Source organism: Ambystoma mexicanum, chromosome 2q (genome assembly GCF_040938575.1).
Source record: "Ambystoma mexicanum isolate Mex_15411 chromosome 2q, UKY_AmexF1_1, whole genome shotgun sequence".
NCBI lineage: Eukaryota > Metazoa > Chordata > Amphibia > Caudata > Ambystomatidae > Ambystoma > Ambystoma mexicanum.
Genome location: NC_090924.1, coordinates 960,201,808 through 961,355,240, shown reverse-complemented (window position 1 = coordinate 961,355,240; position 1,153,433 = coordinate 960,201,808). Strand labels below are relative to the sequence as shown.

The following is a 1,153,433-nucleotide window of genomic DNA, read 5'->3' as shown; positions in this document are numbered from 1 at the left end:
ACAGACTTAAAAACTTATTTATCTACACACAAGGAACAGTTTCCTTTTCTTAACATACAAACATATAAGTACAAAAGTCCATGTTGACATTATATTTTGTCATCATATAATGTAGCTGTTTCATCGACATAAGCAATGTGAGGATTAGTACATAATGACTGAGAGTGCAATGTTCCTAGACATGCACCTATCGACTCGACACTCAAAGTTGTGTTTCCAGCTATGAACAAAAACAGATGTTGATGCAGTAATGTCCCATAGCTTTCCTCAGGACTAGTTAGACAGAAAATTGTAGATTAATCTTCCACATGTCGTTCATGGGGCCAGAGAAGCTGTGGGAACATGAAAGTGTGTTTTTAAAACGTCTACATGGGGAGGGTTGATTAATAAAACATGTAGTTGTGCCTTAACATACCTGTTTCAAGATATTTGGTGTCTCAGGGCAGGATTAATTGTCAAAATGGCGGATTGGCATCTCTCAGTGCGCCAAAACGAATGGATTCAAAAGGCTCCGGTTGCACACATAGGGCCTCATTACACGGTAGGCGGTAAGGGTTTACCGGTACCGGTATTTTACTGGTACCGGTAAACCCTTACCGCCTTACTACGAGGTCCCTTTGCAGGTTGGAGAATTTAACGCCTGCTTTTTGCAGGCATTAAAAACCAACCCGCAAAGGGACCAGGGAGCTAATTACGGTACCGCAATTTGCGGTTCCGTAATTAGCACCTTCCCCATTCCCATTATGCCCTATGTGGCAAAAATGGGAATGGGGAAGGGCAATGGGAGAAGGGGGAATTACTGCCCCACCAACCTTGGAATAGGGCGGTAATTCCCCTTTCCACCAAGGCGGTGTCAGTATTTTACCGGCATGGACCAAGGTGCTAATAGCCGTCCGTGTAATGAGGCCCATAGTGTTTGGCTGCAACAAAGAACAAAAACATTTTTTGTTCACTGATCTGTCATTAAATGTAACAGAAAAAGTGCATGACGTGCATTGAGGCCCGTGGAGTATTTGTAAGGGGCGATTGCACCACCTTGATGTGGAGAAACATACTAACTATAGGTGCGGGGGCGGTAAGTGCCCGTAAAGAAAATTGTGACACTTAAATGCGTGACATGGACTATAAAATGGGCTGTGGAGAGGTGGGAAAATGCCCCGTATTGCCCAACACCCAAGTGCTTGTTCGAGCGTGGGTACAGGCGTCTCTCGTTACCTGGTCGATGTGCGGGTAGTGCAGAATGAGCTGTGTCTCCCGTGGATCTCCGGACGTCCTCTGCACATGCGCGATGGTGTGCAGGGGAACGTGAGGGACCTAAAGGCGAAGAGGTGTGCTGGTTCCTGCGCAGTAGAGTAGTGTTACAACTACTGCGCGTGCGCGTCAGTGTATATGGCAAATGAGAAAGTGGCCGTCATTTTGTAACGGACTGACGCCAAAATGCGCATGCCCTAATGCTGTAATACAATGGGTAAAAGTGTTACTTAGAAGCATTGTACATGTTGCTTGTAAAAAATTGATGTTTCATTACATACAAAGCATATTGATGACAGGTATCTTGAAATGCTTGAAAACCTTTTGACCAATTCTGATGAAACACTCTTTACTGGAGAAGGCTGATTTGGAAAACCACATTTTAGAGAAAACCACAGTTTAGACATTGCTTAGAAAAGAAACCATTTGTGACACAGTATTTTTAGGCATGTCTATATGTGTTGGTCCTGTTAGGTGTCTAAAGGGAACTACATATATGCATAGTGTATAGGTGATGTTTGCAAAACTGGCTATCATGTAGAAGGTTCTACCAAGCTGTATGCATATGTCATATTACACTGTGATGCCGAGAAAAACAGGGAAGTTACTGATAGGGTCTATTTCAAAAGAAAAGATTCCACTTTGTGCAAATATTGAGTCCATTTCTCACTGTGTCCAATCTATGGATCCCTTTTTGTTCCAATTTCCTGAGTGCCAGGTCTCTGTCTCCTCCACGTTCCTTTTCACTGATGGCCTGGATGATTGACCACTGGAAATCTGTGTGTTTGTGTTTCAATTTACTGAAATGTGCTACCATTGGCTTATCCTCTACTGCATTTCTTAGACACGATCTATGTTCACATATGCGTTGTCTCACTTCTTTTTTGCTCTTACCTACATAGAGTAAGTTACAGGGGCACCTTATAACATATATGCTCCATTTTGTCCGGCAGTTAGAGAAGGATTTGTATTTCCACTCAAAATCGTTTAGTGAGATTTCTTTTTGATCTTTGGTTAAGCTGCACACTGAGCATTTGCCGCATCTGAAATGTCCGATAACAGGGGGTAGATCCCATAGATTTGCTTGTCTGGGTTTCTGAGGAGTGACTGGGTATGTGTGGACTAGCCGATCTCTCAAATTTTGGCTCCGTTTAAATGCGAATCTGGGTTTTACTGGACTGAAGTCATCTGTTTGAAGGAGGCTCCAATTGGCTAAGATAGTTGTTGCTTATTGGTGAAAAAGTAGTAACACATCTCATTTTGTCCGTATGTTCCACTCTTGATCTTTTTGTGAGACACATTTCCCTGCTGGTGTTCCTAGCTGTTCTCCGTTCTCTTCCCAACTAAAATCATAAGAAGAGCCTACCATGACTGACACCAGCATTTCATGCTATTATGCGACAACCCCACAATCTGATCTCTCACCCCTTCATCCTAAAACATAGTACTTCCTCCACTATCTGGTCCTATATCATGCTCTACTGTCCTTGTCCCTTGTTCATGTTTCTTCCTCCCTGCATCATCTGATCTTACATCCACATTCTCTCACCCATTGTTAAGGACTCTAGTCCTCCTCTCTGTAAATCAATGTTAACACATTTTGTAAGCATAATTCTGCCAAAAATGCATTTTCCCTGTCATTTTCATTAAATAAACAAAACAAAGCAGTGAAAGATATCAATCACAAAGCAAAATTCTGAAGACATTTGCCAACTTAGAAAGGTTTGTAAGGAAACTAGCCATTCCCGGTGTGACATACACCGTTCTAGCTTATTTTAAAGGTCAATATTGGTCGGTAATTCATAGGGTCACTTCTGTCCCCCTTCTAAAATATCAGAATTACCACTGGCTGCTTCCAGGTAGGTTACCTGTGACTTATTAATGGTCATTGAAAAGGCTATACGTATAGGTAACTGTATTCTTTTGAATTTAAAAGGCAGATTTGTATCAGATGGAATGAGAGGTATGCACGGTATAAGAACAGTATCTAAGTTCCATCGATTGCACGGGCCTCTATGATGTGTATTTTTAGATGCATAATTGTCAACTTTGTCCCATTGCAGAGTCCATGTGATTGCATAAAATTGTGTAGTAGCATAATTACAGCACCTACTATCAGTTTTAGCTTGTGAGGAGGCATTCCTCCTACGGTGTTTCGCTCTTTAGAGACTGCAACATTGAGCCAGTAAATAACTGTTAATTGACACTGGAACCGCCAGGCCCTGTATGAAGTGAAAGAGAAGTGGGGGTGGAAAGAAGTAACTTAAAATTATTCTGAATTTTTACGATAGTGGAGGGGGAAGGTGACCACGTAGAACCGTGCTCATTCTGCTTGTTAAAATTATAGCTGTTGTCAAAGTTGAAGGGCACACAGAGGTGCAGTTTGCCATTTGGAAAGCAGAGGGCAACCTAACACTGATGATCAGCTGAGTACGGAAACCGAACTATGCGTTTTATATATACAGATACTTGCTTTTAAAAAGAAAACAGTAACAATGCAAAAATGTGATGAACTACAGAAGGCAGGTGGTGAACATAACCAAAGCACTTTCTGGACAATTGTAGCACATGGGAATTCCAAAACCTCTCTGGCACCTATAATGGCAATTCCATAACATATGATCATTTTTATAGTTTATATAATGGTCTGGATTGGAGAGATTGCAACAACCTGATAACACTCCCCTCCCCCCCAATTGGATGAATAATAAATCATCTGTAATGGAAGTGGTAATCTGCTGGCAACAAATTGCCACGCATGAAAAGCCACTGCCGTTGTCACCAGTGACTCAGCCCCAAAAATGAAACTCCAGAATTGGTCCGAAGTAGCAAGTGCAAATTTACTCTACACTTTACCATAGGCCATACTAAGTGCCTCACACTGTGTCAAAAAATGTTGTGCGGTTTCAACCCCCTTGGCATACATTAAAAGCTTTAATGTATCTCTATAAATATAACACAGCAACAGTCATATAGGGGCAGGGTGGTGAGAGGACAGATAATTTTCCAGTTTCTAGAGGAGTACATCAAGGATGCATGATGGCTCCTATTCTTTTTTCTTCTTCTTTAAATGATCTAACCCATCTCTTGCTTCAGGTAGTCGCAGATGTAGCACCTTTGAACTAGGTAAAACCTAATATACTTCTTTTTGAGAATGATGCTGACCTTGTATCCACTAATGAAATGGGTCTATAGAAAAAATGTGATGCATTGGTGGACTTGTGTAGGCCAAAGTGGTTTATGCTTCAAAGACAAAAATACTTACTGACTTACTGAATGACTTACTGAAATTATTACTGACATCTAGTAGGAACCCAGTGCCCTCGGTTATCTTTGAACTACATGTCTTCAAATAGAAAATGTTGAACACATTGTTTACAAGGGCTTACATTTTAACAAGAAGGGCACCTGGCAATACATTATGTGAAGATCTTATTATGAGGAGGAAAGCCAGTGTGACATTACATTTTTCAAAGAGGCATGATGGATGTATAGCTAAGCCCAACATTTCTGTTTTTAACTCACAGGTCCAATCCACAGTCCTCTATGGTGCAGAATTGTGGGGGCCTGGCCATTTAGATGTCCTGAATATTGGGAGAATACATTTTACAAAAACATATTGGGCCTCATTGCGATTTTGGCGTTAGCCATGCTGCTATTGGCAGCATGGATGCCTCCAAAATCGGGTCCTGGTTCCCAGAATGGGGAATTACCGGGCCATTCTGAGTTCAGAGGGCCCGGTAGTTCCTCCCTCCAGGAACCCGGGCCCGGACCTTCCCCATTCCCATTTCAGCCCCAATAGGGCTGAATGGGAACGGGGGAGGGAGCAAACAATGGGCCGATTTCGAGCGGCCCGTTGTTTGCTCCCTCTTCCCCTCGCGGGACCCGGTAAGCACGCCTGGTTTGACCAGGCGTTAATTACCGGGTCCCGCGAGGGGAGCTTGTAATGAGGTGGAACAGGTTTAACGGGTCCGCCTCCTTTAGCGGGTCCCGTTAACCCGTTCCGCCTCACTTGTAATGAGGCCCATTGACTTTGACATCAGGGAACCTCAAATATTTCAATGAATCTGGAGTTGGGTCATTTAGGGATAGACCACTTGAGTCAAATTAGACATGTCCTCTTTTGTATAATACTATGGTCCACTCCAGAGTTAAAATAATATAGAGATGCAATGAAGGATGTTTTAGGAGGGAATTCTGTAAAGCCTTGGGGATTGTTTTCTCACATAAAGAACATTCTTGCTAAGATTAACCTTGGGTATCTCTTGGTTAATCTTTACCTCAATTAACATTTGTCCCTAAATATAGTCAACACGTTATTTTGGGAGTGAGTTTTGGTTGACTTGCTGCATACAAGAGAGGTACAAACACTAGTTTGTAAATATTTGTTGACAACATCAGAGTTTGAACTTTCACTGTGACTGGATTTGTTGTCCTAGTGTGAGGAATGTGTTTTTTTTAAATGTTGCCTAGAGTGTATTCCACTGAGATGTAGTACTAACTCATGGAACACGTCAAATTCAATTATTTGCTCAATGTGTGCACATTATAAGGAAGATGAATTCAATTTCACGTGTATTTCCCCTTATCTAAATGATCGCAGACTCAGATGGTTGATCTCACTTTTTAGCTTCCACAATGTAACTACTTTGGTTTAAGCTTTAATGTTTTACAAATAATCAGTAAATCTGTTTAGGACATCTGTTAATTCAGGGTTCCTAATTAGTGCCTGGAATAGAAGTAAATATCTAACATTAACTCTCACCTGATACAATTGTGTAATAACGTGCAGTGTGTGCCTTATAGTATTTCTGACTTTTATATCACCCCTTTTGATCAGTCGATTAAAGGATTATTACCTCATGGAATTGTACGTTATTGATCTATGTGTTTTATACTATATACGTTTTTAAATACAGTTTTGATGAATACAATAATTTTTATTTTTGTAATTGTCCTATTTTGTACTGCTTGTATGGTTATTCCGAAATAAAGTGACCTGAACTGAACGGAATTTATTAAGGCATCACCCTTCTGCCAATTCTGGATCAACGATTTATATGTATACCTTGCTTGTCGGTGTGAGCAGTGCATGATGGGATCATGAGTTATTGTTGTGTACCTTACCATAACTTGCCAACTTCCATGTTTTTTAGATTTGTCACCGCAATTCATAACGTCCCTTCAACTAAAGATGTTTTCATTAAATCTGTATGGTTTAAACTGTGATGATAACCATTATGTCCTCTTAACATTTTTTTCACTGTACATATGACATATATGCACAACCTAATTCTTGCAATTCATCAGACTACCTGAGAGGAGAAATATAGGGTAATCGTAAAATATGTGTTATAATATGATGAATCAAACACAAATACACATGCACTTTCGGATAATTAGAAAATCTGGTTTAAGACGCACACTCGATATCTGTGCCTTTTAATGCGTGTGTTTGACAGATCACATTTTAACTATACTATCAGTAGCCCACTGTTTATAGTGAGTACTGAATGTGAAGGGCATGTTTCCCTATCCTTTAAGTTAAAACATAGCTAGATGCATAAACTTAGAACATCATTGGTCTATGTGTCACTTTGATTTGAGCAGTTGATCAAGTATTGTATCTATGAGAGATGCTGATTTAACAGCATGATAGCGTGTGTTCAGTGGCACTTATGATGTGTAATATGGTAAAAGGAGAGTAACATATTTCACATATACATTTAGATAATCATTTGATATGTAATACACACTACATACGTATCTGTGTGATATTTTAACAACATTTTAGTTTTGTGATAAACTTAAGCAACAAGTGCTTGAATTTAAATGGATCTGAAAGCTCGACATCATTCTGTGGCACCTTCAGTTAAACGTACACCAAATCAGCCGACCTGAATTAGGAGCTGCGGAATGATCCACTTCAGATAGAAGTTGGGGGTTCTCAACGGTGCTGCTTTTCGGGACTGTTGGCAAGCAATGGATACTGTGCCTCCAGTCATACCTTTATAAGTAGAGGTCAGGTAAGTTAGAAACAAATGTTTGGAGACCAAGAGACATGCACTGACACAATATCACACTGTGCCTTATGTTTTTCACATCCCCTCTGTCTGGTTTTGCTCATTTTTCTCTGATGAGCCCTCATCACAGGGTTCTTCATTGGTTGGGCCCCTGGTCCTCCTGAAAATGCCGAAAATGCCCTGGATACTTTTTTAGTCAAGACTGAAGGTGGTGGGCACCTGCTGATTACACATATCCTTCAGGGCAGATCAGGCCTGACATTTTCCTCTGGGCTGCCATATCATCCTCTGCCTACAGTAGTGCTACCATTTAGAGTATTGACATTATCTTAAGGGCAACACACTTAAAACTTCGGCATCTACGCTGCAGTGAGGAATGTGTTAGTGGACAATTTGGCCTTTAGTAATCGTCAAGCTCCAGTTGGCAAATATGTGTAGGTGTTCCCTCCTGTTTTTGAGTGGTGTTGTCCAGTACTACGAATATGCATATGTGTGTGTTCTATACATTTGTGGTATTTCTCCATGTGAGTATGCAACAACACTTCAAACTAAAATGACATGCTCTTAAACAAATGGTAGTAGAAACAGTCCTTACAGAGCCATTTTCAGAAGGCAATTTCAGTTGCCCCCCTAGAATGAACAAAAGAAAGAGGAGGACATTGGTATGGATATATTTTGGATTATTGTGCGAGCCCACAACAGCTGTGGGGATTTCTGCTCATCTCAGTGAGTGCACAAATTACCAGCACATACTGTATGGGCTTAGCTCAGAGCATAGCCACTAATTCTCTGTAGCGAATAATACGCCATTCACTTAGTTCCCTTCAACACCCCATTCGCAGACACTGAGTGTCTGGTAAATACACTAACTAGTGGAATCTTGGGGATTATTTATTTTCTTGTATTTGGATTTTTGTATACGGCTCAGTGCCATAGGTTGGTATCAGTGGAGCTCTTGGCATTTAGTAAATGATGTACTAAGATGAAAGGTAGCAAAGAAAAAACGGAAGGACTAGTCCAAGGACAATATGCAGTCAGGAACAGGTGTTTTTAGTGCTCTTCTGACCTTCTGGCTTTCAGTTTATGGATGGAGATTCAGTGGAAATGACTTTCAGATGGAAGAACTTTGATGAAAGAGACCACCGCAATGAGCACATGTTGTCGGATGCGAATCCAAGAGGTTACAGGAGGCCCATGTTCTCCACCTGGACAATTAATAGATTGACAGAAATATGTTAATGTATTAAGGAATCTAAAGAGGAAAAGCTTTATGGATCTATTTTTAATTCAATGCATCATTTAACCTGTGGGCAGTGAAGTTACATTAAAGTGAATTCTCTTTAGACAAAGGATGAGGCTGGATGCATAGTTCTGCGTAGTTCACAGTTTCTGTAATATTTTGTTGATTCCATCGTAGATATTAAACCTGGACAGAATGACTGCAATGACTAACAGGTGAAGCCATGTTGTGTTACCTGATCTCTGAAGACCTTGTGCAGTGCTACAGCCCTTGGACTAGGGAGCCCAACTAGTATTGACACCTTCTCGAGGCACCAGCAGCCCTGATCCTTCAGAAGTTTCCCTGGACCAAATGTGGATTGATCAGCTCTCTTGTGGGCTGCCACCCTAGAACAGTTGCCTTTCTGTACTTGCAAATCACCTTTCTGCCGGATTTTAGCATCCCAGCATCAAGAGCTCCTGTGCTAGGGAGGCTTCTGAAACTGCAAGTGGAAGGAAGCCTGCCATCCATTGTATGCAGACACCATTAATGGAACTCACTGTCCCCCAACATTTTAAGTGTCTGGAAGAGGCCTGAATTGGTGAATTTGTATCTTGCCAGGGGTTGCATCAGGACCTGACCAGAAGAATCCTTGCACCCGCAGCTCCTGCGCACCTCTCACTGGAACCAACAGCAGGAAATTCAACCTCCAGTGACCCCCAGCAGACCCACAAAGTCATCTGGAAAAATAAGAGCCATGGCGGTAAGTATACATAGTACATCTGTTCCCCACTGTCCTCCATAGGACAACATTGGGGACAAGTCCCTTTGTCTCGTAATCTTCCATTCCACTGCCTTTTGTTTGTCGAACATGGTTAGTGTTTCCTGAAAAAAAAATCTTGTTAACTTCCTTCTTTGAACGATCACCAACACAAGTAAATTAGAACTTACATTCAGAGATTCCATTATGGGGATTAGAACTAAGGCTTCTGTGACCGTTTGTGCACAAGTCTCCATTCTTCTCTGGGATTGGATTGCTTAAAATAAGGAACTCACATATGAACTGATTCCATCATTTATTGAATTATTTTACTTACCTCTTTTTGTTGAATAAGTCATTTGAATGCATTTATGAACCTGTGGTTAATTCTATATGTTTATGGTTGAGCATTGTGCGATAATATCACCTCCTAGTTTCATTTTTCAGTGTGTATAGAAGCCCTGCAATAAAAAATATTGTATTGTGTATGATATTGTGTGGACCCATTGGGGGCCCCTGACCACACTGCAACTCGGCTGAGAATAGCCTTGACTGCTCTCCACATTTACCTTGATTGGGTTTTGGCTAACATCTCAGAGTAGCCTGTTCGTTACAACTAGGGCTACCTCGTAAAATCTGTCCTGATGCTTTATTGGACATCCCTTTCTTTTAAACTGCTGTACTATTGCTGTTTGGGTTGCTACTCAATAATATTCACACTCCTCAAAAGTATAGCCTTCCCTCAGCTATGATACCACAAAAGGAAAAGGAGGGATATCTCTTAACTTTGCATGTTTATCTTTATGATTGGGATCACTGGTGTGTAGCAGTTTGAAGACAAAGTAGGTACTTTAACCATTACACACCCTTTTATTCTTGCAAAGCAGAAGGCATTTCATCAGAATATTCCTGTTATCAGGGCACGGAGGTGAGATAGAAAATGGTGACTGGCATCATCATCATCACCGTCCACTCCAGAAAGCGTGAATAGTGAGGAATGGCCACCCTTGGCCTTTCCCTCACTTTCACCCCCATTCACACATTTGTCTGAAGGAATTGCCGTGGCTGCAATCACAGCTAAACCTTCTTGCTTCACTTCTAGTGCTTTCTCCTCCTATGACAGTGCTCAGCACTGAAGATTGTTACCAGCAGTATAGAGCCAGTTACCTTCTTTTGTCCTTTATTTAAACCGTTTGATGGCTTGAGGCCAGGGTCAACATGACCTCCTTGTTGACTAGCATTTTGGTGTTAGTGGATTCCCCTTCTGCAGTTTGTTTTCTGAACAATTGGGTTGGTTTTTATCTCAGATTGAGCTATACTGCTGGCTGGAGGTGGTGAGTGCTTGCTTCTTTGGTGGTGTTTTGTTGATGGGGGGACCTCCCAGGAAAATGAGTCTCTTGATTGATTGATTGATTGATTGATTGATTAATCGATTGATTGATCTAGCTGATTGGAATAAAAACAAAATCTTTAAGTGCACATTCACTCTATGCTTGAATGTGTGTCATGAATGCATGTTTTAGCATTAGCTTTATTCAAGGTTTGGTAGGAAAAATGCAAAGGATATGGAAAATATATTATTTATATTGGAATTGGAAAAAGTGTTTTTAAATGTATTGCACGTTCTGCCTGTTAATCAGACTAAAGTGCTGAACCTGGCTGGAGCAATCATTGTTTGAAAGCTGAAATTGACAAATTACTGATTACACCAATGTCATGAAAGTATATGTACAGTGTCCTCTGATTTCAATTTGACATATAATGACTCTCTAAATTTGTTTCTTCTGTCTCTCTTTTTATCTGGCAATCATTGTATAATCTTGTGCAATTTTCCATTTTCCCCTTTACCACACTCACCTTAGTTATTCAGTCCAGTTCACAAATGTACCCATTCAATTTAGAAAAGACTGTGCAACCCCAAAGAAATCATAAATAGCACAGACAAGATCAAAATAAATGAACATTGTTGTTGACCAAAAACGCCCACCATCTGAGCTGTGTTTTAGTACATAATACATGCAAGAATCCCACAGCAGAAAGTAGTCATGAGAATGAAGTGGCACCTTGTGGACTTTAATGAGGAACAGTTAGAGAGTCGACTCTCGAGTAACTTCACAGATAATAATAGTTTTTGAGGACAAGCATGGACCCAGTTTATCTTGCTAGTTAATATTGGTGAGAAAATAGGTAAATCTTGTTAGCGCTCTGCCATTGGTATCCATGGAGTCCATCATATGTTGTAGTACAATTGTATGGAAAACCACATCGGATGTTTCAAATAAGTCTAGGAGGATTAATACCCAGGCGAAACCCTAGCCTCTGATCTGTAGCAGAACCCTCCAGATGACCACATGGGTGATTTCGGTGCCACAGCAGGTTTGTAAGCTTAAGTGGACGTTCCTGAGTAGCCCACCAGACTCAATGTATGCTCAGATTTGCTCTCTCATGAGAGTTTGAATGGTTTTAGGCACAAACAGATGGTCCAACTCAAGCCTACATTTTGATATGATGCGAAGATATTTAGTAGAATTCTATAGAAATAGGGTAATCACGGGATGTCTGAGCTTTTGGGTAACATCACCATATGAGGTGTTGATGAAGTGTGTGATAAACTGAGCCTAGTTTATCTTGGACTAGTTTGTTCACTCTTAGATTGCACATATCAAAGCTGGGAGATGATTAAACCAATGGATTTACCATTTAGATGACTGTATCATTGAAACTGGTGTCGACATAGAAAGAGTTGGAGGCATAGTTAGGTATGCAAGAGTTGTTTGGAAGTGGAGGGAGCAGGCAATAGTGCAAATGCAATTTGTTTTTATTTTGGATTTCTCTATTTAAATACAATATCAGTAACATTTCTTCAACGCTAATCCTTGCTTAGAACCTTCATAATAAATATTATTTTCATTAGAAAAAAAAGGTCAGCTCCTTACAGAAATTCATCCAAATTATACACAAAGTCCAACTGTTCACAATTCATTATGTAGCACATTGCTGATTGGCATGTCCTAATTCCAATTGTCTTAATAAATGCCTCAGCCAAATTCTACGAAGATCTATAAAAAAAGGACAAATTAAAAGAAAATGGGACCCAATCTTTTCATTTTGTGCATTTGTTTAGTGGCAGTAAATGTAATCTTACAATTAGCAGCCACCTTCTACAGGTGGGTGAGACAAGCCTGGGGTTGTCCCCTTGCTTATAGAGCCAATGTTCTATCTGAGGAAAGATTTGAAATGTTTTGTCTTTCTAATTTCCTTCCCCAATCATCTGCCTTCATTTTTATTTCCTTTTTCAAACTGTTTTGATTAGAAAATCAGTTTATCTCATAAAGATACTTAATTGGCCAGGTCCTGGACAGACTAATTGCTGCATTGTACCACTTGTATTTTGTACCTGAGCTAACACTATTTCCAATATTCCAATTTTCACATTCACATTTTTGGGGGCAAGTTGTTCTTCAAAAAGTAAGCTAGAAATCTTGAATTTGACTCTTGGTCCGATGGTCGAGTTCCCTACTTCGTCTTAATGCGTTGTTCAGGGTTCTTGGCAGTAGGCCGACTTACTGTCTTAAAAATCTATTTTGCACAATGTCCAGTTCAGGGCATTATGTATAACCATAGATTTCGTTACCATAAAGTGTCATGGTTCTGACATTTGCTTTGTATACCTCCAGGTATTTGTCAAGCCGTCTGGCTCCATATTTATAATACAATCTCAGGAGATCTTTGGCTTTGAGGGCGGTTTTCGCTGCTGCTGTATTTTTTATATGTCTAGACCCCTCCCTTTGCATGTGAACATTAACCCTAAATATGTGTATTCTTTCACTATCTCTATGCTAGTTTTGTCGAACAACCAATTATTTGTTGGGTCTTTCCTCACAAAAACCATGTGTTTTGTTTTAAGGTTGTTTATTTTCGACTTGTGCTGATTCAGATTTTTTTCAAAATAGCTGAAGCCCTGTTGGAGACCATCTGCAGTTGCATCCAAAATTACAGTGTCATCAGCATACAGAGGAACACTGTATGGGGCAGATTTCAATTGGGGCAGTCACACTTTCATCCCCGGTCTATTCGGGCCGAAGTGGATTACAAACAAAATGATCAGCAGAGGGGCCGGTGAGCAACTCTGCTTTACTCCTGTGATTGTGGTGAAGGACGCTGTGCAGCTGCCATCTCTCTTTTAACAGACTGAGGCTGAGGTGTCTTTCTAACACAGTTGTACCAGATCCAAGAGCCTATTTGTAGTGTTGGGCCCTCCTCCCACATGATGTTTTGAAAATGTCCAAGTAGGTCTTCAAAGAAACTGACACAGTCATATGTATTGCCTGCATTATTTAGCACATTCCAGGCCCCTTGCTTTATACCACTTCTGTTCGCTAATGTCATAATTTCCACATTACTGGGTTTATACCTGGACTCTCTTCCTTACATAGCATCATCTTTGACTAGGTTGCTTTTATTACCCTGGAAGCCTATTCATAGTTGGAGTGGGAAGTGGTCACTCTACAGTCTATTTGAAATCTCAAACTTTCAGATGTTGTTAAATAAAAACAATCTACTAAAACATAATCAATTACTGAGTGCCCTCCCACCCCCCCGCTCCTGAAAGTACTTTTTGCTGGCCTTTCGTCCGTGAACCTTCCTTTTAGCTTGACCTCATTGGATCCCAGTCGTAGCTTGACATTTAAATCACCCAGTAAGATTATACCTAGCACCCTTCCATTCAATTGACAATGATGTGATTTTGATGTGTTATTTATATAGCACTTTCATAATTGTTCTGTATTTACCTACAATTGAGGGGTACCCAGAATATCTTTTAACAAGGTTATACATTGACATGCAGATTGGGGAGGATTATAAATATTACAAATATTCAACTTCCTATGGGTCTCCTCATCATACACTGAAAGTGCTATTAAGTCCTTTGAATTATGAGGAATTATTTCATCCTTAAATGCTACAGACTTGTTTTCCAGAGTTATCAAACAACCCTTGCTATGTCGCCTCTTACTTTTGGTAGCATTTACAGAGCAAGTATAATATACCGGCAGTGTGAAATCATCATTGAGCCATGTTTCTTCTAGATTCATAATATCAAATTTGCTCAATTACATCAGCCAGTCCTCGTCCCAGGCCTTGTTTTTGATACCCGCTACATACCACGATAATGGTCAATCTGCTTAACTCTTACCTGCTCTTCCCGACCACCATAGTTTGACAAACGGTGTTGTGGTTTAAGGAAATGTTGAAGACACTTCTGTTTAGATGGGGAGAGTTCCCCCTTTACAGAATTCCTTAATAAAAAGGCATCATGCTGTGTAAAAATCAAATGTTATGTTCCCATGTTTTACAGAAACATTACTCTCAAATGCCGGTGGTTACCAATGCCTACTTGGCATGAAATGTGTGGCTATTACAAGCTGCCTAAATGGCACATGGATACACATTTGTGGGACACTGGGAATCTAACCGCCATATTAGGGATTGTTGTTCTACTCAGTAGAAAGGCTTAAATAAGAAGGATGCATAATTTAGTTAGAGATGGCTTCCCACTGCCATTTAAACATCTTGTTAGAAGATTTGATTTGCCCTGTTTAGACACTCTTTGGAGTTGTTACAGTTCAGTCCTTTTCCTTCTAAAATGTTGGAATCAGCTGGATTCACTGTTGGATCTAGAGGAGGCCTGGTAAGTCTTGTTTTTCAATATAGTCCTGGGCAAAGGTGCCATCTGATTCATCAGGCCTACTATAGAGGTAGGAAGTGGCTTAAGCAATCACTAAATGGTAGCCCTGTCAAAATGAGGCAGATTCTTCCAGTTTGATCACAGAGAGATTGCGTACAACCCAAAGTTCTATGCTTCCGATCAGCCATCTGTTGCCCCAGCTGAAGATCTTGTGCATGTGGTACTACAGTCCAACAAGACAGAATATATGGAGTGCTTCTAAGATGTACCTGATTAACATGCTTGAGGATGGTGCAACAACCCAGGCACAAAAGCAGGGTATTTCTCGTACACTTTTGGATGTTTTACCAGTTCAGCAATTAAAACAGGAAATTCAAACACTGGTCAGAAATGTTGGGTTGGAGACTAGAGGTTTCTAGACTTTGTGAGATCAAGGACCCCCTGTCCTCCAAGCACCAGCACCATGAATTTATGAATGCATTCCATGCGGAAAATATCATTCCTTTGGCAAGGATGTTTCAAACACTTTAATGGAGCCAGGGACATAATGGCTTGGAACATTTTAGACAAGGTTATTTAAGGAGAGGGGATTATATATATACAGTGTGTATTGTTGGCACCTTAGGACTATTGAATTTTTGATAATTTTCTGATTGCACATGGGTTGATGATGGTGGCTTTCCAGAGAGGTATCAAATAAATGGTGTTGCCTTGGCTGGTAGGCATTATAGCAATTTAGATCTACACTGTACAATCAATCAGAAGTGTGCATGGTGTATACATAATCTGTGTTCATTAAATGATAAATGTGTAACTTTGTTAATATTTGTTCATATGTCTGAGTTTTTAAACTGAAATTCATCACTCTATATTATGAATGAAATGTAATTACCAAACGGGAAATCCTGTAGCACTTGATAGATATGGTTAGTCAGTTGATGGTGATGGAATAGAGTTTTGAAGGTGGAAAAAATAAAGGATGCATTTTCTTTGGGGTACAGATGAAAACGGTCTGGAAGGGGATCTGGCTGATGAATCAATTAGTAACTGGTGCTGAAGATGATGGGATGAAGCAGTTAAGCAAATCAGGCTGGTTTATCACAGATACATCAGCTTTGAGGACATAAAATATATGATCTTATGTTAACACATTTCAGTGGCTTCCTTTAAACATCACCTTTCTATTTTGGGACAGGGTGATGGCAACAGTAAGGCTATCATATACTCATATACTAAAATGTGCACAGTGATCATGAATGACAATAATTGTCTCTGGTTGTTTGAACAAAAGGTTATTTTAAAAAGTCTTCTCTTACTCTTTTTGGATCTGTGGAGCTAGGATAGAGTGGAGCATTCATTGCTTTGATCATTTCGGTTGGTTGCTCAAGGGCATTATGTGAACTCCAGAAAGTTGATAAGACAGCCTGAGGGAACTCAATATTACAAAGAGGAGGAGGAGACAGAAAACATTAGACTCAATAATGGAGATAGTCAAAGTGAAAGTCAAAACCCAGCTTTATTAATACACAAAATAAAGCAGGGATAACATACGAGCAACAGGGTTGCAGCTCTCAGTGCTTTCATACAAAACAACACTTTTTATATCCAAAAAACATCATAATGATGACATCCCAATACAAAACCAATGGGATGAGGGGATTGGTTAGGGGAATTTACTATGTACATGTTCTATATGGGTTAAACTTCTAATTGGATAATGCTTATTTGATGGCTCCTCCTAAGACCACCTCTAAATTGATAACAACAAAAATACATAATTATTATGATATTCTATTGGTTGGTGCAGTACATAATGGGAGGATTGTCATCAAGAGTTTTGAATGTCTGGCTTTGACCTGACCGACCTTGAACAACTGGCAGGTCATCAATACATGAACCAAATGGGAGTGAGGGGAGAGAAGTCCACTGGCTGCCTGTATTCAATTCAAGAAAACACAATCCCTCAACTTCCAGGCCATGAGCCAGAGTGATCGCCTTTGTAGTTAACCATGTGCAATATCTTATGTCTGGGAATATGCCCATGGAGTGAGTCAGGTGCCCTATCTGTGTTTCTTGCTAATGAATAGACAGTATTCTTCAATTATGGGTCATGTGTGAGAGAACCACATTTGTATTTGTTTCACCCTGCAGTTATCTAATATCCATACAAGTGTTATGGTCTCCTCTACCTCTAGCGACTCCCTTGAGCTTATTCTTCATGGGGTCTTCTGACTTATAATTACCCTGTTCCTTGATCATAATGGATGGGTGTGCTTTTCCATTTGGTAGTATTCCATTTGCATCCTGGGAACACTTATCTCCTGCCTTCTCTGTGGCTCACGGGCCCTCCCTAATTTATTAGTAACCTTGGCTCAGGCTACGATCTTCATTTTGTTATTTCAGCATTTTGAATTCTCTTGAATCCTTGAGGCCTTTCATTTATTTAGAAGCATGATGCAGCTTCCATTTTTAGAAAAGATGGCTGTCCATTACTGTTGCATTTCTGTGTTAGTGAGTTATACTCACGTGTCGTTCATGTTGCATTCAGCTTATAAATTATTTATCTTAGTATTCGTCAGGTAAAAATGCATATTTGACCTAGAGCGTTTTCTTCATGGTGCGTGCATATGTGCTTCATGTCTAATGGATGCATATCGGTCATTCTATGACCAGTTTTTAGGTATCCTTGCTTACATCATATTCATCCCTTGCTGTGCCTGCCTGGGATAAGGAGGTATGGTTGCCTTAAGGAATAACGTTTTTCACCTTTACGATATTGGTCTGGGGGAGGGCCCGTAGTTATGGATGACGTATTCATCTGTCTCTCAACATTTCCCCCTTTGGTTGAGTACTTGACCACGTCCTCCTTTTTTTCCTCCTCCACATAAGGTATTTTGGGGATCCATATCTTAGTCACCTCCCTCAAGGTCCCTGCACGTCGTATGTGTATGTCCACACTCCAGGCCAGCACTCCTCATTGGCATCACAATATAACCATCATCAAATGTAGTTAGGAGTGTCTTGTGGATAACTACATTTTGATCCTGGAGGAGCAATGGGGATTTTACTTACGTGGATATGAGCTAGATTAGTTTGTGTGTGCTCATGTCCATGAGCATCCAGGTTTATCACTATTTCCATTCCAACTGCTCCTTTGACAGCCTTTTTGCAACCATTTATTGATATTCTCAGAACACATAAGGCTGGTAGTATGAATACTGCTATGGATATTAGTATATTGAATACATTAGCCAGCCAGGAGGGTAACCAGGAAAATAAGGTAATGATACCAGTCATCATTTCCACGTTCATCCACCTCCTCCACAGTGTTTATGGCCTCTCTAAGGGTTCTGTCTGTTTTCTTCAACATGGGAAGGTATGTACGTGCAACAAGATGTTGTTGTTCGGGTAACTCGAAATCAACTCGATCTGGAGCAGGAGCTCCTTATCACTGCTGGGGCAGTGATTCACTGCCGGATTACCTGTGCAGGACTGCACTAAGGTATGTGCGCCACAGCAAGCCTTTCTGGGTTACTCTTACCGCTCTAGGCGCGGTAACCACCCACGCTAACTTTCGCTCTGAAAATATTGTTTTTTAATCTGCACGCGCTTACTGCACTGCCTATCTGCAGTAAGGCTGTGGCTGACCCCCTGTCTGAGCCACAACCATTTCAGAACCACTGCACAACACGAGGCTGAAGCCATTCCAAGATGGCCACCCGTGCCATCTGAAGCCTCCCTCCTTTGTGAATATTCTCCCGACTAGAGGCGCCGGATGATTGGTTGTTGCAGCGTGCCTCTGCACCAATCAGGCGGCAAGAAATGAGCCCTGCCCCTTGCAAGGCTCTGTGAAGCTAAAGCCCAATGTTGTTGTTCCGGGCACTCGAAATCAACTCGATCTGGAGCAGGAGCTCCTTATCACTGCTGGAGCAGTGATTCACTGCCGGATTACCTGTGTAGGACTGCACTAAGGTATGTGCGCCACAGCAAGCCTTTCTGGGTTACTCTTAGCGCTCTAGGCGCGGTAACCACCCACGCTAACTTTCGCTCTGAAAATATTGTTTTTTAATCTGCACGCGCTTACTGCACTGCCTATCTGCAGTAAAGCTGTGGCTGACCCCCTGTCTGAGCCACAACCATTTGAGAACCACTGCACAACACGAGGCTGAAGCCATTCCAAGATGGCCGCCCGTGCCATCTGAAGCCTCCCCTCCTTTGTGAATATTCTCCCGACTAGAGGTGCTGGATGATTGGTTGTTGCAGCGTGCCTCTGCACCAATCAGGTGGCAAGAAATGAGCCCTGCCCCTTGCAAGGCTCCGTGAAGCTAAAGCCCAATGTTGTTGTTCCGGGCACTCGAAATCAACTCGATCTGGAGCAGGAGCTCCTTATCACTGCTGGAGCAGTGATTCACTGCCGGATTACCTGTGCAGGACTGCACTAAGGTATGTGCGCCACAGCAAGCCTTTCTGGGTTACTCTTAGCGCTCTAGGCGCGGTAACCACCCACGCTAACTTTCGCTCTGAAAATATTGTTTTTTAATCTGCACGCGCTTACTGCACTGCCTATCTGCAGTAAAGCTGTGGCTGACCCCCTGTCTGAGCCACAACCATTTGAGAACCACTGCACAACACGAGGCTGAAGCCATTCCAAGATGGCCGCCCGTGCCATCTGAAGGCTCCCCTCCTTTGTGAATATTCTCCCGACGAGAGGCGCCGGATGATTGGTTGCTCCACCCTACTTCTCCACCGATCAGGCACCAGGAGGCGCTAGCCGGCCCTTTCAGGAAAGGCCCTGAGGGCAAGGTCAACAACTGTCCAGAGACTGTCCTGAGCTGGCCAGAGCCAAGGGCCATACCCCCTGCTTGTTTTGAGGCTGTGAGTGACTTATATTTGCCTTACGCCATACTACCTATCCCCTTGCACCCTATCCTCTTAAACAGCTCTCCTCATTGCTTTGCTAGCACCTGCCTTTCGCTGTAGTCACTGTACTGGACGCTAAGGGTGCTTAAACTTCCATAACAGTGTGCCACCCTAGTCAGCCCTATGTTTTCCACACACTGTTGGGCATCCCTACTATGCTCACTATGCCCTCTCATCCTTTGGTAAAACTACATTGCTGTGTTTTCTGTTCATACATTTTGTTCTTGTGTTCCATTACATTTTAAGTTAGTGCCTTTTTGGCTCCTCCTGCTAATTTCGAATCTAGGTACCCCTGATTCATGCGTTTATTGATGTCCCATTGCATTTAAGTTAGTGCCTTTTTGGCTCCTCCTGCTAATTTCGAATCTAGGTACCCCTGATTCATGCGTTTATATATGTCCCATGGCATTTTAAGTTAGTGCCTTTTTGGCTCCTCCTGCTAATTTCGAATCTAGGTACCCCTGATTCATGCGTTTATTGATGTCCCATTGCATTTTAAGTTAGTGCCTTTTTGGCTCCTCCTGCTAATTTCGAATCTAGGTACCCCTCATTCATGCGTTTATTGATGTCCCATTGCATTTTAAGTTAGTGCCTTTTTGGCTCCTCCTGCTAATTTCGAATCTAGGTACCCCTGATTCATGCGTATTTGTGTCCCATTACATTTGTGCCTTATGGTTGCTAACAGACCACATTGATTCTTGTGTTGTGCCTTATGGTCGCCTACAGACCACATTAATTGTTGTGTTGTGCCTTATGGTCGCCTACAGACCACATTGATTCTTGCGTTGTGCCTTATTGTCGTCTACAGACCACATTGATTCTTGTGTTGTGCCTTATGGTCGCCTACAGACCACATTAATTGTTGTGTTGTGCCTTATGGTCGCCTACAGACCACATTGATTCTTGCGTTGTCCCTTATGGTCGTCTACAGACCACATTGATTCTTGTGTTGTGCCTTATGGTCGCCTACAGACCACATTAAATGTTGTGTTGTGCCTTATGGTCGCCTACAGACCACATTGATTCTTGCGTTGTGCCTTATGGTCGTCTACAGACCACATTGATTCTTGTGTTGTGCCTTATGGTCATCTACAAACCACATTGATTGTTGTGTTGTGCCTTATGGTCGCCTACAGACCACATTAATTGTTGCGTTGTGCCTTAAGGTTACCCTTTGACCACATTGAATTGATCTGTGTTGTGCTTCTAGTTGCTGACAGACCACACCTGCTACCCTGTGTAGTAGCGACGCCACCCACATCATGTATTGGTACCTATCGACTCTCATCCACCTACTGTATACCTACAGTAGACACTGGTCTAGTCAACCCAACCCACATTTTAATCAAGACACATCCACTAGCTCCTCGTTGCCCAGCACCATGACACCCGCAAATCCGTACCTGGATGATCCAGCACTCTGGATACGCCACTTTGCTACTAGACCAACACCGAACCAACCTTGCATCATTGCTATCAGAAACACTAGACTGAATTCTAGAACTAGACTACCTACTTATCCATGCTCTCACCACCCTAGCCTATTGAATAGAAACGCTAGATTGAATTCTAGAACCGGCCCACCCACCTCTCCTTACTCTCACCACGCTAGCATCTTATCCAGAAATTCTAGACTAAGAGCCTGTAGCACGAAACATTCGCATATGGACTATAACCTTGGCAATTCCTCTATTGACTCAGACAATCTAGCTCACAGCCTTCGGCATAGTCGACCGATACCATCTGAAAAATCTCCCAAAAAAGACATATTAATTAAAGCAGCTTTGGTGAATGCTATGTCTCTTCCTGCCCATGCTCTCAACATCGCTGACTTTATAACTTATGAAAATCTTGATCTCCTCGCAGTCACAGAAACCTGGCTCAATGCTGCATCCGGCCCATCTCTGGCCCTCGCCATACCTAAGGATTATGCTATCATTAGATCCGATAGAAACACCACTCAAACGAAGGGAGGCGGTCCCGCCCTCATATTCAGAAATACCTTCGAAGTTAAAGTCATCCAAGACGCTCAAATCCCTTCTGCTGAATCCCTATCAATTAAACTACCTCTTTCACCCAACCACACGGCAACTGTGCACCTTATTTACCGTCCTCCAGGACACATCTCCTCTTTTATAGAGGATATTGCATCACTTATAACCATAAATACCAAACCTAATTCCCAAACCATCTTACTTGGGGACTTTAATCTGGGTTTCAACGACCCTAAGGACTCTAACGCCCATGACCTAGCCAACACCTTATCTGAACTGGGTCACACACACATTATCCATGAACCCACTCATATCAAAGGCAGAACACTAGACTGGCTCTCCCACCTCAACTGCTCCATTGACCTACTATCCAATGACCCTTGCATCTGGTCGGATCATTATAAATTAACCTTTGCTATCAAAGCCAACACACCCCTCACGGTGCCTATCATCGCCCCTGCCACCTGCACAAGAAACAAGAAAGATATTACTCCTGACAATCTCATACCTATACTACTCCCTATCTTGAATAATATTGATTCAGACGCCGACCCCACAGTCTTAGTGGATACCTACAACCAGGCTATACTCAAAGCACTGAACTCCATTGCCCCTCTATAATTGCAGAAACCTAAACCACAGCGACACCTTAACACCTGGTTCACGCCACAGTTAAGAGAATTACGCAAAACTAAAAGAACCACTGAGGCTCATTGGAAGAAACACCCCACAATATCTAATAAAACTGAGCTAACCCTAGCCTCCTCTAGCTACAAAGAAGCCATACTTCTTGCCAAAAAAGATACCTATAATAAAAGGATTACACGAGCGGTTTCCAACACAAAGGAACTCTTTAAGATTCTGAAAGAACTAGAATCCCCCATCGCCCCCATAGACAAATGTGTTACTGACACACTATGGTGTAGCAATATTCAGAAGGCATTATTAGATAAAATAGCTCACCTACAATCCAAAATCAATGCTAAAAAATCCTTACTACTAGCTGACCCGGACTATAAACAACTACCGAACAAACCATCTACCTTTAAATCAACCTGTAAACCTTTCAGCTTTTCACCCCTCTCAACCTGGGAAGTAGAAAACATCATCAGGAAACTTAAACCCTCAAACTGCCAAGGTGATGCCTGCCCTGCCCCAATCATCAAAGCGGCAGCTCACGACCTGGCACCATTCATTACCAACCTCATCAATGCCTCCTTCAAATCTGGAATAGTACCTGACAACCTTAAAGACGCTTGGGTCATTCCACTTCTCAAAAAACCTACTCTTGACCCAACCAACCCGTCTAACTATAGGCCGATAACGACTGTACCATTCTTATTAAAAATATTGGACAGAGCAGCCTATTTACAAATACAGGCCTACTTAGAATCAAACAACCTCCTAGGAGTCAGGGAATCAGGCTTCCGACCGAGACACGGTACGGAAACTGCATTAATAGACCTTACTACCCAGATCCAAATCCTGAAAGACAATGGCAAACTCGCACTCCTCTTACTGCTTGACCTGTCAGCTGCTTTCGACCTGGTCAATCACCAAACACTCTGTCACCATTTGAAATCTGCAGCACACTTTTCAGACGCAGCCACGGCTTGGTCAGTTCCTTCATGGTGAACAGAACCATGAGGGTCTTCTCTCCAACGGATTCTGCCGAACCTTCACCTGTACCCTGTGGAGTCCCGCAAGGCTCCTGCGTGTCCCTGACACTTTATAATGTATTCACAAAACCCCTCTTCGATATCCTTGATTATCTGGGTGTGACGTATACCAATTACGCTGATGACACTCAGATGCTCATTCCTATCACGGGTGATTACGAAACTGACAGCACCACCCTTAATGAAATCTACTCTGTAATACAAACATGGATGGCACACCATGGACTGTATCTCAATGACGAAAAAAACGAGTTGATCATCCTGGGCACTCATGCCAAACTCAAAAATCTTAACCCCTCATTCAAAGCCTTTACCATTGATGGTAATCTTATCCCTGTGTCAAATAAAACGAAAACCCTTGGTATCTACATCGATGCCACCTTATCATTCTCCCAAAAAACCAATGCAGTAGCATCATCAGCCGCATACACCTGTAAGCTGATCACTGCATGTAGACCGCTCATCTCGGCACCCAATTGCATTACTCTTGCCCGAGCATTAGTCCTATCCAAAATATACTACTGTAACGCTCTTTACTTGGGCACTAGTCACAAAAATATCAACAAATTGCAAGTTGTCCAAAACAATGCCATCAGGGCTGCCCTCAACATTCCCAAAAAGGCACATATATCTGAGACCAGACGTAAACTACGCTGGCTCCCTGTCGAACATAGAATATCCCTTAAAACGCTGGCCCTTATACACAAAGCCAGGTCCAACCTTGCGCCAGCATACCATATGAACCAACTTACACCCCACACCTCTTTAAGACCACTCAGAGCAGCACAAACTAACACCATGACCATACCGAGATTCAAACTTCATAACTCGGGTGGAGCTAGCTTCCCTGTACAAGCTTCCAAATTATGGAACACTATCCCTGCACCCTTGCGAGCAGAATCCTCATTCAACCTGTTCAAACACAACACTAAGTGCTGGCTTCATAATTTGGACTCTATGACAGCCTAACCTCCTGACTGCCGCCGACACACCTTGTAATTTAATGTATATTTATACGCACTTGCAATACTATGTTTGTACCTATTTGTAACTGTAATGTAACCATTGTTGACTGTTTTAATTGTAACTGTAATCAGATCTAACTTACGCGCCCTTATGCCCCCGGGCCTGGCTGCGCGTTTTAAATAAATAAATACAAATACAAGAAGGCCAATTTATGTGCACACGCCACCCTCCATAGCAGTTTATCGAGGACATACCTATTCTGGAGGGCCATGAGCCATAATGCTCTCAGCTCCTCCCTTATAGCATTAAAATAATTCACAGTTGAATAGGCCACTTGCAACAACTCCCATCTGGTTACTTGTAACCATTTTGCATTTGTGGATGCTTGCAAACTGGGAGTGACGAAGGTTGTAAAGAACACTGTCATCCTCCCTAACAACTTATGCTCATTAGGTATGTCATCATAGGCTCCTATTGATTTTGCTGAAAAATATTGTCCCTTTTCCTGCGTTTTAGGGTAGAGAACCTTTTGCTCCTTAGGTGTGCATTGATTTGGGGGAAGTCGCCAATTTGTACTTCACTCTGGGGTACTACTAGACCTGGTGTACTTATGACCACTAAGGAATATTGAACTCCCCAATTCGGGGGCAATTACATATAAGCCGTGGAACCACAAGCCCAATACTGGCCCATCAGTACTGCTGTTCCTACTTTCATGACTGGTACATAAAAAATGCATCTGCACAGAATTTTCTTTCCAACTTGTGTCATTTTCTCGTAAGCATAGGGTAGAATTTCACAGTGGTATTATCTGTACTAGTCTCCCCTCATCATTGACCCATATAATTTTGTAATTTTAGGCCACTTGTTGAGGCATTCCTTATTTAGCACAACCTCCTCAAACTGCTCCAGCAGTGCTAGTGCTTTGCACACCACCATTTCGTCAGACTACCACCCAGGTGTAAGTACAGTTCCTTTTATTTGTAACTTGCCCCTGTCCCAACATCCAGGTATTTATTTCCCTTTCTTATCGTTGCACTGCAACATTTTGTTTTCTTCTATTCTAATCCCTGCTCCACTTATGTCAAATGACACTCTTGTATGTAATTATCCTCCCATGTGGACTTTACTTTGATCAATCATACTAGTGATGTTATCTCATCCTGAAATTGTCCTCTAGTCATACAAAGTGCAAGATGTGTCCGGCACTGCTCTGTGTCTGTGGGTACTTCTGTCGCTATACAAACTCTGTAAGTGCTCATGGCATGAGATAAGAGAGGACACATAACATCTCTCATCAGACATCTCTCCCGCCACTCGACTCAGGTGCTTATACCACAAACTTTTAGTGACATGAGCGGAATTTGTAATAGAGATATGCATGTGCTCAAAGTTATTAATCAAACTTATTTTTAGTCTCTTCATCATAATAGGAGTTATATTGCTGTTTACTGGTCTGGCAACATTATAAAGGACCAATTATCTCAGAACCACAAGGATAGTAAAATAAAGGCTACAAAATGTAACACAATTTTACTATAAGCATTATTGCCAAGGTGTCTACCTTTTGCAAATAACTAGGAGTGTTATTCCTTATACTTGCCAAAAGCGAATATGTAACAATATTGAAAAATCCCATTCTTTCCACCTCAAATTGATCTTTTCAGTCTTTTCAAAAGGTTAAAATTCACAGGAAGAATTGTGTTTATATGGCAAGAAAACCTCTTTAAAAAATAAAACAGACCTTGATGTCAAAAAGTAACACAGCAATGTTAATGTTCCAAACTCCTAAAAAAAGGATATGCATTCATCAAATAGGATACAACTATAAACAAATATGATTGTCAAAGGAAACATGTGTTACTCTTTTTTTCAAAATTTGAATGTCACTTTCTATTTTGTGCAAGCATCCCCATAAGAATGTGTATACAAATATGTATGTGTCTCTAAAGGGAGTAATGTCTTATTCATCTTGCTGCTGATTAGCCCTGGCCATGGACCTTGTCTGGACTCTTATCGTTTCTTCTTCGCCTTCAGGTTCAGGATGGTCTGGCAGGGGGGGTCTCTCCTTTGTAGAGCTTGATGTCACCTTGGCCCTTCTTCCATGACCTTCACCGCTCTTGGGGTATCCGCTTCTATGATGCAGGGGCCATCCACTGTGGCTTGTGCCAGCGACGTATCAAATTACTACAATGATCAGTGTCCCCTGGGAACAGAGTTAGGTGTTTAAGTGCATCTGATGGATCAACTTGTTTGTTTTCTTCATCAGTCTTCTTCGACTCCCCAGCTATGCTGAAAGCTGGCAAGACATATATTTAATAGACTCCATCATAGCAACCAAGTAATCATGAATTTCAGTTCCCAATATATTAGCAACATTATGAGCATCAGTTTGAGCTTGAGTGGGAGGGGTAAGAGGTATGTGCCTACATCATCCAGTCACCAGTTTATGGTGGAGTCAAGCGACAGTCAGAGCCAGGCTGATTTCCTAATGCAAATAGGGCTAGAGGAAGGCAATGGAGCCAGCTCCTTTTCAGGGTCACTTTTAGCTTGGTAATTCATTCTTTTGTTTGCATGTGGGTGATAATTGAAGGTAAATGTGTGTCTAATACCCAGCAAGTGTTCAAATACATCATTTACAAAACGTGGCCCATTATCAGATCTGAGAACTTCACACACTCCCCAACTTGGAATAACCTCACATACAAGGAACTTTGCAGCACATGTGACATCTGGATGTCTGCATGGACCTGCTTCGATTCATCGAGAAACATATGACTACTAACATGTATCTGTAGCTGTTACAAATTTGGAACATATCTACACAGTCAGTATGCAAATGCTGAAATGGTCCAGTAGGACAGGGTATTGCTCCTCTCACTATTTGCAAAGAAATCCAAGCAGTGAACGGCTGACATGTTAAACAGTTTATAATAAATTCTGTGATGTGCTCAGCCAGGTTTGGAATTAACCAGTCTTTCATTTATTTATTTATTTTATTTGCAAAGCACTGGAACTAGGCACTTAGGCATGGAAGCGCGGGACTGGGCAGACACACAAGAAAACAGAAAGAAGTGAACTGTCTGAGGGGAAAAGCCAAGGGGAAAATCATTCAACTAGGAGAGTTTTCACCATACATTTGAACGATTATCAGGGAGGACCAAGATCTCAAATCTGCCGGAAGTGCATTCCAAAGGCGAGGGACTGCCATAGGGAAGCAGCCTTCCGAGACCATAGTCAGTTTGGCTCTTGGGGTCATAAGGAAACCCAAATTGTTCGGATCGTAATGTGCGTCTGGCAGGGAGCCATGCCAGCAGAGATGAAAGGTAGGCTGTTCTCTTGCCAAACAAACAAGAGTGAGCAATGCAGAGCGTGCAAAAGTCAACATGCTTCCTAATAGGAAACCAATGCAGGGATTATCTTGTTACAGACACATAGGCCCTCATTACGAGTTTGGCGGTAACCATGCCACTACTGGTGGCATGCCTGCTGCCGAAATCGCGTCGGGGTCCGGGTCCTCGAAATGAGGACTTACCGGGCCATTCCGAGTTTGGAAGGCCCGGTAATTCCTCCCTCCAAAGACCCGGACACGGTCCTTCCCCATTCCCATTTCAGCCCCCATAGGGCTGAATGGGAATGGGAAAGGGAGCAAACAACGGGCCATTACGAGATGGCCCGTTGTTTGCTCCCTCTTCCCCTCGTGGGACCCGGTAAGCATGCCTGGTTTTCCCAGGCGTGCTTACCGTGCCCCGCAAGGGGAACTCGTAATGCGGTGGTACGGGTTGAACGGCACCGGCACCTTTTACGGCCCTGTTCACTCCGTACCGCCAGGGTCATAATGAGACACAGAGTCTGATTTGTGCAGGCCAGAGTGGCACAGCTGTTTGCATCTAGGAAAGGGCACCAGGAGTTTGATATAATAAGAGGAGCAGGAAACAAGATGACTAACATGAACGTTCATGCTCAGTTCTTGGTCCAAAACAACTCCTTGGCTCTTGACCTTTGCAAGAGTTTTGAGAGAGCATTCGCCCCTTTGAAGGTTTGGAATGCAGGGTCCAGTTTGCAGACTTTCTAGGCAGTGCCAACAATCATGATTTCCGTCTTTGAGTTCTTAAGTGCCAGGCCAATGAGCAGCATCCACCTATGAATAAGATGATAAGTAGTGTTGATTTTCACGGTGTCAGCCACATGATTGCCAGAGAGGGGGATAAGACACTGGGTGTCATCAGCATAGTTTGCATAAATAACATGATTGGAGTCCCACAGGTCAAAAAGAGGCAGGGTAAAAATATTAAAAAGCATGAGAGTCCGACATGAACAGAACAAAACCCTTCATAGCAGCATTGTCATTGTAGACTCTTGCTGTTTGCTCTTTCAGAAAAGAGAGAACCCATCTAGCCATTTCAAGAAAAAAGACGGACAATTTTTGGAGTCTTGTGACTAGCATGGCATGATCCACCAGGCCAAAAGCCACGGTCAGGTCAAGAAGCATCAAGATTGCTGTTTTTCCTTTATCAAGATATTGCATGATATTAGTTTTCAGATCAAACAATGTGGATTCCATGCTGTGATGACTTCTGAATCCTGACTGTTTTGGGCTTAGTATATTATGATGGCCAAGAAAATGTTGAATTTGTTGGTGAGCGATCTTATCTAACATTTTCGAAAGAAAAGGTCTATTAGTTATGGGGCGATAATGGCCTGCCATGGATGGATCTAGAGATGCATTTTTTTAGCAAAGGGGTGATCCAGTTTTGTTTGATAGAGATTGGTGCATATTTTTCCACAAAAGATAGATTAACAAGTTTGGTAATTAGAGGGGCAAGAAAGTGGGGAAAGGATTTTACAACAACTGCTGGCCAAATTTCCCCTTTGCAGTTTGTTGCGTCAGTTTGTCCAACATGTGCAGGATAACCACATCAGTCACTTTAGAGAAGACAAAACGAGGTATCTGGTCTAATGGACTACCAGTACTTGGTGCAAACTTGCCAAATTATGGAACTTTACTGTTGGCCCCAATGTCGCTTTTGATGTTCACAATTTTTGTTTCCATGGAGTTCTGGATGTCTGGCCACCATTTCACATCCTTTGTGACTTAGGCAGATGGTGGACAAGGGTTCTCGCATTCCTTTAGGATTTTGAAAAATTCCCTGGAATCGGAGGAGGCCCCCTTCATTCTTGTCCCATTAAACACTTTCTTGGCATAACAAATGGCCTGTTTATGGGTGTTCACTGCCATGGTATAGCATTCCTATCATCAGAGGAGTTGGGCTTTCACAATCTCTTGAGGGCCCAGTCTTTCAGGGATTTTCATTTCTGGATATCTGGGACTACCATTGTTTTGATGGCTGTGTCTTTACCAGTCTCTGTTTCAATGGCACAAGATTGTTCACTGCCAGGGACATCATTTTGTCTTAGGCTGATGCAATTTTAGAGGCAGTGTCAAAACAGGCAATATTATATATTACAGGGGCGAAGTAGGGGGGCATAGCTGAGGGAGTCAATTTACATCGGTTGCGAGAACCAGACTTTACTCGAGAATTCCTCTTTTTTTTCGGGATGGCAGTCTCTTTGGTTGCTGAAAGGTGGTGAAAGAGTGGTCTGACCATGGGCAGGGGTTTACATGAACGCTCTCTAACACCAACCCATGGAAGCCACCCAATCCAGAGTTCGGTCACACCTATGTGATGGTTGTTTATCATGCTGAGTAAAGTTTAAACTTTCCAATGTATCCTGTGTAGACTTCACCAGGGTAGCATCAGGGTAATTATAGCCTAGATTCAGATCATTCAGGACAGGCACCTTTTAGAGCGATTTCAATGAAGTTGTAATCCAACCACTGAATTGCAGTATACAATCTGCCATGCTCTGGGGAGGCTGATAAATCAGAAGTATGTTAAGCTTGGTAGTATAGTTAACTAGCATTTTGGTGTGCAGGGATTCACTGCCTGCAATGCTTAGCGTGCTAATCACATAAATATTCAGTGACACACGAAAAATGAGTGCAACACCCCCACCTTTCCCTACAGGATGATTGTCTCTTAAGATCCAATATTCCTGAGGTATAGCCAGTGACAGAGACGGCCCTGCTGCTTTGTGAAGCCTGGACTCTGGTATGGCGCAAATATCAATTCAATGCTACGTAATTAAGTCAGCAAATTCCATTGAATGTCTATGAATTGGGGTCTTTCAGCCCTTTAAGATGAGGTAAGAATAATCTTGAGATGCATGGGGATGCAGAAGTTACTCAAACATCAAAATCAATAATCAAAAATGACTCAGGTAGTTGGCAAAAGGATAACTGTTTTAATATCAATTAAATAAAACAGGGAGTACAACTGACATCTCAGCGTAAGAACTCTCAATGCATCTTGAAAAAAGCATTCTTTTCTAACAAAAGATCTCCATAGGTGACGTCATCCTAAGTATTACTAATGTCCTATGTAGCAAACTACACAAACCTAATGGCAAGTGTAATATGGTCTCAGGGAATCTATAAGTATACGATCCATACTCATTTAAGGCAGTGAAGAAATGTGATAGGTTTCTGAATATCAGGTGGGGCAACTAAGCCCTCCCCTAAAACAGTTCCTTAACGTCACTAAATCCACAACATCTCGTTGGCTACACAAACTATAGGACCCTTAATCATGCGATCCTCTACCATTGGTTGGCACTCTAACCCCCGTCAGTACTTTTCCACATACGTTAGCAGCACACAGACTGAGTTTCCAGGTGCTGGTGAGCTCGTCTTTGACCATAGATTCCCACCAATTAGCATATTCATCCATCATCAACTCAGTGGTCTGCTGTCAATTAGGGCTTTGAACTTGTCCTTGGGAGTGTTCTTTGCTCTGGAGAATTCAGGGGAGTGAAGGCACACTCTGTCCTCATGCCTAGGTGTGACCATCTTATTCGTCCAACTTCATCCCTCCACGTGACTGAAGACTACAAAATCGAGCCTCTCGCTTATTAAAAATGCTGTTTTCTAATAGACCTCTGATGTCTTCCTTGTTTTGTTCATGCCTCCTGAAGAGGAGCTTCGTTCCTTCACACGATTTGTATCCAACGTCTGCTCACTCCAGCATGATAAGACCTTGGCTTCTTGGCTCATCCAGTCTCACCTTTCTGAGATTCACTTTGTAATTCACTTGTTTTCTAACTGTGACACACTGGAAAGGAGGCCTTCCTTCTTTAGCCCAGCTGTGCTGTAACACATAATGGAAACATCCATTCTTTCTTTGCTTCTATATATATATGTATATGTTGGCACATGCCACAATCTATTCACTACCTAGCTAGCCTCAAAAATACTTTGTCTGCTTGCGTTTCTTTGCATCTGTACACGTGTAAAATGACTTCACATCTTCATTATTTCTATAGCATATGTTTCTTCATCTTGATGCCAAGATGCCACTTATTTTCAAAATGGAATATGTGCATACTCTAGTCTCTGCATCTCTTCTATGTATGTCAGCTCAACTCTGTATGACGTCGCCATTCATCTTCATCATTCATTTGCTGCTTCTGGGATTTCATTCAAACGGCCATCATACTGTCTCGTATGCAGGTATGGACTTCTCAATGGGGACATTACCTCCAGGATTCTCCTTGGTATCAGTATTTTCACTGGTAACGCACTTCTCACACTCTCTGGTTCCCAACATATAGGCAAGATGGACGAGGTAATTGAGGTGGGGGTACTTAACGCCTTCTCTACATCTTATCAAAGATTTAGTATTTAAAAGCATGAACTTCAAATCTTTTTTTTTAATTTTCTACCCTTAGCCCATCATCATGGATCGTGGGATAGATAGCAGAAGGGTGAGGATCATTTGGGTTCCATACTGGAACCACTGTACTTTTTGCATGAGGGCTTTGAGCCGGTGCATTATTATTCATGCTATGTAATGGGCAGTCAGTAATCACAGGATCATTTCCTTCTTTTGCAGACATTTTGGGAGTTTCAATGACTTGAGATCATGTGTAGTTAATATATGGGCCCAATGTGTTAGTCTGGACCTGCCCAGACAAGTTAAGGGTGTCTGCTTTTAAGGAGGGGGGCATTGTGTGCTTGTCAATTTTGTCCAAAAGGTGGTACTGCACCCTAAGTGCTCTCCATATGCCAGCTCAACAATAATTAAAAAGGTGCTCTGTTAAACAGTACCCCATGTGTAGAGAATCAGATGAATGTATATTTGAAACTATTTCAGCTTTAATACAGCAGGGAATATTGGTACCATCAGAATCCACAGGTAACACGGCTGTGTAACCAGTTAAGAAATCAACACAGGGATTGCTGAGATTTATTCAGGATCTATGCCCCTCAAAAATATTGTCGAAGAAGAATTTTCGCTGGTTCCCAATCCAGCTACGATATTATGTAACATCTCACTACAGCTAAATATTCTACAGTAGTATATTTAAAGAATGCTTTCTTTTCAATTCCCGTCATGAGGATTCCCAAGATTTGATTAATTTTAGAATTCGGAGGTGGAAACATACAAGATCAACACAGGAGTACTGTGAGTCCCCATCGATCTTTAATAGGGTCCTTCAGATGGAATTACGTAACATACAACTAACATACAATAATTCAGTGTGTAGATCACTTATTACTGTGCAGTGAGACAGAACAAAAATGCAGAGAATATTCCATCCCATTAATAATAGTATTGGCAGAAAAGGGATACAAAGTGGACAAAGAGAAACTACAGTATTGCCAGAAAGAGGTCCTGTATATATGGCCGCTAATCTCTCAAGGGGGGGGGTGACACCTGAGTGAGCAGAAGCAACCATGAAAACTCTAAGACTTAAGACAGTGTAGGAAATGTAGCAATCTTTAGGCCTACGTAATTATTGTGGGGTCTGGGTTTTTGATTAAAGTACATATATTAGACTACTTTTAAAAGGATTCAAGGAAGCACAGACAGGTAAAGGCGAGATAATATGGACAGACAAGATGACAGAAGGATTTGAAGTGTTAAAAGGGTGATTTGTAAAGCCCGTTGTTAGGGATTTCAGACTATAATGAGGAGTTTTACTTCTTTTTGCATTCAAATGGAGTGGTGATGACAGCAGTTCTTACACAGAAGACAACATTAGGACATGGACATAAACCATTGGCTTATTACAGTGGGATTTTAGACCCAGTAATGAGAGGGCATTACCCCTGTGAACAATCATTAGCTGCTGCTGCTTTCTCAAAAGCTGCCAGTATTGCAATTGGGTGCTCAATGACGTCATAGGTCGAGCATGCCTTATTCACCATTTTGGAGAAACCGAAAAGCACATTGACTACACAAAGAGCATCAGGATATGAAGTAATTATTTCAAACCCAGTGATCAAAATCGTTAGATGTATAGAAGTGACTCCAGCAACTTTCAGAGCAGAACCAGCAGAGAAGGTAGATATTGTACATGATTGCACAACGTCTACTGAGTTTTATAAGGATATTCCCTATGTTAGAAAATCGCTTTAGGGGAGGGGAAATTCTATTGTTGATGGTTCATCAAAAATTTATCAAACTACAGGAGAAAGACATATAGTATTAGCAGTAGTAAAGTTAAACATGATTATGAATTTGAAGTAGTGACAAGTGCAAGATTGCATTCACATTGTTCAGCACAAGATGCAGAATTAGTGACACTTATTGCTGTACTCGAGAGATATGAGGATGAGGAAGTGAAAGTGTACTCTGGCTCTACCTATGTGACATCAACCGTACAATGGATTATAATGTGGAAAAGGAGGGGTTTCTGCTGCGCAGATGGCACACCAGTGCAACATGCGTCGCTATTGGAAAAACTTATTAAGATATTAATGCTCCCATTGGCTAGCACCATGGTGAAGTGTGCAACCCATACTAAGAGGGCAGACATGATTTCTTGCGGTAAGGAAGTCACAGACATTGAAGGAAAAAGAGCAACATATTTTCCCAATATTTCTAGTTTTTAAGTAGAAACGGTTAAGCAAATGCCTAGATGATGCATGGTGATGAAAGAAGGTTTTAATATGCTATCCATTGTACAGTCGGTGTGTTTGTTATCCCCCTCCGAGGTTTTATGGAGGCAAGTTAGTACTGCAAAGCCAGTTATGTCTCTAGCATTATTGAAAGTTGTGCTGGATCAACTTCACTATCCTGTGCATATAAACAGAGAGAGTTTTGCTGCTATGATTGCAGAAATATGGTTTTCACCAAATTTGTTAGAACACATTGTACAGTTTATTGTATACGGTATTATTTGTCAGAATTTCACAGCAGGGCATACCTTGCAAACATTGAAAGGAGCAATACCCCTTCCCATTGGTCCCTTTCAGCATCTACATATAGATTATGTGGATATGCTGCAAACATGCAATGGCTACAGATATACAGATATATGTTATTAGTAGCATGTCCCTTTTCTCGATGGATTGAGGCAGGTCCATGCACACAACCCAATGCCACATGTACTGCCAAGTTTCTTGTACATGAGGTATTTCCTAGATGGGGTGTATGCAAAGTCTTACAGTCTGATAATGGGATGCATTTTGTAAATGAAATGTTTGAGCAAATAACTGTTCTATTAGGCATAAAGCACATGTTTTCATCTGCTTATGATCCACAAGTGAATGGTATTTGCGAGTGTTTAAACAGACTCCTCAAAGAGAGGATAGCAGCGATAAAGATGACTTTCTAAAAAGCAATGGCAATATTGCCTAAACCCCACCTTATTTGCATTAAGAAACCACCTGGCTAAGATCACCACCTGACTCCTCATGAGTTGGTGACAGGACGCTGCATGAGAGTACCCCTTGCCCCTCCCACTCGACTAAAAACGGAGGCCTATAGTATAGCAATAACATTAGTAAATTAGATGCATGATTATTTGACAAATATGACCACTGGTGTCAAAGAAAATTGAAGAATACAGCCAAACGATCAACCTTACTTAATTGTTGAAACCATGTAGTTTGTATACTGGAGACCAAGTGCTCATTAAATGTTTTTCTTGCACTTGGCATGAGTCCCGCTTTGAAGGACTGCATCTGCTAGAGGAGGTCACCCCCACAGCTGTGAAGATTCAAGGAAGATGTGCCTGGTTGCACCCGAACAACGTAAAGCTTCAAAAAGGAGAGAGCCCTACCCCTCTGACAACCATTGACAGTGAAACAAGGGAATAAGTTCTGCATATGCAGACCAGTTCGGCTACAAGAGCCAACAAGAGCTGACAAGATAAAGCAATTCAGACTGCCGATCATTCCCAAAGTTTCAGTGTTCACAGAACTATCTCTGTTAGGTTAAAGAGACAATGGGGGTCATTACGAGGTTGGAGGTAACCATGCGCAATTTGAGGCATGGTTACCTCCTTACGGAGTACTGGGTCCGGGTTCCTCAAATGAGGACTTACCGGGCCATTCCAACCTTGGAGGACCCAGTAATTCACCATTCAAGGAACCCGGACTCGGTACATTCCCATTCCCAATCGAGCCCCCATTGGGCTCAATGGGAATGGGGAGGGAGCTAACAACGGGCCCGTTAATAACGTTGCCCGTTGTTAGCTCCCTGGTCTGCTAGCAGGACCTGCTAAGGGCGCCTGGTTTTACCAGGCACCCTTTGCAGGTCCCGCGTGCAGACTCGTAATAGGGCGGTAAGGGGTTAACGGCGCCGGCACCATTACCGGTGCTGTTAACCCCTTACCGCCCAGCTCATAATGACCCCCAATGTTTTAAAGAAAAGAAGGGCACTTTATGGTGTCTATATTGCTGCACACATTTCTGTATGCTGTTTTTACATATATACCTCAAATCTATCCAGCTCTAGTGAGACGAAACATTGATATTGTCAAAATGTTTCTAAATCCTAAAACAGCCCCCATTGATCGCAGGATCATCATTGCAATACGTTTACAATATCTGTTATAAAAACATCTATAAAAAAATAGCAGGAACTAAATGTTGATGAAAAAAGAATGGGGATTTCCCATTTTGTGAAATACACATTGCTAACAAGAAGACCGATTAATGTGCAAAACACAGTACGGCCTGTGAATTATTTTACAATATTTCTTGTAGCTATGTTTTGTACAATGTGTTGTCTTTATTTCCTTATTCTTATAGCATTCTGTAAAATTATGTTTTATAATAAAGATGGAGTGTCCAACAATGAGACAGATGTTTCTATCACTAACAAAAGCATGAGTGACATGTTTCCTGATATTTCCCCAAAAATGAACCGCCTTAAGAGGGATGCTGGAGAAGATTATCAGGATATAAACACATGCGTGATAAGTCAGCCCATTTAAAAAATAACATGTGGTATCAGCACATGAGTGAGTTGGGGAGAGGAGTGTCAGAGCTGCTATGTAGGTTCTTTCACCCCTTTGCCATGAGCAAAGCCAGACTATGTCTAGCAAGAGAAATACCTACACACAATGCAAAGTGCCTCAGCCATCTATCAGCAGGCTTGACAAGACAACAATTTGAAGAGAAGCAGGCAACCCTACGATGGATGTCGAAAAGAACATTCCTATGTGAAGATGCTTACATAAAACCACAGAAGAGGATAAAAGACACGAACTCGAAGAGCAAAATGTTCCAGTACACGTTGAATGGTCCAAATAGAGGAGAGTTGAAAATTGTTGAACACAAGAGACTGGACTGTACAGATACATACGAAACACCAGAATCAGGATGCTGGAAAAGACCTCAGCTATTGGTATATCAACGTGCCAGATTACAGAAACGTTGCACCGGTGCAAGTGCCAAATTGCATGGTGGTAGCATTAGGGCAAAGTTTGCCCTACTTTTAAAAACACTGCAACATATTCGAAAAAACACTGCACCATGACAAGTGCAGTTTGTCATGGTATAAGCACCAAGACAAAAATTACACTAGGGTAAAAAAGATACATTTTCAATGCATTATTGCACCAGGACAAAATGTGCCCTAGTGCTAATACCATTCTGTATTAGCACTAGGGCAAACTGTGCCCTGATGCAAAAATGCAGCAAACATTTTTCTCTTTTGCAATAGGGCATTGTTTTCCCCTGTGCTTATAACATACCATACCGCATTTGTCATGGTGCAATGGTTTCCAAATATGCCCCAGTGTTTTTAAAAGTAGGGCAAACTTTGCCCTAGTGCTAATACCATGCAATTTTACACTTGCACCGGATCAAAGTTTCTGTAATCTGGCCCCAGGCTGGTGTAGGTATGTATATGAAAGCAAGTATGCAGATATGAATAATCCGTATGACCAAATGCTGTTGGATATAATGCTGTAATAATCCACAATGTGCGGTAGTGTTTTATTTGACGGCAGCCACTACTATAATGGGAACACATGAATATGGAAAGAAATCGTGAAAATGTCTGTCCTGCATTTGTTCTCTGCATCTGCAGCAAACAAAATGAGCCAGTGAGAAGGGAAATGCCCTTTCATAATATATCATGCCCTGACTCAACTTGGGTCCATGTTTGCACAAAATACTCTAGGTGTCGTTACAGCCAATAGTTTACAAAAATATTGCCCTATAACTTATACATATGGACTATGGTCCTGCATGCTTGGCTACAAAGGCGGTTTAAAAAACAAGAACATTTCACAAGCTGTATCTTTTCAAAATGTGTTACTTTTATAAAAAAACACTTTTATCCGTCCGAGTACTCTTTTCTGCGAGCACTGAGAAAACTTCAACACTTGCAAGCAATACTTTTAAAGTATATAGCAAATAAAATAAATAGCGGAACGCGCAAAGCTGTCAGAAATCTAATAACTGTCCAAATGGATGGCAGTACATTGTAGCCGTTAACTCTTATGTCAGGGACTTTTGGATCGTTTTTATTTCTGTGAGCCATATTTATTGATACACGAAAACGCACGGTATACACAACTACTGACTCCAAAAATGAAGACAACAAAAACTCGCCATAAACTATTAAAACAGAACATTACTTTGTGTTGCATATTTAAGATGTAAATCGTACTGTTGAATTATTCTTTATTATATTCAACAGAAGATTCTCATATGCATCGTGTCTTTAATCTTGCAGTGTCCCCCCCACCATGAACCAATGCCGAGAGCCCTCCCCAAGCTCCCCAGCAATAACTCATTTTGTGAAGTGTCAGTTCATCACGCCATAAGTTCTAAGCTCCATCACTGGTTTGCACCCTCTGTAGTTTTGACTGATTTCCTGCCTGATACACACCTTTTCCCTCAATGGCTTCGTTGGAGACACATCTCTGTGTTTCCCGATGAGCAGTTCAGCATCTAACAGGATTTAGGGGTTCCAACGTGTGAGTTGCCTTGCACAGGTGACCATGTGGACTTCACTGGTTGGTGGAAGTTCTCTGTGTGTGGTTCTAATGGGGAACAGCGTACTGTACTACGCCTGGAATGTCCTTACAAGAAACTTTCTTTAGATCCAGTAATGAGCCATCATCTACCATGAGCTGAAAAGATCCTCTTTTTAGGGGCTGTGTGGGTGAGGATCGTGGAGCAAAAAATCTAAAGAATCCCACAGAACAGCTTCCTTCCCTTTCTGCTAAGAGTGAGTTATTCTAGATGCATGTAACCCATGTAATTATCAAAAATCCACATTTTTTAATATTTATGGTGGTGTATGGTATAAGGTGTCCATGCGGTTTGTTGTACATCGGCAAAACCCGAATTTTCCTGTATGAATTAAGAAGGGTATCATTAATAATAGTGGAGGGTTAAATAGAGATACACCCTCTAGTTAGGCACAAAAAAGGATTTGAAATGTTTGCTTGTTTGCCATTTGTAGAATATGTACACACACTGATATGTGTTCCAGCGTAGCGTGTGTTTTAAACATATTGTTGTGTTGTTTTATAGAGATATATTGTAATGTGTAAAGTGTTTTGATAAATATAAAAAATGTGTCATTTTGATAATTACATAGTTATTCGCCCTTTTTTTGGTTAAAGGGTGAACATGACTAGGGTTTTATGCATCTAGGATAACTCACTCTTAGCAGAAAGGGAAGGAAGCTGTTCTGTGGGATTCTTTAGATTTTGTGATCCAGTAATGAGTACAACAGCCTAACTCATGTATCATCATGCACTTTGACTGCCTCATAGAACGAGGGTTGCAGAATCAGATGTGTTTAGATGCTTGATTGGTGGTTGTCTCCATGCAATACACAGGGGCGATGACAGGATTGAAAGCACTGATGGAGGCATTGAGAGGTGTGGCTGTGTTAGAGTTGAGATCAAATGTCAAGCTCCTGTGAAATATCATGTCCAGTGCTGGGGCCAGGGCATTGCTGATATTGGGAAGAATTTAAGATTAACACTGAGCTGACAGCATATTTGTAAAAAGTGAAATGGACTGGTTGGCAAGTGCTGTGGTAAAACAGATCAGGGTGAACACAGAGAGTGGGTGTCAGTGGGTCACATCTACCAACAGGGAGAAATGAAGTTGCACACAACAAGGCTAGATCCACAAGCTAAGATAACCCTGTTGCATATAAGTACCCGGCAGGGGGTGGGTGGATGGCAGTCTTCCAGCCAATGAGGAGGCTCGGAATGGGGGCATTACAAATCTGCGAAAGGCCACCATGAAAAGGAAGAAGAGACTATGGCCCTCATTACGACCCAGGCGGTAAGTTACCGCCTGGGCCGTGACTTTACCACCATGGCGTAAACTATGTTTACGCCATGGTGGTTGGCGGACTTACCGCCCCATTCCGACCTTGGCGGGGCGGTAAGTCCCCAATCCCCATTTACCCTTCCCCATTCCCATTTTTGCCCCATAGGGCATAATGGGAGTGGGGAAGGCGTTAATTACGCCACCGTAAATTACGGTGGCGTAATTAACTCCATGGTCCCTTAGCGCCATGGATTTTAACACCTGCTAAAAGCAGGTGTTAAGTCCGCCATGGCGCTAAGGGACCTCGTACTCAGGCGGTAAGGGTCGGCGCTGTTTACGGCGCCGTAAACCCCTTACCGCCTGAGTTGTAATGAGGGCCCATGTTTAGTCCCTTATCCCTTTCCTTGGTATCATTTTTTTTGTTTACTTTTTTCTTATTGTGTTCAATGACTGCCATTGAAAGGGAAAAGGGACTTTGTTTTCCCTTCCCTGATGGCAATTTTTTAAATCTTTTTATTCTCATGCGAAACACTGGAGTGTTTTCCAACAGAAAAAAAATGCTTTTAATACCTCGCTCTTACGGGCTGGGGTACTAATAGCATTAAGCCCTTCTCAGGGAGGGCATTACCATTTCAGGTAATGCCCCCCTGCTTGGAGCTTATTGCTTAAATAGCACCATGTCATCGCGATTCTCAGGAGTCAAAGAAGAAAGAGCTCTTATTGGATGCAAGTTCCTATTCTTGAGCCATTGCTTCTAAATGAGTGACCTTCTTCTATGTGTCAATTGTTTGCGTCATTTCTATAAGGTGGAGCTTAATAGTAGGAACATCTGTTTTGATCCGAACCTAAATGACAGGCCATGCCCTCTTTACTCAGAAACACATGCATGTCTTTTTCGCTTCAATCGAGCAGGATTTTCTAGGCGCAGTTCTCTAGTGATCAACCGCAAAGCGTGCCTGTACTCTTAGGGCAGCCCATAGCGAAAACCCAAAAAATAGATGGGTGGATATAATTGATGAAAGCCAATGGGAGTCATTACAAGTTTGCAGTAGGCTTGCAGGTACCCTAGTTCCCGGACCGGCAAACTACAAGTTCTGCTTGCGGGTGCCATTACTCCGCCAGGTCTGTACTGGTGGCCGTACGGCCACCCCGAGCAGAGCATGTCGGATGCACCGGCACCATTATCAATGGTGCCGTTGCATCCAACCTCTCCATCCCATTGAGCCCTGTCGAGCTGAAATGGGGATGGGGAACATTTCATTCCGGCACCCGTGAGTGGGCAATTACCGGGTCCGGCAGGGCTGTAATGACCCGGTAATTGCCCATTTGCGGGCGCCAAAGTTTGGGGGCAGCCTGCCGGTTTTACCGGCAAGGCTACCGACAAACTTGTAATGAGGCCCAATGTTTCCTATCTTCCCATGAAAAATGGGCCAGTCTGGAGGAGTAAGAGTAGCATTCTATATTAGATGGACACAGTAGCCTGAAGCGAGGATCTCGGTTCTAGAGTTATACCTATGCTCAAGATATTGCTATGGTACAAATGTAGCCACTTATTGGTCATGAAGAGATAAATACGCAATGCAGTGGAATGGATGCGGTGCGGCGGAGCTCCCCGGCATCAAGACATCCATTCATTAAGCCACACTCTTTTGGTTTTGATTGATTTATCTTTAATGACTCAATTAGTTGCTTTTCGGTAGATAGTAGGGACACGGGGTTGCCTTGGTAACTTACCTTTATGTATTGTTGGCTTAATGAGCAATGACCATGTCCCACTTGTTTTCATATTCATGTACTAATGCAATCTGTTTGAAGTAAAACATAAGCATCTGCAAATTAAAGCATTATCTACATCTCTTTTCAAATCTTGTTAAAATCATACCAACAACATGGCACAGCTGTCAAAGTCAAATAAAATGAACACGTATGCAAACCGTGCTATTGATGCTGTTTACATGGTCGTTCTTTCTTTTCAAAACAGATGAAGAAAGTACAAAGAAGAGAAGTGCCAGCAGAAAGCCAGCTTCGAGAGGGGGCATTCGCGGTGGCAGACATGCCAGTAAAAATGCCAGTGATGATGAGAGTGACGATGAAGCACCGAGGCGGACAAGAAACGCGAACAGGAGACCCAAAGTAAAAGACAGCGACGAGGATGAAAGCGAGCTGGATGAAGGAACGAGGACTAAAAGAATCAGGCAGAACAACCGAGGCAAACAAGCGGCCAATAAGAAGCAAAAGGACGAAGAAAATACGGAAAAGCAATCCGAGAAAGATGTTCACAACAAGGACAAGAAGAATAGCAGGTACAATTGCACACTGATCTAACCAGCAGCAGCACGTGCATGAACAGGTCATGCAAAGGTCAGATGTCAAGGCAAGCTTGAAGTCATTGAAAAGGTTCTTAACTGGAGGTGAAGGGGTGTAAAAGACAGAACAGTCATGTACTTAATGTCTGACACCTGTGTGTTTCTTTGGCATCAAATGGTGCTAAACAAAGCCAAGATGGTAGACCTCCAGCCAAGCCATCAGATCATACCAGAACCTGAGAGTTTCAGGCTCCTCTTTTTTGCGGAGGCAATCAGAGTTCACTGAGAAAAGTAAAACGGAGTTTCAGAAACACACTAGTGATGGAAATTACAACCTGCGAGGTGAAGCTCATTTGCATAGCCTATCTTTGGCCAATCCTTTAACAACCTCATTTTGCAAATTGTGATGCAGTGATTTTTATCTTCGGGTCTTCATCTTTCCACTTTCATGTGGCCACTACCACTTTGCAGCAGAAGTCATGAATAGGCGGTGCAAATGCATCTCCCACCTTTCCCCTTTGTAAATCATTCACATTTTAATCATGACATGATGTGCATTTTCATGCGGCCAAATGCTTCCCCAACATGGATTCGTTTTGTCAATTGGACCTTAATGGTCATCTTTACCAGAAATAACAGATAATGAACAAAGAAACTCTCATGCTTTGCATAGATGCTCCTAATTTGTACACAGCGCTGTCTGAAACGTGCCTGTGTGCCCTGTGCTTTCCCGCTGAACATGTTCGGGTGAGTCTATGCACTGGGAAAACTGCAGAAGGGACCTACACCTCTTGGCGTGCGTCCCTTAATGGTTGTCAACATGGCACACGTTAGTAGGTGAGCAAAGAGGTTCACGAATGCAGTTTGTCATTTCAAAATCCCCAGCCCATCCGCAAAGTGTGGTTATTTTTTCAACTTCATTACACACTTGCAACATGTAAATGGAAAACTATCTTATGATCCAAATCCTGCATGCGTTCTTTCCATTGAGCTGTTACATGGTGAAAGTAATGAGGAGAACAGTCACAAAGGTGTGTGGAACATTTGTAAATAACAAATTAAAGTGTACAGCTGTACTAACACATGAGATTTGCATGCATGCTAATCCATTTGCTTTAAATGCAGACAAGGTTGAATACAACATTATGAGTATTTCTTTAAATATCTAAAAGATATTTCTTGTGATTTACAGAAAAACATTATAAAATATTGAGGTGTGAGGCCAGTATATTTTCCAGCATGCAAAATGTGCTACAAAGCTGGAAAACAATACCGAATTATTGAAAGTTAGCAGGCTCATTTCCAATTTGGCATTTTGGCACAGTGCCATACTTTAGTAATAATAATAATAATTATTATAAAATATGTTTTATATAGCGCCTCACGCCCTTGGGCATCTGAAGCACTGAAATAGTGGTTCATATCATCATCCGACAGCGTGGCACTAGCGTGTGGTCCTCAATTTATCGACCTCGGAAGGATGAAAAGCTGAGTTGGCCCTGCTGGGATTTCGAAACCTGCGTCAGCTGGCTGTGCACAGATGTCAGAAACAAGCGCTCAGCTCGCAGTGCGATCTGGCCAGCATATTGATTGTAATTGGTTATTTATAACGCGCTAAATACCCACATGTTTCTAAGTGCGGACCCGGGGATCAAACCTGTGTTGCTCTGCGTCTTGCTTCCAAGATGAGCGTGTTGCACCTGAGCTATCCTCCGGAGATGAGTGTTGTACCATGTAGTACTAACACTACTTGCCCCATATCTTAAATTGAGCCATCTTTAATGTTGGAGATAGTAGAATCAAGACCGCCAGAAGGATGTTTGCTGCCCTCAACGAAAGATCATTTTCCATCCCGACCCACCTCATACCCCAAGTGCCTCCGACCATAGCAGGCCCTAAACCAAAGGTGCAACCACCAGGCGGTGAAGGCTGTGCTGACGCCCTCAACATTACAAATAAGTCCTTTGTCGCCCCCAAATATTCCCCCATTCCTTTTCCCTCTCCACTCTGATGCATTCAAAGGCAGTGACAGCACTCATGCACTGTTATTATTAGGGTGAGTGTTGTGACAAACGGAATGAACACTAGTGTGCATTACATACTCATTGCGTTACATCAATATCACTCAAATACAACCATGTTTGGCATTCTCATGCGTCCCAACTGTTCTATGATTTGACGCAAAGTAGCCAGGTGCCATTTGTTGGGAAGCAGGAGCAGAAATGTGTTTCCTCCTCCTAATTTCTGTTCAGCCTGATAAAACCACCTCATGCTGTGCCGGCATGAGATTTACACGATTGTGTACAAAGTAATGATTTACTATGTTATCCACTTACTGAATTCAGGGGGGTTTCATAGGAATCCATTCTAAATGCCTTCTGTCCCATTTTTCAGCGGTGACAAGACGGAAGAGGTGCAGAGAGTGGAGATGAGATATTTGCCTTGCAGTCCTCCTCTGTCTCCTCAGTCTGCCTGGGTGTATGCCTGCTTGCATGTGTACAATTTGCAGCTGATCAAACATGAGCTCCTGAGACCATGCATAGTGACCCAAAATACATGATTGAATGGTCACATGATTTAGTGTTTGAGGTATATAGTTCCCCTTTTAGGCATTGTCCATCATTCTTTAGGCCTTGTAAACGCCCCTCTATGTTGCATGTACTGTTTTCTATCATTTTTCCCTGTAAAAGGCACCATTAAAACACATTATTTTAAAAACCTTATAATGGGGAGAACGCCCCACCTCCTAAATTACTTAGGGCTCCCTCGCTGGATTCTGGCACTCCCACTAATTCATAGGAGATGTTAATAGCCATCCACTAAAAATATTCCACTGCTGCCACGGACCTTCAACTGTTTACAATGCCAGTGCAGCCTCAGGAGCTGCCTGCCGCTCTCGCACCAAAATGTGCCTCTATCACTGGCATACACATAATGATGTCAATGGCTGTGCACAGTAGTGATTGGAATGTTTGAGTTACATTAAGTCTTAACACATGGAAAAGTCAAAGCAAAAGATGTATTCCTCATGAATGGTGTTGTTACTCTTCCCAGGGTCGAAATGGTGGGGTCCTTCCACTATGCCATTCCTTAACCAGGGTTGTAAACGTTCTTCTGCCAAGAACCCATGACTCTTTGACATCCAGAAGTTTGCAGGCTCCTTCTGCTTTCTCCTTCTTAAATGGTTTTGGTAGGGCAGTTCTCTGAAAGACCAGTCAAGTTGGGGTTAGGTGGAGAAGCATGTTACTAGTTTCCCCTTTGATCCCCTGCTTCTCTCTAGATTCACCGTGGTTCCTCATCCTTCCCCATCTACTCTTCAGTCATCTTTCCAGACCACAGAATAATCGAGATGTCTTGTTCCTCCACTTGTCAGTTCAATCTTAATTGATTAAATGTGGTTCTCCTAGAAACCCCTGTTCCTCTGTGTCAGTAGCTGCTCTCTTCATCACTGGCTGTGCCTCTCCCCTCTCTAGGCTTTCAACTCTTTAGTGCATCTATAGATGATACCTCTCTTCTAACTCCGAACACTCTTCCAACATCCTGTCATCCTCTTTTGCCTCCTCAAAACAACCCTATTCTCTATCATTAGCTTGTATTTTCTTCTGCAAGATGGTTTCCTTATCTCTAGCCTCTGTTCTACTTGCTGGGCCTCATTACGAGGTTGGAAGTAAGGGGTTAATGGCGCCGGTAAAGGTGCCGGTGCCGTTAACCCCTTACCATCGCATTACGAAGTCCTTTAGCGGGTCCCGCTAAAGGCAGCTGGTTTTAGCAGGCACCCTTAGTGGGAGCCGCTAAAGAACCAGCATGCTAATAACGGGCCTGTTATAAACGGGAATGGGGAGCATGCTAATAACAGGCTCCGTTATAAACGGGCCTGTTATTAGCATGCTCCCCATTCCCATTGAGCCGTATGGGGGCTCGAATGGGAATGGGGATGGGTTCCCTGAATGGGGAAATACCGGGTCCTCCAAGGTTGGAATGGCCCGGTAATTCCCCATTCAGGGAACCCGGACCCGGTATGCGGTAAGAGGGTAGCCATGGTGCTAATAGCACCATGGATACCTCCAACCTCGTAAAGAGGCCCTTTTGTCTCTGTCCACTAGTATCTACCTCTGCCTCCTCTTTAACAATATCGCTAGCCTCCCTCTCCAAGCTGTTAGCTTCCTTTTTTTCAAAACAACCATGCTCTGCCACACTTACAATAGTCTCTTCTTCCTGTACTCCTGTACTCTCATCCTCTTTCCAGGTAACTCCCCTGATCTCGCTCTTACAGGTAGTATTTGTCTCTTGCTGTAGTAATCAAAACTCTCTATCCTTGAATCTAACCCCTCTTGACTTACCAACTCTTCAAGACCAGATCTATTCCTCCCTGTTTGCACATTCCCCCCTCCTCAAAAGCCTGTAAACCCCTTCCTGTAGGGGTTGCGTATCTTGGGGTTCCTTTCAACCGCAATCTGTTTCTAAAGGACTTTCTATCCCTAACTCACATTTTTCTTTTGCCACTTCAACACATTTCTTCCAAACCAAGCTTATCTTCACATGGCTCTCCCCTCCTCACAATCCAATACACCTCCCTTTAAACGTTTAAACCTTCCCCATGCTTCTCTTACTCAGCCGGACACCTGTACCTATTGCAAAGGCTCTTTCGTTGGCCTTTTTTCTGCCAAGCCTCCAAAACCGGTGGTCTCTCAGGATCTGCTGTATTTTTGTAGGCATGGACTGACAACTCTTGGGGTGGCTGCTTTTAAAGTCCAGTTGATCCTCCCCTTGACTGTTGTCGTCAGCATTGTTTGCACCTGGGCTGCAGGGACTGGTCTGTTTTCTCATTGAGCTATATACACAGGGAGATGTAGTGTGTCAGCATGACTAAGGCTAAATAGAAGATGGTTGCCGTTTTAGATTCTTCTTTGGCTTCAGTGACTGCTTGTCCTACTTGTGAGCGGTTTATAATATGGTGGCCTTTCTTCTCATTTTTCAGTACTCCTGCAAATGTGTAGATCTTTGGTGCAGACGTTCAGGCCCAACCAATGTGGAAACCAATGATCTGGATCCAGGACCCTTGTGAACAAATACAAATTCATGTTATATGTGCTCTGCCGCTTGGCACTGTTGTGCTTGGGTTGCACCATGTGGTGTTCCTAGGCCTTTATGAACTATTAACTCTCCACACCAGGCTGGCTTGGAAGCTTTTGGTGCAGCATACACTTATAAAAGGTACTTGGAGGTCTCTCTCAGCAGGGCTCACGGGGGAGGCCCCACATTTTACATTTTGTAACTTACACATATATCGGCCTCATTATAAGCTGGCCGGTGCAGAATTAATGTGCTGGAGGTAAGACAGGCCCCTTACTGGCAAAAATCACTGGTATTACCAGTACCAGTATTACTGGTGCTGGTAATACTGGCAAAATTGCCCATGGAATACTATTTGACTCCATGAATGGGGATTAACACCATTACCCCGGCACTCGAGCAGATTCAAGTGCCGGTAACGGTATTACCTTTTGCTGGTGTTGTAAGTGGCTTCAATTCAGCACTCCAACTAAGTCAATGCCTAGTCTGGGATGCCCAATGGAAGCCCTTATTTATATATTTTTATGACAAGTTCATAAATCTGGATGATTAACCCTTATATAACACCCCTCTCGTTGAATCCCCCTGACCTCACTGAGCCAAGAAGTAGGTTTGTTTTGCAAATTAAAAGGTTTATTGGAAAAATTAAACAATATATATATCACACTTTTATGAATACATTAATATTTGATAGCACACTTATGAATATAACAGTGATCAGCAATGGATAATATTACACTAGCACACTTCTTTAATTACTTAGGAGTTGGTATAGAAAGGATAATGTAGCAGAGACTACTTTGTATGGTTTCAAAGAAAAGCAATGATGGAAAGAATGCAGCACAGAATAAACCGGATATGGTTTCAACAAGAGATAATCTGATCACTTTTTCCTCACTCCCCCCTATGCAATATGAAGAGATGTAAGTGAGGGCACACAGGTTTTCCGGAATACAATCAGAAGCAGTTCAGTTCCCGTTTTCCCCAGCAAGCTTAGAGAAACAGGTATGCTTTTAAACAGTCAAAAATACTTTTAAATGTGATTTGCAATGAAGTGAAAAATATGCTAAAAAGGAATGATTCAGGAATGATTATAAGAGTGAAAACGAATTTCAGCAGTGGGAAGCAAGAAGCAGCTATTTTTACAAGTGGTGAAATTTAGCTAGTTTGCAATTCGCTGCACTTTTTCCGAGTACGTCGATCGCGATTACGGAACAACTATAAGGAGATGGGATGTCTCTAGGTTCATTGGAAAGCTTAGGTTCTTAGCTTTAAAAAGAAATCTTGCTTCTAGGGCATACTGTTCAAAAGATATGGACGTAATTGTGGAGGTAGATTTTCAGAAATAATGTCAAGTTTTCAGAATGACATGTGGCGTTTTTTACAGGTTTGGAATCACAGAATGGACACACGATTTCTATGCAGTTCTAGACAGGTTGAAAGGGGTTGAATAAGATTACTTTAAACTAAGAGATGGGTTCTGTACAGTTCTGGCTGGATACTCACTCCGAATTTTGGACAGGAAGGGGCCTCGGACTGCACTCTCGCCACGGGGCGGTCTCTGCCACTGGTTCTGCTCACAGCGTCTGGTCTGGGTCTGCTATCGGCACTGCACAGCGGTCTGGTCTGGGTCTGCTGTCGGCAATGCACAGCAATCTGGTCTGGTCCTTCTGAATAGTGTCTGGTCCGGCAAAGTGCTGTGCAAGAAAGTGGAAAGAGCAGTCCCTATCTGGCTTTCAGTGGTTCTTTTTATGTCTTTTGAAAGTGGGTGGGAAGGCTGACTTTCTATGCCCAACACACTGGGTTCTCATAGGTTAAAAGATTTACTGTCCTCTGACTGGAGAACGGAGTAGTGAGTCATCCTGTGTCATCAGGTATCATTTTTATGGCTTTAAGGAAAGAACACTCCCCTTTGGTTTCTTATAGAAAATCAATTTTACCCAAAACACATATTTCCCAGATACACAAGTTGTTGAAATTACATGTACACACCATAGATTAATTAAGAAAGGTCCCTGTTCAACCCTGATCTTTCTAAGAGCTTGGGTTCAGAAATGACATTTTGCGCTTTTAGTGGGTTTCGCCATATTGGTTTTTCATCAAATCTTCCACGGAGGTACACCCCCTCTCTGCGCATATTACTGTAAGTTTGCATTGTCCTAGCATAAACACAGTGTCTACAATATATTTTATTTATTTAATATTAATAAATCTAGGGTTTTGCCTCAGAACATCCCACAACGTCCAAACTTCGTCTTCAACTGTGAGTGAATTTTTCATATTAAGAATCCCCAAATTGTACATTTCTGTCAGCTTGATACAATATTTTATAAGCAATTTAATAAAACATACATTTGCTCTCAATTCAGTACACCCATTTGTTTGCCCCCGCCCCCGGGAACTTGGCTTGACTCAGAGATCATGTGTCTTGCCTTCCCCAGAGCAGTGTTGACAGTTTACACCCAAAATTAGCATATTCTATTCAGCTGAAGGCATCCATTGTCTCTTTCCTCCAGGCTGCAGGGAAACTCTCCTCCCCTTTTAATCAACAGGACCCTGTGATATCCTGTGCTGTTGGTGTAGGGCCTGGGAAGAGTAGGTGTTAAGAATTCTCATTGATCAGTAAGCCTTTTGAAGTCTCAGCTAATTTAGGATGCAGTTTAGCTTCTGAAATGCAGGTCTCCTGTCAGAATTTAGATCGCTAGCGCCGGTTAGTGTCAAGCACCGGTATTGCAGCCATTTTTGACAACTGCCTTACCAGTAAGCAGTCCTCAAATTATACTTTGTTCAAATATAGATGCACTTCTGTGGGCCTCAGATTCATGTAGATTCTTGTGGGAGAATGATGTTGACCCCCCAACAATGAGGTGGGACCTTTTTAGTGGTTCTGTGATTCATGATTTTGGCAATTTTTGACATCAATTAAAATGGATTTTGACCAGCACTATATTCCTTTGCACTGATTTTGCTCTGTGTGCAGCCAAATGATAGGGTCTGGCAATGGTCTCCTGGATTAACACTAACAGAGGCAAAAGTGGGTGGAGGCCTATCTGTTAGGTATTCACTGCGCATTATTGGATGATCTCTGGCGAGCAGGATGCTTTCCGGCAGCCATTATGATGTTTCCCATGTCAGTAATGTACAATGATGTGGTAAGGCTTGGATGCGTGGATGAAAACATCCCACAAGCCCCCGTCTTGCGATGGCATTGATTTTCCATCAATGGAACGCGCAAGACTGGGATGTTCGCCTCATCTTCTTCTGATTCCGCCAATGGCAAAGTTCAGCATCTTTTCCTCCATCAGGGTGGATCAATCGGTTCTCCTCGCCGGTCCTGATGGGAGTATTGGGTGGTACCCTGGGCCCCTCGGATCTTTGCTCCCGGTCCCCGGGTCGTCCTCCTTGGTCCATCTCCATGGTTTATCTCTCCTAGGATGACAAAACAAAAGTGGCAGAAACATATTCGTGGACATTTCCCCACCACTATTAATGTAGTGGGGTGAACATATACATTTTATAAATCAGGAGACATTTGCATTCATATCATATATTTTATAGACTATAGGTGGGATATTTTAGGGTTGGAAATTTATTGATCTGGAGCAGCCCCCACTGAGATTGCAGATGACTCCTCCAGTTGCTGCAGAGTGTGCCTGGGATGGCAACACTTTAGCTGATTAATATGGAGCCACTTGTCTTCCCCTTCCGCCAAACTGCCTTTGGGGATGCAGATCTTGTGGGCCACTGGTGAGATCTTGTCTACAATTTCAAAAGGTCTCTTCCATGTAGGCAGAAATTTACGCTGTTTAGCCTGGTTCCTTTGGAAATTGTATAGATAGACCCGGTCTCCTACATTGTATTCTTTCGTGGTAGTCTTCAAGTCATAGTGGGTCTTCATGCTATCGGCTGATCTTTCTAGATTTCGCTGAGCATAGGCAAAAGCATGTTGAAGTTGTTTCCTTAAATTTTCAACATACTCATGAGTTGTGGAGGCATTGATCAATGTCTTCTCTTGGGTCCTGTAGAGCAAATGCTGGGGAAGCACCATCCTGCGACCAGTCATCAGCTCAAACAGTGACATTTTGTTGCAGATGAAGGGGTAGATCTGATGGCCATTAGGACAAAAGATAATCGAATATCCCAACTTGGCCCAGAATCTGCCACAAACTTTTTTAAGATGCTCACAATGGTTTGGTTGTAACGTTCTACTGCACCAGAAGAAGCTGGCCGGTAAGCAATGTGTAGCTTCCTTTTAACCCCCAGTATCTCCCACATCTTAGTCATTACTTCGCTGGTAAAATGGCTACCTCTCTCTGACTCAATACTTTGGGGTAGACCAAAACGCAAAAAGATGTGGTTGATCATCAGGGCAGCTGCTGTTTCTGCCTTGCAGTTTGGGGCCGAGAGACATTCCACCCATTTAGTAAATAATCATGTCACTGTCAACATGTACTTATTTCCTCTCGAGGAGCGAATCACGGACCCTATTTAGTCGACTTGCAAATCTGACCATGGCAGTGTCATCGCCCTCTTTTGGAGAGGCGCATGGTGTGTGAGGGATGTTGGCTGAAATTGTGCACACACAAGACACCCCTTCAAGTATTGGTCGAGGTCCTGCCCCATGTGTGGCCAGTATGCAACCTCTCTTAAGCTCTCAAGTGTTGTATGAAACCCCCTATGACTGGCGGTGGCTGCATCATGGGCGTGACTTAACATCAGGCTTCGAGTGAGTTAGGGACAACCCACTGATCATGGCCAACTTGGGATTTCCTTACCAACAAACCATCTTGGATTCGGAACATTTTTGGACATTTCATCAACACTCTAAGGTCCTCTTTCCCAATGTAATCGGTATCCGTCAGGGGAAAGTTCTCAGGGTCCTCAATGTGTTGGTAAAACTTTTGAGTTTTGGGGAATCCAAAACTATTGGATCCCCCTTCTGAGCCGTAATCAAATCCGCATCTGGGGTCTCCTTACTCCATTGTGCAGTTGAAAGATCATTGTGAGCATTTGTCTGGGGCCTAGTGATAGCAGTGACCTGGATTCCCCCCAACAGGGACTCAATCTCTATTAAATTCCCTTGGATGGCCCCGGATTTGGCCAGCTGATCAGCTAAATCATTTCCAGTGTTGTCTGGTCCCTCTACTTTGGAATGACCCTTGATCTTTTTCCAGTAGATGGTCATCCCATTCGAGGTGACCAGATCATCAATATTTTGGATTAACTTCCCATGTTTCAAGGGTTTGTTATTAGCGCATAACATGCCTCTGGTTTTCCAATTAACCAGGTGCTCTAGGAACCCGTTCCATACATAATCCGAATCTGTGATTATGACCAGTTTGTGGAGTTGATGTTGGACAGCAGTGAGGATGGCTTTATGCACAGCCCTCAACTCTGCCACTTGACTACTTCGGGGACCAATCTTCTACCCAGCAGAGGGTCCTGGGGACTCATTCACCCATGCAGTCCCTATGCCGGCCACAAGTTCATTCTCCCCGTTGTTGTCAACATGGTAAGAGCATCCATCCACATAGACAGTGGGCATTCCCACACACTTATCTTCTTCAAAGACTTTGTGTGGCCAATTAAGGTATGCCTTCCTGTTGTCCTTCATTTTTAGACTTTCGTCCTCGAGACAGTTTTTTCTGGCACAATCATGCAAGTCAGCCAGACCTTGTGCGAGGGGACACTTCTTGTTTTAGCCATATCTGACCTCCACAGGAAAGCCTTGCATTGACAGAATCCAGGAGTGCCTCCTCACAATCGTTGAATTTTTCCTCAATGGAGGATAAAGTGTTGCTCGCTTAGGAAATTACTTTATTGACCTTGTCATGCTTTTGAAATAGTACTGCAGTCAAGCATGTATTAGAGAACCCTGTCTCCAAGAAAAACTCCTTGTTTCTGACATGGTAAGCTATGCAAGGCGCTTCTGAGAGGCTTATTTTGAACTGTCTTACTGCCTCGGATTGTTCGAGACCACATTCCCACTTGACCCCCCTTCAAGAGATGAATCAGGGGTCTGGTTATCTCTGCGTAGCCCTCAATGAACTTTCTGCTGTAATTAGTCAGTGCAAGGAGGCTCCTTAGTTCCCGCAGAGCTGTAGGGTCTTTCTGTTTCTGAAGTGCTTCCACTTTCTTTTCCTAGGGACAGAGACCCTGAGGAGTAATCTCATGCCCCAAGAAATTAACACAGGTTCTACACCACTGTGCTTTCTGAAAGGAAAGTTTTGCTCCGGCAGCCCTCAACTATGTCAGAACATAACGGATCTCCGCTATGTGTTCCTCCACAGATGAACTTTTGATGAGGACATCATCTACATAAGCCAGGTTACCCCTCGCATCCAGGTCGGGCATGGCCCTGTGTAGGAAAATGTTGAATTCATTGCCGGAGTTGAGATATCCGAAGGGAGTCCGGGTCCATGTGTACTGCTGGCCCCCAAAGGTAAGAGCCAGTTTGTATTGGTCCTCCCTACTGACAGGCACAGTCCAGTATCCATTGGTCAGGTCTATTGCAGTGAATACCTGTGACCCCTGCATCTGGGCCAGCCCTTGGTCAATGTAGGGCAGAGGCCATCGGGAAGTATGGACCCATTTGTTAAGCTCCCTAAGGTTGGCGCAGAGTCTCCACTGGCCGTTTGGCTTCAATATTCCCAGCACCGGATTATTGAAGGTGCTGTGTACTGGACGGATTATCCCCCTGGACTCAAGGTTCTAATCATCTCAGTAAGGGACTCCATGGATGCAAGAGGCAAATGATATTGCTTCACAAACACAGGAGTCATGCCCGGGTCCATTGGAATTGTTGTTGTGTGGATGTCGGTGCGACCACAGTCATATGAGTCCACCACAAAGAGATCTTGAAAATTCAAGAACACTTGTTTCAATTTTTGCTTCTGCTCCAGAGTCACACAGGCATCAGCTAGGTTGACTCTCTCTTCAACCATCTGCCTGAAGCCTGGAAAGACTTCTGGTTTTGCTATCTCAGCGGCCTCCTCCAGCTGGGTGGAGAAGTCCCTGGTCAGAGTGCTGATTTGGACTGGTGGCTGCAGGTGGGAGAGGCAGCCCTCATGGACTTGGAAAATCACCTCATCCCTCCTGAAGTCACAAGTCACATCTTCCTTACCATAAGGGCAGGAAGTGTACACAGGAAGTTCCCCCGATGCCAGGTAAAGATCCTGTCTGGTGTTGTATTGTTATCACTGTCACTGTCAAAACAGTCCTTGTGGATTGGTCCTAACAGTTCATTTCCTAAATCGATGGAGAAATGTCGGTCATCAACCGCCATTCCACTAATGGTGCCTGCGGCTAGAGTGATACTCTTTAAGTCGCTGTTCTCCACCTCTATTGGAATGGTGTCATGTTCTATATTGACTAATGGTGTTGGGTTTAACCCCAACCCTTGCTGTTGGAGAGAAGCATTAAGATGAATATAAGCATCAGGGTTTTTCAATTTTTTTCCTCTTTTAACTTTCACTTCCCGGGAGAATTATCGGGTCCTTTCTGGGATGGTGACTTCCTCTTTAATCTGAATTTCAACTGCATAAGGGAGCAATTGAGCTGACCTAAATGCTTTTTCTGGATCATCAAAGCCCATGGGATTATCCGCTAATTGGGACCAAGCTTTGAAGTTTATTAGGTCCAAACTAATGACAAAGTGATTGAGAATGTCACTGCCTAAGTAAAAGGTGGCAGTGACGTCTCGCACGACTCAACAATTATGGACTATGCTCTTGTTGCCAATGGAGATTTTGAGTATACACCTGCTTGGCAGGAGATGTTTGGAGTTGGGTGCTTCCAGGTCCATTTCCCATTTGTCTATCAGTTTGAATGTGGGAATGGCAGGATCTTTTGGGAGTTGGCGGAACATGGCTTCGCTGATGAAGCTCTTACCGTTGTTCACATACACTCAGGCGTTAACAGAGTCCTTCCCTTCATTTAACTGAACAGGGATGAACAACTGCTCTCCACTTTGCTGAATATCAGCCAGGCTCTGAGCTGATTTCACATCTTTCTGGACTATTGGAGTGGGAATGTCTGATTGTGGATAGGTAAAGAATTTCAGAGTGTTTCTTTCCAGTGTGGAATACCACCTTAAACTGGAAGGAAGGTTGATTTTCAGAAATAGAGAGGACCCCCCATCACCAATCTGTTGTCCTACTGCTATTACTGTCACGTCTTGAATTTGGTTGTTCTGGAAGTGAAATTCTACTTGGTCAGATTTTTGTTCAACCATGTGGCATGTGCCGTTTAAACTAACATGGTTGACACTCTGTTTTAATTTTATTGGTCGGCTAGTCTTGGTCCAGAGGACCTTGTTTACGCAATCTATTAGGCGTGACAACCTTCTCAGGAGGTCATTCCCTAGTAAACAAGGGGTGCCCTCCGGAGTCACTACTATGACCGGGTGTTTCACCTTGTGTCACCCAATTTTAATGTCCAAATCCGCAGTCCCCTCAACGGGAATTTCCTTCCCGTCAAAGTTCTGAAGTTGTCCAGGAAGGGAGGTGAGAGGAATTTGGTAATTCTCTTCCCTTTCTGCATTTAGTTCATCAAAGGCCCTTCTGGACAGAAGGGTAGCTTGGGATCCAGTGTCCACCAGTGCCAAAATTGTACCCTGCCCATGTACTTGTACCGGGGCATAGTATCTTCCCTCCTTCTCCTCAAGGGGACACAGATAATGCACATTTTTGGACAACTGGTGGGCCAGTTTTTTAGTTTTGGACATTGCGAGAGAAGAGATTTGGGCAGAATTCTGTGGAGAGTCATGGGAATCTGCAAGAAAAAGTTGGCAACTGGAAATGGGAGACATTGTTGGTTTCCCCTGGTTCCGGGCCGCCCCCCCCCTTTTGGAGGCAGTCACCAGAAAGGGTTTGAACCAAGGGATTTTGATGCTGTTGTTTATGGGATGAGATGATGGGTGGCGCTAGCTCAGTCTCCACATCTACCCAGTCTGGATTTGAATCCCTTGGGACACATTTTTCTTTGGGAGGAGTTCCCCCATCTCTGAAGGAGAAAATCTTTTTTCCCAGGATGCTCTGAGGATCCCTCTCCCTCAAATTGGAAGATCTGAACCTCCTCCACAAACTGGGTCTGTTTGGGTCCTTTGTTTCTCCTACCTCCTCGCTGCTCCTTGGGTGGCAGACTTTCAGGGGGTAGGAGATTTTGTTTCCGATTCCTGGGTTTCCAGGGGCTGTTTACAAGTGGGGAAGGATGCTTCCTCCAAGGCTTTACACCACCATTCCCCTTGTGCCTCCTCCCTGGGAACCGGTGGGTAATCGTGGTGCTGCCCCCGTCATTGTTCTGGAGCACCAGGCCCAGAGTTTGGGGCATTCTGCACCGGCATGCTCATCTGGGGGTTCTACTGAGCCCTCAGCATGCGACCCAGATCCTGTGCCATATTTTGGACCTGGCGCTCTAACTGTGAAACCCGCTCAGGCTGATACGGGGTTCTGTTTTCTCCCCTGGGCTGATCCCGGGAAGGGTAGCTATCCCTTCTCTGGTAGTACCCCAGGTTGGGAAGATTTGGGTACCCCTCCACCCTTGGCCTCCGCGCTCTGGGATTAGGTGTTCTGGGCTCAGGGAAGTGGGGAAAGAAGGATGGATGATTTTGGGGTAGGAAACTTTGTGGATACCTGGGGAAAAAGTTCTGCCCAGGGTTTGGTGAATTTCTGCCCTCCTGGGGGAAGCTAGGAGGGAAGTTCCCCGGGTTAGGCGCTTGCCTGGATCCCCCCCATGGGCTGGAGGAGTCCACACATAACCCAGTATGGGTCGGTTTCCCATTTAGCGGGAACTTACATAGTCACGGAGTGAGGGACCCCATTTGTGGGACTACCTCCTTGACTCCCTGTCTGTGACTGGCATGAGGGCCTTCTCGGCTAGGAATTATTCTGTGCAAGCAAGTTTTTGGGCCCCCCCATCTCCAAATCTAAAATGGGGGCAACCTTTACCTCTGCCGCCTTGGCAGCAGCAGGGGTGCTGGTCGGTTTGTGGCTTTTCTGCGCATTACTTTTATTTTCTATGGGCTTCTGCACCTCATAGATTTGGGTGGCCTGTTCAATGACCCAGTCTAGCGAAATTTTCTCATGAAAATCTCCCACTAGCTGGGTCATGATGTATTTGGGCAAGGCATGGAAAAAAGTGTTAACAAATTCTCTGCTGTCAGTGCGCACCCTTTTGGTAGTCTGCGCAAAAGGCACTCTTCAACTCCTGCACAAATTCTTGTGGGGCCTGATCCTCCCCACATTGCAAATTGTAGGCTGCCTTGCGAGCCTCTTGGGGGTTCCGGTGAACAGAAAAATGTTTCAAGATGTGGACCATCTTGAATGGTTTTGGTCCTCCAGCCCTGCAAAGAAACTGGAGTATTCTGGGGAGAATGTCCATTTGACGTACTGCATGCAGCTACAGCTGTCTTTCACACAGAATACTTGGCGTTCTTGTGATAAGGCGTGATGACACTCCTTATTGCCTTAATTTGTTATAAGGGGTCCTTAAGCAAGGCCCTTTTTGCCTTATTGGCCTTCTTGGTTCGGGTAACCCTGGTCCATTCATCCTCTGACTCAGAAGCACTGCTCCCAGAGGTGTCTGTCTGATCTTCCAGGTTTTCCCGAATTCTGCAAGCCTGGAAATGGCCGGCAGAATGTGGGGACCTAGTCTCTTGTGACTTGGGAAGCACGGAGGAGTCTTCAGATTCCTCCTTGCTGCCCGGATTTGATGGGTACCCCCCACTGACCTAACTTGGCAGAGGTTTTCAGAATGCCCTTAGAGGGACTACTCTCCCGGGGTTCCCCACTAAATTGCGATGTACTTGAGTGCCCATACCCGGATGCCCACCCATCCATTCCTGGGAGGTACTGGCCAATGCCCCATACTTCTGGCTGGATAGTAATCTGCCATCCCTGTGGCCCTGGGCTCATGTGCGCCATGGGACATGGGGGTGGCCGAGTCCAAGGACTGGGAGAGATGAAGGCCTCTGGTACTAGGGCTCCTGAGGTTATGCTCAGGTGTTTCCCTTTCCCAGTGAACCTCATCTCTGTCAGCCCCTGCTCCCTGTTGCCACGCCAGTGCCTGTGCTTTCAGTTCCTCAATCAAGGCCTTACTAGACTCTATAAGTCTCTCCTGCATGGCTACCTGTTGCTGGAGCCTATCATTATGCTGGCAAAGAGCCTCATTCTCTCTCTGTGCTTCCTGGTTAGTCTTGGAGTACTGGGCCAGTCTTTGCTGCAGGAGGGTTACCCCCTGAGTACCGTCCCTACTGGCCTGCTCCTTTCTTGCCAGAGCATCTTCCACCATCCTGGTATGCTCCAACAAGTTCTGGTACTCTTTTGGAGTTCACCCAGTCCCTGGAGGGCCAGGTGATTTTCCTCCAACTTCCCTTTTAATTGGCAGACTTCCTGGCCTAAGGTATCCCTTTCCTGAGTAAGAGCCTGTCTCTGTGCCGCCAGGTCGTCCTTCTGCCTTTGAAGGGCACCCGCTCTCTGGCGCTCCTCATCCAACTCTGCCTGGGTATCCAGGTCTTTCAAAATCAATGTATTGCTCTCTGCCTTTTCCCTATCTAGGTGGCTTTGCAGGGTGACTACCTGCTCTGCGCACGCCCTGTTGAAGTCCAGTTGTTGCTCCAGCTTTTTCTGGCTCTGCAGTAGGGATTCCAAACCTTCTTGGTACTCCTTCTGCAAGGCCAGAAATCTGGTATCCTGGTCTGCCTTTTCCTGTTGCAGGATACCCATATCCTCTTTTATTTTAATGAGATACTGTCTACTATCATTTTCTGACTCCTGGCTCCTGTGCAGCCTCTGCTCAGAAGAGTTCAGGTCAGATTGGGCCTTCTCTAATGCCATCAGTTGCCTATTTGCCAGATCTTGGCCTTCAGCACATTTGTCCTGTATGGCTTCCATATATAAATATAAATATGACGCTATCCTGGCAATCTTGTTGTGCTCTTCTTTGGCTTTAGGGGCCATGTATAGTTCACTCAGGGCCACATGTAAGGGACCCTGATCTCTCCATATATCTGACCCTGTTGCAGTGATCTGGGGTGTGATTGCCTGCAACCACACCGTCTGATCCTGTTCCGTCCATTCACCTCTCACAAATAGCTTATGTAAGAGGTGCTCTCTCACTAGAGGTCTACCAGTGTCGTCGTTCTGGAAATTGATTTCCTTCCTGATTTACAGAAGTTAGTATTTTATTTTGCAAAACAGACCGTTTCCTCAGAGTGTTCCTTTGAGAAGTGCTTTTACAGCGTAACACAGCGTGGTGATCGAACAGGGTTTATGTATCCTGTCAGTTAGCACACTGTATTAAGCTGCACAAGTGCTATTTCTAATCCAGACATCCCGGACGAGCCCCCACCTTGTAAGTGACTTCAATTCAGCACTCCAACTAAGTCAAAGCCTAGTCTGGGATGCCCAATGGAAGCCCTTATTTATATATTTTTATGACAAGTTCATAAATGTGGATGATGAACCCTTATATAACGCCCCTCTCTTTGAATCCCCCTGACCTCATTGAGCCAAGAAGTAGGTTTGTTTTGCAAATTAAAAGGTTTATTGGAAAAATTAAACAATATATATATATATCACACTTTTATGAATAAAGTAATATTTGATAGCACACTTATGAATATAACAGTGATCAACAAAGGATAATATCACACTAGCACACTTATTTAATTACTTAGGAGTTGGTATAGAAAGGATAAGGTAGCAGAACATACTTTGTATGGTTTCAAGGAAAAGCAATGAAGGAAGAATGCAGCACAGAATAAACTGGATATGGTTTCAACAAGAGATAATCTGATCACTTTTTCCTCAGTCCCCTACTATGTAATATGAAGAGATGGAAGTGAAAGCACACAGGTTTTCAGTAATACAATCATAGAAGCAGTTCAGTTCCCGTTTCCCCCATCAAGTTTAGAGAAACAGGTATGCTTTTAAACGGTCAACAATACTTTTACATGTGATTTGCAATGAAGTGAAAAAAATGCTAAAAATTATTTTAATTTCCTATAGGAGATTCAGGGTAGGTGATAGCTACTTTGAATTAGTTCAGGTCAACACTAGCAATGATTCAGGAATGATTATCAGAGTGAAAACAAATTTCAGCAGTGGAAAGCAAGAAGCAGCTATTTTTACAAGTGGTGAAATTGAGCCAGTTTGCAATTCGCAGCACTTCTTCTGAGTGCGTCTATCGCGATTACAGAAAAACTATATGGGATGTATTAGGTTCCTTGGAAAGCTTAGGTTCTTAGCTTTAAAATGGAAGTTAAATCTTGCTTCTAGGGCATATGGCTCAAATGATACAGATGTTTTTTGTGGAGGTAGATTTTCAGAAATAATGTCATGTTTTCAGAATGACATGTGGTGTTTTTACAGGTTTGAAATCACAGAATGGACACACAATTTCTATGCAGTTCTAGACAGGTTGAAAGGGGTTGAATAATATCACTTTAAACTAAGAGATGGGTTCTGTACAGTTCTGGCTGGATACTCACTCCTAATTTTGGAAAGGAAGGGGCCTCAGACTGAACTCTCGCCACGGGACGGTCTCTGCCACTGGTTCTGCTCACAGCATCTGGTCTCGGTCTGCTATCGGCACTGCACAGCGGTCTGGTCTCGGTCTGCTGTCGTCACTGCACAGCGATCTGGTCTGGTTCTGGCACAGGGTTCTGGATACAGATCTGCTTTCTGGGTCTGGATATGGTTCTAGCCAGAATCAAACAGCTTGCCCGGCTGTTGAATAGTTTAGTTAGGTTGCTGGATTCTGAGGCCTGCTGAGAAGGATTCAGCTTTTGGTTCAGGCCTCTCTGCTTAAAGTTCTGGAGTCTATCTGGAGTCTAAGTTCTGGATCTGGTCCTTCTGAATATTGTCTGGTCCGGCAAAGTGTTGTGCAAGAAAGTGGAAAGAGCAGTCCCTATCTGGCTTTCAGTGGTTCTTTTTATGTCTTTTGAAAGTGGGTGGGAAGGCTGACTTTCTATGCCCAACCCACTAAGGGGTCTGATAGGTTAAAAGATTTACTGTCCTCTGACTGGAGAACGGAGTAGTGAGTCATCCTGTGTCATCAGGTATCATTTTTATGGCTTTAAGGAAAAAACACTCCCCTTTGGTTTCTTATAGAAAATCAATTTTACCCAAAACACATATTTCCCAGATACACAAGTTGTTGAAATTACATGTACACACCATAGATTAATTAAGACAGGTCTCTGTTCAACCCTGATCTTTCTAAGAGCTTGGGTTCAGAAATGAGAACATTTTGTGCTTTTAGTGGGTTTCGCCATATTGGTTTTTCATCAAATCTTCCACGGAGATACACCCCCTCTCTGCGCATTTTACTGTAAATTTGCATTGTCCTTGCATAAACACAGTGTCTACAATATTAATAAATCCAGGGTTTTACCTCAGAACATCCCACAACGTCCAACTTCGTCTTCAACTGTGAGTGAATTTTTCATATTAAGAATCCCCAAATTGTACATTTCTGTCAGCTTGATACAATATTTTATAAGCAATTTAATAAAACATTTAAAAAAAAACATTTGCTCTCAATTCAGTACACCCATTTGTTTGCCCCCGCCCGTGGGAACTTGGCTTGACTCAGAGAGCATGTGTCTTGCCTTCCCCAGAGCAGTGTTCACAGTTTGCACCCAAAATCAGCATATTCTATTCAGCTGAAGGCATCCATTGTCTCTTTCCTCCAGGCTGCAGGGAAACTTTCCTCCCCTTTTCATCAACAGGACCCTGTGATATCCTGTGCTGTTGGTGTAGGGCCTGGGAAGAGTAGGTGTTAAGAATTCTCATTGACCAGCAAGCCTTTTGAAGTCTCAGCTATGTTAGGATGCTGTTTAGCTTCTGAAATACAGGTCTCCTGTCAGAATTTAGATCGCTAGTGCCGGTTAGTGTCAAGCACCGGTATTGCAGCCATTTTTGACAACTGCCTTTCCAGTAAGCAGTCCTCAAATTATATTTCATTTAAATATAGATGTACTTCTGTGGACCTCAGATTCATGTAGATTCTTGCGAGAGAATGATGTTGACCCCCCAACAAGGAGGTGGGACCTCTTTAGTGGTTCTGTGAGCCATGATTTTGGCAATTTTTGACATCAATTAAAATGGATTTTGACCAGAACTATATTCCTTTGCACTGATTTTGCTCTGTGTGCAGCCAAAGGATAGGGTCTGGCAATGGTCTCCTGTATTAACACTGACAGAGGCAAAAGTGGATGGTGGCCTATCTGTCAGGTTTTCACTGCACATTATTGGATGATCTCTGGCGAGCAGCATGCTTTCCGGCGCCCATTATGATGTTTCCCATGTCAGTAATGAACAATGATGTGGTAGGGCTTGGATGCGTGGATGAAAACATCCCACAGTGTATGGGCAGATTTACCACCAGGATACCAGCATAATGAACCCCAAAGGGCCCTGATTTATGGAATATTTTGCAAGGTTCAAAGGGACTTTGCATTGCTGACACAAACTCTGATCCATGAAACTGTGGAAAGTGTATTTTTGCAGTGCAAAGTCATTGTGTACTGCAAAATGACTTGGTATGACTTTGCACTGACTTTGTACTGCAAAAAGACACTTTGCACAGTTCCATGAATCAGAGTTTGTGTCGGCAGTGCAAAGTCACTTCGGACTGTGCAAAAAATTCCATGAATCGGGCCCATAGACTTAAATCTTCATGGAGTCCTGTGATGGCTGGCGGATAACACTGTTATAATGATGAGATCATCCAAATCTGTTCATCTTCCTTTCAAAGAACTGCTGTATATATTTCAATCATGATGACTGTTCCATTTCTCGGACCTTGATTGCTGGAGCTGACTGTGACCTTACAAACTCAATACACAGCATGCTGTGCAGGGATCTGCCATGATGCCAGCCTGGCCCAAGCACAGTTGTTAAACATGTTTCTGAGCTGGGCTGGTGCATGCAACAGTGTCTGCTGCCATGCATGTGCGAGCTGCTGGCCCACATGCAAGGCTCCTAAGCCAGATACACAGAAGTAGTATTGAATATTATATTGAGGAGGAAGAGAGCCAAGCCAATCATGCCCCCAGCCCACCCAACATCAACTCATAATCAATGATGGCAAATTTTGAACCCTACAAAGCACTGCATGTGCCAAGCATCCCTTCCACTCAGTAAGGGTCTGGGGAGAAATGATGGGAAAAAATGTAATGCTTTGGAGCTTTTCCTGAAACCACATTTTTTCTCAGCAGTAAAATTCTCATTGTTTTCACTTCACATGTACTTCTCCAGGGGACTCATTACTCCCAGTGCTTGTAAACTGCTCACAGTTTCATTGAGACCTGAGCTCAAAAAGCAGGCCTATTAGGATAATCAAGTGCTTCAGTAATAAGACTATAACCACTCAGGTAGATTGGACCGGGGTAAGTGCTTGATAAGTGAAGAGGGCAAAGCAGAGCAAATACCAGAGCGAGTGAATGTGTGGAGGCAAGCGCCCTAATGGTGGGATGTGGCTCTATTCAAGGGGGTATATGAGGAAAATGAGCGTGTATCTCGTCTTTAGTTGAGATCCCTCCAAAGAGAGGACAATGGCTGAATGGAAATGAATACAGAACACCTCAACTCTAGAGGTGTGTTTTGCTGTAATATGCCAGGTATCGGATTGGCCTAGCATTCAAAGTGTTATATAGAAGCCAAAGAATGGATGCAACAACCTCGTTGCAAGGCTTCCAAAAAGAGACCAAGAAGCACATGATTGGTCAATCCCTGTCTTGTACATTTCAAAGGGTGTGGTGTTCAGTTAGGTATCCCCATGCAAATCCTTTACATGCATTAAGTCTTAATTAATGGTGATGCTGATATGGATCCCAATCCCTCTGGCAATTCCTAAACCCTATGTTAGTGGGAACCACGTTAAATCCACCAAAGATAATTGCATTGTTGAGGAGGAAGATGGGCGAAGAAGAAAGGCATGTGGAGTGTGTGAGTGCTGCCAAGAGAGGATGCAGCTGTGCTAATAATTAGTGTGGCTTGATAAATGTATACATTGAAGAGGCTTCTGATCTTATGTCATTGAAAGAGTGTGGATGTTATCTCAGATCCTTGTATGGCAGTTGAAAAATATCCACGGGCTAACTAATTTGATGTGAACTCAAACCACATGAACTTTATATGCTTTGACGTTACTTAAACCTTTATTCTGGGCAATTCAGCTGAAAATGACTAATGGTCTAGAAAGAGGGCAGTGGTGGTGAATGGTGTTTCCTTACTCCATGTAGTGACAAGGTGGGCGCTTTCTGTAATATCATTTCTTTGAAGGGTGGATGCGTAATGGGTCAGCAGTTGGTGAGATCATCTGTGTTTACGTTGTGTTTTTCACACAAAGATGATGTCCAGCCTTGAATGCAAATAGAATATAAGGCTTTGATTATGTTGAGGTATGGTGTTAAACTTTATCTGGAGACCATTTTAATGATGGAGACTCAGAGGATATCATTACGCATGAAGGAGGCAAGGATATCGGCATGGTCTCTGTTTGAGAGTAGATGGAAACTAAACCATCTGCTAGTATTATAAATAAAGCTGGTGGTATGGAGTTATATATATGGGGTAAAGAGGTGACTTGCACATGTACCAAATTATCATTCAATACTATTACATGTTTGGTAACTGGGTTATTCATCCGCATTATTCCATTACTTGGTATATGTTTCAGTGACAGTGTGAAGTCTTTAGCGAAGACCCATATAAATAGAGCATATCACCAAAATAAATATTGCTACTTGGGGCATGGAAGTGAACTGCCACCCCTAATTGGTTGGTCATCCACTTTTATGCTTGGTATGTGGGCCCTTACTGAATTTTGTCAGTCAATGCATGCAGAGGAAGCCTGATCTGTCTGGGCTAGAGGTGGGAGGTAAGGTGAGGGCACCATAGTGGGTTGACACTTTAAAAAAAATGGAAGCCCCCTGTGGTCTGGTTTTGCCGTCTCCTCTTAGCAAATGCTGCCTTCTCTAAGGTTAGGTCAGTATACTTGTGTACAGAATAAGACTGTTCTACCTGACACTTGCACTTATAAGTGACGGGTATGATGCTAAATCCTCTTGGGTCCAGAAGCATAACATTTGGCTGATCATCATCAGACTTAGCTTTGTACCAAGGAGAAAGTGTGTTGTTTTGGAGGGTAGTAATTGCTTATGGTACCTACATACAATAACACAATATCATCTCCTGGGACATATATATTTTATAGGGTGAAGTTCATGATATTTACATCATAATCTGATATCTTGACCTGGTGTATTAGCCATACAAAGTATTCACCACCTCTTTAGACAGCTCGGGTGGCTATCACGAGCTCTCAAACATCTGACTTTTGGAAATATGAAACACTCATTGATTTACTGTATATAGTTTTTATGAAAACTTGTATTGTGTGCTAAAATGCCACAAGTTCCTAAAAGTTCTTAAACCATATTACAAGGTCCTAAAAAACATCACAGAAACATACTTTACACACTCCTGTCACTAGCCCTCTCAGCTTCTAGGATTGATACATTTAATTCACATCTGTGCTTCCATATAAAAAATGGTATTGATAGGTTAAAAAATACAAGGCTCCTCTCTTCCTTAGTATATAATATTTAAATTGTCAGCTATTGCCACGATTTATTGTATTTGACTGATATTGTAAGGTATGGTTTTCTGTTTTAACTTGAATGTATCTTCTATTCCAAACAGCATAGTAACAATCGTACTAGCATATTATGATGCTTTATTCTCTTCTAATTGAGTCACGCACAATCTAAGGGTGCATTCAATACAATTCTTACAGCAGTTCCTACAAGCTTCCATCAGTCCAACCCATATGTCCCTGGCTGTGCTCTTCACTGTACAGAATTCTTGCATATTCAAGTTGCATGGCTCAGACTTTCACGTATGGGAGGTCGAGCCTTCTCAGTCGCTGCAGCCAAATTATGGAATGCCCTTCCATACACTTTAGGCGCCACGGTGGGTGAACCATTCTACGTTTCATAAACTGTTGAAACCCTGTTGTTTCCAAATTTCCTTGACGGCAGCTGTCTTATTCTGTGAGGCCGATAAACACAAAAGTGAGAAATTAGTTACCCCTCTTTACGCCAGTAGCAGCTAGATTGGTGGTGCTTTCATACAGTGGTCATATTTACATGTATACAAATATGGTTTGGGGATTCATAACAACCTCAATAACAACCAAGACAATTAAATTGTAGGGCCAAACATATAACTCATTTCTCGGGTAATATGATAACAGAAAGTACAGTCCTAAAACTATAAATGGAAAGTAAGTTCCAAGTCGATGAAGATTCTTTGAAACTGTACCCCCAGATATGGAAAACCTCTATTGCAAGTGGATTAGCAGAAATAAGGGCCTCATTACGGGTATGCTGGTCTGGCAAAGGTGCCGGTAACAAGGGTTACAAGGGTTACCGGCACTTTTTCCAGACCGACATACTGTAAGTCTGCCGATAGGGGCAGTGAACAACCAGCTGGCCTGACCTGCCGGTAGTTCAGGTCCCTACTGGCAAATTATTCACTGAAGCACGGCACAGCTAGCTTTGGTGCTGGTACTTCAGTGTTCCCATTCCCATGGTAAAGGGAACTAACTGTACCACCACCGCCCGCAATATCCCAGTAATACCGGGATATCGGGCAGCAGAAACAGTAATCGACTTGCGGGTTCAGTAAACAACATTTCAAATGACTAGTCATGCAGACTCAATTTAGTTAAGCCTGTGTCAAGCTGTGGCAGAAGTATAGTGAGACTGAATGATTTCCAAGCCCTGTCTTCCAACCAGCTTCTCTGAGATTGAATGGCCCTGAACAATCTCTACTGCTATTAAAACCAACCTGCACGGATGTTTGGTAAATCTCACTGTGCATCAGTGTTGAAATTCCCAATTAAAATATCATATTCTTTCATAAAGAACCTCACTTAATGTAACATGTCGGTCTGAATACTCTTGGTTACCTATGTTCCAGTAAGCTGTATGTTGCCCAATGCACATATAAACATCTGTCTTTTTGGCTGCCTAAACAAAGTGCTCTAAGAAAGGCTAGTCTAGGCACTAGGCTGCTTCACTGCCTGGCATTGAATCTGTGTTTGAAATCACACAATGTAATAGCTGCTCTGTTTCAAGAGGTCACTTTTGTTTGCACTACATTATTAAATTTGTGTTTGGTTGAATTAATGCATTGTTATGAATTCTCACCGGAGATGAATGACTAAAGCAGGTGAGTCTCTTCATAATAAAATAGGCTGTAATCAGGCCCAGCACGACAAGGAGTTCATCAAAGTTCAACCGAGCGCATATGTCCAACAAAGCAAGCTGTTCACTTTACACTCATGAAATAACTTCTTGCCCATTTTATAAGTAGGCTCCTTGTCCACTACATGTTTTTCTCATAATGTACATACAGTCTGTATGTAAAGTTAACCAACTGGGTGTACAGAGAGCAACCTTCCTGTTTGCGCTATCTCTGTGTCCTGGTACACCCCACATTCTTTCAGCATTGGGCTGAGAGTGGGCCTTATCACAAGTTCAGTGGTAACACATGCACAGTGCAAAGACACAGCAACACGACAGCCACCATATCTGCTGCACATGTTACTGACAGACACTGTACGTAGCATATGCTGCAAGGGAACAGAGTGCATGTGAAGCATAGAAAATGCATGGTATTAGTGACACTGCATGCACAGACATAGAATAGACACATGCCATAAAATGAAAGCCCATCTGCATGCACAAGTACTCAATTGACCTGATATTGTGTAAGTTCACCCCCACACCTTACACCGTGACTAATACCTGTGCCTCCACCCATAGAGGTGACTCCAGATACCCACAGCTGCCCTGGCTAATGACCCCTGTGCGTGACCCACAAACACCAGAAGAGAATGGCTACAACCATGCTCACAGCCTGACCCGTGTGTGCATCGGGCGTACCTTTGGCCTCCTGAACGCATGTTTCCGCTGCCTCAGCAGTATCAGTGGAGCTCTGATGTATGCTGCAGAGAAAGCTGTTAAAATTGTGCTTGTGTGTGCAATTCTGCACAATATCTGCTTGAAGAGAAATGTTCTGCTACCCCTTGATGTGGACATGCCACCCCCAGAGGATGATGATTTGGTGCCTGTGGCTGAGGCAAATGCACGCATTGTCAGAGATGACGTGAGGGATGGGAGAATGGCATGCAAGGGACTGATAGATCATTTCTTTTGACACTTTTACATGGCACAAGCCATTAACCACTGTGTGACACCAACCTAATCAATAAACACGACAAAGACAAAATCATGAATGTCTTTGCATTGAAGAATTTTCACAGTTTTTATGTGTGCATCATACCCACAGGAGCATTTGAGACAACTGGCCTTGGTCCAGCAGGGTTCTGCAGAGCAGAAGACTGTCCCATCATAAGTTGATTTCTATTGTGCTCTGGAAAATAAACTACTTGGACACATGCAGGATTTGACATTGGGACAGCTCCACTAACTGGCGCTGTAGTTCTAGATTGTTTACCAGTATAAGTCTTGGCAGCTAAACTCATCTGCTTTGAAGATCCCATTTTTCGAATGGGTGCGTTAGAGAATTCAGAAATGAGAGTTCGAAGCTCAAATTCCAGATCCCGATGTTTTTCAGATGTGAGAATGTGATAAATCAGAGGTTCTGGACACGTAGCAGGTGTGTGGCATTTTTTACAGTAGTATTTGTTTGGAAGTCTTCTCTTCTCCTCGCTGGTAAGTCCTGCATACTGATGCAGCTCACCGAAGTTTGGTCCTGCTATTTCCCCAAAATAGGCTGCAACAATATTCTAAAAATGGGTCTCCAACACATGTTTCTTTATGCTGTAATATAAAATGTCAGTAAAAGAACATTTTTGACAGGAAAATTGGGTGTCCGGTCAAATGTTCGAATGCAAAGGGTCGAATGACCTTTTGATCGAAAGTAAAATGACCGAAAAAAAGGATTGAAATCTTTTTACATTTATTTTTTTTTTTTTTTTTAGTTTAGCATATATAAAAAACTTTTTTATAAAAAGAAAACGGGGGTCGGTCATTTTACTGTTGAAAAAAAAGGCATTCAAGCCTTTTGTTTTTGAACTTTTAACCTAGAACCGGAAAATTGGACATCCTTCTTGGAATAGCTCTGGGCTGAACTACTCGAATCATTATTCACTCCAAAATTGTTGACTTTCCGAACAGAGGTATGGAACATCCGCATGTGTTTCACAGCGGTTTTGGACTGAGTTGAAAATGCACAACTTGGGCAAGGAACTACAAGTTCCTGGTCTATTTCTTCTTCATGATTACGATGCAAGTGCTTCTTCAATGAAGAAGGCCGTTTGGATGAAAAGTTGCACAAGCTGCAGCAAAACGGCCTGGTCCTGTATCTCTTTCGCTTTCCTGTAGTTTCCCAAAGAGTTAAATCTGCACACGACGTCCTGGAAAAATTGTTATCTCCTGGACCACAACTGAATTTCCTGCAGCAAGTCCCTGCAGATTTCTAATCCAAGATCCAGAAGAATCCCTTTCACTTTTTTTACAAGCTCTCCGGATTCTCTCAAGATTATTCACCGGAACTTGAAACATGTTGGCAAGTCACTCGCTCCCCCCCCCCCCGGTCTTGCACCCAGCAGCAACAAATGCCTCCCCCCCTCCACTCAGCCGCTAACTCACTGCTTTTATGGAATGAAGTGCCCCAACTACCCGCCTCCCACCAACAGCTCTCCAGCACACTATGCCCCCCTCTCCCACCACCACTTCCCCAGTACACTACCCCACTACCCCCTCCCACCACCACCTCCCCAGCATGCCCACTTATGGCAGCCAGTGTCCCAAAGTCATTCCCAGTCGGGCTTCCCCGCCACCCTCGCCTGCCCTTGGTGACTTTGTGCAAAGAAGGTGCTGGGAATGTCATTGCGGCGTGCCCTGCTGTAACCCCTCTGTGGGTGTTGTCGAGGTGGATGGGACGGAGCCTGTCACCAGGTTCCGCTGCCATTGCAACTCTTTACCCTGCTGGATGGCTTCCGCTAGGGCAGAGACACTTCCTGCCTTTTCTCTGACAGGATGTGCGTATAGTGTCAGGGCAGACGTGTTGGCACTCATTTCAGCCTTGTTCCACATAATTTGCAGCACAACCCTGCAGGTGTCCCCATGGATACTCTCCCTGATGGCCTGCAGGTGTGCGGAGTGAGTGTGTCCAACCTCCTTCATCTACTGCTGTCTGCACTCCATGTCATCCAGCCTTTGCAGCAGCATGCTGCGAGAAAGAGTATGCAGTCTGGGTGGGGGCTCTGCTCTGGATCAGGGCTGAATGCGGGTGAGCCATAAGATGGTGTGTCCTCCTCTGGCTCTGGTGTTGATTTGCGCTAGCGGTGTGGATGGCTTCCTGGGGAGTGAAGGCCTTCAGTTGGTGTTGACTCCGGGCTGGTGGTCCCCTGTGACTCCTCAGTGGCACTGGCAACAGGTGTTGCCTCGGTTTACGTGCATACGGCTGCAGGTGTGGGTGCAGCTTGGCCTGCACTGATACCGATGGCTATTGGTGTTGGTAAAGGGCCAGAGGTACCACCGGTATGCTTGGCCTTGCTGGCTGCCAGCGTAGCACGGTGATTCATGCACCTAGGTGAAGATAGTGTGCTCCTTTATCGGGTGGTGGTGGCAGATCCTGAGGGCCTTCAAGAGCCACTCCCTGATGGGCCTGCTATCTCCCCCTCCTCCTTTGAGGCCGCTGGTGATACGTGAGTGCCTGTATGGTTCCTCCACATTTGTAGACATGCAAGACACAATTGCAATGGTACAGAGTGTGACCCCACACATATGGGCAAATTGGCATGGTTGGCCATTGGAGGATGCATGTGGGACCACCATCATGGGCTTGCTTGTGGCAAAGGGTGTGCAACCGATGGTCTATTGGTCATTGACCTTTGTTTGGGTAGGGCAGGGTGTCCATGCTGGGCCTGCTTATGACTCCCATGCATGCTTGTTGTCCTTCATGGCCCCACATCCCCTGTCCGGGTGGCAATCAAATGGTGGGATGGGGGTGGCATGATCTGTGGCACTGTTATGGCACTATGGGACAATGTTGGGCAGCCAGCAGAGCTGTACTGTGGGGCACAGTGATTGGCAGGCTGGGCACATGTCTGTGTGCGGGATATGTACTTCCCTGTGGCTTGTCTGCCATGCCCTCAAGGCAGGCCTACTGTGACAGCTTATTGCTGGGGTGACTGTTGCACAGTGTCAAAGTCGCTCATGCACACCAATCACATTGGCACAGTGTGCGCCAGTAGGGTGTTGTGCGCATGGTATTTGTGTGTTTCACTTGCCTGCCCTTCCCGCTGCTGTGATGCTCAGGGGTGCCCTTGGTGCCATGCCACATGGCTGCTTTGGAGGGTGGCTGATGTGCCACCCTGTCTCTCTGCCCTGTTGGCATGTCCAGCTTTGGGTTATGCTGACTTGTGGCCCTGTCCAATGGGGCATCTTATGCTGGGTTGTCATGTGTGCATTCATTTGTTGGGGGGGATCACTCACCTCCAGCTTCCTGGCTGCTGGCTCATTCCTCTGAACTGCTGACTCCCTCTATCCCCCCGAGGTCCAACACTGTGCTACATTTCTCCTCACAGGCAGTGAGGGTCAGTGGCTCGACAGTTCTGTTGCGCCTCCTGTTGGCAGGGACTTACAACAGTGTTTGGACAGCAGTCCCTGCACCCTTACCCTCAGGTCATTCTTCCTCTTGCAGCAGTCCTCATCATCATGGGGTACAAGGAAACTGATGTAACCTTCTGGGGGATGGTGTTCCAGATTGCTGTCTGCCGCTTGCCACTGATCTTCCTTTGCCTGCTTCTGTACAGCTCCTCAAAGTGGCCCACTACCTCATCTGTGAGGACCACATGCTCCCCTTCACTAAATGTATGCTTTCTCAGGCAATGTTCAGCCCCCTTGCCTCGTAGCCTCTCCTGGGGCATATGTGTAGCTTTACAGCACCGAATGACTGCAGGAACTGGAGATATTCAATGGATTGTGTTTTTAAAAATGGCCACTGTGATGTTTCCCGTTCTGGCACCGACGCATTTTCCGCTGGCACTAATAGCACTGTGTTTTCCCAGCAGTAGCGCTATTAATGCCACTTCCTTGGCAGTAGCCCTTATTCTGGCACAATTGCCACCAGGCGCAAGTAGCATTACCGTTGGTGGTGGGGGCGATTTCACACCAGGTTGTGATACGGCATTGATTACGGCATACAACCCAACAGTAACGCTATTTGTGCCCAGCGGTAATTGCAGCAATTTACCACCGATCTTGTGATGAAGCCCACAGAAACCTCTTTGTCTAGTCTTACTAGATTGAAGACCAGTTACTGAACATTTGCCAGGAGTAGTTCAGTGGCGTTCGGGTGATGACCAGAAAAGTTATCCTCTGCAAGTTTAATAAGGGCATGTTCAATCCATAGGCATGCACCGGATGTAATCGTGTTGGAACCATTACCTGCCGGGCCCTAGCAACTCCCTGTGGTGTCCGTGACATAATCACATTCATCCCTTAATAGCAGTGTTTGGTAGGTGATTTTTGCCGTTGTTAGAGGCCCTCAATTTTAACTAATCCCTAACTTGGGGAGTGATCACCAACCACACCATAGAGTCTGTTGCTGTAGGCTCTCCTGATTCAATGTACAAGATTCAGAAAAACAGTTACATTTCTGAGCAGGTATACGTCTTCTCTATGGACATTCAATTGTTTTGCCTATGTCACACCATGTTTTTAACACAATATTCTACCCCATCATGTAGAATGTTGTAGGTGTATGTTATGTTATGTTATGAAAAATATATGGTATATGAAAAATGTTTAGTAACGGGACTGATTAAAACATCTCATGTATTTAATGCCATATATTAATCTGTGATTTTGTATGTGCTGGTTTAAAGTGTTGTTTTAAGTGTACTTTCATGGATTTTGCCAAAATAAAGATATATGATGATCATGATGGTTATGTTATGTTGAGGTTTTTATCATTAAGTCCAACAACTACTGAGAAGCTTCTTGACACCAGTATTGGTATGTGTGAGGTAAGCAGAAATGTCATGGAGGAAGCAAGCTGGATAGAGATGATTTTTCAGGTGTTTCCAAAATATGAAGTAGTCAGGTGTGGTTTTATGAGTTAGAGGGAGGCAATTCCAAAGTAAGGTGGCTTGAGTTGCAAAGCCACTGTCATTTATTCTGGTGTTCTTGACCTTTATAGGTTCTAGTAGATTCCATGTTGTGTTATTCCTTTTCCATGTTATAGGCTGAGTTACATGTACAGGATGGGTAAGGCAGCAAGTTACATGAAAGGCAGCAACCACCGGACACACCATGTTATGTTATGTTATACACTTTTATAAAGCGCATGTTCGCCATGGGTATCATGGCGTTGAGGGATAACCAGATTAGGGATGCCTAAAACAGAAGGCAACAAAATCCACGTTAATCTTCCGTGAGAGAGAGGGGGAGAGCATTCCACAGATTGGCTGCTACAATGGAAAACTACAGGCCACCCATCCGAGTAAGTCGGCATCAGGGAACAGCAAGAAGACAGGCATCTGCAGAGCAGAGGGAGTGACTAGGCATGTAAAGTTGAAACTTATCCTGTAGGTACTCTGCTCTGAGCCCATAGTGCGTCCGGTGGACTATAATAAGAGATTAAAAGGAAATTAGTTTTTTTAACCAGCAACCAATGAAGTGCCCAGAGTACAGGAGAGATGTGAACACCATCGGGGGTCACTGTGGTGACACAGGCGGCAAGATTTTGCAATAGCTGTAATCACTGCAAAAAGTAAAGAGGTTGAGCCTGAAAGAGGGAATTACAATAGTCTAGGTGACTAAGAATAAGAGAGGAAACCACCAGGGTGCGAAGATGAGCAGGAAGGAAAGGCAGAACCTTTACACAGCATCCTTAGTTGATAATGACCAGTTTTGCAGATGGCACCGACCTGGGATAAGGCAGACAAAGAATCAGAGAACATACATCTGAGATTCTTCACCTGAGATACAGGTGAAGGGCAGGTGTCAGGTTCCACATGCCAACAGTCAGAAGGCTAAAACGAAGAAGGAGAGAGAGGGAGCCAGAGGAGGGACGAGAAGAGGGACCCACCACCAGCACCCCCATCTTGTGTCCATTCAACATAAGTCAAGCCGGATGATGATTTGTGTGTCATCAGTATAGGAGTAGCAGCGGAAGTCACAGGAGCGAATGAGCAGCAAAAGAGGCTGGATGTAAATGTTGTAAAGAGCAGGAGACAAGGCGGAACCCTGTGGGACACCACAAAAGAGCATGTAAGTTTATCACAGGAATGAAGAAAGAGCAAGAGCCTGTGTTCTATCCATCAGGAAGTAAGAGAATCAGGAGAGAACCTGCCCAGAGAGGCCAGCAAGGGAGAGACGGTGCAGCAGCACATGGTGATCCACTGTAATGAAAGCTAAAGTGAGATCTAAAAGAATCAATGCACCCACCCCGACCCTCCCACAGTCACCAGTCATGTCTTCCAGAAAGGATACAAAGACACTCTCCGTGCCTCGACCAGGCTGAAATCCTGACTGGAAGGGATCTAGAAATGTAGAGTTTTCAAGAAAAGAAGTGAGAAGAGGAGAGACCAGAGATTCCAAAGGTTTCATAGGAAAAGGGAGGAGAGATGGGGCTGAAATTGGCAGACACAATGGGGTCAAGAGATGGTTTCTTGAGGAGAGGAATAATGAAAGACTGCTTTAGCTCTGCAGAGATAAGGCCAGATGAACAGGACAAGTTAACTGCCTGGGACACCCAGGGTGCCATATGAGGTACAATTTCCTCGAGAATCATCAAAGGAATAGCATCCAAAGGGGAGGCCAGTTTAAGATGCTTAGTTCAACTTCTAATGCCATCAGAAGAAAATGAAGAGAAGACGGACCAAGATTCCACCTGCACCCCTGGCGAGACCGATAGATCAAGAGTATCGGTACGCAGCCCTAATGACACAATCAGGTTGCGATTGTCATTGACCTTTTTTTATAAAGAAGTCTGACATAGAGTCGCTTAGTGTTAGCTTGGGAGTTATGCCGGCAGAGAGCACCAAGGAGAAGAGCTCCTTAGGCTGCTTAAGTGTACATTCCGCAAAAGTATTCCACAATACTGATTTTGCAAGATGAATTGCCTGATGGTATTTATTCGAGCTACTCTGGTATTCAGGAGAGTAGGATGAGCATCATTTGCGCTCCTTTATATGTTTTTTTCAAACCAAGAAGTCTCAGCAGGCAAAGTACCTGAAGTACCTCTTTGCCGCTTACGCTGCTCTGGACGCTTTGGATTCGTGCAACAAGTTGTGCTTCAATATCATTGAACGTGTGTAAATTGCCGTTACACGGCTTTAACTACTGAGGCCCTGCCCCTTAGGCCAACAAGCAGTTAAATACACCATCACACGTGCACCTGCCCGCGTGCACCAGGCGAAGTACCTGAAGTACCTCTTTGCCTCTTACGCTGCTCTGGACGCTTTGGATTCGTGCAACAAGTTGTGCTTCAATATCATTGAACGGTATTTCTACAAGGCGAACTGTGTGACCGGAGACTTGTGTTATTCCCCTTGTATCCATAATCAATCATAGCTTTATTTATTTCTTTTCTAGTGTGTAAATTGCCGTTATACGGCTTTAACTACTGAGGCCTGGCCCTTTGGCCAACAAGCAGTTAAATACACCATCACACGCGCACCAGGCGAAGTACCTAAAGTACCTCTTTGCGTTTTAGCTGCTGCGTCGTGGGGGCACGGCATTGAGGTGCTTCGGGTGCCGCGGTCTCGTGCATCTGGCGTGTTATGCGGTTGCGATCCTCTAGAACCGGTCTGTTACAGCCGCTTAGCAGCCCCCATTTTGTTCGAGGGGGAGGCATGTCAGCCTCCAGTGGAAGCACGTGTACAGCCAGCCCCTCATGTTCCACTCCAGCTGCACGCATGTTCTGTAGACTGCTGAAATCAGCCGTCAAAGTATTTAAGAACTCTGACATTCGTGCTTTTTGCAAAGACATCACAGGAAGTCTGCACGGATCTGCCAGAGTAGTGTCAAACTCGTTAACTCCAAAAGCGGCGGCAGGTGCATCAAAGACTTTCTCTGCAAAACCAACGGCTACAGATTCTCTCATGGACACTAAACTTGTACACAAAGAAGAGGTGGAGATTCGTAAATTGTCTGCTCCTCTAGTATCTGTTGTGGGTAATATCGGTGATTCTGTTGTTTCTATTGATGTTAAAATGACAGCAAAAAATAGTTCTTTAAGTGACAGTATCATGTTGAAAGCTCTTCCCCTAACCGCAAAAGTAAATATAACTAAGGAACTTGCAGAAATGTCCATGCATGATGTGCCAGTAATTGATTTGGATGATGAAGGGTCTGGGTTTTCAGGGCACACTCTACCTGACAATTTGTCAGCGTTACCTGTTCTTTTTGAAACGCCTGAAGTCAATTATCCCAGCTCTGCTATAAGTGTATCCTTTATTACCCTACCCCAAGGAGACCTGCATCTCTGTCAGGCAATAGGAGTCTATTTAAACCAGGCTCACAAAATGAGCAGCTACCTGAAGCGACATTGCAAGCCATTAATTTTGCATCCAAACATTAAGAGAATTGAGACACTAGATATCAAATTAGCCAAACAGGCTGATTTGTTAGATCGTATGCACATTTAACAGGACACCATCGGGCTGGCGATTGGTGCCAAACTGCATACGACATGTACAGCTAACATTAAAAAGGCAGCTACATCGTCAGTTGCTGCTCAAACCTCTGTAATTATGCAGAAAGTAGATTCTGTCATTCCCATTATTGATGGGATCATTGTTGAAACTCTACCAAGTGTGGGAACACCATCTCGCACTGAAGCCCCGAGCACTTCAAAAGTCTAGCGCCAGCCACATGTTCAAAAAAAGTGTACACCATATTCACTCCTGGTAACCTGAAAGCAAATAAAAACATTCCCAGTGGGAGATTAAAAAAAAACCAGAGTGCATCTAAACCGGTGTCCAATTCGAGTTCTAAGCAATTCTTTAAGGCACTCACGCTTCCCAAAAAAAGTATGATAGCGGCATCACAGGCAATAAAAAAATATATATAAACAACAGATGCATGCAAGAGGCATTGGGTGTAATTCACTTCATGATTATCAGACAACAGATTACGCCCCTTTGGATGCACTAGTAAATGAAGTGAATCAACATAACGTATTGCAACAACAAAAAACAAGGGGTGAGGTTCCAACAGGGTCTCTTAATCCATCTAGAACTACTCTGACATCCATGAGAAATCAGGAAGCCCTTGAGGCACATAGACATGAAACATGAAAGGCAGTGGATGCTTACATGTCTGACCATTGCTTGCCATTCGCACCAACTTCGGGTGATCGAAACAAGCCCTCGACAGCACCATTCACAGCCAGTACAATTCTGGCTCGAGAGGCAAGGTCAGAGCTTGCCTGAAAACTGACCCTTTCAAGGTCGGAGCGGCCTGAAAACTGCTCAAACAATATGGGGTCTCTGCACAAGAGTGTGGGAGGGATACAGATGAACATACCCCAAGCTGCAGCACCCTCAATAGTTATTCCCTTGTCAGCAGTAGCTGGTACAGAGCCAATGGAAAGTTCGAGTAAGAAATCAGAATGTCGAGATCTTCATCGGCAGGGCATGGATATTTCACCCGAAATGCTGTGCTTAGGGCAAAAGTTAAATTGATCAACCTAGAGAGAACGATAACAGCAATCAAACCACCGGGGCTGCCACACTAAAGCCACAATGGCAAAAAAGACTGGAACTTTACTCCCTAATTCTGGGTAGTAGACCAGTTCCTTGTAAGCAATATGACCTCAACAGAAGATCTGTAATGGACATATTCTCTGAATTCGTGCAGTTGGAGGACATCAACTCTGCCGACATTGAGTATGTTGAGTGTATGAGGGACGATAACCTCAACACAGTGAGATTGTGGTTAAACTCCCAGGTTGTGCAAAATCTCATTTGGTCACTAAAGTCCATCTTCATGATTCAGGCTTTGACCTCATAGCAGAGTCACTCATCCCAGTATGCTCGACTGGAGGTTCACAAGTATACCCACTGAAAAAAACAGTGGGGACACTTAACCCAGAGGGAAATGTGGCAAAGTCAAATTTTTGCAAATGCCAGTGCAAATGCTCCCATGATCAGCATTAACTACAATGTGAACACGCAGGGGCTGCTCTCTTTGTTGTGCTTGAACAACAGAGGCCATACCCACCTGCTCAACAAAAAACCAGATTGGATCGTTTGACCTGATTCTATTACAAGAGACCTGGCTCACAGATCCTCCGGTGTGGAACAGATTTCATATTCATTTGAATCCTGCTTCTAAGCCATCCTCTGGAAGACCAGCTTCTGGCCTACTAACCGCCATAAAAATCCAAAAGGGAATGTCATCTGAATTATGGGCCCGTCCAAATAACCACATGCTTTTGGTAAAGGTAACGACTGAGAAAACTGGGTACGCTTTATTTAATATATATTGGAATCCGGTTGTTAATGTGTTCTTTGAGGATTTAACAACTTTACTTGACTTGGTTGTCATTTACAATACAGTGTCTCATTTAATATTAGCTGCGGATTTCAATATTAATGCCCTGTATAAAAACAACTCAGCTAGCGGGGGAAGAGTATGCCGATGGAGCATGTTTATTAAATCTCGTAATTTGTACATGTTGAACGGCTTGGTCACAGAGGATACTCCCCCCAGGGCGACTTGGCACAGTGGTCAAAGGGAATCAGTCATTGATTACATTTACCTGAGTAACACCTTGTTGTCTCTGGTGAAGAGCTTTATGGTCATTGACTCCAATCAAAGTGACCACAATATCTTGGCAATGAAATGGTGGCATGGGGACCAAAAACTCACTGGGGGTAACATCCTTCGAGAAGTTTGTTTACTTGTCAATCCTGGGCTGAATAGACTCTGATGGTCGGAGGATGCACTACAACATTTCAATCAATATCTGGCACACTCTTCCAAGCAAGATCACACTGATGCGAGTAATATGGGTATTCAATATAGTAACACAATGCAACTGTTTCAGCACTCAAGAATAAACAGTCAAACTAAATCAAAACATCGGCATAGTTACAACCTGGTGGTTAAAATAAGGAAAGCTTTATATCGTTCCGAATGGAGGCAAGTTTCTAGGCATCCTCCTGACCTCAGGGTCTTTCTCTCATGAAAAATCAAAACAAAATATGTAAACTGGGTAAAAAGCTATCGTTCACAGTTAAATCAGAATGATGGCGCTGTTATGCTGAGTACTTTGGCAACAAAGTACACTGCCAAAATGTGGAACATCATCAAGCAAGTTTCTGGGGCCTCTCAAATTGCGTTACAATCCAATGCGGTCACTGAACAGTCCTGGGTACAGTACTTCTCTGAGTTATACTAGGTTCCCCAAGGTAGTAAAAGTCTGGAGACTTTGGAATTGGACCCCCATTTTCATCTCACTTTTGATTATGAAGACATATTATTATTAATCAAAACAGCATCCAACTCCAAAGCGGCTGGACCAAATGGTCTCTCACACTCTAAAATCTCATCCCCATTTATGGGCAACCATATTAATTACTATTTTCTTAGCAATCAATGTAGCACAAGCATTACCAAAAACATGGACTCACTCCATCACTGTACCAATATACAAGAAGAGGGATCGGCAAGCCCCAAGTAGCTACCAACCGATCTCGCTCTTGGATGCCCAGGTACAATCTTGGGTAGACTGCTTTTAAAGGAATTCAATTTATGGATCACACAAGAACAGCTAAGAGATCGTTATCAATCCAGTTTTGTTTCTGGTTTGGGGACAATTGCAAATACAGTATGTTTAAACTTGATTAATGCAATACGCTGCCCGTGGCCAGTCGCTTTACTTAGTGTTCATTGACTTTCGGGCGGCGTTCGATTCTATTGATCGTGCATTACTCTACAACAAACTCAAAAAGCATAATTGTCCACACTCCTTATTAACACTACTTATGCTACTGCATTCGGGGACAACAATGCAGGTGCGTCTAACCTTTGAGGGTCTCCTTTCTGCACCTATTGTTAGTAAAAGAGGACTAAAACAGGGGTGTACGTTGGCCTCATGGTTATTTAACTTCTTTATACTTGACATGGGAGAGATTTTTTCTAACATCCGGTGTGATCCTCCAAAATTGGGAAATAATAAAATCAAATATCTACTCTATGCAGACAACCTGGTTTTGTTGTCCCAAACGCCATTTGGTTTACAACGAAAGTTACACAAACTGGATCAGTACACCCAAGCCAATAATTTGAAAATAAATGCAAGAAAATCGCAAATCGTAGTTTGTAATAACACCCTCAAGCGCAGGAAAAATAGTTATTCCTGGTTACTTCAGGAAAAGGTACTTGGAGTGGTGGAGCAATACAAATATCTAGGTCTCATTTTCACAAATTGCACCACCCCAAAAGTTCAGAACTGGGAATTGAAATGTAAATTGCAAGCTCTCACTTCACAGACCAAGATACTTGCTTTCAGATTTGGCAAATTTTCGTTCAAGCACATATTATCTTTCTTTCAAATGAAAGTAGCGCCCATACTCTTGTATGGGGTCGAGGCCAGATGCCCACGAAATCGAGAATATTGGGATAAAGTAGAGTCCAAATTTTGGAAACAGGTTTTGCAATTACCCAACTACCCCCCGCTTCCAATGATACGTTTTGAGTTGGGCTCATTGTCTCTGCATTCGCAAGCATTGTGCAAAATGTGTATTTTGTTGCGTAAATGTTTGCTGGTCCTAAGTACTGAGTATAGTAGCGCAGTATTTGCTGTCAACGACAAGTGGGTTTTCCATTAAGTGGTGTACATTTCTATTTAGTCCAATGGCCAATGCTTCTATAAGCATTGAGATGTTGGTGTCCAATCCAGAGCAATAAAAAAAAAAAGATCTTTGAATATGATTGGATAACTAATCTAGCTGCTTGTGAAATCTACACAGACTTCGATGTCTCATTATTTGGAACTAAAAGACATAGAGTCATGGCGGAATATTTAATCAAATGCCCCACATTCGACGCCAATACATGCAGTTTTGATTTAACTTATGGCATAGCCGAGGGGTTTTACAGAGGAGAAAACAAATTCTGCCAAACCAAATTTTCTGTTGTTACTGCCTAAATAAGCAACAAAAAGAATCTTTACAACATCTGATAGTTGTATGTCCTGGTTTGAGTTTGCTTCGTACGAAATGTTTTCAACATGTCTTCACACTATATACCGATATGGATGAGGTGGTAATCTGGAAGTTAATCTTTACAAGCCCAAGACTGGCTGTAAAAGCTGCTATTGTACACTTCCTTGAAGCCACTGTCCCTGACTTTGAGTCCGGCAAAGACAAGTATTAAAAAGAAAATCCACAATAAGTAAAGAAAACAAAATGTAAAGGGGATAACAAGTGATCATTGAGTTGAAAGGAGTGACATACAGTTATATGGATCTGTGTTCTGATTGTAACGAAGAGGTTGAGTCACCCTAAATGGTATGATTCATTACTAATGATTTTATTTGAATTCTAGGGATTATAATTTATAACTTAGTTGTGTGTTAACCCTTTGTTGATTTGTTTGGATTTGTAATGTATACTTGGATAATGTATATGTTACCTTCCTTTTTTTTCTGTAAAAATGTTAAAGATTTGAAAAGTTGTTTTGAACAACTAACCAAATAAAAAAAAAATTAAAAAGCAAAAAAAGAAGTCTCAACTCATCACTAAACCAAGGTTTCGGGGAGCAAAATGAGGCTCTATGCAATTTAAGAGGAGCCAAGAGATCGGCAACTGCGAAGAAAGTAAGTCTGTGTTAGAAAGCTGAAGTCTCCCAAACGGCCAGCATTACAGTCCACTTGGATTTGTGCTATAATGTCCTCTTTGCTACCCTATGCCAGGTGTGCTTCAAGTCCTCATGGGGACCAGCAGCCACTTGGAAAATCTGAACCTGAACAGAAAACAGGACCACAAAGTGGTGGGACCATAAGATTGGGAAGGGATGGAAGGTGGTAGCCAGGGTGTTGTCTGCAAAAACCAAGTCCAGTGTGTTGCCCAAGGAATGATTTGGGCTGATGACCAGCTGTTCCAGGTCCAAATTAGCCATAGCTTCAAATAACTGGGCTGTCACAAGTGACACAGGGGGGTACATTTAAAGTTAAAGTCACCCATAATTATGAGGTTGGAGAACTTCAGATACAGATTTGCTGCTAAATCAAGTAATTAATTGCAAAATTGAGAATCAAGCACAGGGGTCCTATAAGCAATTAATATGTGAAGGGTAAGCACATAGGAGACCATTAAACGAGCAAGAATGGATTCCAATTTCATATCGTGTGACAAAGGCACAGGTGTAGCTTTGACCCAGGCTCTGTAGATTAAAGCGATGCCCCCACCTGAATGGGTAGCTACCTGATCCAGATGAAGAATATTATAAGAGTTGGGAAGAGCTTGGACTATGGAAGGTCCAGAAGAGTCGCTAAACCAGAACTCGGTAAAGCCTATGAGATCTGAGTAGAGCTCTGAGATAAGATCATGAGAGGAGGCTGTGTGTAACCGAGCGGCCATTCACCAGCAGCCCTTTAAGCCAATCATGTTTAATGGTAACGATGGAGGACAAAGTGCCAAGCCAGAAGGCATAACTGTACAGTTTGGTGCTAAGAGCAGCAGGTCCTCGCATGACCATGTCTGACTAAAAATCAGTTATTGAACTAGGAGGGGAGGCCCATGCTGCGCCTGGACAAGGACAGATGGGCTTGCCTTTTGCACGCCTTCGGTGTGCATTAGGCGCCCCCACTGCGCTCCCATGGTGCACTGTCTTGTCCGCTGGCACATTAATGCCATGCAAGCAAGTCACGTGACCGCTGTTAGAGGGGCAAGTGAAGAGAGACTCTTGCCAGCCGAGGTAGAGTAAGATAAATGAATTGAAAGCCCCCACAGACCAAATCACAACATACACAACATACGGAAGATTTGGGAAGAAAAGATTTAAAAATGAACAATTTAGAAAAATACAAATATAATTAAAACCGTGGTATGCAGCCGACTAGCGGCAACTACCTTCACTTGTTGAAGACACGCCCCTCCCACTCGGGACAGATTAATGCTGTGCAAGGAAGTCATGTGAACGCTGTAAGGGCGGCAAGTGAAGAGAGACTCTTGCCAGCCGAGGCAGAGTAACATAAATTAATTATTTGCCCCCACGGACCAAGTCACAACATACACAACATAAGAGAGATTTGGGGAGAGGAGATTTTAAAACACACAATTTATCAAAATACAAATACAATTAGAATAGAGTCGTGCAGCTGGCACGTGGCAGCTACCTTTACTGGTTGAACCATCACACTCCTCTGCCATACTTCAATGGACTCTCACAGAACAACACATGGCACTCTCCCAACATTCCACCAAGCATCACACAGCCATGCCACTCACGTGTTGCATCAGTCTTTTACAGGATGCAACAATTGCCAGTATAGCAAATCAAGGGCTTTTAAAGTTGATGGCTGACAACCAAACGAGGTAATCAGTCCAGCTGTGTTTTTCTACAGCTTAAGTAGTTGTTTAATTTAATTAACCTGGAAGAACAAAATAGGTACATATTGCAAAATCAATCCATTAAATTAGAAGTGGCAGCCCTGCCTCACATTTGTGTTCAAATGTTTGAGCGTGGCTTATCCATTTTACCTGCCTCCCCTGTTGTGGCAATTTGGTGGTATAAAGTTAATTTATTTATTTACTTTATTTCTAAAGCGCTGGAGCAGTGGCCTGGAGGCATAAGAGTGCTGAGATCGATACACAACACAAAACATACAATGCAGTAAATCAAAAGGAGAACCAATGGAAAAGTAAAGCAAGGCAGGGGTCACTCTTTATCAAAAAAGAAGGTTTTCAAGTTGCGTTTGAAACTAGAAAGACTGGAGCACAACCTCAGGTCGAGCAGAAGGGTGTTCCACAGACATGAGGTCGAAATTGGAAAACATTAATTGTGTACCTGTGCCAAATTGTGCCTTGGTTATATGGAGTAGACCAGTTTTGTTGGATTTAAGGCTGTGTCTGTCCAGCAGCCATTTAAGCTGTGCTGCCAAGTAGGCCAGACTCTTGCCATGCAGGCAGGAGTGTACAATGCAGAGAGTACGAAACATGACTCTCTTTGTTATGGGGAGCCAGTGTAGCGCTCTTCGGGCTGTTGACACGTAATCCGTTTTACGCAGACCTACTACAACCCTCACTGCGTTGTTCTGAACAACTTGCAGACAGTTTATTTCTCCTTTTCCCATGCCCAGTAAACTACTAGCACAATAGTGAGTGCAAAGTATATGCTATATTTTCCACCTGAGCAACTGGGTGGAGGTAGAGACCCGAGATGAGTTGATCAGATATATGAGGGCCAATCAGCATCTGGAGAGTCAACATTAGGATCTTAAACTTGGAGGCATTGAACCTTAATTATTAGTTTCCATCAATGTCTGTCAGGCAAAGAGTGAAATCTTTAACAACATGTGGGCATCACCATCACAGTCTGGGCATTGTAGTACAAAAAATGCAAACAATTTTTCCAGGGGAAAATGTGAATGTTAACTAGTAGGGGAGGGGAAGCCCACCCCTGTGAAACACTCTGCATGATAGTCAAAATATCAAAAAATAGTCCATAGGCGTCCCTCTGTGAGAATGAACACTGCCCATTGACCTGTTCTTTGGGAAGGTACCCACTCCCGAGTCCACAGCCACATTTTAGCTCAATGTACCTTTCACAGATGGCAAATACCCATTTGCATATTAGTCTTTGTCCCGCCCACATGGGCAGTCCAGCACCGAAATGCTATGGCAATTCCCTTCTGTACAAGAGTACCAACAGCAACCCCATACATGTGTTTCAGCCTTGTTGGGCCTCATCAGTGAGGTGGAGCTGTGCCTCTCTAAGCACAGTGAGCAAGAGATCCATGTCCGGCTGACCGTAGGAAACTTAGGGTGACTAAACCTAAGTCCCTTAAATAATAAAATAAATAGTCCAAAGGCGCCCCTCTGCGAGAAAAAACATGGCCCATTGACCGGTTCTCTGGGAAGGTACCCATTTAGCTCACTGTGCCTTTCACAGATAGGAAATATCTATTTGCACATCAGTCTTTGTCCCGCCCACATGGGCAGTCCAGCACCGAAATGCTATGGCAATTCCCTTCTGATAGATTCTTCATAATAGTGTCCCACATTTGGAGGGGGATAGCAGTCACCTGCACCTGATCATTCATGCAGGACTCAATCCAACCAAAGTGACAGTTTGTCACCCCCACTCATTTGAGGCTATTCAGAAGGATGCCCTGATCTGCCGCATTCAATGCCAGTGACAGATCCAACATGATGCCAGTGCCTGGTTAGGGAGTGGAGCCCTTTGCAGGGGTCCAGCTGATTTGAATGCAGTTTCTACTGGCTTTTTATTCAGTGCTTTCGGTGGGCCTGCTCACCTACCTGTGTCCCTGGCCTCATTATTTATAGCTGGCTGGCCCATTGGAGGAGCAGGGATCTCATTACTCACCACCTGATCAGAAATCACCTTGAAGTCGGGTTTAGCATTTTGTATCAGATCATTATTGTATATGCAGAGGGAAAGGAGAAGATTTGAGGGGATTTGTCGATTCGTGCTTCCAGTCGAGTCCCAGTTTCCTCTTGCTTTATTCTGACTGTTTTCAATGGACCTGCTCACCATCTTGGATCTCACTGGCCACATTAATTACAGCTTTCTAGCCGTTGGACGAGCAGGAGCTGAGAGACTTCTCACGTGACCAGAAGTTGCACATTGTTATTCAATGCCTGATGGAGCAGAGTGCTTTGGAGGGGAATGGCTGATTCATCTGCCTTGTCATTGAATGTCATTGGATGTGCAGGAGTCAAGTGACTTCTAACTTTGTTTCCTGCTTCATAATCGAGGCGCCCAGGGTGTCCTTCAAACAATAGGCTTTTCACACTGTAGCAGTGGTTGTTATTGGGTGCTGGAACCTTTTCAGTTTCTGGACTATTTAGGTATGTGCTAACATTTTTAAAACGTATTCCTGTTGTTCTATACCCTCATTCTCATACAAGACCAGTAAAAGGGGACAACACTTGAAGATTTAATTCAATCTTCTTCTGTATCCTTACAACTTACGCACCTTTGTTAAATACATATATTCCCTTCTTTCAGCTGCACTTATAAATGTACAATGTGCTGTATGATTGCATACCTCTGATTACGATCACCACGTTGCTACGGCCACCTGCAAGCGCATGCAATAATGTGCCTATACCTAGTCTGCTAAAGCATGCCTCTCAACATGGAGAATTAGCATCCTCTTATTTTCTTTTATTCTGGTCCTCTCTGGTTACAATTGCCATACGTAAAGTAGGGTTAGGCACTCTAATTTTACCGCAGACGGTATATTGGGTTGCCTAATAAACGGACGGATTACATCTATTAGACCACACAAACAATGGACCAGCACACGTACTTGCGTTATCATGGATTTTTATATGCAGATGGAAAATCTCAGCTTAGTACACAATGTTGGAAGCAAAAAAATGACCGCAATGTATCAAGATCGATCTGACATTTACAATCATAGGAAATAGAAAACCACAACCTGTCATTTCACATTTTACACTAGAAAGAAAACACTCTGGGCCTCATTACGGGTCGGGCGGTCTGGAAATAACAGTGGCGGCCCTGTTATTTCCGGACTGCCCGATCTCGAGTCCTGCAGGCGGCAGGTGTCGTTCCCGCCAGGTCTGACCTGGCAGGTTTAACACCGCCCGCCTGCAGGCGGACGCGGAAACACCAGCACCATCACGAGATGGTGTCAGTGTTTCCATGGTCCCCATTCCCATTGAGTCGTCAATGGGAATGGGGATTTACCGAATTCTGACTCCGGAATTCCCGGGACACCGGGTCGTAATGCCCCAGTAATTCCGGGAATCAAGAAGGCAAAATGGTAAGACGAGTCTGGCGGTAACTGAGCCGGAAAAACCAGCAGGTTACCGCCGGACTCGTAATGAGGCCCTCTGTATTTTTAACGAGGCCAAGACAGTGGTGCAAATACACTTCAAAGTTTCTTTTATCTCTTAGCAAAGTTACTTTACAGGTCAACATTTTGGCAGGAGAATATCTATAGCCTTGGCAGACAACTTGGCAGACCTTAGTTTTTCTGTGAGATCTGCCCCTTCTCATGGAGGAGAAACACATTGAAAATTAATATGTGCATGCCCCCTGATTATTTTTATCCCAATTTCACACACCCTTTCACAGACCCAAGGCCAGGCTAGGGAACACACCTTTGTTCATTATAATTACTTTGAGACACATGTTCAACTACTTCACTGAGGAAACTTAGCTTGAAACTCAGCTTGCATGGGATGTACCTGGGATGTGCCTTCAATGACACCAGCAGTCTCTCTCTCCCTCCGACCTGCAGCTGTCTACCCAGCTCCAGCAGAACCCCCCCTTCCTCCACTGACATCGGCTAATCTCCAAGTAGTCAGTTCAGCACACAGACGGCCAGCATCCAGCACCCCTTCAATGTTCCCCTTTTTCCCATTCTTTCTTCTTTCATCCAACCTCGCTTTGTCAACCCCTGGCACTTCTCCTTCTCAGCCTTTTAAGTCCACTTCTATGCTGTTCCCTTTACTCCTATATCCAATATGGATTATTTAACTCTTTTCCCTCATTCCTGCATAAATGGTGATGTCATGAATAATGTTTCTACAAATGTGCTGCCCATCTTTAGCACACACCCTAGTAATTTTCCAAGCCTTTCTGATTCTCCACAGTTCAGTGGCCCCGGATGAATATTTGAAACACTTGCATTCTAATTTCCTGCTCTGAATGCTCACTCAATGGACTGTTTAAGGCTGAATGATTCTTCAAATTCATTGCGCAGCCTTCCCTCCACACACTCGGGATGGATTTGCAATTTGAGCATTTTATTTTTCAAATCCTGCCACAGTTCCTGAGCCTTACCACCCAAAGTACTAACAGCATTTGTGTTTATCTGTAGACACTGTCGTCCCCACAATAGCACTAATTATAGTCATGACAAGCGCTGTAACCAGAAATCCAGCCATCCTTCGCCCGCCTTTGTTTTCATAAGGGGTGTTCTCTAACTGTTACAGGATTTCTTTAACTGCCCTTTGAGCCCCTTCCTTATGGACCTGCACCCTTTCTTTCACTTGGGCAGATTTGAACTCAGGTGTATTAAGACATCTCTCCAAAACCAGCTCTGGATTCACGCTGGTATATACATTCTGGTATAGCAATCTCCAGTTTGTGGAATGAACCCTGGGGCTTCTTCAACTACCACCCCAGAAACAGGCCCTGGTTCTATCAGGACCTGACAATACATTGGCTCACCCCACCCCTATGTTAACAGCAATAACACTGTTAAAATGTTTGGGAATAACAGGACACAATGGGCCTCATTACACAGTAGGCGGTAAACCATTGTGCTATTAGCACCATGGTTGCCACCGGTACCATACCGGTACCACCATGGAGGAAAGGGGAATTACCACCCTCTTCCCTGTGATGGTTTCACATGCTTTTTAAATAAGGCCTAGAAAGGACAAAAAGGGAGACCAGCGGCAGGCCTATTGACATTAATAAAAAAACAACATGTGAGGCAATGATGAGCGTGTGATAACACCATTGCCACTTATATAGATAACTATAATTCAGAAAGCACAACAGGGTCTCCCAGCTAACAGAACTCGAATAGTCTTTAATTTGTATTGGAACTCTAAAGCAAAAGATGGCGACAGATTTGTGGAGCAAGTAACAAAGTGCATTGATAATCTGAGAGCGGTATACATCGCGCCCCTCATAATTTTATGCAGTGATTTGAATATTGATTGCTGCATGAATGGAAGAGCAGAAAACTTACCATTGCATAAGAAACAACACAGGAACAGAACAAAGAGGCGGATGACAGAGATGAAATCCAGCGATCTTCATGTACTAAACAGCACTGTGCGGGCGATCTGGAAGGAACCAAAACAAGGGGGGTCATTCCGAGCTTGGAGGTAAGGGAAAAAGGATGCCGGTAAGTGATTAACGGCATCCTTTACCGCTACGGCCTATTCCGACCAACCAGACCGCTATTTACGGCACAGTAAAGTACGATGCAGTAAATAGCGATCTTGGGTCGCGCGCGTGACACACCATGCTGGAATTAGTGTCATGGCGTAAACCGGAGCTGATCACAAGGAACGCGCACACGTAAATAACGGCCTCCTCAAGCCCGTTAAGTACCTTACCAGCATGGAGTACATATAGGCATCTCAGAGAAGGTGTAAAGAACCCTGAGCAGTAGTTCCCAGAGCCACAGGTCCAAACAATCAGCACAGGTGTAGCCAATGGAGTCTGCCACAGCAGAAAAGGTCGACACTCACACACCACACCCACTCCCACATCAAGATGACAACAATAGTGGTAGCAGTACATGAAGCAGGAGGCCCTGCTTGCAAGGGCACAACTACAAAAACAACACCAGGCCCCACCACAGAGGAGACACAGGAGGAGGAGGGTGAGACAGGTCCGGCATGCAGCAGCAGTGCAGCCACCGTCACCACCCCAGCAGCCCCCATTCCCACGCATCAGGTCAGGTCCCTCAAGCTACCCCTGAGCAGATCCACACCCTGTACCAGCTTGAATGTGACACCATCACCACCATAGTTGGCCTGAGAAATGATGATATAGTGAGCATCAATGAAATGCACACTGCTATCCCCCCTCAACTGAAGGCGGTGCCTGTGCCCCACCACCATGCCATAGCCACCTACCAGCACACAGTGGGGCCCAAGCATGACATATCACAACCGTTAATTTCACAGACACAGAACCAAGTGCTAGATCACCTCCTCAAGCACACAAGGGACTACAAATCCCTACCATGGACTACCCAGGAGATATGCAACACAAAAGTTGCCTCCCATGCATTGGCAGGCATGCCAAATTGCATAGGTGCCCTTGACTGCACCCACCCGGAGTAGGTGACCTGCATGGCATGGAGGTGGCGTATCGCAACCGCAAGCAATACCACTCCACCAATGTGCAGACAGTATACAACGAAAGCAAGATCATCGCACATGGGTGGGCCCGACATCCAGGACCAACTCATGACTCAATGGCCCAGCTGAACCCCACGCTACCCAGCCACATGGGGTGACATGCAGGACGACGTGCCTGGCTGCTTTGTGAGTTGTCTGACTGTATCATGCCAGTGCATCGGTGTCATGAGGTGGGTGCCTGCATAAGCAAACCGGGATGAAATGTCGACGCCAGTGCACGATGTGCACCCCACCAAACACCGTGCCACAGAGCCAGTGTAACAGCACATGAGTACAGATACCCACATTGATGTAGTAAGGCACACACCTAACACTACATGACCAACATGTGACAATGCCACAACCCACAACACATGCACCACTCATTGGCGGCCATCGCACACCGTAAGGGCAGATAGGAAGACACACTGCATATGCACTATTTAGCTGCCTCCAGCATATCACCACACTGGAGAGTCATCCCTGGGAGTGGATTGAACTGAGGCCAGCAGGAATACCAGACTGCATCACCGGTTCGGCACACCCATAGGAGTGGTGGCAGTCTCCATGGTACGGATCAGTGCTGTATGATGAATATGCTACTGACTACAGCCAACACGCCCAACTACCGAATCTCACAGTACACAGCACTTCAAGGATCTTACCCCAAGACTGCTGCATGTATAAACGATGCTTGTTCTACAAGATGTGCATACCGTAGTTCATAGACCATGTCGAAGATGCTCCCCCCTGCATCATTCCATTGGACAGGACACATATTGGAGCCATTAATGGGGTAAATGCATCCAAGGACATGTGCGTATGGCCATTAACAACCTGCTGCCATGTAAGACAAGTTCACTTCTCCACCATGACAGTCCAAACAATTACCTTCATTGCCTACACATGCAGGTGATGGTGGCTATCCCTTGACACCATGGTACAGGACCCCAGTCAGGAACCCGCAGAACAGGCCCGAGGAGGCCTACAATACTGCCCATACCCGTGCATGTGTGGAGATGAAGATGGCACATGGCTTGTAGTAGGCACATATGAGTTGCCTAAGCAGGTCGGGTGGGGCACCCATCTACTGCAATGCGCCGGTGTGCAAGACCGCCATGTGATGTGTAATGCTGAACAAAATGTGCATCCCTTGGAACGTGACCCTGTCCCCTGACATGAGACTGCTGACACCAGATGAAGATGGAGTGTCGGAGGAGGAGGAAAGGGCAGGACAGCATCATGGTGCCGGTGCACAGGAGGGACATGTCGTGTGGCAAACATTGATTGGACATAAAAACCGAACCACAAGTCAGCAGAGGGTGGCATGACATGGGCACATAGGTCACTGGGTGTGGGAATACTTGTACACCATGCACTGTCAGATATCATGATGCACATCATGATGCACATGCTCAATGATGAATGTCCACACAGGTGTAACTTTGCGACACAAACGGTGTATTGAAGATTTAACTGCATAAGTGTAAACATACCCTCCACCAACCTCACCCACCACCCCCTTCCCCCAACTCCCAAAACACCCTCACCCACCACCCCCCTGCCCCCAACTCCCCAAAACACCCTCACCGACCACCCCCCTGCCCCCCAACTCCCCAACAGTAGTCCCATTGTGTCCATCAAGGCCACATGTGGCAGCTATGCTGACTACTCCATGCTCCCGGGGCCCGGGGGAGGCATGTCCCGGCGGCGCTCTGTGCGTAGAGAATGTAGCAGTGCGCTTGCCGGGGTTGAGGGACCGGATGAGGGGGTGTCCTCGTGCTGAGGTGGCTGAGTGGGATGCACAGCCTCAAGGGCATCTGCAATGCGTCCAAGGACTTCGCAAAGGCGGTTTGTACTTTACGTTACCACCTGGCGCATTGCCCTTAGTTCGTCAATCCACTCCACCCTGCTCTGGAGGTTGTCTTCCATCAGCTCAGTAATGATTGCAGTGAGCTGTGCTGCACGCCGTGCATCATTTGACGTGGTGTCATCCCTGCAGGGGATTGGGCTTACATGCCCTGACAGGGCTTCGACTGGGGGACTGGGCACGGGATTGGCATCTCCCTGTGCTTCACCATGTGCACATCTGCCATGTGTGTCAGGCTCCCCTGAGTCGCTGCACGACACCTGGGGGTAATTGCAGGGCTCTGGAGTGTGGACGGTGGGGTCTGATTCCTCCTCTGACGCTCCACCGATGGACAAGGGGCTGTCCACGGTTTCAAGGGGGGCCGTGGCTGCCACCTCCACAGCGATGCTGGCCTCCTCTGACCTTGGGCTGGTCGATGTACCTTGCACCGATGCAGGGAGGGATGGGGATGGTGCACCCTCCATAGGCCTTTGAGGAGCCGGGGTGGGTGTATCCTTCCGTGCTGGTATGCGGCGGACCCTGCCTTTGCCTCTGGTCTCGGGCTCCCCGCTCTCATGGTCACTGCCTATGGGGGTAGAAGAGAGGGACGGCATGAGTGATTGTTTGAGACGCTAATGACATTAATGGCTAAATTCACATTTCAATCGTTTGGGGTTTGTGGCCTTTTGGGTATGCAACAGAACTACTTTATAATCATGTGTATGATATGTACGTAGGTGTCGGAGTCACTCATCCAGGCCTGGTACTCTGCAGTCTGACTCGCACACTGGCCACCCAGCTGCACAGTGTCCATCATGGGATGTGCCAGTTTGTGCACTGTGTGAGATGTGCGTTATGTCTTGCACTTGGGCGTAGCTTGGGTGGCAGTAAATTCAGCATGATTTGGATGGGGAGGTGGGCGCCATGACAAGGTGCCTTGGATGGCCCTTGGGAGTGTATATATCATGTAATTGGCATTGGCAGTGTAGACTATGGACACTCACCTCCATCGGCAGAAGATGGTGCCCCACACTCCATTTCGCCGACGCTCTCTATGCAATCCATTCCAATCAGTGCAGCACATGTCTCCTCCCATGCCATCAACTTCATTGGGGAACTTGGGCCCCCTCCGGTCTGCAATGCCTGCCTGCAGTTGGCGGAGATGATGCTCCGCACCCTCAACCGCAGGTCATCCCACCGCTTGCGGCAGTCCTTGGGTGTGCGGGGGGTGGTGCCAACTGCGCTCACCCTCTGGGTGACTAGTGCCCAGATGTTCTTTTTGCGGAGCACCGGCTCTCAGCGCATGTCCCCGCTGAACACGATGTCAGCGTGCTCCTGCAGTGTGTCTACCAAGGCCTGCAACTCATCTGGGCTAAATTCACTGCTTGCTGAGCCGGTCTGCTGTCTTCTTTGGAGCTTTTGGCATTCCTGCAGGGTGTGATTGCCTTTTCCAGTGGTCAGAATGCTCCCAAGGGTGCTGCCTGATGAGGATGGCAATGGATTGTGTTTTTAAAGATGGCCGCCGCGCTCCTTCCCGTTCTGTGCGATGACGATATTTCCGGTTCCGTTATTTAACGGTGGCCATAATTTACGGTAGCCGTAATTTACGGCCATTGTTATTTACGGACATCGCTGATTCCATGGCGGTATTGTTAAGTACGGCATGCATCATGCCGGTGGGGGTTTTATGGGCCCTTTTGCGTTATGCCACTATGTACTTTACCTGCATGGCGCAAAGCTCGTGCCCGCGATGTCGTAATGCGCCACAATTAGCGGTCTCTGACCAGATCAGACTCGTTCTTTACTCCATGCCGGTAAAGCCCTGTACTTGCCTCCAAGCTCGGAATGACCCCCATGGTCCTCACATAATGCTAGTGCAACTCTGGACTACTTCTTTGTGGATTCGGCAACACACAAATTAATAATGTCACTGAAAATAGTACCTTCATCAAAGAGTGATCATAGCATACTATTTCTCAAATGTAGAGAAACAAATACCCAACAGCAAGGCACTAAAATCAAAAAAATATGCCCACACAATATTGTCAGAAATAATGGTCTAAATCGTCTAAAATTGACTTCACAAATTGTTCCTTTACTATCGAATGCATAACTAAGTGGCAGCTGTCAGCAGATGCTTGTCGAACTTAGAGAGTCAAGATCTAAGACCGGGATGACCAAAGTGACAAGATTACATTACATTATGAGAGAATCAAGAGAATGAAGACTCCTGAATCAATAGTGCAGAGAAAGAAACTAAAAAGAAACTATTAACACTGGGTAAAGTCACACCGAGAAAATGTATACCAAAAAGACTCTGAGCAAATGCTCATGGCACTTAACAACAAAAACCCTAACTTATTTTGGTGACTAATAAACAAAAACCTAAGTCTGCAAGGTTCGGAACAAATAAACCCGATCCATGAAACCCAATGGCTAGAGTACTTGAGTAACATCTGGGAGCAGCCTAATGATGTTGAGAGCAATTTGAAATCAGAAGGGGAAGAAAAATCATGGAAAATACCTTTTGGAAAACAGGAAATATTGGCCTTAATTAACAGGGCTAGCACATCTCAAGCGCCGGGCCCTGACGGCCTGACAAACTTGATGCTAAAACAAGCGCCAGAATTGTGGCAGATATGTTTTTCTCCTTGTTCACAAAAATAAACAACAATATGCAGATTCCAGAATCTTGGAAAAGGGCAATAACAATAACAGTTTACAAGAGGGGAGACAGAAAAAAACCCAGAAAACTATCACCCCCATATTGCTGATAGATGTGCTGGGGAAACTTAATGCTGGCATTCTACTCAAAAGGCTAAAAGAGTGGCTGACTAAGAGTGGAAACATCGACATAAGGCAAGCTGGTTTTGTTGGGAGAGTGGACTGTGGTTTGAATCTGCTACTTATAAATCTACTCAAGACGAAAACCGTATATGAGAATCAAAAGCTATATTTAGCCTGCATAGATAGGGCAGCAGCTTTTGATAAAGTAGATCGTCAAATCCTATGGGCAAAAATGAAAGATAAAGGCTGCCCTACAGGTCTTGTAGTTGCCATTAAGGCACTTTACACTGGGATGAGTATGCAGGTTTTAACAACATTGTCAAAGTCTATTTCTTCTACTTTCTTCATGAGAGCTGTAGAGAAGAGCACTTGTATGGCTTAGCTTTTCACTTCTTCTTCTTTACTTTGTTCTATCAAGATGAAAGCCTGTTGCAAAATCTTTGCAGTGGCAATTGCCCAGGATGTTTTTTGTCCACTAATTAGCCTTCTCCACCAAGTCTCCTCTTCCCGCAAGATTGAAAGGGCACCTTTAATGAGCCGATAACTACGACCAAAGGTCTGAAGCAAGGGTGCCCCTTGGCAGCCATATTGTACAACTTCTATATATTAGATATAGGAGACAATTTAGAACCGCCCAGAGCCTGTTCCCCAAGACTAGCTGGCAATCCCATTGGTCATCTGTTGTATGCAGATGACCTGATTCTGCTAGATTCAACGGCAGTAGGATTGCAGAGAAAACTTAATGAATTGGAAATATGTTAACATCAACAAACAAAAAATAAATGCTGAGAAATCAGAAATTCTGGTCATCCAAAAATCACAAGCAAAAGTGAAAAAAACCTTTCAAATGGTGTTTGGGAAAAAAAACCTATACCGATAACAGAAAACACCAAATATCTGGGAGCTATAATCAGTGCCGATTGGGGGGACAATCGATGGATCGAGCACTTACAATCAAAAATGCACCAGCGATAGCCCAAGCTTTGTTATTGAAGAAGAAATTCTGTAAATTTAAGGCAAAACCATTAGTGGAATTTTATAACGCAAAAGTGACGCTGTCAATAACATATGTAGGGGGTACCGGTCTGAGAATACTCTGGGAAACCTGGGACAGACTTGAGGCAGGATTTTGGAGGCGAGTATTTAGCCGATCAAATGCGGTACCAATAAGGGTGAGCAGACAGGAGCTGGGCCTTCACTCTCTGCATGCAAATGTTGTATGAAAAGCTCTTTCAACATATTGGAAAATAGAGCTACAAGATTGCACCCCCCAATACAAAATCTTGAAGGCAGAAAGGGAAAAAGTTCCATTCTGGCCTTTAAACAAATGGAGAAAGAAATGTTTGGAGATCTTGTCTAATATAGGGTCCACCATGGACTGCCTGTGTGAGAATTCAAAGAGAGCAAAGAGGCTACTACTAGCAGTAGACTGGATGCAATCAGAGTCTGCTCGAGCAATGTCCAAAACACACAATCTGGTAACAAAATTAACAAATTGTGCTGGAATCTTGCCAATGTATCTGAAAAAGAGCGTCAATCCCCGGCATAGGGACTTGATAATGTGTTTTAGACTTAACATCCTACACACAAAGGAAATTCTACTAAAATACGGGATGGTCAAAGATAGCATCTGTCGCCTATGCCACCATGAAGAGGAAACATTGTGCCATCTAACTTTGTTCTGTAAAGAACTAACGCCAGACAGAATAAAGTTATTACATGATGCGTTAATCCCGACGTGTGGATTTGACTCCAACCTATGGTGGGAAGCCCTGTATGATCATCCAAATCAGAAGATAACCAGACTTTTTGGCAGTTTTTTAGAATTAATGCTAAAAAAATTTGAAGCTACTTAGGAAAGTGACAAGGGAAAAATGTGGCTAACATTATGCATTAAGGACTATAGTCATAGCCAAGCCCAGGTGCTAAAATAAGTGACATTTAAATAATTTACCAACAAAGGTGGCTTGGCTGTGAATAGTAATGCAGATAATTGTAAAGCAAAAGTTTGTATGTATTTACACTATATGCCAAATAAGAAAATACAGAAATAATGTGTTTTAATCTACCTGTGTTTGCCATTTTTTCTTGGGGTAAATCTGCAAAGATTGCTTTTCTTTTGCTCCTTGCATTTCACTCTGACATATGAGAATGACAGTGGCACTAGGCACATAGCCATTCTGAAGATACACTTCCACTGCACTCTCTGATCTAGCAATGCTGTGGCATTCCTTTGCACTGTCACTCTGGCTCACTACCTTTTTAGGTTTACGTTTTCTTTGGCCAAAGACCACAGCACCCTTTTTACCCCATCAATGAGGGGTCACAGCCTCTTAAGGCAATTTGTTCTTATATGAAATGGTATCTCTTCGAATGGTTTGACCACTACCTCATATCTCATTCTATGCTTCCCTATCTTGATGTCAACTTCAGTGACACCCTCCGCTGTATTGCTTCCCCATTGAAATTATTCATTGGACCTTCACTTTGCCACAGCATGAGAATGTCTTGTGGGGATCTTCCTTCATTTATGCTTTTGCATAAGTTGTTCTATACCCTCATTCGTATACACGACCAGTAAAAGGACATAACACTTGAAGAATTTCATTATATCTTCTTCTGTTCCTTTTCAAAGTATGTATCATTTGTTAAATCCACATGTTCTCTTCTTTCAGCTGCACTTATACATGTTCAATCTGCTACTAGCAGGACAAGGTAAATTCAGAATGTGTTTGTGTTTGCTCATCAACATTTATTATTTTTAACTGAAAGTTGGTTAATTGTTAGATCAACTGTTCATTTTGATAAACGCATACCTGGAGTTAATGTTGCATACATGGGGACATCCCTGCAGTTCTAGATACATTGTGTATGTGTAGAATATTAAATATCACTTATTTTACTTAATTTGAATTGATGGCTATCTATTGTTTGCAGGTCAGTTAAGATTTCCTTTGTTATTCAATTGTTTTTTTGCCCACCAATATATTGCTCTGAGATTCTAGAACAATGTTCTGATTTATTTTCTCAAATCCTTACAGATTATAACACTAATATTGTTCTTGGAGACTTTGACATGACAAATACTCCTAGATCTGTAGGAATGCTACATTTTAGCACTGTACTTCCTACTTCTGAGTTAGTTCAACTCTAAACTCTTCTATGGATAAGTCATATTCTAGACTTCATTATTTTTCTTTTTTAGTTATGTTTAAACACATTTTGCTATTGATTGGTCAGACAATTTTATCATCCCTTTTAAATGTCCAATTTCTGCTAATATTAGAGAAATCAATAATATCAGAAAGTTCTGAAACCTTCCTCATCACAGTTATCTTTAACGCTGCAAGAAATGTTTGTTTCCGCAGCAGCTTCTACTAATCATGAGGAAGATATTACTACCATTGAAACATTTTCAAGATATGACTTCAACTTTAATTAATAAAGTTGCCTCACTTACACTAAAAACATTAAGAATTGAATAATGTCGCCCTGCTGTTCACATGATCTACAACTGAAAAAGTAGATATGATTTGGTGTCGTCATCCTTCAACTCAATTTCTTTCAAATTTAAAATCTTTTTGATGCCAAAAAAGGCACTGGATTTCGAGGGTAAATCCATTTACTATAATGCTAAAATAACTATTGCAACCATACAATTGAAAAACTCCCTTTGATGTTGTTCTACATTGTATCCAGCCTTGTCCTTCCTTTTTAACTATTTCATCTGCAGAGAAAAGTAGCTCATTACTCTTTTTTTCATTGCTCAAAAGGAAATTGTGACTAAGACACAGTCTATTTCCATTCCACTCTTTTGGCCGAGACATATCGCAGCATGGTAATATTGTCTTTATAGTAAGGTCTCCAAGAGTGTAGATGTAGTAAACTAACCACACACAACCTTGTGGCAAATTTCTCTGTTGACGTTTACAAAACATTAATTCCATCTGAAATTGTTGGGTTTGTAATGCATGCTTTAGATTTGACCACTATTGAAGGGTGAAATGCTCTCTTTTTGGTAGTTTCGAAATGTATTCTACGACCTTTTTCATTGATCATTCCACTATGCACGATTGGGAGTAGGTGCTAGTAAATGTGATCATATGTTGCCTGTTCGTTCCTTGCTTCACTGACTTACTTTCAAATCCCCTGTGCATATTGGGGTGTGTTGTTTTGCCTTCAAGGCTATTCTGTTTTGGCAAGCTTCATACATTGCAACCAGAAATATATCCTCTGGTGGCTCTCTGGAAACACAAAGTACACCTGTTGCTTTCGTAAGGAAGGCATACACTCCCAAACAAGCTTTCTCTGCCACTGCTCCCAGGATTTAAAATGTGCTTCCTGTATATTTGTGCACGGCACCTAATCACCTTGCTGTTTACAAGGAATTAAAAACATATCTTTTCTGGATATGTTGACTAAAAATCTTGTTGCTTTCATATTTTAGCAGCAATTTTATTGACGCATGTTTCCTTATGCTGCATTGTTTTTTGTATTTACTTTATATTCAGTTTTTGCATTGTATTATTGCTTTGGTTGGTTGCTTCCGATAAGGTTCATGCAATATCAAATGTGGTAAACAAAATTATAAAATAAACATTCAAATAACCACAAATTCTGTTCTGTATAGTGGCCAGAAACCTGCGTGATGTAAGCATTGAATGTTACAAATGATAATTTAGTTTGTTCAATTGATCTAGAACAACCTTTTAAATTAGATTTGCAAGTTAAAGAATCTTTGTGGTCTGTCTATAAATTTCCCAAATATCTGGATTGGTTTGTTTAGTATCAGAGTAACCCCAGCATGCTGAACGACCTTAGTGATGAATGCTGTCAGCCCAGAGACAGTTCAAATCTCTAGATAAGGTTCAGCGATTGCAGAGTCAGAAGCACCTTATTTAAAGAACAGTGGTGTGTTCAGATCATGAAAGAATCCTGAATGTTTGCTTCTCTGTATTAACCAAAGGATTTCCTGTACTGTTCAAGTGTCAAATGCATCCAATTTCAAGAAGTAATATATAGAAGTTCATGAGCTGGCGATAGTAGTAGGGATAATTTCTGTGTAAATATTGCATATTTTTGTATGAATAATTATGCAAGATGTTTACATAGTGTTTCTAATGGCATAATGATAGTCAAATTTAAATGGGTTCCTGATTTTGTATTAAATTGTAAAAAGTGTTTTGGTGGGGTGAAATTTGTAATTCAAGTGCCAAAGTATATTTATCATCTTTAATTAATTTATTATTGTTCTCCTAATGGCTTGGATTGGGTAGGGTTCTATTTATGATCGTAAATTTGTCTTCATATTCGTAAGAAATGTAGTTTATGTGATGTCATTATTACACCATGTGCGTGTTTTCTTTAGAGGTATAAGAAGATAAGGGCCCACCAGAATCATCTTACTTTGGTGGTGAGGTTTTTGGTCTAAAGGTGTTTCAATTCAGCAATATTGGTATTCAGAGTGTCTTTGAAAGACTTTAAATCTAGAGATTTCCAGAATCTGGGTAGTTGAAGTGAGTACCTATAGAAGATTTGGGGCCTCCTGATTCATGGACTGTTTTCCTATGGGATTCGACCATTATTAAACACTTGGATGAATCAGGCCCTTAATGGGATAATACAATGATCGAACCAGCCCAAATTAGCTTCTAGTGTATTTGAAGTTCAGGTTTAGCAATATTATAGCTTTATAGACCTGCAGCGAGGGCCGTTTCGGGTGTTATGGGCCCTGAAGACCGAGTTAATGGCCCGAGCAAAGATAGGGCCTTTAACGAGGTATGAGGGACCATAACGCCTGGTATGGCCCGAGCTGCAGGTCTACAAAGCTATTAGAACACCCTCCATTTTTAATTCAGTGTGAATTGCATGAAAGATACCACCACTTACGTGCACGGCAGGCTCTTCTTTGTAATTTTTGCTGTTTCGCTACAAAGTGCAATGCATGGGCATACATCTAGATGAACCCACATTTACGTTCTTTTTTGCACTTCATGCTGCAAATAAGTATTGCTGCCTCACACATGCATGAATGGAGGGCTTCATCTAAGATGTATTTCTCTAGAATTTGCTAGCATTTAGCAACGGCTACAAGCTGAGACATTCCATAGGAATCCAATGCTTTAAAACCAGCAACAAAATCAGATGGTCGCGTTAATGCATGTGTTTTTGGGAGGCAGAGAGAATATGGGGAATCGGAAACACTTATTTCCTTCCGTGCCCTCCCTCATATTGCCAAAAACACCCCAGGTTTTTCAATCAGGTATAAAATTGTGCAGAAAGCTTTAATTCATGCTTTTTAGAGCTGCTGCATGAGTTTGGCGACTTACAAAATGACCCAGGCTCTGGCAATAGGGCAACGCCTGAACCAAAAACGAAACATGCAAGTGGGGGCCAGTTTTCATGGTCAAAGTGAGCCACTTTTTGACCATTGTTGATGAATAAATATTCTTTAAATTGCACAATTTGCATTACATTTTATCAAAAATCTCCCGCTTGGATACTATTCAATCTGTCACAAAAGGAATGAATGACCATTTACAACATTGTGCCACTTTTTTATTTGTGCCTGAGACAATGTTATGCCCCAATCCGACTCTGACCCTCAATGTATTAATGGCTGATGTGTAAGCTTGCTCCTTATTGGGGGTGAGTGTTTTCAACTGGATCAGTGAAGGTAAGCACATTCAATTACTTTCTGGGTTTTATTCAATCTGCAGACTATACCAGTTCATATAGCCCACAGATTGACCTATCACATCACTGAAAACACCACTACGGTGTTCTAATTAGGATTAGGACCTCATTATGAGTTGTTTGTATTTAGGAAAAAATACTGCTGGTGGTAAATACCATTGCTGGTAGTATTTTTACAAGCCCGTCCAGTTCAGTGGTTGCCACTGGATAAGGCAATCTTTCTCCAATACAAGTGTAATATTCCAGCAATACTACCTCTGCCATTGATAACTTGAAAGGTCATTATTTTGTACTTTTGTTAACCCATTCCCACCTTCAATATGAAGCTAGACGTGGCATGAACAATGTACAGTAGTGGTTCATATGACTGCTGTAAATATTTTTAATGTAGACAATTGCCAATAATGTAGACCCTTTAATGCATTAGATGGGTAAGGTGGTGCCAGTGATCTTCAGAGATGCCCGTCTTTTCACCCACTTACTATGGTCAAATCAAACAATGGGTCTGCCATTTTCAGTTTTTCGAAAGCTGCAGGATTTCCATTCCATTCATCAGGCTGGGCCTCTTTCCAAATATTAAAATACTGAGAATAGTAAAAGATGGCCAACTAACAAACAAGAGGGCAGTGTGCTCAAGTATGGCACCAATTGAGGGACTAGAAGCACCCAGATATGTTTAAGTTAACAAAAAAGAGTACACTTCACTATTAATGTCTCTATTACTGTAATGGCCGGGGCAGGCAGCAATAAGTGGTGCAGATCTTGGTGTAGATGTAAGTCATCCTTCCTCCTTTAGCATCCTGCTTGTTCTAATGATTTTAAAATGATTGGACATATGATGAGAAGGAAGCAGGGTGCAATCCTTTTGCACATAAGAGTCTGTTTTCAAAGAAAATCAAGATTGAGTGACTCAATTAGATCTTAGAAATTGAATCTGGTTGGGGTGACTGAACTGGAGTGATCAGAGGGCTCTGATTCAGTTTTTGTTGGAAACATTAGTGGAAAATAGTTTATCTTGCACTAGTAATATAGATTCAGAATATTGCATGATCAAATGAAGTAGAATTGATGGTGTGCATGCACTTGCACGTTCTCAATGTCACTGGGCCTAGTAAGATCATTGTTTCGTTCTCCCCGTTCCCCTCCCTTGCCTTGTCGCGCTCCGAAACACCTGTGTATGAGCGCAATATAAATAAAATATCATATCATATCATACTGTACATTATAAATATCAGAGGGATAACTTCAATTGACATGTTAAATGGAATTGGTGAAGATTAGCTTCCTGTTGTCTTACTGTCCACATATATCCACATATATTAGTGTTCTTCTGCAGTATGTTTCAAGGTAGCAGGTACTGGCATGTGGCTCTTCCAGCATGTACAGGTGCAGCTGGATCGGTGCCCACGTCCTCTGTTCACCATGTCACGCTTTGGTTTAAATGTCTTCTCCACCAAATGAAATTGAGGAAGGACTCACAAAAACTGGTTGATGTTCTCCATAGAGTGAAACAAAACAAGCTATCCCATCACAATTGTAATTGTTCTGCCCCACAACTGAAGTGCCGATGCTAGAAGTACACTATTAACACAAGTGATGCTAGTTAAAGGTTTCTCCACCTTGCAAATGCCTGTGAACCTTCTCCGCTCAAGAGTGTTTAAAATCTGGGATTCAGTGCCTGTGTCATGATGGTTTAAATGTTTTCTCCTTCAAATGGAAGGTTGGAAATGATTCTTGCACACAGTTGTTAGGTTTGTGAGGGGAAACAAACAAGCTATTCCTATTTAATTGTAATTGTTCTATGCCTCAACACTTTGATGGAATAAGTAAATACATAACAAGAGCAATCATGATCAAACGTTTATAATGTTCTGTGTAGCAATGCCAATTTTAATTTAATATATTTGTTTTTGTTCATAAATGAACTTTTACAAATACATATGATAACATATTTAAAACACAATAATACAGTACTATACAAAAGAAAAGATTATTATAATAATAGTAGTAATAATAACATAAACATAAAATAATCATTATCACTTCACTTTGAAAATCCTAATTGCTTAATTCCATTCCAGATCATTTCATTCCATTTCATGTCGATTGGTTGATAAATTAATTAATTTGTTTCTATTTCACTACAATGGGCCTCATTCCGAGTATGGAGGTAGCCATGCCGCTTTTAGCAGCATGGCTACCCCCATACCGGGTACCAGGTCGGGGTTCCTTGAATGGGGAAATATCGGGCCATTCCGACCTTGGAGGGCCTGGTATTTACCCATTCCGGGAACTCGGACCCGGTACATTCCCATTCCCATTTGAGCCCCCATAGGGCTCAATGGGAATGGGGAGGATGCTAACAACGGGGCCGCTAATGACGGGCCCGTTGTTAGAATCCTGGTCTTCTCGCGGGACCCGCTAAGGACGCCTGCTTTACCAGGCGTCCTTAGCGGGTCCCGCGAGCAGACCTCATAATGAGGCGGTAGGGGGTTAACTACCGGCGCCGTTAACCCCCTATCGTCTGGGTCATAAGGAGGCCCAATGCATTTCACAATTCACAATTCACTGGCTTTACAAACTCACCTCTAAAACCAAACAGTCAAAGCAATCAATCAGGCTTTATAATACTCGGTAGGTCGGTCCTATGCCCTAGATGTTTCCCAGTTTTAAGAAAGATTATCACATGCATTCATACGTAGGTCGATGTTTTACAGTGTTGTACAATGACTGGTCTTTTATTTCGATAATTAATCAATGGCGAGCCTCATCGATTGAGAGAGTATTTAGGGCCAATCATGTCTGTGGCCATAGCCAATCCAGTATTTAGGTGGGAAAATACAATTTAATCTGTGACCATAGCGCAAACAACACTACACATACTAGTCAGTCAATAGTGCTAATAAATGGTTCATTTTAATAGCATCGTAATGGCTAACAAACTGTCCTAACGAGCACAGGTAGTTTGGCCCCAGTTTCACACACTGTGTAAAGACATGGTGGGGGGTTTCCAACCTTGCAGGCTCTTGAAATATACGGCAGGTTCACATCTCTCTTTGGGATTTTTAAATAGTCCCCCTGCATCACCAGGAGAGGTTGTTGGTTTACCCTCAATCATGGTATAAAGCTTCAAACCCATGGACTAGGACATTTAATAGATAACGCTGGGTTTGCAGGTAGTTATTTATAACCCCCAGCACATATGTGTAATTCTTCAACTTTTCCAGATGGTTATAATTGCATATCCATTCATGCCATTTTACTTCTTTGGTTAAACTGGTGCCACGCTCAAAGTCACGCTTCCAATCAATAGAGAGCAAACTCTCAACATTAAGTGATTGGTAATCCCTGGTTCTTGTTTTAACAAGAGGCATGGTTTCAGTACACTGTGCCAGTATCCCTAATAGGGGGCATTTGGGCTTAGATCTTGGTTGTATGTACAGGAGGCCCCTATGTGTCATTAACTGGGATCTCAGGGAAAGCAATCCCAACTCAAGCCTCAAGTAAGCCAGGAGAGTTAATCGGGGTAGGCTTAAAATATACCTCCAGAAACCCTTTCAGGTCCCTTCGATTGAAAATTATGTGGTATGTTTGTTAAACTGGTTTTTGGTGTAGGTCAGCTGTCGCGCCTTACACTTTTTTAGCCCAATGAAATTGTCATAGCGGACCGTAGCTGACAGATTCACACCCAGATAGGTGTAGGTCAGAACATAAGCAATGGGTCCTAAATCTGACTCCAGTGTTACCCAATGTCACTTTCCCCTGGAGATTACCATCATTTGTGTCTTCTTCACATTTATGGCGAGATCATTCTTCCACACATATTTCATCAATGCCTTGAATTTACCCCTAACACCCGCTATTGTACGTTTCACAAGGACCAGGTCGTCTGTGTACAGATGCTGGGTACATGGGTATCTCATATCTTGATTGAACAACCCCTCTTTGAGGGTACAGCATGTGGGAGGTCCCATAGAAACAGGTTAAACAACAGGGTGGCCAGGTTACAGCCCTGCTTGAGCCCCCTGTTGACATTTACCCTAGGTGATAATGAGCCAGACTCGTCCAATTGTACTTGTGCCCTGTGTTACTGTATAATGTGACAAGGATAGACAGGATCCAGTCAGGGCATCCCAGGGTTATCAGTTTTTGCCACAGGGTCGCTCGTTGAACCAAGTTTAAGGCCATGCTGAAATCTACGAAAATTAGGTACAGCCTGGATTTTCCCTCACTGCGGCCGCCTGCATAAATGTATCAAAAGTCTGGATGTTATGTGTGGTACAGGACCCTGGTCTGTAGCCAGTCTGTCTGTGTCGGATGAAAGATGATACAACTCGTGACCCACTTTTGCATGGCAGTCAGGACAAAAGTGACAAATAACTTCCCTGCCACATCCAGGAGAGAGAGGACCTGTAATTTTTTGGCCTCTCTCTATCCCCTTTCTTGTACACAGGGAGACAAATTGCCTGCTGCCATGTATAGGCCACCATACTATCGCTACAGACTCTGCTGTACAACATCTCCAGAATCTTAGACAATGCTGCAGAGATTCCCTTTAGGACTGTGTTCCACAAACCATTTTGCCCAGGGGCAATAGAACCCTTTAGTTTACCGATAGCTGTGTATATTTCCTCTGAACTGATTTTCAGGGGACAACGACCTCCCCCCTTCATTACCCACTGTAGATCGGTGGTTAAATTTGGTCCTAAGGAGGTCTACCCATTTATCTGCGGGAATAGGGTTAATAGTCCTCCATGGCTGTTGCCAGCAACTGCCAAATTTGTTGGGAATCCCTACTACATAAGGTAGTAAACATCTGGTGTGGATGTCTCAAAGGTCCTCCGTCTAATGAGCCAGTTCCTGTAGGTGGTTTTGATCCTCCGTAGCCTAGCATCCACCTCTCCCTGCGTGCCCCCTATGAGTTTAGCTTCTCGGATATTACATTGCATCTGTCTATTTGTATATTGATTTCAATATTGAACACGTGACCAGGTTGGGCATATTGGGTATCTATATGCCTGTGGGGGAGTACCCCAGCTTCCCACCAAGTACTTGCAGCCTCTCCCTATACTATTTACATCCACTGGCCCAAAGGACTGAGACTCATACTTTATAAGGCCGTGGGCCACTCTAGATGATTTATCAACATTCCTAGAAGTCCAACCTAGTCTGCTCCTTATTGGATTTACGTTGACCCTTCCACCACCAACCATGCACTCGCTTAGGTTCAAACACAATGTAAGTATCAACAGGGAATGATTGCTAAAATCTGTACAGCGTATCTCAAGGGATTTAACTCTTTCCGCACAGATGTTACTGGCAAAAAAATAATTCTAAATGGATGATTTTTTAATTCATATGCCAGGTACACTGCCAAGGTTTGTCGCCATATGTATGGCCATTTAAAATTATTAGGCCCCATTGTTTTAAGAAGGACACACATTTTGTCCCCTTAGTATTCTCTCATTTCTTAGTCATGTTACTAACAGGGTTTACATATCTACAGGCATCCCCACTGGCAGTGTCTCTACAGCCGGCATTCAGATCTCCACCCAAAAGTACAAACTCATGTCCTGCAGACATTAGCCACCCTACACATATGGAATCTATACTTTCATGGATAACGTCTAGGGCCATTATAGTTGGGGGCACATAGATGTTAATCAGCAACATTTCCGTAGGTATTTTCCTAGACATTCCACCTCACACCTAGTCAGACAAACCTCAATTGCCAGTACATTGGGCGTCTTCATTATCTCTGTCACACTCACCCCTGGGAAGTTCTGCTTAACTCCAATTAGTAGTCCACCAAATGGACAACCACTTTGACCCTTCTTTGCCACTGACTGGAACAACACATAGCCCTCTAGATTTATCGGTTTTATAAGCCACATCTTCTGCAGCAAGATTAGATCACATTCCTGCAGGCTTGAAATAGATCCTTTATTACCCGTAAAGTGGCTGTTGCCACATGTGGTCCAGAAGGCAACCTTCAACAATCAATCTGGTTGCACCAGATGTCTTAACAAAAACTTCCTGAACCATTCCCACCCCATTGCATCTTCAGACTGAGGAGGTGTTACATGTCCTAAACTCGGGATGCCAGGTAGTGTTGTCATTACTGCTCCCCTAGCCAACTGGATAGCTTCTAGAGCTACTGCTTGTTCGTTAAGGCCAACATGCGATGGGCGATCAATTTCCTGCCCTGCTTTCTCTATTTCTCCCTGAGAGGATCTCACCAGTGAAGTTACCCTGGGGGTAACGCAGTTACCCCACATAAAGTTACCCCCTGAATTTGGACAGGTTCAACAAAGCTAAATTCCGATGAGGACAGAACACGCAAAGCCAGGACTATTTTACAGACATAAACCATACCAGATCTTTTAACACATTTGTCCGAAAAAGTCTGAGGGCCTCGGCCAAGTGTGAATATCTTTGGTTCAAGGATAACAGGTGGGTTGGGCCGCGTGTCAGACTTTGATGATACTGAGCTCGTAGCTGACACCACTTGTCTAGTTTGGCCGGTCCTCATCTGGGCCTGCAGGTTTCCCACTTGCTGGACCTCCCATGCAGATGCCGGAAAGGCAACCAGCATCGAAGGGATAGATGTTATGTCATTTCCTAGGTCTTGTGCTTGGGGGGCTACCGCCTCACCAATTAGCCAACTTGTCAGAGTCCCAGCAGATTTTTGTCTCTGTCCTTTCTGGGCCACCTTCTTTCTGTCCTTCTTTCTTTTGGTCTGTGAGCGAGATGGCAGTGGAGTTTAATTGATCGAGAGATAGGTGAACAACCCCTGTAGGTGGCTGAGTCATGACGATGACCTGCTGCCTGGCCTTTGCCCGCTTTGCCAAATGCCTTTCTTTCCTGGTCATGAACAGGTTGGTATTAGGATTTGTATCACCAGTCAAACTTATTACACAAGGCAAGCTGGTAGGCCCTCCTTTTCCAGCCGATAAGTCTACATTTCCATTGTGGATCACAGCCAGACTTGTTGTCCAGGTGACCCCTTCTGGCTGCCAAGGGCTGAAAGTCTATATATAGTCTAAAGAGGCAGAGAGCTTGTTCAGTTTTTGTATTTCGCCCAGTGTGAGCCCACAGAGTTTAAGAATTTCTATGGCGAAGTATAGGACCTCAGTAGAGGTGTTTCTGGTCTCTGTTTGGTTGGTGAAACTACTATTTTGCATAGCACGATGACTTTCATTGGCCCTTGTTGTATTTTGGAACAGGTTCGGTGATGCCGAAAGCCGCTGGGACGGTGCCACGCTTACGGGGAGTTGTGTACCTGTGCATCTATAACCCCCTGGTTAGTTACCAGACTAGCCATCTTGACCGGTGGCTACAGGTGTGTGCTACAAGACCCTATGGCACTTTACAGTGTGTAAAATAGGCCCAGCAAGGAATTGTTATCAATATCACCGTAATCAGATTTTGTGTTATTGCTGTACTTAGGCTTTTCTTCCCCAGATTCAAACTGTCTCCCTTTGTTGACCGGTAGTAGTTGGTTATTTTCCACAGCCCTGGTGGGGAGGTGGGTATGGATCCAAACGGCCCTGACCTCCCTCACAGGGCACAACCATAGGTACAAGGGTGGTCCTTTTCCGTGTGTCCACTCTTGTCGCCACCCTTGTCCCTGCTTTGCAGTAAGGTTTGCCTGTGTGGGATTTGGGGTTTCTTGATGATGGTAGAGCCTTTCTAGGCATATTACCCCCTCACGGATTTCCAACAGGGGGCACAAGAGGAAACATTGGTTTGGAGGACAATAGAAGGTGGAAACCGTAAACCAGTTTCAGATATGTTTAAAGCAGTTATCATGCAAGTAGGGTAATACCAACAGTTAGATATCAACAGGTCACAATGTGTCTGTGTATAGAATGATTTGGTGATTTTACCTTGTTTTTATCCGGTTTTGGGGCAGTATTTGATCTCCTTGTGAAGATAGGGCCGGCAGCCAACAGCCCCGCACCCTGAACACCAAACACTTGGCTTACGTACTCCGTGCCAAAGTCAATACCAATTCCAGCAGAAACAGGGTACTTTCAGAGCAGAGCCTCGGGCCGCTGGCTGTTAGCTGCCATTAGTACTGTACTGTCTGTACCAGTGGGCCAAGCAGGCTCTGTTGCTGATCGGGACCAAGGCTCAGCACGTTTAGCTCAGTAATACCAAAAGCTTCTCCTTCCTCCCTTCCTCTCTGCCGAGTAGACTTGCAGACTTGCAGACTTTCGGACGCATAAACCCTCCAGAAAAAAGCAAGTGAGGCAGCTGCGTTCACTGCATTCAGCTGAACGTTCTCATTTGTGTTCCTCAGTCATTCCTCCAATGCCTCCTCAACTAATGTGCAAATACAAGAAGTAAATAAATAACACAAGTAATCCGGATTAATATTTCTGCAATTCTACCTATCAATGCTGGAGAGCCGTCAGTTCTATTGTTGAGTATTCAATAGGTCTAACTGCATCATAGCCCTTCTCCCTCAGCTATAGTGGCCTTAAATGTCAGCTGTATGTGGAGACATTAACGTTTGTAAAACTCTGGTCTGTGGGCTATACATATCACAGGTTCAGAGAAATTGTTACTTTTCTGAGCACGGAAGTTGATAACTAGAAGACACCTGCATCTGCGCCTTCCTTGCAGTCAGTGTTTGGCAAGATTGTATGCAGTAACCCTTTGGGAGACTATACCAGACTTGTCCTCTTGGTACTAGATACCCCACCTACTGGTATTGGTCTGTATTACACAAGTTGGTAGAGTGACAGAGCAGCCCGACTTATCTCAAGAGGGTTAAATGTGAGCTATAGAGCTGTAGCATCTAAATCCACACATACAAGTATCCAAATAACACTTACACTCAAGGGTTTCTAGTAAAATAATTATTTATTTATTTAACCATCAGTTTTAAATAAGCATTCTTTAAAAAGGGCAATGTGCAACAATACAATACACTTTATAACACATTCTCAGAATCAAGATAAAGCAAGTAGATACTGTCATGATGCCTACCTCCAAGGAGCCAGGTCCGACCCAGCAACCCCAGAGGCAGGCATCATTTCCCCCAGGGAAGTTCCAGCGGGCCCAAGCTGGGGCCCTTTGGACACAGTCCTGGCGCCTTAGGCGCCAGGCTCATGTTGAACCCCTGTCCTGGCGCCTTAGGCGCCAGGCTCATAAAGCTAGACATGTGTTCAAGTGTTTTAAGGTGCACTTACCTGATGCAGACCATGCTGCTACATCCAGGCCCTCTTGAGGCCTGAATGGAACTACTTTACCTGTAGACCTACTTTCCCCTGGGTGTGGTCGGGGAAGGATACATACCTGATCGGTGGAAGGATACATACCTGGAACTTCTTCCAAAGCTATTTAAACCACGCCCGATCAGCAACTCACGCTTCGCGTTGTTCTGCTCCTCGCAGCTGGATGCTCACCGTGTCAGCTCCTGCATCTGGACTTCAGCCACGCCTGTCAGCATCCTGGGTCACCTGCTAAGAGAGAATTGGGGAGAGAAAGAAGACCTTACCTGCTAAAGCTGCATCACGGAGACTTCACACCGACGATCCTGAAAGGGAAGACATAATTTTAAAAGCATTTCGCTCCGATCGCTGCAGCGCTGCATTTCACTCACCTTTCCTGGGCACCTCCATCTTCAGCAGCGATCACCCGGATCCGCAGCCACTTCCCTGAGCCTAGAGAGAAAAAGACAAGAACACAAGGTGAGAGAAGGAAGGGAATAGGAAAAGCTCAGTTTCCTTCTAAGACTTACCTGTTGGGTCATTCCCATTTCATTTCGGGTCCTGCCGCTTCCTGGCATTCCGGACCCCGGCCCCTATTGGGAAAAAAGACAAAGACATTGAATGAGCGAATGCAAAGACATTACCCGAACGCTCATCCAGAACTTACCTGTCATTTACTGGAACTGCACGTTTCACTTCGGGTCGGCGCCATATCTCCGGCATTCCGAACCCCGGAACCTAAGGGGAAAAAGACATAAGCGTTAGCGCTTGCTGCAATAAGACAATGAACATTATTATTAAGCTTGAACTTTTGAACTTGCTACAGAACTCTTACAGCGCCTCACCTGAATAGTCAAGCTTATTTGAACTCCCATCAAACCTCAATCCAGTGAAGTAACTGGGTTTCAACGCGCCCCTGCATCAGAAGCAGGATGGAGAACTCATCCTTCCAGACCCTAAGGTGAGACTTCACGGGGAATCGAGGAAGGGTATCGTGGAGGGTTGGAAGGGAGTGGGAGGCTTGAGCATTATTCCGTCAGTAGGTAATACTCCCTTTTCACGCACAGGGGAATATTCCTGCGAGCCAGTAAGTCCATCTTCAGAGTCCTGCGCTTCACCATAGAAGAAGCATCAGCACTCGAAGCCAGACCTGCGCCTCCGTGGGAATCAGGTGAGCGTGACAGATACTCATTAGAGATGCTTCCTACACAATTCCTACACTCTGAGGTGACTTAAATTACTAGGACAATATTGGCAATTATATATCACTTTTACACTTGGTAGAATTCTGAGGTTGTGGAAAAGGAATAGGTTTGAGAAAGAAAAAGGTTAACAGGTACTCAAAGCATGTGAGCACTTTACAATCCCGCAATGAAGTCTAGATAGAACCTTTCCCAGCAATACTTAGTTGGCTTCTCTAGTCGATTCGGAAAAGCAGTTTCAGCACAGCACAGCAGCAGGGCTTCACCAGACAGTTCAACAGTCCAGGAGGATGCAGCAAGCTTCTCTTCACTATTCCTTTGTCTGATGTTTCGTCCAGTGGTCGACTCTGTCTTCAGTTCAAGAATCCTGGCCTTTTATGCATGCAGGTTTCTCCCATTCATGCACAGCCTAGCGGTCACTCACACAGCAGGGTGGCTGTCCTGCAAGGACATCCAGCCAGCCAATCAGCACTGGGTGCATTCAGGTAACCAAGGAGACTAAGGTCATGGAGTTCCGGGCATCTCTCTCACTTCCTGCCCTGCCAGACACATTGGAGCCAGAGACGGGCTACAGTACTGAAGCCCGCCAAGGGCAAAATGAATAAAATGGTTAAATCTGGGTTGGTGCATAGAGTAAAACCAAAGAAAGACCTCCCTAACAAGTAAAGGTGAAAAAAAAGACCAGGCCATTTTGACACAATGGTCCCCCAAGTGTGCTATACTGCAGCTAAGGATTCAGCCTGCAGTAGAAACGCACAATGGTAGGAAAATTAAACCACTGCCACCAGCCATTAAAGGTAGTGAGAGTAACATAAAAAATGTTACATGAGTAAGTAGGAAAAGGGGCTACTAAGTAACCCCCAGCTCTCCCCATAAGATGGTGTGTGCTGGACCTACATATAAAAAGGTAAGTAAAGTCAATTTCACTTTACTACTCTTGGGAACAGTAGTTCACCCAAGAGAAGATATTCAAACCTTATGAGAAATTCAAAGGACTTTTCTGATAACACTGTCACCATACAAAAAGTATATGCCTATGGAGTTTGTCAGACTCCAAAAACAAAGGAAAAACAGAATTCAAATCAGATCAAAATACATGAGAAAGTGAGAAAAAGGTCTCACTCACTCCAGGATAAAAATGAAAAGTCCTAAAGTCTCGCAAAAGAACTGGGGGTCTCTAAAGTTGAAAAGAATTAGCACAGAAATGAGAATTCTCCCCAACAGTCAGTAAATGGTTTTATTGAGCTGAATTTTAAAATAGTATATTTGAACATTATCTCAAAGAACTCATACCCAATCTAGGTGCAACAAATATTCTCCTATCAGAAAATCATACTGCCAGATATTATAGAGTAAAGGTACCGCTGGCCGGAATACTCTGGCAAGTCTCCCCCTCTTCAGGATTAGTTCCATGCAATGGAAAAAAGATTTAATAGGTGGTAATAAACTGGGCTATAATGATAAAATATTCATGTGAGAAACCGTTAAACCTTTACAACCTATATACAACGAGGAAGCACCTCAGAGTGTCACAATACAGAGCCCAGCAAGAGCTGCAGTGATCTGCATCATACACATCTGATTGCAGTTATGGAAGAGACATCAAAGGATTGAGCTACAATAACCAACCCTCCAGAGGACATCTAAGATATCAATGCATCCCACATGTGAAAATATAAATGCATTAGAGAAACACAGCTCAGCTGCATAGGTGCCCAAATTATTGAATACTGTCCAATAAAGAAATATGCAACATGTATATTCAACCCACAGTTAACGGAGTGTAACCCAAAAAAGGTGTCAAATAGCTAAAGCATTGTCTAAATCCAGAAATCAATGATCACATAAAAGTAATCATTAAATTGAGTGATACTAAATTATAGGGTGCAAATACAAACTCAAACAACACAAATATGCAACTACTTGAAGATGCATAAATCGATCCAATCACAAACATGAAACTCAAGCATAGTGAAAACATGTTCACTGTTTCCCAACCATACCTGCTAGAGATTGCCATAAAACATGACAGCAGGCACAGTACAGACAACATGATTATTTGCTGACATGCAACCACAACATCACACTAAACCTGTAAGTAGCAAACAGAAAGAAACATGTAACCCCCATGCATGATCCCTCTGCCCACTAATGCCCAGTTACCTCAGGGTTCGGTGTGCCTTATAAATGAATAAACAAACAAACAAAACAAACAAACACACCTTATGCATGGTCCTTTACCCAGCCCACTAATTCAGAGAAACACCCACAACCAAATTCAGGGATGGACCACAATGACAAAGAAACAAAACGCCACATAAACCAATGAAGGAGCACACATAAAAGTTCTTGTGCTGAATTATTTGGAAATTGTCATGCATACATGAAGAAACAAGCTAGACCATGCATTAGTCTATGATAAACACATGGAAATCAACATCAGTTAGAGTCAGACATAGACTTTTATTAAAATGTGATAATGGTGCAGGAGGTCAATGTCTCCAATATCTATGGGGAATATTTCATAATGACAAGAATATCAATGTGATGCATTACATGGTGCATTTATGTGATATGATTATTAATATATTTAATGAGATTTATTATTGAATTTTGATTCAGGTGTTATGTTATATGGTTTTATAATTTATTGGATGAATTACTGTTTATTCTGTGTATAAGGCCTTTTTTCTAAAAGCTAAAGATGCAATAAAAAAAGAAATCAATTGATGTGGAGACAAAGGAATGAAGGTAGAAATAGAACAGAGGAATGGATGGGCATCCAAATGACTACAGTACACATGCTCATTAATGTCCTGTGTCTAACCCAAACAAATGCAGGTAAATAATACATAACTAAAATGCCTAGTTGTTCATGGGCATGAATCAGACACTCAAATATGACATACATTTCGAAAGCCAACAGTATTGACTCTTAGAAGGCCACATAGAAAGCGCAGGGGCACACCGCCCAGGGAACGTAGGGTAATACACAGTAAAAGCTTTACTGTCTAGCATAGAGGTATTTTTACTATGTCTAATTGTATTGTTTCAGATGCCTTTAGATTGCGATTCGGCAGTGGAAGTTCATACAGGTGACACAATAATGTAATATTGGGCAGCCCTGGAATATGTTGTTCTGTGGATGGTGATGTGGCTGTGGATGGTAGCGATTGGAAGATGGGGAGGCCATCTTTGGGATCCACTGTTAACCACTGCTAGTCATGGGCTCCCCATGACCCATATGAGACTATACCAGTGGTCCACCCATCCAAGAGCAGTGCTCAAGTTCCTTTCAGGCACCATTTGACAAAATATAGACACTCATTGGCCAATTAGTTTAAAGCAATAACAGGTAATTATGTGCTGCAAAAGAGAATTCACATTTGGCTCCCATTGAACATGTCCCACAAACACTCAATTACAATTAGAATATGTCTCATAAATCAGGTGCAGAAGGGACAGGTCTATATCCATGATACAGTCCATCTTGAGGCATGGTTAACTATCTAAACCCAGGCTCAGGAAGCCAGATGGTCTGAGCTAAATGACTCCTACTGTGCAAGTGGAGGGCCAGCAGCTGCGGATAGACTTTTTAGGACGTGGGCCTGCCAACTGGAGTTACGATAATGGGAGAGACTGGGCTAGCAGACAGATGTTTTCCTTGAGCAAAATAAACCCCTCTCAGGCAACACACATGCACATCTATGCATACACAGCCAACAGCCTAAACCCCTTCCTCCTGCCCATGGTGCCTAAACCCCCCCATTGTCATTGTGTTTTCTTAATAGTCACTCCCCCCAACGTGCATTCAGTTTATACGAGATGGGAGGAAATCACTGACAAAAAGCAACAAAAAGTGGCTAATGTTTTGAATGAACCTGAGTAGTGTGAAGAAGTGTGGTGTGGGAGGAGTATCCAGACATAAATCACAATAGCCAATGCCAGGACAGTATTCTTGCACGTTTCTTTTCCATATATTTCCTGTAAGCAGGGCCCAAGCTAAGGCATCTTACTATTGGGTTAAAATAGCACATGTGCTCCACTTTTGTATAGTGAAATAGTATTGAAAGCATTTATTGAGTGCAAACAAATTTCGAGCAGAAACATTGTCATGCTGTTGTCCAGCGTCATCACACAAAGTCATAACAATACAAAACCTGACACAAAATAACAATCACAACATACTGAGTGCAAAATTGACAGATCGAAAAGATCATTTTAGTACCCCAATATCAGAAATCAGCTATAGTTAGCCATACATAGTTAACTTCCCTTTGGGCATTAACATTGTAACATTCAGACCCGCGCACACACGCGGCCTCTGACTGGATCTGCCAGTGAAATGCTGCCTACTGTTAATGTAACAGCAATATTCAATTAACAACATGAAATTCACACATCATGGTTTGTACTAAAATTGCATTTTATGACAAAACCACTTTTTAATGTTTCACAGCTGAAACCTTGCTCATGCAGTAGAATTAAGTCACAATAAGTAACATACACAATTCAGAAAGACGAAAACAAACTCTGATGAAGTACAACTTGTTGAATCAACTGTATGTTTTCGCATTGCACAAGGCCACTAAATAATATCTTGTTCAAAGTTGAAAGATATATATATATATTTATAATGTAAACATTAGCTGAAGAAGCAGAATGACTCATTCTCGTAGAGAATCGTTGTCACTTGTAATGGTACAGCAGACGGCATAATGCAAACTGAATCAGGTGTTGTAGTGAATGAACGTGGGAGGCGATTTAGCTCTGAACCTGAACTCATGAAACAAGATGTAAAGTGGTACTACTTTACATAAGTAATCTGAAAAAGGTACAAACAGTACTCCACAGAAGAGTGACACAGTGCAGGAAAAAACACACATTTATTAACGTCCCACAGCTGGGAGAAAGCAATTCAGGCAGTCATGCAAGCTGAACTTGTTGAAAAGTTCTCAGCTCCAACCACTAAAGTTGCAATTTTTGTAAGGAAAAACACAAAATGTCCATGACACATTAGTTACAACTTCGGACAGGTCAAACGAAATGGTGAAACATCCTGAGGCCCTATAGTGCTACATACATTGGTTATCTTTGATTGGGAAAACACATTTCCTGTAACAAAACCCTTAAACACCCATTTCATGATGTCATAATATTCACATATCACACCCCTCAATCACATCACATTAATAAACTCACCAGCAAAAAAATCTGAATTATGGTTGGCTGGCATAGTTGTGCGTTTGAAGATAACGCAAGCCCACAACATCACAGTGCAATGGGTGAACACCATATCCCAGTCTCCTGATTGGTTCTTTATCCATTCTGCCCTCCTAATCGTATGAGTTTCCAGGTTACTAGCACCACAGCCTTCGATGTATCGCATGAAAAGGTTCCAGCTGGATTGTATTTTTCCTAAGAAAATCCTTCCCTTACAACATTAATTTGGCATCATGTGTCCTCCTGGCCTTCACTGCTCATTTTGCAAAAAATAAAACACAGGAGAGTTCAGGTCTGCAGCCTTTTAATATGGGATGGTTAGGAGACTGCTTTTCCCAACTATTGCTTACAATAACATGGCTGATACTTGGACTCCTATTTTACTGCTACCACTACCTATTTCTATAGAATAATATAAATATGCTCAACATCATGTGTTTCAAAAAACAATCTAAAACCTCAAAGCAACAATTATGTTACACCTATACTTATAAAAATAAACAATAAGTAAAAATAAACAATAAGCAAAACCCTATGTACATATGTGCCAAAGAAAGCCCTGCACACATGTGAACTAAACAATAAAACAAAACACAAACACATATACTATTATTATTGCTACACGTGTGATTATTCTTCACACTCACTGTGCGCTCACCTCCCTATTTATCTTTACCTTGGAACCACATCTACATTGTGTTCTGTCGCATGTGTATTCTCCTGCGCAGAGCCCTGTTCCCTGACATGTGACACTCTAGGTATATTGTACATTCAGCATGACATAATCCTACATGTCACTCTTACGTCACTGTGTCATTTTCATAGCGGGTACATGCGCCCCCCTCTTGTGGACACTACATTTACCTCTCTTCACTACCCAATCCGATCACAAAAGTGGTCATCACTTCCATTATGTTTCCTGTTGTCCTTTCTTTTTTCTTTCACAATCTATACCCATAATACCCCATGCATGCTGCCCCCCTCCATAGATTTCAGTGTGCAGTTTATTATTAATATTTATTTTTGAACTCTGAAGTGAAATAGAGTGCATTCTTGAAGTACCAATAGCCTCTCCAACCATGTGATATTCTGATGTTGTTTGTGTATGTATCTCCCTTGTCATACTTGTGGCATTATTGACCTTCTTTTCTTTTCTCCAGAAAGTGTCATTATTTACTTCCTTCTTGCTCCCAACACCTTACATAATGAAATCCCAGCCACTGCCACCACGTTTATCTGTACTGCCTTTCAATGATATTTAGACAATTTTGTGGGGACCCAACAACCCATTATGAAATCAACTCTTGGCAACCACCTTTCGTTTTTCTTCCATCATACTCACATCCATTTTAGAGAGTGGTTAACCTGAAATGAAATGGCCTTTTTACCCTACCCCAAAAGACTATGCCATCTATCGGTACCATTCACCCAAATCGGTGGCCACCTTGCTGAAACTCTGTTGCACTATCTTCATTTTGTGTCAATCAACTGTTCATCCCTCTCGGCATCCGATTCAGGGACCTTCAATCATTCCACTGCTCTTTCTTCACTCAGCTGCTTTGAAGGACCTCTTAGTTTATGTGAAGATCCCACTTCGAAAAGCTGGATCCTGAGGATCAGGATAGTCAGTCAAGGGGGCACGAACGTGGGAGTACAGAGGGCATTGCATGCCCCATTTGGGTGAGGACTGGGTTGATGCTTGGGCCCCACAGGCCTGATGAGACTTCTTTTAGGGCCACCATCCCTTCTCTCAGGATCGGGTGCATAGTCTTTCGCTGTGCATGCTCTCTTGCTGTCCAGGTGGACAGTCCCCTTCCATTTAAAAAATAAAGAAAATTGGGTGAGTTTCTTGAAGTGTAAGTGTACCTTTTTATCATCTCTCCAGGCCAGGGTCTGGACATCGTTACTCCCACATTTTTTCTCTTTGTTCATGAGCACTGCTACCTCCTGAGCAAACCCTACAAGCACCATTTCTTCTCCTCCAATCACCCCTTGCAGCCACTCTTTGTTTTAATCACTGAGCCTTCAATTCACCTTTGTGGCCTCTTTGTTCATCATGGCAATGTGTGCTCTTCCTTTCATACACATAGCACCATGTACCCTGTGGCGAATAACTGCTCCTCTCTTCTGGCCCCATTGTGTTACCTATTTTAGTATCACGTTTTCACCTGTACTGTGCTTGTGTTTTCTGTGATATTTGGGACAAGAGAGCACACTCAACATGTGTCATGTTTCCCTCTCTTGCCCCACCTTCTTCACATACTCACACCACACTTGTTTATACTCTGCACTGTGCTGACCTCGAATGCCATCTCCAAACAATCTTTGTTACACTATTAATACTATTGTACTAACTGTCTACTTTTTTCATTGAACAAAAGAGAAGGAAAACAAAGAACAAAACAAAAAATAACAAAAACAAACATATTTCTCCTTCTGCAACATTCCCTCTATTTCTTCCTGGTGCATCCATGGACGATTACTTGCTGGTCCCCTCAGAGGTAAAATGAGGACAAAAAGTAATGGTATAATGGTATAATGGCCTGTACATCCCCGTAGTAGGCCCTTCTTTCTTCTTGTGCATGGAGGGCGCTTGTCTTGTCGTGGCATACTTCTTTAAGGTAACGGGGCTGGTAACATCTGTGGACTTGTCCATTACTGGGTGGAGCATCCTTCATTTGCTTGGAGTGGTGGCTGTGATGCTATGTCCTTTATCTCTTATGAAGCTGAGCTGTCGGTGTCTGCAGAAGGGAAACAGAAAAATTGATATGAGGCCGGGAAGCCCAAAGGAAACACACCAACACAGGTTACAAAGAACATACAAAGCGCTTTATTCAAAGTTACAACAATTACCAAAAGTCAATTGACATACGGATAGCTATTCGGCCCTCAGAGTAACAGAACGAACCATCAACGGTAGTTCGCCGTGTTAGTGTGAGAGACCTAACATCGGGATACTTGGGTTTTTATACTTTTTATCCAGCCTTGGCCAACCCCCTCGCGGGTTAACCATTCTTTGGACCAGGTCTAGGGTTCGTAGCCAGGTCAATCCCATAATATATGCAATTCGATCAGTTCCGCTGATACAGTTGTTCATTTACATATAGGTCAGGGAGAGGACAAGGTCTCAGTTTGCGACCCCAACAAGTGGCCTCCGGGCATAATACTTATTCATGTGTGCGGAGGTCACAACGGCCAGAATCCCACTCGAAATGTCATTCGGCTTCCATTTTGTTGTTCAGGGTGACTTCCACACTGCAAGAGTACCTAAAATGGTGGCTTAATCCAAGATGGCGATTTGCACAATACATTAAGGTCAAGACCCTGCCGCGGAATCTATGTACACAATGTTTTTATACAACTTGGCGTAGGCCAACATACATTCAAACAATGCGATAGGAGGTACAATATTATTTCGATTTCCACATGACGACCTTCTATCTTGCTGAAAAATCTTCTCTGTGCTTTTCTATTTAGCTCTTCTACAGAAGATGTTGGACCGCGATCTGTTCTGTTCCTGCTGTGTTTGTCCTGGTAAAATATAACTAACAATTTCTGTTACTTCCCAAAAATATCCCTACTTCTGCATTTACCACTGAAGGTGTGCTCTGTGCATATATTGTTTGCGTGCATACAGGCATACAAATATGTTTACTTGTGTTTGCCTATCACTTATTGTATTGTAAGGCTTTATTTCAACTTTATGTCCTAAAAGCAACAGCACATCGCACAATAATATAAAACAGACATAACACCAATAGAATCTAAAACATGAAAATACTTTGTTCCAGTTCAGATAAAACGTCAGTTCATCAAATCATCAATTCATCGTAAAATCTGCTATATATGACACATGCCTCCTTCTGAGACCAAAACAACACAATGGGCCTCATTACAAGTGTGCCTGTTCGGTAACAACGGTGCCGGTAAGCCTACCGGCACCGCTGTTACCGGACCGGCACACTCCGAGTCTGCGGGCGGGTGCTGTCCTGCCCGCCAGGTCTGACCTGTCTAAGAGCTCTTCCAGTCGTTGCTGTGTCATTGTGTGTGTTTAACATTATTGTGCAAGGCACCTCCTCTTTTTTAAATTATTGTCCAGCAATGTACCTGAACTCCAAAAATGTATTCCCTTCCTTCATCAGGTATGTATCTCTGTTTTACTGCTACCACTACCTATCTCTATTCAATAATATAAATGTGCTCACCATAATGTGTTTTAAAAATCAATATAAAACCTCAAAGCAACAATTATGTTCCACCTATACTTATAAAAATGTACAATAAGCAAAACCTATGTACATATGTGCCAAAAATTAAACCTGCACTCATGTTCTCTAAAAATTTCAAACACAAACACATATATTATTATTGCTACATGTGTGATTATTCTTCACACTCACTGTGCTCTCATCTCCCTATTTATCTATACCTCAGGACCACATCTACATTGTGTGTTGTCACGCATATATTATCTTGCACAACACCCTGTTACCTGACATGTGACACACTAGGTATATTGTAAGTTTGTCATGACATCCACTTACACATCACTCTTTTGTCACTGTGTCAGTTTCATAGCTGGCACATGCACCCCCCTCTTGTGGACACTTCTCTTCAAAAACACTATGGACAATTTGAGTCATGAACTGCCCTATGTCCTATGATTTTTGAGAAAAGGGAACTCATCATGTGCTGCTAGGTATTGTGTCATTGGATGAAGATTGATTGAATATAGAAAGGTCTCCGAGGGAGTGGTGTGACAGATGTTCCTGGGAACCGTTGAACCAAGAGCAGGGAACAGGGAAGTCATATCAGAGATGACTGAATAGATGAGCAGATGGAGTCAGAATCTATGCAGATACATTGTTCAGGGAAAAGTTGCACCAAGCTTCTTAATTATTGCCATTTTGCGAAATGTTCCAAATTCTATTTTGATTTTTATTCCTACATTTTGTGGCATAATGTAGACTTCTAATACCACGATGGGATATTTTTCCATTTGATATGTACGTGAACTGAATATTAGAGAGAACATACTGATTTTAGTGAGGCGAACTTCGTGACTTTTCACTGATGTTTCAGGAAGCGCTCAGCAGAGTTGTGGTTCATGTTTTGGTCGAGCCCGTTCCCAAACCTTTTCTACCACTTGCACATGTGGCCAGGATTAGTAGTCCCACAACTGCATTCACAGATGGATTCGAGACTAAACATGTTGATTGTTATTAACCTGTATTTCTATGTGCGGCTTTCCATTGATTTGAGTATATTGCTATTAATAGCCTTGGCATTTTAACTGGTTTTCAGTCATTTAAATGTCATGGTTTTAAAGTGGATGAAATAAGCTCAAATGACTACTGGCACTACTATGAGTATATTTTTAACTGTACTGTGCCATCCTTTTGAAGGATATACACATTGTTGATTGGCTGTAGGCATTAGATTCCTATAAGTAAATAGGAGATGATGAGGGTGCTAGGACTATATGGAAGTTCATTTTTGCTTAAATGGGAAATTGCTCATTGTTTGACTATACTATTTTTTAATGCTCATATATTTTCTCTACAAGGGACTCCGTATATACATATATGTTGTTTTATGAGTATAATGAGGCACTATTTTGCAAGTGTAAATGCTGGCTCATTTAGTGATGAAACCATGTCTGGTAGTTTGAGGACATTTAATGTTGATCATTTATAACAGGGAATGCCAATTTGCTCCTACATGATCGGGGTGTAGACCTGAGACAATTTAGCTATCAGTAAATTGGTCAAGTGCTTAGGGCAACAAATAAGATCTTGCCAATTGCTGATCCGTCCACTTAACCATACATCTCCCCTTCAGACACCCCCCACTCAATTGCTCCCTCTAGCCATCAAACCTCCTCTGCTTCTTATGTTCCCTACTTGTAACACATTTGGCACATCCCCTAAAGACAGCATCTCAATTGCTACCCACTATCCACCATTTGGCACTGAACCTGATAATATCTAAGCATAGAATTATAAAAGAATAATTTTTGTAGCATGAGGCAAATGTCATTTACATGGAAAGGTGATAAATAGAACCTCCATATTGTCTCTAGTAGGGTCACACACAGGAAACATCTTCAATAGTTCCCCTTAACTCTTTGAGATAATAAGTTAGAGAAAGCAAAGTATTACTTACCCATCTACCGACATGTAAACATGCTGACAGCAAAACCTTTATATTCCGATCAGACAAATACCACAGCCACAGAAAGTTGAAGATTCAATATGGGACAATGTAGCAACAATTCAAGATGCTTGGGGCACTGATAAGTCTACATGTTCTACTAAATGAAAAGTCTTGTTTATCCATAAGATGCACTTACTCACTTTAAATGACATTGCTTAGACTTATCCACTCAGTTTTAATGGGAATACAGTGCACATGCAATTAAAACATGACAAATGTGCATCCCAGCGTGAGGAGACATTCTTAGTGTCACTGAAGGAGCTCAAAGTGGACGGAATACGACTCCCAAGAAGGAGCTGTTGTATCCTCAGAGGGAGTGAGGGAAACTGTTAGGGCAGGTTATAATGTATCAATTTTGAAATATTTACTGTCAGAAAACAGGTTGAAAACAATCATCTAGAGACTGATGGACTGAAGAACAAAAAGAAACAAAACGTATAATAAAGAAACAGCAAACAAATTATGAAATTTGATGTGTGTCCTAATAGCCATTTTGTACATAAAACCAGATATCATAGATAGTTAGATGGCATATCAATGGATTAAGGAACACAGAAAGAAAGATGATGCCTTAATGTGAGGCTTAGTTAGCAAAAGTATTGGTGAATGATGCTCAAGGGAACATAGCGGTAAAACAAGAGAAAATTAAAGGAATAGCAGATTGGTGAAAAATACTTTTCACACCAGGAAGCAAGAATTAGTGTGTGTATTTGTTTTAGTGGCATAATATATTGGAATCATTGGTGTAGTTGATATCACAAGAGGAAGGGCCGATGGATTTTTCAACAGAATTGTAGGGTACAACTATTCTCTCGCTGTTCTATTAATTGTACCATATCAAGCCATGCGGCATGCTTTCATGAGATTCCACAGATAATTTCGGAACGTGCAGCTTCAATGTTCATAGCTGGGAATTTAAATAAAAAGTTCATAGCGCATGAGGATATGAAACATGCCAAACTTGGCCTCAATAGCTAAATGAAGGGTTGAATGCAGTAGTTTTGAGGTGTGCATTTTGCACATGAAAATGCATCAGAGCATGGTGAGGGAGACAGAACCAACCATAAAAACGTGTTTAAAATAATGGGTTAAAATGGTGCATTTTCATTTGCAACTGGTTTTGTGGTCTGCCTCATGAAAAGAATACAATAGATGCAAGTCACCAGCATTACACAGAAGCATTTTGCAACACATGCCTTTTCCCACAATATATTCCAGGATAAAAAAAAATGTTTTTGCTGGCTGTGCCCATCCATGTGCATGATGGCTGCAACATTACATGTGACTATTCCCATATAAGAACATACTCGTGTTTGCTTTGCACATGATTTCAGTAATGGTACAATAGGTAAACATGCCCTTGCTAATTCTTCCAATGTATGCTAGTTTCTCCATTTTAGAACATAGACATGTTGGCTTTGCCAGTAAGGATTCCATGCCACAATAAAACAAATTCCAGACTGGCTGCACCAATATAGAACAGTACAGACACATAAGAACACTCATCATGCTGGCGTTACCCTAAAAAATGTCAAGACACAGTAAATAAATATATCCAGGCTGGCTACACTAATGTATGCCAGTTTAGCCAAGTAATAACAATGAGCATGTTTCCTTTACCCTTGAGGCAAATTAAAAAATGCCATGCAATAGTAGGAAAAGTATGTTGAGCATGGCTACACCAATGTAGGCCAAAATAGCCATGTAAGAACACTCATCATTCTGGATTTATGCTTGACGCTAGTAAAGCAAGCATTGACAATGCCAAAGGTTTTGACATTTGCTGAGGGTCTTTGCATTTTGCATTTATATGCACCAGTGTGCAAGGAGGAGAGTGCAGCATTTCAAAGGAGGATGTGATAAGGGGTACAGGTGTGCAATAGAATGATAAGGGGAATAGAGCAAGGAAGGAATCCATTGATAGAGAGTGTCATTGAAGATTAGGAAGAGGGCACATGTGTGAGAAAGGATTAGAGTGAGAGGGTAAGAAATAAAGCAAGAGTGTGATAGGAAGGATCAGAGGATATAGGGAGAGGTGGTGATGATGGGTGGGTATGTTAATAGAAGGGGTAGGGTGAGATGTGGTAGGGTGAGTGTGGGAATAAAGGGTGTAGGTTGGATGCAGCTACATAGACTACATAGAGAGGGGCTAGGGTGTGTGGTGGGGTAGAGAGAGAGAGAGAGTAGAGTTGAGTAGAAAAAAGACTATGTACGATGAGTGGAAGTAGAGAGATGTGGTAGGGTGTGTGGGAGTAGAGAGAGAAGGGATAGGATGGGTAGATGGGTTAGGGAGAGGGGGCTAGTGGGTAGGGGTAGAGAGACAGGTGGTAGGGTGGGTAAGGGTAGAGAGAGATGGCGCTGGGAGGGTTGGTGGGGCTAGAGAGGCTGAGGGTAGGGTGGGTGTGGTTAGAGAGAGTCAGTATGGTGGGTGGGCATAGATAGAGATAGTTGGTAGGGTGGGTGTATGTGGGTAGAGGGAGCTGGTTGGGTGGCTAGGGTGAAGAGAGTTGGGTAAGGAGGGTGGGGTTAGAACGAGATGGGTTTTTAGAGAGAGTTGGGTGTGGTATAGAAGTAGTTTTGCTTTTATATAGCACCTTTATCCCATTAATATGGCCTCACTGTGCTTGCAGTGGGAATGCCCTTGGGTGACCGAAATCCAAGGTATGGGACAATTGTCTGATGGATTATAATGTGTGTGTGCATTTTGGCCAAGCTAGGGCATTAGGTGGGCTGGCTGAGCTCCAGAAAGCTACCCATGAAGGTCAGGCATTCATCTGCATTCTGATGGTAGAGATGTTGTGCTTTTGTGTTTTAGTCTGGTGTATGGAGGTGATGAGTCCAGCTAGACTACATTTTTTGAAGCATGTTGCCGCAGCATTCTGATGCATGCATGTGGGTAGCCGTGCCTTTGGCAGATGCCCACTGAAGTGGTACGTGAATATGTACTTTGAGGGTCCAATGGGGCTTTGTCTTTGATGTAGCTGTGCGATCAGAACACCATTATAATCCCTCATAAGTCTTCTAAGTGCAATAGACAGGCTATCCAAATACATAGTCTAAGCACAATAGACATGCTTCCAAGAAATATCTTCTGCATCCAATATCAGTATCTTCTATGTGCAATTCATTGGTTATCCTCATAGATCTTCTAAGCACAGTGGACAGGCTAACATCATGAATCATCTAGGTGCAATACCAGGCTGAATGCAATAGAAAAGGTATCCTTATACATCTAAGCGGCATAGACGGGCTATCGGAAAACATCTTCTTATGCAATAGGCAAGATACCCTCATAAATCATCAAGTGCTATCTACAGTCTGGCTTGATATACCTTCTAGACTCAATAGATAGGATGTCCCTGAAGCTCTTTTAGTAGAAGAAGTAGTTTGTCATCAATACAGAGCCCCTGTCCCACTAAACGGCCTCAAAGCATTTGTGGGTGATCTCCCACAGAGACCAGGTGTTTGTCTATGTGCCTTGGTGCTCTGCTTGGTGCTTTGCATTCGGTGTTGCTTAGTGAATTCGAGTCATATCGACTGTTCTGAGAGTTGTACTTCACCATGCCTTTGATGCTGTGAGGAGAGGCGGAGGGGAAAACTTCAGGTTGCTGCATGGAATAGCCAAGTTTTGAGGGCATTCCTGAAGGAGAGGTAGTCTTCATTGTGGTGGATGTGTACTAGAAGGGAGTTCCAGATGGTGGGGGCTTGGATGGAGAAGGTAGATCCTCCCATGAGGGTGGAGTTATAAGGGGGATCACAAGGAGGAGTGCAGAGCCTTAAAAGCCACCTGCCGGCTAATAGGGAGTCAGTGTAGGATTCTAAGGGCAGGGGTGATGTGTTCTATGCGTGAGAAGGCAGGGATGACTCTGGCAGCTGAATTGTGCATTTTTTGGACTTTTCTGAGCTGATAAACTGGAGTGCCTAGGTAGAGGGATTTGCACAGTCTAATTGGGAGAGGAGGATGGCAACAATTGTGGATTCTCAGTGTGGGCAGGAACAATAAGGGAAGATTTGCCTGAGGATGCTTAGGTGGAAGTGGCAAGTTCTAGACACAGTGTTGATGTGGTGAGAGAGTGATAAGTCTGAGTCCAGAGTGTATCCAATATTCTTTCCCGAGGTACATGCTGCATGTGGGTCTTCTAGGGAGTGTGGCCAAGGGATCAGTTTGGGAAGGAGAGCTGATCTACTGCATATTAGGATTTCAGTTTTGCCAGTTATGTGGAGGAGGTAGTTAGCCGTCATCCAGTGGTTGATTTCAGAGTGGCAAGAGGCAAGGCCAGGTCGGGGGAAGGATGGCGACTTGGGAATCTTGAAAACGATTTGGGTGCAATTTGCATCGTTATAGCAGGTAAGCTTATGAGCATGGAAGAGTGCCGGGAGTGGAGTAAGGTAGAGGTTGAAGAGGAGTGGGAACAGGGCAGGAGGACGAGGAGAAATTGTGAAGGAACATGATTTGCAAGCAGTTTGAAAGGGAGGAGGTGATCCATTTTAGAGTGGAGTCTCTGATGCCTAGAGAGTGGAGTCTGTTGTGAGTATGGAGTGGTCAATAGTTTCAAAGGCAACAGGAGGATGAGTGTGGTGCAGCCTTTAGAGTCTGCTGTTATTTTTAAATCATCACAAATGGACACCGGGAAGGATTCTGAGCCTCTAGGGGGTCTGAATCCAGATTGGGAGGGGTCAAGAAGACGTTGGATTCTGTGAAGAGGCAGAGCTGCTTGTGTGCTGTGCAGTCTAAGAGTTTGGAAATGAAGCAGGTGTTTTAGATAGGGTGGTGGTTGGGGGGAACAAGGGAGTCGAGAGAGGATTTTTTTAAGGTGGGACTTCACATATGAAGTTTTTAATGCCACTGGGAATATGCCAGAAGAAAAATGGTTAATTATGGACTGTGCAACGCTGCCTGCGCAGGTGGTATCTAGGATGTTTTTAAGGTGCAAAGTGGGAGAGGGATCTCCAGGGAGCCAGAGGAGCAGCTTTGTGCTAGAGGTTTCGGGAACTCAGGGTAGGAAATAGGGGTGAAAGAGGAGAGTACAGGCAGAGAGGGGCAAGGAGGGGTGGGGCTAAGTAGGGGAGGAAAAAGGTTGGGTGTTGCTGAGGCATGTTTGGAGATGATGGAGTGATGTCTATCAGTGGTGATGTTGTGGAAGTCATCAGACAGTCGGCCGCAGAGTGATTGGGAATGAGGGGAGGGAGGAGATGAACAGTGAGGGGTCTTCAATTCTGCAATGATCAGGTGGAGTTCCCTGCTATGGTTACGGGAGTTGGAAATTTGGTTTCCAAAGATGTTTCTTTTGCTTTTCGAATTTTGACCCGGTAGGCCCTGGTCAGTCTTGCAACAGCGATTATGTTTTGCAGTGTGGGGTTGCTCCTCCATGTCCACTCCAAGTGATGCTCAAGGGTTTTAAGATATTTGAGGGAGGGTGTGCACCACCTGGGATTGGGGCATGGTCTCTGAGAGGCACGCTTTGTCGGTGTGAGAGGGATGATGGCCATGGAAATCCAAAGATCAAAAAGGTCCATGGAGGGGGGTCCTTAATGGAGTGACAGCGCTGGGAAGGAGTTTAGAAGGGAATTTGCCAGATCAAGGTTAATCATGGCTTGATTCCAGTTATAGACTGGGGAAGGAGAGCTTTAAAGGAAGGAGCTGTTGGGACAGGAAGGGGAGAAGAGGTCAGAAGGTAGAAGAAGATAGCAGAGTGATAGATCCAGATTAGAGGATTGGGTGGCAGGAGGGAGAGCAGGTGTGTGGAGCTGTATACAGCATTGAGGGTGTGTCCTTCCATGTGAGTGGGTTGATATATCAGTTGGGTCAGGTTGAGGGCTTCCATGTTGCCAGTCAGATAACGGGCCAGCGGGTTAGAGGGAACATCAAACCAGATGTTGAAATCTCCTGATATGGCGAGGGATGGGTGCCGAATTAGGGTGGCTGATGAGGAGTCGCTGAGCGAGTCTTCAAAATTCCTATTGTAGCAAGGGGGCCTGTAAAGGAGTAAGAAACTATGGGTGAAGGAGGGGGAGAGTTGTATGTTTACTAGCAATGATTCACATTCAGTGTTGCAGTGTATTCTCAGTGAGCAAGACCAAAAGGTGATGTTCGAAGAAGATGGCTGGATGACAATCAGGGAGTAGCCGGCGGGAAAGCCTTGTGTGCGATGGGTTTGTAATTATCAGAGAACCAGGTCTCCATGATGAAGAGAATGGCTGGGTTTTCATCAGAGTTTTTTTTTTTAATTGTTTATTTGTATAGCGCCTATACACAATGTGTTTCAAAGCGCTTCAAGGAGGGAGGGAACATGGGAGAAAAACAAATTACATTCTTTCAAGTCCTTGATACAATTCAGAATGTGAAATAACTATCATAATAGGCCTGGCGACATTTCTGATAGTGCAAGTGCTGAAACAATTAGGGAGGGGAGGGAGAGGGAAAGAAAAATGGGAACAAAACAAGCAGGAACATTACTATGTCTGACGACAATTGATGTAGTGCATGAGTAAAACAAGGGGAAAGGGAGGGTAGGTGAGGGGAAAAGGGGAGGGACAAACAAATGACTATCCTGTAAGGTCCGGTGACGGGCATAGATCAGGAAGGGGAAAAGGTGGGGCGAAGACAAGGAGGGCAGGGGGGACAGACAAGGTCCTAACAAAGGTCGAGAGACAAGTGGTAGGACTAAGTGCCAACGGCTAAAAGGACAGAGGGAGGGGGGGAAGGGAGAGGGAGGGTGGCTGCGAAGACAGGCAGGGGGACATGGAGACACTTGCGGGGGGCAAGGGGGACATGGAGACACTGGCAGGGGGCAGGGGGGACATGGAGACACTGGCAGGGGGCAGGGGGGACATGGAGACAGTTAAAGTTAAAGATGATGTATTTATTTTTTTAGACAGATCTAGCATTGATGGGGATGCAGGAGAGCAGGTAAGGTTTATGGAGTACGTTTGGGTTCAGGGAGAGAGAGGCAGTCAGCGTGTGGGATGGCAGAAAGGGGTGATGGGGAGGGTGGTCTAGGTGGGACTCTGCAGCAAGATGTGCTAGTGTAGGAATGGTGGGTTAAGGGTGCAGTAGAGGAGATGAGGGGGTGCAGAGGAAGGCAAGAAGAGGCTTTCAAAGCGGGGAAGGGTAGGTTGGAATTCGTTTTTTTGACAGGGTGTTGAAGAGGGCTTGAACAGGGCTGGGAGTAGGAGGGGAGGGCTGGGTGCTGTAAAGGGGGTGCAAGGTGGGATCTTGGACAGAGCTGAGGAAAGCTTTGACGGTGCAAAGTCCTGTGGTGGATGAGACCAGTGCATTTTGAGGGTTGTCTGCGGACCAAAGGAGTGTGAGTGTGCATGGGCGGGGCTGTTGAAAGCCATCTGTTGGCTGGTGAGGCCTGTGTTGCGCTTACGGAAGGGAATTGTAAAAATGTGAGGTTGGGAGAAGGTTGTAAGGATTAGATGGGAGGATTGGAGGTCGAGGAGGGGTGCAGGGAATTCGTGTGTAGGTAAATTAGGTGGTAGAGTGTAGGGGTGATGAGACAAGAAATGGGAGGGTGGCAGATAGGGCTGATGTTCTGGATTGAAGAGCACCAGAGTGCAGCTTTGAACTGGTGTATGTGAGGCACACATGCAGAGGCGGTGGAGAGGGATTAGGGAGAGGACAAGGGAAGTGGGGTGTTGAGTAGGGTGAGTTGGAAGGGGAGTATGCGTATGAAGGGGGAGGGGAGAGGAGACAGTGAAATGGGAGATAGAGCGGTAGACAGTTAGGTTTCTGAAATGCCATTGTGCGGCTCTAATCTGTGGGCAGATGTAAGGTTAATTCAGTGGCTCCAACATACATTATCACTGAGTTTACAACAGATTCATGGTATTCTGACCTTTATTTTCCAGAGTGCTGTAGAGGTCACTCAGTGTGAGGCTTGCTGTCCTGTAGAATTTCTTGCACATACAAAAGTGAGCGGCTCTGGACAGCGTGCACCTATTTGTCAATACAAATGTGTTTGACATGTTTGCTGTGGAAATGTGTATATATGCATTGTACATATGTCCAGAAAGCTGCTTCACACAGCTAGACTTGTAGGTCACAACTTGTTCTTATCTCCATGGCCACCCACGGCACTGCACTGAAACCTTAGGCAATAGCAACTGTTGACTCTTCTTTTGAGAACCTGCCAAGCAGGAAGGGCAGGCCAGGCAGTTTTGAAAATAATATGTGCGGGTTCTGGTGTGTTTTTGTGGAGCGGTTCAGAGAGATTGGGGAATGCATAGTTCTCTTCTAGGATGTCAAAGAGACCTGAACCGTGATTGTAGAACCACTTGCATGGACAGCACCAAATAGAACAGGTTGTTGGGGCCTGGTCATTCTCAGTAGAGGGGTTCTAACAATGTTGGCGCATGTTAAAATGTTTGAGGGTTTATGCTAACTTATTGAGGGCAATCCATGCACGGGTGATGTGCTCTCTTTACCAAGAGGGGTGTTTCATTTTAACCATACCTCACTAATGATGCCCAATGGGGAAGCCATACGTGTTTGAGTTTGCTGTTGGTTACTCTTGTCCATATGAGAAATGCCTCGTATTTCAGTACTGGCCGGTCCGTGTGGGCAAACCAAGACTGATACGCAAATACCCTCCAGTATGGCACAGAGAGTGAAACCCGATTGTAGAATCGCGAGTCGGCACCAACCAATAGAAAAGTTTATTGGGCCTTGCTTGTTCTCAGTAGAGAGCCGCTCCCAGTTTTAGCAGTTGTGCAATACCTTTGAGTGACAGCGCACTGTAGTGGGAGTGGTCCAGGTGTGTACCCCTTCATCTCTGTAGCTATGGAAGTAAAGCACCTCAGCCTTACATCATCGATTTTTATATAAATAGGGAGGAAACTTGATTATGGGCTTACTGAGGGGAATGTTCTGCTATTTCGGTGGTGGGCTGTCTCTTTCCTGTGAATGGTCTGAGAGTGATATGGAAGTATATTTCTCTTTTGGTATATATATAGCGTAGAGAGATACAGCGTGATTATAGACCTTTCTGGGTGGGCACCATCCCACAGAAAAAAAATATTGTGCCTTGTTCATTGTCAGTAGAGAGGTTCTCACACGTTTGGTTAAGGCATGAAAAATATACTATTAGCAATCCCTTAACTTGTTGAAGAATCCTGGGTTTTAAATTAATTTATTATGTGCACACCAAGTCAATAAGGCATTTTTTACAGCATCTCAGTCTGACCTGACTCGCAGTCCCATGAATATATATATTCTGTTATTGAACCACAGACAATTCTTTTTCAGGGTACATCATTTTAGACTGTAACATGTACAGTGACAGACGGCCTTCGCTCTAAGCAATACCGCGTAGATAGAATCATAGTATCCCTCATGTCAGAGTGCTCAGACTTTTAACTGGGGCAATTTCTGATGTGTGTAACTCTGTTGTTCTAAATTGCACTATGAAGACCCAACCCTGAGTTTTGAAAATCTCTCTACACAAATGATGTATTGTTTCTTTCTATCCTGGAGCAGTTAACATCAAAATATAAAAATGCCTTAAATGAAGCCTTGGAATAAAATGAATCTTGATTGATGGCACAAGCTGGTACTGTTTTATTCATGCATAGCCGCCATCCTCTTTTACTAACCTCAAGCCCCTGCACTTTGCATCATGATGTGCAAATAAATAATCCTTTGGATGAACATATGTAAGAGTGTTTTCATTTAATATTGAAAGTTGTGTAGTTCTCCTAAAACGTGTTTTTTTCCCTGATGGCACTAATAAACTAAAACATCCCTAACCTCAACTTAAACTATTGATTTCTTCATGGTGATTATTTAAAAAAATACCAGCCAAAGTTTTTAATCCAAATGTGTTATTTACTGATATGTTTCAGACTTTACTATTTACTAAAGAAATGATGTGTGTATTGTAGGCTGTTCATTCTGGAATTACTTTGCTGCCAAATTCTCAAAGCAAGACAAACAAGGTCTGTCTATCACCAAAGTGGTTACTTTTAGTCACTTGTTTCTCACATTGCTTCTTACACAGCGCCTCGAATTCATTGACTTCGCTACCTGTGAGGGTCTCATTAAAATAAGGTGTTCCTTCTCAACTCCAACCTTCATGAGACCTGGCCACCTCTGCGACTAATCTCTCCTTAGAGGAAGGGTTTCAGTCAGAGGCGACTTTATGGGTGGGCAAAAGGGGCACTTACCGAACGCCCCCACCTTGGAAGGGTGCCCCAAAAGACTAATCTAAATAAGTCGGTTTCCATTCTTTATGGTATTTAAATAGCATATGTCAAACTATTTTATTTTATGGCATACTGCTGAGGATTTAATCCTATTGCCTGTCTGTTGTTGACATGTACGTTCTGCTCTGATCAATGAATCCTGTAATGCTCTGTGTTAACTGTGGTATTTATAGTGTGTTCACTAAAACACAATTCCTGCAGAATTATCACCTTTCTGTGGGGATTACTGATCATGTGCAATAGCCGAAAGTTAAATGTGTTTTGATACGTTTGAGTGTGGCAATGATTCAGAAGATGGCTCAGTGTGTTAAGCACACCTTGCAGAGATCTGAGTTCATATGGAAGATTACAATACCACATTCCGGCAAGGTCTACTCAGCATTTCCTATTTGAAGCTGATAACATCCGTGTATAAGTACTGTGTTTTGGAGCACAAATGGTGCTATTATCAGCAATGTATCTCCACCAGATAGTGGTTGCTATGAAAACAAAGCATCAATCTGGTGAAGGTCTAGAAATTGGTTTGTTCAGATGAGAACTTGTAAAACCTAGGCAGCCACCCTCAATGATGAGCATAAAGTATTAGTCCAAGAGGTGCTTAGGTATTCATATTCAAGAATGTGCAACACAAGCATTCATGCTTGTAGCCTGGCTTTGCCAGCAGACAATACAGTTACCTTGGACAAATAATCTTGTATCACTGACTCAGTGCTTAATTTGTGGGGGTGGTTGCCGGTGCCCAACACTGGCACTCTTTTTTGGGCACCAGAACTCATATGGGACCAGCGCACGTGCCATTGCTTTGTTTGTTCTTCCACTTCACTTTGCTTTGATTATAAATCATTGGGATTTGTCATTCTGATCTCGATCTCTCTCGTGCTTGCAGGTTGCAGGCCAGGGCTGGCTGGGCCTGGAAGGTCCAGCAATAGCAATGAACAATAAACTGTTACAAACAGCCAATAAAAACTACCATTCTGTTATTACTATGCAGTATTTGATACATTCTGTTTAGTAAACAAGAATGTGCAGTTTTCATTGGCTGTTCTTCTGAGCCAGTGAAATTACATGGTGACGTGTTGTTGTTGCAACAGAAGGCAGCGCAGTGCCACCTTCATTTCACAAGTTACTGTGAAGTGAAGGTGTCGAGGCGTTGCGTCGTCGGTCCTGACTTGCGAGAGAGAGAGCCTTCCCTGCTGCACTGCGTGGTGCCGCCTAGTTGCTTCCTTGGGCCCCCTCTGCCTGCTTTTTCATTTGTGCGGGTGCCAGTGTGCGCACCTGCCTCCTGCCCCCCACCCTGAGGTCCCGACAGGAGACCAAGTCCCAGCCGGCAAAGCAGGTAAATCACTTGTTGGGTGCGGTGCAGCCTGAGCCTGTCACAGTTAAGTGATCAGGCAAGGAAGGCCCAGGTCGGGGCCCGGGTGGCGGCACGGTCCCCTTGTGGTGTCCTGACTGGCCAGGAGTCAGAACCCCACCAGGGGCCCGTCCGCTCCAGGGCTTCTGTCTGTGTGACCTGTGTCCAGTGAGCTGCTGACTGCAGTCAGTGCCAGGCCCAGGCCAATTTCTGTGACCAGGGGCTGCCGCATACTGAGTCGCATGACTCTGCTGCGGGCAGCCTGGCCCGTGGATTGTGCCCAAAAGTATGTTTTTTACTTTTTTCTTTGAAAACCTGACCTTCCGTGGGGCTGGTGGCTGGGACCCCGCCCCACGGAAGGTAGGTTTTAAAAGAAATAACTTATTTTGAGCGGCAGCTGTGGGCCATAACTTCGAACGTGATGGGCCCCATCTGCCCAAATACACGTTCTTTCTTTTAAAATCTTACCTTCCGTGGGGCTGCTGCGCTATGCACCTATTTTTGATGTGGTTCATCATCAGGCTCAGCATGGCGATGGCGGTGGTGGCCCCATGGAAGGTAGCCTAAGTGATTGAGGCAAGGCAGGGCAAAGCCCAGGACCGGTTGGGGCACGGGCGGCAGCGTGGTCCCACTAGTGTCTGTCACAAAACGAATGAATTGTCGTTTGCAACTTTGCCCACTTTTTCATTGGTGCTGAGCCCGACTCCAGACAATTGTATGCCCCAGTCCGACCCTGGATAGCATTCATCTAAGCGAAACATCAACTGTGAATTTTTGACTTGGTGTTTCCGTTCTTCCTTTTAATGTTATCGGCTTCATTAGTTCACAAACGAGCTTCAGTGAGGGGACCCAGAACGGTGCACGTATTGGGCCGAAACTGAACCGGCTGCACTTCGTGAGAAAAGCCCATGCAAAGACGAACTCCTGAAATGCCATTTCAGGCTTAAAGATACACACATGGAAACTAGACGGGGATAAACATGGTGCACGTGCCCACTAATCTGTTGTCATTAATAAAAGCACTAGTTGAGTTTTCGTGTATAATTCTGAACCGTCTTTTGCTGTCATTTTCTTTACATAATTCCAGTGCATGTTTTCTATCCTGGTGTGTGGTTTATACACCAGATGTGGCCCCTTAACCTGGGTACAATACGCTCCGAGTATGTGCTCTGAATGAGAGCACATGCAGGAATCCTCAGATAGGGAGGTGGGTGTCTGTTACACCCCGCAGTTTAGTGAAGTATGTCAAGAACATGTCAGTGGAAAGGAAATATCCGAATATGCATTCTCCTCTGGTCCTGAATGTTGGGTGACAAAACATATTTAGTTTTTTAATATGTTTTAAGGTGGAAAGAGGCCCTAAAGCAGAAGTAGCACAGGCCGTTGATTTCACAACAATGTCTTGAAGAAATGACTTTTTCCAAGTTATACAACACCATGCTCATGCTTCAAGGAAGGGTGAAGTGGCATGCATTTATCAGATGTGGTGACTGATAAGGGCTTGAGTGTAAATTGATTAAACAAAACACCTAGATGAGGTGACTGAAGAACGGGCTGAGGTGAGGGTGCTCTTCCTGGAGGTAACCGATTAAAAATACTTGGTGTACTTTAACAGACTGTCAGATAGGGCAGAAGGGGTAGAGACAAATATAGTGCAACAGTGACTGAAACAGAAAGCTTTTTTATTTATTAACATTTTTAAAGCGCTTAAACAGCCCGGGGGCATCGAGGCGCAGTTACAGAAGGAGCATGTCTTGTTTGTTTGTTTATTTATAGGGCGCCCGAAAACCCTTGGGTAGCTGGGCGCGCAGAATAACAAGAATGCTTAGAACTTGGTTACAGGTTGCATATTACAGGTTGTTGGTAACATAAATTGTATACAGTAATTACATTATGTACATTCTTTACATGTAATTGTGGAAAGGTAACAAATTATATACAGTAAATACATTATGTACATTTTACATGTAAGAGTGGAGGGGTATGTGTGTCATCAGGTCACAATGCTCAGGGTCACTGGTTTCAGAGGTCATTGCGTCGAAGCCAGGTGCGGGTATGGTGCCTGAAGCTGTTGTAGGGCTGGTCCCTTCTTAGTTCAACTGGTAGGGCGTTCCAGTAGTGGGCTGCTTGCACAGGGAAGCTGTTACCTCCTGTTTTCTTTAGTCTGAATCTAGGGGTTTGGAGGCAGAAAGAGTTGGCTGTTCTGGTTGGTCGTGCAGTGGTTTTTCTTATTATTCTATCCCTAAGGTATGGGGGGGCTGCATTGTTCAGACATTTGAATGTTAGTGTGACAATTTTGAAGGTGATCCTATCGCTAATTTTTAGCCAGTTGTATTTTCTCCGCACATTCGAGATGTGCTCTCTAGCTGGGAGGTTCAGGGCCGTTCTGAGCACGTTGTTTTGTAGGGTTTGAAGTTTATTGATGATGTATTTATTTGTGCCTGCATAAAGTGCATTGCAGTAATCCAGTTTTGAGAGGATTAGTGCATTGGCTAAGATAATGCACCTAGCTGGTGAGAGGAAGAGTCTGCATGCTTTAATAAGTTTACCGGTATAGGCTGTGGATGAGGCCAGGGAGTTCACTTGTTTCCTTAGGGACAAAGTGGAGTCCAAGTGGAAACCGAGGGTTTTCACCTCTTTGGCGATGGGGAGTATATTGCCATCGATATTGAAGGAGCTGTAGTTGGAATCAAGCTTTTTTAGGTTGTTGGGTGAGCCTAGAATGAGGATCTCTGTTTTTTCATCATTCAGGCAGAGGCCATGGGTTGCCATCCATGCCTGAACGAGGGTGTACATTTTGTTTACTAAAGCTGTATCCGTAGTGAAATTGCCAGAAAGGGGGATGAGGATCTGGGTGTCGTCTGCATAATTTGTGCAGGTGACACACAGTCTGTCCAATTTGTCGAATAGAGGTTTAGTAAAGATATTATACATCGTTGGCGTGACACAAGAGCCCTGTGGGACTCCACATTTTGTCTGGATAGGGTCTGCAGAGGCTAAGATGGAGAAGACTCGCATGCTTCTGTTGTCGAGAAAGGATTGGATCCAGGCTATAGCTTCACTTGAGAAGTGGGTGGCTGACGCTAGGTTTTTGCAGAGTACTGCGTGGTCCACTAGGTCAAAAGCCGCCGACAGATCAAGGAGGAGTAGCATAGATGTGTTTCCTTTATCGTTGAGCTCGTCAATTTGGGCTTTGAGATCTAGAAGGGCAGTCTCAGTGCTGTGTTGCGGTCTGAAGCCCGATTGACGAGTGCCGAGGAGTTGGTTGGTCTCTAGGTATTTGTGGATTTGGAGATAGGCCACTCTGTCAATTATCTTCAGGAGGAAAGGGACAGTGGTGATGGGCGTATAGTTGGTGGGGATGGAGGGGTCTAAGGTTTGTTTTTTAAGTAGGGGGAGAACCCAGGACTCTTTTAAGCTACTTGGGACGGTGCTAGATGAGAAGGAGGCATTGATGAGTTTAGTGATGAAGGGGGCAAGGTCTTTAGTGGCATCCTTGATTATCTGGGCTGGGCAGTAATTGCCTTTGCAATTGGATGGTTTTAGTGAGACAATGATTTTTTCAGTTTCATGTGTGGAAACTTTAGAGAATTTGAAGGGTGTTAGGCTAGGTTTGAGCATGGGCGTGGGCGTGCTGGGAATTTCACTAAGAGGGAGCAAGGCTTTTTTATAGCAATTTTTGTTTGTAGTGTTTTTAGTTTATTAGCGAGGGCATTTTGGATATTTGTACACCATTGCTTGTCTTTGGGTACGTTATCAGGTGGTGGTATGGGGGATTCGAGTTCTTGCAAGATTGCGAATAGTTCCTTTGTATTGGAGCATGCTTTGGAAATTCGGTCGTTATAGACTTCTTTTTTAGCTTGGATGATTGCTTTCTTATAATGTGTAGCACACAATTTCAGTTTAAGTTTATTTTCAAGCTGTAGGGGAGTGTTGTCATACAGTTTCAAGCTTCCCAGTTCTTTTAGATGGGGGTTGAACCAAGTATTAAGGTGGGATTGTTGTTTACTTTTACAGTTTTTCAGTGGGGCGATGGTGTCCATGGCTATGGCCATGGTTTCGTTGTATATTTTAACCATGATGTCTGGGTCAGAATGAAATGGCAAGGTATTGATGGTTGGGAGGAGCAGGGGTAGGATATTGTCTGGTGTGATGTTTTTTCTGGATCTACTGGGAACAGATGGTGCCATTGTTTTTTCAATTCTGGACATCTTGTTAAGTGTTAAGTAGAAATTGATGAGGAAGTGGTCAGTCCAAGGCTGGGGTGTAATTTTAGTGATAGTAGTAGGGCAGTTGTAGGTGGCTACCCAGTCTAGTATTCTCCCTTTGTCGTGGGTGGGGGTGAGGACTTTTTGGGTGAGTCCATGCCCTTCAAGCATGGTAGCGATTGTTTGCGCTTGTTTGTCATTTGGGTCGTTAAGACCTAGGTTAAGGTCACCAAGGATCATTGTCTGGGATGACTTTTTTGTGTTGCCTGCTAAGAGGCTGGATAATTCCTCTTCGGAAGGGCCTAAGGGCCCTAGTGGCCTGTAAATGAGATAAATAGTTAGGGTTTGGCATGGGGATATTGGTAATTTAGCGGTCAGGAGTTCACAGGATTTTAAGGTGGGCAGTGTTGTTAACCTTACATTCAGGTTGGATTTGGCAATGATGGCTAAGACACCACCTCTGGCGTTAGGGCCGTCTAGTCTTAGTAGTTAGTACTCTTTGGGTATTGCTAGGGAGAGGGCTGGACCTGCTGCGTCATGTAGCCAGGTTTCTGTGACTGCTAGGAGGTCAAGTTTATCTAAGGTAAGGAGGTCAGCTATTTCAGTGGCGTGGGCCACGACTGATCTAGCATTGATCAGTGCTCCTGTTATGGAGATTGTTTTAGGTAGACAGTTGGTGTTAGAGGTAACCGGGATGGGTTCTTTCATTAAGGTGCTGGCAGGTAATTGTGGTTTAGGTTGCGATTCAAATAGGGGTTGCTAGGTAACTGCGGTTCGTAGAGGGTGGAGAGTCTAGCGCGAAGCCTAGGGTTTCTGTGGAGAGTAGGGCAGGGTGCATGTTTAAATTGGTCCATAGTTGCCAGTATAAGCTGTAATAACAGCAGTGGGGCGTATGTTAATAGGGTTGTGCTAAAATGTATTCTGCTAGCGTTGAGGATGTATTACTATTATAATATGTCATTAAGATAAGTGGGTTGAGAGCACAAGATCCTAAGGCTGGCACAGTAGGCGGTCACTCAATTAGGGCACAGTGGACTAGGATAAGGATAAAGCAACTATTCAGAGGTTCTAACTTCGCTACTGGGCTAGTCAATAGTTTAGGCAATAGTCAGAGTCAAGTGCTGTAGTCACAGATCGTAGTGGGCAATACAATATACTAACACGCATATGTTCACAGTGGTAAGTAAGCCTGGTAAGGAGCATGGTAAAATGTGGCCTACGAACAGCAAGAGGCACAGTCAAGAGGGCAAATGTGGCCTATAAGCGACCATAGGTACGCTCAAAATGGCAGATGTGGCCTAGGACAGAGCAACAAAGGCCTATCATATAGTTCAGCAGTGTGAGTGCAAAAAAAACGTTCTGGCAGGGCGGCTAGATGCGGTTTGCCAAAAGTACTACAGGATACAGCAGTTTCAGCACAATAGGCAAGTCATACAGTTTGGCTAGCAGAATACTGGGAGCTACAAAATACAGTTTTATCACGTGTATACAAGCTAGGCATGCTATGCAATAAGGGTAAGGTGAATATTAGGATGAGAAACCTTAATCGGATAGGCTAGATGGGAGGCAGTGCTAGGCTAGATGCAGATTATACTAGAGAGGCATTGCGCTTTGCTCAAGCTACAATCATGGTGGGCAATATTGTGGCTTGCAGGCAACAAGTTACACCTTTACAGTTCTTTGCAATGAACGGTTATGAGGACAAGCATAAGGTGCAGAGTGAACCTAAACTCTACTGCAGCATAGGTACTACTAATATACTAATAGATAGCACAGGTAGATACTGGAGCATAGGTAAAACAAGGCAGTGTAGCGCAAGTAATCAATAATAGAATTGCTAGACTTACGGTGACATGTTTGTATCAAAGAGTCAGTGGCAGTTAGTCTTTGCGAGGGCTCAGTACCCGGTGCTGATGGTCACAGGGATAGTGGACCAGAAAAAGGGCAGAGGTTCTGGGCGAACGGCGAGGAAGGCTGAGGACAGGCTAGGACAGGTATTGGCCTTGTTTCCCTGGGCCTTGGTAGGAGTGGGCCGGCTTCGCCTACCGGCTCACAATAGGTGGCTAAGATCAGATCAATAGCCAATCGATGCTCAGCATACTCTGCTGGGCTCAGTTAAGCACTGGAGGTCTGTGAAAGATTGCGGGCGGCCATCTTTGAAGGTGCAGAACTCCTCATGGTGGGTAATGGTGGCAATGGGTCTCAGGCAGCTGTTGGCATCTAGATCACGGCATAGAGGCTGCAAATATTTTCTTGCAGCAGGGCATCTCAATAGGCAGAATTAGCAGTGAAACATGCGATTCTCGCTCGCTCGTTTTAGTTGCGTATTTACTACTAGCCTGTGCCAGCAGTTGCTGCAGCTCCAAACATGTGACATGGAGCAGCAGCAGTGTGATGGGCTGGTGGTGGGCCGATCTAGGTAGGTCTAGCACTGAACTGCCGAGGCCGGCGCGCCCGCGCTGTGGGCGGAGCGGCGCCCGGCATTATGGGGCCAATATTTTTTGGGCACTGCCACTTATTTTTTTACAAATTAAGCACTGATGATACTGCTGTGCTTTCTTCTGTGAAAAAGGATTGCCTTCTCACATGCTGGTGGCATCGTTTAGCTCATTACCTAATCATCCTTTTATGTAGGCCATTTGTCTAGAAGGGGTTCTAGACAGAAGAGAGGGGAACAAATATTGCATATTTTAAGGTCTCCTCGTTTGACACAAAAAAAGTTAGCATTTATGAATAACAATTTCACAAGCCTGTGTTTTGAGTCTATTTAAAGCTTTAAAATACAAAAGAGAAACTCATATGATGTTTTTTAAAATCACATTAATTTTGCTGGTACCTATATACTTCCGTTGATGATGACAATAAATCTAAAATCATTTCCATTTTGCATAAAACGGTTCCATAACATTTTGTTTTAAAAAATGTCCAATTCCGTTCTATAAAATGGGATTATATTATTTCATTGTAAGTGCTAGAAAAGCAACTGGTAAATTGCAGAAATTGCAGAGTGGGTGCAAAGCCCAGCTTCACCTCTGCACCATCCTGGGCATCTCATTTAATCTTGTATTGCCAAACCTATCAAAATTGCCAGTCTCTAAACATTTCAAAATTGTCACCCTTCAGAGTGATTTCGTTCTCAGGGTCTGATCTTCAAAACAGCCTCAATCATGCTTATCAGTGGCTATAGTGTTGCTTCAAGCAAAAAATGCTCTACTCTTGTTCAATGATGCCCTGACTCCACTGGGCATGAGACTCAGTCAGGAGATGGATTCTCTCTGATCTGGTCCAGCATGTAGTCATGGAAATGGCACCCAAACACAACTGCAAGGAACTGAAAAGATAGACAAGCTCTGGAATGCTGAGTTTAGGACCTTAATGGAACATTTCTCTTTGGGATTACAGGATTTTCTAGTCAGAAAAGTGTCCAAGGTGACCGACCTTCTTCGATTACAACAGTGAACAATGGGTAACTCTCCCTGGACGTCATGACCTCCTACTACAGATTTAAGCCTTTAGGGTTGCTCCAGTGCTGGTTGTTCCTGTCCAGAACCCGAATTCAATTGACATTTGGGCCCGAGCTCAGAGACAGGTGATATTCTGTGGAGAAGGCTATAAATCATGTCCTGTGGACCTTTGATGAAGGCCCATATCCATGGAAGGCCCCACCCTTGTCTGGATCACGGTATGAATTGCTGACACGTTCTAGATAAAAGAACTCTGGGGGCTGAAGAAATATATTACAGTATATTGACTATGCACAACTCCATATGTACTACTGTAAATTGGATGTTTAAATGCCTAATTAAAGTTATTGGTTGTGTAAGGAAAATCTGGATGTGTAGCAGGCAGGTAACATGAAAGGGGACACATAAACTTTTTTACGTCGGGGTGTCCTAGAGCTGTAAAGAGGTATTCTTTTCCTGTTGAGGTGCTGCAAGAACATGTTATTGTAATGGTGATTTAAAATAATTCATGCAACTTTATACATATCCAGGAAGGTGGGAGGCAACATGTTGTGCAACAATACCTTCTTGACTGTTTTCCTGCTGTCTACTCAGGGATTAAAGGCTGCCACCTTACTGCACTAGCACATACAGGGTAGCTTTCTCTGGCGTGTCATGCAACTTGAAAACCTCTGTGCGATAGATGCAAGGAAAAAGACACAGGTCCCTGCTCCTGTGAATAGTTCAACAATTAGGATGATGATAAAAAAAAACGTTCTGGGAGTTAAGCATTGTTCATATGTGCATGCTATGCACAGCTGGTGAACTAACTTGATAAAGAGTCTTCGGTGGGAAGGGTATACTTACAAATTGATAAAAGAGAACATGTTTTATTTTACGTGTTTGCATTCAGCAGGAATGGCTCACGTATTTTCCGGAGGTTGATCTCCCATCATTCATTCTTTTTAAATAAACAAAAATCAAAAAGCTGAGGCGAGCGCACTCTCCCTGTGCGGATGGTTGAATTTCTCACAAAGTGATAATTCATTTGATCAACTATTGACGTTTAGGTGATAAGAATGGAAGTAGGCAATTTGTATTCCAAAAGCACTAGTTAGTTACCCAAATCTATGCCTTCTTTCTAGACAAATAAAATATCCCACAGAAAAACTCTATCGCCTCTTCTTTCATCTTTGCTTGTTTGACACCAAAGAGCTTTTTTGTATCGAATATCATATATTCCTAACATCATATATGAAGCATGACTTTGTCAAACAGTGAAAAAACAGGTTAGCCTATCGCTTTGTTGTGATTCTCTAGTCTTGAGAGTTAATTTCCAAATTTCACAGGACTTTTTGTTAGCGCCCTGCTGAATTACATTCTTCTATTTAAGAAGGGAGGGCAGTGCTACAAGCATACCCTTTTTGTTTACAATATTGCTCTAAGGATGCAAACAACTGTCTTAGGGGTTTATTTAGATGTGTGCACTTTTCACCTCATCTGGACAAAATAGAATACTGTTGAAAGAAAATACATGGAGGTGAGGGCTGGAAAGGAGGAAACCGCGAATTAGGTTATTTGCCAGGTCCAGGATGTGAGAAGAGAGTTTTCTGGCGTGGAGACTGCAGATGTTGCTTTCCTGGTTACACCCTTTGCTGATTTTGCTAACATTTGAAGGCCTTCATAATTGCTTAATCGCTACATCAAGACCTTCCAAGTAAATAGGCTCTGCCTCAATCACAATACAAGGCAATTCTGCAGTAGGGGCACTTTGCCTTTTTTGCTCCAGACCATTCCATGCCCTGATGTCCCTGTAACCTGCAGTCACAGCAGGTGACGTTCTTTAGGTATGTAGCTCACCTTATGTTTAAAAGAACGTTGACAGTCAAATTAATATGCATCTTCAGCTTCCTATTAACATGAGTTCCGCCCACTCTTTGACAACACAATCGCACTCCTGCAATGTATTACTACTGATCTCTGCAAGTGTTCAAAACAACCCAGCGAGTTTCACAAATGACTATCCCTTACAACAATGAGCTCTCCTGTTTATCAGAGATCATGTATTCCCTTCGCCCTCCAGCACTTGAGCCATCTGCAAACTGACAACAGCCACCCTGTTGACCAACTAGCAAAACCTGTTCTCGGACTGCTGACAGGCCTTTGCCACGATTGCGAAAATACCCTTCTAATTAATCCACAATACGAAGACCCATGATACACAGAGCAACCACACCTAATATATTTCATATCTTTTACTAAATTTGAAAAATACTTCCCATGCATGTATACCATTATGTGTGCATTTTTTCTACCTATTATGATCTCCCCTCATTGCTGCCATTCATACAGCTAAACTCCACGTGCATATATTGATCGCCTGCTTCACCTGAGTGGGGAGGGGTCCTCTCTGTGACAATTTTTCATTGTTATATTTCTCCGCGCATGTAAATCTACAAATGTATCACCTCCACACAAAATAACACAAAGGGCCTCATTACACGGTAGGCGGTGGACCAAGGTGCTATTACCACCTTGGTCCATACCGGTAAAATACCGGTACCGCCTTGGAGGAAAGGGGAATTACCGCCCTATTCCAAGGTTGGCGGGGCGGTAATTCACCCTTCCCCCATTGCCCTTCCCCATTCCCATTTTTGCCCCATAGGGCTCTATGGGAATGGGGAAGGCGCTAATTACGGTGCCGCAAATTGCGGGTTGGTTTTTAATGCCTACTAAAAAGCAGGCGTTAAAGTACCAACCCGCAAAGGGACATCGTAGTAAGGCGGTAAGGGTTTACCGGCTCCGGTGCCCTTACCGGTACCGGTAAACCCTTACCGCACTACGTGTAATGAGGCCCAAAGAAACCTAAATGTAACACTTATCCCATTTACCATAACTATTGTAATATTTGTAGCAATTTGCAAAAGTGACAGAAATGACACATCCCCCAGTCAGTGATATGGCGTGTGAAGTTCAAACTTTTACAATTTCCCAATAAGTCCCCCAGCTAAGTCTCTGCCCACACTGAGAGTCTCCTTCTCTGTCATTCGACTGATGAAGCAAGTGTCAGATGTTGCTTTTGCTGCCACTTTCATTTCCCCTCCCACTCCTGCCACTGACTCCCACACTGACTCTGCCCTTGCTAATCTTCATCTAGCACCAGCACACTGGACATCCTTGCCCCTATCATTAGGATCCCCATGAAACCTGCCTCCAAGTGCAACACCTGGTATGACTCTGATCTAGCCTCTCTGAAACACAAGTGCAGAGTTGCTGAGCAAAAGTGGTGGGCATCAGGCACATCCTCTGACAGACTGGCCTTCCGCCTGCTCAAAAGGAATTACAGACTCTACATCCGCTTGAAGAAGAGGGTCCATATCCAAGCCTGCATCTCTGGTGACTCTAACAGTATGGGTGAACTGTTTACAATCTTCAAGGAACTTGGCAATCCTACTGCAGTTTTCACTTCTCCCCTGCCATCCATGACCCTCTGTACTTCACTTGCCTACCACTTCTTAATCAGAATTAAGGACATCCTGTCCTCACTCTCCTCTACTACCCTCCTTCCTCCCTTCCCAGCTCACAAACCTACCTTGGTTGCCCTCCCTCCCTCCCTTCTACTCTCCTCTTTCTCATCCATATCACTGAATGAGGTCTCTAGACAAGTTTGCTCTATGAAAGTCTCCTCCAAACAGGTGCTCCCCTACTCCTCCAGAACTATCAAGGACAACATTGATGCCCTAGCACCAGCCTTGGTTGACTTCTGTAATCACTCATTTGCCACTGGCTGCATCTCTCTACGCCTCAACCACTCCTTTATGCATCCTATCCTCAAAAAGCCCTTTGCAGACCCCTGCTGCCCTGCTAACTACTGCCCTATCTCCAATCTTCCAACTCTTCATCCGTTCTTATCTTTCTGGATCTTTCCTCTGCCCTTGACATAGTCAATCATGCCACCTTGATTGTAATTGTAATTGGTTATTTATAACGAGTTTTCTAAGCGCGGACCCAGAGATCGAACCTGTGTTGCTCCGTGTTGTCTTGAATCGACTATGTGACAACCTTGGCATTGCAGCCCTGGCACTGGACTGGTTGACCTATTTGCTCTCCGATAAACCTTCCCAGGTTCAACTGGGCCCTTTTCTCTCCCCTATCACACTCTCCACCTGTGGCATCCCTCAAGGCTCTAACTTCTTGCCGTAGCTCTTCAACATCTACCTTGCCCCTCTGGCTCTTCTGATCTCCTTCTCTCCACACTTCCAGTGTTATGCAGATGACACACAACTCTCCTTGAAGCTTCCATCTACTTCCTCCTCTTCCTCTTCTCTCATCCGTGACTTCTATTCAGGCATGGTGTGCTGCCAGTGATCGCTGCCTTAATTCTAGTAAAACCAAAATCCTTCTCATTGGTACCCAGCTCCCTCCTTCACTCGTACCTTCTGGCCATCTTCTATTGGTCCCCTCCCCTGACCCTCTTGAGAGGCAAAAACCTTGGTGTCATCTTTGTCTCCTCTCTCCCCTTCTCTCCTCACAACACGAACCGTGTCAAGAAGGCACACTATCAGCTGCACTTCCTCAGAGGCATTCTCCCTTTCTTCCTTTCCTCACCTTCCCCAGAAACTCAAGACCTCTGACCCTCTGTAGACTTGACTACTGCAACAGCCTCTTCCTCAATCTTCCTCTATCCTCCCTTCGTCCCCTTCAACTAAATCAGAATAGGATAGCAAGACTTATCTTTGGTCTGAAGCCCAGAGACCACATCTCTCCAGCCCTAAAATCTCTCCACTGGCTCCTGGTTGCAAGTTCAAGACCCTCTGCATCATCCACAAGGCTTTCTGGGGCCTGGGACTACGCTGAATCCAACTCTCCCACTAAATACTTCCCTGCTAGAGCCCTCCGGTCTTCTAGCTTCAACTCTCTGCAGATCAGATGCTTCCCTAAGCAGAGAGTGGGAGGTAGATATCTCTCCTGCTCAGGAGCCTCCTTCAGGAATGGTCTCCTTGCCCCTCTCAGGCTTGAGCTGGACCTCCCTAAGTTCCAGAAGCTCCTCAAGACCCTCCTTTTCTCTTTCTCCTTCCCACTCCCCCACCCCTGCTGACATCCACATCTGCAGTGACTAGCTACCTGTTTCCCTATGAGTTCTACAGGGCACCTGCCCCTCCGCCCAGTCACCCCGCCCTAGCACTTAGCATGTCGACCCTCTTCCCCTGCACCCCATGCAATACCAGGCACTTGCCCTCCTGGCATCCCTTTATACTGGTTACCTGAAATGAGAGCTTGCTGGGATCTGGGGTGCCAAACAAAACCATGCCCATTTTTGTGGCATTGAGATGGAGATTCTTCAAAGTCAATGACCTATGTATTCCTAGAATTTGTAATGAGCTTCCAAAATCAATCAGAACAGAACCCAACTACAAATGAATTAAGAAAACCCCCCAAATCATTACATCAATGTTGTTTAAATTAGTATTTCCAGAAGGGTTGAGTAAATTCAAGAGGTAACCTTTTCCCAACCTCCAAAGACCACCTTGAGATTGTAGACTGTAGCCTTTGGCTGCTGGTGTGTATGAAGGGCACACACCCTAGGTTAACTCCAGGCTCGAGTATGATCTGTAAAATTGCACTTGTATTGATCCTTCTGGATCCCAGTATGTTCAGCGAGTTTGTTCCTCATTTTTAATGATTTGCTGTGTTGTAAATAGGAACCCAATGTATTCTGAATTTTGCTGTGATTGTTGGAATGCACTTCCCTTGTCTTCCCTTCCTTTCATTCTGTGTCTAACCCATGATGTTGTGAAACTATTATCAAACAGCAATGAAATAAAGATCAAATACATTTATAAAGTATATTGTTGTGTTTTACATTTTAAATTGATTGTCTCTTTTTTCTTACCTCTGCACAAACTATTCATCTATAATGTATTCTAGTGAACCATACCCCTGCAGTCGAGGTATGGTTCAGTAGGTAAAACACTTTCCCTTGAAACCTGACTCTTCAAATAGAAGCACAGAAACATTAAACGTTCCCTTTGTACAAATGCTACTTAGGTTGTGCAAGTGCCTAAAAGCAGGTATTTCCCCCCATGTTTGACTCCACTTCAGAATTACCCTACATCACTTTCGTACAATTCATCCACATTTTACATTGTCAGTTTATGATGTATAAAATTAAAATTCAACTTATTACTTCTCTAATCATACATCTTAAAGGAAAAGGAAAACAAATTAAAACAAGGAAATTCCAAGATAATCCAGAGTAAAATTATCTCAATCAACATCTGTCTTCATTTCTCAATTAGCTCTTATTTACTACAACAATGTCTTCATCACCAGGTTCCAATTTTACTGCCTTCAAGTAATTCAAAATCAGTCTTGATTTTATATTAAATGGATAGCACCATAGCTTCTAATCATCTAATGTTCGATATTCTTCCAAATATTTTCCAAAGTGGATAGTTTTGATGTGGGCCAACTTGGGACAGTGCACCATGATATACTCAAAAGTTTCTTTCATTTTTTGAGAATAGCAGCACAACTTGTTTACACAGGCAGTTGGATACCACCTCATCAAAATCTCTCTGGTACGCCAAATGTTTAATCTAAAGCGAAGGAGTCCAGAGCGATGATACATATTTGGTGATTTAACCAAATAGGGTTCAATAGTCCCATATTGTTTAGCTATGAATGGATTTTCTTCAGTCTTTATACTTCGAACACTGGTTCCTGTTTGTAATCCAGTCAAATTCCCATAGTTTGACCTTTGCTTTATTAGGATTTGTAAGCAGTAATTCTTTAGTAATATCTGCATCAAGCAGGAACGCCTCCGCCTTAGATTTTCAGCATTTGACACAATTGTCATTCGAATTTCCAACATAATCTGCTAGTGTGCCTAACAAACCATTATGTATCGCAATGTCCAGACATTTCCTATACAAGGAACATATCTTCCATTTGTAATGCCATTGTATAGAAATTAGGCCTAGTTTGTGCCTTATCAGGGCTATTGGGACTGAGGGAGGAAGATTAAGCACTGATTTGCAGTACTTTTCCTCAATCCTGTCCCAATACAGTTGGCTTTTCCAATTTTCGTTTCAGACCCATATAGTAATATAGGCATGGCTTTTTGTTTGTAGTAAATTACAACTGGAAGAATTAAAAATGTACAGTATTGGGCCTTAATTATACACGCCTGAGAAATAATTGTTAGCAATTTGCCTTTTAGGCTTCAGTCATAAGGTAGGTCAGCATGATGTTTATTAATGCTTACTCCCAAGTAAGTATAGTTTGTAACACAAAACAACTTTGTATCATACGATTTCCAGGCATTAGCTGCTATTTTTTGTTTATGACCTCCAAACTTCATTATTTGTTTTTTTCTGGTGTTAACTTCATTCATATTTGTTTGTGCATATCCCTCCAGTACTTTTAACATATTACACAGACCACAAGGTGTTTTAGCAATTAAAAGAAGGTCATCCGCGAATAGGAGCCATCTTATAATATGCGTCCCCAGTTTTGGTGAATCTGAGGCACATTCTTTCAGCCCAACTCCAATATCCGAAATGAAAAAATTGAAGAGGGCCGCTGCGAAGATACATCCTTGCTTTAGCTCTCTTGCAGTAGGTATTGGAGTAGATAACAAGCCATCCTGGCTCAATCTAACCTGAATTGAGCTCTCAGCATGAAAATCGATGAGCCACTTTAGAATATGCCAGGGCAATTGTGGTCCATCAACTTTTTAAATAACAACTCTCTCGGGCCGAATCAAATGCAGTCCTAAAGTCTACAAAGGCTACATACAAGGGTTGTTTTTTTCTGTTGACTGATAACGATGAGAGCATTTAAAACAAACAAGTTAATGCTGGTACCCAAAACTGGAATAAAACCTGTTTGGTTGGGATCTCAAGAATTTTGGTCCGTCTGCCACTCATTAAATTCGTTAAGGATCATACAAGCAAAGATTTTGCCTGGACAGTCCAGGAGGGCTATTGGTCTATAAGCTCCCGGATTTTGTCTGTTTCCCTTTTTAAACAAGGGCATTACAACTTATTTCCTCCAGGAATCAGGAATTGATCCCTTCCGCATCATGTCCCTGAAAATTTGTGCCAGTATAGATGCCCACAGAATCGGGTTTCTTTTCAGAATACTATTATTCAGGCCATCTGGGCCAGATGCTTTAGGTATACTGAGTTTAGAAATAAAATGCAAAAGATCATCCCTATCAAATTGTATATCATGTGACCAATTATAGTGACATAATTGTAAATGACCTTAGGGAAGTGGGGAGACATACATTTTATGATAGTGTTCCGTCCAGATCACTTCTGAAACAGGATTTACCTGAACTGAGTCCTGTGATTTATATGTTGATTTATTTAGGAGTATCCATATATTCGCTGTTGATCAAGTTGCGATATTGGACAGCATTTGTTCGCTATCATGCTGTAATTGAATAGCTTTCCTCCCACAAACCCAGGTTTTGTATGTTAATTTAAGACGTTTAGATTTTATAACCCTTATTGATAATGCAAGATGGCTCAACTCACGAAGTACTTGTCTCTAGATGATTTTCTTATCTTTTATAGCACGGTTTAAAAGATTGGGCCTCATTACGAGGAGGGCGGTAAGGGATTACTGGCACCGGTAAGGGCACCGGTAACCACTTACTGCCCTACCATGAGGTCCCTTTGCGGGTCCTCCCTTAATGCCTAGTTTTTCCAGGTGTTAAGGACGGGACCTGCAAAGGGACTCTGGAGCTAAGAACAGTACCTCAATTTGCGGCACTGTTATTAGCGCCTTCCCCATTCCCATTAAGCCCTATGGGGGCTCAAATGGGAATGGGGAAGGGTCCTGGTGAATGGGGAATTACCAGTCCCGCCAACCTTGGAATGGACTGGTAATTGCTCCATTCACCAGGGCGGAGTCGGAACGAGTTTTGAGGCAGCCGTGGCGCTAATAGCGCCATGGCTACCTCCAACCTCGTAATGAGGCCAATTGTCTCTTAAAATTAGGCACAACCTCCACAAATGTTTGCATAGATGTCGTTAGCATTCACCCCTCTGGATTTTTAGAAGATTCTTAAATTCCATTAAAGTTGATTCACACCACCTCAAGCAATTCCTAGAGTTATTGGCCACAACAGTTCCACTTTAGAGGTCCCTTGTTTCTTCATTATTTGAGCATTTCCAGTTCCAAGTCAAGCATAATTGATTATGCTCACTTAAATCTGACTCCTTAATAGTCATTGATGTGATTATATTGAAAAACTGTACATTAGTGTAGATATTATCAATTATTGCCTGGCCAGAATTTCGGTGCCAGGGATATCTCCATAAGTGGAGCCATTTAGCATTTTTAGTTGCCTGTCCTTTATCACACTGGCCCAAATACCTTCCTCCTGACTCCATTGTTCATTCCCTTTGGGCAATAAATGAAGATTTAAATCTCCAACAATAATTATGAAATCAACATCTTTTTTAGTCATAGTGACGTCCACATTATACAATAAGTGGCTGAAAAAATCATGAGGCTGTAAATGAGATCTGCCCCAATAAACATTGACAATCACTAGTTTGTAAATATCTCTTGTCAATTTTACAATTTGGATAAATGAAGTAGAAGATGGATATAGTTCCATGGTGAAGTTACTGCTAATTTTTGTGGCAACTAATAAACCTGCCATCAGGCGGCCTTTCGGTTGAGTTAGCGCAGTTGTCATGGTTATATCATACCCATCCCAAATCGGGGTCTGCGGTCAGCCAATTTTCCTGCAAAATCACAATGTCATATTCATTCAAGGTTGATGCACTAGAGTTAACAAAATGTTTGAAGCCACGAGTATTCCATGAGATTAGCTTAACAGTTGCTTGCCTCACACATTGTTATGCCTGGTGCTAGCCCGTTATTAGCTTTGACTGACTTGTAGCCAACTGACTGGATTGAAAGGAGACATTTTTGCTTTTTTCTGCTCCATATATTTTTAGCGACCTGTTGGATGATATTTGGTTGGTAAAGCTTTCCAACCCTTGGTGCTCCTGCAACATTGTCGCTTGTTCATCCCAGATAATATTTGTTGGTCGAGGCTGCAGAGTCAAGGCAGTCCGTGGCAGTCTCTCTACAGTTGCTGCTACAGCAAGGCGTGTCTACAAGACATCAACCCTACCGCGGAGCGGGCCGCGGAGTCGAGGCTGCAGAGTCAAGGCAGTCCGTGGCAGTCTCTCTACAGTTGGTGCTACAGCAAGGCGTGTCTACAAGACATCAACCCTACCGCGGAGCGGGCCGCGGAGTCGAGGCTGCAGAGTCAAGGCAGTCCGTGGCAGTCCGAGCCAGGACCGCCAGGGGCGGCTCTTACACTCAGACAAGATGAATCGAGCGGCACACGTTTCAGAATTTGAAACACACTGGCTAAGAAGCCAGAGAACCCGTAGTGAAGATAGCGGGCTTGAGCATCGTAGCCCTCATAAACACTTCTCAAGAAGCAAGAAAACACAAGACGCGCGGCCGCCTATCCCGCCCCAACAGAAGCCCGAACCCTCGACAAGCCTACTAAGTCAAGGGTCTCGAGGGCTGCTGGAGGCCTTCAGCTTGCCTGCCACTCCGCAGGCGCACCCGCAAGCAGCAGAGTTCCACTTGGAAAGACCGGCTCACAACATAGCGACGGCGCTGCAGGGGATCGCCCTGACGGAGAATGACAGGCAGTCCTGGGCCGCCCCCCAACTCCTGGGGGGTCTGGGAGTGTCTGCTCGTCCGCCAGGTCTGGAGGAACAGGGGGGGTCACAGGATGCTGCTTGCAATTCTCGCACAGCCCTCCCACAAGCCTCAATGGGCCAGGAGTTAGCGACTCGAGCGCTAAGCACGGAGGATCAAAACAGAGTCGTGGAGGGCGTGAACTCCACAGCACCAGTACACAGCCCGTCCCGGGACGGCCTGGATGCGGGCCCTGCCCGACCGACAGAAGATAATGAGCGGGACAAGGAGACCGCGGATACAACCCAGCCACACCAAGACGCCACAATAACGAAGGACGGTTTGGGAGCGTTGGCTCGACCGCCAACTGCAGCGTCTGGTAAAAGGGAAGATAGAGTGGATCGCCCACCTAGAAAGTCCGACCTGCATCTTTCCAATGGCTCGGACACGCCGGACCGACCTTCATCGATCTCTGCAGGGGCGGACACGTTGGCCCTACCGGCAAGATGTGAACAGACTTCCCCGCTGCAGGAAAGCCTCGGAGGCGTTACACTTTCCAATGAGACAGCGGCAGATGGCGAAGTCTCTCCAGTTGGGGTGAACAGTGCAATAGGCGGCCACCCTGATTCAGGAGACGCCAGCGAAGGGGCAGCGGGCGTGAGCTCCCCGGTGCGGTCCGGACCCATAGGAGCGGGCCTGAGAACGCAGAGCCCCAGACACGAGGAAGGACGCGCTGTGTCAGATCTAGCGGCGCCATTAGATTCATCCAAGACCTATGAGCATCCGATTACACCGGAGACTGTCAAGAGATCTGACCTCAAAAACGTGCTCAACAAAAACGCTCCTCAGGACGGACCCAATAAAATCACAATCGAACTGGAGATCCACCCTATAATAGCAAGAGAGGACTTAGCTAGCCCTCCCTCCAGCTTGGGATACTTGGAAACAGTTTGGTCGGACGACTGCTCCTGCTCATTAATAGAGGACTCAGAAAACGACCCTACGTTAAACCAAAACTCAGCGCTTTTACCTGATACCTCAAAGACAGCGCCAATGGAGTTCCCCGAGAAGGTCCCTTCACTTATTACCGTCAAAAAGCCGCTTAAAGACCCAATTCCAAAGGAGAACAAACAAGCGCTGGAAAAGGAAGACAGACATACCTCAGGAAACACAAACAAAACAAACCCTTTTTTACCAAAGACAATTAAGAATTACCAGCAGTTAGATACCACTAAGCGGAGTAAAGATGTCACGAAGCCCTTAGTGGGCACTCTGGACAAATTCTTCAGTAAACAAGGAAAAAGAAATCAGATTGAGAAAAGTGAGATTTCAGACGCAGACCTTCTGGAGGGGTCCCTTGAAGAATCACTTTACCTCAATTCTCCCGCTATCCCAATGAGACTTACTCTCAATGCACACCACCCTAACCCTAATACCTCGAGTCCTCAGCAGTGTATCAACAAAAGATGGCACTTTGGGAAACCACCAGCGAAGCCCATGGAACCTACATCAACAGAGACTCCCGCACAGCCTTCTGTCCCATTCTACAACTCCAACAAGGTAAATTTACCCAAAGAAAACCCTTTACAAGGGGGTGTGGCTGATGCCACTCCCTTAGTGGCCAAATCAGACAGTCTCAGTTCGCCACCCAGGAACTCAGACTCAACAAACTCTAATCCAACGAGACCAACAATGCAACCCTTGCCATGTAAGCAAACACAAGCTATAGCTTACCCAGAGCACTCGATAACGCTCAAAACGCCTACGATTAGGCGACAATCGGAAGCTCAAACCTTTAAACCATGCATGTCCAGCCCACAGCCAAAGAATAGGAGACAAAGCGACACTGTGGGAAACTCAACAAGAGATACACCAAACAAAAAACCAGACTTAATGACGATAATGTCAGCTATCACTATAGCTTTAGCCCCATTCACAAAACTATATGAATCATTGAATGACTCTGTAAAGGATCAAGCATCACTGGCGGCATTGACACAGACTAAACTCACGTTTCTAGAGGGATTCATCACTTCAAAAACTGAAAACAGGAAGACTGGAAAACATGCCTGCACTCAAACAAAGGACCAACATCACCGAGAAATGAAAGCAGCTCAGTCGCAGACGGACTTCTTGTCGGAGAAAACATTCTATTTTAAAGCAGGTACTGGTGAAAAGATGGTCAACTCTAGTTCGGAGGATCACGTCAACACCCCAGTAGTGTTGACGGCCCCGGGCAAATGGAGCATAAAAACACCCCTCCTAAGCCTCAATCTCGAGCCCACAAAGAAACCACAGGAAGGCCACAGCAACGGAAACCAAAGCACTCTTAAATTTTCCAAATTTCAATCGAGCAAGAGCATAACAAAAAAAACTAATGGTTGCATCGTCAACGAGAAAGAACAAGACCTCAGTGCTTTCTCAGAAGACCCATCAACGCTTCTGGCTCCAACAAAGAAAGTTAAAAGCGGTCCACCCACCCTTCCTAAAGCGGCCACGGCCAAATCTCAGACCTCGAAAAAATCCTCACCATCGTCAGATAGAAAATACATCAAAATTTGCACCAAATCACTGACCTCAAAATCCAGTCAGCAAAATAGTGACAGCCATAAAATCAACAGATCTCCCACCTCCACTGAAAGCGATCTAATGGAAGAAGCTTTGGAACTTGTGTCGCAATGGCGGGACAAAGATCCAAACCTAGACAACAATCGGGGAGCCAAAAGAAAAATGGTGTCTTTTAAACGAAGCCAGGATAAAGACACACCTCCAAAGAAAATCAGACAGTGGGAGCCTAAACCCTCAGAACCACACAGGGTGGAAGACGCGTCTTCGGCAGAGACCAAACAAAAACATCCATCAAGCCGCAAAAAATGGGAGGAAGACTCCACCGGGAAACACAAGCCCTCTCCCAACAGGTGGAAAACTAGAGTGCACTTGACACAAAAAAGAGACTACAGAGAACGCAGCCAAAAAAGGGAAAGCACTAAGTGGACCCCACGGAAAACCCGTGAAAGAGAATGGAAACGCTCCTGCTTAACGAGAAATAACAGAACAACGGCAACTCGCTCCTTCTTCCTGCAGCCGAATTGTAAAGCTAAGCACAACCAGGTTCTAAACAGAACCGCTATATTGGACTTATTTCATCAAGTCCCGGCTCTTAGATCAGTAACATCAGACTGTCTAGACGTCATCGAATTCTCGAGCCCCCACAGCATAGACAGCGTGTACATCCACATATCTTCCGCTAGCACGAGACTTAAACTCAAGGAAGAGATCAGAGCCCTTAAAGAACTAGGCTACTACATGGAAGATTTACATAGCGACAGGGAGATCCTTAGCAATACACAGAGAGGACCAAAGGACAGAGACCCTACAATCACCAGAGACCGTATGTTCCGATACAAGATAGTCTCTCCTCCAAGAGATCGAGCCTCACGTCGTGCTTCTCCCAATTTCCACTCAGGAACAAAAACTATAGTCTGGAGCGAAAGGAAGTCATTTGATGCTAATCAAGACGAACCCACACCACATCGGGCCTCACATTATAGACCTTACAATAAACTCGAGGAAATCAGAACAGGGGGCCACGAAGAGCTGAGCCCACTCAGTAAACAGCAAGGAAGGGCACCCAAGACGAGAAGAACCCGCATCTCCAGAGATAGTTGGGAATCACAGCGTACTCCAACTAATACCCAACAATGGCACAAAAGTGCTCTGAGTAGCACCAGGAGCAAACACAATGAAAAACAGAGTAATACGGGCTCAGATCGAGCCCCGAAGAGTGCACCGGAGCACTGGAATTCCCCAAAGGACCTAGCTCACCCCAGAAACCGGTCAAGCGATCTACACACTCATTCACGACTCTATCGGCAAGATCTGGAAAAAAAAAGAAGGTCCTGGACGCCGGAAAGACTCTTCACAGAAACAAGAAGATAGCCACAAGCGTCCACAACGGGAGTCAAGGAAGAAACCGGTAACCTTCACCAGACTGCAAGCAAATTTAAAATGGGGTCGTGGAACACAAGAGGATTCGCTCACTTGACGCTCAACTCAGATGTACAACTGGGGACCTTCGACCTTCTCTGTTTACAGGAGACGTGGCTCCTCAGGAAGCCAACAATAGACGGCTTCGAAATCGACTTCTCCCCAGCCACACAAGGAGCGTTGGGTAGGCCCTCCTCAGGCCTCTTAACAGCAGTCAGAATTTGCAGTGGCCTACAACTTAAACAAACAATTACAGCTAACATGTCAATTCTGGCGTCCTTGGTATCAGAGCAGAAGCCAGGAGAGTGGGAGAACAGGGAAAAACCAGTATCGTACCTAGTGATAAACACATACTGGAACCCAAAAGTCGTGAAAGCAACAGTCCTTCTTGAAATTATCGGCCAAACGATAGAAACATGCCTAAACACGATGACAATAGACCACATCATAGTATGCGGTGATTTAAATTTGACATTACCTAACATTGGCCCAACTACATTGAATCGCGACTCACAATCCGCATTGGCACCTACTGGCTACTCGACAACTCGAGAATCAGACTTGAGAGGTAAAAGATGGGAATCGCTCATGGACGCACTAGACCTCCATAACCTCCATTATTTGACCTCTCATACACCAAACTATATTCCAACTTGGGAACAAGGCTCCCGCAAGGCCTCTCTGGACCACATATATGTATCCAGAAATCTGCTTGCAATGATAGCTGCATACGAAGTCATAAGAACTCAAAACAGTGATCACAACCTCCTGACTGCCTCATGGTCAGCTCCAGAACGGAATGCGGAGGCAAACCGACAGGAAATGATCCCCTCAATTCTTATTAATGGTGCAGGGACCAGACTAAGACTCTCTGATGAAGCAATAAGAACTATTACAAGGACCTACGAAAGAACAATTGCTGTGCCAGGGGAAGCAAACACACCTGACTATTACCCTCTGTTGATCCCTTACCAACATCAAAAGAAAGTTCAATCTTCAGTCAAAAAGACAAATCATACATATAATAAACCATTGGTGGAGAAAAGAAGGGAAATGAGAAGAATCTTACGTAAAGCGAAATCCTGCCCCTCAAAACAAACAGAGGAGGCTGCAGCATCTGCGAAAAAGTCTTACAAAAATTGGCTTAAGTCTCATCGTGCCATTTTGTACCAGGAAGACTCTGAGACCATGCTAAAGACTCTAAGTGGGAAACAATCTAAAACTTTCTGGGCCTTGATCAACCCGAAAGGAACTAACTCAAACGAGGCCTTAACAAACTCAATTGGAGAGAATCACTGGAGATCCTTTTTCTCGGACATGTTCGCCCCACCAAAGGGTAACACCCAAGAATTAATACGGCCCCAAAAAAATCGATGGGACATTGGAACAGATGAAAAGGAAATCTGTGAAAAAATAAGGAAATTGAACAACTCCCGGGCACCTGGACCAGATGGAATCTCCAACGTGGATCTCAAAATGAACACCGAAGTATGGGGCGCTCTCATATCCCGAATATTCCAAAAATGCGCGGACACCCAATCCATCCCGAAATCTTGGAAATCAGCAAATGTGGTCCCAATCTTCATGAAAGGCGACAAAGGCAATCCAGCAAACTACCGCCCAATAGCCTTACTGGACACCATTGGGAAATTGTTCGGAGCGTTTCTTCTAGACAAATTTAAGAACTGGGCTGCCTCTTCCGAATTACACGACGACTTTCAGACAGGATTTGTAAAAAATATCGGAACACTGGCTAATATAATGCTACTCAGTGCATTGAAAGCCAAGGTGCTAGAGGGACGACCAAAGATACACCTGGCATTCATAGACCTCTCTCATGCATTTGACACGGTCAATAGAGAGTGTCTATGGACAAAACTGAGGAAAGGGAACTGCCCGCCAGCAATCCTGAACCCAATCATGGAGCTGTACTCCGGAACATCTATGAGGGTCAGACTCAATGGAAAAGGCCAACTTTCAGAGGAGATCACCACTCATAAAGGCGTAAAACAAGGATGCCCACTGGCCCCCGCACTGTACAATGCGTTCATCGGAGATTATCAGAACTGGGACCCCACTATCAGATCATTTCCGCCTAGAATTGGAGAGGAAACGGTGGGCAGACTACTCTATGCCGACGATATTTTATTACTGGATCAAACTGCCATAGGGTTACAGCGCAAACTTACTTCGCTCGCAGAATATCTTGAGGCCAACGATCTGATTCTAAACTCATCAAAAACAAAAATAATGACTTTGGAAAAACCCACAACACAAAAAGAAAAATTTAAATGGTTCTTGGCCGGAGAGAAACTAGAGAAAGTAAAATCATTCCAATACCTGGGAGTGACGATAAGCGCAAATCGCTTTGAAACCCCCATGCAGGAAGCCTTGATTGCCAAGACGAAAATTATGATAACACAAGCTCGACTCATGGACAAAAAATACGGAAAATTCTCACTGAAACCAGTGCTGAACTTCTACACAGCGAAAGTGGTACCCGCCATTACTTATGGTGCAGAAGCGATGCCCATGATCCCAGAGCGGACCTGGCAGAAGCTGGAAGGCTTATTCTGGAGGAAAATTCTAACGCTCCCAAACTCCACTCCGATGGCATCTATTCGCAGGGAAATCAACGTCATCTCCCTAAAAGGAAGAGTCAAGTTAAACATCTTAATGCTGAATCGGAAAATAAGGCTATCCCCTGAGAAGACCTTCAAGGTTATAAAGGAAGAACTTAAAACAGGAGAGAACAACACCCTAGCCTCTTGGGAGCAAAGAAACATGGAAACCCTCGAGGAAATTGGAAGCTCATGGGAAGAATTGGAAAACAACCCCGCTAAAACAGTAAAAAAATTCAAACAAATGGACTGGATTAAAATGCTGGAAGAGGCCGCTAAATACAAACTGGCTGCGGACCTACCAGTCAATTATCAAAAACAAAATGAACCCATGAGCTATTTACTACAAGGACCGAGTAAGCAAATTAGAAATACATTTCTAAGGGCCAGGCTGAATCTCCTACACACGAAAGAAATCCTATTCATCAGAGGCTCTGCTGCTAACAACCTCTGTAGATTCTGCAACAAACCTGACACAATTGAAACCTTGAGGCATCTCTTGCTGTCATGCCCGGAACTAGCGGCTTAAAGAATGACACACATGGGCCATTTATCGAAAAACAGCAGATGCGGGGAGGAAGAATATTGGTGGAACATCCTGATGTCAGGTGAAAATGTAAAATCAGTAATCGCAGTCGGCCAGTTTTTTCAGAATATAAACCTGAAAAAAGAAGATCCAATCTGACAGTAATTGGGAAACTACATTTTTAACTGTCTAATCACAGAAGCGCAATGAAACAAAACAGAACAGAATTCTTCGGGATCAGAAATTCTTTGGGTTACATCTTTTTGTAAAAACTGTGAAAACAGTTGAATCAAATAAAAAAAAAAAAATATATATCCGAGCATGGGTCAAGTCACACTCATACAAAAACTCCACTACATCTATGTCACTTGAGGCTATGTTGCTCAGCTTGGGAATATCCCTGCAGATGTTCAGAACGCTTGCTCGATTAAGGTCGAACTTCGGATATGGAGAATCTCGGCAGCCTATTATTAGGCAGTAACAATTTTTGTGACTTTGTTGTTTACTAACCAAAGTCCCTGGTTTAATCATGATTTTTCATTGCATGATGATAGGTTTTTGCACCGGGGTGTTTTGTATCTTGTTTGAAATATAAGGAGAGATCAGCATTGCAGTAAATGCTAAAGCTGCAGGCCCTTGTACAATTGGTTGGTAGGATGAAAGCTCCATGGGCTCAAAGTTTCTAGTTCCATTGGGAGTGGATGTATTTTGGTTGTTTAGGAAATATTTAGTAACAGATTTCTTTATCTCATCACATATTTCCTCATTGGTCATGTTCATGTTTCCATAATGAGTAGATGGTTTAGATCCGCCTACAGTGGCCATCTTTACTTGCGAGTCAATCATAGCTGTTGTTGTTACTTGTGACATCTTCTGTAATTCAATTGCAGCAGAAATTAACTCATCAAGTGGTTTAAATGGAGGCAGTGCTTGAGGGACTGCTGTAGTAGCAACATTGGTATTCACCAGTTGATCGTTGTTAGGCACCTCCACCTCCACAGACACATTTTTTGTCACCTCTGCCGTGGCCTGTGATAGCATTTGTTTACTGTTGTCTGCAAATTCTTTGACGATTGTGTTTGAAACTGATTGCAAAGGTGGATTCTCTTTGCTTGATACAGACAACATCTTGATGAATTTCTTCGCTTTGCCTTTGGTTTTAGTTTTGGTGCTAGTTGAAGCGATTATTTTCCTGTGATTAAATGTCTCTTTAGGATTGATTTCCACTACTGTCGATTCGCCATGTTGAGCAACTCTTTCTTTGGAAAAAATATTAAATGAAAGTGGCGCAGTTATTTGTTTTGATTCCTCTACACGAGATTCCACGATGCAAAGTTCAACAGAAACTAGCTCTTTTGAGCTATCGGAGTTCATTTTCCCATCAGTCCCTTGTTCTGTTCTGTTCTTTTAATTGCGGGGATGAATTGCTTTTATTTCCTTCAATTATGTGCTGAGTAAGTACCGTTTCATTCACAATACTGGAGACCTCCGTCAAGACCAAATTTGGGTGTAAATGTTCCACTCGATTCTCACTCATAATTTGTGTACCTGTACTCGTCTGTTTGCAATGTCTGAAGATCTCGTACATAGGAGTTAAAACTACCTTGCTATCTTGATTACTTTGTTTAACGAAGTCCATCAGTTGGTTAAGAGTCGTTGTCTGATAGTTAAGTTTCTAGTCCATTGTCTCAAGCAGCCTTGATAGGGCTGTATTCATAGCTGTTAGGGTATGGTTTGTTGCTTCTATGTTGTTCAGCGCACCCTGACCTTGATATACTTGGTCAAATTGACGAGTTGCTTCCTGAGTGCTTAGTACAGGATTGAAACATCATGGAGTAAGAGGAATGAAGGAGAAGGAGTGAGATGATAACTGAGGAATTTAATAATGAGACGTGTCTAAAGATTGTAGTTTGGAACCATTGTTCAATGCCCTCTGTCGAAGGATACTGCCACTCAATATAGGAGATGTAGTTAATTCTTCAGCAAAGTCACCGTAAAATCTTCATTCATTTCCATTAAATCCGCTGTGTAGGAGTGAACAAACACAATCTTATCCGAGTCTTTATCGAGGTCATTTGATTGATCCAAAAATGCCAAGGCCTCGTCGTCAACTTGCCCTGTCACTCTTATTTCTTGATATGCATCTCTTGATAGGGCCTTCTGAGATGCTAGAGTGCATAGTTTTTGTTCCTTAAGGCGGGTTGTTTGGTCATTGAGATCGACCATTGCGCTGGAGTTGCATAGATTTAACATTGCATCAATCGTTGTATCTGACACCCCATTATAATCGTAATGGTTCTCATTCCCCGTCGGTTTTACCTTTTTAACCATAGGAATCTCATTTCCATTCTCTAATTGCGGCATGCTAGGGGCCTTCAAGCTAGATTCAACCACCTCCAATGGCTTAAGGCCAGCTCCATTGGCACTACAATATAAACGAATGTCAGCACCAGTTGACTTCGAATGGCGCAGCGATTTTGGAGCCATTTTCTTTTAAAAAAATTGAACCAGAACTTTTTTTTGATTAGGGGTGGTCATTGCTATGGGGAGGACCCTATTTACCAAATCAGGAATCCCTGATTTCAATGAGTAGGGTCTCACTGCCATTCCGTTATTTGGGCTGACCGTTGTTAGAGTGTGACGAAGCTTCACAATCCAAACATGAACAGGGTCTGGCAGCACTTCTGACAGCCACAGACACCCCTTGTAAAATAGCCCTTCCAAAAAAGCGCACTGACAACAACCCATAGAGTTCAAATAGGTCAGAATAAGTGCAGAAAGCTCAAAGGCTTCAAGCCCACAGTCGCACTCTGCAAAAATGTCAATTGGCAATATAGCCCTGATTTCTCAAATAACCAAGAAAAGAAATTCACAGTGATCCTTACCGGAGAAAGTGAAGCGGTGCTGTGAGGCACGGGCAATAAAAAGGAACAGGAATATCCGACCTCTGGCCACCCACCAACCACCAAACACTCCACACACTCTGCGTCGCTCCGCTTGTCAGCTGGCTTTTTAAAGCTGACTTCTGGTGGAAATAAAACAAAGACTTCTGATTTTTTAAAAGGATCAGTGCTCTTCAGCAGCAAATACAAAGTTGCAGAATGTTCACCAATGTCCACCAAACACTTAACGTATTCCGTGTGGCTTCGCTTGTCAGCTGGCTTTTTAAAGCTGACTTATGGTGGAAATAGAAGAAAGACTTCCGATTTTTGAAAAGGAACAGGGCTCTTCAGCAGTAAATACAAATTTTCAGAATGTTCACCAATGTCCACCAAACACTTGACGCACTCCGCGTTGCTCTGCTTGTCAGCTGGCATTTTAAAGCTGCTTTGTGTTGGAAATAGGAGAAAGACTTCCAATTTTTGAAAAGGAACAGGGCTCTTCAGCAACAAATACAAAGTTGCAGAATGTTCACCAATGTCCACCAAACACTCAACACACTCTGCGTCGCTCCGCTTGTCAGCTGGCTTTTTAAAGCTAACTTATTGTGGAAATAGAAGACTTCCCATTTTTGAAAAGGAACACGGCTCTTCAGCGGCAAATACAAAGTTGCAGAATGTTCACCAATGTCCACCAAACACTCAACATCACTTTCATTTTACATACCTGACTATGGAGGTAGGAATCTCCAGAAGCAGCTGTTTACCTCTGAAGCTTGTCTTCATAGCAATGCAGAGCACCCTAAGCTTTCCATTGTGTGGGTACTACCGCTGAGACATGGGTACGGTATTTGCCCTCAAGCTTGACTCTTCTTCATGCCTCTGGCTGCAGGATTGTGGAGTTTGATTGGAATTTTGGGGCAAAGATTAAGAGCTTGATTCGGAAAACAACAAAGAGACAATAAGTGAGACTGCCTGGATGGATATTTTACCCACTAATTCTAAAGCAATGCTAACATTTTGGATTGAAGCATCACTTATGAATACAAGAGACTCCAGGAGTCAATGGATAGGAAGCATAGTGGAAGGTCACAGAAGAACCTAGAAGATTCCCCCTGACCCATTTTGCCCTAGATGGCCCTGCTTTCACTTTGTTATATTTCTCTGGAAGGAGATGCGGCTTTCAGGAAGGATTTACATCACTTCCAAAGGTCAGGTAAGTTTTTCGCCTACCTCATTCCTTCTGCTAAGTCTCTTGGATTCACCATTGATTCCCCTATTAATGTCCAGGCACATATGGACAAATAATACAATCATGCTGATGTCATCTTTATTTAACTGGCCCTCCGGTAAAGAGTTGAAGCCGTTCAGGAAAACCTTTAAGGTGCTGATCTTGGTATTCCTCCGAATTGGCCAAATAACTGATGGTCTTGTTTGGTTTCAGATGTCACTAAATCTTATCCAGGGCAATCCCAAAATTCCACCAGGCAAAATGTTCCCACCAGTCAAAGTATGTGTACCAATTTGAAGGGGGTAGGAGTCTCATAGTGTGTGGGCCTTTGGAGGGATCATGGGTCCCTTGTTATCCCCTTCAACTATGTACTGTAGGGATTTGCAATGAATGGAACTAACTCACCGGTAGTGCACAAGCACAGGTACTGTTTCTCCTTGGTTGATTTATTGTTTGCATGTAACCCAGTTTTATTGCAGAAATTGCATAGCTAATATATAATGGCCCTATCATTAATACAATTTCTAGGAAGTAACCTTGGATAAAGAGTTTTACTTAAGTGGAGCCCAAGAGCAAATGATAAATGGCCCTAGACAAATCACACCGCAGAATTACTTCTGGAAAACATATATTTCAGGTGAATACACATCCTGAAAAACACTAATTGGAAAATAAAACATTAATACATTTGGTCTTTCATAACAACCTACTGTGACTTCACCACTATGATAAAGAAATATTGGCTTCAAGAAATAGTCTATGTTTAAGCAATCAAAACATTTTGAGTAATAATAAATACATTTTTATGCGCAGTGTGTTTTGGTGAGCCTGAGACTGCCTAGGCTCTTTCTTCTACTGCTGCTGCTGCTACTGGAGTCTGTCTACCATTGCTGCAACTGCTTCCAGGAGGAAGTAGTTTAAAATCCCTAACACATGCGGAGCGTGAGGTGTGCGCAGTGTGTTTTGGTGAGCTTGAGACTGCCCATGCTCTTTCTTCTACTGCTGCTGCTGCTACTGGAGTCTGTCTACCATTGCTGCAACTGCTTCCAGGAGGAAGTAGTTTAAAATCCCTAACACACGCGGAGCGCGCGGTGTGCGCAGTGTGTTTTGGTGTTCTGGTGTGGACATGAGGGTGAGGGGCAGGTTGATTTTCGTCCATGGAAGAAACTTTGTTCAACCACAGTGGGAAATCTGGCAGCAACCGTCTGCCCCCCCCACCACACCAGACTGCAGCTGCGATGCTGGAATTCCGCTGCCGCTCCCAACTCCACTGATGTACTGGGCACGTCTCGTGTAAGTACAAAATTAACATTTAACAACCAAACTGTAATGAAACCTGTAAATGATCTTGCTGAGACTCTAGTAGGAGAACACGCAGACTCAGGTTTACATCCGTCTCAGCCATCTTTTAAGAAAAGTACGGCGAAGAAAAACATATTTCAGCCTTTAACTTCATCATTGGTTCCCGGACCTCTACCCGCGGACATTCCATCATGTGTCCACTCTCCCCGAAAGCATTTATCAATGTCTAGTACCCCGCCGACCACTCTCTCTTGCCCTCCACTATGCAACTCTGCAGAGGACGCGAAAGAACTTTCATCGCGTGTGGCGTTGCTGTGTTTGGGGAAGGAGGGAGGACTGAGGGGAAGGAGGTTGGCAGTCACGTTGGCTGCTCCATGGCAGAAGGCCCAGGACCGGAGCACCCCGCTCACCTAGGGCCGTGTGGGTCGGCTCGGGAGGGTGCTGGAGCTTCTCTGGACGTGTGTGGTCCCGGGGATGGGCTCGCGAACGGGGCTGCCCTCCGCTTGTGTTCGGCTGCTTCTGCCTCGGGGGAGCCCGTGCTCGACCTGACAGTGAGCTCTGAGAGAGAGGCAAACCACAGAGTGGAATTCTGTGCGCCCGCTCCTACATCCGATGTTTGTGACACGGAATGCGAATTTGTGCCCACATCTTGTACGAGGCCGAGCACACCTAACTCACTATTTTCAACCGCGCATTATGTTAGAAATTCCCCCATAGCCAAGCTGCCCAAGCTAATGGTACTAGCTTGGCGCGCTCACACTATGAGAAACTGGGGAAACAACGACAAAATCGATAAAATCGATGGTGGACTGGATCCAAACCGGACAGAGACTGCTGATTCCAGAACGTGCCCTTCACATTGCTTAACACCTAAAATAGCCCCGGAAGTCTGTGCCCAAACTGACTTTGAGTCTGGAAATGCTGAGAAGAACTGTGAAATGGAAAATGAGGTATTCTGCCCCCTGACATGCTCCCACACGCACTAAATACATCACATGAAGAGTGCACCTCTTCTGCACTCATGAACAACAGGAGAGACTCACTTAAAGTGGTAAATAAAATCTTACAGAGCATCTCACAAATAAATAAGGCCTGCAATTTCTCGCCCAGAAGAGTCAGCCCCTCAGCTGATCGGGAAAAACAGTGGATGCCCCCAGTGTCCACTCACGAGGCACAATTAGGGGTAGGTCGGATCACCTCATACCACAACCCGATGTATACTATGACAAATGTAGGGCTTAACGAAGAAAAAGTCGGGTGTCCGGCATCACCTCGCTTATCCTGTTCTCAAGCCCGGGCTCCTCAAAGGCAGGACACTCTGCAAATACGTTCAACTAACCTCAGAAGCGCCAAACACACGAGCGCCCACAATGGTGTGGCGAGTGACTCTTACGCTTCTAGTTCCTCCTTGTCTGAGACCTGCTCATCCGTCTCCTCAATTATAGAACGTGATTTTCCAAAAGTCAGGAGATCTAAAGCTCAACTACATAAAAAAGACCCCTACTCAAATGTCAGGCTGGACGCGAACCTCATCAAAGAGCTTCAATCAGTACTAATGTCATCTACAGGAATCTCGATTGCCCCCTTCCTAAAGCTCTATGAGCAATTGAATGACAACGTGAAGGACCTGACAACGTTAGTGGCGCTTATGAACTCGAAACTAATTAACATCGAAAAAGACCTGAATGCTGAGAAAAAGGAAAACGGGGCTTTAAAAACAAAAATAACCTCGGCCTTGCAAACATTAATGAAACAGAAAGAAAACAACAAACTGGACAAAAAATTACTGGCCAAGATCGCCAAAGAAGCACTAAGTGTGCTAAAACATCGACAGGCGTTGCATCAGGATGCCACTCAGCGAGACAGGTTGGAACCTCAAGGTCCTCAAAGAAACGACAATGGGCAATTGTTTACTGAGCCCCCCGTCTCTACATCTGTCAGCAACCTCCGTAAGGACACTGGAGCTCTGAGGCAGCAAACTATCATGGAAGCCTTGGAAACTACAAAACTCTCCAGTGATCCAACAGAAGCTCTAAAAATTACATCAACAAGCTCTAATTGCCCGGTCTCAAATGGTATGACCAGTTCTATGGGTCCTCTGACTCATTTAGTATCTGTTAACCTGTGTAACCAGGGCCTAATACCCGACACTGAAAAACCTTTGCAGGGGGACCCAGCTCTTAGTCTGGGAAAACTGACAGATGATTCATCCGAACAAATGAACTTTGCCTGCGCTTTGGAAAGCAGCAAGATCTCTCACAATCCTGCGACGTTGGACCCTCAAATACCCTCGACATCGGCAAATACACTGGATATGGGCGCCCCTCGTGTGTCTGCGGAGACCTTAATTCCACAAATAGCTGAGCCGAAAAGTCAAATATTCGACATATTCAAAGGAACTGTACCTCAGAAACCAGGTCCAAAGGTACCTAAATTAGGACAAGTAAAAAAAACGAAAAATCAAAAAACAAAAAACCAAACACTTGGAAATAACTCAAGAAAATTTCTCCGGAACCTAAAAACTGTCAACGTCACTTTCAATAACACTCTTACAGAAGAGAGAGACTCTGTAAAGAATAAAGATCTCCCTACTGCCAATGCAATTGCAAAGACCAAGGGCCTGGAGCCGTCTTCTGAACTTGCTGATGAACCTTCCATCGACCTTATCAATCTTTCTGTGTACGAAGACTTGGAATCACAGGAATTGGCCCCTGAGACGGGAGACGAAGTCTTGGTAGCTGCCCCGAATCGCAGAAAAAAACAAATGATGAAAATGACCCGAAACCCATTCAACTACCGATTGGTGCTTCAAGAATTTGCACTTTACTTGAAAAGACCATTGCACGGGACGTGCCGCAGGCTGTCCCCTTGAGTCCGACTTTCAAAACTTTGGAGGACAGACGCAAAACCCTTGTGCACCTGCAGTCAATCCCCAAATCTTCGATGGAAAAGATTCCAGAATCGAAAGAGGGCTCGCGAAATTACGGCGATCCAAAAGTAAATACTTATGATGGGCCTGACTGTAACAAAGAGAACAAATCCAGATCAAGACCGGATCGACACAAGACCAAGGAATCAGGTCTTGGCCCAGACCAAAGGGAACGGCGACAAGCAAACAGGACGGACAAAGGATGCAGCGAAAAGGTCTATCACTCCACAAAGTCCGGCTAGAATGCATAGAAGACGGCGACAATCTCATCTTAAATCGCACAAACGTCCTATGCCTATTTCAACACGTGCCATCTCTTAGAACGATTCGTTCTGACGACATCAAGACTGTGGAATTTAAAAACGAGGACCAAAATGACAAAATCATCCTCCACTTTAGATCCAGAATCGTCCTGAATATTGTCCTGGACGCTGCATCTGCACGTATGTCCATGGGCTACAACATCTCAGAAGTGTTTGAGAATGCTAAAACAGACTATAGGTCAGAAACTCAAAAACCCAAACTTGCCTATGCTCGTCGGGAATCGTCTTCTTCTAACAGAGCCACTGAAATCGCCCCGTATCAAAACTCAGAAACGTCCAGAGAGAGAGCGAATTCCATTCTCGCCTCGGCAATAAGAAAATGCAATTATCCACTAGTGCCACTGAGAACGACTTAGGGAAATTCTCTGAAGATGACAACATCAAAATCACCATCAAAGACGCCTGTGCTATGGACTCAAGCTGTGACGATTCATTAAGCCCAAGAGATCTAAGAGGCGACCAAAGGAATGGTCCTGGTTGGCGGAAGCCTTATGTAGACCCTCAAGATGATAATGCCAGGTGGTAGAGGAGCAACTGGAGTTCAGGATCGGATCCTGGAACACGAGGGGCTTCTCCCACCTATTCGAAGATCCTTGTTTGGACGTGCTTGACATGGTCTGTCTTCAGGAAACTTGGCTGACTACTTGTCCGATCGTGCATACCTATGAAGTGGCATTCAATCCGGCCATCAAAAAAACCAGAGGAAGACCTATGGCAGGCCTGCTGACACTTGTAAAAAAAAGTTCTGGGTGCCGTATTATAAATACTACAAACTTGTCGCCCTTTATTCAAGTATCAACGCTAGCCTCGATAGGGCCTAGAACTAAGAATGTGATCCACTTCCATCTACTTAACCTATATTGGAACCATACTCAGGCCGGACAACTCCCTTCATAGATCAAGTCTCATCAACAATTGACGATCTACTGCTCAAAAATGAGTCGAACAACATAATTATATGTGGAGACTTGAACATTAACTGCATGGATATAAAACGGAAAACAAAAAAGTCCTTCATGTACCAAATAACGTGGCCACTAAATGGATGGCGGAAATGGAAGCCAGAGATCTGGTAATGCTAAATGGAAACACTACCGGCAATATACCGCCCAAACCAACGTGGAGACGACTCGCACAGAATTCTATCTTGGATTACTTTTTCATCTCAGAAAAGATTCAACAGTCGACTCTGTCTTTTGTGGTAAAGCAGATGACCCAAAGTGATCATGAGATGACAATTTTTACCTTGCGAGTTGCAAAACAACCATCTGGCAAATGCTGGAATCATCGGATCCTGGTCGAGCCAAACAGAGTGAGGCTGTCACTCCGTCCCGATGAAGTCTCTAAAATTTCAGAAACATTAATTAAGACTGATTTTGGAGTGGAATACGTTCATCTTCTACAATCATTTGTGGAAAAAATACATGAATCGAGAAATCCTGGGTTTGTAAATAAACATAAATTTGATGTTGAGGTCATGAGGAGAAAGAGGGAACTTCGTGCCACTATTAGACACATAAAATCCAGAGATCCCACAAAATTCTTGCAAGAAAAACATGCTGCAAAACAGAAATATAAAAACTGGATAAGATCCCACAAGGCTCTAATGTTCCAAAACGACGCAGAATTGATGCTGCTAAAGATGAGTAACAAAATCTCATCTGAGTTTTGGAGTTTACTAAACAACGAAGGTGCTCCTCAATCTGCACTGATGACAAACATGGTTTCAGAGGCAGAGTGGTCTTCACATTTCGAAAATCTGTACAGTAAAAAAGGGAAGTGGTCGTCCCCGATGACACCGAACCTAACAAAATGGGACCTCACTTTCCCTAAAGCTGATCTGCTCCAGATAATTAAGAATGTCAGTGCCTCAAGGGCCCCGGGACCGGACGGCCTCACCAACTTCACCATAAAGCAAAATCCAGAACTATGGGCAGAGTTTTGCGAAGAGCTCTTTACCCGAATCTGTAGAAGATGTGAAACTCCAAACTGCTGGAAGACTGCAATAATAGTCCCGATCTTCAAAAAAGGAAATCGCCTTGAGCCCAAAAACTATCGACCGATATCGCTCTTGGACGTGCTAGGCAAAGTGTACGCAACCATGCTCCAACAGAAACTGTCACAATGGATTGTCGATAGCAACCACACTGATGTACGACAGACGGGCTTCGTAAAAGGTGTTGGCTGTGGCCTAAACCTTTTGCTAATAAATTTGCTAAAGATGTAAGCAATTAGAACTGGAAGAAAGGTCTATTTAGCCCTGATAGACTTCTCCCATGCTTTCGACTCAATCGACCGAGAACTACTGTGGACAAAGATGACCAATTGGGGATGTCCTGAGAGTCTACTAGCCGCCATTAAAGAAATTCACACTGCTACTACCATCAGAGTGCGCCTTGACCAACGCGGATCTCTTACAGAGGAAATTAACACCTTCTGCGGAGTTAAACTCGGTTGCCCTCTGGCGGCGATCATATTTAACTTGTTTCTCTCGGACATTGGCATGTCAATTAACGAGCCTCGATCCTTTTCCCCAAAAATACATGGCTGTGCTCTAAGCTGGATGCTGTATGCGGACGACTTAATCTTGTTAGATACCACCCCAATCGGCCTACAGTGTAAAATGAATGCAGTGGAACGTTATGTGGAACACAATAACACAAAAAGTGAAATTCTGACACTGCAAAACCTGCAAACGGGCCGCCATCAGAAAAACAACAAGATGTTTAGTTCTTAGAGATCTAAAGAAGGGGCAGAATAAGACCAGGTGTTTAAGCGTTTCGTCGCAGGCTTTACAAAACCTACATACGATGTTAGACTTATGCTTTCCAGCCCAGTTCTTTGTTCGATCTTTAGTTCTAATCAGGTTTAGGCGGAATATCATGTATGTGGCTCTCCTCCTGTTGTCTTTTGAACTTCTTGCCTCCTCACTGGAATGCTCTTCCACTTTCTCTTCATTCTATCTCTGTCTACTCTCTCTTCTGTGGTTCTTGAAAATCTCATCTACTTCAACATTCCTGAGTGATCGTTTCCTCGACCTAATTGCTTATTGACTTTTTTAATTAACATTTTTAAAAGAAAAACATAACAAGGACTACCTACCGGTATATGTCCACTTAACAGCAGTTTGTGTCCTAAAAAGTCATAGAATTTCCCCCACCCACCTCCCCCTGCCCCTGTTAACCCCAAAACAACAACAGTGGTTTCTTTACCCTCTAAAGAAGTGACAATTCGGCGAAGAGATTGCTGTCAGTCCTCGTCCCACACAAGGGGTCGTTATTCTCAGTACCAAGTTACCATTGACATTGATCATCCTACTGTGTCCTGGTGCTACTCAATGTACAGTTTAATGGTTGTAAGCTCTCCCCCGCTTCCCCCAGTTTCCGTGGGAGAGGGAGACTCAGACTTCTCATCCCAGCCTTTGCACAGCGTCCCGCCCCTCTCCGCCCACCCTCCAGGCGGTCATGATTACTCAGTGCACTTACCATCCCCTCTTTTGTCTAACACCATCCCTTTCTGCCCGGAAGGCGCCCACTTCATTGTTTACCAGGGCCATTAATTTGTCCATTAAGAACATATTCTTCACTTTGGCCAACCATTCTTCCTTAATTGGAATACAGGGGGTCTCCCACTTTTGCGCCAGGCCGACCCTCCCCACCCGCAACATTGTCTCCCACCTTCTGGGGTACCTATAAATATCCAAGTCTCTTGGTGGCAGGCCCTGCAGCATTGTCAGCGGGTCTTGGGGGAGAGGTTCCCCTGTTACCTCTGCCATCCACCCTTGCGCGTTTTCCCAGTAGCCCTGTATCTGTGGGCATCGCCACCACATGAAGACCCTCGATCCCACCCGGCCACACCCCTTCGGGCATCGTGGATACGCCCTCTGAAACATCTTAGATATCTTGAGAGGGTCCCTGTGCCAACCCTGGAGGACTTTAAAATGATGTTCCATGTCATCTGTGAAGAGGTACCCATGGAAAGCTATTTTAGAGATCTTACTCCACTCCTCCTCTGTGAGCTCCCCCCCGCCAGGTAATTCCAGTGTTGTCTGAACCCCCGCCTCTCAGGTAGGTTATTAGTGTTCATGACTTTGTATAATTTCGAAACCATCCCTCTCCTTGAGCTGGCAGAGTCGAACACTTTCTCAAATGGGGTCAGTGGTCTTTTGAGTTTATCGTCCCACTGCTGGTGACGTAGGATCTCCTTCAACCTGATAAATTCACAGACCGGGATCGGGTCAGGACCCAGGGCTTCCTCTACCTCCTCTAATGATAGGAATTCCCCCTGAAATAGTTGCCCAGCCCTCTCCATACCCTTGCCCGACCACGTCTGTGCCTTGTGGAACCCCCTATGCCCCAGTCTGAGTACAGGGCCCCATAGCGAGACCATTGGGGAAGGCCATGTGGATAGGTGTTCTGTTTGTGGGCCCTCCCTCCATAGTGACCACAGCACCCCTAAGGTAGGGTGCTCAAGAATCCTGCCTGGGATGTCCTTACGGGAGGGCCCATAGTAGGTCCTCACTTTGAGCTGATGCGTATCCACATTTTACAGGTATGTACAGTAGGTGCCCCTCCCATTCTGCATGTGTTCCTGGAGGACCCGTAGTTGGGCTGCTCTATGATAGTGTCAGAAGTCGGGAAGACCAAAGCCCCCTTCCTCCCTGGGGAGAGTGAGCACAGATCTCTTGGTCCTCAGGGGTTTATCCTGCCAAATGAAATTCTGCACTGCCTTTTGGAGTTTTGTAAAAGTGTGGTCAGGCACTTTCGAGGGGAGGGCAGTGAACAGGTGCAGTATTCTCGGTAAGATGTTCATCTTCACTGCTGTCATGCGCCCGTACCATAAATGAATATTATTGGACCATCTTTTTAGATCCACCTTAATGCCAGCTATCAAAGGGTCGTAATTGGTTGTCGTTAGCATCGAGAGGTTCCTGGTGACATGGACCCCCATATATGGGATAGCCGATTTTTCAACCTTAACCCCCAGGAATGTGTGTGGTGGGTCTAAGTTCGGGCCATGTGCCCAGAGGGGTAGCAAAAAGGATTTTGATAGATTAATTTTCAATCCCGAAAAGGTCCTGATGGTGTCTATCAGGGAAAAAAGGGGCAGGAGTGCCATGTGGGTTTACTACATAGGCCAGGATGTCGTCCGCAAAGAGGGAGAGTTTAAATTCCACCAGCCCCCTTCAGATCCCCTGTATTCCTGGGTGGGTCCTCACCGCTATCGCAAGAGGCTCCATAGTGAGGACGTATATCAGGGGGGACAAGGGACATCTGTGTCTGGTACCCCGCGAGAGACTGAACGAGTCCCCGTTCACTTGTACTTTCGCCGTGGGTGTCCTGTACAGGGCGGCTACCCATTTTCTCATGTGCTCCCCGAATCCCATTTTCTGTAGCAGGGCCATCATATACCGCCATTCCACCCTGTCAAAGGCCTTCTCCAAGTCGAGAGAAAGGAGACTAGCATTGAGATTGGAACCCTGTGTCTAATGGATCAAATCTATGGTCTTCCGGATATTATCTGACCCTTAGTCTCCCTTAACAAAGCCCACTTGGTCTCCATGGACCAAGGATGGTAAGACCCCCTCCATTTTTTTCCCCAGTACTTTGGCCAAAATTTTGACATTGACATCAAGAAGAGATATTGGGCGATAAGAGGAGCACAGAGTCGGGTCTTTTCCCTCCTTCGGTAACACCAATATAATGCCCCCCATCATTGATTCAGGTAGGATTCCTCTACTGGAGGACAGCGTTGAAAACCCTGGCCAGGTGTGGGGCAAGAGTGGAGCAGTTTATAAAACTTAACTGAGAACCCATAGTCCCCCAGGGGTGTGCCTCCCTTCATGGCCTTTAACGCCTGGACTATTTCCTCCTCTTCTATTGGGGTCTCCAAGTTTTCAGCAGCATCTGTGGCAAGACCTGGCATAGGTATCTTTCGAGGAAGTCCTCAATTAAAGCCTCATCACCACCAAATTCAGACCTATACACATTTTCATTGTATTGCTTAAATACCCCGCCTATACTCAGGGTGTCATAGTGCAGTGTACCTTCACCGTATTATGTAGCTTTGACCATTTTACTCTTCTGTGTTTCCCTTAGCTTCCAAGCCAATATTTTGTCTGCCCTATCTCCTTGTTCATAGTACTTTTGTCTAACAAATTGAAGGCTCCTCTATGTTTTGGTCAACAAAAGATCTTTTAGTTGGGCTTTGTATAGTTCTAGCGCTGTTGATTGCGCTGGGGTGATGGAGTGGCCCGGTATCTGGCCCGTTTGTAGCCCTGCAATCTTGTCTTGAAGGTCCTTCTCCTGGTTGTCCCTCTCCCTTTTCTTTTGTGCACCAACTTTTATGAGGGTCCCCCTTTTCGTGACTTTAAATGCATCATTACATTTCCATCTGCCTCTTCGTTGCAGGCCCCACCCTTCCCTCAAGGAGATTCTCACCAGGTTGTGGTTGGACCAGGGCCCCGGGTCTTTTCTCAGGTTTGTGTGGGCGAGCAAAGGACTGTCCACCAGGATGTAGTCAATTCTTGAGACGGTTTCAAGGATTTTAGAGTAGTACGTGTATGGGGGATCGCCCACGGCCAAGAGCATTTTTTCCAGACCCAACTCCTGATTACTTCTGCGGAAATTCCTGGACGTGGAGTCGTCCGACGCCAGCGGAGTGTGGGGGGCCATTCTCTTCCTATCTCTCGCCGGGTCAATCACCATATTAAAATCTTCCCCTACAATTAGGGTGCCCTCTACAAAGAGCCTCAGTTTATCCTTGACCCCTTCCCAGAACAACACCTGACCTTCATTCCGGCCATAAACCACCCCCAGGGTCAGTTGGGTTCCTTGGAGCCAACCTTTTATAAACAGATAGTGCCCTTCTGGGTCTTTAATCAAGGCTTCCACTGTGTAGCACAGGTTGTTTGCTATTACAATTGCCACCCCCTTTTTTTGCATGAGGCATAATGTACCTCTCCTATCCCTCTGCCCGGAGCCTCTGTCTTTCCCCTTTTCCCAGTGCGTCTCTTGTAAGAAGAGTAGATCCCACTTGGCTCGTCTATTCTCCCTACCGAGCAAGGACCACTTCGTCGTTGAGTTTATTCTTCTTACATTGAGGGAGCCTATCTCCTACACAGGCAATTGGTCAGCCATTACCTGTCTCTGATTGGTGTCCCTGGTACCTTACCTTGTCCAAATCTGCTTCGCCTTTGCCCGGTAAATGGGCTTTGTCTTATACTAGAAACCACTGAACCCGACCATCTCCCACTCCATCCCGCCTCCTCCCCTTCCCCCCTGGGTGGAGCTAAACCCCAACTGCACCCATTCCTTTCACCCGCACCATCCACATTTATTCCCTGCGACCTCCCCTCATCCCCGGCGCCCTGCCAAGAAGTTCGACCATTCCTGGTGTTTGACTGGGCCACCATCGTGCCCGATACGGCCGGGTCTCTGCTGAAATTACCTCCACCCCTGAGCCCCTTGTATCCTCCTCCCCCTTCTTCAGTGATGCACAAGCGCATAAATTGCCCCCATACTTGCTGTTCACTGTGGAAGTCTGCTATGTCCTTGTTCAGAACACTGGACAGCTTCACAGTCCAACCAGTGGCCCTTGCATCCTTCTGGGCTTCCCCGGCCTCTGTCCTGGGTCGGAGAGGTGAGTGTTAAGTTTCTTGAACTTTCTGGATCCTGTCATTCTTCTCCTATCTCTCGCATTCCCTTTTCCTCTTGCTCCCACTGCGGCCTCCCCCATGGGCTGTCTCTGGTCGTCGTCGGCCTCCACATATTCTTGGATTGCTCCTCTGATGTCCTCTTCAATGGCCCATGTATTCAAAAGACAGGGAGAATGGGTATCCCCACCTGTATCAAACCCCCTTTTCCCGCAGTTATTGGGTCAGGGGGTGGCACATTCTCCGTCTCGCCGGCGTGAAAGCGGACAGGTCCTGGAAAATTGTCATTCTTGCATTATTATAAGTGATGTCTTGAGCTTTCTTGGCCTCCTCAAGGACTTTTGTTTTTTCGGTGTAATAGTGAAAGCGCACTAGGATAGATCGGTGGCCCCCCGCCCTGCCTCCCGCCTTATGCACCCTGTCTATCATGGGTTCTGTAGTTTCTTCGTTCCCAAACAGGAGGCGGATCACGTCCCTGACCACTCGACAGATATCCCTGTCTGTCTCCATTCCAGAATGCCAAAAAATCAGAGATTGTTCCTTCTCTCCCTGTTCTCAAAATCATCCATTTGCCGGGCTCTTTCCTTTCCTCATCTCTCTTCTCCATTGCCACTAATCTCATGTCTATCTGTGTTTCCTGGGTGGTGGATGACGACTGGTTGGTCTCAAGCTGGAGCAATCTATCCTCCACCTCGTCCACCCTTTTGTCAATTTTCTCAATTTATTTAGCTATGTCCAACCACATGTCCCTTATTTCTTGCAGCACAGAGGAGAAGCCCTTCTCCATTGCCGTGGCGGTCTTGATGGGGTCCTCTGACCTTTCCATCCTGGTTACAGGGTTGGGGCTGTCTTGGCTCCCTGGTGCCTCTTGAAATCAAAACCCCTGGAGAACTTTCTTCCAACTCATAGAACTCCACTGTGCCCGTGCCTGGTGTATTAGTTCTGGCTCCAGTGACCCCGATGTGCTTCACCATAAACGGGGTTGGCGAGGGGTCGCAGGGCAGGTGGGATGTGTTTCTATTCCCCACTCCTTTTCTTGTGTATAGCTCGTACCGTCCTTGTTCGCACTTTCCCCCTCCTGGGTAGGGCGTAGTGGGTGATTGTCCTCTTCAAGGTGGGCACACACCCCAGTGGTCATTCCCGGGTGCCCTCACCTTGTACACTGTCGCTTACTGGTGATTGAAGACCACGTACAATTGGGGGGGGGTCACAGGTCAGTTTTCTTCTATCTGGATGGTGAAGTTGGGGTTTTCTTTTGCAACATCCCCCGATTGTCCCACAGCTGGCTCGAGTTCACATGCTTTGGCGCTTTAAGGATGTATTGCACTGTGGGGGTACATCCCCATTCACTACTCCCAATTTTTCTCCTGCGGGTGGATGGGCACACGGCCACCACCCACGGTCGCCGGGGTCTCAGGTCTCCATTTCATTAGTCGTGGCCTCAGCTTGTTCTCATTTCCATGGGCCTTGTGGGCCCAAACTCCCGGGTCCCTCCCCTCCTCTGGTGTGCATTACTGTCTTTGTTATCAGGCCCCCCAGGGTCTCTGGAGGGCAGGGCTTTGCTTGTCTGCCCTCCCTCTCTTCAGATTGGAGCAACTGATTGTCTAATGGTATCCAAGGCGGGCACATGCCCCAAAGGCAACCACTGCGGGCCTCTCACCTTCCCAAGGGGGATGGTGTTCTCGCTTTGTCGTCTATGAGAACGGTAGGCTAGTTAAATCCCCCATGTTGGGGCTGCATTTGGTGTTCACGTCCCCACAGCTCAGGGCTGCCACCTCTGTTCCTCCATCCTCGCCCTCGCGTGGCGGCTGGGGGTCGGGCCCCTGTCAGGGGGGGCCTTTACCTTAAGGTTCATCCCTCTGCCTTATTTTGGGGAGTACACCCCTAGCCTTGGCAGCCTCCTCCCCATTTCTCTGGAGCCAACAGTGCTAATTGGGGGGCATGGGGGTGGGTTATCACTGCAAGCACTCCTGGAGTGCTGTTACCTTTGTGGCTGTATTTGAAGTACCCCCACTCTCCTTCTCTGGATTCCTTATGTGCTTCAGGAGCGGGGTTGGTGGAGTGCCCCTTACACCCCCTTGGTGTGGGGGGCTATTCACTGAGAGTCCTCCCAGCCAGTGAAAAGATGATGCAGTACAAGAGATAGTCCTGGGGGGTGGTGGGCGGACCCTTCCTTTCCTTCAAGTGACTTGGGGCACGTGTGATCTGATGGCTGCCTTCCCCGTGTCTGGCCACTCTGCCTCCTGGGATTCATCCTCCTCTGCTGCTACCTCTGCTGGGTGCCTGTTTGCTAGCGAGCGTGAGGGGAGCAGTGCACCTGTCACGTGTCCCCCCATCTGCCGCTCTGGCGGGGGTCTTCCTGCGGCCAGGGCCTCCTCACCTTCCACCGCTGTGGTGAGGTACTGCAAGATCCTGCTGGCCGGCCGCACAGCAGTCGTCTGTCTTTACCTATGCAGGCGTTGTTCAATGCTCAGCGGCTGCCTCTACGTTTCAGCCTCTGTCTTTTACTCATGATCAGCCACTGGTGTGAAGTGCTCCAAGCCTCGTGGCCCGGTCCCCTTCTGGGCTCGCCCCTGCCTCCCAAGTGGTTTCCCTGGCTGGTGTGCCCCGGGCGTTTCTCCAGAGAGTCCTCTCTAGGTGGAACTCAGGGGTGGCCTGCGGGTCAGCCACGCACCTCGATGGTACTCCGTCACTGCTGTAGGTGCCTCCCCGAGTGCCTGCCCACTCCAGGTATCCTTAGCCTCCACCTCCAACTGGGGGGAAGGCCTTCTGGAGCCGTCACCTCGCCACCAAATACAGACGCGGTGGTGTTACCCGGCATTTCTTCCCCCTGTGCCGGCCCAGATTATGGCCTTGCCAAGCGGCTCCTGCTCTATACCCCTCAAGTGCCGGGTCGGATGGGTGGCGGCAGTGCTCCACCCCGGGTGGCGATCCCGCAGAGTCTAGTGGACAGCCTCCACCGTGGCAACAATTTTCGTTGACTTCGGCTTGTGATGATCGGCCTCACTGCAGGGGTCCCACCTCTCCGAACCGCTGGGCATGCAGCGTTACGTTCCCAGCTCTGCAGGGGTGCCTGAGCTCTGAATTTTTTTCCTGGGTGTTCCGCGGGCAAACACCGGCCCACTCCTCCACTTTTTGCACCTCAGAGGGTGTCAGTTAGGGGGAGCTCAGTGCCTTAACGCCCCATTGTGGCGGGAGCTGGGCACGCAGGCGCCCATCGCCTGTGTGCCCCTTCTCATTTTGATGTTCAGCGCTTTGGCTTAAGGTGCTTAATAAAAGACAAATAAAATACAAATACAACATTTCGAATGTGTATACCTTTTAATGGACTAACTGAGACAATCCGGCTGCAAAGTAGTATGCATTAGCTTACCAAATCCCAAACCTCTTCTTCATCAGGTGTTTACTGGCAGAAGTGAGGCAAGAGACACATTTTGATAGTTTTACTATGGCTGACACGCATGGAATGTTGTGCTTTGCTCATCTTATCTAAGAGTTGTAAGTCTACAACACAGAACCGTTAGCTTCCAGACAAAGAGCTAGTCAAGTACACGTTTTAGAGAGATGTTTATCTTTATATAATCAAACAGTACAGTCTTCCCACTCACCAGAAAATTGCTATGCGAACAAATAAATAGCCCAGCAATGCAAGTGGAATGTAAACTGGACAATAATTATGAAGCACATTTGATTACTTATTAATTTGGAAGAACAAGTCACTTGATGACCTACTAGTTACAAATTATGGGACGCTTTGACACGCAGACGGCCCATTACATCCCCGAAACTGAGATCCACTTATAAAATAAAACCAACACTGAAAAAACGATTGGGGACCAGTATACAAACCACCTAGAAGCAATCAATCTCTTGGAATACCAACTCGCAGACAGAACAATCAGTACTCTCTAAAGGGCTACCATTCTTACCGAATGAGGACATTTATTTATTTTTATTTTTACTTCTCATAAGAACTTTTACAAACCATAAAAGCAAGTAAATTAATTCACCAATGAATGTGTCACACTCAGATGAAATTCTTAATCTTAGCTTGCGTCACATCTAGACGGGATTGTGAATGTTAGCAGGTGCCACACTCAGATGGAATTCTTAATCATAGCTTAAGTCACATCTAGATAGGACTCTAAATGTTAGCATGTGCCACACTCAGATGCAATTCTTAACTTTGGCCTGCATCACACCTAGATAGAAATGTGAACACCAGCATGCGCCACACTCAAATGAAAAAATTGAATGATGACAAGAGCAACACTGGAATGGAATCGTGATCACTAGTCTACCTCACATCTAGACAGAATATTGAAATAAGCAATTTCATAATTAGAAATCAGCAAGCCACACCAGGATGGAATAGTGAATGATAGCAAGCATCACACCTAGACATAATTGCAAGGACAGCAAGGCCAACTAATCAATCCATTAACAATTTCATCCCTCTGCATACACCTCTCAAACTCTAACCAAACGCAACCACAAGTCTAAAATGCACCAATCCACACAAACTTCACTACACTGCAACAACAAAACAAACCACACATAGACTCGCACAACAGCACACAACGACTACCTACCGTAAAACACCCCAATCCCAGCCAACGGACCCACCGGGCTGAGGCTGCCAACAGCACATCACTGCTATCTTGCACTTTTCCAGCTTATTCCCACTAACTCAACCCCCCTCTCCCTTTTTCAGAGCCGCCAGAGCGCCAGGGGACCACTCTGGTGGTGATAGTGCACGGTACAAATATCCTTTAACATTAACATTAACCAAAAAAGCAACAATTAATATTATTCACCATTATTATCAAAACTGTCTAAAACATATATTACAAATTACAGATAAAATACATATATCTGTTAAAAGAACAAACGCAATTACAGAAAAGACATTTAAAACAATCACTTACACTATAAAGGTTCATTTGGCCTAATATTCAAACGGCAAAGCAAGCGTATACATAGCCAATAAAGTAGATGCATAAGAGAAACACAAATTTGTCTTAGATTATTTGGCAGATTTGTTCCTTCCCTTCTTAAGGTGTGTTAATATTTGTTTCCACAGGCAAAAAAACACAACTTGCATAGCCTCGGAGTCTGTGTTCAAACGAAAATCCCAAAACCTGGATGTCTTATTGGAATCATAACGGCTCACAAATTGGCCCAGAGTGCACAGGTAGATAATACCCAGCTCTCTGAATTGGTATCCAGTGATTCTAACGAATACAACATTGAATGAATTTTAAACGAAAAAAAAACAATGAAAAAATACCAAATAAAAAAGATATATATGTGGGGGTGGGGTAAGTGGTTAAATCTGATGGTGAGGGGTTTTGGTTTTAAACATGGGGAAACAGGGGGCTTATGGGGGGAAACAGGGGACTTATGGGGGGAGACCCACCCAAAAAATCAATATTGTTTTCTTTGTTTTTGTTTCGGTAAAAATGTATTCTTTATTTTTGTATTCCGTTAAAATCACATGGAACCCTCTGAATTCAATGAACACATCCTGGGCAGTCTTTAACTTATCTTGTGATCTCCATACGCGACAACTCCTATTTTCAACTGGCAATTTTGTATATACACCTTGTGTAACCAGTAATGGCAGTTGGTTTATGCGAAAAGCCACAGCACTAGGTCACAAACAGCTGGGCTGGTACTACATAACAAATATGGTTGTGTTTTAAGATAAGTATGTACTATTGTCTCCCTATGTGAGAGAGGGTATGCCCAGACATGTGTCCCTTGCTTGCTGCGCCATATGGAACCAAGCTGCACCTCAATGAGGAGGCCCAACAAGGCCGAAACATGTCTGGGTTGCTTGTGATTCTGGGCAGAGGGGATCTGGCCTAGCAGTTCGGGGTGAGCTGCTACCATTGGTGGAAGTACTTGACTGATTTGCATATGGTTGGACCCCTTTTGCAATGGCGCAGATGGGCTAAAACGGTGGTGTGTAGGTTTCCCAGAGCATTGCCAGTGGTTCAGATTTATTCAAAACCTTCCACCCATCACTTTTTTGGTTGTACTACACAACCCACATATTTATAATTCTGTAGGCAATACAAATGTTAATCCAGTCCCAGAATTCGGCGTTATTTGTTATTCTAAAATATAATTTTCATACTATTGTAACTGGTACCTCTCTCAAAATCTCGGATCCAATCGATAAAGTCAAAGCATTCTTTGTTTCATTGCACAAAACTGGAAGATGGGGGGAGCTCAGAAACGTAGCTACCTGCCAACATATCAAGTAGTGGGAAAGAGGAATGTACTAGAGATTTAATATATAAAAGCCCTCTAAGTATCATCGCCTGCAAGAAAGAGAAACCAGCTCTACTTCCAGGCAAATATATGCCACTGGAGTCGAGGGGGCCAGCTTCAGTTTCCATCCGCATAAATTACCTCACAGCACGTTCAGCCATTTGAGATCCCCCATGGTCAGTGCCTCCAAACCATATAATATTGTTGGGAAAAAGCATTGATTATAAAGCCTAAGTATTCCTTCGATTGAAAAGCCTGCAGTTTGATTTGCAAATTTCTTAATCAGTTGAGTTAACTGGCGGGCTTTACTTTTCTTACTTTCTCTAATCTTATTGTAATCTCCGTTTGCCCTCAAACCAGGTCCAGGTATGGGTAATGCTCTACATACTCTTTGGGTGTTCAAAGCGACTCAATTATTTTATGTTCAGCAACAACCATGGTTTTAGTTTTATGCATATTTTTGTGCAAGTCGCTGCACTGAGCATACTCTAACAGGCCTGCACGTGGCTCAGACTCCCTATACTGTTCTGTCCATGAGAACCAGATCATCCGCATAAAGCTTATAAGCATCAAAGCTGGTACCCAGTCTAACTGGGTGGCCAAGAGTATTCAGGACTTTCGGTAGGTCGGCCAAGTTAAGGTTAAACAACAGGGGAGCCAGCATGCAACCTTGCTTGACTCCCCTGTACAGCCTCACCTTTCCTGATAGTGCACCATCTCCATCCAATCGCACCCTCGCTCCTGTATCAGTGTGCAGGCAAACCAGAATCTAAAGCAGCCACTCAGGTCAGTCCAGTCTCCTCAACTTCCACCACAGAATAGCATGGTTCGCCGAATCGAAGGCCGCCCTAAAGCTGACAAAGATCAAGTACAGGACTGGGCTGCCTCTAATAGCCGCCTATCCTATCAGCTTGTCCATCAACCTGATGTTATGGGTGGTAGGAGATCCAAGTCGAAAACCTGTTTGCGTAGAATCAAGGAGGTTTTTATCAGCAGCCCACTTTTGTAAAGCGGTCAATAAAAAAAAGTAGAAAATAGTTTACCTGTAACGTCTAGCAAAGACAGCAATCTATAGTTAGCCGGTGCCTCCCTGTCTCCTTTCTTGTTGACACGGACCAGGATTGCCTCTTGCCAGGACTTGGGTATAATCCTTTCTTGGCACACCTTGTCAAACTGGATTTGTTATATTTTCGACTAAAGCCCACAGTCCGCCTTTAGGACTGCATTAGATAACCTGTTTGGCCCTGGGACCCTAGAGCTTTTTAATCGGAGCATAGCCTGGAAAATCTCGTTTTGACTCATACACAGTGGCCAACCACCCCTTTTCACTCCTTTGCTAACGAAGACGGGTTGAGTCATTGAGTTCTTACAAATAGTCAAGCCATCTCTGTTCGCGAATGGGATTAACAAGGTTTTTTCTTCTGCCCCCCTATGCAGCAGAAAGCAACTGCCATATGGTTCGAGGCTTTCCGCTACAAAGTGTGGAGAGCATCTGTTGCCATCGTAAAAAAATGTTCTGAGAGACAGTGTCACTTCAGCCACTGCCTATAAGCTTGTTTTAACTTTGTGGTCTGCCCTTCCACTGCGCATGGGGACCCGGAGGCGTATTTTGCCTTCCAGATATTTCTTTTTAGCACACGCTTTGCGTCGCAAATGTCGATGTCAAAAGGATTCAAATGTTTTACTAACATAATCGTGTGACTCACTGCTCTCTTTGCCACTTTGCTTGCCAGGAGTTTGAGTTGCCCTTGCATTTCGTTCCCAGGTAGCCACCCAAAGGAGAGAGGCCCACAGCGGAGAATTTGCTTGCATTTTTCAGTCGCATGGGCGATATTTCCAATGCATGGAATTTCCTACATGGTTTACTTACACACCTGTTTGTTTGTTTCTTTGTTTCTTTGTTTATTTATTGGTAACACGCACCAGACCCGAGGGTATCAGGGCACGAGGACAAGGACATTTTCAGCTTAAAATATGCATAGTTACAGATAAAGCGCATTTTACAAGTTTACCGAATATGGCTGCAATACAGAATACAATACAGATGTACTGTGTAGGTTGCAATAGCGGTCATAAAAGTAATACAGAGTGAGAAATGCCAAGTAGAGGAGGTAATGGGTCTGGGTTAAGATCAATAGCTTTAAACCAGTTGATGATGTTTAGTCGAAATTGATGGTAGGTTTGTTCCGCCCTAAGGATGGGTGGGAGGGTGTTCCAAAGGTGGGCATCTTTGACAGGGAAGCTATTGCCACCAATTGCTGTTAGTTTGAAGGCGGGGACTGTCAGACAGTTAGTGTAGGCCGCTCTAGTAGGTCGGGTCGTAAGTCTTCTGTTGAATCTCTCTGTCAAGTAGCGAGGTGCTGCGTTATTAAGACACTTGAATGTGAGTGAGGCAGTTTTTAGCCTAATTTTGTGTATAGTAGAGAGCCAGTTTGCATGTCTCCTTTCTGTCTACATATGTTCTCTTTGGTCATTCCTAACGCTGCTCTCTGTTAGGGAGAATTCTCCAGAATGGCTAATTTCCCTTACCTACTGAGTCCCTCAGCAGCTTTGCTGGATTTCTAGGATTTATTTTTTTCACCTGGTAAAGTGTGAGCCTTTTTTCCCACTCTTACATGTGTTTTGCTGTGTGTTTTACATTTTTGTGTTCATAGACTGTGGAGTCTCACCTACTCCATAGGCATCATCTTTTTACTGTGTGTCACACAGAACCTTTAATGCAGTGACACAGGGTTGTCTTTTTCAGACTTCCCACTTTAAACTCCATTTTCTGGGACTGACTACCATCTCCCAGAACACGGAAAGTTGCCATTGACTTTATTAGTCCTTTTAAATTTACAGACCCAGTACAAACTATCTTCCATAGAGTACTGGAAAGGGTTACTAGTCTGTCTCTCATGGAACATTATTTAATTCCCCTTTCTTTAAGATTTTCTGGTGGAAGTGGAACCTACCATTTTATTCCTACCGCGGACTATTAAAATAGCCTTGGTACTGTTTTAGACTATGTTAGTAGACTCGAACTTTAATTTTATTTGGTTACGGCTGGGTCTATTCGCCATTTCTTTTTGTAAAGGTCTTTCTCGTGTTTTACTCTGTGCGTAAAACCAGGTTTGGTTCCTTTGTTCTCCATCCTTTGGCGTGCTTCTGCACAGAAGCCCTCCTTAGGCGCCTGAGAGTCTAAGTAGACAGGATGTGGGAGAGGGGTTTTAGGGCCCCTGCACAAGGTCTCCTTGGAGACCCAAGTTGCACTCTTGTTTGATTGGCTAGATGACTGTCCTGCCAGGACAGCCACCCTGCTGTGTAATTGAAAGCCAGGCTGTGTGAATGGGGGAAAACTGCATAAAAAGCAGGTCTCTGGGACTTGGAAGGCAGAGTCGCCACTGGATCGAGAGAACCGAAGAGAAGCTGAAGGAAGAGGACTACTGCAACTACTGAATCTCCCGGTGAAGCCCTGCTGCAGGTCCGAATCTCCTACACTTCGATGACAGAGAAGCTCTGCAAGGAATCTTCTTCCCTTGAGCTGGTGGGACCAAGCAGTTTGCCAAACACCAAGAAAGGCCTTCCTCCCCTGGTCGAATTTGCTGTGCATCGCTGCACTGTACTGGATAGCCAGGAGGACCGGACCCCGTTGGAGTTTTAAGGAGCACACCTTTGATTTGTTGCTTTGCTCTGCTGCTGGTTTCTTCCCTGGGCAGTGCAGGACCCTCCAGTCTTCCTCCTTCTTGTAAGTCTGACAGTCGCTTCAGGAACCGTGAGCCTGCAGGACCTGCCAGGAACTTCTGCCTCAGCTACAGCATTCTTCTTCTACTAAGGTACTGTTCAAATCCGGTCATTCGTTCTGTCCGACCGTGGTGAAAGTGTTTGAAATCTTTCAATTATCCGAGGGCTTGTCCTTCTCTACTCTTTTAAGTAACCTTTCTTCAGACCAACTTCGTTTTGATCTCTTGGCAAAGACTTAACCACAAACTACTCTGAACTGTGTGATCCTCTGCAAAGACTCTGAACCATTGCAGGAAATGAAAGAAAGGTTGGTCATTACAAAATTGTGAGAGTCGTGAGCATGGTAGTAGCAGTTGTCTATACCATAATATAACATGTTTGGGGCAATCAAAATTACAGTGGTAGCAGTTGTAGGCAGCACAGCTGAAAACAATAGATAGTAGTTCACAACTACAGCAGTGTAATGTGCTTGGGATAGGGTATGAGCACATCAGATAGTCATGATAGCTAGTGGTAGGTAGCCTTCGGGCAGGTAACTGGTGATATGTACAGTTAACTCTTTTGTCGTCAAAGAGGGCAGTGAGGCATCCGTGGATAGGAGGAACTGCGCTATATTAGCCACTGTTAACTTAGTTCTGATTAGTTGGGGGACTAGCCGGCAGGCGTATATGAAAGGAATGTTGTTGCAGATAAAGGTCAGCTATACTTATCTCGGAGGAGCGTAGAGGGTGTTGCTGATCCCTCAGTGGTGGTAAGCAAGTGTGAGTTTCCTCGAGGCTCTGACACAGCCGAAGACAGGCAGAAGTCAGGTGCTCTGGCCTTAGCAGTCGGGCCTTACCCAGGAAGTGCCGGCTCTCGTCATCCGGCGATGCAGCCACTTGGATATGGGCTGGGTTGCCAATCACAGATCAGGCAACATGTGATGGTTGCTAGGCGACCAGCTTAATAACAACAGGGCGGTCCTCTTCAGAACGAGAACTTGTGTGTGCCGATGGCGGATCTCTTACCATACAAGTCATGCATTGGGGGTCTGCAGTAGTTTCTCCTTTCAACGAGTCGTCACAGGAGTCAGCTGCGCATCCGGTGTTAATCACAAGGTTGGCGCCCCAGTGCAGCAGCACTCCGGTGCATCCACAATGGGGAATGCGGATGGAGGAGGGTGGGGGGATCCTCCCTCCCCAGACGCTGATGAGGGGTCGAATGACCCGGAGAACACCTATGCCACCGCTACTCTGATGGGGGCTTCTAACTTTAATAAAGAAAGTGCTGAAAACCATATCACGTACCTTGAGAGACTCAACTAGTTCTGCACATGCGTTGCTTCCGAAGAAATAATCAAAAGGGGATTTATTGTTACCCATACGCCACGCGGTCTGTCCTGCACAGTCAATAGTAGTTTTCCCATTTAACATAATCAGATCCCATTCATTGATAAAGCTCATCCACAGGCCACCTTTGGAATTTACCTGCTATTTTAACCATAGTACTGGTAGATTTCATATTCCTATAATTCGAACATGGGGCTTGATCTCTACACCCTGCATTCAAATCCCCACCAATTAGAACAAATGTATTGCCGTGGATAGACAACCAAGATACATGAACAAAATTGATACACTCATGTATATCGTCGAAATCCTGGACATCAGGAGGGACGTATACATTTATATGAAAAGGCCTCACAAGACCAGGCCGCAGTGTTGTACAATGCAGGTTTGCAGGAGATGCTGCCCGATTCCACATAACACGTTTGTTACATCCACGCTACCGGACCTATAAAATCAGAGTTTTGGACCCTCAAAGCTGCAGTGTTGTACGATGCAGGTGTTTTGCGATGAAGGGGTCTGCAGCATAGACAGTGAGCATGGAAAATTCACCCTCCTGTCTGCGGCTGCCAGGTAAGAAGTTGGGGAGTCTGATTGCTCCGTGCTTCTTAGCTCTTCCGACTGTGCCTCTCCCCTGACTGCATCCCATCCTAACCCTGCGATCCATGCCCTGCCTCTGCCTCTGCCCCTTACTTGTTTCACCCCCCTCCCTGTTGATTCCTACTTGCGCTTTTCCCCCACATCCTCTTGTGCTCCTTCTCACCCCTTATATCCCTGTAGCCCCCTCGCGTGGTCTGTCGCAATCTTTGAAAATGTGAGCCTTTGTGCCTCTTCCTTCCTTGCCTATTTGTGCTGAGTATCCTCGGTCCGTGTGGTCCCTCGCATTCCAATGATCACGTATGCATCCGTACCACTTCCTTCCTTGGCTTCGCTCATGCAGCGTGACCCCACATTTTTTACTGCATGGTCCCTCGCATTCTTCGATCACGTGCGCCTCTTCCATCCTTGACTACGCTTGCGCCTGCGCGACCCTAGCCCACGTGGTTCCATGAAATCCTTGATCGCACTGGTTCCTCGCACCCTCCATCCTTGGCTATGCCTGTGTCTGCGCGTCCTTAGCCCACAAGGTCCCACGCAATCCCTGATCGTGTTGGCTCCTTGCACCCTCCTTTTTCGGCTATGCTTTTACCTGCGCATCCATAGCCCAAACGGTCCCATGCAATCCTTGCCTGTGTTGGCTCCTCGTACCCTCCATACTTGACTATGCTCAAGGATGGCTGCATGTCCCCAGTCCACGTGGTCCCACGCAATCCTTGATCGCGCTGGTTCCCGCACCCTCCATCCTTGGCTACGCTCGTGCCTGCGCGTCCTTGGCCCGCATGGTCCCACGCAATCCCTGATCATGCTGGTTCCTCACACCCTTCATCTTTGGCTACACTCGCTCTGCGCATCCTTAGCCCCCACGGTTCCCATGCAATCCAGATCGTTTTGGTTCCTCGCACACTCCATCCTTGGCTGCGATTGCGCTGTGCATCCTTAGCCTTCGTGTTCCCTTGTATTCCCTCAATTACGTGTGCCTCTCGCCTTTCCATATCCAGCCCGCCAGCACCCACGCGCCCCTCTGAGCATCCTTGCTTCCCGGTGGTCCCTTACCCTCGCATTCCCCTGCCCTGTCCCTCCTCCCAATCTCTTCCCTGCCCTTGGTGTATTGTTCTGTGTTATGCTGTGCTCTCCTTCTTATAGGTTTTCGTCATTGACTGCTCTGTTTTGCTTTGTATTGCTCTGTGTTCTATGGTGCTATTCCTCCCTCTAGGTTATCTTCGACTGATCTGTTTTACTGTGTATTGCTCTGTGTTCTGCTGTGTGTTTCCTTTCTCTAGGTTATCTTACATCAACTGTTCTGTTTTTGGCTGTGTATTGCTTTGTGTTCTTCGGTGCTCTTCCTCTCGTCTAGGTTTTCTATCATTGACTGCTCTGGTTGATGATATGCTAACCTGATTGTTGTTCATCATACTGCCCTGCGTTCTTGTTCTTTTCTTCTGAGCCCTACGTCTACTCAGTTCAACTTATTTCCCAACTTGTTCCTGTCTCGTTCCATCTCGTCTGCTTGCACCCCCACACCTCTTTAATCCACCCAGTGCCCCCTTCCTGTTCTTCTCCCACTCACACCCTCACTCCTCTCCTTCTCTCCCCTTTCCCCAACCTCTGCATACTCTATTGTGCTCTCTGTTTCTCCTATCTTCTCTAACTGCTTTTCTATTGATTATCCTGCCCTTCTCACTAAGTCTGGTAGGAAGAAGTTCAAAAAGCATATCCTGGACTGCAACCCAGGCCTCTCAATCGCTGATACCTACACCAGGGCTTCCTCTAGACAAACCCTCATGACATCCTCTTTGTCATTCCTTTGCCAAACATAAGGACTCCTCACATGGTCTCTGTGCTCTCTCCTTTCTCTTCCTCCCCCATTAATGGTGGCACCCAATGGGAGGACCTCCTAGCCTCCTTCCACTCCTCTAAGGTCGTCATTAATGTTTACTTGAATGGCACAATCCTGGTCGAAGGTCCTCAGGCCAACCTCCTCCTCTTTGATAGATGCTTTCCGCACCTTATCAACTTCCTTTCCTTTCCTGCTGTCCCTTCTCCCCCTTCTCAGGCTCCCTTGCCTCCTTCCTCTGTCACCTCTCTGGTGCCCTGTTCCTCTTCCTTGGCTACCTTGCCTCTCCTTCCTCCTCTTCTGCCCACTCTCGGGCTCCTTCTACACTTCCGCAGCAAGTACCTCTGATTTGTACCCCTATCCGGAAGTCTTTCAAGGGTGGTAACCTTCTCCACATTGCCACTCTCAACTCTCTCTACGCTATTAAACACTCCTCTGACATCTGCCATCTCCTGGAAGAAGTTGACCTTGATGTCCTTCGTGTAACCGAGACATGGTTCACGGCAAGCTCTGTCACAAGCATTGACACTCTTCTTCCTGATGGCTACAAGATCCTCTCCGCACCCAGAGCCAACCGTACCGGTGGGGGTGTAGCCTTGATCTTCCCAGAGTGGATTCCTAACTCTGTCATTCCTATGCAGGCCTACTCCTCTTTCAAATTCCTTGTCAGCAGGCTTGCTCTCTCTCCTGGCCACTCTCTCACTGTGTCTACTATCTACCGACCACCTAATCAGATCACCTCCTTCCTCTTCAAGTGGGCTGACCTCTCCTCCTCCCTCCTGGACTCAACCACTCAAATCCTCCTCCTCTGAGACTTAAACACCCACCTGGATGTGTCCTGTCCCTCAACTGGACTCTTTTGCGATCTCTGCGACTCTGACTCTTTAGTCTTCCCTCTAGTCCAACTCACACTGCAGGGCACACTCTGGATGTTCTGATCGCCTCAGACCTCCCCCTCTCTAACCCTCTCACCACTGACCACTTTCTCCCCTCCTCGCATCTCTCTCTCTCTACCCCTCAGGCTGAGCCTACCCCCACACAGTCACCCACCTTCACAGTAAGCCATCCCATGAAGCGTGTGTCAGTTTAGGTTTTTGCCCCCACTTTCTCTCCACCTCCTTCACCTCTGGCTGACTCACATCCTGACACAGCCCTTTCCATGCTCCACTCTGCTATCTCTGATACTCTTGATGTACGTGCCCCTGTCATGAGGATCCGTTGAAGCCCAAAGCCAAATGCAACTACTGGTACGACTCATATCACCCTTAAATGCAAGCGTAGGGTGGCTGAGAGGAAATGGCTAGCATCTTGTGCATCCTCTGACAAACTGGCCTGCCACCTGCTCTAAAGGCAATACCGGCTCTCTGTCCTCGCTAAGAACAGAACTCACATCCAAGCCACGTCCGTGCGGCATATAACAGCGAGACGGAACTCTTTAAAGTATGCAAGGATCTGGCCCATCCTGCTGCAGTCTCAACCTCTCCTGTCCTCTCCCAGGCCCACTGCACAGCCCTGGCTTCTCACTTCATCTCTAAAACACCTCCTCCCTGCTCTACCTCTGGCCCCCCTGCGGCCACCTCTCCTCCTCCCTTTTCTGCCTTTCCTCTGTTCATCCCTGACAAGGTTTCTAGACAAGTCTGATCTATGAAAGTCTTGTCAAAATATATCCTTCCCTGTTCTTCCAAAACCATCAAGGACCACATTGACACCTTTGTTCCAGCCTTAACTGACTTCTACAACCACACTTTCACCACTGGAACCTTCCCTTCCCCACTGAAGCACCTTCTTCTCAAGAAACCCTCAGCTCTGTCACTTCTTTCCTGGGCAAACTCTTGGAAAAGCTGGCCATCTCCCAGCTTAATCTTCCCACTGAATCTGTTGGTTGTCTCCATGACCCTCAGTCTGGCTTCAGAGCAGCCAGAAAAATGCACTCCTGAACATCCGCAAAGACCTGCTCTCTAACCTTGATGCTAATCACCCCTCTGCCCTTATCTTACTTGACCTCTCTTCTGCCTTTGACACAATCAACCATGCCATCCTGCTCAACCGGCTCCGTGATAACCTGGGTATCACTGACCAGGCTATGCCCTGGATGACCTCTATCTCACTCTCTACCTGTGGTGTTCTCCAGTGGTCCAACTTTTCTCCTTGGTTGTTCAACCAATACCTGGCACCTCTCGCCCAGAACATTGCTGCTCTCTGCTCCAACTTTCAGTGCTATGCGGATGGCACTCAGCTTGCTTTCAGGCTCCCCTCTGCTGCCTCTTCATTCCGGATTGTCTGTCTGCAATCCAGGAGTGGTGTACCGCCAATGATCTCTGCCTTAATGCCAGTAAGACTGAGATCCTCTTCATCGGCACACCTGCACCCTCCTTTCCTGTCACTCTATGGCTGGCCTCCCTTGGCCTTCTTCCTGCTCCTACCTGTGAGGCCAAGAACCTATGGGTCATCTTTGACTCCACACTCTCCTTCTCTCCTCACATCTCTAACATCTCTAAGAAGTCAAATTACCAACTGCACCTCCTCAGAAGTATTCTTCTTTTCCTCAACTTCCCCCAGAAGCTCACTGTGGCCAGAGCTCTAGTTCTCTCTAGGAAGGACCATTGCAACAGCCTCTTTCTAAATCTGCCTGGCTCTACTTTCTGTCCTCTACAACTTATCCAGAACAGGACTGCAAGACGTGTCGTTGGCCTCAAGCCCAGGGATCATGTCTCTTCAGCCCTAAAATCTCTACATTGGCTCCACGGGGCTGCAATGATCAAGTTCAAGACCCTCTGCATTGTCCACAAGTCCTTCTGGGGGCTGGGACAGCAATACCTCTTTCTTCGGAAATATTTTCTACTCGAGCTCTTTGCTCCTCCACCTCCACCTCCAACTGCCTGAGGGTCAGTCGCTCCTCCAAGCAATGAGTTGGAGTCAGATCTCTTTCTCTGGCTAGTGCATGCCTCTGGAACTGCTTCCCTGCCTCTCTAAAACTTGAGCAGAACCATCTCTGGTTCCAGAGGCTCCTCAAGACCTTCCTCTTTTCTTCTGCCTTCTCTCCTCCTCCTCTCCCCTGCTGATTTCCTGTCTGTTACTGCACTGGTCACCTGGCTATTTTCTGAAGTGGTGCCCAGTTCCCTGTCCGCCCAGATGCACACCTGCACTGACCCCTGGCAACCACTGCACTTGGGTCTGTATCTCCAAACCCGACAGTCCCCTTACCTGCCCTTCTTAGACAATTGTCTGCACTTTTATCCCTCGCACTTGCCACCTGCTGGCCGCACTACTTGTTGTTTGATCCTGTGTCTAGCACTTGCCCCTCCTCCCCTTCCCCTGGTACTTTCCCCCCTCCCCTATCCCCTGCACTTGTGCAATCTCAATGTCACTTGGCCTAGTAAGATTGTTGTGTTGTCTTTGTCATCCTTCTGTGCCCCTCCCTTGCCTCGTCACGCCTTGAAACACTTCTGTATAGGCACGTTATAAATGCCATATTATATCATATCATTAGCAGCATCACCACTGTTGCCCCTTCACCAGAAACACCAACCTAAGTGGCCAAGACATTTTTGTTGTTAGCGACAAATCTCGTGCTAAGTGCATGTACGACGCTTAATCCCGGGAACTAGGCATTCAGATGGTCTATATTTAGCACCTTTTTCTGCCACTTCCTGAAACAATATGCACCCCTCCAATTGTATTGGGGGGTAACTATTCATAGCATCTAATGCAGTTTTCTTTTCAGGTAAAGAGTTTGTTTGAATTGTATTGAGTTTTTAAAGGTTAAAAAAACAGGGGTCAGGGGGAGCCCCCGTTAAAACATTTTTTTCAAAAAATGCATTCAATGCTTTTTTTCGCAGATTTTTTATAGATGGTAAGGCATTCGATGCTTTGGTATTCGATGCTATGACTATAAACCATACTGGGGAGGTAAGACATTTTTCTTGTAGCAATATGATATCCTATCCCCTCAGCAAATTAAGGGACCCATTTTTCCCCACAAAGTGGCTTTGGCCCCTAGTGTTTCAACTGGGAACTTTGCAATTCATTTGCTATTCATTATTTGTTTAACCAAGAATTCTTGTAATCATTCCCACCCCTGAGCATCTGCTAACGGGGTTTCAGATGCTTTTTCCAGATCTTTATCACTTTGGATCTGCCCAGGGCGAGCAGGCTTCTCTGCAAACTGGCTGGCATAGAAGAGTTGGGCTGTAAATCTCGTAGCCCAAGTTTCCTATATCCACCTGATGGGCAGAAAAGAGGCAGGGTACCTCAGGAGCTGTGCAATGCACTTGTGCAAAGTTCTCTCCATTATATATCACTGGTTTAACAAATCTAAAATCATTGGAGGATAGCACTCTCAAAGGCAAAACGTTTTGACACAACTGCATTAGTTTAGCTCTGTTGGACAAGTTTTCTGGAAAGTCAGTGGCCCTCGTCCAATGGTGAACACAAGTGGATCTACTTTTTGGTTTCCTTGATCCAATGAGTCTTGGGTAAGAATTATTTCAGAGGTGGGGTTGGAGCCCACCCGGTTGGCAGGCCACCTCGCCACTCCAGTCTCTGGATTTCCCTGGATAGCTTGGTTGTCGGCTTCTTTCTACAAAGATCTAGCCTTGCCATCTCTCATAAGCCAGCCATGAGGGTCCAACTGAAACCTGCCAAAAAGTACAACTATTGGTATGACTCTGAACTTGCTGACCTTAAACGCAAGTGCAGGGCAGCGGAACAGAAATGAGGATCTTCAGGTGCACCCTCTGACAAGCTGGACTGCTGCCTTCTGTAAAGGCAAAATGGACTCTGCATCGTGTCCAAAAAAAGAGTCCATATTCAAGCCTGCAGCTCCATGGCATACAGCAGCATGGCCAAACTTTTCAAAGTCTGCAAGGAACTGGCCAACCCTACAGCCTCATCCTCTATTGCACCCACTCGGGCCCTTTGTGGCCCTTGGCCACACACTTCAATGCCAAAACACTGGACATCCTGTCCTCTCCCTCATCTGCACCCACTTGTGCACCATTATCACTTGGGCCCCCCTCGGCTGCCACCACCACTCCCCTCGTCTCTCCTCCCTCTCCCACCTGAGGAGGTTTCTATAGAAGTCCGGTCTATGAAAACCTCTTCCAAACAGGTGGACCCTTGTCCCTCCAAAACCATCAAGGACAACATTGACCCTCTAGCTCCAGCCTTGGCAGAACTCTGCAATCTCTCCTTCACCAGTTGTCCCCACTTCTCTCAAGCATTCTCTTGTGCACCCTCTGCTCAGAAAACCTTCTGCCGACCCCTCTATTCATGCAAACTATCACCAATCTCCATCACTCCTTTCCTGGGCAAATTAGTGGAGAAGTCAGCTATCTCCCAGCTCACCCTTCACACTAAGGGGCTCATCACGAGTTGGGGCGCTAACCCTGGTGGTATTACCGCCGGGGCTATTAGCCCTACCGCCAAACCCCCATGCGCTATTAGCGCCGGATCACGGGTTTGGCAGAACGGTAAGTTCCCATTCCCCATTGGACCCATTTGTGAATACCCCATTGGGCTCAATGGGGAATTTTCGCACTATTACCGCTGGTGGTTTTCCCGCTGGCTGTAATAGCACCGAAAATCGGCAAAATTGCGGCAGATTTGCCGCCAGCTCAGAGCTGGGAGGTAATCCGCCAAGGCGTGATTTGGCGGACCCTTAAATGCAGCGGTAATAGTGTTACTGCTGCATTTAAGGGTTACTGCCAAACTTGTTATGAGGCCCTAAATCTGTTGGTTGTCTCTGTGACCATCAGCTTCACTTTAGAGCATCCAGAGGCACATAAACTGCTCTTCTGAACACCTGTGAAGTCCTGCTCTCAAACCTTGACTCTGGGCCTCATTACGACCCAGGCGGTAAGTTACCGCCTGGGCCGTGACTTTACCACCATGGTGTAAACTACGTTTACACCATGGTGGTTGGCGGACTTACCGCCCCATTCCGACCTTGGCGGGGCGGTAAGTCCCCAATCCCCATTTACCCTTCCCCATTCCCATTTTTGCCCCATAGGGCATAATGGGAGTGGGGAAGGCGTTAATTACGCCACCGTAAATTACGGTGGCGTAATTAACTCCATGGTCCCTTAGCGCCATGGATTTTAACACCCGCTAAAATCGGGTGTTAAAACCTCCATGGCGCTAGGGGAACTCGGAATTGGCGGTAAGGGGTCGGCGCAGCTAACGCTGGCGTTAACCCCTTACCGCCAGGGTCGTAAAGAGGCCCTCTAACTCTCTATGTCCTCATTCTTCTTGACCTCTCCTCTGCTTTTGATATGGTAAACCACAACATCCTGATCTTCCATCTCTGTGACGGGCATCACAGATCAGACCTTGGTGTGGCGAGCATCCTTTCTCTCTGACCGTCGTTCCCAGGTGGAACACGGGTCTTTTCTCTCCACCATCACTCTCTCTACTTGCGGTGTCCCCTAGGGATCTAATCTATCCACCTGGTTCTACGATGTATATGTGGCCCCTTTGGCCAACAAGATCTCTGCCTTCACCTCCAACTTTTCGTGTTATGCGGATGACACACAGCTCTCTTTCAGGCTACTCTCGGCCTCTTCCGCCTCCTCGCTCATTATATACAAAGCATCCCTGGGGCATCGTGGTGCTGTTACAGCGGTGCTTGCCTAGTTACAAAGAAGATAGACATGAGCGCCTGTCTGTGGTTCTTAGTTACAATGAACGTAATGCCAGACAGATGGCTGTTACATTGATACAGAAATGGCAAAGTTACAGGCTCAAAGGGTTCAGATAAGAGACAGAATGCCCAATGCCCTGTCCAATGGCAGGAGACCTTCACCGAGTGGGTAGGCATTGAACGCTGTGGTGAACTACTTGAAGAGCTAAGTTTAGAGAGATTTGAGGAACGCTTTGTGCGAGGTCTCATTTTGCAGGGTTCTGGGGAGGGAATTCCAGTGTTTTGGGGGCAAGGAAAGTTAATCTGCCGATTGGAGTGATGTTACCTTTTGTGTCTGGAGGAGGTAGCTCTGATTACATTTTCAGCAAGAGGGGGCTGTACGTGAGAGGCATTTATGGGTTATCCTTTGTGTCTTGAAGAGTATCCATTCTTTGCCCAGAAGCCAGCGAGCATCGTGTCTAGTGCGGGAGATGTGCTCCCTTTGGGGAATGCTGAGGGCTGCCCTAAGGGCATTATTCAGATTTATTTGAAGTCTGTCAAGATTTTTGGACAAGGTGCCGGCAAATAGGATGTTACAGTAGTCTAATTTGGCTCCAATGGTGGCTCTGACTATGGAGAGGCAGTTACCTGTGGATAGGTAAGGTTTGACTGCATTGATTAATTTGGTTGTGAATGCAGCTGAGGACACAATGGTGCTAACTTGACGTGTCATTGAGAGAGTGGAGTCAATGTACACCCCAAGGGTTTTGGCTGCTGCTGAAACAGGGATTCGGGTGTTGTCTAGCATAAAGGAGTTATAAGGCCTCATTACGAGGCTTCCAATCCCATAATGAAGGGTGCCGGTACGGGACTGGCCCCATTCATTACGGGATGCGCAATTACGAGGTTCCCTTTAGGAGCTCCTGCGAGGGGAACAGGGAGCTAATAATGGGCCATTACTAATGGCACCGTTATTAGCTCCCTCCCCATTCCCATTGAGCCCTATCGGGCTCAATGGGAATGGGGATGGGTTCCTTCAAGGAGGAATTACCGGGTCCTCCAATGTCGGAATGTCCCGGTTGTTCCTCATTGAAGGAACCCAGTACTGGTATCCAGTATAGAGGCAGCCATTCCCTTATTAAGGGCATGGCTGCCTCCATACTCGTAATGAGGCCCATACTGTTTGTCAAGCTTCTTAAGTGTTTCCTTAGGGCCTAGAATGAGGAGTTTGGTTTTGTCCCTGTTGAGGCATAGACCATTGGCTGCCATCCAAGCTTGAATGGTGGCGTAGGTTTTGCATAGTGTTTCTGCGTCTCTTTCATATGTGCCAGTGAGAGGAAGGAGTACTTGTGTATCATCGGCATAGTTGGTGTGGGCTATGCCGAGATTGTCCAGTTCATTGAAGAGAGGTGGGGTAAAGAGATTATACAATGTGGGAGAGGTACAGGAGCCCTGTGGGACTCTGCAGGGTATAGTAGTGGGAGCTGCGAAAGCCTGCTCTGAGAAAACCTTCATGGTTCTCCCCAGGCAATGGCTTCTGGGGAGAATTGATCTTAGTTAATGTGTTGTATGCAGTGTGTCTTGTGGTCCACCAGATCAAACGCTGCACACAAGTCGAGAAGGAGGCGCAATGCTGGCTTGCCTTAATCCATAATTTCCCCTTGTTGGCCAGTAGGGCCATTTCAGTCCTGTGACCAGGGCGGAAACTTGATTGCCTCTTACCTAGGATGTTGTTTGTTTCCAGGAATTGCTGGATTTGTGTGTATGCAGCTTTGTCTAGGATTTTTAGCAAGAAGGGCATGGTGGTGATGGGTCTGTAGTTGTTAGGGGAAGCAGGGTCTATGGATAGTTTCTTCAGGAGTGGGCAAACCCATGTCTCCTTCAGGCAAGATGGGACAATACTGAAGGTCAAAGAGGCATTTGTGAATGCTGTCAAGAAGAGTGTTAGGGTGTCTTCGCAATCTATGGTAAGAGCGTATGAGTAGCGAATGTTCCGATGCTGGGAGTCAAGGGCAGTCCATGTACAAGTAGGAAGCGTGTTGCACCCTGTGTGTCCTGTGGAAGTTAATTAGTGAGGGTGCGATAGTGGTAAAGGGTGACACAGAGGTGAATACGCCTTGAGGCTAGTGGCCAATAGCTGATGGCTTGTGATTGTTGGTGAGGTGCCTTAACATATGTTGCTTCAGTGCGCCTTGGATCGAATGCTGGAGGCAGGCGTTGAGCATCAGGTCGAGTTGGATCTTTGTGGTTACAAGGTCAGCTTGTGTCTCGGCATTGATAATTGGCCGTTTATAGGAGATAGGTCAGCTATGCGCAGGCTCCGATCAAGCCTCCAATTTATGGGTGGATAGCGAGGCAGGGTGGGACACGATTTACTTTTCGGGCGATGAGGAGCGTGGGGCACTATGCCGCGGTTGCCACAGACAGCCACAGGCAGTGAGGGGCCTTGAGTGTGGGCCTTTGGTGGGGGGCTGGTGTTCTCCTGCCCGCTCCTGTTTGGATTCATTTAGATGAACAGGTACCCAATCAGAGCAGCCGCATGTTGCAGAGAAGAAGCATTCCTGGCTGTCTGTCCACAATTCGGTCCCGGTGTGCTGCTAATGACCTCTGCCTTAATGCTTCCTCATTGGGACCACTGCTCCTGCTTTCCCACTTTCACTCTGGCCAGCCTCCCTTGGTCCGGCACCCTCACCCATCAGTGAGGCAAACTATCTGGGGGTCATCTTCGACTTCTCTTCTCACATTTCTGACATTTCCAAAAAGTCCCACTATCAGCTGCACCGCCTCAGAGGTATTCTATCTTTTCTCAACTTCCCCCAGAGGCTCACCATCTCTAGAGCCCTGGTTCTCTCCAGACTGGACTACTGCAACAGTTTCTTTCTCAATCTTCCTACCTCTACTCTCCGACCTCTTCAATTCTTCCGGAACAGAACTGCGAGATGTATCCTTGGCCTCAAGCCCAGGTAACCGCATCTCTCTGGCGGTGAAATCCCTCCACTGGATCCCCGTGGCTGCAAGGATCAAGTTCAAGTCCCTCTGCATAGTCCACAAGAGTTTCTGGGGCCGGGGCCTGTACTGTCTACAATGCTCTCTTCCTAAATACTCTCCTCTAGAGCCCTCCGCTCGGCCTCCTCCAACTCTCTGCAGGTGAGCCGCTTTTCCAAACAGAAATATGGGGGAAGATCCTTATCCTCTGCAGGTGCCTCCCTCTGGAACAGCCTCCCTGCTTCTGTCCATCTTGAATTGGCCCTCCTTAAATTATGATAACTCCTCAAGACCTACCTTACTCTTCTCTTCTTCTTTCTCTCTCCCTCTCCCCTGCTAACCTCCTTTCTCCTGCCTCCCTCCTCCTTTCTCTTCCCCAACTGGTCAGTTTGCTGACTGGTCACCTGATGCACCTACAGAGCCTCACAGGTCCCAGGCTCCCCTGCCATTCCTGCACTTGCCGTTGGGCCTCTTCACTCTGCTTGGCACCACTGCAATTGGAATACGCTCTGCGAGAGGGGCAACCACCCTGCACTTAACCCAGGCCCCTGCTGGACTGGGCGCACTTGTCCCCCTCTCCCTCCCTTGCACTTCCTGTCTGCGCATTTGCACAACCTTAGCAAGATTGTCTGTCCTGTCCTCCCTCTGTCTCCGCTCCCTAGCTTAGTTGTGCCTGAAATACATGTACATAGGCGCATTAGTGATGACCAACCACCAAACAATATGAATGTAGCCAGGCCTACTATGGTAGTTTTTTGTTCTGTATCACCTTTTCCCTCTCCTTCCCCCCTTCTCTCCCCACTCTTTGTCATGCACTTGCACTATCTAACAAGTAGTTAGGCATAGTAATGTAGTTTATTGATTGTATGCTATTTTCATTCTCCCTCCCCTTTCTCTCATTCCTTCCTTCATGCACCTGCACTAGTAGAAATGCATCTGGCCTAGTATTCTAGTTATTTTTGTTAGATCATTCGGAAACTTCAAGGCCTCAGAATGACGACTGTATTCCCTTGTTCCCTTCCCGCTTTGAAGTGCTTTGAAGCACTTCACCTGTGTATAAGTGCTTTAAAAATAAACAATTGCAATTACAATTACAATCACAGCAGGTGAACACATGAAAAAGTATACGGAGCTGCTTTAGAGAAGCTGCTTAGGATTTGGGATTTAGGACTCACACCACCAGTGCATGTTTTGCCACAATGTAATAGCCTCCCGACTCTAGAAAAAGTATGCTTTGTAGTATACTACAATCCAATATGGGAATTCGTTAGTTAATTGCCATGGGCCAGACTTTTATTTGCATCATCTTAAGAGAAGAAAGCATGCAATGATAAATAATCGAATTTAAGACATAAATTAAGCCATTCTTGTAAATTAGTATCTAATTCTGCTATCCCTCCTTTAATACTTCTCCTTGTAGCTTGCCACTGTTCCTTCTGTTCCACCCTTATCTGACACAAGTTCACTTATGGCTCAATGTTTTCTGGCATTCCTCAGATTTCACATGCCTTACAGGCAATCTATTTCATATACAAATTGAATGTGGTACAGCTCTGCTGATGCTTTAATTTATGAATTTCTAATGTTTTGATGATACATGAATGACTGTTGGCTAAAAGATAAGAGCATGCTAGCAGGTAGGCAGGCTCTAGCTTCCCACAAATCACCTGATTTACAAAGCTTTTATTTCTTTGCTTTTTTTGTTTGTTTATTTTATTTCTATAGCGCTCCGGACCCGGGACTAAAAGGGTGCTTAGTACAGGTTACAAGGCACAATAGATGGGAATAGGCAATGATAAGTTAACAAAACTAATATATAGCATAAACAGAAAGTTGCTGTAATAGCAGCCAGTAAAGACATAAAAGAGGCAACTGTAATATATATACAATTTAGAACTGAATCTAGCTTAAGGTTTTTGACAGAAGCCACTCGATGGCAAGTTTCCTGAACGACTGGAAGGAGTTGGATGACTTAATATTCAGTGGCAGGGTGTTCCAAAGTTGGGAGGCGAGGACAGTGAAACTTGAGCCTCCGGCTCTTTTCGAGATAAATCTAGGTACTGTGAGAAATAGGGAGTTGGAGGATCGCGTAGTTCTGATGGATGGTTTCATGGTGAATTTGTTGGTAAGGTAGGGGGGGCTAGATGGTTGAGAGCTTTGTAGGTAAGGCAGAGGGTTTTTAGATAATTTTTTTGTTGGATAGTGAGCCATTTGCAAGCCGTTCTGGTGGCAGAGACATGCTCACGTCTGGGAATGTTTAGCGCTGCACGTAACACGTTATTTTGAAGGACTTGGAGTTTGTTAGTTATCACTTGGTTGGCACCTAGGTAGAGGCTATTACAGTAGTCTAACCTAGATTGAATGAAGCGTAAGGCAGCTGTTAGTGGAAAGAAATGGTCTACAGACCCTAATTAATTTACCTGTATAAGCAGTAGCTGAGGCAGTCGAGTTGACTTGTTTAGTGAGGTTAATATTGGCATCGATGTAAAAGCCAAGTGTTGTCACGTGTTTGGCGACAGTGATAGTATTGCCATCGATTATCATCTTGGAGTAGTTGGGGCTTAGCTTTTGTAAGTTGTTTGTTGAACCGACAATGAGCAGTTCAGTCTTCTTGTCATTCAGGCAGAGGCCGTGTGTGGCCATCCATGCCTGAATGACAGTGAAGATGTCATTGATGCTGGAAACATCATTATTGTAATTGCCTGAGATGGTGGGGAGTATCTGGGTGTCATCTGCGTAGTTTGTGTAGGTGACACCCAGATGGTCCAATTTATCAAAGAGGGACTTTGTAAAGATATTGTATAGGGTCAGTGAAACACATGAGCCTTGTGGGACACCGCAAGTAATAGGGATATGGTCTGCTGCTGCCACCGGGGAGAAGATTCTCATGGTTCTATTGGCCAAGAAGGACTGTATCCATGTGACAGCAGATGGGGAGAAGTGGGCGGCTGAGGAAAGGTGGTTACAGAGTATTTTATGGTTGACCAGGTTGAAGGCTGCAGAGAGATCAAAAAGGAGCAGGATAGCAGGCTTGCCCTTGTCTTTGATGTCGTCAATCTGGCTTTTAAGATCAACAGGGGCGGTTTCAGTTCCATGTTGCGGCCGAAAGCCAGACTAATGCAATCCGAGTAATTGGTTGGACTCTAGGTAATGCTGAATTTGTAGGTAAGCAACCCTGTCAAGGATTTTTAACAGGAAAGGAACAGTGGTGATAGGCCTATAATTAGTGGGAATGGCTATGTCCAAGGTCTGTTTATTTAGAAGCGGGAGGACCCATGACTGTTTAAGGTTGTTAGGTACCAAGTTAGTGGAGAATGACACGTTTATGAGCTTAGAAATAAAAGGGGCAAGGTCTCTTGCTGCATCTTTTATAATCTGTGCCAGGCAGCTGTCCCCTTTACAGTTTGACGGTCTGAGAGAAGTTATAATTTTCTGCACTTCTAGTGTGGTTACTTTTTTGAAGGTAAAGCCATGGTTAGTGTTAGAGGTGGAGGGTAGGATTGGGTTAAAGAGGGCTAGGGGTGGAGGGGAGCTACTGTTGGAGAGTTGTAGTCTTTTATTTTCAATTTTTGTTTGGAGGCCAGTGATTTTATTTGCAAGGGCATCCTGGATATTAGTGCACCAAGGTTGGTCCTTCACAGACAGGTCCGTGGATGGGTTGGGGTTTTCTAGCTCCTTCAAGATGGTGAATAATTCTTTGGCACTGGAGCTAGCATTGCTTATTCTTACATTATAGGCTTCCTTTTTAGTGTGAGTTATTTCTCTTTTACAGAATGAGGATGCATTTATTAGGTTAGTTTTGTGTTTAACAATGACAAAATCTGGAGGGATAATTAGTGCTCAAATTTCAAACATGTTCTGATTTCAGCAGTGCCACTGTGTAAGGGATTTCAATCTGGCACGCACCCAAGTCATGCCCAGCATGTCATGCGCAAATTAAACCCTTATTTATTTGTATCTATAATTTCAATATTCTGAATGATATACCACTCATTTCACACCCTTCTCCTGAGACCCCCCACACCCACCCCCAGTCACACTGAACCAGGAATCAGGCTAGCTTGCAAAGGTAAATATTTATTTATGTATTTAGAATGTAATCACAAGATATTTTAATAGGTAATAACAATCACCAATGGGGTGACAGAAAACTGAATAATATATTTAATACACTAGGAATAAAGCAATGAGCACAAAGACAAATGCAGCACAGAAAATAATACGTTTGAATTGGTTTAGAACAGATAGCACTATGGTTAGAGGTTCCCCCTGCAACATCCCTCAACCCCCCAATAGGCAATTTAAAAAGATGTGAGGAGAGAGCAGGTATTCAGGAATAGCACAAATCAAACAGGATATCACTCCCACCTTCCCCCTTCAAACACAAGAGAAAAACGGAATTGACTTTTCACTGAAGAATGGCTTTGCTATTGTCTTTGGAATTGGTGGAGCAAAAACACATGTGGTCAAAAATACTTAAATTATTATAAATTCCTATGGGAGCCCCCTTGAATTGGTGCAAACAATCACAAGAAATGATCTAGTCAGAAGAAAACATTTGAAATCTCAAAGTCCAAGTGGGAAATAATTTAAAGCTACTTCACACGTGTAAAATTTCTCGGAATGTCAAATCGCGGCAAACTTTTCCTTGTGCGATATTCACTATAACGGGCCAATCGCACTGTTTCGCACAGGTAGGAGTTGAAATTTCGCTTCTATCATAAAAACTGAGGGAGTTTTAGAGGTTTTAGTAGAAGTCGTTTTTGCAAAATAGGCACGAGATGGAAAACAGAAATTTGGGTTTAGAAATGACAGATAGGTTTTCTTATGCTATATTAAGGACTACAAAAAAGAGAATGCCACACAGGAATCAGTCATTCACGGCAGCTCGTAACAATTCATGTGTGATACTCTAGTTTCCATTTGGTTTGGGAATTATTTTTCTTAATCAAATAAATAGGAAGTTAGGGTTTAGGAACACAGTTTAGAGAAAAGTCAGCACAAGGATAGTTCTAGCAATACTGTCGTTCTGATTTAAAGATGGGATGGGTTCGAGACTGCGATCATACAATTCAGATATATTATGGGTCACTGTTCTTCCTATTAATACTTACAGAATAAGTTATTAAATTGGACCGTCAGTTCTGGTCATGGATTGGGTCTGTCAAGGAAGGACAGCACATCAGGCGCAGGACTGGATTTGCTAAGCCAGTCACCGGATTTGCATAGGATCTGCTCTTCTTGTTTGTGGGTATATCAAATCAGCTGGATAGCGAGTTCCTCAGGCAAGCCTTGTGGTAGCGAGCCAGAGAGTCTCAGGATACTAGCTCAGAAGGCTTTCCGACACCACAGCGCTTCACTGGGTTGCGAGAATAAGTTTGAGGATTTAGACCTTGCTGAAAGTCAGTAGTTCTGTACTGCTTGGCAAGAGTCATGGCATCTGGATCTGGAAGGATGTTAAAGCTGGATGCAGAATGCTGGATCAGAGTGCTTCACCGGAATCAGGAAAGTGAGTGAATCAGTGAGTCCCTTTGTGTTATCAGCTGTCTCTATTTATCCTTTCAAATGACATCACAAAATGGGTGTATGGGCCAGCTTAGCTAAGCTTGCCCCTGTGAACTGGGATTGGATCAGGACCTCATATCCACCTTGCATCTGAGTGATTGGATCAAGGACGGATGATGTCACATTTATGGTTTAGCTTTACAGTCCTTAGAAACCTCCCCTCAGCCACTAATGTCCAAATTCTACATTGGTCACCTCTACACAAATCACACACGAAGATTCCATATTTTATGTAGCATCTGTTCATCAAAATCCTGCAGCTGTGGGATCTTGTTTCACCTTTCTACAGAATTTCGTCCTTTTCGCCATGAGCACATTTTCCACATTTTCTGCAAATTACCACAAATGTGTGCGTTTAACATGGGGATGTGTGTGTACATTTTCACAATTCTAGTATTAATACAGTTCACATAAAACCACATATATTGCCATTCCTGTCCAGAATATGTTACACAGTTCTACCGCCTCTTAAAATGTACAGCCAAAAATTGGACTAACAGATCAGTCCTTTGTATATTTTTCACCACTTTGAATCACAAGTTATGAATCTCTATAAATTGTTCTTTGTTCATTCTTAACAGCAAATGGTCCGCCCCTTTGTCTCTCCCTCGAGTCCAGGTGTAGCCCCCTCCTTTACGGAATTCCTTCCAAGAGCAGTTTACAACCCTTTCACACCTCCATTTCCTGGGCTGGAGGATCTGCCATTGTTCATTCTCTTTCTGTAGACAAGAGTCTGGCCTAACCCTCAATTAGGATCTACCAGTGCGTTGCTGCTGAGAGGATCTCCCTCCCCTTGGGAGAAACCTGTTTTTCCACTTCTTGCAGCTCAGCCAGGCTAATTTATTCTTAATTTCTTAAATCCAGGAAAACCAAACTTGTTGCTTCAAACATAAATACATTAGTTTCTTAGCTTTAGCTCTGTGGGATCAAAAACACAACTGAGATCTGTATTCCTTTTAGCAACAATCCTTTTATGTTTGCTAATGCGGCAGGTTTAGCTACTTTGAAGTTTCACCAGGAGCTCATCTGACAGCTGTCATTCACATGTAGCCCAATGTACTGCACACAGAATTTGATAAGAGTCGTCAGTTTACAGACAATCCAGTTTGTCTGAGGAACTGTTTTGCTCTTTACACTTTGGGACTTTGTATATTCGTCATGCTTCACTAGATTACATGAGTGTTAGCACCAAGCAAGATTTTGAATGTTGAGAAGTGTTGTATATAGGCATTTTGGAGTTTTTAGCAACAAAGCAAATGTCATTTATAGGCATATTTTGGAGTTTAATTTGCAAAGCGCTGCTTCTCTCTCCCTGCACTCTGTTTGCTAGTCATGGAGCCCACTGGCGCATTTTCTGCATTGTGTGCTCTATCCCACCACACATGCACCATGGGTGGCAGGTTGTGCATCCATCTTTTTGTGCATTTAAAGACGTGGTTTTGGGGGTTTTTGCCACGCACAAGGGTTTTGCCACCATTGTTACAGTTACTTGCACCATAACTATCAGAGTGATGCCGCATAAGATGGCGAAGTGGGTCAATACATCCCACAACTGATTTCAATCGTGGTTGGGTTCACTATACAACAATGATGCCAGTGTGCAGCTTAGGTGTGTGTTTTGGGGCTGATGTGGGGCACCAATGAGACCCATCCCAGACTAAAGAAGGGGTCATTTGGGTTTAGCAAAGCACAGTGTAGTGTAGAGTAGGAGCTAACAATTACAATTACTAATTATTAACCCACTAATATCTGATCTTAAAAAACTAAACTAATTAGTAATTAGACTGGGTTTTAGGCCATAGCCCAGCTGTAGGTTGGAGGGTGTATGAACTTGCACTGCAACGTTGGTTTAGAAAATACATGCACACATTACAAGCTGTTTTACTGTGTGCTGAACGTCAGGCTCAGAACAATGGGTAAGTGGAATATGCTATGTAAAAGACAACTCTTTGTTTAAGCAGGAAACTGCAGGAGGTTGGAATACAAAACGTTGCATGTGTCATCCAGGTCAGAGTATCAACGCTGTATAAAGATGACTGTGATGAAGCAGAAATGGTTCTGGAAAGTTACTGGGTGTTGGGTAAACAGGGGAGGTTTTTGATTGATTGATGACCTCACAGCAATGGCTGGTGAAATCATATGCTTTCTTTATGAAGATATCTGCAAGGGGGATGGAAGAGAAGAGAGGTTATAATAGAGAGAAGGAAGAAAGGTGGAAAGAAAAAAAAAGATTGAATGTGAGAAGAAGGAATAAAATAGAGAAAAAGAAGTTTGAGTTTGTTATGATGGCTGACCGTGTGCTGAGCTGAACTTTTCTGTGAGATTGCACCCGGATTCTGTGCAAAAAGGATGGAGATGGGCAAGGTCCTCGCTGGACTCTGGCAGGCAGTTAGACTGGAGAGACGGCCTGCGTTCTGCTGTGCAGACAAAGTGACACCGATATCTTGGTAAGCATAAGTGCCAACTAAAGAGAAATATCTTATTAGAGACAACCTTACACAAATTAGTTAAATGTCAAATTAGGCACGAAAAGGGAATAGCCATTTCTTCTTCATTCATCAGAGAAGAAATGTATTTTCCTGTGCGGAGATAGCCACAAATTAAAAAGGGGAGTTTGCTGCACTTCCGAAGTAACAGTTATATCTCAAGGTTATATATATAAATTAATGTACTCAGCCAATTTTGCTAAAGCAAAGGCCAGTTACACCAGGCGTGGAGGAGAGGTTTTTGTCTGTTGTGGAAGAGGCCAGGGGAATTGATGCTAAAATAACTGCAAATATAAATAGACATGTTGTGAATACAGTATTCTCATCTGAGTTGGAATATGATTTTTCCCAATGTTTTACATGTATCCAATGAATGTGCATCCTAATATTGCTCTCTGAGTGTTTTCTTATGGTCTGCAGAAAATGTATAAAGCAAATTACAGAATCACTGAAGCTGCGTATGGTTAATTATTGTGTTCTGTGTTTATTTATGTGATGCATAGAGTTTGTAGCCTGGTGCATCGGGTACCGTTAGTGGCAAAATTAGTGTTCCTGGTTTAGCACTAGGTCCAGCATATTTATAATTGTGAGCTTATTTCCCATACTTTAGCAAACAAAGAATCAGAGATAGGTAGTGCACATTGTTGCTTGCTCATGCAGATGGTGGAAGTGACCTAGGGATATACAAATTCTAACAAATCCCATTGTAAAAAGCTTTTTAAATCAGACCCAAAGATACTTGTGGGCTCCTTAACCATTTTTATAAAGTTGGAGAAGTGTGTTGTATTCCAAAACTTTTAAACCACCCATAAATACCCTCGAAATCCTCAACTTAATTGAAGTTCTTGATAGCTGGATACATTCAAGTTGATTCCAGGGTCACCTATAAGACGTTCAAGGTAACTTGCAAACTCCAACCTTGCAAATGTCTTGCTCTATACAAACCACAAATGGAATTGTTTCTTGACTCGATATTTGGTGTTATTTTCAAGAGAGATGTACTCATTCCATCAACTTCAGAAAGGTGATAGGCTGTGTCTTCCCTGCCTGCATTCAAGCACAGGTCTGCTACCCCACTAAGATATCTTATCAAAGAGTAACAGAAAGGAAGGCTATATTGATACAGCATAAGTAATATAGATTGCAAATAAAACACACAAACATAATTTAGAATTGTTCAGCAATAGCCATTCCTGAGTAATGACCTTGAGCATGAAAAATCAGGTTAGTCTTGAGTTTTACCCTGCCTATTTAAGGTCATAACTAAAGAACTGCTCTAGGTGGGCATTTCTGTGGCCGGGCAACAGAAGAGTGCTCTCTGCAGCACACAGTTTTTCATTGCATGGTCTGATGCTGCCACAAACACTGAGTTTGCAGTCTTTGGTCTCTACCGGTGTAAGTTCTTGTGCTACAGAAGCAGCCTGTTGCAGTGATGATGGTACGTGAGGAACAGCCATTCTGGGACTGGAGAACTATGTGGCTATGGGAATCCAACGGCTATGTCATGTAACGTCTTCTGGTAGTGTATGGAGGGGTCTCTCAGAACCCATTCTTCCTGCAAGCTCTCTGATGTGTATCAGAAACTCAGTGCATCATACTCAGGTCCTTTGTATACATCACAAGGACATATATGCACATATATATCATGAGAAGTGAGGAAAAAGGCACAATACTTTCACAATCTATGGAGAACTATACTGAAGAGAGAAAACCCCAAGACAATCATCCCAGGGAGAGTTTGCCATTAACACCATCAAAGCTGGCAGTTTGCCTGTTGTTACGGGCCTTGTTCACAAATCCCATTCAGAGGAGGAGTCTATATCAGGTGCACCTTGGGTCCACAGACCTCAGCATGAAAAGCAAAAGGAAGTCTATTGAGGAGCATGTGACAGGGAAGAACAAAACACAGACCAAGCGTACATGCTGTTAGAAAAAACATTGACAACAGACAGCAAACATACTTCTAGGATCCCCAACCCGAACATGGGAATGCCCAGCCATCGCAATACCGTAGCCTGATCCCCAGATGCCTGAAAGCCATGTTTACCCATCAAGTAGCATGGTCTCACTTGCATGGCTAGACAGTCCACAACACATGGAAACAAGGGAGCAAACAGGACACAGACAAGGGGAGCAGGTAGAAAAAGTTAGCCAAAACCAATCATCGCTGGTGTCATCTGCATAGGCCAAGTCAACAAGTGCGCTGGTGTACTTAAAAGGTTCCTATCACTGTGTCTGCTTTAAAGGACACTTTCCTGAGTGCAGATGCCCCATAATTGTGTTAATAAGAATACGTAAAGGACATTAGGCATTAGGTCCATGTAGATTAGTCCCATAACTGGATTTAGATTTTTCCTTCCATCTTGTGAGTGGTGTCTTAGAAACCTCCCTTTTGAGGTTGTTCCCTTGCAAAAATGATCTCCCCTCCCCTAATACCTCGCCCTTGGGAATAAATACAGGTGCTGGACCAGTAATGTGAGTTGTTTGATCTGTTGTATCCACCCAGTAACAGGTGTAAAGAGGGCAGCATAGCCCTTCTGTGTCCAGACCCTAGTTTTATTTACTAAATTCCTATGATTGCTAACATGTGTTTAACCTCTGCTCTATGCTGCAAAAGAAGCCATGTCAGTGTTTCATTTTGTCTCAAGCAAACTGTCAAAATCTCTGCATGTAAATTTAAAATGTGTCCTTGCATACACCAAGGAGCTCATTACGAATTTGGCGGTAGTTTGGTGGAATCGCCAATATGAATTACCGCTGCTGCCACTTGGTCCTGTGAATTTATCACAGGATTACAAGTGGTGGTTGGTGGTGTAAGTACCCATTTTTGGAGTTCGTAGGACTCCAAGGGGATTTCAGCGGAATTAGCACTGATGGTAATTCCACCGATTTCGTCAATTTATCATCAGTAATGTGGAGGATTTACCTCCAGCACTATGTAAGATCTCCACTTCAAGGCCAAACTTGGGATTTGGCACAGTGGTAAAAGTGGGGTTCATTCCGTTACCACCACTTTTTTGCCAATCCACCAATCCTGTAATGGGGCCCTTCAAGCGCTAAGCAGACCATATGCTTTTAACTTTCACCTAACATGTTTCTTCCTCCTAAGTGCCTCTGAATTTTCCAACCCATGTTTACAACATGTAAACAGCCTAGTCAGCAGAAACGTTTTTTTCTAGAACTTGGAGATGATTTATACAAAATTCTTGAAATCGAGAGATTAGGGTTTTATTTATTTATTTAAATTTATATAGCACGCAAGCAGCCCAAGGGCATTGAGGCGCTGTTACTTGTGAGAGATTAGTTACAGATTAGTTTTGCTTCAACTACTACTACCCAGCATACTAGGAGGATAAATACCATTAATAGAATTGTGGAATACTTTTTACTTTCAGAGACAAATAGGTATAACAATATAAAAACATATAAGAAGCAGAATAAATAAAGGGCTGTCATTTCACCAAAATGCCAGGGGTAGCGGAAGTGACATCACATGTCCCTTGCCCTGTGATGACATCACAGAAAGTGACGTCACTCTGCCCCCAAGTGACATCACAGGACGTGATAGCACATGACCTTCAGATGCGTCTAACACCTGTGTTTCCAGATGCTCTCACTTCAGCCAGATATAAGAACCGAGGCACAGAGGGAGGCAAGATTTGTCCATGATCACACATTTGGGGAATGTCATTTTTCAGATTTGAAGTAGAGACTATATATGAAATATACATAATGCAGTACTTCTAACTGGGTAACCGAAATCTCTAGTGCAGGCAACAGCTTGTGTATGAAACATCTATAGATCAATGGACGCAGAAGTACTCGTTATCTGTGGCACTGATGTGTTAAACAAGCCAAAAAAACACTGACTGTGGAGGCATGTGCTATCTGTTTACCCGGGAGCAAAATGCTGCATGAGCAAAGCCTGAAAATTAAACTGTTGACCAGGATTTAGTATCAACAAAATTCCCTGGTTATAAATGTATCTATGAGTCAGCTACCACTACTGTAGAAGAAACCTATTGTGCAGTTGTAAACTGAGGCCATCTGTCTCTGTGTGCATTATCTTTAAGTTATGTGACAAGCAACCACGTTATCCCCCACAACCCGAAAATAAAACCTTAATGACCTAGGCTTTAATAAATGACTCTTCGTCAATCTTTTTTAACGAGATGAGGTGTGGGTAGAGGGAATGCACTTCCCTCAAGAGTCAGGCTTAATGCATCTATGATTTTCAGAGCTCTATGTGCAAGGTGTGTTATTCAATTACTCCCCCATCCCCAGTACCGGCCCATGAATGAGGCTTCCAAAAAGCCCTTTCCAAGAAGTAGATTGAGTGGGGAGGGGCGGATCACTCCATGGCTCTCTCACTTCTAAGACTCTATGTCCAATGCTTATTTTCTTAAACAGTGTTGCACCAGAGCATGACCCCTCACAACCATTCACATCACACTCGAATGCGTTCAAAGTGAGCAGATCCAAATCAGTTGCGTAGCACACAATTTGCCCCCCCCGTGAGCCATCTTGAGCCCCTGCCCAAGCTCCTTAACAAAGCACAGGGTACACCACACCCCAGGCCTGCCCGAGCCACCACGTGTGCGCAATTTCCATGATGACTATCCCGCTGCAGGGTCATGCACTACTCAGAGTGAAAGAAGTTAATATTTTTTAATCAAAGGTTAAATGTTTAATCTAGCATAGAAATAAAGGGGTGGTGCCTGGTCCCAAGATATACCTGCCACCAGTGTTGGCTTGTGAGTTGTTTTATTGGAGGTTGTAAATATTTGCCACAAGTATGCAATTGCGACTGAGCATAGCGAGGGTGCCAGAACTAACGAAAACAGGTTGGGGGTTCAGGGAGATTCTTCCCCCTCTGATGAGAATATGTTTTGAATAATGGGTTAACATGGTGCATTACGCAGCACACTTTCTGTGAACATTTTGGTAGATGGCCAGACAGTTTGCAATCGGTTTTGTAGGGTGTAGGGTAACTCATGGAAAAAAGTACAATAGATGAAAGACACCAAAAGTGCACAAGCGCATTTCCCAAAGCATTGTCATGCCGCTCCCTTCAATATATGCCAGCATAAAACATTTTTGTTCATGCTGGCTGTGCCCATACATTTTCATGCTGGCTCTACCAACATATGGTAGTATTCCCATATAAGAACATACTAATCTGTGCTTTGAGATGTTTTTTATAGTGTTGTTAATGGCACTAGGTACGAAGCCGTCTCTCGCAATATATGCCAGTTCTCTTTTGTAAGAAAACACTTCTGTTGGTTTCACCATTAAAATTGACATGTCACAATAAGAAAACATGTCCAAACGGGTTCCAATGGAAGCCTGTCTAGACCCATAAGAACACTTATCATCCTTGCTTCATCATAGATGCTCAGTAAATAAAAAGTCATGCTACAGTAAGAAATATACAGGCTGCTACACCAAAACATCAGTCTTGCGAGGTAATACTGCTTATCATGCTTGCTTTATCAAAGATGCTGAGTAATAAATGTGATGCCACAGTAAGCAATGGCTAAACTGGCTGTACCAAAATGCCAGTCTATCCAGGTAATGACACACATGAACTTGGCTTTGCCCGAAAATACCAGTAAAATATGCAAAGTCAATAAAGGATGCGTCAAAAATGCTCTATTGATCCACAGTTGTCCAGGGCCCTACACACACACAAACACACACATGCACACAACACACACACACATGCGAGCACACACAGGAATTCCTTTCCCTTTCACCCACCCATACATCTCCTCTCACATTCATTCCCACTGAATGCACCACCCACCCAGAATATTCACACACACAATCACATTCATACTCATTCACCCACCTGTCCATCACCCATATACCTTCTCTCACATACATTTACACTGGCACCCACCCACGCTGAACATTTACACACACACACTCACATTCCTATTCATCCACCCTCCCACCATTCTCTCTCCCATAAACCTCTCACGTCCACTTGCACTGCATTCTCAACACAGGAATGTACCATTCAAACACACACTATCACATTATTTACCCACCACTCACTGACCCATACACCTTCTCTCAAATCCATGCACACTACATTCTCCACACAGACATGTACCCATCCAGAACACTGAAGCACAATATCACACACCTCCTATTACATCACCTTTCACTGCATTCTCTACACGGGCACACACCCACTCAGAACATTCGAACACACACACTATCATATTTCATCTCATTCACCCACCACTCACTGACCTATAGCATACATGCGGTTGGAGCTGAACGTGGCATGAGACTAGTGCCAAATGTCACTGTCAGTTCCAACCCCTACTGAGTGCTTCCTTCTTGTGCTGCAAGCCCCAGCCCAAACTTCACCCTGATGGATGAGGACTGCGCCCTGGCAACCCCAGACCTGGTCTGGCGGGGTCCCCACACCGCAGGCGCAGCATGTGCCCCTGCTACTAAAAGACTGTACATTTAAAAAAACAAGATCAATGTTTTTTACAGGGGTAGCAGGGGAGTTTGCAGGGGTAGCAAGGGAGAACACAGGAGTCGCGTCTGTGATCACTGGGACTCCAAAATGACATCCCTAAATAAATACATATAATTAAATAAAACAGTCCTTAGGGATCATGATCTCGATTTTGTTCTTGATGCTACAATTCAAAATCTGTATACTGTGTAAAACACAAATGGTTAATACAACAACATTAAGAACCTTAGTGCTGAAATAAATTGCCCAAAAGAATACTTTTTTTATAACAGGAGCCAAAGTGGTTCGTGGATTGAGCAGTTCTTAAAGCAAAAAAAAAACCAAAACATAAACTGCAATAAACCTTTTGTTCATCGTAAAACTAAAAGTACAAACCTCAACCTCAGTTAGCCTGCCATGCCAGCTTGATGTAACGTGCTAAGAGGTAATACGTTAAAACTGAATCTAGTCAGGAGTATAAGTGAACAAATATTTGAAACCCAAAGGATATAAGGCTCCACACTGTGAGTAGTTTTTAGGTGGTAGTACCACATGACTGATCACTTCTGTGACTCAAACGCTTCCCTGTCTGCATTTTGATTATCATAAAGCCATACTTATATTATGTTTTTTATTTGCTTTGTGGTATCTCACAGATGTGCACCAACTTCACTTCGATAAGTTCTTCGATAAAGTAAAACTACTTTTTTCTCAGAATTGTAATATTGACTTTGTTTTCTTTCATATGGCTTCTTATAACTCATAGGTATGATTTAAACATTCAAACTGATGTAATTTTTCTCATTGCATGGCTTCAAAAGTGTGATTTAAACTTTCACAATGATATAATTTATCTAATTGCATAGCTTTTTGAAGTTCATATATCACCTCCCTCAACACGTGTTTCACCATGCATTTGACATTGATCTTCAGGAGAGAATCCAAAGGCAAAAAGTGTTTTATATGTAACTACTCAATAAGTTTCACATTTTAATTTCTTTACAAATGTTATCTTAACATCTTGTGCAAAAATTAAATCATCACTTCCCCTTTCCTTATTTCTATTCTTTACATCGTTATCTCCTTTACTGTTAATTGTCACAGCTGTCAGAGATCCTTAAAGAACAATTAATAATTTTCCTAGATTTAGGTATTCATTTTCATTGCCTTTCATAAGGTTAAGGAACCACTTTCCTGATTTCTCTGTTTTGCCACCTATTGTGTTTAGAATATCTGAGAGATGCTAACTGATGATCTATTTTTACTTAGTATTTTGATGAGTATATGTCTTTGCCCTTCTTTAGTATTAAATTTAGCAGATTTTTCGCTTAAAAGCAAGCAACAGATCAAGCTATAGATTTAGCTTATTTTCGCTTAAAATAAGGTAACTGATCTAACTGTAAGAATAATTACTATAAGGGTTTTTCGGCTATCCCAATTTAGCAATTATTTCTATTGTCCAGAAAACATGTTAATTTCTTACCTTCTTTTCCTTGGGGATAGGCTTGTCTCCTCAGTCGCTGATCCGCGATCTGAGGAGAAAGGGAATTTTGTGATTTTGTGGGCTTTTATGCCGTGAGAGCGATGACGTCATCGCGTTTTTCTACGCAATGACATCATGACGTGTTGGTGTACTGTGGACATCTTGTTTTTACTATTTTTTTGATGGCGCAAGTGTGTACTTTCTTATACTGGCTTGTTTGCCCCGAGGCTAAGGATTATTCATGATAAAATCCTTATTCTCACCACCACTCATTAAACTTCAACCGTTCTGTTTATTTTGTAATTTTGTGAATTTCTTTCGGTTATATGATCCTGCGTATAGTGACAAGTTCTATTTAAAGAATATTTTTTTCTCACTTCTGGCCTTTCTTCACAAAGGAGGGGGAACAGGTAAACCTAATAACCAATCTATCCAACTACAGTATGAATTCAGCTCTAATTACAATTCTAAACAAAGGGCTATCATTTAGCCCAACAAATGCAGCGGACTACTTCCAAACACAAGTAGATATTTTTGGATTCTGCAGAAAGTTAAAACTCAAAAATGTATTTGAAGAGATCCCACCAAACAAGAAGGAAGAAACCATTGTACAAGAGGTATCAGAATTAACAGTAGACATGGCAGAAAATACAGTTAATCTACTCAACATAAATGAAGGAGAAGAACATACCTTACAAGGACTAACAGATGAACAAGCCATTAATACATATCTAACTGAAGAAAAAACTTTAAGACCTCAGTCTAGATGTGTGCCAATACTCTCAGAAAACAATGTCATAGATATCTTTCAAAAAGCTGTAAGCAAAGAATTTAGACAGAATTATTTGACAAATAAACAAGCAAAAAAGACTGTACAGCCTATCTCTCAAAGAGACTGAGGAGCTGGAAAAATTGAGAAACAATAAAAACATCATTACATAAATGGCGGATAAACGGGGAAACATAGTTCTAATAAACAGGAGTGACTATGTGAAGGAAGGAAACACACACCTAAATAATGAAAACTGTTACCAGAAATTAGCAAACAATCCATTGACTTTGTGACAAAGAGAATTGCAGGAAAAAAGTAAATCCTGGGACTTCTAACGGAGGAAGAATTTGCATATATGAATGTGGCACATCCAGTCATGGCCACTATATACTTTTTACCAAAACTCCACTATAAACTTTTTACCAAAACTCCACAAGAAATATAAGATCTTCCCACCATGACTTCCAATCATTAACAGCATAGGGTCCTTAACTGAGAGAATATCGCAATAGATAGACATATACTTACAACCATTGGCAGCGAATCTAGCATCCTACCTGAAAGACACAACATATGTAATTCAACAGCTTGAACTAATTCCATGGGAAGATGCATTTAGATTTGTAACATTGGATGTACTATCTTTGTAAACTAGTATTGAACATGAGAAGGGGGTGGAATTTACAGTTTATTTCTTAAAATCTAGATCTGTCTCTTACAACAATCAAAACACTATTATCCTAGAAATGTTAAACTTTGCTTTGAAAAACAACATCTTCACATTTGACCAAAAAGTCTATCGTCAACTCCAAGGGACTGCTATGGATGCGAAGTTTGCACCATTGTATGCCAACCTCTTCATGGGGCATTATGAATTGAACCATGCCCGGAAACATCGAGCCTTTAATGAAGATGAAAATGTAATATTTTGGGGACGATATATTGATGATGTCCTTATGATCTGGAAAAGAGAAAAGTCAAAACTATCAGATTATTTCAATTACCTTAATAAAAACAGCTACGACATAACATTAACTATGAAAGTATACAAGAATAGAATTTTTGGTTCCTAGTGATTGTTTCGAATGGCAAAGTTTCGAATGGTCCCCCCAACCTCTGTTTTTTAACCCTTAACAGCCATTTTAGTAAAAAAAAATAAACTTTCCCCACAAAAAAACTGCAATTTCTCAATGCATTTTTTTCTCAAAACTTTGCCATTCGAAACTATGTTTTCGAAACAATGCCTGGATAACAAATTATTTTTAGACCTGGAATGATATACACAAAGAGAAAATATATACACAGATCTTCATGTAAAGCCAACGGCAAGAAATAGTATCCTGCACGCCCAGAGTAACCATCCATGCCATAAGGAACTTTCCCTATGGAGAAATATTAAGGATCAAAATAAACTGTAGCATAATGGAATCATTCAAAAAACATAGAGACCCTTAAGGCAAAATTCAAACAAAGAGGATACCAATCAAAAGCTCTGGCCAGAACAGAAAAAAATGCAACACAACTACAAAGAAACTTTCTGCTAACGGATAAACCCAAAGTGAAAAGTCTGCAATCAAAAATACATTTCATTGCAACCTATAGTAGTGATGCAATAATCATTAAAGGAATTCTGTGGAAACATTGGAACATCCTCGAAACGGATGAAAATGTCAAAAAATACCTAAATGAAAATACAACTATCACTTTTTGAAAAAAACTCTTACAATTAAGGAAAAAATGAGCCAAAGCTTTTTGATACCAGAAAAAAAGAAAAATGTGTGCAGCCTTTTTGACCTACAGCAACCAATAGGAGTATATTGATGTGGAAACTGTAAGATTTGTCCAAGCATGGAAAATGGGAAAAAAGACCTTAACTTACCCAATGGCAAGATCAAATAAATTAGATAGTATATTTACTGTAACAGTAAATATGTGGTATACTGCATACAATGTGTGTGCAACAAATCCTACATAGGAAGTGCAAAAAGAGCTTTAAAATTAAGACTGCTTGAACATTTAAGGGCATTTTAAGGGCAATTAGAAACAAAGATACCAGATACCCTATGGCTATACATTTCAGGGAAGAGCATCAAGAAAAGGACATAGAGAGCATAACGTTTGTTGTATTGGAAAAAGTGGAAGTACCAATGAGAGGAGGTGATAGAGAATTACTCCTGAGAAAAACAGAAGCACAATGGATTTGTCTCATGGACACGTGCAACACGGGCCTAAATTCGGACTATAGATGTTCCACTGGCTATAAATCAGATGCTTGTAACCAATTATAATGCCTTGTACTGCTGAGTGTTGAAAAGTTATAATACTTCTGTGGATTATCAATTACCTAGTCTCCTTATATATTGTAAAAGATGAAAGTGATGTGCAAATAAAAAAATATTTCTCTCATAAAAATGTCACAAAATTTTCAGTATAAGCAAGAAAACCCAGAAGTGAGAAAAAATATTCTTTAAACAGAACTTGTCACTATACGCAGGATCATATAACATAAAAAGATTTACAAAAATACAAAATACATATGTTGGGTAAAGTTTATAGAGTGGTGGAGGCAATAAGGATTTTATCATGAATAATCTTTAGCCTCCAGGCAAATAAGACAGTATAAGAAAGTACGCACTCACGCCATCAGTTACATTATTTTAAGCCAAAATAGTTTGATCTGTTAATTGCTTTTAAGCCAACAATCTGCTAAATTTAATGCTAAAGATGGGACATATACTCATCAAAATATTAAGTAAACATAGATCATCAGTTAGCATCTCTCAGATATTCTAAACACAACTGGTGGCAAAGCAGAGAAATCAGGAAAGTGGGTCCTTAAACTTATGAAAGGCAATGAAAATGAATACATAAAATGTAAGAACATTATTCATTGTTCTTTAAGGATCTGCGACAGCTGTGACAATTAACAGTAAAGGAGACAAAGATAAAAAATATTGAACAAGAACAATTAAGGCATCAATCACCACATAGAAATAAGGAAAGGGAAGTGATGATTTAATTTTGCACAAGATGTTTAGATATCATTTGTAAAGAAATGAAAATGTGAAACTGATTGAATAGTTACATATAAAGCACTTTTTGCCTTTAGATTCTCTCCTAAAGATCCCTGTCAAATGCATGGTGAAACACGTGTTGAGAGAGGTGATATATGAACTTCAAAAAGCTATGCAATGAAATAATTTATATCATTGTGAAAGTTTAAATCACACTTTTGAAGCCATGTTATGAGAAAAATTACATCATTGTGAATGTTTAAATCATACCTATTAGTTATAAGAAGCCATATGAAAGAAAACAAAGTTAATATTACAATTCTGAGAAAATAATTGATGAACATAAAACAAAAACATGTCTTCCAAATGGAAAATGCAAAGTAGTTTTACTTTATCAAAGACCTTATCGAAGTGAAGTTGGCGCACATCTGAGAGATACCACAAAGCAAATAAAGTTCAATTCTATTATTGATACATGACGACTATTGTAAAAGGAAATTCTCTTCAAAGATAAAAGATTCGGCCAGGACTGAATGCCTACCAATTGACCAGACAAAACTATTACATACTTATATTATGTGTTTATAATTTTTACCCATACACTCTGGATTTGTGAATCATTATTCCATGCCTATTTTGTTGAGTTCACATTTTACATAATTTAGCCAATCAATACTGCCAGCAACATCACTCTTCATTAACTTCTTAAGGAGAGCCCTAGTCAAGATGTCATTGGATTCAACCCAACAGAACCCCACAGCAGCTATGGTAGGCAGCTTAGCAGATCCCCTACGTAGGGTGCACCCACTTCTGAAAGGCCCATAAAAGAAGAGGTTGACTGAGGATCCTCCAAACACTACCATAAAATGCATTTTTGATAATACCCAAAGGCCTGTATAACCCCAAATGCCCGCACTGTACGATTCCATGCCTATTGTTTTCACTTGATAGGGGTGGATAGCTGCCTGTAGAGGCAAACGGCTGTGGTTCAAGTAATACAATATTGTCCCACAATTATATTTTTTATAAAACATGTAGATACTTTTATAATATGTCTTGACCATTTTAGCTCATTAGTAAATGAAATGCCTAGAATGTATTCATTTCGATCCAGCCAACTTTTCTTCATTAAAAGTGATCCACGGACTGGCCACCAGGTGGCGCATGGAGAATGCTGTGCCCCGTTTGAGCTCGCCCCTCTATGGTCCTTAATACGGTCTGAGCCCCCACCTTGAGGACCCCCCCATTGCTGAGAATCGATACGGAGCTTGGTGAAGGTCCCCCCCTGTGGCAAAATTTCGGTGAAAAACGGAAGGGTCTTCGCCCACAACCGACCACCTGAAGCCGGCCTCCCTCCCTGCGAGGAAATCGAAAGCAGGAGCCTGACGCCGGCCCGCATGTTTGAGGCCCCAGAAGTTCCCGGCGCCACGACAGGCGCGGCCTCGCGCGCCGAAAGTACTGCGGGAGCGCAGAGTGAGTCTTGTGTCCCTCGTGCCCTCTGCTGGATCTATAACACTGCCCAATGAGAGACACCCTCGGGCGCTGCCGGAGCCTGGAGGACTGCCTGCGGCCTGCGGTAGGCCCTGCCCTGCATGACCGTGGCCCGTGAGGAGAGGAGAGATCCGGGCCCCAAGGAAGGACATCCCCCATCCCTGAACACCGTTCCGCACCGGGACTCGCGGGCGAAGCCCTGGGAGAAGCTGCCAGGCCCGAGCCTCACTGCGTGCGTCCCGTGGTCCACCACCACTACGCACGTAGGCGCGGGATCCTGCAGGGCCCCATGCCTTAACACGGAAAGTCTGGAGAGATGCCCGTCACCTTCCATGACTGACACAGTCAACAGGAACTAACACCAAACTGACCTCCAGCCCTACGAACTGCTGTGGGCTCGGCTGTCGCCTGCCCCTCGAGACCTGCGTACGGGTCACAAAATACAGGAACACTACCTGGTACCCCTGGGGCCCTTCGACCTCCACTGTTTCCTCACCCAATGCAGTGGTCTCAGCCTAACGACCGCGCTGCTCATTGCACAGCCTGAGGGGTGGGCCCCCAACTCCTGGGCCGTGTGCCCTCCTCAGTCGCACTACATGTTCCGGACCTTCCAACACCAGCAGGGGAAATACAGCCCTCCCAGTCGGACTCCCCTCAGTTAACAGCACAGGGCCCTGACTGCTGCCTCCTCAACACATAGGAAATTTGGCATCTCGTAGATTGGGCTTCCGCGCCCTGGAGCACGTGCCCCCCCCATGGTTAGAACAGGCACCTCACCTTGACTGCCGGCTTCACCTGGAACCCCCCCTGTAACAGTGTAGTGTACCCCTCACACAACCCCTGGGGTCACTCCACTACCGGGACAGCTCTGCCCAACCTGAATGGGTCACCCCACTCATGGTACATGCATGATATAAGGTATAAATCCACGTCCACTGCGCTTGAGGAGTCCCCACTGTGATAAGGTATCTCCTTCACCCTCCCTCTTTCCCATCCCCAATCTATCTCGGGACCCTTGGGACCACGCACAACGGACCCCCAGCACATGTTGGCTTCACGCCCCACACATAAGGTACAGAAACAAAGTCGCTGATGCATTGTATCCCCATGGCTCACATTGTGGCGCAGAATCTCACCCGTCCCTCTTCCGGTCTGCACAGGAAGGCCTGGTGCTAGCTGAGTCCCGCTTTGCGGCCCATTGGTGCACTTCGATTCTATGGACATAAAACTGAAACTGGCCAAATTCAAATTCACTCAGCCTTCTGGTGCACCCCACCTCCTCGATCCCTCCGTCATGGCGTCCAAGAACGCAGAAGAAGCTTTGACAAAGGGCGATATCGCTGACCTCCTCTCAGAAATGAAAGGGATGAGGGCGGACATTGGGAATAAAATTGATAAGATCACAAACAGAATCGATAAAATGGAGGAGAGACTCGAGGAGGTCGAACACAACCAATCCTCTTTAAGCACGCGTGAAATGCAATTCGACCACTGCCTTGCGGAAATTGAGAGCAAGGAAGAAGAACTCCGGTTAAAAGTTGATGACTTGGAAAATAGAGAACGCCGGAACAATATACGTGTTTTTGGCATTCCTGAACTGGAGGACGACACAGGAACGCACCTAAAAAAATCATTGCATGACATCCTGAAACTACTATTTGGAGACGAGGGAATAGATGAACCGAAAATCGATCAAATTCATAGAGCTGGGGGCAAACCAGGTGGCCCGAGATCGGTCTTGGCCCGGTTCCACAATTACGCGGACAGGGCTCTGATCCTAAAGAAGGCCAGACTTGCACCACAGATCTCCCTGGGAGGGTCACCCATTGTCATCTTTCAAGACCTGTCTTCCCTTACACTGGCATTGCGAAGAAAGTGCCTACCGATTACGAAACTTCTCAAGGACAAAGGTATCAGATATCGATGGGGTTATCCATTCTCCCTCTCTTTTGTCTGGGAGGGTACAGGAATGAAGCTGACCTCCGAAAAAGACATCGCCAATACCATTACAGATCTACTAGGCCCTCAGACGGAGGACCCCACGCATCAACACAGAAAAAAGCTGAGGGCTCATGGCAAATTAAAGGCCCTCGAAGAAGACGGATGCAGGGCTCCAGGAAATTCCAGAGAATGAACGCTTCTTCAGATATGGAACATTAACTCTTCTACCGTCACGACTGCCCAGCCTATTGTGACATTTAATCGGAGAAGAAACAGTGGGTGAAGAGTAAACTGCAACGAACCCCGGGCCGAATTCATGCATGAACCACGTGAAATAAGGTACAGGCCGGGGTCGAGGGGGGGAAATGTTTTTGAATCACCGTTGAATCAGTCTTGACTGATATTATGGAAAGCCTCATGCTTCCGGGTCTCGAGTGACACGAATTGGGGGCTCAACAGTTAAAGTTAAGTGACGTTTTATTGACTAGTGGACCGAATGTTGTGCAGTTCACACTGGTGGTTCAACTTCGGTCTGGTGATCTTAACCCGACTGAATCGGACGCCGCAGGTGAAGATGGATGCGGGTGGCCCCACATTGGGCTGCCCTGTCCCTGGAGGGTGGGGGGAGGGATGGGAGGGAAATGTTGCAATTTTGCGGAATATTTGTTTACAACACGGGGCTGAACTGCAAAATGTGATGGATCTAATCCAACGTTTCTTTAATGGCAAAGGACAAACACTGAACTTATGGACAAAAGAACTAGAAGCGGCAGCACGACAGGCACAGAGACCAACAATACTAACGCTAAACATCCTCAATGACAAACACACCTAACACTGATTGTTTACGCATATGCACACTTAACGTTAAAGGCCTAAACTCCCCCACGAAGCGCTCCCTTGCGGCCAGAGAATTTAGACGCTCTAAAATGGATGTTCTTTTCATCCAAGAGACACACTATCTCAGGGGCACGGAAAGGACAATCCCGAGCAGAGCTGTTGGTTTCTCTCTGTGGAGCTCTGGATTATCCAAAAAGGCAGGGGTGGGGATACTGATACGGAAAGGCCTCCGTATGTTGACTCTCAGCACGTGGGTTGACGTGGAAGGGAGAATAGCAGTTATAACAGGGACCATACAGGACACCCCCGTCACCCTGGCCACGGTCTATGCCCCGAACCAGGGACAGAAAAGATTCCTCCACAAAGCGGTTGAAAAAGTGTTCCAGATGGCACGGGGACACACAGTCCTGAGTGGTGATTTCAATTTGTGGATGGACAGCTCGCTAGACAGGCAAAGTAAGACCAACATATCCAAGCCATCCCACATGAACGACGCAGCAGAAGTAAAGGCAGCCCTCTCAATGTTTGGTCTAACAGATAGCTGGCGTCACCTCCATCCCACGGATCTTGGCTTCACCTTTCGTTCTGCTCCGCATGAAACTCTCACACAAATCGATTATTTATTCTTGTCTGAAGGCCTTCTGCGGGAAACCACTGTTGCAAACATACATCCGATCTCATGGTCGGACCATGATATGGTGACGGCAGAAATATGTTGGGCGAGCCACACTAAACTAACCACAAAGTGGAGGTGCAACGATTCCCTGTGGAAGGACACAGTGTTTAGAGATGTCTTTGAAAACAAAATCAAACAATATTTTATGTTAAATGACACAGGAGAGATCTCAAAGACCACAGTGTGGGAAGCAGCCAAAGCCACCTGGAGGGGCATCCTCATTAGAGAAGGCGCCCGCAAAAGAGAGAACGATCCTTAATTGAGAAGAATATTAGAGAGAAATTATATCTGGCTGAGAAGCAAGCCCAATCAAAGCCGCTTGAACGAACAAAATACATCAACGAAGCCAGGGAACTTAGAGAAGAACTCAAAGTTTTGGAAATTGGCAAAATAACACAAACCCTACAACACCTAAAGCAAAAATTCTACGAAAAAGGCGATAAGGCGGATGCCCTCCTCGCGGCAAGGCTGCGCGCACAGAATGCCCAGAAATGGGTGGATACCATAGAAAGGACGGACGGTACACTCCTGGATACTACAGAAACATCTTCCCAGGGGATTCAAGAAGCCTTTGCCTTCTTCTATGAAGATCTATACATGAGTGACCCACCGTCCCCACCAAATGCCATAGAGACATATCTCAAAAATGTAAAACTACCGTCACTAACAACCGCAGTATCCAAGGCGCTCGATGTCCCTGTCAGTGAAGAAGAAGTTGCTGATGCGATTAAGCGGCTCAAAACAGGCAAGTCCCCTGGAGATGACGGATTCACCCCGGGTTTCTATAAGTCGTTTTCCACATATATTGTCCCATTCCTAACAACTCTTTTCAACGATATCTTTGATACAGGCAAGGCACCTCCCTCCTTTGAACAAGCCCTCCTCACTGTCATTCCGAAAGAAGGCAAAGACCCAAAACTCTGTGGATCGTACCGCCCCATATCGCTTCTTAACATTGACGCCAAAATTTACGCAAGAGTGATAGCAGCCCGTATAGAAATCCACTTACCGCGACTGGTGAACCCGGACCAGGTTGGTTTCATATTAGGAAGACAAGGTGCTGACACAATGAGGAAAACGCTCCACTTGATTTGCGAAGCTCAAAATATGCCAGCAGATCCGACCCTTCTCTCTTTGGACGCTGAGAAAGCTTTTGACAAGGTGGATTGGAAGTTTCTGGAAAGGGTTCTCGTCGAGGTTGGCTTTGGCCCAAAGCTACGCCTAGCCATAAAGGCACTCTACACGTCCCCGATAACATCAGTCTCAGTCAACGGTGGCTATTCTAGATGGTTCCCCCTGGAAAGAGGAACAAAACAGGGATGCCCGCTATCTGCCATTTTGTTTATCCTGTCGCTTGAGCCTCTTTCGTAGCGACTGAGAGCAGACCCCAGAGTCCAAGGGATCAGGGTCGGGGACAAGGAATACAAGCTTGGCCTCTACGCCAATGACATATTGCTACATCTTACTCACCCGCTTGAATCCATTCCAACGGCCCTGAACATCATTGAGGAATATGGGCAGATGGCGGGCCTGAAGATCAACACTGGCAAATCCATCATCCTTCCGCTCGACAAGAACAAAGACACCGAAGTGGAGAGATTCGCCCCATTGGGAATGAAAGTCAGCCTGACCACCCTGCGATATTTGGGCATCAACGTTACACGTGACTTGAACACCTTATACGATGCCAACTTCCCTCCTATGCTATTGACACTCCGAAGCGACATGGCAAAATGGACCAAACTTACAATCTCATGGATGGGGCGCCTAAATGCCATATCCTACCCAAAATTCTGTACCTGTTCCAGATGCTCCCCATAAAAATACCCAAGGAATTATTTTCTGAATTGACGAAGTCCATGATGACTTTCCTATGGCAAGGCAAAAACCCAAGAGTCCCGAAATCCCTTCTGTACCTCAAGAAGGACGATGCGGGAGTGGGTCTCCCCAATCTCGAAGCATACTACAAAGCGGCCCAGTTGCGAATATTGATCCCACATCTGAGACAGCAAGCAAACTTACATTGGATAGACTTGTACAACTTCCACCTCCGCCCGTACACTGTTGGTGAATGGCTATGGGTCCCTGGACCTCGGCTGCGACACAGCATCCGGAACCATCCCATACTCGGAACCATTTGGGCAATTTGGAAACCGGGCACCTCCATGAAAAGAATCACAACCTGGCCTTCCCCTCTGGGACACATATGGGTCCCAGGGATTTGTGACGATATATCTGAACCACTGAGCTACCAGTCCTGGTACGAAGCTGGTCTGGAACGAGCGGGGCAACTGTGGAGAAACAAGTCCTTCATATCCATACAGGAGCTCGAAGACGCACTCAACATAGGCCCCTTGTCTGTCTTCCAATATCTAAAGCTGAAAGGGGTGATGTCCCGAGAAAAATTGAAAGATCAACTACAGAGGGACCTTACACCTTTTGAAAAAATACTGGACATCTTCGTAGGCACCAGAGGCTTGATAAGCTCTATGTATACCGCTCTGATATCAACGGATCTAACTCCCTCTACCAAGCTGCGGAAAAAATGGGAAACCGACTTATGTGGACCTCTCCAGGATGAGATGTGGCTACGCATATGCAGACAAACGGCCAATGTGTCAATATCATGCCAATACAAGCTCCACGCAATCAAACTCCTAGACAGGTGGCAGTACGACCCGCTTAGCCTAGCGAAAAATGTACCAAGCAACAAATCCACATTGTGGGAGGGGTTGTGGACAAGAAGCAAACTACTGGCATATGTGGTGGGGCTGCAATAAAGTTCAGACCTTTTGGGACGAGGTTCTCAGTTGGATCAAGTATCTTGATCAAGAGGAAAGGGAGAAAGGTCCCCTATGGATCCTCTTCGGCCTTTCCCAAGAAGAAGACACGATCCTAAAAGCTCCCAAGATGGTCATAGGCCTCCTGATGGCCGCAAGAGCCTGCCTCACAATGACCTGGAAGAGACCTGTAAGAGGATTCAATTCAACACTACAGCTAAGTCAACGCCTAGTCTATAATACTGAATGAAAACCCTTATTGATATATCTTTATGTCCAGTTCATGCGTTCTGGATGACTACCCCTATATAACACCCCTCTCTTGGAATCCTCCTGACCCCACTGAGCCAAGAAGTAGTTCTGTTTTGCAAGTTAAAAGGTTTATTTGATAATTTAAACAATAGATATAGATATCACGCTTTATAGTAAATTAATAATTGAATATCACACTTAATCTGATATGATAAATATTAACAACGGAGAATCTGGCACTAGCACACTTCTTTATAATCACTAATGAGTTGACATGAAATGGATAAGATAGCACACTGGTAAATAGGAACAAAAGAAGAAGGTGGTAAAGAATGCTTTATGTAAGCTCAGGTGGATGCACTATTCAATGAATGCAGTAGAGAAAATACTCAATATGATTTCAACCAAACAATGTAATCACTTTTCTCTGCTAATTCACTCCCCCCCACTTTATGGGATGCAAGGAAATGGGAGGAAAGCACACAGTTCTCAGAAATGCAATCAATGTAATTCAGTTCAATCCCCAGCAAGCTTAGACAACAGAAGTTTAAGACACAGGCAAAATGCTTTGATATGTGCTGGCAATGGAGTGAAAAATATATGCTAAAAATGCCTTTAATTCCCTGTAGAGGTTCAGGGTGAGTGGTATCTAGTTAATATTAGCTCAGGCTCACTCTTGCAATGATTCAGGGATAGTTTTTATGAGGCAAACGATTTTCTGGCAAATGGAAGGCACGCAGCAGCTGATTTTTACACGTGAAGAAATTTGCAAATCGCGGTAAAATTCGCGAATGCGCCGAGCGCTATTACAGAGGAACTACAAGGACTATCACTATCGTTTTGGGGTCCTAAGAAAGATTAGGATCTCAGCTTCCAGATGAAAGTTACTGCAAGTCTCTAAGACAAACGGTCGCGGAGACATGAGCGATTTAGTAAAGGTCGTTTTTGGTTTTGCAAATTTTAAACGCAGCACTTTTTCAGTTTTAAAAATGATGGCAGGATAACACAATTGCTAAGCTGCAGTTCTACATAGATTAAAAATGGATTGAATTATATGATTTTAACTAAGAGATGTGTTCTGAGTTTTGCTGAGTACTCACAAGAGATTTTGAACCGGAAAGCGACTTGGTCACGGACTTCAGTCTGGTCAGGCCTTCCCGAGTTCCGCTCACAGCGCCTGGCCTCTGGAACTGCTCACAGCATCGGGGTCAGCACTCTCTCTCTCTGGGTACATCACTGCTTCTGGATTCTGGAGATTGAGGGATTTGAAGTCTCTGTTTATCTTGGAGTCCAAGTGTTGGCTCTTTGAAGGTTGATGGAGGTAAGTATGGATTTTTCCGGCAGAGCTTCCAGCTGCAGATGGGAATGAAGGTCTCTACCTAAGTTTCAGTAGTCCATTTATATGTTCTGCAAGTGGGTGTGTGTGTTGGTCATAACTAAACCTGCCCCTCTCACTTGTCATTGGTCCAGCTTTCATTTCTCCCCTGATTGGGGGAGCTAAGTTGTGTCAGAGTGATGTCAGCCATTTATGATCTCTTGAAAAAACTCCCCTGTCATCTGTGCACCCAAATCTATATATGATCAAAACACATATTTCACAGTTACACAGTTGTTTGAAATTACATACCCATGTCACATATCACATGAGGTATACTCTGTCCCAAATCTGCTGTTTCTAGGAGCTTGCATTCAGAAATGGCACATATTTCACTTTTTAACTGATTTTGCCATTTCTGACATTGACCCCACTTTACATACATGTGCGCAGGGAGTAGGGACATTAATTGATGAAGTTTCAGATTTTTAACATGCATACATTTAGAGTAATATCCACTTTTCCGCTAAAACCCCCCTGAACATACCACCGGGTCCTACCATGTCTTAAAACGTGAGCAGAAAAATCACAAGAATTATGGTATCATTTATAAAATTTTCACATGTCCGCTCTATGAATGATCCATCTTTTTAAAGTTATGTTCTGGCTCCAAAGGGGTGTGGTTTACCCTCAGCACAAGGTTGAATTTCTGGTTTTTCCAGTTCTGCCAAGCCAGCTTGCTCTCACAGGCAGTGCTCCTCCCCTTTCCTTCAGGAGGAAGCCACTTTTTACGACCATTTACGACTCCTGCCATAAACCATCTGCCTGGGTGAAGGGGGTTACATTGTTCAGAGCTCCTGTATTCTGTAGGGGGCTCCCCTTAATTCAATTATCAGAGAGATGGTATATCCTTAGTGTGGCCAGCAAAAGGCAGATAGGCCTGGGAACACAGTTGTGACTCAAGTTTCACTCCTGATGGGGGTAGCTGTCAAGCAAAATCAAGTTCCTTAAGCCAGACTTTCAGCTAACTGTCATATTTTTTGTTGCTTTTTAAATTAACTTGCAATTTTACACATGCAGCTAGAATGCTGATTCTAAGTGCAAAACTATGACATTTCAACAGTTACAAAGGCATGTGACACCAAACATAGGTCACTCATTTAATCTAAACATTTTCGATTTTAGTGTCTTTAAATCCAGTGCAACTTAAACTGCTGACTCCATAGCAGTTTTGTTATAAGCATTGTTTTGGGCTCTTCATTTCCCAGATTTTGTAGGCACACAACACTCCATTCTACCAAATGTCTGCTGGTGTCCAGTGAGTTTTTAGATGTGTTGCAATGTTTAAAATAGACATTTTGAGCCTGCCTTCAGAGAAACACAGGGTGGTTTTAAAGCGCTTTGAAGCTAACCGGCGCTACTGTTTTTCCTTTGGCAACCCATTTCCCTCATGGCAACCCCGCCTATCATTCTCGCACTGGTGGGTGGCAAGTGAGGCAACCATTTTGGTGTGCGCACAAACTGCGCAGCTTTCCTGGATTTCGGCGCACATGTGGGTTTTCCGCCATCTTGAATTTTCTAAGCCCACAGCACCAAATGTTGTAGCATGATAGCTTAAACGTGGGTCAGGACACCCAACAAGCCCCCCCACGCGACTGCACTTTGAATTTGAGTCGATGGGGAGTCGGGTGCACAAGGGTTTTGACCCACGCACCGGTCTGTCCGCATAATCTTCTACCAATTCTGCAAATGGCACAGCTCAGCATTTTCTTCTCCATCCGGTACTGATCGATCGGTTCTCCTCGCCGGTCCTGATGGGAGTATTGGGCGGTACACAGGGCCCATCGCGTCTCTGCTCCCGGTCTCCGGATCGTCCTCCTTGGCCCGTCTCCAGGTTTTCTTTCTCCTAGGACGACAAAGGAAGAGCGGCAATACCTACTCATAGACGTTTTTCCACCACTGTTGAGATAGTGGGGCAGCATATGCATTTCATCATCACAAAACATTACATTCTTATTTTGAAAAAAAAAACAGTATAACTAAGAGACAGTTTCATGCAAATCACAATATTTTAGAGACTAGATGTGGTATGTTTTATGATTGGAACTGAATTAGTCCGAGACAGTACCCGCTAGGATTCCAGAGGATTCCTCCAGTTGTTGCAGAGCGTGCCTGGGATGGCAACACTTCAACTGGTTTATGTGGACCCACTTGTCTTCCCCCGCTGCCAAAGGACCTTTGGGGATGTGGATTTTGTAGGCCACAGGGGAGATCTTGTCGATGATCTCAAAGGGTCCCTTCCACGTAGGCAAAAATTTGCGCTGCTTTGCCTGGTTTCTTTGGAAGTTGTATAAGTAGACCCGGTCCCCCACCTGATATTCCTTCCTGGAAGTCTTCAGGTCATAGTGGGTCTTCATGCTATCAGCCGATCTTTCTAGATTCCGCTGAGCATAAGCAAAAGCATGTTGAAGGTGTTTCCTTAAATTCTCCACATACTCATGAGTTGTGGAGGCATTTATCAGTGTCAGCTCTTGGGTCCTGTAGAGCAAATGCTGCGGAAGCACCATCTTGCGCCCAGTCATCAATTCAAATGGTGACATTTTGGTTGCAGATGAAGGGGTAGATCTGATGGCCATTAGGACCAGAGGTAATCGGATATCCCATCTTGGCCCAGAATCTGCCACAAACTTTTTTAAGATGCTCACAATTGTCCGGTTGTAGCGTTCCACTGCTCCAGAAGAAGCTGGTCTATAAGCAATATGCAGCTTTCTCTTGACCCCCAGTATCTCCCACATCTTTGTCATCACTTCACTGGTGAAGTGGCTACCTCTGTCTGACTCAATCCTTTGAGGTAGACCAAAACGGGAAAAGATGTGGTTAATCATCAAGGCAGCTGCAGTTTCTGCCTTGCAATTTGGGGCTGGGAGACATTCCACCCACTTGGTAAACAAGCATGTCACAGTCAACATGTACTTATTCCCCCTAGCTGAGCGAATCACAGGGCCTACAAAGTCGATTTGTAAATCTGACCATGGGAGTGTCATTCCTCTCTTTTGTAAAGGCGCCCGGTGCGTGAGGGATGATGGCTGAAATTGTGCACACACAAGACACCCCTTCAAGTATTGGTCGAGGTCCTGCCCCATGTGTGGCCAGTATGCAACCTCTCTTAAGATTTCCAATGTTGTGTGAAACCCCCTATGACCGGCGGTGGCCGCATCATGGGCGTGACTTATCATCAGGCTTCGGAATGAGGTAGGAACCACCCACTGATCGTGGCCAGCTTTGGATTTCCTTACCAACAAACCGTCTTGGATCCGGAACATTTTTGGACATTTCATCAACACTCTTAGGTCCTCTTTCCCAATGTAATCGGTATCCGTCAGGGGAAAGATCTCAGTGTCCTCAAGGTGCTGGTAAAATTTACCAATAATTGGATCCCCCTTCTGAGCGGTAATCAAATCAGCATCAGGGGTCTCCTTACTCCATTGTGCAATTGAGAGGTCGTTGTGAGCATTTGTCTGGGACCTAGTGATAGCAGCGACCTGGATTTCCCCCAACAGGGACTCAATCTCAATTAGATCCCCTTGGATGGCCCCGGTTTTGGCCAGCTGATCAGCTAAGTCATTTCCAGTTTTGTCTGGTCCCTCTACTCTGGAATGACCCTTGATCTTCTTCCAATAGATGGTCATTCCCTTCGAGGTGACCAGATCATCAATGTTTTGGATCAACTTCCCATGTTTCAAGGGTTTGTTGTTAGCACATAACATGCCTCTGGTTTTCCAATTAACCAGGTGCTCCACGAACCCGTTCCGTACATAATCCAAATCTGTGATTATGAACAGCTTGTGGAGTTGATGCTGGACAGCAGTGAGGATGGCCTGATGCACAGCCATCAATTCTGCCACCTGACTACTTCGGGGACCAATTTTGTATCCAGCGGAGGGTTCTGGGGACTCATTCACCCATGCATTCCCTACGCCAGCCACCAGTTCTTTCTCCCCGTCGTTGTCAACATGGTAAGAGCATCCATCCACATACACAGTGGGCATTCCCTCACACTTGTCCTCTTCAAAGACTTTGTGTGGGGAATTAAGGTATGCCTCCATGTTGTCCTTGATTTTTAGACTTTCGTCCTCGAGACAGTTTTCTCTGGCACAATCATGCAAGTCAGCCAGACCTTGCGCGAGGGGACTCTTCTTGTTTTGGCCATATCGGACCTCCACAGGAAAGCCTTGCATTGACAGAATCCAGGAAGTAATTCGGGAATTACTCACATTTCCGGCCCGGATTCTGTCACTTTGGAGATATTGCAGAGGCTGGTGTGAAGTCTCCACTATAATGTGTTCCCCCTGGATAAACGGGCGGTAATTCTTCAATGCCCACACCGTTGCCAGGAGTGCCTTCTCACAATCGTTGAATTTTTCTTCCACAGAGGATAAAGTTTTGCTCGCATAGGAGATTACTTTATTGACCTTGTCATGCTTTTGGTATAATACTGCCGTCAAGCACGTATTAGAGAACCCTGTCTCCAGGAAGAACTCCTTGTTTCTGACAGGGTAAGCTAGGCAAGGCGCTTGTGAGAGGCTTCTTTTGAGTTGTTTTACCGCCTCGGCTTGTTCTGGACCCCATTCCCACTTGACCCCCCCCTTCAGGAGATGAATCAGGGGTCTGGTGATCTCTGCGTAGCCCTCAATGAACTTTCTACTGTAATTAGTCAGTCCAAGGAGGCTCCTTAGTTCCCGCAGCGTTGTGGGGTCTTTCAGTTTCTGAAGTGCTTCCACTTTCTTTTCCTGGGGACAGAGACCCTGAGGAGTAATCTCATGCCCTAAGAAATTAACACGGGTTCTACACCACTGTGCTTTCTGAAAGGAAAGTTTTGCTCCGGCGGCCCTCAACTGGGTCAGAACATAACGGATCTCCGATATGTGTTCCTCCACAGATGAACTTTTGATGAGGACATCATCTACATAAGCCAGGTTACCCCTTGCACCCAAGTCGGGCATGGCCTTGTGTAGAAAAATGTTGAATTCATTGCCGGAGTTGAGGTATCCGAAGGGAGTTCGGGTCCATGTGTACTGCTGGCCCCCAAAGGTGAAAGCCAGTTTGTATTGGTCCTCCCTACTGACAGGCACGGTCCAGTACCCATTGGTCAGGTCTATTGCAGTGAATACCTGTGACCCCTGGATCTGGGCCAGCCCTTGGTCAATGTAGGGCAGAGGCCATCGGGAAGTATGGAACCCGTTTGTTGAGCTCCCTGAGGTCAGCACAGAGTCTCCACTGGCCGTTTGGCTTCAATATTCCCAGCACCGGATTATTGAAGGTGCTGTGGACTGGACGGATTATTCCCCGGGACTCAAGGTTCTTAATTATTTCAGTGAGGGACTCCATTGATGCGAGAGGCAAGCGATATTGCTTCACAAACACTGGAGTCATGCCAGGGTCCGTGGGGATTGTTGTTGTGTGGATGTCAGTGCGACCACAGTCATATGAGTCTACCGCAAAGAGATCTTTGAAATCCAAGAAAACTTGTTTCAACTTTTGCTTTTGTTCCAGAGTCACACAGGCATCAGCTAGGTTGACTCTCTCTTCCACCATCTGCCTGAAGCCTGGAAAGACTTCTGGTTTGGCTATTTCAGCGGCCTCCTCCAGCTGGGTGGAGAAGTCCCTGGTCAGAGTGCTGATTTGGACTGGAGGCTTCAGGTGGGAAAGGCAGCCCTCATGGACCTGGAAAATCACCTCATCCCTCCTGAAGTCACAAGTCACATCTTCCTTACCATAGGGGCAGGAAGTGTACACCAGGAAGTTCCCCCCATGCCGGGTAAAAATCCTGTCTGGTGTTGTATTGTCCTCACTGTCACTGTCAAAACAGTCCTTGGGGATTGGTCCTAACAGTTCATTTACTAAGTCGATGGAAAAATGTCGGTCATCAACCGCCATTCCAATAATGGTGCCTGCGGCTAGAGTAATACTCTTTAAGTCGCTGTTATCCACCTCTATTAGAATGGTGTCATGTTCTATGTTGACTAATGGAGTTGGGTTTACCCCCAACCCTTGCTGTTGGAGAGAAGCATTTAGATGTATGTAAGCATCAGGGTTTTTCAACTCTTGTCCCCTTTTAACTTTCACTTCCAGGGAGAATTGTCGGGTCCTTACTGGGATGGTGACTCCCTCTTTAACCTGAATTTCAACTGCATAAGGTAGCAATTGAGCTGACCTAAATGCTTTTTCTGGATCATCAAAGCCCATGGGATTATCCGCTAATCGGGACCAAGCTTTGAAGTTTATTAGGTCCAAACTAATGGCAAAGCGATTGAGAATGTCACTGCCTAAGTAAAAGGCGGCAGGGACGTCTCGCACGATCCAACAATTGTGGACTATACTCTTGTTGCCAATGGAGATTTTGAGCATACACCTGCTTGGCAGGAGATGTTTGGAATTAGGTGCTTCCAGGTCCATTTCCCATTTGTCTATCAGTTTGAAGGTGGGAATGGCTGGATCTTTTGGGAGTTGGCGAAACATGGCTTCGCTGATGAAGCTCTTACCGTTGTTCACACACACTCGAGCGAGAACAGAGTCCTTCCCATCATTTAACTGAACAGGGATGAACAACTGCTCTCCAATTTGCTGAATATCAGCCAGGCTCTGAGCTGATTTCACATCTTTCTGGACTATAGGAGTGGGAGTTTCTGATTGTGGATTAGTATAGAATTTCAGAGTGTTTCCTTCCAGCGTGGAATACCACTTTAGACTGGAAGGAAGGTTGATTTTCAGAAATAGAGAGGACCCCCCATCATCAGTCTGTTGTCCTACTGCTATTACTGTCACGTCTGGAATCTGGTTGTTCTGGAAGTGAAATTCTACTTGGTCAGATTTTTGTTCAACCATGTGGCATGTGCCGTTTAAACTAACATGGTTGACACTCTGTTTTAATTTTATTGGTCGGCTAGTCTGGGTCCAGAGGACCTTGTTTACGCAATCTATTAGGGGTGACAACCTTCTCAGGAGGTCATTCCCTAGTAAACAAGGTGTGCCCTCTGGAGTCACAACTATGACCGGGTGTTTCAACTTGTGTCACCCAATTTTAATGTCCAAGTCTGCAGTCCCCTCAACGGGAATTTCCTTCCCGTCAAAGTTCTGCAGTTGTCCCGGAAGAGAGGTGAGAGGAATTTGGTAATTCTCTCCCCTTCCTGCATTCAGTTCATCAAAGGCCCTTCTAGACAGAAGGGTAGCTTGAGATCCAGTGTCCACCAGTGCCAAAATTGTACCCTGCCCCTGTACTTGTACCGGGGCATAGTATCTTCCCTCCTTCTCCTCAAGGGGGCACAGATAATGTACATTTTTGGACAACTGGTGGGCTAATTTTCTGGTTTTGGACATCGCTAGCGAAGAGATTTGGGCAGAATTCTGTGGAGAGCCTTGGGAATCTGAAATTAAAATTTGGCAACTGGAGATCAGAGCCATGGTGGGTTCCCCTGGCTCCGGTTCTGGGCCGCCCCCCCCTTTTTTGAGGCAGTCACCAGGATGGGTTTGAACCAGGGGATTTTCTTGCTGTTGGTTCTGGGATGAGATGGTGGGCGGCGGTAGCTCAGTCTCCACATCTCCCCAGTCTGGATTTGCATCCCTAGGGACCCATTTTTCTTTGGGAGGAGTTCCCCCCTCTCTGAAGGAGAAGATCCTTTTCCCAGGATCCTCTGAGGATCCCTCTCCCTCAAATTGGAAGATCTGTACCTCCTCCTCAAACTGAGTCTGTTTGGGTCTTTTGTTTCTCCTACTCCCCCTCTGCTCCTTAGGAGGCAGACTTTCAGGGGCAAGAGATTTTGTTTCCGGTTCCTGGGTTTCCAGGGGCTGTTTACAAGTGAGGAAGGAAGCTTCCTCCAAGGCTTTACACCCCCCTTCCCTTCGTGCCTCCTCCCTGGGAACCGGTGAGTTATCGGGGTGCTGCCCCCGTCATTGTTCTGGAGCACCAGGTCCAGAGTTGGGTGTGTTCTGCGCCGGCATGCTGATCTGAGGGTTCTGCTGAGCCCTCAGTATGTGACCCATATCCCGCGCCATGTTTTGAACCTGGCGCTCTAACTGGGAAACCCGCTCAGGCTGATACGGGGCCCTGTTTTCTCCCCTGGGCTGATCCCGGGAAGGGTAGCTATCCCTTCTTTGGTAGTACCCCTGGTTGGGAAGATTTGGGTACCCCTCCACCCTTGGCCTCCCCTCTCCCGGATTCAGTGGTCTGGGCTCAGGGAATTGGGGAAAGAAGGATGGATGGTTTTGGGGCTGAAAGTCGGGTGGATATCTGGGGAAAAAGTTCTGCCCAGGGTTTGGTAAATTTCTGCCCTCCTGTGGGAAGTTTGGAGGGAAGTTCCCTGGGTTAGGTGCTTGGCTGGATCCCCCCCCCCTTGGGCTGGAGGAGTCCACACATAACCCAGGATGGGTCTATTTCCCTTGTAACGGGGACTTACATAATCAGGAGAGCTAGGGACCCCATTTGTGGGGCTGCCTCCTTGGCTCCCTGTCTGTGACTGACCCGAGGACCTCCTGGGCCTAGCATTATTAGGTGCAGGTAGGTTTTTAGGCCCCCCCATCTCCAAATCCAAAACGGGGGTGACCTTTACCTCTGCCACCTTGGCAGCAGCAGGGGTGCTGTTGGCTTTGGGGTTTTTCTGGGCATTACTTTTGCTATCTACCGGTTTCTGCACCTCATAGATCCGGGTAGCCTGTTCAATGACCCAGTCTAAAGATCTTTTCTCGTGAAAATCCCTCACGAGCTGGGTCATGATATATTTGGGCAAGGCATGGAAAAATGTATTAATGAATTCTCTACTGTCTGTGCGCACCCTTCTGGTGGTCTGCACAAAAGCACGTTTCAGTTCTTGCACAAATTCTTGTGGGGCCTGATCCTCCCCACATTGCAAATTGTAGGCTGCCTTGCGAGCCTCTTGAGGATTTCTGTGAACAGAAAAATGTTTCAAGATGGCCGCCTTATAGGTGGACCATCTTAAATGATTTTGGTCCTCTAGCCCCGCAAAGAAACTGGAGTATTCCGGGGAGAAGGTCCACTTTACATATTGAATACAGCTTTGGCTGTCCTTCAAATGGAAAGTCTCCATCATTTGCTCAAACAACTCTAAGTGCTCCCAAACAGAATACTTAGCGTTCTTATGGTAAGGCGTGATGACGCTCCTGATCGCCTTAATCTGCGTTAAGGGGTCCTTAAGCAAGGCCCTTTTTGCCTTATTGGCCCTTTTGGTCCGGGTAACCCTGGTCCATTCATCTTCTGACTCAGAGGCACTGCTCCCAGAGGTTCCCGTCTGTTCTTCCAGGTTTTCCCGGATTCTGCGAGCCTGGGAATGGCTGGCAGAATGTGGGGACCTGGTCTCCTGTGTCCTGTACCGCTCAGAGGAGTCTTCAGATCCCTCCTTGCTGCCAGGATTTGATGGGTACCCCCCCCACTGACCTAACTGGGCAGAGGTTTTCAGGATGCCCTTAATGGGCCTACTCTCCTGGGGTTCCCCATTAAATTGCACTGTGCTTGGGTGCCCATACCCGGATGCCCGCCCCTCCATTCCTGGGTGGTACTGGCCTATGAGCCCCATGCTTCTGGCTGGATAGTAATCTGCCATCCCTGTGGCCCTGTGCTCACGTGCGCCAGGGGACATGGGGGTGGCAGAGTCCAGGGACTGAGAGGTATGAGGGCCTCTGGTACTAGGGCTCCTGAGGTTATGCTCCGGAGTTTCCATTTCCCAGCGAACCTCATCTCTATCCGCCCCTGCTCCCTGTTGCAATGCAAGAGCCTGCATGTGTGCCTTCAGTTCCTCAGTTAAGGCCTTACTAGACTCTATCAGTCTCTCCTGCATCGCTACCTGTTGTTGGAGCCTATAATTGTGTTGACAGAGGGCCTCATTTTCCCTCTGTGCTTCCTGGTTGGTCCTGGAGAACTGGGCCAGTCTTTGCTGCAGGAGGGTTACCTCCTGAGCTGTGTCCCTATTGGCCTGCTCCTTTCTTGCTAGAGCATCCTCCACCCTCCTGGTGTGCTCTAACAAGTTCTGGTGTTCTTTTTGGAGGTCACCCAGTCCCTGGTGGGCCAGGTGATTTTCTTCCATTTTCCTTTTTAAATGGCAGACTTCCTGGCCTAAGGCGTCTCTTTCCTGACTAAGAGCCTGCATTTGTGCCGCCAGGTCGTCCCTCTGCCTTTGAAAGGCACCAGCTTTCTGGCGTTCTTCATCAAACTCTGCCTGGGTATCCAGGTCTTTCAAAATCAGCTTGGTGCTCTCTACCTTCACTCTATCTAGATGACTTTGCAGGGTGGCTACCTGCTCCGTGCATGCCCTGTTAAAGTCTAATTGTTGCTCCAGCTTTTTCTGGCTCTGCAGTAAGAAGTCCAAACTGTCTTGGTGCTCCTTTTGCAGGGCCAGAAATCTAGTATCCTGGTCAGCCTTTTCCTGTTGCAGGATGTCCATATCCTTCTTTATTTTAATGATGTGCTGTCTACTCTCATTTTCTGACTCCTGGCTCCTCTGCAGCCTCTGCTCAGAAGAGTCCAGATCAGATTGGGCCTTCTGTAATGCCAGCAGTTGCCTACTCGCCAAATCTTGGCCTTCAGCACATCTGTCCTGCATGGCTCCCATATGTAAATATAAATATGCCGCTACCCTGGCAATCTTGTTGTGCTCATCCTTGGCTTTAGGAGCCATATATAGTTCACTCAGGGCCACATGTAATGGACCCTGATCTCTCCATAGGTCTGACCCTGTTTCAGTGACCTGTCGCTTGATGGCCTGCAACCAGGCATCCTGGCCCTGTTCAGTCCATTAACCTCTCACAAATAGTTTATGTAAGAGGTGCTCTCTGGCTATTTTCATGTCTACTAAGGTCGTCATTCTAGAGATTGGTCTCTGTCCTGACTTACAGAAGTTTGTATTTTATTTTTGCAAAACAGACCTTTTCCTTAGAGCGTTGCTTTGAGGAGTTCTTTACAGCGTAACACAGCGTGGTGATCTGACCGGATATGTGTATCTGGTCAGCTGGCACACTGTATTAATCTGCACAAGTGATAGATCTAACCCAAACGTCCGGCACGAGCCCCCAATTTGTAAGAGGATTCAATTCAACACTACAGCTAAGTCAACGCCTAGTCTATAATACTGAATGAAAACCCTTATTGATATATCTTTATGTCCAGTTCATGCGTTCTGGATGACTACCCCTATATAACACCCCTCTCTTGGAATCCTCCTGACCCCACTGAGCCAAGAAGTAGTTCTGTTTTGCAAGTTAAAAGGTTTATTTGATAATTTAAACAATAGATATAGATATCACGCTTTATAGTAAATTAATAATCGAATATCACACTTAATCTGATATGATAAATATTAACAACGGAGAATCTGGCACTAGCACACTTCTTTATAATCACTAATGAGTTGACATGAAATGGATAAGATAGCACACTGGTAAATAGGAACAAAAGAAGAAGGTGGTAAAGAATGCTTTATGTAAGCTCAGGTGGATGCACTATTCAATGAATGCAGTACAGAAAATACTCAATATGATTTCAACCAAACAATGTAATCACTTTTCTCTGGCTATTCACTCCCCCCCCTTTATGGGATGCAAGGAAATGGGAGGAAAGCACACAGTTCTCAGAAATGCAATCAATGTAATTCAGTTCAATCCCCAGCAAGCTTAGACAACAGAAGTTTAAGACACAGGCAAAATGCTTTGATATGTGCTGGCAATGGAGTGAAAAATATATGCTAAAAATGCTTTTAATTCCCTGTAGAGGTTCAGGGTGAGTGGTATCTAGTTAATATTAGCTCAGGCTCACTCTTGCAATGATTCAGGGATAGTTTTTATGAGGCAAACGATTTTCTGGCAAATGGAAGGCAAGCAGCAGCTGATTTTTACACGTGAAGAAATTTGCAAATCGCGGTAAAATTCGCGAATGCGCCGATCTCAGCTTCCAGATGAAAGTTACTGCAAGTCTCTAAGACAAACGGTCGCGGAGATATGAGCGATTTAGTAAAGGTCGTTTTTGGTTTTGCAAATTTTAAACGCAGCACTTTTTCAGTTTTAAAAATGATGGCAGGATAACACAATTGCTAAGCTGCAGTTCTACTTAGATTAAAAATGGATTGAATTATATGATTTTAACTAAGAGATGTGTTCTGAGTTTTGCTGAGTACTCACAAGAGATTTTGAACCGGAAAGCGACTTGGTCACGGACTTCAGTCTGGTCAGGTCTTCCCGAGTTCCGCTCACAGCGCCTGGCCTCTGGAACTGCTCACAGCATCGGGGTCAGCACTTTCTCTCTCTGGGTACAGCACTGCTTCTGGATTCTGGAGATTGAGGGATTTGAAGTCTCTGTTTATCTTGGAGTCCAAGTGTTGGCTCTTTGAAGGTTGATGGAGGTAAGTATGGATTTTTCCGGCAGAGCTTCCAGCTGCAGATGGGAATGAAGGTCTCTACCTAAGTTTCAGTAGTCCATTTATATGTTCTGCAAGTGGGTGTGTGTGTTGGTCATAACTAAACCTGCCCCTCTCACTTGTCATTGGTCCAGCTTTCATTTATCCCCTGATTGGGGGAGCTAAGTTGTGTCAGAGTGATGTCAGCCATTTATGATCTCTTGAAAAAACTCCACTGTCATCTGTGCACCCAAATCTATATATGATCAAAACACATATTTCACAGTTACACAGTTGTTTGAAATTACATACCCATGTCACATATCACATGAGGTATACTCTGTCCCAAATCTGCTGTTTCTAGGAGCTTGCATTCAGAAATGGAACATATTTCAATTTTTAATTGATTTTGCCATTTCTGACATTGACCCCACTTTACATACATGTGCGCAGGGAGTAGGGACATTAATTGATGAAGTTTCAGATTTTTAACATGCATACATTTAGAGTAATATCCACTTTTCCGCTAAAACCCCCCTGAACATACCACCGGGTCCTACCATGTCTTAAAACGTGAGCAGAAAAATCACAAGAATTATGGTATCATTTATAAAATTTTCACATGTCCGCTCTATGAATGATCCATCTTTTTAAAGTTATGTTCTGGCTCCAAAGGGGTGTGGTTTACCCTCAGCACAAGGTTGAATTTCTGGTTTTTCCAGTTCTGCCAAGCCAGCTTGCTCTCACAGGCAGTGCTCCTCCCCTTTCCTTCAGGAGGAAGCCACTTTTTACGACCATTTACGACTCCTGCCATAAACCATCTGCCTGGGTGAAGGGGGTTACATTGTTCAGAGCTCCTGTATTCTGTAGGGGGCTCCCCTTAATTCAATTATCAGAGAGATGGTATATCCTTAGTGTGGCCAGCAAAAGGCAGATAGGCCTGGGAACACAGTTGTGACTCAAGTTTCACTCCTGATGGGGGTAGCTGTCAAGCAAAATCAAGTTCCTTAAGCCAGACTTTCAGCTAACTGTCATATTTTTTGTTGCTTTTTAAATTAACTTGCAATTTTACACATGCAGCTAGAATGCTGATTCTAAGTGCAAAACTATGACATTTCAACAGTTACAAAGGCATGTGACACCAAACATAGGTCACTCATTTAATCTAAACATTTTCGATTTTAGTGTCTTTAAATCCAGTGCAACTTAAACTGCTGACTCCATAGCAGTTTTGTTATAAGCATTGTTTTGGGCTCTTCATTTCCCAGATTTTGTAGGCACACAACACTCCATTCTACCAAATGTCTGCTGGTGTCCAGTGAGTTTTTAGATGTGTTGCAATGTTTAAAATAGACATTTTGAGCCTGCCTTCAGAGAAACACAGGGTGGTTTTAAAGCGCTTTGAAGCTAACCGGCGCTACTGTTTTTCCTTTGGCAACCCATTTCCCTCATGGCAACCCGGCCTATCATTCTCGCACTGGTGGGTGGCAAGTGAGGCAACCATTTTGGTGTGCACACAAACTGCGCAGCTTTCCTGGATTTCGGCGCACATGTGGGTTTTCCGCCATCTTGAATTTTCTAAGCCCACAGCACCAAATGTTGTAGCATGATAGCTTAAACGTGGGTCAGGACACCCAACAGACCATCCCTCCCCTCTAAGGAGGAATGGGTGACCGTTACGCGAACCATCTTCAGAATGGAAGTCCTGACCGCTGCTCTACATGGAAAAGGTGCTTCTGCCAAAACGGAATGGGCGGAGTTCGGTGCAAAATACGCTTCATGAGAAAATGTGTGCATAATGCTGTATTACCATCACAACAATCCATTCTCCGCTTGTGTCACTGTCAAAAGGTCTCAAAGTTCTCGGTCTGTCGTGCATAATCCTGCCATATAAATGCTTGAAAGAAAAGTCACAATGAATCTAGAATACTGCCTCTGCTATCATGATGGGCACGAACCGAATGGGAAGGGGGTACAGGAGATACTTAAAATGTTTTTCTAAAATCAACATGATGTATGTTGCACTCCTATGTTGCTTTATCAATGTTACAAGTTAGTATCTTTCACTTCTGCTCACATGTGGAATTGTAAAACTTTTTGTTGCAAAACCAATAAAAATTGAAATTTCAAAAAAAAAAAAGTGATCCACCTAGAACATAATACCTATAGCAGTTGAGTATTGATTCCTTTCATTGACTGATAGAGCACGTCTCTTCATAAACTTTGAAAATATGTCAACCACAGCATGCAGAGTCCTAGGTTTACGTGCCAACAGGACAACATAAATCAGCATTAAGTAATATGGCCGGGAGCATGGCCGGCCCTAGGATTTGTGAGGCCAATTGTGGCAAATTAAGTGTGGGTCGCTTAATTTGCATTTGATGACATCACAGGAAGTGACACCACAGGAAGTGACATCACAAGATAAAGACCATTACGCATGTAGGCAGGAGTGAAAACATGGTAAAATATATATATGTATATATATATATTCACTGAAAAAACTTAGTTAAAGGGACGTTATGGTTAAGTTGCACTAATAGAAACCTATGAAATTCAAAGAAAAAAGGTTGTTAAAGGGACGTTATGGTTACAAGAAAAACCAAAAAACCTCTGAAATTCACCAGTTATGGTAAGCTAAGCAACCATAACTCGTGCCACCACTGTGCACTGCTAAGACTAACACCCAGGACATCAAAGATGACATCACAAATGTCATTGATCACATCACTGATAAGATCACATAGCTGGTCCACTTGTTTTTGTTCCCCGAGATATATAGGCCAGGTGATTTTGTTCACTACAAGTCAGAATATTAAAATTCAAAAGGTGCTATATATCTAGACGTTAACCTTGTATGTTCTTAACGTACGTTCCTTAGGGTTTGGTCTCAGCTCATGGTGCACATACATGGGGCAATAAGCAGCCTCAAACATACAATTAATTTGTGTACATGAAGATAAACTTTAATGTTATTAATATTTTCAGGTGATGCTATTTCTTTCTTCCTTACTTTAGTTTCCCTGTATGGTCCTCTGATTTGTATGCATTGTGGGTCTACATATGTATTGTTTGTATTAGCACAAGTGTGCAGTAAGTCTTGAATTGGTACCTATTTCTTACATATTTAACATTACTCAAAACTCTGATATGGTAGCATTCATTATTTTACTATCCAAAATTACAAGATTCAAAATATTGTACTTCTATGGTGCATTCTGCAGCCATTGCCTGGGTTTATGTATGATTAGTTTCCTGTATTAACAACAGCACTCCAATGTAATCTTTTGTTTGGATGAGTACATTCTTTAATAGATTAAGTAGTTCATGATAGGTCTCCCGATCACCCCTGACATTGTGTTATCATAGTATAAACACAATCCCTTGTAGGGACTTTTCATCAAAATGTATTTCATATGTGATGTCATCAATGACATTTGTGATGTCATCTTTGTTGTCCTGGGTGTTAGCCTGGTGGTGGTGCAAGTTATAATTGCTTAGCTTACCATAACTAGCGAATTTCTGAGGTTTTTCGGTTTTACTTGTAACCATAAAACTTTAACATTTTTTCATAGAATTTCATAGGTTATTTTTAGTGCAACTTAACCATAACGCCCCTTTAACAAAGTTTATTTAGGGAATTTCTTAGTTTTTTATTAGTACAACTTAAGCAAAACGTGCCTTTAACCAAGTTTTTTTCTTTGTATTTCATAGGTTTTTATAAGTGCAACTTAACAATAATGTCCCTTTAACAAAGATTTTTCATTGAATTTCATAGGTTTTTATTAGTGCAACAACCATAACGTTGCTTTGACAAAGTTTTTTCTGTGAATGTCATGGGTTTTCACTAGTGCATCCTAATTTCCTACAACTTACTAATATCATACTTATGCCAATATAGCAAACATGTTGTCCAATTTACAAAGTTTCACCTTCAATCTCTGTCATTTCCCACCTTCTCGCATCATTTTTAACACTTGTATACACTTTTTGCAACTTTTTTCACTGTTTTCGCATTCTTTACATCTGCGAACGCCTGACGTCATCGCTGACTTTTCAGACAGTGTCACGTGAACATGCGCGTGCGCACGGCTTGATGACGTGTCCACAAATGCGCCCGCCATTCGCAATCAGGTGCATGCTTCAGCACACGGTCCAGAACATCGATTTCTACTGATCTAGGACCTTTCAACCTCAAAATGTACCCTTGCACAGCTCCTACACCTATTCTTACTCATTATCCGTTAACAATCTAGTAGAGCGCACATACTTGTAAGAATATTAGCACAACTGCTATTTATCTAAATAAATTGCATCAGCTACTGCCATCCCTCCTCCTCAAGAGCCACCACAACCACCAGCTTGTGGACCTACACAACAAAAAAATGCAGTCCTTCCAAAGAAAATGAAGAGGACCAAGAGTTGAGGTAGAGCAAGTGCCTACCTCTAGCACCCAGAGAGAATCATGGATGTGGCTAATGCAATGATTAGTTTAGATTCCAATCTACACAATTCTTGTTCTCTATTGCCTCTTCTTGTCAATTCAGTGTTAAATTCAATGATTAGTTTAGATTCCAATCTACGCAATTTTCGTTCTCTATTGCCTTTTCTGAATTGTCAAGAAACGGCAACAGAGAACGAAAATTGCATAAAGTGGAATATAAACTAATCATTGCATTTAACACTAAAGAACCCTTTGGGCATAATTCAGATGAGGAGTTAGCTGTCCACTAAATGGGAGACTAAATTAACACATTAAGGTTATTGCAATGTGTGTTTTGAACTATTTCTCTTTTCTCCAATTTAATAGATTGGTCCTTCCCTGCATAAGTATGTTTGCTTAGAATATTTGAGACTGATACATCAAAAGTCAGCTTAGAGGTTAAACTGAAATTAATTTTATACTTCAGCTTATCGTCCTAATGTATTGTTAATTGCCTAAATCACTTCTGACTATGACGCACTTTAGCCCACTAAGGTTTGATAATATTGCACAATGCGCTTTAAATTTTGATGCACTTTAGCCCATCAGGGTGTATTGTAGATGTATGATGTGTAGTACAGAGGACTTTAAAGATTTTTAGCCCACTTGGGCATAATCCATACATTCAACATGTCAGCAAACAAAATGCTGCTACTACCCCGTGGTTTCTTTCAAATCTATTGTTCTGTTTGTGCCACGCATAATTCAACTGTAGTGGTGAAGATTATCAATTATGGAGCCACCGGCTCAAGGGTTGGAGTAAGGATTTTTGAATTTGTGTGAAACATTCTGCCAGGTCACGGAATAATAGGAATTGATGCTTACTCATTGTAAGTTAAGCACAGTTTAAAGTGATTTTGCTACTTAGCATTATATTACAAAAAGGATGCCATGTTTACATAACTCTAAGAGCCAGTTTATTTGAGTCATGAGACTGTTGACGTCACGTGACCTGACAGAATGTAGAAATAAAAAACAGCCCGTTACACAGAACTGTAATTTCGTCTGAAGAAGTCCGAGAAAGACAGATGGAATGCGTGGCGTTAACCTAACACAGCAGAAGCCTAGACAAGCTGTTCAGTAAGACCATGTTGGTTCTCTTTTTAAACCATGTATTTTATATGCAGTTTTAATGATAAAGTAACATGAAAGTTTTTCAACACCTTAAATAGACCGAGTGCTCTCATAAATTCGTGTACACTCGTTTTTGCTTCTGGTTAAGCTATTCATCTACAGCATTCGTAGGTGAACAGGCTTGTTCAATGTTATATTTGGCGATTCGTGCAGCCAATTGAGAGCACACGTTAACAGTAGGCTTGAGCAACATATTAGCTAGAAATCTTTTCAACATATATATATAATTACACTAGCAAAGTATAAAAGGTGCCCACCTTTTAAGCCCAACAATTTATAATGAAATATTCCAAAGAAAACAAATTCCAAACAAGAGACGTGCGCTTTAATGGCACTTTTATGTGTTCTTGTGGGTAAGCGCTTGCATTGCAAACATGACAACCTGGTGTGAAATCCTAGTAGCTGAACACTTGAGCAAGCAAAATTTTTTAATGCTGATCTCAAAAACACACAACACGGGTTGCGTCCACCCGTTTAAAAAAATGGGCGGATGCTGTCCACCCACATGTATGGACTTGTGCCCTGAAATTCAATACAGGGCCAGAACCAGAGAAAATATCCCCTCCAGTCTCAAGGATGACAACCTCTTGTCACATCATTGGTAAATATGCATGGCTCACTTGCATGCTTCATATACAATGTGAGAGAAATGTTACATTGTACTTAAACTCTTTTTGGCTTGGTAAATATAAACATGTGGAAATAAGGCAAATAGCTAAAACGGTTTTAAGCAATATGTTTAGTTGTGCTGAAGGAAGGCACAGATTGTAGGCAGCTAACTACTGCTTTGCATGGGCTTTCAAAATAAAAAGCCCCTTTGCAGTTCTTAACACGTTAAGAATGCCTTGTCCACAACAATGGTCTCTTGAATAGGCCATCACAAGTAAATCGCATCCACTTTAAACACTCTTCTTTAAGAAATAAAGGGATCAGCAGGGCTAAAGAGGCCTGCAGTGCCTATTGGGCCGCTGGGATGGGGCATTTGTCTCTACAGCATCACAGCAGGAGGTTGACAGGCAACAAGTTGCTTCACCAGAAGAAATAAAAGGGAGCCAAACCTCGAGGGAGAACAGCCACTATTGAAAAAGATAAGCTTCCCCTTCATCAAGCATGCTGCAGCGTGTGCTGCCCATGTGCTCGGTTTTGGTGTGTTTGACCACATTCTTTTTCATGGCGGCAAACTGACTGCAATTGATCTGCACGGAGTCCAATTTAAACGCACTTTCATTTTTAAAACTATATATGTTTGGCCCCGCCTCCAATTTTAAGGAAGCAGCGGACACCCCTGTACCTCGAAAATTGCTAAATATGAAACATGGAGAGCGGGGGACACTCCCGCTCTCCAGGGTTGGTATTTTGCTATATATGCAACCAAATCGCCCGAAAGGCCAAATCACCCATGGAAAATTCGATCAAATTGGTCATTAAGTCAATTGTTTTAGGTCAAATAGGCTAATATCTGTGCGCTCAGAGTGGACTGCAGCAAGCTTAAGTAGTCTGAGCACACGGCCCATGCTGCAGTCTGCAACAAGAGGGATCCAACGGAACCCTTGGCATAGGCCCTATGAGCCCGGGGCCAAGTGCAACTGCACACACTGCACATGCCTCGTACCGGCCCTGGCCGGGATCATACCTCACGGGCAACACGTTTCTCTTGGAAGGAAGAAAACGCAGAGCAACACCAGTTTGAATCCAGGTTCCGCGCTTAGGGTCTGGTCTCCTTTATTAAGCGCATTATTAAAGATGAATTAATTCATTAATATTGGGTTTGGATACAATGTCATGCTGGCAGAAATGCTGTTGCATTTGTATGGCAGGGAGGCAGAATTCTTGTCTTTGCAACAGATAGAAGACACAGAGCCCGGCTCACACCTTTTAGACGAGGGACACGTCATCTAAGAACAGCAACATGTAGATGAGCACACGCAGAACATTCTGAGGTGGTTTGCCATTCTGCGTCTGGAAGCATAGACACATGAATGCATTGCTTAGCATTCTGCCCACCGATGCAAGGCAGTGACTGCAGAATCCCCTGTGGAAGTGACATGGCTTGCAATCACCCCGGCTGGATTTCCTGGTTCTCCTGCTACTATCAGATCCCTTGGTTTGATATTTATTAGCCTCATTAGTTTCAATAGCGTAAAATAATTGACAGAAAGCACTAAAGAGTAGCTAATCTGACGTATACTGCGTGCTGCCATATCAATGCATTGAATTCTGCAGAAGAATGCTCCTGCTATGTTAATAAGTAGGCCTTGTGATAATAAAACGCATTTAAAATTCGTGATGCCTCTTTATCTGGCTGTTTTTATTATTGTAGTAAAACATTAATTTCTGTGTGATTCGGGTGCTCTTACTTGTATGTGTAATTGTTATAAGAATTCTCAATATTTAGATGTCTATGACACATTTTAACCTTACTTTATATCATCATGTATATATGATGCAATATATAGGTAAAGATGCTGTAATTATGAATTACACTGGTATATGCAATATTGCTGTATGTTACTGGAGTGACATCTAAATAAACTAAAGCGATGATGAGGATGATTAATGTAGCTCTCCTGTCTGCAAACCGGTCCATGCTTCCAATATCAAACCAGCGTCTATACATGAACAAATAATACATATCTTCATGGACTGCAGGCCGCTGGTTATGTGCAGTCCGACACTAATCAGCATGCCAGCCTCCGCACGTTGCAATGAATCTAGCACTCGGCTCCACGACGTCAATGTACAGTCACCACAATGCCGTAAGGCTTTGATTCGAAAGGAGACGTTTCCCAGCAGCTTGAATGGCCCGGAACATAATGAGAACATCTGCCGTTTCATATTGTTAAGGGCGGACTGGGCCAGCTCTGCATAGCTCGTTTATCGTCGCACCGCAAGCAGGAAAGCACACATGCCTAATGAGATTTCTGCAGCACTGAAGTCGCTTCCGTTCATGGCATAATAAGGCAAACGAGAAACATAAAATGAAGCCAAAACAACCACATATATGTATAAAATAAACGAAGAGACGACATCCGTTGCTGGTAGTGATGAATGTCTCAACTTTTTCTTGAACTTACACCAGCAGTAATTCCCTATCCCAAGAGGTTAACAGAGTATTGCAATAGGGAAATTGTTGTTTTCCCTTCTGGAATATCTGAGGGTGCAAGTCTGCAACCCCCACTATAAAACACCTAAAGATTTGTATATATCACTACACATACATTACACATACATCTGAAGTCATTCTATATAAAAAACAAACGTTGAGCAGCAGACAAGATGGCAAGAAGTTAGCTGGTAGAAAAGACACAATGGTGCTTGTCCTACCCTCATTTCTTTCACATTGGACCAGACCAGTGAGAGACAAGCTACATTAGGTGACACACGTGTGTTTGGCATGTAGAAGAGAATACCAAAGCGGTGAGAACCCCATGTGCATGTTTTAGATGGGGGACAATGCCAAGCAGTGTTAGGCACACATGTGATGTGTTGGTAGAAAAGAAAAAAGGACAACGAACTGATTATCACACATGTATTGTAGTGATAGGCGCACACGTGATTAGTTTGTAGAGAAAAACGCCAAAGCCATGCTTGGTACAAGTGTGTTTTGTAGGCCAATGATCAGGGCCAAAGAAGTGGTTAACCAGCATGTATTGTGCAGGTGGCAGAGAAATGCCATAGCATAATTAGGCACACATGCATTTTCTGGGCAGTGGGGGATGCAAAACTAGTGTTAGACAGACATTGTTAAAAGGAGAAGCAGTGATTGTCACGCATGGGTTTTGATGGCAGAGAAGAGCGCCAAAGCAGTCTTAGGCAAACATCTGTTTTGTAGACAGAGGAGAACAATTGTTTTGTGGGCAGAGGAGACAGCCAAAGCATTGAGAAGCTGCCAATGTGCATGTGAGGAGAGGAGAATGCCAAGGCAGCTTTAGGCATGCCTGTGACCGGTAGATTCCGAAAAGTGTGAAGGCCGCATTTGAAACACCTTGGGCCTGTTCTTAAAACATGCCAAGTGATGTTGGAGTTCCACTTCAATTCCAGCTTTCAAGCTGTGTGTGTGGCCTTCTGTATTTGTTAGATTAACTGTGGTAATCCTAAACTGCCTTGCAACTAGAACGCATTGTGATTGGATTTAGTGCAGTTAGGGCTGTTGAGTCATATACACACGGGTGAGAGGGCTTACTTTCTCAAATGACAGTTATCTTTCTCTTTTTCTTTAGAATGTATGTAGCAATCACGCCCCAGCTGGGTGGTGTACAAGGCCAGTAATAGCCCAGCAGCCTGCCAGCCTGCCAGCTTGCCAGCCCGCCCGCCCTCCAGGACACCAGTATGCCAGCCCACTAGCCTGAGCCTGGGCAGACCTGAGTGAAGTGAGGGTCTTGCAATGGCTGCGGGCCGTTCACAACCATGTACCTCCCCCAGGTGGGGTGTGATGGCTATTAGCACACCAGGGTTTGCTGGGGGTTCTAAGAGATGTTTATTCCCAACCCAATCTTCTGAGAAAAGAATTTAAAAAAAGATGGGCGCTGCACTTAGAAAATGGACTTAGTCAATTTTGCACTTCCATGGCAGCGGCTGGGGGAGGGAGGAGGACCGGGACATGAGCATACAATTTCGATCTAGCATGTAATGTCGGGTTGGGGATAGTAGGGTCGGGAACGGATATGTTTTCTTTTCTGTGTCGCAGGGGAGGCAACAGGAAGAGGCTCCCGTTTGCCTTCCCACATAAAAAAAAAGTTATGGCGCCACCCTGAGAAGGGCCTCGGGTGGCTGGAAACAGCGGACGGTAGACTGTGTAATCTCGCCTGCTGTTGCAGCCACCTGATTGGCTGATACCCTTCCCGGGGTGCGAATATACAGTAACTCAAACTCAAACATTATCCCCAGAAATGATGTTAAAATCGTCGGTTTATTGGTTCTCAGAATCATTCAATTGCAAACCATGTAGATGTGCGCACACGATTGTTTCCCAATTTTCCAAAAGTAACATGTGCCAAAGCTACAAGTTCAGTTTATCTAAATCCTGGAATTATTCCTAAAGGGGTCCTAATGCACAGAGAAAGAAACCAAAGAGGATAACACCGAGATCAATAAACACTGGAAACACCACAAACAACTGCCCAGAGAAAGAAGTGGTTGAAGCACAGGGGTTTCTCGCCTTGAAACACTTGCGTATAGGCGCATTATGCACGCCATATCATATCATACATCAAATAACCCCACAACCACTGTAAATAACTGGACAATTCTACGAAGGCATGCCAAAGTTTCTCCAATAGTACCAATTTGTGAGGCTATCTTGTTCACTGCACTCTAACAAAACATACAAAGGAGAGGAAGTAAACTGGGCTTTTAAAAGGCCCTTGAAATGTCTTTGAATAGTTTTAAACCTCTAATTGGCTGATTTGACTCTCTTAATTAGTTTTGAGACTTGAGGTTGAAATGCATGGTTTGAAACCCAGCTCTAAATCCGTGGAGCTTTTTTGACCCACCGGAAATGCGTTGCTATTCCTATATGCTGGGTCAAACCCGCCCAAAATGGTTCAAGCACCGAAAGGGGTACAACTTTCTCAGGTCGATAAGCAAGGGGGTGCATGGCACAGCCAGAGCATCGGTTGACTAGTGGTTAGATCATTCGTTTTGGGAATGCTAGCAGCCTTAAGATCTGAAGTTCAAGCCTTGTTACCAGCCGTTTAATTATAAACAAAACATAGGTTTATACATGCCAACCAATATGGTGTATTAGGAAGTGCGCCGTCGAATTCTTTAAGAGAAGGCATGATGCCAGTGCACTGGTATCGTGTTTTGCAATGTTCTTTTTAATCCCCTCATTGCCTGCTTCTGATAGTGGCTGTCGCATGTCCAGATGTTGCTTGTCTGCCCCATCGCACAGCCTCATCCCAGATGTTTCCTTATCATTTATCTCTTGTTGTTGGTATTATTATTGATGTTATTATCATTTCTTTTTTCATCAAACTCACATAGTGCTCCCAACAACTGAAGATAGAAAAGAGGACCTACTTACTACACATGCAAAGAGATTTTCTGACCAAACAACATAAAAATCAGCACAGGAAAAATTAATTGAACATCCATGAAAAAGAATCTACATTTTTTTCAGACTTAAGGTGTGATCACAAAAGTTGCTTATTATCCTTGTATAGATGTAGTTAACACTTGTAGACAAACTCACAATAATCAATTTGATAGAAACTAAATAAGTAAAACATTACAAAGATATAACAATATTAAAATACAAGCAAGCAAACATTTTTTTTTTAAAAACACCAATACATATTGCCAGGGCTCAAGTCGAGGGTACAAGTGGGGGGACAGAGTCCCCCCCCCGTTTCTTCAGAGGGTGGACTCAGCCCCCCTCCAAAACGAGAAACATTGAAAGTAATCTTGGAATTTATGCATTAAAGTCGACCAAGGGGATCGAATCACAGTCATCAGGGTTGTAGGCTGGGCACTTTAACGGTGCACTATATAACCTGATGAAAAATAACAAACAACTAAAGGTGAAATATCTCATTTCGGCACTGCAAGTGCAAGGGAAAACATTTGTATCGGTTCTTGGAGTTTAAAACATGCACACCTTTTAACTTTTTGAAAAACACTATTAGAAGAAAATATCCTCTCTTGGTTTTGTGCGCGTGTTGTTTCTATGAAAGTCAAATGTCATTCGTCCTGTGCAATTTGGGTGGTTATGCAAAGCCAATTTAATGAAATGTGCATATTTCACCTTGAGATACGCATTTCTGGCGACTTCACATCCCATCGCATTTGTTGATGAGTCCCCCCACTTAAATTTGCAAATACTTTGCATGTATAAAATTAATGCAATTAATTCACATAGTAAACACTGATGTGTTGTTGTCACCACTTTAGTACCTTCAATAACTTTATGACAGTGCACCCGTCTATGGATGGTCGTGTCCTTATCAGGGCTCTTAAATGCAGCACATGGAGATGTTAAAAGTGTGTTTAATTGTTATAACTAGCAACAAAAAAAAACATTGCTCACAGCAAATATAATTATAGGTACAGAGTTATTAAGTTAATTAATAACTACTGTGTCTGCCAAGCCTCTGCCATGAGCCTTATCACATATAAAAAAATGGAAATATGTGATTGAAGGAACACATGATTCCGTTTTGTCGAAAATGCCTCTCATAAAGAGATTATAACCCTGGAACAAGTCGCAAAGAGGAATTGAGGAGCTTCTACCGCATTCCTTACAATGCGCCTCATTACAGCCCAGGCGTTAACCATGGCGCTATTAGCGCCATGGTTAACCCGGGTAATTTACCGATTCCGCCATGGTGAATGGTGGAATTACCGCCCCATTCCAAGGTTGGCGGGGCAGTAATTCCCCATTCACCATTGGCACTTCCCCACTCCCATTTTTGCCCCCATAGGGCTCAATGGAAATGGGGAAGGCGGCAGTTACGGTACCGCAAATTGCAGTACCGTAATTACCTCCAAGGTCCCTTTGCGGGTCTAATCCTTAACGGTTGGTAAAACCAGCCGTTAAGGTAGGGACCCGCAAAGGGACCTTGTAATTAGGCTGTAAGGGGTTAACGGCGCTGCCACCTTTTACGGCGCCGTTAACCCCTTACCGCCTGGGTCGTAATGTATTTTAGACATCTTTAAAAAATTCTCTAAGGCTGCACCATACTTACCTCTGCTGTACCTTACTGGCAATGTTCAGCATGAGCATCAGTATATTTAATGTTCTGCTTACTGAGTGTCTACTCATCTGATTGCAAGAAGGACAGATCTGCAGCTGAGCACCTTACCTGTTATTTCTATTGATGCGTTCTGGCAAGAAAGATTACACTGTGCCTGTAAAAACTGGAAGCCTGATGTGGACTGTGTTAAGATGTCAATTGGAGGATAACTGTCAGAAATATACCCAAAGCATTCTCACTCTGAGCTGGGATATGTGTTTGACCCGATTTTCATTTGCTAATGCACGGGGAACTAGCTCACGATTATACTCTTATTTTATATGGGTCCCTTGGCTAGGGAGGTACTAGACTTGGTATAATGCCAGGCACACTAAAGGTCACATTGGTAACACTGATCACCAAATAAACAAATCACACTAAAAATAGACCAAGAAACCGGTGTTTGTAATTATGTACCTTTATATGCTCACTTGAAAACTCCAGCACACAATGAGACATTTACATGCACAATGTTTGAGAAACATTGGGAAAACATCAGCCTGGATGTGCGTTTTGTAATAATAAAAACACATACGGTTTCTACAGCTATGCCCTGAATCACTTTCTAAACATTCAACAAACCATGAAAAGATGCATAAAAAAGTCGTTACCTTCACATTAAATGTGCAAAAGAAAGAACACTTTGCCTTTGGATAGAATAATATTGCTTGTAAGGCAACACAATCTCAGACCGCCTCTAGTATCTTGTCCATGTGATGAATCTGCCCACCAATTCCATTTGTTCCCCGTTCTCATCTAAGGTCACAATAATAACAAGATTTACCCCTGCATTCTTAGAGAAAGGAGAACACAATATGCAATTTCACATTTTACCATTGGGAAAGAAAACAAATCTATCCGATGCATGCTATACACCTCTCCACCCCCCTCAGGCAATGATTTCTCTGGTCTTCAAGCAAAACTATTTAAACAACAGTTTTATCCCAATTTGGCACTTCCCAGATCAGTACAAATCATGGGCCGATCCCTGCTTTTCTAATATAGGGGGGCTGATACTCAAAAAAGGGATCACTTAACAATAAAGAAAAACTAGAGTAAAAAGCTACCCCTCCCTCTGATGCACAGATCTCAATAGCTCACAATAGTGCAATTACTACACTATACAGAGCTCACCCTTCTGTGTTATATTTATTTATTTGGTTTATTTGCATTTTAAAGCACTCACACAGGGGGCATCGAGCTGCAGTTACAGAATATTTTTGTTTTGTTTTTGTTGCTTGACATAAAAGTGTATTTCAACATGACTTAGTGCAACTCAAAAACACACCATATGCAAAATACAATTACACATAAAAACACAGGGACAGTGTGGGGTTAGTAAGGATATTTCCTTCATGTGTGAAAGGCGTGTTCAAAAAAATGCATACAACGTATCGGTGGGTATGCCGGGGTCCACTTAAATAGGTATCCAGAGTTGGTTATCTTCTATTCCAATCCACTTTGTATGTCTGGATAAATAATATTTTTCACAAGTGGCTCCTGTAAAGCATTGCCCTGCAGATCAGATACAGATCGCTCTATTTTCTGCTTTCTGGATATTCTCTTGTGGAGTATTGTCAACACAATGTGTTTCAGCCCCTCTTACGATGATTCGCACATCCAAGCGATCATCCTATAGATGGTATAATAGGGCCTTGATCAGGAAGGTGGGTTATTGAATCTTGAGGCTAAATCAATGGTCTAACCCTTTCAGTAGCACAACTTTGTGGTGAAACAGAACACATAAAAGGAGGTGTGAGAACTGTTGTTATATACCTGGGCACACTTACTGGTGTTGACCCAGTTGGGGGAAACAGTTGACCTGAAGATACTTTGAGCATATGGGGATGTATGCACAATGGCTCTAGGCAGAGATTTGTTTCTGATTAGGTAGGTATGATTCCTAGAGGATATTTTCTTATTTTAAATTGGGGTCCTACAATAAATGCCAAAAAATTGAAAAAATATATATTTGTGCATACTGGCACATACTTATCCAATATAAAGTATAGGGACTGCAGGTATAGGTTACTGACCTTGCAGTGCTTAGTCCTACATGAATTGCGTGATTTGCAGGCTTCTTTCTTCTTTCCCTCTTCGTGAGTACTGTCGAGTTAGTATATATTTTACACTTTACATATGCTCTTTATCATACTCTAATCAGAGTCCCATTGAGAGTGCCACTCCCATCCTCGTGTTACCAGTGTGGGCGATTATGCTGTTTGTCTTTTCAAGACTATCTCACAAACCAAATATTCCCAAGGTCTGATATTCCCAAGGTCTGATTTGCAGTGGTATGGATAGTTTTGCCCTAAAAGCATATGTCATGTAGCCTAGGGCCATGATCCATATTGGGACCAACCATGGTCTGAGTCTCCCAGTGTATAATTAGTATTATATGGCCTCATGGTCTGAGTCTCCCAGTGTATAATTATTATTAGATGGTCTTATTTTGCCATCATGCACACACACACCGCTTCTTACAGTTACTCTCATTCTTCGTCTGCCTACAAGCACCACTTGGCACTTGGGACCATGGCTGCCCGTGTTGCTCTGGTCATCCGAATGTGTTTGGGGAGCCAGATGTGCGTTTAGGTGATAGACACCATGGTGCACAAAAGACTATTATTCGACATGCCATAATGGCATTACTTACTTCTGTTAGTTTCAAACGCAGCAGGAACACTGCAGCATGAAGTTGGAAAAATCCTCGGCACCACATTTGGCCTGTTGTGCTACTGTCCCCAAGGCGACCAGCATATACCTTTTTCTATGTTGTCGACTTGCTGCATATTCTGGGCCTGCACCTGAGAACCCGGCGGCCATCTTGTAATGTATTAGCATACTTAAGAGACATGGATTGATTATTTCAGTACATCTCAGGAGGTGATTGCTATATATTCTGCATATGTGTATGGCCTATTACCCCTCCAAGACTGATATTAATATTCTTTATATAACGCGTGTCACTACAGACTGCTGAAACCTCGTATGTTATTTTGGTGCAATGTATGCAATGTATGGAAATTTGGTGGTGCAATGCATGCATTATGCATGCCTCAACTTCATTGAAGGTTTGCACAAAGTGTGTGGGTTTCTGCATGGCTACTACCCAATTGGCGGGTAGAGGCAAAGTCTTGCCAAATATTGCAGTTGTATCGATGGCTATGGAAGCGTACTTGATACAGTATACGCCCCTCATCCTCAGTGTGTTTTAAAAAATATGGGGGCAGTGCCATTTGTGTGTGGCCATGTCCCCAACACTCGTTTAATGTACAGAAGAGTGTATCTTGCAGGGGGCAGGGCACACCATATAAACATGTAATTACATCACAAGTCAGCTCATGGATCAATCTCTGTTTCTGATTACATGTTCACGTCTTTTGGTTTCAATCAAAACAACTTATAGTGGAAGAGGTTGCAAGATTGATCCATCAGCTGACTGATGATGTAATTACATGTGTATATAATGGGCCCTGCCCCCTGAAAGACACAACAGACCAAACGTGGCACCAAGTATTTTTCCAACTTCATGCTGCAGTGTTCCTGCTGTGGTTGAAACGAGCAGAAGTATGCAATGCCATTATGGCATGTCGAATAATTGTCTTCGTTGCACCACGGTGCTTATCACCTAAAAGCACATCTGGCTCCCCAAACACATTTGGGTTACCAGAGCAACACAGGCAGCCATGGCCCCTAATGCCATGTGGTTTTTGTAGGCAGATGAAGAATGAGAGTAGCTGTAAGAAGCAGCGTGTATGTGCATGATGGCAAAATAAGGCCATCTAATAATAATTATGCACTGGGAGGCTCAGACCATGGTTGGTCTCAATATGGATCATGGCACTAGGCTACATGATATCGGATAAGTATGTACCAGGATGCACAATTATATATTTTTCAATTTGTCTGCATTTATTGTAGCTCCCCACTTTAAACTAAGAAGCTAAGAAAACAATCCTCTAGGAATCATACCTACATGAACGGAATGAAGTAGTTTCCCCCAACTGGGTCAACACCAGTAAGTTTGCCCAGGTATATAACAACAGTTCTCACACCTCCTTGTATGTGTTCTGTCTCACCATAGATTTGTGCTACTGAAAGGATTAGACCAATGATTTAGCCTCAAGTTTAAATAAATTTTTTTTATAACACAGCTCTGTATAGTGGAGTAATTACAATATTGTGAGAGGAACTACTGGATCTGTGCACCAGAGGGTGCACAGATCCAGTTTTCCCTTACTTCCCAGATCAGGCCAGGGGTTATCCTAATTAATGGTTTCATTAATTCTTCTTGTTTTAAACTCATACCCACCAAGAGCCCTGTGAGGTGGGGAGTCAGCCTGCACAAGGGATAACTTTGTCTCACATGCACCATTTCTCCCACTCCCAGCAGCCTCCAGGACTACGGCCTGCTCCCATACATCTTGCCTCTATCTCCCTGCAGGACTGCTGTCTCACTCTACAGCTCAACTAGACCTCCCCATGATTTTCCCTTTTCCATTTTTCTCTCACCCCTTTCTGTCTCTCTTTCCTTTTTCTCTGGCCAGCCCCCTAATTACCTCTTCCTCTAGCTTTTAAACTATCTTTGTTTCCTCCCCAATCCTTATAAATTTATAATGAAAGCATAACGTCTCACAACCCATTTTCATACATTCTCTTGTGAGGTCATCAGTCAATCATCGCCTCCCCTTTTAGCCAACACCCCAGTAACATTTCAGTTCTTGTAATTCTTCCACATTACCCTTATACAGCACTCTTCTCCAGCCAGGATGAAATGAGTTACATAGCATCCTGAAATCCTCTGTGTTTTTCCTGTTCGAACAAAGAAGCTGTCTTTGCAAGAATACATTCTGCTGTATCATTGTGCTCTGAACTTCACATCCATGCACACTGCAGTCCAGCTTTCCATGTTTTGCATTTATTTTCTAAGCTATCATCGTGGTGTGAATGCCTCTGTACTCACAGCCTGCAGTGTGGGCTATGGCCTAAGCTGTCCCATTCTAATGAGTAATAATCACTAACATTAGTCTTGTTAAGACTAGTCATTAGTAGGGTTAGTATTTAGTTGTTTTAATTATGAGTGTCATACACTATACTGTGCTAAGCTAAATCCCAAATCACTCCTTCCTTAATGCTTCAGACCAGCACTAAGTCAAACATATAACACGTGCTGCAACATTAGCATAATTTGTGCATGGTGCACATTACGCTTATTGAAGTCAGTGGTGCTTCTAAAATGGTGCACACTTGAAATGTGTGTAGTAATTATCCCTACATAACAACACAACCCCTAAATATCATGAACACTCTCATGGTTGTGATGGAAACACAAAGCACATTTTAGTTATTTCAGCCATTCAACTATATGTTTATTAAGGGGTTCAGTAAAGGGAAGCACTATTAAAAAGATGAGCTGACTTGAAGGAAGCGAGAAAAATAAAAGATGCTATTTTTTCCGAATGAAAACTCCTATATTTGCACATTTCGACCTATATGGAGTGTTAGACAAATGTTTGAGCTTTGTCTTTTAAAAGCCTGGCTACCAGCTCTTTCCTCCTACTCAAGGAACTGCTTTGCTCACAAAAGAGAACTGTTCTTTTGAAATGATTGGCCACACTATAGCATAACCACTGATGCTCTGCTCTTTCATTTTCTTTGTTCTTTTGGTGATGCCTTTCTCAATGTATGCCTTCAATAGTCATGCTGCAAAAGCATGCTCCGATTTTCAATAACCACCCTGGCTTAAATGGCTTGACTCTGGCTTCTCGCTGCTCATCCTGCCCCCAGGGTGTGAACAATATCAAGATATGTGGGCAAGTGTTCAAATAATAACAACCCACATCCTAGCCCTGGGCTTTCATTTCTCCATCAAATGCATCCTGGAAATTGTTGTCCTTAATCAAATACATTGTTCTAAAGTCAGGCAAGGGGACAATAAGTAACAGTGAACGCTGTATTTAGCAACCCAATACCCCATTCTCCATTACATTTGAGAATGGCTGATTGATATTGATGCATGATATAGCAGCGGGATGTCACATGGAATTCTGTGAACTGGAATCCCTGGAGTATTCTGACAATGTCAACAAGAAATGGGGCCGCATGAAGAGTGTAGCACTACAAACCTGTACCTTGCAACTGAGGTTACCTTGAAGAGTCATAATACAACTGCATTCCTCTGTACCTGGAACCTGTGTCCTGAACTTTACTAGATAACCCTACGAGGATACCCTTATCGTTGAACCTCCTGCACCACAGCTAAGGGGCATATCATAAGCTACTTTAGCTCAGTTTTCGCCACCAGTCTGCTCAGAGCTATTAGGTAGAATGTAGGCCATCCATCAGGATTCTTTGTGTTGTCCCTGTACACATGTGCCAGGCTGGTATGTGCTCAGAAACAATGCATGTCTTTTAGCACTCTATCTGATTCCATCAACAACATTTATCTTATGTTCTTCTACTTTGACTCTTCTTGATCAACTTGCTTTTTGTTTTTTTCTTTTAATGGGGCTTTCGCCAATACCCCCCTTCTTCCTGCCCCAACACAACCCCATCGCCTTCCCCATAATACTGCTGCACGCACACAAACATGCACATGCACACACACACACACACACACACATGCACAGGCATGCACACACACACAGAAGCATACACACACACATATATAAAAACAAAACATTCGACCGATAAGAGTCAAAGTAGAAGAACACAAGGTAATTGTGTCGATGGAATCACTGCATACTGCCTGTTAGTTGAGACTTTGGGCTGAGTGACCCGGTCTGGAAATAAAGGTGCCGGTAATAACGTTACCAGCACCTTTTTCCAGTCGGGGTCATTCTGAGTCAGCCGGTAGGGGCACTGAACAACCGGCAGTCCTGGCCTACTGGACGTTGAGGACCGTACCGGCAGACAATCCAATGAAGCATTAGCACAATTAAAAATAGTGCCAGTGCTTCAGTGTTCCCATTCTAATGGAGACCTAGAACGAAGACCCAGCACAAATTCAGGAGATGTGGAGGGCTGAGACAGAAGATTTGGACAAGCTAATGGGGATCGAGGCTAAAGGATGAGAAGAGATCCAGGTGATATAGTACACCATTGTTAGTGAAGGCAGGAGAGGGAGATGGAAGTGGTGGACAATCCACAGAAGGTTGAAGCAAAGTTGCTATAGAAAAAGCTGGCAAAATTGAGCATTTAGGGGATGGTGATTACAGGGCCACCTGTGGGGCAGGTGAACCTATAGGTGGCACCGGTGGAACAATGGAGGGTACTAGAGTGGACTGGATGATAGAAGAGTTTACCAGGGAGGTTGTGTTCGAGGAAGCTGGTGATTCCGTTAAGGTGGAGGAGGATTTGGTGGAGCAGGGCTGAAATTTGGTTGACCAGGACCATGTTGGATATGTAGAAGAATGGGCCATTTTACATGAGAGTGTAGGAGTAGGAAAGTGACAGTGCAAGATCCATGAGCATATCCCAGTGAACCTATGGCTCTGGTGCAGCTTCCACAGCAATATGGGATGATGCCTCTGAGTGCTCTGTTTGATGTAGCACCAGCGCATATGCCCCAGCAGGCCCAACAGCCTTAGAATTACTATCAAGCACCACTACCACCACATATGCAGTTTCCAGTGTCCAACAGCACACCAGTGTATGCGCAGCAACACCCCCAACAGCCCACACCAGTACAGTGAGCACCATAGGTGCAGGACAAAAATGCACTGCCAAATACATACCCATACTAGAACAGCCCACAGAGAGCTTTGCGTGTCCGGTCCTATCAGTTACTGCCGACCCAGACGAGGAACCCCTTGTGTGGAGGTAGGCAGCAAATCATTTGTTTTTATGGTTGACACAGATGCAACAAAATTGTGCATAAAAGAAGTGTGTTTTCCTTTATCAGGAAGGAAAATGGACACACAAGTGTTCTCTCAGGCAATACATTAAGTTCCATTTACAGAAGACTTACGGAAAGGAAACTGGGCTTCCTCAGTAAATATCTAATACAATTCCCAGAGTGGAGAATAAGGAATATGTTTCTCAGATTGAGATTGAACATCCTACATACTGGGGAAATTTTGGCAAGAAGAGGGTTGGGAGCTTCTTCGGTAAGTCTTTGTCAGTCGTGTGCCAAACCTGAAAACCAAACAATCAAACATCTGATGTTGGAGTGTGCAGGCACGAGAAATTCTAGGCATCAATTTCTCAGCAGATTCGTTTCTGACGTAACATACTGTGCACACAACCATTTATGGGAAAGCCTGATTAATGGAGACTCGCATCAAAAGACGATCGCTGCTGTTAAGATGCTTGAGAACTGTAAGATTGGACTTTAAAAATGTTTTTTTTAAAAGATTGTTAAAACATTTTTTTGAACTAGTTAGGATGTGAATGTTTTTGTTTGTCTATTGTATAAATATTTTTACTTGATTTGGGATTTGTGAAAGGTTATATTTTTGTAACCATATACAATAAAAAAAAAATAAATAAAGAAGACTTACCCATCAAGGAGGTAACCAAGAGGTGTTGGACCAGTTATTGTTTTCTATCACAACTCCAGTCAACTTATTAGGCAGGGATCTGTTAATATGACCATCTCATTTTCGGGTGAAGTGGTAGTTTGGTCCACGCCAGGAATTTGTTATGCTATATATCTGGTGATAACACAAGCATTGTATCGTGACGGTGCGACTAGAGGGGTACCTTTGCACCCAGATTTAGTTATGTATGGCGCAACAGTGTTATTGAGTAGGATACCAGGTATTAGGAACATCCCAGGGAGAGTGCCCTCTGAGTTTTTGTTTCTGCCCGCAGTGTCCTAAGATCATGCTCTGGATACCATTATTACACTAGATTGGGAAGGGGTGTCGATTGCAGATATAAGGATAGGGACTGATGAGGAAGGAGATGAGTGGTGCAGTTTTATGCATTGACCTGGATCAACCATTGAGCACAGTATTGGATGGACAGTTGTTCAAGGATACTGACAATGATTGTGAGATGATTCTTGAGGTTTGTATTCCATGTCAAATAATGATTCAACATTGGAATGTTCTGTATCCTACATTGATTGCTACATGCATATCTGCACATTTACAAGATAATTTGTTACAGGTCCAAATCACTTTATGGATGGACAGCCCCCGGAGCTTTTGAAGAGTATAGGAGCAGTATGCATCAAGTTGAAGGCAGTGTAAGGAAGTCATGGTATCAAACAGTAAGACAGACAGAAGTGACCACAGTTCAAGGGTATTTATTGAACTTCAATTGGCTTTCAAAAATGCCTTTCTAATACTAAGTCTAAGTATGGGACAAAGCTTCAACCATCAAATAATAATAATGCACTCCTATTGGTGTCTTGTCAAAATAAAATGGCCTATTTTAATAAACCTATTGCCAATCCTTACTTCTAAATACAAATAGTGTGGTAAAAAAATGTTATGCAAAAGAAAAGTGTTCAAGAAATGATTTGTCAGGATATTTAAGCCATTAACTTCCTTTCCCCACATTTTAAGGACGGAACAATGCAGCACATTCAAGCTTAGTACATACTCTGGCTTTTCTAGCACGAGGATACAGTTCAAAATCTCAGTATCAGGGCCTTCTGTGCCAACGTCACTTTGCCATTCTATGTCCCTTACTTCAGAAGGCCTGATGCGATAAAGATTCAAAGTTCCTTTCTCCTCAGGATTCTTATATGCACAACTTGCCTCTGCCAGGCTCATACCTACTTTAACACAAAACCTTCAATGAGTCTCCCTTTGCCAGGCTCGGACCAATTTATCTCGTTTTTTCCAAACTTTTTTATTGTTTCAAAATCAAAGACTTTTGGCTGTGCACTGGATTTTGCTTGACCCCTCCCAGGACCACTTTGATTTACAATTATTTACAACTCTTTTCCTTGCACTTTTGGTACATCTCAGCTGGATTTACAGAGACCTTTGATTGAGCACACTCGGAGTGGACCACTCTCTCAAAAGTATTGTATCTTTTCCTTTCAAAGTTTAAACACTCATTAGCAGTTCAACTTTACCTTTGTCTTTTATCACACGCGTTTTAACAATATTCGTTTCGGTGCTCGCCATAAAATTTTGCTGCTTGCAATCCTGGCTTCAACACAGGCTGGTCTTTTATCAGTCTCCGCACCTCACTGGTTGTTTTTATTTCACTGATGCTGCTTTGTTCTTGGAGCCAAAGATGGTACCCCGGTGGCTGATGCTTCTCCTCGCCTTGATTAATGATGCGAGCGGGCCCCTGTTATCTCCGACACACAATGCAGGATTCTTCAGTCTGGTTTCCTGGTCTTACACTCTCTAATTTTGAGGGGTCTTGAAAGTAATGGTTCCTTGTCGGAAAGGTCAAGGGAATTTACCTCCTTGTGATCCCCTCCTGTTTTGCCATCTTTCTTCTCTCATTCAGCTGCCATCTCGAAACTGCTGTTTCGTCATTGTGCTTTGCTTCGCTCAGAGTGTGCTCTCATGCTCCACCTTTTATCCATGTGGGGAAACTTAATGGAGGTCAGGTGAGAGTAATTGGCAGTAATTGCCTGACCTTGCCTGGTGTTACAGGTAAGGGGATACCGCATCTCACCGTACATTGTCCCACTCCCACTCCCTGAAGACCCCTCACCCAGGTGATCCTTCCGCACTGGTCCATCCCCAAGAACTGGGTCCAAAAGCGATGGCCGTGCCCTGGCCACCTGGATGACAGATCTCCGGGGACTAGTGGGTGAGACACCTTCTGGTTTCTCACAGCAGGCATAGTGTTACCCAGAGTTCGACAGTATCCATTGACGAGGGAGGCAGATGAGGGGATACAAGTGACAATTCAGGCGTTGTGGCAGCAGGACATTGTAGTACCCTCAGAGTCCTCATGCAACATGGTGAAATACCTTGTCAAAAAATTAAAGTGTTGAAATTGGAGGATGATATTGGACTTGCACCTATTGAATAATTTAGTTGGATAAGAGTTCCCAGTTGTTCCAAACCCTGTAATATACCCAGAGCGTCCACACACTTCACTGTCATTATTTTGAAAAATGCATTTTTCTACATTCCTTTGCACCATGACTCTCAAAATCTCACTGTGTTTACCTATCGCAGGAAAAGATTCCAACATACTAGACTCCCTCAGGGGTACTGTGAGTCTCCCAGTATTGTTAACAGAGTATTGCATATGGATTTTGGCAATATTCACATACCAAGCACAGTCATTCAGTATGTAGATGACCTCTTAGTGTGCGGTACCACAAAAGATTTATGTAGAGTAGACGCAATCACATTGCTGATATTGCTCTTATAGAAAGGATATAAAGTGGACAAGGATAAAATGTAATACTGTGAGAAAGAGGTAGTGTACTTACTTGTATCATCTGATGGGAAGAGAGTAACTCCAGAAAGAACAGTCAACCCAGGCGGTAAGTTACCGCCTGGGCCGTCACTTTACCACCATGGCGTAAACTACGTTTACGCCATGGTGGTTGGCGGACTTACCGCCCCATTCCGACCTTGGCGGGGCGGTAAGTCCCCAATCCCCATTTACCCTTCCCCATTCCCATTTTTGCCCCATAGGGCATAATGGGAGTGGGGAAGGCGTTAATTACGCCACCGTAAATTACGGTGGCGTAATTAACTCCATGGTCCCTTAGCGCCATGGATTTTAACACCCGCTAAAAGCGGGTGTTAAAAGCTCCATGGCGCTAAGGGACCTCGTAATTGGCGGTAAGGGGTCGGCGCAGCTAACGCTGGCGTAAACCCCTTACCGCCAGGGTCGTAATGAGGCCCACAATGCAGACAAACCTCAGCCCACAACAGTAAAAGAAATGCAGCAGTTTCTGGGCTTGTATGACTATTTTTATTTTTTATTAAAATTATTTAGTTTCATTACAAACTTTACATGGTAAGTGATTAAAAAATAAGCTTATTTTAGCTATGCAGTTCATATCCAAGGGCAATAATTAAAAAGTTAACAAAGTCTATTCAAAGAGTTATTTCATACTCTTTCTCAGTCTTTTAATTAATCTTTGTTGCGTTACTTATCCATAGGTTGAATTGCTGCTAGTGATGATTGTCTGCCAGAATTGACGTACTCTGTATATCAGTGCATTGTTGTTACCTAGTACTATCTGAGCCCATCTTTCATCACAATCCATCTGTCTGGCTTCTTTTGGCAGTGTATTTACAAATATTTGCCTTTTTCAGAGACTGCTGGGCACTCCGTGATAAGATGGAAGAGTGTTTCTCTCTGATTTGATTGTTTACAGAATGTGCAGAAGGCATCTTCGACTGTAAGCTGTTTCGACATTAAAAGATATTCACGGAGGCCACCAGGGGGTGCACAGGCAATGGCAGCCTGATCTGCGAGCTCCTCCCAAGGCCGGGCCGGTACGGGATTTGAGCCCCCCCCCGAGACCCCTCCACGGAGCGCAGCGGGCCGAACGAAGAGGTGATCCCCCAGTGCCCCCGCAGGGCGAAACAACGGGATCCGGGGACCGCCGGACAACGGAGATCCGTGTACGCGGCGGCTGTGGCGGGATCGTCACAGCAGGCCGCGAGCACAGCCCGGGGAGGAGCAAGCGGACCCATCGGCGCTGGCCTTCGCCTCCCCCTTCAAGAGGCGCGAGCCGGGACGCCTCGGGGTGAGGGGACTCCAGCCACAACAGGAGCACCAAGGGAAGCCGCGGCCTGAGAGGTACGAGACACGTAGGGGGGGCGGATCCGTCGAACCCCCCCCGCTCCCCTTCACCGCCAGCAGGATCCCGCGCAGGACGTGGGCAGGACTCCACCGCCTTGAGATCGCGCAGCACACCCCTCCCCCCCGCCCCGGTGAGCTCGGCGGGATCCGCTTTCACCCCCCCCCGGGTGTGTGGCCCCCGCTGAGGGCAGGCGGGGCGTGTGCCCGCCCGGGGGCAACTCATAAGGAGCAACCAGATCCCCCAGGAGGGGGGGGAAAGGAGAGTACCCCAACGAAAAGGCACCAGCGCACCACCCTGCGGACACAAAAACGCCCCCCGCCCACCCCAGAGGGGGAATATCGAGGGGCAAAAAACACGAACGAGGTGCACGGGAGGCTCTGCGGTGGCCGCCCTGGGTGTGAGGCCCCCGCCGGAGGCTGGTGGGGCGAGTGCCCGCCTGGGGGGCATTAGTCAAGACCCTGAAAGACCGCTCGGAAGGGGTGGGGACGGCATACCTTGCCAGGAGAGACCCCCAACGGAAAGACAGCAGCATTCTACCCAACAGAGGCAACAGCACCCCCCCACTCTAAAGGGGAATCAATCTTCCGGTAACATAACCGAGGTACACCGGAGGCGCTGCGGTGACGGCCCGGGAAGTGAGGCCCCCGCCTGACGCTGGTGGGGTGAGTGCCTGCCCGGGGACAACCGCCAAGACTGAATAAAGGCGCGCAACAGGACTGAGGGGCCCCGCTACCGAAGGGAAACCAACGGTCCAACGAGGCGAGCCCACTAGGATGTGAGGTAACATTTCTGACAGAGTACCCGGGGGGCCAACCTAATGAACTGGCAGCAGAACCTGCAAAAATATCGTTACCGAGACCCGGTCCCCCCTGCTGTAGAACCACCCCACGGAGAGGGAATGGCCCATCTGGAACCCCCCGCACCCTCCACGGCCGCAATGGAGCGGGGATTTGCCTCTATACTGCAAGAGATCCGAGATATGCGGGCGGACATTGCCCAAAAGTTTGAAAAAATGGACCACCGGGTCGACAAAGTTGAGGACAGACTCCTTCAGGTCGAATCCAACCAATCATCAGCGGCCACCCTAGAAGTGGAGGTAAACATGAGGCTAGCTGCCCTGGAAAAAAGGGAGGAGGAGAGGTCAAGACAGATGGACGACTTCGAAAACAGGGAGCGGAGAAACAACCTCAGGATTTTTGGGGTCCCGGAGTCGGAGGGGGAAATGGAGAGGGAGCTGACCCGCGTGGTCCGTAACATAATTGCTCTCCTCTTCGAAGAAGAGATGACTACTGAACTCATATTCGATCGGGTACATAGAGCGGGAGGCCGAGCAGGGGGCCCCCGGTCGATCCTGGTGCGGTTCCATTACTACCTGGAGAAGACGCGGGTGCTGGAGGCCTCCAGAAAGGCCCAGGAGATCACATACAACAACTCCCAGATCTCCATCTTCCAGGACCTTTCAGCATACACCCTGGCCAAACGGAGGATGTGCCGCCCCCTCACGCAGTTGCTGAAGGAAAAAGGAGTGCGATACAGATGGGGCTTCCCCTTCTCCTTGACATTCGAGTACCTGGGCCAGAGAACGACATTGATTTCGGAGGAAGATATCAAGGGGGCTATCCAGGACTATGTCGCGGATCCAGCGCCCCGGCGGGAGCCGCGGGGACCGGCCAGGGTCGGAGCGGGAGACCCAGGCCCGCCGAGAGAAAGACGGAAAAAGTCAGGAGCGAGGAAATTCAGGAGAATGAATACGCCCTCCCCTGGGAACGAAGGGCAGCAGAACAACTCGGAGGGTCAGTGGCTGGGCAGCCCCAGTGTGAACGTGGCCTCTGGAGATCCCGGAGGGCATGGATGTACTTGAGGGTGAGAAACCCGGCAAAAGATAGGAGAAGAGGAGGAAACTAGAATCCCCATGCAAAGCAAGTTGGGTGAGCAAAATCGGGGAGGGGATCGAGGGGGGGGCTCACAATAATGTGCCTGTTAATGATGGCCTGGCCGAGAGGGGCAGGCTGGTGGTCCGGCCAAAGCGCCAGTGATGGCCGAACTATCTGGCTGGACGCCGGGGCAGGGGGTGGGGGGAGGGAAACAAGTTGGGGGTTGTTTGTGTGGGAAGGGGTTCGGGGGTCAGTTGGGGAAACATGTCAAAAGTGTCCATAAGTCAATTCATGGGGAGTTAGAGATCAGAATTGTTGCGAGGCAGCCATCTGTTAGAATAGAATTCATAGACAATGGCTGATGGTCTGCCGGCCCTGGGGGTGGGCACCCTGAATGTTCGGGGCTTGAATACCCCATAGAAGAGATCCCTAATCTGCAGGGAGTTTAGGAGGGCTAAACTGGACCTTCTGTTCGTACAGGAAACGCACTGGGCAAGGGGAAAGGAGCCCCGGTTGCGGGGGGGGGAATCGAGGAGGTCTTCCACGCTTCCCAAAGGACCAAAAAGAGAGGGGTGGCCATCTTGGTAGCTAGAGATGCAGGGTTCGAGAAGACGGATATCCTAAAAGACCCGGAGGGAAGATACCTGCTGGTCCGGGGCACCCTACGGGGCTCCCCCCTCACTCTGGCAGTAGTATATGGCCCTAATGAAGGACAGGCCTTGTTTTGGGAAATGGTGAGAGACAGGATCAGACAATTCGTGCAAGGCCCGCTAGTGGTAGGGGGGGACTTCAACATGGTCCTCGACCCTACTATGGACAGGAAAAGGGTAGACCCCCTTACTCCCAGAGCTGCAGAAGAAGCTATGGCACAATCTTTTCAGAGGGTAAACGCGGAGCTGGGCCTAACCGACACAATTCCTCTTCCCAGAGGGGGAATCCCTTCCTTCACCTACTACTCAGCTATACACAACTCTTTCTCCCGCATATACTACGTCCTGGTAGAGGAGACACTCAGCCCATATGTGTCAGGCTACAGAATAGACCCGGTGCCCTGGTCAGACCATGATTTGGTTAAAGTCACAATAGCGATGGGGTGGTGCAGGGAACGCAGAGGGCGCTGGAAGTGCAACAACGCTCTGCTAAAGGATGAGGTCCTCTCTCAGGAAGTCTTGGACTCCATAACAGAGTTCTTTGACCTAAACGACAACGGGGAGGTCGCCACTCACAGCTTTGGGATGCCTTCAAGGCTACTCTGAGGGGGGTCCTTATAAAACTTGGGGCCCAAAAGAAAAGGGAGAGGGGGATACAGGAGAAGGCTCTAAGAGATAGGATATCCCGCCTCCAACCGGCGAGCTCTCCGGGGCGCCCATTAGCGGGAGAACAGGTGGCCGCCCTTGAAGACTGCAGGCTACAGCTTAAAGACCTGCTCCTATATAAGACAGAAAGGTCCCTCCAACTAACTAAACAAAAGTACTATGAGAAAGGGGACAGGGCGGACCAGATCCTAGCCTGGAAGTTGAGGGAGGTCCAGAAGAATAGAAGGGTGAGGGAGGTGAGGGACGCCCAGCGGCTCCTTGGCAACGACTCCCCCCATATCGGGGAGGCTTTTCGCCAATATTACACAGCTCTCTACTCCTCAGAATATGATGGAGATGATGCCCAGATAGAAACCTTCCTTGACTCAATACAGATTCCATCCCTCTCAAGAGATTTGGCGGAAGGGATAGAGGGCCCGGTCACAGAGGATGAGGTGGACAAGGTGATCTCTGGGATGAGGGTGGGATCCTCCCCCGGGGAAGATGGCTTCACAGTTTTCTTTTACAAAAAGTTCCGGTCCTCTTTGATCCCATACTTAGTGAGGGTCTTTAATGAAGTCCTGGACGGGGGCATACTCCCCGAGTCTATGATGGGAGCCGTGATAGCAGTCTTGCCCAAGGAGGGGAAGGACCCCTCGGAATGCTCCTCCTACCGGCCCATATCATTGTTAAATGTAGATGTGAAGATCCTGGCCAAGGTGGTGGGGAAAAGGCTGGAAGGCATAATGCCGAAGCTAATTCACCGGGACCTGGTGGGCTTTATAAGCGGGAGGCAGGGCTCGGATAACATCCGGAAGACCCTAGACTTGCTCCACTTTGCCCAAGCATCGGAACTTGACGCTTGCGTCCTCTCACTGGATTCGGAGAAGGCCTTCGACCGGGTTGAGTGGCGCTACATGGAGCTTCTCCTTCAAAGAATGGGCTTTGGGACCCACATCATGAGCTGGGTAACTGCACTCTATAGAGCCCCCACAGCGAGAGTGCAGGTAAACGGGACACTGTCTGGGTCATTCCCCCTCTCCCGAGGAACAAGGCAGGGATGCCCACTCTCCCCCCTGATCTATGTCCTCACCATGGAGGCCCTGGAAATTGCGGTCAGAGCGCACCCGAACATTAAGGGAATAAGAAGGGGAGAGATAGAATTCAAGCTCTCCCTGTTTGCGGACGACATTTTGGCCTACCTAGTGGATCCGGGTTCTTCTCTCCCCCCCTCCTGGCCCTGGTGTCAGCATTTGGTCGATTCTCGGGCCTAAAAATAAATACTGCAAAATCAGTCCTGCTCCCAATGCGAAAAATAGACCCGGTGCTCGACCCTCAGAATAGGTTCCAGGGGATCAAGGTGGAGAAGGTCGCTATACGGTACTTGGGGGTTCTCCTCCCCAGAGATATGTCGAATCTGGGCCCCGCCAACTACGGTCCCATGATTGCAGAGATCACCGCGGACTTGAGGAGATGGGGTAAAATGATTCTCTCGTGGTATGGCCGAATGACGGCGGTCAAAATGAATGTCCTGCCACGACTCCTGTACCTATTCACAGCACTCCCGACCAGGGTCCCGGCACAGAACCTCAAAGACCTACAATCGGGGGTCCGTGACTTTGTGTGGCAAGGCAAAACCCCGAGAATTGGGAGGGCTGTCCTGACCCTACCAAGGGAGGAGGGGGGATTTGGGCTGCCAGACTTTCATCTCTACTTCTGTGCTGCCCAACTGCGTGTCCTCCTGGAGCACATGAAGGAGGGGCTGAGAACGTACTGGTCCTACCTGGAGGACATGGACGCCCATCCCCACAAAGTCCGCGACCTCCTGTGGACGCCTCTCAGGGAAATACCAGGGCGTCTAAGGGCTCATCCGACCCTGGGGGTCCTATGGGACATTTGGAAGGAACGCCCTCAGACCGCTCACCTCACCACATGGCCGTCTCCAATGTCATCCCTCTGGGGACACCCCATTAACCTGGGAGGAAGAGGGTTCAGACACTCCCAGATCTGGTCAGATAGGGGGATGGAATGGGTGGGGCAAATGTTCAGGGATGGTGAATTCTTACCCTATGAGGAGCTCAGGGAGGCACTGGGTTGTGACTCAATATCTATCTTTGAATACCTTCGCCTGAAGGGCATCCTCTGTGACCCAGCTTGGGGCACCAATCTGCGAAGACAGTTGACCCCCTTTGAGAAGCTCCTCGATTCGGCGGCCTCCAGGAAGGGGGCGGTTTCAAGTTTATACAGGGTCCTAAACACGTACAACCTTCAGGGCAGGAGGAGTTTTCGCTTGTTCTGGGAAGGTTTGGCAGGTGCCGAAATCTCTGAGGATGATTGGGCCAGGATATTTAAAATTGCATTTCACGGAAATCTTTTCACCGCTGATATGGAACATAATTTTAAAATACTGCAGGGATGGCACAGAGACCCCGCAAAATTATCCAAGATGTTCCCGGGAGTGTCACCAAGGTGCCCGAGAGGGTGCGGGGAGACAGGGACCAGAGGCCACATGTGGTGGCACTGCGCGAAGGTCCAAACATATTGGGAGCAAGTGAGGGATTGGATGGAGGAAGTGACTGAGGTCCGTATACCACTTAATCCCCTGACGATGCTGTTGGGCCTCCCCCCAGAGGACACAGAGGTGCACCGATACCCGAGGATGTGGGAAACCCTGTTAAGGGCTGGAAGAGTGGCTTTGGCCCAAAAATGGAAAAGTCCGGAGGCTCCTTCGAAGGAGGACTGGCTGAAAAAGGTCAAAAATATGTTTTTGATGGACAAATTGACGGCCATGGTAAACAACAAGACTAGCTCATTCCTCACGGACTGGTCGGGGGTCCAGCAATCCTGGGGATGGGATGTGCACTGAACCCTTCGAGAGACCCCTCATCCTGGAGAGGAGGGGATGGACTCCCTTTTGGAAGGTCAACCAAACTCGGGGCCACAGGACCCGGGGAAGGGCAGAAGCCAGCCAACGGATGTAGTGGTTATGCATCGCAGCAACTCTGCGACAAGGGAGACGGCGGCCTCTCCGTGACTCTCCCAGGACGAACACATTGACCTGGACACGGGGAAGGGGGGGGGGTCCAGGGGTGGGGTGGGAGGGGGATCCACTGTTCTTTTTCTTCGTTTGCTTGTTTGTAAAATTTAAAATGCCAATAAAAACGGAAGTTCAAAAAAAAAAGATATTCACGTGTGCAGAGAATGTTAAGTCTTAATCTGAGGAACGTGTCTCTCATATTGTTGTGTTACTTATCCTTAGGTTGAATTGCTGCTAGTGATTATTGTCTGCCAGAATTGACCTACTCTGTCTATCATTGCATTGTTGTTACCTAGGACTATCTGAGCCCATCGTTCATCACGATCCATCTGTCTGGCTTCTTGTGGCAGTGTATTTGCAAATATTTGCCTTTTTCAGAGACTGCTGGGGAATCCATGATAAGATGGAAGAGTGTTTCTCTTTGATCTGATTGTTTAAAGAATCTGCAGAAGGCATCTTCGACTGTAAGCTGTTTCGACATCAAAAGATATTCACGTGTGTGGAGAATGTTAAGTCTTAATCTATGGAACGTGTCTCTCATACGTCAATCCGGGAAAGGTGCTAAATATTGAGGCAGTTGGTTAAGTGCTCTTGCTTCAATGGATGGGCTGATGTCCATATGATAATGAGCTTTTTTAGCGATGTTATCAATCAAATCATTACGTTGGATTTTAAACTTAACTTTGGTTGTTCAGTTGATTAACATTTTGCTAGTTGCTTCAGCGTTCCTCAATAGTTGTATGCATGATGTTTTCTAGGTTTTTATCGCCACCTCATTAGATTAATTCAATTTATCTCAGAAGATGTCAATTGGGGGAATAATGTCCTCCACAAGTGTTTTCCTATATAAGACTAGGTCTTTCCAGTTGACTATTGATTCTAATGATTGCACAGCTAGCTCATATCTCATTCGAGGCATAGGGTAAGATGCCGGTAGTGACAATACTTTCCTCCAGAAGATGGCTTCTATTTGATTCTAAATTGCCCGTGTTATTTTAAGCATTCTTTCGCTCCTGTATGTCATAATAACTATCGCCTTTCGCCGGTAAAATCTCATCACTGGCTTCAAGGAGTATTTTCCATACTTTTTGTGAATTTCTAATCCTTGTCACGCTTATGAAAGGTACTTTGTTTTTAGATGTTCCGACCAACCTAATTCAACTTCGGATTGATTCAACCAAACTCCTAGGTATTTAACTGTTTTTACAGGATCCATTTTTTGTTCTTTGATGAACACAGCCAAAGGTTTATTCTTATGATTAGGGCAATGCCTTAATTCCATGGCTTGTGTTTTTTTAATATTGATCGTTAATTGATTCAATTCAGTACATTGTACTAGGTTTGTTAGTCTCTTCTAAAGTCCAACTTGTGTCCTGTCAAGGAGGACAATATCATCCGCATATAGCATGTATAGAATTTCGGTGGAATTCAAGATTGGAGGGTTGGCAGATATAATTGCTTGGCTCTCTCCCAGATCTGAAGTATATAGGATGAATAGTATTGCAGCCAAGGGAAAGCCCTGCTTTAAAGCATTTGAAGTTGGAATAATTGATGACATCACGCTGTGACAATCTGACCCGGATAGATGGCTGGGAATAGAGAGTTTTAATTGGTTCCATTATTCCTTTGGGACAATTCCATGCTGCAAGTTTTTCCCAAAGCTTCTGGCGGTTAACCGTGTCAAATGCCAGTTGTAAGTCTACAAAGATTGCATATGTAGGTGTTTGTTTCCTTATATCTTCATGTTTTAAAGAATGTAGAAGCATCAGATTGACGTTCATGCCCACATTCTTTGTAAATCCAGTTTGTCTTGCATCGTAGAGTCCATTCTTTGTAGCCAATATCTTTTCATTGCACATTGTTTTTCCTTCGTAGAGTCCATTCTTTGTAGTCGGTTAGTCGTTTCAGCAAGATCCCTGCAAAAATTGTGCCTAGTGAATGTAAGAGGGTTATTGGTCGGTAATTCGAGGGTGAATTCCTGTTTCCTTGTTTGAATATTGGGATGAGTGTCACAGTTTTCCAGGTCTTTGGGAGCATGGCTAATACTTTGGTGACGTTAAATAAATATAGACAGATGTCAGTCCATATTTTTTCATTCTTTTTGATAACTGCATTACTAAGGCCATCAGGGCGTGGGGCTCTTGAGCCATTTAGACATTCAATATAATTAAGAATTTCATCGTAATCCCAGGTTATGTCCCAGCTTGTTAAGATTTCTAGGGTTTCTTCTTCAGTTCTGCTGTTTTGTTTTGCATACAGGCCTGAGAAATATGCAACCCATGATTATGCTAGGATTGCAGTCTCTCACCCAGAGTTTAGAAACAGCACACAAACCACCTACCGGTATTCCAATAACTGTCCTCAAGATGATTTCTGCTGGAAAGGATGTCTTCCTAGCCATTGCCGTAGCTAAAAGGAATCTACCCGAGACTCCCTCTGAGCCCCAGCCCAAGGCTCCGGCACAGTGAGAGTCCCAGGGAAACCCCGAAGGGAAAAGAACGTGAGAAGAGATGCTGGAGTTCATGGAATCCTGAACACTTTCTTCTCAGGATCAGGACCGAAGATCAGATGGTAAGTGGGTGGTAACCTCTGTCCTTTGATAAAGAGTTTGCTCTGGGGCTGGATATCAGCTGTATAAACAAGAGAGAATAGTGAAAGTTATGGTTCTCTCTACTCTCTTCTATAGGAGACTTTACCCCTTCCTTCCTTTCCTTTCCTTACCTTCGGTAAGCCATTTTAGTGAAATGAGTCTTGAAGGTGAAATCAGAGAAAGAATGGGACTGGAACTGGAAAGAAAAAAGTAGAAATGGAAGAGAAAGCCGGAATTAATTATATAATGGTTCGGAGTTAAGAAACCTACTGCTTAAGGCCGTATGTGAAAATAGATTTCCTACCGAGGATCAGGATTCGTTCCTGCACACAAAAGGTGTGTGTTCTTAAACCGCGAGGAACAGAGAGCAAGTGTGGCAGCTGGGACTACCGTCCGATTCTACAAATATAAAGCAGAGGGTAATCAAACTGGGAAAGCGATCGCTACTCCTAAGCTACACGTAGCTAAAGGGAAGGAGTCTGACGCTTACCACGACGCCTCAGTAAGGCTCTCTGGGGCTGAATCGAACAGAGATTTGTAAAGAAACCAAAGCAGATCTCGGTCTGTGATAAGATTGGCAGATCTGTCATAGAACAGAATGGAAAAGAGGAACAGGTTTAGAACAAGAATATAAGGAATCAATCAGGAGTATCTAAGAATATAATCTCTAGACAAACTCATGGAGTGTGGGCATACTCCTAAGAGAGTAGCAACGTGAAGAAACTGGGATTCGCTTCCCGAATATGTCGTTCTGGATGTGGGCGGAGTCTCAACCTGACCTGGGAAAGGAAACACTAGACCGCGGCTTAGAGAAGTTTCGATGGGTACCTTCTGAGAAACACTCACTTCCGCATCACAACACCAGGATCTCTGTGGAGGGCAAGAAACATTTGTCACAGTATGCCCCCTCTTGCTGGGATGCCAGGCATGGAATTTCCTAACAAGTCGTTGGACATGTATCGCTGATTCTGGTTCCCATGTACGATTGGCCGGAGAATACCCCTTCCAATTAACCAGGTATTGTAACCGTCCTCGATGGTATCGGGATTCACATAGATCAGCAACTTCATACTCCGGATATGACATAATAAGAACCGGGGGAGGACAAGCATCCACTTTGGGATGGAAGTGATTCTGTAGGTCCAGTTTTAATTGGGATACATAAAACACTGGTTGTATCCGGCTACATGACTTAGGAAGTTGGAGTTTAAAGGCCGCTGCCCCAATTGCCTTGATGACCCGAAAAGGACCAAAGAATTTGGGGGATAGTTTTGAAGGGACTAGATGTCGAGGGAGAAACCTGGACGATAACCAGACCCTATCGCCTGATTGAATATCTGAGGCCGAGGTTCGATGACGATCTGCAAACTTCTTTCTTAGGCATTGTGCTTCCTTTAACGCGAAGGCCGCGGTCTTGTGGCCTTCCTGAATCGTCGTTATTAGATGGTCGGCATCAGGAAACTTTGAGGATGAAGTCAATTTAGTAGGGAATGAGCTGGGATGAAATCCATAGGTACAAGAGAATGGAGAAGATCGAATGGAAGAGTGCTATGCATTATTATATGTGAATTCTGCTAATGGTATCAGCTCCTTCCAATCATCCTGTGCAGCTCCTACATAGCTTCGTAGATACCCTTCAAGTGTCTGGTTTAGTCTTTCAGTTTGTCCATTCGACTGTGGATGGTACCTTGAACTGAGGGCTCGCGAAATGCCTAGGTTTTGGCATACCCGACCCATATATCTGGAGGTGTATTGAGATCCTCGATCGGAAATAATAGTGTCGGGAAGTCCATGTAATGAAAATATCTGGGAGACAAAGATTCGGAATTCCCAAGAGAGGAATAAAATGTGCCATTTTGGTAAAGGAATCAATAGTGACCATGATTGTTGAACACCCTCCAGATTTAGATAAGTCGACCACAAAGTCTGTGGATATGATTTGCCAGGGATGAGTTGGGATTGGCATCTGCACCATCTTCCCCACTGGTGAATGCTGAGGACACTTGGTTTGAAGACACACAGGACAAGATCCTACATATTCCTTGATATCCTTTTTCAGAGATGGCCACCAAAAATACCGGAAAATCAATTCCTGTGTGGCTGCCACACCCCGGTGACCCAAGGCTTTAGAATCATGACACATCTCCAGAACTTCTTTTTGGAGTTATTCATGGGTATGTAGGCTCTGGGGCCGAAGAAGTAACAACCTTCCTTATAAATCAGAGCCGCTCGAACTCTCGGAGATAGAGATGATTCTACAAGTAGATTGGATTGTTGTTGTAGTCGTGTGAAGAAATTTTGGCTAGTTTGTAGACATAACGCCAAACGAGGAAAAACTCTTTCTGATCTGAATTGTTCAGCTGAGATGGGTTCCTTGCGAGATAAAGAATCAGCTTTAAGGTTAGTTCTTCCAGGTATGAAAGAGAATTGGATTCGGAATGGTGAAAAGAAATGGGTCCATCGGGCCTGCCTGCTATTGCACGTCTGGGCATATTGAAGTATCCGGATCTTCTGGTGATCAGTGCGTACCTCCAGTGGAAATCTTGCCCCAAGCGATAGATGTCGCCATTCCTCAAAGGCCTGTTTGATGGCCAATAGCTTGTTTTCTAAGACAGTATAGTTCAATTCAGAGGGAGATAGGGTCTTTGACAGAAAGGCTATTGGGGGTTCTTGGGACTGATCATCTTGTTGGAGCAGAACAGCTCCTAATGCATATTGGGAGGCATCCGTTTGCACTATAAATGGACGATGCTGATCTGGGTTCATCAATATGAGAGCCGAAGAAAATAGATCTTTAAGTCTTTCAAATGCTATTTGTGTCTGCTGACCCCATTGAAATGACTTTCCCTTTTTTAGTAGATTGGTCAGTGGTTGAGTAAGGGAAGAGAAGTTTGGGATGAATTTCCTGTAGAAATTAGGGAATCTGACAAATCTTTGAATATCTTTCCAAGATTTTGGAATGGGACAGTCTCTTACTGCAGATACCTTCTCGGGATCCATGGCAATTCCCTCTGATGATATAACATATCCCAAATACATTACTTGGGACTGGTGGAACGAACACTTTTCCAGTTTGCAGAATAAATGATTCTGTTGGAGTCGCCTTAGAACATCCTTAACATGATGATAATGTTCATGTAGGGATGACAAGAAAATCAAGATGTCATCTAAATATATGATGACCGTATGTAAGAGTAGATCTGCAAATAAGTGATCCATAAATCGTTGGAATATTGCAGGAGCATTTGAAAGACCGAATGGCATCACTTGGTATTGGTAATGTCCGAATGAAGTTCGGAAGACGGTCTTCCATTCGTTGCCCTCTTTAACTCTAATAAGGTGATATGCACCCTTGAGATCGAGTTTGGTGTATATTTTTGCTCCTTTCACCGCCTCCAAGATGTCAGGGATGAGGGGCATTGGATACTTATCGGGGACCGCAATCTTATTCAATCCCCGAAAATCTATACAGGGCCGTAACTCTGAAGATTGTTTCTTCGGGATGAAAAATAAAGAAGCAGCCGCCGGGGATGTGGATTCCGTAATGAGTCCATTCTTGAGGTTTGTTTTTAAGTATTCTTGAAGAACTTCCTTTTCTGAATTTGACAGAATATACATTCGGCCAAAAGGTAATGGATGGTCTGGTAGCAGGTTGATTGTACAGTCGTCCCTCCGATGAGGAGGCAATTCCGTATACTCTGAAGTGGAGAATAGTTCACTGTATTGGCGATACTCCTCGGGAAGACCCATAACCTGGCAGAGAGTGGTGACCCCTGGGTTCTTAACACAGGAATCAATGTTCTCAAGTTTAAGATTCCGATGATCCATCAGACAATGGTCCAGACAGTATTCGGAACCCAGGAAGAACGACCCAGCCGACCAATTGATAAACGGGTTATGCCTTCTTAGCTAAGGGAGCCCGAGGATGATCGGGTGATGTGCCACACGAATAATGTCCAAGATAATTATTTCCTGATGGGAGGAGATGGTCATAATGAGCGATTCTGGCTGTTCGTTGATTGGTCCGGATACTAATGGACTGCCATCCACACTCTCGACAGGAATTGTCTCGGCTTTAAGGGAGCGGGAAATATCATGTTCCATGCCCCAATGTTCGTCCATGAAGTTCCCTGCTGCCCCGCTGTCTATCAAGGCTGGGATCTTTTGAAATATCCATTTTCCCAGGGTAAAAGAAACCTTGAGTATCAACATATGGTTATCTGAAGGATGTGAGCAGACTGATGTGTGTGTCTTTAGTGAGGAACCATGTTGTGGCAATGATTCCCCTACCGTAGTTCCTCTTACGGCCGGGAGCTGGTGTTTCCCGACCTGCGAGGTGGTGCGATTGGACATTTTTGGACTGTATGGGTTTTTGCCCCGTAGTACATACAAAGGACGAGCGTCCATCTGCAGGCTTTTTCTTCAGGAGATAAACTGCCCCTTGTTGCGGCCCACAACTGCATGGGCTCATCAGTCGATTGAGCTTGATTTGTGCTGGGGGGAGTTGGTAAAGTCCAGTAGATTCTCCCCTTACGACGCTCACTCTGGCGTTCTTTTAACCAGTAATCAATTTGTAGGACTAATGAAATGAATTCAGAAAGGGTAGTAGGCCTGGGTATTCGTGAGATCTCATCTTTCAGGTCTTCAGACAAGCCTCTACGGAATATTGTAATTTGTGCCTCATCAGACCAGGTAGTTGCGCTAGCCATTTGCTTAAACCGAGTGATGTAGGACAGGATGTCCTGACTTCCCTGTTTAAGGTCTAAAATATGTTCTTGTGAGGCTGTCCTGATCTCCTGCCTACCAAACATGGATATAATACTATTGCAGAAAGCAGTATGAGAGTCAAGAATCGGGTTATTGGTAGTAACTAATGGAGTGGCCCAAGTCATGGCTGGTCCCGTCATTTGTGAAATCATGTACCCGACCCTGTCCCTATCGGTGTGAAAATAGGCAACCTTAAAGGTTAACTGGATGGTGCAGGAGTCTATACATTATTTCACCTTGTGGGGATTCCCATCAAATTGTCCTCTGGGAAATGGTCCCAGTGGGACTTCCGAGCAATGCGGAATATGGCTGGCTGCCGCTTGTTGTGCAGCTTGCTGGACTGCTTGTTGTGCCGCCTGTTGTTGGTTTTGCCGTAATGTGGCATTTTCTTGTTTGAGGTGCTGTACCTCAGTGGTAAGAGATTGAACTGAAGCAATAAGCTGCTGGATCTGCTGATCCATAATAGTTTAGATTTTAAACACCATCAGGCTTTCTGTGTACCTGTCCCAAATCTGGGTGATAGTCTATGGTACCTTAATAAGGCGTTGCTATCTGTTATGCTAGGATTGCAGTCTCTCACCCAGAGTTTAGAAACAGCACACAAACCACCTACCGGTATTCCAATAACTGTCCTCAGGATGACTTCCGCTGGAAAGGATGTCTTCCTAGCCGTTGCCGTAGCTAAAAGGAATATACCCGAGCCTCCCTCTGAGCCCCAGCCCAAGGCTCAGGCACAGTGAGAGTCCCAGAGAAACCCTGAAGGGAAAAAACCCTCAGAAGAGCTGCTGAAGTTCGTGGAATCCGTAACACTTTCTTCTCAGGATCAGGGCCGAAATCAGATGGTAGGTGGGTGGTAACCTCTGTCCTTAGATAAAGAGTTTGCTCTGGGGCTGGATATTAGCTCTATAAACAGGAGAGGAGAATAGTGAAAGTTATGGTTCTTTCTACTCTCTTATATAGGAGACTTTCCCCCTTCTTTCCTTTTCTTTCCTTACCTTCGGTAAGCCATTTTAGTGTAATGCGTCTTGATGGTGAAATCAGAGAAAGAATGGGACTGGAACTGGAAAGGAAAAAGTAGAAATGGAAGAGAAATCCGAAATTAATTATATAATGGATCGGAGTTAAGAAACCTACTACTTAAGGGCGTATGTGAAAATAGATTTCCTACCGAGGATCAGGATCCATTCCTGCACACGAAAGGTGTGTGTTCTTAAACCGCGAGGAACGGAGAGAAAGTGTGGCAGCTGGGACTACCGTCCGATTCTACAAATATAAAGCAGAGGGTAACCAAACTGGGAAAGCGATCGTGCTCCTAAGCTACACATAGCTAAAGGGGAGGAGTCTGATGCTTACCACGATGCTTCGGTAAGGCTCTCTGGGGCTGAATCTAACAGAGATTTGTAAAGAAACCGAAGCAGGTCTCGGTCTGTGATCAGATTGCCAGATCTGTCGTAGAACAGAAAAGAAAAGAGGAACAGGTTAGAACAAGAATATAAGGAATCAGGAGTATCTAAGAATATAATCTCTAGATGAACTCACGCAGCGTGGGCATACTCCTAAGAGAGTAGCAACGTGAAGAAACTGGGATTTGCTTCCCGGATATGTCGTTCCAGATGTGGGCGGAGTCTCAACACGATCTGAGAAAGGAAACACTAGACCGCAGCTTAGAGGAGTCTTCTGAGAAACACTCACTTCCCCATCACAACACCGGGAACTCCGTGGAGGGCAAGAAACGTTCGTCACAGCTACACAGTCATTCTCAGCAACACCAGAAATCAATCAATCATCATGACTTTTCATTGCCATTGATTAAGGTCCATAAATCTCCGGTGTTTCTTTTTGATAATGCATTAAGCATATTCTCTGTATCGTTTTGGACATTCTGAGCTTCACAATTCCTGATCCAGTTTCTATATTTTACTCTTAGTTCCTTTTTTGTTTGTTTGTACGATCTGGATGTTATACGCATGGGCATGATGCCCTTTCTGTTTCTATTTTCCTCCTTTATTCGATTTAAATGGAATTACTAGCCAATCATAATCCAATTTCTCTCTGTCTGATAGACCCATATTGAATAGAGCTTCCTTTAGGGTTCCTAACTGGAGGTTGTAAATATGCAGCCTATTCAGTCCATTATTTAGTTCCATTCATGGTAGTTACTTTATTTGGATCTGGTCTCCTTCTGTTTTCCATCTGATCGTCACTATGTGATGGTCACTTGCTTGTGACAGAATCCCTTCCAGTGTTTGGATTTCTATTCTCAGTGTGTCAGAGATGTAAATGTAGTCCAGGAGTGCATGTTGGTCTAACTGGTGAATTTTCTGGGAACAGCCCGTTACCGAGTATCATATCTCGTTTATCCATTTCATTTGCCCAAACTTGAGCTTTGGAATCCAATTTTCCAGATGGAATCATTGTTCCATCTGCACTAATTAAATGTATGTTTAAATTGCTGCTTACCAATATTTCAAGTTGAGTGTATTTTAGCTGCAGAGCATCTACATTTGATAACACTGTCAATGAATGTTGTCTCATGGATGGCGGCTGTACTCCAGTATAGCTTTATCAAAGCAAGACTTTCAAACTCCATTCTGCAGTGGTGGGTATATAATGTATCTGCTTTGATGGATTTAGCTCCAGTATAGTGATGTGTGTGAATGGATTAGGGTTGTACGACTCGTTGTACAATTCTGAGATTCGCTTTTGCTTTAATGAACGTCAAGAGGCCTGCTGAAGGGCGACCCTTTGCTCTCAAAATAGCAGGATTCATCCTCGTTATATATCCATCACATGTTGCTTGTTGTGATATCCAGGTCTCTTGCAAACAAATCAAATCGAAGGACAGAAGGTCCAAGTTACTTTTTCCAAAGAGATGTGCTGAGCCCCTCGTATTCCATCAGCATAGGGATATAGTCCAGTTTTCTGAAGGTTGTAGTTGCTCTTGTTGCATTTCTTTTTGTTTTCTAAAGTTTAATTGTTTTTCATTACCATAATGTCTTGACCGGCCACTTTTTTGCATCAGGGTTCTTTTATCTCTCATTTGTTTTGATCATTTTGTCGGGTCGTGAGAGGTGAGAATAGGCTATGAGAGATTTGTCCAATTTTGAGATATAGAGTTGGCATCCTGGCTTTGATAATTTTTTGCCATTTGTCTTTTTCTATGTTGGATATTGTAATCATTTGGTAAGCAGCAAAATCCTAAGGTTCGCAGTTGGCCATAGCTATGCAGTACTTGGTCATGTATTTGCTGCGTGTTAAATTGCACTTCCACTATGTCGATTTCACCCTCAAATGGAAATTCCATTACAAGGATATCTTCAGAGCATATATTCCGTAAAGATGCGATCGCCTCTATTAGGCGCAAGGTATTAGTTCTATTGAGCATTAAGTTGTCATCTTTAGTATGTATCCGTTCAATCCTCATTTTATACACCTCAGTTTTCCGCCGTGGGTCAACAAAGATTGGCAGTTTTAAATCATTATCGACTCCCTGTTGATGGTAAATAGCTGGTTCCTTTTCTAGCTATATTCTGATTGGGCCATGCCAATCCCGGTTTGCCCTCTGTTGGTGTCGGCTTACTCGTCTGTCAGATGTATCATTCTGTCTCTATTTTTTGTCTGTTGATGGCCACGCTGTTATTGATATCTCTAGGTCGATATCGTAGATATCTTAACATGAAAGAGTATCCTTTGTTATGTTCATAGAATGCCCTTGCTCAAATACATTTACTATGTATAATGATTCATCTTGTTCTTCGGATGAGCTTCTATGGTTATCGAGTTCAATTGGTGTAGTTTATCTGTCTGTAGTATACAGTGACAAATTTGTCAGTAATTCCTGAATTTCTTGGTATTCTCTCTTGTTGGTCGAAGTTTCCTCTTTCGTTGGAGGATCACAATTGGTAACAACATTTGGATTGGTTTTACTTGTGTCCGTGGGTTTATGTCTTGGTTGTTGTGAGGGGGGCTGATATATTGTTAATGTCAAATTGTGCAAGAAGGCTTGTGAACCTCTGGTTGATGGTTCTCCTTTTTTTTCAGATGTATTAAGTTTCTGTATCTGTCTTTTTTCAGTTTTGAGATTTACAGTTTTCAAGCTTCTTGCTTTTGGGTCATAGCAAAGCTCTCAGTAGTGAATTGCCCGGCTGGGTTCTCTATATTCTTCTGGATTGCAGGCAAATTCTTTATTTTTGGGGCATCTTTCTTTTGACTAGCTATTAAGTCTGGTTGTGTTGCTTGTTTAAGTTTTACAGTATTACCAACCTCTAATAGACTCTTATTTGCAGATGAAAGCACAAATTCGATTCCATCTGTTGCTAACGTTTGTAAGATTTCGCTGTTTTGCTGTGTACCCATTCATCCTGTTCGAGTTTGCAGGTTATTGAGAGACAACGTATATACTTCATTATGTGGCAATTTTCTAGATTTAGCGCCATTTATTTTAGCTGCATCCTGATTACTCTGTTTTTCCACTAGCTGTGCCTTTTGTATTCCTTGGTTCATTATTTGCATTTGAAGCTGTCTATTTTCTTGATGAGTTACCATCATCAATTCTCTCAATGTTGAGGTCATAAAGGCTTTGTCTGCTTTGTCGCTTCTGGTGATATCAACGAGTTGTGTCTGCCATTGCAGCGAGACTTCTGACTTGTTGTCTAGTCTTTGCTGCCCTTTCCTTGCAAACGATTCCAAGAATATTTGCTTCGCATGTACTATGGCCAGCAGAGTAGCCTGATCTTTTAAGGTCTTCGTCATTGTTTCATATAATTTCATAAAAGGTAGTAGAGAATGCGTCGAAGCTGCCATTAGTGCATTTTGTAAATTCAGCATCGTCGTTGGAATTGCTGGGTGTGTTTTCTGATGGTCACTGTTACATTGGCAATGCTCATAAAACATTTTATTAGTCTCATTGTCACCTATCCGTTGTTTTGTTCAGGTGACCTCATTACTGCCTTTACTGTGATCGCTGGTTAAGGTGCATTCTCTCCTCGTAAAGATCGGGTTTTGATTCCCTGTTCCTCAGTAACATTTGTAGTAGCCTGTCTTTGCAGTCATACAACAGGGTTGAAGTCATCTACCTTTCACAAGAATTTTTGTTGTAGTAGAGATGTTGAATATCGCGTGTCAATTCTCATGATTATACATCAGCGATTCTATTTCTGTTATGTCTAAAGAAAGTCTAGCCAGTCTCTGCCTTGCATCAGTGTGTATTTCATTTGCAGTATTTGTAAGCATTGAGTCTTGTGCGAATTTCTGCTGCCATAAATGTTGGCTTGAACTCCTTTTATCACGTTGAGATAATGGTGGAGTTGTATGATTCTTTGAGGGATGAAGATTTGTTTCAATCATTGACAATTTAGTGTTCTTCCTTGATGTATTTCCAATAGAATTGCCTTTTGTACTGGATGTTTAATTACAGCTCGTTGCATCTAAGGGTTGAATTTCTGGAGGTGGACACGTCTCTCGTGGTAAGTCAGTTCCATAAATCTCAGATTTCTCCTTCTGGGTGAGGTAATCTTCAGGGTTAACGTGAATATCCGCAATTGATTGAATTGTCGTATTTATTATTGGTGTTTGATCATTCTTCGCACCGCTTTGTGATATTTCTTCTTTCAGGGTAGGAACATCAATTCCCTGCTCAGTTTCAAAAGGGATGGTATCTGTAGCAGCAGTTCATGTGGTGGCTGTTAACGTGGAGGGAGTTGTCTGCAAGGAGTTAGCCGTCATTTGTTTATGCCTGGGAGCAATTTCATCATCAATACCTGCAGCGGCCGCTAATTGTATATGCTCTTGGATAAAGTCCTCCATTAAAGACTCTGTAACAGTGTGCTGTGCATCGCCACTTACCTTCATCGTTGGATTTCTTTACTGCATAGGCCTTTTAGGTGGTACGTGGGACAACATACACAAGGACATGGAGTCAGTGCCATGTAGTAATTTCCGCTTTCGCCCGCTGTTGCATCTGAGGATCTGTCAAAGAGACCATTGGTCAGAGTTATGTATTAGATGCGGATGCCTCTTGGGCCTCGTAAAGACTCCTTAAGACTCAGCACCAACTCTGCACCGCTGCGCGGCGAGTCGGGTGCTTTGAGTCTAACGCTCCTCCTCCTACGATGAAGATGGACAAAAGACCCACAATCTTGGCAATAGAGTCAGATAGAAAGTAAACAGTACTCTGCTTGTTCGAATCTCCTCACTCCTTAAGACTCAGCACTGACTCTAACTATTGTAGAGCATGGGTATTTGACTGCTCCAGTTCTACAAAACCTTTATTACAAGAGCTTAAGGAAGCACAGACAAGGAGAAATGATAATATGTTTTCAGGAACTCAAAATGCCATAACCAATGCACCAGTTTTGACCACCCCTGATTATACAAAAGAATCTTATTTGTTTTCACATTCCGATGGGCAAGTAATGTCTGCCATATTGGCCCAGCACCATCTGTAAGGCACAAACCCCAGGCATATTGCAGCAGCACATTGGATTTTGTAATGCAAGGTAATTTCCCTTGTTAACAGGCACTGACCGCTGCTGCATTCGCCTGCAACAATTACCATGGGTTATTCAGTAAAATGATATGTGGAACACGCTGTGTTTGCAATTCTTGAATGGTCCAAAACCACTTTGACCACCCAGAGGGATTCAGCATATGAAGTAATATTGCCAAGTCATCCATTCACATTGTGCGTTGTCACACAGTGAACCCTGTCACATTCATTGCAATACCAGTTGAGGAAGGTAAGGAAGTACACGATTGCATCACATACGAAGGCCCTGAAAATGATTTAATAAAAGCAAGGCAATATGCACTTGAGGAAGGGGAGGTTTTCTTTGTTGATGGGTCATCAACAATTGATCAGGAGACTGGCCAGAGACACACAGGTGCATCATGTAACAATGGTGCACCTCGTAGATGGGGAATATGAGGATTTAGTTCTAAAGAGGCTACCAATACATTATTTAGCCAGGCAGCCTAATGTATTGCATTAATTGAAGGATTAGAGGCATCTCAAGGATGCCTAGTGGTCATGTATTCAGATTATACTTAGGAGACCACCACAACAGATTCAAGGTTGTCCAGATGGAAAAGAAGAGGTTTCCAGAGGTCGGACAGAACACCCTTCCAGCATGCAGCCTTGTTGGAGAAATTATATTTTTTTGGTTTTTTAAACATGACACACAAGGAAAGGAGGGCAAAGGAGGGTAAGGAAGGGACACCAACCACAGGGATAAGAAAAGGCAGGTGGCGAGAGGAAGATGTAGGGTGGGCCTCATTGAGGTAGGTCGCAGACCTTCTCCTGCTCCTTGACCGCAGTCTCGAAAGCACTCCGAAGGTTCTCTCCCCTGCAGAGTACTGCATCGCAGTACATGCACAATATTTTGACCTTCGAAAGGTAAGGGTCAACAGCATCATGGATGGCCTGTGAGGCAGCTGGAGGGATGCGCTGTCCCACAGGAGTGTCTTTTGTGGTGACAGGAGCGGAAATGGAGGATGCTGCAGAGGAACTCAACCTACTCAACCTACTACGTTTATCGCAAGGTACAACCTTACGAATAGCCCCATAGCTTCATTGATGTAGTACCATAGCTATACGAACCAGGCTTGCCAAGAGTCAGCACCATGTGGCACTGAGTGCAGATCACCTTGCTCGCATCAGCTTTTGCCTTTCCATCAACAGTGGTAAATAACCGCCACACCCAAGACTCACGATGAGTGCTAGTAGTAGGGACTTCCACTACCTCATCCTCTTCATCCTCTTCATCCCTCTCCTCTGCATCCTCACGCCTGTTCCCCTCTGCAGGCCCTTGGGGATGTGGTGGTGGTGGAGGGGGTGGAGGTGCTGATGCTGAGGCAGTAGCAGCAGAAGTAAGTTGGGATGCCATCTGGAAGGTTAATAACCAGGAGCCAGGAACCAAGACTGCAAACTGCACAATTGTCCTGTTGTAAATCTTGGAAATCCAAAAGCAGAATGAGGATCAGCTCTGGGGTGTGACCTTTATAGGGGTGCAGGGGCGCGCTTCGCCGACACCCGCACTGGTCGCAGACACATCGAAACCAAGAAAGGGCTCAAAAAGTTCCAAAAAGTATGTAGATCGGAAGGGACATTGTCTGGGACATGTGCAACGGTAAACCTTTACTGTAAAATACCTTGGATTGTTCAAAAAAACACTTTTTAAATGTTCTGGGACCCGGACAGTGTGGACACATGTGCGGTGGACAGTTGTGGACAGGTGCAATGTTCATAGGACCCAAGTGTGTGATGCGCATATGCGCGGGTGTTCTACTAACTGTTGAAGTCCCTGAATAAAATAAATGTGCGTCAAAACGTTGCGGACAGGCGGACGGGATATGTGCTCTACGGATATATTCATTCTGGTTGCGGGCATTACGAACAGGGGGGGTGTTCTTAGAACACCCCAATTTTGGGTGATTGTGGACAGGCAGACATCTTGTGTGTTCTAAGGACACCTCCATTTTAATTACGAACAGTACAAACAGGTATATTGTTCTTAGGACACCCCCATTTGGGTTAATTACGGAGAAGCGGACATCTTGTGTGTTCTAAGGACAGCGCCATCACTGATAGCATCACATGTGCATTTAATTTTCATGAAAAAGTCTGTACAAGGGATTCTTATTGTAATGTTAATGGAAAAGTGTCAAGGATCACTGGAATAAATATCATGAGGTACGTAGTGCATTAAGCAATGCCCTAATCCAAATAGCATTGTATTATGAAGTTTTTTCCAGTATACTAAGGTACATATGTAGAAACATAGGTATAGTGTGCAACAGACGTGATGGAGGTGCAATGTCAATAATCTTGCTATGTTAAATACTAAACTTATAAATCCTTTCCTATTAGAGTTCTGCATACTGTAAACTTGTAATAAGTACCTAATAAAACCCACCTACCACATAATTGCATTATCGCAAACAAAACACGAACAAACAACAAATACAAATATGAGCATATACAGGGAAAATGAAGTAAACAAAAAAACAGCAGTATTACCAGACAATCTTCATCACCTAACTGATTATCTTCATGCACAGAGACGATAGCTCTGTTTCAAAGCTACTACTTCCCTATATATAACTATCACATAATGTGACTGGACCCTAAGGAAAGTAGTGTGAGTACAATAATACAAATATGAGCATATCCAGGGAAAGGACAGTAATAAAAAAACAGCAGAACTATAAGAACGTGTTCATAACCTTACTGATCATTTTCATACATAGAAAGTATTGCTGTCTTCCAAGTCTGTGTTTCTCCTATGTATATGTTTCATATGCTGTGAGTGAACCCCAAGTGAATTACTGTAAGAACATATTTGAAGTATAAGTCTACAAATATAGTACTTTTTGATTTTTTAGTTCCTGACTGTTACTGGCCTAGATATGTCAGTAAAAGAAAAAAGAGGGAGCCAGACATGTGATGTCATCAATGACATTTGTGATGTTATCTTTGATGTCCTGGGTGTTAGTCTTAGCAGTGCATGATGGTGGCGCGAGTTATGGTTGATTAGTTTACCATAACTGACGAATTTCAGGGGGTTTTTGGTTTTACTTTAACAACGTTTTTTTTTAACTAAATTACATATGTTATTAGTAGAGCAACTTAACCATAATGTCCCTTTAACAAAGTTTTTTTTACTGAATATATATATATATATATATATATATGGTAAAACGAGGAGAGGGGCGCACTCCAGTTCCCTGCACAACCTTCTCAGCCACTGGTGTTCTCCTCCAACCGGTTTCTGTGCTCTTACACGTCATCAGGGAGGCAGTCTTAACTTGCAGCTCACAGCAGGTGCAGGTGATGATAATCAATGATGATTTCTGCTGCAAGGTTTTCTGGTAGATGTAGTCATCAGGTTATCAAGGAAAAAGCTCACGCCGAATCCCACAGTGGATAAAGGGGGGGAGTAGCCTGCAGTGAGGCACTCCAAAGAAGGGCATATATCACCCCGGTGCAGCACCCTATCAGGTCTTGAAGATTCCACCCTTCAGTCCTTGAAATATGGTAAAAGGAGGAGAGGTGCGCACTCCAGTTCCCTGCACAACCTTCTCAGCCACTGGTGTTCTCCTCCGACCAGTTTCTGTGCTCTTACACGTCATCAGGGAGGCAGCCTTAACTTACAGCTCACAGCAAGTGCAGGTGATGATAATCAATGATGATTTCTGCTGCAAGGGCTTCTGTTTTATAAATCACAAACCTCAGGGGGCTCTTGTGAATTTTTTTTCTGACTAATTTCTCAATGTAGATGCAAAAGTAGTCACTGATCTAAGAACCATTTCTGAATTCTCTGGGTTTTCTACTGAATGATGTTGTACTTTCAATGTACTTTTATTAAATAATATCAGATAATATTATGTCTATTATGAATGTCAGTTCTTTGATGGTGATTTGTATGTGAGTGCAGTCCTAGGACCTTTGATGGATCCCTGAAAGATTGTACAGATTCAGACAATCCAAGCTAGGTGTGCAGGTCTGGTGGAGCGCACTATAGATTTTCCAATTTTCCTTTACCATTCTCCTTTTTTCTCCAGGATCCACTAACTCCACCACACCATCTTGTGAGAAACGGAATCCAGCACAACTGAATAATTTCAGGGCATGGGGCAAAAACTAAGCTACTGTGACAGACTTAAAGCTAATCAGTTGGTCTTGGCTGTGAGATGGCAAGATCTTATAAGCCTGCGTTGCGTGGCTGGTGCATGGAACAAGCTCTTTATTGAACTGGTTCTAGTGTACATCCATAATCTGCCTGTTTGGCATACAAGGCAGTGAACACATACAGGTCAGAGGTGTAAACTGGCTACAGGTATGAAGGGTTCACTGATGGGGCGCACCCTCTAGTGTATAGATCAGGTTACTTAAAGGGGTTAGATTACTCAATCCTGAGGTGCTCCTCTTTTTGGGACTTGCAAAATGTCCTGAATCTGTAATGTGACTATAAGAAGAGTTTTTAATTGGCAGTCTTTTTGGGGCAGCTCAGCATGCTCCTGTGTAATATCGCAAGCAACACAGTGTCAAATCGCTGGACTTTATATGTATCAAGCTGGAGTTTTTTGTTCAATTCACCATGTTTCCTATGGAACTCAATCTAATACTAATTCGACGTCAAATCAGATGATACTGGTGTAACCTAATCTCTGTGTGATGGGGTTACTTTAAGGCCAATGAGAGGAAAACACTGGATTTGAGATCTCAAGAGAGGAGTGCAGTTCTCCATCCCCTATGTGAGCCTCGCAAACATATGCTGTCACCCAAGTTAGGGCATTGAGTTTGATGGAGTATGGAGCAGGCTGACGTTGACACAACTGTCTTCAGGACACACAAAGCAAAGGGGGCTATTAACTGTTTTAAACACCTTTGAGCTGGAATGAGACTAGAAGGAATGGTTTACGTCGGAGACTGGCCAGCTGAATGGTTGGTTTAATGACATGTATTTTAAATCTATTAACCATGTAATAACTTTGAGAATAAATGCTCTTTATGTTAGCAGAATAAAAGCTTCCGATCTTGCTTTAGAATCCGAGTATTCTATGCTAAAGTTCAATAAATGTCCTGACTCAGTAAAATATATGGAGGCGAGTATTACTTCAAACGCTGTTGCTTTTTAGGACGTACGAGAAATCAGGGGGCGTTTCTTTTCAATGCTAGTTTCAAAGTTGTTTTTTACATACGGTTACTCAAATTGCACAGAGGGTACCAGCGTTGTTTGCCAGGATGTCCCAAAAACTACCCTCCACACAAAAATGCACCATTTTCCACTAGACAGTGGACAAGTAAAGAGTAAAACAAAGGTAACATCTGCTGTACACTTCCATTACGTTTCTGGAAAAGTTTAAATGTCTCGTACAATTCAACATTTATGGTGGTATTACAGTATATTACATGAAATCAGGTGATCATTTCAGGTGGATTCCATAGGAATCCATTGCATTACTGACAGCATAAAAATACATGCTTGTGTAATGCAGCCACATTTGTCAGGATGAGCGGGAGACGTAGGGGGACATGCAAAGCCTGTCCTGCTTCCCAACTACACCTGACAAACTGCAGAAAATCCTGCAGACTGGTAAAAATGTACCCCCACTTTTACTGACATTTTCATGTATTCATCAGGCATGAAAGATGACCCTCTAGGAGCCTTAGCAGGATGCGATAGAAATGCAAAAACTTGCAGGTTAGGCTTGGAAATGCAGGTCACATGTTTGGTGGCTTTTTAGGAACAATGCCTCATTACAGTTTGCTGGTATCCTGGTGGTAAATCTGCCAGGATACCAAGCCAGCAAACTGTATAACTGTTACCGGCACTCAGTTTGGTGTATTTTGAGGTAAATTCCCATTCCATGGGGGGATTTGCTGGTATTACCCTGTGAAGAAACGTGCCTGTATACAGTAATACCAGCACGTTATTTCTGCACCGGCAAAGTTGTAATTAGGCCCAATAACTTCAGAAAAAGTTCATGTTCCTTCAATTTTTCTCTAACTTTGATGGAGAGGATTTATCAGAGAAATGTCCTTTTTCTGTTTTTCTGAATTGAAATATTTTCTTTCTAGATGCTTTAATACCGAAGAAAACGTTTTCAATTATACCTATACAAACCCCCTTTCTACACATTAACAATGTTTCTTGTATTTTTTCTTCTGCAAAAAGCCCTACATCTTCTGATGCAGGCTCCGATGATGATGACATTTCTATGACTGAGGAGGAGATGGAAAAACTTAAGGAGCAAGTGGAGGAAAAGAAAAAACTTATCGCCACCATAAGGAACAAGCCGTGGCGTATGAAAAAGAAACTGTCACTCTTAAGGTAACACAATGCTCCAGGCTCTATCACTGCTATGCATATGAATAATTAGGCCAGAGTGCTTCAAATCTCTACAATGTCGAACATTTTCTTCATGTGTAATTCCATTTGCTCTTGGGAGAAAGCTAAAAGAATATTAAACTACTGCCTCAGTTCCTTCCAAGACGACAACACACACTGATAACTGCTTTGGTTAGCTTGGAGTACAGCGACCACAAGCATTGATACCCAGCGTTCAGTCATTTGTCTCCTTCAAGGCAGTAATCAGGATGTGACAATATTGTAAAGGTAGCTATGTACAAACACCTTTTAATAAATATTTAGTGTACCACAGCATAAAGAAATATTGGAACTTTGTAAGAAGTTAGAGTATTAAGCAGGCACTAGATGTGCATATTACTGCAGTGTAGGCTACATTGATATGTAAATGACTATATTTAATAATGCTCAAGCAATGGTGAACAACAATGAACACACGTTAGTCAAAGTGTTTGACAGGATAGAAAATATAATATGGTATGCTATGTTCTTGGGGCATATTTAGTGCTGATTTTGACATTTACATGACTTCTTTGCACTTTTGGTAAGAGAGGAGTGTGTGGTGTTGCTAGGCCATAAAGACCGCATATGGAAACTAAGGCACAATAACCATATACAGTAGTGACACGACAGACACGAGGTTCGATTCCCAAACAAGTCTGGTTTATTTTCTAAGTATCTCAGTCGGCCGACTTGGTCTCTACGTCTCGCGACGTGTGTTCCCAGACCTCGTGAGACGCAAGAGAGCGAGCAACGCTCAAGCAACTATATATACATAACATGCAATCTTTTTGAAGGCAATTGAATCCGCCCATAAATGTATCATTCAGGCTAGGGTTCGGTGATTGACAATCATGACAATTATGATATGTTATGACAAATCTCTATTCAGTCTAAATATAGTTATTCTTGCAATAGTAGCAGAAACAGCTTTCTGTTATGGGGAAAATAGAGCTCTTAGTTCAGCAAGGATATCATGTTCGTAGCAGAGAAACATTCCTTAGCACGTTATCTATGTGTTTCGATTCATGAACTAAGGGTCAGACAGTTCTGAAGCAGAAAATACCAGTCTCCGCGAAGGAGTACCGCTAAAAGAATCTAATTCATTCTTTAACTGCCTTTTACTACAGCATTTGCAAGACAGGCACCTGGTCTGCTGACTAGATGCGGCTCCTGCTCGCCTTCAAGGACTTCATGAGGGAGAAAAACAATGTAACTGTATCGTTTGACATTCCTGTCTGTGTTAGTCTTTCAGCATTCAGGCCGTGTCCTTGTGTGAGTTTGAAGCATAGAATACATTTTGCAAAGCGTTTTGACAGAAAGGAAAAAGTAAATGGCTGACATTTTACAAAATGGACGCCCTTTGGTTACATTGACGATTCCGTGATTGCGATGTTTGTCACATGATGCGATTGGTTTCTGGCCAACATACTATACATACTATAGGGTCGTTTCTGGTCTAACAGTGTGAAGAGGTCTGGAGACTGGCAGAAAGGTAACTCATGAGGCCGGGTGCCACTCCGAACTAGTGAATGTTGGGTCCAGCAGAGGCATGGGGAGGTTCCCCTGGTCATGATTGCTCTGCTCTGAACACTTGCCAGAGCACAGTCACGCTGCAACTCCAGAACAGACCGGCTCTAAGAACTTTGACATAAGCACACACCCTTGAAAGAACCTTCTAGGTACGGGGACAATCCCCCCCTCATGTAAGAAAGCTGGAAGTACATACCAGCCACACCCGAGTCCCAACGTCAATGCAAGCACATTTCCCCTAAAGAGAACCATTTTCAGGAATTAAACAAGGTAGTGGGTGCAGTGCCACCATTGCCAATTTAGCCAGCACATCAGAGGGACCACATTTAACAACTCTGGAATCCGTAATGAATGTCGCAATCTAGGGGAAACAGTACATTCAGTTTGCAACATTTCAAATGCATAGAAGCATGTACAGGGAACGCTGTTACAACTGCCTTGACACTCAGCTGTATCTACGGCTGCTCAAGGCTCTACAGATATAGAGCCAGGAGGAGCAACGAAAAGCAGACTTGCAGCATGACCACTGGAGACCTCAGCTATAGAACCTCGGAAAGCCTTTGACTACCAAGTTTGCAAAGATTGAACATTCTGTGGGGGGAGAACTTGGCACTAGAGGGTGAAGAGGATTACCAAATACCTTTCCCTTTTGCTAGTTTTGACTTTGGGTTGGCCCTTCCTCTATCTGTTAAAATGAACATCATAAACTTTACCTTCGGAGTCCAGTACTATCACTTTGTGACATATAGTGTGAAAAGTGGAGTGTACAAAGACTGTGATGAAAGTCTGCCCCACCTCTCATTAAGAGTGCACCATAAATACCCTGGCAGCATTCCCATGAGAGCCACCCTGGGGTCGACAAGCTGAAATTTCTATCTCACTGACATAGTTGATATCCCCATGAAGGGACAGTTGCTAATATTTATGGGACTGGGATTGGTGCTCCCATGGATGATCACCGGTTGGCCTGTTGGTCAAGTATGGTATAGATGCAGGGGCGGTTGTCATTGAGCAAGACTACCAGAGAAATGTTAAAGTCTTCCTTTTTCATCATGGTACCAAAACCTTTCAGGTACAGCATTGCGTCTGAGTTGCTCAACTGAGGTTTGCACCATACAGCCTTCTTGTTCCTGAGGAGACCACAGTGCTTGAGACTATTCTTAATGACAATACCAGGATTGGGTCCTCATGCCTTTCCACGGGGAGGTGACAGAACTGGCAAAAAAGACTCAAAATCCACATCCCCCTCACTCACAGACCATGACTCACCATGGACCCAAGTGAGGCAGCTTGATGGATGAGCCATGTATACCAACCAGCAGGTCATAACGTGGTGCCTTGACGTTCAACCGTACACCTCCTTGGTCACCCAGCACAAATTGCACCAACCTTCCAACTTGGAGTACCTTAGCTACTATCCCAATGACTAAGGAAAGAGGGTGAGAAATGGAATGATGTCCCCTGACTTAGTCCGGGGATTGACAGGAAGGTGACTCAGTGGCTGGGTTTCACCTCAAGCTAGAGAATTTTAGGGCCTGGGGAAACAGGTGCAGGATGCTCTGGTCACCTTGCCTCTGCCTCATTGCTCAGCAGGCTTTACAGGAATGACCTGAACACAACCCCTTGCAAGATTATGCCAGATAAAGCAGACAGGCACATTCCCAAATAAAAGAGCCTGAATGCCATATCTGCCAGTCCCAAAATGCCAACATGAATGCAAGCATCTTTCCCTTTAAGCAAAATTATTTTTAGTGAGTTAGAATAAGCTAGGGGAAACACTGCCAACATTTCCAGCTCAACCGTCACCTAACAGGGACCATACTTTAACTCTTCTTGAACCCCAGATTAATCTAGCGGTCCATCGTAAACTGTAAGCAGGAGTAGCATCGGGAACAGTGTTCCAACTCATGTGTTAATCATCAACAAATGCCAACACCGTCGACCCAAAAAACACTACTCCCAACTCACACACTAATAAAGCCGAATCTCACAGAATAAAACTCATGCCCAGCAATGGTTCACAACTTAAGTCATCCTCAGAAAGCACCACCACAAGGAGCCTGGTATACGAAATCCATAGAACACAACTAAAATCCAAGCGTGTGGCTCAATCAGATATATCACTGGTCCTTCCCCCTAAGCTTACAACAACCTATGGTGCTTCCCCAGAATATATCCAATCAGAGACTTTACTCAAATATGGCTCAAACATCCAGGGTATCTACTAAAGATCCACCCTGAGAGAGGAGGTAGCAAAGTAAAAAAGCAAGACTTGCTATTCAAGCAGTGTGGGTTGTTGGAGCAGGTTATGATTGGAGATTAGTGGTATATATGGAAAGATTTGTGCCAACATTTGGCATAGAAAGAAAGAAAATAACAGTCTACAAGCCAACGAGACCCCTCCGATCCAGCAACAAAATCCGCCTGGAACTCAAACCATACCTTAAGAAAAAACTTGGAGGCACCTCCTTCTACCACTTAGCCGCAAAAACCTGGAACAACATCCCAAAAGAAATAAAAAACACTGATGATCACCTAAAATTCAGGAAATCACTAAAAACCTGGCTCTTCAACACCACAGACTAAATCTGGAAACCAAAACCAAAAAAAAAAGTGTGACTAAACCGGAAAGGAGACAGACATCCCCGACCGAGAGGGTAACTTGCACAACACCTGGATGGGTGACACCGGACAGACTGGAACACAGACGGCGCGCACAGAGTCTGAGTCAACTACCCCAGACAATCCCACCAACACCTTGCCTGCCCTTAGTTACCGGCAGGTACCATAGTGGTATGGAATTGACGAGATATTGACAATCACCACACTACCTAAGAGGTTGACATTGGCAGATGCACTTGCCACAGGAGTATTAAAGGAGAATAACGGGAGCACTGAGAGAGCATGTTAGAGGTGGGGGCCTGAAGAGTAAGGAACCTTATATGCCAGTCGGACCCAGATCTGGACAGAGCGGCATCAGGGGAGACCATGCAAACCGAGCGCCTCAACTCAGGATAGAGACGTAAACTAACCAACCCTACTAACAATTTCCCTTTCTGCATACACCTCTCAAACTCCAAACCAAACACAACCAAACGTACAGCACAACAAACTGCACAAACTTCACTACACTGCAACATTGAAACAAAAACACAGATAGTCGTGCACAACAGTACACAACGTCTACCGGCCGCAAACACCTGAGGCCCAGCCAACGGACCCACCGGGCTGAGGCTGCCAACAGCAAATCACTGCTCTCTTGCACTTTTCCTGCTTCATCCCACTAACTCATCCTCCCCTCCTTTTTCAGAACCGCCAGAGCGCCAGGGGACCACTCCGGTGGTGATAGTGCGCAGTACAAATGTCCTTTAACATTAACATAGATGTTGAAGATCTTTTAGAGCTGTGCGTCCGAGGAGGATATAGTAATTGGCAAGAGAAAATAGGAACATCAGCAGGGGAGGCTGGGACACCTCAAGGAGATGCTGAGGAAGCCATCAAGAGCAAAAAGGTTCCAGATGGCCAAGTTGGCCATAGGCAGAACCAGATGATTGGAGATGGAACAAGACAGAGACAGAAAGGCTACTTTCAGTTTAAGGTCAAAATGGGAAAGGAAATATGGGATCTAAATTACCATGATAGGTGACTCAAATTAAAGATGATCTCTGTCATTTTAACTTTGCTATTTATCATTTATGTTGTTTGGCTGAGTTTGCAGAAGCAGACCGGAGGACCATGTTAAATGTATGACTGCACCCAACCCGGTAAATGGGTCTGGTTGATTTTCAAACTCAGGTGGTGTAATGTGGCAATTCTACATAGCTGCCAAGTTTCCCAGTTACATGCAGAACACATCAAGCCAGTTAGCTGGGGAAAACCATGACTGGCTAGAGATAGCACTGGGAAACATGGCAGCTATGACTCTGTGCCTGGTCAGAAGTAGTTCCCACTCTTATTGGTATGTTCATGCCTCAAACGATGTGCGTCTCCTCTGCTCATCATTAGAGTGCATGGTGTCACCACTACCCTCACATGGTGCACAGACCAGTAGCCAGCACATACTAGCAGGTGGCTGCACCACACAACGTTTGTAATTAAGCATAATGTAGAACAATATGGGGGCATAGAGGTAAACTGCCTACAGTTTAAGGCATTGCTCAGGATTCATAACCCGGCAGCCTTCAATTTTCAGTTAAATGTAATGCTCAACGTTTTCTTTGAACCCTAAAGCTTTTCCTTGCCATTTTTAATCAATCACAGCCCATGTGGACATGTTGAGAACCTTATCATGAGAACACACAACTGCAGATTTGCCTTTGAGTTTGATGTAATACCGTCGCTAAATGTCCACATAACACACACACTTTTAAAATGAGAGGTTTTACATTCGTGCAGATACATACAAATCCATTCTCAAAATCATATCTTGCAAATTACACAAATCTACAATTTAAATCACACTATTTGTCGTGAATATTTACAAAATTGCTCTTATTTTCCTTTATTAGGGATTCTCAAGCGTTCGTGGAAAAATTTGAAGGAGCACTTGGGAAAGGCAAAGGCAAGAAGTTCTACGCGTATAAAGTAATGATGATGAAGGTATGTGTCAGTAAAGGCTTAAATCAGTCAAATTGACTGCAGTGCAAGCAAACCTGCTGTCGACTGACTCCCACTCACAATCACTCTTGCTTTTTATTGATTTCAAAGTAAATAAGCTGCTTATTTAAATATAGTGCTGAAGTTATGTATGGAATAAATTACCCCCTACCATATGTACTAAGGATATTGCAAGTCACGGATGTGTTCCAAATAGAGGAACTAGCCTGAAGGCCAATACCCTTTGTAAGGTCAGGGAACTCCGAGGTGACTTGTGATATCCTTGCGGGAAGGGAAATGTTATTCCTTATTATAGATCTTTAATTCCTGGCATTTTGCTTAATCAAATGTAAGTGATCGTCCAGTTGCTGATACAGATAATCAATGAAGAATCTGTCTGGATTTAAAGAAAACAATATGCAGAATAATAATTTAAGCTGTTTAATAACAGACATCTAAAACACATTTCCATTTTGTGCTTTAAGATAAGTACAAACATGCAGATTCTTGCTCTCATGTAGTAAACCCTAGCACACCACAAAATAAACATACTAGCCCAAATAATTATCATCAGTTAATGGCTGTTAAGGGTCACAGAAAGCTATTTTACAAGAAAGGAATCTGAAAACCTTGTCACAGCTTTAACTAAGTGCTGACGTGACAACTGAAATCCTGCTCTGCCCTTTGCTGGCTCAAACAACAGGCATTGTGATGTTACAACTGAAGCGTAATATGGCTATCACATGAGCATCGGGCATACATGGCCAGCCCAACAATGGGGTGAATATTCGTCGCTCCCGGGGCTCTGTCCGGGGCACCAATTTTTAGTTTGCTTCGTTTACATGGGAGAAACAGGCTCTGCGCATCTTGCATGAGCCCAATGGCCAATGAAAAAAATAGAACACATTGATCCCTGCCATAGTAAATAGAAAAGAAACCTAGACCTTTTTCTATTTCCATGGCGAGCACTGAGGGCAAAAGTGAGTGCTGGCACCGGAGCACAAACCTCCAGCAAGCAAGTAAGAGGCCAGGGAGGGAAGTGGGGAAGGGTGTAGGTTGTCTCAGAGGGGTGGGGAGAGGGCATGGTGTGGAGAGGCAACAGGGAAAAGCTCCCTGTTGCCTCCCCACAATGCAGATGGCACCATTAGTGGATGGTCCACGGTGGCTGGAAAATGCAGGCGGTAACTGTGTGTTCTCACTCCTGGTGTGAATAACTGATTATATAGCAGTAGTGATTTAATTTTCTTAATATGTGTCAGTAGTGATATCACAATTAGCCTGTAATAAGGAGATTATTTTTAGTCTTTTGTACAGGTTCTGCAGGCTGCCATATATCATAGCCCTATCAATCAGTGGAATCATTTGACAATTGTTAATCGGTTAATTGTCAAGGTTGATATAGTTAAAAAAGAGAGTGGTCTCTGGCCATATATTCACCCAAAATGGTTATTTTTCTTGTCTTTTGATAAAACTCAACAGGTGTATGCGTTTGAAAATAATCAATGGCGTTTTGGGCATTGGTTATATAATGTATCATACTAAAACTAACACCCTCTCATCAGAGAGTGAATAAACACTGCTACTGAAATTTGAACAAGAGGTAGGGGTGCCTAGAAACAATGTGGCACTCGTGTGCAAGGACAGCCTGTCCCCACATTATATGCTTGTGTCGTTGTTTACCAAAGGCTCCATGTTGGGGCATATCCTCAGAAGATAACTGTCCGCCACTGTGCATGTGTTGTAAATGTGATCACGAATAAAGAATAACTTAAGTGCACCTGAGCAGCACATTCGCCATGGTGTACTCACTGGTCAGTGCACATTCTCAAAGTAGCACTCCAAAAAAGTGCAGTCGCATTAAAAAAAAAGAAAAAAAAGAAAATGTGAATACTCACTCTATCTGCAGAAGTTATGCGCCAGGGCAGGGTTCACTGTTTGTGATGAGACAGAAATAGAAAGGTGATGACTGGGCACATGACTATGGTATGCAAAGTGCTTAATGTGATTAGTGGGGTGTTGATTCTGCATTACAGCCCTTCTCTTTGTTAAAACTGATATAGTATTGTTTCGTCCTCATTGTATATGTTGGCCTATGCCCAGTCGCTCTGCGAGAAAATCCGCATTGCAAGGTCGTAACCTTAAGTTAATCGAGCCTCCATTTTAGGTCAAAGCTGCCATTTTAGTTATTGATGCAAAGTCACCCCGTGGCCTAAAATGGCCGACCTGTGTTCTCTTGTTCTAACTTAACCTCTTCAACCTTTGTAGGAGAGTTAATGTCCAACCTGCCTGCAGGCTACATGTTAGGGTCATGTAGACCATGTCCTTTGTTGACCTCGGGATCAGGGGATTACTTGAATCGGTGATGTTAACCTACAAGTATATAAGAACAATAATAACACTGTTAAAACATGCAAAACATCTGTTTGACCTGCATTAAAGCAATGTGTAAAGAGTGTAAAGTTAAACCCAGAGAATAATAGTGCTTGTGAGTAAATGTATTAAAAGGTAAACCGCATGCACGAGATATGTAAATTAGGAATGAACCTGGCGCAACCCTAGCCCAGTACATGATTAACTTGTAGGAGGCTGGACATCGTTATGAAGAAATTGTATAAATACGCTGATGTCCAGCTAACAATTCCTGTTCACTGCTCACATTGAACCTGCTGGTGGTCTCTGTGATGTACTGACGGCCAAATAGCTATTTGTGCACTTTGTTTTGTAAACTGTACAGTATTGCAATAAAGATTTTGGGAATCTTTACAAGCCTGTGTTGGTGTATTTCTCTTTGCATGGTGTAAAAGCCTTAATATTGTATTTTCTGATTCCACATCTTGAATTGCACTGGTGATGTTTTATCAGGCACTCGTGAGCTATAACACTACCTCCTTTGAGTTCCCACCCATGCCCACCTGCCTGCATCTCTTCAGTTGGATTTCACTTATAGATGCTCTAGTGATGAAAAAGAGTAGCTTTTGGGGGCGGGGGGTGCATTATTATTTAGGTGAAGCCTTGTTGGTTTGTGTCATATTTAACACGTTGGTTTGTGCCATATTTAACACAATGGGAAGTGGAGGGGTCGTTTCACCCCCGAACCCCAAACTTTGCTGATATTTCAAAGCAGTGTGATGAGAGTTGCAGCTGGTGACGGGGGAGGGCACAGTAGCTATGTCTGGCCTTCAGCCGGTGGCTCATATATTCTTTTGACAAGGATGCAAGTGTGGAGGAGACGATGCACACGTGTGTGCTCTCACTTACATGTCACCTGTGAAAGTGTGGCTGGCTTCAAAATACCTTTGTCATTCTAGGGATGTGACTTTCCAGACTACCCGCCTTTGGGGAAGATCATTATTTTTTGCTGCTGTGGTGTGGGGATGGCATACCACAATGAGGCGTCCAAGCGATGGAAAGCTAAGCACCATACATGGAGATTCTTGCCAAAATGATGATTCTGCGGATATGTTAGATATATCTGCCAAATCCATCGCGGACTCCTTTTTACAGCCCATGCCGTGGCGACGTATCCAGATGAGTCATCTGGATAACCCGGCAGAGAATTTGGCCCTTATAGAAATTACTTTGGCCGCTGTAAATACCACGAGCCTGTTCAAACTATTTGAAGGCTTGGATGCCAAAATCACAAGTCAAGCAAATCAAATACAACAAATTCTTGAGTGGACCACCAAAATGCAGACTGACATACCCCTTTCTATGAATGGTGGCAACAAAAGTGTTCCACTACAAGAAATAGCGACACCATTAAATCAAGAACTGCATACATCAGCCTTACCTTTGTTCAAACACATCATATGTCCAGTCGAACATTCGGTTCCTGAAGTCATTAACATAAAAGACTCTTGGATCAGTTTAGAAAGGAGTGTGAAAAAAAGGCCCGCACAAATGTAAGTGGCTCACGGGCCGAGTGTGACATTGAAAAAATAACTTGTCCCATTCGTTTAAAGAGAACGGCGCTCAAACCAAATGTGGTTTCCAAAATACTTTTAAAACCTCTGGCTCAAGATCAACGGAGCGTACAATTGACTCAACCCATTCTAACAACTGATACGAGTCCTGTGACAGAACTTTCTCAAGCCCCCACATCACTTCCTCTGAAACCAGTGATGGCACAACTTGCGTCTGTTATAGGGGAAATCCGATCAAGTTCCCTTCAGATAAGTAACAAAAATAACATGAATTATGCCCCGCTTAGCGAAATTTTGCAGTTAATTGAAAATGCCCAGTGGGGATCGGTGGAATGGTACAACAAACCATTGCCCCCACTAAAATTACTCAGTCCCAATCGCAATTAAAATCTTGTGTGAGAAATTTTGCACCAAATGATCATGTAGTGATTTGCAGGAACGCATGAATACGATCAAAGTAGCAGTTGATGCTTATTTAAATCAACGAGTATCTGAAGCCACCATGGCCAAACCTGCAGTAAAAACAAGAAAACAGATGATTGTTATGATAAAGAGATTTGTGAAATCATTAGTGCCAAATGTGAATCATCGTTGCTGAGAAAGGAAACATGTCTTGCAGAGCAAGCAACCTGTCTGCTGTCCAAGCCAGATCTGGGAGCCAACAAACGTTCTTTTGATTGCCCACGCTCACTTGGACTCTTAGACACGAAAGGTAAAACTGAGTTGTCTGTCACTAACAGCAATCCCAGCAAACATGGTCGACAACAACAGAAAAACACTTTCACAAACTGTCATTCTTTGGTTATGAAGTGTCGAGATGATCCCCATGAGAAATACGACTTATGTAGAACAAGTGTTCTCAATATTTTTGGTGATGTACATGATTTACAAGATATTTCCTCTAGCGACATTGACCAGGTTGAGTTTGTTTGTGACCAAAATTTGTCCATTGTACGTTTGTGGATAAAATCAGGATTGGTACTAAACTCAATTTGGAAAGCCAAAATGGAGTTGTTCAAAATGGGTTTTTTGATAGCACAGGACCCTGAACGCCTGATTGAAGAACAAAAGGGCCTTCGGGAGAACAAAACCTATGGGTGGGTGCCCATCTGCTCATGCTCTTATTGTGGTCCCATTGATATGCCGCGTCAGGAAGAATTGAACCCCTCTAGGACATAACCACTAACTGAGGCTAGTACATCTACTTTATTGTTAGTGAATTAGAATACCAGGGGACATACCCATTTGCAATGGTCCTCAAGCCAATTTCTAAACCAATTTGATATAGTAGTCCTTCAAGAATCCTGGCTACAAAGACCACCTATGTGGGATGATCATGACATAATCTTGCTGCCAGCTATGGTAGGAACTAAGGGGAGACCAACCTCTGCCTTATGGTGGCCATTAAAACAAGCAAAGGCTTAAGCATGATCAAATGGGTGGCCCCCAATAACTTTATTCAATTGGTTAAAATATGTGATACTAATGGTTAACTTGCCCTGATAAATTTGTATCGTAATCCTATGGGTATCTCTGATGACATTTTTTATAGAGACCTGTCATGTGTCTTGGGAAAGGACGCACAAGACCAAAGTGTTACTGCAACTGTTGTGGTCGGTGATTTAAACCTTGATTGCTTCAGTCTAAAAAAGACTTCTGGTGTCCTAATTCAAGAACGGTGCCTTAGATTTACATCAGATCATAATCTTCTCATGGCAAATGGAGCATTCTTGGGAGATACCCCTCCCCATTATACATGGGAAAGGGGCACCTCAAAATCTATCATTGACTATATATTTATGACCGCAGATTTGTTCTCTAAGGTTGTTAATTTTGAGGTTGGTAATCAGCTTGCAAGCGATCACCAACCGTTAACCATAGTTTGGCAATGGAATCGCAATGTGCATGAGCTTAATAAACAATGGTACACACACCATCCTGAAGTTAATACCAAAAAATCTCGCCTTAGGTGGACAAAGAAATCACTTGATGACCATGAGGAGGGTACTCGTCAGCTTTTTGGAATGAGGACTGATTCTAATGTGGATGTTTTGTCCACTTTGCATAACATTCATATTGATAGGAGACCACAGCAGACTCATAGGCATACCTTTGATGCCGTTGTACAACAATCCAGAGCTATGTATAGGAGAGATTTAAAAGCTACTCTCATGCTGCCAATAAGTGAGCGCATCGGAATTCGAAGAAAAATCAAGTGTCGATATCGCAATTGGACTCGGGCGAGGAAGGCGACACTCTTCCAGTCCGTAAGCGAAATGTTCATGCAAACTATACAGAATAAAGATTCTGGTGAAGTGTGGGCTCTATTGAATAAAACGGCTAATTCAACACAACCTTGTGACCAACTAAGTGGGGTGACTGAAGCCTCATGGCTTGCAGACTTCTCAAATCTTTATGCAGATATAAAGTTTGACAGATATAAGTATGAGAATCAGAGCCTAGAAACCTGGCGCCTAGAGTGTTCTGAGGCAATAATAGAAGAACTTATAAAAAAATCCTCCTCCTCTGGAGCGGTGGGTCCAGGCGGCTTAAGTAATGCCATGTTCAAACAAAACCCAACTGGATGGGCCTCTATCTGGAATAACATCTTTCAACAGATTTTGATCTCCAAGACCATATCAATGTCATGGAAATCCTCTCTGATCGTTCCCATCTTTAAAAAGGGCGATAGAGGTATGCCGTCTAGTTATCGTCTGATTGCATTACTTGATGCTCCAGGCAAGATTTTCTCACGTTTAGTTTTGAGGGATTTTGTCAAGTGGTCATTAGCTTTCAATCAGCACCATCCGAATCAAACAGGATTTGTCGCAGGGCTGGGTACGGTGGTTAATCTGTTAACACTCAATGCATTAAAATCACAGGCTCCGACCCTAAAACAACCCTTTTATCTTGCATTTGTCGACCTCCATTCTGCCTTTGATTTTGTGTCTCGAGTGAAACTATTTGACAAGCTTCAAGCTGCAAACTGTCCTGCCACCTTGTGTGATATCATTTTCGGCCTGCATTCACTGACATCAATAAAGGTGAGGTTGTCAGTAATGGGTCTCTTATCTGCAGCAATTTGTACCTCAAGAGGGCTGAAGCAGGGATGTATCCTTGCTTCGGCCCTATTTAACTTTTTCATCCATTATGTGATGCAGGCTTTTATTCAGGTGCAATCAGATTCTCCAAAGATGAATCGTGTAACAATCAAGGCATTGTGGTATGCTGATGACCTGGTGCTAAACATGAAAAAAACACAGATAGTGTATTATGCACCGAAAATGACTAGAAGGGTAAAGATGGATTGGAAGATCAAAAATGCTAGTGTTGAGGTGGTTGAGAATTATATGTATTTGGGGATTCTGGTTGACGGTTCTGTGCAAACGGACTCACAGTTGAGGTCTCTTGAATGTAAACTAATCTCAGCAATTTCGCAGACAAGATTGATACTATACAAGTAATGCAAATTTTCAATTAGCTGTGCAATTGTTTATTGGCGACAGAAAGTGCTGCCGAAAATACTTTATGGCTTGGAGATGAAAAAAATAATCAAAACATCCTTTCTAAATAAATTAGAAGCTAAATTTTGGCGGGCAGTTCTACATTTGCCGCAGTGTGTACCAGGTCCATGGCTGAGACATGAGTTGGGCCTTACCTCTATGACAGCGGAATATGAGTGGCGGCTATGCGCCCTTTTTCGCAAATGTCTAACATACACATGGACAGATAATATCTTGGCAACTCTTTCTGTCTATATGTTAACATCGTCTCATATGTTTGTGGGCACTTGGTCAAAACATATTATGAAAACCCTTGCAAAGGCAGATGTGAGTATTGAGACTCTCGTCATGAACCCAACTAGAGCTAAAGATAAAATCTTTAAGAGGGATTGGATTATAACCAGAAACCTGTGTCTTGGCTGTAAAGATTTCGATGCATTTGCACACAAAAAATTAAGAGATTTGGAAAGTTACTTGTATAGAGCTCCCTCACTTCAGGTACGATCTTGTATTCTGCGCCTCCGTTTTAATCTAATCCCCACTAGGGATGTGTTATCAAGAAGACATCTCCTTAATGGAGAAGTGAACTTTTGCAGATTTTGTGCGGATTTAACTATTAAGGAGCTTTGAAACATCTAATAGTGGAATGTCCAGCATTGATAGATCTAAGAGCCAAATTCTTTTGGAAACATTTGATTTTTTTTGGCTGGATGGCCTCAGAGCACAGATGGCCAACTATCCTATCTACAAAAATCATCAGTATCCGCATTGCAACATTTAACTTCTTGAATGCTTTAAATCTGAATGTGGATCCAGTGTCAATCTTAACTTAAAAGTTTATGAGCGGTGAGGATATTACCAAAATACATGTAAGTTTACATAGTTATAATGTAACGCAGTCAGTTTTGTCTGAGGAAAATCTATTAAGTTTTGCTCTTTTTCGAAGGTCTTATAGACCTCCTAGACTGTTATTACAAATTGTTCATGCATAGGAATGAGTTCTAATGGTAAATTTTTAATTCCATTTTTATAACATGTAAATATTCTTATGTGCATATGTAGGTGTCTATTAATTTTCGGTAGATCACCTCCTTCTATTTTATCTTGATTATATTAATTGATTATTCCTATGCTTGTTCTATTTTGTGACTGATCTGGGTGCGTTGTTTCCTTTCGTTGAGAGCTTAATTGCTGTTTTGTATTGTTGTTGTTTTTGTATATTTGTAATATTGTACATTTGGAATTTTGTACATTTGGTGTTTCCTTTTCCTCACAAAAGATTGATAAATTGTTTTTTTTTTGTTTTTTGTAAAATGGTAATGAAATGTTAAATTTGATAAAAGTTGAGTTTCTCAGCTAAATTCAATAAAAAAAAAGAAGAAGAAACTTAACAGAGCTATTGAAAGATACTTCACTGCATGACCCAACTGTCATGATGCTTACCCCCGGGGACCCAGACCAAGTCCAGCAACCCCGGAAGCAGGCATCAAGTTACCCCAAGCAAGCCCAACAACCCCCGCTAGGGGCTATTTGGGTGCAGTCCTGGCGCCTATGGCGCCAGGCTCATATGGAGAGCCATAGGCGCCAGGCTCATAGATTAAAACTTACCTGATGCAGACCATGCCGCAAACTTACCTGATGCAGACCATGCTGCAAGAGCTCCAAGCCAAACGAGGCTTGGAAGGGACTATTTTACCTAGGGACTATTTTTTTACTCGGGTGTGCTGGGGAGGAATACTTACCTGGGACTACTTTGGAGGCTATTTAAACCACGCCCGGAGCAGCACACGCTTCGCGTTATTCTGCATCCAGCAGCGTAATACTCACCGTGACTGCAAGTCTGCATCCAATCTTCTGCTATGCCGCCTCGAGTTTGGAGCTCCTAGAAAAAGGGAGAAAGAAGGAGAAAAGGTTAGAACAAGAGCAATACCTTTGATCCTTACCTGAATTCCCGATCCATCGCGCCTTCGAGCTGGAAGAAAGAAGTTATTTTATGCACGTCGCCTCGTTTGCTGCAGCGCCGCGCTAAACTCACCGGCCTTCGCAGCATCTTCACATTTCACTGCATCCTCCTACATGTTACTGCCGCACTCCGGCACCTAAGGAGAAGACAAGAACAGCAAAGTGAGCCAAGGGAATACACAGAGGAATACCCCCCAGAGACTTACCTGATTTTACCACCGGGGGTACTAGTCTTCTTCACGGGTCGGCGCAGCTTCCACTGCATCCTAGCCGAACCCCAACCCGTAGGGGGAAACAAAAGGACAGCAAGGTGAAACAAGGGACTAACAAGGGGAACCCTCCTCACCGCAAAAGACTTACCTGATTTTACAGCCAGAAGCATTATTCCCCGAGACTTCATACTTTCTCTCAGCGCCTGAATAAAGGAGAAAGCAACAGGTTACATATTGACATTATTTTATCGAACTGTGTTGGATAATAAAAATCCTTACCAGAACATTACCGGTTGCAACAAGGAACTCTTTAGTAGGGTCAAGCTGCAACCTGCAAGGAATCGGACAAGAGTGAAAGTCAGGCATTTGAACTCTTACGAACTACATACTTACGGCCTCTTGCCGGGAATATCGGAGTCAACATTGTTCTGGAACTCACCAATTCCTTCGAGCCAGTGAAGCAACTGGTTATCTACGCGCCCCTGCGCTCAATGCAGGATGGAGAACTCATCTTTTCAAATCATCAGGTGAGACTAGAAGAGGGAACATCCAAGGTGATCAGTGGGGAGACCAGCGGGGTGGGGGGATTTACGCTCAACTCCACGGGTGGTTAATTCCCTTTCTCCACTTGTAGAAGAATATTCCTACGGACCATGCAAATGAAGCTAGGTGGGCCAGTCCAGTCCGTCATCTCGGCCCTATGCGTCACATTAGTGGAGACTGCAGTCCAGATCGACGCCTCTGTGGGAGCCAGGTGAGCGTAACACCAACCATTAAGTATTCACTCCTCACATATATGAATGTATGGGTGAACCACCAAACTGGCATATTATTGCTGATACACACCATTTCATGCCATTAATAAACTGCCCATATGGAAGGTGAGCTGGATTGGAGTGTGGTGACTCTATTTGAGAAGCGGCATTGAGACAACTCAATCTTGTCTTACAATATCTTTCAGTCTCCATCACATCAATCCAGAGGGAGAAGTGCGGCTGACAGCAAAATTGCGATGCTGCTAAGATAATTATGACCAAATGCCTGGAGAATCAATGTACTTATAACACCTGCCAAAGTGCTTAAGGGTATGGGTCTTACCAAAGGGGTTCACCTGAAGGATAATCCTCAATATACAAATGTGCACTGTGAACATATAGGAAGCTGTCCCTGATAAGATATAGCTTGACAATGCTCATCATTTGGCACTCATGAGAAGAGAGGAGGATGCTCATCTGAGAGGCATTCTAATAACATGTAAGGTATTTTTCACAACAGAAAACATTCTTCACAAGAGCAGGGAGCTGAGGTCAGTGTCAAGGACACTCCTGGTGTTAATTTCAAGATTGATCATCTTTCCATTTACGTTCAACTGGACGCAGCACAGCATATCAACAGACTGGAATGAACCGTCTAGGGATGTGACTTTCCAGACTACTCGCCTTTGGGGAAGATCATTATTTTGTGCTGCTGTGGTGTGGGGATGGCATACCACAATGAGGCATCCAAGGCTGGGCAGGATTTGGAGGAGTCAAAATGGGAAATTGAAACACCCAAAAGCAAGTGTGATGGAACAGAATCAGAAACGTATGCTGCAATTTAAATATTACGGTCTTGTTGGCTAAATGTGCTTGTGTCTATTTCATCCATGGCGAGCAACTGAGGCAAAACTTGTTTTGATATGCATTTGCAGTTTTTCTACTGGATGGTTCTTGGGGTTTTCAAGGTTTTTTCTCATGCTATATGCTGGGCATGTCCCATTTATGGGGCGCAAAGAACGCCTTGGCAAGCGCCTTTTTGCCTAAGAATACATATCCATGGTAATACCTTAATGTTGGTCGAGGGGTGGGAACAGTTGCTGATGGTGTTATAGTTTGACTCATTCTCTGTTGTTTTGATCAGTAGGTTAGCATAAGAACTCTTAATTACCTTTTATATACAAGGTTCAAGTTGTTGACTTTGACTCTGAAGGGGTTTCGATCACCTTCCAAAAGGGCAAACTTCTTGCAAAGATTAAGAGACTCCAGTGGAGACACTGTGTGCAAGAAACACATCTGCTAAATGCAGACAAGGGAAGCCTAAGCATATACTTCAGACAATACCAGGAAAGCATGAGAAAGTATCACAATACCTAAAAAAGGTTGGTGATTCTCAAAAGTAACAAAATCCCTTCCAGTCTATTTTATTTTATTTATTTATTTATTTATTTATATTTGTAAAGCGCCTGGCAGCCCGGAGGCATCGTGGCGCTGTTTCAAGAATGTGACTTAGTTACAGGGGTTGAGGTGGCATAAATTATACATTGTTAACAGGCAGTGTTGCAATGAACATAGGTTATACATTTTTACAGACAGTGTTCTAGTGGTCAAATGCCTTACAGGTAGGCATGACAAGCGAGCGTCTTACACGAACAACAGGGTTTTTAGAGCTTTTCTGAAGACTGTGTGGGATTCCATGCCTCTGATGTCAGGAGGTAGTCGGTTCCAGTTGGTCGCCGCAAGGACTGGGAAGCTTGAGCTGCCTGTTTTAATCCTGAGGCTTTTGGGAATGGAGAGATGTTTGGTTTGACCAGATCTAGCAAGTCTGCTAGATGGGGGCGCAGAGAATCTTTGTGCGAGATACCGAGGTGCTGTGAGGCTGATTCATTTGCTTTATATATGCTGATTAGATGCTGGATGGGGGAATGGAAATCACAGTAGCATCAGTCTGTACAGCTAGCATGAGATCTGGACTAAAATAGAAGGGTCTGCAGGTGGAGAATTTCTTGTAGACAGAGATTTTAACATGTTGCTCTTCTCAGCCCATGATAGGTGCCCAAAATGTTTCTCCACGGGTAAGGGGCACTTATAAAGACACTCACAAATCACATGGAGGAGCTCAGAATGGTAGATATATGGCTCCTCCTCCACCCCACAAAAAAAGAATACTCATACTATTCTCAAGTACACAAGACGCCTTAATGTTTATCCCATGGTTAAATTACAGATCAGAATCCTCCAATATTTGACACGTGGAGCTGTGCACAATAGATGCCTTAGATCACGCTCTAGTAGATTTATAAATTGCCTTGACCCCAAAGGAGCAACGAGCATTGACGTGAAAGCAGAGCAAACACATTCTTCGTAACATCAGATGCAGAGCTGAAATAGAAGGGAAACTCAAATGCTTTCATTTACTTAATGACAAGATAGATGCTGCAAGGGACATTCCATGGGGATACATCAAGGTAGTTGTTCAGGGCAAGATTGTTGCTCTGATATTTGACCATAAGAGGCTGCACAGGTTAGAGAAGGAAACGCTGGGGAGTCAACTTTAAGAGCTGCAGGAACAGCATCAGAGTCATTCCTCTGGGCAGCTAGGGAAGAATATCTCACCCACTAGAATTCTCCCACAACTAAACATGCCATTGCACATAATGGTCTCATTTTCTCATCCTAAAACCTTCCAGAAATTATATGAACATGATGGGGACAAACATCATTGCTGGCATGTTAGATACAGTAAATGCAAAACAATGTGGGTCTACTATATATCTTCTAAATCATCACGTGGTAAGAGATGAATGGGATAAAAATCGACTATTTTGATTTTTTAAATCAAAAACTCTACATTCATGAGACAATGGCAAGGGAGAAGTAGATGGCCTAACTGGGAAAGCAGTTGCCGAAAATATCTTGGGAAGACACATAGCTTCTTAAAATCTTAAGAAAATTATTTAACTAAAATTGCACAATTCCTGAAGCCTGGATGACTTCTCTGCTAAATTTTAAAAACAAATCTTGGGCTACCTGATTCACCCAATGTCAGAGGCATACAACTACTATTAAATGTTGGAAGTGGCATGAGGTAAATTTCAATCTCTGTTCTTTCAAAAGCCCGGCAAAAACCCAGAATAGTGTGCTTCCTTCCAACCTACTCCCCTCTTGTTTGTATATGTTAAGATATTCCCAGCCGCTTGATTACAAGAATGACTTCAATTCTTGATAGATCCTTATTAAACTGGCAACAAACTCAATGTCCTCCAACTCTTGTAAGAGACCAAGAGAGGAAGACAACTGTCTTTCTCTGTAGATGCTGAGTAGGCATTTGACTGGGTGGATTAGAGTTTCCTGGAGTTTGCCACAGGCAAAATTGGGCAGGATCCAAATTTCACTACTTGGGACGTGGGCCCCCTAATAATCTGAAACTACCAGGATTAGGCTAAAAGGACATCTTTTAGTCCATATACATACCCATAGGGGTACGAGAAATGGGTGAACATTGTCCCACCTTTTATTTGAATTAGAAATGGAGATACTGACCACGAACATCAAAACTAATCCAGGCATTCAGGTAGCTACATTGGGAATCATTTATATAAAGTAAATATGTTTTCAGATTAGTTGTTTGTTTCTTTGATCTCTAATGCAGAGCTCTATAGCTCCCAGATGGGGTCTGGGCTTTAAAATGAATTTAGATAAGTCATAGGCTTTGGGATCTCTGATGTTGTAGACCCTTGCTTCCAACAAAGCAACAAACTCTACCTATGGGCTGAAAACGCACCAGAAATGTTTAATAACTTTTTTTGGAAATTGACCTCCCTTTTAAAAAATCTTAAAAAAGACTTAAATACGTTATGTTTTAAAGCTTTATCATGGATGATAAATGTGGTGATGGGATGTGTACATTCTTACTACAGTCCTATTTTTGTTTCACTCTCAGTCGATACAATTCCTATCCCCTTGCTCCACAAACTCCCCAAAATAATGTGCAATTATGAACCGGGGAGAAGGCCCGGATTACCATGAAACCTGCTATCTAGAACTGAGAGGGAGGTCTGACCTGCACAGGTGTTAAGGCATATTATCTTGTGGGCCATTTTATGGTGATCCATGAGTGGCCAAAAATGTCTTAAGCAAATGGTAGAAGCATATGGATTCAAATATTTTTGACATGCGCCTATGGTATATTTTGACTTTCCTACATTTGGATAGGCGAACTGCGTTGTACCAAAATTCCATTACAAACACATGGCTAAACATAAGGGATGCAAAAGCCATTTCCATTGGGTATCACAACTTTCCCTAATCCTTACACACATATTTTTGTTAACTCAAATTTCACAACATCAAATGTGTATTAGGTATTTATTCAATTGAATCAGGGCAGATGTTACAGGGGTTAAAAGACATCCCAACTCTTCCACAAACCTTCTGGTATGATTTCACACCATACCTTGATTTAGAGGGCCATATCCCAGTTGAGGGAGTGAAAATACCCACCTGGCGCTATAGCATGGTTTGCAGCAGAGAATAGCACGTATAACAGAGACATGGCTTCAGAGTATGGGTAGTGGTCTTTGCAGTACTGCAAGTGAAGCATCCACTGTAGGTCACCTGACAGGTTCTCTATTAGTTTTCATACCATTAGAACTCACCCTCCTGTGTACCATTTACATTAGCATGCCTCTGGTGCAATCCCATAGGAAAGCGTTCCATGAATCAGGCCCTAAATGTCTCCAGAATTCATAAGACTTCACCACATAAAAGGCAGTCGCACAGTTAGTTGGCATATATATACTACAGAGTCGATAAAAGAGCCTCTTTAGTTATGGTTGTTCTTGTGTTTCTACAGGAAGAGGCAATTTTGAGAAGCTCAGACATTAAGCACCATATATGCCCCTCTCAATATTTTTGGAAAGTTACCTGAAGTTACACCCAAGGGGCCAAAGTTATAGGGGTGTCTCAAAAGTCTAATTTCCATTTCAATGTTTTATAGTGAATTTTTGCTCTTGTCTACAGAGAAAATTGCTGAGCGGATCAGTACCAAACTCTCATTAGGAGCAGGGGACTGGGACAACTTGAGTGTTTTTCTTGATTTTTGCCGAAAAATAATTCAGTGTTTTTTTACATTTTTTTAAAAGGATGACAATGTTGAGCATTTATTACATGGTATATTTGGGCCATTAAATCTGCGGATCTACCTTTGAAATTGGAAACCTGCAATTTGATTTTTTAAATGAAAAATAAATTCCCCTTGATTGGCTGAGTGCAGACCCAGGGATATTCACAGAGTATCGCAGGTCAGCATGCCTCAAAATGTGGGGTATTTTGATTGGCTGGTAATCCTCGGTACAGTTTTTTAACTGGTATGGTAAGATATTGTGCGAAAAGGTAAGAAAAAGTCATATAGCAGCCCTTTGGGGCATGTTTTCACCCCTGTGTGGGTGAGGGTATGCCCCAATGTGGCCATTTTGTGTCAGAAAAGGCACATTTTGGCTTCTGAATCTGCAGATCCTGCCCTGTTTCTTAGATGATTGATCACATTAGAAACTATGGATGCAGCCCAATATAGATCTGTTGATCTGGCCTTATGAGCAGACTGTGATTTGTCGACAGCTTTATTGCTCCATTTCATGCCCAATGCATGACACGTTATATTACCATTCTTAGCATCCTTCATCTCACCCACCTCTTGCAACTTTCCAGTCACATGACTCTGATCAGAAAAAAAAGGCGCCTTGGGTATTGTGGCAGGATGAAGATGCACAGTTGGACACTTGAAGTACAACAGAAAAGTGCCTCTTGTGCCACATAGACCCCTGTTTTAGGCAATCAGCTGTAAGCTTTGCAGCGTCTTGCAAAAATGAGTTGAGTTGAAGAGGTGTAATGCAGGTCTTTGATTAGAGTGTATGAAGGGAAAGGATCGTGGTTGAAAGCCTGAGATCCAAATGTTCGAGGGAGAAAAGACTGAAGATTATTTTTCCAAAATAACCTTCCGTTATTTTTCCAAAATAACCTTCCGTCTTTTCTCCCCTGAACATTTCTGACTTCCACCCCCACGCCCCCACCTACCCCTCCACCACACCCCCAAACACCCCTACTTACATTGTGGCCACCAGTGTCCCTGTGAACCCTGTTCCCTTTCACTTCCATGATCAGGAACCGGCGCAGCAGGGTCCTTTCCTTTTTTTGGGGTGGCTTTTTGGAATGGCTGAGGCGGACACCCCCCGCAACCCATACTCACAATATAGTCAGCAAAGAAATGGGGGGCACCCCCGCAGCCCCAAGCACTGAATGCATGATTTGGACGAACTTTTCAGCCACTCGGAATTTTCAAACAGCCAAAAGTCAATTTGAACTATTCCGAAGGAAAATAAATGCCAACAGTGTGCACTCACTTTGACTTAAACCTGTGAATGCCACCAAGCAAATAGAAAGTGCTGATCAGAAGCTTACTTGCCTGCAAAACCGCCTACGCAAATTAAATTCTAAGTTGGGCATTACCATATGAAAGCATGCAGCAGTCATACGTTTAATAATTACTAAGGATATAAGTGGTAATTGAATGGAGATGAATGCCATCATATGCACTTACCTGCACTGCAGTCCACTCTAATAAAAGCAGATGGATTCTATATTGTATGTATAACACGCTACATGCAGTCTGATCTGCATCAAGGTGCGGAAAGCACAATTGAAGCAGGGGGATATTAACCTGTTTTGCAGACTTGTAGAATGTTCTCTAGATTATGGATGTCCTAAGGGACAAAATTCAAGTGTCCAGCAACAATGGAAAATCTCCTTTAGATTTAAAATGCAACTCAGGAACTCGCTGCACATTAAGATCCGCTGCTTTTAAATAGTGGGGTGGCCTGCATTGCTGCCTCTTGCTTTGTAGGTATGAGCAGATGAGCCCATGCACATATTTAAAGCCCAAACACAGTGGGGCTCATTCCGAGTAGGGCGGTAAGGGTTAACGGTCACCGGTAACGAGACCAGTGCCGTTAAACCCTTACCGCCCTACTACGAGTTCCCTTAACGCTTGCTAAAGGACGGGACCCGCAAAGGGACTTTAGTGCTAATAACGTTACCGTAGTTTACAGTACCATTATTAGCACCTTCCCCATTCCCATTGAGCCCTATGGGGGATCAAATGGGAATGGGGAAGGGCCCTGGTGAATGGGGAATTACCGGTCCCTCCAAACTTGGAATGGACCGGTAATTACTCCATTCACCAGGGTGCCACAAATAGCGGCGTGGTTACCTCCAAAGTCGGAATGATGCCCAGTACCTTAAAGGTAATGGTCATATAACAGAGAGCCAATGAAGAGCCTAGCACAATGTAGTGACAGTTATGTTTGAATGCGAAATATCAAGAACACTGCATGGGTCTGAACTGTCTGCGGTCAATCTAACTGGTAGTCAGGAAGGCCGAGGTTCAAAGAGTTACAGTAGTCAATCCTAGAATTGATTTGAGAGCTGACAACATGGCTAAGGAAGTTCTCTCGATGTAAGGAACGATCCATCACAGTGATCTCGGTTTAAAAAGTAATGCTTATAGAAGTTGGTTAATTTGGCCATTCGTATCTAGGCCTTGTTGCCAATAAAATGGCAAGTTATGTTTTTATCTTAGAAGTATAAATTGTAGGTAGGTTAAATTCGAAACGAGGGGGGCAAAGATTTGCACCCCCTCCACTCCAACTCACACTGCAAATAAGTGATGAGATGTTGATGGCTAGTTTCAGGGTCATCAACTTTAATGTAAACCTGCACATCATCTGCAAAAGAGGGTTGTGACAGTCCATATGTGGGAAAACATGTTAAACAGTCATCTCAGGTAAATTTCAAAATATAATGGAGAAAGGGGGACCCTGTGGTATACCACATGTGACATATTTTCTAGGGTACAGAAAGAGCCCAGCTTTACCTGTTGTGTCGTATCCTCTAAAAAGGAGCAAAACCATGGGCAAAGATATCGACATGATCAGACAAGCGTGAAAGTAAAATGGCATATTTTACTGGGTTAAAAGCTGTTGATAGATCTAACATCACTAGCATAATCATATATAAATTGTCAGCACACACCAAGATATAGTCCCAGATTGGTTATAGTGTAGTTTCTATGCCGTGTGTACGGTGGAAACCAGATTTAAATCCATATGTATGCCACTTCAGTAACCAAAAAACTGATGGGTGAAAGGTTTTGAATTAATCTGAACCACTAGTACTGCCCTGGGCAACCTTCCACACCACCGTTGTTTAGCCCGTTTGCACCATTGCAAACGGGGTCCAGCCATATGAAATTCAGCCAGGTACTGCCACCAATGGGAGCAGCCCAGCGCAAACTGCTAAGCCAGGTCCCCTCTGCACGGAAACGCAAGCAACCCCAGACATGTTTCAACCTTGCTGGGTCTCATCAGTGAAGTGCAGATTGGTCGCTTATGGCGCAGCGAGCATGGGACCCACATCTGGGCATACCCTCTCTCACACAGGGAGACAAACCATAACCAAAAATTGATGGGCGGAAGTTTTTGAATGAATCTGAATCACTGGCACTGCTCTGGGCAACCTTTCATACAACAGGTTTTAGTCCATCTACGCCATTGCAAAAGGGGTCCAGCTACATGCAAATGCTATATGCAAATCAGTCAGGTACTGCCACCAATGGGAGCAGCACAGCCCAAACTGCTAGGCCAGGTCCCCTCTGCATGGAAACACAAGCAACCACAGATTTGTTTCGGCCTTGTTGGACTCTCATCAGTGAGTTGCAGCTTGGTTCCCTATGGCGCAGCAAGCATATGTTAGGTTAGTATTTATTTAAAACAATGGGTCGCGCGATTGCTGTGCCGGTTGTCCCAAAGTAATAAATTGCTATTTAGGGAGGGGTAAACCATGATCACAATTTCTGAGGGCTGTACTGGGTGGTCATATTCCCAGGCCTTCATTAAAAGCCCTCTCTTCATTTCAGCATATTAACCGGGATCACAGGCCATTAACACACTGTAAAGCCCCCTGAACTTGAGATTATGGATAAAAAAACTGTAATATAATAGAAAATTGCAACTGAACTGGAGCAAAACCTTCATTTATTGACTTGTTAACCAATGAGGTAATGTGTTGAACAATTGAATCATTAACATTTTTAGCAGATAAAGCCAAGGAAACATTCTCTGGGCGAGAATGCCACAAGGTTTTGAGTAATGAAAGCATGTCACTTGAGGAGACCATTTGAAATTTAAAATCAATCACGGAAGAGGAAACTGTTATCTTGAGGGAAGAATGGAGCTAAACCATACAATTAGCTATCGTTACACTTCAATACTGGATATTTGTTTGAATATTAAAAATGGTGGCAATCAAATGACTGTTCAGAGAAAAACTATGCTTATAAGGAATGAGCATTGCCACTTGAGTTACCAATGCTTTTACTAAAGATTGAATACCCAGAAATAGCATTCTAGGAGCATTCTCAGCAATGTTTTTCTTTGCTATATATGAAGCATTTTTAGCTTCAAAAATGGCTTTTTATAATCAGGGGTATATTTATTCTTTGTGTTGGACTTTTGAATTAGTGCTTTATTATCACAGATCTTGTGAACAGATGATACTAGAATTATCTACAAGAGGAGTACATATTTATAGTAATTTTATTGAGCTCTTGTAAAAGTTGGGTACTTACCAATTTATTATGTTTGTGATAAGGGAAAATGAAATGTTCGTTTGCTCTAAGAGCAGAGTTTAATTGATACACTATGGTAAAACAATTGAATGCAATGGTTAGTCCAAGAGGGAAGGTATTGCCATGAGTACATTAAATTCTCGTAAAAACACTTGGTCTAGGCAATTAGCTGTTGAGTGAGTATTAATGTCAGGAAGATGATTACAATTCTGTCCAAAAGGAAAGCTTAAGAGATTTTGCTTCAGTGCCTTTATGGCATTCCACCAAAGATATAGATTTCCCATCTCTCACGCTGCTGTGCAACCATTCCCACCCTATCTTGGGAACACCCTGTGGCCCTCCAGTGATGCCCCTCATGCCCCGATTCCCCTCTCCTTACCGGTACTCCCATCGATGCAGCAACTCCTCCAGCAGCCCGCACCCATGCAACCTTACCAAATGCATTCAAATACACAGACCACTGTTCAGCAAAGGCAGCCTGTTCGGGAATCAGGGTCGTTCCATGCATTGTTGTTGAGCAGCAGAATGCCTGTAGAGATTGATATTTAAGTGTTCCTGGCACACACATAGAGTGAGTGTTTACCCGTGAGTTGGGTTGAGATTATAGGGAGATATTGATTTTAAAGAGTGATTGTTCTATTATTACATTTTAACATTTTATCATAGGACCTTTCAGTTCTGTTTCCATCTGCCTTTGAAACTGTAGACTATCATTTGTTTGAAACCTAAGGAATAACACACAACCTCTAACATAAATTGGAGGATGAAGCATGTACTTAGTCATCTTCTTTGTTAAATATTAATTGCTGTCAAATGCCAGAATGCTTGTGGAGATTTGTATTTCAGTACTTCTACCATACGCACACGGAAACACACACACACACAAACACACACACACACACACACACATACACATGCGCTCACTCACACACAGTGTGACGTTTACCTTTGAGCTGGGTTGATTTTAGAGGACCACTTTTCTTTTATACAGGGATAATAGGATCCTTTAGTTCAACGTCTATTCACTTTTGAAATTGCACCCTGTCATTTGCTTTTAATTGATTAGAAGCATGCAAGACCTCCAACATAGAATAGATGATGTTCATTCGAGCCAAAGGCAAGCCTATCAGCTCCTGCTTGTGCCTCAGACCTTGCCAAAGCCAGTTTTGTGGCCTTGTGGCCTTGTTGGCCCCATTCTAATTCTAGAGAAATTCTCTGCTTATTGAATTCATATTATGTCTTTGCAGAATCTAACAAGAACACACAAGTGAAAACCTTTTCACTCCACTCGAAAAAGTAAAAATGTATCATTATATACCTACAACTGTCTCCACCTTGAAATTTGAGTTTCAAATGTGACTAAATTGCCCTAATGTCCATGATAGTAAAAGGTAATGAGATATAACAATCCTAAACCCACTGAGTTAATGGTGGTGAAAAAATATTTTTTTGTTTTGTCAATTAACCAAAAGTGAAATGCGTGAATTGGTATTCCTTTTTGTAGAGTAAACTTCACTCAAGCTCAGAACCAATGAGGTAAATTGGTACACAATTGAAAAAGCAGTTTGGTCAACATGTGTTTCACTCTAAAGCAAGAGCTTCTTCCGGACATAAAATATTTTTTTTTCAGATCAACTTTAATTGGTATGTTTGATCCATAATCCTGGGTAGTGTGTGATTTGCACAAAAACAATTTTATTGTTAGAGCTAGGAAGCATGACACAGTTTCCTCTGGATTGAAGCATGTGATTCATATAATTACTGTAATGTTCCAATTTTAACGCTTGTGGGGAGCATAAAGGTATTGAAGGCTTTGTTTATTTAAGAGGCTATTACCTTGATGAAACCTGTATGTTTCATCTCTTTAGCTCCCAACTGGGGCTGGTTACCAGATACATGTGCCATATTTTGATACATGTCCACTTTGCTAATGTGAATGGTTGTCATTAAATGACTGTACTACATGTATTCTGTCAGATATTTGTGCATACAAGAGAGATGTTTTTTTTTGATGAACCAGTTGTTTTGTTCTCAGACAGGGTGCCTTTCAGCTATAACTTTAATCATTCTGAGCATATGTTACATCATGCAGGAGGCATGGCATTAATTTATAAAGTCCACTTATTAGTTGCCTCTCTAGAGCTTAAGATATCGTTAACGAGAATCACATATAAAAACACTTTGTAGATTAATTTGATACTTTTCTAAAACCCTACAAACAGCAATGTATCTCAGGTTGAAAATATTACTGATATCATAGGTCCTGTTATCTTGATATAGCCCAAATGTACAATTTTGAGTCATTTCAATATTTGGTTTCAGGACCCTTTCAAGCATAAATCATGCAGTATGTTAGCAAATGTAACCTTAACCCAAGTCTAAGCCTCGGAGCTTTGATCACAAAGCCTGCTCATGTTGATACCCAGATCATCGTCCGGCTGGACTCCTTCCAGCAGGACCTCGCATCTCAGTTTAGGAGTTGCCTTGCAGCCGTGAGTGAATAGATGGGCAGCAACTGGTTGAAATTGAACGGGGACAAGACCGAGGTCCTGGTGGTGCACCCCCCGTGCTGCCCCCGGCGGCTGTTATTGAGCCCGTCCCGTCCTGGTCTCCGGCCTTTTGGCCTACTGAACTGGGGACGTGTCCTCTTCCAGTCCTTGAGGTAAACAATCTAGGAGTCATTTTTTCTGTATCACTGTCGATGAATGCTCAAGTTGAAGGTTCTGGTGGTGCACCCCCGTGCTGCCCCCGGCGGGCTGTTATTGAGCCCATCCTGTCCTAGTCTCCGCCCTTTTGGCCTACTGAACTGGGGACATGTCCTCTTCCAGTCCTGGAGGTAAAGAATCTAGGAGTCATTCTTTCTGTATCACTGTCGATGAACGCTCAAGTTTGGGCCAACTGCAAGACAGGGGTTTTTCAACTTCGCGTTCTCCGCAAGGTGCTGCTTCTTCCGGCTAGACTCATGCCTTTAGTCACAGCCTCACTAGTATTAAGTCAACTAGACCATTGCAACTCGCTATTGCTGGCACAACCCTTGTACCTGCTGCATTAGTTACAACTTCTCCAAAATTATGCGGCACGTATCTGATTCTTCAGGTCTAGCAAAGCGGACTCTGCCATGACGTGGGCGGAAACCAGATTGCCTTTTTCCCAGGATGCTGTGTGATTCTAGATACGACTGAATCTGCAAGTATGCCGCCCTCTCTAGAATTTCTAGCAAGAATGGTACAGTGGTAATTGGCCTGTAATTATTGGGAGAGTCGGGATCGAGAGTTTTTTTTTTAGCAGATGTTACATCCATGATTCCTTAAGGGAAGGGGGAACCATGCCTGTGGCAAATGAGGCATTGATAAAAGCTGTGAGAAACGGTGCTAACGACTCTGCACAGTCTTTGATAAGGCTGATGGGCAGATATCACCCTTGCAGAGCGATGGCTTGATATGTTTCATGGTCCGAAGGACTTCTAATTGAATTATATTCTTGAAGGCAAAGGGCTTAAAGTAATCATTCAACAAGGAGTCGCCATATAATGAACCAATGCCTGTAGGGCTGGTGTTTGGAGCATTGATTTTAAGCAGTATGTTGAAATGAACCTTAATTTATCGCACATAACAGATTTGATGTTTTTATTTATTACATTTTGATTGGATAATTTTTGATTTCTGCTATGGTAGATTGATTTGGACGCCTTGAAATGTCTGATAAGAAAGCTACTTCTCCTGATGAAGGGGCTTTATCCAGACACACGTTGAGCTTGTTCGATGAATTAATAGAATTGTTTATGATATATAATTGAAGTCTCGCCAAAAATTGTTTTTGAGAGTTAGTCATAGCTACTTCCAGTATATTGTACATGTATATGTATCCTTGAGTTTTTATAAACGTCTGGTTGATCTCAACATTAGCTTGTGTGCAGGGGTGACAGGAGTGTCCTTCCCCATTTGACACTGTGTTCTGTTCCATTAGAGTGCTTTCAACCCTTGTATAGTGAACAACATTGTAGCAGTTACCGATAACCAGTACACTCATGAAAACCTCTGACAAAGACAACAATCACAGAATCATTTGAGGTTGTCTCATCCAGCAGTTCTTTTCCCTTTAGACATTTGTAAACATGCTTGTTTAAAATCTTAGCGTATTCCTTGGCAAGATTTCCCTTACCGTACGGATTCAGAAATGTCCACACTAAACAAATAGTTTACAACTGAACTCAGTAAAATAAAAATGAACAGAGGGAAACAGGACATAAATGGCTCTTACACTATGATGAACGGCAAAACATAAAATATCAGACCCTCTTGAGGTCCTATAAAGTCCCATAAGTACATCAGTAAACATCCCTTTCCATACTTTGAATTGAACCAACTCAGAACCCAGCAGAAGATAAAGTTAGCCCACTGAACGAAGAACCCAACCCAAGACACAATTTGCCTATTAAATGAACTTCCACATCCTGCTTCAATTAAAACAACAACCTTTGCCCCAACCAATTTATGTGAATCTGTTGCTGTAGTCTCTCAAAAAATGAATACATTGGCAGTTGAAGTGGCCACACATGGATCTATTATTGCTCAAAAAGCTCCTTCTCCCTTATACAAAGAACAGTTTTGCCCTTGACAGAGTTTGAGCTATTGCCTGAGCCAAAGGTATTGAACACTAATCAGTCTTTTAAAGCATCAGGTTTCCCACTCAACCCATGGCCAGCACAACTTAACTGTTGAAATCAATTAATTCTTTGAACCTTGCTGACTAATGTTTTACCCTAAATTCTTCTATGTTCTCAGTCATTGACCCCAAGCAACAGAAAAATGAAGTGGTGAAGCCACCAGTAAATGTCTGTGTCCTGTACCATTTGAGGCCCCCTTCCCTGCTGCCTTACTTGGGAAACTATTAGAGATCACTCCTGCTACCTAGATGCACACATTTGCTAAACAGCATATTTTTCTACATATGCATATAAATCAGGCAGGTTGTCATCATCAAATAGGGACATACACTGCAGTGGTTGGGTTTTAGATGATCTATGTAGCTCAGCTGATGTAGGAGGCACATCAACGCAGATGTTATTGGATCTATCAACCACTGTTGATACCATCAACCATGCCCTTTTTTAGATTGCCTTGACGAGCTGGGCTATCAAGGAATGGTTTTAAACTAGCTAACATCTGTGAGTTTAGACCAGTTTGAAATAAAGTATTCATACTAACCTGTATAGTCCCACAGGAATCAGCCATTTTGTCACTCTTGCTCAATATCTATGTCTCTTGCCTGGCATAATGTTTGGAATCCCATGAACCATGCAAATTGTTCACAATGTATAGCCAGGCCTGATGAGCATAATCACTAACAGATTAATAATGTCAAATCATGTCTCAATGATATAGACAGTTGGATGTGCACACATGGATGTGTCATACCATTGAACAAAAGCTACCTTGGGTCAGCAGCGTACAGGCCCTCCTGCATGGGACCATATCTGCTACCAAATTACACAACTGGGTGTAATACATGGCTCTTCGTTATCCTAGGCTACTCAAATCACCTCTGACACCAGGGAAAGCTTCTATTAACTTAACCTTCTTCTATTAATTAAACCTTCTACACAAAAGGACCATGATTTTAGCAAATAAATTGAAATGGTTCACACACCCTCATTGGATGAGAACATCAATGATGAATCATATCTCATTTTCAAACTACAAAGTGTCTGGGGTTAGGGTAAAACTTGTTCATGCCATACAGTTAGATAGAAAAGAAATTCAAATTGAAAAACACAACTTGGAAATTTCCTTCAGACCACCCAGCATTGAAAGGTTGTAGATTGCATGTGTCCTACCCCATAGGAAAGTTTCATTAACAAAATTTTCATTGAGACTCTTGATCAAATAACTCCACTCAGAACCACCAACTAAAAACCCCTGGTTCAAAGAAATCTAACATAATATTTGACTTTGACTTGGACAACATAAAGAGAGCAATGAGGATGCTGAAACACTAATGGTGAAACTCACAACGCCAACATGATGAAATACTCAATAGGAAAAACGTAGCCGAAGATAAAAAGAAGAAGCTCAAAAATCTACACTGATCTAATCAACTCCCTCCAAAGCAAATCAAACCTTAAACAGTTGAAGGAAATAGCTTGAAAAGTCACTATTATTATAATTATTATTATTATTATTATTATTATTATTATTATTATTATTATTATTATTATTATTTGAGCTCGGACCTAGCTTTGAGAAGCAATGGAGCACTTTACAGAGCTATACAACAGTACATATATGAACTGTACATATATGAACATGTCCTAAACTGGTTATCCTCTTACCTCTCCTCCCGTTCCTTCACAGTTTCATGGGGAGGTCAGACCTCTCCTTCATTCCCTCTTATTTACAGTGTTCCCCAAGGCTCTGTACTTGGTCCTTTCCTCTTCTCTCTCTACACATCCCTCATTGCGCCTGTCATCTCCTCGTTTGACATCTCCCACCATTTCTATGCGGACGATACCCAACTCTTTCTCTCCTTCTCCTCCTTCACGACTGACCTTCACCTTAAGCTCTCCTCCTGCCTCACTGCTATCAAGAACTGGATGTCCTCCCGCTTTCTCTCTCTCAACACCGATAAAACTGAAGTCCTTTTCTTCCCCTCTAATTCTCTTCTCCTTCCCTCTCCTCCCCCTTTCATTCACTTTCCTCCCTCCAATCTCCCTTTCTCTCCCCAAGCTCGTAACTTAGGCGTTCTCTTTGACTCCTCTCTCAACTTCTCGCAACACATTTCACTCACCTCTCGTACCTGCCGATACCACCTCTATAATATTTGCAAAATCCGTCCCTCCCTTACTTTCCACGCCTCCAAACTCTTAATCTCCTCTCTCGTCTTTTCCCCCTCTTCTACTGCTCTTCTTTACTCTTTGGTCTTCCCGCATCTCAGCTTGCCCCTCTTAAGTCCATTTACCACTCGGCTGTTCGTACCCTTTGTCTCCTTACCACCCGTAACTCCATCTCCTCTTCACTCTCTTACCTTGGCTGGCTACCTTTCCACTCACAGCTAAAATTCAACTTTCTCTGCCTTGTCTTCAAATCCCTCCATGGTCTTGCTCCTCCCTATCTCTCCTCCCTTCTCTCCTTCTACTCCCCCTCCCGCTCCCTTCGTTCTGCTGACCATTTCCTTCTCACCGTACCTCCATCCCCCTGCGCTTCCTCCCGTTTCCGCTCCTTCCAACTCCTTGCTCCCCTGCACTGGAACTCTCTCCCTCTCATAATCCGCTCTACCACAACCTTCTCCTCATTTCGCACTTCCTTTAAATCCCTCCTCCTCCATTCTCCTCCTTGAAAACTACCCCTCTGCTCTCTCCTCTTCACCCCTTCCGTGATTCCTTTTCCCCCTTCTCCTGCTCTCTCGCCCTTCCATTTTCCCTCCAATCCACCACCACCACCCCCACTTCTAGTCCTACTCCCCTTTCCCCATCCCTTCCATTAATTCCCCTTTCCACTGTTTTATTGAATGACTCATGATGTACATTTTTGCTCCCACTGTTACTGGTTCTTGTTATCTTGTATTTTGTTGTTCCAATGTACAGCGCCTTGGTGTAAAGCGCTCTATAAATAAATCAATCAATCAATCAATCAATATAAATAACAGAGCACTTTACAGAGGTTTACAACAATACAGGTACATTTCAGAAAAGATAAACAGCGGAGGACGGGACACAGAAGGGCACGGAGGAGGGGTACATCTGTACCAGCTTGTGGGGAGGGAAGAGGCGGGAGGCGTCTAGCGAGTCAGGTCGCGCAAGGGGGATTGTGATGGCCTAGGTGTTGAGGCAGAGAGATTCCTTGAAGAGGTGGGTCTTGCGTTCTTTTCTGAATTGTGGGAGCGTGGGGTTGAGTCTGATGCTGATGGGGAGGAGGTAGCTGGGTGACTTGAGGCCGACAGCCTTATAAATTATGCAGCAAGACTTGAAGGTGATTCATACATGCAGTGGGAACCAGTGAAGGCCGATGAGGGCCGAGGTGATGTGTAGATCCTTGATGAGGTGTGCAGCCATGTGTAATACACTTCTCAGGGGCACAAGGGAGGATGACTGGAGGCCTTTGAGTAGTGCATTGCCCCCATCCAAGTGGGATAGGACCAGTGCATGAACGGTGGATCTAAAGCTGTCCAGACAGCTTGACTTTCCAGAGGCAGGAGAGCTGATACCAAGCTGTCTGAGTTTTCTTTGCTATGTGTGTCTTGAAGGAGAGGTGCTTGTGGATGTGGAACCATAGGGACTTGGTGTAGGAGGTGATCTCGGGTGTGAAGCCCTCAGAGTTCATGGTTGATAGCTAGGTCTGTATGTCTGGATGTTCGTTGTTGGGGAGTTGTGGGAATTCGGTCTTGGAGGGGTTGAGCTTCAAGTATGCAATGGACATCCAAGACTGGATCAGCAAGAGGCAGGTTTTGAGCCTATGGATGTCCTTGATGGAGTCGATCTTGAGGTATAGCTGTGTGTCATCGGTGTTTTGGTGGTTGTGGATGTTGTGTTTGGCTAGGAGGGCTTTCAGAAGCTCCATGTATAGATTGAAGATCACTGGGGAGAGGAAGTATCCCTGTGGGATTCCACAGGTGATGGGTAGCATTTGCGATCTAGAGGAGTCAATTTGATCAAATTGATGGCGGCTGGCGAGTGTGGACTTGAACCAGCGTAGGCCAAGGTTGCTGATCCCCATGCACCAATGTAGGGTGTCCGTAAGCGCCTGGTGGTCTACTGTGTCAAAAGTGGCCGAGAGGTTGAGTGGAACCAGGAGGCAGGGGTGGCCATCACCAAGGGTGTTGTATCGATGTGTTGCTGCAGTTGTGTGCCTATCACTTTCTCGATGATCTGGTGGTGTTGATTGCTGGCAGTAGAGAGTCACAGTTTGGTTGGGGGTGTTTGGTCCATGTAAGGTGGAGATTGGTGAGGTTTTCCGTAAGGGCTTCCACCGGAAAGTTTTTGAATGACCTGAAGGTTTTTGTAATGGGTTTCTGCTGGGAGTGCTTGACTGGGGTGGTGTCCAAGGTGTTGAAAGGCACAGCTAGGTGATCTGGCCAGTCAAGCAGGAGAGGAGAGCTGTAGTGGAAGGAAGACAGTGCAGTGATGATTAGTTTGATGACGTTTTTGTTGTGTGTTGGGTCCTTCATCCGCTGTGTGCGCCTGAGGGTGTCGAGAAGACCGAGGAGAGCTTCTTTCATAGGTTTGGTGGCCTTGTTGCCTGGGAGTTTGCAGTCACCTAGCAAGATGTTGTTGGTGTGCGCTAGGGACATGGTGTTGACCAGGGTCGGGGAAGTCTCTTATGAAGGCTGTGTTGGGTTTGGGTGGTCTGTAGATGAGGTGTAAGGTGACTGTGTCCGTTGTGACGGTGGGCAGTGGCAGGAGAAGACTTCAAAGGAGCCTATGTTTTCAATGTCAAGTCTAGTGCATAGCCACAAGATCTTCTGGATGACTGTGAGACCTCTGCCTTTCTTGTTCTGTCAGTCACGATGTTGGATCCTGTAGCCATTGGGGACAAGGAAGTCCAGGATGTGGGTGAAGGTGGGTGTCAGCCAGGTCTCAGTGATGAAGATGGCATCAATGTCTTGTGTGGTGATAAGGTTGGTGATGTCTGTTAAATGGGTGATAGCTGAGCGGATGCTGGCGAGCATCAACTTCTGTGTTTTGGACTGTGAGGGTGTGCTGATGGACTTGCAGATAATGTGGGTAAGGTTGCTGCATTGTGGAGTCCATGCCTTAGAGGAGGGGTGGTGTCATTGAGATTGGCATTGCCTGATGATGCTGGGGATGGCCTGTGGGGACGGAGCAAGAAAACACTTGTTAGTGCATGCTTTCCTGTTGTCTGAGCATGGGTTCCGACCCTGGGTTCTCCCGCTCTCATCAGGTCCAAACAGCAATTGCCCTATTCTTCGTTTGGCCTTCACATCAGACGCGCAGGGGATAGACACCCTTGATTTAATAGTTAAGAGCAGAAAGGAAGAGGCAGGGCTAGGAAGGTAGGTGGGGCTTAGGCCAGGTGACCTAGATCCACGTGCACCTGCTCACCAACTGCGAAGGAAAAGAGGCTGGAGGGCTTCCAGGACAAAATCCACAACCTCAAACAGCTGAGATACAATCATCTCTCCCTGATATTCCTACCAAGGTATCTTTCTTCTCCTGGCAACACAAAGTGGGATGTTATGCGCCAGGTGGGATGGATATGCACAGACATGGCTCCAGGCCTGCTGGGTGCAGAGACCCAAACTATACCTCACTGATGATGCCTAATGAGGCTGAAGCATTAGTATGTTATTTTAGAGCTGAGGCCCCACTGCCCAAGATCCTGAGGAGCCTTGATAACAGTGGCGTGTGGTTGACATGGTTGAGAGCAACCGAATTCTTCATGTCATGGGAGTGTATATTTGTCTATCTCATAATGAGGAGACAGGTCTGAATACTCCCCTGGATCTGAAAAACAAGTTGGTTAGTGTGAAGGAGAAAATTAGCTGCACTGCATGCCTTCAATTGGGAGGTTGTGATTTATGACATGCTCTTTGTAGGAAAAGGGATATTTGAAATGGGATGATACTTCTCCGCAATGGATGGCTCAGCTTTGGGTTTTATCGTAAGGTGAGGATATTGGCCTGTTGGAAGCAGGCCACATTTTAGTGAAGCATTACATAATGCTGTCAGGGGTGGTGCAGGGTAAAAAGAGCTTTCTTAATGACATGGACAGTGAAGGTGAAACACTAAACGGGTGGTGGCCATAAGCATGTGTGTTAGTCTGGTAAGGAGAAGTGTTAGGGAGAATTCTCATAAATGGCTGATTTCCCTTACCTAATGAGTCCCTCAGCAGCTTTGCTGGATTTCTAGGGTTTATTTTTTTCACCTGGTAAGAGTGTGAGCCTTTTTCCCACTCTTATATGTGTTTTGCTGTGTGTGTTTTCACTTTTTCCTCATGTGTGGTACCTAGCACCTTCAGTGCAGTGACACAGGGTTGTCTTTACAACTTCTCCCTGACTCAATTTTCTGGGGCTGACTAATGTCCCCCAGAAAAGGTAAAGTTGCCAATAACTTTACTTTAGTCACTTTAAACCACAGACCCAATACGGTTCCATGTCATTTCATCGCGGGATGTTTTTTCGCTGGGTTTTTTACTGCAGATTTGTTTTCGAAAAAACTAATTGAATTTTTAATTTTTTTATATTCCCGTATGCCCACACCCAATTTATATAATTTTTTTTAACCCCCCCAAAAGATTTGATGAGTTTTTTTTAAAAGAAATCTGCAGCAAAAAACTCCACGAAAAAACATCTTGCGACGAAAGGACATCGGAACCCCAATACACCCCATCTTACATGGAGTAATGGAAAGGGTTAATTCTTATCCCTTTTTGTCTGTGTCTCTTGGAGCATTGTTTCGCTCCCTTTACACTAGGGGGGTCATTCGGAGGTTGGATGTAATGGTAAATCGATGCCGGTAAAGGATTACCAGCATCGCATACCGCTCCGGGCTATTCCGACCTAAGATCCCGCTATTATTATATATTATATCTATATTATCAATACACCCGTTGTGTTAAAAAAATAACTTGAGTGGACATTCATCATTGCGCATGTGTCATTTATTAATATACAGTGCATAGTGTACATGTACCCCCACACCCAGTGCCCTCTGTCCAACTATCATGTCACCCTCTGCAGCCATGTGTGTCAGAAATATTGTGTATTCACTGACTGACGCACAGCACGTCCTTCCTGTGCATCGGTACCGCAATGATGTGCAGCCACATCTTCTTCATCCCCTTCATCATCACCAGGTGGATGCAGTTCAATGTCAGGGGCATGATCCGTCGGATACACATGTTGTGCAGCATGACACATGACATGATGATCTTGGCCACCTTCTCATGCCTGTAGAGGAGTGCCCGACCCGAACGGCTAAGGCAGCGAAACCGTGCCTTCAACAGGCCAAAGGTCTGCTCATTGACCACACGGGTACGGGTGTGGGATCGATTGTAGTCCTCCATGTGCCTATTCTGTGGGTTTCGGACAGAGGTGAGGAGCCACGGCTTCAAGGGATAGCCACTGTCACCTGCATGGGAGGCATAAATAGATATATGTCAGTCGATTCATGATGGACAGCTGTACTAGTCACACATGCCTGCAGATTATCGTTGGTCACATGCACATGTCCCTGGTTGTATGCACGCCATTTTTAGGCCCTCACTGTGTCCTTTGCCATGAAATAATGGTGTGGGTTCCATCTTCAAGATGATACACGGTGTGCACTGCCGTCTTGTTGCTCATGCATTGTGTACACATACAGCTGTGTTCGTGTCAAATTTGTGATGTGTTGTGTTCTGTATGATTTTCTGACTGGGAGCGTTGGCAGTAGGCTCTGCAATACTAGGCATTCAGCACTGATTTTTCCCATGGTGACATGCAGCATTCCTGTGGTTGTGGCGGCCCTGTGACAGACAGTGGATTCCCTTGGTGGTTCTGTTCAATGCACTCCCATGGATGCTTGTCCTGTGTGGTGATTTGCTGGAGACAGCAACATAGTGCATGTTCACTGCATGTTGCTGGATGGTGTTACGGAGGGTGAGGTCCGCTGATGAGTGGTGCACGTGTTGTGGGATGTGGGGTGCTTTACTGTTTGTCATGTTGTGATAGGTGTCGACCTTACTTCATTCATATGGGATTTGGGTGTCATGGTCTGTTTCGGATGCTTTGGGGCACAGTTTTTAGTGATGTGCACATCGTGCTGTCACATCAACATTGACACCATGGTGGTGTGTGCATCTCTCCCCCCATTTCAGTGCCATCTGCCTGTCATGCAATTTACCAAGCAGCCAGGCACGTCGTCCAGCATGTCGCTCCATGAAGCGTGGTAGCATGGAGTTCCACAGGACCATAGAGTTATGAGTTGATCCAGGATATCGGGCACAACAATGTATGATGATCTTGCCGGTGTCGCATACCATCTGCACATTGATGGAGGGGTGTTGCTTGCGGTTGCGGTACACCACCTCCATGGCATGCGGGACCACCAACTCCACGTGGGTGCAGTCGAGGGCACCTATACAATTTGGCATGCCTGCCAGTGCATGGAAGCCAACTTTTGTATCAAAAATCTCCTGGAGAGTCCGTGGTAGGCATATGTAGTCCCCTGTGTGCTTGGGGAGGGCACCCATCACTTGGTTCAGAATGCGAGAAAATAAGGGTTGTGATATGCCATGCATGTGCCCCACTGTGTGATGGTAGGTGCCTGTGGCAAGGAAGTGGAGCACCGACACTACCTTCAGGAGAGGGGGGATGGCGGTGCGTATTTCAATGAGGCTGACAATATCATTGTGTATCATGTCCACGATGGTGGTGATGGTGTCCCGGTCCAGATGGTACAGGGTGTGGATCTGCTCAGGGGTTAGGATCAAAGGACTGGCTCTGATGCGAGGGATTGGGTCTGCCTGCATGGTACCACTGGCTGCACTGGTGGGGCATGCTGGGCCTGTCTCACCCTCCTCCTCCTGCGTCTCTTCTGTGTTGCCTGCTGTTGCTGTTGCTGTTGTTCTTGTTGCTGGTGTAGCAATGCCAGCATGTCCTCCAGCTCCAGTATTGCTACTACTTTTGCAATCATCTTGGTGTGGGAAGGGGTGTGGTGTGTGGATGTGCTCCTTTTGTACTGGCCCAGACTCCATTGCCTCCACCTGTGCTGATTGTGTGCACCTGTGGCAGTTGGGAACACTGCACATAGCATTTTACGGTTGGTTCACGATGCCAGTATTACCGGCATGCCGGTATGCCCTATTAGCACCTTCATGATGCCGGTATTTACTTGTCCGCCTGACTTATGATTTCCTCCCATTAGCGGCATGCTGGTATTGCGGGCATGATGGGCCGCGTGCCCGCGCCCATGCCGCTATTAGAGGCACCGTTAATAACGGTGCCTCTAATAGCGGCACAGGAGGGACGTGCTGTGCGTCAGTCAGTGATTGCACAATATTTCTGGCACACATCGCTGCAGAGGGTGACATGATAGTTGGACAGAGGGCACTGGGTGTGGAGGTACATGTACACTATGCACTGTATATGAATAAATGACACATGCGCAATGATGAATGTCCACTCAAGTTATTTTTTTAACACAACGGGTGTATTGAAATGTCCAATGAAGATGAAAGTGCACTAACTCTCCACCATCATCACCCCACTCCCCCCACAACTCCCCCACACACCCACACCCCCCTCCCCCTACCCCCACAAATCCCCCACACACCCTCACCCCCTCCCCCTCTCCACACAACTCCCCCACACACCCTCACCCCCCTCTGTCTCCCCCCACAACTCCCCCACACATGTCCCAACAAGTGTCTATTGCCTTCATCAGGCTGGCCAGTCTATTTCCTGCCACTCCCTGCACCTGGTGGTGGCATGTCCAAGCCACGCAGGGTACGCGACGACCTGCTGTTAGGCAGAAACCTGTGCAGTTCGCTTTGGGAACATTGCAAAAGATTTAAGACTACAGGTATTAGCAGTAAACCCACTTGGTAGCAGTCTGTACCACCTAGATTTACCTGGTAGCTGTGGCTGAGCAGTCAGACTCCCCTCAAGAAGAGTTAGGCAGTATGCAAAGTATACACATTAGGTACTCAGACACAATAGCACAAGCAAACACTGACCAGAGCTTTGGTATCAAAGTATATAATTATTTATTTAAAAACACACTGTTTAAAACACTCCAGCACTCTTATTGTAAAACACTCTAAACACAGTTACTATTATAATACATACAACCCTTATTCCTTATCAGACAAGTCTTAGTTAACACCACTTATTTCCAGACAGAGGTGAGCACTTAACTATAGATGACACTCCAATAAGTTCATGAAGAAGGGAGGGAAAAAGACAGAATATGTGAAGATACACCACTCTAAGATTTAGGAACACTTTTGCAAGGCAGAAGAGCAAAAGTCACTGCTGAGCCAAAGTCCATAGGCTGGCCCCACTCTTAGAGAGAGCAGAGCACAAATGCGCCCAAGATCACACAGTTACACTAGGCTTTGAAAGTCTTGCAGAGAGTTCTAAAAGAGTTTAGAGAGGCTCGGAAAAGTTTAGCCAGGGTGTCCCAGGCTAACCCAGGTTCGAAAGCCGGGGGCTAAATCTACCCCGTACAGTCGGTGGCAAGGGAAGCCAGATGGGACACGGTACCTCAAGTGGGAAGGATCCTCCAGCGGTGGCAGTTGTTCCTAGCAGCGGGTGCAAGTCTTGCCGTCATCCAGGGGAGGAGAAGATCTCGACTTGGAGGAAAGAAGAAGGTTGTTGCACTGCCAGGGAAGAAACCAGCCGCAGAGTTTTCCGGTTAAAGGTATTACCCTTTATTTCGCGGTCATGGTAAAACGTGGTATTCCGGTTCCCGGGGTGCATGGCACAGGCAAGGCGGCCACGAGATGCGTCGGGAAGGCGAAAAGACGGTGAAACTGGTTATCCCCACCAGTCAAAGGAAGAACACTCTCCAGTGGGAGATCTCCTCTGTCATTGGGAAAAGTGGTGAGATGGTCCAGCAGGGCTCCACCGGTGGTGTCATCGTGGCAGGCCAGTTCAGCTTCTCCCTCGTCGGATTCTTAGGTCCTGTGGCGACTTCTGAAGTTCCAGTCCCCAAAGCCCTGCTTTTATGCAGAAAACCCCCATTTACTCAGCCTAGCTGTCACTCAAACATGCTAAGTGGTGAGCCGGCCGGCTCACCACTTGGGCCAATCAGGACGGAGTGCGACTTGAGTTGCCTAGGCAACTCAGTCCAGGGTGCCTAAATCCCCCTCTACCACTCCTAAGTACCCCAGACAGAGTGGCACCACTTTGGAGGGCTTCTGTGGAGAAGCCCGCTAAAAAGTGGAACAAAGGGCTCGACTTGGGTTGGAGTCACAGAAGAGAACACAAACGCTATTTTAGAACTGAGTTTTGGCAAAAGTTACCAACCGGAGAATTAATAATAATTAAATAAACCGGCGGTATGTTCGAGTCTATCGTAATTAAATAAATAAAGATAGTAACCTCGAACAATGGGAAAATCCCATAGAGAAATATTTGCGGTTGAATATAAAAAGTAGTATCCACTGCCACCAGCCAAAACCCGATCAGGGAGGATGGAGACATGCCCCCTTGACTAACAGACCCCGGGGCAATCGAATTGCTCCGGCCAGTACGTCCACAATATGATGGTTTGTACTGGTTCTGTTCAGAATTCAAGACTAGTAAAGTCAATGGTGACTTCACATGCCCTGGGAGACAGTAGTCAGTCCCAGGGTATGGAGTCTATACTGGGGGGCCACTATGACACCCCTGTGTTACTGCACTGAGGGTGCTGTGTAACACACATCACAAAAACACATGAAGCCCTATGGAGTAAAAGACCCCATAGCCCATTAAACACATCTAGAGTCAAAGGAACACACTCAAATCATGTCCAAGAGTGAGGGTAAAAGAGTCTCACCCTTGGCAGGATAAAAAAATAAACCCCAAAAATCCAGCAAAGCTGCTGGGGGACTCACTAGGTTAGGAAATTCCGCCTAAACAGAGAATTCTCGCTAACACCTGAATAGTGGGCTAGTCTGTGTGGAGCTCGAGAACGATGGGGTGGCCGCCTGCTCCATTTGGGGGGCCGGACGCTCAGCCTCCATTGTAGCAGCAATGCGGCTGAGGACCTGCCGCAGGGCTGATATCTCCTCGCATGGTCTACTTGTGTTATCGGCAATGATCTTGCCCAGAGAGGCAGTGTTTTCGTGCCACTCCTGCCTTGCTTGGGCATTGTCAGTTACGAATTGTTGCACCAGGGCAGTTAGCTCCTCCTGCCTCTGCACCCCCGCTGGTACACCTGTGGAGGTGGAGGGTGCTTGGGTGTCATGCACAATTTCTATTGGCTCCCCTATGGGACTCATGGCCCCTTGGTTGTACTCCCCCCCAGACTTCTCTGGGGTGGTGGCGTGGTCAGAGTCTACCGATGTAAGCTGGGGGGATGGTGCCAGACTTGGTGTGCGAGGCAGTTCGGAGGAGTCCTCCTCCACGGGCACCCACACCTCTTCCTGCGCCTCCTCCTCAGCCAGGGGTGCTGTAGCTGCTGTCTCCCTGACTGAACTGGACTCTGCTGAGAGTGTAGCTTCAGCTGTGTCCTGTTCCAGTGTGACTGCAGTTGTGGGTTCTGTATCGACGGCCCTTGGTGGCACCAGTGCCGTGGCATGTGGAGGTGGTTTCCTCTGTGGTGCATGACAAGGCTTGTGTTGGGCTTTTGAGGTCGAAGGCCTGTTGCCCTCTTCCTGGGCCCTCTTCCGGGGTGTGGTTGGCTGTGGGGGTGAGTCCGGGGCCTCGCTGTCATGGTCTGAGCCTGAGGGTGTCGAAGAGAGGGACGGCATGAGTGATGGTTTGAGAAGCATCATGCATACATTTGTATTATTGCTCATCTACACAATAGAGGGTAATAGGCAGTTGAGTCACGTTGCTTCCTATATGGGTGGGTAATCCAGGCATACGTCGCGGTCACTCATGTTGGGGCAGACGTATGCTATGTGACATGCATATTTGTTGTGGCCTGCATGCAGTGTGATTTATGCCATTGACATCTTAGTGTGATTTGTGTAAGGTATGGCATTGCCTTGCTGCAGGCATCTGCATGTGTTTGTGCTGCGTACGACAACTATGCTGGGAATGTGTGTGTATTGGGTCATGGCTTGCCTCTTTGAACAGACATATTGATGGACTATCATCAGACTCTGCATTAGAGTGTTTTCTTAGGACACTCAACTCCTCCCCCCGATGAGTCGGCACCACACTCCATGTCTCGCACATATGTCCTCCCACCGGGACAGCTTCACGGGAGAGCTTGCTCCTCCGCCAGTTGCCATGGCCTGGCTCCTGTTTGCCGAAAGGATGTTGTGGACTCGCAGGCGCAAATCATCCCACCTCTTCTTGCAGTCCTTGGTTGTGTGGGGGTGTTGCCAACCGTGCTTACTTTTTGCGCCACTAGTGCCCAGATCTCCTTCTTTCTGATTATAGCCTCCCTCTTGAGGCTCTGGGCAAAGACGACATCAGCATTTTCTGCCAGGGTCTCCGCAAGCATGGTTAACTCGCCCTTTTTCAGAGCCTTGGGCATTGTAGTGTTGGTGTGGATTGGATTTGACACACAGCAATATCCTATTGGTCCTGGCTGCTGAGGATGGCAATGGATTTTGTTTTTAAAGATGGCCGCCGTGTTCTTTCCCGTTCCTGTGTGATGACGCTACTTCCGGTTCCGCTTATTTACGGTGACCGTTATTAGCGGTGACCGCTAATAGCGGTCACCGCTAATGCCGTCTTGATTGATGCCGGTAGTGAAATCTGCGCTTGACTTGATGCCACTAAGGGCCATTTTCGGGTCTTTAGCGGCATGCAGGTAATGTCGTTACCGGCATGACGCAAAGCTTGTTCCCACGAGGTCGTAATAGCCCTCTATTAGTGGGCTCTAACCTACACAGACACAGTATTTGCTTCATGCCGGTAAGGACAGTTACTTACCTCCAACCTCGGAAGGACCCCCTAAGACTTGGCTGGTGGCAGTGGTAACTACCTTATTTTTCGTACCGCGGTTATCTTATATAAACGTGGTATTGTTTTAGGCTATTATATTAGCCTCAAACATAAACCCGCTTGACCATATAGATTTTATTTCGGTTCCAGCTGGGTTTATTCGCCATTTCTTTTTGTAAATGTCTTTCTCATGCACAGAAGCCCTCCTTAAGGCGCCTGAAAGTCTGCATAGGCAGGATGTGAGGGAGGGGTCTCCCAGGGGTAACCCAAGTCGCACTCCTGTCTGATTGGCTGGGTGACTGTCCTTGCTAGGACAGCCACCCTGCTGTGTGATTGACAGCCAGGCTGTGTGAATGGGGGGAAACTGCATAAAAAGCAGGTCTCTGGGACTGGAAAGGCAAAGTCGCAACTGGAACGAAAGAACCTACGAGGAGCTGGTGGAAGAGGACCCCTACAATGACTGAACCCCCCGGTGAAGCCTTGCTGCAGGTCCAAATCTTCAGAATCCGACGACAGAGAAGATCCTCCAGGAAACGTCTTCCCTTGAGCTGGTGGGACCAACCAAATCACCCAAACTGTAAGACAGGACCGCATCCTCTGGTCGGATTTGCTGTACAGAGCTACAGTGGGCCGAATAGCCAGGAAGGTCGGACCCTGCTTGGGTTTTAAGGAGCGCACCTTTTATTTGTTGTTTTGCTCTGCTGCTGGTTTCTTCCCTGGGTAGCGCAGGACCCTCCAGTTTTCCTACTTCTTGTCAGTCCGACAGTCGCTTCAGGAACCGTGAGCCTGCAGGAACTACCAGGAACGTCCACCTCAACTACAGCTTCCTCTCTGTTTTAAGGTACTGTGCAAATCCGGTTGCTCGTTTCGTTCAACCGCAGTGAAAGTGTTTGAAATCTTTCTCCAATCCGAGGGCTTGTGACTACATCCTTGTAAGCAAGCTTGTGTGCCCTCATCTGTGTTTGCGAGAGACCTTGTGAGAGCTACCACCAAAGTATTTGCTGAAAACATTTTAAAAGAATGGTGAACATGTACATTGCCAGCTATGATGACAAGATGTCTGCTATTTGTTTTAATGTGAGTGGCCTATATTAGATGTTTACGTCTTTGGTGTTCCACGTCTGTTTCCTGAGTTGTTACGCTCTTTGCTTTCCCATTCAATCCATGTAGGCCATTTGGCTAAGAGATAGAGTTAATGTACAACAACTCTCTCATATCTGGTGACAGGTCCCTCTTATCTCCAACTGTGAGTCCTGAAAAAATGAACTCAGTAGACCTAAAAAAATTCATCAATTTAATTTGTTTTGTCAATATGACACATCATAATGGTAAAAACGAAACACCCAACATAACACAAAACATCACATAAACATATACATTGACTCACATCTCAATAATAATACCTCAACACTAAACAATGTATGAAACACAGTTTTACAAAGATGATACCTCGAACCAAATAAAGTGTCCCTATTTCAAAATCCCAACATGTTTCTGTTCATCGCACCACGTTGTTAGAACATTCATCAGGGGATGTCCTTTCGTAATTACTTTTGTTGTTTCTAAAACTTTGTGCTGTGGGTGACTCTCATAAAACACTTGTAACCGTATAAAATGCACTAAAAAGAAAAAGAAAGAATACCATATCACCAGTTAGATTATGCTATTATTGCATTAATACCCACCATAACACATGCCAATATAGTATCATGGTGTACTGAAAGTAATTTTTCCAAAAGTTTTTGGTCTTTTCTCCCCTGAACATTGCAGCCACGGGCTTTCAACCCCACCCCTTACTTACCTTGCAACGGCACACTTCGCTGTGTGCGCCGACTCACTATGTCCCTGCAATGCCTGTTCCCTTTCACTTCCGTGATCGATAACCGGCACTGCCGGGTCCTTTCCTTTTTTAAATTTAACTGCGTCTGGGATCGGCTGCAGGGGAAACCCCTGAATCCCCCATTCACTGCATAGTGAACAAGGATGCAGGGGACACCCCAGCAGCCCCTGCAGCCCGTACAACCAAATGAGGGATTTGGTAAAACTTTTCAGCCATTCCGAATTTTCGACAGAACAAAATTCTTCTGAATCTTCCATTCGGCCTTTTTTATTCTGGATTATTTGACGTTTCCCTTTTTTTGTGAGTGAGAAGAAACATATGGGCCTCATTACCAGGTCCGGGTTGGCACTGACCTCGTAGCACCATTTCTGCTGCCTGATATCCCACCCGGGATGTCAGGCATCAGGAACTGTAAGTTCCCATTCCCGTGGAGTCGCATACGACTCCACGGGAATGGGGACACAGAAGCACCAGCACCATTGTTAGAGGTGCCAGTGCTTCCGTGAAAAACATGCCTGCAGGGGCCGGTGCTCCCGGCAGGTCAGACCTGTCGGGAGCACCGGCCCCGTCAGGCATTCTCGTAGTCTGGCGGTCAGGAAAGGGTGCTGGTACGTTGCTACCGGCACCCTTATTTCCGGACCGCCAGTCTTGTAATGAGGCCCATACTCTGTATCTCTGTACTTGGTGTGTGCTCTACATTGCCTTCTGTTTTTAAAGTCATTAATTGCTTGATGTGTATAATATCTAGCTGTACTCCTACCACAGGATCCTTTATCCTAGCTCGCTCGTTGCCTGGGGTTAGAGATGTCTCTTTCAGAGGCAGCTCTGTCCTTATTAGAGTTGCATTATCACAGTCTTCATCTGTTACGTTGGGAAGGCTAGTACTGTGCCTGCTCCCTCCATTGACCTGGGAAAGAAGTTCCCTTGTCTAATTTCATATGTTACCCCTTAATACTGCTGGTTTTTGGTGTTACCCTTGTGGTTTGCAGATTCTCTGTTGGACCTTTCCTTGTATCTTCACTTAGACATCTGCATAGGAGATCTTTGCCTAGGGATTTCAGGTGGCTGCCTCTATGGTACATGTCATTGACATGTGCAAAAGCAGCCAACACACGATGCACCATTTTCACTGAAACAAGACCTATTTACTCATCAAGTGATGGCTGCTTGATTTATTTCTTTTTTCCATTTGCTGATATGCCTAAAGAGAAACTAACCACCCCTTTCCACTCTCTCCATGGTGTGGCGCCAGACTGAAAACACAATGCACATGCACAATATTTTGTCCAGTCCAAATACATGGAGATGTATGTTATGACTTAGAGCTCATCTATGCCTCTGTGGGTTTCACTCACATGGCATTAACAGCGTGGCCAACAGCTTTTTGGAATTGGCTTTGCACTTTTTTTTAGAATTCTGTTTATTACAGAATTGCAAACTTAAACTAAATGGACGTCTTTTTAAAAATATGTGCAACACTGCCAAACATTACAATGCCGTCAAAGGCAGAGCAGTATGAGGTCAACACATATGTATCTTTAACATTTGCTAATCACATTACATTATTCAGTTACAACTAATCTTGGAAAAATGTGAGAGACTATTTAGCAAAGGATAGCATTACCCAATTCAATTTATTCAGCACGTTTCGCCATCCAGCACCAACTTTTTGTTTTCCCAAATTTAGTACTGTACGTTCACCTCTGATATCCTAATTTGTTAATTGTTATATTTTATGTTATATGTTGTTTTACTGCTTTTGTAACAAAAAGCTATATGGGGTCAAATCTTAATCCTCAAACAATATAACTGGAAATCGACATGCTCAGAGCGGCAATAAGACTTGCATACTGTAGTATAGTTATATATGATTGTCAGGTGTGTGACATCCAAGAGTTTTTTTTTTTACAAATACTAATAATTTGTTCATTTTTCTTTATTGATATAGCTGACTTAAGCCAATTTTTCAATTTATTTATACAATTTTAAAATAAATTACAATTCATAAATCATCTTAGAAAATTAATACACTTAATCTTTAACACAATTGTAACACTCAAAAGACACCAAATTATTCACTGATGTGAAGACATCAAAACATAAAAGATAATCATAAATCTGCGCATAAATTAAAAGATAGACTAAAACATTACATGAACTCTCACGACAGTGTCTGAGGTACCAATCGGGTGTAACTTTGATACAATAACACATAAAGTACAATAAAAACTTTCCCTTTCTCATAAATAACCCCTTTTACATTTTCGAAATCATTAAACCTGGAATTCTTGCATCATTGTTCACGATATCAACATTAATGATTGAAGCACTAACAGGGTAATTCATAGAATTTCGCAGAAAAGTGTCGCAAGCGGCTGGCGCAGAGTGTCCGCGTGCGATTGTCTGCGCCAGGCACGTGCGCTAAAACCGATTTCCGCGCACAGCGTATTCATGGATACTAGGCTCCCAAACCAGCCGTGGCGCAGAGAATCGCAGCGACCCTGCAGCAGCGCCAGTAACGCCCCGAAGAACGCCCTCGCGCAAGGAAAAGCCATCAAAATCGCTAAATCATCGCAAAGGGCTGCACTAACCCTGGACCAGTTCACCGGGCTGGCAAACAGCAAACGCCAAGCGGGGAACGTGTATTTCAGGGGTGCGCGGTAAGTTCCACACGCGATAGTCCCAGTGCGAGCAGGGTACGTGTATTTCAGGGGTGCGCAGGAAGTTCCACACGCGATAGTCCCAGGGCGAGCAGGGTACGTGTATTTCAGGGGTGCGCGGGAAGTTCCACACGCGACAGTCCCAGGGCGAGCAGGGTACGTGTATTTCAGGGGTGCGCGGGAAGTTCCACACGCGACAGTCCCAGTGCGAGCAGGGTACGTCTATTTCAGGGGTGCGCGGGAAGTTCCACACGCGATAGTCCCAGGGCGAGCAGGGTACGTGTATTTCAGGGGTGCGCGGGAAGTTCCACACGCGACAGTCCCAGTGCGAGCAGGGTACGTGTATTTCAGGGGTGCGCGGGAAGTTACACACGCGATTGGGCCAGTGCGAGCAAGGTATGTGAATTTCAGGGGTGCGCGGGAAGTTCCACATGCGATTACAGCAGGGTACGTGTATTTCAGGGGTTCGCGTGAAGTTTCTCACGCGATCGGGCCTGGGGGAGCGTGCTACGTGTATTACAGGGGTTCGCGTGAACTTACTCACGCGATCGGGCCTGGGGGAGCGGGCTACGTGTATTTCAGGGGTTCGCGTGAATTTTTTCACGCGATCGGGCCTGGGGGAGCGGGCTATGTGTATTACAGGGGTTCGCGTGAGCTTCCTCACGCGATAGTCCCAGTGCGAGCAGGGTACGTGTATTTCAGGGCTGCGCGGGAAGTTCCACACGCGATACCAGCAGGGAATGTGTATTTCAGGGGTTCTGGGGAGTACTACACGTGAATTGGCCGTGTGGCTCCTCCCAGGTGTACGCTCAACAACCTCCACGGCCCCTGCAGACAGCCCACACCACGGGGGACTACCCTGCACCCCTGCTCATGTCCCGCAGGCAGCCCATTCACCATGGGCATGCCCCCCAGCCAACCCACATGTCACCTTGCACTACTGATCAACAATGCATGTCTCCCACCACCCCCACCCCCCAGCAGTGCAGGGTCACCCTCCACCAGGCCCCCACTCATGTCCCCCTGCACCCCCACCCCCCGGCAGTGCAGGGGCAGCCTCCACCAGGCCCCCACTCATGTCTCCCACCACCCCCACCCCCCGGCAGTGCAGGGTCACCCTCCACCAGGCCCCCACTCATGTCTCCCACCACCCCCACCCCCCTGCCACCATGGGCAGCCCCCACCAGGCCCCCACTCATGTCTCCCACCACCCCCACCCCCCAGCAGTGCAGGGTCAACCTCCACCAGGCCCCCACTCATGTCCCCCTGCACCCCCACCCCCCGGCAGTGCAGGGGCAGCCTCCACCAGGCCCCCACTCATGTCTCCCACCACCCCCACCCCCCGGCAGTGCAGGGTCACCCTCCACCAGGCCCCCACTCATGTCTCCCACCACCCCCACCCCCCGGCAGTGCAGGGTCACCCTCCACCAGGCCCCCACTCATGTCTCCCACCACCCCCACCCCCCAGCAGTGCAGGGGCAGCCTCCACCAGGCCCCCACTCATGTCTCCCACCACCCCCACCCCCCAGCAGTGCAGGGTCAACCTCCACCAGGCCCCCACTCATGTCCCCCTGCACCCCCACCCCCCAGCATCCAGGGTCACCCTCCACCAGGCCCCCACTCATGTCTCCCACCACCCCCACCCCCCGGCAGTGCAGGGTCACCCTCCACCAGGCCCCCACTCATGTCCCCCTGCACCCCCACCCCCCGGCAGTGCAGGGTCACCCTCCACCAGGCCCCCACTCATGTCTCCCACCACCCCCACCCCCCTGCCACCATGGGCGGCCCCCACCAGGCCCCCACTCATGTCTCCCACCACCCCCACCCCCCAGCAGTGCAGGGTCAACCTCCACCAGGCCCCCACTCATGTCCCCCTGCACCCCCACCCCCCGGCAGTGCAGGGGCAGCCTCCACCAGGCCCCCACTCATGTCTCCCACCACCCCCACCCCCCGGCAGTGCAGGGTCACCCTCCACCAGGCCCCCACTCATGTCTCCCACCACCCCCACCCCCCGGCAGTGCAGGGTCACCCTCCACCAGGCCCCCACTCATGTCTCCCACCACCCCCACCCCCCTGCCACCATGGGCAGCCCCCACCAGGCCCCCACTCATGTCCCCCTGCACCCCCACCCCCCAGCATCCAGGGTCACCCTCCACCAGGCCCCCACTCATGTCTCCCACCACCCCCACCCCCCGGCAGTGCAGGGTCACCCTCCACCAGGCCCCCACTCATGTCCCCCTGCACCCCCACCCCCCGGCAGTGCAGGGGCAGCCTCCACCAGGCCCCCACTCATGTCTCCCACCACCCCCACCCCCCGGCAGTGCAGGGTCACCCTCCACCAGGCCCCCACTCATGTCTCCCACCACCCCCACCCCCCGGCAGTGCAGGGTCACCCTCCACCAGGCCCCCACTCATGTCTCCCACCACCCCCACCCCCCAGCAGTGCAGGGTCACCCTCCACCAGGCCCCCACTCATGTCTCCCACCACCCCCACCCCCCGGCAGTGCAGGGTCACCCTCCACCAGGCCCCCACTCATGTCTCCCACTACCCCCACCCCCCGGCAGTGCAGGGTCACCCTCCACCAGGCCCCCACTCATGTCTCCCACCACCCCCACCCCCCAGCAGTGCAGGGGCAGCCTCCACCAGGCCCCCACTCATGTCTCCCACCACCCCAACCCCGATGCCACCATGGGCAGCCCCCACCAGGCCCCCACTCATGTCTCCCACCACCCCCACCCCCCAGCAGTGCAGGGTCAACCTCCACCAGGCCCCCACTCATGTCCCCCTGCACCCCCACCCCCCAGCATCCAGGGTCACCCTCCACCAGGCCCCCACTCATGTCTCCCACCACCCCCACCCCCCGGCAGTGCAGGGTCACCCTCCACCAGGCCCCCACTCATGTCCCCCTGCACCCCCACCCCCCGGCAGTGCAGGGTCACCCTCCACCAGGCCCCCACTCATGTCTCCCACCACCCCCACCCCCCTGCCACCATGGGCAGCCCCCACCAGGCCCCCACTCATGTCTCCCACCACCCCCACCCCCCAGCAGTGCAGGGTCAACCTCCACCAGGCCCCCACTCATGTCCCCCTGCACCCCCACCCCCTGGCAGTGCAGGGGCAGCCTCCACCAGGCCCCCACTCATGTCTCCCACCACCCCCACCCCCCGGCAGTGCAGGGTCACCCTCCACCAGGCCCCCACTCATGTCTCCCACCACCCCCACCCCCCGGCAGTGCAGGGTCACCCTCCACCAGGCCCCCACTCATGTCTCCCACCACCCCCACCCCCCTGCCACCATGTGCAGCCCCCACCAGGTCCTCACAATCCCCAATCATGTGAGTAATGGTCAGCCTCCACAGCCAAAAAGCCCTACCAAGTAACCCATTCACCCACATGGAAATGGAAATCACATGTTACACCCCCAATGTTCATGAAGCTAATGAACCCATGTCCGTCACACACATTTTTTGCAATTGAATGGGAAAACACACAACATGACATTCATGAAACCAATGAGATGAAACCACACAGTGAACAATGGCAAAAAAAATGTATTGAAAAAAATTACGAATGCTAAAGAAAGAAAACTAACTACAATGTAAATGTGAAAAAATAAGCTGCATGTCCGCATAAAAACACAAAACTTGAAATTCAAATCAAAAAAATTTTGTCCAAAGTGAAATGTAAAAACTCTCCATGCAACAAAGAACTATGTACAAAAATAACAAGGGTCCATCATCCCAACTGAACTAAGGAAACCTCCTAAAAAACCTACCTAAATATCAACTATATACAAAAATTGGAGCAGTGTCCGTCGACTCCAAATCATAATAAGAACGAAAGGAAACCTAAAACTAAAGAACTATATACAAAGGCGGCGGGCAAGTCCAGCGGCTCACTCTGTGGTGTCCCGGGCCAGGGCATCATCGAACTCCTGTTCGATGTCCCGGAGGCGGTCCAGTTCCATGGCCCCGAGGGTCCGCAGGGACGACGCTGTGTCCTCCTCCAACCCCCTGCGGATTGCCTCGAGGCACTCGGCCCGCCTCAGGGCCCTCCGCATGGAGTTCTCCGCCCTGACCATTGTGAGCCGCGCCTCTTCCGCCCGCCGCCGCTCCGCACCTATGGCGTGGCCCAACCGCTGCCACACGGAAGACACTCTCTGTCCTGGGTCCCCCTGCCCTCCGGCCGATGCCTGCCCCTCCGATGTTGAAAGCCCCGAGCCTTCATGTCTCCCACCATCTTGCTGCTGCTGCTGCTCTGCCTCTGCCCGTGCACTGCCTCCTGCTGCCTGCACATCCTCCGCCGGCTGGGGTGCACTTGTTGATGTGGCCACCCCTGCTGGACCTCCGACTCCCGACTGTGGCAGGGATGCCTCCTCCACCAGCCTGGCCGCACTGTCAGAGGCAGCTCCACAGGGCACCCAGGTGACTGATGGGTGGGAAGATGGCACAGAGGACGACTGGCGCGTAGGGGGTCCAGTTGAGGAGGGGGTCGGAGCAAGCCCCATCAGACAGCGGAATCCGGCCTGGGTGACCTGTCCCAGCAGGCTGACGTGGTCAACGAGCCATTCGAGATGACGTGCAGTCTCTCCATGAAAAGACTGCAGGTCACCTCGCATGGCCCGTTGACGCAACGCCACACCAGCCAGGACAGGCTCAACCCGGACCTGGATGGCCACGTCCGCAGGCAGAGGAAGGCCAGTTGACGTCAGCTCATCCCCTGCCTGAAAACGGGTCTGGACGTAGGCATCCCTGCTGGTGCAAGATGATGCAGGGACAGGATCGGGGACAGGATTGCACACAGGCACCTCCGCGGCCGCCTGTGCTGCCTCCTGTCCCTGGTCCTGCACTGCACCACTAGCACCAGTGGGATCCCCACCTCCAGACCCTGTCTCTGGTGCTTGCGCGGCCCCCTCCTCCACCAAACCCCCCACCAACCTGGATGACTCTGTGCCATCTTCCGCTGTTGGGCCCTGTGGGGTCCCAGCTGCCCCTTCTGCTGCCGAGGAGTCCAACTGCAACCTCCGCCTCTTGGACCTCCCCCCGGCAGCTGCGGCCTGGGACGCGGCACCGGACTCCTCACTCCCCGACGAGATGACAACACGGGAGGGGAGCCGGGCCTTGCGTCTCCGGCTGGCGGTCGGATCCCCGCCGCTGTGCTCCACAGCACCTTCTCCGCCCTCTTCATCAGTTGACGCTGCAGACAGGGAGAAACAAAACACAGGCATCAGGGCACTGTACAATGGACACATACACGCATGACAGTTGCACATGAGTGGCATTGGCAAACCTCAGACATGTCATCACAATCCCCAACACACATGTCATTGCAACTGGCACACATGAGCCATACCACAGCCATATCGCAACTGCCAGCACCATCCCTACACATACAACAGCATCAGCAGCCAAAGGGGAGCCAGACATCACATGCAACACAGGAAGTGCACCACACATGTACACACACCACCACACTTGCATGCATGTCTACACCTCTGCCAAGTGCCGCACTGTTCAGACGGGCATCCATGTCACATCTGCCAATCAGGCTTCCACATACCGCTGTCACATGCATCCATGTAGCATCACTGTTGCACCCTTGTCAAATACACACACATGCACATGTACACAGTGCTCATACATGCAGTCGAAAACAACATACATGCCTGACATCACGGACATGTCTACTTACATACACATTCATCCAAACATGTGTGCACGCACAACTGCATTTGCCATGCAAGCCCACACACACAAGCACCATCCATGTCTCACACATTACAGCCCTCGCATGTGTCAGCCCCACGGCCCTGTACACCCCCACCCATACTCCACCCCATACAAACAGATGTGCAACCGGCACAATGGCGAATGATCATTACACGCCCTGCTCACAACCAGGATGCATGTACACTCACCGCTCGACTCCAGACGGCTCTGCTTCTCTAGGACCTGGACGTGGAGCGCTGGGGATAGGCGTTCGAGGACCCCCATCTGTTCTTCCGACAAGTGGCCCCGGCGCCCCTTGGCATCCGCTGCCTTGAAGAGGCGCCGGGCCTTGTTCAGGGTCCTGGACCTGAAGTCCTCCCAGCGCTTCCTGACATGTTGTAAGTCCCGGACTGCCACCCCCTCCGCGTTGATGGCAGTCACGATGTCAGTCCAGATCCGAGTCCGTCCTTCCTTGTCGGCGCGGGAACTTCCAAAGAGGGCATCATACTGCCCCAGAACTTGCTCCACCAGGACACCAACTTCGGTGGCACTGAAGCTGGTGCCCCTCTGCCTCTCTGGCCGGGGGTTGTCAGTGGTCACAGATGGTGTTTGCCCCGACATGACAACCCCAGAGGCAGGAGTGGGTGGGCAACTGGGTCCTGGGGCTGGGCTGTGGAGCGATGGAATTCGAGTCGGGAGTCTTCTGTTCCAGCAGGGGTGGTCACAGCAACAGCACCCCTGGCTGATGTGCAGGCAGCAAATGGCAGTGCACGTGGGCAGCAGGCAGTCAGGCAGCAGCAGATAGCAGGTGGGAGGGTGCTCGGGGCTCTGGGGGGCAGTAGTTCGGCCTTCTGGGCAGGAGCGTGGTCTTCCGTGTGCTTACGCGTGGCCAGCTTGGTACGGAGTGATTTGGCACGTGAAAATCCTGCACGTCAGCGTGAAAACCGAGGAAAGGCCCTTAGCGCGTAAGCGCGTCAGCACGCATACGCGATTCTATTGGACCAAAGGCCCTCAGCGCGTAAGCGCGTCTGTGACGTGACCCGCACGGGTGTTTCCCACACAGCACGTGATGACAGAGCACACGTGGAAAGACTGCACGTCAGAGTCTCATCGCGTGTGATTGGTGGAAATGGCCGTACACGCATAAGTCACAAAGCGTGTAATTGGTGGAAATGGCCGTACACGCATAAGTCACAAAGCGTGTAATTGGTGGAAATGGCCGTACACGCATAAGTCACAAAGCGTGTAATTGGTGCAAATGGCCCTAGCGCGTACACGCCGCGTAAGTGACGTTGAACGTGTGGGCCTGTATAAAAGGTACGCGTAGAACACCATTTCCTTGTACGTGCTTTTCGTGGAGAGCGAGTGGGTGAATTCTGTACTTCTTGTCGGTTCACACGCGATTTACTTCACGGCGTTTCAAGTTCGTATTCCCTGTTACCTCTGACAGATATTTCTCTTTTTTCTCTTTTACTGGTTTACCTGGGCCTGTTCCCTCAAACAGTGTTCCCTTCTACTGTTGTCCTATCTCCTCAGACAGCGTACAAATCTTCTTTTGGCGGGGGTGTTGCCAACCAAACGCGCTCCTTTTTCACGCTCTTTTACCTGGCAGACGGTGAGTCACGCACGTATCTAACATCTGTGCTTGCCCCGTATGTAGCCTACCCCTTCAGAGGTCATTCTAGGCTGCGTGTGACACGCATACGTTCATTCTTGTGTTACTGGGTGCCACAGCGTAGTGCAGGTTTTTCTTTCTGCACACGTGGTCTAGGAGGGGTTGCGTGCACGTCATCTCCCTTTTTTGGGGCTCCTGTGCGTAGCGTGACCCGTCATCTTTCCCCAGGGGTTACAATCAGCCTTGCAAGAGCACTAGGGTACAATTACCATCTGGTACCCAACCCCTTTGACCCCCAATTGCCCAGGACAATATTTGACAGCCACTCCCATACGCACATCAACATCAGTGCCATGGTTGGGAGGCGAGGATTCCGTAAGGGTGACAAAGGTGGAAGAGCCACAAGTGGTGGCCGTGGTGGATCCGGTAGGGGACGTGGTCGTTACTTGCAGGGTGTGGAGGACCAGTCAAGGGCACCCATAATCCCCCCCTTCCCCCCCCTCCCGTTGAGGCTGATGTGGCTGACACCATCCATGCTCAGCCCTTGTTGGACCAGCCCATTGTGGCACCAGACCTGGCTGACTCCATGGCTGACTTCCAGGTCAGCAGGCCTATGACACGTGCGCTGGTGCACGTTGATGTCACCATGCCACGTGCATCTGGGGCAGCAAGGTCATCTGCTGCACCAAGTAGGCAGGGCGGAGAGGCTGCAGGGGCAGCTGCGGCTCCATCCACCCCAGCCCTCACACACCCAGCCAGGACAGTGTCGGTCCTAGTCCATGCTGCTGATATTCCCCCTGACACCATCACACTAGAGCCAATGCCTGCACCAACTCCCATGCTGAGTGTGCAATCCCACACTCCTGATACAGAGTCCACCAGGGCTCCTGCCCCTAGTGTCCAGAGCGGCGCAGGACACTCAGGATCACCACCACCTTCCAAGCGGAAGAGGAAGAGTGCTCGTCCGGCACAGGCTGATGCCCCAGACACGGCTACACAGTCCGGCCCGTCCAGGAAGCCCAGCTTCACGGATGACGAACTGAATGCACTTGTCGAGTATGTGTCCGGACATGATAACGAGATGGTCATTGTTGCAGGATCCAAGACCACACCTGCACAACGCCAGGCACACTGGCAGACCGTTGCGGACATCGTAAGTGCCCTTGGAATCGTGAGGCGCACAGCCAATGATTGCTATAGGCGCTGGAATGACCTAAAGCGCAGGGCAAAGAGTAAGCTGGCCTCAAGTCATGCCGCAACTCTAGTGACTGGAGGTGGGTCTCCAGTTGTAGACATGGAACTCACTCCACATGAGTCAGTCGCTGGGACCTACGTCACGGAGGAACAGATCCAAGGCGTGGGAGATCTCCCTGATTACGAGGCATTGTCCGGTGAGTGCACATGCATGTGTGTGTCATCCATGTGCATGGTGTGTGTGAGGACTTCTGCTTGTGTGCCAGGTGAGAGTGTGTGCGCCTGAGTCGTATGGGTCATCCATGTGCTTCATGCAATACATCCAGCGCAGCTGCATTTGGCCATAGCTGTATCCCTTCTGCCAACAGTAGACATGTAGTCCAACTGCACGCCAGTTGCCCTTGAAGTGTCACCTTGCCACAACATTGTTGCAAAATTTAGCACTGTTCATTTAGTCAGATATTTACCATTCCACCACTTTTACTAGGCATGTCGCAGTCCTCTAGTCACATGTCTGACATGGCTATGGTAAAGTTGAGTGACTTAGTTACCTGGATATCATTTGTTCAAACATGTCCCTGTGCAATTGCACCATTTCGGACTGGCAGCTCCAGGTGAAGAATCTGACCTGTTAGAATTAGAAAAGCTATTACATGCGGGAACTGGACAGTATGCATAGGTGCTGCCCTCCTCTCCATCTTCACTCAATAGCAATGGTACATGCCATCTGTCTGATGGCATGTGTGTTTCACCTGCCAATCACAGGCCAATGTGTGATGCCACTGCCAGGCAGCATGCAGAAAATGTGTTCATCTCCAATCTTGGTGTCATCAGTGTGTGCCATTTGCCTGCCCTTCATACGCAGTGAGGCTGCATGCATGGGAGGGTTTTAGTCATGTGGGACATGTGTCAAACAAGTACTGTTTCTCTTGCTTCTCAGCCCTCATTGTGTGCCATGGTGCTAATGCCTGTTTCCATTTCTTTGTTTTTATGTCTTTGCAGGGGAAGACGCACCTGATACTGCTGGGGTTGTGGAGATGGTGCTGACCCAGGAGGGGCCCGAGGGCCGACCAACCACCAGTGAGGGACGTGGTGTGGTGGTGGGTGAGAACCCACAAGTGCTGCAGGTCCTGCTCTCAAGGGGTGTCTCTGGCTGCACCTCCCCCGAGCTGTACTCAGGTGTTGATCCGGATGAGACCTACGTGCCGTCGCAGGTGAGTGTTCCAGGGAGGGATTCTGTTCTGTCTCACCCACCTGCACCAGGGTCAGAACCCTCAATGGGGATGTCAGTGTTGGCAGCTATGCCTTTGGTGGTTACGGATTCAGGGTCACACTCCGCGACATCTGATCCTGTTCCTGGGCCAGCAGATCAGAGGGGGAATGCAGTCCTGCAGCCTCAGGCAGTGCCGGCACAGCAAGGCGCAGTTCGCCTTGCCCCAGACAGGTGTGGTGCCCGCCGATGTGGTGGCCGTACGCCACCTGGCAATACCGCATGGGAGCAATCTATTTACGGTATGGCAACCCAACAGGCAGCATCATCCGAGATGATGGCTCAGGCCATGGATAGGGTGGCCACTTCCATTGTCCCCCCTGAAAGGCTGATGGAGCGACTAGAGCAGGCAACCGACTCCATCTCCCAGTCACACAGGGAGGACATGTTGGGGTCCAACAGGGACAGGCGGGCGGCACTGGCGACTCTGCAGGAGGCCATCTCCATTGAGTCCCAGGGCCACAGGGAAGCCCTGAGGCAGGAGCTCCTTCACCTCAGGACGACTCTTGTTGAGCTTGAGGCTTCTACACACCAAAGGACAGAACAGCAGCTGGAGCGTCTCACCCGTACGCTCTCAGCTGAGATGCAGTCAACGAGGGCGGAGGTCCGGGCATCCCGTGAGTTGTTGCATGGGGACCTCCGCACACTCATCCTCCAGAACCAGACCTACCACACCCGCATGCTTGCAGCCATGGAGGAGCAGACTAGGGCCTTGCGTGGGCTGCCTCCCATAGTGCAACCACCTCCGGATGCAGCTGCACAGGGTGATAATAGCGACAGCAGTGATACTCCCACAATAGGGTAGCCGTGTGGGCCATGAGCCCATGGAGGTGTTTTTTTTTTCCCAGGATCCACGCAGGTGGGTTCTGGTGTGCATCCTATCCTCCCACCTCCTGGGTGGCCTCCCCAACCCCCCCGGGCCCTTCAATGGCCATTTTTGATTTTTATTTTTATTTTTTTTTATTTTAATTTTTATTTCTTTTATTCCCAATTTTTTTGGGACAATTTGTTGGCTTCCGTGGTTCCTGTGGGCATACGCTGCATTGTGGCTGGGCACATGCAGGCTTGTAATGTATTTGGTTCAGATGCTTGGGTTTGAGTCACACACACCCCTCCTGCTTCCCGTTTCCATGGGCTTGCAAAGGGTGTGCCCAAGTGACAGTGAATTACACAGTGACGTTGGACTCCCATGAGCTGTGTGGGCAGTCTGTAGTCAATACTGTGTATACATTCCTAGTGCATACTGCTGTTGTGTTGTACACTGCATGTTGCATTGATGTGTAACTCATCTTCTGTGTCTACCTCCAAATTTGCAGGTCCCTTCCTCATGTCTACACAAGGACCTCTAGTCTGGAGATGTGGTCCATGTTGGCAGCAGTGCACCTACAACTCTACAGGCGCCAACACTGCACAGTTGGTAGTGGTGGGAGTGCAGGCATTTCCAGGTGGTGAGACTCATAATATTATACATTAGTGATGTCATGTTAATGGTAGTACGTGCTCAAGTTTGTTGTTGGTCCGGCATTACTGTGAGCATTTCAGGTGTTGCAAGTTTCTAATAGGGACACCGTACATTGTGACACTAGTGTCATGTTGTGGGGATTAATTTGTGTACGTGCAAATAGCATGACATGGCACGGTGTGTCGTGTGGCGGTGCTGGGTTTGGGTTGGCTGACATGGCACTGTCCTCTTGTTGCATTTTGCAAGTGGGTATTCATTTCAGCTGCTTGAATTTGTAACTTCCCAAAACTGCATTGGTGGTGTCAGTGTGGGTAGGGATGCACACATTGTGACACTTCCAGGTGAACAATCTCAGGCTGATATGGTTTTCACGGTTCTTTCTCCAGACATTCAGGATCAGTGTCAGGTTGAGTCATCATTGATTGTCAGATGGAATGTGCCAGGGCAGTGTGCACTCCACAGGGGTGTGATTTCTATGTGAAGTAATTAGCCACTAGCTGTGTACGGGCTGCCTCCCCCGTGCCCTTTCCCCTCCCATGCGCAGCGGCTGTGCATGTGGTTGGGGATGGGGGGCACCACCATGTCCACGGCCAGGCCCCGGCGTGTTGCAATGTTGTGCAGGACACATGCTGCCACTATGATCCTGCACACTACTGGGGGAGCGTACAACAGCTGACCGCCAGAACGGTCAAGGGAGCGAAAGCGTGACTTCAGCACTCCAAATGTGCGCTCCACTATGCCCCGGGTTGTAATGTGGGCTGCGTTATATCTTACCTGGGGTGGCGTGGTGGGGTTCCGAATTGGCGTCATCATGTGGGGGCTGAGAGGGTAGGCACTGTCCCCTGTGGAGGTGGTGATTGGTATCATTGGTGGGGTTGTGACCTTGCTCAGTATCTGACATGCATGCATGTGCAGTGGCGTTCATACTCACCAAGCAGCCATGTATCGCCATGCCGGCCAGCTTCTAGGTCCCGGCTTAGGGTGGACATTCGGTAAATGAAGCTGTCGTGGGTTGACCCAGGATAGTTGGCATATAGTGAGGTGATGATTCCCTTGCCATTACATACTACCTGCACGTTGATGGAATGCCAGTGCTTGCGGTTCCTATAGATGTGCTCAGATGCCCTGGGGGGACGTAGAGCCACATGGGTGCAGTCAATGGCACCTAGCACTTTGGGGAATCGTGCCACAGCGTAGAAATCCAGGGCGGCAGCATGCCTTTCTGCAGGTGTTCTGGGCAGGTATATGTGCCTGCGGACTGATGGGCGTGCAGTGATGATGTTCAAGACCTGGTGTAGGCACCGTGACTGGGTGGCCTGTGATACACCACCCACAATGGCACTTGTCCGCTGAAATGATCCAGTGGCTAAGAAGTGCAGTACATTGAGGACCTTCTCCAGGGGGCTGAGTGCTTGGGAGCACAGGGTGGGTGATGTGAGGTCGTCCTCCCACTCACTCACCAGGTCCAGTATGATGTGTGGTGGAAACCTGTACCTCCCATGCACCTGGTCATCAGGCATCCCGAAAAGGCTGGTTCTGGGTGTGAATATTCTGGCCCTGACTATCCTCCTCCTCCTCCTTTGGTAGGCCACGCCCACTGCTGCTAGGAACGGTATGTTCATCCTGGGTCTGAGCTGGTTATTTTGTTAGCGCGCAAATTAATGCGTTGCGCGTGTTGTAGGCGAGCGTGTGACCGCGCACCCCTCCAATCCAGTGCCCAGTACAATAGCGTGTGGAAATTGGCGCGCACACCGGGATACAGGTGCGCTGACGTACTTGCGTGTGTAAGTGTCCGCGCACACCTCATATACACGTACATAGGCCAATCGCGTGTACACGCACTTTTGTCCAATTACACGCGATGAGACTCTGACGTGCTGTCCAATTACACGCGATGAGACTCTGACGTGCAGTCTTTCCACGTGTGCTCTGTCATCACGTGGTGTGTGGGAAACACCCGTGCGGGTCACGTCACAAACGCGCTTAAGCGCTGAGGGCCTTTGGTCCAATGGATTTGCGTATGCGTGCTGACGCGCTTACGCGCTGAGGGCCTTTGGTCCAATGGATTTGCGTATGCGTGCTGACGCGCTTACGCGCTAAGGGCCTTTCCTCGGTTTTCACGCTGACGTGCAGGATTTTCACGTGCCAATTCACTCCGTACCAAGCTGGCCACGCGTAAGCACACGGAAGACCACGCTCCTGCCCAGAAGGCCGAACTACTGCCCCCCAGAGCCCCGAGCACGCTCCCACCTGCCATCTGCTGCTGCCTGACTGCCTGCTGCTCACGTGCACTGCCATTTGCTGCCTGCACATCAGCAAGGGGTGCTGTTGCTGTGACCACCCCTGCAGGAACCGAAGACTCCCGACTGGAATACCATCGCTCCACAGCCCAGCCCCAGGACCCAGTTGCCCACAGACTCCTGCCTCTGGGGTTGTCATGTCGGGGCATACAACATCTGTGACCACTGACAACCCCCGGCTAGAGAGGCAGAGGGGCACCAGCTTCAGTGCCACCGAAGTTGGTGTCCTGGTGGAGCAAGTCATGGGCAGTATGATGCCCTCTTTGGAAGTTCCCGCGCTGACAAGGAAGGACGGACTCGGATCTGGACTGACATCGTGACTGCCATCAACGCGGAGGGGGTGGCAGTCCGGGACTTACAACATGTCAGGAAGCGCTGGGAGGACTTCAGGTCCAGGACCCTGAACAAGGCCCGGCGCCTCTTGAAGGCAGCGGATGCCAAGGGGCGCCGGGGCCACTTGTCGGAAGAACAGATGGGGGTCCTGGAACGCATATCCCCAGCGCTCCACATCCAGGTCCTAGAGAAGCAGAGCCGTCTGGAGTCGAGCAGTGAGTGTACATGCATCCTGGTTGTGAGCAGGGCGTGTGGTGATCATTCGCCATTGTGCCGGTTGCACATCTGTTTGTATGGGGTGGAGTATGGGTGGGGGTGTACAGGGCCGTGGGGCTGACACATGCGAGGGCTGTAATGTGTGAGACATGGATGGTGCTTGTGTGTGTGGGCTTGCATGGCAAATGCAGTTGTGCGTGCACACATGTTTGGATGAATGTGTATGTAAGTAGACATGTCCGTGATGTCAGGCATGTATGTTTTTTTCGGCTGCATGTATGAGCACTGTGTACATGTGCATGTGTGTGTATTTGTCAAGGGTGCAACAGTGATGCTACATGGATGCATGTGACAGCGGTATGTGGAAGCCTGATTGGCAGATGTGACATGGATGCCCGTCTGAACAGTGCGACACTTGGCAGAGGTGTAGACATGCATGCAAGTGTGGTGGTGTGTGTACATGTGTGGTGCACTTCCTGTGTTGCATGTGATGTCTGGCTCCCCTTTGGCTGCTGATGCTGTTGTATGTGTAGGGATGGGGGTGGCAGTTGCAAAATGGCTGTGGTATGGCTCATGTGTGCCAGTTGCAATGACATGTGTGTTGGGGATTGTGATGACATGTCTGAGGTTTGCCAATGCCACTCATGTGCAACTGTCATGCGTGTATGTGTCCATTGTACAGTGCCCTGATGCCTGTGTTTTGTTTCTCCCTGTCTGCAGCGTCAACTGATGAAGAGGGCGGAGAAGGTGCTGTGGAGCACAGCGGCGGGGATCCGACCGCCAGCCGGAGACGCAAGGCCCGGCTCCCCTCCCGTGTTGTTATCTCGTCGGGGATTGAGGAGTCCGTTGCCGCGTCCCAGGCCGCAGCTGCCGGGGGGAGGTCCAAGAGGCGGAGGTTGCAGTTGGACTCCTCGGCAGCAGAAGGGGCAGCTGGGACCCCACAGGGCCCAACAGGGGAAGATGGCACAGAGTCATCCAGGTTGGTGGGGGGTTTGGTGGAGGAGGGGGCCGCGCAAGCACCAGAGACGGGGTCTGGAGGTGGGGATCCCACTGGTGCTAGTGGCGCAGTGCAGGACCAGGGACAGGAGGCAGCACAGGCGGCCGCGGAGGTGCCTGTGTGCAATCCTGTCCCCGATCCTGTCCCTGCATCATCTTGCACCAGCAGGGATGCCTACGTCCAGACCCGTTTTCAGGCAGGGGATGAGCTGACGTCAACTGGCCTTCCTCTGCCTGCGGACGTGGCCATCCAGGTCCAGGTTGAGCCTGTCCTGGCTGGTGTGGCGTTGCGTCAACGGGCCATGCGAGGTGACCTGCAGTCTTTTCATGGAGAGACTGCACGTCATCTCGAATGGCTCGTTGACCACGTCAGCCTGCTGGGACAGGTCACCCAGGCCGGATTCCTCCGTCTGATGGGGCTTGCTCCGACCCACTCCTCAACTGGACCCCCTACGCGCCAGTCGTCCTCTGTGCCATCTTCCCACCCATCAGTCACCTGGGCGCCCTGTGGAGCTGCCTCTGACGGTGCAGCCAGGCTGGTGGAGGAGGCATCCCTGCCACAGTCGGGAGTCGGAGGTCCAGCAGGGGTGGCCACATCAACAAGTGCACCCCAGCCGGCGGAGGATGTGCAGGCAGCAGGAGGCAGTGCACGGGCAGAGGCAGAGCAGCAGCAGCAGCAACATGTTGGGAGCCATGAAGGCTCGGGGCTTTCAACATCGGAGGGGCGGCCATCGGCCGGAGGGCAGGGGGACCCAGGACAGAGAGTGTCTTCCGTGTGGCAGCGGTTGGGCCACGCCATAGGTGCGGAGCGGCGGCGGGCGGAAGAGGCGCGGCTCACAATGGTCAGGGCGGAGAACTCCATGCGGAGGGCCCTGAGGCGGGCCGAGTGCCTCGAGGCAATCCGCAGGGGGTTGGAGGAGGACACAGCGTCGTCCCTGCGGACCCTCGGGGCCATGGAACTGGACCGCCTCCGGGACATCGAACAGTAGTTCGATGATGCCCTGGCCCGGGACACCACAGAGTGAGCCGCTGGACTAGCCCGCCGCCTTTGTATATAGTTATTTAGTTTTAGGTTTCCTTTCTTTCGAATTATGATTTGGAGTCGACGGACACTGCTCCACTTTTTGTATATAGTTGATTTTTAGGTAGGTTTTTTTAGTAGGTTTCCTTTGTTCAGTTGGGCTCATGGACACTTGGTAGTTTTTTATACGGACATGCATGTTTTTTGTTCTCATTCACATTGTAGTTATTTTTCTTTCTTTTGCATTCTTAATTTTTTTTAATACAATTTAGTTAGCATACTTCACTGTGTGGTGTCATCTCATTGGTTTCATGCATGTCATGTTGTGTGTTTTCCCATTATATTGCAACCATTGTGTGTGACGGACATGGGTTCATTAGCTTCATGAACATTGGGGGTGTGACATGTGATTTCCATTTCCATGTGGGTGAATGGGTTACTTGGTAGGGCTTTTTGGATGTGGAGGCTGTCCATTACGCACATGATTGGGGATTGTGAGCACCTGGTGGAGGGTGACCCTGCACTGCCGGGGGGTGGGGGTGGTGGTGGGAGACATGAGTGGGGGCCTGGTGGAGGTTGACCCTGCACTGCCGGGGGGTGGGGGTTGTGGGAGACATGAGTGGGGGCCTGGTGGAGGGTGACCCTGGATGCTGGGGGGTGGGGGTGCAGGGGGACATGAGTGGGGGCCTGGTGGAGGGTGACCCTGCACTGCCGGGGGGTGGGGGTGGTGGGAGACATGAGTGGGGGCCTGGTGGAGGGTGACCCTGCACTGCCGGGGGGTGGGGGTGGTGGGAGACATGAGTGGGGGCCTGGTGGAGGCTGCCCCTGCACTGCTGGGGGGTGGGGGTGGTGGGAGACATGAGTGGGGGCCTGCTGGAGGCTGCCCCTGCACTGCCGGGGGGTCGGGGTGGTGGGAGACATGAGTGGGGGCCTGGTGGAGGCTGCCCCTGCACTGCTGGGGGGTGGGGGTGGTGGGAGACATGAGTGGCGGCCTGGTGGAGGGTGACCCTGGATGCTGGGGGGTGGGGGTGCAGGGGGACATGAGTGGGGGCCTGGTGGAGGGTGACCCTGCACTGCCGGGGGGTGGGGGTGGTGGGAGACATGAGTGGGGGCCTGGTGGAGGGTGACCCTGGATGCTGGGGGGTGGGGGTGCAGGGGGACATGAGTGGGGGCCTGGTGGAGGGTGACCCTGCACTGCCGGGGGGTTGGGGTGGTGGGAGACATGAGTGGGGGCCTGGTGGAGGGTGACCCTGGATGCTGGGGGGTGGGGGTGGTGGGAGATATGAGTGGGGGCCTGGTGGAGGGTGACCCTGGATGCTGGGGGGTGGGGGTGGTGGGAGACATGAGTGGGGGCCTGCTGGAGGCTGCCCCTGCACTGCCGGGGGTTGGGGGTGGTGGGAGACATGAGTGGGGGCCTGGTGGAGGCTGCCCCTGCACTGCTGGGGGGTGGGGGTGGTGGGAGACATGAGTGGGGGCCTGGTGGAGGGTGACCCTGGATGCTGGGGGGTGGGGGTGCAGGGGGACATGAGTGGGGGCCTGGTGGAGGGTGACCCTGCACTGGGTGGGGGTGGTGGGAGACATGAGTGGGGGCCTGGTGGAGGGTGACCCTGCACTGCCGGGGGGTGGGGGTGGTGGGAGACATGAGTGGGGGCCTGGTGGAGGTTGACCCTGCACTGCCGGGGGGTGGGGGTTGTGGGAGACATGAGTGGGGGCCTGGTGGAGGGTGACCCTGGATGCTGGGGGGTGGGGGTGCAGGGGGACATGAGTGGGGTCCTGGTGGAGGGTGACCCTGCACTGCCGGGGGGTGGGGGTGAAGGGAGACATGAGTGGGGGCCTGGTGGAGGCTGCCCCTGCACTGCTGGGGGGTGGGGGTGGTGGGAGACATGAGTGGGGGCCTGGTGGAGGGTGACCCTGGATGCTGGGGGGTGGGGGCGCAGGGGGACATGAGTGGGGGCCTGGTGGAGGGTGACTCTGCACTGCAGGGGGGTGGGGGTGGTGGGAGACATGAGTGGGGGCCTGGTGGAGGGTGACCCTGGATGCTGGGGGGTGGGGGTGCAGGGGGACATGAGTGGGGGCCTGCTGGAGGCTGCCCCTGCACTGCTGGGGGGTGGGGGTGGTGGGAGACATGAGTGGGGGCCTGGTGGAGGGTGACCCTGGATGCTGGGGGGTGGGGGTGGTGGGAGACATGAGTGGGGGCCTGCTGGAGGCTGCCCCTGCACTGCTGGGGGGTGGGGGTGGTGGGAGACATGAGTGGGGGCCTGGTGGAGGGTGACCCTGCACTGCCGGGGGGTGGGGGTTCTGGGAGACATGAGTGGGGGCCTGGTGGAGGGTGACCCTGCACTGCTGGGGGGCGGGGGAGGGTGGGAGACATGAGTGGGGGCCTGGTGGAGGGTGACCCTGCACTGCCGGGGGGTGGGGGTGGTGGGAGACATGAGTGGGGGCCTGGTGGAGGGTGACCCTGGATGCTGGGGGGTGGGGGTGGTGGGAGACATGAGTGGGGGCCTGCTGGAGGCTGCCCCTGCACTGCCGGGGGGTGGGGGTGGTGGGAGACATGAGTGGGGGCCTGGTGGAGGCTGCCCCTGCACTGCTGGGGGGTGGGGGTGGTGGGAGACATGAGTGGGGGCCTGGTGGAGGGTGACCCTGGATGCTGGGGGGTGGGGGTGCAGGGGGACATGAGTGGGGGCCTGGTGGAGGGTGATCCTGCACTGCCGGGGGGTGGGGGTGGTGGGAGACATGAGTGGGGGCCTGGTGGAGGGTGACCCTGCACTGCCGGGGGGTGGGGGTGGTGGGAGACATGAGTGGGGGCCTGGTGGAGGTTGACCCTGCACTGCCGGGGGGTGGGGGTTGTGGGAGACATGAGTGGGGGCCTGGTGGAGGGTGACCCTGGATGCTGGGGGGTGGGGGTGCAGGGGGACATGAGTGGGGTCCTGGTGGAGGGTGACCCTGCACTGCCGGGGGGTGGGGGTGAAGGGAGACATGAGTGGGGGCCTGGTGGAGGCTGCCCCTGCACTGCTGGGGGGTGGGGGTGGTGGGAGACATGAGTGGGGGCCTGGTGGAGGGTGACCCTGGATGCTGGGGGGTGGGGGCGCAGGGGGACATGAGTGGGGGCCTGGTGGAGGGTGACTCTGCACTGCAGGGGGGTGGGGGTGGTGGGAGACATGAGTGGGGGCCTGGTGGAGGGTGACCCTGGATGCTGGGGGGTGGGGGTGCAGGGGGACATGAGTGGGGGCCTGCTGGAGGCTGCCCCTGCACTGCTGGGGGGTGGGGGTGGTGGGAGACATGAGTGGGGGCCTGGTGGAGGGTGACCCTGGATGCTGGGGGGTGGGGGTGGTGGGAGACATGAGTGGGGGCCTGCTGGAGGCTGCCCCTGCACTGCTGGGGGGTGGGGGTGGTGGGAGACATGAGTGGGGGCCTGGTGGAGGGTGACCCTGCACTGCCGGGGGGTGGGGGTTCTGGGAGACATGAGTGGGGGCCTGGTGGAGGGTGACCCTGCACTGCCGGGGGGTGGGGGTGGTGGGAGACATGAGTGGGGGCCTGGTGGAGGGTGACCCTGCACTGCTGGGGGGCGGGGGAGGGTGGGAGACATGAGTGGGGGCCTGGTGGAGGCTGCCCCTGGTGGCTGGGGGGTGGGGGTGGTGGGAGACATGAGTGGGGGCCTGGTGGGGGCTGGCCATGGTGGCAGGGGGGTGGGGGTGGTGGGAGACATGAGTGGGGGCCTGGTGGAGGCTGCCCCTGCACTGCTGGGGGGTGGGGGTGGTGGGAGACATGAGTGGGGGCCTGGTGGAGGGTGACCCTGGATGCTGGGGGGTGGGGGTGGTGGGAGACATGAGTGGGGGCCTGGTGGAGGGTGACCCTGGTGGCTGGGGGGTGGGGGTGGTGGGAGACATGAGTGGGGGCCTGGTGGAGGCTGCCCCTGCACTGCTGGGGGGTGGGGGTGGTGGGAGACATGAGTGGGGGCCTGGTGGAGGGTGACCCTGGATGCTGGGGGGTGGGGGTGGTGGGAGACATGAGTGGGGGCCTGGTGGAGGGTGACCCTGGTGGCTGGGGGGTGGGGGTGGTGGGAGACATGAGTGGGGGCCTGGTGGAGGCTGCCCCTGCACTGCTGGTGGGTGGGGGTGGTGGGAGACATGAGTGGGGGCCTGGTGGAGGGTGACCCTGGATGCTGGGGGGTGGGGGTGGTGGGAGACATGAGTGGGGGCCTGCTGGAGGGTGACCCTGGTGGCTGGGGGGTGGGGGTGATGGGAGACATGCATTGTTGATCAGTAGTGCAAGGTGACATGTGGGTTGGCTGGGGGCATGCCCATGGTGGATGTGCTGCCTGCGGGACATGAGCAGGGGTGCAGGGTAGTCCCCCGTGGTGTGGGCTGCCTGCAGGGGCCATGGAGGTTGTGGAGCGTACACCTGGGAGGACCCACAAGGCCAATTCACGTGTAGTACTCCCCAGAACCCCTGAAATACACGTACCCTGATGGAATAGCGTGTGCAACTTCCCGCGCACCCATGTAATACACGTACCCTGCTCGCACTGGCCCATTCGCGTGTGGAACTTCCCGCGCACCCCTGAAATACACGTACCCTGCTCGCACTGGGACTATCGCGTGTGGAACTTCCCGCGCACCCATGTAATACACGTACCCTGCTCGCACTGGCCCATTCGCGTGTGGAACTTCCCGCGCACCCCTGAAATACAAGTACCCTGATGGAATCGCGTGTGGAACTTCCCGCGCACCCATGTAATACACGTACCCTGCTCGCACTGGCCCATTCGCGTGTGGAACTTCCCGCGCACCCCTGAAATGCACGTACCCTGCAGAATTTGCGTGTGGAACTTCCCGCGCACCCCTGAAATACACGTACCCTGATGGAATCGCGTGTGGAACTTCCCGCGCACCCCTGAAATACACGTACCCTGCTCGCACTGGGACTATCGCGTGTGTAACTTCCCGCGCACCCCTGAAATACACGTACCCTGCTCGCACTGGGACTATCGCGTGTGGAACTTCCCGCGCACCCATGTAATACACGTACCCTGCTCGCACTGGCCCATTCGCGTGTGGAACTTCCCGCGCACCCCTGAAATACACGTACCCTGATGGAATCGCGTGTGTAACTTCCCGCGCACCCATGTAATACACGTACCCTGCTCGCACTGGCCCATTCGCGTGTGGAACTTCCCGCGCACCCCTGAAATCCACGTACCCGGCCAAATCGCGTGTGAGACTTCCCGCGCACCCCGGTATACACGCACACGTATTTTTTGTCAGCGGGTCCGTGTTTGTGGGTACCCCTTTGCACGTCATTTGTCCTAGAGGGCCACAGTATAGGACATTCATCATGGCAGTATATAGGTGCTATTTGTTGGCGCACCTTTTGGCGCACATTTCTTACAGCCGCAGAGACGCTACCGCCTGCTTTCTTGTGGCGGTCGTGTTTGTGCCTGTGCGCTGGTTTGAGCGTGCGCTTTTTTGCCCTATTCTATTCCATGAATACGTGTTGTAGGCTAGCGTGTGGGCGTTCCGCGCACTTGTGCCCTGTACTTCCCCCGTGACGCCCACGTTTTGGCAAGTTGTTCCCCATTCCGAGTGTTACGCCCGTGTTCCGCCTACTTTTGTTGCGTGCGCCGCGCTATGTGCGATTTTCGCTCTGGCCTGTGCGATTTTCGCTGTGACCTGGCGCACGCTGTTTGATGGCCTGTGCGCCAACGTGCGCCGCGCACTTTTTTATCGCACATCCGCTGGTTTTCTCGCGCACGGACTTCCATGAATCGACTTGCACTGCGATTTTCGCTATTCCACTGCGAATCGCACGTTTTTGCCCACTTGCGCCGCGCAAATTATTCCATGAATCGGCGCCTAGTGTCTCATGAGACATTCGCTATTTTAACAGATTCCAGCAGTAGAACCTTTAAAAATGCAATCGCACCTATCCTATAGTAGGCAACTCGACCAATAAAAATAAGTTGCCAGAGCAGCTCTGCTGTCATATCTCCAAATTCTTTAAATACATACTTTAACAATCTCAATGGAGTCCGTTTTTCACACTTCACTAAATGTTTTAAGGTTTCTTTCATGTTCTCACACCCACAGAATCTACATACATGTTCTTCCTTACTTATAATTTTGCGTTTAGCCATAACTTCCCTAGTGGGCCTGAGGTTACTAATAATACTTCTTATTAGATTTACAGAACTACAAAATTAAAAAAAGGCTTCTTTATGGTGGTACACTTTTCAAAACAATGGTGTCATAGACAATACACTGGTGGTCTTTTTAAAGTGTGTACTATTTGAAACTCCATTGTATTTAAACGCGAAGATACTGTTAGTGCTGTCTTCTGTCATTTAGTTTATGTTTTGACTCATACATTACCTCTCTTTGATCTTATTCATCACCCCCATTTCAACTTTATGTATGGGTTGTGGGGGAGTTAGGACGCCCCTCAACATGGGGATGTTAGCCCTCAACAGAGTGCCTGGTTTATGTCTTTCCACATTAATGATTTCTGTTCCCACAGGCTAAAACACTTCAATACGACCTGACTGAGGCGTGAGGTCTTGATGTCTACTCAATATAACACTAAACGAAATAATTAAATTGCACAAATGTACTTTTCTTGTGTACCCCTCATTCTGCCATTCTACCCCATTGCAAGAGTCCTGTTCTGTAGAAGACCTTCAAGTTATTCAATGTGCATTGCAGCTTGTGAACTACTGTACCTTCTGCACCAATATCTGCTCTCCCTGCAATGCCTAAATGGATCAGCTCAAATTTTCAATATATGATTATACAGTACAGACATTGTATAAAATAATTAAACTAAGATTGTGAAGAAAGGCAATATTTCAGGATATATCACACTGCCACTCTGCAGAGCTCAGGTTGAAGTCAATGGGATGAACATATTTGGGGGAGGCTGATAAACATTTATGGAGAGGATTGTCCCATTGAAGTGTATGGGAGTACATGAAAGGCTTGTTTGGAGGTTTGTAGGATAAGTTTAGTCAAAGGAAAGGCAATATTCCAGGATATATCACACTGACACTCTATAGAGCTCAGGTTGAAGTCAATGGGATGAACATATTTGGGGAGGCTGATTAACGTTTACTGAGAGGGTTATCCCATTGAAGTGTGGAGGTTTGTAGGGTAAGATTAGTCAAAGGAAGTAGAAACCCTCCAAATGTGGGTGATTATACAGGTATCTACCGGCCATATTATGATTGTGTGACATGATTGTTTAACTGGGATTGATTGATTCTTTGAAATGTTGATCACCATCATTAGCAGATTGTATTGGCAATCTTAAGCATGCCTACTAGTACTTAATAAAATGTGTAGCACTGGGGGTTCGCTGTTGAAGGTTGTTCATTTAACGGTACCCCAGAGACATTGATGGGCATTTGGTGGTGGTGCACTGTAGCAGAATGCATAGCCATTGCCATTGTTGTTCAGCAGAGTGACACCATGCTCTAGCATGACACCTCTAAAAAGGCTCAGTGGTTTGAGCTGAGTTTGGAGGGTCAGCGGAGGGGTGCCATACTCCTGCTAGAGCTCCCACTACTCCGAGTGTTTCTCAGATGCCTGAGAACCAGTCACTGCCTTGTGGCAGTGACCTGCTTTCTCAATGTTGTGAAGAGATGCCTCTGTCTAATAAAGGTGCATCTTGTCACAGAATGGTCTGCTGATTAACCATGATTTACTCTGCACTCTGTGAGAGAGGGGTTTCTAAACTTGCTCTCTTTTGGAGGTTTGGGATAAATAACCCCTTAGAAAGGAGCACTGATTTTCTAGTCTGCAATATTGATGGTCAGGAAAATTGCTCACACTGTATTAACCTCCTTCTTGTGAGGATGATGGAAAACGAAGAGGAACACGATTTGATTTCCTATATGTACAGATTTCAACCTTATGGTAGCACTCTGCCAGCGGAAAAAAATAAAGTAACTAGGGACACAGGGACCTGCCTAGATTTGCGGGAAGAACCCATCATTGTGCTGTCCTATGCAGACAACGTTGTTCTGCTGGCACGTACTCCAACAGAATTGCAGAAACTTGTTACTGGCTATGTCAAGTTTATCGGGTGCATGGCTGTAATGGGCTCAACGCTGACTATCTGCTCTGGTTTTGTAGCAAACACAAGAGGAGTGTTTTTTGTTTTCATTTAAGGGGAAGCCGTTTATTGTCACAAATTAATATGTATGGCGGCAGGAATCACACTGGCTTGGAATTGAGCAGTCCGTGCCCCTATAATGTTATTTTTACAGGCGATTTTACATACTTTCTGATTTTTTGTCTAGTTTTCAATAACCCAAGGTTGAGATTGTAGATCAACCAAGGAAGCAATTAAATATATACTCTCGTTGCCATCAAGAGTGGTTGCAGCGACTGTATATATGTTTTTTTGGAAGCAACAATGCGTAAAATTGTTAGAACGATTAAGGCTGCAATGGGCTCAATGATGACTACTTAGGCTGAATTGTTAGTAAACCTATTTTAAAATGTGATTAATGTATTTACGTAGTTACTATTACTGTATCTTTGTACATTTTGCTGTTTTTTATGTCTTTTATGAAGTTTTTAAATGCTTCTAAATAAAGATATATTCAAGTACAGGTTTCTCAAAATTCAGTTACACTTGCTGTCCCCACAAGCATTGACAATATCAAGAGCACATTAAGGGGGTAATTCATAGAATTTAGCGCACAAGTGGCGCACGCGGCTGGCGCACAGTGTGCGCGTGCGAATCTCTGCGCCAGCCGCGTGCGCTAAAATCCATTTCCGCGCACAGCGTATTCATGGATTTTAGCTACCAAAACCAGCCGTGGCACACAGTGCCGCAGCGACCCTGCAGCAGCGCCAGTTCACCCCCAAGAACACCCCTCGCGCAGGGAAAAGCCATCAAAATCCCCAATCCAGCGCAAAGGGCTGCGCTAACCCTGTACCAGCACGGCAAGCGGGGAACGTGTATCACTGGGGTTCGCGGGAAGTTTCACACGCAATTGGCCCTGTGCGAGTGGGGTACGTGTATTACTGGGGTTCGCGGGAAGTTTCACACGCGAAAGGGCCTGTGCGAGTGGGGTACGTGTATTACTGGGGTTCGTGGGAAGTTTCACACGCGATTGGCCCTGTGCGAGTGGGGTACGTGTATTACTGGGGTTCGTGGGAAGTTTCACACGCGAAAGGGCCTGTGCAAGCGGGGTACGTGTATTACTGGGGTTTGGGGGAAGTTTCACACGCGATAGGCCCTGTGCGAGTGGGATACGTTTATTTTGGGGGTGCGTGGGAAGTTTCACACGCGAAAGGGCCTGTGCGAGTGGGGTACGTGTATTACTGGGGTTTGCGGGAAGTTTCACACGCGATTGGCCCTGTGCGAGTGGGGTACGTGTATTACTGGGGTTTGCGGGAAGTTTCACACGCGAAAGGGCCTGTGCAAGCGGGGTGCGTGTATTACTGGGGTTTGCGGGAAGTTTCACACGCGATAGGCCCTGTGCGAGTGGGGTACGTTTATTTCGGGGGTGCGTGGGAAGTTTCACACGCGAAAGGGCCTGTGCGAGTGGGATACGTGTATTACTGGGGTTCACGGGAAGTTTCACACGCGATTGGCCCTGTGCGAGTGGGGTATGTGTATTACTGGGGTTTGCGGGAAGGTTCACACGCGATTGGCCCTGTGCGAGTGGGGTACGTGTATTACTGGAGTTTGCGGGAAGTTTCACATGCGATTGGCCCTGTGTGAGTGGGGTACGTGGATTTCGGGGGTGCGCAGGAAGATTCACACGCGAAAGGGCCTGTGCGAGTGGGGTACGTGTATTACTGGGGTTCACGGGAAGTTTCACACGCGATTGGCCCTGTGCGAGTGGGGTACGTGTATTACGGGGATTCTCTGGAAGTTTCACATGCGATTGGCCCTGTGCGAGTGGGGTATGTGTATAACTGGGGTTCGCGTGAAGTCTCACACGCGATATGAGCAGGGTACGTGTATTTCGGGGGTGCGCGGGGAGTCCTGCACGTGAATTGGCAGTGTGAGTCCTCCCAGGTGTTCCCTCTACACCCTCCACGGCCCATGCAGGCTGCCCACACCACAGGGGACTACCCTGCACCCCTGGTCATGTCCCGCAGGCAGCCCATCCACCATGGGCATGCCCCCCAGCCAAGCCACATGTCAGCTTGCACTACTGATCACCAACTCATGTCCCACTGCACCCCCACCCCCCAGCAGTGCGGGGCACCTGCCAGCAGGCCCCCACTCATGTCCCACTCATGTCCCATATCATGACATGCATGAAACCAATGCGATAATACCACACATCGAAGTATGAAGAACATTTTCTATTAAACACAACATGAATGTAATTAAAAGAAAACACACAAAAATGGGAATAATTAAAGAAACGCTGCATGTCCGTAAAAGAATAAAAAACAAGAAATCATAATCCAAAGAAATCCAAAAGAAATGGTGTCCAAAGTCATAGTCCAACAAAGCAAATCCAAGGGAAAAAAGAAAGTGAAATCCATTGCTCCATGGTGAAAATAAAAAAAATGAGAATAATCCAATGGTGAACTATGTACAAATGAACAATCCAGGGTCCATGAGCCCAACTTATGAAATGAAACCTACCAAAAATACTAACAAATAAAAAACTATATACAAAAACAAGGTGCATTGTCCAAGCGCAACCAAAATAAAAAAGAAAAGGAAAGGAAACCTAACACTATCTAACTATATACAATGGCGGCGGGCAAGTCCTGCGGCTCACTATGTGGTGTCCCGGGCCTCTCGCAGGGAGGCACTCATGGCCTATTCCAACATCCTGAGAGTCGCCTCGAAGCACTCTGCCCGCCTTAACGCCCGACGCATGGAGAACTCCGCCCTGACCATGGTGAGCCGTGCCTCTTCCGCCTGCCGCCGCTCCGCATCTATGCGCTGGCCCAACTGCAGCCACATGGAAGACACATTGATTCCAGGGTCCTCCTGCCCTCTGGCCGATGCCTGCCCCCTGATGTCGATGGCCCCGAGCCATCATTGCTCCCACCTAGAGCCTGCTCCTGCTGCTGCTGCTGCTGCTGCTGTCCATGTGCCCTGTCCGATGATGCCTGCACATCCTTCATCAGCTGGTCTCCAGTTGTGGTGTCCACCCCTGCTGGACCGCCGACTCCCGACTGTGGCAGGGATGGGATCTCCGCCAAGCTGGCTGTGTTGGTCAGGCCAGGTCCACAGGGGGGCCTGGTGGAATCTGGGCCGGAAGACGGCAGGGAGAATGACTGGTGCATAGTCTCCACAGAAGAGGAGAGGTCCGCCAGAGTGCGCGTCACATGTAGGAACCCACCAACCAGGGCCCCTCCCAACAGTGCCACGTTGCGACGCTGCTCTTCGTGATGGCGTGCGTTCTCTGCCCAGGAAGAACGCATGTCATCACGAATGTCACGCGTGCGCAACGCGACACCAATCAGGACGGAGCCCATACGTTCATGGGACCCCTCATTCGCAGGTAGTGGAGGGGCAGATGACATGGCACTCTCCCCTACCTGCGGACGGGCCTGGGACAGGGCCTCCCTGCTGGTGCATGGTGGTGCAGTCACAGGGTCAAGGACAGGGACATGCACAGGCCCCTCCGTGGTGACCTGTGCTGCCCCCTGACCCTGGCCCTGGACTGCACCACTTGCACCAGTGGTACTACCCCCACCAGGCCCCATGTGCGGCTCAGTAGCAGGCTCCTCCTCCTCTGTGGAGACCACCAACCTGGATGTCTCCGTACCATCTTCCGCCATTGCAAGCCCCTGTGGGGGCTCACCCGGCCCTTCCGCCACAGCTGTAGTGGCATACGCGGCATCAGCCCCCTCGCTCCCAGATGATGGCAAGTCCTGGGAGGGTGACTGGGCCTTGCGTCGCCGCCCAGTGGAGGCAACCCTGCCCCTTGGCTCCACAGCACCGTCTCCGCCCTCTTCTTCACTTGACGCTGCGTAGAGGGAGACATAGAACACAAGCATCAGGGTACAGTACAATATTCCCCTAGACAGGAAGCAATAACACATGAGTGGCAGTGTCTAACGTCACTTCCATCCTGTCCCTCCACAACACATGGGTGAATGCACGCAACACACATGCATAAACAGGCATGGCGCCTGCAATCAACATCAGCATCCATGTACAAGGGCCTCTATTAATCAAAATGTTGCCTTCAAACTCACATGCATCCTGGCTCACACTGATCCCATGCACACACATCACCGGAGGGTCATGCATCATGCCTTGTACACCACAGACACAGTAGATAGACACAGTGCATACAACGGTGACCGCACTGCATGAGTGAATCTACACATCATCACGGACATGTGTCATGAATCCATGGCGTATCGAAGTCACAGACACTTTTCTCAGACACACACACATGTGCACCATACATGTACATGACAGCAGCACCCATCCCTCACACCCCCACCATGTGCAAGAACAGACACTGGCATGCTTTCATGTGTGCATTTGCCATACAGCTCCCCATGTAGCTTTGGAACTCATGCACCAACCATGTGGTTCGCATATTACTGGTCTCACATGCATGACCATGATGTCCCTGCACACACACATCCATACATGGCCCATGTTACACATACAGGCAAGTATCAGACTACCAGCACACTGCAACATGCCCTGTCTCGCACACCAATGCTTGGCCACTTACCGCTCAACTCCAGATGGGTCTTCCTCTGAAGGATCTGGGCGTGGAGCGCTGGGCATACGTGTTCCAGGACCCTCATCTGGATGTCACTCATGCTGACCCGGCCCCCCTCTGCGAGGCGCTGGGCCTTGTGGAGGTTCCTGGACCTGAAGTCCTCCCAGCGCTTCTTGACGTGCTTGATGTCGCGGGTTGCCACTCCCTCCGCGTTGATGGCAACCACTACGTCGTCCCAGATCCTCTCCCGTCCTTCCTTGTTGGCGCGTGATGTTCCGAAGAGGGCATCATAATGCCCTAGGACATGCTCCACCAGGACACCAACTTCCTTCACACTGAAGCTGGTGGCCCTCTGCCTCTCTGGCTGGGGGTCGCCAGTGGTCTCAGATTGTGTTTGCCCCGACATGGCGACCCCTGAGGCAGGCGTGGGTGGGCAACTGGGTCCTGGGGCTGGGCTGTGGAGTGATGGTATCCCAGTCGGGAGTCTTCTGTTCCAGCAGGGGTGGACACAGCAACTGGAACCCTGGCTGACGTGCAGGCACCAAATAGCAGGGCACGTGGGCAGCAGGCAGTCAGGCAGCAGCAGATGGCAGGTGGGAGCGTGCTCGGGGCTCTGGGGGGCAGGAAAATGGCCTTCAGGGCAGGAGCATGGTCTTCCGTGTATGTACGCGTGGCCATCTTGATACGGAGTGAATTGGCACGTGAAAAAAGTGCACGTCAGTGTGAAATCCAAGGAAAGGCCCTTTGCGCGTGAGCGCATCAGCACACGTATGCAATTTCATTGGACCAAAAGCCCTTAGCGCGTAAGCGCGTCTGTGACGTATCGCGCACGGGCGTTGCCCTGGCACGGGTTGAAGATCCCACGTGGCTTTCCATTGCTCTGTACGTGCTTTTCGTGGGGTGCGGCTGTGTGTTTTCCAGCCGTTGGGGTTCACACGCTATTACTTCACAGCGGGTGGGTGTTGGCTACACGTTCTTCTACACACAAGGCAGAAGGTGAGTGCTATCCCACTCGCCCAGGGTCAATCGCGTGTGAAACTACTCGCAAACCCCAGGAATACATGTACCCCACTCGCACAGGGCCCTTTCGCGTGTAAAACTTCCTGCGAACCCCAGTAATACACGTACCCCACTCGCACAGGGCCCTTTCGCATGTGAAACTTCCCGCGAACCCCAGTAATACACGCACCCCACACGCACAGGGCCAATCGCGTGTGAAACTACCCGCGAATCCCAGGAATACACGTACCCCACTCGCACAGGGCCCTTTCGCGTCTAAAACTTCCCGCGAACCCCCGAAATAAACGGACACGCTATTTTTCACACAGCGGGTGCCGTGTTTGTCGCGTACCCCTTTTTTTACAGCCATACTGGCCTGCCTGTTGATTGCGTACGTTTTTTTTGGGCTCCTGGCTGCCACACCCTACTACATGTGTCATTTTTGCATGCACGTGGGGTACTGGGGGGCACTTGTCTCTTTTTCTTCTTTTTATGGGGTGCCTGTGTGTTGCGTGCACATCATTTATCCTAGGGGGCCACAGTATGGGGCATTCATCATAGCTGTATGTACATGCTTTTTATTTGCAGACACTTTTGTAATGCGCAGGGACGCTACCGCCTGCCTTCGTGTGGCGGACGTGTTTAGGCCTGTGCGTGTATTTACCCGTGCACGGGTTTGCCCTATTCGATTCCATGAATACGTGTGGTTCGCGTGCGTGTGGGCATTCCGTGTACTTCCCAGCAGTACTTCCCCAGTTACGCCTTCTTTTTCACGCGTTGTTCCCCATTCCGCGTGTTATGCCCCGTGTCCCGCCCCCTTTTTGGTGTGTGCGCGGACGTTGTGCGCTTTCCCTGTGCGCTTCGCACACAGTGTTTGAGCTGTTGCAATGATGTGTGCGCCCGTGTGCGCCACGCTCGGGTTTGGCGCACATCCCAAGGAAAAAACGCGCATGGACTTCCATGAATCGCACGCGTGCGTGTGCGCCTGTTTTTTCATGCTTGCGCCGGCTTGCGCCGGCTTGCGCCAAGATTTGCGGCGCACGTTTGTTCCATGAATCGGCCCCTTATCTCCATCCAGCGAAAAAACAAGGATAATAACGGTTACATCTGATTTCATTGAATGCCAAAATAACGAATGCAATTACAACGACTACAAAACAACTAATAACAAAATAACAACTTCCTGTTTTGTTGTTTTCTGAGGGGGATCCCCTAAACCCCCCTTTTTTCCAATTACTTTTCCCCTACCCCCTAAACCACTATTCCCACTCCCAACCCCATTTTAAGTTTTTCCCCAAATTTGATATTTTTGTTTATTGTTGTTTTGTATTCGTTTTAATTGCATTGGTTATTTTGGGATTCCATATAATCACTGCATACCATAATAATATGTTGTTTCCTCAACTTCAGAGACAAAGGGACAGTTATGAAGGTTATAGGAAGCTGAACACTGAAATTGGTTAATCAAAGTAACTCTTTTTCAGGTTACTCAATGGAGGTAATGAGGTAAAGGAGAGAATTCAATGCACTTTTTCAGTTATTAAAAGGATCTATTAGCCATACGTAATATTTTAAGCACATTTCCATCTGGCTCATCATTTGTGTTTGAGGGTTGCAGGTAGGGGTGCCCCCATAAATGCAAAAATCTTTGCATGTATGTTTTATCTGGTTGAGGATAGAGTAACATTCCCTTGACAATTTTCATTTATTTTATTTTGACCATGCCTTATTCATGCTCCAAGGGTTATGTCCTATATTCCTTAATGCCAATAAGGAAAAGAAGGTTGGTGCATGTGTAGATCTGGATTAAAACGATTCATGGAGGAGACTACTGTGACCCTTGAAGGTTTCAACAGGATGGCATTCAGGAGAAAAGGAAACTTTCAAGCAATCCCATTCAAAGCACCGAATCAAAGTACATGTCCGTGGCCAAGAAGTGCCACTACCTCTGATTTATTTTGAGTGCAAAATGAACACAGCCTAATACATCGTTCAGGACGAGGACTCCAAACACTGCTTTGCAGCAGACTTTATGGAATATCCTAACCTAAATCCTATCAAGTTGATTGAGACGTAACTTAAGAGCTACCTCTAACCTGCGCACAAGTGCACAAACAAGGCACATTTTTTGGAGGGCATGTTAAAGTTCTGGAGGTAGGACATGACCCCAGATACTTGTGAAAGGAGGATAAACCACATTAAGAAGATGCTTCCCATGGTTGTGGAGTGCAATGGGGCTGTGGCCAATATGAGAGATGACTGTATCCGCTGCTATTTGAATATTCCTACCATATCACCCGGGAAGAACTTACAGATATTAATAATCACTTGCTGCGCCTCTGCTGAAATTTCAGTTCATAAATTGTCAACAGAGTACCTAGACTCTTTTTTACTTGGAGCTACGGTGTGGTAGTGGTGGACTCTAGAAAGATGGGGCATAAGGCAGAAGTGAAGGGTGAAAGTCTGTGGAGTTAAATGAGGAGGTGATAGTGATAGGTTGGAGGTAAGGGGAAAGTGGGTGGTAGAAGGATTTGGGAGGGGGGAGAAGGATCTGAGTACCAGAGAGGGGATGGGTGAGGAGTATAAATAGAGTACCATGGTGAAGGTGGTTGAGGACACTTTGGGGGTAACAAGGAGTATGTGGGTGATTTAATGGCATGGGGTATAAGGATTATGGTTGCTGAGGAAAAGGCAGGGAGGGGCACAAGCGTGGTACAGTTGAGGAAAAGGTGGAGATAAAAGGTTGCAGTGGGTGAGAAGAATGTGGGTGGTACCACAGTAGGGGCAGGTGAGGAGAAGTCAGGGGTGCCATGGTGAGGGCAGGTGATGAGAAGGTGCTGGGCACATGGGTGGAAGTGGACGGGTAGAAGGCAGAGTACACGTTTTTGTGTGGTTCAGGCATAGGCAGAATGTATAAATGTGGGGACAATTTAGGGGAAGGCACAGGTGCAAGGCTAGTGGCAGGTGAGCAGAATGTAGGGTATATGGAGAGGCAGGTGAGGAGAGTGGGAGGTACAAGAGCGGGAATCCCATCTTAAAGCATCACCTTCCTTATGCTCCTGAACACATTTAATTTCAAAGGTACAAGCAAGCATCCACTGGCTCTCCTCCAGCATATCCAAAGAATCAATGTATGGACGAGATATGCAAAAAACGTCTGTTGACTGCTAGCTCGTGGATCATATGTCTCACACAGGGCGCTGAGTGTCAGGGGCAGTAGCAGAAAAGTCACGGCTTTGGTCCACTCGGCAGTTCTTGGGCTTCAGTAAAGCTGGGGTTATCCTGGGATAGGGGGTCATACCACTCTCTGGAGCTCTCTGGAGCTGTCAAGGGCTTGGTGGGGTTTCACCCCATAGAGGTACACATGGCAGTACGTTAAAGAGGAGAGACAATTAGATAGAGAGCAAGTCCGTAGAGACAGACAGAAAGAGAGAGAGAGAGAGAGATGGAGACAGTGACTAAGAGTAGAGCGAGAGAGAGACATACTGTAGAAACACAAATGTAGAGACACACAGTATTAAGAGATAATGATGTAGAAACAAACAATAGAGGGATAGTGAGCAAGAAAAAGAGGGGAATAGCTATCACACAGACCACACCACATTAAGAGAGAGCGAGAGGGAAAGAGAGAATAAGAGGGACAGAGAAAGATAGATAGCCAGAGAGGTAGTCATGGTGTATGTCCCAGTAACATAATGGAGCATAATGAATGCTGAATGAGCCATGTCTATGCCTCAGAGCATAGGAATTCAGATAATGTCCTGCTCCTGAGGTGGGAGGACGTTCCTACTGAATTGTGCAGTCCAGAACCTCATTCTCAAACTGCAGGACTTCTTGGGGGAGATAGAGCTTTGTTAAGAAAAATAATACTATAGTAAATTAAGATATTATAGCATATCACCACATAGAAGAACACATTGGAATAATTCACAGAAGTGTGTGTGTGAGAGAGAGAGGGAGATCGAGAGGGAAAGAGAAAGAGAGCGAGAGGATGAAAGAGTGAGAAAGAGAGAAAGATGGGCAGAATAAATCATTGTAACATAACATAATAGACTCTGTATATACCAAGTGCAATGTCCCTGAGGGGAACAGTGCATACACTATTCTGCTTCTAGGATGGGGTCTTTCCCACTCTATGGTGCAGTCCAGCACCTCCTTATGTAACTGTGGAGCGTCTTGGGTGCTTCTGTTAATAAAAAACATATTGTAATAGCATAATATAATATTTTAGCATTACAACTAATAGCAAAAGACATTGCAGTAATTTACAAAAGTAATAGCGAAAGATAACGAGATTCACACAGATGCAATTGCAAAAGTAAGCGAGGGAAAGAGATGAAAACAGCAGACAGCACAGGGAGAGAGAGAGAGGGTACAGAAAGAGAGAGAGAAGAGAGAAAGATAAGCGCTGTACAATTCCCCATAACATCATGAACGCAGTAATAGCAGGCTGACATCTGCCAGTTCTTGGATACTTCCATTAACTAAAATTAGATTACGATATGTTTTGCTATGGACGGTGCTGTTCTGATTGCCGCTGGTAACAGAAGGAAAGTGCCACGTCTATTGGGCCTCGCTGCAATCACCTATTAACGAGGGTGCTTTTAAAGGGACATTCATACATTTGATGCAAGGGTTCCAGGTTAACATTGTGTGTGAATGTGCTGCTCTGCTGTAAGAGCAATCAGAGGCAGTGCACCTTTTCACACGGGACCCAGTGCCTGTCAAGTGTGAACAGCCCCCACAGCCCCCCCCTTCCCCAGCACTACTTGAGGAGAACCACCTCCGGTTCCGGAAGCACCTCAAAACCTTCCTCTTTGCTTCTGCTTTCTCTCTCCCTCTCCCCTGCTGAACAGCTAATTAATTCTTCACTAAACTGCACTGATCCTACAACTGGACCACTCTAAACTGCCTTCGGTCCTGGTCCCAGTCACTGATCCCCTGGAACCCCTCTGCACTACGGGACTGTCTCTGTATCCCTACAGCCCCCCCCCTTCCCCAGCACTTGTTCTGCACTTACCTTGCACATGCCACTAGCTGGCCCTTTTTTATTTATTACTTCCGCCACTTACCTTTACTGCACTTCCCCCCCTCCCCTTCCCCTTGCACTTTTCCCCCCTCCCCCACCCCTGCACTTGCGCGATCTGAATGACACCTGGCCTAGTAGGATCGTTTGTTTTGTCTCCCCTTGTTCCTCCCCTCCCTGCCTCGTCGCGCCTTGAAACACCTGTGTATAGGCGCGTTACAAATACCATATCATATCATATCATATCATAACAACTAAGGGAACAGGAGTTGAGTGAGGGATGGGCAGCTTGAGCAAAATATCACTTGAACAAGGGCATTGTTAATCGGGAAGTGCCCTATGCATTTAATGTGTACTGGAACACAGAAGGGGATAAATGCTGTAAACATTATTATTAATACAATAATAACTAATTATCATAAACACTGCAGGCATTTTCAAGTATTTATTTTATGTGCTTTTTTTCTGCACCCCCAAATCAGAGTATATTTTATTACTTTTATTTATTTGTTTAATTATATCGCGCCAAAGCCCGCAAGACACAAACAACAGATAATAGATGGGACAGCGAGGTGATTTAAAGGAGTGGGTCTAATCTCGTACTTAAATAAACTTGTTTTTAGTTTCTTTCTGAAGATCAGATGATTTGTCTCTAGTCTCAAAGAGCAAGGGAGCTTATTCCATGTTTGTGTCACTTTTGCAGGAAAAGAGCGTCCTCGCCCGTTTGCTCTTTTGGTGCCAGTGTGTACAATGAGACCTGGCACCTCAGATCTCAAGGCTCGGCCAGGTGTATAGAGGGTTATTTGTTCTTTCAAATGGGTAGGGGCTGCTCCGTGAATACAGTGATGTACAATGGTCATAGATTTGAAAGAAATACGATCCTCTAAGGCTAACCAGTAGAGGGATTTTCTATCTGTAGAGATGTGAACCCTTCTGGTGTTCTGTCTGATGATGTGTACCACATTGTTTTGAATAGTCTGGCAGCGCGCTATGCACCCCTTGCTAGCTCCTGCCAAAAGGACATTGCCATAATCTAGTCTAGAGAGGATAGTGGCCCTGGCAATAATTAAAGTTCTTTTCGCTCAAGTATGGTCTAATACATTTGAGCAGTTTCAGATAGTACTGGCAGTTTTTTCTTTAAATAGGCCACATGTGCTTCGGCCCCCAAGGATACTTCCAAGTATATACCGAATGTTTTCATTTTCATGGAGACCGGTATAAGTAAGTCTCTAATCTTGAAAGATGTGTAGTCCAGGCTTAGTTTAGACCTAGTTGGGTGGGAGCCGAAGATCATCAGTTCGGTCTTACTTCCATTTCGGCAAAGCCAATTTGCCTTCATCCAGGCCTCTATGATGTTGTAGACTTTGGCAATCATGAAGTTATCCGTATTGTGGCAGCCACTCAGTTCGACCACTAATTGGGTGTCGTCGGCGTAGTTGGTAAAGTACCCCCCTATGTTGTTTAGGAGGGTTCAAAGACACTGCACGTATAAGTTGAACAAAAGAGGAGACAGACTTGCCCCCTGAGGCACGCCGCAATTGATGGAAGTAGACAATGAACATTGATCACTGCAGTGTATTATAGAGCTCTGTTCAGCAAGAAAGGAGGTCATCCAGCTTATTGCTTTCTAAGAGCAACCTCTGTCATGTTATAAAGCCCCTTGAAGTGGTTGGTGGCCCAACAAATCAAAGGCTGTAGACAAGTCCAACAGTACCAACATGCCTGTCTTGCCTTTATCCATGATATTAAGCATATGGGTTTGAAGATCTAACAGAGCAGTTTCCGTGCTGTGCGATCTTCTAAAACCCGATTGCTACTTGTGGAGAAGGTTGTTATCATCCACAAATGCTTGGAGTTGTCGCGTTGCTTCCTTATCTAGATTTTGAATAGAAAGTTACAGTTTGTTATTGGGCAAAGATTGGATGGATCCTTATGGTCCAGTCCTGGTTTTTTAACCAGCGGAGTGACTGTAACCATTTTAATGGCTACCAGGACCTTACAATCTCTAAATGAGGCATTAGCCATTCGGCAAGGAAGGGTGCAAAGATGTCTTTATTTTCCATTATCAATTTAGGGGTCAGAATATTCTCTGTGCAAGCTGTTTGTCAGAGAATTTTTTGTATGAACATGCAGAAGATAAATAATTACCAGTTGTAAAATTTACAATTTCCACTAAACAGATTAAAATTAACATTGGTGGAAAGGTTCGAACCACGGTTGCTAAATCTTTCATTGATGTAGTAAGCAGGCTTCAACCCCCAGTGCTGCTGTTACAGCAGAGAGCTACAATCATCAGAATGCCTATGGCCCTCATTACGACCCTGGCGGAGAGGGTTTACGCCAGCGTAAATCATGGCGTACCCTTCCGCCTTACTACGAGTTCCCGTAGCGCCATGGAGCCTTTTTCCGCCTGCTTTTTCCGGGCGGAAAAATCCATGGCGCTACGGGATCTTGATGTTAATTACGCCACCGTAATTTACGGTGGCGTAATTAACGCCTTCCCCACTCCCATTATACCCTATGGGGCAAAAATGGTAATGGGGAAGGGCAAAATGGGGATTGGGGATTTACCGCCCCGCCAAGGTCGGAATGGGGCGGTAAATCCGCCAACCCCCATGGCGGTGTTGGCAGCTTTGCGCCATGGTCCATGGTGCAAATTGCACCATGGATCTCCGCCAGGGTCGTAATGAGGGCCTATGCGTTTAGAATTATGCCACCCATCAAACTATCCTCCCACTCCAGTGTACCTTTGACCAGGTTCAGCACATGAAGGAGCAGGTGTCTTCAACCCTATTGAATGGCAAGAAGACACATAATAATACCAGAATGATAAAAAGCCTCTTTAAAGGCTTTGTACAATGGGTATTAAAAATACTAAAGTGCCAAACCAGCATCAGGATCTGGGGATGATGTGATCAAAGCGCCATAAAATAAGATATGTACCAATGTCGCTGACAGGTTGTGGTCCTCCGCAAATGTTGTTTTCTTTTCTTGTTATTTAAGTAACATCAGTCTCCTCTTCACCTTTTGCCTGCCAGGTTCCCCCTTTTTTAGTGACAAGATTATCACTTCCACCATGGAATAGTTATACCCAGTGTCACAGAATTTACTTAGTATGGACAAGAGAACACACAAGTTTTAATTGTTGTCGTCAGGTGCATGGTGACAGAGACAATAACTACCACTGCTATGTGTAGGAGTGGAGAACTAAAGGTAGGTTTAAGTTCAGATGTAGTAAAGTTCTCACAGCTGTTCCCTACTTCACACTCCGAGAGGGAAAATGATGTAATCATGAGGTCTGGAAACTCAAGAGCAAAGGTAACAAAGTTTTTAGTTAAGGCTTGTAGTGGCTTTTGGTCCCCAAGCCACTCCCCGCCTTGCTAGTCCTGACATAGCCTTCCTGCCCCTTGATGAAGTTGCACCATCTACTTCCTCCCCCAGGTCATGATTAGCAGCTCTTGTCAAGGGGTCACAGGAAACTGTATCAAGGTGTCTACACAAGATTATCCATGCTGTCTCAATAGTCCAAAAGGAATGGTAATGCATGAAAGGAGGGCAAGAAGCCATAGAGAGAACAACAATTGATGGAGCATCGGAGAATATATGGGCCAGAACATCATCCTTTAGTAGGAGTGTCCAGGAATGGGAATTATGCTATAAAATGTTTTATAGGTGGAATTATATATCCACACATCTTAATAAAATATACCAAAGTATATCCCCTTATTACGGGAGGGGATGTCACCAGAGAGGTTCCCTGTGGCATTTATTGAGGTGGTGTTCAAAATTGTGCAGTGTTGTAGACACATAAGAAAGGTCAAATAAGTAAGGCCAATATGGAGGCTCTGATGTAGTGGTATTGGGTCTCCCAGTGCCTCAGCTATATCCTTTACAATAATAGAAATGTAAAGTGGTTGCCAAGAGCCGGTTAACAAGCTCTCACCCCTTTCTGGAGAGGAATGGATCCCAGAGTGACCTAATGGAGTGTCAGAATTGTGGTCCATGAAAACGTTAACCTTTCTCTCACATGAGAGAATGGTACGGTTTGTGCAGATATTGCCTCAATTTCTAAACTATATAGGCAAGAACAACTTGGCACTGCCCTGCATGACAAGGTCTGATTCTTTGTGTCTCCTTTCGCGATAGGGGTGGGTATTATCTTGACAATATACTATATTTGTTCTATATATCAAAGAGTTAATGTTCCACGTCTGTTGAAGGTGGGGGATCCTCCTCTTTCTATTACTTGGTTGAAGCTTTCTACAAATATGCACTTAAATGTACAACTATTGTAACTGATTTCTTTCTTGTCTAAAAAGATATAAAAACATTTAAAAAAAGATACATTGCAGAAAACATTTGCCAAAATTAAGGATTTCAAATCAACTCTCATGCTATATCTCCTACACCGCGATATGCATTCACCATATCCCAGCACATTATTCTGCAACTCATCCTTGTTATCTCTGTAAATATCCTATCATCTCGCAGTAAATATTGGTATTTGCCATTTTATTGTTCATCCACAGCATTTATGCCGTTCTTCATGTAGCACCACTCTGGCACTTGCCTCCTGTACTAATTCCTCTATTTTACGGCACCCAATCATGGAAATACCAGCCTAATATATGATTTTCAGTATTTCTCATATGCAAATTTGTTTCTCTTTATTCAACAACAAATACAAAGCAGCATCTGAAAAGGGTAGGAATTAGGCATTTAGCACAGGATATAACATAAATTCACAAATAAAAAAGAAAGGTCAAAAACTACAAATAAACAGCAATTAAAATAACAAAAGGACAAAGAAAAAGAAAAATTGGAGTGTGGATAGGGAAACAGTCTGGAGATTGCATAAATACATCAGATATAACAGCATTCAATATGAACTTGTTGAATTCTAAATAAAATTATACCATATGATTGAAGCTGAAAAAGGAACAAAAGGCAAAAAAAATGTTATGACGAAAACACATATACCTAAGTAGGAAATGAAAAAAATAAACAAGCTTATACAGAAGAGTAACAGCCATTGAGTACAAACCTAACAACAGGGTTGTCACAAAGATACTCTGGAAACACTCAGTTTGCAGATTGCAATGAAGCATAGCAGACCCAGCTAGTGGATGAGATGCTGTGAAAAGAATAATTCTGGGAGGATTACATACACACTTCTGGGGTACAATTGGACCATTATAATAATAGTTCCTCATTGTCAATCTCAATAGAGAATGCAATGTTACCTGGAGATCAAATAATAATCAGAGGAAATTATAACCTAGCCTTAAAACAAATGTTCCATCTAACCTGTGCGCTTGCCCAGCTTTACCTCGGGTACTGCTCAGAAGAGTTTTAAGAGCACACATACAATTCCCACCTTCTCAAGAACTGAAAAGGCACAAGCCAGAGCAGTGCTATGTTGGTTGTAATATGAATAATGTTCAAACACCAGAATTCCTGTAGTCAATGGTGCCTTAGCAAAAGTGCCATCTGCACGATGTAGCTCAACTGTCAGCTCAAATATCGGATACTGACTGTAAGTAAACAGGATACTTGATTGTGTACCATAGTCCTAGCCGTTGTTCATCTGCCACACAAGCACCTTGAAGTGGTACATTTGCAAGTTAATACATTATAAAACTCAAATATTAACTTGGCCTCTAAGGATTTTGAGTAGCTAAATATTGTTGTCAGTCTCTTCTACTTTAGCGTTGCTAATGTCACCCTACAAGTGTATAGCAACATTACAATATCATCTACTTGTGATTATGGGTTTGGAACATGGCTGTCACTACTCATGCATTGCATTAGGGCAATGAATATTCAAACAGCTACATTGTTTTTCACACAACGTGCATGCTTTCCAGGTTTTCAGAGTTCTATTGGGCATAGACTTTAACAAATGAGATGGTAATTCTCAGCTATACACAAATTTACTTGTATAATCCTACCCAACAATATTAGGGGATGTTGCAAACAATCTGGTTTGTACAGAAAAATAGTTGTGTGTATGAATGTTCATGACATTTTCTTGAACTGGCCATAATATCATGTTGAGGCTTTAAAAATGCTTTGCTTGGAAAGTATTATGGGTATGCAAATATCCCAAAAGGGTTTTTCTGCTGCAGTCCCTCACTTGTAACAGAGATCTGTCTATTAGTATTGGATGCCAACAAAGGATCTGGGGATCAGAGGTGAGGGGCATAGGAGAACACTGCTGAGTGGTGAAGAAGAAATCAGAAACTTAAAAAAAAAAAAAATAGATTTTTGCCCAGTACAGTACAATGAAGGAAATGTGTTGTTAATTTGTCGTAAAGAATAGTTAACTCTAGTAACAGTCTAGGACCCTGGAAACCCTGTTTCTTTCTATGCTTGGCCGCTGAGGGCTTTTGACTGTAATCATGTTGTCTGTGTGTAGTGCCTCAGAAGAGGAACCTCTGTTGTACCTCTAAGCATTGCTGCTATTAAAAACTTAAAAGGGCAAATGAAAGTGATTTTCTTCAAAGGGTTCCTTAACAGTGAGGCGCTCACAGAATTTCATCTAGGCTAGTGTGAGGCAGCGTTGGGAACACAACTATAAGTGTATTATGTGCCGAGTGATTTCACTTCTTTTGCAAGGGTTACAAAGATGGATCTGATCAGAATTTGCTCCCTAATTGGAATCAAATGATATTTTAAGGAGAGACATATGTAATTAGCTTTGCCAGAGGGATACTTTATATTTATTATTAGATGTTCTGTTCCCTTAAAATTTCTCTCGCAATTGGGCAGTATTATTATTAGAGTCCTCTCCTATGCCACTGCTCTGCTAGTCACTGATTCAAAAATATCAGTGGAACTTCATGGGTAGAAGCAGGGGTTAGGCTCTGATTTGTTCATTGTTTCCCATTTTTCTGTTGGCCTTGTTTGTACTCCATGTTTTTAGGGAGTAAAGTTGAGTGGTATGTATGCCTCTTATATGTAGAGCCGGTTTAGAGTAGGCGTTGTCACTGCTCTGTTCCCAGGAAAATGTAATGTTTATGGTGAGCAGTGGCACAGGAATTGTGAGCATCATACTCTGCAGTGTGGTTACTCTGATGAAAATTATCACCTTGGCACACATTTTGAGAGGCATGTTCTCCTGCCCCGTGAATTACTTAAAGTGGCACTTTAACTCTTATTGTCATGTTTTCTGACACACTAGTAGCTGCCATTTGTTTCATCTTGCAAATAATGTATCATGTCTGAATTATTTGAGAGCCACATCAGTTGTGAAAAGTAATATTTGTTTTCCCAATGGCATAACACACATTTTGCATTGTCGCTGAGCAATAATCCTGTTGGCTTTGCTATTAGAAATGCCATGCCACAATAAGGAAACATGTCCAAACTGTGTGCACTAAAATGCCAGTCTATCAACATAATAACAATTACCAAGATAACTTCATCATAGATTCCAAAGAACAAAATGCCAAGCCACAGTAAGATATAGCTAGAATGGCTGCACCCACATGCCAGTCCAGCAACGTCATAACAAATCATGCTTGCTTTATTATAAATGGGCATTAAAAAAATGTCATGCAACAGTATGAAAAGACTACACTGTCTCCACAAAAATGCTGTTCAGGCCCCCTCACATGCTTTCTTTATCTGGGATGGATGCTCATTCAAAATGCTACAGTAGCGCACCCTGTCCCAACCTCCCACCCACCAAAATCAGCTCCTCAGCACCGGTCCAGCACAAACACATGAGTACATCCATTCATGCAACATACATTCGCTCATTCACATGCGCGGCCAGCCACTCACAAATTACATAACACACCCTAGCATGCATGCACGCATATAAACACACATACAACAAACATGCAGTATGCACACGCACAAACACACACACACCATTTTTTTTATCTGCCCCAGTCCTGAATCTGTTTTCCCCAGAGGAAGGCCTCTGTGTTGCTGTGACAGTCAGCTCCAGCCCCCCCTACGCAAAACAGGCTCAAATAAGCAGGCAGGGCATGCTGGTTACTGTCCTGCGTAGCTGGGCCAGAGCTCCAGAGCTTCGGGCGCTGCAACTGGAACCTTTCTTTTTGAAGTCATGGTATATTGCTCCGACTTCATAAAGAAATAATTGTATTTCTTTGTGAAGTCAGCTGGCATGCACCCCAACTTCACAAAGAAATGTAATTATTTCTTTATGAAGTCGTAGTGCTTGCACTCGGACTTCAAAAAGAAATTAAATTATTTATTCCTGTAATCAAAGTTCATGCACTTTGACTTCAGAAAGAATGGATTTCTCTCTGAAGTTTGCATGGGCTCCCCCAAGGACATGGTGTGGCGAGAACCTCGCAGCACGGGGACTTTGGGCACCTTGCTATGCCAGTGCCTGGATGGAAATAATAAATGAAATGTATATTTTAAAATGTTAGCTTAGTCCATAATTCTCTAAAATTAAAAAAAATCCTTTGAAAAAAATAAATTATCTTTAAAGGGGATAGCATATGAGTTCTGAGGATGGGTTGAGGCAGCATATGGAGTAGCATATGGATTAGCACAGTCTTATTTAATAATTAACAACACCATGCCAGGATAAATGGCAGATTTCTGGCTATACAATTAACTTAGATAGAAATGCAATATTTGCAATAAACACAGGAGCGCAGGAGCTAACTTGACTGCCTCAAAGAAGTGTACGAGGGGAGGGATTAATATGGGCAACCGTGTATTTCCTGAAATAATCAGTCAGAGGAAACATTGGAGAAAAGCCAAGGAAGCTGACCTACGTGACATTTTGAAAAAAGTAAATATAGCTAAAATAGAACATCTCAAAATATTACCCAACACTTCATGGTGCTAAATGTATTGACCACAGAAGGATGAAGGGCTGGGTTGGCCCTGCCCAGATTTTAAACCAAGTGTTGGTGGCAGAGGACATATACCAGAAATGAGCCGTTAACTCCATTCAATAAATCCGCTCCACTGGAAGCCACTACCCATTACAATCTAAGCCAGTCCAACTTTGGATCTATTCAAAGCTCAGCTTAAACTTCACGTATTTGCTAAAGAGGAAACTCCCTCTGCCCTCCCACCCATCCTCCCTACCTGACCCACCACTCCCTCCAGTGACATTTAATAATTTAGTTTATAGCACTTGCTCCCTTCGGTAAATGCTACCTTTGTTTTCTTATATACGTTTCTTTCTTGTATTGTTTTGTCCCACCCTCATAAACTGGCTCACTACTTGTTCTATTCTTTATGCTATTGAACAGGCACCCTTTGTTGCAATGTCTCTACCATCCGTGTTCGTGTAAGTCAGTTCTGATTGAAATTGACATCCCTGTTCTTCAAAGAAATAAACAGAAATAGCAACTAGTCTATGAGATCACACTATTAAATGGATGTTGTTACCACGGCATATTAGAAATAAACCCATTTTATATCCAGAATGAACTGTAGTATACCCACAGAAATTAAAAAGTGTAATTCCGAGTCTAGTGAAGAATGTGAATGATGTAAACATTCTCTATGTCATTTGACCCATCTGATTTGTGAATGTAAACCAACATAGTATTGGTAAAAGAAAAAAGAAAATTCTGGACAGTGAACAGCAGATTCAAAGGGGATACACTCTACGTAAAACGAATATGCTTTTGAAATTATAGGCAGCCCATTGAGCAAAACGAATAAGACAAATGATTTGCTGATCAACAACAAAACATAGGGGGGAAACAACCATAAACAAATGATAACATGGTTACAAACAATAACATCATAAAACACACCGAAGGGCCCAAGAATCAATGTCCCACTGCATAAAATCAGAAACAACCTTTAACTAAAAGCCACAATCAATAAAATAACAATACATAAAACAAGATTACTGATGACTCAAGTTGAAACTTTTGACAATCGTCATTACAAAAGTCTAAATGAAGAAAACGGAGAACCATTTCAAAATTCACCAATACTAGCAGTGACCATAAGAAGAAGGTCAAACAAGTGGCCGTTACGAAATCGTTAACACATAGTTTCTAAATTCATAATTCTGCTTCTTCCTCCTGAGCTAAACATGCCTATTTTGTCAATGTCAAAATTAACCATTCTTCGTCTGTGTTTCGCCAAAGGAACAGTGTCTTGCTTATTGTCTCGACATGTCGAAGGCATGAAATAGGGGGCCTAAGCTAACCTTTTCTCAAATATCCAAAAAGAGGGCAACAAATAAAAAGTGTATTATGCCAGCTCTCTTCCTTTCGCAAAATACAATTATGGGGTGTGCTAGAATATCAATATTTCATTGCAAAGGGTTGCATCCTACACAGGTATTTTGCAACCCAGTCCAGCCTGACTAAAACTTCACTACATTTAGGTGAAATGTCGGCAACCACCCAACGAAGAAAAACCTCTTTACCCTTTCCTTGTGAGGGTTGTGGGGTAAATTCGTGTGGGTTATTCCACCGTGGCTGTGTGTTTTGCTACATACATACATCCCTAATCCTTCTTATCCACAGCCAGGAAGAGAACCCTGAACCTCTGAAGACAATTGTCATGGAAAAGCCATATAACTGCAATACAGGTGTACATTATAAACTAATGCAATTAGGGATGATTTTTTATCTGACCTCATAAATGATCCTCATGTGACCTATTTCCTGGATTTGATTATGTTCGGGGTACTTCTTGGTAATTCCACAAACTCTTTAGGAAAGCATTTGCTGTTAATCTAAAACAATCCATATCAGTATTGCCTCGTAAATTGTATACTATATAAGGCTGCAGGCTTGACTTCGTGGTCATCCTGGGGACATATTCGATAGGCCAGCGGGCTCCCCTGATGACCATTGGTTCCATTAAGGGAAAATAGGAGTGTAGTCTAAGGGTCTTTGGGAAAAAAGGGCCCCAAGAAATACACTCTTCATAGTTCCCTGCTCTCCCTCTTTTCTAACTTCCCCTCTTGAAGCCTGGAAGTACTGCAAAACCTCCTGCAGTCGGGCCTGGCTGTTTATGGACATGCATCATCGCAGCATGCGCCAGTCACCTTGTTTAGCCAAACCGGGTGGAAGCTGGCTTTGTTTTCACTGCAGATGTCTTAATTCCATCTGGACACCTATGGAGAAGAAAAACACAGTAGATAAAATCAGAATAAAAACCTGTTAGATGCAACTTCATTTTCTTGATATCTTGTTCTTACTTTTTATTCTAGCTACCATTTGCATGCAGCATTCTGAATTCAGCACCCACACATGAAGGGGAAAACAAGACTCTGATCAAAGGGGAAAACAAGAACTCTGATCAAACAGACATTTTTTCAGAGGATTTCACAAGCACCTACACAACTGGAGACATTACCTTTGGATATTGACTATGTGCCAGATTAGAGGAGAGAAGCTAATTTCCTGTGGCTGGTCTAATAGTGGAGTGGTGCAACTACCACTCATCCTGGGATGAGTGCAGGTTGTTGCAGAGAAAGGGTGAGAATCCGTAGATCTGGAACCCAGATCGGCCACTAGCGGGTACTTTTATACTCTCAAGGGGGATTGGAGAAAGGAGTCCCTTTAATTTCAGATCCAGTGAAATACAGGGGATTCATGAGACTATAGCCCAAGACCTCATCGACTGGGAAAGAAGTCTCATCCACCCAACCAACCCTCACCCTCGGGAAAAACCAGAAGGCTGCATTAATATCCAGCCACTGGCAAATTCCACTGGGAAGGACAGGTACAGCTTCTGAAGGAAAACTCTGTGACACTCCCAGAAGTGTTACAGAATGACGGGTACATGTCGTATCTTTTTCCTGGGCACCATTGGGGTTTCTTCAGCAGATAATAGCCTACTAAGTGTACTTCAAGAGCTCCAAAATGAGCTAGTTGTGAGCAGATATAAGACTTTTCCCTCAGAAAAGAGGTAGCGGTCAATAGGGAGGCCAGCAATGCAGTAGTTGCAGGATGCAATGCTTTACAGGCTAGACTGACTCGTTTAAGCCTCAATCCTGCTAGTGGATCTCAGAGAGGGGAGAGGGTGTCTTCGTAGCCCACCTGCTATGCTGATTCTGATAATAACTACACATTCCTATCTTTACCCATTTCTGAGCAATTTAGTGGTGATCCACTAGTGGTGATCTGGCATTTGCCCCTCAAGCCTTTACTGCTGGCGCATACTGACTACAACGTACATGGAAGCTTGACACCCATACGCTGTCTAAGCTTCGAACCCCCGTTCATTCGAGGACTTTTTTCTTATGTATTTGTCACAATATTATGCTCCGTATATCTACTGTTTAGACGGATTTCTGAACTCTGACCTGGTGGGCAGAGGTTTAGAAGGCCAGCCTAGTTTTTTGGAACAGGGTAACCTTCTGGACAAGCCAGATCGATCAAGGTAGCATTGGCGGCAGTCAAGACTAGTTCTCAGGAGGGCGGCGGGTGACTGAAAGACCTCATTGAGAACATAGAGTAACGGACACTTACAAATCACTCCCAGCCACGTGTAGATATTTTAAAAACACAAATACGTTCATTTCAAAGCCTTTGAGTTTCAACACATTAATATAATCACAGTACTACTTCTAAGCCAACACAATCCTATCAATATACGTATATGCAAGACCAATGGGGTCTAAAGGGTTAATGCACGAAATGGGTACACAACCTAAAAGGGGAAAGAAACAGGCAGTGCAAATAGTCTTTAGTCCCTTCTGCATTAAACACAATCCTAACTGAAAGGCAGTCCAATCCCTAAGAAGAGTGGGCCTATTACTCAAAAGTACTTGCAATGCAGGCGCACTTAGTAATGCAGATGGGCAAAACTGGGTCTCTTCAAGGGTCTGTAGCAGCTCAGGAAGGTGGGTGAGGTGATGCAGACTAAGTTCCCACTATTCGTGGAGGGTCTCCCCCACAGGGCAGAGCAGGTTCCAGAGTTCGGGAATAGTTCACTAGTTTGCACTAGCAGTGGAAAGGAGAGGGGCCCGCAGGGGCCACTTGTGTGTAAAATGGAGGGATGCGGTAGGGGCCACCAGTAAGGGTTGCAATTACTCACTCAACAAGTGTGCACTCCTGACCAAACTTCGGCAGTCGAGTCCACTTCGTTTGCAGGTTCAAATGCGGCAATCTCGCGGCTCAGCGATGAAGGTACAGCGTTGATTCCCAAACAGGACAGTGGCAATTTCTCCGCTCCTGGTGGATGGATCAGGCCAGTTCAGCTGTAGCAGGCTTCAGGGCACAGAGGACCACAGCTGCAATGAACTTGCAAAGTTCGTCACAACGGCTGGGTGACACAGTAACCGCATTTACTCTGGTTCGGGCGCACTCACTTTACTCCAGACCTGGGATGCCAAGTATATGAAATCCGGTGTGAGAGTGCCGTGAACACTGAGCATGCGATGAACCAAGTTTTAAGGGCCTCCTTGAAACGGCGGTGGTATCAGGGCAAAGGTCCTGCGCAAGCTGGTCAGCCCACTGGTTGGCCCAGGGACGCTTCCGAAAAGGCTTAGTTGCAGGTTTTGATGAAGGTGCCGAGAACGGTTGGTCCCAATATGCTAATGGGTCAAGATGGCCAAAGGACAGGACAAAGAACCTCATGGCATGGCCATTTTGGAGCCAGGCCACCTAACCGTGCCAAATGCGGTAACCGCGGTTTACCTTGTTTCGGGCGTTTAATCATTGCATCTTGTGCACCAAGCCCCCTTACCTGCGACCTAGCTGGCCAGAAATATGGGGTTAGGTTTCTATAATGTGCTCATATGGTCCTTTCTGCACCTTACAACGCAGACACTCGGCTGTATGGGGCTTGGCTTCCATACCTTGTTTATATGGACTTTTCTGCACCTTGCGACGAAGCCGCCCTGCAATGTCAGGATAAAAATCTGGTGCCCCTTCAGCACCAGTCCCTCTGGAGAGACAGACAGTTTGTGGCATATGCCAAATAGGCTTTGTAACATCACTTGGGCTTCAGTTGTGCGGCCTTTGATGGCTGTCAGGTAGTTCTTCCACTCCCCAGTCAGGATTGCTACTTTGGTGATTTGGAGACTGGCTATTTCTTCAACGATGTCTTATAGCCACATTGTTTTTGGTTGGGCACACAAGACAACGTAGCAGATGTGTTCTTCAGCTTCAGCGCTACTTAGCACTCTCTCGGGTTCAATGGCCGAAGGTGTCTTGACAGGAAGTCAGCTGAGTTATCAGCTCTAGCTCTGTATTGGACCTCTATGTCAAATTTTTGTAGCTGTTGCATTCAGTGCTCAATTCATGCAGGATGGTGTGGGCTAATCCTTTAAATATTGCTACCAGCGGCTTGCGATCTGAGAAGACTTTGACCAGGTTGCCAACAGTGAAAACGTGGAAGTGCCTGCATCCCCATAGGAGGACTAATACTTCCTTTTTGATGTGCACATAGTTCTTCTCAGTGCACACCAGGGCTCTGCTTGCATACACTCTAGGGTAGATCATCCCCTCTCGATCCTTCTGTGTCAGGATAGTGCCCTGTCCCATCGGGCTGGCTTCAACAAGAAGTTCTGTTTCTCGGGCAGTGTCGAAGAACTCCATGGTTGCATCTCCTAGCAAGGAGTTCTTTATATATTTGAAAGTGGCTTCATGTGCTTCTCCCCACTCCCAGGTGACATTTGTTTTGGTGAGTTCCCACAGTGGCATGGCAGCGGTGGCCAGGTCTGGGATGAACTTACCACAGTAGGTGGCCATCCTGAGAAAACTATGAACCTCAGTGGCACTGGTAGGAGCATCGTCACCTGGCTAGGGTATGGAGACACGCCGTTTTCATTGAACACATACCCAAAAAAGCTGAGTGTATTCTTCCCAAACTCACACTTTTCTGTGTGTAGTGTTAGTCTGGAGTCTTCTAGTTGTTGGAGCATCGCTGCAAGTCAGGAGTCATGTTCCTTATCTGTTCTTCCATACACAAGAATGTTGTTGCTGACAGTGGTCACCCCCAGGAGGTCTTGCACAACTTTCCTGATTTTATGTTGAAACACCTAAGCTGCGGAGGAAATCCCAAAGTTGAAATGGCGAGGTGTGATGTGCAGGCTGTAATGTACCTTGATTCCTTGTCTAGTCTGATTTGATGGTATCTGAGCATCAATCCAGTTTGCTGAAGGTGGTTGCCCCCTTAAGATCCACGATAAGTTAATCTACGTCTGGGTGATATGTCTTTGTCTTCCAATAGCAATGTTCGGCAGTCGCATTTCTGTACAATAATACATCTGATAGGGGAGCCCCTTGTGGGCATACGTCGTTGGGGTCAATATAATGTTATAAAGAAAATTGGTCCATGCTGTAAACATCTCAATTCGTTGTGTAAGTTACAATTATTTTGGATAAATCATGTCATGCAAAAAGTCACGGAGAGTATCTCAAATATTCAAACATCAACGGGGTAATTCATAGAATTCTACGCACAAGTGGCGCACGCGGCTGGTGCACAGTGCGCGCGTGCGACTTTCTGCACCAGCCGCGAGCGCTAAAATCCATCCGCGCACAGCGTATTCATGGATTTTAACATCCAAAACCAGCCGTGGCATAGAGTGGCGCAGCGACCCTGCAGCAGCGCCAGTTACTCCCCCAACCCCTCCCCAGAGCACAAATCCTGTACATGGTGCACAGGCTCACAACCACAAAAACGTCTGTAAAACTCCCCGCGCACCCCTCCGAATACACGTACCCCGCTGCGCGGGTAGTCTCACACGTGATTGGGCCTGTGGGAGCGGGGTGCGTGGATTACTGGGGTGCGCAGGAAGTTTCACATGTGATTGGCCCTGTGTGTGCGGGGTACGTGGATTTGGGGGGTGCGCAGGAAGTTTCACAAGCGGCAGGCCCTGTGCGTGCGGGCTACATGGATTACTGGGGTGCGCAGGAAGTATCACACACGATTGGGCCTGTGCGAGCGGGGTACGTGGATTTTGGGGGTTTCGCGGGAAGTTTCACACGTGGCAGGCCCTGTGCGTGCGGGCCCAGTGGATAACTAGGGTGCGCGGGAAGTTTCACATGCAATTGGCCCTGTGCATGCGGGGTACATGGATTTGGGGATGCGCGGGAAGTTTCACAAGTGGCAGGCCCTATGCGAGCGGGGTACGTGGATTACTGGGGTCCGTGGGAAGTTTCACACGCAATTGGGCCTGTGCAAGTGGGGTACGTGTATAACGCGGTACAGGGGAAGTTCCACATGTGGTTTCCCTGTCAGAGCGGGGTACGTGTATCCAGGGGGGTGCGCGGGGAGTCCCACACGTCAATTGGCAGTGTGGGTTCTCACAGGTGGCCCTCTACCCCCTCCACGGACCCTGCAGGCAACCCACACCACAAGCGACTACCCAGCACCCCTGGTCATGTCCCGCAGGCAGTCCATCCACCATGGGCATGCCCCAGCCAGGCCACATGTCACCTTGCACTAGTGATCACCAACTCATGTCCCCCAGCACCCCCACTCCCCAGCAGTGAGGGGCACCTGCCAGCAGGATGGCCCCCACTCATGTCCCCCAGCACCCCCTGCACCCACACCCCCCAGCAGTGAGGGGCACCTGCCAGCAGGCCCCCACACATGTCCCACTCATGTCCCCCAGCACCCCCACCCCCCAGCAGTGAGGGGCACCTGCCAGCAGGCCCCCACTCATGTCCCACTCATGTCCCCCAGCACCCCCACCCCCAGCAGTGATGGGCACCTGCCAGCAGGCCCCCACTCATTTCCTCCAGGACCCCCACCCTCCAGCAGTGAGGGGCACCTGCCAGCAGGCCCCCACTCATGTCCCCCAGCACCCCCAGCCCCCAGCAGTGAGGGGCACCTGCCAGCAGGCCCCCACTCATGTCCCCTAGCACCCCCACCCCCAGCAGTGAGGGGCACCTGCCAGCAGGCCCCCACTCATGTCCCACTCATGTCCCCCAGCACCCCCACCCCCCAGCAGTGAGGGGCACCTGCCAGCAGTCTCCCACTCATGTCCCCCAGCACCCCCACGCCCCAGCAGTGAGAAGCACCTGCCAGCAGGCCCCCACTCATGTCCTACTCATGTCCCCCAGCACTCCCGGCCCCCAGCAGTGAGGGGCACCTGCCAGCAGGCCCCCACTCATGTCCCCAGCAACCCCACCCCCCAGCAGGGAGGGGCACCTGCCAGCAGGCCCCCACTCATGCCCCACTCATGTCCCCCAGCACCCCCACCCCCAGCAATGAGGGGCACCTGGCAGCAGGCCCCCACTCATGTCTCCCGCACCCCCACCCCCCAGCAGTGAGGGGCACCTGCCAGCAGGCCCCCACTCATGTTCCACTCATGTCCCCCAGCACCCCCACCCCAGCAGTGACACAAACCAAAAGTCAACTATGTACATCAACACATGTCCGTCACACACACACACACACAGGTTGCCATTGATTGAGTAAACCCACATGTCGACATGCATGAACCCTATGAGCGAATCCCACACATTGAAGTAAAACATCAAAATGTATTAACATGAAAATCAATTTAAAGTAATTAAAGCATAAAATAATGGCAAACATGAAATGAAATGCATGTCCAAATAAATAAAAAAATCCTCAAAAAATCCCAAGTAATCCAAAAGAAAAATGGCCAAAACTCTCTTTCCACCAAACCAAATCCAAATGAAACACAAAAAGGTAAATCCATTGATCCATGGTGAAATGAAATTAAAATGTCCAAATAAATCCAACGTCCAACTATGTACAATCCAATTTTCAAGGGTCCATGAGCCCAACGAAATAAATGAAACCTATCTAATAACCTACCTAATAAAAAAACTATATACAAAAGTGTGGGGCATAGTCCAAAAGACCCAAAATAAAAATAAAGAAAAGGAAACCTAACACTATGAACTATTTACAATGGCGGCGGGCAAGTCCTGCGGCTCACTCAGTGATGTTTTCGGCCAGGGCATCATCGAACTCCATGTCTATTTGCTGGAGGCGGGCCTCTGTCCTGGCCCCGATGTCTTGTACTCATGGCCTGTTCCAACTCCCTGCGAGTCGCCTCGAGGCACTCTGCCCACCTCAATGCCCGACGCATGGTCAGCCGCGCCTCTTCCGCGTGCCGCCCCTGCGCACCTATACGCTGGCCCAACCGCAGCCACACGGAAGACACACCCATTCCAGGGTCCTCCTGCCCTCTGGCTGATGCCTGCCCCCCGGATGTTGATGGCCTCGAGCCATCATTGCTCCCACCTAGAGCCTGCTCCTGCTGCTGCTGCTGTCCATGTGCCCTGTCCGATGATGCCTGCACATCCTCCATCAGCTGGTCTCCAGTGTGGTGTCCACCCCTGCTGGACCGCCGACTCCCGACTGTGGCAGGGATGGGATCTCCACCAAGCTGGCTGTGTTGGTCAGGCCAGGTCCATAGGGGGCCCTGGTGGAATCTGGACCAGAAGACGGCAGGGAGACCGACTGGCGCATAGTCTCCACAGAGGAGGAGAGGTCTGCCAGAGTGCGTGTCACCACCGACCAGGGCCCCTCCCAACAGTGCCACGTCGCAACGCTGCTGTTCGTGATGGCGTGCGCTCTCCGCCCAGGAAGAACGCACATCATCACGAATGTCACGTATGCACAATGCGACACCAATCAGGACGTAGCCCATACGTTCATGGGACCCCTCGTCCGCAGGTAGTGGAGAGGCAGATGACATGGCACTCTCCGCTACATGCGGACGGGCCTGGGACGGGGCATCCCTGCTGGTGCATGGTGGTGCAGTCACAGGGTCAAGGACAGCGACATGCACAGGCCCCTCCGCGGTGACCTGTGCTGCCTCCTGACCCTGGCCCTGGACTGCACCACTTGCACCAGTGGTACTACCCCCACCAGGCCCCATGTGCGGCTCAGTAGCGGGCTCCTCCTCCTCTGTGGAGACCACCAACCTGGATGTCTCCACACCGTCTTCTGCCATTGCAAGCCCCTGTGGGGGCTCACCCGGCCCTTCCACCACAGCCATAGTGTCAGACGCGGCACCAGCCCCCTTGCTCCCAGATGATGGCAAGTCCTGGGAGGGTGGCTAGGTCTTGCGTCACCGCCCGGTGAAGGCATCCCCACTGCTTGGCTCCACAGTGCCGTCTCCACCCTCTTCTTCACTTGATGCTGCATAGAGGGAGACATAGAACACAAGCATCAGGCTACAGTACAATACACCCCTAGAAAGGAAGCAATACCACATGAGTGGCAGTGTCCAACGTCACTTCCATCCTGTCCCTCCACAACACATGGATGAATGCATGCAACGCACATGCAGAAACAGGCATGGCGCCTGCAATTACCATCAGCATCCATGTACAAGGGCCTCTATTAACCAAAATGTTGCCTTCAAACTCATATGCATCATGGATCACACTGATCCCATGCACACACATCACCGGAGGATCATGCATCATGGCTTGTACACCACAGACACAGTGGATAGACACAGTGCATTCAACGGTGACCGCACTGCATGAGTGAATGTACACCTCATCACGGACATGTGTCATGCATCCATGGTGTTTCAAAGTCACACACACACACTTCTCAGACACACACACATGTGCACCATACATGTACATGACAGCAGCACCCATCCCTCACACCCCCTCCAGGTCCAAGAACAGAGACTGGCATTCTTTCATGTGTGCATTTGGCATACAGCTCCCCATGTTGCATTGTAACACATGCACCAACCATGTGGTTCACACATTACTGGTCTCACATGCATGACCATGATGTCCCTGCACACACACATCCATACATGGCCTATGTCACACATACAGGCAAGTATCAGACTACCAGTACACTGCAACATGCCCTGTCTCACACACCAATGCTTGGCCACTTACCGCTCAACTCCAGATGGGTCTTCCTCCGAAGGATCTGGGCGTGGAGCACTGGGCATATTCGTTCCAGGACCCTCATCTGGGCGCCTGGCCTTGTCGAGGGTCGTGGACCTAAAGTCCTCCCAGCGCTTCTTGACGTGCTTGATGTCGCGGGTTGCCACCCCCTCCACATTGATGGAAACCACATCATTCCAGATCCTCTCCCTTCCTTCCTTGTTGGCACGTGATGTTCTGAAGAGGGCATCCAAATGCCCCAGGACATGCGCCACCAGGACACCAACTTCATTCAAACTGAAGCTGGTGGCCTTCTGCCTCTCTGCTGGGGGTTGCCAGTGGTCTCAGATGGTGTTTGCCCCGACATGGCGACCCCCGAGGCAGGAGTGGGTGGGCAACTGGGTCCTGAGTCTGGGCTGTGGAGCGATGGTATCCCAGTCGGGAGTCTTCTGTTCCAGCAGGGTTGGACACAGCAACTGGATCCCTTGCTGACGTGCAGGCACCAAATAGCAGGGCACGTGGGCAGCAGGCAGGCAGCAGCAGATGGCAGGTGGGAGCGTGCTTGGGGTTCTGGGGGGCAGCAATTCGGCCTTCTGGGCAGGAGCGTGGTCTTCTGTGTGTTGCGTGGCCAGCCTGATACGGAGTGATTTGGCACGTGAAAATCTTGCACGTCTGTGTGTAATTCGAGGAAAGGCCCTTAGCGCATAAGCGTGTCTGTGACGTTAAGCGCACTGGCGTTTCCCTCGTGACGTGGGCATAGTGGTTCAGCGCACGTGAAAAAACTTCACGTCCGCGTGTGAATGTGTGTAATCTGAGGAAAGGGCCTACGCGCGTCTGTGACGTTACGCGCACGGGCGTTTCCCTCGTGATGTGGGCATAGTGAATCAGCACGTGAATACACTGCATGTACGCGAATTCATTGGACCAAAGGCCCTTTAGCGCGTAAGCGCATCTGTGATGTGACACGCAAGGGCGTTCCGCTCAACACGGGTGCATGTTCATCGTACACGTGCAAAAACTGCACGTCCGAGTGTCAGCTCGTGTAATTGGAGGAAAGGGCCTTAGCGCGTACACGGGTAAGTGACGTTGTACGTGTGGGCCAGTTTAAAAGGTATGTGTAGGATGCCATTTACTTGTACGTGTTTTTCGTGGAGAGCGAGTGGGTGAATTTTGTACTTCTTGTCGGTTCACACGTGATTACTTCACAGCGTTTCAAGTTCGTACTCCCTGTTACCTCTGACAGCGTTCAATTTTTTGGTTGGCCCTGTTTTCTCAAACAGCGTTCACTTCTTCTTTTGTCCTGTTTCCTCAGACAGCGTACAATTCTTCGTTTGGCGGGGGTGTTGCCAATGCGCACACTCGTGTCTTTTTCACTTTCTTTTTCCAGGCATACAGTGAGTCGCGCACGTATTTACCAACTGTGCCTGCCCCGTGTGTCGCGTACCCCTTCAGAGGTCATTGTAGGCTGCGTGTATTACGCGTACACTTATTTTTGTGTTTCTGGGTGCCACAGCGTAGTGCGGGTTCATTTTTCCACGCACGTGGTCTACGAGGGGTTGCATGCACGTTCATTTTTGTTTTCGGGGTGCCTGTGCATTGCTTGACCTGTCATCTTCCCCCAGGGGTCACAGACAGCCTTGCTAGAGCACTAGGGTATGAATTCCATCTAGTACCCTACCCCTTTCACCCGCAATTGCCCAGGACAATAGTTTACTGCTACTCCCATTCGCACAACAACATCAGTGTCATGGTTAGGAGGCGACCAAGCGGTAAGGGAGACAAAGGTGGCCAACCTTCAAAAGGTGGGCTTGGGGGCGCGCTAGGGGACATGGCCAGGATTTGCAGGGTGCCCCTAGACCCCCATGTGTGGAGGACCAATCAGGGACACCCATGCCCCACCACCCCATGGTTGTGGGAAACGTAGCTGACACCATCCCAGCTCAGCCCTTGTTGGACCGGCCCATTGTGGCACCTGAACCAGCACAGGAAGACTCCCAGGCTGACTTCCAGGTCAGCAAGTCTAAGCCACGTGTGGCGGTGCAAGTTGTTGTCACCAGGCCACGTGGATCTGGGGCAGCAATGTCATCTGCTGCCCCAAGTAGGCAGGATGGGGAGGCTGCAGGGGCAGCTGCAGCTCTATCCACCCCAGCTCTGAATCTCCCAGTCGGGACAGTGTGGGTCCAGGTCCATCAGACCGACATTGCCCCTGCCAACATCACCCTGCAGCCAATGCCTGCACCAAGACCTACGGTCATTCTGCCTTTGCACACTCCAAGTACACAGTCCACCGGCGCTTCTGCCCCTACTGACCAGAGCGGCGTAAGCCAATCAGGATCCGCACCACCTTTGAAAAAGAAGAAGAAGGGTGCTCTGGCACTACAGGCTGAGACCCCAGTCACGGCTACACACTCCGGCACGTCGAGGAAGCCTAGCTTTAATGACGCTGAACATGATGCACTTGTGGCCTATTTGTCGGACTATAGCCACAAAATGGTGGTGACTGCAGGGTGCAAGACCACACCTGGTCAACGTAGGGCACACTGGCAGACCATCACGGACCACATTAGTGCCCTTGGATTTGTGAGGCACACAGCTGATGATTGCTACAAGCGGTGGAATGACCTGAAACGCAGAGAAAAGAACAAGCTGGCCTCAAATCATGCCTCTACTCTGGTGACTGGCGGTGGGTCTCCACCAGAGGACAACCAACTCAATGAACATGAGTCTGTTGCTGGAACCTTCGTCACAGAGGAACAGATCCAAGGCGTGGGAGACCTACCTGATTACAACGCATTGTCCAGTGAGTGCCCATGCATGTGTGTGTAATCCATGTGTATGTTGTTTGGGTGACGGGTTCTGATTGAGTGCCAGGTGAGGGTGTGTACTCCAGAGTGGTATGGGTCACCCATGTGCTTCCTCCAATACATTCACGTGCCTTGGATTTGGGTATGACAATATTCCTTCTGCCCACAGTAGCCAATTAGCGCCACATTACTGCAGTTGCCCTTGACCTGTCATCTTGCAACAACATTGTTCAGATTTTTTCAGTGTTCATTCTGGCTAATTGTTTCAATTCTCCCATTTTTGCTACGCATTTTTCAGCACTAATGCCACATATGTGACATGCTTCTGTCATTGATTAGACCCCACATTGGCCCACATTTGTTGCCTTGTTATGTGAATGATTAGACCATTCAGGCTGATTGAGTATTGACCTGCTCACATACAATTTTGGGGCCTGTTTGAATGTGGAACATGATAGTTGTTTGCTGTCATGTTAAAGTGACCAACCATTGATTTGTGCATCTGCCTACAATCACTGTATTATTGTACACTGGATGTGTTTCAGTGTGTGGCACATGCATCTTTTGCCACACTATTTACCATTTTTCATCTCATCATGTCCATCTCACATGGATGGGTGACAGTACTTATTCACTGACATATCGCTGTAGTTGTGTAATGTACCATGGCTATGCTACATGCCATCTGTGTGCTGGCATGTGTCATGTATGTGTATTGGACATGCCACTCACAGGCTAATGTGTGATGGCAGTTCTACCCACCATGCAGCAAGTGTGTTGATTTTCCATCTTGGTGTCCTCAGTGTCTGCTTTTTGCCTCCCCTTCCAACTCATTGACAGTGCATGCATGCCAGGGTTATAGTCATGTAGGCCTGTCTTGTCAGGCCTATGTGTGTGCTATGGTGCTCATGCCTGTTTGCATTTGTTGTATTTCATGTTTTTGCAGGTGATGACGCACTTGATGCTGGTGAGGTTGAGGAGATGGTGCAGACCCAGGAGGGATCTCAGTCACGACCGAGCAGCAGTGGAGGACGTTGTGTGGTGGTGAGTGAAAACCCAATCTTACTGCAGACCATTCTGTCCAGGGGTGCCTCTGGGTGCACCTCCCCAGACCTCTATTCAGGTGCTGAACCGGATGATGAGACTTATGTGCTGTCGCAGGTGAGTGCTTCTGGCAGGGATTCTGTTCTGTCCAACCCACCTGCACCAGGGGTAGAACCCTCTATGGGGATGTCAGTGTTGGTAGGTCCGCCTTTGGCGGTTACGGGTGCAGGGTCACACTCCACAACATCTGATCCTGTTCCTGGGCCAGCAGATCAGAGGAGGAATGCAGTCCTGCAGCATTACGCAGTGCCAGCACAGCAAGGTGCAGATCCCCTTGCCCCAAACAGGTGTGGTGCCCGCCGATGCGCTGGCCGTGCGCCACCAGGCAATACTGTATGGGAAAACTCCATGTACGGTATGGCAACCCAACAGGCAGCATCAGTTGAAATGATGGCTCAGGCAATGGAGAGGGTGGCCACTTCCATTATCCCCCCTGAAAGGCAGATGGAGCAATAACAGCAGGCAACAGGCTCCATTTGCCAATCACACAGGGAAGACATGTTGGCGTCCAACAGGGACCGACGGGCGGCACTGGAGATTCTGCACGAAGCCATATCAATAGAGTCACAGGGCCACAGGGAAGCCCTGAGGGTAGAACTCCATAACATCAGGAGACTCTGCTTGAACTTGAGGCTTCCCAAAATTTTAGGGCAGAACAGCAGCTGGAGCAGCTCACACGTTCGCTCTCAGCTGAGCTGCAGGCAACCCATGAGGAGATCTGGGCATCATGCGGGCCATGCATGCAGAAATGCAGGCAACCCGTGAGGTGCTGCAGGGGGACCTCCTCACTATCATCCTCCAGAATCAGACCTTCAAAACCTGCATGCTTGCTGCCATGGAGGACCATACCAGGGCTTTGCATGGGCTGCCTCCCATTGCACCACCACCTCCTGATGCAGCAGCAGAGGGTGAAGAGACCGGCAGCAGTTCTCCCACAATGGCATAGCCATGCAGGCCATGAGCCCCTGGAGGTATTATTTTTCCCAACATCCACGCAGGTGGGTGTTGGTGTGCACCCTGTCCTCGAAACTCCTGGGTGGTTACAGTGTGTTGCCTTGTGTGGCTCCAGTGGGCATCCACTGTGTATTCCGGCTGGGCACATGCAGGCTTGTCCTGAGTTTGGGTTAGACGCTTGGGTTCGTGACACACACACCCCTCCTGCTTCCCGTTTCCATGGGCTTGCCAAGGGTGTGACCAAGTGACAGTGACTTACACGGTGACATTGGGCTCCCATGAGCTGTGTGGGCAGTCTGTAGTCAATACTTTGTGGACATCCCTACTCGGTATTGTTGTTGTATTTAACACTGCATGGTGTATTGATATGTGCTTGTGCATCCATGTCTTCCTCAACATTTGCAGGTACCTTCTTCATGTCTTCACAAGGCTGTCTCCTTTGCAGATGGAGTTCATGCTGTATGCAGTACACTGACACATTTGCGTGGCAGCAACACCCTGCAGTTGGAAGGGGTCGATGTGCTGGCTTATTCAGGTTGTAAGACTACCACTACTTTGACTTTGTACTGTCATGTTTTTGCAATGTTTCATGCTGTGTTGATGTATTATGTTGGTGGTAAGTATCTGGTCATGTGTGCTGTTTGTTATTGATTACTGGGAGCATATTGTCTGTGGGCTGTTTCCATTTGGGACAGTGCACTTTGTGACACTTTTGTCAGGTCTTGTGCATTGCTTTGTTTGCTTTCACATTGCATGACATGCCATGGTGTGTTGGGTGGTGGAGATGGGGAGGGGTTGGGTGACATGGCACTATTTTCATGTTGTATTTTGATAGGGGGTAGTCATCCATGCAGCATGAATGTATGTCTTTTAATGACACAGCATTGGTTGGTTGTCTTTGGGTAGGTAGGGATGCACACAATGTAACACTTCCAGGTGTACAATCTCAGGCTGGTATGGTTGTGACAGTTGACTGTCCCTTATGTCATCATCATTGATTGGCAACTGGTATGTGCCAGGGCTGTGTACACTCTCTAGGTGAAGTAATTAGCCACCAGCTGCATACAGGCTGCCTCACCACATGCCCTTTCCCCTCCCATGCGTAGCGGCCGTGCATGTGGTTGGGGATGTAGGGGCACCACCATGTCCACCGGCAGGCCCCGGAGTGTTGCAACGTTGTGCAGGACACATGCTGCCACTATGATCCTGCACACTACTGGGGGAGCGTATAGCAGCTGCCCACCAGAACGTTCAAGGGAGCGAAAGTGTGACTTGAGCACTCCGAATGTGCGCTCCACTATGCCCCGGGTTGCAATATGGGCTGTGTTGTATCTTACCTCGGGTGGTGTGGTGGGGTTCTGAATTGGTGTCATCATGTGGGTGCTCAGAGAGTAGGCACTGTCCCCTGGGGAGGTGATGATGGGTATCATTAGTGGGGTTGGGACATTACTCAGTATCTGACATGCAGGCATGTGCAGTGGCATTTATACTCACCAAGCAGCCATATATCGCCATGCCGTCCAGCTTCTAGGTCCCGGTTTAGGGTTGACATTCTGTATATGAAACTGTCATGGGTGGATCCTGGATAGTTGGCATATACTGAGGTGATGATTCCCTTGGCATCACATACTACCTGCACGTTGATGGAATGCCAGTGCTTGCGGTTTCTATAGATGTGCTCTGATGCCCTGGGAGGACGTAGAGCCACATGGGTGCAATCAATGGCACCTAGCACTTTGGGGAAGTGTGCCACCCCGTAAAAATCCTGGGCAACAGCATGCCTTTCTGCAGGTGTTCTGGGCAGGTATATGTGCCTGCGGACTGAGAGGCGTGCAGTCATGATGGCCAAGACCTGGTGTAGGCAGCGTGACTGCGTGGCTTGTGACACCCCCCTCCCACTATGGCACTTGTCCGCTGAAATGACCCAGTAGCCAAGAAGTGCAGTACATTGAGCACCTTTTCCAAGGGGCTCAGTGCTTGGGAGCACAAGGTGGGTGATGTGAGGTCATCCTCCCACTCACTCACAAGGTTGAGTATTATGTGAGGTGGAAACCTGTACCTCCCTTACACCTGGTCATCGGCATCCCAAAAAGGCTGGTTTTGGGTGTAATAATTCTGGCCCTGACAATCCTTCTCCTCCTCCTGCGGTATCCCACGACCACTGCTGCGAGGAACGGTATATTCATCGTAGCGTCTGAGCTTGTTTGTTGTTTGCGCGCACTTTTATGCTGCACGGGTCCACGTACGCCTGCTTCCTACTGGCGTACGTGTTTCTGAATTAGCGCGTCTTTTTTGGAGCACGCGCTAGCCCCGTTCAATTCCATGAATACGTGTTGTAGGTGCGCGTGTGGGTGTTCTGCGCATTTGCCTCCTGTACTTCCCCATAACGCCCACATTTCACGCGTTACGCCCCGTTCTCTGCCTACTTTTGTTGTGTGCGCTACGCTAAGTGTGCTTTCGCTGTGCGCGTAGCACACGCTGTTTGATGACGTGTGCGCCCGCGTGCGCCACGCAGGATTTTAGCATGAAAAAATGAACAAAATGCAAGGTAAAACAATGACAAGAAAAGAGATTAAAGGTGGGTGTTCTTCCTTGTCACTGTCACTGTCATCATCCTCTGTGTCTACTGCACATGCTTATCCCCGGTTTCTCCGTTGGTGTTGTTTGGTAGGGTACTTGCTGTTCGGGGTGCTTTCATGCTTGTTCCCCCGACAGGGATTGTTGTGCCAGTGTTCTGGTAGTCCAGTGGATCTGTGGTCATTCTGGCCATGGATGTTGGAGCTGAAACATACTGCTGCGAAATCGTTTAGCTTTCTGCAGTAGTCGGAGGTAACCCCTAGTGCTGGGCATAGGTATTCCTTAAGCCAGGGCCCTCCACACCATTTACATGGTTCTGATCATCTCGGCTTCTGGCCAGGGTTGTCTCTTCTTTTTTGGAGGGTGTTTATTGCTGCTATTCTGTTTTCCGGATTTTCCAGAGGTAGTCGGCTGATCATGGACTCCATTTCAGCTACATGTGCATCTTTTTGTACTCTTTGACTTCCCATGGTGAGTATTTGCTCTAGTGGTAGATTTGTTTTTGCCAGTATCACTCTGCAGAGTTTGTCTGTTGATAGGCCATGGATTACGTTCTGCCAAACGGCAAACTCTTCATCCAGGAAGACACACCCTATCGCTATTTCTCGGAGGTGGCTGTGGAAGTCATCTATATTTTCATTTGGGCGTTGACAGGCTTGTCTCATCTCAAACATTTCAAATCTGGGCTGAGCTGAGGTTTGAACTTCATGGTAAGCATGAGTTTGGCCGTGTCATAGTCGTCTGTGGTTCCTCTGTTGGGCAGGGTGTTGAATAGTCTCAGTGCAAGCGTCTCAAGGTTCAACATTAAGTGTGTTCACTTTTCTTCAGGTTCATACCTTTGCAGGACTTTGTGTTAAATTCAAATTGTTGCATCCAGAGCTCCCACCGAATTGCAGTCCTCGGCCCATAGGGCTCAAAAGGCTTCATGAATGTCCCTTTTACGGTGTCCAAACATGTGCTGTCGCCAGGGTGTTGTCACTGACCTTCTCCGCTCGCAGGGTCTGATGACATGATATGTGGGTGTGCTCGATAATTGCTGGTGATCGGCCCACACTGCGCTGGGGTTGCTGTCACTGTGTTGCACGTCCTTCGCGCACCTTCCATTGCTGAAGCTGCTGCAGCATGGACGTGGCATGGAGCACACAGTTCTTCTGGCGGATGCACCAAGCATTTTGTTCTGCCCACTTCGACACTGTAGTGGAATAGAGTGTACGCTTCCCGACGTTACATGATGAAGCGTGCGGGAAAGCAACAAGGCAGGTGGTATGGTCTGCGGGAGTCGGCAATGTGATGTTAACAAGAGGGGCCTGAGTGTTACCAGGACCCGTAGTAATAAGGCACACGCACACACTTGGTTGGGGAGAGGGACGCAATGTCACGTAGGCAGACTTTCACCCCCCTATTTATTCATTTCCTTTACGCACGGCATGGCACTACTTGTCATGCGCGGCATGACGCTACTTGTCATGCCGTTAGTTGTGGTCACATGAACATGGCAGAGAGAGTACCTGATTCTCTGTAAGCCGTAAACAAATAATGGAAACATTTTCTTCATGGACTATCTCCCGAAATGGATGAGGGGATATATTAAGGAGGTTTCTGGAAAGCACTAAACATTGCCTTTCGAACTATGAATAGAAACAAAAGGCTTCGGCATTAGGAATGATGCTTAAGGTCTTAGCTGAGTTTTAAATTAAATTAGTTGGAAATAAAGTTTACAAAATTGTGTTCATTTTCGAATTCCCTACAGTGCAGAAAGAAGTGTAAAGGGTTTCACTTGGTTTAACACAACTTTTTATACTCTTAACAAGTTGGGTATTTTTGGCAGGTGCAAATAGGGTACAATGTTTGGCTTACTTTCCCGTCCTCCTGTCAAAACCATTAAGCTGGCACCTTGATTTGCTCTTCAAGTTTCATTCCTCTGTGTGAGTGTTGAACATTGCATCCACCAGACCCAATGCACGTAAATGCTAATGTTGGCAGGCCGATGCATGCAATTTGCATTGTTTATAAAATGACCCTCTTAAGGTCCTTTTTGAGTTTTTGCTATGAAGTGCACAAAGAATTGTGAAAACTCCTGTTTCCTCTAGTTTTATACGTATTCTGTCAAATCAGCCGCTTACCCATTATTAGGGATTAATATTGCATGCACAGGAAGTCATTCCATGAAATAGTCAGTAAGATAGCTCACTGGGTTGAGCACTTGCTGGTCTGATCTGTGTGTGATCTGCTGATTGCAGGTTTCGAATCCTGGCAAGGCCAACTCAGCCTTTCATCATTACAAAGTCGATAAATGACCACCAACTCGTGTAGGGTGTTATAGTATGTATGTATGTTCTATGTAAAGCACTTAGGTGCAAGCGCTATATGAATAACACATCATTAAACGTCATGGCACTCACTTCACTGCCTGTGGTCACCATCAAGTTGCCTTTTAGTCACCCCATTGACATTGAACACTTTGAAATGCCAAGGTACTTACTCAATTGCCAGGTCTTGTCCTCATATGCCTATGTTGTCACACCATTTCCATAGAGTGCCAAATAAATGCTCAGGTAGTTACCTAATTACTAGTTATTAGCAATACATACGTGGATTTCCATTGAATGACCAAGCACACACCCGACTGAAAAGCCAGTATTCCTCATTTTCCAGAATGTTAAATTATTTTTGCCAAATCTTTTTTTGACACGTTTTACCACCTTGCTTTAACGCATATCTATATGTGGTTTGGGTATTGTATATAAGGGAGTGGTTGTGGGTGCAAATAGAGGTAGCAGGTCTTCCCCCACTTTTTGTAATAGAAAAAGGCAAAATCATCAGAACAAAATTTGGCAAAGTGGCATTTGGTGAGAAAAAAAACGGAGGAAACCAATAGACCCTAAATGCCCAGGACTTTTAATCAGATAATCAGGTGCTCACCCGCTGCCCAGGGATGTCCACCAATGGTTCATTACTTACCCCATCCCCATTCACATGCCAAGAAAGTCCCTCCATTACAAGTGTACCATGGCTGGTCTGACACTCTGCACTTGGCCTAGTGAAACACTCCCTCATTAACAGCCGTGTTGTTTTGATGCTTTGGGACACTGCTGGGGAACCAGACTGGAGCATATACACCGAGGAGCAAACAAGCCAGCAGGGTAACAAAGGAAATAAACACTTCCTGTATTTAACCATAAACATGATTGCCATGGTAACTTCCCTCAGAGTAAATGAGGGACTGCATGCAACCACTTCGCACTCATAGGCACATTTGCAAAATGGCCGGCCTCATTAATGCCATTTTTGTCTCTAGACACTTTACCAATGTTCTTGATACTCTAAATGTTGATGAGCCGAAATGAATAACGTTACTGTTCAACACCGCTACATCGTATTAAGAATGTAGTTAATTGCCAATTATGTAACGAGATAGCTAGCATGCTGCCTTGATATTGAATTACAAACCTAATTATAGTTTATCTGTAGTGGCGTTCAGTTTCATCGCTGAAGTCAAAGTGCACACAGTGCACTGTAGTTCACAAATGTATCCCTAGCAAGCCTATTCCTGTTTGAGTCCAAAATCACTAAGAAATTCCAAATAATTATGTATGCTAGTCAGGACATACGCAAGCAGGCAGCGGGCTTAATATGTGAGCATTTACTTGCTAATTGCCTTGCCACAGGTGCATCTTTGTAGACTGTTTTTAGATGTTTGAACATTTTGTGCAACCATTTGTCCATTTTCTTTTCTTACAGAAATGGATTAAATTCAAAAGAGATTTTGACAATTTTAGGACTGCATGTATACCGTGGGAAATGAAGATAAAAGAAGTTGAAAGTAAGTCTAGATTAGAAAACTGTTATCATTGTGACATATTAGCCGCATTTGTGTTGTTCCATTCTGTTTGTGTGATGTTGTACTGCTGTCAAAAAACATTGTGCCACTTCACTTCCAAAATTGTTTCCCTAGTTTAGGGTGACCAGATTTCCAAAACAAAAAACCGGGACGACCAACAACATAAAAGAGGGACTACCCCATCGCAGCCCACCAATTATCGCCCCTCCCCCAACACACCCCCACAACCACCACCCAATCATATTTTCAGCACTTCTCCTTTCTATAAACTCTATATGATCTCATTTGTGCAGTTTTGTCTGTGAATCTTGGCATGTTAATTCAAAACAGGCGTTTGCTCTAATTGATATTATATGGCTTGCTGTACAATTATTTCCAAGCCAGTCTCTGTGTCACAGTCAGCAAGTGTTGTGACTTGGACCTGAAAGGTTGGGGGTTCGAGGCAATCCTCCAACTTCAAAATTCTGAAAGCGTTGTGAAAAATAACTAAAATTTGAATTACAGTAGCCACCCAATCATGCAAACCCAGGACGAGGTTTCTAAAAATAATAAACTCCTGGGTCCCCGGGTGACTTCCCTGGACTGTCCTGGGAAAACCGGGGCATCTGGTCACCTTACCCTAGTTGTGACAGTGAAGGGTAATATCTCTATAAAAATATAGCCTATATGGTCAGCTCAGGTAGTTCATTTACACATGAATTCCTTTATAGGCCTCCTCTCAGCCAATCTGAAAGCGTAAAATATAGTGCATAATCGCTGTTATCGATTCTCCAAATTAAAACGAAAGGTATAGTTTATTACAATAACAGTACAAGTTATCTGTTTATGTTATCTCCCCCCAAGAAAAAACGTTCTTGTTTAGTTGTGCAACTCTATGTGCTAATATCCTTAAGGACCTCGGAAGGGGTAATAATCACATGAGATAATGACCCTTTCCAAGCTAGTAGCCCTCAGGTTTTTCCCAGGCAATAACTTGGGAGAATAAGAAAGGGAGGGAATGTGTATGTTTTGGCTAGGGTGTTCAGTGAGAACATTTTAGGGACAATTCTCAAATGTTTCTGTTGATCACCTGATGAGAAGGTCTAGCATATCTCCTTATGTGCCAAAATTAAAATGCGCTCTATTCACAAAGGGCATCTGAATTGTGCATGTTCTTGGTGCAGACATTCAGATATTCTTACACACCATTGCAGATTTTTATCAAGGCCCTCTTTTATTCATTTGTTTTAATTTATTGTTCATTTATAACGCGATTAATACCAGCAAGTGGTTGTTAAGCGCAGGATAGGGATTCGAACCTGTGTTGCGCTGCCAACGCGTTGCCCCTCTTCCTTTGAATATCTGGATCTGGAATTCCTTTGCAGGTCTCCTGCAATTATAGGTCCTTCAGCCAAAAAGCTTTACCAGACTGATTGTGACTGCATCTTGATGGGCTCTGGGCTTGATAGCCAGAGTCACCCGCAATAGTTCTGTGAAAGAGAGAACCCCCAGAAAACAGACATCTGTGAAAGAGCATGTCACCTTCATTTAAAATTCTCTGTCAGCAGAATGAAAGGATCCTTGTGGTGGTGTGGCGAATCTCGGAAAACTGGAAATGCCCCTGCAAATGTGTGAACCCCATTGAGAGTCCCTTAATGCATATTGCCAATAACCTAATATTAAATATGTATACACTGGAATAACCTTCCTAACCTTCCATTAGAATGTTGACACCTTTAAAAGTACATAGCACTCTCGATGTTGAGGCATCTATCTGCGTGCAGGGAATGCCTGCTTTATCTGTCAGTGTATTTCATCGCTCCGTATATTTGAGTTTCAGCTGCCTTTTTGCAATATCCCCCCTCATCTCCCTATTCCCTCTTCACCCACTCTGTCTGCCCCACCACATCCTCCCGTACATCCTTCACCTTCTCCCCCACCTCCTTGATTTCATTCGCCCTGCTGCTCCCCCTATCCCCTCTGCTGGTACCCCTATTGCCAAGGCAGGCCTCGCTTTGCTCTTCCATGTCTCACTCTTGGGCTGCACTGAGTGCTCTTGCGCACCTGCACTGATGGCCCTACGAACCATGCAGAATCTAATCTCCTTTATTTCGTTTTCTCTTCACACACATTTATGAGTTTATAGCCATTTTCTGCCACACCCCACGAGTACTAATTGTAATTAAGGTCATACAGGATGCAAACACTCAGCATTCAGAGCAGACGCAGCTCCAAATTAGGAAAACAAAATCAGGCTAAGATGGCACGCACAGGAAACGGAAATGAGGGTACGGTCTGAAAAGTTGGAGTACGCTTGGAATTCCATGGTGGGATGCGATGCACAAAGAAAGTTGCTTTCCATGTAAGGCAGGAGAAGGAAGCGGGTTTATCAGGCAATGCGAGTCAAAGGAAGGACACAAACCGAGGTACACATGGTGGCTCAGTGTGTTCCAAAGCAGGGCCAACACAACATTCCGAAGTTCCTAAGTCATCTGATTAGCTCTGCTCCACATCATCTGTTGCTGTGTTGGTTGTAATACAATTTTCAGCCTCACTACACTGGATATAACACTTGCCATCGCACCTAGTCAGAATTATCCACAAATGTTCTCAAAAAACGCTGCTTATGTAGACATCTCAAAAAAGAAACTGCTTTGGCTTACAGTGACCTTTCTGTCTCATCCAATGAAACCAACTGAAAGATCAAGCTACCCAGTTCTTGTGTGGCAGCCTTTGATAAAGGAAACGTTCATAGTTCTAAGTTGGACGCAATAGGCAAAGAACTGAAGGAATAGATTTGGAGACCGCTATATTTGAGATAAATGCTGGGCATATCACCACCCTGAATCAAGTGAGTGCTCAACAGGAGGAGGCTAGATCCATTTCCCGCAGTGCTCTGTTCCCCAGCAGGGTCATATTTGGTAAAAAAAAATATATTTATATAATGAGGCATGTTAAAAAAAGAGATTGATGGTTGTGAATGTACTACAGGTAGGATTTTTGGAACATTAATCAGGGTGCATTTTGGGAAAATCTGTGACAATCATACATTTCAGAAACATTGGCTATTAACATTCGTTCGATGTTCATAGCTGGTTAGGTAATGTTGTTTTATGTTGAGGTGTCATTATAATGTTTTTGAGCGCCTTTGAAGCAGCAGGTAGCAAACCCACCAGAACAAGCACAAAAAAAGAAAAACTAGAAGGCTAGACTCGGAAATCTAATCTTTTAACCAGACCATAAACCCTTGTTTTGACCTAACATTCACATGATGCCCTCTATTAATTGGACACATTAGCTGCAGCCCAGGATGAGAAGGCTATTCAAAGGCTGGATCATGTAAATTGACTCACATATGCTCCCAGCTTCAGCCTAAGAGATTCCTGCCTCACACCAATATAACCTTTACCTTATAGCCGATAGCAGGAAGCTCCAGGAAGGCCGGACTAGGCCTTCTTCCCCCAAAGAAGCCATGGTCAAAATCCACCCCCAGTTAAATGTGCCTATATTTACTTCCCGCTTTCACATCTATGAATCCTGGACGTTCGTTGCCATTAAGGTCCTAGGGGAGTAGAGGGGCCGTGCATGCAGTGTTTTCTTGGGCAGGGTTTCTACATGTCTTGGCTTATCATGACATTATGGAAGGCTCAAGCGTCTGACTGCAGCTAAGCCATAGCAAGGATTTGTGTCCCTAAGCACGTTGTACACAAGCCTAGGGTTTCGGTAACCATGACACAAATCAGGAAACCAAAACGTTTGAAAGTTTTTTGGTCACTTTTTGGGGAGCGTTTTCAAATTTGGCAAATTCGGATTTCTGAAATACATCCCCTTCCAAATGTTGTTGGTGGCCTAGGAAAGTAATTAGTAGGGTTTTTCTGTCTGTGCTTTCTTAGGCATGGATTCAAGATGCTCAGGTGAAACATGCTGTGACGATTCAACTTCACACTAGAATGGATCTGAAAAGATTGGAAAAACAATCAAATTATAAACCTCCTTGTCCAATATTGGTAACGTGGATGGAACAGCAGGCTTATCTCCGAAAGGTCATGGATCATTGGTTAGTTGCAACACAGCAAAAATACAAATATTACCCAATGATAAAAGGGACTGTCCAGTCAAGATTGTATACAAATATCGACTTTATTATTATCACAACATACAGTTCTAGCACATCACAAAATACAACCCACCCTATAATGGAAGTCAGTGGACAGACAGTTTCAAAGAAGGAAAAAGGATGCACTCTGGATATGGACAGGAGGGTAGTTGTTATAGTAAAAAAGGACAAGAGTTCATGGATACTTGGTTTCAGCACAAAGGGAGCAATGGGTTGTAAAATGACACTATGGGGAGAAGGACCAGAGTGATAGAACCGCAATGTACCTTGCGCTGGTTGTTGTTCTTTTCGCTCAACAGGGTCGAGTCGATTTTAAGGCACTTTGCAGCTTCTGCAACAGGGTTCAAAATGGCAGACAGCTGCGAGTATCAGGCGGCAGGCAGTTCAGCGAGAAAAGCTGGATGGATGGCTGCAGTCTAGCCTACACGGCAGTTCTGGGTCAGGAATCATTGTCTCAGTGCTGGTTGGCCTTTCTGGAGCACTGGCCAAGGTGTCTCGGACAGCTTTAGCGACTGTGGCATAACAACATACAGTGGTGCAGTTGGTTGCAGCTCGAGGGGCTTGACTGGCTCAAAAATGTCCTTTAAGGTTGATGTCGATAGATACTCATCGATGAACTCCGAGCTTCTTCACTGGGCTCATGTCATCCTTTAAGGTGGATGGACCAAAGCTGAGGATAAGGCTGCAGGCAGCTGCCTTGTCCTTGGTTTGGTTCAGAGACTATCTGGCACTTACCACCTAGGAAGCTTGCTGCAGAGCCTAGCAGGGAACACTGTGTTCTGGCTGGGTACTGGTTCTAGAACTGCTGGAGGGTCCTCTGGATTCGGTATCTCCGTCTCTTCCCTGGGAGATGTTTAGGGGAGGGATCTTGCTTCCCTCTTGCAGGTCCTGACCTTCCTTCACTGGCGGAAGATCTCATGCAGACTGTACCTTCAGCTAGGGTCCAATGATGAGATCGTCCTTCTGCTTCTGGTGAAGCCTTCAGATGATCTGCCAAAAGAGGGGCTCAGACCTATTTTAAAGCCAGTTGGACTACAGTGATTGGTTTAGGCTAAGCCTACCTTAATGAACCAATCCTGGGTCCCCACCGACAATCTACTATATGTGTGAATTCATAACCAGAGTGCTTTGCAACAGAAAAGGTAAAAGGGTGAAAACATGTAACATTAAGTCGCACCCATCTTCCTGTCTGTTGTGGATTGCTCTGATTAATGGAGCTTTCTGTGGTTCCTGATTAAAGCAGCAGGTCTCCCTTGAAACTGCAGCAAAACCAGACTTTCTGGCTCTATCAAATCACATACTCGTACCTTCTGAATGGGGTCCCCCTGCAGGGATTACTACTGTAAACACATTTCACTGTCAATCGATACTGAGGGCAGGGGACGGGTTTCAGGTTGGCACAGTGCATATGAAAGGGTGATGGGGTTTCCTATCTACTTTATTAGCCTCTGCAGCCTTGCTCCATGTGGACCTGTTTGAATTAAACTCTGATTAGTTTGTGAGTGATGCCACCAGCTACATGGCACAACAAAATGACATGGTGGATCCATTGAACCGTTGTTAGTTAATTAGGCTGGCTCTGGCAGGGGAAAGGTTTGGCCCTCCCCTTTCTGGAGATGCATCATGTACTCCACCTGTCAGATCTGAACTAAATATGACAGGAGGGGGACTGTGCATGTAGGCTGTGCCCACCCAGAGTACATTTGTCTATGCATATGTCATGCGATGAGCATAGGAAAAAGTGTACGGATTAGCCCCACACATTTTCAGGAAGTTGATCTACCATCATTCAATTACATTTAAAAAATCCCCAGCATGCACACACCCACCATGCGGATGGTGAAATTACTTACACATGTATTGAGTACCTTTCAGACATACCCCCTGGTGCAGTGAACACCTCCTCCCCAGCTATCTCTTCTTTCGGTGCTGCGCCCCATAGATTACAATTGAGTCCTAGAATAAATTTGGTCCAATTGTACACATAACTCCTCCACCTTTTCCTTTTCATGCCTTCCTGAGCATCTTATATATGCCTCGCCCTCATCCTAACTATCTACCTAACTACTAAATGTTCTGTCATACTCCTCCTTTGCCTCTCTGACAGACAAAACTGCTTTGACGCACTATACAAATTCAATATAACATAACATAAGATTCTCCCAGCAACCAGTAACTTCTCTAGTACCTTACTTATTCAAAGGGATTTTTTTTTAAGTACCCTCAACGATGTCTAGCTAGTGAGATAGGATACATCCCTTTTTTCAGTCCGCTCTTTAATTCCATTTCATGAACACAGTAGCATGTGTGTATCTAAGAGGGTACCTCGCAAGGCATCTCCTACCACATTCTGGTGTCTACACAACACACGAATATAGAGCTATACAGAAGTGCACACACACATAAAACCCCTCAGAGGTGGCCTCGCTGCAGGCTCGCTGCACAGATTGTCTCCTTTAGGTGCAGTATGTTCAAATAGGTATAAACAGTCCCTATAATAACATCCTACTCTACTGACAGGGATATCAATATGTATAATACAATAAAGAGTAAGATAACACGTCTTGTTTTACTTACATCCAACCCCCTTTACACAGGAACTCTATAAGGTTTTCCGGCATCACTAGTCTTGAAAAAATGGACCGTCTGCTATGATTGATTAAAAAATGTGTATAACAAATTTTTATTCAAATAATTCGAACTGAATTTAAACATAAAACACTACCCTCACCTAACACAGTGTACTAAACACTAAAAAACAGTTACTAAAACATGAAATACAAAGTTCACTTATTTGCATGACACAAAAGATATCACATAACATAACACAAAAAAATCTCAATGTGTCTCTAAAACAACAACCATCCCAACATGTTTCTGTTCTTCACTGCCCAGTTCGGGCGAACATTCTTCAGGGGAATTTTTTTTAAAAAAAGCATCCACTAATCTCTTCAACACCGTGCTGAAAGGGTAGATTCAAACTTCTATACAGGCAAAGGAAGGAAAGAACCTCCGAGCCTGTAAGAGTAAAAGGAAAAACTAATGAGTTCCAAAAAGAGGGAAAGGAAGTACTACAAAATGTAGAAAAAGAACATGGCATAGAGGTTATGCCACACTCACACGGGTCCCAACAGGGCACCCACAAATTTACCTTTAAATGGTGAAACTTCAAAGCGCGTCACAGGATGACAAATTCGCTGGTTTCTCGCCAAATGAGAGACCACTACTTCACAAAAGCATCATAGTCCGCTAAAGTATCGCCACACCTAAATGAGACAGAACCAATACACAGAGACCACATGCTCTGTTATATCCAGAAAGGGGCTTCAAAATGCAATTACACATGAAAACAGGGCTCCAAATATCATAAAATAAATTACCTTCACAGATGTAGGGATCAAGACTGTAACAAGCAAAGCAGCAATCAACGTGTTTGCAAAGGAGAAATCCACACAGTCAAGCCGTAAAGTATCAATCTGGAAAACAATGGATGCATGGCAATGAACACCATATGTCTGGCATCACACTTCAACATGTACCGATGGGAGTGCTTTTATTTCACCCTCGTGATTAAGACTAAGTGCCCGTACAATATATAGAATGCAGAAAAAACTTTCATGCTGTCCATCCTACACAACGTGGGAAACCCATGGCAAAAGATAACCAAACTACCCCACGCGTACAGGAAGGGAATGTACCGGCAGTGGGAAAATTATCACACACAGAACCACAATGCTAATGACTCACCTGTACACTCAGAGGGATTAAATCACTCTAATGGCAGCTTCCAAACGCACACAGCCAACACTGAATTCAGTGAAACCAAAAACTGCTGCACACTAACAGTACGTCTATGGTCGTGCGGCAACACAAAGAAAGGACTACACTACTCAGTGTAGGAAGGAAAGTCCATCAAAAGGAAGGGCCATGTTGGAACGGACCCGGCAACATAGAAAAAGGACTACACTACTCAGTGTTGGAAAAAAAGTCCATCAAAGGGAAGGGCCATATTGGAACGGACCTGAAGCCTACTGGTGTAGAACAGATTAGTGGACACCACGAGCACTAAACAGGTGTTTTTTTAAAACAATGATATGCTGGCACCAACACAATATGGTATATGCATCTCACACTGTCAAAAATCATACTTGGCTGACCAAATGCCAATCAATGCTTTCGTTGAGACCTAGCACATTACTCTGTAATTTAAAAATAATTTTTTGCTCTACATTCAATAATTTTCGATCCGTTTCAATTTTGGTATGTCCATGCACCTTTTTCAAAATCAGCCATGTGAAATCATTAAAACCATGTTTCTTTTCAATAAAGTGTTTGACAAGGGGAGCAGTAATCACCTGGTTTTTGAGACAGCTGCGATGTTCCACCATTCGAACTTTACATTGCCTATTCGTTTTTCCCACATAATGTAGGCCACACGGGCAAGTGATTAAATATACAACATTGGCTGTGTTACAATTTGTCATTTCACTGAAGACCCACTTTACATCAGGTAGAATTTGCAATACTCTAGTTTCTTTTGTTTGTCCACACATGCTGCAATTCCCACATGGAAAATGTCCTTTCACTTCAGGCATACCCCACAGTCTAGTTTGTCTAACCTGTGGAGTTCGCATTTCTGTCACATCATTTCTGATTAGAATATTCCGTAGATTCTGACTTTTTCTAAACGCCACTAAAGGAGGCAACACTTCTTTACCACAATAGACTTTCTTCCAAGTTTTCATCACAATGGTTTTGATTTTATAGGACAAATTCGAAAAAGTGTTAACAAAAACAGTGCCAATCTTTTTAGTAGTCTTGTTACTTTTCTCCAGCAATGCCTTGCGATTGTTATTGTAGACTCTTTTGAGATGATTTTGCTCAAAGTGCGGATGTATTGACCAACAAACTGTTGGCCAAGGGTTATCCGTCTAGAGTAATAAGAAATGCTTCAAAAAGAGCCTACAATAACAATCGCGAGGCATTGCTGGAGAAAAGTAACAAGATTACTAAAAAGATTGGCACTGTTTTTGTTAACACTTTTTCGAATTTGTCCTATAAAATCAAAACCATTGTGATGAAAACTTGGAAGAAAGTCTATTGTGGTAAAGAAGTGTTGCCTCCTTTAGTGGCGTTTAGAAAAAGTCAGAATCTACGGAATATTCTAATCAGAAATGATGTGACAGAAATGCGAACTCCACAGGTTAGACAAACTAGACTGTGGGGTATGCCTGAAGTGAAAGGACATTTTCCATGTGGGAATTGCAGCATGTGTGGACAAACAAAAGAAACTAGAGTATTGCAAATTCTACCTGATGTAAAGTGGGTCTTCAGTGAAATGACAAATTGTAACACAGCCAATGTTGTATATTTAATCACTTGCCCGTGTGGCTTACATTATGTGGGAAAAACGAATAGGCAATGTAAAGTTTGAATGGTGGAACATCGCAGCTGTCTCAAAAACCAGGTGATTACTGCTCCCCTTGTCAAACACTTTATTGAAAAGAAACATGGTTTTAATGATTTCACATGGCTGATTTTGAAAAAGGTGCATGGACATACCAAAATTGAAACGGATCGAAAATTATTGAATGTAGAGCAAAAAATTATTTTTAAATTACAGAGTAATGTGCTAGGTCTCAACGAAAGCATTGATTGGCATTTGGTCAGCCAAGTATGATTTTTGACAGTGTGAGATGCATATACCATATTGTGTTGGTGCCAGCATATCATTGTTTTAAAAAAACACCTGTTTAGTGCTTGTGGTGTCCACTAATCTGTTCTACACCAGTAGGCTTCAGGTCCGTTCCAATATGGCCCTTCCCTTTGATGGACTTTTTTTCCAACACTGAGTAGTGTAGTCCTTTTTCTATGTTGCCGGGTCCGTTCCAACATGGCCCTTCCTTTTGATGGACTTTCCTTCCTACACTGAGTAGTGTAGTCCTTTCTTTGTGTTGCCGCACGACCATAAACGTACTGTTAGTGTGCAGCAGTTTTTGGTTTCACTGAATTCAGTGTTGGCTGTGTGCGTTTGGAAGCTGCCATTAGAGTGATTTAATCCCTCTGAGTGTACAGGTGAGTCATTAGCATTGTGGTTCTGTGTGTGATAATTTTCCCACTGCCGGTACATTCCCTTCCTGTACGCGTGGGGTAGTTTGGTTATCTTTTGCCATGGGTTTCCCACGTTGTGTAGGATGGACAGCATGAAAGTTTTTTCTGCATTCTATATATTGTACGGGCACTTAGTCTTAATCACGAGGGTGAAATAAAAGCACTCCCATCGGTACATGTGAAGGGTGATGCCAGACATATGGTGTTCATTGCCATGCATCCATTGTTTTCCAGATTGATACTTTACGGCTTGACTGTGTGGATTTCTCCTTTGCAAACACGTTGATTGCTGCTTTGCTTGTTACAGTCTTGATCCCTACATCTGTGAAGGTAATTTATTTTATGATATTTGGAGCCCTGTTTTCATGTGTAATTGCACTTGAAGCCCCTTTCTGGATATAACAGAGCATGTGGTCTCTGTGTATTGGTTCTGTCTCATTTAGGTGTGGCAATACTTTAGCGGACTATGATGCTTTTGTGAAGTAGTGGTCTCTCATTTGGCGAGAAACCAGCGAATTTGTCATCCTGTGACGCGCTTTGAAGTTTCACCATTTAAAGGTAAATTTGTGGGTGCCCTGTTGGGACCCGTGTGAGTGTGGCATAACCTCTATGCCATGTTCTTTTTCTACATTTTGTAGTACTTCCTTTCCCTCTTTTTGGAACTCATTAGTTTTTCCTTTTACTCTTACAGGCTCGGTTCTTTCCTTCCTTTGCCTGTATAGAAGTTTGAATCTACCCTTTCAGCACGGTGTTGAAGAGATTAGTGGATGCTTTTTTAAAAAAAATTTCCCCTGAAGAATGTTCGCCCGAACTGGGCAGTGAAGAACAGAAACATGTTGGGATGGTTGTTGTTTTAGAGACACATTGAGATTTTTTTGTGTTATGTTATGTGATATCTTTTGTGTCATGCAAATAAGTGAACTTTGTATTTCATGTTTTAGTAACTGTTTTTTAGTGTTTAGTACACTGTGTTAGGTGAGGGTAGTGTTTTATGTTTAAATTCAGTTCGAATTATTTGAATAAAAATTTGTTATACACATTTTTTAATCAATCATAGCAGACGGTCCATTTTTTCAGGACTAGTGATGCCGGAAAACCTTATAGAGTTCCTGTGTAAAGGGGGTTGGATGTAAGTAAAACAAGACGTGTTATCTTACTCCTTTAGGTGCAACCTGCCATCAGCCCAGGCTCAGCAAGAAGCACACACACTTCCCTGGTGGATGTGATGCAGCCAGGTGGGACCGAAGCCCATTGCAGTGAAGCAGAGGCATGGAGGAGTCAGCACAGCCCTGGTGTTGAGGTGTAAAATATCACCAAACAGGAAAGCAATCTTGGGGTTACGCTTCTGGTTGTACTCAGGAGGATACAATAATTCAAAGAGAAAGAAGAATGTTTGGCTTCATTATAATGGTAATTCCAAAATGCAAAGGAACAGTTGTTATCGCTGCACATATCACCTGTAAGATCTCAAATGGAGTTGTTTGACCATTTTGGAGACCCCATTTTCAGAAGGATAAACCACGAATCGTGCAAACTGTAGACATTGCAGGAGAGAAATAGGTCTATTTATATCAGCAATATATTGATTTTAGTCTCAGAAATTAATAGGAATAATAAAGGATAGAGGGGGAGGCAAGAAAGAATAGTTCCACCCGCAATAGCCAGGGCACGTTGTCAGGGTTTTGTAAAGGTTGTTTGGGAGGAGGTCATTGAGGCTTTGGTACATTTGGTTTTGTAACAAATGTTGTTTTCCAGCTTTGAAGGAAGATGAGAGTGGACGAAACATCAAGGCAGGATCAGTGTGGGGCTCGGTTTGTTTAAGAGGATTGCATGTTTCTGTCGTGCCTTAAGATAAATAAATGATACATTAATTAAAGGACCAGAGGAAAGCTTTTAGTTGTCGGACAGGTTCTGACGGACTCTTCTCTCCTTTTTTCTCCTTCAAGGTCATTTTGGCTCATCTGTAGCATCATATTTCATATTTCTCAGATGGATGTATGGTGTAAACCTGATCCTGTTTGGACTAATCTTTGGCCTGGTTGTAATTCCCGAGGTAAGGACTTCAAGCTCAAATTGTTTCCACAACCTGTATCCTTTCAAAACAGTTTGTTGGCGTCAAATGATTGCTAATAGAGCACATCTGAATTGAAATGCTGAACGCCCATATACTTATTAAAAAAATGGCATTGATTAAAACAAATGTTACAAAGATGTGTATACAGTTTTTAGCACAGCTCACATAAACCAATGAATGCAGCATAAGCCTAAACACGCAGGGACTAATTTACACTGATGTTCTATGGGATTTTGTGAAGGCAAAGATATATGTTCACCAATGATGATGTTCAATCTGATGGACTCAATTATGGCTAATAACTGTTCTATAATCAATTGTTTATGTTAAATGTTAAAATGTTAAAGGTATTTGTACCGCGCACCGTCACCAACGGAATTGGTCCCCAGGCGCTCAGGCAGATCTGCAAACGATAAAGGTGGGATGGGTTAGTAGGTTGAAGAAGGGAGTAGGATAGTGAGAGAAGTGGTGTGCTGTTGGCAGCTTAAACTCAGTATACACCGGGTGCTGAGCTTTGGTGCAGGTATCGGATTGGAGTCAGTCCACATGTGCTGTTGTTCCGGTTTATGTGTTGTTGCAGTGTTGTGAAGTGCGTGCGGTTTGTTGTGCGAGAGATGGTTGTGTGAGTTTTTGAGTGAGATAAGTATGCAGAGTTTGAGCTTATTGGTTAGTGGGTTACCTGACCTTTACCAATGCTAGTACTCGCGGTTCTGGGGAGTGTGGCACTTGTTGGCCCTCGCATTCCCATCTAGGCGCGGCGCAGGCCAATGATTGGGGCTCCATACTGGTGTGATCATGCCAACATTCACACTTTTATCTGGTCGCGGCGCAGGCTAGTGTTTAGAGATCGGTCGAGGAGTGGGCAAGCTAGCGTTCACAACTCCATCCGAACGCCACGCAGGTTGGTGTTCACGGCTTTGATTGTGGCATAAGCTAGCATTCACGTTTCCTAGGCGCGGGTGTGTTATCCATCCTAATGTTACTGAACCAACACCAAAACGCTAGCTACTGTTGACATGCTTATACAAATATTCGCGTTGCACTTAGTATAAAATGAAAAAATTATCCCTTTAAGCATTCCGAAAGGGAATTATTAATACCCCTACAAAAAGGTTAGGCTTTCAGGAAGGGTATAATTCAAAAGTGGAAACAGTACAAAAGCCTTCTTGCTCCAAGGAAGCGTGGGCTTACTGAGGAGATCTCGGGCATTTTCGCTTAGGCCACTGTGTTTTGGATGATTCTGGCAAATGGTCTTTATGGCGGGAGGGGAGGGCACATAGCCCATGCTATGGATCGTGAAGTCTCCAGCACTGAGGGACATCAGTACTTCACATTAGAAGAGTTCGCGGGAGTTATCACATCATTGAAAACAAACATGAGCCCAGGAAATTAAATTTCTCATCTGATTTTTAGCAGAATAATATCCCTTTGTGTTTGAAAATGTCGTTTCATGTTTTTAACTTCATGGTTTTTACCAATTCTTTCCCTCTCTACTGCCATCAGGTGATTATCTTTCCGATTTATAAGCAAGGTAATCAATCGAGTCCTTAACTAATTTCGTTGACAGATTGTTCTTTTCAAACTTTTGGAAAACATCTTTTAGAAAGAATAGAATTCACTGGGCAAATTAGCATAATGTTTTTGTTTTTATCCAGTACAAATAGGTTTTAAAGAGGTGTTTGTGACACAACAACAAGGTTTAAGCGTGTATATATTTGCAGCTACTTGGCTATTTATGAAGAAAGAATCTCCATATAGCTTTCATGGGTTAAGTGAATGCATTTAAGGCAGCAGATACAAACAGGCGTTAGTACATATTGGAAAATATGGGACTTCAATGGTGGATCTTAAAAATCCTTATTAAAATAAATAAAAATATCACATCAGTGATTCGTTATTACTTTGGAGGTTTGACAACTGAACAATTTGACGTCCGCTGTGGTGTTCGGTGATGCTACGTTCTTGCACCCATCTGATATAAAATGTTCACTAATGAGTGATATAATGAGTGATATAATGTTCTGTATGAAACAGGTGCAGGTGTACCCATAATTGGACGATTTGTACCCCCATGTTGACATACGCTGTTCACTGTGTATTAATGTCTACAAACCCTTAGTCACTGCAAATTCTTTTGGAAACATATACACGAAATATGAAGAATATGGGGTTAAAGGTAAATGCCAGTAGATTGGCGGTAATTACCTTTTCAACAAGGAATATAAAGAAGTTACGAAGGCTTTAAAAGACTGATGGGTCAATTTTACCACATGTACAAAAAAAACATGTTCTGGCATTATTATGTAATTGTAATTCATACAATATTGATCATCTTGTTAAAATGCAGTGTTACAATGAACCAGGAGATCGATGGCTTACTTACATTTTGTAAGTAAATGAAGGTTTAACCTATCAATCATATCCTGAAAATGTATGACGCTAAAGGCTTCTCTATTACTTTGTATGGGGTCCCATATGGGGTCTCAAAAAAGTGTATATTTTACAAATTGATCAGAATTGATTTTGTTAAAGTATTTTCGGTGTACCCCATTTGGCACCTCATTTTTCTATTCCCATGGAAGTAGGTCTTGAGTTCCAGGAAGATATTTTCCTTACTGTCCCAAGTGTTCTGGTTATAAAATCTTTAGGGAATGATAGTCGTTAACCAAATTAGTATTAAAAATCATTATGGATAATGGATTGGCATTTTCTATTCATTGGTCAGCATATGTGTCAAAGGTGAAACAACTTGGGCACAACTTGTCGCAGTTTGGGGTAAATCAGTCCAGTAGTTTTAAAAATATTTGACGACGGAGGGGATGCCCCCCCTTGCATCCCAAAAACCTTTATATAATTCCCATGGTGCTTTGCAGAAGGGAGGCTGAGAGACATTTAAAAAATGAAAAGCCATCATCTTTTCTGCTCGATCGGAGCGATTCCCACGCTAATTCCAAAGGAAGCCACACATAAAAGTTTCTCAAAATACTCTTTGTAGCAGAAGAAAGGATGCAATCATATTATGCTTTAGGTCGGGAGTGCAACGAGCTCACCATGTAAAGCTGCAGAGCTGGGAGTGGGCTTGGGAGTCAGTTGCAGGTAGAACATTGTTGGCTTATCATTGAACTACTAGGGCAATCATGCAAAATTGCAGCATCAATGCCGCAAGACGCGCTTGGAAAAGAGACAGCCTCTCACAAACTGAAGAGTGATATGGTGTAAAGGGAGAGGGTCAGGGAGGGAAAAAGCATTTTAGGGGAGTGGGAGAACCATGCAAAGATGAGAGGGACACATGGTGACTGCCTGTGAGGATGGCAGAGACTTTTTAATGTTCAAACAGTGTTACCATTATCGCAGGAATTGGCACAGAGCAACGCTAACGCGGGAAGCAGCATGATCTGAAATGATTTCCAGGAAATTAACGCGGGACTAGCGAGTCGAAAAATACATATTTTGCACCTGGTGTGATTACATTGACTAGGCTAGGGCAATGAAAAAAAATGATTGGTGTAACATGTACAGTGGCTGAAGGCCATGGCTAGTGGGCCCTGAAGAAATGTATTGATGCAACATGTACAGTGGCCAATGTCGAAGGCCGAGGCTAATGGGACCCGGAGAAGCTATAGCATAACAAAACCCTTTAATGGCAGTGGCCACTGATGATGAACAAAGGATATGGCTAGTGGGCCCCGAAGAAGCTATAGAGTAACAAAACCCTTGAAATTCCGTGAAAGAAAACTAGTTAAAAGAGAGTCAAAGTGATCAGGTTTAACTCAGCAAAACCCTTTATATTTCAAAGGATGTGGGAAGTAATGAACATCTTAACTCAGCGACCCCCGTTGCAAAGCCCATGAGCACATACATAATATAACAGAAAGGATTCACAATGACATACAAAATTCCATCATAAGGAGACATCTAAGGGGGATGGCGGGCTAAATCTGATCACTCTAACTCTCTCGTACCTAAAGCTTTTTCACTAAAAATATATATCTCTCGTTGTTTTCTTTTGGATCAACACTCCATTCAACCCTTAGCTAACACGATACAATCAAACTAAACGATATATCTCTGGCGTTAGTAACCATTGTAGAACAAGCCTGGATGATACGAAAGATCCCAGTATATGCGGCCATGGTCACTTTTAGCACTGTCTTCAATACCGTAGACAGAGGGAGCCTCTGGACCAAACTGCAAAGAAAGCTGGGGTATACCTCCAGGTTTCCTAAAGGTGATAGTGCTACTTCATGACCAGACACAAGTGAAAATAAGATTGGACCACCAAGGGAGGATCACCACATGGATAAACACCTACAGAGGCCTCAAACAAGGCTATACCATGTCTCCAATCTTGTTGAAATTATATCTTTCAGATGTTGGCCACACACTTCAGGACTCAGCCACTTTATCAACAAAACTTGGCTCAACCCTCAAACTAGGTTACGCAGATGATTTGGTCATCTTGGATCTCACTCCAAATGGACATCAATGTGTGTTGAGCAATCTTCAGAAATATTCTAACCTCAATTCTTTAAAAGTCAACATGAATAAAACCAAAATTATGGTCTTTAACTGATCCAGAAAAATCAACTGGAAATATGAGGAGGCACCCCTTGAGGAGATGCTGATATACAAATATTTAGGGATTCATCTGGATAATAAACTGCAAGGACATGAGCACTTTGAACACGTAAGATCCTCTTCATTGTCTACTCTGTGACAAATTCTTTTGTTTGCTCATAAAGGGAGGGTTAGGGGCTACTCAGTGGCCAGCATCCTACAGTTATATCAGGCCTAGATCTCCTCAGTCATCATGCATGAAGCATCATATGGTTCCATGAAGCACTTGGAAAAAGTGTGCAAACTTGAACTGACCTTACTCAAGAAACTACTCAGTCTTCCTGGCTGGGCATCAACTGAGACTATCTATCTTGAATATAACATCTTGCCCATTGCTGAGAGAATACAATCCTGCTGTCTCCTGACACATTGGAAATTAGCTGGAGCACCAAAGAACATGTTGCAGACCAATAGCTAGGAAGTACTGAGGTCCAGAGTCCAATTAATGCCCAAGAGCAGAATTTCTGTACTTAAGGCCACTGCTGCTAGCTGACTGCCCAAGATGCCACAGGTCAAAGTTGAGGCAGACTACGTAAAGTTCAAAGCTCAGGTGAAGCGCCTGCTCCCTGACTTCAGTAATGATAATCTGGCATTGTCTGAACGGGGCAGATTTTTTTCATTATCTGGAAACAAGAGGACCCATTCCCAAATGTGCGAATAACTTTATTGGGAATATGCTGTTCTGGGACTATCTCAGGATTAAGTTCTTTGCTGTCAAAACATGGGAGTTGGAGGGGAAATGGGCTGGCCATTCGAGAGAGGAAAGAGCATGTCGTTTATGTGGGGATGACATGCTTGAAATGGCAAAATATCTCCTGATGATATGTGAATCTTTAAACCCACTTCAATCCCGATCCCTACTCTCTGCGGGCTTATCTGCTAACACATCTGCTAAAGAGCTGTTGTCTCTGTGGTCTCAATAGTCGCTGTGAAGAAAAATCCAGGAGATTCTACATGGTTCGACTCTAGAATGGGTGAGATGGTCTGACACCCCAGACTCTTGCGATATCGTTGGGTGATATCTCCTGTCTAGGCTGTGTGTAGTTAGGAGGAAAACATCTCCCTCGCCACTGTTTGGGACTATGGTCTCACCTCTATATTGTAGGGAGCTGTGCTTGATTGGGGCAAACATGGGATACAATGTTTTGCTATCATAGGATGTAGGTTCTTTTCTCTTCCCTTACTTTGGCCAAGGGAAATATTGTACCAACATTTTAGCTATTTGTGGAAAGTTTGTATAAACTGTAGCACAGTTACAATACAAAATTAATTTAAAAAAACGATATATATATATATATATATTGACTGAAAAAACATTAAGGTGGTGTTTAAATTGAGCAGATTTAATGCAACGAAACCCTTGAAATTCAGTGGATGTGGTAAGTCATGACCATTTTAACTTGGCAAGTTTTATCAAAAACCTACCCCTTGGTTACTATTCAAACCATCTGTCACAGAAGAAATGAATTGCCATTTGCAACTGGGGTCCACTTTTTATTGGTGCCCGAGATAATTTAATGTCCCGGTCTGATCCTGAGTGGAGTCAACTGTAAATGGAGTGACAGATGTGATCTGCTCCTCCCGATTTCTCAGCTCATTTCAAATGAGCGTTTGGCTCTACCAGTGTCACAGGGTTAGAGTTAAACGCCCTTCAGAAACATGCTGTGTGTGTGACCAGTTCAAACTTCAAAATAGTTAGGGGTGAACAAACCTTGTGTTCAACACAATGCACATTTCAAAAATAATAATAATGAATACACAAGTAAAACGAAAAAAAGCTTTTTCTATCATATGGAAGGGAGTCAGCAGCCTTGATGGGGTCATTGGAACAACGATTATAATGAGGCTTAATGGAGGACTTTGCACCCTTGTCTGTTTTTTCGTCAAACTAGGCAGACCTGTGCTGTTCACGGCTGAAGACTAGGACAGGATCCAAGGCCTGGTATAGGTCCAGCAAGTGTCACCAAGTAAGGCAGCATGAAAGGGAGGTCAGTTACTTATGCAAATCGGCAGCTTGTAATGCTCACTGACATAATCTGGCAACAATCCATGCAGTCAGAAAGAGCATCTGAGACCTCTTTACAGAGAAATGTGTTTAGCCAAAAAAATGCTTTGATCGCTAGAACCACGTGTGGCTCAAGCAGCATTTGTGGTTGCCGCATTTGTCTTAGGAATGTCATCTGTACGTTTCTGAGAAAAGTGAAATTGTAGGTTTCTCAGAGGAAAGTGCCAAGGAGGAGCATGCTCGTCCTTTTTGCATAGACTTGCATAATAGCCTGGCACTTAAGGGGCTAGAGGTTAGTAGCTCAAGACCCTTCTGCAGTTGGTGGTCATGCGAGCTGACTGCTCATGGATCTATGTGGTTATATAGACCTTGCTGGAGATCTCTATCAAGTAGAGTAAGATGTCCTGCTGCAAGTGGGCAAAATGTGGACGCCTTTAGCTGAAAAACTAAACAGATTGCCCAGATGGATCTCTGGGGACACAAACAATGAAGGCTGGTTTTTACATCATAATTTAACTGTGAACATTTCTGGGCACCGAGATACGGCAGTGAATATGTGATCTTACTGTGCACTCTCGCAGGATTTCCACACATCCTACAAACTCCAAAGTGACCACAGTAAGGCTACACAGTGGTATGCCATGATTTCAGTGCCACCAAGGGCAAGGTTTAGGAAGCAGGAAAAGGGATAATGTTGCTGACATGGCTGGGTATGCTTTGAGAACATACCAAGTCACGGCAGAGTCTGTTCTAGCAGATGACTGTCTCTGCTTTTTGCCTGCATTGTTTTCTGGTTCTGTGTAGGCTTCTGAAGCCGTGAACACTGTCTAAATGGGTTTTGTTGAATGACTTTACAAATAAATTCCAAAGTATGGCCTTGGAAAACCATGTGCCCTCGCCTGGCCCAATTGGGCTGCATGTATTACATTATACAATTAGGAATCAGTACCCAGATTCACAATGCATTAAGTTTTGCTTTAAACAATTTAGAAAAAAGACGTCTTCACTGCTCCAATGTTTTTGCTTGTGTTGGGCATATGCCAAGTTTAAGGGAGACTGCCACGGACAGTCTGGTGTTTCACCAGGATTTGTGAAAGCACAATTTTTTCTTGGCAATTGTAATATCCAGGATTAAGCCCTGAAAACAGACTAAGTCCAAAATGCATTAGCCAAACCAAACCTGTGTATGAACACTGTCTCACTTTACGACTAAAATAAACTGTTTAAAACAAATAAACATCTAAATTGTTTAAATGAACACATTATGTATTGTGAATCTGAGTACTGATTCCTAATTGTACAAAGTAATACATGCAGCCTGAAAAAGTGGTTTATTGCAGCCTTGTGGCAATTAATAGTGAGCTCCTCTTGGCACTGAAATAATGTAATTGTAAAAACTGGGCTTACATTGAGGCTGCCAATGTTATGCCGAAATTCAAATAAACTTAGAGTAACCTGCCTTCTTGCACCCCAGTTAATATTTAGAGGTTCCGTTTCAAAAAATGAACACTTGATTTGCACACTTGAATTAGATATTATTTAATTTGTATCTTCGATTTCAATGATTTAATGTTGCTTCACATTATTTTTGAATGGTAAAGTTCTCCAGTTTGAAGATACAACAATTGGTCTGTGATTAGAAAATAGTGAATTTACAGTTGCCTCGACATGTGTTTCTTCATTCTAATCAAATGGTTCATCAGAAGGGTTGATCTTGCATACAACTGAATACATCAAGCAAAAAAAAAATGTGAATCTCTGATTGCCCTTTTGTTCTTAATGCAGCCCGACTGGGCCAGGTGAGAGCACATGGTTTTCCAAGGGCACAGTTTGGAATGTATTTCTAGAGTAGACACCCTAGTGCCTAAGGCTTTAGCATTGTGTTGCGATTAACATTAAGGAAAAATACAGAGATATTTGATTGTAAGTCATTGTGGTTTAAAAAATACAGTGGTGCCCACCTTTCTTCCACTGTTCAATGACTTCCAATTTAAAGGTATCAGTACACAGATATTCTGCTCAAGATTCTAGCAGCTATAACTGGCCCTCGTTCATATTAATGACTGATTATGAAGATTGTAGAATACTCGGATGTGAATTCTCTCGGGATACCTAGGCATGCAGACTCTTTATTTACAAAACATTGATACAATTTTAGGGAGTGGATGCACTGGATGCTGTGATTACTGTGAGCTTTCCATGGAACATTATTGAATGTTTAGAATCTTCTATGCATGAAATATACGAATATTCCTTTGAAAAAGTAAGTTTGTCATGCTTTTTGTCAACCAGATCTTGATGGGTATGCCATATGGAAGCATGCCAAGAAAGACTGTACCGAGAAGCGAGGAAACCACAGCTATGGATTTTTCGGTGCTGTGGGATTTTGAGGTATGTTTCTTGTGGAGTTCTTTTTATTTAAACAGATGAATGTAGATTGCAGGAAATTATAATATTGACATCAATATGTTTCTCATTCTTGGATGTTTGTACACCAAATTTAAGTTTGTAAAACAATGAATGTATTATTTTCAGGGAATAAAGGAATGTAGTGTTTCACAGAAGAAAAACTAATCCAAAATATAATATAAAAAAATAGAAAATATTGACATTGAATTATACATTTCTTATTCAAAATCCAAAACATGTTGCAAAGGTTCGTGTGAGTTTGCTGGGATCTCATGTCTTTTTGTATTGTTTCGTTAAACGTTCATGCTCAAGGCCATATATGATGCTTGGGCTGTGGTTTTTAATATGGATGATAGGGAGACTTCATCTTCGGCAAGGGTGATAAACACAAGCACAGCCACGGAAACCCAGAAAAGCAGAATGATTGAGGGTGGATGTGAATATAGCTTGGTGTAACAAGCAACGAGTGCAAAGAAAGTGCCCTGAAGGATGTTGTGAGACAGAACAACATAATACAACAGATACAGTAGCATAACATTTTAGAATGTGGTGCTTTTGTTCACTTACTCTCAACTAGGGAGACTATTTAACACACATTCCAAACTAAATGACTGTGCTTATATACTTATGCCTTGTGTGAAGATATCTCTAGAATGTACACTGCGAAAAACAAAGCATGATCTTAAAAACAGACGTTCATCAAAATGAGCTATGTTACTTTATCTATGAGATTGTGGCACGTAGTATGCATATGTGAAGGAGTGAGTGAACATTGCAATGCATCCTACTAACTGCAATGTGAAACACAGTCACTGGTAGTTAAAGTGGTAGCTCCCCATTTCACTGCATCCATTTTTTCAATGGAAGCCATTTTAAAGCAACCCATTTTGACAAAATCCCATGTCAATGCAGGCTAGTTCAATGAAACACATACATTCAGTCAGCTGTAGAACTCATTGAAGTTCGAAAGAAAAAGGAATCATGTTAAAATTAAAAATAACTATTAAAGATTTCAAATCATAACCAAAATATGGCACAAAAATGAGGAAAACCAGAATGAAACTCTAGTCCTTCTGTAATAAAATGATACAATTTGGTGTCATTTTATAAGGTGAAAAGTTCCCAAAAAGAAATACTATTGTGATGGTGTACAATTGAAATGTTTGCATTGAGTTTGACTTTCGGTGAGATGGCTTTCACTGAAATGCCATTGCTAAATAGGGGTATTGTCAGCTGTTATGCTCTGCCAATTAGAGAACTCTAGGAATTGTGAAACATATGTCCAAGCCAGCTGGAAATGCCCAATGGCAATTCACTTTTAGCTCACACATACCCAGCAGATCAGGCCAAATTTGTATAGGGCCATGCACAGCCCAAACGTGCTCTGACCAATGTTACTTCAAGGTAATAAACTGCCCACATCAAAATCTTCCTGTGTGTCAGGGAATCATCTCTAAGACACCCGAGGCTCCAATCAGCAGTAGGAGTGTTGCAAGGGTCACAGCCAGGGCCGTCACAAGAGGAGCGCAGAGGGGACAAATTAACCCAGGCCTGCTGTCATCAGGGGCCTCTCAGAGGGCCCTACTATCTCGGCAGTACGGCTGCACTAGCTAACAGTTCAATAATCAAGAATTACCAAGAGCCAAGCAAGTAAACTATCTTTGCCAAAAATGAAATAAGCAAGCATTGCCAAGAGCCAAGAATAAGTGGTGTAAGAGAACCATAATATTAGCAAATCCTGTGTGCAAGAGAATGTGTTTTCTAGCACGAGAGTGTAGTGGGAAGCTTATGATGCATTGTACAAAATGAACTATAACAGTAAGTGTACTGGAAAGTCTATGCTGGTCTTGCAAGTGAAGGCTACTGAACAAGTGAATGTTGACATAATAAGGCTTCAAGGCCACTTGAAAGGATACTGAGTCAAGCCTCATTGTGAAGCTGGAACTGTGTCAAGAAACCTATGAAACAGATCCAAGTAAGGTGTGTCGTTTGTGTGACCTGTGATAGGTGGACCGTGTGGTCTGACAACTGCGCCTAGACCACGTACACCCCCTATGGAAAAGACATGTTAGGATTGAATAATGGAAACCTATGTGAACTGAGATTGATGAGCTGAACTTTATAAATTGGTGACAAGTAACCAAACTTGAAGAGCTGGTAAATATCCAAAAGAACTGTGTTATATTGTTGTGTTGGAGCATTGAATATTTCACGGAATTAAGTTATTTTGAAACATTGAATTTGAAAGCTAGGGGAAGGGAACCCATCTGTTGTAAAGTGAACTATTTGAATTGTGGGGCAGGGAGAACCCTTTTTTCACTTAAGAGCTGGAAGAAGCTCTGAACATTTGTTCTGAACACTTCACATTTGATTCTGACATCCCTACACATTGTATACAGTTAGATGTGAGGGCAAGTATAGGTTTTGGACACAGACAGACATTTGCTTTGGACTTCCTGACACAGATTATCTTTAGTTTAATTTAGGTAGGGAAATCCCACCTTAGCTTAGGGCAAATTAGGTATTTTCCCAACCCTCCTTTTTAGTTAATAAAAGTGTGCACCTCAAACATCTATCCTGTTGTCTGTGTCTCATTCGTGATGCCTTCACAACTCACACACTGTTACATTTGGCTTAATGAATGCATGCTGTGGCATAAGACATATGGTAAACATTGCAGATTCAAATCACGCATAAGGGGTTACTTCATGCACAAGAAACGCGAGACATGCATCAGTAGAACATATTCATTAAATCATGAGTCTGTAATTAGTCTGTTTTTGTAGAGCACTCGCATTGCCTCATACATGTGGTTGTGTTTGCTCCAAACTATCAAAAAGGAAAACAGCACTCACCTTTTCCCCCAAAATACTGTCCACTTGAGTTGCGGTCCACACAAGCTGATGTAGGTGAGTCTGAAAAACAAGGGCACAATAAGGGCAGTGTCCTTCATGGTTACACACTTTTATGCACATGAACTGACACCAAGTTAAACGCTTCAGGTGCATTCCCCGGGACCCCCCATGAATGGCCTTCAGTATGAAGCTTAAATGGGTGGGAGCCAGACCCTTTCGAGGGTTTCCTGTAACAATATCCTAAGGTCTCCAGCATCTGAAATGCCCCCAAAAGCCTGCAGTAATTATCTTTATGTGCATGGGGGATGTAATGCTGATCCAATGGTGTTGCGGCCCTGTGTTCCAAGTCACTGGAGCTCTGGGTTTCTGTTACCATTCTGGTGAAGAGTCTGAGCACAAGCGGTGCTCCAACAGGTGTGCGCTGCTCCTATAGTCCTGGATACTTTTGCTGACTTTTTGCTCTGTGAGTCATAGCAATGCTGTTGTATGCACATCAGGCAGATGTGGCACTTTGTATGTCCTTGTGGGGTTCCGTTTGCCGTTCCTGGCCCCTCCACACTTCCCAGGGCTGCATAGTGTCCCCCTCTTGGCCCTGGCTTCTGACAATTTAACCTGGTGGCATCACAGAAATTGGCATTGCAAAAGCATGAAGAAACCTATTATACGTGTATGATTAATAAAAATAACAAAATATACTAAGGCAAAATAAGGGAAAGGCCAAGCAAACTGTGATGGTGGCCTACAAAGCGGACAAAAGGCTTCCAACATATTTTGACAACTGTGCTGTCCCAATTTTTAATGGGTACAGTGATGCTGCAGGTATAGTCATCATATGGAAGCTGCAGCCTCACAAACCCAAATGGTGTGATTATTGCCAAGTGCAAACTCAATCACTAAAGTTCTTTCATCTTATGTCAGGCAAAGCCTGAAATGCTAGATATGTGCTTTGTTTGTTTATTTACTGTATAGTGCAAACTTAACTGAATCACTTTTTATGATCCCAATTGGGGAAGGTAGGCCCCGTGAGATAAAGATTTTTGCTCCCGATCACACATGTTGGTCAGGTAAGGAAGCCAGGAATGTTGTCTGCAATGAAAGGTTACATGTTTGAATGACCAAAGTGTATATTGCACACTGGGCTTGGTGCTCATTTCATTTTTCACAACACTCACCCTAAGTTTAAAGTACAGTTTGCAATTTACCCAGTAGACCACATCCCCTACCATATCATCTTTAATTTTCCACCCGTATACACAGATGTTTGCACTGTATTCTTTCTAGCTTACACAATTGTTTGTGTTTAATAGAGTGGCTATGTGACGTACCAAAGGACAATCTAATTTAAATTGAAACTATAAAAGAAATCTTAATCAAAACCTTTTGGATAGAAGAGTAAGATTTCTTGTGATGGGATGCTGGATGAATACAACAACTAGCAGTAAACCCACTGTGTCGGGGGAAGCCAAGTGAGGCCCCAGGTGCCTGTGTTGACTGTTTACCGGTTACCCTCCTGCTGCAGTCCTAGGATCCACTTTTCCCAGGGGTGAGCTGAGGCACTTGATTGGGGGGCACATAGACACTGCCACAGTACTTGGTGCAAGCAAGCTATTCTCTGCCTGCTTCTGGCGACGGTTGGTGCAGTCATTCATACCTGGGAGGCGAAATAAGGGAAAGGCCAAGCAAACTGTGATGGTGGCCTATACTGGGAAGGAGGGGGGCATTGTGAACCTAGTGCCATACCACAGTGCATGGAAGGATTGAGGTCAGGTGGCTTTGACACCCTTTTACCTGGTATAGCTACTGTTAACAAGCCTAGAGTGCCAGCTGGATTCTCAGACAGGCGAAGTATCCCAAACATCTAATAAGTGGATACTCTCCATGCATCAAGCTACACACCGTGTTTCTGGTGACCTGCAATGTCTCGCAAACCCACCTTATCTGCAACTGTCTTGCTTCTAAGCCACCTTGTGAATTCATTATGGATCAGGCAGTATCTCTGTTCATTGTTGTTTCTCTGTCTCTCTCTCTCTCTCCTCCCCGCTTTCCGTCTCTCTGCTCTCTCCCTCCATGGTGCTCGCCATCTCTACTATTTATTCTAACTACTACTTTATCACCTATCCTACCTCTCTCTCGAAGACTGGGAGCAAAACATTCAAAAGATATCTCCTGGCCTCAAATCCAGGCCTGCCTATCGCTGACAAGTACATCAACGATTCTTCCGGGCACGCTGCCATAGACATCCTCTTTGTCGCTCCCTCTCTGGACCTATGGACTCACCACATGGTCTCTGTCCTCTTCCCTTTCTCTTTGCCACCCATTAATGGTGGCACCAGATGGAAAGTACTCTTGGCATGCTTTTCATCCTCTAGGTGCATCATTAATGTCTATCAGAATGGCACTGTCATTGCCCAGGACTCTCAGCCCAACCTCCTCCTTCTTGATAGGCATCTTCCATCTCTTAGCAAATTCCTTCCCTTCCCCCTGCCACTCCTCTGTCTGCCTCCCCTCTTGCCCCTTCTCCACCACTGACAGTCATACCACATCTCTGTACCACTCCTCGGAGGACCTTCAAAGGTGGTAACCAGCTTCACCTAGCTACCCTCAACTCTTGCTCTGCTGTTAAACACTCCTCTGATATCTATCTCCTTCTTGAAGGCTTTGACCTTGGTGTTCTCACTCTCAATGATATGTGGTTCACTGCCAGCTCTGTCACTGCTTTTGACAGACTCCTCCCTGAGGGCTAGAAGATCCGCTCTTAGCCAAGACCTAATTGATCTGGTGGCGGAGTGGCCTTGATCTTCCCTGAATAAGTGCCTGATACTATCATTCCCACTCAGGCCTACACTTCCTTCGAATGCCTCATCTGCAGGCTTGATGTCTCTACAACCCTCTCGGTGACTCTCGCCACCATCTACAGGACCCCTGGTGCAGTCTACCTCTTCGTCTCAGAGTGGTCTGACCTCACCTCTTCTCTTCTTGCCTCCACCACCAAGCATCTCCTCCTCTAAGACTTCAATATTCACCTTGACTCTCCTGATTCAGCCACTGGACTCTTCCGCAGCCTCTGTGATGTTCTTTCCCTTAACATTCATCCTTTCGGTCCAACACCATCAGCCTGACATACCTTGGATGCTCTCATCTCGGCAGACAGCCCCATCTCCAACCCTCTCATCAGACCTCTCTCCTGGTCTGACTATTCTCTCCTGTCCTCTCACCAGGATCTCTTAGATCCCCTGGCTAAACCTCTGCCTGCACTGCCAGTCTCCTTCTCCGTCATTCGACCGATGAAGTGAGTGTCAGTTGCTGCTTTTGCCGCCACTTTAATTTCCCCTCCCAATCCTAACATGGACTCCCACACTGACTCTGCCCTTGCTAATCTTCACCTCTCTATCACCAACACCATGGACATCCTTTCCCCTGTCGTGAAGATCCCATTAAGCCTGCGTCCAAAGTGCAACACCTTGTATGACTCTGACCTAGCCTCTTTGAAGCACAAGTGTAGAGTAGGTGTGATGAAGTGGTGGGCATCAGGCACATCCTTTGACAGACTGGCCTGCCACCTGCTTCAAAGGCAAGACAGACTCTCCATCCGCTTGAAGAGGGCCCATATCCAAGCCTGCATCTCTGGGACCACTACCAACAGAGGCGAAATGTAAAATCTGCAAGGAACTTGCCAATCCTCCGGCAGTCTCCACTTCTCCCCTGCCATCCCTGACCCTCTGTACTTCACTGACCTTCCACTTCTTAAACAACACTCAGGACTTCCTGTCCTCACTCTCCTCTACTATCCTCCCTCCCATGGTCTCAGGCTTCCCTTGGCCCCCCTCTCCCCTTCCCTCCTTCTCTCCACTTTCTTGCCCATAGCACCGGATAAGGTCTCTAGACAAGTCCTCTCTATGAAAGCCTCCTCCAAACAGGTGCTCCCCTGCTCCTCCAGAAATATCAAGGACAACATTGCCTCCCTTTTGCCAGCTATGGCTGACTTCTTTAATCACGCCTTTGCCACTGGCTCCTTCCCGCTATCCCTCAAGCACTTCCTTGTGCATCCTCTCCTCAAAAGCCCTCTGCGACCCCACCTGCCCGGCTAACTACCATCCTATCCTAATTACCCCTTCCTGGGCAAACTCCTGGAGAAGGTGGTCATCTCCCAATTGATCCAACACACTGAATCTGTTGGCTGTCTCCACAACCATCAGTCTGGCTTCGAAGCAGCCAGAGGCACGAAAACTGCTCTACTGAACACCCGTGAAGACATTCATATCTCGATTCCAACTCTCCATCAGTTCTTCTCCTTCTGGATATTTCCTCTGCCTTTGACATGGTCAATCATGCCACCCTGCCAAATCAGCTCTGTGACACCCTTGGCATCACAGGCCTGGCACTGGACTGGTTAACCTCATTCCTCCCTGACCAACCTTCCCAGGTTCAACTGGGCCCTTTTCTCTCCCCTACCACACTCTCTACCTGCAGCGTACCTCAAATCGCTATCCTCTTGCCATGGCTCTTCAACATTCACCTTGTTATGCAGACGACACACAGCTTTCCTTTAAGCGTCCTTCTACTGCCTCCTCTTCCCCATCCCTCATCCCTGACTGTCTGACAGCTATTCAGTCATAGTATGCTGCCAATGATCTCTGAGTTATTGTCAGTAAGACTGAGATCCTTCTCATTCAGACCCCAGCTCCCTCCTTCCATCTTAACCTCTGACCACCCTCTATGGATTCCCTCCCCTCACTCTCTTGTGAGGTAAAAAGCCTTGGTGTCGTCTTTGACTCATCTCTCTCCTTCTCTCCTCACATATTGGACCTTGCCAAGAAGGCCCACTATCAGCTGCACCTCCTCAGAGCCATTCTCCCTTTCCCTACCTTCCCCCAGAAACTGAATGTATACAGAGCTCTGGACCTCTCTATGCTCGACTATTGCAACAGCCTCTTCCTTAATCTTCCTTTATCCTCCCTTTGCCCTCTTTAACTAATCCAGAATAGGACTGCAAGACTTATCCTTGGCATCAAGCTCAGGGACCACATCTCTCCAGCACTATAATCTCTCCACTGGCACCTGGTTATGGTTAGGATCAAGTTCAAGATCCTCAGCATCATCCACAAGGCTCTCTGGGGCCTGGGACCCTGATACATCCAACCCTCTCTCCCCAAATACCTCTGTGCATGAGCCCTTCGTTCTTCTAGCTTCAACTCTCTGCAGCTCCTTTGCTTCTCTAAGCAGAGAGTAGAGGTAGATCTCTCTCCTCAGCAGGAGCTTCCCCCTGGAATGGTCTACCTGCCCCTCTCAGGATTGAGCTGGATCTCCTTAAGGTCTAGAAGCTCCTCAAGAACATAATTTTCTCTTTATCCTTTCCTCTTCCTCCCCCCTCCCCTGCTAACACTTCATCTGCTGCAGTAACTGGCTGCCTGCTTCCCTCTGAGTTTTTCAGGGCACCAGGTCCCCCCGCCCAGTGTGAGAAATCCAACCATCCGCACGGGGAGTGTGCGTTCACCTGGGCTTGTTTAAAGTTTTGTAATGAAAATGAATGATGGGAAACCAACCTCAGAAAATGTGTTGGGCTAATCCACACACATTTTCCTCTGTTCACCGCACAACAAACACATAGTCAAGTGTACGCCGAGGGAACACCACCCGCAGGCACATTCATCCCTGTTACATTGAGCTGGAATGTGACAGCCATGTGAACATCAAAGCATCTCAGAAGGGGGAAGGCAACACCTTCCTGCGGCCATGGCCAGCCTAATTAAAATATCAAAGGCCCCCTGGATCTTCTCACTCTATTGTCTAAAGTTCTGCTGGTGGCAGCGCATACTGATGGGATTTGATCGAAACAGACCTGCCATAGGCCTGAGCGCGGAACCGACAAAAGGAGGTAGGACACTACCACCTCTTTGATATGCAATGTGTCAACTCCCACCTCTCTGTATAAAGGGCAGTGAATGGCACAACTGTTTACAGTAGGCAACTGCTGCAGGGAATCCCCTTTCACAGGGAAGAAGTATGTGAATTGAGGGTGACAGAAGTCTGTTCTCGCCACAAACATCAAGGGAGACCTGCGCTTTGATCAAGAGTCACAGAGAGATCAATTAACCAGAGAGACGCTTTGATCCACAACAGACAGGAAAATGGGTGGGAGTAGTATATGTTGTCACACCTTAGCTTTCCTGTTGCAAAGCACTCTGGATATGACCTCACACATAACAGAAGATTGTTGGTGGGGACCCATGATTAGTTCATTAAGGTAGGCTTAGCCTGCATCAATCACTGCAGTCCATTTGGCTTTAAAAGAGGGATGAGCCCCTCACTTAGCAGATTACCCAATGACTTTGACAGGAGTAAGAAGAAGGACTCATTTGGACCCTGGCTGAAGGTACAGTCTGCCTTACATCTTCCGCCAGTGAAGGAAGGCCAGGATTTCCAAGAGGGAAGCAAGATCCCTCCCCTAACCATCTCCCTTGGAACAGAGGGAGATACCAGACTCAGAGGACCCATCAGGCAGCATCAGAAGCAGTACTCAGCCAGCAAAGCAGGGTGCCTTGCTAGGTTCTGCCAGCAATCTTCCTAGGTGGGAAGTGCCAGAGAGTCTCTGAACAGAAGACAAGGCTGTTGCCTGCAAACACTCTCCTCAGCTTTAAGCCGTCCGCCTTAAAGGACAACCCAAGCCCTGTGAAGAAGCTACGAACAGTGCCACAACAAGCATCAACCAGCGTCCATCATTTAAGGATATTTTTGAGGCAGTCGAGCCCTCAAACCACGATCGGCAGAACCACTGACTGTTGTAATGCTGCAGTCACTAAAGCTGTCTGAGACGCCTTAGACATAGATATTTTTATACAACCTTGACTGGACAGTCCCTTTTATCATTGGGTAATAATTTAATTTTCGCTGTGTTGCGACTAACCAATGATCTATGACCTTTCGGAGATAAGGCTGCCATTCTGTCCACGTTACCACAATTGGACAAGGAGGTTTATAATTTACTTGTGTTCCAATCTGTTTGGATCTCTTCTGGTGTACTAGAAGTAGCAGGCTGATTGATGGTTTTGAAACCGAAATTCATCCCTGGACCACTGGTGCCCGGGAATTTGATTCGTCACACTGAGTCCACCCCCTCCTCGCATTTAGCATGTGGACACTCACCCCCTGCACTCCATGCAATTACTGGCACTTGCCCTGCTGGACTCCCCTTGCACTCGCCTAGTCCCTGTGTTGCCCGCTGCTCCTCCACCTCCCCTTTTTCACTTACATTCTCTCCTTTTAACCTTGCACTTCCCTTCTCACCCTAGCACTTTGCATTTCGTGCAGAGCGGCACTCCCCCGCTTCTCCCTTGCACTTCTTGTTACTGCACTCGCGGCACTGTACAAATATCCAATAAATTAAGTCAATGAATTCACTGAGCTATTCACATTCATTGCTACATGTGACATAAAAAAGTAAATTTCCTACATGTGAAAATGTATACAGAAATAACTGCTTTGCAGAGTTTTCAATGAGGTGGCACACAGAACACATAAAACAACACATGTAAGGAAATTGCAAACACGCACACACACACAATGTATACATCAGAAAACAGCTACCCACACAATGATAATTTCTTAGAAATCATGGCAAGTGCTATTGTGGAAAATGTTTAATTTCCTTTTGCAAATGGACTAATCATACACCCCTTCAAGAATTGCCTGTGGTGGTGGCTCCCACTGCACAAGAAGTCATAATTTTAGACAAGGTTAATGTCAAGTGATTTGCTTCAGTCTAACAGTATATTTCTGAGCAACACAACATATTTTGAAATCTAAGTTTGAAAGGCAGTAGTTCTGGGGTCTCAAAGGCGGTGCCATGGCGACTAAGGCAATTGCTAGGAATAGCAGCTTGTACCCCTAGCTAATCTCAAATGATGCCCATGTCCTAGGTTCACATAAATGACATGCCTGTGTTTCACCTCCTCCTTCCCTTCCTCCCTTCTCTGCTAATCCCACAGTGGCTGAGGTGGTGACCAGGGCCCCTATGTGTCCTTCTGGGCTCTGGCCTCCCATACCCAATCACCTCCAGCCTCCGCCCACTCCCAGCACTTGTCTTGGCACCCACTGACCTAGGCCACTTAAGGCCTACACTTACCTATTTATTGGCATCTGACCTCTCCCTAGCATGTCCTCTTCTGGGCACTTACATCTGCTGCTCATTCACGAGCACAGGCACTCCTAGCACTTACCCCCCACTCCCTCTTCCCCTCTCCTCTCTCTGAACTTGAATTCTGAATGCTCACAAGGCCTAGTAGGTCCATCTTTACCAGCGTTTTAATTGTTTTTCAATCCCAAGTCCCTTCCCTATTGCCCTGTGGGCGCTTTGAAACACAATTTACTTGCTTTACAAATGCCTAATAAATAAATTGTACATTTAAAGTGTATTTTACTTTCTAATGAAATTCCAAACAAAATTGTTCCCTTATGTCAAGACGACAGATAAGATATTCTATTTGTATGATATTGTTTTTGTTTTAAAGAACTTTTAACATGATCGTGACATACTTGCAAGGAGCAGAAGATCACTTAATAGAAACCATTTACTGTAGCATTATCATCTTGAACATGGGGTGCTGGACCTAGGTTCTTTCTAAGCCCAGATTACAGAGGAAACCATGGGTTGTGAGGGCTGTTGGCACTTAAATGGACTTGTGCTAGATGCTACACAGCATAGTTAGTGTTCACACATTTAAATTGCACCCTTTTGCAATTTGGGGTACAGAAAGAAATGTTTGCTGCCAGGAAACACAGAATTATTTGGTTGGGTGTCTAAGCTAGTACTAGAACCCAGGTTAGGTTTCTGAGCCCAGCAGTTACAATTACATCACTTCACGAATTACCTAACCAGGGCTGATTAGCCTTGCCGTGTGAGTACCAGCCCCTGTGTCTGGGGGACTTGGGCAACTATCATTGCCTGGTGCACCCTTGTACCTCATCACTGGAACAGGAAGCTCAACACCAACAGGCTATTGGAACTGGGATTTATTGCAGCAGACATCAGAACACAAAGTGATGGCTTGTGGAAAATGTCTCTCCTCCCCTAATTTTCTGAGGTGAAATGTCCTACCAAATGAAAGAGAAGTTCTTTGTTGTGTCGGCTTTTGATATGATTCTGTTCAATCCAAAACTGTAGACCTGCCCTTTTGAGGCCAAACCTTGCAAAGACCATTTCATCATCATCAGTGGGCAGGTCTAAGGACGTGCCTTTTGGGGCCAGTCTCTGTAAGGAAAGCGAGGAAACAAATCGAAAGGATAATAGCGCTATTGTTGTATATGCTCCTAAAATTATAAAGTTGTAATTTCTAAACTGTATGTTCTGTTGTCTACTGCGAAAATACTTTTCCATTATTCCGTTTTCCAGTATCTCAGCCAGTGATCTTGTGGAGTACAGCCTATCTACAAATTGATTAATAAATATTCCAGTCTCAATAAGAGAATTCATTGACCCATCACCTCTTTTGTTTTGCTTAGAATTCATCTAGTCTGGTACTAGGTGTATGGTCAACAGAAACACTTGCTAGAGATGCTGTGCTTCCCCAGGCACCTGTAGAAAAAATTCCAACATAGAATTCCCCAGCGCTCCCTGGGTCCCTCATCATGGCACCCTGAAGGCAAAAAACTTCGGCTAACTTTTCTTTTCCTGTCACATCTCACGTTTTACATATGCTATTGACATGTGTTTTAAAGTATACTGTTCTACATATCAGGTTCTGTCTTTTAATTCAGTTTCCACCATTGGGAATATTCCTAAAATGTAGGAATGTAACTAGGTTAGCTTTGTATGTTTAATCGATCATCTTTATTATTCTAGCGAATATAGAATCAAACAGCAACATGGGCATATGCTTGATAAAACAAGGGTACATGGTCCATCGTCATTGGAATTACAGAACAATGATATGCTGTATCAGAGAGTAATGAAAGAGTTATGCAATAAAGCTGGTAGACTCATCATTATTCAACCACATACCTATTCCCATGAATCATTAACATATTGTAAAGTAGCTTTGTGAATTAAATGACCATAGATGCTCATAAATATGGGGGTTATTTTTAGAGTAAATGTCAACAACGATAAAACAAACTTCAGATAGTTAAGAGTATACAGGAGCATGTATGTTCAATTGGAAGTTAACAGAGGAAGTTTGGTTTGAACGATTGGAGCCATGCCGAATATAGGCAACTAAGAGGTCTAATATCATCTAAGCTTAAGTCCACACCACAGAATTGTGAGCAAAGTGATGCCTGGTCAACGTTGGAACTCTGTGCCCGAGCAAGTCATCCTGCGGCCACCGTGTACAATGTCCTTGCATCCAAACGAGAGGGGCTGGTGAACTGGAAGAGAAAATTAGTCCTGAATGTTGACGGAGATGCTGTGATAATGTTCGTTTCTCAAGCATGGACTGGGGACTGAGAGCCTCACAGACTAAACTACTTTTTAGGGCATATTGGTCACCAGAAAGAATGTTAAAAAGAAGTTTCTCAGATAATGATCAATGTTGGAAGTGCAAACGATCAGTAGGCATTTTAAGTCACTTGCTTTGGTTTTGTGCCAAAACCAGAGACTTCTGGTAGGGTGTGTGTGAGAGGATGGACCTGGCGTTGCAGTTCAGTTCCGAGAAAGGCTTCACTTCTGATTCTTGGGGATGTCACCCTATTAAAAGGCCTATCATCTCCAAGGAAATGTGGGTGTTAACAGGCTGCATGTTTTCCAAAAAGATGTTTCTGTGTGCGTGGAAATCCCCCACAGATTCACTACTGATGATTGTGTGGAGAAACTGCTGACTGTGTCCACGTATGAGAAGGCGATTGTTAAATACAGAGGATAATCTGATAAATTCAGGGATCTCAGGTGCCTTTACCTGTATACCTATGGCTAATTTATATGTTATTGTACTGCTCCATGAAACATGTATAATTTTAAGGTCTCCTGTAGTGTAGTGTCACATGATCTGGTTGCATTGCTGTTTCTATAATAGTATCCTTTTGGGTGGATAGTGAGTGTTTTCTTTGTTTTCCTTTTCTTTTCACTTTGTGACCACAAAAGTTTGCTGACACAAATAGAATGTGTCATAGTAATAGTCTTGACACGTTATGCTTGTATTGCTTTTGTATACATATGTAATGGTACCTATTGGTGTTGAAATAAAATAAACATGCTAAACCTCAATTGTAGCAACGATACCAGTGCCCATACCTATGTTGAGCCAAATACAGGGTATCAATGTGTCAGCAAAAACATGGAACTCATGAAATAAACAATCTTGGAAAAATGACTGAGGGAAGCGGGGAGTGGGATAGAAGGGAGAGGAATGGCTGCATAGCGACAGTAGTAGTAGAAGCCATTACAGGCTTGCTTATTTCACAAATATAATTTCTTATTTCACAAATATAATAAATATATGTCTTTGGGCATCATAAATTAGGTCTATGCAGTACTGAGGTGCAGATAAAGCAGGCCCCACTGCCCTATCCCAAAACTATGCACTTCATTTAGCTGATCCAGATGCAATGGGGCCGATCTTTCTACAGCCTTGGAGTAATTCAAATCCCTCTACATTACCCACAGAGCTCTTCAGGATCGTGACACAGAATTCATTCAGGCTAATTTCATCCAATACTAACCAAGAAGGAAGCTAAGATCCATTGATGATCTACTACTGCACACCATGTGCTATGATAGAGTCATGGGGGATTGGCTTTCTCCAACATGGTGGCCAAATTCTCAAACACTCTACCAAAGGAAATATGCATAACCCAGGAACACCATTGATGCAGAAAAGAACAAATGACTGGGCTTTGTAATGTCCATTCATCCAAGAAACTGTTTAGAAACAGGATACCCACAGACATTTTACGTCAATCAACAACCTGGAACATGAACAAGAGATATACCTACCTTCAAGCCTTCAATATTTTGCAAATGGATGTTCAAACATGCTCCCCACCCCACAGCTACAGGAAACGGAAACACCATACTGCCTTCAGCTACTGCCATATGCAACTATCAAGAAATGCAGATGTTCGCTGCTGGTTACACAATGCACCCCAGACTTAAGCCCAGGGTCAGAGCCAACCTCAAAATGTTGGAGGGGGGGCTGGAGAACAGTTTTAAGCGATGTGTTGCCTGTAGGTTACACATGCATAGCATTAGAAGGTTTATTTGCTGACTGGGCTGACCACATCCCTGTTCCTCTGATACAGGGAGACTCGATATATATGTATCCTTTCATTGGCCTAATAGATGTATTTTTCACCCTAATTCAGACATTGAGTTACACAAAGAGATGCTAATCATTGGGAGGTTTGAGTCCTCTAAATGCTGAGCAGAGCATGTACGTCTTTGGCTTCATCATGGGGTGCATATTGATATAGGGTGAGCAGGCACCTGTCCTCTGGTGTGGTACGTTTGTTGCAGCTCCTTCTTAATTATTGTTTAAATGTAAGAGGTTAGAGATTTGACAGGCCCTTGCTGTAGTGCCCTTTCCCATTGTTGCACCTGACTGAGAGTAAAGGCAATATGCTGACTTCTGACTGCAACGTAATGTGGGAGGGCTTAATTCCTCCCAATCCAGTGGCCAGCTGCACCACTGCTTCAGTCACACCATGAGTATCAACCTATCTCTGCACTACTCACATGTGTGACTCACCATTCGGCAGACTATATACTCTGCCAAATCCCAACTCGTGCCTGGAAACCCACTGATTACTGGCAAACTACATTAACTCGATTATGCGCTAATTAAGCCTCTAACACTATCCACAGATTTCCAAACACAAACTGGATGCAGGCAAACAAGGTAAGCCACTCTCACATAGCTTCTTAATTTCACTCTCCCCATACAGCAAACAACAGTACACTGCACCTCTGCATCCAGCTTATGTTCCACGGCCTCTGGACATTGTTTCCTTGCTCTATGTGTACACGGGTTCTCCTTTCTGGACACAAGCACCTTGATGTTCTTAACACAAAACACAAATAAATGCAGAGCTCATGTTACTTCCCGTCTGCATGACCCAACAAAAGAAGACAGCATTCTTGCAGTTTCCCCTCTCACCTTAATTCACTAACGCCCCTTAAGAGTCTCTTTCAGAGGCGCAAGGGCACCTGGCGGCCATACAAATGGCAGTGGTGTGGTACACATTCTAATAGGATAACATAACATTTGCAAAAGAAAGTAGGAACAGACGAGCTGATGTCAGTGGAGTAATGATGGCGTGTTAACCTAAAAACCAGTCAGTTTGGATAGAGGGTTCCATTTTATGTTCAACTCCCACCATGGTGACCTCAGGGGTGTTTATGGACCAGAGCAAACTAACATTGGGGCATTGAAAAGCATTATAAGAAATGTATTAACCTGATACTGACATGACCAGCACAGATTCAACCTACCTTTCAGCCATCTAAGCAGGGTTCCCTGGTTGCGGAGGAAAGTCTGTAGGTTCTGCAGGAGCATCTCATTGATATGGGTAGAGCTCAACGTGATGTGTGTAGAGCTCAATGCACAATGCTCATTGAGTTATATTAACTGCCAAATATCCTCCGCAAAGGCCTTGCCAAAGCCAACCTCTCAGGCAGTCTGGATTCGCAGCCTGGATTTATCTACCTGACTCGAGGGTGTAAGAAACATGTTCAGCCTGGAGGTATATACAGGGGTACCATTTACAAGTGGACTGTTGATGGCCCACTGGTTTACTCGTACAAAATCTTTCAGTTTGAGATAGTGAATAAACCCGCCCCTTTTGGAAGACGGCAAGTCTGGGCGATCTCACCAACAGAGGCAGTTCCATCTGCCGGATGCAATTGCCCAATTGTGCTGATCCACCTTTCAAACCACTCTTTCCAGTGAATAGGTCGTCCACCCACCCCGCTGTCATGACTTTATCACAGTGATTGATCGGGGGTGAGGGAAAAACTGGGGCTGATTTCGTCAGGAGTCAGCCTGAGCAGGTTCTGTGATCATCACGCCATCACGCCCTTGGTAGTAATTAAAAAATAGCTCAGCAGTAGATTTTCCTGCTAATTCCACTAGATTTTGTTCTCTGTTATGTTCTTCAAGAAGGGTTTGTATCATTTTCATATACCCTTTAGATGGTAGAGTCAAGGCATAACCAGATGTCCTGTTTCGCCACAACCTAGCCTAGCACATTTAACAAGTACAGCGATATTGCTCGTTCTCATATGAGCAATTTTACTAATGTATGCATCTGTAAGAAAACTGCAGTGTGCCAATGTAGGCATTCGAAATGTTCCAAGGCATACGTATGCTGCCCTGGTCAATTTTCACATTAATGCTCATGATGTCATACTCCAACAGAATACATTTTATGGGTGTGCTCTTTTTTAGGCACACTCACTTCTGGAGGATACATCCTTCTAGTAAGGCCAGTTTGGCTACCATCTTTAGGCCCCTGAATTCAACCCCTTAAAGTATGATGGGTAGGATCTTACTATTATACAGCCTAATAATGGTTCCTGTGGAGTAGCCTCCTGCTTTGTGGGTCAGAGATGTAATGGCACCTGTAAATTGTGCAGTCCTGAGCAGGACACTTTGTAGCCAGAGTTTTCCATTCAGCCTGGAATCAACTATCACTCCCCGAAATGTATAGGAGCTGACAGTCTATATTAAATCTCTGTTTAATGTCCATTTCTAATGTTTGCACCCTTTCAGTGAGTTATTTTTCGGAGTAAACACCATGGTGTTAGTCTTACTGGTGATGATTTCTAGTGAATTGAGCACTGCGTATTCATGTAAATGGTCCAACATAGCCTGCTACTCCATTGGTGTTAAACCCAGCAATGCCAAATCATCGGCATTTGCTGCAAGACATGCTATGCCTGTCCTTTGCAACTTCGGTGGTATTGAGATGGAATTCATAATACCATCACCCAAGTTGGCCAGTTAAAGATTGAACTGCGTCGGGCCAGGGACGTCATTTCACCAAAATGCCAAGGGTAGCGGAAGTGACATCACATGCCCCTTCTCCTCTTATGACATCACAGAAAGTGATGTCATTTGACCGCACCCCAAGTGACCACATTGGAAGTGATGGTACACAACCTTTCATTCGTTGACAAAACAGGAAGCTGCATCACATAGCATTGTTCCTCAGTACACTAAGTAAAATATGATCACAATATCACTGTAATACGATATACATTTCATATAAGAATAGATCACCATATGTAACATTAATATGATGATCTATTTTAGTGGTGTATCTAGGCCCATAATACCAAATTACTGTGAACATAAGCAGACATTCAACACAACATCCTGGACAATTGTACATCACTCGGGCTGAACTGTAAACAGACAGCATCTTGAGGAGGCCTAGACCCCAAAGCGCAGGCATCCAGTGCCTGTCAAGTGTCTGGCCACAGACTGGAACCAGTAACTGACCCACACAAGTCTAACCAGAAAAATGATGGTCTAGAGAATTGGCCAGAGCTGTGCCAGTGGTTATGAATGATTTGAAACTTTCCAGCCATCACCTTTCTGTTTTGCCTATTTGGTTAGTAACCCACAGTTTGTTTTTGTTAGATGGGAGATAGAAGGGTGTGTGTTTGCAGTATTTTTCATAGTAATTGCAGTTTGTTTTATTTTAAAATGTAAACAGCAGCAGCTCCTCTATGAGATCAACCGTAGAAAAGGCTACTTTTATTATTTTCTTTGGTCCTTCATATCTTGCTTAATGCCAGCCTCCTCCAGCTTCCAAGCACTGGAGCAGGAACTGAACCCATGTTGCAATGCATTACTTGTTCCCAAAGCAAGTGTGTTGCCCCTGAGTTATCCTTCCAAATATATTTTATTTGCTCGAGGAAGCAACAGATGGCTTATTTCAAAGACACAGGGCAACTTCATGTACATTTTTTTTTATCTCACCTTGCATCTATCTACATTGTTCCTGTGATGCAGATCTGGCAGATCTGGGTGAGGTCACACAGTGCCCAGGCAGGAATGGTGGCAGAAGCCACTGGGACACACCCCTCTCATCACAGGCCCAGTGGCTCACTGGATGTGTAAAGCAGACAATGACAAACACTGATGAAATGTGCGTTCATGCTGTGCTGTAACTGAATGCTGCAGGATGCTCTTACACATTCCCAGCTAGCTAGACCTAGCCCCGTAGCCTTCCTGTTGCTTCAGCATTGGGTATGAGCTGCACAGGCAGCCCCGCCTCTGACCCAACCATTCAGGAATTGTTCGCTAATGGACTGTCAACCTGTTAGTGATGGCAGCCTTCATGTTTTTTCCTGCATCCCTCTTATTTCTCCAGCTAACGAGATCGAGATTCCAGGTGAAAAAGCTGTGGCACATTTAGCTGCATTTACAACTGCCTTTTTCAGGTGCAGCACAGATATCTGTTCTTGGCACTGGTTTTGTGTACAGTGGCCCAGGGGTTGCAAGGACAGGTCTACAGGTAGCAGAGCGGGGCCAGGGGTAGCACCTGCTATCCCTGGCTACCCCCAAATAACGTCCCTGGTCGGGGCTACTATGCATCTATGTTTAAGACCAGAACAGGTGTCAATCCATTTACTCATTCCCCCTTGATGGTTAATTTTCACTCTTACTTTGGAATTTGTGTGCATGGCAATGATCATATTAAGCAGCCCGATTGGTATGTTCCATTTGGTCAGCTTCATCCATAGCCTAGTCCGATCAACAGTATCGAAAGCTGCACTGTAATCAACAAAGGCTACATAGACAGGCAGCTTCAGAATCGTCCCTGCCCGCTCGATAATCAGAGACAGGACGTTGTCAGCTGTGGCAGGGCCATTCCTGAATCCTGTTTGGTTTGGAGGAATTATGTTGTTTTCCAGGATCCAGTTGTTTAGTTCCCCAAGCAGTACCTTGGTGAAAATGTTTGCGGGGGCATGAAGCATAGCCAGCACTGCTACTACTGCTACTAGTTACTGCTCTGCCTCCCATCCAGACACATTTCTCTAGGGCAGAGTCTACTTAATTAAAGAAAATTACAGACTAACTTACTGGAAGCACGTTTAACTTGTAGGAGATTACCTGAGGGACCCTAATTTTTCCTAAAACCAATCTACCCACCTGGAAAGCTGTATGGGGGACAATGCGTTGACAATAGTCCGAATTATCTTGAGCAAATAAATATTCCTTATTCATCTTAAGTGCATCCTGTGGCGAAGGAGAAAAGAGAACTCCCATGTATTTTTAAAATTTAATTTACAGCACAACCCCCTATCACAGTCAGCCTTGTAACGCCAAATAGTGACCTACACAGGTTCTGTCTTCTCAGTATTTAGCCTATACCTGGATAATATTGAGAACACCTTAATAGCCTATATAATGTGGTGGGAGATATAAGCCAGTGTGTTGCCTAAATGCAGTGATATTCTGATGGTCTGACCACCCACCAATACTCCCTTATTTTACTATTCCTCCTAATGCTTTTCAAGATGAACTCCAATGGGAGCACAAACAGGAGTGGGCGAGAGGGAACATTGTCGCCTTACCGTGATTCCACTTATGTCTGGTGTTTCATTATCAGGGAGTGGGGAGCAACTCTATTTGCTGCTGTAGTCTGTCACCAATTATCATCGGCACTCTGTGGGGCCGGACAGTGGCCGGAGGTGTGCCTTCGGGACATCATCATGTCAGAAAAACATATATCACCTGGCCCACCATGTTTCCCTCAAACTGACAAGTGATACATTGGGCAGTGGGCCCACACAATCAAAAGAATGTGTCTACTGATTGGCAGCTCCTTTTGAAACTCGGGAGAGTGGACATCTCGCGACAGTTCTCCAGTGTCTCCCAGTGTAACAACGTTAGGAATTCCTGCAGTAGACAGCAGCTACATTTTCTCTAAAATCCCCAAATTACATTTTTGGCATTTATTCTTCACAGTTTTGCATTTGCTTTATTGGAGATCATGTCATCAGTGTGAAGGTAAAAATGCTGAATCTGAAAATGCCAGATTTCGAAATGCACCTGCCCCGCAACTATATGTGGGGGAGGGGGTAGATTTAAAAAACATATACGGGGAGTATGGAGTGGGTTTCGGCGGGTCTCCTCAGGCCTTTAATTGCAGGGGAAGGTTCCACAAAATTAAAAGAATCAACATTTTCGGATTTGGCATCATAGATTCGCAGTGGTCACATAGATCCCTTTATTAAAGGCAATGCTGACAGCCATCAGTGCATGCTGTATTGTGGGATCATTAAGCAACATGCACACCTAATGTAAACATCAAAGGAGCATTGTGGTTCTCAATAGCTGCAAAAACATGAACACACTTCTGAAAAATGTATCTTCTCTTGCCTTTACAGGGGTATGCCAAATATTCGGCTCTCTTCTATGGCTACTACAACGACCAACGCATGATTGGCTGGTTACAATTCAGACTTCCTTTGTCCTATTTCTTGGTTGGTGTTAGTGTCTTCGGGTATAGTCTGATGGTTGTGATAAGAACGTAAGTATTCAAGCAATTAACAGTTTTCATAATGTCATATTCGTCAAAGTATGTGTTTTCCCAAATTCAGTTTAGTTACACCGTATATCTTGACATATAGCATATAATTTCGATATTGGAATGCATGTCTTCTCATTTATGTTTGGTTTGCGAGGTGCCAATAGTGAAAACGGTCAAGTGTGAGGGCGGGATACACACTGTCATTCCATTCACAGCGAGGTCAGATAGAGAGAGAGTGGTTGGTTAAGTGCAGCCGGATACATGCAGGAACCCACAAACAACGCAATGCCACAGCAAATCTGAGCCTGCAACACATGCTATCATATCAACCTGGTAACAAAGACAAGACAACAAATGCAATGAAAAGGACCCCCTAGACCTTCTAAAATGAGTGCAAGCCTGTGCCCTGGCCAGAGTAAGAGACCAGAAAGAAGAGGTGAGGTCCTGAAATGAGCGCCAACATGGCCTTGGAGCCTTAAGGCCCATTCTAAAGTGACAGTGGTCTAATCATTCCTGATGTGAGAGGGAAGGGAGTTCCACAGGCAATACCAAGTAAAACCAAGCAACACCAAGATCCCAGACACCATTTTCTTTTATTTTTGGAATGTTGGCCATGTAGCCATATTGCTCTAACACATAGAATTATTTCACCTCAATCTATTGATCCTTGAATAACATGTAAAACCACTTGATTTTATTTAATGTTATCTATTCTGAAAATACTTAGAAGTTTAACTAAAATGTAATGTGCAACAAATAAATAGTGGCAACCATGGTATATGTTAACAATCCTAGTGTTGAGAGGACCAAACTTCCTGGATCCATGAGACACAGGGGGAAATCAAGGTGAAGGACTGAAAAGTGTAGGAGATTAGAGGGTTGCTCAGGAAGAGGAGTAAGGTAGGTGTTAAAGATCCAAGGGTAGAAAGTGCTGCTTTGGGGAACTCCCACAGTTGGAAGTAGTAAAAAGAAACAGGAAAGAGCCAGACCTGATCTGAAAGACTCTGCTAAGCAGTAAAGAACAGGTTCCGCTCCAAAGTGTTATCTCAGTTTCCAAAGGATCAGCCAATGTAGTTAAGAAGGGTGAAATGTATTGCACAGGAAATGTCTAGGAGGATCAAGATAGCAGGTTGGTTTGTGTCCAGGGACTGAAGAAGATCACCCCCATGATGAGGAGGGTCAACTGTGTTCTTCTAGACGGCCAGAACCCAGATTGTTGCTCATGAAAAAGGCCCCTAATTTCACTGAAGGCATAGAGCTGGGAGGTGGCCATCTTTTCCAGGAGTATACTAATAAGGGAGATAGCAATGGGGTGATAGTTATCTGGAATTGGAGAAGCATGAGAGGGTTTCTTTATGAGTGCTCAAATGCTAGTTTTTCAAACTTCGGAGGAACAACAAGCATATTGCAACTAGTGAACACACTCCAGACTAGAGGATCATCCTTTGTACGAAGTGAAAAGGTGCCCAAATGGGCTCTCCTTTGGAGTTATCATAGCTTAGATTCCTGAACGCAGAAGGAGTATCCATGCAATGATGTCTATGTTGGTGTCTATGTTGAGGTATTGCCCATAGCTCAATAACACTCTCTGGAGTCTAGTGGGAACACGTCTTCTTGGGTGCTAGCTTTACAGTGATCCCTGATATGCACACCCTTTTCATCACTGTAATGGTTGAAGATACCACAATGTGAGGCTTTCTCTCAGACATTGGTCTTCTCTTTCTAAGATACCCTAGAACTAGAACTCAGTGTAGGCGGTTTATTATGTAGGTGAAAACTAGACAAGAAAGCACAAGAATATTCCAGGTGGCATCCCCTTATCTTCAACAATGCTCTCTGGGGACACATTACAGCCAGAAAAGGAATACAGCAGTCATATTTTGCTAGCACAAAATATCTGAGTGTGCATGTTTTCATGGGAAAATCCCACAAGATTACAGATCTCTTGAACAAATTCACGAGATAATAGCAAATTAGCTTTAACCGTGCATTTTGAAACAAATGTTTTGTCAACCATTCATGGTTTTTCTGTCATGTCTGCACTATAATTTGGTTAAACTGTTAATTTGTCTTGGGTACTTAGGTACACAATCTCCAGGTAACATGTGCCCTGAATAAACTTCAGCTTTCATTGGACTTATTTCATTTTATTTATTATTTCATCTTTTTACATGCAGACCTAGCTCGAGAGCGCTGCAATGGGCATGGGTAGCCAACATTTGGACTGGCATCTTTTAGTAGTGACTCAAACTGTGAGTTGCAGTCTGTGCAATGATCTGTGCATCCATTGGCATTAGTCCTTGGTCAGTTGTTTTTGAAAAAGCCATGTTTTAAAAGATTTTTGAAAATTGAGATTTTCATGGACCTTCTGAGCCAATACCAGGAGCGATTTCCAGATGATCAGTGTATGACAAGAGAAGAATTGTTTGTGAGTCTTTTCTTTGTAGAAGAGTCGTGATTTTATCAGGTTGGTTGATTAGCTGTATGAGGAGCTTGTGCCACCAGGCATGTGGAGCTAAGCAGCCAGATATTCTGCTGCGCTACTCAAACTGGGGAATTCTGAATTTTAGGCCATAAGGTCTGCTAACAAACCACCCATTTCTGCAATGCCAAGAATGCCTTGCATGCACTGCTCATGCTCCTCATCTTTGCAAAAGCTAACCAGATAGCGAAGGTCCCAATCAATTGAAGTTCATTATAGCAGGCTATAGCACCTTCATGAATAGAACAATGTTATGAAGGCATATTAGAACAGTCCTTAAGGAATGTATAGAGTTTTGTATTCTAAACTTGTTTAGTCAGTCTTGTGATGAACATGTACATATTTCATGATACTTTGTGGCACTGTTGCTCAGATACAGTACTGGTCAGCAACATTTATAAATATCTCTACTTTTGTAATCAGGCGAATTGGAAACAATATCCACAGAGCTCAGCACTGGTTTGACTCCAATGTATCATTGATACCGGTCGTACGCATCCTTTCAAGGTGCTGTTTATCCTTTTACCACTTGGCACCTTGCCACTTAGTCGGTAGAAGCTGGACATGTGCTGGTTCTGACCACATGCATGATGTAAGTTTGAAGAGAGTGTGATGTAGTGTCCTGTAATGCTTGTTTGAATTGAGATGCTTCCCTCCCTCTGTAGCAACCATAACTGTTTGCAGTGAAGCCTGTCTTGTGCACCCATGATGGGATTTCGGATCCAGAGGTCAATCTGCTCTACCACTGCTTCTTTCAATGTGTTCAGTAAATCATTAATTGTACAGCTGTTGGCATTGGGGTGCCATAGCGTCCCTGTAGCACAATTGTTAGCTTGCCACCAATATATCGTTGGTCATTAGGGGTTTGGGCAGTATTCTGGCAGTAAATCTGCCAGAATACCACCCAATGGAATTACTGTTGCCGCCACTTGGTCCAGGTATTACTACCAGATTACAAGTGGTGGTGGCAGTGTAAATCCCCATTTTTTTGAGTCCATAAGACTCAATGGGGCTTTTGTGGCAGAATTGCCGCAGCAGTAATTCCACCACAATAATTCTGCCAGAAATGGGCCAAAGTCAGGGGATTTACCTCCAGCTCATAGCTGGAGGTGAATACTTCAACTTTCCACCAATCTCATAGTTGGGTGGTGCGGTAATGCAACAGTATATGATACTACCGCTGCATTTAACTCACACTGCCCAACTCGTAATCACCCCATGTCTTCTGCATTCACCAAAAACTCTCTAATGGGTGTTTGGTAAATGCTCCCAGTCAACGTTTGTGGTCTCAGATGGAGCTGCGTGTCAGGATCAGGCAGGGCATTTCCATATACATACAATGGATCAATTATAGAGCACTTTGTTCTGAACAATTCTTATTCCAATGTAGTGTATGTAAAATGTAACATAAAAAGTTAAAAAAACACAAAGTCGATGACTAGCATGCTGTGCTCTGGGGCAGCCGGCAGTGAAGGTTGCATCAAAGACAAGAAAGGCATGGTGACTCCCCTCGACAAATATGTGAATGCCATATGGATGAATATGCCTCAGTGTTATCAAGCCACAGTATTTGCAGAATGGGACAGCATATATCAAACAACAAAATAAAATGCTAGAATTGGTATGAGGGGCTTTCCTGTCACTACACTAAAACCGGGATCTGCAACCTTTGGCTGTCCATCCAGATGTTTTGGACTACAACACCCTCACACTCTAGCAAGTATGATCAGCAGTGAGGGATTCTAGGAGCTCTAGTACAAAATACCCAGGGAGTCTCGCGGTGCAGACCCCAACCTTTAAGACTACGATGTGTGCTTTCTGTGCATTATATACAACATGCACATGGCTTGAATCCTTGGTTTCTTTCCCGGATGATCCATTATGTGATTCCTCAGCAGACATCAGCAAAATACAAAGATATTGACATAGCATTTCTATACTTATCATGGGAATGTAAGAGAAACAGTGCACTAATTTCAGGGTGCGACTGATTTCAACAGAGACAGTGAGCATCAGTTACATTAATGCTAACCTTGCAGCACATGCCATGTATTGTGTGTGCTGTAGGCTATAATAATAACAACACTAACATGTAGCAAGTATAAGCATTCATTGTTCTGACCAGGAAAAGGGGAAGGAAGAATACGTTACATTATCGGGTGATGTGCTGAATGTGGTCCTGAACTGGGGGGCTGAACTGGAAAATACTAGAAGGCACTGGACGTTTCTCAGAGGTTTATTCACATGTTTAGCGACACCAGAAGGATGGGTTATAACTGAAAGGAAGTGACATAGGTGGCTAAGAATGTGAAGCTTCTATATGATCTATAGGTCCTAGGCTGAGTTCTGAGAAAGGCTGTACAAGGAACTGCAAGCTAGGAGGCTGGGCTTTTGGCTGTTTTTCTGATTCCACGGGGGCTTTTTGCCTGGTCTTGGCATGGGGTTTTGTTGTCTGTTGTGCAGCTGACATTTGGCCAAGAATGAACAATCCTTAGACTTATAGCAAACCCTGGGTTCTGATTCCTGAATTTAAAAAAGACCTTGGGCTTATCAGGAAGCATTTGCGAGCTTCTGTGACATTGAGTTCAACAGCTGGACTGGCTGTGCTGTCCGAACACAAGGGCATTTGGCCAAATCACGCTGGAAAATTTGAAGGCTACTGTGAGCGTAGGTTATCAGGATATCTGGCGACATGACAGACTTCCAAGCTGAGGTGTCCTGAAGAGTCCTGGGCTGGAAGGTGGGAGTAGCTGCCAAGGGTGAGCCCGAACTGCAAGGCAGGTCTGGAGGGCTGGTTGTGCATCAGTCAGAAGTGAGCATTAGCAGGGTCCAAAGAAACTGGAATTTCTTGTAAGGGGTGATTTGGCCAGGTCAGACTAACCTAAAAATGTTGTTTCTTTGTTTTTCATGGTGCCCGATGAACACAGAAACTTCCTGGATCTAAATGTATTATGGGAATAGTTACATAATGCAAGACATTCCATTATTGCTAACATCAAACTAACCTGACATTTGACTTAAAAGTCAAGGAGTAGACATTAGGTTGGGTTGATTCCTAAGGGGCAACTGCTTAAATAACATTATCAGAATCACACTAAATAGCTCTTAGAAGCCAAAGAGCACTGTCAGTGTACAATTGCATGTTCTGATGTCTTTTCTTTAATAGCATTCATGGTTGAATCTATTGATTCGTTTTGACCTTAGCTGAGGACCGGGGTAAACAGGGCTTGAGGTCAGATCTCTTACATGGCCATGGTATTAGATGGGATCAGAGGTTGTGCTGATCGACAAACAGTATTCATTTTTTTCTAATGCAATGTGTTTTTTCCTGTTTCTTGCATATTTTCAATAAAAATGTAACACTGATGTTTCTCTGCTGCATGTTTTTCCTTTTTGTTGAATGAGTATAAAGGTGCCTGATGGCATAATTATGAAAGCCTGTATGGTGGTCTGTTATTGTGTGGCTTATTCAGTGTACGACTTATAGTGTTGAAAATCTGGTGTGCCGAGTGCAGTACAAAGCCTATCACGACATAGCCAAGAATCCCAGAATAAAAGTGTGGACGATAAACACATTCTTACAGGAAAGCGTATAACAGAATATCCTGTCTCACCAATGTCTAATTGTACTGTGAACTAAGATAAAGTAATGTCCTATATTGTACCTGCGTGCATAATCAGAAAATGGACACACCAAGTCAAACGTAGTGTTGTGTATAATTTAAAAAAGTCAAACTGCGTGTCTATGCATAAAAAGGTTTGCTGTAGGTTCAGGCTCCATGCGAGCTGCCAGCCCATATCATCACAGTTAGTTTAGGTGTACCAGAGATGTGCCTGTCTTTTATCATGTAAAACAGCCACATTCTATTGAAATACATTGGGCCTCATTACACGGTAGGCGGTAGGGATTTACCGTTACCGGTAAGGGATTACCGGTATCGGTAAATCCCCTCCCCAATTACGACCTGGACATACCGCTATTAGCGGCACCGCTAAGTACGGTGGCACTATTAGCGGCAAGTCCGTGAGCGCGCGCCCCCTCATTCCGGAAATAGCGGCATAGCGCTAATATCACGCCATCACGAGCCATGCAGACATGGCAATACCGGCATGTAGTAGACCCAAAAACCCCTTACCGGCAAGGCGCTAATACCGGCATCGCGAACCACACGTTAAAAGAGCACAGCAGTGTTCCTACCTGCCACAGGTTGACAAAATCAGCACAGGTGGAGGCAATGGAGACTGGCAGCACAAAAGAGCACACCACACCCCTTCCCACACCCATTCCCACACCAAGATGGATGCAATACTAGCAGCATTACATGGACTAGAGGACATGATTGCAGTGCAGCAGCTACAACAAAAGGCAGCACAGAGGAGACGCAGGAGGAGGAGGAGGAGGAGGAGGAGGGCAAGACAGGCGCAGCAAGCACCACCAGTGCACCTAGTGATACCACAGAGGCAGCCACCAATTCCCAGGATCAGAGCCAGTCCAGTCAACCTAACCCCTGAGCAGATACACACCCTGTACCGTCTGGACCGGGATACCATCACCACCATTGTAGACATGATATACAACGACATCGTGAGTCTCATTGACATCCGTACTGCCATCCCCCCTCTACTGAAGGTGGTAACTGTGCTCCACTTCTTGGCCACAGGCACCTACCAGCATACGGTAGGTCAGATGCATGGCATATCACAACCAGTATTCTCACGCACACTGAACCAGGTGCTCGATGCCCTCCTGAAGCACACAAGTCAACACATATACATGCCACGGACTGCCCAGAAGATCTCCAACACCAAAGTTGGCTTCCATTCACTGGCAGGCATCCCAAGTTGCATCGGGGCCATCGACTGTACCCATGTAGAACTGGTGGTTCCACATGCCAATGAGGTAGTGTACCGTAACAGAAAGCAATACCACTCCATGAACGTCCAAATGGTATGTGACTCCAATAAGATCATCACACATTGCTGTGCCCGATATCCCGGTTCAACCCATGATGCAATGGTCCTGCGGAACTCGACAATACCACGATACATGGAGCGACATGCTGGACAACGTTCGTGGCTACTTGGTGAGTAGCAGGCCAACCACATGGCAGTGTGATGTGATTGTGAGTGGGGGGGTAGATGCATACTCCAACTGGGCGTGATTGGGGGGGGGGGATGCATACTCCAACTGGGTGTGATTGGGGGAGAGAGATGCATACTCCTACTAGGCGTGATTGGGGGGGGGATGCATACTCCAACTGGGCGTGAACTGGCGTCAGGAGAAGAATGGACATACATATTTGCATCACTGTACAGTGAGGCAGCCCACAATGGACCAGACACAAAACCACATGCTAGAAGTGAGTGCCACGACAAACATATCTATCCATTACGCCAAACAGGCCATTCCAAACAACATGCACACCGCACAACACACCATTCCCCCCATTACACAAATCAGCAACATGCATATAAAAATCACATCTGAAATGTACGCTGAACAACATCAGAAATTATCCGCGCACATGAGTGCATACAAATGGATCTCCTGTAGCCATTGTAGTGAGCCACACCCGTACCCCACCACTGAATTGCCATTGAACAGCATGGGGACATCAACTAAGGAATGGCAGTGTACTAGCAGTGTGGCACTAACGTTGCCAGGGCCAGGAAACACAAATTACTTAAACTCAGGCGGGACATAGCAATCCCTGACGTATGCATGTATGGTGCATGTCCACTTGCAAGGACCACCTCACCTTCCCACATTGCAGTTACCCTGATTGCCATGCGTGCTTGGATCAGTGGATGTCGTTGAAAATGCTATGTTTGTTTGTGTGATATGTGCAGGCTCCACTTTATGTAGACACTTACACATACCCATTGTTGCACCCATGCAGGTGATGCAGGTTATCCCCTGAAGAGGTGGCTCCTTACCCCTGTGCGGAACCCACAGAACAGGCACGAAGAGGACTACAATCATGCACACACCCGTACCCGCGTGGTGATCGAGCAGACATTCGGCCTATTGAAGGAACGCTTCCGGTGCCTCAGCAGGTCGGGCGGGGCACTCCTGTACGGGCATGAGAAGGTGGCCAAGATCACCATGGCATGTGTCATGCTGCACAATATGTGTATCAGACGGAATGTGCCAATGCCCCCTGACATTGAACTGCAACCACCGTCTGAGGATGATGACGGGGATGAGGATGGAGGAGAGGGGGCTGCAGGTCATGCAGGTGGCGATGCCCATGAGGGACATGCTGTGCGGCAGCACCTGATAGACCATTGTTTCTGATGCCCATGGATTAGGAGGGTGCAATTGATGTGGAGCTCAGGGCACGGGGTGTATGGAGGATATTAACACAGTGCACCCTTCAACAATAAAGCACACATACACAATAATCAATGTCCAGTCATGTGATTATCCATGCCATTACGTGTGTATTGAGCATTATGTCATTCAAACGTGCATGTACCCCCCACCCCAAACACCCTCACCCCCCTCCCCCCACAACTCCACCAAACATGGTGTGCACATCAGTGCTGCATTAGTCTCCAAGTGTCAACAGTGACAGGCTGGCCCTACTTCCCTTCTCCACCACCACCATTGGGGGGTTGTGAGTCTGACCGCCGCAAGGACCGGCTGGACCTGCGCAGGATGGTTGTTTGGTCAGAGCTAGTAGACGAGGGGGTGGCTGGTTGATCTGCTCCCTGTGTGTGACGCATGCTCTCCATCGCCTCAGCAATGCGCGTTAGGACCTGCCTCACAGCGGCCATCTCGTCACATAGGCGCGTCGTGTTGCTGTCCAAGGCAGCTTTCATGTCCCTTGATAACCCCCGGATCTCCTCCCTGGTCGAGGCAGCCTCGCTCACTTGCCGGGCAACCAGGGCATTGAGCTCCTCCTGGCGCTGTCGTATCAGGCTCATGCTGTCGTCTGCGGCCCTGCCCCTGTTACTCCTTGGCGCAGCTTGCTGCATGTGGCCGACATCAGGTGAGCTTGCCACGGGACTGAATGACCCATCCATTGAATCTCCGGCATGCACCTCATGGATGCTGCCATTGGATGTGTTGCATGGGCTGTGGTGTGGGGACAGCTGGATGCTGGGTGTACGCTGCCCTTCCGGTGTCAGACATGGGTCGTCCACATCACTAATGGGTGCCGTGGCTGCTGCTTCCCAGACGGAGCTATTGGCTGCGGACGGCGTGCCTTCTGGCACTGGCTCCTGAGTGGTGGGGGTGGGTGGTGTGGGTGCTACCACAGTGTCGGATGGCATTTAGACCCTTGGTGTGGTCGGTGCGTGTGTGGCTTGTGAACCATGGGCCACTCCAGATTTCCCAGTGCCCCTCGATGTACTGGGCCTGGTGCCTGCATCCTTTCCCTTGGCCTGCTTTTTGGGTGGTGGGGCCTGCGTTGCAGAGTCCAGCTCCTCACTGTCAGAATGTGAACCTGTGGGGGAGCAAGACAGGGATAGCATCAGTGATGGGTCAACGTGCATCATGCATATGTTGTTGTTGCTGCAGTCCTTTGGATTTCGACATCTAGTTTGGACATGCAGGTTGTTGGCCAGATGGGTGGGTCATCCGGACATGAGTCAGGGTGACACGTGTGTGAGGTGCTGCATGCATGTGGTTGTGTGGGAATATGCACGGCATATATGCAGGGTTGTGTACATGTGTGTGTGATGACCCCATCCATTAGCTAATTCCCATTTCACATTTGGGGGAGGAACTCATGCTTTGCATTGCAGTGTTTTGCGTGGACACTCACCTCCGTCTGACGTTGTTGCCACACCGCACTCCATTCGGCCCACTCCCTCGATGGATTCGATGCCAATGGTGCTGGCACATGTCTCCTCCCACTCCTGCATCTTCATCGAGGATCCTCCTCCGCCTCCTGTGCCCATGGCCAGATTCCTGTTGGCCGATAATATGCTGCGTACACGGAGGCGCAGATCATCCCACCGCTTGCGCATGTCCTTTACAGTGCGGGGGGTGGAGCCCACCGCACTGACTTTCTGCGCCACCTCAGCCCAGATCTCCTTTTTTCTCAGGAGTGCAGGGCGCTGCATGTCGCTAGCAAACACTACGTCTGCATTTGCAGCCAGGGTGTCTGCCAGCATTTTCAATTCGTCGTTTGAAAAGCGTTCTTTGCGCTGGTGCGCATCAGCTTTCTTTAGGGCCTTGGGCATTGTTTGTTATTGTGGGAAGTGGTATTGCCAGTTGTGGTGTTGCTGCAGGTCCTCAGTGCAGGGGATGGCAATGGATTGTGTTTTTAAAGCTGGCCGCCGGGCTCTTTCCCGTTCCTGTGCGATGACGCTATTTCCGGTTCCGGTGTTTTACGGTGACCGCTAATAGCAGTGCCCGCTAATAGCGGTGACAGCTAATAGCATGCAGCATGAGGGCAGAGGTGCTATCAGCACTTTGGTCGGAGCCGGAAAGGTGCTTTTGCGCAAGGGCGGTAGGGTCATTTACCGGCATGGCCCTATGCGCGTGTCTGCTTACTCGTAATGGGACACTATTAGCGGTCTCCTGCGAGGGCGGACACGCTAATAGCGCCATGCCGGTAATTCGCATTTTTTACCGCCTACCGTGTAATGAGGCCCAATGGGTCTGTACTGTGTAAGTAAATGTTGTCAACAATTGGTGGTAATTGAAATAGAATATTCATTGCTACATTTGCGTAGCAACTTACACCAACTATATTTGAGAATTTAAATGGTCCAGGTAGTTCTGTATCTAACTGCTTTTTTGGAGTTTGTCTCCCTTCTTTAAAGAAGTACCTGGTTTACTTTCCCTAATTGATTCTTTTTTGCTTGTGGTACTTGAGGAAGTATTAGTTTCTTTTACTCTCTTTGGAGGATTTGCAGTGACATCCTGTTGCATTTCTGTTTGATTTATTTTTCTTTTATAACGTTTTACTTTTTGTGGAACAGAATATGTGTTTAGATGGGGGGTGTATAGTGAGCGAAGTCTATTGTATTCTAAAATGCAAGGAATATCAGCGTTTATTTTACTTGCATCAAAGTTGATTAGAAATAGACCGTCAAGTGTACGTAAGCGTGATAGTGCTACATAGCTCACGCCTTCTTTAAAGACTGTGTTACCAATATCTATCATTGCTTTGTCTAGGGTAAGACCTTGTGATTTATGAATCGTGACTGCGTATGCAAGAGTTAGAGAAAATTGTTCTCTGCGTACATACATATCTTTGAAGAGAAGGAATCTAGCTGTTGAGCATCCTATCTGTTAGGCGGAAACCTGTGCAGTTCCCTCTGGGACCACTGCAAAAGATTTAGGACTACAAGTGTTTGGCAGTAAACCCACTTGGTAGCAGTCTGTACCACACAGATTCACTTGGTAGCTGTGGCTGAGCAGTCAGACTTCCCTCAAGAAGAGTTAAGCAGTATGTGGAGTATAGAAAATAGGGCAATTCTTCACAGTAAGACAAGCAAACACGGAACAAGGCTTCAGTGTAAAGATATAAAGGTTTTTATTTATAACGGCAAATCTATAGAAAACACTTTGGCACTATCACGGCAAACACTTCAATTACAATTACTCTACGCAGAAAACAGATCAATCCCCCTAACAATAGTTCAACAAATCTAGGTTCTACCAGCATCACTTATTTGCAGACAGAGGTGTATGCCTCAACCTAGATGGCACACTAGTATTTGTTAGGACGGGAGAGAAAATAAGCAGGTTACGAAATCAACACGGTCCCAATACTGAACGGACAAATGCAAGGCAAGAAGACAAGAACCACGATAGATTATAAAGTTCAGAGGCCAGGCCCACTCGGAGAGAGGCGAGGCGATATGTCCCAACAGTATCTTAGTGGAAATGCGTTCGAATCTTTGAAGCAAATTGTTATCGGCAGATTGGACCAGTTCAGAACAACACACTAGAGAAAGCTTGGAGGCGACCCTAGGGAGAGGCGAGGATTAAGACACCTCACTCTATCCAGCAACAAGGGAAGCCAGGCGGACACAGTACCTTGATTGTGGAGAGACAGCTCCGGCGGGGGCAGTTGTTCCTGGTGGTGGATGCACGTCCGGTCTTTGCCAAGAGAAGAAAGGATCTCGTCGTCGAAGGAAAGTTGAAGATCGTTGCACCACCAGGGAAGAGACCAGCCGCGGAGTGCTCCGTCACAAGGCACCACCTTTTGGTCGCGGTACAGGGGTAGTGGCTATCCGGTTGCTGAGGTGCTCTGCACGGGCAATTCGACCACTGCGTCCTGAGGCGAAGAAAAAGCAAAAGGGACTGGTTGTTCCCACCAGTTAAGGGAAGAGACTCTCCGGCAGGGAGATCTCCTCTGTCGTCGGGAAGTGGTGAGTCGGTTCAGCAGGGCTCCACCGGAGGTGTCATCGTTGCAGGTCGGCTCAGCGTTACCCTCATCGGATTCTTAGGTCCTGTGGCGACTTCTGAAGATCCAGTCCCAAAAGCCCTGCTTTTATGCAGAAAACCCCCATTCATTCAGCCTAGCTGTCAATCAACACATGCTAAGTGGGGAGGCTCACCACTTGGGCCAATCACACAAGCGTGCGACCGGAGTTGGCAAGGCAACTCGGTCCAGGGTGCCTAAACCCCTCCCACACCCTGTGGTAACCCAGACAGAATGGCACCACTTTGGAGGGTCTCTGTACAGAAGCCCGCCAAAAGTGGAACAAAGGGGCTCAACCTTTGGTTTAGGAGTCACAGAGACGAACACAGGCGCCATTTTAAAAAGCCGAGTTCTAGCAGAAAATACCATCCAATAGACTTATTTAAGATAAGTAGACCGGAGGTATGTTAGAGATTAACGAGAAACAGTATCAATCTCTAACAATGGGAAGAATCCCATAGGGTTATATTCGGGGTCGAATATAACAAGTAGTTTCCACTGCCACCAGCCAAAACTCGACGAGGGGGGACGGGACAGTGCCCCCTCGAATAACATACCTAGGAGTAATCGAATTACCCCTACTAGTATGTCCACAATAGGATGGTTTGTACTAGTTCTGTTAGTAAATTTAGGTCTAGTAAAGCCAATGGTGACTTTACATGCCCGGGGAGACAGTAGTCAGTCCCCGGGTATGGAGTCTATGAGGGAGGTCCGCTAGACGCCCCAGTGCTACGGCACGGAGTGTGCAGTGTAACACACATAGAAAAACATATGAGACCCTATGGAGTAAAAGACCCCATAGCCCATAGAACACATTGACATTCTAAGGAATTACACACATTCATGTCCAAGAGTGGGAGAAAAAGAGTCTCACTCTTGGCAGGATGGAAAAAAACAAACTCCAGAAATCCATCAAAGCTGCTGGGGGACTCACTAGGTTAGGAAATTCAACCTAAACAGAGAATTTTCCCTAACACTATCCTTTTTACTTCTGAAAGTTTGTCAAAGAGTATATTGACAAACTGAATTTTGTTGTCGCGTGGGTCGGTTTGAAAGCCAACAACTGTACCCAGTGCTCCATTAACAAGTCCTTGGTCCAAGTCAAGGTTACGTTTAAGCATTACTCTGCAATTTAAGGATAATTTTAATATCTTTTCTAAACCTGCTGTGTTTGAGATTGATTTTTCTAAACTATTTAGTCTTGTTGTGGCTTGGTCACACATGGGTAGTGTCATACAATGTACATTTAGTTTGTCTGTGGAGCTAATTTCCATGATTGGTTGCATTTCTTTACTTAGCATGATTTCATTGAATTTGTAACAGCTTGCAAGAGTTGGCATTAAGGCCATACAATTGACATTTTTGTGGGCTAATTGTTCCATAACATCTGTAGCACATGCATTATCGCCATAAAGTGCATTAATGTGCCGGGTTTTCAATATTGCTTCTGCTTCTTTAGAAAGAATACCAACTCTGATACTTTTAAATATGTTGGCATAAGTGAGATCTGCAGATTGCCGCATGTTTTCTGTTAATTCTCTGTATTGGAAATGTTGCCAAAGGTTGACATTTCCAATGCTGCCAACAATTTTACGGCAGAGTTTGTGTCCTAATGTTTTAAAAATAGGCTCACCTTTTACTGGTGTTAATTGAAGCAGATCTCCAAAAACAATAATGTGTTTTCCTGCAAAGAGCTCTTCATAGTCTGTTTTGAGTACTTCTTGTAATCTGAGGTGAATCAAAGCTAACATCAGGTTGGAGACCATGCTCACTTCATCTATTAGTAGCATTTTCATTTGTTTCAATACTCTGCGTAATTCCATTGCAGCTTCTGCAGAAAGTTTGTAATAGTCTAATTTGTTCTGGTGTTCTACTGGTAATAGTAGTAATCGGTGTAATGTAACACCACCTATGTTGTAGGCAGCTAAACCTGTGGGGGCAGTGACAACAGCTGACAGTTTGTTGTTTGTCACTTGTTGAAGGAACTTACTAATGATTTTGATTAGGAATGTTTTGCCAGAACCAGCTTCACCACTGACGTACAGTAGTATAGGCTTATAATTATGGCAGGAACATTCTTTATTTTCATGTTTTACACCATGTGCAATTTGTTTTGTTACTTCTTGAAAAATGCTACTTTGCTCATTGTTTAGTTTTGATTGTAGTATAGTTAAGTCTTCCTTATCTTCATACTGACACATGGTGTTTTCTACTTCTATCATAGCTAATTCTGCCTCATTTATTATTAGTGGTTCTCCCAGTGGTTCTTGGCTTCCTGTTACAGAAGGTTGACTACTGTCAGGAGTGTCCTTATCTAGTTGGGCTTGGAGTTCTTCTTCGTGTTGCTGTTCATTGTGCAACATTGTTTTGTACTGTGTAAAGTTTACATCAGTTATGGTGCTTTCATTTGCTTTGAAAGCATTCTCATATGAGTCATAGTTATCTAGTAATTGTTCTTCTTTTCTCCATGGTTTGAAGAGTTGTAGCAGGGACATGTAATATACTTCTTTATGCTGAGGAGTCTTTAATGACAATTTGATATGATTAATTAAATTTGGTTTAGTGAGTTTAACTAAGCTGCCTTCACAGTTTGTCACTCTATATTTACCTTTTTTTTCATCAGGTTTTTTTTCATCAGGTTTCATATTATTTTTGTATGTGTAGTTTTGGGCTATGTGGTATAGACACATGTTTTTCAAAGTATTACTTCTGTTTGGGTAGTATGTGTCCAATAAATTGTTTTTTAAAATGTCTTGGCTGTTGGGATCATGTTTGGCTATTGTTTCGATATCTTCATATGGTTTTAGAACTCTTTTTCTAGATTTAGCTGGACCAAGACTTAGCCATACTATATTTTCAGATGTACCATACAATGCAGTACCAGTTAATCGATCAGCTGCCTCATATGATCCACATTCTCTATGGGTGAGCATTTTTATGCCCAAGCTGTATAATTTCTGAGATACTGTTTTATCTAATGACAGGTCATTCCAGAGGTCTTGGAGCTCTGTCTTTTCTGCTTTAGTTAAGTATGCTGTGACATATCGTGCAACTGCAGTAGAATTGTCTGAAATGTACTGCACATCTATGTTTGCATTCCATAAGTGGGCAATGATTGCATTATAATCATTGATATATTTTTCTTCTTCTTTTCTTTTTATGTAATATGTATTTTTAGGTGACTTACCTTTAACACTATGTATAACTGAAGACATGAGGTTGTTCACTTGACCTGTATTTGTAAATGGTCTAGGGAAACCAAATCGGCATTTGGTGTAGTATTTCCCTTTCTTTTTGTATTTGCGACGACAATATTTTCCACATTTGTGTCTTTGAAATTGTAAAATGTGTGCATGAAGATCACTATTTGTGGCTTCTGATGGAATTTCACAAGTGACATATTTTTCAATAAACTGTAAAACAGTGGCATCACTGTCTTGACCAAATTTAGGAGCATCTTTAATCCATAAAAGCATGTGGATATGTGGTGCTGCTCTGGCTTGGTATTCTTTTCTCCAAAAGAAGTGTTGCACTTCTCCAAGGGGAGGAACAGTTTTATTACAAATAAAATGGAGCATAGCAATGAAGCGATGGTGAAAATATCTTGAAACATTAACAGGATCCAACGAACAAAGTTCTCCAGGTGTTAGTATATCTATGTTTGTTTTGTTTTTATTTGATATGCGTAGGAAATCATGTAAATCTTCCCATGCATATTCTGTACAACTTAATGTAACAAACCAAGTGGGTGGGCCAACGTTTCTGATCATACAATGTACATCTCCATGACGTTGAAACCAGTACTCTTTAGTACCAAGCATATTTGCTAATAGATTTGTAATATTTGATTGTAAAACCTCATCCTTTTGTTGTACTTTTTCTAATAATTGTGTAGCTGTCATATTTTGAAAGTCTGATCCTGATTTTAATATGTGTGCAACTCCGTAACATAAAGTTGCTAGTTCACTTTCAAAGAGTAGGTGGAATATGTATTCCACATTTTGTCTAAATCTGGGATCTTCAGAATACATCCGTAATGAGCGGTATTCTGAAGCTGATATTTGAATAGGTCTATCATCATACCTTCCTCCTTTGCCAGTAGGAAAGAGTAGAGGAAAAGCACGTGCTTCTATACTTTTTTCCCATATGCTGATTGGCGATCCTTTTGTTTGACGCATTTGGTAAGTTTCCAGTACATCTTCTACGGTGTCATTACAGTGCAAAAGATGAATTGTATAATGGTCTAAAGTATTTGATATTGTAGCAGGATCTAGTAGCTCAAATTGACTAGCTTCTTGTGTTTCTTGAATTATTTCAGTTGTATCAAGTTTTCTTCAATATTAATTTCTTTGTAATATTCATTATTCTCTTTAAGATATTGGAAGGCTTGTCTAACTTTATATAAATCTACCAGCTGTTGCCATATTTTTTTGTCTTTTGTAGGTACTCAATTTACTAAGATAATTAAAGATTGCTGCATTGGACGTTGCACTCCTAGAGTATGCACATTTTCTTTTAGATCTAATGGTAAATAAACTACTTTTCCACGAATGCCTTTTACCAATTCAGAGGGAGGTAATTTTTCTGTTTTTGGTTGAAGGCGTATTATTGCTTGAAATGGGTGTACGTTTGAATTATGATGCTCTCACATAAATTAAGTTGTTGTAGGGGTTTTGCTACCTGGTATAATTCCAAATTATTTGTGATAGCACGTGAAGGAGTTTGGTTGTTGTCAAGTTTTGTAGTGCAGTAACTGCAAAGTATTAAGGGCTCCGTTATTTCGTATTTGTTTTCTGCTACAAGGTAGAGAGCTAATTCAAACCATTTAGAATCTTCATTGTCTTCTATTTTGTATGATAGGTCTACAGTTTTTGTGTTACTTTTATAAAAAGTTCTACGGCAACATACACATACATGGTTTGGTGCTTCAGGTGATGTACTTTTAAATTTTAGTATTTCTTTTTTGTATGTGTTTAGCAAAAGGTTGCCATATGTAGAATCACTGCTTAATTGGTTTAAAGCTATTTCATTCTGTAAATGGCTTTCACTTCCAAAATATTTTTTCTGGATATAGTGAATTTCTTCGAGTAGGTCTTTTGCTGTACCATGTAGAAGGATGTTATTTAACTTTGCTAGTGCTAAAGCAGGACTTTTAGCATAGTACAGTTTATAGACTAGATTTATTATAGTTGAATGATGTGTTGATATCCTTTTGATATCATGGAAAGTGGTTTTACAAGTAGGTCCTGTAATGCAGGCCAATGAATGTCCTTGTAGTCCTGTGTACTTGCGCACTGGACAGGTATCCATATTTTGCAGTAATTTAATTTTGATTTTGTCTTTGCTTTTTAAATATTTATTGAGGAATTGGCGTAAAGATTTGAAACATTGTTTGGGAATGTTACACATTGACGTACAAGGCCATTTGTACACTAGACGTTCTGATTCAGTTGAATGGAGGGGTAATTCTATGTTTTCAGGGCATATTTTTGTAAGGAGTACTTCTTGTTCCATTATGGTATTATTCACTTTTTCATAACCTCGACCACTGCTATGTATGGCAATTGTATTTGTTTGCTTTTGTTTGTACGCTTCTTCATTAAAATATGGTTCTGTGCTCGTAGTGTGATTCCATTCACCTCCGCAGATACTTAAGAAGTTCTTTCTGTTGACATTTCGCTTATTGAGAAGTCTTTTTTGTAATTTAGTTATTAGTTTTGTTAGTGGTTTCATTTTGTTTAACAGTAAAATAAATAACTTTCTTTTCAGAAGAATTGCACTGTCCATCAACGCTTCTAAGATTAATTTCCTACAATAGGTTTTAAGCATTGAACCTGATTTCTCTCCTGTTTTTATAAGATTTTGAAGGACTTTGTGACGGTACATTTTGGCTAAAATACTTTTCTTGGTATGCTTACTTTGCACTATATTAAAATTTGAAGAAGTAGTTTTATCTGTAGTGATAGCTGATTTTCTGTTAATTGTTTTTTGGTCTGTTTTACATTTTGATAGAGGAGGCAAAGTTTGTGTACTTGAAACTTCTTGTGTTTCACTAAATGACTGTATTAGCTGTTTTGTTTAAACTTTTTTTTACAAATTCTGCTAGAGATGGATGCTTATGTTGGACACTTTTATTTTCATTTGCTCTACTTTTGCGTTGCTTTCTACGGACTTGACTTTTGGTAGGCATTCTTTAGGGTCTGTTGAAAAAAATAAAGAAGATATGGGTTGGGGTGTTCTGGAATGTATGTGTGCTGTGTGCATGAGTGTTTGAGTAAGATGATAAAGGTGTATGTAATTGTGTGTGATTGTGCATTGGGAACTACAACTAATAGGGATAGGTTGTAACGCTCACCTAACTCCCACGGAGGCGCCGGCCTGGTTTGAGCTGCTGTGACCTCTTCTAAAGTGATGCGCAGGACTCGGAAGACAGACTGGACCGGACCCCTAAATCTTGCTTGTCTGGCTCGCAGAAGTATCCTTCTGTAGGTGGAAATAGGGGATTAGCTGTCTGCGGGGTAATGCGTCGGCCTCCCACTTACCCCTCTCACCCTCCTCAAAACCCTTCTGTGCTTCCCCGTGACGTCTCACCTTAGGGTCTGGAAGGACGAGCTCTCCATCCTGCTTCTGATGCAGGGGCGCGTTGGTATCCAGTTACTTCACTGGATTTTCGGATTGGTGAGAACCAAACTTGCTTGGCTTCCAGGTAAGTTTTTGATAAGTGGTTCCACTTGTGTCCATGCATTCATGTTCTAATGCTAGTGTCTTTTTCCCCATAGGGGCCGGGGTACGGAATGCCGGGGAACAGGCACCGACCCGAGATGAGAGGTGAAATCCTTGTGGAAATCAGGTAAGTCTTTAATGAGCGTCTTGGCAATGTCTTTTCATTCGCTCATTAACGCTGATGTCTTTTTCCCCTTAGGGGCCCAGGTCCGAAAATGCCTGGATGCGGCGCAGACCCGAAATGAAAAGGGAATGACCCAGCAGGTAAGTCTTAACATGGAGATTTAGCTTCCCTTTTCCCTTCTTTCTCTCACCTTCGTTATTGTCTTTTTCTCCTAGGCGCTGGGGCGCAACTGCGGATCCGGATGGTCGCTGCAGAACATGGAAGCGCCCTGTAAGGTGAGTAGAATGAGGCGCTGCAGCGATCGATGCAATGTGCTTTTAAAAATAAATGTCTTCCTTTTCAGGATCGTCAGAGAAATGTCTCTGGGATGCAGATTTAGCAGGTAAGGCCTTTTCCTTCTTCTGTTCTCTTGTTCCCTTCCTTTGCAGGTGATTCAGGATGCTGGCAGGCGTGGCAGAAGTCAGGATGCAGGAGCAGACACGGTGAGCGTCCAGCTGCTAGATGCAGAACAACGCGAAGCACGTGTGGCAGTCCGGGCGTGGTTTAAATAGCCTTGGAAGAAGTCCCAGGTAAGTATTCTTCCACGGTCCCCACCCAAGTAAAATAGTTCCTTTAATAAAGTAGTCCCTCCTAAGCCTTATTTGGCTTGAGGCTTTATGCAGCATGGTCTGCGTCAGGTAAGTGCACCAAACACCTTCTTTTATGAGCCTGGCGCCTTTGGCGCTAGGACTGATGTCCAATATGAGCCTGGCGCCAAAGACGCCAGGAAAAAGTCCAAAGAGCCCCTATTAGGGGCCGCTGGGTTTTTTCCCGAGGGCATGATGCCTGCTTCCGGGGATGCTGGGCTTGTCCCGGTGCTCTGGGGGCAGGCATCATGACAGCACTCCCCCCCAAGGCTCCTCCCAAGGTCGTTCCTTCTGGAGGTTTCGGTTTGTTTGGGAAATTCCGATGGAACCTTTTTACCAGCCGAGGTGCATGTACGTGGTCGCTGGGTTCCCAAGACCTTTCCTGAGGCCCATACCCTTTCCAATCAATTAGATAGAAAAGTTTTGATTTTGAGATTTTAGAATCCAAAATGTCTTTTACCTCGAATTCAGGTTCCCCATCTATCTGAATTGGTTCTGGAGGCTTTATTAATCTGGTTCCTGGTTGCACTGGTTTCAAAAGTGGCACATGAAAAACGGGATGAATCCGCATGTTGGTTGGCAGTTCGAGCTTGACTGCCACTGGATTAATGATAGCTTTGATCGAATAAGGGCCTAAATTCCTTGGATTAAAAGTTCGAGGTCCCTTGAGCGATAAATGTTTTGTAGCCAACCATACTTGATCTCCTATTTGGTATGAAGGCGCCTCTCTCCGATGCTGATCTGCATTTTTCTTGTATTTCTCTTTCGCTTGTTGCAAATGGGCAGTTGCATTCTTGAAGGCTTGAGTTATAGTGGAATGCAAATGGTCCACTGCAGGCATTTCGAGGCTCAGAGGAGAGTCCAGGTCTGAAGTACGAGGGTGATGTCCATATAGGGTGTAAAAGGGGCTTTGTCCAGTTTCAGAGTGCACCGAGTTATTGTATGCATATTCGGCCACCCATAACAAATCCTTCCAATTACCCTCCGATTGGTGCAACATACACCGTAGGTATTGTTCAAGGGTCTGGTTCGTTCTCTCCGTCTGACCATCGGTCTGTGGGTGGTGGCTGGCTGAGAGTCTTATGTCGATTTCTGCCAGTTGACAACACTTTTTCCAAAAGTGTGAAATAAACTGGCTTCCCCGGTCGGAGACTAATATGGACGGGAATCCATGCAAACGGATAATATTTTTGAGGAATTCCTTGACAAGGACAGAAGCTGAAGGTAATCCTCTCAACGGAATAAAATGAGCCATTTTTGAAAATAAATCCACCACAACCAGAATGGTATTGTATCCATTACAAGGGGGCAGGTCCGTGATAAAATCTAGTGATAAGGTGTGCCAAGGCGCTGGTGGAATGTCTAAAGGCTGAAGAAGACCGGCAGTCTTGTCTTTTGGCCTTTGTTTTGGGCGCAAACTCCACAGGACATCACGAAAGATTTAATATCCTTTCGCCAGGAAGGCCACCAGAATTGTCGTTTAATTTTTTCCTCAGTTTTGGCAATGCCAGGATGTCCTTCCATCAGGGCATCATGATGACGGGAAATAACCAGTTCTTGTAATTCCTTTTCTGGCAGAAATAAGAGTCCTTGGAAGTAAGGTAGGCCATTGATGACTGAAAAGTAAGATCCTCTTTGGATCCAATCCTGCAAGGCGGTAGAGTCCAGGAGTTGTTTTACTCGTGCTTGAATGTCTTCGAAGGTTTGTAAGGAGGTTAATCCCAAAATTCTTTGTTCGGGAATGATCGGCACAGGTTCTGAATTAGTGTCTATTTCTCCCATTCCTATTCGAGATAGTGCATCTGCTTTGCCATTCTTACAGCCGGGACGGTAAGTGATTACAAAATCGAACTCAGCAAAGAACAAAGCCCATCGGAGCTGACGTGACGATTGAGCCTTGGCAGTCTTTAAGTATTGCAAGTTTCGGTGATCAGTGATCACGGTAATGGTGTGCCTGGCGCCAAGAAGATAATGCCACCAAGCCTTAAAGGCGGACTTAATGGCTAATAATTCCTTATCGGTAATTGCATAATTTACCTCAGGCGGTGAGAACTTTCTGGACCGGAATGCTACAGGATGCAGTTGGTTGGTTTCAGGGTCTCTCTGAGACAGGACAGCTCCCATGGCTAAACTGGATGCGTCAGTTTCGACTATGTATGAGAGATCGGGACGCGGGTGCTTCAAAATAGGTGCAGACGTGAATTTAGCTTTCAATTCCTGAAAGGCCTGTTCAGCTTCCTTGGTCCATTCGAAACGTTTATTTTTCCGCAAGAGTGCAGTGATGGGTTGTACTACACGTGAAAATTCCAGAATAAATCTGCGATAAAAATTGGCAAAACCAAGCATGCTTTGGACTCCTTTCACCGAACTAGGAGATGGCCATTTGAGGATGGCCTCCACTTTCCGTGAGTCCATTCGGACCGCATTAGGTGTCAGGATGAATCCAAGAAACTCTACCTCGGTGGTATGGAAAACACACTTTTCCAGCTTAGCAAACAGTTTGTGCTGACGCAATTTCTCAAGGACGGCCCGGACATGATTTCTGTGATCAGATTCCGAAGAGGAGTACACAAGAATGTCATCGATATATACGACAACACAAACATCGATGAGTTCCCAAGGACATCGTTCATGAAGAATTGGAAGGCAGCAGGCGCGTTGCACAACCGAAAAGGCATCACTTGGTATTCGAATAATCCGTATTTTCCATTCGTCGCCTTCCTTTACTCGCACCAGATGATAAGCCCCCCGGAGATATAACTTGGTGTATACGCAAGCGTCCTTCACCTGGTCAAGGAGTTCAGGGATCAGAGGCAGAGGGTAACGGTTTTTAACCGTTATCTGGTTCAATGCGCGGTAGTCGATACAAGTTCTAAGGTCGCCTTCTTTTTTGGGCACGAAGAACAAAGCCGAGGATGCCGGGGACTTTGACGGGCGAATAAAACCATTGGCTAGGTATTGATCCAAATATTGTCTCAAATGCAGGTTCTCAGGTTCGGTAATGGCATAAATCCTGCTACAACGGGGTTGTGCACCGGGCACCAGATCGATTTGGCAATCGTACGATCTGTGGGGAGGTAATGTGTTGGCCTGTTCCTTTTGGAAGACGTCCTGAAAGTCTTGGTATTCCGGAGGTAGTTGCATGGAGGCAGAGGTTACAGATGCTAGACTAATCTTCTGATTTTCTGGGTAGCAGGTTTGTGCACAATCCGGGAAGGTTATTCTCTTAGCTCGCCAATCAATTCGAGGATTATGTGTCTCTAACCAAGGAATTCCAAGAATAACCTGAAATTAGGGAGCCTTGATTACATCAAACACAACTGCCTCCAAATGGCCGTCCGGACCAATAAGATTAACCTCAGTAGTGGAATGTGTTACCGGTCCAGAGGCAATTTCAGTTCCATCGACTGTGCTGATGACATCTTTGCTGGTTTTAGGACGCAGAGGGAGGTTAATCCTAGAGACCAATTCATGATCCACATAGTTTGCTATAGCCCCACTATCGATGTATGCCTTTATTGCATGCAACCGCTTAGGGTGTTCCGGATCTACGAGAACCATTGGCACAATGAAATGCGAGGTCTGAGAGTTAGTTTTCAAGCTCGGCAAGCGGACCCCTACACTTGTCGGGCGGAGTCTTCATGGTTTTTATCAGCGGCGCCTACCACCTTCTTGGGCGGTTTTGCTGGGCAATCTCGTAGAAAGTGTCCAGAGTTCCCACAATAAAGACATAATTTTAACTGCCGCCTCCTTTCACGTTCCTTTTGAGTTAAAGGTCCTTTAACCCCTCCAATTTGCATAGGCTCAGAGACATCAGCACCCTTGGGGTTAGCGTGGGTCTTGACCAACACCCGGGTCTCAAACTTGGACCGATCTGCTTTTCTGTTTTGAAGTCTGTGATCCAATTGGACCACTAAGTCTATGGGCCTCATTACAAGTACTCCGGTCCGGAATTAACACTGCCGGTAAAACCATACCGGCACCGTTTCCATGTCCGCGCAATCATGACACGCGGCCCCGGTAATAGCACCACCCTAAACCTCCACCGCGGAAATAGGGTTCCCCTTAATTCCGCCTGCACGGAAACCCCTCCGTTACCGGCAACACGAAACACCGTGAGCATCACAACTAGCGCGGACACGGAAATACTGGGAAAAAAATGGCGGAAATACCGTGATCACGGTGACGGAACCGCCGCCACCGCGAACATGGCGTTATACACTGCCTGCTGAACTGAATCAGGGCACAGGTGCACCAAATCAGCCCAGCTGGACCTAGCAGGCCACTGGGAGCCTACAAAAGGGCCACACCCAGCCCAACACAACACAGAACCATGCAGGCAGCAGGGCTAGTAGCACTGGGACTGGGCCTACTCAACCAACAGGCAGTACTACACATGGTGGCAGTAATGGCGCAGAGGAGGAGGCGTAGGCGGAGGAGGCGCAGGCGGCAACCAGCCAACCCTGCAGCTATGGCAAACCCCATTGCCCAGCCAGCCCGACCCCGCCGCCAGCCACCAATACCACGCATCAGGGCCTCACTCTGGAACCTCACCCCAGGACAGATCCACACCCTATACCGGCTGGACCGTGCAACAATCCTGCACATCACCGCCATGATTGAGGACAACATCAGCAGCCTAATTGACACCCCCACCGCCATCCCCCCCCTCCTGAAGGTTGTCTCAGTTCTGCATTTCCTTGGCACTGGCACCTATCAACACACGGTTGGTGAGCTGCACGGCATATCACAACCGTGTTTCTCAAAAATCCTGGTACAGGTACTGGATGCCCTGTTGCGCCATGTGTCGGAACACATAGCCCTACCCCGCACCCTCCCCGAGGTCATTGCCACCAAGTTGGCCTTCCATGCCATAGCAGGCATGCCAAATTGCATAGGCGCAGTTGACTGCACCCACGTCGAGCTGACAGTACCACATGCAATTGAGGCGGTGTTCCGCAATAGGAAACAGTATCACTCTTTGAATGTCCAGATGGTTTGTGATGCCATGCAACTGATTACACACTGCTGTGCACGTTTCCCAGGCTCATCACATGACTCAATGGTACTGCGGAATTCCACGTTGCCACGGTACATGGAACGCTATGCCGGACAAAGCACATGGCTATTGGGTGAGTACAGCTGACGATGCTACAACCCTGTCGGAGTGGTGTGTGTGTGTCCAGGCCAATGAGCATTGTGAGTGTGCCGCTGTGACCGCACATGCATCACCCCCCTTCCATCTACCAAATATACAGCGGATGCCAAACATCATGAAGGAAGACATGACAGGGCACCACAATGTGCCCGTGCACACGCTGCCACAGCCAATCCCGTCACTGTCCCATGAACCCTGTGCCACTGCAGACACCCACCCTCAATTGAAACACTGCCCCAAAAAGCACGAGAGGCGTGTAAATGATACGATGTGTATTTACTACTTCCGTACAGTGGAGTCACTCTGCCATGTGTGGACAGCACTGCACCATGACATGCACACAATCAAATGTCACCCGCAGGGCACAGCAAACATGCAAGTTAATGTGTAGGCCCATATGCAGTCAGCGATATTCCTCGTGATGGCCAAAACATACCTCCAGACACTGCATGGTACATATGCATGAATGAATGATGATACAAGAATGCACAGCAGCAGATGAGGACATGATGCCACAAACACTGACATGTTCCCCCATCTACATCCCATGTAGGTGATGCGGGATATGCACTCACGCCATGGATGATGACACCTGTACGGAGACCAAGGAACAGGCATGAAGAGGCATACAATAGGGCACATATCCGCACACGTGGAATGATTGAGAGGACATTTGGACTGCTGAAGGCCCGTTTCCGCTGTCTGAGCAGATCTGGCGGATCACTGCTGTACAGCCCAGTGAAGACGGGCAAAATCACGCTGGTATGTGCCATGCTGCACAATATATGCCTGCGCAGGAACATCCCAATGCCACCAGACGCAGATGAGGAAGATGGGGATGGGGATGGGGATGGAGATGGGGATGGGGATGGGGATGGAGATGGGGATGGGGATGGAGATGGGGATGGGATGGCACCGCCTCCCCCTGGGGGTGCACATGATGGCCAGAGAGCACGGGATGCCCTGATTCGCATTTACTTTTGAGTCACAGCACATTCACAGTAATGCACAAACATGGTGACGACAATGAATTAATAGTTGCACTGCAAAATAAATGATCAATGTCCACACATGTATGTCTTGATTTGAAATGGTGATGTATAGATGTAATAACAACAGGGAAGAAGGTGCATTGGTTAGGGAAGCTGTACACCCGGGGCCACCCACCACCCAAACGTGCCCACCCCCACCCAGAGCCCATTGTCCAAACCCCCAAAACTACCTACCCCACCACCCAAACGTGCCCACCCCCAACCCGGAGCCCATTGTCCAAACCCCCAAAACTACCTACCCCACCACCCAAACGTGCCCACCCCCAACCCGGAGCCCATTGTCCAAACCCCCAAAACTACCTACCCCACCACCCAAACGTGCCCACCCCTCTCACACCCTTGTAGTCCACATGTGTCCTGCACTGCCCCACACACATGCCATCACTTCCGTGTGCGCTTCTGTGCCTGTGCAACCTTGCCCGAAGGACCCGTTAGCCTACTCGAGCGCCTACTTGGACTGGCAGTAGTGGAGCTAGATGGGGTGGTAGTGTTTGATGGGCCAGAATCTGGGATTGAGGGCATCCGTGCCAGATTTGCCTGTTGGCCAACCAACATGGCCTCTACAAGCCTGGAGGTGTGGTCGTTGCCCTCTCGCACATGGCGTGCAAGGGTCACTATGGTGCTCGCAAAGCGTCCAATGGACCTCGACAGGCGACGCACTGAGGCGCTGTAGCTCTCCCTCTGCAGCCTGGATTCCTCTAGCTGCCTCTCCACCAGCTGGGTGAGGGTAGCCTGCTGGTCCTCCATCCGCTGCATGCGGGCATTCAGTTCGGCCATGGATGGGGTGGGCGACCTCATGGGACTCCCCAGTGAAGTGGGGCTGAACCCCAGCTCATGGAAGGAGCCCAGGTCTTCCAATCTGGGCATCTCCCCCTGTGGCCCCGTTTCCGAGTGCTCTTGCGGGGCACTGTTATCAATGCAGGCCGCCCCCTCTGCAGTGCTGCTGCCTTCGGTGTTGTGTTGGGTGGCCATGATAGGTTCCCGTGGCACCTGTCTAGACTCAGCCAGTGTGGAGACGGTGGGGATGTCGGTGGTGGTGGTGTGCCGCACATCTGTAGTGGCTGGTACCGTGGCCAGAGGTGCAGAACTGCCGGCAGCATCCTCCTGTGTGGTGGCGGTGGCTAGTGTACTTGCCGATGCAGATTGGCTGGCCTGTTGTGCAGTATCACTGTCACTTGAAACGGCTGTGGGGACACAAAGGGCATGCAATTAGTGTTGTTGTGGTGGCAGATGGGTGCATCACATGCATCATTAAGATTGTACATTGAATAGTGTTAGTCACATGCATCTGATTGCTGGTGTCTGCATTCAGTGATATTGGTTGCCATACGGATCATGATGGGTCCTTTGGCCCACACATGCACTGCCTGAGGGGGGGGTTGTTGATGGGTCCTTTGGCCCACACATGCACTGCCTGGGGGGGGGGTTGTTAATGGGTCCTTTGGCCCACACATGCACTGCCTGGGGGGGGTTGTTAATGGGTCCTTTGGCCCACACATGCACTGCCTGGGGGGGGGGGTTGTTAATGGGTCCTTTGGCCCACACATGCACTGCCTGGGGGGGGTTGTTAATGGGTCCTTTGGCCCACACATGCACTGCCTGAGGGGGGGGGGTTGTTAATGGGTCCTTTGGCCCAGTACTCACAACTGCATATTTACATGTGGCATTCATGTTTGGGCACTTACCGGCATCTGCAGGTGGGCTCACTCCTGCCTCAGCCTGCCCGATCCCATGGATTCCTTCTAGGTGGAGGACGCTGCTGCAACGCTCCTCCCATGCTTGCAGCCTCAGTGGTGAAGGGGGTCCTCCGCCTGTCCCACTGCTGCGTTGGCGGTGCGTGGAAATGAGGTTGCGTACCCTCAGCCTCAGGTCGTCCCAACGCTTGTGGCAGTCCTTCACGCTCCTCACTGCCACGCCCACGGCGGTGCACTTGCGTGCAGCTTCGGCCCACACCTCCTTCCTCCGCTGCTGTGTGGCACGCCGTTGGTCGGCGCTGAACAGCATCTCAGCATTGTCCACAATGTGCTCCACCAAGACGGTTAGCTCCGCCTCGCTGAAGCGCTGTTTGCGCTGCCTCTGAGCAGGAATCCTGGCAGACATGCTGGTGGTCCCTTTTAGCTTCTCAGAGTTAGGATTGTGCTTGTGCTGGCTCTGGATGGCAATGGATTGTGCTTTTATATGATGGCCGCCTCTCTGTTTCCTGTTTTGGCGATCATGGTATTTCCGGTTCCGTGTCCGTCGCGGCGGAGGCGGAAATGGGTTTTGCGCCACTTGTGGCTTCGTTATTTCCATTTCTGTGGGGTTTTCCGTGACGGCGGTAACAACGTTTCCGAGTCCGTGTGGTGCGCGCGACCGACAGCGTGTAATCGGACGGTTTTTCCGCAACCTTGCGGACACGGAAACGTTTTTACCGCCGTCACGGATTTTGCACGGTCCCGGACTGGCAGGTTGTAATGAGGCCCTATATATTCTGGGCATTCTTGGGGCGGATTTACAACCTGGGCCAAGACGTCTTTAAGTTCTCCGCGTAGACCTCGATAAAATAACGTGATTCTTTTATCCTCTGGCCACCCAGTTTCCACAATTAGTCTATTAAAGGTTGCAATATAGGATAGGAGGTCCTGATTGCCCTGTCGCAGGGATAGAAGTTCATCATCCAGAGCCTGCCCCTGAGAGTGTCGAGCAAATAACCTTTCCATGCTTGCTTGAAATCCTTGAAAATCACAGAGAATTGGGTCATCTTGAGTAACCAGTGGAACTGACCAATCGGCAGCACAGCCGCTGAGATATGACAATACAAAGGCTACCTTGGTCTGATCATTAGGGAAGGCCCCAGGTCTGCATAAGAAGTGCAAACAACACTGATTCATGAATACGGCGAATCGTTTGGGGTCCCCAGCAAAGCGTTCGGGTGGGGCCAGCGGCATGTTTCCAGGTAGATTAATCTGCACAGGGTTACTGGAAACCACAGGAGCGGGGTTCTCTCCGGAACCGGGTAGAGGAGTTTGTCCAGCTTGACCTTGCAAAAGCTGTCTGGCCAGGTCATCAGTTCTTTCCTTTGATACAATTAATTCCCTCCTGAGGGCATTAGTCTCTTGACGAGCGGCATGTACTTCGGCCCGTAATTCCCCCAGTAATTGGGCCAACTGATCAGTCTCAGAAGTTTCCATAGCGCCTGGGTGGGAATTTGTAGGAAGGCTTCGTGTTCTGTAACGCTCACCCTGACTCCCACGGAGGGGCCGGCCTGGTTTGAGCTGCTGTGACCTCTTCTAAAGTGATGCGCAGGACTCGGAAGACAGACTGGACCGGACCCCCAAATCTTGCTTGTCTGGCTCGCAGAAGTATCCTTCTGTAGGTGGAAATAGGGGATTAGCTGTCTGCGTGGTAATGCGTCGGCCTCCCACTTACCCCTCTCACCCTCCTCAAAACCCTTCTGTGCTTCCCCGTGACGTCTCACCTTAGGGTATGGAAGGACGAGCTCTCCATCCTGCTTCTGATGCAGGGGCGCGTTGGTATCCAGTTACTTCACTGGATTTTCGGATTGGTGAGAACCAAACTTGCTTGGCTTCCAGGTAAGTTTTTGATAAGTGGTTCCCCTTGTGTCCATGCATTAATGTTCTAATGCTAGTGTCGTTTTCCCCATAGGGGCCGGGGTACAGAATGCCGGGGAACAGGCACCGACCCGAGATGAGAGGTGAAATCCTTGTGGAAATCAGGTAAGTCTTTAATGAGCGTCTTGGTAATGTCTTTTCATTCGCTCATTAACGCTGATGTCTTTTTCCCCTTAGGGGCCCGGGTCCGAAAATGCCTGGATGCGGCGCGGACCCGAAATGAAAAGGGAATGACCCAGCAGGTAAGTCTTAACATGGAGATTTAGCTTCCCTTTTCCCTTCTTTCTCTCACCTTCGTTATTGTCTTTTTCTCCAAGGCGCTGGGGCGCGACTGCGGATCCGGATGGTCGCTGCAGAACATGGAAGCGCCCTGTAAGGTGAGTAGAATGAGGCGCTGCAGCGATCGATGCAATGTGCTTTTAAAAATAAATGTCTTCCTTTTCAGGATCGTCGGAGAAATGTCTCTGGGATGCAGATTTAGCAGGTAAGGCCTTTTCCTTCTTCTATTCTCTTGTTCCCTTCCTTTCCAGGTGATTCAGGATGCTGGCAGGCGTGGCAGAAGTCAGGATGCAGGAGCAGAAACGGTGAGCGTCCAGCTGCTAGATGCAGAACAACGCGAAGCACGTGTGGCAGTCCGGGCGTGGTTTAAATAGCCTTGGACGAAGTCCCAGGTAAGTATTCTTCCACGGTCCCCACCCAAGTAAAATAGTTCCTTTAATAAAGTAGTCCCTCCTAAGCCTTATTTGGCTTGAGGCTTTATGCAGCATGGTCTGCGTCAGGTAAGTGCACCAAACACCTTCTTTTGTGAGCTTGGCGCCTTTGGCGCCAGGACTGATGTCCAATATGAGCCTGGTGCCAAAGGCGCCAGGACAATGTCCAAAGAGCCCCTATTAGGGGCCGCTGGGTTTTTTCCCGAGGGCATGATGCCTGCTTCCGGGGGTGCTGGGCCTGTCCCGGTGCTCTGGGGGCAGGCATCATGACATAGGTATTCTTAAATTAAGTGTTACTAAACTGGGGTTCAGATGACAAAAAAAAGTAAGCTAATGGTGTGGAAAAGTACAAATAGTAAATCTAATGTATACAATTACCGCCGAAGTCGTGATGAGGCCCTATGTCTTGTGAAATTTATAATATACCAGTGAATACCACTATTTCTGTAAGTAAGCTGTTCTAGGTAATAGCGCCTCAATGTCATGTCTAAATTAAAGTCTAAATTAAAGTAATTAAGTAAATAAATAAATAAAAACACAAAAATATGAAATTGTATAAGTATTTTTTTAAAGATTTAAACATAGATTGTGCTTGAATGCAATTTTGTTTGAATATTTGTAGTCTATATATTTCATTTAAAAAATGTTAGTTTAACATGATTTGAGTGTGTGTGTATAAAGAAAGTAAATAGTATAAAGGTTTATAGGTGATAGTTGATTTTAGGAAATTGAAAAAAATACAGTAGATTCATTTTACAGATTACACAAGCTAAAAGTCTGTTTGAAAATGTGTTCATCTACTGTACAAAAAATATGCATACCTGAAGTTTGTGTTCATGCATATGGATATGCATGGAGCTGCAAGTAGAAATCTTGGAGACTTGTACAGTATTTCTGGTAGATGGTGCTTGCCAATGATATGACACGTGTACTCAGAGAGATTCACAGTGCTGATCTATGATGATGCAGTTAGATCTAGAGGTATTGAATGTGATTGGTGCATGGTCACGTGATTTTTTAGCTACATCCAATGAGGGAATGGCAGAGAGAGTGAAGTGGAAATGGTAGAAGGGCTGTTCATGTTACGATATGTCCGCGGACATGGCGGTAGTTCGCGGACATCGGGAGTTACATCCAGGGATTTTTGGGTTCAGAAGTCATGCAAATGAGAATAAGCACTGAAAGGGATTGGTCAGGAAAGTTTAGTGGGTGTGTTGTGCCAAGAGAGAGTTTCTCAGATACTCTTTTTGCTGAGAGAACAAAAGATAGCTATGGCTGTGTTTCAGAAAACAGATTGTTTGGATTTTGGGAGATTCATGGATACATTGGTTGAAGGTGCATGCAGAAAGCTGTGGAGTAGCTGTAGATCTTGGATTCCCACATGTGGAAGTACACTGGCATGGAGTACGTGGAATGAAGTGGTTGGACTTGCTACCTCTCTGTGCTACTTTGGAGACAGAGCAACATCCAGACATAATTGTAATTCATTGTGGAGGGAACAGTTTAGGACATGTGACTGGAATTTTTTTGCAATTTGCTATGAAAGAAGGACTTGGGAAGGTTATGGACATGTTTCCTAATTCTCAAGTGATATTTTCACGGATTGCGCAGAGACAAATGTGGCTTTGTTCTTCTTCATTTGGTCCACAAATGGAAAAAGCAAGGCGCAATGTTAATAAGGCTGTTTGTGCCTTTCTAAGAGATTTTGGCATGTTCTCTTTTCACAATGAAAATATTATGTTTCGTAGTACATACATTTTTCGCAGAGATGGAGTCCATCTTACTTATGCTGGCAATCAGATTTTTCTGAGAAATGTACAAAATGCATTGCGACCTTTTTTGGAATTACAACAACCATTTTGAAGTAGGTGTTAAGCATTTATAATTTTTGACTTACAAACACCACCCAAAGGCTCTTTTAAGAGCCACCACTTCTTCCCAGAGAAAATTGCAATGTTTGTGATGGGGTAGCAACCCAATTTTTTAAATGTTTGCGAACTGTCCGCGAACTTCTAAAAAATACAAAGGGCCCTGCTTCATTTATTTTCACTTCTATTTTTTAACTGTGAAAGGCGGCTCTGAAAAGAGCCTTATTTTTTTTGTTGATTTTTGATATTTTGTATTTTTTTTGGTTTTTTATACATGACACACTAGGAGAGGAAGGGAAAGGAAGGTAAAGGGGGGGGGACACCAACCACAGGGATAAGAAAGGGCGAGCTGAGAGAGGAAGATGTAGAGTGGGTTTTATTTGGGTAGTGATCAGATCTTCTCGTGCTCTGAGACGATAGTCTCAAAAGCACTACAAAGTCGCTCCCCCCTGCAGAGTACTGTGTCACAGTACACACATACAACTGTGACCCTCGAAAGGTAAGGGTCATCAGCATTCTGTATGGCCTGTGAGGCAGCTTGAGGAAGACGCTGTCTCACAGAGGTGGTCCTTGTGGTGACAGGATCAGAAACAGAGGATGAAGTAGAGGAAATCAACCTGCTACGTTCTTCGCAAGGTACAACCCTGCGAATAGCCCCAGAGTGATTTTACCTCAGGTGTCGCTTCATAGTAGTGGTCCCAAAGCTGTACTTACCGTGCTTCCCGCGACTGAGTATCATTTTGCACTCATTGCAGGTAACAGGGTTCGCACAAGCCTTAGGAACATTACCATGAATGGTAAATAACCGCCACACGCAAGACTCACGCCTAGTGCGGGTAGTAGGGTTTTCTTCTACCTCATTCTCATCATCCTCTGCTTCCTCCTCCGCATCCTCACTCCTGTTCCCCTCTTCGGGCCCTTGGGGAGGTGGTGGAGGGGGTGGGGGTGGTGCTGAAGCAGGTGCAGCACCAGGTGGCAGTTCTGCAGCCAGGGATGCCATCTCGATGGTGTAATCAGCAAGTTGCTGGAGAAATAGCTGTGCTCTGAAGAATAGCCAGAAACACAATGAGAATAAGCTCTAGGGCGTGGTCTTTTATATGGGTGCTTGTGCGCGGTTCGCGGACATGCGTGCTGTCCGCGAACAGATCGAACATTAAAAAAAGTTTCAAAAGTTTCAAAAGGTATTTAGAAACTCAGGATTACTTTGTGGGACTTGTGCCATGGTGAGATTTTATTGAAAAATATTATGGATTAATTGAAAATGTACTTTTAATTTGTTCGGGGACCCGAACAGTGTCCTCATTCAGAACACGCGATCAGCGTGGGCGCGGTTATATGACCCGTTCGCGAACAAGTCCACGAAGGAAGCGCATGTCCGCAGGACACCAAATGCACAGAGATTGGCTAGCGCATGCGCGTTGATGTTCTACGGACACTGTTCGGGTCCTGAACTAATTAAAATTGCGTCACACGTGAAACAGACATTTCAGGACACTGCGTGTGTTCTTAGAACAGTTTAAATTTGCTAGCGAACAGTAAGGACAGATATAGGGTTCTTCAGGACACGTTCAATTTCGTTTATGTACGAACATTTCAGGACGCCAATTGTGTTCTTAGAACATTTTCAACTTGCTAGCGAACAGTACGGACAGGTATAGTGTTCTTTAAGACACCTCCATTTTCGTTTAATTACGAACAATTCAGGACACCGCATGTGTTCTTAGAACAGTTTGAACTTGGTAGCGAACACTACGGACAGATATACAGGGTAATTCATAGAATTTCGCACAAAAGTGGCGCACGCGGCTGGCGCACAGTGTCTCCGTGCGATACACTGCGCCAGCCGCGTCCGATAAAATCCATTTCATCGCACAGCGTATTCATGGATTCCAGCCTCCAAAACCAGCCGTGGGGCAGAGTGGCGCAGCGACCCTGCAGCAGCGCCAGTTACGCCCCCAAGAACGCCCTCGCGCAAGGAAAATCCTTAATAAATTCCCAATTCATCGCAAAGGGCTGCGCTAACCCTGGACCAGTTCACAGGGCTGCCAAACAGCAAACGCCAAGCGGGGAACGTTTATTTCAGTGGTTCGCGGGAAGCATCACACGCGATTGTCCTGGGTACGTGTACATCAGGGGTGCGCGTGAAGTAACACACGCAATTCCATTAGGGCATGTGTATTCCAGGGGTGTGCGGGAAGTATCACACGCAAAACCAGCAGGGTACGTGTATTTCAGGGGTGCGCGGGAAGTATCACACGCGATTCCATCAGGGTACGTGTATTCCAGGGGTGCGCGGGAACTATCACACGCGATTCCATCAGGGCACGTGTATTCCAGGGGTGCGCAGGAACTATCACACGCGATTCCATCAGGGCACATGTATTCCAGGGGTGCGTGGGAAGTATCACACGCGATTCCATCAGGGTACGTGTATTCCAAGGGTGCGCGGGAAGTATCACACGCAAAACCAGCAGGTTACGTGTATCTCAGGGGTGCGCGGGAAGTATCACAGGCGATTCCATCAGGGTACGTGTATTCCAGGGGTGCGCGGGAAGTATCACACGCAATTCCATCACGGCACGTGTATTTCAAGGGTGCGCGGGGAGCACTACACGTAAATTGGCCATGTGGGTCCTCCCAGGTGTTCCCTCTACACCCTCCACGGCACCTGCACCCAGGCCACACCACAGGGGACCACCCTGCACCCCTGCCCATGTCCCGCAGGCAGCCCATCCACCATGGCCATGCCCCCCAGCCAAGCCACATGTCACCTTGCACTACTGATCAACAATGCATGTCTCCCAGCACCCTCACCCCCCAGCACTGTGGGGCACCTGCCAGCAGGCCCCCACACATGTCCAACTCATGTCCCCCTGCACCCCCACCCCCCAGCACTGTGGGGCACCCTCCACCAGGCCCACAGTCATGTCTCCCTGCACCCCCACCCCCCACCAGTCAGGGGCACCCTCCACCAGGCCCCCACTCATGTCCAACTCATGTCTCCCTGCACCCCCACCCCCCAGCATCCAGGGGCACCCTCCACCAGGCCCGCACTCATGCCTCCCTTCACCCCCACCCCCCACCAGTCAGGGGCACCCTCCACCAGGCCCCCACTCATGTCCAACTCATGTCTCCCAGCACCCCCACCCCCCCTGCATCCAGGGGCACCCTCCACCAGGCCCCCGCTCATGTCTCCATGCACCCCCACCCCCCAGCATCCAGGGGCCCCCTCCACCAGGCCCCCACTCATGTCTCCCAGCACCCCCACCCCCCTACATCCAGGGGCACCCTCCACCAGGCCCCCACTCATGTCTCCCTGCACCCCCACCCCCCAGCACTGTGGGGCACCCTCCACCAGGCCCCCACTCATGTCCCCCTGCACTCCCACCCCCCTGCATTCAGGGGCACCCTCCACCAGGCCCCCACTCATGTCTCCCAGCACCCCCACCCCCCTGCATCCAGGGGCACCCTCCACCAGGCCCCCACTCATGTCTCTCAGCACCCCCAACCCCCAGCATCCAAGAGCACCCTCCACCAGGCCCCCCTCATGCCTCCCTGCACCCCCACCCCCCACCAGTCAGGGGCACCTTCCACCAGGCCCCCACTCATGTCCAACTCATGTCTCCCTGCACCCCCACGCCCCTGCATCCAGGGGCACCCTACAACAGGCCCCCACTCATGTCCCCCAGCACCCCCACCCCCCTGCATCCAGGGGCACCCTCCACAAGGCCACCACTCATGTCTCCCTGCACCCCAACCCCCCAGCACTGTGGGGCACCCTCCACCAGGCCCCCACTCATGTCCCCCTGCAACACCCTCCACCTGGCCCCCACTCATGTCTCCCAGCACCCCCACCCCCCTGCATCCAGGGTCACCCTCCACCAGGCCCGCACTCATGTCTCCCAGCACCCCCACCCCCCTGCATCCAGGGGCACCCTCCACCAGGCCCCCACTCATGACTCCCTGCACCCCCACCCCCCAGCATCCAGGGGCACCCTCCACCAGGCCCCCACTCATGTCTCCCAGCACCCCCACCCCCCTGCATCCAGGGGCACCCTCCACCAGGCCCCCACACTTGTCCCCCAGCCAACATGTCATCACAATCTAGATCCCTGGCCCTTATGGTCAGCCTCCAAATGCCAAACACCCACCCGAGTATTGCATCCACCCACTTAGAAATGGAAATAACATGATAGAACCCCAATTGCAAGTTTGGAAATGAACACATGTCCCTCACATACACACAATGGGTGTCAGTGAATGTCAAAACCCATATCATGATATGCATGAAACCAATGAGATGATACTACACATTGAAGTTTGAAGAAAAAATATGTATTAAAAGCAACATAAATTGAATCAAAAATAAACAAACAAAAATGGGAATTAAAAAAAAAAAACAGCATGTCCGTGAAATAATGCAAAACCACAAATCATAATCCAAAGGAAAGGTGTCCAAAGTCACAGTCCACAAAAGTAAATCCAATGGAAAATTAAAATCGAAAACCATTGCTCCATGGGTAAATCACAAAAAAAATGAAAATCCAACAGTCAACTATATACAGATAAACAATCCAGGGTCCATGATCCCAACAGAAGAAATTAAACCTATCTAATAACACTACCTAATAAAAAAAACTATATACAAAAATGTGGCCCATTGTCCAAAAGGTCCAAAAAAAATGCAAAACCAAAGGAAATCTAACACTAACTACAGAACTATTTACAAGGGCAGCGGGCTAGGCCGACGGCTCACTTCGGGATGTTCCGGGCCAGGGCATCACCGAACTCCTGCTCAATGTCCCGAAGGTGGTCCTCCTCCATGGCCCCGAGGGTCCGCAGGGCCGTCGACATGTTCACCTCCAACTCCCTGTGGATTGCCTCAAGGCACTCGGCCCGCCTCAGGGCCCTCCGCATGGAGTTCTCCGCCCTGACCATCGTGAGCCGTGCCCCTTCCGCCCGCTGCCGCTCCGCATCTATGGCCTGGCCCAGCCTCTGCCACACGGAAGACACTTCCCATCCTGGGTCCTCCGCCCTCCGGCCGATGCCTGCCCCTCCAATGTCGAAGGCCCCGAGCCATCATGGCTCCCACCTAGTTGCTGCTGCTGCTGTGCCTCTGCCCGTGCCCTGCCTCCTGCTGCCTGCACATCCTCCACTGGCTGGGGTGCAGTTGTTGATGTGGCCACCCCTGCTGGACGTCAGACTCCCGACTGTGGCAGGGATGCCTCCTCCACCAGCCTGGCCGCACCGTCAGAGGCAGCTCCACAGGGCACCCAGGTGACTAATGGGTGGGAAGATGGCACGGAGGACGACGGGCGCATAGGGGGTTCAGTTGAGGAGGGGGTCTGAGCAAGCCCCATCAAACGGAGGAATCCGGCCTGGGTGACCTGTCCCAGTAGGCCGACACGGTCAACGAGCCATTCGAGATTAAGTGCAGTCTCCTCATGAAAAGACTGCAGGTCACCTCGCATGGCCCGTTGACGCAAGGCCACACCAGTCAGGACAGGCTCAACCCGGACCCGGATAGCCACGTCTGCAGGCAGAGGAAGGCCAGTTCTTGTGAGCTCATCCCCTGCCTGAAAACGGGTCTGGACGTAGGCATCCCTGCTGGTGCAAGATGATGCAGTGACAGGATCAGGGACAGGATTGCACACAGGCACCTCCGCGGCGGCCTGTGCTGCCTCCTGTCCCTGGTCCTGCACTGCACCACTAGCACCAGTGGAATCCCCACCTCCAGACCCCGTCTCTGTTGCTTGCACGGCCTCCTCCTCCACCAAACCCCCCACCAACCTGGATGACTCCGTGCCATCTTCCCCCGTTGGCCCTGTGGGGTCCCAGCTTCGCCTTCTGCTGCCGAGGAGTCCAACTCCGACCTCTGCCTCTTGGACCTCCCCCGGCAGCTGCGGCCTGGGACGCGGCACCAGACTCCTCACTCCCCGACGAGATCACAACCTTGCGTCTCCGGCTGGTGGTGCGATCCCCGCCGCTGTGCTCCACAGCACCTTCTCCGCCCTCTTCATCAGTTGACGCTGCAGACAGGGAGAAATAAAACACAGGCATCAGGGCACTGTACAATGGACACATACACACATGACAGTTGTACATGAGTGGCATTGGCAAACCTCAGACATGGCATCACAATCGCCAACACACATGTCATTTCAACTTGCACACATGAGCCATACCACAGCCATATCGCAACTGCCAGCACCATCCATACACATACAACAGCATGAGCAAGCAAAGGTGAGCCAGACATCACATGCAACACAGGGAGTGCACTACACATGCACACACACCACCACACTTGCATGCATGTGTACACCTCTGCCAACTGTCGCAGTGTTCAGATGGGCATCCATGTCACATCTGCCAATCAGGCTTCCACATCCCGCTGTCACATGCATCCATATTGCATCACTGTTGCACCCTTGTCAAATACACACACATGCACATGTACACAGTGCTGATACATGCAGCTGAAAACAACATCCATGTTTGACATCACGAACATGCCTACTTACATACACATTCATCCAAACATGTGTGCCCACACAACTGCATTTGGCATGCAAGCCTACACACACAAGCACCGTCCATGTCTCACACATGACAGCCCTTGCATGTGTTAGCCTCACGGCCCTGTACACCCCCACCCATACTCGGCCCCATACAAACAGATGTGCAACCTGCACACTACTGGCACATCACCACACGCACAGCTTACAATCATGATGCATGTACACTTACCACTCGACTCCAGACGGGTATGCCTCTCAAGGACCTGGACGTGGAGCGCTGGGGATATGCGTTCCAGGACCCTCATTTGATCGTCCGACAAGTGGCCCCGGCGCCCCTTAGCATCCGCTGCCTTCAAGAGGCGCCGGGCCTTGTTGAGGGTCCTGGACCTGAAGTCCTCCCAGCGCTTCTTGACATGTTGGAAGTCGCGGACTGCCACCCCCTCCGCGTTGATGGCAGTCACGATGTCCGTCCAGATCGAGTCCGTCCTTCCTTGTCGGCACGCAAACTTCCGAAGAGGGCATCATACTGCCACAGGACTTGCTCCACCAGGACACCAACTTCGGTGGCAGTGAAGCTGGTGCCCCTCTGCCTCTCTGGCCGGGGGTTGTCAGTGTTGACAGATATTGCAGTGCCGGACATGACAACCCCAGAGGCAGGAGTGGGTGGGCAACTGGGTCCTGGGGCTGGGCTGTGGAGCGATGGAATCCCAGTCGGGAGTCTTCGGTTCCAGCAGGGGTGTCACAGCATCCCTGGCTGATGTGCAGGCAGCAAATGGCAGGACACGTGGGCAGCAGGCAATCAGGCAGCAGTAGATGGCAGGTGGGAGCATGCTCGGGGCTCTGGGGGGCAGTAATTCGGCCTTCTGGGCAGGAGCGTGGTCTTCCGTGTGCTTACACGTGACCAGCTTGATACAGAGTGATTTGGCACGTGAAAATCCAGCACGTCTGCGTGTAATTCGAGGAAAGGGCCTTAGCGCGTAAGCGCGTCAGCACACGTACGCAAATTCATTGGCCCAAAGGCCAACAGAGCATATGCGCGTCTGTGATGTGCGTGCGCGGCCGTTTCCCTGTACATGGGTGCATGTTACACGTCCAATGACTGCACGTCAGAGTGTAGCGCGTGTAATTGGAGGATGGGGCCTTAGCGCGTACCCGCAGAAGTGACGCTGGACGTGTGGGCATGTTTAAAAGGTACGTGTAGGACGCCATTTCCTTGTACGTGCTTTTCGTGGAGAGCGAGTGGGTGAAATCTGTACTTCTTGTCGGTTCACACGCGATTTACTTCACAGCGTTCCAAGTTCATACTCCCTGTTACCTCTGACAGCTTTTTCTCTTCTTGTCTTTTTCCTGGGCCTGTTTCCTCAAACAGCGTACAATTCTTCTTTTGGCGGGGGTGTTGCCAACGCGCACACGCGCGTATTTTACACGCGACTTTTCCTGGCAGACTGTGAGTTGCGCATGTATTTGACATCTGTGCTTGCCCCGTGTGTTGCCTACCCCTTCAGAGGTCAGTCTAGGCTGCGTGTGACACGCATACGTTCATTTTTGTGTTTCTGGGTGCCACAGCATAGTGCAGGTTTTTTTTGTCCACGCACGTGGTCTAGGAGGGGTTGTGTGCACATTATCTCCCTTTTTTGGGGTGCCTGTGCCTTGCGTGACCCATCATCTTCCCCCAGGGGTCACATACAGCCTTGCTAGAGCACTAGGGTACGAATTCCATCTAGTACCCTACCCCTTTGACCCCCAATTGCCCAGGAACATAGTTTACTGCAACTCCCATACGCACAACAACATCAGTGCCATGGTTGGGAGGCGAGCACGCGGTAAGGGTGGCAAAGATGGGCGAGCCACAAGAGGTGGCTCTGGTGGATACGGTAGGGGACATGGCCAGGACTTGCAGGGTGCCCCTAGCCCCCCATGTGTGGGTGACCAGTCAGGGACACCCATGCCCCCCCCCTGGTTGAGGGTAACGTGGCTGACACCATCCCTGCTCAGTCCTTGTTGGACCAGCCCATTGTGGCACCAGACCTGGCACTGGGTGACTCCATGGCTGACTTCCAGGTCAGCAGGTCTAGGCCGCGTGTGGCGGTGCACCTTGGTGTCACCAGCCCACGTGGATCAGGGGCAGCTATGTCATCTGCTGCCACGAGTAGGCAGGGTGGGGAGGCTGCAGGGGCAGCTGCGGCTCCATCCACCCCAGCTCTGAGTGTGCCAGCCAGGACAGTGTCGGTCCTAGTCCATCCTGCTGACGTTCCCCCTGACCACATCACACTTCAGCTAATGCCTGCACCAACTCCCATGGTGAGTGTTCATTCCCACACTCCTAGTCCACAGTCCACCAGGGCTCCTGCCCCTAGTGTCCAGAGCGGTGTAGGACACTCAGTATCACCACCACCTTCCAAGCGGAAGAGGAAGAGTGCTCGTCCAGTACAGGCTGATGCCCCAGACACGGCTACACAGTCCGGCCCACCAAGGAAGCCCTGTTTCAATCGAGTCGAACTTGATGCACTTGTGGAGTATGTTTCCGCACATGACAGCGAAATGATGATTACTGCAGGATGCAAGACCACACCTGCACAACATCAGGCACACTGGCAGACCATTGCGGAACTCATAAGTGCCCTTGGATTCGTGAGGCACACAGCTAATGATTGCTACAAGCGCTGGAATGACCTTAAGCGCAGGGCAAAGAAAAAGCTGGCCTCAAGTCATGCCGCAACTCTAGTGACTGGAGGTGGGTCTCCGGCAGAGGACATAGAACTCACTCCACATGAGTATGTTGCTGGGACCTACGTCACGGAGGAACAGATCCAAGGCGTGGGAGACCTGCCAGATTACGAGGCATTGTCCGGTGAGTGCACATGCATGTGTGTGTCATCCATGTGCATGGCATCTGTGTGAGTGCTTATGATTGAGTGCCAGGTGACAGGGTGTGTGCCTGAGTGGTTTGGGTCACCCATGTGCTTCATCCAAAACATTCTGTGCACCAGGATTTGGGTGTTGCAGTATCCCTTCTGGCAACAGTAGACATTCAGCCCAACCTCACGCCAGTTGCCCTTGAATTGTCATCTTACCACAACATAGTTGCATGTTATTCTGTGTTCATTCAGGCTGATTGTCTGCATTCCACCACTTTCACTAGGCATTTCTCAGTCCTATTGTCACATGTGTGACATGGCTAGGGTACATGCCATCTGTGTGATGGCATGTGTCATGTATGTGTATTGGACATGCCAATCACAGGCCAATGTGTGATGGCACTGCTAGGCAGCATGCAGCAAATTTGTTGGTCTTCCATCTTGGTGTCATCAATGTGTGCCATTTGCCTCCCCTTCATACGCAGTGACAGTGCATGCATGGGAGGGTTATAGTCATGTGGGACATGTGTCAATGAAGTACTGTTTGTGTTGCTTCTCAGCCCTAATTGTGTTCCATGTTGCTAATGCCTGTTCCCATTTCTTTTCTTTTATGTCTTTGCAGGGGATGACGCACTTGATACTGCTGGGGTTGTGGAGATGGTGCAGACCCAGGAGGGGTCTCAGGCCCGACCGGGCACCAGTGAGGGACGTGGTGTGGTGGTGGGTGAGAACCCACACTTGCTGCAGGCCGTCATCACAAGGGGTGTCTCTGGGTGCACCTCCCCCGAGCTCTATTCAGGTGTCGATTCAGATGATGAGACCTATGTGCCGTCGCAGGTAAGTGTCTCTAGGAGGGATTCTGTACTGTCCAACCCACCTGCACCAGGGGTACAACCCTCAATGGGGATGTCAGTGTTGGTAGGTCAGCCTTTGGTGGTTACAGATGCAGGATAACACTCTGCTACATCTGATCCTGTTCCTGGGCCAGCAGATCAGAGGGGGAATGCAGTCCTGCAGCCTCAGGCAGTGGCGGCACAGCAAGGCGCAGTTCGCCTTGCCCCAGACAGGTGTGGTGCCCGCCGACGCGGTGGCCGTAAGCCACCTGGCAATACAGCATGGGAGCAATCCATATACGGTATGGCAAACCAACAGGCAGCATCAACTGAGATGATGGCTCAGGCCATGGATAGGGTGGCCACTTCTATTGTCCCCCAAGAAAGGCTAATTGAACAACTACAGCAGGCAACAGACTCCATTAGCCAGTCACACAGGGAGGACATGTTGGCGTCCAACAGGGACAGGCGGCCGGCACTGGAGACTCTGCGGGAAGCCATTTCCATTGAGTCCCAGGGCCACAGGGAAGCCCTGAGGGTGGAACTCCGTCAGCTCAGGGCAACTCTGGTTGAGCTTGAGGCTTCAGCTAACACGAGGACAGAACAGCAGCTGGAGCGGCTCACACGTACGCTCTCAGCTGAGATGCAGGCAACTAGGGCGGAGGTCCGGGCATCCCGTGAATTGTTGCATGGGGACCTCCGCACAATTATCCTCCAGAACCAGACCTTCCACACCCGCATGCTTGCTGCCATGGAGGACCAGACTAGGGCTTTGCGTGGGCTGCCTCCCATAGTGCCACCACCTCCTGATGCAGCTGCAGAGGGTGAGGAGAGCGACAGCAGCGATTCTCCCACAATAGGGAAGCCGTGCAGGCCATGAGCCCATGGAAGTGTTTTTTTTCTCGCAAGATCCACACAGGTGGGTTTTGGTGCGCACCCTGTCCTCGGACCTCCTGGGTGGCCTCCCCCAACCCCCCGGGCCCATTAATGGGCATTTTTGATATATTATTTTTTTGATTTTTGATTTTTTGTACAGTGGGTTGCCTTGTGTGGCTCCCGTGGGCATACGCTGTATTGTGGCTGGGCACATGCAGGCTTGTCCTGAATTTGGGTCAGATGCTTGGGTTTGTGTGACACACACCCCTCCTGCTTCCCGTTTCCCTGGGCTTGCAAAGGGTGTGCCCAAGTGACATTGACTTACACGGTGACGTTGGACTCCCATTTGATGTGTGGGCAGTATGTAGTCAATACTGTGTATACATTCCTAGTGCATATTGTTGTTGTATTGTACACTGCATGGTGTATTGATATGTGCCTCTGCATCCATCTCATCCTCCTAATTTGCAGGTCCATTTCTCATGTCTTCACAAGGCGGTCTACTTTGGGACTGGAGTCCATGTTGTAAGCAGTGCACCTACACTCTTGCGTGGCGCTAACGCTGTATACTTGGAAGTGTTCGAAGTGCTGCCATTATCAGGTAGTGAGGCTACCAATTTTTTAAGTCCGTACTGTCATGTTTATGGTAGGTTGGAGGTTGTGTAGGTGATTGATATTCTTGGTAAGTATTTGGTAATGTGTGTTGTTGGTCCTGCATTACTGTGAGCATTTCATGTGTGGCCAGTTTCCATTAGGGACACTGTAGTTGGGGACACTTGGGGCATGTTGTGGGGATTAATTTGTTTGCTCTCACATTGCATGACATGCCATGGTGTGTTGTGTGGCCGTGCCGGGGAGGGGTTGGGTGACATGGCACTGTTCTCATGTTGTATTTTGCAAGTGGGTATTCATTTTTGCTGCATGGAAGTGTGTCTTTTGATGACACTGCATTGGTGGTGTTTGTGTAGATAGGGATGCACATATTGTGACACTTCCAGATGAACAACCTCAGGCTGCTATGGTTCTGACAGTTGACTGTCCCTTTGTTCATCATAATTGTCAGATTGAGTCATCATTGATTGTCAGATGGTATGTGCCAGGGCTGTGTGCACTCCATAGGGGTGTGCTTTCTATGTGAAGTAATTAGCCACCAGCTCCGTACGGGCTGCCTCACCCAGTGCCCTTTCTCCTCCCATGAGCAGCAGGCGTGAATGTGGTTGGGGATGTGGGGGCACCACCATGTCCACAGCCAGGCCCGGCGTGTTGCAACATTGTCCAGGACACATGCTGCCACTATGATCCTGCACACTACTGGGGGAGCGTATAACAGCTGCCCGCCAGAACGGTCAAGGGAGCGAAAGCGTGACTTGAGCACTCCGAATGTGCACTCCACTATGCCCCGGGTTGCAATATGGGCTGTGTTGTATCTTACCTCAGGAGGCGTGATGGGGTTCCGAATTGGCGTCATCATGTGTGTGCTCAGAGGGTAGGCACTGTCCCCTGGGGAGGTGGTGATGGGGATCATTAGTGGGGTATTGGCATTACTCTGTATCTGTCATGCATGCGTGTGCTGTGGCATTTCTACTCACCAAGCAGCCATGCATCGCCATGCCGCCCAGCTTCCATGTCCCGGTTTAGGGTTGACATCCTGTAAATGAAGCTGTCGTGGGTGGACCCTGGATAGTTGGCATATACTGAGGTGATGATTCCCTTGGCATCAAATACTACCTGGACGTTGATGGAATGCCAGTGCTTGCGGTTTCTATAGATGTGCTCAGATGCCCTGGGTGGGACGTAGAGCCACATGGGTGCAATCAATGGCACCTAGCACTTTGGTGAATTGTGCCACCCTGTAGAAATCTTGCCTGACAGCCTGCCTTTCTGCAGGTGTGCTGGGCAGGTATATGTGCCTGCGGACTGATGGGCGTGCAGTGATGATGGACAACACCTGGTGTAGGCACCGTGACTGCATGGCCTGTGACCCCCCCCCCCACTATGGCACTTGTCCGCTGAAATGATCCGGTAGCCAAGAAGTGCAGTACATTGAGGACCTTCTCCAGGGGGCTGAGTGCTTGGGAGCACAGGGTGGGTGATGTGAGGTCATCCTCCCACTCACTGACCAGGTCGAGTATTATGTGTGGTGGAAACCTGTACCTCCCATACACCTGGTCATCTGGCATACCAAATAGGCTGGTTCTGGGTGTGAAGATTCTGGCCCTGACTATCCTTCTCCTCGTCCTGCGGTATCCCACAGCCACTGCTGCTAGGAACGGTATATTCATCCTGGCGTCCGAGTTTGTTTGTTGTTTGCGCACTCTTTTATGCTGCGTGGGACGTGCGCCTGCTTCATGCTGGCGTACGTGTTTCAGGATTGGTCCTTTTATTTTTTGGCGCGTTGTAGGCGAGCGTGTAAATCTTCCCAACCACCCCGGGAATACACGTAACACGCTCTCCCAGGCCCAGTCGCGAGTAAATAATCCCGCCCACCCCTGGAATACACGTACCCCACTGTAACTTCACGCGCACACACCGAAATACACATACCCTGCAAATTCGTGTGTGAAACTTCCCGTGCACCCCGAAATACATGTATCCTGCTGAAATCGCATGTGGAACTTCCCGCGAACCCCAGACTACATGCGCAACCCTGATATACACGTACACAGGTGAATCGCACTGCTGGGTGGGTGGAGGGGGGTGGTAAGAAGGAGGGGGGCCTGGTGGAGGGTGCCCCTGGATGCAGGGAGGTGGGGGTGCTGGGAGACATGAGTGGGGGCCTGGTGGAGGGTGCCCCTGACTGGTAGGGGGTGGGGGTGCAGGGAGTTATGAGTGGGGGCCTGGTGGAGGGTGCCCCACAGTGCTGGGGGGTGGGGGTGCAAGGAGTTATGAGTGGGGGCCTGGTGGAGGATGCCCCTGGATGCAGGGGGGTGGGAGTGCTGGGAGACATGAGTGGGGGCCTGGTGGAGGGTGCCCCTGGATGCAGGGGGGTGGGGGTACAGGGAGACATGAGTGGGGGCCTGGTGGAGGGTGCCCCTGACTGGTGGGGGGTGGGGGTGCAAGGAGACATGAGTTGGACATAAGTGGGGGCCTGGTGGAGGGTGCCCCTGACTGGTGGGGGGTGGGGGTGCAGGGTGACATGAGTGGGGGCCTGGTGGAGGGTGCCCCTGGATGCAGGGGGGTGCATGGAGACATGAGTGGGGGCCTGGTGGAGGGTGCCCCTTGATGCAGGGGGGTGGGGGTGCAGGGAGACATGAGTTGGACATGAGTGGGGGCCTGGTGGAGGGTGCCCCTGACTGGTGGGGGTGCAGGGAGACATGAGTGGGGGTCTGGTGGAGGGTGCCCCTGGATGCAGGGGGGTGAGGGTGCAGGGAGACATGAGTTGGACATGAGTGGGGGCCTGGTGGAGGGTGCCCCTGACTGGTGGGGGGTGGGGGTGCAGGGAGACATGAGTGGGGGCCTGGTGGATGGTGCCCCTGGATGCAGGGGGGTGGGGGTGCTGGGAGACATGAGTGGGGGCCTGGTGGAGGGTGCCCCTGACTGGTGGGGGGTGGGGGTGCAGGGAGACATGAGTGGGGGCCTGGTGGAGGGTGCCCCACAGTGCTGGGGGGTGGGAGTGCAGGGAAACAGGAGTGGGGGCCTGGTGGAGGGTGCCCCTGGATGCTGGGGGGTGGGGGTGCAAGGAGACATGAGCTGGACATGAGTGGGGCCTGGTGGAGGGTGCCCCACAGTGCTGGGGGTGGGGGTGCAGGGAGACATGTATGGGGGCCTGGTGGAGGGTGCCCCTGGATGCAGGGGGGTGGGGGTGCTGGGAGACATGAGTGGGGGCCTGGTGGAGGGTGCCCCTGGATGCAGGGGGGTGGGGGTGCTGGCAGACATGAGTGGGGGCCTGGTGGAGGGTGCCTCTGGATGCAGGGGGGTGGGGGTGCTGGGAGACATGAGTGGGGGCCTGGTGGAGGGTGCCACTGGATGCAGGGGGGTGGTGTGCTGGGAGACATGAGTGGGGGCCTGGTGGAGGGTGCCCCTGACTGGTGGGGGGTGGGGGTGCTGGGAGACATGAGTGGGGGCCTGGTGGAGGGTGCCCCTGGATACAGGGGGGGGTGCAGGGAGACATGAGTGGGGGCCTGGTGGAGGGTGCCCCACAGTGCTGGGGGGTGGGGGTGCAGGGGGACATGAGTGGGGGCCTGGTGGAGGGTGCCCCTGGATGCAGGGGGTGGGGGTGCTGGGAGACATGAGTGGGGGCCTGGTGGAGGGTGCCCCATAGTGCTGGGGGGTGGGGGTGCAGGGAGACATGAGTGGGGGCCTGGTGGAGGGTGCCCTGGATGCAGGGGGGTGGGGGTGCTGGGAGACATGAGTGGGGGCCTGGTGGAGGGTGCCCCTGGATGCAGGGGGGTGGGGGTGCTGGGAGACATGCGTTGGTGGGCAGTAGTGAAAGGTGACATGTGGGTTGGCTGGGGGGCATGGCCATGGTGGATGGGCTGCCTGCGGGACATGTGCAGGGGTGCAGGGTAGTCCCCTGTGGTGTGGGCCGCCTGCAGGGGCCGTGGAGGGTGTAGAGGGAACAGCTGGGAGGACCCACATGGCCAATTCACGTGTGGGACTCCCCGGCACCCCAGAAATACACGTAGGCTGCTGGATTCGCGTGTGGAATTTGCCGCGCACCCGGAGTACACGTACCCTACTGAAATTGCGTGTGGAACTTCACGCGCACACCGAAATACACGTACCCTGCAAATTCACTTGTGAAATTTCCCGTGCACCCCGGAATACACGTGCCCAGGCCAATCGCGTGTGGAACTTCCCGCGAACCCCGTAATACACGCACATGCTATTTTTCACACAGCGGGTGTCCGTGTTTGTCGGTACCCCTTTGCACCTCATTTGTCCTAGAGGGCCACTGTATGGACTATTCATCATAGCTGTATATGGGTGCTTTTTGGTAGCGCACATTTTGTCGCACATTTATTTCAGGCGCAGGGACGCTACCACCTGCTTTCTTGTGGCGTACTTGTTTGGCCCTGTGCGCGTTTTTCACCGTGCGCTGGTTTGCGCTATTCGATTCCATGAATACGGGTTGTAGGCGAACATGTGGGCGTTCCGCGCACTTGCCTCCTGTTCTTCCCCCGTGACGCCCATATTTTCACGCGTTGTTCTCCATTCCGAGTGTTACGCCCAGTGTTCCGCCTACTTTTGTGATGTGCGCCGCGCTATGTGCGATTTCGCAGTGGCCGTGGTGCACGCCGTTGGATGACCCGTGCGCCGGCGTGCGCCGCGCACTTTTTCAGCACACATCCAATGTTTTTCTCGCGCACAGACTTCCATGAATCGATGTGCGCTGGTTTCCCTGCGATTTTTGCAGTTGCACTGCGATTTTTGCACTTTTACTGCGAATCGCACGTTTTGGCACCTCTGCACATTAATTCCATGAATCGACCAGTTAGTGTTCTTTAGGACACTTTAATTTTTTTTTTACGAACATTTCAGGACACCGCTTGTGTTCTTAGAATAGTTTCATCTTGCTAGCGAACAGTACAAACAGGTATAGTGTTCTTCAGGACACCTCCATTTTCGTTTATTTACGAACATTTCAGAACACCTGCACTGTCCGCGGACACCTACATTGTTTTTAAAAAAAAATAGAAAAAACTATTTACAACACAATATAAAAATTAAACTTTATTTAACATATATTAATCATTTATGACAGAGAAGGTGAGGCAGAAACAGAAACAAAAACAGGAGAATTAGGGGTTTCATCATGATTGTTATTAGGTGAAGAAGGGATGGAAGTCTCATCAAAACGTTTTGGGTTATGGAGAGGGTTTGGGGATAATTGACTGGGATATGGTGAGGAGGGACAAGTACATGTGGGGCAATGGTACGAGGTTTTTGGTTTAAAATGATCTTCCACAAAAGTTTTCAAATTATTAAAATTAGTCAACAGTAAATCCATTTTCTCTTCTATGTCAGCAAAAGAAAAAAGAGTGAGCCAGACATGTGATGTCATCAGTGATGTCATCAATGACATTTGTGATGTCATCTTTGATGTCCTGGGTGTTAGTCTTAGCAGTGCACGGTGGTGGCGCGAGTTATGGTTGCTTAGCTTACCATAACTGTCGAATTTCAAGGGTTTTTCGGTTTTACTTGGAACCATAATGTCCCTTTAACAACGTTTTTTCACTGAATTTCATAGGTTTTTAGTAGCGCAACTTAACCATAACGTCCCTTTAACAAAGTTTTCTCACTGAATATATATATATATATATATATGAATACACTTACTGCATATGAATTACACCAGCCCCTCTCATTCAGTTTTGCTGACTGTGGGGGGTGCCACAATTAGCATACCAATGTCTCTGCAGCCCGGGCAATGGCCTAAGTGTGAGTTTAAATGCCCATGTAATATTCTGATGTTCCATCGTGGCACTTGGTATTTGACCAATCACCAACCATGTAGCAAAGAACTTCTAAAAGAGCTGCGTACTGCTTGGAATTTCTATCTTGATCATCCGGAGTTTGGAAGGCCAATCCTACTTGAATCACAAATGGCACTGATGCCAAAGAACCTGAAAAAGACACACATCAAACCTTAAAAGGTGGCCCTAAAGAACAAGCACTTTCCTTCTCGAGCCCTCAGCTCATCCACCTCCAACTCTCTGAAGGTCAGACGCTTCTTCAGGCAGATAGTGGGGGGTAGATTCCTCTCCTCGGCTGGTGCATCTCTCTGGAACAGCCTCCCTGCCTCTTTCAAACTTGAGAAGGACCACCTCAGGTTACGGAAGTAACTCAAGACCTTCCTTTTTGCCACTGCTTTCTCTCTCGCTCCCCTGCTGATGTTCTTGTCTGCTGCTGCCTCTTTCAAACTTGAGCAGGAACACCTCAGGTTCCGGAAGTAACTCAAGACCTTCCTTTTCGCCACTGCTTTCTCTCTCTCTCCCCTGCTGATGTTCTTGTCTGCTGCATTAACTGGTGACCTGGCCTCCCTCTGAAACGTATGGGGACCAGGCTCCTTTGCCACCACTTGCAACATTCACTTCCTTCAGGCCTACCACAGGCTAGGGACTGTATCTGCTTCCCTACAATCCCCTCTCTCCTTTCACTTACTTAGAACCGGCCACCCCAGCGGCACTAACCTGAGCTTTGCTATTGCACTCTCAGTTTCCCTCCCCCTGGCACTTCTCCTCTCACTTCCACTGGCAGTTGCACAATCTGAATGACACTAGGCCTAGTAGGATTGTGTGTTTTGTTCCCCTTGTCTTTCCCTTCCTTGTCTTACCATGCATAGAAATACTTGTGTACAGGCACGTTATAAATGACTTATCATATCATATATCAAATCAAGATGCTGGGGATTGAAGCAAGTAAATAATGTACTGTGCATCTGATAAACCTTCTCCCAATGTGTTCTGTGAACATTTTGCATTAATTTTCAATGATATTGTATGTTGCTGGGATTTATAAGGGCTGACTATACAAATTGCATGGCCTCTCCATCCACCTCAATTTCTTCTCTCTCCTTTTCTTCTTTGACTTACCACAATTATTTCTGTTAAGGGTCGATCTGCTCATATATTATATAACATAATATAATATTGATTTTAAAAGAAGCCCCTCATGAGTCATGGGTTGTCTGCCTGCAGAAACAGGATATTATCTGCACCACTACATTCAGAGGCATTGCAATGCTCCCTCCTTTCCTATTGCTCTCTGGCCGGCCTCTCTTGGACCTCTTCCTTTTCCCACCTGTGAGGCTAAAAACCTTGGGTCATCTTCGACTCCCCACTCTCCTTCTCTCCTCACATCTCTGACATCTCTAAGAAGTCACACTACCAGCTGCACCTCCTTAGCGGTATTCTTCCTTTCCTCTCCTACACCCGGAAGCTCACTGTCTCCAGAGCTCTGGTTCTCTCTGGGCTGGACTACTGCAACACCCTCCTTCTAAATCTGCCTGCTTCTACTCTCCGCCCTCTGCAACTCATCAAGAACAGGACTGCAAGACTTGTCCCTGACCTTAAGCCCAGGGATCGTATCTCTCCAGGACTGACATCTCTGCACTGGCTCCCAGTAGCTGCAAGGATTAAGTTTAAAACCCCCTGCATTGTCCACAAGGCCTTCTGGGGCCTGGGGTCTCAATACCTTCAACTCTCTCTTCCTAAATATCTTCCTTTTCGTGCTCTTGACTCATCTGCCTCCAACTCCCTCAGGGTCAGTCCCTTTTCCAAGCAACAAGTTGGTGGTAGATCTCTTTCTTCGGCTGGGGCCTCCCTCTGATACAGCCTCACTGCCTTCCTGAAACTTAAGGAGAACCATCTCTGGTTCCGGAAGCACCTCAAGACCTTCCTCTTTGCTTCTGCTATCTCTCCTCCTCTCCCCTGCTGAACTCCTGACTGAAATTGCACTGGTCACCTGACTACCCTCTGATCTCGGGCCCAGATCCCCTCCTCCCACCAGCTGCACTCCTGCACTGCCTCCCAGGCAACCCCTGCACTTAGGGACTGGTTCTGTATCCCTACAGTCCCCACCAGGTCTCGACACTTATGTCTACACTTACCCCTGCACTGCCACTAGGTGGCCACACTTTAGTACCTATTATTTTTATTTATTTCACTGCTTCATTACTGTTAATCCTATGTACTGCACTGCGCCCTCCCCGTGTCTGTGTTCTAAATGAGAATCACAACTTATTTCAAATGTATTAGTATTTGTAAGTGCAGGGTGCAACCAATATGTACTATATCTGGCTGCTGCTCAACAGTTGTATGGAGCTCAAAACTGTATTATGTACTAGATAGCATGTTGATATGTGCCAATAAATTCAACACACTGAAGAATATGGCAGGGTGATTCTAATAACTAACGGTGGTGATCAAACATTCAGGCAAGAAATCAATCCCAGTTACGCAATCGTGATTATACAATGACGGCATGACAGATATATATTTGTAAAATCACCCTCATGCCTTTGACTATTTTCACTGTACCACCCTCACAAACTTTCCATGCAATTCTAAACAATTCGCCCTTCCATCAAACCTTTAGTATTCTTCACCAAACATGTTCACACATGCTTGACTCCAGCTTCAGAACTGTTGGTTGTCAATTGCATATATCCTGGAACATTGCCTCTCTTCATATTCCCAGTTTACTTTTCTGCAATATAGGTCATGTGCATATACACTTTTTAAGGTTATCACATATACTATTGACACAAATTGAAGAGAACATTTGAGAAATGTCTTGGAAACACCCACTGCTCGTTTCTTATCCATTCGAAATCTGCGTTCTAAAATTGTCACTGCATTTGGCCTCTTTATCTGGGTTCTTCTGGTACATACAACCTGTTAACAGGAGCATACAGTCTTTGTGTTGGCTGTAGTATTCTGGTTTCTGAAGTCTTTTGTCTGAAAACTGGCCTTTGATTTGTCATTCCCATTGCAACTGCCTTGATGAGTTGTTTCCACTCTAGAGACTTCTGGGTAGCTGCTGAAAGCGATACCCTATAACAAGGGTGTTTCACCTTTTCCATTCATCTGATCAACTTCTCTCTGCGGACTCCACGATCACGTTGATGAATACTCATACTTTCAGATGCATCCATCACAAACAATATGTCTGGATATTGTACAATGCTGCACGCAGCTGAGAAAGAACTCTCTCTTGCAAAGAAGTATCTTGAGCAGATCCAGTGCCTCTCTTCAGTGGGACATCAGACCGATGCCCTCTGCAGTGTTGTTGACAACTTTCTTCAGCTGCTTCAACTTATCTGTTTGCATAATCCTCCGGGTTAGGAGCACCTTTGCCAAAGCGGTAACTTTGTTCGGTTTAGCCTGCATGTCTTGACTAAAATCCGGAGACCATCTGGTTGGTGCGATCCGGAGGGGCAGCTGATTTCAAGAGGTAGAAAGATGAGCCGCCAGTAGAAACTAAACTATGATGAGAAGTTGTTATCAAACCACTCCAAGGCACTCCTGTGGGATTCCACTGAGTCTACCTCATGTCCAAAATGCTGCTTTCATTCCTTTTTTTCCAGTCCATTCCAAAACCATTGCTCATATACATTTCAGCCAATTTAGGCGAAGCTCTGGTATCAGATGTTCTCCTCCTCTGTGCTCTTTCCTGCTCTTCTATGTCATTTTGTAAGGATTCCTGTTCAGCAATGGGGAGTGAAGGTTGTTGGGCAGGCCGTTTCATCATGTCTCTGGCGCATTTCTTCAAACGCCAGCAGTTTCTTTTTCAGAATATCCTCGTCTACACTGTCATTGTTTAGTGCTTCACTTTTGTGACTGTTGCCAGATCCTGTCCTGACGTGCCTTTTCTGGGTATGTAGCCGTTGCTTTTCCTGCTCTGAAATTTCCACCATGGCAGCAAAATGGTTGTTCTCCTTGTGAGGGTTCTCCATGTCCAACTCCAGTCTGCGCTTGATAACCCGGTTTCCAAAACTTCCGAACCAGAACTCTTACCAAATATAAGTCTTTTGTTGTGAATTCTGACTCTGCAACAGCACTGGAGAAGGAGTCTCTACGTCATAGGATTTAATAAGTTCCATTGTCGATGTGCTCTTTGCTTTATCTGACACACGATTTGGCTTAGACCCAAATCGATGATTTCTGGAGATTATAAAGTTGTGCCTGGGTCATACAATCTTAAAAATGTAGTGGATGTCTGGTCCGTCAAATGTAATTCAGTGACTAATGCGCCCATCTCTTTTGGGGGAAGTTGCCCCAAGATCTTTAATTTTCATCACACAGATCTCTTCCTTACACCCAATGTTTGGTTTCACTATATTCGAGGCATAGCAACTCTCAGGCGTACATTTGCTAAGGACTTTGCCTTTGTTAATATAAACTCCACTGTTATCAACTGCACAATTTGATACAGGCTCCAAAATTCACATTTTTCAGAAGATCTGGCGAAGCATTTCCTATTATTTTACTTCTCTCCATGGGATTTAAGTCACGCGTATTAGTCACATGTACTAATGGGGTTATTGATTACTATGTGGCCCACAGATGCTGTCCTTAACCAGGACTCAGGCACAGCTCTGGGATTGGCAGTTTGGCATAAGAACCTGTGAGGCTTCTGACAAGGTTACTTTCGTAATCAACTGCGAAGTTGCTTTTCAATTTTCGTCAGATTCAGTGCCCACAATCGATGGTGTTCCAGGTCTTGCAGGTGTGTCTGCTTTTAGATGTGGATAAACCTGCACTGCTTAGGCAATATTGCCAGTGACGGTGTATTTTTATTTCTCACCAGTGCAGTCTTTATCGTCATTTCTACTTTTCTTTGGTGGACTGCCGTGGAGGGCTGACCACACTTAGTTTTCTCTGCTGCAGAGGGCAGATGTCTTCTTCCTTCCTGTACTTATTTTATAACTGGTCATGCTGTATAGTCGGTTATGTGGGCGTAGGCCACATAAATTAGACGGAAACAACAGTAAATAAAACCTTCTTTATTCTCCCTTTCCAGAGTTCTCCCCGAGCTCTCGTAGATCCTCCTCTTCCTCCCTCACCCCTGTGCCATGTGTTTCCTCACCCTCCTTTAAGGTCGCCCTTAGTTTAAGGAGGACTGTCGTCATTTACTCTACAACAATGCATTGCCACCTGTTAACAGCAAGTGGAACCAGATGACTCTGGATTGAAATATACAATGCCCAGAAAAAAGGCAAATCCATTGACTATGCCAATTCGTGCTTTCATAGATGAGGGCACAACCTAATTCCTAATTATCTCACGTATGCAAGTTCATTTTAATATATACCGGTTCAAAATGGAATTGTATATTGTGCATAAGATAATGCTCACTGTTTCAGTTACATTATTTAGTTTGTGACATGTTATGACTTAAACTGATAAACTTGATTTTGTGTGAATTGTTCATAATGTGAAACGACTTTTGTTTCTGCAGGATGGCCAGTAATGCCAATGAAAGCACGGGGGAAGGTGATGATGGAAATTATAATTTCAGCTTTAAAATGTTCACCAGTTGGGACTATCTGATTGGCAATCCAGAAACTGCAGACAACAAGTTTGCATCAATAACTACAAGCTTCAAGGTAAAGCTCCAGTGATGTTCGTTCATCAAGTGTATGGACAGGCGTCCAGCTTTATTTTGTTCTGTTCTTTAGTGTAGTAGGTAATATAAACTATCTGTCCACAAAATATGATTTCAGCATCGATCAAGAGGAAATATTTGTGTGCTTCCTTGGGGTATGTTCTTAGTAATGCCTATTAGTTTATCCTTTGATAGTCTTCTTTTTGTCCGACTACATTTGGTAGACCCATATTAAACCAGTTTTTGTTTTTTGTTTTTCGGGTTCTCTTCACCCCCCTCTAAATACCTCATGACCACCGCCACCAATTTCCAATACCATCTGGCTCTCCAACCCCATACATACATGCATAAAGATACATACATATGCATACATGTATGGTTATTTGTCAGAATTAACCAAATGCAGTCGACCAAAAAGTCAAAGGATCGTCTCTCAAACAACGGTGTATGGTTCAACCCACACCATTTTGCTAATTAAGGAGAAAATGTCAATCTTTGCAATTTTTAGGTAGTACAGTTGCCTTCCAACCTCAAATTCACCTTGAGCAGTTCCTATATGAGCAATGGATGTGTTTTTAATATCTTGCAGACAGAGCATGGAGGTCATTTGAGTTGCATGTTCTCAGAAAGTACTGAGTCCCACCTAACATCATCCCTGATAAATGAGTCTTCTGACAATGGCAACAATATATTCCTGTTAAGTGCATTCATTTTATTTGTTACAAAGTGCAACCTTAAAACACTTTACCAACGTGGCTGTTCTAATAGTCCGCTGCAAGCCTATCTGCCTAGAGATGGTAGCTGCCATTCAATCTATTTCTGCTATGCGTGCCATCCATTTCACAACCTTTATCTCCATCATTCATTATTTAATATAGTCAAATAAGAAAGCATAGAAACCTTGTTCAAAACTGCTAGGGTACAGTGGCCACATTCCATGTCACCTCACTGCCCCCAGGCTCCAAACCTCCCACTGGGAATAGAGTGACAGCAATCAGAGAGGAAGGGTATGTATTGGATCTGAACATCAGCACCATGATATGTGACACTCAACGGACACCCAATTCATTCATTTTCTGGCTGAACTCAAGAAACATGGTTAGCTTAATTTGTGCGCATATGTAGACCAAACTGCAACACATTGTACATGGAAAGAAGCATGTTCATTTAGTAGTGATATGCTTAATGACATCCTAACGGTATATTGACAACTTGTGAAGAGGGGTGGACCAGACCCAGCGTGTCCAATCTCACAGAATAATATTGTAAGCGACTTCAATTCAACACTACAGCTAAGTCAATGCCTAGTCTGGGATGCTGATGGAAGCCCTTATTGATGTATTTTTATGTCCAGTTCGTTTACTCTGGATGACAACCCTTATATAACACCCCTCTCTTAGAATCCCCCTGACCCCACTGAGCCAAGAAGTAGGTTTGTTTTGCAAATTAAAAGGTTTATTTGAAAATTAAACAATATATATATATATATCACACTTTTATAATAACTTAATATGTGATAGCACACTTGTGAAGATGATAGTGATCAACAGTGGATAAGGTTACAGTGGTACACTCTTTTTGATGGCTTAGAAGTGATATAGAGAGGATAAACTAGCTGAGAATGCTTTTATGGCTTCAATGACAATGCAATGATGAATGAAAATGCAGTACAGAAAATAAACTTGATATGACTTCAACAAAAGACAATGTAATCACTTTTCTTTGACAATTCACCCCCCCTTTTTGCAATCAAATATAATTCAGTTCCCCCCTAGCGAGCTTAGAGGAGAACAGGTAGGAGTTTTAAACACAGGCAATATACTTTGATGTGGTATGCAAAGAAGTGAAAAATATACTAAAATGATTTTAATCCCCTCCAGAGGTTCAGGGTGGGTGACAGCTACTTTGTATTAGTTCAGGATCACTTTAGCAATGCTCTATGAATGATTGTCAGGTTGCAAACGAATTTCAGCAAAGGAAAGCAAGGACAAATCTTTTTACACGTGGCTGAAATTAAGCAAAATGTCAAATAGCGGCAAATTTAGTCACGTGCGTCAAGTGCAATTACGGAGGCACTATAAGGGGTAGCAAGTCGGTTTTAGGTTCGTTGGAAAGCTTAGAATCTTAGCTTCAAGATGACAGTTTTCAGGTTTAAAGATGACCGAATGACACGATTCTAGGAGGCAGTTCTAAATAGGTTAAAATAGTTTGGATTAGATTATTTTAAACTAAGAGATTGGTTTTGGCACAGTGAGTACTCACACTATATTTTTGAAATAAGCCGTCAAGGTCTGGTCAGGTTGGACGGGACTTCCGGCGGGTGGTTCTGAAGTCCCGGCTATCTGGGTCAGCTCTGCTCTCTGGGTCTGTCAGGCACCGGTTCTGCTCACAACGGTCTGGTCTGTGGTTCTCACTGGTTCCGGATACAGCACCGCTGTCTGGATACTGCTACAGGTTCTTGCAAAAGTTCTTGGCAAAGAATTCAAACAGCTCGCCCGGCTGTCGAATAGTTTGGTTGGTTTTGAGGCCTGCTGAAGAGAACTCAGCTTGTGGTTTAGGCCTTTGCTTTAAATTGTGGAGTCAGAGTTCTAAGTTCTGGTCTCTGTCTAGCTGGAGTCAGTCTAGGTCTCTGGAGTTCTGGATGTGAATTCGTCCATCAGCGTGCTCCGCAGAAAATGGGAATTGAGTGTCTCTACCTGTCCCAGCAGTCTCTTTTTATGTGTTCTACAAGTGGGTGTGTGCATGGACATAACTGAGCCGGCCCCTCGCAATCTATCATTGGCCACGTCCTCCTCTCTCCCTTGATTGGGGAGCTGGGTTGTGTGTCATCTTTATGGCTTACAGAAAGACACTCCCCTTGTCAATGTGCACACAAATCTATTTCTGATCCAAATACATATTTCCCAGATACACAATTTGTTGAAATTACATGTACATATTACAGATTACTTATGGTCCCTGCTTGTTCAATTCTGATCTTCCTGGGGGCTTGCATTCAAAAATGGCAACTTAATTTCGTTTTTAGTTGGTTTCCCAATGTTAAATCTGTATCAAAAATGACACAAATGTACACCCTCCTCCTACACACATTCCAGTAATTTACTAGGTTTCTAGCATAAACCCGGTGTCTGTAATATCAATAAATAGCGGGGTTTCGCCTCAGAACATGGTACAAAGTTGAATCAAGTCTTGAATTGTGGGTACATTTCTTAGATTAAGGTTCTCCAAGTTGCACATTTTTGTGAGCTTAATACAATGTTTTAGAAGCATTTAACTTAAACATATATTTGCTGCAATATGATTCCACAAAAGTGTCTGGGTCCGCCCCCATAAACTTGGGAGTACCACATGTCTCTCCACTCCCAGGCAGGGCTCTGTTTACAGTCCACACTGAAAATCAACATACCCCATTCAAGGGAGAGAGTCTACTGTGTCGGCTGAGGTCAGCAGGCCAGGGGGCCACTCTGCATTTGGTTAGCATGTCCATGTGATGTCCTGGGCTGTTGTCTGGGTCTCTGAGGTGAGAAGGTTTCCCAGCCTCTTGGCCTGTTAATGCAATCAGATTGTCTCTGGGAACAGCAGGTGGTTAAGAATTTTAATTACCCAGCAGGCCTTTGAAGTTTCCAGCTGTCTCAGGAGGCTGATTAGCTTCTGAAGTAGCAGTTGAAGTAGCTAGCGGTTTGTCCACAAACCGCTAGCGTCGGTTTGTGGACAAAGCTGGTACTGCACTCATTTTTGGGATCTGTCTTGAATTAATGTATTTCAATAGGGTGGTCTTTTGCTTGATAGTATAGGATCCTTGCTTAACATTGTTTTGATGGCATCCTTACAGTAGAGTGGTGATGTGGAACCCCCCACAAGAAGGTTGTATCTTTAGAGTGGTCTTGTGCCCATGATTTTAGCAACTTTTTGACATCAATGAAAACGGATTTTGAACAGAACCATCTTTCTTTGTACTGGTGGGTGGCAGATTAGGTGACCATTTTGGGTTTGCGCAAACTGCGCGGTTCTCCTGGAGTCTGGCGTGAATGTGGGCGGGGACAGCTCATCCCCACATCTACCCAGTCTATTGATTTAGTTTGTTCTGGGATAGAATAATGGGCGGCGACAGCTCATCCCCACATCTACCCAGTCTATTGATTCAACATGGGTCAAAACCCTTGACAATATGAATATCACCTTGGATATTAGGTAGTCCATCAAGATCACAGGCCCCCACCCACCCTAAAATAACACTTGAAATCTCTTAACAGAGATTGCGAGAGAGACCCCACAATCAAATCCATTGAATATCAGTAACACTGTGTAAGGCCAATCAGAGACCCCAATTCTCTTGAGAGGGTCAGGCAAAGGAATATGCTGTTTTGTTAAAATTCTGCAAACATAATATGTGGCAGGCCAGAGGATTGTGAATTATGCATTTGCACAACCTCAATGTGTAAACATATGTTGTGGTTGCATAAACCAGCATTGCATAGATATGTACCACCTGCAACAGCCACTGCTAAGGTAGACTCCTTCTGTACTGGGAAGGAAGCATCTGGTATTATATCAGAAGATAAAGGTAGTTCAGAACCATGACTTTGCACCGGGTTAAAAAAAAAAGTAAGAAAGAGGCCCAACCATAGCCAGCAGCACAAGCCACCACTATTAGGGCTGTGATGCCTCACTTGGATCGCTAACCCCCTGCAGTGGAAAGGAGAGGTGTGCCTACACATGGGAGTTACTGGAGAGACCATCTGTTCTGTCATGCAGCCAAACATTGCCTGCAATCAGCTGTGGTTGCCAGCCAGGGGTAGATGGAGGACAGTGCATTTACAGATGTTCTGGAAGCTCACATGCATGTCCTTTATTCTGGCATCTCTCACTGTATTGAGCAAGAGGCTCACAATGTTCCATGGAACTCTGGGCTTCACTCAAGAATGCTGACCTTTAAGGGAAAGGAAGCCCCCACCCAACCTATAGCTTAGCTAACAGGAAATGTCTAGCCTCCCTTCTGTGTGACATGGTTATACATGGTCATTGGCTCAGATTCAAAAGAGATACCTCTTTATGTCTGAGTACAACACCACGTTATGCATTGCTACAAAGGCACTTGTTGATTCATTGGGTTCTTTGAGTAGCCTCATTGGAACTCTAAGCAGGCGCCCTCTTTCAATCCTATCAGATAAGCACAGATGACACAACCATTGCACCTTATCAAATAAGAACGTGTTATCTCACACACATTCCAGAAGGGACAGAGAAGGATAAAACAGAGCATTCAATGGCAAAATACATCATCACAACATTTGCATATTGAGTAAAAAAAATACTCTTGTTGTAAAAAAGAGTACCTGGTTATTTACAATGTAATCTCACACAAGTCGGTTCTCAATGAAACACCACCAAATCAAAACCAATCAACCCGTTGCAGGGACCAGGTCATATTTGCCAAATCACATTCTTGAGCAAGGTTTGCCAGAAACCATTTCTCAAAAACCAAAATCCAAAACAGCTCTGCTCATAACATACATGGGCTCCTTAGAAAACCAAAAAGCTTCAATACCAACTCAGTTAAGAGAAACCTTCCAAAACAAGATATTCAAATTCATACTAAATAATTGCATACTTCATAATAAATCACTGTAGAAGAAAAATGCAGTAATAAAAGCGCAATATCAATGAATCAATCCTGTCTCTCCAGTTTGCATACATCAAAAGCAAACATTCAGTAAATAAAAACCACAATATTAATGAAACAGTCACTAATTTCAGAAAAATCCAATATTTCAGAAATAACAAGAGATTACCCATATCACCGGTATGATGTCTGCTTGCTTAGTCAAACAGGCATCCCCTTATGGCTCTAGTTGGTCAGCTGTGACAGGACCCTCTAATAGAATGCATCTCCTCAGTAATCCAATTCGCCAGCCCCACTTCTAAAACATAAATAGCATTATATACTTTTTATTTGGAAAAATCCCTTGTTATTATACTCACATGTCACTTGATGGACAGTTTCTCTTGGGCTGATACATCTAATACAGATCTGTGGCACAGGGATGTCAAGGTCCTGCCCTTAAGGTGTGATGCGTCTCAACAATCTAATTGGTACACCCCTTCAGCATTAATCCGGGGTAAACAAATGTTCAATGCTCTGTGACATATCTCTCACATACAAAAAAGCTTGCATTGTCTGTCTGCATCTGCTTATCGGTCTGCAGCAAAATGCGTTTTACGTGTCTGAGGCCTCATTTGATCTGTGCCCAGAATAATGTTCCTGGGACAGGCTGCCCTACAGCAATTATTTCTTTGCTATAATCAGTCCTGCGCTTTTTGCATATGACAACTAGTATCCTATTTCTTTTATCATAGCACTGCCAAAAGCTTGTATGCATAAAGGGCAAGGCCGGCACACTGTATTCACAGAGCACTGCTATTCCAATCTTTTTATGGGGATTTAAATGAGGATTCTGGTGTCGTTTTTGCTGGTTCACTCTACAATCTATAGAATTATTTGCAGATATATATGTATGTTCATAAATGTAACTGTACTCTAAAAACACACAGATCACTGGAGAGGTTGGTTTGCATATAAAAGAAAATACTGGCTAACCCAGGTGCCTAGAGCTTTCAATGTTTCCCGGCACTGTGATGCTGTTCTAAATACATCTTGATTTAGGCTCTTAGCCCATCCATTATGCAATAGAATCTGGACACTAAATTAAACCAACAGTACATGGTCAGGCCAGGTCAGGTCTATGCTGGTTTTGCTTATATGAGGGGAATTCTAGAAGGTCATAGTGTCTCATATTTTGCTGCTTTCCCCTGGAGTGCAAAATGGGTGACAACACACGTCAAGAGGGAAAAGACTGAAAAATAGTTTATATCTATACTAGAACCTGTCCTGCCTTAGGCTGCTCATGTTTCTCACCACTCTTCTCCTGGCCACCTTCGGTCTACCACCCTCCACAATCACTCCATCCAACACCTAGCCCATGCAACCTTCGGCTTCCACTCCTACTCCCTTCTTGACCCTCACCACTAAAGCTCCTGCTCCCTTGCATCAAAAATACCAGTGACATATTTATGTTGAATTCATCTCTTTTATGGAACTTATCATCAACAGAAAGACCCTGGGAAAAAGGTCTTGTCTGCATCTTTCAGGATGCAGGGGTACAAAAAGGTCTCATGTTGGCTGCACTTGGCACATTTTGGCTGCTCTTTGGAAGTGGAGGGAACCCCACAAATTCTAATATTTGTTGACCTAAGGAAGTATAGAGAAGCCAAAAAATGCTCTTGTTTGCAGGTTTCAGGTAGGAGGCTAGCCAGAAAAATGCCCAAGTTTGTGCCTCTGCTTAAAGGTGAATCTCCCCTCTACTACTCTACTTTTAAGTAGTCAGAGAAGGACCTAACAGCTAGACTTAAGAACATAACAATCATTGCACAAACTATAATGTCTTTCATCATGATATGCAACTTATAGCTCAGGTATAAGCCGTCTGACACCAGAGATATCCATTTAACAACTATAACCACAACGTACTAAACAAATTGGATCCACTATTTGGTGTGGACGTTTGAAAAGTGCAACACATCCTCATTATCAGAGCTGGTTATTGGACATGGCTACGTGTCTTGCCACAGACCATTTCAATGTGGAGTGCTTCAATTTAATGACTATGAATTGTTCAACAAGTGGCACTGTGAGGATTTTCTGTGTCAAATACAAAATACCCGACAGCCTTAATCTCTCACCCAGACTGTTCACCAGTGGAAGGGACATCATAGTAATACTATGGCAACTCTCACAAATGCTGCAAGCCAGAAAGAATATTTTCAGATCCAAAACTGTAGTGGTTCATCATTCAGATGCGTGTGAGATATGTAAAGCAGATATGTATCCTCCATCCGAGTGCTATAAATGATGTGTGTTTTGTATACCAATCATCATTAAGATTTCCGGATCAGTGAGGAGTGTCTCCATAGGCTCTCTATGGCCAGACTATAGCTGGCATCCATAGTATGCACAGAACATAGGTCTGGTGGAGTAGGCAACTAGAAAAATATACTTCATGATGATGATTAATACTTTATTCTTAAACATCTCTGCCAAAGGCCTGTGGACAGGGGATGTTGTATTTTCTCCCTGCCAGCTTTGCACCTGCAGGGTCCGTAGAGTTCCCATGCATTTGAAAAGTAGCCTCATTGACCTTGAAACCCGCTTCAACAACATTTGACCCGGCAGTATTTCAACATTTGTTCCAGTCAGGCTATGCATCGATCCCCACCAAGGTTGAGAGCACATCTCAAACAGCCACACTGTATGAAACCCGCTGGAAAGATCATTGTCCCTTACCATCTTGGACAGGTTGAGTTTGAGCATTTCTACATGGATGTAATTACCACACTGTTTGTTTTTCAAAAGATCTGGATATATCAGAGCAGCAACTCTGTAACCATTATTAAAATCACATGGCTTTCTTCATTGTATAAGAGCATCTTTCTGTTTCAATGCTACTAGACCTCTTCACTTGTTGAAACTTAAATTCCTACCCTGCTTCAGTTTTGAGACATATTAATTAACAGTCTGTACGCAAACTGGTGTTATTTGGTTTTATCTAGTACAGTGTTATTAATGTGTCTGATTATAATTATGCATGTGTGGTCCTGTTGTATTTGATGTGATGTTGGTGTTTTGTGACAAAGCTCTGCCAAAATGTGGCAATCCACAGTGGGGTGTTAAAAGGGGCAGGGTACCACCATGAGCTAGTGGGTGCTGTGCCCGGAGGAGCTAGACAGAGGTTCCACATGTCAACTCAACTAGGACTCTGCAATAGTCAGCGGAGAGTCACAGGAAGCACAATACCAATGGGGGCAACTATGCATCTTTTGTCCCCACTACCCTTGGCAGTAACCAGAGTCAGGGACAGGGACTGCCAGGGGCCTCATATAAAATGCTTCCCCTACCCTACGGTAAGAACATAACAATCATTGCACAAACTATAATGTCTTTCATCATGATATGCAACTTATAGCTCAGGTATAGGCTTCAATCGAGCCATTAACGCTCCTCAGAGAGATCAGAACTCCTCCTTAGTAAGGGAGTCTCTCCCATAAAAGAATCAATGTCACAGTGTCTGGACATCCTCCAAAATACTATCGCCTCTGTGGTGCTGGTGCCAAGATAATAAGATTACCATATGACTTACACTTACCCGGACCTTAACGCCCCTGGGGTTACAACATCATGCTGAAATAATGTAAATGAGATTCCATAGAACATGCAAAGAAAGAAATAAACACACAACTTTCTCTGTGTGTCAGGGGAGTTACAAACGTACATGCTTCCCAATGAAGGAGCATTGAATATAACCATCATCCTCTCCTGCTTACAGAAAGCTCAGTAATTATATTCTAGACGAGTGGGCAGACCCAGGCTCATACTTGTACTAAACCCAGGGCTTCCAGAGAAAGGGATAAAGGCTTCAAATCAGCCCATATCCCTTCTGAGATCCAGGATGGTGGCAGGCCTTCTTGTAAACCTAGGCAGCCCCGCGGTAAACTACATAACCATCAAATTAAGACCAATCACAAGCGAGCCAGACCTCAGTCCACAGGTGTCTTCAATTCCAAGGAGCCCCAAGGAGGTGAGAGCCAGCTTTATCTCTAATGCAGCCAGCTTACTTTGGAGGTGTGGGGATTTTGAGTAGTAGCTGGGGGAAAGAGTTTGCTGGAGAGTGGCAAGAGAGATCAATTCTGAAATGGGATTAGGAGGAGAAAGCTGGAGGTTGGCGAGAAAGCATGGAGGGGGTCAGAAGTTGAAATAAGTATCAACAGAAGGAGAAAAGCTGCTGTAGAATGGAGGAGGAGAGAGGTTGGAGAGTGAATGAGGTTTGAGAAGGAGATCAGTACAACTAGGATGAGACATGTGGAGGAGTGGAAGAGGTGAACCATTGGGGAGAGAGAGAGATATAGAGGAGAGAGAGAGAGAGAGAGAGAGAGAGAGAGAAGAGAGAGAGAGAGAGTGAGCGAGAGAGAAAGAGAGAGAGATTGAGGGAGAGAGAGAAAAGGGCTAGGGGTACACCTATTGGACTAAAGAAGGGAGGAGGAGCCAAGACATAACTAAGAAGTAAGAACAGAGTGATTCTGAAGGACCAAGACAACCCAGGACAGAACTCCGCTGAGGCGGGAGGATGTATATGGTTGTGCCATCTCATATGGGTGAGGGAATTTACCATAAAGAAGTCTGCCAAGGAAGTACTGAAGGGCTCAGGGCCCTATATCAGGGATGAGGTTAGAACCTTTCAATGTCCAAGGAAAAGAGGGAAAGAGGGGTTTCTGGTAAAACATGCCAATTTCCTAGCCTTACTGGAGGAGAGTGGCAAGCTCTACCAAGTTCAGAGAACCTCAGCAGCAGAAGGCTAAGACCTACATACTCAATTGACCAGGCTTTAGAAACACTGCAAAACCCTCAACCCAAAGCAAAGGGAGAGAGTTATTGTATGGACTCACCTACAGGAGTGGACGTTCTCCATTTCTTGAACTGTTGTAATAAACTTTCGTTTTGATATTTGAATCAAGACATTTTTTTCCATTTGTTTGTCCTTGATTGTTATATAAAATAAAACCCCTTTTACGACAAGCTACCCTTTGTCACTCCATGTTTGCATTCCATCTGGCTCCCCTGTTACCATACGCAAGCAGACACAAGTGTGCACATGTAGAAGGGGATTACATAACAGCCCAAGCACAACTATTGTGGCAAGTGTTTTGTATGCCATATCTTTACACATATGCTTAACATTCGGATGATCCCAAGTCACATTTTTTAGTTGGGCTAGATGATGGTCTATCCCACAAACATTTGGCTAGAGACTTATACAATTGGCCTCATTACACGGTAGACGGTAAGGGTTAACGGTACCTTATTACGAGGTCCCTTTGGGGGTTGCTACTTTAACACCTGCTTTTAGCAGGCGTTAAAAAACGAACCCGCAAAGGGACCTTGGTGCTAATTACCAATTACAATTACCCCTATGGGGGCAAAAATGGGAATGGGGAAGGGTCTTGGTGAATGGGGAATTACCGCCCACGCTCACCTTGGAGTAGGGCTGTAATTCCGCCATCCACCAATGCGGACACGGTAAAATACCGGCGGCATCCATGGCGCTAATAGCACCATGGTTACCGCCTACCGTGTAATGAGGCCCAATATGTGGATAAGGTGAATGTGCTAATTGGTTAGTGTGTTATAATTCAGGTCATTATACAAAAGCTTGTGCTTCACAAGTTAAACATTGGCAGTGCTTAAAAACTACGATCAATTGGGTGAAGACTGATAGACCACAGGCAATACTTCATGCTGGAAAAGAGAAGCAAGACACTGCAAATAAATGCACGTACTTATGCGCACAGACACTTATGCACTGAGGTAATTGCACACTCATGCACATAATCATGCAATCATAAATGGGAAAACAATAGTATTAGGTTTACGAGCAAGACAAGATCAAAAGTGGGATATAGCTGCACTATGGGTGAAGAAAAACTGGTTGTAACGCTCACCTGAATCCCTCGGAGGCATAGGTACGGGCTGGGAGATTTCAGTGTCTTCTAGGGTCACGCGCAGGCCTCTGGTAACACCCTGGATGGGCCCCCTCCTCACCGTAATTTTGACCTGGAGGGTGAGGTGTCTGCAAGTAGGAGAACAAGGGGTTAATGTATGTCTGGTTGGCCAATCTGACTTTCCCCTTTCTGGATTTCCCACGTTACTCGTAGACTGAATGTGCTCACCTTAGATAGGCGAAAGCGGAGCCCTCCATCCTGCGTCTGTGCAGGGGCGCTAATGCCAGTTGCTTCACTGGTTAATAGCCCAGCCTCTTGATTTCAGAGGATGAAGTCGGGGAGCAAGGCCGTCGTTAGCCGCACGAACAGTAATTGCTTGAATATGGAGTTTTATTTATATGTCCCCTTAAATGTCTCTTGCCTTTGCAGGTCCGGTATGCAGATAAGGTAAGCGAGAGGAATGCCGGAGCTCGTGAAGGCACGTAAGCAAAAAATGTTATTCGAAGTTAAATGCACTTCTTAATGTCTCTTTTCCCTTTTTCAGGTAGCCGTAGCAGCCGGCGTTGGAGATGGACGCCGAGGTACGTGCCGGAGTATTGGCAAGCAGATTACAGCTAGAAGGCACGTGAGTAGTGATGGCGTACAGTGCCCTTAATGATGTCCTTCTTGTTTTTGCAGGTGCGGTTAAACAGCGCTTGGCGGAGATCGAGGCGTACGTGGCACAGGTAAGCACAATTATCACGGAGGTTCACTAACCAATGTTCTTTGTTTCCGCAGGGTTGCCGGAGTATGAAGAGTGCGGTACGCGGCCTCAGAATGCACCGATGGACGAGGCAAGTGCAGCGCTGGTTTTGCCTTGTCCTAACCTGGTGTCCTTGTTCTCTTTCAGACGCTGCTGAAGACTGAAGACTGGTTTTCCGGGAGTTAAGACTGAAGATTTCTTGTTCACAGATGCAGAAGCTGAAGATTCTCTGGAGCTGACACGGTGAGCGTCCTGCTGCTAGTGCAGAATAACGCGAAGCACGTTGCACTGATCGGGTGTGGTTTAAATAGGCCACTGGAGTGCTTAGGTGTCTCCTTCCACAGCCTCGCCCAGGCAAGAAAGAAGTTCCAGCTTCCAGAACAGTTCCAGTATCCAGTCCCAGGGAGTGGTGCTGGCCACACCCAGAAGGTAAAGTAGTTCCAGCCAGGAATGGATGAGGATATCATCCTACAGGAAAGTGAGCAGCATGGTCTGCAGCAGGTAGGTCCACCCAAGCACCATTCCTCTCAATATGAGCCCGGCGCTTCCTGTGCCGGGACTGGGTTCCCTTATGAGCCTGGCGCCACTGGCGCCAGGACAAGGTCCAAAAGGCCCCTGTGGGGACCGACTGGTGCCTGGAATGGAAGTTGTGACCCTGCTTCCAAGGATGTTGGGCTGGGTCTGACTCTTTGGAGGCAGCAGTCATGACACTGGTCCCAACTGAATCCCAGTCATATCTTGGGTTTAACCTGGATGCAACTGAGAGTGTTGGGTCTATATTGGCCGTTTGATGAGTAAAGCGTCCCAAATGGCAGCCCAGATGAAAACAATCAAAAAAGAATACTGTAGATTCTCGCTGTGTCCACCTGTTTCGTTCTACAGAATTAAAGTAGTGCCAAGTCTCCTATATGGCTCATAGATACCATGGCTTACAATCTGTGCCATATGAAAAAGTTGAGTGCAGGGCCTGGAAACATGCGCTGGGCTTGCTAGATTGATTACCTATCGCAGCACTAAGGTTTGAATTAGGTTTGAGTTCTTTACGTAGCCTTATGGACTAGAAGATTCTCCGATTATACAGAAGATTACTTGTGCCAGTGAGGAGTTCCTTATATGAAGAACTGGCTGGGGTAGTACTGTTGGGAACTGTGAAATAAGTTTAGAACTTTAGGGTATGAGCTGAAAGAATGTTGAGTGATATAGGAACTACAGCTGGGGTGCTAATGGTAAATCCAAATGATGTAATCTGCATAGATGGGACTGGATAAATATAATCCAGAAGATGAGAGGGTATAAATTATATTCTATCCTCTTTAATGTTGACAAACCACTGTGGACCTCATTACGAGAATGGAGGTAGCCATGGAGCTATTAGCTCGATGGCTGCCTCCGTTCCGGGCTGCATTACCTGGTTCCTGCAATGGGGACTTACCGGGTTACTCCAAGATAGGAGGACCCGGTAAGTCCTCCATGCAGGAACCCATCCTCATTCCCATTTGAACCACCATAGGGCTCAATGGGGAGGGAGGTAATAACGGGCAGAGTATAACTTGCCCGTTATTGCCTCCCTCTTCCCCTCGCGAAACCCGGAAAGCACGCCTGATTTTGCCAGGCGTGCGATCCGGGTCCCGCGATGGGAAGCTCGTAATCGGCGCTCCCGGATTGAAGGGGGCCGGTCCCGTACCGGCCCCCTTCATTCCAGGAGCGCCAGGGTTATAATGAGGCCCTGTGTGTTTTTCCAAAATATCTTGTAAAATTCCCAAATAGCTTTTGGGCCTGCCAGTTCCTCGGATGTAGATTAAACTTGCTCCCAACAGTGGAAATATGTAATATTAGAACACGTGTGGATGGAGCAAGTGCAGGCTGTCCTCTTTGCAGTGATGTGGATGTGGTTCAAGACCATGAACATATTGGGCCTCATTATGAGTCTGCCGGTCCGGGAACTATGGTACCGGTAAGCTTGCTGGTACCATAGTTCCCGGACCGGCAAACTATGAGTTGTGCTCGCGCATGCCTGTGTGCCTGTCAGGTCTCAGCTGGCGGGCACACAGGCACCCACGAGCACAACATGTCGGATGCACCGGCACAATTCACGGATGGTGCCGATGCATTCCGGCTTTCCCATTCCCATTGAGCCCTATCAGGCTCAATGGAAATGGGGAAGAATTTTTCCAACACCCTGGAATGGGCAATTACTGGGTCCACCAGGGTTGTAATACCCGGTAATTGCCCAATCCAGGGTGCATAAAAAAACGACTCTGGTGGCAGCCGTGCCAGCATTACAGGCACGGCTCTCCGCCAGGGTCGTAATGAGGCCCATTGTCCTGTTTTGTACTGCCTTACAGTTAGTAAGAATTAGGTTATTGAGCCAGTTCACACATGATTTCCTTTAATTGGATCCTGAAATATTTTTTGCCAGAATTTTGAGTGGGGAAGCTACTGCAACTACAATTGGTGTTATAAAATGTAAAAGAGGCAAGTGTAATTAAGATATGGTACTGTTGCTAGCAATTTGTTTTAAATGTATAGTGAGTGATAATCCGTTTTAATGCATAAGTTAAATGAAAATCTGATGTGCAATTTTTTAATAATGTTTTAATTTGTGTATTTGAATTATTGATTTGTGCAAGATTTGTGTAAGATTTGTGTAAGATTGAGTATTTTCAAAAAATAATAATCATGCAATCAAATCACACATCCAAAGATCAACACAAACTGAACAACCACACACTAATTAACCAATTAATTAATGAGGAGTGTGGTTAAAATGCACATTCTGTGAAAGGAAACTCTCACCATCATCCTCTTTGTCGTGCCTTCGCCAGACATATGGACCCTTCATATGGTCTCTGTGCTCTCCCCTTTCTCCTCTGCTCTCATTAATGGTGGCACCCGCTGGGACGCCCTCCTGGCATCCTTCCATTCCTCTAAAGTTATCCTTAATGTCTATTCTAATGGGACCGTCCTGGTCCAAGGCCCCCAGGCCAACCTTCACCTCTTTGATAGATGCTTCCCGTGCCTCATCAACTTCCTTTCTTATCCTGCTGTCCCCTCTCCCCTTTCCGTAACTACCTCGCCTCCCCCTTCTGCCTCCTCCAAGGCTACCTTGACCTCTCCCTCCCTCTCTGCCCCCTCCCGGGCTCTTCCTAAACCTCTGCAGGGCATAACTCTGATCTGTAGCCCTCCCCGGAAGTCTTTCAAGGATGGCAACCTTCTCCATATTGCCACTCTAAACTCTCGCTTCGCTGTAAAACACTCCTCTGATATCTGCCACCTTCTGTAAGAACTTGACCTTGATGTCCTCTGTCTCACTGAGACATGGTTTACGGCCAGCTCTGTCACGAGCTTTGATATGCTCTTACCTGACGGCTACAAGATTCTCTCCGCTACCCAGGGCCAACCGCTCTGGGGCGGTGTAGCCCTGATCTTCCCCGAGTGGATACCTGCCTTTGTCACTCCTACGCAGGCCTACTCCTCCTTTGAATGCCTCGTCTGCAGGCTCTCTCTCTCCCCTAGCCATTCTCTTACTGTGGCTACTATCTTTCCGCCACCTGGTCGGATCTCCTCCTTCATCTCTGAGTGGGCTGACCTCTCCTCTTCCCTCTTGGTCTCGACTACCCAGCTCCTCCTTCTTCGGGACTTCAACATCCACCTGGATGCTGCCAGTCCTCCCTCTGGACTCTTTCACGACCTCTGCGACTCTCTCTCACTCACTATTCTCACCTCTGGCCCAACTCACTCTGCAGGGCACACCCTGGATGTTCTTATCTCCTCAGACCTTCCCCTCTCTGTCCCTATCACCACTCCTCTCTCCTGGAGTGATCACTTTCTCCTCTCCTCCCACCTCACCCTCCCTACCTCTCAGGCCATGCCACTTCCATCACTGCCACCCACCTTCTCGGTCATCTGACCCATGAAGCGCGTGTCAGCTGAGGCGTTCGCTGCCACCTTCTCACCCTCCTTCCCCCTTCAGCTGACTCTCATCCTGACCCAGCCCTCTCCACGCTCCTCTCAGCTATATCTGATACTCTTGATATCCTTGCCCCTGTCATGAGAATCCGCCTGAAGCCCAAAGCCAAGTGCAACTCCTGGTACGATTCTGAACTCTTCACCCTAAAACGCAAGTGTATGGTGGCTGGGAGGCAATGGCGTGCTTCAAGTGCATCCTCTGAGAAACTGGCCTGCCGCCTGCTGCAAAGGCAATACCGGCTCTCTGTTCTATCAAAGAAGAGAGCGCATATTCAAGCCTGTGTCTCTGCGGCATCTAATAACTAGGCTGAACTCTTTAAAATCTGCACGGAGTTGGCCAATCGTGCCGCAGTCTCTACCTCTCCTGTCCCCTCCGAGGCCCTCTGTACGGCACTGGCTTCACATTTCATCTCCAAAACTCAGGACATCCTGTCCTCTCTCTCCTCCTTTCCACCCCCTCCCCCCATTGCCTGCTTTTCCTCTGGCGACTCTGCAGCCACCTCTCCTCCCTCCTTCTCTGCCTTTCCCCTGTTCTCTGCAGACGAGGTTGCTATACAAGTCCGATCTATGAAAGTCTCATCAAAACAGGTTCATCCCTGTTCCTCCAAAACCATCAAGGACCACATCGACTCCCTGACACCTGCCCTGGCTGATTTCAGCAATCAATCCTTCGCCACTGGAGTCTTCCCATCCCCCCTGAAGCACTCCCTTGTGCACCCTCTTCTCAAGAAACCCACTGCCGACCCCTCCTGCCTGGCCAACTATCGCCCAATCTCAATCACTCCCTTCCTGGGCAAGCTCCTGGAGAAACTGGCCATCTCCCAGCTCAATCTCCATACTGAATCTGTCGGCTGTCTTCATGACCACCAGTCTGGCTTCAGAGCTGCCAGAAGCACAGAAACTGCTCTCCTGAACATCCGTGAAGACCTGCTCTCCAACCTTGACTCTAACACACCTTGCATTCTCATCCTGCTTGATCTCTCTTCTGCCTTTGACACAGTCAACCATGCCATCCTGCTTAACTGTCTCCGTGATAACCTGGGTATCACCGGTCAGGCTCTGGCGTGGCTGACTTCTTTCTTCTCTGACCGACCCTCCCAGGTCCAACTTGGGTCCTTCCTCTCTGCTATCTTTTTATCTACCTGTGGTGTCCCCCAGGGGTCTAACCTCTCTCCCTGGCTGTTCAACCAATACCTGGCACTCCTGGCCCACTGCATCGCCGCTCTCTGCCACAATTTTCAGTGTTATAAGGATGACACCCAGCTCATCTTCAGGCTACCCTCTGCCTCCTCCTCCACTTCCCTCATCTCTGACTGACTGTCTGCTATCCAGGAGTGGTGTGCTGCCAATGACCTCTGCCTCAGTGCCAGTAAGACTGAGATTCTCCTCATCGGCACACCCACTCCCTCCTTCTCTTCAGCTCTCTGGCCGGCCTCCCTTGGCCCTCTTCCTGCTCCCACCTGCAAGGCTAAAAACCTCAAGGTCATCTTCGACTCTACACTCTCCTTCTCTCTTCACATCTCTGACGTCTCTAAGAAGTCACACTACCAGATGCACCTCCTCGGAGGTATACTTCCTTTCCTCTCCTTCACCCTGAAGCTCACTGTCTCTAGAGCCCTGATTCTCTCTAAGCTGGACTATTGCAACAGCCTCTATCTAAATCTGCCTGCTTCTACTCTCTGCAACTTATCCAGAACAGGACCGCGAGACTTGTCCTTGGCCTCAAGCCCAGGGCTCCTTCTCTCCAGGACTGAAATCTCTGCACTGGCTCCCAGTGGCTGCGAGGATTAAGTTCAAAACCCTCTGCATCGTCCATAAGACCTTCTGGGGCCTGAGGCCCCAATACCTTCAGCTCTCTCTCCCTAAACACCTTCCCTCTCAAGCTCTTCGCTCATCTACCTCAAACTCCCTCAGAGTCAGTCGCTTCTCCAAGCAACGAGTTGGTGGTAGGTCTCTTTCTACGGCTGGTGCCTCCCTCTGGAACAACCTCCCTGCCTCCCTGAAATTTGAGGAGAATCATCTTCGATTCCGGAAGCACCTCAAAACCTTTCTCTTTGCTTCTGCTCTTTCTCCTCCTCTCCCTTGCTGACTTCCTGGCTGACACTAAATTTGCACTGGTTACCTGGTCACCCTCTGATCTCTGGCCCAGGCCCCTTCCCCTGCCAGTCGCACTCATGCACTGCCTTCCCGGGACCTGAGGACTGGTTCTGTATCCCTACAGTCCCACCACCAGCACTTGACACCTGATGGCTGCACTTCCTGGCACTTGCCACCTGTGGGCCGTACATTTATGCACTATATATCTTTATTTATTTATTTATTTTGTTTGGTTCTTATCCCATGTACTGCACTGTCCTCTCCCCCTTCTCCCTCACACTTCTCCTCCTTCCCCATCCCTTGTACTTGTGCAATCTGAATGACACCTGGCCTAGTAGGATCGTTGTCTGTCCTCCCCTGCTCCCCCTCCCATGCCTCGTCGCGCCTTGCAACACTTGTGTCTAGGCGCGTTATAAATGCCATATCATATCATATCATATCACATACAAATTGCATAGAACAAAGTAAACAGAGGAGTGAGTGAGCTAACTGTGTAAACAGGTGAGGTGTGTGATGAGTGTGTGGTGGGTGAAAGGATTGGGGTAATGAGACTGTGATTAAATACCACATGTATTATGTCAATACCAGTAAATAGTGTACTTGAGACCATAATAATAATGTATTTCTTATATAGCACTATACACCCATAGGTCTCAGAGCACTGAAACAACAAAAGACATTATTCATCATGTCAAAAATGGTGTGAGTACCTGGGAAATGCATGGCAATACTAATGAAATATGAAATGCCTATGCCACTCGACTCCCTTGCATTAGATGAGAACAGAAAAGATACATATATACAACCACTGTCTGCACTGACCATCGTAGAGACAAATGCGACCCTTAACCAATGCAAATGGAGGGTTAACAATCTCAGAGTGTGAGAAACATGTTCTACTTATAGACCTACTCTATCATAAAGTTCAGTCGATTCATGACAAATATGATCAAAATACAATTACAACACAGGAACTCCTCCTTTCATTACTACCATGCTGCTACCCCACCACATCTACCCGAATTCCACTTTTTGCTTTGCCCACCTATGAGAATTTTTGCAATTTGGTAAAAATGGCCCATGGGTGCATAAGCTCAGGCAACATTAAGATGGACAACTAATGCTCTTGGCATTGCACTACTCACCAATGATGGAACATCCACAGGGCAAATGCCCTGCCACAGAAATTCTTATTTGACAACCCAGAGTTTGGAAGGAAATTGCCAACCAACGTTATACCAAATCACCTCAAAACCTTCTTGCAAAGCCTGTCTGTTATGGTGACCTGGGAGAACAAGGTGTTTGAGATGTAGCTCACTAAATAATGTACACTGAACTGTCCAGTCAATAACCCTTTCCTCTGATGTTACTGCAATGTGTTCTCTCTACTCTACATTGTGTGTTATCGGATGTTACTGCAGTGTTTACCATACATTTCTCTCTACTCTCTCTCCCTTGCCTCTCTCTGTCTCTGTCTCTAGGTCCCTCTCCCTTTGTTCTATCACTTACTGCAATGTGTTCTGTGATCATTTGTTAAGTTACTCTCTGTCTCTGTATCTCTGTCTCTCTCTGTCTCTCTCTCTCTCTCTCTCTCTCTATATATATATATATATATATATATATATATATATATATATATATATATATATATATATATATATATATATATATATATATATTTAGTAGAAACACTTTGTAAAAGGGACGTTATGGTTTAGTTGCACTAATAAAAAACCTATAGAATTCATTGAAAAAATGTTGTTAAAGGGACATTATGGTTACAAGTAAAATTGAAAAAGCCAGAAATCCACCAGTTATGGTAAGCTAAGCAACCATAACTCGTCTCACCACCATGCACTGCTAAGACTAATACCCATGACATCACTGATGGCATCACATATCAACTTAATTCTGATGAAAAATCCATATAAGGGGTTGTGTTTACAATGTTGGTAGAAAGATATCAGGGGTGATCGTGAGACTTCTCATTAACTACTTAATGTATAATAAAATGTATTCATTTTAACAAAATGCTTTAGTATACACTTCACATCTTCCCTTTCAATTTGTTCACACAAAATTGTATAATGCATTTTGAATATTCAAAAGAAAAATCTGATTGCCAACATTAGTCAAAAACACTCCATCTATCCGAAAAGTATTTACGCCATCAAACTTGATCTTTTGATTGTCAAAAGATGCCATTCCTAAGTCATAAAAAAAGCACATACACCTTAATTAACATCCTGTCTAGCTTCTTTCATTTGTGGGCAAAACAAGTTTGGACTTCTCCATATTTGCCTTTGATTGATTTAAAAAAAAAAGATCTTTGCAACTGGAAACAGTTGCATTAGGCTTTTCAACATGTCCTTCATGGCAAACTTCAAAGATACTGCACTCACAGCCCAAACTGTTGCATCCACAATGCAAAATAATAATATCTTGACGTTTAAAGTAAGCCAGCTCTCACAGAATGGTAAGAAAGTCACCCAGTTGAACCCACAAACTGCAAATCACTAAACTTTCACTTCTTCCAATCCAATAGTAGCAGAGATGCCACGAGATTCAGTGTAAACCTTCAATTAATGGATCCAAGAATATCCCACCATCCACACACTCTGCTTCTTCATAGCGATAGCCATAGCCATCTTCACTGCACATATCAAAGAAAACACTTGCTACCCTACCTTCCTGTAAACCAAAACAACAAAGCCTGATTAGATAATCCCCTGAGGTCTGTGGACCTTCACAACTGTCCACTGTCTCTGCAGTCCCCAATCCATGGGAGACATCATTAAAGGACCCAGATGGCACGTGCTGGCCCGTGGACTACGCAGTGTCCACAGGAACTGTAGCATAGGGCAACCCTTCTACCCTTTTAACTTTCATATTTGTAACACTCTCTCATTGACTGCTTTCAAACAGTCACACATCCATCCACCAATCTCATCCAAAAATTCTACATGTAATCCTGTCATTTCAGATCAACACTTCAGATGTACTCTTGAACTCTCAGAGTACATGTATCCTCTAGGTCACAGCTACCTGCATCAGAAACTACTGTGAAACCCTCCAAGATTTCTATTTGCAGATTCAACAATATATACATTTAACAAAAAACGTAGTACTGGTAGCCATATATTTTTTAAAGTAATATTTTAAAACAGCTCTATAAATATATATATATATATATATATATATATTCAGTGAAAAAAACTTTGTTAAAGGGACGTTATGGTTAAGTTGCGCTACTAAAAACCTATGAAATTCAGTAAAAAAAACTTCATTAAAGGGACGTTATGGTTCCAAGTAAAACCGAAAAACCCCTGAAATTCACCAGTTATGGTAAGCTAAGCAAACATAAATCGCGCCACCACCGTGCACTGCTAAAACTAACACCCAGGACATCAGAGATGGCATCACAAATGTCATTGATGACATCACTGATGACATCACATGTGCATTTACATTTCATGAAAAGTCTGTACAAAGGATTCTTATTATAATGTTGACAAAAAAGTGTCAAGGATCATTGGAATACATATAATGAGCTAATTAGTGCATTAAGCAATGCATTGATGTAAATAGCATTCTATTATGAAGTTCTATCCAGTATACTAAGCTACTCATGCAGAAACATAGGCATTGTGTGCAGCATACATGATGAAGGTGCAATATTTATAATCTTGACATGTTGAATAATGAAATGATAACTGCTTTCTTATTAGAGTTTTGCATACTGTGAAACATGTAATAAGTAGCTAATAAAACCCACTTACTACATAATTGTATTATTACAGACAAAACACAAAGAGACAACAACACATACAAATATGGGTATATACAGTTTAAGTGAAGTAAACAAAAAAGCAGAAGTAGTTCCAGAAACAGTTCATAACCTAACTGATTATCTTTATGCAGAGAAATGATTGCTCTGTTTCAAAGCTGCTACTTACCCTATGTATGTGTATCACAGGATGTGACTGGACCTTACGGAAAGTAGTGTGAGTACAATGTATACAAATATGAGCATATACAGGGAAAGTATAGTAATAAAAAATATATATCAGAAATTGCTGATAACCCTACTGATTATCTTCATGCACAGAAAGGATTGCTGTCTTTCAAGCCTGTGTCTTCCCCTATGTATATGTTTCAATGTTTCATATAATGTGACTTGACCACATACTTGAAGGATAAGTCTACAAATATAGTACCTTTCCAATTTTTATTTCCTGACTGTTACTGAAGAAAACCATGTGGCCTAGATATGTCAGTAAAGGAAAAAAGGGTGAGCCAGACATGTGATGTCATCAGTGATATCATCAATGACATTTGTGATGTCATCTCTGATGTCCTGGGTGTTAGTCTAAGCAGTGCACGGTGGTGGCACGAGTTATGGTTGCTTAGCTTACCATAACTGGCGAATTTCAGGGGGTTTTCGGTTTTACTTGGAACCATAACGTCCCTTTAACAATGTTTTTTTACTGAATTTCATAGGTTTTTAGTAGCGCAACTTAACCATAACGTCCCTTTAACAAAGTTTTTTTCACTGAATTTCATAGGTTTTTAGTAGCACAACTTAACCATAACCTCCCTTTATCAATGTTTTTTTTTACTGAATATACATTTTCATAGTGTGAATTTGATAGATGTTTACTAGGATTCCCTTACTTTATATACATGTAACATAGAACATACTGAATCCCCCTGCTAATGATTTTGATGTCTGCGGACTGTGCGTATGTCCATCGATGGACGCGGACGATATCAACACTACCCAAACACTCAGGGGGTATCTTAAATTGTTCTATCATGTCATATAAACACTGCACAAGTTCAAAAAGCACCACATAAACACATTATATGTAATAATAAATAAGAAGTGGAACCTATATATCTAACACATCAACCATCCATTTAAATACCATATGTAGTAAAATGGAATATACCAAAACAAAAAAGATATGCCTCCAACATAATTACCTCACAGAAACTGCACAGCTAGGAGCAACAGTAGACCTACACCACAGTAAGAATATGACTTACCACAAACTAGTAAGTAAATTTCATTTTTCTTATATATTTCTAAACTTTTTGTATTAGGTACACTACAATTAATATATTTTTGTTTTTCACACAGAAATGTGCAGTACTTTGGAATGGCTTGAGGAAAATTTTCCACGTGAGGAAAAGTCTGAAGACAGTGATACTAATGGTAGACACTTCTCTATATAAGCAAATTAATAATCATTACTTTATGTGTACTTAACATATATAGATATTTATTTTTAACAGACCATACAAACATTAAAAATAACACTCCAAAAGACACATTGGAAAAGTCTCTGCAATGCATGGAACAGGAAATGGACATGCTCATGGAAAATTTCAATGTTTTGAAACAGTTTGTGGAGGACCACATAAAAGAAAAAAATAAATACCATTGTCCCACATGTACGTGTTCCCCCTCTCCATGTCCCAGTCAACTATCCCCAAACCTTCAACACCAAGAAAAACGTTTTGATGAGACTTCCATCCCTTCATCCCCTCCCATACATCCTCTCCAAACCCCTAATTCCCTTGTCTTTGTATCAGTTTCTGCTTCCCCCTTTCTTTCATAAATTGTGTATATGTATATAATAAAAACCATATTATGTTTCTTTTAATGAAATCCTTTGTGTCTTATTTTTTTTAAAAGCAGTTAAGGTGTCCGCGGACAGCACCACTGTCTGGAATGTCCGTAATTAACAAAATGGGGATGTCCTAAGGACACTATACCTGTCCGTACCGTTCGCAACCAAGATGGAACTGTTCTTAGAACACACCCGGTGTCCAGGATGTCCATAAATGAACAAAATGTGGGTGTCCTGAGGACACTATACCTGTCCGTACCATTCGCAAGCAAAGATGGAACTGTTCTTAGAACACACCCGGTGTCCAGGATGACCATAAATGAACAAAATGGGGGTGTTCTAAGGACACTAAACCTGTCCGTACCGTTCGCAACCAAGATGGAACTGTTCTTAGAACACACCCGGTGTCCAGGATGTCCATAAATGAACAAAATGTGGGTGTCCTGAGGACACTATACCTGTCCGTACCATTCGCAAGCAAAGATGGAACTGTTCTTAGAACACACCCGGTGTCCGGGATGACCATAAATGAACAAAATGGGGGTGTTCTAAGGACACTATACCTGTCCGTACCGTTCGCAACCAAGATGGAACTGTTCTTAGAACACACCCGGTGTCCAGGATGTCCATAAATGAACAAAATGTGGGTGTCCTGAGGACACTATACCTGTCCGTACCATTCGCAACCAAGGTGGAACTGTTCTTAGAACACACCCGGTGTCTGGGATGTCTGTAACTGAACAAAATGGAGGAATCCTAAGGACACTATACCTGTCCGTACAGTCTGCAGAACATCTACGCACATGGGCACCACACCCGTAAATCCTGCAAACATTGCGCCTGTCCGTAACTGTCCATCTCACTTATGTCGCACTTTTAATTTGATTGAGGACCCAAACACTGTCCGTAGAACACCCGCACGCATGCGCACAACCGTTCCTGTGCATTTGGTGTCCTGTGGACACCCGTTCCCTTCGTGCATGTGTTCCCGACGTCATCATGTGACTGCACCCACACTCAGCATGTGTCCTAATTTGCGGACACTGTCCGGTTCGCCATCATTTTAAAAGAACGTTTTCAGACAATCCAAATTGTTTTACAGTAAAAATTCACCATTGCACATGTCCCAGTTAATGACCCTGGCTTTCCACATACTTTTTGGAACTTTTTTTAACCTTTTTGGGTGTTCGATCTGTTCACGAAGCACACCCCTCCACTCTTATAAAAGGCCACACCCCAGAGCTGATCTTCATTGTACTTCTGGCTATTGAAGATTGACTTTTGCTGCCTTTACTGCTCTTGCTGAGATTATCTCATCAACCCTGATGGCATCCATGGCTGCTGTTGCTACATCTGCCTCAGCATCACCCCCAAACCCTCCGCCACCACCACCTCCCCAAGGGCCTGCAGAGGGGAGCAGGTGTGAGGATGTAGAGAATGAGGACGAAGAAGATGAAGAGAATTAGGCCGAGGAACTTCCTACTACCAGCACTCGCCGGGAGTCTTGGGTGTGGCGGTTGTTTACCATTCATGGTAACATACCAAAAGCACGTCTGAACAAGGTCACCTGCAAACAGTGCAAAATGGTGCTGAGTCGTGGGAGACGTGGTTCATACAGCTTTGCTACCTTGTGATAAACGTAGTAGGCTGAGTTCCTCTACAGCATCCTCCGTTTCCGCTCCTCTCACCACAAGAGACACTCCTGTGGGAGAGTGCATCCCTCCAGCTGCTTCACAGGCCATTCACAATGCTGTTGACCCTTACCTTTCGAGGGTCACAATATTGTGTATGTACTGTGACGCAGTACTCTGCAGGGGGGAGAGTCTTCCAAGTGCTTTCGAGACTACGGTCATGGAGCACCTGAAGACCTGCTACCTACCTAAGTAAGGCCCACCCTAGATCTTCCTCTCTCCACCTGCCCTTTCTTATCCCCTGGTTGGTGTCCCTTCCTTACCCTCCTTCACCCTCCTCTCCTAGTGTGTGTGTAAAAAAACAAAACATATATAAAACAATAAAAATCCCAAAAAAGAGGATCTTTTCAGAGCCGCCTTTCACAGTTGAAAAATAGAAGTGGCAAATAAACAGTGCAGGGCCATGTGCATTTTTTGGAAGTCCGCGGACAGTCCTAGGACATATAAAATTTTAGGGTGCTGCCCTAGCAAAACCAATGCACTTTTCTCTGGGAGGAAGTGGTGGCTCTGAAAAGAGCCCTTTGGTGGTGTTTTTGTGTGTTTGTAAAACTTGAAATCATCAACATCTACTGCAAAATAGATGACTGTAATTCAAAAAAAGTTCACAATGCATTTTGTACATTTCTCAGAAAAATCTGATTGCCAGCATAAGTCAGATGGACTCCATCTCTGCGAAAAATGTATGTGCTACGAAACATAATATTTTTCAAAAGAGGGCATGCCAACATCTCTTAGAAAGGCAAAAACAGCCTTATTGACATTGCCCCTCGCTTTCTCCATTTGTGGATCAAATGAAGAGGAACGCAGCCACAAATTACTTGGGAATTTGGAAACATGTCCATGACCTTCCCAAGTCCTTCTTTCATTGCAAATTGCAAAGAAAGTCCAGACAGATGTCCTAAAGTGTTCCCTCCACAATGAATTATAATTATGTCTGGATGATGCTCTGTCTCTAAAGTAGCACAGAGAGGTACCAAGTCCAGCCACTTCATTCCACGCACTTCCACATGAGGGAATCCAAGATCTGCAGCTACTCCACAACATTCTGCATGCACGTCCAACCAATGTATCCATGAGTCTCCCATAATCCAGATAATCTGTTTTCGGAAACACACAGCCATAGCTATCTGTTCTTCTCTCAGGAAAAAGACGTTCTGACAAAATCTCTCCTTACAATCTCTCCTTACACAACACACCCAGTTAACTTTACTGACCAATCCCTAGCTCCGCTCATTCTCATGTGCATGCCTCTCCATCCCAAAATCCCTTTATGTAATACACGTAGTCCGTGGACAACTGCCATGTCCGCGGACATATCGAAAATCTGAGCGTGGTGAATGTAAATTTAAATAGTGTGCCCCATTTCCCCTTTGAGGTTGGCTCTGAAAAGAGCTGTTTTTTTTTTTTTTGCAGATGCCTGACAGACACCTGTTATTTTGTATTTTTTGGGTGTTTTTTCTTCTTACTTTACTACTAAAATCTTCACACAACCTTCTCCAAAGCAACCCTTACATTCCAAAACAGCATGGCATTTCCCACAAAAAGATAAGGAAATGCCATCTTCTTCAAAATAAACAGCATTACTCGAATCAATATTCTCATTATTACAGAAAATCATACCAGCTCTAAGCATGAAAGCACACATGCCTCTGTTGATTGCACACCTAGCAATGTTTTGCTGAGGACAAAAAACAGAACTATTGTCCCATATTGCCCTAGGTAGTAATCCAGAAAGAATTACTTTCGCATTTGGAAGGCTGTTCATTGCTGCTTGAACCAACTGTTCCAAATCTGCCAACAAAGTAAGGGCACTCACGTAGCCCAAATGAAAAGCACAATAGTTTAAAACTACCAGATGGGGACTGTTCATCCTGCGCATATCTTCACAAACATGTAGAATTTGCTCTAGATTGCAATCAGGCACAGCGCTCCACACCACCTCCACTCCTTTAACATCGAAATTGTTTGCCATATGCCTGCATTGAGCATACTGCTGTAAAGAATGCACAAACATATCTCCGAGCACAAACACCCTGACTTTCTCCACCTCTGCCATCTTCACTACACACAGTCTCTTTCTACACAAATCCACAATGTCAACATCTGATTGGCTGATCCCTACAGTCCCCTTTCCATACTGGATTTGCTGGAAAACCCCAGATGTGGCACGTCCTATCCGCGGACAGCCGCAGTGTCTGCACAGTATGTAACTCTTAGCCAGCCCTTTTACCCTTTCCACATCACTCTCTGTGCCATTCCCTCATTGGATACTGCTAAGCTGTCACACAACCATCCACCAATCACATCCAAGACCTCTACATCTAACTCCATCATCAGAGTTCCACACTTCAAATGTACTTTTGATCACTCTGAGTACAAGTGTCATTTCATTGGAAAGCACCTACTACAAACACTACTCTACAAGTCTTCAAGATTTCTACTTACAGCTACATTCATATCCATGCATGAATGCAAACTACAGGTATGCATATTTTATTCACAGTACATGTACAACTCTTATGAATCCATATGAACAGAGTAATGCCACTAAACCTGCATAACCTATACATACTTGCCAACCCTCACGATTTAGACACAAGACTCCTGATTTTTCATTGAAAAATCGCACTATTTTTTACTGTCTCCCGCATAACCTATACATACATGCCAACCCTCCCAATTTAGGAGCGAGACTCCCGCCTAAATGAATGCTAATCCCAATGCAATCCTATGGGAAAAATAAATGTTCCCGATTGCTGTGGTGAAATCTCCCTCTCAGGGGCTCCCGATTGTTGGCATGTCTGCCTATAAAATGAACTTATTGAAATGTTTCCCATCTACTATAATCAACTGTCACTTCCAAACCTGTCTGCTATCTACAACAAAGCTTTAAAAAACCAAGTGAATTTCATAATCTTAAAATTCTACTCATTTGCAAAGCATGTTGAACTAACATATTGTAAATAAAATATAAAGGCTGCACATAGTCAAATGAAATGCATGCATACACTACGTTCAGCTATCAAACAAGAATACTACTGCAAAAACATAAAAAACAACGTCTACATTAACATCAGTGCTATAAACTCAAAATTGCTAACTTCTTTCTTTTATAATTGCAGTGAAGACCACTCTTGTGAAAATCAGCAGCATCTGAACTACAAACAACATATCCAAAGAAACCTGCTCATTCCACAAAAAAAGAGTAAGTACAATACCGCCTTAATATTCTTACTTTTCCTCAAACACATTGTGTGGTTCATTCATGTAATTTGCGCACCAAAAAAATGGCAATTTCTGAACCGATTTCTGAACCATTCTACACACAAATCCACATTTATTAAACAGGGATTAGCAGGCAGAATGGCACACAAATCCCTGTTTATTTGGAACACAAATAACATACTCAACCCATAGAATGTTAGTATTACAAAACAAAGAACTGTTTTAATTTTATACCATTAGGTTTACTATTAATGCTTCTTCTCACCACTAACTCTCTTTCTACTCTCATCTGAACCGCAGTTTAGTAACACACAAATAGAAGAATAGCCTTCCCAACTAATTGTAGCTGCCCAATGCACAATCTCACACCACCAGATACATCTTTCCCATCATACTCAGACACTCATGCACACAGCACACATACATTGAAGAACGGCTCAACCCATACCTTCTTTTTTTTTCAACAGACCCCAAAGAATGCCTACCTAAAAACAAGTCCATAGAAAGCAACGTAGAAATAGAGCAAATGAAAATAAAAGTGTCCAAAATAAGCATCCATCTCTACTAGAGTTTGTACAAAAAGTTCAAACAATACAGCTAATACAGTCAATTACGAAAACAAAACAAGCTTCCAGTACGAAACTTTTCCTCCTCTATCAAAATGTAAAACGAAACAGAAAATGATTAATAAGAATTTGGCTACCGCTACTGCTAAAACGGATCCTATAAATCTTGATATACTAGCAAGTAACCATACCAAAAAAAGTATTTTAGCAAAAATGTTCCACCACAGAGTCCTTCAGAATCTTATAAAAACAGGAGACAAATCATGCACAACTCTTCAAACCTACTGTAGAAAATTAATCTTAGAAGCATTGATAGACAGTGCAATTACTTCTCAAAAGAAAGTTATTCATTTTTGTGTTAAACAGAATGAAAGCACTGACAAAACTACTAAATTACAAAAACAACTTCTCAATAAACGGAATGTCAACCAAAATAACTTCTTAAATATCTGTGGAGGTGAATGGAGACACACCACGAGCACAGAACCATATTTTAATGAAGAAGCATACAAGCAAAACCAAACAAACACAATTGCCATACATAGCAGTGGACGAGGTTATGAAAAAATTCATAATACCATATTGGAACAAGAAATACTGCTTACATAAATATCCCCAGAAATCTCAGAACTACCTCTCCATTCGACTGAACCAGAACGTCCAGTATACAAATGGCCATGCACGTCAATGTGTAACATTCCCAAACAATCTTTCAAATCTTTATGCCAGTTCCTCAATCAGTATGTGAAAGGCAAAGACAAAATCAAAATGAAAGTGCTGCAAAATATGGATACCCGTCCAGTGCGCAAATACACAGGACTACAAGGACATTCATTAGCCTACATTTCAGGACCTATTTGCAAAAGCACCTTCCATCATATCAAAATGATATCAACATATCATTTAACTATAAGAAATCTAGTCTATAAACTGTACTATGCTAAAAGTCCTGCTTTAGCACTAGGCAATTTAAATAACACTCTTCTACATGTTACACCGAAAGACAACTCGAAGAAATCAGACATATCCAGAGAAAATTTTTTGTTTGGAAGTGAAAGAAGCCACTTACAAAATGCAATAGCTTTACAGCAGACTAGCAACAATTCTGCACATGGCAACCTTCTACTACATACATACAAAAAAGAAATACTACAATTTAAAAGTACATCAGCTGAAGTACCAAACCATGGGCTTCGTTACGAGTTTGGAACTAGGCATGGAGATATTAGCTCCATGGCTGCCTACAAACTGGGCTCTGGTTACTGGGTCATTCCGACATAGGAGGACCCGGTAAGTCCTCCTTGCAGGAACCATTCCCCATTCCCATTGAGCCCCCATAGTGCTCAATGGGAATGGGGATGGAGGTAACAACGAGCACATTATAAGTGTCCCATTGTTACCTCCATCTTCCCCTCACGGGACCCGGAAAGGACGCCTGGTTTTATCAGGTGTCCGATCCGGGTCCCGCGATGGGAAGCTCGTAATCAGCAGTGACGAAATGAAGGGGGCCGGTCCCATACCGGCCCCCTTCATTCCGTCAGCACCTGCCTCGTAATGAGGCCCCATGTATATGTGTGTTGCCGCAGAACATTTTTATAAAAGTAACACAAAAACTGTAGACGTAACATACAAAATGGAAGACAATGAAGATTCCAAATGGTTTGAATTAGCTCTCTACCTTATAGCAGAAAACTAATACGAAATAACTACCCCTTAACGCTTTGCAGTTACTGTACTACAAAACTTGACAACAACCAAACTCCTTCACGTGCTATCACAAATAACTTGGAATTATTCCCACTACCAAAACCCCTGCAACAATTCAATTTATATGAGAGCATCATAATTCAAACAGTGCACCCATTTCAAGCATTAATACGCCTTCAACCAAAAACAGCAAAATGACCTCGCTCTGAATTGGTGAAAGGCATTCATGGCAAAGTAGTTTATTTACCATTGGATCTGAAAGAAAATGTGCACACTCTGGGAGTGCAACGTCCAATAGAGCAATCTTGAATTGTCTTAGTAAATGGTGTACCAACAAAAGACTAAAAGATTTTGCAACAACTCATAGATTTAAATAAAGTTAGACAATCCTTGCAATATCTAAAAGACAATAATGAATACTACAAAGAAATACATATTAAAGAAAACTTAAGGGAAACAACTGAAATAATTAAAGAGTCACCAGAAACTGGTCAATTTGAACTTCTAGATCCTGTTACAGTAACCAATAATTTAGACCATTATACAATTCATCCATTACTCTCTAATGACACTACATATGATGCACTAGAAATGTACCAAATGCGACAAACCAAAGGATCACCAATCAGCATATGGGAAAAAAGTATAGAAGCACGTGCTTTTCCTCTACTCTTTCCTACTGGCAAAGGAGCAAGGTACGATGATAGACCCACTCAGATAACAGCATCAGAATACCACTCATTACAAATGTATTCTGAAGATCCCAGATTTAGACAAAATGTGGAATACATATTCCACCTACTCTTTGTAAGTGAACTAGCAACTCTATGTTACGTAGCTCCACACATATTGAAATAAGGAACCCACTTTCAAAATATGTCAGCTATGCAATTAATACAGAAAATGCAAGAAAAAGATGAGGTTTTACAATCAAGCATTACAAATCTGTTAGCAAACATGCGTGGTACGAAAGAGTACTGGTTCCAACGTCACAGAGATGTACGTTGTATGATAAGAAACCTTGGCCCACCCACTTGGTTTGTTATATTAAGTTGTGTAGAATATATGCATGGGAAGATTTACATGATTTCCTAGGCATATCAAACAAAAACAAAACAAACATAGATATACTAATACCTGGAGAAATTTGCTCTCTAGAACCTGTTAATGTTTCAAGATATTTCCATCATTGCTTCATTGCTATGCTGCACTTTATTTATAATAAAACTGTTCCTCCACTCTGAGAAGTGCAACACTTCTTTTGGAAAAAAGAATACCAAGCCAGAGGAGCACCACATATCCACATGATTTTATGGATTAAAGATGCTCCTAAATTTGGTCAAGACAGTGATGCCACTGTTTTACAGTTTATCGAAAAATATGTCACTTGTGAAATTCCATCGGAAACAACAAATAGTGATCTTCGTGCACAAATTGTACAGTTTCAAAGACACAAATGTGGCAAATATTGTCATTGCAAATACAAAAACAAAGGGAAATACTACACCAAATGCCGCTTTGCTTTCCCTAGACCAGGTACAGAAACAGGTGAAGTGAACAATTTCATGTCTTCAGTTAGACATAGGGCCTCATCACGAGTTGGGCAGTAACGCGGCGGTATTACCGCCGGTGGTATTAGCCCTAACGCCAAACCCCCGGTGCTATTAGCGCCGGATAACGGGTTTGGCGGTAATGGAATTCCCCATTCCACACTGAGCCCATTCGGGAATGAATGCCCCATTCCCCATTGGGTTCAATGGGGAATTTTCACGCTCTTACCGCCGGTGGATTTCCCGCCGGCGGTAATAGCCCAAATTTTTGGCGGATTTCCCCCCAGCTCAGAGCTGGGGAGAAATCCTCCGAAGCCCTGATTTGGCGGACCCTTAAATCTGGCGGTAATAGCGCGGCCGCCAGATTTAAGGGTTACCGCCAAACTCGTGATGAGGCCCATAGTGTTAAAGGTAAATCACCTAAGAACACCTATTACATAAAAAGAACAGAAGAATCAAAATATATCGATGATTACAATGCAATCGTTGCCCCCCTTGGAATGCAAACATAGATGTGCAGTACATTGCAGACAATTCCACTGCAGTTGGACGATATGTTACAGCCTACTTAACAAAAGCAGAAAAAAACAGAGCTTCAAGACCTCTGGAATGACCTATCATCGGACAAAACTCAGAAATTGTACAGCTTAGGCATAAAAATGCTCTCTCATAGAGAATGTGGCTCCTATGAAGCTGCCGATCGTTTAACCGGTACTGCTTTGTATGGAAAATCCGAAAATATAGAGTGGCTAAGTCTTGGTCCTGCTAATTCGAAGAAAAAGAGTTCTCAAATCATACGACGACATAGAAACAATAGCCAAAAATGATCCCAAAAGCCAAGACATTTTGAAAAACAATTTACTAGACACATACTACCCGAACAGGAGTACCACTTTGGAAACCATGTGTCTATACCACATAGCCCAAAACTTCACATACAAAAATAATATAAAACCTGATGAAAAAAAAGGTAGATATAGAGTGACAGATCGTGGAGGCAGCTTAGTGAAACTTACCAAACGAAGCTTAATTAATCATATCAAATTGTCATTAAAAACTCCTCAACACAAAGAACTATATTACATGTCCCTGCTACAACTTTTTAAACCATGGAGAAAAGAAGAAGAGATACTAGAAAAGTATGACTCCTATGAAGACGCTTTCAAAGCAAATGAAAGCACTTTCACCGATATAAACGTTACACAGTACAAAACAATGTTGCACAATGAACAGCAACACAAAGTTGAACTCCAGGCCCAACTAGATAAGGACACTCCCGACAGTAGTCAACCTTCTGTAACAGGACGTCAAGAGCCACTGGGACAGCCACTAATAGCAAATGAGGCAGAATTAGCTATGACAGAAGTAGAGAACACCATGTGTCACTAGGAATAAGATACAGAAGACTTAACTGTACTACAATCAAAACTGAACAAAGAGCAGCGTACCATTTTTCAAGAAGTAACAAAAGAAATTGCACATGTACAACTTGAAAATAAAGAATGTACCTGCCAAAATTACAAACCTATACTATTATACGTCAGTGGTGAAGCTGGTTCAGGCAAAACATTCTTAATCAAAATCATCAGCAAGTTCCTTTACCAATTGACAAACAACAAACTGTCAGCTGTTATAACTGCCCCCACAGGTTTAGCTGCCTACAACATATGCCATGTCACTTTACACTGATTACTAGTCCTGCCATTAGAACACCAACACAAATTAGAATATTACAAACTTTCTACAGAAGCTGCAATGGAACTACGCACAGTGTTAAAACAAAGAAAAATGCTACTAATAGATGAAGTGAGCATGGTCTCCAAACTAATGTTGGCTTTGATTCAACTCAGATTGCAAGAAGTACTTAAAACAAACTATGAAGAGTTCTTTGGAGGAAAACGCATTATTGTTTTCTGAGATGTTCTTCTATTGACACCAGTGAAAGGTGAACATATTTTTAAAACCTTAGGACACAAGCTCTGCTGTAAAACTGTTGGCCGCATAGGAAATGTCAACCTTTGGCAACATTTCCAATACAGAGAATTAACAGAAAACATGCACCAATCTCCAGACCTCACTTACGCCAACATTTTAAAAAGTATTAGGTTGGTAAACTATCTCAAGAAGCACAAGCAATATTAAAAACCCGGCACATCCATGCACTTTATGGCCATAACTCATGTGCTACTGATGTTATGGAACAATCAGCACACACAAATGTCAATTGTATGTCCTTAATGCCAAATCTTGCAAGCTGTTCCAAACTCAATGAAACAATGTTGAAAAAAGAAATGCAACAATAATTGAAATTTACTCCAAAGACAAACTGGATGTACATGGTATAACACTACCCATGTGTCAACAAGCCACAACAAGAATAAATACCTTAGAAAATTCTACCTCCAACACAGCTGGTTTGGAGAAAATATAAAAATTATCCTTAAACTGTAGAGTAATGCTTAAACATAACCTTTACGTGGAGCAATGACTAGTTAATGGAGTACTGGGTACAGTTGTTGGCTTTCAAACATACCCACGTGACAACAACATTCAGTTTGTCAATATTCTCTTTGACAAAATTTCAGAAGTAAAAAGGATAGGGGGCTAAACAGCTCGATTCCTTCTCTTCAAAGACACGTATGTAGGCAGAGAACAATTTTCTCTAACTCTAGCATATGCAGTCACCATTCACAAATCACAAGGTCTTACCCTAGAGAAAGCATTGATAGATATTGGTAACACAGTCTTTAAAGAAGGCATGAGCTACGTAGCACTATCACGCTTACGTACACTCAATGGTGTATTTCTAATCAACTTTGATGCCAGTAAAGTAAACGCTGATATTCCTTGCATTTTAGAATACAATAGACTATGTTCACTATACACCCCCATCTAAAAACATATCCTGTTCCACAAAAAGGAAAACGTTGTAAAAGAAAACTAATTCAAACAGAAATGCAACAGGATCTCACTGCATATCCTCCAAAGAGAGTAAAAGAAGCTAATATTTAATCAATTACCACAACCAAAGAAGAATCTATTACTCAAAGTAACTCAGTTACTTCTTCAAAGAAGCAACACACACTCCGAAAAAATGACTTGGAACCAGAACTATCTGGTCCATTCAAATTTTCAAATATAACTGGTGTAAATTGCTGCGCAAATGTAGCAATGAATATTCTATTTCAATTGCCACCAATTGTTGACAACATTTACTTACACAGTACAGACCAATTGGGTTTGCAAATGTTAGTCCTTCATAGAAACGCAACAAACAATCCTGACAACACGTATAGTGTTCATGGAATAAGACAAGAATTGGACTACTGTGCTGGAATGGTGAAATTCAGTATAAACTCACAAGAAGATACATTTCTAATGTACTTACTACAAGTACTGGAAAACAAAAACATAGCTATGAATGAAATATTTCAGATTTCATTCATGTGGAAACATACATGCACTCTCTGCAACAATGTGGCACAGGAACAAATCCCTAATGAGTGCTTTGTGTATGTATCCATACCTAATTGTGAATCCGTTCCATTTCAGCAACTTGTACAAAATGCAAACCATGGTAGATTATGTACTACCTGCAATTCAGATAATCGCTCCACCTTACTAATACAAACACATAGTAAATACAGAATACTAATGCTTCTATGTTACAATGCAGATGGTACCAAAAACAACTGCAAGCTGACTGGATTCACACAAGTATCCCTTGGTAAGAAAAGCTTCACAACAATAGGTATAATCTACCACGCAGGTGCCACAACCAATGCAGGTCACTTCACTGCATGTATAAAAAAGAAATGTGTATGGTTTGAATGTAATGATAGTACCATTACTCTAAAGCAGAGATTACCAGAAAATCTTACAAATGCATATTTAATCTTCTCAAAGCCAAAATTTAATAACTAATTTGTACTTAAACATTAACAAAACTTCAATTAAAAAACTATAAACTGTTAGAATACGCCAACAGGTATCTAACTGCTCCAAAAATCTGAAATAAGCCAACAGATAGAACATTAGCCAGAAACAACAAGTGAACACTAAAAACAAACAAACCAGACTGTAGCATAACGAAAAAAGTTTTTTTTTTTAATACGACATGGATGTTTTTCCCACAGACCCAATGATTTGAAAAACAAACACAGAAAGTGATGAAATTGCACAGTACACTGGTTTGAAAACTACTAAATATGAGGGTCGAAAAAAAGCTGAAATGTCTATTATGTCTATTATGCAATGTAATAAGTCTTTATAAAATACATACACTAACATGCTCTTTTCTTTTGTCACAGAAATTGAAAAAGAATATGTGGTCCAGTTACCCAACTCATGAAAAAAATATATCCAATCTCAAAAAATCAAACAGTAAGTATATTCTAATAGAACGCATAAATACTGCTGCATAACAGAACCATTGAAGCAAACATCTAACCATACCCCACAATACAAAATGTTTACTTCCATGGATATGTTATACTGCAGTCCTTGTTACCAAACACTACATGACGTAGCCAAAACTGCACAAAACTTCACATACAAACTATACAAATGAAACAGTACACAAACTGTAGATTTGCAAATATTTGATAGATATTCAATTCTATGGGTGTGATCTATGAGTGTGATATGCTGCGGTGGTTGTGGTCAGGGCCCAGAGTCTTGGGTTCATGTCCTACAGCCTACGGCCTTCGGCCATGCACCCAAGACTCTAAGCCCTGGCTACAACCACCGCAGCATATCACACCCATAGATCACACCCATAGAATCAAACATTTTAACTGTCTATATGGGTCCACCCATATCACACTTTTTACAAAGTTTAGTGAGGATTCATCCAGGGAGAGTAAAGTTATAAGCCACCGATGGTGTCTTATAACTTCGGTGCATATAACTTCGGTCTTGGGTGCATGGCCTTTGGTCATGCACCCAAGACTCTAGGCCCTGGCCACAATCACCGCAGCATATCACACCCATAGATCACACCCATAGAATCAAACATTTTAACTGTGGCATATGGGGCAATTATTATGTCCTCGAACAGCGCGCGTGTCCATAGAACAGTTTCAACTTGCCTGCGGACAGCATGGACGGGAATACTGTCTTTAGGACACCCCTCATTTTCACTAATTACGAACATCCCGGACAGCGCGGGCATGGCGAATACATCAGTAGCACCTGCCACCTAAACAAATACAGTATTTGACCCATCTCTCACTCCCCAAACCTCCCCAAGCACTCTTGCACACCAAAACAATCCCCAAAACTGCATGTTGCCTCTGTTCGCCGCTGCGCTGTCGGAGGATCCAAGATGGCGGGCACATCAGAACAATCTGACTCACTTCGCGCTCTTCACCATCCAATCAGCGAACGCGTCATATGTCTTCGGACATGATGCGAGTCGATTAGCCAATCCATGTCCTGTCTGCGGAGCGAACAGGGAAGTGTGTTCACGGAGTGGACATAAATATCACCAATTTCTTTGAGACCTACTTTTTGATCGTTTTAAAAAAAACTACTGGACGGATTTTCACCAAATTTACAAAGGCACACTTTTGGGACCAAGCCGCTTCTCCTGCCGCATATTTCGTGAAAATCCGTCCAGCGGTTTGGGCTGTAGGCGTGCGCAAAGTTTTTTCCCCATTCAGTCTATGGGAAAAAATACATTTTGGGACCCCCCTATAACTTTGCGCCCCAGAACCAACCCTCAACAGACTTCACAATAGTGGGCCATATACCTTTTTTGCAAAGTTTGGTGAGGATTCGTCCAGGGAGAGCGAAGTTATAAGCCACCTAAAAAGTGCTCTTCCTATGGGATTAGCAACTTAACCATATGTATATGTATATATATATATATATATATATATATATATGTGTATATATATGTATATATATATATATATATATATATATATATATATATATAGTTACTGTCACTTACCCTGTGACAAACTTTTCAATAAGCATATTCCCTTTTTTAACCACTCTATCAAATGCCATGTATTGCAGCATTCTGCACCTGGTCACATCAAGTGGAAGTTGCTTACATGTACTGCCAACATATTAAACTTCCACACACCAAGTGCCACTTAATAATGTTCTACAATTTTTTTTCCATTTGCTTTTCCTTTCTTTAGAAAATAATTACACACAGTGCTGCTGTAACTGCACATATGCATTTTTTTAACTGTCGCCAAAATGGTCCTAAAAAGAAACATTTTTAAACGCACATCATTTTCAATTTTTCCTTCCATATAAAAGGCATGCTTTCCAACCTTTCTCATTACATCCCATAAAGTGCTACCATTCTCCACCTGATCACACATATATGTATACTGCCAAAGTATCTATATACAACACTTTGCCTTACATATAAAGTAGTGTTCTTTTCCAACAACTACTATAAGATACCATACAGTGCTCCAACTACAATCTGCCATTGCATTACCACTAGGCCACAGTTTCCATATTCTTTAGAAACACTGCAGCACATTACAAATACATTGACCCACAAACACAGCACTTCACATATTAAAATCATCAGCAGACAAATAACCTAGATATGCATCTTTTTTACACTCACATTGTTGCCCTGTTCCTTATAATCCCCCAAACAGCACTAGTCATAGTCCAATTGTTCTAACAACATAGTTAACATACTCTACAACCCCACCCATAATGCAACTGTATTAACTCTTATTCCCAACAAATCCTACTACCTTAATAAATAACATCCTCTCTTATTGAAAGTATTTCACCATTACCACATATACCCACTAACTTTCTTTTACAATTAAAGGAAAAAAGAAGATAGACAAAGACAGCTATAAAAAAGAACACTCTTCACATCCTACACAGTAAGTACATTAATACAACATGTGTATTTCTCTAATTGTAACAATGTTCTTTCACTATGTATTACCTAGAGTATTCTTTTCTACTAAAAAGCATTGTATTTCACTCTTACCTATTATATCGCAACATTCACACTCTTTCTGGTCTCATCTAAACATTGCTCTTTAATAAATTACCCATCCATTCCTTACTGCCTAACAACACATCATCTCCATTCAACTTCTATACCACCATTTCACTTCCTTACTATTCCATACCCCTATACTCATGCAGTCCTAATTCCAACTCCTTGCATTCCAAATCACTAACATACAGTAGCACACATACACACACATTCTCACCCCTCTTCCATTACACCCACACAACCCTCATGCCTATGCACTAAATCACACCATTATAACAACCACTGTTTTCCTCAAAACATCATAATGCCCCTACTTATTCAATCAAACAACCACTCCCTTACTGACTAACCCAAGCCCATCACACCTGTACAGCCTCTTAATCTTAAAACCTTCGCAACCACATCTATCATCACAGTACACAATCACACAACACTCTATGCCTACTATAAACCAACTCCATAGAAAACAAAGAAGAAATACAGCAGATAAAACAAAAACAAGCCATACAGTCATTTACCTCTAAAACAATTTATAGAAAACATTAAAACCAAACAACCATTACCTCACTCAGCATAACTAAACTAGCCACCACTAAAAAAGTAGGGCCTGTTTTAGAAAAACTAAAAGTAAAAAAGATGTACAAACAAAAGTAAACCTACTAATTAAGTTCAAAATGTATCTACCAATGTTTACGTAACCACAGTAAAGCATTCAAAAAAATTAATCTTACAACAAAATGTCCACAGCACAATTCTTAACGATCTAATAAAGACAGCTAAAAAGTCCCGATCTACCCTTAAAAACAATAGCAGAAAACAAATCCCCAAAGCTCTAATTCACTGCACATTTCTATTAAAGAGAAAGTTGTTTATATTAATTTTAAACAGAATGAAACCACTAACTAAATTCATCCATAAATTACAAATGGTACTTCTAAACATGCACAATGTCAATATAGATACCTTTTCAAAGTTCTGTGAAGTTGAATGAATTCACACAAGCAGCACAGAACCATATTTAAGTAAAGACGCTTATAAACAAGAACACAAAAACACAATTGCCATAGACAACAATGCATATGGTATGAAATGGTAGGATACACCACTATGGCAAAAGAAACCCTAATAGAAAAAACTTCCCCAACAAACTTTCAACCAAATTTTCCTTTTGCCCAAACAAAAAGTCCAGTTTACAAATGGACATGCAGCTCAATATGTAACGTACGCGAACAATCCTTCACATCTTTACGACAATTCCTCAATCACTATGTGAAACTAAAAGACACAAGTAGAATAAAGACGTTATGACCATGGACACAATAAACTGCAAGGACAATCAATAACCTGCATTTCAGGAACTGCTTACAAAAGCACCTTCCACCACATCAAAATGTTAGCAACACACCAATCCGCTATACAAAATCTTGTGAATAGACTGTACTATGCAACAAGTCTTGCTCTAGAACTGCAAAATGTAAATAACATTCTCCTACATGGAACAGCCAAATAACCCCTTCGAGAAATAGAACACATCCAAAGTAAATATTTTGCAACTGAAGTTTTGTAACTTTAGAAAACTTTAGCGAAAACATCACAATCACCACCTACCTTACAAACACATACACATACAAAATAGAAATAGCTAAGTTTCAAAACACATCTGCTGAAATACCAGACAGAGTAAGTGCCTGTTGTTGCAGAGGATTTAAAAAAAGCTTATCTACAGCAGAAAACAAATACAAAATAACTGACGCCTCAATAGTTTGCACAAGTGCAATACAAAACTTGACAATAACAAAATGCCATCACATGCTATCACTAATAATAACTTAGAAATCTTCCCACTTCCCACTTCCAAAAGCTCTCCAACAACTTAACTTGTATGAGAACATTATTGTCCAAACAGTAGACCTATTTCAAGCTATGATACGTCTCCAAACAAAAATGGTCAACTTTCCTCCATCTCAGTTCCTAAAAGGCATTAGTGGCAAAGTAGTATATTTGCAATTAGATCTTAAAGAAAATGTAGAAATTCCAGGAACAGCCATTGCATCAATCATTGATTGTACTAGTAAATGGTGTACCAACAAAAGACCCAAAATGTGGCAACAACTAGTCAACTTAAACATAGTAAGACAAGCCCTACAATATCTGAAAGAAAACAATGAATACTACAATGATATATACATAAAGGAAAACTTAAGAGAAACCACCCAAATGATTGAAGATTCACCACAAACTGGACAATTTGAACATGTAGATCCTGTTACTGCAGCCAACATTTTAGAGAAGTATACAATTCACCCACTGCACTCCAAAGACACCATAGAAGATGCATTAGAAATATATCAAATGCATCAAGCCAACGGCAACCCAATGATCATTTGGGAGAAAAGTGTTGGAGCATGTTCTTTTCCTACAGGAAAAGGAGGAAGATACGATGAAAGATCCACACAAATTAGTCATCAGAATATCGCTCTTTATGAATTTATTTTGAAGACCCCAGATTCATACAAAATGTAGAATACATTTTCCACCTCCTGTTTGAAAGTGAACTAGCAACTCTGTGTTATGGAGTTACACGCACATTAAAAACAGGCTCTAACTTTTTAAACATAGCCGCTCCCCAACTTCTTCAAAACATAAAAGACAAAGATGAAGTTTTGCAGTCTATAATCACAAATCTCTTGGCAAACATGCGTCCTACAAGAAAATACTGGCTCTGACGTCATGCTGATGTATGTTGTATGTTAAGGAAGCTAGGCCCACCCACATGGTTTGTTACTTTAAATTGTGCAGAATATGCATGGATGACTTGCATGACTTCCTACGCACTGCAAATCAAAATACCGAGGGAATAGATATAAAAACACCAGGAAAACTCAGTTCTTTTGACCCTGTCAATGTATCAAGGCACTTTTACCATCGCTTCATTGCCATGCTGCACTTCTTCTGCAATAAAATGACCCATCCACTCTGAGAAGTGGAACACTTCTTTTGGAGAAAAGAATGTCAGTCCAATGGAGCACCACACATTCATGATTTCTTGGATAAAAGATGCACCCAAATTTGACCATGACAGTGATGCCACTGAAACATACATTACCTGTGACATCTGTTAGGGAGAATTCTCCAGAATGGCTAATTTCCCTTACCTACTGAGTCCTTCAGCATCTTTGCTGGATTTTTAGGATTTATTTTTTCAACTGGTAAGAGTGTGAGCCTTTTGTCCCACTCATACATGTGTTTTGCTGTTTGTATTTTAACATGTTTGTGTTCATAGACTGTGGTGCCTCACCTACTCCATAGGCATTATCGTTTTACTGTGTTTTACACAGCACCTTCAGTACAATGACACAGGGTTGTCTTTTAGACTTCCTAACTCAGACTCCATTTTCTGGGACTGACTACTGTCTCCCACAACATGTAAAGTTGCCATTGACTTTATTAGTCTGTTTAAAAATACTCAGACCCAGTGCAAACTATCTTACATTGAGTACTGGAAAGGGTTAATACTTATCCCTTTTTGTCTGTTTCTCTTGGAGCATTGTTTTGCTCGCTTTTCATCAAGACTTGGCTGGTGGCAGTGGTAACTACCCTATTTTTCCTACTGCGGTTATCTTAAATAACCTTGGTATTGTTTTAGGCTGGCTTGGTAGCCTCGAACTTAAACCCGCTGGACCATATATGTTTTTATACGGTTCCAGCTGGGATTATTCACCATTTCTTTTTGAAAATGTCTTTCTTGTGTTTTACTCCGCGCGCCAAACCAGGTTTGGTTCCTTTGTTCACCGTTTTTTCGCGGGCTTCTCTGCAGAAGCCCTCCTTATGCGCCTGAAAGTCTGGGTAGGCAGGATGTGAGGGTGGGGTTTTAGGACCCCTGCCATGGGTTCCCTTGGTAACCCAAGTCGCACTCCTGTTTGATTGGCTAGGTGACTGTCCCGCCAGGACAGCAACCCTGCTGTGTGATTGACAGCCAGGCTGTGTGAATGGGGGAAAACTGCATAAAAAGCAGGTCTCTGGGATTGGAAAGGCAGAGTCGCCACTGGAATGAAAGAAGCGACGAGGAGCTGACAGAAGAGGACCCCTACAAAGACTGAACCGCCCGGTGAAGCCCTGCTACAGGTCCGAATCTTCAGACTACAACGACAGAGAAGATCTACCAGGAATCTTCTTCCCCTGAGCTGGTGGGACCAACCAGTTTGCCCAAACTACAAGCCAGGACTCGCTCCTCTGGTCGAATTTGCTGTATAGAGCTACAGTGAACCAGATAGCCAGGAAGGTCGACCCTGCTTCGGTTTTAAGGAGTGCACCTTTTATTCGTTGCTTTGCTCTGCTGCTGGTTTCTTCCCCGGGCAGTGCAGGACCCTCCAGTCTTTCTACTTCATGTCAGTCCGACAGTCGCTACAGGAACCGTGAGCCTGCAGGACCTGCCAGGAACATCTGCCTCAACTACAGCTTCTTCTCCATTTAAAGGTACTGTGCAAATACGGTTGTTCGTTTCGTCCAGCCGCGGTGAAGGTGTGTGAAATCTTTGGCTAATCCGAGGGCTTGTCCTGCTCTACTCTTTAAACTAACTTTTAAGCCGACCAACTTCGTCCGGAACTCTTGGCAAAGACTTAACAGTGAACTACCCTGAACTGTGTGATCTTGAGCAAAATACTTTTGTCCTATTGACTTTGGCCCTAAGCCTTTTTGATATGATTCCATCACTGTAGTTCCTCTTTCTAGATTGCCCTGCTTACTTATCTGTTGGTGCTGCTAAATTTGTATCTAATTTTGTCTTTCCCTCCCTTTTTAAATTGTTGGAGTACCATTTTGCTCACACTTCATTTTTGAGCTTAACTTGTCCAGAACATATTGGGAGTGGTGTGGTGTATTAAGAGTGTGATTTTTCAACTGCTTTACTTTAGTGAGATGTTATACAACTGATGTGTAAATAAATGTATATTCATTTACTCAGAAAACTTGAGTCAGTGTTTGTTTGAACCATGGTAATTGCTGTTCTTTGTGTAACTATTGATACTGCTCATTTGCTCTTGAGATAAGTCTGGCCTCTCAGCCATCGCTACCACTTTACTGTGTAGTACAGGTTTGTACCAAAGGTGAATTTGTACTGTCACTTGTAGTCTTAATTGTGTGTGGTGTTCCCAAAGGGCAGAGATTGAGAGGTGGATTTGAGCCTAGGTATCCGTGCACTGATGATCACTGATTAAATTATATTTGCACAAACTTAAATATAGTAAGAATACGATGGGTGCAAGCAGCAATCACTCTTATCCCGCCAACCAATCCACCCTGGTTGGTAAAATAGAATATACTAGTGGAGAATGGGATGGTAATGCGCTTTGCACCATTAGAGTAATGATAGTGAATGCAAGGTAAAGTATTTGTAGATGTAATTGAATCGTGAACAGCCGACACATGTTTCGGCACGCAGGTCGTCTTCAAGACACGAACAATTGTAGTCAAAGAACTGTTTGGAGGAAAACATGATATTGTTTTCGGAAACCTCCTACAGTTAACATCAGTAAAAGGTCTGAAACAAATGAAAGTGCTCCTGATAGATGAAGTAAGCATGGTTTCCAACCTCATGTTGGCTTCAATTCATCTCAGAAGGCAAGAAGTCCTAAAAAGCAACTATGAAGAACTGTTTGAAGGAAAACACGTTATTGTTTTCGAAAAATACCTCCTACAGTCAACACCAGTAAAAGTACAACCTATTTTCAAAACATTAGGACACAAGCAGTGCCATAACACACTCTGCAGATTTGATAATGTAAACCTCTGGCAAACTTTACGCTACAGAGAACTATCTCAAAACATGTGTCAGTCTGCAGATCTCACCTATGCCAACATTTTAAAAAGCATTAGAACTGGTCTGCTTACTAAATATGCAAATTCCATCTTAAAAACTGAACTAATCCATTAGCTATATGGGCAAATCACATCTGCCCCTGATGCCATGGAACAATTAACTCAACAAAATATAAAATGCATGTTGGTAATGAGAACCCTTGCAAGCTATAATCAATTTACTGATACAATGATGAAAAAAGAAATGCAAGCCATACTGCATATCAGCTCCACAGACAAACTAGAAGTGCACGGCATGACCCTCTCTATGTGTCAACAAGAGGCAGCACGACTAAATAGCTTAGAAAAATGTATCTCCAACACAGCTGGATTAGAAAAAGTATTAACTCTGTGTTTAAACTGCAGAGTAATTCTAAAACATACCTTGACGTAGAAGAGGTTTACTCAATGGATCAATCGGTACAGTTGTTGGCTTTCAAAAATGTCCACATGACAACATTCAGTTTGTCGACATGCACTTTGACAAACTTGCAGAAGTTAAAAAAATAGGGCACACAACAGCATGTTTCCTTCTTTTTAAGGACATGTACGTACACAGAGAACAATTCTCTCTATGCCTTGCATATGCAGTCACTATTCACAAATCACAAGGTCTAACCCTATATCACAAATTGATTGACATTGGCAGGACAGTCCTCAAAGAAGGTTTAAGTTACGTAGTACTTTCACATATCTGTACAATCAATGGTATATTCTTAGTCAACTTTGATGCAGACAAATGCAATGCTGACATTCCTTGCAACCCAGAATACAACCGGCTACATAAACTGTGCAGCCCCCATTTAGATATGTACCGTGTACCTCAAAAAAGAAAACTGTTACAAAAAGAAAACTAGTACAAACAGAACCCATAGCAGAACCTATAACCGATCTCCCAGTAATGCTGCTAAAAAAACAAAGAACTGCTGCTCCATCAAATAATACAACCAAAACTCTCTCTAGTTCAAAAACAACTGCACATTTGTCAGAAGACAAAGAGACAAATGTCTCTTCTCAAAAATCAACTGCAGGCCCATCAATAGATACAGAGGCACACCATTTAAATTCAACAACACAACTGGAGTAAATTGCTTTGTAAATGTAGCAATCAATCTTCTCTTCCAATTGCCACTAATTGTTCACAACATTTACTTAAACAGCTTGGACCAGTTGTGTTTGCAAATGCTTGTCCTTCATGTAAATGCCACAAAAAATTCTGACAGCACTTGCAGTGTCTCAAGTATAAGGCAAGAATTGATCTACTGTACAGGAATGGTAGAATTCACCATAAACACACAGGTAGATCCACAAGAATTCCTAATGTACTTACTACAAGAACTAGAAACCAAAAACATCCGTATAAATGAAATCTTCTTGATTTCAAACATGTGGAAACGTACATGCACTCTCTGCAACCGTGTTTTGCAAGAGCACATCCCTAATGTATGATTTATATATGTATCCATACCAAAACGTGAATCCATTTCATTTAACCAGCTTCTGCAGAATGCAAATCATGGCATATTATACCCCTTTTTACAATTCAGACAATCGTTCCAGCATACAATAAAACTGACATGGCCAATATGTGATACTAATGTTTTTAAGATACAATGCAAATAGTACCAAAAAGAACTGTAAGCTTACTAGCTTTACAGATGGCCAAGTTTCTCTTGGCAAGAAAACCTTCACAACAGTGGGCATAATCTACCACACTGGAGCCACAACCACTTCAGGCCACTATACTGCATATGTCAAAAAAAAGAAGTGGTTGGCTTGAATGTAATAAGACTTTGGTTATTCCAAAACATAGGATACCAGCAAATCTAACAAATGCCTTAATATTCCTTCTCACCAAACTATAGTATAATAAACAGAATATGCCAAAGGGTATCTAACTACATCCATAATACTACAATAGCACTGTTAAATACCAAGAATGTTAGAATACGCCAACGGGTATCTAACTACATTAAAAATAACCTTCATTGTAATACACTTCAAATATGCCATCACAGATATTGTTACTGCAAAAGTCTTGTAAAGTCCAATAGAGTTAGAATATGCCAACAGTGCCAACAGGTATCTAACTACTTTAAACATACCCTTAATTACAACGCACTTCAAACAAACATCCTATCACATTTACACTCACATAATATATCCATTCTACCACACACTTGTATTCTGTAACATGTATATTCTTTAAAACTATGTAAATTGCAAAAACTGTATATAAATACAGTAGGTTTGTTTGAATCCACTATGTTTTTTTTCACAATGACCCAATGATTATTTCATTTTAATACAAAAGTGTAACACACACTAATGTTGCAACAAACATAGTAGATAGAATGTACTATTTATGATGGCCAAAAAATAAATCTACATGTACAATTGTACGCAATTAAAAGTTTTAAACTACCTTGTTTAACAAATTATACTATTTTTTCACAGAAAAAGATCCAGAGATTCCAGCTTTATTGGCATATGCAACGAAGTAACCATACCAAGTATTATCCTGTTTTATCAAAGAAATAAGTACATATTCCATAAGCACTATCGTCAATTGTACTACTATCATAAATACCATGTACACATCAATTATATGATTACACCATATTACAAATAGTGTATACTCCCCCTAGAGTACCTATAATTCTTATACACATATTACTATAGTGTTTGTGGCCACTGACCACAACCACCCCAATAGAATAAACCATATAAGTACTTACAATACACCTTCAAATAACAAGATTCGCCCAGAGCCCTCCCCCCCCAATCCGAATGATGTGTGCAGACAGTAAAATTGACCACGGACTGGGCGGCACTTGCACACCTTTTTATCACTTTGAAAAACAGGTTCATATCACCTCCCCCACCCTTTCCAGGCCCTCCTTCATCCACTAAATAACCCAAAATGTGTTTTCCAGACTATTTTCTCACTGCGCTGTTCACGGGCAAAGGTGGTGGTCTGGGGATCCAATATGGCAACCTTTTGAAAAATTATGATGCACCTCACATTTTTGAACATCCAATCAGCATGTGTGTTTCATGTCAGTGAACACCAAGCCATCCTCTGATTGCACCAGGGGCTTCCACAGACTCTGAATCAGGAAATGAGTCCGTGGACCGGACCCAAATATTACAATTTGTTTTTACCTACTTTTTGCCCACTTTTTGCCCATTTAAAAAAAAAAATACTGTTGGATATATACTGTTGCAAAAGCACGCTTTCGGGAACAAGCCGCCGCTCCATGCGCAAGTTTGGTGAAAATCTGTACAGCAGTTTGGGCTGTAGGCAAGAGTAAAGCATTTTTTCCATTGTGCATATGAGGATTTCAAAGGTTTTGGGACCGCCTCTATAACTTTGCTCCTCCTGGATGAAAACACACCAAACTTCACAAGATCCTTCTGGGGTGGCCATATACTTATCTGGAAATTTCGGTGAGGATTCGTCAAACGGCACTAAAGTTGAAAGCCATCCAAAAAGTGCTCTTCCTATTAGTTGAGCAACTTAACCATAGCTAGGCCAGGCCAGGTGTTTTTGTTCACTGATAGTCAGAATATGAACATTCAAAAGGTGCTATGTATCTAGACGTTAACCTTATATGTTCTTAAAGTATTTTCCTAAGGGTTTGGTTTCAACTCATGGTGCACATAAGCAGGGTAATAAGCAGGTCTCAAACACACAATTCATTTGTATACATGAAGAAGAACTTTAATGTTATTGACATTTTACTTTAGTTTCCCTGTATGAGTCTCTGATTTGTATGCGTTGTAGGTCTTCATATGTGTTATTTATACTAACACAAGTGTGTAGTACGTCTTGAATTATTAGCTATTTATTCCATGTTTAACATTACTCAAAACTCTGATAAGGTAGCATTCATTATTTTACTATCCAAAATGAGCAGATTAAAAATATTATACTTCTATGGTACATGCTGCATCCATTGCCTATGTGTGTGTATGATTAGGTTGCTATATTAACAATAACACTCAATATAATGTTTTGTTTATGTGAGTACATTCTTTAATACATTAAGTAGTTCAGAATAGGTCTCCCGATCACTCCTGCCATCTTGTTACTAACATTACAAACACAAACCCTTGTAGAGACTTTTCATCAAAATTAATTGTATATGTGATGTCATCAGTGATGTCATCAATGATATTTGTGATGTCATCTTTGATGTCCTGGGTGTTAGTCTTAGCAGTGCAAGGTGGTGGTGCAATTCATGGTTGCTTAGTTTACCATAACTGGCAAATTCCTGGGGGTTTTCCGTTTTACTTGTAACCATAATGTCCCTTTAACAATATTTGTTCATTGAATTTCATAAGTTTTTTAATAGTGCAACTTAACCATAATGTCCCATTAACAAAATTCTTTCAGTGAATTTCATAGGTTTTTATTAGTGCATCCTAACCATAACGCCCCTTTAACCAACTTCTTTCAGTGAATTTCATGGGTTTTTACCAGTGCATGCTAATTTCCTACAACTTACTAATATCATACTTATCCCAATTTAGCAACAATTAATTTCTAATAAACAAAGTTTCAATTTAAAACTCTGCCATTTCCAACCTTCTAGCATCATTGTTAACAATTCTATACACTTTGTGCAATTTTTTCCACTGTGTTTGTGTTGGTCAATGTTTGCGAACGTCTGACGTCATTGTGAACTTTCCGGAACAGTGTAACATCACCTCATGCACCTGCGCGGCATGATGTGCACTTTACTGTACTTTATGGGTCTGTGCTTTGGAACTGCATTTTTTGTTGATCTAGGAACCTGCAAGCTCAAAATCTACCTTTGCACAGCTTCTACACATATTCTTACTCATTATCCACTAACAATCTAGCACAGAGCACATACTTGGAAGACTATTAGCAAAACTGCTATTTATCTTAAAAATGCCATCAGTTATTACCATCCCTCCTCCCCAAGAGCCACCACTAGCACCAGCACCAGCACCAGCTGGAGGACCTACACAACTAAAAAAAGCGCAGTACTTCCATTGACAATGAAGAGGACCATGAAGGTGACATAGAGGAAGTGCCTACCTCTAGCAGCCAGAGAGAATAATGGGTGTGGCATTTCTTTACCATTGTTGGAAATGTACTCAAGGCTAAAGCTACCAAAGTGAAATGAACTGAGTGGGACTGCCTCCAGGCACCACCACACCAAATCCAACCACTGCAATGCTAAGAAAGGTTGTTCCTTTATTAGCAAGTAATAGGCTGTCTTCCTCCACCTCATCTTCCTTAACCAATACTGTAATCACACAGCCTACTTCTGTGGGACACAAAAATCCCACCAGCTACCTTGCAAGCAATATGAGGCTGTTGATCCATATCTTTTGAAAACAACACATCACTCTGCAGGGGGGAGCAATTTCGAAGTGCTTTTGAAGCTGTAATGAAGGAGCATGAGAAACACTGACCCCTACCTTACATGTAACACACACAAAACATCTTCCCCTGTCCACCTGCCCCTCCATATTAGTAGTTGGTACCTCTTCCTTCATTTCCCTCCCCACCTTACTTTCTGACCTCTCCTGCAAAAAAAAAGATTCCTTTAGGAACCACATTTCACAGTTAAAAAATAGAACTAAACAAAATAATCTTACAGACTCCATCTACTTGGCATTTCTCAATAAAGTAGATAGACTCAATAAGATTCTTTAACATTTCCGTTAGCATTTTGTGTTATGCTAGTGGGAATAAGGTGGCGTTCATCCCCTGTTCCAGTGCTGGAATGGGGGATAACGGGCCGGTAGCCAAGTTATCGTCCCAAAATAAGTGAGAGCAGATAACAATGGCTCCGGGCAGTTATCCTGCGTTCCAGCTCCTGCAATGGGGGATGAAGGCGATCAGCACCCTGGGTTGCCAAAACGGTAACACAGAATGCTAAAAATAAAAGATTTTACTTCCTACAAGGCAATGTGCGCGGCATCCCGCTATAAGAAGGAAAATCCTTTTCCAAGATGGCCACCATGGAAATGGAAGAGGCAAAGAGGAGCGAATACGGCAGCGGCGCTTGCCACCACTAAATTAAGGTAAGTAGGATGAGTGGAGGTGAAACATAAATGGGACGGTGGGGAGAGATGATGGCAGGGAGAGCCAGCCATCAGGCGGCTTGGAATACAAGCTTGTACCGGCAGTTCAAGCCAGCATTCTTAGCCACCTGATTATCTGGCTTCCCCGCCCAGGATGCTAATGGACAAATGTATACTAGAGAAAAATATAAAAGAACATAAACAATTTTCTGTCCCAAATACTTTTCTCTAGCATAGAATAAGGACCATAATCGATGGATCTTTATAACTATCCACGGTTTCCACAGTCCCCTTTCCATGCCATGGATCATTAAAAGATCCGGATGGCACGTGCACACCATCGCACAGGGCACCCCTTCTATCCTTTTTTATTTTATATTTGTATCACTCCCTCAATGCCTCCTTTCAAACAGTCACACATCCATCCACCAATCACTTCCAAAAACTGGACATATAACACTATGACCATATTAATCTTCCACACACCAACCGCCACTTAACAATCTATTATAAATCTTTTTAATCTACATTTCCCTTACACAAAATGGTACACAATCCTCCTATAAATTCACATATGCATTGTGCAGTGCATAAATAGAACAGGCAGTACGGATGGGAAAACGCTCATGAGAACCCAGCAGGAAAATGCCAAGGTATGCCAAGGTGGGATGTCACTGGGTAACTACTGGAGCATAGGAGTCCCAAGGGTGGCATGCATGTTAACCATGACATCCCTTTAACAAGTCAGTCAATTTAATAGGTATTTTATAAGTGAAAATGTTTCATGGTGTTACATCAATATATATAAGTTATTTATAATTTCTCTTTCATATATATGAAGGAACTATAAACCTCCTTCAAGAAACATAGCTTTGCAACACATACTTATGTCTGTCGTTTTCAGCAATGCATGCTGCGGACGGAAATCATCATTCAATTGGCTACAGCATAAGGCTCCACCATGACCCCAGCCCGAACCAAACCACCCCTATTATTCACTGTGACTACCCTGCATCCCAGCTCAGTGTCCACTATAACCTAATCATGTAACCAATGGCCAGTTCTCATGACTTGCAACCATGCCCAGTCCGCAAAACCATGGGGCATAGGTTTCAGCCATGGTACATCCTCCAATGATAAAATCAGAGTACATATTTGCATTTTTTGAGGACCAGGCTCACTACCCAGACACCAAATGTATATCATTAGTTTTTCTACGTACATTCTTACATTTTCAAAAAATAAAACACACGACATATTTCCAAAAGCATGCTTTCAGGTCCTTGCTAATGCTCATCATGCAAGTTTGTTGTAGTCTAGTCCACCACTTCAGGCTGTCACTGCAAGCAGAACATTTGTTCCCATTCAAACCAACTGCTTCGGCCATGCCGCATGCCCCAATAATCAAATTACAGTACACATCTCTCCTTGGTGACAGTCAGGTCCGTTGCCCAGACACCAATGTTATATCACTATGTTGTGTACTTACATTTTACATTCTAAAAAAAAAAAAAAAATACAGGACATATTTGCAAAACCATGCTTTCCATTTCTTGATGACCCTCCTCGTGCATATTTGCTGCAATACCATCAAGCACTTAAACCTTTACCCACGGGCACATCTATTTTCCCTTTCAAACCCACCCTAATTTAAAAAACTTTTACCACATAGACGGTCATGCCCACTTCAACCACATTGCTGGTCCCTCCTAGTCATAGCCATTCGCCAGATTGTCCAGGTCATGGCCTTAGGCCATGAACCAGACAATCTGACCACTGCCCCTGGCCGCATACTATACCTTAGTCACCCAAGGTATATCACTACCTACATTGTACTTATATTATGACACTTTTCAAAAATAAAACACGGACACATTTGAAAAACCATGTTTTCAGGTCCTTGCCAATGCTTCTTACATGAGTTTGCAAGTCCGCCCATGTTTTATTTTTTCAAAAATGTCAAAATGTACGTACATATAATAGTCATAAAACCTAGCCCCATTTGTCCACATTCATCAGTTGGCAACACATGTATAAGCCATCTAGAAATGGTGAGACCCCCCTCTAATTTTTCCCTCCCTTGACAATATCCCACCAAACTTAGCAACAACCTTAATAATTAGATCTAAAATCATTTTGCAAACTTTTGTGCAGATTCGTCAAATGGCACCACATTTATAAGCCTTTACATTATTTTGAAAACCCCCCTAATTTTGTTCCCTCTTGACAAAACAACACCACACTTTGCGGAGCCATTCGGGAATCAGGTCATGCAGTTTCATTGAACGGAGCCAAAGTTAAAAGCCATCCAAAAACTGCTTTTCCTCAACCCTGTAATGCAGAAATAGGCATAGATGTCCCTGTACATCTCAGATGTTCGCAAACATCACAGCACTGCCCCAGAGAAAAGCCACCCATTTGTGTGGGGTGCAATGTTGTGTGTTTTAGTATGTTTCCAAAACAATGCTTGCGGACAACGGCCGCTGTCCACAAATCCAACATGGCGGGCGTTTCCCAAATATATGACGCATCTCATGCTTTTCACCATCCAATCAGCGTGTGCGTCCGATGTCCACGGACATCATGCTGTCCTCTGGACTAATCTGAGGACCGTCCATGGACCGAATAGGGAAATTGGTCCGCGGACAGAACCCAGATCTCACTAATTTTACTTTTTGGTCGTTTAAAAAAAGACTACTAGACGAATTAACACCAACTTTACAAAAGCAAATTTGGTGAAAATCCGTCCAGTGGTTTGGGTTGTAGGCATGAGCAAAACCTTTTTTCCATTGCGTCTATGGGAAAAACCACACATTTTGGAACCCCCCTATAACTTTGCCCCCTCTTACCGAAACCTCACCACACTTCAAAGAATCAATCGGACAGGGCCATAAGCATTTCTTGCAAAGCTTTGTGAGGATTCGTCCAGGGTGGGCAAAGTTACGGGCCGCCCAAAGTGATCTTCTGATGCGTTGAGCAACTTAACCGTAACTACAGGGCCACTACCGCAGGCCCTGATATATATATATTCTTTATCTTTCTCTCTCTCTCTGTGGTACAGTCTTTGTAATCTCTCTTTCTTCTGTAACTTACTGCAATATACACTGTTATGTGGAGATGTGCTAAAATATATCATAATATATGAATATAGTTTTACTTAAAGAGGCCCCTCAAGAGATAATGGTGCACACTTTGTCACCTCTCTCTCCCCTTTCTCTCTCCTATATGTTCTACTGTAGTGTGGCATGATTTTCTTCGTCCCTCTCTCTATACTATACATCTCTCTATATTACACTCTCCCTCATTTGTATCCCTTTCTCTCCTTCTCTCTCTCTCCCTCTTTCTGTATTGTGTTGTGGTGTTTGTCATCTCTCTCTCTCTAATGTATTGTCTGTCTCTGTTTTTGTGTGTCTCCCTTTCTACTGTAATTTCTCTCACAAACTTTCTCTTTCTCACTATATCTCTCGGTCACTCTCACTTACACTTTTCTCTTTCTCTACTGGATTTCTGTGTCACTCTCTCCCTTTCTTCTACATCATGTCTCTAAGTCTCTCTCTACTGCATATCTCTCTTTCGCTGTCTCTCTGTCGTATCTCCATGTCATTCTTTCCTTCGATCTCCCTTCCTTCTGTAACTTCTCTTTCTCTATCTACTGTGTGTCTCTATGCCTCTCTCCATATGACTCTTTCTGTTTTGTAACTTCTCTCTCTTTATGAATGGTATGTCTCTATATCTCCTCTATTCTCTCACTCTATTGATTCTCTTTTTGCATTTCTTCCCTGTAATGTCTTCCTCTGTGAGGTTATGTGTTAAAATATTATGATATACAAATATGATATACTTTTGTAAACAGAAACCCCCAGGAACTCACACATTTTAAGAAGGAGACAGAGAAGTGGCTGCCATATTGCTCCATCTAGCAGCAGGCACACCTCCCCTGAAGATGGTTCCAGCCTTCCTGAAGGCCATTGGTAAAATCTACTCACTCATACTTCCTCACCCTAATTCCCCACCCTACCTCACATCACTCACCCACTCTACATCACCCTACTCGCCCACTCTATCTTACTCACACTCCATCACCCGCTTGTCCACTCTACCACACCCCATCCACTCTACCTCACCGTACTTGCTGACTCTTCTTCACCAACATCTTTCTATGTCAGTGTTCTTTTGTTATAACCATGCCCTTTCATACTCTGCCCTATAATGCCTAATGCCACTAAGGAAAATAACAAGGCCCATCGGAATGTCTGGATGGAGACAATGTTAAAAGTCCTGCTCACAGATGAGACTACCATCTGCCTTGAAAGGTCCAACATGATTACCTCCAGGAGGACAGGGAACATGTAAAGCAAGTCCACCCCGAAGCATCCATCAAAGTACATTTGTAGGGCATCTTCTCCAAGGTGGACCCAGTAAATCTGATTTTAATTTGAGAGCTCAATGGTCACAGCCTTCTTTAAAGTGAACATTATTGTATGAGGATGCTGTAATATGTGAGGGGGCATTACCCCTGAGAAATTCAAACATTACTCATCACAACTGTGGTAAGGTAGGATAGATAAGTGGGATGAGATGTAGTGGGTGAATGGGGTAAGGTAGGGTAGGTGTCTAGAGTGAATAATGCACAATTATGATAAAAGAAACAAACACCAGACAAATATGCACACAAATATACTACACAGTAACTGACCTTGTAAGTCTTTCCTTCCAGCCCAAAACCTGGTGAGCATGGTAGAGCACACCTATGCTGACTTTGATGCCATGATCATACAACAGGATTGCCTTTTGCTCAAAAACTGTCCTCTCATAAACTTATTGCAGCAGCTCTTTTATGATCTTACACTGATGCCTAAAATGGAAGCTACAGGAAGGTATGTTCATTTGCAGTAGTCTAGCATAGGTTTACCAAATGGTCATTATGCATACCTGTGAGTTTACTATGCTTTTAAATACTCTGGGCAAGATTCATCACTTGCACCAAAAAAGGACCAGGTCTATCCACAAGGGGCATCCGAATGAATGCATATTAGAGCACTTCAATGGGATCGCCGAGAAGAAAACGTTTATGACCTTCCCAATTGACTCCGACTGCAGTACTGTCATTTTGATATATTTGTATATATTTCCTCTCTGCACAAAGCCTGTTTGCTTATCTTGTATAAATGTTGATACTGTGCATTCCTAGGTTGACAATCATCAAAGATGTATTGCCTGTGTCAGTGTGTTTTCTGTTCACACAATATGAGCAGTTGGCAGATGCATGTTATAATTTAACATATAAAAAATGAATATATAAAATATTTCCTTTTTGGTTTCTAAAGCACAAGTAAGTTAAAGGAGAACATATCTGTACAACACGTATTCATCTTGAGGCTTAATTATTCTCTTCTGTTAAGAGTTACACAAGCAAGACATAAAAAAATACAACAAAGGGAAAACGTGATAAAAAAAGACATTTAAAATTGGCATTGCATGGCAAGGAGATTCAACAGATGATGAACAATGTGCTCTTGCTCACCATTTCCCTTCGAGCATTATAATATTTAGAATTAACTTTTAAACTCTGTTGAATATTTATTTTTACTACTATTCATCATCAAACAACTTTATTCAGCCATTCGTCTTTATTCATCCTGGCAAAACATTTGCACAATTCCAATACATTACATCAAAAAAATTTCCATTAAATAATCAGAGCCCAGTTCATTCCTGGTCAGGACACCACAAACTCCGTTGGCCTAAGCACATTGGTTTCTGATTGGCCTTGGCCTCAAGGGAGTGAGATTCGCTACAGCTAGAAGATGATTTGTTGGAATAATTCCAACTTGGCCAACCCGATTTGGATAAGTGTGCGGCCGACTGAGATCCCAGACTTACACATCCGACCGATATACCCGAAACCTCCCAGGACTCCCTTGGTCATTCTATGATCCTGGAATTCCAGTTTTACAGAGAAGTGTTGCCCTCATTGGACATTCTAAAACATCCCACTAGGGCTTCCCTAGACACAAGAACAGAGCCTCTAACTGTATGAAGCCAATGCAAGCATTTATTTCGGAGAGAATCCCTTGGTTCTTGGCTGTTTGCCGCCAATTTGGGAACCCATAAAGAAATATTGTGGCATTATTTGACCCCTCTTGAGCTTAGCTTTTGGTCATGCTCCCTCTTGAGCGAGGTCTACATGTTCCAATTCCCTTTTCCTTCAAGCAATGGGTTTGCATTGGGCTTGGATCTCGATCTGCCAATTTGGGAGACTTTATATGAGAATTGTGAGTCTTGCTGGACTCCCAGGTTGTGTTGTGCTGCAGTAACTGCTCGTCCAGGGGTTCCATTATGTTATACGGGCCATTAAGCTCACGAGGTTCAATTACCACGGAAGGTCTCGCCACGTCAGGATTGTGGCAGACAATATTCTGTTCCAAGGACAGTGGGGTAAATTAATTTAACCCAGGAGCACGGTCCAGGGGTTAATTATGGGCCCTCATAGCAACAAGTGGAAAGGAAAACGAGGACCACCCCATGGAGGCCACCACCTGCCCTCCCATGTGCCTCTATCCGGACTTGCAGCAAATTTCTAATAGCTAACAACTCGGCAAGCACTTGCTTGCAGTTACATCCCAGAACCATGTGGGCTTCCTGGGGAGGAAATCCAGAGATGGATTGGGCGCTTTGGTTACTTGGTTGACTTAAGGGTTTTTCATCAACTGGTCCGTAAACACATTGTTAACAAAGCCTCACTCCAGGTGCTGCAAAGGGTGCTAGGAGAGGCCTTATCTTCAGTTGCTTCATGAGTCTCTGTGTCTATTGGGTCCATAAGGTCCAAGGGGCATAGTCCGAGACTAGGTAAAGTATGGACTGTAGCGGAGCCAGGACCAAACATGGGATCGGGGGCCAGATACGTGTTCGCAGGAGTGGACTTGAGTGCCATTGGTCTCCCCCCAGTACCATGTGGAGAGTCCCAACGGCTCGTAAAGCTGGGGAAACAATCGGCCTCATTACGGATCTGACGGTAACCCTGTCAGTGATATTGGCAGGATGCCACCAGACCCAAAAAAAAATTACCAGCGCCTGACTTCCCGGTAACACTGGGGTTTTACAACCCCAGAGGCGGGGAAGTCAGGCGCTGGTAATTCTGTAACTCCCCATTCCCACAGAGTCCCAGAGGACTCTATGGGAGTGGGGACAACAGAAGCACCGGCACCGTTATTAACAATGCTGGTGCTTCCGTTTCGGTCTACCTACCATGGCCACTGTGCCCATGGCCACTGTGCCCGGCAGGGTCAGACCTGCCGGCACAGCCACTCCAGCAGGCAGACCCATGTGTGTAATGAGGCCTAATGACCGTCACTGGTATTAGAAGACCTTATGTCCCAGTAATTGCTGGATAAGGTAAAGGATACAGAGTGGGCAATATGGGCTCCTTTGGAGCCAAGTTAGCAGTGGTCGTGCATGAAGATTTCCCCTTAATAATTTTTTTACTGGCAGGGTCTTCTCGAGTTGTAATTGTCAAACCTTCTTTAGGGGGCTCAATAGGCAACCCCCCCAACCCCAGGTTGTTCAATGTCCCTTCCCCATGGCAGTCACCTGCTGCAGTTATTTCCCCCACAGGATCTCTTGTCCATACCCCAGGAATTGGTGGATCTCTTGAATCAGGGAAGAGGCCAACCCTGTAGAGTTGTAGGGGTTACTGGAGTTACTGGGGTTGCTTGTGTCCCCCAATGTGTTACCCCTGGAGCAAGGGCAATACCAGAGACAGTAGCAGATGCACAATCCCTGCCCTGTGTCGCTGTGGGCATCCAATGTCATCTCCGCACAGCAAGTACCTTGCGCTGAGACTTAGATTTTGGGTAAGTTGAGTGGCAGACTGTCCGCAGAAAAGAAGTGGGGGGAATGGAGAGGAGGGCGAAGACTCCGAAACCTTCATTGGGGATAATCCAGTAGACCGGGCTTTCCAGACATTCAATCAACAATGACCCAATCCTGGTCCAGGCTTGCTCTCACTTCTCATGAGCCTAGGCTTGGGCTTTCAGCTTTCAGCTTCAGGGACTTGTCCAAGGAGATTGGGTGATGCACCTGCACTTGTGGAACCCCCCACGAGAGTGAAACTCCTGCAACCTTGATCCTGTAGGCTTCAGCCCTGCGGGTACGGGAAGCTGCTTTAGTTCGCACAGGGTGTGGAATCTCACACCATGGCAATGGTGTCCATCCAGGGGGAGAAAAACACTCCCCCGTGAGAGTGAAACTCCCGCGCCCATGGTCCAGAGGGTGTATTACTATTATTATTATTATTATTATTATTATTATTATTATTATTATTGTATTTATTGAGCGTGGACCTAGCTTTGAGGAGCAATGGAGCACTTTACAGAGGTATGCAACAATACAGATACATAACAGAGTGCTTTACAGAGGTATCCAGCATTACAGATGCATAACAGAGTGCTTTCTAGAGGTAAAAACAGAAAAGAAATACACCGGGGAGTGGGATACAGAGGGGCACAGTGGTGGGGTACAGCTGCACCGGGTGGCGGGAAGGAGAAGGGGAGGCAGCGCCTAGCGAGTCAGGCGCTGTCAGGGGTGACGTGATGGCCTAGGTGTCGAGGAGAGACTCCTTGAAGCAGTGGATCTTGAGCTCTTTTCTGAATTGTAGGACCGTGAAGGCAAGTCTGAGGGGGAGGAGATTCCATAGTCTAAGGGCATAGACAGAGAAGGCTTGTTTTTTGGTAATTTCCCTTTTTGCAGCAGCAGATTTCAAGTCTGCATGAGTCCTGGCTTCTGGTGGTGCAGTGTCTGCCAGAGATGCTGGGTTTCTCCGTGAGGTAGCTGGGTGACTTGAGGGTGACTGCCTTATAGATGATTCTGCAAGACTTGAAGGTGATTTGTGCATGCAGTGGGAGCCAGTGACGGTCGATGAGGGCCGGGGTGATGTGGCCGTGTCTGCGTAGACCCTTGATTAAGCGTGCAGCCACATATAGAAAACATCGCAGTGGCACAAAGGAAGACAACAGGAGGCCTTCAAGGAGTGCATTGCCCCCGTCCAGGTGGGATAGGACCAGTGCTTGAAGACTGGATCTAAAGCTGTCTGGAAGGAGGAAGGGCTTGACTTTCTGAAGGAGGAAGAGCTGATACCAAGCTGTCTGATTTTTCCTAACTATGTGTGTCTTGAAGGAGTGGTGTTTGTCGATGTGGTACCCGAGGGACTTGGCGCAGGAGGTGAGCTTGGGTGGATGTCCCTCAGAGTTCATGGCTGGTAGCCAGGTCTCTATATCTGGGTGTTCAGTGTTGTTGGTGAGGAGTAGGAATTTGGTCTTGATCTAATTCTGTAATTCTTTAATAAAAAGATCTACTACCAATTCTAAAAAGGTGTTCAACAGAGGTGTTATTCAACCCCATATCTCACAACTTCTCCTCATTCAGGGAAATGTCTTATCAACTTGCCAATCCAAGAATGAGTAAGTGAAACCAGCAGAAGTGCAGATGACCTTTAATAACCTCACACTTTACCAGGTACTCAGTTCAGGCAAACCCTTGTGTAGGGGCAGCATGGTTATGGTCTAGCACAAAAACGTATAGAGGGTGGTGAAGTGCAGTTACCTTCTCTTTAGGGATATCACTGATAAATAAAATAATCAGAGATCCCCCCACAAGACAAAATTGGGGAAGAACATGCATTGAGTGTTGCAGATATACCAACTGTCGGTGACAGATACTGTACAGCAAACCTCTACCAGATGACTCAACTATAGTAGATCACTCAACTATATAGTCACCACTTTAGGCCTGATGCCTAAAGTAGGTTTGAGCTAATCAGTGTCATGCAGAAACAGGAATACAACATCATAATCTGAGCTCATCTGTCATTTATAAAAACCCAATTTACCACATGTTGGAAATACATGCACTTGAACCTGAAACTGTCCTGGACAAATTGACTGGCAGCCGTGCAATGATATCATACAAAGAAAAACGACAGACTATGGCAATTGATTTTAAAACTAAGTTAGTATGTAGCTACTTGATGCCAACATTTCCAATTTGTGTATTAATTTAATGTTAGCACTTATAGAGCTCACCACTATTCTGATGTCTTGGAGGAGATTATCTAAATGCTAATAGGTAGAGTTCAGGAATTAGATCTGCTAAAAGAGCCAGGTTTCTAGGTCTCAACTGGATGAGAGTTGATTGAAATGATTTTGACCAATAGGGATGAGGCCATAGCCATTATGGAAGAGCAGAGAAATCCCATGCACCCATGTTTATGTCTGTTGAAAGTGCAGGTGTTGAGAAGAAAACTTGATGAGGACTGCAGGCTCCTGACACGTCTATATAAATAGTGAGGAACAGGAAACCAGTTTTTAAGAAGTCTTGTGTGTTGCAGAGGTATTTCAAAATGATGCATTTGGGAAAAGGCAGCCAGAGGATGTAATACAGATGAATAATGATATGTCATCTCCCCTAAGCTGTGGAAAGAATTGAACAGCAGCATGCAGTATAGATTGCAGTCTGGAAGGTAATGGCAGGCCCAAGATAAACAATGTTTCCATAGTCCATCCTGGATTATAGTAGGGGTTTGATAACTGTGATTCTGTGAGAATATCAAGCATAGCAGAAATGAAAGCAACAGGAGCTGACCACTGAACTAATTTAGTAAACAGTAAGAGGTTGTTGTTAAGACGAAAGCCTATATTTTTTTACAGTTTGTAAAGACAGGGGTTGAGGAAAAACTGCTGGATGGATGGTGTAAAGATTATGTCATGGCTATTAGTTACACCTTTTAACCCACTGTCATCCACCACTCACACAGCACAAGCAGTATGAAATCATGCCCGCATCACTATGGCTCCAAACCTAAATTCAAATAAAACAGCGTGTGTGATAAGGCCACTGCATTGGCATTGTCAGATGGGGTGGAACCTACCCCTAGACTACCCCAAACCGAACGCCAGTATAGGTTGGTGCAGACCCTCCCCTACATCCTTACCTCGAAATCCTGTACATTAGGTCCCAGATGAGAAGCAAGGGATGCACGGTGGCTAAGATCACACCAGCTGCCCACCATCATCTGGAGAGAGAGGAGAGGAAGCAGAGTTGACCAACCCGAGCCCCAAGGAGTCCGAAAGAAGGAGTGCCATAGGAGTGTGGAGAGTCCACAGAGGCTCTGAGCGTCCAGGGATACGACGTGGACAAGAACAACAGCAGAGTCAAGCTTGCCGTCAAGAGCCTGGTGAGCAAAGTAGCCCTAGCTCAGCTCAAGGGCATCGGTGCCTCTGGATCCTTCAAGCTCAACAAGAAGCAGTCACAGGGCAATGAGAAGGCGGCCAAGAAAGCGGTGGTGAAGAGCAATACGCCCGCAGCAAAGAAGCCTGCCGGTGCTGCCAAGAAACCCAAAAAGGCTCCCGCCAGAGTCAAGAAGAGTACCAAGAAGGTGAAGAAACCAGCAGCAGCCAAGAACCATAAAAAGCCCAAAGCTGTTCCAGCCAAGAAGGCCGCGAAGAGCCCCGCAAAAGCCAAAGCCGTGAAGGCGAAAGCGGCAAAGAAGAGCCCAGCCAAGGTCGTGAAGCCCAAGGCCGTCAAACCCAAACCGGCAAAGCCCAAAAAGGCTGCACCCAAGAAGAAGTAGAGGCTTTCGCAACAGTTAAAACACTCCCGTCTATTTCATTACAAACCACTCTGACACATGATTGGTTAAACCCTGTACAAAGAAATACAATCTTTCTCCAATTCCCCCATTCTCATTGGTTACAGTTATCTTAACTACCATCTTCAGCTCATGTGTAGAACACACCTTGTTTTAGGATGTGTCCGTGGCAAATCATGACATCATCGTACAGTTACAAATACACATGAAAGCATAACTCATTACAAGTCCCAGTTGGTCTGAGACCGCCTAACCCTAAAATGTAATTGCACATGGTTTGCACAAATGCTTCAAATGACATGAGGAGAAGGAGAATAAACAGGTCCCCTTTGAACTGACGATAACTATCTCACCCGCTCCAACTTACTAGTGTCATTGGAACATTCTAACCTAAAATAAATACTTAATTCAGCACGCATGAAACATCCTGAAAACAATGGAAACACAGGGAGTATCGGTCATTCTGCTCTCAGGCATCGGAGCGCTAGGGTAACATCAACACCAAAAGATGAACATAGAAGATGGGACTGAAAGCAGCAAGGTTAGGTCATGATTTCCATCAGGGCAGACATTGCTTAAAGAGAAAGGTTTTTAGCTGTCGTCGGATTCTTGTGATGTTTTGTTCCTGTCTCAGGGCCTGGGGAAGTGAGTTCCAAAATTTGGCTGAGAGGACAGGGAAAGATTTCCCCAACCTGTTAGCCCACTTAAAGCTAGGGTTGGTGATCAGAGATAGTGTAGACGAGCATACAGTTTGTCTTGGCTTATAGGTGTTTACCATGTTTCTGTGGTAAACTGGCACTGTCTCATGTAGACATTTCGGAATAATCAGAGCTGACTTGAAGTGCACCATTGCGTGTACCATGAGCCAGTGTAAGTCTTGTCGACTGCTGAATATGTGTTCCCGTCACGATTTAGTTGTAATAATGCAGATATCTCTTATTAGCTCCTATCAGTAAGGCATTACAGTAATCAATCCTTGATAATATTATGGCCCATGCTATTGATGTACAATTGTGCTCAGAGAGAAAGGGCGAATATGTTTAAGCAATCGAATGAAATAGGTGCAGTTTTTTGTCATCTGATTGATGTGAGCTTCTGAACTCAGTGAGGCCTCGAGATGGGTGCCCAATGTTTTCACCTTCTCAGATACCTGGATATTGCAGTCTTGAATTGTAAAACACCGGAATCAGGCTTCAAGTTTAAGCCTAGGCTGAAGTAACCCAGGAACAAGTCCTTTCCATTATTGGAAAGAGTTTGTTCTTTTGCTCATATGGATTTCACCCAAAATGGTTTGCCCAGCTACCTTCTATAGAAACCAGAGTTCCTTCAGTGGAAGAACAAGTGGAGACCACACAAGACATACAGAACCAAACTGTACAGGCCTCACAAGAATCCCAACTCACCTAAAAGAAATATGCAGACCAAAAGAGAAGCAAACCTACAACCCATCAGAAGGGTGATTTAGTGTGACTGTTGCCTTAATATCTACCAAAGAGATTGAAACCTGGCACATTTTCCTGCAAATATTTCAGACCATTCACAGTACTCAAGATGATCAATTATGTGGCTTATAAGCTCACGCTACCTACATCATGGCATTGTATACACCCTGTATTCCACACCTCTTTACTGAAACGGCTTGTGGGACAACGCACAAGCCACGTCATTCCTCCCATCATGGATTCCAAAGAAAAAGAATATGCAATACGCTGGATTTGTGATTCCTGCTTCTACCAAAGCTCACTCCAATATCTGATTGATTGTAAAGGATACTCCCCAGCAGAACAATCATGGGAACCAGTCACGAACATACACGCCCCATGTTTGATACAGATGTTTCATCAGTAATTCCTTGGAACCTGGGTGGAACCCGCCTTGGAAGGTGGCATGATGTAATGCTTACTAACCCGCCGTGCTCGGTCTTGGCAGTTATCTGCCTTGACTTCCTTGTGGAAATGATGGAAATAATATTCCCATTCCAATAGGGAATTCATAACATCACGGAACGGTCTGATGCCATCGCTCGTGAGCATTCAGATCCGGAGGTCCGATTAGGAATATTACCAGCTGGCGACAGGTAAGCAGCGCGATGCAATCATCTCAGTGGTTTCAGTGGTCTTTCTGTTCGCTTTCCCCATTGCTCTCTTCTGAGTTCCAGGTTTCTTTGTCCTACATGCCTTGGTTCCGCTGTGACTCTTGGTTTCCTCGGCTTTGCTGGTTCTGTCGGTTCTGGATTTCCCAGTCTCCCAGAGTGCCCACCTGCTCTCGACTTCAGTGCTTTGGGCAATCCAGAAGTCCCCAGCTCGCTCCTTTCTACTGAGCCATCTGCCACTCTGTTCTTCTACCTAGCCTTCCTACACTCCACAAAGTTCCCTCTCTTCAATGCTACTGATTCATATGTGCTTTGTAATACGCTGTGGCTGCTTTCACTGACTTCAGCCTTGGACATCCATGTGAAGGTTTTTCCCCATTATGATATGATATGATAAGGCATTTGTAACGCGCCTATACACACATCCATTGAGGGATTTTTCCTTGAGACCTGCACTCTTTGGGTGGCCCCTGTGCACTTCTGGTTTCTGCAGTCGGTCTACATAGTGGCTCCCTGGAGAGACAGTTTGTATATTAGACAGACCTACAGAAAGGAAAGGAGGTTGTATAACATAAAACCAGACTAGACAGTTTCACTAGTCTTTACTAGTCTGTACTGTTCGTACACAGTAATTTCCGTTGAGATACTGGTAGGGGTACACATATATGTGCACATGTTCATCGAGGCCCAGTACCCCGACCGTCTAGGCCTCCTCCTATAACCTTTGGGTTTCTTTGTTACCAATGCCTGGAGAGACAGGCCCTACCTCTTTACCCCTAAAGACTCAAAGATAAGAAATGCAAGGCCTGTTTCTGACATTACCTCTCCTCTGGGCTCTGAAACCTTGCAAACCATTTTTCTAGTCACTCAGAGTTCATCTCGCAAACTCCTGCTGCAGAGTTTAATCCATTTATAAGAAAAGCCCACTACATGTGGATTTATAAATTTCCTGTGTATGTGAATCAGTGTGAATGTATGGTTAATAATAATCGTCTCTTCTTTACAGTGGGTTTTTCATGACAAGTCGCCTTCCTCGCATTTGCATTATGAAACTCACTTCGTAGCACACCCTATCTGGATCATTTTTATATTTCATTTGATGATTTTAACATTTATCTTGCTGTGTGCGTGCAAATATTATATGTATCATCTTGAACACAAAATAACACTTGGATTAACACATCCCATTCACATTTATCTACACTGGATACATACATAAAATTGCAACCTTGTGCTAACATTGTCGCAACCCCAGTCACAAATATGGCGCACATAACGCAAACCTCTCCTCATCATTAGACCTTTCCTGACCACCCCCACATTCCACCTTTTAGTTTATACTTTAACTAATAAATCATATTCCTGTTCTTTAAAACAGCATGGGCCTCCTCTGATGTGGCCAGGGAAATACAGCTGCTATCTGATCCTAACCCTGGGAGTGGTAATATGTGGGAGGATCACGTGGGAGGGGAGTGCTGGAGACCTCTCTAAATGATTCTCCTAATGCTCTTAAAGCCTTAATGGCTTATTGTACACAAAGTGACAATGTTGAGCTAAAACAACTAGAAACTCCAAGTCCCATAATCCCCATAGTACTGGGACGAGGAAGAGGGACTGAGAATTGATGAAGTGTTATGAGAGGTCTATTTGTTGTGAGAGAAGACACCTGAGTGGGACTATTACACATATAAATTGGTTTCAGGTGCAGAGACAGGGGAAAGCTGTTAATGTATTTGTGGAGGCAGCGGAATGCTGCGTAGGAGATGCAGTAGATGCTGGGGAAATGTGGCTATAAAGAGGATTCTCAGTGGGAAACAGTGCTAAAGCAAGCCATGCCATGTGGGAGAGGCACTCCAGCATGCTGTGCACTGGTCCTGTATCGAGGTCACACCTGAGATCACACAGAGCTACCACAGCTTCAGTGAAGGACTGTGAGTGTGGAGGCAGTCAAACCAGAGCTGGCAGAAGCAGGCGAGGCCATGAAGGGACCCACAGCAACACGAGTGAGTCAAAAGGAGACAACAAGGCATGTCAGTGAATTGGCCTGAAGCAGGCAACCCAGGGCACTCTGAAGTAGACCCCTAAGTGAAAGTAATTATTTTGAATACTGAATGAATCAACTGATGCAGAATGGGCACAACTTTCCTAATGCGGGATACCAATTAGGGGACTATTTTAACCCTCATTGACAAAGCCAGAGAGAAGTAATAATCAAGAAAACTGGGCGCAACCCTCCTATACAGGGATACCAATTGCATGTGGGCCGCAAGTCCAAATAATGGCCAGAAGTGCAGCAGTACCTCCAGCTAATTCAGCGATGTAAAGCGTGCAGATGCAGTTACCATTTGTGCCAACAGGCATTGTGCCATTGCCCTTAAAACACAGAACAAATTGAAAAGTGTCGGTATCTTAACTGGTTTTTCTGGCTCCTTTCCAAGTCACATGCTGTAATAGTTCTGCCACACATTTCAACATTCTTGGTTTACACGTGTCAACCCTTCTTCTGAGAATCCCCTCATTCCTCCAGCTCTGCAACTCTTCACTGCTTGCTCCCATTGGTTAATGATGATAATATCCCCCTTTAAACTCAATTGGACTCTTTTTCATACACCAAACCTTCTTCTGCTCTTTACTATCTGTAGCTGAACATTCTTTGTCAACAGGTAAAATGGATACTTTCACTGATTGCCATTGGAACTGCTGTCGGACCCTGCACAAAACTAGATGTGCTAGACACAGTGAGTCTGCTAACTCTACTTTGTCTGGGATAAACACCCAAGGGACACCAGAAGCATGGGGGATGAGAGAGCAGCTGCAGCAAAATCCCACAGATCGCTCTTTCCCAACTCGCCTTATGTGGCTATACCATATATCATCTGCTGCAAAAACAGGTGCATCTATTATAGGCTGTATATTTTTTATATTGCCCTCGTTGTTCAGGAAATCAGCATCAACATGTCCTTGTGACTTCAATAATATGGCATCACATTTTATGATTGTAGATGCATTTAAACCATTCACATCCATACTGTTTGCCATCTTTGAACATGAAGAAAAAAGAAACAAAAAAGACATATGAATAATCACCCTAATATACTTTATGAATCCTAGGTTTTCTTCTTAAAATGTTTGTTTTTTATCTGCACCCCCCTTTTCCACCTGAATTAACTGCAAATCCTTATGGCATACTTAACTTTGAGCCTGCTCCTGCAACTTGTTGCCCTCCACCCTCACAGCAGTCGGAGTTGCGAAGAACACCCGGTGCGGCCCATGGAAATGTATAGAGGTGGAGTGTACCAGCACCCCTTCGTTTCAGCGTGACAGACTTGAACAGTGCATATCGCTACTGGCACCTACCCCTCCCCACCATTATACCGCCAAGGTGACAGACTTTACTCACCGAAGCAGCCGTATAGGCCATAACCGGATGACATCACTGAAGCAATGAACCTGCAAGTGAAGGAACAACTAAATGAGTTGTAATCATGAAAATGTGAGCGACATCATGGCTGAGCACACACACACATACAAACATAGATGCACACGTGCATCCCTGAACGAAGCTACACAGACACTAGGTCAAACTAATCTTAGACACAAAGAACATGCTGTATCACTAAGATATACATCACATACACCCTTATCTCTCTTATGCTGAAATGCAAGTCGCAGAAGAATACATATAACTGCTTGCTTGACGCTGAACGCAACTAACATGAGTGGCCCTGTAAACCAAGATGTAAAACGCAGCTATGTTAGGTGACTGGGAAACATCGAGAAGTCTTAACACTGCAGAGAGAGAGACCCAGTCTTACCGAGTCAGCAAAGGAGCAAAGCCCGAATAGCCTGATAAGAGTGTGCATGGCCTTGTCAAGATAAGAGGTTAAGCTGTGGAAAACAGGTTTGAAACAGCATTGGCAAATCATGGATAAAAAACAAGTCCCAAACTATCAGTAAAATAAGGAAACAAATGTTGCAGAAATGTCAGGTTCTCCTCAGCTTACCCCTGACACCGAGGATCAAACAGCCTGAACAAGTCTCCAGAGGCCAAAGGAGGCAGCAACATCCTTAGTAAAAAAACAGTAGAAATCATCACAAAAATACTGAGCAGGATAATCCGAAATGCGGTTCCTACACATGTGACTTGCAGGTGACAGAGAATGCCTGTTCAGATTCTTTGGTTCCCATCCATTTAAATGGCACAAAAGATTCATTACAGTATGAAGTTGAAAGCTAGAAAGTCCTTGCTTGCAACCGGCGGAGTCAGAGAGTGGCAACCTTACTGGGGCAGGCAGCACCCAGAGGCCCGTCTCACCCCATATTGTGCTCATGTGCAGGTAGAGTAGCAAGGCACCAAGGCTCAGAGGACCCCCACTGGCCAATCCCTACCCACCTTTAATGCTTGCTCACACTTTGTTGCAGCAGCCACTCACAACACACTGGCATAACATAATTTCACCTGCAACATCATGGAGGTGGTTGCAGATGGAAACAACAGATAAAGTGTAACCAATCAGAACATTAACCCCATATAGATGCTGTATGCACTTAACCCCACTAACCACCCCCATTCTACATTAGGTTTGTGGAATCATTTCTGACATCATAACTCTAAACTGTTGACAAACCTATAACCAGTTGGGAGCATTGGAAATCCTGAGATGTCCAGTACTATCCCTGTTTTGTGAGATCTTGTTAATAAAGCAGTGGTTTTGTCACATTTCTGGACTTTTCAATTTCTTGGAGTGGGGATTTCCCCTAAGACAGACATCTTGCTTTTATGATGGGGGATTTCCCACCCCTCCACTTCAAGTGGTAGCAGAGGACGGTTTGCCAATACCTGCAGCGACATACTATTTTTTCTACATTCCTGCATGCTCTCTGTGGGACGCCCAGCAGACCAGAAGGCAGATTGTGAGAGGGCTTCAGCGGATCCACAGAGTGTAAGTATGAGACCAGCAATCTGACAAATGCAGACAGGAGGGAATTGTTTTATTATACGTGCGGGGGAAGTGTTGTGATTTATCATTTGTTATTTATGAGATGATCCATTTTTCCATGCATTAGCTGAGGTTACGGAAGGTGGCACCTTGTTGAATACTACAGAAAAAATAAAAAGGCATAAAAAAAACAAAAAAGAGAAGGTTATCCTATCCTAGGGCATAGAACAAGGGCCAATCAGCTGAGAGGGTACTTTAAGAGATGATGCCCTGTGAATGCAAAGCAGGAAGATGGCCGTGGGGTATTTAAGTGGGATACTGAAGTGAGATGTTTGGGTATTTTGATGATTGTGGTGGTTAAGAGTGCACTTGTATGTTTTGTATGCATAGTTGTTGATGACATCAGAAGAAGGTTGTGAGTAGGACATAGCATAGCACATTGGCAGGAGATTGTCAGCCCGCAGTGGAGGCACCAAGATGTTGGTGAAGAAAAAGGGAAACAGGCTTTGTTTTGTGGCAATGAAAGATGATGATATGATGATTGAACAGGGGAGGGCCGGCTATCTCAAGGGGCTGAAGTTTTGAGAATAGAAAAATTGTAGTACCATTGGGTTAGGCTCATGGAGCATTTGGAGGTTTGGATTGGCTTTTAAGGGCAGTTTAAGTTTAGTGGTATGCGCCCTCGTTGGCTTGTGGTATGCTCCCTCATTAATGTTTTATTGAGTGTTAGGGGTGCACCCAGGTATGCAGAGAGTGTTTAAGTTATGTGTGTGCTGTTTCGGTGTACCGTCTGTGCTTCGGCTCTGCAGTCTTCTAATTTATGTGAGCTTTTCTGTCATATCATTTGTGTCTGAGCGCAAAATCTTTGACTGCAAGAGGGAAGCCCTCCCCCCCAGTGTAAGAGATGCACACCTTTGTAAATGGCTGGCAGAAAGCCACATATCTGAAGAAAGCAGGCTTTGTTTGCAGAAGCCTCAGGGGGTGGGTGGAGAGGCTGTGGAGAAGGCAGCCCAGTAGGTAATTGTGCATGCGGCACAGTTCCTATATGTCTTGGAGCAACATGCGTTTTGGAGTAACATAAGATCAAATTAAGTAGTAAGGGACAAGGTATCGAACATTTTTGTTTTCAATTCAATTATACTTTAAGGTTTGGTTTAAAGCATTTTAACCTTTTCAAAGCAATCAAGTAAAATATTGACCTCATAAATACAGAAACAAATACATAAATGTATCACATACCAATCACAATCAATGTAATTAAAAAGCTAAAACATACTGACAATTAGTACCATGTTAAAAATCTAAAGAAAGTGCATGAGTTTCAGTGCAAAATGTTTACATTCTCAAAGTTTCAATTTGTTTAAAAAGGATACATCAGCTATATTCAAGGATATTTGTTCAGCTTTAAATATTCGTACTCACATTTCAGCACATATCAGTGACTTTAAAGCTTCCCTTCCTAAGATTGGATAGGGCTAAACATTCGGTGAACAGATGCGCTAAGGTTTCACTCGCCAAAAACGTCATTGCAAAAGCAGCATATATTATTTTGAGCAGGGCCCTTTCAGCAAATTGCTAGAACAGTCTTGGTAGGCCAAAGGTCAAAGCGAATTCTTAATTAGGTGTTCTGATATTCAGGATCATGAAACTTTAGTAAGTATTTTGGAACTTGTTTCCTGGCCTTAGTGCTAAAACATCCAACTCTCATTAATCGATATTTTTGGCAAGAATCACATACAATTAATCCAATACAGTTGGTACAACTTCCTTTTAGCACCATCTGCATTCTCTAATAATAACTTTTTATCCATATCAGCCTTTGTCATTATTCATTTGCAGTGATCTTTCCAAGGATTAAAACAGTTATTACCATGGGTAGCAGTTGTTGAAAATGCTAGCGATGGAATTGGAGTATGTGTATGGTCATCTTGTAAGAGACATTTTCGATCTAGGGACAGAGTCTGCCAATCTACCACTGTTTGCAATGAGTTTAGGCCAAGTTTATACCAAAATTAGCTGAATTGGAATACTCTTCAGCAGCCCTAAAATAGGTTTCCAAAACGTGCCCTCAGTGAAATCTCATTTAGTCTGATCAGACTGTCTTTTAGAATGAGCGCCATAGATGACCACTGGGATGGCCTTTTGCATGTAAAAAATCAACATTGGTTTACATGAAAATGTACAATATGCATGCATTAAAACCTTAGCTTGCGATGTTAGGTTAGTCATCTTATTTAACACATCTTTTTTATATGAGGCTTCTCCTATACTAACATTAATGTTAAGTCCAAGATATTTATATTCCTGAACAATTTCTAGTTTATCATTTCCAACTCACCCTTTTTCTTTCAATATTTGTGGCTTTTGCGAATTTGGAAATACTAACATTTTTGATTTAGCTGAGTTAATTGACAGTTGGTTTTGTGTTGCATAACTTCCTAGGGCTTCTAACTGCCTCTCGAGTCCTATAGGAGTTTGAACGATAATCACAAGGTCATTGGCAAAAAGTAGGCATGAGATTTTCGTGGTACCTATCTTAGGAGGGTATGAACGTGGGGCTTCCAGTGCTTTGCCTATGTCATGAATATAGAAATTAAAAAGTATTTCTGAAAGAGCATAACCTTGCTTCAACCCTCTATTGGTAGGAATCTCTTCAGATAATTTCCCTTGTTGGTTAAGTTTCACTCTAATTGCCGTTTGAGCATGCAGCTGTTGAATCAAATATAGAAGAGCCGGGGGGTAGTTTGCATTTTTCAACTTCCACCACATTACATTTCTAGAGATCAAATCAAATGCCTGTCGGAAGTTGACAAATGCCAAATAGATATTCTGGTTAGATTGTAAAGCCTGATATATAAGGTCTGTTAATGTTATCAGGTTTACTGCTGTTTCCAAGCCCGAAATGAATCCCTATTGACAGGGATCCATCATTCCGCTAGTTTTCATCCATCCTGTTAGCTCTGCCAAAATTAAACATGCAAAGATTTTTCCCGGGATGTCAAGAAGGACAATAGGTTGATAGTTGTTGGCATAGTTCCTATTGCCCCTCTTGAACAATGGGATAATGACAGAGCTTCGCCACAAAGAAGGGATGGTTCCTGTCAAAATTATTTCCCAAAAAATCAAATACAAAATTTCTGCCCATTCTTCAGGTTTGGACTTTAAAACAAGGTTTGTTAACCCATCTGGGACGGGGCCCTAGATGAGCTTAAATGCTCGATTGAAACTGTAATATCCACCGAAGTAAAAATAAATGCATTCTTTAGATAGCAGTGGACCATCTTCATCATTCCTTGCAAACACCTTCAAAAAATGAGCTATCCATGTGGTCTCACTAATGATATTCAGAAGAGTGGAGGCAGTAGCATCATAGGGAGAAGCTTTTAGCAACCTCCAAATTTCTGAGCTGGATTTAGCGATTAAAGCGGTCAGAATTGATTCACCCGCTAGTTGTATTCTTCATTCCCTATGATAGTGTAGGTGGTTCTTATACCTAGTGCACACATTTGATAATAATTGTTTCCAATTGTAAGGTCTTCAACGCATAATCTGCCTTACAGCTCTTCTCTTTTCATTCTTGAAATTCAAGACAATAGGATCAAATTTGGATTTATGTTAAATCTGAACCCGACCTCCTTTTCTTTTTCTTTGCACTTGCTCAAAAATTTGCAAGGCATCAGTATATGCATGATTTTGATCTAAAGCAACACTCTGGGTATAATTGGTCAGCAATTTTGTTTATTTCTTCAGATGGAATGCTGACCATCTAATTTTAATTCTCCCATAAATTTCCAAAGGGAAAGTGTAAACTTTATCTTTTTTATTACAGATTGCTAACCATGGGATCTCAAACATGTCATGATCGCTAGCTGGGGCGGTGAGTATTACAAAATCCTTCACTGGAGGTGGAGATTGTTCTGATATAAAGGCGTAGTCCAAGGTTGCCCGCAAGGATTGCCATGGCCATGTAAATCTCGGAGGGTTATACTTCTCTGTTGTGCCATTAAGCATTATAAAACCTCTGGCTTTCATTAAATCTAAGAGAAAGAAAAAAGGCCGGACTGACTACCCCTCTCTCTTCGGTCTGTCAAAGAACACAAGGAAAGGGTGCACTAAAACCTGCTTACTGATAGAGCAGAAAACAACAGTTGTTGGGTGACAAATTGTTTTAGACTGGATACTTAGTTACAAAAGTAGAAATTTCTTTTAATATTTTCTTTTTTTTTAAAGTTGTTAATAAAAACAGACAGTTACAAATTACAACATGCATTCATCAACAGTTACATATCAATCCATAAATTATATGAGTACAGGGTGCTACAATTAACATATATTTTAGGCATAGTTGTCAATTTCAATATACGAGACACCAGAAAAAACACAATTAGGTTTTCCTATTGTTGACATATGTTTCGGCCTTTTTAGAATACCAACGTGGTGAGCGCTGGTCAATGAAGTAATTATACGGCCATCTTCAGGACGGTCTTGCTTATTGAGAAACTTAGTTTCTTGCCCCTTGAGCATGTGGAGTGTCACATCTAAAAACATAAATATACAAAAATTACAATTTGAACCAGTCTACCTCAACCAGACTAATCCCAGGGTGATGGCCAGCTATACTAATGTGCTATGCCTAGAATAATGCACCCACCTGTGGTCGACAATGGTGATTGAAGACCGTGGAGTGGGGGCTTCTGGAACCGTTTTTTGTGTGCCAGGAGTCGAAACCATATTTACAGGGAGCACAGAAAAGACACTAAATCGTCTGAAACACCATTAAGATGTTAAAAAAAGGAGTTGTAAGCCAAAACAATTGGACACTTATGGATAGCACCTCTATGTAGGTAGGAGCCTCAGCGAAAAAAAAAATTGTTTCAGAAGAGGAAGAAGAATGGATAGCTATATGAATTCAAGCTTTGTCCTGTTGTATTCATCTGTGGTAATGCCTATAAAATAGGACAAAACAAATAGGTAATGTGATATTTAGTTCGATATCTCGTTTTGTCATTCCATGTATAATGATTACAGCTGTAATTACAGCACTAAGCGGTATTTAGGGCTGCAGGTAACTGTCAGCGACATCAATTAGTGCACCTATCTCAAAGTGGAAAATGATGCTAGTCTCCTAATTTTTCATAACTGTGAAAAGGATGGAACAGCATATTTAGATATGTATGTTAAAGCCACTGAAAACATATTGGCTCATGTGCAAACTTCCATGATAGTTATCTATGAGTTTGCCGTGTGTATTTGCATTTAGCTGTGCCCAGGGAGCATATTTGGACGCCATGTATATTTATATCTGGTGGTGCTCGGGGGCAACTATATCCGCATGACACAGCATTATCGAAACATGCCCAAACTTTGGCAAGAGGCGGCGCCACAGGGCTTAGTGTGCTAAGTGCTGTGCCCGGACGCTGTCGACGTTCTATAACCTCAGTGCAACGCAGTGCTCTTCGGGTTAACAAGTGACCCTATGTACTTTATCTGTATCGGCATCGATATGTTGGAAGAAACCTTTATGGCGTTTATACATGAGCGTTTTATAGCTACAACAACCGTAATTCTTAAAACACAGGGGGAGACTTGACTTACCAAACATCTAATGCCTGTTGGTCTCATCCGTGCGTTCCGCGCTGAAATCGCTCGGTCCGTGCTATAATCGCTGGAAACACTGAAAGGGGGGGGCGTTATTTATGAATCAGGTGATTTCGGAAGCGGAGCCGTGAAAAACACGTGACCGCTATACCGCCGAACGCCTGGAAGAATGGAAACGTCCGTCTTGAGGACATAAAAGCCATGTGTCACTAATCTCAGGCTACTGGTGATCTTTACTGGGAGCGTTTAATACAAATGTACGTTGTACTTAGATCGGTAATGTTTTTAAGACAGTTATGACGAAGCTTACATTGACGCTTCTAAGTCTAGTTAAAGCCAATTTATATTGTGACAAATATCACATATAAAGCAAATTTGTGTTGCATCAATATTCTCGGACGTAATCGAGAAACAGATATGTTATCTTGATTCTAAAATAATACAACTCCATTATTGCAAATGGAAAGTTATTAATCTGTGTAGAATCTCTATAGATGGAGAATGACCCGAAATGACTGATAAATCATGATGACAGGGCGGGGTAAGAGTCCAAAACCAACGACTAGATTTAAGATAGTGAAATGGAGTGCTTGTCTTTAAAGAAATGAACTCCATTCTATGGCTATATTCAACCCATATTTCACTGTCTTAAGATTGTATATCCATTTTTGCCTTAAGTCATTCTGTAGAAGGGTAATGTTACGTGCTTCTAGGTCGCTGGGCAAACGTTCTTCCACAGATGTTATGGTCCCTGTATGGTGCAGCATGGCAGACATGATTTTGTACATGGCTAATTGGCAAGGAAACCAAAGAAATTATTTTCTTGCTTCAAGGGAAGAAGCGTACATGCGGCAGAAACAAACTTGAGTATTTAAATTAAAGTATGATTAATACAAGGAGGTGCTGCCGGCTTTGAGCTGTGCTGAGCCAGCAAACAGCCAACAGCCCTCCTCGATAGTGCTCGCTCGATTGCACGCCGAACATTTTGGGGGGTAGTTGAAGTATGATATATGGGCCTTAGCCCCTGAGAAGCCGTGTTTTGGAGTAGCAAAGATATTGGAGAAGCAACACACACAAGGCCTCATCACGAGTTGGGCGGTAGCCCGTAAATGCAGTGGTAACGCTATTACCGCTGCATTTAAGGGTCTGCCCAAACATGAGCATGGCGTGTTTACCCCCAGCGCAAATCTGGGGGTAAACACGCCACATTTTTTAAAATTCTTGGCGCAATTACCATGTGGTAATACTGCTGGCGGTAATTGCGCCAAAAATTCTCCATTGGGTTCAATGATCTCAATGGGAAATTACATTTAATGCTCAACCCGTGATCTGGTGGTAATACCGGCAGACGAGTTGCCGGTAATGCAAATGCAGCCCAACTCGTGATGAGGCCCACACACTTATGGATATAGGAAGAGAAGAGTCTTCTCCTTGATCTCATAATTGATTGTCTCTGGAGGATAGCTCAGGGGCAACATGCTCGCCTTGGAAGGAAGACGACACAGAGCAACGATCTTAGAAACCTCTGGGTATTAAATGTATTATAAATAACCTATCATAACAATGACAGGAATGCAAGAATGGGAGGGAGCATGGGATTAAAGTGCTGTATTGACTAATGTTGGAGTGTAATATAAAGGAGTTGCATTTTGGTTTTGGCAGTCATTGCTTGTTAACTTACATGTGAAAGTAAGATGGCAAGTTTGGAAAGGTAGTTTGTGGAAGAAAGAAATATATTAATTAATAAATGGCCATGGCACAGAGAAGTGGGCCTGGGGTCCTTGGAAAAGGTGATTTTTGGACCTTTGATAAAATAGGGAAATGCCAAGCATAAAGTGTGGAGTGCTTATAAGATGTGATTTTTGGGAGCTGAAGAGTAGAGGGCTATGAAGTAGGTCAATTAAAGAGGACGAATCCGTTCTCAGTGGTGTGATCTGATGCGCATAAAGTGAGCGTGCATGAAAAATAGATTGGCAAAGCATGGAATTACATTAGCATATATAGGAATGAGTACGGTTAGGGATTATATATATATGTGTGTATATATATATATATATGTGTGACTAGTGCAGATTGTTGAATAAGACATGTTTTTTGGATTAGCAATTTGCAGTTTTTATCTATATCAGGTTGAAGCCAAATATTGTATGTGGTAAGCAAAGTAGTTTTGGACTGGCAGTGCCAGTCGAGAGAGTATTAGAATGGTTGTGATGACATGTTTGAAAAATGTATTATTAATTAGGACTTTAAGTGGGCCGGGTCCAGCCCCAACAGTATCTAAATACTGCCCCAGAGCCAGGACTCATTGAACTGACTATTCCTATTACAGTTTTCACAAAATATATGAGTAATAATGTTTGTTTATTTATTTATTTATTTGTTTGATCAATATCTGATCTTACACATGTTTAGTCACAAAAAGGAGTTTTCATAAAATACAAATTGCAAAGTTCAAAATTAATTTTACACATTAATACAATGGAAGATAAGTATTAAAATCCGACAAACAGAAACCATTCAATACACAAGATTCAAATATAACCAAAGTTTCATTTAATAAAATTGCATAATAAAACAGAGTTCAAAGCATCACTGTAAATATTAATATATATTGCACATATGTGTTAAAAACTGCCAAACAGTTCCTACTTCTTATTCGCAACACTCTTCAAGAGTTCTAGTGTTTCAAACATTCTTATTATTTCAGTTGTTAGAAATACTTCTTGTCCTGCAATTAGTCTACACCAAATATCATCAGGATCAACATAAACATTTACATAAAAAAAGTATTTGGTACAGACCTCCGTCAATTTCATACAATCAACCAATATATGCCTATGCATCTGAACTGAATCTTCAGAATTACAATAATGACAAATACCTAGTTTGGGATCTGGTGTAGCTGCACAAGCTCTAAGTACTTCACCTGTCGGTAACAAGTTCAGGCGGAGCCTTAGAAAGTGCTATGATATTGAGAATTGCGAGACAATTCAAGATAGCGAGGTAGGGAGCCCTGAGGTTTGTCCACCTGTGAAAAGGGGTAATGTAAGTGGTATTTTCTATTTTGGTTTATGGTATATTTCCAATCCCTCTCTTTGAGACACTTCTTAACTTTCAAATAATTTACATTAAAGTCCACAATAGTACAGCCACACCCTATTAGAATGGTTTCTGTAGTTTCTTTCAGTTGTTTTAAGAAATGTTGTGACTCGATTGTGAGTTCCTGATGCCGGGCATCATAGAGAGTGTCCTTAGTAGGATAGATCATTTTTCCACATAGGAATAATACCCACCAATTGAGCCAGGCATGAAGGGATTGCAGGCCTAGCTCAAAATGGAGGGAGGGCACTACTCGCTTCCAAATCCTTCCCTCTAGCTTCCCCCATTTCAATTTATAGCAGACTGGTTCAACCAGACTTCTGCATAGTATTGTTGGAACCACTTTGCCAATATAACATATAATTAGAGGATTTATAGAGAATGTATAAAACAATCCCAAGATCTTCCTCATCTGATGGATCATAGAGTCTGCTTTATCCTCTAGGCCCCCAACGATGGTCTGCTTATTAGAGTTGGCCAGTAGTAGAAACCCTAAGTACTTTGTTTCTTTCATCGGGGTTATATTTGTGTCATCAATTGACCATTAAAATCTGCATTCTTTTGGTAGCATCTTCGTGAGATGAAGGACTTTGGATTTACTCTGATTTGTTATCAGGTCATTTTGCTTGGCATACACCCCCAGTATTCATTGTAGGCATGCATAGGCCATCCAAAACAACCTTTGTATTACCCAGCTGGAGACTGACAAAAACAGATTTTGCCAGTGCATTGCCTTAATCAGCCATATAAAGATTATAAATGCATGGTGCCAAAATGCACCCATGTCTCGGTCCCCTAATGATCCTTATCTTGTTTGTCAGATGCCGTTCCTCATCCAGGTGTACTTGAACAGTGTTATCCTCATGCATACGTTGCAATATGGCAAATAAGGTAGGTGGAATACCCCATGCTCTCAATTTCAGGGAATAATCACAGAAACTTCCAGAACAATCAAAGTGGGTTTCAAAACACGCAGAACGATAGTCAAAGCATGCAGAAGGGGCACATTAGGAGACCTCCTCCTATATGTTGGACATGTGGTATGTCAGGGCACTTTACCTGCCCATGTAGAAGTCAAGGATTTGAGCAGAATGACTTACAAACACAGCAGACAACAATGAATCCACCACAAGGACAGTCACAACAGTCACCCATACAGATACAGCAAAGCACAAGCAGGGGTCAGTGAATGACTCCTAGAAAAGGGGGTGTTACTGTTGATGGAGGGAATCCTTTCAAAGGTACAGGGATGAGACTGTATCCACAATAGGACAACTCACTGGGAGACTTGATGTGTTCCATACTATCCGTGATGCCCAATCCTCAAGAGGAACTGAGGGTTGACGTCAATATAGGAGGCAAATCTATTTCTTTTTCAGTAGACACGGGTGCGACACGCTCATGTATACGAGAGGGGACATTTTCCATGTCTGGAAATACCATGAATACTTAAGGTTTCACAGGAGATACAAGTAGAGTTTCTTTTACCAAAGAATTACCAGTCTCTATAGGAGAATGTGACATGTCTGTGCCATTGTTATATTCAAGGCAGACACCTGTCAATATATTAGGTCGAGATTTAATGACAAAATTGAACATGACGATTTTGTTCACTGATGAAAGCATAGTGTGTTCATCAGCAGGAATGCATTATTTAAACGTGTGAATTTATTATGGGGTTTGCAGGACAAGTGGCCATACGAGGAATACAGTTAGAACCATATGGTTTTCACTATGGGGTACGCATTCTGTTAACATGACTATCTGGTTTAGTGGGTAAAACTGTGAGGATACCTGATTAATTCTTATTTAGGCCAAGATACCTATGGATGAAGAGGAAGGACAATTATTTGCTTTAGAATACAAGCAGCCACAGTGCGAGGAGAAATGGCTTTGCTTGATGGAGTTGATTATGAAGGCAGACGATGGTGCATAGTGATTGCCATTGGGGAAGGTTACAGACTAACTGACGTCAATGATGAGGATATGTTTAGAGACCATCCGTCAGATGACGAAGTAGTATTCGAGATGAGCAATACTTATTGGGTGAGAGCAATTAAATGTGAGGTTCCTCAGAAAATGATGTTAGCATAGAAACATCCCTGAGTATTTCGATGACGACATGCAAAAGTGCCAGTTTCATTATGGACAACAGGCCCCTATGACGTTGGCCTATTGAAGGGGGTTGGAGAAGTAAAGATTAAATTGATACCAGGAGCAATTTTACCTTGAGCAGTACAGTATCTCATGTCTCGAAAGGCAGATGAAGGTATTTTTAAGACGCAATCCGCCGTGGTGTAACAGGGTATCCTAGCGACGTCAGAGTCACAGTGTAATACTGCGATTGATCCTGTGAAAAAAGTTCAAAGTGGGTTGTGGCATTTAATTCAAGACCTTTGCCCGATTAACCAGATTGGAAAAACCTAGAGGCACGTTGACATCTCAAAGGGCTTCTGCCTATGAGGTGGTCATATCGAATCCAGTGATTAAAATAGTTTGATGCAGATTAGTGAATCCTGCCATGTTTGTAGCAGAACCACTTGCAGAAAACGAGCATGCAGATGATTGCTCGAACTATGAGGAATTCTATGATGATCTCCCGAGGGTGAAGGAAAATGCATTGGCAGCTGGGGAGATTCTCTTTATTGACGGTTCTTCTAGAATCAATCAAAATGATGGACAAAGATATACAGGTGCCGCTGTGGTGAAGCACATTGCCAATGGAGAGTTTGAAGTATTGATAAGTGCATGACTACCGGATCACTTTTCAGCACAGGCTGCAGAATTAGTGGCACTGATTGTCATGCTCAAGAATCACGCAGACCAGGAAGTAACCATGTACAGTGACTCTGCCTATGTGACGTTTACGGTACACGCAGGGCTAGCACATTGGAAAAGGAGTGGCAACCTCAGAGCAGACAGCACTCCAGTGCAGCACGCAGCCTTATTGGACAGACTCATTAAAGCACTACAAATCTCAGTAGTCATCGCAGTCATTCAGTGCACAGCACACAGTAAAAGAATAGATTTTATATCACACGAAAATCAAAAGGAAGATGAGGAAGCAAAACACGTTACATGTTTAGATATTATTATGACGTTTGACATGCCTGATGTGAATGAAAGCATGGTGGTGATGATGAGTGTGCCTGATTGTTATAATGACCTGTCTAGGACTCTGCTAGTAGAGATCCAAGGGGAAGTGCCTCAGGATGAGAAAGACCTGTGGATGCAGAGGGGATGTTCTTTAAAACCTTCTGAAGCATTGTGGCAACAAGACAGCACTGGCAAACGGGTGATGCCTGTAGCCTTATTAAGGGTGGCGTTAGAACAGCTACACTACCCTGCACACATCACTAGAGAGAGCCTTGCCGCAACAATTGAAGAGGAATGGTTTGTTTCCGAATTTGGTAGAACACATTGCATCTTATGTAGTAAACTTCATTGTATGTCAAAGATTTACCGCTGGGCACACACTGCGCACAATAAGAGGTGTTATTCCAAAACCTAATGGTCCCTTTCAGCATTTGCACATCGACTATGTCGACATGCTGCAACTATGCAATGGATGCAGTTATATGATTGTAATGGTATGTCCCTTTTCGAGGTGAATTGAGGCTGGTTCATGTACACACCGAGTCTCCACCTGTACAGCAACATTTTTAGTACAAGAAGTGTTTCCTAGATGGGGAATATGTGAAGTATTGAGATCAGATAATGGCCCTCATTTTGTTAATGAAGTCTTTGAACTAATAAGCGTGTTGCTTAATATAAAGCACACGTTTTCATCAGCTTATCACCTGCAATTGAACGATACTCAATGGCCTACTTAAAGAAAGAATAGCCAAATCGAAGCTTACCTTGAAGAAAGGATGGTTGCATAGCCTACCACTGGCATTATATGTGTTGACAAATCAACCCGGTTCAGATCACCATTTTACCCCCCATGAAATAGTGACAGAGAGGCGATGAGGACACCTCTCATCACCTCCATCTAGAAATAGAAGTGATGCCCAGACTACAGTAGATTTGTTAGGAAAACAGTTATGTGATTATCTTACGTGTATAACTACAAGTATCTCTTTCATTTCAGATCAGCTCAAGCAGAAGGGGTGTGGGGCACGTAACACAGACAGAGATGCTACTACAACCGGAGTTAAAGAATTATGTCTTCCCAAACATTTTCCCAGTGATAAGATCTGCAATTTTACAAGGAGATGGCCCAAACCACATTTTAACGGGCCATTCATAGCGGAAGACGTGACACCGTCAGCAGTGAAGGTGCAGGGCAAATGTGCTTGGATCTTCCTTGGAGATGTGAAAATCTACTCTGGAGAACCCCCTTAGCCCCCACTCCCGTCGGAAGCAAGCATTAGGGAAGAATCACAGCACGTGCAGACCAGGTCTATGACGAGGAAGAAGGACGCAGAAGCTGTCAAATAAACAGACAAAGGGTATATTGGACTGTGGCTTATTTCGGGACACTCTTTTCCGTCACTAAAAAAGGAGTTAAGGGAAGCTATTTGTTCTTGAGCCACAGGAGTTTGTTGACATTGGACTGAGACATTTTTAAGTCTTGACCGTGTGGGATGCATTGACCCACTAGCTCTGCCCTGCGACATCACTGTGTGCTAGTGGCACCAGAACCAACAAAATGGCCGCAAAAGCCCTATGCGCACTAAACCTCTGAGAATTGCGCAGTGAAACCAGAAAGTTGGCTGCCAATCTATTTTGGCTGTGTCAGTAGTGGAGCAGGAGACCACCCTGTTAAAACCTGTCATTGGGCTCCCCACAGAGGGAAAATGGAAACTACATGATAGGCAGTGCTTCATTGCAAGGAAACCCAGAAGTGCTCTGAAATCTGTTTTTCCTTGGTTGCTGAAATTACTAAATAATGGTTCCCAAACATCACAAAAGATCCAACATCCTTGCTGGGTGTTACCCGTCACTTATTTAAAGAATCCACATAAGCACACAATGTCAGGAGATGCAGATTTCATCACAAGAATATCCACATTAAAAAAGGTGGTTGCCTGGGAAAATATGTCAGATATGGGTGTAGTACCACCGGCCGCCTGTATGAAAGCTGTCATTTAATTACACTAGAAGCTTAAACTTGTACAGTAAAAACAAATGGTTGAAATGAAGTGACTTGCTATCAAAAGCAATATAGGTTGCCACTATTTAATTTCTATGTTTAAAAAGAATGGAATTGGAGATATGTTTGCACGTTTTGAAAATGTAAGTTTATTTTCATCAAAGAAAAATGTAAACAAAGTGGATTTTTAAGGTCATCCCCTGATGCCAGTCACAGAACTTCAAAGCAAATTCCACAGTGTGCCCCAAACAAAAGGCACCTTCCTCCTGCTCTCTGCCACAGGAACTCACATTCAGATGTTGATTGAAAGGGAAAGGGCACTGGCTCCTGCTCCTGAGAGTGAGACAAAAGGCTTCCTGGATTGAAAGGGTGTTCAAATTCAAGTGTCAACAGAAACTCTTGCCAGAGGGAAGAGGCAGGGCTTGCTCTTGACACACCCAAAACTTTGGAGGCGGGGGCAGACAGTTATGTGTATTCTTAGAGCACAAGAAAGTATATGTTTGAAAAGGACTGACAGAGGACTGTGCAAAATTGTAAAAATGTGTAAATGAACTGTATTGCTAATATGAAAATTCTGGTCACGGTTTAAAACTACTCAGAACTCTGTGCTGTGTTCATGGACAAGACTACAGAATTTGTGGTTTTGTAGCAATTGTGACGATGCCAGAAACATGAAACTTCACACGATTATGCCCAGATGTGCGCACATATGTGTAAAAAAGTGGACAAATCTGACATCGGGTACTGGACCAAAAGTGTGAAAAATTTCCAAATCTAGACCCCAGCTCTCACCAAGACGGGACTCGGACGAATACTTGCTCCAATATATATCTGATATAAATATGCTATTGGTATTAAGTTTCCAAAATTGTAAATATGTCTTGTATGAAAAATAGATGTCATGTGCAGAAACAAAGGGGAGGTTCTCCTGGATTATAAAATACAGAGTCATCATGACACCAGGTTTTCTTCTCAAATCAGGGGAGAGGAAATACCCTAACCAATAGACTATCTAGGAGGTGTGCCTAGTAGAAGTCAGTATACCCACCCTTTTAGAAAATACATAAATAGAGATAGCTTAGGACCTAGAAAGGGACACATTCATCCACCATCTGATTGCTGGCGAAGCACTTTGCAAGAGAAATCCATATTCCAGACTATAGAACTTTGAAAGCAGAAAGGCCCAGTTCCAAAGCTGAACCATTCTCAGCTTGGCCTTTAATAAATCCTGAAACCAGGCTTTACCCCAGACCTCCAAGGGGAACAAAAAAAGAACAGCCTGGCTGTGCTGCTTTCTTGCTAAGAATTCTTGCCAGAATTCAGAGATCCGACCCAGTAGAGCTGAGCTGTGACCAGATAGCAGCGAACCTGAACCAATTCGTCAGATCCAGTCCAATATCGCTGTACAGTGTCCAGAGTGTCGTGCTGAATGCATAACCAGAGCGCCTTGAGTCCAGTCCGGTGTGCTAGCAGAATTCCAGTCCAGAAATCTTTGACCAGATCCCTGACGAGTCCATTCCAAACAGTGGTAGTGAGTATCCATAGCATAGGATTGTTTCTAGTATATGTATTATCCATAAGTCATCCCTATCCAAACCCACTCTCTAATATCCAGAACTGCATTGTAGAAAATCTTTGGTCTTGTCTGAATCTTTCTCTCATCCCTATAGTCCTTTGGTAAATGTAGTGTTAAAATGATCTTTGCGCTAATATATTTGCTGAAGAAAGACAAGCGTCTCGGCTGGCAAAAACCAGACAGAGGCGTCGCTGGACTGGTGGCTGTGCTGTAGTGTAGTTTGTGGCTTCATAGACTCCCTAGTATAAGAAACTTGTTTGTAATTTTAAAAAAGCGCAACCTTATTTTATAAATTTTGACTCTTTCTGAAATAAACGGACCTCTACAAAAACCTTCATAATTTCCCCACCGTGCATGCTAGAAAGGAAATTTAAGTGTCCACTTGAAGCTAACATCCTCAGCTTTCTTGCAGTATTTCCGCAATCGCGCTTATCATGCGTGGAAAAGTTTGCCGCAAATTTTTCGTTTGGCTCAAATCTATCACGTGTGAAACAGCTTTACATTGCATCCGACCTCAGGATTAAGTTTTCAATCTGCTAGTTATTCAATAATCATTGCTAGTGTTTATCTGAAACTATACAAAGTGACTCCCACTAGTATTGAAACCATTTTAGTGAATTAAATCCATTTTCAGTGTTTTTACCATTCCATTCCAAGTCACATTCAAAACCATTTTGACAAGTTGCAATCATTCCTGTTTTTCCCTGTGTTTGCTGGGGGGAAATTGGGATTGATACTGTAATTGTTGAGTGTGTATTTCTGAAACCTGTTTTCTCTCCTTCCATCTCTTTATGCTGCATATTGGGGGGGATTGATTAGTGTGCAGGGGGAAAGAGTGATCACTTGAATTTTGATTGAACCCACACAAAGTATTATTCTATGCTGCATTATCTTTCCTATTATTACTCTGTGTGATTAAAGAGAGTTATTGTGACATCACCCCATTGGTTATCATTGTATAAATATTAAATAGTGTGATATATACATATATGTATTGTCAAAATCCATAAAATAAATATTTTAACTTTGCAAACAGCCTGCTTCCTGGTTCAGTGTGACCGGGGGGCTTCAAAGAGAGGGGCATGATATAAGGGTATATCATTCAGAAATAAAATAACTTATAGACATAAATAAATAATTAAGGGTTCCAACTGTGCATCACACACTAGGCATTGACTTAGGTGGAGTGCCGGATTGAAATCACTTACAAGATTGGGGGCTCGTTGCGAGATTTCTGAATTAGACATACCACTTGTGACAGTCTAATACAGTGTGCTAACTAACGGGGTACATAATCCCTGTTAGGCTACCACGCTGTGTTACACTGTTAAAAGCACTGCTCAATTGGAACGCTCTAAGGAATTGGTCTGTTTTACAAAAATAAAATAAACTCCTGTATGTCAGGAAGAAAATCAATATTTCCAGAATGGCGACTTTGGTAGGGATCAACATGGCTAAAGAACACCTAATGCATACATTATTTGTAAGGGGTGAATGGACAGAGCAGGATCAGAATGTGTGGTTGCAGGCAATCACAGAACAGACCACTGCAACAGGGTTAGACACATGGCAAGATCAGGGTCCATTACGCGTGGCCCTGAGTGAACTGTATATGGCCCCTAAAGAGCAAAGCAAGATTGACTAAATAGCGGCATATCTGTACCTCCATATTGGAGCAATACAGGACAAATATGCCTAGGGCCAAGATCTGGCAAACAAGCAACTGCAGGCATAAGAAAAGGCCCACACTGATCTGGACTCTGTAGAGCAGAGGCTGCAGAGGAGCCATGAATCAGAAAATGTAATTAGGCAGTATCTAACCAAAACAAAAGAAGATATGGGTATCCTGAAGCAGGAGAAGGTAGAACATGATACCAGAATGTGTGGCCTTGCAGAAGGAGTACCAAGAAAGTTTGGACTCTCTACTGCAGAGTCAGAAAAAGCTGGAGCAGCAAATAAATTTAAACAGGACATGTGCAGAGCAGGTAGTCACCCTGCAAAGCTGCCTAGACAAAGAAAAAGAAGAGAATAATAAACTAATTCCGAAAGACCTGGACACCCAGGCAGAATTTGATGAAGAGCGCCAGAAAACTGGTGTGCTCCAAAGACAGAGGGATGATTTGGCTGCACAGAGGCATACCCTTGCTCAGGAAAGCGACACCTTAGGCCAGGAAGTCTGTTATTTAAAAGAGACGATAGAAGAAAATCACCTGGCCCTTGAGGGACTGGGTGACCTCCAAAAAGACCATGGAAAATTATTAAAGCACACCAGGAGGGTGGAAGATGCTCTAGCAAGGAAGGACCAGGCCAGTATGGACAGGACCCAGACGGTAACCCTCTTGCAGCAAAAAATGGCCCAGTACTCTAAATTGACACAGGAAGCACAGAGAGACAATGAGGCTCTCTGTGAGAAAAATGTCAGGCTCCGCAGACAGGTAGCTATGCAAGAGCAATTGATAGAAACTAGCAAGGCCTTGATAGATGAACAGAAAGTTCAGGTTCTTGCATGGCAACTGGCAGCAGGGGCTGAGAGGGATGAGTTCTGCTGGGAAAGGGAAACACCTGAGCATAACCTCAGGAACCCTAGTACCAGATGCCTTCATCTCTTCCCCATGTCCACTGGCGCACATGAGCCAAGGGCCATGGGGATGGCAGACTTCAATCCAAGGAGGAATATGGGGCTCATAGATCAGCACCTCCCAAGAATGGACAGGCGGGCATCTGGGTATTGGTTCCCAAGTACTGTCAAATTTAGTGGGGGACTCCATGAGAGTAGGCCCACTAAGGGCATCCTGCAAACCTCTGCCCAGTTAGGACAGTGGTGTGGAACTCATCAAATCCTGGGAGTAAGGATGAATCAGAAGACTCCTCTGAGTGCCCCAGGACACAGGAAACTAGGCCCCCACATTCTGCCAGCCATTCCCAGGCTTGCAGAATCCGGGAGAGCCTAGAAGACCAGCCGGGCACCTCTGGTAGCAGCAGTGCCTCTGAGTCAGAGGAGGAGTGGACCAGGGTTACCCTAACCAAAAAAGCAAACAAGGCCAGAAGGTCTTTGCTCAAGGATCCCCTAAAGCAAATCAAAGAGATAAGGAGTGTCATCATGCCCTATCATAAGAACGCAAAATATTCTGTTTGGGAGCAGTTAGAGCTCTTTGAACAGATGATGGAAACTTTCCATTTGAAGGACAGCAAAAGCTGTATTCAGTATGTGAAATGGACCTTCTCTCCAGAGTACTCCAGCTTCTTTGTGGGGCTGGAGAACCAAAATGATTCTAGAGGTCCACCTATAGGGCGTCGATCTTGAAACATTTTTCTGTGCACAGAAATCCTCAGGAGGCTCGCAAGGCAGCCTACAACTTGCAATGTGGGGAAGAGTAGGCCCCACAAAAATTTGTTCAGAAATTAAAGCATGCCTTTACGCAGACCACCAGAAGGGTGCGCACTGACAGCAAAGAGTTTGTGAATACTTTCTTCCGCACTCTCCCCAAGTACATCATGACCCAGCTGGTGAGAGATTTTTACGAGAAAAGATCACTAGACTGGGTCATTAAACAGGCCACACAAATTTATGAGGTGCAAAAGCCCATAGAAAACAAAAATACTCCAAAAAGTCCCAAACCAACCAACACCCCTGCTGCTGCTAAGGTGGCAGAGGTGAAAGTTGCCCCCAGTTTAGATTTGGAGATGGGGGGCCTAAACAGAATCAGAATAATCCCAAGCCCAGAAGGCCCTCGGGCCAGTCACAGACAGGGAGCCAGGGAGGGAATCCCACCAATGGGACCCCTAATTCTCCTGACTACATCAGCCCCCGCTACAAGGGGAATAGACCCATCCTGGGTTATGTGTGGACTCCTCCAGCCCAAGGGGGGGATCCAACCAAACAGCAGCTAACCCAGGAAACTTCCCTCCGCACTTCCCGAGGAGGGCAGTAATTCCCCAAATACTGGACAGAACATCTTCCCAAGGTGCCCGCAAAACGTTCAACCCCAAAACAATCCATCCTTCTTTCCCCAATTTCCTGAGCCCAGACAACCCAATCCGGGAGAGGGGAGGCCAAGGGTGGACGGGTACCCAAACTTTCCAAACCCGGGGGTACCTACCCTTTCCGGGATAAGCCCAGGGGAGAAATAAGGACCCAATATCAGCCTTAGCGGGTGTCACAACTAGAGTGCCAGGTCCAAAACATGGCACAGGATATGGGTCACATGCCGAGGGCTCAACAGAACCCTCAGATGAGCATGCCGGTGCAGAATGCCTCAAACTCCAGACCTGGTGCTCCAGAGCAATGACGGGGGAAGAACCCCGACAACCCACTGGTTCCCAGGGAGGAGGCACAAGGGGAAGGGAGGTGTAAAGCCTTGGAGGAAGCTTCCTTCCCCACTTGTCAAAAGCCCCTGGAAATCGAGGAACCGGAACCAACATCTCCTGCCCCTGAAAGTCTGCCACCCAAGGAGCAGAGGGGGGTAGGAGAAATAAAGAGCCAAAAAAGAGCCATTTTGAGGAGGAGGTACAAATCTTCCAATTTGAAGGAGAGGGGTCCTCAGAGAATCCTGGGAAAGGATTTTCTCCTTCAGAGATGAGGGAAATCCTCCCAAAGAAAAATGGGTCCCAAAAGATCCAAATCCAGACTGGCTAGTGCCGCCCATCAGCCAACCTCAGAAACAACAACATGAAAATCCCCTGGTTCAAACCTATCCTGGTAACTGCCTCCAAAAAGGGGGGACAGCCCAGAACCAGAACCAGGGGAACCCAAAACTCCGCCCATATCTAGTTGCACCTTTTCTTTTCAGATTCCCAAGACTCCAAACAGAATTCTGCCCAAATCACCTCTCTATCCGTATCCAAAACCAAGAAACTAAACCACCAGTTGTCCAAAAATGTACATTATCTGGGCCCCCTTGAGGAGAAGGAGGGAAGATTCTATGCCCCCGTTCAGATACAGGGGCAGTGTACAATTTTGGCACTGGTAGACACTGGATCCCAAGCTACCCCTCTGTCAAAAAGGGCCTTTAACCAACTGAATTCAGGAAGGGGGGAGAAATACCAAATTCCTCTCACCCCTCTTCCAGGACAACTTCAGAACTTTGACGGGAAGGAAATTCCCATCAAGGGGACTGCAGATTTTGACATTTAAATTGGGTGACACAAGGAGAAGCCCCCGGTCTTAGTTGTAACTCCAGAGGACACCCCTTGTTTACTAGGAAATTACATCCTGCATAGGTTGTCACCCCTAATAGATTGTGTAAGCAAGGTCCTCTGGACCCAGACTAGCCAATCAATAAAGTTTAAACAGAGTGTCAACCATGTTAGTTTAAACGGCACATGCCACATCGTTGAACAAAAATCTGACCAAGTAGAATTTCACTTACAGAACAACCAAATCCCAGATGTGACAGCAATAGTAGTAGGACAACAAACTGGTGATGGGGGGGTCCTCTCTATTTCTGAAAATCAACCTTCCTTCCAGTCTAAGGTGGCAGTCCACACTGGAAGGAAATACTCTGAAATTCTTTACAAATTCACAATCAGAAAATACCACTCCTATAGTCCAGAAACATGAGAAACAGCTCAAAGCCTGGCTGACATTCAGCAAATTGGAGAGCAGTTGTTCATCCCTGTTCAGTTAAATGAAGGGAAGGACTCTGTTCTCGCACGAGTGTGTGTTAACAACGGTAAGAGCTTCATCAGCGAAGCCATGTTCCGCAAACTCCCAAAAGATCCAGCCATTCCCACATTTAAACTGATAGACAAATGGGAAATGCACCTGGAAAAACCAATTTTAAACGTCCCCTGCCAAGCAGGTGTATGCTCAAAATCTCCATAGGCAACAAGAGCATAGTCCATAATTGTTGGTTCGTGCGAGATGTCACTGCCGCCTTTTACTCAGGCAGTGACATTCTCAATCGCTTTGCCATTAGTTTGGACCTAATAAACTTCAAAGCTTGGTCCCGATTAGCGGATAATCCCATGGGCTTTGATGACCCAGAGAAAGCATTTAGGTCAGCTAAATTGCTGCCTTATGAAATTCAGAGTGGAGAGGAAGTCACCATCCCAGAAAGGACTCGACAATTCTCCCTGGAAGTGAAAGTTAAAAGAGGACAGAAATTGAAAAACCCTGACACCTATATTCATCTTAATGCTTATTTCCAACAGCAAGGGTTGGGGCTGAACCCAACACCACTAGTCAACATAGAACATGACACCATTTCAATAGAGATGGATAACAGCGACTTAAATAGTATCACTCTAGCCACAGGCACCATTATTGGAATGGCGGTTGATGACCGACATTTTTCCATAGATGTAGACAATGAACTGTTAGGACCAATCCCCAAGGACTGTTTTGACAGTGATAGTGATGACAATACAACACCAGACCGGATCTTTACCCGGCCTGGGGGGAATTTCCTCGTGTACACTTCCTGCCCTTATGGTAAGGAAGATGTGACCTGTGACTTCAGGAGGGATGATGTGATTTTCCAAGTCCGCGAGGACTGCCTTCCCCACCTGAAGCCACCAGTCCAAATCAGCACTTTGACCAGTGACTTCTCCACCCAGCTGGAAGAGGCCGCTGAGATAGCAAAACCAGAAGTCTTTCCAGGCTTCAGGCAGATGGATGAAGAGAGGGTCAACCTAGCTGATGCCTGTGAGACTCTGGAGCAGAAGCAAAATTGAAACAAGTTTTCTTAGATTTTCAGGATCTCTTTGCGATGGACTCATATGACTGTGGTCGCACCGACATCCACACAACAACAATTCCCACGGACCCTGGCATGACTCCAGTGTTTGTGAAGCAATATGCTTGCCGCTCGCATCAATGGAGTCCCTTACTGAAATAATTAAGAAACTTGAGTCCCGTGGGATAATCCGTCCAGTCGACAGCACCTTCAATAATCCGGTGCTGGGGATTTTGAAGCCAAACGGCCAGTGGAGACTCTGCGCCGACCTTAGGGAGCTCAACAAACGGATCCATACTTCCTGATGGCCTCTTCCCTACATTGACCAAGGCCTGGCCCAGATCCAGGGGTCACAGGTATTCATTGCAATAGACCTGGCCAATGGGTACTGGACTGTACCTGTCAGTAGGGAGGACCAATACAAGCTGGCCTTTACCTTCGGGGGGCAGCAGTACATATGGACCCGAACTCCCTTCAGATACATCAACTCTGGCAATGATTTTAACATTTTTTTACATAAAGCCATGCCCAACCTGGGTGAAAGGGGTAATCTGGCTTATGTAGATCATGTTTTCATCAAAAGCTCAACTGTGAAGGAAAACATAGCGGAGATCAGTTATGTTCTGACCCAGTTGAGGGCTGCCAGAGCAAAACTTTCCTTTCAAAAGGCTCCCTAGTATAAGAAACTTGTTTGTAATTTTTTAAAAAGCACAACCTTGTTTTACAAATTTTGACACTTTCTGGAAAAAACTGACCTCTACAAAAACCTTCATAACTTCCTCACCGTGCATGCTAGAAACGAAATTCAAGTGTCCACTTGAAGCTAACAGCCTCAGCTTTCCAGCAAACCTAAAACTCCTTGTAGTGTTTCTGCAATCACGCTTACCGCGTGCAGACATTTTTGTTATGAATTTTTCGTTTGGCTCAAATCTATCACGTGTGAAACAGCTCTACTTTGCATCCGACCTCAGGATTAATTTGTCAATCTGCTAGTTATTCAATAATCATTGCTAGTGCTTATCTAAAACTATACAAAGCGGCTCCCACTAGTATTAAAATCATTTTAGTGAATTAAATCCATTTTCAGTGTTTTTACTGTTCCATTGAAAGCCACATTCAAAACCATTTTGACAAGTTGCAATCATTCCTGTTTTGCCTGTGTTTGCTGGGAGGAAATTGGGATTGATACTGTAATTGTTGAGTGTGTATTCCTGAAACCTGTTTTCTCTCCTTCCTTCTCTTTATACTGCATATTGGGGGGATTGAGAAGTGTGCAGTGGGAAAGAGTGATCACTTGAATTTTTATTGAACCCACACAAAGTATTATTCTATGCTGCATTATTTTTCCTATTATTACTCTGTGTGATTAAGAGAGTTATTGTGACATCACCCCATTGGTGATCATTGTATAAATATTAAATAGTGTGATATATATATATATTGTGAAAATCCATAAAATAAATATTTTAACTTTGCAAACAGCCTGCTTCCTGGTTCAGTGTGACCGGGGGGATTCAAAGAGATGTGCGTGATATAAGGGTATATCATTCAGAAATAAAATAACTTATAGACATAAATAAATAATTAGGGGTTCCAGCTATGCATCACACGCTAGGCATTGATTTAGGTGGAGTGCCGGGTTGAAATCACTTACAACCGAGAAGGAAAGCATGCCAGATTTGGAATTCCTTTTCAACGACTGGAAGAGGGAACAGTTCCCGATTCCTTTCTCACTGATTTTTTTTTCGGAGGCACTCATGGTAATGCCTGATGGCCACGTTCCACGGATCATTCTTACAGTTTTTCTGTTCATTTTGCGTGGGGATAACTACTAGCATTCATCTGTTCCTGCAAGATCCTAAGTCTGGTCCAATCGTGAGGAGATTGCTCACAGCTATGATAGAGCAAGTTCTTCAGCTTCCTGGGTACAGTGGGGAAAACACAAATGCCCCTATCAGCTGATAATGCGCATAGACTGGTCAGCTTGGTGTTCTATTATCTGATTGAGGAATGCACGCATCTTTTTGGAAGACAAACTGATGTCTACACCTTCTTGAGAGGAATAATGCAGCAGGTAATGAAATATTGAGAGACATCATAACACAAGTTAACATATATTCTGAGAGAACACTGAGAACTGAATGAGACTTTTGAGGGAAAAGATCAAAAAGTCTACTGGTTAAAGTACTTTGTTTCATGCTCGAGGAGAATCTTCATGTCGTCTAGTGAAAGGATGATTTGTTGTCTTCACTGGGAATTGTTGTTCATCATCATATAGTCAGTCAGCTGAAGCTGATCGAGGAGCATGTGGAGCAGACTCAGCAGCTTCCAGAGTATTGCATGATGTTGCCCGATTAAAGTTTTTTTTTTCTTCCTTAAAAAAGAGTAAGAATGGGCAGCATCATTAGCAACAACATCATGGCCGACAGCAAGAGACATCCACAATGCGCAAGAAGCTTACTTGTATGTGATTTACACATAGTTATACTGCTCTCTCTTACAGTACGCACTGCTTACTATTTAGATGCAAATAGAGTAAAGATTCCTGTGTATCCTCCAATGCAGAAGGAGGGTACTAAGCAACAGAGACACTATGTAATCATCCCTATTCCAGTAGGCAGTGTAAAAATGCCTAGGTCTATGACAAATGATACCAGACATCTTTCTTTAGGAAAAGGTGTTCTAGAGATTGTCCTTGAGCACCAGAAACATGCTCGAAAGGAAAGACAAAGAAAGAGATTGTTGGATTAAGCCTACACAGGTAGCACATGTAAAAACACCCAGCACACTGATGAATGTTTCTATGATTGGTCCAGTAAGAAATAATTGTGCTGACATAAGTAATGAGATAATTTTAGAAGCACATAAGAAAAGAATGAGACCTATAATTCTAGAAGCACATAAGAAAAGAATGAGACCTAAGGAAGTGCTATGGAGTATGATCATGAGTTGAATGACTACCTGGACAGCACAGCAAATTCGGGAAATAACATATGGTATCAGCATATGAAGGAAGTGGGAAGGAGTACCTCAAAGGAGGAATGCTTCGTATGTGCACTCCTGCCTTATAGCTTGGAGGAGTGCAAGATCTTCAATCTTCATAACTATTGAAATAGAAGTCCTGACTGCACACTGCATATCACACCTAGCATTCTGTTGCACAAGAGGCCAGTTCATGGGTCGAACAGAATATCTCAAATGGGCAACTGAATGGACAGATCCGGAGGAAGATGATAATGTCCAAGACACTAAGACAAGAAATCGGGTGCATTCTAAGAATCACGTGATCAGATATGAAAAGCCTGGAGTGAAAGGAGCTGGAATCAGGTGGGAAGTAAACAGAAGACATTCATAGATGGAAAAAGAGAGGCCAGATGCAAATTTGAGGATCAATGTTATCACCAGATGGTTGCGAAGAAGGTGTGGTGATCTGCAGAGACTGGTTAATAATGGGTCACTACCAGCCAACTATTGAGAATGCACAACTGCTGTGTAAACCTTTATGGTCGAAACCTTCTAAGCTACTGACCTGGGTCGAAGATAGAGAAGGACCCTTGCAGTTAGTGCCTTTGGAGAGTGCAAAGCTGTGCTTCAGAAACAATGGCACACAAAATGTTGGAGAGAATCAGATCTGTAGTCGCATCTTTGAGGCACAAGGAATGAACATTGTGACAGCAGTGATAATGCATCACTACTGGGCTTGTGGATCCAGAGCATATATGAAGTTACCCAAATATTGAGGAGGATGATGCTCAGTAGTGAATGTCCATGTTCCAGCATTGTTGATTTCTAAAAGTGACTTAAGTCTTGACAGTTTCCCGAAAGCAGATGCTCACCTGAGGAAGAAGAGATCTGTGGAGCTGATTAATTGAATGAAGATGGATAACTATTTCTCAGCAAAGTCAATAGAAGCTTTTGACTCCATCTCGTATGAACACAGGCTGTTCAGCCAGACTTTGTCAATATTCACAATGATCTTCATGCCGAGAATCCAAGTTGGAGCAAATACCAAATGTCTGCAGATTAACAGATGGGAATTGCTGCAGACAATCAACACTACCATAAAGGGATTTAATGCTACTAGAGAAGAGATGAGAGCCATACGATTGATGTCTCTTCAAAATAGATACGTCCTGGACATGATCACAGCTCTGGATGGAGGTGTTTGTTCAAAAATCAGGGAATCATGTTGCACATTCACACCTTGTCACCTTGACAGAGGCCATAGAGATGCTGACGAAGCTACTCGTCCAGATTATAGACGAAGTGGAAGACATTGCTGATGATAGCTGGTTTGCATCGCTCTTTTTTTGGGTTCCCCAATTGATAGCAGACATGTTCTAGTTCCTTGGAGCCCTGATCGTGGTTGTGTTGCTTGGATTTTGCGTGATCAGGATAATACTCTCACAATGCAAGAAGACAGCAAAGAAAGCCATAAGGATGAAAATCATGATTGATGTTGAATCAGGATGGAAGGCTAGAGATCTGACAGATGAAGAAATCAGAGACTTTGTGAAGGCCAGCATCCATGGACCTGAGGGAACAAAGTTCCTGTATCTAAAGAACCATAAGAAGTATGTGGGAAGATGGATCTATTGCAGTCCAAGTGGACAGTGCATGCTCATGACTTGGAATAAGGATGAGCATCTGAAATCAGCTGGATTCCTGAATGGAGTCATAAAGATATGGATCCCAAAGAAGCATTTCTTCAGACGAGGATGTCTAGATATGAAGGATGATGGCAGAGTGGTCGATGAATCACCCAGAGTGCGGAGTGTAGAGAAGGAGCCAAGTTCCCCCACCTGAACCACCTCGCCCATAATGCCTATATGTTGAGACACAAGAAAAACCATTGAAAATACAGATACTAAGGAGAATCCTGGCATCAAGGTTCCCATTGAGAAAACCATACCTGCATAGAGACAGTATGATGGCCATTTGAATGAGATCCCAGAAGAAACAGGACAGCTGAATGGAAGAGAAGAATGGTGATGTCACACAGAGCAAGACTGACGTACATAAAAGAGATGCAAAGACAAGAGAATGAAAATATTCTATAAGACATCAAGAAAGTGTCAAAGATAAGTGATATATTGGGCTCAAGATGAAGAAACCTATGCTACAGAACTAATGAAGATATCAAGTCATTTTACATGTGTACATATGCAAAGAAACGCAAGCACACAAAGTATTCTTGAGGCTAGGTTTATAATGAATAGATTGCAGCATGCGCCAACGTGTGTATCTATATATATATATATATATATATATATATATATATATATATATATATATATATATATATTTAGGAGTGAGTAAAGAATTGATGTTTTCACTACGTTTTATAGCAGAGCTGGACTAGCAAAGGAAGACCCTTCCAGTGTGTCGCAGTTAAAAGCAATTGAATTAACAGAAGTGACAGAAGTGAAAGGCAAGGCCGAATGAGCCCAAGAAGCCAAAGTCGTATCAGGCTGGGATGAGCAGACATTGGATACAAATCGTCTGAAAGAACGAAACTCCTATTCAGGAGGCATGGACAAAAACAAGGAAGACGTCAGAGGTATATTAGAAAATAGTATTTTAAATACACAAGAGCTCGATTTTGTGGTCCTCAGTCACCACGTGGAAGGATAAAGTTGGACAAACATGACGACCACACCTACGCATGAAGGCAAAGCATGCCTTCAAACCCCTGAATTCTCCAGAGCAAAGAACACTCCCAAGGACAAGTTCAAAGTCCTAACTGACAGCAGGCCACTGAGGTGATGATAGATGATATGCTAATTGGTGGGAAGCTATGGTTAAAACTAGCTCACAAGCACCTGAAAGCCGAGCCTGCGTGCTGCTAACCTAGGTGTAAAAGTACTGACAGAGGTTAGAGTGCCAACCAAAGGTAGAGGGCCGCATGATTAAGGGTTCTATAGTTTGTGTAACCAATGGGAGGTTGTGTATTTAGTGACCTGTTTGAGGGGAGGTCTTAGTTGCCCCACCTGATGTTAAGAAGCCTATCATTTTCTTAGACTAGTATGTTCCCTCCAGCCCTATCACTTTCTTTAATAGGTTTTTGTAGTTTGCCACATAGGATGACATTACTTTGTTATAAAAGTAAGGTTTTTAGTAAGATGCATTGGGAAACTATGTGCTAAGACGTCCGTTGATGTCCGTTGTACTGCATGTTTTAGATAAATGATATTAAAAGAGTTACCTTTTTACCTCGTTTTGATTATTGATGTTTAAGTAACTTTTGCATCCCCATTCATTTCAAGGGTATTCCTACCATGTTTTAAAGGGCTGGGTGGACCCCCAGTTCAATAACCCAAAGACTCAAACTAACCATGCGGTCAGAGGTATAGATAATGGCAAAAAAAACAAAAGTATGTTCTGTGTTGACACATACTCATCTAATTTCAAATAATATTAGGCACTTGGTTTGTCACTTAACCACACTCATGCAATTCCCGAAACAGACCCTTACATCAGGACCTTAAAATCAGATCACAATCAGGATAAAGAGGTTTTCATTGGAGAGAACACATGATAGTTGGTGTAGAATGATAGTTTCAACAAATCATTTCTTCTATATTGAAAGATTGTGTATTTATTTATTTAGAAAAATCAATCAAATACACAATTCATCATTATCACATTTAAAAAATATTGCATCTGTGGGGCTAGTAAATGTGAAACAAAGTATCAATACTAGTCCATTTAACAAACAATAAGTCCTGTCTTATAAAATGAAGCCGAGGCCATATCCACTCTATTCTTCTGTATCTGCTGTCTAAACACAGGAGTGGTCATCAACATAGGTCTTATTTCCCCTCGCCCCCTGGTTGTCCTCCTTCAGTCAAACACGTCTTCTACCAAGTGACATCTAGTGTCATTAACACAAATAAACCATGTTGAGAAACATTGTTTCGGCCCCTACTGGTGCAGGGTGATACTCCTCCTCGTTTTAATTTAAAATATGGACAGAATGTAAATCAGCAAGCAATCATGCACAGTATCCCCATTTGAGTGGTGCATTCTGCTCCTAAAAAACATATTTCTTTCTATACACAGCCTCTACTCCACAATGTTCCATTACATTGTGTACTAACTCACAATTCTCCAACTCAACAAACTATCTTAGAACTTAAGAACACATTGTCCTCCTCTCGTTTGCAGAACTCGGGGCCACCTAACGGGCCTGACAGGCACCAATGCTATCGCAAAACATTCTTCCCATGCTGAATCGCTTGGCCCCTTTGTTTGCAGTATCTTCCATTCTCTTATATTCTCCATGAACATTTTCTTTCCTACAACAGACTAATGTCTGCATACCGCTGATGGAGGCAGAGTGTGCCACTCCAGAGATAAACGTAGGTACTCTGAAACTACTGCAGTGGTGATTTGGCACAGCATAAAATCCTTCTGACAATTATTGACATAACTGTATCCAACATGAAGGTAACAAGTGAACATTTCCTATGAGACCAACATTTCTATTTTAGTAATGTACAAGTTTGCTCAATCAATTCTTCATTACTGGATATACAAAAAGAAACACACAAAAACATTTTTAACCCCTCCTTAAATGCTGAGCTCTATGCAGGTCTATGCAAATAGGGCAAGCATACTCGTCCGTAGCACTTAACGGGTTAAGGTGCTGTATAATATGTGATTTGCTATGCAAATGAGGAATAAAGTATTTCTTCATAAGTACACACCGTTGCCATGGTAATATGTGGATATGTCTATTCACACGACCTCCAGCTAATGTTTTGTTCTTTTATTTTTGAAGGAGTCTATTGTAGATGAAGAGGAAAGCCACAAAGATGAAAACATCCACCTGACTCGATTCCTGCGTGTTCTGGCCAACGTCCTCATAATATGTTGTTTGTGCGGAAGTGGTTATCTCATCTATTTCGTGGTAAAGCGGTCGCAGACCTTTTCGAAAATGCAGAATGTTGGATGGTATGAAAGGAATGAGGTACTTCAACTCATACATTTCATGCACAATAGTTAACCGTTGTCATGTTGTTCTGTGATATGAATGTCTAGAAAACGAGTCATAGTGGTGTGATATAACTGTCTCACGCACTCCTGAAAACCTACTCTTGCTTTAATGAACATTTGGAGGTGCTCATGTTACATAAACCTTGCATCCATTCAGTGGAATGTTGCACTGCTTTTTCAGTAGGGGACTAAATGCTGCCTCTTGCATCCAGCAAGGAATGCAAAGGGCATTTGCATTGTAGCTCTTCCTAGGTCCCAAGTTAGGATCCTGCCTTTATCTGTCAGCTTTACATATGGCCACTGATAGGCCATTACATTGTCTTGGTGCAAAATTGCACTGCTGAAATGCATATTTTCATTGGGAACATTTTTGCCCTGGTTCAAATACCAGTGCTTAATTGCCCTGCACTTGTGCAAACTTTGTGTACAAAGGGGTATGTTGTTCATTAACACATTCCACCGCAAAATGTGACTGCTTGAAGCTAGTTGTGCATGGTGGCTATTCCTAAAATAAATCTAATACGTGCCTGGGTTGTGTCGAGACACACTCATATGCCCCACTTGTTAATGAAGCCTTCCACATCCGTGCACCATAAAGGAATATGGTTTGTTAATTACAAATATCAGCAGCCTAAGTTATTTGGTACCAATCTGATATATTTTGTTTTATGGCTGTATTCTCATGTGAGAACTCAATAAGTAGCTATTTCCAATGCCATATAGAGGTGGAGGAAGGCAGTTGGTCAAAAGAGGGGACTTTCTTTGAGGCACTTATGGAAAGTCTTAATTGAGCTTTATAGACCTGATCTGAGGGCCTTACCAGAAGATAGGGCCCCTAAATACTGAGTTAAAGGCCAGAGCACAGCAAGGGTGATTAATGAGGTATACAATCCATAAGGCTTAGTATGGTCCTAAAGCGCGGTCTATAGAGCTATAGCAACCCTTCTCGCAAACAAGCATTGGCAATGCCAGCAGGTTTGGCTTGTGTGTAGGCATGTTAAAGATATTTGCTAGAGACTGCAATAGTGTTATTAACAATTAGTACCCGGCATGGGCGGCTGAAAAGGAATACTGTGTGGTGATTGGCTCATTTGCGAGCCATACCACACGGTATTCCCATCCACGCCGTGCAGGCCGGCACTCAGTTCCCGGCAAGGGGCGTGGCAGACCCTCAACCAATGAGGAGGCTCGAAACGGGGCAATCCCCACTCTGAGCCTCCCCATGGCTGGAGGCTTCCTTCGTCCCCCGCCGGGGACGCAGGTAAGATTTTCTTTTTTCCCCAGCCTTTCCTCCCTCCTCCCTCCCCACCCCACTTACCTTCTATCCTGCTGTCTCTGGCGGGGGACGATGGAAACCTCCAGCCGTGTGGAGACTCATAGCGGGGCCATCCCCTCTCCAAGCCTCCACACAACTGGAGGCTTCCATCGTCCCCCACAGGAGACCGCTGTATGTTTTTGTTTTGTTTTTGTTTTTTCTTCCTCCCCATCCCCTCCCTTCCGCCCTCCCGACCCCACTTACCTTCTTTTTTCTTCTGGTCTTGGAAGCGAACGCGCTGGGAACACTGCTGTTCCCAGCGCGTCCGCTCCCGATGGCCACTATGGAAAGGGAAAACGAACTACGTTTTACCTTTCCATAGTGGCAGCCATTTTTTTTGCCATTTTTTTTTTGTTTTTTTTTTCGAAACGTGTTTCGGAACAGAAAAAAAATCAATTAGTACCCCGGTCAAACGGGCCGGGGTACTAATGGCAATAAGCCACTCAGTGGCGGGCCAATACCGTCCCAAGGTAATGCCCCCGGGGCACCGTTAAGGGTATTGGCCCGCCACCTCGTGGCTTATTGCCACATTAATGGACATTACCCTTGTGTTTTTGTGTGCATGCTGGAAATGTACTAAACACATAAAATAATATATGATTGAGGATAAGAAAGAGAACCTATATGGACAGATTAACTGTAAAAACAAAGGGGGTAATCTATTGCATAGAATGCCAAACCCCACAGAAAGTTAATTTATGGATTTCAGAACAAAGCTCCAGAATTAGATGCAGTATTGCGTCTTCCACACTTGTCCAACATTACATAGAAAATGGTCACACATCGGATGACCTCTTTTGGTGGCCTGCAGACAAAATGAATCCTGGCACGGATGCAGACAGTGAACTCAGCCATAACCAGTGCAGTGGCCACATATTTGTGAACATTGGAATCAAGGACCAATAGAAATGTAAACAACACATCAACAAAATAAGCGATATAAGTGAGTTATGCTGCATTTATTTGCACTGATTCCTTTGCTCCAGCATTTGGAGTGCTTTTAAATACCAGTCAATAACTGTTTCATGTGTAATTGTTGTTTCTAGAGCCATTATCCAACATGCAGCAACGACATGTATAATCCCACCTATATATAATCATATGGAGATGATAGGTAAGGATGCATTATACACATTGTGGCAATCAATGTTCCCTAAAACATAGCAGACACAACAATAATTAATGATTCTATCAACTGCTATTTCTGGTTATAATGCCAGATGTGTGATCGACATCTATTGATTTATCCAAGATGACAACTTGAATGTTAGTTAATCAAGTACTTTGGGTCCTTCGGCTATTTAATTGATTGTCTTATGCCGTAACGTAGCCAGGTGACATGCATGTCAGGCTATGTTGGCCAGATATCCATAAATACACCAGAAGATTAGATCTACACAAATACATTAGATCAACTTAGTATTCTTAGAATTATTTATGAAGAACTACATTTTGAAAAATGATCATGCAACAAATGAACTATGCGCATTCATAAACATTGTATTGACTTTGGATTATCGTTCTTTCCTTTCCCTCTCAGACATTAGAGAACGTATATTGCAGCAATTCATTCATGTTTTTAATTTTTGCATTATATGTTCTGTTGTTCATTATCAAAAAAATATGTATTTCTATCCCCATCAATATGTTTAAATAACATATCTTTCTTCAAATTGAGCATCAGTTTTTGCTGTGTACTTTTGTTTTTCTAACATTGATGTATCTTTGTAAACTACAGCCTTTCCTGATTTTACTGTGAAAAAATGTAATTGAAAGATGTGATATATTTCTTTATTTCATGTCTTCACGATGATTGTTTGAACAACATTTCCCTTTTTCATCTGATTGCCTTAGAATTAAGACATGCCATGGTTATCAATGAAATGAAAAGATATATTATTAAACAGTGAAATTAGCCAACTAGGGCATATCCAGTCTGTTGTACTATATAGTAGTATAAACTAGCCATCAATGGTAGCAGCTGCAAAATGGTGTGAGTACCTAGGACTAAAATAGCAGTGCCTGGTTAATGCCTAATACTTATTCACAATCCCAAACTGCTGGCTTTGCACATGCTGGTTTTTAACAGCACTTCAGCGAAGGACACACATATTTCTTATAAATTGAGTGGCTGAAGACAGGCCTGGTTAAGCCATTTTTATTACACACATAACTCGTCTAGAACTCCAATTAAGTCATCAATTCTCAGAAAAATGCTTTGGAAAAACACTGGCAGGCACTTTGAGCACAACATTTGATGGTATGGCTTGAAAAAGCTAGCTCAAAGAGATCCTAGGAGGAAGTGTTTTGGGTGAGGAGGGGCAGGAATTGGGTGGGAATGGCAATAGGGATCAGCATGGCCAAGGACAGTCAATGGGGTAAAAAACTAAACAGCACCTTCAAGCTTTGTGTCCCTCCTCATATGCCATTTGGGCGGGTGTGTCCTATGCCAGGTTCCACCCAGCATCATATCCCTTGCGTTTCCCTAGTGTTTCACAATCAGTAATTTGCCCTCCCTCCTACCCCCTCAGCTGTACCAGCTTCCACCCCACAGCACAAACACATGTATGCATACCACACATACACACATTCAGAAATGCAGACTCACACACTCAAACAGACTCACCCAGTCAGACATGCTCATACGATCAACTTGTCTTACCTACACATGCACACACATGCACACATCTTTTCCATGGTGATCCCAATGTCCGCGCTTGGTTACACCCTCTTGTCCCCTCTCCTAGGCAGTAGACAGCCGGCACAAACAACGAAGGAGGTGAAAGTGGCAGCAGCTCAAATGCCCAGACATCATGAGCCCTTTGGGGATTCTGGCCAGGCACGGGGCTGCCTAAAATGAACAATTAAAACAAATTGGGCATATCCAACATCTCCTCCTGCCAGGGTCTTTTCTCGCCCCCTGCTTGATATCTGCTGTGGGTCTCAGTAAGCTGAATAGTCACTTCTAAAGAAATCAAGAAAGAACTGCAATATTTTCTCAGAAAATATCAGCCTTTGTGGATTGTGACCTGTATGTAGTTTTTCCACATGAACATTGGAAGCCATAGGAAAACAATAATTATATTGATAACCATAATAATAACAATAATAATAATAATAATGATAATAATAATAATAATAAAAAAACTGAATATGATGCAAGACCAAAGTGGAAAACACAGAACGTACTAAGCAGCACTTACCATACTCACCCCACTTACAAGTATCCATTTGATCTTAAAAAATGACCATCCATGTAAATTAGCTTTCAGCAGGATGCACTTGCCATGCTTGATGGAGCAGCTGGGGTTCCTCTAAAGATTCACCTCCAATAGGCATTCCACTTTCAGATGTTGTAAAATGAAACCAGTTAAGAGGCAATTAAGGATGTCTGGGTGAAGCATGGGCGAAATTGGCAGCATTTAATTTTGTTTTTTTAGATTTTTTTTACTACCCTTTTCAGGTTTGTATAAGGCGACATCTGTGATGTCATCATTGTGGTCATAGTCTGCGCAACAGGGACACAAAGTTAAGGTGGCTTTAACTGAATTTCCAGGGTTTTGTTGAATTAAGTTCTCACCTTAACGTCCCTGCAACTAAAGTTTTTTCCTTGAATATATATTACACGGAGTAGTGGCCATGTAGTTATGGTTAAGTTGCTAAACCCGTAGGAAGACCACTTTTTTGGCAGTTTATAACTTTGCTCCCCCTGGACCAATCCTTACCAGACTTTACAAAAAAATATATAGCCCGCTCTGGAAAGTTGGGAGAGGTTTCGTGGAGGGGGGGCAAAGTTATAGGGGGATCCCAACTTTTTTTTTCTCCATAGACTGAATGGGCAACACCTACAGGCAGAACGGCAGCACGGATTTTAACCAAATTTGCGGCAGGGGCTTGGTTCCAAAAGTCTGCTTTTGTGTGTTTGGTGGAAATCCGACCAGCACTTTTGTTGCAAAGAACTGAAATGTACGTCTCACCCATTTCCCTGTTCGCTCCATGATGTCGGCGAACATTGGACGCGGCCGGTGGTTGGCTGGAGGGAAGCATGGTGTGCGTCAACATTTTTGGGAAACGCCACCATGGTGTATCAGAGGATAGTGTGGCGCTGAAAGGGCCTGGCAAACATACTTTACGTCATGTGGTGTTGGGAAGAAGGGATGGAAAGGGTGGGGGAGTGAGAAGTGGTTCCTCTGAGATATGTTATTAGGTGGAAGAAGATGGTGTTGTGCCTGCAGTATCCTTGCATACTGCACCAATTTGCGGGTCCCTCTACAGACATGTGTGGGGAATTCAGGGAGCCTTCATTACGGCACGGTAGCTCGTGCAACAACCTCTTACAGTGGTGACTTGTGGCAGCTCAATAGCAGAAGGGGAGTGCATTGCATATGACATAAAAATTGTAACATAGTGTGTGCTATGTTCTGTTGTGTGTGATAAGCCTGTAGCCCCCTCCATGCATGGCTGGAGGCCTTGCACTGACAACTATGGGCCCTGGTTGCAAGTAGTTTTGACATTGTCGCATTGTGTGTGTGTTTTGTCAGCATTGCATACATTGTTGGTTTGATGGGAGCACCAGAAGTGAGCTGACATGCGTATATTGTTGGTTGCATGGGTGTGGTCATTGTTAGGCCATCCTACAGTTTTGGTGTATGGCTGGAGATGGTGCAGTGACAAGTCCTGCAGTGTGCCCACTGGGTGCAGTGTTGAAATGCTGTCAGTATAGAAGAGGGTAGGGTTCCAGTGCATCTTCTATGTGCTTGGATACTGCAGTGTGTCAACTGGGTGCAATGTTCTAATAGTCTGTGCATGGAAGTGGATAGGGTTGAACTGCATTTTTTATGGGCTTAGGTAGGGTCCATTGTGCAGAGTGCTGACTACTGTACTGCACTGTGAAGTATTGGTTTTGTGCACAGAATAGAGTGTTGAGAGCAGGGCCACTATTGTGAACAATTTTTTTGGTTTGGTTGGCAGTAACAACATAGAATGTGATTGAAAGTGGGTAGGGGTGCCGGAGGCTGTGTTATGGTTGTAGATTCTGCTAACTGTTGCATGTTTCCATGTATAGCTGTATCACGGTGCAGAGGTTGGGTAGGAGTGCCGGTGGCTGTGATACGTTTGTGGATTGTGATACTTGGTCACATGTTGGCATGCATGATTGCATTGCATTGCGGTGGGTGTGTCCAAGGCCTAGACTATTGGGCACATGGCGAAAGGCCGTAGGCCGTAGGTTATGCACCTAAGAGCCAAGGCCTTGACCACACTTACCGCAGCAATGCAGTTCGGACTCTGCATCAGCCAGAGGGTGGTGAGCTGTAAAGAAAGGTTGTGGAGCACATTTTAGACTTGATAGAGCACCAGAAGTGAGCTGACCTGGGTACATTGTTTGTTACATGGGTGTGGTCATTGTTAGAACATCCTACAGTTTTCGGTGTATGGCTTGAGATGGTGCAGTGACAGGTCCTGCAGTGTGGCCACTGGGTGCAGTGTTGGAATACTGTCAGTATAGAAGAGGGTAGGGTTGAAGTGGATCTTCTATGTGCTTGGATACTATGGTTTGTACAGATTGGTGGGAGTAGGGCCAATGTTGTGAAGAGTTTGTGGTTTGGTTGGCAGTGACACAATACTTAGTGAATGGAAGTGGGTAGGGGCGCCGGAGGATACTTAGTGAATGGGGTAGGGGTGCGGACGTTGTGGTATGTTTGTGGATTCTTCTAACTGTTACATGTTTCCATGCATCACTGTGTTATGGTGCGGGGTTTGGTAGAAGTGCCGCTGGCTATTTTACATCTGTGGATTGTGGTATCTGGCCACATGTTTGCACGCATTGCTCCTTTATGTTGTGCTGGGTGCGTGCAGGGCCTAGACTCTTGTGTGCATGGCCAAAGTCGTGATGGTTGCCGCTCTGGAAGATTTTGGATGCTGAAATCGTGGATTATTTTGCAGAACTTTCTACTGGAGGTGCTTTGAAAGCACACACGACGGGCACTCAAAGTGTTCAATGGTAAATATGGAGTGCTGTACAGAAATGATAGTGTTGGATGCAGAGGTGTTGGATGTCATTGGTGCATGCGTGTGTGAATATTTCACAGTACCCAATGAGGGGGGGTTGGAAAAAGAACAGTGGAAAGGGAAGAAGTACTGTCCCTGCTTTACTGCGGTGCAGCCCTCGCTGTAGCCGGGAAAGTGCACGTGCCACAACCTGCCATTCTGAGCATGGTGGGCATGGAATGGAACTGTGGGGATTATCCAATCAAGTCTTCAGGGTGTGGTTGACAGGAAGGGGTGGTTCTATTTTTTCCCAATACTCTGTGTAGTGAGGTTGGTAGAGAAGAAGAGATGCACAGTGCTGATCGTGGGTGATACCTTTGTGCAACATCTGCACAGGTGGGCCGTGCAAAGAGGTGTTGCTGCTAATTTCACATTGGAAGGAGTGGACGCGTTGTGGGGCAGTCTCTATGAGTGCAGTTTCCGCAGGATGGTTCGCCTTTGCAGACATGTGGCCTTTGTGGCAACCGTTAATGTTGTTGTGGTGCATTATGGAAGTCTATATTTGGGTTACATGTCGTGTGGACGTTTGCTCCGTCCTCTGAAGAAGTTGCTGAATGCAGTGATTCGGATTGTTCCCACTGCCAAAGTCGTTTTCTCATGCATAACACCAAGAGGAGTATGGGACCATGCCGGTGTAATTTGTCCCGAGCCAGAGCTCGAAAGGTGTCTTATAAACAGAAGCATGTGTGAATTTATGCGCACTGCTGGGATGTTCTCCACCAACTATGAGATCATGAGGTCACAAAATATGCAGTGGTTCCATAGAAATGGCATTTATATGACTGCCATTGGCAATGCCATTTTCTTTTACACTGCAAGAAGCGTTGACCAGAATTTGGTAAAAATGTAAGGAGGAGATGCAATCAGAAATGTATATAAAGAGAAAAAAAGGTTGCACATAAAAAAAAACACAAAACAAAAAAACAAAAAAATCTTTTCAGAGCCACCACTACAGACCCAATCCCCTACCCTGTTTCACATTTCATTCACCCCTTCCCATCCTAGCACGATAACTCTGCGGATTCCGCGGTAGTTTCAGGATTACACCTGCCACATCTGGGCCTTTTCGGGATGGCAGGCATGGAAATGGGACTGTGGAGGCTAACGCATGCTCAATAATGTTTCTGGTTGTGCTGTGTGCGCAAAAACGGTGGCAGAAGGTCTATTTGTACAGAGAACTGCTGAAGGCTATGGTTCAAGTGTGCAAGGTAAGTGGAAGGCATCCTGTATGTATGCATGCACTGTATGTACTTGTTGAACATTGCTAAGAAACATTGAATGCTGATTTTATGCAATATTTTTACGAATTTTGTAGGAGATGGGTAAGTGCGGAACAAAATTTGTAGCATTGTTGGAAGGGAAGAAGACAGTTACTCTTTGACTATTAAAATGGCTAATATGGGTAAATGAAAATGTTGAAAGCATATTCCATTTCAGTGGCACTACATGGTAGGTGATGGGAGAAAGAACAGTAAATCTTGTAAGTACATGGTGGACGTTCAGTCGCAGACAGCCTGCTCAGAGGCACTTATAACAGAGTTGTAAAAATAGTGTACAGAAAATATTTCTACCGGTACTTTGCGGTGATGGGTGGCCTTGTGGATGAATGTGCATGCAAAAATCTTGGATAGTTTTACAGAACGTTCTACTGGAGGTGCTTTTTCGAATCACACGCCACTTGCACTCTGAATGTGTAACAGTACATATAAAGTGTTGTACATAACTGACAGTATTACATGCTGACGTCTTCGATGTGATGCATGTGTGACTATTTAACAGTACCCAATGAGGTACTGTTGGACAATAAATAGTGGAAAGGGAAGAAAGACTGGTCCTGCTTTACTGTGGCATGGCCCTCCCGGTAGTTGGAGAAGCGCACGTGCCACATCCTGCCCTTCTCAGCATGCTGTGAATGGGACTGTGGGATTATCCAATCAGGTGCTGTGAGTGTGCTTCACAGGAAGGGATGGTAACATTTTTTTTATTACTCTGGGTAGTGAGGCCGGCAGACACGGATAGACGCACATTGTTGTTAGTCGGTGATGCCTTTGTACAAGATCTGCACAAGTATGCCGTACAGAGATGCTTTCATTGTAATTTTGATTTGGAGGGGGTGGAGGCTTTGTGGGCCGGTGTCGATGTGTGCAGTTTCGGTGTTGTGCTTGCACGATGTAGAAAAAGTGCATTATGGAGCATCCCATTTGGGTTTCATGACTTGGGTATGTGTGTTCTGTCAATTGAAGAAGTTAATGAAAGCAGTAAAGTGCATTTTTCCCACTGCAAAGGTGCTTTTCTCATGCATCCCACCAAGAAAAGTATGGGACTATTCAAATGCATTTTGTCGCCTGCTAGAGCTCATAAGGTGTCTTATCAACAGACACATGGGTGATTTTTTGTGTGCTCCAGGGATGTTTTCCTGTGACAATGACGTCATTGGTCCTTGAAATGTGCACCTTTTCAATGCAAATGGCATTTCTTTGTCCATCAATGGCACTGTTACTTTGTTTTACAATCTGCAGGCTGCATTCAAGTCACTATTGTAAGAATGTGAGGAGGAGAAGAAAACAAAAACCTGTATAAAACCAAACAAAAAAGGAGCTTCTTTGCAAGCACCAAATAAAAAACAAAAAAAGGCTCTTCTCACAGCCACCACTACAAATGAAATCCCCTACCCTGGTTGAAATGTATTCACCCACTCCCGCACGCACACAGCAGGAAAAGGCAGCGGACATTGGAGGCTTTTGAGGATGGCAGGCATGCAAATTGGACTGTGGAGGCGAAGGGATAGCTCAATAAGTTTTCTGGGTGTGGGGTGTATGCACAGACTGTGCTAGAAGGTGTATCTGTAGAGAGGGAGGCAGAAGCATACGGTTGTGGTTGTGTGTTGCAGGAGTCAGACTGTATGCATTTTGAGGGAGTCCTACATACATTGGTTGAAAGTGAATGCAAAACACTGTGCAGTGGCTGTTCATTTTGGATTCTATCATGTGGATGCGCACTTGTAAGGAGTACCTGCAATAACATGGCTGAGTGTGGTTCCTCTTTGTGGCATTTTGGTGACGCGCGTTCATCCACACAATACAATTTTTCATTGTGGAGGGAAAAGTTTAGGACATGTTACCTGAATTTCCCTGCAGTTTGCGATGAAGTACGCACTTGGGCAGGTCATGTGTATGTTTGCAAACTACTGCATAATTTTTTGTACAATTATGCAGGCATGGCTGTGCTGCATGCTGCTTGATTTGGCCCAGAAATGGAGAAAGCAAGGCACATTGCCAAGAAGGCTATTTGTGCCTTTTTCCGACATGTGACAATGTCCTACTTCCACAATGGAATTATTATGTTTCATAGCACAAACATTTTTCCCACCAATGGCGTTCATCTTCCTGATCCTGGCATTCAGGTTTTTTTGCTACATATACAAAATGCATTGCTGCTCTTTTTGGAAGTACAGCACACATTTCTCTAGTAGGTCTTGCGAACTTCAACCCTTTGCAATGCAAACAAACACAAGAAGAACCCTCTTTTTACAGGCAACTCTTTGTACCCAAACTCACTGCAATGTTTGCCGCACAATGTTTGGAGCGTCTAGACAGCACGACGACCTGCATCCTTTTACTGGCAAATCAATTTTTTACTTTTACCTCTGAAAGGAGCTTTTTCTTTAATGTTTTCCTTTTTCTGTTGTTTTGCATGTTTCTTGGTCTTCTAACATATGACACAGAAGTAAAGGAAGGAAACGGAGGGTACGGAAGGACCACCACCCACAAGGAAAAAATAGGGTTAGTTCAGACAGAGGAAGATGTTGGGTGGCCTGCACTTATGTAGGCAGCAGTCGTTGTCATGCTCCCAGACCGAACATTTCCAAGCACTTCAAAGTTGGTCCCTCCTGCAGAGAACTGTGTTACCGTACATGCACAATACAATGACCTTTGATAGGTAATGGTGTGCTGCGCAGCATATGGTCTTCAACGGTGTTTTAGGGCTCTGCTGCCCTACAGTAGTCTCCCTGGTGTTGGCAGGAGCAGATGCAGAGAATGGTGTACAGGAAAGTAACCTACTGCCCTTTTGGAAGGGCAGTATACTGCACACTGCTGTCTAGTATTTCGATTTGAGGTGTCATCCCATGCAGTATGGTCACTTGATGGTACGCCATTAGCTGTAGCACCAGCATTGACGGAGATGAGTAAATTGTGAAACACAAGAATGCTTTCAGCAAGGACAAACGCAGCTTCATTACGTTGAGCAAGACCATAATTATTCAGGCAGCGCCACGTGGCCACAGTTCCTTTCAAAGCAACACTCATCTTGTTTGAGATCCGAAGGTTCTGCTATTTACTTAGCTGTCTGTACATTTAGTTGTATGGAAGTAACCAAGCAGGAACAAAAATGCACTTTTGAAGACTGACTACAGACTGTCCCACTTGCAGTGACATCCGTTCTGTAACACTAGAAACCGCAGGTGAGAACTTGACACTTTACCTCACGGTGCTCAGTGAGGGGACGCTGTGTCTGTTTCAAGGGTTGTGGAAGGGCTAGCAGCACATTAATCAAAATAATGGGCCATTTAACATGCCCACCGTACACTGGAGGATGCTGCTCCTTGCTCCCACTGGGCCTCCGGCAACCAGGCCTGCTGCAGCCATAATTCGGTAGGTTTGGAGAGCAAAATAGGTAGGCGGTACAACTGCTTTAAATGAGGTAGCCTATAGCATGATTCGGTAGGGTTGGCGACAGTGGCGGAGTTACCAGTACACAGAGGATGAAATACGTCTCAGCATTGCTGTGGAATAGACATACGAGCGCTCCCACAACTAATTAGCAGTGCATTAACAAATGCGGACATGCAGCCAGTACTGGAGTCCTATGGAGTCCTGTGGATACCTGCATTGTGATTGCACATACGCCGGGCAGGTACAGTCTCCCTAGGAAACCTCCATTTTGTTTACCTGCTCCCATCTTGCACACTATTCTGCGCCACAGACTCACCATGCAATTTCAACACAAATGGAAAAGCTACTTACACACTCACAAACACTTTACATGTACATGTTTAATGTGCAATATACATACACCCTACTAGCAAAGGCAAGGGGTAGCACAAATGGATACATGCACTCGGGAATTTGGCATTTGAATAAGTTTGTCATGAGGGGAGCCAAGGATTGAGGTAACATCGTAACGTCTCTGCTCACAGGGATGTTTTTGGGTCTGGTGCGCTGGGAAATGTGGAAGGGGTAGACGTGAAGGTAGGGCAGTGGTATTTCATTTCTCAAATAATATGTCCTTGTACAACATCTTTTAAGGCCGCTAAAGTGTTTAGTCTTCCGTCCAGGCTGCATAGGTTGCCTTTTAAAGCGTTTCATTCATTTCCTGTGGCCATATGCTGTTCTGCAAGAGGTGCTGCATGTGATGCATTGCTTTCATTTCCAGTATGTCCTGTTAAAAATAAAAACATCTGTTAGGTGTACTTGAAGGAATAACGATTAACTGTCTTAGTTTTCAGACTGTTCTACGTACCAATGGTGTTACTACCGTTACTCATTTCGTGAAGAGGGAAATTCTCTTCCTGACATTTTTGGGGGCTTTGCATTGCTGCGTATAAAAAAATTATCATGTTTTTCCACTGTTGCACACTGCACAAGTTGTGCAATTATATACAGACGCTTCAGTGTACTTGCCACCTTGTAGTGACATTCTGCCCTCAATACTTTGCAGTCCTCACTCTTCCATTTCCTTCTTCGTTTCTATGCAAAGCAGGAGTGCTGTAACATTGTTGCACACAGACCTCACTTTGCCTATTGGGGCATTTTATTATGGCGTATACTCTATGCTTTTGCTCTGTTTGTTTTACAAGTACAGTTTGCAGACCTACTCCATTTCTCCTTACAATGCACATACATGGTGCTCTTTGTGCATGTGCCTTCTCTTTGCTGGATGCAACCACTATGTACGAGCACCCCTGCCTTTCTCAGCACATTGGATGCCACCCGATGTCCGCCAAATGACGGACAGTTTGCAACCACTGTGGCCATTACTATGGAGCCACCAGTTTCACTATGCTCTATAGTACATCTATACAAATTAAGAGTGTCCTGGTAAAACCCTATGTAATTCAGTGCAAAAACCGTTGTTAAAGGGACGTTATGGTTAAGTTGTGCTACTAGAACCCTATCACCTTTACTGAAAAAACTATGATAAAGGAACTTTATGCTTAAAGTGCCCTACTAAAAACCCATGAAATTCACTGACAAAAAACATTGTTAAAGGGACGTTATGGTTAAGATGTGCTACTAAAAACATATCACCTTTACAGAAAAAACTATGCTAAAGGAACATTACACATAAAGTGCCCTACTAAAAACCTATGAAATTCATTGACAAAAAACATTGTTAAAGGGACGTTATGGTTGAGTTCCCCAACAAAAACCTATGAAATACAGTCCAACAACCATTTGAAAGTGACATTGTAGTTACTTTTCACTACCAACTACCTATCAATATTACCCAAGAAATTCACCAGTTATGGTAAGCTAAGCAACCATGACTTGTGCCACCACTGTGCACTGCTAAGACTAACTCATTGATGACTTCACTGATGACATCACATGTCTGCCTCCCTCTTTTTTGTTATGCCCATTGGTAATCTGTGATTCCTAAAAAAAGAATTCTTCTGTAGACAGCCTTGACAACTCAGGAGATGCTAAAAGGAATCATGCTAGAGCCTGTGTCTTTTGAGTAATATTAACCACACCATCAAGTACTTCCATTGCCCTGTTTTGATGTTCCAGAGCTTCATCTGAACCTAAATACAAAAGTGTACCTTTGTCTTGATTACTACCCAATTCCCTTTCTGAAACTCACTCCACAAGTTTTTGTTCAATTTATCAAATCGAGTTTGCGTAATTTATCAAATTGAGGGCAGAAAGGTACCTAACAAATACTTAAGTGATGCAAGGTGTAAATCCCAGTTTGCAGTTTGAACAGATCTGATAAATTAAAGCATTGTGTCCAACGTATGAGTGTACTGAAGAGCAACTCTGAGTGTTGGCTTTTCTTGAGATTCTTTAGCCTCAAATGCTTCCATTTTGGCCATCACATTAAAATTTGTTAGAACTGTCACTACGTAATTATGGGCTGATTTTGTTTCTTGGAAATCATCCACTTGTAAAATTTTAAGTAACTTCTTAAGCTCAGGTTCCATCCTTTCCTTAATTTCAACATGCTCTTCATAGAATTCATCTATGATGCATTTGAAAAGTGCAAGTCTTAGTGACGTGTGTGCTTCAACTGCTCACCTTATGCACTTCAGATATAATCCTCGACACATTTGCATCATAAAGTAAAGTTACGTTATCCTCAATGCCTGTACTTTCCAAGAACCAACAGCTTTAAGCATCACCATTATTATATGTAGCTCACCTGGTCTAAGCATCCATTTCTTTCACAAGTCTTTTTTAGCCATAGCTAATTTGAAAACAGGCTTGTAAAGGCCAAGACCAATGTTTCAACTATTTCTGATTCTGGGGTGACAACAGATGTTATGTTTTCCAATTTATTCATGAATGTGAACTGTGCTTGTGTGCTGGTTGGGCTGGCATCTATGAGTGGGAGCACACAGACTCTAGTTTCTTTAGTTGGAGGATCACTTATAAACGAATTGTAAGCTGACCAAGTCGGAATTGTAGTAGTTCTGATGTTGTCTCACATTCATCATTCTTGGGTTCTTCAGTGCGATTACATTGTATATCCAGCAAAAATCATTCAACAGCAAGACTTCCGCAGTCATCCAAAGTAGGTCCTGATGCCTGTTGGAATCTAAAATAACCATATTCCTCTCTGGATAATCAGTGATTTGACTGCTTACAGGATTCTGTGGCCTACGCCCTTTGGGAATGTTGCAAGGCATGACCACAGACAGGGACTGAGGACTCTTCTGCAGAGATCAAAGTGATGATGGTCCTGCTATTTGAATTGGGCTTAGGACATCTGACTCCTCCATCTCCTGATAGATCACCATAACGGCACTGTGAAAGATTTATTTACCATACAAACAAGGAAGTCAATGTTGTCAGCAGCACATTAGACAAATCTTCCTCTGACCAACTTTGAAGGAATGTAACATTGTCCACACTCATCCACTCATTTTATTAACTCTGTAGCAATATGTGTCTCAAACCAAAGTACCCTGGCGTAATCTATAGAAGGTCCCATGCTTTGCAGAGATTGAATGATAAATTTGCTGGGGGTGGCTTTGTGCATTGTGATCCCAACTGTCACTTTCAAGGGCATTTCACGGCTATGACATGTGGTAGGAGTGATCACTTAGGAAGCTTGTCATTGTGATAGCATTTCACATATAAACATCGGTGACATTTTATGAGCCCTTTTCATTACAGTGATATCGTAATCTGCTGAATTACTTTTCATATTCATCTGTCATTGAAAGCACCACTTGTAAAAAAGAACAACTTCCTTTGGAACATCTGCCAAAATTACTTCTTCAAAACTTCCAGTGAATTTTCGTTTTTCACAAGTTAGCACGGCTCTCTGTAAAATCAAAGCTGTTTCAAGAAGGTTTCTCATATTTTTCTCAATAACCTCAAATTCTTCTTCTGCATCTGCTGTTACTATCAGTGAGACTCGTTGTGGTTCATTTACCCTTTTGGGATTACTAAAAATAATGCCAATACATTCAAGCTCTTCTTCTATGAAACTTTGATTTGTTTTCTTGTTTTCATCTAACCTTCTGCTAAACCATTGTTAGTTGCAATGTTCATATAAAGCTTTTCAATTTCCACCAGGGTTGTTATGTTGCCTTCAAGAAGAAATTTGCTGATAGAAGATACAAATTCAACATTTGTTGCTTCATAAGACACTGAATTTGGCTGCATCTCTCTGCTTAGTGTATGCTTGCATTGTAAGACAGTCACTACATGTGTGTTCCAGCATAGGTGGTGATGTGCAATTTCCCTTGCTTTTGGGTCTCCAGGATCTGAACAATCGCTAAGAAGCATCTTCAATGTGTCATTGTAAGACAGTCATATTGCTCTCTTGAAATAGATGCCTGCTGAATCAGTTGCTATCAAATATATATTCTTTTTCATTCTTTATTGCAAAAGAAGCATTAGTCGTACATAGGTATTTTTGATATTGTAGTGTAGCTTCATTCTACTTCTTCCTCTTCTTCATGACTGGAGATAGACGACTTTGGCTCACATAACTGCTTTCCATACAATCTTTTGATTCGATCCACGTTTGCCTTATGAGTACATTGATTGTAGCATTCTGAATGCCATTATGCTTTTTCATTTTTCAGTTCCTCAGGAGATAAATTGCATAATCAGAAACTTAAGTTCAAGTATTCATTATTGTTCCATTCGGCTCTTTTCTTATCACACTCTAAAACCTTTTCATAACATTTTGGATTAACCAGAAGAGATTTCTTTCTTTGTTGGCATAAGATACACCAGGAAAAGTCTGATATTAGTTTTCATTTTTGGCTGATGGTAGATACTTTTAAATGACTTTCAATATCTGCAGGTATTGACATTTTTTAAAAAAATTGATTTTACTAGAAGATAGAATCAAATGTCACTCTTCAAATTCCCTTCAATAATTTCATTTTCTTGCCAATAACCAGAACCTGTAACAAAAGAGAAGGGATTTTATTATAGAAATAATCATGAAAAAAGGAACTGTGAAGAAAAACTTCTAAACAATAGGAGATATCACATTGTGTAAGGACCTTCTTTATGCAGTCTCTATGGTGAATAAAAAAGATCCTAAAAAACATTTGATAGGATCACTCTGAAAGAAGTCATAGATCAAATTCTGATTCATTAATTGTAGTGGTGGGCATCTTGGATTAATGATGTCACACAGGTCCTCTGTCACAAATTCAGACCAAACACTGGGTAATACATTGTTCTGACTTGAGTGTCGTGTAGACCGATGAGTCCTCTGTCCCCAAGTGACGCACAGGGGAACTTAATAGAGACCCGCTGTGCGACCTTTGAGGCCACAGGTGGGAGATGTCTTCCCAGATCCACGGAGCCTCTGGAACACCGATGCTGCTGTCAAGAAGGAATGGGGTTAAGTACCAGGCAATCACAACACAGTCAGATAAACAAAAAGGATCTAAAATGTCTTACCTATCTGGTGTAAGGGTAACCCAGGTAACCTAGTAGAGAGGTTCGAGACTCAGTTGATGCGGCGGTCCCTGGAATGGTAGAACCGCAGGTTAGCGTGGATGAAGGGATAGCCACCTGTAGGAGAGAGGGCTTGACTTGAATCCCAAGAAGGGAAAGGGCGTAGAAGTTCAGCAAGGTAACCAGGGATGATCCAAAGGCAAGTCGAGGTGAAGTCCAAAGTCCGGCAACAGGTCAACAGTTCCAAGCAAAGGTACAAAAGGGGTGTCCGAGGGAGTCCGAGGTAGAGTTCCGTGATCAAGATAGCAAGGAGCAAGTAGTAATGCCAAACAGGGTCTGAAGCCAGCTGAGAAGCAATGAGTGTTCTGTCTCTCAGACCTTTATACTGTGTGTCTGGGAGTCATGTGATGTCTCTGGATCATGTGACGTCCAACAAGGACACGTGACTCTGGATCACGTGACCGACGTGGTGACGTAACACCGCCCCTTCTGCCATACGCTCTCCAAGGCAATTGCCAATGCAGAAAGGGCTGCAATCGAGCCGGTACACCAAATCTGGTACGGGGTTTCCGGTTCTTTGGGTTAACCGAATCACCTGAGCCTGGAACCGTGGGAGGGGATGGTGGAGATATGTGAGCAGTGTTCTGATGTGTAGCGAACTGGTGTGCTGAGGATCGTCTAACATACATGAACTTAGAACCCATTTGGTACAACATTGTTACGTCACCAGGTATTTTTTCACTGAGTTTTCTGCTGAAAATGTTCAGGTGAAAAAACACATCTAAGAATATCGAGGGTAAGGGTAAATAAGGGGTAAGGGGTATGGGGAATAGGGACTAGGTAATAGCAAGGGGCAGGCTTGGGGGAACTGCCCCAAATTGGATGCATTTTTTGGGCCGAAATGTTTCAGCAAAAAATGATACTAAAAAATAGCTGGCGATATATTAACATAGAACTCTTTGTTTCCAAGGCACCCCCCATATTCATAACCTCCCTTCATTCAAAATCCCACATAATTATTTATGTCCCTTGACTAAATATACAAATGTACGATCTGAATCGAGAATCACATTCAAAACTATTTGATAGGATCACTCTGAAAGGAGTTATAGATGAAATTCTGATTCATGAATGTTAGTGGTGGCCATCTTGGATTCATGATATCACACAGGCCGCCTGCCACAAATTCAGACAAAACACCTGGTAATACATGAACATAGAACCCATTTGGTACTACATTGTCACATCAGCAGGTATTTATTTACTGAACACTTTCAGGTGAAAAAACACATTGAAAAATATGGAGGGTAGCAAGGGGATGTAAGGAGTAGGGGGTTATGGTGAATAGGGACTAGATAATAGCAAAGGAAGGGCTTGGGGGGAACCGGCCCAAATATAAAAAAGAAAATTGGATGCATTTTTTGGGCTTTAACGTTTCAGCAAACAACTATGCAAAAAATACCCGGTATTCATAACTTCCCTTCATTCAACATCCCACAGAATTATTTATGCCCCTCAACTAAATATACAAATGTACGATCTGAATCAAGAAATCACATTTTGCAAACTAATTTCCATACAACTTTCCTTTTCAGAAAATAAACTTTTATAAAAACAGATCTCGGTCTAATTTTTTACACTAGATAATGTACTTTTTTAAATGGTATACTCTTTCTGTTAGTCTTGCCTTACGAATCAAGAAATCATGCAAAATAGTGCAGATTTATCTCTGTGCCTTCTGCTTCTTTCCCAAAAATGACAATACTAATCTACCTCCTTCATACCCCTCACATCCTCCTTTCAAACAAATCAAACATTAAACAATCCTAAAATCAACTTTTAAAACTTCTGTACAAAGCTTGACTTCGAGACCCACGCGGAGGAGAACACTGAATTAAGAAGCATTCCTTTAGATCATGTGAAACCTCATCCAGTCAAAACAAACCACAATGTAGCCATGGCTCTGCCATGAACGTGTCTCAGTGGTGCACTTTATAGTCACAGTACAGAGTTAAATAAATAGATCACGATCTCAATACACAAATGCAGAATGTTAAATCACATTAATACAACCTCCTACACATTTTAATTCAATTTAGAAAGAATGTTTTTAATAAATATAATATAAAATCTCCATGTATCATAGCTTTTCGAGTATTTACTCTTTTTTGTGCAGTTCACAAAGCTCTGCAACTCTGGACTAATTTGCACCAAACCGTCAAAAGATTTCCATCGAGTGCTTTGTGCCCGAATTATTTATTATTTGGCGCAAATATCCTCAGTGGTTTGGGCTGTGTGCATGAGCAAAGTTGTGATATTTTCCCTATGCAATAATTACTGGAAAAGTGAAAAACACACCCTTTTTTACCCTCTATATTTTTTTAACCACAACACAGATTTGCACAAAACAATCCAGTCCTGGGGTCCCAGCCCTGATACAGGAATATCAAACTTCATGCTGATCCCTCCTACAGCTCAAAATGTATTAACCATAGAATCTTCGCGATTCCTATGATGATCGATTTCACCATAACTGTAACTATGTTATAGTTACGGTGACATCTGTGTACATAAACCTTTCCCAGAATTCTATTGCTAATAACTAAACACCCAACTTAACATTTTAGAAAAAAGTGCTAAAAGATGAAAATGTTATTAATATACAAATAAACACAATTTTCGGTCTACTCCCATTCATTTTCCCACAGAGAAAAAGTGAATTTTTTTGAACAGTCATAGTGCAAAAACCATCCTGGTGATTTGGACCAAATAAGAAGTAACTTGGGCACACAGCATTGACTTAATTTACATGACTTGTTTGGGGTAAATCTGTCTAGAAACTTTAAAAAAATCAACAAAAAGGGAATACCCCCTGCTCCTTAAAACCTTAATATATCAGCATTGATGCTTTGCAGCAAATAGGCTGAGAATCTTGCTTAATGCGAGTGACACCCCGTATAATACAGTGGGAAGCTGAAAATGAAGAGTGCTCAAAATTATATTTTGAGGAGGAAAAAGGATGCCATCACATCAGCCCAGTGGTTGTGATTGGGAAAGAAGACACCATGTGAATTAAGGAATTGGGTGCGGGGGCTGGGGAGACAGTTACGAGTAGAACATGTTCCAGTTTATTAGGGGAAGAGCACTTCAATCTCATGAAATTACAGCAGCAATGCTGCAAAACGCACTCAGAAAAAATGTGCATCACATGAAAAAGAAATTGGTTGGAGTGAGGAGACCTGGAAAAAGAATGGGGGGGACATGTTGTGTGCCTGTGAATATATGGAAGACTTTTTAATTCTGAGCACTTGTTCCCATTATCGCAGGAATTGGCGACCCCCCCCATTCTACCAGAGTAATTTCAGTTATTGCAAATGATTACTGTGAAATTATGGCGGGAATACGAAGTTCAGAAAAAAGGATTTACATCTGCAGTGACTACATCTACTGGAAGGGGGCAATGGGTGTTTGGTAACAAATGAGTGGTTTGACATGTCCAGTCGCCATGGCAAGTGGGCCCAGAAGATAGCTAGTGAGACCACAGGAAGCTAAGCAACATGTTTGCCCGTGGCCGCTGGCCTATCTCGCAGCCCTTTACATCATTTGTGTTCTTTCATTTGCAGAGGTAGGGATACATAAGCTATTAAAAGATAAATCAACATGGGGAGACATACCTCGCAGCCCTTTACATAGCTTGAAATCTTTCATTTTGGATATTTGAATCTTTCGTTTACAAAAATAACAATGTGTAAGGTAGTATAGGATTCATCAACATAGGAAGAAGTGTCTTGCAGCCCTTAGCATGATTTAAGAACTTTTGGTTGCATGGGTGGGAATGTGCAAGCCCTGTCCTACGTACACTGGTCATTCCATTAGGGCCACAACAGAAGAGATGATTGGAAAAGATAGCCCATTATGTACAGTCCTAAAACATCAAGTCCTAGGCCTTCTATACCATGCCCAATGAATAAACCTGGCCACTGATACAACGACGTCGAGTTCTTGGGCAGATGTCAGATTGCTCAGTGCATCAGTAATAGTTTCCACGCCTGCCTCCCTTAGAATGGGCTTTACGTAGAGGTGCCTCAAACTTCTGCGGCTGGTGCAATCAATGTGCACTTGCACCAGCAACGGTTGACAGGTATGTTTAAAGTTATACCATACTAGTGTGCACATTGCTGGAAGCTCGTTTACAATATAGAATTAAAAAGTGTATCATGGAAACCAATGTGAGAGCAGGCAAATGAACATCCAGCATTCACAACTCTCTGGAAACTCAATGGTGCCCCCCTTCCTACAACAAACCTCCACAACACATTAACACCCAATGGTACCTCCCTTCCTACCACACACCTCCACAACATATAAACAGTGAATTAAATTATACAAATTATAGAACACATTTAAAGTGGATTGTTACTCAAACCCATATTGTGTTTACAATTCGGTGTTTCAAAATGTTTATCATCATAATAATTTCACTTTTTGAAAAACACGTTCCTGTCTGGCATAATATGAATGACTTGCCACATAGGCCAGTGCCTACTTAGGATCTGCATTGCAACAAACAGTCTCATTCCTCAAAGCAGGATGTATTTGCTCTCTATGCCACTTGTGTTAGTCGGCTCGACTATTCAATGCTACATGCCCTAGCTATAAATAAACAAAAAGCCAGGCTCAACCCCTTCCATTCCACTCCCAGCATCTCACACGCTGTCTCCCACCACAAAGCAGCGTAGAAGTCACAAAATCACAGCAGTAACTCTCATTAGAAGATGAACGTGGATCCCCTCCTCATCAAGTTAGCTTCATTCTGACCCATGCGGTGAGAACTCCTGGAACTCACTCCTGTACATTTCCCAAATTCACTGTAACTCACTTCAATGCATAGGTTCAGTAGTCCTGAAATTTGCCAAATTGTTGTTTTGAAATAACAGGCTCACTGTATAGAAAACCCCACAAATAACTCTGGGATTGCACCCGTTAATTCTCAACATGATAAGAGATGTAATAATGGGTGTTCGTATTACAGATTTTAATGGCACTGATGGCATTTATCAGAATGTTGCTTTGTATAATGTTAACATTTATTTGCTGACAATTTGTATTGTAAATAGATTGCATTTAGCTGATTCTTCAAAAATGTAATCTCGTTAAAAGTGTGTCTCTATAATTACCTTGTCTTGAAAATCAAAGCATCCTTTGATATGTGTAGAGTCGTGATACAATGTCTGCTTTCTTTTATCGCATAACAGGTTGAAATTGTAATGTCACTTCTTGGCATGTTTTGCCCCCCTCTTTTTGAAACCATTGCCAATATGGAGGAATACCACCCTCGAGTTGCACTAAAATGGCAGCTAGGAAGAATATTTGCCCTATTCCTTGGAAATCTGTACACCTTTCTCCTCGCTCTAATGGACGATGTCAATGAGAAGGTGAGACATTGAAAAACAATGCTATCAATTCATGTCTGTAAAGCAATGTTTTTAGATAAACTTTTTGGGAAACAAAGTTTAAAATATTGATCAAATGAATTTTCATAAAATGGATATTTGATGTGTTTGTCTATTTCTTGTCAGTCAGTTAGTCAAAAGATGTATTATGGTAATAAAACCATAAAAGCAACATAATAGTACATACAAATATTGACAAAAAACATCAAAATGGTATAAAATGGGACGAGACCTTTTAAATGAAAACATTCCATAAAACCAAATTGTCCATTAGACACAATTTATAAATAGATAAAACCAAAATACATGGAAAAAAAGTCCAACTGCAAAGAGAGCACTGCTCACAGCCTTAACAGATGAGCCTAACTTCCTAGATCTTTATTCGGATAGTTTAACTTCTAAAATCCAACCACCACAAAGAGCTATACTCGTAACCTTGAGGGATGAACCCACCATCCCAGCCATTAGTTCATGGGTATCAATCTGTACATGTTTTCAACATTCTTGCCCTTTGCAACCATGCTCTATGGACATAACGAGCTGTGGAAAATACAACACATACGATTTGGGGATGGCTTAAATTCAATAACACCTCTCTTGACTGGCGAACCCTATCTGAAATTAAAACAGGTTTCAAGTATCTTCACCTACGAATTAAAGTTATTTGACAAATTAACATAAAGTGCTACACATTTTCGATAGTGGTCTCACACATCGGGCACATGGCTGACCCTTGATCCTTCCATAGGTGTGTGGTACTTGCAACCGATAAAATCCCCAGTGTAAAGCAAAAATATGAAGATCTTTTATAAGCTGGGAAAATAAAATCAATGTTTGAGCTGACACCTTCAGACAATCTATGCCCAATGTATTCAAGAACTGCGTTCAGTTTCAGTGCATCAGTTATTATGTCGTCTCATAGCAGGCTACTAAGAGCAGTCTTAACATTCTTGTTTCCTACTGCCGGACAACTCATTGGGTCATCCCATAGATTTCTCCAATTAAGAGTGGTTAAACAATATTTTAGATGGGCAATCCACTTGAAGTTTCTGCCTCAAACCAGGGTCAGGGTCAGAAAATGTCTATGAGCATGGTGGTATGATTCTAGACCTTCCTGGCTCCACAGTCTTAACCAGTACCTGACAGGGTTGTATTTCGTCGGAGCGCCCACTGGAAGAGTATCAAGTTCAAGATAGATTTAGGATGATTGGGTGCTTTGTGGTAGCAATAACAACTTCTTAAGAAATGTGCGTTCACAAGAATGTAGTTTTGCTAAATCAGCGTAACCCCGCACTTCTGAACCATAAAAGCAGCTGAGCTGACTGTTTTTGAAATAAGTCAAGTGCAGAGTAAACAGCTCCATTGCTATGTATAACAAAAAAAGAGTTGATGGCCCTGTTATATTTTTCCATAGTAAAAATTGACTTTTCTATCTCTGGTGCCCAACTCCTGGACTCATGAAACGTAATTCTGAGATAATCAAAATGTTGAACATGTTCGAGTTGGGCATTGTTTAATCTAAATAACAATGACCTTTGGTTGGACAGTCAGGGCTTAAAAATCATAATTTTAGATTTTTCAGTCTTCAACTCTAGGTATAAGTCTCTACATTTAGCTTAACAATTGAGAGCCTTTTCAAGACCAGAGGGGTTGTTAATAAGATTGTAAGTTCATAAATAATATACTATGGAAACAAAATAAGATCACAACAGACACAGAGATAGATATTTAAACAGAACACAGCTTATTATGCATGGCAGCAGAAGTCAGCTGTCACACTAGCAATAGCATTAGCACTCAGCACAGCACTAGCAATGAGAGCCCTAGTAAATGAGCAATCTGCCCACTCTAGCACACTCTAGCAATGAGAGGTCTCTCCCTCCTCTGAGAGCTCACTCCTTCTAATGAACAGAAATCCACTGTTATGCATAGTGGCATTGACGTACATTACATGCGTAGAAGCATTCCATCACAGCATTGCTTCTACCTATGTACATATATACGTGCATACATGTCAACATAGCTGTGTACTGTTCTGCAACATATTCTAAGAAAGCAAGGCATATCGTGCAAACATTCTTCTCTCGTTCGAGACATCCTAACTCTGCAGGAACAAAAACATTCATGCTATCTCTTCAGTCCCGCAGTCAAGGCTATTTCCCTGTGCTAAAGGATAGCTGACAGTCTGCCAAGAGTCACAGTGTTATAATAACATCTATTTGCAGTGTTCAGCTGCATGAACACATTTCCTTTCGTACTCAGCAAAGCCTGATTCATAATGGACAAAAACAGACCACAATTAGCGCTTCAAAAACTAGAATGTGCGCTTTACAAAATAACAAGTATAAAATTACATTATCTCTTTCTGCATGTCTCTCAGCAAATGTTGAGCCATGATAGCTCAGAACAAACTAGATTGCTAAACAGAGTTTACATTGTTGCAAGAATGGATTAGCTCATGCTAACTATACAAATATGCAGATTGACAAGATCACTGCATCATCAGCATAGAAAAGTGCTGGATACTTGAATAACCCCATTTTTGGACAGTCCTGACACTCTTATTAATAAAACATCAATAATCTCTTGGACATAGATGTTGAATAGAATGGGTGCCAGGACACAGTCTTGTCTCACACCCCAACGCACCTTGAATGCTCTTGTTTGTTCACCTCCCAAGCCAAAGCATATGTTAGCTTGGTTTTGAGAATATAGTAAAGATATGATTGAGATTAACTCTGGGAGAACATTACGAGCTGAGTGGATTCGCCAGAGGGTGACTCTCGAGACTGAGTCAAAGGCTACTTTTAGGTCAGCAAAGCAACATACAGTTTTATCCTAAATAGGGTTATATATTTCTGGATCAGAAGAAGAAGAGTAAAAAGCGCAATGTGACCTTATCCACTCCAATACTAGATTTAACACAAGATACAATCTTTTCTTTGGCCACATGACACTCCCTATCATACAAGTCCAATTTTGCTAAGGCCCTCCTTCTGACCATAGAGAAGGGTGCAGTGACATATAGGATGAGGTTGGACTTAATGTTTTCAAAATCAGATAGCACTTGGGAATTTCAGCCGTTGTTTCTACAAATAGAAGATAGGTTTCCCAAAATGGAGTGATACATGACAGGTTTTAGATCACGCTCAATTACCGCTCCCCATTGTACCTGTTACCGTGCATGCCCTTTCACCACAAGGTGTTGAGATACTGGTTTGAGAGACTCATACTTCAATTCTATGTTGGTACAAATAGATGCAATCTGAGGGTGGTGATTGCTTTCTGTCCTTTCACTAATCTCAAAGTCAATAACATTATCCCATTTGTCATCCAAAACAAGTATATAATCAATCAGCTTCTTGGCCAGTTGATCCTTGGGAAATCGGCCATTACAGGACTTCAGGTTGAAATTGTAGAAAGTTCAAGCCACATCTATGGCTACGGGGAGGATTCTCTTGTTTTTTTTGGGGCTGCCCCAAGCAGTATCCCAATCATCCCAGAAGTCCAACAGTTTACTCAGTGATTTGGTCTGCATGTTTAGATCACCTGCAATCTAAACATGCTGTTTTTACCTTTTCAAATTAACGAGGTAACTGTGTCAGAAAGTATTTTAATGGTGGTCATACCATGTGGGCCTGATGGTCTATTATATATATTAAATAACCACAATTGCTCGTCCACCTCCGTTGTGATATAGAGGAGTTATAGATCTGGGGAAAAACAGGTGCAATCTGCCACTTTCCACCTTAAAGTGTACTCACACAAATCGCCAGACAACCACTGGGCTTTCCTTTGGGGTCTTTGGACACAGAGATGCTAAAATATGTGTATCTGTGGAACAAAACAGTTTCTCAGAGAAGAAGAATCTGATGTTTCCTTATAAAGTTACACCAATCAGGGACATCTAACAGCCTTCTCAGACCAGCAATGTTCTAGGACAATATTCTGTGGCCCTCACCACAACCTCTTGACAACCTCCCTTGTGTAGTCAATCTACTTTGGGGGGTAGTTTGCAGGAGAAGAAGGATCAGCAGAAGGCTTCTTAAGGAGGGGATGTACAAGAAAGTGTTTATGGGCAGAAAGCAAAGTTCCAGTGGCAAAGGAGTGTGTGCAGAAATAGGCCAAGGCTAGAGCGAGGGTGTTGTGTGGTACTTAATGGTTCTGGAGGAGCAGGGGTGCATGAGCTTGCATGGCGCTTTCATAGATCAGACTTGTCTAGGAGTGAACACAGGGAAAGAGGAGAAAGGGGGGGGTATAGGCGGCTGGAGAGGGGCTGAGAGAGGTAGATGGAGAGGAAGAGGAGAGACAGGACAGGATGTCCTGAGTTTTAGTAGTCAAGTGAGAAGCCAGTGCCGTGCAAAGTGCCCGGGAGGGAACAGGAGAGGTGGAGACTGCAGCAAGATTGTCTAGCTTCTTGCAGATTTTGAAATGTTCAGCCTTGTTGTTAGAGGCTGCAGAGATGCGTGATTGGATGTAGGCTCTCTTTTTGGACAGGACAGAGAGTCTGTATTGTATTTGGAACCGGCGGCATGCCAGTTTGTCAGAGGATGCGCCTGATGCCCTCCACTTCCTCTCAGACACCCTACACTTGCGTTTAATGGTGGCAAGGTCAGAGTCATACCAAAAGTAGCACTTGGAGGTGAGCTTCAGACGGATCCTCATGACAGGGGCAAGGACATCAAGAGTGTTAATGATAGAGGGATGCAGGTGGTGGCGAAGGCCTCCACTGACACACGCTTCATGGCCTGGATGACCGAGAAGGTGGCTTGTAGTGCAGGGGTCGGCTCCAGCTGGGGGACAGAGAGCATCAGGTCAGAGGAGAGAAAAAATTGGTCAGTCCAAGAGAGAGGAGTGATGAGAGGGTTAGAGAAGGGCATGTCTGAAGAAATGAGAACATCCAATGTGTGCCCAGCAGAGTTGTTCCGAGTTGGAGGGTAAAATGGAAAGTGAGAGAGAGTCACAGAGATTGCGAAAGAGCCCTGAGAAGGGGTTAGAAGCATCCAGGTGGATTTTGAGGTCTCCGAGGAGGAGAAGTTGAGAGCTAGATGAAAGGTTAGGAGGGGAGAGATCGGCCCACTCAGAGAGGAATAGGATGACCTGGCCAGGAGATCTATAAGTGGTGACCACAGTAAAAGAGAGGCCAGCAGAGATAGAGGGCCTGTAGACCAGGCATTCAAAGCAGGAGTAGGCCTGTGTGGGAATGACAGAGACAGGGATCCACTCCAGGGAGATCAGGTTACTCCACCTCCTGGACCGTTAGTTCTGGGTTCGGAGAGGATCTTGTAGACATCAGAGAGCTGTGTCAAATCTTGTGGCAGAGCTGACTCTGAACCATGTCTTGTGAGTCAGAGGAAATCCAGATCAAGTTCTTTGAGGAGTCAGCAGACGTCGGAGGAGTGTTTGACAGCAGAGCGAGAGTTGAGAGTAGCCACGCACAGCAGATTGCCAAGTTTGAAAGGCTTATGTAGAGGGGTACAGGCATGAGGTATGGCCTGTGGAGGTGCTAGAGGGGCATGAGAGTGGGCAGAGGAGGAAGAAGGATATGGCAGAGTATCCACGGAAGATGAGTAGGGTGCCAGAGAGGTAGCAGAAGAGGGAGGTGGTGGAGTGGCCAGACGGGTGTAGGTGAGAGTGGCAGGAGAAGGGAACGCCTATCGAAAAGGAGGAGATTGGGCTGAGGGCCCTGGATGAAGACAGTGCCATTCAGATAGACATTAATGATGGTCTTGGAGGAGTGAAAGGGAGCCAAGAGGCCCTCCCACCAAGTGCCACAATTAATTGGGGAGGAGGAAAAATGGGAGAGAACAGAGACCACATGAGGGGAACATAGGCCTGGAGAGGGAACGACAAAGAGGATGTCAGCAAAGGTCTGTCTGGAGGAAAGTACTGCTGTAGGTACCAGCGACAGGGAGGCCAGGGTTGGCAACCAGGATGTCCCTCTTGAACTTCTTCCTTCCAGACTTAGTGAGAGGGACAGGATAGGAGACAGAGTAGCAGTTAGAGAAGATGGGAGAAACAGCGAGCACCATAGAGGGTGCGAAGGATGTAAAAGGGAGGAGAAGGGCCTGAAGGAAGAGAGAGAGGTGCACATTCCTGCGGCACATAACTCGGGATGCGCAGGGGGGCGGGGTTGCTGGGATCACAACATAGGAAGACGCAGGAGGAGAACAAGTAAAACACAACAGTGAATGGTGCACCTTGCGGGGGGATTATAGGGTGGAAGGCAGCCTAAAGAAACCCAGTAACAGTGCCAGTTACCAGCATGCAAAACACCCAGATTCAACTTTCCTAGAAGGGGGAAAGGGCTCAGTTTAGAACACAGCACAATGCTAAACACCCAGATTCAACTTTCCTAGAAGGGGGGGAGGCTTAGTTTTGAACACATCACCATGCTAAACACTCAGATTCAGGTTTCCTAGAAGGCGGAACATGGGCACAATTTTGAACACAGCACAATGCTAAACACCCAGATTCAACCTTCCTAGAAGAGGGGAAAAGGCTCGGTTTTGAACACAGCACAATGCTACACACCCAGATTCAAATTTCCTAGAAGGGGAGAGGGGGGCTTAGTTTTGAATACAGCACAATGCTAAACACCCAGATTCAACTTTCCTAGAAGAGGGGAAAAGGGCTTAGTTTTGAACACAGCACAATGCTTAACACACAGATTTATTTACCCTAGAAGGTGGGGGGGGGGAGAGGCGATACTCAGTTTTGAACACATCACAATGCTAAACACCGAGATTCAGGTTTCCTATAAGGGGGGAAAAGGGAACAGTTTTGAACACAGCACAATGCTAAACACCCAGATTCAACTTTCCTCGAAGAGGCGAAAAGGCTTGGTTTTGAGCACAGCACAATGCTAAACACCCAGGTTCAACTTTCCTAGAAGGGGAGAGGGGGGGCTTAGTTTTGAACACAGCAGAATGCTAAACACCCAGATTCAACTTCCTAGACCGGCGAAAATTGCATCCACCAGCTGAAGAACACACAAATTAAAGGTATTGAGAAACTGATGAGAAAATAGTAAGGTCACATAGCGATCTGAGAAGAGAAAGTTAATATTCTTAAGGCAGTAACAATTCTTTGCAGCGAATATTTGGGAATTCATATAACGCGAGTGATGATAAACAACACATATTGTATCAGATGATCATTTAAGAACCCATCATTTAAATTGTGCTTGAAGGTCAGATAGCCCCCACCGCCCGTTCCATTTAACGGGGTCAGATCCTGAATTTACATTTTTGAAAGTATAGGCAATGCTAAAACATAAGGATATGCCTCTCTGAACCAATCTTCATTCTTGCTCATTTAGTATTTATATGACCTATTTTCTTAGGCACTATTTTGGCAAAACCTACCTCTTTTGAGTGTTCATATTTCATTAACCTTCCATTATCCCTAACTCTGTAACAAAGTGGTAGTTATACTGTGCGCAAAAGCACATATAACTTGGTGAAAGAGAAATCAAATAAAATGTGGAGTACCCAATCTACATCACATTACCTAGTTGCATTTTCTGTCCGCGGAGGACTTTTATTGAAAAGTTCATGTTCATTATACTTCTCTAGTCTATGCACCAATTATTCAGCCCACATGCATTACTGAAAGCCTTCAGGAACAACAGGGTGCATCACAACAAAATTGACTGCACAGTTGTGGGCAACAGTATACACGTGTTATGTGTAATTATGCCTCCCCGCATACCTCAAAAAAGGTGTTTCAGAGTGGTGTGATCCACGCTTTTCAATTCCTACTTAGCTGAATGTAAATTAAAGCGTAAAATGTCCATTCCCTGAAAGTGGTACGTGCCGTGAATCGTGACCATGGCTATTCCACCTGCATTACTTTCTGCAGCATTAGCAGTTTTTATCCTATCAGTGACATTATACAAAATGCTGTCCCCCGAACCTGGAAAAACTGTGAGACTTTAAATGCACAGCCATGATCATGGGCCTCATTACGACCCAGGCGGTAAGTTACCGCCTGGGTCGTACCTTTACCACCATGGCGTAAACTATGTTTACGCCATGGTGGTTGGCGGACTTACCGCCCCATTCCGAGGTGAGTGGGGCGCTAAGTCCCCATTAACCCATTTACCCTTCCCCATTCCCATTTTTGCCCCATAGGGCATAATGGGAGTGGGGAAGGCGTTAATTACGCCACCGTAAATTACGGTGGCGTAATTAACAACAAGGTCCCTTAGCGCCATGGATTTTAACACCTGCTAAAAGCAGGTGTTAAAACCTCCATGGCGCTAAGGGACCTCGGAATCAGGCGGTAAGGGTCGGCGCTGTTTACGCCGCCGTAAACCCCTTACCGCCTGGGTCCTAATGAGGCCCCATGTGTCTCACTCCTCCCCTCAAAATCCTTTATTCGACAGTCCCAAAAAAATTATCTGTGTTCAGTGTGGGTAAAATGATTTTAAAAAGCACTTTCGTCCTGTAATAATTCTTCGAACTTTACAATTTGTATTTGTATTTATTTTATTCGTAATGCGCACCAGGCCCAAGGGCATCAATTACAAGATTGTAAAACGAATGTACAGGGAGTGTTTGGTGTTCTTTATCAATGCGAGTGGTAGCATAAAGTGCATTTGAAATAACAGTATCTTGCAAAACTGATTAAAACTTGATTTGGTCCAAAATAACTTGCAGAGTGCTTTATTATTCATTAAAATGGTGTACAATACTTCTTGTGGAGGGGCATGGCTTGTCCGAGGAACATGGTTGCTGCAAATTGAACTGCCTCTGATGGGTGCCCCTGTTCCTAGATGGGGAGGCCGAGTAATGACACTGAGTTAAGACCTTTGAAGATTGATCTTCTCCTTGTGCTGGGCTCGAGGGTTGGAGACCGGCCACTTCCTCCAGCACAGCCTTTATGAGAGTCCTGACTCAGGTACGGAGAGCCGCAGGGCATGCACGCCTTGCAGGCCTTACAGGCAGCAGTTCAAGCCGAACCTCAGAGTCGGTGAGTGGGGACCTGTTGGCTGCCGCCACCCCAGGAGATGGACCTGAAGGAATGTATAGGTCCAAGGCAGTGGACTGGCAACTCGCCCTGGTTGTGGGGAGAGGGCCTGCAGGCAGAGGAGAGTTGGAACACCAGTGGCTGGCTGCACACACGGCCGGTGGGTGGTCCCTCCATTCTATTGCAGCAGGTGTCTGCTTGTGCCTCAACGATTCACCATGGTGGCCCTCGCTAGAGCATGGGAGAACTTGCTGAACAGGACCACATGGGGAAGATGGTGTGAAAAACAGCTCAACTTGCTGTCCCCTCTCTATGCTTTATTGAGATCTCATCCTAGGGAAGCCTTCACCATCCTCAAGCCTCATCTTCAATTTACCCAGCCCCAGCGTCCTCTGTTGTTGCAGCCTTCTGCCCCTTGGGCCCAGATTTATGGATTACACAGAATGCCAGGTTTATTTAATCTCCACCTCAACAGCCCTTGACACTAAGTTCAAAACAGGGCATTGTGGAACAAGCATCCACTGATTCACTCATTTAATCTCAGTAGGATAAGATGGCGAAGCAGCCCAAGAGTGGCAAAACCCTGGACATATTATCCCCAAATGGTGGCAACATTGGACAAGGTAAAAAAGCAAGAGGTCAGAGACCAGAGTCTCATATCCATGCACCTCCCATCTCAGATCCACACATTCGGAACAAAACTTGACCTGCAAACCTACTGCAGGAGGTAAAGAAAGAAATACATTTCAGCATAGCAGACCCTGCTCAAAAGATATCGTAAATAGACAAGCCGGTAGCAGTGGTGGAGAAGGAAATGGAGGAATTTGAAAATTCCACATGTTAACAGTCCTATGATCTGGCAGAACTATCCACAAGAGTTGAACCAATTGACGCTTCCAAAGAACAACTACTCTTCAAACAAGAGCATATGGAAAATAGGACAAGAAGGGTTTATATATGTATAAGAGGGATATTCAGTTGTATTCAAGTCCAGAATCTAAAGGGTTAGATGCAAGGTCTTCATTCACTCTCTTTCTGATGAAGAGGGCATGGTCTTGGATGGCACACACAGAGTGTACTTCTCTTTTCAGCAGAACAATGGTTGAACTTGGTTTAACGGATGTGCTCACCAGAGTACACCACTTTAACGTCAAAAAGGAAATTCTCCAGCTGCCAAGACAACAAGCTACTATTTTAGTAGGATCTTGCCCCATCCACCTTGGCTAAGCACCGCTCCTTCAGAGATGTCATCAGCTGGCTTAAAAGACAAAAACATAAAATAATTAAGGGGATTGTCCTGTTCGTATTTATTCTTATACAATGATCGAAACAGGGCTATCATAACGTTTCCAGAAGCAGAGCCTCTTATGAATCCCAACAGCCTGAAGCCTTCCAACACAGAAACCAAAGTCATCTCCTATCCTTACAGATCAAGAAAAACACCTGAGAACTGCACTTGCTCCCGGAGGCCCAAGAAGAACCATTCCACAAACAAAAAAATTGAAACTAGAGCAGCATTCAATTCTCAACCACCATGCTATTTTACTCCTACACACAGTTGACCTTTTTGCTGTGATGATTGCAAGACATCTACAACTCAATTTGGTCGGAACTCTGATAAACATTTAAATTTTATTCTCAGTTGGGCCCCAGTGGGTGCACCCCAATGACTGCCATGTTTCATTTGCTTCATTTGGTTCTGTCTTTACCCTCACACTTTTTGGTTTCAGTGATACTTGTTGCACAGGGTTCTCACAGTCCTTCGTTAATAATAACATCTTTTGTTATGTTTTTAGCCACACAGGATATTCCTCACCACAATGGCAGGCACGGGATGCAGAGGAACACTGTCTTTGCTAGGCTAACATTTGATTCAGTATTTTGTGTCCTGCAAAGTTTAAATGAGGGTATCACCATCCTTATGGCTAGAGGAAGCACATTTATGAAACAATGGCCCTCATTACAACACCGGCGCTAAACCATGGCACTATTACCACCATGGTTGGTGCCGGTATTGTAACGAGTCCGCCAATGTTCAATGGGGAAGTACCACCCCATTCCAAGGTTGGCGCGGCGGTAATTCCCCATTGAACATTGGCCCTTCCCCATTCCCATTTTTGCCCCATAGGGCTCAATGGGACTGGGGAAGGCGGTAAGTACGGTACCGCAAATTGCGGTACCGTACTTACCTCGAGAGTCCCTTTGCGGGTCCCTACTTTAACGGCTGGTCTAGACCAGCCATTCAGGTCGGGTCCCGCAAAGGGACCTCGTAGTAAGGCGCTAAGTGGTTAACGGCACCGCAGCCTTTTACGGCGCCGTTAACCACTTAGTGACAGGGTCGTAATGAGGCCCAATCTCTTTTAAGAGATTCTGAGTGACGATATTTGATGATCAAAGGCCACCTGTACAGTTATTTAGTGTCACTGGTCTCTATTTAGTCCCACAACGACACTCAGGACACATTACTCAACAAGTTGAACACCACTTTGACCACCTTCAGCAAGGGATTCATAATTCTAGGTGGTAATTTGAATTATATGTCTAACCACAATAAGGACACAACTCTCCCACCTACTCAGATTCATTTCCGAAATGCCAACTCCTTATCAAAACTATTGAGAGCTCTAAATATAGTAGATTCTTGTAGAGTGTTGCATGCAGGGACGGGACTATACCTTTTACTCCCATGTACACAGAGGCCACTGTCACCTGGATTGCTGTTAATGTCCCCAACCTTGATCCCCTTCCTGTCAAAGGTGGAAATAGATATTAGATCATCAATGGATGTGTGTAATAGATATTTGGGGGTGTATGTTTGTTTTTGTGGTATTTTTGTGGTATAGTGGTATTTTTGGTGAGCCCAACTTCAGAGTACCAACTGATAATTCTTCTTATACCAGTATCACTAACGGTAAGCAAATACTGGACTTAGTACACTCTAAACAATTAACTTATCTCATTTGCAATATCTTATCTACAATTCCATATTATGCCTGCTTGGCTTACATCTCAGGATAGATTTATCATGTAAATGAAACCCAAACATTCATTCAGAGCCTGTCAGAGTAACAAGATTTACAGTGACTAACTTTGCTTTTATATTTTACCACACATTCTGCATTTCTCTGCATGCCAAACCAATAAAGCTGAGCACAGAATAAGTACACTGAGGATAATTCACCTTTTTCAAATTTGTATTCTTTATCAGAAGCTAAAAAATATGTAAGTTACACAGAATGGCATGTACAATGCACACCATCCACATTGTATTTCATACATAAAGTAATCGTTTCCTGAAATGGGTTTCAAAACATTCTATTTGCAATAATGCCTAGAGTTCTGCCAACATTGACCTTGAACTTTGCAACAAAACTTGGCAGTGCATGGGCTTCTGTCACAAATGAGTTTTATTGCAACAAACCTTGGAGAAACATCAATCCAGATATACATACATATTTAAAATGTTGCTGTGCAGTACCTAAAACTGAAATGATTTACCCACTCTACACTATCTAATATCAAGCATTCACTCATTAGCACGCTCCTAAAATTTACTAAATTTACCAAAAGAAAATCTTTAATCGTGTGTGTGTCTTGAACTACTCGCCACACAAATCTAGTTGTTGGACAGAAGAACTCTTTGGGCCTCATTACGAGTTAAATGGTATCCCGACTGGGATACTGCCAAACTTTATTTGCATTAGCACCCACCCGTCCGGTCGTATTAATGCTGGATCACTGGTTAGGCACTAAAAGTTACTCCCCATTCCCCATTGGGGAATTTTTGGCGCAATTACAGGGCAGTAATACCACCAGAAGTAATTGTGACAAAAATTGGCATTTTCCTGGCGCATTTACCCCCAACTCTGAGCTGGGGGTAAACACACTAGGCTTGAGATTGGGCAGAGTGGGAAATGCCGCAGTAATCCAATTATCTCCTGATGAGGCCTTGTATCTGTTCCACTCCCTTTTCACCTGGAACAAACCCTCTACCAGCCTTTCTGCCACACGCTTCTCCCCAAGTCAGCCAGAGGAAAAGAATGCCTGGGAAGAACTCTCTACCAGCCTCTCTTTAGACAGCTGCCAGCTCCCCAGCCAGTGAGTGAGAGAAAAAGCCCAGCCCATTCCTTTTGCAAGCCTTTTTAAGCCCTTTTCTGAGACTTCATGTGTCATTCAAAACCACCTCCCTTTTTGTCAATCTGCCAATCCAAAAATGTTCCGACCGTGTTCATCCCGATCGCTTAGAAACAGAAGCAATAGCTACATCGCAGTGCTGCTTTCCTGCTCTGAAAGTTTTTTAAACAATGCAATGTCTTTAGCAGAATGGATCTCACATTCCACACTTCTGATTTGTCACATTCAGCCACAGCACGGCTTTAAGCCTGCACATTTAATTTATTTCCATCAATCTGCACAAGTTTATAACCGGCATGTACTGGTTTGCACTAATTGTTAGAATGGGAATCTGTTATGTTAAATGGATAAGGTAAATTAGTATGTTAGTTTCATGTTAGCTTTCATTTTAATGTAACTCAGCCCACACCCGTGGTATCGTGGTGCAAAGTGATTATTTTTCTAGCATGTGTCCTGTGCATTCCTAATATTGGCATCTATTAGATTCAGCCTGCGTCTCACACAGGAGTCACACACCCTTGACCCTAGTTAAAATTCAGACCTTTGCTAAAATGTGAATGTTGAAATCTGGAGATACCCTTGTTGAAATTCAAAATATGTTTCCCTACATGCTTCACCAGTCATGGCAGGGCTGCAAATCCACTGCATAACTCGAGCCCCAAAACATTGGTGGTCCTAAAAGGAACCGTTCATCTGAGCCCTCCTCCATCGCAAAGAAATCCACTTGGTTATTAAGCTTTTCTTCTCAACAAACCCTACCTAAGTAATGGCCTGGATCATAAGCTGAGACACGTTCAAAACTGTTCTCAGGAGTGAGTTAATAATGCGGGCCACAGCATATGAGCAACAGAGATACTCACTGCCCAATTAAAAGGGGAGGTCAGACATTTCGAAAAAAGGTTAACAAAGAAACTAACACCCTGAAAGCACCAAGAAATGCATGGGTAGCAAGATCAAAATTAGAAGTGCACCTGGCTGATCGCATTGCTCATTCTCTATGAGTAACTAAACAAAATACTATTCTCAAGGCAATAACGCGAATATAATTTTAGCATAAAAACTCATGGTCAACAAAACCAAAATCTGTATCCCAAACTATGTGACGAGAACAATCTACTACATTATGGCGAAGAGGAGAAATGTAATGTAACCTTTCAATACTACTCACGGCTAATGTTGGGATCCCATAAGAGCGAGAAGCCCAGAAAAGTTACATTGATAGGGCCCATAGACTCTCATGAAATAGCTTGGATGGAAATCTGCTTAAAAAGCCAATAGGGGAAGAAGAAGTGGAAGATGCACTTACATTCTTTCTGCTAAATAAAGTACCAGGCCCTGGTGGCTTCATTACTTTGTTCTATAAATCATTTAGGAGGCTGTTGAGTCCCCCCTAACCCATTTAATTACCTCCTTTTTAGCCTTCAAATTGGTGACTTAGTCAATTGCTGAATCATCTACGGGTCTGCTCCTCAAAAACAGGGGGAGGATGCGACTCTTTTTGCATTGTTAAACATGGACGAAAAGGTCTATGCGAAACTGTTAGCATTGTGACTGATGAAAGTCCTTCCCATTATAATAGATCCTTGCCTATTAAGATGCCAAACTACTCCCTACAAGACCTACAAAAATATATTTGAGAAAAAACACCCAGGATCTCACACAAAGTTCTTTACCATTTAGAGGATGCCTCTGGACCTGGAGTGCTGAATATCTGGAGATACTTGGTAGCCTTTCACATTGCCCACACTCACCTAATGATTATATTATTACCACCCACACAGGCAGAATGGTGGAAGCTGGAACAAGCAGCTACATTCAATTTGTTAATCTTCCTTTTATCCTTAGGTAGACCAACACAAATGGGTGGGCTTCACTAACATCCCTGCACTATTGGGATTATACACAATGTTTTGGGAATTAAGCCTTGCCTAAACCCACTGTCAATGGTTCTTAAAATTGCAGAATTCCCTCCTGGGCTGGAATTGACAGTTTTTCACTGATGGTTTTAGGGGAGCCAGGGGAGTCTGAAGAACCGCTATGATCAGGATCTTCCCCTATCATTAGAGGATTTTAAAATCAAGTCCTCCCTTCTGGAAGGGGAAAGACTGTTCCACCATTGGACATCTAATCCCCTGGTGCGTGCTGCAGGAACACGACCACCAACTTCCTTGGAATTGTTTTCATTGAACAGCATGGGCAAGGGCAGAATATCATGGTAATAAAGGCTCCTGAACAGGTAAATAAAACAGAAGATACGTTGCCACAAATGTTTCAATGTGAAAAAGAACTTCAAATAGATAACACTATAGAAGCCAGGTCGAATTTGAATGAAAACCTCCAAATGTTTGAGATGTACTTTAACCACAGAAAGTTCTTATAAAATAATTTGATAGTGGTATTCTACACCACAACGTCTTCAGAGACTTACCCCTTCCTATTCACTTCTTTGCTGTATGGGTTGTGCGATTACAGGGTGAAGTCCAGGCTAAGTCCCATCACTGTCTGCAGCCGGACTTGGTGTGACTTGGCACAATGTGTGCGACCTGGACGTGTATGCATGTCTGCTCCTGGAACCCTTGAGTGGCTGCTGTGATATTCGTCTATGCTTCCCTGCTCTCCTGCAACACCATGTTTTGAACATACTGCATTCTCCACGCCCCTCCTCATTGGCAATAGCCACACGCTCCTAACAACCCAGAACTTTAAAAACATCCTTGCCTGGTGACATCCAGGCTAAGCCCCATCACAGTCTGTGACTGGACTTGCGATGACTTGTTCACATGCCTGCTCCTCGACCTCTGCAGTGCCTGTTCTGATATTCCTCTGGGTTTAGCTGCCACCCTGCAACACCCTGTTTTGAATGCTCTCCAGACTCACCAGAGCCGCCTCATAGTTGCACAGCATTCTCCACCACAAATGCCAGACCATCCTCCTAGACGCCCAACTACTCACAACCCAGAATTATAAAACACGTTTCAAGTCCGGGATAAGTCTCATTGCCGTCATGGTGTGGGCGGCTTGACCCTGTGTGCATGTCTGCTCCTGGACGCCTGCAGCACCTGCTGTGATATTCCTCTGGATTTAGCTTCCATCCTGCAACAACATGTTGAATGCTCTCCAGACCATCCAGAATCTCCTTCCAGCTGTGCAGCATTCTCCATCGCCATCTGCCATCCTCATCTGCACTGGCCACAATCCCAACCCGGCCGGCCACTTATGACCCAGAAGTTTAAAACATCCTGGCAAAGTCTGAGCTAAGTCCCATCTCTGTCTGTGACTGTCCATGGCTGGCTGTGTCTCTGCATTACACTCTGTCTGACTCTTTCTTTATAATTTCAACTACCTCTGTTGTTTCCTTTCGCTGCCATGCCATGATGGCCCATCAACCTACCATCTTGGGTCCTTTTCCTGGCTTCAGTCTTTCTCTGTGCTGCAGTTCTAGTCTGTTTTTCAAAACATCTTGCAATACTATTGTATATTCTGCTTACAGTTTTGTGCTCTTTTCCTCTTTCTATGTTTCCGCTTGCTTCTCTTTGGTTGCCTTGTCATGCCACTTCCCATAACTACTCATTATACCTTTTTATCAGCCTTCTTATTGTGTGACTGCTTCAGACCTCTGTAACTTAATCTACAACCTCTGTCTGAGTTGTTGCAAATGTGGCACTTTGGAACACGTGTTCTATCTGTAATAAAGCCCATTCTGGTATCAACCTCTTTCTTCTCTCTAACCTTCAGTTCTTGTTTATTACCACCTTCTCTCACACTCCAAGCCAAACTGACCATGAGGGCATGGTTGGAATCTTTTAGCATTCTTACACCCCCCTAATCTTTGTGCATTCTCTTCTTTTGAATAACATTACTCTGCTTTCCTTGAACCACACTGTTGCTTTTCTTGTAAGTCTTTCGGTGAGGACCTTAAACCTCTTTTATCATTAATCCTATGTCTATCCTTTCCGCTGATACTTCTTGCTGACTTTAATCTCTACCTTATGTCATCACATTGTTCCATCCCTCTGTCCTATTCTTGTCTCCTATCATCTTTCTCAGATTTCTCCTCTCCCCCTCCTGTCTCTTGCTCATCACTTGACTTTGTTTTTTCAACTTTGACATCTATCTCTTCTGTGTCTGCTCTTTCTATGTTTTCTACTGACAATTTCTCATTTTCTTTCACACCCCCATTACACCATCTTTAACTCCTGTCTCTTCCTCAACTTCCTTCTTGAGCTGTTATCTCTGATGCTTTGAAACCTCTACTTTTGTTACTGCTCCTATCCTTTCTCTTCCCTCTCTGAGTCTATTCTATTCTATATCCATGGACTGTGTGGCCTCCCTGCTGTCCTGGACCTGCAACACACACTTGACTCCCTCTATACCATCCATTCCATTTCCACATTTTGGAAACCACCTCATCCTTGGAAGGCCCTTTCTCTCCGCTCTTCTCATTGCCTGCTACGCCAGGCTGAATGCTGTTGGAGGAAAATACAATCACTGGCTTTCTTATCTTCCTTACATACTTCCTTTGGTTCTTCCTTATTTCTAGCTAAGCAAAAGTACTTTACTGAGCTTCTTAACTCCACTTCTCATCCATGTCATCTTTTTTCAGATTTTTAATTATATTCCATCTCCTCCTTCTGACAGTTCCTAATACTCTTCTCTTTCTGCCTCTGACTTAGCCAACTATTTTTCTTCTAGGGTCATCTTTCATCATTCCTCCATGTCTTTTAGCTCTTTCTGAACCCTCATCCTCTTCAGTCTTAGATACTATGTCTACTTTTCTCCCAATGTGTGATGTCAAAAGTCCGGCTATTCTCTTCAAAGCCCACCCCACTACTCCTCATTCTAGCTCAGCTCCTCCACTTTCATTCCCAAAGTTTATCCTTCACTGGTTTCATATCTTCAAGCATGCTTCCATACTCCCTATTCTAAATAAACCATCTCTTGATTCTTCCTTGTCTTCTATCGTCCTATATCTCTTCTCCCTTTACATTCTAAACTTTTAGAATGTGTTGCCTATCATTTCCCATGTGTCACCTTCAAACAATCACATATGACTGTTGTTTCCAGTGTAAACAAACACATATTTATGTATTGTATCATTATGTGCATAAGTATGGTAATATCTTTCAGAGCAAGATGTTATGAACACTTTAAAGAGAATAAAGATGAATGCGTTAATCCAGTAATATCTAACATTTCGACAAGTACAGACCATTGCAGTAAATCAAGCAATACTTTTTTCAGGGACTCTTTGCCCAGCCTTTCCTTTCCATGAAGACTTTGATTTGTATAAATGACCTTCCCACATTGTAGAGATTTCTAATTTTAGTAGATAAGCAATAGTGTGATATAAGGATTTGCCTGGGAGCACTGACTTTGGTGGAGATAAGGATTATTTTGACTGTCAAAAGAAATACACTCTAAGCAGATAATAACTATGTTTATGATATGATATGGAATTTATAACGCGCCGGTACACAAGTGTTTCTAGGCATGGCAAGACAAGGAGGGGGAAAACAGAGGGAGGACAAAATAATGATCTTACTAGGCCTTGTGTCATTCAGATGGTGCAAGTGCGGGGAAGGAGAAGTGCCAAGAAGGGATAGAGAAATGCAGGTAATCAAACAAAAAGTGCAGCCAGGGTTGGCTCAGTGCAGGTCATTAGTGATGTTCACTACAAAATGGCAAGGGAGTTTCATTAATGTACCCCCTGAGCCTTGATTGGCGGGGTGAGCAGGCCAAAACTGTTTGCCGGGTGTGGGATTATTAGGGGATCCTATAGCATAATGTTGCAAATTCAACTCAGCAAGTTATGTGATTGTTGCTGAGATTTTGTATGCTTACAGATTCTGTAAATCATATAGCATGTTTCATATTCCTGCTGTAAAATGTGTTATTTTGACTGGAGATGAGCATCGCTCTCTCACTTTACTCTGTGCAGGAACTTTTGCCATATACCGAAAATCGAAAGCTGGCACCCATGAATCTACCCAGAGTAAGTGAACATATCTCAAAGTGAAATATACAAATGTAGTTCAATTGACCTTCCCCTTAGAAGAAATTGTGCAAGACAAAAGAGCATTGGATTTTTAATTTTTTTTATAAACGCCAGAAAAATAACCTCAGAGAGGAAATGTTCCAATAAATATGCTGACCAAGTATAAAAGGTGCTCATCCAGCAATTTATTGTGAAATATTCCCCGGAAAACAAAATCCCAATACAAGACAAGTGCTTATGGCTCGTGCTTAAACTCTGCACTGGGAACATGAAACCTGGGTAAAATCCTGGTAGCCAAATACTTGAACAAGCTTGCCATCCTCAAAACAAACAGAGGGGTTGTGTCCTCCATCTTAAAATAAAGCCATGCAGTCCACCCACATGTATCCTTTACTTGTGCCCTGAAAAGCAGCCCCTATCAGGGAAAAATAATTGCACCAGTCTCCAGGATTGCAACCTCTCTAGCCACATCCATTTACAAAGAAAACAATGCAACATTGAATGTGTAGTCATTTTGAAAAAGGCCAGAGGACAGGAGTGGAGGCAATGGAAGAAAGCAAGCAGGCTTACATTGGGGGGTGTAGGGCCCTTTTCCTATTGTATGCCAATCTCTCTCTCCAACCACCCCCTTGACCCTCCCCCCCCCAATACTTCCTCCATTCCCTGCTCACACTAAGGCACCACTAGGATAGGAGAAACCCTGTTTTTCAGTTTAAACCTGGGAGGCACTTTTTATTCTAGGGGTGTTTGTCTGGTGTTTATGCAATTTTACTGGAAACGGGAAAGCCTAATTATATGATAAGAAAATATTTTGGCCAACAGAATTTTCTTGCAAGATTGTTTAACTCAATGGATCACAATATGTGACCTACCGGCCATATACAGCCCTTCAGGGGGTGATTTAGCACCCTCAAAGTCATTGTACTTTGAAGTGCAGCCTGCACATGGTAGGTTCCTCTCTAAACTTTAGGTAACAAAGAAAGCGAGATGGATATTAAAATGGGTTGAACATTATGATTCTCTACATATTTATTTCCGAACATGAAGAGGAACAATATCACCCAACCAAAACATACAAAATATTTCCTTCAAAGTAGGCAAAGGTTCACTCTATATACATAAAAGTCATACATTTTTGTGGGTTTGTGGCATCGCAATGAGCGAATGAGAGGCGTAAGGCGAAGGCACATGGCAGGCGAATGTGAGGCGTAGGCAAGATGAATGGACCTGAGAGGCAAAAGGTGAAGGCAGGTAGCATTGCAAATGTTTCCAAATTGTTGCTGTATATAGAGTTGTGACAGGCATTTCTGTTACTCTCTTACGAATAGTGCTAAAGTGTTATTTCATGAGGGTCTGTGTGAACAAGCCATCCTTGTTACTAAATTGTATCAATTTAATAGGATTAAGGATATGCTTCCAGACACAGTTACTGAGTACAACTCATTCGATACAGTGGTGGATACCGACAAAGCCGTAACTATCCAACAGAATTCCCCAACTCACTCAGCCCCGGGAATGCCAATGCATCACCTTCAACTGAAAGTTGGGTCAGGCATCATGCTGCTTTGCAACCTCGACCCTTGTGGGCTGTGTAATGGCACAAGGCTGTATGTCAAAATATTGCTGCCCAATGTAATTGAAGCAACAGTGTTGACTGGGAAGGAGAAGATGTATTCACCCCACCCCCCATTCCACCCGTTCAGTTTCAAGCACCTACAGTTCCCAGTCAGGCTGGCGTTCCGTATACGATCAACAAGGCACAGGGCCAGTCAATCAAATGCACTAGTACGAACTTGGAATCTCCATGTTTTTTGACAGGCAGTTATATGTCACATGTTCTATAGTGGGTTCCCAATCAGTTGTATATCTTTGCATCAACTGACAATATAAAAAATGTTCTTTATAAACAAGCCTTACAATGAACGAATACTTTGGTAATATTTTACTTTAGGTACATAGTTGTTGGCACCATTGCCATCATGTCACCCATCATGCTGCCTATGTACCTCCATATTGTTCTCCCATACAGTTATACCTTTCCACATGAGTTCTTCAGAAAGACCAAACATTGTATTGTAAAGTCTTTCTCAGAAATCATTTTTAAAATATCAAATAATCGAAAAATGTAGTGAATTTTTCTTTCACCTTTCTTATGGAGCCTTTCGGGTGCGGCGTAAATCTACCTTTAAGGATTTCTAACAAATAGTACCTTTGAGGAAATGAAATCCTGCACAACGCCGGGTATATCAGCTAGTCAGAGTGCTTACATGTGGCCTCAAGGGACACCAGTCACTTTCCTAAAAGCAAACGTATTCAATAAGTTAGAAGTTACGTTTGATGTTGTACTTGTCAAAATTGTATGGCAAACGGTTTACATTGGACATGTTATTGGTTGAGTTAAACTGTGTTTTAGTGCAATCATGATTCATAAATCCACCTTAAAATTTATATGATCAATTATATTCATAGACTAAGAAAAAAACCATAAATTGCTTAAAGGCTTCATACTGATGTTGATCATTACTCCATTCTGCTGATGCTATTATTACACTTCACAAGTTTTTATGAGGTATTTCAACACATTTATTTACATCATCTGAAAACATAATAGACTAAATCTTCATTATGTATTTTGGATCCTCTTGCAGTCATATTTGTAATAGTTCAAAATAGTTGAAAGTGTTGCATTTGTATGGCTGGGAGAAATTGTTGGATTCCATTCCGCCAGCCACGGAAGGGAACACTGTCCATTTTCGTGGTTCTTCACCACAATCTACCTTTCTGCCACCCCCTACTTATGGAAAAGAGCAGTGTGAACTTTCTTGTGCTGCTGAATGAACCAAAAAGAGCTGCACAGTTTCTCATGCCATTGTGCAAACCCAGCACAAATCGAAAAAAGAGTGGCTCGAAGTATCTCGTGCCACTCCACGAACCTTGCATGAGTTGAAAAGTGCACTGCAAAGTTTCTCGTGCTGCTGCACAAACCTAGTAGAATTCAAAACACAAAACTGCACACAGGTTCCTGTGCCGCTGCGTGAACCTAGTGCAGATTGAAAAGCCTGTGCAAAGTTCCTCATGCTGCAGAACAACACTAGTACGTATCTTCCATCTCCTGTCCAACATCAGGCATGTTACTCCTGTGGAGAGTATGGGCATCCCATGAGGCATTGCCCATTGAATTTACTGATGTCTTCCCCCCAACCATCAGCACACTATCTCTAAGAGAATTAGGTGAGTAAAGAACACAGTGTTGGCCTGTCTTATGCTAAAATCCTCTATGCCCAGGCTGGGTACATAAAAGCAACTCAGTGGGAAAAACCTCCAAAGACCTTACAAAAGGGAAAAAAATAAAAACAAGTTAATATAAACGGGACAAGGATAACAACAACTTCCTTTATGCACGGTATAATAACACCACTTATCGAGTGCTCGTGACCATCCAGCATAAAAAGGTTTGGGCAGAACTAGACAATGGGAGCAAGTGATAAGCTAAATCACAGGGAATGGCAGAGAATAAAAAAGCAAAAAAACTGCAAAAAATGAAACCGTGTATCGCTACACAGTGACCCAATTATGCACTCCTAGGGGGACAACTGTCCCAATATCTGTTAATGTGGTTATCTATGTAGTTCCCTCAATACAGTGAGGACGACTGTTCAATTCAACTTTCAACTGTCAGCTGTTTTTATGGTCAAACCAAAACCTACCAGTTTGTTAAAATCCCTATTACCGTCTTGGAAAAAAAAGTGGAGGTAATTGCAGTGGTAATTCCAAAGCTACCAGCCCAACTAGTCATAGCCAGTAAGGTACCACAGTTCAATCAGTGGGTCTCCCATATAACCCAACTAGAACCTCAAGTAAAACCGGAAAAGGGTACCAGTACAACCTTAACCAAGAGAGAATCCCCTTTAAGAATTAGCAACACCCAGTACTCAATCTTAGAAGGGGATGCCAACTACATTAGAGGAAGTGGATGTGATGAATCCCAAGATGATATCACTTCCACCCAAAGGGGAGCCCTTTCCCGTGAGGACACAGTGGTGAGGATGCTACCCAATAGTCAGCATCGGGTTGGTGCACAGCAGGAAGATCTCATGGCGAAAGACTCCCCCTTTTGGGACCTGGGAAAACATCTTGGAAGAACGCAGTATGTCAACTCTCCACCCACACTCTGTACTCCTTTCTATCCCATAAAACCTATCTCCATATCCCATACTTACATGTATGTATGTAAACCGGAAATGTAATAACTACTGAGATAAGGAAGAGCAGGGTCTATATAAGAGAGACCTGCTTAATAAGTACTGGGATGAGGATGAGGTGAGAACTTAAATTAACAGTCAAATCTTCTGTGCCCCCTTATGATTAAAAAAAAGAAGGATTTACCATGTTGTCAAGCCATTCCCGGAGGAGCCACGAGCATGAGAAACATTTGGCATGGAGGACTGAATAGTCTGGGGACCGGGACTCTGGCGAGAAGGCAGAGGTGTCCCTATCCGGTCCGGCTGCAAAGCTGGTGAAGCAGAGGTCCAGGCGTGCGAGGAAGCTGGACCGTGCAGTCGAGTAAAGACGCGCATTTGGTGAGGAACCGCCTGCTGCAGAGCCGCTGCTGCACACTAGACAGCAAGAGAAGACGCAAGAAGCCCAAAACCAAAGCCAGAAGAACCCAACACTGACCGAAGAATGCCAGCAAGAACCCTACAGGTACACGGGATGCTGAGATGGTTGGCAGGGCTGTAACAGAGTCATGGAGGACTCTAGACCCACAAAGCAGGGGTGAAGAGGGAACCCATGGGGGAAAAACAAATCTTAAGAATGCCAAAGTCAGAAACCCTAACAAAAGTTAGGTTTCTATTTATTTTTCTTGGCTACCAAAAGTCTATAGCAATCACCATGCCACCTGTCTACTCCTTCATTACCCACCAGGTACTTTTTTTTTTAAAACAAAGTTTGTTTATTAGATTTTCAAAAAGCAATGCAAACACAACAAAAATGTATCATCAATACTAAAAACCCTCAATATACCCGCACATATACATGACCTCACTCACATCAGAAAGCACATATTCCAAATCTGAGCACCACCTAGCCTTACCATGCACAAGTTCAGTTTCACATTCCTTGGGTGTCAGGAGCTTATTCAAGAACGTGGCGGAAGGTGGCATTCTCTTAGCCAAATGCAGAGCGGCAGGCACACTATGCAAGGAGGCATTCAGGGGTGTAAACAAAATTCGAAAAATGTCACACAAGTCAAGTATGGAGACGCCATTATAAACCTGTCCCAAACTCCAGATGCCTGCTGTTTGCTATGAAATCCAGGAGAAAGTGGAGTTATCAATCTGCAGCGTCGGATCCCTCCAAAAAGAGGAATCCAAACTTAGAAGGTATCTCACACCACAACCCTCACAATTCGTCAACCACTCGTTCACGACGTGCTTAACAAAGGGCCGGGTGTGACCAGCAACCAATCTCTTATCAATACAAAGTAAGCAATCCTGGGGGTAGGGCAATTATACCCGAGTTCGGATAATCTGCACAATCACCCACTGAGCAATAAATGCAAGGTGCGCAGCGAAAAAGCAGGGTGATATAGACTAATATTGAGAAATCCAAATCCACCCAGGTGCAACAACTTCACAATAATGCTTTTCGGGATCCTGTACTTCCCACCTCTCTGCATGGGAATGTACAAAAACATTGTCCACATCTCGAAGTAACTCACCTGCGAGAGCAGGAGGAAGCATGCTAAAGATATACAGCAATTTCAGAAGCACCAACATCTTAATCACATTAACCTTACCCCAAATAGTCAGGTTCAATCTTTCCCATTTAAGACATAACATTGCAATCTCTGCAACCTTCAGCCGAACATTCAAGGCAAGTAACAAGCCAACCTGCCTGGTGATACCCAGATACTTGAACCCACTATGAGCCCAGGCATCATGTTCCAAACCAAAGAGCCCTCTATGACACGAAGATGAGATCGGGGAGACCAGTGTTTTAGAAACATTAACCTTATAATTAGAGACCTGACCGAGCGATTGCAAAGTCGAGGAGAGCGACTCCGTAAATGAACACTCAGGATCTGAACGTAAGACCAGGAGATCATCCGCATTTAAAAGTACCTCGGAAACACACTCCCCAAAGGAAATTCCTTTAATGACCATGTTCTCTCTGATCACAATGGCCGAGGGTTCTATGAAAAGATCAAATAATAAGCATAAGATAAGGGGCAACCCTGACGAGTACCCCGCTGGATAGCAAAACACTGAGAAGTGCACCCATTAACCATGACCCAGGCCTCAGCAATATTATACAGAGCATTAAAAATTGACCCATCATCACCATTGGCTATAAAAAAAAGCACCTGTCTCCCTTTCTCCCTCGCCTTCAACCGGCCAGCCAACAGCGCACCAGACCACTCACCCCACTCCCAGAATGCCTGCTGGGCGTAGAACAAATCCATCTCTGCTCTAGAATGTAATACACCATCAAGCAAATGCTTGGCACTCAGCATTGTAGACATATGGGAACAGACAGAGAACGGTTATACTGCTCCTCAGATAGCTTGTAAGCAGATTCCAACTGCACAACCACAGCTTCAACTGCCTTCTTTTTATAGGACGTATAACTAATCCCTTTTCCTCTCAAAAAAGCCTTCCAAAAATCCCAGATAATGGACAATCTGCCAAGTGAACAAAGGTTATCAGTGAAAAATAACAAGGATGCACAATCAATATCATTCACAAAGTCAGGGACTGGCAACAAATAGGTGTTAAACCTCTACTGTCCACCATTCCTCTGCCCTCCCAGTGACCTATCCACAGCCAATTCCATGTAAGCTTGATCCGAGATCACAACAGTGCCCACACTAGCAGCACTCACATCACCACAAAGGTCCCTACTCATCAGGAAAAAATCAATACGAGAAGTCCCATGAGGAGACAAATGAAAGGCATACCGCCTCTTCTTTGGATTCAGATCACGGCAAATGTCATGCAGGTCCCACTCACGCATAAGGCTCAGAAGAACTTTCCTGGCCCTGGCGGGACAACTCCGATTTGTCCATTTCTCCATCCAAAATAGTGTAAACTGCAGGTCTCTCTTAAGCAAAAGGGCCACTCCTCTGGAATTACTGGCAAATGTGCTGGAAAACTCTGTTACATACAACTTATTTAAAATATCGTCTGCCCTTTCCAAATGCAAATGTGTCTCTTGAAGCAAGACAATGTCAGGCCTCTTCTTACTCAGAAAGTTAAGTACCTTCCTCCTCTTAATGGGGTTATTAGTGTCCTTCACGTTCCAACTAAAGAAATGCAAGCAATTTGGCATCATGGTGGAAAAATAGCCCCTTCTACTCTTTCAAGCGCACACAAAACAAGCAACTCACAGCCCACTGGGACATACATAAATCCAGCAAGGTACCAATCCACCTCAAAGTGTACACCCATCTCATTCTAGAAGAACATAAAAAAGTCAACCCCCAAAAAGAAGAACAAAGTAAAAAGAAAACGGAAGGGCAAACGAAAGTTGAAAGGAAACAAAAAGTAGTAAAAAAGGGAAAATGAGCAAACTCTGATGAAAGCCACAACATGGCGCGAGAACGTTAGCAGGCAACTTACTACTACTCCACAAGTACAATAGGCTTCACAGAGCAGAAACTGAGGCTGCAACTAAAAACAAAATAAACGCAAATATCCCAAGCAATCTCCCAACCCCCATAATCAGACTGCAACCCCAAACAGCATAACAATGAAGATCATCCTCATGGTCTTGCCTCATAAACTAAGACTGCGCAGCTAGGCGTGAGGAATCATCACAATTAAAACGCCCTGCATTGTGCACAATACATAGATTAATTTGTTCTTAAGGTGTGTTTGTATTGTTTGTTTCAAATGTGATATCTTGTGTGAACATTTTATTGTTGTTTAAAACTGTAACACACAATAAATAAATAAATAAAAGTGTGCACGATATACTAAAATTCGCTGTCAACACCACCAATACCTTCTGGAGAAAGTCAACAGGGCGCCCATTCTCAAACCCCTCAGGGAAACCGGTGATTCTTATGTTGGAGCGCCTGTTGTAGTTTTCCTGTTCACAGATGTTCTTATGTGCATCTTCCAGCATTATGGATAAACGTGAAACTTTATCTTCGGAGCTGATCTTCAGAGTCAGAGACCCTAGACTCCAGTTTTTCTGTCCACTTTTTGACCAGAGCTTGGTCATTCTTCATCTTCAAAATCATCTGCTTAATCTTGCCAATAGATAGCAGAACACCACCCATAATCTCAGTCAAATAATCTTCAACTGACTGGGCCGCAGCCCCGCAGGCCACTAGACCATCTTTCTTAACTCTAATGGAAAGCTGGGAGTCTCCTTCTTCAGCTTCCCCCCCTGTGTAGTTCTTCTCGAGGAGGGGGGTCGGTCATCTCAGTTGAGGCCAAATCTGTCATGATTAATCAGTAACAGAATCTCAATGGCAGGAGCCGGGTCCTCAAGCAGCACGAACTTCAGTTACCAGTTCCAAAATCACCCATTACTGTGGGTGAGCATGATTCATCTAGGTATTCTTATTTACAGGACTAAGATGATCTAAAACTGCTTTTGACACAGACCAATTTATTACTGATTAAAATTCCCTAGAGTCCTTTTTCTTTGCGATCAGTCCCATTCTTTTGCATTGAGACAAAATACTCTTTTTTGTAAGCCTTCAGCAATTTTTGGTATTTTTACCTTAACTTCTTTTTCTCTAACAACAAAGAAAGTGATGTCCCTCCCAGTTCCCGAGCTGTTAACTTTAACTGTCTCTTATACTCATGTTTTACCGAGGAAATATCTCTATCGTATTTTAATAAAGGTGGTGGCTTTTCACTGATGTCACAATACATGGTAATAAAGCCCACTGGGTAGACAAATTATTTGCCCATGCAGAGAAGTAACTTGGGTAAAAAAGTGCACTTTAAAAAATCTGGAGAAGCATTTCACGATTCTCTGGAATCTGGTCAACATTTATATTTGACGAGGAAAAGTGGCTTCCTGCTAAATTGGTCATTGTTCCCCTTGTACTACTTGTGTCTCTGAGGTCATCAACATTAGCATTGATTACAATTATTATTGTTGATCCTCACTTCCTAAACCTGGAAATGTCTGAGTAAATGCGGTTCCCGGTTACAGACACTTTAATGTTAGCGCAAGTGCTGTGAATAATTAAATGAGCACCATCCTCAGTGTGCATTATGTACTTAGTTATTCAAACATATAACTGTTTTATTACAAGTATGTTTGTAAAATACAAGGATCCGTAGTCATCCGTATGTTTCAAAATTATCTGTGATTTTATGCAAAGCATCTAGGAACCCTTATTGATGATATATTCCCCTTCCCCTTTCTCTTAAGGGTATTTTGAAAAAGTACCACAGGAGTGCATCAGACTGTCCAACTAGGAAATAAGATTCTTCCATCAGAAACTAATTTATATAGCTATTCTAGATTTCGATAAAGTGCTTTGCTTCGTAAAACAAGTGTAACATTCTCATTATGACTATAATATACACTGGAAGTGATCATTAGAAATTAACATTGTCGAATTTCCTGTCAGTAAACAGTAAATAATTTCCTTTTTAATAGATTATTTTGCAAAAAAGAGCGAGAGAAAGAGTCATTTTGTTAAAAGAGGCAACTATGCGAACGGAACGACCAACGTGAGCAAGTGTGTACTGGTCGAGCTCATGCAGGCGATTTTTCACTTTTACAAGACAAAGTAAATATGAAAGAGTAAAAACAGGCAAAATCATTTTTATTCTTTAATTGTTCTCTAGGCTTTGTACCAAAATGTAAATGCTGGAAATTACGCTTTGTATATTGCATTTACAATGGGTTCCTATAGAATCCACCTGCTTTGAGCAAGTCCTACATGTGTACTGCATCCATTGGAATCCATTTGTTTTATACTATGTGAAAATCTCAAATAAGCATAAAACCAGGAGGGATTTCAAAGAGGATGAGGAATGGAAAGCGGAAATGCTAATTCCATCAAAAGTGGCACTCCAAAGGATTTTGTAGGTCATTTTGAAAACCTTTGTATCGTAAATGTTAAGCATACAAACACAGAGTTTGTTCTTTATGATTTGCTTTTATGATTTAGGGGATTTTCATCCTATATGAAGGCAGATTGGGGGCACGGAACGGGATATACATTTCTGTGCTGCTATGTGCTGCTCTACGCTCTACCTTCAAATATCACTATGGTTTGCCTCCAGCATTCACTTTCAAGTTGGTGGAAAATCAAAGGATTGTTATGGAATCCACCTGATTTTTCCACATGGTAAAAGCAGGCTGATTCCAGGCAAATCCGTTATAAATGCTGCCTGCAAAGTGTAATTTGGAGACAGCATTTATATGTTTCCCAAAACGGATCGGAAAAGGGAACAGTAAAGGTGAATTTGCTTATGTTTTACTCTTTAAATTTCCACTCCATTTTGCAAAAAGACAAAAATTGCTTAGGAGGGGACCTTGTGGCCTAAAGTTCAAATGAACACGTTGCCTTCCTGTGCAATTGTTGAGTGTAATAAAATAAAACCCTTTATCTGAAATTGCTGGGATCAGGGAAGGAAGTAATTTGTTGGATAGGAAGCTTGTTTTTGTTATTGTATTGGTATGTTACAATGATGGGATGTCACAAAAGATCAAAAACAGAAGATCTGTTATAAATGGGCCATACTGTGCTATGAATTGTATGTTTTATTTATCTTTTTTAAACATCAATAACATCTTTAATTTAAAAAATCAATTTCATGCCCCTATTCCTCCTTCAAATGCATTGAAAATAAGGAGTGTAAAAGTAAGGCGTAAACACTTTAGTCATTGCTTGTATGCTTTATTTATACACTTCATCCTATATAAAATGACCTCCATAGAGTTTGCCAGAGGGGGGAGAGGGTCATTTTAAAACTTAGGCTACTTGAATGCAGGGGGCTGACAATATTAGCAGCACTTTCGTACTGTCGGGTCCCATGGAAGACATTTTCAACTTTTGCAAAATGAAGTGCAAACGTCAAGAGTAAGAACCGGCAAATCTGCTTTCACTCTTTACTTTTACAATCAGTTTTATAAAAGATGTAATTTCTGCATAAAAATACAACTCTGCCGATGGCATTTACACTGGATTCCATTTGTTTGGGCCTGCTTTTTGCAGGTTCTACATGCAGGCAGATTCCACAGAAATTAATTTGTTGTAAGCCTGTGAGAAAATCCAGATGCAGTGGGAACGATGAGGAGAAAATAGAGTTCTTGCCCTGACTGCAAAATATTTCCATAATGAACAGGAAACAAAGGTTTAAGCCGTTTTAAGCACTTCAGGCCATTGAAAATCACCATGAGAAAGAGAGAGACACAGAGACAGAGAGAAGGGAAGTGTATAACGAGAGAGCACGCTATGATACACTAGGTACAGCTAGTAAATCATATATATTTCTAGAATAGCCCATTAGAGAAACTCATTGATTTATTGATGTGGGTAGTATGATGTAGATTTTGGTTACCTTTCTAACTGCGTTTTGGAACACCAAATTTGGCAATTTCTGACATGCGGCATACAGTCACATCATCAATATAATGCTAACAATAGTTACTCAAAAAAATGCAAACTAATGATGTCTGATGACATGAATGTAAATGATTTTGACTTTGCAGCAGCCTGAATGAAGAGAGAAAATTAATAAAGAACCAATCTCAAAACTAAACAGATTATGTGCCTGTGGTTGTAAAATATGTATAGCAAAACTCAATTAGACGTGGATGAGGTCTTGTGAATGGGGAGATTGCAACACAGCATCTTCAACAAAAATACAACATCTGTGAAGCAAGGTTTGTCAAATTAAAATCTGCTACACATTGATTGATATGCAGTTAGGAACTTTGCACTTTGCAATACGTTTAGGAGAAACCAAAGTCCATCCACATGATGCTCAGAAAATGATCATACAATGCAGTGATTGAAGATAACGGATAATTGAATCTATTAATGCATTCAAATACCATCCATATACTGGACTCTAACTTTGAGAGACTGGGCAAGCTTAACCATGAGCTTTACTCTCTGTTCCAGCTGTCAGAAGAAGTAGCCATTAAGAACATTACCTACTGGACCCTGCATAACTATTACAACGCCTCTCGGAATGGAAGTGACTCTACTGTACCACCCATGCACCCGGCAGACGTGCCCAGAGGACCTTGCTGGGAGACAAATGTGGGCGTGGTAAGCATATTTTGGCTTTTTTACTTTATTGTTACCGACACAATGATTCATAGTCAATCCAGCATTCCGTTTAGTGTTAATGTGAGGTTTGAGTTGTTTTGGCATCAATGTATCAACTACACTTGATTACGCATGTATTAATGTATAGGGATACATATATAGCATGAAACTCCTGTGATGGTGAGGATCCCACTGAAGTAGAATGGATGCTGATTGTCATTTTAAATGCAATATAATCCCATTGGCATTGTTGATCATTTACAATAAAATGTGCACACATGCCTTTTAACTTTAATTGCAACTAAAGTGAACTTCCTGCAAGTAAATGTTGTGTACAGAGTTCCAAGGCAAGCTTGTGTTTGTGTATCTGTGGTAGAATTTGTAGAATCTTGCCAACTACCACCTCATATTCTTAATGAGATTTTAAGAACAGGGTTCCAACACTGTACAATCACACAATCAGGCATTGTAAAAATCGAATGTGCCCAAGAATGATTAAATCTGAATTGCAACTTGGAGAAAGATATTTTCTATCACTTGGGATCTGCGAAGGAAGATAGCATTCCAAATCGCCAATCTAAATTATACACGAGTTGCGTAAGAGATAAATTTGAGAGCTATGTATTACAAATTCACAACCGCAGAGTTTGACTGCTCAAAAGGCAATAGATATTGATTTTATGTTACATGCACTAACAGGAACAGTGAAACTTTGCAGTATTATGGTTTACTCTTTTACACAGGTGGGGTTGTGGGAGGGCAAATCTTCCTGGGGTGTGCATTTTGAGGAGCTTGACGATAGTTGGGACCTGGCCAAATGTAATGGTCAGGCATGGAGTTCCTTTATGCTGAACCAGGCAGCACATATATAACTAGAGGGAATTGAAACCCCAACATAAATTGGAACTGGAGTGTCAAAGCAAATACCAAAAGGGGTGTTCCCATCGGGATTAGTTCAAATGACTTAATCAAACTTATTTGCATGAAGTGATGTTGCAAGGAGATATATCAGATGATTACAGTGTACAGGTCTTTGTTTAGAAACTGAATTCAGTTGACACACAATAAGTGCTTTAAATACATTACAAAGTGGCAAGAAGAAAATATAAAGTTTATTTCATAAATATTAAAAATAGACATACAAATAGTAGAAAACCAAAAGAAAACATATGGCAATTTCTAGCAATGATTACAGAGATTTACAAACAACCACATGAATGAAAGTTACAAAAGTCCATGCGTTAATTCATGACTGGTACAAATCAATTTAGGGGTCAGTTAATCTGCTCTTGTACTCAAAATTTCAACAGTGGTAAAAATCATGTGCCAGTTAAATTGTAGAGGGTCTATGCTAAGAACACAAAAATCAAGGTGGCATTCAGAGCCAGAAACATAAGGGTCACAATGGCGTTGCGGCGATGGAGATAAATACAGACCCGCCTTGTTCAGGACCAAGAAGAACAATTCAGGACCCTATAAAACATGACTAAAACATGCTCACAATCCAATACAATGCAAGATAAATGAAAAGGACCAAAGTGTAACAAGCCACAGAGATGGAGAGAACAAATCATCAATGAGAGAGGAGTAAAGACATGATGCCAGCCACTCGACGCATCCACAAGCCACATGAACCATTGTGAGATTTGGGAAAGCCAAACTGGTACCCATGGGGATCACCTGAGTAAGGGGTGCCAGGGAGGAGCCAAGAGTGGTGAAGGACAAATCAACGTGTGTGCATAGATAAAAGTAGGTTGGATCACCACGTGTGAGCGGCCCAGAGTGGTGAGAAGAGGGTAGCATTAAATAGCTTACCACTTGGGTAGCATCGCATGCAAAGGTAGTATTGAGGGGTGGAGATGATCAGTCATGACATGCAGTGTGCTGGATCAGTCAAGGGAGCCACTGTGTCAGTTAGTGTTTGACCAGGCTCCCATCCTAGATGAATGAAATGAAATCAGACATGGTTTCAAAGCTGGAGTGGCATAGTTAGTTTGCTGGGTTGCGAGGCACACAATGGAAGTTGTGCCTGCGCAGTTGGAAAGGGAGGCTGTTAACAACAGAGGAAAATACCTGAGAGTGCTCAAATTAACTGTCAGTGCCGCTCACTGGAGAGTGCAGGGCGACTGTGGAGAGATGATGCGTGCAGGCGGCAGATGAGAGTTGAGAAAGAAATATGTACCCCTCCGTAGAGCAGGGGAGTGCTCTATATTTGCAGGCACTGGGAGAACTGGAAGTGAAGGAGAGAAATAAATAAATAAGCCCAGTAGTTTGCTTACTGGGGATGTGCAGTGCAGGTCCCTTCGTCGGTCCGGGCCGTGGCCGTGAGAAAAGCTAAAGAAAAGGGTAACGCTGACTGGTGGGCATAACTCACCTGTGTTGTTGTCCAAAAGGTCGCCGGCAGCATAACGGGTGTCGAAGCATCTCGTAGGAGGCAGTAGAACCAGACTACTCCTAAGGTGGACTAGCAGCCCAGGGGACCAGAAGTAGTATCCAGGTAGTTGCAATTGGCCATGACAGAGACGGTACTAGAGAATGAGAGCGGACCTGGAGATGCGCCGCTCTAGTGCTAGGTGCCCAGTAGTGGTGCCATGTTGGGAAGGTAACCCAAAGGCTATGCAGGTTGAATGAATCAGCAAAGTGAGGGGTGAGAGGGGAGGCGAGGGGGCGAATGGAAAACAGGGGAATGGGGGAGGCGAGAAGGGGGAAAAGGAAAATGGGGAGTGGGGGAGAAGGGGATGAAAGGGCGGTCGGGGGTTGTTGGTAAGCCCCAAGAAGTAGCAGGGACACAATGAGGACTTTCAGCTATGGGCGCAGTCAGTAGTAGTCCGGTGTGAGTACTGGGTACCACCAGAAAGGCATGGCATCATTGAGGCCTGCTTCAGGGGTATTTGGTCTCTTTGTTAGATAGTTGAATGTGTGGATTTGGGACATTTTTGACAGTATCAATAATCCACCACAAAATGTCATCAGGTGAGTGACCATTCCCCATGTAGTGGGCAACCATGTGGGCAGGGACATTGAATGCAATATACGTCCCACAGTGCCCTGCAATTGGTGTTTTGGTGCAGTTCCCATGTTCTACCGGTTATGTCAAAGGACTTTGTTTTTTTGCAAAATTTGCAGTTGAAACAAGTGCCACAAGGGAAATGGCCAATTGTTGTTGATCTATTGGCCCTGGGGGTCAAATGGACAAGCTGGTCTCTCGAGTTTATTTGACACTTAAAGGCGAACATAGGTACTGGCTCATTGGGTTTATTTAGTTGCACAAGAGGCCAGAACTTGCAAATCAATTTTTTAACAGAGATGATATCGGGGCTATAGGTGAGTAAGCAGACCTGTCAGTCCTGGTTGGTGGTGGGTCTGGGTTGAAAAAGGGTCTCATGCAGGGTATATATGGTTCTCTTGAGTGAGCGATTAACACGTGTTTTGGGGTAGCCCCTTGTCCGTAGCCTGGCTGCAAACTATTCAGCATTATGATCATAATCTGCCAGGACGGTACAGTTTCAGCGTAGCCTGAGAAATCGCCCATATGGTAATATTTCCTTCTGACACAGTGGATGAAAACTCGTGTAGTGCAGCAAGGTGTTTCTGTCTGTTGGTTTTTCATAAAGATAACAAATTTGTTTGTTCTGATAATGTTTGATTGCAAGATCAAGAAAATGTATTTCTTGATGCTGGGCCATCATAGTGAAGTCAATGTTGGCATGTCGTTGGTTAAGCCATTGAAGAATCTCAGTAAGATGTTCAGAGGAACAATTCCAAATAAGATAATGTCATCTATGTAGCGTCGTCAGATGTCAATGTGTTGCCTGATGGGTTGGTGTCAGTCAGAACAAAGCTTTCCCCAAAAGAGGCCATAAAAAGAGGATCTACGTGATCCGACCTCGGCTGAATGTCCCGCGGCCGTGAGAAAGATGCGAACTACCAAAGGTTTGCACCTTTCTCATGCGAACACACGTACATACCCACACCCCCACCAACACCGACAACGCACCCTCAACACACCCATGGCACACCCCCCACCCACACCCTCAACACACCCCCACCCACACCCCCAACATAAACAAACCCTACTTACCTTCTTCTTCACGCTGGGTACCTGCGGCGCCAGTTACCTTTCACTTCTGTGATCAGGTACTGGCGCCTCAGGGTCCTTTTTATTTTATTTTTTACGGAAGGCTGCGGGGGTTCCCCCCGCAAACCCTGCTCACTATACTGTAAAGTATACTGAGTGGGGCGTTGCGGGGGACAGCCCTGCAGCCCCTGTTTCTTTTTTTTTTACAATGCTACCACCACAGGATCAAACTTTTGGTGTTCGAACCTTTGGTGGTAGCATTTTCAGAACTTTTGGTTCATGCGAACCATTATATTTGGTAAAAAGATACAAACCAATGAAAAGAATAGCAAGAGTTGGTGCAAATGCTGCTCCCATGGCTGTGCCCTGGGCATGTTGAAAAAATTGGTCCCGATATTTGAAAAAACTCCTATGAAGGGCCAGGAAGATGAGTTCCAAGATAAATTCAACTGGTGCTTTGAGTAGTTGGGCAGCCTGCGTGAGGCACTCCTGTGTGCATTGGATAGGTTTATTTTGTGGGATGCTGGTGTATAAGGCCCTAATGTCCATGGTGACCAATAGATGAGTGGTGGGGTCAAAGGCCTTGCCTTCAAATAGTGCAATAATTGCTGTACTGTCCCTCGGGTATGTGACTGTCTGTTGGCTTATGGGTTGTACGAATTTGTCTATGTATTGACAAATGGGTTCTAGTACTGTCCCTCATCCTGCGACAATCGGTCTTCCAGGTGGGTTAAGGGCATTTATATGAATTTTAGCGACGGCATAAAACAATGGTGTGGAGTCTTGACTAGTGTTGAGGAACATGAATTCCTTTTCTGTGAGCCAGTTTCTTTGTAGAGCGTAATCAGCGATTTCTTGAATTATGATTTTAAGATTGGTAGTAGGATCTTTTCAGAGTTTGTGATAGTTTCCAGGTTCGTTCAAGAGGTCTACTACCATGAGAAGGTAGTAGTCTGGGTACATGACTACTATGCCTCCAGCATTTTCAGCTGGTTTAATCACCACTTGGTTGTTATTAGCTAGTGCACTGAGTGCTATGCACTCAGCATTAGACAAATTATATCTCATGGCAGCATTGTCACACATGCACTGCTGGTCTCATGTCACTGAATCCTAGACCCACCACAGGTGGGTGCATAGGACCTCTAAAGGATGGTTACTGACCCAAACTCATGGGCAAAGGAGCTGCACACAATGGGCCTCATTACAAATCAGGCGTTAATGGGTTAACGGCGCCGTAAACGGCGCCGACCCTTAACGCCTGATTCCGAGGTCCCTTTGCGCCATGGTGATTTTAACGCCTGCTTTTTGCAGGCGTTAAAATCCATGGCGCTAAGGGAACATGGTGCTAATTACGCTACCGTAATTTACGGTGGCGTAATTAGCGCCTTCCCCACTCCCATTATGCCCTATGGGGCAAAAATGGGAATGGGGAAGGGTAAAATGGGAAATGGGGATTTACCGCCCCACTCACCTTGGAATGGGGCGGTAAATCCACCATCCACCATGGTGTAAACATAGTTTACACCATGGTGGTAAGGGTACGACCCAGGCGGTAACTTACCGCCTGGGTCGTAATGAGGCCCAATGACAGCGTAGCAAGTAGGATCAACAGTGCTGCGCTGGGCATGCATGAGTTCTCTGAATATCTTTTATTTTACTTCAGATTTCTGGGAATTTAGGGGAGCCAAATGACTATCCAACTATGTTCTCACCTCTGTGCCCCCCCATCCGTTTACTGCGGTGCACATATTTGATGATTTCACTCCAAATATCTATGTTACACGAGGAATCAATTCACTGCAAAGAGCAAAAGAAAGCAAAACCTGCTCATGGTGTTACTTTTCTCTCTACAAGCAAAGATTTCAAAATATATTTCTGGGGTGATGTAAAATGTTGTCACATGAATGAGCCTAAAATGGCAATGTTTCATAGCGCCCAGAGCTACTCTTTCAATGTAGCAGGAACACACCCATGTGGTCATTAGGAAACAGTGAGTTTCGTCAGGAAACCTGTGTAAACAACAGTCAAATCTTCATGCCAAAGGAGACACCATTCTTATACCAGTGGTGAAGATGCCCATGGAAAATCATATGTCAGAAGAAATAGCATCAATTTTAAGTACTGTACTGGTGCTTTTGTGATATCAACTGGTTCTGCTTATTCCAGCCTCTGTGCCTGTGGATAAAACACTAAACGAGCCGGTCTAAAGGTCAACTGTGCATCCTTGACAGTTTGAAACACAAAGTTACTACAGGCAAAGTTAGCCATTTTAACCTCTGCACCTTTGATCTAAATTATAATAATGTTCTGCCCTAATCAGTCTGATAGCAGTTATATCTCTAAATTTAATCCATGTCAAAACTGTGGCACAGTGACTGATAAGAGCACACAACTGTGAAAGCAACAGTAATCTAATATCATACCAGTGTCAGCTCTGTGAGCAGATCCCATATGTGACAGGAATGATATGTTTTGGCATTTAGGCTCAGTGACTCCACACCACAATTTTTAGAAAAATGGCCAGGATGCTGTCACCTTTGATACTCCAGGTGGAATGCACACACCTTCCTCCAGGGCAGAGAACTTACCCAAAGAGCTCTCCAGGGAACATTGCATCAGAGGCAGCACTAACATAGCAAAAGCCAGCCTCACACCACAGTGTTGATCACTGGAATGCTATTGAAGCTAGCAGGCATGGGAAATAGGTGGGGTTGGAATAGAGAGGAAAGGCAGGCCTGGATAAGGGTCCCACCATCACCCCCTCATTTTTTGAACCATCCATGGACTCCACAAGGGTAAATATACACTTTCATACCTCGGGTGTACAGTCCTTTCCAAAGTCCTCTCCAATAGAGGTGAAGACAGAAGGCATATAAGGGCATACAAAGCAGAGGAAAGTTATGTCCCCGAACTACTCACTGGGAACAGTGATGGTGAATTGATTTTGTCCAAGGCCTGCCGCTCTGGCAGCTCTAGCTGCCAGCCCAACTACTTGAAGTGGGAGTGCAGAGCAGAAATAACTCCCTTTACCCTGGGGCCCCTGGAATGGGACTCAAAGCAAATCGGAAGTCCAAGAGAAGCTGCAATTCTTTTTCACCGCTTTGAATTGTCTTAGAGCTGCTTAGATAGTGTGTGATGCCCTTCGATCTGACACAGAACCCACAGTGCTGTTTTTGACACTCCACGAACTCTGGACTGCTTACTTCTTTGATATATCCAGACACTGCCTTCCACCAGTAAAGGCCACCACAACCTCAGTTTGAGAGCAAGTTCTCCGATATGAAAGCATCCAACTCACCACCATTCATGCAATGCATCGGCACAATCCATGCAGAGCCCTGCTTGATACCGTCCCACTACTAGACCAACGCAATTCCACCTGTCCTAACATAGGCTTGAGAGCAGGAAAACACATAGAAGCGTGGCTTAATGCTGTCGAGCAGTCAAGATCAAGAAATAAGAGGCCCTGTACCCGTGCTCGCTTTTAGGACCATAGTGACAGTTAAGTCCCCCTTCTTCGTGCTAGCCACATTTCCTAACATTGACATTGCTCTAAGGGCCTGAATAACTCTGCTCATTCACCCAAAGTTCTAGTCTACAAACAGCCTGCATTTTCTTTGTTTCTTTACATTAGTGGGCATTGCCTGTGTGTTTAGTTAGTTATTTGCATCTTTGTCTAATTTAAATTCTATATTTTTATAGAAACTTGTCAGACATTCTTTTATTTTGGAATATTGTACTTAAGTTGATTGGGTTCCCACTGCTATCATCTCACACCGCTCCTGATGAGTATAGCCTGACCTCAGCCCACATTACAACAAAAAGGCAAAGTAGATATTCCTGTCGGGCTGTGTATATTTTACCTTTATGATTGGTATCATTGCTGGGTTAGTAGTACTGTGGGGATGACTATATGGTTTAGCAACTACTTTACATTAAAGCTGCTCACTTATGAATGCTTAAACCAGTCCACACATTAAGTCATCTCACAGGGTCTGCCCTTTGGATCTGTGCAAACACACCATCCCCTTGTCATTTCCCTCTGGTTTGCTATCCTTTTACATGTTGCAACAGAATGAATGAACGAAATCTGCCAGTGTCCTGTTTCCTACAGTCTCAGAGGAAGTAAATGTTCAGTTTACAAACTTCTTTGTACACAAAACATTCCATGGTCTTACGGATTGTTCTGTATCCCAATTCTAATAAGAGACCTTTGTGACATTGCTGCAATTTCACGTCTGGTGATTTTTAACTCAATAAGTGCAAATGATATACAACGCATTTTATTGATTGAAGTGCATCTGTGGGCTCTTAGTTGACTTAGCCTTTATTTTACCACAGGGACACTGTTTATATGAAGGTGCATGGCAGTCTTATGGTAAACAAACTGTCCCCCCTCTAGAGCACCCTCTGTTCCATAAATGGCATTACATATACATGAATCAGTATTTCTTTAGCATTGCCAACCTTCTGTAATGAGACTTTCGCCCCTGCCTTTTGTCTTTGGGTGAGTGAATGTCTGATCTCTTGGAAATGCACATCTGGGCATTTGCTCTGAAGTAGGATGTCTTGCCACCAGGGGCGTTGCTAGGGGGGACTAAGGGGGCTATAGCCCCTGGTCTTTTGGTTTTAGCCCCGGATAGAATCTCAGGAGCTACAGCCAAAAGACTAGCTAGCCTCCAGTCCCAACAGTTCCGACATCAGCTTAGCCCTGGGTCTTTTCCAGACCTAGCAACTCCCCTGCTTGCCACCCACATTGTAATGCCACATTCGCCCTATTGCTGTGTGTAAAAAGATCCCAAATGCACCCACACTATTAACATAGCTGAATGGCATACTTTCCAGCTCAGCTGGTATCCCTGAAAGGTAAACTGGAATAGGTGCTGGATCTTCGGGGCCAATGAGACAGTACTCTGAAGTCGTATATAATGTGAAAATAACCTTTGAACCTTAGATATGTGCAAGGCCCTGGTTGATGAGTGGTAGAGTCAATATTGAAATGGGAACTCTCTTGTTAGGCTCCCACAAGTCGGTGCATACCTCTGCCGCTATGTATGGGTCCACTTAAACCTGTTGATTGCAAATTGTTAATTGTTAATGATTTCTGATAATGGTTACAGTCAAGCTAGCAGGAGCCTTTGCTGTTGGACAACATGCTTTTCATCCCATAATGCTCAGGGAAGGTGCTAACATGTGAATCTGTGCGCTCGCAGTCAGATGCACTGAGCATTATGGGCAAATCTATCTTTAAAGTCTAATCATTTTTTTCTCCATTTTTTCTATCTCTCATTTGATCAGGTGCCTGATGCCTAAACCTGTTCGTCCAACAATTCTGACCTTTTTAGAAAGTCCTATAATACTGGCATTCTAGTTCTCTCCTCCAACTGGTCGGAAGTGTCGTTTTGAATTGGAAAGACTTTCAAATAATTCGGGTTACCTGTCCTCATTTTCTGCAGATATTCTTATTCCTAGTTTTCATCTTCTGATTGGAATAATATATAGTCATCTTGCAGATTACACACCGGTTGGAAGAAGGCCACATTCTTGGCCTTGTGCTGGTACACGGACTGAATCCTGAACATTACATCTGGTTTAGAATACATTCATTCAGAAAAAATATTTCCTTCTTCCTATCATGGCACCCTCTGTTGTCTACAATTAACAGGGTCCAGTCAAAACGTCTCTGTTGCTGCATGTTTTTCACAACTGTCCTCTTGTTGCATGCTTTCGTTGAAGTACACAAACAAATTGAGCCTGATTCAAGAAAGCATTTTATAATGGTGCAACCCCATCGAGAAACATTCTGTGAATCAGGGCCATAGTGTCCATCAATACATGTTCCCTTTCTCTGTCTAAATGTCTTTTAACCTGAAGCCCACGTGCATATGAGCTTCATGGGGCGGATGAAGGTCGCATGCAATAAGCAGGTGCTCTATCTGACATTCACTTGTCACAGTCCCACTGGAGGAGGGTGCTCCAGTAGCGGTGTCTGTGACACCTAATGTGTGCTCCCTGTACACATTGGCATACTACACCTGATAGCGCCTGCTCATCAATTAGGTGCCAAGGATGGTTTTCTGTGGGTCCCCCTCATTAACTGACTTCTGGAAGAGGCTAAGAGGCTGCATATTACAATGTGTTCAGCAGAAATAGTCCCCCAACATGTGCAGATGGTCTGGGTCATAGGTGTTGATGACTTTTGCCCTGCCTTCACCTTTGCATAGATAAACCTTATTCTTCCTTGTATCGTCTGTGCCCTCCACATTGGGAAACAATGATGCAGTGGCCCCATGTGTTACCTCCTGAGCCATCTGCAGAGCTCCTTCACCAGGTGCTCTTCTATCTTCTGAACCACCACCACCACATCCTGATCTTTCTTCTACCTAAACCACATGTGCGCCTCTGTGGATACCGCTACCTGCTGCTGGGGTACCACCACCACTCCCTCAACTCTAAGGATGACATAATTGCCCAAATTCTGCGAGAACCTATGGAATGGCTCTGCAGCTTCACAACCTCCACCCATTTGGAAGCTAAATCTTCCCCATGCTCCTAATCAGCTCCTCAACCACAGAGTCTGTCTCAATATTCTCTTTGCATTGACATGGACCCCTCCAAAGGTTCAGCCTCTTGCAGCTGCCTCTCCTCATGCTCTGTCTTCTCCTCTTCGCACTCTGTCTGCCCCTCACATGCTCTGTCTGCCACTCTGCATGCTCAATCTGCCCCTCCTCTGTCGTTCCTATCTGTCATGATCACTGCTTCCAAGGAGCCAGGACCAGCCCAACGTCCTTGGAAGCAGGCCCCTAACCCTAATCCTAGGCACCAGCCGGTCCCCACGGGGACCTTTTGGACCTTGTCCTGGCGCCGGTGGCACCAGGCTCATCAGAATCATCGGTCCCGGCACTGGAAGTGCCGGGCTCATAATATGTGTGCAGATGTTTGGGTGGATTTACCTGCAGCAGACCATGCTGCTTACTTACCAGCCACTTAGAAGTCCTCTGTAAACAGGAACTAATTTCTTACATGGGTGGGGCAGCTCCATTCCCTGGATTCAGCATGGGGAAAGCTTCTGGAACTGGAACTCTTTTCTTACCTAGGCGGGGCCGTGTAGGAAGACGCCTCATCACTCCAAGGCTATTTAAACCACACCCGATGGATGAAACTTGCTTCGCGTTATTCTGCATCTGCAACAGAACGCTCACCGAGTCTGTTCCAGCCTTTCTTCCTCAATCTGCAAGAATCATACTCACCATTCCTGTATCCAGTCAACAGCAGCATCTGCAGAGACAAGAAACAACAGGTTAGCAAGGCAGTCTTAACTCGCAGTGCTTACTCACCTGATCCATCGGCTGCGGTCATTTCGGCACGCTGTACTTTCGCCTGTGAAGACAAAAGCATTGTCATTACTTAACGGCACTCCGTGAACTCTGGAATTCTTCACGCTGCATCGCCACCTGCGGAGATAAAAGCATCGTATTTACTTACGGGCCTTCCGCGGACTCCGGCGCTGCAAACAAGCTTCTGAAAGACAAAAGAAGAGACATTAGACAGGTATTTACTTACGCTCCTCGCGCTCTTCACAATAGAACGCCTGCAAATACTCCGGTGCCTCTTCAGCACGAACTACGCTGCAAGGGAAAGAACAGCTAGAGTGCTTGCATTTACTCACGCATTTCCAGGCGCTTTATTTCATCTTCCTCACGAGTCCTGCAAGCAAAAGGGGAGAAAAGCATCATACGAAGTCCTGTTCAATGTTAACGTGCCTTGCACCTAAAGACTCTAAAGACTATAAAGACTAAAAAGGTGTCTGGAAACTCACCGCTCGTGCGATTAACGACGGTAAAGGTCCTCTGAGTCCAAGAGGCCTATGTTTCACCAGTGAAGGAACTGGCAACAGCGCCCTGCATCAGACGCAGATGGAGAGTCCAGCATTCACCTATCTAAGGTGAGCACGTTGACCTGGGGGCCCTACGGAGAAGCTTGGGAGAGAGAGGGAGAGAGACATTAAACAACCCAGACCATTAACCCCTATATTCTTTCATCTGCAGAAACCTCACCCTACGAGTCAGTCACACAGTGCGAAGAGGTTCAACCCCAGAAGCCCATCGAGTCCTGCACATCACCTTTCGAGTCACAGACACCTTCCTGCCACGACCTGCGCCTCCGTGGGAATCAGGTGAGCGTTACAGAACGCGAAGCCCACCGCAAAACTCCTACCCAGGCGCAATGGAAACCTCAGACACTGATCACTTAGCCCAGTTGCTCAGAGACTTAAGAGCAGAAGTACATGCAGCTCGTCAGGAAACAAGCTCTCTAAGAAGAGAACTAATACTTTCCAAGGAGCGAACAGAGGACCTCGCTAGGCAATTGCTACAAACGCAGGCCGGACAGACACCTCTGCCCGCTCCAGGAGGAAGCTATCCTTCTGCACCATCTGTAAATCCAGTGCAAATCAATCTACCTGGTAATGTGCCCTTGGCTCCGCCCGAACGTTTTTCTGGTGACCCAAAGAAATATGCAGTGTTCATCAACCAGTGCCGCTTACATTTCTTATGTCGACCAGCTGCATTCCCAACAGATCAGACCAAAGTGGCTTTCGTGCTTTCTTATCTCAGTGGCAGCGCCGCAGATTGGTCAATTCCTTTAGTCACCCAGGATGATCCGGTTCTGCATGATTTCCAGGCCTTCCAGTCCAGTATGGAGAAACTGTTTGCAAGACATGCACAAGGACAGGCCTTGGACCATGAACTTCTTTCATTACGACAGGGTAATCAAGACCTCTTGACCTATATAGCCTCATTCAACAGACTCATAGTGGAAACTCAATGGCCCGAGGACAAGAGAATAACGCTTTTCTACAGAGGCCTGCGTGGAGAGCTCAAGGATGTGTTAGCTCAAGTTGTGAACCCTCCACAAGAATGTTCAGACTATATTGACTTAGTCGTCCAATTGGACCACAGATTACAGAACACGAAGGCTGATCGTTCCAAATTTGATACCCGAGTGTTTTCTAAACCACAAACTTCTGCTAAGGGAGCTGACACTGTGGAACCCATGCAAATAGGGGGGATGAAAGGTCCTTTAAGCCAAAAGGAGCGGGAAAGAAGAAGACAGCTGCAATTATGCCTCTATTGCGGGAACTCAGGGCACTTTCTTCGAGACTGTCCAGTGAAACCAGCTAAGAAGGCTGTAGGAGCCGCAGACACCAGTGCCACAAGTTCTAAGCAGGGAAACGACCTAGCCCGGCAAGTGTAGAGGTCCTCTTGCCGAGCGTTAAGATCTGTCCCGTGACCTCGCATTTCGTGGTGCCCATGGTCCTCATTAGTCCAGCACGTCCGGATCGTTTGCATGCAATTGAAGCTTACATCGACAGCGGAGCAATCAGCAATTATGTGGACCGTGAAATGGCATCAAGGATGAATCTACCCCTTGTCCCTAAGGCAGTAAAGGACGTCATTACTACAGTGGATGGCACGGAGATAGCCTCCGGACCAGTAACGCACGCCACCCAATAAGTGACGCTAGTGAGCCAAGATGGACACCGGGAGAAAATTGTGTTCGATGTGATCAAGGCCCCTCAGTTCCAGATCATTCTGGCAATCCCTTGGTTAGAGAAACACAATCCTCAGATCGACTGGCGAGCAAAGACCGTTCAGTTTCCAGAATGTTTTACCACTTGTTATCCTCGGCCTGAAGTTTCAGTGGCGGCAATTTCTTCTGAGGTTCCTACATTACCTCCTGACTACCAGGAATTCCAAGATGTCTTTCGGAAGGATCAAGCTAACACCCTGCCTCCTCATAGGTCTTACGACTGTCAAATAGACTTAATACCCGGAACAACTCCTCCTTGCAGTAGGATTTATGCCCTCACCGAGCCAGAGAATCTTCACCTTAGACAATATCTGGACCAATACCTAGCTAACGGGTTTATCCGTCCTTCTAAGTCTCCAGCTTCCTCGGCTTTGTTCTTCGTTCCGAAAAAGGAAGGAGACCTTAGGACTTATATAGATTACCGCGCCCTGAATCAAATCACCGTTAAAACAGATACCCGTTACCTTTGATCCCTGAACTCCTGGACCAAGTCAAAGAAGCATGTATATATACAAAATTGGATCTCAGAGGAGCCTACCACTTGGTACGAATAAAAGAAGGCGATGAATGGAAGACGGCCTTCCGCACCAAGTATGGGCTATTTGAATATCAAGTGATGCCCTTTGGACTTTGTAACGCTCCTGCCGCTTTCCAGTATTTTATGAACAATGTCCTTAGAGAACTCATAGATGTGTGTGTTGTTGTCTATATTGATGACATCCTTGTCTATTCATCATCTGAAGAGGAACATCAGAGACACGTTAAAAAGGTTCTCGGGAGACTGCGTCAACATAACCTTTTTGCCAAGCTTGAAAAATGCATTTTCAACGTAACTGAAGTTGAGTTCCTGGGATTCATATTGTCACCTAATGGGGTTCATATGGATTCGAAGAAGGTCGATGCAATCATCAAGTGGCCATCACCAACCTCGGTAAAAGGAGTTCAAAGCATGTTGGGATTCGCTAACTTTTACCGCAGATTCATTCCTGAATTTTCCCGGATAGTCCAGCCCATCACCGCTCTGTTAAAAAAGAACAAACGTTTTGAATGGTCTACTGAAGCAGAACAAGCTTTTCAGGACTTAAAAGCTAAATTCATTTCTGCACCTGTTCTGAAACATCCTTGCCCAGAACTCCCCTCCATTGTGGAAACAGATGCTTCTAGTCTTGCTATGGGGGCAGTTTTATCACAAAGAGATCCGGTCACACACCAATTACATCCTGTAGCCTTTTGGTCCCGCAAATTCTCGGCTCCCGAGATCAACTATTCCATTACAGACAAGGAACTTTTAGCTATCAGATCGGCCTTTAAAGCCTGGCGACACTATCTTTTGGGAGCCAGACACACAGTCACCGTAATGACTGATCACCGCAATCTACAATATCTGAAGACGGCCAAAGCTCAGTCTTCCAGACAGCTTCGCTGGGCTCTGTTTCTGGCTGAGTTTGACTTTATAATTACTTATCGACCCGGCAGTAAAAACGGAAAAGCAGATGCCCTCTCTCGGATGGGAGTAGATGAATATTTGACCAATCCAGAACCAATACCCATAATCCCAGAACAAAGGATTTTGGGGTTAGTCCACACTCAATCCTTTGAAGACATCAAGACTGCAGTCAAGTCACTCCTAACTCCGGCCGATTTGCAGGACTGGCAATTAAAGGGAAAAGAATTCTCAGTGGATTAAGACCTGCCATATTTCCAAGGACGATTGTACTTGCCATGTGAGAAAATACAAAAACAAGTAATCTCCGGTTATCATGACTCTCTGATGGAGGGTCACCCTGGCATTACCAAAACCATGGAAAAGATCAAGAGACATTTCTGGTGGCCATCATGGAAGAAGGATATTAGAGACTTTGTAATCTCCTGCGGTGTGTGTGCCCAGAATAAAAGTCAGAAGGAGAAACCAGCCGGCCTTTTACACCCTCTGGATATTCCTCCCTGTCCATGGCATACCCTGTCCATGGATTTCATCATGGACTTACCTCCATGCTCAGGGTATAATACCATTTTAGTAGTCGTGGATCTATTCTCCAAGATGGCTCATTTCATTCCCCTGAAGGGCCTACCTTCGGCTTCAGTATTGGGCCGAGAATTCTTAGAAAACATCATTTGGTTACACGGTTTTCCCACGGTTTTAATCTCTGATAGGGGAAGTCAATTCATCTCCCACTTTTGGCGAAGTTGCTGTCGTCTAGCCCAAATTGATGTAAGACTTTCAACCAGTCACCATCCCCAAACTGACGGACAAACCGAGAGGACAAATCAGACTCTAGAGCAATATCTACATTGCATGCTCCAACAAACTGAAAACCCTTGGAAGGATATTCTATGGATCGCTGAATACGCTTACAACAATTCGACTCATTCTGGAACCGGGAAGACTCCCTTCTTCCTATTATACGGACATCATCCTAGAACCTCTAATTTGGATCCTCCCCAAGAATTCGAAACACCAGCTGTGGATCATTTACACTCTGAGATTACCCGTGCTTTTAAGGAAGCCACTGCCCATCTGCAAAGAGCTAAAGCTCAAGTCAAAAAGGGAGCAGATCGACACCGTAAAGAGGCCCCTCACTACGCAGTAGGAGACCAGGTCTGGTTATCCACTAAGCACCTGCCTCTAAAAGGATCCCGCACCTTCAACCCGAGATACCTTGGACCCTACACCATCTCTACCATAATTAATCCGGTGGCGGTCAAATTGGAATTACCTACGCATATGAAAATACATCCAGTATTCCATGTCTCCTTATTAAAACCAGTACAACCAGAAACTCGATTGACTGAACTCCCAGAACCTGTTTTGGTAGACGGAGAACTCGAATTCGAAGTAAAGAACATCCTAGACTCCAAAATCTCCAAATCTAAATTATACTATCTGGTTGATTGGAAAGGATACGGTCCCCAGGAAAGGTCTTGGGAACCCTCAGAATATGTCCACGCACCTCGTCTGGTCAAGAGATTCCATCTGAATCACCCTGACAAGCCAAAACCCCCGGAGAAGAAACGCTTAGGAGGGGCCTTGAGGGGGGGTACTTTCATGATCACTGCTTCCAAGGAGCCAGGACCAGCCCAACGTCCTTGGAAGCAGGCCCCTAACCCTAATCCTAGGCACCAGCCGGTCCCCACGGGGACCTTTTGGACCTTGTCCTGGCGCCGGTGGCACCAGGCTCATCAGAATCATCGGTCCCGGCACTGGAAGCGCCGGGCTCATAATATGTGTTGAGATGTTTGGGTGGACTTACCTGCAGCAGACCATGCTTCTTACTTACCAGCCACTTAGAAGTCCTCTGTAAACAGGAACTACTTTCTTACCTGGGTGGGGCAGCTCCATTCCCTGGATTCAGCATGGGGAAAGCTTCTGGAACTGGAACTCTTTTCTTACCTAGGCGGGGCCGTGTAGGAAGACGCCTCATCACTCCAAGGCTATTTAAACCACACCCGATGGATGAAACTTGCTTCGCGTTATTCTGCATCTGCAGCAGAACGCTCACCGAGTCTGTTCCAGCCTTTCTTCCTCAATCTGCAAGAATCATACTCACCATTCCTGTATCCAGTCGACAGCAGCATCTGCAGAGACAAGAAACAGCAGGTTAGCAAGGCAGTCTTAACTCGCAGTGCTTACTCACCTGATCCATCGGCTGCGGTCATTTCGGCACGCTGTACTTTCGCCTGTGAAGACAAAAGCATTGTCATTACTTACCGGCACTCCGTGAACTCTGGAATTCTTCACGCTGCATCGCCACCTGCGGAGATAAAAGCATCGTATTTACTTACGGGCCTTCCGCGGACTCCGGCGCTGCAAACAAGCTTCTGAAAGACAAAAGAAGAGACATTAGACAGGTATTTACTTACGCCCCTCGCGCTCTTCACAATAGAACGCCTGCAAATACTCCGGTGCCTCTTCAGCACGAACTACGCTGCAAGGGAAAGAACAGCTAGAGTGCTTGCATTTACTCACGCATTTCCAGGCGCTTTATTTCATCTTCCTCACGAGTCCTGCAAGCAAAAGGGGAGAAAAGCATCATACGAAGTCCTGTTCAATGTTAACGTGCCTTGCACCTAAAGACTATAAAGACTAAAAAGGTGTCTGGAAACTCACCGCTCGTGCGATTAACGACGGTAAAGGTCCTCTGAGTCCAAGAGGCCTATGTTTCACCAGTGAAGGAACTGGCAACAGCGCCCTGCATCAGACGCAGATGGAGAGTCCAGCATTCACCTATCTAAGGTGAGCACGTTGACCTGGGGGCCCTACGGAGAAGCTTGGGAGAGAGAGGAAGAGAGACATTAAACAACCCAGACCATTAACCCCTATATTCTTTCATCTGCAGAAACCTCACCCTACGAGTCCGTCACACAGTGCGAAGAGGTTCAACCCCAGAAGCCCATCGAGTCCTGCACATCACCTTTCGAGTCACAGACACCTTCCTGCCACGACCTGCGCCTCCGTGGGCATCAGGTGAGCGTTACACTATCTCAACCTCTGTCTCCAACTTCTCAAGTCAGAATTCCTTCCACAGGTTTGGTCTCTCACTCCGGGCTGACTGCCTTGACATCTGACACTGAGGTCAGGGATGGACTGGCCTATGAGAAACTCTGGAAATTTCCCGGGAGGCCTATGAACCCTGGGCTTCTTTTGTGTGGCATTGCCTCATTTTCTCAAGGGAAAAGGGCTGGTCTTGTTTAAAAAAGTGTGATATAGGGCCACTTAGAAAATTATTTCCAGGGCCTCTTTTGCTCCCCAATCCACCCCTGAGTGAGGTCGAGGAGTACTCTAGCTCTTCACCTCACCCCAGCATTCCCTCAGGATAAAAGGACACTGCTGCCTAAAATGTCAACAACAAAGTAAGATAAATTGCAAGGGCAAAAACTAGATTCACGCAATAGTCACACAATGGGAAAGATTCTCACAACACAAAAACAGCAGGACAGGTGACTGACTCATGCACAGCACAGGAAGATTTATCAGGTTCATGCAAATGTTTCAACGTAACTGCAAAGGAAATATATTAGGGAACATTTCAGTTATTATAAAGGTTTTTGGGTGACAAAGTGGAAAAAGGAGCAGGTGAAAGCACAAGAGGAACATTGTTATTGTTTTATTATTTGATGACACAAAAGGAAATAGAAGCAGGGGCAAGTACAAGAGCAATTTGTATTAAGTGATTTGTTTTGACCACGTGCTGGTAACAAATGTCTATTAACTGCAGACTGTGCTACTGGAGAGTGCAGTGAGAGCGATTTTTGCTGGCCTTAGGATATGCTTTATGACTTGAGCGTCTTTCAGCGGTAGTAAATCCGCAATCCATGGACAAACAGCAAGGCTTTGTCGGTGACCTAGACGTGGCCATACAGATTGATGTGCAGAGCCGCAATACAATGCAGGTTTGAATGGAAATGAGTGTGTATCTTACTGCACGTTTATCTCCTCCCTTAGAATGTCTGACTATGCCCATTACACTGGAAATTGCTGTGTTATCGGAAATAAAGTTAGGTGTTCAGAAATTCCATGCAACTTCAAAATAATAACAACAATAGTTCTCTTAATAACATAATTACTCCTATTGTTATAATCAATAATAATAATAAGTATTATTACTATTGTTATTATTATTATTATTGTTATCATTATTATTATTATTATTATTATTATTATTATTATTATTATTATTATTATTATTATTATTATCATTATTACTAATAATAATAATAATAATAATAACAGTAATAATAATATTAGCTGTCCGGTTGTGACATTTGACATATAAATAGTTATACTAGTAATATTAATTACGAATAATAATAATATAATAATTATTATTATTAATATATCACATGCCAACACTGGACATCACAACCCAAATTCGTTCTAAATGCTCCAGATTCTCAAATTACAAATATGTATAACCTAACTCCAGGGTACTGAATGTATTGACCAGGGAAGGATTAAATAATAATAATAATAATAATAATTTAGCATTTATATAGCGCTACGAACCCTCAGGTATCTGAGCGCTGCTTATTATTACCCACGGTGTGTGGTGCTCATTTATCGACCTCGGAAAGATGAAAGGCTGAGTTTGGCCCGGCCGGCTCTGCACAGATGTCAAAGCGAGCGCTCTACTCGCTGTGCCACTTGACCGGCTTAATCGACCTTGTTTGATCTCTGGATGGGGACTCATTCCACTGATCTGGTCTTTATTTTTAAAGATAGAAACACGTTGTGTTAAGATGAAACTGGTTGTGGGATAAGGTGGCGGAGGAGATGGGGGGGGTTCTGGTTTAAGGAGATGAAAAACACTGAGCCTGTGTAGTAGGACTGGGAAGAGTGAACACACCACATCAGGTGGAGATGGAGAGTGAGGCAAAAAGACCGATTCTGGGATTGAAACAAAAGTGAGAACGTGGACAGTGGCATGCAGCGAAGACAGTGTACCCAACATTGCAGTGGGTGAAGGATATTACCCTTCACAGAGAAGGGAGTTGGGAACAGTGGGCATCAAGTGGGGAGTTAGATTTACACAACCACACAATATCTTTCATTGTCGGACAGAGTATCTCTGAGCTTAAGCCATTGTGGGTCTTTTGCTGTAACTTTCATGAGTTTCACAAGTTTAAAGTTCGCCTTTGCTTAACATGTTCATGTCATGTATTTTAGGTTGCATGTCCTACAACAGGGAGATTTAACAACAACAACGTGCTTCTGTTTACATCTGTATAACCTTTGAAGTGTTAATCACGGCTAGCTTATCTGATAAGGCATCATCGGGGGATATGATGCATTTAGTAGTAGGTGCAGTCGTGAGGGTTAGGTCCCATGTTGGTGATGTCGCGAGTGATGCTGCAGAATAAACACTCATACATACCTAAAAATGAATCAAATATTGAGCTGCTGAAAGATCCCACAGTAAATGTGTACATCCTAAAATATGCATAAAGTAAGATTACGTATTGGGCTCGCCTTGGGAGAAGAACCCGGCCGTGCATCATGGGTTCAGTGCCATGGTCGGGCAGCTCGGCGCTACACTCCTCCAACCCCTCATGTGGGTATGGAAATAAGTAACACCAAGCAGCACGCACTCTCAACCTATCCTGTGTCTTAGTTGCACCTTAGGCCTCAGTCACCAGAAGAAAGTCGAGTCTCGCATTCTATGAATGAGAGGCTACAAGTTTTTATTATGTAAACTTGACTATTTAAAAGAAACAAAAAACAGCTGTGAAGAGTCCTGTTAACTTAAATCAGTGGTCGAAGTGAGCAGGAGCGGTTGGGAGCGGTTGGGAGCGGTGCTCCTCTACTTTTTAAATTAAGGTTTACAGTTCCTATAGTTTTATTTTTAAAAGGAAATGTTCCGGAATGGTTTTAGTTTTAAAATAAAAGTGTAGGAAGAAGTTGAAACTTGCACTTTCAGTGCACTACACTGAATGTTATAGCACCTGCATGTTTTTAGGGTTTTGTTTTGTGTGTGGGAAGGGGGCGTGGTGATGGGGTTTGTGGGGAGTGGGTGCAGGCCGGCAGGGAACATAGTTCCACTACTTCTTTTCGCACACTTCGACCACTGACATAAATAAAGAACACATCAATAACTGCCACTTCTTTGGATTATGAATGGACTCTTTTTGGTAAAGTCAACAGTCTGGCGTCACTAGAGGGAACTCTGTTAGCCACTTTGGCTTCCGCGCATGCCCAGCACAGAGAGACCGGGATGATAGCGTGCATGGAGGAAGGAGCATGACTAAGGAAAAGGTGCTCAGCATGGCTGCACTCCTCAGACCCAGCAGTGTGACTGCGTCCTCTCTGCCTCTTAAGTCTGCACTTCCTGTTGCATGCCACATCCCTTACATGTCTAACAACCTTCTTGTCTCCCACTGATTGGCACTACAACTCCTTCCAGAAGCCAAATCTAATGGTAGCACTAAAATGCGATGGATGAGGCAAATGTAATGTTGGCCCTAAAGCTCTCTACCTAGGAGTCAAAACTAGGCAGCTTTACGACATGGCACCACAGTTGATGCAATCTATAGGTGGGGTTAGAGATAAGGAAAGGGATGAACATGTTCCCCATTTCTTCTCGTGCAAACATTCATGGGAGAGAAACTCAATAGCCACATTCTTAAAGATGGTTCTTAAGACTATCCGACATGGAGTCTCTTTCAGCAAGAGGAAGCAATGTTGTGGAATCTGAGGTTTCACAGTCACTCTCGTATAAATATAAATGAAGAAGAGTAAAACACTGCCAAAGAAATATACTGTAAATGCAAACATTAAAATAATTTGAAATCATTTGCAGGCCCATTTTGTTGAGAAAAACATCACAGACAAACATATGTTTCAATTATTGATAATTCACGTGCATATTTTCACTAATTATCTGATAAAATTAACAGTTTAAAACCTGATGCTAGTCCTGTGTGAATCATACCTGTTACGAATAACACATCTCCTTCTTAGGCACGTGCTGTTATATGGGTATAAGCCATTGGCTCCCTCCAGCAACAAAAATCAACAAACTGGTTGAGCCATATTGTGCTTCCTGTGAATGAAAGGAATTTGAGAAGCTTGTAAAGAACAAACACATGTGCTGCACCCGTCAGATGCATGAATGGAATATTTCTCCTTTTAACATGTTAGTTGTTTCAGTTGCTCGTTTGCCATAAAGGACCTCTTCAGTTTTGTTTTGCTGTGACTATCATCTCTGCAAAAATGTTGTTTTAGTTCGTTTTTCTTCTCTGTCCCGCTGTTCTGCCCAATGCACGTCAATGGAGAGCATGTGCTGACTCAAAATGCTCCTGCTTCCAACATTAACATTTTGGGAAGTGTGCTGTAAACACATTAGGAAGAGTATGAGGGCCAGAAGAAAATGCTTGTGTCTTAAATGTGAATGGTGTGCCATTATTCTTACTAGTCTATTGTCATTACTAGCATGCATATGAGCTTGGACAGAGCAGCATATGTTAGCATATTATTATGCTACATAAAGTAAATTAGGACTTCCACATTTCATCCTTAACTTGCAGTAGAACAGTCTAACATGTGGTATTAGATTTGCCCATCAAGGAGAAATCTGAATTGCAATCTTTCATTTTTATTGTTTATTGGATAAAACAAACTTCAACCTTAACAATCATACATAATGAACAGATTAAAAATAAAAATGGATAAAAAAGAGTTCAAAAGGAGTAAAAAGACAAAATAAAATACATTTACAATCAACGTTCAAAATGAAATTTCCAAAAACTTACAAATTCCTTACAATATTCATTCATCAAAACAAGGCTAATATCAGTTAACAATTTCATTAGGACCTAGAGAATTTATAAAACCAAGAACTGCTATATATAGTAACCTTTTTACACCACTGAAAGGATTTCCACAAGGAATCATAATCAACATACTCCATCTTTTTAAGAAATTGAACAAGGTAAACCTGGTGTTTAGAACGGAAGTTGGCACAATTCATTATTAAGAGTTCCAAAGTTCTATCTAGATTCCAACGAAATCTAGTGAAGTCCTTTCTGATCTTTGGATGAGGAAATAGTCTCCAATGGGGAACAAGAGATCCCATAATTGTTTGCTTGTGGAGAAGATGTTGCATACTCCTCTGGTTGTGTATCCCCTCCATCAGGACCAATCAAAACGGATAACCGTTTTTTTAGCCCTATTTGGAGGCATTTTTAAATAGGCTCCTTAGGAGCCTATTTACTTCAAAACCAGATCACAAAGTAATCCATAGTTGTTCATGAATATTTCCTTATTTGACAATAAAATTGTAGTCACATCCCAATATAATGAGTTAGGATAGGACAGGGTAGCAAAATAATGTAACAAAAAATGCCAACCACTTCCACCTCCCCATAGACTTAATTTGTATTTGTATTTATTACATTTTATATAGCGTTTAAGCCAAAGCACTTTACATGAACAACAGGTAATACATATGAAGCAAATTAATACACGTATTGAGACAAATAACAGAGAACAATATGCAGAACAATTTGCAGGATCATTTAATAAATGTGAGTAAAGTAGAACAGTAGAAGGAAGTAGTAGAGAGCTGTCAGGAAGGGGATTGGAGTAGGTGGTATTTTAAAGAGATGCAGAAAGATGAATAAGAGGTGATGAGCAGATGGGGAGAGGGAGAGAGTTCCAGTGTTGTGGTGCAAGGAGCTGGAAGGAGCAGAAGCGGGATGGTGCGCACGGTGCAGGTGGAACAGTGAGTAGGAAGTGATCAGCTGAACGGAGTGAGCGAGAGGGAGAGTAGAACGAGAGGAGGGAGGAAAGGTAGGGTGGGGCAATATCATAACGAGATTTGAAGACGAGACTGAGGAAGTTGAATTTGAGTTGAGAGTGAAATGATAGCCAGGCTAGAGAAGCGAGAGAAGAGGAAATAGAAACATGAGGGGAGAGAAGGCAGAGAGAGCGGATGGCAGAACGGTAGAGGGATTTAAGGAGGGCTAGATGTCAGACAGGAAGGCCAAAGAGGAGAGTTGAGCAATAGAAGAGTTGAGAAAAGATTAGAGAAGATATTGTTTTATTTTTTTATTTTATTGTGATATTAGTCAAAATTTGACTTTTTACACATACACACACTTTACATATATGAACACAGTATAAAAAAAAAGAAAAAAACAATTTAGATCAACACCCAGCTATAAGTAAAAAATAACACATAATTACAACCAATATTAATTCATCAGTTCCCTAAAGATAGAAAAATAAAAAATTAAAATTGAAAATGTTCTAGATCACATTTCCTATTCATTTCAAATCCCTTAGAAGGCAAAACATTTTGTGGCCTTGAGCCAATCTTTGCCAAAACAAATTCGAATTCAATGTTTTTGAATCATGATTGAATCTTTTGAATCTTTTCATTCTGAGAGACCATGTCCCCGTACCTTCTGCTAACAGATGAGGGATTGTTTGTTTCATGCCCTCTTCACATTTATCACAAATATTAGAGGGAAACGCCATTGGATCTCTAATATGTTGAAATTCCAATGAGGGGAGTAAATTTAACCTGAATCTCAGATAGTTAGATCTGTCCCTTGGATTTCGAGATTTTTTTAAATAGGTCGGAAAAAGACCAATCGGTTTATTGGTTTGGGTCCAAGACGCAGAGAGTTTTGCAGTCTCATTTTGGCGATAGTTCTAATCCAGTCCATTCGCTTAACCAATTCTTTAACGTTTAGTGGATTCTGCATTAGAATATCGGTTGAGGTGTCTGCCGCATCTAATATAGTGTTACAATTGAGTCTCAGAGTGTTGAGGAAGACATTATCATTCACCTTCAACTGCTGATTAACTTCCTCATACAGAGAGGCCTTCTTGGGGCATAAAATCAGTCTATACAAGGACAACCATTTCCATTCCATTGTTGATAATAATGAACCAAGGGCTAACTCATAATGCACACTTGAAATTGGTATAGATTTCGGTAGACCCAAAACATTTTTCCAAACCTGACCCTCTATCTTATCCCAATTTACCTCAAAGGCCCGTGGATGTCTCCAGGCCATAGCAAATCACCAGAATAACCTTCCCCACATAAAATGTACTTAATGGCACCAGGGAAAATCTACAATGTTTTGAGTATATTTTCTTCATTTGTGCTTCTACCCTTCTTTGTTTCGGGGGGATAGATGTTAAAAGATGACACGACGAAGGATAGGACGGAATCTGGCAGCCCAGGTAAGTGTCTTCTCTGTCTGGAATAACTGTTGAATTATTCAGATACCATACAAAGCTTTTGGTTATTTTGAGCGGATGTTTAAAAATAACAATTTTTTACTTATCTGTATTGATAGATAGGTCATTCAGAAGTGCATATTTGGCTAAAGTTGAAAGTAGCCATTGTAGGCCGATTTGGGTGTGATCCATCACCACAATATCATCGGCATATACCAGCCATGAAATTTTACTTGCTCCAATTTTAGGAGCAACTAAACCCTTTTTCAACAACCATTGGAATAAGTCTGCCATAAAGAGGATAAACAAGAAAGGTGCCAATAAGCAACCTTGAAGGACTCCCCTTTCTGTTTTAATAGGAATAGATAGGCGGGCCGAGTTTGTAAGCCTTACTCTAAGAGCTGAATCTTGATGCAGGTAGATAAGAATATTCAGTAAGCCATCCGGCAGTCCCCATTTTTTTAATTTGTGCCACAATTTATTTCTCTTTACAGTATCAAATGCCTGGGAGAGATCCGCCCTGGCAGCAAACAGAGGGGTACCAGTTTTGACCATTGGGGATGAATCAATGACTACAGGTCAAGATCAATGTGTTTAAGGACCGTGACAGGCCTCTTCTAAATCCTGCCTGTTCTCTAGGGATGATACCATTAGACTCTGCCCAACTCTCAAGTTCCGTGAAGAGTAGCCCAGTGAACACTTTTCCATCTGCATCAAGTAGCGAGATAGGGCGATAATTAATCGCCAGAGTATGGTCACCTTTTTTATAAATCGGAATAACAATGGCCTCTTTCCATGATTGTGGAGTAGTCTTTGATCGAAGGATAGATTCTTCAGTATTATGGCCCATAGAGCTGTTTTTTTTTTTTTTTCGAACCGAGTTAGAAAGACCATTCATTCCGGGGGCCCTTGAACTGGAGGATTTCTTTATTAGGTGCTCGATATCATCTGTCTCGAATTGAAGATACCAGTTTGCCTCTTTTTGACAAAAAATGGGTTGAGAGGTAGCATCGGCATAGACTTTTAGGAAGTGGTCTACCCATGTTATTTCATCGATCAGAGACGTTTGAGAGCTGTCATTAACACTACCGATCGAATCGACAATAGCCCAAAAATTCTTGTAGTTTCGCAAGGAAAGGACCTTCAGCATCTCCTCGCCATCTTTGTGAGATAACATAAACCAATGGGTTCTGGCCCAGTTCTTATATTGGTTATTCATTTGGCTAAATTGACATAAACGATCTTCCTCATTGTTAACTGTTCTTTTTATAATATGTTTCTTAGCTCTTATTTGCCTCTTTTTTTCATAGATTTGATTATCAAAAGAATGTTTGTATTTTTTTAGAGGCTTACCACTAGCTGACTTAGGAGGATTTATTGACCACAAAAAAGTGGTAAAGTTATTCGGTTTACATTTCTGCAACATTTGGCTTGCGGATGAATAATTAACAGCTCTTTCCAAGTTGTCATTAAGAGTTTGACCCCCCATTTTCAAATTTCACAACTCAAATTTCCCGGTATATTTGCTTCCAAAAGGGAAGGATTATTGTGACTTAAGAGAAGAATCCATTATTTTGTTGGAAAACATCAACATAGCATGGTCACTATCTTGGGTATGTGGCAGGCTAAAAGTCAAGCATTTATCAAAAATATTCCTTGAGACATACACATAATCAATGGTTGAGAAAGCATCACCTCTTTCCCAATATGGTGCACATGGGATATCACCCTTCACAACCCCATTGAGCATGGTTAAATTCCACTCTGACATAAGATCATCCCAGACATATCCATTACTAGACTTATTTTTGGGTGGAAAGGGTGCTAAATTAGTAGTAATACACTCAGTATTCAGATCCCCCAAGATAATTAATTCATCAGATGGAAATTGAGATGTCATCTCAACCAATGTGTCAGACAGAGAATTCATGAAATCTCTAAACGGGGTAGCTATAGTGTTCCAATAGACTGTGATTATAAACCAGTAGGAGTGGATACCATTGTCATTAGACTGTACTCTGACAACCAAAAGTTCCTGAAATGTATTTGTTATAAAAGTGCATTCATTAAAGATCTCTCGTCTACATGCCAATAATAAACCTCCACTAAGACGTCTCACACCTCTATAATCAACAAGATGTTGAGACATAAAAATCTTCAATCCCCAAAACTTCCGTTAACCAAGTTTCTTGCAATGACATCAGGTCACATTTCCGAAAAATAAGACATCTCTGATTATCTCTGGAGAAGGAATTATACCCTCTAGAGTTCCAAGAGAGACATCTGAATTCTTGATTCGCTAGAGTTGGTGTTCAGGAAAGCCCATCTTTTGGAAGACTTGAGCTATAATTTCTGGAACCATTTCCCAGAAATTCTGAGAGCCTCCTAGATTCACCACATCTCTCCTATGTAGGCTAGTTGGAAGAGGACTAGAATGGTTTTTGGAGATAATGTATCCTCTTTTCTGCCATTCCTCTCGAGATTCTAGCATTGTTTCAGATGCTAGTCTAGATTTCATTCGAACTTCTGTTGAGCTTGTATTTGGGTAGTCTGGAAAGCTTACATGATCTATATCACTAGAGGTCAGATATTTTAACAAATTCATCGTCTTCATTTCTTCCAAAATAACTCGGCGATTGATAGGGATTTTTGACCTGTTATCTTCCAATATGGACAAAAAAATACTTTCAATTGTAAAGTTAATATAACCATTTCTGCACACTGAGAAGAGGCTGGGTCCCTACACACAGGTAAGGGTCACATTGGAAGAGCAGGGTTGTGATTTCTCACCTCAGCTTTCTCCTTCAAAACTTTGTTATTCTGGCCATCTTCAAATGGACTGTTCACCGTCCCAATTTCTTGACCTTTAGGTGACTCCATTTTTAGTGGAGGCTTATATCCCATTCCCAAGTTTTGAAATTTTTGTCCCATAAGTATTTCCGGGATTTTTTGTTTTAGAAAATTTGGAGCAATTTTCATAGGCGGTACAGTTGTTTTCAATTTTTGTTTGGGCGGTGGAAAGATGGGAGCAAGTTTCCTAGGTGGCACCAAAGAGTCAGTCTGGCTACTGACAGTCACTTTAGTAATAGCCGGAAGATCGTGGTCCAGATTCTTCTTTGGTTCCGGATCTACTAAATTCGGCTTAGGTTGTTTAGATGACCCTGACCTAGGGCCTTTCAAATTTTTTTCAATTTTCTGACCAGCTCCTTGGTGCCCTCCAAAGAATGTTTATTTTTACCATCCTTTCCTGTCAGCCTGTTATTTTTTTCTGCCATTTTTGACTCTTCAATTTTCCTTTTCCATCTTTTTTTGTTTTTCCACTTGATTTTTTAACTGCTTTGTCTGAATTCCTCTGATCACCTGAATTTTTATTAGGCAACTCGACTTCCTCAATTATATGAGCTTTAGGAGTCGGGACTATCTCTTCATCAGCCAATTGTGCTAAATGCATGAATTCTTCCATGACAGAGGCTGCTAAAGGGGTATCGTCCCACTCATTGGCCATTTGTCCCAATTCCGGAGTAGTTGGTATGCCTAGCAGATCCTGAATTCACAGACCAGATTCTCATTTTTTGGTCAATGCGGTTAAGTGCTGTTTTAAAACCCCTCCTTGCAGCAGAATAAGTTCCATTTTACTTAATTAGATTTCCTGGTAGGATTTTAAGAGGTTCACTGATGTAGTTCTCTCCTCAGTTACTGCCGATTTTAAAGCGACCATATTTATGTCTGCCATCTGCATATCCTTTGCTAATTCCAGCAGAATCCCTCAGTGTTGTTCAACTTGTGATTTGATATTTTCAAAGACTTTCACCAATGAGGTCAGAACAAAATTCAGGGCTGCTATTGTTGGAGTCCCAAGTCTTCTCTCCCCGAAACTTCCTACTTACGGTCTTTAGTCTGATTTTAAGAAGCAAAAACAGATGGTCGTTGTTCCATCACAGATTCACTTTGCAAGGCTGGCCACAATTCCAACACCGGATTTTGGTCTATAGAGAGGTCAATATCTTGGGCATCCAATGGTTCCACCTGAGATAACATTCTTTGAAGACTTAGAATTTGTGATTCTTCCAGTGGGAGCTGGGAGTCTAAAAAATCATCTGTTAACCTTGGAGTAGAGTCTCTTATTGCCGGTAGGGTAGACTTGGGAATGTTAGTATTTTTCATGGTCATGCAGTAACCGTATAGTTCAATTTCGGTTTTGATATGGTAATTGCTGCCTTGTTATGAGGGGTGAAATAAATTGGATCTCTACATTTGTCCAGTTTACAGGGAGATAAACTGGAGGTAGTTGGAATTTCCTGGTCATCCGAAAAGGTACATATAGGTGGCAAAAAACAACCTCCCTCCCTTTTGTCAGGACTTAATAAAGGTTATTCCGGCATTTTGTACTGATTCATTGGGGTAGAATTATTTTGAGGTTCAGAGACTACAATTCTATCTCCCAATCGACCACTTCTCAGATTATAGATGTTTAACATTGCCTCTAGCCCCTTAGTAACCAGTCAATGTACGGGAAATTTAAATAGAATGGTAGACCGGAAAACTATACTGGGGGTAATCCGTTTAGACAAGTCCAAAGTGATTAACACACAATAGTGACACTGGCCTGCTCTCCTCAGTAAAAAAGCCAGTAGGGACAAAGGCCCTGAAATCACACACGAAGATACTGGGATAGCGAGATCAAAGGAGATATCTCCAGCAGTCTCCCGCTAGGCCACCGTTGCTCCAAATAAAGAGACGCTTCGATAGTAATCCTCTAGCACAGACACAGGGCTATAAATAGCATATACACTTTTCATCGTTTTCCCGGCTGTGAACAGTACTAGGAGACAAAACAGACCAAACTGGCACTCAGTGGGATCAAAGAGGACTAGTCTCAACAGTCTCCCACTTTGTGTTGCATTCAGGAATTTCAAGTTCTTACCCGTCGGCATCTGTGAGATTGGCAGTACGGCAGTATGTGTAACCTTTGCCTCGTATGCCTTTCAAGCTTTGTCACTCGAGGATTCAGTGATTACACTTGTGCCTCCATTTGGTCAATGCCACAAAGCTTCAACAAAGAGGTCGCCGCTTCGTGCACAGTGCACAGCAAACAGCCAAACAGCATCCGAAATTGCGCGTCCTTTACACGCACAGACTTCACGCAAGGGTGTTAATGTTCTGTTTATATCTGCTTCCTGGGAGTGCAGATGGGTGGAGCTACAGGAGAGCTTGTAGGTCTTTAAAGGAGCAGTATCTGATTCCTTTGTTTTCAAAGTATAAAGTGCAGGATACAGGCAGGATACCAGCAGTCACTCCGTTCATGTTGAAATAGAAAGTCAGGAAACGGAGCAGTCAGTGTAAGCAATCACTGACAGCACAGCACAGCCAAACAGCATCCGAAATTGCGTGCCCTTTACACGCACAGGCTTCATGCCGCAAGGGTGTTAATGTTCTGTTTATATCTGCTTCCTGGGAGTGCAGATGGGTGGAGCTACAGGAGAGCTTGTAGGTCTTTAAAGGAGCAGTATCTGATTCCTTTGTTTTCAAAGTATAAAGTGCAGGATACAGGCAGGATACCAGCACTCACTCCGTTCGTGTTGAAATAGAAAGTCAGGAAACGGAGCAGTCAGTGTAAGCAATCACTTTACACGGGCAGGCATAGAGAAGATATCAACAGTTTAGTGGCATGGAAGGTGAGGAAGGATCGGATTTTGCGAATGATATAGAGGTGAAAGCAACAGGCATGGGAGATTAGAGGGATGTGGTGAGAATAGGAGAGGATGGAGTCAAAGTGGAGGCCAAGGTTGCGGGCAGAGGAGGAGATGGGGAGTTGTGTGGAGGGAAAGAGAATGGCAAGGAGTGGGGCAAAGCGGGAGGGAGGGTGTTGGCAGGAAGGAATAAGACTTCAGTTTTATCGGTGTTAAGGGTGAGAAAGTGGGAGGACATCCAGGATTTGATAGCTGTGAGACAGGAAGAGAGTTTAAGGTGGATGGCAGGGGTGAAGGAAGAGAAGGAGAGGAAAATTTGGGAGTCATCAGTGTAGAAGTGGTGGGAGACATCAAAGGAAGAGATGATTGGGGCTAAGAGGGAGGTATATAGAGAGAAGAGAAAAGGGCCTTGAGGGACGCCGAAGTCAAGGGAATAGGTAGGGGAGGTGCTGCCACCCCAGGAAATAGCACAGGTGCGATTGGATAGATAGGAGGAGAACCAGTTGAGGACAGAGCCATTGAGACCAAAGGAGGAAAGAGTGTCTAGAAGCAAGGGATGATTCACAGTGTCAAAGGCAGCTGAAAGATCAAGAAGGAAGAGGACAGAAGAGTGTTTAGAGCAGCGTGAGTTGGGGAGGGAGTTGAGAACAGAGGTGAGGGCAGTTTCAGTAGAGTGTTTGGGGAGAAACCCAGATTGAGTAGGGGGAAGGAGAGAGAAATTGGAGATGAATGCTGAAAGTTGTGAGTAGAGTAGGCATTCAAGGAGTTTAGAAAGGTGGGGTAAGAGAGACGGGACAAATGTTGGAAGCTAAGAGGGGGCTAGCAGAGGGCTTTTTTCTGGATAGGGATGATGGTTGTGTGTTTGAAGGCTGAGGGAAAGGTTGCAGTAGTGAGACAGATGTTGAAAAAGGAGGTAATGTAGGGTATGAGGAGAGGGTAGATTATGGGCAAGGGAGTTGGGGAAAGGGTCAGAAGGAGCAGCAGTAGGGTGAGTTTTTGAAAGGAGGAGAGAAACTTCAGAGTGAGAGATTGGTGAGAAGCTAGACATGGTAAAGGGTGGGGTGGTGGGAGATGGGGAAGGAGGAGAGCAAGAGAGGTGAACTAAGAATATTTTGGCATAAGGTGAGTATCTTGCAGGAGAAGGAGTTAGCAAAATAATAGGGTGAAAGAGGGGAGGCAATGGAGTGATCAGGGGTAGGAGGAGGGAGAAGGCAATTCAGGGTTTGAAAGATTCGGCGAGGGTGGGAGGATTGAGAATGGAGGACGTTAGACAGTTATACATCTTCTATATTAAGAGGTTAATCTCTCTATATAGAAAAGGGAAAGGTGTGGGTATGTGTGTGTGTCTGTTCTTAATGTTCAGCATACTTCCCAACATGCTACAAACTGTAATCTGGCATGTGTGTAGATTCTATGGTGTAGCCAATGTAAACCATATCAAATATACATGATTCTAATATGTTTTTAAGCAGTCTGCAATGCTAACCCCTGCATATGTGGATATGTGTGTGTCTGTTCGAAATGTTCAGCATACTTTCCAACATGCTACAAACCTGAAATTTGGCATGTGGGTAGGTTCCATGGCGTAGACAATGTAAAAAGTATAAAATATACATTTGTATGATATAGTTTTTAAATTGTTTTATTTTTTATTTTTATTGGCTTATTTGGTTTCCTCTTTGAAAACCTTTGGCCCGTATAAAAATTCCATACAACTATACAAAGAATTAAAAAAGATTCATATTTACAAAAGGTGAAGAGAAAAAAGAAAAAGGACAAAAGAGAAAAAAAAAACAAGAGAAAAACACAGAAAAGAAAATACTTTGTTATAGAATGGACTAATAACATGTAATAACAGATACAATGCAGATGTCTTTTTTTTATTCTTTTTTTTTCTCCAAAGTTTGTTCTGGATCGTCACTGTCTGCCAAGCTCTTCCAAAATTCATTTTTTTTTTCTGCCATTGCTATTTTCGTGAGATCAATAACAGGAATTTTGTCAGGGCAATTATTATATTTGGTTTCTTTCCTTCAACCAAAATAGTCCACCAAAGCTTTTCTGAAGCAGCCCCATATTGTTTTTAAAGCAGCCTGTAATGCTTACCTCTGCCATTTGTGGATATGTATGTTTCTTTTCGAAATGTTTAGCATACTTCCCAACAAGCTACAAACCTAACATTTGGCACGTGGGTAGGTTCCATGGTGTAGACAATGTACAAATGTATAAAAAATAAATGTTTCTAATGTATTTTTTTAAGCGGTCTGCATTGTTTACCTCTGCCATATGTGGATATGTGTGTGTCTTTTCGAAATGTTCAGCATACTTCACAACATGCTACAAACCTGAAATTTACTATGTGGGTAGGTCCCATGGTGTAGACAATGTACACTGTATAAAATGTACATTTTAATAATAGTTTTGTTTTTTAAGCGATCTGCAATGTTTACCCCTGCCATTTGGCTCTTTGTGCCGTAGTTCTGCCATAGTTCTATGTACATTTCAGCAGTTAATTGTTCCTAAACTTTCCACACTATCAGCATTCTAGCTGACATAAGCGGCACTAACTTCTGAAGTCATGCAGGTGACAGGAAACAGTGCATATCTCTTCAATAGTTTCCACAATTACATTGTACGTCTCATGATAATTACAAGGACTTTATTTCCCATGAAATCACTTTGTGGCAAAACTCTCATGATAATTACAGGAACTTCATTTTCCACGGGATCACATTGTGGGATCTCTCATGATAATGACAGGAACTTCATTTCCCACTGGAGTTGATGAATGCATGCCATCTCAACAGTACGAAGCTTACATGCTTCAGCCGTGCACGTACGGGCATGGCACTTCAAGCTTAGACACTACAGCTCTACATATACAGCATTTATGTTGAGGCCGCTTCTGTCTCTGCTTTTGATCGGGACACCAATAATGTTGCTGTGCAATCTCAACACTCCAACTCAAAGTAGCTGGAATTGATTGCATTGTTATTCGGCTGACGCAAACAACCATGCAACATCATTGTCTATATTTGTTCATTGAATGAACTTCAAACTGAGACTGAAGTGGGAATTACTGTGCAAAGCACGGGTACACCTGCTAGTACCACATATTCCCAGGTTATACAAAATTGTTGACATGGGAACTGCATTTGGGAGTCCTAGATCTTTCCTCCAGATTTTACTTTCCATTTTTTCCAGAATAAGGAGAACCCATGTTGGATATGTTTCTATCGCGTAAATTAGTTTCGGAAGTGCAGTTGTAACATCATATTTTATAAGGGGGAGCAATTCACATGTTCAATATTTTTTTGTAATATAGATCATCTGACAATTTAATGACCCAATTCGATGTCTATGAATTGTAATGTATTGTCCTATGCACCCTTGTCTGCAATTTGCAGTCAGAGAAGCTTTAAAAATCTCAGTTCAATATGAACTGTAATCTGTTATGGCCAAGGAGAGCGAAATGAAAAGCAATCAAGGAGGACCCACTGCTTTTGTTCATCCCAGCTAATCTTCCCCTCTGCACACCGTAATGCAGGTGTTCTCCCTCGTCCCGGCCCTTCATTCCAGCAGCATTACATATCGCTCTGTTACTCTTCATCCTCTCCATTACAGCCACATCTGCTACTATTGATCAGCTTGTATTTCCCTGTTTATCAGTAGGGCCAGTGCCTTGGTTTCGCTCTGATTGCCATTGCCCTGGAGTGAATCAATCAATATCACCTGTGGCCCTAATGTAGGGTCTCTTGTGCCTAGAATGATACACAAGATTTGTGATATAGAAGGAGGTGGGCACTGCTTTAGTGTGACCATTAGATCACCTTATCCAGGGTTAGTGAAGCAAAAAAGCCCTTCTAGGCAACATCAGCAGATAAGCACCCAAGTGCCCAATTGTGGCCCTAAAATCATTGGATCTGACCTCTTTGTTAGGGATAGAGGTGTTATGGTTGACATACATCCTTGTACAAAAGAACACAGCATCTTGCTGACTCATCAGGGGCCTCTCATTTTTTCTAATGTCCCTTCATCCTATGGGCTCTGGTATTCCGGCAGATAATTATTAATGTGTGAGCAGGTTACACTGAGCTTATGGGCATTTTTTAAAATGATCAAGCCCTGACAAAATAGGTAGCAAGGTATGAACAACAATGTCTCCTAAAGATGACAAATTAGCATATGTTCACAGGTTTACGGGGGACAATATGAGAATGTTCAATAGGACTCTTAGTAAGAGGCACCTTCAAGAACATTTTAGAAAAAGAAATGTCAAAAATCATTAAGAAACCAAAAACGATAGGTGTTATAAAACAAAAAGCACATCTGATATGCAAAATGTGGGCATAGAGGCTGGAAAACGTATGAGCAAAGTGTTTGGAAAGGGAGAATGTTTTGTGAGATATACAAATTCTAAATACAAGTTAAGCAACTGAATAACTCAACACATTTTACCAGAAGTGACATAGACCCAGGTGTCAACAGATGTGTTGATGCCGAGAAAACCTTCAATCACGTGAATTTGGCCTTTTTAATCAATGAACTACAGTTCATGGACTTTGGCAATAATATAGCTTCAGGTGGAATGTTGTGGGATCATAGGATAATAGAGACAGTCTGATGTCTGCTGAAGTGTCTATGCACTGATAAATGAGGCACATGTGTACTGTTTCACTCTGACTTTTTCATTAGAGTCATCCCCTCGAAGCAGTTCTAAGATAGTTTGAAGCATCACTGTAATAATAATTGAGAAGGAATACCAGCTGTTGGTGGGAGGCTGGTCTTCAGAGATTTATGACTGGACTAAACAGAATCATGCAAAGAGAACAACATAATTCAAAACCCCTTTACTCTGTAACACCACACTGGCTCCACTACAAGAAATCTGTGACAATGTTTAAGCATACTTCAGCAACAAAATCTTACAGATCCAAGGCCACCTGGACATCAAAGTCCCAACTTTAACATTCAGCCAAGTCATAGAACCATTGCAAGCCAAAACTACAACAATTATAGGGGGGCAATATTGCGCGGCTAACAAGATGGCCACTACCTGAGAAGTTCCGGTGACAAAAATCCTCTTAAAAATCCTCTGTTCGATGGTCCCGATTTCCCCCTGGGACTGAACCATATGTATGTGAAGGAGGAGGGCACCATTTGAGCTAGATAACAGCCTGGAACAAGAGCCCCACGGGCGGTGCGAGGTGCTTCCTTGCGGCTCCTCTGGCCTGTCCCCAGTGAGATACATGAGCGGTAGCCGGCGGAGAACTGGAAAGTCGCGCTGGCTTGTGGTGGAGGATCCCGAAGAAATTGCTTAGTGCCTGACTTTTATCCGTGTGTGGGTAGGGGAGGTGCGGGCTCTGAGCCCTTGAGCACGGAGCGATCGCCGAGTGGCATCCCCCCATGGAGGAGCCTGTGCTGTGATAGAGCATGGGAGAAAGATCACTGCGAGCCTTGCACCGACATGAAACCTAGCAGCAGTTGAGGTGAAATGACGCCGTTGGAACCCAAGGTGAGATACCCCCAATTTTCACATACACAAATAAGAGCCGGGACATGATAGCAGTTTGTTCTGGCAACCTGGGAACCTGTCCTTCATGACAGCGAACAACTGACAATAAGTGGGGGGCTCCCACCCCTGGCCCAATAGCTATGGGGACTCGTGGAAGGAGACAACCACCCACCCCCGCAGAGTCTAATTGGGTAGTACTGACACCAGCACCTTATCAAAGCAGATAATACGTCGCAGAGCCCCTGCATATTGAGTATCTCGAGTGCCAAAGCGGGGTGCTGAATGGCCTGCGTGACTCGACCCCAATAACACCAGCGGGGAGTTGGACCAGAGGCCCTGAACATCTGGACCCTCGTGGAGAGGGGAAGTGCAGATCTCCCCCTGACTCTCAAGACGGGCCGTGAGGAACCCTACCTTCCATGGACGCAACCACATTAACAGGCGGCCTGCCCCCAAATGGACACTGTGACCTGGGACAACCCTGACCCGTGGCCATTCTAACATGAATATTGAAAGTACGGGGGCGGGACTGCCCAGAGATACCCAGGCACCAAATATTCAACTAGAGAAGTACGTCAGGACCCAGGTGGGACCAAATGGCAGATGCGCTGTGCTGATCGGAAAACGCACTTTGGGGCTATAAACCCACAGACAAAAGCAGTGAAACCCTACACAAATACCTCTACAGCAGCATCCTGAACAATGCTATCTGAGAGGTCATCGAGGGGGCCCAGGCTGGATAAGGTTCACATCTCGACCTGCACAAGAACTATATTGGCCTACGGACAGCAATCATAACTGGCCTCTCAATAACCTTAGATTGCAGACCTGATGGAAGGGGCAGTACTCCTACAAATTGGAATTTTGCAGAAAAAATTCAAAACCCTTGAACCGGACCCTCTGGGATATCAGCATGGAATGAATCAAAGGGACTAGGAGACCAGATGTGAGGGGTGAGGTATTGGAGACTACACTTGCCAGGGGGTTGTGAGCACAAAGATAGCTGTCGCACCACGTTCTCCTTGCCTTGACTAGATCGATGGACACCTTATATCTCAAACTAAATAACTGAAGCAGGAACTAGATCTCAGCGCCTCAAATGTAAACGGGCAGGCCGGTACTGCCACCATTACAACAACACAACTGGCTGATTCACATACACCATCATGACAGGGACCATGCTGAAACCATTGTATTCTCGGGGGGTTACGCGCACAGCTCGGGAGAGGGGAATTGCTTAGTACAGGCCCCAACGAACCCACATAACCAGAAAATTGGTCGATACTGGCAACTACATTGAGAACATTATAGCGAAGTGACCTGTGACACCATATAATGCCACAAAGGCCTAACCTATCCCTAAAACCAGCATGACCAGAGCCTCACCCAATAATCCACATGAGAGAAGCAGCACGAGAACAGCATTACAATGGTAAATCCAAAAAACAGGCAAAAATTGATCAATTTGCACATACCGACCAGCCGCAACCATCCGCGCACTCTGAGCAGTACCAGACTCTGTCTCAAATAGATGTGGCAGCCCTGAACCAGACTCTACTGGCTGTGAAGAGCAGCAGTTATAACCTAGGAGCTAAGATCGATGCCCTCACATGCAAGGTCGACATCTGGGCCCTACAAATGGATAAGCTGTGTGGCTGCATGACGGAAGCAGAACAAAGGATAGGAGACGGAGAAGACAAGGTAGCTACTCTGCAAAGCGAAGTGGCTGAATTACAGCAATCTGTTAAGAAGGTGATGGCTAAAAATGAGGATCTAGAGGGCCGCTCGAGGAGAAACAATATTCGCATCCTAGGTATACCTGAGTCGCCTCCGATTGACAACATGGAGACATTTGTGGAGAATCTGTTGGTTGAGATTCTGGATGCCCCCCACTCATGAACATGTTTATGGTGGAGCGAGAACACCGCTCACTTGCAGTGAACCCCCCCCCAGCACTCCGGAATGTCCGATAATTGCTAGAATCTTCAGCTATAGAGACATAGACACTCTACTCCACTCAGCCAGAGACAAAAAAGAATTGCAGTGGGGGTCCTACATGATTCGGCTCTTCCCGGACTTCTGCCCAACGGTATAGGAACAGCGCAAGACGTTCCAAGCAGTTAAGAATGTCTTACGTAAAAAGGAAGTGCAGTATGCAATGATGTACCCGGCCAAGCTTAGGATGCAACACACCGGCTTTATGACGTTCTTCACCTCACCGGAAGCAGCAGAACGCTTTGCTATGAGTCTTCCTTTCCCGGAGCGACTGCCACAACAGTCGCCCTGATGGCTCCCACCTATCCTAGGGTGTAAATGAACCACAATACAGGGACCTCTGCAATTTACGTTAAGGCCCAGCGGTAATGGTCGGGGCCACGGATCAACACCTAGCGGCCATGGCAACTATGAGCAAATTGGCCCCCCTTAGCGCTCCTCTACCTGGAAAAAACTGCAAATTTGTTGAGTAAAATTCATGTGGGAATTTGTGGGAAGGGGGAGCACATGGGAGCTGGTAGGTTTTTGTTTCTGGCATGGGGGGACAGAGTTGGTACTGGGGCTTGTTATTGGGGAACTAAACTTAGACCGGCTGGCGTTGGTATTGAGGGGAAAGGCTCAACCGCTTATATATGTCACACACTGCAAATTTACAGAGCAGAAAATACTATCAAAACACCAGTAGTCTACAGCACACCATGATCTAATAAAATCTATACAGAAGGGAGCCTGGCCACAATACCTACTCTATGGGCGCACCTTCTGTAAGGGAAAAATCAGATAACACGCTGTTAATAATGACATGGAATATATATGAGGGTTCACTGACCCAAAGAAAACCTGTCTAATAGCAAAATACAGTAAAAACCACAAAGTTAACATACTATGCCTGCAAGAGACACATCTAGCTTGAGAGGCTACCCTCCCCAAAATAGCAGGATGAGGCATTCATATACATGGCTCCTCATATACCACACTCTCCAGGAGAGTGGCGATCTATATACACTGCTCCTTGCGATACAGGTTACTCAAGCAGATAAGCGATGAAGATGGGTGGTACATCTTCCTAGCAGGGGACATTTACAGTACATATATGCGCCTAATACAGACTCCCCAGAATTCTGTCACCAAGGCGCCAAATACATTCATAGATTCCCAGAATATGACATCATTTGGGTGGGTGATTTTAACATGGCGTTCACATTGGAACTGGACAGGTCCTCTACAACGCAGCAATCCACACCCTGCGCTGCCCAAGCATGGACCACCATCGCCTATAATCACAAATTGCACAATGTGTTGCGAGGAACACACCCGCTTAAAAGAGAGTACACCTTCTTGTCTGGCACCCACAGTAGTTCATCCAGGATAGATTATGTTATGGCCTCCCCTCCCATGGCTAGAAGACCAACTTGACAAGTCCCTCTGAACAGCTGCATTGGCAGTTCAGGGCCATGGCCCTGGAAGATGTGGCTTTTCGCGAGGAGATTAGCCAGGACATACAGACCTATTTCCTGGCAAATGGGGGATCTGTGCCCGACCCGGGTGTAATTTTTTCGAGACATTCAAAGTTTATGTAAGGGGGTGCTGTGTATCTAAAGAAGGGGTGGTCCTAAAAGCCATGCGTAGATCCATGTGGGCACTGGAGGGGACCATTAAAGAACTAGAGAATAAACAAGGGACCTCAAATATGGCAGCAGGGCGTAAAGCCTTCGGTACGCATAGAGAAGAACTTCATCAATTAGGAATTAGGGAGGAGAGGTTTCTGGGAGATCCGATTGCAGTGACGAGATATGAGGAAGGCGACCCCCCTAGTAAACTGTACATGTCTAGTCCTAGCGCAGGGCATAATGTGATGATGTACTACCTAGTCGAGATCACTCTGGGGTGGTTGGATCAGGAACAGGGGGTGCCCTGAATATATCTATATCGGATGAAGAAATCTGCAAAGCAATACAATCCCTGCCTAACGGTAAGGCCCCCGGTCTTGACGGAATAACAGCAGAATTGTATAAAACATATTTAGACCTGCTGCTCCCCAGCCTGCGTGACATGTACGAAAACGCACGGTCGATGGACACCCTCCCGGACTCCACTCGAACAGCGCTAGTGACAGTGCTTCTTAAACCTGGAAAGGACTCCAACCAATGTACTTCCTACAGGCCATTGTCGTTAATCAACACTGACAATAAAATACACACCAAAATACTCCCTGCTCGTATCCTCCCACACATGCCAGCATTAATTCTACCAGACCAGGCAGGTCCATCCCGGGACGGTCAACCCAAACCAACTTAAGGCGATTGTTCACTCTTATGCATAACGTGGACCCTGGAGTCCCGATGGCAATTGCAGCCCTGGATGCAAAGAAAGCCTTCGACTCTATCGAATGGCATTTCTCTTCCAGGTTCTCTGCAGATTTGGATTCGGCCTAACAGCTATATACTGCCCCAAGGGCGGCGATGTACATGAACGGGTTAGCATCGGATTATATTTATCCATTACAGGGCACATGCCAAGTATGCCCTCTCTCCCTGATCTTATTCGCTCTTGCGATGGAAACCCTGGCCTGCCACATCCACGAACTACACGCACACCGAGGCATACACATACATTCACACCTCTCCATTGTCCCACTATATGCAGATGATATATCACTCTACATTAAACACCCTACGTTGAATCATCCCTCATTGACACAAGAAATTATCAAATTGGGGAGCTTTCGGGGCTGAGAATTAAATGGAACAGATATGAGGTACTGCCCCTGAGCCCAGGGGTACAACAGACGGATATAGAGGGAGATTTTCGCTGGTGTCACCAGGTCATACGCTACCTGGATATTATGGTGTCTACTAGGGTGGGAGACCTATATAAGGAAAACTATTTGAAAGCACTCAAGCTATTAGAACACAAAGTAGACTCATAGATCCTTTTGCCGATCTCACAGGCGGCCCACATAGTACTAGCTAAAATGGTTATCCTGCCTAAACTACTCTACATCTTCAATAACGTGCCAATCTGGCCCCCTGTATACTTTTGGGCATGCACTAAAAGTTGAATGATACGGCTAGTGTGGGCTGGACGACAGGCCAGGATATCCTATGACACCCTCACATTGCCATGTGAACCCCCTGATCTATATTTGTATTTCTTAGCATCACAGGTCCAGTATATAGCAGGATGGAAATCCCCCACTACCCATTCCCCTCAGTCCCTTCTGGCTAAAGCAGTCATGAGCCCAAACACTCTACAGAGAATGATCTGGGGAGATCGGGAGAGGGCACCCCGGAATGAGGTCCAACCTATAGCTGTGTCATGTAGAGCCTGGGATCAGATAGGCTGAATCCGAGGGACTGAAACTTGCTACCTCCCTGACCGCCCAACATATAAAGCCTGTGGGATCCCACGTACGCAACAAAGGAACATTCCAGATTCAATTCCAAAAACTAGGGATCCAGACGCTGGGAGACCTGGTCCATGAAGAGCAGTTTATTAAATGGACCGACTTACAGAACAGAGGGGAATGTAATGCAGTGACTATGCATCTATATTTCAGGATCAGGGAAGTACTGAAAACTACGTGGCCCAGGTTCGCTGGGGCCCCCACTCCCCACCCAGTATTACAATATGTGATCAACCATTTATCCACAAGAAAACTGGTATCAACCATTTACAGATTGGTCAGGGGTGGGAGAGCAGAGAAGGGGCAATTCTATGTTTGGGAGAGGGCATTCGGGATAACGCTGAGCGAGGAACACTAGAAGATTGTTTGCATGCAGACACACAACCTGTCTCTAAACTGTCGGTTCAGGTTAATACAATACAATTTTATACACCAAGCTTATTATTCCCTGCTCAAACTGAGTAGATTCTTTCTGGAGAGAACCTCATGTAGAAGATGCAGCGCAGACTCGGCAGATTTTCATCACATAGCTTGGGCATGCCCACACATCAGACCCTTCTGGATAAAAATTGAGAAGGCAATGTCTTCAATGTTGCAGACAACACAGACCTATACACCAGACCTATGGCTCCTGGCGCTGATCAAAGACGGTTCTCATGCTGAGAGGAAGCTATTGGGGATGGCCACGGTGATGGCTAGATACTTGGTTGCCTGACATGGGGGGAAAAGTAACACGCCTAAGTTTATAAGATGGCTGGAATTCAGGAACACATGCGAGCAAAGGGAAACTCGCTATGCACTAACTGTCCCGGCCAGCAGACGCCCAATTGTCTACTGGGCCCCTTTTCGACAATATCACTCAGAACTGCAACAAGATATACAGCCAACCCGGGGAAACCCTGTAATTAATACATCTGGGGAAAGCAATCCACCTCAATAATCCCAAGGGAATATGATGCACATAAGAGGATAATAACAAGCGAGAAACCCTGCAAGTAAGACTACTAACCCTTGAAGGGTGAACATTAACACACCCTGATGACGTTAGATTGATACCCAAAGTGATCGTGCTACAGTAATGACACTGAAGGTGATAATATGAATAACCGGAGGAGGTTTGACTGTGATGACTGTTGTTTAAATGTTATCGAAAATCAATAAACAAAGTTTTTTTTAAACTACAACAATTATCATACCAACTCTGGGAGCACCTAAACACGATGCCCCTTAAACATCTGCAAAGCCAAGGCTTAAACCCAAGGTCCCACACTTCCCTTCCTCTTCCAATCACTCCTCACCTCATCAATAAAGTACTGAAGTGTTAGGTGTTGGGCACACCTCATGCTGTGAATGTTCTGTCCCATCCGGTGTGGGAGTCTGCTTTCTGTTTTCTTTGGAAAGAGGAGGAACAAGCCCCTTAAAAAAAGCCAACATGAGCAGAGTGCTGGAGTGTTAGGTGTTGGTTGTGGCGTGTGGTGATCTGCGTGCCCCAGCAGTTCTGCAGTCCCATTGCAAGCACCTGTTGCAAGCACCCGGATTTGGTGGCTGCCAATTACTATTAGTGCATCCAGTGCGGCAGCTGTACTTTCTAGTCATTTCCTGTGGCTTTCGGCACTGTTGGGACTGTGATTGCTCGGGACTTCATGAGACTTGGGTGCTCACTTGGATGTTCTGTGGGAATCGACTAACCCGAATACCTCGCTCCACGTCAGACACGAGAGAGTGGCGAAAAAGGAGGAGGACTAGGCAACTTGCCCATGAAGGCACTTTGAGAGGGACACTGCACATAGTTGTGAGCTACTAGTTTTTACTCCTTTGTCTTCTGTTTTTGTCACTGACCCTGGCTGCAAGCACTTCCGTAGTCAAAGTGACCAGCTGTTATTGTGGCTTGTGACAGTGCGAGTGTGCAAGCAAGGGAAGGGGCTCCCCGGACTATGGCGGAAAATGCTACTTAGTTAGGGAGATGGACTATGACAACCCTGTAAGCCAGTCGGCATGCCCCTGATACACTCCGGCATATACCGTTGCTGTTTTGGACACTGATAATGACATTGAAACACACTCTGGTATTCAGTCTACTTGGAGAATACGGGAACGTTTATCTCATATCATATTAATTTGTTAACCCTTTTTAACGTTTAACTTTTAACTTTTTAAACCCTAATTTCTCATAGTCACCAATTATTTATTTCCTTTTTCACTATGTACTCTTATTGCACACGAGTAATTACTGAGCGGTCACTGATTGGTCCATGTAGGGCTACTGAGTTACTACTGGTTTTTATATTTCACTACTGGGCTCTGCTGACCCTTTTTTGTGATTGATATTTCCTATTAGTCTTTCCAGAAATGTTCGATTGTTGTGCATGGCATTTGCCGGTATAAACTGCAATTGAGGAGCTTGGACAATAAGAAATCTTTTATGTCTGGTACAAGGTAAAATAAGGTCTTGTGGTACCTTCAGAAATCTAGTAGAACACAGAGTGACTGTGTGACTGTGTGTCTGTATCACACGGGGTTACCAAGCATGATGAAACGTAAAGCAACTGCCAGCCCTATGGCTACTCAGGGCCCTAAGAAACTTAGGAAAGCCAAAGAGAAAGTAAAATTGCCATTGCTGAAGGATACAATGGCACTAGCAGTGGGAGCACCCAGAGTATTGCAGAGCTCCGAGAGGGAGGGGGGACCCTGGATTCTTATCTGCAAAAAGTTATACGCCTGGATGAGCAGATTCAGGTGCGGAGTTGGCAATCTCCTCCACCGGGAGGTGGGCCACCTTGCACAAGCCTGCCCCTTTAGGTACCCATGAGTCAGTACAATCTGCACCCCCGGCAATGGTAGTTCCATGCCCAATGGCTGCCTCTGGCCTAGTATCTGTCTATCTACTCCCAAAAGTAATTCCTTTGCAAGTCCCCGTAATGAACGACCTTATCCTTGTTTATTAAATCATTGCTCCTGGTGAGGGCAATGCTACCCAGCATATAGCTGAACTCCAGAATGTCCAATTACGGGCGGGTGCGGTAGATCTGAATAGTGATCTAATGCTACCACTGATGAATTTCATGACTAACTTTAATTCTGGCATCATGAATACTCTGTTGATTCTGGATGACCAGGTAAGGTCGCTAAAAAAAGAGGTTGAGACTCTTAGAACCCAGATTGGGCAATGTCTGAACTGTAATTTACTGGGGAAGGGGGCCTATCAAGGCTCTGTAAGTCTACCTGTTGGGCAGACTGCCATCACGGGAAGTGAAGTGGGGGGATGGGGAACACTCTGAGTCAAGATTTAGTTGTCCCTGTGCAAATACATGTCTCCTCCATTAACCCTACCTCTAAGTGTTCGATGACCATGATGCTGGAACAACCTTAGCCTCTGCCCCAGTGACCGAGATCTTCAGGCAGGCAACAAGCACCCATAAGAGGGGTGACATTGGGCCTCATTATGCGGTTGCTGGTCCGGTAACAATAGTACCGGTTTGCTTGCCGGTACCGTTGTTACCGGACCGGCAAACTCCGAGTTGTGCCGCAGGTGCCTTTCATTCTGCCAGGTCTGCCCTGGCAGAATGAAAGGCACCCCCAAGCACAGCATGCCTGTAGCACCGGCATGAATCGTGCCGGTGCTACAGGCATCCCCATTCCCATTGAGCCCTATCGGGCTGAAATGGGGATTTACCGGCACCTGCGAAAGTGCAATTACTGGGTCCGGCGGGGTCGGAATACCCCAGTAATTGCCCATTCATGGGTGCCAGACTGTCATGGAGGTATGGAGGTAGACTTGCCGCTCTTACCGGCAAGGCTTGTATGCATAGGGCAAGCCAGATTCAAGGCGCTTTCTTCTCCAGTTTCCCCCAGAGGCCCTTCCATTGGTTGGTGTAGTACTGAATGTACCAACGTTGGAAAAGGGGTGCACTGAAGATTGTGGGCCCTGATTAATAAGTCAGCACTATGGCTTAACTCAAATATTAAAGGTGTCCCTATAGACCAGTCTTTGATTCTCAATGCTCGCAGAGTACCGTGGGTGGGTTCCATGGCTACGTCAATAGCCGGGCAGTGTATAGTGGTAACCCTGAAAGATGCTAATTTTACCAAACATTTGGTAGTTTCCAATTTGGGCTCTCCGAGCCATCATCATAGGGCTTTGCTGGTTTCACTAAACTTGTTTTATCCCCAAAACACGGCTCAGGTAAACATAGCCCTAAGGGACATGGGATGGGTCCGCCTAAATGAGCCACAGAGACCAGGTCGGGCCTCGAGTTACGTGACACAGCTCTCTAATGACTCGGGTCACAGGGAGGAGGGTAGGCAGGAGGGCAGGGTACCTGACCCAGTGTTGGCCCGGAACCAGTTTGCCTGTTTGACCATTATGGATGACATTGAATAATGCCAGCTTCCATGGTCAGATAGAACCGGTGGCACAAAGAGCTGTTTTGGGCTCCCCTGAGGTGGGTGCTGTCGGGCGGGGAGGTCAGGCATCTGACATTATTGTCATGGAATGTGGCTGGAATAAAAACCAAAATGGTTTGTCTGGCGACAGAGACCACCTTTGAGGAAGCAGATATGATACTACTCCAGGAAACCTGGTCTCAAGTGGAAACCACTGCAGATGGCTTTGTTTCATTGCAGAGGTTGGTGGAGAGAAACAACTAAGGGAGAAATTATGGGGGGGGTTATGCATCTTGGTTAGAATGCACCTGGCGTGCGTGGAGGTCCTTTTGAAAATACTGGTTACCCTTTATATTGCTAAAATCCTTGGCCCTAGGCAAGTGGACCTAATAATAATTAATTTGTACAACAGTCCACTGCCTGGGCGTGTTAGCCATAGTTGAGGCAGAGCTCTCTCCTGGGCTCTCCCACGGCAATGTATGTCTGATAGTGGGAGGCAACTTTAATGCAAAACTGGGGGGCAGACCTGTGGAGAACCTGTATTACAACACAGAAGATGTTGTGCCAGGGATAGTGACCTCAACCATGAGGGATAGTAGGCTCTGTGTGGAAGGGCTGCCCCTATGGCATTACCTCGATGACTGGGGACAGTGGTCTGTAAATGGGCATGTGGGTAGAGAGAGATACATCATGGAAGGTCACTTTTTCATCAACAATGGCCAGCTCAAGAATTGATAATTCTTGTGAGCCAGTTGAGCATTGGGGCCATGTAAAAGGGTTCTCTGTGATAGATAACATATGTAGCAATCACTTTCTTGGAGGGAGGACAAGAAGGAGGCCCAGTTATGAAAGGCAGTCCAATCAAGTTCACATGAACTTGAGAAACTTCAATCGGGATATTTGAATACTGATACTATTCCAGAGGAGTTTGGAGTGATGATGAATAAGCTCTCATTGCTGTTCTGTGCTCAAGGCAAATGTGGTGGTCAGAAAGGGGCAGGGAGTTAATTCTGAGTGCAATAAAGCCAGGAAGAGTCTTGTCTAAGCCCTGAGCAGTGTGGCAACTGCAAAATCGGCTATCATAGAGGCCTGATCTCATTATAAGAAAGTCATCATTCATCACCAGAAAAAGGGCAATTGAGGACGAGGCATGGGAAGCCTGGGTGACAGCTGCCAAAGACAATGATTCTAAACTGCTGTGGGAGATTGCCCAGAGGGGCCCCTTCCATAAATATTACATGGATACCCCGATTAACAATGTATCAGATAAGGTCTGGATGGAGCATTTTTCAACTCTATATAGTGTGGGATAGGGGGCAGTGGATAAGGTGCCATCAATCAGGGGTTGTCAGGGGGGGGGGGTAGTGAGAGGACGTGCACTGAGGCAAGTATTGTCTTCTCAGTGCATGAAATAAAGAAGGCCATATGTTGTCAGCGATGTAACCATGCCCCTGGCCCGGATAATATCCCGGCAGATCTATTTGTCATGGCACCAGATCTCTGGGTCCCTGTGCTAACACAGAGGTTCTATGCAATATGTGCGTGCGGGCCAATTCCATCTTCATGTTCCAGGGCAGTTATTCACCCAATATACAAGAAGGGTTCTCTGGCTTCCCCTGCTTCGTATAGACCAATATCCCTTTTGGACTCTTTATTCAAGGTACTGGTTTGTGCCATTCTGGCATGTCTGGAGGACTGGGTTTTGAGTAGTGGGGCTCTTTCGCCGGTCCAATTAGGATTTCGGCCAGGGTTGGGTACAGCAGAGCAAGTCCTTAATCTCTCTCTGGTGATGGTGCATTCAGTTTAGTTGAAGGAGGAGCCCATTTATTTGGTGTTTATGGACCTCAGCACAGCATTTGACAAAGTCATTTGTGCTGAACTGTGGGATATGCTCAGGTCCATGAACTGCCCTCGGGCCTTGGTGAACCTTCTAATCAGGTTGCATGGTTCAACGCAGGCATGTGTTAGGAGTGGCACCAATGGGCACTGCATGGGGATTTTCCAAGTTGAATTGGTGGTTTGCCAGGGATGTGTCCTGGCACCCCTACTTTTCTGTCTTTACATTAATGGTCTTTACAAGCACTTGTCAAAATCCTCATTAGACATACCTAAGCTGGGTGGTCGGCCCCTACCAGTTCTTGTGTATGCAGATGACTCTGTTTTTATGGCCCACACACCAAGAGCTCTGCAGGCCCTCATCTCTGATTACGCAGACTTTATGGAGGGGTTGTATCTTGTGGTAAATGCAGCAAAATCTGTGTTGATGGTCTGCTGGAAGGGGAAACAAAGTATCAATTTTAGGCTGATGCATTGTAGGAATAGTATTATCCCTAGGGTTGATCCCTATGATTACCTGGGGTCAGATGTACTACTAATAGTGGCCCAATGGCCCATTTAGACAAACAGACCTGCCATTTTAAGCAGCCCTGGGTGGGGTCTCCAGGGCTATGTCCATGTTGAGAGCCAAACCAATTGCCCCATTGCTGCAACTGTATAAAGGTAAAAAGGCCTCAGTTGCTAGATTTGTAATGGAACTGTGGGGCTTCTCAAATGTCGGTATGGTCCAGACCCTAGAGAATCATCTCTTTAAGAAATTGTTGGGTCTGCCAGGTTCGGCTCCAAATTGTGGGGTACATATGGAACTTGACTGCCCATTTATCGAGGATGTGGTCTCATTGCAACCAATATTACATTCGTTTAGGCTATGGGGTAATGGCAAAGCATTACACACCAATGAATTGATTAAGTCCCTTCACCCTGATTGTGAAGGACCTAAGAGGCAGTGTTTCATGGCTGTCCCACATTAAAAAGCAACTGTGGGTGATACACCCACCTGGCAGCCTGTCCTCTCGATGAGCGATAGACCGATGGACTGCCTGCTTCTATGGGTCTGTTACCATAGAGAGAGAAGGCTCAGAAATAGTGAAGCCAACGAATCGAGGGCTAATGACTATTATGTCCCCAGGGGTTCAACGCTATCTGTTATGGGCGGAATTCCCTGAGGATCATGTCCTCGTTTAACAGGCAAGGTTTCATTATATCCCCCTAAGGGATGTGGTGGCGGCATGGGAGGGGGGGGGGGGCAGATCGATCTTGCCCTGGGTGCAATGCAATATACGAGGACCTGGCCTATTTGGTTATTTTTTGTCCTGCTTATGCACAAGCTAGAGGTAGGTTCATAGGACCTCTACTGCAGAACTTGGGTTTTGTCCAATATCAACCAGCGGTAATATATTTGTTGTGGGTGGACACACCCCGTGTGGGCTGCTCCCTACTCACTTATTTGAAAATATCACTTCACCTTTAGAAACAACTACAAAGCATACATCCTTAAAATTACCTCATGCTTTCCTTTTTACATATATCTTATGCTCTGTGACTCCCCTCAGCTGGTATCTTTTTGACGCTTTAGAATTCTGTGCCTCAATTAGTCATAAGTGATATGCATTTTTGTATGCATTTTTGTATTTTTGTACTTTTTTCATGGAAAGTGCTGTGTTTATACTGATTAATGACCTGTGGTCAGAAAACAGTTTTTAGCTGCTACTTTTGTGAGGCTTTTTAGGAGTATGTGTTTTGTGATTTTCTAGTGGTGTTTGTTTTTACCTTGTATTGATGTTATGGATTGTATTTTAACTGATATGTGTTTTTTGCATTATGTATTGTTTTCATGGATTGTTTTTGACATGACCGAAACAAACATGATGATGATGAAGATAAAGTGCTTTCGATTGTGAAGCCACTATTAAAGAAAACGTCAACTACCTCTGATAATGCTGCTTTAGAGGGAACCGTGCTGTGCTGGATGTTATCTTTCCTCTCAAACAGGGCAGACACAACCTACGTGTCATCCTTCAACTCAACTCCAGACAACATCAGCAATTTGTTACCTTTAAGGATCCAACCTAGCATCACTAATTTTCAACATCTACTTGGCACTCCACTTGAAAGTCATCAGCAACTAAGGCCTCACCTGCAACCACTGCAATAACAATACTCAATGTTCAAAGGTACATAAACCTCAGCCCCAAATCAACCAGACCTTGGCATCTGCTGCCTACTTATAGACTCACAACTTACTACACATGGTTGAAATCAAAACCCAACCAATATAGAACTTACTTTTGAATCTACTACCACCTCTGCACACCATATATTGACAAGAACAATCAAACAGTGTGGTTTCCTCACAAACCGCTTCAGTGCACTCAAATCCTCATTTCAAGCCCTTAGAAGAAGTGTCTTCTTCTAACAGATATCACTCTGGCACATCATGCCATACCTGACATTCCCACATAGAAGAGAACCATGGCTGCAATCAGGCTAGTACTCTCCAGATTAGACTATAAAAATAGCCTGACTCGTGCCAGCAAGAAAATGTGCTAAAATATCTACAAAGAGCCCAAATCACAGCAGCTACATAACTGCTAAGACTGAAAAGAAGAGAGCACATCACCCCAGCTCTCCAAACACTCCACATACTCACTATCAAATGCAGAATCCAATTCAAACCCTATACATAGCCCATTGCACGTCCCATTCAGGGATCCCAGAATCCACTAGGAAGACATTCATCCAATACAAACCTTGCTGAACACTTTGATTCAGCCATGCAGCCCTAAACTTTAAACAGCGAATGTCAATAAATATTCCTGTACTTATCTGTGGTGATTAATACATGGAACATCAGGCCCAGAAAACTCTGCACAGAGGAAGGCCACCTGGACTTTAGAAAATCTCTCAACAACTCGCTATTTATGAGACCACCCCAGACAAATTAGTAGATACAGGGGTCTTCCAAGTGCTGAACCAATTGGCTAGTTCAAATGTACCAGCCATCACAGCCTGAGACCGCAAGATGAACCAAAGCCATCAAACAAATACGGATGGACTCAAGACTTGTCTCAATTGGGTCTGTCACAACCAAGGGTGTAAATATAGAGGGGACCCAGCGTTTATATCAATAAAGCCCTCGAAACTGAACAGTATATGCTCATCAGAAACAGAACATCAGCAACCCCCATCATTCAAAGACTATGCTCTGACCAGAAGGACTATAGCAGAGAAAACACTGAAACACACTCTATCTTCACTTAGTCTTCAACCTCCAAGATACACGAATTTAAGCCTTCTCTTCCAGCACAATTTCAATTCTCGCATGCCCACTGACCAAAGCCTTACTGGGTCAGTCTAACCGATTCCCCTAAGTCTAGATTACTCAAAGCCCTGCAGAACTATTAACAACCACCATAAAATAGAACCAAGAACATCCAGGCTTAGACCAATAGTAATGGCCCCTTGGTTTCAGGGAGACATCAGACTGGTACCAAACCATGTTAATCTAGCCTATGAACTCAATACAAGGCTTCTGAAGAATGACTCTAATTACTTCCCCAGCTACCAACTTACCTGCTCAAATATTAATTTATTACCACCTCTACAATGCATATACTCAAACACAATAGAGTGACACAACCTTCACCACATTAACCATAGTGGACCCACTTCACTGCATGGCCGAAAAGATCTTTAATCCTATTACGAACCCCTCTGTATCCCATACCAGCTGCTGTCATGGTGTTCCACCACAGGCTGATAATAGATCTTGGTTTCTCCCCTTCAGATAAAACACATATCCAATTGTCACTGTCACTAACCACATAGAATCATACTGGGACACTGAACTTGGGTTGTGAACCCGACAACACATCCAGTTTCGCATCTGCCTCTCTGTTTCCTCCACTCATCCCTACCCCTTTATATCATGGGCCAACAGGCTGTCAAAGGGCCTCATTACGAGTTTAATAAGGGCATGGCTGACTCCAAACTCGTGTCCGGGTTCCTTGAATGGGGAAATACCGGGCCATTCCGACCTTGGAGGGCCCGGTATTTTCCCTTTCAGGGAACCCGGACCCGGACCTTTCCCATTCCCATTCCAGCCCCCATAGGGTAAAACCAGATGTCCAGAGCGGGTCCCGCAAGGGAACATCGTAATAGGTCAGAGTAGGTTTAACAGCACCGGCCCATTACCGGCGCTGTTAAGCCCATTCCGCCAGCCTCATAATGAGGCCCAAAATGGCAGAAGTGCTCTTAACAAGAACACTCTATATTACATTAAGTTGCAACAATCCCATTTGCTTCCTATGTTTACCAATCTTTGAATCCTTCAAAAATTAAATATTTCAGTGAAAGGATGGCCCAACCAAGGGGCTTAACTAAATGTTTGGGTAGCTACCCACCCATTGACTGCCCACGTCCATGCAAATCCCTTTGGTCATGCCAACCCTCTACCGGCCCCTTCTAGCCAAAGACCCATCCTTTTATGATCTCTTTGAGCTATGTGATGCTGGAAATATCTTAGAGGCACAGGGCCTCCTCGTCCTCGTCCCACTACTTCCGTAGACTGTGTTTCTGCTTAATTTATGCACAGCAGTCCAGTTATGACCCCTGGCAGTGTAGCTCTTTATTTCTGTTCATGGTGAAAAAAGACTGATGGCTTACCCTTATGGCATGCATGGGTAGGATTACACCTGTGTACCCTTAGTTTGTGTTTTGGGCACATGTGTGTTGCCCACAGAGCAGGGTATGGGCTGGTGGCAGCCACATGCTGACTTGACAGTGGCTCTGGGTGTCCTCCCTTTTTGGGACATCCAGGCCCTACCATAGGAATAAGGGGGTTCCTGGACAAAGGCAAGATGGAACTGGTTTGTTTGTTTGTTTGTTTGTTTTTAATATTTGTATTGCGCGCCAGACTCGAGGGTATCAGGGCGCCGAAGGGCAAAAAGGATATTTTCAGCTTGGTTACATTGCTGTACAGTAATATACAAAAGAACATACAAAATAGAAGGACAACTATATACAGGATACAAATTATATCTACAAATAAAGCAAATATATTTATGGCTGATGCAGGTAATATATACATAGATATTCATGAGGTGGGTGTGAGGAGTGTCATCGGTAGTGGGGTGTAATCAGATGGGTGAGGTGCATGTGGGGATCGGTGCAGTGTAATGAGTGAGTTAGAGGTAATTTTCTTTGATCCACCGGATGTAGTTGCGTCTGAAGTGTGGATAAGTTTGGGTAACTCTTAGGGCCGGAGGGAGGAAGTTCCAATGTTGTGCTGCTTTAACCTGAAAGCTGGTGCCTCCGGTTTTGGAGCGTTTGTATCTAGGCACAATGAGGGTATTGGAGTTGGATGTTCTGGTGGGACGGTTGGAGGAGTATCTGGTGAATCTGTCAGTGAGGTAACGTGGAGCAGCGTTATTAAGGCATTTGTGAGTAAGTGATGCTATTTTCAGGGCAATTTCGTCTTTGGTCGAGAGCCAATTGTGAGCTCTTCTAATGTCTGAGATGTGCTCTTTTTTGTGGATGCTCAATGCCGCTCTGAGAGCATTATTTTGAAGGATTTGGATTTTATTTGTGATATATTTATTGGTTCCTATGTAGAGGGTGTTGTAGTAATCTAATTTTGATAGAATAAGGGCTCTGGCCAAGGTCATGCAACTGTAAGGGGAGAGGAAGGGTTTGGCTGCTCTGATGAATATGCACATAAAGGCTGTGGAGGAGGCCAAAGAGCTGACCTGTTTTTTAAAGGACAGGGTGGAATCTAGGTAAAAACCTAGCATTTTTACTTCCTTGGCAACTTTGATAGTGTTTCCGTCGATGGTGAAACTTGAGTAGTTGTGCCCTAGTTTGTTGATGTTGGGGATTGTGCCTAGGATGATGAGCTCAGTCTTGTCATCATTCAGGCATAGGCCATGTGAGGCCATCCATGCCTGAATGACGAGGTACACCCTGTTCACCAAGGCCAAATCCTTATCATAATCTCCCGTCAGCAGTATGAGGATCTGGGTGTCGTCTGCATAATTAGTATAGGTGACACCCAGATCATCGAGATCATCGAAAATGGGCTTTGTGAAAATATTGTAAAGGGTGGGTGAGACACAGGATCCCTGGGGCACGCCGCAGGTGATTGAGATGCGGTTGGCCGCTGCGGATGTTGAAAAAACATGCATAGTCCTGTTACTGAGGAATGATTGAATCCAGCCTATAGCTTCCTGAGAGAAGTGGGCTGCAGTGTTAAGGTCAGTACAGAGAATGGTATGATCGACTAAATCAAAGGAGGAGTACGGCTGTCTGGCTATCGTCTCTGAGGGTATCAATTTGTGCCTTCAGATCAATCAAGGCTGTCTCGGTTCCATGTTGGGGTCTGAAGCCGGACAAACGGACTCCCAGGAGGTGGTTTTGTTCCAAGTATTGCTGTATTTGAAGGTAGGCTACCTTGTCTAAAATTTTGAGCAGAAATGGGACGGTGGTGATAGGTCTGTAATTAGTGGGTATGGAGGGGTCTAGTGTTTGTTTTTTCAGTAATGGGAGAACCCAGGACTCTTTGAGGTTGTTGGGAATGAGGCTTTTGGAGAAGGAGAAGTTAATGAGTTTGGTAATGAAGGGTGAGAGATCTCTGGCTGTGTCTTTTATAATTTGTGAGGGACAGGGATCTCCCTGGCAGTTGGATGGTTTCAGGGTGAGAATAACTTTTTTGACCTCGAGTGTGGTAACTTTAGAGAATCTGAAGCGGTGGGGAGGTATAGGTATGGTATGGTGTAGGTGTAGGTATGGTATAGGTATGGTGGCCTCTTGTTTTTCTTTGCCTTACCCCCTTGTTTCTCAAAGTCCGGAGAAACGCTGCCTCTGTTCCCTTCCCCTGAATGGATGTTGGGTGGAAGGACCATATATGGAAAGGGGTTGCGCCTGCGAGACTAGCAGGAGCCTTCCCAGGAACTGCTCATGTGGGTACACCTCAGGGGTGGGACCTGCCTGAATGGAGTGAAATCACATTCAGTGTTGTGTGTGTCTGGTTTTGGTTGTGTGTCACAATGTCTGTGATCCTGACTGAGCCCACTCTGACTGATACTGAGGTACTTCAGTGAATGCTCTGAAAGGCTGGGAGCTGCCTCCAATCCACATCCTGTGTTATGGGTGTCTGGTATTGAGTGAAAGGCCTGAATGCCTGTGAGCATGATTGGTAGCTGCAACAATACACTTTGTGTGATTGGTTAGCTGAGCCTGGCTGAGCCTGAATTAATGGGGAACATTTGTGTATAACTACGGACCCCTCACTAACCTCCTTGCCTGAAGCTGAAAGTCAAAACCGAAGCAGAAGCTGAAGTCTCAAGTATCTTTTATCCTTAAATTAGGAAGAAATCTGCGACTGCAACCCTTCTTCAAATCCAAAATCTGCCTTGCTGATTCAAGGACTGACCCAGAGAGGACCTGGATAGGCAAAGTTTTCCCGTAGATACGTGAGGACATCATGCAACTGCTGCTCTTCAACCAAAGTAGCCTGGAAGTCAGTCATGTAAGCCTTCTTTCCTGAAGAGGTGATTTTGTGGGTCCAGAAGAGGACTGCCTGGACTTCTTAAGCCAACAAAGTCCATCTGTCTCATCCATGGTCTGAAGGAGTGTTTGTGACTGCTGGAAGCCAAGTTGTCGCGTAACGCCCAGAAGAGGGGTTACCCTGGCATAGTGCTGCTTGATACCAGGAGCTGTCACATTTCCAAGTAATGCCAGAAATATTCAGGTAGCACTGCAGCCATGACATCTGTCCCCTTTTTTATACTGGAGATGATCCAGGGTCGCTGCCTGCAGAGGAGAGCCAGCTGGTGGCTTTTCCACCACCAAATACAGAAGAAAGCATCCCGAAGGTCCAGACTTGGTGAAGGTCCACAGTGCAGGCCAGTGTTTGAGTGCAAGTCAACAGAAGCCACCATGTCATCAATGTGAAATACCAAAACCGCCACTTACTACTGGCACTGCATCTGTCGCCACGGAACTTCACTGACGACCACAAAGGGATTTATCTTCTTCAGCCAAGCCTTGTCGAGGGCCATGGCAAGTTTAATCTCCATGGGACATCCACAGCGGGATAGCAACCCAAAAACGGAGACCACCAGGATAGACCTGCATTGCTGATTTACAATACTGTTTGGTTCCCTTCTCCTGCTCGACAATGACATCCCAGTGACTCCTTCTTCCAAAGGGGGGTCCATCCTCAAGGAGCATCGTCGAGTAAAGCAGAGATACTCTGCCACTTCGCTTTCCAAGGCACCCAAGGTACTGTGATCAGGAAGAGCATGTGCCATCCTCAGGATTCACCAGGGGTCCCAGATTTGTTGTGGATCCTGTTCTCCCATAGCATCCAAGGTACTTTGGGGTGGGAGACCTGTAGAAATAGATGCAGACTATTAATGAACATATTTCGACTGGGCTGTAATATACAACATAAAGTACACCTTAACATTTCCTTACAGGTTGTCCAGGTGGAGGTATCCTCACACATTATTGCCTTTTTATACTAAAGAAAGCATTCTGCCTATGTTCTAAGTATTACCTGCCTTTCTACAGTAATGGTTATGAGGTTAACCCTTACCTAATCATTTAAATGCTTTTTTAATAACTGTGAACAGTTGGTGCATTATTACTAAATGTAAATGTAACACTGGTACCCCATAGAACTGTACAGGGGTGTTGTCTGGAAAAGACCCGGGGCTACGCTGATGTCGGAACTGTCGGCACTGGGGGATGGCTAGCCTTTTGGTTGTAGCTCCTGAGATTCTTTCCGAGGCTACAGCCAAAAGACCAGGGACTATAGCCCCCTTAGCCCTCCCCCTAGCAACGCCTCTGCAACTGTATATATTAAGTTAAATTACTTGATTAGGTTTCTAGTACAAAGTGAGTATTATTTATTTGTGTATACCTACCTGATGTTTTATCCTTTAATAAAAGGACTGTGTTATCACCTAACAGTGTGTGGACATTCCATTGTGGGGAGCTTGGAGATTCACTGTACCTAAGAACCAGCCTGCATCACCTCCCTTGAGTCTCAGCCTTGGTTGCTTGTCCATAGCTAGCATTAGAGAACCTTGGCTGGGGTACTCTGTGCCTCTACCCCAACAATAAAGTGGGCAGAAGTACAGATACCCCCTCCAGTCTTTACAAGCTAACTTTAGCATTTATTTCAAAGCAACCTTCTGAGAGTGAATGGCTTAACTGCAGTTGTAAATGTGTTACTAGTGAAATACACATGTCTTAACCAAGTGTGCTTTCAGCTAGTTGATTTATGAGCAGTGTACGTGTCCTTGCACTGAAGTCCTGTTAAAAACAAGCATTTGCAAAGTAAATAGTTTTGGTTTGTTTGTAAGTATTAGACATGCATTTACCAAGCACTGCTATTATATGCCGTCCTTTTCCAGCTGTTATCATCTTATGACCAGATGGCACCATTGTGGCAGCACCTGCCAAATGCCTATCTCATGCCTACACCAAAGCTAAAACTGTTGGCTTTGCCCAGACTTGTTTAAACGAGCATTTGCAAAGTCAATAGTTTTGGTTTGTTAGTAGGTATTAGACATGCATTTACCAAGCACTGCTATTATATGCCATCATTTTCCAGCTGTTACCATCTTATGACCAGATGGCCCCATTGTGGCAGCACCTGCCAAATGCCTATCCCATGCCTACACCAAAGCTAAAACTGTTGGCTTTGCCAAGGCTTGTTGAAATGAGCATTTGCAAAGTCAACAGTTTTTACCTCACTAAACGTCACCCCTTCGTCTCCCAGACCCCGGACAGCTTGCATCAAAGGAGGAACGCCAACATAGGAAAAGGGTGCATTACCCCTACACAGCCCTAGCCACGGCCCGCCCTTCTCCCCAGTGCTTTTCAGTTTACACTATCTGCGCATGTCACATCGCATATTTAAGAATTTCCTTGACTCTCCGATTTCCCTTCCCCTTTCCCCCCATTCCCATGTTAGGTATGCCCTCCCTATTGTGTCCCGTTTGTATATCTCTCTTTTCCCTTGCTGTATATGATGTATTTTTAGAGCAATCGTTTGGCTAGAAGTCGTGTCATTTTCATCTATTAAATGTTTGCATGCTAATGTCGTTGCAGTGTTCAGTTTTATTGAAAGTCCAAGTGTGTGATTTAAAAATAAAAAAATAAAAACTATTGAACCAGAACTAAAGCTGTTTCGAAAGGACCAACTAGGATTACAAACTCAGTGATAGATTTCCCTCTCCCTATAAACTCTACCAATTTCCTTGCCTTATTAGGTGGTGCAGGGCCGACTGTGAGATAAAACTAAAACGCAAGTCGTGTTTTCATGATGCGGGGGCAATGGCGGTACTGGGCATCACGGTGTGAGCTTTGCGACGGAGCTTAACACCACCGTTTTTATACAGAGGGTCAGGAAAATATGGTGCTATTGGATTTTTCATGTCCCCCTGCATCCCTCACGGTATCTTGGATGCCACAACCTATTGCCAGGGTGTGCTGTGGCAGCTACAGCGAAAGTTGTGCACAGCCTTCGGTGGATTCTGTGCCCAGATGCCCATCACGGAAGTCAACACTGGACTGCTGCGACAATGTTGTGGTTTACCAGTGCCATCACAACTGGGCTTCGGTCGGGCAGTAGTTCAAACAGTAGTGCAGACGTGTGATCCCCCAAAATGAATGTTTTGCTTCTGTTTTTGTCTTGCCGTTTTAGTCCTTTCAACACAGGCAAAGACTGCACAGCTGGGAAGAACAATAAAACAAGTGTTCAAGTTTGAAATCTACTTAGCAAAGAAGAAGTGTGAGTTGAGTAACATTCCCTCATCTGTTCCTGGCTTTCCTTGATGTCCCTCTGCAGGAATTTGTTAGACTGACCGTGTCGGATATACTTGTGACGTATGTAACCATCCTGGTGGGAGATTTCCTCCGTGCTTGCTTTGTCCGATTTGTGAATTACTGCTGGTGCTGGGACCTGGAGGCTGGATTTGTAAGTATCAAGTCTATGTTTACAACTGTAGCAATTTTCCACGTTTCTTAATAGTTGTCAAATGTCAAAATGACATTGCATTAAACATGTATCTAAAGACCTTATGGAAATACATTGCTCATTAAATGTGGATAGAGGTCCCCATTCAATGTAGGCCTTTTCAAAGAAGAAATGAAGGAAAGCAAATTTAAACAAATTCATTCGTTTTAATTATCAGTGGTTTTTAAAATAAAATATGTCAGCCTTCCTTTCCTTTGTTTTTACCACGTGAAGTCTGCTATTCTCCCTGCTAACCTCGTATGTGGTTCTACAATACGGTAATGGTGAAACAATGATGTGGAGACGTTGGTAAAGCTGTTGACAACCTGAGAGGGGATAAGAGAACAGAAGCTCAGATGAAATGGCCATGTCAATTAAGGCCGAAGAAGTCTTCCTTTCAGGCAAGGCCAAGAGGTCAGAACCACATTGAGGATTGCCCAACGGGAGGGACTTGTCTGCCCCATGCCCTGCTTCACAATTGGAAGCCATTCTCAGGGGTGAGGGCCGCCAGCCAATTCCTGCACTCACCGCCTGAAGAGATACAGCTGAGTGTCCTCAGCCAAGCGAGAGGGTAGAAGTCAGGGCCAGGGTGTGGCAGGCAGAGAGAGGGCAACCCAAGGGGCTAAATGAGGAATTCCTAATTCCTTACATCACGGCTGTGAGTCATCTATAAGAGCTGAGCCTGAGAGACAATCCCCATCACAATTACATAAGGAGCCACACCTGAGCTCCTCACAACAGAGAGAACATGAAAGGTGGTGCAAGAGCCCTACTATACGCAGGGCCTATGCCTAAGGGGGTGCAGAGTTAGGAGGTAGAACTCAATCTGAGCTGGCTGGAGAGGTGAAAAGAATGATCTGCAGAAGGAGCTGGAACAAGAGCAGCAGGAGGCAGAAGGCTGAAGTTGAGGGTCAGATGGCTGAGATAAGAAGGAGGCAGGAGGCTGCAGGGGAGGCCCAGAATGCAAGGTAAAGTCATAACCTGGAGCTGGCTAGTTGAGACCCAGGTGGTTGGGGAAAGAAAGACCTAGGAGACTGGGTACAGAGGGGCCGAGTTGATTGGGAAGAGACTGACTAAAAGGCCTGGGTATAGACAAAACTCAGAAGTCTTTTCTTTCCCATTTTTTCCCGTTTTCTCTTGCCGATCTCTCTTCTTTCGATAACTCTTCCAGGCACTTCTATTTTATTTATTATTAGTATTTTTTTATTAATAAAAAAAAATAATGTGCTGGGAAGAGTTATCAAATGAAGAGAGAAGGGCAAGAAAAAAGATGGAGATGTTGGAAAGATATAAGGAGTTGGTGGAAATGTTGTTGAGGGAGGTGGGTGAGGGGAGGTGCCTCCAGAAAGAGAAAGAGAAGGTAACAGAGACAAGTAAAGGGGAAATGTGGACTATCATCAAGGACGTAAAGGAGGAGGTGGTGGAAAGTTGGGAAGAGGAAAAGTGGAAGAATGTCAAGGAGGTGAAAGAGAAGGTGATGAAGAGAAGTGTGGAGAAGGAAGAATTTACATCAAAGGAGAAGTTGAAGATCGGGAGTTGGGAACAGAGGCATAGCTAGGATTGTCTAACAAGTGGTGCCTGAAGCTAATGTAGTTGGGCCCGCCTCAGTGACATTAACATCTGTAAATGTCCACACAGCGCTGGTGAGTGGGAATTCACAGATTTTGGGTGGGCCTTGCCCACTTAGACCCTACCCTGTCTACGCCTCTGGTTGAGAAGAGAAGGGGATGGACCCTAAAACCCCAAGGAGTTCACCTGTGTGGGGCAGAGGAATGGCTTGAGGCAAGAAGTAGAAGAGAGGGAGTAGAAGATTAGATGGAAGGGGGAGAGAGAGGATAGCCCAGTTCAGAGTCTTTTGGTAACACAACTAAAGGTGAGACACCCAGGGTGACAGTGGGTCTGGAGCAGGTTTCTTGAGATGTCATGGAGGTCGTGAGAGGCACTGTGAGAGCCCTGGCAGGACTTTAGGGCAGACTCATGTCTTCCTGTGGCTCCAATTCTTTTTACAAGCCCCTCCCCTAACGAACACACCTGCAGGGTCCACCAACAGGCTTTAATTCAGAGCCGAGACTCAGCTGGATCGACCCCCTCATGGAAGGCAGAATAAGGGTGCATGAACCCCTTAAACCCTAGACTGAGAACTAACGTGTGTTCTACAGAACAATGCTGCAGGACGCCCTTAATCCCGTTTTATTTCCTTATCCAACTCGGAGAGACCCGGTCCTGAACTGGGGAGAACTGGATGAATCTTTAATTTGGATTCCCTTTAACTTGCCTGACAGATCCCTTCTGTTTAAGTTGTCCGGGAACACTGCCAGCATTCTGAAGAATGCAAATCCTGACAATTTTGGATTTTTTAAAAGTCTCACTGTTCATTATTTTGGCCCTAACATGTACACTGTCCTGATAAATATTTTGGTAATCAAAACTTAAGGTGTGGCCAGTCTGTTTCGACCAAAGTCAAGGTCGTTTACAGTAAAAAAAAAAAACTGCAACAAATGCTACAAATATCAACTTAAACGTGGGCCCATTAATTAGCTGAACTATGTGTGCAGATGTGTGTTGCAAAAGCAAACAGAAATGTATAAAGTACACTTATGTGCATGCACACAGATTCAGATCCCTGATAACTGCAAATGTTTACTAGCGTTTGGAAATTACTACTGACCTCCTCTCAGCTAATCAGAATGGTCAGAGCGCAGTCAATAACTACTGATATTGACAACATTTTGTACTCAAAAGCAGATGGGGCAACCATAAAGCAATTTCCTGTCAAGATGTTTTTCATCTAGTCCCTCCCTAAGAGAGCCTTGTTTTCACTGCAGCACTACACACCAACGAGAAAGTTAAAACATAGGACAATGCTTTCACTTTCTGATAGAGTGATCGTTTACTTGTACACAGCTTCTATACATGCCCATGTTAAAACCACTCCAGTTAAAGCAAGTTTGCAATTGAAAAGATGAAAGGACCAGCATGTTATTTAAATAATACAAAATAAAACCACATTTAATTTACTAACTCACTTTGTTAATTTACTTTCTCATTATAAAACTCCCGTTTTTTACTTCAGCACCAAAGCTCCAAAACGTGCATTGTTACTACCATTATGTGCTAATATCCTTATAGACCTTGGGAGGGGTCATTATTGCTTGTGTTAATGACCCTTCCCCAACTCATGGCCAGAGGTGAAGGGTCATTATCCTATGATAATGACCCCACCCTAGGTCTATAAGGCTATTTTATTTCATTTTCTACTAATCCTTACTGTCCCTTGTGTGCCTCTTTCTCCTATTGATTCCTAGAGTTATATACATTTTGGAATAGTTCAAATGCCTCATAAATGAGATTTCACCATATGCATCCACTCAGTGGAGTAACTTTGCTGAAAATGTTGGGGGGGACATGACATATGAAGAAAAAGGTGCCCCAGCCAAATGAATGGGGACAAAATGGTATGCCATGAAAGCTGAATTATGCCCATGCATCCACTAATAATGTTCTTTGTGTTACCTTTTACATTCACACCACTATACTTCTTCCTACTCAGCATTGTATCACATCAGGTTTGCTGGCATCCATCACTGACTGTTATCCTTAAGCATTCAAAGCGAGGCTAAATGTGGTGTTGCCTTCCTTTGGTCTATGGAAGAAGGAGAGAAGTCAGAATGGAATATTACTTATTTCCTGACAAGTGCACCAAAAGCTCCCTTTATGAGCTTTTTGAATGATGCTAATAAGCCCCAGAATGGAAATGCACACACACTCTCTCTCCCCATATCTCCTTCTCTGTCTCTCTCTCCCTCTCTCTGACTCTCTCTTTCTCTCTCTCGCTCTCTCTGTCTCACTCGCTCTGATTGTCTGATGCACGTTCTTTGTCTACAAGGGGAATCAACACTATGATTGTTCATTATTATAGCATTCCGGAGCATTTGGATTTGGGGACAATCAACTAGTAAAATCAATTATAACCAAGGTTTTACCCAGGGATGTCGTTTCACCAAAATGCCAGGGGTAGTGGAAGTGACATCACACGACCCTTGATCTCTGATGACCCTCTTTCTAAATCTGCCTTCCTCTACTCTCTGCCCTCTGCAACTAATCCAGAACAGGACTGCAAGAATTACCGTTGACCTGAGGCCAAGGACCGTATCTCTCCAGCCCTGAAATCTCTCCACTGGCTCCCAGTGGTTGCGAGGATCAAGTTCAAAACCCTCTGCATCGTCCACAGGCTTTCTGCAGCCGGGGCCCGCAGTACATCCAACTTTCTCTTCCAAAATACCTTCCTTCTTGAGCCCTTTGCTCAGCTACCTCCAACTATCTAAGGGTTAGACGCTTATCCGGGCAGAGAGTGGAGGATAGATCTCTCTCCTCTGCAGGTGCCTCCCTCTGGAATGGCTTCCCTGCCCCTCTCTAACCTGAGCTGGACCACCTGAAGTTCCGGAAGTAGCTCAAAACTTTCCTCTTCTCCTCCGCCTTCTCTCTCTCTCCCTCCCCTACTGACCTACCTGACTTCTGCACCGACTGTTTGTTTGGCTACCCTCATAGTCTCACTGGGTACCAGGCTCTTTCTTGATCAGTAACCCTTACACTGCCTCTGGACCTGCCACGCACTTAGGGGTTGCAACTGTAACCCTACAGTCCCTTATTCCCCTTGCACTACCCAAAGCCACACTGCCCTGGCTGCACTCAAAGCATTGCTGCCCTGTTTTCCCCTCCCCTATCCCTTACACTTCCCCCCTCCCTTTGCCCTTACACTTCCCGTTATCACACTTACATGTTCTGAATGACACAAGGCCTAGTAAGATATTTTGTCTTGTCCTCCCTCTGTCTTCCCTCTTTGTCTTGTCGCACCTAGACACACTTGTGCTCAGGCACGTTATAAATGACATCATATCACAGGAAGTGATGTCATTTAAACACAGACCCAAATTACATCATGAGAAGTGATGGCACATGACCTTTCACCCCTTGACAAAACAGGAAGTGGCATCACATAGCACTATTCCTCAGTACACTAAGAAAAATGATGTTACGCCATCACTGTAAGATGATATAAATTTCATACAAGAACGGATCACAAGATGTAGAGTTAATATCAGGATGTATAGGCCCATGTTACCAAATTACTGTCAATGTAAGCCGACGTCCAACACATCAATCAAGACTATTATACATCACGTGTGTTAAAGTGTAAACAGACAAAGCATCTTGAAGAGGCCTAAACCCCAGAGTACAGGCCTCCAGTGACTGCCAAGTGTCTGGCCAACGACTGGAAACAGCAACTGACCGACACAAGTCCACCCAGAAAAATATTGGTCTGGAGGGTTGGCCAGACCTGTGCCAGTGGTTATGAATGATTTGGAACCTTCCAGCCATCACCTTTCTGTTTTGCTTATTTGGTAAGTAACCTGTAGTTTTTTGTCAGATGGGCAATAGAGGGCAAGGATGTTGAAGGTGGGCACCCAAAAAGCACGCAATATCCAATATACCAAAATAATGGACACACCCCACTGGGGAATGAGACCAGGAGATAAGTTGCAAAGATAAACACATTTTATATAGAATATAAAATTAGCAAGAAAGAACTCTGCTGCCGAGAGTGCTCTGCCAAACAATACACGGGTAGCATTTTATAAACCAAATTGTCGTCAGAGATGATGTAACGATATACAGTACAAAATAACAGTTTCAATTGGTCGGCCCACATGTCACAGCCTGCTCTATAGGTGATGCCAGGCTACAATTGGCTGCTGTGTCCAAGTCGATCAGATGGCACGTGGGTCAGCTGCGCTCATCTCCATGGTGAAGGTCGGGTGGAACAAGACACATTTCTAGCTAATCTAAACTAAACAACAGGAAGTGGCATACAGAGAATAATGATGAACATAAAAATCATTGCATGAATGTGGGGTACTTAGAAAACATGGGCAGATATATTGGCATTCTGACCTTTGCACTCAGGGGGCTATATTGGCACTGGGCCCCTTTCCCAGGTGCCTATTCTATGGGTTTGATCTATTATTTATATTCCCTGTGCCTCATGATCTGAACAGACATACAGACGTGTTGGTTTTAGGGTTTTAGGGAGAATATATTGGTGCGCATGATTAGGTATATGGTGGGTGTTCTCAGTGAGCGGGGGTGCTGCACGTAGTTACATGAAAGAGAGTGGAGGGCAGGGGGCCAGTGGACTGTGGTCTGGCAGGGAGGGAGTGTAGAGAGCACAGGCAGGTCAGTGGAGATGGATGGACACAGGGTCTGGGGCATGCTCTGGTCTCACACTATGCAGTGAGCACATTCTGTGAAAAAGCGATACTAAATAATTGCAATAGTGAATGGCTGGACTTCCATGAGAACAAGGATCGTGCCAAGATGACAGGAGAAGGGGTGGTAGCTTGCACTGTCTGCTGTGCTGCAGAAGGGAGAGCTGAAGAATGATTTTTGGGCCTAGTAAAAGATGGCGTTCGGTGGACCACAAAATGGAGTTTCTGAGCATGTACATTTGTTAGATCATTTACATGAGGGTTAGTGTTATATTATGCAGATGCGTGCAAGTGGTGTGTGGGTGTCTCCCCCTAGGTATATACTTGGTCTACCTATTGCGGCAATGACGAGGGGGTGGGCCAATGCCACCTCTCCCCTAACAATGTGTTGCAGGTCCCAGTAATTGCTGAGTTTTTTCATTTTTTTTATTGTAAACAGCAGTAGCAGCTCCACAACATTCATCGCCCCTAGAAAAGCCTGTTGGGCCTACAGACATAGGCTACTCCTCACTGATGATGCCCATTGAGGCTAAAACATGTCTGGGGATGCTTGTGGTTTCATGCAGAAGGCATGTGACCTAGCAGTTCAGGCTGGACTGCCCTTTTGGGGTGGGGCCAAGTCTGATTTGCATATGGTCTTTCCCCTTCTGTGGTGGTTTGGCAGGCTGAAAATCACAGGAAGTGATGTCATTTAACCCACCCCGAAGTGATATCGCGGGAAGTGATGGAACACGACCTTTCACCCGTTGACAAAACAGGAAGTGGCATCACATAGCATTTTCCACTACGAAAAATATGGTTACGATATCACTATATTGTGATGTACATTTCATACAAGAATAAATTGCCATATGTATCGTTAAGATCAGTATGTATAGGCCCATATTACCAAATTACTGTGAATACAAGCAGTCGTCCATGACCAAATGATAATGATGTGTTATTAGATAGCACTTACGCTTAAGCGCTTTATATAAAAAAAATATACACCCAATATCACCCAACCTGTGTTGGTACTCATTTATCGACCTTAGAAGGATGAAAGGCTAAGTTGAGGCGTTTAAGAACAGACTAAATAAGTGACTCACCCCCTGAAGTGTGCCTGAAATAAACCTTTAATGAGTCCAGCAATTATTGTATAGAATTCCAGAAAGACACATTATTTGGTATTCCTATTTTTTCTTATTTAGGGTCAGTGCTGAAAGTGTTAGTGTTAGACTTGTGGCACTCCTGTTCTTATTTTTCTTCTTTTTTTTAAGGGGCTTCAACAAGAAAGGCAGCCACTCCAGAAGTAAAAAGCCACAATGTGCTGGCCACAGCACAGGAGCTTGAATTAAAAAAAAAAGAAAGAGTATTTATTTTTTGTTGTTTTTTTTATAGGTCGCAAGGGAGACCTCAGAGTTCGCAGTTACGACCTCTGGCGACCCCTAAATAGCGTCCCTGGTTGCAGGTCACAGTAATTGCAGGTTTTTTTGTTTACATTTTAAAATGCAAACGGCATCAGAATCTCCCCTATAAAAGACCCAATTTATTATTTTCTTTGGTCCTTTATATCTTGCTTAATGCAGCATCCTGCAGCTTCTAAGCACTGGAACAGGAACTGAACCCACGTTCTATTGCATCCTCCTGTTCTCTAAGCAAGTGCCTTGCCTCTGAGCTATCCTTCCATATATATAGATCTTTTTTTGCTTGAGGAAGCAACAGATGGTTTACTTCAAAGGCGTAAAGCGACTTCATGTAAATTAATTATCTCACTGTGCATCTATCTACATTGTGCCTGCAATGCAGGTCTGGCAGATCTGAGTCAAGTCACACAGTACCCAAGCAGGACTGGTGGCAGAAGCCAGTGGGGAACACCCCTCTCATCACAGGCCCAGTGGCTCACTGGATGTGCAAAGGAAGCAACGAGAAATACTGATGAGATTTGAGTTCATGCTGTGCTGCCACTGAGTACTGCAGGCTGCTCTTACCCATTCCCAGCTAGCTAGACCTAGCCACCACACTCTTGTTGTTACTACAGTACTGGGTATGAGCTGCACAGACAGCCTCGCCTCTGAACCCAACCATTCACGCATTCTTCACTAATAGACTGTCAACCTGTTAGTGATGGCAGCAACATGGTTTTTCCTGCATCCCTGTTATTTCTCCAGCTAGCGAGATCTAGATTCCAGGTAAAAAAAGAAGTGGGACGTTTATCTGCATTTAAAACCGCCTTTTTCAGGTGCAACACTGATATCTGCTCTTGTCACTGCCTCTTTGTTCAGTGGCCCAGAGGTTGCAAGGACAGGTCTAGGGGCTCCAAATGACGTCCATGGCTTCGTCTCCATCTGCCATCTTGTAAGGGGAAAGAGCAGGCAGAATCCAGAGGATTCAACCGGGCCTCTTCACCCGCATGAAAATACGATGAGGGCAGAGATATTGGAGAATTCCCTAGAAAGAGCATAAAAGCAGAGCAGATTTCCTGCCCCATCTGGGGGCCCAAATCAAAATGACCGACAAGCGCATAAACACATAGAGTTTGATTTTTAGTGTTTTGTCACCTGAAGTCCATTTTATGGACTCATCAAAATGATTTATGGTAGAACAGCTGCTTTTGCGGGTATTGATGTTTTGTTGGCAACACATAAGAAAATGAGCACCTATAATTTGCCATCGGTAGTATTTCCATATATGAAAGATACTCTTCTTTAAAACACCCTTCAAATGGGACACCCGACCATGTAGAAAGTGATTGGTGCAAAGCTGTGGTAGCAAAATATATAGCTACAACATTATATACCTGTATCCATAAGTGCCCCCGATGTTGGTGCGCCAACAACACCAGTATACAAAATCTGAACCTAATGGCCTTGCTTAATCACATATCTCTGTAAGAAAACAATATTGAGACAGTGTTCTCTTTAGAAGCTAGCATGGTCGCTCAGTGGGTTAATGCACTTCCTGGAAAACGTAGGCAGTAACTGCAGATAGAATCCCAGTACATTAAATGCATTCTTTCCCCCATCTGATTTCTATAAAATGAGAAACTGAGATATAGTAACACACGTTCATATAGTGCCTCGACGCGAAAATACCATGTAACAAGAATTTAAGATTAGTGTTTAGAAATAGTTCCTTCCGTAAAAAGTGCAATAACAATGAAGTTCATCCATTCATTCTCTGCTCGTGGAAGCAGCACCCATATCCGTGCTCAACCAATGGACCATGTTTAGGCAAAACTAGCATTTTCCAAATCACAATTCAAATGCATTCAACACTCTTAATTTTTTGTGTTGGAAAATAAACAATAGCTACAGTTCTTTAAAACATCACTTCACCTCAGTAAGGTGGCAATTCCCACTGACGTAGAGGAACATCTGTACACACACACACACACGTGCACACACACCCCAATCAATAAGGGCATGGGTAAATAGCAAAACGCGTATGCTGCATGCCAGGAGTTCCAAGTTCTCCTGTCCCAGAATGAGTTTGTTCTGAATCTGACAACAGGTCGCACAGCATGCCAGCAGCACACCTCTCCACTGTGTATTTGTAAGGTGCTTCTACATCAAGAAAATGAAATGGTGTTTCAAAGTGCCCACAGGACAAAGTGAAGGGAACAACGGGAAACAACAGACAATGGAAAATGCAAACTACAGGAAAACCGTCCTACTAGGCCTTGTGAACATTTGGATTGTGCAGTTGCAGAGAGACCGAAGAGACTGGGGAAGAGGGTAAGTGCTAGAGGGTCCACAGAGGGGTGACGTGCCACGCAGATAGTTGTAAGGCAACAGGTAAGTGCAAGAGTCAGTTGCGAAGGCAACAGGTAAGTGCCAGGCAGTGACCATTGGATGGAAGAGGGGTCACAAGCCTGTCCAATATGTGCAGGCCTGTGAGCCCAAAGGCAAGTGCAAGGGGAGGACGGATGCTGCAGGCAATCAGACTGTGGGATTTAGAGAGGGAAGGAGGATGAAAAGAGGAAATTCTTAAGGTTTGTTCAGAACTTGAGGAGATCTGGCTCAAGGTGAAGAGAAAGGGGGAGGCTGTTCAAGAGAAGGAAGCCAGCTGAGGCGAGGGAATGGCCTCCCCGGTCTCTGCTTAGTGAAGTGCTTGACAAGCAGAGAGTTGGAGCCAGAGGATCGGAGGGATGTGGATGGAGAGTATTTGGTGTGAGCAAGTTGCAGATAGCATGGTCACCGGCCCCAGACAGCCTTATGGATGCTGCAGTGGGATTTAAATTTGATCCTTGCAGCAACCGAGATTTTACAGCTGGGGAGATACGGTTCCTGGGTTTAAGGCCAAGGATAAGTCTCGCAGAACTATTCTGCAATAGCTGCAGGGGGTGGATAGAAGAAGAAATTTGATACTGTTGCAGTAGTCCAGGCTGGAGAGTACCAGAGCTCTGGTGACATTCAGCTCCTGGGGGGGAAAGTGAGGAAAGGGAGGAGGATGCCCCTGTGGAGGTAGAGTTGGAAATGTGCCTTCTTGGGAAGGTCCAAGATGTGACGAATGAATGAGAGAGTGGAGTCGAAGATAACTCCCAGGTTTATGGTCTCAGAGGAAGGCGAGGGGGGAGAGCCCATTGAGAGTGGCCAGAATGAGGGGAGCAAAGAGGTAACAGGAGTCCCGATCAGAAGAATCTCAGTCTTGCTGGCATTGAAACAGAGGTCATTGAAGATACACCAAGACTGGATAGCGGACAGGCAGTCAGGAATGACAGAGGAGGTCAGAAGAGATGCAGAGGCTAGTCTAAAGAAGAGTTGGGTGTCATCTGCATAACACTGGAAGTGTGGTAAGAAAGTGGAGATAAGGTGAGCGAGAGGGGTGAGATAGATGTTAAAGAGCCAGAGCAAATGTTTAGAGTGGGCGAGGAGAAAGAACCCAGGTTAACCTGGTATAGTCAGTCAGTGAGGGCGGAGGTTAGCCAGTCCTGTGCCCACTATGAGATACCAAGGGTATCAGGGAGCCGTTTTATGAGGATGGAGTGGTTAACTGTGTCAAAAGCAAAGGAGAAATCGAGTAGAATGAGAACAGCAGGTGAGTTGGAGTCAAGAGATGCGAGCAATTCTTCACGGGTGGAGAAGTTTCCATGCCTCTGGATGTGCGGAGTGCAGATTGATGGTTGTGCAGGGAACCAACCAGCTCAATATGCTGGGTCAGTTGGGGGAAGACCAACTTCTCCAGAGGTTTTCCAAGGAAGGGAGTGAGAGAGATGGGGCTTTAGTTAGCCAGAGATGAAGGGTCGGCAGAACACTTTTTCAAGAGGAAACACACAAGAGTGCTTAAGAGAAGAGGGGCAAAAGCCTGTGGCAAGAGAGTGATTGCAGAAGTCCGCGAGTGCAGGGGCATGGGAGCCAATATTGTCCTTTATAGTTCTGGAAGAACAGAGGGTGATCTTTTTGGAAGAGACCTTCATAGAGCGGACAACTATAGTGACCTTGTCCGGTGTGATTGGAGAAAAGGACGAATGCGTGGATGAGGGAGGAGAGGCCAAAGGCAGCAAGGTAGGGGAGGGGGAAGGTGTGGATGAGAGAGAACTCAGGATGTCCGGTGTTTTGGCAGTGAAGTGGGTGGCCAGTGCAATGCAGAGGGCCTGGGAAGTAAGAGGAGAGGTAGAGACTGCAGATGGATTGGCTAGTTCCTTGCAGATTTTGAAGAGTTCAGCCGTGTTGTTAGAAGCTCCAGAGCCACGAGCCTGGATGTGAGCCCTCTTCTTGGAGTGAATGGAGAGACGATATTGCCTTTGGAGAAGGCGACATGCCAGTTTATCATAGGATTTGCTGTGGCTGTGGCTTTACTGTGGCTGCACAGCGTGGGCACAACTGCACTTTAAAGAAAGGGGTAACTTAGTGATATGTGGAGGGGCACTCCTATTTCTTATTCTTGGAAGTGATAGATTTGTCTGTTAAATGAGATTCATGTGTTCAAGAATGAAATTCTATAAAGTTTTGTGCAAGGGGGTATTATCTCCTGGCCCTTGGAGACCAAATTAGAACAAAACCCATATAACCTGTTGTTGCCAACAGACAACCCCTATGCACTCTAGTGAGGACATCTGACCACAATGTTCTCGATTACACCGATCAGAATAACAGTACAACAGATCTCCCTGTGTTATAAAATAATGTTTACTTAAATTCAAAATAAATTTCAATCAGAACTTTTGGTGTCGATGGTTCCAGTTCACCATCAAAACAATGCTGTAGTATTAACTTCAAAGTAACAGGTTTCTATGATACTGTACTTATACAATTTTCGTTTTATGAGACAACCAGATTTGTTCCCCTAGATTCAGTGGTGTGACCATGTGTGGTCTTAATCTGAGTCCAATCATTCAACATTTAGCCAAACGCGTTTTGGATATAACATCCTTCATCGGGGCTTGCTCAACAATGATTTATGGTTGGTACATTCATTCAAGTTCACCTGTGTTTCTGAAATTAATAATAATCTTTGTTTTAGTGGTGGTGATACGCCTAAAGCCAGGTTTAACAACTGCACTTTGCCGACGGAGCACACATTCCCGGTGACAGTAAAACTACTCCTTCATGCAGGGTACACACCATATAAGTACCACGATAACAGGTGCCAATTCTACTCATCACACTAATGCTCTAGTCTTAAGAATGAAATAAGTCAGTCCACAGATTTCAAACATGAGACTTGTAGAACAAACAGACGTTTCTGAAGAAGATAAGGGAACACAATGCAATATGACACTAGCAGCCATCACTACACTGGCAAGTCTCCCTGGCAGTGTCATAGTGACTGTATATGCATGTCAGAGTCATTGCAGTTGTCGGTGACTTTCAGCATGTGTATATGATTAAGGGAGTGTCACGTGACATGTGTCTTTATGTCTGCAACTGCAACGTTTGCAGGTGACAATGCCGTGGTTCTGAGAGTGCATGATTGTGGGGGGTACTGCCGGCGTACTCACAGGTGTGCAAGCCCAGCTTTCCGCACAATCGAGGTGACAGCCTTCATGGCTGTGCAGAAGGAGTGGACTAGCTGGGTCAGCTACCCAGTACCCTTGGCTTTCCTCCCTTCCTGCATCATGTAGCGGGTCAAGGTGATCACATCAGTATCGAAGGGAGCCTGGTCCGACATGGCTCCATTTCTGCAGGGGGGAATTGTCACTGGGAGCTGTGTGGTGAGTGCAGTGTGTCTGCGGTCCTGCTGAAGTCCTGCACGCACTTTTAAATCAGCCCCAGGTTTCCTCCAGGAGACCGGGAGGATGACAGTGTTGGAGGGGGAAGAAGTGGGTGTGTGCAGAGGCAGACACAATGGCCCTCATTACGACCCTGGCGGAGTGGGTTTACGCCAGCGTTATTCGCGGCGGACCCGTCCGCCCTACTACGAGTTCCCGTAGCGCCACGGAAAGTTTTCCGCCTGGTTTTTCCGGGCGGAGAAATCCATGGCGCTACGGGACCTTGTTGTTAATTACGCCACCGTATTTTACGGTGGCGTAATTAACGCCTTCCCCACTCCCATTATACCCTATGGGGCAAAAATGGGAATGGGGAAGGGTAAAATGGGGATTGGGGATTTACCGCCCCGCCAAGGTCGGAATGGGGCGGAAAATCCGCCAACCCCCATGGCGCTATCGGCAGCTTTCCGCCGTGCTCCGCGGTGCATTTAGCACCGCGATTTCCGCCAGGGTCGTAATGAGGGCCAATGGGTACAAATGTACTTAATGGGCCAAGGAAAGATGTATGCGCTTGGAGAGTCATGTCTTTCCTAATGCCCTGTACACATCCTTCTCTAGTTCCCGGCTTGACGCCCATGGCCCTGCGGCAGCCGGCCGCATCATGGTCTGCATTCAGACTACCATACATTATAGCTGACCTTGCCTCATTAAGCCGAGGCACAGCTGAGCTCGATGACTGGACACACCTGCTGCTGCTGGCAATGACGAGACAAAAAAGGTAGGAGCCTAAACATGGCCCATCTCTTGCCTCGCATTAGCAACTGGATTGGTAGGGGCAGAAAACCAAAAGGCAAGGGTCACAAAAGCGACCTCTAGCAGCCCCTAAATGATGTCCCTGGTTGTACCTAGGTAGTGAGACTGGTGGAGCAAGAGACACAAGAAGAAACGTTTGATAAGTGGGAAATGCTGCTCATAAGATCTGAAATTGTCTCTTGAGTCAGTCGGTTTGTAAGAGTGGCTCAGGACAATAAATGTCAGACCTTGAATTCTCAAGAAGCTGGCATGTCAACTGATAACTAAGGTGTAATCCCCATCTAGAGTTAAAAGGAAGCTAGGTCGGGCAGAGAGGCATAGGGTCAGAAGTGCGAACATGGCAATTGCAAGTGCAACCTCTAAATGGAGCCCCTGAAGATGAGAGGGGAATATTTGTACATGCTGAGATCTGTTGGCAAGGAATAAGCACAGCAATGCCAGTACTTTGGCAGTGTTACTCATCCTGGTTGCTACTGCAGCCACTGCCACCTTATCATCTGTTCTCTAAAGGAAAAGAACTCTAGTCGCAGATTTGATTAAATAGGTTTAATCTAATCTGCATGCATCATTTTAGCAGTGCATAGGACATTCTCGTTAACCAAGTTGTGATTGTGTGCATTTTCAATAGCCTATGTCTCATCTTATGATACAATTGCATGTCCAATTAAATGCAAAGTAATGGTTAGCTACAGTCCATATGTTCAAATCAGTAAGTATTTTACTCTGTTTGAAATCGAATCAAAAGGTAGCTGCTAACAAACCACATTTTGTCTGCATTGATTTTCCCTTATGTGTTCAAAGATCATGTCTTTGCAAATGTTTGACATATTCAGGGCTTCATTGTGTGTTTTAATATTTGTGATCATAAATCTTGACATAGTCCAATATGAACAGCATGATTATCTGCGTAAATTATTGAATTGCCCTCCCCCTTTATACTTACAACAAGCTACCTCTAGGATTCTATTTGCCATAAATGATGTTGTCTTTCTTTGTTTTATACAGCCTTCATACGCAGAATTTGATATTAGTGGAAACGTATTGGGTTTGATTTTCAATCAGGGTATGATCTGGTAAGAACATATTGTGTTTGATTTATTATCTTCCATATGTTTGTGAAATTACTCACTGGATGCTGAAATAATGTACAGCCGTTTCTGTTGTGTGCTTATGATGGTTTTGAATGGAAACTGCCTTTTCAGTTGGTGAGGTTGAGTCAGGAGATGCTGAAGTGCACTTTCTTGAAGACACTATTTGTATTGATTATACGAGAAAAAAACACTAACAAAATCAGTGGCAAATTTAGATTGAACTCTAGCTACAAGAGACACTTAAAGTTAAGGTAAACTTAACAATTATGATCTCCATTGAGACTTTCAGAATTTCAGTATTCATTGAGCATTGTCAATCTTAGGTTAATTTGCATTTGTATTGCTCACAATTGCCATTGATTTGAATGACATTGTAGAGCGGTAGGCATGTCCGCGGTGCTATGGTGCACATCATGGTAGTTTTCAGCCTGTGCTCTGGGTCCATTAGTGGAAGGATGTGTGGTAAGATTAGTGCACATGTAGGTCGATAATATCAAATTCTGTGCATAATGTTGCACTTCAATCAATTATCCTTATTTATTAATTAAATTAATATACTTACAACCACAACTCCTTTGTATGTATAAAACAAAACATAGCATGTCACCAAGATTAGGATTCACATAGTGAAATATATCAAAGCAGTGGTAACCTCAAATAATTCATTAATAAATAATTCATTATAGAGATCCAATCATCATTCTGTCATTATAAAATCCCCAGCAATATCTCGTCTACAATTTCCAAACATACATTATGACATGTGACCATCTGATATATAAAATGTATATAACTTCCCTCCAGTAAAATTCTCCATAAAAGCATCCGTTCACCACAGTTCATCTTATTGTTATAAGATTTCCTATGTGTATATCTTATCACATTCAGATTAGCACACGTGAACATGATATGTTATGTGGTTTCAATATCCATTTCCCCTCAGAGTCTACAAAAACGTTGCTGTCTTGGGATACCAAGTTTCGTACCCCCTATCTCCAGTACCTGCATAGCACTAAACATAATCAAACGATACTGCCTGACTATGTTACTATTGGGGAATGCATCAATATATGTTGGCGACTGCTTCCACTCAGGCCTATAATGAAAGAAAGGACCACTAAACATTAGAATCCAACCTCACAATATCAGCCTCATAGCTTTACTTTCTGCTTACCAGCTCTCTTCCGAGCCACCTGAGTAAGTCCAATGGAACTTTGTTCTTGCCCTGACCTCCATGTCTTGTATATTCCCAACAATCTTCCTAGGGTACCAAACCACTCACATTCACACATCCCCCAAAAAACCTTGCAAACCTCAACCATTATTGTACCATTTTCCAAATTCAATAGTTTATCATAACACATAGCTGATTCATATTGGGTCTCCACACAGAAACTCAACAGCTCAAACTCTAAACGAATATACTCTATTGATAGTTCTTGGGCATTCTCAACAGAAGATGCATGGTTTTCACCTCTAACTTAGCCAACTCATTCTTAGAATTGCACCGCCATGCTTCCACGCCATACAGCATGCATGAGACAATTTTGTCTGTATACAGTAATGAGACGGTCTTAATGGAGTGCCCTGTTTGCTAATAAAGAGACTCCATGCCCGGGCAATCCTCATACAATTAGCCTAAGTATGTTCCCAGTGCATAGTCCTTTTAAGTTTGTCATCAATTAGGACACCCATATATGTATAGCATCCAACTAAGTCAATAGGTTTCAAGTCGATCTTCTACACAAATATTGGTGTTGACTTTTTTCCACTTATATGCCATGAATTTGTTTTTTTCAATATTAATATGCAAACCATTGACCCTGGAATACTCACCCAGCCCGTTAAGCAACAATTGAAGCCCTCTTGGGGTATAGTCTAACCGAGATTCTCATTGTTGGCTCCCCACCACTCTCCGCAACTTGGATCTGGCCTACAAATCCTTCCACTTTGACGGCAACCTAATCCCCATCTCACCCACCTCCAAAACTCTGGGTAGCAATCTGGACGCTTCGCTCGACCACTCACAGCAAGTTTACGCCATCTCCTCCGCTGCCGCCTACACAGCCAAACTGATCAACGGCAGCAAGCCTTTCCTCTCCATACCCAATTGCCTCACAATTGCCAGCACCATCACCAGGGCCAAGTTGGACTACTGCAACCTCCTCCTTGAGGCACATCGGAATGCAACCTGAAAAGTCAACAAATCATCCAAAATAATGCCTTCTGAGCTGCCTTCGGCTGTACCAAACAAGCCCACATCTCAAAACCTAGAAAAGACACCCATTGGTGTCACCACAAGATCCTCTCCATCCTTCACAAGTGCCTCTCAGAAACTGCACCGGCCTACCTTTCTCAGCATGTGGAAAAATACACCCCCTCTCGCCCACTAAGACCTTCACACAACCCCTTGCTCAAAGTGCTCAGCTTCAATCACCAAACTGTAGGCGGCCCAATCTTCCCTGTCATCGCTGCCAAGCTGTGGAACAATCTCCCCTTGTTCTTGAAAATGAAACCCTCCTATTGGATGTTTAGGAGAAACTTGAAAACTTGGCTTTTCGCCTAAGCTCCTTGGAGCCAAGACACTGTATCACTGCTGAAAGTCTTGAACGTACGCCTCCTGCTTCCCTGTTTACCTTTACCTGTGCATCCCTTTCCCCCTTTCCCTAATGTAACTAGCACCTAGATACCTGAGCGTTCAGTGTGCAGCTACAAATGCAAAATTGTATAAATACATAAATAAGAGCAGGTCATCTGTATATACCAGCCAACATAGTTTCAAAGCCCCAGCTCTCACTGGGCAAGTTGCTAGTATATTTATAACATCTACCAGATCTGCAAGAAATCAATAAAAAGAATAGGGCCCTATATACACCCCTGTTTTACCCCCCCCTTGTCGTAGGGAACTGTTTTGAGACTCTACCCTGTCCATCCACACATACTCTTACACTGGTATCCTGGTGCAGCAGCATAATCCTCGTCAGCAATCCCTGAGGGATGTTCCAGGCAACTAATTCAGTCCATAGTCGATTCCTCATGACCGTGTCAAAAGCTGCACTAAAGTCAATGAACGCACCATATACCGGAAGATGGCGTCTAGTCCACCTATATTCCACGGCAGAGGCCAAAGTAAGAAGATTATGTATAGTAGTAGATTGACCTCTAAAGCCAATCTGATTGGGTGGCAATATCTTATTTTGTTCAATCCATTGGTTCAGTTAATTTAATAGAACTCTAGAAAATATTTTAGCTGGTATAACAAGCTAATTAGTAGGGTTCTTCCAACAAACTTTTTTTTGTATAGGAAGTATATTACTCTCCTTCCATGTTGGAGCAACACACACATATTTACCAATGCTCTGAGAGAGTATATGCAGTGTTCATGCCCACGCCCAAGAAGACAGTTTGAGCAGCACATTCCAAGTCCCATCAGGCCCAGCAGCACAGGATGAATGCAGCTTCTTTGTTATCCTAAAAATATCCGGCACCGTTGCTTTACAGGTCCAGGATTCAACAAAGTTCAAATCACCGAAATCAACAGGTTGCTCAGCCCCTAGAGTATTTCCTGTATAAGTACACCAGTCCAATTAATGGGAAGCGCCTTATTAACCATTCTGCAAACCACCAACCAAATCTCTGTATTATTATTAGCCCTCGCATATGAAGCTAGCTGCATCCAGACTTCAGTATCACACCTTAAACAATGACCCCTCAGCCATCTATGATAACTCACTTTTATTTTTTTCATTTCCTTAGTGATCACTGAGGCTGGTCTACCAGCTGACACATCATTAAGTAAGTGGGCAATATCATGTTGCAGTTTCCATTTAGCATTTTGTATTCTGCAATCATATCATCAGCCCTTACAGCTATCCCTGTTCCATCGTTCACATGGGCTATTATTTTTAATTATTGCTTCTTTAATACAATTAACCATAGCTGCAAATCATTGATAAGATAAGACCCATTACAATCTTCCTCGGGCAACCATCTGTCAATATACAGAGGAATTTCTCTTTCAACCACCAACCAAGCCTTTTCTACGTTTGTGGGATTCCATTGTATACGATTGGCACCATTATTAACAAAGATATCCCCATTCATATCATAATGTCCAAGTCTTTCATCAGATTTTAACAGAACACAAACTGTCATATAATCGCTCTTCTCGCGATTAAGTATAGCCGCATCTTCCACTAACCCAGCAGCTGCGTGATTCACAAAGATACTCTTTCCACTCATGCGAGTATAAGCTTTATGAGGGTCACCTGCACAATATTCCATATAGCATGATCAGGTGATGAGAGTTTAACAATTCTGCACATTCCTTACCCTGCCGATTACAAGCCTTCAAATTATTTGGGTGTAGACTCACTAAGGTCAGGAAAGCCTTCAGGAGATGAGACCATTTTAGCATTAAAGTCTCCACTACAAACATTGGGATACTGGAGTCTATGTCAGCCATTATCCTCCACACTGACTCAATGTTTTGTTTGTACAGTACAGCGTTCAGAGGGTCCTATATATTAATAAGGATCAGCTCCCTACAACCATCAAAGTCACAGTTAATTCTAACCGCTTGCACCATAGAGCTAGATCCCTTAAATTCCTAGATAGTTCACGAATGACGCACTGAGGTCAAAAGCCCCCCCATTGGTCTTCCAATGGGGTCTTTAACTACCAAGTTCTGCAAGGTACTTCTACCGTCGATTTCACAGGCCACTGTCATCCATGTTTCCTGAAGCACCACAATGCAAACCACATTTATATTCGCCTATAGACCATCATCAGCAGCAAGATGAGCAAAACCCTAGTATTCCATGAGCATATTATTCTTTTGTCATTGTGATATATTTGAAAAGTGGGGCTTAAAGGCCCCAGGATGCCATTGCCACTAGCCCTCAGTGCAATCATCTTCGGCATTTATTCTGTCAATACCAACCGCTTGTTGACCACTACTCAATACTTCCCTGTGTCACCCTTAGTTTTTTGTCAGTGTGATCAGTCAAATTCTTACTAGTCAACATATTTACCACAACACAGCGATAACCACACTTAAACATATCATCCTCATACCGGAGTATATAATCCAGTATTGCGTCTGATCTGAGACAAATATTAGAAGTGTTAAATATCACATTTCCAATTGGTCCACAATCTTAAAATCTTCTGAAGAGATTGCTCGAAGTGAAACCACGCTATAAAAGATGCAGAGAACCGCTGCTCTGTTTAGTGGAGGGTGTTGGTCAAGACTAGGGATAGCCTTAAATTGTAGTGCTCTAACCCCTTCCCGGTTAGCCACCTTCATTTTATCCATATCTCTCCTTACCCTTTCACTCTCCATATCTTTCAGTGCATTGTTACACGTAGATTGCTCATTTACCTGGGTTAGAGAGGCAGCATTAACTTGTTGGGAAACACCCACTTTAGTCAACAAGTTAGGCTCAAAGTTTGCCTTCTGTTTCACATAAGACGCCTGACCCCCCCAGATTGCAGACCCACCGGTTCCACCTTGTAGAGGAGGTCCCAGACATGGCCTGTAACCCTGCCCCTCATTTCGAGGTACCAGGAGAGTACTTACCAACGTATTTGATGTATGAGGAGCAGATGAACCAACAAAGAGCTACACTGGGACACTGCCCAGTGTACATCAGAAGATCCATACCTGTTGAAGCGCCCATAACCAGACAGCCCTGGGCAGCACGGTACCCTATTAGACAGCCATACCAGCTGCTGAGACGAAATGAAGAGTACCTACAGACGGTCCATGAAGAGACCCAAAAAGCCTTAATGGAAGGCCAGTGGAAATGACACAATGGCCTGGACAGACTCGTGAATGAACAAAAAACGGCTATCGAAGATAGCACGCCAGTGCGAGTAGCTATGAAAATAGATGTAATGGACACAGGGAAGAGGCGAAGTTAAAACGTAAGGATATGTTGCTACAAGACAAGATGGAAGTAACCAACCATTTAAACGTGTGTACATAGGCTTGGAACGCAAGAAGCTAAGAAACCAATACTGCTTGCAATGCTTAGTAGAAGATTAGAGCGGCAAGCGCCAACCATATATCGACCTCAATAAGGCACATTATACAAGTGTGACTCCATTTTGTAAAGCAGAAATGTACCCAGGCTGCCAGAGGCCCCAAGTTTCATAACCCAGCCAGTGTCAAGAGAAGGAGCGGAATCGAAACTCAACCAAGAGCGGCTCATTCCTAGGAAATCGAGGTCATCCAGAGAAAGGGAGGAGAGTGTCATCTAACAAGACTCAAACTTCAGAGCATACCAGCCTGCCCCATGAAGGTCAAGATAAGGGGGGTCCATGCAGGTGGCGAGGCCGAAACAGAATTAAATACACTAAAATCTGGAAACTGAAGCAGATTCATGGTGAACTAACACGTGATCAGCCAGGCGCGAAGAGGTACCACCGCCTGATGTCACCCAGAACCCGAGGATGCCATAACTTTTCCTGATAAAAGGCTGCAGTTTCGAGGCCATACCCAGCCAACTAATTGACACATAGCCCAAGATACTGATTGATGGAAGAGAGGCAGGGTGAAACTTGGGACACCAGGCACCTGGGTGTCCATTGTACATGCTGCTAATTAAAAGTAGAGATTTATGTCTAGGGGTTTAACCTGCCCAATCACAATGGACCAAGTTATCTAGGGTCCTATATATCGTAGAACCAACGAGACATCGTACTTGTAGTGACGTCTATCACATGTGATGTAGAGGGAGGGGAGTAGACGCCCACCCTATAAGAATTATCCACTCCGCATGTTCTATTATCATATACAGATATAGCACCTATACATAAGTTACCTTTCCTAACCAATTATATTGCATGTCGAGTTTTTTGTAGAATTAGACGTCAATGATGATGTGTTTTATGCATAAATGTTGCTGTTCAACTGAAGTTCGAGGAAGTCGGAGCGAGACAGGTGGTCGCAACGATGCTGATTCACAACTGATTCCATGTTTGATGTACTTGTCATTAAACAGACTTCCCTTTGCCAAACTACTGAGTCCTCATTATTGAGTCGTGTTGGAGTAAGTGAATCCTGCACCCCCATCCCTCACATGGTGCAGCTATCTTGTCTTACAAGTACTAGAGGGTGAGCACTGACCTATGGGCCCGTTGGTGGACATCTCGCTCTCCAGTACAACCTCACCCACAAACAAACATTGCACTTCTTCCAACACCCCATCCTGAATGCCAACTAACAACCTCTGCCTATTCTTTTTCCTTGCTTTTCTCTTAGCCCCACCACCTTGAGAACCAAATGTCACACTATCTCTATTTAGTTCAAGCATGGACGTACGTGTATCGCTCGTAGACTTCGCTCCAGAAGGTGAGGTTATCTTAGAGGCATACCAGAATGATGTATCTCATCAACCTTATCTGTGACAGAATTACTCTGCATACGCTGTCTACCTCTCATTTCATTAATTTGAACCTCAACCCCTTCACTTTTTTTCCACAGCTCACTGGCAACCAAATTCAGTTCAATAAGATTCATATTATTATTCTCATATCTAATAAACCCATTAATAACTTTCAAACTGTTCCTTTTTCCATACATAACGGCTTGCGTTATTTCTTTTGTTCCTCACCCTTCTAATTTTTTTTCACCTGACCCTTTTACTGCCATAATAAGTTAACATCAGTATCTACTGTCTAGGCGCCCTTTTCTTCAATAGGTAGAGGGGCATCTACCTTTATATATCTACCCTGTGACCCAAAAGTCCCTCTTGCCCTCCACACCCACATAGGATTGCACATTCACAGTATTTGTTTCTTGGTCTTTGAATATCTTTCTACCCCTATTTATACATTTATGTAGGAATAGAGATTGCAAGTCCATTTTATACTACATCCACATGCTCTTTTCCTCTAAATAAGTTAGCAAATTTTCAAACACAGCAAACAGCCATCAGGGTAATACTAGATGTGCTAATAGCCGAATCATGTGAGGTGTCCCTAATTGTCTCCTCCTCTTGTACCACCTCTTGGGCTCAAGACACACTACTCGGATTGAACAAAGGTTGTGTCAGGACTGCAACAGGACAGATGTCAATTTTGTCTTCCCTAGATAGCAAATGGGGATCATAGTGGGGATCATGACACATTTCACGTGGTATAGGTGTAGGGTTAGATATGGAGGTTGAGATAGAGACTTGTGCTTTCCCTTCCATTTCCATTAACTGTATTACTAAGATTTCAGAAGTGAGGTCATTATCACAGTGCATGTTCTTCGACCTCTTGTCTAACACAGCTGTTAAGCGTCAAAAGACCATCTGCTCCAATACTTGATGTCTTACACCCCTCACTCAGCATTTCATCTACCAACGTCGCATCATTTAGGGGAAAATTCATCCTCCCCTCATTTTGATCAGCAATATTAATCTCCAAAGGACCCGTTTGGACACGAGTAATGGCCCCCCTCAATAAATGTAGTTCCCAATTACTGCAGGGATACATTGAGTTCAGACACAATCTCCTCATTCAACCAGATGCCTACGTGTTAGGTGTGCTATACAAATGGTAAAATACATGAATAAATAAATCACATTTAAGCCATCCAATCTAGAATACTAATTTGTGATTTTAAGACTTCATTTTACGACTGTTAACCAGAGTGCAAATCGTTTTTGGAGGACAGGTTCTTAGATGACGCAAGGGATAAACACGGGTAACGCTTGGGCTAAGGCTTGGGGCATAGCCCACACTCTCCACCCCGATGATCGTGATTTCATCATTGGTAATCTCACCATCCACAAACAATCCTGTCACTTCTTGGACAGGTGGCCCCTCTAGCACACGTTCTTGAAAGGACAGTATCTCCAGTGCCTTAGACCCTTTTGCCATTTCGTCCATGTTATCCATATTATCCATATTAATCAACTCTATCAAGTTTGGGGTTAAGTAAGGAGCAACTCACGGTTCAGAACTCCAACTCGCCCGATGCTAGCCTGCTAACTGCAAACAACTGCTCCAACTCTGCTCCAACTCAGCTGTGCTCCGAGTTCAGTCTGAGTTATTATAGGCATCTCCTTCTTCCGACACAATGTAGCGATACAAAGCAAAGGTAGACTCCTGCAGCAAATGCCAGGCCTGCAGTGAAAGGCAACTGCACCAACTCTGCTCTGACTTCGCTGCACTCCGCGCTCAGTCTGAGTTGTTATAAGTACCTCCTCCTTCTAACACAATGTAGCGATACAAAACAAGGGTAGACTCCTGCAGCAAATGCCAGGCCCGCAGGGAAAGACAACTGCTCCAACTCTGCTCTGACTCTGCTGCGCTCCATGCTCAGAGTTGTTATATGCACCTCCTGCTTCTGACACAATGTAGCAATAGAAAGCAAGAGCAGACTCCTGCAGCAAACGCCAGGTACTCAGTGAAAGACAACTGCTCCAACTCTACTTCGATTAGGGCACTGTGTTCTTGCTACAGGGTTTTTTGTGTGCAGGTGGGGCAGCAGTAGTCAGGTGCTTGCACAGAGCAAGCAATATTCACGTCATGCAATTATAGCACCTGTGAGCCTGTTCTATACATGTCCTTTTATTCATCAGCCAAATATATTAGCCATCCGTCTCAGTGTTGTTTTGGCACCAATCTATCGTCAATATTGATTGTGCACAGCCTTTTGAGAAACTGCTTAACTGCTTAGGGAGCTACTTGCCTTTTAACAGGGAGAATCTGCCCTTTTCATCAACTGGCCCTGGCCCTGGTGAAAGGGGGCATACCATGAGTAGGAGGCATTATTGAACTGGGTGCCCTTGCAAGCACATATGCATTCAGATGCCCATCTCTCTCTCTCTCTCTCTCTCTCTCTCTCTCTCTCTCTCTCTCTCTCTCTCTCTCTCTCTCTCTCTCTCTCTCTTTTTAATAGATTTTTTAAATTTATTTAAATGGATATAGCGCACAGCGGGCCTAGGGCATTGTGGCGCTTGTTACAGAATAATTGTTTCTTACAGGCTTAGGTCATACAACAGTTAGGCAGTATTAAAGAGAATATAGACAGTGGTATATGTCCCTTGGTTACAGTGGAACAAGGTGGCAGTAATAAAGACATGTTGCATGTTGTATGGCATAGTCACTTAATTGAACAGTTTGGATTTCAGCAGTTTGCGGAAGACTATATAGGATTTTTCATTTCTGAGTGCAGTTGGGAGGACATTCCAGTTCTTGGGTGCTAGGTGTTGAAAGCTGGAGCCTCCTGCTTTGGCTCTTTTGAAGAAGGGGACAAGGATCCGGTTGGTGAGATGGGATCTTATAGGTCTAGATGATGAGCAGGGGGTTATCCTTTCGGATAAGTAGGGGGTGTGTTGAGTGAAAGGCATTCGTGTGTAATGGCCTTTGCAGTGTGTGGTTGTAAGGTTTCTTTGCTGGGAGCGAGCTCTTGTAGAGCTTGGGCCAAGACTTTGGAAGTTCTGTATTTTTGGTCATTGAGTCCCAAGTTGAAATCACCTAGGAGGATTGTTTTGGTAGAGGTTTTGAGGTTTTCGCCAAGGAGATGGATGAGATGATCATGAAAGTCTGCCATGGGGCCTGGTGGGTGGTAAGCTAGGTGGACATGAGTGTGATGTTTGGGGAGATGATCATCTTGACTGCGCGGGAATCAGTGTTCTCCCAACGATGTGAGGCAGTTTGTCTGACAGCCAGACAGTCTTTTACTATGAGGGCTATTTATTGCTCCATCTTTAGTTAGGTGTCTATCTTGTCTATAGATCGAATGTCCTTGTGGGAGGGCTAGTGAGAGGGCAGATCCAGCAGCTTCATGGAGCCAGGTCTCAGTAATGGCTACGATGTCAAGGTCGAGAATAATAATTATGTAATTCAAACAGAGACACTAGAGGACTTAATGGAAAAAGTGCAATTTGCAAATCAGCTTATTTTTCCAAGTGGTGATAGGAATGGGACACCAGTCTAGGGCCTACCCTATAAGAACACAATCCCAGAAAATCACAACTAGACCATGGCAGCTGCAAGCCATACCAACAGAAAATAAAACAAGATAGTGTATCACGATGTGTATGGAGATGAGTTGATCCTCTTCTACTCTACGCTTCCTCTGGGTTTATCAGGCACCAGTGTACGATATTGCCTATGACGTGATTGTAATATCAAGAAGTGCTGTGGATGTGTGTTCCAATTACTACTGTTTGCGCATTAAGCATTGACTTTACAAAAGAAAAGAAAATAAAACCGAAGCTAGCAAAATGTCAAATAAAATAAAATCTAAATTTTAGCCCTTACTCATCTTTTTTCCTCAGACATTCAACCCACGAATACACATATTAATAATTATTCTCTGTTTACTGTAATGCTGTAGTTCTCTATCAAAATAAAATAAATAAAAGGACAATTCCAAGAAGGCATTGGCTGAAGTGTTATTTGAACCATGCTCTCATGAGTGCTCAATTGGAGGCTCAAGTCTATTCCACTTTGCCAATCGAACAACACGTGAAGTGTATATGTAGCAGAGTGGTCTGTGACAGGTTTATGCTCTTCTAGACTTAGCTCATCATGCACACAGCTCAGGCAAATACTTGGCCTTGGAAAGCATGATTTGTGCCAAGGGCCACATTGTGAGAAGAGTAGGGATGTGTCGTTGTTTTCTCTTCAGGCATATTGGCAAAGGGAAACAGGAAAAAATCAAGCAGCGGTCACTTGAAGAGACAAGAAGTGCAATATGCAAAGAGACAAGAGACAAGGGGTCCTGCAGCACACGAAGGGTGCATTGTGTGTCGGTCGAAATTCCAGTTCATGAGGAAATGTTCTGTAATTCATGATGTAAAGGTTAATGGGAGGAACTATTGCTGATAGAATATGTCTGAAGTGGGCAGATAGTAAAAGGAGTCATTCACTGATAAATCGTAACCAATGCATTTACTCTCACCCACATTTGCAACATCAATGGCCCTGCAGACTCCACTTCAGTCCCCACATTTTGTTTCTCTGGTTGAGATCGCTGTAATTTCTATGGTGCATTTAGTACTTATTCTTCTGTGAGGCCTAGCCTCCAAAATGAGCTACAATTAACAAGGAGGTGATTTTTCAGACACTGAAAATACAAAGCTTGAACTTCAGATTATACACCAAAATACATTCATCTAATGTATGGTGAGTCATGAGAAATCTGCTCAGGTATGTTCATTAAGAGAACGGATATGAGCAATCACATATAGTCACTGTACGTCATGGTTAGTGTAATATCCTTCCTTCCTAAAAAGACCCAGCTGTTGCAAATGGCCTCTATCTTATCTATCACTACCAGAATCTCAAGGGTTGTTTTACAGGTGTTGTTATGGCTTCTGAAGCTTTGTAATATTGTTGTTGGCTACCTCAGATATAGCGACAATACTCAATAAAATCACAAACTGGAGCGCACACAACCAACCTTTCATATACAAGTTTCTGACAGAAGATGACTGGCTCTGTTTTACGGAGATAAGACAGTGGGCCTCATTACAAGTAGGGCGGTAAGGGATACCGGACACCGGTAAGGAGACCAGTGCCGTTAATCCCTTAGCGCCCTACTAGGAGGTCCCTTAGCAGGTCCCTTCCTTAATGCCTGGTCTGACCAGGTGTTAAGGACAGGACCCGTTAAGGGACCTGGGCGCAAATAACGGGCTTAACATACGCTGGCTTGTTATTTGCACCCTCCCCATTCCCTTTGAGCCCTATGGGGGCTCAAATGGGAATGGGGAATGGTTTGATAAATGGGGACTTACCGGTCCCTTCCAGGTCGGAGTGGACCGGTAAGTCCCCATTGTACCAAACTGGAGTCGGTACAGGTATGGGAGGCAGTCATGGCGCAAATAGCGCCATGACTGCCACCATACTCGGAATGAGGCAGTATTTAAGCTCGATTATTCAATTGCTTTGTGCCCTTTGCAATTCTCAGAGCCACCAGAACCTGATCCTGTCCATGAGCCTAAACACCAACACTGTAACTGAGTTACTAAGGCCACCTTCTTCAACCTACCTGATTTCTGGTTGTATACTGCTGGTTCTAAAATTGGCACAGATACTCCCTCGTTCAATTCCTACCATTTCTATGGTGAGAAATATCCTGATCATCAAATGAAAAACCTCCAAAGTCTTCAGAGGGTTCAGTCCTTCACTACCACAAGGGAAATAAAGGAATGTCTTCAAGATGGTCCAGCCCATAGAGCAATGCACATCCCCACTCCTGCCTACAGAACAAGGCTCTTTCTCTATGACCTGCCGACCATATGTCTATGTTCGACCTCCCAAAATCTGCCAGGCTGCCAAGGTTCAGACTCAAATGCGTTGGTCGTAGTACAGTGCTCTAAGACAGCTCTTCTCATCTTCAAACACATCCCTTGAGCCAGATCAACACAAGATCCACAATTCTCTGAAGACACACTTGTTCCATGCTGTACTTGATGTTTGAAGTGCCCTCACTTATCTAGATTTGTAACGTTTTCCCTTTTTCTTGTACCTCAGAACTCTGAATCGTTGTTATGGACCCCTAAGTACATTCAAAAACACATCATGAAATAAGAATGAACAATAATGTTGAGAAGCCTGGTTTGTAAACGAATGAAGGCAGGAAAGCAGGCAATGGTTGAAGAATGAAAGAAAGCAAAACAAAATAAAGGAAAGACTAGAGAATACTATCAAGTAGGATATTATAGCTGCTAAACATGTGGAACTCTTTTTAAATATTTCAAAAAGACAAGTCTTTTCTGACGAACTAGAGTAGAGAGAACTGCTATCACACGGCTAGTCATTGCAGAGGGGACCCATTGCACGTGTCCTGTCCTTTTAGTGATGAAAGGCAGCCTTTGTTTTAAAGTCAACAGCCACTGTGAGGTTCTGATTGCTGAGGACTAGTCCAATTCTGCATGTTAATTGAGTTAGCTTCGAATTCCTCCTACAGGACTCATTCTCCTATCACTTCCCACTTCCCACTGCTTACTTTCATCCCTAAGTTTCAGCATCCTCATCATGAGTCACCCCATTCGTACGCTCTCTCCAAGCAGACATGCATCAGCTGCTGTGCTAATGAAAGCATATCAACTCAAATCAGGACATGCAACTCTACCTTTCTGCCCTTCTGAAGTCTACTCTTGACAGAGAGAAAAGTGAATTCTACATAACCCTCATTCACTCTCACTCTAACCATCCTCGCCGGCTACAGGGCACCCTAAACTCACTCCTCACTCCTCCAACGGACATGACCTTCAACTCCACTCTCACAGCTAATGACCTAACAGAATACTTCATTGCAAAAATGACCGTCTCCTGGCCTTCCTCACATTCCCTCCTACATTTTACACTTTGCCTACTCTGCCATCATCTTCTGCCACTATCTCCCATTTTAGTCACACTAATACCGACAAAGTCCTATCTCTACTGATGAAGGCTAACCCCTCTTGTGCCCCATCAGGCCCTCTTGCTCCTCGGCTAGTCAAGCCTAGTGCCCCTTTAGTGGCCTTTCACCTCGCTGAACTCTTCAACCTGTCCTTCTACTCTACTTGCTTGCCATCTGTTTTCAATAGAGCCACGGTCATCCCCCTAAAAGCAAGGGGCTGACGCAAACCTACTGGCTAACTTTTGCCCAGTGTCTCTACTTCTGCACTTTTCTAAAGTGCTTGAAAGGGTTGTGTTCAACCGTTTTACCAATTTCTTAGACATTATCGAATAACAAGAATCACAGACTTCCTCCTTCTCCTGTTATTTAATGCTAAGGACCTGCACTAGCTGAAAAACAGTTGACTGTGATGTGAACCAACGAACACACCACAAACAGTCCCAAAAGAATTTGTGTTACTTTTTATACCTTTATCAAAAACACTTTTATTGATTTACCACATTTCTCTCCTCTCGAGAATGTGATTATGTTAAAAGGCATGTGTTGTCTCATACATTCCATATCCACATACATCAATTGAACACACTTATCTTGGGTTAGTATACAAAAACATGGCCTAATTCTTGGACCATGGGTTCGATTGTTACCCAGCTGTAATATTGACAAATATTCACTTAATTTCTGAACATCTCTATACAGAGCTACAAGAACAAGAAAAACAACATCAAACTTCTCTTTTTTCGATATTAGCATCGCAGGCAGTGTGTTTTAGTGTGAAGTTCACTGGATTGTCCACTTATAGGTCAATTCGCCTTACACTGTCTTGCGCCTCCGATTTTTCCTTGCCTTTTTTTTTACCTCTGTGGGATATATTATTGTCCAGGTCCACATTGAGAAATCTATCCATGTTTTGCTGTTTCACACAAAAATAAAAACTTAGCCACTCGGACAGGATTCATTTCTGCAATCTCAGAAGAAGAACAGATGTTCGACCAATCCTGGAAGGTAATGCGATATCATAGCATTGTGTATGTCATTCTAGGGGAAAGAGATGATGCCATGTCAACAGTGCGTTGTCGTAACTTGAATTTCAGCTGTGAGGCTCTTAGGAGGGCCAGGTCAAACGCTTCAACCACAATTTGTACTGGTCCAGAAGTATAAAATGGTATTATCAGATGATTATTCAATACCTTTAGTACTGCATCTCAAAGTGTCGGCAGGGCAGGAGATCTGACAGAACCTCGAGTGCATTAGTTAGGGATAACTCACGTGACCAAGGTGGAGTCCATGGCAATACTGACTGTGTTGGTACAAAGACTAGCATAATTCAAACAGGAATACTAGCTTCAGGTTTTTGGGGAAGATTTCCCTTTATTGTGATCATATATTTGTATTATATGTACCTTCAATGTGCAGCTTGTCCAGTCAAGGTTGCAAATCGTACAATCAAGTGCTAGACATTCTCTAAAATGGGCCTTATTGAGTTGGTCAGGTAACCAGTTGGGTCAGACAGCCACTCCGCAGATGCTTCTTGCTGACTGATCTCTCCCATTCTCCCACTAAATTGGCAAGTTGATACAGTAAGCAGCCAACGTGGTTTTGGTGATGCTTAAACAATGAAAAACGTGTCTTCTTAATCTTTATTTTATTTTTCAGGATGGGTTCCTTTTATGCCCCTGGACTGATTGGAATAAATGTTCTCCGTTTGCTGACGTCGATGTATTTCCAGTGTTGGGCCGTTATGAGCAGCAACGTTCCGCATGAGCGTGTATTTAAAGCATCTAAATCCAACAACTTTTACATGGGACTTTTACTGCTCATTCTTTTTTTAAGTCTTCTGCCCGTGGCCTACACCATAATGTCCCTTCCGCCTTCCTTTGACTGTGGACCATTCAGGTACTAAAAATTACCTTAAGCAATAGCTTATCCTGTGTAAACGTTGCCAATAGGTGTAATAATTACAGTACTGTTTTTTAATGCTATTTAAAGAGTGGTTGTGATCCTAAATTCCAAACGATGTCTGAGGTCACAACAATGTTCCATTGACATGTTCTCACGTTCGAGAACACAGTGATCATATAGAGCAGGCTGGCAAGCAAGTTTGAGTGTAGTCTCATTTTGAACATTGTTGAAAGAGCTACGTTTTTAGTTTGTTCTTAAAGAGTCAGGCCCAACTAATGCAATGTGTGCCCCTCTGAGGAAATATGTTTGAAGTGGTTAAAATTAGAGCATTAGGGGGTCTCAGTGGTTGGCTATGTTGTTAGAAGAGTAGATTTTGGGAGTAATTACGTCTTCCCCGGTCCAGAAAAAGTGCCAGAAAAAATGTCGTTAATACCAGCACCAGCATTTTTTTCAGGACCGGGGTAATACGAGTTTGCAGACGGGGGCTGTTCAGGCCCCTACCAGCAAATAAATGCCAGAATCACCAGCACCAATACTACCAGTGATGTTGATTCCAGCAATCCCATCCCATGGAGTCCTATGAGACTCCATGGAATGGGAATTTACCGCCTTCTCCGTCACCTGTAATTTCTCGGGATATCGGGCGGCGGAGATGGTATGGGCAGCTTCCCGGTATCCTGCCAGAGTTACCAGTGGGATACCGGGAAACTCGTAGTGAGCCCCAACGTCTTAAGAAGATTGACCCATCTTGCAGGGACTGCTCAGTTAGGTTGCTGCATGCTGTAACCCGATTCACGCTGCACAAAACATCTTGTAATTACCATTAGGGCCTGTATAGTGTGGGTGTTGCGTTAATGGTCATTTTTAAACTGGGCACACAGCCTACAATTAGTTATTCTTTGGTTCTCAATAGTGGTGGACAGGGCTCGCTGACTTCAGCAGGACTCGGACCCTTCAGACACATTGGTGCAAGTATTGTATAGATGCTCTTAAAGAACACATCCCATATTTTCCTGGTTTTACAGTTGCACCCTAAGTGAAGAAAAAGAAATGCAAACGTATACCTCAAGTAGGCACGGGGGTATAAATTACATACATTTCTCTGGTGCTGGGTAACATTGGACCAGTGCCCAGCAATTTGGCACCAACAACACCATCTGCCACCAATCTGTGCATTCGTCAGGTGATGCAAATATCCTGAATGCTGTCCAATAGAGAAAGGTATGTCTTCTGGTCTGCTGCCCCAATGGCCGAGGAGGAAGATTAAAGAGCCACCAAACACTGTAGTCGGTTTAGCCACTATTGTGGGAGGCCACTTTGTTGACATACTCAAGCCGAGAAAGCGATTGTATCTATGAATTATTGATGGAGTAGCAAGTAGGGGAAGATTTAAGGCTCTGACAAATTCAAACTCAGAATCTTCCCAGCGAATGCAAGGGCATGACAATAAGTGTATTTAAACACATTGCAAACAATGCTTTGTGGAACAAAGAGAAGGCTAAAATACCATATGGAAGTACATGAATCAAAGCTAAATGTTCAATGGCTTTATTCTCATCGGTATTGCTTTCTGTAAAGCTTCATGTAGTAATTATGAGTCATTTTATTTAGACTGACTTGAATCACACTATAAGCATCAGTGTCTAAATAAGACCATGTAATATGCTAGAGTTTCACCTGAGACTTTGGGCTGCATTACAGGAGATGTGCACATAGGCAAATGGTGTTTGTGTGTGCACAGTCCTAGTAGCACCAGAGCACGTGACGTAATTGAGCATGCATAATCACAACAACACCAGTCGAAACACTGCTTACTTTCATTTATTCCACCTTCAGTTTTATGTGATGAGCACTTGTATGCTGAGTGGTAATTTCTGACTTCATATAGCACTTTTTAAGGACCACAACACTTGCTTTGTGTTACTCATGTAATATGTTGGGGTCACCCTCCGTATACATAAATTATCTAAGGGCTCATTTACAATATGCTTTCTAATGCCCCAGGCTACCAGCCAGGCTAATGGAAGCTTCTCTAGTTTGGCAAAGGCCCTGATATCCCATTGCACATACTTTTTTGGATGAGTGCGGTCGTGCAATGCAATTCAGATTGTTGAATGCAAAGACCATGGGGAAACAGGTCACCATGTAAATGTACTGTCCTATTGAATTTGCTTGTGGCTCCAGGATGCCTGTAAATCCTAGAAATAAGTCATTGTATAATAGTTAGACCTAGAAATTCAGGCTGGTTTGATATCAGACCTTCTGCAAACTTTGAACAAATCCAATAAGTGAGTAGTATCAAGAAGGAATTTAGTCAACAGATACATGATTTGTGTAACCACATGTTTCTTTACACTCATGAATGTGTCTAATGACCCACTTTCAAAAACTGGTGTTTGACAGGGGGGAGGGGCGAAGGGGCACGTACCCAAAGAAGAGTACTTGATACCTCCTAATCATCAGAGGAGCTGTTTGTAATCTACACAAAGTAACACACCCTCAGCATGTTTCAGCCTCACTGGCTCCCATCCACTACCTTTGTGCTGACTTCATGCTTTCAGGCAACATTGCTGGGATTAGACTGAGAACTTCCTCTTCTCCATGTTCTGCTCCATTCTACATCCCAATGCTGAAACCACATTGGCCCCTTATACACCAATTCTCCCGGAGTTTTCTCTGGTATATGTTGGCACTCTTAATGAATGCCTAATGTATTGTATTGTATTTAATTAGAGAGTGTACTTTAGTATGGCACTAGTGGCAACACAGTCACGTCATAGCATCCCAAGTGTAAAGAGGGAAAAGCTAAGTGGAGGGTGAAGGGAAGGGTCTGAACTTTAGAAGCCTTTGGACATTCAAGAACATTTTAGTGCCAGGGAACAGGGATGAGGAGACGTGCAGAAGCCAAGAGGCAAACCTGTCCCTGAGAAAGGGTAAGTGTAAGAATATAGGCATGCCCATAATTAGCTCAATGGGTCCATCATTCTGATAACCAATGATGTACAGCGTTGTGCAGTGTTAGCGTGGGAGAGATATCTCAGGCTTAGAATAACACCACAGTAAGGTAGAATCAATAACTTCATACTGGCAGCATTCCAACAACCACCATTATCATGTAAGTCAACGGTCCAGAGACCAGCATAAGAGGAGATCAGCATAGCCATAAGGATGGATTGCCGATGGTATGCCATACACTGTTAATCAAAACAAGCCGATGTCGTTCAAAGCTACGACACATGCAATGCTCATGTGATCTAAATGGACATCTGTTCCTTTGCCCCCCCCATCAATAATACTGTTAATGCATCATTAAGTACTGGAGATTTATGTGGCCATCTCTCTTACACTAAAACAACAAGACTGACTAACGCAGAGAACCAAGCTAACTATTGAAAGATCTATGGACTTCATTGTGGGGCTAAAGCCATAGAAACATTGGATACAATCCAGCTTTACGGTCACCACAAAACACATAGGGCATGATTTACAAAAGCATTTTCCTATGGGAAAACGCCATTGGTTGCAACATCTACTTGGCCCACTGACCTAAATTCTGTACAACATTGGTTTTAGCATTTATGCCAGTGACATATAGTTAGACTCCAGGAAGTCCTTGAGGGTCGTAAGCATCTTGGTGATTTCCTCCTTGCTATAAATTGTTGGATACCTGATAAATGCTTATGCCCAAATAACACCTGAACCAGATGTTATTCATGGGCCCATTGGTCCAACATATGTACCTTTCACGTGACCTCTGACATAAGCCCCCTCCAATGACCTCATTGCCCAGCCTACAAAAATGAAAGACCGCGAACTAGCTTTCATGACACAAATCAATATCATCAGAACATCTTTGTACTGCGCCCCCATCTAAGATCTGGGAGAACCTCCAATTTCTCTTGTGGTGGTAGTGGTCATGTACAGGCCGGACTATCGAGTTAACGTACATTGTGCTCTTCCTGCCACATCACTACAACACGGCAAGGGGTGAAAAATTCCACCTCTTTCCATTGATATTTGTATTGAATAAGAGGGGCCACATCACTAGAGCTCTGAAGTTCCGCCAATGGCTGCCGACAAAGCAACACATTGGGCCTCATTACGAGGTTGGAGGTAGCCATGCCGGTTTTACCGGCATGGCCACCCCCAAACTCTGCTCTGGAACCCACAAAAGGGGAATCACCGGGCCATTCTGACCTCGACGGACCCGGTAATTCCCCTTGCGCGGGTGCCAGAGTCGGTACGTCCCCATTCCCATTTGAGCCCCCATAGGGCTCAATGGGAATGGGGAGGATGGAAACAGTGGTACCGTTCATAACGGTACCGTTGCTACTATCAAATTCTGCTCGCGGGTGCCGGTATGGCTACCTGGTCAGACCAGCTGGCTGCAAGTGCACCCTCGAGCAGAACTCATAGTATGGCGGTATGGTAACAACGGCTGCCTTACCGCCATACTCCTAATGAGGCCCATTGACTTTAAGATTCTGTGCTTGGCCCACAAATTCATCAATAGTCATGCTCCACTCTAATCATCGAAAATATTTACACACTGCCGGCCAACCAGACACCTGAGATTGGTTGAGCATAACTTGCTGGACACCGGTCGCCAAGTCTCGCTTGTTATGGGGATTGATCTATGCACCACTCACCTTCCTACTCCATAGTGTTTTGAAGCTGACATGTGATGGGTTTTATTGATTTACCAAAACCACAAATAAAATAAATGAACCCTCAAAGAATCTTTTCAGGTGCATTCGTTATTGCAGAAGTCGCCTCAGTGCATTGATGCTTCACATGTAATACAAAAATCCATTGCTAAAGCTGTACGCTTTTCTGCATTGCTCTTTTGTCGTACACAAATTGAGTGCCAAAAATGTCGGATCAGGAAAATATGAAGACATATATTTTCAGCCCATGCATATTTAGGGTTAGTCGTCTTAATTAAAGCTGCGGTACTGCTTTTATATGAATTGACTTGATTAAAATTAGAAACTGAATTTATCATATAAATAGATATTAGCAGATGACGTGCACGGTGTGGTTGATGCTATTTTCTGCACACTGCCTGATCCAAAATATAAACTATCATTGTAATAAGCTTACCATCTGTTAAATTACGCAGATCACCATAGGTTTGATTCCTAATGTAAACACGTGCAGCTAAGGCGCTAACAATATATTTTTGTGGCAGAAAGTCTTAGAATGTTAACCTAAAATAGGTTAATTTAAAAAATTAATCCAGGGAAAATGATGTTCAGTTTAGAATTCTAGACAGATGAACCTGAGTTTGGTGAAAGTCAAACTTTGGAATCTTAAATGGGTCGTGTTTCTCGATCATTAGCAGTGATTAGATGTATAGATTGAAATCTTTTAGAAATTAATCAATTTCTTTCTGGGTATCTGCTTTATAATGGGTGGGAGTGTGTGTGTTCTATGATTTGCTGTACTTTTTTTTCTCTTTTCTTTTGTATTGTATTTTGCTCTGTTTGTGTGTAAGGGTTCTTGTTAAACCAAGTGCAGAGTAAATTAAAAAATGGTTTGGTTTATAGGGGGCACTATACGTATGAGTAAATGTAGAGGAATTTTAAAGCACACATCTAGTTTGCAAGCAACAGGGCACTATACAGTGAAGATATGCACATCTGTGTTGCAGGTGAGCTGCAGGGTTTCAGTGGAGAGTGGGGAGCTGTCTGAAGTGTACGGTTTTCTGTTCTATCCTGAAGTGTGGGGTGGAGTGAGCTTGCTTGATGTGTGTGTGGCAGAAGAAGTCCCTTTTATGGTATTTTCTTCCCTGGGGTTCTTGTTTCATGTCTAGGGTGTTTTGGCTTCAGTTGACGCAAAGGCCTCCTGAGATCTTGAGATTCATGACCAGGTGGGATGGAGTGCTGGAAGTGATTGCCTTGAAGATGACTTTAAATTGTTTCTTTAACCAAATGGCTGATATGGTGGGAAGCTAAAGTGTGTCAATCATTGCGGTTGTAAAGCAGATGTATTCAGAGAGGACATAATACCCAGTGATAGGGGCCCACTACAAAAACGTCTGGTAGTGTCTGAATTGTACCCACAGAAGAAAAGAGGAGAGGTATTGCCAAAAAGGGCATGCCTAGCTAGATATTTCCTGCTCAATATGTGTGACGCATACGTTAGGACAAATATACGTCCCTATTTATAGATTCTCCCTCAAGCAAATGCTATAGCACCTATCTAAAACAAGATAAAAAAGCTAAATGGTTAGGTTGATTATGGGATGTCAATCATTCCAATCCAAAACGCTTTCCAAAGCATGACATGGCAGCTGAAAACCAGCACACAGTGCAATACTGCCATATGGAGTGAAGTGGTAGCAAGCGTGACGTTCGCAGGAACTGTCCCCGGTAATAACAAGGACTGCAGAAAGCAGTGGGATAAATTCAAAGCCAAGGTCTGCAGTGCCATTGCCAAGCAGATGTAGGAGTGTGGAGCAAGCAACAGGAGGAGGCACAATGGACCCTCTTCGCATCATGCCATGGGAGGAGGAAGCCAGCAGTATCCTCCACATGGAGAGAATAAAGGGCATCGGTGCAGAGGTGCTGAGGACGGACCAGGGACCTAAGGAAACGGTATTAAGTACAACTGCATGTAGAGCTGCAAGTACCGCCACCTCACTCCCCAATTGCATGCATCCACCTGCACAGCACAGATCAACGGGCATGTCAAACTGTCAGAAACATGCTGTGAATGGATGTGGGTCCCCAAAACGATGCACATGCATGCAGTGTACACACTCCTTCTGAGCAATATCACCCATGTGAGCCACAAACAACCAATAACTCTGGAGGACACACTGCATGGCATGGGTTGAATGCAACACCCCTGACATATGTGTCAAATTGCTAGCAACCTATCTCACTCTGCCAATAGCTACACTGTCCATGGACAGCAGAGTGGCCAGACCCTCATACGAAGATACTGCAACAGCCACTAGCCCTACACATGCAAACCCATCGGCACGAAGGAGCAAGCATCAGAGCAGTATTGCAGACCCAGCCCAGCCACCGGCCCTAGCACCTGCAGCAGCACAGCCACCTTAGCCAACAGCTGCCATTGTGGAGTCCCAGACCAGCCATGATGGGGGCATCACACTCATGCCTGTGTACAGTGCCCCTCTCCCACACCAGCACACCAATATGACAATGCCATGCACAACATCCCATGGCAGAGTTTGGCAGGGACCATCTGGCTTTCACCGAAGGTCAGCAGGAGGAGGAGGAGGGGACACAAAACCTGGCTTCAGCCCAGCCCCTAAGTCTGCACAGTCCACCGCTACTGGCAGAGTCCAACCTGTGTCCAATTCGGGCAAGGCTGGACAACATTGAGAGGCAGCAGGTGGACATACACACACTGGCAGGCCAACCGCTTGCAGAAATGCGAGCAATGGATGACTGCTTGCAGGGATGCTCCCGGCACATGGCGTGCTCCCTGGGCCATGCCACTGCTGCAATGGTGACTCTGGGCCAAAGGGTTTGTGAACACACTGATGCAACATCTTCATCAGCAGAGTCACTCAACCAGGCCAAGCAGCTGACCCTGCCAATATGTTCGTGCCCAGGGATCTGAACCCTCCACCTCCACAACACCCACTGGGGGCTCACTAGAGAGCACACCAAGGCACAGTTCACTGCTCCACCTCACCACTAGGACTCAGGAACAGGATCCCAAGTCAAAGTGTCCACGCAAATGAACTATGGACACATCTAGGGTGTAGATGTGTTGGTTTTTCTGGGCAGGGTGTAGTTGTGTCAGGATGTGCTGCAGTGGGTAGTTTTGGAGGGTTGTGCTGGGGTGGGTGTTTGGGGAGGGTGTGGTGTTTATTTCATGTACTGCATAAATTGCACTAAGTTCAATAAATACTTTTCACTTGCAGCAATGAGTGGGCATTCCTCATTGGGTGCATATGCTTAAGATTAATACCGGACCTCAACAACATCTATGAGTGGTCATGCATATTTCTGTGTGCCTCACTCCATATTCAAGAGCCTGCATTCCTCAGTCCACCTCTCCAAACGAAATAACTAACACTCACTGATGGACACCACAATATCCTCCTTCTACCCTGACATTTTTTTCATGAACCGAATGATAACAACAGTAATAAACACATACAAGTGAAAAAAGAGGTGTAACTTCACTTGACAATAACATAAATGCAAATACAAATGCAAAATAGAAAGAAAACCTCAGACGTTACCGAAAAAACGTTTGCTAATGAGGGAAAAGAGTAAGGTTTCCCTGAATACAAAATAATTAAGCGCCCCCAAACTAAAAGAAAGTACAAGGTACGTTTTTACTAAAAAAAACAAAAGCGCCACAAGGATGATTTCTTCAACAAAAAAAGATATTTTTCAAGAGTTAACAAAACAAAAGAAATTATGTTTTCCTTTTGAAAACAACTGCAATACATGAAGCATTCACAAATGAAGCATGATTACTTAACTGCAAAAACAAAACAATACATAAATTACCTTATCAAATAAGGGTCTACAAAGAAAGAGTTCTGTAGCAACAGAAAATAGCAAAAGAGGTCAAGGTATTGACTGACAAAGCAAACGTGTTTTCCTCACTAAGAGCGCCATTCTCCAGGTCCTTCCAGGGTTACACAGATGAAGAAAATGCCGCAAAAGGAATACTGCTGGTTTTGCACCCATTTCAGACACTGGGGCAGGTTTTTCTTTTGACAGAGAGAGCAGAGGCACTTGAAGAAGATAACATTTCTCACTCGACACTGTGTTGGCCCAAAGAACATGCTAAGAAAGGATGAATACGCAAAATAACCTTTATAAAATTGCCATGCATTATTTTCAATGAATTGTTTTGACTTTTGTTATCGAGTGCTTCTCCTGTGTTCCTTACTGATGTATGGGACACCCATACTGTTATACATAACGTGTTACTGTTACTGGCACTATTTTTATCTCACTGCCATAAAGTGTTTTCTTGAGGTCAGTGTTGAGTTTCTCTGCTAGATGGTGCATCTGTATTTTCAGAGGTATTTTCTGTGAGGTGAGTCCAATGTTTCTGAATGCACTGCCTTTAGACTGTGCGTTAACATATTTACTGTGGCACACTGTAATCCACACACTGTAATCCATAACTAGTACAGCATTTTGCTCATTGAACCTGCCAAGACTATTGAACATGGACTGAGTTTTTTTCACAGAGCTAATAGAAGCAGCCTTTCATGCTAAAACCGCTTGTAGCAATGAAGTACCAATGAGTTGTCGCCTAGTTGAAAGTCGCACTTTTGACATCATTGATGTTTTGTGTTTTCAGTGGGAAGAGCAGAATGTTTGATGTTATCGAAGAGACGATGGAGAAAGACTTCCCGCCGTTCATTGGCAAGATCATCAGTTCAGCAGCCAATCCTGGGCTGATCATACCCGCCATTCTGCTGATGGTGTAAGTGAGGCTATTTTGAAGCAGAAGCAATAACTTCCATGTGTTGTGATGTGCTTAAAAGGAGCAGCCATTCATCGGGCCTCAGTCCGAGTATGATGGTAATGCCCGATGAATTCCCGGCAAACAATGACCAATGTCCATTACCTATTCGGCAGAATTATGGCCTGATTAGGGTTTGCAGCATAGTGGAGTTACTGCCCGTTGATAGCGTCCATAGGACCCCACAGGGGGCATGGTGTAATTAAAAGAGTTAGTAATTCCACCCGGGGTAAATTCTCTATTTTATTAGAGTGAAGTGGAGGATTTACTTCCAGCCTTTTGCTGTAGGTTAATCCTCCACTTTTAGGGCTTGCATGCAGTTTGTCAATGCATAAGGTATCTAATCTTTGGCTGTTTTAAATATCTTAGAAGGTTAGTATTTTAAAGATACAGTGCCATATCTAAGTAGAACATGTTTTGCAACCCATTGTCTGGCACTGCCACACAAATTGACATCAATGATCAATTCACAAGGCTAGTGGGAGATCAGTATCGTGGAGATGATGTCATATAATAGTAATGTGAGAAAAATGAGCAAATGTTTGCAAATTATGGTCATTAACAAAATGCCCATTTGTTTCAACTTCCATATGTGCACATTGATATCATGCAATTAAACTGCTACAAGGAAGGATATAAGCGCACCTCTTCAAACTGGTCAAATCTTTGATAAAGTAATCATATTGCATCAAATTAAAATAAAAACTAGAATAAGGAGTTATATTGATAACTGACAGATTCACTAACATTCTGGACCAATTGAGTGTGCTACGATCACTCGCTAAGAGACATAAATTGTGAATTCTGCAGGTAGAGTGATTCACAAAATATAATCCGCCACGAAAATGATGTTGCTTAGGCAGATTTACCCAGTCTCAAATGGTACATGCAGGAAGAGAGCCGCATGAGTGGTGGTTAGGGTTGGGTGAGCTGCCGTCTGTCTAATCTTGTGGGATGGGATTAATGCAGTGTTCAGGATTCAGTGGTCTCTTGAGTTTTATATATATATATATATATATATATATACATACACACTGGCAGCCCAAAAGCATGCTCACACTCTTTCAAGAGATCTGGCAGGTGGGGGGATAATTACAACTTCTAACACCCTGGGGAGCTTTGGCAGGCCAATCATTGGCTCAGAATGGCTGGGGAGGTTTGGTGGTCTCATAAAAGACTGTGCTAACTCCTTGGTTCTGTCTATTGTGATACGCTTTTAGAAGAGGTACCAGGGCTGTGATACACTCTAGCTGTATCTTCTGGCATCATCTTTATTGTTTTTTCCACATTCTGTTCCCTGTATGTGACATTTTATTGTGTATTTGCTTTTTTGTGAAGTTCCTTAGAGTCTCACTCCCCCTTCGAGAAACCCTTTGTTAGTATTTCTTTTTGTACCCACTTCACTTTGTTACCCATCACAAAAAAACAAAAAATAGACCCTTGTGAATCCCTTTGTGATTCCCATGTTGATGGCTCCAAGGTAGCCAGATGAACCTGATAAAGGCACATGTTGATGACACAGAGCAAGCTCAAAGGTCACTTAAGCATCCCTGACAGCTTCAGCGATGCAAAGTCACTGCAGGCAAACTTAGCAATTTCACTTCTGCACCTCTGATCTAAATTATAATAATTGTCTGCCGTAATCAGTCTGGTGGCAGGGTAGTCTTTCAAAGTAAACCCATCGTATGCTGACTGATATGATCACACAGTTATCAAAGCCACAGCAGTTCAACATCATGCAAGTGTCATCCCTGTGGGACAGAAGGCAACCAGGCCACTGAAAGCTCTGTTCCCTAGCCATCTTCATGGAACAGTGGGGATGTACTGCTGCAGACTAATCCTGCCACTCTGCACTGGGCCCAAAGACTTCCCCCGGAAGTTCCAAGCAGATGTGCAAAACGAGAGTAGACATGATGGATGCGTGTGGCTCTACCCAGGTTACTGAGTGTTTCTGGAATATATTAGGGTTCTGCTGGATGAGTTGGTGTCTGTTGGAGAAGGAGACAACCCCCTGCAGAGCTGTTCTCTTGATGCCCACATGGGTGTTGAGGATGTTGAGACTGGCATATTTGCCAACAATATATAAGGTGGCAAAGAGCCCAAGTAGAATTGTTATGCAAAGTGGCACGTTGTCCACGGTGAGGCTAGCATCATTGATAACATGAAACTGGTGGTGTTCATTCTGCATCATAGTTTAACCCTGGAGTACCAATCGTGAAAGAGACTGTGCTTAGCTGTTCTCCTCCTCAGTGGTTTCAAGGATCATGTTTTGCTGCTACCTGGACTCCGATAGTTCGTGCTCTTTAAATTGCTCCTCATTATTATTATTCTATATATATACTTGGAATTTCCACATCTTGCTCCACTGCCTAATGGGTTGTTTATCTTGTCTAATTACGCTTATCTACTCTGTATGTTTCTGTCAGCTCATCATTAGCTGGAACATGCACCTCTAACTCTTCCGTCTCAGAAACAGTGGACTGCACATCTAATTACTTCATCTGCAATCCCTGTTCATGTACTGCTGTCTCCTTTGCAGCAGGTGTTGCTGAATGTGATTGAATAGTCAGCTAATTCTAATTCCTATTTGTATGCAATGTAATGCACTTTTTACTTTTATGTTTGCACATACTAAAGTCTTCAAAGGGGTCTTCCACCGCACAGCGTTTCGAAGCCATAACAATGGCAGTAGGTGCGACACAAATATCAAATAGCATATTGATGTCTTCAACAATCCATGCACAATCCATGCATACCCAGGGTACACAACTTCTCTTGTTTATGTTCAAATCCCTCCCTTTAGCTGGTACATTTAGGTGTTCTAGACATGTTAGCACTCAGGATGGTTCTTTTTCATGCAAGTCGGTCACTGAGATTCTCTGCGCCGAGTACTAGTAACAACTAGATGATGGCCTGGATGTTGCAAACGGATTTAAAGCCAACAAATACAATCTCCTCCTGCCATCAAAGAATTTGAAGAATTATTCTTTGCAAGCAACATGTATTTTCACTCATCACAAAAAAGATGAAGCAAAGATTTTCATGCACAGAATATAATCTACTCCTGCCTTCTAAAAATGATAAGAATATTTTCTGTAACAAGTATTTTATTCCAACACAAAACGATAGGACACGTAGTTACAGTCACAGCATATACTCTCCTGCCACCTGCAAAGAATTCTAAGACTTGTTATTTGCAAGCAACACGTATTTTCACTCTTCACACAAAAGATAACACCCTGATTTCCAGCTCCTGATTATAAATTCCTGGGGCTCCAAATGATTCTGGTATGTACTACTCCTCACTCTGACAAGAAATATCACATGTGCTAATGTCATCTAGGATGGACACTAGGATTTTCTCCTCCCATAGTATTAAATAGTCACTAAAATGTTGACCTATCACAGTTCAGTTGTCCTCAAAAAATATTATTTTGATTTTCTACCTCTCCCTCAATTAAAGTCTACTCCCTCATCTGTTCTGCAACCTCCTGCCTCTAACTACACAAGATTAATAGCAAAATGGAATCATGCATACCCTGCTCATAATATTTTGCGCCGGGAAACACACAAAACAACCCACTCAAAACCTAGATGAACTGGTTGGCTCAAAATGTGGCTAAATGTGACCACCTAGGATAAGCAACTGCCATGGCCGTGAGTGCAACCTTGCTTTATAGAAGGATGCACTCAGGAATTTGGCCGGTGCAGGGAAAAGGCAATATAGAGACAACTGTTTTCATTCCCCTTGCTGCATAGATCGGCCCCTAATAGAAATGCATATGCTTGGTATGAGCATGTGTATATTTCTAACATTTCTGACAGAAAAGTGGAAATGTAAACTTGCACTGACTGTTTCTTTAAGTCTTTGCATTAGTGTCAACACACACCCTACATCATTTTGTGTTAAAACATGCCCCATCCACGTGGACTGGGGAGACCATTGTATACCTGGGCATCTGTCACGCTCCCAACACCTACATTTGTTTGAAGGGGCTGACTGCAAGTCTCCAGCATCTGTAGCTCGTCCTTAGAAAAGGACAGACGTCTCCTGTGGGAATCGGTGGCTTGTGGGCATGGACCCGTGGCTACTGAATATGAGGTGTGCTTTGCTCTTGGTATTCTTTAACCATAGTTTTTGGTGCTTTTCTGGGGTACACAGAACAACAACCAAAAATAAGGCCTTATTAATGATCACTGAGTAGTAAATAAAAGACTGAAATCTAGCACATTGTCACTATGACTATTTGGAAATCACTTTAAACAAACCAAAGCAATCAGACATTATTATTTGTTGGCCAGTAACTGAAAGAATTGCATTACCATCTGCTTGTTCAGTCCGCCTAATTATGAGTTATTAATCCAGCAAGGGAATACCTCCATGCATACAACTCTGGCATATGCATAAAGTAAGTCCGTCTTGAATGAGAGCAGTATTGCAATCGGTATTGGCAATGATGGTAAGAATTCAATTTCCCAAAGAAGTGCTTAAGGGGGACAAAATATAACCTATAGTCAGGCAAGTGAGCCAGATAGGCAGTTATGGTAATTACAACAGCTAATATCTCCAAGCCAATAATGAGGCCATTTTATATAACCTAGCAGATCGTTCATGACAATAATAATGTGGGGCTCGTGTTAAAAAATGCTATAAGAAGAGATTGCTCTAAATAAAGCACAGAGCTCCACCATAAATTAGAAGAGAGCCAGTGAAAGTGACCCTAAGTGCCCTTGGGAAGCAAGTGATGAAGATTCTGTACAATGCATGCAGTGACTGTGTTTTAAGTTCCTAAAACCAAAGCATAATGAGATGCAGCATCCAGGTGGCCAGGACACGGCCATTGCTTTTGTATCCGGTTCCTGGGGGTGGACCATTGCGAGAGGATCACCTGGATGAGGGGTCCTCAGGGAGTGGAAGTGGGACACTGGAGGGTGAGACTCAGGATCCCCTTCCCAATAACACCTTTTCCCAATCTTACCAGGTAGGATACCTAGGAATTCAAATCCCCCACCCCCTTTTCCGACACAAACATTTTCTCACAGACAGTTCACCGTGAGCGACAATGGACTAACGCTAGAGCCGTATACCTGACATGTCCCAACACCATGGACAGGCAGGGTCAGGCAATTACGGATTATAACCCAAACCTGACTTCCATCACCCTTCGCCACAATGATAAAAGACGGAGCACGAAAGCACACTCTGAGCGAGGCAAACCACATGAGGAGACAGCAGTTCCAAGATGGCAGTTTAATAAAAGGAGAAAGACGGAGAGACCAGAGAGAGTCGCAAGGAAGGAAGTACCTGTGACCTCTAAAGACTGTTACTTTCGTGAGCCTTGGAAAGTAAGAAACTGAAGACCAGGAACTAAGGCTGATCAAACCTGCACAGTGTGTTGAAGGTACCCAGGGCTCTCCTGCATCATAACCAAGACGGGGAGGAGCGATTGCCACTGTGGTACTGTCCTTGGCTTCTACAACAAAGCAGCATCAGAAAAGACAGCACAGCCAGTGTTTTGAACCAAGGTTGCAATCTGCAACATTGTACAAAGACAACAGGGTAAGAAACATTTGCAAAAAGCGACACCGATATAATTGGAACAAAGAATTAATTGAACGTTGTTATTGAATTTTGGGAGGCAACCCAAGATACCATACAAAGAGTTTTTCGGTGCCACGTGGGTGCTCATTCAAAGGTCTCTGTTAGATATCCAACTGATGCTGAGTGTGAGAAAAAGGAATACTTAGATTGGAGTGGTCATGCAACAGGTCTTGCTAAATCCTGTGCACGTTCAAAAGTCTTTGATAGTTTAAAGTACATCAGAATTGGTCTGAGCCCGACTGAGGAAGACTAATTGAGTGAAAAAAAGGGATATGAGCCTGGCTGAGGTAGATCCGGGGGGGGACCGTGAGCCATCCAAGAAAAAAAATGAACTGAACATAGTTTGAAAGGGATCTGAGCCCAGAAAATGGGTATTGAATGTTGAACTTTCTGTTTTAAAAGGAATCTGGCCACGTCTGAGGGGAAGCCAGGGCAAATACCCAAATTGAACATTGATAAGAGGAAAATAATGTTTTGTATTGTTTTGTGTACATCAGGCCCTCTGAGTCAAGAGACCTGCAAGAAGCAAAACGACTTGGACACAGGAGGTCCTGGGAAAATAGAACTGTATCCTTGTGCCGCAGAAGCCAGAGTGTGTGCTTTGCTCGAGTGAACCGCCTTGTCCCATGCTGAAAACGTGGGGAAGGGAGGCCACGGCCCAAACTTCCCGACTTATCATTTTGTGAACACTTCTTTCTTTTACATGAACATCACCCCACCTTAATTTGTAAATTAGTAGTAAGGATTGGCAATAGTTTTCTTTTAGTATAGGTCCTTTTATGTTGACAAGACTCCACTAGGATTGCAATCTTTATTATTTGATGATCGTAGCTTTCTCTCATCTTTAAATTTAAGTTTAGATAGGCATTTATCTCACCCTTGTGAAACTTCAAGAAACAACCTTGAACTGTTGTCACTTGTGTCTGTCTTACTGTTGATACCATGCCTTCATAACATAGGGGACAGATCTTCCTTCTGGCTTGGATTATTTCTTCTTCACCTCAGGTTGAGGGTTTTGGAGAGATCTTGGAAGTCCAGTGAGATCTTGAGAACAAATCTGCGGCCTAAAGGATCTGGGAGGAAATGAGAAAATCTGCTGAAGGGGTGGAAGAACCCTTCTTTAACTGGCAAAAGTCCACAGGTGATAGGACTAAAGCTAGTCTGCCTTAATCGTTCAATCCCTGCTCTGGAACAGAGTGGACATTGCCCTGCTGATGCCACACCCAACGTGCTTTGCTCCAGAGGAAGTGGAGGGGACAGGAAAGTGAGAGAGGGATATTAAATATCCAGATGGCAGACGTCTTCTTCCATTGTCCAAAGCCCCTTCCCTTTTCACTGAGAACAGAGGCCTTTAGAGGTGCAGTACACTGGTGGGAGAATACTCCTTTTAAATGGGTATGCTCCCTTGATGCCTGGGCCCAGGACAGCTACCTGCTCTGTGGCTGCCTCACCTCGGGTGGAGGATGCTACATGCCCTCACCAAGAGATCATAGAGGAGGCCCTACACCCGGCTGACCAGAATACACATCTACTTACACAGCAGAGCTGACTCACAGGGGCTGACACGTGCAATATCAATGTGGTGGTCAGTATCATAAGTAGTATCGTGCACCATGCCTAAACTTAGGCATAGCTCATTTTTTAGAGTTTAGCCTGCCACCAGCATGGACGACTTATGATCATAATAGTTTTGAGTACAGGGGGTCATATTTTAAATGCTGCCACTGTCAAGTGGGCAACTTGTGACCTTCAAACCTACTCTGTGCCACGAGCAGAGCAAGTGCGGAGCAGGCTACTGATGCGACAGGGCACCAGTGCTCTATGCTTTTGTTATGGAGTCAATGAAAAAGGAGATCTGCTTGGCAGATTACCCCCTTTGGAGACTGAATTACCCTCATCATTCTATTTATTAATGAACATCAGAAAATCTAGGTCTCTGCACCCTTGCCAGATGGTAATTCCTCACAATAACTGCAGCCATTTACTCTCTCTACAGTGCTGTGCTAAACACAGACTGAACTGACCATGTGCTAAGTTATCTAGTGCCCTGCAGTGTAAGCCATGAAATCCATTCTGGTTCTCAATGGCATACACTTCTCACTTTAAGCATTGATGCTTGAACACAGTTCATAACTACAGCATTAGTTGATTAGTGGATCAGATACTCAACTTTCAAAAACAGAATCAACCTTCGGAACTGGGTTTAAACCTAAATCCCAGTGTTGTCACTTTTTTAAAATGTTACATTTAAGGCTGGGGTGTGCACATAAATAAATAAATAAATGTATTGCATATATCATATATTTATCCGGTGGAGTGATCTCTCCTTTGCCTCTGCTGTAAATTAAGAAGCAAAACGTGTTCCCCTTTAATCTCCCAGAAGACTCCAAATATGGTAAGTCATTAAGCAACTTCTATCAATTTTGACACCCTTTTCAATGCCAATCAAAAGGGGTTGCTAAAAGCAACAAGTGATTAAAGAACTCCTCACATTTCCTTTCCTTTTGCTAAGCCAATGTGTGCATCATGATTCTATGAGTCAGACTGACCTCCCCTTCCCAGCCTTTCTGACAGTGGGTCCACAATTGCATACAATGTACACACAACTACATGAGTCTCCTATATCCCCTGTTTTCCCAAATGCAATGACATTAACCACCTGTGGTAGCAGTGGTGTCTCTGCCTACATTCCAGATTAACTATATTACCATTATTAAACATCCATTGGACATTATTGTCCAATAGAGGCAATACTACTGCCAGTTTTCCTCCTCATGAGTTTACTATCCCATGAGGTGGAGTGGTACACAGGGGGGTAATAGTCTTGCCACCTCGTTTACCATTTCAACTGAACACAAAATGAATTGGAAAAAGCCACAGAGGAGCTTGCTTCTCCTTCCTCCCATCCAAACTCAGGGGTTCAATGCCCTGACCTCTGTATACAGAGCAAAAACACCTGCATTCACCTGGCTATTTGACTGATACCAGCATGAGAAAATCATCAGTCTACAGACATCAACGCTCTTCAGTATTGATCAAACAGAATCTGCTATGTCTAAAATTGCATTAACATGCCACAAATCAAGAACGCAACTCATCAGCCAAGGACAATGGAAAATAAGACTCTATTTGGTGGGACTCTCTGTGAAGCCCAAATGGATCTGGCAAACATTATCACAAACATGCAATGGACTGATAAACAATTCACCCACCAAGAAGTACAGGAGATCAGACTCTTTTGCCTTGGTCTCCTCTTGCTCTTTAAACCAAAGTTGAACAGCAAGAATCATTGATAACAGATACGTTAACCAAACACTCTTACAACACCTGATCAACAGTCTTTTGCCTAAAGATTCCCTCTAGCTTAATAACTTCCCATCCTCCTTAATCCAATCTTCATCTTCATCTTGTTCCACCTTACAAAATGTAGATATTCAACATTCACATTAAGCAACACCCCTACTCAATTTTCTAGCCCTATCACACCGACCCCGAGTGACGGCAAACTAGATCCTGACAGTGATTAATTCAACTGGGGTCTCCCTTCAATACCTGGCCTGAAATCATCAACACCATTTGCTCCTCCCATTAACAACACCCATCTTTCTTTTTCTTGCAGGGCCACATGCAGGGAGGACATCTAAAAGTAGAAGGGTGCAATACAAAACCAGTTTACAATATTTTACATCACATAAAACAGCACACCAGCCATTGCTATGTAGAGAGGCAGATGTACAGATCATCTCTATTGCCTGCCCCCTCACCTCCGTCCTACTGGAAGAACAGCAAGAGAGCACTGTATGGGACACCAGATAATGCCCCAATACTGCATCGAAGATACGAGAGATTTTATGCACTCAGACAACCGTATCGAATTTACCCTCACACTGACGTGGTGGTAGGATGTTTGCATACACCAGTGAACATACAAGAGCTATAAGTGAAATCAGACCAGAGCAAAGTGATGTCATGAAGAGGAGACACTAGGACGCACTGAAACGTTACATGAATACTTAAAGAATGAAAATGTAACTGAAGTGACAAGAGAAATATGTATGCAAATGCAAACAAATCATATACACTAAGAAAATAAGTAAGAAGAGAATTATAAAAGGTAAGTACGCCGAAACGCACGATAGAAGCTTACTGCAGGAGTAAATATAACGCAAGTAAAGTGGCCATGATAGAAAAATGGACGTTGGTTTTGTATAATAGTAAGCTAAGAAACCTAAAGGGGAGAGGCCATGGCTGCAGAGCTGACAGGCACTGGAAAACAGCTTAGTGTGAAGAACCAAGCATATCTGTTTGGCTTGGGATCAAGGATGCCACATCAAGAAGCAACTGCAAGGCACAAGGGGAGTCAAAGAGGATAAGCTGCATATGCATGACTTATTTCTCTTAGATGAAGTAAAGGGGAACAAATGTGCAAGTGCCAAATATTGAACAATTAAAGATGCAGAAAGAATATTCAAGAGGGAGCAACCCAGCCTCCAGAATAAAAAAGGAGTAATAGCACACAGTGTAATTGAATTAAATAGCACTAAATAAAAGGTTGAACCGAAAAAAATCGTGGTCTCCTCACATATGGTGCAAGACTTCAAAACAAGGCCTATTCATTAAGCTCCAACTGAATATCTCGATGTACCTACACTCCCTTACAGGAACAGAACAGTCAGCAAGTCAACTACAGAGAAGAAGCCATGGCTTAGGACATAACTGATAAGAGATGGTAGGCTAATTGACCAAATAGGAAGTGGTCTGATGTTGTTCCCTGCACCCGCGTTTCGATTTGCTTATGTGCTGCTAATGAGCCGAATTCTCAAGGTTGGGAGAGAATGCCAACCAATCATGAGGGCCTATGTAGCAGTGTATCACATATTGCTGCAGCAGCCAATCCGTTGCTGTTATTCTGCTATTAATCTGTATTATCTGTAGTAGGTGTTCGCTCAAGGCATGCCTACTAGATAGGGAGCAGCCAATTATGTTACTGACACCTAAATAAGGTATGGGTATATATGTTCCCTAAACCAACCCCTCCATACGATAGGTTTTTACTTTTTGCCACGTAGGATGACATCATAGCTGACATACATCCAGGTATAACATTTTTGTGTAATAGAAATATAGATGAGACGGAGTGAGCTACAATCTGTTTTTTCACCAGGTTTCCCTACTTTATTTGAGCTGATAATAAAGTAGTATTTTGACATATTCTTTGAGTCTGTCCGGTTATTTGAGTCCGAGTACGTTTGTATTTGTATTTTTATTTATTTATAAAGCGCAGCAGGCCCGAGGGCATCCGGGCACGTCACTTGGTTACAACATGGTGATAAGCATACTGAGCATTACATAGTTAAAGTTATACATTACAGGTTGCAGTTATATACATAAGAGAAAGTACATGATGAACAGATACCTATTTACATGCAATGAAATTGAAGGCTATTGCATGACCGTAGATTGACGAGGCGAGGACAAGGGCACATCTTGGCCAGAGAGCCAGCTTTTAGCCAAGTTTTTAAATCTTTGGAAGGAGGGTTCCGCTCTTAGCGAGTTGGGGAGCGAGTTCCAAAGTTTAGAAGTCATTACTGGGAAGCTAGTCCCACCAGATCTCTGGAGGTTGAAGCGTGGTATGGATAGGCAGTTAGTCTGAGCATTTCTTCGGGTCTGTTGGAATTGAGGAGGGAGAATCTATTGGCCAGTTAGCTGGGTGCTTGGTGGGCAACGCATTTTTGAGTAAGAGCAAGTGTTTTCAGTGAAATACGTTGTGCAACTGAGAGCCAGCGTATACTATGTCTGGTATCGGAGATATGATGTTCCTAGGGACGTTGAGTGCTGCTCTAATGGCATTGTTTTGGGTGATTTGAAGCTTGTTTAGGTTACAGCTGTTGGAACCCAGGTAGAGGGCATTGCAATAATCAATTTTGGACAACACGAGTGTCCTGGCGAGTGTGATGCAGTTAGCTGGTGATAAGAAAGGACGACTGGCTGAGATCAACTTGCACGTGTATGCAGCTGAGGAGGCTACAGCATTAGTTTGTCTAGCCAAAGATAGGGTGGAGTCAATGTAGATCCCTAATGTTTTTTTGTCCTTGGAAACTTTAATGGTGTTACCATCGATGGTGAAGGATTTAAACGCAGGGTCTGGTCTGGCAATTGTTTGGTGAGAGCCGAGAATGAGGAGCTCTGTCTTTTCGTCATTTAGACAGAGTCCATGCTGTGCCATCCAGGCTTGGATGACTTGGTAAATGGCATTAATAGCAAGGGAGTCAGTTGTGTGGTCTCCTGTGATCGGGATGAGTATCTGGGTGTCATCAGCATAGTTAGTGTATGTGACACCCAGATAATTCAAAATATCAAATAGAGGCTTTGTAAACACATTGTAAAGGGTGGGGGTATCCCACAGGTGATAGGAGAAGGTATGGCTGCTGCTAAGGGTGAAAAAACCTGCATCGATCTGTTGTCCAAGAATGACCTAAGCCAGGCTGTGGCTTTATCTGAGAAGTGGGCGGCTAGTTTAAGGTGTCGACATAGTATTTAGTGATTTACGAGATCGAATGCTGCAGAGAGGTCAAGTAGAAGTAGTAGAGCAACCTACTAAGTACCCTTATCTCTTAAATCTTCAATCTGAGTTTTGAGATCGTTCAGGGCAGTTTCAGTGCCGTGCCACGGTCGAAATCCAGATTGCCTCAGTCCCAGGAGTTTGTTGGTTTCAAGATATCCTTGAATCTGTAAGTAAGCAGCTTGATCGAGGATTTTTAGAAGAAAAGGCACCGTAGTGATGGGCCTGTAATTCGTAGGTATGTTGGCGTCTAGAGTTGTTTTTTTAGGAGCGGGATAACCCATGCATCCTTCAAATTATCAGGTACGATACCCGTGCTAAAGGAGGAGTTAATGAACGTGGTGATGAATGGGGCTAGCTCATGGGCGGCCTCCTTGATGATAGGCGCAGGGCTAAGAGGTCCCCGTGGCAATTGGAAGGTTTAAGGCTGTTGATGATAGTTTCAACTTTGGTAACGGATAGAGGTGAAAAGCTGCAAGGAATCAGCGAGTCAAAGCTAGGGTTGTTTTTTGCTGGTTGAATGTTAGGTGGCGAGTTGAATTTTAAGCTAGTTTGTTTGGCATTAATTTCGGCTTGGAGCGAGGCTATCTTGCCAAGGAGTGCGTTTTGACTATTAGAGCACCAGGTGCTATTTTTGGTACAAGTGTCAGATGCAATGACAGGGGTTTCCAATTCTTTAAGAATTCTGAACAACTCTTTAGTATTGGATTTGGCTTGTTCAATGCGTTTATTGTAGGTGTCTTTTTTCACCTGGAATATGGCTTCCTTACAATTTAGAGTTGCTGAGATTGAGATAATGCTGGCTTTATTGGATGCATTACTTTCCCAGTGTGCTTCAGAATTGCGTTTTGCTTTGTGTAGAATTCTGAGCTGAGGTGTAAACCACGAGATGAGGTTTCAGCATGGTCTGGTTAAAGGTGTCAATAAGGACAGTTGGGTCGGTGCACACGAGACATTGTTCATTGAGAACTGGTAGTATTAGAGGGAGGAGTTTTTCACAGGTTATGTTGTGCTTATTTCTAGTAGGAATAGCAGGTGTGATGTCTAGAGTAGTGCTAGTGAGTTTGGCAGGGATGTTAAAGTTTATAATATGGTGGTCAGTCCACGTACAGGGTTGGTTGGAATCCACAATAATGTCACAGTTGAGGTTGGCTATCCAGTCAAGGATTCCACCATTGGAATGAGCAGGTTTATTGATAAGCTGCGTAAAGCCTAAATTTGTGAGTATATTGTCAATCACCAGGGCAGCAGTGTCATTAGAGTCAGAGAAACCCAGATTAAAGTCGCCTAGTGCGATGATTTGAGAGTTAATTTTGGTGTTGTCTGCCAGAACTTTAGATAAGTCTTCCGAGAAGGTAGATAGGGGCCCTGGGGGCCTGTATAATAAGTGTAGTGTAATGGTGGGGTTGGGGGATAGTAGCAAGTTTGACTGTCAGCACTTTTGCCGATGGGATGTGATGCACTAAGGAGAGACAGGCGTTTAAGGAGTTTTTGTGGATGATGGCGATGCCACCTCTTTTGGATTGGTTTGAGTTGCGGTCGTGTCAGAAGATATTATACTCTTGGGGGGTGGCCAGCGAGAGTAGAGGTCCTGAGGCTGTGTGGAGCCAAGTTTCAGTAATGGCTATGAAGTCGAGGTCGTGGCATAGGATGAGATCAGTCACATCCAATACATGGGCTGTAAGAGATCTTGCATTAATTAACGCTCCTTTGATATTGTTTGTATTAGGGTTCTTGGCACCGGTAGGTGTGGGTGGAGAAGTGACTTTCCTGGCCGCTGGGTGTGAGTATTTTTTATGCCGGGTGGGAGTCATGTGGTGGTGGGAGGCATGGGTGAGTCTGGATCCAAGTCTGGAGTTCCTCACTGGGATAGAGCAGGGTTGGTTCAGTGTGGTTCTAGTGGCAAAATGTTGGATCCATAGGGCAGGGTTGTTGAGGTATGGGTTGGTGTGGGGAGGGGTAGTAGCCATGGTTATGGTGATGTAGCGAGAGTTATTAGCCAAGGTAATGTTGCGGTTATGCACAAAAGCGGCGTGGAGGAGGAGGTAGAGGGTCGAGATAATAATGAATGCCACTAACTTGAGGGATGACAATGAATAGGAGTGATTGACTACAAGGGGCCGGTTGTGTCCGTGCATAGGGGCTGGTCGCACAGTAAAACCCTGCGTGAGTAGGGTCACAGTATAGGCTGGTGCTAGGGAAGAGCGAATGCAGCTAGCAGGCTAATGTGCAATTACTCGAAAATGGGCTAGACGCAGATGAAACTACCTCACGTTTTAGTATAGTTCAGGCTAAGAGAGGGCGGTGGTCGTTAGCTGGTGTAGCACGGGATGTGGTTGCAATTAAGGTGGCGTGAGATGTGCAATGATATTATAGTACCGTAACACGACGTGCAATGGGTACTCAGTAGCCATCCTTTACTGTACACATGCATGGGCAGCTGGGAGGAACTAGAATGCAGTTCCAGTAATGTGCAATGGGTGCTGTTGCTGCTAAATAGACAAATCATTAAAAATCAACTTAGTGAGTGCTATGAAGCAGTCCTAGCAAGATAGGTCAGGCGAACTTTCAAAAGCAAGACACAGTAGTAGCAAAGTCGTAAAAAAAAGCAATACATAAACACGCAACTCAGTGAATGCTACGAAATAGTTCTGACAGGGATAGTCTAAATATGATTGCAGTGAGATAACACAAGGGGTTAGCATAACAGATACTGCAGAATCGCATTCTAGATTAGTACAGGCACGGAAGGCTAAAATGAAACAACATAGTGCGACACCGAAAAGCAGGCGCCACCGAGTGGGAGACAAGATCAAAACATTGCTCGGAGTGGCAGCAGTGCGGGCCTAGAACGTACCGTGAATAATGCCGTGGACTATGGAAGGCACGAGGTGAAGTTACAGTTTCAAACAAGGGTACATGCCATGCTGTGTAGCTCAGTGTGGTGGCATAAGCTCAAACATTAGTATGCAAGTACAATTATCCCAAGTAGAAACAAACAGCGGGTCAAGCTTGGACTGGGCGCTGACTATTATATGCGGGTGATAGACGTGTATAGGTAGCAGGGCAACAGTGACTAGGTTAGGTAACTGGTGCTGTAGATCGCAAATGTGGTAGGTGCATAGACAATGTTTATTGGTAATTCCATCAGGCACTTGGAACGCTCCAGATGCGACTGCACAGTCAAAACTCAATCCATTAAAATTCTTCCACTTAACCCTGCTATCAATTGCACAAAAGCCATAGAAGTGAACATGGGGATAGTGCACATGGCAAAGAAGGTGATGGGAGCCCGGGAAAACATGTTTTGTGAGCAGGAGCTTATAGTCCTTAAGCAGAAGATTGTCATGGAGCTTTCCGGCTTCCAAACTTCCTACTGACAGTGGGGCCAGCTATGAAAAAAAGAGTGTGATAATGTGGTGATTTCAACCGACCCAGGAGTATGAAAGAGGTCACAAGTTGGGATGACCTAAAGAGGTGCACACATTTGTGACCCAACACTAGCAAGAGTGCAATGCTACAGGAAGGGCACTGCACCACCTCTTGTCAGGCCTCCCTAGGAGAAGCTGATTCCCTCCAACCCCGAGCTGAGTGGTCTGAAGGGCATCAGGAGTACTGAAGCGGGTGCAAAAACACAAGCAGCGGATCAAAAGGACATTAGTAAATCAAGCATTCTGTGTAGGCATGTGTACTGGGAGGAAGGGGATTCCATGGCATTGGGGGCATCGCATGTGTCCGTCCTTTCTATTACACTCACACAATTGTAACTATTTCCCAGTGTATGCATTCGTGTAATTATTAGATGTGAACCACGAGTACAACTCCCCATACTCGCAACTGGGCAATATTTTCCCCAGTGACATGGTCCAGTCTCTCAAGCGAATTTTAATTAAATGTCATGTGCAAAGACATCACTCCTGGGAACACAAAACCTAGATGAAAGTCAAAAAAGAACGAAATGAAAAGCAAAATGAAGCCTTTTCCATATGTAGATATGTATGAATACCCCATGTAACCCAGAAAAGTACTCACAAGATGAAAAATAACACGTCCCAGAATGCAATAGCAACACATATACCTTCCTCACAAGTGTAGCATTCACAAAACAACACTCATTCGGAAGTTGATAGTCAAATATACGGGCCAAAAACCACGGTCACGGCCCACAAATGAGAAAGGGATTGGAACATCACATGCAATTACTTCATGCCCCCCCCCCACACACACACACATGGCATTAAGTGAACATGTTTGGTGTGTACATCAATGCTTAACACATACTACCTATGACTCCTGGGAGAGTTGTTCAAGTGTACTCACAATATGGCTATTGCACAAATTCATTGAGGCACATGTCACCAAGGTCTCCTAAAAAGATCTCAGAACAGGCATAGTTAGTAAAAATGGGCTCTCTTTCCTGACAGCAAATGTTAGTAGCATGGAATCAGTCCTAAACTGGCCAATATGGCAGTAGTGCAAAGCCTGAAGTGCAGGCCCAAAATGCTTGTGTGGGCCAGTTTCTTTAGTCAAAGTGGGCCGGTTTGATGACAGCTAGCAGCAGTTCCTGAACAACTATTCTTTGAATAAGTGTATAGTCCATAGGGGGTTGGTGCAACTTGATTGGTTGGTGCAGAGTTGTTGCTTCTTGAAGCACGTGGGTCAGCTGGGCTCATCTGGGTGGGGTGGACATCAGGCTGGATCCGCAATGTGCGATTGTTCTAACTAATCTAAACTACACAGTCATCTTTGACATGCTATAACTGATGTAACACATAAACCGTATACCAGAATGCAGGATCGCCTATAAATTGTGAGCAAACCTATACACATTCTTAACATGGGCCTTTGTGGGGCAGGGGTGCGGTGCTCCTTTTTGCCATAAGGCTTATCTGAGTGCCTCATGGTTCAAACAAATAGATTGATAGGTGTTCGTCCAGGTGGAATGTATGATCACACAAGATTAGTTACATTGGGGACAATCAAGGGTGGTCCGTGAGGACGGGTCTAACCAACTGCTACATGCAAGGAGAATAGAGGGGCAAAGGTTGTACAGGCAATCATTTTTAAAGGTGGGGGTTAAGGAGCAGGAGCAGGTTTGTGGAGATGGATGAATACACAATTCAAGATTCGCCCCCGTCACACACAGGGCAGTGAGCTCAGAGGAAGAGAAAAGAATACAGTTTGCAGTTTGCAACAATTCACGCCTGGGCTTCCATGAGAACTGGACTGGTGTGTTGCAGACAGGGGAGGAGGTGGTGGGGGCTGTTGGAGCTGTCTTTGTGTCGCTGGGTGAGGGAAGAGGAGGTCTTTTAGATATCATTGTGCTGCCTAATACAAAAATGGAGTCTGATGTGGCACAAAATGGAGTCTTAGTGTATCGTCCCATGACTTCTTCCCACTGTCGTCAGTGAAAGACAAAGGGGACGTCTCCCCACGATGGGATGCGCAAATAGACTAATTTCATGTGGAATGTATAGGGGGGGCATACAGACCCTTCCTCCCTTACACAAGCTAAAGTTGCAACACATTTTACAAACAAGCTCACCTTCTCAAACAGTCTTTCACAAAACTAATGAATTGACATTTGCGACTGTGGACCACTATTTCATTGGTACCTGAGCCAATGTTATGGCCCAGCCCGACCCTGCATGGAATTTGTATTCTCACAAGACATAGCCCACCATGAGCAAACATACAGCGTTTAACATTATATTTGCTTCTCTATGAATGGCCTAAATACTGCATCACTGTTTACACATTCCTGTTCCGCTGCTGACTTCATTTCAAACAAATGTCCCATCCAGCAGTACTGACCCTTCAAGGGCCAGTGCCAGGGCATGCTCCAACATTGGACATGCCATCACACCGACCACCAGTGGCACAGCTCCCGCTACAACCACCACCACAAATGTCACATTTCCTGCTACAACCACCACGACCACGAGTGGCAAATAATCTGCTACAACCATCAGTGGTGCTTTGGTGGACGCAATAGAAGTCATAGCTGGATTCCCACCTGGAAGACACCTGCGAGGGCAATGAAGCCCTTCAACACTGCCACCCTACCCATTTCAAGTGAAGAGTTCTTTATTGTATTGTATTGTATTGTATTTGAAAGAAACCAGGAGCAGAAAAGACTGGAGACCAAAGCGCTTTTACAATACGCTGATATGCCAATTTAGGCATGTATTTGTTCCTAGACAAATATCAGCAGGTGAGTGTATATTTGTGAGGTATAATGCTCAAACCACCACATTAGAAAACGTATTATAAACACAGATACATTCACACTGCGCATATTGTAAAAGAGGACGAGATATCCACCGACGGGCCCATAGGTCAGTGCTCACCCTCTAGTACCTTTAAGACAAGATAGCTGCACCACGTGAGGGATGGGGGTGCAGGATTCACTTACTCCAACACGACTCAATAATGAGGACTAATTTGGCACAGGGAAGTCCGTTTAATGACAAGTACATAAAACAGGGAAGCAGTTGGGAATCAGCATCATTGCGATCAACTGTCTCACTCCGACTTCCTCGAACTTCAGTTGAACAGCAATTTTTATACACAAAACTTGTCATCATTGACGTCTAATTCTAAAAAACATGTCATGCAATATAATTGGTTAGGAAAGGTAACTTAAATATAGGTGTTATATCTGTATATGATAATGGAGCATGCGGATTGGATAACTCTTATCGGATGGGCGTCTACACCCCTCCCTCTACATCACACATGATAGACGTCACTACAAGTATGACATCTCATTGGTTCTACGATATATAGAACCCTAGATAACTTGGTCCATTGTGAATGGGCAGGTTACACCCCTAGACATAAATTTCCACTTTTAATTAGCAGCATGCAGAATGGACATCCAGGTGCCTTGTGTCCCAAGTTTCACCCTGCCTCCCTTCCATCAATCAGTATCTTGGGGCTATGTGTCAATTAGTTGGCTGGGCATGGCCTCGAAACTGTAGCCTCTTATCTGGAGAAGTTATGGCACCCTTGGATCTGGGTGACATCAGACGTTGGTAATTCTTTGCGCCTGTCTTGGTCACATATCTGTTCACCGTGAATCTGCTTCAGGTTCCAGCTTTTAGTGTATTTAATTCTGTTTTCGGCCTCGCCACCTGCATGGGCCTCCCTTATCTTGACCTTCACGGGGCAGGCTGGTATGCTCTGAAGTTTCGATTCCTATTAGCTGATGCTCTCCCTCCATTCTCTGGTTGACCTCGATTTCCCAGGCATGAGCTGCTCTTTGTTGAGTTTCGATTCCCCTCCTTCTCCTGGCTTTGGCTGGGTAAAACCAGGCCTGTTAGGCCTCTGGCCACCTGGGCATACTTCTGCTTTTACAAAATGGAGTTGCACTTGTATAGCGTGCCTTATTAAGGTAGATATAGCTGGCGCTTGCCGCTCTATTCTTCTACTAAGCATTGCAAGCAGTATCGTTTTCTTAGCTTCTTGCGTTCTAAGCCTATTTACACGCGTTTAACTGGTTGGTTACTTCCATCTTGACTCATAGCAACATTTCCTCACGTTTTAACATCATCTCTTTCTTGTGTCCATTACATCTATTTTCATAGCTACTCGCACTGGCATGCTATCTTTGATAGCTGCTTTCGTTCATTCGCAAGTCTGTCCAGGCCCTTGTGTCATTTTCAATGGCCTTCCATTACAGCTCTTTGGGTCTCTTCATGGACCGTCTGTAGGTACTCTTCATTTCGTCTCAGCGGCTGGTACGGCTGTCTGATAGGGTACCGTGCTGCCCAGGGCTGTCTGGTTATGGTTGCTTCTACCGGTATGGTATAAATGTGCAACATGATTCTCTGATTTTTGAACAAACACCTCCATCCATTGCTGTGATCATGTCTAGTACATATCTGTTCTGGAGGGTCATCAGTCGGATTGCTCTTAGTTCTTCTTTGATCGCGTTAAATCCTTTTTATATTAGAGTTGATGGTCTGCAATAACTCCCATCTGGTTATCTGAAACCATTTCGTATTTACACCAACTTGGACGTGGGGCAGGAGTAGTGTTGTGAATACTGTTTAGGTGAGACTAAACATTCTTTGCTCATATGGGATTGCATGGAATGCTTCTTCTGATTTGGTAGAAAATCAATTCTCTCTTCATCCTGGATACCAGTTCCGCAGATCTCCTTTTTCTCAAATGAGCATCTGCCCTCGGGAAACTGTCAATACTCAGGTCATTTTTCGGGATCACTAGTGCAGGAACATGGACGTTCACTAGTGTGCATATGCCTCCCCAATTTTTCGGCAACCTTATGTAAGCTTTGGATCCACACACCCAGTAATGGTCCATAATTACTGCGGTCCCTTGTGTCATTCCTGGGGCTTCAAAGATTCGTCTGCAGTTTAGATTCTCTCCCATCTTCCTTTTGCCATTGTTTCTGAAGCATAGTTTCGGCCTCTCCAGTGGCACTATCTGCAAGGGTCCCCCTCTATCTTCGACCCATGTTAGTAACTTTACTAGCTTTGGCCATAGGGGTTTGCACAGTTTTTGAGAGTTTTCTATTGCTTCCTTGCACGCTCCACAGACCATCCGAGCTCGGCAGATCACTACTCCTTCTTCCCATGCATTTGGGGAAACCACTGTTCCCCAGATCTGCAGTTGGCCTCTGTTCTTCCAGATTTGTGCCTCTTCTGCAGTTTTTACTTGAATGTTCAGTCTCAGGTTTGTTTACCCATCGTCTTCCTGATCCTTTGACGTCATGATTCTCGTATCTGATCACGTGATTCCTGGTGTGCACCCTGTTTCTTGTTTTAATGTCCTGGACGTAGCCATCTTCATCTGGGTAGTCCTTTTCGGTGGCCCATATCAGTGAAGCGTCTCTTCCCATAAATTGTTCTCTGGTGTTGCACATTGCTACGTGTGACATACAGTGTGCTATGGGGACATAAAATGTATACAGCCAAGAAGATCTTGGATTTTCCCATGTTGTACGATAGGAGTGCGCAGACGAAGCATTCTCCTCTGATTGCCTTTGTCCTACTTCCTTCATGTGTTGATACCATATGTTGTTTTCCGAGATGGGCTGTGCTGTCCAGGTAATCATTGAGTTCATTGTTGCCTTCATGTGGGTTTCTCTTGATCCTCAATGGGCCTCATTACGAGTCCGGCGGTAACCGCGGCGGTAAAACTGCCTGGTTACCGCCAGACTCGTATTACCATTCCGCCTCCGTGACTCCCAGAATTACCAGTGCATTACAGCCCCGGTGTCCCGGGAGTCACGGAGGCAGAATGGTGTAAATCCCCATTCCCATTGAGTCCCATAGAACTCAAAGGGAATGGGGAAGTGGAAACACTGGCACCATCTCGTGATGGTGATGGTGTTTCCGCGTCCGCCTGCAGGCGGGAGGTGTTCAACCCGCCAGGTCAGACCTGGCGGGAAGATCACCTCCCGCCTGCAGGACTCGGGATCGGGCGGTCCGGAATTAACAGTGGCGGCGGGTTTACCACCACTGTTAATTCCGGACCGCCCGACCCGTAATGAGGCCCAATGTCTTTTTGTAGTTAGCTATAACCACGTATCTAAATGTGTCTATATGACTCTTTCTTGCTGGAGGATTCTTGGGCATGCTTGTTAGCAGAGCGGGTTTCATTACCTGTATCGCTGTGGTAGGAGAAGGTTTTGCGTTTCTTTTTTCTTTCCTTTTGTAATTTATCGTAGATGTTCTCTAACTGCCGTTGGCTCACCAACTCCCCAATGCGTGGCTGTGTCATAGGTCTGGTGCTTGTTCCTTGCATCTGAGCTGGCGTGCTTACGGTTATAGTCTCTGTAGTTCTAGTTTTCAGTTCCTCATGTAGTTTCTTAGCTCTGACTATGAACGGGAACAGATGGTCCATTAGCATTTGTGTTTTCTCTGTGAGTTCCTTTGTGGCTACTTCTGTTCTTTTGAGGGATTTTGCTATGCTCTCTCCCTTTCGTTTCTCACTTGGCTCCTCTTGGTTACTTCCACTATTTTTTGGAGCTGTTCGTTCTGTAGGCAGTTTCCCTTTCTCTGTTTCCCTTGTTTGAGGCCCTGTTGCCATTGACATTTGCCCTTGTTTGTGTGTGTTCAGTATGCGTGTGTGTGCAGTGTTTAGTACTACATTTTCATTCACTCCATGCTAACCCTGTCTCCAGCCTTTTTATTCATTCATTACCTTAAGTGTGTATGAATCATTGCTAATTACATTTAGTTTTATCTCGTTTGTTTTACCATCAGCTTTTCTGGGGACTGGGATCACTATATAGGTTCTGGGTGCTTTCGTAGGCCCCAGACGTTCGTTATCTGGTGGATACACTGAAATTGGAACGCTTCGTGCACTAATAAAGAAAGCAGTTCTGATAGCCAACGACAGAAAGACAATGATTATTACTAAGCATATACACATGATAGACTTGTAGGACATCTGGCAGCAATTTCTCCCAGGGAAGCGGGGGCGACCCTCTGCTGGTGGTAAAACTAAGTTACTGTTCTGGGCCCCCATTTCGAACAAGTCCATAGTCATTTATTTATTCCTTCTCTTGCTCTGATCTTGTAGCTCAAGAGTTCATTACTACTTAAAGTGAAGAGTGCTTTTCAAGTGTCCCCCCTCTTGCGGGTGATGTCAGTAATCTCAGAGTATGCAGTACAGTTCCTTTTGCTAGACTATGGAAAAAGGGTTAGGCTAGCATCAACAGGTGCATCACATTCATAATGCATATCTATCGTAGGTAAAGTCCCAGTGCATTCCTTGAATTTGCCTTGGTCCTGAGGACATGCTGGTACCTGTTCAATGCGAAAGAATGAAAAGACGGAACTGCCAAAAATAACACAAAATAAAATTACTTAAAAATAAAACAAAAATAAAAACAAAAGTGAACATGGAAAAAATAAGAATAAAAATAAGGAAAAATAGAGGAAAAAGTTAAAAGGAAAAATAAGATGGTAACCTTTCTTGTTTCTGCTCTTCTCGATCTGCCCTTCGGCGGAAAGATAAGCACTGTCTCTCTGTTTCCCCGATCTGTCCCACGGTGGAAAATTGAAGAACTGTGTCTCTGTCCCTTCGATCTGCCCTTCGGCGGAAAGATAAGCACTGTCTCTCTGTTTCCTTGATCTGTCCAACGGCGGTAAGTCTCACTGGAACCTCCTTAGGTATTCTCGCTGGCAGTTAGATAGCTCTACCTGGAGCATTATGCCGTGGAGGAGTGTGCCCATGTGTGAGATGTTGGCTGGATCTCTAAGGAAGGTGATGACGTCAACATCTGCAGGCCTCCCCACCATTTCCGGATAGTCTGTGACTAGTCTAAGCAGGACGTTGTGCGCCAGCCGGGTGTCCTCAGGTGATAGAGACATTTGTCATGTTTGGCTGGGTCCTGGTCATGAGCATTCCTTTTGATTTGCACAGTCTCTGCAACTTCTTGTTGCGTGGACTACCATGAGGTGCTTTAGTTTAGTCCACAGCTGGTTCAAGTGAGCTAGGTTTCTTGGGTCTCTGATGAAAGTATGTGTGTCAGTTGTTCTCCCGATGAGTCCTAGGCATTTCTCGATTATTTGAAAGAACAAAGTGAATGTGACTTCATCAATGTCTACCGACGGCGGAAGCATTTGCATCCTCTTTGCTGTGCTTGGGTAGCTCGGCAAAGGCTTCCCTGATTACAGTCAGCAGTTGTGAGATTATTTTCTCGTTTGTAGGATCTTGAATAAAGTCTGTGATGTTCGCTGAGCGAACACTGCCGTCATAAAATTGCCATTGGTATGTGAGAACAGGTAGAATTCCTCTGCATAATTAGGAATCCCGAGAACTGGGGCCTTACAATTCGCCCCTTTGAGTTCTTTAAACCCCTTTTCCATTGTATCGGTCCATTCGATTTTTTCCCTTGTCGCCTGGGCCTTCCTTAGGGCCTGAAGCAAGGGCTTGGTATACGAGCTGTAGTCGAAGACCCATGCTCTGACATAATTGCACAGGTCTAAGAAGCTTTGCATTTGTTTTATCGTGAACGGTTTAGCCGTGTTCATGATAGCTTCAGCCCTTTCTGGGGTTAACTTTTTCCCTTCGTGTGAGATTAGCTGGCCTATGTACATCATCTCTCTGGTGACAGTATTGTAGCTTTTCCTTGTCAACTTTATATCCTTTCTCAGCCAGGATAGTCAGTAGCTGGACAGAGTCGCGCCTGCATTGTTCCTCAGTGACGCTGCAGACTAGAATGTCATCCACATACTGCAAAACAACACTGTCTACTGCAATATTTCTTATGTCCATCAGCAGGACTCTGTTGAAAATGGATGGAGACTCACAGTACCCCTGTGGCAGCCTCATGCTTTTCAGGCGCATTTGCCTAAAAGTAAATGACATCAGATCTTGAGAGTCACGGTGCAACAGGATTGAGAAAAATGCATTTTTCAAGTCAATCACTGTGAAATATGTTGCCTCAGTGGGTATGTTGCATAGAATTGTGGATGGATTAGGGACTAGAGGGAACTCGGCTTCAACTATATTGTTTAATGCTCTTAAATCTTGGATTAACCGCCAAGACTCTCCCTTTGATTTCTTGACAGGGTAAATCACCATATTGCAAGGTGATTCTGACGTCACTAGGATGCCCTGTTCCATCATGGCGGAAATTTTCTTTGCGATCCCTTCATCTGCCTCTCAGGACATAGGATATTGTCGTGCCCTTGGTAAAATTGCTCCTGGTTTCAGTTTAATTTTCACTTCACCTGCCCCCTTCAGGAGTCCTAAGTCATAGGGCCCTGTAGTCCATACCACGACAGGCACTTGGGCCATGTCATCATCAAAGTATTCTGGACGTATCAGCGCCAACATCATTCTCTGTGGCACCTCCCGTTTGATAATTTTGACCCAAAATATGAGACTCACTTCCACCCTTGTCTCTTCTAGGTAAGGTGTTCTTCGAACAGATCGTCATCGGTGGCGTCAGTCACTCGATACCCTTCTTCAATGGCGATAATCACACACCATTGTCTGCCTTCGTCGTCATATCCTTCGACCAATACCACTTTCCTTCGCACTGCGGCAGATTGTATCATTAAGGGAAATACTCTTCTTCATGCATAGGTATTCTTGGTCTGAAAACAAGCTCATCAGGTGTCCTCATAGTTCTATCTGCAAGGCCTGGCAATCCCGCCATGAGCACCCATACGTCATATGCGAAGACTTCTGGCTCTAATGGTATAGCTCTCATGGCTATACGTCCGGAGTATGCTCTGATCATTTCGCACACATTCGTATAATGCATTCCTAGAGTGGAGCACAGTATACCATTCTCGGTAAACAAGATTGTCATATTCAACTTAGTCATTAAGTCCCGACCCATGGTATTTTCTGGGGTATGACGTGAATATAATAAGGGTACATTCATTTCGTGCTCTCCCACAGAGACTGGGAGCGCAACTGTAAAGGGAACTCTACTGTGAGCTCCCGTGAAACTCTGAGTATCTATGGCCTCGTCAGACAAGGAAAACTTGCCCTCTCGTATGCACGAGTACGTCGCACCCATGTCAACTAAGAAGGAATATTCTTTACCCCCTATGACGTCATTCACCCTAGTTTCCCTGGTGTCACTGATAGGATAGAACACATCAGAGTCCCCCGTGAGCTGTCCTATTTCATATATAAATTCGGTGCACTGTATACTTGTTGATTCCCCCCATTTCCAAGGTTGACTCCCCCTGCGGGGCTTGTGCCCTGCGACATTTGCGGCGGTGCCTGCTGGGATTGTCCCTGCGGTAAGTTTCCCATGTGCGAGGGTTGAACCACTTGCTGCGCACCTTGCTGCAAGCCTGACGGTTGCTGCTGCACTGTGTGATTTTGTGCACTGCCCTGGTATGGGATGGCAGGCTGATTCACCATGCCTATTCCCATTCCTTGGCCGCTTTGCCACATGCCTTGGCTTCCGCACATGCGCGCCACATGTCCTGTTATTCCACACAGCCAACACACTGGCGGTGGTCGGGCCATCTGTCCATCTGGCGTAGCTGGACTGCCCATTTGCGCGTTCTGAAAGCCACCTTGATTATTCCGAAAGCCACCCTGGTTACCTCAAAACCCACCCTGATTAATCTGCCATCCTCTTCCTCCAAAACCTCTTCCCCTCGGGTAAAATCCTGTGCTACCCTGATTATTCAGTGATGGGTTAGTCGCTTACTGTGCTTGTTGTTCAGCTGGGCTTGCAGCATGGCTCCCTCGAGAGCATACTTTGAGAGTTTCTTTTGCACCAGCTTTGCCTCCTCACCCTTACGAGTTGCCTCCTTTTTCCAATTCTTTTCTTGCAACAATCTACAGTAATGTGCACTTGTCAACTGTATTTCAGCCCATGGTTTGGCTTCTATTCCTACCAATTTCTTGAGTTGTTTTTGCACTGTGTCGGACAACCCTTGGCATAATATATGGTAGAATACAGGGATAGATTTCGTCCAAGACTCATGCGTTTCGAGCACCCACACATCCTGAAAATTCTGGATATAAATCAACGGATCCTCTGACTCTTTCATTTCCGCGTCATTATAGCTCCCATATCGGAAGTGTCTGGATATAGCGTTCGCAGCGCTTTTCACACCGCTGTGCTACAATTATTAAATGGCGCTCCGTCATGGGAGGTGTTAATTAGGGTTAGCCTAGGGTAGCCTTCCGGTTTCCATACATCGTCTTCTCTTTCACCAAGTATGGTGATTAGAAGGCCCTTAATGTCCCCTATAGCTAAGGTGACACCCCCCGTCATTTTCTCTAACTCATGTATCCACTTCCCGGGTCCCGATGTCAGCATCGGAAGCTTATTTTTTAGGTTCTTTCTGTCCATGTGTGGCCATGGAATATATTGTGGTCTTGCTCCCCCCTTTTCTAGTAGCGGGAATTGGAATGCACAGTCTCCCTTTGCTTTCCCCATAGCTCTCCTGTCTACCGCTGGCGTGGCATTCCCGCCTTGCCGTCTCCCAGGCAATGCCGTTAATATATCTGCATAGGCAGGTGCTGACACACCCTTCTGACTGTGGGGTGTTCCTTCATGACGGCCGGACTGCACGGGAGACTTCGGTGTCCTACTTGCGGACTCGCTAGCGTCTGACCATCGTATCCCTCGGTCCCCTGGGAGCCGTTTTTCGCACCGTCTCCCTTCCTCGTCTGCCTCATCCTCTGTTTCCCCACCGGAGTCAGATTCTGAATACTCCCAGTTTACAAAACTCCTTGCCTCTTCTTCGTCCTGCCCAATCTCCAGTCTGTCTAGGGACAGTGCCCTGTTCCCACTACTTCGGGTGACATCCTCAGTGTCATATAGCTGAGTGCTCTCCAGGCGCTCATCTTCCCTTCCCCCATGGGATCTCTGTTCTAGCCCCATCTCATTGTATATCTTATCAATCATTTCCCCGATGCTTCTGGTGTCAAAGTCATCCTCAAAATGTGCTTCTTCTCTAGCCTTGTCTACTTCCCTCATCCTTTTCGTTTCTACGTTCCTTTGCCCTTCTAATTTCCTCATCTTCTCTTCTCTTCACTCTACTCTCACGTACCCTTTGCTCTTCTTCCGACCTTTGCTTATTCTGTTTGTACTGGTCGTAGGCTGCCTTCTGTTTGCGATCGAGCTGTTTCTCTTGCTCAATGCGATATAGTTGTTCTCGCTTCAGCCTATCCTTCCTTCTTGTACTTTCATCCCTTATTTCCTTTTCCTTTTCTCTCTCTCTCCTTGGCATCTCATCAGACCTCTCTCTTGGTCTGATGAATGTTATCTCATCAGTTCTACCTTCAGTTTCCTTTCATTTCTTTCCCTCTCTCTCCTTAAATAGAGATGCACAACCCTGTGCCTGATCCTTTCCTACGTCATTGCGTCTCTACTTGTCACTCGGGACTGCAGAGGCAAGATTAATTTCCTGGTCCTTTTCTTTATTGTCGTTGCTACTATACGTAGGCAACTCATATGCAGGGTTGCTATACCCCGTGGCTGCCTTTAGTTCTCTTAGCGGGTAGAGCCCCTCTGGCTTACTTCCCTCGATAGCTGTCTCAGGCGGGGCCGGTGGCGCAGTAGGCGTCTCACCCCCCTCCATGCATACGTTTAATATCCAATCTGCAGGAGGCTCTTACTCCTTTGTCTGCTCAAACATCTTCCAAAGCTCTAGAACAGCAAGACGTTTCTCTAGCTTCTTGCCTGTATATGTGGCATGTAGATAAGTCGTCATGTGCTGTGAGACGGCTTTTGATCGGGACCCATTCTGTGGCCAGGGCATAAACATCTTGTGGGCGGTACCCTTAACCCATTCTGTTCTACACTTTTTTAATTTAGGTGCATGCTGAGGTAGTTGCTTGCATAAATGGGCATAGATGCGCAGGTGGGGTGACCTCCTCCATTTTCAATTCCGTTACCAACAATATTTATACAGTTTGTTATCCTTCTACTAGTATGAGTGAGCACCAGATACGCAAGCTCCAATCCAATCTTTTCCCGCAAAAATGTATACTAACAGTTAACTCAAAACCATCAATTCATTGGAGATTCCCTCTTCTTCACAGAATCGTGTAAAACCCAATTTCATCTCAAACAATCAACAATAGGGTTCTCTTGCATTAAACACACAACAGAACACATAGGACAGACACTTGACAGACTAGATGGACACCAGCTGGTCATACATATACCTGCCTTCTAGTCAATACCCCGTCATGGAGTTTAAACAAACTCCTTTAATGCGTCTTTAAACGTCATCGTAGTCTAATTGTCCCTTATTATATGGGCTATGAGTTCACGTTTCTTCTGACCACTGTATTAAAGCGCAGGAACAAGGCAAATCCTTACGTTTTTCTCTCAGGTGCCCCTCCCCCGGTAACCTTACGTTTTTCTCTCGGGTGCCCCCTGGTATCCTTACATTTTTCTCTCGGGTGCCCCCAGGTATCCTTACGCTTTTCTCTCGGGTGCCCCCCCCCCCGGTATCCTTATGTTTTTCTCTCGGGTGCCCCCCTGGTAACTTTATGTTTTTCTCTTGGGTGCCCCCCCGGTATGCTTACGTTTTTTTCTCTCGGGTGCCCCCCCCCTGTTTCCTTACGTTTTTCTCTCGGGTGCCCCCGGTATCCTTACGTTTTTCTCTTATACTCGAGTCATTACCCCTTATATACAGTCTTCTCTACTTTTGACTATTCATTTTTCTCCGCCATCCTCCTTTACCTTTCCCTTGCTTGTTCTAATGCCTACAAGACATTTGCCAAAGTAAAAAGTTTGTTGTTTTACTCACTGATCGCATCTTTTTCCTCTCTGGAGCTTTGGGATCACTGCCCCTTCCTCTTCAGCCTCTTGCGGTCTTTTCCTCCGATTGGTAGCCCGTGGGAATGAGAAGGGTTATGCTTGGAAAGGCGAGTTCCTTCAGACCCACTGCAGATTTTTATGGACTTACACTATCATTGTCCACGGGAAGCTTCTCAGCCTACTCATCCGGAATGGTGAAAGGACTTGTGATATTGCCGAAGGCCTAGAGTTACTTCGTGCCGTCGGTCTATAGGTGTCTTATAACTATATTAAGCAATAATCCATGAATGATGGCCGAAATCATCCCCACGCGACCAAGTGTAAAAGAGGACGAGATATCCACCGACGGGCCCATAGGTCAGTGCTTACCCTCTAGTACCTTTAAGACAAGATAGATGCAGGATTCACTTACTACAACACGACTCAATAATGAGGACTCAGTAATTTGGCAAAGGGAAGTCTGTTTAATGACAAGTACATCAAACAGGGAAGCAGTTGGGAATCAGCATTGTTGCGATCACCTGTCTCGCTCCGACTTCCTCAAACTTCAGTTGAACAGCAATTTTTATACACGAAACTTGTCATCATTGACATCTAATTCTAAAAAACTTGTCATGCAATATAATTGGTTAGGAAAGGTAACTTAAATATAGGTGTTATATCTGTATATGATAATGGAGCATGCGAATTGGATAACTCTTATCGGGTGCGCGTCTACACCCCTCCCTCTACATCACACGTGATAGACGTCACTACAAGTACGACATCTCACTTGTTCTACGATATATAGGACCCTAGATAACTTGGTCCATTGTGATTGGGCAGGTTACACCCCTAGATATAAATTTCCACTTTTAATTAGCAGCATGCAGAATGGACACCCAGGTGCCTGGTGTCCCAAGTTTCACCCTGCCTCCCTTCCATCAATCAGTATCTTGGGGCTATGTGTCAATTATTTGGCTGGGCATGGCCTCGAAACTGTAGCCTCTTATCTGGAGAAGTTATGGCACCCTTGGATCTGGGTGACATCAGACGTTGGTAATTCTTTGCGCCTGTCTTGGTCACATGTCTGTTCACCGTGAATTTGCTTCAGTTTCCAGTTTTTAATGTATTTAATTCTGTTTTCAGCCTCGCCACCTGCATGGGCCTCCCTTATCTTGACCTTCACGGGGCAGGCTGGTATGCTCTGAAGTTTTGATTCCTGTTAGCTGCCGCTCTCCTCCCTTTCTTTGGTTGACCTCAATTTCCCAGGCATGAGCTGCTCTTTGTTGAGTTTCGATTCCGCTCCTTCTCCTGGCTTTGGCTGGGATATGAAACCAGGCCTGTTAGGCCTCTGGCCACCTGGGCATACTTCTGCTTTTACAAAATGGAGTCGCACTTGTATAGCGTGCCTTATTGAGGTAGATATAGTTGGCACTTGCCGCTCTATTCTTCTACTAAGCATTGCAAGCAGTATTGTTGTCTTAGCTTCTTGCGTTCCAAGCCTATTTACACGCATTTAACTGGTCGGTTACTTCCATCTTGACTCATAGCAACGTTTCCTCATGTTTTAACATTGTCTCTTTCCTGTGTCCATTACATCTATTTTCATAGCTGCTCGCACTGGCGTGTTATCTTTGATAACTGCTCTCGTTCATTTGCGAGTCTGTCCACACCTTTGTGTCATTTCCACCGGCCTTCCATTACAGCTCTTTGGGTCTCTTCATGGCCCGTCTGTAGGTACTCTTCGTTTCGTCTCAGCGGCTGGTACGGCTGTCTGATAGGGTACCATGCTGCCCAGGGCTGTCTGGTTATGGGCGTTTCTACCGGTATGGATCTTCTGATGTACACTGGGCAGAGTCCCAGTGCAGTTCTTTGTTGGTTCATCTGCTCCTCATACGTCACATACCTTGGCGAGTCCGTTCCTGGTACCTCGAAATGAGGGGCAGAGGTGCAGGCCATGTCTAGGACCTCCTCTACACTATGTCCAAGATATATCATATTTAATAATTGGTCTCAATTCGTTCGTTGAGTTCTGAGTCAGCATGACACGTATTTCAAGCAACTTCTCTTCTTCTGAGGTTTGTATGTTCTTCTATTCCATCATGTATCTTAGATATACGTACCCTAAACTACGAAATTGTTCAGCTGGGGCGATCTTTGTCGAGGTCTACATTTGGGAGTCATATACAAATGAGGCGTAAGTTTCACAATGTAGCAGGTTTGACCATGCAATAGACAAAGATGGAGGCTACACATACATTTGAGAGTTCTGTATAGTGTGAGAGAGACCTAGGTTTTACAATGCAGCAGGCCACAGGATACAATAAACCAAGATGGAAGCCACATCCAGACCTGAGAATCCCACCCGGTGAAAAAGAGGCCCAGGTTCCACAATGCAAAGCAGCAGGCTTTGCCATGCAACAAACAGAGATGGGGGCTACACCTAGACCTGAGAGTCCTGCATGGTGGGAGATAGGGCTAGGCTCCACAACGAAGCATGTTCTAATCCTATAATAAATAGAGATGGAGGCTAGGATTCACAATGAAGTAGGCTTCAGCGTACGACAAACAGAGATGGAGGCCACACCTAGACTCGAGAGTCCGGCACAGTGAGAGAGATGCCCGGCTTCTACAATGCAGTAGGTTTCAGTATATGACAAACAAAGGTGGAGGTTACACCTAGTTTTGAGAATCCAGTATAGTGGGAGAGAGGCCTAGGTTTCACAATGCAATGCAGTAGGTTTCACCATATAGTAAACCAAGATGGAGGCTGCACCTAGATTTCAGAATCCTGTATAGTAGGAGAGAGGCCTAGGTATTAAAATGCAGTAGGTTTCAGCATACAGTAAACAAAGACAGAGGCTACACCTAGATCTCAGAATCCTGTATAGTGGGGGAGAGGCCTAGGTTCCACAATGCAGTAGGTTTCAGCATTTAGTAAACAAAGATGGAGGCTACACCTAGATTTCTGAATCCTGTATAGTGGGAGAGAGGCCTAGGTTTCACCATGAAATGCAGTAGGTTTTTCCATGTAATAAACAGAGATGCGGTTACACCTAGATTTGAGAGTCCTGTATGGTGGGAGAGAGCCCTAGGTTTCACAATGCAGTTGGTTTCAGCATATAATACAGTAGGTTTCCGTAATATAACAGACAGATGGTTTATTATTTATTTATTTATTATTTTATTTTTATATGGTTCTACCATGAACCTTTACAAAGAAGAAACAAAATCGAAAAGAGAGAAAGTTATACAACCCAAGAAAACAAACATAACACAAATCGAATGACCTAAAAAGAGAAAAATTAAATTTTTCCACAATACATAAATTAATCTAAAATAAACTATGAGTTTTAGAGCTCGAACAATTGATGTTGTTAGGGCAACATTATAACCAGAAACCAGATAATCCCAAAAATACTCTGCTATAATCCCTTCTTCTCGAGATACAAATCTACCAAACAACCTCTTTCGAACTGCCCATGTTCCCTCACACTCCATCAATAAATGCCTTACAGTTTGATTTGCAGGTGTGTCACAAACATTACACAGTTTTAAGGCTTTGTTTCCTTGTTGACGCCTTGCCAACACCTCACCACAATGCACCAGATTTAGCCTAATCCTAAAGAATTCATTCCTTATTGCCCTATCAGGGAACTTCAGAAGATAGTGGGAGAGGCAACCCATTTTTTTCCCTCAGAAGAAATGGATTTACACGGGCTGACTCCCTTACCTTTGCGATTGTTTCTATCCAATCGCATGTTTCAAGCTTTTCCTTTACCTTCACTGGATTTGTTATAAGGGTGTCAACCTCCAAATCAACCTTCTCCAACAATGCCTTCACTCTTCCCTCTAAAGTGAACACCACATGTGATCTTGATTGTTCCAGATGATTTCTAATGTCTCAATAAAGCGAAGAGCTCTTCCCAGTTATGACCTCCCTATAAAGTGAAGCCAACTTCCAGTTTGCCATACATTCTAATGACTTAAGGCTCAGCTCAAATCATAGGCTCCATCCCGGATTACAGGAAGGCAGACCCAGATACTTTTCCCAGATTCTCCCCTCTACTGCACTCCAGTCTGAGGACCAAAGAAAAGGCTTTGCCTCCAAACCATAAAGAATTACGGGCACCGCTTTTGCTAGATAGAATTTTATCAGCGGTAAAACTGAAAATGTGCAATATTTTGCATTTAGCTTGAGCATTTGTGAGGCTATTTGGGAGGCTTTTTTGCCACATCTGTTTCCACTTAATGGAGCACTGGATAGGCCTAGATACTTTACCTCCTCGACCCTTTGGATCTCTTGACCCCTCAGAACCCAATTTGAAAAGTGGATCTTCCTCTGCGGATGTTTGAAAACTACAATTCTTGATTTGAGGGGGTTAATGGTGAGATAATTTAATTCTGCATATTCACCTAACTTTGACAACAGACATTGCAGACCTATCGCCGTTCTATCCAGCAGAACAATGTCGTCTGCATAGGCCAGCCAATGGACCTTCTTTCCATTTATGTCTGGGCTGGCCAATGCAGACGACTCCAGGAAAACACCCATGTCTGCCAAGAAGAGGTTAAAAAATAACGGGGCCCCCAGGCAACCCTGCCTAACCCCCCCCTCCACCCTAATGAACTCTGATAAATGGCCCTGTTTATCCAGCCTAACTCTTATGGAAGTGTCTCTATGCAGTTCCACCAATATGGCCAACAACGAATCTGGCATGCCCCAGCTCTTCAGCTTGTTCCAGAGCAAAGTTCTAGTAACCTGGTCGAATGCTTTGGACAGATCGACCCTCGTTCCATACAATGGCAGTGCCCCCTTGGTCATCATATTTTCACTAGTTATATTCAAAACTAAGCCATTTAGGGCTGTTGACAAGCCTTTTCTAAAGCCTGTCTGGTAGACAGGATCATCTGCCGATCAACCCAGGCTGAGATTTCATTTAGTAAAAGCCTCATAAAGATTTTACTCTCGATATCGAGCAGAGCAATTGAGCGATAGTAGGCTGCTGCTTGGCAATCACCACCCTTAAAGAGAGGTATTATCAGGGCTGTTTTGCAGGAAGAAGGAAAGGCATGGGGCACAGCTTTCCAAAATCTCTTCGAAGAGACGACATAATATCCGGGACCATAACACAGGCTCACTTTTAAGAATTTGATAAGTGAGACTGTTTGGGCCCGCTGCCTTAGAAGTAGATGATTTAAGAATCATATCCTTTATGTCCCCCTTGTTGAAGGTTAATATCCAAGGACCATTTGAGCTGTAGCTAGGGCTAGTCCACCCTGGATCTCTGAAAATTTCAGTAAAATTCTCCACCCACCCAGCCTCAGGGACTAGGTTACAGAGGGAGCTATTGTTGCCCAATTCTAACTGGCCAACTATTGACCAGAAGTTCCTAGTGGTATTTTCTCTCAGGTGCTCTAACATGTATTCCCCATCTCTTTGCATCCTGGAGACTCTATGGTTTCTCGACCATAAGAAGTAGTTGATTTTAGTCATTTTAACTTCTGCTGTGTACTCTGCTGCACCCAATCCGGCTGATTTTAACTTATGTAGAGCACTTCTCAGTTCTCTTCCCCTTTTCTGTGTCTCCTCATCAGAACAATGCAAATGCATTTGCATATGTCTTCCCCTAGGAATACTGGGGGCTCAGGAGACCCAGATAAAGTGTTTGAAATTGGCGGGATGCCACTACGTCTCCCAAATGAATTTAGGAACTTTTTTAGCTGGGCATTCAATTTTGAACCTACTCCTTGATATTTCATCAGTCTTATTTTACCTTTCAATCCCACTAAAGCTTGTTGATCTAAACCCGATTATGAGGTGGCAAGATTGGAGAATGATAACTTCAATCTGCAATGATCACTACCACCTCCATGTTTTATCACCAAGGAAGAAGGGAATGAAAAGAGGGATTTGGACAGAAAGATATAATCGAAGGCTGATGATGAGTTCCCTCTATGCCAAGTAATAGGGGGATCCCCCTTGCCCTCTGCACTCCCGATAACCATACTCAAATCCCAGGATTTCAAAAAACTCAACCAAATGTTCCCGTTCTTTCATGAATGGGTGGATTCTCTAAACCTCTCTCTAAACCTCTCTCTATATATACACGCTCAGTGTTTAAGTTCCCAGCTAAAACAATGTGAGACCCACCAGGTTCCATTTTAATTTTTTCCAATAATGAAGCTAAAGTCGCCAGGAATTGGAGAAGCTCTGAGCATGAGGGATTCCAGTATATGTTGACAATTGTCCACGACAAACCTGTAGGCTCACCCTTTAGGAATATTCTACAGGTCTGATAGTTTGTTATACCTAGAATTGAGAGTACATTTTTAGTGGGAGAATGCATTGTGAATTCCCTAGGAGAGTGATACAGGTTAACATTGACAATACATCTTAATAATAACAGTTCCATCCTAATGAGGAACCCTCTAGATGTGGCTCAAAGGCTAAACTAACAGTTTCCCAGGCCAACATCCACAATTACATCAAAGTCTGACGCATGCTAATAATCAGAGGGGGTAACTAGGAGTGAGGCATTAGCTAGCATTCAGAATCCTGTCTAGTTGTTAAGCTGGTTAGTGTTAACATCCTGGCCTGATATGTTTTAAATGGTAAGTAGAGTAGCAGGGCTTCTAGAGTGCAGTGATTTATGTACTCCCGCCCGGGCCATAGCTGCTGGTTGACGGCAGGCCACTGGCTTCCCCTGCTGACACCTGCAGACTCAACCTGGAGTCCCCATTGTAGGAACTGCCCTTTACCTCAGGGGCTGCCGGGCAGAGGGCTGCCCAGGTCAGGTCCAGGATAAAGGGGGGTGGGCCAATAAGGGCCTGGGGAAGGGTGCGGGAGGTGGAACTCTGATGGGGAAACTGCAACGGGAGTTGGGAGGGCGTGAGGGACGCGCTGGGGGTAAGGAGCACCATGATGGTAGAAAGGGGGGCAGGGGCACCAAGATCACGCCGTCTTTTCCAATGGATGTCCAGGTGAGAACCTTCAGAACCATTTTTCAGCCTTAAAGGATCCTCAAGGAACTGAGGGAGTTCTGCTCAAGGGGTGCTAAACTCCTTCTTTTAAAGGCACATGTCCTTAGGTGATTGGTCTAAAGCTAGCCTGCTTTAGGGGACCAATCCCTGCTCCTGGCTGGAGTGTACATTGTCCTGTTGATCTTGTACCCAGAGTGCTTCGCTCAAGAGGAAGTGGAGAAGACAGAAAAGGGAGATTGAGAAACAAGATGGTTGAACACCAGGCACACGGAAGATGTGCTCAACACTGCTGATATCACCCTCTCTAACCCTCTCACTACTCTTCTCTACTGGTCTGACCACTCTCTCCTCTCCTCCCATCTGGAGCTCCTGGGATCCCCGGCTAAGCCTCTGCCTGAACTGGCAGTTTTCTTCTCTGTCATTCGAATGATGAAGCAAGTGTCAGTAGCTGCTTTTGCTGCCTCCTTCACTTCCCCCACCACTCCAACTATTCACTCACACACTGATTCAGCTCTTGCTAACCTTCACCTCTCCATCTCCAACACTCTTGACTTCCTTGCCCCTGCCATGATGATCCGTTTGAAGTATGCTTCCAAGTGCAATAGTTGGTATGATTCTAGTTTAGACTAGCTGAAATGCAAATTCAAACTTATAGAACGAAAGTGTCTGGCTTCTAGCACATCCTCTGACAAACTGGCCTGTCGCCTGCTCCAAACGCAATACAGACTCTCTATCTGCTTCAAGAAACAGGCCCATATCCAATCCTGCATCTCTGGGGCCACAAACAACACGGCTGAACTTTTGCAAAATCTGCAGGGAACTTGCCAATTCTATTGCAATCTCCACTTCTCCTCTTCCCTCTCAGTCCCTCTGTATTGTGCTGGCCACTCATTTCACAACCAAAGCTCAGGATATCCTGTCCTCTCTCCCTTTTCTGCTACTCCCTCCCCCTCCTGCATGCAGTCCTCCTCGTGCCCCCCATCTCCCTACCCCTTATTCTCCTCCTTCTTACCCATAGCACCGGATGAGGTCACCAAGACAGTCTGCTCTATGAATGTCTCCTCCAAAAAGGTTCTTCCCTGCTCCTCTAGAACTATCAAGAACAAGATTGCCTCTCTCGCTCCCTCCTTGGCTGAGTTCTGTAACCACTCTTTTGCCACTGGCTCATTCCCTTTACCCCTCAAGCACTCCCTTGTGCACCCCCTTCTAAAAAAGGCAACTTTGGACCCTTGCTGTCTGGCTATCTACAGCCCTCTCTCCACTGCCCCCTTCATGGGTGAACTCCTGTAGAAGTTGGTTATCTCCCAACTAATCCATCACACGTTATCTGTTGACTGCCTTCATGACCACCAGTCTGGCTTCAGAGCAGCCGGAGGCACAGAAACTGCTCTCCTGAACACCTGTGATGACTTGCTCTCAAATCTCGACTCCAACACTGCTTCCGCCCCTATTCTCCCTGACCTGTCCTCTTTCCGCCCCTATTCTCCCCGACCTGTCCTCTGCCTCTAACATTATCAATCATTCCATCCTCATAAATTGGCTCAGTGATACCCTCGGCATCATGGATCGCGCACTGGATTGGTTAACCTCTTTCCTTTCGAATCGGCCTTCCCAAGTTCAACTGGGCCCCTTTCTCTCCTCCATCTCACTCTCGACTTGTGGCATCCCTCAAGGCTCTTTCCTCTCACTGTGGCTTTTCAACATTTATCTTGCCCCTCATGTCCACTTGATCTCCACCTTCTCTCCTCATTTCCAGTGTTATGTTCATGGCACAAAGCTCTCCTTTAAGCTTCCTTCTTCTTCCTCCTCCCTTTCCTCTCTCATTCCAGACTGACTGATATTCAGGCATGGTGTGCTGCTAATGATCTCTGCCTTAACGTCAGTAAGACTGGGATCCATCTCATTGGGACTTCTACTTCCTCCTTCAGTCCTACACTCTGACCGTCCTCCTTGGGACCCCTTACCCTCACCCCTGTGTGAGGCTAAACATGTGGGTGTCATCTTCGACTATGCCCTCTCCTTCTCACCTCATATCGGTCACCTTGCCAAGAAGGTCCACTATCAGTTTCTCCTCCTCAGAGGAATTCTCCCTTTCCCCAGAAACTCAATGTCTCCAGAGCTCTGGTTCTCTCAAGGCTTGATTACTGCAACAGCCTCTTCCTTAATCTGCCTCTTTCCTCACTTCGCCCTCTTAAACTTATCCAGAATAGGACTGCTAGACTTATCCTTGGCCTCAAGCCCAGAGACCAGATCTTTCCAGCCGTAAACTCTCTCCACTGACTCTCAGCTGTTTGCAAGGATCAAATTCAAGACCCGCTGCATTATCCACAAGGCTTTCTGGTGCCTGGGACCTCGCTATATTCAACTCCCTCTCCCTAACTACCTCCGGCTAGAGTTCTTCAGTCCTCTATGATATGATATGGCATTTGTAACGCGCCTATACACAAGGCGCCACAACTCTCTGTAGATCAGACATTTCTCCAAGCACAGTGTGAGGGTAGATCTCTCTCTTTGGTAGGAGCTTACCTCTGGAATGTCCTCCCTGCCCCTTTCTGACTTGAGCCGGATCTCCTTACGTTCTGGAAGCTTCTCAAGACCTTCCCTTTCTCCTCCTCCTTCCATCTCCCGCTCCCCTGCAAGTCTCCTCCTGCTGCTACAACTGGATGCCTGTGTCCCTTATGAGTCTCGCTGGGGTCAGGCCCTCCTGGTTCCCGTATTCCCTTCTCACACCTTCCTACCAGCACTTGCCCTTGGGCACCCTTCCCCGACTAGCCTTCCTAGGCTGGTCCCCCCTCACTATTGACGCCTACCCCTTGGTCCTCCAGCATTTGCCCTCTTGGACACCCCTACGCACTTGCCTAGCCCCTTGCGCCCCCACCCTCCAGCACTTCTTTCCTCTTCATCCTCTCTCCACCCCATCCCTTGTCCTCACCTGCACCCTCCCATGGAACTTCTTGATAATACAGTTACACGATCCGAATGTCCAAGGCCTAGTATGACTGTTATTGTTGTTTTTCCTCCCCCCCCATCCTTTTTCTTGTCTTGTGGCGCCTGGAAACACTTTCTGCTGTATAGGCGCCATACAAATGCTCAATAAATATATAAAATAAAGGCTTCTTCCAGTGTCCAGAACACTCTTGCCTATCCTGCTTCCACTCCCTTCCCTCCTACTGGCAGCAAAGAATTCTGGATATGAGCACAGTGGTGTGAGGCTACTCCTCCTGAATGGGTGTGATCCTTTGATTCTTGGGCCCAGGACATCTGCCTGCTGTGCAGCTTTCTCTGGGGAAGGGGTTACCAGCCCTCACAAAGAGAATCAAAGAGAGGCTGGGTCCTCTTGGTTTATATTCTGCTGTGTGGCTGTATCGGCGCGTCTGACCCGATACACATCCCCTTCCACAGTAGAGCTGACTCACTGCAGCTGACACATGTGCAATATCAATTGGGATGTGGCAGCCATGATCATAAGTATCGCCATGCACTATGCCTGAACTCAGGCATACCTTACTCTTAGAGCTGACCCTGCTACCAGCATGGGGTACACATGATCGTCGTAGCAGATTAGCCCTTTGGAGAAGGAATCACCCACATAATTTTATGTACTAAAAATAAAAAAATCCAGGCGCTGGACCGTGGAAAGAGTGTAATTCCTCACAGGTGCTATAAGCAATAAAATAAAAATAAATAACCGTACCGTATGTGTAAATGATTCCCATGCCATAAACATTTCATGCCGTTGCAAACTGATAATGAAGAGGTATTTTGAAAAAAAGTGGCATTGACTTCATTAGTAATACAACAGTAGTGGTAAAATCAGGAAGTGATACCTTTACCATCTGTTTTTATCAAACTTGCTGTTTATATGGTTGTAAAGCTATAAAAGAAAACCTGCCTGCTTGTGTATAGCAAGATTACCTAGAACTTCACAATGTCGAAGGAGCCACTGTTATCACTGGTGGTAATGTTAATTACATTTGGTAGTATTACCACTACTAATGCCCAAACACACTCCTAATGAGGCCTCAATGTTTCAATCATTTCTGCCATACTTATAATGAGGTCCTTAATTTGTTCAGTGTTACTGAAAGTATTGCAAGTGACATCACATATGGCCAAAGATGAGTACACACATTTCCTCGAGATTCCCCCTACATCACATACATATATTGAGATGCAAAATAATTCTCTGTAGGCGAGCAGTATGTAACATACGTAGTCATTTTCCAAATGCACTGAAGCCTTGTAATAAGGAAACAATTGCTGTTGTATTATTCATTGCAGATAATCAATAAGGAATTTCTAATTTCATGCCTGATTTGATCTTATTTGTGAATTAAATGTGTCAACCAAAAGTATTATTAGATTCTGTGTAAATTGAATGTCTTTATTTTATGGTGTTTTATGTGTATACATTTTATTTAATCTTTAATTTTATAACAGTTGTAAGGATGATTATCTCATTACAATATTGTATTTTCTGTTTCCCTTATATGACTAATTATGGCTCTTTCTTTGCATTTTTTTTAGCCTTGCTATCTACTATCTGAATGCTGTTTCAAAAGCATTTGAGCAGGCAAATTTGGATCTTAGGAAGAAAATGCAGATGGTAGGTTTCATATTAAGTAAGTCATTGTATGGTTGTTTATAATGCACCGATGCAACTGGACGGTTGATCTGTGGTACTCGGTTAACCAATTGCTGCCGAAAAGAAAACATATATCATAGTTAAGAAGACACCACACTATAGTTAATGTGAGTGACATGAGCCATATGAAATCCAAAAATTCTATTGCTAATAACCTTTCACTTGCATGATGGATTTGGCTGAAAGGTTTGTGATGCCCACCCTCCAAACCCTCCCCCCCCGACAGGAAATCATGGGAAACATTCTTAAAAAATGAAAACAAAAGAAAAGCAAAAAAAAACATTGTTTTCGGCCTACTCCCATTCATTTTCCCTTTGAGAAAAAGTCCACATTTTATCAAGCCAAAGCGCAAAAACCACAATTGGACCAAAAAAGGAACAACTTTCCTTGACAGGTATGGGGTCATTCCGTTCAGTATTATTTTAAATATTTGACAGGGAAGGCGGTGCCCCATTCTCCCAAAAATATAGCTATATCTCACCTGATGCTTTGCAGCAGAGAGGCTTTTCAGAAATGCAAACCGACTTTTTTTGTTGCTTGATGCAAGCGATTACCACAGTTATATCTGGGTAATGCAAAAGCAAAAGTGAAAAAAAAGTTATTTGGAGACGGAAAAGGCTGTAATCACATCAGGCTAGAGGTGGAAAGAGGACAGTTGGGAAGCCAGTTACAGTTCAGAGGTGTTCACATTATCAGGAGAATACCATGGTAATCTCACGAGATTGCTGAGGTAATAACACAAGACATGTTTGATATGATATGATAGGTTATTTATAACGCACTTAATATGCAGAGGTTTCTTAGTGCGGACCCGGGGATCGAACCTGTGGTGCACCGTGTCGTCTTGCTTCCAAGGTGAGAACGTTGCTACTGAGCTATCCTCCTGAGTCCTTGGAAATGAAAATGCTTCACGTGAAGCAAAGAGAGAAAGGGAGTAATGGGAAGGGTTCAGGGAGGTAAAAATCAACTGAGGTGGATAGAGGGACCTGGGCAAAAGGAAAGAGGCACATGGGGAGCACCTATGAGGACTTTTTATTTTTCTAGCTTATTACGTTCATTGGCGCGTGATTACTGCAAGAATACTGCAGTAATTATCGAGGAAATGGAAACTGAGGAGGAAAAGAAATAAGGAGGGAGACATCTGTTGTGATCACATCTACTAGGCAGGGGGGAGTGGACCTTTGTGCCAGTGACCCTCGTCAGTGGGCCCCAAAGAAACCTATTAATGCAACATGTGCATCAGCCATGGTCGAAGACCATGCCAAGAATCCTTATGTATTAAAATCTACAGTGGGCATAGCCAAAGACTGTGCTCACTAGTCAGGGCCAAGGGCCATGGCTAGTGGCTCCTAAGGAAACCTATGGGTGGCCGATGTACAGTAGCCATGGCCGCACTACCCATGGCCAAAGGCCATGACGAGTGGGCCCAAAAGAACCCTATTGGTACACATGTACAGTGGTAGGGCCAAAGTTCATGGCCATTCATGGCTAGTGGCCCTTGAATAAACTATGGTTTAACAAAACCCTTGAAATTCATTGGAAAAACTTTAGTTAAGGGACAGTTAAGGTGAGCACATACATAACAAAAGGGATTCATAATGACAATCCTGTAGTTCCTTCTCCCTTTCCATGCTGGCCATAAAAAGATCAAATAAATTAAAAAGATTTAAAAAAGGTAAAAAATGAAAATGGCTGCCATGGAACGGAGTGAAGGGACTACATGTCGTCCCTTCTCCCTTTCCATGGCGGTCAGCCGCAGATCGGACATGATCAGCGATGCACATGGCCCCAGCAGGTAAGTATTTGGTGGGGCTGGTAATAACTAGGCGAGCGCTAATCAGATTGATTGTGACAATCGGATTGTCCCTCAAGGGGTACTAAACATATGTATAATAGGTACCAATATGGTTTAAAGATCTTCTTTGTTCCCAGTGCTCACTGAGAGTGCTGAGCGACAATAATTTTGCCTTTTGCTGAACTGTATCCTAGCATTTGTAGTCTCCGAGTCAAGATGGGGGGAATAATGCCAGAGACCGTTCCCACTGTATTTTTTAAATCACTACCAGGCCACACGCCATGGCCTTTGGCTGTGCCCACTCTATATTTTAAAACACTTGCATGTTCCCATTGATCTTCCCTAGAATAATATTACCCTCAAAATGCCATTTTCTATGACATTGTGGTTCCCTTTTCTTCTAATAGATATGTCCTCTTGGGCCTTGCAACAGGAACGCACCGAGTTTAGATGTTCCTGAGTTCCCCAATGCAGTGAATTTCAGAGGTTTTGTGATGATAAGTTTCTTACCTTAACTGATCATTAACTAAAGATTTTTAGTTGAATGCGAAAGGGTTTGGTTATAACATAGATTTTTCCCGTACCACCTTTTTAACAGTGGTATTGTCATGTACCAAAGATTGCAGGCTTTGAGAACTCACAATGTTTTTAGGCAATGACCAGTGAAATTAAATTATTTGCCGGTCTCTTGGCCACTGTTGTGCTACATCTCACGACCCCAACTAACCGTTTTTAAGATGCACAGAAAAGGGAAACAAATGACCGGCTGCAAGACTACCATATGCCCAGGTACTTTTGCCCCCCATTGCGAAAAACAAAAGCTGGCACCCATCAATATACGCACAGTAAGTGAACATATATCTTTAAGTGAAATAAACAAATGTAGTTCAATTGACCTTCCCCTTAGAAGAAAGTGTGAAAGACAAAATAGCATTGAACTTTTAAGAAAAGTAATGAACACCAGCGAAATAACCTAAGAAAGGAACGTTATAGTTACCTTGCACTAATAACGACCAAGCCATATTATGGTTACAAGTAAATCCAAAAAACCCCAGAAATTCATGAGTTATGGTAAACTCAGCAAACATAAGTCGTGCTATCACTGTGCACTGTTAAGACTAACACCCATGACATCAAAGATGACATCACAAATGTCATTGATGACATCACTGATGACATCACATGTCTGGCCCCCAATTATTCTTCTTCACTGACATGTGTAGGCCAGATGATTTTCTTCACTGACAGTCAGGAACTAAAAATTCACAAGGTGGTGATGGTTCACGGTAGTGGCTTGAGTTATGTTTGCTAAGCTTACCATAACTCGTGAATTTCTGGGTTTTTTCTGTTTTACTTGTAACCATAATATGGATAGGTTGTTATTAGTGCAAGGTAACTATAACATCCCTTTAACAAAGTTTTTGCACTGAATTTGTTAGGTTTTTATTAGGGCATGTCGGGTGTCTTGACCCACATTTGAATTATTAGGCTACAACATTTGGTGCTGTGGGCTTAGAAAATCCAAGATGGCCGAAAAGCCCACATTGCGCCAGAATCGAGGAAAACCATGCAGTTTTTGCGCACACCAAAATGGTTGCCTAACCTGCCACCCACCAGTGCGAGCGTGATGGGCCAAAAGCGCCATGAGTGAAACGTGGTGCCAAAGGAAAAACAGCAGTGCCTGTTAGCTCAAAAAGCGCTTTGAAATCACCTTTGTTTCTCTGAAATGCAAGCTAAAAATGCCTATTTTAAATATTGCAAGATATTCAAAAATCTCACTGAACACCAGCAGACATTTGCAGAATGTACTCTTGTGTGCATACAAAATCTGGAAAGATGAAGAGCCCAAAACAATGTTTATAACAAAACTGGCTGAGCTGTGGATGTCAGCAGCTTAACTGAAATTGGATTTGAAACCACTAAAATCAAAATGTTTAAAATAAATGAGTGACCTACTTTTGAGTGTCACATAGGTTGCAACTGTTTAAAGGTCATAGTTTTGAACTTAGAATCAGCGTTCTAGCTGCATGTGTAAAAATTGTAAGTTTGATTTGAATGAAGAAAACTGGAACAAAAGTGACATTTTGCTGAAGCCTGGCTTGAAGAGATTGAATTCTGCCCGGCAACTACCCCCGACAGGAGTTGAAACTTGCCCAGCAACTGCATTTGCAGGCCTGGCTGCCTTCTGCTGTCCCCACCAAAAGGAGACTACACCTCTCTGATTGAATCAGAGGAGGAGCACCTGGGAGCAGGGAAACAGAACAATGAGCTTTCCTTGGCTCAGGCAAATGTTAAATTAGGGGGGGGGGTCGTAAGTGGCTTTGTCTTGGAAGAAACTGGGAGGAGCAGTGCCTCTGTGAGCAACCTGAGTTGGAGGAAGTGGACAAACCAGAAATTCCACCATGTGCTTTGGGAAACCACACCCCTGTGGGCCAGAGCATAATTTTAAAAAGATGGATAATTCATAGTATGGACTTGTCAAAATTATATAATTAATATCATTATTCTTGTGATTTTTCTGTGTACATTTTAAGAGGTGTTAGGACTCTGTGGTATGTTCTGGAGGTTTGTGGCGGAAAATAAGGTATTACTCCGAATGTCTGTATGTTAAAAATCTGACACTTTTATCATCTGATGCCCATATTCCTTGCGCATGTTTGTGTAAATTCTGGAAAAGTTTAGAGGTTGTGTTCTTGATGAAAAGGGCAGAATTCGGTCATAAGTGGACACGACATCTTCCAAAGACAGGGATCCGATGGTTTGGTGCTACAGAAAATATGTTAACTGGACATATAATATTAGAAAAATGGTACATAGATAAATATGTATTTGGATCAAAAATAGATTTGTGTGCAAATTGACAAGGGGAGTGTTCTTTCTGTATGCCATAAAATTGATGCCTGATGACACTCCATTCAGTTCCCCAATCAAGGGAGAGAGGAGGACTTGGCCAATGATAAGTTGTGAGGGGCAGGCTTAGTTATGCACACGCACACACCCATTTTCAAAACACATAAAAAGGGACTGCTTTGGACAGGCAAGACACTCACTTTCCATTTTCTTGCGAAGCATTTTGCCGGACCAGACAATATCCAGAAGGACCATCTCCAGAACTGAGAAAACCAGACTCCAGATTTCAGAACTTGCAGCAGAGAGGCCTAGTCCAAAAGCTGGATCCTTTTCAGAGGCCTCAGCATCCAGCAAACCCAACCAAACTATTCAACAGCCGGGCAAGCTGTTTGATTCTGGCCTAGAACCCTGTGCCAGAAACACGCAGAAAGTTGAGCTGTATCCAGAACCAGAGACCAGACCGCTGTGCAGTGCCAAGAACTTTTGCCAGAACCAGAGACCAGACCGCTGTGAAGTGCCTCTAGCAGACCCAGACCAGATCGCTGTGAGCAGAACCAGTACCAAAGAGAGCAGACCTGACCAGACCCTGACGGCCTATTTCAAATTTATAGTGTGAGTACTCATCTAGAACTGTGCCAGAACCAATCTCTTAGTCTAAAATAATCTGATTCAAACCATTTTAACCTGTCCAGAACTGAATCGTGTGTTCATTCTGTCATTTCAAAGCTGTAAAAGTGTCATTTTGTCATTCTCAAGTTTACTTTAATTTCAAAAAACCACCTTCACAAAATCTACTCCTCATAGTTTTTCTGTAATCGCGCTCGACGCACTCGGAAAAAGTGCTGCAATATGCGATTTGGCTCAAATTTCTTCACCTGTCAAAATAGCCGCTTTTGCTTGAATTGCTAAAATTCGTTTTCAACCTACTAATCCCTCATTGAGTATTGCCAGTGTGACTTGAACTCATCTTAAATAGCTATCACCTATCCTGAACCTCCTACAGGGAATTAAAATAATTTTTAGCATATTTTTCCCTTCTTTGCATACCAAATTTAAAAGTACTTTTGCCTGTGTTTAAAACCATCCCTGTTTCTCTAAGCTTGCTAGGGGGGAACTGAAATTCGTATTGTATTGTGATTGTATACCTGAAAACTGGGTGCTTTACTTCCATCTCCTTATATTGCATAGGAGGGAGTGAATTGCCACAAGGGGAAAAGTGAACATATTATCGCTTGTGAAACCCCATCAGTTTATTTCTGTACTGCAATGTTATTCATCATTGCATTACCTTGAAATCATAAAAGTATTCTCAGCTACCTTATCCTCCCTATACTAACTCCTAAGTAATTAAATCAGTGTGCTAGTGTAACTTCATCCATTGTTGATCACTGCCATATGCCTAAGTGTGCTATCAAATATTAATTTATTCATAAAAGTGTGATATATATATATATTGTTTACTTTCTCAATAAACCTTTTAAATTGCAAAACAAACCTACTTCTTGCCTCAGTGAGGTCAGGGGGATTCAAAGAGAGGGGCGTTATATAAGGGTTTATCATCCAGATTATAACTTGTCATAAAAATATATAAATAAGGGCTTCCCTTGGGCATCCCAGACGAGGCACTGACTTAGTGTGATTGCTGAATTGAAGTCACTTAACAGGCAACTGAACCATAACGTCCCTTTTACATTGTTTTTTCACTGATTTTGATAGGTTTTATTAGCGCAACTTAACCATAACGTCCCTTTAACAGTTTTTTCACAGACTTATATAAACATTCAAACCTCCAATGTGGAAGGGTATTTTGTTCTTGCTGAAGATTTACACATACTGTCCAGATGACTCTCGAGTATTTAACACTCCATGAACAATATTGACATGTAGTTATGTAAAGTTAATACAACGCACCGTAATAGGCGATTTTGAAAATTAATTGAATGGCTGCATACAAAGTCTTACGAAATTGGTAATGAAATATAGTGAAAATGGCCCTTTGTTAAGTGTGTACAAAATGTATTATGGTAAAACACCAATCGGCTTCAGTGGTAAGGGACGCCCAAGAGCAAAACCTAGCTAAAATGGCCGACAATAATTTTAGGACAAACCAGTACTCTTTCTGTTTTTAACTGCATGACACACCATGTATTTTAATCTGCACGGCTGTGAGGATTAGTTGTTGTGATCAAGCGGTAAGGTTGCCGCAAAACGGATGGTTTTTTATGTATTGCTATGATGTGTTCCACAATTGAAAAATAAAGGAAGTATGATGTATGGATCGGTGCCCTGATGGTTATTGAAAACTACGACGGAGAGTGCTCCTCACCGACTGATGGTGAAATCAGTAATAAGAAAATTTATATATATATATATATATATATATATATATATATATATATATATATATATATATATATATATAAATATATATATTACATGGCCGCGGTAGCGGCCATGTAGTTATGGTTAAGTTGGTGTTTCCATAGGAAGAGCACTTTTTGGGCGGCTTATAACTTCGCTCCCCCTGGACGAATCTTCACCAAACTTTGCAAAAAAAAGTATATGGCCCACTCCGAATTTTTTTGCAAAGTTTGGCGAGGATTCGTCCAGGGGGGGGAAAGTTATAGGGGGGTCCCAAAACTTTTTTTTTCCCATTGACTGAATGGGAAAAAACTTTGCGCACGGCTACAGCCCGAACCGCTGGACGGATTTACACCAAATTTGCGGCAGGAGCGGCAGCCTGGTCCCGAAAGCATGCTTTTGCAAATTTGGTGTAAATCCGTCCAGTAGTTTTTTTAAAAAATGACCAAAATGTAAGGCAAAAAAATGTGTGATATCTGTGTTCGCTTCGCGGACGGACTTCCCTGTTCGCTCCGCGGACAGCACCCCGATTGGCCCATGGCCTTGCGTCATGTCTGCGGACATGTGACGTGTTCGCTGATTGGACGGCGAGGGGCGTGGAGCGCGTCAGATTTTCTGTGGTGCCCGCCATCTTGTATTCACCGTCGACCGCTTACAGCGCACTGAAATGTGGATAAAAAATTGTATTTAGTGCCCGTGTTGGTGTGTAAGAGTGTTTGGGGAGGGTGGGGGAGTATGAGATAGGTTCAATGTTTTGTTTTTTTATGTGCTAGATGTTTTTGTTGCGTTCGATTTGTCCGCGGAGAACACGGCTGTTCTGACATTTTGTAAATATACTAAATGGTGGGGTGTTTAGAGGACGGAGTATGTGTCATTTTTGTTCCCAAGGAAGGTAAAAATGAGCTATGAACACTTGCGGTGTACTTAATTGTTCGTAAATACACAAACTGGGGCTGTCCTCAGGACGCTGTCCGTATTGTAATCTGTCTAGTGGAATGTGTTCTAAGAACACTCGTGCTGTCCCGGAATGTTTGCAATTACACAAAATGGGGGTGTTCTGAGAACGTTGTTTGTATTGTTCGTTGTCAGGGTGAAAGTGTTTTAAGACCACTCCTTTTGTCCGCTAATAGTACAATTTCCTATGGGCGTCAACCGACTTTTTGTCCACTAAAGAAATGATAAATACGGCTGGTGTGCGCCGACATTATGTGATAATCCTATGACTGGCGCTATCGGCCTGGCTGACTTGCTTTTGCGACACTAAATCATATCTCCCGCCCCTAAGCCTGATATTATCAAAGCATTCATATTCCCCGCCTCTCTCCGTGACGTTACAGGGTGCGTCATCAAACGCACCCAGTCCTCTCCAGTCCTAAGTGACTTTACACAGAACCCAGAAGACAACACATATTATGTCACAACACAGCGCGCCACAATTCGGAAAATGAAACAGTGATTTAAAAGCAAACAGCAAGATTGTAAATTTTGTAAAGTACATTTATTTGACATCAAATGTTTAGAGAATATTCATCAATTTGCATTTATCTTTGTTGTCGATCCGCAAAAGTTCATGTTGAGGCACGCGATGTTCCTTTGTGGTACAGAGGGTGTTAGATCAGCTTACAACTCAGTGTGCCACAATTCGGAATAAGAAACTGTGGTTTAAAAGTAAACAGCAGGATTGTACATTTGGTAAAGTACATTTATTTCACATGAAATGTTTAGTGAATATTCAGCGATTTGCTATTGTCTCTGCTGTCGATCAGCAAAAGTTTATTTGGAGCCACGCGTTGTTCCTTTGCGGTCGATAGGCTGTTGGTTTATGATAAAAGCAGTAAATGGTCGCTCTGATAATTGGAAGGTTGCTCCAAAAACGAGCCATTAGACCACCCTATTGGTTGGTATGTTGTTTTTAGCCGCTAGTACTGCGTAAGGGCATATTGGTCCTTGGCGATTGTCCCATAAAATGGTGAGGGTAATGAAGTTGCATATTTGGACCTGCACCTGGCAGTTGAAGACCCCATCCGCTGGAGTCTGTAAATCGTGACATAGGCAAAATGGGGCCACATACCTGTTTTAAAAAACATAAATTAGTCTCACCAGCCGATCTTCATTAAAAATCATCATTTTATTTATTAGGGCGTGAAACTATTTGCTATCGAAGATAGTGCAACGGAGTATGTTAATAATAAAATAATAATATTTTCCCATTCATATAGCGCTAAGAACCGTGAGGTATCTAAGCGGTGCTTATTATTAACCATGGTGTGTGGTGCTCATTTATCGACCACGGAAGGATGAAAGGCTGAATTTGGCCTTGCCGGGATTCGAACTTGCGTTAGCAAGCTGTGCACGGATGTCAAACCGAGCGTTGTACTCGCTGTGCCACTTGACAGGCTACAGTGAAGTGGCACAGCAAGTAGAGCGCTTGACCGCCTATAGACCGGTTAAATTATTTATATTAACCCACCCTGTGTCGTCTGCCTTTTTCAGAGCCCTCTAAACAACAGGGGATCACTTTGGCGGTGATAGTGCGCGGTAGAAAACATTATGCCACTTTCAACGAACAAGTTCAACTTGAGCGGTCTTTAATGCTACGCTATTGTAATTATATTTGGTATAAAATAATCTAAAGGGTTACTTACAGTACAATTGCAATTTCCAGTGTCTTCGAGTGGTGCAGTCCCAAAATATGACTCCGCCTGTGCCAATGATCTTTCGCATAGTGATATAATATATAAAAGTGGTTTCGTTTCATACATTTCATCCTTATCTTCTCTTACGTTTTAGCAACACTCCTCCAAGAGAAGTTTTTCATCACAATCTCTGTCTGTCAAGGTCAAAACACAATACAACCTTATAGTCCGCATCGTGAGCCTCTCCGGGGCCCGAGAAAAAAATGGAAGCAGCTGACCTTCACTGTGAACGAGCATAAATTCTTACTTTGCAACATTCTGTGTAAAGCCATCTGTGAGAAGTTGGTTTTTACACGCCATGTTTGTATATTGTTTGCGTGATATTAAAAAATGTTTGTTTAAGGGATGTTATGGTTCTAAGTACAGCAGAAAGACCCCTGAAAATCGCAAGTTATGGTAAGCTATGAAAAATAACTTGCGCCACCACAGTGCACTGCTAAGACTAACACCCAGGACATCAAAGATGACATCGCAAATGTCATTGATGAAATCACTGATGACATCACATGTGTATGTACTTTTCATGGAATATGTGTACTAGGGATTTTTATTATAATGTTGTGAAAACAGTGTCAAGGATATTGCAATAAATATCATACCGTTATTAGTGCTTTGAACAATGCATTGATATAAATAGCATTGTATTATGGGATTCTATCTAGTATACTGAGCTACTAATGGAGAAACATAGCATTGTGTGCAGAGTACAAGATGAAAGTATAATATTTGTAATGTTAATATGTTGAATAATGAAATGATAATTGTCCTGAAATATTCGAAAATTCACAAAATGGGGGTGTTCTGAGGACATTATTCGTATTGTGTGATTGCTTGGCTGTATGCAATGAGGGAATGGCACAGAGAGTAAAGTGGACGCCGTCCGCGAACACCGCGGCTGTTCGTGGACAGGGCGTGCTACATCCGGGTTTTTCCAGGAAAACCAACATGGAAAGAAGACTGTACGGATCAGCCAATCATATGTCATGGTTGTGGATTTGTGTTGAAAGAGACTGTGTGTGCTGAAGATGGCAGAAGTGGAGAAAGTCAGGGTGTTGGTGCTCGGAGATATATTTGTGCATGGATTACAGCAGTACGCTGAATGCAGGCATGTTGCAAAGAACTTTGATGTGAAAGGAGTGGAGGTGGTGTGGTGCACTGTGCCTGATTGCAATGTACAGGGAATTGTACAAGTTTGTGAGGATATGGCCACGATGAACAGTCTGCATGTGGTAGTTTTGCACAATGGTGCTTTCCATTTGGGCAACGTCAGTGCCCCTACTTTGTTGGCTGATTTCGAACGCTTGGTTCAAGCCGTAATGAAGATCCTTCCAAATGCGAAAGTAATTTTTTCTGTATTACTACCTAGGGCAATATGGGACAATAGTTCAGTTTTTTGTCCTCAGCAAAACATTGCTAGGTGTGTCATCAACCGAGGCATGTGTGCCTTCATGCTTAGAGCTGGTATGTTCTTCTGTAACAATGAGAATATTGATGCCAGTAATGCTGTTAATTTTAAAGAAGATGGCATTTCTTTATCTTTTACGGGAAATGCCTTTCTATTTTGGAATGTAAGGGCTGCTTTGGAGAAGGTTATGTAAAGATTTTAGGAGTAAAGTAAGAAAAAGAACCAAGAAAAAAAATACAAAATAACAGGTGTCTGTCAAGTATCTGTAAAAAAAAAAAAAAAAATGACAGTCCCCACGCTCAGATTTTCGATGTGTCCGCGGACATGGTGGTAGTCCGCGGACATGAAAATAACTACGAGGGGGTTAGTATGTTCTATGTTACATGTATATGAAGTCAGGGATATTATGGTTAAGTTGCGCTACTAAAAACCTATGAAATTCAGTGAAAAAACTTTGTTAAAGGGACGTTATGGTTCAAAGTAAAACCGAAAAACCCCTGGAATTCGGCAGTTATGGTAAGATAAGCAACCATAACTCGCGCCGCCATCGTGCACTGCTAACACTACCACCCAGGACATCAAAGATGACATCACAAATGTCATTGATGACATCACTGATGACATCACATGTGCATTTACCTTTCATGAAAAGTCTGTAGAAGGGATTCTTAGTGTAATGTTAATAAAAAAAGTGTCAAAGATTATTGGAAGATATTAGCACTTGATACACAATATCAAGTGCTAATCAGTGCATTAAGCTATGCATTGATATAAATAGCATTCTATTATTAACTTCAATCCAGTATACTAAGGTACTCACGTGGAAACATAGGCATTGTGTGCAGCATACATGATGGAGGTGCAATATTCATAAGCTTGCCATGTTGAATATTGAAATGATAACTGTTTTCATATTAGAGTTTTGCGTACAGTGAAACTTGTGATAAGTAGGTAATAAAACCCACTTACTACATAATTGCATTATTATACACAAATCACAAAGAGACAACACCACATACAAATATGAATATATACAAGGGAATTGAAGTAGGAAAAAGAAACAGCAATAGTAGCAGAAAGTGTTCATAACCTAACTGATTTCCTTTATGGAGAGAAATGATTGCTCTGTTTCAAAGCTGTTACTTACCCTATCTATATATATCACATGATGTGTCTGGACCCTTAGGAAAATAGTGTGAGTATAACATATAAAAATATGAGCATATACAGGGAAAGTACAGTAATAAAAAAACATCAAAAGTATCAGAAAGTGCTGATAAATCTACTGATAATTTGAATGCACAAAAAGGATTGCTGTCTTTCAAGGTTCTGACTTCTCCTATGTATATGTTTCTTATGATATGACTGGACCATAAGGGAATTATTCCAAGAACATACTTGAAGGATAAGTCTACGAATATAGTAATTTACCATTTTTAGTTCCTGACTGTTACTGAAAAAAATCATGTGGCCTAGATATGTCAGGAAAGTAAAAAAAAGGGGGGAGCCAGCCACGTGATGTCATCAGTGATGTCATCAATGACATTTGTGATGTCATCTTTGATGTCCTGGATGTTAGTGTTAGCAGTGCACGGTGGCGGCGCGAGTTATGGTTGCTTATCTTACCATAACTGCCAAATTTCAGGGGGTTTTCTGTTTTACTTTGAACCATAACGTCCCTTTAACAACGTTTTTTCACTGAATTTCATAGGTTTTTAGTAGCGCAACTTAACCATAACGTCCCTTTAACAAAGTTTTTTTTACTGAATATATATATATATATATATATATATATATATATATATATATATATATATATATTCAAAAAAGCATACAATGGTACACAAGGGATTGCACTCCCCCTGAGCAGCAGAAAAAGGCCAAATTCCTCAATCTGCACAGAACATATCAGCCATGCACAATGGTTTCACAGCAAAATAGTTTATTTTGTATAGTTTGGAGGGATAAAAAAGCACACAATGATGCATTTCGCAGTTCTCCCACCGCTTGTTCACATATAGGGAAACAATGTGTCTGTAAACCTTTTGTATAAGAACAGTAATGTGGGAATCCCCTTCTTCATGGGCATCTAGGGATAAAGCTTTCAGAAACAAACCAGAATTATGCCTCACAGAACAACACTTATTTTAGCTCAAGTTCACACAAAAAGAAAGAGGACCGTTATCTACTAGGGAGGCTGAGTACAGGGGATCAGTTTGGGCTAATCATATATTGACATACATTTGTATCAAATTCTTTATTAAATTACTACATATTTTCATTGAAATTTCAACATACATACATATTAAATAGTTTAAACATTTAATATATCGAAATTAGGCCTCCTGTTCTCACTCAATTCGCTATCAAGTATAACAAGCATACAGTGGACTCGGAACTAGTGCAAAAAATTTAATGTGCAAAGAACACAACTTGTGTGGAAGACACAATAAATGTAATCGCCTATTTGTTAATATCAAAAAGTGAAAACTTCTATTCCTCACTAGAGAAATTTATGCCACTAAAAAGACAACAATATTCAAGTAATTCAAGGTGTTTGAGGAGGGCTGTACCCATATTCCTCCTCTTATCATTTACAAACTTCACTTATCGATAGTTTCGATGATGTAATTGTCTAAAGGCCGATTACTGGGCACTGATTCTCTTCTTCTTCAGGACTTGCAAAGTGGTAGCAAACATTCTTCCCAGGGTATTGCTTGAAAAATACTAAAAAGTAAATAAAAACACAACTACCTTTAAAGGCCGAACTCTGATACCCCGCTCTCAGATCTCCCAAGTATATTATATGGTTCCTATTTGTTTAATTGTAATTTACCCGTTTTCAATTGAACTCGGCAGCAACATGGGTCCTTATTTCCTTAGTCCATTGCCAATGTAACAGAAGTATCTGCAAAGCAAAAACGAAAGGTGGGATTCAATCACTGCTTTCTAAACAGTGTGGGGGATGAACAGAAAGTCCAACACAACTACGGGCGGTCACCAAACATCAGACTGTCAGTGTGCAGCCTCATGGGGCCCCATCAAGACAATAAGGCCATACTACTCTTCAAATTCTAACAGAAAATGTTCCTATGTTACACTATTCAGTACACTAGCGTCTACAAGAGAAATTATTCATATGCTAACGTCAGGAAAATGACATGTTCATGATAAAGTGCTTCAACATAGCACATACCTTAACATGCAGTGCAATATTTCAAACAAATAGTCTTCTAAATTCACATTAATGCCAATGGCAATCCTTGGTGTCAGTATTCAAAGTAAACACTCTGGAAATAAAGGTATATTTAAGTTGTTTCCAGCTTACAATGTCCCTGCCGCCATATACACATAAACCTCACAATACAGCTCTTGCACTTGTTTGCATACTTTAAGACTTGGTGTGCTTTTTCAATAGCTCTTCTAAATTCATTTATCTCCCGTTGCTGTTCCTTTAACGGAAATATTCAAAATGTAACTCTGGAAGCAAAGGTATAGTTATATTGCTTTCAGCTCTCAAAAAGGTCCCAACAGCGCTATATAACTTGGTTCACACGTAACACGCTGGCATGTAATCTATTTCATCGATTTTTAACTTTCTTCTCTTTTTACTTTTCTCATTCTGCTTACCACTCCATGAACATCAACCTCCTTGTTTGTGCAGTACCGATTCGCCGCACGGTATCGAACATGCATTCTGCTGTCCTTGCAAGGCATACGTTCGCTTGTAGTTACTGTTGTAAGGTGCGAGGCGTAAAATGATATCAGCAGGTGTCAGACCTGTCACTATAATAGAAAACGGACTACATTATCTACTACTCGCAGCCTCGCATTAGCCATGACCAAAATCACATATATAATGACTTAGCTCCAGTCCTGCGTCAATCCGTCATCCAGTCAAGCTGCAAACAGTCTGCCTCGAAGAAATGGTTTTGCACAGCACGTTGGTAAATGCACTTAAAACACCATTTTACACTGATCCCCCGTACAACGTGCAAAGGAACAAAGAAAATCGAACAAGTACAAGCAACGAACGAGACACCCGAAAGTTGCGTGTTTGGGAATCACCCAGGAGACTGAAACTGAAAGTAAATCTGGCCGGAGTGCCGCATGAGCCACCGTGAGTGCTCCCATGGAACCTGGTTCAGAGGAACCGTGGCGATACATGGAACCATCCTAATGAAGTGTGGATCGATGTGCCTCTCCCCGGCAACGTCTAGCTACCTGACCTGACTACCCTGGCAGATCCTGAACGCGGACGCGCCACAGACAGGTAGGAGGTGAAGCCTCAAGTGAGGTGTATGCACTGGAGTGATCCCAGCAGTGGCGCTGTAACAGCCCGCCCCTCTCGTTCAAATCCTACACCGGCGGTGGAACTTGGCTCATCTCCTGGTCTCCTCCGCTCTGCCGCACACGGATGTGCCACAGGCCACCCCGGATGCCGTGAACCCCATCCCCCAGACTCTTGCATAGGAGGCCAGACTCATGGAGATGTGTGAGGCTGCTTCCCCCCCTCCGACTCCAGCTCTGCCATCATAAGCCGCAGAGCGCACCCTCGCGCGCACCCTCGTATGCGGAGGAGGGCAGCCTGCAATTGCGGACCACGATGGCTCCCATCTCCCTAGCTTCAATGTAACACCCAAGCTGCTCTTGGCCTGATACACATGCTTGTTCCTGGACCAGCGCGTAGTGCTTCTGATGGAGTCGGTAAAGGTTGCCAAAACCCACAGGCTCTCCCAAAGGTCGGGTCCACGCGATGACCCAAGGCCCCACCTGAATAATACGCCTAGTGACTCTATAAATGGAGGAAGAGCAGCCACATAGACGCTCAAGTAATCCAAGGGGATGGCATAGATTGTCCCCTGGGCTTGTCTGGGGCAACAGTTCCATCCCTATTACCTCACCACGCACACATTACGTTCTGATGAGTGAAACGTCTGAGAGGGGGAAGTAGTGACTTCACTCGGTCCACTGCTGCAAATGTGTATCAGGTCTCCCATTACTAAAGAACAACGTGGGCAAACCTGGACACTTTAATCTGTGATCTGAGCCCTAGACACTGAAGCGTGCAGTCGGGACCCGCCCGAGCTCATTTGGACCCATAAACAATAACTTACGGGTGTCTGTGAGAGCCCTTCTTTGCGTCGGCAGCCCCTGGAGAGCAGGATAGAAGACACGCTCCCCTGCAAGCACTGACACACTCAGGGCTGACCCAATACAGCCAATCATTACTGTGGACTATAGTGTGACACTATGGACCACTCAGCGGAAAATAGGTGAACTTCGTTAAACCACCGGTCTGCATACGTACGCTGTCCAGGTAGGAGTGCATCTCTGGACTCGTCCTGGGGGCGTCCAGGGGAAAGACTGATCCCCGCACCTAAAGGAACTTCAACCCAGTCTCCCACTGGGACCGGCGCGACATGGAAGTATCAGGAGAGTGGGTATAGTGCTGAGCCCCATGCATAGACCGCCGTGGCATACCCCAAATGGGGTGGATTGGCTAACTGGTGCCCTTCCAGCACTCTGAGCCCACACAAACATCACCCGAGGTCAGGAAATCCCAGAGCTAGCAACCACATAACACGAAGAACAGTGGCACGGCATCACCCAATGGTCCTGCTTGATTCGCGCCAGCAGTTTAGGTTCAGGATGGGAGTGCGCAAGAGATACACGGTCACCCAGCACTTCGCATAAGCTCCTTCTTCTCTGGTGTGACAGAACCTGAAATGCCCTTATACGATGGTGCAGGCACGGCCTGCGGTGTACCGTGAAGACATTCTGGAGGGTTGGGCCCCCGGCACCTGGTCGTGTGCCCTTCTACAGGTAGAGCTATCATGGCCTAAGGAAGTGAGTCTTCTCCATTCTCCAAAAAAGGTGTACAGAGCCTGCAGCTCACTAGTGCTCACCTCAGACTCTAACTAGAGCCCATAACTGAACCTCTAAGATCCTGGTCCTCAAAATCAGTCTTCCTGTGGTGTCCCGATGAAACATACCACTCATTTGCTTTACAACAAGCCACGTTGGTCACTGTGAGGGTTGGACCCCCACTCTTGGAGTGTGTGCCCTCCTCCAGTACTTGATTCCCTGAGGAAAGTATGTCACATTGCTCCACGCCAATAGAGCCAAATCGCGTGCCACACTACAATGGGTCCTAATAGCAGTGAGTGACAAGAACAAGACATAGCACACACAGTAACAGACCCAGGACAGCAGAGCACAGTCCACCGACGGAGTGCCAAGGGAGGAGTGCATGGACATATAGCACAAACTTGCACCATATCGGTTCATTCTGCAATGCACCAACTCAGCATCCCTACAGGAATCTACTATGGTGACATCAGGGGTGGAAGCTGTCATGACCAAGGCGGATGTGGCATCCTTACTCAACAAAATGAAAAGCATGAGGGCGGACATTGGAGGGATGGTGAACAAGATAACGCAGAGCATCGACAAGATGGAAGAAAGACTTCAAAGGGTCAAACACAATCAAATCTCTCTCAGCAGCCTAGAGACACAACCAGACAAGAGGTTTACAGAGATAGAAGCCTGTGAAGAGGAGCTCTGTTGGAAAATGGATGACTTGGAGAACTGGGAAAGAAGGAACAACCTACCGATATTCAGGATCCCGGAAAGAGAAGGATAATCTGAACAGGACTTGAAAAGGTCCCTCCCTGAAATCATGAAACTCCTGTTCGAGGACGACTCTGTTGATGAACCAAAGGTTGCTCTTATACATAGAGCCGGGGGGCCGCGGGAAAACCAAAAACAGTCCTGGTATGGTTCCACAACTATTCCGATAAGGCCAGAATCCTCGAGAAAGCCAAGTGCGGTCCTCAGATCTCCCTGGACACAGCAACAGTGATGATTTATCAAGACCCTCGCCCTGAGATGAATGTGTATGCCGCTCACCAAATGGCTCAAAGAAAATGGAGTCTGATATTGTTGGGGCTACCCATTCTCACTTACATTTTAACTGGATGGGAATAGGAAAAGGATATACACAACTGCATAACTGACTTAATGGGGAATCAGGACAATGAAATGGATCAGTGAGATAGAATAGAGGTTAACAGGCAATTGCGCATTCAAGGACCAAAATGGAGAGGGATACCGGGGTCCAGAAAATATAGAAGGATGAATGCCTCCCCAGGTGCGGACGCCTGAAAATTGTAACACTTCAGGCTGCTATCCTCGTACCTCTCCTCCCGCTCTTTCACTGTTTCCTGGGGTGGCTGGTCCTCTCCATCCCAACCTCTTGAATACGGCGTACCTCAGGGATCAGTGCTTGGTCCTTTCCTTTTCTCACTCTACACCTCCCTCCTTGCCCCTGTTATCCCCTTGTTTGGCATTTCTCACCATTTCTATGCCGCCAACACTCAACTCTTCTTTTCTTTCTCTTCCTTCTCATCCGACCTCCACCTGAAACTCTCTTCCTGCCTTACTGCCATAAAGAACTGGATGTCTTCCCGCTTTCTCTCCCTTAACACTGACAAGACCGAAGTTGTCTTTTTCCCATCCAACTCTCTTCCTCCTCCCCTCCCCCTTTCATTCACTTCCCTCCCACTAATCTCCCTATCTCTCTCCATGCCCGTAACTTAGGCATTCACTTTGACTCCTCTCTCTCTTTCTCCCACCATATCTCTCTCACTTCTCGTGCCTGTCGCTACCACCTCTTCAATATTCACAAAATCTGCCCCTCTCTCACCTTTCATGCTACTAAACTTCTAATCTCCTCTCTTATCTTCTATCACCTCTTCTACTGCTCCTCCTTACTCTTTGGCCTACCTACCTCTAATCTTGCCCCCCCACAAGTCTATCTACCACTCTGATATCCGTACTCTCTGTCTCCTTACCTCCCGCGACTCTATCTCAGCTTCCCTCTCCTCCCTTGGATGGCTTCCATTTCACTCTCAACTTAAATTTCACTTTCTCTGCCTTGTCTTCAAATCTCTCCATGGACTTGCTCCCCCCTACCTCTCCTCCCTCCTTTCTTTCTACACTCCCTCCCGCTCCCTTCACTCAGCTGATCATTTCCTTCTCACTGTACCTCTGTCCCCTTGTGCCCCCTCCCCTTTCCACTCCTTCCAGCTCCTATCTCCCCTGCACTGGAACTCCCTACCTCTCTCAGTTCTATTACTACTTTCTCCTCATTTTGTACCTCCCTTAAATCTCTCCTTCTCCACCCCCCGCCTTGAAACTCCCTCCCCTTCTTGCTCCCCCTCCTTTTTTTCTGCTTACCTTGATTCCCTCCCTCCACTCCCTACTACCCCACTCTCATCCCCTTTGTCCTCTCTCCTCCTTCTCTTCCCCTCCTCTCCTTCTTCCTCACATTCCCCCTGCTCTTCTCTCCCTATTCCCTTCAGTTTAATAGCTTGTTTTACTGGTTTGTTGATTGATTCATACAGTAATTGGCTTCTACCATTATATTGTTTATGTTTTATGTTCCAAGTTGTTCAATTGTGCAGCGCTTTGGCGTAAAGCGCTATATAAACAAATAAATACAAATACAAATACAAACAATGTACAAACGTCACCCTAAAATGCAGGTGCAGGGTGGCTGAGAGGAAATGGTGTGCTTCCTGTTCATCCTCTGCTGCAAAGGCAATACCGGCTCTCCGTCCTCACCAAGAAGAGAGCCCTTATCCAAGCCCGCATCTCCACGGCATCTAACAACTCGGCTGAACTCTTTAAAATCTGTAAGGAACTTTCCAATCCTGCCGCAGTCTCTACCTCTCCTGTTCCTTCTCAGGCCCTCTACACGGCACTGGCTTCTCACTTCATCTCTAAAACTCGGGACATCCTTTCCTCACTCTCCTCCTATCGCCTCCCTGCTCCCATTCCCTGCTCCTCCTCCGGCCCTCCTGCAGCCATATCTGGCTCCTCCTCTGGCCCTCCTGCAGCCATTCTCCCTCCCTCCTTCTCCGCTGTTCCCTTTTTCTCTGCAGACAAGGTTTCTAGACAAGCCCGATCTATGAAAGTCTTGTCGAAACAGGTTCACCCCTGTTCCTCCAAAAATATCAAGGACCATATCGACTCCCTGGCTCCTACCCTGGCTGAGTTCTGCAATCACTCCTTTGCCACTGGAGTCTTCCCATCCCCCTGAGCACTCCCTTGTGCACCCTCTTCTTAAGAAACCCTCTGCTGACCCTTCCTGCCCGGCTAACTATCGCCCAATCTCTATCACTCCTTTCCTGGGCAAGCTCCTGGAGAAACTGGCCATCTCCCACCTTAATCTCCACACCGAATCTGTTGGTTGTCTTCATGACCATCAATTTGGCTTCAGAGCTGCCAGAAGCACCGAAACTGCTCTCCTTAACATCTGTGAAGACCTGCTCTCCAACCTCGACTCCAACACCCCATGCGTCCTCATCCTGCTTGATCTCTCCTCAGCCTTTGACACTGTCAACCATGCCATCCTGCTCAACCGTCTCCGTGATAACATGGGTATCACTGGTCAGGCTCTGGCATGGTTGACCTCTTTCCTCTCCAACCAACCCTCCCAGGTCGAACTTGGGTCCTTCCTCTCTGATATCTTTTTCTCTACCTGTGGTGTCCTCCAGGGATCTAACCTCTCTAGCTGGCTCTTCAACCAATATCTGGCACTCCTTGCCCACTGCATCGCTGGTCTCTACCCCAACTTTCAGTGCTATGCGGATGATACTCAGCTCATTTTCAGGGTACCCTCGGCCTCCTCCTCTCCTTCCCTCATATCTGACTGTCTGTCTGCTATTCAAGAGTGGTGTGCCGCTAATGACCTCTGCCTTAATGCCAGTAAGACTGAGATTTGACTCATTGGCACTCCCACTCCCTCCTTCCCTGGAGCTCTCTGTCCGGCCTCTCTTGGCCCTCTTCCTGCTGCCACCTGCAAGGCTAAAAACTTTGGGGTCATCTTCGACTCCACACTCTCCTTCTCCCCTCACATCTCTGATGTCACTAATACGTGACACTACCAGCTTTGCCTCCTCAGAGCTATTCTTCCCTTCCTCTCCTTCCCCCAGAAGCTCACAGTCTCCAGAGCCCTAGTTCTCTCTAGGCTGGACTATTGCAACAACCGCTATCTAAATCTGCCTGCCTCTACTCTCCGCCCTCTGCAACTTATCCAGAACAGGACTGCGAGACTTGTCCTTGGCCTCAAGACCAGGGATCGTATCTCTCTGGGGTGAAATCTCTGCACTGGCTCCCAGTGGCTGCAAGGATTAAGTTCAAAACCCTTTGCATTGTCCACAAGGCCTTCTGGGGCCTGGGGCCTCAATAACTTCAACTCTCTCTTCCCAAATATCTTCCTCCACAAGCTCTTCGCTCATCCGCCTCCAACTCCCTCAGGATCCGTCGCTTCTCCAAGCAACGAGTTGGTGTTAGATCTCTCTCCTCTGCAGGGGCCTCCCTCTGGAACAGCCTTCCTGCCTCCCTGAAACTTGAGGAGAACCATCTCCGGTTCCGGAAGCACCTCAAAACCTTCCTCTTTGCTTCTGCTTTTTCTCCCCCTCTCCCCTGCTAAATTCCTGGCTGAAACTGCACTGGCTACCTGGCCACCCTTTGTGACCTTGGGCCCAGGTCCCACCATTTGCACACCTGCACTACCTCCATGGCAACCCTTGCACTTGGGAACTGTATTCTGTATCCCTACAGTCCCCCACCAGCACTTACCTTACACTTGCCACCATCCAGCCATTATTTATCCTAATATTCTACTATCCCATGTACTGCACTTTCCCCTCTCCCATGTACTGCACTTTCCCCCCTCCCTTTCCTCTCGCACTTTTCCCCTTCCCCTTCCCCTTGCACTTGTGCGATCTGAATGACACCTGAATGACACCTGGCCTAGTAAGATTGTTTCTGTCTTCCCTCTGTTCCCCCTCCCTTGCCTCGTCGCGCCTCTAAACACTTGTGTATAGGCGCATTATAAATATCATATCATATATCCCTGTCAATGACATGAATATACTGGGATATGGGTATGGTGTGAATTAGTTCTACGATGGCACCGATAACCGCTGCACTGATAACTGATGGTTGAACGTCAGGCAGGCCCCAAATCCCTCAGGGCGCTGCCCCAAAGATGCTCCTGTAACAGGGCCTACAGACTCACCCACACATTTGTCCTGAGGGATCCGGGGGATGTATTTCCTGTTGGGGCACATACATGTTGATGGAAAGGGGAGACATGAAGATCGAAGTGATCAAGAAGATTTAAGTAACCATGGGGGGGCTAAGGGGGCGCAATGGTTTTTGTCATAATGACTGTGAAGTGTCTGGTCTCCACTGGTGGTCCCGAACCGGCTTGGTGAGGTTAATCGAGCTGGATCGGACACAGTCACGAGATGAGGGAGGGGGAGGGGTGGGGGAGAGATGTTGGGTAGGAACAGGTTTCTCTTCAAGTATGAAACGTGTGGTAAGAAGTACTTTGTATGGGGATCATGGTCGTTGGGGCTCACCTTGCGAGCGATACACGCAAAGAGGAAGAAATGGCGGTAGAATTAAGCCCTCAGAAAGGTGAGTACACTCAACGTCAAGGGGCTGAACTCACTGACGAAACGGTCCATGGTGTGCAGAGAATTAAGAGCGCGGGGCTTGATGTTCTCTTTCTCCAAGAGACCAAATATGTGCGCGGGGATGAACGCAAGGTCGGGAGTGTGGATACTCATTAGAAAAAGGTTGAATCTAGAAGTCACCAAGCTGTGGGCGGATGTTGACGGCAGAGCTCTCATGATAGTGGGTACTGTACGCAAAATAACCTTCATGCTGGCAACATTGTATTCCCCCAACACTGGCCAAGCCTGATTCCTGCATCGAACGATCCTGAAAATAATGTTGGCAGCCTGGCGGGTAATCCTCATGCGTGCAAGCCAGTGGAAGGTGGCCCCGCGGAGGTGATGGGGATGATGGCAATTTATGGGTTACATGACATATGGCGAGGCTTTCACCTGAATGAAACAGGATACACATTCTATTCGGCACCCAATGGCACATTCACTAGTTTCAGAGGGGCTTGCAGAAGTGGCGACCAGCTCGGAGATCTCTCCAATCTCCTGGCCAGATCATGACATGGTCACGGCTGAGTTACATCTGGCAGGCGTTCCACACAGGGGATCAAAGTGGCGGTGTAATGAGACATTGTGGAGGGACCCAGTCTTTCACACAGAAATGGACAAGAAGATAAAGGAGTATTTTAAGGTAAACAACACAGGAGAGGTATCAAGGAGAATGGTGTGCGAAGCGGGAAGGCTTGGTGGCGGGGATCCTTATTAGGGAGGGAGCCAACAAAAAGAGGGAAAGGACCCTCATAGAAAATAGGCTGAGGGGAGACATCAAACACTTAGATAGAGTTGCGCGGGTCTCCACTGAGGGGAGGGCGGAGAAGATCGCCGAAGCCAGACAGAAGAGGGAACTCCTTGAGGAAGATCAAATTGTTTGCAAGTTGCAGTTTCTCAAACAGAAGCACTACGACAAGGGGGATAAGGCAGACACCCTGCTGGCTGCTAGACTTAGGGGACAGCGTGCAGAGCGGTTGGTCACCCACATAGCTGGGGTAGGAGGTGATGCCCAGAACACGGAGTTGGGAGACAGTTTTACAAGCAGCTATACAAATCCGAAGCGGCTCAAGTGAGTGCAGGAATAAAAGGGTACCTGGATGAGGTGGAGATGCCAAATCTCTCCCAGGATGAAGCAGATATGACAGATGCCCCAATCACGGCTGAAGAGGTTGCGAGAGCAATAAAGAGGCTCCCACTACGAAAGACACCAGTGAATGACGGCTACCCTGTAGGTTTTTATAAGACCTTCCTGTCATCCCTCGTTCCTTTTATGGTAGAACTGTACAATGACATCCTTGAGACAGGTGTAGCCTCGGACTCCTTCTCACAGGCACTGATAACAGTGATTCCCAAAGAAGGCAGGGATCCCAGACAATACGGTTCATACCGCCCAATATCGTTGGTAAATATTGATGCAACAATATATACGAGGATATTCACAGCTAGACTAGAGATATACATGCCCTGACTGATACGTTCAGATCAGGTCAGATTTATTCTGGGGTGACAGGGCACAGATACAATGTGCAAGACGCTACACTTGATCCACGAATCAAAAAAAAAATGACGTGAGACCCAGCTCTTCTATCTGTTGACGCAGAGAAAGCATTCGACAGGGTGGAATGGGGCTTCCTGGAGGCGGTGCTGAGCAAGGTTGGATTGGGCGCTGGATTTAGGAGAGGGGTGAAGGCAGTCTATGCATCCTCGAAGGCATTGGTAATGGTCAACTCTGACTATTCAAGAAGGTTTGACCTGGGAAGAGGTACGAGGCAAGGCTGCCCTCTTTCTGTGATACTGTAAGCCCTCTCCCTGGAACCTCTTGCCCAGGTACTTAGAGCAGACAATCTAGTGGAAGGACTGGAGGTGAGCGGAAAGGAATATAAGATAGCCCTATATGCAGATTATTTATTACTACACATAAGGAATACCATGACATCCATACCAAGAGCTATACAATTGATTGAAAGATTGGTGACCTTTCCGGGTTCAAAATTAACAGGTCCAAGTTGATCCTATTTCCATTGAACGGGCCTACTCAGGAGGACACTGAAAGATTTTCCACGGTAGGCCTCACGATTGGAGACACCACCCTATGTTATCTGGGGATAAATCTTACACAAAATTTGGACACCCTATACTACGCCAACTTTCCCCCACTTCTCTCCGGCTTCCATGCCGACCTAGCAAAGTGGCACAAGCTTACGATCTCCCGGAGTGGGAGACTTAATGCAGTCAAAATGGAGTGCCTCCTGGGATTTTTGTACCCATTCCAGATGCTCCCAATTAAGCTTCCAGAGTAATTCTTTAACGAGGTAAAAAGGGCCATCCTGAGGTTCTTGTGGCAGGGGAAGAAGGCTAGAATAGCTTATGACATTTTAACCTTGCCCAAAGACAAAGGTGGGGTGGGCCTACAAGATCTCCAAAAATATTATGAAGCGGTGCAGTTGAGGGTTTTGCTCCCCCACATGAGAGGGCAGAGAGAATTGCAGTGGATTCACCTTGACAACAATAATTTGGCCTCGGCCACTGTCTCAGAATGGCAGTGGGTACCGAAAGATAAGTTACTACGTACAATCTGTAACAACTCTATACCGTTCAGAAGATCTTGAGGGAGGGGGCGGACATGCAGGGGATCACCACATGGCCATCTCCCTGGAGTCATATTTGGGCAACGGGTGTTCGAGAGGAGATTCCGAATCATGGGAGTTTCCACCTCTGTTTTGAGGCTGGCCTGAAGAGAGTGGGTCAACTCTGGAGGGAAGGCAGCTTCCTCACGATTAACAAACTAAAAAACGCATTAGGCATAGGTCCCTTACCTGTCTATCCCTTTCTTCAACTCAAAGGTATTCTTACAAGGGAAAAACGGAAGGAGAAGGTACAGAGGGCCCTGACCCCTTTTTAAATGCTCCTCAGTACCATGACGGAGACTAAAGGCCTGATCTCATATATGTATAACTTGCTAATAAATACCGGGAGAGGGCCTACTGTTCATTTGAAGAGCAGGTGGGAAAAGGACCTAAATGTAGAATTAGACCCCGACTTGTGGATGAAGATATGTAGAGGGGCCTCTCAAATCTCAATAGCGAGTCAGTATAAATTGCATGCCATTAAGCTTCTCCACAGATGGCAATATGATCCCCACAGGTTGTCTAAGAGGTTTCAGTCAACAAGCCCCCTATGCTGGCGACAATGTGGTGAGAGGGCTGATTATTGGCACATGTGGTGGGGTTGTCCCCATATTAAGATATTTTGGGACATGGTCCTGGGATGGATTAGGGAGGTGGATGGAATCCATCGACAAGCTGCACTCCTTCTCATTTTATCTGGTCTGGAGGAATGTGAAGATGACCATAGGCGGGTGACTGGAATAGTGGGGCTGCTCCTTCCTGCTGCACAAGCTTGTATCATGATTCATTGGAAAGCGGACGCGCCCCGTGTAAGAAGGAATGGATGAATGTGCCAATTAACATCTGTATAATGGAGAAAATAACCGTCCGCCCTCAATGTGAGCTCTACACGGTACAAACTGTTATGGGGTGACTTTGCGAACAAATATGTAGCCAATACCCAACTAATTGTACTACAAGAGGATTGAGGATTGAGCCCGCAGAGACTATATGAACATACCAAACAGATTGTATAATTGTTGTGAGGGTTGCTCACTTGAGGTGGTCCAAACATTGCTGCTGATTGTGCCCCATGTAAGTGACCAGAACTATGGAATGTGGCAAGAACTCAAACAAGGTCCACATGCTACAATTGAGACCATGATGTATAAGGAGGCAGGATAGATGAAACACTGTTCCTGGTGGGTAGGGGGGGACGAGGGAGGAGAGTTTAGTTATGTGATAAAGGTTTGTGGGTTTTTTAGAGGGTGGGAGGAAAGGGGATGATTTTGACAGTTATGACACGCTCTGCATAATGCCCGTAAGATGTTTAAATTGTTTTTGAAAACCTTAATAAAAATCAAATGTATAAAAAAACATTTTACTACTATTGTCCTCTTGTTACATATGTCCTGTTTTGATATATCATCTATGTTCTTACCTTTCTAAGTACTAGAAAGATGACTCCTCAATCAGAACCTAACGATTACGTAGTACACCTCATGTCATGCCTTTCTCAGGAGAAGTTTTTATCTTATCATTCTCAGAGGTGTATACAGAAGCATCAATTCATATAGAGTGGCTAGTGGATTTCTGATGGAAACAATGTATATATTACTTAATACAGTGATTCCATTCTTCCTGTTGGTTTAAACCACTACCAGCTCTGCGTCTGTTAGAGCCACCATTGTTCTCTCTAGTACAGTCTTGCAGTGATATTCAATCCATCAGTGCCCCATATTCTATCTATAGCCCACCATTTAAGGTCATCACAATTGTGATTGTGTTCAATATAATGGGCTGCCAATGGTGCAGTGATATTCTTGTTACGTATTTTTGATTTATGCTCAGTTATTCTTAATTTCATGGCACGTGATGTTTTTCAAAGCTTGTTGGGTGTCCTGACCCACGTTTAAGCTATCATGCTGCAACATTTGGTGCTGTGGGCTTAGAAAATTCAAGATGGCGGAAAACCCACATGTGCGCCGAAATCCAGGAAAGCTGCGCAGTTTGTGCGCCCACCAAAATGGTTGCCTCACTTGCCACCCACCAGTGCGAGAATGAAAGGCCGGGTTGCCAAAGGAAAAACAGTAGCGCCGGTTAGCTTCAAAGCGCTTTAAAATCACCATTGGACTACCCGCACAGTAGTCTGAAACCATTGGGAATGGCAATGCTGATTGCCAAATGCAACCTAGAATTGTTGGGAATTCATTTTCTTAAATCCCAAAAATGGGTGCAGTACCAGTACTCACCACTATCCAAAAGCCGGCAGTTTAAAACCACCCTGTGTTTCTCTGAAGGCAAGCCAAAGTGCCTATTTCAAACATTGCAATATGTGCAAAATATTCACTGAACACCAGCAGACATTTGGTAGAATGGAGTTTTGTGTGCCTACAAAATCTGGGAAATGAAGAGCCCAGAACAATGCTTATAACAAAACTGGCTGAGCTATGGAGTCAGCAGTTTAAGTTGCACTGGATTTAAAGACACTAAAATCGAAAATGTTTAGATTAAATGAGTGACCTATGTTTGGTGTCACATGCCTTTGTAACTGTTGAAATGTCATAGTTTTGCACTTAGAATCAGCATTCTAGCTGCATATGTGAAAATGTTTAGTTTTATTTGAATGCAGAAACTGGGGAACAAAAAGTGACATTTTATCTGAAACCTGGCTTAAGGAACTGAATTCTGCCTGGCAACTACCCCCATCAGGAGTGAAACTTGAGTCACAGCTGTGTTCCCAGGCCTAGCTGCCCTTTTGCTGCTCACACTAAGGATATGCCATCTATCTGATAATTGAATTACCTGTGCTCTGCAGGAAAGTGAACAAAGCCCTGTCCTGGCTCAGGCAAAGGTTTTATTGGCAGGAGTCGTAAATGGTCGTAAAAAGTGGCTTCCTCCTGAGGAAAGGGGAGGAGCACTGCCTGTGAGAGCAAGCTGGCTTGGCAGAACTGGAAAAACCAGAAATTCAACCTTATGCTGAGGGTAAACCACACCCCTTTGGAGCCAGAACATAACTTTAAAAAGATGAATAACTCATAGAGCGGACATGTGAAAATTTTATAAATGATACCATAATTCTTGTGATTTTTCTGCCCACAGTTTAAGAGGTTTTTAGAACCGGTGGTATGTTCAGGGGGGTGTCAGCGGAAAAGTGGGGATAACTCTAAATGTATGCATGTTAAAAATCTGAAACTTCATCAGTGAATGTCCGTACTCCCTGCGCACATGTATGTAAAGTTGGGTCAATGTCAGAAATTGCAAAATCAGTTAAAAAGTGAAATATGTGCCATTTCTGAATGCAAGCTCCCAGGAAGAGCAGAGTTTGAACAGGGGATACCTCCTGTAATGCATGATGGGTGCATATGATTTTAAAACAATATGTACCTCTGCAAACATGTATTTGTTTCAAATCTAGATTTGTGTGTAAATTGACAGGAGGAGTGGACTTTCTGCAGGGAATTTATTAATACGTTTTTCCATGCCTTGCCCAAATATATCATGACCCAGCTCGTGAGGGATTTTCACGAGAAAAGATCTTTAGACTGGGTCATTGAACAGGCTACCCGGATCTATGAGGTGCAGAAACCGGTAGATAGCAAAAGTAATGCCCAGAAAAACCCCAAAGCCAACACCACCCCTGCTGCTGCCAAGGTGGCAGAGGTAAAGGTCACCCCCGTTTTAGATTTGGAGATGGGGGGGCCTAAAAACCTACCTGCACCTAATAATGCTAGGCCCAGGAGGTCCTCGGGTCAGTCACAGACCAGGAGCCAAGGAGGCAGCCCCACAAATGGGGTCCCTCGCTCTCCTGATTATGTAAGTCCCCGTTACAAGGGAAATCGATCCAAGCTGCACAAATGGTAAATCTAACCCAACGTCTCGGCTCGAGCCCCCAATTTGTAAGGGGATTCAATTCAGCACTACAGCTAAGTTAACGCCTAGTCTAGAATACTGAATGAAAACCCTTATTGATATATCTTTATGTCCAGTTCATGCGTTCTGGATGACTACCCCTATACAACACCCCTCTCTTGGGGAACCCCAGGAGAGTAGGCCCATTAAGGGCATCCTGAAAACCTCTGCCCAGTTAGGTCAGTGGAGGGGGTACCCATCAAATCCTGGCAGCAAGGAGGAATCTGAAAACTCCTCTGAACTGCGCAGGACACAGGAGACCAGGTCCCCACATTCTGCCAGCCATTCCCAGGCTCGCAGAATCCGGGAAAACCTGGAAGATCAGACGGGAACCTCTGGGAGCAGTGCCTCTGAGTCCGAGGATGAATGGACAAGGGTTACCCGAACCAAAAAGGCCAATAAGGCAAAAAGGGCCTTGCTTAAGGACCCCTTAAAGCAGATTAAGGCGATCAGGAGCGTCATTACGCCTTACCATAAGAACGCTAAGTATTCTGTTTGGGAGCACTTAGAGTTGTTTGAACAAATGATGGAGACTTTCCATTTGAAGGACAGCCAAAGCTGTATTCAATATGTAAAGTGGACCTTCTCCCCGGAATACTCCAGTTTCTTTGCGGGGCTGGAGGACAAAAATCATTTAAGATGGTCCACCTATAAGGCGGCCATCCTGAAACATTTTTCTGTTCACAGAAATCCTCAAGAGGCTCGCAAGGCAGCCTGCAATTTGCAATGTGGGGAGGATCAGGCCCCACAAGAATTTGTGCAGGAGTTAAAGCGTGCTTTTGCACAGACCACAAGAAGGGTGCGCACGGATAGCAGGGAATTTATTAATACGTTTTTCCATGCCTTGCCCAAATATATCATGACCCAGCTCGTGAGGGATTTTCACGAGAAAAGATCTTTAGACTGGGTCATTGAACAGGCTACCCGGATCTATGAGGTGCAGAAACCGGTAGATAGCAAAAGTAATGCCCAGAAAAACCCCAAAGCCAACACCACCCCTGCTGCTGCCAAGGTGGCAGAGGTAAAGGTCACCCCCGTTTTAGATTTGGAGATGGGGGGGCCTAAAAACCTACCTGCACCTAATAATGCTAGGCCCAGGAGGTCCTCGGGTCAGTCACAGACCGGGAGCCAAGGAGGCAGCCCCACAAATGGGGTCCCTCGCTCTCCTGATTATGTAAGTCCCCGTTACAAGGGAAATCGACCCATCCTGGGTTATGTGTGGACTCCTCCAGCCCAAGGGGGGGGATCCAGCCAAGCACCTAACCCAGGGAACTTCCCTCCAAGCTTCCCACAGGAGGGCAGAAATTTACCAAACCCTGGGCAGAACTTTTTCCCCAGATATCCACCCGACTTTCAGCCCCAAAACCATCCATCCTTCTTTCCCCAATTCCCTGAGCCCAGACCACTGAATCCGGGAGAGGGGAGGCCAAGGGTGGAGGGGTACCCAAATCTTCCCAACCCGGGGTATTACCAGAGGAGGGACAGCTACCCTTCCCGGGATCAGCCCAGGGGAGAAAACAGGGCCCCGTATCAGCCTGAGCGGGTTTCCCAGTTAGAGCGCCAGGTTCAAAACATGGCGCGGGATATGGGTCACATACTGAGGGCTCAGCAGAACCCTCAGATCAGCATGCCGGCGCAGAACGCACCCAACTCTGGACCTGGTGCTCCAGAACAATGACGGGGGCAGCACCCCGATAACTCACCGGTTCCCAGGGAGGAGGCACAAGGGGAAGGGGGGTGTAAAGCCTTGGAGGAAGCTTCCTTCCTCACTTGTAAACAGCCCCTGGAAACCCAGGAACCGGAAACAAAATCTCTTGCCCCTGAAAGTCTGCCTCCTAAGGAGCAGAGGGGGGGTAGGAGAAACAAAAGACCCAAACAGACTCAATTTGAGGAGGAGGTACAGATCTTCCAATTTGAGGGAGAGGGATCCTCAGAGGATCCTGGGAAAAGGATCTTCTCCTTCAGAGAGGGGGGAACTCCTCCCAAAGAAAAATGGGTCCCTAGGGATGCAAATCCAGACTGGGGAGATGTGGAGACTGAGCTACCGCCGCCCACCATCTCATCCCAGAACCAACATCAAGAAAATCCCCTGGTTCGAACCCATCCTGGTGACTGCCTCCAAAAAGGGGGGGGCGGCCCAGAACCGGAGCCAGGGGAACCCACAATGGCTCTGATCTCCAGTTGCCAAATTTTTCTTTCAGATTCCCAAGGCTCTCCACAAGATTCTGCCCAAATCTCTTCGCTAGCGATGTCCAAAACCAGAAAATTAGCCCACCAGTTGTCCAAAAATGTACACTATCTGTGCCCCCTTGAGGAGAAGGAGGGAAGATATTATGCCCCGGTACAAGTACAGGGGCAGGGTACAATCTCGGCACTGGTGGACACTGGATCTCAAGCTACCCTTCTGTCCAGAAGGGCCTTTGACGAATTGAATGCAGGAAGGGGAGAGAATTACCAAATTCCTCTCACCTCTCTTCCGGGACAACTACAGAACTTTGACGGGAAGGAAATTCCCGTTGAGGGGACTGCAGACTTGGACATTAAAATTGGGCGACATAAGTTGAAACACCCGGTCATAGTTGAGACCCCAGAGGGCACCCCTTGTTTACTAGGGAATGACCTCCTGAGAAGGTTGTCACGCCTAATAGATTGTGTAAACAAGGTCCTCTGGACCCAGACTAGCCGACCAATAAAATTAAAACAGAGTGTCAACCATGTTAGTTTAAACGGCACATGCCACATGGTTGAACAAAAATCTGACCAAGTAGAATTTCACTTCCAGAACAACCAGATTCCAGACGTGACAGTCATAGCAGTAGGACAACAGACTGGTGATGGGGGGTCCTCTCTATTTCTGAAAATCAACCTTCCTTCCAGTTTAAGGTGGTATTCCACGCTGGAAGGAAACACTCTGAAATTCTATACTAATCCACAATCAGAAACTCCCACTCCTATAGTCCAGAAAGATGTGAAATCAGCTCAGAGCCTGGCTGATATTCAGCAAATTGGAGAGCAGTTGTTCATCCCTGTTCAGTTAAATGATGGGAAGGACTCTGTTCTCGCTCGAGTGTGTGTGAACAACGGTAAGAGCTTCATCAGCGAAGCCATGTTTCGCCAACTCCCAAAAGATCCAGCCATTCCCACCTTCAAACTGATAGACAAGTGGGAAATGGACCTGGAAGCACCCAATTCAAAACATCTCCTGCCAAGCAGGTGTATGCTCAAAATCTCCATTGGCAACAAGAGCATAGTCCATAATTGTTGGGTCGTGCGAGACGTCACTGCCGCCTTTTACTTAGGCAGTGACATTCTCAATCGCTTTGCCATTAGTTTGGACCTAATAAACTTCAAAGCTTGGTCCCGATTAGCGGATAATCCCATGGGCTTTGATGATCCAGAAAAAGCATTTAGGTCAGCTCAATTGCTACCTTATGCAGTTGAAATTCAGGTTAAAGAGGAAGTCACCATCCCAGAAAGGACCCGACAATTCTCCCTGGAAGTGAAAGTTAAAAGGGGACAAGAGTTGAAAAACCCTGATGCTTACATACATCTAAATGCTTCTCTCCAACAGCAAGGGTTGGGGGTAAACCCAACACCATTAGTCAACATAGAACATGACACCATTCCAATAGAGGTGGATAACAGCGACTTAAAGAGTATTACTCTAGCCGCAGGCACCATTATTGGAATGGCGGTTGATGACCGACATTTCTCCATTGATCTTAGAAATGAACTGTTAGGACCAATCCCCAAGGACTGTTTTGACAGTGACAGTGATGACAATACAACACCAGACAGGATTTTTACCCGGCATGGGGGGAACTTCCTGGTGTACACTTCCTGCCCCTATGGTAAGGAAGATGTGACGTGTGACTTCAGGAGGGAGGAGGTGATTTTCCAGGTACATGAGGGCTGCCTTTCCCACCTGAAGCCTCCGGTCCAAATCAGCACTCTGACCAGGGACTTCTCCACCCAGCTGGAGGAGGCCGCGGAGATAGCCAAACCAGAAGTCTTTCCAGGCTTCAGGCAGATGGTGGAAGAGAGAGTCAACCTAGCTGATGCCTGTGTGACTCTGGAACAAAAGCAAAAGTTGAAACAAGTTTTCTTGGATTTCCAAGATCTCTTTGCGGTAGACTCATATGACTGTGGTCGCACTGACATCCACACAACAACAATCCCCACGGACCCTGACATGACTCCTGTGTTTGTGAAGCAATATCGCTTGCCTCTCGCATCAATGGAGTCCCTTACTGAAATAATTAAGAACCTTGAGTCCCGGGGAATAATCCGTCCCGTCCACAGCACCTTCAATAATCCGGTGCTGGGAATATTGAAGCCAAACGGCCAGTGGAGACTCTGCGCCGACCTTAGGGAGCTCAACAAACGGGTCCATACTTCCCGATGGCCTCTGCCCTACATTGACCAAGGGCTGGCCCAGATTCAGGGGTCACAGGTATTCACTGCAATAGACCTGACCAATGGATACTGGACCGTGCCTGTCAGCAGGGAGGACCAATACAAACTGGCTTTTACCTTTGGGGGCCAGCAGTACACATGGACCCGGACTCCTTTCGGATACCTCAACTCCGGCAATGAATTCAACATTTTTCTACACAAGGCCATGCCCGACTTGGGTGCAAGGGGTAACCTGGCTTATGTAGATGATGTCCTTATCAAAAGCTCAACTGTTGAGGAACACATAGCGGAGATCCGTTATGTTCTGACACAGTTGAGGGCCGCCGGAGCAAAACTTTCCTTTCAGAAAGCACAGTGGTGTAAAACCCGTGTTAACTTCTTGGGGCATGAGATTACTCCTCAGGGTCTTTGTCCCCAGGAAAAGAAAGTGGAAGCACTTCAGAAACTGAAAGACCCCACAACTCTGCGGGAACTAAGGAGCCTCCTTGGACTGACTAATTACAGCAGAAAGTTCATTGAGGGCTACGCAGAGATCACCAGACCCCTGATTCATCTCCTGAAGGGGGGGGTCAAGTGGGAATGGGATCCAGAACAAGCCGAGGCAGTAAAACAACTCAAAAGAAGCCTCTCACAAGCGCCTTGCCTAGCTTACCCTGTCAGAAACAAGGAGTTCTTCCTGGAGACGGGGTTCTCTAATACGTGCTTGACGGCAGTATTATACCAAAAGCATGACAAGGTCAATAAAGTAATCTCCTATGCGAGCAAAACTTTATCCTCTGTGGAGGAAAAATTCAACGATTGTGAGAAGGCACTCCTGGCAACGGTGTGGGCATTGAAGAATTACCGCCCGTTTATCCAGGGGGAACACATCATAGTGGAGACTCCACACCAGCCTCTGCAATATCTCCAAAGTGACAGAATCCGGGCCGGAAATGTGAGTAATTCCCGAATTACTTCCTGGATTCTGTCAATGCAAGGCTTTCCTGTGGAGGTCAGATATGGCCAAAACAAGAAGAGTCCACTCGCGCAAGGTCTGGCTGAATTGCATGATTGTGCCAGAGAAAACTGTCTCGAGGACGAAAGTCTAAAAATAAAGGACAACATGGAGGCATACCTTAATTCCCCCCACAAAGTCTTTGAAGAAGACAAGTGTGAGGGAATGCCCACTGTGTATGTGGATGGATGCTCTTACCATGTTGACAACAACGGGGAGAAAGAACTGGTGGCTGGCGTAGGGAATGCATGGGTGAATGAGTCCCCAGAACCCTCCGCTGGATACAAAATTGGTCCCCGAAGTAGTCAGGTGGCAGAATTGATGGCTGTGCATCAGGCCATCCTCACTGCTGTCCAGCATCAACTCCACGAACTGGTCATAATCACAGATTCGGATTATGTACGGAACGGGTTCGTGGAGCACCTGGTTAATTGGAAAACCAGAGGCATGTTATGTGCTAACCACAAACCCTTGAAACATGGGAAGTTGATCCAAAACATTGATGATTTGGTCACCTCGAAAGAGATGACCATCTATTGGAAAAAGATCAAGGGTCATTCCAAAGTAGAGGGACCAGACAAAACTGGAAATGACTTAGCTGATCAGCTGGCCAAAACCGGGGCCATCCAAGGGGATCTAATTGAGATTGAGTCCCTATTGGGGGAAATCCAGGTCACTGCTATCACTAGGTCCCAGACAAATGCTCACAACGACCTTTCAATTGCACAATGGAGCAAGGAGACCCCTGATGCTGATTTGATTACCGCTCAGAAGGGGGATCCAATAATTGGTAAATTTTACCAGCACCTTGAGGACCCTGAGAACTTTCCCCTGACGGATACCGATTACACTGGGAAAGAGGACCTAAGAGTGTTGATGAAATGTCCAAAAATGTTCAGAATCCAAGACGGTTTGCTGGTAAGGAAATCCAAAGCTGGCCACGATCAGTGTGTGGTTCCTACCTCATTCCGAAGCCTGATGTTAAGTCACGCCCAAGATGCGGCCACTGCCGGTCATAGGGGGTTTCACACAACATTGGAAATCTTAAGAGAGGTTGCATACTGGCCACACATGGGGCAGGACCTCGACCAATACTTGAAGGGGTGTCTTGTGTGTGCACAATTTCAGCCGACATCCCTCACACACCGGGCGCCTTTACAAAAGAGGGGAATGACACTGCCATGGTCAGATTTACAAATCGACTTTGTAGGCCCTGTGATTCGCTCGGCTAGGGGGAATAAGTACATGTTGACTGTGACATGCTTGTTTACCAAGTGGGTGGAATGTCTCCCAGCCCCAAATTGCAAGGCAGAAACTGCAGCTGCCTTGATGATTAACCACATCTTTTCCCGTTTTGGTCTACCTCAAATGATTGAGTCAGACAGAGGTAGCCACTTCACCAGTGAAGTAATGACAAAGATGTGGGAGATACTGGGGGTCAAGAGAAAGCTACATATTGCTTATAGACCAGCTTCCTCTGGGGCAGTAGAGAGATATAACCGGACAATTGTGAGCATATTAAAGAAGTTTGTGGCAGATTCTGGGCCAAGTTGGGATATCCGATTACCTCTGGTCCTAATGGCTATCAGATCTACCCCTTCATCTGCAACCAAAATGTCACCATTTGAGTTGATGACTGGACGCAAGATGGTGCTTCCTCAGCATTTGCTCTACAGGACCCAAGAGCAGACACTGATAAATGCCTCCACTACTCATGAGTATGTAGAGAATTTAAGGAAACACCTCCAACATGCTTTTGCTTATGCTCAGCGGAATCTAGAAAGATCAGCTGATAGCATGAAGACCCATTATGACCTGAAAACTTCCAGGAAGGAATATCAGGTGGGAGACCGGGTCTATCTATACAACTTCCAAAGGAACCAGGCCAAGCAGCGCAAATTTTTGCCTACATGGAAGGGACCCTTTGAGATCATCGACAAGATCTCCCCTGTGGCCTACAAAATCCACATCCCCAAAGGCCCTTTGGCAGCGGGGGAAGACAAATGGGTCCACATAAACCAGTTGAAATGTTGCCATCCCAGGCACACTCTGCAACAACTGGAGGAATCCTCTGGAATCCTAGCGGGTACTGTCTCAGACTAATTCAGTTCCAATCATAAAACATACCACATCTAGTCTCTAAAATATTGTGATTTGCATGAAACTGTCTCTTAGTTATACTGTTTTTTATCAAAATAAGAATGTAATGTTTCGTCATGATGAAATGCATATGCTATCCCACCATCTCAACAGTGGTGGAAAAACATCTATGAGTAGGTATTGCCGCTCTTCCTTTGTCGTCCTAGGAGAAAGAAGACCTTGAGACTGGCCAAGGAGGACGATCCGGAGACCGGGAACGAAGATCCAATGGGCCCAGTGGACCGCCCAATACTCCCATCAGGACTGGCGAGGAGAACCGATCGATCAGTACCGGATGGAGAAGAAGATGCTGAACTGTGCCATCTACAGAAGAGGAAGAAGATTATGCGGACAGACCGGTGCGTGGGTCAAAACCCTTGTGCACCCGACTCCCCATCGACTCAAATTCAAAGTGTAGTCGCGTGGGGGGGCTTGTTGGGTGTCCTGACCCACGTTTAAGCTATCATGCTGCAACATTTGGTGCTGTGGGCTTAGAAAATTCAAGATGGCGGAAAACCCACATGTGCGCCGAAATCCAGGAACGCTGCACAGTTTGTGCGCCCACCAAAATGGTTGCCTCACTTGCCACCCACCAGTGCGAGAATGAAAGGCCGGGTTGCCAAAGGAAAAACAGTAGCGCCGGTTAGCTTCAAAGCGCTTTAAAATCACCATTGGACTACCCGCACAGTAGTCTGAAACCATTGGGAATGGCAATGCTGATTGCCAAATGCAACCTAGAATTGTTGGGAATTCATTTTCTTAAATCCCAAAAATGGGTGCAGTACCAGTACTCACCACTATCCAAAAGCCGGCAGTAAAACCACCCTGTGTTTCTCTGAAGGCAAGCCAAAGTGCCTATTTCAAACATTGCAATATGTGCAAAATATTCACTGAACACCAGCAGACATTTGGTAGAATGGAGTTTTGTGTGCCTACAAAATCTGGGAAATGAAGAGCCCAGAACAATGCTTATAACAAAACTGGCTGAGCTATGGAGTCAGCAGTTTAAGTTGCACTGGATTTAAAGACACTAAAATCGAAAATGTTTAGATTAAATGAGTGACCTATGTTTGGTGTCACATGCCTTTGTAACTGTTGAAATGTCATAGTTTTGCACTTAGAATCAGCATTCTAGCTGCATATGTGAAAATGTTTAGTTTTATTTGGATGCAGAAACTGGGGAACAAAAAGTGACATTTTATCTGAAACCTGGCTTAAGGAACTGAATTCTGCCTGGCAACTACCCCCATCAGGAGTGAAACTTGAGTCACAGCTGTGTTCCCAGGCCTAGCTGCCCTTTTGCTGCTCACACTAAGGATATGCCATCTATCTGATAATTGAATTACCTGTGCTCTGCAGGAAAGTGAACAAAGCCCTGTCCTGGCTCAGGCAAAGGTTTTATTGGCAGGAGTCGTAAATGGTCGTAAAAAGTGGCTTCCTCCTGAGGAAAGGGGAGGAGCACTGCCTGTGAGAGCAAGCTGGCTTGGCAGAACTGGAAAAACCAGAAATTCAACCTTATGCTGAGGGTAAACCACACCCCTTTGGAGCCAGAACATAACTTTAAAAAGATGAATAACTCATAGAGCGGACATGTGAACATTTTATAAATGATACCATAATTCTTGTGATTTTTCTGCCCACAGTTTAAGAGGTTTTTAGAACCGGTGGTATGTTCAGGGGGGTGTCAGCGGAAAAGTGGGGATAACTCTAAATGTATGCATGTTAAAAATCTGAAACTTCATCAGTGAATGTCCGTACTCCCTGCGCACATGTATGTAAAGTTGGGTCAATGTCAGAAATTGCAAAATCAGTTAAAAAGTGAAATATGTGCCATTTCTGAATGCAAGCTCCCAGGAAGAGCAGAGTTTGAACAGGGGATACCTCCTGTAATGCATGATGGGTGCATATGATTTTAAAACAATATGTACCTCTGCAAACATGTATTTGTTTCAAATCTAGATTTGTGTGTAAGTTGACAGGAGGAGTGGACTTTCTGCAGGCTGTAAAATGACATCACTCTGACTCACAGTTCATTCCCCAATCAAATGATAAATGGAAGTTTGACCAATTAGAAGCTGAGAGAGAGGTAGGGTCAGTGATGCTAGAACACACCCACATTCTAAACACATAAAAGCAGACAGACAGGACAGATAGGGACTTTTTCAATTCCATCTGCAGCGGGACGCTCTGCCGGAAAAATCCATGCTTTACCTCCATCAAACCTCCAGAGAGCCAAACTAGAGACTTCAATCTATCCAGAACTAGAGACCCAGACCAGAGAACCAGAGAGAGCTGACCCAGATCACTGTGAAGTGCAGAGACCAGAGGCGAATTTAAAACCCTGACCAGATCCGTGATGAGGCCCATTTCACTCAAGAATATAGTGTGAGTACCTAGAAAACTGTGCAGAACCAATCTCCTAGTTAAAATAATATAATTCAATCCATTTTTAACTGAAACTAAACTGTTAACTGAACTGCAGCTTAGCAATTGTGTTATCCTGCCATCATTTTTAAAGCTGAAAAAGTGTGCGTTTAAAATGTCAAATCTGAAAAACGACCTTTATTCAATCGCTCATATCTCCGCAACCGTTTGTGCTAGAGACTTGCAGTAACTTTTATTTGGAAGCTGAGATCCTAGGCTTTCCTAGGACCCCAAAACGATAGAGATAGTCCTTGTGGTTCCTCTGTAATAGCGCTCGGCGCATCCGCGAATTTTGCCGCGATTTGCAAATTTCTTCACGTGTAAAAAGCTGCTGCTGCTTGCCTTCCATTGCCAGAAATTCGTTTAACCTGCTAACTATCCCTGCATCATTGCTAGTGTGAGCCTGGATTAATATTAACTAGATACCAATCACCCTGAACCTCTGAAAGGGAATTAAAAGTATTTTAGCATACTTTTCAATTCATTGCCAGCACATATCAAAGCAATTTGGGCCTGTGTTTTCAAACTTCTGTAGTCTAAGCTTGCTGGGGTGAACTGAATCACATTTGATTGCATTTCTGAGAACTGTGTGTTTTCCTTCCATTTCCTTGCATTGCATAAAAGGGGGGAGGGGATTGCCAGAGAAAAGTGATTACATTGTTTTGCTGAAATCATATCAAGTTGTTTTCTATACTGCATTTCATTCATTCAACCTTGCATTTCCTTGAACCTTATAAAGCATTCTCTACCACATTATACTTCTGTACCTATTTACCAGTGTGCTACCTTATCCATTTCATGTCAACTCCTTATTGATTATAGAGAAGCGTGTTAGTGCCAGATTCTCCGTTGTTAATATTTATCATATCAGATTAAGTGTGATATTCAATTATTAATTTACTATAAAGGGTGATATATATCTATTGTTTGAATTATCAAATAAACCTTTTAAACTTGCAAAACAGAACTACTTCTTGGCTCAGTGGGGTCAGGGGGATTCCAAGAGAGGGGTGTTATATAGGGGTAGTCATCCAGAACGCATGAACTGGACATAAAGATATATCAATAAGGGTTTTCATTCAGTATTCTAGACTAGGCGTTAACTTAGCTGTAGTGCTGAATTGAATCCCCTTACAATGTAAGTCTTCTCAAAAGGGCAGGTTATTGCATATATCACGTTACTGCTATTGCTTGTAGCATGGCTTTTCAAATACCAATTCTTATTATTGATATTAATAGTGGTACATGCTGACATAAAGCTGCAATTGCAGCATCCCCCACAAGGGAAATGATCCGTAATAGGGGGCATTACCCAAGTGGTTCTAATTTTAGTTGTTTATCAACTGTAGGCCTGCTGTCTGCTTTAGAGATCCATTATCTTAAGTTTCTTCCTTTTTTAAAGGCATACAAATTAGGAATATTGAGTTGCAGCAAATGCCAATGTTTGGATATTACTTTTTTTATTTTGTTGTGCTGAGTGTTGTATGTATGTCAACATGCAGACCAGACGTTCATTCTTAGAATCAATATTGATGTCTTTATTCAACAGGTGTTCCCTATGTTGAGATCTAGCTCTCTTTTTGGAATGTTTCAATAGCTTCATGGGATACCCTCTTTCTTGTAGTCTGCCATGTATGATGTTTGCCTGGGCAGAGAAATCTTCTAATTTCGAACAATTACGTCTGGTCCTTACAAATTGGCCATACGGAATATTGGATTGCAAAGCTTGAGAATGGAAGCTATTATAGTGCAAAATAGTGCTTCTATCAGATTCTTTCCGATATAGATCCACCAACAGCAGGTCTTGTTCTACTTTCATTAGTAAATCCAAGAATGGTATTTGTTTACAATTAGCTTGCACGGTGAAGCATAGATTGGGGTTTAGGATATTGATCCACTGAAGAAACAGATAATGATCACCTTTTTTACAATCCCAGACAATTAAGATTTAATCAATGTATCTCTTGTAGAACTTCAGGGCCTCTCTATAGGGATTTGCTTGAGTCATGATGTTTAGCTCCTCAAATTTCAACATATATAACGTTGCATAATCCGGGGCGAAAGCCGCCCACATGGCAGTACCTTTTATCTGCATGTAGTAAGAATTTTTTTATCTAAAAAAGTTCCTAGTCAGAGCTATCTCTAGCAGCTCAATCAGAAAATTGCTTGGAACATTTTGTGGTTCTTCCCTTTCCTCCAAGAATTTCATCATGGACAATGTTTTTTCACTGAATTTAATATGTTTTTATTAGCACAACTTAACCATAACGTCCCTTTAACAATGTTTTTTTCACTGAATTATATATATATATATTTATATACTACACAGCCCACGTTAGTGGGTGTGTAGTTATGGTTAAGTTGCTAATCCCATAGGAAGAGTACTTTTTGGGCAGCTTATTACTTCGCGCCCCCTGGACGAAGTTTAGTGAGGTTTGGTCCAGGGGGGCAAAGTTGTAGGGGGGTCCCAAAATTTCTTTTTTTCCCATATAGTGAATGGAGAAAAAACTTTGCTCACGCCTACAGCTCAAACCGCTGAACGGATTTTTACCAAATTTGCGGCAGGAGCAGTGGCTTTGTCCCGAAAGCGTGCTTTTGTAAATTTGGTGGAAATCCATCCAGTAGTTGTTTTTAAAACGACCAAAAAGTAGGTCTCAAATAATTAGTGATATATATGTCCGCTCCGCTGACACATTTCCCTGTTCGCTCCACGTACAGGACACCGATTGTTAAACGGCTTGCGTCATGTCCGCAGACATGCGACGTGTTTGCTGATTGGTTGGCGTGAAGCGTGAGGTGCGTCAGCTTTTTGGAAACGCCCGCCATTTCGGATTCGCGGACATCAGCCAGTGTCCGCGGACATTGCGGCACAAGCATATTGAAAAACACAACATTGCACTTGTCAAACTTATCAAATAATCTCTGGGGAGGTGAGGGGTGATGAGGATAAGATGGTATATGGCTGCAAGAAGCAAAAAAAAGGTGGTTTTCGCTGCAAAAGTCTGCAAACAATTTGGATGTTCGCGAACAGCCCTGTGAAAGTTTGTGGACACCTCTGCCTTCCTGGTTTGGTGAAAAGCAGTTCTTGGATGGTTTATAACTTTGACGCCACTTAATTGAACTGCATATAATTTTGCAGTTATATTCCTGACCTGATCCTGAATGAGTTTGCAAAGTTAGGTGAGATTCTGTCAAGAGGGGGCAAAATTAGAGGGGGGTCCCAAAATAATGTAAAGGCTTTGTAAATGAGGTGCCATTTGATGAATATACACTTAATTTGGCAAACTGATAATACATATAGATATAAATGTTTTTGTGAAGTTTGGTGGGATTTTGTCAAGGGGGGGCAGAATTAGAGTGGGGGTCCCAAAATATTGTAAAAGCTTATAAATCTGGTGCCATTTGACAAATCTACACAAAGGTTTGCAAAAAGATTATAGCTCTAGATATAAATGTTTTCGTAAAGTCTGAATGGATTTTGTCAAGTGGGGGCTAGGTTATATGACGATTGTATGTGCATCATTTGACACTTTTGAAAAAATAAAACATGGGTGGATTTCCAGCAAACTTGTGTAGAGCATTGAGAAGGACCTGAAAGCATGGTTTTGCAAATGTGCCCATGTTTTATTTTTTGACAACTGTCATAATGTATGTACAAAAAATAGTGATATACCTTTGGTGACTGAGGTGTAGCCTGTGGCCATGTGCAGTGGCCACATTGTCCGGGTCATGGAATAAGGTAATGATACGGACAATCAGGCTACTGGCCATGACCATGAGGGACAACATATGGGGTTATAGTGGCCATGACCACCTGGGACTGGCTTTGTGGTAAAGTTATTCGAAATTGGGATAGGTTTGAAAGGGAAGAAAAATGTGTTCATGGTAATATGGTCATAGGGCCCTCTTTTTGCCTTCTGCGATGGAAAGCGAAGAGGGGCCCTGTACGGAACCCTGCATTCCCTTTCCATGGTGGCCATCTTAGAAAAGGATTTTACTTCGTACACCAGGACACCGCAGCACCCCGGGTGCTCCCACTTTGGGAAACTAGGGGGCTAATGGCCTTCATCTCCCATTACAGGGGCTGGAATGGGGGGATAATGGTCCGGAGACCTCGTTATCCACCCTCGCTCCGCTTGGGCTTGGGCTGCCAGGCCGGTATCCACTGTTCCATCCCTGGAACAGGGGATAAACGCCACAATATTTCTATTACCATAACACAAAATACAAATGGAAATGTTGGGAAATCTTGTTGAGTCAATGTACTTTACTGAGAAATATAAAGTAGAGGGAGTCTATAAGTTTTTTTTTTAGTTCTATTTTTTAAATGTGAAAGGTGGTTCCTAAAGGAACATTTTTTTTATTGTTTTTGGATGCATTTTATTTTGGCAGGAGAGCTTAGAACGAAAGGTGGGGAGGGAAATGAGGGAAGAGGCACCAAACACTAATATGGAGGCGCAGGTGGACAGGGGAAAATGTTGCCCGTGTGTTATTTCTAAGGTAGGGGGCAGTGTTTCTCATGCTCCTTGATTCCAGCAGTGGTGGTGTCTCTTTGGGAGGAGGGATGGCATTAGCTGATTCCATTTTAAGATAAATAGCAGTTTTGCTAAAGGTATGTACTGTGTACTAGATTGTTAATGGATGAGTAGGAATAGGTGTTGGAGCTGTGCAAGGGAAATTTTGAAGTTGAAGGTTCCTAGATCAGTAGACAATGCTGTTCAGAACTGTCCATGAAGCACGGATCTTATAGTGAAGTGCGTACGGGTTCTCAAACACATCATCATGCCGCGTGCCAGCATATGGTCACGTGGCACTCTCCGGAAGGTCTGCAATGAAGTCAGATGTTCGTAGACATTATGGTTAAGTAGCACTAATAAAAACCTATGAAATTCAATGAAAACATTTTGTTAAGGGGACGTTATGATTACGCTGCACTAATAAAAACCTATGAAATTCAATGAAAAAACTTTGTTAAGGGGACATTATGGTTAAATTGCACTAATACAAACCAATGAAATTCACTGAAAAAACTTTGTTAAAGGGATGCTATGGTTAAGTTGGACTCATAAAAACCTATGAAATTCAATGAAAAAACTTTGTTAAGGGTACGTTATGGTTAAGTAGCACTAATAAAAACCTATGAAATTCAATGAAAACATTTTGTTAAGGGGACGTTATTGTTAAGTTGCACTTATAAAAAACCTAGGAAATTCAATGAAAAAACATTGTTAAAGGGACGTAATGGTTAAGTTGCGCTACTAAAAACCTATAAAATTCAGTGAAAAAATTTTGTTAAAGGGACGTTATGGTTCCAAGTAAAACCGAAAACCCCCTGAAATTCACCAGTTATGGTAAGCTAAGCAACCATAACTCGCGCCACCACCGTGCACTGCTAAGACTAACACGCAGGACATCAAAGATGACATCACAAATGTCATTGATGACACAAGGGATTGCACTCCCCTGGAGCAGCAGAGCAAGGCAGAATTCCTCAATCTGCATGGGACATATCAGCCATGCAAGATGGTTTCACAGCAAAATAGTTTATTTCATATGGTTTGGACAGATAAAAAAGCATGCAATGACGCGTTTCACAGCTCTCCAACCGCTTGTTCACATACAGGGAAACAATGTGTCAGTAAACCTTTTGTATACAATTACAGCTCTATGGTTATACCAGAAAAGTTAGTCCTACTTTGATATTGCTCATTGTATCAATTTGTTGGACATATTGGAATGTCAGTGTATACCATGCATATACACTCTCCAAATAAGCACAGTATCCCATTAAATGCACAATGCATTGCAAAAGGACAATATAGGGCAATTTTGTAAGCCTAAATCGGTACATAAAAGCACTATCTATTAATAGATTCTGTAAACGAAATTCATAAACAGAAGGCTTGAAAATAATGTGGATTAGAAATTCTGCATTAAAAGGTTCTTATGAAGAAGCCTATAAAGTGTCTAATGTTGTAAACACAAAGTATGCAAATGACAATATGTTAATGACATACCGAATAAGCAATGCACATATTACATGATGGAAAACATAATGCATTTCTGTACCTAACCAGCTTTCTTATAAAGTGAATGGTGAATGGATGCAATGCCATATAAGCAGCACATATATTGCATAATAAGGTGAAAATGCATTTCTGTAATCATAAAGTGCAATTTTCACACATCATATCTAATAAGCAATGCATGTATTACATAATAAAGTGGATGGTGCATTTCTGTGCACAACCAGCTTTGTTATAAAGTGCATAGGGCATGGATATAATACTGTATACACAGCGCAACTCTAACATCATAAAGTGCAAGTGCATTCCCTTTACAAACCAGCTAAGTTATCGGATGCATACTGCATGTAAACACAGCTATTATATTGAATCATGGAGTGCATAGTATATTTCCATACAGAGCCTACTTAGTTGCAACGTGTGCTGTGCATGTAAACATGTTCACTAAATTGAGAACACCTAAAACCCAGACACAAAAGAGAAAAAGACTTGACAGTGCATAGGGATTATACCATTGGGAAATTGGATATTATAATGCTATAGATGCCAGTCCCCTGAGTAGAACTAAAGTGCATAGTGCATTTGAGTACAAAAAACCATCATAATTGCTGACTGTGCATTTCAAATAAACAAAATCCAATAAAACACCAGTTTAAATCATTCAACAGTGCTTGTAAATAATTCCGATCATAGTAGATTCATTAGGTAACCTGCACTTAGTATGTGTATACTTTGTATAGTAATATCCAGTTAAGACATTTGCAAGTTTAAACACCTATGCTCCTATCCCAACAATTGCACTATCAAAATCTATGCTGTAAAAGCACCTAAACAAATATTTGTACATATTTTTCCCTCGAGAACATGGATAGTAAAATAAAACACTGCAATATAATTAGAAAAAGTATAAAATATATACAGTGTGCAGATGAGTCGAAAGACCCAATATGTACCTGCAAAAAAATCAGTGGTGACTGACACCCAAGATGGCTACAAATGAATAGCAACAAGTTGCCCAACAACACAGAATCCTTCCCTGAGAATTAATGGATGGATAGATGTAACAAGAGGACAATAAGATGTGAAAGACAAAATAGTGGTTTATGTACCAAAAAGGTATACAGTTCCTCATCCAAATTATGTCCACTGGGTTTCTTAGTCTCAAAATCAAGGAGTTCACGATTTCCACCTCTAGGAGGTTTTTTAACTGTGTGAATTCTGAAAAACGTAAACCCCTCTAGATTTCCTCCAAGAATTTTTTCAAAGTACAGTGCCCTTGGATATGTTGGGCCTGTATTCTTAATCGTTGTAATATGTTGAAGGATCCTAAGTTTCAGTTTCCCAATCATGCTCCCCACGTACCATTTTTCACATGGACAGGAGAGGACATAGACCACATACTTTGTGTTACAAGTTATACATGCCATTAACTTGATTTAATTCCCCAGAACTGGATGTGCGTAGCTGGATACATTCTTGGCATGCTGACAAGCTTTACATTTTGTGCATCTATAAAAACCAGGAGTACATTTACTTAACCATGCATCCGTCAAATTGGTTTTCTTAGGGCTCATACAGCTGCACACTAAGCTATCTTTAAGGGATGAGGATTTACGAAACGTGATGTTGACTTTATCTCCAATGGCGCAGCCCAAATGTTCATTGAGTTTAAGGACATGCCAGTGTTGATTCATAATTTGATGAATATTGCCTGACTCAGAGAGTGTCTGTCCCGATCACAAACCTTGATAAATGCTTGTTCAATTACCTTCTTGGGATATCTACAATTTTGAAATCGTTGTTCCACAATAGCGCATTCTTTATCAAAAGATTCAATCCTGCAACAATTCCTATGGATCTGTATGAACTCTCCATAGGGTATTCTCCATTTAAGCAATAATGGATGGTTGCTGGTGGCATGGAGTGGTACATCACAACTAGTCTGTTTCCTGTACAATTCAGTGATTAATTCCCCTTGATCTTCTTTGCTCAATACATCAAAAAAACAATTGATTTCTGTGAATCTGAGGTTTAACATGTTGACATTCAGAATTTTGACGAAAGCCATCCATTCATCTGCACTGCCTTGCCATATGCTGAACAAATAATCAATATAGCGCAGCCAGAGCACGATCTTGTCTGTGTACTTGTTGTTGTCTATATTCCAGACCACACACTTTTCCCACCAACTCATTGTGAGATTGGCATATGTGTAGCAAAGGTGGTGCCCATTGCCGTCCCTTGGAGTTGGATGCAATACTCATTGTCGAATAAGAAGATGTTATTGGTGAGAGATAGATGCATCATCTCGATAATCATTTTACCATGTAAAAAATTCATGGATCTTGTATTCAGGAAGAAGAAGAAATTGACACGCCTTTATGCAATCTTTGTGTTTGACAGAGGTGTACAAAAACACAACATCTAAAGTAGCTAACAAGAACAAACTTTCCCATGGAATGCCATCGATTTTGTTGAGGAAGTCCATAGCGTCTTTTAGATAAAAGGATAGAGAAGTTACAAAGGAAACCAGAGTCTCATCTACAAACTTAGAGACATTCTCATGAAGGGTTCCACTTAGAGTGACAATCTACCTGGAGGTTTTTTGATACTTTTATGAAGCATTGGTAAAAAATGTATTGTAGGCATGATGGGAAATGTTGCAAATATCTGCACTCTTCTTCATCCAAAATGCCCAAGTTGTTCCATTCTGCTAGACATTCTGTGAGTTTTTGATTCATATTTTCCAAAAGGGTTACCCTCAAGTTTTTTGTAACACTCTTTATCTATGAGCTGTCTCTTTGCCTCCAAAATATAGCCATATCGATTTTGTATTACTATATTTTTATCTTTGTTGGAGACTTTGATTATGCAGTCCGGAAGATATTGAAGTTCAGTTAATATTTCCTTTTCATGCATGGACAGATTCTGCTTGGTCCGAACATTCCTCTTTCCTACTTTTTGCAGATCGTGTATAACAAGATCCTAAAATGCTTCCATATGTCCTGCATGTTTAAAGGTAGGATTGAACCTTGATTTGAGATGTAGCTTACTTTTTTAAATATATATAATATGCCCCAACATGGTTTAAGCATCTTCTATGATCCCATTGCTCTCTGAGAGCTCTAAGAGAGACTTCTTTTCCCTTTTGCTGAATTGCCTTCTGGTATTTGTAGTCTTCCAGTCAAGATGGGGGGAATAATGCAACAGTTGATTACTTTTTGCCTAACATAATTTGATAAGGATTTATATATTTGAGTGACACTATGGTATGTGTACTTTTGAAGATATCTTTATAAAGCACAGCGAGTATGAATGAAAGCCAGGTATGGGGGTGGGGAAATCATGAGTATTTGCCGAGGATATGGCAAGAGAGGTTACAATCCTGGACACTGGTGCAGTTATTTTCCCTTGATTGTGGGTGCTTTTCAGGGCACAAGTAAAGGACACATCTGGGTGTACAGCGTAACCTTTTTTCAGACGGCAGATGTAATAGGCATTTTTTTTTTAGGTTGGCAAGCTTGCTCAAGTATTTGGCTACCCGGATTATACTCAGGTTATCATGTTCCCAGTGCAGATGCTTACCCACAAGACCACAAACCCTTGTCTCGTAGTGTGATTTTGTTTTCCTGGGAATATTTCAATACAGATTGCTGGGTTTAAAAGGTGAGCACTGTTTAGACTTTGCCAGCATATTTATTGGAACATTTACTCTATCAAATTATTTTTCTGGTGTTCATTACTTTTTTTTAAAGTCAAATACTATGTTTTGTCTTGCTATTTTGTTTTATGTGAAGCCTGTGATCACTGGCCATGGCCAAAGGCCATGGCTAGTGATCTGCTAGTGTTCTAAAATGGACAGTCAGCTCGGCCAGAGGCTAGGCCCACTGTTCGTGGCTGAAGGCCATAGCGAGTGGTGTGGTAGTATTCTCAAATATACAGTGGACACGTCCAAAGGCTGTGGCCACTGGCCATGGCCAAAGAAATGGCCAGTGGTGTAGAAAAAATCTATGGAATAAAAAATCCTGTATAATTTAATTGAAACACTTTAGTTTTTGATCAGTTAAGGTAAAAAATGTATCACAACAAAACCCTGGAAATTCAGCTAAAAGCACCTTAAATCCCCACCATATATTTCTGATAGGCGTCACTGTTGGGCAGCACTTGGGAAGCAGGCTATGACTGGAAATCCAAAGCATAAAAACATACCCCATAAATATGTTACAGACCTGAGACTGAGAATTCTGCCAGGCCATATACCTTTGAAAACATGTAAAACCTTTTTTTAAAAAATTCAATTCCAATAAATTAATTATTTATGTTTGAATCTAGTATCAATAAAGTGGCCCTTATCACTTGCCTCTCTAACCATCTAAGCAGCCAGCATAATCTCATAATTTCCTAAATTGGCACAGTCTTTGTCAAACCATGCTCTTCTATTAGGTAAAAGGGTCTTGTCCCCACTGTGGAGAGGGGGATTAAGGGAGTCCTGAAAAGAGATTTTGTTAAATTTCTCAAAAACCTAAAACGTTCTTATTATTTTTAGGCATTGGGATTTACTGTAAGCATTGGTTCAATATTTGCTGAACCACGGGAAAGAACAGATGGCGGCACCCCGCTTCTTTTTGTTCCCATCTGACATGTCTACTGGAGATTAATTTAAGATATTTCTAAATAGGGATCATGAATAAAAGTCCAATTAAGATATTATGACACAACAAATAACACTGAGACATAAACTTCCCCAAGACAACTGATCAATGGGGTTCATATAGCAATGTACCGGCACCCTTTCCGGACCATCAAACTACAACATTGCCTTTAGGGACCACAAATCTCCCAGCAGGCCTGACCTGCCAGGTTTCCAAGCCCCTACTGGCATAGTTGTCACTGAAAAACTGACACTGTTAGCAACAGTGCGGGTGCTTCAGTGTACCCACTCCCACAGACCTTGCACAAGAGCCAAGAGGATCAACAGTTAAAGGTCCAAAAAGGCAAGGAACCAAGACAACTCTACCTTGCCAAAAACAGTAGAAACATTGGTGAGCAGGCACAATTTGACAGTGAGGAAGGCCCTGGGCCCAATGACTAGTGGTGGGTATACTTACCACCCATGAAGTCAAATGTGCTTAATTCTGCTCTATTTCTGCTTCAAGAATAGAGCAGATTCACATTGAGAAAAACTTATATTTGGCACATTTTTTTTTCTTTTGGTGGGACGAAATATTGTGACATTATAGCAGACGAAATAGGTGCAAATGTGAAATTTTTCATTCTAAAAAATGTTTGAAATTGCCGACTGCAATGAATGCTTAAAATGGAGGAGCAGGCAGGTGTTTCCTGAAATTCACTTTTTCGTACCCAGAGTGAAATTCATCCAGTTCTCACAACAATATATCCTGAAATACTGCAGACGGGCTCACTCCTGGTCAAATCAGACCAATGCTGTTTCTTGCTGAGGTTGTATGATTGGCTTTTATTCGAGAATATATGGACTGGATTGGCATCAGACAAGCTTCAACAGGTTCTGGTTCCTCTCCCTGAATCCCCCCAAAAAACATAGAAACTGTGGTGTATCCAGACAGTTTTATAGGCATTGCTGGAATAGGCAAAAACCTTATAACATACGGTAGGGGGCACTTTATCACGTATGTAAACAGGGGTGCCTCCGAATGGCAATGAGCATTACGTACTGTAGCAGCTTGCTATACGAGTGTCAATTTGTAGGTCAATGCATTGTGATGAAGGGGAATGGGTTCAAGCTCATCTAGGCTTCCCCATTCTTTATCGTCACAGCATTAATTGTGAAGCAGAGAGCGTGTTCGCCTGAGGGGTCAAGAAGCGAGTGGAGCAAGGTTTGACACCCCTCTCCACCAAGGCCTTTTAGTATTGGCCCTATATTTAAATTAATGTTGTTTTTCTTTTGACATGTTCACATAACTAAAATACAAAAAACTAAAATATATAGCTCATGATGTCTCTTCACTGTGAGATCTCTATGGGCTTTGGTGGAGATGTTCACCTAATATGCACTACGCTTTGGTCCGGATTTTCAATTCCTCATTCTTCTAACAATAAACACTGCACACTTTCTTCAGTGCTTATTAATGACACTTAGTTCCCACACCCAAAAAGCACAGTATATAAAAGCACAGTGGACAAATCCAAACTGAAACCATAAATAAAACTGAATAAATGTGTTGTGTCTTGTGTTCCCTGCCTTTGTCCTGCATGAATGCATGAATGCTTTCTCTGAGAGTGTGCCTGATGGAATGTTACATCTGTGGAATGTGAGAGCCCCTGTAAGCTCCATGAATGTCAGTTGGAGTGAAGCAGCATGTGAGAGTGGAGGCCGGTGGATGTCTCCTGTGCACCTTCCTACTTACATACCCTTGGACTTACCTGATGTATATACCTTGTCAATGGAACTTAGTAAAGAAGTTCACTACCCTTACCAGTAGTATCAGACTTTCATTTCACCCTCCAAAACTGGCGACGTGCTGGCTTGAGGGAAGGGCCAGTAACCTACAGCTGTCCAGAGTGAGCAGCGCCTAAAAGGAAGACAGGAAACCATTGAGGCAACAGGAGGGGACATCCACCAGCCCCCCAGCCTCCAGAGGTGAGCTGACCACTGTCCCATGGCCCAACAGAAGTTGCAAGGGATAAAGGGGGCAGCTGGGGCCGGGAGTTGACTGTATGTTGAAGTTGGGCATTAGAGGGCTACCTTTAGGAATTTGGCACTGGAGCAGCGCTTCCCAGTGGGGCCACCTTGATGTTTGGGCACTGGTGCAGCAGTTCCTACGGGGCCACCTTGAAATATATAGCCACTGAAGGAGGATGGTAGTGACAGCCTGGGAGTAAATAAACATTTGAAGTGTTTTGGGCAGTTTCCAGCGGGGCCACCGTGATGTCTTGGGCACTGGTCTGCGCTTCCCAGTGTCGCAAATAAACATTTGTAGTGTGAGGATTGAACAACTTACTGGTGCTGACACCAGCGAAGGCTGCCATGAAAGGTAACTTTGAGCAGTTGGCCTCTGAGAAGAGGTCGCTGTGGAAGCTGTGAAAGGCAGAGGAGGTTGCCCTGAGCGTGGTTGCTGTGAAAGCCATGAAAAACAACACTTTCACAAGCTGTGGTGAACAGCGCGATATCAGCACACCCACTGGGTGAAATCTACTAGCTGCAGTGAGCAGTGGGACACCAGCACACCTGCCGGGAGGTAGTTACTAGCTGCTTACAGTGATCAGACTTACCTTGGGTCTTTGGCTGTCTTGGGGGTTCCCGGGTGTATCCTGTTTGTGCATTGTGTGGAGCTAGAGCTCTTCCTTCGGCACTATTTGAGGAATGATGGTGTCGGCCATTACTCCAATGGCCGCAACATCTCCACATGCTCTGCACTTCTCACAGGTCCTTTCCTCTAATGGGCAGCAGTTTGGATCACCAACGAGGAAGAGACAGGCTGCCGAGAGCACTGACAAGGACATGAACAAAAAGAGGATTGAGTGTGCTGTGCCTTGCTATGGGTGTGAAATAGGCGACCCTGCCACAACAGTGAAACTTTCTGTGATGGAGGTGGGCACAGTCTTGATGGGGCAACCCACGCTGCACTCCCATGAATGTTCAAGGTACTGTGACAGGAGTTCTGCACTTTGCAACGATTGCCTGTTAGCAAGGAATGAACTATACGCTCACTGGAATGAGAGCTAGGGCCACTGTCATTCTTGTGGCATTTTGTTTGGAGAGAAAGGCAGTACTGGAGGAATTGGATCGTGATTTTTTGGCCTTTTTCCGTGAACTTTCTGTTTATAACAGGCAATTGTGATTTGTGGTATTTGTGATGTGAGGCCAGTAAATAACTTAGGTCCTGGCTGTTTTAAAGTTGCACAGTTGGGTTTTGCTTGATTGTGGTTGAACTCTTCCTTGGTGTGGTTGTCGTGGCCTCTGTTTAGAACAGTTGCAATGTTTTTTTTTTATCATTGGTTGTGACAACAGTGCATTATTTAACAGTGAACAGTGCATTCATTGACAGTAATCTACCTTGCACTAACGTTTTCTTCCACACGACCAATGTGTACGTTGTGGACTTTAAAGTTAGGGTATTATTTTCACAAAATGTTTAACAGTTTCAGTATGTGGATTGCAATTTATCACCTTGGGTGTGGATGAGGGTGATGTATGTAACGTGCACATGACGTTTATTGGGAGAATGTTGGAAGTTTTGCCTTGCAACAATTTTTGGGGGTTTTGAAACTGGCACACGTCCTTTATGGGTGTTCTGCCCCCCGAGCCAGCAGAATTGGGGTTTGGAACCCAGCACACATTTTTATAGGGGTGTTCTGTCACCCGTGCCACAAGTATTGGGGGTTGGAACCTGGCACATGTTTTTATAGGGGTGTTCTGCCACCCGTACTACAAGTATTGGGGTTTGGAACCCAGAACACGTTTATAGGGGTGTTCTGTCACCATGCCACTAAAATAGGGTGTTGGACTTGAGGGGGTGTCATGCCTGTGCCTTGGGGAATTTGGCACCGTTACCATAGGGGGTGTTCTTCTCCACCAGCTGTGCACGGTAGTGGGTGCCTGTGCTCTGTGCATTTTGACCATTGTTTATTTGTTCTGGTTTAGTATACTAGAGGATGAAGGGTGTGCTGTGTTTCAGTGCACCTTAGTTGGCAGCTGGATGAATGAGGGTGCTGTTTTGAGATTGTGTGGAATGGTGGTGTGTTGTGAGTGAGGGCTGCTTCCTTTGGTTGAGTGTCTGCTGTTAGGCCTGTGACAGACTTTTAGTGTTTCGGATGGATTCGGCTTCCTTGTAGTCATTGAAGGGACGAGGTAGGTGGGAGCATGTCTCCTTGTTCTTTGGACTGGAGTGAGTGGGATTTGGATTGGAGTTTTGGAGTTTGGAGCGGAGGTGGCCAGAATGTTGTTAGGTGTTGTAAGGATTTGTATGTTGGTTTCATACTTTGGTCACTATACCCCGTTTATTTTCCCTTGTACTTCTTTCTATACCCTTATCTTGGTTTCTGTTAAGGAGGGAGATGGGTTGTGTAGTGTGTTGCCTACCTTGGTCCTGCATGAATGCTTGCCTGAGAGAATGCCTTTTGGAATGTTATGTCTGTGAAATGTTGTGGTGTGAGAGCCCCTGTAAGCTCCATGAATGTCAGTCAGAGTGAAGCAGCCTGTGAGAGTGGAGGCCTGTGGAGGTCTCCTGTGTACCTTCCTACTTGCATACCCTTGGACTTACCTGATGTATATACTTTGTCGCTGGAACTTAGTAAAGAAGTTCACTTCCTTTACCTGCCGTATCAGACTTTCATTTCACCACGCAACAAAATGCTCAGGTGTACAACTGACAATGTACTGAGGATTAAAATGTAACAATGATTGTCAACTTCACACCCGACTTCTCAGCCACGCTCAGTCAATGGATGATTTTGGGGATGAAGTAAGCCTGCACAATGCCATACGAGTGTTTCCTTTGCTCCAGCACTCTGCACGGGCATGTGGGGGTGTGTGGAGCAGCATCGCTTCTGTGGCACAACTAAGACAGTGCAGGGATGGAGGGAGACACAAATTGGGAAGAGCTTCACTGATCCCCACAGAAAAGTGGAGCAAAGCAGAGCCAGGATCTAATCAGGAATTAGACACGTCACTAAGGAGGTTCCTATTGATGTTCTGGCAGTCCCCTCCTGCTCTGCTTGCCCCGCATAGCAACACCTGCCTACTGTGACCCTGCAGTTGTAGTTGCCCAGAAACTCAACAAAGGATGCTCCGTGTGCCAAATGCCCAACGCATGTAAGCTGCTGTGCTGCTATGCCCTCACCTGTGTTGTCCTTTGTTCTGTTTTTGTTTTTTGCCCCTCTTATAGTGCTTTTTTAATGATACAATTAAACATTGAATAGCATTATGTAAATTCGGCAGTAGTATATTTGCTCTATTGACTTACCTCCATACTTTACTGCTACACAAGGTGCTTTTTAGAGAGTCCTGGAGGCTTTTGAGGAGGAAGGGTGAGGAAAGGCAGAGCTCTATAAGTGCATTGGTGTAAGATATATATAAGCAGAGTGGAGCTGAGCTTGGAACAGACTGTTACCGCTGTCACTGCATGGCAGTACATTCTCACGCACGATGCTCCTGTCACAGGTTGGATTGAGCACCGGACTCCATGGAGCGCAACTCGGTGAGGGCTGTTCTTCGCTGGTTCATGCTGAGTTGCAAGGCTGCCAAAATGTCCCCTTCTGTACCCGCACTGTACCTTCATAAGCTTGTTGACCGGTAGGTAGCCTACTGCACATTTTGGATACCAGATACAAAGAGCCATCTGCACAAAAGTCAACAACCACGAGTATGTAATGCTTAAGCCCTCGCTGTATAGTGGTAGAAACCCTCTTATACAAATCGGATCACTTGAATTTCACTTATTAAGCTGCTAAATGCTCTGTGGAAGAATTAGGCTCATACCCCTTTTTACAAAGTATGGCTGTCTGGGTGCAGTGACTGTGGCTCTAGACATTTGAAGGACCTACACCTCCATTGGCCCCACCTTCTTTTCCTTGCCACTTGGGACCTAATTAAAGTGTTAATGGAACCTTGTGGATACCAAGGGGAAGAGTCAGACCAACAGCAACAAACCCATTTCCTCTTGCGTAACATGGAAGGAGGGCTTATCAGGGGACAGGCCAGGTACATGTCCTCCGGACATTAAAACAAATATTGTGAGTCATTTGGCTAGTCTTTCTGGGATGAATAGAAATATAGATACATTAAATGCCACTGTTAATCAGAGTCTTTCTTTTAAACAGAAGATTTTAAACCCTGTCTATAATGGATCATACTGTAAGGAATGTATCGCAATCAATAGCAACTGTTCACACTGTCTCTAAGAGAGGAAACGAAACATCTCTTGCCAGTGTGAGAGAGGCCCGACCCATCTTAGTATCAGCTGGTAATAAAGCAGAATCGCAAGATAAAGTGAATATGGCATCTATTGAGCTAGGGCAAGACCTAAATAGTGAAGCAGGAATTAGTTTGAAGGAAATTAGGTCAGATCTCAAGCCAAATCAGATACCCACCCGCATAACTCATTCATATTCAACCTATCACCTGCTGTAGCTCCTTTAGTGGATGCTATTGGAGGGGGCGTGGCCTGACGCGCATGGAGTGAGGAGGGTGCTTCCTTGAGCTCCGGCCGGGCCGCGCAATCAGATCCTGTTTTTGGGCGTTACGACCGTAGCTGTGCCACCCACTCTACGGTGCAGCTACACATAAAGCGATTACCTCTGTATCGCACCTTCTTCTGACGAAAATCGTAATTCGGGCACTTCCTGGATCGATTCGGCCCGGCTCCCCCCACCACCCGAGGGAAGTTCCCAAGATGGCGGCCGCATCGCGCCGATGACTCCCGACCGCTTGGAGAGGTCGGGACCCAGCGGTACCTTTGCCCGGCTGATCAAGCGCTTCTCCCGCCGACCGCTGCCACCCAGGGATCCAGGCCGTCCCTCGGGGCGGACTCACGTGGTCCCACGAACTTCTGCCAGGACCAAATGACAACTTCGCGGAGGCTCCCGCTTCGTGCCCAGACTCGGTGCTCCCGTCCCGGACGGCGCGGATCGGTCACTGCCGGCTCCACAGACCCCGGGGACCACTTGCAGAGGCCCCGGCCCGAGGCACGCTCGACCCACTCTCCACCAGGCTGCCCTCTCAAGCGGACTTCCATACCGCGGGCGCGTCCTGTGGCCTCTACGCGGGATCGACTGGTGGACACCTCGCCCAAAGTGAGGGAGTCGCAGGCCCCTTCCGACCTCATTGACAGTTGCCCCAGCTGAACCTTCCCCGGAGCGCAAACCTGACTTGCTGCGGGAGCCGCCCGCTCCACCCGAAGGCCGACCCCATTAACTTTGCGGGCCTCTGACCGGTTGCCCACTGGCCAGACTGCGGGGCCTAACCGCCTCCCCCAACTAGCATCCACCTGCCCCGCAGCGACCAGCATCGTCTGTCCTACCATCACCCGACCTAAGTCTCAGGCCGCAACAACCTGCGCGCCCTCGCCATGGGACAGCTATACCCCCTGCACACTCGACACAGGGGGTGCACTAAGACCGGCGGCACAGCACACTTAATTGACACGCAGTGGCGAGCTGTGTAAAGTCGCACGCTTACCCACCCTGCGAGAGGACATTGGACCCCTTCCGTCACCCAGCAAGACCAAGACACTCCACTATGGCGGCCGCAAGAAATAAGGCCAAAAATGCTACCATGGACCCTTTTGTCACATCTAAGTCTCAGCCTGCCTCCCAGATTACACCGACAGGCTCAGCAACGCGAGACAGCTCTGAAGAAGACACCAGACACAACCAGGTATTGGACGCGATCGCAGCCCTAAGATCATCCATAGAATCGAAGATAGGCGAAGTCAAAGCCGATATTCAACTAATAAGGCAGGATGCCCGCAATTTGACGGAACGTGTCACCGCTATTGAATCTTCCCAGAAGGACAGGTTTGATGACACAGCGGTCCTAAAGTCGGAGGTTGCAGTTCTCAAAAACAAGGTGTCCCTCCTGGAAGCGAGGTCTGAAGAGGCAGAAGGTCGCGCTAGGCGCAATAACATTAGGATACTGGGTGTACCAGAGGGGACAGAGACTATGGACCCGACGGCCTTTGTGGAATCCTTAATACAACAGGAGATCGGGGTGGCGAACTTCTCCCAGGGCTTCGCCATAGAGAGGGCTCACAGGTCCCTCCAGAAGAAACCCCCCCCAGGCTCCTACCCTCGCCCCATCATTGCGAAGGTACTCAACTTCCGGGACCGGGAGGTAATCCTGAAATTCTCGAGAGAAGGTGGAGAAATAGAGCGGGGCAACTCTAAAATCACTATATACCCCGACTACACTCAGTCGGTTCAGAAAGCTAGGAACTCCTTCGTCCCAATCAAGGCTAGACTGAGGAAACTAAATCTGAAATACATGCTACTCTACCCCTCTAGACTGAAAGTGCTTTATAAGGGAAGGGCAGTATTTCTGGAGACTCCAGCGGCGGCCACTATGTGGATGGAACATAACAACCTGGCCGAGGTCCCCGCCGACTCGCCCCACGGACAACATAATGAAGACAGCCAGGGATGACACACGGAGACCCTGACTAGGGCACCCACGCCCTCCTCAATATATCCGGAATGGTAAAAGAGCCCCGATCTATCTGAAGCAAAACTACAGAAAGAGCATGCTAAACGATTGCGTGGCCCACCGGACCCCCCATGCATGGACACGGACCACGTTCCCGCGAGGGACCAGTGCAGGCCAGTTGCCAGCACATACCTACTCGCGCTAGACACCCGGATGGGGACAGGCAGCGCGAGAGTACCTGAGCACTGCACCGTTGTGACAGGAGCTGGGTGCACCAGTTATAATTGTTTCCTTCAAGTTGTTATTGTTCTAACTCCCCAAAATTAAATATCGAGACAGATCGGCCCTCACGGTCTGAACAGGTCAAGGCTCGCGACAACATACGATCAAGTCGCAATAAAGTGTGGGCATCCCTGCTGATAACTGATGTAAACATACCATGGCATCAAAACCCAAGGTGATCACGTGGAATGTCAGGGGGATGGGGTCCTACCTCCGGAGGAACCGGATACACTCCTACCTGAAGAGGAAGAGGATATCGTTCGCTCTACTGCAGGAAACGCACCTCTCCACAGACTCCGCGGATAAACTGACGAAATGCTGGGGCGGCCAGGGGAATGGCTTATCCTATTCGAGATATGCACGAGGGGTGTACACGTGGGTAAGCCCGGATACCCCCTTTCAACTACTGGGCGTAGAAAAAGACAATGAAGGAAGATACCTGATAATGTGGGGTATGCTGGAGAACACTCGGCTATGCATAGTGAACTCATATTTCCCCCAATACGGTATTCCCTCCCACCTCAAGAAGCTATGCGCCAAAATTATGCTCCATAGAGACCACACTCTAATATGGGGAGGAGACTTCAATTGTGTCATGAACGCCGAATTGGACAGGTCTACCACACCACGCACGCCCAACAACCCCCCCTCCGAAGCCCTTCGCAGAGCGGTACAGGATTTACACATGACCGACATCTGGCGGGACCTGCACCCAGCCGACAGATCCTACTCATTCTACTCGGCCCCCCACAACCTCTACACCAGGATAGACTATTTCTTCATAGACAATGAGCTAACCCCACAGGTTGAATCTGCGAACTACCTGGGTAGATCAATATCAGATCACTCCCCACTAATACTGCAACTCTGTTTGAGAGGCCCCAGACCTCCTATCCCGATGTGGCGCATGCCAACAGAGGCCTTGACCGATCCCGCATTCAAAGAAACCCTAGCTGAGAAGCTTGAGGAGTACATAGAGTTTAATAAGGGCTCACTCGGCAAATGGAGTACATTTTGGGAAGCAATGAAGGTGGTGACGAGGGGAGAGGTAATCGCAGAGGCAGGCGGGATCAGGAGGCAACTGAGACAGGAACTAGAGTCCGAGGAGGAGAAGATCAAGCACCTTGAAAACACTCTCCCCCCAACGATTGAGACGGAAACCAGGCTGAAGGAGGTCAGAGAAGACTGTAAAATCGCATGGGAGAGGCTCTCGAAGTTCGACTTTTCTGCACGATCTGCGAAGGCACACAAAGAAGTGGACAAACCAGGTAGGATATTAGCCTGGCTATGCAGGAAAGAACACCCGAGGACGGCACTAAATCTGATTAAAGACAGCAAGGGCACAGCCCACAGGACACATCAAGCAATAAACTACACCTTTTCTGACTACTATGCCGATTTATACGCCCACACCAACCGAATACCCGAGGCAGACATAAAAGATACCTTGGAGGAAGTCGGCCTACCCAGACTGAACCAGGAGCAGAGAAACATGCTGGGAGAGCCCATCACGCCCGAGGACATATCCGAGGCGATCAGATCCCTCTCCACGAGCAAAACCCCTGGAACAGACGGCCTTACCCCGGAGTTCTACAAGGCGTATAAGGAGCTCCTATCCCCTATACTGCAAGAAGTCTATGCGGAGGCATACGAAACTGGAATATTACCGAGCAGCATGAGAGAGACCCTCATAGTCCCAATGCTTAAGCCTGGCAAACCACCCGAAAACTGCGACTCATACCGCCCGCTAGCGCTCCTGAACTACGACAGCAAAATATTAACGACCATACTGACAAAAAGGCTTTCGAGAGTAATGGTCTTCATGGTACATGAAGACCAAACTGGCTTCATCCCAGGACGTAACACCACGGCCACCTTGAGAAAACTCCAGCACGTGATAGCACAGACGGCCGAGTCCACCGAAGACCTGGCTGTACTATCACTAGATGCCATCAAGGCTTTCGATTCGATTTTCTGGGAGTGGCTGATCAAGACCCTGAGGGAATTTGGACTTGGCGAACAATTTGTTCGTTGGACCGAGGTGCTCTACAACAACCCAGTTGCGAGAGTGAAGACTGGCGGTACGATATCGGAGGCGTGGGCCATCCAAAGAGGAACCAGGCAGGGGTGCCCCCTCTCCCCAATACTATACATCCTGGGCCTGGAACCGGTGGTGATCTACTTTAGGAAACAGCTTTTTGATGCAGGTATCAGCCTGGGCGGAGCGACAATGTCATCTCCCCATATGCCGATGATGTCCTTTTGTACCTACGAGACCCCCAAAGAAACGCCCCTACAGCCCTGGACATCCTAGACAATTTTGCGAAATACTCTGGGATAAAATTTAGCTGCCAGAAATCATGTTCCTTCCCTTTGGCTGGACTCAGAGGCAGGAACACAGACGAACTTCCTGTGATCGGGATCCAACGGCAAGTGGAGGCGTTCCGCTACCTGGGCTTCACCATCAAGCACACCCCGGTCTCAACCCACAAATGCAACACGGAGGTGGCCATGTCCGGAGTACGCAGATCCATCAAATTCTGGTCGAAACTGCCGCTTTCAATGATGGGTAGAGTAGCAATATCCAAAATGATAATATTGCCCAGATTTCTCTACTATTTTACTAACATAACATACTATATTCCACCACCCTTCTTCAGGAAGCTAGAATCCCTGCTTAAGGACTTTCTTTGAGGCCGGGCCAGGCACAAGCTCACGCTGAGCATCCTCACACTCCCCCACGCCGAGGGTGGCGTCCAGCTTCCCGACTTTCAGAGGTATTACCTGGCGGCACAACTGACTCATATCGCAAAATGGCTATGTGACGACCCCTCGGCAGAGACGAATCTCCTGCGCCAACTAACCTCACCCATGCACCCTAAGGAGCTAATATGGAACAAGCAAGTTGGGCCCTCTGACCCACCCATGATAGCACAGTTGGGACGACAGGTATGGACAAAAGTCACCTCTATGCTTGGGCTACGGCACTCATACGCACCTGAGATTCCCATGCTGGCAGACACATGCAAAACCCCCAGCGACTTATTGGCAGTGAGGAGATGGGAGCACTATGGCCTTTACTCATGGGGAGACATGTTTACCGAGGGGCTGTTTAGGGAGTTTGAATCGCTGCAACAGATAGACAGACTCGCCCTAGGACAATTCTTATGGTACCAGAAGGTGAGACATGTTGCCAAAGAGAAATGGAATGTAGGGCCTGAGGAGCCGAACACACACCCCCTTGTGCAGGAGATGTATGGTGTCAGTGACGGCTGGAAACCGACGTCGAGGTTATACATCCAAATAAACGACAGGCCCAACCCAAGAAGCGCACGTCTGAAAGAGAGATGGGAGTCCGACTTAGGGACTGAAATCACAGAGGCAGAATGGACGAGGGCCCTATCATACCCGAAGGAGGTATCCCGGAACGCGAGGTTCAGGCTAATTCAGCTCAATATCCTCTACAGGACCTACATGACCCCACATAGGATAGCCACATTCTCCGACAAGGTCACCCCGACCTGCCCATGGTGCACTTCCGATCGTGCCGACATGATCCACATGTTCTGGCCCTGTCCTAAAGCACAGAAACTCTGGTCCGCCGCCGAACAGACCTGTAGGAGGGCCGGGCTGGAGAAATACGAATGGACACCTAAGGAATGCCTCCTGGGCACCCATCCGAGGCTGAGCAAAATCAAACACTCGGTGAAGCTTATGGACATTGCATGCGTGCTCGTGAAGAGGACAATTGCCATGGCCTGGAAATCCCCGACTGGCCCCAGGTATGAATCTTGGATTAAGGAGCTGCTAAGATGGACGGCAGCCGAAACCAGAGCGTGGGAGAAAGGGAACAGCCGAGGCGGAGATGACTCGAGCACCGCACTGGAGGCCTGGAAGACCCTTCTGAGAGACTTGATTTTTTCAACGAGCCACAAACCCCCTTGAATCCACCCCTCTGAATCTCTATGTAAGTTCGACCGAGAAACTGCACTACCAAACTCACACTCCCCCCCACATTACGCCCCACCAAGATCAGCCAGACCCCACCAGACCCGAGATGAGGGTTCGAAAACGAAGCGAGGAGCCCAACAACTCAGAGGACACACGGACAGTTAGTGTTACTATTGTTGTTTGTCAGTTGTTTAATCTTACCAAGCTTAAATTGCATATATGTTATACATTAGGTGACTCAACCCTCACCATGTTCATGATGTTTTTAACGCACATATATACATAAATGTCAATAAAAACATTTAAAAATAAATTAGTGGATGCTATTGTAGGTGCTCCAAGCCCCTCTTTTCTCTGGTCAGTTTGAATCTTCAATATCACTCGTAAACAAAGAGACAAACTGGATTAACACCGGGATTGTGGGCATTCCAGTAAATCCCCACCAAATTCAGATGGCTAGGTGCAAGTCATGAATAGAACCCACTGAAGTTACTTTTTCTGGCACAAATCTTTTAAAACAACTAATGCCCTCAAATATAAGCAAACTCATCAAACACAGAAAGAGTCTCATGGTGCCGCTCTCTTTTTATACCCAGTAACAAACATGTTTTCGTATTCAAATAAATACCAGAACGCACCCATAAACTCATCAACTAAGTTGCCAAGAAAGACATTTATCAGCCCCCAATGGCATGGCGCATATTGTAATTCTGTCTCAGGAAACATTCCCAAGCACACCAGTGGTCCAGTTATTAATTCAACCCGATCTCCCAGTGAGCCGGAACCCATATTCTATCACTGAGGTGGTTGTGGACTCTATTAGTTCACACAGTGTGCCTCTATCTATTCTGTCATGAAATGTAGCAGGCTACAATGACAAGTTGGATTATCCCCAAGTTAGAGGCAAATGAATACCTGTGATGTAGTCCTACTAGAGGAAACCTGGGTGGAGCACGATTTTCATATGGAGGGCTTTAGTATATACCAAAGAAAAGCCACTATAAAATGGAGGTGACGTTTCTTTGGAGGCTTAGCCATCTTGGTAAAAACTCTTTGGAGCTAGATATAATTCTCATACCTAGTGACTCACCTAATATCTGAATAAAAAAGTTAATGAATAGATTAGGTGAATCTCTTCTTTTACTACACTAATTGACTTTAATAGCATAATGGACCATCAAATCAACCCTAGTATTGATCCACCTTCGTGTTGGTGGTGACTGTAATGCTAAGCTAGTTATTGACTCACACTTACATACTTTTGATAACGTAGACTCATAATATCCTGACTATGGTAATGATGAACCCTAGAACCAATGCGGATGGCCTCAGGCTATATTTCTAACTAATAGAATGGGACTACGATCTGTCAATGGTAGGTTTAGTTTGGACATTCCTGGTGGTAACACTTTTAGAGGCCAACAATCTGTAAATGGTCAGCAATTGTTAATTTGGAGATTCTATCAGAGCTTTATGGTGACCACTTTGGGATTCTGTTGAAGATCAGATTCCCCTCCAAAAGTGGCCAACGGGACAACAATCTCTGTACAGACGTTCTAACAGTCCCTCTGTCTCACAGAATAATCAGATGAGATTCAAGGAAAGAGAAAATATTGCAACATCTTTTTATTAGCACTCACATGTTCTTATTCAATAAAATACTCAACCTTGAGTTCACACATGGGGACATTGCACATTCTTTTAATTACTTTTTTTACTACGAGATTTAATTACATTAGTCATTTTTACAAGAAGGTAGTGCCAAAAAATGAATCCAGGTTTGTTTGAGGTTATTAAAACTACTCCACTCTGAAAACGACTTGTAGTTCAACTTTTCTTAGTTTAATCAAAAAGGCGGCGGAAGACGAAGAAGTGGTTGTTTTATCGGAGTAAAAGATTTGTTCTAAAATTTGACGATTGTAATTAATTACTTAATTAAATTGGTCTCATCAGATTTTTTAAAAATGCAAGTCAGGCAAGATGCCTCATAAACATTTCCAGTTTGATGAGAATTGTCACCACGCAAAGCACAGAATAGTGATGACTCTAAAGCACATTAGCACTGATAGGAGTGAGATTAATAATGGACGAGCTGCATACAAAGACACAGTGATTTTATGCAAATCAAAGCTCGATGCCCTAGGTTTGAAAGAGTTTTCCATTGCAGCAAAAACCCTACACTCTACGCAGTTCTAGCAATTAGTATATTTTGACTCTAGCTATAGCAAAAACCAAAATCAGGTCAAAACAAAAGTCCAAGACACAAAGTGGTTCATGCATTTTTCCAAACTATATGCCAATGAGCCCAATATTGCCTGCAACTATATGGAGAACATAGACTGGCAACTAGAGCAATTTATGGTCGAACTGATCAATTTTACAGTTAGTGAAATATTGAACGCAATACCAAAACAGTCCCTGAACAAAAAGCCAAGCCCCAAAAACATCTTGGCTGACCTGTTTAGAAACCTGGAAGACTTTTGGTACCCACTGCTGACAATAGAATTTAACTACATGCTTTGCACAGGTGATCTGCCTAGTCTTGAATACTGCCCGTTGCATGTCGAATATATAGAAAAATAGCTGAGAGAGTCACCTAAGTCTTACAGGCCCATTACTTTGCTTGATTCAAATGTATAATATTTGGACAGTGGTTTTGGGCAGACTTCAGGAATGGCCAGCCAATAACAACATTTTGGCAAGGACTCATCTGGGCTTCCAAGAGGGCCTGGGCACCAATGAACAAGCACTAACCTGTATTTAATTGCTTTTGATGCAATTTACCTCAAGAAAGAGAGTGAGTATGTGGCTTTCATGGTTCTAAGAATTGCCTTTGACAAGGTAAATAGGACTAAACATTGGCAGAAAGTATGATCCATGAATTGCTGGGAGTATTTAATTAGGATGTTGTCCTCTTTACATCTAGATAGGCCTGTGTATGCTCTGGAGCAAGAGGTCACTGCACTGCATGATTTCCTGTGCACGGCTGTGTCCTCTCTCCTTTATTGTTTTCCCTTCATATAAATGACCTTTACCATTATTGGGTTGATTGTTCCCTTGATGTTCCATGTACGGGGGAATGCCCATCGCTCTGTTAACCTCGCAGATTACACTGTGTAAATAACCAAAACACCACTAGCCCTTCAAAGATTAATAACTCTAAATCGGCAATAATGGTTTGTCAAACTTGTTGGAAATGCCCCAACCTTTAACGCTGATGATGTGATCATAAACGTGGGCACGACATATGAATATCTAGGTTTTACTTTTACATATACACTAGTGGGCACACAGCACATATTATGTGGCATAAATAAACTTGCCATGCTAGGATCCTTATTAAGAATATCAACAGCAAAATATAAGGCCATAGCCAAATACGGGGCAGGCTCAAGGGCATTTTCTAGGGTATCTAGCCAACAGATAGTCGAAAATGGCTTCCTTAAGACCTTGCTTGGCCTTCCATCCTCAGTTCTAACATGTTCGTACATAAGGAAGTGGGGGTGCCGCATCTTGAAGATGATCTGCGTTGTGAAGCTGTGAAACTTTGGCTTAAAAAACAGTCAAACGACAAGGCCACTTTGTCTCAATTAATTGTAAACAATGTGCTTTCACAAGAAGCCAATTCCTTGTTGATTTCTTGGTTGCTTTTTATAAAGAAGCACATGGCCTTGATAAATGCAAGCAGAAGGGTTACCAATAGAGGACCCGTAACTAACTTCGTCAGTGCAGAAATCTTGAAGAAGTGACGGCTGTTTTTTGCCACTGAACATGAGCATAGAGAGATAGCAAAGGCAACGAATCAAGCATTGATAACTCTGTCTTCTAATAAAATGTTCAAAATGTCCAAGTATTTATAATGGACCAATTTTAATTATGAACAGGTACTTATCACTAGGTCATGGTTTAATGTGTTCCCTCTCCGGGCAATCACATGCAATGGCAGTCAACTGCTGTATTTAATGCAAGTGATGGGAACTGCCTGTTATACAAGGCACCAGTTGAGGATTTTGTGAACGTTATCTTCTTTTGTCCTACATGCTCAGGCATAAGGACATCCGTTCTAATAATATTTTTTCCGAAGAACATCTGTCGGACAATGTAGATCGTCCTTACATTGGGCCTCATTACGAGGACAGCGGTAACCCACTGGTGCTACCAGCGGTGCATCCAGCGACTTGCTGCTATCCTCGTATCACCAAATCTTGTGCCTAACTTCCCGGTACCACCAGTACATTACAAGTTCTGGCGGATCGGCAAGTCAGGCACCGGAAAATGTTAGTCCCCATTCCCATGGAGCCCAGCAGGACTCCATGGGAATGGGGACACGGAAGCACCGGCAGCGTTGCTAATTGTTCCAGTGCCTCCGTGAAAACTATGCGGGTGGGACCTGCCGGACGTAACGGCCCCCACCTGCAGAGTCGGATTGTGGTGGTCCAGAAAGGGTGCTAGTACGTTGCTATCCTTATTTCCAGACCGACACACTCGGAATGATTTTTTTTTTAATTTTATTTATTTATTCGCATTTGTTGAGCGCACAGCAGACCGAAGACATTGTGGCGCTAGTTACAGTGTTGCTTATACTTAGTTACATACAGTTCATGTCCGTACGGTTACATTGGACGAAATATAGTTTTTTTACAGATATGCGAAGAGCAGCAGGAGCACATGAGAACGGGGTTAGTTGAATAGGGCAGTTTTGAGTTTTTTTCAGAAGCAGAAGAGAGATGCATCAGTTCTGAGGTCAGTAGGTAGGGAATTCCAGAGTTTAGGTGCGAGGAAGGGGAAGCCTATGCCTCCTGCTTTGGTTCTGTTGAGGTATTGCTACTTGATTCGTGTATTGTGCTCTTCTCGGTCTCGTCGATTGATATCTACCTATCGTGTCAGATAAGTAAGAGGGAGCTGTGAGGTTGATGCATTTATGGGTGGTTGTGAGAATTTTGAAGGAGATACTGTCTTTGACAGTGAACTGCCTTTCTGGCTTGTGTGATGTGTTCTCTTTTTGGTATGCTGATGGCTGTTTTGAGAGCGTTATTTTGGGTTGTTTGGAGCCTAGATAAGTTTTTTTTTGAGGTGCCGGCTAGGAGCGTATCACAATAGTCTAGTTTGGCTCCTATAGTTGCTCGGGCGATGGAGAGGCAGTTATCCTTGGTTAATAATGGTTTTATTGCGTTAATGAGTTTAGTACTTAGTGCTGAGGCCGAGACTATGGCGCTGACTTGTTTGTCCATAGATAGCATGCCGTCTATGTGAACCCCCAGTGTTTTGACTCAGGACTGGGATGATACAATTGTCTATGTTGAAATTGATGTACAGTGGGTTGAGGTTGGAGAGGGTGGATTTCTGTCCTAGAATGAGGATTTCGGTCTTGTCCCCGTTCGAGCAGAGGCCGTTAGTAACCATCCATGCTTGTACGGTAGATTAGATTTGCTGTTGGGTAGAGGCGTCTTGGTGATAATTCCCTGTCAGGGGTAGGAGAACCTGCCTGTCATCAGCGTAATTTGTGTAGGTGATCCCCAGCGTGGCTAGTTTATCAAATAGTGGCTTGGTAAAAAAGATTATAGAGCGTGGGGGCAGTACAGGAACCTTGTGGCACACCACAGTGGATGATGGAGGGTGCTGCATGTGCTGTGTTAGAGAACACTTTCATAGCTCTACCCTCTAAGAATTATGTTACCCATGATGCTGCGTCATTTGAGAAGTGTGCAGTGTGTGTCAGGTGACTGGTAAGTGTAGTGTGGTCTACCAGATCAAACGCAGCTGAAAGGTCAAGGAGAAGGAGGAGAGCGGGCTTGCCTTTGTCTAGGATGTTGGTAATTTCGTTTTTTTAAGTCTAGAAGGGCGGTTTCAGTTCCGTGTCCCTTGCGGAACCCAGATTCATCACTGGTAGACTGGACTCTGTTAACAGATCTTCGGCATGCATTTAAACTAAGTGAAGCATAGATCTATTGTATTCATTAGTAATCCTTTTTAACTGTAACTCGTTTTTAATATTTTGCAATATTTTCTCTTTCCTTGAATCACATCTTATTATTTTTTGAGACGGAGTGACTGTTAGAACCTCTGTACAGAGATTGTTGTCCTGGTGACCACTATTGGAGGGGCATCTGATCTGCAACAGAATCCCAAGGTGGTCCCCATAAAGCTCTAATAGATTCTCAAAATTAACAATTGCTGACAATTTGTGGATTGCTGGCCTCTAAAAGTGTTACCACCAGGAATGTCCAAACTAAACCTGCCATTGATAGTTCGTACATATAGCCTAAGGCCATCCACTTTGGTTCTAGGGTTCATTATTACCGGAGTCGGGATATTATGAGAATAATTCTCTATGTTATCAAATGTAAGTTTGAGTCAATAACTAGCTGCGCATTAAAGTCAGCACCAACAATGACCCACGAACGTGGATCAATACTGGGGTTGATTTGATGGTCCATTATGCTATAAGTCAGTTAGTGTAGTATACTAGAACCTTTATTCCCTTGACTGTTTTAAAATGAAATCAAAAGGAATTTCGGTGCTATGCTCTGGCAAAGCATTAGATTTATAATTTAATTCGGAACATACCGTCATTTAGACTGCATCCAGCCCTGTGAAGCCTCCATTAGATAAGACAAAAACGTGTCCACCATTAGATGCCAGGAGTACGTGGGTGCTGTGTGTGGATTTCTGCTGCTGGCATGAAGCCGCATCATCGTGTAACAACGGCAGCCGATGTTTCCTGTCACTTGGTCGGCTGCCACGACGCGGGTAGCATGCCTCCCATTGGAACAGTGGTTTCCTGCACAACAAAGGGTTTTTCCCTCTCTTTTCACCTTTTCACTTAATTTTTAGCCCTTTTATTAATATATAATTGGAAATCTTATTAGAAGACTGAGTTATGAATGCTCAATTAGTTGCCTGTGCTATCTATGCTCATGTTCAGTTGCAGAAAAAAGCAGTCAGTTTTTCAAGATTTCTGCACTGAGGAAGTTAGTTACGGGTCCTCTATTGGAAACGCTTCTGCTTGCATTTATCAAGGCCATGTGCTTCTTTATAAAAAAGCAACCAAGGAATCAACAAGGAATTGGCTTCACGTGAAAGCACATGGTTTACAATTAATTGAGACAAAGTAGCACCCTCACTTCCTTGTGTACCGAAAATGTTAGAACTGGGGATGGAAGGCCAAGCAAGGCCTTAAGGAAGCCATTTTTGTCTGGATACCCTCGAAATGTCCTTGAGCCTGCCCTATATTTGGCTATGGCCTTATATTTTGCTGTTGAGATTCGTAATAATGATCCTAGCATGGCAGAAATTGCCAGCCAGAACGCACAACTGTTTTTTTATTTGTGTTTTTTGAAGAAATAACTTTCTTCAGATACTGTCTCTTTTATATGCTTGGTCTAATATGTTTTTGCCTGAAAATAGAAGGAAGCAGTTCCTATTTTAAATCCATCTTGTGTAATCCCCACGTGTGTTCCATTTAAACTGTAAGCCTCATTTTAACGACCAAAATGATAATTGCAAGTAGAGCTTCCTTTTGCACTTGTGTGCAAATCGGTCCCATCCACGCATTTTTATAATCATTTCCCTGGCCTAATGAAAAATATCAGTGTTAAAAACATATGAAATTGCCTTTACTTTTTTTACACAGCATTTTGAGGTAAGTGTACACGCTTCCCACAATTTACGACGATGACACGCATTTGTCATATGTTGAAACTGACATTATTTTGTATTTCTCATGCATCCCTGAACGCACATGACCGCAGCCATAGCTGGGCAGATGATGCAGTGAAAAGCTAAAGCAGTCATAAATGGATGCCACTAAGTCCCATGAGGCCATGTGACCATGACATTAATGTCTGCCTGGGATGCAGGCAAACCAAGTGACACGTGACACCTCACCTATGAAGGCAAGATTTTCTCACATGAAAACTGAAACGGGGATCATGTGTGCTAGTCACTTCATCAGGTCCTGGTACGTGTAATGGGAATGTCTACTGCAAGCGGCTGAGCTTAATTTTACAGGCTTTGCATGGTGCTGTAAAGCCATGCCCCTCAAGCCCAGAGGATGTTTGGGCAGAAGCTCATTATTTATGAATTTTCTGTAGGATCCCCATTCTGTAAAACTCTATAAATTTACTGAGGAGTGTGTGCTTGGGTGACGGGGGTCACTTTTTTGGGACAGGAGTACTTTGCTAGGTTCTCTGTCCATTTCCACACAGATACATTGAAGTAAAGGGTATCTCTACTTTTGCTGCCTATATTGGTTATTGGATGTATGGCCATTTCTCCACATAAGGAATCCAAGTGCCTTTAGCAGGTACTGAACCCGGGGGATTACCAGTACTATAATGTAATTCCAGCATAAAATAATACAATATTGGTAGCGGATTGGGAATGAAAGGCAGGAGCGTCTATATCCCGTTTGGTGCACCCACTCCAACTGCAAAGACAATTACAATTCCCTGGAGCACTGAAAAGGTACTAAGACAGGCGTGACAGATGTAGGTTCTGGGAGACAGCGAAATGAGAGTCTGTAAACTCTTGAAAAAAGACCTAGGCTGTATAGCCTTCGGTGTGGGCTGAACATTTCGTCTGTAAACTCTTGTCATCTTCAATGTCCTAATAGTTTTGTTTTACAATTTGCAGCAACGGGAAGAGGACAAAAACAAAAGGAACAACAACACTGAAGCCAACACTATAATGAAGGACTTGGAAGATTTGCTTCCGCCACAGGCAAAAATGGCTCTTCATCTGCAGTCCAGTGAAGCAGGTAACTGCATTCCAAAACACACAAATATCACTTTCCATTAATGGCAATACGTGAATTCCCAATAGATCAAATTTATGTTAAGTGAAATGGCACTCTTCCTCGAGGGAAAGTAATAAGTTTCTATAAAACCAATATAAAGGCTAGAATTACTATCAGCTCTGAAATGTAGCCTAAAAGTCCCCTTGTCTGTTAAGCCTAGAGTCTTTGGGATTTACAGGAAGGTGGGGTTTCTCTGCATTTCCAGGGGACCTTCTGTCAGATTGATCAGCATGCACAATGCTTATTTGCTCAGATGAACGAATCCTATTGCAACATCTCTCTTGACTAGAGTCATTGCTAAACATGCCTCCTCTTCATTCATTAAAGTTAAATTATAAAAACAGGAATTCTTTGGCTTTCATGATCTAGGGAGGCCGGAGGCCTCCAGAGGCCATAGGATGGGCTTGTCCAAAGTGTTAGAGAATTGACATTTTAAAATTAAATTCGAACTAAATTCTACTGAAATGCACCCCTCATTTAGGGTTGAACAATCTAAATTAGTGCAACCGAACATATAAAAACATTTATTTGACCCGAATCCTTCTCCTGTTTTACCCTTTGGGAGGATTTACTGAAAATGTGACTATTTATTTTTCTGCCTATAAGATGATAAACGATGGCATATCGCAGTTACCTTATACTCTAGGTCTCCCTTTTAAAGTGTATTTATTTTCCTTTTCACTGGTTTATGAGCGTTCTTCAACAATAAATAACTGTGGCGAAATAAGTATGAGAAGAAACACTGAAATAGAGAGCAGAAGTTGTTTTACCAGGTTGGAAAGTTGTCAGAGTGACAGTAAATCTATTCCATCTCCTGTTGATTTCCACAATGCTTTGTATTTTGCTCTTTATTTGTTATTTTTTTTAGTTTGTCATGTTTATAGCTCACCTAGCCCAGAGGCATCCAGGCGCTCTTTGCTTAAGAAGGATGGTTTTAATAAATTGGGGTAAAGTACCCTCTTTTTTTGTTTTCGGGGGGCCTGTGTCTCGAGGGATATCAGTAAACTATACACATACAAAAGGATACAGGCTACCCCTCCCTTCTCCCCCTATAGGTATGAACACTAAACCACTCCACTTCGACAGACACCTAGACTTGGTCTGTGTTGTACATTTGAAAATAGATCACCACATTTGACTGGAAAAAGACAATTTTATTTGTCATCATATTAAAAAGCAGGTTTGACACGATAACATACAAAACATTTGTTATACGTGTTCAGTTATTATATGGACACCACATTAATAGTCATATGGTGCTCCACAGTAAATATTTGAACCATGCCGTGAGGTGGTGAGGAGTTGAGTAAACAGTGACTTTATGAGTTGTGATTTTTCAAAACATATTCCAAGCCTAGAAGGGAGGGGTAGCCTGTATCATTTTGTATGTGCATGTGTTAAGATTGATGGTTACATTAGTTGCTTATATAGGTATTAGGTTACAGACAATGCTTTCATAGGTTACAGGTGGTATGTTAATTACATCATACATTAGGCTGAAGTCGTTCTGCAAGGCATTGGGTTATCATGTGTACAGAGACAACATCTTAGATAAGGTTGATACATTGCTTTCGGTTATCTTGTGAATGGAAGGGTTCTTAGTAAGGTGTAGGCAGGATAGGATGGTGTTGTTAGGGGAAGGTAGAGGTAGGAGGGTGGGGCTTGGTGCAGGTAGGTATATAGTAGAAGTGTATCTAGGTGTCTTAAGAGAAGAGCCACGTTTTTAGACCTTTGCAGAAGGACCAAAGAGAGGGGTCTAATTTCAAGGTCAAGGGCATGGAGTTCCATTGTATGGCTGCAATCACAGGGAAGCTACAGCCTCCCGCTTTTTGCCGTCTAAATAGAAGCAACAGGTAATTTCGGATTCTGGGGACATTACCTACAAATCCGGGCCTGCAACAGTTTTCAGTAAATACACTTTCTCAATGGCATTCTGGATCATTGACTGCAGGTCCTAGCAGACTGCTGAAAGTGTACCTACAGAGAGTGGTTGCTTTGGTTTGAATGTATTTTCCCAGGAGCGTTCAGGGAATGGGATTTCCTCCTTTTAGCATAGAACAGTTCCATGTAAAAGCATGTGCACATTTTTGACACCTAGTACCTGGTGTCAAAAACCATTTTGACCATCTAGTGTAAACCATTTTGTGTAAGTGCACTTTCTCAAGGGATTGGGGAAACCGTAACTCTAAGGTTTAATTAACATACAACAGTTCTCTATGAGCATCCTTTCTCATTGGGACACTGGATACTTTGACTCCAGGTAAAAGCATGCAAGCATTTTCTGCAAGTGCACATTCTTAACATGACTTAGAAACTTGAATCTTCCATTCAATGGGGTTTTCCAGAAACTGAACTCCAATTTTCACCATGCAAATTTTTCTGGTGTTGTGCAGTTCCAATGGTTGTTTGGAAACTTTTGATGTCAAGTTCCAATATGCAGCAGTTCTTTGTGTATAAATCCTTAGCATGTATTCCTTAATTCTATAGAGATTTCTTCCTTCCGCATTCTTAGTACTCATTATCACCACCACCCACCCGCCTGCTCCTCTCTTTAGTGTTCTCCTTTCCCCCTTCCTAGCCTCCCCACCTCTGCCCCTGCTGTCTTCTCCACCTCCACCTTACTACTTTTCTAACATCCTTTACTTTCTTACTACTCTACTCAGTCTCTCTGCCCTCCTTTTCACATCATTCTAATTGCCTAACCATCACACACTATGCTGCTTCTCACGCTTAACTCATGCACCTCTCCTTATTATCTGTCCCCTTCTAAACTCTGCAAGGTACACCCACAGGTCTTGCAGTTGTGTAATTGTGTAATTGACATCATCAGCGACTGGTCCATAGTAAGTGAGCACTGTGGTTGGAGAAATCTCTGAAGAACTATGAATTCTTCAACTGCTCCTTGTTGCCATATGTGTCCTTGCCCAGCTCTGTGACCCGGGCCTTCAATTTGGCATGTCGACATCTTGAATCCGTACATGTTGAGGATGTGGATGTAACGGTTTCACAAAAGCTCATGGTCTTCCTGGAAAGCAATTGGTGATTGTAACTTTTCCCATGACCCCAGGGGTCCAGCTTTGCAGGTACCTGCATGAGTCAGTGCTGCCACTGGGCATTTCCTTGGATAAAACTTGTTTGCCCATTTCATATTCTTTGATTCGTGGGGCTCCCAGGCAAGACGAGGGATTTACATGTCCATTCAAACAAGTATTTCTCCTTTTCATGTAATAGCACTCTCTGCTGCTTAATACATACGACATGTTCTTCAGAAATGTAGCAAGATTTTTAGGCTCATTAGAAAGACCTCAACACTCAGGATGGGTAACACCTCTTTCCTAAATCAATGCAAGTTTATTCTTACTTCCTGAATTGGTTGGGATGCTCAAGCAAGTCAAGGTATGGGCCAGGCGTCCTTCATGAGATAAGGGTGCCATTACTTATTTACTTTATATACAAAGCACCACTAGACCAAAGGGGTCTGTTCAGTAAAAGCAAGTATGAAAACAAAACAAAAGATGAATAAACAAAGAAAATAATTAAATAAATAATGTATCGTAAATGTCAACATTAAGTATAATGCATTCCTGACATGAATAAAAACTCAAAGCCTTTGCAACAATTTAAGATTAAGTAAGGGAAAACAAATGTCTTAAGAGATGAATTGCAAGGAGAAGAGAATTCAGTGCTTTAAGAGCCACAACAGAGAAAGCCTGAGAAGAGTGCCGAGTGTGTTTTATATAAGGGATGTTCAATTAAAAAAGTTGACCCTTAAACCACCAGAGATGCAATGTTTGCCTACTAAGTACTCATTGGGCCTAATGCTACCACTTTGTAGAGAATGAAGCAGATGTTGAAACATTTGTGAAAGTGAATTGAAAGCCATTGAAGAGAAATTAAAACAGGCTTAAGGTAGAGTTTTTGTGCGCCAGAAATCAGGTGAGCTGCTGTATGCAATACTGCGTTAGCAGAAACAGGAACGAGGCAGAGAGGCTGAAGAAAATGGCATCAGAAATCGGAGAAAAGTGAGAAGAGTTTAATCTTCCAAAGACTAAATAACTGAACAATCCAATATTGAGATAGGTGAGGAATATGAGTTTTAGGGTTAGGATTGGAATTAAGCATAAAACCCATAGATATACCAAAGGACACTGGGATTGGGGTGATAAAATTCAAGGAGGGTGGCGTTAGCCACTCTTGAAAGTGTACGGCAGAAAAAGAAGTAGAGGAAACCAAAATAAATTCCATTTTTATAGAGGATGAGTTTCAAAGAAGGTAAATACATCCAATCCCCAGTGTCACTGAGGCTGTCCACAGGCAGATGATGTCATCTGATGAGAAAACCTTAAGATAGATCTGGATGTCGTCAGCACACTAGTGTACCTTGTGGACAGACTCACAGAGGAGATCCCCAGAGGTTTCATGTGGAAGTTAAAAACATGGGAGGCAAAATGATACCCTGAGGAACTCCACACCACATCAGGAAATGGTCCAACCTGGTGTTGTGCACCTGTGGAAACTGGAAGTGACTCTACAAGAAGTAGGTGAAACAAGCCAGAGCACTTTCAGCCAATCCCATGTGTGAGGCCAGTATAAAGACTTCATGACTGAACATGGCAAACACAGCTGAGCGATCCAGAAGGCACCACCAGTGTCCAGCATGCATAGAGGGTCATCTACTACCTAGATGGTAGCTGTCTCGGTGCTACACAAGCGAGGGATAGAAACCAGACTGATTGACCCACATAAAATTGAGAACTGAGGTGCTGGGAAAGTTGTGCTGCCATGCATTTTTCCAAGATTTTGCCTAAAGATGAGAAGGTGGTAAAAGACCAGTAATGATCTTTTTATGATGCGTCAATGCCACATTGTTTTTAGAAGAGGAAGCCTCTGACCAGTTTTCACTGATTTGGGAATAATACCTGTGGAAAAAAGAAGCATTAATCAATCAACGCCAGAGAAGCCGGTATGAACTTTAGTAGATAAGAGGGAAATGGGTCATCAGAATAAAATGTAGGTTTCACAGAAGGCAGAAATCAACAGGAATCAGAACTTGAATGGTAGAGAAGGCAACCCAGATGGGAACAATGAAGAAGAAATGTGGAAAGAGAGAACACAGAACGAGATATTTACTAATGATTGCAAGCTGTATTTTGTCAATAGTCTCGGAGAAATAGTGATTAAAGGAATTTACCTGAGAACTAGAAAATTATACATTTGGGATAGAAGATGTGTTGATAAATGATTGATTGCTTTGAACATTTCACAAGGCCAACGAAGAGAAGACACATTTTAACATGTCAGAAAGGATGATTTTAACAGAGAACAGAATCGGTTAAGTAATAAAGAATTTAGCTATTTACACAAATACCTTTTAACACAGCATTTTCCCTGTTTTTCACCACTTAACTGGGGGTTTTGAAGGATGTGTTGGAATGTGAAAAGTACAAACGGGATCAAGGATCAGCAAATGAGAAGAATATGAAAGGTAACTAGAAGTCAGTGTTTTCACATCAACCAAATATATAAAGGGAAAAATGCATATTTTTTCAGAAAACCCGATTAGCTATAAACCCAGAAGAAACAGTTGCAAAAGATCCTGAGTGTCATGTATGTTTAGGGGCACAGTAAGAACATATTGTAAAGGCAAGGAACAGACAAATGGAACAGTAAGATGGTCAAACCAATCTATCAGAAAAGGAGATTTACAACAAAGTAAGGATTTGGATGCAACAATGACAACTAAAATGTTCTTTAACTTGTGAGTGAGGATTTGAATAAATTGATAGAGATCATCATTTGATAAAGGGTTGCCTAATTGAATTATATGATGATCATCAGTCTTACATTGTAACGAATCTTGAAAATCTTTAAGCATGGCAGCCAACCATCCAGCTTTCAGGGCAGTTTGCATGGCGAATAATAAAGCCCTGAGGAGTTACAATATCTACAATGAGACTGTCAGAATGCTTTAACCAGCTTTCAGTAATGAGTTAAATGTCCGGATTATGATGAACAATTAATTCATAAATGGGGGTGGCATAGAAGGCAGCAGAACGGGAACTCATTAACATACATTGTAGATTGATTTGACCAGAGGAGGTGATAGGTAAACTCATATGAATTGGAGTAATGTGAACAGGTGTGAAGGGCCTGGCTTCCGAAGTGTGATGAACTGGAATGTGATGAAATGTGGACTAGCATTGGAGACAAAAGGCAACACATGAATAATCATAATCATGCAAATGCTAACACACTAACCTGTCAGTTCACAGGTGCATAACAGGTGCATAACTGGACTGAAATTCATAGTGGACTTGATTATGCCACTGTTTACCGGAATGCATTGAGCTTAGCACATCTGCAGCAGTAGAATAAAGATATAGTCAAAGATGGCATCAAGGCTCAGATAATGTCAAGTCTGCATCGTTTTTGGTCTGCCGATTAGGGGGGGACATGTGTCAGGAGCCATTGCCCACAGCTAGATGGTGCTCACAGTGTAGAGTGGCTGGATCGGGAGGTAGCTTGGCAATGGAAACAAGACCCAGGATCAGATGAGCTTGAAACCCACAAACTTCATAAGCAGGCAGCCACACACAATTGAAAAAAGAAGTAGATTTCATACCGGAAGCTGGTTCTCTCTGCTCTGTTCTTGTCCCTCATCCCTCCTAAGAAACCAGATGATTGTGCGGGGCTCTTGAAGTTTAGAGTTCTGACGTTGCTCCTACTCATCTCATTTCCTCCAAGTTATTTTCTGTTATACCCCTCTCTTGTTGGCTAGGAAAAGTACCCTTTGGGAAATCATTAACTTGGTCTGCCTTGATCTAGCTAAACCCAGCAGAAGAGGTGCCCCTAAGGTCCTTGGAGGAATCATTAAACATGAGGCTGGTGATGGACTGGGGAGTCTGGGGTTCTCCAACAAATCTCATATAGGGCCTGCATCACAGCTTGGTTGTGGCTCCAGGCCTCCAAGGTCACCCCCATTCCAGTCTCCCAGCCTCCAGCACATCTTTCTTTCCAGGTGGTCTAGATAATCTGATTCCCAGTTGCAGCAAGCAGCACTCCCTGGGTTTGCTGCCCTAATGACATGTGTGTTTCATTTTCTCCAGGTGCTTTATGATCTGCGATTTACAATTGGAACATGTAGCTTTCCTCCTTGTGTTCACTTTCTGACTGGTTTGTGCACTTATTGGGCGCACATTTGTTAAGGAGAATTCTCCTGAATGGCTTATTTCCCTTACCTGTTGAGTCCCTCAGCAGATTTGCTGGATTTCTAGGATTCATTTTTTTTCACCTGGTAAGAGTGTGAGCCTTTTTTCCCACTCTTAAATGTTTTTTTTTTTTTTGCTGTGTGTTGTACATTTTGTGCTCATGGACTATGGAGTCTCACCGAGCTCCATAGGCATCATCTTTTTGCTGTGTGTCACACAGCACCTTTAATGCAGTGACATATGGTGTCTTTTTAGACTTCCCACTGTTAAACTCCATTTTCTGGGACTGACTACTGTCTCCCAGAATATGTAAAGTTGCCATTGACTTTTCTATTCTTTTTAAAATGTACAGACCCCGTACAAACTATCTTCCATAAAGTACTAGAAGGGTTAATAGTTATCCCTTTTTGTCTGTTTCTCATGGAAAATTATTTCGTTCCCCTTTCTCTAAAATTTGGCTGGTGGCAGTGGTATCTACCATTTTTATTCTACTATGCGCTATGAAAATAGCCTCGGTACTGTTAGAGGCTATGGTGTTAGCCTCAAACTCTAATCTGCTGGACCCCTTTTAATTTTATTTGGTTCCGGTCGGGTTTATTCGGCATTTCTTTTTGTAAAGGTCTTTCTCGTGTTTTACTCTGCGCGCCAAACCAGGTTTGGATCCTTTGTTCGCCGTCCTTTGGCGGCCTTCTGCACAGAAGCCCTCCTAACCCTCCTTAGGCGCCTGAGTGTCTGGGTGGACAGGATGTGAAGGAGGGGTTTGAGGCCCCCTGCACAGGGTCTCCTTGGAGACCAAAGTCGCACTCTAGTTTGATTGGCTAGGTGACTGTCCTGCCAGGACAGCCACCCTGCTGTGTGATTGACAGCAAGGCTGTGTGAATGGAGGAAAACTGCTTAGAGAAAACCAACGAGGAGCTAAAGAAAAACGACTGCTGCAACTTCTGGACATCCCAGTGAAGCCCTGCTGCAGGTCCGAATTGCCTGAAACTCCGACGACAGAGAAGATCTGCAAGGAATCTTCTTGTCTTGAGCTTGATGGGACCAACCAGCTCGCCAAACACCAAATACTGGCCTTACTCCACTGATTAAATTTGATGTGCCTCGCTGCAGTGAACCGGATACCAAGGAGGAACGGAACCTGTTTGGGTTTTAAGGAGCGCACCTTTTATTCAATGCTTTGCTCTGCTGCTGGCTTCTTCACTGAGCAGTGCATGACCCTCCAGTCTTCCTCCTTCTTGTCACCACGATAAAGCTTCAGGTACTGTGAGCCTGCAGGAACTGCCAGGAAAAACCGCCTCAGCTACAGCATTCTTCTTCATTTAAGGTACTGTTCAAATCCGGTCATTCGTTTCGACCGTCTGCGATGAAAGTGTTTGAAATCTTTCACCTCTCCGAAGGCTTGTCCTTCTCTTCTCTTTTGAATAACTTTTCCTCCGACCAACTTCGTTTTGAACTCTTGGCAAAGACTTAACCGCAAACTACTCTGAACTGTGTGATCCTCTGCAAAGACTCTGAACCATGGACATTGGCCCAGGCCTATTGACTTGAATCCTAGTTGTAGTAAGCCTTTTCTAGATTGCCCTGCCTATCACTTGTTGGTTTTGTTGATTTCGGATAACCTTGTCTTTTCCTCCCTTTTAAATTGCTGGAGTGCCATTTTGCTCACACTTCATTTTGAGCTTAACTTGCCCAGAATTGATTGGGGGTTATTGTAGTGGATTAAGATTGTGATTTTCTGCTGCTTTATATTAGTGGACTGTTTTATAACTGATGGTGTAAATAAATGCATATTCTTTTACTCAGAAACCTTGAATCAGTGTTTGTTTGAACCATAGTAATTGCTGTCCTTTGTGTAACTTCTGATACTGCTCACTTTAATCTTGAGATAAGTCCGGCTGCTCAGCCAGCGCTACCACTTTACTGTGTAGTACAGGCTTGTACCAAAGGTGAATTTGTAATGCACTTGTAGTCTTAATTGTGTGTGGTGTTCCCAAAGGGTACTGCATATGATTCTGCCTAACAACATTGCTCTCAGAACTGTAACCAGACATTCATTTATGCAGCTTCACTCCTTGCGTTTGCATTCCTCATGGCTTATATGATTTTAATTCATAAGGAAATTCCAGCATATAGCTTTACTCCTTCCATTAACGTTGTCACAGAAATGCAGACTTCATCTTGAACTGCTCTACATCCTTTATCTATTTCTCTCTTTTTCTCTGTCTCTCGCTTGTTATATGTCTCTCTCTTTTGTTGTATCACTCTCGCTATCCCACCCCTCTCTTTCTCTCCCTCTCTCTCTCTTCCTCTATATCTCTCTGTCTCTGTCTCTTGTTCTATCTCTCTCTATCCCTCCGTATCTGCCCTGGAGATCAGTTTTCATTTATTTAAGTTGGTTTGACGCCTGGATACCTCTTGGCAGTTCTACTGGCTCATCAAAATGTTGCATCCCTTCTTTGAATTACTCGTACCGCTTCCTGATAGAGTACTGTGAACTTAGCTTCTGGAGGTTTGCTGATTATCATCCGTGCTTGTGATACATATCATGTCCGACATTGGCTAGCCTTTTTGTGCTTGCTAGCCTGCTCATGGTGTTCATGGTCCCTAGGTGTGCATCTGTTCCACAGTCTCAAAGTTCCTATTTCTCTGTTTGACAGGCTCCCCCTCTAGCTGGTTTTTCTTTCCAGCTGTTGTGCTTCATTCATTGGCACCTGACGATTGCCAGGAAATAAATACTTATAATTTCATATTCCTTGGGCCGAAAAACAGGCTATTTCATCACATAACCAACTAGCCAATAGGTCTACAACATGTCATCAAACTAAAATCAAGCAAGCAGATTTGCCGAATCCAAAGATTGATCTTTCTTTTTTTGGATAGCACTGAACTACCATCTCCACGATGACAGGCTGCAAGCTGCTTCAATGACCTGATTGAATCATTTTTTAAATTAAACAGGGGCAGCACAATGCTATTCATAAACACTGAGAGGCATCTCTATGAATCACCACGTGTTTGAATCTGCTTTATTTTTAAGGTTTCTTTTCTTAAAAACTCTTTCTTCTTCTATAGTTGTCTGAGTGAACCTCCTTAGTAGTGCTGTGTGATGTATTTTTCGCTTTCCTGTTGCTCTGTCTGGACCTCATTGGCAATCCTGGGAAGCCTCTTATACATTCACACATGAATACTTTTTTTAAAAATGAGCATAGATGCTTAACACAACCTTTATAAATTGATCAATAAACTATAAAAATACTAAGAACATGAAAATGAGTTAAAAAGACAATTCTCATTTTCCAAAATAATTCTATAAATGAAGAGATTGACAATGTCACAGTCCCTGAAGAATCGGAAAACGTCAAGTGGTTAGAGCAGCCAGCTCCACCCAGGAAGTACTGCTGCAGAAGCTTCACACCTTCCCTGTGCAGGAGGTACTGCAAGGTGCCTAAAGATACTCCCCTTTCAGATGTTGAGCAGGGACAGTCCACATTTTGTGATGAAGTGCGAAGGAGAGGATTCTCAAAGGTTCCTGCACAAAGCCTGGGCAACATGGCATTTGTAAACCACCTCATACATTACCACTGGCAGCAAGTGGATGAGCATTTCAGGAGCAGGTTCTGGCAAAAGGAAATTTGGCATGGTTGTAATGCCCTGCAGTCCACTGATGGACCTGCAACGCCACAGGATGAAGAAGAAACAGGACCACCATCATCAGCTTCGTCATCCTCTGGACCTCTCCCATCGACTTCATCTGGTGCCAATGACGGGAATGTCGCCTGTGTTGCCCCAGCGCCGGACCCTAGGTGGAGCTTTTCACTTGCAGAAAGTGCTGTATGCCAATAGCACTGGATGCATCAACATTTGAGACAATTGAGAATGCCTGGTTGGAGCATCAGTGAAATTGGCAGTATTTATTTTTTATTTATGAGTTTTTGTACTTGCTAATTCAAATGTGTTTTTAACATTTTAAAAAAACTATAAATATAAATAATACATTACTAACGTAAAGCTTGTAAAAAAAAATGTGTCAACTGTTCACCCATCTTTCTTGCATCCACTCCATCCCCATCCCACCGCCTCCTTCACCCCAAAACGGTTATTTTCAGAACCACCGTAAGAGTTTTAAAAAACGATCTAAACTGGGGGACGTGGATTTTACATTAAGCACCACACCAACAGACTAACCCTATGGGTAACCCTACAGGTAACCACCCGCCACTCAAATTAAAGGCCCAAATGGGTCCCCTTTCTCTGTTGATGACTGTGACAACAGGGACATAAACATCTAAAGGCATGGCATGGCTCAGTTCCACACCACAAGATAATTTTTTGAAATTTTACTAAACACCCTTAGTACCGACATAAGAAACTACACAGGTTCTAAGAGACGAGGGAGCAGCACGAAAGAGAAGTATTCACAGGGCAAAGGAGCACTGGCCAGCAGCACTCAGGCTTCTAGTAATGCAGGGTTGTACTGCAAAATGCAGCCCACATTCCAAGCATCCTGACTGGAGAGTGCCCCCTTCAAGGAACGTAATGAAAAAAAAAGCAAAACATACCTTTAACTTATTTCACATAAATATAAACATAAAATAATTAACCAATACTCATACACTTTTTACTATCAGAAAATAAACTTCATTTTTTATACACTGTATAGTCTGTGTTAAGCACCTCTAACAAATTGAGAAATCATGTAAAATAGTGCAGTTTTATCTCTATGCCCACTGTTTCTTCAATTAAACTGACAACACTAATCTATCTCCTTTACACGCCCTCAAATCCAGCCTTCAAATAAATCAAACATTAAACGATCCTAAAATCAACTTTTGCAACTTCTGTACAAATCCCAACTTCGAGAATCATTCCAAAGAGAGCACTGAATCGAGATGCATTCCTTCAGATCATGCAAAAACCTCATCGAATCACAACAAAACACAATGTAACCACGACTCGTCCATGAACGTATCGCAGTGGTGCACTTAATCGGTAAGCTCTTTCCGAAATGCTATTGTCCCAATCGATCGGGCATGTTGTTTTACGCATACTGTAATAGATCTTGAAAGAATTCCTATGCATCTTACCTTAGTTTTCCTCACATTTACACATACAAAAACAACTGGTTAGGCGCTGCCATCTTGTGCTAATCTTATCCGTTGATACATCACCCTAAATTCAAGTGCCCTCGCGGCACTAAATCATATCACCCGCCCCTAAAGCAGACATCACTTTTCCAAACGATATGCTCCACCTATTTTCATTACGTTTGTGGCCACTGTAGCCAAATGTACTCTGTCATCACCCACACCATAATGTTAATTAAATCAGAACCAGGAAAATAAACACACACATACTCTTTACAGTGCAAACATTTTCTTTCTTTTCACATATCGGAGAACAAAATAATTTTTTGGAAGAAAACAGCAATAGTCTGCAATGTAACAAGTACTTTTATTTTTCACATCATGCTCAAAAGAGAAGATTCTGTCCATGAAAACGTTGATATCATTTTCCAATAGAAGTCATAACTAGTGACCATTGCATGCTTGGAATGTTTTCTGTAAGTTCCTCATGAAACATCGATTGCTCTCAGCAATCGATTCATCTGTGTGTTTCATGTCTTCTATATTCCATTAGTCAAAAGATAATTGGGCCTCATTACGACCCAGGCGGAAAACCATGGTGCTAATAGCACCATGGTCCATGCCGGTAACTTACCGACTCCGCCATAGAGAAAGGGGGAATTACCACCCATTACAAGGTTGGTGGGGCTGTAATTCCCCCGTCCTCCATGGCCCTTCTCCATTCCCATTTTTGCCCCATAGGGCTCAATGGGAATGGGGAAGGCGGTAAGTACGGTACCGCAAATTGCGGTACCGTACTTAGCAGCAAGGTCCCTTTGCGGGTCCCTACTTTAACGGCTGGTGTAGACCAGCCGTTAAGGTCGGGTCCCGCAAAGGGACCTCGTAATCAGGCGCTAATGGGTTAACGGCGCCGCAGCCTTGTACGGTGCTGTTAACCCATTAGTACCAGGGTCGTAATGAGGCCCAATAAATGTGTTGTTTCACTTTCAAACTCAACGCTTTCACATCAGCTCATTTTTACATCATAAACGCTGTCAGGTTGATCCTTATTGCTGCTACCACTAAAGGACAGATTGGTTCCTGCCGATCATCCCACATAATCGTTATTAAAGAAGCTGGGTTGATGATTATCCTCCAATGTTGATTGAAGAATCCAGCAGACGGGAGCTGGAAACTATGGAATGCGCAGAACAGTGGTAACTAGCTACGAAAATGAATGAATAAACGCATATATTTCAGTAGTCGTATTTGTATCGAATATAGACATTAAAATATGTTAGCCAACAAATTACTTTAAAATTTCAGAACCAGATGAAAACGAATGAGCAACACCCATACCACACGGAATGAACACAGAGATGTCAAGACAAGGGAGTAGGTCACACCACAACATGCAGGAAAGTGCACAGAAGTAGTAAGACCTCCGAATGGGTTAGAGACCCAAGTTCAACCGTTGCCTATAGCAGACCCTATCTGAAACTAAGGACGCAGATAGTAACGTTGTAGGTTGAAGCTCAGATAGAGGAAATTATAATTGAAGTGGAATGAGTAGCGAGGAAACAGATAGACCCTGGGGTGCAGGTAGCACAAGGGCACAGGGAAAAGGTTTGCCGCCCCACCTCCATTGAAGGTGCCAGGGATACAATGGTGACTGCACACCAGGATATACCACGGGACAAAGTGGGGTAGACATCATGAGCCTGAGCACAGGTTGTGGGTGCTGGTGTTCAAGGAGTCATCATCACAATATAGCCAAGCTAACAACTCACAGCTATGCACAGAATATATGATTGATGATTGAGCAAGGCACAAAACACCTCAACTTGAACACTCGGGCGGTTATAGCGTGTGGTATAAATATCCATCATCATAACATAAGGTACAATGTGAATTCTTTTAATCAAAAAGTACATTCGTCCATCACTTAGTTACTCATCAAGTGCACAGAAAACATGCCATTTTCAAACACTTTTCAAATATTATATAAAGTTACACTTACATAATGTCAGGGTGTTCCATTCTCCCTATGTCACGCTCAGAGCAACAGATCTCAGAACTAGAAAGTTTCTTGTGTCCACTTTCAATATAGTCAATGTTTGTTTGTTTGTTTATTTATTTGTTTGGTAATGCGCACCAAACCCTTAGGTAGACGGGCGCAACAGAAACAAGAAATCTTAAAACTTAGTTACAGTGCAAAGGTAGCAATACATAGAGCAGTGATTGCAATAGGAGCCAGGTACAAGGTAAAAGATGCATTAAATACAAAGCAGTGGTCTTGGTAGGTCACGGAAGCATTATTTAGAGGGTCAGTAAAAACACGCCTACATATACACTACGTGCAAGGTTAACCAAGCTAGGGTGTGGTCTGGTGGAAACAAAGGATCGTGTAGGGGCTGGAAAGGTGGAAGTGTAGTTCGTCAGTTAGGTGTCATTAGTGTGTAGCCAATTAAGTATCTTGTGTCTGAATTTAAGGTACGGTTGTACTAGTCTGAGGTTGACGGGTAGTTTGTTCCAACATTGTGCAGCTTTGACAGGGAAGCTGGTTCCTCCTGCTGTCGAACGTTTGAACCTCGGAACCTCCATAATAAATAAGTTGGCGGATCTTGTAGGGCGGGTAGCTCTTCTCCCAGTGATTTTATCCATTAGGTATGGAGGTGCTAAGTTATTCTGGCATTTGGAGGTGAAGAATGCTGTTTTGAGGAGAATTCTGTCCGTTATTTTCAGCCAGTTAACCTCTTTCCTGAATTTGGTAATATGCTCTCTGTAGGGGATGTTCAGTGCTGCCCTCAGGCCGTTATTCTGAATTTTGTCTGTAATATATTTTTTAGCTCCTGAGTACAGGGCATTACAGTAATCTAATCTTGACATAATAGGAGCATTGGCTAGTATGGTACAGCTCACTCTCGAGAGGTAAGGTCTGGAAGCTCTGATAAGTTTGCAGGTGTACGTTGTGGATAAGGCAAGGGAGTTGGCTTTCTTTTTGAGAGTGAGAGAGGAGTCCAAATAGAATCCTAAAGTTTTAATTACAGACATCACCTTGATGGGGTTGTTATCAATGTTGAAGGATGTGTCGTTTTGCTGAGTTTTTGGATATTAATTTCAGAGCCTGAGATTAGTAACTCAGTTTTTTCGTCATTCAGGCAGAGGCCATGGGATGCCATCCATGCCTGAACGAGGATGTATATTTTGTTCATCAAGGCTGAGTCTGCCTCGAAGTTGCCCGAAAGGGGTATGAGGATCTGTGTGTCATCTGCATAATTAGTATAGGTGACACCCAGTCTATCCAACTTGTCAAACAAAAGATTGGTGAAGATATTATACATAGTAGGGGATATGCAGGAACCTTGTGGGACCACGCAGGTTATTTTGATAGGGTCGGCATAGGCTGAAGTAGAGAAGACTCTCATGGTCCGGTTGGCTAAGAAGGATTGGACCCAAGTTGTAGCATCATTGGTGAAGTTGGCGGCCGATTGGAGGTGGTTGCATAACACTGCATGGTCCACCAAGTCAAACGCTGCCGACAAGTCCAGTACGAGTAGCAAAGCTATTTTTCCATTGTCCTCTAGTTCTTCAATTTGAGTCTTAAGGTCTAGCAGCACTGTTTCAGTGCCATGGAGAGGGCGGAAGCCCGATTAAGTAAGTGGTTGGCTTCCATATAGTCCTGAATTTGTATGTAAGCAGCTCTATCTAAGATTTTAAGAAGAAATGGCACAGTGGTGATGGGTCTGTAATTGGTGGGGATAGAGGGGTCCAAAGTTTGTTTTTTTAGTAATGGTAGAACCCAGGATTCTTTAAGGTTGGCTGGTACTGTGTTAGTTTTAAATGAGGAATTTATCAACTTGGAGATAAACGGGGCGAGGACTCTCGCTGCATCCTTTATTATCTGTGCTGGGCACGTGTCGCCTTTACAGTTAGAAGGTTTGAGGGAGAGTATTGTTTTTTTCTGTTTCAGTAATGGAGATAGTCTTGAATCTAAAAGGTGTGGTTGTCCTAGGCACTGGGGATTGACTAGTTTGTTGATCAGTGAGTGGTAGTGAAGCCTTTTTTTGTGCAATTTTGCATTGTAATGATGACATTTTATTTGATAGGGCATTTTGTATATTAGTACACCATACTTTATCCTTTGGGTCATTGTCTACCAGTTGGATTGAGGATTCTAGTTCGCGGAGGATGGAGAATAATTCTTTAGTGTTAGATTTAGCTTTCTCAATCCTATCATTGAAGGTATTCTTTTTGGCTTTAGTTATTTCTTTTTTGTACATTTTTGCAAATTCGGTTAGGTTGTTTTTGTTATTTTCAGAGGGGGAGTGGCGCCAAGTAGATTGGAGTTTCCTTTTTTGTGATCTTAAGGATTTAAGTTGGGGGGTGAACCAGGCATTCAGGTGCGCTACTTGCCTAGCTTTGCGCAGTTTGACAGGAGCAATCATGTCCAGTGCCTTAGTCATAGCATTGTTGAAGGTATTTACCAATGCGTCGGGGTTGTTATTTTCCATTCCATGTTATCAATTCTATGTGGGTATTCGGCACATTGGGGGTCATTACGAACCAGGCATTAAGGGGTTAACAGCGCTGTAAAAGGTTGCAGTGCCGTTAACCCCTTAACGCCTTACTACGAGGTCCCTTTGCGGCTCCCGACCTTAACGGCTGGTCTGGACCAGCCGTTAAAGTAGGGCCCCGTAAAGGGACCTTGAAGGTAATTACGGTACCACAATTTGCGGTACTGTAATTACTGCCTTCCCCTTTCCCATTGAGCCCAATGGGGAATTACCGCCCCGCCAAACTTGGAATGGGGTGGTAATTCCCCATTTCACCATGGCGGAATCGTTAAGTTACCGGCGTTAACCATGGCGCTAATAGCGCCATTGGTTAACGCCGGGATTGTAATGAGAGCCAATGTGTCTTTCGAACTGTTATTGCATTTCAATCAAGGACAAATAACAATGTCGGCCTGTATCCAGTGAACTAAGCCATAGAGGGGTAGGTTATAGTTTGGAGAAAAAATACCACCAAAAAATGCAGACAGCAAAAGACCTTCCTTCAGACATGTGGTTTGCAAAACTAAGGACAGTTACATACAGTGATTTACAATATGTGCCAAAATAGGAAACCAATAATACACAGAAAATGATGTATTGCTGTTCCCTACGTGGCTATTGTTGTACTGTTAGAAAAGGTGTGGACTTACACAATATACCTTCCTCCTTCATCCTACAGCTGGCTGAAGTAGCACTCACCAAAAACTTCTTTCTGTGAAATGAGGTCTTCTATCAATAAATATCGGGGATCGCGATGGGGCCACTTTTGCCCCTACCTTTGCAAATCTGTATGTAGATGCCTTTGAGACAAACCATGTATAACATGACAGCAACCCCTTTTTGAGACACATAAAAATCTGGCGCCAATATATATTGACAAAGTCTTTATGATTTTTAAGGGGACAGAACAAGAACTTCATTCTTATAATCTTTACATTTAATGCGCATCTAAAATTCACTCTTGAACCCAACAAAGAAATAATCAATTTCCTCAATCTGTCCATTACAACCAACAACGGAGGGCTATGCTCCAAGGTCTGTAAAAAACAGACCGATAGGAACTCACTGCTCACCTACTCAAGTTACCATCGAGAGCTCTGAGAGATAACCTGCCCTTTGGGCAGTTCCTGCGGTACAGAAGACTATGCACCAAAACGGAAGACTATGTTGCCAAATTCAGCACGCTAAACGGTGATATCCCAAGAAAATCCCGTATACTACATGTAAGAGAGCGTGCAACATTCCAAGACAGATTACCTTACAACAGCCAAAACAAACCCAATGGAATAACATTACAGCAGTCCTCAGCTACTCGCCACCAGTCAACAAAATCAAAAAGGAGATGAAGATACTGTGGTCCATCCTTAATACAGTGGATCATCCCCTTCCAGAACCTTCATTTGCTCTCAAATGCAGACCCAACTAGAGTGACAAATTGGTCAAACTCTCCCTGTTGTAAAAGACAGTCAAGACTTTACCCAACCAACATTATGGAATAGTGATCCACAAACAGGGCATGCACCGTGTGGCAACTGTTCTATGTGCAGTCAAACATAACGTAGTACTCAATCGATATTGGGCTCAGAACACCATTGATACAGCGATCTTTCACGAACTGTAATAGTTCCGGAGTCATAAATCTGATTATCTGTCCATGTAACATAGAGTACGTGGGCATGACCGTTAAGGCAGTCAAAAAGAGAATGATTGAACATAGGTCATTCTTGCGAACTAGGAAGTTAACTGCCCCATTGGTGACTCATTTTGTAAGAGCAAGGCATGGGCCGGATAAGTTCCGGTGGACTGTCATAGAGAAAATCCAAATACCAAGAAGAAGCAATTTTCATAATATACTACTTAAAAGGGAACAAAACTGGATTTTCAGACTGGACACACACAATACCTGATTAAATGAACAAATCCAGTGGAACGTAGAAGTACTCTAAATGTTAATTCAATGAGACATCACTAGGGCCATTGCCCAGGCTCCTATTCCAACTCTGCCTCTAATTTTTCTGAGATCTGGGGGTACGATTGTTTGGAATTAGAGTTTGGAAGAATTGACTGAGAACATCTCCCCCCTGATGGGATGAGACAGCTGTGCCATAAGATAAGACGGTGTCGCCCTGGGTGGACATAACAATCTCTCCCCCACAGGTTATTTACTAGACATGACACGACCTAGATCTATCCAACATGACTTGGGATATGCTATGAGTTTCTTGGGTGGTGACAAGAACTAACTCTGCCATTCGACAAGTGCCCCACGGGAGACCAATCTGTAACAATATTTATGCAAGGGTCCCTGAGTGTTTCCCTATGCCTCCACTATTTTGATGTGGACACATAGAGACTCTGTCACCACGGGCCAAAAGCCAGCCATTCATATAGATACGCATACAAACACATATGCAAGCCTCTGCTGTTGAATGTCGCAACGTATGTAATCAGTCGATTCGCTGACACCGTTACATACGGAGAGGGTCCACAGTAGTGCCACATTACTTGGGCCACATGCGCGTCTATCCCCATTCCAAGATGGCTTCTGGGATATGGAGCCACAAGAGACCCGCATTCTGTGGCGTATACAGAATCCAGCTAGAGATCACAGAGATGACTGAACACTGCAAATACTTTCACGCGTACGAGCAGTCCCCTGCGATACTTCAGCAATAAGTAACCCATCTAAACCCTTGCTGCTAGTTGTTTTTTAGGAGATTCTATAAACAGCATACTGCGCACACTCATGCGACCCGCCAGACTAGGCATACCAATGCCCATTGCCACACACTCGCCCCAGCTGAGGTATGCACAGATGTCCATTCTGGTAGAAAATGCTTTGCGTCCTCACCCTAAATATATGTCTGATACAAGATCCTATATAAATAGATACTGTGAAGCAGATGCCTATTTGCACTCTGCCGGCTGATGAATCGTGGTTTCTAGAACGTGCAGACTAACAACAGGACTCGGGTAGGACCTTTTTTCATTTGATGCACTTTTCTCTGCATGCCTCTTTAATACATCACAGAGGCTAATCACTGGCTCTCCTCACTTTTTCACCTTCCCTTTTTCCTCCCCCTCCTGTTAGGTGTACCCACAAGGACACACATGCTAATCCTTCGATTCATTGCACCGGAAACGGTAATGGGATCTAAAAGTCCACACACTGATAGCACGCAGCTACTTATGAGTATGTGTGTTTTGCAGGGGCTAGACTCACCCCTCTGTTCAACAGAGGTGTCACCTGGATCACACTGAAGGTCCATAGAAGGAGTGAACCCCATGATAAGAACTGTTGGTCCTGAAGAAATCACTGGGGTTATCGAACCCAGTTGACCCATCCATGCATGAGCTTTCTCATGTCGATGACGATGTCCAACTCAAGAAACTTGCACAGTCATAGATCATTTGTTCTATGACTAGATAAGCTTACAGCCTCTAGGTTTTTTGCTTGCCTTTTCTGAGGGCTTATTGTTTTACATGATCAGAACAAGTTTTGAGATGACAGGATTACTGCCTGAATTGGTGATTAACAAATAGAGAGAAATTCTAGACATCAGTACCCTCTATGTCACTCATGAAAAAGGCATAAACTAATGTTTATTGTCCTTAATTAGTAACCTATCACTTGTGCCTGACATTTTTAACAATATCATTTTAAGGTGGAGGTGTATATTTGTTGGATAGGGAGAATCTTCCTCCTATCCCTTTTAGATAGGCGGCGCAGCATCGGACCAGTAGGGAGAGATTCCCAGGATAGGGACAGGGTGTTGTTCACAGTAGGGACAGCATGTATGTGTGTTTTGTTTAACAAGAGAGAGTGCTGCTTTTCCTCTGTTAAAAGCTTTCTCCGGCCACAGTTCTTTCTGTTACCACGTAAGAAAAGGAGATCCACACCCCTTTCTCGCTCTTCCAGTCATGCTCACATGCGTACCTGAAGCAGCCCTGTGTACCATCAGGCGAAACTGGTTAAGATTGCGTGCTCACACTACATATGTCTCCTGTGTGTTTATTCTCATGCCAAGTAGCCACACGTGTCACAAGGTGAGGCTTTAGAACACTGTATACTCATACCTAATTTGTCTCTAGCCTTTTGGTGCACTCAAAGTGATCCCTTCTTCCATCAGGCATTTCAATGTGGTGTATTTATCTATTTTTTATTTTTATTTTATCGAGCATTATGTAGTCGCTTTGTACAACATAATTATGTTTCAAACTGCCACAGTGCTTATTGAGAACAGAACATGGAAAATAATAACTATTGCAAGAGCACAGGAGTGTACAGGTGCTGATGGAGAGCCCAAGATGGTGGTGTGTTAGGGATTTTGTTAAAGGGCTATACCTAATCTTGTGATATTCTCTTATGGTGGTAAAGTTGCAGGCGTTATTATGGTAATGCCCTATATGGTGTGACAAGGCTCCCCTCTAACACCTGTATTCTATTTAGGGTCAACTCTAAATACAGGTTAGCAGGCTTATTACACTTGGAATCTTGACAGTGCTAACTGTCACGCCCAGCGACTTATCTACGAGGCTGGGCTACTGCCTTTGGCAGATCTGTTCATCTGTAAACATGCACAGCTGAAATGCCACACTCACACTCTGTATATATACAGAACCCACAATAAATCAAATGACACAACCCAAACAACATAAAAATGTATCAAAACATGCAGCGACTTTTATAGTGTATATATATCATGGCAAATAAACTTACTGATCATGAAAAGTAACATTGAACTAGCGATACAATTATCTGTGCGAATGTGAATCAGCAAGAATAAACAGCAAGAAAGATAATTTCAAAAAGAACAAAGCTCAGTGACAAAATGAAATGTATTCAACCCACTCCGACCTTGGATCATGAGAATTGGCAGGTGCCATGCTTAACAAAACATGTAACTTCTTAGAAAACCATTTGCTTCACGTTGAATTTTGGACATGAAAAGAACCCATTCTGTCTGTCTGAAAATACATCCATTCATATGGGTACCTCACTTATCACACGTATATTCACCTTTGTTATGGGTGAGGTTTCTGGGCTGTTATCACGGGAAACCCCTCTTTGTTGTCCTGCCAGCATGCATAAGTATCAAGACCCCTCACACACACTTAGGCAATCCAGATAGAAGGACACAACCTCTCTGCCAGGATGTCTGCTCCTCTGTCTACAGCCTGTCTCCTCAGTCTGCTGCCTGCCAGGAAATCTTTGTCCCTCTGCACTGGATAACTCTTGCCAGCCTCCTGCTCATCTCATCTGCCTGCTGTTCATCTGCCCACACCCCTTCTGTCTCCTGAATGTAAGTGCTATCCCTGTCAATCTGACTAGAACCTGCCTCTTTTCCTGACGTGCACCATCACCCGATCTGGCCTCAGTATTTTCCCCTTGAAGAATAGTTTTGCAAATACATTTGCAACAATCATTTCCTGAACACAATGGTGCTTTCTCAACAGTGCATATTTTCCTCGCAGTTTGTGTAATGGTGAATGAGATCACATAGCCAGTAAAATGCCTTCGCACATTTTAATTCCATTGCAGAAAAGCTCTTCAATTTCTTCATTTCAACTGAACCTGCTTTGCACTGCTTTGTTAAAGACAGGTTACCAATTAATGGGAAAGGGTATTCATTGGTTAATTCAGGTTAGTAAGTAGACAGGACAGATGACCTGTTTACCCTAAAGTAGACCATTTTAAGCACGTGCTTACGACAAGATTGTGCATTTCCATTTGTAATGTGCACCCGCCATTTGATGTCTGTATTTTCCACATAAATCCCCTTGCCACTATTTACTGCCTCCTCTCAGTGTAATGTCATTGCTCACAGGAACCCTACAGTTGCCAAGCGGAAGCCAGGGAGGAGAACCTCTGTCTCAGTGCTAGTAAAGGCGGCTCTTAATGGATGTATGTTGAGCCATCAAGCATTGACCCGCAGGGCAGCGCATTGAGGGAGAGGTGCGAATATTGACTTGGCGTATGGACATGGTACCCTGTGTGATACATGATGATCAAGACACTTATCACAGCGGCAGTGGGGTGATTAGCGGTGAAGGGAAAGAGGTAGAGAAGAGCAAAGTTTTGAGCAATGCGGCTCAAGTCTGAGAGGGGCAGATAGGCTGTTGCAAAGATATGCACCAGCGGAGGAGAGAGACCTTCCCCCACCCTCTGCTTGGAGAAGTGTTCGACTGTCAGACATTCTGAATGTGCGCACCTGGGACGGCATCCTTTTCGCCACTTTCCAAAAATATTTAGTCTCGGAGGATAGCACCTCCACTTTGTACAGATGAGAAAAAAAGGAGTACTGCTCATACCACTGCATCGCCATATCCACGGATGAATTTCCACATGTTTACCTATGCTTCCATTATTTGAACTATACATCAACATTTACAACAATGTGCTATATGTCTGTACAATAATTGTCAAGTGCACTGAGTGTCTTTAGCTCAGTTGTTCATGGGTAGTGCCCATATACAATTGCCATTGTTGGGAAGGGGTTAAACCCGACCCACCACCCTAGGCACTTCAGAGTGTGATGAGGCTCATTAGGAGAATTATAATGGACCAAGGGGTAGGTGGGCACTGCAATATCCCTGCCCAACCACAAATATTATGATCAATATAGAAATGTAGACATAGTGTATGCATGCGAGCAAACACCATTTTTAGATATAGCCAAAGCAAAGCCACAGGGCATTCAGTGCATCAGGATACAGGCTTCAAAGTTGCATGGGGAAACCTGACAAGGCCAACCAAGCCATGCTACCGACCTGCAAGGAAACCCTCCTTTGTTTTACAACATGCAATTAATGTGTCTGTTTGGAAGGAATGTGCCCTGAAAATCCCTGAAACAGTACAGGGATCCTTAGTGTGCATGTTTATCACAGCAAGGGCAAAGCAGGCCTCCGACCCCCACCCAGCCAACCATGAGTCATAGCCCCTACAACTGTCCCAGTTCCGAGACCCCCAGAATTAAACAATAGTAGTTGACCCCAGACCACCACCCATAAACCAGCTGGCCATAAAATATCTAAGAACATGACAAGATTTGTAATGCAAGGTACAGGGAGTGTTAGGCAGAATCCTGTGCAGTTCCCTTAGGGAACACTACAGAAGAGTAAGACTACAGGTATGAGCAATAAATCCCCTTTGGTATCAGTCTGTACCACAAAGATTTATTTGGTAGCTGTGGCTAAGCAGTCAGACGTATCTCAAGTGGGAGATGAGCAGTATTCAGGGTTTACATGTTAGGGCTACGATACTATGGAACAAGGAAACACTGAACAAAGCTTTGTATCAAAAAGAATATATATATTTATTTTACACACTCTGATGTTCACACACAAATCACTATTATAAAAGCAAGTTAACTCAGTCAAGAAAAGTATACACAACTCCCTATTTAAATTGTAGACAAGTTTGAGCAAGAGTGAAAACTGAGCAAAACCAAGCAGAAATGGCACCATATCAATTTCTCAAAAGGGAGGGAAAGGCCAAGTTATACAGGAATATACTCTTAAACAGCAACCATTCCCAAGAAGATTGTGAACAAGTTAGGCAAGGCAGTACTTTAGCATGTATAAAGCTGAGGTGAAAACTTGGTTATAAGAGTTAGGTGCACCAACACATTTCTAGGTGAGAAGCAATCTAGAGAATGCAGTTGTAACAGATTTAGCCAGAGTCAATAGGCCTGTGCCACAGTCAGTGGTACAGAGCAAAGTGCCCAGGAGCAAAATGTTCTTGTAGCTGCAGTCAAGTCTTTGTTAAACGATTCGAAAAGGTGGTTGCTTAAGGTGAAAGACAATGTTAGATGATAGGGGTGGCCAACCCAGTAGGTAGATAAACGATTTAAAACACCTTTAGCAGTACCCAACAGAAAGGGAGGCCTGGCGGAACAATGTACCTTAAAAAGTAGAAGAGGCTCCTGCGGTGGCGGTAGTTCCTGGCAGTTCCTGCAGTTCAGGAGATCCAGCAGAGGAAGATAGGCTCTCGTCGTGGAGGAAGGTTCAAGTTACTGCACTGCCCAGGGATGAAACCAGCTGTGGTGCTGCCAAACGAAATAAAAGGTACGCTCCTTTAAATCGTGGTCCGGGTGGACTGTGTAAGCCGATTCAATTCAACACTACAGCTAAGTCAATGCCTAGTCTGGGATGCTGATGGAAACCCTTATTGATATATTTTTATGTCCAGTTCACGTACTCTGGATGACAACCCTTATATCACACCCCTCTCTTAGAATCCCCCTGACCCCACTGAGCCAAGAAGTAGGTTTGTTTTGCAAATTAAAAGGTTTTATTTGAAAAATTAAACAGTATATATATATATATATCACACTTTTATAATAAATTAATAATTGATATCACACTTATGAATATAATGTTGATCAACAATGGGTAATCTGACACCAGCACACTTCTTTACAATCAATGACGAGTTGGTATAGGATGGATAAGGCAGCGAAAATACTTTTATGGTTTCAAGGGAAAAGCAATGAGGAATGAAATGCAGTACAGAAATAACTTGATATGATTTTAGAAAAAGATAATATAATCACTTTTTCTCTGGCAATTCACCCCCATGCAATGTAAGAAATGGAAGGAGAGCACACATTCTTCAAGAATCCCAACAAATGCAATGCGAAATGCAGTTCCCCCCCAAGCAAGCTTAGAGGAAAACAGGTAGAAGTTTGAAACACAGACCCAAAATGCTTTGAATGTGATGACAATGAAGTGAGAAATGTGCTAAAAAGTCTTTTAATTCCCTCTAGAGGTTCAGGGTGGGTGATATCTAGTTTATATTAGTTCAGGCTCACTTTAGCAATGCTCTATGATTAACTAGCAGGTTAAAACGAATTTTAGCAAAGGAAATCAGGGAGCTGCTGATTTTTACACGTGGCTGAAATTGTGCCAAATGTCAAATCGCGGCAAATTAGTCTCACGCGTCGAGCGTAATTACGGAGGCACTATAAGGAGTAGGAAGTCGGTTCTAGGCTCGTTTGAAAGCTTTGAATCTTAGCTTTAAGATAAATTTCGCTCCTAGCACAAACGGTTCCGGAGATACGGACGATTTTGTGAAGGTAGTTTTTCGGATTTGAAATTTAAAAGTTCAAAATGACAGGTGACGGTTTTCAGCTTTAAAAAGGATAGAATGACACACACAATTCCTATGAGGTAGTTCTAAATAGGTTAAAATAGTTTTAATTAGATTATTTTACACTAAGAGATTGGTTTTGGCACAGTGCTAGCTGGGTACTCACACTAGATTTTGGACAGGAATGGGCCTCGTCATGGATCTGGTCAACAGGTTGAACGGGACTTCTGGTGGTTCTGCTCACAGCGTCTGGTCTCTGGTTCTCTCTGGTTCCGGATACAGCACTGCTTTCTGGATACTGCTACAGGTTCTTGCAAACGTTCTTGGCAAAGGTTTCAAACAGCTTACCCGGCTGTTGAATAGTTTGGTTGGTTTTGAGGCCTGCTGAAGAGGATTCAGCTTGTGGATTCAGGCCTCTCTGCTACAAATTCTGGAGTTAATTTCTAGTCTCTGGAGATTGATGGATTTGAAGTCTGGATCTCTGGATGTGAAGTCTGAAGTCTCCCGGCAAAGCGTCCCGCAAGAAAGTGGAAAGTGAATCTCCCTACCTGGGTTTCAAGGTTCCTTTTTATGTGTTTTGAAAATGGGTGTGTGCCTGGGCCTACCTAAGCCTGCCCCTCTCACTTATCATTGGCCAGTTCCTCCTCTCTCCCTTGATTGGGGAAAGAAATGGAGTGTCAGAGTGATGCTGTAGGTTTTATGGTCAGGGGAACCTCCCCTTGTCAAATTGCACAAAAATCTATTTCTGATCCAAATACATATTTATCTATGTACCATTTTTCACATATTATAGGTCCAGTTAACATATTTTCTGTAGCACCAAACCATCCGATCCCTATCTTTGTACGATGTCTTGTCCACTGATGACAGAATTCTCCCCTTTTCATCTAGATAACAACCTCTAAACCGTTTCCTAACACCTCTTAAAATGTGCACAGAAAAATCACAAAAATGATGATGTTATTTATATAATTTTCACAAGTACGCACTGTGAATTATCCATCTTTTTAAAATCATGGTCTGGCCCCAAAGGGGTGTGGTTTTCCAAAGCACATGGTGGAATTTCTGGTTTATACACTTCCCCCAAGCTCAGCTGGCTCTCACAGGCACTGCCCCTCCCAGTTTCTCCCAAGAGGAAGCCATTTTACGACCCCCCCAATATAACATCTGCCTGAGCCCAGGACAGGGCTTTGTTCAACTTCCTGCAGTCTGCAGGTACCGCTCCCTTAATTCAATCAGAGAGGTGTGATTTCCTTTTGGTGGGGGCAGCAGGATGCAGCCAGGCCTGGGAATAGTTGTTGAGCCAGTTCAACTCCTGTCGGGGGTAGTTGTCAGGCAGAATTCAATTTCTTTAAGCCAAGCTTCAGCTAAATGTCCTGTTTGTTCCCAGTTTAAATCAAACTTACAATTTTTACACATGCAGCTAGAATGCTGATTCTAAGTTCAAAACCATGACATTTAACAGTTGCAAACTATGTGACACTCAAAAGTAGGTCACTCATTTAATTTAAACATTTCGATTTTAGTGGTTTTAGTCCAATTTCACTTAAGCTGCGGACATCCCCAGCTATTTTTTCATATATACATTAAATAGTTACTTCCTTCAAGTCATTTCAGAATATAGTTTTACATTGTATCCACCTCTTAGCAAGTCTTTCCTTGGCCTGGTTTGGGTTCATTTGTTCAGTTTTACACAAAATTCTGGTGGTTTTAAAACGCCAGCTTTCTGATAGTGGTGAGCACCCGTACTGCATCCATTTTTGACATTAAGAAAATGAATTCCCCACAGTTCTGGGTTGCTTTTGGCAATCAGCATTGCCATTCCCAATGGTTTCAGGCTACTGTGTGTGTAGCCCAATGGTGGTTTTAGGCAGTGCCCTCCTGTGCTCACAACATAGGCAAAAATGGGTGGCAGCCTATTCTTCATGTTTTCCCTGTGCACTCTCTGGGGAGTTCTGGCCATCATGATGTTTTCAATGCCAGTAATGCACAGTTTTATGGTAGGGCTTGGATGCATGGGCAAAAACATCCCACAAGCCCCCCCTCTTGCGATGGCCATTCTGATCTTTCACTGATGGAACTCGCAAGATCTGGGATGTTCGCCTCATCTTCTCCCGATTCTGTAGATGGCACAGTTCAGCATCTTTTCCTCCATCCGGTTGGATCGATCGGTTCTCCTCGCCGGTCCTGATGGGAATATTGGGCGGTACCCCGGGCCTCTCGGATCTTTGCTCCCGGTCCCTGGATTGTTCTCCTTGGCCAGTCTCCAGGTTTTCTTTCTCCTAGGACGACAAAGGAAAGCAGCAATACCTATTCATAGACATTTCTCCCCCACTATTGATATAGTGGGGTGACATATATATTTTAGAAATCAGAAGATATGAACATATACATTTTTTTAAAAATTAGGAGACAAGAACATATATATTCAAGGATCACAGAATTTTATAGACTATATGTGTAATTTTTTAGGATTGGAACTTTTGTTGATCTCGGGCGGCCCCCTCTGGGATTCCAGAGGATTCCTCCAGTTGTTGCAGAGTGTGCCTGGGATGGCAACACTTTAGCTGATTAATATGGACCCACTTGTCTTCCCCTTCCGCCAGACTACCTTTGGGGATGCGGATCTTATAGGCTACAGGGGAGATTTTTTCTATAATTTCAAACGGTCCCTTCCACGTAGGCAAACATTTTTGCTGTTTGGCCTGGTTTCTTTAGAAATTGTATAGATAGACCCGGTCCCCCACCTCGTAGACTTTCCATAGTGTGTTTTCATACTCTCAGCTGATCTTTCTAGATTCCGCTGAGCATAGGCAAAAGCATGTTGGAGGTGTTTCCTTAAATTCTCCACATACTCATGAGTTGTGGAGGCATTTATCAGTGTCTGCTCTTGGGTCCTGTAGAGCAAATGCTGGGGAAGCACCATCTTGCGTCCAGTCATCAGCTCAAATGGTGACATTTTAGTTGCAGATGAAGGGGTAGATCTGATGGCCATTAGGACCATAGGTAATCGGATATCCCAACTTGGCCCAGAATCTGCCACAAACTTTTTTAAGATGCTCACAATTGTTTTGGTTGTATCTCTCCACTGCCCCAGAAGAAGCTGGCCTGTAAGCAATATGTAGCTTCCTTTTGACCCCCAGTATCTCCCATATCTTTGTCATTACTTCACTGGTGAAGTGGCTACCTCTGTCTGACTCAATCCTTTGAGGTAGACCACAACGGGAAAAGATGTGGTTAATCATCAGGGCAGCTGCTGTTTCTACCTTGCAATTTGGGGCCGGGAGACATTCCACCCACTTGGTAAACAAGCATGTAACGCTCAACATGTACTTGTTTCCTCTAGACGAGCGAATTATAGGGCCTACAAAGTCGATTTGCAAATCTGACCATGGCAGTGTCATCCCCCTCTTTTGAAAAGGCGCCTGGTGTGTGAGGGATGTTGGCTGAAATTGTGCAAACACAAGACACCCCTTCAAATATTGGTCGAGGTCCTGCCCCATGTGTGGCCAGTATGCAACCACTCCTAAGATTTCCAGTGTTGTGTGAAACCCCCTATGACCGGCGATGGCCGCATCATGGGCGTGACTTAACATCAGGCTTCGGAGTGAGGTAGGGACCACCCACTGATCATGACCAGCTTGGGATTTCCTTACCAACAAACCGTCTTGGATTCGGAACCTTTTTGGACATTTCATCAACACTCTTAGGTCCTCTTTCCCAATGTAATCGGTATCCATCAGGGGAAAGTTCTCAGGGTCCTCAATGTGTTGGTAAAACTTACCAATTATTGGATCCCCCTTCTGAGCTGTAATCAAATCAGCATCAGGGGTCTCCTTACTCCAATGTGCAGTTGAAAGATCATTGTGAGCATTTGTCTGGGACCTAGTGATAGCAGTGACCTGGATTTCCCTCAACAGGGACTCAATCTCTATTAGATCCCCTTGGATGGCCCCTGTTTTGGCCAGCTGATCAGCTAAGTCATTTCCAGTTTTGTCTGGTCCCTCTTCTTTGGAATGACCCTTGATCTTCTTCCAGTAGATGGTCATCCCATTCGATGTGACCAGATCATCAATATTTTGGATTAACTTCCCATGTTTCAGGGGATTGTTATTAGCACATAACATGCCTCTGGTTTTCCAATGAACCAGGTGCTCCACGAACCCGTTCCATACATAATCCGATTCTGTGATTATGACCAGTTCGTGGAGTTGATGTTGGACAGCAGTGAGGATGGCCTGATGCACAGCCATCAACTCTGCCACCTGACTACTTCGGGGAACAATTTTGTATCCAGCGGAGGGTTCTGGAAACTCCTTCACCCATGCATTCCCTACGCCGCCACCAGTTCTTTCTCCCAGTTGTTGTCAACATGGTAAGAGCATCCATCCACATAGACAGTGGGCATTCCCTCACACTTGTCTTCTTCAAAGACTTTGTGTGGGGAATTAAGGTATGCCTCCATGTTGTCCTTGATTTTTAGACTTTCCTCCCCGAGACAGTTTTCTCTGGCACAATCATGCAAGTCAGCCAGACCTTGCGCGAGGGGACTCTTCTTGTTTTGGCCATATCTCACCTCCACAGGAAAGCCTTGCATTGACAGAATCCAGAAAGTAATTCGGGAATTACTCACATTTCCAGCCCGGATTCTGTCACTTTGAAGATATTGCAGAGGCTGGTGTGGAGTCTCCACTATGATGTGTTCCCCCTGGATAAACGGGCGGTAATTCTTCAATGCCCACACCGTTGCCAGGAGTGCCTTCTCACAATCGTTAAATTTTTCCTCCACAGAGAATAAAGTTTTGCTCGCATAGGAGATTACTTTATTGACCTTGTCATGCTTTCGGTATAATACTGCCGTCAGGCATGTATTAGAGAACCCCGTCTCCAGGAAGAACTCCTTGTTTCTGACAGGGTAAGCTAGGCAAGGCACTTGTGAGAGGCTTCTCTTGAGTTGTCTTACTGCCTCAGATTGTTCTGGACCCCATTCCCACTTGACCCCCCCCTTCAGGAGATGAATCAGGGGTCTAGTGATCTCTGCGTAGCCCTCAATGAACTTTCTGCTGTAATTAGTCAGTCCAAGGAGGCTCCTTAGTTCCCGCACAGTTGTGGGATCCTTCAGTTTCTGGAGTGCTTCCACTTTCTTTTCTTGAGGACAAAGACCCTGAGGACTAATCTCATACCCTAAGAAATTAACACGGGTTCTACACCACTATGCTTTCTGAAAGGAAAGTTTTGCTCCGGCGGCCCTCAACTGTGTCAGAACATAACAGATCTCCGCTATGTGTTCCTCCACAGATGAACTTTTGATGAGGACATCATCTACATAAGCCAGGTTACCCCTCGCACCCAGGTCGGGCATGGCCTTGTGTAGGAAAATGTTGAACTCATTGCCGGAGTTGAGGTATCCGAAGGGAGTCCGGGTCCATGTGTACTGCTGGCCGCCAAAGGTAAAAGCCAGTTTGTATTGGTCCTCCCTACTGACAGGCACGGTCCAGTATCCATTGGTCAGGTCTATTGCTGTGAATACCTGTGACCCCTTGATCTGGGCCAGCCCTTGGTCAATGTAGGGCAGAGGCCATCGGGAAGTATGGACCCGTTTGTTGGGCTCCCTAAGGTCGGCGCAGAGTCTCCACTGGCCGTTTGGCTTCAATATTCCCAGCACCGGATTATTGAAAGTGCTGTGGACTGGACGGATTATTCCCCGGGACTCAAGTTTCTTAATTATTTCAGTAAGGGACTCCATGGATGCGAGAGGCAAGCAATATTGCTTCACAAACACTGGAGTCATGCCAGTGTCCGTGGGAATTGTTGTCGTGTGGATGTCGGTGCGACCACAGACATATGAGTCTACCCCAAAGAGATCTTGGAAATCCAAGAAAACTTGTTTTAACTTTTGCTTCTGTTCCAGAGTCACACAGGCATCAGCTAGGTTGACTCTCTCTTCCATCATCTGCCTGAAGCCTGGAAAGACTTCTGGTTTGGCTATCTCAGCGGCCTCCTCCAGCTGGGTGGAGAAGTCCCTGGTCAGAGTGCTGATTTGGACTGGAGGCTTCAGGTGGGAAAGGTAGCCCTCATGGACCTGGAAAATCACCTCATCCCTCCTGAAGTCACAAGTCACATCTTCCTTACCATAAGGGCAAGAAGTGTACACCAGGAAGTTCCCCCCATGCCGGGTGAAAATGCTGTCTGGTGTTGTATTGTCATCACTGTCACTGTCAAAACAGTCCTTGGGTAATGGTCCTAACAGTTCATTTCCTAAATCAATGGAGAAATGTCGGTCATCAACCGCCATTCCAATGATGGTGCCTGCGGCTAGAGTAATACTCTGTAAGTCGCTGTTATCAACCTCTATTGGAATGGCGTCATGTTCTATGTTGACTAATGGTGTTGGGTTTACCCCTAACCCTTGTTGTTGGAGAGAAGCATTTAGATGAATATAAGCATCAGGGTTTTTCAATTTTTGTCCTCTTTTAACTTTCACTTCCAGGGAGAATTGTCGGGTCCTTTCTGGGATGGTGACTTCCTCTTTAATCTGAATTTCAACTGCATAAGGTAGCAATTGAGCTGACCTAAATGCGTTTTCTGAATCATCAAAGCCCATGGAATTATCCGCTATTCGGGACCAAGCTTTGAAGTTTATTAGGTCCAAACTAATGGCAAAGCGATTGAGAATGTCACTGCCTAAGTAAAAGGCGGCAGTGACGTCTTGCACGACCCAACAATTATCGACTATGCTCTTGTTGCCAATGGAGATTTTGAGCATACACCTGCTTGGCAGGAGATGTTTGGAATTGGGTGTTTCCAGATCCATTTCCCATTTGTCTATCAGTTTGAATGTGGGAATGGCTGGATCTTTTGGGAGTTGGCGGAACATGGCTTCGCTGATGAAGCTCTTACCATTGTTCACACCCACTCGAGCGAGAACAGAGTCCTTCCCATCATTTAACTGAACAGGGATGAACAACTGCTCTCCAATTTGTTGAATATCAGCCAGGCTCTGAGCTTATTTCACATTTTTCTGGATTAAAGGAGTGATTGTGTCTGATTGTGGATTGGTAAAGAATTTCAGAGTGTTTCCTTCCAGTGTGGAATACCACCTTAAACTGGAAGGAAGGTTGATTTTCAGAAATAGAGAGGACCCCCCACCACCATCTGTTGTCCTACTGCTATTACTGTCACATCTGGAATTTGGTTGTTCTGGAAGTGAAATTCTACTTGGTCAGATTTTTGTTCAACCATGTGGCAGGTGCCATTTAAACTAACATGGTTGACACTCTGTTTTAATTTTATTGGTCGGCTAGTCTGGGTCCAGAGGTCCTTGTTTACACAATCTATTAGGGGTGACAACCTTCTCAGGAGGTCATTCCCTAGTAAACAAGGGGTGCCCTCTGGAGTTACTACTATGACCGGGTGTTTCACCTTGTGTCGCCCAATTTTGATGTCCAAATCTGCAGTCCCCTCGACAGGAATTTCCTTCCCGTCAAAGTTCTGCAGTTGTCCAGGAAGAGAGGTGAGAGGAATACAGTAATTCTCCACCTTCCTGCATTTAGTTCATCAAAGGTCCTTTTGGACAGAGTGGTCGCTTGGGATCCAGTGTCCACCAGTGGCAAAATTGTACCCTGTACTTGTACTGGGGCATAGTATCTTTCCTCCTTCTCCTCAAGGGGGCACAGATAATGCACATTTTTGGACAACTGGTGGGCTAACTTTCTGGTTTTGGACATGGCGAGAGAAGAGATTTGGGCAGAATTCTGTGGATAGCCTTGGGAATCTGAAAGAAAAAGTTGGCAACTGGAAATGGTTTCGGGTTCTGGGCTGCCCCCCCACTTTTTGGAGGCAGTCATCAGGATGGGTTTGACCCATGGGATTTTGGTATTGTTGGTTCTGGGATGAGATGATGGGCGGCGGTAGCTCAGTCTCCACATCTCCCCAGTCTGTTGATTCGGTTTTAGGTTCCCCTGGTTCCGGTTCTGGGCCACCCCTGCCTTTTTGGAGGCAGTCACCAGGATGGGTTTGAACCAGGGGTTTTTGGTTTTGTTGGTTCTGGGATAGGATGATGGGCGGCGACAGCTCAATCCCCACATCTACCCAGTCTAGGTTGGAATCCCTTGGAACCCATTTTTCCTTGGGAGGAGTTCCCCCAAGTCTGAAGGAGAAGATCCTATTCCCAGGATCTTCTGAGGATCCCTCTCCCTCAAATTGGAAGACCTGTACCTCCTCCACAAAGTGGGTCTGTTTGGGTCCTTTGTTTCTCCTACCTCCTCTCTGCTCCTTGGGTGGCAGACTTTCAGGGGTAGGAGATTTTGTTTCCGGTTCCTGGTTTTCCAGGGGCTGTTTACAAGTTGGGAAGGAAGCTTCCACCAAGGCTTTACACCCCCCTTCCCCTTGTGCCTCCTCCCTGGGAACCAGTGGGTTATCGGGGTGCTGCCCCCGTCATTGTTCTGGAGCAACAGGCCCAAATACAAACAGCTCGCCCGGCTGTTGAATAGTTTGGTTGGTTTTGAGGCCTGCTGAAGAGGATTCAGCTTGTGGATTCAGGCCTCTCTGCTACAAATTCTGGAGTTAATTTCTGGTCTCTGGAGATTGATGGATTTGAAGTCTGGATCTCTGGATGTGAAGTCTGAAGTCTCCCGGCAAAGCGTCCCGCAAGAAAGTGGAAAGTGAATCTCCCTACCTGGGTTTCAATGTTCCTTTTTATGTGTTTTGAAAATGGGTGTGTGCCTGGGCCTAGCTAAGCCTGCCCCTCTCACTTATCATTGGCCAGTTCCTCCTCTATCCCTTGATTGGGGGAAAGAAATGGAGTGTCAGAGTGATGCTGTAGGTTTTATGGTCAGGGGAAACTCCCCTTGTCAAATTGCACACAAATCTATTTCTGATCCAAATACATATTTATCTATGTACCATTTTTCTCATATTATAGGTCCAGTTAACATATTTTCTGTAGCACCAAACTATCCGTCCCTATCTTTGTACGATGCTGTGTCCACTGATGACAGAGTTCTCCCCTTTTCATCTAGATAACGACCTCTAAACTTTTCCAGATTTTACACAAATGTGCACCAGGGATATGGGTTTCAGATGATAAAGTGTCAGATTTTTAACATGCATACATTTGGGGTAACAACCTTTTTTCCGCTACTATCCCCAAGAACATCCCAAAGGGTCCTAACACCTCTTAAAATGTGCACAGAAAAATCACAAAAATGATGATGTTATTTATATAATTTTGACAAGTCCGCACTGTGAATTATCCATCTTTTTAAAATCATGCTCTGGCCCCAAAGGGGTGTGGTTTTCCAAAGCACATGGTGGAATTTCTAGTTTATCCACTTCCCCCAAGCTCAGCTGGCTCTCACAGGCACTGCCCCTCCCAGTTTCTCCCAAGAGGAAGCCATTTTACAACCCCCCCAATATAACATTTGCCTTAGCCCAGGACAGGGCTTTGTTCAACTTCCTGCAGTCTGCAGGTACCCCTCCCTTAATTCAATCAGAGAGGTGTGATCTCCTTTTGGTGGGGGCAGCAGGATGCATCCAGGCCTGGGAAGAGTTGTTGAGCGAGTTCAACTCCTGTCGGGGGTAGTTGTCAGGCAGAATTCAATTTCTTTAAGCCAAGCTTCAGCTAAATGTCCTGTTTGTTCCCAGTTTAAATCAAACTTACCATTTTTACACATGCAGCTAGAATGCTGATTCTAAGTTCAAAACCATGACATTTAACAGTTGCAAACTATGTGACACTCAGAAGAAGGTCACTCATTTAATTTAAACATTTCGATTTTAGTGGTTTTAGTCCTATTTCACTTAAGCTGCTGACATCCCCAGCGATTTGTTTATATATGCATTAAATAGTTACTTCCTTCAAGTCATTTCAGAATATAGTTTTACATTGTATCCACCTCTTAGCAAGTCTTTCCTTGGCCTGGTTTGGGTTCATTTGTTCAGTTTTACACAAAAGTCTGGTGGTTTTAAAACGCCGGCTTTCTGATAGTGGTGAGCACCCGTACTGCATCCATTTTTGACATTAAGAAAATGAATTCCCCACAGTTCAGGGTTGCTTTTGGCAATCAGCATTGTCATTCCCAATGGTTTCAGGCTACTGTGTGTGTAGCCCAATGGTGGTTTTAGGCAGTGCCCTCCTGTGCTCACAACATAGGCAAAAATGGGTGGCAGCCTATTCTTCATGTTTTCCCTGTGCACTCTCTGGGGAGTTCTGGCCATCATGATGTTTTCAATGCTAGTAATGCACAGTTTTATGGTAGGGTTTGGATGCATGGGTAAAAACATCCCACAACTGGTGCCTGGCTATCCGGTCTCCTAGTGCTTGGCACTGGCGATTTGACCAAGGCAGGTCTGGGAAGGAGATTGGCGAACTGGTTGGCCCCACCAGCTCAAGGGTAGAAGACTCTTGCAGGTGTAAATATTCTCGAGTCGTTGGAGAAAAGTGGTGAGGATCTGCAGCAGGGCTTCACCGGTGGTTCAGTCATTGCAGATGTCTTTGGCTTCCCTCCTCTTTGGCTTCTTAGTTCCAGTGGCGACGTCTTGTCTTCCAGTCCTCAGGACCCTGCTTTTATCCAGCAAGACCCCCATTCATACAGCCTAGCTGTCACTCACACATTGGGGTGGCTCTCCTGGTGGGAGAACCCCCCAGTCTATCAGGGCAGCATGCAACTTGGGTTGCGTGGGCAACCCTGTCCAGGGTGCCTGTTCCCCCTCCCACACATCCTGTCTACCCCAGACTCAGTGGCGCCGAAAGGAGGGCTTCTGTGCAGAAGCCCGCCGAAAAAACGAACAAAGGATCCCCGACCTGAGTTAGGACTTTAGAGAAAGACACGAGAAAGAAATTAAATCAAAGTTCTGGCAATAAAAACCTACCGGAGTAAAGTTAATATTAAAATAAACCGGCAGCATGTTAGAGGCTGTCAGTAAAAGTGGTAGCCTCGAACAATGGGAAAATCCCACAGTCTAATATTTTCGGTAGTAGCCACTGCCAACAGCCAGAAACATTTGAGAGAGGGACTGTACGGTACCCCCTCGAAAATGGACACCAGGGAAACACTATTAACCCTTCCCAGTACCTCCATAGTAAAATGGGTTGTACTGGTTTTGTTCATAAGATTTGACTAGTAAAGTCAATGGGGACTTTACATGCCTTGGGAGAGGGTAGTCAGTCCCAAATATGGAGGCTATGTTTGGGGGTCGCTACGACACCCCAGTGGTACGGCACAGAGGGTGCTGTGTACCACACATGAAAAAGATGATTCCTATGAGGGTGAGAAAACCCTCATAGACCCTAAGCACACAAGATAGCCTGAAACACATATTAGCAATCTGCTTAAGAGTGGGAAAAAAAGGGCCTCACTCTTAGCAAGAGAAAAAAATAAACCCCTTAAATCCAGCAAAGCTGCTGGGTGACTCTATAGGTAAGGGAAATTAGCCATAGAAGAGAATTCTCCCTAACAGGGATGGATAAATTATTGTCCAAATCTAGGGTGGAAGCCTAGGGTGTGGACGACACGATAAGGAGTGAGTGAAGGATGTGTGGGTTAACTTGACCTAAGACTCCCTCTTTGCCAGTCCTTGAACCTCCCAGGTGCACAGTGTAATGATAAAGCAACATTGTTTCAAAGACGACAATTGCTAGCTCTACCTTGATTCCATGCATATGATGAGCCCAGCATACCACATGTAATGGAAGATGGGCGGACCGGACTGGGGTCAATGGCCTGACATCTCCTATAGAGAAGGCTGGACATGCATAGGGTGTCACCAACCAGCCAGGCAGGGTTTTACTGTATATGTGTGTGCATCATTCATGATAAATTTTGGCTTTATAGGTTTCTGCCTGTAGGTTTTTGGCTGAATGTTCGGTAGCAGCAGAGTTCCCAGCTGATACCTATTTTTATGTGGAAATAAAACTTTTTATCCTTGCAAGAGTTTCTTGGGCCTTTTTCCCTAACGGGTTGCATTTTTTCTGGTGTGAGTGAACATGGGCGTGCCTTCACCATCAAGTGCACAACCACAATTTCTTCTCGTGTCTCACATCACATGAATGGTAGATAAATGTGCTCTACCATGTACATGTGAAACCAGGGCAATAGCGGGTGGTGAGTTGCAAGCAAATTGATCAACTAACTATGTTAGCTAATGCAGTTGGTGTATTACATACAATCATTAATGCCCCTACGACTTCCGCCTGGTAACATTGCTTCATTAATATCAACCACACATCTAATAGTTATGGTTCTGTTGACCCTTGTTTGTATTTTAATTATTCTTTTGGGACGTGTGTAATGCGCCTATACAACTAGTGGTGTTCCATGGCCACTCCGCCTCTGGACCGGTTAGGTGAGGGCTTAGAGTGGCCCACAGTGAGGATTATGTGAAAAGTGGTAACAGTGCTGGCTGAGAACCATGTCTCAGTGAGGCACAGAACTTCCAGGTTAAAGACTTGAAGGAGACAGATATCAGAGGAATGTTTTACAGCAGGTCGAGGGTTGAGGGAGCTTGGTGAATCTAGTTGCCTCCTTTGAGGCTAATCCAAGCAGGGCCACAGGTATGTGGTACCCACGTCGGTGTTGGAGAGGGGACAAAAGGGGAGGCAGACCGAGTAGTGGCGGTTTCAGTGAGGAATATGAAACACGGAAGACAACTATCGATAAGGAGGAGGTTTAGCTGAGAGCCCTGGGCCATGAAACTGCCATTCTGATAGACAACAGTACTTCCCATCTACTGCCACCATTAATGCGTGATGAAGAGAAGAGAAGTGGACAAATACCATGTGGAGACAGAATGCCAAAGAGGATGTCTGTGACAGTCTGCCTGGAAGCAGCAGTGACATTTCTGTCAGAGACGGACATGCCGGGATTGCTCTGTCTTCACGATAAATTCTAACAATGTCAATATTACATCTTGGTTCTGTAGTATTGTAAATATTCAAAAATGGGATCTCATTATTGACAGTTAATTTTTTATTTGTCGTACTGAACATTTTACACAAACTTTTCCCAAACATTTATAGAATCTAAAAGCATATGTATCAATAATTTCAGTCAAAGAATTATTTTCCATGATTTTGAAATAAAACAACATACTTCAAATAATCACATTGATATTTTCAGTATATATCAATGACAGAGGAAAAGCAATATAAAGAAAGGAAAAGTTACATTAAACCATCAATGCATATTTAACACGATTGCATTGCCAAAAATAAATAAATACAAATACACTATTGAACATTAACATTGCAAGTGTTATACCATTACATTATTAATTTTATCAATACAGTGTCAAAATATTGGGTAACATATTCAGACTTGCTTGTGAACATTTGTTGCTAAAAATCATTTAAATCTGGAAGTCACTGTTTCAACCAGTTCTTCTTTTGGAGGACAAGGCTCTTTTGCAATGTTCTGCAGCATAGTCTGTGCCCCGGAACAAACACTTTAGCCATTCTATGTGTAAGCCTGGCCAGCACAGTTAATGTCAGATTTTTCACAAATTCAGAATCCATTTCCTGGAATATTGGCTTGGCCACCAACTGATTGCGTTGTTTTGTAAACTCCATGATGTAACGAAGCATCGAGAAAGTTCCTGCAGTTTTTGTTTGTTCTCTCCCAACATTCTCATTGTGTGCAAGGGAAACATCACATCAACCACTTCTTCTTATGCCCACGCTCCTTATTGAAAGGTCCATGTCCTCATTCGTGGAAATGTTAGTTTTCTCTCCAAGAGTGCACGCTGAAACAATGGTGCATCAATGAATGGAATTTTTCAAGAAGAATTTCTAGAGATCTGTCACATATTTTTGAGCACCACAAAAGATGATTGCTGATAGACTGAGACCACTTTAAAATGTTTTCAGAACCCTTTTTTGACCAGCAGCTATAATTATTTTAGAAATTGATTTTGCAACATGCCATACATCAAATTGATACTGTATGTGTGGGAACTGCTCTCGCATGGCCTTTGCTAGTCCAAGGTGCCTGTCAGTGGCTATCAGGTCTATTTGCATTCCCCTGGTTTCCATAAGTTCGATTGATTTAATGAAACCATGTTTCTCCATGGCAACAGACGATGTATATTCTGACACCTGCACGATGACCAAACTCACAATTTTTTTACTTCTCATGTCTTGAAAGTGGTAAGTGCAGTATTAAGAGGAAAATCCTGGACTGTCACACTGTCGGTCATCAGCAATCCTTACACTTTTGCCAGCGAGTGTACTGTCAATTGATATCTGTTCAAGTTTCCAGGCATGGCTAATAGCGGGATACAATAAATCATTCTGATATTTGTAGAACTGTGTTTTAGAAAGGAACTCAAGTCCCACAAATGTTCAGAAACTTGACATGTTTCTGACCATTGATACACTGAACATCAAAGCAGATGAACAAAGTACATTTCTGGCAGGCACTTTTCCAAGTTGTGCTGACCATGAAAATGTGTTATGGTAGTGGACACAGCTGGCCTGGATTTTCAGTTTGGTACCTTTGACTACATGAGTAACATTCACCAATGGCTCTTCACACATACACCTATGTAATTTTCTGTCACATTTAATCTTTTGTATAAGACCAAACAGTCATTTCTCCCGGCGTGGCTCACTACGTGCACATCACTGCACTGCAATAATGGTGCAGACCATAGGTGGTCTCGCACACCGGCACGTGGTGGCGCCCAACCGAGAGGTACACTTGGGCCTGGCAGGCAGTGCTGGCCAAGCTGGTGCTGCTGGCAGTGCATAGCAGCTCTCTTGCTCTTCTCCCGCTCGTTCCTAATGACCCACCCCACCCTGTGTCCCTTTCATATCCGCCAGTGGATCACTCCGGTGGTGATAGTGTGCGGTATAAATATCCTTTAACAATAACATCTAGGAATCTCAATTCTAGGTGTATTTTCTCACTGTCCACCATTTTATGAAACCAAGAACTTTTCTCCCACTATGCAGAAATTATAAAATCTAGGTGTGCTTTCTGATTGTCTATCATTTTGTGAAACCTAAGCCTTTCTCCCATTATCAAGGAATTCTCAAATCTAGGTGTGTTTTTCTCATTGTCAACCATTTTGTGAAACCTAGGCCCTTTCTCCCACTATCAAAGACATAGAGGTTAGGAAAACCTGCTAACCCAACTCTTAAACCTCAACTTTACGCGTACACTTCTCATAAAGAATCTCACACAACCACCTCTCTGCACAGCAATCTGCAAGTACTTCAACACATTGCAACAACAGACTTACAACACATAACTCGGCACAATAACACATGGGAATTACCCAAAAACTGCACTTAAGCTCAGAGAACAGTACAAACCGAACTGAAGCTGCCAACAGGACATCCCAACTCTCACTTTCCTATTCCCACTACACACTACTAACCCACCCACTCCCCCCTTTTTTCACACCCACCTTTTCAGATCCACCAGAAAGCTTGGGGACCACTCCGGTGGTGATGGTGCACGGTACAAATACTTTTACCATTAGAATTAATGTCTAGCAGGAGGCAGCAGTCGAATAAAACATATTTGTGCTCCTTTCATAGCCAAAAGTCCTGCAGTACTGTGGTTTGGGATTCGACGGTGGTGGAATACAGAGGTTTAGATCATGAGCAGATTCGTCAATTAATTGCGAAGATGATTCAGTTATTTCAGGCTGTGATATTTCTGCATGAATTGGAGAAACAGGTAAAATCGGATGTGTTATTGGGTGTAGATTGTGTCAATGGGTCTGCAAGCAATTCCAGTATATCTTCTGTTTCTTCACTTTCATTTGGGATATGATGGGCAATGTAGCAATGATCCACGGTTACATTCAATTCATATTTCATATTCAGACCACTGGACATCTGCATCACGACCTGAACAGAAAAGAGAGATCCAAAAAGTTCAACCCATTGTCGCTCATCAACCACTGAGATTTGTAGTGCTTCCTGAGGGGTACCCACCTTATTAATCCATTCCCACGTTAGCCTCGAGTTCTTCTTACAGAACACTTTCAGCATACCCTCTCCTTCTTCTTGCATGCGATCCGCTCTAAAGCTCCGCTGCCAGTTTTTGTATTGCTGCCTGAGCTTTTTCTTATTTTGAGCTTATATGACCCGAGGAGTATAATTAAAGGCTTTCATGTCTGCTCTTTACTTTTTGCGATCTTCCACTAGTTGTGTGCTATCTTTGTGTTTCCGGAGAAACTCTGATTTACCCCCTCTCCGTTCTACTTGTTGGTATTTAATAAGCAATGGTGTATAGTTTAGATTTATGTTATTTATCTCCCACCAAGCTTTTAAATTCATTTTGACCTCTTGGACATCCTTGGCATTCATACGCAGCCTATTTTCGCCTTGTAAAACCTGAATTTCCAAGCGGTTTCTCTTCTGCTTTCCCCTTAACGGACCTGCCGGGCAGAGTTTCAGGAGCTAGTGATGACTGGATTCTGTATCCACAACCACCAGTGACTTGACCCCCGACTGAACATTACCTGAAACAAAAAAAAACATCTAGCGTGGCCTTAGATTGACCACCTTTCCACATACATTTTGCTGAGATATCCCCTTTGATGTTGTTGTTAAGCATACATAATTCCCTATCTCCCATTTCTTGCAACCACACCTTGGCTCTCAACCGCTTAGTAGTGTGTGACTCGCCTAGATATTTCTCAGGGAACTCTTCTAAGCCAATACACCTGATGTTCAGGTCCCCACAGAGTATAATGTAGGGGTCTACAGAGTCAACTCTGGCCTGATCTATCCCATCCAGCACGCATTCCATAAATTCACCATGGCCTACTTTTGCCGGATTCCAATACACATTAAGGAGAACAATAGTTGATGCCGAGGATGTTTCTTCATGAACACTCTCCATCATCAGTATTTGAGTCCAAGGGTTAGGAGTACAATGTTTCAGGATTTTCATTCCCAGGCCCATTTTTATAAGTGTAAGCAGGCCCGAAAAAAGGTCTACCAGTGTGGTCCTTATCCGCTGTGTTTAGGAATGGGGTATAACCATTACACATCGTTATCTGTCACAAGCAAGTTTCTTGAAGACATATAATGTCAAATATTGACCAATTCAAATCCTCCTTATTGAGGGGGTGGGCACATCCCCTTGTGTTCTAGGAGCCTATTTGAAGGACGGTCTTCACATCCGTAGCCTTATGGTAATGGTCTTTTGGAGGTGCTAAGGTTTTCTGGGTCCATGCCCAATCTTCACCACTTGGTTTATCGGAGCTATGGGAGTTGGTGTATTCCACCATCCTGTGATCTCTTTTCAGCCTGGAGAAGGTGATTTTCAAGGGGGTAGCATTTTTTGGCCAGAATATTTCAAGCACTCGCTTCGGTCACATTAACTTGGTTGGTTGGGCCTAGGGGTGATTTCGCACCCTTTAAACTTTTGAAATTTGTTGATTGCTCCTTCCTCGGCACAGCTCTTAGCTTGGGCGCAGGCTCCCAAAGGGTCCCTAGACCATTTAGTTCCTTTGTTAGTTCAATTCCCAATGGCCACAACATTGAGGCAGCATCCCACAGTTTTTTTTTAATTATGTCTGATCTTACATGTAACAACACCCAATCTGTTCATGTTTCCTTGACAAACTTCAATACTGAGATATCCTCTGAGGTTTTTAGTGCAGTGGGGGTACATTCCTCCTGTTCCATATCAGGCCGTCATTACCTGGGATTGGGGCTCCAAAGATATGGTTATTGACTCTGTTTATTTCTTTGTACTTTGCGACTGCTTTTTTGCATATTGCATTGTTAGCCAGTACTGGCTGAAAAATCGGGGGGTCCTCATGGTGCAATTCTTTTTCTGCCAACATTCTTTTTTGGGCCAAAGTTTTAAACCTCTCCTCACGCGGTTTCAGTGTAGGGCGAACCCAATCTGACTTATTAGCCAGAGGCAGTTCCTCTTTGCTCTTCCGCATACCACCATCCACCTGTTCCAGGTTCATTTCTAGCTCCTCATTGGTTGATTCTATTGAATAAACTGAGAATTCAATGGTGGAAACCGTTTCATTACACTCTGTCTCGGGACTTGCCATCCTTTTCTTCCTCGGCAGGAGGATTTCAGGCCGGTTAATCACCCCTGTTTCCCTCGGGTATGGATCGGTCCTCATTGTACTTCCAGGCTGCCCTGGCTTGTTCAACAATATAACCGATGGCTGGGAAGTCTTCAAATTCCATGTGAAGGTTCTAGAAGCATTGGATTTAGGCCGCCTGCTAAGGACCATGTTTTTAGATTTTTTTTGCTGGATGGTTCTAAGAAAGTTAAGTTTGCCTTTTTCTCAAAGATAGCAAAAATGGTCTCCTAGCAAAGTGTTGCCAGACACCAGAAGAGGCCAAAAATTCCAATGATCCCAAGAAATCTTCACAACACTCTGCTGCCATGACATCTGCCCACTTTTACATGCCAGAGAATGTGCAGGACTGCTGCCTGCAGAGTAGTGTCCCCCAGTTGGTTTCCCACCACCAATCTGCAAAGAAAGTGTCCTTAGGGTCCATACTTGATGAGGTTCCAAAGTCCAGTCCAGTGCTCAAGTCCAATTTGCCAGAAGCCACCCTCTCATCCGTGCTGTGGCTGCAGCACTGAAGAACAGAAAGGTGACCAACCACAAAATACAGAAAACCCGACACCAGCTGCTGCCACTAAACCCATCATAACATAAAGTCACTGATGACCACCAAAGGATCTACCTTCTTCATCCAAGCTTCGTCACGGTCCACAGTAGGTTTCACCTTTGTGGGACATCCACAGCCGGCTTACCAACCCGACAACAGAGATTACTGCGATAGAGCTGCATTGCTGCCTTTCTGACACTGCTTGATTCCCTTCTTCTGCTCAACACCAATATCCCTGTGACTCATACTTCCAAGGGGGGTCCATTCTTGAAGGGTGCCTTGGAGTATTTATTTATTTATGTATTTATTTATTTATTTATTAATTCTTAATAACGCACCAGATCGTCTGAAGTCCTCAAGGCACACACTTATAACAAACTGGGAACAGAGAACAGAAACAGTGGAACAGCATCAGGTACAGTGGAAACTAGATTGAAAGAGCCCCAAAGAGAAAGGTTTTCAACTTATTTTTGAAGTCAGCAAGAGACGTGATCATTTTCAGATCCAAGGGGATGAAATTCCAAGTGGCAAGAGCCAAAACATCAAATATTGTCTTCCCAAATTTGGCTAAGCGAAATCTGGGTTGGCTGAGTTTTGCCTGTTCAAGTGACCTAGGAGATTGTGATGGCACATAACGCTTGATGCACTCAGAGAGATAGACAGGCGCAGCGAGGGCCAGGCACTTGAAGATAAGTATCAGGATCTTAAAGGAGACACAGTACTTGACAGGCATACGTTGTAGGTTACTTCTGGCTTCGGTGATAGATTGCCATCTGGGGATGCTGAGTAAAGCTAAGAAACTCCACCACTTCACCTACCAAGGCACCAAAGGTGCTGTGATGAAGAAGAGCATCTTCCGTTCTCAGTATTCATCCAGGGGTCCCAGATATGTGTTGGATCCTATTCTTCTGTGGCTTCCTGGGCTCTTTGGGGTAGTGGGATTTGTAGAAAGAGAAGCAGAATATGAATTAACATATAAGGCCTTTTTGGTCCTAAAGATAGCATTCTGCCAAAGTTCCGATTTAAGCCTGCCTTTCTACATTAATGTCTATGAAGTTACCCACTACTTAGTAAGTTCTATGTTTTTTAACAAGTGTCAGCAGTTGGTGCATGTTACCGAATCTAAGTATACTGGGGTAACACATAGAGTTGTATGTATTATTGCCATTATTAGAGATGGTTGCCTGAGTACAGAGTGTGTTATTGGTATAAAATGAGCTGAACTTTATTTTACTTAATAAAAGAGCTGTGTTAGCACATAACATAGTTTGTGGACATTTCTTTGTGGAGCTTGCGGGCTCATTGTACCTAAGGACCATTCCACATCACCTCCCTTGAGTTTCAGCCTTGGTTGGACGGTAATAGCTACCATTAGAGAACCTTGGCTGGGTTGCTCTGTGCCTCAACTCTACTAGCCAATGGTACCAGAATGAAAAATACTGTACTTCATTTGGCCATTCTGCAGCCATTGCCTATGTGTATATATTATTACATTGCTGTATTAACAACAACACTTGATTATAATATTTCATACTAAATGAGTACATTTATTTGATACATGGGCTATTTCATGAGAGGTCTCCCAACCACCTTCATGTGTTCCTACCAACATTGTAAACAGAACCCCTTGGGGGGACTTTACATTAGAATTAATATTATATGTGATTCATCAGTGATGCCATCAATGATGCCATTTGTGATGTTATCTTTGATGCCCTGGGTGTTAGTGTTAGCAGTGCATCGTGGTGGTGCGAGCTATGGTTGCACAGCTTACCATAACTGGCAAATTTCTTGGGTTTTTCGATTTTACTTGTAACCACAACGTCCCTTTAACAAAGTTTTACTGAATTCCATAGGTTTTTATTAATGCAACTTAACCATAACATCCCTTTAACAAAGTTTTTCCACTGAATTTCAATGGTTTTAATGAATACAAATATTTCATAATGTTACAGCAGTGTATGCAAGTTATTAGTAATTCCTCATTCAACATAAATGAAAGTGTTATGAACATCCTTTAAATAAAAAAATGATTCTACCCAACATGCAGCAGGTTAAAAGTCTGAAGACTATTTATTGTGTACGCAGACATTACCTGTTTTCTAATGTTTTTCTGCAGCATGTAAAATGCTGCCAGCTAGGAATAGGGCCATTCTGCTATTCGGTCTTCTGTCATGGATGAAAGAAATGCATGACTTTTTTTATAAGGTTTTTATAAGGTGATAGCTATAACTGTAGTAGCTTCATAGCACCCTCAATGCAAGGTGAGAGCTAAGGAAGTCTGATATTCACAGGTTTTTGAAACATTCAGAGCAGTTAATAGCAGGGGGAGAGAGCATGTAGAAGAGCATGTATGCCAAAGAGAATTCAATCTTTTGAAAAGAAACAACAGAGAGAATCCCTGATTATGCTGACAGAGTTCAAGAAGGTTGCTTGGGAGGATAGCTCAGGCGCAACACGCTCACTTTGGAAGCAGGATGATGCAGAGCACCACAGGTTCCATCGCTGTGTCCGGCTTAGAAACCTCTGGGTATTAAGCGCTTTATAAATAACTAATCAAAATAAATTAAATAAAGAGAATTAAATCTTTTGAATAGAACCAACAGAGAGAATCCCTGATTATGCTGACAGGGTTCAAGAGGGCTGCGTGAGGGGATAGCTCAGGGGCAACATGCTCACTTTGGAAGCAAGACGATGCAGAGGAACACAGGTTCGATCACTGCGTCCAAGCTTAGAAACCTCTGGGTATTAAGCGTGTTATAAATAACCAATAAAAATAAATAAAATAAATTAAATAAAAATAAAGAAATAAAACATGAAATCCTTTGAACTGCAGACAAGGACTTAAAAGACAGATACATTAAAGTGCCAAAGGAAGAGCATGTAGTGTGAATGTGCAGATTGGAGCCAACAGTTAATCAGTGTCCAAATAGCCATCGCTACAATTCAGGAGTCCAAGCTAAATGATTTCCTAAATAGAAAGATTTTCCACTACTTGCAGACATGCAAGTGGCTCTCAACATTTCTGATGGGAACTAGTACTTCTTTCCAGAGGGAAGCTCCATTGCCATCCAAAGTTCTGCTCCACATTAGCCAAAAAATCTCAAGAACCTAGGTGGCTGAAATATTTTTCCCTTAAGACCGAGACAGATTTGCATTTGTATTTATTTGAAGAACAGGGATGTGAAATTCGATCAGAAATTACTTACAATAACATATTTACATATAGCAGATGCATGTATGTCAAGCATGACTGTACAATAGCATAAAGATGAGGCCAAGAAGTGAACCAGTTTATGAGGGTGTAACAACATTTGGCGCCCTATACCAGGGACAAAACAAATAGAAATATATATATATATATATATGTATGTTTCAAACTAAAGAGGGGTACTATTTAAATATACAAAATTACATTATTAAGCGTCACTTGAGCCAGTGGTGGGGTCAAGTTTGGAGGCTGGGGGAGAGAGGAGGTGGAGCTCCCTCTTTAACAAGTAAGTGATATTTAAGCTCTATGACCACCCTACCCACACTGGTGGGAACTCTCTTTACCTTGTCTTTCTTTCTGATTCACATTACTCCTCTGACCTTTCCATTGAACCCTCTCTGTCTGATCGCTCCATTTTTCACTTTATCATCTCAGTCTCTCCACCTTCTACTCTTCATCTCTCCTCTTCAATGACTAAGAAAACATTTAGGCAGAACTTGTTTCGCCCTTAACTTGATGCTATGAGGACCTCTATCCTCTCTCCTTTCCCCCTCCCCCGTTCATGCCTCAACCATTGACCATGTTTTCTCTGACATTCGCTGTGAACCTATAACTTCATTCGACATGCACTCTCCGGCTCGCATATTCACAAATTTGCATCCCTGTCCTCAGCCTTCGATCATCTCCGAAGATCAGACCATCAAAACTATCATGCATCATGCTCTATGATGCTGGTGCAAATTACAGACACAAAACCTACTCCTAGCCTACAGATATTCCCTTTCTGATTTAACCTCTGCACCTCTGCACTGAACTGTGCTAAATCCTAAACCTAATCTCCTCCCTTCGAAATCACCTCCTCAAAGGTTCATCTACCCTCAAATCTTTACTTACAATTCCCAAACCAATATCTATTGCCTCCTGCCTTTCTGGTAATGTTTTTGCTCAGTGAGTTTCCTCTAACATATCTAAAATGTGTTACTCTCACAGCCCTGCTCTCCCTCCCTCCGCGACCCTCCTTTTGTCCACCACTTCTCCCCCCACCCCTTCTACAGTCAGCTACTTCTCTCCTATCTGTCCCATTGAACTAGCACCTATTCTTTGCAATGCCAACCCGTCTTGTGCTCCTATTGACTCTTTTGCTCCCCACATGGTCAACGATTTAGCCCCAATTACTTCCCCTTATCTCTCTGTGCTATTTAACATCTCTCTCTCTTCATTGGTCTCTTCCCTGCCCACATCAAATTGCAACTGTCTTACCAATTTTAAAGATACCATCTGCTGACCCAACATCTGATCAAACTATTGCCCAGTTTCTGTCCATTCCCAATATTCAAATGTTCTTGAGCGGGTGATCATCGACTTGATCACTAAGGACCTTGAGGATAATAGCCTTGGCGATTCACTGCAATCTGGCTTGCATTGTAAACACTCCACCAAGACTACACTCAGTGGCGTAACACAAAATGTGGGGGCCCCCTATGAGCCATATTGTGCAAAGGAATAATACCATACGAACACTGTTCTTCCTGGCTCTTTCAGTATCTGCTAGTATCCCCATGTATGAACATTCCATTGTTGGCTTTGCCCTTAATACCAGTAAAAAAGCTCCTGCCACAGGAAGAAAATATGTTAGTGCTGATGTACAAATGCTTGCCCATCCCAGAATACTCTTCATGCTGACTTTGCTCTCAATGCCAGTAAAACATGCAACACAGCCACAAGGCACTATTTGCTTTTTAGGCTGCATAAATGCATCCACCCATCATGTAAAAACACTCATCATGTTGGCTTTGCTCTTAATACCAGTAAACATTCAATGCCACAGTAAGAAAGCATTTACTTGATGACTACACCCCTGTCCCCATGTAAGAAAACAAATCATGAGGGCCTTGCTCCTACTGTGAGTAAAATATGTGATGCCACAGAAAGAAAATGTTGGCTTACTAATGGAGTCTGAACCAACAAATGGGAGTTTGTGGGGTGGGGGGTTCTCACCCTCACCAGCCTTCGCTGTACCCCCTAGAAAATGTTTTGAATAATGGGTTAAAATGGTGCATTATACAGCACACTTTCCTGTGAATAATTGGGTAAAAAGCCAGAGAATTTGCAATTGGTTTTCTAGTTTAACTTGGTAACTCCAATGCAGAAATCCAATAGATGCAAATCACGAACAGTGCACAGGAGCCTTTCCCAACACATTTTCATGATGCCTTTACCTATAAAATATGCCAGTATAAAAACATGTCCACGCTGGCTGTGTCCCTACATGTCCATAATGGCTGCTCCAAATCTGCCAGTATTACAAAAAAAGAACATAGTAATATGTCTGCCAGTATGTGCGTGTAAGGACATACTCCTGTTGGCTTTGCCATTAAAAATGCCATGCCACAATTTGAAAACATTTCCAAGCTGGCTGCACCAAAAGGCCAGTCTAGGAACATAGCAGCACTTATCATGCTTACTTTATCATAGATGCCCAGAAGAAAATGCCAAGCCGCAGTATGAAATAGCTCACTGACTGCAACTAAATGCCAGTCTAGCTACATAATAACATATCATGCTTCATTAACTATAGATGCCCAAATTCCATGGCACAATATGAAATGGCTAAACTAGCCCCACCAAAATGCCAGTATCGCCACATAACAGGTTTGCTTTATAATGGATGGATGCCAATTAAAAAAAATGTTGTAGCAGCACATCCTACCCCTCACTTCCCACCCTCCAAAATCAGCTCCTCGGCACTGGCACAGCACAAACAAATGCATACACCCATTCACACACCATTAATTTGCACATTCACATGCGCACCTGGCCACCCATACCCTCACTCACACATTACATAATACATAATGCACCCTTGCATGCACACATGAATATATACACAAATACATACATCAAACATGCAGCATGCACACATGCATGCACATGCACACTTACACTATTTATGTTCTGACTTTCCACACAGAAGGCCTATGCTCAGCTGCAGCTCCAATCTCCCACACTCCAACTTCCACCACAAAGACAAGAACCAGGAAGCAGAGAGAGCTTACTGGTTCCTGTCATGCACAGACATGTTTTCTTTCTGAACTTACATAATTTCTTTGGGATGTTAGAGGGAATGCACTCCATCTTCAGAAATACATAATGTAATCTCTTTGTGAAGTCAGAGCACTTGCACTCCAACTTCACAAATAATTTAAATGATTTCTTAATGAAGTCAGTGTGCAATGCACTCCAACCTCATGAAGAAAAAAAATTATGTATTTCTAAAGTAAGAGTACATTCTCTCTAACAATACAAAGAAATGTTCTTTCTGAAGCTTATTTGGGCCGCCCACACCCCATAAGGAAATGGTGTGTCGGGGTCCCCTGCACTGCAGGAACTGCAGGGAGCCCTTGCTATGCCAGTGACTGCACTCAAGCATGTCTCCAACTTACTCTCTAATGCTCACCACTCCAAACTTTCTTCTAAGCTGATCCATTTCTACCCTTCTGCTGTTTTTGACACTGTTGACCACTTATCCTCACTCTCCACGACAGTGGGTTTTGGAAATGTGGTCTTGTCTGGACTGCCACTGACCAGGAAGGTAAATCCTTCAAAATCTCTTGGAACTTACACACCTCTGACGCTACCCCTCTTCCTATCAGCATCCCCCAAAGATAAGTCTTTGTATTTGTATTTGGTCTATTTATAAAGCGCAGCCAGGCCCAGGGGCATATGGGCGCGTAAGTTTGAGATCAGGTTACATAAGAGTACAGTTACGTTAGCAAGCAGTAGGCAACAGTTACAATGGTTGTGGTTACAAATAAATACATACATTGGTATTACAAGTACAAGCATACATGTTGCAATTTAATGCGGTGGGCAGTAGATGAAGCAAATAGTGATATTATTTACAATAAGTACAGTGGGTAGGCAATAAATCTAAGCTCTAGGATGTTAAGCAGTCGATGTGTCCAAGTCATGAAGCCACCGTTTAGTGTTGCGTTTAAATATGTTGAAGGAGGTATCAGACCAAAGTGGAGCAGGAAGTGTGTTCCATAACTTAGAGGCTTGTACAGGGAAACTAACTCCTCCCGAGTTATGGAGTTTCAATCTCGGTATGGACATAGTGTTTGCTTGAGCAGTTCTAAGTGGTCTTGAAGATGTGTGTGGGGTAAGTTGGTTAGAGATGTACGATGGTGCAAGGTTAGCCCTGGCTTTGTGAGTAAGGGCAAGAGCTTTGAGGGATATTCTGTGTTCTATTGGTAGCCAATGCAAATTACGTCTAGTCTCAGCGATATGCGACTTCTTGGGGATATTGAGGGCTGCCCTAATGGCATTATTTTGAGTTACTTGTAGTTTGTGAATATTTTTGCAGCTAGTGTTAAGTATAGTGAATTACAATAGTCTACTTTGGACAAGACTAACGTTCTAGCAAGAGTAATGCAGTTGGGTGTGGAGATAAACAGCCTGCATGCAGTAATAAGTTTACAGGTGTAGGCGGCTGATGAAGCTACTGCATTGGTTTGTTTGGTGAAGGATAAGGTGGCATCGAGGTAGATACCAAGGGTTTTAGTGTTATTTGAGACAGGGATGGGTTTACCATTGATAGTGAACGATTTGAAAGCAGTATTTAGTTTTTTTAGTTTAGCGTGAGTAACAAGGATAATCAACTCAGTTTTTTCGTATTGAGACAAAGTCCAGGGTGTGCCATCCACGCTTGTATTACTGCATATATTTCATTTAGGGTTTTGCTGTCAGTTGCATAGTCACCAGAGATAGGGAGGAGTGGACCTCTGCCCTTCATCCTCTATAACTATGTCTTAGGAAGACTTATTTCATCCTTTGGTTTTCAATATCTCCTGTTTGCTGATGGCACTCTAATACTTTTCTCTTTTCCTCCTTCACCCCAGCCATTGCGAAACATATTATGAACTGTCTAGGTGGCTTTCCACTGTCTCATGCTGTACTCTTCAAAAATGTATGTCATCTCTTCCCAGCTTCCAATGCCATCTCTCCCCTCCGCTCTCCTTCCAAACTGACCTACTGGCTTCCTTACCCAAGACTCGCAATCTCGGGGTTCTCTTTGATAATGACCTATGACTGCAACACTTCATCACTACCACTGCCTCAACCTCCCTGCCCCATACACTCCATGTGTCTCCTCTCACTTCCACACTTCCTCCCTACACACACTGCTCCCACTAGCCATAACAATCAAAGCCAGTCAGCTGTGGATCTCTTCAAAGCTTGGCTAAAACTTCTCTCACTTGCTAAAGAGGGAGCTCCCCCTGCCCTCTGTCCCTTCCTGTCTTCCTGACACAACCACTGCGTCCAATGATGCTTAATAATGTAATTTTGCATGGATTTAAACAGTACTAACATTTAGTTTGATGCACTTGGCCCCTTTGGTGAATGTGCCCTTTATAAGTCATAGATTTACTGACAGAATCACGGAGACTGGCTACAGAAACATGAACTATTGCATCAAACTCTGTATTACGCCATTATGCGCCAATCAGCCGCAGAGGCAATGTGACGGGCTTAATCGCCCTTCCAAAGCTTCACCACTCACATACACTTCCCAGTACTGGGAAGGAAGCTCAGATTGGTAATGGAAAGAAGACCTATCAGGAAGAAGGGAGCGAGATTTAAGGGAAGACAGGAAGCAAAATGTGGTGGGTGTACCGAGTTAGGTGAGATGTGGATGGTGATCAAGAGGCCAGCAGGAGAAAGGGCAGAGTGGAAGGTTGTGGAGCAGATTCTTGGAGCAGGTAAGAGATTGGTTAAGGTGTGTTAATGGTACTGCAGTGTGAGTGTGTGTGTATAATACAATTATGTCGAAAGTGCAGTGTGAGTAGATTGGTCCAGAGTGGTAGGAAGAGTGGTAAGAGTAGTAGAAAGAGTAGTAGTACTGGGAGGAGGAGGAATAGTAGGAGGATTTGGTGGTAGCCGAGGAGGGAATATTATGAGAGAGAGAGGAGGTAACTATGAAGTGAGGACGAGGATTACAGGCAGAGTGAAACATTGTAGGTATAGCAGATCAGACGGAGGAGACTGGGAGAGGCAGGAGGCAGAGTAGAAAGGCAAGGTGACAGTGAATATGATTGGTTTTAGGCAGATACAACAGAGAAGGTGTGAGGTAATATCCCCATATTTCTGTTGAACACTGCTAGTGTAGGGAGCATTAGGAAGTTCCTGGGGGAGTTTAGAGAGAGAAAAGGCCAGTGCCTTTTGGTAAAACACCACAGGTTATTTAGATCTGTTGCATACTGAGGGTGTAACAATTGGTTGTACAAACCTGGAGATAAGGATGCCGGGGCTAAGGAAGAGGGTGTATGGGACATGAGAGATAGGGAGAACCCTCGGGCCCACTAAATTACAATAGAAACCCTAGAACTTTCCTTGAGTCACAAAGTGTTTTCTGTGCCATCTGTAGCAAGGAGCAAATGAAAATAAAAAGTGTTGGTCTAGAAGGTGCATTTTTTATAACTATCTCCAGCAAATTATATTCCTGCAATAAGCTTACTGGAGTTCTTTAAAGACCACTGAATATCTGTCGCAATCACCACCTGGGTCAACGGCTCAAATAGATGTTTTTTAAAGATATTAAAGAAGCGTGTGACAAACCCTTGAAAATTGATGCCTTATCCAATTCCGGAACCCTGAGAATTTGAATAATAAATGTACATCTCAGTGTTTTTATGTGGGGGCGTGGCTTGCACGCATGCCGTAAAGACAAGCTCCCGTGGAGCTCCGTCCGAGATCCTGCCAAAAAGAACTAATAATGCTTAATTAGCTCTGCAATATACGATCTGCCTGCATAATCCTGCAGGGGAACTAACCCCCATCACTCGACCCGACTCCTGAGCCGAATCGGAAAGGAGAACACAGAAAACACGGAGTCCAAAGTCGAGCCCCTGGGGCCAGCAAGATGGCACCGCCCGCTGCGAGCTGTGACTGACGCAGCAGCCGACTCGAGACCCCGTGGAGCCCACAGCAGCGACCGACTGATCGGACCATCTGATCCCCGGCCCCCCTGGGCTCCGGCTGCTGAGCGAGCGGAACACTGTGAACGCCGGCGAACCCGGAGCAACGGACGCGGGAGAAGCCGCAGCTCCCGAAAGGCGGGAGCGGACACAGACCACTCGAGCCCTGCGGCGCGGGGAGACCCCCAGCCCCGCGAACGTACTCCTGTGCACCGGCGGGGGAGCCGGGCCACGCAATCCCCGGCTTCGCCCAGGCTCCAAACCCAGGGACAAGCAGCGGAGGCTGAGAGTGAATCCTCCGTGGCAGCAGAGCGGGGTGCTGGCACGCAGCCACCCGGATGCGCCCCAGGACAGCGGCGGTGAGTCGGCCCTTTCGACTCCGGCCTCCATTAGGACATGGGCCGCACCGCAGACCGCAGCAGCTGAAGACGCTGCAACTGACGAGCATCCCGACTGCTCCGTCGACCACATCCTGGCACAAGTGAGAAGAAGACCGAGAAGGGAGAACCGGGGCTGGGGGCTGCTGCGGCCGCGGCGCATCGAGGGAGAACCGGTGCGCGGGCGCGGCCTGTCGAAGACTCGCCCGGCGGAACGGTGAAGCAGGGGACACGGTGCCGTGCCTGCGACGCTGACCCGCTTGAACGCAGGTGAGGCCGGGAAGGACCACAACTGAGGGGAGCCACGGGGCACACAGCGGGAGGTGACGGGTCCCAACACGACGCAGCGCACGGGGCGAAGACCCCTCAAGACACCCCTTGCGGGGGCACCCGACCTCACGCTGCATGACCTCCCAACACCCGGGAACGAGAGGCCAACCTAATCTGGGCCCCCGGAAGGCTGGACAACGTGGGGGGCCCACACCAATAACCACAGCCCGCCTGGCAGCACGGCAACCGCATCAACCAGGCCGCTGGGGGGCACAAGAGCGATCAACGTACCCCCAGGGAGACTACACTGAAAGCGGCTGAGGTCCGCCAGCTATCGGAGGCCGGGGGCACCCCCAACCACACACTGGGCCCAACTGGCAGGCTGGCACCCCCCCGGGACGAAGGCAGCAGCAAGACTGATACGGGGCAACCACCACTGCCTGACGAAACTGCCACAGGGGTACTCCCCACCGGAACAAGCCCCAACGAAGCCAGGACCAGGCCAAGCAAGCAGGAGGACCAGCCTGAGCCACAAATTGACAAGCAGGACAGTGAGGCGAGGAGGCCCATATAACCATTGGGGCTGCTAGACACTGGCTGGACAGGGAGCCCCGCCCAAGGGTCCCATCAAGTAGCGCCAGAACCACAGCACTACCCAAAGGCAGTAAGTCAGAACCACACAACCTGCGGGTCAAGAGCTGGAACAGGACACAGGAGGGACCCTGGGAGGGAGATGTCACCCCCTAAGAGCAAACTGAAACTGGTCACAATGGGCTCATTCACGACGGCCAAACCCCAGAGACAACCACAACAGGACCAAGAAACCTCGTGGGAACCCTCCCAGAAGGAAGAAGACCTCAAACATGTGCAGGTCCTACAGGCAATATCTGCCCTCCGCACATCGGTGGAGGGGAAGATAGAGGAGGTGAAATCGGACATACAGCTCATGCGTCAGGATGCCTGTAACCTCACTGAGAGGGTCACGGCGGCGGAAAACACATTACAAGACACTGTGGAGGACACCCAAGAATTGAAAACGAAAGTCCAGGAGCTTGAGCAGAAGGTGGCAAGGCTGGAGGCGCGCTCTGAAGATGCCGAGGGCCGAGCCCGCCGAAATAATATTCGCATACTAGGGGTTCCCGAGGACATGGAGGGCCCGGACCTGACCGACTTCGTCGAGACGCTGCTGCTGCAGTAGATAGGCCCAGGGAAGCTCTCCCAAGGGTTCTCAGTGGAAAGAGCCCACAGATCCCTTCAAAAACGCCCACCGCCAGGCTCACACCCATGACCAATTATAGCTAAAATTCTGAATTTCCGCGACCGTGAAACCATATTACGATATTCAAGAGAAGGAGGAGAAATCAAACCGAAGGACTCAACGATAGTCATATATCCGGACTACACACCCACTGTGCAACGAGCAAGGAACTCCTTCATTCCAATAAAAGCGCAATTACGGAAACACAACCTAAAGTATATGCTGCTCTATCCGTCACACCTCAAGGTCCTCTACAAAGGAAGAGCGACATTACTAGAGACTCCAGCTGCAGCAAATCTATGGCTGGAACATAACAACCTGGCCGAAGGCAAAGATGATCCACTAAAATCGGATATGGGATGACAACCCACCCACCGTTATAATAAGAAAGGTGAGGCCCCCTCATGCAAGGCCACCAAAGCAGACAATGAGATCCCAGCGGAACACCACTAAGTTGATTGCCGAATCGGACGGGAACTCGGAGGACTACACGAGCACGGAAAAACGACCCACCCCCACCGGAAACTGTGTAGGCAATCTACCTACACGCACCCTGATCCGGAAGGCCAGGAGTGGCCTGGAAGGCTCGGGACCCCCCGAGCGTTGCAAGTTGGAAGCAACTGCTGGGGGCAGTTCAAAGTTACACGGTTTGCTGTTCCCATTCAAAAGAATGGAAGTTACTACTGTTGGTAAGTCTCCAAGAATGAACAGAAGGGGGAGAGGGACTGAACTGAGGGAGGAGGAAACTTGCATTTTGTCCCACACAGGGAAGGGGCCACTAACGCTAGTACCATGCACACGGACACCAAAAAGAGAGGAGCAGAACGGACACTATGCCCACTTTGAACCACCATGACCACAACAGCAGTTAAAATACTGACATGGAATGTGCAAGGTTTGGGGACATACATTCGCAGAAACAGAATTAAGACCTACCTGAATAGAAAAGGGGTGATGATAGCGTTACTACAGGAGACCCAGGGCACGACTGACTCATTGGCCAAACTCCAAACACACTGGGGGGGGCAGGGTTTTGGCACTGCATACTCCAAATATGCCAGGGGAGTGTATACCTGGATACACCCACAGCTCCCTTTCCGCCTGAGAAAATCAGAGGTTGATCCGGAGGGTAGATTTGTGATACTATGGGGGCACATAGAGCAGACAGAAATATGCATAATGAACTCCTATTTTCCCAACAGCAATATACCGGCCCACCTGGACTCACTATACCCCAAAATCGTGCAACACAGAGATAGTCTGCTCCTCTGGGGGGGTGACTTCAACTGTGTATGCGATCCGGCAATAGACAGATCCATTCCCCACCCGAAGGGTCCATCAGCAGCGACAATGGCCCTGACTGAAATGATAGATAGGCTGGACCTGGCAGATGTGTGGCGTGAAACACACCCAACACAGAGAGGATACTCATACTACTCATCCCCGCACAAACTATACACAAGACTGGACCACATCCTCATAGGCAGAGAACACCTACCCCAGGTGGAAAGAGCACAGTATTTAGGAAGAACCATATCTGACCACTCCCCATTCATGGTGACATGGAACCACAATGGCCCCAGACCTCCGATCCCCATGTGGAAAATGCCAGCGGAAGCACTCAAAGACCCAGACTTTAGGGAGGAGCTACAAGACTCCATAGATAGCTACATAGAAAACAATGCGGGAAGTGTGGAACACAGCAGCACGGTATGGGATGCCCTGAAAACGGTGATGAGGGGGGAAATCATTGCAAAGGCCGGGGGAATCAGGAGACAGCTCAGGAAAGAATTAGACCAGCTGGAAAAGAAGATAGAAAGGTTAGAGGCAGCCCCCATAGGTGACCAGAACAAGAAAAGGAACTTCGGAAACTCAGGGGAGAAAATGATTCAGCGTGGAATAGGCTGGAAAAGCTCGACCACGTGGCCAAAACGAACAGGGTACACACAGAGGCGGACAGACCGGGCAGGCTGTTGGCCTGGCTATGCAGAAGGGAACACCCTAGACACCCCACTACCACGCTGCAGGATGAGGAAGGGAATACACACCACACGCAGCAGGACATAAACAACACCTTTAAACGCTTCTACACACAACTCTACACACATGAGGAACAGGCCCCTCCAGAACAGATTACAGACACCCTTGATGAGATAGGACTCCATAAGATACCACCCGAACAAGCTCTGATGTTAGATGCTGAAATCACGCTTGACGATATAACAGAAGCTATCCGGTCCCTGGCAACGTGCAAGGTACCTGGCACTGACGGCCTGCCCTCGGAGTTCTATAAAGCATATGAACCCTCCCTCACACCCCTGTTACATGAGTTGTACAAAGAGGCATATGAGAGGGGAGTGCTGCCCGAAAGCATGAGGGAAACACTGGTGGTCCCGGTCCTTAAACCAGGCAAACCGGCAGATCTGTGCGATTCCTACCGCCCGCTAGCAATGCTAAATTATGATGCGAAAATTTTAACAACAATACTAGCCAAGCGACTGTCCAGAATAATAGGGGACATAATACACAGCGACCAGTGCGGCTTTATACCGGGCCGAAACACATCAATAAACCTGCGCAGACTACAACACATTATGGCCCAAACTAATGAAGACAGGAGCTTATATGCACTAATGTCCCTAGATGCCATAAAGGCGCTCAACTCCATCTATTGGGAGTGGCTGGTGGCAGTACTTAGAGAATTCGGCTTCGGACCCGGGTTCATCAGATGGGTTCAGATATTGTACACCGGACCAAGAGCTAGAGTGAAGTTCGGGAAACACATATCAGAAGCCTGGGACATACAAAGAGGGACCAGGCAGGGCTGTCCACTATCCCCAATGCTGTACATATTGGGGCTGGAACCCATAGTGATCTATTTTAGGAAGCAGTTTTTTGACGCTGGCATAAGACTAGGAGGGGTAGACCACATAATTTCGCTTTATGCTGATGATGTCCTTATATATGTTAGAGACCCACACCTCAACGTACCCGTCATGCTGGAAGTCCTGGACAACTACTCCAGAGTATCTGGGATCCAATTCAATAACTGAAAGTCCTGCATGTTCCCCCTGGCGGCCCTAAAACACGTTGAGACTGAGGCACTTCCGAAGGTAGGGATAAAATGGCAAACCACCAAATTCAGATACCTAGGAATCCAGATAACGCACACCCCCACACTGATGCATGAACACAACACAAAGGCGGCACTCCCGACCCTACGCAAGTCCATGAACTTCTGGTCGCGACTTCCCCTGTCGATGATGGGAAGGGCCTCCATAGTTAAGATGATTGTTTTACCGCGATTCCTGTATGGGTTCCAAAATGTACACTATTATATCAAAAAACCCTTCTTCCAACTACTGGAGTCGCTGATAAAGGAGTTCATATGGGGAGAAAATAGGCACAAAATAGCACTGTCAACACTAACCCTGCCATACGCCAGGGGTGGCATTCAGCTCCCTAACTTAGAAAAATACTACCTAGCAGCACAACTCAGCTTTATAACTAAATGGCTCTCAGACGAACCTACTGATGAAAACCCCTTACTACAGACTATGAGCCTCCCTCATCACCTGAAAGAACTGGTATGGGCACCATCGAAGTTGCTAGGAGAAACACCACACGTAGTCACCCTGGGGAGGGAAGTCTGGCGCAGAGCGAGGACACTCGCCCATGTACAGAGGGCCTACTCACCAGAGATCCCACTGATTGCAGACCTACACACAGCAGCCACAGACCTGAAACAAATCAGATCATGGGAAAGGGAAGGGGTCTACACTTGGGGAGACTTATACGAGGAAGGCACCTTCAAGGAATTTGTCGCGCTGCGGGACAGAGAAGGCATACACCCGGGACAGTTTCTCTGGTACCAGAAGATCCGCGCCATGGCACAAAGCAAGTGGGAAACATGGCCTGAAGAACCGGACACTGACCCACTATTAACACTGCTATACAACATGGGGGAGGGCTGCAGACCAATATCCCAAATATATAGGCAACTGAGCGATACACCTAACCCCCGAAGCATGGACATGAAAAGGAAATGGGAAATAGACATAGGCAGGGAAATGACAGAGGGGGAGTGGAACCGGGCGCTCACATTCCCCAAGGAGGTGTCGAGAAACCACCGGTTCAGGCAAATACAGATGAATGTGCTGCACCGAACCTACCATCCCCGAAACGGATAGCCAAATTTAGCAAGCAAATGCAGTCAAACTGCACCTGGTGCAACAAGGAGGAAGCAGACCTAATCCACATGATGTGGGAATGCCCCAAAACTAAGACACTTTGGGAAAAGGTGAAACAAACATGTGAGAAAGCAGGTATGACCAAATACAAATGGACACCGGAGGAGTGCTTGCTAGGAACCTACCCCAGATTAGCCAAGATAAAGCACATAGTCAGACTCATGGACATAAGGTGCATATTAACCAAACAAACCATAGCCATGTCCTGGAAAAAAACAGCCGGACCACAATATAAAGCATGGCATGGAGAAATGGAACAATGGCTCCTGGCTGAGACCAAGGCCTGGGAAGAAAGCGTGGCCAGATCAACCGATGAGTCCAGCAGAGCCTTGGAAGCATGGAAAGAACTCACTAGACATATGTTTCTCCCCTCCGACGACAAGCCCCCCTGAGCCAACGGCTTGGAACGAACATACCTACAAGACATACAGGGAGACCCGATGAGAGCCAATGAGAGACGCTACGGGCCTCTGGGAAGCATACCCCCACACCCTGCAAACAACCTGAATGCCCCCTCCTGAACACCCCTACCCCCCAGGGACGAGATAAGCTGAATCACGTGAACACTGTAAGGAGACAGTTGTTACTGTTTGTTAAAGTTAAAATTAAAATGTATTTTACTTGTACAAGAATAAGGCACAACATGGAAATATGTAACCGATGTTATTGAAAATGCCAATAAACAAATTTTAAAATTCAAAACTCAGTGGGCCTCATTCCGAGTATGGCGTTAAGGGATAGCGGCCACTGGTAACGAGACCGGTGGCGGTGATCCCTTACCGCCATACTCCGAGTTCCCTTTGCGCCCTCGCCCTTAACGCCTGCTTTGAGCAGGTGTTAAAGTCGAGGGCGCAAAGGGGCCTCCAAGCCAATAACGGTGACCGTAATGAACGGTCACCGTTATTTGCATCTTCCCCATTCCCATTGAGCCCTATGGGGGCTCATTTGGGAATGGGGAAGAGCCTTGGTGAATGGGGAATTACCGCCCCGCCAACCTTGGAATGGGGCGGTAATTCCGCCATCCACCAAGGCGCTGCCGGTCCGGGTACGGCGTCAACCAAGGCGTTAATAGCGCCATTGGTTAGCGCCGTACTCGGAATGAGGCCCAGTGTTTTTATGTATATAAGGTTCTGAAAATGGATGTCAGTTTGACCATGTAGCTTGATTGTCTGGATGCCTGGGCCAATAGAGGCATGTTCCAGCCAGTCATATGGGCGTTCATGTTTCTTAATTGACTCAAACTCCAGCATGCTGTATTTTAACACAGTTCTAGTGTCAAGAAAGTTCATTTGTCACAAAACCTTAAATACAACATGTTATCTTCATATCTGAGAGTGTCAGTATATGTATTTGATGATTGGTCTGTCATTTTTGGTATCTGCGAGCGTCTGTCATTCTAATAATGTATTCTTTTCTCCACCATCACAATTTGGGACTTCCGGTGCCAAAGGAAGGTATGAATTGTTTAAATGTCCCAATCCATAGATTTAAGTGGCAGGGCCGATCCTTTGTGATGGCTATTTTCTAAGGTTGCAACAATTCAGAAATGCCCTGATGTGTTCATGTTCAACGTTTCATGGCTAACCGAACCCTATGAATCATTGCTCTGGTTGGAATTGCTGTTAATTAGCCAGAATGCATCCTGATGTGGGGCAGTACCCTACCTTGTAATTGATCCTTATTTACAACCTATATCTGTTTTTAACACAATCCCAGCACACTTGCTTCAGGTGTATTCCCCATGGGACCCTCACCACATGCTATGGCTGGTATCAGGTGACCTTATTGGCATTTGCCAGTAAACACAACATCTCCCATAGGCTAATTCTCTCGTGCAAATTCAGTGCCTAACATCATCAGTTGAAAAGTATTTCTATTGCCAAACCATGCTTCTGTGTGCTCTCTTGCTCTGATCTGTACTTACTTATTGCATTGATTCTTGGCTTTCCCCTTGTTCTGTACTCCATTTTGGCTTCAGCCTCGGCTTTTTCTACATATCGCTTCACCTCTTCCCCTTTTTACCTGACATGCTGGCTTACAACCCCTGGCCTTCCCTTGGAGTGCACCTTACCTATGATTATCTTGTTTCTGTTAATCATCGACAGGAATCTCGCACCATTTGCTGCTCTTTCCCCCACTGTATCTGCACCCACCCCTCCTTGTTTATTTTTTCTGACGCTCCTTGGATACCTGCAGAACATGCCCTCCTACCTCCCTCGATATCTAGCCATATCTCTGTGATCATTCATACTTCATTGCCTTCTAGCTGCCACATAATTTGAACTAGTGGTTGTGCAAGTCCCTGGTACTGGATGCAACAGTAATCTGAATTTCCTATACCCAGACCAAGATACTCTCTGTACCTATCAATGGACAGGTGACCTTCTTCCCTTCTCTTCTGCCTCGCTGTTTTTGTGAAATTTTTGCTGGAACATGGCTTGGACTATTCAAATAACAACAGGATGGGTGTCCCCTTCTTCATGGGCATATGGGGAAGAACCTATTATGTAAACCAAAGGGAGTGATGCCTCATGGAACCTGAATTACTCAGATTAACTTCATTTTAAAGGACTTAGTACAACATGAGATACGAAAAGGGTTAGTGTAAACTACTCATTTAGTAAAATTAATATTCTTTATTTTGACTTGTACATATTTTCTAAAAACAATTTATGAAAGAATAGGGAGAAAAACCTTTTAAAAAAGTATTTTAAACTTTTTTCGCCATTATAGAGCTGAAGAATACATAAGACATTCAAGTAAACACGTTTATAATGGCAAATAAAGGTTTTAAATACTTATTTTAAAAGGTTTTTCTTAATATTCTCTTTAAGGATCATAGGGACTTAGCTTAAGGATCATTGTGATTTACATTTAATGGATCAATAATACATTTTATATATCGTTCATATCATACAGTGGAGTACATGTATTCCCAATTCTACAAAGGTTAGAAATACACCCAGACATGTTAGAAAAGTGACCAGTGCCTACAACGTCTTGCAGGGTAAGGTTTGATCCAGAAGGGTCTGAAATCAATCAATCATTCCATCAATCAACCAAACACACCCATAGATACAAACCCACCCACAGACTGCAAACCTGTGCAAGATGTGCAATATGGGGAGCAACTGGAACATTGCTATTGATCCCAACCTGACATGGTGGACTGCAATACCAGATCCGACACCCGCACCTGTGATTTTGATGCAATCGTCACCAGGCCAACAATGACTGCATAGGTTGCTACAAAAATGTCTGTAATGCATGGCAAAAGCCTATTTAAAAAGGCACATTTTGCAGAAGCATCCTGAAATGTACATATCCTTGTTTTGCACTTAGGTTTGGGTTTATTGTATCCCAGACTTTGGAGACCTTGAATTCAAAGTATCTAGCTCCTATGTTGTTTCCCTTTTAGGCGATCGCTGATGAATTAGATTAGATTAGATTACATTAGATTAGATTAGGTTAGGTTAGATTAGATCAGATTAGATTTGGCTAATGTGATATGCTTTGCAAGTGTGTAACCATGCACAATTTTCTCAGATTCTTGGAGGGCCGTTTGCTCCATGAAGACTTGTGAATTAGTCACAGGCACTTGAATGTGAACTGCAACTCCAATGGTAGCCAAAGAAGTGCTTCTAATGCTGATTTGACATGGTCTCTTTTCTGCATGCTCAGGCACTTAATGGTAGCTTTATATTGTAGCATTTTAAGCTTATCACTGATATTGAATAGTTTAAATTAACTTAATCTCACATAGCAATCCACAACGCTCTTGTCCGCTCCACATTGTGGAATCTTTCAAATTGAGTGAAAATATTTTGGAGTATGGATACCTGAAGTTTGATATCCTTTACCACCGTTTATTTGAGTGAGAAATTAAAGGTTAGTACTGAATATGATTCCTAGATGTATTGTTTTCTTTGTCTTAATTTTGTGATGGGTTAGGAGTTATTCCAAGGCTGGTGAGCCAATGAAAGTGGAGCGTTTGTGGTCTGGCGCTCACAATATTGATAACTTAGTGTTAGTTCTACTCAGACAGCAAACTTTGATTTATAGAAAACTTTCTAGGAAAAGAGGGATGTTTACTGAAAGAAGCAAAAGAAAAAGGTGATGGCAGGAAGGTTGCGAATTCATCATAACAATGGGGACAGCTCTGGGCAACCTTTTAGACCATTGTTTTTCAGTTTGCCAAGCTTTTACAGAAGGGGAAAGACCATATGCAAATCAAGCTTGGTCACTCCCCAAGTGATTTGCAGTGCAGCCCGAACAGCTATGTCTAGGTAACATACATTTTATCCCTTCTGCACGAAACAACAAACATCGCCAGACATGTTTCGGGCTTGTTGGGCGCCATCAGTGAGAAGTAGGTTGGGTCTCTAGGACCAGCAGGCTCGGGACCCAAGTCTGGGCACACTCGTCATACTCAGGGTAGCTTAAGCAAAACAAAAAGGTTGGCGGGAAGCTTTTGAATTAGTCATAACCATGGGCACAGCTCTGGGCAATCCTCCAGACCATTGTTTTTCACCCTGTTAAGACATTACAGAAGGGTAAAGACCATATGCAAATCAGGCTTGGTCCCACCCGAAAAGGGGCAATGCATACCGACCTACTAGGTCACATGGTTTACTGAAAGAGTCATGTAATGTTTAGTCTGAGGAAATAATGTGGAAAAGTTGTGTAAGATTTGGCTAACCCATCGTGAGTATGTAGTACAAGTAGCAACAAACAATATGCATACACTTTCGGGCATTCTCTTCTTCAATAGGGAGCACATTACTGCTTTAGAAATCAGTTGATATTTTGGTTCACTCAATGTTTAGCAATAGCCAGGCTCTATGGATGTGAATTCTGTAACTATCATATGACTGTATGGCTGTGCATTATCAGATGTGATTCTTTTAATACAAAAGAATTATGAATATGGTATACCTTTCTCTGGAAATGTAGGGATGACAAATTGTGTATCAGGGAAGAGCATTTGGGGTTAATTGTGTAACCCATGTAGTGTAAATATAAGGAGTAAAAAAAATCACAGGTCATTCACACCTTACTCTTCCACTCCATTTAGAGGTTGAGTAAGTTAATTAAAAAGATTAAACATTCCACTGTGCATTCCTTCTCGGTCTTCAAAGTTCTCCTAGTATAGAGGAGCAGCTGAATGCCTCTGCAGGAAGTCCCACCCCCATTCTGCCTATATGCTGGAAGCTGGAAATAGCGACATGCACGACACCAGTGATTGTGCCAATCTTCGAGAAAAGCTATCCATTGAGACAGCCCTATATGATGTACCCTCGTAGAGATGACAATTTCTTGGAGGAGATCCCTGGAGAAATATGAGGATGAGAGAAAGAGAGGCTGGTGATGTCACAATAAATGAATGTGACGCACTGAGAAGAATGGTTGAAGAAGATGCATAGACCTTATAGAATCTGATGATGAAGTAAAGAATCAAGTAAACTTTCATATGTGGAATGAAGATTGCACGTGTGAAGAGCACAGCAGAAAAAGCAAGTCATTTTTATAACTGTACAGATGCAGCAATGCTAGTAGACTTAGTGTTCATAAAGGCTGGCTATACTTAGTGAATAGACTGCAGGCGGTGACATCATTATATAGAATCTGGACATCAGTGTCACACATTTAGTAAGCTTAGACCCGTAAAGAAAGAAGGATCGGAGGAGGGTGTCACAGCAAGAAAACAGCTGAAGATCAAGGAAAGGCCTGGAATAGCTGTCTGACCTGGTGTCAAAGGATGAAGCGGCCAAGAAACGGTTATCTATCCTTGAAGAACAGTGAATGTGAGAAGCTGAATCAGCCCTTGTTAAGGTGCAAGAAAGAACACCATGAATGCTAAATTTATTAATTCAAGACAAATGCTGCAAAACAGGTCGAAATACGGTCTCCCGTCGCGTGAGTCAAGGATGGAAATATGAGTTGTGTGTACAGTGTGTATGTATGTGTGTATGATAAGAGTGTGCCTATACTCCCTTTATTCTCAGGAGCAGTGATACTTTGCAAGGACAAGTTCAAAGACAATCTGAATGGCAGACGGCATGAGTGATGAGAGATGTTGGGCTAATCGGATGGGGAGACACGCTCCAGTCCACCCGCTGGCACCTGGGGTACCAGTTTACATGCTGCTAGTGAACAGAATGTTCCAGAAGGGTACAAGCATGCCAACCAATTTTAGAAGACCATATAACAAAGGGCCTTATAGTTTGAGAGCCAATGGTGTACCGTGTATCTAGTAATTGATGAGGATGACTTGCAATCGGGGTGGGCATAAGATGTCCACCTGACTGAAGAAGAGCCAATCACAATCTGATCCCTTAAAGAAAGTGCACTTAGATGTTCGCTTTAAGTCAATCACAATCTCCCGTCATTTTTTCTTAGTTTGCCACGTAGTATGACATCATGTATGACAAATCTTTGCTATATAAATGTGTTTTTTATGCAAAATGATTGAGCGCTTGAGCGAACGTCTGTTGATGTCTGTTGTAAACTCCCTGTTTTAGACATTTGAAAATAAAACAGTCGGAGGAGACATTTTGCCAACTTCCTGAGTCTGACGTATTATTTGGTGTAAGAGTTATTCTGCATCCCCATCCTTGTATGATGTGTTACTGATTTAAAGCCCCTCCCCCGTGAGTTTACTGGTTTTACGCAAACATGAAATATTTGTGTTGGTTAAAAAACAATAGATTTCAGTAGAATTCACCTGTTTTAAAAAAAACAGTACATTTCCAAAGGAATACATTGTAAATGCTGTCTTCTATACATTAATAGTAGGCAGAATTTGCTTTTGATAAAAAGGGGCATAAAAGCAAGTTATTAAGGCAAATTCAACTGTTATTGCATTTTTTTGCACTCTGTTTTTCAAATGTGGAACATTGCAAGGTACATTTTCAACAACGAGTAAGTGCTGTCATTGGTGGTTCACTACATGCGATTACCACTTTTTTTATAAAAATGAACATGAGGAGTACAATTGCAAAGTCAGCGGGCTCATTGTTCAAGTCCAGCAATAATTAAAGGTGTTAATACAGGGGTACATGTGACGTACATGTGTTAAGCCTGTATTAACACTTTTAATGATCCAAGGAAATTTCGTTTTGTTTTGAGGGCAAGTGGGACCACTGAGCAGACAATCCGTATCTGCAATACTTCCCTGCCTAGCCTCAAACCACATGGCTTAATGCTAGCATGAGTTCTCATGTTGGCCTTAAACCAATAGATTCCTGTGGAATCCGGCTGACTTTTACATCTAGTAAAGGCCCTTGGAATCGAAGCCATTGTAAGTGCCATCTGCAATCATCAATTGTGGGAGGCCTTTACTTTTCCAAGCACGTAATAAAAACGTATAGTTTCAATAAAATTCTGCCTGTGATTTTCTCTCTACTAAACGATTCCATGGCAGGCAAGTTCTAGATTGCACATAGTGGACCTCTTGCACAAAAGTGCAAGCAGAAAGTGTTCACCTACAGTGTAAATACACTTGTTTTCTCAAAATGATCCACAAGAATTCTAAGCTGTGAATCTAATCATGTTTTGTTGAGCCTCAGGCTAGATCTTAGAATTCCTGACAATGTATTCCAGTGAAACTGCCCTCAGCATAGCTACATGTGAATGTATACAGTTGTATTACAAGAAATAACCATAGATCCTGTAGCCAGCTAATTCCAAATTACATAAGGCATTCATTTTTAACTGCTATTTCCCATACTATGATCTTCTGGTAGCTTAACATTCAGGCATCATTATAGTAGACACTGCTGGGGTACTGTTATTGGGCTATCTATGATATCTTTAACGGTTCTTTGTATAACCTAAGGGCTGCATGTCCTGTTATCCTATGAGTACTTGTTACAACTATTTGTATTACTTTTGTTTACAGTTTTAATTCACTATTTACATCAGTGATCATATATTCCTACATTGTGTTCTTAGGTTTAATTAGCTAAATAAATACAACATTTGAAAATGTCAAACTGCTACCTGATGTGTGGAAGTGTACCTAAACGGTGACCCCAGTTCATATAGAGGTGAAACAACAAGACCCACTCCTACTTACTAGGGTAAAAAACAATATTACAAATATTTTCATTTATGTTCACAAAATATGTTTCATTAAAAATTACAAAATGCATAAATGTACACAAGTTATGCAGAAAAATAATCAATATAGATTAGAACAAGCAATACCCGATGGAGCTATAATATCATATGAATGTCCAATACAGTTACTAATGCAATTAAAATAACACAAAACTTCCTACAACATACATAAATGTGCTTAAAATAAAAGAGAACAAAATAATAAGTTTAAACAAATATATATGATTTCCTCAACAATCTTGTAGTTAATCACTAAACAATTGAGACCATAGGGGCAACCACAGCCGGATGGACACATCTGGCGTACTGCATCCAAACATTAGGCGATACATTTCTTCGGAAATGATTACAGAATTCATTTCTTGAAGAAGTATCTACTACAGAATGTCATGGGTACTTTCTTTTTTAGATGAATTAATATATTAGTACTTTATATGAGAGATCAGGTTAGTTCCTTTATAATTCCACTTATTATTTCTGTTTTCATAGTACACAAGGATACTTTTTGTACATAGAACATCAAAGATTTGAGGACAATGTGAAGTTGCACTAGGTATTCATTTTGAAGCGATCACAGAAAAGCAAAATATTGTGTGATCCATTCTTCCTACTATAAGACCATAACAGGAGACTAATTATGCCCTTGAGGATTGTCCAATACTTAGAGTATTGAGGACAGAAACATGTTGGGTAGCATTTATAGAATGTATACCTTGGATGCAGTATGTCAGAAAGTTCCATCAGGTTGTGGTTGCCCCGATGGTCTCAATTGTTTAGTGATTAACAAATTGATTGTTGAGGAAATCATATATATTCATTTATACTTGTGATTCTGTTCTCTTTTGTTTTCAGCCATTTATGTATGCTGTGGGAAGTTTTGTGTTATTGTGATTTTATTAGTAGTTGTATCTGACATTCATATGATATTATAGCTCCCTTGGATATTGTGTGTTTTAATCTACTTTGATTATATGTTCTGCATATTCTCTGTATATTTATGTATTTTGTTATTTGTAATGAAAACTATTTAGTGAAAGAAAATGAAAGTATGTTTGTAATAATGATAGCTTGATTACAGTGACATTAGGCCCTCCCCATTGACCCCTTCCTTTAGTGTAGTTGATTACCTGATGTGTGGAAACATTAATACAAGCATAGTTTCTGATTCGCAAAGAAGTTATCACAGGTAAGTCTGACTACTCCTCATCTACTCCTGAAAAGGCAAGAATATGTCAATAACTGCAGGGAGCTTCTTCATATTCAAATAGGCTAGCTCAACAATGAATTCAATCATTGTTTTCACTGCTTGTAAATTCTTTGTGAATTGGCTTGTAAAAGTTTGACACTTTAAAATGTAAACACTGGTCATCTAGATCAGTCATTTTCATTGCAACTCCTAAAATGTAATGTATTTCGGATCATAATCTGATCTCTCTTTCTTTTTCTATGTATATTCATGTGCATTTTATAGACAACAAGAGGGATTGTGCAAATACACAGAGTTTACTATCTAAGAATGAATATAATGAAAGACAAGGTACCACCTCTGGCACAGGAAGAGGAGGTCCATCAACAGTTCCCCGTATAGCAGTGACCCAAGCACCAGCCCCTCGACTAGGATCATCTTCAGCTGGTCCTTCAAGATCGGGAGCTCATCAGCAGGGGCCTCAACCGGGAATGGGCAGAGGACAAGCACGGCATTAAAAGACTTGTCTGTGTGTTTCTTAATATGTTCCTAATATTGACTTTCTTAACATTTCAAATATACTAGTAAAACAAGTTCATTCGGAACAAAAATATTCCAACAAACTCAAGTAAAAAAAAAAAACATCACCAATTATATACATAGCATCAATTGTGGAAATCATATTATGTGCTTACATTAACATTACATAAACTGGAACCAAATGTATATGAAACCTTTAGGAATAAAACCTGCACCCTCGCATATTACAAATTCATAAAACCCATACAATCTTGAATCTTCTCCACAGTGACACCCAGTTATGGCAAATAGTCTTGTGTTACATACATTATCTATGATTTCCACATTGTTTCGGTCATCATTTTAATTTCAGCAGGTTACATCGTACATTCAGTGAAGCAGTGAGGTACTGTGATAATGACCAAGCTATTAGGCGTGTGAGAGCTTTTAACGGGTAAAGCAATGCTAGTCTGCATTACTTGAAAGCCAGCCGTCTAAGTAGGGGGGATCAAAAGATGCTGATGGGGTTTGGCATAGATTGGACAAAGAAGAATAAGGTCTAATAAATTCACTCTGTCGGCCATGCAAATCGGACAAGTTGGATTAGTTTTGATATTCTCTGCCCACTTCACAGTGATACCATTCAAAGATATTGCATTAAATCCAGCCCGTGTGATAAGTACACAGTCGTTTATTCCATTTGGCCAAATTATATATTTCATATATATTTAAACAATCACATTGTTCAAAGCGTGACTCTTCCACTTTATTTCCCCTTAGCACTCAGTTTCAAGTTGAACTACACTTATTGTTACTCCAGATTTTCTTAGAACGTGTTAACTATTTTTTCTTAATTCTTCTTAATTTCTTAATTTTTTCATTCATAATTTTGCAAAATATTATAAAATATACACTGTTAGATAATTTTTCAGGTTTCGTTGTACTGAAGTTTTATGCGATAAGAGTTGTTAAATCAGTTATGCAGAATTCTATATTAAAATGTTGTTAATACTTTTAAAGATTGCATTTTGAAAAATATGTATTTCTGTTTGAATAGCGTTGCTTGTAAAGATTAAACTTGTGTATAATACCGTTCCAAGAATGTTTATTTTGCAAAACGTCTTCTTTGAGTGTGTTTCAAAGTATTGTTTTTTGTTAAATTATTTGCTTCTTCCTTGTGTGCATTGTTACTATCCAAATACATAGACACAATTAATCTATCAATCCAGCTATACACAACAATATTTTTGTTCATTCACGTGATGGTAATGAAGGGTGGCATGTAAGTAAAACCAACCAAGGTGATTTTTAGATATCCTATTTTATTTGATGAATGTGAAATGTTGTCCCATTCAGAAATGTTCCATAGAGTTATGCTTCTACTTTTTATGAGGGGGGAGGGTGTGTGTGCGCGTGTGTGTGTGTGTGTGTGTGTGTGTTAATGCAAACTATGACTATCGCTTCATTCAATTATATTTAATTAGTTACAGGATACACCATTTTCTAATGCATTTGAAAACATCTCTAAAGTTTAAGCACAAGGAAAAGAAGACATTGCTTTCATGTTCCTATCAAAACTGTGAGATTGTCTTACATGATGCAGTTTTTAATAGTAGTTGATGATGCAGTTTGTAATAGTGGATGAAATGTTATGTTTGTATGATAAGTAAGTAGCCAGGTGCAGTACTGTCTCAAAGCAAAATCTTAGCAAATATTTACATAGAACATTCCATTGAGTTCTCTTTCATCACCCAGTGATAGCACTGCAATATAACCCACATCTTTCTGTTCTTGGGTTGTATTGAGCAATGGGCCTCATTACGACCCAGGCGGTAAGGTGTTAACGGCGCTGTAAAAGGTGTTGGCGCCGTTAAACCCTTACCGCCTAATTACGAGGTCCCTTTGCGGGTCCCGACCTTAACGGCAGGTTTTACCAGCCGTTAAGGAAGGAACCCGTAAAAGGGACTTTCGAGGTAATTACGGTAATGCAATTTGCGGTACCGTAATTACCGCCTTCCCCATTCCCATTGAGCCTTATGGGGGCAAAAATGGGAATGTGGAAGGGCTAATGGTGAATGGGCAATAACCACCCCACCAACCTTGGAATGGGGTGGTAATTCCGCCATTCACCATGGCGGAGTTGGTAATTTACCGGCGTCAACCATGGCGCTAATAGAGCCATGGTTAACGCCAGGGTCGGAATAGTGTTGTAACCTGCATGCACTATCAGAAATACTCTTTGACAATATTAACCAGTTTATGAGTTTATTTCCCACTTTTTTATCTATACTATCATTTATTTAACTAATGTAATTATGTCATATGCTGCATCTAGAACCCCTTAAGTTATCAGCAATCAGCATGCAGGGTAGAGAATAGAACATACATTGCAAATCGATAAAGGTATTTTCCTAATTACATGTTACCGCATGGTAACATCAATTAATAATGCACTGGATGAAGGTGGGAGGAAAAAAGGGGATGGGGTAAACGATGCAGGAGAAAAGACATCCTGGTGAGCAAGTAAAGGTTTAGAAAGGGGAGATTAGGCTAAAGGAAGTGGGAATAATGTGACAAAAACCGAGCTGATTCAAAATCCTTTATAGACCCTAGTCGAAGGAGACTAGGGTTTGCTATGTTTGGATGTTTAGGGAAAATAGATCCTGTTGCAGTAATATTCTGCAGCACTATTAGTTAAGGGGGTTTATGGCTTACATTTTGCTGTTTCCACGTGTGTTGTGGATCCTCAGGGTTCCGTGACCTCCTGATTCATTTAAAAACAGTTGTAGAGCAATGGTTGCCAGTTTTTAAATGTATCCTGTCCTTCAGGTGGAGCCCTCTTAGGGATGAGATTGGCCATCCTTCAGGGTATTAAATCATGTAAAATGTTGGGTATGGTGCGATTTGAAAGCGAGAATAGAGAGCAGCAGTGACTCTGTCTTTAGCACTATCAGCAATGGGGGCGGGTGGGGTTGGAAACACATCTGGGGTAGTCTGCTTGCTGAGCCACAATGCCATATGTTGTGACAAAGGGCACATCACCTGTTGGCTGATATTACAAATACCTTGCACTGATGACAAAAATTGTGGCTTTTCATTTCTAAAAAGGCTCACTTGCTGCAATACACCATGGGAGATATATTTTAAAAATGTTGTGCCTGGAGCACCCCATTCTCTGCCAAATTTTTAAAAAGTATAGTACTGGTTTGCACCAAAATGCACATTTGCAATGCTTTGTGCAGAACTTGTTTCAAACTATGAATATACATATATTTACATTCAGTGAAAAAACTTTGTTTATAGGGACGTTATGGTTATGTTAAAGGGACGATATGGTTAAGTTGCACTAATAAAAACCTATGAAATTCAGTGAAAAGAACTTTGTTAAATGGATGTTATGGTTACAAGTAAAATTGAACCTCCTGTTAGGGAGGATTCTCAAAATGTGCTAATTTCCCTTACCTTTTGAGACCCCCAGCAACTTTGCTGGATTTCTAGGATTTGATTGTTTTACCTGGGAAGAGTGTGAGCCTTTTTTTTCACACTCCATGTATTTTGATGTGTGTTTTACTTTTGTGTTCTTTGGTTGTGGAGTTTTAAAACAACTCCATGGGCATCATCTGTTAGGCAGAATCACCTGCAGTACCCTTTGGGAACACTACAGCCAATTAAGACTACAAGTGTAAGCACAATTTCCCCTTTACTACAAACCTGTACTACACAGTAAGGTGGTAGTGATGGCTGAGCAGCCAGACATCTCAAGAGTTTAAGTGAGCAGTAGAACAAGTTACACAAAGGACCAACTAATACAGTGATTCAAGCAAACACTTACTCAAGGTTTCTTGGTAAAAGAATATACATTTATTTACTCAGTCAGTTAGAAAACATTACACTAGCATAAGCAGCTCAATATTACACACTAATACACCACAAAAATCCAACCGGTAAGTAAATGAACAAGTTTAGCTCCTGTGAAGTGGGAGCAAAATGGACTTCAGTACCTTATTAAAGGGATAAAAATACATTCATAGGCAGGGCAAAGGGTTTCAGTTAAATACAACCAGAAATTCTTCTCATAGGCATAGGCCAAAGTCAATGGTTCAGAGTCTTTGTATAGGATAGCACAGTTTTGGTAGATAACAGTTAAGTCTTTGCCACAGAGTTTAGAAGAATTTGGCTAGGCGAAAAGTTTTACAAATGTTTAGGGAAGGGCAAGCCTTCGAAGTTGAGGAAAGTTTCATGCACTTTCTCGATGGCCGAAAATAGTTTTGGACCGCGTTTGCAGAGGACCTTGTTAATGAAGAAAGCTGTAGCTGAGGCACTTGTTCCTGGCAGTTAGAGCAGATCGCGCTGTTCCTGAGCTTCAGTCATGGGGACAAGAAGAAGGATGTCAGGAGGTTCCTGCACTGCCCAGGGATGAGGCCAAAAGCTGTAGCAAGACAACGGTTTAAGGTATGAGTGCCTTAAAGTCCACTAGCTAGTTTCCTTCCTTCTGGCTATCCGGTTTTCAACATCACGCTGATGAAAATTCGACCAGATGGGGACGGTGTCCAGGTGGCTTACGAGTTGGTTGTTCCCACCAAACTCAAGGGAAGAAGTTAACCTTGAAGGGCTTCTCTGTCGATTGGAGTTTCAGGCAATTCGGAACTGCAGCAGGGCTTCACTGGTTGTCCAGGAATTGCAGCAATCCTCTTCCTTCAGCTCTTCTTCAGTTTTTCGTTCCAGTGGGCGACTCTGCTTTCCCAGAGACCTGCTTTTAAACAGTTTTCCCCATTCATTCCAGCCTGGCTGTCACTCACACAGCAGGGTGGCTGTCCTCGCCGGACAGTCAGCTGGCCGATCACGCCAGAGTGCATTCAGGTCTCCTAGGAGAGTAAATTCAGGGAGTTTCGGGCACCTCCCTCACATCCTGTTGATCCCAGACACTCAGGTGCCAGAGGAGGGCTTCAGCACTGAAGCCTGCCAAAGGCCAACAAACAAAGGGACCAAACCTGGTTTGGCGCAGAGAGACAAACACAAGAAGTCTTTTCCTAAAAGAAATGGCTGCAGTTCCGAATTGCCACCTGGACACCGTCCCCATATGGTCGAATTTTCATCAGAGTGCTGTTGAAAACCAGATAGCAAGAGGGAAGGACACCAGCTCGTTGACTTTAAGGCACTCACACCTTAAAAAGAGGTTTTGCCAAGCTTGTTGCCTCATCCCTGGGCAGTGGAGGAACCTCCCGATGTCCTCCTTCTTGTCCCCACAACTGAAGCTCAGGAACAGCGAGATCTGCTCAAACTACCAGGAACAACTGCCTCAGCTACAGCTCTTCTTCACTCTAAAGGTACTGTGCAAACGCGGTCCGGAAATCTTTTCGGCCACCAAGAAAGTGTGTGAAACTTTCCTGACTTCAAAGGCTTGTCCTAAACATTTGTCAAACTTTTTGCCTAGCCAAATTCTTCTAAAAACCGTGGCAAAAACGTAACCGTTTACTACCAGAACTGTGCTATCCTATACAAAGACTCTGAACCATTGACTGTGGCCCAGGCCTATGAAGTGAATTGCTGGTTGTAGTTTACTGAAACCCTTTTCCATGCCTATGAAAGTATTTGGGCTGTTGATTCATATAACCTTGTCTTTTTACCCCTTTTGAAAGTATCTGAAGTACCATTTTGCTCCCACTTCAGGGAAGCTAAACTTGTTAATTTACTTAATGGTTGTGTATTTGTGGTTTATCAGTGTGTGATATTGAGCTGCTCTTGCTAGTGTAATGTTTTCAAACTGACTGTGTAAATAAATGTATATTCTTTTACGAAGAAACCTTGCGTAAGTGTTTGTTTGAACCACTGAATTTGCTGCTCCTTTGTGTAACTTGTACTACTGCTCACTTCAACTCTTGAGATAAGTCTGGCTACTCAGCCATCACTACCACTTTACTGTGTAGTACAGGCTTGTACCAAAGGTGAAATTGTATTTACACTTGTAGTCTTAATTGCATGTAGTGTTCCCAAAGTGTGTGCATGTGATTCTGCCTAACACCGCCACCAGAAATTGACCAGTTATGGTAAACTAAACAACCATAACTCGCGCCACCACGGTGCACAAATAACATTTGTGATGTCATCTTTGATCTCCTGGGTGTTAGTCCTAGCAGTGCATAGTGGTGGCATGAGTTATGGTTGCTTAGCTTACCATAATTGGTAAATTTCTACGGGGCGTTCAATTGTACTTGTAACTATAACGTCCCTTTAACAAAGTTGTTTCACTAAATTTCATAGGTTTTTGCCAAAGCACCCAAATTTGACACAAGTTCCTTACATCATACTCACCCCAATTTAGAGGCTATACAACTCCTCTGCACAAAGCACTGTCCCCAAGAACCTAAAAGAACCGCAGGTCCTCCCACTTCTAAAAAAAACCTTCACTTGACCCAAACACACCTACTAATTAGCATCCTATTACAACGGTCCCCTTTCTTCTGAAAATCCTTGACCATTGTGGGGTACATTTACCAGCCCCAAAAGAAATCCCCTAAACCACAAAACTGCATTTAGCAGTTACAAAAAATAAATGGCTGTGCTTTTGTCTGCTGAGCACATCTGGGGCGAGATTGAACATAGCCACCCCAAGAATAGCTGCATTTTGGTTTCTTCATGTGAGTCCAAAGAAAATAACTTAAATGCAGTATGGCTCTGTACTGCTGTTCTGTACACGCAGGCCTGGTTCATGGTCCATTGCGACCCGGGGTGTTTGTAAGGGGGGTGTGAGACGGGTTGGGTGCCTTCTCAAAGTAGGATCCGAAATAAATAAAGTTAAAAGCGTTTTTATTGTGCGCCACATCCCGTGCCAGTGGAAAGAGTCCTGGTCTGGAGTGTAACATTTTGTAAATCTGTTACACGTGCTGCCTATATCCAAATTCAAGAACACCTGGAAACAAACAATCTCTTGGGACTCCGCCAATCAGGCTTCAGACCTAGATATGGCACGGAAACGGCACTCCTTGACCTAAAAAAACAGATGGACGCCATCATTGACAATGGTAACCTAGCTATCCTATTCCTACTCAACCTCTGCCTGGCCTTTGACCTGGTGAACCACAAAATACTGTGTCGCCACTTAGCCAGCGCAGCCCAATACTCACCAAATCTATCTCTTGGATTGAATCTTTCCTCTCAGAGCGGACCATGAGAGTGTTTTCTAACATAGCTAACGCAACACCTGTCCCAGTCCTCTGCCCCAATGATCCTGCATGTCTCCAACGCTGTACAACATATGCACTAAGCCTCTATTCAACTGCCTAGATGAACTTGGAGTGTCTTATACTAGTTATGTGGATGACACGCAGATCCTATTGCACCTCTCGGGAGACTACGACAAAGACTCTATCACACTCAATAACCTCTACCAAATGATTCAATCCTGGATGGCCCAACATGGACTTTGCCTAAACAACGAAAAAACTAGTTACTACTGGTTGGCACGCAAACAAGCTTAAAAAAACTGACCCCAGATACAAATCATTCACAATAGACGGGAATAATATTGTCGTCTCAAAAGATGTCAAAACCATGGGTGTATACCTTGGCATTAACCTTAACCAGACAAGTCAACGCAACTGTCTCCTCAGCAGCCTATATGGCTAAACTAATTAATGCATGTAGACCATACCCCTCACCCGACCGTTGCCTGACCTTAGCCAGAGTCCTCATCCTGTCATAACTGCACTACTGTAAAGTTCTTGAACCGGGACAGCCAACCCAGCCCTTTAGGACGAGGTAGCAATACTTTGAGATGAATGGAGATGCAGAAGATACTCGAACATCAATAATCAAAACAATTCAGGAAGTTGGCAAAGTTGACAGTTTTAATATCAATTATCTAAAACAGGGAGTACAATGGACATCAATGGACATCTCATAGCATGGTCTCTAAATGCATTTAATAAAAACATTCGTTTTATAGCAAACACTCATCATTGATGACGTTAACCCACGTATTTGCCAACGTCATTGTACGTGGCAAACTACAAAAACGTAGTGGCATATGTGATAGGCTTAAAGGCAACATCTAAGTATACGTTCCATACTTGTCTAAAACATGATAGGCTATGAAACATCAGGTGGGACTACTAAGCCTGCCCCTCAAACAAGTCACTATGAACATCACTAAATACACAACGTCCCATTTGTTACAAAAGCTATGGGGCTCTTAATTATGCCGCCCCCTACAATTGGTTGGCACTCCGTCAGTACTTTTCCACCCACGTTAGCAGCACGCAGGCTGGACTTCCAGATGCTGGTGAACGGGTCATAACCATAGCTTCTCACCTATTAGCATATCATCTATCATCACCTCAGTGGACTACACATCAATTAAGGCTTTGAACTTGGCCTTGGAAATGTTCCTTGCTCTGGAGAATTCAGGGGAGTAGAGGCGAGCTCTGCCTCCCTCCGTAGGTGTGGTTTGTCATGTTTGTCCAGTTCCATCCCTCTACGTGACTAAAGACCACAAATTTGAGCTCTGGTGCATTTAAAACACTATTATTTAATGAACCTCTGATGTCTTCCTTGTTTTCGTTCATGTCTTCTGAAAATGAGTTTCATTCTTTCACACGATAGTAACTAATGTCTGCTCATCCTAGTCCGATACGACCCTGGCTTCTTGGGGCTGATCCAGCCGCGCCCTTCTGAGATTCACTCCTGCAATTCATTTTCTTTCTTTAACTGCAACACACTGGAAAAGGCCTTCCTTCTCTGGTCCAGCTCTACTATAACACATAGTGGAAACATCCATTCTTTACTTACTCCTATATATGTATACGTTGGCGCTTGCCGCAATCTATTCACTACATAGCTAGCCTTAAGAATACTTTGTCTGCTTGTGTTTCTTTGCATCTGTACACTTATAAAATGATTTGATATCTTCATTGTTTCTGTAGCATAAGCCTCTTCACCTCGATCCCAAGATGTCACTTATCTTTGATAATTTCTTGATGCCTTATAGACTATTTTCACCTTCTTGTCTTTGCATCTCTACTATGTGCGTCAGCATTACTTTGCATGATGTCACTACTCTGATCCTTTTTTTCATGCTTCTTCTGGATTTTTATTCAAATGGCCTTCATACTGTCTTGTATGCAGGTATGGCTTTCTTAATGGGAACCTTGCTTCCCGGATTCTACTTGGTAAAAGTACTTTCACTGATACTGCACGTGTCTCACACTCTGGTTTCCAACATATAGGCAATATGGGCGAGATGCTTGAGGTGGGTTACTTGGCTCCTTCTCTACAGTAGGGAGGATGGGTGATGGTTCGAGACAGTGGAGAAAGGGTGGGTGGACAGGGTAGTGAGAGTGGGGTAGGATTGGGTAGGGTGTGTGGGGTAGAGAGAATGGGGCTAGGGTGGGTATGGGTAAAGAGAGTGTGGGTAGGGTGGGGGTAGAGAGAGTGATTGTATGGTGGGTGGATGGAGGTAGAGACAGTGGGGGCAGGGCAGGTGGGGGTAGAGAAAGTGGAGGTAGGGCGGGTGGTTGGGGTAGGTAGTGTTGGGGTGGGTGGTGTATGTTGGCAGAGAGAGTGGTGCTAGGGTGGTTGGGTGGGGGTAGAGAGAGTATGAGTAGGGTGGGTGGGATAGAGAGAGGGGGAGCAGGGTGGGTGAGGGGTAGAGAGTGGGTGTTGGGTTGGTGGGGGTAGAGAGTGGGGTAAAGTAGGTTGGGTTAGAGAGTGGGGATACAATGGGTGTAGAGAGTGGCAGTAGGGCAGGTAGAGAGGATGGGATAGAGAGAGTAGAGGTAGGATGGGTGGGGGTAGAGAGAGTGGCTGTTGGGTAAGTAGAGGTAGAGAGGGTGGGGGTAGAGAGAGTGGATGTAAGGTGGGTGGGTGGGGTAGAGAGAGTCGAGGTACGGTGGGTGGGGGCAGAGAGAGTGGAGGTCTTGGTAGAGAGAGTGGAGGTTGGTAGAGAGAGTGGTGGGTGGGCGGGGGTAGAGGGAGTGGAGGTAGGGTGGGTGGGGGTAGAGGGAGTGGAGGTAGTGTGGGTGGGTGTACAGAGAGTAGAGGTAGGGTGGGTGGGGTAGAGAGAGTAGAGGTAGGGTGGGTGGGCAGGGATAGAGAGCTGAGGTATGGTGGGTGAGTGTAGAGAGAGTTTAGATAGGGTAGGTGGGTGTAGAGAGAGTTTAGGTAGGGTGGGTGGGTGAGTGGTTGGGGGTAGAGAGAGTAGAGGTAGAGTGGGTGAGGGTAGAGAAAGGAGAGGTTGGGTCAGTGTTGGTTGAGATATTATAGGTATGGTGGGTGTGTGATGGTTGAGAGAGTGGAGGTAGGGTGGGTGGGGTAGAGCAAATTAGGGTTTGGTGGGTGGGGGTAGCAAGAGTGGGGTAGGGTGGGTGTGTGGGGTTGAGATAGTGGAGGTAGGCTGGGTGGGTGGGGGAAGAGAGAGTGGAGGTGGGGTGGCTGGGTGGCTGTAGGATGGGGGTAGAAAGAGAGTAGAGGTAGGGTGGGTGGGCTAGAGAGGGTGGAGTTTGGGTGGGTGGGGGTAGAGAGTGGGGGTAAAGTGTGTGGAGATAGAGGGTGGGGATACAGTGGGGTAGAGAGTGGGACGGTAGGGTGGGTAGAGGTAGACCGGGTGGCGGTAGAGAGAATGGAGGTAGGGTGGGTGGTTGGGGGCACAGAGAGTGGAGGTCTTGGCAGAGAGAATGGAGCTAGGTTGGGTGGGTGTCAGTAGAGAGAGTGGAGGTTGGTAGAGAGAGTGGAGGTAGGGTGGGTGGGGTTAGAGAGAGTAGAGGTAGGGTGGACAGGGGTATAGAGAGTAGAGGTAGGGTGGGTGGGTGAGTAGGGGTAGAGAGAGTAGAGGTAGGGTCGGTAGACAGGGTAGATATAGGTAGATATAGATGTAGGGTGTGTGGTTGTGGGTAGAGTAAGTAGAGTTAGGATGGGTGGTGGTCAAGAGGATAGAGGTAGAGTGGGTGGGTGGCAGTCGATAGAGTGGAGGTAAGGTGGGTGGAGAGGGTAGCGATAGATGTAGGGTGTGTGGTTGGGGGAGGAGTGAGTAGAGTTAGGGTGGGTGGTGGTCAAGAGAGTAGAGGTGGGGTGAGTGGGTGACAGTCAAGAGAGTGGAGGTAGGGTGGGTTGGGGTAGGGAAGGTGGTGTTTGGGCAAGTGAGGGTTGGGTGGGTAGGGGTAGCGAGAGTGGGGGTAGGGTGTAGGTGTGGGGGTACATAAAGTTGGGTAGGGTGAGTGGGGATAGAGAGAGTGGGGGTTGGGTGGGGGTTGTGGGATATTTTGACCCACTCAGATGTGCCTTGCTACATCACTTTACTGCATTGGTGCAAGAAACAGCACAAAATTGCTGTGCTGACTCCTGTGCGTGCCAACATCTCTACACTGCGTTTTGTAACAACCATAAAATGGCTGCACCGCCCTGCCAACACACATTTCAGGTGGGGTGGAACAGAGGACTCACTGCAGGAGTATGCCAGTGTGCTCTGCAACATTAAACATGGAGAGAAAGGAAGAGGCATTATTTTGCTGGAAAACCCAAAAATGCCTCTGTAAAATGTCACTTTTTCAACCTTCAAGTGCTGTTTGGTGCTAAATACATAATTTCTCCTGAACCACTGTGAATAAAGGGCCCTGCAATGCCCAGGATCATCCATTGTGGCTCTTTTGAATGCACAAAGGCAAAACCAGGTCCCACAGACTTGGGGCTTAGATTGAAATGTGAACCACAAAATATGTAACTTGTGTATCTGATTTTCACAGAGGTTCTAAATGCATAAATATGTATTTGTGGGAAAGTTCGATTTTGGTTCCAGTGGCTAGGGGAGGTTTCTAGTCATTGTAAAAATCATCCCATGAACATGACATCATTTTCTGTGATCCAATCAGTGAAGAGGAAGGCGGAAACTATGCTCTTGCCCAATCCTAGCATTATGGGTGTGGACAGTAAGCCTGCCCCTGCCATATACTTTAGTGATGTCATTTGGCATGATAAATAAGGAAACCTGACAACACACAAGGAAACACTGATTCCTGGCTTTCTTCCTGATTTCCTGCTGCATCCTGTTCCTGATTTCTTCATCCTTTATCCTGATTCCTGATTTCATTGCAAAGGCAAGGCATATGCATTGCTGAACCCTTTTTCAGCTAGGCCTCAAACTCTAAAAATCCCAAAAACTACTACTACTAAATGCATGCCTGCTCCAAACTCGCCATCCCACTGATCTCCAGTCTTCAGTAACCCAAAGGGCCAGTCCAGTGCAGTTCCGTGCAGTCCAGTGACCAGAACAGTCCAGATGATCCTGTCCCACCCGAGGTGCCCAGCTGTCCTTGGTTAGACCCGATCAGTGCGATGACCTAAACCCTTGACGGTCCAAAATCCTAAATTAAAGTGGACTGTAAGTATTAATAGGAATCATAGAAAACTATAGCATACCTTGCCTTATCCCAATCTCTAAACCATCCTATCCTTACCTTAATAACTTGTAACATTGTCAGAATCCTTATTGCCATCCTGTCTTTGATTATCTTGCAAAGCGCCATTTCTTTAAGTCATTTTCATCTTGTGTAAATCTTAAACTATCCATCCTACTTTGAGTGATCCAACTGGTTCCGCTGGAGAGGACACTGGGGAATTGGTGTTGAAGTCAGGAATCAACTCCAGAACTTAGTTTGTCCCTCCTTGGTATTCTAGCCGGAATGCTCTAGTCATAGAGTAATATTATAGTAAATATTTTCTTGTCCAAACTGAGTTTCTTTTCTGTTTTCACTACCCGATTTTTCTAAAAACTCCTCTCATTCAACCTTGCATATCTCCATCGGTTTAATAGCTAGAGACTTCATTTCAACTCTGTAGTATTGTAAGAGCAAGAGGAAATATCGAGGCTGAGTACCACAAAAGGAAATACACCAAACACAGGCTTATAAAGATTCACAGATCTTTATTACTACTGCGTAGTTTACAAAGAACAAAGCAGATTGCTATCTGGCCCTCAGTACATCACAGTGAATACCAGCCCTTCATTGTGAGGAGTGAGAGGTACTGGACATCTGCAAGTTAATAATCCATGGTCTAGAGTTTGTGCCGAGTTCACTTATGACTTGTACGACAATATGCACATAGATTCCGTTCGATTTACATATAAACAAGTTACAATGGCAACAGTGTATTCCAGATTTAGCAGTAAGCCTTAGCATATGTCCCTCACACAGCAGTTCAGCCAGTGTCCACGTTCGATATTTGCTTTACATTGTTTCGATGTATGTCAGTGGATCAGACTTATTGGTGCAGTCAATCCTTAGACCACAAGTCAGGCATGGGACAAGGTCTCTTTACCCAGTCTAAACATTCGGCCTGCGGACAGCCTAAACATTAACTAAGGTGCAAGGTTCTGGAAGGCTTGGTTACAAGTTGGAAACACAGTCCACCATTTTATAACACAGAGTTACATTTGAAGAGAAATCAAAATGGCGGATGATCCCAAAATGGCAGCGAAGTCGACCTAAAATCGGAACTTTTCAACGCGGTTTTCTTCGCAGAGTGACTGGGCTTAGGCCAATATATATTGGAAAGGAGGCGCAATATGATTTCCCATTTAACAAACCCTCCTTTTGGCCTAAACCAATTGCTAAACTACTTCTAGTTGCTTTACGAGTAACTCCATGTCTCAATGTCCATACACCCTGAATCACTATCATCAGAGATATCGATCGCCATGAGGTCAGAAACAGAAATTTCCTTTAACACAAATTTGTTTGTCATTTTCTCAGGGTGACGTACCTTGTGTGCTAATATTCCCATTGCTTGTGCATAACATCCTCCTAACGCCAACCATATTCCAGGAACACTTTATACAGCAACAAAAAAACAACAGAATACCCAAAATAATCAGCAAGACTGAAAGTAGCTTCCATCCCCAAGATCGTAAGAAGTCCCAGAACCAATCGCTAAGATCCCAGTTTCCCTCGGGAACATGCACTTCTGAACTAAGGACGTGCAGATTTTTTATTGCCTCAAAGATGGTTGGGGAAGAATCTGGCACGAAAACGCAACCAGCGGACCCCACTAATTTACATACCCCACCACGCTCAGCCAGGATGACGTCTAATGCCATCCGGTTCTGAAGTGCCACTAACCTTATCGCTTTCTGTTCTAAAGTCATGTTATAGAGTATGTCAGTGGTCCGGTTGATGGTCCTCTCCAGTACTCTCGCTAGTCTTCTGATATCCTCAGAGTTCAGTATTTGTCCCCAAAATGGTACAAAGGATTTAGCTACGTCACCCAGAACTTGTGATGAAGTGTTGCCATTCTCGTCCCGCCTTGGACGAGCCTTAGATATTTCTATTGTGCTTGCTATGAATACCCCGGGTAACAGGATTCCTAAATAACAGGTTCCCTGCCAATCCCTAGGTAACAATGGGGAAGCTTCATTACCGCAAACAAAGTAGACAGGTTTGCCTACATACAAAGGTCTGTCCTCACTGCTCAAGTTCACAACGTTGGCGCAGCCCTTAAAATCACCCATTGACTGAGTACCATTCCTCTGTATGCAGAAAGAAACTGAATCAGGGCAGTGGTTAACAGTATAGGAAGGTGATGTGGCATCCCTATTGCCTATAGGAGCCATCTTGAAAGAGATCAAAGATTGAAAAGGATGAGACAGTCTATCAGAAGGCCTAATAGAAGTAACATTAAGCTTGCTCCCATTCGCAAAGGGTGAGCATCCCAGGGGCGTTAGAACACATTTCTCAAAATCATTCAAATTAGTTACATCAAAATTCCCCGAGATGCTATTGTTCCATCGGCCAAAGAATAGTGCCCTTAAAGAAGCATAGCATGCAGTAGTCAAAGGTAAAGGATGAATATACCAGCCCAACCCCTTATCTCCGTGTTGCGGTAAATGCGAGCAGACCCAACGATTAGATCTATTAAAAATGGCATGTGTGGCATTTGTGATGAGTTGCAAAGTGTTATTGTGGTAACTCTGTCTGTGCTGAGAGTCTCTAGGAGATAGAGTGTGCAGATGCACGGAGGGTATCGAGATAGTAGGTACATTTTCAGTGAGTAACAGAATTTCAAGCGGATGTACTTCTTCCAAATACCAAAATCCTAAGGCAATTACTATTGTGAAGCCAGTCAACCTAATTACAAGACAACAATACATTTTTGGGGACCACGCTTTCGATTGTTCATTGTTACGGTCGGTCACACAGTCTCTTATTTGTTCCGTATGAGTGGGAGCAATTGCAGGCATTGTTTCTTCAAGCAAACACTCCTGAGTTTGTTTGCTGGCGAGCTCCTGATCGCACGTTTTCTTAGTCCTTCCCTAACCCTAGCCAACAGAATTCCTTGCGTGCAAAAGAACAGGGCCAAAAAGCAAGCCCTCCAATGATTTTTCCTGGTGGCACAGCCGAACCGTGCAGTAAGTCTAGCTCCGAGGTCGCAGATAGTACCTTGTGACTCCTTGTACTGCGTGATATGCTAACAATGTGTTGTTGCTTCCTGATGGAAGTGGTGAATTTATGACGGACTCTAACAATGGTGCAAAAGGATCTGTGGGAGGGTGTGGAGATAAAGCGGCTGTTTCCCCAGGCCCCACGGGCTCAGGGAGAGTCTCCAACGCACTCTCGATGCTGCTCGATGCTACATGATTGTAGGGAGCAGCGCAGGTAAGGACTTCTGTGTCTTCTGTATCGTGTGGCAAAGGGAAGGGAATCCTCTTGACATGTGACGCGTGAATCCAATGTTTTCGTCCCGACACTCGTACCGCTGTCTGTGTGACCAAGAGAACCTGATACGGGCCCCTCCAATGCGGTGCGAGGCATGATGCTCTTTCAAATGCTTTGACTAGCACCCAGCATCCAGGCCATATACTGTGACCTGGGCCCTTGTACTTTACAGAGAGGGCTTATCGCACCTGTTGATAAATCAAATAGAGATTTTTAGTTAACTGGCCACAGTAGTCAGAAAGAAGTACATGTCCAATGTTGCGCAATGATCGCCATTTAGGCAGGTTCGAAATGTTAGCTGGCCTACCCATAACCACCTCAAATGGGGAAAGCCCAGTCTTAGTCTGTGGGGTCTTTCTCATTGACAATAACACGATCGGTAAGGCGTCCGGCCATTTCAGTTTGGTGCCAGCACACGTCTTAGCGAGCTTGTTCTTGATGATGCCGCTGTGTCTCTCTACCAATCCAGCACTTTGAGCATGTCTAGCCGAATGGAACCATTTATTGATCTGTAATCCTGTGCATATCTGCAAAATTACAGCAGTAATAAAATGTGGTCCATTGTCCGACCAGATGACCCTTGGCAAACCAAACCTAGGAAAATATTCCTTGAGCATGGTCTTTGCCGTTGTCATTGTTGTGGCATCTTTAACAGGAAAGGCTTCAACCCATTTACTAAAGGCGCAAATTACAACTAGTACATACTTGTAGTTATCACAATGCTCCATTTCAATAAAATCAAAGTGGATGACCTCAAAGGGGACAGAAAGTGGACCAAAACTACCCCTTGGAGTCGACGTGTCCTTTCCCATATTATGCTGTAGCAGATCATACAACTCTGAACAAAACGTTCAGCTATTTTGGAGATTTTATCATTCACCCAGATATTTTGTAACATTTTGGTAACCTTCCGTGCACAGATGTGGGTGGGGCCATGAGCCATAGCGACCGTCATTGTAATGTACACATCCGGCAACAACCATTTTCCTTCTACCTTGTCCACCCAACACCTATCATCATCCATTCTTGCCAAACCCTCAGCCCATTTCTTAGATTCTTGTAATGTGACATCAGCTTGAATACTCTTTACAGATTCAATACCCTCATCCAAAGTACAAACATTTGTGGCTTCCCTTGAAGTATACATTTCTGAATAGAGATCAGTGGCAGTCTGTTTGGCTATCTGGTCAGCGAAAGCGTTCCCTTTTCCCACATTATCTATGATTTTCTGATGAGCTGCGCATTTCATGATCGCTAACTGAGTGGAGAGTGCAAGCGCTGACAGTAACCGTACTATCAAGGAGCCATATTGGATCTTAGTTCCAAGTGAGGCCAAGAAACCTCGTTCTGCCCAAAGTCTACCGAAGTTGTGAACCACCCCAAAAGCATACTGACTATCAGTATATATATTCACTGTAAGCCCTTCGGAAAGTTCACAAGCTCGAGTCAATGCTATAATCTCTGCGGCATTATGCGTGATTCTGTACCATCCGGAAGATTGAAATAAGAGCCATCACAAAACAGCTCCCCTTGTGGATTGTGCAAAGGAGTATCTTTCAAATCGATTCTGCCTTTGGTCTCTTGCTCTGTGGTGTAAAGGCAGTCATGTGACGCTTCTTAACTACAAGCAGTACCTTGTGGGAAAGGTAAAGGTTCAGCCAGATCCAGAACGCAACACCTCTGAATTTTAATGTGCGGAGCAAACAAGATCAATTTTTATCTCGTTAATCATGAGGAGATGAGGTGTTGCGTTTGTGTTCTGTTTAATAGAACATCTACAGAGTGAGGTACCATCAGGGTTAAAGCATGGCCTAGGAGCTCTGTTTTATAGACGCATCAGCAGCAGTGACAGCTCTCAAACATCTTGGCAAAGTGCATGCAACAGGATCAAGGGCGGAAGAAAAGTAGCCGCAAGGCCTATTCTTCTCTCCATGTTCCTGCGTTAATACAGCCAAAGCACATCCATCACGTTCATGCACATACAACACGAAGGCCTTTTCATAATTTGGTGTGCCCAAAACTGGTGCCGAACACAGTGCAGTCTTGAGCAGATCAAACGCTTGCTGGTGTTCCAAGTTCCACGGCAATGGCAAAGAAATGCCCTTCTTTGTCAAAGCCAACATTGGTTTAATCGTTAACGAGAAGTTAGGGAACCACTGCCTACAGTAAGAAGCCATCCCTATCAAGGCTCTGACTTCCTTCTGTGTATTTGGGACAGACATGCTAGAAATGATTTCTATCCGCTCAGGCATCAACCTTCTTCCCTCCTTTGACAGAAGATAGCCTAAATAGGTGACTTCCTGTCGACAATACTGAAACTTTTTGAGTGAAGCTTTGTGTCCATGTTTTGCTAGGTGAATAAGCAACAACACGGTGCCCTCCTTACAGGCACTCTCTGAGTCAGCAGCTAAAAGTAGATTGTCTACATATTGAAGCAATGTACAAGTGGTGGGCAATTCGAGTGTATCAAGCTGTTCTTTCAAAGCCCTACTATAGATTTTAGGACTTTCCGTGTACCCTTGCGGCGCACGAGTAAAGGTAAACGAGCACCCCCCTAAGGTGAACGTGAACAGATATCTGCAATCCTTGTGTATAGGAATGCTAAAAAAAGCATTCTTAAGATCCACAACACTAAAATGAGTAGCAGAACCTGGAATCGTGGTTAATATTGTCGTTATATCAGGCACAATAGGAAATTGTCGAGCAACAATCTTATTGATGGCACGTAAATCAATAATGAAACGAAAAGGAATTGCATTATCGCCTTTTTTGTACACTGGCAAAATCGGACTATTGCACAAACTACCTGCAATTTCCTCAATTACTCCACGATGCACAAAATCGGAGACTATACATTTCAAAGCTTGCTCACCATCAACCGAAATCTTATACTGAGGAATACGTGGCAACTTTACTCCATGTTTCAAAATGATCTTAACAGGTTCAATTTGTAGAACACCAACAACATTGTCATCAATTGCCCATAAACACTCTGGAACATCACTAAATTCCGGCGGCAAAGGTCTAGTCAAGAACTGAGAGACAGAAAGTTGCTGTGGTGAAATCGTCAAACGCACTCCATCCGAAGAACAATGAATTACTGCATTTTATTCCTTCAACAGATTCAACCCCAGCAAATTCTCTCCACAATTCGAAGTCAAATGAAATGGACAGTGGTCCGTGAATGGACCCAATGTAATCGGTACCGGTGAAGAAACCGGACAGACTACTGGTGTACCAGAAAACCCTACAGAAACATTTGTTTGCCCTGACAGTGGAATGTTTGGAACATGTGAATTATCAATGGAACACTTCCGTGCTCCTGTATCTATCAAGAATAGATGTTTCCTATTTCCCATTATCATCTCAATGTAGGGACCTTTCTGATTAACAGGAATAGGCGTCGGTTCCAAACTCTGCTTCGGGCAATCCTAGCGAAACAGAATGTCATAGAAAGGAAGTTCTTCAGAGAGGTAAGCAGCAGAAGGATGATCAAAGATGTTTCTATTATCCACACTTGGTGACTGATTATCCTGCAAAAAAGGTTTCGAATTTTGTGAAAACTGACTTCTACCAGAACCCCCTTGCCCCGGGCGGCCTCTGGATCGTCTACCCATGGTACCAAATGCATTATTCGACCTCTGCTGGAGGATCAAGCATTGTGCACGCCAATGACACTCTTGTCTGCAATAAGCACACTGGTTCACGTTTACAGGACGCTATGGCACATTTCCCTGTGGAGCATACTGTCCCCTAAATTGTGAATTACCCCCTCTAGAGCCTGTAACAATTTGTTGTAATAGAAATTTAGTTTTCAGGTCTCCCTTTCTTTTTTCAATTCTTTCCTTCTCATTATTGACTCGGTTTTCATAGTACTGAGCCATATGCAATACTTCTGACTGAGACTTAGCTTGCCAAGCACTCTCCAAAGACATAATTTGCGACTGGATGTCAGGCAACAATCCTCACGCAAATTTGTTCACAAACAATCGTTTTCCAGACTCTGTGCTTAAATCTTGTCCACTGTAATCTGAGAACACTTGTTTGAACCGATTAAAGAATTTGGTTGCACCCTCAGACTTCCCTTGGACACAAGCAGTACATTTGTCCCAAATAATCCTTCTTTCAGGAATTATAGCTTTCAGTTTTGTGACTATTATATCAGGCAAGGTCAGTATTACCTGTGGCGGTCTCTCACCAGCTGGCCTTTCTCTATCTAATCTAACCATGTTATCCCATGTGTCCTAACCCTGGTACGTCATCTACAGTCCTAATCTGTTTCCACAAATCAATAGGTAGGAGCACGGGAAATAACAAATCTATATCGCTCAAGGTAAACACTGATGACTGCAAGACAGATTCTATCTCTTTATAGAACCCTGTCGGATTCTCCCTAATATCGGGAATGGATTGATTAATGCTGTTCACTTCCTGTCTTGAGAACAGGACGTGAACAAACTGTGACACATAATGTGCAGGAATTTCATGAGCAGCTACACCTGTTGCAACATTAGCTGAAACCTCAACTTTTGGGACAAATGTCGGCGGAACCTCATGGGCAACTGGAAGATAGGAAACTCCGAACGCTTACTGAGCAACAGAGCTAAATCGAGCGCTAAAGCAGCTGAAGGAGTGTCAGACAAAAAGGCTCTCTTGTAGATATTCAATAATTCTGCGGGACAACAAATCTTTCTTTTTATGCATTTATCCTGCAGGTATTCTACCATAACCTGTATCACTTTCCTCTGCATTTCTGGCGTATACTGACTATACGTGTCATATACTTCTACGGGAGATATCGACATATCTGAAATCCATCTAATCGCATAATTTGTGCAAATTCCGTGTTTCCTCATTTATCGACTTACGACAAGGAAGGAACCGTTTCTGTACAAACATAGCATCCAAGCTATCACCATCAATTTCTTCATTCCGTAACCTTTCCAACTCCCTTCTATACTCAAAAACCCTCTCGACGTGCTCATGTACTTTCTCTGCACATCTCTTGAATATGCTAAAACATTCAGGACCCTCAACCCTTGTGGGAGATCTATATCATCTAGTCTGTTCCACATTACACATAAATGAATTCCCAATCCTTCAATAAAATCGTTTTTCTCAGGAAAACTGTCTAAATTAGAGAGTGTGGCAAAAACATTAGCTTGTTCACCCTTCTCCATGCACTGTCTAGCCCATGCAGTCAAATCGCGCTTTCTCTCTTTAGATACAGTATTTCGAGTTACAATCTTTGATTCTGCTCCCTTATCAACTACAAGCGGTACAGAACCACTTGGAAGAGAAAGAGTAGACAAATCTTGTACATTCGGTAAAAAAGGTGCCATCACTGGTGCAGAAGACAGATCTACCAGACCCGTAACAGCAGGCAAAGGTGGAGGAGCAGGTGGAGGAACTACAATAAGAGGAGGAACAATAGCCAGAGGAAGAGGAGCAATAGGAGGAACAATAGGAGGAGCAGGAACAACCATGAGAGGAGGAACAACAGCAGAAAGAGGTAAAACAGCAGGAATAGGAACATACGGAGGTGGCGCAGTGGCACCAGGCCTTCGTTCATTTAGAAGTTTGTCAATCAGTTCATCAGATACATGAAAGTCTTTAGATGGATACATTTTCTGGATGCCAAGTGAAAAAGCCCTATCCATATTCCTAACTGACTCAGACTGTTTATTTTGATCACACAACAATGCTTTTTCGGCGTTGGACATATGACGACACGCATGTTTTTCCCTACTTTTAAGTTGCTGCATAGCTTCTTTCTTACAATTCTGTAATACATCAAATGCTGCAGGTCTAGCCTTTTTCTTTAATAATATAGACTCTAAGTATTCTATACGAGGAATTTCAAAACTACCATTGATTGACCACTGAAGTTCAAATGCATGTCTAGTTTGTCTGTGCCAAATATCATTAAACTCTATACTACCAATGCCGTGCTTACAGTACATAGTACATGCCGGAGACCCCTCCATTGGCGCCGGTCGGCCAAATTCCAAAGATTGTCTGTCACTGCGGAATAACGCCCTGAAGCAGGCAGACAATTTCTCAGGCATATCAGATTACTGGTGTTACCTGGTCAATAATTGTACTCGCGAGTGCAATGCCCCAAAACAAATGATCAGGATACTTAAGAATCGAGTCACGACTCACCTGATCAAAGAACTAAGGAGGTCCGATCGTATTTCAAAGAACTACAAAGGACCCACGTGGTTGGTGATTTCGGCAAAACTGCCTGCCTCGATATATGGACCCTCGTCAAGATGCCATCTCGGACGGCGGGCTCACCGTCCAGGGATCGGGTTGTGCAGTACTGTTGAGGTACTGCTTCTCATCCAAGAAAGGGGCCCCCTTTTTCACCGTCCAATCCCGGTCCGATAGCTGCGTCAACCTTCAACGAGATGGCATCAATCTTGAGGGTCCCTATTCGGGCACCATCTGTAAAAGCAAGAGGAAATATCGAGGCTTAGTACCACAAAAGGAAATACACCAAACACGGGCTTATAAAGATTCACAGATCTTTATTACTACTGCGCAGTTTACAAAGAACAAAGCAGATAGCTATCTGGCCCTCAGTACATCACAGTGAATACCAGCCCTTCAGTGTGAGGAGTGAGAGGTACTGGACATCTGGACATTTGTACATTTATCGAAACAACGAAATCCCAGACATGGTAATCCCGATCTTCAATCTAAGTGATCACATTTTGTCCTCCGACGGAATTAACATCCTCAGCAAGTGTTTGAGCTTCATACCCACAACAGAGCCTGACAGATTCAGCACAGAAGTGGAATTGCACAAATTCTTCAGAACCATTCGCCTTCGCTATTTCTTTCGAGATGGTCCTGAAAAAGAACCACCGAAAACAACCGGAGTAAGACCACCATCATCTTTCACACCTCTAGCATCCATGGTATGCCCCGAGATCCTTACTTTTGAGAACCGTATCCTATTAGAAATGCGCAAGATTTTTGACAATAAAAGAACCAAATACGTAGACAACCTCACCAAAAAACAGCGTCTGGTGCTCAAATCACTAGAAAGTGACAAAAATGTCCTAATTAAACCAGCAGACAAAGGTGGAGGTATTGTCCTTTGGAGTCGCATCCTGTACAACAACGAGGTCACCAGACAACTATCCGACACTAAGTTTTACAGGCAGATACCCACCAACCCCACTGCTAGACTACTGTCAGAAATTGAGAGTCTGATGTGCCATGCTTGGCAAGAGGGTTGGATAGATGAAGATGAAAAGATGTTTTTAGTAAATCGCCACCCAATAATTCTAGCCTTCCATCTGCTTCCAAAAATACACAAAAATGTTGAATTCCCCCCAGGCCGACATATAGTTGCTGGGATCGGGTCTATTTTGGAACCCCTTTCGATTTATATCAACCACTTTCTGCGACCATTCATTAGCCGCATGCCATTATACATCCAAGATACCACAGCAATGATAAAAAAGCTAAGAACAGTAACTGTTGACAGAAACGATTTACTGGTGACTCTAGATGTAGAGTCACTCTACACTAGCATACCTCAATCAGAATGCAGAACTGCCCTAGTGACTTACCTGGACAAAAGACCACACCTCGATCCACCTACTCCATTCTTGTTAGAATGTATTAGGATAGCTTTGACGGAAAACTATTTCATCTATGAGGAAACTTTTTACCAACAATGTCACGGCACCAGCATGGGGGCGACTTTTGCCCGCGACATGGCCAATCTTTTCATGGATGCATTCGAACAACAATCAATATACCATGACTCTAAACCATTCAAGGATTCCATCGGATGTTGGTGCAGGTACATCGATGATGTTTTTATGACCTGGAAAGACACCCCTGAACAACTGTTTGACTTCAAAGACTGGTTAAACACACGCAACCCATGCATAAAATGTACAATCGACTACAATCTTAGTAGGATCCCTTTTCTAGATTTGGATATTTACAAAGCTTCCAATAATTGTCTGGCCTCCACTCTCTACAGAAAATCCACTTCCAAGAACACTCTCCTGGAATACAGTAGCTTTCAACCAGCAGGTCTAAAGACAAACCTTCCTTTTGGTCAGTTTCTCAGATTAAGAAGAAATTGCAGCACGAATGAAGACTACAACACCACGAGTCAAGATCTGAGTACACGACTTAAAGAACGCGGGTACCCGAGCCATATCATACGTCAAGCACGCAGAAGAGCAAAACATACCATCAGAGAGAGATGCCTCACACCAGCACCCAAAGAACAAGATAAAACCTAGAAGACATGTGTAATTACCTTCACTTCTATCAGTAATTCGATCAAAAAACTATCCTTCATCACTGGGATACACTCCACACAGAAGATTTTAAACCTGTGAAACCTAGATTTGCATTCACACGGAACAGAAACCTTAAAGATCGTTTGGTGCACACATACGAAGACAAAACAAAAGAAAAAATCACCCAGACAACCCTGTGGAATCTTCCTGCCGTTAAAGGTAATTTCAGATGTGGCAACTGCTCAGTATGTTCCCTGACAAATAACATCAAACAGATTGACCTGAAAGACACAAGATGGACATTTCCCAATTTTACCAACTGTAAAACAAAATGGTCAGTATATGCCATTAAGTGTCCGTGCGATCTAATCTACATTGGAAAATGCAAGAGAGACATCAAACGACGAATTTGTGAACATCGTTCCTGTCTAAAAAATCTAGTCAATGAAAAGCCCCTAGTGGCCCACTACAAGTTGAAAAAACATAGCTATAATGAGATTTTCTGGGTAGTTCTACAAACCGTCAACAACCCGTTCCGTGGAGGCAATAGAGACCTTGCACTACGGAAACTGGAACAAAAATGGATCTACCGTCTGGACTCTGTAAAGAACGGCCTCAATATATCCATTGAGTGGAATTTGTTTTTCAACAAACGACTTAGCACTCCTGCTGTTTTCTCTGTAAAATACTCACTAGTCAGTAAACATACCAACACGAATATGGGCATCTTTAGCAAAACCCCTCAGTGGAACTTCATTTCATTCTTTCCACTCCTTAGTCATAGACCATAAGATCTATGTTACTATCATTTATATGTTATTATCATCTATATGATAGGGTCTAACAAACTCCCTATAAGTCTTCACTGAAGGAATTCTGTTCAATTGTCTCTGTGATTAATGTATGCCCATCATTGTATTTTTGCATTTATTCTCTATACATCTGCAATGTGTGTTCTTTCATAGTAGCAATATGTATGAATCTATGTGAAATTTGTTGCACTTTACACGATTATCCACAAGAGTAATCATTATCCATAAATAATATTAATAATATTTTTATGAGATCCTTTTTTCAGCAACACAGAACCGTGGTTTTTTTCTTTGAAACACACGGCATTATCTCCTTCCGTGCGCAATAACACTTAGACTGTTTTGTTCACCCTCCATCATATGCCTCTATCTGAATGGATGCAACTCTCTGTGACGCTCAGATCATGACCTGCGGTGTCACAACCATAGTAGCACCAACCATGCTCCACACCGGTACGCTACACTCCCAGACATGCGCAAAGAGCCCTTTTTCCTTTAGCGATCCCATAAATAAGCCAATACACATGCGCTCGACCCAGACAACACTGACAGACAACGATACAGCTCGCCCAGAGGTAAGCCCGCAGCACCGCCCGTAAATTTCGTTTCTACTTGTCCCCCTGTACTTACGGGACTTTTTAGCTTTAACCAACTGCTTTTCCGACGAGACCTCGCGCACTTCATTATGTCGTTATATTTCCAACTTAGCCCATCACGATCTCAACCTAAATGCACAAACGAGTCACGTATGCATTCAGCGTTCTGTTTCTAAACAAATGCATGATTCTAGCCCCACCTTTTTGCCATGACACACGCATGAGAATAAGATGTCTCTGGGCCATCCACATGCTGCTGTTATGGGTCACACGTTTTTACTGCGCTAAAAGGGGAAAAAAGTAAAAAAGTTAGAAAATCAATATTATATGTTATCCATCTCTGCACTAAGTTACGAGATCTACCACAGCTCCCCCTTACAATTTTCTCACCATTTTTTCACCTGGGCAACATGGTCTGCACATAAGAACTTTTGTTGCACAAACTCACCTCTGTAATACGCAATTACATACAACTGTGTCCTTTTTAACAGGACATTCACAGCAACCGGACGAATCTACAAATAACGGTTCCCACCAACGGTCTCGAACTGGATTCAAGACCGAACTTGCAAGGTAATCTATGCCTTGATTTTTAAACCTCTCTTCGATATCACATTGTGACATCCCCTATAATTAAATCAAAAATATAATATATATATATATTTTTTTTTTACCTCTAGAGTACCTTTCGCGTTCACCAGCCCACTTTTGCAGACTTCAATAACAACGCCAGAGATAACTTCAACTGCTGGCAACATAAACAATTAGACATGATGCTTTCACTACCTTAGGTAGGTTGTTTTTCTGATGCAGTGTCCCCTTTTTGTGCAATTCTATTTTTGCCTTTTTAATGATTTCCAGATCTAACACTGCACCCTGTGTCTTACCATTTGCAGGTGCTTGACACTCCCCTTCTGGCACCATTGTGTTCCAATACGCCTCAGTCCTGACGACAGTGCGGTGCCTTTAGCAGCAGGTGTCAACCACTCCAACCGCTGTGTTCTTCACCCACCGCACCAGAAACAAATGAATTGTTTGTGTGTCGACCATGCTTATGTACTGCCTCATTACTAGCAATACATAAAATCATAGTCACTCTGATTGTACTAACCCACTGAAAAATATACAAAGTATTGTGATCTATATGCAATATTGTTGTTTTTCAATGTGCCCAGGACGGCATATGTCATTTGGTTTTTAAATACTTTTTGGAAAAGAGGCCAGTCGTCGGCAACCCTGGACAACATCTTTGTCTCGCAGGCCCTAACCGCAGCAATTCAAGATTATCAGGTGGTGAAAACCGAGGCAAGCGATCACAACATGCTCACCTTGGAATAGGCAGCCAATGTCCAGGCGTGTAACTATTTTTCTCCTTCCATCGAGACGAATCCCCAACAATCTCGGCTTCGTCTAACAGCAGCTAATGTGCGGCCCTTAACTCAGCAGTATGCTGCAGTGGCCAAAGCGCCACACACCTGCGAACAGGCAACAAGGCCAAAGTATCTGCTGATGTTGATAGAACATAGACAAAAGGTGGGGTTGGGGATTGGTACTTTTCCAGCCTTTACCCACAATTACGACAAACTCATAGCAGAGAAAAAGAAGGAGCTAAGGAAACAAAAACGCAGAACGAAGATTGAAAACACACGGGATGCCTGGGACGTGTGGAATACTTACAACAAAATCTATAAGTCATGGATCAGGTCAAGAAGAGCAGTCATTTATCAAAATAACGGAGAAATAATGCTGGGAGCCCTTATCACAAAGAAAACTGCGGACTTTTGGAATCTGATAAATCACTCTCAGCGTAACACGCAGAACAACTTGGTCAACGCAGTGTCGGAAGCAGCCTGGGTCTAATTCTTCACAGTCCTTTTTACGAGCCCAAGATCCACCATAAATCTGCGGATAGAGCTGCCGCAGACATCTTGGATTGATTTGTCGGATCCTACGGACATATCATTGGCTATTCAAAAATTGAAATCTTCCAGAGCCCCGGGTCCCGATGGTCTCTCTAACCTAGATCTAAAAACCTACATCAAGGAATGGGTCCCCTTCGTAAGTTTACTCTTCAAACATTGTGCCGACATTTGGAAAATTCCTCTATCGTGGACCAAAGCCATCGTGATCCCCATTTTTAAAAAGGGAAGTCGTGAAGAACCAAGCAATTACCGGCCTATAGCACTGCTGGAAATCCTGGGGAAACTATTTGCGGTTTATAGTCATAATGTAGAAAAAAAAATATCGACTTACAAAAATGTAGAAAAAAAATGTAGAAAACAATAATGTCGAAAACCTATACATATAATGAAAAGAGTCAATTTTTAGAAAAAAAAATATCGAAAAAAATGTCAATTAGCACTATCAATAAATACATAAACAAGAAGAGTATCATTTACTAGGGGGGGTCCCCACCAACCCCCCTCACCCAACACCCCACGGCCACCCCTCCCCACCACCCTCAACACATTTTAATTATATATATATTTATTTATTTTTTTTGAAAAATTCTGCTTTTCTGTCTCCCTGTTGGATCGATTCCCGTTTGATCGAAGAAGACACTTGGTGGTGTCGTCTCATTTCAGGGGAAAAAACCCGCTGGACAATAGCGACATCTAAACTGATGGAAGCGGCGTTCAGTAAAATCAACGCCCTTGGGCTTGGCTTAACCTTGCCTATCTCCTCGCCCTAAATTGCCTCAGGGTGCCATGGGACGTGGTACAGAATTTCTTCACGTACGTGACACATGATGTCTATGTAACAGTAGACGGGAACTTTCTTAAACAAGATCGGCATTCAAGATTTTCTAGGAAGATCTCAGCCTTGTAAAAATCATGTATTTTGATTATGCACAAGTAAATAAAAAAAAAAAATACTTTTTCATATGTGAACTAATAAATTGGAGAATTCAATGAATTCACTTCACTATCCCCTTTCTCTTATTTTCTGGAAGAGCAAACCGATATACCTTATCTAAAGCTCCACTGCCTATTTTAGCAAACCACCAGAGCGTCATTGACAAGGGTTGCTTTTGACTCCATTTTCTTTCGATATATTTGCCCTAACCCCCTGGAGCCAGGCCCCCACCAAAAAAGAGGGTTCCCTGCCCTTACTTCAGACATTTGTACATTTATACAGTTTCAGAAATAATGTCCAGTCCCTCTGCAAGTTAATAATCCATGGTCTAGAGTACGTGCCGAGTTCACTTATGGCTTGTACGACAATATGCACACGGATTACATTCGATTTACATATAAACAAGTTACAATTGCAACAGTGTATTCCAGATTTAGCAGTAAGCCTTAGCACATGTCCCTCACAATGCAGTTCAGCCAGTGTGCACGTTCGATATTTGCTTTACATTGTTTCGATGTATGTCCGTGGATCAGACTTATTGGTGCAGTCAATCCTTAGACCACAAGTCAGGCATGGGACAAGGTCTCTTTACCCAGTCTAAACATTCGGCCTGCGGACAGCCTAAACATTAACTAAGGTGCAAGGTTAGAGAAGGCTCGGTTACAAGTTGGAAACACAGTCCACCATTTTAGAACACAGAGTTACATTTGAACAGAAATCAAAATGGCGGATGATCCCAAAATGGTGGCGAAGTCGACCTAAAATCGGAACTTTGCAACGCGGTTTTCTTCGCAGAGAGACTGGGTTTAGGCCAATATATATTGGAAACGAGGCGCAATATGATTTCCCGTTTAACAGTATGCCTAAGACCTATAGCTACATCCCAACCCAAAAAACGCACTCAAAATCAAAATGTATTTCATCTGTTTTTCTTAAAAACCGTTTGGTTAATTTTAGGCGGGAATCCACAATTTTGCAAAGTTTTACACGTGTGATTTTTCTTCTAAATTATTTTCAACCTTCCATTAAGATTCAAAGTGTTTCCTTTTGCTCATACTATAGCTCATGATTGTTAGTATCTTTCACATGTTGCTCACATGGAGATGTGTACTGATTTAAGGATTTTTGCACCCATTCATTGTTTAACACAACCATTTCCGAAATGTCATTTTAAAGTGTAAGATTTCAAATCCGTTTCTCTCTTGTTTGAGGAGGGAAGGATGTATTCGAATCCTGTTTATCATTCCTTATTCCTGATTACCTGCTGCCTCATTATATCTAGTTAGGATTGTTTATTTGTGGGTTGAGCAATATTGCAGGGGGAAATCTTAACGTAAATGTTATTTTTCTAAACAAGCCAAAAGTGTTATTTTCTCTGGTGTTTTCCTTCTGTGTTGCTAAAGAGTGAATTTGAGTACATTACATACCTTCCTATCTGTTATTGTCACCACATTGGTGATTGCTGCTCCCTATTGAAAGTATATGTTTGATTTGAATTTCAAATAAATAAGTAAATATTACCTTTACCAACAAGCCTGATTCCTGGTCCATTGTGACCTGGGGTATTTGAGAAGGGGTGTAATATGAGCGGTATGTCACTCAAAATATTGAACCTATAGACATAATAAAATAAGCATTTCAGCTGTGTGCTGCATACTAGGCTGAGACCAGGGTGTATTGCCTGATTGAAATACTTAACAGGGTAGAGAGAGTGCAGGTTGGGGGTTGTGGTTGAGAGAGGGGGAGTAGGGTGAGTGGGGTTGAGAGAGTGGGGCTAGGTTGGGTGGTTGGGGCAGCAAGAGTGGGAGTATGGTGTAAGAGGGGCAAGAGAGAGTGGGGGTAGGGTGGGTCTTTGGGGAAAGAGATAATGGGGTTATGGTGGGTGGGTCATGGAGAGTGGGGGTAATATGGGTGAGGTAGAGAGTGGGGGTATGATGGGTGTAGAGAGTGGGGATAGGGTGAATGGGTTCAGGCAGAGAGAGTGGGGTAAGTGTGGAGGTAGAGAGGGTGGGGGTGGAGAGAGTTGAGGTAGGGTGTGAGTGGGTGGTGGTCGAGAGAGTGGGTGGGGATAGAGAGAGTGGGTGTATGGTGTTGGTAGCAAGTGTGGGGGTAGGGTGTGGAGGTAGAGAGAGTGGGGGTAGGGCGTGTGGGTAGAGAGAGTGGGGGTAGCGTGGGTGGTTGGGGTGGAGAGAGTGGAGGTGTATGCGGGTGGGGCAGAGAGTGTGGGGCTAGGGTTGGTGGGATAGAGAAAGTGGGAGTTGGGTGGTTGGGTTGAGAGAGTGTGGGTAGGGTGTGTGAGGGGATAGAGAGAGTGGGGATAAGGTGGGTGGTTGGGAAAGATATAGTGGGGGTAGGGTGGGTGGGGGTAGAGAGTGGGGTTACGGTGGGTAGGTGGGGGTAGAGAGAGCAGAGGTTGGGTGGGTGAGGAAAGAGAGAGTAGAGGTAAGGAGGTTGGGCATGGTGGAGAGAGTAGAGGAAGGTTGGGTGGGTGTGGTGGGTGGGCTAGAGAGAGTAGAGGTTGGCTGGGAGGGTTGGGGTACAGAGCGTAGGTGTAAGGTAGGTGGGGGTAGAAAGAGTAGAGGTACGGTGGGTGGGGTAGAGGTAGGGTGTTGAGGGTAGAGAGAGTAGAGTTAGGGTGGGTGTTGGTAGAGAGAGTAGAGCTAGGGTGGATGGAAATAGAGAGAGTGGAGGTAGAGTGGGTGGGAGGAGGTGTAGAGAGTGGTGCTATGGTGGGTGGGGTAGAGTGAGTGGGGGTTACCGAGATTGGAGCTAGGGTGGATGTGTGGGGGGTTCCATGTCTTAAAATCGCATCAAAAATGGCCGTGTATACAAAATTTCACTGTATAAATGCTGGGATTTTGCCGCCACAATAATGTAAAGGATGCGGGGCACCCCCACAACCCCCAGACCCATTATACCACTTAAGGGGAGCGGGGGACACCCCTGCAACCTCTGCTCCCCTTAAATGGTATAATGGGGTACACTTTTACCGGGTCAAACCACAGCATTTCTGCAATTTTTTTTACCAGCGTCATTTTTTCCGCAATTTTATTACCTGATACCGTGTGGGGGTTGGGAGAATGGAGGGGTGTAGAACGAGTGGGGTAGAGTGAGTGGGGGTAGAGAGAGTGGGGGTAGGGTGGGTGTTTGGGGGTAGAGAGAGTAGGGGTAGGATAGGTGGGGCTAGAGAGCGTGGGGGTAGGGTGGGTGGGGCTAGAGAGAGTGGGGGGCAGGAAGGGTGGGGGTAAAGAGAGTGGGGATAGGGTGGGTGGGTGTTGGTAGCATGAGTGGGGTAGGGCGTGGGAGTAGAGAGCATGGACGCAGAGAGCATGGGAGTAGGGTTGTTGGGGGTAGAGAGAGTGGGGGTAGGGTGGGTGGGTGTTGGTAGCATGAGTGGGGTAGGGCGTGGGAGTAGAGAGCATGGACGCAGAGAGCATGGGAGTAGGGTTGTTGGGGGTAGAGAGAGTGGGTGTAGGGTGGGTGTAAAGTGGTAGATAAACCAGAGGGTGTCTCACATACTGATCCCTGGAGATATGTCATCCAGGTGGCCAGGACACAGCCATCGCTGTTGGATCCAGTTCTTGGGGGTGGACAAGTGCGGGAGGATCACCTGGATGAGGGGTCCTCAGGAAGTAGGGTAGGGGCACCCGATGGTGAGACACTGTATCCCCTTTCCTTTCAAACCTCTTCCCCATCCTACTGTGAAAGATTTACTAACTTTCCAAATCCCCCCTTTTCATGTAAATACTGAGACGAGGAAGATTACTGACAGAAAACACAGTCAAACACAGAAAACAGACTCCTTCCTTTTGACAGCAGACTGTCCCAGTAATGAGACCAGGCAAAGTCAGGCCTCCCTTTACAACTATTGTAATTGTGTATTCATTTGTAGAGTGCACAGGGGCCGTGGGCAACTGGGCACATATCAGGTTGCAAGGTTGCATATGGCAGGGCCTCAATTGAGGAATATACAATATACTGATAAATACAAATACAGAATATATACAGTAGGGTGAGGCAATAGTGGGCATATATACAGTGAGCTGGATTCCTAGGTTTCTGTTCCATAACTTCTATATGGATATCAGAGAGAGGTACCAGGTGAATGATCAGGAGGTCATTGGTCTAGGCAGTGAAACCATTTTTTGGCGATAGACTTAAAGCAGTGGAAGGGGGATCTGGGATAGAGTTCCACAGTTGTGCAGCCAGGACTGGGAAACTGGAGCCTCCAGTTTTTTTAAGCTTCAATTTAGGTATTCTGAGACTGTTTGATTGTGCTACTCTGATAGGTCGTGTGGAGGTATGTTTGGTAAATCCGTCTGTGAGGTACAGGGGAGCCTTGTCATCCAGGCATTTGTGAGTGAGGTGTAGTGTTTTAGGCTTAATTCTGTCGTCAATGCAGAGCCAGTTGATGTTGCGTCTTGCGTGAGATATGTGCTGGGTTTTGGGAATGATTAGTGCCACTCTAAGGGCATTGTTTTGAATAGTTTGGTAGTGTTGCGTTTGCTGATGCCTAGGTAGAGGGCATTGCAGTAGTCCACCTTGGATAGGATTAAGGCTCTTGCAATTGTGGTGCAGTTTGTAGTGGACAGGATTGGTTTGCAAGCGTAAATCAGTTTACAAGTGTAGTTGGTGGCAGAGGCTGTTGCGTTTATTTGTTTGTTGAGGTTGATGGCCGAATCAAGGTAGAAGCCGAGGGTCTTTACCTCCTTGGATACTTTGATCTTAATTCCATCAATGAGGATTGAATTGTATAGGGGAGAAAGTTTAATCAGTCTTTTAGGGGACCCAACGATTAAGAGTTCAGTTTTGTCATCGTTGAGCCACAGGCCGTTGGTGGCCATCCAGGTTTGTATGATTAGGTAGATTTTGTTTATCATGGTTACGTCTTTGTCATAGTCACCTAGGATAGGGATGAGAATCTGGGTGTCGTCAGCATAATTGATATATGAGACACCCAGATTGTCAAGTATGTCGAACAGGGGCTTTGTAAATATATTATACAGGGTAGGGGATATGCAGGAGCCTTGTGGTACTCCGCAGGAAATGGGTACTGGGTCCGCTGCAGATGAAGGTGAAAATACTCTCATGGATCTGTTATCCAGGAATGATCTTGTCCAGGTGGTGGCATCTTTGGAGAAATGGGCTGCCGTTTTGAGGTGGTCACACAGGAAAGTATGGTCGACAAGGTCGAACGCGGTGGATAGGTCTAGTAGGAGAAGGATAGATGCTTCTCCTTTGTCTTTACGATCATCTAGTTGATTCTTCAGGTCAATGAGGGCCGTCTCGCTCCCATGTCTGGGCCTGAAGCCAGATTGGCGAGAGCCTAAAAGGTTGTTGATCTCCAGATAAACTTGAATCTGTAGATAGGCGGCCTTTTCGAGGATTTTGAGTAGAAAAGGTACGGCAGTGATTGGTCTGTAATTGGTGGGGGTGTTGGGGTCTTAGTTAGGTTTTTTCAGGAGTGGGAGTACCCAGGCATCCTTAAGATTGGTGGGTGCTGAGCAGGATTTGAAGGAGGAGTTAATGAACGTGGAGATGAATGGAGCCAGATTTTTAGCGGCTTCTTTGATAACAGGTGCCGGACATGTGTCACCTAGGCATTTAGAGGGTTTGAGGGATGAGATGAACTTTTCCACCTCAGCAGTAGAGATAGAATTGAACTTCAATTGGTGACTGGGCTTGGTTTGTTTGGATAAGGATTCTTGTAGTATGGCTTTTTGGGTTTCTAGGGCAATTTTATGTAGGGTGGTTTTTTTAATATTGATTTTCTCTTGGAGTGAGGATATTTCATTGCATAGGGCTTTTTGGATGTCTGTGCACCACGATTTGTTTTTGATGCAGGAATCCTTGGGGGTGACTGGTGTTTCAAGTTCCCTTAGGATAGAGAAGATTTCTCTGGTGCTTGAGCTGGCTTTTTCTATTCTGTTATTGAAGGTGTCTTTTTTTGCTTGTATGATTTCTTTTTTATACTTAACAGTCAAGGAGGTGAGAAGGAGCTTGTTATGGTCTGTAGGGTTATTTTTCCATCGGGTCTCTGCAGGGCTTTTAAGATGGGCGTAAACCACGTATTTAGGTGGGCTATTGGTTTCTCTTTGCTAAGTTTGAGTGGTGCAATAGAGTCAATGGCTGAGTTAATGGTGTTGTTGTACAGGTCAACCAGATCAGTGGGATTAGTTGGGAGTCTGTCATAGTTGGTGATGGGTTGTATCAAGGGCAGGAGATTTGGCACAGTAATGTTTTTTCTATTCCTGGTTAGAGTCGGTGGAGCCATGGGTCTAGTAGTGTTAGTTTGAGGTTTGTCTTGGATGGTACAAGAGATAAGGTTGTGATTTGTCCATACGCAAGGTTCAGTATTAGTTATGGGGTTAGGCAGTTGATGTCAGTGATCCAGTCCAATGTACAACCTTTTTAGTGAGTGCTTATAGTGAGTAGTGGGTAAAGGCTTATGACTGTGCTATGCACACTTTAATTAGTTGGTAATATTGAGCTGCGTTATGTAAGTCAAAGCCAGGTCCCCACTCTGACTGGAAAATAGGATATTCTGTAAGTTATGACTCACTAATACGCGCTCTTCCCAAAAATTACAATCCTGTGAGATAGTAGATAATGTTTATAACTAGAACAACTAAAAAAATGTATTTGACAATAAAATCCACAAAGAGTCAGCCGACACGTGTTTCGACTATAAGTCGTTCTCAGGGCTAATGGATTGATCTTGTAGAGGTTAATAAGCTTGAATGCAAATAAGTTCAATTAATCAAGAATGGATTCTTGATAGTGGTATCTATATTCGTATTCATTTGATAAGACATAGATGTCTGATTTGCAAGAATAATATCCCCGATGGTTTGTCGTGATGTGTCATTCTCTTGTTTACAGGGTTTAATCCCTGGAGAAGCCGGCAAAAGTCACCTAGACATGAGGACAGGGAGAAAGAATTTCTGGGTCTCTCTACCCTTAAGTGATGATGAGACTGATAGGGAATCAGAACCACTTCCTTCTTTGGAAACGAAAGAAAGAGGAGAACAATCTCTCAAATGGAAAGGAGAGAAGCCTGAGACTGAGTCTCCTCGAGAATATGTTGATGTTCTCTTCACCCGGATAGAGCCACCAAAGATAGAAAAACGATTTGCTTCAAACCCAAAAATAACCTTTGTTACTCCTGTATAAAGGTTGGTAATGAGCTACGCCATTGCCCTCTTAATAAAATTACTCTTGTCACCACTTTATCAGAAAAACCTAATCAGGAACATAAGATTAAACTATCATCTGCTAACATGCCTTATATCCAATGACATGAAACATCAAGGAGAAGGAGAAACAAAATGAAAGTCTCCAATTCTAGACCCAAAAATAAAATCCCTGACCTCTTTATTTACCTGAAACACAACATATAGAATCCCTGCCACCTTTGTTGGAAGAACTCTTTGGGTTCAGTTGGAAACAGGGGATGCACCATACAAGTAGATCTACTTCCCTTGGGTGGAAGAAAATGGGGGAAGGAAAAATACATTGTATCCATGCTCACAGTGAGAGTCATCCCTTCACCAAAATTCCCGTTACCATCTTGAGGAAGCATTTTCATCTAAAAGTGGCTGTGATCCCAGATCTTCTGGCCCAATTAGTACTTAGAACTAACATACCCCAATTCGATCAGTGGGTCTTCAAAATAACCTGGTGTCTCATGTACTGATCCCTGCGGATCTGTCCTCCAGGTGGCAAGGACACAGCCATCGCTGTTGGATCCAGTTCATGGAGGTGGACCAGTGCGGGAGGATCACCTGTATGAGGGGTCCTTGGAAAGTAGGGTAGGGGCACCCAATGGTGAGATGCTGTATCCCCTTTCCTTTCAAACCCCTTCCCCATCCTACTGTGCAAGATTTACTAACTTTCCAACTTGCACCTGTTAGGCAGAATCACATACAGTACCCTTTGGGAACACATGAGAGAAGAGGGGGGAACACAGACTACCTCCTACTCCTGCATTATCTGTGGGGAAACATAAATTCCTTGTTTCCTAAACCAAACTAAAACCCGCAAACATTGCAAGCAATTAATTGTTTCTGTATCAAGTGATTTTTGACACCTCTCAGGTTTGATATTTTGGTTTTTCACACCCTATCTCCTCTCAGGGATAATACTAAACAGTGGATGAAACTGCAAAATTATTGTGTCAACGCGGTGCAGTTTCATTCATTGTTTAGTATTATCCCTTAGAGGAGATAGGGTGCGAAAACCCAAAATATCAAACCTGAGAGGTGTCACAAATCACCTGATACAGAAAGAATGAATTATGAATAATGTGCTACTGTGTTGATTATACCACTCATTGCTGTGATACGTTTTAGAATGTATATACATAGGTATATGTTCTGATAAGATGATGTTATATGTTACACTTGTCTTTGTGTGAAGATATGTTTTAAGTAGTGAGTTGTTTTTTTACAACATGATGAATAGGAACTAAATGAAAACAGGTTAATAAAATATTGTACCCTGTTGGTTTCTAGGAATCACATTTTGAAAAAGGTCTGGTTTTGTTTAAAGAAGTGGGTCCTGCTTGAAATGTTTGCGGGTTTTAGTTTGGTTTAGGAACAAAAAGGAATTTATGTTTCCCCAGACATAATGCAGGAGTAGGAGGTAGTCTGTGTCCCCTCCCCCCCTTCTCTCATTGGTTCTATAACCCAGCTGTAACACAGATCTGTTGTTAAAAGAAAAAGATTGGATTAACCTGTTGTATAGGCCCTTTGGGAACACTACATGCAATTAAGACTACAAGTGTAAGCAAAATTTCACCTTTGGTGCAAGCCTGTACTACACAGTAAAGTGGTAGTGATGGCTGAGCAGCCAGACTTATCTCAAGAGTTTAAGTGAGAAGTAGAACAAGTTACACAAAGGACCAATGAATAGAGTGATTCAAACAAACACTTACCCAAGGTTTCTTGATAAAAGAATGTACATTTATTTACTCAGTCAGTTTGAAAACATTACACTAGCAAGAATAGCTCAATATCACGCACTGATAAACCACAAATACACAACTGGTAAGTAAATGAACAAGTTTAGCTCTCCTGAAGTGGGAGCAAAATGGCACTTCATATACTTTTAAAAGGGGTAAAAAGACAAGGTTATAAGCATCAACAGCACAAATGCATTCATAGGCAGGGTAAAGGGTTTCAGTACACTAACACCAGCAATTCATCTCATAGGCGTGGGCCAAAGTCAAATTGTTCAGAGTCTTTGTATTGAATAGCACAGTTCTGGTAGTAACGGTAAAGTCTTTGCCACTGTTTTTAGAAGAATTTGGCTAGGCGAAATGTTTGACGAATGTTTAGGGAAAAACAAGCCTCTGAAGTCGGGAAAGTTTCACGCACTTTCTTGGTGGCCGAAAAGATTTCCAGACCACATTTGCACAGTACCTGGTTAGTGAAGAAAAGCTGTAGCTGAGGCAGTTGTTCCTGGCAGTTCCAGCAGGTCTCGCTGTTCCTGAGCTTCAGTCATGGGGACAAGAAGGAGGACATCGGGAGGTTCCTGCACTGCCCAGGAATGAGGCCAAAAGCTTAGCAAGACGTTGGTTTAAGATGTGAGTGCCTTAAAGTCCACTAGCCGGTTTCCTTCCCTCTAGCTATCCGGTTTTCAACAGCACTCTGATGAAAATTCGACCAGATGGGGACGGTGTGCAGGTGGCTTGCGAGTTGGTTGTTCCCACCAAACTCAAGCGAAGAAGTTAACCTTGAAGGGCTTCTCTGTCAGAGTTTCAGGCAATTCGGACTTGCAGCAGGGCTTCACTGGTCATCCAGGAGTTGCAGCAGTCCTCTTTCTTCAGCTCGTCTTCGGTTCTTTCGTTCCAGTGGTCGACTCTGCTTTCCAAGTCCAAGAGACCTGCTTTTAAAAAGTTTTCCCCCATTCATTCCAACCTGGCTGTCACTCACACAGCAGGGTGGCTGTCCTTGCCGGACAGTCAGCCGGCCAATCACGCCAGAGTGCATTCAGGTCTCCTAGGAGACTAAGCACAGGGAGTTTCGGGCACCTCCCTCACATCCTGTCCACCCCAGAAACTCAGGCACCAGAGGGCTTCAGCACTGAAGCCTGCCAAAGGCCAACGAACAAAGAGACCAAACCTGGTTTGGCGTGCAGAGACAAAGACAAGAAGGACTTTTCCTAAAAGAAATGGCAAAAACAGATGACCGGAGTGTTTTTAGAGATTGGTCTTGGGCAACATATTGAAAAACATGGCTGACCCGATTTTTAGCTACCGTTGTTAGCGGTCGGGAAAAATCACAGTAGTTGATCTAAACCACTGCCACCAGCCATTTAAAGTAAGAAAAGATAACATTTGACTGTTACATTAGTGTTTTGACTTCGGGGAAGCTAGGCAACCCCTCCAGCACTCTATAGGAAGATAGTGTGTGTTGGGTCAGTACATTTAAAAAGACTAGTAAAGCCAATTTAACTTTCATGCTCTGGGAGACAGTAGTCAGTCCTTTGGGGAGTCTGAAAAGACACCCCTGTGCCACTGCACTGAAGGTGCTGTGTGACACACAGAAAAAGATAATGCCACTGGAGTTGTTTTAAAACTCCATAACCAAAGAACACAAAAGTAAAACACACACAAAATACATGGAAGAGTGGGAAAAAAAGGCTCACACTCTTCCCAGGTAAAAAATCAAATCCTAGAAATCCAGCAAAGTTGCTGGGGGCCTCAAAAGGTAAGGGGAATTAGCACATTTGGAGAATTCTCCCTAAAACTGCCTCGATCTCCTCACCAGTGATTGGGGCTTCCATTATGTCTGCCTCATCACTCGTTACAACATGCATCGTAATCCCAGCCAGATAACTATTTATATCTGAATTATTCTGATCCGCCTCTGACTCGTATAGATGTTGATAAAATTGAGCAAATCCCTCTGTGATGTCAGTTTCTTGTGCGCCCTTGGGAGCCTTCCAAATTGTTTTGTATGGACGTAATCTACCTTTCCTCCCTTTGTCCACAAAGTCTGCTCACCGGTAAGGCATCAGCTTTATCTCCTTTTTCACAAATATTTTTGCTTGAGGAGTTGGAGCTTCCTGACGACTTGGGCTTCCTCAAGGAGGCAGAGGTCCTCTCTTTTCTGTCTGGACAGAATGCTCTGCTCCTCCCTTCACTTTGTAGCTGTTCGGGCCACTCAGTATAAATCTGCTATCTCTGCTCTCAGTTTCTTTTCTATCAGGGACCTCTCCCTTTTCTTGTTTGCACCTTCTCTAATTAATACCCCCCACCAGGTCACCTTACCAGCATCACAGATAGTTTTTATGGGCACTTCTCCAATGTCGTTCACCTTCATGTATTCCTCTATTTCAGTTGTCATTTCCGAGCGAGCAATAATTGCCATGAGTTCTTCCGAAATGTAAATGTAGTAAATTCTTGTGTATGTGCCATGTGGTGCAGAGTAGAAACTATAGCCCAAGTTGTCTGGGTGTAGGGCACGCCACATATCCCGTAGTCTATATGTCTGCATAATTTTCGATACCACCATCCTACCTGCATCTGCCGGTTCTGGGGGATTAGTGTCGGCCCACAGGTTGAAGTCGCCTCCAACAATGACATGGCCATCGCCTCAAGCATTATTTTTGATACTGTGGGCCTCATTACACGGTAGGCGGTAAGGGTTAACGGCCACCGGTAAGGGTACCGGTGACCGTTAACCCTTACCACCTTATTAGGAGGTCCCTTAGCGGGTTGGTACTTTAAAAAATGAACCCGCAAAGAGACCTTGGTGCTAATTACGGTACCGCAATTTGCGGTACCGTAATTAGCGCCTTCCCCATTCCCATTATGTCCTATGGGGGCAAAAATGGGAATGGGGAAGGGCCTTGGTGAATGGGGAATTACCGCCCCCGCTCACCTTGGAGTAGGGCGGTAATTCCGCCATCCACCAAGGCGGACACGGTAAAATACCGGCGGCAACCATGGCGCTAATAGCGCCATGGTTACTGCCTACCGTGTAATGAGGCCCTGTGTGTTGTATGAATCTGGCCTGACTTACATTTGGGGCATATAGTGTTGCTAATGTAATCTTTAGACCTCTCATGGTTCTTACTAACATCAAGGCCCTCCCCTCTACATCCACCCAGGTGCTGGAGACTTTGAATTTGATACCCTTTTTCACTAATATTCCCACTCACGCCCTCTTCATAGTCCCGGAGCCCGTGTATTCTGTGCCCAGTCTGGGTGGTATCACCTTTCGCTCCTCACCTCTGGTGTACTTCGTCTCCTGCAGAAAAAGCACATCAATCCCGACCTCCTAAATTCCCTCAGTACCAAGGACCTTTTCGTGGGGGAATTTAGCCCTTTGACGTTGAGCGAGCAGATTCTCCGAAGCACACCTTCAGAGATATCGGTAGCTACTGCCATTACCTATCTACAAGTTGTTGCGTGTATATTTGGAACTTTGGCAAATCCGTGTCTACTTCATGATTGCAAAGATCAGCTCCTACATAGTTGTGTAACACTGTATACCCACCCACCCTTCTCACCCTCTTCCCTCCCCTCCCAACTTCTTGACGGCATCCATGCCAGCTCAGTCATAGTTGCCGGCTGGTATCGGACCACCAGTGAGGACCTATGCTGCCCAGGTCCCCTGTACATTGCCACATTTTACCATTAATTGAGCCCCCCTGTGGTTCCCCCCCTCAACCATCACCTTTTTGGTTCTGTTGATCATGACCCTCTTTTGCCTGCATAGTCATTCGAGTACCCAGTGTTCTTCGCCATTCCTTTGGTATCGTCCCTCTTAGGGGTCATCCCTCGGCATCTGCGGACCCATTCATTCACCTGTACTTTCTGGAGCCAAGGATATGCCTCCGTCTTGGCCCTTTGGGGTGCTGTTGGGGGTTGTCTTCGTCTCTTTCTTCCTGATCCGGTTCTCCCGTGCGGTCTCCCAGTAGATCTGCCGCATAGTTTCGAATGTCTTTCTCGGTTCTCAGTCTGATCGTATTTCCTTCCCACTCAAAGGTGAGAGAGAAGGGATAACCCCATTTATATCGCACTCCTTTGTCCTTCAACCATTTAGTGAGCAGGGTGCACTTTCTCCTCATGGCTAACGTGAGTGCGACAAGTCCTGAAAAACATAGAGGTGCTGTATGGTGGGCAGTTTGGGGGTAGACAGTGGGGTTGGGTGGGTGGGGGGTGACAGAGTGGTTCCAGGGATGGTAGTTGCCGGGGAAGAGATAGTGTGGTTAGGTGGGGTTAGAGAAAGTGGGGGTTGGGTGGGGGTTGAGAAAGTGAGGGTAGGGGGATTGGGCATGCAGGGGTAGAGAGAGTGGGGTTAGGTGGGGGTAGAGAGAGTGGGGGAAGGGTTGGTGGGATGGGTAGAGCGAGTGGGAGTATGTATTGTATGTATTTCTTTTATTTCTTTTTAATGCACGGTAGCCCAACAGATATCAGGGCGCTTCAAAAACTCATAAAACAGAACATGCAACACAAGACAACAGAAGAAAATAAAAAATTGTACGTGGAGCACACATTCAAATACAAAAGTTTTAAATTGCTTTCAAAAGAGCATCAGGCTGTTCTCCTGCTGCAGAATTGGCCATAATGAGTTCCAGGCAGAAGCAGCCAGAAAAGGGAAGGACTCGCCTTTCCCAGTAACTCGTCTCGATCTAGGACAAGAGAGTAGATGATTATTGCTGGACAGGAAACTTCCTTTTGGTTGGTAAATGACTAGCTTTTCTTTGAGATAAACGGGCACCTTCCAGTAAACACACGTGTGTGTGTCAGGGTAAGAATTTTAAATTGCACCCTGGCAATTAGAGGTGACTATTGGAGATATTTCCTCAATTTTGAAATATATTTTCTATGATGAATGTCTTTGATTATGCAGACAGCATCATTTGGATTACTTTACATTTTTGCAGATTTAGAGCTTGTTTCATGGTACGTTTTCCTATGGGATTGCACCATTATAAAACACGTCCATGAAATAGGCCCTATATTTGGTGGCGCCCACCAAGATTGCATTGCAGTAGTTGATTCTGGGTAAGGTCATTACTCTAGCCAAAGTCTTTCAGTTTTTTTTCTGAGACAAATGGCTTGATTTGTTTAAGTAATTTCAGGTGGTATTGTGTGCTTTTGGCAATGGTGTTAACCTGCCCAGCAGAGCTCAATGATGATTCCATGCAAATGGCTAAGGTCTTCACCTTATTTTAAACTGCAATAGTATCGTTTTCGGTGGTAAAACTTGAAAACTATGAATGTATTTTAGACCTAGTTTGCGGTGCTCCAAACAGCATGAGCTCGTTTTTTGAGTTATTGAGGCAAATCTTGTGTGTGGTCTTGCAATGTTTTATGCTTTTAAATACAGAATTCCGTTTTTTGGCATTCAGATCATAGTGACCATCAAGCTCAAACAAAAGTTGCGTATTGTCTTTATAGTTTGTACATTGGACACCGATTTGGGATAATGGGTAGCAAAGAGGCTTGATATAGATGTTGAAAAGGTCATGGGACAAATATGCCCCCTGTGGTACTCCACAGAGATGGGGGCTGTTTTGGAACAGGCATCACCCCAATGCACAGTGGAATTCCAGTTGGTTAAAAATGAGTAAATCAGTCTGGCGCTTCCAGAACATTTTCCTACATTTTCAAGGATAAGGAGATCATGGTCCAGGAGATTGAATGCCGCTGATAAATCAAGTAGAACCAACAGTCCACCCTTGTTTTTATCCACAATATCAAGCATACTAGTCTGCAAATCGAGCAGAGCACTCTCTGTTCCATCGTTTCATTGAAAGGTGAATTGTCTGATATGTAAAATGGCAGTCTGATCCAGATATTCATGAATTTGGATAGTGGCTATTTTATCCACTCTCACTAGCAGAAAACACAAAGTTTGTAATGGGACTGAGATTAGAAACATCGTCCGGTTTGAGACCAGCGTTTTCGATTAATGGGGTAACTGTAACTTCTTTAATACTATCAGAAACAATGTTATACTTAAATGATGCATTGACAAATCGAGTAAGAAAGGGTGCAAACAATTTCTTATTATCAAGAATTACTTTAGATGAAAGAACATCAACTGGACAGAAGGTACGGTGCATTCCATGCAGCACTTCCTCCAATTCTGGCACAGTTATGGTCCTGAAGGAACATTCTTGGCGATCTATCACCTGAGCAGATTCAATAAAAATGGGTGAATCAACAGCTGGCTGCACAATAGGAGCGCGTGGATAAATTAACTAATCCGTTATAATCTTTTCACGTGCAGCAAGAATTTTGTCTGCAAAAGCTTGTTGCACTTGTGTACAGTCTTCATTAGTTGGCTTGAGGATGCTTTAAAGAACGTTTGGCTTTTCTAACATTGTTAAGATCTTGAAAGGTCATTTGTTCATTGAAGAAATTCTTCTTTGTTTCACATATAGCTAACGTGTAGGATTTCTCTTGAGCTTTCCATGCATCTTTATGGAGATCTGATTTAGACGTTTGCCAAATGCATTCTGCCTCCCTTTTCTTCTTTTTTAAATCTTCAAGTGCGGGGGTGAGATACCAGTTACATGAACATCCATCCCTAATAGTTTTTACAGTTTTCCAATTTTGAGAGAAGAACTGTTCTCCGGTACAGTCAAATCAATTTGACCAGGTTTCTGTTAGGCCCAATAGATTGATGTCATGTTCCAGGATATAATCATGAGTGTCAATAGCATGAGAGTTCAACGACCTGGTATTTAGGAGCGAGGCGTCTACTATTTTTTCACCTACAACCTTAGTCAGCATAAATGAGCTATTTCGGGGATCAATTTGATTAGTAGCAGCCATAACTGAAGGTGAATATTCCATGCTACACGCATAGGCGATAGAATCAACTGTTTTGTTGGGAGCGCTATAGAGATGTATGGCCTGCACTGAGAATAAGGCGCTGGTCAGCTCGAAAGCAAGGGAGACAGAGGTTTGCACCAATGTGGCGGGTTATAAAATGATCGCAGGAAGTGGCATCAGCATTTCCTCATGCACATCGTCGCTGGTAGTGACAGCACAGCTGCTGGGCACAATGTGGACAAAGTGGGGGTAGGGTGAGTGGGCCGAGGTAGAGAGAGTGGGGGTAGGATGGGCATATACAGAGTGTGAGTAGGGTGGGTGGGAATGGGGACAGTGAGGGTATTGTGGGTGGGGTAGAGAGAGTGGGGGTAGGGCGGGTTGGGGTAGAGAGAGAGTGGGGGTAGGGAGAGTGGGAGTAGAGAGAGTTGGGTTAGGGAAGGGTGGATGGTGTGACCAGAGACTGGAGGTAGGGTGGGTGGGTGTAGTGCGAGTCGGCGTAGGGAGGTTGGGTTGGAGTAGAGAGAGTGAGAGTAGCGTGGGTTGGTGGGGGTAGAGATAGTGGGGGTAAGGTGGGTGGGTGTAGAGAGAGTTGGGGTCATTTGGGTGGGAGTAGAGAGAGTGGGTGTAGGGTGTGATAGGGAAGAGAATGTGGGGAGAGTGACATTTGTGATGTCATCTTTGATGTCCTGGGTGTTAGTCTTAGCAGTGCACGGTGGTGGCGCGAGTTATGGTTGCTTAGCTTACCATAACTGGTGAATTTCAAGGGTTTTTCGGTTTTACTTGGAACCATAACGTCCCTTTGACAAAGTTTTTTCACTGAATTTCATAGGTTTTTAATAGCGCAACTTAACCATAACGTCCCTTTAACAAAGTTTTTTCACTGAATTTCATAGGTTTTTAGTAGCGCAACTTAACCATAACGTCCCTTTAACAAAGTTTTTTCATTGAATTTGATAGGTTTTTATTAGTGCAACTTAACCATAACGTCCCTGTAACATTTTCTTTTTACTAAATTTTAAAGGTTTTTATTAGTGCAACGTCACCATAACATCCTTTTCAATAGATGAAGACCACTAACATGTTATGTCCTCAAAGTGGGAACGCCGGGTGGTAAAAAAACCAAAAAGATGTTGCTTCCTACACCGGGAAGCCTGCGGCATCCCGGTGTAAGAAGAAAAATCTTTTAGCAAGATGGCCACCATGGAAAGGGAAGGCGGGGTGAATATAGAACACAACAGGGCATGAGCGGGGTGGGGGGGAACAGGGGAGACACATGGGCATGAGCGGTGGGTGAGAGGGAACAGGGTACAAACGGGGCATGAGCAGGGGGTGGGGAGGAAATGTAAGGAAACACGGGGCATGAGCGGTGGTGGGGGAACACGAGAGAGACACGGGGCATGAGCAGCGGATGGGGAGGAACATGAGGGAGACACGGCGTATGAGCGGGGGGTGGGGAGGAACACGAGCGAGACACGGGGCATGAGCGGGGGGGGGTACAGGGCACACACGGGAGATGAGCGTGGGTGGGGGGGAAAGGAGAGAGACAAGGGGCATGAGCGAGGGGTGGGGGGAACATGAGGGAGACACGGGGCATGAGCAGGGGTGTGGGGGGTAACACGAGGGAAACACGGGGCATGAGCGGGGGGGGTGGGGAACACGAGGGAGACACAGGGCATGAGCGAGGGGTGGGGGAAACAGGAGACAGACACGGGGCATGAGCGGGGGGTGGGGCCAACAGGAGAGAGACACGGGGCATGAGCGGGGGATGAGGGGGAACAGGAGACAGATACGACGGGGCATGAGTGGGGGTGGGGAGAACAGGAGCCAGACACAGGGCAAGAGCGGGGGGTGGGGGCAACAGGAGACAGACACGGGGCATGAGTGGGGTGGTGGGGGCAACAAGAGAGAGACACGGGGCATGAGCGCGGAGTGGGGGGTACAGGAAACAGACACGGGGCATGGGTAAGGGCAACAGGAGACAGACACGGGGTATGAGCGGGGAGTGGTGGGAACATGAGACAGACATGGGGCATGAGCGGGGGGTGGGGGGAACTAATGACAGACACGGGGCATGAGCGGGGGGGTGGGGGGCAACAGGAGAGAGACACGGGGCATGAGCGGGGTGGAGGGGTACAGGAGACAGACACGGGGCATGAGCAGGGGGTGGGGAGCAACAGGAGAGAGACACGGGGCATGAGCGGGTGGGGGGAACAGGAGACAGACATGGGGCATGAGCGGGGGGGCAATAGGAGACAGACACGGGGCATGAGCGGGGGGTGGGAGGAACAGGAGACAGACACGGGGCATGAGCAGGGGTTGGGGAGAACAGGAGACAGACAGGAGGCATGAGCGGGGGGTGGGGGGCAACAAGAGAGAGACACGGGGCATGAGCGGGTGGGGGGAACAGGAGACAGACACGGGGCATGAGCGGGTGGGGGGAACAGGGGACAGACACGGGGCATCTGTGGAGGTGTGGGGGGCAACAGGAGATATACACGGGGCATGAGCGGGGGGTGGGGGAACAGGACACAGACACTGGGCATGAGCGGGGGGTGGGGAGAACAGGAGACAGACACAGGGCATGAGCGGGGGGTGGGGGCAACAGGAGACAGACACGGGGCATGAGCGGGGGGTGGGGGGAACAGGAGACAGGCACGGAGCATGAGCAGGGGGTGGGGAGAACAGGAGACAGACACGGGGCATGAGCGGGGGTGGGGGGCAACAGGAGAGGCACAGGGGCATGAGCGGGGGTGGGGGGAACAGGAGACAGACACGGGGCATGAGCGAGGGGTTCGGGAACAAGAGACAGACACGGGGCATGAGCGGGGGTGGGGAGAACAACAGACACGGGGCATGAGCGGGGGTGGGGAGAACAGACACGGGCCATGAGCAGGGGGTGGGGGGCAATAGGAGACAGACACGGGGCATGAGCGGGGGGTGTCAGGAACAGGAGACAGACACGTGGCATGAGCAGGGGGTGGGGAGAACAGGAGACAGACAGGGGGCATGAGCGGGTGGGTGGGGGGCAACAAGAGAGAGACACGGGGCATGAGCGGGTGGGGGGAACAGGAGACAGACACGGGGCATGAGCGGGTGGAGGGAACAGGGGACAGACACGGGGCATCTGCGGAGGGGTGGGGGGCAACAGGAGATAGACACGGGGCATGAGCGGGGGTGGGGGGAACAGGAGACAGACAAGGGGCATGAGTGGGGGGGCAACAGGAGAGAGACACGGGGCATGAGCAGGGGGTGGGGGAACAGGAGGCAGACACGGGGCATGAGCGGGGGGTGGGGGAACAGGAGGCAGACACGGGGCATGAGTGGGGGCAACAGGAGAGAGACAAGGGGCATGAGCGGGGGGTGGGGGAGTACAGGAGACAGACACGGGGCATGAGCGGGGGGTGAGGGGGTACAGGAGACAGACACGGGGCATGAGCAGGGGGTGGGGGGCAACAGGAGAGAGACACGGGGCATGAGCGGAGGGGTGGGGGGAAACAGGAGACAGACAAGGGGCATGAGCAGGGGGTGAGGGGCAACAGGAGACAGACACGGGGCATAAGTGGGGGGTGGGGGGAACAGGACACAGACACTGGGCATGAGCGGGGGGTGGGGAGAACAGGAGACAGACACGGGGCATGAGCGGGGGGTGGGGGGCAACAGGAGACAGACACGGGGCATGAGCGGGGGTGGGGGGAACAGGAGACAGACACGGAGCATGAGCGGGGGGTGGGGAGAACAGGAGACAGACACGGGGCATGAGCGGGGGTGGGGGGCAACAGGAGAGACACGGGGCATGAGCGGGGGTGGGGGGAACAGGAGACAGACACGGGGCATGAGCGAGGGGTTCGGGAACAAGAGACAGACACGGGGCATGAGCGGGGGTGGGGAGAACAACAGACACGGGGCATGAGCGGGGGTGGGGAGAACAGACACGGGCCATGAGCAGGGGGTGGGGGGCAATAGGAGACAGACACGGGGCATGAGCGGGGGGTGGGAGGAACAGGAGACAGACACTGGGCATGAGCGGGGGGTGGGGAGAACAGGAGACAGACACGGGGCATGAGCAGGGGGTGGGGGGCAACAGGAGACAGACACGGGGCATGAGCGGGGGTGGGGGGAACAGGAGACAGACACGGAGCATGAGCGGGGGGTGGGGAGAACAGGAGACAGACACGGGGCATGAGCGGGGGTGGGGGGCAACAGGAGAGACACGGGGCATGAGCGGGGGTGGGGGGAACAGGAGACAGACACGGGGCATGAGCGAGGGGTTCGGGAACAAGAGACAGACACGGGGCATGAGCGGGGGTGGGGAGAACAACAGACACGGGGCATGAGCGGGGGTGGGGAGAACAGACACGGGCCATGAGCAGGGGGTGGGGGGCAATAGGAGACAGACACGGGGCATGAGCGGGGGGTGGGAGGAACAGGAGACAGACACGGGGCATGAGCAGGGGGTGGGGAGAACAGGAGACAGACAGGGGGCATGAGCGGGTGGGAGGGTGGCAACAAGAGAGAGACACGGGGCATGAACGGGTGGGGTAAACAGGAGACAGACACGGGGCATGAGCGGGTGGGGGGAACAGGAGACAGACACGGGGCATCTGCAGGGGGGTTGGGGGCAACAGGAGATAGACACGGGGCATGAGCAGGGGTGGGGGGAACAGGAGACAGACACGGGGCATGAGTGGGGGGGCAACAGGAGAGAGACACGGGGCATGAGCAGGGGGTGGGGGAACAGGAGACAGACACGGGGCATGAGCGGGGGGTGGGGGAACAGGAGACAGACACGGGGCATGAGTGGGGGCAACAGGAGAGAGACACGGGGCATCAGCGGGGGGTGGGGGGGTACAGGAGACAGACACGGGGCATGAGCGGGGGGTGAGGGGGTACAGGAGACAGACACGGGGCATGAGCGGGGGGTGGGGGGCAACAGGAGAGAGACACGGGGCATGAGCGGAGTGGTGGGGGGCAACAGGAGACCGACAAGGGGCATGAGCAGGGGGTGAGGGGCAACAGGAGACAGACACGGGGCATGAGCGGGGGTGGGGGGATCAGGAGACAGACACGGAGCATGAGCGGGAGGTGGGGAGAACAGGAGACAGACACGGGGCATGAGCGGGGGGTGGGGGGCAACAGGAGACATCCATGGGGCATGAGCGGGGGGTGGGGGGCAACAGGAGAGACACGGGGCATGAGCGGGGGTGGGGGGAACAGGAGACAGACACGGGGCATGAGCGAGGAGTGGGGGGAACAGGAGACAGACACGGGGCATGAGCGGGGGGTGGGGGGAACAACAGACACGGGGCATGAGCGGGGGGTGGGGAAAACAGACACGGGGCATGAGCGGGGGGGTAGGGGGCAACAGGAGACAGACACAGGGCATGAGCGGGGGGTGGGAGGAACAGGAGACAGACATGGGGCATGAGCGGGGGGTGGGGAGAACAGGAGACAGACACGGGGCATGAGCGGGGGGTGGGGGCAACAGGAGATAGACAGGGGGCATGAGCGGGGGGTGGGGGGGACCAGGAAACAGACACGGGGCATGAGCGGGGGGTGGGGAGAACAGGAGACAGACACGGGGCATGAGCAGGGGGCATGGGGGGCAACAGGAGACAGACACGGCACATGAGGGGAACAGGAGACAGATACGGGGCATGAGCAGGGGGTGAGGAGAACAGGAGACAGACACGGGGCATGAGCGGGGGGTGGGGGGAACAGGAGACAGACACGGAGCATGAGCGGGGGGTGGGGAGAACAGGAGACAGACACGGGGCATGAGCGGGGGTGGGGGGCAACAGGAGAGACACGGGGCATGAGCGGGGGTGGGGGGAACAGGAGACAGACACGGGGCATGAGCGAGGGGTTCGGGAACAAGAGACAGACACGGGGCATGAGCGGGGGTGGGGAGAAAAACAGACACGGGGCATGAGCGGGGGTGGGGAGAACAGACACGGGCCATGAGCAGGGGGTGGGGGGCAATAGGAGACAGACACGGGGCATGAGCGGGGGGTGGGAGGAACAGGAGACAGACACTGGGCATGAGCGGGGGGTGGGGAGAACAGGAGACAGACACGGGGCATGAGCAGGGGGTGGGGGGCAACAGGAGACAGACACCGGGCATGAGCGGGGGTGGGGGGAACAGGAGACAGACACGGAGCATGAGCGGGGGGTGGGGAGAACAGGAGACAGACACGGGGCATGAGCGGGGGTGGGGGGCAACAGGAGAGACACGGGGCATGAGCGGGGGTGGGGGGAACAGGAGACAGACACGGGGCATGAGCGAGGGGTTCGGGAACAAGAGACAGACACGGGGCATGAGCGGGGGTGGGGAGAACAACAGACACGGGGCATGAGCGGGGGTGGGGAGAACAGACACGGGCCATGAGCAGGGGGTGGGGGGCAATAGGAGACAGACACGGGGCATGAGCGGGGGGTGGGAGGAACAGGAGACAGACACGGGGCATGAGCAGGGGGTGGGGAGAACAGGAGACAGACAGGGGGCATGAGCGGGTGGGTGGGTGGCAACAAGAGAGAGACACGGGGCATGAGCGGGTGGGGTAAACAGGAGACAGACACGGGGCATGAGCGGGTGGGGGGAACAGGAGACAGACACGGGGCATCTGCAGGGGGGTTGGGGGCAACAGGAGATAGACACGGGGCATGAGCGGGGGTGGGGGGAACAGGAGACAGACACGGGGCATGAGTGGGGGGGCAACAGGAGAGAGACACGGGGCATGAGCAGGGGGTGGGGGAACAGGAGACAGACACAGGGCATGAGCGGGGGGTGGGGGAACAGGAGACAGACACGGGGCATGAGTGGGGGCAACAGGAGAGAGACACGGGGCATCAGCGGGGGGTGGGGGGGTACAGGAGACAGACACGGGGCATGAGCGGGGGGTGAGGGGGTACAGGAGACCGACACGGGGCATGAGCGGGGGGTGGGGGGCAACAGGAGACATCCATGGGGCATGAGCGGGGGGTGGGGGGCAACAGGAGAGACACGGGGCATGAGCGGGGGTGGGGGGAACAGGAGACAGACACGGGGCATGAGCGAGGAGTGGGGGGAACAGGAGACAGACACGGGGCATGAGCGGGGGGTGGGGGGAACAACAGACACAGGGCATGAGCGGGGTGTGGGGAGAACAGACACGGGGCATGAGCGGGGGGGTAGGGGGCAACAGGAGACAGACACAGGGCATGAGCGGGGGGTGGGAGGAACAGGAGACAGATATGGGGCATGAGCGGGGGGTGGGGAGAACAGGAGACAGACACGGGGCATGAGCGGGGGGTGGGGGCAACAGGAGATAGACAGGGGGCATGAGCGGGGGGTGGGGGGGACCAGGAAACAGACACGGGGCATGAGCGGGGGGTGGGGAGAACAGGAGACAGACACGGGGCATGAGCAGGGGGCATGGGGGGCAACAGGAGACAGACACGGCACATGAGGGGAACAGGAGACAGATACGGGGCATGAGCAGGCGGTGAGGAGAACAGGAGACAGACACGGGGCATGAGCGGGGGGTGGGGGGAACAAGAGACAGACACGGGGCATGAGTGGGGGGCAACAGGAGAGAGACACGGGGCATGAGCAGGGGGTGGGGGAACAGGAGACAGACACGGGGCATGAGCGGGGGGTGGGGGAACAGGAGACAGACACGGGGCATGAGTGGGGGGGCAACAGGAGAGAGACACGGGGCATGAGCAGGGGGTGGGGGAACAGGAGACAGACACGGGGCATGAGCGGGGGGTGGGGGAACAGGAGACAGACACAGGGCATGAGCAGGGGGTGAGGGGGTACAGGAGACAGACACAGGGCATGAGCGGGGGGTGGGGGGCAACAGGAGAGAGACACGGGGCATGAGCGAAGGGGTGGGGGGCAACAGGAGACAGACAAGGGGCATGAGCAGGGGGTGAGGGGCTACAGGAGACAGACACGGGGCATGAGCGTGGGGTGGGGGGAACAGGAGACAGACACGGAGCATGAGCGGGCGGTGGGGAGAACAGGAGACAGACACGGGGCATGAGCGGGGGGTGGGGGGCAACAGGAGACATCCACGGGGCATGAGCAGGGGGTGGGGGGCAACAGGAGAGACACGGGGCATGAGTGGGGGGTGGGGGGCACAGGAGACAGACTCGGGGCATGAGCGGGGGATGGGGGGGAACAACAGACACGGGGCATGAGCGGGGGGTGGGGGAAGGGGAGAGAGACACACGGGGCATGAGCAGGGGGAGGGAGAGAGACACACGGTGCATGAGTGGGGGGTGGGTGGGAGGGGAAGAGACACACGGGGCATGGGTGGGGGTGGGGGGAGGTTCGAGAGACACACGGGGCATGAGTGGGGGGTGGGCGGGAGGGGGAGAGACACACAGGGCATGAGCGTGGGGTGGGCGGGAGGGGGAGAGACACACGGGCCCTGAACAGGGGGTGGGCGGGAGGGGGAGAGACACACAGGGAATGAGCGGGGGTGGGGAGAGGGAGAGAGACACACGGGGCATGAGCGGGGGTAGGGGGAGGGAGAGAGACACACAGGGCATGAGTGGGGGGTGGGGGGAAGGGGAGAGAGACACACGGGTCATGAGCGGGGGTGGGTGGGCGGGAGGGGGAGAGACACACGGGGCATGAGCGGGGGGTGGGCGGGAGGGGGAGAGACACACGGGACAACAGGAGACAGACACGGGGCATGAGCGGGGGGGTGGGGGCAACAGGAGACAGACACTTGGCATGAGCGGGGGTGGGGGCAACAGGAGACAGACACGGGGCATGAGCGCGTGGTGGGGGGCAACAGGAGACAGACACGGGACATGAGAGGGGGTGGGGGGAACAGGAGACAGACACGGAGCATGAGCGGGGGTGGGGAGAACAGGAGACAGACACAGGGCATGAGCGGGGGGTGGGGGGCAACAGGAGGCAGACACGGGGCATGAGCGGGGGGTGAGGGGCAACAGGAGAGACACGGGGCATGAGCGGGGGGTGGGGGGAACAGGAGACAGACACGGGGCATGAGCGAGGGATTCGGGAACAAGAGACAGACACAGGGCATGAGCAGGGGTGGGGGGAACAACAGACACGGGGCATGAGTGGGGGTGGGGAGAACAGACACGCACCATGAGCAGGGGGTGGGGGGAACAGGAGACAGATACGGGGCATGAGCAGGGGGTGAGGAGAACAGGAGACAGACACGGGGCATGAGCGGGGGGTGGGGGAACAGGAGACAGACACGGGGCATGAGTGGGGGGCAACAGGAGAGAGACACGGGGCATGAGCAGGGGGTGGGGGAACAGGAGACAGACACGGGGCATGAGCGGGGGGTGGGGGAACAGGAGACAGACACGGGGCATGAGTGGGGGGGCAACAGGAGAGAGACACGGGGCATGAGCAGGGGGTGGGGGAACAGGAGACAGACACGGGGCATGAGCGGGGGGTGGGGGAACAGGAGACAGACACAGGGCATGAGTGGGGGGGCAACAGGAGAGAGACACGGGGCATGGGGGGGTACAGGAGACAGACACAGGGCATGAGCAGGGGGTGAGGGGGTACAGGAGACAGACACAGGGCATGAGCGGGGGGGTGGGGGGCCACAGGAGAGAGACACGGGGCATGAGCGAAGGGGTGGGGGGCAACAGGAGACCGACAAGGGGCATGAGCAGGGGGTGAGGGGCCACAGGAGACAGACACGGGGCATGAGCGGGGGGTGGGGGGAACAGGAGACAGACACGAAGCATGAGCGGGCGGTGGGGAGAACAGGAGACAGACACGGGGCATGAGCGGGGGGGTGGGGGGCAACAGGAGACATCCACGGGGCATGAGCGGGGGGTGGGGGGCAACAGGAGAGACACGGGGCATGAGCGGGGGGTGGGGGGCACAGGAGACAGACACGCGGCATGAGCGAGGAGTGGGGAGAACAGGAGACAGACTCGGGGCATGAGCAGGGGATGGGGGGAACAAAAGACACGGGGCATGAGCGGGGGGTGGGGGGGAAGGGGAGAGAGACACACGGGGCATGAGCAGGGGGAGGGAGAGAGACACACGGTGCATGAGCGGGGGGTGGGCGGGAGGGGATGAGACACACGGGGCATGGGTGGGGGTGGGGGGAGGTTCGAGAGACACACGGGGCATGAGTGGGGGGTGGGCGGGAGGGGGAGAGACACACAGGGCATGAGCGTGGGGTGGGCGGGAGGGGGAGAGACACACGGGCCCTGAACAGGGGGTGGGCGGGAGGGGGATAGACACACAGGGAATGAGCGGGGGTGGGGGGAGGGAGAGAGACACACGGGGCATGAGCGGGGGTAGGGGGAGGGAGAGAGACACACAGGGCCGGAGTGGGGGGTGGGGGGAAGGGGAGAGAGACACACGGGTCATGAGCGGGGGTGGGTGGGTGGTATGGGGAGAGACACACGGGGCATGAGCGGGGGGTGGGCGGGAGGGGGAGAGACACACACGGGGCATGAGCGGGGTGGTGGGGGCAACAGGAGACAGACACGGGGCATGAGCGGGGGTGGGGGGCAACAGGAGACAGACACGGGGCATGAGCGCGTGGTGGGGGGCAACAGGAGACAGACACGGGACATGAGAGGGGGTGGGGGGAACAGGAGACAGACACGGAGCATGAGCGGGGGTGGGGAGAACAGGAGACAGACACGGGGCATGAGCGGGGGGTGGGGGGCAACAGGAGGCAGACACGGGGCATGAGCGGGGGGTGAGGGGCAACAGGAGAGACACGGGGCATGAGCGGGGGGTGGGGGGAACAGGAGACAGACACGGGGCATGAGCGAGGGATTCGGGAACAAGAGACAGACACAGGGCATGAGCGGGGGTGGGGGGAACAACAGACACGGGGCATGAGCGGGGGTGGGGAGAACAGACACGCGCCATGATCGGGGGGTGGGGGGCAATAGCAGACAGACACGGGCCATGAGCGGGGGGTGGGGAGAACAGGAGACAGACATTGGGCATGAGCGGGGGGGTGGGGGGCAACAAGAGAGAGACACATGGCATGAGCGGGTGGGGGGAACAGGAGACAGACACGGGGCATGAGCGGGTGGGGGGAACAGGAGACAGACACGGGGCATGAGCGGGGGTGTGGGGGGCAACAGGAGATAGACACGGGGCATGAGCGGGGTTGGTGGGAACAGGACACAGACACGGGACATGAGCGGGGGTGGGGAGGTGGGGAGAACAGGAGACAGACAAGGGGCATGAGCGGGGGCATGGGGGGCAACAGGAGACAGACACGGCACATGAGGGGAACAGGAGACAGATACGGGGCATGAGCGGGGGGTGAGGAGGACAGGAGACAGACACGGGGCATGAGCGGGGGAACAGAAGACAGACACGGGGCATGAGCGGGGGGTGGGGGGAAGGGGAGAGAGACACAAGGGGCATGAGCAGGGGGTGGGGGAGGGAGAGAGACACACGGGGCATGAGCGGGGGGGTGGGGGGATGGAGAGAGACACACGGGGCATGGGCGGGGGGTGGGCGGGAGGGGGAGAGACACACGGGGCATGGGTGGGGGTGGGCGGGAGGGGGAGGGACACACGGGGCATGAACGGGGGGTGGGCGGGAGGGGGAGAGACACACGGGGCATGAACGTAGGGTGGGCGGGAGGTGGAGAGACACACGGGGCATGAGCGGGGCTGGGGGGAGGGAGAGAGACACACGGGGCATGAGCAGGGGTGGGGGGGAGAGAGACACACAGGGCATGAGCGGGGGGTGGGGGGAAGGGGAGAGAGACACACGGGGCATGAGCGGGGGGTGGGGGGAGGGAGAGAGGCACACGGGGCATGAGCGGGGGGTGGGGGGAGGGAGGGAGAGAGACATGCGGGGCATGAGCGGGAGGTGGGTAGGAGGGGGAGAGACACACGGAGCATGAGCGGGGGTGGGCGGGAGGGGGAGAGACGCACGGGGCATGAGCGGGGGGTGGGGAGAACAGGAAACAGACACGGGGCATGAGCGGGGGGGATGGGGAAAACAGGAGACAGACACGGGGCATGAGCGGGGGATGAGGGGGAACAGGAGACAGATACGGGGCATGAGCGGGGATGGGAAGAACAGGAGACAGACACGGGGCAAGAGTGGGGGTGGGGGGCAACAAGAGACAGACAGGGGGCATGAGCGGGGGGTGGGGGTGTACAAGAGACAGACACGAGGCATGGGTGGGGACAACAGGAGACAGACACGGGGCATGAGCGGGGAGTGGGGGGAACATGAGACAGACACGGGGCAAGAGCGGGTGGGTGGGGGGCAACAGGAGAGAGACACGATGCATGAGCGGGGGGTGGGGGGAACTGAAGACAGACACAGGGCAAGAGCGGGGGGGTGGGGGGCAACAGGAGAGAGACACAGGGCATGAGCGGGGGTGAGGGGTACAGGAGACAGACACGGGGCATGAGCAGGGGGTTGGCGGGCAACAGGAGAGAGACACGGGGCATGAGCGGGGGGGTGGGGGGCTACAGGAGACAGACACGGGGCATGAGTGGGGGGTGGGGGGCAACAGGAGAGAGACACGGGGCATGAGCGGGTGGGGGAACAGGAGACAGACACGGGGCATGAGCGGTGGGGCAACAGGAGAGAGACACGGGGCATGAGCGGGGGGTGGGGGGGTACAGGAGACAGACACGGGGCATGAGCGCGGGGTGGGGGGCAACAGGACAGAGACACAGAGCATGAGCGGGGGGTGGGGGGAACAGGAGGCAGACACGGGGCATGAGCGGGGGGTGGGGGGCAACAGGAGACAGACACGGGGCATGAGCGAGGGGTTCGGGAACAAGAGACAGACACGGGGCATGAGCGGGGGTGGGGGGAACAACAGACACGGGGCATGAGCGGGGGTGGGAAGAACAGACACTGGCCATGAGCGGGTGGTGGGGGGCAATAGGAGACAGACATGGGCATGAGCGGGGGTGGGAGGAACAGGAGATAGACACGGGGCATGAGCGGGGGGTGGGGAGAACAGGAGACAGACAGGGGGCATGAGGGGGCATGGGGGGCAACAAGAGAGAGACACAGGGCATGAGCGGGTGGGGGGAATAGGAGACAGACACGGGGCATGAGCGGGTGGGGGGAACAGGAGACAGACACGGGGCATGTGCAGGGGGCTGGGGGGCAACAGGAGATAGACACGGGGCATGAGCGGGGGGTGGTGGGAACAGGACACAGACACGAGGCATGAACGGGGGTGGGGAGAACAGGAGACAGACACGGGGCATGAGCGGGGGGCGTGGGGGGCAACAGGAGACAGACACGGCACATGAGGGGAACAGGAGACAGATACGGGGCATGAGCGGGGGGTGAGGAGAACAGGAGACAGACACAGGGCATGAGCGGGGGAACAGAAGACAGACACGGGGCATGAGCGGGGGGTGGGGGGAATGGGAGAGAGACACACGGGGCATGAGCAGGGGGTGGGGGAGGGAGAGAGAAACACGGGGCATGAGCGGGGGTTGGGGGGAGGGAGAGAGACACATGGGGCATGAGCGGGTGGAGGGCGGGAGGGGGAGAGACACACGGGGCATGGGTGGGGGGAGGGAGAGAGACACACGGGGCATGAGTGGGAGAGACACACAGGGCTTGAGCGTGGGGTGGGCGGGAGGGGGAGAGACACACGGGCCTGAACAGGGGGTGGGCGGGAGGGGGAGAGACACACGGGGCATGAGCGGGGGTGTGGGGAGGGAGAGAGACACAGGGCATGAGTGGGGGGTGGGGGGAAGGGGAGAGAGACACACGGGCCATGAGCGGGGGGTGGGGGGAGGGAGAGAACCACACGGGGCATGAGCGGGGGGTGGGAGGGAGGGAGAGAGACACACGGTGCATGAGCAGGGGGTGGGCGGGAGGGGGAGAGACACACAGGTCATGAGCGGGGGTGGGTGGGCAGGAGGGGGAGAGACACACGGGGCATGAGCGGGGGGTGGGCGGTAGGGGGAGAGACACACGGGACAACAGGAGACAGACACGGGGCATGAGCGGGGGGTGGGGGCAACAGGAGACAGACACGGGGCATGAGCGGGGGCTGGGGGGCAACAGGAGACAGACACGGGGCATGAGCGGGTGGTGGGGGCAACAGGAGACAGACACGGGGCATGAGAGGGGGTGGGAGGAACAGGAGATAGACAAGGAGCATGAGCGGGGGTGGGGAGAACAGGAGACAGACACGGGGCATGAGCGGGGGGTGGGAGGCAACAGGAGACAGACACGGGGAATGAGCGGGGGGTGGGGGCAACAGGAGAGACACGGGGCATGAGCGGGGGTCGGGGGAACAGGAGACAGACACGGGGCATGAGCGAGGGGTTCGGGAACAAGAGACAGACACGGGGCATGAGCAGGGGTGGGGGGAACAACAGACACGGTGCATGAGGGGGGGTTTTGGGTAGAACAGACACGGGCCACGAGCAGGGGGTGGGGGGCAATAGGAGACAGACACGGGCCATGAGCGGGGGGTGGGAGGAACAGGAGACAGACACGGGACATGAGCGGGGGGTGGGGAGAACAGGAGACAGACAATGGGCATGAGCGGGGGGGTGGGGTGCAACAAGAGAGAGACACAGGGCATGAGCGGGTGGGGGGAACAGGAGACAGACACGGGGCATGAGCGGGTGGGAGGAACAGGAGACAGACACGGGGCATGAGCGGGGGGTGGGGGCAACAGGAGATAGACACGGGGCATGAGCGGGGTTGGTGGGAACAGGACACAGACACGGGACATGAGCGGGGGGTGGGGAGGTAGGGAGAACAGGAGACAGACAAGGGGCATGAGCGGGGGCATGGGGGGCAACAGGAGACAGACACGGCACATGAGGGGAACAGGAGACAGATACGGGGCATGAGCGGGGGGTGAGGAGAACAGGAGACAGACACGGGCATGAGCGGGGGAACAGAAGACAGACACGGGGCATGAGCGGGGGGTGGGGGGAAGGGGAGAGAGACACGGGGCATGAGCAGGGGGTGGGGGGATGGAGAGAGACACACGGGGCATGAGCAGGGGGTGGGCAGGAGGGGGAGAAACACACGGGGCATGGGCGGGGGTGGGTGGAGGGTGAGAGACACACGGGGCATGAGTGGGGGGTGGGCGGTTCAGGGGAGAGACACACAGGGCATGAGCGGGGGATGGGCGGGAGGGGGAGAGACACACGGAACCTGAACGTGGGGTGGGCGGGAGGGGGAGAGACACACCGGGCATGAGCGGGGTGGGGGGAGGGAGAGAGACACACGGGGCATGAGCGGGGGTGGGGGGGAGAGAGTCACACAGGGCATGAGCAGGGGGTGGGGGGAAGGGGAGAGAGACACACGGGGCATGAGCGGGGGGTGGGGGGAGGGAGAGAGACACACGGGGCATGAGCGGGGGATAGGCAGGAGGGGGAGAGACACACGGAGCATGAGCGGGGGGTGGGCGGGAGGGGGAGAGACACACGGGGCATGAGCGGGGGGTGGGGAGAACAGGAGACAGACACGGGGCATGAGCGGGGGATGAGGGGGAACAGGAGACAGATACGGGGCATGATCGGGGATGGGGAGAACAGGAGACAGACACGGGGCAAGAGCAGTGGGGTGGGGGGCAACAAGAGACAGAAAGGGGGCATGAGTGGGGGGTGGGGGGGTACAAGAGACAGACACGGGGCATGGGTGGGGACAACAGGAGACAGACACGGGGCATGAGCGGGGAGTGGGGGGAACATGAGACAGACACAGGGCATGAGCGGGGGGTGGGGGGAACTGAAGACAGACACGGGGCAAGAGCGGGGGGGTGGGGGGCAACAGGAGAGAGACACGGGGCATGAGCGGGGGGTGGGGGGTACAGGAAACAGACACGGGGCATGAGCAGGGGGTGGGGGGCAACAGGAGAGAGACACGGGGCATGAGAGGGGGGGTGGGGGGCTACAGGAGACAGAAACGGGGCATGAGCGGGTGGGGGATCAGGAGACAGACACAGGGCATGAGCGGTGGGGCAACAGGAGAGAGACACGGGGCATGAGCGGGGGGTGGGGGGGTACAGGAGACAGACACGGGGCATGAGTGGGGGTTGGGGGGGTACAGGAGACAGACACGGGGCTTGAGCGGGAGGTGGGGGGAACAGGAGACAGACACGGAGCATGAGCGGGGGGTGGGGAGAACAGGAGACAGACACGGGGCATGAGCGGGGGGTGGGGGGCAACAGGAGACATCCACGGGGCATGAGCTGGGGTTGGGGGGCAACAGGAGAGACACGGGGCATGAGCAGGGGGTGGGGGAACAGGTGTAAGCGATAATCAATCAACACTACAGCCAAGTCAATGCCTAGTCTGGGATGCTGAGGAAAACCCTTATTAATGTATTTTTATGTCTAGTTCAGTACTCTGGATGACCACCCTTGTATAACACCCCCCTCTTAGAATCCCCCTGACCCCACTGAGCCAGGAAGTAGGTTTGTTTTGCAAATTAAAAGGTTTATTTGAGAATTTAAACAATATAGATATATCACACTTTATAATAAATTAATATCTGATAGTACACTTAGACATATGATGTTGATCAACGATGGGTAATCTGGCACTAGCACACTTCTTTACAATCAATGAGGAGTTAGTATAGGATGGATAAAGTAGCAAAAATACTTTTATGGTTTCAAGGGAAAAGCAATGAGGAATAAAATGCAGTACAGAAATAACTTGTTATGATTTTAGCAAAAAGTAATATGATCACTTTTTCTTGACATTTCACTCCCCCCCCATGCAATGTAAGAAATGGAAGGAGAGCACACAGTCTTCAAGAATCCCAACAAATCACACTTTATAATGCAATACACAGTTCCAGTTCCCCCAGCAAGCTAAGAGAAAACAGGGATGAGTTTTAAACACAGGCAAATTACTTTAATGTGGTTTGCAAGGAAGTTAAAAGGTGCTAAAATTGCTTTTAATTCCCTCTAGAGGTTCAGGGTGAGTGAGAGCTGCAGAATTGACAGGTGACAGTTGTGCAGCTTTAAAAATGACAGATGACACGATTTCTAGGAGGCAGTTCTACTTAGGTTAAATTAGTTTGGATTAGATTATTTTAACTAAGAGATTGGTTCTGCACAGTTCTGCTAGGTACTCACAATATAAATTTGAACTAGGCCTCGTCACGGATCTGGTCAACACGTCCGGCTGCGGTTCTGTCTGCTCGGCAGGTCAATCAGGCACCGGTTCTGCTCACAGCGATCTGGGTCAGCTCTGCTCTGCTGGTCTAGCCTCTCTAGATTCTGGATGTAACACTGCTTTCTGAGTACTGCTACAGGTTCTTGCAAATATTCTCGGCAAAACTTCAAACAGCTCACCCGGCTGTTGAATAGTTTGGTTAGTTTTGAGGCCTGCTGAAGAGGATTCAGCTGGTGGATTCAGGCCTCTCTTCTACAAATTCTGGAGTTAATTTCTGCTACAGGTTCTGGAGATTGATGGATTTGAAGTCTGGATCTCTGGATGTGAAGTCGTCGGTCAGCATGCTCCGCAGCAAATGGAATTGAATCCTCTACCTGTCCCAGCAGTCTCTTTTTATGTGTTTTGAAAAGTGGGTGTGTGCTTTGGTCATAACTAAACCTGCCCCTCTCACTTATGATTGGCCAATTCCTCCTCTCTCCCTTGATTGGGGGAAGGAAATGTGAGTCAGAGTGATGCTGTAGGTTTTATGGTCAGAGGAACCTCCCGTTGTCAGATTGCACACAAACCTATTTCTGACCCAAATACATATTTATCTATGTACCATTTTTATAATATTATAGGTCCAGTTAACATATTTTCTGTAGCACCAAACCATCCGATCCCTGTCTTTGTACGATGTTGTGTCCACTGATGACAGAATTCTCCCCTTTTCATCCAGATAACGACCTCTAAACCTTTCCAGATTTTACACAAATGTGCACCAGGGATATGGGTTACAGATGATAAAGTGTCAGATTTTTAACATGCATACATTTGGAGTGAGACCCTATTTTCCGATAGCAACCCCCCAGAATACACCACAGGGTCCTAACGCCTCTTAAAATGTTCACAGAAAAATCACAAAAATAATGATATTACTTATATAATTCTGACAAGTCCGCACTATGAGTTATCTATCTTTTTAAAATTATGCTCTGGTCAAAAAGGGGTGTGGCTTCCCACTTCACAGGGTGGAATAACTGGTTTATCCACTTCCCCCAAGCCAGCTTGTTCACAGAGGCACAGCTGCCCCCCAGTTTCTCCCAAGAGGAAGCTTTTTTACGACGCCCCCAATATAACATTTGCCTGAGTCCAGGACAGGCCTTTGTTCAACTCCCTGTAGTCCCCAGCTGCTCCACCCCTAATCTAATCCTAGAGGTGACAACTCCTTTTGGCAAGGGGAAGAGTGGCTGAGCAGGTTTCAACTCCTGTCGGGGGTAGTTGTCAGGCAGAATCCAGTTTCATTAAGCCAGGTTTCAGCTAAATGTCACTTTTTGTTCCCAGTTTAAATCACTTACAATTTTTACATATACATTAAATAATTACTTCCTTCAAGTCATTTCAGAATATAGTTTTACATTGTATCCACCTCTTAGCAAGTCTTTCCTTGGTCTGGTTTTGTTTCATTTGTTCAGTTTTACACAAAAGTCTGGTGGTTTTAAAACGCCGGCTTTCTGATAGTGGTGAGTACTGGTAATGCAACCATTTTTGGGATTAAGAAAATGAATTCCCCACAGTTCTGAGTTGCTTTTTTTGGCAATCAGCATTGCCATTCCCAATGGTTTCAGGCTACTGTGTGTGTAGCCCAATGGTGGTTTTAGGCAGTGCCCTCCTGTGCTCACAACATAGGCAAAAATGGGTGGCAGCCTATTCTTCATGTTTTCCCTGTGCACTCTCTGGGGAGTTCTGGCCATCATGATGTTTTCCATGCCAGTACAGCACAGTTTTATGGTAGGGCTTGTATGCATGGGTATAAACATCCCACACAGGAGACAGACACGGGGCATGAGCGAGGAGTGGGGGGAACAGGAGACAGACACGGGGCATGAGCAGGGGGTGGGGGGAACAACAGACACGGGGCATGAGCGGGGGGTGGGGAGAACAGGAGACAGACATGGGGCATGAGCGGGGGGTGGGAGGAACAGGAGACAGACATGGGGCCTGAGCGGGGGTGGGGGGAACAGGAGACAGACACGGGGCATGAGCGGGGGGTGGGGGGCAACAAGAGAGAGACACGGGGCATGAGCAGGTGGGGGGAACAGGAGACAGACACGGGGCATGAGCGGGTGGGGGGAACAGGAGACAGACACGGTGCATGTACGGGGGTGAGGAGAACAGGAGACAGACACGGGGCATGAGCGGGGGTGTGGGGGGCAAAAGGAGACAGACACGGCACATGAGGGGAACAGGAGACAGACACGGGGCATGAGCGGGGGAACAGAAGACAGACACGGGGCATGAGAGGGGGGTGGAGGGAAGGGGAGAGAGACACACTGGGCATGAGCAGGGGGTGGGGGGAGAGAGAGACACACAGGGCATGAGCGGGGGGTGGGCGGGAGGGGGAGAGACACACAGGGCTTGAGCGGGGGGTGGGCGGGAGGGGGAGAGACACACGGGGCATGAGCGGGGGGGTGGGTGGGAGTGGTTAGAGACACACGGGGCATGAGCAGGGGGTGGCCGGGAGGGGGAGAGACACACGGGGCAATCAGCAGGGGGTGGGGGGATGGGGGAGAGACACACTGGGCATGAGCGGGGGGTTGGCGGGAGGGGGAGAGACACACGGGCCATGAGCGGGGGGTGGGCGGGAGGGAGAGAGACACACGGGGCATGAGCGGGGGTGGGGAGGAGGGAGAGAGACACACGGGGCATGAGCGGGGGGTGGGGGGAGGGAGAGAGACACATGGGGCATGAGCGGGGGGTGGGTGGGAGGGAGAGAGACACAGGGCATGAGCGGGGGGTGGGCGGGAGGGGGAGCGACACACAAGGCATGAGCGGGGGGTGGGCGGGAGGGGGAGAGACACATGGGGCATGAGCGGGGGGTGGGCGGGAGGGAGAGAGACACATGGGGCGTGAGCGGGAGGGGGAGAGACACGGGGCATGAGCGGGAGGTGGGCGGGAGGGGGAGAGACACACGGGGCAGGAGCGGGAGGAGGAGAGACACACGGGGCGGGGTGGGGGGGAGGGAGAGAGACACACGAGGCATGAGAAGGTGGTGGGGGGAAGGGGAGAGACACGGGGCATGAGCGGGGGCGGGGGGAGGGAGAGAGACACATGGGGCATGAGTGGGGGGTGGGCGGTAGGGGGAGAGACACACGGGGCATGAGTGGGGGTGGGTGGGAGGGGGAGAGACACACGGGGCATGAGCTGGGGTGGGCGGGAGGGGGAAAGACACACGGGGCATGAGCGCCGGGTGAGCGGGAGGGGGAAAGACACACGGGGCATGAGCGGGGGTGGGCGGGAGGGGGAAAGACACATGCGGCAAGAGCGGGGGTGGGCGGGAGGGGGAGAGACACATGGGGCATGAGCGGGGGTGGGGGGAACAACAGAGACAGACACGGGGCATGAGTGGGGGTTGGGGGGCAACAGGAGACAGACACGGGGCATGAGCGGAGGGGTGGGGGGCAACAGGAGACAGACACAGGGCATGAGCGGGGGGTGGGGGGCAACAGGAGACAGACACGGGGCATGAGCAGGGGGTGGGGGGGCAACAGGAGACAGACACGGGGCATGAGCGGGGGTGGGGGGAACCGGAGACAGACACGGAGCATGAGCGGGGGTGGGGAGAACAGGAGACAGACACGGGGCATGAGCAGGGTGTGGGGGGCAACAGGAGACAGACACGGGGCATGAGCGGGGGTGGGGGGCAACAGGAGAGACACGGGGCATGAGCGGGTGTGGGGGAACAGGAGACAGACAAGGGGCATGAGCGAGGGGTGGGGGAACAGGAGACAGGCATGGGGCATGAGCGGGGGGTGGGGGACCAACAGACAAGGGGCATGAGCGGGGGTGGGGAGAACAGACACGGGCCTTGAGCCGGGGGGTGGGGGGCAACAGGAGACAGACACGGGGCATGAGCGGGGGGTGGTAGGAACAGGAGACAGACACGGGGCATGAGGGGGGTGGGGAGAACAGGAGACAGACACGCGGCTTGAGCGGGGGGGTGGGGGCAACAAGAGAGACACACGGGGCATGAGCGGGGGTGGGGTGGAGGGAGAGAGACACACAGGGCATGAGCGGGGGGTGGGGGGAAGGGGAGAGAGACACACAGGGCATGAGCGGGGGGTGGGGGAGGGAGAGAGACACACGGGGCATGAGCGGGGGGTGGGGGAGGGAGAGAGACACACGTGTCATGAGCGGGGGGTGGGCGGAAGGGGGAGAGACACACGAGGCATGAGCGGGGGTGGGTGGGAGGGGGAGAGACACACAGGGCATGAGCGAGGGGTGGGCGGGAGGGGGAGAGACACGGGGCATGAGCGCGGGGTGGGCGGGAGGGGGAGAGACACACGGGGCATGAGCGGGGGTGGGCGGGATGGGGGAGAGACACACGGGGCAGGGGCGGGGGGAGGTAGAGAGACACACGGAGCAGGAGCAGGGGTGGGGGGAGGGAGAGAGACACACGAGACATGAGCGGGGGGTGGGGGAAGGGGAGAGACACGGGGCATGAGCAGGGGTGGGGGGGAGAGAGACACACGGGGCATGAGCGGGGGTGGGGGGAAGGGGAGAGACACACGGGGCATGAGCGGCGGGTTGGCGGGAGGGGGAGAGACACACAGGGCATGAGCGGGGGTGGGCGGGAGGGGGAGAGACACACGGGGCAAGAGCGGGGGTGGGCGGGAGGGGGAGAGACACACGGGGCATGAGAGGGGCTGTGGGGGAGGGAGAGAGACACACGAGGCATGAGCGGGGGGTGGGGGGAAGGGGAGAGACACAAGGGGCATGAGCAGGGGAGGAGGGGAGGGAGAGAGACACACGGGGCATGAGCAGGGGTGGGGGGAGGGAGAGAGACACACGAGGTATGAGCGGGGGGTGGGGGAAGGGGAGAGACACGGGGCATGAGCAGGGGTGCGGGGGAGAGAGACACACAGGGCATGAGCGGGGGTGGGGGGAAGGGGAGAGACACACGGGGCATGAGCGGCGGGTGGGCGGGAGGGGGAGAGACACACAGGGCATGAGTGGGGATGGGCGGGAGGGGGAGAGACACACGGGGCAAGAGCGGGGGAGGGTTGGAGGGGGAGAGACACACGGGGCATGAGAGGGGGTGGGGGGGAGGGAGAGAGACACACGAGGCATGAGCGGGGGGTGGGGGGAAGGGGAGAGACACACGGGGCATGAGCAGGGTAGGAGGGGAGGGAGAGAGACACACGGGGCATGAGCAGGTGTGGGGGGAGGGAGAGAGACACACGGGGCATGAGCGGGGGTGGGCGGGTGGGGGAGAGACGCACAGGGCATGGGTGGGGGTGGGGGGAGGGGGAGAGACACACGGGGCATGAGTGGGGGGTGGGCGGGAGGGGGAGAGACACACAGGGCATGAGTGGGGGGTGGGCGGGAGGGGGAGAGACATACGGGGCCTGAACGTGGGGTGGGCGGGAGGGGGAGAGACACACGGGGCATGAGCGGGGGTGGGGGGAGGGAGAGAGACACAAGGGGCATGAGCGGGGGTGGGGGGGAGGGAGAGAGACACACAGGGAATGAGTCGGGGGTGGGGGGAAGGGTGGAGAGACACACGGGGCATGATCGGGGGCTGGGGGTGGGAGAGAGACACACGGGGCATGAGCGGGGGGTGGGAGGGAGGGAGAGAGACACACAGGGCATGAGCGGGGGGTGGGCAGGAGGGGGAGAGACACATGGGTCATGAGCGGGGTGTGGGCGGGAGGAGGAGAGACACACGGGGCATGAGTGGGGGGTGGGGAGAACAGGAGACAGACACGGGGCATGAGCGGGGGGTGGGGAGAACAGGAGACAGACATGGGGCATGAGCGGGGGATGAGGGAGAACAGGAGACAGATACGGGGCATGAGCGGGGATGGGGAGAACAGGAGACAGACACGGGGCAAGAGCGGGGGAATGGGGGGCAACAGGAGACAGACACGGGCATGAGCGGGGGGGCGGAGGGGTACAAGAGACAGACATGGGGCATGGGTGGGGACAACAGGAGACAGACACGGGGCATGAGCGGGAAGTGGGGGGAACATGAGATAGACACGGGGCATGAGCGGGGGGTAGGGGGAACTGAAGACAGACACGGGGCATGAGGGGGGGTGGGGGGAAACAGGACAGAGACACGGGGCATGAGCGGGGGTTGGGGGGTACAGGAGACAGACACAGGGCATGAGCAGGGGGTGGGAGGCAACAGGAGGGAGACACAGGGCTTCAGTGGGGGGGTGGGGGGTACAGGAGACAGACACGGGGCATGAGCAGGGGGTGGGGGGCAACAGGAGACAGACACAGGGCATGAGCGGGGTGGCAACAGGAGAGAGACACGGGGCATGAGGGGGGGTGGGGGTGTACAGGAGACAGACACGGGGCATGAGCTGGGGGTGGGGGGCAACAGGAGAGAGACACGGGGCATGAGGGGGGGTGGGGGGAACAGGAGACAGACACGGGGCATGAGCGGGGGGTGGGGGAACAGGAGACAGACACGGGGCATGAGTGGGGGGCAACAGGAGAGAGACACGGGGCGTGAGCGGGGGGTGGGGAGCAACAGGAGACAGACACGGGGCATGAGCGGGGGGTGGGGGGCAACAGGAGACAGACACGGGGCATGAGCGAGAGGTGGGGGGAACAGGAGACAGACACGGAGCATGAATGAGCGGGGGGTGGGGAGAACAGGAGACAGACACGGGGCATGAGCGGGGGGTGGGGGGCAACAGGAGACATCCACGGGGCATGAGCGGGGGGTGGGGGGCAACAGGAGAGACACAGGGCATGAGTGGGGGTGGGGGGAACAGGAGACAGACACGGGACATGAGCGCGGGGTGGGGAGAAAAGGAGACAGACAGGGGGCATGAGCGGGGGGTGCGGGGCAACAAGAGAGAGACACAGGGCCTGAGCGGGTGGGGGGAACAGGAGACAGACACGGGACATGAGCGGGTGGGGGGAACAGGAGACAGACACAGGGCATGAGCGGGGGGGTGGGGGGCAACAGGAGATAGACACGGGGCATGAGCGGGGGTTGGTGGGAACAGGAGACAGACACGGGGCATGAGCAGGGGGTGGGGGGAACAACAGACACGGGGCATGAGCGGGGGGTGGGGAGAACAGGAGACAGACATGGGGCATGAGCGGGGGGTGGGGGGCAACAGGAGACAGACACGGCACATAAGGGGAACAGGAGACAGATACAGGGCATGAGCGGGGGGTGAGGAGAACAGGAGACAGACACGGGGCATGAGCGGGGGAACAGAAGACAGACACGGGGCATGAGCTGGGGGTGGGGGAAGGGGAGAGAGACACACGGGGCATGAGCAGGGGGTGGGGGGAGGGAGAGAGACACACGGGGCATGAGCGGGGGGTGGGGGGAGGGAGAGAGACACAGGGGGCATGAGCGGGGGGTGGGCGGGAGGGGGAGAGACACACAGGGCATGGGCGGGGGTGGGGGGAGGGAGAGAGACACACGGGGCATGAGTGGGGGCTGGGCGGGAGGGGAAGAGACACACAGGGCATGAGCGGGGGGTGGGCGGGAGGGGGAGAGACACACGGGGCCTGAACGTGGGGTGGCCAGGAGGGGGAGAGACACACGGGGCATGAGCGGGGGTGGGGGGAGGGAGAGAGACACACGGGGCATGAGCAGGGGTGGGGGGGAGAAAGGGAGAGAGACACACAGGGCATGAGCAGGGGGTGGGGGAAGGGGAGAGAGACACACGGGGCATGAGTGGGGGGTGGGAGGGATTTAGAGAGACACACGGGGCATGAGCGGGGGGTGGGCGGGAGGGGGAGAGACACACGGGGCATGAGCGGGGGGTGGGGAGAACAGGAGACAGACACCGGGCATGAGCGGGGGAGTGGGGAGAACAGGAGACAGATACGGGGCATGAGCGGGGATGGGGAGAACAGAAGACAGACACGGGGCATGAGTGGGGGAGTGGGGAGAACAGGAGACAGACACGGGGCATGAGCAGGGGGTGGGGGGCAACAGGAGAGAGACACGGGGCATGAGCGGGTGGGGGAACAGGAGACAGACACGGGGCATGAGCGGTGGGGCAACAGGAGAGAGACACGGGGCATGAGCGGGGGGTGGGGGAGTACAGGAGACAGACACGGGGCATGAGCGGGGGTGGGGGGGTACAGGAGACAGACACGGGGCATGAGCGGGGGGTGGGGCGCAACAGGAGAGAGACACGGGGCATGAGCGGGTGGTGGGGGGAACAGGAGACAGACACGGGGCATGAGCGGGGGGTGGGGGGAACAGGAGACAGACACGGGGCATGAGTGGGGGGGCAACAGGAGAGAGACACGGGGCATGAGCGGGGTGTGGGGAGAACAGGAGACAGACACGGGGCATGAGCAGGGGGGGGCAACAGGAGACAGACACGGGGCATGAGCGGGGGGTGGGGGGCAACAGGAGACAGACACGGGGCATGAGCGGGAGGTGGGGGGAACAGGAGACAGACACAGAGCATGAGCGGGGGTGGGGAGAACAGGAGACATCCACAGGGCATGAGTGGGGGTTGGGGGGCAACAGCAGAGACACGGGGCATGAGCGGGGGGTGGGGGGAACAGGTGTAAGCGATATTCAATCAACACTACAGCCAAGTCAATGCCTAGTCTGGGATGCTGAGAAAAACCCTTATTAATGTATTTTTATGTCTAGTTCAGTACTCTGGATGACCACCCTTGTATAAAACCCCCCTCTTAGAATCCCCCTGACCCCACTGAGCCAAGAAGTATGTTTGTTTTGCAAATTAAAAGGTTTATTTGAGAATTTAAACAATATAGATATATCACACTTTATAATAAATTAATATCTGATAGTACACTTAGACATATGATGTTGATCAACGATGGGTAATCTGGCACTAGCACACTTCTTTACAATCAATGAGGAGTTAGTATAGGATGGATAAAGTAGCAAAAATACTTTTATGGTTTCAAGGGAAAAGCAATGAGGAATAAAATGCAGTATAGAAATAACTTGTTATGATTTTAGCAAAAGGTAATATGATCACTTTTTCTTGACAATTCACTCCCCCCCCTATGCAATGTAAGAAATGGAAGGAGAGCACATAGTCTTCAAGAATCCCAACAAATCACACTTTATAATGCAATACACAGTTCCAGTTCCCCCAGCAAGCTTAGAGAAAACAGGGATGAGATTTAAACACAGGCGAATTACTTTAATGTGGTTTGCAAGGAAGTTAAAAGGTGCTAAAATTGCTTTTAATTCCCTCTAGAGGTTCAGGGTGAGTGAGAGATGCTTGTTGGTATTAGTTCAGGCTCACTTTAGCAATGCTCTTTGAGTTATTACCAGGTTGCAAACAGATTTTTAACAAAGGAAAGAATGGAGCTGCTATTTTGACAAGTGGAGAAATTGAGCCAAAATCGCAAATCACGGTAAATTTCGCGAGTGCGTGAATCGCGATTGCAGTAAAAGTATAAGGAGTAGGAAGTCCGTTCTAGGCTTGTTGGAAAGCTTAGATTTCGTTCCTAGCCCAAACGGTTCTAGAGATACGGACAATTTAATAACGGTAGATTTTCGGATTTAAAGTAAAACTCAAATTGACAGGTGACAGCTTGCAGCTGCAGAATTGACAGGTGACAGTTGTGCAGCTTTAAAAATGACTGATGACACGATTTCTAGGAGGCAGTTCTACTTAGGTTAAATTAGTTTGGATTAGATTATTTTAACTAAGAGATTGGTTCTGCACAGTTCTGCTAGGTACTCACAATATAAATTAGAACTAGGCCTCGTCACGGATCTGGTCAACACGTCCGGCTGTAGTTCTGACTGCTCGGCGGGTCAATCAGGCACCGGTTCTGCTCACAGCGATCTGGGTCAGCTCTGCTCTGCTGGTCTAGCCTCTCTGGATTCTGGATGTAACACTGCTTTCTGGGTACTGCTACAGGTTCTTGCAAAAATTCTCGGCAAAACTTCAAACAGCTCGCCCGGCTGTTGAATAGTTTGGTTAGTTTTGAGGCCTGCTGAAGAGGATTCAGCTGGAGGATTCAGGCCTCTCTGCTTCAAATTCTGGAGTTAATTTCTGCTACAGGTTCTGGAGATTGATGGATTTGAAGTCTGGATCTCTGGATGTGAAGTCGTCAGTCAGCATGCTCCGCAGCAAATGGAATTGAATCCTCTACCTGTCCCAGCAGTCTCTTTTTATGTGTTTTGAAAAGTGGGTGTGTGCGTTGGTCATAACTAAACCTGCCCCTCTCACTTATCATTGGCCAATTCCTCCTCTCTCCCTTGATTGGGGGAAGGAAATGTGAGTCAGAGTGATGCTGTAGGTTTTATGATCAGAGGAACCTCCCCTTGTCAGATTGCACACAAATCTATTTTTGACCCAAATACATATTTATCTATGTAGCATTTTTATAATATTATAGGTCCAGTTAACATATTTTCTGTAGCACCAAACCATCCGATCCCTGTCTTTGTACGATTTCGTGTCCACTTATGATAGAATTATCCCCTTTTCATCCAGATAACGACTTCTAAACCTTTCCAGATTTTACACAAATGTGCACCAGGGATATGGGTTACAGATGATTAAGTGTCAGATTTTTAACATGCATACATTTGGAGTGAGACCCTATTTTCCGCTAGCAACCCCCCAGAATACACCACAGGGTCCTAACGCCTCTTAAAATGTTAACAGAAAAATCACAAAAATAATGATATTACTTATATAATTCTGACAAGTCCGCACTATGAGTTATCTATCTTTTTAAAATTATGCTCTGGTCAAAAAGGGGTGTGGCTTCCCACATCACAGGGTGGAATAACTGGTTTATCCACTTCCCCCAAGCCAGCTTGTTCACAGAGGCACAGCTGCCCCCCAGTTTCTCCCAAGAGGAAGCTATTTTACGACGCCCCCAATATAACATTTGCCCGAGTCCAGGACAGGCCTTTGTTCAACTCCCAGTAGTCCCCAGCTGCTCCACCCCTAATCTAATCAGAGAGGTGACAACTCCTTTTGGCAAGGGGGAGAGTGGCTGAGCAGGTTTCAACTCCTGTCGGGGGTAGTTGTCAGGCAGAATCCAGTTTCATTAAGCCAGGTTTCAGCTAAATGTCACTTTTTGTTCCCAGTTTAAATCACTTACAATTTTTACATATACATTAAATAATTACTTCCTTCAAGTCATTTCAGAATATAGTTTTACATTGTATCCACCTCTTAGCAAGTCTTTCCTTGGTCTGGTTTTGTTTCATTTGTTCAGTTTTACACAAAAGTCTGGTGGTTTTAAAACGCCGGCTTTCTGATAGTGGTGAGTACTGGTAATGCAACCATTTTTGGGATTAAGAAAATGAATTCCCCACAGTTCTGAGTTGCTTTTTTTGGCAATCAGCATTGCCATTCCCAATGGTTTCAGGCTACTGTGTGTGTAGCCCAATGGTGGTTTTAGGCAGTGCCCTCCTGTGCTCACAACATAGGCAAAAATGGGTGGCAGCCTATTCTTCATGTTTTCCCTGTGCACTCTCTGGGGAGTTCTGGCCATCATGATGTTTTCCATGGCAGTACTGCACAGTTTGATGGTAGGGCTTGTATGCATGGGTATAAACATCCCACAAGCCCCCCCTCTTGCGATGGCCATTCTGTCCTTTCGCTGATGGAACTCGCAAGATCGCCTCCTCTTCTTCCAATTCCATGGATGGCACAGTTCAGCATCTTTTCCTCCCTCCATTCGATCAATCAGTTCTCCTTGCTGGTCCTGATGGGAGGATTGGGCGGTACCCCGGGCCCCTCGGGTCTCTGCTCCCGGTCCCTGGTCGTCCTCCTTGGTCAGTCTCCATGGTTTCATGTCTCCTAGGATGATAAAGCAAAGCGGCAATACCTATTCGTAGACATTTCTTCAGCACTATTAATGGTGTGGCGAACATATACATTTTATGAATCAGAAGGTATGAACATATACATTTTCTTTTTTAAATTAGGAGACAAGATCATATATATATACAAGGATCACAGAATTTTATATGCTATATGTGGAATATTTTAGGGTTGGAACTGAATTACTCTGGAGCGGCCCCCTCTGGGATTCCAGTGGATTCCTCCAGTTGTTGCAGAGTGTGCCTGGGATGGCAACACTTTAGCTGATTTATATGTACCCACTTGTCTTCCCCTTCCGCCAGACTGCCTTTGGGGATGCAGATTTTATAGGCAACAGGGTAGATCTTGTCTATAATTTCCAACGGTCCCTTCCATGTAGGCAAGAATTTTCGCTGTTTGGCCTGGTTCCTTTGGAAATTGTATAGATAGACCCAAATCACCCACCTTATATTCCTTTCAGATAGTTTTTAAATCATAGTGGGTCTTCATGCTCTCGGCTGATCTTTCTAGATTCCGCTGAGCATAGGCAAAAGCATGCTGAAGGTGTTTCCTTAAATTCTCCACATACCCATGAGTTGTGGAGGCATTTATCAACGTTTGCTCTTGGGTTCTGTAGAGCAAATGCTGGGGAAGCACCATCTTGCGTCCAGTCATCAACTCAAATGGTGACATTTTGGTTGCAGATGAAGGGGTAGATCTGATGTCCATTAGGACCAGAGGTAATCGGATATCCCAACTTGGCCCAGAATCTGCCACAAACTTTTTTAAGATGCACACAATGGTTCGGTTATATCTCTCTACTGCTCCAGAAGAAGCTGGCCTGTAAGCAATGTGTAGCTTCCTTTTAACCCCCAGTATCTCCCACATCTTTGTCATTACTTCACTGGTGAAGTGGCTACCTCTGTCTGACTCAATCCTTTGAGGTAGACCAAAACGGGAAAAGATGTGGTTAATCATCAGGGCAGCTGCTGTTTCTGCTTTGCAATTTGGGGCCGGGAGACATTCCACCCACTTGGTAAACAAGCATGCAACGGTCAACATGTACTTGTTTCCTCTAGATGAGCGAATCACAGGGCCTACAAAGTCGATTTGCAAATCTGACCATGGCAGTGTCATCCCCCTCTTTTGGAGAGGTGCACAGTGTGTGAGGGATGATGGCTGAAATTGTGCACACACAAGACACCCCTTCAAGTATTGTTCGAGGTCCTGCCCCATGTGTGGCCAGTATGCAACCTCTCTTAAGATTTCCAGTGTTGTGTGAAACCCCCTATGACCAGCGTTGGCCGCATCATGGGCGTGACTTAACATCAGGCTTCGGAATGAGGTAGGAACCACCCACTGGTCATGGCCAGCTTTGGATTTCCTTACCAGCAAACCGTCTTGGATTCGGAACATTTTTGGACATTTCATCAACACTCTTAGGTCCTCTTTCCCAATGTAATCGGTATCCGTCAGGGGAAAGTTCTCAGGGTCCTCAAGGTGTTGGTAAAACTTACCAATGATTGGATCCCCCTTCTGAGCTGTAATAAAATCAGCATCAGGGGTCTCCTTGCTCCATTGGGCAGTTGAAAGATCATTGTGAGCATTTGTCTGGGACCTAGTGATCGCAGTGACCTGGATTTCCCCCAACAGGAACTCACTTTCTATTCGATCCCCTTGGATGGCCCCGGTTTTGGCCAGCTGATCAGCTCAGTCATTTCCAGTTTTGTCTGGTCCCTCTACTTTGGAATGACCCTTGATCTTTTTCCAGTAGATGGTCATCCCATTCGATGTGACCAGATCATCAATATTTTGGATTAACTTCCCATGTTTCAGGGGTTTGTTATTAGCGCATAACATGCCTCTGGTTTTCCAATTAACCAGGTGCTCCACCAACCCGTTCCGTACATAATCCGAATCTGTGATTATGACCAGTTCGTGGAGTTGATGTTGGACAGCAGTGAGGATGGCCTGATGCACAGCCATCAATTCTGCCACCTGACCACTTCGGGGACCAATTTTGTATCCAGCGGAGGGTTCTGGAGACTCCTTCACCCATTCATTCCCTACGCCGGCCACCAGTTCTTTCTCCCCGTGGTTGTCAACATGGTAAGAGCATCCATCCACATAGACAGTGGGCATTCCCTCACACTTGTCTTCTTCAAAGACTTTGTGTGGGGAATTAAGGTATGCCTCCATGTTGTCCTTGATTTTTAGACTTTCGTCCTCGAGACAGTTTTCTCTGGCACAATCATGCAAGTCAGCCAGACCTTGCGCGAGGGGACTCTTCTTGTTTTGGCCATATCTGACCTCCACAGGAAAGCCTTGCATTGACAGAATCCAGGAAGTAATTTGGGAATTACTCACATTTCCGGCCCAGATTCTGTCACTTTGGAGATATTGCAGAGGCTGGTGTGGAGTCTCCACTATGATGTGTTCCCCCTGGATAAACGGGCGGTAATTCTTCAATGCCCACACCGTTGCCAGGAGTGCCTTCTCACAATCGTTGAGTTTTTCCTCCACAGAGGATAAAGTTTTGCTCGCACAGGAGATTACTTTATTGACCTTGTCATGCTTTTGGTATAATACTGACGTCAAGCACGTATTAGAGAACCCCGTCTCCAGGAAGAACTCCTTGTTTCTGACAGGGTAAGCTAGGCAAGGCGCTTGTGAGAGGCTTCTTTTGAGTTGTCTTACTGCCTCGGATTGTTCTGGACCCCATTCCCACTTGAGCCCCCTTCAAGAGTTGAATCAGGGCTCTAGTGATCTCTGCGTAGCCTTCAATGAACTTTCTGCTGTAATTAGTCAGTCCAAGGAGGCTCCTTAGTTCCCGCAGAGTTGTGGGGTCTTTCAGTTTCTGGAGTGCTTCCACTTTCTTATCTTGGGGACAGAGACCCTGAGGAGTAATCTCATGCCCCAAGAAATTAACACGGGTTCTACACCACTGTGCTTTCTGGAAGGAAAGTTTTGCTCCGGCGGCCCTCAACTGTGTCAGAACATAACGGATCTCCGCTATGTGTCCTTCCACAGATGAACTTTTGATGAGGACATCATCTACATAAGCCAGGTTACCACTCGCACCCAGGTCGGGCATGGCCTTATGTAGGAAAATGTTGAATTCATTGCCGGAGTTGAGGTATCCGAAGGGAGTCTTGGTCCATGTGTACTGCTGGCCCCCAAAGGTAAAAGCCAGTTTGTATTGGTCCTCCCTACTGACAGGCATGGTCCAGTATCCATTGGTCAGGTCTATTGCTGTGAATACCTGTGACCCCTGAATCTGGGCCAGCCCTTGGTCAATGTAGGGCAGAGGCCATCGGGAAGTATGGACCCGTTTGTTGAGCTCCCTAAGGTCGGCGCAGAGTCTCCACTGGCCATTTGGCTTCAATATTCCCAGCACCGGATTATTGAAAGTGCTGTGGACTGGACGGATTATTCCCCGGGACTCAAGGTTCTTAATTATTTCAGTAAGGGACTCCATGGATGCGAGAGGCAAGCGATATTGCTTCACAAACACTGGAGTCATTCCAGGGTCCATGGGAATTGTTGTGGTGTGGATGTCGGTGCGACCACAGTCATATGAGTCTACCACAAAGAGATCTTGGAAATCCAAGAAAACTTGTTTCAACTTTTGCTTCTGTTCCAGAGTCACACAGGCATCAGCAAGGTTGACTCTCTCTTCCATCATCTGCCTGAAGCCTGGAAAGACTTCTGGTTTGGCTATCTCAGCGGCCTCCTCCAGCTGGGTGGAGAAGTCCCTGGTCAGAGTGCTAATTTGGGCTGGAGGCTTCAGGTGGGAAAGGCAGCCCTCATGGACCTGGAAAATCACCTCATCCCTCCTGAAGTCACAAGTCACATATTCCTTACCATAAGGGCAAGAAGTGTACACCAGGAAGTTCCCCCCATGCCGGGTGAAAATCCTGTCTGGTGTCGTATTGTCCTCACTGTCACTGTCAAAACAGTCCTTGGGGATTGGTCCTAACAGTTCATTTCCTAAATCAATGGAGAAATGTCGGTCATCAACCGCCATTCCAATAATGGTGCCTGTGGCTAGAGTAATACTCTTTAAGTCGCTGTTATCCACCTCTATTGGAATGGTGTCATGTTCTATGTTGACTAATGGAGTTGGGTTTACCCTCAACCCTTGCTGTTGGAGAGAAGCATTTAGATGTATGTAAGCATCAGGGTTTTTCAATTTCTGTCTTCTTTTAACTTTCACTTCCAGGGAGAATTGTCGGGTTCTTTCTGGGATGGTGACTTCCTCTTTAATCTGAATTTCAACTGCATAAGGTAGCAATTGAGCTGACCTAAATGCTTTTTTTGGATCATCAAAACCCATGGGATTATCTGCTAATCCAGACCAAGCTTTGAAGTTTATTAGGTCCAAACTAATGGCGAAGCGATTGAGAATGTCACTGCCTAAGTAAAAGGCAGCAGTGACGTCTCACACGACCCAACAATTATGGACTATGCTCTTGTTGCCAATGGAGATTTTGAGCATACACCTGCTTGGCAGGAGATGTTTGGAATTAGGTGCTTCCAGGTCCATTTCCCATTTGTCTATCAGTTTGAATGTGGGAATGGCTGGATCTTTTGGGAGTTGGCGGAACATGGCTTTGCTGATGAAGCTCTTACCATTGTTCACACACACTCGAGCGAGAACAGAGTCCTTCCCATCATTTAACTGAACAGGGATGAACAACTGATCTCCAATTTGCTGAATATCAGCCAGGCTCTGAGCTGATTTCACATCTTTCTGGACTATAGGAGTGGGAGTTTCTGATTGTGGATTAGTAAAGAATTTCAGGGTGTTTCCTTCCAGTGTGGAATACCACCTTAAACTGGAAGGAAGGTTGATTTTCAGAAATAGAGAGGACCCCCATCACCAGTCTGTTCTCCTACTGCTATTACTGTCACGGCTGGAGTTTGGTTGTTCTGGAAGTGAAATTCTACTTGGTCAGATTTTTGTTCAACCATGTGGCAGGTGCCGTTTAAACTAACATGGTTGACACTCTGTTTTAATTTTATTGGTCGGCTAGTCTGGGTCCAGAGGACCTTGTTTGCACAATCTATTAGGGGTGACAACCTTCGCAGGAGGTCATTCCCTAGTAAACAAGGGGTGCCCGCTGGAGTCACTACTATGACCGAGTGTTTCACCTTGTGTCGCCCAATTTTAATGTCCAAGTCTGCAGTCCCCTCAACGGGAATTTCCTTCCCGTCAAAGTTCTGCAGTGTTCCAGGCAGAGAGGTGAGAGGAATTCGGTAATTCTCCCCCTTCCTGCATTTAGTTCCTCAAAGGCCCTTTTGGACAGAAGGGTAGCTTGGGATCCAGTGTCCACCAGTTCCAAAATTGTACCCTGCCCCTGTACTTGTACCAGGGCATAGTATCTTCCCTCCTTCTCCTCAAGGGGGCACAGATAATGCACATTTTTGGACAACTGGTGGGCTAACTTTCTGGTTTTGGACATTGCTAGCGAAGAGATTTGGGCAGATTTCTGTGGAGAGCCTTGGGAATCTGAAAGAAAAAGTTGGCAACTGGAGATCAGAGCCATTGTGGGTTCCCCTGGTTCCGGTTCTGGGCTGCCCGCCCTTTTTGGAGGCAGTCATCAGGATGGGTTTGACCCTTGGGATTTTGGTATTGTCGGTTCTGGGATGAGATGATGGGGGCGGTAGCTCAGTCTCCACATCTCCGCAGTCTGGATTGGAATCCCTTGGGACCCATTTTTCCTTGGGAGGAGTTCCCCCATCGCTGAAGGAGAAGATCCTTTTACCAGGATCTTCTGAGGATCACTCTCCCTCAAATTGGAAGACCTGTACCTCCTCCACAAAGTGGGTCTGTTTGGGTCCTTTGTTTCTCCTACCCCCCCTCTGCTCCTTGGGAGGCAGGCTTTCAGGGGCAGGAGATTTTGTTTCCGGTTCCTGGTTTTCCAGGGGCTGTTTACAAGTTGGGAAGGAAGCTTCCTCCAAGACTTTACACCCCCCTTCCCCTTGTGCCTCCTCCCTGGGAACTGGTGGGTTATCGGGGTGTTGCCCCCGTCATTGTTCTGGAGCACCAGGTCCATAGTTTGGGGGATTCTACGGTGGCATGCTCATCTGAGGGTTCTGTTGAGCCCTCAGTATGTGACCCAAATCTCGTGCCATATTTTGGACCTGGCGCTCAAGTTGTGAAACCCGCTCAGGCTGATACGGGGCCCTATTTTCTCCCCCTGGGCTGATCCCGGGAAGGGTAGCTATCCCTTCTCTGGTAATACCCCGGATTGGGAAGATTTTGGTACCCCTCCACCCTTGGCCTCCCCTCTCCTGGATTAGGTTGTCTGGGCTCAGGGAATTGGGGAAAGAAGGATGGATGATTTTGGGGCTGGAAATTGGGTGGATACCTGGGGAAAAAGTTCTGCCCAGGATTTGGTGAATTTCTGCCCTCCTGGGGGAAGTTAGGAGGGATGTTCCCCGGGTCAGGTGCTTGGCTGGATCCCCGCCTTGGGCTGGAGGAGTCCACACATAACCCAGGATTGGTCAGTTTCCCTTGTAGCGGGGACTTATATAGTCAGCGGGGCGGGGGACCCCATTTGTAGGACTACCTCCTCGACTCCCTGTCTGTTACTGGCCCAAGGGCCTTCTGGGCTGTGAATTATTTGGTGCAGGCAGGTTTTTAGGCCCCCCCATCTCCAAATCTAAAACGGGGGCAATCTTTACCTCTGCCACCTTGGCAGCAGCAGGGGTGCTGTTGGTTTTGGGGTTTTTCAGCACATTATTTTTATTTTCAATGGGCTTCTGCACCTCATAGATCCGGGTAGCCTGTTCAATGACCCAGTCTAAAGATCTTTTCTCATGAAAATCTCTCACGAGCTGGGTCATTATGTATTTGGGTAAGGCATGGAAAAACGTATTGATAAATTCTCTGCTATCCATGCGCACCCTTCTGGTGGTCTGCGCAAAAGCACGCTTTAATTCTTGCACAAACTCTTGTGGGGCCTGATCTTCCCCACATTGCAAATTGTAGGCTGCCTTGCGAGCCTCTTGAGGATTTCTGTGCACAGAAAAATGTTTCAAGATGGCCGCCCTGTATGCGGACCACCTTAAATGGTTTTGATCCTCCAGCCCCGCAAAGAAACTGGAGTAATCTGGTGAGAAGATCCACTTTACATATTGAATACAGCTTTGGCTGTCCTTCAAATGGAAAGTCTCCATCATTTGCTCATAGAGCTCCAAGTGTTCCCAAACAGAATACTTGGCGTTCTTATGATAAGGCGTGATGACACTCCTTATTGCCTTTATTTGTTTCAATGGGTCCTTAAGCAAGGCCCTTTTTGCCTTATTGACCCTTTTGGTTCGGGTAACCCTGGTCCATTCATCCTCTGACTCAGAAGCGCTACTCCCAGAGGTGCCCGTCTGATCTTCCAGGTTTTCCCGGATTCTGCGAGCCTGGGAATGGCTGTCAGAATGTGGGGACCTGGTCTCCTGTGTCCTATGACGCTCAGAGGAGTCTTCAGATCCCTCCTTGCTAGCAGGATTTGCTGGGTATCCCCCCACTGACCTATCTGGGCAGAGGTCTTCAGGATGCCCTTAGTGGGCCTACTCTCCTGGGGTTCCCCACTAAATTGCACTGTGCTTGGGTGCCCATACCCGGATGCCCGCCCATCCATTCCTGGGAGGTACTGGCCTATGAGCCCCATACTTCTAGCTGGATAGTAATCTGCCATCCCCGTGGCCCTGGGCTCATGTGCGCCAGGGGACATGGGGGTGGCAGAGTCCAGGGACTGGGAGAGATGAAGGCCTCTGGTACTAGGGCTCCTGAGGTTATGCTCAGGAGTTTCTCTTTCCCAGCGAACCTCATCTTTATCCGCCCCTGCTTCCTGTTGGAATGCAAGAGCCTGCGCTTTCAGTTCCTCAGTTAAGGCCTTACTAGACTCTATCAGTCTCTCCTGCATGGCTACCTGTTGCTGGAGCCTATCATTGTGCTGACAGAGAGCCTCATTTTCTCTCTGTGCCTCCTGATTGGTCCTAGAGTACTGGGCCAGTCTCTGCTGCAGCAGGGTTACCTCCTCAGTCCCATCCCTACTGGCCTGCTCCTTTCTTGCCAGAGCATCCTCCACCCTCCTGGTGTGCTCTAACAAGTTCTGGTGTTCTTTTTGGAGGTCACCCAGTCCCTGGAGGGCCAGGTGATTTTCTTCCATTTTCCTTTTTAAGTGGCAGACTTCCTGGCCTAAGGTATCCCTTTCCTGACTAAGAGCCTGCATCTGTGCCGCCAGGTCGTCCCTTTGCCTTTGGAAGGCACCAGCTTTCTGGCGCTCCTAGTCAAACTCTGGCTGGGTATCCAGGTCTTTCAAAATCAGTTTATTGCTCTCTGCCTTCTCCCTTTCTAGGTGGCTTTGCAGGGTGACTACCTGCTCGGCACATGCCCTATTGAAATCTAATTGTTGCTCAAGCTTTATATGGCTCTGCAGTAGGGAGTCCAAACCTTCTTGGTACTCCTTCTGCAAGGCCAGTAATCTGGTATCCTGACCCGCCTTTTCCTGTTGCAGCACATCCATATCCTCCTTTATTTTAGTGATGTACTGTCTGCTGTCCTTTTCTGACTCCTGGCTCCTGAGCAGCCTCTGCTCAGAAGAGTCCAGATCAGATTGGGCCTTCTCTAACGCCATCTGTTGCCTATTTGCCAGATCTTGGCCTCAAGCACATTTGTCCTGCATGGCTCCCATATATAGATACAAATATGCCGCTATCCTGGCAATCTTATTATGTTCATCTTTGGCTTTAGGGGCCATATATAGTTCACTCAGGGCCACATGTAGGGGAACCTGATCTCCCCATATATCTGACCCTGTTTCAGTGACCTGTTGCGCGATTGCCTGCAACCAGACCGTTTGGTCCTGATGAGTCCACTCACCTCTCACAAATAGCTTATGTAAGAAGTGCTCTCTGGCTATTTTCATGTCTACCAAGGTCGTCATTCTGGAATTTAAGTTCCTTCCTGACTTACAGAAGTTTGTATTTTATTTTGCAAAACAGACCGTTTCCTTAGAGCGTTCCTTTGAGGGATGCTTTCACAGTGTAAAACAGCGTGGTGATCTAACCGGATATGTGTATCTGGTCAGTTGGCACACTGTATTAATCTGCACAAGTGGTAATTCTAACCCAGAATATCCCGGCTCCGAGCCCCCACTTCTGTAAGCGATATTCAATCAACACTACAGCCAAGTCAATGCCTAGTCTGGGATGCTGAGGAAAACCCTTATTAATGTATTTTTATGTCTAGTTCAGTGCTCTGGATGACCACCCTTGTATAACACCCCCCTCTTAGAATCCCCCTGACCCCACTGAGCCAAGAAGTAGGGTTGTTTTGCAAATTAAAAGGTTTATTTGATAATTTAAACAACATAGATATATCACACTTTATAATAAATTAATATCTGATAGTACACTTAGACATATGATGTTGATCAACGATGGGTAATCTGGCACTAGCACACTTCTTTACAATCAATGAGGAGTTAGTATAGGATGGATAAAGTAGCAAAAATACTTGTATGGTTTCAAGGGAAAAGCAATGTGGAATAAAATGCAGTACAGAAATAACTTGTTATGATTTTAGCAAAAGGTAATATGATCACTTTTTCTTGACAATTCACTCCCCCCCCTATGCAATGTAAGAAATGGAAGGAGAGGACACAGTCTTCAAGAATCCCAACAAATCACGCTTTATAATGCAATACACAGTTCCAGTTCCCCCAGCAAGCTTAGAGAAAACAGGGATGAGTTTTAAACACAGGTGAATTACTTTAATGTGGTTTGCAAGGAAGTTAAAAGGTGCTAAAATTGCTTTTAATTCCCTCTAGAGGTTGAGGGTGAGTGAGAGATGCTTGTTGGTATTAGTTCAGGCTCACTTTAGCAATGCTCTATGAGTTATTACCAGGTTGCAAACGGATTTTTAACAAAGGAAAGAATGGAGCTGCTATTTTGACAAGTGGAGAAATTGAGCCAAAATCGCAAATAGCGGTAAGTTTTGCGAGTGCATGAATCACGATTGTAAAAGTATAAGGAGTAGGAAGTCGGTTCTAGGCTTGTTGGAAAGTTAAATTTCGTTCCTAGCCCAAACGGTTCCAGAGATACGGAGGATTTAATAACGGTAGATTTTCGGATTTAAAGTAAAACTCAAATTGACAGGTGACACCTTGCAGCTGCAGAATTGACAGATGACACGATTTCTAGGAGGCAGTTCTACTTAGGTTAAATTAGCTTGGATTAGATTATTTTAACTAAGAGATTGGTTCTGCACAGTTCTGCTAGGTACTCACAATATAAATTTGAACTAGGCCTCGTCACGGATCTGGTCAACACGTCCGGCTGCGGTTCTGTCTGCTCGGCGGTTCAATCAGGCACCGGTTCTGCTCACAGCGATCTGGGTCAGCTCTGCTCTGCTGGTCTAGCCTCTCTGGATTCTGGATGTAACACTGCTTTCTGGGTACTACTACAGGTTCTTGCAAACATTCTCGGCAAAACTTCAAACAGCTCGCCCTTCTGTTGAATAGTTTGGTTAGTTTTGAGGCCTGCTGAAGAGGATTCAGCTGGTGGATTCAGGCCTCTCTGCTACAAATTCTGGAGTTAATTTCTGCTACAGGTTCTGGAGATTGATGGATTTGAAGTCTGGATCTCTGGATGTGAAGTCGTCGGTCAGCATGCTCCGCAGCAAATGGAATTGAATCCTCTACCTGTCCCAGCAGTCTCTTTTTATGTGTTTTGAAAAGTGGGTGTGTGCGTTGGTCATAACTAAACCTGCCCCTCTCACTTATCATTGGCCAATTCCTCCTCTCTCCCTTGATTGGGGGAAGGAAATGTGAGTCAGAGTGATGCAGTTTAAATCACTTACAATTTTTACATATACATTAAATAATTACTTCCTTCAAGTCATTTCAGAATATAGTTTTACATTGTATCCACCTCTTAGCAAGTCTTTCCTTGGTCTGGTTTTGTTTCATTTGTTCAGTTTTACACAAAAGTCTGGTGGTTTTAAAACGCCGGCTTTCTGATAGTGGTGAGTACTGGTAATGCAACCATTTTTGGGATTAAGAAAATGAATTCCCCACAGTTCTGAGTTGCTTTTTTTGGCAATCAGCATTGCCATTCCCAATGGTTTCAGGCTACTGTGTGTGTAGCCCAATGGTGGTTTTAGGCAGTGCCCCCCTGTGCTCACAACATAGGCAAAAATGGGTGGCAGCCTATTCTTCATGTTTTCCCTGTGCACTCTCTGGGGAGTTCTGGCCATCATGATGTTTTCCATGCCAGTACTGCACAGTTTTATGGTAGAGCTTGTATGCATGGGTATACACATCCCACAAGCCCTACCTCTTGCGATGGCCATTCTGTCCTTTTGCTGATGGAACTCGCAAGATCTGGGATGTTCGCCTCCTCTTCTTCCAATTCCATGGATGGCACAGTTCAGCATCTTTTCCTCCCTCCAGTCGATCAATCAGTTCTCCTTGCTGGTCCTGATGGGAGGATTGGGCGGTACCCTGGGCCCCTCGGGTCTCTGCTCCCGGTCCCCGGTCGTCCTCCTTGGTCAGTCTCCATGGTTTCATCTCTCCTAGGATGATAAAGCAAAGCGGCAATACCTATTCGTAGACATTTCTTCACCACTATTAATGGTGTGGCGAACATATACATTTTATGAATCAGAAGATATGAACATATATATTTTCTTTTTTAAATTAGGAGACAAGATCATATATATATATACAAGGATCACAGAATTTTATATGCTATATGTGGAATATTTTAGGGTTGGAACTGAATTACTCTGGAGCGGCCCCCTCTGGGATTCCAGTGGATTCCTCCAGTTGTTGCAGAGTGTGCCTCGGATGGCAACACTTTAGCTGATTTATATGTACCCACTTGTCTTCCCCTTCCGCCAGACTGCCTTTGGGGATGCAGATCTTATAGGCAACAGGGGAGATCTTGTCTATAATTTCAAACGGTCCCTTCCATGTAGGCAAGAATTTTCGCTGTTTGGCCTGGTTCCTTTGGAAATTGTATAGATATACCCAAATCACCCACCTTACATTCCTTTCAGGTAGTTTTTAAGTCATAGTGGGTCTTCATGCTCTCGGCTGATCTTTCTAGATTCTGCTGAGCATAGGCAAAAGCATGCTGAAGGTGTTTCCTTAAATTCTCCACATACTCATGAGTTGTGGAGGCATTTATCAACGTTTGCTCTTGGGTTCTGTAGAGCAAATGCTGGGGAAGCACCATCTTGCGTCCAGTCATCAATTCAAATGGTGACATTTTGGTTGCAGATGAAGGGGTAGATCTGATGGCCATTAGGACCAGGGGTAATCGGATATCCCAACTTGGCCCAGAATCTGCCACAAACTTTTTTAGGATGCACACAATGGTTCGGTTATATCTCTCTACTGCTCCAGAATAAGCTGGCCTGTAAGCAATGTGTAGCTTCCTTTTAACCCCCAGTATCTCCCACATCTTTGTCATTACTTCACTGGTGAAGTGGATACCTCTGTCTGACTCAATCCTTTGAGGTAGACCAAAACTGGAAAAGATGTGGTTAATCATCAGGGCAGCTGCTGTTTCTGCCTTGCAATTTGGGGCCGGGAGACATTCCACCCACTTGGTAAACAAGCATGTAACGGTCAACATGTACTTGTTTCCTCTAGATGAGCGAATCACAGGGCCTACAAAGTCGATTTGCAAATCTGACCATGGCAGTGTCAACCCCCTCTTTTGGAGAGGCGCACGGTGTGTGAGGGATGATGGCTGAAATTGTGCACACACAAGACACCCCTTCAAGTATTGTTCGAGGTCCTGCCCCATGTGTGGCCAGTATGCAACCTCTCTTAAGATTTCCAGTGTTGTGTGAAACCCCCTATGACCAGCGGTGGCCGCATCATGGGCGTGACTTAACATCAGGCTTCGGAATGAGGTAGGAACCACCCACTGATCGTGGCCAGCTTTGGATTTCCTTACCAGCAAACCGTCTTGGATTCGGAACATTTTTGGACATTTCATCAACACTCTTAGGTCCTCTTTCCCAATGTAATCGGTATCCATCAGGGGAAAGTTCTCAGGGTCCTCAAGGTGTTGGTAAAACTTACCAATGATTGGATCCCCCTTCTGAGCTGTAATCAAATCAGCATCAGGGGTCTCCTTGCTCCATTGGGCAGTTGAAAGATCATTGTGAGCATTTGTCTGGGACCTAGTGATCGCAGTGACCTGGATTTCCCCCAACAGGAACTGTATTTCTATTAGATCCCCTTGGATGGCCCCGGTTATGGCCAGCTGATCAGCTAAGTCATTTCCAGTTTTGTTTGGTCCCTCTACTTTGGAATGACCCTTGACATTTTTCCAGTAGATGGTCATCCCGTTTGATGTGACCAGATCATCAATATTTTGGATTAACTTCCCATGTTTCAGGGGTTTGTTATTAGCGCATAACATGCCTCTGGTTTTCCAATTAACCAGGTGCTCCACGAACCCGTTCCGTACATAATCCGAATCTGTGATTGTGACCAGTTCGTGGAGTTGATGTTGGACAGCAGTGAGGATGGCCTGATGCACAGCCATCAATTCTGCCACCTGACTACTTCGGGGACCAATTTTGTATCCAGCGGAGGGTTCTGGAAACTCCTTCAACCATGCATTCCCTACGCCGGCCACCAGTTCTTTCTCCCCGTGGTTCTCAACATGGTAAGAGCATCCATCCACATAGACAGTGGGCATTCCCTCACACTTGTCTTCTTCAAAGACTTTGTGTGGGGAATTAAGGTATGCCTCCATGTTGTCCTTGATTTTTAGACTTTCGTCCTCGAGACAGTTTTCTCTGGCACAATCATGCAAGTCAGCCAGTCCTTGTGCGAGGGGACTCTTCTTGTTTTGGCCATATCTGACCTCCACAGGAAAGCCTTGCATTGACAGAATCCAGGAAGTAATTTGGGAATTACTCACATTTCCGGCCCAGATTCTGTCACTTTGGAGATATTGCAGAGGCTGGTGTGGAGTCTCCACTATGATGTGTTCCCCCTGGATAAACGGCCGGTAATTCTTCAATGCCCACACCGTTGCCAGGAGTGCCTTCTCACAATCGTTGAGTTTTTCCTCCACAGAGGATAAAGTTTTGCTCGCATAGGAGATTACTTTATTGACCTTGTCATGCTTTTGGTATAATACTGCCGTCAAGCACGTATTAGAGAACCCCGTCTCCAGGAAGAACTCCTTGTTTCTGACAGGATAAGCTAGGCAAGGCGCTTGTGAGAGGCTTCTTTTGAGTTGTCTTACTGCCTCGGATTGTTCTGGACCCCATTCCCACTTGAGCCCCCTTCAAGAGTTGAATCAGGGCTCTAGTGATCTCTGCGTAGCCTTCAATGAACTTTCTGCTGTAATTAGTCAGTCCAAGGAGGCTCCTTAGTTCCCGCAGAGTTGTGGGGTCTTTCAGTTTCTGGAGTGCTTCCACTTTCTTATCTTGGGGACAGAGACCCTGAGGAGTAATCTCATGCCCCAAGAAATTAACACGGGTTCTACACCACTGTGCTTTCTGGAAGGAAAGTTTTGCTCCGGCGGCCCTCAACTGTGTCAGAACATAACGGATCTCCGCTATGTGTCCTTCCACAGATGAACTTTTGATGAGGACATCATCTACATAAGCCAGGTTACCACTCGCACCCAGGTCGGGCATGGCCTTATGTAGGAAAATGTTGAATTCATTGCCGGAGTTGAGGTATCCGAAGGGAGTCTTGGTCCATGTGTACTGCTGGCCCCCAAAGGTAAAAGCCAGTTTGTATTGGTCCTCCCTACTGACAGGCATGGTCCAGTATCCATTGGTCAGGTCTATTGCTGTGAATACCTGTGACCCCTGAATCTGGGCCAGCCCTTGGTCAATGTAGGGCAGAGGCCATCGGGAAGTATGGACCCGTTTGTTGAGCTCCCTAAGGTCGGCGCAGAGTCTCCACTGGCCATTTGGCTTCAATATTCCCAGCACCGGATTATTGAAAGTGCTGTGGACTGGACGGATTATTCCCCGGGACTCAAGGTTCTTAATTATTTCAGTAAGGGACTCCATGGATGCGAGAGGCAAGCGATATTGCTTCACAAACACTGGAGTCATTCCAGGGTCCATGGGAATTGTTGTGGTGTGGATGTCGGTGCGACCACAGTCATATGAGTCTACCACAAAGAGATCTTGGAAATCCAAGAAAACTTGTTTCAACTTTTGCTTCTGTTCCAGAGTCACACAGGCATCAGCAAGGTTGACTCTCTCTTCCATCATCTGCCTGAAGCCTGGAAAGACTTCTGGTTTGGCTATCTCAGCGGCCTCCTCCAGCTGGGTGGAGAAGTCCCTGGTCAGAGTGCTGATTTGGGCTGGAGGCTTCAGGTGGGAAAGGCAGCCCTCATGGACCTGGAAAATTACCTCATCCCTCCTGAAGTCACAAGTCACATCTTCCTTACCATAAGGGCAAGAAGTGTACACCAGGAAGTTCCCCCCATGCCGGGTGAAAATCCTGTCTGGTGTCGTATTGTCCTCACTGTCACTGTCAAAACAGTCCTTGGGGATTGGTCCTAACAGTTCATTTCCTAAATCAATGGAGAAATGTCGGTCATCAACCGCCATTCCAATAATGGTGCCTGTGGCTAGAGTAATACTCTTTAAGTCGCTGTTATCCACCTCTATTGGAATGGTGTCATGTTCTATGTTGACTAATGGAGTTGGGTTTACCCCCAACCCTTGCTGTTGGAGAGAAGCATTTAGATGTATGTAAGCATCAGGGTTTTTCAATTTCTGTCTTCTTTTAACTTTCACTTCCAGGGAGAATTGTCGGGTTCTTTCTGGGATGGTGACTTCCTCTTTAATCTGAATTTCAACTGCATAAGGTAGCAATTGAGCTGACCTAAATGCTTTTTCTGGATCATCAAAACCCATGGGATTATCTGCTAATCCAGACCAAGCTTTGAAGTTTATTAGGTCCAAACTAATGGCGAAGCGATTGAGAATGTCACTGCCTAAGTAAAAGGCAGCAGTGACGTCTCACACGACCCAACAATTATGGACTATGCTCTTGTTGCCAATGGAGATTTTGAGCATACACCTGCTTGGCAGGAGATGTTTGGAATTAGGTGCTTCCAGGTCCATTTCCCATTTGTCTATCAGTTTGAATGTGGGAATGGCTGGATCTTTTGGGAGTTGGCGGAACATGGCTTTGCTGATGAAGCTCTTACCATTGTTCACACACACTCGAGCGAGAACAGAGTCCTTCCCATCATTTAACTGAACAGGGATGAACAACTGATCTCCAATTTGCTGAATATCAGCCAGGCTCTGAGCTGATTTCACATCTTTCTGGACTATAGGAGTGGGAGTTTCTGATTGTGGATTAGTAAAGAATTTCAGGGTGTTTCCTTCCAGTGTGGAATACCACCTTAAACTGGAAGGAAGGTTGATTTTCAGAAATAGAGAGGACCCCCATCACCAGTCTGTTCTCCTACTGCTATTACTGTCACGTCTGGAGTTTGGTTGTTCTGGAAGTGAAATTCTACTTGGTCAGATTTTTGTTCAACCATGTGGCAGGTGCCGTTTAAACTAACATGGTTGACACTCTGTTTTAATTTTATTGGTCGGCTAGTCTGGGTCCAGAGGACCTTGTTTACACAATCTATTAGGGGTGACAACCTTCGCAGGAGGTCATTCCCTAGTAAACAAGGGGTGCCCGCTGGAGTCACTACTATGACCGAGTGTTTCACCTTGTGTCGCCCAATTTTAATGTCCAAGTCTGCAGTCCCCTCAACGGGAATTTTCCGTCAAAGTTCTGCAGTTGTCCAGGCAGAGAGGTGAGAGGAATTCGGTAATTCTCCCCCTTCCTGCATTTAGTTCCTCAAAGGCCCTTTTGGACAGAAGGGTAGCTTGGGATCCAGTGTCCACCAGTGCCAAAATTGTACCCTGCCCCTGTACTTGTACCAGGGCATAGTATCTTCCCTCCTTCTCCTCAAGGGGGCACAGATAATGCACATTTTTGGACAACTGGTGGGCTAACTTTCTGGTTTTGGACATTGCTAGCGAAGAGATTTGGGCAGATTTCTGTGGAGAGCCTTGGGAATCTGAAAGAAAAAGTTGGCAACTGGAGATCAGAGCCATTGTGGGTTCCCCTGGTTCCGGTTCTGGGCTGCCCGCCCTTTTTGGAGGCAGTCATCAGGATGGGTTTGACCCTTGGGATTTTGGTATTGTCGGTTCTGGTATGAGATGATGGGGGCGGTAGCTCAGTCTCCACATCTCCGCAGTCTGGATTGGAATCCCTTGGGACCCATTTTTCCTTGGGAGGAGTTCCCCCATCTCTGAAGGAGAAGATCCTTTTACCAGGATCTTCTGAGGATCACTCTCCCTCAAATTGGAAGACCTGTACCTCCTCCACAAAGTGGGTCTGTTTGGGTCCTTTGTTTCTCCTACCCCCCCTCTGCTCCTTGGGAGGCAGGCTTTCAGGGGCAGGAGATTTTGTTTCCGGTTCCTGGTTTTCCAGGGGCTGTTTACAAGTTGGGAAGGAAGCTTCCTCCAAGGCTTTACACCCCCCTTCCCCTTGTGCCTCCTCCCTGGGAACTGGTGGGTTATCGGGGTGTTGCCCCCGTCATTGTTCTGGAGCACCAGGTCCATAGTTTGGGGGATTCTACGGTGGCATGCTCATCTGAGGGTTCTGTTGAGCCCTCAGTATGTGACCCAAATCTCGTGCCATATTTTGGACCTGGCGCTCAAGTTGTGAAACCCGCTCAGGCTGATACGGGGCTCTATTTTCTCCCCCTGGGCTGATCCCGGGAAGGGTAGCTATCCCTTCTCTGGTAATACCCCGGATTGGGAAGATTTTGGTACCCCTCCACCCTTGGCCTCCCCTCTCCTGGATTAGGTTGTCTGGGCTCAGGGAATTGGGGAAAGAAGGATGGATGATTTTGGGGCTGGAAATTGGGTGGATACCTGGGGAAAAAGTTCTGCCCAGGATTTGGTGAATTTCTGCCCTCCTGGGGGAAGTTAGGAGGGATGTTCCCCGGGTCAGGTGCTTGGCTGGATCCCCGCCTTGGGCTGGAGGAGTCCACACATAACCCAGGATTGGTCAGTTTCCCTTGTAGCGGGGACTTATATAGTCAGCGGGGCGGGGGACCCCATTTGTGGGACTACCTCCTCGACTCCCTGTCTGTTACTGGCCCAAGGGCCTTCTGGGCTGTGAATTATTTGGTGAAGGCAGGTTTTTAGGCCCCCCCCATCTCCAAATCTAAAACGGGGGCAACCTTTACCTCTGCCACCTTGGCAGCAGCAGGGGTGCTGTTGGTTTTGGGGTTTTTCAGCACATTATTTTTATTTTCGATGGGCTTCTGCACCTCATAGATCCGGGTAGCCTGTTCAATGACCCAGTCTAAAGATCTTTTCTCATGAAAATCTCTCACGAGCTGGGTCATTATGTATTTGGGTAAAGCATGGAAAAACGTATTGATAAATTCTCTGCTATCCATGCGCACCCTTCTGGTGGTCTGCGCAAAAGCACGCTTTAATTCTTGCACAAACTCTTGTGGGGCCTGATCCTCCCCACATTGCAAATTGTAGGCTGCCTTGCGAGCCTCTTGAGGATTTCTGTGCACAGAAAAATGTTTCAAGATGGCCGCCCTGTATGCGGACCACCTTGAATGGTTTTGATCCTCCAGCCCCGCAAAGAAACTGGAGTAATCTGGTGAGAAGATCCACTTTACATATTGAATACAGCTTTGGCTGTCCTTCAAATGGAAAGTCTCCATCATTTGCTCATAGAGCTCCAAGTGTTCCCAAACAGAATACTTGGCGTTCTTATGATAAGGCGTGATGACACTCCTTATTGCCTTTATTTGTTTCAATGGGTCCTTAAGCAAGGCCCTTTTTGCCTTATTGACCCTTTTGGTTCAGGTAACCCTGGTCCATTCATCCTCTGACTCAGAAGCGCTACTCCCAGAGGTGCCCGTCTGATCTTCCAGGTTTTCCCGGATTCTGCGAGCCTGGGAATGGCTGTCAGAATGTGGGGACCTGGTCTCCTGTGTCCTATGACGCTCAGAGGAGTCTTCAGATCCCTCCTTGCTAGCAGGATTTGCTGGGTATCCCCCCACTGACCTATCTGGGCAGAGGTCTTCAGGATGCCCTTAGTGGGCCTACTCTCCTGGGGTTCCCCACTAAATTGCACTGTGCTTGGGTGCCCATACCCGGATGCCCGCCCATCCATTCCTGGGAGGTACTGGCCTATGAGCCCCATACTTCTAGCTGGATAGTAATCTGCCATCCCCGTGGCCCTGGGCTCATGTGCGCGAGGGGACATGGGGGTGGCAGAGTCCAGGGACTGGGAGAGATGAAGGCCTCTGGTACTAGGGCTCCTGAGGTTATGCTCAGGAGTTTCTCTTTCCCAGCGAACCTCATCTCTATCCGCCCCTGCTTCCTGTTGGAATGCAAGAGCCTGCGCTTTCAGTTCCTCAGTTAAGGCCTTACTAGACTCTATCAGTCTCTTCTGCATGGCTACCTGTTGCTGGAGCCTATCATTGTGCTGACAGAGAGCCTCATTTTCTCTCTGTGCCTCCTGATTGGTCCTAGAGTACTGGGCCAGTCTCTGCTGCAGCAGGGTTACCTCCTCAGTCCCATCCCTACTGGCCTGCTCCTTTCTTGCCAGAGCATCCTCCACCCTCCTGGTGTGCTCTAACAAGTTCTGGTGTTCTTTTTGGAGGTCACCCAGTCCCTGGAGGGCCAGGTGATTTTCTTCCATTTTCCTTTTTAAGTGGCAGACTTCCTGGCCTAAGGTATCCCTTTCCTGACTAAGAGCCTGCATCTGTGCCGCCAGGTCGTCCCTTTGCCTTTGGAAGGCACCAGCTTTCTGGCGCTCCTGGTCAAACTCTGGCTGGGTATCCAGGTCTTTCAAAATCAGTTTATTGCTCTCTGCCTTCTCCCTATCTAGGTGGCTTTGCAGGGTGACTACCTGCTCGGCACATGCCCTATTGAAATCTAATTGTTGCTCAAGCTTTATATGGCTCTGCAGTAGGGAGTCCAAACCTTCTTGGTACTCCTTCTGCAAGGCCAGTAATCTGGTATCCTGACCCGCCTTTTCCTGTTGCAGCACATCCATATCCTCCTTTATTTTAGTGATGTACTGTCTGCTGTCCTTTTCTGACTCCTGGCTCCTGAGCAGCCTCTGCTCAGAAGAGTCCAGATCAGATTGGGCCTTCTCTAACGCCATCTGTTGCCTATTTGCCAGATCTTGGCCTTAAGCACATTTGTCCTGCATGGCTCCCATATATAGATACAAATATGCCGCTATCCTGGCAATCTTATTATGTTCATCTTTGGCTTTAGGGGCCATATATAGTTCACTCAGGGCCACATGTAGGGGAACCTGATCTCCCCATATATCTGACCCTGTTTCAGTGACCTGTTGCGCGATTGCCTGCAACCAGACCGTTTGGTCCTGATGAGTCCACTCACCTCTCACAAATAGCTTATGTAAGAAGTGCTCTCTGGCTATTTTCATGTCTACCAAGGTCGTCATTCTGGAATTTAAGTTCCTTCCTGACTTACAGAAGTTTGTATTTTATTTTGCAAAACAGACCGTTTCCTTAGAGCGTTCCTTTGAGGGATGCTTTCACAGTGTAAAACAGCGTGGTGATCTAACCGGATATGTGTATCTGGTCAGTTGGCACACTGTATTAATCTGCACAAGTGGTAATTCTAACCCAGAATATCCCGGCTCCGAGCCCCCACTTCTGTAAGCGATATTCAATCAACACTACAGCCAAGTCAATGCCTAGTCTGGGATGCTGAGGAAAACCCTTATTAATGTATTTTTATGTCTAGTTCAGTGCTCTGGATGACCACCCTTGTATAACACCCCCCTCTTAGAATCCCCCTGACCCCACTGAGCCAAGAAGTAGGGTTGTTTTGCAAATTAAAAGGTTTATTTGAGAATTTAAACAACATAGATATATCACACTTTATAATAAATTAATATCTGATAGTACACTTAGACATATGATGTTGATCAACGATGGGTAATCTGGCACTAGCACACTTCTTTACAATCAATGAGGAGTTAGTATAGGATGGATAAAGTAGCAAAAATACTTGTATGGTTTCAAGGGAAAAGCAATGTGGAATAAAATGCAGTACAGAAATAACTTGTTATGATTTTAGCAAAAGGTAATATGATCACTTTTTCTTGACAATTCACTCCCCCCCCTATGCAATGTAAGAAATGGAAGGAGAGCACACAGTCTTCAAGAATCCCAACAAATCACGCTTTATAATGCAATACACAGTTCCAGTTCCCCCAGCAAGCTTAGAGAAAACAGGGATGAGTTTTAAACACAGGTGAATTACTTTAATGTGGTTTGCAAGGAAGTTAAAAGGTGCTAAAATTGCTTTTAATTCCCTCTAGAGGTTGAGGGTGAGTGAGAGATGCTTGTTGGTATTAGTTCAGGCTCACTTTAGCAATGCTCTATGAGTTATTACCAGGTTGCAAACAGATTTTTAACAAAGGAAAGAATGGAGCTGCTATTTTGACAAGTGGAGAAATTGAGCCAAAATCGCAAATCGCGGTAAGTTTTGCGAGTGCATGAATCACGATTGTAAAAGTATAAGGAGTAGGAAGTCGGTTCTAGGCTTGTTGGAAAGTTAAATTTCGTTCCTAGCCCAAACGGTTCCAGAGATACGGAGGATTTAATAACGGTAGATTTTCGGATTTAAAGTAAAACTCAAATTGACAGGTGACACCTTGCAGCTGCAGAATTGACAGATGACACGATTTCTAGGAGGCAGTTCTACTTAGGTTAAATTAGCTTGGATTAGATTATTTTAACTAAGAGATTGGTTCTGCACAGTTCTGCTAGGTACTCACAATATAAATTTGAACTAGGCCTCGTCACGGATCTGGTCAACACGTCCGGCTGCGGTTCTGTCTGCTCGGCGGGTCAATCAGGCACCGGTTCTGCTCACAGCGATCTGGGTCAGCTCTGCTCTGCTGGTCTAGCCTCTCTGGATTCTGGATGTAACACTGCTTTCTGGGTACTGCTACAGGTTCTTGCAAACATTCTCGGCAAAACTTCAAACAGCTCGCCCTTCTGTTGAATAGTTTGGTTAGTTTTGAGGCCTGCTGAAGAGGATTCAGCTGGTGGATTCAGGCCTCTCTGCTACAAATTCTGGAGTTAATTTCTGCTACAGGTTCTGGAGATTGATGGATTTGAAGTCTGGATCTCTGGATGTGAAGTCGTCGGTCAGCATGCTCCGCAGCAAATGGAATTGAATCCTCTACCTGTCCCAGCAGTCTCTTTTTATGTGTTTTGAAAAGTGGGTGTGTGCGTTGGTCATAACTAAACCTGCCCCTCTCACTTATCATTGGCCAATTCCTCCTCTCTCCCTTGATTGGGGGAAGGAAATGTGAGTCAGAGTGATGCTGTAGGTTTTATGGTCAGAGGAACCTCCACTTGTCAGATTGCACACAAATCTATTTCTGACCCAAATACATATTTATCTATGTACCATTTTTATAATATTATAGGTCCAGTTAACATATTTTCTGTAGCACCAAACCATCCGATCCCTGTCTTTGTACGATGTCGTGTCCACTGATGACAGAATTCTCCCCTTTTCATCCAGATAACGACCTCTAAACCTTTCCAGATTTTACACAAATGTGCACCAGGGATATGGGTTACAGATGATAAAGTGTCAGATTTTTAACATGCATACAATTGGAGTGAGACCCTATTTTCCGCTAGCAACCCCCCAGAATACACCACAGGGTCCTAACTCCTCTTAAAATGTTCACAGAAAAATCACAAAAATAATGATATTACTTATATAATTCTGACAAGTCCGCACTATGAGTTATCTATCTTTTTAAAATTATGCTCTGGTCAAAAAGGGGTGTGGCTTCCCACATCAGAGGGTGGAATAACTGGTTTATCCACTTCCCCCAAGCCAGCTTGTTCACAGAGACACAGCTGCCCCCCAGTTTCTCCCAAGAGGAAGCTATTTTACGACACCCCCAATATAACATTTGCCTGAGTCCAGGACAGGCCTTTGTTCAACTCCCTGTAGTCCCCAGCTGCTCCACCCCTAATCTAATCAGAGAGGTGACAACTCCTTTTGGCAAGGGGAAGAGTGGCTGAGCAGGTTTCAACTCCTGTCGGGGGTAGTTGTCAGGCAGAATCCAGTTTCATTAAGCCAGGTTTCAGCTAAATGTCACTTTTTGTTCCCAGTTTAAATCACTTACATTTTTTACATATACATTAAATAATTACTTCCTTCAAGTCATTTCAGAATATAGTTTTACATTGTATCCACCTCTTAGCAAGTCTTTCCTTGGTCTGGTTTTGTTTCATTTGTTCAGTTTTACACAAAAGTCTGGTGGTTTTAAAACGCCGGCTTTCTGATAGTGGTGAGTACTGGTAATGCAACCATTTTTGGGATTAAGAAAATGAATTCCCCACAGTTCTGAGTTGCTTTTTTTTAGCAATCAGCATTGCCATTCCCAATGGTTTCAGGCTACTATGTGTGTAGCCCAATGGTGGTTTTAGGCAGTGCCCTCCTGTGCTCACAACATAGGCAAAAATGAGTGGCAGCCTATTCTTCATGTTTTCCCTGTGCACTCTCTGGGGAGTTCTGGCCATCATGATGTTTTCCATGCCAGTACTGCACAGTTTTATGGTAGGGCTTGTATGCATGGGTATAAACATCCCACACAGGAGACAGACACGGGGCATGAGCGAGGAGTGGGGGGAACAGGAGACAGACACAGGGCATGAGCGGGGGGTGGGGGGAACAACAGACACGGGGCATGAGCGGGGGGTGGGGAGAACAGACACGGGGCATGAGCGGGGGGTGGGGTTCAACAGGAGACAGACACGGGGCAAAAGCGGGGGGGTGGGAGGAACAGGAGACAGACATGGGGCATGAGCGGGGGTGGGGGGAACAGGAGACAGACACAGGGCATGAGCAGGGGGTGGGGGGCAACAAGAGAGAGACACGGGGCATGAGCAGGTGGGGGGAACAGGAGACAGACACGGGGCATGAGCGGGTGGGGGGAACAGGAGACAGACACAGGGCATTAGCGGGGGGTGGGGGGCAACAGGAGATAGACACGGGGCATGAGCGGGGGGTGGGGAGAACAGGAGACAGACACGGGGCATGAGCGGGGGGTGTGGGGGGCAACAGGAGACAGACACGGCACATGAGGGGAACAGGAGACAGATACGGGGCATGAGCGGGGGTGAGGAGAACAGGAGACAGACACGGGGCATGAGCAGGGGGAACAGAAGACAGACACGGGGCATGAGTGGGGGGTGGGCGGGAGGGGGAGACACACACGGGGCAATCAGCAGGGGGTGGGCGGATGGGGGAGAGACACAGGGGGCATGAATGGGGGGTTGGCGGGAGGGGGAGAGACACACAGGCCATGAGCGGGGGGTGGGCGTGAGGGGGAGAGACACACGGGGCATGAGCGGGGGTGAGGGGGAGGGAGAGAGACACACGGGGCATGAGTGGGGGTGGGGGGAGGGAGAGAGACACATGAGGCATGAGCGGGGGGTGGGTGGGAGGGAGAGAGACACAGGGCATGAGCGGGGTGGGCGGTCGGGGGAGAGACACACAAGGCATGAGCGGGGGGTGGGCGGGAGGGGGAGAGACACATGGGGCATAAGCGGGGGTGGGAGGGGGAGAGACACACGGGGCGTGAGCGGGGGGTGGGCGGGAGTGGGAGAGACACGGGCATGAGCGGGAGGTGGGCGGGAGGGGGAGAGACACACGGGGCAGGAGCGGGGGGTGGGCGGGAGGGGGAGAGACACACGGGGCGGGGGTGGGGGGGAGGGGAGAGACACACGAGGCATGAGAGGGGGTGGGGGGAAGGGGAGGGACAAGGGGCATGAGCGGGGGTGGGGGGGAGGGAGAGAGACACATGGGGCATGAGTGGGGGGTGGGCGGGAGGGGGAGAGACACAGGGGGCATGAGCGGGGGTGGGCGGGAGGGGGAGAGACACACGGGGCATGAGCGGGGGTGGGCGGGAGGGGGAGAGACACACGGGGCATGAGCAGGGGTGGGCGGGAGGGGGAAAGACACACGGGGCATGAGCGCCGGGTGGGCGGGATGGGGAAAGACACACGGGGCATGGGCGGGGGTGGGCGGGAGGGCGAAAGACACATGCGGTAAGAGCGGGGGTGGGCGGGAGGGGGAGAGACACATGGGGCATGAGCGGAGGTGGGGGGAACAACAGAGACAGACACGGGGCATGAGTGGGGGTTGGGGGGCAACAGGAGACAGACACGGAGCATGAGCGGGGGGTGGGGGCAACAGGAGACAGACACGGGGCATTAGCGGGGGGTGGGGGGCAACAGGAGACAGACACAGGGCATGAGCAGGGGGTGGGGGCAACAGGAGACAGACACGGGGCATGAGCGGGGGGTGGGGGGAACAGGAGACAGACATGGAGCATGAGCAGGGGGTGGGGAGAACAGGAGACAGACACAGGGCATGAGCGGGGGTGGGGGGCAACAGGAGACAGTAGACAGACACGGGGCATGAGCGGGTGTGGGGGGGAACAGGAGAGACACGGGGCATGAGCGGGGGTGGGGGAACAGGAGACAGACACAGGGCATGAGCGAGGGGTGGGGGAACAGGAGACAGGCATGGGGCATGAGCGGGGGGTGGGGTGAAAAACGGACACGGGGCATGAGTGGGGGTGGGGAGAACAGGAGACAGACACGCGGCATGAGCGGGGGGTGGGGGGCAACAGGAGACAGACACGGGGCATGAGCGGGGGGTGGGAGGAACAGGAGACAGACACGGGGCATGAGCGGGGGTGGGGAGAACAGGAGACAGACACGCGGCATGAGCGGGGGGTGGGGGTCAACAAGAGAGACACACAGGGCATGAGCGGGGGGTGGGGGGAAGGGGAGAGAGACACACGGGGCATGAGCGGGGGGTGGGGGGAGGGAGAGAGACACACGGGGCATGAGCAGGGGGTCGGGGGAGGGAGAAAGACACACGTGGCATGAGCACGGGGTGGGCGGCAGGGGGAGAGACACACGTGTCATGAGCGGGGGGTGGGCGGGAGGGGGAGAGACACACGAGGCATGAGCGGGGGGTGGGCGGGAGGGAGAGAGACACACAGGGCTGAGCGAGGTGTGGGCGGGAGGGGGAGAGACACACAGGGCATGAGCGGGGGGTGGGCGGGATGGGGAGAGACACACGGGGCAGGAGCGGGGGTGGGGGGGAGGTAGAGAGCCACACGGAGCAGGAGAAGGGGTGGGGGGAGGGAGAGAGACACACGAGGCATGAGCGGGGGGTGGGGGAAGGAGAGAGACACGGGGCATGAGCGGGGGTGGGAGGGAGGGAGAGAGACACACGGGGCATGAGCGGGGGTGGGGGGGAGGGGAGAGACACACGGGGCATGAGCTGCTGGTGGGCGGGAGGGGGAGAGACACACAGGGCATGAGCGGGGGTGGGCGGGAGGGGGAGAGACACACGGGGCAAGAGCGGGGGTGGGCGGGAGGGGGAGAGACACACGGGGCATGAGAGGGTGTGGGGGGAGGGAGAGAGGCACACGAGGCATGAGCGGGGGGTGGGGGGAAGGGGAGAGAGACACGGGGCATGAGCAGGGGAGGAGGGGAGGAGGGGAGGGAGAGAGACACACGGGGCATGAGTGGGGGTGGGGGGAGGGAGAGAGACACACGGGGCATGAGCGGGGGGTGGGCGGGAGGGGGAGAGACACACAGGGCATGAGCGGGGGGTGGGGAGAACAGGAGACAGACACGGTGCATGAACGGGGGATGAGGGGGAACAGGAGACAGATACGGGGCATGAGCGGGGATGGGGAGAACAGGAGACAGACACGGGGCAAGAGCGGGGGGATGGGGGGCAACAGGAGACAGACACGGGGCATGAGCGGGGGGCGGGGGGTACAAGAGACAGACACGGGGCATGGGTGGGGACAACAGGAGACAGACACGGGGCATGAGCGGGGAGTGGGGGAACATGAGACAGACACGGGGCATGAGCGGGGGGTGGGGGGCAACAGGAGAGAGACACGGGGCATGAGCGGGGGTTGGGGGGTACAGGAGACAGACACGGGGCATGAGCAGGGGGTGGGGGGCAACAGGAGAGAGACACAGGGCATGAGCGGGGGGGTAGGGGGCTACAGGAGACAGACACGGGGCATGAGCAGGGGGGGCAAAATGAGAGAGACACGGGGCATGAGCGGGTGGGGGAACAGGAGACAGACACGGGGCATGAGCGGGGGGGCAACAGGAGAGAGACACGGTGCATGAGCGGGGGGTGGGGGGGTACAGGAGACAGACACGGGGCATGAGCGGGGGGTGGAGGGGTACAGGAGACAGACACGGGGCATGAGCTGGGGGTGGGGGGCAACAGAATAGAGTCACGGGGCATGAGCGGGGGTGGGGGGAACAGGAGACATACACAGGGAATGAGCGAGGGGTGGGGAGAACAGGAGACACAGACACAGGGTGTGAGCGGGGGGTGGGGGGCAACAGGAGACAGACATGGGGCATGAGCGGGGGGTGGGGGCAACAGGAGACAGACACGGGGCATGAGCGGGAGGTGGGGGAACAGGAGACAGACACGGAGCATGAGCAGGGGTGGGGAGAACAGGAGACAGACACGGGGCATGAGTGGGGGGTGGGGGGCAACAGGAGACATCCGCGGGGGGTGGGGGGCAACAGGAGAGACACGGGGCATGAGCAGGGGGTGGGGGGAACAGGAGACAGATACGGGGCATGAGCGAGGAGAGGGGGGATCAGGAGACAGACACGGGGCATGAGCGGGGGGTGGGGGGAACAACAGACATGGGGCATGAGCGGGGGGGAGAACAGACACGGGGCATGAGCAGGGGGTTGGGGGGCAACAGGAGACAGACACAGGGCATGAGCGGGGGGTGGGAGGAACAGGAGACAGACATGGGGCATGAGCAGGGGGTGGGGGGAACAGGAGACAGACACGGAGCATGAGCGGGGGTGGCGGGCAACAAGAGAGAGACACTGGGCATGAGCGGGTGGGGGGAACAGGAGACAGACACGGGGCATGAGCGGGTGGGGGAACAGGAGACAGACACGGGGCATGAGCGGGGGTGGGGGGAACAGGACACAGAAACGGGGCATGAACGGGGGGTGGGGAGAACAGGAGACAGACACGGGGCATGAGCGGAGGGCGTGGGGGGCAACAGGAGACAGACACGGCACATGATGGGAACAGGAGACAGATACGGGGCATGAGCGGGGGTGAGGAGAACAGAAGACAGACACGGGGCATGAGCGGGGGAACAGAAGACAGACACGGGGCATGAGGGGGGGGTGGAGGGAAGGGGAGAGAGACACACTGGGCATGAGCAGGGGGTGGGGGAGGGAGAGAGACACACAGGGCATGAGCGGGGGTGGGCGGGAGGCGGAGAGACACACAGGGCATGAGCGGGGGGTTGGGTGGGAGGGGTTAGAGACACACGGGGCATGAGCGGGGGGGTAGGCGGGAGGGGGAGAGACACACGGGGCAATCAGCGGGGGGTGGGCGGATGGGGAGAGACACATGGGGCATGAGCGGGGGGTTGGCGGGAGGGGGAGAGACACACGGGCCATGAGTGGGCGGGGAGGGGGAGAGACACACGGGGCATGAGCGGGGGTGGTGGGGGGAGAGAGACACATGGGGCATGAGCGGGGGGTGGGGGGAGGGGGAGAGACACACGGGGTTTGAGCAGGGGGTGGGCGGGAGGGGGAGAGACACACAGGGCATGAGCGGGGGGGTGGGTGGGAGGGGTTAGAGACACACGGGGCATGAGCGGGGGGGTGGGCGGGAGGGGGAGAGACACACAGGGCAATCAGCGGGGGGTGGGCGGATGGGGGAGAGACACACTGGGCATGAGCGGGGGGTTGGCGGGAGGGGGAGAGACACACAGGCCATGAGCGGTGGGTGGGCGGGAGAGGAAGAGACACACGGGGCATGAGTGGGGGTGTGGAGGGGGGGAGAGAGACACGGGGCATGAGCGGGGGGTGGGGGGAGGGAGAGAGACACATGGGGCATGAGCGGGGGGTGGGTGGGAGGGAGAGAGACATGGGGCATGAGCGGGGGGTGGGTGGGAGGGGGAGAGACACACAAGGCATGAGCGGGGGGTGGGCGGGAGAGGGAGAGATACATGGGGCATGAGCGGGGGGTGGGCGGGAGGGGGAGAGACAAACGGGGCATGAGCGGGGGGTGGACGGGAGGGGGAGAGACATGGGGCATGAGCGGGGGGTGGGCGGGAGGGGGAGAGACACACGGGGCATGAGCGGGGGTGGGCGGGAGGGGGAGAGACACACAGGGCAAGAGCGGGGGTGGGCGGGAGGGGGAGAGACACGGCACATGAGAGGGGGTGGGGGGAGGGAGAGAGACACACACGGCACGAGCGGGGGTGGGGGGAAGGGGAGAGAGACACGGGGCATGAGCGGGGATGGAGGGGAGGGAGAGAGACACACGGGGCGTGAGCGGGGGTGGGGGGGAGGGAGAGAGACACGCGGGGGTGGGGGGGAGGATGAGAGACACACAGGGCATGAGTGGGAGTGGGCGCAGGAGGGGGAGAGACACACGGGGCATGTGCGGGGGGTGGGTGGGAGGGGGAGAGACACACGGGGCAAGAGCGGGGGTGGGGGGAGGGAGACAGACACACGGGGCATGAGCGGGGTGAGGGGGAGGGAGTGAGACACACGGGGCATAAGCGGGGGGTGGGGAAAAGGGGAGAGAGACACGGGGCATGAGCGAGGGGTGGGCGGGTGGGGGAGAGAGACACACGGGGCATGAGCGGGGGGTGGGCAGGAGGGGGAGAGACACACGGGGCATGAGCGGGGGGGAGGGAGAGAGACACGGGGCATGAGCGGGCGTGGGGGGAGGGAGAGAGACACACGGGGCATGAGCGGGGGGTGGGGGAAGGGGAGAGAGACACGGGGCATGAGCGGGGGTGGAAGGGAGGGAGAGAGGCACACGGGCATGAGCTGGGGTGGGGGGGAGTTAGAGAGACACGGGGCAAGAGCGGGGGGTGTGGTGGCGGGAGAGAGACACACGGGGCATGAGCAGGGCGTGGGAGGGAGGGAGAGAGACACACGGGGCATGAGCGGGGGTGGGGGGAAGGGGAGAGAGACATGGGGCATGAGCGGGGGGTGAACTGGAGGGGGAGAGACACACGGGGCATGAGCGGGGGTGGGGGGGAGGGAGAGAGACACCCAGGGCATGAGCGGGGGTGGGGGGAGGGAGAGAGACACACGGGGCATGAGCGGGGTGGGGGGGAGGGAGAGAGAGACACGGGGCATGAGCGGGGGTGGGGGGAGGGAGAGAGACACACGGGGCATGAGCAGGGGGTGGGGGTAGGGGAGAGAGACACGGGGCATGAGCGGGGGTGGAGGCGAGGGAGAGAGACACAGGGGGCATGAGCGGGGGTGGGGGAGGGAGAGAGACACACAGGGCATGAGCGGGGGAGGGGGGAAGGGGAGAGAGACACACGGGGCATGAGCGGGGGTAGGGGGGAGGGAGAAAGACACACAGGGCATGAGCGGGGGAGGGGGAAAGGGGAGAGAGACACACGGGGCATGAGCGGGGTAGGGGGAGGGAGAGAGACACACGGGGCATGAGCGGAGGTGGGGGGGAGGGAGAGAGACACATGGGGCATGAGCGGGGGTGGGGGGAGGGGGAGAGACACACGGGGCATGAGCGGGGTGGGGGGAGGGAGAGAGGCACACGGGGCATGAGCGGGGGGAAGTGGAGAGAGACACACGGGGCATGAGCGGGGGTTGGGGGGAGGGGGAGAGAGAGAGAGACAAACACGGGGCATGAGCGGGGGTTGGGGAGGGAGAGAGACACACGAGGCATGAGCGGGGGTGGGGGGAGGGAGAGAGACACACGGGGAATGAGCGGGGGGTGGGGGAAGGGGAGAGAGACACATGGGGCATGAGCGGGGGGCAGGGGGGAGGGAGAGAGACACACAGCGTTCGTGTGCAGGCGGCAGATCCCGCTCCTCTGCCCTCCCCTGGCCACCGTGTGCTGATGGCGTGAGCGGGGGTCTGGAGGAACAGGGGAGACACGGAGCATGAGTGGGGGTGGGTGGGACAAGAAGGACACACGGGGCATGAGCGGGGGTGGGAAGAACAGGAGACAGACACAAGACTTACTGTGCAGGCGGCGAGGAACAATGATGGCGGGCGTCTCTGAAGCCAGACGCACTCCACGCTTTCACCGCATCCAATGAGAAAACACGACAGATGTCTGCGGACATCACGCAAGCTGCTTGCCCAATCACCGTCCTGTCCGCGGAGTGAACAGGGAAGTGTGTCCGCGAAGCGAACACAGATATCACTCATTTTTTTCACTTACATTTTTGTCTTTTTTAAAAAAAACTACTGGATGGATTTACACCAAATAAAGCAAAGCACGCTTTCGGGACCAAGCCGACGCTCCTGTCACAAATTTGGTGTAAATCCGTCCAGCGGTTTGGGCTGTAGGTGTGACCAAATTTTTTTCCCATTATGTCTATGGGAAAAAAAAAGTTTTGGGCCACCCCCTATAACTTTGCCACCCCTGGACGAATCCTCCGCAAACTTTGCAAAAGAATTCAGAGTGACCCAAATACTTTTTTGCAAAGTTTGGTGAGGATTCGTCTACGGAGAGCGAAGTTATAAACCGCCCAAAAAGTGCTCTTCCTATGGAAACACCAACTTAACCATAACTACATGGCCACTACCGTGGCCATGTAATATATTTATTTCTGTTGTTGGGGCATTTGAAAGGTGCTAATACAGCAAGAATTGTGTTTCAAAGAGCCCACAAGGCAAAAGGGAAGGGAACCAAGGAACAATTCAATGGTTTAGAAAAACCTGACAATGAAAAGCAAATGACAATGGTCCTACTAGGCCTTGTGAACATTCGGAGCGTGCAAGTGCAGAGAGAGAGGGGACAGCGGACGGGGGTAAGTGCGAGCGGGTCCTGCAGAGGGGGAAGTGCCAGAGAGCCAGTTGCAGGCAACAGACAGGTAAGTGTGAGGCAGAGACCACCTGGTAAGAGTGTGGTCACCCGCCAACAATAAGTGCAAACCTGAGAAACACCACAGGCCAGTGTGGGCCCGAAGGCAAGTGCAGGGGAAGGGCAGATGCTATAGGCGATTGGACAGAAGGCCAGGACGCAGTAGGACTCTTAAGGGCCCAGGCAGCCAATCTCAGCAACTGAGGGGATTAGCACGGGAGGGACAGAGGGAAGGAGGAGGAGAAAAGGAAAGTCTTAAGATGCTTGCGAAACTTGAGGAGATTCATCTCAAGGCGCAGCTAAAAAGGGAATCCGTTCCAGAGGCAGAAGCTGGACGAGGAAAGAGAACGGCACCCGTTCTCTTCTTAGAGAAGCGCTTGACAAGCAGACAGTTGGAGCCAGAGGATCAGGGGGATCTGGAAGGAGAGTATTTGGTGAGAACGAGTTGCAGATAGCGTGATCCCCAGACAGTTTTATGGATGATGCAGAGGGATTTAAATTTGATCCTTGCAGCAACAGGGAACCAGTGGGGAGATTTTAGGGCTGGAGATATACGGTCCCTTGGCTTGAGGAAAAGGATAAGTCTTGCAGCCCTATTCTGGATTAGTTGGAGGGGGCGGAGAGAAGAGGAAGGTAGATGCTAGGCAGAATCACATGCAGTACCCTTTGGGAACACTACACACAATTAAGACTACAAGTGTAAGTACAATTTCACCTTTGGTACAAGCTTGTACTACACAGTTATGTGATAGCAGTGGCCGAGCAGCCAGACTTATCTCAAGAGTAAAGTGAATAGTACAAGAGGTTACACAAAGGGCTAGCAATCACAGTGGATCAAACAAACACTTACTCAAGGTTTCTTCGTAAAAGAATATACATTTATTTACACAGTCAGTTGGAAAACATTCCACTAGTAAGAGCATCTCAATATCACAATCTAATACACTACAATAAACAACCGAAATCAGATCCTGAACAAGTTCAGCTCCCCTGAAGTGGGAGCAAAATGGCACTTCAGTTACTTTAAAAAGGGGTAAAAAGACAAGGTTAAAATAATGAAAACACAAATACTTTCAGAGATAGGGCAAATTGTTTCAGTTTACTACAACCAGCAATTCAATTCAATAGGCCTGGGCCAAAGTCAATGTTTCAGAGTTTTGGATAGGATAGCATAGTTCTGGTAGTAAATGGTTAAGTCTTTGCTACTTTTCTTAGAAGTAGTTGGTCAGACGAAAAGTTATATGTCGGTTTAGGGAAGGACGAGCCTCCAACATTGGTAAAGTTTCACAAACTTTCACCGTGGCAGAAAGGAAATCTTCACCACACTTGCACAGTACCTTTTAAATGAAGAAGAGCTGTAGCTGAGGCAGTTGTTCCTGGCAGTTCCTGCAGATCTCGCTGTTCCTGAGCTTCAGTCATGGGAACAAGAAGGAGGACGTCAGGAGGTTCCTGCACTGCCCAGGGAAGAGGCCACAAGCTTGGCAAAATGTTGGTTTAAGGTGTGAGTGCCTTAAAGACCACAAACTGGTATCCTTCTCACTGGCTTTCCGGTTTTCAACAGCACTCTGAAGAACGTTCTACCAGTATAGAGACGGTATCCAGGTGACTTGCGAGTTGGTTGTTCCCACCAAACTCAAGGGAAGAAGTTAACCTTGAAGGGCTTCTCTGTCGATGGAGTTTCAGGCAATTCAGACCTACAGCAGGGCTTCACCGGGGGACCAGGAGTTGCAGCAGTCGTCTTCCTTCAGCTTGTCTTCGGTTCTCTCGTTCCAGTGGTCGACTTTGCTTTCCAAGTCCCAGAGACCTGCTTTTAAACAGTTTTCCCCCATTCATTCCAGCCTAGCTGTCACTCACCCAGCAGGGTGGCTGTCCTTCCCGGACAGCCAGCCGGCCAATAACGCCAGAGTGCATTCAGGTCTCCTAGGAGACTAAGCACAGGGAGTTTCGGGCACCTCCCTCACATCCTTTCCACCCCAGACACTCAGGCGCCAGAGGAGGGCTTCAGCACTGAAGCCCGCCAAAGGCCAACGAACAAAGGGACCAAACCTGGTTTGGCGTGCAGAGACAAACACTAGAAGTACCTTTCCTAAATGAAATGGTGAAAAAAGTTGGCTGCAGTCTGTTTTTACAGATAGGTCTTGGGCGCCATATTGAAAGACATGGCTGACCCGATTTTTAGCTACCGGTGTTCGCTGTCTGGAACAATCTTGGTAGTTTGTTCAAAAATCACTACCACCAGCCATTACAAGAGAAAAGGGTAACATTCGACTGTTACATGAGTGTTTAGACACAGGGGATTCTAGGCAACCCCTCCAGCACTCTATAGGAAGATAGTGTGTGCTGGGACATTGAATTTAAAAAGACTTGCAAAGTCAATTTAACTTCACATGCTCTGGGAGACAGTAGTCAGTCCCAGAGAAGGTATTTCAACCTTGGGGAGTCTGAAAGACACCCCTGTGCCACTGCACTAAAGGTGCTGTGTGACACAAAAGAAAAAGATGATGCCTATGGAGTTGTTTTAAAACTCCATATCCAAAGAACACAAAAGTAAAACACACATCAAAATACATGAAAGAGTGGGGGAAAAAGGCTCACACTCTTTCCAGTTAAAATTTAAATCCCAGAAATCCAGCAAAGTTGCTGGGGGTCTCAAAAGGTAAGGGAAATTAGCACATTCTTGAGAATTCTCCCTAACAATAGATTAAGGAAGAAGCGGTTGCAATAGTTCAGCCTGCAGAGCACCAGAGCTCTGGAGACATTGAGCAGCTGGGGAAAGGTGAAGAAACGGAGAATGCCTATGAGGAGCTCAAGTTGGAATGGGGCCTTCTTGGCCAGGTTCAAGATGTGAGGAATGAAAGAGAGAGAGGAGTCAAAGATGATTCTAAGGTTTCTGGCTTCAGGGGATGGAGAGGGGGACAGCCAATAGAGGATGGCCAGAGTGAAAGGAGGAAAGAGGGATCAGGAGTCTCAATAGGATCGATCTCAGTCTTACTGGCATTGAGACACAGATCATTAGAGGTGCACCAAGACTGGATAGCGGAAAGGCAATCAGGAATGACAGAGGAAGTAGGGAGAGAGACAGTGGGGAGTTTGAAGAAGAGTTGGGTGTCATCTGCATAACACTGGAATTGCAGGGAGAAGATGGAGATCAGGTGAGCAAGAGGGCGAGAAAGATATTAAAGAGTCAAGGCGAGAGGATAGCGCCCTGGGGAACACCACAAGTAGAGATAGAGGTGGGGGAGGAGAAGGAACCCAGGATCACCTGCAAGGGACGGTCAGTGAGGAAGTAGGTCAACCAGTCTAGTGCTTGGCCCGACAAGGGGATCATGGAGCCGTTTTATGAGGATGGAGTGGTTGACCATGCCAATGGCAGAGGAGAGATCAAGTATATTGAGAACAGTGGGTGTGTTAGAGTCAAGAGTTGCAAGCAGTTATTCTTGGATGTTCAGAAGAGCAGTTTTCATGCCTCTGGATGCTCAGAATCCAGATTGATGGTCGTGCAAGCAGCCATCAAGCTCAGTATGCTGTGTCAGTTGTGGGAAGACCAACTTCTCCAGGAGTTTCCCAAGGAAGGGAGTGTTAGAGATGGGGCGGTAGTTAGCCGTACATGAGGGGTCAGGAGAAGGCTTTTTCAGGAGGGGGTGCACAAGGGAGTGCTTGAGAGGAGAGGGTAGGGGAAAGATCCAGAGGCAAGAGAGGGGTTGCACAAATCAGCGAGTGCTGGGGCAAGGGAACAGATGTTTTCCTTGATAGTTCTAGAAGTACAGGGGGAGACCTGTTGACAACATGCAGTACCCTTTGGAACTCTAGTGACCTTATCCAATGTGATAGGAGAGAAGAAGCAGAGAGTGGATGGGGGAGGAGGAGAGGCCAAGTATGTTAGGGGCCTGGGAAGGAAGAGGCGAGGTAGAGACTGCGGATGGTTTGGCTAGTTCCTTGCAGATTTTGAAAAGTTCAGCCGTGTTGTCAGAAGCACCAGAACACAGGCCTGGATGTGAGCCCTCTTCTTGGAGCAAATGGAGAGACAATATTGCCTTTGGAGTACGCGACAGGACAGTTTATCAGAGGATGAGCTCGAAGTCTGCCGCTTCCATTCAGCCACTCTGCACTTGCATTTGAGAGCTGTTGGATCAGAGTTGCACCAACTGTTATGCTTGGTGACAGGTTTCAGGCAGATCCGCATGACAGGGTTAAGAATGTCGAGAGCGTTAGTCATAGCAAGATGGAGATTGTTGAGAGCAGAGTCAGTGGGTGAGTCAGTAGGAGGGATGAATGGTATAAAGGTAGAAGCGAATGCAGTAACTGACACTTGTTTCATCTAACAATGCTGGTAGAGCTGGGGGAGGTTCAGTCAGAGGGCCGAGAGGTCCCAGGTGAGAGGAGAGGAGGGAGTGGTCAGACCAGGAAAGCAGGGTGGAGAGAGGGTTAGAGAGTAGAAGATCAGCATGGATGAAAGCATCAAGAGTTGTCCGGCCGAGTGGGTAGGATGAGAGGGGAGAATAGTGAGGGAGGGAGAGGTGCAGAGGTCACAGAAAAGGGTGGAGGCCAAGACTGAAGAGTCCAGTGGATGTTGAGGTCACCCAGAAGGAGGAGTTTAGAGGTAGAAGTTAGGAGAGAGGAGTAGAAATCGGCCCATTCTGATACGAAAGGAGAGATAGGGCCAGGTAGTCTGTAGATAGTGGCAATGGTCAGAGAGGAAGTAGGAGAGAGGGAATTTGGGTTGTTTAACTGTGACAGATACTGTCAACCGGGAAATCGTATTATACCCGTATATATTTATTGGCCTAGGCCAAGTCGCTCTGCGAGGAAATCCACGTTGCAAGGTCCTGACCTTAGATCTGTGTAAGCCGCCATTTTGGGTCTATCCACCATTTTAGATTCTCTCTCTAAAGTCCCCCTGTGTTCTAAGATGGTGGACAGTGTCGTTTTGAATGTAACATGGCCGTCTTGACCTCTGTGTACAAGTTAATATGTAAACTGCCTGCAGGCCAAATGTTAGGGTCATGTACTGAGACCTTATCCTTCGTTGACCTGTGTATAAAGGATTACCTGTACCAACGAGACTAATCCATGAACGTATATTGTGCACAATACTGTTCGAGCATCCAATGTGAACACTTGTTTGACTATATTGTTTAAGATATATGTGAAAGATCAATGTGAAATCTGAAGTCACACTGTTGCTATTGTAACTTGTTTGCGAATATGTTAAGGATAACCCCTAAATGTATAGCTGCATAAATTAGGGCACGAACTCGGCCTGAACCTCTAGCCCATGGAAATGGTTAACCTGCAAGTGGGTTGAACATCAGATAACATACTGAATAAAAGGCACGACTATTCGGATGTACATCCCCACTCACTTCCCACACCGAACGTGCTGGTATTCGCTGTGGTGAACTGAGGGCCTGATAGCTATCCGATACTATGTTTCTTTGAAAACTGTTCAGTTACTTTGAATAAAGATCTGTGTATATTTATAACCTGCGTTTGGTGTATTTCTTTTGAAAGTACTCAGCCTCGATATTTTCTTTTGCTTTCACAGATGGCGTCCGAATAGGGACCCTCAAGATTGATGCCTGCTCATTGAAGGTTGACACGGCTATCGGACCGGGATCGGACGGTGACAAAAAAGGGGCCCCTTTCTGAATGAGAAGCGACACCTCGGCAGCGCTGCATGGCCCGATCCCTGGACGGTGAGCACGCGGTCCGAGTCGGCATCTTGACGAGGGTCCACATATCGAGGTGGGCACATTTGCCGAAATCACCAAACATGAGGTAAAATTTGTTAGAAAAACTTTAAAATCCAATCAGACCTCCTTAGGCTTGATCAGGTGAGTCGTGACCTGATTCTTAAATATCCTGATCATTTGTTTTGGAGTATTGCACTTGCGAGTACAATTATTTACCAGGTAACACCAGTATTCTGACATTCCTCGGAAATTGTCTGCCTGCTTTAGGGCATTATTCCGCAGTGACAGACAATCTTTGGAATTTAGCCGTCAGGCGCCACAGGAGGGGTCGCCGGCTTGTACTATGTACTGTAAGCATGGCATTGGTGGTATAGTGTTTAATGATATTTGGCACAGACAAACTAGACATGCTTCCGAACTTCACTGGCCAATCAATGGTAGTTTTGAAATTCCTCGTATTGAATACTTAGAATCTATATTATTAAAGAAAAAGGCTAGACCAGCAGCATTCAACGTATTACAGAATTGGAAAAAAGAAGCTTTACAGCAGCTTAAGTGTAGAGAAAAACATGCATGTCGTCATAAAACGAACGCCGAAAAAGCATTGTTATATGACCAAGATAAACAGTCTGAGTCGACCAAGAATATGGATAGGGGTTTCTCACTTGGTATCAAGAAAATCTATCCTTCTAAAGACTTTCATGTTTCGGACAAACTTATCAATAAATTGTTAAAGGAACGAAGGCCTGGTGCCACTGCGCCACCTCCATATGTTCCTCTTCCTGCTACTTTGCCTCTTCCTGCTGTTATTCCTCTTCCTGCTCCTGTCGTTCCTCTTCCTCCAGTCGTTGGTTCACCTTTTGTTGCTGCTCCTCTGCTCTTTCCTGTTGTACAAATGATAACACCTCCGTTGGACATGCCTACTCTCTCTCTCCCAAGTGGTCCTGCATCGCTTGTAGTAGATCAGGGAGCGGGATTGAGGGTTGTTACTCGCAACACTGTACCTCCAGAGAAGAAATGTGAATTGATTGCATGGGCTAAGCATTGTATGGAGAGGGATGATCAAGCTAATGTTTTGCCACACTTTCTAATATGGACAATTTTCCTGAGAAAAATGTTTTTATTGAGAGATTAGGGATCCATTTGTGTGTAATGTGGGACAGATTAAACCATACAGATCTCCCACAAGGGTTGAGGGATCTGAACACCTTAGCGTTCTCTAGAGACACTGTGGAGAAAGAACAAGAGCATGTTGAGAGGGTATTTGAGTATAGAAAGGAGTTGGAAAGGTTACAGAATGAGGATGAAGATGAAGATAGTATGTATGTGCAGAAATGGTTCCTTCCTTGTCGCAAATTGATATCTGAGGAAATGCGAATTTGCATGAAGGACGCGATTAGATGGATCTCAGACTCGTTGATAACTCCAGTTGAAGTATATGACACATATAGTCAGTATACGCCAGAAGTGCAGAGGAAAGTGATACAGGTAATGGTAGAATGCCTACGGGATGAGTGTGTAAAAGGAAAGATTAGTTGTCCCACAGAGTTATTAAGTATTTACAAGAGAGCTTTTTCATTTGACACTTCTTCGGCTGCTTTAGCGCTCGATTTGGCTCTGTTGGTTAGTAAGCGTTCGGAGTTGCCTACTTCTCAGTTGCCTATGAGAGAGGTTCCTCCGACACTTGTCCCAAAAGTTGAGATCCCCCTAATGTTGTAGCGGGTACAGCTGCTGTGGAAATACCTGCACATTATGTGTCTCAGTTCGTTCACGTCCCGTTCTCAAGACAGGAAGTGAACACCATTAAACAATCCATGCCCGACATTAGGAAAAATCTGACAGGGTTCTATAAGGAAATAGAGTCTGTTTTGCAATCCTCAATGATTTGTTATTTCCCGTACTCCTGCCCGTAGATTTGTGGAAATAGGTTAGGACTATAGATGACGTAACAGGGATAGGAGATACATGGGCTAACATAATTAGACTTGATGGAGAAAGGCCATCTAGCGAAAGAACGCCTCAGGTGATACTAACTTTGCCTGACAGAATAGTTGCGAAATTGAAAACTATAATTCCCGAAAAGAGAATTATTTGGGACAAGCTTACCGCCTGTGTCCAAGGGAAGTCTGAGGGTGCTACCGAGTTCTTTAATCGGTTCGAACATGTATTCTCGGATTTCAGTGGACAAGATTTAGGCACAGAGTCTGAGAAAAGATTATTTGTAGACAAATATGTGTGTGGATTGTTGCCAGACATCCAGTCGCAAATGATGTCTTCTGAGATCGCTTGGCAAGCGAAGTCTCAATCAGAAGTACTGCACATGGCTCAGTACTATGAGAATTGTGTCAAAAATGAAAAAGAAAGAGTCGAAAAGAGAAAAGGCGATTTGAAAACAAAAGTATTAATACAGCAAATTGTTAGAGGCCCTAGAGGGGTTAATGCACAAACTAGAGGTCAGTATGTTCCACAAGGAAATGTGCCCTTGGGTCCTGTAAATATTAACCAGTGTGCCTATTGTTGGTAAGAGGGTCATTGGCGTGCACAATGATCGATCCTCCGACAGAGGTCAAATAACACATTTGGGAAAATGGGTAGACAACCCAGAGGTCGCCTGGGTGTAGAGGGCCCTAGTAGAGGTCAGTTTTCACAAGATTCACAGCAACCTTTTTCACAGGACAATCAGGCACCAAGTGTGGATACTAGAAACATATTTGACCATCCTTCTGCCGCTTACCTCTCTGAAGAACTTCCTTTTGATGATATTCTGTTTCGTTAGGATTGCCCGAAGCAGGGTTTGGAACCTACGCCTATTCCCGTTAATCAGAAAGGTCCCTGCGTTGAAATGTTAGTGGGAAATAGGAAACATCTATTCTTGATAGATACAGGGGCGCAAAAGTGTTCCATCGTTCATTCTCGGATTCCGAACATTCCACTGTCAGGGCAAACCAATGTTTCTGTAGGGTTTTCTGGCACACCAGTTGTCTGTCCGGTTTCTTTTCCGGTACCTATTTCTTTGGGTCCGTTTACGGACCATTGTCCATTCCTTTTGACTTCGAATTGTGGAGAGAATTTGCTGAGGTTGAATCTGTTGAAGGAATTAAATGCGATAATTCATTGTTCAACTGATAGAGTGCGTTTGACGATTTCCCCACAACAACCTTCTCTCTCTCAATTCTTGACTAGACCTTTGCCGCCGGGATTTAGTGATGTTCCGGAGTGTTTATCGGCAGTTGATGACAATGATGTCGGTGTTTTGCAAATTGAGCCTGTTTAGATTGTTTTGAAACATGGAGTGAAGCTGCCGCGCATTCCACAGTATAAGATTTCAGCTGATGGGGAGCAAGCTTTGAAATGCATCGTCTCAATATGTTGATGACTTGCTTTTAGCTGCCGACTCAGAAAGTGCTTGTAAGGAGGGCACTGTGTTGTTGCTTATTCACCTGGCTAAACATGGGCATAAAGCTTCGCTTAAGAAATTTCAATATTGTCGACAGGTCGCCTATCTAGGCTATCTCCTGTCAAAGGAGGGAAGAAGATTGACGCCTGAACGGATAAAACTCATTTCTAGCATGTCTGTCCCAAATACGCAGAAAGAAGTTAGAGCCTTCATAGGAATGGCTTCTTACTGTAGGCAGTGGATCCCCAATTTCTCGTTAACGATTAAGCCGATGTTGGCTCTGATGAAGAAGGGCATTTCTTCAGTATTGCCGTGGAACATGGAGCACAAGCGTGCATTTGATTTGCTCAAGACTGCATTGTACTCTGCACCGGATTTGGGCACACCAAATTATGAAAAGGCCTTTGTGTTATTTGTGCATGAATGTGATGGATGTGCTTTGGCTGTGTTAACGCAGGAACATGGAGGGAAGAATAGGCCATGCGGTTACTTTTCTTCCGCCCTTGATCCTGTAACATGCGCTTTGCCAAGATGTTTGTGAGCTGTCGCTGCTGCTGCTGCGTCTGTAAAACAGAGTGAGGGAATGGTCCTAGGCCATGCTTTAACCCTGATGGTACCTCACTCTGTAGATGTTCTACTGAACAGAACTCAAACGCAGCACCTCAGTTCCGCATGGTTGACAAGATATGAATTGATCTTGTTTGCACCACACATACAAATTAAGAGGTGTTGTGTTCTTAATCTGGCTGTACTCTTACCTTTTCCGCAAGGTACTGCTTGCACTGACGAAGAGTCACATGACTGTCTTTACACTACCGAACAAGAGACAAAGAGTAGAATTGATCTAAAAGATACTCCTTTGAACAATCCGCAAGGGGAGCTGTTTTGCGATGGCTCCTGCTTCAAACTTCCGGATGGTACATCCACAGCTGCTTATGCAATCACTACGTTGAGCACGGTCGTGGAAACCAAGAGAATCACGCATAACTCCGCGCAGGCCGCAGAGATTATAGCATTGACCCGAGCTTGCGAACTTTCTGAAGGAATTACCTTGAATATATACACTGACAGTCAGTTTGCCTTTGGGGTGGTTCACAACTTTGGGAGACTTTGGTCAGAAAGAGGGTTCTTAACTTCACATGGTACAAAGATCCAGCATGGCTTCCTGATAGTACGGCTACTCTCAGCGCTTGCACTCCCTACTCAGTTAGCTATTGTAAAATGTGCAGCGCATCAAAAGATTGTAGATGATATAGGGAAAGGGAATGCTTTTGCTGACCAGGTAGCTAAACAGACTGCCACTGATCTCTCTTTAGACATATATACTTCAAGGGAAGCCACAAATGCCTGTACTATAGATGAGAGTATCAATTCTGTGAGGGATATCCAAGCCGATGCCACATTGGAAGAGTCTAAAAAGAGGCTGAGGGCTTGGGGAAACTTGATGATGATGGGTGTTGGGTGGACAGAGTTGAATGGAAATGGCTACTTCCTGACGCATACATTATGATGATGGTTGTCATGGCTCATGGCCCTACACATATATGTGCCCGCAAGATTACAAAAATGTTGGAAAATGTATGGGTAAATGATAAAACCTCTAAGGTAGCTGAACGTTTTGTCCAAAACTGCATGATCTTTTTACAGCATAAGGTGGGAAAGGGAACGCCAACTCCTAGGGGAAGTTTTGGTCCACCTTCTGTGCCCTTCGAGGTTATACACTTTGATTTTATTGAAATGGAACGATGTAATAACTTGAAATACGTGTTAGTTGTCATTTGTGCTTTTAGCAAATGGGTTGAAGCTTTTCCTGTTAAAGACGCTACAGCCATGACTACTGCAAAGACTATGTTAAAAGATTATTTCCCCAGGTTCGGGCTACCAAGAGTCATCTGGTCGGACAATGGTCCACATTTTATCGCTGCTGTAATTCTGCAGATATGCGCGGGATTACAGATCGATAAACGGTTCCATTCGGCCAGACACGCTCAGAGTGCCGGACTAGTATAAAGACACAACAGCATCATCAAAAACAAGCTCGCTAAGACGTGTGCTGGCACCAAACTAAAATGGCCGGACACCTTACCAATCGTATTGTTATCCATGCGTACGACCCCACAAACTAAGACTGGGCTCTCTCCCTTTGAGGTGGTTATGGGGAGGCCTGCTAATATCTGGAACCTTCCGAAAAGTCGTTCACTGCGAAATGTGGAAAATGTACTTCTTTCAGATTACTGTAGCCAGCTCACTAAAAACTTGTATATGATTTATCACCAGGTGCGAGAGGCTTTACCTGTACGATACGAGGGCCCCGGTCACAGCATGCGGCCCGGTGACTGGATTCTCACAAAAGCATTTGAGCGATCCTCTTACCTTGCACCTCGGTGGCGGGGCCCCTTCCAAGTCCTGCTGGTCACGCAGACGGCGGTGCGGGTGGCCGGCCGGAAAAATTGGATCCATGCAACGCACACCAAGAAGATTCCACACCCAGTGCCATACGATACAGAAGAAACAGAACCCCTCATCAGTACTGCAATCAACGATCCCGAAGCAGTAAACAGCATCGAGAGTGCATCAGAGACTCTCCCTGAGCCTGTGGGGCCTGGGGAAACAGCCATTTTGTCTCCACACTCCCCAACAGTCTTTTTTCCGGAAGCTGTTGTTCCTGATCTTGCATCCTCTCGTGTTCTTGATGCGTCGCTTCCAACGGGAAGTGATGACACGTTGTTCTCAGATCACTCAGTACTAGGAAGCACGAGGTACGATCTGCGACCTAGGAAATAGACCTACTGCACAGTTCGGCTGTGCGATCAAGGAAAATCATCAAGGGCTTGCCTTTTTGGCCCGATCTATTGTCTATACGGGGATTCTGTTAGCTAGGGTTTGTGGAAGGACTAAGAAGACGGTCGCCAGCTAAAAACATTGGCGTGTTCGTTTGAAGATTAAAATGCCTGCCACCGTTACCGCTCGTACAGGACTAATAAGTGAACGTGTGACCAGCTGCGAAAAAGGACCGTTTGCAACATGGGTCCCGAAAACGTATTGCTGTTTGTTGATAATGTTAATTGGTTTTATAATAGTCATTGTTTTAGGCTTCTGGTATCTAGAGGAAGTACATCCGCTTGAGAATTTGTTACCGACTGAAAATGTACCTACTGTTTCTACTCCTTTTGTGCATCTGCACACTCTATCTCCCAGGGATTCCCAGCATAGACAAAGATATCAACAATACGCTATTACTCATCATGAATGCTACACATGCCACCTTTAATAGGTCCAACTGTTGGGTTTGCTCGCATTTACCGCAACATGGGGATAAGGGGCTTGGTTGGTATATCCATCCTTTACCTTTGACAACTGCATGCTATGCTTCTCTTAGAGCACTATTCTTTGGTCGCTGGAACGATAGCATCTTAGGGAACTTCGATGGGACTAATTTGAATCAGTTTGAAAAACGTGTTTTGACTCCCTTGGGATATTTGCTTTTTGCAAATAGGAGTAAGCTCAACTTTGCTTCTATTAGGCCTTCTGATAGATTGTCTCGTCCTTTCCAATCTTTGATTTCTTTTAAAATGGCTCCTGTAGGCAATAAGGATGCCATGCCTCCTTCTTACACTGTTGACCATAGCCCCGATTCAGTTTCTTTCTGCATACAGAGGAATGGTACTCAGTCAATGGGTGATTTTAAAGGTTACGCCAACGTTGCGAATTTGACTGGGGAAGACAGACCTTTGTATGTAGGCTAACCGGTCTACTTTGTTTGCGGTAATGTAGCATTTCCATGGTTACCCAGGGATTGGCAGGGAACTTGTTATTTAGGGATCCTGTTACCCAGGGTATTCATAGCCAGTACTGTAGAGGTTTCAAAGTCTCGTCCACGGTGGGACGAGAATGGTGACACTCCAGCACAAGTTCTGGGAGACGTAGTGAAATCTTTTCTGCCATTTTGGGGACAAATAATGAACTCAGAGGATATCAGGAGACTAGCGAGAGTACTGGAAAGAACCATCAACCAGACCACTGACATACTCTATAATATGACTCTAGAACAGAAAGCAATAAGGTTAGTAGCACTTCAGAACCGGATGGCATTAGATGTCATGCTGGCTGAACATGGAGGGGTATGTAAATTAGTGGGGTCCGCCTGCTGTGTTTTCGTGCCAGATTCCTCCCCAACTATCTTCAAGGCAATAGACAACCTGCATGTCCTAAGTTCAGAAGTGCATGTTCCCGAGGGAAACTGGGATCTTAGCGCTTGGTTCTGGGACTTCTTGCGATCTTGGGGTTGGAAGGTACTTTTGGTCTTGCTGATCATTTTGGGAATTCTGTTGCTCCTTTGTTGCTGTATACAGTGTCTTCCTGGTATATGTTCGATGCTAGGGGGATGTTGCGCACAGGCGATGGGTATGTTAGGACGCAAGGTATATGCCCCAGACAAAAACTCCAATGAAGATGTTCTGAAAGAAATTCTGGTAAACGATCTAATGGCGATTGATATCTCCGATGGTGATTCAGGGTCTATGGACATTGAGACGTGGAATTATTCGTAAAGTGATTAGAGGTAGTTTAGCGCTTGGCATAGGCCAAAAGGAGGGTTTGTCGAACAGTAAATCGTATTATACCCTCCAGATCGTATGTATATATATTGGCCTAGGCCAAGTCGCTCTGCGAGGAAATCCGCATTGCAAGGTCCTGACCTTAGATCTGTGTAAGCCGCCATTTTAGGGCTATCCGCCATTTTAGATTCTCTCTCTAAAGTCACCCTGTGTTTTAAAATGGTGGACAGTGTCGTTTTGAATGTAACATGGCCGCCTTGACCTCTGTGTACAAGTTAATATGTAAACTGCCTGCAGGCCAAATGTTAGGGTCGTGTACTGAGACCTTGTCCTTCGTTGACCTGTGTATAAAGGATTACCTGTACCAACGAGACTAATCCATGAACGTATATAGTGCACAATACTGTTCGAGCATCCAATGTGAACACTTGTTTGACTATATTGTTTAAGATATATGTGAAAGATCAATGTGAAATCCAAAGACACACTGTTGCTATTGTAACTTGTTTGCGAATATGTTAAGGATAACCCCTAAATGTATAGCTGCATAAATTAGGGCACGAACTCGGCATGAACCTCTAGCCCATGGAAATGGTTAACCTGCAAGTGGGTTGAACATCAGATAACATACTGAATACTGAATAAAAGGCACGACTATTCTGATGTACAGCCCCACTCACTTCCCACACCGAACGTGCTGTGGTGAACTGAGGGCCTGATAGCTATCCGATACTCTGTTTCTTTGAAAAATGTTCTGTTACTTTGAATAAAGATCTGTGTATCTTTATAACCTGCGTTTGGTGTATTTCTTTTGAAGGTACTCAGCTTCGATATTTTCTTTTGCTTTCACAATATGTTCGCGGCCAAAATGAGCATAAGCATTTTGAACTTAACTACACTTTTTTTATGGTCATTTCTGCTGCAAACATATCCGTCATGACACCCCACAGTCCTCATTGCCTACCTATCCCTCCCCCACTTAAACTGTTTAATGCGCAACACTCGTGCAAGCCGCCCTCCGTCTTTCTCTTCTGCGACGCCAGTTCTCCAACGTGAACCGGCGCAGCAGGGTCCTTTTTTTATTTTCAATTGTGTTTACTTTATTCATGGGTAAGCATGGGACACCCGCACAAACCTTGATGCCATTGTAGCAAATAAGGTTGCAGGGGACACCCCCACAATCCCTACTGCCCTTATTCGTTACAATGGCATTGTATAGTAAATATGTTTGTATTGTTCAGCTGTAAGTGATTTTCGTACAGCTGAAATTCAAACATATTTACCATACAGAGTTTTTTATACATTCTTTTTGGCAAAGCCCGGAGAGATGTCAAGCTTGCAGACAAGGCTTTCCTAGGAGGAGTAGTGCTGGGTGGATATGAGGGAAGAAGGGTCCCACTCAGGGATGGTCAAGGCAACTCCACTGCCATAACAGTTGGGGCAAGGCTCAGAGATGATCTTATAGCCATCAGGTAGGAGGGAGTCAAAAGCAGTGACTGAGTTGGCATTGAACCACATCTCAGTGAGAGCAAGGACGTCAAGATCAAAGTCATCAATGATAGCGTTGTGAGCATTCAGCGTGGCTAAGTGAAGCCGAGGTGAGGTACAGGGGGGTGGTATGCCCATTGGAGAAGGAGAAGGTGGTGTAGGGTAGAGAGAGGACAGAGGTATAGCAGGAGTGGGAAGGAAGTTGATGAGAGTCGGCAGGCACTGGTCAAAGAAGAGGAGATTGGGTTGAGGACCCTGAGCCATGATATTGCCATTGCAATAGACATTAATGCTGCACCTGGACGACGAGAATCCAGCCAAGAGTACTTCCTATCTAGTGCCACCATTAATGGGTGAGGAAGAGAAATAGCAGAGGAGTTTGGAAAAAATAGATTTGAGTGATTTGGCTGTTTCATGCTGTGGCATTGCCCGTTGCTATGCCAACCAGATATTCTCAGTTCAGAACCCCCATTCGCTCTCTATCCCTCTCTTTCTTCTGTAACAATGATTTCTGTAATTTTGTGCCACAAGCACCACAAAAGATTCAGCAAAACCAATAATAAACTGGTAGCTCTTCAAGGGCAACATTAGCAGTCACTGACAAGGATACTTGTGTACTAGCATAAGTACAGAAGACATTTTAACAATAGCAGCCATGAGGAAGGTGTTGTCTAGGTACAGGACACAGATCAGTAAGTAGCCTTATGAAAATGATACACAGCATAGACAAAGGACTCTCACAGAATGTAAAAGGGATGAAGCATGGACACAGATTGTTAGAAATGAGAAAGTTACAAATGCTATTGCAATTGGATGTAATTGAGAAGCTACCAGAGAGGAGCCTGTATGCTAACATAGACTGAGATTACAAGGGAGCTATGGTTTTCAAGCGGCATTGTTATTAGTCAGCAAAGAAACAAGTGACTTGTGGTGTGCAATATATCAAGGCCACTATTATTATACATGAAGCAACAATATAGCTAGTTAAACCATGTGGGAGACTATTTTGAAGAGTGTACCCCGACAATGAAATCACTCTGACAATTTTGAGATTTTTAGACACTGGACATTTTGACAGGTTAGGTAGATTAAATGAGTTGCCCAGGATCACACATGTTGGTTTATAGGTGAAGCTGGGATTTGAGCCAATCTGCAATTTCTACACTTGACACAATGTTTTCAAGTTCTTATCCTAGAGCAAGGTGAAATGATTTTGAATGTTTGACTTTCATGAACGAAAAATATTACGCTGTTTTGTAGAACTGTAGTGGAAAGTATACAAATCATATAATAACGCACGTTGACAAAATATAAAAATAAAATGTTATAGAAGCATGTTATGCAAAAGGAAAATGTTTATGTTGCATTGTTTTCCATCAAGACAAGTATACAAGTGGCAGAATATTAATTGATATTATGTTCATTTTGGGATTTCTAATATGTTGGTCAGCTATGAATAAAACCAACACACAGACGTGTGGACTGTTATGTATGAAGCACAGAAGTATCTTTGAAATTGTATAAAAAAGCAAACATTTCTTGTCCCAAATAAGCGCACCTAAAAATATGCTTGCCAGATCCCTGTAGCATTTGTCCGGTTCTCTTCTATCTAGAACCCCTTAGCTGAAATGACCTCCATAAAAAGAAAGATCAGACAAAGCTGAAATGGCCTCCATAAAAAGAAAGATCAGACAAAGGGCACAAAGGGCTAAACAATGCCACCAATATGTGAGAAGAGAAACCTGACAGAAGGCAGCAGAGTGCCATACAGTGGGATAAGGTGATTTGTCCTGGCCATGATAGCATCCTCAACATTTTAGTGTTGAATTTGACTACCCAATCACCTCTACTTACTAACACTTTGTGCTCTTTATTGGGGGTGGCGGCCAGTTTTTACAGCCCTTGTTTGGAGCAACCAAGCTCTACACCTGCAGCATGCTGATGGTAGGTTACTTTTTATAGCGAGCACTATCTGGTGCTGGTATATTGTTCTGTAGCACAGTAGATGTTACTATCACAAAAGCATATTATACATGCACGTTTATCATCCTCAGACATAGGAAAGGCAGAGTCTGTCTTGCTGGAATTTGGTACTGTGTATCTGGCATATGAATGCAAATCTCTGTAATGAGTGCTTACCACACTCAGCTATCTTATGAAAAATCGTGTCACTCAAACTAATCAATATGCATTTCAGCTTTCAGGATTGCACGTGATTCCCCTCAGAAGGGTGACAATGCTACAGGAGTTGTCTTACAGTGAAAGGACAAACTGGGGCAGGGCTAAAAAAAAGAAGTGTAAATGAAAAAGCGCAGAAGATGTGCTTTTTTCATTTGTGCTAATTTCAGAAATGCACAGGTCATTGCCAAGGCCCCTTAAACACATTAGTGCCGGGAGCATCTATCAAAACGAATTATTTCCCACATGGGTGCATTGAGCGTATTATTGCATTTCTATTCTGTTTGAAGGATTGATATGCAAGTGGGAGTTCAGTGGTTAATATTGCTGCTCTCCCACTTAAAAGAAAATGCATCAAAGGTTAATTTCTGAACCTATCGTGTATTGGAGTCTTCCTCTGCACCTAGTCCAAACAGGCGCAGGGAAGGTCTTTAATGTTTGCACCTTTCAGAGCACATCCCATATGTGGATTCAGGATGCTTATTGAAATGAGTAAAAATGCCCTCTTATTTGCGCAAATTAGCAAAACGAATAAAGAAGGTATCTGAATGTGCGCATTTAAGATGCAAACGTTCTGGCGCCCTTTGTGATTTTTTGGGGCACCACATTTTGCCACACGTGAAGAGATGCGCTAGTTCATTTCATCACTTGCACCAAAAAAAGGTTTCAGAATCTGGTCCACTGTATGTACCACAGTGAGCACACAGAAAGGTTTATTGGATTTATTGATCAGAACACAACACAAGTCCCCTTTGCCCTCTCATAAAGATGAATGTGCCTGTACATAGATGCATACACTCAGTGCTTTAAGTGGGGTGGTATATTGAGGGCGGGGCTCGTGTTAGGGGTGTGGCCTAAGTGCAAGTGCTTTGTCCATGCCCCCCAACAAGAGGCCCCAGCCCTTGCATTCAAGGAGCCATAGTTAAAGAATGGCCTGCAGGGGTTGCTGACCATCCCAGGCAACACTTTAACCACAGGGCTCCTTGAACGCACAGTTAATGGGCTCCCTGCTTGGTTACACGGCTGACGTAAGGTCTCAACCATGTCTTTTCTTTTTTCTAATCCGAACTGCTGACTCCTGCAGGCAGCCGTGTAACCGAGCAGTGCTTTGGCTAAACAGTTGCCTGAGAGGTCGGCGTGGTGGGGCTAGTTGAGGTGAGGCCCGGCAGGGCTCCGGCTAGCCTCAGGTAACTTAAAGACCTGCATATACTGCTTCTTTTATATCTAAAACTGTACACAATGCTCTTTGTATGTGTTATTGTCTTGTTAGTGCTGTCTCCTCTTACTGTCCCATTACCTTCCTACTGCAAATTGTTAATGCATCTGCTACCACTGTGCTTTTACTATTTTAAGGTACCCAGTCACGGGATCTCCCAGTCATCCACATGTGTTCATGCATAGAGCTTATTGTTGAATATCTTCTTCATATCCAAATGAATCCAAACTACAAGTGTGCTACATTGAAGAAATAGTATTCAGCATAAATACCAATTATACAAGTTTAGAAAGTGCATATCTCCATCACAAGCACTTTTATTCACCAAATCTATATTTAAGATGCACTTTTCAATGTTTATTTCATTTATAATATGAAGCAGCATACATTACACAAGAAACTAATGTAATCCGTTTAAATAATGTACACTTCAAGCAAAATTGTTAGATTAATGTTGGAGCGCCATCAAGCGATCAGTGGTGGTATACTTACTCGTTGATTAAAACTCAACAGTGCAGTGTGATTATATTTATTATATGTTATTGCTTGTAGGGGAACGTAGCTCAAGAGCACTGAGCCTAGCAAGAGAAGCGAAGTACTTTACAAAAGGAGGGTGCTGGAATCCGTCTTGGCTTTTTGTAAGTGTGTTATACGGCAAAGCTATTTGCATTTCTACAGAGGTTGTGCTATATGTTTCCAGTTGCACAGACTGGTGTTCCATGGCGCAGGCAGGTTTTGGTGCCAAAAAGAATGAATGGATCGTCATGGGGCACCAGTAAATAACATCTACCTACTTTGTTGATAGCAGGAGTGCACACTGGGGTGTGAAAGAAGCCCCACGAGGGGGCTACCGCACCCAATCATCTTCCCTAGCTCTGCCACTGCCCTTTTTTGTGTGCGTCTGTGCATCCCAAAACAATATTTCATCCTCCCCCATTTACTAGTCACTCTCCTCCTACCTGTGTGCCCAGTCCTGCTCAGCAGGGAACAGGCAGACTCATTCTAAATGCAGGAAGATGAAAAACCGACTAGGTACTTTAAGTGGAGCAGCCTGCCACCAATCCACGCGAGAGCGAGGGCGGGAGTTCCGTGGCCAGCTGTGGGGAAATAACACATTGTGGCAACAGCAATATGTCTTCATGCACAGGCTAACTTTGCGGCAGCAATTCGACATGTGAGTGCGCCTTAAGGTTCCATTAACCAAGAGCATCAAAAAGGTAACAATAAAAAGACTGGTACCATTAAGTGTTTTGTAGAAAGGATGTTTTTATCTCAAGCTACTATTGGCAATTCTGTGGAAACCCACACAGCATTCCAAATCAGGATTCTATTGAAATGATATCTTGCCTGACAATCTGCTGCCAGCCACTGCTGGGCCTCCTAAATGATACACCTGCCTTAGCGAAGAGTGATCAAAATCGCTCCCTTGGAAGTCAAAAGAGGTTTTCAACAGCAAGTCTCACAATCTTTAGAGACTGAAAGCCAGGGACGTCGATTCACCAAAATGCCAGGGGTAGCTGAAGTTACATCACATACCCAATGACATCACAGGAAGTGGTGTCATATGACTTTTTGACCTGGGTGGCCTCAGTTCCTCTTTAACCCTGGTGACATCACCGAAAGTGGCGTCTGATGTAAAAAAAAAAAAAGGTACTAAAGTAGAAAAGAAAAGGTGCTGCCTTCATATGCCATGGATGGGGTCATGATATCTTAGGTTTAGACCCAATAGAATAAGCTGAGGCACTGCCATAGATATGCCACTTCAGCATTGCATGGCCAGTTACTTCCACATTATGCTCATTATAGCTGCATGTCAGGTATTGTAATTATATGATAAGTAGAGCCCCTACATTGTCAGTTGCTATGATATTACAGTATCCAAAAATCCAATAGATGCAAGTCACCAACAATGCACAGAAGCATTGTTTGAGGAAGCAACAGAGGGTTTACTTCAAAGGCTGGGGGCAACTTCATATATTGCATTGTATTGTAATGTGTATTTGTAGAGCACATTTCTCCATTGGTATGGTCTCAACGTGCTGTAAGTTGAACTCCTTTGGGGGACCGAAGTTAAGGTATGGGAACATTTGTCAGAGAGAAATAGAGTGCGTGTGTGCACTTAGCCAGTACGAAGATAAGTAGGGTTGGCCAAGACACTATTGTTGAACATGCATGTGGGTGCGGCAGGTGCGGTTAGGTAGCCCAGAAAGTGCGGCAGAGAGACATCATGTGTGCAGCTACACCAAATTATTTCTTGGCCGATAGCTGCATTCTAGTGCCAGATGTGTTGTGCAAGTACTTGAGGTAGGAGAGAGATAATGTGAGCAGCTAGACCGAATATTGTCTATGGGGAAAGTTGCATTCTAGTGCCAGTGGTATTGTGCAAAAATGTATTATATCACCTTGCATATATACAGTATGTCTGCGATGCATGCTTGGCAGATCTGGGTCAGGTCACACAATGTGCTGGCAGGATTGGTGGCAGAAGCCACTGGGACACACCCCTCTCTTCACATGTCCAGTGGCTCACTGGATGTGCAAAGCAGACAACCAGAAACACTGATGAGATTTGCATTCATGCTGTGCTGTCACTGAATACTGTAGGCTGCTCTTACCCATTCCCAGCTAGCTAGAACTAGCCCCTATACCGTTCTTGTTGCTACAGTACTGCGTATGAGGTGCATAGACAGCTCCGCCTCTGAACCCAACCATTCAGTCATTCTTCACTAATGGACTGCCAACCTTTTAGGGATGGCAGCTTCATGGATTTTCCTGCTTCCCGGCTATTTCTCCTGCTAACGAGATCTAGATTCCAGTGGGAAAAAAGCTGTGGCACATTTACAAAACCGCCTTTTTCAGGTGCAACACAGATATCTGTTCTTGACACTGCCTCTTTTTCCAGTGGCCCAGGAGTTGCAAGAACAGGTCTAGGGGTAGCAGAGGGGGAGTCAGGGGTAGAAGGTGCTACCCCTGCCTACCCCCAAATGACGCCCCTGCTGAAAGCCTAAAGGCAATATCGAAACAGAGGGATAGGTAGACAATATTACCACTTAATCAATCTGTAAAGTGTAATGTCTGTAGTGGTAGAAAGACCCAGTAAAAGAAACACTGCAAGTCCACAATACGTTTGTCAAATGCAATTTGTGCTGTGGATACATCCTAGCGTGCAGGGCCAGAGCTAGGCATGGGACACTCACTGTGATCAGCCAGGGCCGCGCTACCATGGTGCCACCTCCATGCCACATGGCCTGAATAGTGGACTCGTGGAGGGGGGGGTGCTTCATGAACCAAGGCCTTTCTCCCTCCCTCAAAAGACTCTGCAGACAATTGCCTCCCCATTCTTTCAAGGCCCTGTAGACAATATGCTTCCATCACACCCTCCCAAAGCCCTGCTGACTCCCCACTGAGAGTGCCTTTGGAGTAATCATTGTTTCTGTAAAGACTGGAGGGGAGTATCTGTACTCCTGCCCACTATATGGTTGGGCCAAAGGCACAGAGCCACCCCAGTCAAGGTTCTCTATATGGTAGCTTGGACGAACAACCAAGGCTTGGTTGTCCGCACACAGGTGATACCACTGCCTGTGGGTGATACCACAGCTTCTTTATATAAAATAAGGCTCAGTAATACATATATATATATATATATATATATATATATATATTCACTGAAACAACTTTGTTAAGGGGTCTATGAAATTCACTGAAAAAGCTTTATGGTTGTGACTTATGTATTACACGGATAGTGTGTAGTTATGGTTAAGTTGCTAATCCCATAGGAAGAGCACTTTTTGGGCGGCTTATAACTTCGCTCCCCCTGGACGAATCCTCACCAAACTTTGCAAAAAAGGTATATGGCCCATTCAATATTGTTGCAAAGTTTGGTGAGGTTTGGTCCAGGCGGGGCAAAGTTATAGGGGGTGTCCCAAATGTTTTTTTTTTCCCATAGAGTGAATGGGGGAATAACTTTGCGCATGGCTACAGATCAAACCGCTGGACGGATTTTCACCAAATTTGCGGCAGGAGCAGCGGTTTGCTTCCGAAAGCGTGCTTTTGTAAATTTGTTGAAAATCCGTCCAGTAGTTTTTTTTTAAACGATCAAAAGGTAGGTTTAAAAAAATTAGTGATATCTATGTCTGCTCTGCGGACACACTTCCCTGTTTGCTCCGCGGACAAGATAACGATTGGCTAATCGGTCGCGTCATGTCCGCGGACATGTGACGCTTTCGCTCATTGGATGGTGAAGAGCGTGAAGTGCGTCAGATTGTTCCGATGCGCCCGCCATCTTTGATCCGTGTTTTGGTGTCCGCAGACATCGTAGCAAAAACATATAAAAAAACACAACATTGCACTTGTTAAACTTATCAAATACTGTCTCGGAAGGTGAGGGTTGATGAGGATCGGATGGGATGTGGCAGCAAGAAGCAAAAAAGTGGTGTTTTTTTGTCACTAAAGTCATACGGTACATTTGGAGGTGTTCCTCAATATAATGTACATAAAGTACAGGCGAAGGACTAATGTGTCTGTGTTACAATGTATTTAAAATAATATTGGAGTCAGACTGGCGCCCCCTAGAGTTTGGCATCGGAGGCAGCCACCTGCAGTGTTTGATGGAAACAGCGGCACTGCATGTGTATGCGAGTACGAGTTCTCATGAATGCGTTCAGCCATGTTGTTGCAAAGTGTGAATGTATTTGGATTCTGAGTGAAGGTCACCAGCTTTGATTTTTTTGGTTGCGAGCTAAGGAAGCCCACGCATGGGACAGAAACTATAAGGGTCAATAGTTTTTTGACCTTGAGAGAAAGGGAATATTCCATGAGGAATGCAGTGAGAGGAGCTTTGTAATAATGAACATTTGATAAGGTTATGCATTCCAAAAGTGTTTAAGGAACATGTAAAATCAGTTCATGAAGATTCTTTGGTGCAAGCGCATTGAGCATTACGGTCTGAGTTACGCGACGAGAATGGAGACGGTGGATATCATATAAGTTTGCTTTGGACGACTGTACACGAGAACGAGCTTTAACTTATTATTATTTGAACATTAATTTTGGCAATGTAACTCTCAAGTACTATCTTTCTGTGTGGTTGTCTTTTTTATGTGGTTATGGGGAGTGCAGAATCTAGGTGAATGTAGACTTTCACTAGATTCACCCAGGTTCAACGCTAATATTTCTTTAAAATGTCATGTATGACCATATCGAATTGTGTATCAGTTTCACATTCTTTTTGTCTTTTTTGAGATTGTTTGATGTGTGTGTTAATCGTTAGTTTAAACTCTATACCGAATTAAGAAATCAATAGATATTTTGTAATAAAGGTTGGGTGTTAGGGAGAATTCTCTGTTTAGGCTGAATTTCCTAACCTAGTGAGTCCCCCAGCAGCTTTGCTGGATTTCTGGAGTTTGTTTTTTCCATCCTGCCAAGAGTGAGACTCTTTTCTCCCACTCTTGGACATGTATGTGTGGGTAATTCCTTTTAAATGTCAATGTGTTCGATGGGCTATGGGGTCTTTTACTCCATAGGGTCTCATATGTTTTTCTATGTGTGTTACACCGCACCCTACGTGCCGTAACACTGGGGCGTCCTAGCGGGCCCCCACCAGAGACTCCATACCCGGGGACTGACTACTGTCTCCCCGTGCATGTAAAGTCACCATTGGCTTTACTAGACCTAAATTTACTAACAGGACTAGTACAAACCATCTTATTGTGGACGTACTAGTAGGGGTAATTCGATTACTCCTAGACCTGTTACTCGAGGGGGCACTGTCCCGTCCCCCCTCGTCGAGTTTTGGCTGGTGGCAGTGGAAACTACTTGTTATGTTCGACCCCGAGCATAACCCTATGGGATCCGTCCCATTGTTGGAGATTGATACTTTTTCTCGTTGATCTCTAACGTACCACCGATCTACTTATCGTAAATAAGTTTACCGGAAGGTATTTTCTGCCACAACTCGGTTTGTAAAATGGCATCTGTGTTCGTCTCTGTGACTCCTAAACCAAAGGTTGAGCCCTTTGTTCCACTTTTGGCAGGCCTCTGTACAGAGACCCTCCAAAGTGGTGCCATTCTGTCTGGGTTACCTCAGGGGAGTGGGAGGGGGTTTAGGCACCCTGGACCGAGTTGCCTTGCCAACTCAGGTCGCACTCTGGAGTGATTGGCCCAAGTGGTGAGCGTTCCTGCTCACCACTTAGCATGTGTTGATTGACAGCTAGGCTGAATGAATGGGGGTTTTCTGCATAAAAGCAGGGCTTTTGGGACTGGATCTTCAGAAGTCGCCACAGGACCTAAGAATCCGACGAGGGTAACGCTGAGCCGACCTGCACGACGACACCTCCGGTGGAGCCCTGCGGAACCGACTCACCACTTCCCGACGACAGAGGAGATCTCCCTGCCGGAGAGTCTCTTCCCCTGGCTGGTGGGAACAACCAGTCCCTGTTGCTTTTTATTCGCCTCAGGACGCAGTGGTCGAATTGCCCGTGCAGAGCACCCCGGCAACTGGATAGCCACTACCCCTGAACCGCGACCAAAAGGTGGTGCCTTGTGACGGAGCACTCCGCGGCTGGCCTCTTCCCTGGTGGTGCACCAGGCTTCATTTTCTTCGACGACGAGATCATCTCTACTCTTGGCAAAGACCCGCCGTGCATCCACCACCAGGAACAACTGCCCCCGCCGGAGCTGCCCTCCACAACAAGGTACCGTGTCCGCCTGGCTTCCCTTTCGATCGGTTCGAGTGAGGTGTTTGAATCCTCTCCGTTCCGTTGGGTCGCCTCCAAGCTTTTCTCATCCTTTGTTCTGAACTGGTTCAACCTGCCGATAACAATTTGCTATACAGACTTGAATGCATCTCCACTAGAGACTTTTTGGGACATCGCGCCTTGCCTCTCTCCGAGTGGGCCTAGCCTCTGAACTTTACGATCTATTGTGATTCCTGCCTTCTTGCCTTGCATTTTATCCACATAGGATTGAACTGTGTTGATTTCATGACCTGCCTATCTTTTTCTCTCCCGTCCTAACTGATATTCGAGTGTCAGCTAGGTTGAGGTATACACCTCTGTCTGAAAATAAGTGATACCGGTAGAACCTAGAGTTGTCGAAATATTGCTAGGGGGATTGATCATTTTCGACTCCGTAGAGTAATTGTGTTTGATTTGTTTGCCGTGATTTGCCTTAGTGTTTTTCATAGATGTTCTGTTATAAATAAATGCCTTAATATCTTTACACTAAGCCTCGTTGCGTGTTTGCTTGTCTTGCTGTGAAGAATTGTCCTATTTTGTATACTCCACATACTGCTCAACTTTTCTTGAGAGAAGTCTGACTGCTCAGCCACAGCTACCACTTGAATCTGTGTGGTGCAGACTGCTACCAAGTGGGTTCACCGCCAACGCCTGTAGTCCTAAATCTTTTGCAGTGGTCCCAGAGGGAACTGCACAGGTTTCCGCCTAACATTGGTGTCAGGGGTGGGATTTGTATTGAGTATACAGTTTAGAGTGCTTTTCGACACTGTAGGATAACCAACCACAAAATTTTGCACAAAAAGCAACTTTCAAAAACATGTCTACGATGGAAACTTACAGTCAAGAGTCTTTGTCAGGTGAAAATACTGAGAGTTTGCGAGCTCTCTGTAGGCAAGAGAATCTTCCTGTAAGAGGCAAGAAATTAGAACTAATCGAGAGATTGCTGGCGAACCAAAGTCTGGGTACTGGTTCAGAGGAACCAATCTCTCCAGCAACTGTAGATAACAGTGATGGTGTTGATCTGAATCGTAATTCTGATGATAGCGATGAAGAGGCTGACGAGGACGGAGAGGCTAACGAAACTGTCTCCCCTGCTCCTCTACCTGCCTTACCAGCTGTGCCTCCGGGGCCCATACCAGGTCCCACAAGTAACCCTGCTTATTTTGAACTTGAAAAAATGAAGCTCGAACTAGAATACAAACAGTTCTTGGCTCAATCTGAATAAAACCAAGAGCTCGAGTTCAGACGGATGAATGCCCAGGCTGAGCAGAAAGCAAGCTGAGTTAAGACTCAGGGAAATAGAACTTAATCACGAGTTAGAGATGAAAAAGTTGTCTATGGAAAATGCTTCTCTCTCCTCTGGTTCCTCTAGGAGCTCCAGTCCCAAAAGACCCTGGATGCCGAAGGAATTAGTGGGTATGTATGAAGCGAGATTGGATGTGTTGGATTGGTTGAAACTGTTTGAATACAATCATGGGCTCCAGGACATCACCGGGAATGCTTTGCTTCCCTGGTTGTTCTCTAGGCTCCCTCCTGTTGCGACTGATGTGGTAATGGAGTTGGGGGAGGCGGATAAGACGGATTACGAAAGTGTGAAACTAGCTGTAATAGCTAGATTCGGGAAGACCCCTTCCCAGTTTCTTAAGAGGTTTAGAACCCTCAAAAAGCATGATGGTACCCCTTGGGCTACCTGGGTGAGTGAAGGGATGAAAAACTTAGAGGGATGGATTAAGGGTTACAAAGTGAACACTTATGAGGGTATGAGAAATCTTTTTATGTTGGAGTCTATTTATGATGCCTGTTCTCCTGAGCTCAGACAGCACTTGGCTGATTCGAAGGAATTGGATTCCAGGGAGCTAGCTAAGGCGCTGACTTGTGGGTTGCCAACAGGGCTACTCATAAGGATTCTGGGGCAACTCAGAAAAGGGATGAGGGAAAGCAGCCTAAAAAAGACTCTAAAGAGAATTCGAATAACTCACATTCCAAAGAGGGCCCCAAACAAAACCAGAAGGGTAAGACACCGGGAAAACCACAGCAGAATAGTATGCCTTCTGGTGCCAAACCGGAAGGAGGGCAGAACAAGCCACCATTCCAGAAAGCATTTGGTAAATGCTTTGTTTGTGGCTCGACTGACCACGTGAAGGGAGATCCCAGATGTAAGGGTAAACCTTCAGGGGTCCAGCTTGTCTCCTTAGCCTTCGCTCCAGAGGAGGAAGTCCAAATGGCAAGTGGAAACTTTCTACTGCTAGCTGACAAACCCATTGGAGTCTCAGCCAGCGTTTCTTTAGTATCTCTGGGGTTGTGGGAACAACAGAATTTAGATGTCTATAATTCTATCCCCGATAATACTAAAGAGTATTATAAGGACAGTGTCCAGGTGAATGGTCAGGAGACTCCTGCCATTAGGGACACTGGGGCCAGCATAACTGTGGTGGATAAATCGTTTTTTCAGGCCGAGGATGTTGCTAAGGCACCCAAACGCCTCACCAAGTTAGCTGGAGGGCCTGTGCAGATGCTTCCCCAATTACCAGTTCTCATCCAGTGTAACGACATGACTGTGAAGATACCTGTCAGCATACAGAGTGAGGTACCAGGACGCGTACTGTTGGGTAATGATTTGAAAACGCTCTGAGTTGTATCGCATACTCCCAGACCTCCTAGTAAACAGTTACAGGAGCTAACCAGACCTGCAAGAGAGAGGACCATGCGCGGAACTCTCCAGGAGATGATGAAGAAAGATATCACTCCTGCTCCACTGGAATTGTCGGCCGCTGTCTCCAAGAAATCAGAAGCGAAAGGGAAACCTAAGACTTCTATCCCGAAACCAGCCGCCAGCATTCCAGTGCAGCCGACACGGACTTCCCCGCGGTTGTCCAAAGTCACACCCGTAACTCCACCTCCAGCCGAGGCTGAGAGGGAGGTACAACCCTGCGTGGTAGAATTAGACTCTGAGGAAGAGCTAATGGAAGGCCAGGAACTCATTGGAGATCTGGATCCTGTTGACCATCCTGAGCTGCTGTCGTTACTGGCAGAAGGTGGACCCAGCAGGGCGGACTTCAGTAAGGGACAGAGAGAATGTCCAACTCTGGAAGGTCTTCGCCACCAGGCAGAAGCTCAGGCTGAAGGGCAAGAGCCTGGGAAACACAGGTTGCACTGGGAAGATGGCCTCTTCTACAGTGAACCGACCGAGTCTGCACCTGGAGACTACAAACGACTTGTAGTACCCCAAGAGAACAGACCACAGTTCTTGCAGTTAGCCCACGAGATTCCTTTGGCTGGTCACTTGAGTTTCAAGAAGACTAAGGAAAGGCTCTCTCTCTACTTCTATTGGCCAAAGATGGGGGCCGAAGTAGAAAAACACTGCAGGAGCTGCCACACCTGCCAGACCTCTGGTAAGGTTGGCTCCAAGAATGTGGCACCATTAGTGCCTCTCCCGGTTGTGGGAGTCCCATTTGAGAGAGTAGGGATTGACGTTGTTGGTCCCCTTGATCCTCCAACCTCCTCAGGCAACAGGTTTATACTTATTGTAGTAGACCATGCTACTAGGTATCCTGAGGCAATTCCTATGAGGACTGTTACAGCTCCGGCTGTGGCTAAGGCCCTCCTTGGTATTTTTACTAGGGTCGGGTTTCCTAAGGAAGTAATCTCTGACAGGGGGTCAAACTTTATGTCCCACTACATGAAAGCCATGTGGAAAACCTGTGGAGTTACTTACAAGTTCTCAACAGCTTACCACCCACAAACCAATGGGTTGGTAGAACGGTTCAACCGAACCATGAAGAGCATGATAGGTGCTTTAGAGGAACCCCTTAAGCGTAAGTGGGAACTTCTACTGCCATGCCTTCTCTTTGCTTATAGAGAAGTCCCTCAGGAGGGAGTAGGTTACTCTCCCTTCGAACTACTCTATGGTCATCCCGTCAGAGGTCCATTGGCCCTGATTAAGGAGGGGTTGGAGAGTGCTCCTTCCCCCAAGCCAGTCAGAGTGACTGACTACGTGATAGGTCTCCGGAGGAGAATCTCACACATGATGACGGAAGCAAGCGATAACTTGAAAGCTGGACAAGCTTTGGTTAAGCACTGGTACGATCAAAAGGCTAACATGGTTGAGTTCGCTCAAGACCAGCTCGTTCTCGTTATGATCCCAACAAGGCAGAGGGCCTTGCAAGATAAGTGGATGGGACCCTTCCGAGTAGTGGGTAAACTCGGAGAGGTTAACTATCTGGTGGACTTGGGCAATCCCAAGGAGGCTCCGACAGTCTTTCACACCAACCGACTTAAAGCGTATGTCTCACGACCTGATGTAGGAGCGTTGCTTCTAGCATCATCCGAGGAAGAAGAAGAGAGTGAAGCTCTTCCGGATCTCCTCAGAGGTTTACCTTTAGACGAAAAAATTGAAGGAGTAAATCTCTCCTCCAATCTGACACCCGAGTGCAAATCTATGTTGAATCAGTTTGCCTCTCTGTTCTCGCTTTCAATAGGCTTGACCCCTTGGGGCCAGCACGACATACTCACTGGTGACTGTCTGCCTGTCAAGAGCAGAGGATACAGAATGTCAGAGAACGTACGAACCCACATCAAAGGTGAGGTTAGCAAGATGCTCGATCTCGGGGTAATAGAGCCCTCTACTAGTCCATGGTCTAGCCCAGTTGTGTTAGTACCGAAGGCCGGATCTAAAGAACTTAGATTCTGTGTGGATTATAGAGCTCTTAATGCAGTCACCAAGACTGATGCCCACCCTTTGCCAAGAACAGATGAGTTGGTGGATAAACTTGGCGCCGCCAAGTTCCTCAGCACATTTGACTTGACGTCAGGCTATTGGCAAATAGCCCTGACAGACCATGCCAAGGAGAAAACTGCATTTTCTACCCCCGTTGGCTTATACCAGTTTAAGGTAATGCCATTCGGATTGAAAAATGCACCTGCTACGTTTCAACGGATGGTAAACCAGGTTCTGAATGGGATGGAGGACTTCTGCATGGCATACTTGGATGACATCGCAGTGTTCAGCAATTCCTGGGAAGAACATGTAACCCACCTGAGAGATGTTTTGCAGGCTCTTGGACAAGCCAATCTGACCATAAAGGCGAGTAAATGCCAAATTGGACAGAGTAAGGTAGTCTATCTTGGGCATGAGTTAGGCGGTGGAGAAATAAGGCCTTTGCTCAGTAAGATTGAAGCTCTGCAAAATTGGACAACACCGACTACTCAAACCCAGGTGAGAGCCTAGGACCTTCACCGGGTATTACAGGAATTTCATAGAGAACTATGGGACCCTAGCTTCTCCACTGAATGTCATCTCCTCGGCCAAATTCCCTAAAAAGGTTAAATGGAACGAGGAGTGCAATCAGGCTTTTGAAAACCTGAAAAAGGCTCTTTGCCAAGCCCCAGTACTCAGAGCTCCTGATTACCGCCAACACTTCATTGTGCAGACAGATGCTTCCAATGTAGGGATAGGTGCCGTACTCAGTCAACTGGAAGGTAGGGAGCACCCCGTTTGCTTCATCAGCCGCAAGCTGAAGGATCCTGAAACAAGGTGGGCAACAATCGAAAGAGAGTGCTTTGCTATCGTGTGGGCTCCGAAGTAGTTTAGGCCGTACTTGTATGGTTCTACTTTCGTCATTCAGACTGACCACCAACCCTTGAGATGGTTAATGCAAATGAAAGGGGAAAACCCAAAACTATTGAGATGGTCGATCTGCCTGCAAGGGTTTGATTTCACCATTGAGCACAGGTCAGGGTGTCACCACCAAAATGCTGATGGTCTCTCTAGGATGTATGTCATCGACTAGAGGTATGAGATTCATCCAGGAGTGGATTAAATCCTCCTGTCCCTTAGTCTGGGGGGGGCGAGTGTTAGGGAGAATTCTCTGTTTAGGCTGAATTTCTCAACCTAGTGAGTCCCCCAGCAGCTTTGCTGGATTTCTGGAGTTTGTTTTTTCCATCCTGCCAAGAGTGAGACTCTTTTCTCCCACTCTTGGACATGTATGTGTGGGTAATTCCTTTTAAATGTCAATGTGTTCGATGGGCTATGGGGTCTTTTACTCCATAGGGTCTCATATGTTTTTCTATGTGTGTTACACCGCACCCTACGTGCCATAACACTGGGGCGTCCTAGCGGGCCCCCACCATAGACTCCATACCCGGGGACTGACTACTGTCTCCCCAGGCATGTAAAGTCACCATTGGCTTTACTAGACCTAAATTTACTAACAGGACTAGTACAAACCATCTTATTGTGGACATACTAGTAGGGGTAATTTGATTACTCCTAGACCTGTTACTTGAGGGGGCACTGTCCCGTCCCCCCTCGTCGAGTTTTGGCTGGTGGCAGTGGAAACTACTTGTTATGTTCGACCCCGAGCATAACCCTATGGGATCCGTCCCATTGTTGGAGATTGATACTTTTTCTCGTTGATCTCTAACGTACCACCGATCTACTTATCGTAAATAAGTTTACCGGATGGTATTTTCTGCCAGAACTCGGTTTGTAAAATGGCGTCTGTGTTCGTCTCTGTGACTCCTAAACCAAAGGTTGAGCCCTTTGTTCCACTTTTGGGGGGCCTCTGTACAGAGACCCTCCAAAGTGGTGCCATTCTGTCTGGGTTACCTCAGGGGTGTGGGAGGGGGTTTAGGCACCCTGGACCGAGTTGCCTTGCCAACTCAGGTCGCACTCTGGAGTGATTGGCCCAAGTGGTGAGCGTTCCCGCTCACCACTTAGCATGTGTTGATTGACAGCTAGGCTGAATGAATGGGGGTTTTCTGCATAAAAGCAGGGCTTTTGGGACTGGATCTTCAGAAGTCGCCACAGGACCTAAGAATCCGACGAGGGTAACGCTGAGCCGACCTGCACGACGACACCTCCGGTGGAGCCCTGCAGAACCGACTCACCACTTCCCGACGACAGAGGAGATCTCCCTGCCGGAGAGTCTCTTCCCCTGGCTGGTGGGAACAACCAGTCCCCGTTGCTTTTTATTCGCCTCAGGACGCAGTGGTCGAATTGCCCGTGCAGAGCACCCCGGCAACCGGATAGCCACTACCCCTGAACCGCGACCAAAAGGTGGTGCCTTGTGACGGAGCACTCCGCGGCTGGCCTCTTCCCTAGTGGTGCACCGGACTTCATTTTCTTCGACGACGAGATCATCTCTACTCTTGGCAAAGACCCGCCGTGCATCCACCACCAGGAACAACTGCCCCCGCCGGAGCTGCCCTCCACAACAAGGTACCGTGTCCGCCTGGCTTCCCTTTCGATCGGTTCGAGTGAGGTGTCTGAATCCTTTCCGTTCCGTTGGGTCGCCTCCAAGCTTTTCTCATCCTTTGTTCTGAACTGGTTCAACCTGCCGATAACAATTTGCTATACAGACTTGAATGCATCTCCACTAGAGACTTTTTGGGACATCGCGCCTTGCCTGTCTCCGAGTGGGCCTGGCCTCTCAACTTTTACGATCTATTGTGATTCTTGCCTTCTTGCCTTGCATTTTATCCGCGTAGGATTGAACTGTGTTGATTTCATGACCTGCCTATCTTTTTCTCTCCCGTCCTAACTGATATTCGAGTGTCATCTGGGTTGAGGTATACACCTCTGTCTGAAAATAAGTGATACCGGTAGAACCTAGAGTTGTCGAAATATTGCTATGGGGATTGATCGTTTTCGACTCCGTAGAGTAATTGTGTTTGATTTGTTTGCCGTGATTTGCCTTAGTGTTTTTCATAGATGTTCTGTTATAAATAAATGCCTTAATATCTTTACACTAAGCCTCGTTGCGTGTTTGCTTGTCTTGCTGTGAAGAATTGTCCTATTTTGTATACTTCACATACTGCTCAACTTTTCTTGAGAGAAGTCTGACTGCTCAGCCACAGCTACCACGTGAATCTGTGTGGTGCAGACTGCTACCAAGTGGGTTCACCGCCAACGCCTGTAGTCCTAAATCTTTTGCAGTGGTCCCAGAGGGAACTGCACAGGTTTCCGCCTAACATTGGGTATTGATACATATTTTCTATTATGTTTTCCAAATAGCTACATGCTGCCTTACTGCGATTGCCATGGATTCCAGATGCCAACTGATGGCTTCTTCATTCGCCAGGTTCAAGTAGTCATCAACGGCTGGATCACCGTGACTGTTTTGTGGGACGATCGCCCAGGGCCCATGTGCCCGTACGCTGCACTAGCGATTAGGAGTAACATAACATCTTTTATGGTGGTCTAGGCCCAAGTTGATGAAGACACCCTGGAATTCACTGTGTGACCCAAGCGGTTCCTTTATCGAAAATGAACACTTTGTGTATGGAAAAAGAACAACGTGTGCCTCACGATTAACATTGTCGATCACGAGTGAAGAAACAATTTTGCAATTTGATTGAATATGGGAATAGTCGGATGTTCTCGGAGAGTTTATTGTGAAACAAATTATACAGTGTTATTGTTTTCTTTTAAAGACCGGTTTAATATTTCGAATTGTGACGTGCTATGTTGTTTGTCGATGTGTGTTGATTTTTGGGTTCTGCGTCATATCACGTAGGTGATTATGGGCGCATTTGGCTACGCTGAAGAGGAACGTCACTGAGAAAGGTGTTGAATATCACTAGGGATGGTTATGTGAGGGTCAGGCGCGGGGCATATGATTTAGTGACCTCAGGTCAGGGCAGTTTACCTTAGGCAGGTGCAGCAATGGAAAAGAATAGCACAAGATGGACGTGCCTTGCTGCCAGATTTTGTATGTTTCTAAAAGAGGAAAAATGAGGTAAGGTGAATTGGAAAGGTTTGCGATAGATCAACGCATGTACAAAAATACATGGTCGAACACTCGGGACAATAATATTTTCTGAGCATTGCACTTGTGAAACTTATGATATAATGTTTGGGGAGGTGAGGGGTGATGATGATGGGTGGAATATTTCTGACGTGATTTCGAATGAGTTTACAAAGTTTGTTGGGATTTTGTGCACAGCTTATATGACAAATGATTTGTGCATTCCTTTGACAGTTTCATAAAAATAAAATGTGGTTGGATTTCCAGACAATTTGCATAAGGCTCCTTGGCAAGGATCGAAAAGCATGGTTTTGCAAATGTGGCTGTGTTTTCTAAAAAAAATAACAGTATAGCTTTAGTGCCTGAGGGGTAGGCTGTAGCCATGGGCAGTGGCCAGAATGTCGGGGTAATGGTATAAGGTCATGACCCGGACAATGTGGCTACTGGCCAGGACCAGAAGGGACAAAACATAGGATTAAAGTGGTCATGTCCACCTGGGACTGGCTTTGTGGTATAGTTATTCGCAATTAGGATAGATTTGAAAGGGAAGAAAAATGTGCTCATGTTAATATGGTCGTAGGGTGTTCTTTTTGCCTTCTGCAGGCTGCCATGGAAAGCAAAGAGGGGCCCTGTATGCAACCCCGCCTTCCCTTTCCATGGTGGCCATCTTGGAAAAGGATTTTCCTTCCTAAACCGGGACGCCGGTGTAGGACGAAAAATTCTCTTTCTTGGTACCACAGGTTCCCGCTTTGGGAACCTAGGCTGCTAATGGCCTTCATCCTCCATTTGAGGGGCTGGAATGGGGGGATAATGGTCCAGAGACCTCGTTATCCACCCTTGCTTCACTTGGGCTCATAACTTGGCCTGCTGGGCCGGTATCAATCGTTCCAGTCCCTGGAACGGAGGATGAACGCCACAATATTGCCATTAGCATAACACAAATGCAAATGGAAATGTTGGGAAATCTTATTGAGTCTATGTACTTTACAGAGAAATATAAAGTAGATGGAGTCTATATGTTTTTTTTTAGTTATATTTTTTAACTGTGAAAGCTGGTTCCTAAAGGAACATTTCTTTTGTTGTTTTTGGATGTATTTTTTTTTTTTTGGCAGGAGAGCTAAGAATGAAAGGTGGGGAGGGAACTGAGGGAATAGGCACCAAAAACTAATATGGAGTGGCAGGTGGACAGGGGAAAATGTTGCGCGTGTGTTATTTCTAAGGTAGGGGGCAGTGTTTGTTATGCTCCTTGATTACAGCAGCGGTAGTGTCTCTTGGGGAGGAGGGATTGCCTTAGCTGATGCTATTTTAAGATAAATAGCAGTTTTGCTAAAGTATGTACTGTGTACTAGATTGTTAATGGATGAGTAGGAATAGGTGTTGGAGCTGTGCAAGGGAAATGTTGAAGTTGAAAGTTCCTAGATCAGTAGAAAATGCAGTTCCAAACTGTCCACGAAGCACAGATCTTATTGTGAAGTGCATACGGGTTCTCGGATAGGTTATCATGCTGCACGCCATCATATGGTCATGTGGCACTCTCCGGAAGGTCTGCAATGAAGTCAGATGTTCGTAGACATTATGGTTAAGTTGCGCTTCTAAAAACCTATGAAATTCAGTAAAACAAATTGTGTTAAAGGGACGTTATGGTTAAGTTGTGCTACTAAAAACCTATGAAATTCAGTAAAAATACTTTGTTAAAGGGATGTTATGGTTCCAAGTAAAACCGAAAAACCCCTGAAATTCGCTAGTTATGGTTAGCTAAGCAACCATAACTCGCGCCACCACTGTGCACTGCTAGGACTAACACCCAGGACATCAAAGATGACATCACAAATGTCATTGATGACATCACTGATGACATCACACGTCTAGCTTCCCCTTTTTTCCTTTACTGACATATCTAGGACATATGGTTTTCTTCAGTAACAGTCAGGAACTAAAAATTGAAAAGGTACTATATTTGTAGACTTATCCTTTAAGTATATTCTTACAGTAATTCCCTTACGGTCCAGTCACATCATATGAAACATATACATAGGGGAAGACACAGGCTTGAAAGACAGCAATCCTTTCTGTGCATGAAGATAATCAGTAGGGTTATCAGCACTTTCTGATAGTTCAGTTGGTTTTTATTACTGTACTTTACCTGTATATGCTCATATTTGTATACATTGCACTCACACTACTTTCCTTAGAGTCCAGTCACATCATGTGATACATATAAATAGGGGAAGTAGCAGCTTTGAAACAGAGCAATCCTTTCTATGCATAAAGATAATCAGTTAGGTTATTAACACTTTCTGGTACTACTGCTGCTTTTTTGCTTACTTTCCCTGTATATACTCATGTTTGTATGTGTTGTTGTCTCTTTGTGTTTTGTCTGTAATAATGCAATTATGTAGTAAGTGGGTTTTATTAGCTACTTATTACATGTTTCTCAGTATCCAAAACTCTAATAAGAAAGCAGTTATCATTACACTATTGAACATGGCAAGATTATGAATATTGCACCTCCATCATGCTGCACACAATCACTATGTTTCCACATGAGTAGCTTAATATAATGCATAGAACTTCATAATAGAATGTTATTTATATCAATGCATTCTCAGTGCACTAAGTAGCTCATGATATTGTTTCCAATGATCCTTGACACTTTTTTGTCAACATTATAATATGAATCCCTTGTACAGACTTTTCATGAAAACATGAAAAGTAAATGCACATGTGATGTCATCAGTGATTTCATCAATGACATGTGTGATGTCAGCGTCCCTTTAACAAAGTTTTTTTACTGAATATAGGTTGTGGCGAAACGCGTCAGGCTGTCACACCTCAGGGAACCTGGCGGCTTTGGTCTAAATGGAAGCTGCGTCCTCCATTGCTGGTTCCTTCATGCACGGAGAAGCGCAGAGTACGGGTCTAGTCTTTTGCTCTACGCATTCCGACGCCGGCTCTTTAGCCTCCCACTTCCGGTGTCGGATGCGTTGCAACGAACAGTTTCTCTGATCGCCTGCGCTGCCGTACTCCTCGTACTTCGCTCCTCAGACTTTGTCTCCTTCCCGGTTCTAGTCTCCCCGTTCTATTCATCCCTTTCTTCTTTCCATCTAATTCCTCTCGCCTCTGTTATCCTCGCCCTTCCTCCTTCTACTTTTCCGCTCCCATCTTCCGCCCGTCCCTTCCTCCCGTCTTGTGTTGTGTTGTTTTCCCTCAGGCTTGTCTTCTTTCACTCCTTTCTACTCCACCCCCCCCTGCCTTCAGCCCTCTGTCATCCAGTGTATCGACCTCCGCCTGTACTACGGACTGCCTTACCTCTTCCTGATCGGCTTTATCCTGGTTCTTTCTCTGTACTGACCTCTGCCTGTCCAACGGATTGCTTGCCTCTTCCTCGATTGATTTGTTGCTACCGGAACTTTCTACATGTGTTTCTCTGGCACTCAACTTCGTTAATGTTTTGCTACCCCTGAAGTTTCCTGATCGCAGCACATCTCATCAGCAGAGGAGTACCTTACTGGGGTTTTTTATGCCACTGGCTTTTTCCCCACTGTTCAACGGCTGAGGAGGGCAGCCACAGTTCACCCATTGGGTGTCACTGTGGCATCCTTTCACGGTCGTCCTTATCTACATAAAAAAAAGGTGAAGACTCGAACCCAGGATAACCCGAAGCTTGCATTACACTGGAAAATCAGAGGTGAGGAGGAAGGGGAGGACAGGGAATCAGACTCTTCACAAGTGGAAGAGGATATAACAGATCTATCTGACAGTTTGCAACGCCCACAAATCATTATGGCCACTCTGCAACAGGTGCAGGAGTTAGTGGCAGCAGTCCAGAACCTGAACTTAGAAGTTCAAAATCTCAAGGGCGCTAATTCCACTTTATAGCAGAGAATTGCAGAGCGGGACCCACCTACTACGGATCAACCTCCATTACCCCTAGTCTCAGGGAAGTTTGATGGGACGCCCAAGAGTCTAAAGGAGTTCTTGGATGCCTGTAACCTGCATTTTTCCTTTCGTTCCCAAACATTCTCTTCGGGGCATGCTAAGGTTGGGTTTATGATTACTCACATGTCAGGCAATGCCCTGGCCTGGGCCACCCCGCTGGTCAACAGAGCAGATCCTGTGTTACAAGATTATGAAGCATTCAAGACATTGATGAAACAGACCTTCCTACGTACCGAGAGCACGTATTTGGCCTCCGAGGATCTGTTGGACATCAGACAAGGGAACTCAGACTTAATGTCCTACATCACGTTATTCAAACAAATTGCTGCTGAGGCAGGTTGGCAAGAACAGGCACAATATGCCATATTCCGGAGAGGTCTGCGAGATGAATTGAAGGACGAACTAGCACGTATAGAAAGACCTCTCACCTTCACGGATCTTATCACAGCCACATTGCGGATTGATTTTCGGTTAACCGAACGGCGAGCAGAACGTCGAAAAACAAAGATTGGGATCCCTATACCTCCAGTTTCCCTCCCTCTGACATCACCTTCCTCGACACGCTCCACTCGAGAAGAGCCTATGCAGATTGGTACTACCCGTGCCCCTCTCATGGTTGAAGAACTCAGGAGAAGGCGAGAAGGAAGCCTGTGTATGTACTGTGGATCTTCGACTCATTTACTTCGAGACTGCCCAGATGTACCCCCGAGGCGCTCGGGAAACGAGCACCCTCGGTAAGTTTGGGGACTCACTACCGAGGGAATAATCCCAGTCCCTTTGTTACCCTATCAATCACTACCTTGGAAGGTACCAACGATGACCGTCTCATGGTGATGGTAGTTACCCTACTGGTCGGTAAGACCTCGATCCAGACCCAGGCCCTCCTGGATTGTGGGGCCGCAGGCAATTTCATTGATACCCAGTGGGCGGAAAGCCACGGACTTATTCGAGTAGCCAAGACCGAGGATCGGAAGGTAGAGGGTGTTGACGGCAAACCATTAAGCTCAGGCCTGATCACTCATTCTACAGAGGTCCTCACTGTGTGTATCATGCAACATTCAGAACGTCTATCCTTTGACATTATCAGAGCAGCTCATTTCCCTCTGATTCTGGGCACAGGTTGGCTTCGTCGACACAACCCCTCCATAGACTGGACCAGAAACCTTCTAAGCTTTCACTCAGCCTTCTGTAAAACGAACTGTCTGCCTAAACCAACCTTTGCAGCGGTGCGAACATCCTGTGGAGTGGAATCCAAGACTATACATTGTTTACCCTCCTTTCTCAAAGAATACACCGATGTAGTGACGGAGAAGATTCCTCTAGAGCTTCCTCCTCACAGACCCGAAGATTGCAGGATCGATCTACATCCTGAGGCCTTGGTCCCCTTTTGCCGGATGTATCCTTTGACACTTCAAGAAAGAAAGTATCTGCGAGAATACCTAGACAAGAATCTGGCCAATAACTTGATCCGGCCTTCTAGATCTCCTGCAGGAGCCTCTTTATTCTTCATCCCCAAGAAAGACACACAGGAACTACGCCCGTGTATCGATTACAGGGGGTTAAACAAGGTAACCACAAAGGACAGATATCCCATGCCACTGACATCCAAAATCATTCACGCCGTTCAGTCGGCCACAATATTTACTAAACTGAATCTACGTAACGCTTACCATCTGCTTCATATCCAATCTGGGGATGAGTGGAAAACTGCGTTCAGGACCCCCTTCGGACTTTATGAGTATCAAGTAATGCCTTTTGGCCTTGTCAATGCTCCATCCATTTTCCAACGCTTTATGGACAGACTCTTTTCTGATCTCTTGGGACACTCAATCATCATCTATCTAGATGATATACTTATCTTCTCTCTCACCCAAGAAGAGCATAATATCCATGTCCAGGAGGTGTTTCACAGATTAAAAGACAATCATCTCTCGGTCAAACTTGAAAAGTGTGTCTTTTCGGCTAAGTCCATTTCCTACTTAGGTTACATCCTTTCCTCTGAGGGCATAGCCATGGACCCACAAAAAGTCAATTCCATCCTAGACTGGCCATCTCCAAAGACCGTTAAGGACATCCAGAGATTCCTTGGCCTTTCTAATTTCTACCGAAAATTCATCTCAAATTTCTCTCAACAGGTACTCTCAATGACCACTCTTCTCAAGAAGTCCCCCTCTCCGTTCCAATGGTCTCCCCAGGCGGAGAAGAGTTTTCCCCAACTCAAACAGACTTTGTTCGACTCCTGTTTTAAGACAACCCGACCAGCACTGCCCGTTCATTGTGGAAACTGACGCCTCTTCAGCCGCAGTAGGAGCGGTCTTACTACAAGAACACCGTGGTAAGCAACACCCGGTGTCCTATTTCTCCAAAACCCTAAACATCAGCCAACATAACTACTCTGTTATAGAACGAGAATTACTCGCCATGAAATTAGCCTGTGCTGAATGGCGTCACCTTCTCCAAGGTGGGGAACATCCTTTTACCCTTCGAACGGATCACAAAAATCTACAGGTATTACGCCAATTTGAATGCTATAATACCAGGCAGGCAAGGTGGGTGCATTTCTTCGCCCAGTTTAACTTCGATATTACCTATATCCCGGGCGAACAAAACCTGGTAGCTGATGCCCTGTCCCGACGCAGTGACTATTTGTCTGAACCGGAATCCACGACTGAGTTGATGTTTTCAAGGTCTCAAAGAATTGGAGTCATATCTACTTTTCTGCAACAAGTCAAGGACGATTCAGGAGGAAGATTCAAAGAAGAAATGCATGGCAACCTGACTGAGTACATCGTTAAAGACGGACTTTATCTGGTAAACGACAAATTGTACCTACCCACACCATCATTAAGGAAGACCGCACTTTCCTGGTGTCATGACTCCAAGTTTGCTGGCCATCGTGGCATTCGTTGCACTCAAGATTATCTGGTACGATATTTCTTTTGGCGCAACATGAGGGAAGATACCAAACAATATGTCCAGTCTTGTACCACCTGCCTTTGGAACAAATCCTCCATGCAACGACCTTTGGGATTATTGGAACCCTATGCCATTCCTACAGGCCCTTGGACCACTGTGTCTACCGATTTCATCGTGGATTTGCCAGAGTCACAAGGCTGTACATGTATAATGGTGGTGGCTGATTCCTTCACCAAGTTGGCACATTTCTCACCATTACCCAGAGTTCCTTCTGCCTCCTGTATGGCAGAGATCTTCTTGAGAGACATATTCAAGTTACACAGTCTACCTACTAAGATAATCTCGGACCGAGGCAGCCAGTACACATCCCATTTCTGGTCTGCTCTCTGTAAAGGGTTGGGCATAGAGAGAGCTTTTACCTCGGGATTCCATCCACAATCTAACGGACAGACGGAGCGCCTCAACGGTACTTTAGAGCAGTATCTCTGGTGTTTTGTTAACCAACAGCAAGACAATTGGGTCCAGTTACTTCCGACGGCAGAATTTTCTTACAATCACGCTAGACACTCTGCCCTCGGAATTAGCCCTTTTTATTGCACTTATGGTTACCACCCCCGCACCCTACTTCCATTAGCTCACATAGAGAGCTCAGTACCTTCTGCCGAAGCTTCATTGACAATTATCCGAGAGGCACATAACAAGGCTAGGCTGTGATTGAAGGAGGCCCGAGAAAGAAACAAATCACAAGCGGATAAACACTGTAGACCAGTTCCTGAATGGGGTGTTGGTTCTAAGGTACTCTTGTTGACCAAATTCCTACCACGTTGGGTACGTCCCTCTAAACTGTCCCCTAGATATATTGGACCATACAAGATTACTCGAGTCATCAACCCTGTAGCCTTTCGCCTACAGCTACCTGCAAGCTTACGTCGGGTTCATCCGGTGTTTCACACTTCTCAACTAAAGACCTTTGTGGAAGATAGATGGACCCGTAAAACGAGCAACACTTCAGTACCTAAGGATCCTTCCAAAGATGTCTATGAGGTGGCCCAGATATGTGACTCCCGGTATCATAGAGGACACTTGGAGTATCTAATCCACTGGAAGGGATACCCTAGTTCGGAAAACACCTGGGAACCTAGATCTCATTTGAATACCCCCTGCTGTTATATAAGTTCCACCGTAGTCATCCAAGCAAGCCAGGAGGGGTGGACCTTAGGAGGGGGCATACTGTCACACCTCAGGGAACCTGGCAGCTTTGGTCTAAATGGAAGCTGCGTCCAACCATTGCTGGTTCCTTCACGCACGGTGAAGCGCAGAGTACGGGTCTAGTCTTTTGCTCTACGCATTCCGACGCCGGCTCTTTAGCCTCCCACTTCCGGTGTCGGATGCGTTGCAACAAACAGTTTCTCTAATCGCCTGCGCTGCCGTACTCCTCGTACTTCGCTCCTCAGACTTTGTCTCCTTCCCAGTTCTAGTCTCCCCATTCTATTCATCCCTTTCTTCTTTCCATCTAATTCCTCTCGCCTCTGTTATCCTCGCCCTTCCTCCTTCTACTTTTCCGCTCCCGTCTTCCGCCCGTCCCTTCCTTCCGTCTTGTGTTGTTTTCCCTCAGGCTCGTCTTCTTTCACTCCTTTCTACTCCGCCCCCTCCCCCCCGCCTTCAGCCCTCTGTCATCCAGTGTATCGACCTCTGCCTGTACTACGGACTGCCTTGCCTCTTCCTGATCGGCTTTATCCTGGTTCTTTCTGTGTACCGACCTCTGCCTGTCCAACGGATTTCTTGCCTCTTCCTCGATTGATTTTTTGCTACCGGAACTTTCTACCTGTGTTTCTCTGGCACTCAACTGCAGTTCATACGTTATTGTTTTGCTACCCCTGGAGTTTCCTGATCGCAACACATCTCATCAGCAGAGGAGTACCTTACTGGGGTTTTTTATGCCACTGGCTTTTTCCCCACTGTTCAACGGCTGAGGAGGGCAGCCACAGTTCACCCATTGGGTGTCACTGTGGCGTCCTTTCACGGTCGTCCTTATCTACATAAAAAAAAGGTGAAGACTCGAACCCAGGATAACCCGAAGCTTGCATTAAACCGGAAAATCAGAGGTGAGGAGGAAGCGGAGGACAGGGAATCAGGCTCTTCACAAGTGGAAGAGGATATAACAGATCTATCTGACACAGGCTGCCGTCTGGCTAATGACATTACTGGGAAACTTTCCTTTTTAAAGAAACTGCTATGAATTAATAAAGGCTTTTTAAATGCACACAACCGGTGCAGTTTCTTTTTCAACTTGTGCTTCGTAATGAGGTAACTTGGAACCTCTGGTTTTGGAACTGGATGGTGAGGAGTGCAGCTTGAGGGAATTGCGTTTTCCATGCTTTTCTAAACAAATATATATATATATATATATAATAAAACTTTGTACTCAGGCAGTTCTATTCAAAGAATGGCAAATATATACACTCTATGTGGTCCCCCACAGTACTTAAATTCAGTAATAAATGCACCAAGTGCAGACAGTTTTAAATAGGCATGTGAATTCTTAATTGAGGTGTAACAGCATAGACTAGGAAAGAAAGGCAGGTTAGCTGTGAACAGTGGCATAATGCTTTCTTTAGACTAGATAAACAATTCTGTGCGAGGATCCCCCCACCTGGGCAACCTGTGATGGAAACATTAGGGAGTAAATTATCTTGTCTTTTACAGGCCAATGCAAAAATGTTCAATAACCCTCTACTTCCTTTTTAAAGGTTGTACCACCCCAAAGTACCCGAGAGGCCACAGAACAGGATCCAAAACAAATCTGGGACCCCTGGATGACTCCTGAGGCTGGAAGATGCTCTTCCTCATCACAGTAACTTTGGTGCCTTGGCAGGTGAAGTGGCAGAGTTTCTCGGTTTGACTCAATGGGCCTCATTACGAGTCCGGTGGCAACCAGCCGGTTTTTCCAGCTCGGTTACCGCCGGAGCATTACGACCCTGGTGTCCCGGGAATTCCGGAGGCGGAATTCGGTAAATCCCCATTGGGAAGGGGGAAGTGGAAACACCGGCACCATCTCGTGATGGTGCTGGTGTTTCCACGTCCGGCTGCAGGCGGGCTGTGTTAAACCCGCCAGGCCAGACCTGGCGGGAACGCCACCTCCCGCCTGCAGGACTCGAGATCGGACGGTCCGGAATTAACAGTGGAGGCGGGTTTACCGCCACAGTTATTTCCAGACCGCCCGACCTGTAATGAGGCCCAAAGACTCCCCTTGAGTTTTGACCCCCATTTGAAGAAAGAGCCACTGATATGCTGAGTCCAAGAAGAAAAATGTAACCAAAGTGTTTCTGAAGTGCAGCAGTTTTGCTCTTCGCGGTGCTGTCCATTGGTCGACGATTTCTCCGACTGTAGGAGTCCTGGGAAGATCAAACTTGCTGTGCACTCCTCAAAGGATTGGCAAATAAAGAGTAAGATGCCTGGGGACCTTCAATGACCTCTGGCGGCGACGGGTGCAGAGATCACTTTTGGTGTCAGGTTTCGGAATACTGCAGGTTTCCACCTTTTGGATCTTTGGTGCTGCAGCCACATTACAGACCTCTGGATGGCTTCTGGTGACCTGGACTGGACCATTGGAGTGCACCACAGACCCGCGCCAAGTCTAGACCGATGGGACATCTTAGTTTGATTCTGGTGGCGGGAAACCCACCGGTGGACCTTCCTCTGCACTCAGCGACCCTGGATCTTATCCAGTGGGAAAAAGTGAACAGTGATGATAGGAAGGATGTCCCTTGAAGTATTCTTCAGCAGTTTGGAACTTTTGCAGCTCTGGGTGTCAAGCAGCACTATGCCAGGGTAACTCCCCCTTCTGGGTGCTACACTGCAACAGGCTTCAAGCGGTCGCGAACGCACCTCCCATCAATGGGTGACTCCAATGGACTTCTTTGACTCAACATGTCCAGGCACTTCTTTTCTGGATTCACAAAGACTCCTTCTCTGGATGGCAGGCACACAGGACCGTCTTTCAGGGTACGTCTGACGATGAGCAGCAGGATGCACGATGGTCCCTCATAGCTCGGGAGAGATCTCCTAGCTAGGTCCTTTCTTGAATCAGTCCTTAGAGCAGCACAGCAGCTTTTGGAATTCAGTGAAGAGTAGCAGCCTCGTTCTTCCTCCTCCAGCTGGACTCCAGGGATCAGCTTAGGTTTCGACTTCAGCTTCTGAACAAATTGGTGAGTGCAGGCACCCTAGTCATACACATGAGTTCCTCATTCACTCAATCTGAGCCAGGCTCAGTCAACCAATCACAGAGAAGGGCACTCATGCAGGCAGGCAGCCAATCAGGCTCACAGGCATTCAGGCCATTCACTCCACTCAGACACCTATAACAAATAAGGTGGATTGGAGTAAGCACCCATCCTTTCAGCACACTACACTGCATTCATACAAGTTTCAGTCAGGGCTGTCACAGTCATTGTGTCTCACATCGAAACCAGACACCCATAACACAGAATGTGAGTTGACTCCCAACTCCATTCACACAAGTCCCACCCCAGGGATGTACCCACAACACACAGCCCCTGGAAAGGCTCCAGTCAGTCTGACAGGAGGCAGGCCCAGCGCCATTTATTTCTTTATTTATTTCTTTATGTTTACATTTGTAAAGCGCCCAAACCCAGAGGCATCAGGGTGCCGTTGTGAACCAGTTAATTGATACAAAAGCTTCAGCAGAAATGTGTCCTCCTGCCCACGTCACAAAAAATACCAAATACATATTATGTTCTCTAGCGGGTTTAGGAGGATTGCTAGGCAAATAGCCAATTTTTCAGGGCTTTGTTGGCTCTTTTCACTTTGGGCTCGAATAGCCGATATGCGCGTATAGACCTAACCGGCCTGCTAGACGTAGCTCTTACAATATTCTTATCAAGGTATTGTGGGGAAGAGTTGCTCAAGCATCTGTGGGTAATAGACAATGTTTTGAAGATAATCCTTTCTCTAACAGGGAGCCAATGCACCTTTTTTCTAGCAGCAGTGATGTGGTCTCTTTTCGGAATGTTTAAGGCTGCTCGTAGAGAGTTGTTTTGAATTATCTGTAACGTATTGATGTTCCGCTTTGAAGTCCCGGCAAAGAGAACATTGCAGTAATCCAATCTAGCCCCTGCTGAATTGATAAGTTTGGCGGTGTAAGCTGCCGAAGAGGCCACCGCACTCATTTGTTTGTTGAGCGATAGAGAGGCATCCAGATAGACGCCCAATATTTTTACAGCTGTTGAAATAGGAACCTAGATTCCATCTATCCTGAAGGCAGTGTACTGGGGGCTGAGCTTCTGCTGCATAGCGGGAGAGGCCACCAGTAGGATCTCCGTCTTGTCGTCGTTCAGACATAAATGGTTTGTGGCCATCCATGTCTGGATAGCTGCGTACACTTTGATGAGCCTGAGGGAGTCTTCGTCTTTAGGAGCCTGCCAGGGTAAGGAGCATTTGGGTGTCATGGGCATAGTTGGTGTAGGAAATGCCGATGTCGTCCAGTAGGTCAAATAGGGGTTTGGTGAATATATTGTACAGGGAGGGGGGGTTGCAAGATCCTTGAGGGACGCCACAAGATATGGGGATAGGCATATCAGAGAAGACTCTCATGGATCTGCTATCCAAGCGGTGACCTTGTGGGTGAAGTTAGTAGAGATGGTGAGGTGGTGACAGAGGGTCTCATGGTCTACTAGGGCGAAAGCGGACAAAAGATCCAAGGAGGAGGATGACTGGTGTGCCCTCATCTCTGAAGGCATCTAGTTGGATCTTTAGGTCCAATAGAGCTGAGTCAGTGCTGTGACCTGGGCAGAAGACTGATTGCCGAATCCCTAGGATATCATTGCATTACAGGTAATGTTGGATTTGAATTTAAGCTGCTCTATCCGGGATCTTAAGGAGGAAGGGTACTATAGTAATCGGGCGGTAGTTGTTGGGAATTGCTGGGTCATAGGATGGTTTTTTCAGTAAGGGGAGCACCCAGGATTCTTTGAGGATTGATGGGACCAGGTTGTATGAGAAAAAGGCGTTGATGAATTTAGTGATGAAGGGGATAAGGGCTTCAGGCAATCTTTGATGATCAATGCAGGTCAGATGTCTCCTTTACAATTGGACGGTTTGAGGTTTCTGAGGATGTTGACAGTTTCTTGTTCTGAGATAACTCTAAAGTGGAATGGAGTGCAGGGTGTGTTTTAGTGATGGGTGGTGAATTAGGAGTGGTGAATAATGCTAGTTTATTAGCAATTCATGCTGTAGCATGCATATTTTGGTGCGCATGGCATTCTGAATATTGGTGCACCAGGTTTTGTCTTTTTTGATGCTGTTGAAGGCTGGGACAGAAAATTCTAGTTCTCTGAGTATTTTGAATAATTCTTTAGAGTTGGAGCTGGCATTCGCAATTCTGGTATTGTAGACTTTGGCTGCCGAGATTGCTTGTTTGTATTCTGTAGCAATCTTATTGAATCTGATTTTATGGAGGTCATGTTTTTATTCCCCCAAGTGGCTTCCGCCTGCCTCTTCTGAGAACACAGAGCTTTGATTTCAGCAGTAAACCAAGGGTTGAGGTGGCAGGTCGGTTTGGATTCTCTAGGGAGGAGCGGGCCCACCAGGTTAACTGCATTGGTCAGACATAGATGTCAGTTAGGCTTTGGGGGTCAGTATCAATAACGCATTCCAGGCTGAGTGGTGAGAGGGAAGGTACAATCTACTCTGGTGATCTTGCGGGCTAGTGTAGGGGGTAGTGTGGTTAGGGAGGGTTATGGTGGTGTTCGTGCAGAAACAGAGAAGCATGTGATGGTATGACTAGGGACAGGGCGTGTTAGACGTGATGAGGATCTGGCTGTTCAGGTCGGCAATCCAATCTAAGGTTCTGCCTTTGTTGTGGTTGGGTGAGGCAATATGGTGCGTGAAGCCGAGCTCAGTGAGGGCCTTGGCTACAGTGGTGCCTGCCGTATGTAGAGGGTCGTGAAGTCCTAGATTGATGTCGCCCTGTAGTATAACTCTCGATGTGGGCTTCATGTTGTTGCCTAAGGTGTGGACAAGGTCTTCCTTGAAGGTATCTGATGGGCCTGGCTGGTGATAGAGGATGTGTATGGTGATGGTATCAGTGGGGGTGATGGTCAATTTAATCTAGAGACGCTCACAGTGACGCTCACTGGATATACCGCAAGGTCTGATTGTGAGAGAGTCTCTGAAGATGAAAGTGACGCCTCCACCTCGGGAAAGTGATCTATTGCACCTCAGTATGGTGAATCCGTCGGGATGGCTAGAGAGAGTGCTGGTCCAGAGACTTGGTGAAGCCAAGTTTCAGTGATGGTCAATACATTTTTTTTTTTGCATGGTGATAAGGTCATGGATATCAAGAGCATGAGCTGGCAGTGACCTAGCGTTAATGAGGGCTCCTTGTAGTGTGGGGGGGTAGAATGCGCTCCGGAGGGTGTATTATAGTGGTGAGCGACAAGGGGGTCGAGGGCAGTGCCTTGTGAGGTGCCCTGGCAGTGACATCATATGTAGTGGTTTGCTGGGCCAGAGGTCTGCTGATGTCCTCGATGTGGAGGCGGTGAGTTGTGGAGGCAGGGTTCTGAGTTGAGTTCTGGCTGAGATTGGCAGCATAGGGCACATAGTTATTTTACCGGCTAGTTTGTTGAAGTCATAGCCTGATTTAGTTGTTATGGTAGAGTGACTGGTATCGGTTCTGGTGCTGAGGTGAGTGTTTCATCTGAAGGTGGAAGCTGGGAGGTGGCTGGGGGTGATTCTGGACAGCCTGGAGCATAGCCTGGTGTTCCTGTCAGAGATGGTAGCAGGTATGGATCTATGGGGTTCCCTAGGGATAGTGATGCTGGCAAGAGGGGTTGATCTAGGGGCATAGGGAGCCCTGTGTGAGGAGGTGGTGGTAGGATAGAGCTCACATAGAGCTGTGTGCTTAGGTGTTCTGGCGAGATGGTGCTCTTTGCAAGTGATTTCACTGAAGGTGGACTTGTTTGGGACTAGTGCGGGGCAGTGCGCAGGAACTCACGTGTCTCGATGGGAATGGATTGGGAGTGCTGCATGAGCGTTGTGGTTGGGGAGAGACTGTGAGTGACCAGTAGGGAGGAGAGGCCATAGCTTGAGAGGCTGTGGGGCTGGCGGGTCTCTTGAAGGGGCAGACTTGGTTTGATGCTGTGCAGGCGTACAACTGGAGTCGCGTTAAGTGGGTGCACACTGGGTCTATTCGGGGCAACCCTAGGTCCCGATATGGGAACTGTAATTGCGTTCAACTTTTTTCTGGGTTTTCTCGTTGACGTTTCTGTCAACATAAAATACAGCAAGTTAGGTGACCTATTGAGTTTGTGTGTTTTGTATGTTTTCGTTGTTTGTTTTTGGGAAATCACCAAAGAACTGCTGCATTCACCCCAGTGCTGCATAATGCTGGCTGCAAGTATTTAATTTTGTTTTATTCTGTTTAGCTGACATAAGATCGACTTAATTCAGTCAGTCTGCAACTCCTACTCGTGACAAGAGCGCAACTCCCTGCTGAGTGAGTCCACTAGGGTGTTCTGGATCCCCGGTAGATGGAGGGGAATCAGGAACATGCTCTGTTGCAGTGCCCAATGCCAGAGTGCTTGGGCCTCCCTGGAAAGCTGTGATGATTTGCCCCCCCCCGCCCTCCCTGCTGGCAGATGTAAAACATGGACGTCGTGTTGTCAGTATAGATCCGAACTACCTTCACTCGGAGGAGGGGGAGGAAAGATATTACTGCCCAGAAAATCGCTTGCAGCTCCAGCAGGTTGATGTGCTGGGTCTTCTCCGATTCTGACCACGCACTGTGTTCCCCAACCTTCCAGGGAAGCATCCGTGGTTACGGTAATCTGATGGTCTGGAAGCCTGAAAGGGGCTCCTTGTAGGAAGTGTTCTCTCACTGACAACCAGAGCAGGCCCTTCCAGAAGGCTGGCATCAGTGTGATGCAGTCCGCCCATGAGCCTAAAGCTTGTACCCATCTGACATCCAGGAATTCATGCACTGTCCTCATGCGCAATCTGCAATTGGTGACCTGTGGGATGCATAAAGACAGTATCCCTAGCAGAGACTTGTAGCTGCGGACTGAGGTTGACTGGGTTTTGCTGAGGCTATCCGCCTTTTGCAGAATGGCTGTCATTCTCTCGTCCGAGGGTCTGGCTTTGTAAGCGCTGGTCTCTAGCAGTGCTCTGAGGTACAGTGCTGTCTGGGAGGGGGTTAGCTGAGACTTCAGGAAGTTGGTGGAAAATCCCAGCTACTGAAGACATTGGATCGTGACAGTGGTGCTGGATTCTGCCAGCACGCAGGAGGGGGCTCTTATTAACCAGTCGTCCAATTATGGGTAGATGTGGACCTCTCTCTGCCGTAGGTGAGCCACCACTGGTGCAAGGCATTTGGTGAACACCTGAGGGGCTGAGCTGAGCCCATAGGGAAGAGCCTTGAAGTGACAGTGCTCTCCTGCCACCACGAAGCGAAGGTAGCGTCGGTGTGCTATATAGGGATGTGGAAATAAGCATCTTGGAGATCGAGGTATGCTTGGAAATCCCCCTGCTGAAGCTGAGAGAGCACTTGCAGCAAGGTTACCATACAAAATGTATGTGCCTTGAGAAACTTGTTGAGCACCCTCAGGTTTAGAATGGGTCTCCAACCTCCTGTTTTTTTGAGTAAACCCTTTTTTCTTACCAGGAAGGAGCAGGAATACACCCCCTTCAGTTTCTCGTTCCTCGGCACTTTTTCGACAGCACCCTTAGTAGAAACTGCACTTCTTGTATTAGAAGGAGCTGCAATTATTCGGGTTTCTGCACACGAGGAATGTCCGGAGGATAGTCTATGAATTCTAGAGAGTGCCCCTGATGGAGGAGGGACAGCACCCTCTTGTCTGATGTTACTTGAGACCACTCGTCGACAAAGTCTGGTAGATGACCCCCCACTGGGGTGCTGAAGTGGGGGGCTCGGCTCTCGGCCGGCCACGCCTGCTTGCCGGATTGACCCCTAGGCTGGGAGGAGGTTTGGTGTCTTTGTGAACCCTTGTAGGACTGGGTTCGGTTCCTGTATTGGTCCCCAGGTGAATAAAGGGACTTGTAGGATGACTGATATGTGCTGTGGTTGTCCCGTAAATTCCTATTATAGCACCCATCCCCTGATCGAAAGGACTGGTGCTTGTGTTGTAATGTGCCATGGGAGCGGGCGGTTTCAGTGTCCGTCTTTATGGCCTGCAAGGCCTCATCCACCTTCTTTTGGAACAGGGCTGTGCCATCGAAAGGCATATCTGTAACCGGTGATTGGACATCTGGTCAGCGCAGGACCACTCCGTTGCCCTTTTTGGCGATAGCCAGTGTCCGCAATGTCAATGGAGACGCTGATGGCGTGGCCAGATGCGATCTCACCCTCACGCAGAATGTCCAATGCATCTTGTTTCTTGTCCTCTGGCAAAAATTCTAACAGGGGTCCCAACGTGTACCATAACTCGCGATCATAGCAGGCGTTTATGGCCATAGCGTTGGGCACCTTGATCATCGTGGCCGCCATTGTGATGATCCTTTGCCGAAGGCATCAAGGCACTTGCCCTCCTTGTCTGGAGGCACTGAGCAGGATGAAGGTGGGTTAGCCAAGCTCTTTCTGGCTGCTGCGGAAACCTCAGAATCTGGAATGGGCTGTGGGCGGAGACAGGCAGCAGCGCCTTCTAGGGCCCTGTACTTTTTGTCAAATCGATCTTTCTTTCGAGGTGCGGTTGCCGGGTGTGCCATGGCTACCAGGCCGTCTCCCCAGATGTCTTACAGGAGCGGTATCGCCATGGTAGACTTCCTGCGTTGTTCTCTGCACTGATATGAAAAGATTTCCTTTCTTTGTACCTCCAGAGCTAAACCGAACATTGTGGATGCTCTAGACATAAGCGCATGGAACGCCCCTATCTCGTCGGGGGGAGAGTCCCTGAGCGGATCTTCATCCGTATACCATCTGCAGTGACAAAATTCTTGAACTCGTCTGTCGGAATGAGTATGAGAAGCGTCCCCCTCAGGTTCTGTCTCCCTCATCCGTCAGTACCTCCGGTGCCGAACGGTGCCCTTGCTGCTTGGAGGGCGACGAAGGTCATAACCCTCTCTGGAGGGTCCTGGGGCTTCATCCTGCCTCTGCTTGCTGGGTTTGGCAACTGGTGCTCTCAAGGGGAGTGCATGCAGGGTTGCCACCAAAGTTGTCAGAGTTGATAACAGATCCAACGATACGTTCCTCTGAGGACATGGTGGTTGATGCTGGACTGCTCCTGCTGATAGCATAGGATCCCATTGGGGCAGAGGTTGAGGAGGCTGCATCAATGCTTCTGATGGCAAGGGTGCTAAAGTTGATGGTCTAGTGAGGCTTGCCTCATCCCGAGGTGGACTCCTCGGTGGCAGAGCCCAAGGAAGGGATGGCTGTTCTGGTACACCAATGTCTTCCTCCTCTGATTGTGTAAGACTCAGCTTTGGGACCACCAGGCCACCTGGCAGTAGAGCTACGTCCAGGTTTGGGTACACAGTTCTTTGTCCATCAGCCTGTGCTTCCGCTCCATCGGTACTGGTCTCTAAGTCAACAACTGGGCTGGTGACATTCCTGTCTCATCGAAGCACCCGTAGTAGGTGTGCTCATGGTCATAGCTGTTGAGGTTGATGACGGTCTTGCCGTCTTGGCTGACAGTCCTGGGGTCGACGCTATGGAAGAAGATTTCGTCGTGGACGATGTTTTCGATGGCCTCGTTGTTGACGATGATAAGTCTGCAGACTTTGTTGTTGTAGTAGGCTTCGCCAACAAGGAAGCTGTGGTCAACGACTTTGGCGTCAACAACCTGGAGTGTGTCGAAGATGGCTTCGTAGCCGACTGCTATAAGGTCGTAGAGGAATGCACACCCGACTTTGAGCTGGATCTTGAACTCAATGCTCCTTTGGGGGCGATGTGAAGGGCTTTTTTTCCTTCTCTGCTCTCCCTGGGTACCGACCTTCGTAGGGGGCTGATCCTTGTGGGACGATTTTAAGCTCTCGCATGAGGCTTCTAACTGCCTCTTTTCGCTTATGGCCTGGTCGTTGTGCGATCTGTACCTCTTAATTGAGGTGGTTCGCTGGGCTGTTCTGCCCTGCCTTAACGAGGCATGACTTCTTCCACCAGCCATTTTAGAGGCCTCGTCTGCATCTTCCAGCCAAGCAACGAGGCAGCAGTGACAGTCTTTCAGCGTCTTCGATGAGAACTGACAGATATTGCAGTTCTTGATGACATGCTGTGGGAGAAGATGGAGGTAGTAGAGGCAGTCTTTGTGGTGGTCCTCTTCATAGACGTTCTTCAGCCCACCGCGGGCACATGCCTTGAACAGGCATTTTTTTTCTTGTGGACTCCGCCATGACGTAGGCCCAACTGCATAGTTGAACTTGTCTTCGACATTCACCGGCAGCGGGGAATTCGGAAGGAGGTCTCGTTGATACTGCGTTGCTGGTCGTCGAACGACGTTGAGGAAACACTTTCTTTTTCGTTGAAATTCCAAAATGTTACTATATTTTTTGACGAAATATGAAGACAAAGATTTTTGAGGACTCCCAACACTAACGTGGGGTAAAAAATCTGAAGATCGCTGACAGGGGCGAAGTTAAGGGAGTTGTTCCCTATTGGCTGTGGGCAGTATGACCCAAAACGATGACGATAGAGCACTAAAGTGACTGAAGTTTTCAGTTTAGTTTAAACTGCTCTATTTTACCGAGGATCCCAAGCCTGACGATGGGGAATATTCACAGCATGTGAATTTATGAAAGATCCAATGCAGGAGAAGTATGGTTACTGCATTTGGAATCTTTACATGGGTTAGCTCATCTCTGCAATTATGTCTCACAAAGTTCCCTAGGTAGCTTAACTAATCTGGCAGACAAATTCTCCATTTCACTGGTTAGAGACTATGTTAGTGGCCTACATACTGGAAAATCACTGGCCCTGATGGTATCCCCACAGATTTATAATGGAAAATCAATGGCCCTGCTGGTGTCCCCACAGATTTGTAAAAAGCAAATGTTGACTTCTGGGCTCCCCTTATTAGGGATGTGATTAGAGCTCTACTAATCACACACATCCACCATGCTATTGTCCTATTGCACTTAGTGATATTTCCTTGACAAACCACAAGGCTGGATAATTGCTGCGAACATCCTTCCAGACTCCCAGTTGGGTTTCAGACTCGGTTTAGGCACTGTTGATCACTTTCTAAAGCAGTCTCCCCTTATCGATAAATATCATGGTTTTAAAAAAGAACCTTTATGCCTGGCCTTTATGGACATGTCCATAGCCTACGACAAAGCGAACAGAGATCTGCTTTGGACCAATTGTTAAAACTAGGTATTGATAAAGATTTGCTAAGTATTTTGATTACGCTATATGTACACACTTAAGCACTGTTATCACGATTCTGTTCTTTGCCTTTTGTCATTAGGCAAATGGTACAGCAGGGATGTGTAACTCTCCACCCTTGTTAAACATATAACTTAATGAGCTGGATTCAACGTTGATGTTCTGCACTACAGATGGTCCAAGGGTGAATCACCAACGTATTCCCTGTTTAACGTACACTGATGATGTGGTGCTTCTTAGTAGAACTCATATAGCTCTACAGAAATTATTAGACAAGTATATCTTCATGAAGACTACATGTATGGAGGTCAATAAGATCAAATCTCAGGTACAGCTCTTACCTAGGAAAGGAATATCTAAACATTTCCTACATTTTATGTGGACTCAGTTGAACTGTCTAGAGTTTCCCACTTTGATTATTTGGACATAAGATTTCAGACACTAGATCTTGGAAAGCGCAGCTTGAGTATGTTGCAGGAAGAATGAAACAATGTAATATGGGCATTCTGTGCATCCTTAAATTGTGCTGATGTCAGTGGTTACCCTGGCATTAAAGCTCTATCAGAACTGCCTTATATGTGGAAGGTGTATGGGCCCTACATCATCTGGGTCAGTAAGCGCTAATTGAGAGAAAGTTTCTCAAATCAGCATTAGGGGTCTCTCCAGCTACGGCCGAAGAGTTATTGTAATGGGAAACTAACTTGACCCCAAGTGTTCAAATTCCAATATGCCTCAGACAGGTTATATCTGTGCACATACTATGGTTGAGATTTGTAAAAAAAAAAGACTGTCTCCTATGTCAATATGAGTCATTTATCTACCCACCCTGAGCTGATTAATAAGGAATCTATTTTTAATGTTAACAAAGGTTTTGAAACACAAGCAGAATTTTATTTTTGATCTATCTGACAATGGTAAATCGTCAGTTAAAGCAAACTTAACACATCAATATAGCCCGGAACCTAATAGAGAGTAGAACAAGTTACTTACCAACTGGTAACGTTCTTTCGACTGGATGTTCCTCCAACGTATTCCACATCTTTGACATGTAATGTCCACAGCTGTATACTTCGGAAACTTTTTCGGCAGAGGGCGTCCTGCGTCGATGGCGTTGGGTCGATGTGCCTCGAAGGCCTCCATCGAAGGCGGCGTCACCGGATGTTATAAATAGAACGCACGGCGCCCGTAGCCTCAGTTATTTCCTCCATAACATGTGACCTGCACATATCCAATGCCTGCTTGACTGCACATAGCCTTGAGGGATTGTAAGCTGCAATAGATTTGGAAATTCATCAGTGGGGCAGGCTGGGAGGGCGATGTGGAATACGTTGGAGGAACATCCAGTCGAAAGAACGATACCAGTTGGTAAGTAACTTGCTCTTCGAATGGTTTGTGTCCTCCAACATATTCCACATCTTTGACAGACTCCCAAAGCAGTACCAGAAAATGGAGGAGGGAAAATAATTTAGAAAACCCAATCAGAAGGCAGAATAAAGAACTGCCTTACCAAAGGCCATGTCTTGACCATGGATCATATCCAGGGAGTAATGTTTGACAAAGGTGTGGATAGAAGCCCATGTGGCTGCATCACAAATATTCCTAATAGGAACACCCCGCTGCAGGGCTGTGGAAGTAGCCACGCCCCTAGTGGAATGAGCACGCAACCCTTCAGGAGGGTCCTTGCCCGCCAATCGGTAACATTCAGTAATGGTGAGGATAATCCACCTGGACAATGTCTGTTTAGTAACAGCCTGGCCCAATCGGTGTCCAGCATACCCCAGAAAGAGTTGATCGTCCACTCTGAGCCTGGACTACTAGAAATATAAAAGCTCAGCGCTCTCCTAGGGTCCAACCTATGGAGTCGCTCCTCTTCCTTAATAGGATGAGGATGAGGATAGAAAGACGGAAGAACCACCTTCTGGCTTAAATACAATTCAGATACTACCTTAGGTAGAAAAGAAGGACTTTCCCTCAGTCAACCCTATCCGTGTGGAACACAGTAAAGGGCGGCTTAGATGAAAGTGCCTGCAATTCACTCACTCTGCGAGCGGATGTGACCACAACCAAGAACACTGTCTTGAAAGACAACAGTCTCAAAGGACAAGGGTGCAAAGGTTCAAATGGAGCACCCACAGGAATTTCAAGACCAAATTCAGATCCCAAACTGGCACCTAGAATGGGGACGGCGGGAACACATTAGTGAGAACCTTAAGAAATTGGGAAATCAAAGGAATCTTAAAATAAGAAAATTCTTCAGACGAGCGCTTGAAGATAGAGAGCGCTGCCAGGTAACCTTTAATAGTACCTACTTGAAGGCTCCTGTCGGCCAATGAAAACAAGAAAGGAAGAACCATGGGAATGGAACAATGAAAAGGATCAACATTTTGTCCTCTGAACCAGTCACAAAACTTACGCCAATGGCAACGATACAGGGATTTTTTGCTGGCCGCCAGGCCGAAACCAGCACCTCCATCATGTCATCCGGGAGTCCCAATCTTTATACCTCAACCTTTCAGATACCAAGCGTGAAGGTTGAGAGTCTTGACCTCTGGATGGAGAACCCGACTCCCCTTGCGCGAGAGCAGATCCTCTCGGTAGGGAAGACAGCGTGGAGGGCAGATGGACATGTCTAGAAGGTCCGGGTACCACGCTCCCCTGGCCCAATCCGGAGCAATGAGGATCATGTGGGATCCGAACCTCTGCAAACTCCTTAACACTTGAGGAATGACGGGGACCAGAGGAAACGTGTACAGAAGTGGGAATGAACAATCCACTACAAAGGCGTCTCCTAAGGCTCCTCTCGGAGGAAATTCCCTTGAGCGGAATCTCTTTTCCGGTTGGCACTAGTCACGAAGAGATCCACTTGTGGGATTCCCAAAGGGCGAAGATCTCCAGAAGGGCTTCTTGCGCCAACTCCCACTCGTGAGAGACTGTGCTCTGCCTGCTCAGAGCGTCCGCCACCGCATTGAACTGCCGAGAGTGATATTCCTTGCTGGATTGCCCAGAACCAGAGCTGCATCGCCTCTCTGCACAACGGGAGTGACCCTACCCCCCATTTTTTGTTGAGGTAATGCATGGCCACTGTATTGTCTTTCATGATCAGGACACACTTCCCCAGCCTAGACGGCAGAAAAGCATTCAGGGCCAGCCCGATGGCCCTCAGCTCCAATAGGTTGATGTGGAGTTTGGACTCCGACAGAGACCAACGAACGCTGGCGGTCACATCTATGGCATGAGCTCCCCATCCTGTGAGGGAAGCATCCGTCACTACTGTCACCTCTGGCCACGGTTGCCAAAACGGCTCCCCCTTCATCAGGTTCCCCTCGTTGGCCCACCACAGCAGATCCTGCAAGACCGTTAGTGGAATCTGAACAGGATCTGACATCTTGCCTGAGAATTGTGACCACTGCATCTTGAAGACCCATTCCAGGGATCTCATCCTCAGTCTGGCCTCTAGCATGAGAAAGATGCAGGATGCCATGAGGCCGAGCAACCTTAAGAATTCGAAAGCCGGGAAACTCTGGGCATGTTGAAACTTGTCCACCATCTGCACAATGTGATGAGCCCTCACCTTGGGAGGCGAGCACTCCCCCAAGGACGTGTCCAACACAGCCCCGATGTACTGGAGCTGTTGGGAAGGTGTCAGATGCGACTTCTTGAAATTGAGGGAGAGGCCCAGCTTGTGGAGGGAAAGGCAGGTGAGAGGTTGACCCACAGCTGTGCTCAAAGATTTTGCTGCAGCCTTTGAGGTCTGCAAAGGCTCTCTTCAGCCTTGCTGCCAGACAAATGCGCATCATCAAAGGGCATGTTCAAAAGACGGGCTTGCACATCCGGAAGCAGAACCCAACTTTCGCAACCATGCAAATCTGCCTATAACGGTGCTTGCAGCCATGGACCGGCTAACACTGTCGGCAGTGTACAAACCCGACTGAAGGGACTCACACATGGCATCCTTGCCATCTTTCACGAGAGCAAGGAACCAATCCCTTTCTTCCCCTTCGGGAATAAGCTCAGCCGCTAGAGAAAGACAATTCAACACAGTGTGTGAAAATCTTGGCAAGGCACAAGTGGAGTTGGCTGACTTCAACGCCATACTCCCGGCAGAAAACACCTTGCGTACCATCCCGTAGCCGCCTGAACCATCAAACTCTCGGGAGTGGGGTGAGATGAAAGGTAGCTGGGGTCGCTACCGGAAGGGCGGTATTTTTTAGTTAACGATTTGTTAACTGCCGGAAGAGATTCTGGTGTCTGCCAAGCAGCCACCACCCTTTTCTGCAAATGTCAGATGAAAAGGTAATACCGGGTCAGAGGACGGACCTTGATGCAAAATGTCAGTTAAATCATCCTGTACAAAAGCTTTCGGAGAACTGGACCAGCCAAGATACTCTGTGACCCTAGCCATGAGCCTCCTGTAGGACGACTCAGCATGAGCCCCAGACTCAGGCCTGCCAAATTCCACTTCCGGAGAAGTGTACAAACTACTGGCATCATGAAGAGATTGCCTCAACTCTTCCAATTGAGTGTCTCCAGAAAAGACAGGAGCTACATCAGGCTCAACAGGGTCAATATCGAAGTCTGACCTCTCCTCCTCCTCATAGATGTCATCCAGAGGGAGTTAAAAGTCCTGCCTTGAGACAAAAGAGGGTCTGGAATCCATAACAGGCCTCACAGACTTGGAAGTAGCCTTCCTTGGAGGATCCACAGTAGCAGGGATCTTCATCGGTAATTTCCAGCCAAAAGGCCCCAAAGGCATCAAGAGCATCGATGGCTTCAGTGTCGAGAACGGCGCTGAGGACTGGTGCGAAGGCAAAACTTCGACGTTGGTATCCGACTGACACAGCGCCGACCTCGAGCCCTTACCAGGTTTCTGCGTTCTCGCTGGGGATGAGGATCGAGACCTGGAAGCACGTCTCTTGCGACTATCCTGAGCCTTGTCCGAACGGGACCTCGAAGGTTTCCGATGAGAGTCGCTTCTAGTACCTGGTACGAAGGCGTGCGAGCCACAGATCGAGACCGTTCCTTGCCGACTTCTTGAAAAGGCGCGGACGGAACTGTGCCCTGGGATTGGAAAATCGCCAGCATCTGCTCCTTGAAGGCAGCCCATTCCTCTGGAGTCGAAGACTTAGTCTGACATGCCACTTTCCTCACGGCTCCATCCTCCGAGGAGGACAGGGAAGGCGACTGGTGACGGCGCTACCTGGAATGCCAAGACGAGGAGGAGGAATGGCGGGAACCACTCTGGGACCGAGATCACCAGGATTCCTTCCGATACGGAGAGTCGCCCCTCGAATCGTCAGTGGACATCCCCTTAGAAGTTTTACGGGACTTACTGGGTTTAGGACCCCTACCTACCTGAAGCTTCCCCTTACGCTCCCGCAAGGCCTTAGCAGTCAGCGACTGGCATTTGGAACAGTTGTCGGTGTCATGACTCTCGTCCTGGCACCACAAACAAATGCGATGCGGGTTGGTAATTGACATCTTCGAATTGCAGTCCCGGCAAGTATTGAAGCCAGACCGCCGAGTCGGAGGGGTCGAAGAAGACATATTCACAAGGAATACACGAGGCGCGCCGAGTCTCCGAAGCAAACACATTTGCGGAAGAAAGGGAACTGAGGCTACGGGCGCCGTGCGTCCTATTTATAACATCCAGTGATATCGCCCTTGAAGGAGGCCTTCGAGGGACATCGACCCAATGCCCAATCTACCTGACTATATCCTGGAAGACAACTTAGATATCCTCTTTCTTACTCAGACTTGGTTACAAGAACCATCAGGCCCTACTATCGACTGTGCTGTCCCCCCAAACTACAATATTTACTTTGAAAATAGAGAAACAGGTAAGGGAGGAAGGGTTGCCATAATAGCCAAACAGAGTTTAAAACTATTCACTGCCAAAATCCAATGTACTGGTTGCGAGGTACTTCACCTCAAGCTCACGCCCTCCAACAACCATTGCATTGACCTCATCGCCATCTATAGGCCCCCATCACTAATATCAGAGTTTAATGATGAACTTTGCCACATCCTTAACAACCTTAAGGGAACAAACACGGGGACAGTCCTTCTAGGAGATCTCAACAGATGGCGAGGAAATCTTAGTGACAAGGACGCCATAAGCCTCGAAAAGAACCTACAAAACATCAACTACTCTATAGCTAATTAAGACCCTACCATCCACTCTGGGAACCAACTCGACTGGATTATCACCAACAATATAGAACTGACAGTGACAAACACCATACCCTGTATATGGACTGATCACTATAAAATTGAAGCCTTGTTGTCATTACATTTCAAGACAAAATATTTTGACAACTCTCCCAAATCCATCCAAAGCAGGAATCTGAAGAAAATCACCCCAGAAATACTAAGAAAAGCTGTTACACACATCATGGACAATACTACTGATGATGATCCCTGTGATTCCATCACGTCCACATTCGGATCCCATTTCCAGGAATTATTAGATGCGCAGGCTCCACTTAAAAATAAACAAGCCCGTCCCAATCCCAACCACCAGAGCTGGTACACGACCGAACTTGTCACACTTAAAACTGAAAAAAGAAAATTGGAGAGAAAAATGTCATAAAACATCCTCTGAGCCCGACAAAGAAAATTGGAAAAAATCTGACCTTCTGTATAGAGCCAAATTAACCGAAGCCAAAAAGAACTATTACAATGACCAAATTACTGGGGCTTCTAACTCAACAGGCAAGCAGTTTCAAATCCTAAAATCTATTGAAAAACCACTGACTCTAACAGCACCTTTTCTACCCACCCTAGCAGACTGCGAACGGGTTCAAGCAGCATTTGCCAACAAAATCACAAAAGCTAGAGATAACATAATTAATTATTATAAACTATCAGAAACACTACCCTTAAACCAAAATAGGGAAGGGATTCCAGAACTTAACATTCCCAAATTTAATTTCTTACCCGTATCGGTAGAAGACATGCTGGACACGCTTTCATCAATGAACTGCACTTCCTGTTCTGAAAACATCCTACGTCCTAAATTCATCCTAAACAACACTGAAGTTTTCGCCCCCTTTCTATGTCGTATGACAAACGCCTCATTCAGGGATCAGAAAATCCCTGCTGGAATAAAAACAGTCACAGATACACCATTGGTAAAAAAACCTGGTCTAGATCAACAGGACCCGACAAACCTTAGGCCTATCACCAACTGCAATTTTCTGTTGAAAATTCTTGATAAAATTGCCACAAAACAGCTACAAGAGTACGTAGACAAACACTGCCTATTGCATCCCCAACAATCAGGTTTCAGAAGTGCCCACAGCACCGAATCTGCCCTATTGGATTTACAAACTAAAATGTTAGGCATCCTGGACAAGGGAAAGGCAGGTCTGCTAGTGCTTTTGGACCTCTCGGCTGCATTTGATTTATTAGATCACGGCAAGCTCCGAGAGGCCCTAGACACAGCTGGAAATTGCTCTAAGGAAGCTATTGATTGGATTTCATCCTTCTTAGAGGATAGAAATTCCATAATTACCTGGGGAGGACACTCCACACACTCCAGCCCAGTGGACTGTGGTGTTCCACAGGGAGCTAGTATTTTCCCCTTGCTTTTAAATCTGTATATCCGTTGTCTCTGCACCCTTCTCACTCATCTAGGGATCTTCTTCACTAACTTTGCAGACGACACACAGCTCATCATTGAACTGTGCGGAAACCACGATACTGACAACAACAGATTATCAGAAATCTATAACACAATAGAAACATGATGAAATCACACTGGATGTGCCTTAATAGCACTAAAACAGAGCTTATGACATTTGGCTCCACAAACGCCTTAAAAAACGTAGGCCCTGATTACACATCGTTCCGCATAAAAGACTCGTCCATCACGGTGTCTAACAAAGTTAAAACACTCGGCATATACCTACAATCATCTCTAGGTTCGGAAGCACAAACCGCCTACCTAAAACGGAACTGCCAATATTACCACAGGCTCCTCTGCCGCATTAGACCACTTCTTGACACCAAAAACAGTGCCACACTAGCCAGAGCCACCATCTTGTCAAGATTGGATTACGGAAACGCCTTATTACTGGGTGCCAGTAGCAGTTGCCTAAAACAATTTCAAATCATCCAGAATAATGCCGTCCGAGCCATTGTGGGAAAGTCCAAATGCGAACACATTACAACAGACAGAAAAGACCTACACTGGCTGGCGGTCACCGATCGTATCATTTTCAAATCATTGACATTGGTTCACCGATGCCTTAATGGAACAGCTCCAGTATAACTGAAGAAAGAGTTCAACTGGTACGAGCCAGGACAAAGCTTGAGATCCGCTAAACAAGGATTCCTCAAGCCTAGTCACCCCAGAACAAAACCTGCAGGTCTAGGCAGAGCATTTATTTATTTTATTTTATTTTTACATTTGTAAAGCGCCACACAGCCCAGAGGCATCGGGGCGCTGTTGCAAGATAATGACTTAGTTTCAGTGCAAGGAGGGGTAGATAGAGGAGGTTACAGCAAGATCGTATCTACCCCTAGCCTGGGAAAAAAGGACGTTTGACATTACATCGGTTATACAGTTGACAGGGCCCAAGAGGGGTTTATACAAACAGCATAGTTTGTATTGCTTTCCTGAAGCACAGGTGGGATTTCATACCTCTAATCTCGGCGGGTAATAAGTTCCAGTTGGTGGCGGCGAGGACTGGGAAGCTAGTGCCACCTGCTCTCGTTCTGAGGCTTTTTGGAATTGCTAGGCGGTTGGTGTGGCTAGATCTAGTTGGTCTGTTGGAGGGGGGATCAGAGAATCTCTGCGCAAGGTAGCGTGGTGCTGTGTCCTGTCGGCATTTGTGGGTGAGTGCCAGTGATTTGAAAAGGATTCGTTCCTTAACTGGAAGCCAGTGGACGGATTTTCTGGTGGCTGAAATGTGGTCTCTTTTCGAGATTCCTGTTGCTGCTCTGAGGGCATTGTTCTGCACCGTTTGAAGTTTTTTAATGTTTTTGGCTGAAGTGCCTAGTAGGAGTGCATTGCAGTAATCTAGGCGGGATCCTATGATAGCTCTTGCGATGGTGAGGGAGTTTTCCTGCGAAAGGAAGGGCCTTGCTGCGGTGATAAGTTTTGAGTGGTAGGCTGCTGCTGAAGAGATTGCGTTGACCTGTCTGTCCATGGTGAGGTTGGAGTCCAGGTAGACTCCAAGGGTTTTGACTGTTTTGGAGACCGAGATGCAGCAGTTGTCAATGATGAAGGAGTCATATTGGGGCCCCATTTTATTGATTGTGGCAGGTGATCCGATGATGAGTAACTCTGTTTTTTCGCTGTTGAGGCAGAGCCAATTCTCAGCCATCCAGGTTTGGATGGTGGTGTAGATGGAGATGAGGGTTTTTTGGTCGGCTTCATAGTCTCCGGTGAGAGGGATGAGGACTTGTGTGTCGTCCGCGTAGTTTGTGTATGTGATGCCCATTGCATCGAGGTATTTAAATAGTGCCCTTGTGAAAAGGTTGTACAGAGTAGGAGATATGCAGGATCCCTGCGGGACACCGCATTTAATAAGATGTGACTGGGCGCAGGCTGTGTCCGAGAAGACTTTCATTTCTCTGCCCTTAAGGAAGGATGCTATCCAGGCGGTGGCTTCTGGTGAGAAGTTGCCCGCTGTAGAGAGGTGGTGGCAGAGGGTGTCATGATTGACCAGGTCGAATGCCGCCGAAAGGTCTAGTAGAATTAGGAGAGCTGGTTTGCCTATGTCTCTTAGGTCATCGATTTGGTTTTTGAGGTCCAGTAGTGCTGTTTCTGTGCCATGGTTTGGCCGGAAGCCAGATTGCCGGAGACCAAGTAGGTGATGCGTTTCTAGGTAGTTTTGAACTTGGATGTATGCAGCTTTATCCAGGATTTTGAGAAGGAAGGGAACTGTTGTGATGGGCCTGTAGTTCCCTGGTACCTTGGGGTCTAGTGTAGGTTTTTTCAGTAATGGGCGGACCCAAGCTTCTTTGAGGCAGGATGGCACTTGGTTGGATCTGAACGAGGCATTGATGAAGGCTGTGAAGAACGGTACTAGTGAAGGTGCGCTATCCTTGATGAGCTGGGCTGGACATGAGTCGCCTTTACAGTTGGAGGGTTTGATGGCGTTGAGTATGGTTCGGACTTCCTCTTCTGTCATCTCCTGGAACGAGAAGGCTGGGATTCCGGAAGGGGCGGTGTTCTGGTGTAGGTTGGATAGTTGTTGCGATAAGGCTTTTTGGTGAGTGATGATTTTATCTTGCAGAGTATTCAGTTTGCAAAGCCATCTCCCACTGGAATGAGCTACCTCGGAATCTCAGGCTTTAAACCAATTTGCTTCCGTTTAAGAAACAGTTGAAAACCACGCTATTCAAGTAAGAAATCCCTCATCACTCACATTCTGTGGCCATGTAAAGCCTGATCACTCCCGTTTTCTGTTCTGCCCTGTCACTTCACCGTACCTGTGTCTTTGTCGCGCCCTGATGCCTGCGGGCTTTCGGGGCGTTATAAATATATAGATAAATATACAAAAAAATAAAATAAAAAAAATAATGCCATCTACACAGGACGCCCTCTGCCGAAACAGTTTCCGAAGTACACAGCTCTGCACATTACATGTCAAAGATGTGGAATACGTTGGAGGACACAATCCATTCGGTTTATGTATCCTTGGTGTCTAACAGTTATGCCAGAAAGCTAATAAAGTTAATATTCCACTAATTGCCTCTGCCTTCAAATACTTGGTTAGCAATGAATGATAATATTATGACTTGCTCCTGTGGTAATATATCGGTTGGGTATGCACATGTTTTTCTATCCCCGCAATGAGGTACCACACAAATGTTTTATATTAGCTCTTTTAAGATTATTGAATTTTAGGCAATGCCATGTCACCTATTTTTATCTTATGCAAGCAACAGTCCTCAGGGCCTGTGCAATGGCGGAACATTTTCTGATACAAGTTATTCTAATCAGGAAATTGACTGCATAGAGTAGTGTGGTCTACCACAAGAAGTCAGACTTGAGCTTAACATTTCTAGGGTGTTTATTTGAAATAAAGAGAAAATATCTACCTGTCTGTATTGCTATGAGGGATTTTCCCTGCCTAAAAAAAATAAATTAAGGTTTCTCGTCAATTGTCGAAATAAAAAAAGTCCTCAGTCAAAAACCTAAATCCTATGTGGCCCTACCACTTTTAGAAAAAACCTAACATAACAATTAGCCAGAGCAGTAGCCTTTCCACTCAGGCTTCTTCTGGCCAAAGTTACTTGGGCTGCTCCAAAGTAGCGTTCATCAGTCTAACAGGGGTGTTCAATAGTCTAATGATTCCACCAACTTGGACATAGTCTTTAAAACATTTCTTGATCTGGGATGGAGTAATTGAACCCTTCAGGTTCCCTGTTTTCCAAGTGTTGAAAAGTGGTGTCAAGGCTCATCAGCAGCAGTCAACTCTTACCTCTGGAACAGACTGACCGCAAGTGAACAGGTTGCGTAGCACTGCTTGGCTGACTCTGGACTCCTCCCTGGAGTCCATGTCAACGCAGTAGAATTCTGTGATTGTATGCATGGACCTCCGCTAAGCTGCCCTGCAGATGTCAAGCAGGGGCATGCCAGACAGGAACGCTGTCGTGGTAGCGATCGCTCTGGTGGAGTGGGCTCTTGGTCGGTTCGCCAACTGATGACAGTGCATGATGCAGCCAGAGAGCCACCTTGAGATGGAAGCCTTGGACAAGGCCTTCCCCTGGCTCAGAGGACCAAAGTTCAACAGTTGAGAAGTCTTCCGAAAACTCTTTGTGCGTGTCACATAGCACTTCAGAGCACGAGCAACGTCCAGCCAGTGCAAGGCCCTTTCAGCCGGTGATGAAGGATTCGGGAAAAAAACAGTGAACACCAAAGGCTCTTTGAGGTGGAATTCCGACAGAACCTTCGGCATAAAAGAGGGGTGCGTCCACAGCACCACCCTCGATTCGTGGTAAATCAAGTATGGCTGTTTGCAGGATAGGGCCTGTATCTCACCTACCCTCCTGGCAGAGGTGATAGCCACAAGGAAAGCTGTTTTCCACAAGAGGAACTTGAGAGGGGCCTGATACATATGCTCGAGGGGGCCCCATGAGCCTCGTCAGTACCACGTTGATTTCCGATGCTGGGGCAGATCGAAACAGTTCTTTGAGGAACTCCTTCATGAGTTGGTGAGACCAAAGTGAAGACCTTCCCAGAGACCTAGTGTAGAGGGAGACAGCTGCCAGATGTACCTTGATAGAGGCGTGTGCCCGACCGGTCTTGGCCAAGCATAGCAAGTATGGAAGAATGTGCGGGCCGTGACTCTCCGTGGGGTAATCTTTTCAGACCGGCACCACCTAGGTTAATGCTTCCACTTGTGACCATAGCACTTCAAAGTCGACGATGCCCTGGCCTTTGCGAAGACCTCCCTACAGTCTGCAGGCAACACATTAACCAAACTCTAGGGCTGCACGAGCCAATCCCTCAGGTTCAGCGATCCTGGCTCATGGTGAAGGATTGCGCCTCCATCTGTGGTGAGAAGATCCGGAACCACGGGCAGCTTGACCGGAGGCGACGCTGACAGGTTGAGAAGGTCCGGATACCACAAGTGCCTCAGCCACGCCGAGGCGATGAGTATCCTCCTGCATTGGCACTGTCTGAATGTGTTGATGATTCGTTGCAGGAGAGGCAAAGGAGGACATACGTACAGAAAAAGGCCTTCACGCGGAAAGGAGAACGAGTCCCCCAGGCTCCTTGGTTGGGGGAATCTGCTGGCAACCTTCTGGCATTTGGAGTTCGCTGCCATAGCAAACAGATCGATCTGGGGCCTGCGCCACTTGACGAAGATGCGGTCCACCTGGTCCTGCCGAAGTTCCCACTTGTGGCAGGAGTGCAATTCCCTGCTGAGGGATTCTGCAATGGTGTGCTTGACTCACGCTAGGTAAAGAGTAACAGGGAACATCTCTTGTCCGACGGCCCAGCGCCACAAGACCTACACTTCCTTGGAGGGCGCTGGGGATCAAGTGCCCCCTGATTCCTGATGTAGAACATCGTGGTGGTGTTGTCCGTGAAGATCCTCACCACCTTGCGCTTCAGAGACTGAAGGAATGACTTGAGAGCCAAGAACACGGACCGTAGCTCTAGGATGTTGATATGGAGATCCTTCTCCTCCGGCAGGCACAGACCTCTGGTGTGCAGATGCCCGGTGTGGGCTCCCCAGCCTTCCAGGGAAGCATCCGTGGTGACCGTCTCCTGGTATGGAGGTTTTTGAAACCCTGTTCCCCGGGCGATGTTGGAGTAGACGCCCCACCACCTTATCACCCTACGGAACTCATCGTCCAGCGTGATCTTGTCCACTTCCGGAAGAGGTTTCATCTGCAACCTGCAGAGCTGGTTGAGGTAAATGCAGGTCGACATCATGCCGAGCAACGACTTGATGGTTTGCACCGTGGCCGTCTTCATCGACAGCAGCTGCTGCACCCTCCATTGAATAGCTGCTAGCCTCTCCTCCGAGGGTGACGCCAGGCAGGAAACTGTATTGAGTCTGGCTCCTAGGGACAGCACGTTCTGCAATGGTTTCAAGCAGGACTTTGGATAATTGATGGACAACGCTAGATCTATCAGCAGCTTGACGGTCGCCACCGTAGGTCCGATGGCCAACTCTCGCGAGTGGGTCCGGATGAGCCAGTCGAGGTACGGGTGTACGTGTATCCCTGTAGATGCAGATGGGCTGCCACCGGTGCCAGGAACTTCGTGAACACTCTGGGGGCCGACTTCAAGACGAAGGTAGGGCCTTGAACTGGGAGTGCTGTCCCTGCACTACGAAGCGTAGAAACTTTCAGTGTTTCAGAATTAGGACGTTGAAGTAGGTGTCCTCCAGGTCCAGCGACGCCAAGACGTCTCCTCTTTCCAGTTGGCCAAGCACGTGTTGCAACCTGACCATCCTGAATGTTTGGGACTTGAGGAATTTGTTCAGACGTTGTAGGTCTAGAATGGGCCTCCAGCCCAGTCTTCTTTCTGCCCAAAACGTATCTGGAAAAGACTCTGGAGCCCCGTAGTCACTAAGAACTAGCTCTACCGCCCCTTTTTGCAGCATGACCCGTACCTCCTCTAAGAGCTGAGGGATGTGCTGCTCCTGACGGGCCACCATAGGATTCCGCAGACACCTGCGCTGAAACTCCAGGGTAGTTCCTTGGGCCAGAGCATCTAGCTCCCATCTGTCGGTGATGATCTTTTCCCACTTGCTGACGAACCTTGTCAGCCAGCTTCCCACCGGGGTCCTCGGGTGGGGGTCAGACACCCTGGTCAGTTCAGGCTTACATTGCGCGGGCATGCTGCCCTGCGGGTGACAGTGACGCTGTCCTCCGCCACCGTAGGTCTAGGAACAGACACTGTAGGCTTCCTGAGTCATGGATCTGGAAGGCTAATGGTACGATGAGGAGAAACCTTTTGAAGACCTGCTCGACTTTCCTCTGGAGGAGCGAAAAGAAGAGTGTTGCAACTGGAGGGTGCCCAGGGATTGGGCCGTCTCTGTATCCACCTTGATGGCCTCTAGGGACTCATTGACGACCTTCCTGAAAAGGTCATCTCTGTCGAAAGACATGCCCAGTACCTTCGCTTGGACCTCCTGGCATAAATTTGTGACCTTCATCCAGCTTTGGCAAAAAAAAGGCAGATACCGTTCCCAATCTGCCGGAAACCTGTGTCGGCAATGTCCAGCGCCACTGTGATGAAGTGATCCGACGCTACCTCCCCTTCCTGGAAGAGAGCGATTGCCTCCATCTTCTTGTCATCGTAGCAGAACTCCAAAATCTGACCCAGCATGTACCACAGTTCCCTGTCATTCCTTGCTAGGATCACTAGCGTGTTGACCGCCATCTTCTTCCCCTCGCTGTCCATAGGGACTGAAGACGATGAGGACGGGATAGCCGACCATTTCCTTGCAGCTGCAGAAACCACCGAATCCGGTGATGGTTGCCCCAGCAGGCACTTGAGTGCGGATTCCAGCACTGGGTACTTCTCCAGCCTATCCCTTTTGGCCGGAGCCGTGCAAGGGTTCTTCAAGAGGGCCAAGCCCTCCTCCCACACGTCATCCCATATGGGGCACTGCTGTGATTGTCTTCTTCTTGGCCTCGCGCCTCTGGTACAAAAATCCCTCTTTCACCGTTTTTTCGGAGGCTCTCGCGATCATGGATTGGATTGACCCCAAGTCACCCAGTGGGGATGCCCTAGGATGCGGAGACCCACAGCTTGCTGCAACAATATCGTCATTGTGGCCGTATCCGTTCCCGTACCCTTGTCTGGGTCTGCTGAGGGAGAGGGGGCTGGACACGGATGTGGAGGCTGAAATGGGGGCATCGGATGATGCTTCCTCTTCGTGGGTGGCTGATCAGGGGCATGGGGGACCATTGGAACCGGGCCTTGTGGCATCCTCTTCTAGATCTCCGACACCAAGGTCTGGAGGGTCAACAGGATGTCCAGAGACCCATCCCTTGACTGAGCTGGCGTGATCGGAACACTAGGCCCTGTGCCACCTTCGTCCTCCTCCTCCTCTTCCATGTCCTTGTGGACCGTGTGTAAAGACTCCGGGTCCTTGTCGTCCGTGGACAAAACTTCTATGGCTTGGGCCACAGCCTGGGACTGATCTGGGGCCTCCTTGCCCACCTACTTTTTTTCCACCCTGAGGGGCCGGAACTGGGTTCTGAGACGGTGTCCCCTACTCCGGCGTGCCAGTAGACTTTGCCCAAGTCACTTCCGCAGTTTCGCGCCTCAGGCAGGGATACCTTAAGCGCCGCGGGACTACCTTCACAGGGTCAGCCCCCTTCGACTTCGTGAGAGCAGCCGCCACCAACTCTTATCGTCGACAAAGTCTTATCCTGTGTCGATTGGGCCTTTTTGGGCAGTACAGTCTTCTTCACCTCCGTCCACGGCTTGTCATACTTCTCTAGCAGGTTAGCCAGGTTGGACGATTTCCTTTTCGAGGAGGAGTTAGATTGCCGGCTGCCAATGGAGGCAGAGGGTGATGTTGATTGCGCCCTGTCCACCGTGGGACCCGCTTCCGGGGGCGACCCCAGACTTGCAGTTCTTGGCCTTGTCTTGGGCCCCACCGATGAGGCGCACTCAAAGGACGTAGAGGAGAAATGCCTTTCCAGTTGATTATTTTTAGGTCTTTCCATTTCATTATCAGCTGCTTGACCGAGCGATACCAAGGCGGAAACAAAGGGCCATGGTGCTGTTGAGGTGGATCAAAGAGTACAAGAGAGCTGGAACAAGGGGGCAGGGGAGCACTGTGAACAATAGTAGGAAAGAGGCCCAAGGTGCTGCAGTGAAGATAGGATCTGTGATTCGAGGGGCTATGGAAAGAACACATGAAATATTGACCTCGGCACAGCATGAATGTTCATGGAGACATTGCTGCCATTGTAGCAAAGTATCAGACAAACAAACCTGTAGATGACCCCAAGTGATACTAACCCACCTTTTAAAGATGTCTATGTCATAACATCAATATTCTTACTACCTTATTATAACTCACCATGACTGATAAAAGAACGATTCAATGGGCCCCCTACTCTTAACATCTGGACTGTAAGTGATATTCAATCAACACTACAGCTAAGTCAATGCCTAGTCTGGGATGCTGAGGAAAACCCTTATTGATGTATTTTTATGTCCAGTTCAGTATTCTGGATGACAACCCTTGTATAACACCCCCCTCTTAGAATCCCCCTGACCCCACTGAGCCAAGAAGTAGGTTTGTTTTGCAAATTAAAAGGTTTATTTGAAAATTTAAACTATATATATATATATATATATATATATATATATATATATATATATATATATATCACACTTCTATAAATAAATTGATAATGGATATTACACTTGTGAATATGAGCAGTAGTCAGCAAGAGGTAACTATGAATAGGAACAGAAGAACAAGGTGGGAAAGAATGCTTTATATGGTTCAAGGAAACGCAGGGTGGAATAAAATGCAGTACAGAAATAACTTGTTATGATTTTAGCAAAAGGCAATATGATCACTTTTTCTTTTGACAATTCACTCCCCCCCTATGCAATACCAGAAATGGAAGGAGAGCACACAGTCTTCAAGAATCCCAACAAATCACACTTTATAATGCAATACACAGTTCCAGTTCTCCCAGCAAGCTTAGGGAAAACAGGGATGAGTTTTAAACACAGGCGAATTACTTTAATGTGGTTTGCAAGGAAGTGAAAAGGTGCTAAAATTGCTTTTAATTCCCTCAAGAGGTTCAGGGTAGGTGAGAGATGTTTGTTGGTATTAGTTCAGGCTCACTTTAGCAATGCTCTATGAGTTATTACCAAGTTGCAAACGGATTTTAACAAAAGAAAGAATGGAGCTGCTATTTTGACAAGTGGAGAAATTGAGCCAAAATCGCAAATCGCAGTAAATTTCGCGAGTGCGTGTCTCGCGATTACGGGAAAAGTATAGGGAGTAGGAAGTCGGTTCTAGGTTCGTTGGAAAGCTTAGTTCCTAGCCCAAACGGTTCCAGAGATACGGACGATTAAATAAAGGTAATTTTTCGGATTTAAAGTAAACTCAAAATGACAGGTGACAGCTTGCAGCTGCCGAATTGACAGGTGACAGTTGTGCAGCTTTAAAAATGACAGATGACACGATTTCTAGGAGGCAGTTCTACTTAGGTTAAAATAGTTTGGATTAGATTATTTTAACTAAGAGATTAGTTCTGCACAGTTCTGCTTGGTACTCACAATATAAATTTGAACTAGGCCTCGTCACGGATCTGGTCAACACGTCCGGCTGCGGTTCTGGCTGCTCGGCGGGTCAATCAGGCACCGGTTCTGCTCACAGCGATCTGGGTCAGCTCTGCTCTGCTGGTCTAGCCTCTCTGGATTCTGGATGTAACACTGCTTTCTGGGTACTGCTACAGGTTCTTGCAAAAATTCTCAGCAAAAATTCAAACAGCTCGCCCGGCTGTTGAATAGTTTGGTTAGTTTTGAGGCCTGCTGAAGAGGATTCAGCTGGTGGATTCAGGCCTCTCTGCTACAAATTCTGGAGTTAATTTCTGCTACAGCTTCTGGAGATTGATGGATTTGAAGTCTGGATCTCTGGATGTGAAGTCGTCGGTCAGCATGCTCCGCAGCAAATGGAATTGAATGTCTCTACCTGTCCCAGCAGTCTCTTTTTATGTGTTTTGGAAAGTGGGTGTGTGTGTTGGTCATAACTAAACCCGCCCCTCTCACTTATCATTGGCCAATTCCTCCTCTCTCCCTTGATTGGGGGAAGGAAATGTGAGTCAGAGTGATGCTGTAGGTTTTATAGTCAGAGGAACCTCCCCTTGTCAGATTGCACACAAATCTATTTCTGACCCAAATACTTATTTATCTATGTACCATTTTTCTAATACTATAGGTCCAGTTAACATAAAACAAAAATAATGATATCACTGATATAATTCTGACAAGTCCGCACTATGAGTTATCTATCTTTTTAAAATTATGCTCTGGTCAAAAAGGGGTGTGGCTTCCCACATCACAGGGTGGAATAACTGGTTTATCCACTTCCGCCAAGCTCAGCTGGCTTGCAGAGGCACTGCCCCTCCCAGTTTCCCCTAAGAGGAAGCCACTTTATGCCCCCCCCCAATATAACATTTGCCTGAGTCCAGGACAGGCCTTTGTTCAACTCCCTGTAGTCCCCAGCTGCCACTCCCCTTTCAATCAACAGGGCCATGTGACCCCAGGATGCAGCCAGGCCTGGCAGCCAGGCCTGGGAACACGGCTGTTGATCCAGTTTCAACTCCTGTCGGGGGTAGTTGTCAGGCAGAATTCAGTTTCATTAAGCCAGGTTTCAGCTAAATGTCACTTTCTGTTCCCAGTTTTCTACATTCAAATCAAACTGACAATTTTTACATATACATTAAATAATTCCTTCCTTCAAGTCATTTCAGAATATAGTTTTACATTGTATCCACCTCTTAGCAAGTCTTTCCTTGGCCTGGTTTTGTTTCATTTGTTCAGTTTTACACAAAAGTCTGGTGTTTTTAAAACGCCGTCTTTCTGATAGTGGCGAGTACTGGTATTGCAACCATTTTTGGGATTAAGAAAATGAATTCCCCACAGTTCTGAGTTGCTTTTTTGGCAATCAGCATTGCCATTCCCAATGGTTTCAGGCTACTGTGTGTGTAGCCCAATGGTGGTTTTAGGCAGTGCCCTCCTGTGCTCACAACATAGGCAAAAATGGGTGGCAGCCTATTCTTCATGTTTTCCCTGTGCACTCTCTGGGGAGTTCTGGCCATCATGATGTTTTCCATGCCAGTACTGCACAGTTTTATGGTAGGGCTTGGATGCATGGGTAAAAACATCGCACAAGCCCCCCCTCTTGCGATGGCCATTCTGTCCTTTCTCTGATGGAACTCGCAAGATCTGTGATGTTCGCCTCCTCTTCTTCCAATTCCATGGATGGCACAGTTCAGCATCTTTTCCTCCCTCCAGTCGATCAATCAGTTCTCCTTGCTGGTCCTGATGGGAGGATTGGGCGGTACCCCGGGCCCCTCGGGTCTCTGCTCCCGGTCCCCGGTCGTCCTCCTTGGTCAGTCTCCATGGTTTCATCTCTCCTAGGATGATAAAGCAAAGCGGCAATACCTATTCGTAGACATTTCTTCACCACTATTAATGGTGTGGCGAACATATACATTTTATGAATCAGAAGATATGAACATATACATTTTCTTTTTTAAATTAGGAGACATGAACATATATATATACAAGGATCACAGAATTTTATATGCTATATGTGGAATATTTTAGGGTTGGAACTGAATTACTCTGGAGCGGCCCCCTTTGGGATTCCAGTGGATTCCTCCAGTTGTTGCAGAGTGTGCCTGGGATGGCAACACTTTAGCTGATTTATATGTACCCACTTGTCTTCCCCGTCCGCCAGACTGCCTTTGGGGATGCAGATCTTATAGGCAACAGGGGAGATCTTGTCTATAATTTCAAATGGTCCCTTCCATGTAGGCAAGAATATTCGCTGTTTGGCCTGGTTCCTTTGGAAATTGTATAGATAGACCCAAATCACCCACCTTATATTCCTTTCAGGTAGTTTTTAAATCATAGTGGGTCTTCATGCTCTCGGCTGATCTTTCTAGATTCCGCTGAGCATAGGCAAAAGCATGCTGAAGGTGTTTCCTTAAATTCTCCACATACTCATGAGTTGTGGAGGCATTTATCAATGTTTGCTCTTGGGTTCTGTTGAGCAAATGCTGGGGAAGCACCATCTTGCGTCCAGTCATCAACTCAAATGGTGACATTTTGGTTGCAGATGAAGGGGTAGATCTGATGGCCATTAGGACCAGAGGTAATCGGATATCCCAACTTGGCCCAGAATCTGCCACAAACTTTTTTAAGATGCACACAATGGTTCGGTTATATCTCTCCACTGCTCCAGAAGAAGCTGGCCTGTAAGCAATGTGTAGCTTCCTTTTAACCCCCAGTATCTCCCACATCTTTGTCATTACTTCACTGGTGAAGTGGCTACCTCTGTCTGACTCAATCCTTTGAGGTAGACCAAAACGGGAAAAGATGTGGTTAATCATCAGGGCAGCTGCTGTGTCTGCCTTGCAATTTGGGGCCGGGAGACATTCCACCCACTTGGTAAACAAGCATGTAACGGTCAACATGTACTTGTTTCCTCTAGACGAGCGAATCACAGGGCCTACAAAGTCGATTTGCAAATCTGACCATGGAAGTGTCATCCCCCTCTTTTGGAGAGGCGCACGGTGTGTGAGGGATGATGGCTGAAATTGTGCACACACAAGACACCCCTTCAAGTATTGGTCGAGGTCCTGCCACATGTGTGGCCAGTATGCAACCTCTCTTAAGATTTCCAGTGTTGTGTGAAACCCCCTATGACCAGCGGTGGCCGCATCATGGGCGTGACTTAACATCAGGCTTCGGAATGAGGTAGGAACCACCCACTGATCGTGGCCAGCTTTGGATTTCCTTACCAGCAAACCGTCTTGGATTCGGAACATTTTTGGACATTTCATCAACACTCTTAGGTCCTCTTTCCCAATGTAATCAGTATCTGTCAGGGGAAAGTTCTCAGGGTCCTCAAGGTGTTGGTAAAACTTACCAATAATTGGATCCACCTTCTGAGCTGTAATTAAATCAGCATCAGGGGTCTCCTTACTCCATTGTGCAGTTGAAAGATCATTGTGAGCATTTGTCTGGGACCTAGTGATAGCAGTGACCTGGATTTCCCCCAACAGGAACTCTATTTCTATTAGATCCCCTTGGATGCCCCCGGTTTTGGCCAGCTGATCAGCTAAGTCATTTCCAGTTTTGTCTGGTCCCTCTACTTTGGAATGACCCTTGATCTTTTTCCAGTAGATGGTCATCCCATTCGAGGTGACCAGATCATCAATGTTTTGAATTAACTTCCCATGTTTCAAGGGTTTGTTATTAGCACATAACATGCCTCTGGTTTTCCAATTAACCAGGTGCTCCACGAACCCGTTCCGTACATAATCTGAATCTGTGATTATGACCAGTTCGTGGAGTTGATGTTGGACAGCAGTGAGGATGGCCTGATGCACAGCCATCAATTCTGCCACCTGACTACTTCGGGGACCAATTTTGTATCCAGCGGAGGGTTCAGGGGACTCCTTCACCCATGCATTCCCTACGCCGGCCACCAGTTCTTTCTCCCCGTTGTTGTCAACATGGTACGAGCATCCATCCACATAGACAGTGGGCATTCCCTCTCACTTGTCTTCTTCAAAGACTTTGTGTGGGGAATTAAGGTATGCCTCCATGTTGTCCTTGATTTTTAGACTTTCATCCTCGAGACAGTTTTCTCTGAGAATCATGCAAGTCAGCCAGACCTTGCGCGAGGGGACTCTTCTTGTTTTGGCCATATCTGACCTCCACAGGAAAGCCTTGCATTGACAGAATCCAGGAAGTAATTCGGGAATTACTCACATTTCCGGCCTGGATTCTGTCACTTTGGAGGTATTGCAGAGGCTGGTGTGGAGTCTCCACTATGATGTGTTCCCCCTGGATAAACGGGCGGTAATTCTTCAATGCCCACACCGTTGCCAGGAGTGCCTTCTCACAATCGTTGAATTTTTCCTTAACAGAGGATAAAGTTTTGCTCGCATAGGAGATTACTTTATTGACCTTGTCATGCTTTTGGTATAATACTGCCGTCAAGCACGTATTAGAGAACCCCGTCTCCAGGAAGAACTCCTTGTTTCCGACAGGGTAAGCTAGGCAAGGCGCTTGTGAGAGGCTTCTTTTGAGTTGTCTTACTGCCTCGGATTGTTCTGGACCCCATTCCCACTTGACCCCCCCCTTCAAGAGATGAATAAGGGGTCTAGTGATCTCTGCGTAGCCTTCAATGAACTTCCTGCTGTAATTAGTCAGTCCAAGGAGGCTCCTTAGTTCCCGCAGAGTTGTGGGGTCTTTCAGTTTCTGGAGTGCTTCTACTTTCTTTTCTTGGGGACAGAGACCCTGAGGAGTAATCTCATGCCCCAAGAAATTAACACGGGTTCTACACCACTGTGCTTTCTGAAAGGAAAGTTTTGCTCCGGCGGCCCTCAACTGTGTCAGAACATAACGGATCTCCGCTACGTGTTCCTCCACAGATGAACTTTTGATGAGGACATCATCTACATAAGCCAGGTTACCCCTCGGACCCAGGTCAGGCATGGCCTTATGTAGGAAAATGTTGAATTCATTGCCAGAGTTGAGGTATCCGAAGGGAGTCCGGGTCCATGTGTACTGCTGGCCCCCAAAGGTAAAAGCCAGTTTGTATTGGTCCTCCCTACTGACAGGCACGGTCCAGTATCCATTGGTCAGGTCTATTGCTGTGAATACCTGTGACCCCTGAATCTGGGCCAGCCCTTGGTCAATGTAGGGCAGAGGCCATCGGGAAGTATGGACCCGTTTGTTGAGCTCCCTAAGGTCGGCGCAGAGTCTCCACTGGCCGTTTGGCTTCAATATTCCCAGCACTGGATTATTGAAAGTGCTGTGGACTGGACGGATTATTCCCCGGGACTCAAGGTTCTTAATTATTTCAGTAAGGGACTCCATGGATGCGAGAGGCAAGCGATATTGCTTCACAAACACTGGAGTCATTCCAGGGTCCGTGGGAATTGTTGCAGTGTGGATGTCGGTGCGACAACAGTCATATGAGTCTACCGCAAAGAGATTTTGGAAATCCAAGAAAACTTGTTTCAACTTTTGCTTCTGTTCCAGAGTCACACAGGCATCAGCTAGGTTGACTCTCTCTTCCACCATCTGCCTGAAGCCTGGAAAGACTTCTGGTTTGGCTATCTCAGCGGCCTCCTCCAGCTGGGTGGAGAAGTCCCTGGTCAGAGTGCTGATTTGGACTGGAGGCTTCAGGTGGGAAAGGCAGCTCTCATGGACCTGGAAAATCACCTCATCCCTCCTGAAGTCACAAGTCACATCTTCCTTACCATAAGGGCAAGAAGTGTACACCAGGAAGTTCCCCCCATGCCGGGTGAAAATCCTGCCTGGTGTTGTATTGTCCTCACTGTCACTGTCAAAACAGTCCTTGGGGATTGGTCCTAACAGTTCATTTCCTAAATCAATGGAGAAATGTCGGTCATCAATCGCCATTCCAATAATGGTGCCTGCGGCTAGAGTAATACTCTTTAAATCGCTGGTATCCACCTCTATTGGAATGGTGTCATGTTCTATGTTGACTAATGGTGTTGGGTTTACCCCTAACCCTTGCTGTTGGAGAGAAGCATTTAGATGGATATAAGCATCAGGGTTTTTCAATTTTTATCCTCTTTTAACTTTCACTTCCAGGGAGAATTGTCGGGTCCTTTCTGGGATGGTGACTTCCTCTTTGATCTGAATTTCAACTGCATAAGGTAGCAATTGGGCTGACCTAAATGCTTTTTCTGGATCATCAAAGCCCATGGGATTATCCGCTAATCGGGACCAAGCTTTGAAGTTTATTAGGTCCAAACTAATGGCAAAGCGATTGAGAATGTCACTGCCTAAGTAAAAGGCGGCAGTGACGTCTCGCACGACCCAACAATTATGGACTATGCTCTTGTTGCCAATTGAGATTTTGAGCATACACCTGCTTGGCAGGAGATGTTTGGAATTAGGTGCTTCCAGGTCCATTTCCCATTTGTCTATCAGTTTGAATGTGGGAATGGCTGGATCTTTTGGGAGTTGGCGGAACATGGCTTCGCTGATGAAGCTCTTACCGTTGTTCACACACACTCGAGCGAGAACAGAGTCCTTCCCATCATTTAACTGAACAGGGATGAACAACTGATCTCCAATTTGCTGAATATCAGCCAGGCTCTGAGCTGATTTCACATCTTTCCGGACTATAGAAGTGGGAGTTTCTGATTGTGGATTAGTAAAGAATTTCAGGGTGTTTCCTTCCAGTGTGGAATACCACCTTAAACTGGAAGGAAGGTTGATTTTCAGAAGTAGAGAGGACCCCCCACCACCAGTCTGTTGTCCTACTGCTATTACTGTCATGTCTGGAATTTGGCTATTCTGGAAGTGAAATTCTACTTGGTCATATTTTTGTTCAACCATGTGGCATGTGCCGTTTAAACTAACATGGTTGACACTCTGTTTTAATTTTATTGGTCGGCTAGTCTGGTTGTTTACGCAATCTATTAGGTGTGACAACCTTCTCAGGAGGTCATTCCCTATTAAACAAGGGGTGCCCTCTGGAGTCACTACTATGACCGGGTGTTTCACCTTGTGTCGCCCAATTTTGATGTCCAAATCTGCAGTCCCCTCGACGGGAATTTCCTTCCCGTCAAAGTTCTGCAGTTGTCCAGGAAGAGAGGTGAGAGGAATTTGGTAATTCCCCCCCCTTCCTGCATTTAGTTCCTCAAAGGCCCTTTTGGACAGAAGGGTAGCTTGGGATCCAGTGTCCACCAGTGCCAAAATTGTACCCTGCCCCTGTACTTGTACCGGGGCATAATATCTTCCCTCCTTATCCTCAAGGGGGCACAGATAATGCACATTTTTGGACAACTGGTGGGCTAACTTTCTGGTTTTGGACATTGCTAGCGAAGAGATTTGGGCAGAATTCTATGGAGAGCCTTGGGAATCTGAAAGAAAAAGTTGGCAACTGGAGATCAGAGCCATTGTGGGTTCCCCTGGTTCCGGTTCTGGGCCGCTCCCCTCTTTTTGGAGGCAGTCACCAGGATGGGTTTGAACCAGGGGATTTTGGTATTGTCGGTTCTGGGATGAGATGATGGGCGGCGGTAGCTCAGTCTCCACATCTCCCCAGTCTGAATTGACATCCCTTGGGACCCATTTTTCCTTGGGAGGAGTTCCCCCATCTCTGAAGGAGAAGATCCTTTTCCCAGGATCTTCTGAGGATCCCTCTCCCTCAAATTGGAAGATCTGTACCTCCTCCACAAAGTGGGTCTGTTTGGGTCCTTTGTTTCTCCTACCCCCCTCTGCTCCTTGGGAGGCAGGCTTTGAGGGGCAGGAGATTTTGTTTCTGGTTCCCGGTTTTCCAGGGGCTGTTTACAAGTTGGGAAGGAAGCTTCCTCCAAGGCTTTACACCCCCCTTCCCCTTGTGCCTCCTCCCTTTGAACCGGTGGGTTATCGGGGTGCTGCCCCCGTCATTGTTCTGGAGCACTAGTTCCAGAGTTTGGGGCATTCTGCGGTGGCATGCTCATCTGAGGGTTCTGTTGAGCCCTCAGTATGTGACCCAGATCTCGTGCCATATTTTGGACCTGGCGCTCAAGTTGTGAAACCCGCTCAGGCTGATACGGGGCTCTATTTTCTCCCCTGGGCTGATCCCGGGAAGGGTAGCTATCCCTTCTCTGGTAGTACCCCTGGTTGGGAAGATTTTGGTACCCCTCCACCCTTGGCCTCCCCTCTCCGGGATTAGGTTGTCTGGGTTCAGGGAATTGGGGAAAGAAGGATGGATGATTTTGGGGCTGGAAATTGGGTGGATACCTGCGGAAAAAGTTCTGCCCAGGATTTGGTGAATTTCTGCCCTCCTGGGGGAAGTTAGGAGGGAAGTTCCCCGGGTCAGGTGCTTGGCTGGATCCCCCCCCTTGGGCTGGAGGAGTCCACACATAACCCAGGATTGGTCGGTTTCCCTTGTAGCGGGGACTTACATAGTCAGGGGAGCGGGGGACCCCATTTGTGGGACTACCTCCTCGACTCCCTGTCTGTGACTGGCCCGAGGGCCTTCTGGGCTGTGAATTATTTGGTGCAGGCAGGTTTTTAGGCCCCCCATCTCCAAATCTAAAACGGGGGCAACCTTTACCTCTGCCACCTTGGCAGCAGCAGGGGTGCTGTTGGTTTTGGGGTTTTTCGGCGCGTTATTTTTATTTTCGATGGGCTTCTGCACCTCATACATCCGGGTAGCCTGTTCAATGACCAATTCTAAAGATCTTTTCTCATGAAAATCTCTCACGAGCTGGGTCATTATGTATTTGGGTAAGGCATGGAAAAACGTATTGATAAATTCTCTGCTATCCGTGCGCACCCTTGTGGTGGTCTGCGCAAAAGCACGCTTTAATTCTTGCACAAACTCTTGTGGGGCCTGATCCTCCCCCCATTGCAAATTGTAGGCTGCCTTGCGAGCCTCTTGAGGATTTCTGTGCACAGAAAAATGTTTCAAGATGGCCGCCCTGTATGTGGACCACCTTGAATAGTTTTGATCCTCCAGCCCTGCAAAGAAACTGGAGTATTCTGGTGAGAAGGTCCACTTTACATATTGAATACAGCTTTGGCTGTCCTTCAAATGGAAAGTCTCCATCATTTGCTCATAGAGCTCCAAGTGTTCCCAAACAGAATACTTGGCGTTCTTATGATAAGGCGTGATGACACTCCTTATTGCCTTTATTTGTTTCAATGGGTCCTTAAGCAAGGCCCTTTTTGCCTTATTGGCCTTTTTGGTTCGGGTAACCCTGGTCCATTCATCCTCCGACTCAGAAGTGCTGCTCCCAGAGGTGCCCGTCTGATCTTCCAGGTTTTCCCGGATTCTGCGAGCCTGGGAATGGCTGGCAGAATGCGGGGACCTGGTCTCCTGTGTCCTGTGACGCTCAGAGGAGTCTTCAGATCCCTCCTTGCTACCAGGATTTGCTGGGTATCCCCCCACTGACCTAACTGGGCTGAGGTTTTCAGTATGCCTTTAGTGGGCCTAATGTCCTGGGGTTCCCCACTAAATTGCACTGTGCTTGGGTGCCCATACCCGGATGCCCGCCCATCCATTCCTGGGAGGTACTGGCCTATGAGCCCCATACTTCTAGCTGGATAGTAATCTGCCATCCCTGTGGCCCTGGGCTCATGTGTGCGAGGGGACATGGGGGTGGCAGAGTCCAGGGACTGGGAGAGATGAAGGCCTCTGGTACTAGGGCTCCTGAGGTTATGCTCAGAGTTTCTCTTTCCCAGCGAACCTCATCTCTATCCGCCCCTGCTTCCTGTTGCAAAGCAAGAGCCTGCGCTTTCAGTTCCTCGGTTAAGGCCTTACTAGACTCTATCAGTCTCTCCTGCATCGCTACCTGTTGCTGGAGCCCATCATTGTGCTGGCAGAGAGCGTCATTCTCTCTCTGTGCCTCCTGATTGGTCCTGGAGTACTGGGCCAGTCTCTGCTGCAGGAGGGTTACCTCCTCAGTCCCATCCCTACTGGCCTGCTCCTTTCTTGCCAGAGCATCCTCCACCCTCCTGGTGTGCCCTAACAAGTTCTGATGTTCTTTTTGGAGGTCACCGAGTCCCTTGAGGGCCAGGTGATTTTCTTCCATTTTCCTTTTTAAGTGGCAGACTTCCTGGCCTAAGGTATCCCTTTCCTGACTAAGAGCCTGCATATGTGCCGCCAGGTCGTCCCTTTGCCTTTGGAAGGCACCAGCTTTCTGGCGCTCCTGGTCAAACTCTGCCTGGGTATCCAGGTCTTTCAAAATCAGTTTATTGCTCTCTGCCTTCTCACTATCTAGGTGGCTTTGCAGGGTGACTACCTGCTCGGCACATGCCCTATTGAAATCTAATTGTTGCTCCAGCTTTTTCTGGCTCTGCAGTAGGGAGTCCAAACCTTCTTGGTATTCCTTCTGCAAGGCCAGAAATCTGGTATCCTGGTCCGCCTTTTCCTGTTGCAGCACATCCATATCCTCCTTTATTTTAGTGATGTACTGTCTGCTGTCCTTTTCTGACTCCTGGCTCCTGAGCAGCCTCTGCTCAGAAGAGTCCAGATCAGATTGGGCCTTCTCTAACGCCATCTGTTGCCTATTTGCCAGATCTTGGCCTTCAGCACATTTGTCCTGCATGGCTCCCATATATAGATACAAATATGCCGCTATCCTGGCAATCTTATTATGTTCATCTTTGGCTTTAGGGGCCATATATAGTTCACTCAGGGCCACATGTAGGGGACCCTGATCTCTCCATTTATCTGACCCTGATTCAGTGACCTGTTGCGCGATTGCCTGCAACCGGACTGTTTGGTCCTGATGAGTCCACTCACCCCTCACAAATAGCTTATGTAAGAAGTGCTCTCTGGCTATTTTCATATCTACCAAGGTCGTCATTCTAGAATTTAAGTTCCTTCGTGACTTACAGAAGTTTGTATTTTATTTTATTTTGCAAAACAGACCGTTTCCTTAGAGCGTTCCTTTGAGGGATGCTTTCACAGTGTAAAACAGCGTGGTGATCTAACTGGATATGTGTATCTGGTCAGTTGGCACACTGTATTAATCTGCACAAGTGGTAAATCTAACCCAGAATATCCCGGCTCCAAGCCCCCACTTTTGTAAGCGATAATCAATCAACACTACAGCCAAGTCAATGCCTAGTCTGGGATGCTGAGGAAAACCCTTATTGATGTATTTTTATGTCCAGTTCAGTATTCTGGATGACAACCCTTGTATTACACCCCCCTCTTAGAATGCCCCTGACCCCACTGAGCCAAGAAGTAGGTTTGTTTTGTAAATTAAAAGGTTTATTTGAAAATGTAAACAATATATATATATATATATCACACTTCTATAAATAAATTGATAATGGATATTACACTTGTGAATATGAGCAGTAGTCAGCAAGAGGTAACTATGAATAGGAACAGAAAAACAAGGTGGGAAAGAATGCTTTATATGATTCAAGGAAATGCAAGGTGGAATAAAATGCAGTACAGAAATAACTTGTTATGATTTTAGCAAAAGGCAATATGATCACTTTTTCTTTTGACAATTCACTCCCCCCCTATGCAATACCAGAAATGGAAGGACAGCACACAGTCTTCAAGAATCCCAACAAATCACACTTTATAATGCAATACATAGTTCCAGTTCTCCCAGCAAGCTTAGGGAAAACAGGGATGAGTTTTAAACACAGGCAAATTACTTTAATGTGGTTTGCAAGGAAGTGAAAAGGTGCTAAAATTGCTTTTAATTCCCTCTAGAGGTTCAGGGTAGGTGAGAGATGCTTGTTGGTATTAGTTCAGACTCACTTTAGCAATGCCCTATGAGTTATTACCAAGTTGCAAACGGATTTTAACAAAAGAAAGAATGGAGCTGCTATTTTGACAAGTGGAGAAATTGAGCCAAAATCGCAAATCGCGGTAAATTTCGCGAGTGTGTGTCTCGCAATTACGCGAAAGGGAGTAGGAAGTTGGTTCTAGGTTTGTTGGAAAGCGTAGATTCTAAGCTTTCAGAGGAAAGTTAAATCTCGTTCCTAGCCCAAACGGTTCCAGAGATACAGACGATTAAATAAAGGTAGTTTTTCGGATTTAAAGTAAACTCAAAATGACAGGTGACAGCTTGCAGCTGCCGAATTGACAGGTGACAGTTGTGCAGCCTTAAAAATGACAGATGACACGATTTCTAGGAGGCAGTTCTACTTAGGTTAAAATAGTTTGGATTATATTAGAGATTGGTTCTGCACAGTTCTGCTTGGTACTCACAATATAAATTTGAACTAGGCCTCGTCACGGATAAAGGTAGTTTTTCGGATTTAAAGTAAACTCAAAATGACAGGTGACAGCTTGCAGCTGCCGAATTGACAGGTGACAGTTGTGCAGCCTTAAAAATGACAGATGACACGATTTCTAGGAGGCAGTTCTACTTAGGTTAAAATAGTTTGGATTATATTAGAGATTGGTTCTGCACAGTTCTGCTTGGTACTCACAATATAAATTTGAACTAGGCCTCGTCACGGATCTGGTCAACACGTCCGGCTGCGGTTCTGTCTGCTCGGCGGGTCAATCAGGCACCGTTTCTGCTCACAGCGATCTGGGTCAGCTCTGCTCTGCTGGTCTAGCCTCTCTGGATTCTGGATGTAACACTGCTTTCTGGGTACTGCTACAGGTTCTTGCAAAAATTATCCGCAAAAATTCAAACAGCTCGCCCGGCTGTTGAATAGTTTGGTTAGTTTTGAGGCCTGCTGAAGAGGATTCAGCTGGTGGATTCAGGCCTCTCTGGTACAAATTCTGGAGTTAATTTCTGCTACAGGTTCTGGAGATTGATGGATTTGAAGTCTGGATCTCTGGATGTGAAGTCGTCGGTCAGCATGCTCCGCAGCAAATGGAATTGAATGTCTCTACCTGTCCCAGCAGTCTCTTTTTATGTGTTTTGGAAAGTGGGTGTGTGCGTTGGTCATAACTAAACCCGCCCCTCTCACTTATCATTGGCCAATTCCTCCTCTCTCCCTTGATTGGGGGAAGGAAATGTGAGTCAGAGTGATGCTGTAGGTTTTATGGTCAGAGGAACCTCCCCTTGTCAGATTGCACACAAATCTATTTCTGACCCAAATACATATTTATCTATGTACCATTTTTCTAATATTATAGGTCCAGTTAACATATTTTCTGTAGCACCAAACCATCCTATCCCTGTCTTTGTACTTTGTACGATGTCGTGTCCACTGATGACAGAATTCTCCCCTTTTCATCCAGATAACGACCTCTAAACCTTTCCATGTGCACCAGGGATATGGGTTACAGATGATAAAGTGTCAGATTTTTAACATGCATACATTTGGAGTGAGACCCTATTTTCCGCTAGCAACCCCCCAGAATACACCACAGGGTCCTAACGCCTCTCAAAATGTTCACAGAAAAATCACAAAAATAATGATATTACTTATATAATTCTGACAAGTCTGCACTATGAGTTATCTATCTTTTTAAAATTATGCTCTGGTCAAAAAGGGGTGTGGCTTCCCACATCACAGGGTGGAATAACTGGTTTATCCACTTCCCCCAAGCTCAGCTGGCTTGCAGAGGCACTGCCCCTCCCAGTTTCCCCTAAGAGGAAGCCACTTTATGCCCCCCCCCAATATAACATTTGCCTGAGTCCAGGACAGGCCTTTGTTCAACTCCCTGTAGTCCCCAGCTGCCACTCCCCTTTCAATCAACAGGGCCATGTGACCCCAGGATGCAGCCAGGCCTGGCAGCCAGGCCTGGGAACACAGCTGTTGATCCAGTTTCAACTCCTGTCGGGGGTAGTTGTCAGGCAGAATTCAGTTTCATTAAGCCAGGTTTCAGCTAAATGTCACTTTTTGTTCCCAGTTTTCTACATTCAATTCAAACTGACAATTTTTACATATACATTAAATAATTCCTTCCTTCAAGTCATTTCAGAATATAGTTTTACATTGTATCCACCTCTTAGCAAGTCTTTCCTTGGCCTGGTTTTGTTTCATTTGTTCAGTTTTACACAAAAGTCTGGTGGTTTTAAAACGCCGGCTTTCTGATAGTGGTGAGTACTGGTATTGCAACCATTTTTGGGATTAAGAAAATGAATTCCCCACAGTTCTGAGTTGCTTTTTTGGCAATCAGCATTGCCATTCCCAATGGTTTCAGGCTACTGTGTGTGTAGCCCAATGGTGGTTTTAGGCAGTGCCCTCCTGTGCTCACAACATAGGCAAAAATGGGTGGCAGCCTATTCTTCATGTTTTCCCTGTGCACTCTCTGGGGAGTTCTGGCCATCATGATGTTTTCCATGCCAGTACTGCACAGTTTTATGGTAGGGCTTGGATGCATGGGTAAAAACATCCCACAGGAGATATTTTGTAAAAATGAACTATTGGGAATTGATGGGTTCTAAGAACAATGATTCCAATCACTTTTGAACTGTATTTTCTCTTTCCCATCACATATTCTTTCTATAGTACATTTCGAGTTATGTTTGCAAGGGTTTCTCTTATCCTTCTGTATGGATGTGAATAAATGAACTGCAACAGTATCCCAGGCCACGGAAAGCACACACAAATTAAGTGGCATATAGATACATTAATAAATCTATGTCCTAGTTGAGTTATATCTCAATAGTTACCCCTTAAGAGCATTCAGTGGAACACCTAATAACACATGTTTTTACATACATAAAATCCATGCTGCATCTTTATAAAATATAATTCATTTGTAAACTGAAGACCAGAGAGTGAAATGATTCTACTAAATGTGCACTGCAAGCTGTAAGCTGTTGTGTTATATAGTGTTTGCCCACATATAAGTTCTTAATGTATGGGATTTATGGATAAGGTTTTATGATGTGTGTATAATGTTATTCATCCTCTGATCGTCGAGCACTGGTTTGCTTTGCAGTGACAGTGCTATGCGGTTAACTAATGGCTCTTCTTCCAATAGTCTGTGTTTGAGCCATGACGTATTGTGTCTTGAGTTTCCCAATTGCATGCAGCAGTTGACCTGAGGTGCGTATTAGGGCAGAGACATGTAATGAGGCGTACGTCAGAATCTGTGGTACTTGAAACCCTATTGCTGGAGGCTGTTGATTAATATTTAGCAATGGCATTATTTTATGTATCCTTGTTTCTGTATAACATATAACACAATAACCAACAATTTCATGACTATGTTGTCACTGCTAAATATCTACCATTTAGGGCGCCAGCTTCACTGCTTAGAGCTACAGTCATTGATGAATACTTCAGAGGGGAACAAATGGCGAATGTGTAGTTTGTGAGGATATTACACTGACTCCACACTGTGTAGCAGCACCCTGCCTCCTAGCAGATACAAAGCCAAGTCCTATGTTATTCATGGCTGCAGAAACTGTTGGCTATTACTATAATGGTGACTGCATGGAGTATCTTTATAGCTAGTTACCTACCTCTCTCCTGTTCAAGGTCAAACTATTTCCTGACTGGGCAAATGTGAAATCAGGTTTAAAACAAGTGTTTGCAGATCATCGTAAAGTGTCATTTTTCTGCACTGAATAAAGTGCTGAAATTACTTGTTTCTCCAGAAACTGCTCTGAAAACAACATCCTAAATATATTTTTGATAGGCTCAGCCTTTGGCAACAATCGACGCATGAAGGACACATTTTTCAAATTATTTTCAGAAGTACAGGCGTAAAATTTAGGGCTCTGACACATTTTTCCAAATATATTTAATATATGTATGTGTTGTCCAGTGTATTGTGACAAGGTCTTTAACCTGAGCTTGGTACAATGGGATAGGAATCCCTCTCAGCCAGTAGCTAGGAGGCCTACCAGGATGGAAGCCAGCACCAGTACCACCCCAGAGAGGGAGGGTGGCAATTTAGAAGGTTAAAATTCCTGCCCCCTCCCCAAGTGCCTGTCAGCTTACATCCCCCATACCTCTAGAGAAAGTACTGGCCAAGCTTTCTCTTTTGTTTCTAGAGTCACCAGTGACCCAGTAACAGCATGGAGAGAAAACCCACAGCACTGCAACCCGTCTGCACCCCAGGCAACCTGCCTGCAGCGAGCTGAGCCTGAGTCCATACGCAGAGGAAGCACTAGGAAGAGAAGCAGAGTTATTATGCGCACAACAGCAAAACCACTGCAACAGACCTAGACCACTGGGGACATATAACTCAGCGGCAACCACCGAATAAGACTTTACTTTTCTTGAGGGATGCCATGCCCAAGCCCACTAACCCGAACTGGGACACTTTGCAATGTGGGCCACCATTGCTGCCTCATAGCAGCCCCATACTGAGAAAAAAGATGGGGCTTAGCCCAATATATGTAACTTTCAGTGTTTGTAACACCTCCAGGGTGAGGCTGACAGGACCAGAATGGCCATGGACAGTAATCCAATGGGGAGGATAGGAGGTGTATCAGGAAACAGGAAGTTGTGGTTTGTTCGGCTGAGGTCAGAAGAGAAGGCAAACCAAGAGACCAGCAGGAGGAAGGACGGTGGACTGGAGTGTGGCAGTGAGTAAACAAAAAGGTGAGGTATTGGTTGGGGAGAAGGAGGAATTACTTACCGTAATTTTCTTTCTATGGATTCTTCTCCTGCAGATTCCTCATTAGATAGATATCCCTTCCAGTGTCAGCAGCTCGGAAATCTTTTCGACAGGGGGTGTAGTGAACTTCGACTCGATTGTCGATCCGTCTTCACTCGATGCGCTGGTCGTCGACTCCATACGTGATGCCGGTTGTCGTACATATACTGCGTCACTATGCCCCTGTACTTCAGTTCCTCACCTTTTTCCCCCAAGCTCAGCCGCTTCGGAGGAAGACTAAACGATCCGGCTAAAACAGCAGCAACAGATAGGAAAAAATAAAAACGAACTTGGGGAGGAACGGGACAGCAGAAAGAATGCGGCACCCAACAATAAGTGACCAGTAGCCCCGAAACAAAAGATCACCTCTTTCTCCAAATAAAGAATTAGTCGTCGACTGCAGGCACTTTCATAGCGGCGATGGATGGGAGGGTGATGAGGAAACTGCAGGAAAGAAATCCATAGAAAGAACATTACGGGAAGTAATTTCTTCTTCAATGGATTGCTTTTCTTTTGCATATTCCTCATCAGATAAACTTCCCAAGCAGTATACGTGATGGAGGCGGGACGAAAGTCTCTTAAAGATGGACATTTTGCAATACCACTCTCCCCAATCGAGCGTCAGCTCCATGGGTCACATTCAGGCAGTCGTGTTTAGTAAAGGTATGCAGCGAGGACCAGGTTGCTGTGCAATAGCACCTTGAAGCATCTCATGTGCTCGATGGAATTACCAATAATGATCTGAGACCTAAATAGCTGGACAAACTCAAAGAATATGGCAAAGTACTACTTTATTATCAGCTCAATAAAGTAGGGCAATCTGGCGAACAACAGGCTGCAGTCCACACACTCACACATCAATGTTGATTACACAAAGGTTTTATACCACGATGTGCGTCATTTATGACATCATCCTACGTGGAAACTTAAAAACGAATTGAAAGGAGGGATTGGTTATGGAACCATATATACCTATAGTTTGTTTAGGTGTTAGTGATATTGGCTGGCTTCTTATTTGTTAGACATGCCTTGAACTACCTCTAAATGCATATAATACAGTTTATAGCAGAACAACAGCTATGTATTGGCCCTTGCAACACTGTATAGCATGTTGCTACATAGACCCCTATGATTGGTTGGCATTCTCTCCCAACCTTGGACTTTCGGCTCGTTAGCAGCAAGTAAGCAAAACAAAACTCAGGTGCAGAGAACAATGTCAGACTACTACCCACTTGCCCAATTAGTCCATCTCTCATTGTTCAGGCTCCAAGCCAAGGCTTTTTCTTTATAGTTGACCTTGCAGTCTGTTCCCTGCTCTGGGACTTTTCAGGGAGTGTAGGTACACCATTATCTTCATCTAAAGCTTAATGAATAGCCCTTGTTTTTGACTTTTGAGTCACGCGTGAGGAGACCCCGATTTTGTAAATTTTCGACCTTTTATTTACTGCTATTTGATTTAATTGTACTGGGTGTCATTACTCCTCTTGGCCTCTGGAGACTTGATCACTCCATCTTACATATGCTTTTCGCATCCTTGAGTGTCCAATACTTGGCACTTGCAGATGTTTTTGCTTCTGCTTAACCTAAGAGAAATATGTCTTGGTACATGGCTTATCTTTTTTGACTCCCTTTGTGCATTGCAATTATTTCTTGATATGGCATCCTTGATCCCAGGCCAATAGACCCCTCTTTATTCCTCACACAAAGCTGTTTTTCCAGTGTCTCCTAACTTTGCAGCTCTTGTATGTCTCTGAGGTAGCTCGATTGGCCACCTCAGAGTCATTCATATTTTTCTCATGGCCACTTCAGTCACGTTATCTTTTCTTCTGGCGCAAGCTTCTATGTCTCAACTACCTTGCATTTCTGCATATGAACATTCACTTTGCTTCTTCTCACATGATTTCTTCATATTTGATTACATGCTTCTCTTGTCACTTCAGTTACATCTTTATTCTTTAAGTATTTGCATATCGTTTCAGTGTGTCCTGATGTCTTTATTTCATGACGTAACTCTACAGCTGTCAGTTTGCACTTACAGCTCTTCTATGTCCAATGGTGTATGTCGACATCCTTCTACCATCTCAGTGCGAGGGCACATTCAATACGGTTGTCTGAGTGCATAGCGTCTCTCATATACTTCGCGTGGTATTGGGACAATACCTAATGTTGTTCCAATATGACAGAGGTGAGGGGGCAAAGTCTATCAGTTACAAACTTGTCTGCTCCTCTACATTGTCAACCGGCAAATGTCCCTCACTGGTACTCCCCTTTGCAAGACCAAAGAGGCAGCCACCCCTCTAGTGGAGTGGGCTCTGATGCCTGGAGGTAGTTCCTTGACTGCATTGTGGTAGCATTCCGAAATGCAAAGCGGGATGCACAACAAGATGGTTTGCTTGGAAACCTCCAAACCTTTTTTAGCCATGGAGAAGGCTACAAACAGCTGGTCCACCTTCCTAAACTCCACCTTCCTGGCAACATAGAAACTAAGAGCCCTTTTTGGGTCTGGTCTATGAAACCACTCCTCCTCCTTTAAGGGTGTGGTGGCGGGTAAAAAAAAAAAGGAAGCTCTATGACCGGAGACAGGTGAAATTCTGATACTACTTTGGGCAATAACCCCGGTCTTTCTTTCAGGATAACTTTCTCCCTAAAGAACTGAAGAAACTGTGACTTGAATGACAAGGCATGCAGCTCACTGACCCGTCTGGTCGACGTGATGCCACTAAGAAAGCAGTCTTAAAAGTGAGCAAACGTATGGAGCATGAATGCAGAGGTTCAAAGGGATCTGCCATTATGAAAGTGAGAACCAAATGAAGGTACCAGTCTGGAAAAACAAAGGGAACAGGCGGAAACTTATTCACAAGGCCCTTCAGGAATTGGGCTATAACCGGGATCGTAAAGAAAAACCCTTGCTCTGGAGACCTTTCAAACACAGACAAAGCCACCAAGTATACTTTGACTGTAGTGACTTTAAGGCCTGACAAGGCCTGTGACAGCAGGGACTCCATTACGGTAGTGGTGGGGCCAGAGATAGGGTCAATCTTGCATTCCCTGCACAAATCCTCAAATCTTCTATGCCTGCAGTGATCTGGTTGATGGTCTATGCGCAGCCAGCAGCACCACAAGCACCTCCTCCGAGAGGTCCCAGTCATCATATAGCACCCTCTTAAGTGACACGCATATAGGTTGAGGGATTCCAGGTTTGGGTGGAGCACCCGACCTTCAAACTCGGATAGGATATCCGGCTGATGAGGCAACTGGAGAGGTGGGCAGATGGCCAAGTCCAGAAGCTTCGAGTACCACGTTCTCCTCAACCAATCCAGGGTGATCAAGATCAGGGTTGCTTGAAACCTCCTGAGAACCCATGGAATGACGAGAATCGAATGGAAGGTGTAGCGGAGATCAAAGATCCACTCCACCAGAAACGCATCCCCCCAGTGCACCCTTCGCTGGGAATTCCCTCGAGCAAAACTGTCTGCACTTCCTGTTGGTCTCTGTGGCAAACAGATCCACCACTGGGGTGCCCTCTGAGAGCAAAGACCTCCTCTAGGACTTCCTGGCACACTTCTCACTCGTGTCAGACCGTGCTCTGCCTGCTCAGAGCATCCATCAAACCATTCTCTGTCCCTGCCAGATGTGCTGCTGAGACTGAGATCTGATTCTCTAAAAGCAAGAACCACAACTGCATCGCCAATCTGCAAAGGGGGAGGGAGCGCATGCCACCCTGCTTGTTCATACATCTAGCTTGGCTGGTGCACTCCAGCCCAGGTTATCTACCACCCTATCTTCCAGAGCATGATATTTAGCTTTAGCATGGCCATAAGGGTGGGCCTGATGCATCTCCACGTCCGGGGATGTGCCTCAGCCAGTGTTACCAAATCTGCCTATTCGGTAAAATAATCTGCCCCTCCAGCACCGTTATAAGCAAGATCAAAGCCAATCAACATTTGTTCGTCGTCATTATTGAAAATATTGGCCATGGTGGTGAAGAACTCAGTCCTCGATTTGGGGACATATGACCGCTCGACGGCAGCCATCGACTATGACGGTTTTGCGCTGATCGGTGCAATGGCTGGTATCGGTGCTGCTGACGCACTAGCGAGTAGCAGCGCTGAAGACGGACCAGCTTTACTCAATGCTGAGCCAGACTGCTACACCAATGACATTGTAATGGTTGTCACTTTCTGGCGGAGTTACCGGTGCCACTGGGGCCTGCTGCATCAAGGAATCACCCTTTCCCCCAGCTTCCTTTCAGAACATATCAAGCATTTGTTTCTTAAAAGCCTCCCACCCATCCCTGAATGGCGGCCCGGTGGACGACTTACTGGGTGTCCAATGAGTCGAACCCGTGCCTGCACTGATGGCGCTGCCTCTTCTTATGGGAGGAAGAAGAAGAGGAGTGACTCCGGGAGTGTGACCTCTTCCTGCTTTTCTTTCGATGTCTATCCTCCTTCTCAGGAGTAGGCTCCACCGTCTTAGGTTCTGATGACCGAATGGTTGACCGCTTGAGAGACTTTGAAGGAGGTCTGCCCACCGCAGGTTTCGCTACCCTTTCCCTGAGAGACTTCGGATTCATTGTTCTACAGGAACCACATCCCTCAGAGTCGTGACAGGCAACGTGGCAACACATACAAACTTCATGCAGGTCCGTAATGGACATCTTGGAACTGCAGTCCCTGCAGCGTTTCAACACAGATACCTTGGGAGCAGACATAATTCGAAACTGCATTGAAAAAAAAAGGATGAATTCATCGAAAGTAACAACTATCTTGTGAGAGAAGTTCCTCGAGCAGCGTGCTGAGCATGCAGAAATAAGGAACTGAGGTACAGGGGCGTAGTGACGCAATATATGTATGATGACTGACATCATGTCCAGAGACGAAGACGGATCAACGGCTGAGTCGAGGTGCACTACGGCCCCTGTTGAAAGGTTTTCCGAGCAGCTGATGCTGGAAGGGATATCTATCTAATGTGGAATCTACGAGAGAAAAGCAATCCATTGAACAAGTGGTACTGTGTGGTAAGTGGCCGTGCAACATGGGTGAGTGAGAGTGGTAGAGAGAGAGTAGAGAGTGAGCGGGGAGTGACTGTAAAAGTGAAAGGAGGGTGACTGACTGAGAAGAAGGTGAGTTGTAGTAGTACTAGTGTGGAGGAGGGAGTATTAGTGTGGAGGAAGGAGTATTAGTGTGGAGGAAGGAGCTATACCATCGAACGGGGGAGGTGAGTAGTAGAAGAAGTCAGACACATAAGAGGGATAGAGAAGGAAGCCATAGGGGGAGAAGAAGAGAAGGCGGGTGGAGTTGGACACAGCATAGTCGACAGAGGAGAATAGCATTTAGAGACAGGGAGTGGAACGTCGGGAGTGAGAGTAAGAAGGCCAAATCAGACAGAGTGACTGAAAGGCACATTCCTAAAACCTCTTGTATTTACTAACAGCATTGGTAGTGTAGAGCTAGTTTAGAAAGTCCATGAGGATGTCCAGATAGAGAAGGCAATTGCCTTTAGGTTCCCACTACTAGCAATATAAAGAATATTTTACATGCTAACCCGGGGTTTAGGGATGCCTGGATTAGGGTGGAAAACGCAATCTCTAGATAGACTGAGAGACAGCCAGAACGCTCTTCCAAAGAGATCAATAAAAGCCCTTTAAATGTATCTGGAAGTTGGATTGTTCTTTGCGCCATCTGAGCCACCTGAAACAGTGTGTGTATGTTTTGTTGCTATATTCCGGGGCATTTCAAACTCCTTTCATTCCCATTTATTTTGTCCTTCACATGTGTATAGCAGTGAGTGGATTTCAATTTTGGTGTCGGAGTTAAGTAACGATAGTACAGACATATTGTTAAAGTGCCAAGAGGCAGTCCTGTTTGTGGTGTGCGCTAGGAACATAATTCTAAAGCATTGTACATGAAGCCTTACCAAAAGGGAAGAGGATACAGAAAAACACAGGGTTTCCACAAAGTCTAATTTTACAAAGAAAATAGGAGAAGGCGCGGATTAAACAAGATCAGTGGAAGGTTTAAGCCATCAACTGTCAAAGCGTGCATCCTTACGGTCACCAAACTCTGCATGGGGCCTTTTCGGGCTCCATACCAGCCCAATCCCCACACACTTCTGAAATCTGCCCTACTTAGTCACTCACCAGTCAGTGCAGTGTCCAGTGTGTTCTCTGCTACCGGCCTGAAATGCACTGTCTGCATGGATGATGATGCAGTAAAATGCGTGGCTGTCTCGGCAAATCTGCGACAAACTAACACATGTAGAACAACTGCAGCTGCGTGGACATACCTCCCGCTGGGCTCTTGTGGCGCCAAGGAGACTGCAAAGGTGTTACACCACAACAGTAAGGTGGTGGGGCCAGTGACACAAATGAGCCCGGTCAGTGCACACAAATGAAAACACAGCCATCCACATGAATCTATATGCACGGCCACCATCCACTGCAGAGTGCATGGCCAGGGCAGGTTCAACCTGTTAATAGGGAAAGTAAAACAAGTGCAAGCAAAAGCTAAAGTAGCGGGAAAAAATCGTCATAACAGAGCAGATGCAAATGAGGCATCACCTCCTTAAGGTGGAGGAAAAAAATGCCATAAATTGCAAGCTATTTAAACAAGCCTTGGCAATGCTAACAGTTTGAGCTTTTGTGTAGGCATGGGAAAGGCACTTGCCAGACACCACCATTGTGATATTAACCGGCCATTGATGGTAGCAGGTGCAAAATGGTGTGAGTCGTATACGCAAGCCAACACTGTTGCCTTTGCCAATGCTTCTTTTTAACAGGACTTCAGTGAAGGACATGCAGATGGCTCATACATGGAGCGGTTGAAGGCAGACCTGGTAAAGTCATTTTTATTACACCAGTAACGGGTTTACATATCCAATTAAGCCATTAACTTTCACAGGCTTGAATATAAAATTGGCGGGCATTGTGAGTGCAAAGTTTGATGGCAAGGTTTGTTTAAAGCAAGCTCAAAGAGTTCCCATGGGGAGGTGTTTTGGGCGGGGAAAGTCAGGAACTTGCTGGGGTTGGCCATAGGGACTAGAATGGCCATTGGAAGTCAATAGGTGGGCAAATAACCAAACAACACCTACAGACTGTGTGCCCCTCCTCATGTGCTATTCCTCCCTAGCTGTACTCCAATGCAATAGTTTTGACTTATAGCTGTCGCAAACTAAAGAGAAAACATTGCTGTTGCAAGCTGCAGATGCAAGGTGATTTACTGACATGACGGGGTCTGAGTGAAGGCCTTCCTGAAGAAACAAAAAAACAGCTTTGAAAAGTCACTTCTCGCTGCTGCCCAAAATACCATTGACAGAAATGTTACCACGGTGCAGTCTGTCAGGGTATTGGATTAGCAATCTGAGGGTGCGGCCGCTTCACACCTTGTGCTGCTGAAAAAAGCAGCACATCATTGTCTGACTACAGAATGACTGACCATGTTAACATACATTTCAGTCTGAAACTGAGCCTGTCCTTGCCATGCACTCTGCAGCCGCATGTGATGGCCGTGCAACTCAGCTAACTCTCTCAGCCATGTAATGATTGATGCGGACATGTGGCCCATCGGTTCCCTGGGGGGTGCATCAGGATCAATCAAAGAGATCCAGTGGAGGGTATTGCTCCCTCTGCCCCTCCCTAGTTCGTCCATTGACCCTACCTGTAACCCCCTGCTCGAGCCTCTATGTACAGCCCTCCATTCCTTCCCAGCTAGGTTTGCACTTAGGAATCAAATGCATGTGTGTATTCCCAGTACCGTTAACCAGGGGTGTTGCTAGGTCTGGAAAAGACCAGGGGCTAAGCTAATGTCGGGACTGGCGGGATTCGCGGCTAGCTATAGCCTTTTGGTTGTAGTCCCTGAGCTTCTATCCGGGGCTACAACCAAAAGACCCGGGGCTATCTATAGGGAGAATATAGGGAGAATATCTATTTCTATGTTAGGAAATGGATAGTTATGCAATTTGTTGTCATACAGGCCATAAACAATTTTTCTCAGGGGGATGTTGCCTCTGTGATTGTTTCTGTATTTTGAGAATTTCCTGCGGTGTTTTCTTTTTGACTTTGGACATGATCAGGTTCAGCAGGTTTTTCCTTGGTCCTGGGTCTGGTAATGCCTTTTTTAGTACTGGTGGAGAGGGCCCTCGTCTTTACCTTACACGCTTTACACAAATTGTTTCCCCGTTTTGCATTCTGTGCAATGTTTTCGATCATTTGGGGGTCGTTTGGGGTTTGCCAGGTGGTTGCCCTTTGGCATGGTGCTGTGGGAGCTACACCCTTTCTTTCTTTCCTTTTTTTTTTCCATCGGAGGTCCAGTAACCATGGTTGCTTGGCAACCCGGGCATTCCTGCCTGTCCCTAGTGGACGTTCTAACGCAACAAGTTGCGCGGAACGTGATGACATCATCGCGTCACCGCGGTACGCGTAGCATGATGACGTCACCGCGTCACGCTAGTGACGCAGAACATGGATCTCAGTACGGCTGTCGGCCGTGGTGTTAGTATGCTGATCCACTATTTTCCCAGGCTTGAGATACAGTATTCTGCCTCATGGCAGGATATTAGCTGGCACAGATAAGGTAAGAACTGGGTGGATGCCTTTTGAAGTAACTTAAATTTGACCACTCTGTAGAATATGCCCCTTCTCTCTGCTGTGTATTGATGTAGCGATTTACTCTTTCAGAGTATCTTTACAGGCATCTACTGCAGTGCAGATTGGAGCATTTAGAACCGCCTAGTTAGGTAAGACTCTTTTGGCTCTTTCTAACTAGATGGGCGGATGCTTACTTGACTTCTGGGGCTCGGCATCTCACCCTTAACTCTTTGTATTTTTAGGCACTGGGAGGCCGTCTAGGAGGTCGGAAAGAAATATAATGGATGACAATGCGATAGAGATCTGACTGTATCCAATTAAAGAACAGCCTGAACACCAGAGGGTGAGCCGGATTTTGCTGTTGAGTTAGGCTCCAATGTGGGTGAACATTCCCTAAACTCCTTGTGTTCTGGGTTAGGATGTGAATATGAATAAAATACCATCATTGGTAGAATGCAGCTAGGTACTCATTTACGAATTTCATTTACTGCTGTAATAGTGAAGAGCCAGTACTGACGTGGCTTATACGGTCGAAGACATATATTTCTTCTGACCCTGCATCTAGTACATGATGTAGTGTTTACTAGATACCCTATTGGTGATTAGGGTTTGGCTATGGTGATTGATTACACTGATTATGCCCGTATTAGTGATACGCGTTTGTCTTTTTTACCCGTAGAGATAGCAACCTGGTGTATATAAAGGAATAATCGACCTGGAGCACAGGATTACTTCTGCCCCTGATGAATGTCCGGTTATTTGAAACACAAAGGACAGAAACTTATATAAGTTGGGCTGGTTCACACAATGGGAAATGAGAAAAATTGAGTTGCCATTGTTGTGTAGTGCTAGTGAAATTTTGTGCATATAATTTTTGACACTATGAGGTGGCATGATATTAAGATGTATATGACTATGTTATGTGTATATGTTTTTTAAACAAATGAGTGTAATACCTGTGCTGAAGAGAGATTAATATATTAAAAATGATATTTTTTGGGAATATTGCCTTTGATGATTATTGAGAACGCATAATGCAGCCCATATTTGTTTAGTGGTTGCTACAAGAAATTGCTATCTGAGGGAATATACTGTTTATGTAGTTTGTTATATGTTCCTTCCTTTTGTTTAAATACACATTATTTATCCTCACTTAGTAGGAGGGAATATCACCAGAGCGTGGGGGTTACCCCTGTAGAAAAACTAAAGATAAGATCAAAACAGAGGGAGATATATAGAGAACGGTGGAAGGCAGTCTCAATATGCAGGTATCTAGCAAACTGTGGACTTACCTGTGGGATCTCATGCCTAGCTCTTTTATCATGGAGCTTTAGCAAGTGATAAAAGGTTGGCACTATATATTGGGCATACTTTAGATATTTTGTCCAGAGCAGGACTGTAGATGATGGAAGGGATGTGGCCAGGAAGGTTGCTTTCTACATGTATGGTGTGTCTGCGTGCGGCCACAGGGCTGTTTGCCTTGAATCCAATCTGCAACAAGATAACTGGGGTTACCACTCTGGTGGCCCCTTTTAGTATACTCTTGTAAGTGTATCCCGTCCCTGAGTACCCTTAGAGCACCCACTACCACACTGATTGCACTAGTTATTTTGGTAGCAAAATTATGTATTATCTCCCTCTGGAAAAATACTGATTTCTTTACAAAACATATGTGGTTGGGTAAACTGTTGTCTTTGATGGTCTTGGATTTATGTTCTTAGAGCGGCTATACCAAGCATCACAACAACATGAGTCCCATTTCTCCTGTTTGTGGGTAGGGATTGTAATTGGGTGTTCTGACCAACAAGGTTTAGAGCACTTAATGTGTTTAACCTATGATAAGCATGTGATTCCCGAATATGATAGTGTTGGCAGCAGAGGGGAGGGGAAGCAAAAGGGGATTCTATAGCTGGTTGAGATTTGATTTCATTTCATAGGACAGCCTGTAACTCGATTTGAAATATTTGATGAAGTTCCCTGCTCTGGGACTTTTCAGGGAGTGTAGGTATCTTCATCTAAAGCTTAATGAATAGCCCTTGTTTTTGACTTTTGAGTCACGCGTGATGAGACCCTGATTTTGTCAATTTTCGACCTTTTATTTACTGCTATTTGATTTAATTGTACTGGGTGCCATTACTCCTCTTGGCCTCTGGAGACTTGATCACTCCATCTTACATATGCTTTTCGCATCCTTGATTGTCCAATACTTGGAACTTGCAGATGTTTTTGCTTCTGCTTAACCTAAGAGAGAAATGTCTTACGTACATGGCATCCTTGATCCCAGGCCAATAGACCCCTCTTTATTCCTCACACAAAGCTGTTTTTCCAGTGTCTCCTGACTTTGCAGCCCTTGTATGTCTCTGAGGTAGCTCGATTGGCCACCTCAGAGACATCCATATTTTTCTCATGGCCACTTTAGTCACGTTATCTGTTCTTCTGCCACAAGCTTCTATGTCTCAACTACCTTGCATTTCTGCATATGAACATTCACTTCGCTTCTTCTCACATGATTTCTTCATATGTGATTACATGCTTCTCTTGTCACTTCAGTTACATCTTTATTCTTTAAGTATTTGCATATCGTTTCAGTGTGTCCTGATGTCTTTACTTCATGACGTCACTCTGCAGCTGTCAGTTTGCACTTACAGCTCTTCTATGTCCAATGGTGTATGTCGACATCCTTCTACCATCTCAGTGCGAGGGCACATTCAATACGGTTGTCTGAGTGCACAGCGTCTCTCATATACTTGGCGTGGTATTGGGACAATACCTAATGTTGTTCCAATATGACAGAGGTGAGGGGGCAAAGTCTATCAGTTACAAACTTGTCTGCTCCTCTACATTGTCAACCGGCAAATGTCCCTCACTGGTACTCCCCTTTGCAAGACCAAAGAGGCAGCCATCCCTCTAGTGGAGTGGGCTCTGATGCCCGGAGGTAGTTCCTTGACTGCATTGTGGTAGCATTCCGAAATGCAAAGCGTGATGCAGAAGAAGATGGTTTGCTTGGAAACTTCCAAACCTTTTTTAGCCATGGAGAAGGCTACAAACAGCTGGTCCACCTTCCTAAACTCCACCTTCCTGGCAACATAGAAACTAAGAGCCCATTTTGGGTCTGGTCTATGGAACCACTCCTCCTCCTTTAAGGGTGTGGTGGCGGGTAAAAAAAAAAGGAAGCTCTATGACCGGAGACAGGTGAAATTCTGATACCACTTTGGGCAATAACCCCAGTCTTTCTTTCAGGATAACTTTCTCCCTAAAGAACTGAAGAAACAGTGACTTGAATGACAAGGCATGCAGCTCACTGACCCGTCTGGTCGACGTGATGCCACTAAGAAAGCAGTCTTAAAAGTGAGCAAACGTATGGAGCATGAATGCAGAGGTTCAAAGGGATCTGCCATTATGAAAGTGAGAACCAAATGAAGGTACCAGTCTGGAAAAACAAAGGGAACAGGCGGAAACTTATTCACAAGGCCCTTCAGGAATTGGGCTATAACCGGGATCGTAAAGAAAGACCCTTGCTCTGGAGACCTTTCAAACACAGACAAAGCCACCAAGTATACTTTGACTGTAGTGACTTTAAGGCCTGACAAGGCCAGTGACAGCAGGGACTCCATTACTGTAGTGGTGGGGCAAGAGATAGGGTCAACCTTGCATTCCCTGCACCACTCATCAAATCTTCTACGCCTGCAGGAGATCTGGTTGATGGTCTATGCACAGCCAGCAGCACCTCAAGTACCTCCTCCGAGAGGTCCCAGTCATCATATCTCATCCTCTTAAGTGACACGCATATAGGTTGAGGGATTCCAGGTTTGGGTGGAGCACCCGACCTTCAAACTCGGATAGGATATCCGGCTGATGAGGCAACTGGAGAGGTGGGCAGATGGCCAAGTCCAGAAGCTTCGAGTACCACGTTCTCCTCAACCAATCCAGGGTGATCAAGATCAGGGTTGCTTGAAACCTCCTGAGAACCCATGGAATGACGAGAATCGAATGGAAGGTGTAGCGGAGATCAAAGATCCACTCCACCAGAAACGCATCCCCCCAGTGCACCCTTCGCTGGGAATTCCCTCGAGCAAAACTGTCTGCACTTCCTGTTGGTCTCTGTGACAAACAGATCCACCACTGGGGTGCCCTCTGAGAGCAAAGACCTCCTCTAGGACTTCCTGGCACACTTCTCACTCGTGTCAGACCGTGCTCTGCCTGCTCAGAGCATCCATCAAACCGTTCTCTGTCCCTGCCAGATGTGCTGCTGAGACTGAGATCTGATTCTCTAAAAGCAAGAACCAAAACTGCATCGCCAATCTGCAAAGGGGGAGGGAGCGCATGCCACCCTGCTTGTTCATACATCTAGCTTGGCTGGTGCACTCCAGCCCAGGTTATCTACCACCCTATCCTCCAGAGCATGATATGTAGCTTTAGCATGGCCATAAGGGTGGGCCTAATGCATCTCCACGTCCGGGGATGTGCCTCAGCCAGGGTTACCAAATCTGCCTGTTCGGTAAAATAATCTGCCCCTCCAGCACCGGTATAAGCAGTATCAAAGCCAATCAACATTTGGTCGTCGTCATTATTGAAAATATTGGCCATGGTGGTGAAGAACTCAGTCCTCGATTTGGGGACATATGACCGCTCGACGGCAGCCATCGACTATGACGGTTTTGCGCTGATCGGTGCACTGGCTGGTACCGGTGCTGCTGACGCACTAGCGAGTAGCAGCGCTGAAGACGGACCAGCTTTACTCAATGCTGAGCCTGACTGCTACACCGATGACATTGTAATGGTTGTCACTTTCTGGCGGAGTTAACCGGTGCCGCTGGGGCCACTGGGGCCTGCTGCATCAAGGGATCACCCTTTCCCCCAGCTTCCTTTCAGAACATATCAAGCATTTGTTTCTTAAAAGCCTCCCACCCATCCCTGGATGTCGGCCCAGTGGACGACTTACTGGGTGTCCAATGAGTCAAACCCGTGCCTGCACTGATGGCGCTGCCTCTTCTTATGGGAGGAAGAAAAAGAGGAGTGACTCCGGGAGTGTGACCTCTTCTTGCTTTTCTTTCGATGTCTATCCTCCTTCTCAGGAGTAGGCCCCACCGTCTCAGGTTCTGATGACCGAATGGTTGACCGCGCAAGAGACTTTGAAGGAGGTCGGCCCACCGCAGGTTTCGCTACCCTTTCCCTGAGAGACTTCGGATTCATTGTTCTACAGGAACCACATCCCTCAGAGTCATGACAGGCAACGTGGCAACACATACAAACTTCATGCAGGTCCGTAATGGACATCTTGGAACTGCAGTCCCTGCAGCGTTTCAACCCAGATACCTTGGGAGCAGACATAATTCGAAACTGCATTGAAAAAAAAGGATGAATTCATCGAAAGTAACAACTATCTTGTGAGAGAAGTTCCTCGAGCAGCGTGCTGAG

The 1,153,433-nt window shown here is 45.3% G+C and overlaps 1 protein-coding gene and 1 pseudogene across 1 annotated transcript; one reads left to right on the top strand and one right to left on the bottom strand.

Moving 5' to 3' along the window:
• Nucleotides 1-293,780: 293,780 nt before the first annotated feature.
• Nucleotides 293,781-930,432, top strand: LOC138568821 (transmembrane channel-like protein 2). Its single transcript, XM_069646590.1, has 19 exons — nucleotides 293,781-293,839; nucleotides 294,314-294,469; nucleotides 300,547-300,637; nucleotides 409,474-409,555; nucleotides 421,727-421,833; nucleotides 430,769-430,867; nucleotides 452,072-452,214; nucleotides 507,949-508,096; nucleotides 608,252-608,440; nucleotides 631,236-631,415; nucleotides 662,645-662,794; nucleotides 721,836-721,964; nucleotides 737,220-737,287; nucleotides 753,315-753,554; nucleotides 762,870-762,995; nucleotides 803,928-804,006; nucleotides 875,194-875,317; nucleotides 876,225-876,303; nucleotides 929,916-930,432. Exons 1-19 carry the CDS (start codon nucleotides 293,781-293,783, stop codon nucleotides 930,430-930,432), a joined length of 2,766 nt encoding a protein of 921 aa, XP_069502691.1.
• On the bottom strand, nucleotides 505,306-506,590 carry LOC138570340 (centriolar coiled-coil protein of 110 kDa-like; annotated as a pseudogene).
• Nucleotides 930,433-1,153,433: the final 223,001 nt, after the last annotated feature.

What these genes read in the sequence shown, in the direction of transcription:
- LOC138568821 (XM_069646590.1), top strand. Translation starts at nt 293,781, where the DNA reads ATGAAAGATGACCCTCTAGGAGCCTTAGCAGGATGCGATAGAAATGCA. An exon ending in CCCGCCATTCTGCTGATGGT is followed by an intron (nt 762,996 to 803,927) that starts GTAAGTGAGGCT and finishes CATTTTTTTTAG; the next exon opens with CCTTGCTATCTACTATCTGA. An exon ending in GATGGTTTTAATAAATTGGG is followed by an intron (nt 876,304 to 929,915) that starts GTAAAGTACCCT and finishes ATAATCCTGCAG; the next exon opens with GGGAACTAACCCCCATCACT.